The 1,097,441-nt window shown below is 51.0% G+C and overlaps 68 protein-coding genes, 1 long non-coding RNA gene and 2 pseudogenes across 132 annotated transcripts in view; 42 read left to right on the forward strand and 29 right to left on the reverse strand.

Moving 5' to 3' along the window:
* The first annotated feature begins 4,363 nt into the window (after nucleotides 1–4,363).
* LOC141966189 (pepsin A-like) lies at nucleotides 4,364–7,449 on the forward strand. The gene is made up of 9 exons (XM_074918624.1): nucleotides 4,364–4,419; nucleotides 4,680–4,827; nucleotides 5,138–5,255; nucleotides 5,422–5,540; nucleotides 5,631–5,830; nucleotides 6,073–6,189; nucleotides 6,306–6,444; nucleotides 7,113–7,205; nucleotides 7,300–7,449. Exons 1-9 carry the CDS (start codon nucleotides 4,364–4,366, stop codon nucleotides 7,447–7,449), a joined length of 1,140 nt encoding a protein of 379 aa, XP_074774725.1.
* Nucleotides 7,450–8,505: 1,056 nt separating this feature from the next.
* Nucleotides 8,506–15,141, reverse strand: VWCE (von Willebrand factor C and EGF domains). The gene is made up of 20 exons (XM_074918344.1): nucleotides 14,790–15,141; nucleotides 14,071–14,165; nucleotides 13,897–13,986; nucleotides 13,552–13,680; nucleotides 13,342–13,458; nucleotides 13,151–13,267; nucleotides 12,802–12,930; nucleotides 12,389–12,705; nucleotides 12,217–12,310; nucleotides 12,062–12,144; nucleotides 11,800–11,887; nucleotides 11,606–11,691; nucleotides 11,303–11,423; nucleotides 10,752–10,837; nucleotides 10,462–10,558; nucleotides 10,179–10,261; nucleotides 9,906–9,996; nucleotides 9,717–9,799; nucleotides 9,538–9,628; nucleotides 8,506–9,211 (listed from the first exon to the last, which is right to left on the reverse strand). The coding sequence occupies exons 1-20, from the start codon at nucleotides 14,897–14,899 to the stop codon at nucleotides 8,835–8,837; spliced, it is 2,484 nt and encodes an 827-aa protein (XP_074774445.1). The 5' UTR covers nucleotides 14,900–15,141; the 3' UTR covers nucleotides 8,506–8,834.
* Nucleotides 15,142–17,136: 1,995 nt separating this feature from the next.
* On the reverse strand, nucleotides 17,137–33,864 carry DDB1 (damage specific DNA binding protein 1). Its single transcript, XM_074918325.1, has 27 exons — nucleotides 33,708–33,864; nucleotides 32,603–32,751; nucleotides 32,366–32,482; nucleotides 30,910–31,131; nucleotides 27,558–27,672; nucleotides 27,349–27,446; nucleotides 25,845–26,003; nucleotides 25,364–25,447; nucleotides 25,101–25,217; nucleotides 24,627–24,729; nucleotides 24,387–24,462; nucleotides 24,197–24,305; nucleotides 23,856–24,034; nucleotides 23,592–23,755; nucleotides 23,021–23,128; nucleotides 22,483–22,690; nucleotides 22,244–22,339; nucleotides 21,895–22,006; nucleotides 21,218–21,341; nucleotides 20,502–20,666; nucleotides 20,067–20,161; nucleotides 19,728–19,898; nucleotides 18,959–19,068; nucleotides 18,677–18,846; nucleotides 18,407–18,509; nucleotides 18,009–18,132; nucleotides 17,137–17,880 (listed from the first exon to the last, which is right to left on the reverse strand). Exons 1-27 carry the CDS (start codon nucleotides 33,766–33,768, stop codon nucleotides 17,797–17,799), a joined length of 3,423 nt encoding a protein of 1,140 aa, XP_074774426.1. The 5' UTR covers nucleotides 33,769–33,864; the 3' UTR covers nucleotides 17,137–17,796.
* A 32-nt stretch (nucleotides 33,865–33,896) lies between these two features.
* TKFC (triokinase and FMN cyclase) lies at nucleotides 33,897–38,820 on the forward strand. Of its 5 annotated transcripts, none has more exons than XM_074918348.1 (19): nucleotides 33,897–33,955; nucleotides 34,356–34,427; nucleotides 34,537–34,678; nucleotides 34,756–34,945; nucleotides 35,018–35,128; nucleotides 35,212–35,393; nucleotides 35,512–35,590; nucleotides 35,741–35,830; nucleotides 35,956–35,990; nucleotides 36,074–36,158; nucleotides 36,235–36,324; nucleotides 36,425–36,541; nucleotides 36,726–36,845; nucleotides 36,963–37,100; nucleotides 37,796–37,902; nucleotides 38,012–38,115; nucleotides 38,195–38,228; nucleotides 38,353–38,442; nucleotides 38,574–38,820. In XM_074918348.1, the coding sequence occupies exons 3-19, from the start codon at nucleotides 34,673–34,675 to the stop codon at nucleotides 38,724–38,726; spliced, it is 1,731 nt and encodes a 576-aa protein (XP_074774449.1). In that variant the 5' UTR covers nucleotides 33,897–33,955; nucleotides 34,356–34,427; nucleotides 34,537–34,672; the 3' UTR covers nucleotides 38,727–38,820. The 5 variants fall into 5 exon arrangements, with proteins under 5 accessions (XP_074774449.1, XP_074774447.1, XP_074774450.1 ...); XM_074918346.1 differs by having other exon boundaries at nucleotides 33,902–33,955; nucleotides 34,303–34,427; nucleotides 34,596–34,678; XM_074918349.1 differs by having other exon boundaries at nucleotides 33,902–33,955; nucleotides 34,596–34,678.
* A 687-nt stretch (nucleotides 38,821–39,507) lies between these two features.
* On the reverse strand, nucleotides 39,508–44,386 carry CYB561A3 (cytochrome b561 family member A3). 4 transcript variants are annotated; one of them, XR_012634536.1, is made up of 8 exons: nucleotides 44,273–44,386; nucleotides 43,666–43,782; nucleotides 43,381–43,531; nucleotides 41,201–41,406; nucleotides 40,927–41,135; nucleotides 40,691–40,845; nucleotides 40,267–40,419; nucleotides 39,508–40,123 (listed from the first exon to the last, which is right to left on the reverse strand). XR_012634536.1 is itself a non-coding variant. In XM_074918389.1 (8 exons), the coding sequence occupies exons 4-8, from the start codon at nucleotides 41,382–41,384 to the stop codon at nucleotides 40,100–40,102; spliced, it is 729 nt and encodes a 242-aa protein (XP_074774490.1). In that variant the 5' UTR covers nucleotides 41,385–41,406; nucleotides 43,381–43,531; nucleotides 43,666–43,782; nucleotides 44,273–44,386; the 3' UTR covers nucleotides 39,508–40,099. The 4 variants fall into 4 exon arrangements, 3 of the variants coding, with proteins under 3 accessions (XP_074774490.1, XP_074774491.1, XP_074774493.1); XM_074918389.1 differs by having other exon boundaries at nucleotides 40,267–40,423; XM_074918390.1 differs by lacking the exon at nucleotides 44,273–44,386 and having other exon boundaries at nucleotides 40,267–40,423; nucleotides 43,666–43,947.
* TMEM138 (transmembrane protein 138) lies at nucleotides 42,880–45,919 on the forward strand. The gene is made up of 5 exons (XM_074918405.1): nucleotides 42,880–42,924; nucleotides 43,979–44,214; nucleotides 44,294–44,465; nucleotides 45,388–45,463; nucleotides 45,567–45,919. Exons 2-5 carry the CDS (start codon nucleotides 44,087–44,089, stop codon nucleotides 45,677–45,679), a joined length of 489 nt encoding a protein of 162 aa, XP_074774506.1. The 5' UTR covers nucleotides 42,880–42,924; nucleotides 43,979–44,086; the 3' UTR covers nucleotides 45,680–45,919.
* A 603-nt stretch (nucleotides 45,920–46,522) lies between these two features.
* TMEM216 (transmembrane protein 216) lies at nucleotides 46,523–49,581 on the forward strand. Its single transcript, XM_074918407.1, has 5 exons — nucleotides 46,523–46,597; nucleotides 46,779–46,880; nucleotides 46,969–47,061; nucleotides 47,595–47,796; nucleotides 47,894–49,581. Exons 1-5 carry the CDS (start codon nucleotides 46,585–46,587, stop codon nucleotides 47,907–47,909), a joined length of 426 nt encoding a protein of 141 aa, XP_074774508.1. The 5' UTR covers nucleotides 46,523–46,584; the 3' UTR covers nucleotides 47,910–49,581.
* On the reverse strand, nucleotides 48,473–59,365 carry CPSF7 (cleavage and polyadenylation specific factor 7). The gene is made up of 10 exons (XM_074918355.1): nucleotides 59,303–59,365; nucleotides 58,487–58,605; nucleotides 53,810–54,028; nucleotides 53,121–53,224; nucleotides 52,669–52,814; nucleotides 50,797–51,205; nucleotides 50,569–50,687; nucleotides 50,308–50,476; nucleotides 50,005–50,178; nucleotides 48,473–49,893 (listed from the first exon to the last, which is right to left on the reverse strand). Exons 2-9 carry the CDS (start codon nucleotides 58,538–58,540, stop codon nucleotides 50,010–50,012), a joined length of 1,389 nt encoding a protein of 462 aa, XP_074774456.1. The 5' UTR covers nucleotides 58,541–58,605; nucleotides 59,303–59,365; the 3' UTR covers nucleotides 48,473–49,893; nucleotides 50,005–50,009.
* A 33-nt stretch (nucleotides 59,366–59,398) lies between these two features.
* Nucleotides 59,399–62,443, forward strand: SDHAF2 (succinate dehydrogenase complex assembly factor 2). The gene is made up of 4 exons (XM_074918406.1): nucleotides 59,399–59,522; nucleotides 59,979–60,202; nucleotides 61,015–61,124; nucleotides 62,149–62,443. Exons 1-4 carry the CDS (start codon nucleotides 59,508–59,510, stop codon nucleotides 62,277–62,279), a joined length of 480 nt encoding a protein of 159 aa, XP_074774507.1. The 5' UTR covers nucleotides 59,399–59,507; the 3' UTR covers nucleotides 62,280–62,443.
* A 100-nt stretch (nucleotides 62,444–62,543) lies between these two features.
* Nucleotides 62,544–64,670, forward strand: LOC141966190 (uncharacterized; annotated as a pseudogene).
* Nucleotides 64,671–65,490: 820 nt separating this feature from the next.
* On the forward strand, nucleotides 65,491–66,493 carry LRRC10B (leucine rich repeat containing 10B). Its single transcript, XM_074918380.1, has one exon. The coding sequence runs from the start codon at nucleotides 65,491–65,493 to the stop codon at nucleotides 66,343–66,345; it is 855 nt and encodes a 284-aa protein (XP_074774481.1). The 3' UTR covers nucleotides 66,346–66,493.
* Nucleotides 66,494–69,911: 3,418 nt separating this feature from the next.
* SYT7 (synaptotagmin 7) lies at nucleotides 69,912–102,931 on the reverse strand. 2 transcript variants are annotated; one of them, XM_074918341.1, is made up of 13 exons: nucleotides 102,822–102,931; nucleotides 89,923–90,026; nucleotides 87,730–87,809; nucleotides 85,920–86,051; nucleotides 85,129–85,344; nucleotides 81,912–82,280; nucleotides 79,457–79,582; nucleotides 76,595–76,730; nucleotides 75,914–76,184; nucleotides 75,288–75,457; nucleotides 74,664–74,778; nucleotides 74,383–74,582; nucleotides 69,912–72,887 (listed from the first exon to the last, which is right to left on the reverse strand). In XM_074918341.1, the coding sequence occupies exons 1-13, from the start codon at nucleotides 102,895–102,897 to the stop codon at nucleotides 72,783–72,785; spliced, it is 2,100 nt and encodes a 699-aa protein (XP_074774442.1). In that variant the 5' UTR covers nucleotides 102,898–102,931; the 3' UTR covers nucleotides 69,912–72,782. The 2 variants fall into 2 exon arrangements, with proteins under 2 accessions (XP_074774442.1, XP_074774444.1); XM_074918343.1 differs by lacking the exons at nucleotides 79,457–79,582; nucleotides 81,912–82,280; nucleotides 85,129–85,344; nucleotides 85,920–86,051.
* Nucleotides 102,932–129,930: 26,999 nt separating this feature from the next.
* Nucleotides 129,931–199,837, forward strand: DAGLA (diacylglycerol lipase alpha). Of its 7 annotated transcripts, XR_012634534.1 has the most exons (22): nucleotides 129,931–130,018; nucleotides 152,011–152,150; nucleotides 161,520–161,658; nucleotides 162,191–162,402; nucleotides 164,812–164,913; nucleotides 165,505–165,643; nucleotides 168,825–168,912; nucleotides 173,197–173,331; nucleotides 174,024–174,101; nucleotides 175,299–175,423; nucleotides 176,599–176,755; nucleotides 177,082–177,165; nucleotides 177,286–177,363; nucleotides 181,518–181,598; nucleotides 183,766–183,908; nucleotides 185,452–185,520; nucleotides 186,544–186,616; nucleotides 187,654–187,850; nucleotides 188,203–188,332; nucleotides 189,336–189,517; nucleotides 191,935–193,113; nucleotides 194,998–199,837. XR_012634534.1 is itself a non-coding variant. In XM_074918328.1 (21 exons), exons 3-21 carry the CDS (start codon nucleotides 161,564–161,566, stop codon nucleotides 192,860–192,862), a joined length of 3,096 nt encoding a protein of 1,031 aa, XP_074774429.1. In that variant the 5' UTR covers nucleotides 129,931–130,018; nucleotides 152,011–152,150; nucleotides 161,520–161,563; the 3' UTR covers nucleotides 192,863–199,837. The 7 variants fall into 7 exon arrangements, 6 of the variants coding, with proteins under 6 accessions (XP_074774429.1, XP_074774433.1, XP_074774430.1 ...); XM_074918328.1 differs by having other exon boundaries at nucleotides 191,935–199,837; XM_074918331.1 differs by lacking the exon at nucleotides 152,011–152,150 and adding an exon at nucleotides 134,124–134,161 and having other exon boundaries at nucleotides 129,988–130,018; nucleotides 191,935–199,837.
* A 14,830-nt stretch (nucleotides 199,838–214,667) lies between these two features.
* On the forward strand, nucleotides 214,668–276,493 carry MYRF (myelin regulatory factor). Its single transcript, XM_074918326.1, has 27 exons — nucleotides 214,668–214,777; nucleotides 240,488–240,575; nucleotides 241,367–241,693; nucleotides 245,185–245,246; nucleotides 250,933–251,242; nucleotides 251,703–251,875; nucleotides 252,189–252,312; nucleotides 260,855–261,050; nucleotides 261,509–261,585; nucleotides 261,876–261,986; nucleotides 262,300–262,390; nucleotides 264,092–264,292; nucleotides 264,930–265,038; nucleotides 265,504–265,613; nucleotides 266,916–267,076; nucleotides 267,590–267,662; nucleotides 267,939–268,027; nucleotides 268,221–268,289; nucleotides 270,869–270,954; nucleotides 271,163–271,324; nucleotides 272,092–272,197; nucleotides 272,297–272,385; nucleotides 272,935–273,022; nucleotides 273,291–273,365; nucleotides 273,502–273,604; nucleotides 274,402–274,476; nucleotides 274,730–276,493. The coding sequence occupies exons 1-27, from the start codon at nucleotides 214,732–214,734 to the stop codon at nucleotides 274,814–274,816; spliced, it is 3,288 nt and encodes a 1,095-aa protein (XP_074774427.1). The 5' UTR covers nucleotides 214,668–214,731; the 3' UTR covers nucleotides 274,817–276,493.
* A 279-nt stretch (nucleotides 276,494–276,772) lies between these two features.
* TMEM258 (transmembrane protein 258) lies at nucleotides 276,773–280,743 on the reverse strand. Of its 3 annotated transcripts, none has more exons than XM_074918419.1 (4): nucleotides 280,643–280,743; nucleotides 280,431–280,540; nucleotides 280,148–280,321; nucleotides 276,773–276,910 (listed from the first exon to the last, which is right to left on the reverse strand). In XM_074918419.1, the coding sequence occupies exons 1-3, from the start codon at nucleotides 280,643–280,645 to the stop codon at nucleotides 280,195–280,197; spliced, it is 240 nt and encodes a 79-aa protein (XP_074774520.1). In that variant the 5' UTR covers nucleotides 280,646–280,743; the 3' UTR covers nucleotides 276,773–276,910; nucleotides 280,148–280,194. The 3 variants fall into 3 exon arrangements, with proteins under 3 accessions (XP_074774520.1, XP_074774519.1, XP_074774521.1); XM_074918418.1 differs by lacking the exon at nucleotides 276,773–276,910 and adding an exon at nucleotides 279,625–279,771; XM_074918420.1 differs by lacking the exon at nucleotides 276,773–276,910 and adding an exon at nucleotides 279,757–279,880.
* Nucleotides 280,744–280,803: 60 nt separating this feature from the next.
* FEN1 (flap structure-specific endonuclease 1) lies at nucleotides 280,804–283,384 on the forward strand. The gene is made up of 2 exons (XM_074918361.1): nucleotides 280,804–280,854; nucleotides 281,308–283,384. The coding sequence occupies exon 2, from the start codon at nucleotides 281,309–281,311 to the stop codon at nucleotides 282,449–282,451; it is 1,143 nt and encodes a 380-aa protein (XP_074774462.1). The 5' UTR covers nucleotides 280,804–280,854; nucleotide 281,308; the 3' UTR covers nucleotides 282,452–283,384.
* A 4,980-nt stretch (nucleotides 283,385–288,364) lies between these two features.
* On the forward strand, nucleotides 288,365–289,333 carry LOC141966191 (olfactory receptor 5J3-like). The gene has a single exon (XM_074918625.1). It carries the CDS (start codon nucleotides 288,365–288,367, stop codon nucleotides 289,331–289,333), a length of 969 nt encoding a protein of 322 aa, XP_074774726.1.
* Nucleotides 289,334–292,638: 3,305 nt separating this feature from the next.
* Nucleotides 292,639–298,230, reverse strand: LOC141966192 (uncharacterized). Its single transcript, XM_074918626.1, has 3 exons — nucleotides 297,254–298,230; nucleotides 294,748–294,761; nucleotides 292,639–293,594 (listed from the first exon to the last, which is right to left on the reverse strand). Exons 1-3 carry the CDS (start codon nucleotides 298,228–298,230, stop codon nucleotides 292,639–292,641), a joined length of 1,947 nt encoding a protein of 648 aa, XP_074774727.1.
* Nucleotides 298,231–303,390: 5,160 nt separating this feature from the next.
* Nucleotides 303,391–307,270, reverse strand: LOC141966052 (olfactory receptor 5G9-like). 2 transcript variants are annotated; one of them, XM_074918369.1, is made up of 2 exons: nucleotides 307,049–307,270; nucleotides 303,391–304,363 (listed from the first exon to the last, which is right to left on the reverse strand). In XM_074918369.1, exon 2 carries the CDS (start codon nucleotides 304,327–304,329, stop codon nucleotides 303,391–303,393), a length of 939 nt encoding a protein of 312 aa, XP_074774470.1. In that variant the 5' UTR covers nucleotides 304,330–304,363; nucleotides 307,049–307,270. The 2 variants fall into 2 exon arrangements, with proteins under 2 accessions (XP_074774470.1, XP_074774471.1); XM_074918370.1 differs by lacking the exon at nucleotides 307,049–307,270 and adding an exon at nucleotides 306,636–306,734.
* Nucleotides 307,271–307,975: 705 nt separating this feature from the next.
* On the reverse strand, nucleotides 307,976–311,570 carry LOC141966193 (olfactory receptor 5AP2-like). The gene is made up of 2 exons (XM_074918627.1): nucleotides 310,659–311,570; nucleotides 307,976–308,005 (listed from the first exon to the last, which is right to left on the reverse strand). The coding sequence occupies exons 1-2, from the start codon at nucleotides 311,568–311,570 to the stop codon at nucleotides 307,976–307,978; spliced, it is 942 nt and encodes a 313-aa protein (XP_074774728.1).
* A 4,337-nt stretch (nucleotides 311,571–315,907) lies between these two features.
* Nucleotides 315,908–319,789, forward strand: LOC141966054 (olfactory receptor 5AP2-like). The gene is made up of 2 exons (XM_074918373.1): nucleotides 315,908–316,806; nucleotides 319,750–319,789. Exons 1-2 carry the CDS (start codon nucleotides 315,908–315,910, stop codon nucleotides 319,787–319,789), a joined length of 939 nt encoding a protein of 312 aa, XP_074774474.1.
* A 50-nt stretch (nucleotides 319,790–319,839) lies between these two features.
* On the reverse strand, nucleotides 319,840–321,302 carry LOC141966055 (olfactory receptor 5T17-like). Of its 2 annotated transcripts, XM_074918374.1 has the most exons (2): nucleotides 321,279–321,302; nucleotides 319,840–320,745 (listed from the first exon to the last, which is right to left on the reverse strand). In XM_074918374.1, exons 1-2 carry the CDS (start codon nucleotides 321,300–321,302, stop codon nucleotides 319,840–319,842), a joined length of 930 nt encoding a protein of 309 aa, XP_074774475.1. The 2 variants fall into 2 exon arrangements, with proteins under 2 accessions (XP_074774475.1, XP_074774476.1); XM_074918375.1 differs by lacking the exon at nucleotides 321,279–321,302 and having other exon boundaries at nucleotides 319,840–320,775.
* Nucleotides 321,303–326,776: 5,474 nt separating this feature from the next.
* Nucleotides 326,777–327,712, forward strand: LOC141966053 (olfactory receptor 9G19-like). The gene has a single exon (XM_074918371.1). The coding sequence runs from the start codon at nucleotides 326,777–326,779 to the stop codon at nucleotides 327,710–327,712; it is 936 nt and encodes a 311-aa protein (XP_074774472.1).
* A 3,368-nt stretch (nucleotides 327,713–331,080) lies between these two features.
* On the reverse strand, nucleotides 331,081–332,070 carry LOC141966051 (olfactory receptor 5AP2-like; annotated as a pseudogene).
* Nucleotides 332,071–335,846: 3,776 nt separating this feature from the next.
* Nucleotides 335,847–336,866, reverse strand: LOC141966194 (olfactory receptor 5AR1-like). The gene has a single exon (XM_074918628.1). The coding sequence runs from the start codon at nucleotides 336,858–336,860 to the stop codon at nucleotides 335,847–335,849; it is 1,014 nt and encodes a 337-aa protein (XP_074774729.1). The 5' UTR covers nucleotides 336,861–336,866.
* A 6,469-nt stretch (nucleotides 336,867–343,335) lies between these two features.
* On the reverse strand, nucleotides 343,336–344,262 carry LOC141966072 (olfactory receptor 5G25-like). The gene has a single exon (XM_074918416.1). The coding sequence runs from the start codon at nucleotides 344,257–344,259 to the stop codon at nucleotides 343,336–343,338; it is 924 nt and encodes a 307-aa protein (XP_074774517.1). The 5' UTR covers nucleotides 344,260–344,262.
* A 2,070-nt stretch (nucleotides 344,263–346,332) lies between these two features.
* On the forward strand, nucleotides 346,333–349,977 carry TBX10 (T-box transcription factor 10). The gene is given in 9 exon segments (XM_074918629.1): nucleotides 346,333–346,425; nucleotides 348,047–348,103; nucleotides 348,105–348,252; nucleotides 348,520–348,703; nucleotides 348,776–348,877; nucleotides 348,948–349,119; nucleotides 349,202–349,357; nucleotides 349,440–349,507; nucleotides 349,599–349,977. Coding segments are annotated over 9 exon segments (1,359 nt in total).
* Nucleotides 349,978–350,089: 112 nt separating this feature from the next.
* TCIRG1 (T cell immune regulator 1, ATPase H+ transporting V0 subunit a3) lies at nucleotides 350,090–356,624 on the reverse strand. 2 transcript variants are annotated; one of them, XM_074918340.1, is made up of 20 exons: nucleotides 356,577–356,624; nucleotides 356,017–356,190; nucleotides 355,060–355,138; nucleotides 354,730–354,959; nucleotides 354,530–354,624; nucleotides 353,858–353,984; nucleotides 353,703–353,785; nucleotides 353,463–353,556; nucleotides 353,168–353,380; nucleotides 352,725–352,875; nucleotides 352,498–352,637; nucleotides 352,125–352,282; nucleotides 351,961–352,051; nucleotides 351,762–351,880; nucleotides 351,397–351,610; nucleotides 351,092–351,208; nucleotides 350,888–350,998; nucleotides 350,682–350,802; nucleotides 350,409–350,580; nucleotides 350,090–350,297 (listed from the first exon to the last, which is right to left on the reverse strand). In XM_074918340.1, exons 2-20 carry the CDS (start codon nucleotides 356,131–356,133, stop codon nucleotides 350,216–350,218), a joined length of 2,514 nt encoding a protein of 837 aa, XP_074774441.1. In that variant the 5' UTR covers nucleotides 356,134–356,190; nucleotides 356,577–356,624; the 3' UTR covers nucleotides 350,090–350,215. The 2 variants fall into 2 exon arrangements, with proteins under 2 accessions (XP_074774441.1, XP_074774440.1); XM_074918339.1 differs by lacking the exons at nucleotides 356,017–356,190; nucleotides 356,577–356,624 and having other exon boundaries at nucleotides 350,100–350,297; nucleotides 355,060–355,360.
* Nucleotides 356,625–357,233: 609 nt separating this feature from the next.
* NDUFS8 (NADH:ubiquinone oxidoreductase core subunit S8) lies at nucleotides 357,234–359,359 on the reverse strand. Of its 2 annotated transcripts, none has more exons than XM_074918397.1 (7): nucleotides 359,297–359,359; nucleotides 358,423–358,470; nucleotides 358,278–358,340; nucleotides 358,085–358,174; nucleotides 357,804–357,976; nucleotides 357,571–357,699; nucleotides 357,234–357,471 (listed from the first exon to the last, which is right to left on the reverse strand). In XM_074918397.1, the coding sequence occupies exons 2-7, from the start codon at nucleotides 358,460–358,462 to the stop codon at nucleotides 357,340–357,342; spliced, it is 627 nt and encodes a 208-aa protein (XP_074774498.1). In that variant the 5' UTR covers nucleotides 358,463–358,470; nucleotides 359,297–359,359; the 3' UTR covers nucleotides 357,234–357,339. The 2 variants fall into 2 exon arrangements, with proteins under 2 accessions (XP_074774498.1, XP_074774499.1); XM_074918398.1 differs by having other exon boundaries at nucleotides 358,423–358,473; nucleotides 359,297–359,357.
* A 241-nt stretch (nucleotides 359,360–359,600) lies between these two features.
* On the reverse strand, nucleotides 359,601–366,604 carry LOC141966041 (aldehyde dehydrogenase family 3 member B1-like). Of its 2 annotated transcripts, XM_074918353.1 has the most exons (10): nucleotides 366,457–366,604; nucleotides 366,111–366,273; nucleotides 363,110–363,220; nucleotides 362,873–362,993; nucleotides 362,680–362,765; nucleotides 362,383–362,464; nucleotides 361,555–361,941; nucleotides 361,145–361,311; nucleotides 360,864–360,963; nucleotides 359,601–359,907 (listed from the first exon to the last, which is right to left on the reverse strand). In XM_074918353.1, exons 1-10 carry the CDS (start codon nucleotides 366,540–366,542, stop codon nucleotides 359,714–359,716), a joined length of 1,497 nt encoding a protein of 498 aa, XP_074774454.1. In that variant the 5' UTR covers nucleotides 366,543–366,604; the 3' UTR covers nucleotides 359,601–359,713. The 2 variants fall into 2 exon arrangements, with proteins under 2 accessions (XP_074774454.1, XP_074774455.1); XM_074918354.1 differs by lacking the exons at nucleotides 360,864–360,963; nucleotides 366,111–366,273; nucleotides 366,457–366,604 and having other exon boundaries at nucleotides 362,873–363,731.
* Nucleotides 366,605–367,157: 553 nt separating this feature from the next.
* Nucleotides 367,158–381,570, reverse strand: LOC141966040 (aldehyde dehydrogenase family 3 member B1-like). 2 transcript variants are annotated; one of them, XM_074918350.1, is made up of 12 exons: nucleotides 381,444–381,570; nucleotides 378,410–378,620; nucleotides 374,993–375,199; nucleotides 374,463–374,625; nucleotides 371,880–371,990; nucleotides 371,028–371,148; nucleotides 370,825–370,910; nucleotides 370,533–370,614; nucleotides 369,830–370,216; nucleotides 369,582–369,748; nucleotides 369,279–369,378; nucleotides 367,158–367,663 (listed from the first exon to the last, which is right to left on the reverse strand). In XM_074918350.1, exons 2-12 carry the CDS (start codon nucleotides 378,469–378,471, stop codon nucleotides 367,470–367,472), a joined length of 1,680 nt encoding a protein of 559 aa, XP_074774451.1. In that variant the 5' UTR covers nucleotides 378,472–378,620; nucleotides 381,444–381,570; the 3' UTR covers nucleotides 367,158–367,469. The 2 variants fall into 2 exon arrangements, with proteins under 2 accessions (XP_074774451.1, XP_074774453.1); XM_074918352.1 differs by lacking the exon at nucleotides 378,410–378,620.
* On the forward strand, nucleotides 378,486–381,428 carry UNC93B1 (unc-93 homolog B1, TLR signaling regulator). Its single transcript, XM_074918357.1, has 8 exons — nucleotides 378,486–378,754; nucleotides 378,831–378,960; nucleotides 379,053–379,146; nucleotides 379,236–379,360; nucleotides 379,434–379,616; nucleotides 379,688–379,961; nucleotides 380,205–380,323; nucleotides 380,441–381,428. Exons 1-8 carry the CDS (start codon nucleotides 378,615–378,617, stop codon nucleotides 380,708–380,710), a joined length of 1,335 nt encoding a protein of 444 aa, XP_074774458.1. The 5' UTR covers nucleotides 378,486–378,614; the 3' UTR covers nucleotides 380,711–381,428.
* A 124-nt stretch (nucleotides 381,571–381,694) lies between the features above and the next one.
* MAX (MYC associated factor X) lies at nucleotides 381,695–385,315 on the forward strand. 4 transcript variants are annotated; one of them, XM_074918400.1, is made up of 5 exons: nucleotides 381,695–381,801; nucleotides 382,026–382,052; nucleotides 383,431–383,537; nucleotides 384,114–384,244; nucleotides 384,333–385,306. In XM_074918400.1, exons 1-5 carry the CDS (start codon nucleotides 381,766–381,768, stop codon nucleotides 384,518–384,520), a joined length of 489 nt encoding a protein of 162 aa, XP_074774501.1. In that variant the 5' UTR covers nucleotides 381,695–381,765; the 3' UTR covers nucleotides 384,521–385,306. The 4 variants fall into 4 exon arrangements, with proteins under 4 accessions (XP_074774501.1, XP_074774502.1, XP_074774504.1 ...); XM_074918401.1 differs by having other exon boundaries at nucleotides 383,431–383,538; nucleotides 384,121–384,244; nucleotides 384,333–385,291; XM_074918403.1 differs by lacking the exon at nucleotides 383,431–383,537 and having other exon boundaries at nucleotides 381,702–381,801; nucleotides 384,121–384,244; nucleotides 384,333–385,315.
* A 76-nt stretch (nucleotides 385,316–385,391) lies between these two features.
* Nucleotides 385,392–390,200, reverse strand: FNTB (farnesyltransferase, CAAX box, subunit beta). Its single transcript, XM_074918358.1, has 12 exons — nucleotides 390,053–390,200; nucleotides 388,781–388,845; nucleotides 388,483–388,555; nucleotides 388,057–388,148; nucleotides 387,493–387,639; nucleotides 387,304–387,387; nucleotides 387,123–387,209; nucleotides 386,899–387,028; nucleotides 386,632–386,764; nucleotides 386,210–386,321; nucleotides 386,007–386,121; nucleotides 385,392–385,894 (listed from the first exon to the last, which is right to left on the reverse strand). Exons 1-12 carry the CDS (start codon nucleotides 390,143–390,145, stop codon nucleotides 385,784–385,786), a joined length of 1,242 nt encoding a protein of 413 aa, XP_074774459.1. The 5' UTR covers nucleotides 390,146–390,200; the 3' UTR covers nucleotides 385,392–385,783.
* Nucleotides 390,201–391,524: 1,324 nt separating this feature from the next.
* RAB15 (RAB15, member RAS oncogene family) lies at nucleotides 391,525–395,112 on the forward strand. Of its 4 annotated transcripts, none has more exons than XM_074918393.1 (7): nucleotides 391,525–391,753; nucleotides 393,097–393,157; nucleotides 393,315–393,375; nucleotides 393,485–393,562; nucleotides 393,647–393,736; nucleotides 394,403–394,468; nucleotides 394,549–395,110. In XM_074918393.1, the coding sequence occupies exons 1-7, from the start codon at nucleotides 391,630–391,632 to the stop codon at nucleotides 394,702–394,704; spliced, it is 636 nt and encodes a 211-aa protein (XP_074774494.1). In that variant the 5' UTR covers nucleotides 391,525–391,629; the 3' UTR covers nucleotides 394,705–395,110. The 4 variants fall into 4 exon arrangements, with proteins under 4 accessions (XP_074774494.1, XP_074774495.1, XP_074774496.1 ...); XM_074918395.1 differs by lacking the exon at nucleotides 391,525–391,753 and adding an exon at nucleotides 391,853–391,879 and having other exon boundaries at nucleotides 394,549–395,112; XM_074918396.1 differs by lacking the exon at nucleotides 391,525–391,753 and adding an exon at nucleotides 392,102–392,270 and having other exon boundaries at nucleotides 394,549–395,112.
* Nucleotides 395,113–395,824: 712 nt separating this feature from the next.
* Nucleotides 395,825–396,700, forward strand: GPX2 (glutathione peroxidase 2). Its single transcript, XM_074918399.1, has 2 exons — nucleotides 395,825–396,078; nucleotides 396,157–396,700. Exons 1-2 carry the CDS (start codon nucleotides 395,854–395,856, stop codon nucleotides 396,505–396,507), a joined length of 576 nt encoding a protein of 191 aa, XP_074774500.1. The 5' UTR covers nucleotides 395,825–395,853; the 3' UTR covers nucleotides 396,508–396,700.
* Nucleotides 396,701–397,209: 509 nt separating this feature from the next.
* On the reverse strand, nucleotides 397,210–399,160 carry CHURC1 (churchill domain containing 1). Of its 3 annotated transcripts, XM_074918414.1 has the most exons (5): nucleotides 399,062–399,160; nucleotides 398,823–398,958; nucleotides 398,275–398,345; nucleotides 397,555–397,664; nucleotides 397,210–397,414 (listed from the first exon to the last, which is right to left on the reverse strand). In XM_074918414.1, exons 1-4 carry the CDS (start codon nucleotides 399,098–399,100, stop codon nucleotides 397,572–397,574), a joined length of 339 nt encoding a protein of 112 aa, XP_074774515.1. In that variant the 5' UTR covers nucleotides 399,101–399,160; the 3' UTR covers nucleotides 397,210–397,414; nucleotides 397,555–397,571. The 3 variants fall into 3 exon arrangements, with proteins under 3 accessions (XP_074774515.1, XP_074774514.1, XP_074774516.1); XM_074918413.1 differs by having other exon boundaries at nucleotides 397,210–397,664; XM_074918415.1 differs by having other exon boundaries at nucleotides 397,210–397,664; nucleotides 398,275–398,348.
* SPTB (spectrin beta, erythrocytic) lies at nucleotides 397,678–419,484 on the forward strand. 3 transcript variants are annotated; one of them, XM_074918316.1, is made up of 36 exons: nucleotides 397,678–397,987; nucleotides 403,829–404,026; nucleotides 404,107–404,258; nucleotides 404,441–404,614; nucleotides 404,713–404,804; nucleotides 404,886–404,966; nucleotides 405,069–405,184; nucleotides 405,400–405,512; nucleotides 405,593–405,780; nucleotides 405,863–405,980; nucleotides 406,512–406,670; nucleotides 406,746–407,048; nucleotides 407,224–407,374; nucleotides 407,468–408,335; nucleotides 408,414–408,551; nucleotides 408,646–409,405; nucleotides 409,492–409,694; nucleotides 409,782–409,872; nucleotides 409,944–410,090; nucleotides 410,179–410,454; nucleotides 410,653–410,868; nucleotides 410,945–411,034; nucleotides 411,137–411,412; nucleotides 412,789–412,919; nucleotides 413,204–413,408; nucleotides 413,490–413,864; nucleotides 413,955–414,199; nucleotides 414,296–414,434; nucleotides 414,508–414,592; nucleotides 414,689–414,885; nucleotides 414,992–415,101; nucleotides 415,445–415,523; nucleotides 417,366–417,535; nucleotides 417,612–417,785; nucleotides 417,864–417,906; nucleotides 418,419–419,484. In XM_074918316.1, the coding sequence occupies exons 2-36, from the start codon at nucleotides 403,879–403,881 to the stop codon at nucleotides 418,587–418,589; spliced, it is 6,984 nt and encodes a 2,327-aa protein (XP_074774417.1). In that variant the 5' UTR covers nucleotides 397,678–397,987; nucleotides 403,829–403,878; the 3' UTR covers nucleotides 418,590–419,484. The 3 variants fall into 3 exon arrangements, with proteins under 3 accessions (XP_074774417.1, XP_074774416.1, XP_074774418.1); XM_074918315.1 differs by lacking the exon at nucleotides 397,678–397,987 and adding an exon at nucleotides 400,372–400,551; XM_074918317.1 differs by lacking the exon at nucleotides 397,678–397,987 and adding an exon at nucleotides 400,372–400,551 and having other exon boundaries at nucleotides 410,191–410,454.
* Nucleotides 419,485–419,619: 135 nt separating this feature from the next.
* Nucleotides 419,620–428,151, reverse strand: PLEKHG3 (pleckstrin homology and RhoGEF domain containing G3). The gene is made up of 17 exons (XM_074918327.1): nucleotides 425,893–428,151; nucleotides 425,283–425,602; nucleotides 425,078–425,178; nucleotides 424,915–424,984; nucleotides 424,786–424,832; nucleotides 424,567–424,717; nucleotides 423,588–423,722; nucleotides 423,317–423,499; nucleotides 423,146–423,238; nucleotides 422,982–423,068; nucleotides 422,829–422,862; nucleotides 422,633–422,740; nucleotides 422,422–422,496; nucleotides 422,236–422,274; nucleotides 422,106–422,113; nucleotides 421,737–421,997; nucleotides 419,620–421,390 (listed from the first exon to the last, which is right to left on the reverse strand). Exons 1-17 carry the CDS (start codon nucleotides 425,969–425,971, stop codon nucleotides 419,930–419,932), a joined length of 3,252 nt encoding a protein of 1,083 aa, XP_074774428.1. The 5' UTR covers nucleotides 425,972–428,151; the 3' UTR covers nucleotides 419,620–419,929.
* Nucleotides 428,152–430,368: 2,217 nt separating this feature from the next.
* Nucleotides 430,369–460,399, forward strand: NUP160 (nucleoporin 160). Of its 2 annotated transcripts, none has more exons than XM_074918318.1 (35): nucleotides 430,369–430,579; nucleotides 430,728–430,938; nucleotides 434,606–434,828; nucleotides 435,061–435,139; nucleotides 435,966–436,080; nucleotides 436,842–437,000; nucleotides 437,974–438,051; nucleotides 438,217–438,314; nucleotides 439,126–439,210; nucleotides 439,700–439,768; nucleotides 440,527–440,610; nucleotides 441,473–441,643; nucleotides 441,758–441,857; nucleotides 443,472–443,637; nucleotides 444,249–444,385; nucleotides 444,468–444,628; nucleotides 445,910–446,043; nucleotides 446,358–446,428; nucleotides 447,953–448,112; nucleotides 448,778–448,847; nucleotides 451,622–451,720; nucleotides 451,978–452,097; nucleotides 453,020–453,115; nucleotides 453,227–453,321; nucleotides 454,030–454,126; nucleotides 454,213–454,318; nucleotides 454,421–454,581; nucleotides 455,185–455,245; nucleotides 456,022–456,132; nucleotides 457,198–457,321; nucleotides 458,050–458,151; nucleotides 458,460–458,601; nucleotides 458,825–458,950; nucleotides 459,746–459,850; nucleotides 460,006–460,399. In XM_074918318.1, exons 1-35 carry the CDS (start codon nucleotides 430,377–430,379, stop codon nucleotides 460,090–460,092), a joined length of 4,206 nt encoding a protein of 1,401 aa, XP_074774419.1. In that variant the 5' UTR covers nucleotides 430,369–430,376; the 3' UTR covers nucleotides 460,093–460,399. The 2 variants fall into 2 exon arrangements, with proteins under 2 accessions (XP_074774419.1, XP_074774420.1); XM_074918319.1 differs by having other exon boundaries at nucleotides 444,249–444,364.
* Nucleotides 460,400–460,940: 541 nt separating this feature from the next.
* Nucleotides 460,941–473,294, forward strand: FNBP4 (formin binding protein 4). Of its 3 annotated transcripts, none has more exons than XM_074918335.1 (17): nucleotides 460,941–461,123; nucleotides 461,328–461,408; nucleotides 462,707–462,843; nucleotides 463,008–463,200; nucleotides 463,828–463,978; nucleotides 464,063–464,186; nucleotides 464,442–464,780; nucleotides 465,146–465,356; nucleotides 467,259–467,377; nucleotides 469,741–469,845; nucleotides 470,134–470,267; nucleotides 470,593–470,690; nucleotides 471,250–471,428; nucleotides 471,843–472,079; nucleotides 472,197–472,712; nucleotides 472,800–472,957; nucleotides 473,100–473,294. In XM_074918335.1, exons 1-17 carry the CDS (start codon nucleotides 461,000–461,002, stop codon nucleotides 473,188–473,190), a joined length of 2,997 nt encoding a protein of 998 aa, XP_074774436.1. In that variant the 5' UTR covers nucleotides 460,941–460,999; the 3' UTR covers nucleotides 473,191–473,294. The 3 variants fall into 3 exon arrangements, with proteins under 3 accessions (XP_074774436.1, XP_074774437.1, XP_074774438.1); XM_074918336.1 differs by having other exon boundaries at nucleotides 464,066–464,186; XM_074918337.1 differs by lacking the exon at nucleotides 470,593–470,690 and having other exon boundaries at nucleotides 471,760–472,079.
* Nucleotides 473,295–473,549: 255 nt separating this feature from the next.
* AGBL2 (AGBL carboxypeptidase 2) lies at nucleotides 473,550–477,222 on the forward strand. Its single transcript, XM_074918630.1, has 12 exons — nucleotides 473,550–473,679; nucleotides 473,758–473,859; nucleotides 473,998–474,210; nucleotides 474,301–474,408; nucleotides 474,493–474,643; nucleotides 474,730–475,503; nucleotides 475,588–475,744; nucleotides 475,856–475,982; nucleotides 476,091–476,188; nucleotides 476,272–476,381; nucleotides 476,457–476,523; nucleotides 476,632–477,222. The coding sequence occupies exons 1-12, from the start codon at nucleotides 473,550–473,552 to the stop codon at nucleotides 477,220–477,222; spliced, it is 2,628 nt and encodes an 875-aa protein (XP_074774731.1).
* Nucleotides 477,223–477,628: 406 nt separating this feature from the next.
* MTCH2 (mitochondrial carrier 2) lies at nucleotides 477,629–481,038 on the forward strand. Of its 4 annotated transcripts, none has more exons than XM_074918377.1 (13): nucleotides 477,629–477,792; nucleotides 477,882–477,966; nucleotides 478,095–478,201; nucleotides 478,375–478,415; nucleotides 478,575–478,617; nucleotides 478,737–478,794; nucleotides 478,912–478,963; nucleotides 479,066–479,125; nucleotides 479,593–479,686; nucleotides 479,862–479,909; nucleotides 480,283–480,350; nucleotides 480,615–480,690; nucleotides 480,836–481,038. In XM_074918377.1, exons 1-13 carry the CDS (start codon nucleotides 477,706–477,708, stop codon nucleotides 480,920–480,922), a joined length of 906 nt encoding a protein of 301 aa, XP_074774478.1. In that variant the 5' UTR covers nucleotides 477,629–477,705; the 3' UTR covers nucleotides 480,923–481,038. The 4 variants fall into 4 exon arrangements, with proteins under 4 accessions (XP_074774478.1, XP_074774479.1, XP_074774480.1 ...); XM_074918378.1 differs by having other exon boundaries at nucleotides 478,375–478,405; nucleotides 478,571–478,617; XM_074918376.1 differs by having other exon boundaries at nucleotides 477,633–477,792; nucleotides 478,375–478,401; nucleotides 478,564–478,617.
* A 1,078-nt stretch (nucleotides 481,039–482,116) lies between these two features.
* Nucleotides 482,117–483,546, forward strand: NUDT8 (nudix hydrolase 8). Its single transcript, XM_074918631.1, has 4 exons — nucleotides 482,117–482,328; nucleotides 482,406–482,538; nucleotides 482,902–482,979; nucleotides 483,082–483,546. The coding sequence occupies exons 1-4, from the start codon at nucleotides 482,117–482,119 to the stop codon at nucleotides 483,310–483,312; spliced, it is 654 nt and encodes a 217-aa protein (XP_074774732.1). The 3' UTR covers nucleotides 483,313–483,546.
* Nucleotides 483,547–483,875: 329 nt separating this feature from the next.
* NDUFV1 (NADH:ubiquinone oxidoreductase core subunit V1) lies at nucleotides 483,876–486,348 on the reverse strand. The gene is made up of 10 exons (XM_074918356.1): nucleotides 486,204–486,348; nucleotides 486,025–486,107; nucleotides 485,762–485,932; nucleotides 485,499–485,682; nucleotides 485,220–485,409; nucleotides 484,845–485,057; nucleotides 484,593–484,759; nucleotides 484,438–484,519; nucleotides 484,194–484,339; nucleotides 483,876–484,101 (listed from the first exon to the last, which is right to left on the reverse strand). The coding sequence occupies exons 1-10, from the start codon at nucleotides 486,255–486,257 to the stop codon at nucleotides 484,018–484,020; spliced, it is 1,374 nt and encodes a 457-aa protein (XP_074774457.1). The 5' UTR covers nucleotides 486,258–486,348; the 3' UTR covers nucleotides 483,876–484,017.
* Nucleotides 486,349–486,559: 211 nt separating this feature from the next.
* On the forward strand, nucleotides 486,560–489,584 carry CABP2 (calcium binding protein 2). Of its 2 annotated transcripts, none has more exons than XM_074918366.1 (8): nucleotides 486,560–487,080; nucleotides 487,317–487,487; nucleotides 487,570–487,716; nucleotides 487,869–487,899; nucleotides 487,986–488,120; nucleotides 488,218–488,327; nucleotides 488,427–488,574; nucleotides 488,650–489,584. In XM_074918366.1, exons 1-8 carry the CDS (start codon nucleotides 486,838–486,840, stop codon nucleotides 488,673–488,675), a joined length of 1,011 nt encoding a protein of 336 aa, XP_074774467.1. In that variant the 5' UTR covers nucleotides 486,560–486,837; the 3' UTR covers nucleotides 488,676–489,584. The 2 variants fall into 2 exon arrangements, with proteins under 2 accessions (XP_074774467.1, XP_074774468.1); XM_074918367.1 differs by having other exon boundaries at nucleotides 487,344–487,487.
* A 452-nt stretch (nucleotides 489,585–490,036) lies between these two features.
* On the forward strand, nucleotides 490,037–491,250 carry CDK2AP2 (cyclin dependent kinase 2 associated protein 2). 2 transcript variants are annotated; one of them, XM_074918411.1, is made up of 4 exons: nucleotides 490,037–490,419; nucleotides 490,541–490,641; nucleotides 490,734–490,866; nucleotides 491,005–491,250. In XM_074918411.1, the coding sequence occupies exons 1-4, from the start codon at nucleotides 490,329–490,331 to the stop codon at nucleotides 491,070–491,072; spliced, it is 393 nt and encodes a 130-aa protein (XP_074774512.1). In that variant the 5' UTR covers nucleotides 490,037–490,328; the 3' UTR covers nucleotides 491,073–491,250. The 2 variants fall into 2 exon arrangements, with proteins under 2 accessions (XP_074774512.1, XP_074774513.1); XM_074918412.1 differs by having other exon boundaries at nucleotides 490,037–490,411; nucleotides 490,548–490,641.
* Nucleotides 491,251–491,720: 470 nt separating this feature from the next.
* PITPNM1 (phosphatidylinositol transfer protein membrane associated 1) lies at nucleotides 491,721–504,663 on the forward strand. Of its 4 annotated transcripts, XM_074918320.1 has the most exons (24): nucleotides 491,721–491,769; nucleotides 491,966–492,084; nucleotides 492,711–492,925; nucleotides 493,029–493,150; nucleotides 495,630–495,851; nucleotides 495,989–496,303; nucleotides 496,965–497,060; nucleotides 497,211–497,318; nucleotides 497,432–497,493; nucleotides 497,583–497,827; nucleotides 498,059–498,248; nucleotides 498,375–498,482; nucleotides 498,606–498,763; nucleotides 499,039–499,205; nucleotides 499,578–499,748; nucleotides 499,977–500,126; nucleotides 500,226–500,374; nucleotides 500,454–500,564; nucleotides 500,787–500,903; nucleotides 501,125–501,273; nucleotides 502,234–502,383; nucleotides 502,774–502,957; nucleotides 503,239–503,367; nucleotides 503,479–504,661. In XM_074918320.1, the coding sequence occupies exons 2-24, from the start codon at nucleotides 492,007–492,009 to the stop codon at nucleotides 503,743–503,745; spliced, it is 3,663 nt and encodes a 1,220-aa protein (XP_074774421.1). In that variant the 5' UTR covers nucleotides 491,721–491,769; nucleotides 491,966–492,006; the 3' UTR covers nucleotides 503,746–504,661. The 4 variants fall into 4 exon arrangements, with proteins under 4 accessions (XP_074774421.1, XP_074774423.1, XP_074774424.1 ...); XM_074918321.1 differs by lacking the exon at nucleotides 491,721–491,769 and having other exon boundaries at nucleotides 491,992–492,084; nucleotides 503,479–504,663; XM_074918322.1 differs by lacking the exons at nucleotides 502,774–502,957; nucleotides 503,239–503,367; nucleotides 503,479–504,661 and having other exon boundaries at nucleotides 502,156–502,249.
* A 122-nt stretch (nucleotides 504,664–504,785) lies between these two features.
* Nucleotides 504,786–507,613, reverse strand: AIP (AHR interacting HSP90 co-chaperone). 2 transcript variants are annotated; one of them, XM_074918359.1, is made up of 6 exons: nucleotides 507,320–507,604; nucleotides 506,989–507,168; nucleotides 506,522–506,710; nucleotides 506,206–506,382; nucleotides 505,969–506,110; nucleotides 504,786–505,850 (listed from the first exon to the last, which is right to left on the reverse strand). In XM_074918359.1, the coding sequence occupies exons 1-6, from the start codon at nucleotides 507,416–507,418 to the stop codon at nucleotides 505,645–505,647; spliced, it is 993 nt and encodes a 330-aa protein (XP_074774460.1). In that variant the 5' UTR covers nucleotides 507,419–507,604; the 3' UTR covers nucleotides 504,786–505,644. The 2 variants fall into 2 exon arrangements, with proteins under 2 accessions (XP_074774460.1, XP_074774461.1); XM_074918360.1 differs by having other exon boundaries at nucleotides 505,628–505,850; nucleotides 505,977–506,110; nucleotides 507,320–507,613.
* A 1,522-nt stretch (nucleotides 507,614–509,135) lies between these two features.
* On the forward strand, nucleotides 509,136–513,581 carry LOC141966199 (scavenger receptor cysteine-rich type 1 protein M130-like). Its single transcript, XM_074918633.1, has 13 exons — nucleotides 509,136–509,187; nucleotides 509,288–509,608; nucleotides 509,699–510,016; nucleotides 510,108–510,410; nucleotides 510,497–510,811; nucleotides 510,962–511,261; nucleotides 511,340–511,648; nucleotides 511,759–512,142; nucleotides 512,226–512,369; nucleotides 512,502–512,597; nucleotides 512,770–512,853; nucleotides 513,153–513,287; nucleotides 513,466–513,581. The coding sequence occupies exons 1-13, from the start codon at nucleotides 509,136–509,138 to the stop codon at nucleotides 513,579–513,581; spliced, it is 2,877 nt and encodes a 958-aa protein (XP_074774734.1).
* Nucleotides 513,582–513,740: 159 nt separating this feature from the next.
* On the reverse strand, nucleotides 513,741–529,042 carry LOC141966035 (NACHT, LRR and PYD domains-containing protein 3-like). The gene is made up of 10 exons (XM_074918338.1): nucleotides 528,862–529,042; nucleotides 528,589–528,687; nucleotides 526,052–526,244; nucleotides 519,117–519,597; nucleotides 516,741–518,442; nucleotides 516,068–516,184; nucleotides 515,189–515,359; nucleotides 514,818–514,991; nucleotides 514,560–514,730; nucleotides 513,741–514,397 (listed from the first exon to the last, which is right to left on the reverse strand). Exons 4-10 carry the CDS (start codon nucleotides 519,397–519,399, stop codon nucleotides 514,154–514,156), a joined length of 2,862 nt encoding a protein of 953 aa, XP_074774439.1. The 5' UTR covers nucleotides 519,400–519,597; nucleotides 526,052–526,244; nucleotides 528,589–528,687; nucleotides 528,862–529,042; the 3' UTR covers nucleotides 513,741–514,153.
* Nucleotides 528,376–551,987, forward strand: CEND1 (cell cycle exit and neuronal differentiation 1). 3 transcript variants are annotated; one of them, XM_074918409.1, is made up of 2 exons: nucleotides 528,376–528,447; nucleotides 541,917–551,987. In XM_074918409.1, exon 2 carries the CDS (start codon nucleotides 542,086–542,088, stop codon nucleotides 542,485–542,487), a length of 402 nt encoding a protein of 133 aa, XP_074774510.1. In that variant the 5' UTR covers nucleotides 528,376–528,447; nucleotides 541,917–542,085; the 3' UTR covers nucleotides 542,488–551,987. The 3 variants fall into 3 exon arrangements, with proteins under 3 accessions (XP_074774510.1, XP_074774509.1, XP_074774511.1); XM_074918408.1 differs by having other exon boundaries at nucleotides 528,403–528,597; XM_074918410.1 differs by lacking the exon at nucleotides 528,376–528,447 and adding an exon at nucleotides 529,880–529,959.
* A 3,664-nt stretch (nucleotides 551,988–555,651) lies between these two features.
* On the forward strand, nucleotides 555,652–572,082 carry GATD1 (glutamine amidotransferase class 1 domain containing 1). 7 transcript variants are annotated; one of them, XM_074918383.1, is made up of 9 exons: nucleotides 555,652–555,751; nucleotides 556,539–556,615; nucleotides 556,993–557,098; nucleotides 557,672–557,779; nucleotides 558,332–558,426; nucleotides 559,591–559,684; nucleotides 561,415–561,526; nucleotides 562,490–562,555; nucleotides 571,529–572,082. In XM_074918383.1, the coding sequence occupies exons 1-9, from the start codon at nucleotides 555,655–555,657 to the stop codon at nucleotides 571,545–571,547; spliced, it is 774 nt and encodes a 257-aa protein (XP_074774484.1). In that variant the 5' UTR covers nucleotides 555,652–555,654; the 3' UTR covers nucleotides 571,548–572,082. The 7 variants fall into 7 exon arrangements, with proteins under 7 accessions (XP_074774484.1, XP_074774483.1, XP_074774486.1 ...); XM_074918382.1 differs by lacking the exon at nucleotides 571,529–572,082 and adding an exon at nucleotides 564,277–568,388; XM_074918385.1 differs by lacking the exon at nucleotides 562,490–562,555 and having other exon boundaries at nucleotides 571,529–572,081.
* A 5,813-nt stretch (nucleotides 572,083–577,895) lies between these two features.
* TALDO1 (transaldolase 1) lies at nucleotides 577,896–585,818 on the reverse strand. The gene is made up of 8 exons (XM_074918305.1): nucleotides 585,654–585,818; nucleotides 582,374–582,497; nucleotides 581,785–581,892; nucleotides 580,985–581,116; nucleotides 580,364–580,539; nucleotides 579,993–580,190; nucleotides 578,805–578,950; nucleotides 577,896–578,122 (listed from the first exon to the last, which is right to left on the reverse strand). The coding sequence occupies exons 1-8, from the start codon at nucleotides 585,748–585,750 to the stop codon at nucleotides 578,090–578,092; spliced, it is 1,014 nt and encodes a 337-aa protein (XP_074774406.1). The 5' UTR covers nucleotides 585,751–585,818; the 3' UTR covers nucleotides 577,896–578,089.
* A 1,520-nt stretch (nucleotides 585,819–587,338) lies between these two features.
* EPS8L2 (EPS8 signaling adaptor L2) lies at nucleotides 587,339–654,701 on the reverse strand. 2 transcript variants are annotated; one of them, XM_074918439.1, is made up of 21 exons: nucleotides 654,405–654,701; nucleotides 632,397–632,461; nucleotides 631,071–631,126; nucleotides 615,295–615,359; nucleotides 609,534–609,695; nucleotides 608,488–608,637; nucleotides 608,276–608,355; nucleotides 608,004–608,143; nucleotides 605,788–605,867; nucleotides 605,158–605,284; nucleotides 604,710–604,798; nucleotides 602,339–602,413; nucleotides 601,155–601,303; nucleotides 600,854–600,980; nucleotides 600,354–600,469; nucleotides 596,522–596,633; nucleotides 595,311–595,418; nucleotides 593,684–593,825; nucleotides 590,856–591,039; nucleotides 589,909–590,041; nucleotides 587,339–589,565 (listed from the first exon to the last, which is right to left on the reverse strand). In XM_074918439.1, exons 2-21 carry the CDS (start codon nucleotides 632,438–632,440, stop codon nucleotides 589,494–589,496), a joined length of 2,211 nt encoding a protein of 736 aa, XP_074774540.1. In that variant the 5' UTR covers nucleotides 632,441–632,461; nucleotides 654,405–654,701; the 3' UTR covers nucleotides 587,339–589,493. The 2 variants fall into 2 exon arrangements, with proteins under 2 accessions (XP_074774540.1, XP_074774541.1); XM_074918440.1 differs by lacking the exon at nucleotides 632,397–632,461.
* Nucleotides 654,702–659,580: 4,879 nt separating this feature from the next.
* Nucleotides 659,581–667,239, reverse strand: TMEM80 (transmembrane protein 80). Its single transcript, XM_074917877.1, has 5 exons — nucleotides 667,104–667,239; nucleotides 664,344–664,360; nucleotides 662,187–662,280; nucleotides 661,985–662,077; nucleotides 659,581–660,670 (listed from the first exon to the last, which is right to left on the reverse strand). Exons 1-5 carry the CDS (start codon nucleotides 667,120–667,122, stop codon nucleotides 660,465–660,467), a joined length of 429 nt encoding a protein of 142 aa, XP_074773978.1. The 5' UTR covers nucleotides 667,123–667,239; the 3' UTR covers nucleotides 659,581–660,464.
* DEAF1 (DEAF1 transcription factor) lies at nucleotides 667,239–692,450 on the forward strand. 5 transcript variants are annotated; one of them, XM_074917872.1, is made up of 13 exons: nucleotides 667,239–668,106; nucleotides 669,123–669,220; nucleotides 669,627–669,756; nucleotides 670,600–670,746; nucleotides 671,571–671,710; nucleotides 672,443–672,508; nucleotides 673,380–673,506; nucleotides 675,313–675,441; nucleotides 676,226–676,354; nucleotides 681,767–682,017; nucleotides 689,255–689,320; nucleotides 691,067–691,156; nucleotides 691,675–692,437. In XM_074917872.1, exons 5-13 carry the CDS (start codon nucleotides 671,633–671,635, stop codon nucleotides 691,777–691,779), a joined length of 1,041 nt encoding a protein of 346 aa, XP_074773973.1. In that variant the 5' UTR covers nucleotides 667,239–668,106; nucleotides 669,123–669,220; nucleotides 669,627–669,756; nucleotides 670,600–670,746; nucleotides 671,571–671,632; the 3' UTR covers nucleotides 691,780–692,437. The 5 variants fall into 5 exon arrangements, with proteins under 5 accessions (XP_074773973.1, XP_074773974.1, XP_074773975.1 ...); XM_074917873.1 differs by having other exon boundaries at nucleotides 667,811–668,206; nucleotides 691,675–692,443; XM_074917874.1 differs by lacking the exon at nucleotides 689,255–689,320 and having other exon boundaries at nucleotides 667,811–668,206; nucleotides 691,675–692,445.
* A 1,798-nt stretch (nucleotides 692,451–694,248) lies between these two features.
* Nucleotides 694,249–709,534, reverse strand: DRD4 (dopamine receptor D4). The gene is made up of 4 exons (XM_074918038.1): nucleotides 708,840–709,534; nucleotides 697,271–697,383; nucleotides 696,413–696,960; nucleotides 694,249–695,757 (listed from the first exon to the last, which is right to left on the reverse strand). Exons 1-4 carry the CDS (start codon nucleotides 709,098–709,100, stop codon nucleotides 695,555–695,557), a joined length of 1,125 nt encoding a protein of 374 aa, XP_074774139.1. The 5' UTR covers nucleotides 709,101–709,534; the 3' UTR covers nucleotides 694,249–695,554.
* A 2,829-nt stretch (nucleotides 709,535–712,363) lies between these two features.
* On the forward strand, nucleotides 712,364–727,687 carry SCT (secretin). The gene is made up of 6 exons (XM_074918634.1): nucleotides 712,364–712,464; nucleotides 724,219–724,315; nucleotides 724,822–724,926; nucleotides 725,206–725,310; nucleotides 726,471–726,572; nucleotides 727,576–727,687. Exons 2-6 carry the CDS (start codon nucleotides 724,227–724,229, stop codon nucleotides 727,685–727,687), a joined length of 513 nt encoding a protein of 170 aa, XP_074774735.1. The 5' UTR covers nucleotides 712,364–712,464; nucleotides 724,219–724,226.
* A 2,495-nt stretch (nucleotides 727,688–730,182) lies between these two features.
* CDHR5 (cadherin related family member 5) lies at nucleotides 730,183–742,874 on the forward strand. The gene is made up of 14 exons (XM_074918543.1): nucleotides 730,183–730,261; nucleotides 730,483–730,661; nucleotides 731,561–731,611; nucleotides 731,927–732,019; nucleotides 732,142–732,240; nucleotides 733,796–733,906; nucleotides 734,262–734,438; nucleotides 734,841–734,931; nucleotides 736,452–736,549; nucleotides 737,316–737,522; nucleotides 738,564–738,680; nucleotides 739,574–739,646; nucleotides 741,474–741,625; nucleotides 742,272–742,874. The coding sequence occupies exons 1-14, from the start codon at nucleotides 730,183–730,185 to the stop codon at nucleotides 742,872–742,874; spliced, it is 2,130 nt and encodes a 709-aa protein (XP_074774644.1).
* A 9,190-nt stretch (nucleotides 742,875–752,064) lies between these two features.
* BUB1B (BUB1 mitotic checkpoint serine/threonine kinase B) lies at nucleotides 752,065–776,373 on the forward strand. The gene is made up of 24 exons (XM_074918136.1): nucleotides 752,065–752,170; nucleotides 752,528–752,690; nucleotides 753,177–753,236; nucleotides 753,480–753,624; nucleotides 754,507–754,703; nucleotides 754,799–754,977; nucleotides 755,093–755,286; nucleotides 757,241–757,335; nucleotides 759,513–759,739; nucleotides 760,033–760,145; nucleotides 761,785–761,882; nucleotides 762,170–762,222; nucleotides 762,667–762,777; nucleotides 763,030–763,108; nucleotides 763,490–763,592; nucleotides 764,483–764,769; nucleotides 765,705–765,892; nucleotides 767,944–768,090; nucleotides 768,263–768,375; nucleotides 768,657–768,818; nucleotides 769,532–769,674; nucleotides 771,164–771,335; nucleotides 771,718–771,824; nucleotides 775,843–776,373. Exons 2-24 carry the CDS (start codon nucleotides 752,548–752,550, stop codon nucleotides 776,030–776,032), a joined length of 3,306 nt encoding a protein of 1,101 aa, XP_074774237.1. The 5' UTR covers nucleotides 752,065–752,170; nucleotides 752,528–752,547; the 3' UTR covers nucleotides 776,033–776,373.
* A 25,482-nt stretch (nucleotides 776,374–801,855) lies between these two features.
* Nucleotides 801,856–828,087, forward strand: PAK6 (p21 (RAC1) activated kinase 6). 2 transcript variants are annotated; one of them, XM_074918504.1, is made up of 10 exons: nucleotides 806,365–806,418; nucleotides 806,721–807,076; nucleotides 811,023–811,231; nucleotides 815,051–815,668; nucleotides 818,807–819,298; nucleotides 819,553–819,686; nucleotides 822,548–822,674; nucleotides 822,865–822,990; nucleotides 823,670–823,804; nucleotides 825,766–828,087. In XM_074918504.1, the coding sequence occupies exons 3-10, from the start codon at nucleotides 811,028–811,030 to the stop codon at nucleotides 825,931–825,933; spliced, it is 2,004 nt and encodes a 667-aa protein (XP_074774605.1). In that variant the 5' UTR covers nucleotides 806,365–806,418; nucleotides 806,721–807,076; nucleotides 811,023–811,027; the 3' UTR covers nucleotides 825,934–828,087. The 2 variants fall into 2 exon arrangements, with proteins under 2 accessions (XP_074774606.1, XP_074774605.1); XM_074918505.1 differs by lacking the exons at nucleotides 806,365–806,418; nucleotides 806,721–807,076 and adding an exon at nucleotides 801,856–801,891.
* Nucleotides 828,088–833,468: 5,381 nt separating this feature from the next.
* PLCB2 (phospholipase C beta 2) lies at nucleotides 833,469–881,016 on the reverse strand. 2 transcript variants are annotated; one of them, XM_074917844.1, is made up of 33 exons: nucleotides 880,734–881,008; nucleotides 876,832–876,909; nucleotides 874,479–874,547; nucleotides 865,272–865,412; nucleotides 864,454–864,533; nucleotides 863,765–863,818; nucleotides 861,307–861,382; nucleotides 860,636–860,736; nucleotides 859,782–859,948; nucleotides 859,438–859,584; nucleotides 858,967–859,124; nucleotides 856,744–856,826; nucleotides 856,262–856,346; nucleotides 854,707–854,878; nucleotides 853,803–853,900; nucleotides 852,967–853,063; nucleotides 851,966–852,050; nucleotides 851,427–851,551; nucleotides 850,244–850,398; nucleotides 849,642–849,806; nucleotides 848,459–848,558; nucleotides 848,085–848,189; nucleotides 846,991–847,076; nucleotides 846,797–846,893; nucleotides 845,094–845,147; nucleotides 843,385–843,592; nucleotides 843,001–843,169; nucleotides 841,320–841,396; nucleotides 838,337–838,432; nucleotides 837,223–837,280; nucleotides 836,557–836,643; nucleotides 835,756–835,950; nucleotides 833,469–833,757 (listed from the first exon to the last, which is right to left on the reverse strand). In XM_074917844.1, the coding sequence occupies exons 1-33, from the start codon at nucleotides 880,815–880,817 to the stop codon at nucleotides 833,650–833,652; spliced, it is 3,660 nt and encodes a 1,219-aa protein (XP_074773945.1). In that variant the 5' UTR covers nucleotides 880,818–881,008; the 3' UTR covers nucleotides 833,469–833,649. The 2 variants fall into 2 exon arrangements, 1 of the variants encoding a protein (XP_074773945.1); XR_012634516.1 differs by lacking the exons at nucleotides 833,469–833,757; nucleotides 835,756–835,950; nucleotides 836,557–836,643; nucleotides 837,223–837,280; nucleotides 838,337–838,432 and having other exon boundaries at nucleotides 843,001–843,125; nucleotides 880,734–881,016.
* Nucleotides 881,017–894,775: 13,759 nt separating this feature from the next.
* On the forward strand, nucleotides 894,776–896,032 carry INAFM2 (InaF motif containing 2). Its single transcript, XM_074917845.1, has one exon. The coding sequence runs from the start codon at nucleotides 895,016–895,018 to the stop codon at nucleotides 895,430–895,432; it is 417 nt and encodes a 138-aa protein (XP_074773946.1). The 5' UTR covers nucleotides 894,776–895,015; the 3' UTR covers nucleotides 895,433–896,032.
* Nucleotides 896,033–901,402: 5,370 nt separating this feature from the next.
* CCDC9B (coiled-coil domain containing 9B) lies at nucleotides 901,403–952,112 on the reverse strand. 3 transcript variants are annotated; one of them, XM_074918500.1, is made up of 14 exons: nucleotides 951,959–952,111; nucleotides 946,456–946,569; nucleotides 944,749–944,853; nucleotides 943,950–944,012; nucleotides 943,391–943,555; nucleotides 934,815–934,964; nucleotides 925,198–925,272; nucleotides 922,395–922,579; nucleotides 920,976–921,037; nucleotides 920,412–920,465; nucleotides 919,868–919,973; nucleotides 913,843–913,900; nucleotides 912,681–913,489; nucleotides 901,403–904,058 (listed from the first exon to the last, which is right to left on the reverse strand). In XM_074918500.1, the coding sequence occupies exons 1-13, from the start codon at nucleotides 951,977–951,979 to the stop codon at nucleotides 912,713–912,715; spliced, it is 1,935 nt and encodes a 644-aa protein (XP_074774601.1). In that variant the 5' UTR covers nucleotides 951,980–952,111; the 3' UTR covers nucleotides 901,403–904,058; nucleotides 912,681–912,712. The 3 variants fall into 3 exon arrangements, with proteins under 3 accessions (XP_074774601.1, XP_074774603.1, XP_074774602.1); XM_074918502.1 differs by lacking the exon at nucleotides 925,198–925,272 and having other exon boundaries at nucleotides 951,959–952,112; XM_074918501.1 differs by lacking the exon at nucleotides 943,950–944,012 and having other exon boundaries at nucleotides 951,959–952,110.
* Nucleotides 952,113–968,671: 16,559 nt separating this feature from the next.
* DISP2 (dispatched RND transporter family member 2) lies at nucleotides 968,672–988,790 on the forward strand. 2 transcript variants are annotated; one of them, XM_074918056.1, is made up of 8 exons: nucleotides 968,672–968,748; nucleotides 976,350–976,796; nucleotides 978,958–978,987; nucleotides 981,082–981,205; nucleotides 982,067–982,182; nucleotides 982,666–982,784; nucleotides 983,726–983,823; nucleotides 984,428–988,790. In XM_074918056.1, exons 1-8 carry the CDS (start codon nucleotides 968,678–968,680, stop codon nucleotides 987,845–987,847), a joined length of 4,425 nt encoding a protein of 1,474 aa, XP_074774157.1. In that variant the 5' UTR covers nucleotides 968,672–968,677; the 3' UTR covers nucleotides 987,848–988,790. The 2 variants fall into 2 exon arrangements, with proteins under 2 accessions (XP_074774157.1, XP_074774158.1); XM_074918057.1 differs by lacking the exon at nucleotides 968,672–968,748 and adding an exon at nucleotides 970,955–971,035.
* An 893-nt stretch (nucleotides 988,791–989,683) lies between these two features.
* KNSTRN (kinetochore localized astrin (SPAG5) binding protein) lies at nucleotides 989,684–994,333 on the forward strand. Its single transcript, XM_074918063.1, has 8 exons — nucleotides 989,684–989,788; nucleotides 990,791–990,923; nucleotides 991,074–991,130; nucleotides 991,359–991,458; nucleotides 992,281–992,395; nucleotides 992,708–992,769; nucleotides 992,916–992,990; nucleotides 993,872–994,333. The coding sequence occupies exons 1-8, from the start codon at nucleotides 989,725–989,727 to the stop codon at nucleotides 994,001–994,003; spliced, it is 738 nt and encodes a 245-aa protein (XP_074774164.1). The 5' UTR covers nucleotides 989,684–989,724; the 3' UTR covers nucleotides 994,004–994,333.
* An 84-nt stretch (nucleotides 994,334–994,417) lies between these two features.
* IVD (isovaleryl-CoA dehydrogenase) lies at nucleotides 994,418–1,014,414 on the forward strand. 2 transcript variants are annotated; one of them, XM_074918061.1, is made up of 12 exons: nucleotides 994,418–994,578; nucleotides 997,030–997,119; nucleotides 999,032–999,083; nucleotides 1,001,836–1,002,005; nucleotides 1,004,697–1,004,790; nucleotides 1,005,246–1,005,382; nucleotides 1,006,402–1,006,498; nucleotides 1,009,348–1,009,441; nucleotides 1,010,604–1,010,685; nucleotides 1,011,077–1,011,181; nucleotides 1,011,793–1,011,865; nucleotides 1,012,006–1,014,414. In XM_074918061.1, the coding sequence occupies exons 1-12, from the start codon at nucleotides 994,447–994,449 to the stop codon at nucleotides 1,012,137–1,012,139; spliced, it is 1,260 nt and encodes a 419-aa protein (XP_074774162.1). In that variant the 5' UTR covers nucleotides 994,418–994,446; the 3' UTR covers nucleotides 1,012,140–1,014,414. The 2 variants fall into 2 exon arrangements, with proteins under 2 accessions (XP_074774162.1, XP_074774163.1); XM_074918062.1 differs by lacking the exon at nucleotides 997,030–997,119 and having other exon boundaries at nucleotides 994,419–994,578.
* Nucleotides 1,014,415–1,040,586: 26,172 nt separating this feature from the next.
* On the forward strand, nucleotides 1,040,587–1,080,940 carry BAHD1 (bromo adjacent homology domain containing 1). The gene is made up of 7 exons (XM_074918441.1): nucleotides 1,040,587–1,040,953; nucleotides 1,065,134–1,066,786; nucleotides 1,069,966–1,070,327; nucleotides 1,072,282–1,072,441; nucleotides 1,073,422–1,073,498; nucleotides 1,076,235–1,076,326; nucleotides 1,077,708–1,080,940. The coding sequence occupies exons 2-7, from the start codon at nucleotides 1,065,151–1,065,153 to the stop codon at nucleotides 1,077,895–1,077,897; spliced, it is 2,517 nt and encodes an 838-aa protein (XP_074774542.1). The 5' UTR covers nucleotides 1,040,587–1,040,953; nucleotides 1,065,134–1,065,150; the 3' UTR covers nucleotides 1,077,898–1,080,940.
* Nucleotides 1,080,941–1,081,533: 593 nt separating this feature from the next.
* LOC141966123 (uncharacterized) lies at nucleotides 1,081,534–1,090,402 on the forward strand. The gene is made up of 3 exons (XR_012634548.1): nucleotides 1,081,534–1,081,638; nucleotides 1,088,912–1,089,084; nucleotides 1,089,664–1,090,402. It is a non-coding gene; the product is annotated as an uncharacterized LOC141966123 (long non-coding RNA).
* A 5,225-nt stretch (nucleotides 1,090,403–1,095,627) lies between these two features.
* CHST14 (carbohydrate sulfotransferase 14) overlaps nucleotides 1,095,628–1,097,441 on the forward strand; it is a 2,326-nt gene continuing 512 nt past the window's right edge. The window contains exon 1 of the mRNA XM_074918003.1: nucleotides 1,095,628–1,096,848. Within this exon, the coding sequence (XP_074774104.1) occupies nucleotides 1,095,764–1,096,848 (1,085 nt within the window). The 5' untranslated portion in view covers nucleotides 1,095,628–1,095,763. The remainder of the gene's footprint in view (nucleotides 1,096,849–1,097,441) is intronic.

Raw genomic sequence — 1,097,441 nt, forward strand, 5'->3', positions numbered from 1 at the left:
AGCACAGTAGGAAGGGGCTAAATTCTGTCTGTCCCACCTCAGTCATTTCTCACCCTAAAAGTAATAATTTTCCATACTCCCCTGTTTCTTTTGTTCTTGACTTTAATGGCACTAAATATCTGTTCTGAGATTTTTCTGGTGCTGAATTCCACAACTTCATTCTGTGTATAATGACACATCCAAAAATCAATGCCTATCCCAATACAGTTTTTCCTTGGCTCCTGGTGATGGGATCATCCCCAAACTTCCTATAATTTGACAAATTATTTCTCTGCATTGAAAAAAATGAAATCCTGAGCCTCAATGATTACAACTTCGCACATGGAGCTCTGCTCCAGCAACAACTAAATGCAGTAAAACATTGGAAAACTGAGTCTTCACTACATGATACAATCCCCAAAATTTGGGCTATAGTTTGGTGTTCAGAAGAGACCAGCTCACCCAGAGGCCCTTATATCAGCCTAGAAACACAGGACGTACCTTTTTTGTGCAAAAGAAGCTGCTGCAACTCTTCCAGTCTCTTTGCTGCTCTGGGCAAGGGAGCTTTAGTTGCGTGCAAACCTATCACTGCCAGAGCAACCAAGTTACAGAATAAAACAAATTATATTTCCCTAACACTACAAAACAAATTACATTTCACTAAACAGTGGTCCTGAGCATGAGGCTTTTCTGTTTGTTTTGGGTTTTTTTTGTTGTTGTTGTTTTTTAATAAAAGGAGAGCATTCAACCCAAACATCCTCTTTGCCCAGAACGAGGACTGCCATGAGAGCACAGGTTAGTCCCTGCCTTCTGTGCCTGGAGAGGTTTATGTTATGTCTGACTGGCAAAAAAAAAAAAAAAAAAAAAAAAAAATTGATAAACAGCTCTTGAAAAACTTGTCATTTTCTCTAACTTTCTGGAAAAAGAACCCTAACACTTAGCCCCAAAACAAGGGAGACCAGGTTGAAGTGAGGCATGACAGCAAGTTCAGACTTCAGGTGCTGAAACCCAACTCACTGACTTGCTCTGAAAGAATAATTTAGCACTTGGAATGTTACTGCCCTTCAGCTTTCCATTTCTCAGAGAAAATTCTCCACTCGTTACCAGAACCAATACAGGGTGAGCATCTGTGCAAATGTACACCTTGGAGGCAGCTCCCCCCACATTCCCTTGCCCTGCACAGGGACATTCTGCTGAATGAATGTCCCACCTTTTCCTGCAAACAGAGGGAAATCCACCCCAACATCGCCAGGACCTTTGTCCCTGCCCAAGGAGAAGGGGCACTTACCTCCCATTCCCCACTGTGGGGCTGAGCCAAGGACCATTTCCACCTTCCAGCAGGACCTTCCTCTCCATCACAAGCTCTCACTGACACATGCACCTGGCTACCAGCTTTGTGGCTTTCCAGCCACCACCTCCCACAGCCCACACCAGCTCTCATGGGCTTCCTACGGCGTTATCTTCCCTGGCGTGGAGCACACACCAAGCCCAGCAGCTCCTGAGCAGCCTCCCAGGAGGAAGCCCCAGGTCTCAATCCTTGGAGGGCAAATTGGTGGGAAAGTGGGAGCATCAACAACTCTCCAAACCACCCCCCAAAAGCACTGCCATTGAGGGGCTGGGCTCTGCAGGGGTACAGCCTCTGCCTTCCACCAGCACCAAGGGGTGAGGAAACTTGCAAAGGGCTCCCAGCACAGGGCAATCAAGTGAGAGCCAGGCAAACCAGCAAACCCCTGCTCTGAATCTGCTTTATATACCAACAAGATTTAGAGCAGCTGTTCCTAATACCTGCAGCAGCGTGGGCAAATCACCGTGAGCTCCCTGTGTGCTGCGGAGGAAGAGGCTTTGCCAAGCAGGAACAGCCTCTTCCCTGTCTGCAGACACGCAGTGTGCTGGGGGAAAGAAAAACAATCTAACAGCCTGTCAGAGCAGTCCCGAGGCTACGAGAGCTTCTCTGCTGAGGGACACGTCCTCATGGAATCCCAGAATCATCTGGGTTGGAAAAGCCCTTGAAGCTCCTCCAGTCCAACCATGAACCTCACACTGACCGTTCCCAACTCCACCAGATCCCTCAGCGCTGGGTCAACCCGTCTCTTCAACCCCTCCAGGGATGGGGACTCCCCCCCTGCCCTGGGCAGCCCATTCCAACGCCCAACAGCCCCTTCTGCACAGAAATCCTTCCTCAGAGCCAGCCTGACCCTGCCCTGGGCAGCTTGAGGCCATTCCCTCTTGTCCTGGCGCTTGTTCCTTGGTTCAAGAGACTCATCCCCCCTCTCTGCACCCTCCTGTCAGGGAGCTGTAGAGGGCCAGGAGGTCTCCCCTCAGCCTCCTCTTCTCCAGACTAAACCCCCCCAGTTCCCTCAGCTGCTCGCTATAAGACATGTCCTCAAGCCCTCTGCTCTGATGACCTTTTACAGATGTATGTTTTCTATGTGTAGTGCAGCAAGGATGTGTTTGCAGCGAACCAGCCCCTCTGCTAGAGATGCTCCTGATCTGAGCTCATATTCATCAAAACATGCTGCTGCCTTGTGTGGAAAGAGGGAGCAAGGCCTGAAGTTGATGCTGTTGTCTGATCTCTGATTTTTTCTGTAGTTTATGGCTACCTGAAGACACAGGCTGGCTCATGAGGCTGGTGGGGAACGCAATGCCAAGGCTCCACGCAGGGTTTTCAGGCAGTGGCCTCCTACCAGGTCCAGACTTTCCATTTTGGTGGTCAGCCAAGATCTTTTCCTTTCTAGACTCCTACCCACAAACTGAACCCATCACATCTTCCCTTTTGCTCAGGGAGAATTATGTGTTTCATCCCTTTTCACCCTGCCAGGTTCATTTCATTTCATTCCTCTGCTGCAATTTAACATCCACCCTCAATTATTTTATTATTCAGAGCTGGGGTGAAACCGGTACCGAGGGAGGACAATCAGCTCCCACCCATATAGTGCCTCTGGGCAGGCTGGTCCCCAACTCCTCACTGCAGGGACTGGCTTTGTTTTCCTCCAGGACAAGGTGACCGTGCCGGCAGCCACATCTCACGCACGTGGGGCTGTGACGGAGATCGGGCACCTCTGACGCAGCCCAGTGCCGGCGACCTTGGCATTGTTCAATCAGCAGCATCCCAAGCTGGTCTTTCCCTCAACTGGTCCCAGTTTCACCCCTCATTGGGTCCCAGTTCCACAGGCAGCCCATGGACCTGCTGGAGTGGGGCCAGAGGAGAACACGAAGATGCTCGGGGGGGCTGGAGCTCCTCCGCTGTGAGGACAGGCTGAGAGAGGTGGGGGGGTTCAGCTGGAGAAGAGAAGGCTCCGGGGAGACCTTAGAGAGGCCTCCCAGGGCTGAAAGGGGCTACAGGAAAGGGGGGAGGGACTCTTGATCAAGGGGGGTGTAGGGATAGGATGAGGGAGAATCGTTTCAAACTGACAGAGGGATGATTTAGATGAGATCTAAAGAAGAAAGCTTCCCTGTGAGGGTGGTGAGGCCCTGGCACAGGCTGCCCAGAGAAGCTGTGGCTGCCCCCTCCCTGGAAGGGTTCAAGGCCAGGTTGGACGGGGCTTTGGGCAACTTGGCCTAGTGAAAGGTGTCTGTGCCTGTCAGGGGGTGGCACTGGATGGGCTTTAAGGTCCCTTCCAGCCCAAACCAGTCTGTGATTTGTGATGTGAAGCCAGACCCAGCAGCGCAGTTCCTCTGCTGATCCCAGTGTGGGGGCAGGGGGTGCAGGCAGGGGGTGCAGGCAGCAGCTCGAGGAGGCCATGGGCTTCCACCTTCCCCACCAGAGCCCCGGGGCAGGCGTTCAGGGACGCAGGGTGTTGAGCTACCACCTGCAAAGGACTAGGCTGGTGAGGAACGGCCATGTTTACCTGTTGGATGTTGGTGCAAGATAAAGCAAATTTACAGAACCTGTGCTCTTCAGAGCAGGGCAGTGATGGTCTGGAGCAGCCCCAGGACCCTCTGGACTGCAGCGCTGGGAAAATGTCATCCCCTGTGGTGGCCACCCCAGGCCAGCTAGAGCCAACTGGAAAAGAAATGCCTTCATCTAACAGCCCATGATTTATGCTGTGATTCCTCAGCCACAGTGGGAGGAAATGCCCAGAAATGGCCCCTCACCAGCCCCCCAGTGCCTCCCGCTCCAGACTCAAAACTGAAAGGTGCTTCTCTCCCAGCCCCAGCCTGCCGCAAGCATCCCTGTGCTTTTGACCCTGGTGAAGATGGAGAGTCCTCAGCTTGACATTCCCCCCGCCTGCCTTAAGGACGTTGTGATAACTTCCCCCGGAGGCGTTTGCCTTTCTTATCGAGGACGCTGACCAAACAAGTGTGGCTGGGATATAAGGAGCCAGGTTGGGGCCGGTGGCACACTCGGTGCATCTCTTCGCCTTGGTCGCTGTCACCAGTCACCATGAAGCTGCTCCTGCTCCTCGGCTTGGTGGCCATGGCCCAGTGCCTTGCCCTCAGGTGAGCACCAGGGTTTTGGGATGCCCATGCAACTGCTGTGATCCCCAGCACCCCCAAGCAGGGAACGGGGAGGGGGACACAACCTGCAGCCTATTGCCATGGCCAAGGCTCCCTGCAGCGAGAATGGGCCCCGGGGTCCCACCTGAGGGGCTGTGGGATGAGGCACGGGGCGAGCGCAGCGCAGGGGTACCCACAGCCCCCCCCGAGACATGTTTCCCTGCCTGGCTCTGGGTGACAGGTGGGCTCCCCTCTGCCCGCAGGGTCCCTCTGTGGAGGGGGAAGTCCCTGCGGCAGTCGCTGCAGGAGCACGGCTTGCTGCAGAACTACCTGAAGCAGCACCCCTACAACCCGGCCACCAAGTACTTCGCCACCAGCGCCTCCGCCGAGCCCCTGCAGAACTACATGGATGTGAGCATGGCGGGGCAGAGGGGGTGATCCGCAGGGCCCCTGGCCCCTTAAACATCCTCCTAGCCTCTTACCTGACCCGCTAGCCCCTTACCCATTTCCCTAACCCATTACCCATCCCACTAGTCCCTTAACCTGACCCACTAGCCTCTTACCCATCCCTCTAAACCCCTCACCCATCCCACTAGCCCCTTACTCATTCCCTTAAGCTGTTACCTATCCCACTAGCCCCTTCCCCATCCTGCTAGCCTTTCACCCATCCTGCTAGCCCCTTATCCACCCCACTAATCCCTTACCCATCACTCTTTGACAGAATGAGTACTTTGGCACCATCTCCATCGGTTCCCCAGCCCAGGAGTTCACTGTTATCTTTGACACTGGCTCCTCCAACCTGTGGGTGCCCTCCGTGTACTGCTCCAGCCCAGCCTGCAGTGAGTATCCAGTGGCCCTGTGGCCACTGGGCAAGGGGTGAAGGCAGGGGAAGCTAGGGAGGGGCTGGGAGCCAAGAGACGTTGGGCGATGGGGGAAGCACTGGAGGAGCTTCCTCAGTCCCTGAGGGCAGGATGAACCATGAATCTCTCCCTCCCATCCCTGCAGCGAACCACAACCGCTTCAACCCAGCCGACTCCTCCACCTTCATCGGCACCAACGATACCGTTGAAATTGCCTATGGCACCGGCAGCATGACTGGCATCTTGGGCTACGACACCGTGACCGTAAGGCACCAGCCCCCCCCAACCCACGGGAGCGGGGACACCAGGACACTGCCTGCCTAAACCAAACCCTTCTCCCCCTTCCCCGACCAGGTTGCAGATATCGAAGTTCTCAACCAGATTTTCGGGCTGGCTGAGACCGAGCCTGGCGATTTCTTCTACTACATGCCCTTTGATGGCATCCTGGGGCTGGCTTTCCCGAGCATCGCCTCCTCTGGAGCCACCCCTGTCTTTGACAACATGATGAAGGAAGGACTTGTTGCCCAGGATCTCTTCTCCGTCTACCTGAGCAGGTAAGCCCCAGCTGGAGCTGCCCAGCCCTTGATGAGGATTTTCTCCCGTTTCCCTCCCACGGGGGCTTGCTCTGGCACTGTTCCCCAGGGGCACAACTTCCTGTGACTCCCGGGGAGGGGGCTCACCAGCGCCAGCAGTGGTACAAGTACAGGAGGATGGTGGCAAAGCTCCCCTTGGTGGTGGCACTGCCAGGGGCGTGGTGGCAGCCTGGGATCCCCACTTGACAGCTCCCCCCTTGCAGGAATGGGCAGAGCGGCAGCTTCGTCCTCTTTGGTGCCATCGATTCCTCCTACACCACCAACGGCATCTCCTGGATCCCCCTCTCTGCTGAAACCTACTGGCAGATCACCATGGACAGGTAATCCCAGAGCAGCCCATGGGCTTGGTGACACCCTTTGCCCTCCAGCTGCTCTTTTTGGGGGTGCAGCCCCTCGTCCCGTGCCTGGGAGCCTCACCCTGTGCCCCTCTCCCCAGCGTCTCCATCGGCGGGCAGATTGTTGCTTGCTCTGCTGGCTGCCAGGCCATCGTGGACACGGGCACCTCGCTGCTGGCTGTGCCCAACTCAGCCCTTAACAACCTCCTGAGTGCCCTCGGTGCCAGCTCCAACGGCCAGGTGAGGCCCCAGGGGAGCATGCAGGACTTACCTGTCCCTCTTTCCCCTTATCCCAAAAAGGCCATTGAATGACTCGAGCGTGTCCAGAGAAAGGCAACGGAGCTGGGGCAGGGTCTGGAGCACAGGTCTGCTGGGGAGCGGCTGGGGGAACTGGGGGGGTTTAGTCTGGAGAAGAGGAGGCTGAGGGGAGACCTCCTGGCCCTCTACAGCTCCCTGAGAGGAGGGTGCAGAGAGGGGGGATGAGTCTCTTGAACCAAGGAACAAGCGCCAGGACAAGAGGGAATGGCCTCAAGCTGCCCAGGGCAGGGTCAGGCTGGCTCTGAGGAAGGATTTCTGTGCAGAAGGGGCTGTTGGGCGTTGGAATGGGCTGCCCAGGGCAGGGGGGGAGTCCCCATCCCTGGAGGGGTTGAAGAGTCGGGCTGACCCAGCGCTGAGGGATCTGGTGGAGTTGGGAACGGTCAGTGTGAGGTTCATGGTTGGACTAGAGGATCTTCAAGGGCTTTTCCAACCCAGATGATTCCAGGATTCTATGATTTGGGGGACTTTTGGGGCTCTGCTGGGTGCCCAGCTGGACCCCGTGGCTGCTCCGCAGTCCCCACTACTCCGCAGAGTACGTGATCCCTCCTGAGGCATCCACTGACCCCCCCTTGTCCCCATTTCCCCCCCAGATCAGCTGTGATGCTGTCAGCAGTCTGCCTGACGTCGTCTTCTACCTCAACGGCCAAGGTTTCCCCGTGCCACCCAGTGCCTACGTGATACAGGTGAGCATCCCGCTGAGGAGGGGGGGACTGAGGGGGCTCAGGGTGGGGGGCTCCAGCAGCTGATACCCACCATCCACTGTGTCCTTTGCTGCAGAGCGATGGGTACTGCATCCTCGCCTTCCAAGGCATGAACATCCCCACCGAGTCGGGCGAGCTCTGGATCCTAGGGGATGTCTTCATCCGCGAGTACTATGTCATCTTCAACAGGGCCAACAACATGGTGGGGCTGTCCCCACTGCCCTGAGCTGCGCCTTAGGGCTGGGACCAGGGCCAGGTAGCCCACCCCTCCGCCCTGGTGGCCCCAGCTTGGTGATTGGCATGCCGGACCCTTGCCCAATGCTCCCGTCCCCTCTTGCCAGCACCACCAAGCACAATAAAGCTGTAGACAAGCTCCCTTGTGTCACGTCTCTCTGGGAAGGGCTGGCTTGGTCACCCCAGTGTGCCAACACAGCCCTGGGTGCGGACCCCGATTATGCTCCGCAAACCCCCCAACTGCAGCCCCAAAGAGCCCCAGGCTGCCCGGGCCACCAACCATGGCCCAGGGCCACTGCTCTCTGGCCATGCTGGGAGGTGGCTGTGGCTACTGGTGGCCAGGTGGGCCAGAGAAGGACCACAAAGATGGGATCATGGCTATGGCTCTGCCAGCATCCCATACCCACTTTTTTTGAGGGGGACAGTGCCTGCCACAGCACTGGGTCCTAAATTGGTGCTGGAGGGGGGGGAATTTATGCTGCTAAGCATCATCTCTCTGTGCTGGATAAACCCCCATGGCACTGCCAGGAGCCACGGCCCCGGTTTGTCACCGTCTCCCGGGGTAGAGCAGCCTCAGCACCTTGCAAACATTTCCCAGGACCTGGCGCTTTGCTCAGGCTAAACCCCTGGAAAGTCTCAACTGGGAGTAGCCAAAATCTGGCACATGCGCCCCCCCCCCCCCCCCCCAAATATCTCTTCCCCCAGCTCAGCTCCACTCGGCCATGAAATCCCCAACCAGGCTCCTGCCATGGGGGCAGGACATGTCTCTCCTGTCCTCAAATCCCACTCAGGGAGGGCTGAACACCTCCAGCACTGCCCACTCATCCGGGGGGAGGGTGGAGGGGGCATGCACCCCAAAGCCGCCCCCCCCCCCCCAGCAAGGGGAAGCCCCAGGGCTGGGCATGTGCAAGCAGGAGGAGGGGAACGGGGTATAAATACCAGGGTGACTTTATTAGGGGGAAAGGGGAGCGGGGGACACAGCTCACCCTCTCCTCACGCCAGGGGCGGTTCCCAGCCTAGGGGTGCGTGCTGCAAGTGGGGGCTGGCTCAGGGCACCCCAGTCTGGCCAGGAGCATCTCCCATCCCCCCATTCTGCACCCAGAGAGCCAGGGAGGTGCGAGGAGGGAGAGGGGAGGGGGGCTGGTCCTGCCCCCAGTCCTGCCATCGGCCCCCTGGGGCAGATGGGGTCCGTGTCCATGCACCCGTGGAAGTGGGGATGGTGTCACCCACCCTGTCCTGCTTGGCACCCCCTCCCCAGCCACCCACCACCCCGGGGGGGGCCTGGTGGGCCAGGCCTGCTGGTCCTGTAGATCCCCTCATCCTCCTCTTCTTCATCCTCCTCCTCACACTGTGCCAGGCATACACGGCACCTGGGCCCTAGGGAACCATGTGCTGGGGGCTCTCCCCACTGGCCGATGGCACAACAGAGGGATCCACATCCCCGGGGGGTCCCTGAGCCTCGGGGCTCGAGCTGGGGGTGCCTGTGGGGGCCGCAGCCTCCGAGGGTGTGTCGGGGAGCAGTGTGGCTGTCAGTGGGTGCCCAGGAGGGCTCAGCGTGGTTGGAGGGGGCTCCTCAGCCCCTGTTCTCCCTGGAGAGGGGCTGAGGGGGGGTGTATTGGGGAACAGGAGCTGGGCCAGGCGGTGGCGGGGAGTCCAGGTCAATGGTGGGGGGCTGGGGGTGCTGGTAGGGGGGTCCTCGTGGGATGGGGACAAGGACAAGTCACCACTCTGCAGCAGGAGCCGGACATCTGTGGCTAATGGAGAGATGCTTTCGGTTAGCACCCACCTCTCCCCTGGGACCCCCACCCCACCCCACCCTGTGTCCAGAGAAGGACAGCGGAGCTGGTGCAGGGTCTGGAGCACAGGTCTGCTGGGGAGCGGCTGGGGGAACTGGGGGGGGTTTAGTCTGGAGAAGAGGAGGCTGAGGGGAGACCTCATGGCCCTCTGCAACTCCCTGAAAGGAGGGAGTTCCAGCCCTGATGATTCTGTGATTCTGGGGGCACCCAACGGCCCCAGCTGCATCCCACAGGGCAGGGGGGCCCAAGCCAAACTTTTCCCAGCGTCTGGGCATCCCCGTTACCTTGGCAGGGCGGGCAGCAGGCAGCGGGCAGCGCGGCGAGCTCTGCGCAGGAGCGGGGACACAGCCTCTTCTCGCAGCTCACCTCACCGAGCTGGCAGTGAGGGGCAAAAATGGGGGTGAGCCACCCCCCACCATCCCCTCTGCCACTGACACAGGCACCCCGCAGGCACCCCACTCACCTGGCAGGTACAGCGGGTGCAGGGCTGTCCCTCGGGGGTGAAGGTCTGGCCGTTCACTACCTTCCTCCCCTGGTAGTTGCAGTCTGCAGGGAGCGAGGCAGCGCTCAGTGGGTGGTGGTGGTGATGGGGTGTCACAAGGTGAGGGGACAGGACCCCCTGGTCCCCCCCACCCCCTTTCCCAGCTCCTACCGTTACAGACAGGGCAGCACTCGCCCTCAGGGTGGAAGGGGTAGGTGCAGAAGATGGCACAGTCCACGGGCGAACAGGCCACCGAGCCCAGCTGCGAGAGACGGGAGAGATGCACGAGGGCCAGGCATTAGCACCCGCTGGGGTGGGCTGGGGTAAAGGGGGCAGCCCCGAGACACCCGGGAGCTTTTTCCTGCAATGGAGGAAAAAACTGGGGCTCAGCCCACAGGGCAGGAGCCAAAAAAAACATCTCACAATCCCCGGCGCAGCCCTCACCAGGCAGATGCAGCTGAGACAGGGGTCCAGGACAGAGGGGAAGGTCTCATTGTTGTAGAAAATCCTTCCCATGTAGGTGCAGCCTGCGGGGAGCAGAGGGGCACTTGTGGTCCCCAGGTGGTTTGGGGACCCTTGGGAGACCTCACTGCTTGAGACCAGGCTTGGTGGCTCTGGCTCTGCCGAGGACCGCAGGCAGGGGATGCAGAAGGGGTGCAGAGGGGGATGCAGAGGGGGGCACAGAGGGCCCAGCACCCCTCTGAAAAACACCCACCACACCCCTCACCTGCCGAGCAGTCGGGGCAGCACTGCCCGGGGATGCGGATGGGGTAGGGACATGTCTCCACGCAGTCTGTCCTCTTGCAGCTCACCGAACCGTCTGCCTGCAGGGGAGAAGCACTTGACAGAGATCTTGGGCTGCCCAAAACCGCGGGGTTTAAAGGCCACGAAGCCGGGGAGCTGCCGGGTACCACCGCCATGAGCAGCCCGGCAGCCCGAGGGAAGGAGCGGGGCCAGGAGCCGTGCGCCGGGGCAGGGGCAGGTAGGAGGAGTGAAGCAGAGCAGGTTCTCATTCACCTGGCAGATGCATAACTCACAGGGATCGCCCGGAGACCAGATCTGTCCGATGGGAAACTCCACCCCGTTATCGTCCACAAAGCAGCCTGGGAGTGGGGGGGACAGGACACGGGGGGACACGGACACCCCCAGCCCGTCACCCTCCTGCTGCACTGCTGCACTCGTGTGTGGTTGCCACCCTGTGCCCGCTGCCCACCTCCAAACCCCATGGCTGTGCAGCCCCCCCAAGGCCCTGCCGTAGCCTGTGAACCCCCACATCCAGCTCCCCCACTTTCCCCTGCTCTCCCTGTCCCCAGGTGTCCCCTAAATCCCATCCTCCTTGTGCCCAGCTGTCCCCCACATCCCACCCTCCCTGTGCTCAGGTATTTCCAACCTCCCCCCCTCCCCGTACCCCAGTGTCCCCCACATCTCGCCCTGCCCGTCCCCAGATGTCCCCCACAGCCTGTCCTTACTGTCCCCAAGTGTCCCCCACATTCTGTCCTCCCTGTCCCCCAGCTCTCCCCCCCATCCCGCCCTGCCTGTCCCCCCAGTACACCCCAGCGTGGTCTCACCAGCAGGGGGGGCCGGGGGGTCCCGGCAGGTGAAGCAGCACTGCCCGGGGTTGAGGTGCCGCTGGTGCTGCGGGCAGTCCAGCATAGGGCACGGGGTGAAGGAACACTCCACCTCACCCCCCTGGGGACATGGGGACACGTCACCCGCTGGCCCCTGCAGCCAGACACAGCCCCGTACCCCCCCATCTTACCTCAGCGCCAAGCAAAGGCTGGATTCCCCCCTGCCATCCCCATCAGGATGATGCCTGGAGCATCCTTGGGGATCCCCAACCCTGGGGACCCCCCTGGCCCCCCAGGACCTACCCGGCAGATGCAGGTGGTACAGTCGTCCCCATCCAGGTTGAACTGGGTGCCATGTGCGTAAGTGTGGCCCCGAAAACTGCATTTTGCTGGGGAGGAGTGAGGCAGCAGGGTTGGGGAGTGAAGCATGGTTCCTGCTGACCCCCCCACCCCAAAACCCCATCGCCAAGGGCTGGGGGGGAGCCCAGAGGACCCACCTGGCTGGCAGGAGCAGCAGTCAGCTGGCGAGGTGCCGGGGCAAGAGCCCGGGGGGCACTCGGGGGTGATGCAGGAGACGTTCCCAGCCTACGGAGGAGGGTGTGGGGCTATAACGGGGCAGCCGAGGGGCGACACACCCCTTCCCCGATACCAGGGCATTATCCTGCCCCAGCACATCCCGCCTCATTGCCTCGAAGATAAATCCCAGGGTGTTCTTTTTTTTGGGGGGGACGCTCCCAACCCGGAACGGCACGGGCTCACCAGGCAGACGCAGACGGTGCAGTTCCCATCAGATGGGGAGAAGACATCGCCCTCAGCCCGAGTCACCCCATCATGCAGGCAGCCTGCAAGGCAGAAGGGTTAAGGGGGGGGCTGCCCCAGGGTGTTGGGGTTGTTGTGGGGGGTCTGGGGTTTACCTGTGCAACTGGGGCAGCAGCTCCCAGCTGAGGCAGGCAGTGGGTGGGAGCACGACACGGGGCAGCTGACGGCCTCGCAGAGCACTCGCCCCCCCTGCAAGGGCACACACCGGCTCAGCCCAACGTCAGGCTGGTGTGGCAGGGAGAGGCGGGGGTAAGAAGGAGTGCTTACTTGGCAGGTGCAGCTCTGGCACCCCAACTCTATCCAGCGAGCTCCAGGCTCCCGGGGAGCCCCCTGGTACCAACAGCGAGGGGCTGAGGGAGTGGAGGTACCAGGGGCTCCCACAGCATGTGGGGATGGTTCAGTGGTTGGGGTGGGAGAGGAGGAAGGGAGTTGGGTCCCGGGAGCTGCAGCAGGGAGGTGAGGTGAGGGGGAGCCCCTGGGGCCAAGGAGGGATCCCCCAGAGCCAGGAGGGAGAAGAACAAGGGTGGGCGGATGCTGCAGGGACTGGAGGATGGGCGATGGGGCCAGGATGGATTTGGGGTAGCCTAGGAAGGAAGGAACAGACAGCCCTTAGGGCAGGCAGGGAGCTGGGAGCATCCCACTCCACTCCCCTCTCCGGGCCTGGAGAAGGAGCCAGGTACCTTCGCAGGAGACCCTGTCGCCGCTGAGCCTGTAGCCGGGGCGGCAGGAGCAGAGGTAGCTGCCCGGCGTGTTGTGGCAGGCGTGCTGGCAAGCTCGGCGCTCTCCCGGCCGCCGGCATTCGTTGACATCTGAGAGACACGGGGACTCATTAGTACCTTGGGCAGGAGGTGCTGCACCCCAGGAAATAGCTCAAGGGGGACCCCGGCGCACTGAGTTGTCCCCTCCAGCGTGGCCCACGCAAGGATGGGGACAAGGCAGTGGCAGCAGGGCGATGGGCTCAATAGCCACCTCTGTCCCCTGGATTTCACAATGTGGGAAGGGACGAGGGGGCTGTCGTGCAGCGCTCACCCACGCAGGAGTGCCGGTTGCCGTGGAGGTGGTAGCCGGGCCGGCAGGAGCAGCGGTAGCTGCCGATGCTGTTCTTGCAGCGGTGCTGGCACGGCGTGGCCAGGCACTCGTCCGTATCTGGTGGGGGCAAAAGGCTGAGGGTCAGGAGTCCTGGGTGGCCCCTGCTTGCCGCCCTGCTTGCCCCCACGCACCCTGGCAGCTGTGGCGGTCGGCGGAGAGCTGCATGCCGGGGCCACACTCGCAGACAAAGCCACCCTCGGTGTTGACGCAGAGACCTTCACAGGCAGCACTCAGGCACTCGTCGATGTCTGGGGGGATGAGTGGGGAGAGCTGGAGATGGGGGGCCACCACCACCTCTGGGATCCCCCCCCACACATTAGGACCTCCCCATCACAACTCACCAGTGCAGCGGACGCCGTTGTCTGTCTCCACCATGGAGAAGCCGAGGGGGCAGACGCGGGCCACCTCCTGGCACCCGCCGTGGTTACAGGAGAGGTCGCAGCCGTACTCCCCGCACGTCCCCGGCGGCTCTGAAACACGGACAGAGGGTCCGCAGGGCACCAACACCACCCCAGCACCCACCCAACCTCCCCGGCCCCCTCCCCGGGGACTGCACCCTACCCCAGGAGCACCCCTACCCTTGCCAGGGATGGGGACCGCGCCAGAGGGTGCAGCAAGGAGCAACGTGCCCTGCTAGGAAAGGCCGGGGGTCCTGACTTTCGGCATGGCCAGGAGCAGGTGGGTACCTGGGCAGGTGATGCCCTGCTCTCCATCCGGGCATGAGCAGAGGTTGGGGGCGATGCACAAGCCACTGCCGCAGCCAAAGGAGCAAAGTGCTGCAGGGAGGGGGGAGACAGGCAGCAGTCAGGGGGCAGGGACCCCCTCCCACCATGCATCCCCTCCCCGAGCCCGTTACTCACGCAGGGTGCACTGCCCGCTGCCCGGAGACAGCATCCACCCGGGGCAACATCCGCTGCCGAAGCCCGAGAAGCAGACGTGGGGCCCCACGCGGCGCCTGCGCCGGGGAGGAAAGGCTGAGGCCACCCTGCCCCGAGCCCCCAGGGCAGAGCGAAGGGCCTGGGGGAGCTCCTCACCCCCCCGCGCCCCCCAGAACACAAGGAGGGGGGACACACGCAGGAGCGGTCATGCTGTGCCTGTGGTGACCCCATCCCAGCAGAGCACAGCGTGGATCCAGGGAGAGGCAGACACAGGGCGAACTGGGGTGCAGCATGACCGCAAAATAAGGTGGGACAGACTGAGGGGATCATGCCCAGCTCACCCAAACACCCCAACACGTGGTGACAGGGGAAGAATGTCCCCCGGCAGGACAAGGGGGAGGAGGATATGGATGCTGGGGAGCAGGACCCCTTTGAGGGTCAGGCTCCCATGATCCCAGTCAACCCCCCCGGGGGCAGAGGGAGGGCCGCGGGGGGGTGCCAGCCCCTCCAGCTGGGATGGACACACGGCAGGAGCCCCAGGGGGGCAGCTGAGGGGGTGGATGGCCGGAGCTCAGCAGGACACGGGGCAGATGGCCGGAGCTCAGCGTGGCACAGCACAACACGCTGCCATCCCCAGGTGTAGCTGGGAGAAGGAGAAGGACAAAATAAAAAAAATAATAAAAAGGGGGGGACACGGCTACCTCTCCACAGCAAAGCTGGCCGGCTTCTTCCTCCCGGGGTACACCCTGCCCTGGCCGCCCGGGAGGAACAGGGACACACAGGCAGCTTGAAAGAGCAGCTCGACCAACATGACAGGCGGCTGTGGCCGGCGGCACGCTCCCAGCGCTCGCCTTCCTGCCCGCCTTCCTGCTGCCTCGGCGGCACGGGCGCCTACCGCATGCTGGCCCTTGGCCCTGCTCCTCCTCCCGCCCGCCGGGCCGGGAACAATGCGGGGGGTGGAGGGAGGCGAGAGCGGGGAGCGCTGCGGGGGGAAGCCTCGGCACCCGGCTCTCCACCCACCCCCCAACCCCGACACGGGGGGCCGCAGGGGCCGCGGGGATGCTCACCCCAAGGCTGGTTGGCTTGGCCGAGGCGAGCGGCTTCATCCCGGGGCCGTGAGCGTGGTGGCGGCTTGAAGACGTGGGGCTGGGGCGGGGGGGGTCCCCAATACGGCAGGAAGCAGCAGCGAAAGCGTCTCCCCCTTCTCTCCTTTCCCACATCTGGCAAAGCTCCGGCATGGCCTCTCCCCACCCCTCCTCCTCCTCCTGGCGGCACTGGGCCGCCTTCCCAGCCCTGCACAGGGACCCACCAAAGGGGAGCACGCAGCAGATAAAGGGGCCAAAGTGGAGCCGGGATAGTGGGGTGCACCCGGCAGGGAGAGGGGCGCGGGATGCTGCCGCACAGCGGTCACCCCCCAGCCAAACCCCCCCCTCACCCCTTCCCGGGCTGGGGGCTGAAGCGAAGGTCACAGGCAGGTAAATGATTTATACCAGGGAGCAAAGGGCTGGGGCTGCCGGCCCCGGGTCAGTACCTGCAGCCTCCTCAGAGAGGGAGCGACCCGCAGCCTCCGGTTCCCCATGGGGTGTGGATTTCCCCAAAAATTAACGACTTTCCCCTGCTCAAGGCTTGGGGTCATCCAGCACCCGCCTTTCCCTGCAGCATCACCCCCTGCACGCTTTGAAATGCGAGTTATGGGGTACTGGGTGGGAGGAAAACGCTGGGTTTAGGGGTGCAGGACCTCCCAGGGCAGCCACATTTTTTGAGAGGATAAAAGATGAATCCCCAGCTTTGGGGGGACGTGACCCCAGCCCCAGCGAAGCAGCTGCACAAACAAGGCTGGAGTGTGGCCAGTGGCACGGGATAAACACCCGGCCCTGCCCCAGCCAGCCACGTTCCTCACCCATTAAAAAAAAAAAAAAAAAAAAAAAAAAAAAGAAAAAGGCGAGGCTGCCAGCACCAGCATCCCCAGTTTTGCAGGGGAAGGAGTGGTGTGCTGCCCTCCGCAGGCTGGTGCTCCCTGGGACCCCCCAATTTTGGTGAGAAATTAAAAAAACGAGTGGCCGCGGGCAGGCAAATGCAAAGCCCAAACACCCGAGTGATTAAAACCAACGTGAACACGCCGTCCAGACTCGTTGCAAAGGGTCAGTTTGCTTCCCCCAGTCCTAAACAACCTCTCTGGGCAGAGTTATAGCCAAATATAGCCTTCTGCCTGTGACCTCCTCCGAGAAACCGAGGCTTGCAGGAGCCTGAGGATGCGTTCAGCACAAGCTCGGCCTTCAGGACAGCAGCCACCTCTTGCTGCTGCAGAGAGGGTGGTTGGGCGGGGAAAAAAAAAAAAAAAAAAAAATCTGTCTGTGCTGACACCAACCTGCCCAGGATGGGACATGGGGGGGTTTGTGGGATCTCAACAGGGTGGGTTATGGACGGGGCTTGCACACAGAGCCACGGAGAGGCTGAGAGGCAGGAGGAGGAGGAGGGCGGCGGTGGTTGGGAATGACTCTGCCACCCTCATGTGCATTTCTGGCAGCAGCGAGCCAGGGGCAGCCCCCGGCTTGGACAATTCACAGCGTAAATAAACGAATGGAGAGCGGGAGGATAATTATTAATCTGTGACGCACAGAGAACTGCAGCCCCAGGGGAGGGAAGTGCTCCCCTGGGCAGCCCCGCTGTGCTCAGGGATGGGGAAGTGGCAAAGGGGGGCCTGCAGAGCCAGAACTACCCTCAGTGTGATCCCCTGTGGGCAGGGAGGATTCTTCAGCAGGGAGGATATTCAGGAGCCCGGAGATCATCAGCACTAGGGCGCAGCAAGAGGAGAAACTATGATTTCTTAAATTTAAAAAAAAATAGCCATAAAAATGCATCTGGAAAGCAGACACGCACCCCAGCACCTTGCCTTGCCAAGCCCACTGCGCCCCTCTCACCGACCCTGAGCACGTGACAGCATTTCAGCACAGGAAATGTCCCCCAAAATTCCTTCAGATTGGGAACAGGGGTCCCTCAGCCAGCCAAGGCCACGGGTCCAGGCTGCTGGTACTGCAGAGACAGACCTTTCCTCTTGGACTACTTTATTTGGTACAACTCAAAACCCACCAACTGCTTGAGCTTCCCAGAACTTCCCTCCCTGAGCAAGCCACAGATCCTGCAGACAGAGGAGAGGGCTTGTCCTGCTCAGCTTCGTCACCTGGAGGCAGAGGAATCCTCCCCCTCGGCGACCGCGCGTCTAGCCAGCCCCAGATGCTTCTTCCAGCAGCCCTCACCCTAGAGGCAGCTTCACCTCCTCTTCAAAAAAACCCAAATAAAACAAACCCCACAATGAATCGAAAAGAATCAAAAATGAAACTGAAAGCAAAAAGGAAAAAAAAAATTAAAAAATACTAAAGACGACAGTGAAGAGTGAATCCTGGCAAGGGTACTGCGTCAGCCAAGTGCTACTGGTCGGTCACTCCAGAGCGACCAGTAAGCCCAGTTCTGGGTTAGGATTGGTGAATCTAAGCAGGCAGCGCCATGGTGCCTGACCACCACCCCCCCAAATCCCTAGCCAGCTGGCTCCCCCCTTCAGAGACTCCTTCCCCCACGTCCCCTCAGGCAAGGGCCACCACCGCTGGTGGTCTGTGCAGCCGGCTGGGGGGTCCCCAGGGCTGCGGGCGGGGAAAAACAATTCCCTTGCGCTACGTGGAGGAAGGTGGTATGGAACGACCCCGAATCCTGCTAATGGATCCGGGTCAGCTCCTCCACGATCTTTATCAGGTCGTCTACGGTGGCCTCCCGCTTCATGCCGCTGCCGTCGTCGATCTGTAAAGGAGAGAAAAAGGCAGCGGAGCATGGGGAGAGCGAGAGGTGCTGAGGAAAACGCCCAGCCCATCACGCGCTGAGGATTTACTGCAGGCCGGATTCCTGAGCTTAGGAAGGGCCCATCTCACCTGCAAGTTGGCCACCACCTCTTGCATCTTGGGTCTGCTGATGTCCAGGAAGCTTTCAATCAAGTCGCCATCTATGAACCCTGTAGCCGGTTCCGTCTTGCGTTCGGTGTGAAACGATCTCCAGGTGCCACTGTCAAGGAGCCAAACCCCTGCGCAGCAACACCCACCCACAGCTGCCCCAGGACCACCACAGGATGGGTGCCGCCTTCTTAGGGCCAGATTCATCCTCAAACCCTGCAAAATAAGACTCCTCTCTACCACGGCAACTTCTCTGCAAGCACAAAGCACCTGGCAAACACGCTCCCACTGGAGACACACCTCCACACAGCACCTGACTCAGGCCAAATTCACCAGCCAGCCCCCAGCACTGACTGGACCAAGCCCCTGCGAAAGGATATAAGGAGTGTTCAATCTTGCCCACGCTCTTGATGACTTTATTCAGCCTGTTCTGCATGTCCAGGAGGAGGTTGTACCAACTCTCTGACAGTGAGGTCACCAGGCCTGCAAAAAGGGGGGGAAAAAAAAAAGTTCGGGGCTCAGCCCAGGAGTTGTGCTGGGAGCTGGGACAAAGGAGTTTCAAAGAAAACTCCCAGTTTCCTCTCCTGGAAGTAAACCAGAGAGAAAAGCGGGTTTCCCTCCCGCCCAGGCTGGGGACCCCCGACCCTCACCGATCATGCCGTTGACAGTGCCAAAGAGAACTGAGCCCTGCGTCGGTGTGGACGTCTCACCCAGGTTCTGCATGACCAGAGAACCGTGACAGAAAACGTTGACAAACTCTCCCAGGTGAGACAGCCCCACCTCCTGCAAGTGCTGGCGCTCCTCATCGGTCGTGGCCGCACTGAAATTCAAAGCATCCCCCTGCTCAGCTTGTGCTGGGGCGATGGGAAAGCTCCCCCTGCTCCTCCCAGCCTTCCCGCCATGCATTACACCCCCCCTCACAGCCAGCTCACCTGTCCTTCTGGCACACAAACAAATTGAAAGCGTTCTCTGCTCCTAAGAAATTGTCGTCGTCCAGGATCTCCACAGCACTCATCCAGTTTGGATTGAAGTCCCGGGCAATCTGGAAGGGGACAAAGAGGAGACACAGTGTGCCCAGATGGCCTGTCCTGTGATCCAGCATCTTTATTTCACAAAATATCCAGGACGGAGGTGGGATCCAGCCCGTTCCTCTCTGCTAGACGGAGCAGCCAAGCACAAAAGGCACGAGGACAAGGCCAGGGCACTCCCCGGGCAAAGACAGACCTGCCTGTGCCAAAGCCAGGCCCATTCTTAATAATTTAAGTGCACAGATTGTCTCAGTGCCTGGTCCATCCCTCAGTTACGCTGCATTTACTGACAGAGACATGGCTACAGTCGTGCTAAACCCTTCTAACTGTCCAACAGGCAGTCCAGATGGCAGCTCCCCACCCCTGGCAGGCAGCAATCCCGCACCCAAAGCCTGCTCTGCTCCAGGCTGCTGATTCATTGCCCAGTTTCCTGGAAGCCCAGGCACTCATCCCTCCAGAAACCACAGGGATCTGCCTAAAAGCATGTCCAGGTGGTGCTGCTCTCACTGCACAGCCCTATGTTCTTGTCTTCAAAGGGCTGGTGATGTGGGGTGAGCCAGGCTCCTTTTTTTAATCACCCTAAACACCATTTTCCCTGCACGGAGCCGACTGGAAGAGGCAGCACAGGCTCCCAGCGTGCCTTCAACTATGAGTATTCCAACAGCATCAATACCTCCTCGAAGTTTCCTTCCATGGGCTTGTATGCAAGGAGTAGGACAGACCGCATCAGATCTCCCACGAGGATGAAGTCGCCCTTAGTCTTCAGGTAGAGAGCCATGATGTTGTTGTAATGGTTGCACTCCGTGCGCAGCTCCTTCTCGGCTGTCCACTCGTACAGACGCACCTGAAGGGAAGGACACAGCTCGGAGCCAGCACAGACACCCACGCCAGCCAGAATACGCTCCTCAATGGAGATCTGGGGGGATCTGGCCGATATCCACCCAGCTGGAGCAGCTTCCAGCTTGGAAACGTGCTCCCCAAATTAAGTCAGGGTCTCGCGAGAGCGCCCTACCGTGCTGTTGATGCTGGCTAACAGCTTCCCGTTGAATTCCACCATGGAATACACAGCTCCCTTGACCTCCTTCTCAGCCAGGCTCTGCAGCTTCCCTGGAATAAACCCACACCCCGCCCGGTTATTTGCTCTGTTCTCCCAAGGGTGGCAAACCCAGGGGATTTGTGAGCTGCTCTAAACATTGCTCCTCTAGAAACTCTCTTGGAGGATCTGTGGGCAAGTAACAGAGGAGTGATGTGACAGGGGCAGACACAAAAGGCAACAAATCCCATAATCCAGTTCCAGTGAGGGATTCCTGGACTTCTCTAGGAGATGGGGGGGAAAGGGAACACGCTGCGACAGCCTGCAGCGGAGTGGTCTGTGGGCAGCTGGCAGCAGGTTTCAGGAAAAACTCTGCTCATCCCTGATCTCCACATGAGGAGACCTTCCTCTTACCGTCAGAGTAGTGGAAGACGACAATGCGGCCCTGTTTGGGTTCTGCCTCCTCGGGATACACCATGGCAGTGCCCACGATGAAGTAGGTGTTCGGATCTTTGCCAAGCTTGCAGGAGACCAGGCTTAGGGCGTATTCGTTTTGCAGAAACTGGTGAGCGTGAAGCACTGAGCAAAAAGGGAAAGGCAGAAACAACTGGGTCCCCCAGATCCCACCAGGCAGCACCTCCACATGTGACTGGCTCTGAGGAAGGATTTCTTTGCAGAAGGGGCTGTTGGGCGTTGGAATGGGCTGCCCAGGGCAGGGGGGAGTCCCCATCCCTGGAGGGGTTGAAGAGTCGGGTTGACCCAGTGCTGAGGGATCTGGTGGAGTTGGGAACGGTCAGTGTGAGGTTCATGGTTGGACTGGAGGATCTTCAAGGGCTTTCCCAACCCAGATCATTCTGGGTGGGCAAAACAGCTGAAAGCTTAAGACACATCCAAGGTAGCTGCCTGGAGAGCTGCTTCTATTCCCCACCATCACCTTGTGCCATCAGAAATCACTATGCCTATGTCCTATGGCTGACCTCCTCCAGGAAAAAAAGCTTTGACTGAAGGAAACGTGTAAGATCACAGATCTTCACAAGACTGCAAAGATCACCAGTCTCAGCCACCCACTGAGGGGCTTGTCCTGGAGATAAAAACTGGACTAGGGCAGGGCCAGCATTCGGGAGCAGTACCTTCAAAGGTGTGCTGATCTATGATGAGCAGGTTGTGCACCTCCACCTCCTCTCCGAAGGATGTCTCGTGCGGCGCAGTGCTGCTGGAGAACAGCTTGCTGGTGCTCACGCTGCTGGACAGGGCCTAGGACACAGTAACATCAGTCACATCCTCGTGCTACTCCACATCCTCACGCTGCTCCACATGGGCTGAGGCAACTGGGGAGCAGAAAAATGGATGGGCAAGAAGGTGAAGCAAGGACCTTCCCAGTCTTGAGTAAAGGGACGCACTCCCTGCACCAGCAGAGACACGTGACAGGCATGGCAGAGGTGGCACTGCTGCATTAATAGAAAAGTTTATGCAGTTTTGTGGCTTCTGCCAATGCTGCTGCCTGGAGGGGGCTTGTGCCTGTGTCCCTGGGAGAAGGAAACCACTTGAGAGCGAGCAGAAGCCTGTATGGGGGGGCTGAAGGTGCAGCACCCAAACCCAAAGGTGATCAGACAGAAGCGCAAGCACGCCAAAGCTGCCAGAGAGCAGCAGAGAGCCCTGGTCACCACCATCTCCTCCCAGGCTGCTGCTCAGAGCTTTGGAAGAGAAGATTGTGAAGGAAAATCTGCATCACATTTGGCTTGAGAAATGATGATAGGCAGAGCCCAGAGCTCAGGGGGGATGTGGCAGCTACCCCCCTTGCCCTCACCTGGGTGCTGGCGCTAGGTCTGAGCGCGGTGGTGCCCCCGCTGGCATCCTGCACCTCAATACGACTGGAGAGCACACCGAAACACTGCGATACCTCCTGGTAGCAGATCTTCCTGTTGGACAAAGAGAGCTGGGTGGGGAGGAGAGCCAGGACAGGCCACCACAAGGAGGCTCTGGAGACCATAAACAGAGCAGCTCGCTTGCCCAGACTGCTCTCAGCACAAGCCACCAGTTCAGTCCGTGTGCCAATGGAGCCCACAACGGTAACGCTGACTGGAGTCCTTCCCCAGCCTTGTCCCACGCGGCAGACACAAGCCCTGGACCAGGCTCCCTCCCCCTGCTCAGCTCACCTGGGCGATTCAAAGAGGGGAACCGTGCGGATGTGCAGCTTCTGGATCTCATCAATGGTGCCGATTGTCAGGGTGCTGTTATTAGCCAAGGCCAAGCTGTACGGGAACAAAAAAAAAAAAAGCAATGGTTCTTGTAAGGCAGGTGGCACAGCAAGAACCTCCCTTTCCTCCATACCCTTCAAAACTGCTGATCCCAGGGCCCCATTCACCCATGTCACACAGACACGGTGCAGGCTGACCTGTCGGGATACCCATCCGAGTTGAGGGGACACATGTAGTTCACCTCCTTCAGGTTGACGTTGGAGAAGACCAGCTTGTGGTTACTGCTGTAGATGACAGTGGGGCGGTCGGAGCAGGCAAACACGTTGGTGGTGGACAGAGAGCGGAAGGTCCTCAGAACAGTGGGCTGGGTCCCAAGGGTCACCTTCTTTCGGTCGCTCAGCAAACCTGCAGGAAAAGGTGCAGTGGTGTTGGGAGCTGCCACAACGGAGCTGGGGAGAGCAGAAGGACACAGAGCAACGTGGCTGTGACATCTCAAGAGGAAATGAGGGTGGGTAAAGGCATCCTGCTCTCAGCACAGGGTAGGGAAGGAATGGGTGTAAATATTGGTCTCCTTTCTTCATAATCTGCTGGAGAAATCCACCAACTCCCAGTGTGCGCAGCCAGTCCCACCCAAGCAAGACCCCCTCACAGTGAGAAAGCAAGAAAAGGAGAAATCTCTCTCCAGAAGGATGAAAGAAAGCACAAGTCAGGATTAGGGTTAGGTCCTGTAGTCACCTGTCTCGAGGCTGAGGCCAAAGTAGAAGAGAGCTCCATCCCCCAGGGCACACAGAAGGTAATGGCTGCTCTCGAAGGTCGTCATCAGGATGGAGCGAGGGATAATTTCTGCAGGGAGCAGAAGAGAAGGCAGATGGCACTCAGCTGTATGAGGAGTGGCTGAGGGAACTGGGGGGGTTTAGTCTGGAGGAGGCTGAGGGGAGACCTCATCACCTGCTACAACTCCCTGAAAGGAGGGTGCATAGAGGGGGGATGAGTCTCTTGAACCAAGGAACAAGCGCCAGGACAAGAGGGAATGGCCTCAAGCTGCCCAGGGCAGGGTCAGGCTGGCTCTGAGGAAGGATTTCTGTGCAGAAGGGGCTGTTGGGCGTTGGAATGGGCTGCCCAGGGCAGGGGGGGAGTCCCCATCCCTGGAGGGGTTGAAGAGTCGGGTTGACCCAGCGCTGAGGGATCTGGCGGAGTTGGGAACGGTCAGTGTGAGGGTCATGGTTAGACTGGAGAAGCTTCAAGAGCTTTTCCAACCCAGATGATTCTGGGATTCAGCCAAGCAGCAGCCTCAGGAGAGCCCTACCTCCTCCCAGCATCTCCTTGTGCAGCAGCTCAAACGAAGGCAGCTTGAGGATGCGGGCAGAGATGTCAGTCCAGAGCCCAATGGCGCACAGCGGGGACATGCCGTTGGTGTCTCCCAAAGGGGTGATGTCCAGGCAGGCGACTTCGTGCTCCATTTCTGTGCAGCTGGCAGGGAGAGGAAGCAGACAGAGGTGTCGGTCTTGAGCCCAGAGACAGGCTGCAAAGACTGAGAGACCTCGGGCCAAGAGGAGAGACATGCACTCACCTGATCTGTCTGAGCTCCTGGGGTCGGATCTCCAGGTAGTACAGGGCTCGTCCCACAGCCACCACTACCTGGTTACTGTTACACGAAGCCACACTGATGTTCTTTCCGTTGGGCTCCTTCCACTCGCTCACCAGGGCTTTGGGATCCTGACTAACCAGTCTCACAGAGGCAGAGGTGATCTGGGGAGAGTGAACACCTCTGCTCAGAACCAGAACATCTCCCTTCCAACACTGGCTCTGACAAACCCTGTGCCTGGTAAGCACCACAGATCTAGGTTTAGCCCCCCCAGTCAGTAAGTGCTGTACTGAGAGATATCTGTGTTGCCCTAGAACCAGCTTTACCTGGATCAATTGCTGGTGTGCCACGTTGCCACAGAAGAAAGTCTGCTGGTCATCCACAAACCCCGTGAGCTCCGTCTCTTCTACTTCCTCTCCATTTAACATAAGCACCCTGAACGGGCAAGGGAGCTCCTGTTAGGCCAATCATCCCACACGTGGCCAAGAGCCTGGCTCAGCCTGACCCCCACCTTACCTGGTCTGGCCAACAAAGGACAGCACCAAGGTATTGTCCGTTTCACGATGAGAGTCTGACCTCAGTGGCCACAAGCCTGAAACAAAGAGAGGCACCATTTGCTCACAGTGAATATTCCAAAAGCTGGTGGGTGGCAAACATCCTGCCCCACACCACAACCTCAGTCTGTGCCCCCAAAGTGTCCCCCCAACCCCTCTCAGGCTGCAGGTTGTACCCCATAGCCCCGAAGAGCTCATGCACCTTTAATCCCCGGCAAGTCGATGCTGGCATGCTCGTGAATCCCAATGCCATTCCGGATGATCCGCAGGGAACCCTCTTTAAATGCACCCGAGCACGTGACCAGCTGGAGAAAAAGCAGATTATCTTTACTGACCATTGCTGGGAAGCTTCCCCACTTCTTGTTGGAGTGATGGGTTCAGAAGATGAGGTAACCCATCTCCTCTGCTTCTCAGAGGAAGTTTTTTGGCAGCTGATCCTTCCCCACTGCACAAAGGCAACCCTTTCCTCCCAAACAGGGGTACCCAAGAATTAGGGTGCCCACTCACACCACTCTTCAGTGTAACACATCAATACCATCCCTGCACCTGGATAAGACTTTGAGATGCTCCAGTAAATGCTTTGGAGGCTTTTCCTTCCATGGACAACCCACACATACACCTGGCCAGCCTAAGACATCTCCAGCACTGAGAAAAGAAAAGCAGAATCAACGTTTACCTGCCCTTGACCTTGCCTTTCCAGGTCTACCACACACATGTCAACAATGGGGCCAAGGTTGGTGAAGGTCTCCATAGCCATTACGTAGGAGCCCTGCTCATTGCTGTCCACGTTGAGCTGTGAACAAACACAGTCATTGGCTTTTAGCAAGCAAGACTGAGCAAGGATTTATCCATATACACCTCTCGAGGTCACAATGAAAATAAATATGTACAAAACCCTGGCAGAACACACAATTAAAGCAGGAGACAGCTGCCACGTACCTTCACAAGCTGGGAATCCCCGAGCCGAGAACCGACAAACACAACTCCATTGTCCAGGTAGGTCAAGCACTCTGCAATGGATGTCTGGGAATTTAGAAGACACAGATGAACCACCACGAGCATGAAAAAGATCCTGGGACACCCCACAAGCACCACATTGAAGCTGCAGCCCAGCAGGAAGACCCAGGGCACAGAGGGGGAATTTAATCCCTTTACAAAACCCATGGAGTGCAAACTTCTCTCCCAGGGACAGCGTATAAGCACCAGGCAAAAACCTGGGAAGAGGGTGCAAATTTTCAAGCGCCCAGATGGGGAATTTCCCAGCAACTGACAGTTCAGAGCAGCGATAACTGTGACACATCACCCCACCTCAGGCTTCAAGAGACACCGTTCCCACCACTCTGCCCTCAGTGGAGCATTTCCAGACTGTGGAGCCTCTCAGCCCCGCAGGGAGAAGCGAGAGGGACAGTTTGAGTCCTACCTCGCCGAGCAGTTCCACACGCAGGTCCTTCAAGGTGACAGTGCCATCCATCTGCTCCTCCTTCTCCAGAAGCAGCATGAAGAGGCGTCCTTCCATGTCCCCCAGCAAGTAACGGGACCCATTGGGGTCCACGCGGTTGTGGCACACAATCGTACTTTGCTGTGTGCAAAAGAGTTTGAGGAAACCCGTTGAAACAGCCCCAAACTGGCATCTAGCAAGGACCACTGTACACACCAGAAGGGAACAACCCCATCCACAGCATATCGGCTGTAGTTACAGCACAGCCCTGCTCCTCCTGCATGGGGAGGACTGGATTCACCCTTCAATAAACCATATCCGCAAAACCAACCAGAATCTGTGGTCAAACAGGCACAGTTCTGGTCACTAGGAATCACCTCACATTCCTAAATTAAACATGTTGCTAGCTTGTTCACAGAACAAAAAAGGTGCCAAGAGAAAGCCTGTTTTCAAGCCTGTTTTCCTAACACTGGGCTGTCCACAGGTACAGGGATGATATTTGGGACCTGCAGAGCTCCAAGCCTGCTGCAACTCCAGACCCAAGCTCTGCAGACATTTCGCTCTATGTGGTATATGTTGCCTGGTCCTGTCAACATGTTTGGTTTTGGTTTAAGAATCCTGATCTTGCAGATCTTTATTGTATGCAAACACCCCCCAGCCTTGAGTAGATGCGTCTGTGCTCTGTTGCAGGTCAAGGCCCAGATCTATGTCAGCAGAGTGAGGGTGACTCACTTTGCCTGCTCCAATATAACACCCTCCATCACAGAGCTCCAGTATCACAGAGCCTGCAGGCATCCAGGCAACAATCTCAGTATTTCTTTATCCAAGATTTACAGCCCTTTTCTAGCCTGTCATTATTTCCAGCTTAAAAGGACCTTTTGATTATAGCACAAGCTCTGTCAGCCCCGAGCGGCACCTCAGCTGTACTTTTTCTGCTTCCTGAACCGTTTAAATGTGGGAACTGGCCCGTTCCTGACAAAAACCACAAGCTCAACTTTGTCACAAACTCTGCGAAGTCTTTTTTCCTTTGAACAAGTGCCCCAATCATACACTGGCAGACTCAAGTCTCCAAGGGGCTCATTCATCTTTTGCTGCCTGAAATCAAACCAGGTTCTGGCCTGGACCCGTGCCCAAGCCATGTGCTACCTCCTAATTAATCCCCTTCTTTGAGGCCCAAACAACCTTTTGGCTTTACTGCACCATTTCCAAGCACTCCACAGAGAGCCTAGCCACATGCTGCAGCGCGAGCACACACTGCCACCAGTACGGGGATCACTACTCCCCTCAGGCCCCAAAAAAACACAGACTGGGCATCGTACAAAACATCCACACTTGCCAAACCTCTGGGAGTAAGCAGCCCTGTTGGGCTACAACTGGAGACAAGAGCAGTCTAAATTCCTGACTACAAGTAGCCCAACGCCCTCAAAGATACCTGGGAATAGAGGAATTGCCCGGGACACATTTCTGGATCTCAGTAGGCTCTTACCTTGATGATAGGTGGGGCTATAGCTAGATATTTATCTCCGTTGTGGTAGGTGATAGACTCCTGCCCAATGATGATCGCACCTCCAAAAGGCTCTGGCACTGTGCAGGGGAGAAGACAAGTATCTTGTTAGAGAACCTGTGCAGCAGCGCTGAGGCATTCAGCCTTGAGGATGAAACAGGAGGGAAGATCTCTGACAAAGAACCACCAACCTGCGATGACCATGGAGGCTTCAGCCTCCACGTTCTCCTGTTTCCATGGACCTTTGTTAAACTCCTTCTCACGCAGGGACACCTCGTACGTCTTGACGTGGCGACCCTGGGGGTCCTGAAAGAGAAGCCACAGGTGACGTACGCTGATGACAGCCTCAGCAACAGAGGCTCCAGAGGCAGAGCTGACCAGCAACCTGGGAAGCGAGAAGATTCCACCTCTTCTGGAAAAGCACCATCACCAGTGAGCTGTGGCTGCTTCCCACTCTGCCCTCCTCCTCCTCTGTCTCCCTCAAACCACACACGTGTCTGAACATCCACACACTGATGTTCTCCCTAACTTTGAGATGTAGAACAACCTCTGAAAAAAATCACTGTGCCAAAAGACATGGAAAAGTGGTTTTGTATTTTTTATAGAAGTGATTTTTCTGGGACTCGTATTGATCTGACGCACAGCACTCTAAAATCAAGGCACAAGTGCCACTCCACATCATCGCCACCTCCAGCTCCAGCAAAGCGTTCAGGAATTCAGCTCTGCAGGTGCTGGAGCAGCTGAGCTCCCATCTCAATGTTCCTCAAGCCTTTCAGCCCAGTTTCCTGGGGAAACATAAGCTGCTGGCCAAATAATTCCCCTCAGTGACTGCTGTTCCAGTAATTCCTAGCCCAGCGGGCAATTTCAACCAAACCCAAGGCACACGGAGGTCTCCAAGGCAGCGAGTCCGCACAGGCTTCACTGAAATATGGGGTGGGTGGAGAAGAGACCCCCAAATCAGCACCCTGCTACAGAAAAGGTGCTCTGTGCTAACAAGTGCTTGGGAACCAGCACGGGCAAGAGGCCTACAAGCACCCAAAGGACAAGAGAGGGCTTTGAACATCATCCACAGACCCATTTCAAGTCTCAAAAGCTAAGACAAGGTTCTAAATCACAGGGAGCCAGGTCGCCTTAGACACGTTGTTCATACAACTACTTAAAAAGATCTGTTCATCTTTTTATTTATTATACCCTCCCTCCACATTCCAGATCTAAGTAAAAGCATTTTTTTTCCTCCCTGTAGCCGTCAGCTCTGCACACAAACGCTGGGCACCTCCTGGCTCACCCCTCACAGCCTCTGCTGCTTGGCAAATGTCCTCAGTGACAGCGCTCTAGAGCCCAAGGACCCGGCCAGAGCCAGTGGTGCAGCACTGAGGGGAGCAGAGTCGTCCTGGCTGACAGAGAAGGGGAAGCCAGGAGGAGAAACAGTTCTGTGGGGAGGAGAAAACTGAAGTGGGGCTGTTAAAATGGCAGAGGAGTCACTAATGAAACTTCTGATATTTCTAGACCTTTTTATTCCAAACCACAGCTGCTCTTGTGTGGGGTTTTTTTAATATTTTTATGAACTTCCCCTTTTTGTGATACCTTCCTCTGGTTTCAGAGTTACGCAAAAGTTATCTCAGATTATCTATTCAGTCCAAATCCTATGATAATGATTAATAAATTGAAAAGGAATCAAAGCAGCAGCTTGGAAACATTCCCCTCTCCACACACACGCAAGCCAGACACCCAGGGACCAAAACAAAGCCAGAGTTTTATGTAAGGCCTAATGAGTCAGAACTTACATATCACTCCTGCTGCAAGGAGAAAATTCATATTAAGAGTGTTAGACATGGAGCAAGCTATTAATTTACTCTTTATTCATATAATACAGGTTTATAACGAATGAACCCTTAATAGATTTGTTCTGATTTAATCTAAAGATGCCAGATCTCCAGATAAGACCTTTTTTTACTTGCTGACTACAGGGGGTGACCAAGTTCCTCCTTTACGATACTCTTGAGTACCCAGTGGAAACTGGTGCACTCCTGTTCACACCCTGAGACCGAGTTTAAGATTTTATCCAAATCACCATCCCTCTCTGCCTCAGTTTCCCCAGCATGAGACAGCAACGGTACTAATCCAACTCATGGGTAAGATCAGCACTTTTCAGAGCAGCACATCGCCACCACGAGGCTTCTGAGCTTTGAGGAAGTCACCCAGACAGCGAGTCAAAACCAGAAATACACAATAAACCAGTCGCCCTTATTGCTTATTTCTAGAGCAAAGCTGAGAGCGCCTGTTTGGACGCGACGTTTCAGAGCCAGCACGGCTGCACGGGAGAAAAAAAATATGGTCCCCACATCCACTCCCCAGTCACACAGAAACAAGACAGCCACGTGTTGTGAAAGCGTGCACAACACGGTCAGGCTCCAGTCTGCCCTGCAAGGGATCACAACTCCCTCCTACCTGAAATAAGAGCGGAACGGCAGTGCTTTTTGTAAGAAACAGCGTTCATTTCAATGCATTAGGTGAAGATCCTTTGCCTTTTCAGGTCATTAAACACCTCCCTGTTTTATTCCTTTTTTGGGGCACAGTATTAAATCATCACACAAGTGTTTGCGAGGTAGGTGGGATACATGAGGGCTGGGGACACTTCCCAGCGATGAGAGAGAGCACCAGCCCCCCACAGGGTGGGGGAAGAGCACTTGTCCTGACACAGGGGAATCTGGGCTGCCCTCCCAACCTGTAGTTACGTGGTGACAAAGTGATTTTTTTCCCCCCCCGTGTCTTTATTCAGTGTCAGGGGAGTTCAACAGCACCCACCCCTTTTGGAAAAAATAACAGTGACTTTTGAAACAGTGAATAACGAAGTCGCTGCTTCCCCGTGGTTTCTAGCAGCAAATTCATATCGTAAGAGCTAAGAACCACGCTGAAGCTGAACTAAGCCACACCAGAGCCTCTGCTGTCATCCCAGCAAGTTTCAGCTAGGTTGAGGCTAGTCCTGACCTCGACAAATTCAAGATAATCCCTCGCCCTGTCAGCACAGCAAAGGCTCTGGTTCACAATAAAGGTTTAGAGAAAGGCCTACAATGACTGCCTCCGGGACAGAGGACCCAGGTGATGAGAGAGGTTATGGCCCTTCTTCACACCCCTGGAGTGGCCTCCAAATACCAAACAAAAAAAAAAAAAAAAAAGAAAAAAAAGTTTTAACGGGAAGTCTCAAGTCTCTCAAGTCTAATCCAGCTGCTCAGCACTTGCTGGGAAGCCTCACGCTCTCCTCCTGAGTGCTTAACATCGGAAGCACTGGCTGCCCAGTTCTCCTGTGGGAGAATATGGCTTCCCCTCTCCCAGAAACACAGAAAAGCAGCACAGAGGAACCCCAATTTTCCTCAGCTACACAATGAGGCTGCAGGTGCCAGAACTGCCTCTTGCTCTCTCTGAAGCACGGCTTTCTGTTGGCTCCAGGACACAGCTGCTGCTCCAAGCCCTTTGGAAGCCTTTAGAGACCTTGGCTGGTGCTCCAGCACCCTCCACCTGAGTCACCAAGCAAGAACAAGGTACCTGGTAGACGAAGCAGATGGTCGGAGCCTGACAGCCATAGAGAAACTTCACATCGATGACTTGGAGCTCTTCCAGGCGGATGTTAAAAGCCTTTAACTCCTTGTTCTCCCGGTCCAGGGGAATGACCTTGAAGAGGCCATCATAGAGCCGCAGGCCGATCATCCGGCACTCGGGGTCGATGATGCCAATGATGCCGGTCTCCGAGGGACGGCCGATGCGATCCTGAGCGAGAAGTCCGTGCGGAGGGGAAAGACAAAGGGAGATCAGCATCAAAAAAAGATGCCCTCCGTGGGACTCAAGCATAGCAGGTACAAGAGTTACCACCCCTCAGCTGAGGAAGGACTCCCTGCACACTTCCCAACAGCCTTTAAAATATTGTCTGGCAAGCCAAAGGCAATTTAGGCACCTCCTGCCTAAAGCAGAGGGTCCTTTCCACCAGACAGCCTGGCAGAGCTCCCACAGCACACACTTCCTCTCTCCTGGGAACCAGGAACTCCAGAAGCAGACCCTGCAACTGGTTTTCTAATCCCAACTCTCTCCTGAATGACCTCAGGGAAGCCACATCGCTGTCCCATGCCTCCGCTTTCTCTCCCTGCTGGAGAGCAACGTTCTCTGCTACCATGAAGTGCCTTGATCTCCACGACCAAAAAAAAAATCACCCTCCAGAAATCCAGCACTGTTATCAGCCTCCCCAGCCCCCTTGGCACTGCTCCACGGGGGCTGATATCAGCATCTCCATGTGTCACAAGGCAGAACCGTGGCACAGGAAGATTAAGTACTTTTCCCCCAGCACACTAACACGTTACTGACAGGACATGTCCACCTACATCTCCTGCCCATAACCCCCTGCTCAGCTCCACCAACAGTGAGTCAGTGGAAGCTCAGTGCCTGGAAACAGATGGAAGATATTTTGGCTTGACAGCTGATGGAAACCATTTGGCTAATTACTAACAAAAAGCCAAAGAAACATGGGAATTTCTGACCTGCTCAGGTGTGATTTTAATCCATGTAAAACCAAAAAATGAAAAGTAGCTACAATTATTAACGATGTTGTGTGGCCATGATGGTAAGAGTAACTTCAGCAGCCATGCTTCTGATATGCAGCGTGTAGAGACTGGCCACAAATACCAGAGGAGTCATTTCCCAGGAAAAATTCTACCTAACACTGAGTTTTGAATACTAATTCTCTTTACAGTAGGAGTATCTCAAGTCAACCTTATTATTCTGCAAAATACCCCAAGAAAACAGCTGTAGCTGCGTCATCCTCAAGCCCTGACTCACCGCAGGAAAAAAACCTCTGGAAATACCAGTGAACCGTACTGGTGCCAGTGGGAAGCAAAGAATCATAAATAATAAGGCAGAAATCCATCACCCAGGCTTGCCTTTGATACTGGCAAAACAAAACCATCCCCAAGGAAGGGAATTCCCTGCTTACAGGTGCTGCAGCTTCACTCACCTGCACGTTGCCATGGGCCCGAGTTATAATATCAATGCTGTCCCCGTTCTGCTTGTACTCAAGGATGCAGGCGTTATACTTGGCTGTCAGGATGAACAATAAATCCTTGCTCTCCCCCTGCCAAAGCAGAGCAGCAGAGAGTCTTCAGGAAGGTGTCAGAGGCAGCAGCCCCAGCATGTTCACTCCTGTCCCCCTCCCTGCAGCTGGGAAGTGGTCCCCTCCCTGCAAAGCACCCACCTTGGGGCGGAAGAGCTCCATGACAGCGGTCTTGCCGTACATCCCCACCTCCTTGACAGGCCGCAGCCCCTCCGCTGTGACCACATAGATCTCCAGTCGCGTGTTTTTGGCAATCAGCAGGTTCAAATCCTCTGCCGAGGTGAAATGCCCTGGAAAATGGAGAGGAGAAGTCACTGGCGAGACACAAAGAAGTGACGAGGCGGCACCTTGGAGTGCTCTCACTGAACGACCTGCATAAGCCTGACCATCCTGGGGAGGCTGGCCTACAGCTCCACACCAAACACCAGCCTCCCTGTGGCACCCCGAAACCCCAGGATCTTCCTCCCACAACATCTGGCCTCCTCAGGAACCGCCTTCCCTGAGCTCCAAATTATTGTCTTTCCTCAGGGAACCCCATTCCCAGAGGCCCGTTCCACCACATCCCCTCTCCAGAGTACACTGCAACACCCCAAAACACCTCACAATAAGGCAAGAGACAGAGACAGAACCTCTCCCCGCAGCACCCCAACCCTCTGCTGCTCTGTAACCCTCTCAGGAACTCCACTATGCTCTCAGAAACCTCAAGCCTGCCCCAAATCGAGACACCCCACTGCACCCCCAAAAACCTCACTGCAACCCCAGTGCCCCACAGCACCTCCATGAACCTGCACATGTCTCCAACGCCCCACAGCACCCTGAAAAGAAACTCAAGACACCCCCAACTCCCTCAATGCCCCACAGCACTCCAACAAACCTTAAGTGTCCCCGTTCCCCACCCCGACTCCCCCCAGTGCCCCACAACCCACCTACAAATCTCAAAGCATCCCCAGGGCCTTCAACACTCCCGCAGCGCTCCCACCCCACCCCTCAGCACACCCCAAAGCACTCACAGTGCCCCCATAAACCTCGGGGAACCCCCTGGTTCCCCCCACAGTGCCCCCCAACCCCCCGGTGCCCCGCTGCCCCCCCAGGAACCTCAATGTCCCTCCAGCCCCACGGTGCCTTCCAGGCACCCCCATACCCCCCCGCCACCCCCCAAAAGCCGCACAGGCCCCGGCGCCGGGATCGTCAGGCCGGGGCGGGGGGTGGTGGGGGGGTGGTCCCGGGGCCGCCTCCCCAGCGGTACCGGTGACGCAGCCGTTGACGGCCGTCGGCTTCTGCGCCGTCACGACGTAGTTATACGACATGGCGGCGGCCCAAAACGGGAGCACCGGAGCAGGGCCGCGACAGTACCGGGAGCGGGGCCTGGCGCGGCCTCTCCGCCACCGCCGCCACCGCCTCTTCCGCCCGCCGCCGGCGTGACGTCAGCGGAAGGGGCCGCGCGGGGCCGCTCTAGGCCTCTGGGAGGACCCCCAGGAGCAGACGGGAGGGCAGGTATGGAAGGGGGATGCTCCAGCGGGTTTCTCCTCCGGGGGGTCCTTGATGGGGGAGGGGGGGAGGAAATCTTCATTTGGGGGTGCACCCCCTGCTCTCCCCACAGCCCAGGGGATCCCTGTTGGGGAGGGGATGCTCCCATCCTGGTCCCATCCCCTATCCTGGGCGGGAGGGGTGTCCCCCTTGGGGGGTGCAGCCCTTCGTGCTCCTTCCACTGCACCCCGGGAGGGGGGTGCACCCTCTGGGCCCCCCAACGCACCCCAAAAGAGGGTCCCTGCTGAGGGGGTGCACCCACCCTGGTTCCCCTCTGCCCCAGGGTCAGTGCCCCCCCTTCCCCTCTGCCCCAGGAGGGAGCCACTGTTCAGGGGGATGCCTCCACCTTGGTTCTCCCTCACCCCAGGACGGGAGTCCTTGCTTGGAGGGGGTGCTCCCATCCTGGTCCCCCACCCCATGAGGAGATTCCTGCTGTGAGGTTGGTCCCACTCTGATCCCCCCGCCCCAGGAGGTGGTCCCTGTCTGGGGACAACGCTGAACCTAGCACCCCATAATCCCTCCCTGTCTCCCTCCTGCCATCCCCGTAGCACCCGCGGGTGGGACGGGGACCTTTCCCCGCCGGTGACGGACCTTGCCCTCCCCTCAGCCCCTGCCGCCTCCCGACAGAGTTTGGACTCGGAGCTAAAGGCTGCGGCGGGATCCTCCGCCATCCCCACCGCCCGCATGGAGGTGAGCCCGGGGTGGTGGGGACCCCCCAGCTCGCCCCGCCCCCCCCATACCCCCCCATCACCCCTCTGTGCCACCAGGTCCCCAAGAAGCTGGTGAACTCGGTGACGGGCTGTGCCGATGACGCGCTGGTGGGGCTGGTGGCCTGCAACGCCGGCCTCCGGCTCCTTCAGGGACACCGGGTGGTCCTGCGTGCTGATCTGGCAGCCATCCGGGGCCGGGTGGCCCTGCTCTCCGGTGGGGGCTCCGGCCATGAGCCCGCCCATGCAGGTGAGCCCTTTGCCCCCGTCACGGGCCAGTTGCCCCCCGACACAGCCCTGAGCACCCGGTCCCGCTCCGCAGGGTACGTCGGGAAGGGCATGCTGACCGGTGTGGTGGCTGGGGCCGTCTTCACCTCTCCGGCCGTGGGCAGCATCCTGGCAGCCATCCGGGCGGTGACGCAGGCTGGCGCAGGTAGGGTGGCATGGTGGGGTGTGGGTCAGGGCTTCACCCCCATCACAGCTTCACGGCCTTGCTGTCCCTCCCCCTACCCCCAGCTGGGACCCTCCTGATCGTGAAGAACTACACCGGGGACCGACTCAACTTCGGGCTGGCACTGGAGCGGGCGCGGGCAGAGGGGGCCGACGTGCAGATGGTGGTGGTGGGGGACGACAGCGCCTTCGCTGCCCCGAAGAAAGCCGGGCGCCGCGGGCTGTGCGGCACCGTCCTCATACACAAGGTCTGTCGGGGTCCCACTGCATCCCTGTGGGGATGGGTGGATTTTTTTTTTGGGGGGGGGGCGGGGGCAGGCAGGGGACGAGACCCAGTAGCCCCTCACCCACTGCTGCCTTTCACAGGTGGCGGGGGCCCTGGCTGAGGCAGGGGCGAGCTTGAACGAGATTGTCAAGAGGGTGTCAGCAGCCACCAAAGCCATGGGTACACTTGTGGGACCTCTTGCTGCCTTGTGGGGACCCCCAGGGGGGCTGGTGATCCCAGGGGGGATGCTGTGCCCTCTCCCCACACCTCTCCTAGCTATTCACAGCCCTGAGCTGGCAAACCTGACCCCCCCCATCTTCCCTCACACAGGTACCCTGGGTCTCAGCCTGTCCCCCTGCAGCGTCCCAGGGTCCAAGCCCACCTTCCAGCTGGCTAACGACGAGATGGAGCTGGGCCTGGGTGAGGAACTGCCCCCCTCCCCGTGTTCCCCCGACCCCATACCCCAGCGGGGGCTGCGCATCTCCCCTCACCCATCAGCGCGGGAGGTGCCTGCAGCCTAGGGTGATGCCCCCCCGTCTCCGTAGGGATCCATGGCGAGGCAGGTGTGCGCAGGATGAAGGTGAGTGGGGCCCCCCAATTCCTCTCACTCCTGGGGTCCCCCCCCCAGCTCTGCCCTCATGGCCCCCTGCCCCTGCCCCACAGGTGCTGCCGGCAGACGAGGCGGTGGAGACGATGCTGGCGCACATGACGGACCCCTCCAATGCCTCTCACCTGCCCCTGAGCCCTGGTGAGCCCCCCTGGCCCTCCATGCCTCCCCCAAAAACTCTCTGGGCAGGGGTCTCATTCTGCCCCATACCCTGAAGGAGCCTCTGTGGTGCTGGTGGTGAACAACCTGGGCGGGTTGTCCTGCCTGGAGCTGGGCATCGTGGCTGGTGCGGCTGTACGCTCCCTGGGTGAGTGTAGGGGGGTGTCTTGGGGTACCATTTGCTGCTCTGACCCTTTTTGAGACACCCCCTGTTGCTCACGGACCCCCCTTTTTCCCCTTGCCTACAGAGAGACGAGGTATTCGCATCGCCCGGGCCTTGGTGGGCTCTTTCATGACGGCGCTGGAGATGGCTGGGGTGTCCCTCACTCTCTTGCTGGTGGATGAGGAGCTGGTGGGGCTGATCGGTGAGTGCCTGCCGGTGGGGACAGGGTCACGAGGGTCCCCAGATGCTGGGTGATGGGACAGGGACCCCCTCGCCAGTCTCTGAGGTGCCCCAGAGCTGGCTGCTTGCGCAGGCAGCTCTGGCGAGGATCCAGGGGAATCCTGCTGAGTCGGCACCCGCCGCTCTGTCACCTCCTGCTCTGCCAGATGCCGAAACCACGGCCATGGCTTGGCCCAACCTGGCCATGGCACCTGCCACAAGCCAGCGGCAGGAGGTGCTGGCGCCGAAAGAGGGACCAGGGACGGCACAGCCTGAGCCCAGCACAGGTATGGGTGGTACAAGTCCCTCAGGAGCTGTCACATTCCCCCCCACCCCCCTCCGTGCCTCAGTTTCCCCATCCCACCTCCCCGGGGTTGGGCAAGGGTGACGTCCCCTCCCCACAGGGCCCGGCGCAGCACGGGTGCAGCGGGTGCTGGAGCGGGTGTGCAGCACCCTGCTCAACATGCAGGATGAGCTCAACCAGCTGGACCGTGAGGCAGGCGATGGCGACTGCGGACACACGCATGCTCGGGCTGCCCGAGGTGGGTCACGGTGAAGGGGGTGGGGGGGGGGACTATCGGATGTGAGGGGGGAGAGGGTACCCCAGCCATTGCCTCCCAGGAGTGGGGTCTTCCCTGAAGCATCCGTTCTTGGGGAATGGAGAGTCCTGACCTGTTTGCTCCAGCTGGGGAGCAGGATCTGTCCCCCAGCTGTCCCTTCCTAGGGGACAGGATCCCCCCTGAATCATCCCTTCCTGGAGTACAGGGTCCCTTGAAAGCTGCCGCTTCCTTGGGGACAGGATCCACCCCCTGAATCATCCCTTCCTGGAGGACAGGGTCCCTCAAAAGCTGCCCCTTCCTGGGGGACAGGATCCCCCCCCGAATTGTCCCTTCCTGGGGAAAAGGGTCCTCCCAGCTGTCCTTTCCCCCCCAGGCCATCCCTTCCTGGGGAACAGGATCTCTCCCAAGCTGTGCCTTCCTAGGGTCAGGGTCCTCTCCAGCCATCCCTTCCTGGGGGATGGGGTCCCCACACCCTGGGTGCCACAGCTCTAAAAGGTCTCTGCATCCAGTGGCAGCTGCCCTAAGGCATTAGAGGGGGGGGGGGGTGTGTGTGTCCCTGCCTGTGCCCAAGAGGGACAGGGATCCCCAGGTGACAACAGGGGTCCCCAGGGCCCAGTGGGTCATCCCCATGGGGCCAGGGGAATCATCCCAGCCTGTTCTCACCTCTGTCCCTGCAGCCATCCAGGAGTGGGTGCGTGCAGGGCCCCCCCCGGCAGCCCCATCCCAACTCCTCTCCGCCCTGGCTGACCTGCTGCTGGAGCAGATGGGTGGCTCCTCAGGTGTGGTGAGTGCGGGGTGAGAGGAGAAGGGGGTGGAGGGGGGTGCTTTGTCACCCTGTGGGGACTCCAGCTGTGTCCCCAGTGCGGGTAATGACAAGGCCGGTGTCCTGGCAGCTCTACGGGCTGTTCCTGACAGCGGCCGCCCGACCCCTGCTCGACCGTGACGATCTCCCAACGTGGGCCGATGCCATGGATGCCGGCATCGAAGCCATGCAGCGGTGAGTGCTGTGGGACCCCCGGGCCCTCCACAGGACCCCCTCAATCCCTCTCTAAAACTTCGCCAACCCCCCTGCACAGGTACGGAGGAGCTGCGCCGGGAGACAGGACAATGGTGAGTGCTGGAATCCTGAGGGAACAAGGGGCAGAGCCACCTCACTGCCTACTAGCCATGGAGAGGCTACTAGCCTGGCTGGCTCTAAGCCCCTTTTTTTTTTTTTTCACCCTGTCCCTCCCAGCTGGACTCGCTGTGCGCAGCGGCACAGGCTCTGCACAGCCTGCGCAGCCCCGGCGCAACCCTGCTACCAGTGCTGACCACCGCCGTGGAGGTACGGGGGAGCCGGCACGGCAAAGCCCAGATCGCGCAAAACAAAGCCATGCCGGCAGGGGAAACGGGGTGGGAATTGGGGTGCTGGGTAGCCCAGCTGCATCCTGAGTGTGCCCCATTTCTCCCCGGCAGAGCGCGGAGGCCGCAGCAGAGGCCACGAGGACCATGGAGGCCGGGGCGGGCAGAGCCAGTTATATCAGCTCAGCCCGGCTGCTGCAGCCTGACCCAGGGGCTGTGGCCGTGGCGGCCGTGCTGCGAGCTGTGCTGGATGGGCTACAGAGCTGAGGGGCAACTGGCCCTTGGGCACCCCCCTCTGTGGCTCCAGTGGTGACGAGGGATGTGGCAGCCCGTCTCATATACCCCCAATAAATGTTTGTGGTCCCGCTGAGCTGGTGCAGATAATCCATTGCCAGGAGAGGGGTGGGGCTTGGGGGGGTTGCACCCTGTTCCTCCAGGATGTGTCCCTACGGGAAAGGTGGGAACCAGCAGGTCCTATGCCCCAGCATGAGTGTGAGTGCTGGGGAGGAAGGAAGCTGCTGGTCTGGCCATGAGCTGTCCCCACTGGGTGTTGAGAGGGGAAACCACAGGGCTCACATGGCCCCAGGCACGGGGTTTGGAGGAAAAAGAACCAGGGGACGGCAAAAAAGAACCAAGGAACAAGCTAAAAGGACCAGGGGATGGCAAAAAAAAGACCAGGGGACAAGGAAAAAGGACCAGGGGATGGCAAAAAAGGAAAGGACCGGAGGATGAGGAAAAAGGACTAGAGGATGGTGACAAAGGACCAGGGGACAACAAAAAAGAACCAGGGGCAGAGCCTGCCCTGCAGCACAGGGTGGCCCCAAGCCGGGGGGAGCAGCCGGTGTGAGCCCAGGCTGCCAAGGGAGCTGGTGGCAGAGAGGAGGGTCTGTAGAGGCCAAGGCAGGCCCTCAGGAGGGAAGGGGACAGCCCTCAGGCAGTGTGGGTTGGCTCTCTCCCCTCTGGCTCCTGGGGCCCCTCCCTTGTCCCCAAGGATGTGGGTGCAGGAGCACTGCAGAAGCCAGTGGTTTATTACATGTCCATGAGGGCCCCGGGGAGGCTGCTCAGCTGGTCCCAGCCCCTGCGGGGTGGAGGGAGAGGCACAGGCAGCCCGAGGAAAGGCAAGGCACGGTGCGAGGGTCCCCCTTCCAGCCCCGTCACCCCAAACTGGGTCCTCATCCCAGGCAAGAGATGGTCCCCGGGTGGGGGGCAGTGGCGCTGGGCACACGGGTGTTCCTATGGCAGGTTGTGACCTGACAAGGCTCTGGCAACTGCAGGGCCCAGGGAGGGCAACGGTTTGGCAAGGACTAAAGTCCAGGCCTAAGAGGCCAGCTGGACCCCGCAGGAGCTGGCAAGTGGAGGCATGAGGACACAGGCAGGAGCATCACGCTGCGGCTCCCTTCATCCTCCAGCAGGCAGGAGGCCAAGGCTAGGCCACAAAGAAGAGCAAAGAGATGTCCTCACCACTGCGGGAAGGGAGCTGAGCCTGTTCCTCCTGGGGGCAGGTGAGCATCAGGCGCAGGCAGCAGGAGTCCCTGGCTGAGAGCGGGGCTGGCAGAGCAGGCAGGGAAGCGACTGGGTCGGAGAGCGTGGGGCTGGCAGCCCCAGGAGGGCAGGAAGAGACCTCGGCTGCTGCAACGGTGTCAGCGCTCGGCGGCGAGCAGGGGCTGTGGGGAGAGCACGGGTGAGCCCAATGCCTGCGCCCACCCCAGGGACGGGCCAACCGAGGCTGTGGTGGGGGGCAAGACCCATCACTCAGTTCCCCAAAGCCACCCCGTGACCCAGCATGGCTCCGCAGCAGAGCTAGTACCTGGCAAGAGTCTGGGGAGTCAGCGTCGGGGCGCTTCCAGCTCGGCCTGGCCAGGGCACCCAGCACTAGCACCCCAAAGAGGAGGATCAGGAGCCCCAATGTGTTGGCAAAGACAGCCTCGGCGGGCAGGCGCTTGTACTCCATCGTGCCATTCTTCCTTGGGAGAAAAAGGGGCCAAGAGCTTTCCTGGATGTAGCCAGCCTTCCCTCAAGGCCACACAGCCCCATCCCCACCCTGCAGCAAGGAGCTGTGCAGGTTAACCACACACCTGAGGGGGAGGAATCGTTCACTTCCCTTTGCCTCTCCGTGCTCAGTTTCAGTCTGTGCCACTTCTGGCACTGAGAGATAACTACCCAAACCCCCCACCCCACCCCTGAGCCTCCCTCCCTGCAACGGCTCTCCCCACACCCGCCACGATGCTCACAGGCTGAAGAAGAGTTTCTCGTTGATGCCCGACATACACGAAGCCACTGACAGCATGAGGATGGTGGAACCAAAGAAGATGTGGACGGGCTTGTAGAGGGCCCGGAGCCAGGTGGGAGCCCAGGGCAGCAGGAAGGTGCTGAAACCAGCCAGCCACTGTGGGAAGAGGAGGTGAGGCCAAGGGGTATGGGAAGGGCTGGGGTGGGGAGGGGGCTGGAGAAGTGGAGAAGCACCCACCTGGCAGGAGAAGAGCAAGACGGTGGCCAGCCCCAACCAGCTGTGCAGTGAGTACATGTTGGGCGTCCCGTTGTGGTTGTGGAAGCGAAAGACGGCCACTAACCCCAGCACGGCTAAGCCAAAGGCTACCAAGGCCAGGGTGCCATGTAGCACCTTCCAGGGGAGCTTGGGGCCACTCCAGGCAGGGGGCAGGCGGTACACCAGGGCCGCTGTTGGGTGAGAGGGTCAGGCAGGAAGCGTGCTGGGGCCGCGCCGCACCGCAATCCCTGCTCACCTGCGCCGTACAGCACCACCATGCCCGTCACCATCAGCACCGGGTGCCAGTTGAACATCTGGGCGCTGCCGTCCCAAGCGAAGCCGCCACGCCAGTGTTGGCACCAAGTGCTTACGAAGGCCACGCACACGAAGCCCAGGCCACCCAGGAGGACACAGAAAGGCAGGAAGGGGAGATCCAGCATCTCCACGACGGGATGGCGGCACCTGGGGAAGAACGAGACGCCTGCTCAGCCTCTGCTGGGGATCTCCACCCGCACCGGCACTCTCGCCTGTGTGCACACCCCCAGGGAGGAGCCAGATGGAAAGGGGAACCAGGCACCCTGAGGAGGGCTGGCCCTGGTCCAGCTGCTGCCTGGCTGGGGAAGGAGGCTAGGGCTAGAGCTGCCCAGCTGGGGCTGGGCAGGGTGAAACTGGCCCCTACAGAGCCAGGTCACTGGGCAGCACCGCACTGCGTCACCCTGGCACAGCATGCCCAGGGGACATCAGCAAGGGCCTCACGGGGAGGGGGTATGTGTCTTCTGTAACCCTGCACCCCCTCCCAGCCTCCCCTCCCTTGCCCCCAAGAATCCACAGATCTGACCCCCTCCCTCCCTCTCACACATGCACTCTCTTCATCCCACCAGCACCCTCAAACCTGCACCCCAGTCCCTCTTTCACCTCCCCACTGGCACCTGCACTCCTCAAACCCTCCCTCAGTACCTTGTGCCCCCTCAGCTGCACGCACAGCACAGGGCTCACCCCAGCTGGGTGTGAGGAGGCACTCCTGTGTCCCCCTGACCTGGACCTTGACAGCTGCTGCACCCCTGCTCCCTCCAGCCTTACCCCACCTGCTCCATGGGGGTCAGGGGGAACCTGCTGGCAACAACACCCCCACCCCACCCCTGCCTGGGCTGGACGGTGGGACCAGCAAGGGCCTGCCCTCGGGGTGCTGCCCTCAGCCCAAGGGGGTTGAGCAGGTGACTGGCTGCGCTCATTTGCCTGGCGATTTGCATCTGCCTCCAAAAATAGATATTTATATCTCTTCACGGGGTGGGGGATGGCCCTGTCCCTGCCCAGATCAGCTGCCCCATGGGACTGTGAGGCAGGAGGTGGGTGGGACACGGCCCTGGCGCAGCGTGGGGATCACGAGCTCAGCCACCCGCTTGCTCAAGGCTTTGTGCTGCTCGTCACGGCGCTGAGCAGCCCCACAGCTCCCCCAAAGCCTTGGGCCCCCACGGCTCCCCTGTGCCTGGGGCTGTGGGGCCTGGCCCCACAGTTTCCCCACAGCTCCTCCAGACCTGGTGACACAGGGCCTGGCACCACAGCTCCCCCAGTACCCGGGAACGTGGGGCCCAGCCCTACGGTTCCCCCGAGTCTGGGGACACGAGGCCCGGCCCCGAGGCTCCCCCAATCCCGGAACACGGGTCCCCGCCGTTCCTCCCAGCCCCGGGAACACGGAGCCGGCCCCACAGCTGCCGCAGGACCCAGCCCGGTCCCAGGGCCGTACCTCAGCCCCGCCCGCCGCCCGCCGGGCCCCACCGCCCCCTCGGCCTCGTCGGCCGCCTCCATGTTGGACGGCGCCGCTCTGGCCGCTCGTCTCGGTGGTGGCTCCCAGCCAACCCGCCTAGGGCCCGCGACCAACGAGAGCGGTGGCCAGAGCGGCCCCAGCGCGGTTCCTCCAGCCGCGCGCTTCCGCCTCGGTGGTTGCGCCGTTGCCGTGGAGACGGAAGATGGCGGCCGCAGGTCAGCACTCGGCCGCTCCCGGCTGGCGGAGGGTGGGAGGCGGCGGGGACCACGGGCCCCGGGCACCGCGTATTGTCTGTGCACCGGGGGGGCGGGACGGGGCCGAGAAGCGGGGGAGCGACCCCGGGGACGGGGAGCACGGCGGCCTATGGGGGCGGGAGGGGGAGTGGGTGGGCCTGGGGGCACTACGGCCTCATAGGGACTGGGGTCGGGGGGAATGGGGGGGGCGGGGGCTGCGTGAGGACACAAGAGGGGACCCGGGGGCCACGCGGGGAGAGGATGTCTGCGTGGTGACTGTGTGAAGGGGTGTGGGGGGCTGCCCCCTTTCCCCCCAGTGTCCAGCCCGGTGGTTGCCTTTCAGAGAAAACAGGCCTCAGCGCAGCACTCTCCTGCTAGGGCCCGGGGGACACCCCGTTCTCCTGGACCCCACCCCCATCCCTCCAAGCACCACCTTACCTCCCTCCGTGTCACGTCCTTCCTTCCCCAGGCAGCGTGGTCCCCGACCTGGCTGTCAGCTCTGCCTCCTCTCTTGTCCCCAGACAGCCCAGTTCCCTCGCTGTGTCCTCGTCCCCTCTGTGACCAGCTGCCCCAGGCGGGGTGCACTGTCCTGGGGTGGGGTGAAGCAAAACGATGCTGGGACATGGCGTGCCCAAACCTGCCCCTGTAGCGTGGCCTGCTCAGCACTGCCCATGGAGCCGGCGGCAGCTTTAGTGTTTGTCTGGCGTGAGAGGTGTGAATAACCTGTCTGGATGTTGCTCCCTGGGACTCGCACGTCTCCCTCGTCTCTGCATTTCATCACATTTATTTCCTGAGATCGGGGAGGGGGTCTGTGAGACTGGAGGGTGGGAGAGACTGAACCTGCGTGTGAGAAGAGAGGGGAGACAGCTTATTTGTGAGAGCCCAGGGGCAGAGCACGGCTCGGCATCAGTGAGCTAGAAACTGGCAGGAGCTGCTGTTGATTTGACCTTCCTTTGGGTTTCCAAGCAGAGAAGGTTTGCGAGGTGCAGGGGTGTTTGTTGCACCCTGGCAAACAAAACCTCTGCTCCCCCTCCAGGTCTTGGCAGTAGGGAGAGGCAACGCTGAGCACCTCAGCTCTGGACCATGAGCTGGCTCTGCTACTGGGGATGCCAGGGCTGAAGGCTCCAACCCTCGGGGAAGGAAGATGCTCCAGACCAGCAACTACAGCCTGGTGCTGTTCCTGCAGTTCCTCCTGCTTTTCTACGACCTTTTTGTCAACTCCTTCTCGGAGCTGCTCCGCACGGCCCCCGCCGTCCAGCTTGTCCTTTTCATGTGAGTGCCAGGCGGGCGTAGCAGGCAGCACGGTGGGGCAGCAGGGCTGGGCTCTCACCACGTCTCTCTCCTCCTGCAGCATTCAGGACATCGCTGTTCTCTTCAACGTCATCATCATCTTCCTCATGTTCTTTAACACCTTTGTCTTCCAAGCCGGGCTGGTCAACCTTCTCTTCCACAAGTTCAAGGGGACCATCCTCCTGTCGGCAGCCTACCTGGCGCTCAGCATCTCCTTCCATGTCTGGGTTATGGTAGGCTGGGGTGGGCTCGGGGCTGCCGGCTTCTCCTGAGGGCAGGCAGCACAGTCTGCTTGCTTAGTTGGCCACAAACCCTGTTCCTTCAGTCCCTCTCTCACAAGAGGAAGGCCACAATCTACCATCACAGGGACAATTTGGTGTTCCCCTGTGATTCCCTGCACGACCCCCACCTTAGACATTTGGGCTGGAAGGGCGCTGCCCCATCTCAGGCCCTTGGAGCTGCCCCATCTCTGGCTGTGACCTGCCAGAAAATCCTCTTTCCCCAGGGGAAGCCCCGCAGCTCCAGCTCTGTGCTGGCACGAAAACCTGCGCTGCGGTAATCCCTGCTGAAGTCCGTGACAGCAGCTCCTGCTTTACCTGGGATTAATCCCCAGCAAACGCCAGCGCTCAGAGCCTGGGGGCAGCCCCCTCCCCGTGGGCATCAAGCAGCACGGAGGCCTGGCAGGGGTCCTGCCTCTGTCCAGGCAACAGCTTCCCCTTCTGTTTCCTGACGCAACTCCCTCCTCTTCCCTGCCAGAGGCCCCGGGGACCCTCATCCATAAAGCTCTTGTGTCCCCCCCCAGCCTCTGAGCAAGGGTCCTTCCCCACCCCAGTCCCCCATGGCAGGGGAATCGTTTTGAGCTGGGCCAGGGGCCGCCCTGGTGCTGCCCACGTCATCTGGGCAGGGGATTGACGGGGATTTACAGGGATCTGAAGTCTGAAGCTAGAATAGGGCCCGGCTCGCTGCCTAAATCCCCTGAGCTGCTTAACCTTTGGGGTGGGGGGCTGCTCCCCCAGCCGACAACGTCGCCCCTGGCCCGTGCACAATCTTGGGGCCAGCAGCACACGGTGCTGAGGGAGCCAGAGGCACGGGGGTGCTGCTCCCAAACTAATGCAGTGCTTATTTTTGCCTCCTGTCTCTGTCCGTCTGCCTCAGAACCTGCGGTGGCGAGATTCCAGCCGCTTCGTCTGGACCGAAGGCCTGCAGACTCTTTTTGTTTTCCAGCGGCTGGGTAAGAGCTCGTGGTCACAGCGTCCCTGGCAGGGTCCTACCCTTTCTGCGGAGCCTTTGGGGGTGAAGGTGGGGGTACACCCTCACCCCCTTCCCTCCCACAGCGGCTGTGCTCTACTGTTACTTCTACAAGAGGACGGCGGTGCACCTGGGAGACCCCCTCTTCTACCAGGACTCGCTCTGGCTGCGCAAGGAGTTCGCACAGTTCCGTGGCTGATGGCTCCCCTCGGGCTCTGGGCGATCCACCGTCTCTCTGCCCCTCACGGGCCTCCTTGGGGACGGCTCCGGTTCAGCCATCTTCCTCCTCTTCCTCCTGGGGACCAGCCCTTCCACCGGTGCTGGCACAGCTCATGCAGATGCCAGGAGTCGGTGGGAGGTTTGCGGTGCGTCTGGGCACTGCCACCCCCGCTGGGACTTGAGTGGTTTTGTAAAGAGTAAAGAAATAAATGGGCTGCATTTTCCAGAGGTTGCCCGGTGTCTGCACGCTCTGGGCCCCCTCCCCAGCTCTTCCCTTCCATCCCGGCAGCCTTATGCTGCACTTGCTGCCACAGAACAAAGCTCACATAATCCCAGAACCATCTGGGTTGGAAAAGCCCTTGCAGATCCTCCAGTCCAACCATGACCCTCACACTGACCGTTCCCAACTCCACCAGATCCCTCAGCGCTGGGTTAGCCCGACTCTTCAACCCCTCCAGGGATGGGGACTCCCCCCCTGCCCTGGGCAGCCCATTCCAACGCCCAACAGCCCCTTCTGCACAGAAATCCTTCCTCAGAGCCAGCCTGACCCTGCCCTGGGCAGCTTGAGGCCATTCCCTCTTGTCCTGGCGCTTGTTCCTTGGTTCAAGAGAATCATCCCCCCTCTCTGCACCCTCCTGTCAGGGAGCTGTAGGGGGCTCTTCCCACCTTGCAGCGTGGGACATTGTAGGTAGAACCAGAGGGCAGCCGGAGCTCCCCACCCCGCCCGACCCCGCAGTCCCTCGGCCGGGCGGGGGACTCGAACCCGCGGTTTCGAGTCCTGGTCCTCCAGAACCATAGAGAGGGGCGGAGAGAGCGGCCGGGCGCGTTCCCGCCCCGCGCTGCCGGGAGCGAGGGCGGCGGCGGCGGTTCCCATGGAGATGGAAGATGGCGCCCAGGAGTGAGTGCGGGGCCGAGACGGGCCGGGCTGCGGGGCCAGGAGCATGGGGCGGGGGGGCAACGGGTTGGGGTCCGGGAGCGGGCCAAGGCGCGGCGGCGCCGGGAGGAGGGTCAGCGAGGCGGGAAGCGGGGTCTGAGGCCGGTCCGTGCCACCCCCACCCACGGCCGCCGTGCTCCCACAGGCCGCCAGCGCTCCTCGGCGCCGCTGCAGGTCCTGCTTTTCCTCAACGGGTGGTACAGCGCGACTTACTTCCTCCTGGAGGCGTTCGTCTTCGTCTACAAGGGTGAGCCCCCACCCTGACCCCCCGCGCACCCCCAGGCCGGCAGCAGCCCCGCCCCCCGCCCTGAGGGTAGTGCTGGCTGTGCCCGCAGTGCTGCTGCTGCCGTACCCCTTCACCAACCTGGTCCTGGATGTGGTGTTGCTCTTCCTCTACCTCGGCACTGAGGCCACCCGCATCTTCTTCGGTAAGTCCAAGCAACTGGGGGGGTTTAGTCTGGAGAAGAGGAGGCTGAGGGGAGACCTCATGGCCCTCTACAGCTCCCTGACAGGAGGGTGCAGAGAGGGGGGATGAGTCTCTTGAACCAAGGAACAAGCGCCAGGACAAGAGGGAATGGCCTCAAGCTGCCCAGGGCAGGGTCAGGCTGGCTCTGAGGAAGGATTTCTGTGCAGAAGGGGCTGTTGGGCATTGGAATGGGCTGCCCAGGGCAGGGGGGAGTCCCCATCCCTGGAGGGGTTGAAGAGTCGGGTTGACCCAGCGCTGAGGGATCTGGTGGAATTGGGAACGGTCAGTGTGAGGTTCCTGGTTGGACTGGAGGAGCCTCAAGGGCTTTTCCAACCCAGATGATTCTGTGAAATCATGGGGACAGTGGGGTGTTTGGGGGGCTCCAGAATCCCCCCCCCGGAACTGCTGGGACTGCAATAGTGGCCTTTACAGCATTCCCCACACTGTAGCATCCTGGCTTTGTGGGGGACACCCCACTAACCGTGTCCCCTGCAGGGTCCAAGGGCAACCTGTGCCAGCGGAAGGTGCCGCTTTCCATCAGCCTGGCCCTGACCGTCCCAGCAGCTGTGATGGCCACCTACTACCTGCTGCTGCAGACCTATGCCCTGCGCCTGGAAGCCATCCTCAGCGCCATCCTCCTGCTTTTCTACACCGTGGAGCTGCTGCTGGGCATCCTCGCGCTCATCTCCTTCTCCAGGTACTGCAGCCGGGCCGTGTGGGGAGCTGGGTGGCCCCAAAGTGAGCTGCCAGGCTCTTTTGGCACTGACACATCCCCCCTTTTCCCTTCTCCACAGCGTGGATTCATACTGAGGCCTCGTGCCACGCCAAAGGACCAAGCACCCGTGGCAGCAGGAAGCCAGCGGCCCTGGTGCCGGCTCCACCTCCCAGGTAGCCCCAAAAAACAGGGTGGGGGGTGTGTCTGCACCCTGCCAGCTCCCCGCTTTGCCCGCAGCATGCACCAGCGATCTGCTGGGCAGCACCCAACCCGCTGCCACCCAGGATGCAGCCCTCAGGGCTTGTGACAGTTTGAGGTATGGAGAATTATTTTTTTTTCTACTGCCTTCTCAAAATAATTCACTATTTTCCAATAAATATTTATTTTTACCTGGTGCCTGGGCACGTGGCTTCCCCTGGGGCATGAAGTGCTTCCAGCACTGCTGCCCCACAGTGCTGCCCTGAGCCAGCTTGGGGGGGAGGGGCACATGAGCCCCCCAGAAGCGTTATAGAATGGTGAGGGTCAAGGTCACAGAGGCAAATACTCCCCCACGTGCTGCTCTTCCCTCCCACAGTGGCCCTAAAATTCCCACCCCGGTCATTACCTAACAAAGCCATCGTAGGTAGAAAACGTGACAGAAGAGCCCTACAGCACCATATAAAAGATTGACAACGTCATCAAGTTTATTACACAATTTCCAACCTATCAGAAAGACAAACAAATCTAGTCACTGCGAGCAGGAGGGGCAGCGCCTCGCTGGGTGGTTAATAGGGGTTTGCTCTGCACTTTTCCCCACTATTTGGAAAGAAACTAAAAATTTTTTTTTTTGTGTCGTTAAGTAAAAAAACAGAACTCTCCCACCAAGCGCTCCCCCCCCCTCCCAGCACTCACCCGCTAAGCCGGCACCTCATGGTACTTTAAAAAGATGGGTGGTTTTTTGGATTTTTTTTTTGTGTGTGTGTGTGTGTGTCATTTCAACCTAAAAAGACTTCTGGAGCCAGGTTGCTCCTGCCCAGCAACAGTTGGGAGGGTAACGCTGCCCATCCAGCAGCCCTGGGGACTGTCACCCACCCTGAAAGTCATCCTGTTTCCCCTCAGCTTGACCCCGACCCCCCCTGAGCTCTCCCTCTCCTGCTGGAGGGACCCCTTGAGCACAGACACCCCCCACTGCCGTGTCACCACCACCCCTCAGCCTGTTTGGAAAGGGTGAGTGGGGGCACACAGCTGGAAAAGGGGGAGCACCTGTGAGGGACAAGAGGTCCCCAAGGGCAACGGGACGGGGCTGGGGGGAAGGTGTGTCATAGCCTGCCCTGCCTCCTCCGCTTCCTCTAAAACAAGGAAGGCGCTGCGGGAGGCTGGCTCCACGCAGGACCCCGCCCGTGCTGCTGGTTGGGGTGACAACACCACTGCGGAATGGGGGAAGCAGAGGGAGGGGGTGACTCCCAGCCCAGCTCCAGGTCCCCCCTTTTCTTCCCCAGCATGCTGCTCCCAGGGAGGGTGAGGAGGGAGAGCAGTTTCCCAGTATGGGGTAGGGGGAAAGGAGGAGCGTGGCAGCATCCTGGGGGGCCCGCAGTGGGGACAGGAGTGTCCCCAGACGAGGCTGGGAGGATGGTACGTGGTAATGACCCCATTTCCAGTGACCCCAGGCACGGGGTGGGGAGCCGTGCGCCTCCAAAACCCCCCACGTGAGGAGGGGTCCATCCCCTTTGTTGAGGAAAGGGCTCACAAACCTCCCTCTGTGGCCAAGAAAAAAAAAAAAAAACCAAACCAAAAAAGCACCATTTCTCTTTGGGTCCGAGTGTCCGTGGAGCGGAGCGGGTGGCCTGGGCGCGGGGGCTCCCCGTGGCTCCCCGGGAAGCGGCAGTAGCAGTGAGTGCGGGCAAAGGGCTCAGGCCCCAAAGGCCACGAGGTGTCGGTGGGAGTCCCGGCAGGAAGCGGTGCTGCTTTCCTGGGGCGCCTGGAGAGAGCTGGAGGTGGCGGGGAAAGGGTAGGAGGGGGGTGGAGGAGCGGCCTCAGTCACGTAGTCCTGGTCGAGGTGAGGAGATACGAGTCCATTAAAAACCACTTACTGCCAAACTCCTGTGGGGAAAGAGAAAGAGAGAGGAGGGGAGTGGTAAGAGCCATGCTCAACACCACAGCCCTTGTTCCTCGAGGGGGGGGAACCCCAAAACCCCTGTGGTAGCAACTCACCTGTCTCAGTGGTGCCGGTCCCTCTCTCTGTCCCTGTCCCGATGTCGCTCGTGCTCCCGGTTCCGCTCCTGGAAATAGTCCTCATGCCGATCCTCGCTGTGGAGCAGGTCCCGGTGTCGCCGGCTGCTTTCACGGGACCGGCTGGGAGAACGCTCCCGGGATCGGTGTCTTTTCCTTAATCGGGAGGAGAAGAAAAAGCTTTTGGTCACCTTTGAGGAGGATCTCGCTGGGGTGGGGGCAAAAATAAGGAGCAAAGCCTTAAGATGAAGTGCCTTTGGGGCACTGCGAGCCCCGGAGGGGTACCTGGAGGAGCTGCTGCTGGCACCCGTGCTGTAGGACTTGGCTTCGATGCCATGCAGACAGTCTTTGAGGGAGGAGAGGAGGACGCGGCACCGCTCATCGTTAGCGACGCGGGACTGCTTGATGACGGCGATGGCCGTGAGGAGGGTCTCGATGGCGTCGCTGTAATCGCCTGCGGGGGGTGGAGGGATGCAGATTCACTGCGGGGTGGGGTTTTGGGGACACACACACACAACACACACACACGCACACGGTGGCCGTTACCTGCGCTGGCGCCAGACACTGCCTTGGAAATGGCGCTGCTGGAGATCGCCCGGTTCCTGTTCATGATCTCCTCAAACTCCCCTTCGCTCACAGTGGGGGGTGGCGGGCCGAGCTCCCGGCTGCACAGAAGGCACAGAGGTGTGTGGGTGGGTGTCAGTGTAGCTCCCCCCCCCGCCTCCCCTCCCCAATTTGGTACCCTCAGCCCGGCTCTGCCTCGCTCTGTCTCACCTGCTGTGGTTGTAGGGGGCCATGGCCTTGCTGTAGGTGTCCGGTGGAGGCCCCAGGGCCGCGTTGGGTGGGGGGAAGAAGGCAGGATTGAGGTGTAGGGCGGGGGGAACAGCCCCCGGGGGTGGCACAGCCAAATGGGGGGGCAGTCGGGGTGGTGGGGGCATGAGATGCTGGTAGTGGATGCCGGGTGGAGGCGGGGGGACGCCGAAACCGGAGGAAAGGGGCGGCGGGGGTGGCATCGGCGGTGGGGGTAACCCCATGAGGGGCAGGGCAGCGGGGGGGCGGTTGAAAAAAGGCAGGACAGAGGGGGGTTTCTCCACGCGGGCAGGTGGCAAGGCATTCTCTGTCGGCGTGGCACGGCCGTCCACCGAGTCCACGGAGTCTCGGGAGTGGGCCCGCGGCGGCACACCTGCAAACGGCACAGGAAAGAGCCATGAGTCGTGGCCAGAGGGCTTGCAAGTCTCGGAGACCTCCTCCTCCTCTTCCTCCCCACCCACAGCAACTGGCGCAGGGACCGTCCTCTCCCGCAGCTCCAGAAAAGGGCAGCCTCGAGAGAGCACAAGTTGCCCAGAGAAAGATCAGCTAGCCAAATGTAGCATCTGCTTCCACGTGCCTCCAGGAGGGTAGCCGCTCTCTGGCAAGACCCCGGCTTGCCCGAACAGCGCCCCGGGGACGCTCGTTCTGGGCCAGCGGGGGCTTTGCAGAAGCCACTGAGCAAAGCGGGGTCACAGGGATGGAAGGGAAAAGCCACAGGAAATGGCAAGAGATCCCCAGCAGAAAAGTTGCCAGGTCCCCGAGTCCCTGAAGATTATTAAACGACCCGGAGAGCCTGCAATCCGCACACAGGTTGGGAAAGGCCTGGACAGGACCCAAGTGCCGACAGCAACGGAGCTGCTGGAGGAAGGAAAACTCGGTGCCCGTTTGCCCTCAAAGAGAGGGACAGGAAGCCTTGCTGCATCCAAAGAGGCTTCGAGGATGAGACCGGAGTGGTACAATGGCGAACACTAACTCTGCCCAGGCCTTGCCACTGCAACAGCCGTCAAGTGGAGCCCGGGCGAGGCCCCACGCCACTGGCAAGGCCCTGAAATTCAGCCTCCCTGTGCCCAGAAAGGCGAGGGGTGAGAGAAAGGAACACGCCCTGCTCCACCGAAACGCGAGGGCAGGTCGGGACGTGGTGTAACAGTGCCCGGCGCTGCCAAGCAACGGATCACCGCGGGCACTGGAGCTGAAGGGAGGGTGCAGAAGGTCAGAGCTACCCCACTGCAACTCGGCTTAGAAAGAAGGGCTTTCCTTGCGTGAAATGGGCCACGGGGGATCTACAATGACCACAGCTGGTCAAGACCTCCTCATCAACACGCCTGTCAAAAACGGTCCCTGTGGCTCCGCGGAGCCCCCCGGCGCGGGGCTGGGGCGTCACATCGCTGCGGAGTGAGGCGAGGACCACCTATTGCCATTGTAGAAAGCCCACGGCCAGGCCCCAGCTGGAATACTGCGTCCAGTGTTGGGCACCTTACCTCCGCAGGGATGGACAAATTCTGGAGGAGATCCAGAGAAGAGCTACTAATAGATATGGAGGGTCTTAGCTATGTTGATAGGCTGAAGAGCTTAAGCCCATTCAGTTTGGAGAGGAGGAGGAGGAGGCTACGAGGGATCTTCGCAGTGTGTGAGCACCTAAAAGGGGATCATAAAGACTCGGGTCAGGATCTAATCAGACTCAGCAGGCACAGGAAACAACCCCCAGAGACTCCTGGCAGGGTCCCCCCCAACCCCGAGGTTCTCGGTGGCTTCGGCCTGACAGCTCTGCTGGGGATCTGCGGGGCCCTCGGGAGCACGGAGGTCCCCCCACCCGCGGCGTGCTTTCGCCTCACTCACGTTTGCGAGCCTGCGCCTCGAACTGGGACAGGTTCTGTCGCGTTGCCAGCCTCACCTCCACCTTATCCCCGTTGAGGATTTTACCGGGCAAAAGCTCCAAGAGTTTGTGGACCGAATTCTCAGAGGCGACCACCACCTCTGCGTACCTGTGGGAAAGCCCAGCGGTCAGCCAGCCCCGAGTGGTTCACCCCCTGATAGAGGGGTAGGGACCCCCGTACAACCCCCTCCCTGGGGCTCCATGCTCGCTGGCAGCCCCATCACATCCCGCTGAACCCAGGCTGATGTTCCATGTCCCCTCCTCCCCTTCCCATACTGGTTGGGAGTCTCTACTTTACCATCCCAGCTCCAGGCAGACTGGGCATCACCCAGGAAAAACCACTAGCCGCCCCCCACCATGGAAGATGTGGCCATGAGGTTCCCCCATTGCCCTCCATCTGCCCCTCGGCTCTCACCCTTTTGACTGGCCATTGGCTCGGTTCTCCGCAAATTTCAGCTCCACTACGTCATAGACGCCAACTGAGCGGATGGTTTGGATCAGCTGCTGGTCAGTCGTCCACTGAGAGGGGAGAGGCTGGTGTCAGCTCCCGCAGCCCTTTGTAGGACCCTGGTGTCCCCCAGCTCAGCCAGCGGGCTGGGGCAGGGTGCTTGGAGTACAGACACCCCCTCAGAGCCCCTATGGGGAGTTTAAAATCAACCTTGAGGCTGAAACAGGCCCCACTCATGGCTATGAGATCTCTCTGCTCTCTGGACAAGACAGAACTGTCCCTGTATCCATCAACAGGAGGAGGGGACTCACCCACACAGCCCCCAAGACAGCCAAGAAGCAAGTGAGACGCTACAGCTACTGGTCACCCATCCCCACCAGACCTGAAGCCCCTCAAGGCTACAAATCCCTTTTCCCTGAGGATCACAAGGTTAAGCCCAGCTCATGGCCCGGCTTGGGACACTGGGTCAGTGTGGATTGAGGAGGAACAGCCCCCTCCAGGGAGCCCTTCAGCCCCCCCAAAGAGCTCTGCAGACCTTCAGGGGCCTCTCTGGAAGACCCCCATCTGCATACACACCACAGGAGACCCCAAACTACCCACGCACCCCAGGAGACACCCCTCCACACCAAGCCCAGCCCGGCAGCCATCCCACTCACCCAGGAGAAGCTGCCCACGTAGACAGCAGCTCTCTTGTTGCGCAGTCCACTGTACGTGTACAGGATGGCGGGAGATTTGCTGTTGGGCTTGGGGGACGGCTCCTGACGGATCTCTGGCGGTGCCTCCGAGCTGCTGGTGCGGCTTTCGGGGGGCTGCGAGCTGGCTGCTAGCACGTCGTCGTACAGGTCCATCTGATCAGCATTACTGAACTCAGAGTCCTGCGAGGGGAGACACTGTGAGCACCTTTGCAGAGGGGAGACCCCCAGGGGTGAAACCACAGCTTGGAAAGGGACCTGGGGGCTGTTAAAAGCCTGAACAGGGCTCTGGGGGACTGCCCCATTCTGCTGGAGTCTTCCCAACACCCCCCAGCAGAAACAAACCACCCCAGGAGATGTTTAAAAGTCCTCTCGTGGCTCTGCAGCAGGTGCCCTGAGGGCTGCAGATGAACCACGGCCGGAGGTGAGGAAGCCTCCTTGGCCGTTTGCAAACCAGTTGTCCCAATTCACCGAGTGAACAAGCTCTTTTGAGGCAGCACAAGCCGACTCCAAAGGTTTAGCAGACTCCAAAGGTTTAGCACCCAAACTGGTCTGGGGTCTGCTCGCAGTTAGGAGGTGAATCGCTGCTGTGAACGAAGCCACGGCAAACAGAGCCAGTGTCTGTGATCTCCCAGGAGGCAGCTCCTCTCGCCTCTTTCAGCATTTTATTTTCGCAACAACTCCCTCTGTGCTTCCCCTCCCCGGCCCAGCAGCCCCCTCTCAGCACCAACCACCCAAACCACGCCATGCCCTAGGCTTCTGCAAGCCACCACGGCATCCACTATTCCTCCTGGGCAACGTGGAAATCCCTCTCGCACGGCTCCAGCCCAGCTGCTCAGCTCCCCAACTGGCCCAGCATTAACACAAACCTCCGCAGCAAGGGGATCAACATCTCCCTTCCCCAGCAACGAGGATTACCAGCACTGCGATGACAGGGCTTTAGGCTCTGCTTTGTAATGCTTGACATAACCCTGGAGTAGTTTTTACACGTAAGGAGGCAGAGAAAAATGCTCCAGGAAGTAGAACCATGAGGGTTTACCCCACCGGTGACCCGCGCTGGCTTGATTTTCCTCCCCTCAACTTGAAGCTTTTTTGCTCCAGCCCTCTCCTTGTGCGAGCAGAGGAGGCTCACTAAGGATATCAGCTGCCCTCAGCAATGAAGCAAGATCCAACCTGCTGCTCTGGGAGGCTACCAGGAAGCAGCTCACCTTTTTTTTGAAGCGTGCAAGTTCAGCGGTGGAAAATCAAGCGCCCTCGATGGACGAGCCTCTCGGCAGGCACACGCTTCACAACAAACCCAGCCTGAGGGTTGCACACACCCACCCTCAAACCCTGCTCGCCTCGGATACGCCACCGCAATGCGAGTTCGCTCCTTTTTGGGACAGCAGAACCCTCCTCAGGGTAGGAGCTCCACGCTGTCTGCACACACAGATGCACGTGTCTCCCCTCCCCTCAGCGGCGCAGCCTTTCACGGCGTGAACCAGCCGCCAAGGAAGCTCCTGAGCTGTGAACTCAAGTGTCCTAGATCTGCCTTCCAATTCCCACTCTGTTCCGGGCTATATTTAATTTGGAGTGTACAGCGAGTGCTGTGTTTACTACGGATCTTCAGACTAATTGCTCACCCGGATTCAGCGTGCGCCGAGCATCATTGCATGGTACAAATTACTACGTTCATATCTGTCCCACGGGAGCAATGCACAGGTCTTGTTCAGCACGAAAACCAGAAGCTCTGCTCCCAAATTTTTAGTTCCAGGACTTCAAAGGCAGTTCAGACAACATTTTCTGCTAGAGATGGTTAAATCCCTGCGACGGTCATGGAACTGCACACATAAAACACGGCCCTTTGTGAGCTCAGGGGAGAGATGGGGAAGGGTGCTCAGCACACGGCTTTCAAAGGGTCATGGAAATCTAAAAATCAAACCCTTTTTACCCCCAGACACATTTCTTGACAGCAAAATGTCCATTTCCAAGACAAGTTGTAACTTCTGCATCTGGCTATTTCAGCTGCAGAGCTGATAAAAAGGTTACAAGAATTTCAACAGAGCGCAGTATTTTTGTACTCATTCTCGAAACAGCTCAACTGTTTGTTTAATCCGCCTCCCACACTGCTACCTCCACCAAGTGCCTTTGGACACAGCCCAAGGCTGGAAGATTTCTGCCTGGAAGTTTCAGAAAGTTGAGAACAAAAATGGGGGGGGACGACACACGACTAGAGGAGAAATCGCTCAGAAGTCGGGATACTTCAGCTTGGGAGTTTTTAGAGCCCCTCTGGGATCTCTGAAAATGATTTCTTTTGAAAACTAACAGCCTGATGGGAAGGTGGTGTAGAAGTACTCACAGTCCAAGTGCTCCCAGACCACTCTCCTGGTCTCTGCCCCTCGCTGCCACCCTGAAATTTGCAGACCCTCACTCGAAACGCATGGTACCAAGAGGCTTCTCGCATCACTCACCAGCCAACCCCTCCGTGGCAAACGTGCCCGAACCCACATGTGCACTGTCTGAGGGTGCTCCGGGACACAGCTCAGCATGCGCTGGGGGATTTGGAAGCACGTCAGTGGCCCACAGAGACCACGGGGCAGCCAGGGCACCTTCCCCCCCCGCTGCCTCCACGCGGCATCACACACAGATTAACTCTGAGTTTCTTCCTGCCGCCGCACAGCCCGAAGCAAGCAAAACACCAGACTCGGCGGCCTTGATAATCACTTCCAGCTTTAAGAAGCTTCTGTCTACTTGGCTGTGTCAAAGATCTTTTGTCTACTGTCCCCCAAACCCTCCAGTTCAATCTTTCCACACCGTTTCCCGCTGCACAGCCAGGCTCACTCCATCCTCCTCTCAATGCTGCTTAACTTTTTTTACCCCCAAAGACCCCCAAGACTTGATCAAGAACAAACCTGACCCACCAGGGACCCCTCCCAGCTCCTCAGCAGACATTCTCACGTCCACTCAAGCCACTGTCTTTGTCACGTTTCCTGCTCCGGGCCTGCCGGGGGCCGAGCCTTCGCAGGAATGCCTGTCTGCAGGCACAGGCAGGCCAGGCAACACTGCGCCGTCTCCGCAGAGCACCCGGGGAAGCGACACCAGAGTTCTGTGAATTCCTCCCACCTGTTTGTTGTTTATCTGTCGTCCTCAAAGACATTACAGACTTTCCAACTCACACCCGCCAACGTCACGGCTCTCCTTCTCCAGACGGAAGGTACCACGTCCACTTTCACTGCTTCCCTTTGGCGTTCCGAATAATTGCCATAAATGACGTTTCTCGGTTATTCTGTGCACTTCCAGCGCAGCCACCTCCACGCATTTTCTTAATCTGCACTTTATTCCCCCAGCTCTCCCTTCCGCTCCCAAATCCAGGTACACCTATTTCCTCATTCTGTTAAAAGCAAATTGCATGAAAACATACAAATTGAGGCAGTTCCTAAGCCAGAGCAGTTCCGTTTGGTCCCAGCACGGTACTAGACAGCTGAATACACAGGGAATTGGGTTTATTCCGGGAGTTTTTCAAGACAGATGCAGGAAGCGTATTTCAGAGTCAGAGGGTGTCCGGGCAGGGCTGCATGGCTGCTACAAACAGCATGGACATTTGCTTTGCATCTCACTTTTTGGCAACATTACAGCCAGCTTGGACCCCGTCCTTCTCCCAAGGGAATCACTCCCAGTGGAGAACTCCTGCTTCTTCCCAGGCAGCTGGAAAGCACCTCGCAGTCCCCTCAGCTCTGAGGCAGTTAACACAGTTTCCGACATTTTGCTTTTCCCCTGAAACGTTTACCCACGGCGTATCCTCACCCGATAACCTCCCACCTCCTCAGAACAAAGGGTTTATCACCCTCAGTCCCTCTTCAGCCCTCTGGGAGCTCACAGCCCTTCCCTCCTCCACATGTTTTGTTTCCAGTTCAAGCAGCTTGCCCTCTAGTGCAGACCAACTTCCCTCCATGGGCTTTCCACGGCCATTTTTAATCTTCAAACATCTCCGTTCACACCCACTCTCCCAGATCCCCAAACTCTCTAAAATCTGCTTCTCTAACAGCTACACCCCCCCCCCCCACTTCTCTGTCATTTCTTCCCACGGGTCCCAGACAGCCTCAGGGTGGGAGGGGTGGCACACAGGCACCTCTCTGACCACAGCCAGTCCCTGCCACAGCTTCCCAGCCTCAGTGGTCCCATGGGTGCAGTGCTCCGGGTCCCCTCACTGTGCAGCTCCCTGGCAGGGCCTTTTCCAGTTTAGATTTCTCATTTCTCCAACCACTCTGCAACTTTCCCCTTCAATCTCCGCTCATCACTGCCCTGACAAACGTCATGGTCCAAACCCTGCCTCCCCCTCCCAATCGTTTTGTGACCAGCCACATGTTGAACCTCCAGGGAAACCTGCAGAAAGACCCTTTATTCCCAGTCGAGATGGCAGAATTTAGGATTGAGGAACAGTCCCAGCCCTCGGTTCCCCAGAGTGACTCTCCAGCGTTGTGCTACCCTTCCCCGGGCAGAGCAGTCACATTTTCTGCCCTCTGCATATGCACCAGCTGGTGGGTACATCCACCCTAATCGCTCCAGCGCCTCGCTAACCAGCTGGCTGACACCAGTTATGATGCTCTCCACGAAAAAAGGAGGATGTGCAGCTCCAGCCCCTCAGCCGGACGTGTCGCTCACCTGGTTGAACTCCTCGTCGGCGTAGATATCAATCAGATCCACCCCCTCGGACATATTTCCAAAGATGGGAGCAGAAGCCCGGGCTAGGACCGGGTCAAAGCAGGAAGATCAAAGGTGACCTGCAGCAGGGTGAGGAGGGGGGACAGGGTCAGCGAGGCACTGGGGACCCCCCTGCTCCCCCACTTCCCTGTAGGCACCAGCCACCCCCCCAGAGGGGCCCACAGCCTCAGCCCAGACCCACCCGGGGGCCGCAGCAGCCCCTCACCCTCTGGCTGGGGCAATCTCACCTCGACCCCTCGCTGAGGGCCGCCCTCGGGGGGAAGGGGAGCAGGCAACGTGGACCCGTTTCCTCCAAACCTGACAGATCCCTGGGGGCAATAACACCCCCCTCAGGGGGCAACCACGACCTGCCCCCCCCATCCCACCCCGAGGGGCCTCAGCCGCCCCCTCCTCCCGCCAGGACCCTCCTTAACGCAAACGCGGGGCACCGACCGGCCCTCCCACTGCGACCCTTTCCCGGTGACCCCCCCCCACCCCAGGCAGCCCCTCCCCAGCGGCGAGATGCCCGGGGGAGACCCGAGCGCTCCCCCCGCCCACACCCGAGCTGGGTCCCCGCCCCGGGGCAGCGTCCCCGCCGCCGCCCCCTGGCCCAGACACCCCCCCCCCCCCCAAACGGGGCCGAGACCGCCATATCGGCCCGGTGCGGCCCGTCCCCGCCGAGCGGCGGGACCCGGGGGAGGGGGTACAGGGACCAAGGAGTGGGGGCGAAGGGTCGCGGCCCCCCCGGCCCGGTCCCCCCGCGGCCCCGCCCGTTACCGCCAACAGGCCCCGAGCGCGCGCGCCAACCGCGCTCACCGCCACCGCCAGCGCCGCCGCGCCACGCCACGCCCCTTCCGGTTCAGGGCCCGCCCCTTCCGGCCCGCCCCGCTCTGCCCCCCCCTTCCGCCATCCTACCCATAGAGTCGGGCCGCCCGCTGTCACAGAGCGGCCCGGGCGGAGGCCAGAGCGGCCGCGCGGGGCTATGGCGGTGGCCAGGGTGAGGCCGCGAGGGGGGTTACTGGGGGTGAAGGGGTGTTACAGGGGAGCGGTGGGTCCCGGGGCAAGGGCAGGCGGTGCGGAGGAGCCGAGGAGACGGGGGGGGTCTGGGGGGGGTGAGTGTGTGGGATGGGAGATCGGGGGCAGCGGAGTCTGGGGGGGTTGTGGGATGGGGGGTTGCAGGCATCAGGGCCCGGGGTGAGGGGGATACGGGATCGGGGGCAGCGGGGTCTGGGGAGATTGTGGAGGTTTAGGGGCAGAAGGGTCGTGGGGATTACATGGTGGGGGCAGCATCAGCAGGGAGTTACAGGATGGGGGGGCAGCAGAGTCTGGGGGTGATGTGGGATGGGGGACCGTGGATTCTAGGGGCGCGGGGGGGCGTGTGTGCTGGGGATCCCCTGCTGTGCAGGAGCAGCCAGGCCTGATGTCCCCTGCTCTGTCTGTGTCCCTTTCCCAGCTCTGCTCCCTGCCAGGGCAGGCTCTGCGTCAGCATGTTGTGTGGCCGGTGTGCCTGCAGCGTGGCTACCGTGGGGACTCCCCGAGGGACTCGGGGAAGGATGTGCTGGAGATCCCCTTGCCCCCTTGGCAGGAGCGTCCCGACGAGCCACTGGAGACGAAGAGAGCCCGGCTGCTGTATGAGAGCCGCAAAAGGGGGATGCTGGAGAACTGCATCCTGCTCAGGTGAGGTGTGGGGTGCCCTGTCCTCCTTCCGGGCTGCACAGCCACCCTCCAGTGCTTGTCCGTCTGTCCTTCCCCCCAGCACCCTATCAATTTGTCCCAGGGGCAGACGGGGTAGGGGGGTGGTGAGTACTTTACAGGATAGATAAGATCAGCCCTGGCGAGCTAAGGGAGAAAGACCAGTTGAGTTGAGCATAGCACTGTGTAGTTCAGCTCCCTAAAGATGTCACAAGTTTTCAGTTAACAAGGAAGAGCCCCAAGCAGGGGGGTTTTGGGTCTAAAGCAGAGGTTAAGGGAGAGCAGGCTGGGGTTTGAGGCAGGTCGCTTTGGACCCAGCTCCTCCGTGACTTGTGGTGTCGTGTAGCAAGCTGGGTGCCAGTCAGGCTCTTCCTCCAGTCTCCTGCACTCATCCTTGAACATCACAAAACCATCTGGGTTGGAAAAGCCCTTGAAGATCCTCCAGTCCAACCATGAACCTCACACTGACCATTCCCAACTCCACCAGATCCCTCAGCGCTGGGTCAACCCGACTCTTCAACCCCTCCAGGGATGGGGACTCCCCCCCTGCCCTGGGCAGCCCATTCCAACGCCCAACAGCCCCTTCTGCACAGAAATCCTTCCTCAGAGCCAGCCTGACCCTGCCCTGGGCAGCTTGAGGCCATTCCCTCTTGTCCTGTTGCTTGTTCCTTGGTTCAAGACATTCATCCTCCCTCTCTGCACCGTCCTTTCAGGGAGCTGTAGAGGGCCATGAGGTCTCCCCTCAGCCTCCTCTTCTCCAGACTAAACAACCACCAATTCCATCATCCTCTCTGCAGCCTCTTTGCAAAGGAGAACCTGAACCGCATGAGCGAGCAGCAGCTGAACCTCTATGACCGGCTCATCAATGAGCCCAGCAATGACTGGGACATTTATTACTGGGCCACAGGTACGGCGTGACTGCCCATTGCCCTGCCTGCTCCCAGGCTGTGCTGTCACTCGGGGCTGTGGGCACTGGGTTTGGGGGGGGTGGGTGGTACTTTGGGACAGGCCGAAGCAGTTCTCTTGCAGACGACACCAAGTTGGGTGGGAGTGTTGATCTGCTCGACGGCAGGGAGGCTCTGCAGAGAGATCTGGGCAGGATGGAGCAATGGGCTGAGGCCAACTGGGGGAATTCCACTAAGGCCAAATGCCGGGGGCTGCCCTTGGGCCACAACAACCCCCAGCAGTGCTACAGGCCTGGGGAGGAGTGGCTGGAGAGCTGCCAGTCAGAGAGGGACCTGGGGGGGTGATTGACAGCCGGCTGAACAGGAGCCAGCAGTGTGCTCAGGTGGGCAAGGTGGCCAGTGGTATCCTGGCTTGTGTCAGCAATGGCGTGGCCAGCAGGGACAGGGAAGGGATCTTACCCCTGTGCTCGGCACTGGTGAGGCCGCCCCTCAATGAGTGGGTTCAGTTTTGGGCCCCTCACCCCAAAAAGGCCATTGAATGACTCGAGCGTGTCCAGAGAAGGGCAACGGAGCTGGGGCAGGGTCTGGAGCACAGGTCTGCTGGGGAGCGGCTGGGGGAACTGGGGGGGTTTAGTCTGGAGAAGAGGAGGCTGAGGGGAGACCTCCTGGCCCTCTACAGCTCCCTGACAGGAGGGTGCAGAGAGGGGGGATGAGTCTCTTGAACCAAGGAACAAGCGCCAGGACAAGAGGGAATGGCCTCAAGCTGCCCAGGGCAGGGTCAGGCTGGCTCTGAGGAAGGATTTCTTTGCAGAAGGGGCTGTTGGGCGTTGGAATGGGCTGCCCAGGGCAGGGGGGGAGTCCCCATCCCTGGAGGGGTTGAAGAGTCGGGTTGAGCCAGCGCTGAGGGATCTGGTGGAGTTGGGAACGGTCAGTGTGAGGTTCATGGTTGGACTGGAAGATCTTTAAGGGCTTTTCCAACCCAGATGATTCTGTGACTCTTGCTGCTCTTTCCTGGTTTTCCCACAGAAGCAAAGCCCACGCCAGCTGAGTTTGAGAACGATGTGATGGCCATGCTGAAGGAGTTTGCCAAGAACAAGAAGAAGGAGCAGCGCCTACGTCAGCCAGACCTGGAGTATCTCTTTGAGCCACCCCACTGACAGGTTGGAGGGGGGCTGCCTTCTCTGTCCCCATCCCCTGGAGCAGAGGAGGGGTGCGGGGCCCTGTGGAAACATTGATGCTGCTGCCTTCCTCACGGCTCTCCTCTTCCTCCAGCAGCAGCTCCCTCGGGCTCAGGGCACGCTAAATAAAGCTGTGGCTGCTAGCCCTGCTGCCTCCCTCCTGCTACGCTGTGGGAGCAGGGCTCTGCTTGGGGCCTGGGGCGGGTGGGTGGCAGCGACAATCTGAGCTCGCTCGGGGACATGCCAGCTCGCTGCTGTCTCCAGCTCCTACCTGTCCTTTGAAACCCTTTTTTGGGGGACCCAGGGGAGGTGACCCCACACCCAGAGGGCGCAGGAGGTTGGAGTGGGGCATCCTGCTCCCCGATACCCTCTGTGGGGTGTCCCAGCGCTCCCCAAGAAGTGTGATAGTCTCTAAGGGCCCCACGTGTCACCACGCCGGTGATCGGGAGATGGCATCACTATCCCAACTTCCGTTGGGACATTACACAGCACACACACACACCCCACACCCCCCCCCCCATGGCGTCTGTTCTGTCCCTGTGCCGAGCTGCGGGCCTTGGCGCAGGACTCGCCTGCTGCAGGGCTGGGCGCCGTCTCCCCTCGGTGAAGGCACACGCCAACCTCATGAACTTTTATGCCACAACCTACATGGTGGCACATGGTACGGGGTTCTGAAGGCCTCCTCGAAAATTGGGGGGGAACTTTATTCCTCGGGGCTGAGCCTCTTCTCCTCACTGTCACCCAGGCCAGCTGCGTTTGCGTCCCCACTTTGGCCACCGCACCGAGAGCGGCTACGTGTCCAACAACCACCCGACCATCTCCTGCCTGCTCTGCCTGTGTAGCGCAGCCCAGGGGTAGGTACCCCTGCTGTGGGGGGGACACAGGAGCAAGTTTTGGGGTCACTGTCACAGCCATACTGGCCTCCTGCTGCAGCCACTTCGAGGACACGGCCACCTCCACCACCGCTGAGCACTTGAAGCCCTTCTGGCTCCCACATGGCCGGAACCTCCTGCCCTAGCACGTCCAGCAGTCAGGGAGTGGGTACCCCCATGGGTCCTCCCTTCCTTTCCTCTGCACCAGGGCAGTGAGTCCCCAGCACGCGCGGCTCCCCCAGGGCTCCCCCAAAGCATCCAGGAAGCACAGCACATGGAGCTTCCGCACCGGTCCTGCCCAGCCAGGTGTGGTTTTGGGGGTGGCGGTGGTCCCAGGACCAGTTTCAGCCCCAGGAGGTTTTGGGGTGTCAGTGGTTTCAGGGCCAGCTCATTCCCCAGGAGATTTTGTTGTGTCAGTTGTCCCAGGGCCAGCTCCAAGCCCAGGAGCTTTAGGAGATGTTGGAGGCCCCCTGCCCTGCATCACCCCTCCCTGCCCACCCCCAAACACAGGGGTCAGGCAGGGCCCCCAGGCTCTGTCCAGCCAGTAATGCCATGGCTGGCAGTGGGGCTGAGAAAAGGGGGGCTCCCCCCTGCCCTGCCTGCTCCCCAAAGGTGTCCCGCAGATGACTATCAGCACCAAGGAGCAGTCGGATTTCACCAGAGCCACCCTGAGGAGCGACCGTGTCCTGCCAGCCCAGCCTGTGAGCCCCCTCCCCACCGCATCCCCGTCCCCCGCCAGCCCCCTGCCCCTCCTGCACCTCAAGAGACACTTTTTCTCTCCTGCAGCTCGGCCTTAGCATCACCAGGACAGATTTCCTGCCCTCTGCGTGCAGCCACGTAAGCATGGCGAGGGGAGGGGGTGGCAAGCCCCCAGCAGGCAGGGCTGGGGGTGCAGGCAGGGGGACACGCGTGTCCCAGTCACCATCTCCATCCGGGCAGCGAGACGCTCCCAGCGGGCTCCGAGTGAGGCAGTGGGTTCAGCCGGGAGGCGTGGATGGGCCTGGGCACGGCGGTGAGCAGGATCCCACCCCACTGCCCGTCTCCATGTGCCCTCCCCAGCCTCACCCGTTGTCCCCACACAGACCTTGCCTGCCGTTGGCCACTCCGTTGTACTCCTCTCCCGAGGGGTGCCGGCACCCCGAGTGACCCAGGCTGGCCTGCGGGGTTAGGAAGGTGGGTGTAGCCATGGCCCTGGCCCCGCAAGACCATGCACCCAACCACTCTCTATCCCCCAGGAGCTGTCAGGGTTCACCAAAAACCACGGCCAGTACGTGACCCCCCGCCTGACCCTGTCCCCCACAGCGCCAGGTGAGTTTGGGGTGACTCTGGGAGTTCCTGAGGGTCTCCAGCCTTACCATCCCAGCTCTCCTGGATTTTCCAGCCAGGTGTAACCTAGATGGCCAAAAATGGGGGTATCCAGCCCCAGTGCCCCAGCAGCTTCAGCACCAACAACCGCCCCACAGGGCGGGGGGACATCGTTGGCCACCACCTGGTGTAGCCCCCCCCCCCTCCCCTGCACCCCAGGCAGCCCAGCCTCACCTTCTTTGGAGACCCCCCCCAATCCCTGAGAGCACATGGAGAAATAAAACCCCAAAACAGTCTTCCTGGGCACAGTGTCATTGTCACCCCTGTCCTTCCGAGACCCCGTGGCAGGACTGCGACTGCGCCCAGCCCTCATTTTGGAGGCTGCCTGCACCCCAAAGGCTGACAGGAGGATTGTAGGGGGGGGGTGGGGGTGTTGGGGGGTGCCACCTGGCCTGCAGCCGCTGGAGGGCTGTACGAGCCCGGTTTTCCGTGCCGGCTTTGGGATGACACAGCTGATTTGCGGCAGACAGGGCTGGTTGGGGTGGGCAGCGGGAGGAGGAGGAGGAAGAGCCCCAACTTGTCCTGCAGAGTGGGCAGTCACGGCATGGGGGGTGTGGGGGTGTCTTCATCCATCCCCTCCCTGGCCGTGGGGCGTGCAACCAGGCTCCGGGGAGGTGGGGGGGAAAGGGCAGCGGGGAGCGGTGGCTGTGCCGGGGAGGGGGCCCTGCGGCACCTCCCTGGGGTTCCCAAGGGACGCGGGCGATGGCGGAGGGGGACACCCACATGTCGCCCGGGGACATGCTGAGCCCCGGCTGCCGGCGTGGGGCGTGGCCTGGCAGGAGAGGGGCGTGGTCTTGGAAACAATGGGCGTGGCCAGAGGAGGCGTGGCACTCCCACCGGCCAGGTACCCCGGGAGGGGGGCGTGTCTCTCCCCTCCCGGCCACGCCCCTCCCGCTCTCCCATTGGCTGCAGCCGGTTGCCTTAGCGACGGCGGCGCGGGCCCCGCGGCGGGGATGGGGAGCGGTGGCTCGGCGGGGCGCTGGGCCTCGGCCGAGGGCCCGGAGGGGGACGAACAGCGGCTGGAGGTGCGGGGAGGGCGCGTCCCGGCGGCCCTGTGGTCTCAGCGCGGACTGCGGAAGCTTTACCTGAGCGGTGCGGGGCTGCGGGAGCTGCCGGCTGAGCTGGGGGGGCTGAAGCACCTCCGCACGCTGGCCCTGGATGGCAACGAGCTGATGGAGGTGCCCGAGGCCTTGTGCCGCCTGCCCCGCCTGGCCTACCTCTACCTGGGCCGCAACGGGCTGCAGGGGCTGCCGCCCGCCTTCGCCCACCTGCAGAGCCTGCGCTGCCTCTGGCTGGAGGGAAACTTCCTCGCCCGCTTCCCCAGTGCCCTCCTGCGCCTGCCTGACCTCCGCAGCCTCCAGCTGGGTGACAACCGCCTCACCCGCCTGCCTGCCGGGCTGTCCCGCATGGCCACCCTGCGAGGGCTCTGGCTCTACGGGAATCGCTTCGAGGAGTTTCCCCCAGTCCTGCTGCGGATGGTTCATCTTCACGTCCTCGACCTGGATCGCAACCGCATCGCTCGCTTTCCCGACCTGACTTGCCTCTCCGCCCTGCGGCTCCTCTCCTACGACCACAACCCCATCCAGCAGCCACCCTGTGTCGGGGATACCGTTCAGCTGGTGGGTAATGGGGCACAGGAGTTCATGGAGGCACGGCAGGAGCGCCTGCAGAGCCTCCAGCAGCAGCAGCAGGAGGAGGAGGAGGAAGGCACCGAGGCCCCACCGGCAGCCCCCGGGGACGACTCACCACTGCTGGAGGACGGGGAGAGCAGCTTTGCAGCCTTGCCAGGCTCCCCAGAGGAAACATGAGCCATCATGCTGCAGCCGGACACCACAGTGGGGTGGGGAGCCTCCCCCGGGCTCCCAGGGCCCACCGTCTCCCAGCTGGTGCTGCTGGGGAAGATGGAAGCTCAGAACCTCCCTGTGAAGGAAAACAGATGGCCCAAGGACCAGCATCTCCCAGTCAGGACAACCAAGAGCTGCCTCCTGGATCTGCAGGCCTTGTGGATCACGATCAGGATCCATGAGCCCAGCTCAGAGCATCCCATGTAACCGCAGGGTGCCTTGGATGGGGGCAACAGCCCTCTGCCATGATGAGTGACATTCCGCCCCCCCCCCGCCCAGACCCCACTGGCCTGCTGGGCAGGCCCTGGCAGGCAGCACAGCGCTGCTGCGAGCCAGGTGAGCACGGGGACCTTCCTACCACCCCCCCCACACCTCCTCTGCTCCTGGTTGCGTGGGGCAGGATGGGGAAAAAGCGACGCTGTCTGCATCCACATGGACCCTGTCACCCTGAAGAGTGGCGAGGTTTGAGAGCAAAGACTCAGAGCCCTTCTCGCCCACAAGACCCCCATCCTGCTGCTGGAATTGGGCTGGAGGAGGGAGAGGTCTCCGCTGGGCTCCTCCCAGCCATCAGGTTTGGGAAGGAGCTGATGGAAACTGCCTGTCTCAAGCCTGGAAAGGCTTTTGCCTCTGTATGGGAAGAGGAGCTCCGGCTCGAGCTCTGTGTCCCCCAAAACGGGTACCACAGCCCGGGCTGCCACCTTATCCATCCTCTTTCCCTCCCTGAGTGCCCTTTGTACCAAACTCAAGCAATAAAAAGCACAAACCCAAGAAAAACCGGTGTGAGAGAAACGTGATGGGGTCTGTTTCCAGAGGGGAAGGGCCTGCTTAAGAGCAGCTCAAAATGCAGCAACACATCCTGGTGCGAGTCCACCAGCTCCTCTGATGTTTTGAGATTTGAGGGAGTCTTGTTTGCCCCCCCCAGCCCATCTCCAAACTGTGCTCCCCCTCTCCACCCGTAGTGTGGCAGGTGAGCTCGGCTGCGCTGGCATGGAACGCTCCCCGCCGAGGGCTGGGGCTCGCTGGAGGTTTCAGACCGCGCATCCGCTCTTTCATTGCGAGGGGTTTGGGGTTGGTGGCTGGGAGGCAGCCAGCGCTCCTGCCACATCCTTGCCTGTGCTCATGGGGTGGATGCTGATGGGTTTTCCCCCCCACCCCCTCCTCCTCCTTGCTCTGCAGCAGGAACCGCAGCTATTTTAGATGCAGTGGAACAACCTCAGCTGGGGGATGCGCAGGGTCTGTCAGCGCTGGGCCCTCCAGCAGCGGAGGCTGATGAAGCCTTTCCAGTGGTAACAAGGCCCCATTTCCACTCCTGCTTGTGAACGGTGGATTTGGGGTTTGGCAGGAGCTCGGCTCACTCTTCCCCCTTGGGTTGGGGTCCGTCAGTCCCTCTTGCCTCCCACGTGGCTTGTAGCCATCCTGGCACAGGGCACCCAGCCCCACCCATGGCACCCTGGGGGTCATGCCATCAATCTGGGGTGCTGCTGCTTTGCCTGGGGAGGCAGTGCTTTTAATTAGCAGCTAATTATCCATCGCCCCACAGGGTGCTGGCCCTGGCAGAGCACTGCAGAACTCCGAGCCCCAGCTATAAGCGAATTTCTGCCTGGCACAACCCATCTGCTGCCACCAGCTCCATGTCTATGCTCAGCAGGGCAAGGGGTGCAGGTGGCCCTGGGTGCTACCAGCCTGTCCTCACAGCAGTGGCAGGGCCCAGAAGCTCTGACACCTGGGGAGGGGGGGTCCCTACCTCCCTACACTCTTTTCCCACCACCTCAGCCTTTCACAGCCCTGGAGTTTCACGTTCTGGCTGGGGAAGGAGCTGGGTGGGGGTCCAGGCACCGCGCTGGCACGGCACCAATCGGCGCGGCGACACGAGGGCCAGAAGCTGCCGCAGTCAGCGGAAACCTCACATGTTTCTGCTACGCGCAAGTATTTCGGGGACGCTGGCATCGTTGAGCCCCAGCACCCGGCAAGGCGTGCGCACAGTGCATCATCCATACGTCTGTCTCTATATATATCCCTGCCTACTCGCCCAGCCCTGCGTACAACGGCTTGTGGCCTCGCCGCAGCTGGGATCACGCTGCTATTTCCATCTGCTCCTGCTGGCTCCAAGCACAAAGGACGGGGCTTGGGGATCGCTGCGGCGCGGGCCGGTTCCATGCAACAGGAGCACCAGGATGGCGGCACGAGGCCAGGTGTATTTTCTTTTTTGCTGTGTTCAAAGATGTAGCAGGATAAAAGAAACGCGGCTCTGGCGTAACACAGCCCAAACAGCAGCCAGGCTCGATGGCACCTTGGCTGTCAGTAGCTTGTTGTTGCCAAAATCTCCAGGTTTGGCTCAGCTGGACATAAAGCAGAGCCAGAACGGGAGCAAGCAGCAGCATCCTACCCTCCACTGGGACAGAGGAGCTGGCCAGGGGACAGCCTTGTCCCCTGCTTCCACCAGCCACCTCATCCCAGCGCCTGAAAAGCACATCCAGAGGGATGGTACCCTGGGCATGGAGCACGCGGCTCTCCTGCCGTCCCCACGTTTGGAGTTTCATTTATTTATTCAAGACCAGTGTTCAGTGAATTATTTAACACAGCCACTTGAGCCTTTGCAGTGCAGCCAGCACCGCAGGCAGCCACGTGCCCCCTGTTTCACCACAGGCTGCTGCCCAGGATGTGGTTTCCCCCCCCACCCCCAGTCCCTGCCTGGCATGTCACCCCCCCTTCCCCCCCCAGCTGGGATGGGCACTCACCTTCCTGGCCCCCTTGGCGCCCATGGGGAACCGCTGGCAGTGTCACCTGGCTCAGCACAAGCTGGGACTGTCAGGATTGGCCCCCAGGGCTGGGGGAACCCCAAAACCCCCACCAGGACCCCCAATCCCTTGCACTGCTCCCAGGAGCTGCCATCCAGCACAACCACTTCTTGCAGCCACCACAACAAAGAGCTTCTTGCTCGGGCTGCTCTTAATGAACCCTCACTAATTGCCCTCATTAACTGCCCTCATTAGCAGGCCCAACCCTGCAGCTTTTGCAGGTGGCTTTCCCCACCCCCCACCCCCCCTTTGCAGGGATTCTTCAGATTTTTCTGCTCCCTCCAGCATGTGCCCCCTTCACCGGGGGTCCTTGAGCCTGTCCCATCCTTCCTCCTCCTTGTGGGTGCAGCAGGGGGGGAAATCAGTGCTTGGGGGGATGCACAGTGCTGGAGGGGATGCTCAGTGCTGGAGGGGATGCTCAGTGCTGGGGGGGTGCTTGGTGCTTGAGGAGGAATGCTCAGTGCAGGGGGGGTGCTCAGTACTGGGAGATGCTCAGCGCTAGGGGAGATGCTCAGTGCAGGGGGGGACACCTAATGCTGGGGGATGCCCGGCCAGATGCAGGTGACGCTGTGACCCCCCCCATCCCCACTCCAACCAGTGCCTGCTGTGGGCACAGCTGCTAGGGGACCGCAGGAGCCATCCCCCAAGTCCCCCCCCCACCCCAGCCCAGAGATGAGGCACACTGGCAGTTACTGACTGTCCTTTATTACTGAGAACAGGGCTGCCTCCAGAAAACGAGGGGCCCCGCTCCCCAAAAATAGGATTCTGCAAAGAGGGCGCCCGAACCCGCGCGCCCCAGCCCTCGCCCCCCAGCCTCCCTGCAGTGCCAGCCCCAGCCTCTGCTGCCGTTATTAGAAAAGGGGGCAGCTGGCCACAGCCACCCCCACGCAGAAAAGCCACTGGCAGTGGGGTGGCATCGCCAGCTGGGCATCCCCTTGATCCAGCCGCTTGTTGGGCGGTCTGGGCTTTTGTCTTTTTTTTTTTTGTCTTTTTTTTTGTCTTTTTTTTTTTCTTTTTTTGGTCTTTTTTTTTTTTTCCTGTTTTTCTGTATTTTACACACCAGTTGGATGTTACCGTCACATGAAGAAGAGAGATACCTGAACAAGATAACGGCTAAGAGCTCTAGAGTTAAAAATGAACACACAAGCCCCGGGGAGCTGACCGCAGACAAGAAATCCTTCCCGGAGGAGCAGGGTGCCCAAGGGGCGATGGGTGGGCACCCAGCTTGGCACAGTTCCTGCCGGCACCTGGGTTACCCCTGCCCACAGGGAGCCCCCGGGGTTTGGGGGGGCTCTGGCACAGCCCACCACAGTGCCCGGCCTTGGGGTGCTGTGGCCTTGCTGCCCCTCAGCTCTGGCCCCTTCCCCAGGCATATAAATCTCTTCTTTTATGTTAAAAAAAGAGAGAATATGATAAAAATACAAATGTCCCTAAAAGCATTATTATTACTGTAGTAGCAGTATTATGACTTCTCTCCAGATTGTCCAAAATCGTCTAAAGAGGGACCGTGGGGGCTGCTGAACCCTTCCCGGCTGCAGCCACGGGACGGTCCTGCTGCCACCGTGTCCCCAAGGTGGCTTGTCCCCAGGGTGGCAGGGATGTCCCCCCTCGGCAGGAGAAGGGACAAGCAGCCAGGCACCCCGGGGACTTTTGGGGGGCCATTCTGGTGCAGGCTCTCCCCCCGCCCCCCGCCCCATGCAAGGGAGAAACCCCATGGCGCACCTCGGTGGCTCAGCGGGTCCCCCCCTGCCAGCACCCTGTGCCCCCCCTGCAGTTCGTGGGGTGGCACTAACACTCGGGGAGACATCCCTGCCCTGGCACAGGGACAATGACAACAGGGTGAAACACTCTCCCTCCCTAAAACCAGGCTCCCGGCTGTACGTGGCACCCCAGGGGACAACCTGTGGCCTTGGTAGGGGGGCGGGCGATTGGCTTGGTGACACCCTGGGGGGGGGAGGGTCGGTGTCATCCCTGTGGGTGCAGGAGGAGCGACGGGTGGGGGGTGCCACGGGGGAGCAGGAAGACTGAGGATGGGGGACCCCCAGCCAAGGCGGGGTGGCTCGGTGCTGGTGAGCACCTGGCTGCCTCCAGGCTCACTCTGGGTGCCCCCGCACCCATGGGTGACCGTGCCCTACCTGAGATGGCTGCAGAGGTGGCAGCACCCACCTCTCCTCTGCTCTGGGAGGGCTCGGCCGATGTGCCTCCATTCAGAGGGGGACAGGGGGGCTGACAGTGCCTGGAGGGGCTCTGCTGACCCAGCTAGGGGCACCCTGAGACCCCCCCTGAGGACATACACACACACTCTGCCCACAGGGACGGGCAGGGACATGTCACATCACACCCCACAAGCCACGTCCACCGCTATGGAGGTGGGGAGGACCCTCAGGGCGCGACCCCACTGGGTGAACACCCATCCGTCACCCCTGCCTCCCCGCCCCCCCCAGGGTCTGCCCCAAGCCCTTGCACCCCGTGGGGATCCTGGGTGGGTCTGTCCCCACTTTGGGGAGCCCCTGGGACTTGGGGAGTGGGCATGGGTCCGGCACATGCACCCCGAAGGGATGTTGGCACCGTGGGGACGCTGCTGGCATCGCTCCTGCGAGGCTGGGTGGCCTGGGGAATGCCACCCACCCAGGACAGGGACAACAGCACTTGCTCCATCCCTTAGCCCCCAGGGACCCCAGTGCTGGCCACAGGGCTCAATGGGGACCTGGACCAGCCCCAGTGCCTGGGTCAGCCTGGCTGGAAAGGGATGTTCTGGGGCTCAGCATCCCCCCAAGGAGGGGGGGCCACTGCCTGGCTTGAGGCCAGGCCCTTGCCCAATGCAGCGGGGATGTGCCCAGTAACGGGGGACAGGATGAGGGGTCCCCATGAGGAGCTGGGGGGTGAGCCCCAGAATGGGGTTATCGACCTCCTTCTCCCACCGAGCCCCAAGACGGAGGTAAAGCATCAAACCCGGCTGAAGGCAGTGCGCAAACGAGCCCGCTTTGGCTAACGAACTGTGTCATGGCTTCCGATCCCAGGAGCCCGCGCCTGGCCCAGGAAAAGGGGGGCTGCCCTCCCCCCCCCCAAGGGTGTCCCCCCAGCCCAGTGTGGGCCAGGGGTCTTGGGGAGGGTGGCAGGGACGTGGCAGGGCATGGGGGGGCTTCACAGCCCCGCTCAGGCGACGCTGACGGCTCGGAGAGGTTTTATTGAGTTGATAGGGGAGAGGATGTGGGGGGTCCCTCTCACACCCGCAGCCTGGCCCCCTGAAATGGTGGGGGGGGGGGTGAGGCCGGGGAGGGACAGAGGAGTCCCAAGGACCGGGGCTGGAAGCACTCGTAGAAGTCCTGCCCGGTGGTGAGGATGGGGATGCGGGGGGGGGGTCATTGCTTCTGGCACCCTTCTTTGCCGGGGGTGCTGGGCGGCTGTGTGCCTCCCCACACCCCAGTGCTGGGGAGAGGCAAAAGCAAGGGGCTGGGGGACTCCGTCCCCCCTCCTACCGCAGGGTCCCCACGAGTCCGGGCCGCTGTCCCGCCGGTCCCTGGGGTCCTCGCTGGGATCCCCACGGAGGGGTGACGGGGGGCTGGGAAGGGGGGGACCCCCGGCCCATCAGTTCTGGGGGGCTCAGGCCTTCAGCTGGTGCCACTGTGCCACTGCCTGCCTGGGACGGGCGATCATGTCCTTCCAGTGCTTCACCTCCCCAGGGCCGCTCTTCCAGGACAGGTAGATCTGAGGGAACAGGCAGCCCTTGAACCCACAGCCCTGCATCCCGGCTCCTCCAGCCCCATCCCGCTCCCCAGCGCTGCGATTTTGCCCCCCACCTCCTCCTTCCCTGCTCCCCCAGCACGTGCTCCCAGCTCCGCGCAGGGCCAGGTTAATTTTATCCATTGATTTTCTCTACAGCAACGCGGAAAACCGCGCGTGCCAGCCCTCGCTGCAGCTGACAGCTCGGGGAGCTCGTGCCGCCGACCCACTTCGTCATATCAGAGTGGGACTTGCTGCTAATTACACAATCAAAAGTGATTAGCAGGCTGCTGGCCATGGCAAGGTGGCCAGGGTATGAAGGCCACGCTCCCCTCCTCTGGCTCCGTCGCTGGCAGCACCAGAATCCCAGAATCATCTGGGTTGGAAAAGCCCTTAAAGATCCTCCAGTCCCACCATGAACCTCACACTGACCGTTCCCAACTCCACCAGATCCCTCAGCGCTGGGTCAACCCGACTCTTCAACCCCTCCAGGGATGGGGACTCCCCCCCTGCCCTGGGCAGCCCATTCCAACGCCCAACAGCCCCTTCTGCACAGAAATCCTTCCTCAGAGCCAGCCTGACCCTGCCCTGGGCAGCTTGAGGCCATTTCCTCTTGTCCTGGCGCTTGTTCCTTGTTAAAGACACTCATCCCCCCTCTCTGCACCCTCCTGTCAGGGAGCTGTAGAGGGTGATGAGGTCTCCCCTCTCGCACAACGCTCCTGGCAGCTTTAATGCAAAGTGGAGACATCACGGGCACCGTCTGTCTGTCCATCCACACCACCTGCTGGCCGTCACCTCCGTCCCTCTCCAGCAGCCTGTGGTGCCGAGCCGCTGTGGTCGCCCCCTCCCAGGTTTATCCCAACCTATGTGTTTGTTCAATTACGGGGCTGCGTTTGGGGGTCACCGACACTCTGCGGTGAGCAGCAATAATGGAGATTACTGAGCTCGTTTGTCATCGTTATCCTAATGAGTGGAGAGTTTGATGGATTTACCATAAATCAAATTGAGGGGGGATGAATTCCTCTGTTCCTGGCATTGGGAGGCAGTGGGTAATCCTGGCGTGGGGACATGGCAGATGCAGACCCTGGGGATGCCCAGCTGAGCCCTGCGCCCCGTCCCTGCTCTCCCGTAGCCAGGGATGGTGCTGATGTGGGGGGGGGAGCTCTGGCACAATTTTTGCCTTGCTATAAATAGACTTTGGACATGTTGAAGCTCACCCCGGCATGGGCTGTGCCACAGCACGGCGTGGCGGCAGGCATGGGGCATCACCACACTGGGTGGGGGCCACCACATCGTTCCCCAGCTTGTGCCAGGTGAGTTCTTGCCACCGCACAACATGGCTGGGACTGGAGACGGCACAAGGGGTCCCCTCCACACTCCATCTTCCTCCTCAGCTTCCTCCCGCATCAGCCTGGGACCTGGCTGTCCCCCTGCATTGCTGGGGTCCCCCTCCACCCCGCGCCAATGCCGCAGGACCCACCTTGCCGATGACATCATTGCGGCTCAGCCTGTCCTTGTCCATGACAGTGATGACGATGGTGGTCTCGCGCAGCCGCTCCGTGGGGATGTCGAAGGCGAAGGACTCGTTGAAGACAGGGTTCAGGCACCGCTTCATGACCACCGTCTTCTTCTTCTCCACCCGCTTGTCCTTGTACATCAGCCACACCTTCACATAGGGGTCTGGGGGGGAGAGGAGCTGCGCTCAGCCCCGGTTGGACGTCGGGCAGAGATGCCCGGCGTGGCGGGAGCCAGAGCTCATACCTGACGTGCCCCCAATGTCCATGGCTTTGAGGTTACGCGCTTTGATGATGTTCACCACGATGGAGTTGGCGGAGGGGTTGTAGCACAGCGACAGGAGCAGCTCCCCACGGCTTCCCTGTGGGATCCACGGGGGATGTTAGGTGGGCACCCCAAACACATGCATTCCTCACTGCGGCACCCAGCCCAAGTGCTGACGAGACACCCAAAGCCCCCGTGTCCCACTGTGGGAGGGGGATGCTGGGCTGGGACACACCCCCCCAAGAGCTGTCCCAGGGGTGGACTTTGGGCCCGCACAGAAAGTCAGGGCAGAGGGAAACGGGGCCATCCCCAGGGGCCTGTTTTCTGGTCTTGCTAAAGGCAGGAGAAAAAGAAAACTTTCATTTTAGATCTTCCTGAAATGGCTTGTTTTCACCCAAAATGAGACACTCATTTGGGGCTACTTAGTGCCTTAATATAAAGATTTGGGAGGAGAAACCTCCCCGTCAGATGTCAAAACTTGCAAAGCGGAAAACATCCTCGTTGGGGTAGAAAGGGGGTGGCCCTGTTGGGACACTCCAGGGACAGAGGGTGGCCTCCCCGCTTGAGGCAGGGCCCCAGGAGGTGGGAGGAGGAACAGGGCCTTACGCTGCCATCGCTGCAGGGCTTCAGATCCTTCCAGAAGGTCTGCATCTGAGTGAGGTCCACCTTGTTGAGGGGGATGGACACCTCCCCAATGGGGTCATTGCGGCTGAAGCGGTCGTAGTCCAGGACCTGGAGGTACAGCACCCGCTGCACCACCTTCTCATAGGGGAATCCTGTGCCAGAAACGGAAGCGATGATGAGGAGCTGCCCCCGCCATGGCAAGCAGCACACCCAGCCACCATGGGTGCTGGTGTCACCCTGCCTTGCCTATGCTGATGGGGAGATGTGGGCGGGCGCCGGGCAGTGGGAGCAGCGTGGGGCACCTCTCATTGCTTCAGACCACCACAGTGGCTGGTAGCAGATTCATTTCCCCATGTACCCCCACACACAGGTGCTTTCTGAGGAGAGCCTCTCCCCCCATGTCCCCTTTATGGGGTGCAGCTCAAACACCTCCAACCTGGCCTTGATGGCTTGGCCAACCCATCTCATCACCAATGGCCACCATGCATCACCAGTGGCCACCATGTTAGCAGCTAAAACTGGGCTGATCCAACCTGGGAGGGAGAATAGAGGATCCCACAACTGTTCTGCTCCCACCCCAGTCCACCCCAGTTCATGCCAGCCCCTACCTTCGAAGAGGAAGGTCTCGTTCCAGTGTGGGTTGAGGTTCTTCCGCTTCACCTTGGTCTCCAGCTTGTGCTTCTTGTCAGGAAGCAGGTAGATCTTGACAAAGGGGTCACTGGTGCCGCTGAAGTCCTTGGCTGGCAGCTCCTGCGCCTTCATGATCTTGACGGTCAGGGTGGACTCCTGGAAGTTGTAGCCGACGCTGAACTGGATGCGGCCCAGGTTCTCCCGGCTGATGCCATCGTGGCCCTCATCGTCCTCAGAGCCTGGAGAGAGCTGTGGCCGGGGGGGAGAAGGGTGGTGAGTGCAGCGCCGGGGGGAAATAATCCTCATACCCCCGTTTCAGCACCCAAACCCCAGCGCCGCAAGCTGTCAGAGGGCATCAGCCTTTCCCTGGCTCCCCGCCGCTGCCATCGCCTCAGATGACTCCTGGCTCTGCGCTGGAGCGGCAATTAGCCAAATTCCTCCTGACAGCCATGTCGCCTCGGCTGAGCCACGGCTGTGCTGGCCACGGCGCCCGGCGGTGATGGGGACTTGGCAGAGCAGGCTGGGACGTGCCAGAGTGTTTGTGGCACAGGGCAGGCGTGGGGAAGAGCCGGGGCGGGTAGCAGAAGACATCCGGGTGGTGCCCAGGGTGAGATGCCATCCCTGGGGAGCCCATCCCCAGCACACCCCCATCCACCCACCATGAGCATCTCACTGGTCAGGGAGTTGACCAGGTCGGAGACGGAGGAGTGTGGCTCCGTCTTGCGGTCGGACTCATCGTGCGGTGGCTGCCCAGGCACCGGTGCTGTGTTCACCGCTTTGCCGCCGGCCGGCAACCTGGGGAAAGAGAGGCAGTGCCTTAAGAGAAGAGACGGGCCGAGAGCCGAGGGAGAAAGAGCGAGGGGCTCCCCGGGCACCCTCTCCCAGCAGATGCTGCGCTTGGGCTGCGCCAGCCCCTGGGACATGGGGCAGAGCTGAGCTGGCGGGATGCGGGGGCCTGCGCTGCCGGCGGCTGCATGCAGCCCCCCCAACAGCCTTCTGAGGGGCTGAGGCCGGTGCAGGCAGCTGGTTCTGCCTGCGGTGCTGCCAGGCAGGGCTGGGTGCCAGCCGGTGCCCTGGGACCCACGGCACGTCACCTCAGAGCACAGCAGAAGGTCCCACACTGCCCATGTGCCCCCCCATGTCCCAGCCATGTCCCACCCGCAGCGGCTGGTTGTGTGGATGACCCACGGGTGCTTCGTGCTGCGGTGGGGGCTCAGTTCCTGCTATAACTATCCCCTCCTTTCCTTCTGCCATCGAGCCCTCCCCAGGGGCCCAGATGTCCTTGTGCACCCCGGCTGCAGCAGCCAGGTCTGGGTGGGTGGGGGGCCGTGCCGGGACGGTGGGCACGGTGCCGGGGTGGGAGGGTGGGCAGCCGGGAGCTGCAGCGGGCACACACAGAGCAGCGATGGAGGTGGGTGGGCACACACCGAGGCCACACTGCCACGGGGACAACAAGGGACACAGGCACAGGGCGGCAGGGATGGGGCAGCCCTTGGCTGGCTCCTGCGGTGCAGACAGATCTGAGAGGGGAGGGGATGTGCACACAGACAGGCACCCAGAGATGCACCCCACGCTCCCACCCACCCGCCGCTGTGGCTCCTGCCCGAGCCGAGCCACAGTGATAAACCAACAGACGGACCATCGGACGCGGGGACGGCCCCGGCGTCGTGACGGGCTCAGCGGGGCGAAGCCACAACGCATGCCACGAGACACCCACCAACACGCCAAGCACACACAGACACACGCCAGTGGAGACACTGGGGTGGGGGGGGTGACGGGGATGGAGACACACGCAGCGGCATGGGGCGGCAGCCCCCTCGCACACCCACACACACATGGCTCGCTCGGCCCGGTGGGACGGTAGCCAGGGAGGATCGGAGAGCCCGAGGTAGCTGGGGAGGCAAAACTGGGTTAAAAACAGAGTGAAAATGAAGGCGGAGGAGCCGGTGGTGGGGAACGCCGGGCGAGGAGGTGCTGGTGGAGCCTTGGGTGCTGGGGCGGTGGTGTACACCGGCGGAGGTCACGGCCAGCGAGAGAGAAAGAGCAGGAAAGAGCAAGAGAGAGGAGGAGAAGCGTTGTCCAGCGCCGGCCTGCCGGGAGGGAATGGGGAGAGAGGAGCAGGGTGGATGGACAGACGGAGAGCAGTTAGTCACCGGGACAGGAGACACACCGAGGCACCGGGCTTGGAGCTGCTGGGGACAGGCTGGAAGGAAGAAGCTGAAAAATGGGGAGATTGGAGGCAGAAGAGTGGGTGGCTGGCAGTGCCGGGTGGGCAGGCGAGAGCGGAGGGTGCCGGAGCACGACCCCTCCGTTGGCTGAACCCCCCCAACATCCTGTGAGGCTCGAGGGGCCTGGGAGCAGGGGGGAGATGGAGGCGGGGAGGCCATGCGTGTGCCGGGATGGGTCTTTCAGACCAGCGAGCTTGGCAGGGGGAAGCGGGGAGCGGGGTCTTGCTGCGGCACAGCCACCCACCCCCCCGTGCCCGGCACCCAGCGTCCCCCATCTCCTCGCCCGGCACGGGGCAGCCGGCACGGTACGGGCACGGTACGGCACGGCGTTCCCGGCAGGGACCAGCTGCGCAGCGCGACGCCGGGGAGGGAAGTGCTAAAAGATGGAGCGAAACTAAGCCGAGCAGGGGTAAAAATAGCCAGTGGGCGAGAACGGTGCCAGTTCATTAACACGCCGAGCATGCGGGGAGGCAGCGCCCGCCGGCTTCACACCTCCTCCCCGCTCCGGAGGGGATTAACACCCGCTCCCGGTGGCGTGGGGCCCCTCTGCTCCCGCCAGCCCTCGCCGGTGGCCACTGCTGGGCTCCGGTGCCGGATGCGGTGCTGAGCTTGCGGCACCCCGGGAAGGCATGGAGCAGCCGGAGGGGCTGTGCCGTGCTGCCACGCTTGGAGGAGAAAGGGGGATAATGTGTGGGTGTCCCCCAAAATGCCTGCGGCACTTGCTCTGCCCCCCCAACCCGGGCATCCTTGGGGCTCGAGCAAGGGCTGAGGACATGCCACCGCAGGGATGTCCCCGTGTCCCTGGGGGGGCTGATAGGCTGCAAACAGCCCCGCCGGGCTGGAGGTCACGCAGTGCGGCGCACGAGACATGCGTTAGGGGGGTCCCGCCTGTGTCCCCCCTGCTGCATTCCACTCTCTTCGTTGCACAGGGGCTCTTGGCCTGCCCTGTGCCCTCCTCCCGAGCGTGTGCCCCCCCCAGCATGCAGCCAGGGTTGGGGGGACATGGGGGGGGGGGGGGGTTGGCTGGCGGTAGGGGAGGGCAGGAGGGGGAGGACAGGGAGAGAGGAGGAAGGGATGGGGGGGTCCTCTCGGTGCCGCTGCTCCGGAGGCAGAACCGTGGGTGCTGGCGGGGGACAGCTGCAGACGTCACCGTGCCCGCTGCCCGCTGGGCCACCCTGTGCCGCTCCAACCTTCGCGCTCCACCGAGGCCAGCCTCCTCCTCCTCCTCCTCCTCCTCCTCCTCCACCCTGGGTCTCCTTCCTCCTGCGGGACTGCCCTTGTCCTCGCTCATACCTCTTGTCCCCCTGAGCGTTCGACTGGTTCGGCTGCGTCCCAGCGGGTTGCAGGTCGGGGATATTGGCAAAGTCATCTTGCTCTGAGAGTCCCAAAACCAGGGATAACACCACCATCCGGCCTTCCCTGCCCAGGCGGCCCCGCAGGCGGCGGGAGAGAGAGAGAGAAAGAGAGGAGAACAGCATCAGGCAGGGAACAGGCAGGAGCAGCAGCAGCCCGAGCTCCCCCGCAGGGTGAGGGGACCCCTGGCTCTGCCTGCCGGCCCCTGCGCAGGAGACGATGGCTGGGATGGGTGCAGAGGGCTGTGGGGAGAAAGGTGTCAGCTCCGGGGAGCACATGGGGACTGACGCCACCCCTCTCCTCCACCGGTCCAGGCAGGGAGGATGCCAAAGTCCTGCCGAGGAGGAGGGAAAAGGTGCCCAGAGGGGCTGGGAACAAGGGACAGTACGGAGGGAGTGAGGTCCCAACATCCTTCCGTGGAGGAGGAGATGGTGGTGGCACAGTTGAGGCTTTTTGCCCCGCTCCGGCGCCACCGGCGCAGCCTCCCCGGGGCCTGTAACCACATTTATGTCGCGGCGCCGGGGAGGCAGGCGGAAGGGTAAACAGAGTAAAGAGCAAAAGCAAAGTTAATGGCTTGGGAAAGTGAGGATGGTAAATGGCAGCGGCTCCTCCGTGGGGAAACGGCATGCTGGCTCGGCACGTCCCGGCTCGGCGGCTGCTCCCCCGCCTCGCGCCAATTAAAGCTGGAACCAGTGTCGATGCTGGGTAAACAGGGAGGGACGTGACCCTCTCGATGGCTAATGAGCCGCATCTCGACATCGGGAAGCCGCAAATGGAGCCCATGAGGAACCTCTCAGTGGGAGAGGGCAGAGCTGAGGGGCACTGACCGGCTGGCGGTGAGGAGGGGGGGTCAGAGCCAGTGACAGAGCTGGGAGGGAACCCCTGGGCAGGGCTGCAGGCAGCAGCTGGGGTGTCCCTGCCTGCCTGGAGGGGAGCTCAACCCTCTCTCCAGGGCTGCCTGTGCAAGCAGGAGTGGGGTAGGCAGCCAAATCTGTCTCTTGGGGCCTTTCCCACCCAACCCTGATGCAGAAGGTGCTGAGCTGACTCATGCAAGGACAGGATCAGGCCTGTCCCCCCCTCCCAAGCACTAACAGCCTGTGGGGAGCACAGCTGGGACATCAGCAGCCCCCCTCTCAGGGTTCTAGGAGGCAAACGGAGGCCAGGGGGAGCAAGAGGACCCTAGGGAGGATGGAAGCCAGGGGGGGACTGGCTCTTCGGAGGAGTGACAATGTCATGTGCCGAGATATGGCAGCAGCACGGGACTCAGATTAGTCCTCGGCGCTTGAGGTTTGTAAGCCAGTGCTGATCCAGGAGATAGGGTTAAACCAGATTAAAGATCACACAGCTCCGGCAGCTCTGAGCTGGCTGCTTCTGCAGCTCCCAGCCTGGGCGGAAGGCAGCGGGACAGGCAGCGATATCAGGGCTGAACAGACAGGCACCCCTGCATGGGGGCTGCTGACAGCACGGCTGCCACCCCCCCCCTTCCTTCTTGGGGCAATGTCACTCCCTGGGGACCACAGCAGTGGCATCCCATGGGCTGGAACATCCCTGTGCTCTCTGGGGACCAAAGGGGACCCGAGCACCCACACCAGCCAGTGATGCAGTGGGTGACCCGCAGCAAAGTCACGAGGAAAAGCAAGTTGTGGGTGAGACCCTTCCCTGAGCCCCCCAGGCTGGGTGAGCCGCCCCAGCACCCTGTGACGGGGCCAGAGGGGAGACAGTTCTTCCCGCCGGCCACAGGCAGTGTTTCCCCAAGGTGGTGCCAGCTGAGCGAGAGTGGTGACAGAGGAGAGAGTGGAGAGCAGAGGAGAGAGCAGCAGAGAGCAACAGAGAGAGATGAGGAGAGAGCAGAAGAGAGAAATGAGGAAATGAGGAGAGAGCAATGGAGAGAGCCATGGAGAGCAGGAGAGAAAGCAGAGGAGAGAACAGAGAGAGATGAAGAGAGAGATGAGGAGAGAGCAATGGAGAGAAATGAGGAGAAAGAGAGATGAGAGAAACGAGGAGAGAAATGAGGAGACAAATAAGGATAGAGCAATGGAGAGAAATAAGATGAGAGAACAACAGAGAGAGCAACAGCGCAGAGGAGACAGCAGAGGAGAGAGCAGAGGAGCAACAGAGAGTGCAGAGAGCAACAGAGAGAGATGAGGAGAGAGATGAGGAGAGAGCAACAGAGAGTGCAGAGGAGAGAGCAGAGGGATGAGGAGAGAGCAACGGAGAGCAATGGAGGGAGCAACAGAGAGATGAGAGAGATGAGGAGAGAGCAACGGAGAACACAACAGAGAGAAATGAGGAGAGAAAGAAGGAGAGATGAGGAGAGAGCAATAGAGAGCACAGAGAAGAGAGCAGAGAGATGGGGAGAGAGCAATGGAGAGAGCAGAGGAGAGCGCACACTTACAGGAAGGACTTCATGTCCAAGCCGCGGTTGCGGATTTGCCCCACCACGTGGTCCCAGCTGCCGGGATTGGAGCGGCTCCGGCCGCCAGCCGTCCGATGCTTGGAGCCGGCGGCGATGCCCTGGCGTGCCTGGCCGCCGCGGGAGCCCCGGGGGTTGCCGGCACCGGCGGAGGAGCCGCTGTGGGCCTGGAGGTGGCCCAGGCTCTGGCTGGTGGTGGGCTGGCTGTGGTTGGCGCGCTGGTGCTGGCTGAGGGGCTGCTGCAGACTTTGCTGGCGCATGAGCGTGCGGGGCCTCTGGCATTTGGGGTCGCCTGCTGAGGTGGGGATATACTCAAGGGTAGTGGCTGTGGACAAGGTGGAGTCCTCGAAACTTAGGGAGAGGAAGGGCAGAGGAGAGGAGAGAAAGGAGAAGAAGGTGAAGGGGCAAAATTGGAGGAAGGAAAAGAAGAGAGTTAGAGAGAAGATGCTCCAGCGCAGGGAGCGCTCCGGCAGGGGCCAGCGGATGCAGCGACTGGTTCCTCTGCCTCTCGGCCCCAGCTCGGCCTCGCCGGTGGCACGGGGCTCTCGCGCTGCCGCCATCTCACCCGTCCTGCCTCCCGGGGTGTGCGGGGGGGGAGCTCGGGCGCAGCACCGTGGCACCGGGCCGGTTGGGTGCCCTCCCGCTCCCGCGGCCGCTGCTCAGCTGGCGCCTTCCCAGCACGCCGGCCGACCTCGTCTGTGAGCTAATTAGGGCTGTTGCGTGAAGGCGAATCCCCCGGCGCCCGCACACGTGCTGCCAGCCAGCCCGCCCCGTCCCCGTCCCCATCCCTCCCAGCCCAGCACCCTCGCCACTGGGTCTCAGCATCCTCCATCTTGCGGGACGGTGCCGGCCGGGGGCTCCCACAGTGATGGGGGGGGCCGAGCCCCCCGTAGCCATGGCCATGCCAGCACACCGGCTGTCCCCAGGGCCAAGCCAGGCTGGCAGCGGAGAGGGGTGGGAGTCCGGCCATGCTCCCAGCCCCCTGATTGTGGGATCCTGGTGGGAGAGCAGAGGCGCCCAGTCCTGCAAGGACGGGCTTTATTGAGCCAGCGGAGAGGGAAGAGCAGGCGAGAGGCCGGCGGGGGAAGCGGCGGTGCCCATCGCTGGCCATGCAGGCGGCCCCACACCATGGCAGCAGCACATGCATGGCACAACCCATGCAGCCGGGTAGGAGCCCCAGGCATGGTGCTGATGCCCACGGCAGCCTGCAAAGCTCATGGCTACAAAACTGGGGGTCCAGCCAGCCTGGCAAAAGCCCTCGGGAGTCTTTGATGCATGAGGGCAGGGGTCCCCCTGAGACCACTGCCCTGTGTGGCACCAGGGAGTTGCCTTCAGCAGCAGCCACCGACCTTACCCCGGTCCCTGCGCTGCCCGGGGCTGGCCGGGGTGGCGAAGCTGTGCCGTCGTGCATTGCCAGCAGCAGGGGACAGAGAGGGAGGGGGGAAGGATAAATAGCTTAAAAAAAAAAAAAAAAAAAAAGAAGAGGTGAAGAAAGAGCGAAAGGTGAGAGAAAGAGAGAGAGGAGGGAGGGAAGTTGAGAGGAGTGGAGAGCTGGGACGGATCTGGCCCCACGGCCGGGGCTGAAGGCACACGGGGCACTGCCCGGGTACTGCGCCGCCACCCCCTCCCCGCGCCTGCCGCCGACCTCCTTTTGCTTTCCTATCAAATCCTAAATTAGTTCAATTTACAACCTCTCAGTCACAGGAAACTAAATCTGGCTCCTCTCGGCCCGGCGCCAGCTGGAGGCGCGAGCTCCTGCCAGCACCATGCCAGGCAGCAGCACGCCCTGCCCGCACACCCTGCCTGTGCCCGCCAGGTGCCCCTGGTACCGGGAGGGGGTACAGCAGACAGACCCCCAGCACGGCCCCCCCATGAGCACCCCCAAACCGGAAGGCTCTGCACAAAAGAGATACAAAAAGGTGAGATGCTTCATCTGCCGGCTTCCCCATCCCCTTAACTCTGCCCTCGCCGCCTGCACCAGCCCAGTGGCTGTCTGTCCGGCTGTCTGTCTGTCCAGCTGTCTGTCTGTCCAGCTCCCAGCCCCTCCAGAGCTCCCAGCCAGATCAGTGGAGCCCGTTGCCGCACCGGCGCGGGCCGGCTGTGAGTCAGCGGGAGCGGAGGTGCTGAGCAGCGTGCGGGCGCTCGTCCCCGGCTTTCAGCGCGGCAGCTGCACGACACCTTTTCTTGGCCGGCCCTCGCACATCCTGCCAGAGGAGCGCAGGCTCCCAGCAGGTTTCGTTTCACCACTGAGGCTGAGTGTGGCTGAAGGCTCCACAGCTCCCCCTCTTCCTCGCCTCTCCCTCCCGCCTCCCAGCAGCCAAGCTGCAGAACACCAGCGTCACGCCAAACCGGCGGCCGCAGCTCTGAATGAGGTGGGAGCAACACCAATTTTTGGGGCTCCAGGAAGAATTTGGGATTTGGCCGAGGTGGCAGGACTGGAGTTTCTCTTTTGAAAAGGCTTTTTCCCCACCAACAAGGCTGGAAGAAGCAGCAGGGATGAGACACGTCAGCCCTGGCAAGCGCCTTTGCCATTGCCACTGACCTTCCTGGCACGGGCAACCGGAGCAGAGACCAGAAATGTAGGACGGAGCCCACAGCCAGATAAATCACCACCATTTCTCGCGACAGAACTACGGTCACTGCCAGCAGCAGAGGGTCTTGCTGAGACCCCCCACCCAGCCTGCCTGGGCCACAGATTTCCCCTAAATCTGATAAACCACCAACTTTCCCCAACTCTCCCTCACCATCGGATGGTGGAGCCGCAAGTGAGGCGCCAGGTCTCATGGCTGTGCCGTGGGTCAGGGGAGCGCCACAGAGGGATGAGGCTGGCGATGCCACGCGCCATCCCTGATGGCCAAGTCCCAGGGAAAGGGACATGGGAGAGCAGCTCCTGCCCTTGAGCCCCACTGGGGATGCTGAGCCGCTTCCCACCAGCACTGGGCAAAGCCAAAAGTGCTCCACTCACCCAGCTGGGGCTTGAGCCCTGCAGCCCCCTCCTCCACTCCCCTCCCCAAGCCAAAATGCTGCTGAAACGCTGTTGAAACACTACTGGGGCTTGGGCAGCCCCCTCAGTGTGATGGGCCAAGGGATTTTTCGGTGGCCCCCATCCCAAGCGCAGCCCACAGAGGGGTGCCCAGGCACGTTGGCGGGGGTGTTCCGTGCCGGCGCGTGCCGTGCCGGAGCGTGCGTGCTCACTCACTTGGACAGGCTGAGCTTCCCTGCGGCCAAGTGGCTCTGCACCGTGTGCCAGCGGCCTCGTGCCGCCTTCCCCGCGCCGGGCTCGCTGTGGGCAGAGACGCTGCTCCTCATGCCGTCCTCGCCGAGCCGCTGCTTCTCCCCGGGCCGGCCGTCGCGTTCCCCCGCCAACCCCGCGGCGGCCGACGCCGTCAGCTTGGCCCCTGATAACAGAGAGCCACTGGGCCGGGCCGGTGGACGGACACCCCCCAGATAGACACGGAGGGAGCCGGAGGGACAGACGGATGGACGTGGAGGGGTGGGAGCCGTTTGATAGGGGTGGGTACGAGGGGAGGGGGACAGACGGACAAGAGACGGACAGACAGACAGAGAGAGAAAGAGAGACATCAGCACTGCAACAGAAAAGGGGTCCTGGCCGCGGGGTGCGCGGGGGCCTTGGCAAAACCATCCAAAATAAAGGAGTGGGGGGAGGAGGAGGACGAGGGTCAGGGCAGGAGGGTCCCGCTCGCCGGCAGCCCAGCCCCGGGGGGGACCCGTCCCCACGCCGAGGGGGTGCCCCCAACGCGCAACCCCGTCCTGCGCCGCCGCGAGTTGGGGGGGACCCGCCGCCGCCCCCAGGGTTGGGCGGAGGGGGGAGCGGGAAGGAGGGGTTGCTCGTCTCCATGGGGCTGCCCATGGGGTGGCGTGCGGGGAGCCCAGGGGAGAAGGAGGAGGAGGAGGAGGAGGAGGAGGAAGGCGAGTGGGTGCTGCTCATATACTCACTACACAGAGCAAACCCGGTAAGGAGAAACTCACTTGAGGGAAAGCCGCGGATCACCATACGGGGCGTAAGGTGAAATGTTTAGTATAAACTCCTTGGGAGGGTAGGAGCTCCATTTCTGCTGCACTGTGTTGTCATTGTTATTCCAAAAGTCTCTGTCTAGATCGCTACAGCGGCCGGAGACCAGGGGAGAAAAAAGGGAAATACAAGAGAGAGAAGCTGAATTCCTGCAAGAGGGGAGGAAAAACAGCCCTCCGCCCCCGGAGCGCCGGGATCCTGCGGAGAGAGACGGGGCACGCGGCCGCCCACCCCTCGGCCACCAACACCATGCGCACGCACACACACACACACACACGTGTGCACACACGGACAGACGGACAGATGGATGGAGCAGGGCAGAGCTGCAGAGAGACAGGAGCTGGCGGCTCCACCGGCTGGGAAGGAAAGAAGGATGGTGGGGGGTTAGAGAGGTGCCCCGGTGAGTGTGGCACCGGCGTGGCGTCCCCGGCAAGCGTGGTTGTGTGTCCTCGGCACGTGTGTCTGTGTCTTCTCAGCATGTGTGTCTGTGTGTCCTCACCTCCTCAGCAGCCAAGTCCTGGAAGCGCACACTGCTTGGTTAACCGTGACGCTGCTGCGTGTCAGAGACCCCTCTGGGTCTCCTCCTGCTGAGCCAGCTTGCTGCCAGCATGGAACCTGAACCTCCAGGCTCTGGTGAGCTGCCCACAGCACCGAGCTGCTTGGCCCTGAGCTGCGTGCCCGGGGCTGTGGAGCCCAGGGAGACTCCAAAAAGCCGCCGGTGCCCAGCCCTGACACCCCTCGCCGATGCTCGATGGCAGCTCCGGGTTGAGCCCAGCTGCATGGACCCTGTTAGAGCTGGGGAGGGAGAGCTGTGTGTGCCACACCGTTGGCAGGTGATGTGCCTCCCCCTCCAGTGCCAGCTCTGGTGCAGCTGGGAGGAGGCAAAGGGGTGCCTGAAGTAGCCCCAGTTGCCTGCACCCCAATAACCCCTTGAGTGGGAGGCCAGGCCAGCCAAGGGAGGTTTGCAATAGCCACACTCGAGGCAGGGGCTATTTCCCTCCTGGTGATCCAGCCTCAGCTCCTCCCAAGAGCCCTGTGGGGTGCCAGGGGGTGCAGGGGGCAGAGCTGGAGCTGGGGTGCCCAGGAGACCCCCACCTCCCTCTGTACCCCGTGCCGGGGGATGCCCCAGCTCCACCCTCCTTTCCCCACCACATCCTGTGGTCAGCAGGGCCATGCCAGGATGCAGCACCAGGGTCAGGGCTCAGCCCAGGGTACCCCTGGGGACACCCACACTGAGGTCCCCATGGCTCCATGCCCGCGGCTCAGTGGGTGAGCCAGGAGGGGCACCCGAGGGTGCTGGAGAGACCCACCAGCTCTCCCAGTCTCCCAGACCCCCTCTCCCACTGGGGCTGGGGGACCATCCTGGTCTCCCGCATCTGCAGGAGGAGCAGGGATCAGTGATGCTTTGGCACAACGGTGGGGACCCCCCACTGCTCACTCTCCCCAGAAACCCTCGTTGCTCCCCTAGACAGAGCTGGGCAAGCAGCCGCTGCCAAACTCCCTCTGCCAGGGCTGGGCCTGGGCACAGACCCTCCTCGCTGGGACGGTCACCTCTGTCCCCAAAGAGGGACCTCCCTGCTGCCTGCGGGGACAGTACCGATCCGCCATGGTGTCCCCAGGAGGGCAGAGCGCCCATGACTGGGGGATGGCACGTGGCAGAGGGCAGGGTGCTGAGTGGGCTGCGGCTGTGCCAGCCCCGTGGGCAGCGAGGCTCCCAGGTGCCGCAGCCCCCTGCCTCTCTCTTCCCCCCGCCACCCTGGCACCTACTTGATGGTTTTCTTTTCACTGCGGCCTCGGCTGGAGTCCGGAGTCCCCACAGTCTCCAGGGAAGTCTTGTAACGCTTACCCTGCAAAGAGGAGAGGAGAGGGGGGTCGGGGGGAGGCAGGGAGATCCCCACCGCACCACAGTAGAGGATGGGACCTGCCAGGATGGCGCCTCCATCAATTTTGCTCTTTTCCCTTCCAGCCTCCTAGTTGCTGGGCTCCATCCCACCAAGCCGGGCAGCAAAAATCCTGAAAGCTTCATCCCTTGGCCCTTACAAGCCAGCAAAGGCACCAGGGGGATCTGGCCCAGCCACTCTGGCTCCTGGGCACCATCCCCAAGGGACTAGGGGGGCTTGTACCCTGCGTCACCCCAAGGACAGAGCAGCAGCCGCTGCCTGCGTACCCTTCCACAGCCTCACTGGGGGAGGAGCAGGTAATTTTAGGATTAATTGAACCTGAATTAATTGAGTTCACCTTCTCCATCGAAAGGGAAGAACTGCCATATGATAATGAAGCAGTCACTCGCTCCTAACTGGGGCTTGTAATCAGGGCACTTCACTGTGATTTCCGACGGCAGGTTCAGCGTGCTGCTCGGATCCAGGGCGGACAAGAGCGCAATTAATGCCAATTAGCGAACAATTAGAATCGGAGGCTGCTCTGCGCAGGTGCGGGGAGGTCGCGGCAGGATGGGAGCAGCTGCCGGAGCAGGCTGGGGTAGCGGACCAGCCCTCCCACCACAGCGGCCCTGGACCTGTGAGCATCCCTCCTGCAGGAGCCAGCCCTGCACGCAGCCTGCCCACGAAACGGGGAGGATTTCTCCCTTCTCCGCAGCCTCATCACCTCTGCATGGAGCCGTCTCCTTGGCAGTGCTGCGTCAGAGGACTCCCTGCACCCTCAGCACGGGTGTCCTTGGCCAGCTGTGGACTTGTCCTGCTGGAAGCTGAAGGGATGCCCAACCTCCTTGGGTGCCCATGGGCTAATCCTGTGGGGAGCTGCAAGATTGCCCAACCTCCTTGGATGCCCATGGGCCATCCTGGAGGGGGTCAGCCCTGAGCCTTGTGCTCAGCATTGTCCCCAGCCAGCCACAACACAGGGCTTGTGGGGTCACGGCAGCAGTGGCTGCTGGCCCACGCTCTCCTGGCACTAGCCAACCTGGGGCTACCACATGGGCGCAGACCGGGGCCAGCCCGGCAGCCGCTCAGCGGGTTTGGCCATGGTTCCCACATAGCCGTTCCAGCTGCGTGCACTGTCGAGGGCCGGCCGGGACACGGCATTCCATTCCCAGCAGCCTGAACGCCTTTGCGGCCAATTTATACTTATTTGTTCCTCTGCCAGCTTCATCCTTCAGCACAACTGTCCCTTCTCACCACTTCCTCACCTTCCGCCACCTCCAGCCTGCCCCTCCCTGGGTGGCACCAGCCAGGCTTGGAGACCATTTCCCACCTCCTCACTGCTCCCACCAGCCCTCCATGCTGCCTCTTCCCTGCCTGACCCCCTCTCCCCTTCCCATGGGGCAGGGGGAGCCACTGGCACCGCCGCGGTGGGCATCTCCTGTGCAGGAAGAGCTGCCACCATCGCAGCACTTGACCCAGATTCGAGTCTGATGGAGAAGGAAACGTGGCCGAGCACGTGGCCAGATCCTGGTGCTGCTCTGGGAGCGGCAGGAGGAGGAAGGATGCAGGAGGGAGCGCTGTCCCAAACCAAAGGTCCTCCTGCCTCACTGGGGCTCAATGAGGATAGCTGTGTGGTGCCCTGGGGGGCACAGAGGACAGCGGGGCCAGCTCACGGTGGCCAGTGCTGCCAGGGACGGGCTGGCCACCTTCCCACAGGGCCCTTCCAGGCAGAAGCCAGCCCAGCAGGACAGGGGCCAGATCGTTACTGCTTGTCGCAAATATATATATATATATAGGTACATATTTGGAAACTTCCCTTGATGGTGCATGGTTTTGCCCAAACATTTAATTATCACATGTCCTAAAGAGCAAAATAAAAGCCGCAGCCGGCGCCTGCCACAAAACCGCTCTCGGCAATGGCCTCTGCCTGCTGGCAGCCTCGCTGCCCAGCCGTGCACCCCAAGCCCCCTGCAGCAGGACCCCCACCCCAGCCATCACAACCCAGCACACCCTGAGAAAGGCGGAGGGGGTCGCCCGTGCCCTCTCCCCACCCTGGGCACCTGGCCAGCATGGGGACACTTACCAGTTTGCGCTGGCACCACTGGCAGATCCCGCAGAGGACGATGGTGACGCTAAGGCTGACGGTGATGATGGCTGAGACGAGGAGGACGTCGCGGGAGGGAGCCCCTGCGGGGGAGCAGAGCAGAGCCACCGCTCAGCGAGGGGACAGTGAAGTGGGGGGTAGCCCTGGCGTGGGCACAGCACCCTGCACGCAACACCCAAGGAGAGATGGGCAAAAAGGGGGGGACGTGGCCCGGTTAAGAGGCTCCAACCCCAACAGATGAAATGCCCTGGCACGGTGGCTCTCCCACCCTCCCTGCCAGCCCCTTCGGCTGGCTCCAGGCTCCCGGAGTGGGTGCCCTGGCACCCCACACTCCCCGGGAGTGCTGGTTGGAGCAGAGCGAAGGCTTTAACCTCTGCAGCACCCTGGGAGTGCTGTCATGGCCGGCAAAGGTCACAGCATCACCACGCCACAGCGGCTCAGCACCACAGTTGTTGCTTCTCTGTCCCCTTCCTCTTCCCCTTTGCCTTCCTAATGACCATCCCTTCCCCATTATTTCAGCTTCTCCATACTTTTCCCCTTTTCCTTCCTCTTCTCCTTCTGAATCGCCAGTCCTTGACCCTGCCCATCCCTTTCTCATCCTTTCACCTTCTTTATCCTCTTCCCCTTTTCCTTCCTCTTCCCCTTTCTCATCCCCTCCAGACAAGCCATTCCCAGTTTCCTTGCTGGATCTGTGTCCTGCAGACATCCCAGTGGAGGGGTTCTCTTTTTGGGTCAGCCAAATCCACACAGATTTACCCCAAATGGCGCTTGGCGGGGGCAGGAGGAGGGGGTCGGGAGCTGGGCTCCTCTGCTCCTTCCCAGCTTGGCCATGGGGACAACCTTGGGGACCCCAAAAAGTGGGGGTGGACCCCTCTGCTGCTGCAGCATCACCCCCCACAGGCACTGGGGACACTTTCAGGGCCAGGCAGGCATCTCCTACTCACGCTGCTTCTGTCCTGCACCCAACCAGCCCCGTGGGCAGGAAAACCCCCTCGCCAGCCCCCAAGGGACCTGCCTGCCTCCCCCCACAGCCCCCACCCCAGCACAGGATGTCCCCAGCATCTGTCAGCCACGACACATCCACCGAGCTCACGGCCACACTGCCAGCAAGCATGATGGCCCTGGCACCACAGGAGGATTAAGAAGGACCCAAGGTGGCTTGGGGGGGGGTGTCCAGTGAGACCTCCAGCCCAGCTCAGCTCCCCCTGCTCCACTGTGGCATCCCTGAGGGCACCCCACAGCCAGCTCTGCACCCCAGGATCGGGACAGGCCACCGTTTGAGCCACAGCCCGGTGGTGGGAAGCATCGAGGCCGGAGCAGCTCGCCTGTGGCTGTACTGCAGTATAAATATTAAACAATAATCGTTAATAATTAATTTGCCCGCAGACCTTGTTATTATAATGAAATTTGCCAGCGGCTCAGAGGCTGGGGGGAGTCAGAGCGGTCCAGGCAGGTGGATCAGGGGCTCAGGCATCCCCCCGGCACCCCGCTCCTGCCCAGGCATGCAGACAGGTGCCGAAGTGGCCACAGCTCCATGGGCCCCAGTGGAATAAAAAAAAAAAAAAAAAAAAAGAGAAGCAAAGGGGCTGGTGGCAATAAAGAGGAGTTTTATAAAAGCCCCTTAAGTAGCCGCATGGCTGGCACTGAGCCCCTGCCAGGGTGGGATAGAGTGACAGGAGGGAGGTGAAGACACCCCGGGGGATTTTGGGGGACAGGGCTGGGGGGTCCCGGGTGCTGGGCCATTGGCAGCCCCTGGGCAGCAGCACAGCCAGCCGGCACACGTGTTCCCTCCACCCAAACCCAGCGAGGGGGGCCCCGCCACCATCGCTCCTCGGTCACGAGGAGCCTGTGTATAAAACTCACTTAGCAACTGTTGCCTAGGAGGGAATTTGGGACCAGCCCTTAATTTCAAACATTTATAAACCCCAGCTAGATAAGCTGCTGGGGGGGATGTAAAGCAGCCGCACCAGCAGGAAGGGCTGGGGCAGCCCCCCCTTGGGACTGCGGGACCCCAACCAGTTCAAGTTTGGCACATGGGCTAACCGGGCAGGCTGGTGTGGCTAGGAATGGGGGTGAGCCCCCCTAAAACGCTGGCTCACCCCCCCCCCCCCCCGGTGCTCCCCACAGCCCTGCTGCCTGTGTGGGGACATCATGACATGCTGAAAGCAGTGTCCTGCCAAAAGGTACATTAGGGACTGAGGTGAGAGTGACCCCCCCCAGCTTGGAGTTTAGCCTGGAGCTTCAGGAGATGTTTCAGTCCTTATGGGGTCAAGTTCATCCTCAGTGTAATCCAATGAGAGGGAAAACAAAGAGGAGAAGGCGAAAGGGGGATGAGCGCTGCCTGCAGAGGTGCTGGAGTGGCACAGATGCAGGGTGACCTGGCGTAGGAAGGAGAAATCCTGCACATTGTCCGGCCGCTGCCACCGAGGGGGTCGGAGGGGGACGTGGGTGCACGCCGGTTCCCACGTACTAAATTCCCAGTGCCAAGTTTGGCAGCAACCAGTGAGCCCGATGGTTACACTGGTACGGACCTGTCTGCCCCAGGGAGGGGCTCCACACCACGATGTTGGGGGTCTCGCTGACAGCATGGCTACTAGCCCTACTAGCCCCTGGCAACCTCCAGGCTCAGCCACGCTGGCCCCTGTGCATCCCTCCCCGGAGGGGACACGTGTCCCTCAGTCCATGCTGACCATGTCTCCAGGGCTGGGGGAGAGACGCTGGCCCCCAGGGCTGCTGCCAACCACAGTGTGATTTAAATGACTCGTTTTCCAGGCAATTAGCAGTGGTTAATTAGAGAAGCCAGAGCAGAGCCCTGGGTCCCTGCTGTGGGGCGCTGTGTGGGGTCCCCCACACCATCAGCATCCCAGTTGGGATCCTTGGCATGGGGATGCCGTGAGGTGGGTGGCCCTGGGCACGGGGGCACCGAGAGGCTGGAGGGGACTCGGGAACCTACGTGGCTGCAGCCCTGAGAGCGGGTGACAAACACGGCACTTGTTTACCATTGCCTCTGCCCCCTCCTTCCCCCACTGCTCGCCATAAATCTCTTGGCTCTTGCCGGCACGGATACAGCTGGGAGCGTGTGAGACAGTGGTGGTGGGACCACAGCCCTGTGTACTGGGGGGTCCACACCCCCGTCCTGGAGTCCCTGCAGCCACATGCCCCCCCCTCCCCCCCCCAAATCACACCGAGAGCACAGTGAGGGGTTGTTCCACGAGCTGCAGACCCCCACATCCTCTAGGAGGCCATCAAGGGCTTGAAGCACTGGGGGGGCACCAGGGCTTGGGTCTCCCTCACCCCTGGCACCCGCTGGCAGAGGTGGGGATGGCCACGGAGGGTGAGGAAGGGGCTGGCATGGCCCTGCAGCTCTTTCATCAGTATTCAATGCATCTTGATGGGATATAATTCCACTTTCACAGCTGGTTATTGATGAGGGGATGACCTGCCTCGGTAGCACCGCAGCTCTTCAGTGTGGGATTTGTGGGGAGCAGCAGTCGGTTGCACTTGTGGGGGGAGGGTCCCTGTGCTGGGGAGAGGTCCCTGAATGCAGGGAGAGGGTCCCAGTGCCAAATACCCTCCTGTGAGTGTGCACCTTCACATGGAGGACCCATACGTTTGGCCAAGCAGGGCACCATCCCCAAATCCTTCAGGGTCCCCCCGTGCCCCACAGACCCCCGTGGTGCTTGGGAGAGGTGACAGCATGCTGCCGTGTGCCCATCTCCCCTAAGCCGCGTTCCTGCAGGCGTGGGATTAGCTGCCTCTGGAGCACAAGTGAGCTCCAGCCTTTGTGGCTGCAGAGGAAACACTTCAAAACCCGACCCGAGCGCAGGCGAGAAGCACAGAAATCCAAGAGGGATTATTCTTCTCTAAGCAGCATGTAAGCTGGAGATCCTGTAAGATCGGCCTGGCGGAGGCGAGGCGCTGGCGACCACAACTGCTGATGCCAACGGATTCGACACGCGGCTGAGCACCAGCACAGTGAGGCGCAGGGAGGCAGCTCTGCGCCAGGGTGGTGGTGGGTGCCGGTGCCGTGGCAGAGCTGGGTGCCCCAACCTCCTCTCTGCTCCTCCCTGGCCTCAATACTTGTCTTGGTAGCTTCAGGCACTTTGGTGGCCTTGGGTATGTTGGTGGCTTTGAACATCTTGGTGGCTTTGGCATCTCAGTGGCCCTGTGCATCTCGGTGGCTTTGCACATCTTGGTGGCTTCATGCTCCTTGGTGGCTTTTGGGCATCTTGGTGGCCCTGTGCATCTTAGTGGCTTTGAACATCTTGGTCGCTTTGAGCATCTTGGTGGCTTTGAACATCTTGGTGGCCCTGCACATCATGGTGGCTTTGTGCACCTCAGTGGCTTTGCATATCTTGGTGGCCTTGTGCACCTCGATGGTCCTGTGCACAGCCAGCTCTCCAAGACAGCCATCGGTCACATCCAGCACAGCGAGACCCTCACGCTCAAGGGCACCTACACCCCTTTTCCCCTCGCCCACCTTCCCTGCAGCAGGGACACCCCAGCTCCCTGTGCCTGTTCCAGCCCTCAGACTCACCCCCAGCTCCCCTACAGCCCCCAGCTCCCCACCATGGCCCCGCACCAAAGCCCACAGTTCTGGGGGAGCACCTGGGCACATGGAAGCGCTAGGAGGGTAAAGCACCCATGAGGGGCACCCGGGTGAGGGTTCAGGCTCCTGGCCACTCTCCCGAGGCTCCTGCGCAGGACAGAAAAGCTGAAAATCTCCACAGAGTGGCAAGTGGCCAAGGGCTTCGGGTGAGCGGTGGGCACAAGCTGGCAGCATCTGCTGGCACCAGGGCTAGGGTCAACCTCTGCATAGGTTCCCCAGAGCCATATTTTTTGGCGCGGAACCCAAAATGCTCAATTTGGGGCCAACCAGGGAGGGGTGGGCATGATGTCTACCTCATGGCTGCTCAGTATTCCAACCCCAGCTCCCCAAGCATCCTCCCACCCGCCCCGGCCCAGCAGTGAGACCCATCGATGCAGAGCATCCCGGGGGAGAAATCAAAGCTCCACAGAGCTCCCCCCTCCCCAAGTCTCAGCCGCCTGCTGCGCTCTCTGGAAGCGGCAATCAAAGCCTCTCTCCGCAGCCAGCATGCCACAGCTCCACGCAGAGAAACTTCTCCGCGTGCCAAGCCGCCTGCCGCCGCCGCCGAGCGAGCAAGCGAGCGACCGGCGTGCCAGCCCGCGCCGCTCGCCGCCTCGCCAAACCGGCAGCGGAAACGCGTGTGAGCCCGGGGAAGACGGGGGGGGGGGGGGGGGGGGGGGAAGCAGTTGAAGGTGCCAAGCGAGCGGCGCATCCCCCACCACCACATTTTGCCGCCAGCCGTCGCCGCTAGCCGCCGCGCCGGGGTGGGATGTGATGCTGAGCCCGAATGGGGATGATGGTGCTGGGGAGGGGATGGGGCAGTGCTTCGAAGTCGGGGAGGGGGCCTGATCCTGCCCCGTGTGGCATCGTATCATCCTCTGGCATGGCGGGACGCCCATGCCGTGGTGGAGGGCAGGGAGTGAAGTGGCCACGTTGCCACGCCGGGGCTTCCCAGATGCTGTTTGCCTGGCGCCAGGCCATTAATTCCTCCTCTTCTCATCCTCCCACTCATTTGCTAGATATTTCCCAAACCTCTTATTTTTAGGTTGCAGCTGAAAAGCTGTGAATTTGCAGCTTTCGCTCCTGTGCAGGATCCCGGGCGCAATGCGGGTGGGAGCAGGGCAGGGGAGCTGCCCGACGGGCAGAGCAGGCAGGAGAAACCCACAGCCCCGGCACAGGCAGAGGGAGCGGGGCCAGGCATGGCAGAGCTGCCAGGATGCAAAACCTCCGAGGAGGGACGAGGCTTCACCACCATCCCTGGAAACAATCCGACAGGCATTTTGGGGCTGTTCTGAGCCAGGCTTGGCATGCCGCGAGGCAGAGCTGGGTTGCCACAGAGCTGGCAAGCTGGAGGGCTTGTGACAGCTGGGTCCGGCCATGCCACCCACCCAGGGGGATCTGTGGATGCTGTGGGGACAGTGGGACCCCCACAGCCCGGGGTCCTGGCCAGCGTCCCACCATCAGATGAGCCTCGGGAGGACCAGCGCAGCGCAGCTCAGCACCCCAGGCATGCCCGGGGTGAGAGGGAAGAGAACAAGCGTCTGTTCTCCATCTGTGCATCTGTCTGTCTATCCGTGCGTCCCCCTCTCCAACACATCCATCAATCTCTCCATCCATCCAGCCCTCGTACACATCTGCTTCTCCATCCAGCCATCTGTCGTCCCCCGGAGCTGTCAATCTGTCCATCTCTGCCTCCCCCACACCGAGCTGCCTGCCCTGGGGGGCTTTGCCTCTGGATTAGCACAGACATCCCCCAACCTGGCGCAGGGCTTTGCCTCCGCTGGGGACCCTGTGAGCCAGGGCCAGGCACCCAATGAGCAGCACCCTGCGTAGGAACCTTTCCCCCAGCACCCACATACCCGGGGCTGCCGCGATGCCAAGACAACAGGCTCGAGGTGTCTTGACCCCACAGGCACCGTCTCTGACACATGGGCTCTGAGGGAGGAGGACACTCCCCAAAACCACTGAACAGCTCTTTGCCAGTGCCTGGGTGCAGCCAGACATCCCCTGTCCCAACCTGCTGCCACACAATCAACGCGTCCCTCCAGCCCTGGTGCCCTGGTGAGGGGCAGAGAGAGAGTCTGGTGCAACAGAGGACGACAGGACAAGTGTTTTGCCGTTAAAGCTGTCGGGTCCCTCATGTGCTGCCTTCATGGAGAAGCCCCCACTCCTGGTTTGGCTAGGGCACCAGGGTTGTGCATCAGCCCTGCAGCCCTCCCCAGGGCCCACTGGCACCGCAACGGCCGGTTCACCCTCCTGCCACGGGCTGTAGCCACTGGGACGAGCTGAGCCCACGACTCCCCACGGAGAAGCGAGCCAGAGCTCTTGTCACCCCTGAATCAGCTTGGTCATGGCGAGAGGATGCTCAGGACACCCAGTGCCCCGCCAAACCCCCAGCCAGGCAGCGCTGCCTGCTGCCACGGCCCCCTGCCCGCACTCTCCCAGCACGCCGGCAGCTGCCGGCTCGCTGCAGCCGTGCCTCTGCCCTGCTCCGGTATGCGGCCGGCGCGCAGGCTGCATGCACGACACGTTCACGTGCCACTCAGCGAAGCCACAAGGCCCCGAGCGATGCGCGCACGCAGCCGTCACCGGCCCCGTGGCACAGCAAACCCCACGGTCCCCCCCGCCACGAGTCCCCCCCCTGCACCGGCTGCCACCCGTACCCCCTCCGGGGCAGCCGCAAGCAGGAACTGGCGGTGGAGGGAGAATTTGGCAAGTGAAGGCGCTTCTTCCCCCGATGCTGGGCTATTTTTGGCCGAGGATTTCCGGAGAGGCATGTGGTTTCTCTTCCTAGTGGTCCCCACCGCATCTCTCCTCCCGAGGAGCGCCCAGACCCCCCCCCCCCCCTCCAAGGACTTTAGTTCCATGGGGTTTGCATCCACTGCTCCCCCCCCATTTCAAACCTTGTTCCTGACAGCCTCGTGATGCCCCTCGTCCCCCCGGCTGCTACTCAACCGCTGCTCCACATCCTCTCTGCCTCAAAACATGAGCCCCACGGTCTTGGTTGTAGCCCCGGCAGCCCACCAGCATCGCCCCCCACCCTGGAGGCAGCCCCAGCCCCACCTCACTGGGGTGCAAGAACCTGTCGCAGGGCAGCGGAGCAGGCTGGGCTCTCCCGGCGAGAGGCACTGCCAGCTCTTGAGCCGCTGTCGCCGCCACCACTTAGCCTCTCGCCCCAGGGCCCTCCATCATTCCCGGGCACTTCGGGTGACAGCGGGAGAGAGGGAGGCAGAAAGCCAGAAGCTCCCTGGGGACAGGAGTGAGCAGGCTCCATGCGGCCATGCCCAGCCCCACGAGGTCCCGCTTGCTTCCCCAGCTCCCCGATCCCCCTCCCCGGGCAGTGTCCCCCCCAGCCACCACTGCCTGGGGCCCACGCCAATGCTGTTTGGTGGCCCGACCATGGGGACAGGAGCCCAACAAGAGAGGTCAATGCTGCTGAGGGGACACTCTGCATCGGCCCCAAATCAGGGGGCTTGGGGAGGAAGAGGAGGGCGGGTGGAGAGCAAATGGCAAGATGGAGAAAGAAGAGAGGAGAGAGAGGCAGAGGAGGGGAATAAAGGGCTGAGGAAGGCCCCAGATGGAGGACTGGGGACACAGAGGTGTGGGCAGGTGCCTGGGGGATGTGGGGCTGGTGGAAATCCTCCCACTAGACCCTGGTCTCTGGGCTGCATCCTCCAGTGACACCCTGGGGGAACAGGGACAGCCACCCATGGTGGAGCGAGGAGTGTCACCCATTGCCCCCTCCACAGCCACCAGTGTCCCACAGACCCAGCCGGAGGGGAAGGGCTGTTCACGCATCATTTCAGGGGTGCCTGAAGCCCCCCCAGGTGCAGCCTCAGGGCTGTCCCCACAGTGTCCCCTGCTCGGGAGGGCAGGGAGAAGGGCTGCTGCGCTGCACTGTCCCTCTGCCACCTCCCCGGCTCCATCTCCGTCAGCAGGATCGGTCGCTTCCCTTTCAGACCTCATTAACTCCCCCCAAGGTGACCCTCTCCCTCCTGCAGCGGGCGAGCAGAGCCACCCCGGGGTGGGGGGGGCAGGAGGGGATGGGGTGCTCACAGGGAACCCCGAGCTCGCAGCTGGGCACGTAGCACCCCATTACTGCCACCAGCCTGGCACCCACAGGGATGCAGGACCTGCTGCTTTAACGCACTACCCCCTGAGCCCCACCCCAGCCCCACACACACCCCTCACAGCCCCCCCAAGTCGCAACCTGGGGAGCCCGGCCCCCCCCGTTTGATGCCTGCTTGACGCTTTCGCCGCCACTCTGCCTTTGCACACAGTCCCCGTGCGCTGGCAGCTCTTCGAAAGCCCTTCCCCTGCTGAATCCATCTATAATAGATATTGTAGCTGAGCCCCCAGGGGCCGGGGGGGTGGCAGTGATATTATCTGCATCTGTCTTCATTCCCCGCTCCCCCGCCCTTCGCCGCCAGGCTGAAAAGCCGCGAGATCAGGCGGTGGAAAGCCGCCTCCAGCTCCAATCCTGCTCCTTGGTGTGGTGGGGAGGGGGGGCGCGGATCAGGCAGACCTCCCAGCTGGACCCCCTGCCTGGTTGTGGCCCCCCCCCGCCTCCCCTCCAGCTCTTGTTCTTGCTGTTCCTCAAGCCGTGTGCGGGGCCCTGGGACACGCGTGTCACACGCCTGCACGTGGGTGTTCCCCCCCCACCTCTCCGGGCATGGGGAAGCTGAATGGGTCCGGAGGTGGTGGGGGGAGAGCGAGAGCGAGCAGGACTCCTGGGTGGGAGCAGAGGGGGGGCGGTGTCAGCATCTTCACAGACCCCCCACTGCCATGGTGGAGCTGCTGTGGGGGGACGTGAGCCCGGGGGACACAAAGGGATGGCATGAGGCCGCGGGGGGTTGCTCCGACGTGCACCCCCCAGGCTTGAGCCCGCTCTCTGGCGCAGCAGAGGGGCGGGGAGGTGAACCCCAACCCCGCGCGGGATGGGGGTACCTGGGAGGGGGCGGGTGCTGGAGCTGGCAGTGCCTGTGCCGTGCGGGACGCGTGGCTGCAGCAGGTGCCTGGCTCCCAGCGAGGCCGGCCAGCCCGTACGCTGCCAGCTCGCAGCTCTTTGTCTGCTTTCCCCGGCTGGCGTGTTTCCCCTCCATCCTCCCAGCTCTTCCCCGCACCCCCCAGCCCCCCGCCTCGCTCCTCAGGGTATTTAAGCTTATTTTAAACCCCATTTTCAGGCTTTATCCCAGCCCCAGGGAATCTGCTCCCACGGCTTGCGTGCTCGCAGACCTCTCCATCGCCTGCCCTCAGACAGCGCTGGGGGAAAACAGGCAGCTGCCTGGTTATTGATTCACCACCTTCAGCGGGGCTGCCGCGGCACGGCGTGCTCGGGCCAGGAGCCTGGGAGGATGGGGATGTGGGGCAGGGGGGCCCGGAGCCCCCCAATACCTGCTTGATGCACCGAAAAAAATGAAGCAGTTAGGGTGCAACCGCCTCCTCGGAAAGGAGATGGAGATGAAGGGGGGGGTCTCGCATGGCAGCAGGGAGGAGGGAGCTGCCCCATGGCCCCAGAGCTGGCGTGGGGGCCACCAGCCCTGTGCCACCGGGGGCACCTTTGTCTTCAGACCCAATCTCTGCTTCGTGCTCAGCCATGGCTCTGCCGACATGGCTAGTGCAGCCATGCAGCCCCCCGTGCCCCCCCCCACCCCACCCCAGCAAAGCCACCCAGCTTTGGGAAATGCCTTGGCTGGGTCCCAACCTCAAACACCTCCTGCCAGCCAAGGCCAAACTCCCTTGGGCATCTCCCACCCCCAGCATCACCCCTGAGCTTCACCTTCCCCCCCTCAAGCCCCCTGAGCAGCAAAGCACGGCGCAGATGGCAGCAAAGTTTCACATATTTCCCCATTTTCTCCCCCCTTCCCCCCTGAAATGCAGCCAGTGCCGGGGACCACAGCCGCTGTCCCCCGCACGGTGACACAGGGGATGAGGCCAGTGCCACCCTCGGGCAGGGATTTGTGGGGGCACGGGTGCTGCTTCACCCAGGGATGTGGCATGGCAAACGCCTGGCTCTTGCCAAACCCAGCGAGGGGGGTGAGCTGCCAGCACCCTCCCAGCCGCCATCGGTGGGGGGGGGGGGGGCAGACCCGGCACGCGCGCAGCACCGCGGGCGAGCAGCAGCATGGGAGGAAAATCAGGGGCACAGTGAATTTAACCGGGGGGAAACAGAATTTAAGCAGATGGTGTCCCAGCACCAGCCGAGAGAGCTGCTGGCACGGGTGTACGTACCCCCAGCCCCACCACAGCACCCCCCCGGCCCCAGGCACCACCCCACAGCCACAGCCAGTGACATGGGAAAATTCCCACGTGATGGGAGACCCAGCAGCCGGGGGCCATGGGGTTTGGGGAAGGGGGAGAGGGGGGTGTCTGCCCCCCCCTCAACCCCATCAGCTCTGCCTTTTAAGCCTGCAGCCTGCCGAGTGGTGCCAGCAGCGGCACGGTCAACCATCGGTGGCCCGCCGAGCGCTGTCAGTGGCCCGCCGAGTGCCAATGGTGATGCCAGGGGGCAAACTGGGGGTTGATGGCGAAGTTTGGAAGGGAAATAACGCAGGTGCAAACCTCGAGCACCGGGAGGGAAGGGCAGCCCTGCCACGCTGCTACCAGACTCGTGTCCCCGCTCTGCCACCGACCCCCCTGGGTGACCTTGGGCCAAGCAGCCGGTAGCGCTCGGAGGGGACATCCCCGGGGAGTGGGGGGGTGGGAGGGTCACAGGGTCAGGGTGACACGACACCGAGCTGCTCCCGGCCTGCAGCAGGCAGGAACATTCAACCTGCGGGCAGGTGGAAACTTCACCTCGAAAGTGGCTTGTTCGGAGCCACCAACTCCCGGGCACAGCGGAGGGTGTCACCTGCTGCGGGTGACAATGTGTCGCGGTCCCCCAGCGTTACCCCAACCTGCCGGTTCCCGCAGGCCTGGCTCTGCCAAGCGCCTGCAGCTCGCCCCAGCGACGCGCACCGGCAGCACCCGCTCTCCCCGCCTCGGTGCTCCCCCACGTCCCCGCCGGCACGTCCCCACGCCATCGCAGGACACGCTGTCCTTCTGTCCGCCGCCGGCTGCTCCCCACGGGCCCCGGGGCCATCGTGGGTGACGGCTACCAGGCCCCGGTGAGCCGCGGTGCACCAGTAGCATCCCTTCGCCTCCAGCCCGGCTGTCGGGAGCTCGAGCAGCCCTCACCGGGTGGCCGCGCACCCAAAACCTCGCCGGCATCGTCCCAGATTTCTCGGTACGGGGCCGAGCGATGCCTTTCGGAGCATGAGCTCAGCAAAACGGCGCCAGCGAAAGCCCCTTCCCCAGACGCCCACCCTGGTCAGGCGGAGATGTAGCGGGACGGTGCTGGGGATCCGGGTTGGGAGACCCCCAGAAGGATGGAGGGGGGGCAAGTGATGGGGAGCGGGGTGATGCGCTGCCCGCTGGATGTTCATCCGAGTGCTGGCACCCAGGGAGGTTGGGTGGTCACCCCGGGGGGGCTGGGAGCTCACTCGGGAGGGGGCTGGAGGCTCACCCTGCGGTGCTGGGGGCTCACTCTGGGGGGCTGGGGGTTCACCCTAAGGATTGGGGGCTCACTTAAGGGTGCTGGGGCTGCACCCCGAGGGGCTTGGGGGCTCACTCCAGGGGGCTGGGGGCTCACTCTGGGGGGCTGGAGGCTCACCCCAAGGACTGGGGATTCATTCACCCCAGAGGGCTCACCCTGGGGTGCTGAGGGCTCACCCCAAGGGCTGGAGGCTCACCCTGGGGTGCAGAGGGCTCACCCCAAAGGCTGAGGGCTCACTCCGGGGGGCTGGGGTCTCACCCCAAGAACTGGGGACTCACCCCGAGGGCTGGGGTCTCACCTGGAGGCTGGGGGCTCAGCCCGGGGTGCTGAGGGCTCACCCCAAGAGCTGGGGGCTCGCCTGGAGACTGAGGCTTTGCCCGGATCCGGGGGCTCCCCCCGGGAGCGGGGTGCTGGGGTGTCCCCGGGCGGGGGGTGTGTGTGTGTTGGGGGGGTGCCGGGGACAGCAGCTCTGCAGGGCGGTGACTCATTTAAAAGCGGCGGCGGTGACTTTCTCCCCAAACTACCGTTAACTCCCGACCGGCCGCTCCGGCAGAGCCGCAACCGGGGAGGTGAAGGGGAGAGGTGGGGGCAACCGGGCAGCGGCTGGGGGGGGGCGGCACGGACCGGTCCCGCCGGGCTGGGGGCAGCGGGCGGCGGCGAGTGTGTGTGTGTGGTGTGTGTGGTGTGTGTGGTGTGTGGATGGCGGGGGGGTGTCCGTGTGTGTCCCCCCCTCCCCGGGGCTCGCCGCGGGCTCACCTGCGCTGGCAGCCTCCGGGTGCAGGTACATGGTGGCGGGCGGCGGCTGCACCGGCTCGGCGGGGCCGCGGCTCATCAGACGGCGGCGGCGGCGGGAGGAGGCGGCGGCGGCGGCGGCGGCGGCGGGAGGGGGGGGGGGGCGGCCGCGGGGGGCGGCGGCGGGGCGGCGGGGGCCCGCATGCGGCGGCGGGGGCAGGCAGCCCCGTGCTGCCCGCCCGCTGCCTGCCTGCCTGCGTGTGTGCGGGTGTGTGTGTGTGTGTGTGTGCGCGCGTGTGTGTGTGTGTGTCCCGATCGCGCATCCACTTGCTGCTCGCTGCTGGCGGGAGAGGAAACTGCAGCCACCGGGGAGGGGGGGGGGTGTCGGTGCTGCTCATGAAGAGGGGGGACACACGGGTGGGGGAGTGTGTGTGGGGTATGGTCATCGGCAGGGCTACAGGCGAGGACACCGGAGGAGAAGGGGACACACACACACGCGACGACACACGCACACACGCGGGGACACACCCGCAGTCCCCCCCCCCCCCGTCCTCCGCAGCTCGGGGATGGGGACACACACACACTCCCACCCCACACACCACACAGGCACGCACCCACGCACCGCACCCGCGGGGACACACACACACACACACACGACACCGCGCACACGCGTGGTGACAATCGCGGGGCACCGTGCGGGAACACCGGGGGCTTGCAGCACGGAGCCATCGCGGGGGTGCACGCCCCACCACACACACATGGTGGCACCCCCGGGGAAGCCCAAGGACACCCCCCGCACCGCACACATTCCCCCCGTTACCCCCTTTCCCCCGCGCTGCCACACACGCCCCTGGCCACCCCCAGCGGTTCCCTGTTGCCCCGCTCCGATCCTATGAATTCCAGGCCGGGTTTTCCCGGTGCCGGGGCGCGGCGGCCGCTGCCGGGGCATTGCGGGCGCGGCGGCGGCTGCGGGCGTCGGAAAACCCGGTGCGGTATACTGGAGCGGATTCGAGCCGTGCGCTCGCTCCCGTTATCTCCCGCGCCCCCCGCCAAGCTCGCAAAGGCCGTTTCTACCCCGGCGTTTATTGCCACGTTTGCCAGAGAGGTGCAGGCGAAGACCAAACAAACGGGAGAGCTGCTCCACGGAGCTCTTGGGGGGCTGCAAATCACGGGGCCTGCCAGGCACCCCCACCTCTAGCCGTGTCCCCAGGGTGCTGGCTTGGGTGTCCCCGAGGTGGGAAGGAGCAGGGTGGAGAAGGAGACTCAGCAACTTGGTACAGGAGGTGGCCCCAGGCAGAGGCCATGGGGCAGGGGTTGGGGGCTTTGCTCCCAGGATGGGGGGCTGTGCCCGCTTCCCTCTCTTGCTGCAGTGAAGGGGTCAGAGACTCACCCCAGCTCGGGGCGATGGGGCTGGGACACTCGTCTGGCGGGTCTGGGGCTTGGGGGAACCTCGAGGGATCGAGCCCAGCCTGGCCTTGCGGGATGCAGGGGATCAAGTGGGAGCTCTCTGGAGTCATACTGGGCTGGGAACAGCTGGAAAACCATCACCGCGGTGGGGGAGAAGCTCTTGGGACTAAACCGCGACTTTCCTTGCCCACAGCCTGGGTTTTAGGCAGGGAAGGAAGAAGAAAATATCTCCTTATAATAATGTTTAACACAAAAGAGCCTGCGGAGGAAACCCTGAACCATCAGGGACTGGATTTAGGGATGGGCCTGAGCTGGGGGCAAGCATGACCCCAGCACCGTGGGCTTCCCTGGCAGTGGGGTGCCAGCACTCGGCACTGCTGATTCCGGCGAGGCCGCGTGGGTGCTGAGGGACGTGGTCTCGTGCGCCTGACTCACACCGCGGGCTCCTTGTAGCCTGCCCTGGCACGCTACCCATGATGGAGCTCGCCAGGGGGCTGGGGGGCTTCTTCCAGCCCTTTGAAGCTGGGCCAGCAACAGCCCATCTTGGGGGTCGGTGCCAGGAAAGCCGTTGCCCGCGCGCGGGCGGCAGCCGGTGCGGCTCGCTGGGGAGCTGCATGCCAGGCAAACTTCTGCACATACACTCAGGCGAAGCTTTACCAGCGAGGGGGACGGGTGCCAGCCTGCTGCCAGCCCTCCGAGGCCATGGGCGGGCTGGGGACGAGGCAGCAGCCCTCTGGCCCTCACTGCTCAGGGGCTGGCAGAGCCTCCTCATGGGGACGTGTAGCTTTATTTTGATTTTTTCTGCCCCCCCCCCCCCCCTTTGTGGGAACCTTCTCATTAAACCCTTGGCACAAACCCTTGCTTTCACTCTGCTTTTCTCCACTCGCTTCCCACACACTCTTCAGCAAGCTTTAAAATCCCCGTCCCCGCACGCACAGACATCCCGGCAGCACCGTAACCTCCCGCACCCACACAGCCGCTCTCCGCCGCCGCCCGCCGTCACTTCCACCGGGGCCAAGTGGGTGTAAAATGCTGCTGACTCATGGCAGAGCCAGGCCCAGCGCCTCACCGAGTGCCACGCGTGAGCCTCCACCATCGGCCAGGCTCCTGCCGCGGGGCCGGCACCCGCTTGGGTGCTCAGCAACACCCAGGGATGCTTTTTCCTGCCGTTAGGCCACCATGGAGGGAGAAAGTTGGCCAAAACCAGAGCTTGCCCAAGGTCGGGGAGGTGGCTGTGCGGGGAGAGGAACCTTAGTTCACACTTGCCCTGCGGTCACCCCCATTGCTCCCGGCCTCCCTGGGGTGGAGATATGAGATTCCCCCAGCTCTGCCCACTCCTACTGTTCTCCCAGCATACGACCCTGCAAACCTCTGCCCCCCAAACACCTGTGCCCCCAAACTCCTGGGCAACCTGAGCCCCAAGGCACTGGATACCTCAAATCCCTGGGTAACTGGGCCCCTGCCACCCCAAATTTTTGGGTACCCCAAACCCCTCAGTAACTGGACCTCTGCCATCCCAACCCTCTGGGCACCCCAAACCTGTGGGCAACTGGCCCTGGGCCATCCCAAAGCCCTGGGCACCCCAAGCTCAGCTCAGTGTGGCCTCCCTCCCCTGGCCACAGGCTAGGGAGATGCTCCTGTGTCTCCGGCTGTACCAGGGCAGCACCATGGGGACTGTGGGTGTCCCGCCGGGGCTGGCCCACTCCTGCCCACTCCCCAGTGCTTGTCTTGGGAAGCAGAGTAGCCCGGGAGCTGTGGAGAGCAGCTCTGGCTTCCAACACCAGCTGAAACCTCACTGGCAGCCGGGGAAACCACAGCTCCTCCGCCAGCACCAAGCATCCTGCCCCAGCCCTTCCCTACGGCACCAGCCCAGGTGTGGGGAGCTCCCCCAGCCCCCAGCCATGGCTTCAGTGTGGCCAAAGCTTCACCAACTCAACGCAAATTTCTCTGGGAGGTGCCAGCACAGGGCTCCCTGGCAAAGGCGGGTTCCACTGCCAAATTTCAGTTTTCAGTTCCCCGCCGCTTTGGCTTTCACACTGTTCAGAAAAGAGTCATTATACTCCTTTCTTCTCTCTTTCTCTTTTATTTTGTCGATGGGGAGAAAATGGATATTTCTTATTCTCCCTTCCCACTGAACGGGGAGAACCTTTTTCTTTTTTTCCCTTGCTCAAGCCTTTTATACAAATTAATCTTTGGGCTGAGGCCAAGCCTGGGGAAATTTCATCTAAAATGATGAAATTTTCAGAGCCTAACGGGAGTAATTACAGGGGGTTAGAAAGCAAACTATTCCTCAACTTTAACAAGAGGAGGCTGTGACCCGGCACTTGTTACAGCTAATAAAAATGTTAATGAGCCGGCAGCAGCAATGGGGCTCTCCCATCACTCCTTCTTCCTTCTCTGCTGGTCCTGGTCCTCTGGTCGGGGAGGAAGCGGAGCCCGGAGATGTGGAGCCGTGTTTGCCTTCCTGTGCAAACACCACACGGTGCAGAACCGGTCAGGCGGCTGAGCAGGATCAGCGGCCGCTGAGCTCACCCGTGTGCCGCCGTGGGTCCTGGGGAGACTGTTCGTGCACGGGGAGGCGAGCAGCAGAGATTTGCTCTGGGGGGGAGGATACTCATCCCTCAGAGGAGTTATTCTGGTGTATCAATGATGCCCATCGACAAACTCGCCAGGCTGTGTGTGAGCAAAGCACCTGAAACACAGGGCTGTGGCTCCCTGGGTCAGCTGGAAACCCACCCATGGCAAAAAGCTGAGACCACAGCAGACCTGTTTGGCTTCGGTTGCCACGGGCCAGTCTCCCTCTCAGTGACGAGCTGTTCTTCTCGCTGGGAGCCTGAATAATTGGCCCAGCGGCGACTCAACACCCTGGCATATATTTTAATTACCAAGCGAGCATCCGACGTGCCGCTCCCGCGGTACAGCTGCTCAGCATCGCATCTGCTCGGAGCTCAGAGGGAGATTTCCACTGTGGCCGGCAGTGTTTGCCATGGGCACAGTCCAGCCTGTTTGCTCTCACTGCCAGGCCAGCCCTGCTGCCGGACGTGAGGCTTCCCCGCCATGCCACGCCAGTGTAAAGAGATGGCACAGGGTGCAGGCCATGGTGACACTTTGGTGCCCAAGGTGTGGTGGCTCTTCAAGAAGCTGTGTTGGGGATTTGGGGGTTTTCAAGGTATAGACTGACGACATCAGGGCTCTGGATGATGAGCCAGGAGGCTCCGACAGGGAGTGTGCTGGCTGCTGGGATACTGCCCATCCAGCCCCAGAGCTGTCCTTTTTGTCAGAGGAATTCATTACTGGTCCTCTCCCAGGCAGCAAACATTATTAAAAAACAAAATACACACAACCAGAAACAGGAATTATAATGAATGTGCAATGCTGGAGACCATGGCATGGCTGGAGAGACACAAGCTGGAGTGGCTGCAGTGCTGTTCCCCGCAGCCCCAGGTCAGTGTTGCTGACCCTGAGGCACTCTCCAGCCCCCAGTGGGCCCCCCACCCCAGACTGTACCCCATACTTACGCTCCAAAGCTCCTTTGGCCCCAGGCTGTGAGGGAGGATGAGCAGTTGTGCGTGGGGGCTCCTAAACCCCTGACAACCTCCCTGGCTTCATCCTGAGCAGCCCTTGGCTGCCAGTCCTGATCTTGGGGAGGGGGTTTCATGTGCTGCCTGAGGTATGTCACATCTCCCTTCCCCTCCTGCCACCCTGTCCCCACCCGTCGCTGCTGCATGGTCTCATTTGAGGTGTTTATATACCTTGGCTTCCTGGCTACCCGATGCTTCTTGTCTCTTTGGGAGCAATTTTGGCTAAAAATACTTCTGGCTAAGCTCTCCGCTCTCCCGGAGATGGCTGCCTTCCCTGGCGGCACTGGGGGGCTCAGGTGGGATTGAAACGTAAAGTTCCCCCCAGCGCTTGCTGGCATCTCTGCCTCCGTGGAGCTGCGCTGGGAGCCCTGGCAGTGCCGGTGTGGTGGTGCAGGGAGCCGGGATGGTGTTTGGTACCATGGGGATGGCCAGTTTGGCTGCTGCTGGTGTAGCAAGGAGGGGTCTTGACTTGCTGGCATTGCCAGGGCATCTGTAAAGCACCAAGGAAAGAAGGGAAAGGCGGCAGGTGGAGGCTGAAGGTTGTGGTTCGGACTTTGCCCGTGGCACCACCGGGAGCAGCTGCTCAGCAGGCGAGACGGATGCCGAGGGCACACCACAGGGCTGGGTTCCTCCCCACTGGCCCCAAACCAGGAGATTCAGGGAGACCCTATAGATTCAGCAATGCCCCAGGAACCTCTGCGGTGGGTTTTGTCCAGGGCTGTACAGGTCCTGCGCCCCCAAAACCCCACAGACGAGGTCGGCAGCTCAGGGCAGCCTCCTCAAGTCCATGCTTGTCCTTTCTGGCAGCACAGAGCCAAAAGCTGGGCTGTGGTGGGGTCATTCTCTGCAACCAGACCTTTTCCCCTCCTTCTCCTTGCACCCCGCTCACAGGCTCACAGCAGGCACCATCTCCTCTCCTTTGTGATGCCATTAAACAAAGGGATAGATTGCTGGAGCACTCGGCCTGGACATGTGGGCACCCATCACCTCTCAGCCCTGCACCCAGCACTGGGGGCTGCTGTAAAATCCCAGCTGACACCAGCATCCACCCAGGGCTGGGGGGAGCGATGCGGCAGCTGCCCAGCAGCCATCGCCTGAGGAAGACTTTCATCTTCTCAGCCCTCGGTTTGGAATCAGGTTTCGATCGATGAAGAAGTGCTCGCTCCAGCCCCGTGGCCCTGACTCAGCAGGTCCCAGCTGGCTGGTGGGGCTGGGCACCGCGGTTGCATCCCGGCGCCGGCAGCTCCTGGAGTCTGACCAGGAGGGCTGGCACTGGCTGGGTCCCCTTCCAAGGGGTTTGGGAGTGACATGTGCACCCAGCTGTCCCCGGAGAGCTGGGAACGGTGGCAGTGGAGCATGGAGAACCTCGGCAGGGTGTCTGTGGTGGCCTCGCTCTCCCAGGACAAGCCATGCTGGGTCTCAGGACAGCCTGGGAGTGGTTTGCAGCAGCATCAGGGCCCTGCTCCTCCCTTTGACCCCCACCCACAGCCTGTTGAATCCCCACCCTCCCTCCTGCTGCTTTCAGAGCCCTTCAGGGCTGGCCTTGGGTCATCTTTATTTCATGAGTGCTGGAAGTTGATGGCTGAAGGCTGGGAGAGGTAGTGCTGGAAGAAGACGCTGCCCTTGGGCAGCCTGGCCGGGGCAGAGCCACGCTGCTCCTCAACCACTGCCCTTCCTGCCTATCCCAAAGTGCTCCTGCGATGCCAGTGTGGGCCTGAGAGCTCATGCTGCAGCCAAAACAATAGCTCTCCACGTCCTGATGTTTGTATAATTTGCGGTATGTAGCCCGTAATGAGTGGTGACCTCTATTAAGCATGCTATTAGTCTCATCAGGAGTTCCTGAAGTACATCGCTGGGGTTTTTTTGGTGGGTAGAAAGGCTGTCAGGTTCTGCCGAGAAACTGTACAATTAGGAATAAATCATTCCTGCAATGGCAGTCGCTGATGGGTTGGAGCCGGTGGGAATGGCAGTGATGTGCAATTTCTCTTCCCGTGGCTGCTCTCAGCCGTGGCACGGCTGCAAGGGCAGGAGCGAGGTCGTGTGGGACCAGCCACTCTGCTGGAAAAATCTGATAAAGATATAAAATGAAGCATCTGCCTGAAAATCAGAGAGATACATAAAAGGGCCAGAGAGAGAAATCACTGCGACTCGTGGCAGCTCCCCAGCTCTCTCCCACATCTGGGCATCCCTCTGAATCCACCTCGGACATGCTTTGGGGTGAGCCCCCCCCCCCCCCCCCCCCCCCCCCCCAAGGTTCATGAGATGTTTTGACAGCACCGATGAACTCTTGATTTGCTCTAGCATCAAAGAAACCTCCTTTCAAGGCAGCAGCATGGTGGGCAGAAGTAGACTGGAGAAGAGAGAGCTCTGGAGAAGATCACATCTGGAAAGACCAGAGTCCTGGGGGAGGGACGGGCTTGGTATTTTAATCCCTGTGTGGGATCAGGGACTGCCACAGGGGTGTCTAGCAGAGCCCTGTCCTCTCAGGAGACAGTCACCGGGGAGCAGGGACCAGCCTGTCCTCAAAGCAGGACCTGAGAGGGAGACGAGAGAGCCTGGCTGCCCACACACATCCCCGGGCAGCACAGAGGGGGGGCTCAGTGCTGCTACTGCCCTTCTCTGTGACCTTGGAGGGATAATTTGTGCCTGGGTTCCCTTTCACAGAATCGCAGAATCATCTGGGTTGGAAAAGCCCTTGAAGATCCTCCAGTCCAACCATGAACCTCACACTGACCCTTCCCAACTCCACCAAAGAAATTTTTCCAAAGAAATCCTTCCTCAGAGCCAGTCTGACCCTGCCCAGATGCAGCTTGAGGCCATTCCCTCTTGTCCTGGCGCTTGTTCCTTGGTTCAAGAGACTCATCCCCCCTCTCTGCACCCTCCTGTCAGGGAGCTGTAGAGGGCCATGAGGTCTCCCCTCAGCCTCCTCTTCTCCAGACTAAACCCCGCTCCTTTCCCAAGGCATGGGGAGCACGGCACTTTTCCTCTCTGTAGCCCCATGCGAAGCCAATATATAGCCCTCACCATGCCCAAGTCTGCATTTTCAATCCATACACACCCAGTGCACGCTGCTCGCAAGGGCTTGTGCACCAAACATCCCCATGGGCGTTGCCAAAACCTCCTGCCCTGGAGAATATCCTGGAACCGCCCTTCAGTTTGGGCTGGGCAGGGGAACAGGGTATGTGCCACCGAAAAGCTTCAAAAAGGACTCGGGGAAAGCCATGAAACTGGGACGTGGTGGGGAGAGCATGTGGGAAACTCATGCCAAGCCAGAGCCAGAGGAGCGTGGAAAGGTGACGGTGCAGGGCAGGGGTGATGATGCGTGGCCGAGTGTTGCCACATCCGCTTGTAAACCAAACATCTCTGTTTTGCCGCAGGTGTCGGAGCAAAGTCCAGGCAAGGCAGTGTCCCTGCAGGAAAATCCTCCAGCACCTGCCTGTGACGGATCCAGAAATCCAGGGCACCTAGGGCAGGGAGAAGCTGGGAGCAGGGGGGCTGAAGGGAAGGGACCCCTGTCCCAGCTACGGGAAGAACAAACGTGGGAAAAATTAGCTTGACATCCCGCCCTGGCAATAAACAGCTGTTTACGGTGGAGCGTACTCACTAATGCAAGAGCTCAGGAGAAAGGTCTCTAATAGCCGGCGAGCAACATGGGTTTATTAAGAACAGGTTGTGCCAAACCCCTCTAATAGCCTCCTTAAATGTAATCAGCGATGACGGAGATACAGGAGTGCAGGGCACAGTGGCTCCGCACCCTCCAGCCAGGAGGTTGCTCCAGGGCCGTGGTGCTCGCATTAAGAAACTGGCCCCTTCCCAAGCCGCTGAAGATGCCACCGCATGCGTTAGCCAGCCCAGGAGGGGCTGCAGGGGGGCAAAAGGTGCCTAGGGCCCATGAGAGTTCCAGCAGCCCTGGGGGGATTTGGTAGAACCAAGATTTGCCCTCTACAGCTCCCTGACAGGAGGGTGCAGAGAGGGGGGATGAGTCTCTTGAACCAAGGAACAAGCGCCAGGACAAGAGGGAATGGCCTCAAGCTGCCCAGGGCAGGGTCGGGCTGGCTCTGAGGAAGGATTTCTGTGCAGAAGGGGCTGTTGGGCGTTGGAATGGGCTGCCCAGGGCAGGGGGGAGTCCCCATCCCTGGAGGGGTTGAAGAGTCGGGTTGACCCAGCGCTGAGGGATCTGGTGGGGTTGGGAACGGTCAGTGTGAGGTTCCTGGTTGGACTGGAGGAGCTTCAAGGGCTTTTCCAACCCACATGATTCTGGGATTCTGTGAAAGGGGGGAGCCTAAGGCCTTGAAGGGGACAGAGGGGTGGCCATGCTGGAGGAGTGGAGCTGGTGGGCTTGTCCTTCTATGGGGTGGGTGAAAGCACTGGCAGAGCCTACCGTCGTTGTGCCAGGCTGGGGATCACTCTCTGCCAGCGGAGCAGAGAGGAAGAGGGGACCATGGCTTCGCCCTGCAGCTGAGCACTCAGGGAGAGGAGATAACTGGTAATGAGGGGATTAGCAGTTATTAAGTGGTAATGACCACGCTCAGAGCGGATCCTGGGGATGCGGATACGTCAGGGTGTGTTTAATAACCTCTTGGCCCCCTGCTGTGCTGCTGGCTGGGCCCTGGGGCTGTGGGGCCAGTGTCCAGGCAGGTGCTGAAGCAAGGAGCTGGTGGGCCCAGCTCAGCCCAGGGTGCTGGGGGAGCCCTCACCCTGCTTGGCAGCCTCACTCTTCCCCTGTGTCACCTCAAGCAGCCGTCCGTCAATCCTGCAGACCCGGCCTGGGAAGGCCACACTCTGTGCCGCCTGCAACTGACTCCAAATGGGCTTGTGCCACCGTGTGCCTCATCCCTCCAAGGTCTCCTGCTTCCTGCCAGTGCTTCCCATCCTCGGCCATTCCCCCAGCCTAGCAAGGGGACGGTGGCTTCACCCCGTCCTCTCTGCATGGGGGACAGTGTCAGAGAGGAAGACAGCAGTCCCTAAGCCATCTGATTTCACCCCAACACCATCATTAGAGCCTCTGGCACCTGATTTTATGGAGGGGGAGGATTTGTGTCCTGCAGCCGGGGAGGGGGACATTGGAGAAGGCTCCCTAAAACAGGCTGGTTCAGTTCTGCATCGACTCCCCAGTGTTCAACCCTCACCCGAACACACCAACTGCCCCGGGAACACAATCTGTTGGGCAGGGAGAGCTTGCAGCAGCCACATCAGCCGAGTCACTTTCTGGCAGATGTTGGGGCTGTTAACACCTCGCACACTTTCAGCTGCCCGTGGGTTCCAGCATCATGCGCCGCTGCCTGACACCGGTCCCCTCCTGTCCCCGTGGTCCCCCCGAGGCTGGCAGCAGATGTCCGGCACCAGGCCCCTCCGGTTCCCTCGCCCTGTGGCACAGAGAGCACCAGATGGGCCACCAGCGAGCGGCCTCGATGCTCCAGTGCAGCGCAGGAAAGCAATTCCTGACGCAGTGGGGAGCAGCGGACAGATGAATCCACTGATGGCACCTCCTGCCCCGGCATGGCTGACCGAGCCCGCTATCCCCGTGCGGATGGTGTGGGACCCGTTCCACGGCGCAGCAGGCTGCCTGAATTCCCAAAGAGGCTTTAAAAGGCTGCACCCGCCTGCCAGCGCTGCCGAGCACCTGCTGCCTTTGCCTGGATGCGCGAGCCTTGAGCATATTTTGAGAACGGGCCATTTAGTTGCCTAAATGTGGATTTGCAGTGCTTGAGCAGCACCTGACGCTCTCCCTGCATCCTCTCAGAGCCAGGAAGGAGATGGGGGAGGTCCTGTGATCCCCCAGGGATGCAGCATTGTGTGGCCATGGGGGTGGCAGCAGAAGGGTCTGCAACCGCTGCAGTCAGGGGCTGTATCACAAAGCAGAGGAGGGCATGGGGAGTGAGGGTTTTTTCCTCATTTCCGGGCTCTCGACTCCATGCAAGGAAGGCACTGCAGGCTCGGATGTGCACTGGGCTTAATTGGGCTCTGTTGTGTCTTGCCCTCATTAGTGGCAGCTCATCCTCGACAGAGAGGGGGAGTTCTCCCTCCCTGGGCAGGGCTGGTCTTGGGGCTGGTCCCTCCACCCCCTCAGAAGAAATTCCTCCTGGAACACACTGGGATGGGAGTGGGGATGGGATGGGATGGGATGGGATGGGATGGGATGGGATGGGATGTCTAAAGTGCCCTTCTGAGGAGCATCCAAGCACGGTGTCTCCACCCACTATTGATGTTTTGGGGTTCCAAGTGTGGGTGAACGCCTGCTCCCTCATGGCCAGCAGAAATGCACCCCATGGCAGGTTATTCCTGCTGGGTGGCACAGAGGGGAGTACCGGGGCCAAGATCAGACATCCTGGGCTGTGGGGGGGCTCACCAGCCTGGGGGGCTGCAGGCAAGGTCCCCACAGAGGGGTCAGGTGGCTCAGTCCATGGTCCCAGACAGGCAGCTCCAGAGCCAGGAGCTGGCAAAGGGCTGCATGCGGGGAGCACCAGAAAAAGCTCCTAGTCCCCTTCCATTCCTCCATCCTCATCCTCTCAGCATGTACCGGGCTGGCATGGTGGGTCTCCCACCCCTCTGGTGCTGCCATGGGCCCTGTCCCGCCCCGGGGAAATTCTCCCGGTGTGACTCAACCATTGCTGCTTCCCCCGACGGAGTCCCGCTCCACAGCTGAGTGTCACCCACTGACGCAAATCCTCCCACCCCGCAACGCCGGGTGCCGGATTTGGAAGGGTTTTATCGGCGGTGTCAGGGAGGAATCAGACACCCCCGGCCACCGGCATAGGGGCTGCTGCTGGGCTCCTTGCCACCGGCCTTGGAGGGGACGGGGGTGAGAGCCCTTGTGCGTGGGGTGCCGTGGGGAGGACACCCCCAGTTGTGGGGCAGCGGGGAGGGAGGAGCGAGGGGGCCCCTCAGCCCTGTGACGGGGTGTCCCATCCTCCAACCTCCTCCAACATAACTCCAAACTCCGCACGCAGCCCTCCCCCAGCAGCACGACACCAAATTTCAATTCCCGTGTGCACAGGGAGGACCATGATGGTGGGGCTGGACATGAGTGGGGATGCAGGTGCCCATCTTGGGGCTGCTCCCATGTTTCTCTGCCTGTTGATGTCCCGGGTGATGTTTCACGTCTCACCACTACCCCGTCACACAGGAGCCAGCCATGGGGGAGCCCCATGGCAGTGGGGCAAGGCAGGAACCCGAGCAGCTTCTGGAGGGCTCGGGTAAAGCCTCAGACTGAATCCAGCCCTTCTTCCCATGGGATGTGGGGTCCTGAAGGGTGAGAGTGGGGCTGGGGACAGAGCTCAGCTCCTGCCAACCCCAGCCTGGACCCCTTCCAGCATCCCTGGGGATAGGCGTGAAGGGCTGAGGTGAACCAGGAGCACTGGGAAGCACTGGAAGCATTGGGATCATAGAGGGAGCACAAGGAACCCCAGGAGAAACCCCAGGAAGGACTGGGAGCAACAGGAGTACCAGGATGCACTGGGAGCACTGGGATGTACTGGAGGCACTGGGATGCGCTGGGAGCACGAGGAACTCCAGGAAGAGCCCCAGGAAGCACTGGGAGCCACAGGAGTACTGGGATGCACTGGGAGCATCCAGATCCCTGGGAGCACAGGGATGCTCCAGGAGCACTGGGATGCACCGGGATGCTTCGGGATGTGATGTGAGCATGAGGAACCCCAGGATGCACTGGGAGCAACAGCAGTACTGGGATGCACTGGGAGCATCGGGATCCCTGGGAACACAGGGATGACCCAGGGGCACCAGCATCCCTGGGAACAGAGGGAGCACCGGGATGCACCCGGAGCACCGGGCGGTCTGAAAGCTCCTCCTCGTGGCTCCCGTGGAGAACTACCGGGCATCGGCAGCGGCCGCCGGGAGAGCCTCGGGGCATGGGGACGTGGGGCCATAGCACGGTCCCCCCCCTACCCCCTCGGCAAACGAGGGGTGACAGGGACCTCGGGACGGGACGGGGCTGGGGCTGTCCCTGCAGCCACCCGCGGTGGGACTGCGACCGCAGCCCTGCTGGCTTCCCATGGGGACCCCACCAGTGTGGGCCACTGGCCACACAGAGCCACTAGCCACCCTGAAAGGACCCGGTACAGCCCTGGGGTAAGGTTTCTGCCGGCTTCCAGGAAGGCATTAAGTTAATGCATGAAATATGATTTCAGGCCGCGGTCCTGACTGGGTGCGAGAGCGGGGAGCGAGGCAGGAGCACTGCAAGTGGAAAATCACTTCTGCTGCGAGCAGCAATTTCTTTTTTTTCCCCCTTGCTGGCAAAGGTAGTTAAAATAAGAGGGGGAGAGGAGGAATGGGAACAACCAGGACCCTCAGGGCAGCATGCAGTTGTGTTTCCAGAGCTCTGTGCCCTTTTCCCTGCACCATGAGGATGCCCAAACGGGTTGTGCCGAATGCGTTGTGTCCCCATCCCGGGGAAACAGCCCTGACGTACATATTCCCAGCACCAGCCACAGGAATTCCTCTCTGCTTGTCCCCCCCCCGGGGGGGAGCAGGGCCTGGCAGTGTCCCAAGCCCCTCTGGCAGCAAGAAGAGAGAAATAGAGTGGGGTTGGGGTGGTTTTGGGACCCTGTGGTGGGGTTACACCTCTGCTCATCACCCTTCCCAGCTGATAGAGGCGGGATGCTGACAGGATTGCACCCAGGTCTGCCGCCAGACTCGCATGGGAGCGGGTGGCCGGTCCCTGCATGGGCAGAGCCATCCCCCCAGCCCCAATGCTGTACCCTCCAGTTATAGATACACAAGGAAAAATCGATACCTGGCTGCAAAAAAAGGGCAGCTGCGAGTCGCTTTTTTTAGCAAGCTGTCCCATTTGCATCCTTCCTCAGCCCTGACCCAGGGAGACCGACCTCTGGCTAAATTAGCTGCGTCGTCCCAAGGGAAACAGGCTTTAAAAAGCAGCAGCCAAAGACGAGGACGTGAGGCTGGCCATGCTGGAATATTCCACCGCAGCCACCCCTTTCCTTGCTCCTTGCTGCCCCAAGCCCAGGCTCCTCACAGGGAGCTCAGGCTGGTCCCTGATGGTCTTGTCCCCCTCCCGGAGCAGGGGGATGGGGTCACTGTCAGCAGCCCTGGCCCCTCTTTTCCCTGGGATCATTTCACAGAGAGAAGAAGGGATGTGGGCAGGAGCAGAGCCTGGGGAGCTGTTTCCCAGGGCTGCTGTGGGGTGGCAGCCCCAGGCTGCAGCCCCTCTGCTGTAGGCACAGGGAGTGCTGCCAAGCAGAGAGCACTGTGGGGAGCAGGAGCAGCCCCCCAGGAAGCAGGGACAAAAATGGGGGACTCTACAGGTACAACCCTGGGATGGAGAGGGGAGGACCATTTCTTCCCCACCCCAGAAATCCTGCTCATGCCCCCTGGATTACAAAGGCGCCGAGGCAGGGGAGCGTAGCATGCCGACATATCTAGGTCACCGATGTGAGCAGTGAAATGAGCTCCCTCATTAGCTGCCTCTGTCTCCGCATTGCACCTACGCAGGGTCAGGGCGTGTAAATTGGCCTCTGCCATGACGAGGAGGAGATTTGGAAACCTGAGTGGGGGAGAAAGACATCTGGACCCATTATCCCAGTGAGATTGGGGCAAGCTGAAAGGTGGGGAGCTAATAGGGTGTCAGGTTGAGGGGGGAGAAGGCATGCGTGGTCAGGGATGGGCAGACAGGCAGGGGACAGTGGGGAGGTTTGCGTGTGTGTGGGCTGAGCACAGGGTCCAACATCCTCAAATTGACCTCAGTTTAGGACTTTCCTGCCTTTGGTGGAAAGATTTTCTTGCCTGTGCTGGAGGTAGGGCTGAGCCCCAGCTGCCTTCACCAGTTAGCCCAGGTGCTGTGCATGGGCCTCCCACCTGAAGCAGATGAGAGATAAAATACACCCTGATAAAAGAGCAATCAAGGTCAGCAGGATCTCTTTAGAAGGAGAGCAGGCTGGTTTGTAGCTCTTTGCTGTGTCTGTGGGGATGGCTGCAATGTGGGGCTGCACAGCAGAAGGTGAGTTACTTGCTGAAGCCTGGCTAGACCATGTGTCCCTGCAGAGGGACCAGGGTTTTTTTTTTTCCACCTTTCTCCTAAATCCCTTTTTCCCTTTCAGCACTGCCTGGCTGTGACTTGCTCTGCCTGGGAGTACCAGCCCCAGGCGTGAGCATGGCCCCATGCCCTTTCTGGGTGATCTGCTTGTGACCTGGCTGTTGGGTGCTAAACCCAACTGTGTGGCCATAAAACCTTTTATTGCTTTCATTTATGCTCCTTTTTGTGGCAGAACACCAAACTGTGACCCTAAAATCTTTTTTTTGCCTTCATTTGATCCTGCTTTTTGTGGCTTAACCCCAAACTGTGGCCATAAAATATTTTTTTGCTTTCATTTGATGCTGTTTTTTGTGGCTTAATCCCAAACTTTGGCCCTGGGCTGACTTGAGCCCTGCTGTAATGTCACTGTAATGCATAAGTTGTGTTTCTGCTATCAGAAGGGGATGTGACCCTTAGTTCTGGGAGAGTGCTTGTGGCTGAGGACACCCTGAAGTGCCCCAGTCAGCCTCTGGCTAGGAGAAGCAGCTGGCTGGCAGAGCAAGCGACGTTCCCTGTGGGCTGGGAGAGCACGGCAGGGAGGACGCAAAGAGCTGCGTAGGGATACTGGCTGATATGATCTGGAGTGCAACCAGCAGCGAGAGTGCTCCTGAGGATGAGTCAGTGTAACTGATAACCAGGCTGGTGACCAGGCAAAAAACATTTCAAGGAGAGAGTCTGTTAAAGCTCTGCTTTGCACACAGGGCTGCATCGGTGGTGTGATGCCCAGGAGCTGCCTGCCCCAGCCCCGTCCCCCTCAGCTGCATGCCCACTCTGGGATGCAGACCTTGGGGCGGTCACCCTGAAGTGTGTCAGCACCCAAGCATCGTGACGTGGCTGTGGCAGCAGCAGTGAGAGCAGGAGCCCTCCCTCCCAGATCCACTCCATGTCACCTCCCACCTGCGCTGGGCCTTGTGAACGGCTGTAGTACCAGCGTCCTTGGGTGATGGGTCAGCAACAGCAGGCAGCAACTGTGTGGTGCTGGGTGTGTAATTGGTGTCACCATGAGCAGCTGAGGCCAGTGCTTTTAGTATGAGTAATTACATCAGCCTACTTTTGAAAATCGGGCTCTTCATGTCTTGCCAAGCTCATTTGCAGGACAGCCCTGTCACAGTTGGAGTTGCTGGGCCAATATCCAGGCAGCTGGCAGCTAGGATGCCAATGTGTCCCTGCCAGAGGTGGACAGAGCACAACTGCCTGCCCCTCTGCCCCAAAAAAGGGGGTTCAGTGCCCTGCACAGAAGGGGAAGGTGTCCCCCCATGAGCACCCAGGCAGACTGAGGCAGAAGGGAGAGAGGACACTGAAGTCCTTGGGGATGCACAGGGGATTGTAGGGTGCTTGGGCAGAGGAAAGCAAAAAGCTTGGGGCAGCATCTTCTTTTTAGCTTCTGCATTTACTTTTTGTTCATGTCCTTGATATCTCTGTGGTTGTAGGGTGAGGAGAGAGGATCCAGAAAAACATTCTTGAGTCTTTCTGTGCTTGAGTGATCTCAAGATGTATCTGAATGCCCAGTCACCTATGTGCAAGCTCTCCCGGGTCTTATGAAATATTAACTTATTTTTAAGGCAGATTTCTGCCAGGGAGAGGTGCAGTGTTAGTATCCCAGAATGAGGGTGCTTTTGACTCCCTATGTGGAGATCAAGCCCAGCTGCAGCCTTTGGGGACAGTGTCCCACAGGCTAATAGGCTGCTTTGGTTGTGCTGAGCTTTGTGTCCTCCTTTGGAAGCAGCCAGTGCCTGGGTGGTGTAAATCAGCCTGGCCTCGCTGCAGTCAGCATGTCTCACACAAATCACATGGATTAGTGGTGATGGGGTGAGGTTGTGCAAAGGGGGCTCATTCCCCTGGCTCCAGCACCAGAGGAGAGCTGCAGTCCCCTGGCCTGGTTGCAAATGCTCCTCTCCAAGCTCTATCACCCAACACTCAAACATTCCTGCTCGCTGCTGCAAGCCTGAACTTGAATTCGAGCAGGCACAAAAGGGGCTGGCAAGGAAGTAGGGCTGTGTGTGCTCCTGGCAAACCCCCTGTTACCCTGATATATGGTGACAAGATGTGCTGATGACTTCTCCTCCCCAACAGAACCACCAGGAGGGGATGAGATGGAGAGCAGCCAGCCTGGGGACAAGCCCGTGGCATGTGAGTGGTACCAATACATTCTATCTTCTGGGCTTGTCTAAGCATCTGTTTGTTTGTGTGGGTTTATCTCAACAGCAGCCGTGGCAGTTTGGCATGCAATATGGTAGCTGCTGCTATGTGCAGCTTCTTTGAACATAGCTCCAAGATGTAGCTGCCTACACAGCCAGCTGAACGGTCTGGGTGAGTGGCTCTGAGCTGGCACTCACACCTAGCCTCATCTTCTCCCCGCTACTGGCCCAAAGCGTGGCGGGGTGCGGAGGTGCTCTGTGGCTGGAGCTGTGTGGTGCCAAGGTGCCCAGAGCAAATTCTTCCTCTTCTGCTTGGCAGTGGGAGCGGAGCAGTCCTGTGAAGCGGCTGATCTTGTCCCCGCTGCTGGGGATTCCCCCCAGGGCTGCATGTGTGTGCAGGGATGTGGGCTTGCTGGGAAAAGAGGGCCTGGTGTGGGTCTCATGTGGGCATCTGCTTACCAAACTGTAGAGATCTGCAGCTCCTTGTGGACCTTCTGGGGTGATTTCAAGCCTGAGAGGTGCCTGTGACAGTCGATTGGATGGCAAAATCACGATTGCTGCCCCCAGAGCCCTCCTTTGCTTCACAAATCCCTCTGGTTTATGCCTTGTGGGTGTGGGAACTGCTGGGGACGTGGTGATGGGAGACAGACCGATCCAGACAGAGGGGAGCAGAGTCTCCCCAAACCCCCAGCTCTGCCTATTAGACCTCGCACCCCTCAAATCCCAGCACAGAGCTGCTCTGTTCGGCATTACACAGTGGTGCGTGTCTCAGTTTGTGAGCTCTGCTGCCTTTACTGCCAAGGTTTTTTTTTCCTCTTTTCAGCTCTTTCCTTCAGAGACTTGTTTATGGCCGTCAGGATTTGACAGACTCTTGGCACCCCTCCCACCCCCCAGCAAATGATACGGTAGCAGAAACCCCCGCCCTCTTCCCCTCTTCCCCCTGCCCTGCCACTGTGGTTTGAGACCTGTTGGGAGGGCTGTCTTTGCAGGGAAATCAAGTTGGAGACACTTAGAGCCAGAAAAGACCTGGCACAGGGATGACAGCAGCAGAAGCCAAAAGGCTCAGATGGTTTTAAATGTCAGGGAGAGGTGTAAATGTATCTCAGAGACAGCATGGCCAGGAGCTATGGTATTTCACAGGCAGCCCGATCTCCAGAGCCAGCATCCCCATGGCTTTCCCCTCTCCTGGAGCTGTGATTTTTGCCTGGTCGCTGTTGTGTGGCAGTGCTGTGACTTGCCTGTGCTGCGCTCAGCCTGGGAGCGTGGGGATGGTGCAGGTGTCTGTGGCCTCTGGTGAAGAGGAGTGGGTTGAAGGGCTGGTGGAGGGGGGAAAGCTCTTGATAAGCAGAAGTGCAAGTGCATCTTGTCTCCTGCTGCTTGTGTGACCTTTCTTGTTCTGAGATGAGCTACCCTGACACTCAGAAGCAGAGGGAAAGGGGGAAATGGTCATCCTTGCTTCTGCTGCTGCATATTTGCCTGCTCTCCTCTGCCATCCCCCCAAAAAAAGAGTTTTAAGCCTCCAAGAGTCAGCAAGTTCTCTGTGCCAGCCATCTGTCCCATTTCCCTTAGCAACCATTCGTCCTTTTCTCCTTCATTAAGTATCTGAAGCAGATCCTGACAGTCAGACCCTCTCTCATTTCCCTTTTTGCCTTCATTTGGCTCTCTGGATCATCCCTCTTAGTTGTCACTGTTGCACAGACTCCTTACCTAGGAGCACGATGCCCTCCCACGCAGGGGACATGTCTGTGTTTGTTTTGACAGGGTCTGTGTTTGCTCACGTTTTGGGCGGGCTCTGGTTTCTGTGCCTGCCTGCTTGGCTATTTCTTTCCAGCCTGATCTTTTCCAGCTCCTTCTCCTTTACCCTCATCCTGATCCATATGCTGCCTCCTCAGCCTGTGTCATATTCTTAGGGCTGTGCAGGGAGCAGGGATTGGCACTATGTCTGCAGCACATCTGGGGTCCGACCTGCCAGGCTGCCTGCTGCAGGGAAAAGATTAAACAGTAATTCTTGGGGAAGAGACTTTGGAGATTTGGAACTGGAGCTGTGACATGTGTTAATTTGATAGCTGATGTTTTGGCTGATGATGTGGGTACTGAACTAGTGACTTCCAGAACAAAATAGCTTAAATTACAAAAGCTGGAGAGGAATGGGCACAGCTGGGGCTCAGGGTGGTCCCAGCACCCCATTTCACAACACTTGCACACCCATCATCTCTGCTCCTGGCCAACACAGGTGAGCAATTGCATTTCCAGCATCGCCTGGTCAGACTCTTCCTTCCTTGTGCTGCCTTGGCTCCCTGGCACAAGCCTGCAGAGGAATCCAGCACCTCTGCTTAACAGCCTTGCTGCTTAGTTTGTTATCTTTCTGCTGTAGTTCGACCCAAAGGTGCACAAGGAAGGATCAGCCTGGGTTTTGCTGCTCTACTCCCATCAGAAATGGGTTCTGGCTGGTGAGGGCAGCTCCCAGAGGTCATCTGGATGCAACACCTCAGCTGGGCTGGTTTGTGGTTCTGCAGCAAGGATTAAGTGTGTTGGAGCACCATAAAACCAAAACCATCTGTCACTGTGGCTCAGCAGGGCTCTGCCAGAGAGGTCCTGGAGGGAGGGGGCTACCCTCAGCAAAACCAAGACCATTCTGGTGACTGGAGGCACAGTGGTGACATCTGAGGTTCTGCTGTAAGTACTGAACAACCTGCATTTGAGGGTGGGAGTATGAGATGCTCTGCTGTGGTTCATGGGCTTGTACAAAAGGGAGCTGCTGTCTGCAAGGGAAAACTGGGAACTTCTCTGCAGGATAATTATTCTAGGATATTGGTCTTGATAGCAACCTCTGCTTTGCTCCTAGGCCTCTCTCCCATCTGCCTGATGGGCAGTGATCTCAACACCTCCATGCACTGTTCTGTGGAGGAGCTGTGTTCCAATACTGTGAGGAGGATTAGGATCTCGATGGGAAACACAGTCTCCAGGCAAGAGCAGAGACTCCCCCTCTGGCAGTTCAGAGCTGGGCTAAAGCCAAGTGGGTTAGAAAGGTCTCTGAGGTCCTAGAGAACGGAGGAATGGCTCTGCAGCCTGGTGTGAGGAGTGGGAAAGGAGCCAGGAGCAGAGCCAGAGAGGAATTGTTAATGTGAAACCTTCTGGTTCAGTACAACTGCCTCAGCCCTGTTAAGAACCTCGTCCAGAAGTGAGTGCAGGTCCCTGAACAAGAAGAGAAGGGAAGGCATTTGGCCTAACAAAATTATCCAAGTGCCCTGGCTCCAGCTGCTGCTTTTTAATTGCATCTTGCTGATGTCCAGATATGTGGTGAACAGGGAGGGGTGGCATCCTCTGTGCAGTGCCCACATCTGACAGCAGTATTCCCAGGCCCTCTGACTCGCTGGGGAGGCTGCAGGTGCTGCTGGGTGAGGAAGAGGCAGACTCAGTGCTTTCTTACGACTCCTTCTCTCTAGCACTGACAGGCACAACACAGCTGAACCGTAAACTTTCCTATCCTGCTGCAGTGATTCCTGTCACAGGAGGTTAGCAAGCTCCTGACAATCGGGAAGCAGCTCGTTCTTGGTCAGTCTGTGGGGTAAATTCTCATGGCTTGGTAACTTGGCCAGAGTTCCTCTGCAGGGAAGCTGTGTTAATGCCACCTGACCGAGTCCCACAGAGCCCTGGGAAAAGGCCAGCTCCTGCTTGTGGGGGTGAATGCATCCCACATCCCTAAAGCTCCTGTTAAAAATCCTGATTCATTTCTGGGCTAGAGCTCGCCTTCCAAATGGGGTTTTAGCAAGAAGGATGGAGCCAAGGGCATTTGAAAGGTGGGCGGTGAGGAGAAAGAAGAGAGCATGTAGGAATTTGGGGGGGTCAAGCAGATAAAGAAAATGACACCTGAATTAGGCAGTGCTGCGAGGAAGCCGGCTCCTCTGCTGGGCTGCCAATGCTGCCAACACGACGTCGTGATTCAGGTCCCCAGCATGGGGAGTTTGTGGGTTTGCGTTTTTTTCTCCCCTCTGAGCCTTTAGGGTTTGAGGTTTTTTTTTTCCTGCAAACCCATGAGGCTTTACAATCCAAGGTGAAAAAGCAGACTTTAGCACAGGGTAACACATGGCTTGCTGAGAATGAGGGGTTTGTCCAAGAGGGAGGGTGCAACAGAGTTGGAGGATGGTGGCAAATGTCCCAGCAGCCCGGAGTATGGCTTTAACCACTCACCAGCCTGTTTCTGATGGAGAGGCCACCTGCAGCTCTTGGGCAGGAAAAGGCCCTGAGCTTTGCTAAGCAGTATCAGCAGCGATGAGAGAACTCCAATGAAATGTTATTTAATGTTCCTCTTCAGTGGAGATGGCCATTTACCAGTGAGAAATTTCTGGGCTTGAAGAGTCACAGCTTGGGTAATGCTGGATAATGTCCTTGGGAGGGGGGAGTGCTGGCGGGATTTATAGCAAGTCTTTGAGGCTTGGCTTCCATAGTTAGATCTGGCACAAATTTAGAAAAGCAGCTGGAGGATGAGTTTGTGCTTGGAATCATTAGCAGCAAAGGCTGTGCTGAATTACCAAATGCAACCTGGGGGACAAATTGTTTCTAGGCTTTCTGTCAAGGCCAGTAAAATAAATATGTGTGCACACGTATGTATTTACTATATGCCAAAAGTGAACCCACAGCATTGTAAAGGCATGTAGTGCCCTGGGTCCCTGTGCAGGAGACGGCTCGTGGAAGGGAAGGATCCTGTGGAGCAGTGCCTGAGGAAGCAACTTTGTGGCTGGAAAGGTGCTCTCACCTGCTGAGGCAGAGCTTGGAAACCTCATGGCCGGGCCAAAGGGGCAGCTCAGCAGCTGTGCTGGCGCAGAAGGGAAGAGCTGTGCCCGAGAGAGGAGCTGCCAAGCTGGCTGGGAATGTGACAGCAGTGCTCTGCCCTGCTTGCTGCAGTGGGAACTGGGTGCTACCCTGCACCTTGGTAATTGCCACCCCTGTGAGTGGAGAGTCCCTGTCTGCCTTTGGGTGGCATTTCAGCTTCCAGAGCAGCCTGTAAACCCCTGTGTGTCAGTCTAAGAGCCTGAATTTGTGCTTTCAACTTGACTCCAGCGCATCTGTCTCCAGGTTAGACTGGCTGAAACAAGTCTTAGCTTACAGCAGGAATTAACTTGGTTTTAAGGGTTCAGGCACACAGGGTGGAACAGGAGCAAATCCAGCCACCTGGGCTGCAACTTGTTAGACCAGCCTCCTGCCTTTCAAAAGCCAAAAATAGGGGGGCAAGGCACCCAGCTTGTACTGCATGGGAGTTTGTGTTTGTCCTCACCAGGAACCAAACACCTTTCCTGGGGTGCTCTGACAGTAGTACCTGTGGAGTTATTTGAATCAGCTGTAGCTCTGCTTGGACTTGTTCAACTTTAGGCCTTTACATGGGTGCTAATGCTGACCAGTTTATCTGACAATGTGCCTGTGAAAGGTTAATGAGCATCTCTTTAACAGGAGGAGGAGCTGGGGGCAGAGGCCTGAACATGTGTGTGGGGTGACTGTGCTTGGTGCCCAGAGAAACCTTGGAAGGCTCCAACCCAGCTTGGGGGAGGTTTTTGCAAATATGTTGAGCACAGGAGAAACACCTTCATTAAGACAGTGATTTTTAGTTAAGACTCCAGTAATGCTGTTTATCTGCAGTGCTGCAACAGCTGCTCCTGCTGTGGGGGCATTAGAACCTGCTAGTCCCTGCCTTGAGAGCTTTATGAGCACAGGAGAGGGAGGAAGGAGAAGACAGAGGGGCTGGTCTGGGAGGTGGTGGCTTTATGTGTTTGGGATTACAGCTGCTTCTGTGCACGGCAAGGCAGGGCAGGTTTCTGGGGAGATCTGATGGTGAAGGACGTGGGGAGCTTCTTTGAAGCCAAGCAGGATCAGCCTGGAGGTGCTGGTTTAGAAACACTTTGGTAGTAGGCGATGGAGGCTGATGGCTCTGGCTAACGGCAGGTGGGAGTCACGCTGGGTAGCGAAGGAGAGCTGACAGGCAGTCTGGGAGGCACAGCTACCACGGGCGCTGGAAGCAAATGCAGGCACTTCATGCTTGATGCAATGGAAATGGGGGACAGGGATCCTTCTGGCTTTGGGTTTTTAAAACACTTCCCAAATCCTGGTTGTATCTGGCATTGGTGTCATCTGAAGGAAACTCAGTGTGGCATTTCTTTGATTTGGCCGTAATTCTCTGTGGAAATATGGTGGGTATTTCCGAGTGAGAGGCAGTGGGTGAGGTACTGGGGTGTTTGCCTCTGAAGGGAATATTGGGGTGTTATTGTTCATCTCTTGGTGATGCCCTGTTCCTGGTGACCCCTCTCCCTTTGAGAATCAGACATCTTGCCAAGACACTTGTTGCAGATACCCCTTTGAATTCAGCCTTGTGAAGCAGTGACCGTCATCTGGAGGGTCCTCTGCAAGGGTTAGAGGCTAGTTTCTCCTTGCACATTGCTCACACATCTCATACCCTCAGCTGTGGAGAAGCTGTCAGAAGCAGCAAAGAGATGGCTTTATCTCCCAGTACATGTGGTGGAAGAAGCTGTGGGATGATCATTTGGTGGTGAGAGTTTGTGCTAATGTAAAAAGTGATCTCAAGGCACTTTTAGCCTGCAAGGAAATAGAGATGAACCTGGCATGACACCTGCAGCTGGTGGGGTCCACCCTGGTTTGGTGTTCTGCAGGGCTTGATAGAAGGTGGGATGGGTAGCCTGGATGTTTGAACTACTGTGTCAAGGAGACTGCTGTGTTCTCTGAAGACCCCCTATAGGCTTGTTAATATTTTTTTCCTATAATTTTACTGTAATCCTCATGGAGCAGTTCAGGGAAACTTGCAAGGTTGGGATTGAGGAGGAGAGGGGCTCATTACCACAGAAGTAACAAACTGTCTGGCTCTGACTGGGAGGCAAGCAGGAGCAGGAGTTAAGAGCAGCGCGACTGGATGTGCTGTGCTTGGGGGTGGTGGTAACTAAAACAAACTGAATAATAATAATAATAATAAAAAGCTTCTCATGTATGCAACTATTCTTGGTAGCTGATGGCTCCTGGGTTTGTACGTTTCAGGACCTTGTTACTTTTCCAGTTTTCCTGGAGGAGGGGTTTGTTTTGCTTTTAGGTTTAGGAGAACGTGATCCTTAACCCTGGTACTCACTGGCTTTCTTCAGGACCCCAAGATCAGCAAAGCTGAATGGGTTCTTCATTGATTGCATCCTTCTCGTGTGCTGCTGGCATCTCGAGCTCCACCGAGGCTGCCTACAGCAGTCTGGACTTTCTACTTGTCCTGGAAAGCTGGTATTGGTGATTCCAAGGCCACGGTGACAGACCAGCCTTGTGCCATCCCTGTCTGTGTGGCTGAGGTATGACACGCTCCTGCTTAAAGAACAACACAGAAAATGCCCCCTGCCCTCGTCTTCCTGGGTTATTCCTCAGCCAATCTTCGCTGCACAAACAGTACAGAATGGTCCAAGGGTGAGTGGGGATGGTGAGGGCCAGCAATTTATTAAGCCAGTGTTGCTGCGGAAGGTTTTATTGTGAAACCGATGGCAGCGTGTCAGTGGAGGTGATGTCCTGATGGAGAGGCAATAAAGCAGGCTCTGTAAGCGCACCCTAATAGGCATGTATCCAAGCTATCCACTGCGATAACCCAGCTGATATATGTGTCTTTGATGTTGTAACTCTGCTCTCCTACATCCCTAAGATGTAGGACTCATTGCCAATGCATGTACTTCTCTGCTCCATTGCCCTGGGTGCTCAAAACCAAACTCATTTTTCCCCAGGTTGGGAAACTTGTAAGCTAATGTTCTTGCTACAGAGGATGTAGGCGGGGACTGGGTTCAGCAGGGCTAAAACGGTTCTCTGGGGCTTAGCAAACATCCCGTCTCTCTTGGGCTGCCATTAATGTCTTAATCAAGCAGCTTTTTTTTCTGGCAAGTAGTTATTACCCTGAGTGCTCTGCCACCCACCCTCGCATGCAGTGATAGAGGGCAATGCCCTTCGCATGGGGGCAGAGACGGGGGATTTCAGAGGGGTGTTAAGTCCTTCCCTTAACGCTTGAGGGAGTGTTAAGGAAACAGGCTTACACAAAACAAAGTCCAAATTTGTTTGTAAATTGTGTCACTGCCATATAGGAGTCTGGAAAGAAAGAACTGCCAATAGCCGTGATGTACTCTGTTGCTGGAGCTGTGCTATAAATACGGTCTGGCCCTTGCTAACCGGCAGCTCTTTTGTGGAGCTGAGTTAGATACAGACAGCTGGGGCTGCTCGCAAGCAGAAACCCTGAGCTGTATGAGATTAATTGCTAGTGATGACTTGTGTACATTAATTGGCAGGATCTGGGCTGGTATGTACTCTATATCACCACTTGAATTTTGAAAGTCTTGAACAGCCACTGATTGTATTTTCATTAATAAAATAGACACTTATAATTTTCCTGAGATTCTTGCTTCTGTCTGCTCTAGGTTTCAGCACTTCCCTGCCCACTGGATTGGCACTGCTTTGCTGAGAACGGTTTGTGCTGAAGGAAGACCTTGGAAGTGCCACATGCAGGATAAAATGATTTGTCTAAACACTATATTTGGCACCAGCTTTTCATCTAAACCAGAGCCACTTTACACCTGCCTGGCAAGATAAAGGGACTTAAAATGACCGGGAGTGTGATTTTATGCCTGAATGGTATACAAAGACCTCAGCACAAATGAATATCAGAGCTTCAAAGCTTTTGCTGAATGTTTTTCTACCACCTATAGTACTGTCAGGCTTTTTTATTTTCAAGGTACAGTGATATCACCAAGCAGACCATTTGAAGGCTGTTCTACTTGATTTAAGGAGGAATGGACAGACAGGTATATGCTGCTATCCCCTGCTGGATGAGCTTAACTGTTTTCTGGGACATGTATTCCTACCCACAGGAGACTTTTTTTTTTTTGCTACTTTTCTAGTCTTTTGCAATAAGAGCATCTAAATGATGTCCTTGGCTGATACTTCAGTACTTGCTACGTTGAGGCCACCGCTGTGTCTGACTGGGGCTACTGCTGTCGTCCTTCCCACCCAAATGCCGTAACCAGGGGAAGGCTGTTACAGCAAGTCCACCCGTATGAGGATTTTTTTGGTAAGTGTATGCGTGACGAGGGGGCAATTGCACTCAAATTGCCTGACAGCACTGGCTGGCTGCACAGAGCTGTAAGCGGTTACAAACAAAAAAACCCAGCAACCCCACCTTATTTTCATTTCAGTCACGTTATAGTTTGAAGCCTTTTGATTAAAAGGCGATTAAATTTCAAGCCCGGTGATGGTAAATCGTTGCTGTCCATGCTGGGATTGAAAGCAGCGTGCCAAGTGTGTGTGAAGTTGGTAGCTGCCCTGGGAGGCTGTAGCAGAGCGGGGCCCTGGCCTGGGCAGGGTCTGCGAGGGAGGCGTCCATGTTGTGCTGGGGGCTTTTCTCGGGGAAGTAGATGTTGGGAGAGCCAGGTCTGTGCGGCTTCCCTCCGAAAGGCTGACCGGAGAGCAGCGGATGGTGTTCCTGAGGGAATAAAGCCCCGAGTGGGATGAGGGAGCCTCCGGCCGCCACAGGCTGCATGGCCGGGATGTACCGCTGCCTGGGGGCTGCCGGTGGGAGGGAAGGGGGCTCCCTCGGGGGGCTGGCGGCAAGCAGAGGGAGGCGGAGGACGGCCGTGAAGGGGCTCTGTCCGGGCTCGGCTGCCCCGGAGGTGAGGGCGCGGGCTGCCGGGCCAGCGGTGGCCGCGCGTTACTGGCCGCCGGGGCCGCTCCCCTCAGCCCGCGGCGGGAAGGCCCGGCCCGCCCGCGCCGCCGCCTCGGGCCCGCCAGGGGGCGCCGCCGCCTCCCGTACTTACGCGCTCAGGCTCCCCCCGTCCCAATCGCCCCAGCCGTCGCCATGGTGACCGCTGGGTGCGTAGCGGCCCTTACGAAGCTGACGCAGTGGGCGGCCCGGCACGGGCGGGGGCGGCCCCTGCACGGGCGGAGGCGGTGTTAGAGAGTCGGGGGGCCGCGAGGCCCCCGGGATGGAGGCGGCGGCGGCGGCCCTGGGCCTGCGTCGCTGGCGGCGGCGGCAGAGAGGTGAGGGGAGGCGGGAGGGCGGCGGCGACCCCCCAGCCCTGGGGCGGGGCGGGGGGGGGGGGGGGCTGGCAGCGCCCCGCCGCACCGGCGGGGCCTTCCCGGCGGCGGGAGGGCAGGTCCCGTCGAGCCGTGAGGGGAGGCGGCGGCCGTTGTGTGGGGCGCCGAGGGGGGAAGCGGCCGGGGGTGCTGCCCGTGCTGTCCCCAGCCCCGGCGGTGCTTTGTTCTGTCCCGCCCTGCTCGGGAGGCGGCTGGCAGGTGCGGGCGGGGTTGGCGGAGCTGTGCCCGGAGGGAGCGTTTTCCTCCCGTGCTGCGGGGAGACGGCGGGGCCGGCTGGGCAGGGGCGGCCGGGGGTGGGTGTCTCCTGCGGGAGCCGCGCCGTTCCCTTCTATAGGGTGTAATGTGGCCTGCAGCCTACAGAAGGAGGCGGGCTTTTCCCCACAGACAGGTGCGAGGCAGCGCTTCAGGCCGATGGTGGGGTCAGATTTGGGACCCAGGACCCCAGTCCGTGCTGGCCTGGGCTGTCAGTGCTAGCGTGGCGCGGGAGACTGGATAGGCGTTGTGGTCTGATTGTACAGGGAGAAGCTGCTGGTGTGGTAGAGGGTGGGTGTGACACATGAATTCCTTCTCTCAGCCTTTATTACTTAACAGGGATGGGTATCTGAAACAGCTGGCACTAAAAGTACTTTAGTGATCTGGATCTGCCACAGTGGGTGATGAGCCCAGACCACAGAAATCCCCAGTTAGGGTCACAGAGACCCGTGTGCTTGTAAGAGTGTGTGTGTGTGTATATGTGTGTATATATATATATATATATCTATATATATCTCACTTTGAGGTCTTACAGCTGAGCTATTGCCGGCCGGCTCAGAATTCATGCTGTGCCCATTCTGGGAGTTGGTACCTGCTGGTGTGTTGGGGACAGGCTTCAGTTGTCACTTGGAATATAGGAATGGTGATGGCTGAGTCTGCAGGTCCTGACAGGCGGGATGGTGGTACTTAGAGCCAGCTCCAGTTGGGAAACAGCGTAGTGATTGCCAAAGATAGTATGTACAGCTTCTGGGATGCTGGAGTGTTTGTAAGTGTTGCATACTGAATGCAGCAAATATGTTTGATGGATTAGCCAGTGTGTTAAAGGAAATGGTTGCAAGGGAAAGTATAACCCCTGTCAAAGTGGGAAGGAGATTACTCACCTGCCAGAATAAAACCTTGTGTTACCTGGGAATGAGTTGTTTCAACCAGAAAATGACAGCAGGATGTAACAACTCAGGGAGAAGTCTCTGAGCCTGTGTGGTCAGGCCGAGTGGTTTTAAAATACTCGTGGTTGGGAGATAATGAAATTGGAGGAAGTGGTTTTTGTACAGACAGTCTTTAATCTCTCTGGTTTATGACAATGGCTTCGATGAAATGCGTATTAGTGGGGAAGTGTCTATACTGCTGAGGAAGTTTGTGATTGGGGAAGAAGGAATATCTGGATACTGGTGGCAAGCCTTTTAAATAGAAAACATTACCTCCGTGAAGATACTCGTAGTCCTAGGTGTTAGCTTTCTGTGTCATAAAAGTTACATTGATTAGATTACTGCTCAGCCCGGTGAGTGTGTGTGAGGTTGTAGTGGACAGGCAGGCCAGTAACGGCTCACGGGGACAAGAAACTTGAACAGCATCTGCTATGTGGTAAATAATGCATGTAGGCTGGAACTTCTGTAATGAAAACTCTTCAGAAGGGAGTAGGACAAATGTTTCCCTTTAGATATGTATTTAAATAAAATAAGAGATTTTGGAGTCACCATCTCTGCTGTTTTACAAAAATGTTACTCCCTCCATAACATGCTAGAGAGGCAAAATTAGACTTGAGGGTACAAACTACATATGTATTGCTGGTACTGATTTTGATAGTGCTGATCTGTAAAAACCAGATTTGATCAGAATTCCATTTTAGGTTAAGGCTAGATCCTTTTGACTGCTATTTGCAAAATCAAAGCAGAAGTCACAGAAACAGGGGTTGCTCTAAGTCCCCGATGGCTCAATCATTGCTGGGAAGTGGGAAATGAGAAAGGCAAACCTCACTGTGCAGAGTCCACCCATTCTCTTCTAGAGTGCTAGGAAGGAACTGTTGTGCCACAATAGGATCTGAGGGGCTAAAATTGAAAAACGTGCTGCTCCAGGAAGAAACGTGGGAAGGATGAAATACTCCCTTTGATTACAAAAAGTTGTTAAATTAGGGAAAAGAAACAGGGTAACCAAAGCTACCTGTCAGTTTGATTCATAAAAAAAAGTAATGAATGTAGGTATCATACTGTTTAAAAGTGTTGAGAAGACTTGTCTTCAGCAGATAGTACATCTGCATTGTACTATATTTTGGCAGAGTTTTACTTTTCAGGGAAATTTGTCAAAATTCCTATGAACAAATAGTTATGACAGAAATCTGAGTTGTATGTAAGTGCATGGATATGCTTTTGGACTTTGCGTGGAAATATAAATGTCGCATTCTTTGTGCTATGTCTACCTTGCTTTGTTCAAAAACAGAAGAGACTTTTATGTATCCCTTAAACACTGTACCTCTAACTGGAGATGTAAACTTGCAAGGCCTATAGCAGCCTTCTGAAAGACCCACTTGACTTGCATGTTTTTATCAGTCCCACCTGCCTTTGCTTTCCTCTTGTAAAACATTACGGCATTCCCCGTGGGATCCTAGTGTGCGAGCTGTGAATTGCCGTTGTAATCCATGTGAAGTTCAGGTTGTGTCTCTGCTGTGACCTTTAATCCCAGGGTGCTGAAGACACAGATGTTTAATGGCCTTTTATAGTGCCAAGTGTGAAAACAGGCAGAGGGGTGTTTCCTCTGCAGCCTCATCTTAGAAGTGAATTAATTTTGAGTTAGCTCATCAAAACTAGGTCACTGTGGTTTCTGAGTTGCAATAAAATTGAACGGATTTGCAAACAAGACTTATACACTTCCAAGCCTTTGTGACTTAGAAAACTTTCCTTAAAGAAATATAAATACCAATCTTTTTGGTTTTGTGGGTCTCTTCCAGGCCAGCTTGAGAGACCAAACCCCAGTGTGCTCTGTGCGCTGCTCAGCTTTGGGTAGGTACTAGCCTGAGAGGCTTCGAGTCATTTCCAGCCCTGCTTACAATTTATTAAACTTCCTTGCATTGAACCAGCAGTGGTTCTGTTCTGCTTTCAGACAAGGGAAGGATGATTGAGGCTTTTCCCTTGGGTAGGAAAGTTTTATACATAACCTAGAACAAGCAGCTTTGACTTTGGGGAGTCTGCATCCTCCTTTTCCTCTAAGAAAATGGCATGTCCCCCTTCTCAGCTTGGCACCTAGGTAGTAGCAAATACTACTGGGTTAAACTAGCAGTCTTGGATTCTGACAGTGATCCAGCAGATGAATAAGTACATCCTGAGCTGGATTCAGCAGTGGGGTTTGAGGAAGTTACATTTAAAGAGACAGCCGTTGAGATGCTTGGAAGAGTGAAACTTTTTTCATCTCTTTTTAAACAGCTGCAGGGCTGGAGTTTTTAGAGAGCTGGGGGAAAGGAGTTTATGAAAGTGCCCTTTGTGCTATCAGGAGCGTGACAAATGGACTCGGGATCTGTGGATAGCTTTGGGATGTTTATTCTTGCTGGAATAGATTCTTCAAGTAAATCAGACTCATAGTGAGTTCGGGCAGATATTTTCTTTATTCATCACTGTACATATGTGATACTGTAATTTGCGTGTCTGCCAGAACAAACATATATGGCACATTTCATGGTGGGAATCATGATACTTCTAGTTCTCCATTCTTTCAAGCTAACACTTTTTGTGCATTTCTAAAGAGAAATAATCCTGAAAATTTGCAAGGTGCGGTATCTGTCCAGCTTTGAACTTTTAAGATGGAAGAAACTGAAATTATTTTTCTGATTTTGATAAGAAATGGAAAAAAATTGCCCACTGAAAAACTAAAATCAAATTGCTATGTATTTTAGGAGCACGAGTATGGCTGGGAGTTGAGTCCGCTCACTGGGGCACAGAGTCTGCTCCCTTTGTGCAACCATGTTGATCCTGCTTACTAGATCTCACTCAGCTTTCCAATAATACAATATATTTTTTGTCTCTTACAGCAGGAATTGCTCTACATGTAATTCTGTAGTGCAAGATGGTAAGCATTCTTAATTCTGCTTGTTTGTTTGGGTGCGTGAGTTTAAGTGATGGTGCCTGGCATCTTGATCCTAAGCTCCTTATAAAACTAAGTGTATATAAGAACCTACTCATAATTGGTCTGTTAAAAAAAAGTCTATAATACTGTGGACTATTTAATTAACTATTTGAAGAATTATTACAGGCTTTAGAGAATGTTAACAATGCATGTGAAAATTGATGGGTTTGTATTTTAGAAGCAACATAAAGTGGAATATATCCTAATATAAAATGCATACAAAATTTTAGTTTAAATGCAAAGCATAATGCTGCCATACCTTGTTGATGTTTTTGAATAAAAGGTAGAATTCCTACTGAGCTTTTGAAAAAAATGTGCCCTCTATTTTCAGTCACTTCTTTTTTGTTTTATCCTTTTCTCTCCCAGTTGAAAGGGGTGTGGGTCCCTTATCTTGTACACTGGATTTGTTTGAAAAGATGTCATGCTAAAAGATTAAATAAAAGAGGTTGCTGATTATTTTTCTCTTCCTTGCAGCAAGAGTAGAAAATCTTCATGGCAAGCAGAGGCTGCTTGACTAACAAGGAGTTTTGGCATGGGCTCTTAACCCCCAAGCTCCAGTCTGACTGCTTGTACACAAATGTTCCTTTAACTGCTCCTGCAGACTCTTGCAGACTCCTGGATGTCTCCCTCCCTCCTCTTCCATGGGAGTTTGTCCCTCTTTGGGGAGTCCTGGCCTTCTGGTCTCCTTCAGGTTGACTACAAATGCCTGTGGAATTGCATGAGAATTTGTAGCTTTTAGTTCAAGCTGTTAACTGAGAGGCCAGCCTGCTTTTGGTTTTTGCATGTTTCCTTTGTGTGAAATTAAAACTACAGGTAGATTCCTCACTGATGTCTTTGACCTTAAGAATTTCTCCCTGAAAACAGGATATAAGATGTGATCTAGAATCTTAAACTGTATTTTCCTTGTGTTCTTCACTTGGCATTTCATCAAGCAAAGGTGCTGTTCAGCAGGCGCTGATAAAAAACCCAGTGCAGCTCACATCCAGTAAGCTGATAATATGATAAGTCGTATCAGAGTTGTTTAAACCGATCTCCTTTCCATAACCTTACGGACAGATCCACATCACTGCATGGGCAGTAACCTGGCCCACACCTGCAGAGGGCTGCTGGTGGGTGGTTGCGGGGATCCTAGCGGAGCCCGTTCGGTGGAGCTTGTGCCTTGTGTGGTACGTGTAATTTTAAAATGCCTTCTGTTTCATAAGAAGTTCTGTGAGCCCCCTCCTGTAGGTAGAAGATTGTGCTGCTGCAGGCACTTCCATTTTTCCCCGAGTCTTCCTCAGAGTGACAGTGTCCTTGTGCCCTGAGGAGGTACGAGCTGAGAGCTGTCGGGCACAGTCCTGAAGGGTACCTGTGTCAATCCCTCTTCCTCCGTACGCTGGTTTGTCGGGGCATTGTCATCTTTAAGGGTGAGTAAGCACTGATGATCCTTTTCAGGAGTTTGTTCTCCCACCGTTGCTGGTGGAATAGCTTATTTGATAAGGTTTGGTGCTCTGTGACATGCAAGACAGCAAGGTTTGCACGGAGCATCTAAACAATGAGTGTCATATTATTGAAGAACTTAGAACTTTTTGCTGAACGAGAGCAGAGACTTGCTGGTACTGAAATTGATTGTATGAGAGTCTCCTCTTGTGAGGAGAATATGGTGAGATAATTTTAAATAGTGTTTATGGTTACTACAAGTAATTAGCTAATCAATAAATATGAGAAGGCTACCTTAAATGAATAGGTGCTCTAAGCATTTGCCTTGTCTTTTTTCCTCTGTAACATGTTTCTTCTTTGATTTGGTCTAGAGGTGTGATTATCAGTACAGACCTGACAGATCCTGAATTTAGATCCAGGCAGGCTTCTAGACTGTCTCTATCCTTTTCAGAAGAACAACAAATGTGCAAATAAAATGGTGAATCCCTTAGGCCACCTTAAATAAAACTGAACTGGATAATAGGAAGAAACAGGGAAACTCCGGACCTTGCTATTATAGTGTCATTGCAGTAAGTACAATAGGAATGGTGAAGCTGGTATGAAAAAAAAGCTCCAGCACTTTTCTACACTGAAAGGTTTCCATTCAGATCTGTCATGCTGCTCCATGTCTGTTAAAAGTTGGAATTCACACAGCTCTGCATCTTTCAGGAAGAAGAATGAAATCTAGTATTATGTCATGGCTTGTCTTTTCGGCACAGATCTGCGTAACGTGCTTGCTGGTGTTTACAGCCATAGATACAGCCTTGATGTATTTTTGGAATATAGATTCCAGCTCAAAAGTCTGAGCTTCTGGAGGCTTGTCTCTTCCCCATGTGATCTGCCAAATGATCTTGTAAAATTGTGCTGTGTTTTCTCATGGAAAATTAATTATTTCACCTCCCATAAAATAAGAGCAATTCAGATGCTTGTTATGAGTTTGTAGCATCTTGGCCAACTGATGACTGTCCTGAATAAAGTGAATCCTACCTTCTTGAGTTGTCTTGTGGACTATATTTCTTGGTCATATTGGCACCCCTTAAGTGTTGCTCATTGAAATTCAATGTAGCATTGTCTAATAACTTCCCTTTATGCTTAGCTTGTGTTTTGTCAGTGTCCAAAATGTATATTCTTTCCTTTTTGAAACACATCTCAGATTTCAGTATTTGAAAATTCAGATGTGAGAAACAGTAAATGAAGTGAGATTGGTGCAGCTCTCCATCACTAAATGGTTTTGGAATAGTAAGTGGACCACTTTGCTGCTTTTCTGCTGTTGAACTCAAAACAAGACCTCTTTTAAAAGTGCACCAGCTAGCCTTTGAAAGCTTCAGCCTCAGACCCTCTGGAAATGGCAGAGTTTTTCTAGCCCAGTGGTCTGCTTCTTGTTCCAGGATATCCCTGCAAAGAGAACGTGTCCTTCCATTTCAACAGTCCTGTGTAACTGCTTTATCTTTCAGCCAGATTTAACCTTTTAAACTACAGTACCCTTCTTGTGACTGTGTTCTGCCTGATTCAGTTGTTTGTCACCATCTCCATGGCATCCAAGCATCTGCTAATGACAACTGCTTCACAAAAGGAGAGTATTCAGATCTGAACCTCTGTATTTTTGCTTGGAGGGGAACCATGTGCCCATGATCCCCTGTCAGAGGAAGTAAAAAAAGTTCCCATTTGCTCTGCTGAATGGCAGTAGGTTACATCCTTAAAAGAAAATGAAGAAGCAGTAATTTGTGACTTCTTTCTTAAGTTCCTGTTGTAGTGGACACTTTTTTCTTCTGGGAATAGAATGGAGAATAATGACAGGTTTCTTTGAGAAATTCTCTGTGTGCTGTGGGATTGCTCTTTCCCTCACCTTTGTCATTTTCACTTATTTTCTAGCAGAGAAAGAGGCTGCTCTTTTCTTTTCAAGTCTTCCTTCCGAGGTTAATATGGGGCTAAAAGTATTTGGCAGATGAATAATGAAGTGCATAGGAAGCGAGAGATGCCTTTCCTGAGATGTTACGTGCATGTTCTAAAACTGGAAAGAGTAGAGCTTTCCTGGAACTTCAGTGACATGAGAGGAGCACAGGGCAAAATGCCTTTGTGTGATTGTGGTGTTAAAACGTCATTCTGCAGGAGGCCATGGGCTTCTTTCTCCAGAAGCCCTTTCCCCTCTAAATTTTGTGCCTATTCCTGGTTTAATATCGTGCTTTTGGAAAACAATCTTTTATCCTTTTTTTTAAACAAAAAAAGGAACACGCTTTCTTCCAGATCTGAGAGCAAAGCCTTTTGAACACCTTGGGGGGCCATAATTGAATTTAACTCAATAGGAAATGGGGACATCCACAAATGCAGTGTTGTCCTCAGTTCTTCCAAATGTTACTGGTCTAGAGGAGTCTGAGGTAAAGAACTTTGTTGGTTGCATGTAACTATTTGTGTTGCTTTACAGGACCCCAGCTCTCTGCTGGTGGGAAAGAATTTATTGATTCTTTGAGGCCTTGGTGTGACTTTGTCTTTCTCTTGGATGAGGGCGGAGGAATTAGTACAGGCGGTTTTGGAGGTGGGAACCACGTAGGATGCTGCAGAAAATGCTCGTTCTGTGAACGGGTGGCTGAGTAAGTGTGGTGCATGCATCTGAAGTGCCTCATGGGAGCCTGCTGGTAATATTTACAGAGTTTGTGAATTTGGAGTATGCAGTGTATGAGTTTGCACGCAAGCCCAGAAGTGTTGAGTATGTTTAATTTGCCCCGGTGAAGGGGGGGTGTGTGAGCAGAAAGCCTGAAAATCCACTGTGGGGTGGGTGGCAGGTATTGGGGGAAGAAACATTGAATATGCATACTTTGGCAGTTCCTCTGTAATCTGGTGTGCAGGATGTGTATTTGTATATGTGCAGGTTGTGTTTCTGAGGGGTTAGACATATACATTGAGGAGCAATGCCACTCCTCTGCCCTTCATGGTGTAAGGAACTGATGGTTTGTGTCCCTGGCTTTACTGGCTCCTCAGAGGTTCATTCCCTGGAATGGCTTGAAAGCCTCTTGTTAGGAACTCAAATGTATATTGCATCTACCCTTTATTCCTTGGGAGGTGCAATGCTCATTTTGTGATGCGGTACCCTGACCCAGGTCCTCAAGGGGATGATATCACCATGGAAATAGTGATTTATTTTTTTTTTTCCTTCTATTGGGAGTGGTGAAGAGCAGAGGAGTTCAGCCTGCTGCTGTGTGCTGTTCTGTGACCAACAGATTGTCACATACTTGTTCTGTGCTGTTGTGTGTGGCTGGGCCTGCTGGTGGAGAGCTGGGGGTGGCTGGGGGAGCTTCAGTGGATGTTTCAAGGCAGTAGGTGTTAACAGAAATAAAATGACAAAGTGTCCAGCATCAGGGACAAGAAAAGGAAATAAGCCTTTGTGGCACTTAAACTTCTGGCAAAATGTGAACTGAAAGCCCGAAAAGGACTTGGTTGCGTTCTGCATTTTGAGGTGACACTGTAGAAGCTGCGGTGGTGAAGCAGCAGATCTCATCTGAGGCTGCTTTTAAGGACTGAGCTCTCAAAAATAATTCTTCAGTGGAAGGAAATTCACTGTGTCTATTCTCTGAAATGAGTATGCATGCTAATGTGAAGTGTTAGATTCACTAACACTAAAGTTACGTGATAGCTACTACTGAATGTACAGGGTGCTTCTGTTAGCTCTTCTGAGGCAAGTTGCTCCTCAGGCTGAGGAAAGAGGATGAATTTGCCCAAGGAAACATCGAAGTCTCTCCAACACTGAGTATCCTGGACTGTCCTTCTTGAGCTACCCCAGCTAATTATTCTCTGAAAACATTGCAATGTTGTGCAATGGACAGTCAGTGTCCTCTGTGTCCTCAGCTGCAGTTTTATCCTATGAAAAACTGGTTTTCCAGCTGCTCTGATCATCTTTCTTTTCTAGTTAACTCTTTTAATTTGTTATAAACAAAAAGACTTGAAAGCAGAACAATGGATGAGTTTTTAGTTGAACAGAGGACAGCAAGAGAAGGAAAGCTGTAGTCTTGCTTCCCACTTAAATATATTCATAAGGAGTGAGGCCTTTTGTTGGTATGGTTGCAGCATGAGACAAGGAGGTATGCTTCTTGGAAAATAACGTAGTTAAACTGAAAGGGAAGAAATTGCATTGGTTCCTGTTGCTGTAGCTGCAGGTTTTTTGCATTTTGTGTCACTGCTCTGTATATTGTGTCAGTGAAATGAAATCCTCTTGAGTGCAAAAGCATGAAAGGGTGTGGTTAAAGCAATCAGGAACCTTTTTACTTTAATTCACCTGATTTATGACATGAAAATCTCAATGTTAACATAGATTTGTTTTGCAAACCATTCGACTGTAAGTCACCTGGTGTTACGCCAAAACACTCCCTCTTGACTAGCATGTGAAAATACAGCTCTTGAGCCTCTGGTCTAGACCACAAGGGCTAAATGTTCCTGAAGAAAGAGTAAGTTGAAATTTCAGTTCTTTCAGCAGGCACCATTTCGGTAATATGCTTCATTTCTGTTAGTATTTGAGGAAGTCTTTTGGGTGGGGAGTGTGAGTGAACCCCCTTTTCTCTTCCTGTTCTGTTCTGGAGTAGTTTAATCATTCCAGTAAATCTGGGCTTGTAGTTTTTGTGTTGACTGTATGAACTACAGATTGGTCTCCTGCCTTTGCATCTGGAGACGCAAGCCTCTCAGTGTGGAGAAGGTGCAGTGCAGGAGCGTGGGATACTGGAACTCCTGGTTGTTCAAGTCTGGAGAAGCAGGAGATCCTGTTTCCAGAAAATGTTCCATTTGTTTCCCTGTATTTTAGATGAATATGCTGGTGTTTGCTCAACTGCCTCGCACCTGACTGCTGCCTCTGTGCAGGAGTTTTCCAGGACTTTGCATTTCATAATGGAGTTTTTGGTTAAACTCTAGAGGTTTTGAAGAGGAAGTGACAGCTGCCAGTTAGGAGAGAGGAAAAGGGAGGAAGATGTGATTCTCAAAGACTTGGTGGCCCTCAGGGCTGTGTGGCTGTTGCTCCCTTTTTGTAAGGAGCAGGAGTAGAAGAGATGAAAACAGTGTTACCTTTATCTTCAAATATGCATAGTGTTCCTGCTGCAGAGGAGCAAGGCTACAAAGACTTTGTTAGATATTTCTGCTATTGGAAAAGGTTGGAAGCAGTTGTGGCTTTTATGTTCCTATGGGAACAGATAAGAGATGCAAGGGCTTGAATTCTCAACTATAAGGGGATTTGTCAAGAAAGGTGGGAAAAGAATTTAATTTCTGATTTGAGTGGGAAACTAATATTCATTCTCTCTCCGACCGGCTCCTGCCTGCAAGTTTTTCTCTGCTGAAGAGGAGACAGGATTTTGTGTACTGTCTTCAAAGCTGCTTCACTGCTCCGTGGCCACAGAGTTAATTACAAGTTGGACAGTGAGATGCCTGAGTCCACCCTGCTGCTGTTCGACTGACTCAGCAGTTCAGTGCTCTTTTTGTATGGCGAGGGGCAACAAAAAGACCACATGTCTCTGCTGGATGAGAATGTGAACACAGCAGTGGTGCTTGTGGAGCAGGGTTAGTAACCCGGCCTGAATGCATGCTCCAGACTAAACTATTTCTGAATCCACTTTTACCACCTCATTTAAAGTAGATAAGACGTTCAGGGCAGAGTCATCTGATTCTGTTTCCACTACACTGAGCCAGAGCCTGTTGTTAAAGCAGTTCTAGCAAATTCAGGACTTTGCCCAGTCCTGTCTAGCACGCCTTTCTTCCTGGGGAGATTAGCCCACATGCTGTAAGTAGGTTCTCCTTGTTCAGAAGGGTTGGGTGGTGGTAAGATTGATTCATGGTGTATCAAGGAAAACTGCTTTATGTGACCTGAGAGGAATTGCAGTCCCGAAGTTAGGTTGCTCTGTAAATTGAAAAGGAAATGGCGCAGAGAAAGGAGCTTGATTAATGAAGAGGTTTAGGATTCTAACAGTAAGTGTCTTGTTTCCAGCTAAATTCAGTGGAAAGCAGGCACCTGCCTCAGGGTGGTGCCTTGCTGGCTCTTGGATGGGTGCACTTCCTGGTCAGCAACAGCTCTTTTTTTTTCTAAAGAGAAAAAATCTGTTGGCATTGGCAGTTTGAGGTAGCTAAAGGTGCAGGGAAAGAAGGGGTGTTGGTCTTAAAATGGATTTTGTCAGGTGAGTAAAACCCATCATTTTGCACTTACCTCTTAAAAAAAAAGGTTCCCTTTAATGCTCTTATATATACATAAGTTTAATGGCACATCCTGGTTCTTTGTTACAAAGTCAACACAATATGGCCAGTGAGCAAAAGTAGGACTGTGGCTCGCAGCTGATCGCATGAGCAGTTGGTGGCATCTGAGCCTGCGCAGGGCTGCTGGGTCAGCACTGCTGTCAGTACCGTTCGCTGATGCAGTGATAAAAAGGTGTTGGGGCCCTCACTGAAGCTCCTGTGCTCAGTGGAGCTTTTCCCTTTGCCAGCTTCCAGGGCCATTTCTGCCACTGTGCCTGGGATGTGATCAGCACATCTGGGGAACTCCTGCCTGTAGGTTACTGTCCCTTATTTTATTAAAAGGGGATGGCTGTCAAGTCCTCCCTACCCTGAAAACTATGGGGTTTTGATTAGTTGGTAGGTGGCCATTAAATATACCTGCTTGGTGCTTAAAAGCTTCACTCTCCTGTGCATAGTGCAGATATTATTTCTTGATGGTCCTTACATTTTCTGTTACCAACATTGTAAAATGGAATTGAATTAAGATCACTTTGGTGTGCAGAAAAGTTTAAGTGCTTCAGCTGAAGAATAGCTTTGCTGCCTTTGTAGCCTTTATACTGAGGGAGCTTTACTGAGGACTTGCAACTATTTAGAGAACATGATTTCACCTTCCTTGTGGAGGGGGTGAAAGCCCACCCTGGAAATGTGGGGGTTTTTGAGCTTCTGTTCTTGACTGCAAAATCACAAAATTTTAGCTCGGATTTCTTTAAAATTGGGTTGTCAAAACGTTGTAGGCACTTGAAAACCGGAATATTAGTGGTGTGTTTGTGGTAGATGGCTCTTGTGTTTCTCCAGCGATGGATAGCAAAGGTCAGTGCAGCCCTCGCTGGCAGCCTGGAGCAGGAACATGATGCCTGGTTGCTGTCAGCTGAGGGAGGAGTGTTAAAGCGGCAGGATCTTGCTGTACTTACTCAGTGTCTTCAACTTCTTATAGTCTCTTATCTGATGTCTTCTGGATTCTTTGACTTCCATCCTGGTAACGCTTTTGTTTTCTAAATCCTTTTCCAACTGTTGCTAGACGCCAGTTCTGGTAGCCAAATGGAGGCAAGGCTGCTTCAAGTGCTGTAGCCCAGATCCAGCCAAAAGCAAGGCCGAGCGTGTAAGTCCCAGTAGGCCCTCACATACACAACGTGTACATAAAAGTACAGATATATACTCTCTGCTGTGACAGCCCAGAGAGGAGCCAGGGCAGAGGCTCTGCTGCTCTTGTCTAGGTTCACGGGGTTCCTCTGCCTGCCCTGGTGCCTCTGTGCTTGCGGCGATGAGCCTTTGGTGGGGTGATGGCTCCTGTGACAGGCCTGGGAGGAGCCTGGGTGAGGGTGGTTTTTTGGGTTCCCCCGCTTGCCATTGTGCCTCTGTGCTCCCGCGTGTAGGTGAGCTTTTTATCCTATAACCTAACACAGCTCAGAGCCCAGATTGTCTCTCTGCCCCTCCCCTGCTTCTTTCTTGTACAGCCTATCACTGGTGGAAATGCATAATTTTTTCAAATTTTCCATTTTGCTGTTTGTCTCCTCCCTGGCGTATTATGGTAAAGCACAGGGAGAGGAGGAGGGAGAGAGGGAAGAAGGCATGTGTAGGCTGCTGCTGTTGCAATTTAAAACCTACTTGTGGAAAGGGAGTGGGGTCATTCTTGTGTCCTTTGTATACTTTTTTCCTTTTCCAGATTAACTTCAGTCTGGTAGCTGGAACACCTTTAAAGTTTCAGTGGTGCCAGGAGAGATCATTGAACTGATGGTGAATTATTCATAGTGTCATTCCACCAGTATTCTTATTGCCGTATTTCAGAGTGATCGTTTTGGCCTATGGTATCATTCATTCAGTTGAAGCAGGATACAATATACTAGTGCATGCTCTGCTCCTAGCTGTGACAGAAGTACAGCGAGGAAGGGAGAAGGCTGTGGACATTAATTTTTTCCAGCTTAAAGAATGCTTGAATTCATCATGTGTTGGGCAAGTCATCGCTCAAAACTGGATGCTGTAGCAGACTATGCTTTCTGGGTCTGTCTGCTCTCCTGTTTTCTTCTTTGTAATGAAAATAAAATCATAAATTATCTGTGCAGCTTTCTACCACATGATGTATTGGGTGATGTGCAGCCTAAGGTATACAGAAAGATTAGTTGTTCATGTGAAAAATAGCAATACTAATATGTATAAATAAGAGTTTTTCATTATCTTGCTTCCAGTGTTAACCCAATCACTAACTGGTTCTGCTAATTAATTCCCTGTTCAGTGAAAATAATGCAGTATTTTCATCAGGCACCCTTTTGTAATGCACCTCTTGACATATACCCCTAATGCTACAAGTTTCAAAGACAGAATGCGAAAAACTAAACAGCCTGATGGACAGCTGCATAGGGGAAAGGCTGGAGAGACCGTTCCGGGATTCTTGAGGTCACCAAAACTTGAATGTCAGATGTTAGAGGCATAGATTTTTCACTAGAGAAGGTGGGTTGGCTGTGGAGTGTGGGGAAGACTGTCAGCAAGAATGGTGTGAAGGTGTGTGAGAGGCTACCTGGCACATAATGCAGTTGTCATGTGATCTGTCACTGAGTACTGAGGAGACTGCCTTCTCAAGGAGATTGGGATTACAGTCCTGTTCTGGAAAAGAATCGAAGCCATCCGACAAGACCCTAGTGTAGCTTTGTCCTATGGTACACACAGATCTCAGGCTGTGATCTGAAGAGAATAGTTTGCTAGTCCTGAGGGCTGTGCTTGGTGGTCTGTGAGGTCCATGCAGAGTTTAAATCGAACAAAATGTTTCTGCAAGAATGCAGGCATAATTCCTGTAATTCCTTTTCAAAAGGGCTGGGAACATTTTCCCACATTGCCCAGAAAAGAACTGTAGGAAATCTCAGCTTGAATGTTTGTGCCTGTGTTCAGCATTTAAGTGGCTGAGTGAAGAGATTGAGGAAAAGCAGCACAGGGTTATGATGCAGAAGAGCTCAGACCTGGGCTGGGTTTATGATTGATACTTAGGTGCTTGATTATACCTTAATCAGCTGGGTTAATTGCAACAGAATATTGCCTGAGGCCTTTGAGCTCTAATCAAGAGTAAGGATCTGAATCAAGTACTATAACTGGGAAAGATGAAATGAAGATTTTTTTTTTTTGCAGGCTTTGAAAGTTCACTTGCAACAACAATAAATGAATTAGTTACCAAACACCAGATCTTGTGATCTCTTCCAAGATTATCATAACATTCTCACCAAGGACTGTTTCAGGCATTTACTTCTGAAGCCCAGTTGAAAAGCTTGAAATGAGTGGACATTTCATGGTTAATTGTAATATAATTAAAGGAAAGGGAAAAAAGTCCACACCTAGATAAATCCTGCAGAAGGCATTGCCACAAAGGCACTAAATTTAATTACAGGGATAATGATGCATTGCCTGCAGCATAAGAGGAAAAAGTACTTTCTCTTCTAATAACCTAAAACTGTGTCGGCTCAGAGCCAATCACTTGTCCTGGAGTATATCTGAATAAACAGCTTTTTTTTATAATCCTGTTTGGATTATAAATTCAAGTGTGAAGTCTCATTTAGCATTTGAAATTCTTATCTGCTAGACTAGAGGAAAGGTGGCTTCTCTTACAGCAATCAATTTAAAAATGCATCCTTTTCTAAACAGCTGTTGGAGTAGCGAGCCTTCCCATTTTCTGAGCTGCTAGTAAGCACTTTGGACAGGATTTGGGGTCAGCTTCTGCTTTTTGTCTTTCTCACTGATAGAAAAATGAAATTGCTTTCCTTTTGTTTTACAAAAACTGCTAAGGTATTGATGTCTTAATTTTGCTATAGATGTTAGTTCAATAGAGAGAGATTTGAAGTGGGACCGCCTGGCTTCTGTCCAGGACACGCAGAAGTCAGGTCCCAGGGCAGTCACCCTCCCAGCTCTTGTATTTGTACCTGGGAGCAGATAACAAGGTTATCTACAGCTCTGCGGGTGACCCTGCTGATTTTCTTCAGGAAAGATGACATTTTTCTTGTTCAATTCAGACAGGCAGGGACTTCAGGGATAGTGAGGCCAGTCCACCCTCTTTTGTAAAAAGAATAGCACAACTGAATCAACTGAAAATAGGGTGCTCTTTATTTCTCCCAGAGGGTCTGTCTGTAGCTGGGTGCCAGGTGAGCTGCCTGTCTGGGCTCTTTGGTCTGGCAGATCTCTCCACGTGGTACCTGCTCTCAGGTGAGATGGCTGGTCTTGATTTCTTTCTCCTTTGCAGTTCACTGGCACCAAACTAATGCTGTTTAGACTAGAGCTTGTACCTAAATTTTGTCCCCTTCTCTTTTGCAGAGAGAAAATACCTAGCTCCTTTCCCACTCCCTCTTTTGTGATCTCTGATCTCTTTCATCTTATTTTCATGATTCTTGTCTCTCTATTTTAGTAACCATGGTTTTGAGTTATGTTCTGAATAGTCTCCTGCTACTTTTTTTATACCTCCTACCATAGTCCTAGCAGTCCTTAACACTGGAGTTGGACTCCTGTGTGTGGCTAGTTCGTGTTTCCTACACTCCATTAGCTCGGGGAAGAATTGTTCCTGATTTTCTTTCAGTGTAACCAGTTAGCCACAGAAACAGACAGTTGCAATCTGTGCTTTTCAGTTCATGTCTGTACAGCTGCTTGGAGCCATGGAATGCTTTTTCAGGGTATTTCTAGTGCTGTAGCTCTCATGTGGGATGTCTGCTTCTGCCTCACCTCCTGTCACCTTGCTTTTGTCCATCTTTGCTAAATTCGTTTCAGGTGTGGAGCTGGATGGCCAGGAGGGCAGCAATGTCCCTGTAGTGACAAGCTTTTCTATCTCCTACCAACACAGGCTTAAGGACTTCTACAGCAGATACTACGAGAGCAAGCAAGGAGTATATGAGAACAAGGAGGGTGGTGGCAACGGGGAGAAAAATATGTGTCTTCATGAAAATATCAAGGCAGCCTTTGGGACAGACTAGAAACACTTACTTTGAGATCTTATACAATGAGCTGCAAGCTATGCCATGCATGTGTTTGTGTGAAGGGGTGTGCAGTAATCCCCCCAAGTCTGCCTCTGCCTTCTGGAGCCAGAGTAATGAAGTGCAGTAAATAGTTTGTGATATTCCTGTTAGAGGCTCAAGAAAAGTCAGCTGGGAGGTATCCTGCAGCTGGGATCTTGGAAGAGCTGTGAGTAAGGCAGAGTAAAGAGATGGTTGGTATATCAAGGAGACACCTGAAGAAAATGGGGGAGTGTAAATTTAGGAAGTAAGTGTGAAAACACAGGCATGCTATGAGGAGGAGATGCACGGTACCCTGAGTTGAGGACAGGAATGTGTGGATACCTGTAGCACTGAGTTTGTAAGACATTTGGGGAGCAGAGGATGAAATGGTAATTAGCTGTTCCAACTCCAGGGTCTGTAGTGGTGATCCTGCAGAGAAAAATAAGCAGAAGTCTATGCAAGCTCTGTGACAGAACAGGGAAGAGGTTTGAGTAAATGCATATAAGACAGTAAGAGTATTGGCAGGACTCGTAGCTGGAAAATAGAATGCCATAGAACTTAAGTAGGAGATCTTCTAAACTTGAGCTAATGAAATAAATTCTGAGCTAGAAACTTAATTCTCTACTTGTCTACAGGCTCTCCTGGGGAGCAGCAGGAGAGGATACTTGCTAGTGCAGGGTGGGTTGAGCTGTGTGTGCTGTTTAATGGCCAGGCAAGGTGCAGCCACCAAGGGCCTGGAGGTTTTGTAGAGATGAGCTACGCGTGCAGATTACATGCTGTTTGTGTGTGCAGAAGGTGCTGTGTGTGGGTGTTGCCAAGGAGGGATGTGTGTGCTGCTGTTTAGAAGTGTAGCTAAGGGAGGCTCTGAAGAGAAGGGCTCTGGGTTATGGAAAGATGTATATAAGGCTTAAATATGACACAAGATCAGAGAAACCTGGGCTTGATTCATCCTTGCTTACATAAGCAAAATGAAAATAGGATTCCTGCCTTCTATCACACACATCTAAATCTGAGATTCAGGAAGAGTCTAGCTACTTCAGCTTGGCAGCATTCAGCCCAGGATTTCAGTTTTATCTTGCTGTGTCATTAGGGAAGTGCTGGACAGGCAAGAATTTCTAGGAAGAGGAGGAAGCATTTGGCCTGCTTGTCCCAGTGACCGGTGGGTGTGGGACTTACACTGTTTGCTTTCTTGTGCTCTTGCAGCCGTGCTGCACATGTGTGGTTACAGCATCTTTAGCTGAAGCACCAGCTGGAGAAAGTGGCTAGAGGGAAAGCAAAATGCTAAGTCACAGGGGAACTGCCCAGATTTGATTTCCACTGGGTCTGAATTTGGGACTTAATTTCCTAAGCCAGGAGGGAGCTGGAGCTGCATGCACTGAACAGGTGGTGATTGTACTTCTTGCAGGCGTGCTGCGCTCTTCCTTGGTGATCTCCTCTGGGTTCTTAATGGCCAGGCCTTTTGGGCTGGAGAACAGCTGTCAGCAGCTGGAAGGAGGAGCTCTGCTTGTCTCAAGATACTTCAGGGCATCTTAGCAACAAAAATATGGAGAAATGGAGGGTTGCAAAGCAATGTCTTCAAGGGAAGCACAGAAAATGTGGAGACTGAAAAAGAAAAGGGAGTAAGAGAATGACAGAATAATGGGAGAGCGGGTTGCCAGAGGAGAGAAAAGATGTGTGAAGTCGAAAAGATTGGGTGAAGAGAAAAGGGGGGCTTTCAGGAAGCAGAATGCACGTGTGTGTGAGAGCAGGACTGTGCTGAGCACAGAAGGTGCTGTTACTAGCAGGCCGGGGACTGCGTCTGGGAGAGGAGCTGCGTGTAGGAGAAGCATGGTGGTGTGTGTGTAACTGTGGAAGGGAGGCTGCTCTGAAAGCTCGGGTGTGTACAGAGCCGGGCAGGCTTCAGAGGGTCTCTGTGAGGTGACTGGGATCTGGGTTCCTGCAGCACTGAGCCCTGGAGGGTGTTATTTATAGCAGCAACCACTGAGGCAGGAAAAGTTTGCTCAAGCTGTCATTTGTGTGAGCTGGAGCTGGAGTCTAGCTTTCCCTCCCTCCTGCTCTTGCTTTCTTCAGATTTTCACTGTAATTAGCAAGCTTTACATGAGCCGGGTCAAGGCTGGCAGCTTTCTTTAGAAGACTCTGTTCTCCAGGCAGGAATAAGGAAAGATTTTTCTTTTTCTTCTGGAAATACTTAGCCTGATCACTTGTTTTATTTCAAGGGCTATTCTCATGCACTGAGGTGGAAGCCACGGGATGGAAGGGGCAGAACCACGTTTCTTCTGAAGTTGCAGCAGCAGAAGCCAGCATCTGAACATTCAGAGTTAGGCTTTAAACTTTGAGCTCAGGAGCAATAGAAAAATCTTTCTAAGATTCTAATCTGTACTAATTTGGGTTTGTCTAGGATAAGAAAAGCATGTTAGTCAATGCAAAGCTGTTCTACTGTTGTTTACCTTGAAAGCCTGTTTCCTTTAAAATCTGAAAAGCTTCCTTTTGAGTACCCAAAGTGATGGACTGAGAACAGCGGAGGGTCAGTGTACAGATACAGGTGGTTAATATCTGTTTCTCTGACAGGCAGTGGTAATGCTCTGTTGTCACGTGCTGTAAAGTCTCTTACAGTGTGTATATGTAAGCGATATCATCCCAGTCAAGGAAATTTCCAAGCTGAAATTCGCAGTTCTCTGCTATAGGATTTTTGCAAATAGGATGTGGTGTTTATGCTATGTGGGATGTACATTAAAGGTGGTTGCTGCTGTGCTGATGCTTGTGTTGGTAAAAATGCCTACCTGTGCATGTGTTCATGCCTCCTGAGCAATACACGCATCCTTTACCACACAAAGCTTGTTACGTTGGTGTTTGATCTCCACTTCATTAATGCCCCAGGGAAGCATTCAAGTGAAAGTGGATATGCACCATGATATGGGCATGTGGCCTGGGTTTGTGCCAGGAGAAGCCCTCCTCTGGAAAGCAGCAGTCCTCTGGATGTTATATTATTAGACTTCACAAGACCTACGTGGAAAAAAATGGATTCAGGCTGTTGTGCTTTTTTGAGGTTACTTCTGTGAAGCCAGAGTTATACTGCAGAGGGGTAATGATGGCAATGTAGAGTTAGGTTTCTAGATAGGATGCCGTGAATATTGCTTTAGGTTCTCTTTTATTAAATATGTTTGCAAGAATAACTGATACTCCTGCTTGCGGTGTGTCCCGATGTTAGATTAAATTTCAGGGAAGGCTCTAGGAAATCCAGAGTTGTGGGCAAGAAATAGAAGAGTTTCTGTTCAATAAGGTGCAAGACTGATGGTCTCAGGAGGGATAAGCTGTTGGAAGTGGGAACCTGGGAAGGTTTGGGGAGCAATGGGGGAGGGCAGATATGCATCTGCAATGAAATACAGATGTATTTTTTGAGAAATCACAGCACTTGAGAATATTCCCTCTTTGAAATACTGTTGCAGAATGAGGTGGGCTCCTGGAATAGTGTGTTGGTGTCTGTCTACTGGGAGTTTGATTTGAACATTGGAAGAAAATGGATTAGAGATTGGGGGAGACTGGTAGGAGAGGTGGGCTTCTAGGACTTCATGGTTTTGGAGCAACCTGTTAAATGGCAGTTGCAAAATAGGTTAACTGCATTTCTGGGGCTGTTCGTGGGAGTGGAGATGTAACGGGAGAACATTTGGCAAAGGTCAATTTGTTGCAAGTTAGAAGCGATCCTTAGTGGTGAATGACATGGAAAAACAGTGACAGTTTAATTGAGTCATTTCCAATAACCTGGAGAGAGCTCTTAAATTCAGATCTCATCCTGGGTGATTTAAGGACATGACACAATACACATGGCCTTTGGGGTGTATGACCTCCATGTCCCAATCTTTGCAGTCTGATTTCTTAGGAATGTAAGATACAGGCATGTCCTTGCCCAAAGTAACAAATATGAGGCAGAAGTGGCAATCTGAACCCAAGTAGAGGCCCAAGATCAGCAGATGCATTTTAATGCAAAAGAGACCAGAGAAGCAACAGGGGCCAAATATTTGATTAGAAACAGGGCTGTCAGCCCAGGGTTCTATGATCAGGGACATGATTGAGGGAAATGGCTGAAATAAACAGACAGCACCAGTAAAATGAGAACAGATTGTATCTGAGTTAAGGTTTAGACTGTTTGAAGCCAATTTCCAATGTAGTTGAGCCTGGCAGTTTCACAGAGTTGGCATCCACATTTAGTAATTACAAATTGTATTAAGAAAAGGTGTGTTAGGGTTTAGTTTACCAAAGAGCTTGCTACATAGCAGTGATTCTCAGCATTTTTGACTTAGAACCAGGCACAGACCTGCCTAACGACTTGGCATGTGAGGAAAGGAAAAATCACAGAGTAATTTGTGAAGCACAAAAAGAAGCATGATCTGTGAACAGAGGGTTGCGGTGTGGAGTGAGGAGCTAAAGGCCCTGAAATTTTGCATGTGCCCCTGTTAGTCCTGATTATATCCCCTTCAGTGCTGGGGGGGAGGGAGAAGAGGCACTGTTTTTAATTCCTTAGCACCTTCCCCATCCAGAGACACCTTCCCTTCCTGTATCAAGCTGTCTTTGGATGTGAACAGAGTCAGCGTTTCCTCCTTCTGTCCTGGCAGTTGCACGTGGAGGAAACTGCTCCACAGTAATTCCCGTCACTCGAGAGCCTGGTGCTGCCTCTCTGCTGCTTGAACGGGTGTGCTTCTGCTCGCCAGCACGCTTTTTGGGGAGGGGAGCAGGGAAGGACTGCCAAGGAGTGGTGGTGACCGCACAGTTTTCCCGAGTTTGGCACTGATTTTCTGTTCTCCCACTTCTTTCGCTCTTCTCGTATTGGCAACGGTGGTCCCTTTAGCTCCCGTAGAATGACTGGTGGCTTTCCCTGCATGTGACTCATCCTCTAGGGAATTCCTGAAGCAATGAGTCAAGTTATTGGGAAAACTGTTTGCCCACTAGCATAAACTAGGAAGCCCGGGAGCCTGCCTATGGTATCGTAGAGAGGCAATTACTTTTCAGCGTGACTGGGATTGTCCTCTCTCTTCCTAAAGGCAGGTCACTTCAAGAATAGCTGTAGCAGCCATACATCGCTGAATATATTTATTTTCACCTTGAAATATGCTGCTCCTGATTTTTTTTTCCTGTTTTTTTAAGGTGGCTGATCTGATAAGCATTCCAGGGTGGAGTAAAACTGACAGATTTGAATTTGCCAGTATTGTAGTGAAAAATAGCTTGCCTAAAGAAATGAGGCTGTCAGATTGGCACCAGTCAGCTACATCTGAAACACTCCTTTCGTAAGTACCATTTACCACTTCATTCTGCCCTGGCTGACTTAATCCAGCCTTTGTTATTTTTACTATGGATGAATTAACGGTTGTGTGGTTTACAACCATGAATTAACAAATTTTGAATATAGCCGTGGGATATTACAACAAAACCAAAGAACTTTGATCCCCAATAATTGTGCTCAGGAAAAATTAACTATTCTACCACATATGTGAGTGTGGGTTGACCAGGATTGTTTGCATTGCCTGCTGATAGGACCCAGATTTGGGGTGCCCAGCTGCTCAGAATTTTTCAAAGCGAGGTGCTTGCTGTATCTACAGACTTAGGTCAACTCATCCAAATGTTCTTTCCACATTCTTTCCCTGCCCCATTCAAGACAAGCTTGTCTTGTCACTGGTTGCTAGTATTAAACATTAGCAGATTTTATTACCCTGTAGAACAGTAAGTTCTAATTAAAATACAAAATTAGTTTCACTTTTTAATACATTTTTTTCCCCCTAGCAACTTGGACATTATTTTTGCTCAAGCTTGGAATCGTCAGAAAGCTCAGATTGTGGGCTTTGCTAGCACAAAATGTAGGTGGTTGCAGATATGTCGGCATTGATACAACGATTGGGTGTTGTTTTTTAACTAAATTAGTGTCAGCAGACTTGGATTGTGCTCCTTCTCCACTCCCAGGTTTTCAATAAAGTGGCTCATTTTAAGGTAAGTTTATCTGTCAACTTCTGTTGTTTCTTGACCAGTTATTCATGAAGACTTAATTTTCTGTAGTCTGACAAGTATGAAGCTTGGAGTTAAATTGCGTTCCTACTGAAGTCAAGAAGAAAAGCACTGATAATCTTGGAGCTCTAGGGTGAGACTTTTTTCATCTCTCAGAACATTATTCTTCCTTTAATTTGGGCAGTTGAAATGTTTCACACCGATCACTGTCTTTTATGTTCTAAAATAAAAGTGCTCTTAAGAGGAGGATTGTGCTTATCCATTGCAGACTTCTTCCTTTGTGCCCATGGACAAATCCTAGCCTCTGGGGTATCCCACCTGGAAACAAAAAAAAGGAGAGTGGAGACTTCAGATCCTGCTAGTTTGTTTTCCTGTTTATACACCCATCTTAGTGCAACTAAGGCAGGTGGCACCTTGGCAGAGCTACCTACTAAGTGCACTTGCTGGAAAAGGGCTCGTGAGAGGGGTGCTGAGCATTCTGCCAGGATAGCGGTGTTCAGCCTGGGTGTCCTGACATGGGCGATGTTGGGGGAATCCCCTCCCAGAAGGAACCATTGTGGTCTACAGTGTCACTGGTTTGTAGGATCATGATGCCTGGGAACAGGCCCTGAACTGGTACCAGTTGATTAGAGGAGGAATATTTCAAAGCAGTGAATTTCTTTGGTTTTAATTCAGTAGATCCTTTATCCTCCTAACTGGTGGTTGTAAAGTTCTGAATAAGTGCTGTGAATAATAGTGGTTTGGTATCATTAACTCTACTTAGCACATCTCCGTACTCTTGCACTAAATCCAATATTTTTTTCCTGAGAACACCACTGCTGTGGACAAATACATACCAAGCAGCTACATTGGTTGTTCTGATGTCTCTATAATAAAAAGTAATTGTTCAGAAAATGTATGCAGCTTTGCAAAGAACAGCTTTATTCCTGAAGGCAGTGGTGCTATGGCTGGCCAGCCCTCCAAAAGCAAATGAGGCGCTGTCAGAGGCTAAAGGTGAGAATTTTATCTGGTTTCCCCATTTGCCTGGGACTCCATTGAATAAAGGAAAATGGATGTTGCCAACTTGCAGTGTATTTGTTGTTTTTTCATAAATGATTGTTATCTCATGCTGCTGGACAGGGAAAAGGCACTAATCCTTGCAGTGGCAGGAAAATGCTTGAAAATTTGAACCCTTGGTGTGCAGACCCCCAAAATGAATTATTTTAAGGGTAGCATTTCTTTAAAAATACTTGTGAATTTTGACATCTTGGTTAATGGCTCAGACTACCTGGGATTACCTATACTACTGCTCAAGAGCAGGTGATATGTCAGCATTGGGCCCTTTGTGGTGTGTTGTACACAGCATTGTTCTACAGGAAAATAACCAGTTTGGAGCAAATAGCAAATCTGATACTAAATCTTCTGCGTTAGTAGAACGGTTTTGAGAGCCGATTTTTTTCTTGTGAGAGAAAAGAGGCTATTTAAGAAAAATTCTAAGAGGCTTTTGAAATTTGACAGTATAAATTCTAAGGCTGCGAGGTTCAAGAAGGTAGCAGATGTTGTCTGTGTTTGAAGGCAGTGTGGGACTCATGAGAGCTATTTCTACCCAAGGCAAGAGGTGTTTGGAGTAAGGGACAAAGGGGATGGATTTATCAAGGAGCACATGAGCTTAGAAAACATTAATGTGTTTATGCTGCCTGAGGCAAAAGGGCTTTAAAGAAACATTAGGGAGGAATAAGCCGAAAGGGAGGTGGGCCGGTGTTGGGCCAACTGGCCAGTAGTCTGTTCTTGTTACTACCAACATATTGTGGCCATCACCATTGCACTTCCAAGGGTGTATTTATGCTAGCATTTATGATTTCAGCTGGTGGGATGTCCAGGTAAGTTCTTGGCCCCTGGGTTTTGAAGGCCAGTTTGTACTCTTGAGATGTATTTTGGCTATTTTTGTCAGTGGGCACTATTGTTCCAGATCTAACCTAATCATATTAGTTCTGTAATGATGACATTGTAGTTAGATGATTGTGGTGCAGTGGCCTTATCCTGGGGGAGCTGCAGCTGAAATGTGCTAAGCCACAGGAGGCTTTTTGAACCTTCCCTTTCTCAAACCCGAAGGCTTAGTCCCATGGCTCTGGCACTGTCTTTCATTTTGTTTCCTTCTCCTTGGAAAATGGGAGACTATAAAGGAGAATCTTAAAAGTAGGTGTGAAATTGGTATTCCAAAATTAAAGAACCCATTGATTTTTACCAGTGTTCTCTGCCCATGCTCAGTGGTCTGTGGCTTGGTTGTAAATATGGCTCTTAGATTTTACATTAATGCATACAATATTCTTTAAAATACAGATCTGTTCCCTTAATCATAGCCAGTCATGCTAGAACTATCCTCACAACCTTCTGGCAGCTGCTGTACCATCTCCCCTCAGGGAGGGAGCTTTCGCTGCAATTCCTGCAGACATCGCTTGCAGTAGAGACCTTCTGCCACTTGTAAAAGGCAGCTCTGTCTTGGGAAGGGCTCATCTTCCTTTGGTGCTGTGTCATTTCTCCCCATCTTGTATTGTGAGCCTTTGTTCCACACTCTGTGTGTTGAGTAGGTATTCCTCCCTCTTGTAAGATGCTTCTAGATATTCCCAACCTGAAAGGGCACTTTTTTGAAGGTTTGGGTATATTTTTCTGTCCTACACATTTATTTCTGATGTTTTCTTGGTAATGGTTGTTATGGGTAAATTGTGCAGGAGATACACAGCAGAAGACCTTGCAGCCTCGCTCATATTGCCCACTGGGTCCTACGAGAGGTGCTGGAGGATAGATAGGTTTGTATTTGTGCAGACACAGGCAAGTTATTGCCTCCTAGCCAGCTTCAGGATGTTTTGTATGGATGTAACCACATCCCCCCCTCTCCCTGCAAGGGAAGAACAATTCCCAGATTGTGAAGAACAAAGCTCAGAAACAGAAAGAGCTCCATTTAAGGCCCTTAAATATAGCTGGATGAGGACCAGTGAAGTTTGATCCAAGTTCTAATTGATGATTTCCGTCAAGTACAGTAGGCACTTCTAGAAAGACATGCTTAATGGGAACAGGAGGTTTTGTAAGCTGCAGGGGTAGGGACCCAATCTGGGGTAGAAGGCCCATGTCCCACGTGGGCCATGCTTGTGAGGAAAGGATGGATATGGGGTTCAGGTAGCAGGTGACTTGATGGGGTTGAGACCCTATCTGTTAGTGAAGTGTGATTTCAGGGGGAGAGTTTGTATTTTATGAACCAGCAGAGGTTTAAGGGTCAGGAGCTGTATGGTTAAGCATGCCAAATGTTTTTTATTTGGTCATCCAAATTTGACAAACATTCTAAAATACTGTTGCTTTTTTAGTTTGCTTCAGCATGAACACTTTTTGTATGTGCAAGAAGTATGGAGAGCTTCAATAGCTCTAATAAATAACTGCAGAAAGAAGAAATGCAGGTGTACCAGCAAGGGATAGAATCTGGATCTGCTTGTAGAAGGTGATGGAGGTTGTGCTGTGCTGTGGAAGAGCACTTGCAGTTGCCATCTTGTGTGGTAGGAGGCAGAAGGCAGTTCTAGAGGACCCAGCTGGGTGGAGTTAATCTGGTGCTGTTCAGACACTGTCCTGGGCCTCCCTTGGGTGGCTCTTGGGGCTTACTGTGGAGATGCCCCAATTGTATTCCAAGGGAGCTCTAGCCAGGCTGCTGCACCCTCAGGTGTCTGGATACCTGGGCAGGGTGACCTGGTTGTGCTGTCAGGGGGAAGGGAAGGTGCCTCTGCTGTGGCAGCACAGGCAAGCGGAGGCACAGAAAACAACGCCCCCAGGAAATGCTGCTGTTTGAGCCGCTGTGACACAAAGCTTGTTCTGTTTCAGTTTTCCAGATGGATTTTCCTAAGCAGCTCTAGCTCTGGATCTGTGCGAGCTGGCAGTCCTGGGCTGTGACTTCTCAGCAGGACAGAAGGTTGGGGCTGGGACATTCCCTGGAAACACGGTGGCACTTCATCCAGTACTGTGGGAGCGTGTCCCTGGGAGGGCCAGTGTGCTGGCACACGTGGCTGGATTTCTGCGGGACAGCAAGGGGCTTTGTCCTGTAGTGACTCCTGCAACTATCTACAGAGCTAAGAGCTAATCTCCTTTTTTTTGGGCTTCCTCACTGAAGATGAAAGTCTGGTCTCTGGGCTTTGAACAGTTGTTGTTTTGAGGCAGTTTGGGTGAATAATACTGTAGGACTTCAGAGTTGAGGCACAATTTGGGGAGACCAGCTGAAAGAGGGTGATAACAGATATGAAGCACAGATGAGATGGGATTGCTTTCTCATAACTGGGTCGCATGAAGTCGCAAGCAGGTCCCCATCTCAAGCTGGGAGCAAAGGTGGGTGATGATGTATCGGGCTAGCAGGACTTACTCCTGCAAATGCCTCTGCACAGACATTGCCAGTGGTCTGTCAAAGTAAGAAGAAACTGTTGGCACTGGTGGATCTGATTTCACAGTGATGTTGGCCTTCCATCTTTTGTTGGACAGAAATAGCAAGTTATGGTCTGAACTGCAGCAAGGTTGAGTGGGGCCCAGGAGGAGGTTTTTGGGTGATGGAGGGGGGCTGCTGAGTGAGCCTGCAAGCCCTTTGTGGATCCAGGGATGAGGCTTTGCAGGGGGTTTGTGTGTTGTTGGGCTGTGTGGGTGCAACTGTGCCTCGGGTATCTGTGTGATGCTGCAAGCTTAAAGCAAATCTGCTTGTGGATTTGGGTGGTGGGGAGTAGCTGATTGTCTCCCGGGGTGTTGGCGTGGTGTGGGTGGTCTCCTGCAGTGCAAGATCTACTCACAGTCCTTCAGCTATAGCTGTGTTCGGCTTATATTTACGTGTATACCTTCTGAGGCTAATGTCAGATGTGATGGGATGTTGGATTAGACTAAATCTCCTCGGTTTAGCTGGAATGTTGTCTCGCTGTAGCATTTTTCTCCCTTGCTCTTTCCTCTAAGCCTTCCCCTACAGACAGCTAATTCTCCCCTTCCCCCACATCCTGTCATACCCCAGAGTATGTCACAAGGAATTAACGGCTGAAAAGGCCCGGGAGAGACTGCTCCTCTGGAACAGTCTCTCCTTTCTGTGACCGGGGTGGCCCCTCTCTGTGCCCCTTTTGTGTCCCATCCAATTCCCATCCCCCTGGCCATTCAGTACATGCCAGAGGAGAGACCAGCGGCCCTAAGCCTTTCCCAGCCCTGATGCCGTCCGCTGCAGCCGAAGGGCTTCCCCTGCACAACTGGGGCTCTGGGACAAGCCCGAACGGCTACCGCAGTGCTCTCGGTGCTGCCGGCTCCTCGCTGGCAAGAGGGAGGAGGTTTGTGCTGCTGCAATTGCTGCCGGAGAGCATTCCTTCTCTCCTGTCTCTGTGCATCTCTGACAGCATCGCCTGCTCTCACTCCCAGTCCTCCTTCCCACAATTCACATACAATCTCCTCAGAATAGGGATGATGTCACTTCCTTCCAGAGGGTGCTGGGGGTGTGGAAGGGGGGAGTCACGACCCCTGTCTCGGTGGCTTTCAGCAGCCCTGATGAATAAATGAGGTTGCTGTCTTGGAAGGAGGGAGTTGCTCTGAAGATGATGCGGGGCTCTGTCGGCAGGCAGTCACCACACTGTCCTTCCCTCTGCCGGGTGGGAATTTCAATGGCTGCAAGAAGAGTTTGCTGCTCCTTCCTTCTCTTCTGATGTCTGTCTCTGTGGATATGCACTTTTCCTGAAATACCTTTACGGGAGAGAAGAAAGTACAGCAGCTGGACCACATGCCATGTAAGATTTCTGCTTCCATAGATCTTTCTCTGATCTGAGGGTAAAGAGGGTGAAGGGCTCTGGACTTTTGGCACACAAAGCTTGTGCCTGCATGTGCTTCCCCCTAATTTCAGGGTTAAGAGCTTGGGGCTTCTTGTACTGGGGTTCAGGTTTCAGGGTCCTGGGAATTTTTCACTTTTTGCAGCAATTTTAGGGGCAGTGCAAGGGATTCTTGTTGCAAAACTAGGGTCAGTGGTCTCAATACTGCTTGCACTCTGACCTTCTGCTTTCCTCACAGTTCCCCTGCTAGAGCATATCTTCATATTAAAATGTAGTTCCTGGGATGAAGCCAAAGAGTCCGCACACGGAGAGCTTTAGTGTGGGGTTTTTTTTGTGTGTGGGCTTTACAGTTTCAGGCCTTCTATAATCTCCTTTCTTTCCCAATTGAGGGCAAGGCCCCAGCCCTCATGGTTTAGATTTTCAATAGACAGTCTTTGAAAATTAATTGAGACTCTTTCTGTGGTGCACCGGGAGCCTGGTAAGCATACAGCTAGGAGTGACAGTCCCCCAGTGAGTATTCTCGTGTGTGACAGTGAGTGACAGGCTGCTCTGCTCCATCCCCATCTGTTGCTGTGGATAAGGAATTCACATTAGATGTTTGCTGCTCTTGCCGATACCCTGCCTCTTAAACTGGCAGAAGGTGGTGAAAGCAGGCAGAGCACAACTGCTCGCGTCTGGAGAGGTGGAAGAGTTGTGGAAAGCGTGTTAGTGGGATGCAGCCATAAGCCGAGGGATGCTGGGAACTGAGGTCTAGAGCTTGGCTGGGAGGTGCTGCGGTGGCCAGAGGCAGAGTGGATGAATGTGGAAAGTGTATCCATGTCCCCTGAGCAGGGTTAGAGATGTTCAGGATAGAAGCCCTTCGTTATGGGTGGCGTGTGGCAGGCAGGCGGGTTATTCGTGGCAAGGCTAGAAGGAGTTGCCAGATGGCCAGAGGAGTGAGCAGTTTGAAGGTAGAGCTGCAATGTACCCAGTGCTCTGATTATTATGTGCTAAGGAAGTGTGAATCCAAATGGTGTTGTAATTTCACATTTGCTTTGTTTGTGGAATAGAGCGTTTCCTTCACCCAAGTGAGTAACGGACTGGAAGTGTGTCAGCCTGTTAACTATGGAATCTCCCAGAAAGTGTGAAAGATTTGTGTAGGTTTTCAATACATGGTGACTCAAATGGGTAGGAAGGTCTAGTCCACTGGCCGTGGGTATTGATACGGGGGGGAGACTCCTCTGTTTTGAGATGTTCTGCATAGCAGGTAAGGGATGGGGTAACTGCACCTGACTAGTGAGGAGGTTTAGTAGGACAAGGCCAGCTTTTGTCACTGCAGCAGTCAGTGCTGTGATGGTTTTGTGACTGACCGCAGCCTAACACTTGTGTTACTTTTGAAGCTTCAAACTAGTTTGTGATCATGTTGCTCCTTTTTTTACCCAGAGCACTAAATTCAAGACATCATATACAGTCTTGATTAGTTTTTTTCTTTTGCCTGGTGCATGAGGTACGGCAGATGATATTCCCTCTGAAACGCTGTTGGAAATCCTGATTACATTGTAAGTAACTAATGTGGATAGTTTGCTGTTATGCTCAGAGGCAACAATCAAATTGCCAGATCGGTACAAAGAGCAGTTATTACTTTGAAGATGGGGCTTTGGAGTGGCGTGGTCACTGCAGGTCGTGGATGGAGCACTCTGGCTGCAGTGTGTGAGCATGAATACTGGGAGGTTAGTGGGCTGGAATAGAAATGCTGTGACTTAGAACTGAGATGCATCAGTTGGGAGAACTTGGCACTCTGGAGATGGTGGCTTGGAGTGGAGAGGCACAGGCCAAGGTGCAGTGTCCCCCAGTCTGTGGTAGCTCAGGAGGGTACTGGTAAGGAGTGGGATGGGGTTTAGGGCACGGAAGAGAGGAACAGGACTGATTGCAGGGGGCAGACCACATAGACATGATTTCAGAAACCAAAGTTTGACAAAACCAAACAGGATGACATGGGTCGTGGTTGTAGAAGAAATGCAGGAGGGAGATGGGGTGTGCCGCTCTGATGCAGTGGACTTGGACTGGAGCGGGCTGGAGTGTGTACAGCAGAACTGAAATGGTGTGGGAGAGCTGTGCTGGGAGGAGGTGTCTGGATAGCCCTGTGAAGTCTCGTGACTTATACCACTGCTGTTTCTTTTTTTAAAGGGTTTGTGAAGCTTTAAAAATAGGAGTACAAACAAAATGTGGGGAGGAACAGCCAGCTCCTCAATCTTTGACCTTTTAATTGTTAGTGCCTGTCAGGGCCAGTGTGAACACAAAGGAGATGTGGAGCTGGCAGGGTGCTTCTGTGCAAGTGATGCTCAAGTAAGAGATCTCCTAGGAGCTTGCTCCCTAGCTCTGAGTGCTTGCTGTTGGGAGCCAGTCAATAGCTTCCCCAGATGCTGCCACTAACTGCTAATGGGTATTTTGGCTTCCTGAGCCAAGTGAGGGAGGGAACTGTTGGACAACAAGAGAAGAGGCTGGCAGGAGGTGTGCCTGTGGAAGAACATGCTAATAGGGCCTTTCTGTAGAGTTGAGGCCTGTGTAACCTGTCCAAAACGCACCAAAACAGTGGCTGTTTACCAACATGCAGCCCTAACAGGATTCCAGGTAATCTTGTGAAGTGGAGCTGGTGATTATGTTCAGTGAGTTATGCACCAGCTTCACCTGATACTTCCCACTCTTCAAAGTACATTCCTCTCCTGTCCTGCTAGAGCATGCCATGCCCCCTGGTGCTGGAAGGAAGAAGGTCTGTCATCTTTGGTGTAAAACCTGTAGCCCTCAGGTGCAGCCCTGCTGGCGTGGGGTTCTCCAGAGGGGTTGAAGGGGTTCAGCAGCATCTTTGAGTCTGTTCTTTTCCAGGAGGTGAGCGTCGTCCCTGCTGAACTTCCTCAGACCCGCTAGCCATGCCAGGGATTGTCGTGTTCCGCCGTCGCTGGTCTGTAGGCAGCGATGACCTGGTTTTGCCAGCCGTCTTCCTCTTCCTCCTGCATACCACCTGGTAAGTGAGAAAGGCAGAATGATGGTTTGTATTCTCCCATGAATTCTTTTTGCTATTCCTGTTTCTTGCAGCTGTAATTCTTCCTGCGCTTATACATGCGGCTGGAAGGCTTGTTTGGGGCATTTCTGACAGACACCAACATATTTACAGCTTCTGGTTCTTTGGAGAAGTTCTGTTCTAATTTCTGGTTCCAGTTCCAAAGAGAGCCTGACCAGAACTCCCCACATCCTCCAGTGCTACCCAAGGTTGTCCACTGGAGTTTGGGGCTGTACAGGGGCTCAGGGAAAAACAATTGGAGTGGCAATCCTGTGGGATAATGACTTGCCACAGATCATCAAATTGTTCTGACTGGGGTAGCAGGGCCTCTGGATGGCTTGTGGGGAGGAGATTTCTGGCCCAAATTCATATTAATTGTAAGTAGCTGCGGGGATGCTGAGGATCCTCAGTAGCTTTGTGAGGAGACCAGGTGTGGGATGTTACATGCAGCTTTTTTTGGCTTACTGCTGGTAACAAGCTGGTTTGTGACTGGCAGGTTTGTGATCCTCTCTGTGGTGCTCTTTGGGCTGGTGTACAACCCCAACGAGACCTGCTCGCTTAACCTGGTGGACCACGGCAGAGGCTACCTGGGCATCCTGCTCAGTTGTATGATCGCAGAGGTGGCAATCATCTGGCTCAGCATGCGAGGCAGTATCCTGTACACAGAGCCCCGGGACTCGATGCAGTATGTGCTCTATGTCAGACTGGGTAAGAGGCAGCGGCCTGAGGCCTCCTAATGACTCAGCCTCCACACTGCCATCTGCTAGCGCAGAAGACTTCTCTCCCCACACCCTGACAAACACACAGCTTCTGAAAGACATCCAGATGGCCACTTGTATGTGATATGCATCTGAATACATCACATATACTGCACCCTGTCATTGCTGTAAGACTCTCATGCAATGCCCCAAATATCTTTCTAGCAAACCTTTAACTTGTCATCCTCATTGCGATGCAGGTACATCCCTTTCCTCTAACAAAATATGCTCCCTTTCTGTCTCGCAACACAGATCTGCCAGTGAGATGCATCTACACCTCTCCCCCATCTTTTTTCCCCACGTTTTCCTACAATACAGGCATATGTCAGTGTAAATTGTGGGGGTTCTGACCCCGAGGCATGTGCATGTCCTTGCCTGTCATAAGGACACTTATGTCTACACCCACCTGCTCTAAGACATGTACTTGACCTCTTGGCTCATGTGTGATGCATCTCTCCAGCAACCTGCACTTCAATACTCCACCTTCAGGCAGATGTTGCTGTCCACTCCACCTGATAAATAGGTTTACCTCCTGCTCACTGGTTGCGTCCTCTCTCTTAGAGTGCATATTTGTCTTCCTGAAAACATTTCCTTTCTCACTTACCCACTAAGAACTAGACCAGAAAGGCGATTGTTCCTTGATCTCTTTCAGGGCTTCCCTTTTAGCTTGTCTTCCCTTGTCTGTTCCATTGTCTTCTGGGTACAGCAGCTTCTGGGTACAGCAACTTTTTCTGTGTTGAGTGAAGATTTTAATAGGAAAAACCCTTTGGAGATGCAGAGTCAAGCTCATTTAAAACAAAGTTTCTCATGTTTTTCTGCTGTGTTTTGGCTGGATTGTTTTCATGCAGAATTCGCTAACATACTGGTAACCTTGCTTGAAAGCTCTGTCTGGGAGACATTTCAGCCTTTGGAGTGCTAAGTGCAAATCATTAACATGAATAGCAAACAAATCTCTCTCTCCAGTTTCCCAGACACACTGCAGTCTCCCTAGGGAAGCACATAGAGTCTGACAGTTTGAGAAGCACCATGTTAAAACCAGACTAAATGGGGCAGGGGAAGCAGAGAGAATCCAAAGAGCCATTTTCCTACCCAAGAATTGTCCACTTTTCTTCCTTGTCTGCCTTAAACTATACATGTGTTCAGGATCTGTATTTACACTGTATGTTGGGTCCTCTATATACTTGTTTCATGGGGCTTTTTACTTTTAATGGCTTCATCAGTTCTGATGATAGAAATAGGAGTGTGACCACTGTGTGGGCAAGGTCCATGTGACTGTCCCATTTTAAGCATTTGCTGCTGTTTAGTGCAGATGAATCTGGGGAAAGAGTTCCAATAGGAACCCAGAAAAGTCTCATCTGTGCTACTGTAGCTCCTGTCCTGCAGCAGGTAATCTGAGGGGAGACAAGCCAACGTAGGCAAAGCCTGGCTCGGTTTAAGAACATAGGTTGGGCTGATCAGGGACCAGGATCAGCCTGTTCCTTGCCCTCTGCTGGTGAAAGCTTTGCTGTGTGTCTCTTTGAACTGGTCTTTCCAGGCTTGTGAGAGTCTGTAGTGAGCCACTTACGGAAAGATATGGGGCCAACCTGTAGATAAGGTGGGTGGATGGTGAGGCAGCTAGGCTGGAACGTGGGTTTAGCCTCAGCTTCACCAAAGGCTTGCTGGGCATTACTAAACAAGCTATTTACCTGCTCCATACCTGCTTGGTCACCTGTACTTTAGGGTTGTACTGTGTAGAGAAAGTGTGAGGATGGGCGCTTCAGAGTTTCCCAACTTTTTTTGTTCTGGGGAACCATTGTTAATCCCCAGTTTCTTGTTCATTACCAGGGTAATGTGCAAGACTGAGGAGCCAGTAAATGACTCCTTAAGGACCATGTCCTGGAAATTATTACTGGAAGGACTCCAAAGCACAGAGGTACTGGGAACATTTGCTAAGTGTAGTAAGCAGAATTAATCCTTGATACACGCTACTATTTATTTCATATCTGTTTGAGGTAGTTGAGACCTAGGTACTGTTACATGACGATTCTGGCTACCTAAGGGAGCCTTTCTACTGTCCTGTATGGAAGGAAAGGTGATCTGATTCCCAGCTCTGATACAGCCAAGGGCACTGACAGCTCAGTGTGTGTCTGGTCCTCGTGTTATTTAGGAGTAGTTAGTGTTAAGAACACATTACATTTTTGGTTCATTTCCTCAAATATCACCTTCCAAACCATTGGGGCCCAGTCCTGCAATCACTTATTCTGTGCAACTGTCCTGCTAAAGAGCCTGTCTTGGGGTTTCATCTCCAGAAGATGGGGAGAAGCAGTTGTTAATCCTTAGAGAGACACTGCTACTATCCATTGTGTTCCTTTTGTTTCAGCTATCTTGGTGATTGAGTTTGTGTATGCTATCGTGGGCATCGTTTGGCTAACGCAGTACTACGCTTCCTGCAATGATATCACAGCAAAGAGTGTCACTTTGGGTACGTATTTGGAATGGGGCTTGTGTGCATTCCTGTGTACGCGCAGATGTCCTCTTGCCTTGGAGAGTTTATTCATTCATGCATGTGGGGATTGAGTGTTGGAAGTGGATTGTAGCTCTAAATGTGGTGCTTGTTTTCCTGCGACATTATTGCTCAGAACAGTTGTTCTATTCATTTGTTTGTGCTGTCTGCGCCGAGGCAAGAATTCATGTTCCCGTGGAAGGGTCTGGCTGGGGAGTCTGTAAGACCTGCTTCTCCTTCAGTTCAAAATGGCTTTACTGTTTTCTGGGAACTCCTTTTCAGCCTCAGCCAGTCTCCTGGGGGGAGTGATGCTAATGTCGCAGTCCACCTAGATACTCAGTATTTAACAGCTTTCCACATGGACAGTCTCCTAAAACAGTTGCAAAAATCTAGCTGTGGTTTAGAAACCTTTCCAGAGGATTTCCTTTTGCTGCAGCTGGCTGCAAGAGTATTTAGGTAACTTTCTCTGCCCTGCAGCAATTGAGGTGGGTCTGATGCTTGTGGTGAAAAGCAGGAAGTGATGCTGCCAAGACTTACAGGCAGAGCACCTGACTTCTCTTTTCTTTGCAGGAATGGTGGTGTGCAACTGGGTTGTCATCCTGAGCGTCTGCATCACTGTTCTGTGCGTCTTCGACCCGACAGGCCGGACCTTTGTCAAACTGCGTGCCACGAAGCGCAGACAGCGCAACCTGAGGACATACAACCTGCGGTAAAGCAGTGTTTCTGGAAGGGTGCCCTGCTTTTTATTTTATTTTTTTAGTTCTTGATATTCTCCTTGCCTTGCTTCAGGGAGCAGTCGGCTTCAGGCTTCCCTTTGGTGAGGTGGTTTTGGGAGAATGCAGATCAGGCTGCACATGCTGGGTGTGGGCATCTGTAGCCAAAGGAGGAGAAGCAACGTGATACTTGGCTGGATTGTGCGTTAGTCACTGGATTTGTGGATCCTTACGAGCCCCTTGGGCCAGTGCTGACCACAACAACAGCTTGTTTTCCTGTCCTGTACCAGTGTTTTGCCTGGTAACAGTGAGGAAGTGCTTAATTTTGCTTAGGTTGAAGCAGCATCTTCTTCCAAAGCCCCTTTCTTCCTTTATTTCTGTTTTGAACATAAGACTTTTTGGCCTGAGGTTTCTTGCATTTGGTCTTGGCCAAGAAGCAATTTCTTTTGTGTTGGCAGTCACATCTTTTAATTAAGAATTGATTACATTTTTGAGCTACTCAGATGGGGGTATGAAAGCTTTTTTTCACCAAGCAAGGCATTTTTCAGAAGTTTTTTTCCAGTAGCAGGACAACACAAACAGGCTTTGTTTTCTTAGGCAGTCTTGACATATGTAACTGTCAGCAAGGAATGTGGCTTTGTAGGACTTGAGGGCATTAGGTTTTGAATGCTAAAAAATGAGACTTTCAAAAATACTCTGCAGATTTTGCATTTCTCACGAAGAATGTATATTGAAGAGAGTGTTTTGAATACATGCTTTTCCAGTGTCTTGAAAGGGAATCCTTCAGGTGGTTGTCTTGAGGAAAAAACAGAGTTTTCTGAGGACCACGCAAGCAACTTTTGTTTGAGGGAGCTCAATGCAAGACATTCTTTTTACCCTTTCCAGTCTGTTACTAACACTAACCTTGAATGTTTGGAGTTAGCACCCGGGTAGCCTAATGTATTCGATCACTGTGTGGTCATCAGGACATTCCCAGGGAGCTGGGAGTGAGAGGCTGTGATGCTGCTGTGGATCTAGTACCCCACACTCCATGAAAGCTGGCTGGCTCAGCGTTATTTTTCTGAAGGGAAACTGAGTGCCACAGATTGCAAAGTTTTTTGACATAAAACTTAAATCTAAATCAAAACACCCCCCCAAATTATCTCCCCTGTGAGGAGTTCTGAGATCCCAGACAAGTGAGTGAAGGTATTTGTCCCTTGGGCCATGGCCAGGTTTTTCCCTCCGGGCCTGTAACATTTTCAGAGAGCTCCTGCCTCCTGTTTGCAGATTTCCACTCTAGAAAGGGAGTGTTAACAGATGTTAACTAGCAAAATGCTGTGGGCTATAATGTGAAAGGGAAACATAAAATTTTACTATGTGTTCACTACTGAAGCAATTGTTTTCAAAGAATATGTTATGAAATTCTCTGCCTCTTTCTGGATTGTGATGCTGTAAGATGCTGAGGGCCAACCATTCCTATTGAAATCCCTCAGTCTGCAGTGATATGTGCTTTCTGATGTACAGCAATAGTTTGCCCTCTGTCTTACACTTTACCTGAGCCATATTTACTGTCTTAATTCATGGAAAAAACTTGATTTGCTTGTCACATTAAGGAGACGTGTAACTTTGGTTTCTTTTTGTAGTATTCTGCTATAGCTGTTGGACTTTGTTACACAGTGGTTTTCCTTTACCAGTGGCATCGTGATGTGTGTGGGCTTTTCTTAGCTCTGCAAGAACATAAAATAAAACAACAAAACAAAAGGCTCAGCTAATTGCACGGCGGGCTTTTCTAAGAAACTTGCTTTAGAGCTCATATTAAACATGTGGAAGTTGAGTGTTAGGAAGAAAGAATTTGGGAAAGGTTCGAGTGAAAATATCGTGGAGCACACTTGCTTGTTCAACCCCCGCGGTGAAGTTGTGAAGTTCTTTGCATTGCTGCCCAAGTTCTTTGGCATTTGGTGGAGCAAACTGAGTACTGCCAGCTCTGTCTTAGGACACTTGTGTTCCTGTTCCTCTTTTGGAGTCTTCCTCAGGGGTTATGGATAGTTGTTTTAAAATGTTCAGGCACAAGTTGCTGGATTGCCCTGCAGGATCTGCTCCTTCTGTTTCAGGCAAATACTCCTTTACCAGCATCTTTCAGGTGCAGCCCACTTTCTGGGCTTTTCCTGATGGGATCATTTGCCAGAAAATGAGGTCTTTTTTTGATTAGTCTGACCTGTATTGAGTTCGTCTGTGTTTGCATTTAAAAAAGACCCTGCATGAGAGGAGCCATGGACTGTAGGTAGGTAGCACAGTGCTCTGGCAAAGAATCATGCACTTTGACGCCACAGAGCCTGACTATTGTTTGCAGGTGTGCCAGCCAAAAATAAGAGACTGTCACCCAGCAAAATGTAGTAACTAGGACAAGCTCAGAATGGTGAAACGAACTCAGCTATAGTTAATTTTAAATAGGGTTGTCCAATTAGCTAATTTTGAAGCTGAAATTGAAATGTCATAAACCAAATGTGGGTTGAGCTAAGCCTTCTGCACTCAGCCTTTTTTAACCTTTTCTAAATTGAAAAAGAGCCTTTAGCTTGCTTTCTTTTTTTGATTAAAGTTATGCACCATACTTGAATAAACAGTGCAAATTGTTTCAATTCTGAGACTGTATTGTGTTTAATAAATCTTTTTCCAAATAAGCTATTTACTGGAAAAAAATTGCACAGCTCCTCTCATACAAAACACTCAGGGTCTTTTGTACCATTCCCACCCCCTCGCCCTGAGGTACATTTTTCCTCCAGAGTGGTAGCACATCCCAGCACGTGATGCAGCTGCCAAGTTGCCAGTAGACACTCCTTGCATCCCAGAACCGGGTGCTCCTGAACATCTTGCTTCCAGCAGATAATGAAGCTACTGCTGTTCTGTGATTGTGTCCTGTCTGAATGTAATGTCCATCGTGTAGATAAACACAGAGGCTTGATCCTGGCCAGAACAGCTGGATTATAAATGATCTCCCCTGTACTATAAAATAAGCTGAGTTTTTTATCTGTACATGGTCTCCTTGTCTCTGCTAGATCAGGATAAATATAAGAATATGATTTAACGTGCGTTTTACCAGTGATAGCATAGGCTGTGTGACTTTATACCGAATCCTACTATTTGTTTGCAGCTATGTTCTCCTGTCTGCCCTCATGTGCATATTCTACCCTTTATTTATAGACACCGCCTGGAAGAAGGGCAAGCCAGCAGCTGGACACGCAGACTCAAAGTTTTTCTTTGCTGCACACGGACAAAAGACTCTCAGTCGGTAGGTACCAGATATCCCCTGGCAGAGAGCGAGCGCTGGGTAGGGCTGACGATCCGTGGGACTCAGCAGAGCGTGGCAGTCCAAGGTTCCTGCTGTCAGCCCTGGGCAACATGTGTCTCACTTTCCCATGAGTGTTTGGTGAGATCTGGAGGTGCAAGGAGCCCAGTGAGCCTCGACAGTAGTGCATGCAAGGACTGGAAATACCTTCTAAGAAGCAGTAAGCTGAGCTATCCTCAGAATGACCAGGCTTGAAATTTTGCTGCATGCAGGTGGTTCTTCCTTCCTTTAGCCCAAGTAGCCTGAATGAGCCCTTGTGTTTCTGCAGGAGGGTGCCGGGGTATTCTGTGCAGAAACAGGAGCTGGTGTTTCTCTCTATGTGCAGGTGTGACATTGCTGGGTAGGACAGTTGTCTTGTCAGAATTTCTAGTCTTAACCCTCTGGTTTTGCATGTTGCAGCACTCTCTGAAGGTAAGGTTAGTGGCACTGAAAAGCAACATTATTAAACTCTTCCTGAAGTTGTTCTTTACCTCGCTGTTGCAGCAAACTGGGATAATTTTAAGTGAAGATGTCAGCGGAAGAAATACATATTCGCTATGTTTAGGTTCAACATTTGACGGTGCTTCAGTTTCCCTTTACCAGCCATTTTGCTTAGGCAATTTCTGTCTCATACACTTAAGAAGGAGAGAGACTTCTTTGAAAATGGGAAAATGTAAACCTGTCAGAATCAACAAAAGCATACTTCTGGATTACTAACAGTCAAAAACTGACAACAGAGATTCACGTGAAGATCATTGGTTTGAAGTTTTCACGTGCTACAGTTGGGCTTTTCCCTTGCTGTTATCAGCAGGTAAGGGTGAGGGGCTTGATATTGCTTCCCCAGCCTGTTCTTACTGGAAGCAGTGGGAGCAGTTTCGTGCTGTAGGTGCCATTCAGCAGGACTCTTGAGGACCCGTTGGAGAGCTGAGTACTAAGGTGGAAAATTTTGCTGATGACTTGTATTTCTTTTAAGTCGGTCAGAATTATGAGTATTTATGAACTCTTGAAGGACCAAGCAGAACCAGGGAATTGTTATCAAAGATAGAAGAAAGTCATAAAGGAAGACGAGGTGATGCATGTGCATCTGGAGAAAGAATTTAAATTACTTGCATACGCTGGGCTCTGAATTAGTTACAACCTCTCAGGAAAAGAGCTAAGGAGTTATCAAGGACACTTCAGCAAGGACGTCAGTGTGCAGCAGTGGCCAAAAAATCAGAAAAGTGTTCAGCTTCAGTAGAAGGGCATAGAAAATGACAGGGAAATCACCGAGGGACTGACCACATCAGTGATGTCCTCACTAAATATAGCCTGGTGTTTGGTCTCCTAAAAGTTGCAGCAGAAAAAGGAGCATATTGGAGGGGGCATGAACTTGTATAGGAAAAGAAATGAGACTCTGATTTTTAACCTCAAAAGAAAAAGTAATAAGATGAAGAGCTGTGTGAAAATAAGTCAGGTGAAGGCTACCTGAACATTTGTTCATCACAGATGGCAACCAGTATGAATTAGATTAAAAGGGGTTGTTAAGTGCTGTGTAGTCATCTGTAGGGCGCAGTTTCCAAAGTGTGGAGGGCTGCAGGAATTGTTGTAGCCCTTTAGCAGAAATCCTGCCACGTGTGCCAGCACACTGGCCCTCCCAGGGACACGCTCCCACAGTACTGGATGAAGTGCCACCGTGTTTCCAGGGAATGTCCCAGCCCCAACCTTCTGTCCTGCTGAGAAGTCACAGCCCAGGACTGCCAGCTCACACAGATCCAGAGCTAGAGCTGCTTGGGAGAATCCATCTGGAAAACTGAAACAGAACAAGCTTTGTGTCACAGCGGCTCAAACAGCAGCATTTCCTGGGGGCGTTGTTTTCTGTGCCTCCGCTTGCCTGTGCTGCCACAGCAGAGGCACCTTCCCTTCCCCCTGACAGCACAACCAGGTCACCCTGCCCAGGTATCCAGACACCTGTCCTGAGGGTGCAGCAGCCTGGCAGGAGAGCCCTGACAGGCATCTGAATGGCCTGGTTTCTGAAGAACTCTATTTTATTCAGGAATGTGAAATATTTCACTTTGTCAAGCTTTTTTTAACAAACTTTTCATTCTGCAGTGACTGTTTCTACTTTTTTTTTTTTTAGTTCAGGATAAAAGCAGATACCAGAATCTTCAAATTCCTTGTGCTATTGAATTCCCATTTTACATTCAGCTTGAGCAATTCCCAGGCTCTTTTCTTTGCAGAAACAAGCCCTGACTCTTTGTATCCTGGCATGACAGTGTGCGGAATGAATGTGTATGTAATGGATCAGAAATTAATCCGTTGCTGTCTCTCCCAGTATTCATGGAAAAAATGTTCTAGCAGAGGATCTCTGGGCTGAAAAATAGTTTTGCTGAGGGGACATGGCATCGGGGCAAGAATCCATTCAGATGGTTCTGTAGTCAAGTCTGAAGTGCTAAGTCTCCACGCCCTGCTGGCCCCAGAGCCCGCAGGGTTTGTAGCAGAACACTACATCAATCCTAGAATATAACATCAGCTGCTCCAGCAAAAACTCTTCCTTCAGAATAGATGTGTTGAACTTCCATTATGGCCTTTTACTTTGGTCAGAGTTTTAAGGGGTGTTGCAGTCCCTTTGGGTTAATGGGTGTTCGTCATATTTTACTTCAAGGCTGTTTGCGTTTCTCCTGTGCTTATAGGAACTGTGCTAAGATTTATGGGGTCAGTACTTCAAGGATACTGCGGTTGTAATGTTGGAGAGGTTAATGCCAGTCCATTTGCTCTTCAAAGGCACGGCTGGTATGGAAAGCTGCACAGCTGGCACCTGAAGCCCCGTTCTTAATGGTGATTTAACTTGCTTTTGTAGGCAAGTGAAAAATGACAAAGTAATCTTGCACTCCAGGAGCCTGTCAGATAAAAGAATGTAGGTCACTTCCTGCAAGACTGCTAGGGAGAGAAGGGATTTACTTTCTGGTCAGTGAAGTAGGGAGATTCTGTCTCAAAACCCAGGTTTTCTTCAAGTGCACAGCTCGGGCTTTCTACAAACAGGACTGCAGTTGTGTGACTTTACATGCTGAGTAAAGAATGCGCTGGAAACGTGGGCTAAAAAGTTCAGGATAAGGCGATGACAGACTTGGTAGGAAAGGAGTCAAAATACTTGGTAGGAAAGGAGTCAAAATACTGACTGCTGGTGTACTGCAGCACTTGTTCAGTCCTGTGTTTTGTTGATCCACCCTCTGGGTCAGCCTTGTCTTTAAGCTTGCTGGTCTGAGCGATAGCCAGAGCACCATTGTCTCACAGTCCAGCCCATCCCCAACCTCCCAAACTATTCTCACTGAAGATCTTCAGGTTTTTTTTGTAGTACAGAGCAAAAGGGAAAATAACATTTATCCTCAAAATATCTGTCACTCTGCTTCATAGCCTTTGCATGACCCTCTCAGGTCACTTCTACTTTTGTCCCTCCTGTGGTGTCTTCCCTTTTTAGGTTTGGTCACCTCCTCTTCTGGGAACTCTACATTTAATGACTCAGATCTTTTTCCAGATTTTCCTTTTCAGGCCCTTTTTGCTTGGGTATAGTCCAAGATAAACCTGGAAAAGCCTGGTAATTTGGTCAGCTCCTTCAGTACCAGGAGCTGCCATGTGTAACAGCCGCTTGTTGTCATTAACTCTTGAAGTAGCAAAGAGCAGCTACACAACTGTTCAGTGGCAGGATTCACAAGCTGTCACTTTGATGTGCTTGGGGTGGTGAGGTCTGGGCTACATACGGGCAAAACGATCCCAAGGCAGAGGTACAGGATTGAAGAGGCTGTTAAATAGGACGAAATCTGTGCTTTTTTTTCCCTGAATAGGCTTTGTTCAAATGGAATTGCGTTTTGAGGAGAAAGGATGACTCTGGGGTGACACTGGATTGGGATTTGCTTGGTTCTCATCTTACTTTCTCTGCTATTTACAATGGAGAGATGAAAATGTTTCCTTTCTCTCTCTTTGTGTCTGTTTTGATGCCGAGGGGGTCTGCTTGCCCACACATAAGTACCCAGCATAGTACAAATTCAGTCTCAGCTGAGGCCTCTGAGTGTGACTGTGTAAAATAAATAAGAGATATATTAATATGATTAGACCAGATATGGTGTTCCCTGAAGGAATCGCGTGGATGTTTTGGAGAGAGCGCTACAGAAATGAGGCCACTGCTGCCGCATTGGTTCTCCTTCTGTGTCCTGTTTTGAGGCTCCCCACACCCAAACTCCTCCTCCTAAACTCTTCTCTCCCTGGATTTTGCAGGACGCCTACTCTGAAATCGCCTACCTTTTTGCTGAGTTTTTCCGAGACCTTGACATCGTCCCATCTGACATCATCGCAGGCCTGGTTCTTCTGCGCCAACGGCAGCGGGCAAAGCGCAACGCTGTGCTGGATGAGGTGGGTGGAGGGGGCCTGTGGCTGCACCCAGAGGTGGTGGGCATCTTGTTTGGCCTCTGACTTACCTGCTGCTCTTGTGACTCAGTGTGGGAGAGCTGCATGACTCTGCCCACCTTGTTTCTGCTGTGTGATGGGCTATTGCCAGTCACTGAGCTGTCAAATAAAAATGCGAATGACTTTAGCAGCTTTTTCTGAGACTCAAAGGGCCCAACTGATACTGAATCAAGCTTGTGAAACCTGTCTTCTAGGCAGGTGATAAATACAGTTTTAGCTCTTGACCCCAAAGGGGCAGCTGCCTTGAAGGTGGTGGGTACTTGGAAGTGAATGGAAAGATGACTCCTCTGTAGGGATGTGGAGAAGACTCCAGCATCTGGGTAAAGCTGCAGGAGGAACTTCAGGGAAAAAATTCCTGAATTCCCAAGCCATTACTGGTGTTGAGACTTGGGGATTGTCAACCCAGTAGAAGAGTATTTATTTTTTTTTTTTCCCCGGAGGTGAGGTTTGGACAGCAGTTGTCAGATCAGGCAGAAGCAAGAACAGCAGAATTGGATCCAGTTGAGGAAACTGGTTGGGATACCTGAAAGTATCTTATCCTGGGGTACATAGTGCTTTCTGTTTCTCAGGTGTAGATTTTGGTAGATTTTGGCTTGGTGTCACAGCGAAGAATTTTTATGTGTGTTTGTGACTTACAGGCAAACAATGACATTTTAGCTTTTCTGTCTGGAATGCCAGTGACTAGGAACACAAAGTATCTGGATCTGAAAAATGCGGTAAGTCACCGGACTGCGATCTTGCTAACCACTCTTCCCCATGTAGCCTGTTTTTTTTTTCCTCAATGGATTCTCTTACTCCTTTCTGCCCCTTTCTAGAATAATCAAATTAAAGATTAGTACAACAGAATCTGGTAACAACACTTGCTCTCTGGAGGCTTTTTGCCTTCAGATCACTTGCTAAATCTTTCTCTGTCTCTCTGTGGGAAGTGGTAGTATTTCCACTCTGATGCGGGCAGTCAGTGGGAGGTTTCTCCAAAGCCAGTGGTGTGAGTTGGGCACTGCATCCAGGAAGGGCTGTGCAGAGCTTCATCTAGAAGTATCAGCAGGCAGGGCTCCACTTTTGGAAGGGTAGGGAGCTGCCTGGAGTGAGATAGAGCCTTCCTCCCCAGGGCTGGTCATCGGCAGTTCTCAGGATGGGAAATGGCTGCGGTCTGCGTGATTTAAGCTTGGCTTTTCTCCTGGCATGCTGCTATTGCAGCCCTTCATTGGGCAAACTTCACTCTCCTCGATTAGATGATATTGCTGCAGGAGGGGCAAGACTGACCCCATCGCAGCATCTCTGATCAAGTGATTCTGTGAATAATCTGCTTATGGCTGTGCTGCACTCCGGTGTGTTTAACACTAACACCCTGCTTGTGTTCATCCTGTCTTCCCTTTGAGGAGGAGTGTGTGTGGGGAGGGATGTCAGCAGAGGTTGTAGGAGGCAGCACCGAGGTGTGTGGCCCTGGATGGGCTTTATGGTCTTCCCTGAGCATCTTATGGCCTGTGACTCTGTGGAAGCAGCATATTTAGAGAACTCATCTTCTTGGGATTTAAACTAGTTTCTCTTCTCCTCAGTTAGGGTAGGGTGGGACAAAAACCCACCTTCCTTTGCAGCAGGGTGTTTGATACACAGAGGAGAATTTCTCTAAAGCTAAATTCTAGTTTTGTTAAACAGAGAGCAGGGCCCTTCCACTCAGGAAAAATAGGTGTAGCTGTCCTGAGCTGTTCTTGGAAAGGGGGAAGATCTTGCCCAGCATAACCAGTTTGCTCTCCTGCAGTCACCTGGCAAGTGCTGACAGTGGTGCTGGGAGAGAAGGCTGGCACTCAGGAAGAAGGGTGCATGTGTCTTAACTGATGGAAAAGGGGAAACAGTGGAAAAACTTGCTACCTAAAAGTGAATAAGGCCTTTAGTGAGTCTCCTGTCTCTTTCAGCAAGAGATGCAGCGGTACAAAGAGGTGTGTTACTACATGCTGTTTGCCCTGGCTGCCTATGGCTGGCCCATATACCTGATGAGGAAGCCCACATGTGGACTCTGTCGCCTGGCCAGATCCTGCTCGTGAGTGGCCATCCTGTCTATCACTGCCTTCTCTTCTTCCCTTTTCCCTTCTGTTTTTCCCAGAATTAGGAATAGTCTTTCTTTCATCAGTTTGCTCTCCATCACCCCTCAATTTTTTCTGCTTCCTTTTCTCTTCTGCTTTTTTTCCTCTTTTCCCTTCTCATGTGTTTTTCTTTCTATCTCTCAGAAATTCTGTACCTTCATACTCCAACATCTTTCTCCTCAATCTCTTCCTTAGCTGCTTCTCTACTTATTTGGTTAAATAAACGAGACTGTCCTATGCTCTATTCTCTCTGCACTAAGGATCATGCCAGTCCTGTGCAGTTTGACCAGACAGCAGAGAGAACTCATCTGGCACAAGACTGCTTTCACACTGAGGCAAAATAGCCATCTTGGAGCTCAAAAATCAGATTTATTGGCAAGCCCAGATACGCAGGGAGTTGACATTTGGGTCTTTATTAAAGCATCGACAAGGCTTGGCCAGTTTGTGCTGTGTTCTCTATGACTAACTGGTTTTTTTCTGTTGTGCTGTATAGTGCTCACCTCATGGTAGCAGTGCTGTAGTTCAGGGTTGCATTGTTTTAAGTGTTTGCTTTCAGCTGCCATAATGCTGCCATCAGATTCTCTTTGGGGTTGAGCTTTTTGCACTTAAGCAGACAACTTCTGTACTGAACCCATTAGGAGGAATGTGCTTCCTTTTGAGTGCTTTTATTTGGGAGGTGTCTCATAAGGGAAAGAAGAAAAAAATGTGCACTTCTGGTTTTGTCCTGGGATGATTCTAGACCTGCTTTTCGTTATAAATAGGTCTGGAACAGGGGAAATGCTAGCTGCTTTCTGTGCTGAAGCAGTGTAGGACTGTGCTGTGAAGCATAGTATCCCTTGAGGAGAGTTCCCAGCCCCACCGTCCATTGATCCTTTGGGGACTGATTGCACTGTAGCTCTCTCTGGTGCTCAGAAGGAAAACTGCATCTGATCCCAGTGCCCCTTTTCAATGCCGAAACACGAATTGTGTGCTGTTCTGTGTAAGAGCTCCTACAAAGCGAAGGAAATCACTGCTGTTGAGATGAGGGCAGCGTGGCATGCAGGGTCTCCTTTTCTTATCTCTAGGCATTCTACTCTAAAGCCAGTCTCTTCCACGTTACTCTTTTCCTCAGACCTATTTTTTTCCTTTGCAGATGTTGCTGTCTCTGTCCCTCACGTCCCCGCTATGCACCCAGTGTCACCATTGAAGAGGATAATTGCTGTGGCTGCAATGCCATCGCCATCCGGCGCCACTTCTTGGATGAGAATATGACCTCGGTGGACATTGTTTATACGTCTTGCCATGATGCAGTAAGGAGAATCTGCAACCCCCTTCATATTTGGGCTGTGCTTCTAAGAGATTTACTAATGGGATTTACGTGCTTCCAGAGGTAGTGGTGCAGAGAAGGAAACTTAAACCTTTTCCTGACCCTAGAGCTTCCCATCCTCTCTCTCCATCAAGAAATTCTGCCACTTGGACAGAAATATTTGCTACTGCCAAAAAATCTGATCATTCTGGAGGAGTGCTTACCCATAAGGCATAACCTGTCATGCTGCTCTGCCTCCTTTTCCCTGAGCAGGAGAATAATTAAACAGCAGTGTCTCACCTGATTGTTACAGTAGTGGATCTTTTCCAGGTTTATGAAACACCTTTCTATGTGGCTGTGGACCATGATAAGAAGAAGGTGGTCATTAGCATACGAGGAACTCTGTCTCCAAAAGTAAGTGTGCTGTGCAGTGGCCTCACGTACCATTGGCCAGCCTTCAGGAGAGTCCGAGACCTTCCTGGCTCGCACTTGGTGTTTAACTGACCTGAAACACGATGACTCCTTTTTTTCCAGGATGCCCTGACTGACCTAACTGGGGATGCAGAGCGCCTTCCAGTCGAGGGTCACCATGGAACATGGCTGGGACACAAGGTATGTGAAAGAAAACAGCAACAAACCCCAGACAAAAATCCACCTTTTTTTTTCTGATGTTTTGACTTTTTAATTATAGGCCCCCAAAAAAGTGGTCTTAATTGCTTGAGGTGCTTTTCAGAACGATGTTACATAATTGCAGTGAAACGGCTTCAAGATGTTAAAATGGAATCCTTAGTGTAACAGTTAAAATTGCAATGTCTGTAATTAAAAACCCCCATACAATTAGTAAAAAAACAAACTGAAAAAGGCATCTGTGGAGACATAGAACAAAATTATTGGAGCCATTCAAATTATTTTTTTCTTCCAACTGACCTTTTCAGAATTTGCAATCAAACCCTGAGAATGTGTTTAAAATTCTGTTGCAATGGGATGGGCATTGAACCTCATAAAAGGATACTGGCAAGACTTGCATCTGTGTAATTAGGCTGATGCTATGTGTCTGTGTTAGTGATCAGGACTGGGCTGGCTAAATCAATTTACTCTAGAGCTGACCTGTGCCCCAGTCCAGCAAAGTAGTGACACACATGCTGAGTTTTAAGATTATCAGGAATTTGGCAGCCTCTCAAGATGCGGTGCCAGATTGGGAAAGAAAAATACAAACTGGAGGTTGTGCGTGTTGGAAGGAATGTAGCAATTGCTGGAAATGCTGCTGCTCAGAGGGACGAGATGTTGCTGATCATCTGGTCAGGGTCCATTCAGGGCAGGACCTGGAACTTGTAATTCCTTGGGAGCCATGAGCAGGAGCTCCTGCTTTGTTCATGATGTCCTGCCTGAATGTCAAACCTCTTCTCTGGGCTTCAATGCTCTGCTTGAAGTAGAGTGTTAGTAGCTGGTAGGTAACTGTGTACTCAAATACTTGGCTGGGGCTGGGTCTGATAAAGAAGTGGTTACCCGAGAGTGCTGCTTGGATGCTCTGTGCTCTCCAAGTCTCCCAGAGTGGGTCTTTGTGAAAATAGTGTTGGCTATTGGCTAATGGGCATTTCCTTTCTTTCCCCCCAAATAAGAAAATTAATCAACCTGGTGATTACATAGGACATGTTATGGAAATGTATATAGATAAAAATATCTATATAGAGAGATATATAGAGACACACTATATATAGATAAATGAGGTTATTTTGTCACATAACTGATATTTAGCTCTGAATCTTTACTGTTTAACATTTCTGAAGCATTACGTCTGCTGTCAGTGATAATGTCACTTGGCTTTGTACAAATTCATTTAGCCCAAAATGACTTTGCACAATTAGTGTGATCAACAGTTTGTACAGAGAAAGGAAGGTAAAAGGAAACCAAAGGGAAGTAAGGGGGTTTTGTTCTATTTTTAATGCACGGAAAAGCTATGAATAGATCCTTGGAGAAGTTTGCTTTTCTTTTGATCTTTATGTGAAAATATCTGTATGCCACTGACTTATATGAAACATCATCAGATCATTCCCTTTGTTCTATACTGAGGTTTTATTTGGCCTTTGTGTTATTTCTTTTTTGATTGTTGCTAGTAGAGAAATATAGCTTTACCTTCAATTATTATCGTTATTAATCTTCAGACAATAATGTACTGTTGATTCCTGAGGGAAACTAATGGAGATAATAGAATTTTAAAATGTCTGTCTCAATGCATTTTTAATGTCCAGTAGTCAACTTTAATACAAAAATAAATGAAGTGTCTTGCTAACACATTTAATTTGGAGAAAAGTACTTGGCTATTCAGCAGCTTCCTGTAAGTTGTTTGATTTCTGTTACTTTTCTTGCTGGTTCTGTCCAGCAGGCTGGCCGTGGCCTGGTATCTCCACCTACAGGCCTGCCTGTCCCTATGCTGCACGTGGGGTTGATCAGACATCTGACAAATTAAATTGCTTCATGGTTACCTGAGCTGCCTTAACGCCCCACCGGTACCATGGCTGAAAGTGTTTGATTGCTTGGGTTGCTGTGAATGCCACAGTTACCTAATATATATTTTAACTGAGCTATTTTGGGTCAAAAAACATAGCTGTAACTAAGATTTATGGGTTAGCATGCCAAAAAAACCCAAGCGATTGTCAGAATTCAGAGGGGAAATTAACTGGGGGGGGAAAAAAAGAAATTAGCTTCACTAGTTTTGAAATAAACCCAACTGATTTTTTAACAAATTAATTTAAAAATATTCATCATTCAAGGGCATGAATCCATACTTAATTCTCTTGAAGTTATATAGAACAAAACTACTAAAATGAAGATGTTATGGAGGTTTTTTCCTGGTGTTGAGCCAAGTGGGATGACAAGGAGTAGCTGCCTGCAGGAAGCCCTGAGAGCTCAGCTGTGAGAACAGCTCTCACCAGTTTGATGGACCAGTCAGTAACAGCAATAACTTTCAAGCTCTTCTTTTTACCAGTAGAGCCCCTCTGTGGGTTTTCACACAATTGAAATATCACAGAGCAGTTTTGTGCCTTCAAACTGCAAAGCAATACCAAATATTTTCCCTTCACTTTCCCTAGATCTTCAGTCTATTTGTTTATTTACATGTGAGGTTTGAAAATTAAGCACAGATTTCTTGGAAACTTATGAAAGTCTCAATTTTAATGGAGAGTCTAAATGTAACTTTGCAGTGACAGAAGTCTCATTCCATAATAAAACCACTGTCTATATTAGAATATACTTTAATTATCAAAAATATAGCTATAAGGCTGACTAACAGCCCATTAGTAATATCACCATGGATTTAGGTCACGCTTTTCAAAAATAGAATCCTAAATTCATATTAGAAATTTATAGAAGTAGTCTGCTGTTCACTTCTCATTGGAGTTGGAAATGGAGACTCTTCTGAACGCAGTGGAAGCTGGCTAGCTGCTGAGAGATCTGAACATGGGCATGAAATACCTCGTCATCTGCTTTTTGATAATGATGGTGGCGGTACAGCTGTCCCATTTACAGGCTCAGCAGAATCACCTGCATTCTGCTCTTCAGGAGTCAGAGTGGTTTTGATAGTGTGTTTGATATTGAGGACTTTGAAAATTCCACATTTCTTTTGCTTTTTGAGAGGGCCATTAATTCTTTTATGTCTCTGAGATTAAACAGTGCTCAATAATGTTCACTTTGTACTTAAACTGTTTTCAGGTAGGGGTGTAATGGAAAATAACAAAGGAGATGATCTTCCCTGGTTTTTGACCAGTGTGAATTGACATCTGCAATCACCAAATTAGATGATTTTTGTTTACCCCTGTTCACCCTGCATTACTGTTTTTCAGGCTTTGTGGTTCAGGCTTGCTTACTGCTGAATTAAACAGTAGTAACGGCATAACCAAGGATTTATGCAACAGACCAAATTCTAGGTGCTTATTTATAACATCAGCTGCATTTGTAATTTTTAGAGAGGGAGAAACACTCTCCAGCTGCAGCCTCAGCAGAGAGCATAGATGTTTAGAACCACACTATCAGCTTGTTTCCCATCTTCCAGCAGTTCTTAGCTTCTAGTGAATAAAAACATTTAATAATTTGTGATTAATGTCCTTTGACAGCTGAATCCCTTAATAGTTGTTGCCTTCTCCAAGTCATCAATAATTCTTCCTATACAGATAAGTGCTGCTGCTTTTTCCCCTCCAGTAGTGTCTTGGTGTTTGTAATACAGATAAGTGCTGCTGCTTTTTCCCCTCCAGTAGTGTCTTGGTGTTTGTATTATTTTCCCTGTGAGCTTGTTAAGCTAGTTCATGCTTTTGTTCACAGATTTAAATGGACAAGTACAGTTTTGCTGTTAAGGCACTGACATGCAGAAAATCAAAGTTAGTTTCTCCACTCTACTGCAGGTCCCAGTGTCTGCTGAACTAACATATACACAATCTTGTCTTTAAGAAGTAGGTTGTTTTGTGTTGGTTGGTTGGTTTTTTTTCCCTAGACTTTGCACTGTGAGCCCAGGAATAGGGCCTTTGAGTATTATCTTAATTTAAGAAATGTCATTACTTCCAAACAGTTTGTGGCTCTGGTAATCAGTGAGCCAAGACATCTGCCTAATGAAGTCTATTCCTAAACGTGAAGTGGAGTCAGTGTTCTTCCTCAACCCTGACATGTGCTGTGTGGCACTTACACCGCGTTCGGGGCAGTGTAGTCTCTGCTAAATGTTTAGACCAGGGCTGATACTCAGCTTTTAATATCCTGTTCTGTTTTCATGTTTCCCTCAGGGAATGGTGCTATCTGCTGAGTACATCAAGAAGAAACTGGAGCAAGAAATGGTGCTTTCTCAAGCTTTTGGACGAGATTTAGTGAGTATTGGTTTTCTTTTATTCTTGCAGGCTATACAGAAGACAAGATTTCCCCGAAACACTGGTTTTAGGGAAACCTCTGTCCCTGAATCTGTTGTACTAATTTATCAAATCTTCCTCAGTTCCTGTCCCTCTGGATTACCAGACAGTCAACTAGTACTTATTCCCCCAAAGCTTTTTTTGTTTGAAACCACCAATACCACAGAGCTGTTGATATTTTTTTTTTCCCCCTCAGGCAAAGCTAAGGCAGGAAGTCGCATTTGGTGGCAATGCAGGACAAGGAGCATTAAAAACAAATCAACAGGAACTAAAATCCCGTCTCTATGGAGATTCTGTCTGGAGACAGCAATGGGATGCCATGCTGACTGTGTGTGCACATTCCTTGTGATAGAGCTATCAGAGAACCCAAGAGAGGTGTTACGAAGCAGCGTACCTTACTTTATGTCAGTAATAGCAGTCTGTCCCTGTGGGGAGGGAACTTGTGAACTGTCTGATCCCTGCTGTTAGCAACCTGTCCTCTTCTTGTGCCCAAAGAGTGCCTTGGCCTGAACGGTGCCCATGGGGGAATTAGCAATAGCTTAAGGGAGAGAGAAAAGAGGGATAAAAGCCTCCCCAAAACTTGAGTGTCGTAGCAGTCAGCACTGAAGTGTCTGCCTTTTGATGGTTGGTAGATGTAGGGAGAGATATGTAGGCATTAGACTTCTTTATATGGTGCTTTCTTCCTCTCTGCCCAAACAGTGAAAATTGATCTTAAGTGAGCTGTTACTCATGAGGAATTTTTCCTGATGTCCCATAGAGCTCAGTTGCTACCTGACTTGTAAGGATATGGTGACATTCGAAGCTCTACACATTGGTTGTCTCTGTGTGTGATAAGTATCATATCCTGGACTGTTTGAAGTTGGCTTTATGTATGGTGGGTCCAACTTCTAATTGATGAAAAACAGTGTAATTAGCTGGACGTGACCCACAAGGATGGAGAGAGCTTGTTTAATGTGAGATGGAGCAACTGGCTTGCATGTAGAAAATTAATTACTGTCTGAAGCTGAATTCTGAAGAATATCTGAAAGTGCTGTGGCCAGAACAAATTCCATCCCAAGTCTGACCAAAGATTCGTCTAGCCCAGGATGTTGTTTCTGACAAATTGTCAGCAACAGAAATTCAGGGAAAAAGTGTAACAAATGAGGTCCATAAAGTCTTAAATGTCCCCCAGCCTTCACCTCACTGACTGTAACAGGCACGATGGTGGCTTAGAGGTGGTTTTGAGAAGGAAGATGACATAAAGATAGATCTTCTATTCTTGTGGCCGGGTCTTCTGTTCTGTGTGTGCTTTTATCTTGCACAGAAGTCCAAGTGTAGCCACCACTGTGGCGACCTGAGGCTGTGGAGAGTTGGACGCTGGATTCTCTCTCTCTGTGTAAAGCCAACAGGACATTTGGCAAAACAAAACTGAAACTTTTCAAACATTGTCTTAGTGAACTTCTAGGTTCTAAGCCACACCTAGCACTTTAGCCTCTAACAAGAACAGTCCAAAACATTAGAGAACAGTTTAGTCTCTGAATTACTTGGGTGGTGGCCAGCTGCTGAGAGTATCTAGACTTGGACTACTATTCAAACTGCTAGTTAAGATTTCTGTTTTCAGCCTGCACAAGTGGTGGAATTAATGAAAGCAAGTCACTTCTAGAACCGGGGAGACCTCAGGTGTGTGAGCCTGGCCTCAGATATTATCAGAAGGCTGTCAGATTTGAGGAGGAGCGAAAGGCTTGTGTTAAATCCTAAATAACTCAAACAGCTTGTGCATGTCTCCTTTTTCTCCTACCTTTTCTCTTTTAGGGAAGACACAGTTGGTCAAACACTGATTGATGGAGATGTAGGAGAGAAATACCAGAAGGGAATGAATTCTAGCATCCCTTCAGAACAAGCATCAGTACAGGGCAGGAGTGTGCTGGGACTGCCACTGTGACTTAGAATAAACAGTGTAAATCAGAACTCTGCTTCCATTTCAAAACCTAAAATATTCTCCCCAGTTCCCACGGGCGGAGGAGCTGGTTAGCTGGAGTCTCATGTACAGGAAAGACTCACAGCTGGGGAAAGGGACAGATTTTTGAGGGTTGTGGACTTACTTTTCAGTCTGACTTCAATTTTGTGTTTTGCTTGTTTTTGTTTTCAGGGAAGAGGAACAAAACACTACGGCCTGATTGTGGTTGGCCATTCCCTGGGGGCTGGCACAGCTGCCATCCTGTCCTTCCTCTTGCGTCCGCAGTACCCATCGCTGAAGTGCTTTGCCTATTCTCCCCCGGGTGGGTTGCTGAGGTAGGTGCTGGGGCAGGAGGAGTGGTGAGAAAGAGGGGTTGTAGTTATAGCTGGATCCTGTTTGTGATGCTCTGAGGAGCAGTAAAAGTCTCTGCCCTGAGAAGCATGAGAAAGATGAGAGGCAGTCTGTAGGAACTGAGGGTTGTTGGCAGCTTTTGCTCTGTGCTATAGTTTTAGAGTTTACTTTATGATGGCAAGTGGCCGCTGTCCCAAATATTCTGGTTTATGGCTTAGTTGTCTGTGGCTGTAGCTCTAATTTCACTCCGACTAGTAGGAAATGCAAACTGAGTGGATGAGGTGCAATTTCCTTATTCTCTGCACAATGCCAGTCTGTCCTCTCCCCATCTGCTGTGAAGAGAGGTACAAAAAGGGAGATATTTGACTGAACATAGATGTCTGCATCAGTTGGTCTAGTTGTTTGGACTCCTTTTGCAGCTGAGGAAGAAATTGGCACTTCTGGAGTGTGATTTCTGTCATTTTAAAGCAGGTGCCTAAAATAGGTCAGAGGGATTATGCTTCTTGGGTGCCTGTTTCTCTCCCTTGGCTATAGGGGGAATCTGGGGTAGCTGCCTCAGATCTCTGAAGAGAGGGACAGTGAATTCCTCCTACTGTAAACTGGACCAGACCTGCTGGTTGTGTTGTTTACCTGGCAGCCCAACAAAAACATCCTACTTGATTGCAGTGAAGTGAGATAAGGTCCTTCTAGTGGAGACAGACATCATGGGGGCAATTGAAAGCAGCTATGGCTTATCAGAAGCTTCTTGTGATAGTTACTACATCGTGTTCCAGCAGCCGCCAAAGGTTCTAAACCATCCTGCTAATGAATCTGGATACTGGTATGCCTTGTTATGATCGTAATCCCTGGTCTTCTGCAGCTGTAGAGGAGTTGTTCTGTAGAATGTTTCATGAGAATTTTATAGCTTTCTGCTCAGAGCTTCCACTCCTGAGATCCCTTGATAGCTCAAGTCACACTGTGCTGCGTTACCTCAGCTGTTTGAGCGTTCAGGGAGGTGCCTCTGACTGCCACACTTTCGTTGCACTGTGTGTCGTGCCCAGGATCATCTCTAGGTCAGCCTCTGCCTCTGGTAACTGGTTCAGAAGGTCTCTAGGAAGGCAGCTGATTGCAGAACCTTAATTTCCTCTTATCTCACTACTCAGGTTGCTGCAGAAAGTGGCCATCTTAGTTCTACAGTGTCTCTGTAACGTAGTGTCAGGAGGATGGAATATCTTCCTCTCTGCTGACCTGGCTATTCCCAGACTATTAGAAAACAACCATGAGATATGGAGTTGGAGCACTTCCTTTTCCAAGTATATTCAGAGCACTACGCAGAGTAATGTTGCCTGGGGCATGGGATGTGAATATCAGGCTGTTCTTTATCAGGCTGAAAAGTCCCAAAAGCCTGGAACAACTTGGGCTGTGTTTTTTATGACCCTGGTTCACTGTTTGGTAACCTCTCTGACACCAGCGGCAAATGGGGAACAAAGTGCAGTTTGCTGCTAGCAAAACACTGTTTGCTTCTTCTTGGTCCTGTTTCTCTTCCAGTGAGGATGCCATGGAGTATTCAAAAGAGTTTGTGACTGCAGTCGTGCTTGGCAAAGATCTAGTGCCCAGGCAAGTTGAGAAGTGTCTGCTGTTCTTTACCAAAGTCACCTGTTTCCTATCAGAAACACCTAGATCATATCTGTCTCTAGTTTCCTCATTTACCTGTTCTTGTATGCTTCTTTCTTGTTGTTCTGGTTACCTGTATTGCTGCATCTTTTACCTGGACACCTAAATTGGTGTTTCGAACACCTTTTTTCTAGGCATATCCCTCCTCATCTCACAGCTGCCTGTATGAAAGAGGAGGGTGAATAATCCTGCCTCTGTGATTATGCTCGTTGCAGTATCTGACATGTCAATGCCATCTTCCTGGTTGCCTGTGTTCTCTCGGACTTCTTGACACTCTGCCCTCAGCTAGATGTGCTTTCATCTCATTTTGTACTGTTTGTCCCTGAATACCTGTTCCATATCATCTTGCATCTCCAAACCAGCTCCCTCATTTCTTGTGTCTTGGTATTTCTCACCCCTCATCATCTCCTGGGCCATGTTCTGTTGAACAGGGCATTGGACTAGGAGCCAGACAACTTGGGTTTTACTTTTGCTTCTGCCCTGTTGTGTGAGCTCAGATAAATGGTGACGTTTCTGTCTGTACAATATAATGCATGTAGAATTCAGTGGAGGAAAAGTCCTACATGGTATTGAATACGCTTTTTGGTAACCTGTGTGGCAAAATCTCGTCCATCCTATAATCTGTTTGATGGTGTCCTATAGCTGTGACACCTTTCTCATTTATCTGTTCTGTGTCATCCTGTTCCTTGCTCACTTGTTTCTGTGATTGCATCATCTCCCTCATTATCTGTTCATTGACCTCTCTCATATGTTTTCACTGATCTGATTCTGCTGTTATGTTTCATGCTTGTTGATTGTCATGATGTTTTTTCATGGCCTCTTAACCCTGGTTTAGTGGTCCCGGGTGATGCCACAACCGACCTCTGAAAGGATCTGCATTATGGCATTGTTGCATTTATCTTTTGTAGCACAATTTCTTGTCCTGTCCCTGTCCAGCTGTTGTAAACCCATCTTCCTCTTTTCCAGAATTGGTCTCTCTCAGCTGGAGGGATTTCGCCGGCAGCTTCTGGATGTTCTTCAGAGAAGTAACAAACCGAAGGTAAGAGTAAAGATTAAAACACCTGAAGGTGAGTCTCTGAGCGGTGATGGTAAACTTTTAGTGTCACATGGCAATCCTGCAGACTTCTCCTGCCCTCCAGGTCCCCTCAGGGCTGCTGTGATGGCGGTTTGGGTAACCAGAGGAGCAATGGCAAGGGCTGGAAGGTGGCCAGGGAGGTCAGGGCAAAGGCCTGCCCTCTGTTTGCAGGCTGTGGGATGATTCTGTCTCCTGTGCTGTAGGTTCAACATCACCGGACTAAAATAACTGAGCAGGAGATTTTCTTATCCGAGCCTGTTTTAAAGTCTGTGTTCCGACTGTAGCTTTTTTTGGCCAGTAACAGTGGCAACAGGCTAGGAAGTACAACAGTCTGCGTACAGACACTGCTGTGTACTGTCGGGGTGGTGCTGTTCTAGGATAAGTGGTCTGTTAATGTTTTGGAGATAGGAAATGTGGAAAGTTGTTCTTTCCCAGGCTTCTTTACCATTGCAGAGATGGAAAAGACATAAGACATTAAGTTTTTAGGGGTGATATACTATGTAGAAGGAGAAAACTGAGCTTACATTTATTTTTCTTGATGGAATTCTATGGGTTTTATGTTTTGGCTTATGGGGTTTTGGGTGAATATGTGTTTTTAGGATTTCTTTTAGTGCATAAAGAAAGGCTTAAACAGAATTTTTATGTTTATGTTGTATAGTCTTCTGCTTATTTTTGTAGATTAAAAATTCTGATTCCATCTACCTTGTTTATCCTGGAATATATTAAGTTACCAGTTGGTGCTTGCTCTAGATCCTTAGCTCTACAAAAACCACCAGTAAAAAAAGGAAGGATGAGATGTTGCTACTAGTAAGGTTAAAACTGGGAAAGGAAGAAACAGCTTTTCTGGGCAGGATTATCTCTATCTCTAGGTTTATTTAAGCAGTCAGGGCACAGGACCTGTTTTTGTCTTTTCTGGTGTTAGGCATTCCGTTTAAACCTACCTTGTGAGATGACTCTGCTTTTCTTTGCTGTTTTTTTCTCCTTTCTCTTGTGTTGGACAGTGGCGAATCATTGTGGGTGCTACAAAGTGCATACCGAAGTCAGAGCTCCCTGAAGAGACAGAAGAAAATTCTGTAACGAGTAACCGGCTCTGGACCCACCCCAGCGATCTGACGATTGCTCTGTCGGCAAGCACCCCGCTCTACCCGCCCGGCCGCATCATCCACGTGGTGCACAACCACCCTGCAGAGCAGTGCTGGTGAGTGTGTGCCGAGCTGCCAAGCCAGCCTGTGGGCAGGGGGGAAAACTTTCTTTCGGAAGAAACTCCTCAAGACAAGAACTCATCTCTGAAGGAGGTGACTTTTTTTTTCCTGTTGTCTCAGTGCTGTGCAGTCAGAATAAAAATATAGTTGTCACTGTTGGCTAGTGCAGACTTTTGGAGCAATGGCAGTGGCGTGTGTACTTTAATATCTTCTCCCTCTGTTTTTCCTCCTGTTGCTTTTGCTGTCTCTGCAACCTGCTGTTTTCTTTTGCATGCCAAAATATTGGCCGGCTCTTTCATCCCTGACTCCCTGTTTTCCCCTCTGTTTGGATCCCAACTCCTCTTCCAGTTGCTGTGATCAAGAAGATCCCACTTATTTTGCAATCTGGGGTGACAATAAGGCGTTTAATGAAGTGATCATCTCGCCGGCGATGTTGCATGAACACCTCCCGTACGTGGTCATGGAAGGGCTCAACAAGGTAACGCAGGGAATTAGGACTGGGGGTGGGGAGGGATCATTCAGTGCAGTAACATGGGCTGGGGAGACAGCCAGGTTTGGGCAGGAAAGGCTTGGCATTGTGGCACTGCTGAGGTGAGCTGTAAACACAAAATGGATTGAGGGGGTTGTGTATGAGCTGATCAGGTTGCTTGGTGCAAAGTCAAAGCTCTGTGCCTGTTGGAGAGCCAGAGAGGTACCTTTGGTGGGGTCTGGGTTTAGTAATTCATGTTTCAAGAGTGCTTGGGTGCCCTAATAAAGCAAATGCCTTGTCCAGGGCCTTTACATACACAGATGCAGAGCTAGGTGTTTAAATACTTCAAACAGTATTTTAATAACAGTATTAAACAGAGGGGAGGAGGGAAGATGATTGTGCTGGGGGCCAGTTGTACACAGACTGTTAGAGTGGAGTGTAATGAGGTCTGGAAATGGAATGTAGATCTCCATCTCAATACAGAGTCCCAGACTAGGTCGTCTTTTCAAATTTAATGTCATAATAATGCGAGGTTGGGTGTTTGGTTCCTTCTTGCATAAGCTGCCCATTACAGACTGCAGCTCAGGTGAAACCTGAGCTGTGACACAAGTCCTCCATGCTGTGGTTGCAGTCCCGCTGTTAGTCTGAGGGGTGACTGAGCTTATTTATAATGGTTGTAGAACAGGTCTCTGCTGCTAAGCTCTAGTTTCTACCCATCTCCTAGCACGGAGATTTAGCCAAGTCTCCTCTGCCCTGCTGGTCTGAAGGCTGCTTCTACCACCTCCCCTCCAGTCACCTCCCCAGCACTGGATTCCCAGCAGGGTATTCTGACAGGACGGAGTACATCAGAATTCGTTGATATATAATCCTTTATCTCAAGACCTTGCCCTGTGCTTGCAGAAGGTGTTGGTAAGAAAAAGAGGCAAATCCAGCTGTTTGAAAGTCTGAGCTGAGAATAGCAAAGCTGCTATTGCTTCTAAAGTACTACTCTTTCTCTGCTTGTTTTGAATAGGTCTTGGAGAATTACAACAAGGGGAAAACAGCTTTACTTTCTGCAGCCAAAGTGATGGTGAGTCCTACAGAAGTGGATCTCACCCCAGAGTTAATCTTCCAGAGTCAGCCCTTGCCTAGTGGACCCTCGGTACAGATCGGAACGGGAGCTGCAACAGTGGACAGAAGGAACAGCAGTACGAAGTAAGAATATTCTTTGGTTTCTTTGGAGGATTGTTGGATCAAGGTGTGGGTCCTTCTTCTCTTGGGGCATTGTGATTCATGGTTGTGGAAAGGATAAATCCAAGGGCTGCCTTTGTGGGACTTTTACTTAGCTTTGGTAAGTCTTGTGTCATGTTGGGGGGGAAAAGAATCCTTTGTGCTTCCTGAGAGTCTGTGAGTGCAGCAAGGTCAGGAGAACCTAGAATTTGAGAGTATGGAAGAAAACTTCCTTTTCTCCTTATCCAGAAAAATGAGGTTTTCCTGTAAACAGTAAAGGCAAAGCTTGCTGTCTTGCAGCCAAATTTCTGTTTTCTTCTGTGATTCAGGTGCCCAAAGATAGCCTATATGGTGATCCTCAAAAGCTGAGAAACAGTGAAAGCCATAAGCTTACTTACATTTAAAGCTACTTTATAAAATGACACAAGTCACATCATAAACAGGACAATCTGGTAATGTGGATGTGGGTAAGTGGAGAGCAGCTGGTGTCCTGTTTGAGGGACAAGAGCGGGAAGCTCAGTCCAGTGGAAAGCAGGCAAGGGGAAAAGGCATGTTCTGAGTGCTGAAGGGGATGGTTTTCTGAACACTGGAACATCACTGAGCACTGACATTAGTAGTCTGGCAAAGGCCAAAAAGTAGAGGAACATCAAGAAAAGGTGTACAAAGGAGTGGTTTGGAGAAGGGCTAGTTCTTTATGGTGTAAACAGCTTTCCTCCAGGAGCAAATGGCAGAGAGACTCCTTGCAGACTTTCAGATATTTGAGTCACTGCAGGACCGCAGACTTGAAAGACTTGAGAGAAGCAGAAAAAGTAAATATAAAAATGTGGGCAAAGACTTATTTCAAAGTTGGAACACATGACTTCATCACAGAATTGCATTTTGTAGGGCAAATTTGCAGACAAAACAGGGAAGATGAGAGAAGGAAGATAGTTTGTAGTCAGAGACAGCAAATGGGAGTTGTGAGTGGAAACAGAAGACAGGATTGTGGCTGGGAGGGGATTATTTCTTTGGAAGGGATGTGCTTCTGTGGAGATTTCAGGTAGAGAGATCTGACAAGAAGCTGTGTGTGTGGAAAGAGGCAGGGTGAAATGGTCTGTGCGGAGTGATGGGCAGCTGAGTATCCTTGAGATAACATTAGTGAGATTTAAATTTAGAAGAAAGAAGACCGAAAATAGTATGAAAATGGTAAGGTTCTTGTCACAGAGAGTGTGAATGGTCAGGGCCAGTGCAGGAGAGCTTAGAAACAGAACCGCAGCTGTGATGAAACAGCAGGAACAGGGATGGGCCCATGTTTGTGGAGGCTACAGTGAGACTGAGAAGATGAACTAGGTCAAGTGGTGGTTTCTGTGCCACAGCCAGCACAGACCCAAGGAGCTGCTTCCCTCTGAGCAGAGGGGGAGTTCTGAGGTATGAAAGGGAAGGAAATGAAAGAGAGGGCACAGAGGCTTAAGGGATGTGCTAGAGTGGAAACAGTTGTAGGATGGTTGTGTCTAATTAAAGGTTAGGGCCAGCTTACTGTGTCAGACTCCCTCTTTTGGGGGTCTTGAATCCTGTTCTCAGATCACTATTACTCTACTGAAGTTACAGAAGAATCAAATATTGGCTAAACTTCTAAGCCTTTCCCTATACCAGGCTCTTTTCCCAGATATCTCCTTAAGTTCTTTAGGGCTGTGGCTTTGGCTGCAGCTAATCCCAGGTTTTGTGCCTGGTGTGGGGAGCTCCTTCCCTGTGTCTGACACCTCCTTTCTAGAGGAACCTGCCTGAGCCTCTAAAGTCTTAGTGTGTTTCTAAAGATCTTTACTTGTCTTAAAATGAATAAATTGCTTTTTACTTGTTTTAAAGTCTGTTACCTGAATTGGTCATGGGCAATCCTCTAAAAGCATCCTGGCATTTGTATTAGGGGAATTGCCAGCATGCACAAGGAGGGGAAAGCATGAAACTGGAGTGGTTCCAGAGTGTGAGGGGGGGAAAAAAAGAGATAGTAGTAGGTTAACTGTAGGCTAGTCCTTCAACCTCTCTTGCCTCAATCCTCTCTTAATGCAGAGGTGTCCGGTGAGAGAGGGTTTGTCTGCATGTCTGGAGACTGCACTGTGGTTTTGGGTGCTTCAGTTAGAGGCAAGTTTCACTGGAAGCAGAACCATGGTCCTAAGTGAAAAGGGTGCTTGAGAGGGAAGACGTTTAGCCAGGAGAAAAGGGAGAAGGGCAAGAACCCGAGTTTGCAGAGGGAAGAAGCTATCTAATGTTTTCAGCTCGGAGGGCGGAGAGATTGGAGGTTTCTCACAGTCATGGTTAGAGCAGCGTGCCCTCAGGGTGTAGGAGGAGCTCTGTGCCCAGGACTCGGTTCCTCTGGCCTGCTGTGGTGTAGAGTGGTGCAGCCTCACATTCCCTGTTTCTCATTGCAGGAGCAAGTCCCATTCTGAAATCAGCTTGGAGGGGTTTTATGAGACAAAGCCACTTTCTCCTGTGCAGAAAGACCCTGTGGAGCTGCTTCTCCTGGATACAAAGGAACGTCTGTCTGTGGAGCTGCAGGACCGTCGTGCCCCTCTTGCGACCATGGAGAGCCTCTCGGACAATGAATCCATCTACAGTTTTGATTCCAGGCGCTCCTCTGGTTTTCGGAGCATCCGGGGCTCCCCCAGCCTCCATGCTGTCATGGAGAAGGATGAGACGCACTGCTTTTATATAGACCCTGCTATCCCTGAGGAAAACCCCTCCCTCAGCTCGCGGACAGAGCTGCTGGCTGCTGACAGCCTCTCCAAGCACTCCCAGGAGACTCAACCCCCTGACAATGTGCTCAACAGTGGGGGCACTACCCCCCAGCGCCGCTGCAGCGAGGAGGGGGCCAGCAGCGAGGGGGACCGTGTTTCCTTAGCCCCTCGTGAGGAGCTGTCCCTCCAGAATGGACGGCTCTCAGATGTTCCCAGTCCCCAAGTGCTGGAGTTTGCTGAGTTCATAGACAGCCTCTTTAATTTGGATAGCAAAAGCAGCTCCTTCCAGGACATCTACTGCATGATGGTGTCAGACAGCTCCAGTGACTTTGCAGAGATGCCCAAGTCTGTCAGTGATCAGGAGATCCTGTTGAGGGCACAATATGAACCCAACCTAGTCCCAAAGCCCCCGAGGTTGTTTGCAGGCTCAACAGATCCTTCGTCGGGCATCTCTGTCTCACCCTCTTTCCCCCTTAGCTCATCTGGAGAACTCATGGACATCACTCCCACAGGTGTAAGCAGCCAGGAGTGCCTGGCCACTGACAAAATCCGGACTTCCACCCCCTCTGGGCCCGTAACCAGCCCTGCCAAGCAGGACGACCTCATGATTTCAGCCCTCTAGTGCAGGGTAAAGGGGTGCAGCTCTGCGAGCTGATCCCGTAGGCTGGGTGCTGGGATAATACTTGGAGGAGAGGTGGTCATCGGGCAGTTGGGATCGGAGGAGACAGCTGGAAACGTTCCTTCTGGGGTGACGCAGTGGTGGCACGCTGCTGTCTGGAGGATGGATTGTGCTTGAGTCCCACGCTTGCAGCTGAGAGCATCGGTGTTGCCTCACGAGGCCTGTTACGCTGAGAGGGGTCTGAGTTGCTAAAGGTAGATGCAAGTTCCCTACCTCAGCCTATTTCATTTCAGAGGCAAATTCCTTACCCCCAGGGCACCTGCTGAGTTGGGGAGTGAGACACCCTGCTTCAGGGAATCCTCTGGGTGAAGTGCTGGATTCTCTGAAGCTTGAGGATCGGATAGACAGAAGCGAGGGGGCCAGGCCAGACCCCACCCCCTCAGTACTGTCAGTGGGATTGGAAATGAGCGGATTGAGACTTTGGGCCCTATTGCACTACCATGTCAGATCTGGCCCAAGATCCAATTCGTCACACTTCCATGGGGAATGCTTTTGTAGGACGCTCTCTCCTCTTTTAAAGCCATTGGGGCTGTGTTCTCCCCAAATGCAGTCTCCCCTTCCCTGGCCGGGCACAGCAAGAACGGGGCTGGCACTGTGTTTTCTCTCCCCTGAGTACTTCTGTGTTCAGTGACCACCAGGCTGCTTTCCGAGGGGGAAGGACACTGCTCTGAAGAGCGAAAGCCCTCAGCCATGTCCCTCCTTTGCCAGAAAGAGTTCTCCTGGATGTCACCGTCATCGCTTCTCAGTTCTCTGGACCACTCTGAGCTGGCAACACTCCTGCAGGACTGACAGGATTCTCATCTCAGAGCTGCATGGATGGATCAACTTAAATTTAACAGGCTTCTCAACACCCAGTGTTATTTGCCAGGCCCCTGCAGAGCCTGGGAGTCTCCTGGGCTCTGCTAGGTCCTCACACCACCCATATGCAGTAATCGCAGACCAGTGCCAGCCTTTGTCATTGGGAGTTCAGGGAAAAGATGAACTTTTTACTAAGTATTGAAATCTCTTGTATGTTTACAGAGCTGCTAAGCTTTTTGGAAGGTATTTATTAAGCAAACAGGGAGGCTTTCCCTAAGCAAAAATCATGTTCATTCTTCCTGTGCTGTTCCCTCTGGGGACTGAGGGGAGAGAGGATGGGCAGGTAGGACTGCTAGTCCCCCGCCTTTAAAGCGGATCGGGCTCTGGAGGAAGCTGCGTGTGTCCCTTGCCCATCCTCCTCATCCGCCTCCCAGTTGCACAACACCACATTGCAAAGCTTGAGCAAGTTGCTACTAAAACTACCTGAGCACTGCTGTGCGGAGCCTCAGTGCCCGGAGGAGCCTGCCAGGCCTATCTAGACAGGCACTTTCCAATGATGGGAGCAGGAGAGAAACTACCTATCTCGAAAGTCAAACATACTGTGACCTGTAGAAGGCCTTTAATTGAGAAAACACCTTCATATCAAAGCTCAGCAGTTGCCAATCAGTCTCACTGGAGCTCTGCCCTCCCTCACTGGAAAAGAAATTCCTATTTTAACTTCCTGGCGATGTTATTGCCCTCCTTTCCCCTCCTTAGCTGCGATATTTCCATCGTGGGAGGATGCTGTGCTTCCCAGGAGCTTCGCTCATGACGAATCCCTCAGCTCCTCTTATCCCTCTAGTTGTGCTCCTGGAGTCGTTTCTGGAAGCCCCAGGCATTGCTCGGGGCTGTGCTGGCCTGGGTGCAGCACAAACGGAGCCATGAGTGCTATCAAACACCATCGAGTCAGAACGAGAGCACTTTATAGCCACTGTGCACTGAGCTAAATTGACTGCAGGTGCACGGAAGCGAGCCGAACTTTGTGTCCAAGTGCCCATCTCCCACTTGGTAATTCAGTGTGGGGCACAGTATCCCCTGCCCCTTACAAACTACAGGGCCTTCCTAAGTGCAGGGGCTTTGTTAAACGGGCAGGAAAATACTGTCCCTGGGTTTAGGTTCCAAAGGTGACCTTTTCTACACTGTCTTGAATTGGAGGGAAGAAGCCCCTCTGAATTCAAAGTAATTTGTAAAAGAAAAATGCTTTCTTTCTGAGCAACAAAAAGTTACTTTTTTCTTTGTAGGTCCTTCAGAAAAGAGCAGTGTTGTTCCCCTTGCTGAGAGGTGGTATGGGTCAGGAGCTCAGATAGAACAGCTGTAAGTGCCATCAGATCATCCGCTATTGCAGACCTACAGGGTAAGGCTGAACAGCTGCACACACCCAAGAAACATTGAAAAGGTAGTGTCCAGGAATACGCACAATAAAGTGGGTGATTTTGAGGGGAGAAGGGCAACTGTGGGGCAGGGAGGCTGAGGCTAGCAGGCTGGCTCAACTTCCTGATACAGACTGCTGACACATGCTGATGGGGTGGGGAAAAGGAGTTCGTTTCTGCCTTTAATCCTTGGCAGAAGATGGGTAGTAATAACACTTAGCACTTAGGCAGAGCTTTATATCTGCAAAGCACTTTACAAATATTGACAGAATCATCTCTGTCCCTGGCAGTGAGGTATTAGGAGATGGGTATCTCTGAGACTAGGTGGAACTACTGGTGCCCTACCTGAGGATGGTGGGGAGGTGACTCAAGGTGAAGAAGGTGGATTAATCTCCATCTTAAGTAAAAATTATTATTTCAGTAGTGACCTGATGATGTTTAACGGGTCGCAATATTGCACTAGAAAGTCACTTCTGACCTGGGTGTACCTCTGCTATGTCCTGGAAGACACAATTGTCATGTGTGACTTTCCTTCTCTGTGCCATTGGAACTGTGTCCCAGGGGACTGGGGTTACCTTGCCCTGACCAGCTGTAGCAGGAAACAGCCTGGCATGCTGCATTTTTTTTTTTTTTGCTTTGTGCTCTGTGATTATTAGGCTTCTTCTGAAAAGCCTAAAAATACCTAATGCTTGTGACCTGGGCTTGCTGTAGATCAAGGTGGTAAAGGTGCAAAAGAGCCCTTTTAGTTAAGGTTCTTGTACCAAATTATGGGTAATTCTTGTTTTCTGTTGTTCTCTCTTGACAACACATCTGTTCCCAGTCTTCACAAAGTAAATCCATGTTCTTTGCATTATTTCTGCTTTAAATGTCTCTGTGTCTTGATTCTCATCACTCCTTTGCTGTAAGAGCGTTGGGACAGGCTGATCTCTTATTTCATCCTGGAAGAGCATATCTAGAAAGTTAAAATAAATGCTAAGCCTCTAGCTACCTCCTTCATTTGTACTGCACACTATTGCCTGCTTTCTCTGCCCTTGCTTCACTCTGATGTGTAGCTGTCTTTGGAAACGTGAAGCATCTTCAGATTTCTTAATCTCTTGGCTTCTGGTTCCTACTCTTAAGCTTTGTGCCTTCTAATCTTTTTCTGTGTTCCCTTGATATTTCAATGGGATGTTCCACCCCATGTGGAGGCAGTGCTGGAAGCACAGTTCATAGTGCCTGACACCCTGGACCCCGGCTAATAAGCAGCCAACAATTCATCCAGTTCAATGGCACATCCTTAAAATCACCTCAGTTTTTGGTAGAGGGAAGCCAAGGCCACGCAGTTCCTGGAGAGTAGAGAGTGGGCTTTGTGCCCCTTCAAATGAATGCGCAATAAGTGAGACCCTCCACACTAATGCAGCCTTGCCAAAGAGTGCAGCAGGTTCTCTGCCCTTCCTGTGATCCCTTGGTGCAGTTTCAGTGATAGTTGGCACTTGATGTTACATCCTCGTTTGTGATACTGTTTGTGTAGTGGAATGTAGTCCTGAAGCGTTCAGGGGCAATATGGGAGGCTCTTAACTAGGTGTGTGTTAAACTCCATCCAACAGCTCAGTTAGGAATGACCTCTGACCCTGCTGCGAGTGGGCTCACAAGGTGTGAAGGGTTTGGTGCTGCTGTCCAGTTTTTGCACCTATAGGCTGCACTCCACTCCTTTTGAGTGTGTCCAAAGTGGCATAAAATAATCCCATTGATAATATCCTAGTGAGTTTTGATTGTCAAGGCCTTAGCACATAAGGTTGGCTGGCTGTGGTTTTGGAGGCTTGTCTGCATTGGTTAAGAATTGGTTTTTTTGTTGCTTTAATTGCAGCAGTGCCAAGAACTTAGGCAGGATCCTGCTGTGCTGAGTAATGTACAAGTGCTGAACAGAAAGCAAACCTTTCTCCAGTATTTACCATTATTCCCGCTCCTCTGGGAAGCTGCCCTCTCCATTTGGAACATACATTTGCTCCAAAACCTGCCACTCTCTAATCTTTCCTCTTTTTTTTTACCCCCTATTCCTGTCACCTAACTAGGAGCCACCTTCTTTCTCTCTCTTAGTCCACATCCTTGACAGCACCACTTAAGCACAGGGAAACTATTCCCCACGATCTTTTGCTGACCCAAACCAGTTGAATGGGATTCTGTCTTGATTCACTTGAGAGAGTTGCTGCCCTCTGAGGCTATATGGAAGGGTCAACACTCAGAACTTCTTCAGCTATCTCTAGCTTTTGCTTACCTGGTCTGTGGTCAGTATTTTCACTGTTCATAATTTCTGACACTTTTTAAGAACTTGTTTTGAAGTAAACAGGAGTTGTATGAGATACTTTGTTCTGTGCGAAGGACTGAGATGGCAAAGGCAGTTGTGAGTGTAGATACACAAATCCAGTAACACCCATTTCTGTACTTTTAGAACATAGTTGCAGTAACAGCTGAAGGTCCCAAACAGGAGCAGGATTTAGGTGGGAAGTAGGTGTTGCTGTAACCAAATGAGGGCACATAGGGAGGAAAAGCACTAAGCGTGGGGATACAGGCTCAGTGTGTGCTCCTTGGAGCTGCTGCTGCTGTGGGAGTCTGACTTGGTGCCGTGCCCTGTCTCTATCAAAAGAAACAGAACAGGGCTGATCTGTATCAAGCGCAGCAAACTGGATGAATATGGCATTACTTTTTCAAATATCTCCTAATAAGGTTCCCCTCTGCTCAGTTTCACTGTTTGTAATCCAGACCTAATTAAGAGAGGTTTTTAAACCTTCCCTTAATATCTTAAGTGATTTTTGTTTCTTTATCAGGTGTGTCTGATTTTTTCACTGCTCTAGATTCATGTGGACCACAGTCTTAATGCTCTCTATAAAGCTTTCCCGTGTTTCTGGTTACTACTTCTTCCTACTTGTAAATTCATTTTAATCCTTCCTTGTATCCTGCTTTTAGATGGGGCGATGGGATCTGTACACATTTGATAGCATCCTGTTGATTTGTAAAATGGCTTCTAATATATTTTTTATGCATTTAGATGTTTTCTCAGCTTTTTTTATCTGCCTGCAGGCAAAGACCAATATTTTCATTGAATTGCCCACACAGATACCCAATTTAACTTACAAATGGGGGAATATGAATAATCAGGATTATCCCTTGCAGTGGTGATTAGTTGAGGTTAATCATTGCTGAAATGCATGTGTTAGTGTGTTTAGAGTTTCTTTTGTGGCTGTATCTCTACAGGAAAGATGGGGAGAAGGAGCATCAGTTCCAACTAGCCCTAAATGTACAGGCTTTGTTGTTTGCCATAGTGTTGGCAGCCTGATACTTGCCCCTTTCCTAGGATAGCTGTTAGATCTTTCTCATAGCAAAATAGGACATGTATTACCTATGCAAATTCTACTTGGATTCCTTTACATGGTTTACAACCTAAATGATTGGCTTTTTAGATGTAGTGAAATTTAGAGTGTCTTAAAGTTTAGCTGCTGAGCTTTCTGCTGGTGGGTGGATGCTGTGTGTACCCATAAGCATGGCACATCCTCACCAACGTGGCCCACATCGAATCCCAACAGAACAACGATGCTGGAGGGTGTGCTGGCCTACCCTCATGTGTTTCCTTGGTCAGCAGAAGCCCTTGGGCTTGTTTTGGGACTCAGCTGGGCTGGTGCTGGGTTTGCTTTGTGCTTACGCATACCCCCTGCTGGGATATTCTTTCCCCTTGGTGGTGAGAGGACATTCTGCCTTTGCAGCAAGGGTAGCAGTGGCATTTGATTTCCTCGGTTTTTTTAGGTATGGTGGTTGCAACTACTGCCTGCGGAGCATGTTAAGCCCCTCAGGTCAGTAATTTGCTGATAAAGTGGTTTATAAGTCTTTAAAATGTAAGGCAGAAAGCAGCAGACATTTAAAATAACCTCTGGCCTTCAACAGACCTAGCAGCTTTGCTTTTTGCTTAAAAGCTCCTTCAGCTGTCCTCTTATCTGTAGCATTACATTTGGTCCTTTCTGCTCAGACAACTGAAGTCTGAGATGGCTTTTGCTGGCAATCCTTCCATGCTGTCACTTGTTTGTCATCCCTTCTATTTAAATTCACCCTGCTAAAGCTGGATTTTTGCTGAGAGCTGTTATTTAATTATGCTGCTGCCAACAGACTCTCACAGAGCTTCTTTGCACTTTAGGAAGTATAGAGACAATCTCTGCGATCCTCTTTCTAGTTGGAAGAGCATAGGGTGAGAGGATATTTGTTGGCTAAACACTCCCTCATTCTAGTTCTGTAGCAGCAAAAGTAATGAGGTACAGAAGTACGGGGAGGTAAAAGGGAAATGAGTCTGATACCTAATGCACTGAGCCTGAAAGCTCAAGACAGATTTAACACAGATTGAACAGTTTCTTAGCAGTGGAATGTCAGCTTCTTCCCTGCTCGCAGTGTACCTGGTGCCTCTTTAGCCTGCCTAAGCAAAGGGAAGGGTGGAAATCCAGCAGCAGTTTCGCACAGACTGCTCTGATGCTCTGACTGAAGGAATATCTGGCCCTGAAGCATTTGGGAAGTGCTGGCTCAGTTGGGCTTGGGGCATATTCTTCTCAGAGCCTACGTGGCGCTAAGCTGCAGCGCTGGGTTTAGGGAAGAGCTGCATCTCTTGTGCCAAAGCTCCCTCTCATGGCGCTGTGGCGTGGCGGAGGCGATGCTCCAGCCATCCCGCTGGAGGCAAACGCTTGCCTGCTCTGGGCAGCGATGGGAAAAAAGAGGGAAAGAAAGCTAGCGGCTGAGAGGTGGGAATTCCTTTCCAGTCAGAAGGTCATACTGGTATTACAGGTCAAGTGAGGTGTGTTTGAAAGAGGCTGTATCAGCACTCACTGGAGTTCTTCCCTCCCTTTGCCAGGTCCTGAGGGGTTGTGTCTCTGCTCTCGTTCCCTCCAGGGAGCAGCTGCTGCCCTTGACAGTGAGATGGGGCAGGGACAAGCCTGGGGGGCCTGTGGTTGGTTTGCTTGTTTGCTTCAGAGTTTTATATTCCAGCTCTGAGAGTAGGGGCCTTCACTGCCAACATGGGTGGGATATTAGATCTGTGGCAGACAGAGCCTGAAACCTAAACCCTATGAATTTGTAAACTCTGTCACTAGAGCAGAGAAATACTTTAGGAAGGAGATCCCTTGCTGAGGGCAGCGCGTTCTGCAGGGCGGCAGGGCTGTTGCTTCCTTGCATGGCAGGGTACTGCAAACTGCCAGATGTGCACTGCGCTGCTTTCTTCCCTGGCTCCCGACTGTACCCGCACCCAGCGCTTCCCTGAGAGCCGCTACTCTGTGCGGAAGGACGCTGCTAGCCTAAACTAGACGCTGCTTAAGGGCACGCACCCTGGAAATTCAAACAATCGCGGAGAGAGCAATTCCTTGCTTTGTCATAGGGACTCACAGTCCTAAAAAGCATCAGCTGTCTCCAAGCACTTTGCTGTGTCTGTTTTCTTTTTTGCTTATTTTTTTGAGTTCATACCTGTTGTGCCTTTGTCTTTGGCTTGAGGCCCAAGCCTCCTGCTTGTGACCAGACATCTGCCAGCTTCCTTTCCCCCTCCTGCGCATTATTTCTTCTTTGGGTGCACAAAAGGGAATGCAGTGTGACCAGGGATTGCTTCAGTGTTGCCCTTGCTGCCAGGCCCTCACTTTCTGCCTCGGCTAGGGCTTGCTGGATTTTTCCTCAATGTCTCCTGCTGCCTCAGGTCATATCCAAGTGCCAATAGCAAAGCCCGACCTGAAGCAGGCCTGTTTTCTCACCCCACACCGCAGTTACCCTGCCAGCCTGCTGTGATCTAGAACCTCATCTTGTGCAAAGCAAGTGTTTTCTGTGCAGTAGGGAGAGAAGACTTCCTACCACTTCTTACCTTTGGTGTATGTGACCTCAGTCAAGTGTTTAACGGTCTGTTCATCAGTAAAACTTCCTCTCAGGTCTATTAATGAGTAAAACTCTTCCTACTCTTCAAGATCTGACTCTGTTTTTGTAAGAGCTTTTGCTGAAAGGGACTTAACATATTCTGAACTGTCTGCTGCGGTTTTTATTTACTGACATTTCTCTCCCTGGCTCTGGAACAGCCATCTTCCAAAGGTAAGCTCTCTAAAAAGAGAGTTGGGTTTTTTTGCTGCTCTCATTGCTGTGTTTGAGACTTCTGATCTCACCGTGTCATCCTGTGCTCTGTTTTTCATTCACTGAAGTTTTCTCCCTGCCCAGCCTATCTATATGATGAGGGGTCTGGCTACTTATTTCTACAAAATCACTAAACACAGAGCAGCACAGGAACCAAGCCTTCATTTTGGTTTTTATTGGGAAACTGCTGCCCTGCCTTTGCACCATGGGCATTGTGCAGTTCTGATGGCTCAGAGTCGGAGGTGCCTGGTGCACGTGGCTGTACGCAGAGGAGCATTGCTAGGCGCTCAGGCTGGCGTGGTCTGTCCTGGTTCATTGCTTCGGGGATGGTGCGTTTGCTAGGCTGCTACCACACACCTTTTTTGGGTCTTAACTCCTTTATCAGTATGTCCGCAGCGCTTGCTGGCCGCTGTCTGGTGGCAAAGTGGCCCCATCTGCAGCTACTGAGGCTACAGCTTCCCAGCTTTCCCTCCACAAATGCTGCAGCTGATGGAAGAGGTGATGTCCAGGCAATAGGCTCAAGCTCCTGTCCTAGTGATAAACTTAATTACTAATGTCAACACAGGGATTATTGGTGATGGGTTGCACCTCTCTGCCTGTGTGCATGGGGCAGCAGAAGAGGAGCACTCTGCCCTGTAAGACCCTTTCCTTTGGCTCAGCTCTCTGCTCCATGACAAGCCGCCGGTCCGGCCTGTCCTCCCTTAGGGCTGTGAGTGAGCAGGGACAGCGAGACCAGAGGAACTGGCAGCAACTATTTCTTTTTCTCATCTTTTTGTGCTTTTTAGGCTAGCTGTGTTGAGTGGAGCCCAGCTGGATGGTCTCCACGCGACAGGAGCTGTCTGCTGGTGGGTTGGGGGGGCTCCACGCAGCAGTGGCAGACAATAACTCCCTCGCCTCCCGCTTCTGTCAGCGGACACCGATGCCTCTATGGAAAAGCCCTTCTGCCCGCTCCGTCACCGATCTTGCATCCCATGCAGGGGCAGCTCAGGGTAGGGTAACTATGAATTAACTCTTTGACCCCAATTGCCTCTTTATAGCTAAAGCCTTCTGCATTTATGGGAGAAACAGCCCTTTTAGGGAGCTCTGAGTGGCTCTGCCTGCCTCTTGCAGGGCTCAGAGCACTTGCGTATGCAGTCGGGGGGGGGAGACAGCACAGGATCCTGTGTCCCCATGCTCAGCCAGGAGGTCACTGCCCATCCTGGGAATGCTGCCCTCCGAATCCCTGCTCCGAGCTGCCCCAGCATGAAGACTACAAGGAAACTAAAGCACTCCTCATGTGCCATTCTTACGTGACTTTTTGTACCTATGTATGAAAGATCCAAACTAATATTGCTGTAAAGAAAGATACAGATTAATATAGCATATTATATAAAGATATATGTATATAAAAGTTTCTGTATATTGTATGGTACTGTGTATAAAATGGATGTAGAAGCATGACTGGTGTATGTGACTGTTCCCAAGTCTGACCTGGAGAATGATGGTTGTGATTTGCCTGGGGTTATGTCTTAAAGGATTGTGTGTGAGCTTGAGAGTTGGAAGAAATGGCACTATGCTCTCTCATTGCAGAGGGGTGAGGAATGTGGTGGTGGTGTATCACTGCAGCTCTCTGGAAGACTCTGGGGAGTGATTTTGCTGCCACTGGGGCTGATCGTCACCTCGTTAGCTCTGTTCTGGATCTTAGCCTTTGGAGTGGGAAAAATGCTTTGGGGAATATCTCTGTCCCTTGAGATCAGCTTGACAATTTCACGCCATGCCTTTCTGTGCAGCAGTGTGTCCAGCTTGACCGTGTGCAGCCAAGGCTGGAAACTGCAGGAGACTTAGCTCTAGCAACCTCTTCAGTAGAGAGTTAAGGCAAAAACTTGATGCTTTGAGTTGCCAAGTGCTTGAATTCAACATGCCGTACAAAAGGAATGACATTAGTGCAAACAAAGCCAGTTGCTTACAAGGGACTCCCTGGAATAGTAGGAGAAAGTGTCAGGGAAAGGAGGACCGAGTGTGCGTGAGAATAGTGTAGAAGTCTGCGCTGTAGAACTGGAGCAAGATGCTGGGATCCTTCTGCAGAGAAAGGTGAGTTTGAATTGGCGAGCAAGAGTTTCACGGAAGCCTGGCAGCAAGGGCCCTGCAGAGCAAGGGCTACGTTCTGCCTAGGTTTGTAAAGTGGGGTCTTGGTGCCCAGAATAATGCCATAGTAGCTCAAGCTGGGGAAAGGGGGAAGTGGTGCTTGTGGCTTACGGGGTCAGAGAGGAGGAGAATAAGGGGAGCCAGTGGAACAGCTTCATGGGAGGAACAGCAGCTTTCTGACCAGCCATCAGAAATCCAGGCAGGAAAAGGAATGCCTGGAGGAAAGTAATCCTATTAATGGCTGCATGGAATAGTTTTTATGGTTGCTCCTGAAAAGACTAAGTACTATCAGGGAATTAAGAGCTCAAAGGTGGCTGAACTACTGAGTTCCTATAAAAATGCCTATAAAAAGTGCTGGTATGTATAAGTGCCTGCCTGATGCTTTGGTTTTGTTTTGTGTTTTTTTTTCCTACCGGTAACTATATCAGTCTCATAAAAGGATATTGCCTCTTCTGTAAACACTTCCTCTTGTGGGGAAAGAAGAACATAAAACTCTGGATACTACCCTTGTATAAACATAAAATAATCCATGCTTAGGAGTGACTGTTTTAATATAGTTACTAAGGAGAAAAATATATGAATGTGTACACAGCAGGCACGGTGAATGTTGCTTTAAAACCTGTTTTACTATTAAAAGCCTTAGCTAGTGATGTAGCTGCTATTTCCAGGGAGACTCTCTAGCTTTTGGTATTATGGTGGCAGTAGGAGAAATTTCCAGCTTATTGAGAAAAGTGATTTTCAAGCTATTGGCCATAAAGCATTCAGAACTGCACCAGAAAACAAAATTTTCAAACAATTGGTAAGCCAGACTGGTGTGTTCCCCAGCAAGTGAAGAAAATACGTGAAAACTAATGGAAATATGTAAGTAGTTAAAAGCTGTGATGTAATTAATTACTTGTAAATGGAAACGAACATTGCACAAACTAGTTAATTGGGTTTTTTCAAGGATGCTAGGTGATTGTTCAGTTAGAGAAGAGAAAAAAGAAAAACAGTGATCTGATGGTGATTGTACAGAAAGCATATGTTAAGAAGTCATTCCACAAAAGGTTTGTTTAATCTGTACTTCTCGGGTGATGGTGGTCACCTGTGTTGCACAAAAAAGCCTTACTTGACCAACTGACTTCTCTTGGGAATAGTGTTAAGGGAAATAAAACCAGTTTATGTATGGAAGGATTTCTAGCTGGATGGTATTTCTGGCTCTTAGTGCTTTGATAACTTAGTACCTTCAATTAACAGTAGAGAAAATAGGGGTGCAACTTGCAGTTAGTGATACTCACTTGTCTTGTGAGGTCAGGTTGGTACAAAGAGATCAGGAGCCAGGTCAGTCTGCCTCAGTGTAAGGAGAAAGCTGGAAAACTGTACAAGTGGAAGAAGGGCATGTAGTGGTATAGGAGAGGAAGAGTGTGGGTCAGAGCTTGTGAGAGGCCACAGCAGCAGAGCTGGCATGTATCAAAGGATGTGGTGGAGGCCCATGTAGCCCATCCTGCTCTCAAACCACTCGTGTGAGAGAATACATAGGCTCTTTTGGCAGCATTTGTATTTCCCTGCTTTTTTGCAGCAATCTCTACTTACAGCTTCCTTGAAAGACAAGCCCAGATTTTGTGGGTGGGTTTTTCCTGTCAAAGTCAGCAGCAGGGCTCGATCAAACCTCCATTTCCTTGTCTGGAGATGCAGAGGTGGATGTGTGACTCTTCCCCCCCGAGGTGCCCAGTGTCGGGCAGTTATGTTGCAGCAGAGGGTGCTGTGCCCGTGCTGGCAGTGCTGCCAGCCTTGGGCCCTTCCCCTGTGCTGGGGTTCCCAGTGCTCAGCTGAGCACCCCGGGACTGAAATACTGCTCTGTGCCCGCTCCCAGTGCTTGCTCTGCAGCTGGCAAGTGCAGGCCTGGGGAATAGCAATAAGAGATGTGAGGGGCCTCAGGCAAATGGGGATGCAGTAGGAGCTCCTTTCAAACCTGTCTAAAAAGCTTTGGACTAATTTTTTTTTGTGCAAATACTCCCCCTCTGCCCTAGTTCTGAATCCCAGTGGTGCTGGATTGAGCCCTTGTGCTGGTCTCCCATGATGGAGAGGGTTGCTGGAATGGGTGTCCCTCACTGATGATCATCCTTTATTCTTTTTTTGTTTTTAAATCAATGGTTGATGTTTCCTCCATCTTGGGAACAAACCTCTTGCCGTTAATGAATAACCAGCAAGAGATTTATCAGTGCAGTTCTCTTGCCAAGAGGAGATAACAGCATGAGCCCGCAGCAGTCTGCTTCCACCTCCAGCAGCGTGGGAGCTACTTCGGGTGTGTGCAGGGCGTTGGAGAAGGGGGAGATTGCATCCTCTGCTGTCTCACCCGTCCGCGGGCAGATACTCAAGGCAGCTTGCAGGCAGAGCACAAGCACACTCAGAGCAGGCCACCTCTGAGGACAGATGTCCTTGGGCTGAGAAAGCTCAGCCTGCCTGATCTGTCTGTTGGCCTTTGTGATGGCGTGTGTTGGGTCACCTGGAAGGACCGAGGTGGTTGTGTGTTGTCTTGCATTGGTGCTGCTGATGAGAGAGTACTGATCTGCAGGGGCTTTGCTGAGGACATCTTCCTCAACTTCCGTAGTCCATCATGTCCACGAAGGCCTCTGTGCCCTCACTTTGACAGTTCTGTTCTGGGCTGTGTGACAGCAGAGCCAAACTGGTCTCCTACCACAGCTGTGTGGTGATTTGAGACATCTTGCCCCAAAACTACTGGGGGGTACCTATGCTTGGCTTTTCCCTGTGTTTTGGACACAGAGCTCCTGGGAATGGAGGCTCTTCACTGAACATTTTTTTTTTAGACCCTCTAGACTGAGGAAGCAGCTCCCAGCAAGGCCTCCTGGAGCCCCAGTTTGCCTAGAAACTGGCAGTAATTGCCTGAATCACGAGCGAGAGGCAGTCCAAGCAAGCAGCATTTTGTTTAGGTGGCTGCACAACTTCCATTATGAAATGCCTGTGTTCTGCACAGCTGGCAGGGGGCTCTCGGAATAACCATGCTGAGGAGTAGAAGAATTGCAGCAGTATTCAAGGCAAGGAGATGGTATTGCACAAAGATGAAAGCTTTCGGGCAGCTCGGAGGGAGAGACCCACAGAGAGGAGGGAGATGCGCATGGGGGCCAAGGGAAGAATTAAACATACCATGATTTCACAGGGTTGTGTTGCTGATCGCTGAGCTGGCTGCCTTGGAGAGAGCCGTAGAGAAGGATGCTTGTGTGCAAGGCCAAAGGAGGATGGAGGGTAAGGAGAAAAAGGGTATTTAAGGTGGAAATATGCCTTCAATGTAAAACCAAGGAAAGAAATCAACTGACTGGACATGAGGTACAAGCCCTGACTCTTTAGTTGGCCTGTATTTAGCCTTGCTCAATCAGTTACAGCAGCCCCGTTAAAGAGAGTGTGAGTTGGGAATGTTGGGGAGTTTGGAGAGTTGGCTGCATCCGCCAACCCTTCATCCAGCACTGCCTCGGTGTGTGAGCAGGGAGGACTCTCCTAGGCCGGGAAGTGCTGACCGTAGGACGGGGGGCATCTTGCCACAGAGAGAAAGGAAATCCCCCCCTGCCTGGCAGCAGGTGCCCTCCTGAGGCTGGGCAGAGGCTTTGCTTCCGTATCCGGGCTGTCTTGGTGAGACAGGCTGGTCCCAGGACACAGGCAGAGCAATCTAGGATGTACCTTAACACGTCCCTGATAACAGTATCAGTGATGTTGAAGCTAACAAGGCCAGTGACCCCAGAGCAAAGGACTGCACTAACCTTCCCTCTCGCTGCTCTCTTTGCGTTTCCCTCTGCCTTTGTCTCCTCAGACAAAGCCCAATTACAGGAACAGGAAGAAGGTACCGAGTTCAACAAAGGGAAATTTTTGGTAGAGCGTAGTAACGAGAAACAGCAACGTTAAGGCTCTCATCCCTCATGTCCCCAGCTCAGCAGAGATGTCTCAAACATCCTGCCATTTGTCCATTTGAGCCACGCAGACCCCAGCGCTTCTCTTGCCTGAGACCAGCAGGTGAGTAAGAACAGGATGGAATAACCAGCATCTGAAACCCTTTCTGTAACCTCTTGCCAGCCAGCTCGCTCCCTGGGCCATACGTCCTCTGCCTGATCACAGCTCTTCTGTACGCCCGCCACGGTATCTCGCTGGCAGATTCCACTGTATAGCTCAAGATCTGACCCTCATCTCACCTTCTACTGAGACCACAAAATAATCCACACTCAGCCACCCCGACCAAAGACACTGTGCGTCAGCCTGTGGCTGTGAGCTTTAAGGTGCTGCATCCAATCTCAGTGACATTTCCAAATCAATTTTCTCCATCCTAGCATCCTTCCTCTCTGCATGCCACTACACTATGCATTATCGGGAGGGATTTTAGTCTCAGGTGTTGGCTGAAGGTGTTAGAGATCCTTATTTTCCCTGCACAGGCTAAATTTAGTGGTAAGCTAGGCTGTCCTCCGTTAAAGGCTGGCACAGAGGTACATACTTCATCAAATTCAACGGGACCTGTACCAGATTTCATTATTTCAGAACGAGGAAATTCAAGAGGTTAGAATCCTTGCTCTGTGACATACGGCTGGCCCAGAGCATGGGGAGGACACAGTGCAATCTCAGGGCACGTCCCATTCATCCTACGAGGAGATGTGGAAGAGAACTTGGCTCTGCGTGGCGCAGACCCTGATAAGAGCTGGTGGAGGGGCTTTACCGGGCTGCCCCACCTTGGGCAGTGTTGCTTAGGAAGCAGTTTAGCTCCTCGCTGCCGCATGACATTGAGGTTTTGCTGGTGCTTTGCTCTCGTTTCTAGGCTTGATTTTTTCAAAGGCGTAAGGGGCAGTTAAGCACTCTGTTCCTACTTAAAACTGGTTGATTCCAAACTCCTACTGGTGCCTTTGGAAACTTCATCCTTAGGTATGTGTGAAGAGAGAGAGTACTTCAGGAGTGATAAAGTCGGAGAGCACTGTACAGAATAGCAGTTGGGTTTTGTAAAACAAGGAAGTAGGTGCCTTCTCTGGTGCTCTAGGAAGGAGGGATTCTTGAATTCTTCAGAGCACTAAATTCATTTTTCTTGCTCAGGCAAATCAAGAAATACTGCGCTTGAATTGCTGCAATGTTCTAGCTTTAAAATCTAGAAACCTTTGCAGGTTTCTTGTGTTGGAACAAAAGTTGCAGCTGTTGATAGTTTTTAGGTGATTGCGTGTGTTATATCCCTACGGAAGGGACTGAGGAACTGAGGTGCAGTTTAGGTGGCTGGTGGCATCTCAGAGCATCCTGCACGTTCTACAAGTTGGGAGCATTTGTCTGGAGGATCTTTCCTAAACACCAGCACTTACCTTGCAGCCCTAGAAATTCAGTTGTGGGCTTTATCAATTCTTTAACAGTCTGATGAGCTCTTCTCATGCTTGTGTGAGGATTTACCAAAGTGCCTTGAACTAGTTGGAGAGCCTGTAAGGTTCTCTGCCTGGCAGCACGGTCCAATGAATTAAGTATCGTAAAGCAAACCTGGAGAATCCCAGTCCTGAGCTTGGTTCTGACACTCACTTGCTGTGAGACCCTCCAGAACTCAGTTACAGAAGGATTAATTCCCAAATGCAGTCTCTGCTTTGGGCTCTCTTTAGATACCAGCAGAACTCATGGTCTGGAAATGCTGCACTCTTGTTTCATTTGGTGGAACTCAGTCAGAACTTCAGGAGCTGCTGCAAATGCTGAAGGTGGTTTGGAAAAGGTCTGAACTTGAATCAAAGGCCGCCTTTGGAAAGCAGGGCCCTGAGCTCTGCCAGCTCTCCTGTACAAACAGCACTCACCTGCCACCCTGCAGAGGACAAGAGTGTCACTGCTAGATGTGCCTCCCCACTCCTGAGGAAGAGATTCCTCTCTGTTCCTCAGCCCAGCTGCATCTTGTCTGTGGTGATGGCTTCTTGTTGCTCCTTCTGCATGGAGATGTGCCTTTCTGCTGGCCTTGGTCAGTAGAGAAGATGGGTGTCACGGGAAGAAAAAAGGTAAAAATTTCCTGAGTGCTGTCTGCTTTCCAGCTAACTTTATATGGCGTCTGCTCCAAAAATTTCGTATTTTGCTTGTCTGTGGAAACAGGCTGTGCTCCAGGGAATCCAGACCCTTCCCATCCACAGAACTGTTGACATTTTTGCTGTGTTCCTCCTAACTTTGGTTGTGTTGTCACCTGGGTCACACATTTAACTGTTGTTACTCCTTCTAAGAAAATTGCACCCAGTTTTAGGCATTCTTTTCTCCTCTTGCCAAAGAAAGAGCTTGACAATCCACATTCTGATTCTTGGCCTCCTGTTCATCTTTTTCAAAGCACCATTCTGGTAGCTCGGGTGGTGATGGTGTGTCATCTTCATCTCTGTAACGATGAAATAATTCCTTCAATTTGTGTCCTGTTTGGCAGCAGGGTTCTGGGAAGTGCTGAGCAGGAGGTGGAAGCCTGTAGAGAGGTAGATGACCATGGGAGAGCACAGAGTTGTCCAAGGTCAGCATTGCATCAGAGGCAGCTGCTTTGTCAGCTTGCTGCCTCCTGTCCCTGTGTTCCCATGGAGTTACTCATTGAAGCCATAGTCTTCACTTGCAGGTTTTTGATCTCTCGGTGATCAGGCTGAATTCACTACCTGACTCAAAGAAGCATTGTTGCACCAGATAAGAGCAACAGCTCTTCCCTGGGGAAGTCAGGTGGGGTCAAGGAGATAAGTTTTCGCTGTCCTCTGCAGCCAAATCACCATGAGAAATACAAGTTCTGCGCAGCCCCTGAGGCTGTGCTGATGCAACCCTGCTCAGGTAGAAACTGTGGAGCAGCACTGAGGCTGCAGGGACCAGCCCCAGACAGACTCTCACCCAAGCACCCAGTAACCTTGGCAGCTCCTGGAGATGGGTTGTTCTCCCTCTCACCTACACCCCCCCAGGTCGGGGAGCCAGGATGGTGGCCGTGAGGGTGGCTGCCAGGTTACGCTTGCACTCACCCTGCGGGCAAGTCCAAAGACCCTTCCTGCAGTGGCCTGGAGTGGCCACCACCCCTGGTGACTCCCCAGAGATTTGCCAGGTTGTGGAAGGGAGCGATGGGAGCCGGGCAGGGGAACTGCTGCAACATCCTCCTGAATTGCAACTCTCTTAATCCTCCTGGCATCTGTGAAGAGCAAAGCTCTGTGCTATGGACAGTAATGGCTGATATTTGCTACATGGTGCCTTCTTCAGCCGTTCTCTGCAGCCTCAGGAGTGACACTGGTTTGCTCATGTTACTGTTTCTCTGCTTTTTAAACCTGGTGACTACAGCAACCTGGGGAAAACTCTTAAGGGCCACATGTGCTATGGCTTAGCTTCATTTTTTACTTATGTAAAATGTGACAAAATCAAGAGTGTTTATCTTGTTTACAATTTTTCTTCTGCTTACCTGTAGGCTGTTTTAGCAGGGGGAAAATACTCAACACCTAAACATTTAAATGGATTACATACCACTTCACTCTATCCTGGCGGAAGAGTCCTTGCAGTTGTTCTTCTCACCTTGAATCACCGTGGAGACTCCACCAGAGGATAAAATCAGTCAGAGGGTTTGTCTTGTCTAAGATAATGGGTGTTTTTAGGATGTAGCTGCTACCCTGTCCTGGCTGACAAAAAAAAAAATAAAATCTCAGGATACATAAGGAGGCTGTCTAAATCCAGTTCAGGTGGTCCATGTGAAAGTTTTAGTGCCTCCCATTTAATGTAGTAAAAAAATCTCTAAAATATTGCCTAACTGACCTTCTTTTAAATGCCGATGAGACTGATTAGCACAGTCTTAAGTTTGGGGAGGTGAATTTTGTAAGCCTGCTTCCCAAAGGAGGCCAGACAAATCCAGCTAGTGGGGAGGGAGGACTGCTGGTGTCTGACCACCTTTGACAGAGGCACAGCCCCCTTGCACCTTGATTTTTGCTGTAGTGAAATTCAGCAACATCTGTAGTGACCTGAGATCAGAATCAAAACTGATGTAGCCTTAATCTACTGAACAAATGGATATACGCTCTTGAGTATATGACACCTGAACCATTAGAGATACTGGGTATTCCAGCATCTCCCACCACCGAGCAGCAGCTTGTTTGCCATCTGGCAGCACCGTTGCGTTGGGAGCAATCTTCCAGCTCTTGACCAAAGGGCCATGCTCAGCTGAACCTCACCTTAGCATGATCTGGGGTTCTGTCACCCTTAGGGCACGTGCCTGCAGCTCCCCTGCAGGGACTGAGATGTCCCTGGAGGAAAGATAAAGGGCTTAGAAAAGCCTTCCAACTGTTCTGGAGAAGCCTGGCTGGGAGCTGGGGTGTGGGGAGGGACGGGCTGAGGGGAAACACTGCCGAATTATTTTTTTGTTTTAAACTGGACTTTGAAATTTGGCGCTGGAGGGAGCAACAGCCACACCTTCCATGAGTAATATCCCTCCACCCCCTTCTTGGCTCCTGCTCCAGACCAACCACATGGGATAGGGCAAGCGGTGTTTACAGAGAGCGTGACCCAGAGGAAATGAGGAAGGGAGGGGGGGTGTGTGTCTGAGGGGGAGAGACGCGGGAACGGCGAGGTCGTGGGCTGGCAGGGAGGGAGAGCTGCAGAGGGTAGACAGCAGAAAGGAGAGCAAACAGCACACTGCTGGGGATTTCTATCCCCTGGCGCTGCCTTCTGGGCTGCAATAGTAGATCAAAGTAACACCTTTAAACTTTTCTGGGTTCAAATCCCTCTAGTAGCCCTTGGGGTTTACACAAGCACAACCCCGCAGCGCTGGATTCTGAGCTTGTTGCAGTAAGGGACCAGCCACTCCTTCCCCTTTCAGGAAGGGATGAGGTTCGTTGTGTTCATCGGGGCCATCAGGAGCATGTGCTCGACCTGGCTTTTCCCTTTAATTAGATCCAGGAAGGGAGACAGCGACATTCCTTGGGACAGAGGGCTGAGCAGGACTGAGAGGCAAACGGGCATGGAGAAAAATGAGGTGAGGAGGACACAGACCATTGGTACCTCGCATGATTCAGACATCAGGGAAAGAGCAGAGATGGGTGAACCGGCCCTAGGGAGGGAGTTAGGCCCAAGTGGCTTGGGATCAGGAGAACAGTTGCCTGCTTGGACTGGAAGTGCAGCCACCATAACCTCTGCCTTCCCAGTGCAAAGTGAGAGTGGGGCTTAATCACTGATGGATCTTAGTGTAATGTAGTAGGTGAGACAGTACTGATGGTACCACATGGGTGAAACTGCATTGAGCTGCAGGGATCCCGTGGCCCTACACTTGGTGCCAATACCTGGCTGGCTTAACGTTGTTGCCTAAAGGCATCAAGTTATTTCATAAATTATTTCTGGGCCATTGGCCTGCCTGTTCTTATAACTTTGTAGCACAGACAATAGAAACGAGTGTTTCTCCTGCTCCCCCAAGGTATGCGCTTAGAGTATTTATCAGGATGGTTTGCTGGGGGTGGCAGCTGCTCTGCTGGGGTTTGAGTCATTATTGGGGTGCTCCCAAAGGGCTTTTCACCTCTCGGTAGTGGCGCTGGGAGGGCTGGCTAGTCTCTGCCATGTTACAGGGAGGGTATGTTGTGGGGCCAGTCACATCGCTATTAAGGAAAGGAGAGAGGTGTCACAGTTTTATTTGGAATGAGTCGCTGCGCAGGAATTTGCACCTTGGGGGTGGGGAATCCCGGGCAACAACTGACGCGGTAGGTCCAGAGGGTTACAGATCCGAGGCCGATCGTTCTCAGGGTCATTTGCCTTTCAAATCTTTTGATCATCTTTGGACCCAGCTTTAGGGTCCAATGCCATAACAGGCAGGAACTTGTTCCTCTGCCAGCTTGGCCTGTTTACAGGTTCTCTTGCTGGCTTTGACACTGGTGAAGTGACCCAGAATAGCCTTGGCCTTCCCTTGTTGTTTTATTGTGCCTGAGCAGCTGAAGCTCCAGCTCCCTCCTGCCACTCCTATGATTTATTAGCTGTCTGAGAGACATGTAGGTGATGCACCGTAGGCCTCATGGCACAAGACAAGAACTTATGGGTGGGCAGTGTTGCAGGGAACTCTCAGGGAGCAGAGAGGAGGTTTTACAAGCGAGACCTGGCTGGGAGCAAGCAGAGACTCCAAAGGGGACACTTCCCCACATGCCAGTAGTGCTGAGCTGGACTCTCAGGTCCTGCGTGTGCCTGTGAACATCCTCTGCTGTGTTCTCATGTGGAACTTGGCTGCACGGGGCTGTGTGCTCATGGGAAGGTCTGTTCCAGACATTTTCATGCTGGAGGCTCTTGCTGAGCAGAGAGGATGTGCTGCTATGAGGATGGGGGACTGCAGGTTGGGGTTTGAATCCCGAGCAGCAGCATGTAGTTCTAGGGTCTGATTTCCTAGGGCCTAACAGCTAACCTGGCACTGACCAGATTTAGGCCTGGGCTAGCACTCAGACTCCATGGCAAAAATAAATTTTTGCTTCCTTCCCACGCAGCTTGTGCCTGAAGATGGGGGAGGTGAGTGTGTGCGGAGGAACAAGGGGCGTGGGGTAAGAGAATAACAATTGTCTTAATGGAAAGAGAGAGGGAGAGAGAGAAGAAAAAAGGGCTGTTGAGCTCTTTCTCTCCATCCCCGAAATAATAGACCTATTACTGTCCCCAAACCTCAGCCCCCCTCCCCTCCCCGCTCCCCTCCCCAGAGAAGAATTGGTCACTGCACAGCTGTGTGAGCGAGAAAAATATATTTATATATATAAGAGAATCTGCCCTTCTGAATTGGTTTGTGGGGATGGACAAAACCTCATTGTGCGCTTTATCTGCCCAGAAGAGAATGGTCCCACAGTCTTTGCCTGGCAGGGGCTCTGCGTTTGGTTAACTGTGGTCAGATAACTGTAACTTCATTTAGATACTGTACTGTTATTTTTTTTTTTTCATTTCGAGGCATTATTATTGATTGTGGGCACATCTGGGGAAGAAAACACAACTGTCCCTTCCCCCAGCCCCTGTGCCAGAAGGATTTTTTTGGGGTGATTTATGGTCGGGTTTGAGAGTGGGGGGTCAGCCCCCTGGGGTTGCTGGTAAAAGCCATCGGGGGCTGGGGGGGGGGGGGGGGGCAAACAGGTCCCGGGAGGGTGGGCGTGGGGGAGCCCCGAGTACCGGGGAGGCGGGAGGAGGAGGAGGAGGAGCAGGGCCCCGGAGGGCGGGGAGGAAGGGCGGGGGGGAGGAGCGCTCGGCGGCAGCCCAAGTTTGGGGGCAGCGCTCGGCGGTGCACGGCGGAGGCCGATGGGCAGCGGGCGGCAGCGCTCCGTGCCGGGACCGGGACCGGCTCCGGGACCCCGGCGGGGCGGCGGGGTGGGACGCTGAGGGCGGCGGGGCGGAGGGATGCCCCTCTGCGGGCACCGAGACTAGCCCGGCCGCCCGGTGCATGGCCCAGCTATGGAGGTGGTGGACGAGACGGAGGCTCTGCAGCGCTTTTTTGAAGGTAAGAGATGACTCGTCGAGTCCCAGCTCGCCCCGGCCGGGCTCGGTGTGGCCCCGGACCCCAGCCCAAAGCACCCACAACCGCCCCGTCCAGCGTCAGAGCCCCTTTCCTGGGCAGAATCCAGGCGTCGGGCTGCATCCTCTGGCCGCACCGAGGTGGGAGGTGGTGGCACGCCGAGGGCTGGGGAGCACGGCGTGTCGGACACGAGTGGCTGGAGGACCTTGGGGTGGCCCTCGCCTCTCCTCGGGGAGGGCGCAGGCTCCCGGTGGCGGTAGCTTTGGCATATGGATTGTGGATGTCACTGTGGGGCCAAGCTCCTGGACATCCCCTCTGCTTGCCATGGGACCCGCAGCCTCTTCACCCATCCTGCGGCCGCTGGGTGCAGCGTGTTGGCAGCGGGCTCACCGCTGTGTGCTTCACTGGGGCTGTCGCTCCTTTTTGGTGTAGAATATAGTTAATCCCGCAGCGGCGGACCCCGCGCCTTCTCAGAATCGGTGTCCAGAGGCCAGTGTTGTCCAGCGAGGGCCCACGGCCCCGTCGGGCATTGCGTGTCTGGGGATCAGAGTCTCCTTCCCATCAGTGCAAACCAAAGGCAGCTTTTACTGAAACTAAGAGTGGAAAAGTGGCTGTAAAGAGGATTTGGCCCCCCTATCAAGCAGGGGTGAAATGCGGTGGCTTGTGGCCGCTGAGGAGTTGGTAGGGCTGAACTGTGCAGCTGGGGAGATGTCGGGACCCCGATGCCTTTTGCTGTCCCTCCCTCAGCTCAGTGTTTCTTCTCCCCGCTCTGCCTTTGTTGGCACTCATCACTCTTCCTTGTTGACTGTATTGTTGCTTCTCTTCCTCACTCGTTGGCTTTGTTTCTCCCTTTCGGGTGCTGCGCCCCGCACCGCGTGCGCCTTGTTTCGGTGGGGCCGTCTGCCAGGAGGAAGTTTCAGTTGTGCAGGCCGCACACCTTGCCACGAGCGCCTGGCGTGCTGGTGGAGGGGCAACAGCGTGCCCATCCTCGCTGGGCTCTGTGGCGTCAACAAATCCTGTTGCTGGTTGTAGAGCTGGGGTGGACCCTGGTCTGTGGAGAGCACGGCTGCGTGCGTGGGTCAGCTCCAGAGCGTGCTTTCCCTCCAGAGTCCGTGTCTCTCACCTGTGGTGGGATCGGGCAGTGTGCCCGGGGCGGCTGGGGAGGGGGGACTGCGTCCCTTCTGGTTCTTTGGCTGGCGGAAGGACTTAACCTGAGGAGGAAAGCGAAATTGGACCAGAAACAGAAGATGCTTTCGAGAGCGAATAGAGGCTCAAGCTGCTTATTTCTCACTTTCCTCCCTTCTGGCATCCGTATGATGCCTCAGTAACGCATCGCTGCTTCTTCAAAGGAAAAAGCATCCCCTGTTTGTTCCAGCTGTGATTCTGGATTCCCGGGAGCGACAGATTAGCGAGGACGGGAAGCCTCGCCACGCGAGCTCTTATCGTGTGCTCCCAGCCCATGTTCTCCTCGGCCTTCAGGGCTGCTTGTTTTGTTTTTAAGGTTTCGCTCAGATCAATCTCCTAAATCCTGCCCACCCACCTCCTGTCCTCTGGGCACCCAGCACCTCCTCAGCCCTTGCTCAGCACCCCGATGTTATTCGCAGGTGTTAAACTTCAGCTGTCTGTCTCTTCATTTGCAGAAGTAGAATTTCTCACTCACTCTCTCCCCCAGAGCATCTTTTTATAGAGTGGAAGGTTTTTCCTTTTTCTGTCTTGTTCTTTTATTTTTTTTCTGGGTGCTGTAGCTGAATCTGCTTGAGCCAGGGGTCGGACAAGATGACCTCAAGAGGTGCCTGCTAACCTCAACCATTCTGGGATGCATTTTCTCTCTTGCCTTCTCTCTCTTTTTGGTTTGTTTTTTTTTTGTGTGTGTGTCTTTCCCTCTTTTGAATTAAGACCATCTCATCGCTGTAAAAACTGAGAGTCAGGGAAACAGCGGCTGAAGGATATTTCTTAGCCTCTGCTATTTACTTACTTGTGTAACTTCCTTTTTATAACTTCCCAGAGCTTCCATTTTTTCATGGAGCCCAACATGGCTGTTTATTTTGTTTAGGCAGCTAGATCCCTTTTGTTCTTAAAGAGCATCTGTTACAACATAGCATTTGAGGGTGAGGGGGGAAGAGGAGAAAGTTTTACCACGAAGGATTGCTGCTCAGTTCAGTTTGTGCAGCGAGTGAAGAAACAAGGTTCTTTCCTTTTGTGCATGCGTTAATCGTGGTGCTCTGAAGGAATATGCAGCCAAACTGATCCTCTGTTATTTGGAAGGGAAGGTCAGCTTCAATTGCTAACTTTATAGCACAGAATTGGATTTGCTCTGGAATCTCACTGTCCTGAAGAATTAATGGTTTCTGGACATGTATTATATAGCGGTCAACAACAGATCTGTTAAAGTTTATTAATTTACAGGAATAAATTCATTAGTAGAGCTAATTCCTTGCTACCTCTTCACTTCTTTAAAATGTGTCTGCTGATTCCTGGAAGAACACATATTCAAACCATATTTTTCTTATACAGTGAAATATTTTTTTGTTCTCACAGATCATCACCTCATCAAGTGGAGATTTTAACACTAAAGGGATTTCTTCCTGTACACTGAAAACCCTGGAATAATTTGGGAATTCCCTTTTCTTTGCTTGCCTCTGATTTGCCCAGGATCTGAGCCTGCTGTAAGCAATCCCACCATATTTAAGAGTAATCCTTTAGTGCTCGTATAGCACTCAGTATTTCAAAGTGTCAGACGAGGATTAACTGGTCTCTTCTTGCAGACTTTTGGGGAGTGGGGGCTGTGCTGGCTGAGGTGTGGAAGAGAGTTGGTGTCTGTGCTGATTCCAAATCCTGGTATTTGGCTGGCTCCAGCAACAGTGTGGCAGGTCCCACTGCAGAGCAAGGCTTGTTTTGGGGATCAAGGGCTCACAAGATTTCAGGTTCAACTGCCCACCTCTGGTTTTCTCAGTTGCAAGAGATGGACCCTTATTTTTGTGAAGGGGGCGCTCAGTATTTGCTTGGGCAGGATATCATTTCCCTGGAATGTAGTCATCTGCTCTTTGAGAGCTAAGACATGCGAGGATAGAGAAGCAGAAGAATGGTGTGAAAAGTTTAGAGCTTTGTTCTGAAGTTTGGGAAAAGGGTTAGGAAAAAGCGGACACAGTCTCTGAGAGAAGAGATGGTCTGGGCGTAACCTCAAGCCCTCTCAGGGTGAAGATGCTGTGAGTGAGTCTGGCTGGCAGTGTGGCCTCTGAGTCCTCGAGGTGGGCCTGCCCTGCATGAGGCAGATCGTGGCTGTCCTGGCTTGTGTCAGCACAGCTGGTAAATGTGTTTTGTGGTGCCCAGGACCATCCTGCTGCAGAGAGCTTGGGCAGAACACTTGGAGGCAGAGAGCGTGGGATGCTGGGTGTTCTGGCAGCGGAGGTGAAGGAGCTCAGTTTGGTCTTTCCATAGTATTGGGAGTGTTTACCCAGAGCATTTGTATTTTGTATCAAAGGAAAAGCAGGGAGTTGAAAGTGTCTGACCCTTGGCTGGCATCCTGCTAGAAACCTTACCTTCCTCCCTGCCTACCACTCGCGTAAGGGAAACAGTTACGACAGAGCTCAGCTATTCGGGATCCCGCTCTCTCTCGGCTAATTTATGAGATAAGAGGTTGTTAAAGAATGTATATCAGGAAAGATGTGCGGAGTAGGGCTTGGGGGGCAGGGGAGTGGGCGGTTTGGCAGATGGCTGTATGGGGTTAGAGCAAGAAATGGAGAAAGAACAGCGAAAGGGAAAAGTTCGGAGGTTTCGGGATTGAACTGTAGTTGGGAAAGGTGGCAGCTGGTTAAACAGAAAGGGCCAGATTTCAGTGAGGGAAAATATTTCAGTCCTGTGGAACGAAGCAGTTCTTTAAAATTTTGCACCAAGCACGAGTGGCTGGACCGTGTGTCTGTCAAGCGGCCACATGTCTGTGCTTGCGTGCGCGGGGCTGTGGGTGCTGCTGGAGGGGTCGCAGGAGCCTCTAAGCGGGGAGCGAGCAAGCGAGCACCAGGCGTTTTATCAGCAAGTGTGTTTGTATTAGCAAATGGTTTTGCCTGTAGGAGCGCGTGTACATGCGTGTTAATGGTATCGGCTGCTTTCCTGGTGATTTTTATTGTGTATTGCGGAGCACTTTCTGCATGGGAGTAGGAAATGCCGCCTTGCAGCCCTGCAAGAGAAGTCCCTTACTCTCTGGATGAAGAGATAGGAAAGGATGAGGCTGAGAGTTGAACCCAGGACTTGCAGGTTTGCACCTTGTCCACCGTGCTGTGTGGTAAGGGTCGGGTCTCTGCGTGCTCTGCGCCTGCAGGAGGATTTGGTGGTGGATGGGACCGAGCAGAGAAGAACTTCATGGATAAAACTTTCAGGGATGTAAACCAGTGAAGCCATGAGCTTAAGGGAAGGGAAATAATGGTTTCTCTTCAGAGCCAGCCAGCACCTTGTGGTGGGAGGAAGCGTCCGTGCACCGACAGTGCTGGTGACCCCCCCGCGAGTTACAGATCACTGGGGCAGTTTCAGTTTCTGCCAGGTGGGAGGTTGTGGGATTGTGAAAAAGAGTCACAGAGAAACAAGGGGCTGCTTTGGGGTCTTCGTGGCTGCTTAGGGGTGCAGGAGGGAGTGTGGTGGTTTCCTGAGGCTGAAAAAACTGGGGGCAGGAAAGGCAGGAGGATGGTAGACCTGGGGCCTCTAGAGCAGAGGCTGTGGTGTCTGTTGTGGTGCTGGCTGGTGGGCAGGAGCCATGCACAAACCAGGACAACTGGCCCCATGTATGTTTTTAGGTACCTGAGCTTGGTGTAGCAATGCAACTACAGCAGATCAGAGCATCTAGTTTCTTTGAATTGGTTTGAATTGGCTTTTTTGGGGAGCTGGCCTTTGTGCTCAGTGTTCACCCTCTGCCTGCCTGGTGGCTGCCCAACCCTCATCCCCCAAATGCATCCCTGAGCTCTGGTGCTGCGCTGTGCTTCCCTGTGCTGCTTTTGTGGAGCTGGTTGACATGGCAAGAGTAAGGGCAGCGGGAAAGCACTGGGGAAAGGCCATGGAGAATCGCAAGCTCCGTGTGAAAAGCACAATGTGATCTTTGCCGCACGTCGCTGCGGGTATTTCGTGCCTAGACCCGACTCTTGGAGGAGCAGGGCTGGGGAAGTGGTGGCTTTGCGGTGTGACAGTCTCTCCGGGGCCTGGCTGGCGCAGCGGGGAAGGTAAGAGGCTTTGTGTTGAGTGCTTTGCTGGACGGAGAGAGCCCGTGACAGAATGGTCCTGGGGAACCTGGTACAGCACAAACACATGACCATCCCTCCTGGTAATCCCCTCGCAGACCCAAATCCCAGCGTGTAGCAGCAGCCTCCCAGCCTCCTCCCTGGCCCTCCCACTCTTCCCTCAGGGAATAGAAAAACCAGCAGGCAACAGCCCTGGGACCTGGAGAAGCTGAGCTAGGCAGCATAATGACAGAGGGACAGAGCAGGGACGCAGCGGGAGCTTGACATCTGCTCTCGCCATGCTCAGGATGCGCTGGATCCGAGCAGGTAACAGCACAGCTCCCCTGACCCTTCCACAGCTCAGCTTGCTTTCCCCTCTGCCTTTCCACTTCCCTTTCTACAGTGATTGTTTTCTGGTCCTCCTCTCTCTCCTCTCTTATTTCAAGCTTCCCCTGCCTGCCCAACCTGGTGTCTGCCTCTGGTCAGCGCGTGCTCTCAACAAGAGCAGGTAACATGAGGATGCAGGTGAGCCCAGCTCCATCCTAGGGCCTAAGCAGAGGAGGGAAGAGAAAAAAATGTTCGCTTGAGCTCATCACCAGCAGCCTGCAGTACTTGGCCGAGGCCCAGGAGACATTCCTGGGCACAGTGGGAAGCTGCCACCTCCATCCCAGCAGGACCAGCAGCAGGAGGGTCCCAAAGTCTTCAGCCAAAGCACTTGTCCTCATCTGCTCCTCAGGGCAAGGCTAATGCAGGACAGTCTGCTGCTTCCAGTCTTGTGACTGTGCTGATATTCCTCTCGGGTCTGCCTTCTCCTCTCAGTTTTCCCAAAACTCCTATTTCCTGGGTGGGAGAAGGACAGGAGGCATCCAGATGGAGTAAGGCCAGAGAACTGTTGGCAGGAGGGTGGATCCTGTAAGATAAGGGGTGCGTTGTGATTCAGAAAGAGCGATGTGAGCACACGCCCACAGAGGCTCTGTCGGGGATGGAGTTGACTTTTTGGAGTTGACTCCGTCGGGGATGGTACTTTGCCTGTGTTCTGGTTAATGTATCTTCGGCAGCTTGGTGTCCTGGGAGCGATGCCTGGACGTGGACCTGGAGGGCGTTTGGGAGGGGGAGTGGGGAGAGGTGGCTGTCGGGGCAGGATAGTGTGTTGTGCCGGAGGTGTGACCGGGCTGATGGAAATGGATTCATTGGTGACTCAGAGATCCGGCTGCTCCACACTGCTCCCTGTGCCGGGGCTGGAGTTGCGCAAGGGCTGCGGCCCGCAAGGATGTGGGAAAGAGATGCTGGGCAGGCAGGAGCCTTACTGGGGTGCCGGGCAGGCAGGGTTTCCCTCCGCTCCCTTGTCCTTTTCTCCTAGAGCAACACATTCGCCAGGGCTGGCCGCCTGGGCCCAGTCCAGTCATCCCAGCTGCCATGTCACTGGCCGCAATAAACGTGGAATAAAATGGCTCCTGGGCATGATTAGTCTGGAGAGAGCTGGGCACGGCCTGGAGAAGCACAACCCCAGTCGAGTGGTGCATAGGGAAGTTGTTCTCCCCACGGGCTTTCTGCCTCCTGTCAGAGCTCAGTGGTGGTATTTTTGCTTTCTGCTTTCACCCCATTTTCTGCCCATGGTCCCTTAGTGAGAAAGAAAACCAGAAAAGACCTTTCAAAGAAGGAATAGGGATGGAGCCCTGCTGTTCTTGTCCTCTTCTGGTTAGGGGCCTCATGGCTTTCTCCTGCTGGGACAGGACCGGAGTGATGTGGAGCTGGGAGCTGTGCTAGGAAGGGGCCAGGCTGTGGCCACCAGACCCCTGACCTGCTGCAGGTATCTGCCCTTCCTGTGTGCTGCCCAGCCAGGGTCCCAGACCATGGCCTGGCATCCCTCCAGCGTGTCCCTGCCTGAGGATTTCCCTGCTTGGGGATGGCGTTTGAGCTTTGCAGAGCTTGCTGGGTAACCCCCTTGCCTCTTTCCAGTAGTGTTGCTGATTGGACTTGGACTTTGCACTCTCTGATAAGAACCCCGGTAAGCTAAACGTGTCTGAGGAATGATTAACTAGCCTGTGCGTTGCCAGAGGACAGGGGAGCAGCTGTGACTGGAGACACAAACAGGAACAGGCCTGTGGCTTCTGGGCCCGGGCTGGTGCTTGCCGGATGCCCCCACCGTGTGCCAGCATCCTTCAGGAGAGAGAAACCCCCACTGAGGCCTCTGTGGTACTTTCCAGGCACATTTCAGAACTAGGGATGGACAGAGAGGGATGAGGCTGTGTCAGATCAGCAGGGGAGGTGCAGAGTCCACGGGAGGACATTGCTGTGCCGTAGGGAAAAGGGGGCTCTTGGAAGTAAGGGGTGGATTGCATTGGATACCCCCCTTGGCTATCTGGTGGCTCCCACTTATGGTTTCACAGATATACCCTCTTATTCCTGCTGCCTGGCGTATTTTGGCGTATCCTTGTTTATCCTCCAGACCTTCCTTCTCCTGTTGGCACCGTTTGCCCCCCCGAGCAGGGACAGAGGACATCTTCTGTCTGATTTGGAGGTGGATGATCTGGTCAGCCCAGGACCTTCCAGCCCACCCTGGAGCACATTCAAAGCACATTTGAATGAAAAGCTTCCTTCCCTAGGGAAAATGTAATGTGATACTCAGGATCCACCACTTATCTCGCTGAACTTTGTCTGTTTTGATGCAGTTACTCAAAATGGTGAACGGGAGAATCTGCGGGGCTGGGCCAGCCCTGGCTGCAAAACGGTGCTGCCAGATTTGTTGTTGAATGAAGGTGAACGCTTGCGGATTTTATTGCCTTTTGGGGTGATGGGGATGAGGGCTGGATGGAAAGGCCATGAATGGAGTTTTAAATAGCGCTTGGTGTGCCCGGATCCAGGATTTGAGGGCAGAAGCTGGGGTGAACCGGGGAGAGCAGTCCTGGGAGTGCCACGTGGCTGTGACCGTAATCCCGCGGCATGGCTGGGGCCAGGAGTCATCTCCTCTAGAGCAGCTCAGCATCAGAGATTCTCCTTCACATCCCAGCTGCTGGGACAGACCAGTTTGGTCAGAGGAAAGCTGGCATCAGTCTCTGCAATGGTTAACGTTTTCTTAGCCTCTCTGGCGTATTCTATTTTATTTTCCCCTCCACTTTTCCCCTTCCTCATCCCCTGTGCTCTATCCAGTCTTCTTTTCAGTTGCTCTCATCATTCATTTGCAGTGTGCTGAAGGAGATGTACTGAATTATGCCCTAAGTGATTGCAAACTGCATCAGTAGGAAGAGAAAAGAAAATAGTAAATGGGGCTGTGGTTGCAGACCAGGGTGTAGTGTGAACAGAGAGTGAACAGGCTGGCTGGAGCAGTGTGGGGTGGGACCGGGAGCCATGTGTGATGCCAACAGCCATGGTCTAGCTTTGGTGAGATCTCTGCTTTTGTTAAAAACAGTAATTAAAGCAGTTTTTGCTGCAACTGGGGTTTTTTTGTTTGGATTTTTTTTTTTCTATAGAGTCTTCTGTCATCACTCCAGTGTTGCAGCAGTGTATTATTTTAGAAGACTCTGAGTGCCAGATTGATCTGGTTTTCTTACCCAAGGAGAAGATGATGGTAATTGGAGGAGGCAATGCAGAGGGCATGGGGGTGGGCATGGGACAGGATTTGTTGAAGACACAGGTGGGACTTCCAAAAGAGTTGGAGGTTTAATTCCTGCAAGTTTTCTGTCTGCTTTGATGGCAAGGACCATAGAGCATGCCGAGCCACTCTTGCTTGCGGCCTTGAGAAGTGGACGTAATATAAAGAGTATATTCAACTTAATTTAGAATATGATTTGCTTAGTTTGTGTCTGACAATACTTATTAATCAACAACCATCATTTATGACTTTTAATCCCATGTGCTGATTGCAGCTGACTGCTAGAAATTCAGATAAACAGGAAACCAAACAATTTACCAGTGTGCTTGATCTTGGCTTATCTCTTCTGTTATGACAAGCAATGGTTATGGACATTGATTCAATAAAGCACTAAAAACTGTGCTTAGACTTTATTGGAAACGAAGCACCTGCTTAAGTAAAGCAAAAGCTTAAAAACTGCATTATGAGGGCCATCAAGCCATTTCACAGTTGGCTGCTTGCTGATAATGTATATAGTCAATGCTCTGCTCAATATAAGAACAGAAATGGTCTTTTCTCTGATTAGGTCCCATCCAAATCAAAATTTGAGGTCAGCGAGAAGTTCTGGGTGGGGGTGAGGTAGGAGGACTTCTGTCCTTCCCTCCCTCCTGTCTATTTTAATTCTGTCTTTGGAAAGGGGTGTTGAAATGGAAGGTGGATGGTGATGAGTTTTCACCTGCAGCATAGTGGAATGTGTAGTGAAGAGAGAGGGGTGATAAATGGTGTTTCAAAACTCATCTCATTGGTGTTGAGGGGCTGAAGGGACACAAGAAACAGCAATGTGGGGACCTTCACACTGAGGACAGGCTTCACAGCCTGGAATGAGACATTTGGGTGCTGGTGTGCAGGGGCTTGGGCAGAGGAACTGGTCAAAAGTCAACCCAAGTCCAATAGGATGGTCTTGGGGAACACCAGGGTAGGGAACTTTCCTACTCTGCTTTTAGACACAGGTACTGTGGTGCTGGTACACCCAGGAGGTATCAGTGGCTGCAGTGGATCATGGATGATCACTGGTAGAGATTTTTTTACATAATTTTTACCATGAATTTTCAGCATAGCTTAGTTTAGTCAAGGCACAAATTTGTAGGTGATCAAGACCAGGCTTGGCTTTGAAAGAGATGAGAGCAGTGCCAAGTGCCAGCAAGCTGTGCTGTGCGGTAAAGTTGATACCAGACATCACAAATATTTCCCACCACTGGGGCAGAGCAAGACTCCGTCAGGAGGATATAACACATCAGCTGGAATGCTTTCAGTTGGCTTTCTGAAGGAGATGAGTAGTGGGGTTTACTCAGCTTTTTTGTTTAAACCCTCTTCTCTGCAGTTTTGGAAACCAAACCACACTGAGAGAGAGCTTTGAGAACTGGACAGTAGGACTGAGATGGAGAAAGTTAGTCTGATGTGTCCTTGTTTCATGTCTTAAGATGGGGTTGCTCAGCCAGTGAATAGTCAGATTTAGCAAGTGAAAAAGGGCCGTGAGTTTTAGGGTGCAGGTTGCTCCCTGGGGATAGTCACTGCCTGAAGGAGACTTGTGGAGGTTTCTGTTTTTCATAGAATCCCAGAATCCCAGGTTGGAAGGGACATCAAGGATCATCTGGTCCAACCTTTCTTGGCACGAGCCTGGTCTAGCCAAGCTGGTCTATTCCCCTGTCCAGCTGAATCTTGAAACTGTCCAATGCTGGGGAACCCACCACTTCCCTGGGGAGATTATTCCAGTGACTCATTGTTCTCAGTGTGACTGTTTGTTTTTTCAGAACTAAACCCCAAGTTTTGTAGAAGTTGTTTCTTTTTTGATCAACCTGTTGTTTAAACGGATCATGGTGGTGGTTGTTGGTTTAAGGCTTTTGTCAATGCAGCAGAGCTGTTTCACAAACTTTATAGCACTCAATAAATCCAGAGGCTTTGCAGCGATGAGCGGGCAGGAAGGCAGGAAGTCTCATGTTAAGTGTTTGTCCTCGTTGCTTGTTGTGTTGCAGCAGGGGTGAGGTCCCAACCTTTTTGGACTGGTAGTGGGAGACGGGCCTTGCCCTCAAGTTATTATGGTTCAGGTGGAGCATGGAGGAGTGCAGAGATGAGCGTCCCCGCTGACAGAGGCAGCTAAAGCCCAACTGGGATAAAGTGACCTCTCCTCTCTGTTTTTATCCTGCTCTGCTCCTCTTTCCTTGCTTGCTAACTTCATAAAGCCTAGGCAGTAGCAGTATGTCTTACAATAATATCACCTTCTGCTTTTCCCTACTTTGACAGTATCATTCCTTAAAATAAAGATGCTAAACTGGCTTTCAGGTTAGAAGGAACTCTCAGATCTTCTAGCCTGACCTATGTAACAACTTTGAGCAACACAACCTCCACCTGAAACTGTGGAGGAATAACAGGTTTGGTGGTTTTTTACTGCCGCAGAATTTATCTGTGAGGTTGAGGTTAACACCCTAACTTTGCCAGGAGAACTGCAGGGCTTCTCATCATGTGCGGTTGTGGGTTTGTGTTTCATCTGCAAGAAAAAAAGCCAACCCAACCAACCAAAAACCCCATAGCTCTGGTTTGGGGGTTTTACAGGAAGGAATTCGTCCTGTTGAACTATGAGAAAGTGGTTGGTCTCTGCCCTTGGCTCAGCCCCGAGAGTCTGTATGGGCTAAGGACTTCTCTGAGGGACTGGAGAAGTCAAAAAGATTGTCAGAAATTGTCAGTAATTAATTTGCTTCTGCAGTAAACATTTTTTAAACAACAAACCACAGAAGTTTCCAACAAGAGCACAGCGCACAGGACAAATGAGCACAGGGTGTGACTTGCTGGCTGGTCTCAGTACAGGTCTATAAAAGCAGTTTTTGCATCTGTCCTGTCAGAGGCAGAGGTGAAGTCTGCCAGCTCCTTCCACACATCTTCAGGTCTGAAGAGATAAGCAGGGGTCTCTTCCAGACAGGATGCTGGGCACATCTGCAGATGTGGTTTTCTTTTCTGGGCTGCACCAACGTTTTACTGTATGAATCCAGGCAGCTCCCTGTTGTTTTGCCTGTGTCAGCCCTTTGTGTAACAGACTTGTACAATTTTGGGGCAAGATCCATCTCTTCCTTTCTTATATTCATGTAGCCCCTTGCACAAGCGACTACACGGAAAAGAGGCTGGTAACCTTGGGAATTGGTTTTGCCTCACCTGGCCAGAGATGTCCTGAGCATCAGGGCTCTGGACACTGTAAAAATGACTGATGAAGGCTGCTGTGTTTGGTCAAGAAGTATGTGGACTGTCCTTCTTGGACAGGGTCTGCTCTGCTTTTTCCCTTCCGCTGCGGCGCTGGGGCAGTGCGTGCCGGCATGGTGTCGGGGAAGAGGCGATGGCACGGCGGTACCTTGGACAGCAGTGGCGGCCCGGTGGGGCATTCCCGGTGCCCTTCTCCGGCCAGGGCAGCTCCAGCCTTGGGGACAACCCCACCAGTCACGGGGAGATCACAGGATGGTCAGCTTCTGCAGGACAACCCCACTGGCACGGGGAGACAGCAGAATGGACGCAGGACAACCCTGCCAGCTTGGGGAGATGGCAGAATGCTCAGTCTCTGCGGGACAGTTGCAGCCTGTTTCCCATTCATAGACACAATTGGGTGGAAGAGCTCCAGAAAGTTCACGGAGCACCTAAAGGGAGGTGCAGGAAGCAGAAAATCCCCTCTAGACCCAAGGCACGAGCACCAACATACTTTGCCAGTGACGTGGCGTTGCTCCTCCTGCCTCATGTGTGAGCAGACTTCTAGGAGAGACCCAGGAATCTGGAGAAGAGGGGGTGGCTTTTCTATCATGACAGACCCCCAATTAACCTCCAAAAGAAGTGGAGTGAGGGTTTGGCAGTGTCTGGAACCAAAGACAAGGAACGTGGGGAAACAAAGATGAGAAAATTTCAGCATGGCAAGCTGTGCTCTCTTGGGGTGTTTTGGGTGACCACAACTCTGTAGTTTATCTTCTTGGCTCAGCTTTTCCCTCCTGAGTTGGTCACAGTCACCACCACAGATATTCCAGCCTTTTAGATCACCTTTCACTCGTAAGCTCCCAGTGTTGTTCATAGTGAGGAACTGTCCTGCAACCTTTGGAGGGAGATTATCTCCAGAATAAATGTTAGCACTTCTCTTCTGAGGTTAAGGAATGGTTTGTCACTTGTGTGTTAGCTTTCAGGGAAGTCCCCTTCACAGCTGGGGACTGGCTGAAAGGCTTGGGGCAAGGGCTTGAACCCACCGTGCTGGGCTAGAGGAGGTGTCTGGTGGGAGCAGGACAAAGTCAGCGCTCTCCCTGCTCCCCTTCCATGGACAACTCATAATTTATGGAGCTGTAGTAACATGTGCTGTGAATGAATTTTGCTAATAGAACTCTCTTGGGAGGATCGGTGAGCTACAGTGGGGATAAAGAAGTAGGAAAATATTTTTAGAAGTGTTTTTGAATTGCTGAAAATCCTAAATCACTGAATTGCCTCTGAAACCATAACTGAAAGTCCATAACTTAGTGCTGCGGAGAACCTGAAGGGCAGTCGAGCAGTGAGTGGGCCGTGATTGTGGTTTTCTCTGCTGAGAAAGTTGGATTTGTCTCCCTGAGCTTCTTTATATGAGACACTTCTCTGCTGCCTCTGTGTTGGTTAGATTCAGAGCACTGTGGGCTCTATAACTAGGAGGAGCTTCCAAGATACCTGAGAGGTAGAATTGCTCCTAGAGCATCTCTTTGAGAGTAATTTGTTATAATTTCTGAAAGGTGGTGACCAGTAATGTTAATATTCATATTTATTGCAATCAGACATGAGGGCCATGGCCTGCTGTGGGTGTGTGTTGCAAGCACAGAGGAGCAGATGGTCCCTGACCAGCGTTTTACCTCTCTGGGAAAGCTGTTGCTCCCTGCTAGGAGCAGCATCTTATTTCATGACTGACACTGTCAAATCTTGCACTCTGGCTGCTGTATCCTCCTCACAGGGCTGAAACTCCCTCCCAGCAGGCTCCTTTCTCCAAAGTGAGTTCATGTACCTGAGGATTCAACCACTGCTCTGCTTCCTGGTGATAAACAGACCAGACAGGGACTTTTGTGAAGCTTCTTGTGCATCCCAAGCAGCATTATTTTGACCTTTTCCCAAAGTGTCTCCAGTTTTTCCATGCCCTCTTCCAAACAGAGGTGAGCCACTGATCCAGAAGCGGTAAACAGAAAAGCCAGGACCATTTCTCCATCTTCTGCTCGATGGTCCCCTTGTGCACAGAGAGCTCCGCAGTCACCGTGAGAGTCACGACATCATGTTGAGGGCTTGCGTGGCTGTGGTTAGTCCTGAAAACTGGAGCCTTTCCTTTAGCAATTTTTTTTTCCAACAGTTTCCCAGCCTGTACATGACACTTTCAGGCGATTGTCTTGCTTTTTGCTTTGTTATTATGCAGCAGCTTGCTGTCACTTACCAGATGATTCAAGACACTGTAAGAATGAATATTTTTGTTTTCCTTGCTTTGCTGTGCTGCCTTCAAACTTTGCCAGTGGAGAACAGCAGTAAAAAAAAAATGCTGAATGGTTTTGGCCCAGGTACCAGTCCCTGGGGGTCTCTGCTAGTAACCCCCCCACTCTTTGATGTCTATATTAAAACAGCTGCATTTTAGCTCTGTCCATGACACCGTGTTTGATCTCTCTCACGTTCTCCCTGTCAGTTCCATGCGGGGGAAGTTTCCAATCAGGATATTTGGCGTGAAGTGAAATGAGCAGGAGAAATTCAAGACTGTAAAGGCTGTGGGGCAGGGGCTGTGTGGCTGATACTGAATTGACAACACCTCAATAGAGCATATTTAGCGATCTAAAGGTGCTGTCAGTGCCACAGGCACTGAGAGGGAAGATGACAAGCGGATTTCGCAGCAAGGCCAGGCTTTCTGCTCCATTTCTGATGAAGTCAGTCGAACGGCTGTGGTTCAGCCCAGCTGGAGCTGTGGCCCTCGTTTTTGGGGAAAGCAAAAGAAAACGCATCTGGAGGAAAGTAATTCCAAACATAGCTATTCAAAGGGAGAGAAACAGCCTCCCAGCTCCTGGCTGCGACAGATGTTGGGGCAGCAGTGGGACGCAGTAGCATGGAGATTGTTGTGCACGGGACAGTCGCAGGAGACAGATAATGTTGGGCTGATGGTAGTCAGGACTGGAGGAGTTGGCCTGGAAGCAGTTGTGGTTAGAAGATAGTGAATGGCCCAGCTGTGAAATCCTTGTGCTGTTTAGCACAAGGGACGCTGGCGGTGAGTGGAGATAAGAAAGGGAGCATTCAGGTCGGGCTCTGAGGAGGGCAGCCAGACTTGGAGGAGCATGGAGCTGCAGCATCGTCTCCCGAATGGAAGTGCTGAAAGTCCAGACACACAGGGCAGAGCCCCAAGGAGTGAGCTGGGAATGAATGACCTTATGCCAGCCTGGACAGAAGGCTCTAAGAGGTCTTTTAATCTATTGATCTAATGACTCATACAATTTGTGTAATTTCCTTGCCTTCCCACTCTTCCCTCATAACTCAGCTCTTTGTCACAGTTCTGGCTGGCAGTAGGACAGACTTCTTTGCTCAGGACCTCCACGCTGCTTTCCCCAGCAGGTGCTTTAAAACAGTATCAGCGCGTGATCTCTGCTCTGGAGGAAGGAGCTGGGTGAGCGGTGCCGGGAAGCAGCAGCAGTTACTGCCTTTTGTCCTCTGCGCTGGAGGGCGACGGAGAGAGCAGAGTTGGCTCCCAGAGATCTGCCCAGGCTGGGTACCAGGAGAGGGCTCTCGTTTGAGTTCACAGGTCCCCAACCTTCCTCATGTGTCTCTTCTGCGCTCATTACTTCATGAGAGGGTCTTACCCATCATCATCCATCCCTTGTGCTTCTGCGCCTGCAGCTTACACAGTGCTGCCACAAGGTTTATCTTGCTTGGGTCACATCTCACCCTTATTTCAGTCCCAGTGTTTGCCTCCACTTGGCTAATGCGTGGAGACCGCTCGTTCTGCGCAGCAAGAGCCTGAGGAGCTGCTCTGCCTATGGGAATGTGTTCAGTCGGTGCCTCCCACCTCCCCGGGCCTGGGGTGACCTCCTCATCCTCTCCTCCATGTGCTGCCCTCCCCACACAGCTCCCTCGAGCGTGCCAAGAACTTTCACTCTTGGTTTGGACCTCTCTAGACAACACACTGCTTTGAAGTGAGACCCAGAACACACAGTGAGCTTGCAGGGTGGATGGGATCCAAGCAGCACGTTTGGTATCTGATTTGTATTGTCTGGTAACTGTTTGCTAAATCCCTGGTGCAAGAACTATGTTCTGGTGCTGGAGACGGCTCACAGTCAGAAAATGCAAACAACACTTTTTTTTTTTTTAAAAAAAAGCTTTTTTTCCAGTCTAGAAGCTTACATGGAAAGAGCCAGCATGGCAGTAATCTCTAGGGATTTATTTTTTTTAAAAAATAATTATTTTAATGGCATCATTGCTTGTTATTTATTGTAGGTGGCTAGAGGAGCTTGGCTTAGCTCAGGAAAAGGCAAAGCATGAAGGTGACTGAGCTAGTCCACAAACACTTGGTTGACAAGTAGCTTTCTTGGAGTAGAGAGCTCTTTAGTCTGGTAGTTAAATGTATGGAGATCACGTGAACTAATATGAGGGACTAAAGGGTGGAAATGTATTCATGTGGCCCCTTCCCCAGGAGGTGAATTAATCAGCTGAAGCCTAATTCAGAATTTCTTCTGCCCAAAGGATGTGTCCTCTACAGTGAGAAACTGGGGCTGGTGGGGGACACACTGAGTAAAATCCTGTGTCCTGCATGGTTTGGGGATATAAGGGTTGGTATTGTCTTAAGATGGATGAAATCAGAGAGAAATAGTGTCTGCTGTGTCCTGCCCTGTACCTGTGTGTCTGACTGGTCCACATCTCTTGGCTGCGTTGCTCTCCTCTTAAATCCTGGGAAGTGACCTTGGGCCTTGGGAAGTTTGTGCCACGTGTGCAGCAGAGGTGGATGAGGACTTATGGCAGCGACGGTAGAGGAAACCCAACAACATAAGAAGCTTTTGGTGCCCTTTGTGATTCTCACAGAACTCTGGAGCAAATGCTATTGCAGTGTAGTGCTGAGAGCAAGTGCTGTGTGGTTGCACGTCCCAGCTGTGCGAGAAGAAGGAAAAGCCTGATGACCTGACACTCCTGTTTGTGAAAGATCGGTGTTGGTTGCACAAAAGTAGTGATGGCCCTCCCCAAGCCCTGGCAAAAGTCCCATCTAGATAAATCGCTCTGCTTTCTTACACTCGCTCTCCTCTGGAAGCTGTCCAGGCTGGACAGGAGAGACCTTGTTGCCTCCCAGTTCCAAGGGAGGAACGAGGCGCCCGATCTGGACGTGGTGTTCCAGGCGATGCTTGGCTGCCTGTAGGCTTGTATTCTCTTGCTGTTTGATTATTAATCTTCCTGCCTAAGGATTGTTTTGCACTGGGGGGTTTCCAGGAGAGGCAGCGCAGCTCCAAATCCTCTGTTCCCCATATGTGTGTGGTGTGCATGTCTTCAGAACTGGGCTGGAGGTGGACTCTGGAGTGGCTCCTGGATCTCCAAGTTTCCTAAGAGCCTTTCCAGGAGCCACAAGCCCTGTGTTGGTGGCCCTGCAGCAGTTTATGGTTGTAGTCTCTGCTTAATGCCAGTATGTAGCTGGTAATAAATATTATTATTTTTTCTTGTATCACTGATATGCTCTGGTAATAATTCACACTGAAGATAGTGGAAAGAGCTGTGCTGGACCTTCACTGCCACAATGGTGATAGGGAACTCCTGCAGTTGGGTGTTATCCTATAGAAAAAGGTCACCCCTACCCCCCAAAACTTGCAATCTAGGTAAAGTTAATGGGCTGCAGAGAGGAGCACACAAGAGCAGAAGCTTTGGCTTGTGTCTCCTTTTTTTTATTGTCCAGTCCTTTAACTGCAGCCCACTAAAGCCTGGTGAAGTGGGGTGGCCACATGGCCAGTGTGCCGTAAGCCCTCTCGGGGCACAGCTGGAGGAGCTGGGTGCCTGGTGCTGCTCTTCCTCAGTCAGGTGAGCCCACCAGCATGAAAGGGCCTCGCAGAAGGCAGCCCAAGGCTGTGCTGAAAAGCCTTTTCCTATTCCCATTTTCCTCCTGGGCTGGGGAATGGAGGTGTGAGGGTCTCAGAGCTGGCCTCATGCAGCGGTACCTCCCTGTCAGTCCTGAGCTTGGGAGATGCCAGATGAGGTGGCCTTCTCTGGTCCTGTTGTCCCCCCCTGCCAGCCCTCCAACACCCTCAGTCCAGAGAGGGAGATAAAGGCGTTGTCTTCTGCCTGTGCGGGACTCCAAACAAACAGGGCAATGTGCCCCCCTGGGCAGGCACCTTGGACCCCGCCAAATGGCGACGCTTGTGTGGATGCTGCTGTTCCTGCCATCTTAGTGCATGAATGGACAAGCAGGGCATTGACGGCTGCGGGGACACACACAAACGCTCCACTGTGTCCCCTCTCACACCTTCCCCTCCTCCTCCTCAGCCCCGATGCCCGGAGGACAATGGCTCTATCCATGCCAAGGTTCACAGCTGGCAAGGGCGGAGGAGAGGCCAGGACAAGGGTGGAGAGCTAGAAGGAGAAGGGACTCAGGAGGGTCCGGAGGGAGAACAGCTCAGGGAGGGAAGCAGTGAGGGGAGATGGGGAAACTCGAGAGGGTCTGGAAGAGGGAGAGAGGAGAAGGTGCTGAGAGATGGCTGACAGAGAGGACAGAGGGCAGGAGGAAGGACGGAGTAGAAAGAGGAGGGCTGAGGAGGTTTAAGAGGGAGAACAGGGCTCGGTCATCAATTCTGTGTGGAGCTGCCTGCCTCTTCCCATAGGGCTCCCTGAGGGACCTGCCTGTGCCCTGCTGAAGAGCAGTGGGATGATTTCCTCTGGCTCCTCACGCTGCTTCTGTCTTGGGATGTCTCTCACCACACACCTTGTCTGCCCCGAGGCCTGGGAGATGGAGAGAGGACTTTATCTCTCTATATACAGCCAGAGAGGGTATTTCTACTGTCTCATACCCCCTTCCTGCTGGTAGGTCAGGGACAGCAGTGCTGCGCAGCGGGTATGGCAGTGAGGGTTGCTGTGGGCCTCAGCCCCAACACGTTAAACGGTGAGAGACATGTTCCAGTTTATCCAAGGACACTTTTGCCAGATAAATTCTTCCGTGCATGCAGCTAAAGAGTTGTGGGCCCGTGTGAGAGCAGAAGGAGCTTTTCCAGGGATGTGGATATGCTGCTGCAGATGGTGCTGCTGACTCTGGGCACTGGGCTGGCGATGGTTTGGTTGTACCTTGTGCCAGTGTGGTTCATTACTCAGAGTGTTTTGCCACTGGCACTGGCTCACTCTTTATCTGGGTTGTTGCTCCAGGGTCTTCCTGGCCAATGTAGGCCCTGTGATGCTTTTTACTCACTATGGTAAATCTGAATTCTTGGCTAAATCCCACTAGTCCTGTATCTCCGTTCCTTCTCAGGTGCTGCCTTCTCTGCATCCCACCCGAGCTGGCATGGGATAGTTTCTCCTTTCAGCAGCAGCGAGAGTATTGCAGTAGGGTTGGATGTGGGAGCGGGGTGATGTCTGGGAGCTCACCAGGGGAGCTGCCAGGGAGGAAAGGGCCAGGTTCAGTCAGGCTGGGTACAGTCTTGTTCTCTCTATGAAGAAGGTGTGCAAGCGTGTGTGTATGTGTGTGTTCAAAGCTCCTCTCAGTTGCTCCATTTGTTAGTGACACACAAATTAGGCACCCTGGAGCCCACACATTCTGGATAATGCCCAAATTTTCATGCACCCCCATCTCCTTAGCCCTGAGTTTGGTGTTTTTCCCCGCATCTTGTCCCACGGACTCCCAGAGCTCAGCCTTGGCTGTGTTTCTGGTGTAACTTTGGATCTTGGGTTTTCTGCTCTGGCATGAATGGGGGATGCACGAGCTCTCCCATGGCTTTGGCAGGGCAGGGCTGTCCTTGGTGATGGACTGACAAGGGAATGTCCCCAGGATGGGACACAGGGTGATGGCTGGACCTCTGCATCGCCTGGGACAGTCCTACTTTTTGCCGTGGGCAGGGGCACGTGCTGTGTTTGCATGTGTGCAGGAGAAGGGTGTCCTAAGGCAACTGAAACTGCTCGGTGATAGTATTTAGGAGCAAGTAACCAGCTGGTGTAGCTCAGTGTAGCTCCATCAGCCTCGGATTGAATAAAGGCCCCTGAAGTCAAGCACTTGACACCACATAAAAGTTTCCCCCGCTGGCAGCCTGTGCAGAGCCCAGGAGGGTGTCCTGGAGGGGGCTGAAGGAAGGTGATAGAGTGGTTGGTGTGAGGAGGGGCTCACCCCATGGAGGAACCATGTTGCAATTTGGGGAGGGGGCCTGGGGGGCCCTTCCAGTGCCTTGGGCAGCCAGGGCTTCACTCTGGGGTGGTCCCGAGTGCTCTTTGGGGGAGACGGGGGGGAGTGGTCTGGCTTGGCGTCCCGCTCGGGTTACAGGAGCCACTTCTGCTGGGAGTGACTGGTTATCGTTACAGTCAGGTAATAAAGAGCATTAATTAAGGAGGAATGCTGGGCCGGTATCTGGGGGGAGGCAGGGGCTGCAGGGTTGCTGTCCCTCCCGCCGGAGGGGATGTTTCCACCACTCTGGACCCTCTGGGCAGCCCAGGGTTGGGTACACAGAGAGATGGGGATATCAACCGACTGTCCCTTATCCAGGGAGCTGTGTCCCCGTGGCTGGCTCTCCTCAGCTGGCAGATGAGTAGCCCAGGTCTTTGGGCAGACACAGGATTTTGTCATGGCCCCTCGCTGTGGCTCACTTCAGGCAGGGCAGGCACGGGAGGGATGTTGTCCCCAACCACAGCGAAGCAGAGCTGCTGTGCTGCATGGCAGCCAGCTGGGCTCCTGCCGCTGGGCAAGTAGGTCTGAAGCCGAGCACTGGCCCTGCAGCTCCCCGGGCTTAGGCAGTGTTTGGTTAGTTAGCCACGGCGTGGATTCCTCATGCTTGCCGCCAGGCCGGCAGCCAATCCGCCAGGGCCGAAGGATAAACAGGGGAGGAAGCAGAAGGGGTGCTGAGCAATGCGAGGCCCCGGGAATGTGCCGATGCGGCAGCCTGGGCTGCCGATTGCACAACGGCTCGCGCAGGGACGTGCTCAGGGCCACACCAGGGCTCTACACCTCGCTGTGGCACTGGCCGCCCCGGCATGACTGAGCTTTGCGGGTGATGGCATGCCAGGTAACAGCTGGTGGGTCTTCTCACCCAGCACCATTTGCTGAGGCTGGCTGTGTTTGTCCTGCTCAGCTCTGTGTCCCACCAATGCTCAGCACCCACTCCAGTGCGTGCCAGAGAGCCCCTGGGAGAGGGAACGCTGCACCTTGCCACATGCTACCAGGAGCTCCTGGGGTCTCCTGGCCTGGTTCCACCACACACCCGCTGGATATTTTGTTATTGTCTCCCTATTCAGGAGTGGTTTTGTCCCCAGGGTGCTCTGTGCCTCAGTTTCCCCATAAACACCCTGCCCTAACGCCAAGCAGAGGTCCTTGTGCGGGTGGATGTGCTTTGCCGCTTGCAGTGACCAGCTGAAAGACTGTCCCAAAAGCTGTGGGTGAAGCCAGCGCTGTGTCCTCTCCCCGCTGTGCTGTGGCTGACGGCTCCCTGGCCACGAGCCAGCTGCCTGCCCTTTGCACCACGTTTCAGGTGAAGGTTTGCACACAGCAGGGTAAAGGACCTGGCCCATCTGTAAGTCAAGGACTTCAAAGCAACAACCCTGGGCTGCTCCCTCTCGCTCGGTTCCAGGGCAGGGCTGCAGTGCTCCTCCAAGCCCTGGGATCGCAGCCACTTGCCCCGGCCCAGCTGTGCTGGCAACAGGGTGGGAGGTTTGGCTGCTGCGGTGCCACCGGAGCACTCCTTGTCCTGTTTGAAGTGGATGTGGGGCAGCACCACAGGCGATGACATCTGCTGTGCTTCAGGCAAGTGTTTTGGAGAAAGAGCTGGACTTTTAGAGCAGCCCACGGTAGAGGCCGTCACTTGTACATCCATTTTGGGCCGAGATGTCAGAGAATGCGAATATGTGGCGGATGGGCTCACCAGGGTCACCAGTGTCCCCCCGCCCTTTGCTGATGTTCCACAGCCCCTGAAAACAGTTGCCCTCATTGTCATCTCCAGGTTCCCACATCTGGATCTCGTTAGCAGACCCCAGGATGAAGATCTTCAGCTCTCTCCCTTCCTCCCACCCCCAGGTGACCCAGGCAGGATTATGGGCGATTAGAAGACAGGCAACAGAGCGAGAATAGGTGGGGGAGGTTATAAATAGAAATACCATAAACTTATCAGCCTATCACTCGAGGTAAATTCTGGTTTTAATCTCTCAGACCTGTAAATATGACAACTCACGGGGGCCAGACACTGTTAACTCTTGCATAGTCCCGTGGCGGCGTGCCCATCACTGAGGAGAAGCGGGATGCAGTGGAAATGAATCAGCACCCCTGAAAACGGGGTGGGGAGCAAGTTCTTGAGCCACGAGGATGTCACCAGGAGGGATGAGCTGCCAGCCCCACACCATCAGAGCAGGGGCAGGGAGGAGATAGTGGTGCGGGAAGCACCTCTGTTTGGATGTTGTTCATGTTTGGAGGTTTGGGGAAGGCAGAGAAAACCAGTCCAAACATTGGGATTCCTGACATTCTCACACGTACGGGGGCCTCTGCTTGCCCAGCTCTCACGAGGAGGGTGCTGCGGGTTTAACGTCTTGTTCTTCAGGCAAAGTTTACTTTTTGAGGATCTCCTCAAGTCTTCTGCAAGGGAGAGGTTAGAAAGCAGAGCAGACAGAGGGTGACATGGTGTGAGAGTGGGGGGTGCAGCGCGGCAGTCAAAAGGGAGGACAGGACACAGGGGCCTGGCCGCTTTGGGAGTTTGTTTGCATCAGCACCGACTGAAGGAGTTGTGAAATAGAAGGTTGTTCTGGAAGAGTTTGCCCCGAGGAGTCTCCATGTCAGGACAGGGAGGTCAGGGTGTTAGAAGGGGCTGAATTACTTGTGCTGGTACCCTCCTGCCCTGGGATGTTCACTGTGTGCAGAGAGCAATGATAAGCTGCTTTCCAAGACAGTGCTCTTTGGGCAGCTCTGCCCAAACGCGCTGCTCTGGGATAGGAGGCAGAATTCATCCTACTGAGCTTTGGGAACATCAAAGGGGTTACGGGTGACAGGAGCTCACGGCAGGGCAGTAGGTGGGAGATGCTGTGTGGGGTTTGCTGCTGTAATTCCCACAGCGAGAGGGTGAATGCTGGCAGCACGGGGCAGCTCAGAGCTTCCCTGGGCTCCTCTGTCTCTTTTGCTGCAACGAGGAGATGTGGGAGTCTTGTCTCATGCGGATCCGCATGGGTGTCGAGCTTCCCAGGGTCCCTCCTTGGTGGTTTCCTGCTTCCTTCTAATCCCTCCTTCAGAGGGGGAGGGTCCTTAGGAGCTCGTGACTCTATGGAGAAGTATTAGCTTTTAATTAATCACCTAAGCTGGCTTTTGGTGAGAGCCCAGCCTGTGTGGAAGCTACAGGCAGTGGGACATTCCTTGTGCAAGTTTGCCAGCGATACCCACTGCCCTAACATCCCCTTTCACCCTGGCTGGTGCAAATGCCTCTGTCCCCAAGCAGAGGAAAGTCCTTTATTTTTAGTGGGCAGCCCCTTCCCATGGCACATGCGTGGCCGGACCCCGCCACAGCTGTTATCACATCTCAGCTCCCCAGCAGCGCAACTGATACACCTCTCACGTCATGGTGCTTATCTCCCCCTTCGCTTGGGTCTCAGCTGAGGGCTCCTGAAGGTGACTTTAAAGACAAGGTAGCAAAAAATTAGGAAGGCCCAGCACACTGCTGTCTATCGAGGGCCTCCTGTCCTTTATAGATAGGTGCTGGGCTCCTCTTCTACCACGGAGAAGCTCCTGGAGTTTGGAGGCATGAAGCAAACACACTGGGGTCAGACTTTTCTTGGATAGGCTCCATAGCTTGTGGAAAAGCAATAAAATTGGTAAAGTGCCTTTTTTTGTTTCATTGAACCTGAGTCCCAACCCTGGAACTTGGGATGAAGACAAGTTTTCTGATAGCTGTTGCGGCAGATGTTTGCCAAACGCATCGTGTGATTTAGAGCGAGGTCTCTTTTGGCTGAGAGCGAGGCAGCAGAGAGTGCTAAGCCCCTGCCAGAAGGGTTTCAGCCGATGGTGAGGGGTCACAGTGGCCAGGGAGGGGCTGTTGTAGGAGAGTGGCCTTGGTAGAGCCACACGTGGTGAAGCACTGGGAGCAGGCTATAGCAGAGGTCCTCAGGGACATGCGAGGTACACAAGCACACATGGTGGTGGCCATCGGTGAGCTCTTCCAGCCAACTGTAACTCAAAGCATGACAACGGCGTGGTTGCTACCACATCACTGCAACTTCAGGAGATGACGTGGTTGTCAGAAAGTACCACACCCGTGCTGACCTGGGGTCTGCAACTGTAGAAGTGAGGTGCTAGCACTGTGTAGGACCTCCAGGCTCTGCCTGCCCTGTCCTCTTCTCTCTATGATGCTCACCTGGCAGCAGCATCACTTATCCCTGCTCCACATAGCAATGGCATAGCATCACCACCTCCTCCCCCAACTCCACGGGCTCTGCCGTGGAGGCACACGGCACACAAAGGGTTAGATGTCTCACAAGTGAATGGCTACCCAGGTTTTTTCCCCTCTAGCCTGGGTTACTAAGGGAGAGATCCCTCCATCCGCGCACACACCCTGTCCATTTGGCAGAATTCCTAGCTGGATTTATTTCTGCCGATTTGCTTGTCTTGGTATGAAAGGGATTTGCAGAGGGGAGAGCTGCAATTGGCCGGGGGTGGGCTGAAACCCCCCGTTCTGGGTTTTTGCGGTTCAGCGGCTGACCTTTCCCTGGCGTATGGTCTGCAGGGGGGAGGCGGGGGTCAGGGTCTTCTCCTGGGGGTGAGGGACATTGTGCTTTAACGTGGAGCCACGGGGTCTTTCAGGAAGGGGCCATCTTCGTTATCTGAGCTGGGGGAGGTGGGGGGAGCTGGGCCTTCTCTTCCACTTTCTTGGCAGTGTCTTTGGCACCGAAGGCTGGCACCGACCCCAGAGGGCTGCAGACTCCCACTTCAGAGAGACAGATAAAGAAAGCACTTTCTGTCAACAAAACCCAGCCCAGCTTCCCCAGAACAGGAGAGTGGAGGAGGAGCTCTCTGGGAGAAAGGAGAGGGAAGTCCACCGCTTGCCCATGTAGGAGAGGAGAGGGAGGAGGACTCCTGCGGGGTCGGGAGCTGATCCAGAGCTGTCATGGCAGCAGCGGAGAAATTCCAGTACGTTCTGCAAAGCAGAGACAAGGCTCCAAAGGGAAGGAAACCAGCTTTCCTGGAGCAACCCCTGAGCCCATGCTTACAGCCCTGCCTCTGCAGGGGTTGCTCTCTCCTGCAGCCTGCAACAGGGAGCCCCTCCGTCAGCCCCAGCAAAGCCAGTGGCTCTCACGGCTTTCCTGACAGAGCTCTTGCAGGCCACGTCAGCACCGAGTTGGTGGTGGTGGTTGGGCAAGACCTGGCTCTGGTGCTCCGTGGAGCCATGTGTTTTGCATAGCTCAGGCCTGACCCCATGATCTCCCATCTCCCACGTGTCCTGAGCCTGGCCTCGGGAAGCCTGTGTGTCCCACAGCCAGAGCAGGGCTTGCAAATTGCTGGAGACAAACCCCACCCCTGTGTCACCACCCGGGCTCGTCCCATGCGCCCCATCTCTGTCTGGTTTTATGCTGGGATGCAGATGGGTATGGACAGATGGCAGTTCTCGAACTGAAGGATCTGCTGATCTCAGATCAGTTTCTGGCTCTGCAAAGGTCTGGTGATGTTTGTGACCTGCGAAGCAAGGGCCTTTCTTGTTCTTCTCATGGCTCATGCTTCCACCTCCTCTCCCTTCGCAGGCCATGACATTAATGGAGCTCTGGAACCATCTAACATCGATACTAGCATCCTGGAAGAGTACATCAGCAAGGAGGACTCACCAGATATGTAAGTGCTTCCCTCGCTCCGCAGCAGGAACAGCCTTCACTGTTTTTTTCTGTGGAGAGACGTTGAGCAATTTCCAGCCCTACAATTTGGGGAATCATTTAGAAATCACTGTGCACCCCGGCTATGCCTCTGTCCTTCCTAGAGTCCTCCTTTATTGCTCTTTGCTTCCTTACTCATTTCCAGTTCTTCCTCCTGTCTCTTGCTGGCTTCTTGCCTTTGAATTTCCCCTGTCTCTTCTGTCCCCTCGCATTTGCCTCCTGAGGGCACCGCAAAAGACTTTTCCTTAATTTGAGCAATGGGAAAGCAAGCGCTAGGAGCTCGGTGTGAAATCCCCAGCATGACATGAGTGTGGAGAAGGAAAGGGTCTCCTTCTGTGTGCTGACATCGGCAAGCGGGGGGAGCAGCCAAGGTGATCTGGGCCATAGCGTGGGAGTAGCATCGTTGGGGCTGACGGTACAAAGCGGCTTCCCTGCGCTGGCCTGTAAGCGGAAGCACGGTGAGCAGATCCTGCTGTCTTCACAAGCTTTGAGGTTGGTGTCCTGGGCGCTTCTGGCCTTTACAGCTCCACAGGTGGATTTTGCACCCTTGGGGTCGCATCCCACCAACCCAGGTGATGGACCTGCCCCCCTGTACGCTCCTGCTGGTGCCACCACAGCGCTGCCTGTTCTGCTGTTCTCTGGATGTCCCAGAGTGGCTCTGTCCCCATTGCTGCATGGCTGGGGAGGGGAGGGGTGGGCAGGAAGCACCGTCTACCTGTCCCTCTGCTGAGGTTGTCCCCTTCTCTCTCTCAGCTGTTTCCCTGACATCCCTGCTTCAGCCAGCTATGCACACCCCCAGCCCTCCAGCTCAACCACCATCAACGCGCCTCTTGCCAGCTCCATCACCAATGTGACCAACCCCGCTTCCAGCGGTTCCCTCCACCTTCCTCCCCCGGGCAGCCAGCTCCCCATCCGCCATGCTCCTCTTCTGGCCAACTCTTGTGGACCCAGCTACGGTGCTCACCTCAACTGCAATAACAACAATGGCATGGTGGTGCCCAAGGGCTACCTCGGTGGCCACTGCCTAAACAACGTGGTCCCTCCAATCAAATCAGAGCCCAAGGCCTCCTACGCACCTGGGTAAGTGGGGTTGGGGTGGCAGAACAAGGGCGAATGGTGGGACGAGTGTTCTCCAGGCTGGTAGGGCCTGGAGGGTGGGGGTAGTTTGTCCCACTGTGCCTTAAGTGCTGGCACCATCAGTCTGTGTGAAGCCCTTGCTTCGGAGAGATGTTTTTTTTACATGTGTAGGTCCTGAAGTTTCCTGAAAGGTTGTTTGGTGAATCTTGTTTGTGTGCATTGAGTTGGAGAGGATCAGTAACGTCCCCCACATCACCCATAACGTCACCCATCGGCTCTGGGTGACCAGGATATCTATGTTTCTCATCTACAAGTGTGTGATGGGAGAATATCGTAACATTGGTGGATTTTTTTAAGAAGGAAGAGACAAAGAATAAATTTGAACAAGATAAAAATCAGTCACCAGGACGTTCCCGTGACTATCTCAAGAGATGTTAACTAAATTAAGCAGAGAGATGTACTTCTCCTAGCCTGATGTTGTAGATACTTCACTCAAGGGAAGAAAAAAATGGTATCTGAGCTGGGTTTGTACTCCTTTGCAACAAGCTCTGGATGCAGACCTGCTGAAGGGCAAGAAGATGACCGGGTTTTAGTATTGCTGATGGACTCAACTGGACAGTTAGTCCTGAGAGGAGAAAAGTTGTGGTTCCTGCTTTCTGGGATGGCCTTGCCTGGAACAAGCAGGAAGGGAGTGACCCTGGCAGGCCGGGAGAGTGCGGCGACATGGCAGCTGCCATCTGCAGCGGCCAAAGGGCCAGAGAGAGACCGTGTCTGCAGAGAGCACTTGGGCAGGCGTGGCACGCTGAGAGCGTGTGGCCCTACAGCAGTGTCTGGGAGAGAAGCTTTACTGCCTGGAGACCCAAAGGGAAGAACGTGTCTGGTCCCTTCCTCCTCATGCACCTCTCTGGTCTGGGCTGCTCTCCCCCAGTCATTGAAGAGTGAAACAAGAAGATGATCTGAAGGTGGACAGAAGAAAATCAAGTGTTCAGCAACATGTTCAGCAGGAGGAGGCCCTGACAGTTGGCAATAACCACACCGCAAGGAGCTGTGCCATGGTCTGACCTGTCTCTGCAGCTCAGGGGATGGGTGGCCCTGACGCACTCTCTGCACAGCCAGTCTCTGCGCCTTGTCCAGTGGAGGTGGTGGCTGTAAGGGACAAGGGGGCCAGGACAGCACCAGGAGGACTCATCTCTGCAAACTCCTGTCTGGCTTTTCTCCTTCTGCCTTGTGCCCTCTGGGGTTGCCAGTGAGTGCAGCCTGGCGCTACTGGATTTGGAAGCGTCCAGCACACTGAACCAATGATTCAGCCATAATGCAGCTCCATTGGGATGACTTTGGCCCTTTTGATGAATTTGGAAAGATCTTCCAGAAAGAAACAAGCTAAACAAAATCTGCCCTTATTTTGTCCCCAGCCCGGGGAGTTTTCCCTTGCTGTGTACCCAGAAGGCTACGTGCAGCTTAGGGGAAGCCATGCCCAAACGCTTGACGTGATGGCTTGTTGTGTCCCTTTCTTCTGCATGCACCTGACATTCTCCAGGATGTGAGAGGTCCTGAGTAAGGATCACAGCTTGCAGTAAAGACCTTGGTTTGGATGTAGATGAGCTGGGTGGGCTTTGATGGCAGCGTTTCTTCAGCATCCCAGAATGTCTCTTCCCCCTTGTACTAGGCTTTTCCCAGAGGAGCAACATCTCACATGTTGGATACCAACAAACCCTTCCTTGGACTAGACACATCCACACTACCTCTCTGTGTGAATTCTGCAGTGTCCACCTTTCTTTTGCAAGGCCTTTTCCAGCCTGAATTGTCCCAGGCCCTTTTGTTACTGACCAAAACTTGGCTTGCTGAGGCACAAATCCTGATAAATTCCTAGGAAATACAGTATGAAGTCATGTCCAGCATGGCAAGGAGCCTGGAGATAGGGCTGGTGGTAGATGCTCCACACCAAGCTTAGGAGGGGAGCGGTGGAAAGGTGCTACAAGTGAAGGTGGAAGATGAGGGAAGTACAGTGAGGGCTCTTTGTTGGTGTTACACCCTCTCCGGCTGTGTTCCACTTACCACAGAGAATCCATTTGCCTGGTCTTGAGCTCCTCTGGTGCAGGAACGGCCTGTTGGATGTCTTGGTTTGCTGCTGTAGTAGTGGGTGCTGTCAGTAGCAGAATTTCAGAGGCGTGTGCATGGTGTACTGCAGCCTAGGGGCCTCGTTGACTTTTTGGCCAGCTTTCATCCAAGAAGCACTGATTTGTCTGGGATTATTTTGCAGCCACAAAGCTGGTTGTGTAAGATGGGGGAGTGGAAAAGGATCCCCATTGAAAATCCACTTGTGATGAGGACCGAGATGTCAGGAGACGGGGACGAAGCCGTGTTTGTCTTAGATGGAGCAGACTTTGCTGAGGAATTGGGCTGTTGAGGCTGTGTGTCACCGAGCGGATATGGGTGGAGAGACAAGGTATCTCCCTGCCCAAGATCTCCACAGGACAGAAAATGCAGGCAATGACAGCTCCAGCCACCAGCGCCACCATCTCCCTAACCATCTCTGCAGCAGCTTTGGCTTGCAGTGACCGTGGCTCAGTCTAGCTGGGAGCAGGGCCTCAACTTTTTCTGTGCACTTGATCTCTAAAATGTTGCTAGAGAAGAACCTGAGACAGGCAAATCCTTTATTTGTGCACCAGGGTGGTGGAAATTTTACCCTGAAGATGTGTGAGGCCCAAGATTCTGCTGCAGTGGGATGCATGCTGAGGAGGGGCTGCGAAAAGGAAAAAGAAAAATTGGTTCAAATGAATTTCCAAGGAGATGCTTTAGAAATGGCTGAAGAGCCCAGCTGACTGGAGTCTATGCTGGCTTGAGGTAAAATAAAGAAGGATGAAAGAGCCAAACGGCTCCCTGCAGTGCATCTGTGCTGCTACCACACATAACATGGCTGGTCCTCAGTCCTGCCGTCCCCAAGCCATGGGTGTGCTGGAGAAGGCAGCTGAGAAGTCCCCCTTTTATTTGGTTGCATTTTGCAGTCAGGGCCAAATCCTGCTCCTGGTGACACTGGAGTAAAGCCAGGGCGATACAGCCAGCAGCTGTGGTGGTGCTCAGGTTCGTACAGGTCACAAGGCAGAATCCATCCCGTGGTGCATCAGATCCCAGGTCCCAGCCCAGCTGCCCCCGAGCCTCCCATTTACCCAGGGTGAAGCACACCATCCTTCTCCGGGGAACAGATGAATTTCAGTTTGGCTTCTTTTAACTGGGGGTCTCACTAGCAGGTCAACAAAATGTCTGTTCCGGTTCCTGAGGTCCAGGGAACCACTCTGGGGAGCGGGGTAGCAGTGACAGCGCTGGCAGTCCCGAGCTCTTCAGCTGGACACGCTTGGGATGTTGGGGAGCTGCTGCGGGCGCCGCTGGGATTTCCAACCAGAGCCTGGAGGGTGCTTTGATCAAACTGGACCTATCAGTTGAGCTGGAAGCTGCTTTAAAATGACCTTCCTTTCTCTTTCCCCATTGCTCTGCAGCACTTTACCTGACTCTCCCCCCGACTCTGGATCAGAAGCCTACTCCCCTCAGCAGGTGAATGGTAAGTGCTTAAAACAAGAGGGGGGGTGGGGGGGAATTAATAATGCAAACCCCAAACCCGACGTCCTCCCCCTCTTTGTTCTGTGAAAGTGGTTGGCTCTGAAATCTTTATCAGACGGGAGAAAACAGGCGGCTGCAATACGTGGGGAGATTATCAGTTAGTAAATATCCCTAGACTTTCGCCTATTGTTCTGCTGCTAGTCTTTGCAAGGGGGGAGAGCGAGCAAGAGAGGGAACGGGAGAGAAGGCAAGGTGGGAATCCACTTACACGGGGAGAGATCAGCGGTGTGGCTTGTCCGTGGGCAGGGTGGGATATGGAGCTGCAAGCCTCCTTGTCCTGCCCTCCACCTCGGGTGAGCGAAAGGCCAGGAGTGTGAGCGCGTCCCTGAAATGGAGCCAGGCTCGGGGAGACAGACATGAACCCGCCGTTTAGCAGTAAGTTCCTTCCCAGCCCTTCCCTCCCCTCCAGTGGGGCCAGTGGATCCTGGGGGTCTTCTGCTCCCCCTGCAAAGGGCAGGGAGAGATGGGTGCCCACAGGTTCAGGCAGGGTCACTGCCAGGCCCTCCTGGCTCCCCCAGGGGAAGCCACTGAGCGTTATTTGGTTCCTCTGGTGACCTTCACTGGTCTTTGGTGGAAGAAACTCCTTGGTGAGGAAGGAAGGTTGCTTCTGGACTCCCTTCCCCCTCAGCAGCAGCACCCTCTTCCCCAGGCTCCAGCCCAGTCCCCACCAGGAACAGCGCCTGCTCTTTTTTTTTTTTTTTTTTTTTGATGGAAGAGGTCAAGAGTTCTGTTTATCTTGCTAAAAAAAATCCCTGGAATTCCTCCTGGCCGTTCCTTAAATATAACAAAGAGGCCGGGTTGCTCACCACAGGGAGAGCTGCTTTGACGTGCTGGCAGGAGCACCTCTGCTTGGGGAGGAGAGGAGGCTCCGGAGAGCAAAGTAGCTCCTTCCTCATGAGGGAAGGATCAGATTCACAGACCTGGTTTTATCCTGGAGTTGGGAGTGCAGAGCATGGGTCCTGCACTTGGCAAATGCATCGGCCCCTGTCCCCACTCCAGTTAGGAGCCTGTGGAGACTGTGATGTGCTGTGGACACAGTGAAGAGGCACTGTTGGCTGTGAGGGCATGTTCTTGGACACTCGTGCGTGTCCCTTGAAAGCTGCATGAGGTCTCCCAGCTTGTAGCCAAGCTGCCAGTGCCAAGACTGACCATGCTGCAGGGTCAGGATGTTCACTTAAAATGATGCAAAGACCCATTTCTTGCAGTGTTTCGTAGGGGAGGATGCGCGGCTCCTCTCCCAGCCCCAAAGCGGCTGTCCTATGTGGGTTTGGTCTCTGAGGGTTGTTCTGCAGCTGTTGGAAGTTGTATCCGTCAGCTAGACTGAGTGGTGCCAAAGCCACGCGGCCAGTTGCGTTGTCGAGCCATGCTAGTCTTTACTCCAGGTTATGGGTGGAAATTGAGTGTTTGTCAGGATGGCAGGAGCAGAGCTGGGTAAGGGGCATGTCATGAAAAAACAGAGAGATACTCTACCGCAGGGATGTCACTGCCCGCCCCAGCCATTGCATGAAAACAAAGCTGCTCCTTGATCCTGATCCCCAAACTCCTGAGGATGGAGACCTCCCATCCTCCCTGAGCTGCAGTGCATGGCGAGGCTGTCCCTGAGACACCTCCAGAAGGGCAGCTGGCCCAGGAGCAGGACCTGTGAGCGTGGGCAGAGGAATCCATCTGGATATGTGCTGGAAAAGGGCAATGAGAGATTTTGACAGGTAGCAAAAAGCCTCTGAAGGGAGCAGAATGGGCGAATGCGTGGAAGCAGCCCTGCCCTGGCAGCCTTCGGTAGGAAGGCTCAGTGTAAATACATTTCACTTTTCCAGACCTTGCAACGGGAGGAGTTTTCTGATTCCTAGTCAAGTGCTTTGGCCTCATTAGTCAACCACTGCCTGGTTGTTCGGAGAACAAAGTCCACCCAGCCCAGTGTCTGGCTCAAGGCTGGCTGGTGGCACCTGCTTAGGGGAGCAACCTGGCAGAGACCTGCAGATTTCCTCCCTGCTATCCCCATCCATGTCCCCATAGTCTCTGACAGGCTTGGCCAGTCCCTGGATGTGTTTTCTCCCTCCTGCTGGTGCTTGGCATAATCAGATGTCCCCAGCGGGCTGCAAAGAAGTTTTTTGCACTTAAACCACCTGCAGAGTCACTGTCCCTTCCTTCTCCCCTTGGTTTCCTTATACCCCAGGGCCAAACACCACAGGAGTCAGTCCCTCATTTCTGCAGGGACCTTGGTGTATGCTGTGGGAACACCTGAACACTCAGGCTGAGGCAGACACACCTCCAGTGTAAGGCAGAGTCTGTGAAAACAGATGTGCTTTGGCCTGGCAAAGAAAAGGTGGATGGAGGCTTCTTTTGTGGGGCTGGGGACCAGGCTGCATGGTTCCCACAGCCAGGGAAAGCCAGCAAAGAGCTCTGGTTCGGAGGCCATGGCTCAGCTGCACGTTTCATTGCTGCCTGGGCCTTTCAGTTCCAGTTTCTCATAGGTGATGTGCTTCAGCTGGGCATCAGCACCTGGCTTGCTACCGGGTTTTGTTGGTGTGTGACATCCTGGGGAGGTCTCAGGAGGGTAATGTGAGTTTAGCTGATCTTTTTGCTGCTGTTCAAAGGCCGATGCTGTAAATCTCCTTAGCAAGCACAGGCTTTTGGAGTGGTATTGATATCTGTTTTAATGCTAGGATGGGAGGGAAGGACTTCCATGCAGGAGAAATGTTGAACTTACACACAAGGCTTCTGTTACCCACTTTCCCGGGAGATGCCTCAAATTCCCACTCATCTACACCCGGGATGTTCGCTCCTTTTCCTGGGAAAATTTGTAAATTCTTTCAAGTCATATTTTTCTCAGCTTGACATCATCAGCGTGTGTTCTGAAAAGTTTCTCTCACATGTAAAATCTTGAGTATTGAGATTTTTCTGTGCGTGGATTTTCTGGCGTAGGTCTGCTCACACTCTTTGTCAGCTTATTTCTCATGTGTCTTGCACTAAAATTAGTGATCATTCTTCTAGTTTTCCTGTATTTCTTCACTGCTTTTCTTCACTTGCAAAATCTAGCCGTGCAAGGGTTTGGTTGTGCTAAAGAAGTATGTTCCAGATGGAAAGTTTCTTCTCTTTACAGTTTCTTTCTCCTCTTCACAGTTTCTGCAGTGAGGGTAGAGAAGCTGACATAAGAGATCATTGCAATTCATCAGACTCAGATCTTTGCCTTCCACTTGCTCATGACACAAGCTCACTCTATTTTAGGCTGCATTCAAACATAAAAATAAGGTGCTGAAATGATGCCAGAGCTGATTATTCCCAGAACATTTGAATAGACACTTAATCCTGTCATTAAGGCTGATGAGAGTGGTGTTACAACTTCACCAGTGTGGTCACTAGTATGACCAGTCCTTCGGTGCTGTGGGCAGCCTCAGACAAACACCTGTGTTCAAAGGAGGCAGAAATCACATCCTGCTCCATCTGAGGTGAGCGCTGAGCCTGTTCCACATCTTGCCAGCACACCAACTTTCTCACCAACGCATTTGTTTTTCTTAGTAAAATTATTCATATTATTTCCTTTGGTCAAATCACTATTTCTAGGAATTCTTGAGGCACGTTGGGTGAGATTCAGCCATGTTGCTTTTATTTACACGCTTTAATTTTTGCTTCTAGCCTCCAAAAATGTTTTGGTCCTAGTTAAAGCCCTCAGCTGAGCACTGGTGTTGCTGTGCATTGGGTTTATGGGTAGCTGGAGACCCAAGCAGCTGCAGAAAGGGAGATGGATTTGCATGCACCTCCACACACCAAGCATTTCTTTTGATGGTGATATAGTCAAATCGACCCTAATCATGGCATGGCTTGAGTATCCAATTCCAAATAGAGGAGGAGAAAGGTAGAATCCCATTTGAATGTCCCTTTTTGTTTATTTAAATTTAGAGATCAAAGTCTCCTTCTGGTTTAAATTTAAAAAAAACCAAAACAAACAACAAATAAACAAGTGCCCCCACAGGAATCCCCACCAGTGCTGCTGATGAGCTGGAGGTGTTCAGGTCCTTCAGTTGTCTCTTCCCTAGCAGTTCCCATGCCTATGCGTGCTCTCGTTGGAGAAGAGCACAGCGATTGTCCTTGCACGGTTGTAGTTGGTGAGAGGCCTTTTTTGGTGCCTCTGGCCCAAGCTGGGTGTGGGCATCCCTGGGACATCTCTGCTGGGATTGTGGAGTGTCCAGGCACCGCACCGAGCTGGGACCCCAAGCTCTCGGCAGAGCAGTGCTCTGTGGGGTCAATCTCACCCTCAGCTTCTCAAGGCTCCCTCAGCAGGTGAGACTCTGGGTTCTGGGCAGGGTATAGTGGCCCACACAAGGGCCTCCCTACGAGGAGCTCTAGCATCATGAAGTAGATCTTCTTTGCCATAAGAGCATATTGCTGGGCACTTTCCTTGGACCATGCCCAGAATCAGTAAAATTAGGTAAAGTTCAGGTGCTCTCTCTCCAGCTCTGCATTTCCGGGCTCAAGCTTCAGACCCTGTCGCTGACTGTTGGACCTTTACCCCAGCTGTGCTTTCTTGGTCCACACAGTTCCTTGGTGCTACAGGAATATTGTAGTTGATGGATTTTCTATTTGAAGGGAAATACAAAGCTAAAACAAAAGCTGCCTGGGAATTCCTAAAGACATGCTTTCATTGCAAAACATCCACACGCGATACCTAGGTTTAGCAAATATCAGGAATGCTTGTGGGAAACTTCCCTGGTGTCCCCCAGCCTGAGGATCTGGTTGCCCTTTGAGTTTTGGTTCTTTGAGCTTCAAGGTGAGCCTTGCCTACTTCCTTTGTGTTTTCCCTGTCCAGTCTTACCTCTTCTTAGAAGATGAACAGAATCCCAGAATCATCTGGGTTGGAAAAGACCTTGAAGCTCCTCCAGTCCAACCATGAACCTCACACTGACCGTTCCCAACTCCACCAGATCCCTCAGCGCTGGGTCAACCCGACTCTTCAACCCCTCCAGGGATGGGGACTCCCCCCTGCCCTGGGCAGCCCATTCCAACGCCCAACAGCCCCTTCTGCACAGAAATCCTTCCTCAGAGCCAGCCTGACCCTGCCCTGGGCAGCTTGAGGCCATTCCCTCTTGTCCTGGCGCTTGTTCCTTGGTTCAAGAGACTCATCCCCCCTCTCTGCACCCTCCTTTCAGGGAGCTGTAGAGGGCCAGGAGGTCTCCCCTCAGCCTCCTCTTCTCCAGACTAAACCCCCCCAGTTCCCTCAGCCGCTCCTCATAAGACATGCAGAATGGTACGAGACATGTGGTTTTGCAGTGTTGCGTGTTCCTGTATCAGGTGGCCATCCAGGCTCTGTAAACACCACTTGGACAGGCTGTGTCTGAGGTCAGCAGCCAATGCCACTGACACAAAAAAGGAAGCCCTGCTCTGGTTCTCATGCAGGGCAACCCTGGTGGTGTCTGGGGCCATTAAGGAACCTGGGAGGAGAAATCAACGCAGGGCAAGGTGGCCATTGCAAGGGACATGGGATGGCTGAGGGGACACGGCCATGCTGAGGCGAGGCAGAGGTGTGGGTTCATGAAACTAACCAGGACTGGGACGGTTCAGGGGCAGAGGAGTGCTGGACCTGGGCTTAGGACACGCTGGTCTAACAGCTGTTCCACTTTATTTCCTTCAAGATCCTCACCTCCTCCGGACCATGACCCCCGAAAACATGTGCCACATGACTCCCCCTTCTCGCCTGGAGCACCCTCCTCCTCCGCCGCCTCCACCTCCACCCCCCCACCTCCAGGGTCCCCCGCCGCCACCCCCTCACCCACACCAGCAGCAGCACAACCCTCACTACCCTGGCCTGCAGCGGGACATGTACATGAAGGCTGAGCCCCTGATGCCGCCGTACGGCATCGGGCAGGGCATGGCTCCTGCCGACCTCCACCACGCCCAGCAGTCGCAGATGCTGCACCAGCTCCTCCAGCAACACGGAGCAGAGTAAGGCCTCAGGGTGCTGGGGCTTTTCGGCGTGATTTGTGTGATTTGGGGAAGCGGTGTGGGATGAGGGGATGGGAGCTGGAAGCTTGCAGAGTGCGTAAGCAAAATGAGTGGCTTTAACTGCAAATTAAGGAGCGTGCTCTGGTTCTGGGGAGGCATCGAGGTGGAGATGGCCCAAAGTGTGGGGCAAGGCTTTGCAGTGTACGGCTCCAGAGTTGGTCAGTGGGGACAAATGAGATGAAAGCAAAAATGTGGCTCCATGCCCAGGTGGCCCAGAGCTTGATGGTCATAGGGTGGGTGGGCAGAGCCTGGTGGGAGAAGGTGGTGATAGTACTGAAAGAACCCGTGGCTCCTTGCATGAAGGGTTTGGTTTTTATGTGAGATCCCAGATTTTTTTCTGGACATGGCTGTTACCTCTTGCTTCCCTGCTCAGCCTTTGCTTTCCCACGGGTCTCTGCAGCCTCCCAGTGCACCCTGCCAAGAAGCGGAAACACTCCGAATCGCCCCCCAACACCCTCAATGCACAGATGCTCAACGGGCTGATAAAGCAGGAGCCAGGTATGGGGTCCGTGCCACTCAACCCTGACAGAGTCCAAACGCCTCCCTGGCATCAGCCGGGAGCGCTCTCACCAGGTATGTGGTTTTTGCCCTCCCTGTCTCCCTCCCCTTAATACCCCCAGCATGCAAACCCCTGCTGCCAGCACGGGCACCCCTGGGCGCTGGGGGGAGGGCACGTGGGCACCGCAAGGTGCCAAATGGGGGGGCTCCCAACCCTGGCTGGGTCCTCAGAAGGGGAGAGCAGGGCGGTGAGTTCATCCTGGCCCAGATCTCGTGCCCGTGGTGGTGCCCTGGCAAGCTTCAAGCAATGCCAGTCGCTTCCTTGTGCTCTTACTCATCTGGACACTCTGTCAGAGTGACTGAAATTGGTATTTTCCCCTCGCTGCAGGCCTGATTCAAGATAATGACAGCTTGAATGGCTCCTACTTGGATCCCAACTACCAGTCTATAAAATGGCAGCCACATCAACAGAACAAGTGGGCAACTCTGTACGATGCCAACTACAAAGAACTGTGAGTAATTCATCCACCTTTGGAGAAAGTCAGATTCACCTTTTGTGTATTGGTGGCAAGGGACTGGGGTTGGGGGCGTTGTACTCACAAGATGGGACAAGGATTCTCCTGGGCTCCCCCTTGTCCTCTCCTGTTGCCTGCTGATCTCTGCTTGCTTGTGTTGTGGTGGAGATGCTCTCTCCACAGTACCTTTGCCATTGGGAAAGTGACTTCTCTGCATTTCTGCGGGGCTGATGGAGGATTAAGAAATGGGGCTGGCTCTGTAGGAGCCAGCAGAAAGCTGTTGAGCAGCCACTCAGACCTTGCTCTGCCATGGAGGGTTGCACTGGCAAATACAGCCTTGCCCTGAGCATGGTTTGGGCCAGCAGCACCCTTCCCTCTTGCTCAGGCTTACCAAGCTCCTGGATTTTAAAATAAGTATTAAGATTTCCTAGACAATGCATAGCAGGGATGACTGGAGGTAATCTAGAGCCACTTGAGCACCGCTTGAGAGCAGTATAGAAAGGAGCCTGAGGAGGAGGAGAGGGAGTGGTTGATGGGCAGAAGGGGGAAAGGGGGAGAGAAAGGAAGGAAGAGGGAGGGTGTTGAGGAAAGCTGGGAAGCCAGGAGGGGCAGCGAGGTGGCAGAGAGGTGAGGGGAGTGTGTGGAGAGGAAAACTGGGGTGGCTGAGGCAGGTGGGGGAGCAGAGAGCAGCTGGGTAGGAAGGTGGGCTGGGGGGGCTGCGTGGGGCTGGGAGCTGGACCGAGAGCCTGGGGCAGAGGAGGGTGGAGGCAGTGCATGGCCAGGCTTCACAGGGAAACAGGAGTGCTCAGGAGGAAACCTCTTTGGATCCTCCCTGCATTCCTTGAAGGTGACAGAGAGCTGGCAAGCAGCAGGTTGGGTTCCAGGAACCACTCACTGAGCAAATGAACCCCCCCATTTCCCCTCCTGCTCTTTCTGCACAGCCAGTGGCTGGTGAGGGTCCTCTCAGGGACACAGAAAAGGGGGTGCTCTGTTATCTGTGATACCAAATAATCCAAGACTATTATCACACCTTGCCTGGATGGTGCTCAGGATGGAAGTCAAGGGTCCAGGTGAGGCCAGAGGCAGAGTAGGATCCGCAACGAGCAGGGAAGCCACTGCTGCAAGCCCCAGCCCTCCTGCACACAGATCTCCAGCTCAGCCAGCCCTAGCCCTTGTACCGTCTTTGATGCAGAGTGGTGCACCATGACTGGGGCACACTCTGGGCTGTTCCCCTGCAGAGAAGGGGCTGTTGCAGTCGGTTACTACTTTGGTGACATCCTGTCATTTGCAAAGACTGTGTTTGTGGCTGTTTCCCCGACTGCAGCAGGAGAGGGGTAATTTGGGGAGGTGGTTACTTCTGGTTTACTAAACTGTTTCCATAAAGGAAGCAAGTCCCACCTTCAGGTGGGATATCAATTACTTGTGGGAACTTGTGAACAGCTCTGAGGTCCAGTCCTGTGGCCCTGCCCCTGCTCTCCACCACCAGTTTCCTTTTCTATAGACCAGACCAGCCCCTAGTTCCCACTTTCCCACACTGGACAGTGTTTGCATTCAGCTCCCACCTCCTCAGAGCGCTGCCTGGATATGCCATCTCCTTGATTTGGTTTTCAACCAGGGCCTGGGCATAACTGGGCAGTTGTGACGCCGCTGCTGCGGTTTTCCAACCTGACAGAACCACCTTTGGCTTTTGCTGCTGTTCTCACTTCTCCCAGACTGGTTTTGTGTCAGTACTGTGAGCCTCACTCTCTTTACCCCATGTCAAAGGGCTTCAGAGAAGTGGAGGCACCAGGAGAAGAAAACCCCTCTTCTCTAACTCGAGCAGTTCTTGGTCACAGCCTGCCAGTCCCTGGAGTGGCCTCTTTTCCACCGTCTATCTCTGCGGGCCTTTCACTGTGTGGCAGAATCACAATGCACCTTGTGTAGTCAGCAGGGTCCAAAGAGCCCTGAGCATCATAGGAGCAGACTTTCCTCATGGTCTCGCCTTTCTCTTTCCCATAATGAGTCCCCCTTTTCCTTCCATCTCACTGTTTACCTGCGCTAGGTAAACGGTTTCTCACCTGAAACTCATCATGACTCTCTCAGGTTGTCACGGACTATTTCCAGGTGTTACAGTCCCTGTTCCAGAGATTTGCCATGCACCCCAGTATCATAACAGGTAGACTGACAGAGGCAAACTGCACAAGATTTTCTGCTGGAGTTCTACAACCTGCAGCTTTTAACTTCTGCAAACCCAGCCCTGCCCTACCATGGTCTTTAGATCTGTGCTCGAGATCACTTGCCTAATACCTGCTTTTAGGATTTAGGGTGAAAGCCAGAGCAAACCTACTTCTGTGGCATTTAGGTCATCATCCTGTTGTGTAATGAATAAATTCCTTTTAACTGACTTCATGTAGATTTTAGAAACCCACGTGCGGTTTGTTGTGGCTCTGGATTTGACCAGAATTAAGGGTTAAGGTCCAAGGGTTGATCGATTAATTTTTGATTACACACCACCTCGGTGGACTCTTCCTCTTTACGGTGGGTTTGAGGCCAGGTATCTCTAGGAGAGCCTGTGCAAGCTCAACCTACATCTCTTCCTAAATGGAAGATCGCTTAGTTCTGCAGGTGCAGCACTGCACCAGAATAGATCTGTGAGAAACACCAAAAGATCACTCTCCCCTTCCTTCTTCCATAATGGCATTTTTTAGGTTGACTAATTCATGTTTCAGCAGGTAGGAGTCTTCTCCTTCCTGCCTGCCTTTTGGGCGTACTCAGCAAATGAGCAGCCAGGTGTGTCTCTTTGAGATCTGTATTTCTACAATTTAGTTTCCTCTGAGATTATAAAGCAAGGACCAGCCATTCCCGATCTGTTTTCCCCTGGAAGCTGTCCTCTAGTTTCTAATGTGCTGTTAGTGTTTCCTGCCCCTAGAGGGAATATATTTTTTTCCCCTGTGATCCAGGTGCCCAAAACCTTTTCACAGCCCCAGGAATCTGAATCATCTGAACCATCTGATTTTACCCACTCTTGTTCTTAAGAAAAGAGACCAGGAAGGTTGGTTTAAGAGGGAGACCATTGGAAGCTGCTCAGGTTTTTACCCCAGCATGGTCTGTGGTTTAACAGCGTTTGCAAGGCAAGTGCCACGCAGCCCCCATGGAGGGGAATCATCCAGCTTGGCGGTGCTTCCTCCTGCTCTGCCTCAGAGGGAGCCAGTCCAGTGACTCCTGCTGCACAGGAGAGACCCAGCTCTGCTTCTGCATCTCAAGTGACACTTTCTCTTGGGCTAGCGGAGTAATTGCTTTGTCTTTTTTTTAATATCTTTTTGAACCTATACAGGATAGCTTATTCTGGTGCCTGTGGATTTATGTAATGTTCCATGCTAAGTATATCTTAAAGGGCAAAAAATACAATTAAATGATATTCTGTGTTCTCCTCCTCTTGCACATTCAAAATTAGGTCCCTTAGTATAGAATTATAGAATCGCTTAGGTGAGAAAAGACCCTTAAGATCGAGGTCATTAGTAACCATCACTGAAAGTTTTTTTGTTCTTCGGAATAGTTTCCTGCTATGGTTTGTGAGGATCAAGAGCCCTGTGAGAATTTGTTCCAGCTTGTATCAGCACTGTTCAAGCCCATTTAACAGCTCTCTCTTCTTATGCAGTGAGTGTAGCTGTCACATCAGATCATATTTGTATCTTGTGTCTGTGAATATGTGGAAAATTTCATCTTCGTTCAGGCATTTTCCTGGCAGAAAGCTACAGAGTCAGAGCCCTTCAACCATTTCTCTTTTTCTGCTGTTTTGGGCTGGATCTTGGAGCCAGGCTCCTTCTTGGCCATTGCTGTGGCTTGATGAGATGAGGACAGAATAGGGGGGATCTGAACTTATTCTGTAGTTCCTAAGTAGATTTTTCTGCCTTCTTAGAGACTTGTACAGTGACTTTTGTTGTGTGAATGGCAACAGATTCCCTGTCCCCAGGCAGGCGTGAAGAAGTGGAGCAGCCCTCTGCAAGAAGAGCAAAGGGGAGCCGGGTTCCCATGAACTACATGGGTTTAGTTTTGACACAAACTTCCTAGAAGTAGGCTGGATTAAGGAAATGGAGGAAAGGAAGGAAGGATTGCTGCATGGATTTGAGTGGAGATGCCTGGAAACCTGTGTCTTGGCTTTCTGGGTTTGTGTCTCAGGCTTTGCTTATGTGGGCTGAGGAATCTCTGTTGGTCAAGAGAGACTGAAGTCTGGATTAGTTTTATTGATATGTTTCTTTTTGGCCTTTTGCACTGGTTTTGTGGTTTCAGACTCACTGAACCTTCAAAAGGGTTAGCTGGTTTCCAGCAGCGGTGCCGAAGAGGCCTGGAACCAGGCAGCTCACTAATTTACTCCTGGGAGCAGGAGTAATTCATCTCCCTGACAGCATACTCTGATAAATGCCAGCAGGCTCCCTCCTCCCTCTCTCCGTTTGTGTACAGTTTGAGGTAAGGCAGCTGGCGAAGGGCAGTGCAGTGCTCCACAGAAACATTTCCACGCTGAGGCCAGAGCTTCTCTGCTCTGACCTGCGGAACTGGGCTGGGGCTGTTCTCTTCCCAGCAAACAAACTGGTGCTCTGCCCTGAAGCTCAGGTCTACGGTCTGAACTGGAGCTTTCAGGCTTTGACTCCTTGGTTGGAAGAAGCATCTTTAAAATCAGCACCAAACCTGGCCTTGCTGGAGATCCTCGACCTCACCGTGGGGATGGAGACAGTGTGACGTGGTCTGGTTCTGCTGGGTGCGTTTTGGCTTTGGTGACTTGGTGTGTTGGCCAGTTTGGCTAATCCCGTGGTGGTGGATCGCTGAGGTCTCACTCTCTCATGCTGCGAGTGTGTCTCGTACAGCTGAAGGGACCATGGATGGTGCTGAGCCATGGATGTGCTGGTGGGGTTGTGTCAGTCTAACGTGCACTGGGCAAGACGGCAGCATTGTGCTGCTTGACTTGGAGGTTCCTCCATCCTGGTGTTTGTATCCTGGAAAAGAAACAAAGCAGGGACTGTGTGGAATTAGTGAGTGGCCCTTGAATTAGGGGGTCTCCAGACATTGTGTGTTAGGAGTGGTTGAGATATTGGGGAGCCTAGAAGGAAGGGGAGAACTGGGGGAGATTTTTCTTCCAGAGAGGAAGCAGTAAAGGCATGTGAGCATCCTGACAATCCTGCTCTCACCCACAAATCCCAGTACAGTTACCTTCCCATCAGAGACACATTTCTCCTTGCAGTGCCTTTCCCTTTGTGCTTTAATGTGGAGGGTGAGGGCGCTCCCTGCTCCCGTAAGCGTGGATGCCAGACATGGCTGTGGAGAGTTTGTAACCTCTCACCCTCACTCAGATTGAGAGAAACCTCCCCTCCTCTGATCCTGGCCTTCTAAATCCTGCCTTAATCTGCTTTTGTCGGAGGGGCGTTTTTGGCTAAAATAATCCATTTGACCCCAGACCTTTTATTCCTGACACTTTGCCCTCTGACCCCTACAGTCTCCTTGGGAAAAGCCAGCAGGGTTTTGGCTGCCCCCAGGGCCATTGTCAGTGGCTGGTGTCATTCCTAATCCCAGGAACCGCTTCTGCCTCAGGGTCTCCTGCTCTTCCTTCTCCTATCGCCCCATCACGGCCACCTGGGTCTGGTACAGGGTGGTGTTGACTCCAAGGTCCCTGTGGGTTAAGATGAAAGGGAGGATTTTTTTTTTTTTCTAAGTGTCACCACTTACAATGCCACAGGAGGTGATGTCCTCGCATCACATGGCAGTGGGGGAGTGGGTTTGCTGCTTCCAGGTGGGATTTACGTGAGAGTGAAAAAACACTGGAATAGGAGATGCAGGGGGTACCCCACCCTGCAGTGGGGGTAGTCTGAGAGCAGCATCTTGGCTCTTAAGACAGAGGGCTGGAGAAATCCTTGGCCTCTCTCTGATACCTGGAAAGCAGCTTATTGCCTCTGACCTGCCCCAGCACAGGGATCCTGCTTTGCGGGATGCACCAGCCACAGCTATTGGGGAAAACTCAGAGGAAAGGGGACTCTGGAAGGACCAGGCATTTCTAGAAGACAGAGGGGGAGCCTGACTCTCTCCCCTCTATCAGCATGTGTTTAGCACCCATCAGTTTGAGTGATGTTAACCAGAGCATGTTTTGGAAACACCCATGGTTTGGAAATTCGGTCAGACCCTCCCTCTCCTCAGCTGTCTCTGTTAAAAACCAGTGGGATGAGTGGTGAATGCTTGAGGGTCCTGGACAGACAGAGGCAGACGTGGGTCTTGATGAAAACAGCAGGGAATAGCTCTGCCACCCCCAGGGTGAGCGCGGAGGGTGCTCAGGCCAGCCCAAGCTGCAGCTCCCCATCAGGAGGAGCCAGATGGAGAATTTGGGTCTGAAGCTGGGAGGAAGGCAAGAGCATAGGGGAATTCTTCTCGTGCTTCTGGGCTAAGGTAGTGCTCTGCTCCCACCGTCTGGTTTGTGTTAGGGGCACAGCACAGCAGCCCCGGGTCCCTTGGGTGCAAGAAATGCATAAGTTGCTCACAGCCAGCCCAGCATTATTCACAGCTGCCTGGAAACACCCGCAGGTTTCATCCACATTAACCCCTCACATGTATGTGGGGGGAGAATGGCTTTCTTCCCAGAAGGAAGGAAGGGACACCAGGGAAACAAGAGTGACCTTTCTGTATCTCCTGCTTCCCAGAGCCTGCTGAGGTCTGGTTCATCCATCCCCTCAGTCTCAGTCTGTCCACCTCCCCTCCCCTTGCTCTGGGCAGTATCTGTCTGGCTGCCTGTATTAAGAACTGGAGGTGGAAGTCAGAAGTAGTTTGCTTTTGTGGAATAGTGCTCCATAATTTTTAAGCCTGTTGTCAAAGACTAGGCTGAGCTCCTCTTTACCTCATCCATAGCTCTTTAATTAAAAACAATGAGATTTTGGTGTTCTGCTACAACTGCTTGATGGGGCGGGCGGGATGAGAGGCATCTCCATCCCCCCTGCATCAGGCAGGCAGCACCCTGGGGGCCCACCAGCCCAGATCTGGGTTTTTGGATGGTGAGAGAAAGGGGACTTGCTGCAAAGGCCACATATTTCCCTCGTTCCCATGGTAACCAGCCCATTAAGGAGATGTAGATTAAACCTCCCCAGCTGGTGTGTGTTCATCGGGCAGCCAGGGCCCCCTCCTCCTCCTCCTCCTCCTCCTCCTCCTCCTTGTCCTCCTCCTCCTCTGGACCTGCCTGCTGGGAGCTGGAAGTTTTTCATGGCAGCCAGAGCAGGTGGTTGTGATTTCAGCAGGAATCCGGCACGCAGGCGGTACCGCCTGGTAGCAGGGCCAGTGCAGGCGACGTCGGGAATGCGACCAGTGAAGCGAGCAGAGGTGTGAGACCACCCCAGGGTCAGCCTGAGCTGCTTCTCCAGGCGAGCAGCATTCAGGGGTCTGCTCCAGGCTTTGGGCAGGCTCTGGAGTTTGGTATCTCCGGTGTGTGTTGAGCCAGGGCTAAGCGGCTGCGCTTTTTGGGAACAGCACTCAGAAAGGAGATGCTGGGCTATTGTGGCTCAGAATCTCAGAATCATCTGGGTTGGAAAAGACCTTGAAGATCCTCCAGTCCAACCATGAACCTCACACTGACCATTCCCAACTCCACCAGATCCCTCAGCACTGGGTCAACCCGACTCTTCAACCCCTCCAGGGATGGGGACTCCCCCCTGCCCTGGGCAGCCCATTCCAACGCCCAACAGCCCCTTCTGCACAGAAATCCTTCCTCAGAGCCAGCCTGACCCTGCCCTGGGCAGCTTGAGGCCATTCCCTCTTGTCCTGGCGCTTGTTCCTTGGTTCAAGAGACTCATCCCCCCTCTCTGCACCCTCCTGTCAGGGAGCTGTAGAGGGCCATGAAGTCTCCCCTCAGCCTCCTCTTCTCTAGGCTTATATTATACTATGTTTATAGTACTATAGCGTATAGAGGGGTGGTTGCCCCAGCGTCCTCATCAAATCCCAGCCCCAGGAACCATATTTCTTTCCAGCTGAAGACCCACCTAAAGCAAAGCTTGCAGCTCCAAGGAGGTATATGGACCTTCCCTGAACTCCCATCCCTGCACGGCAGGATGGGTTCTGCACGGGCTTAGGCAAGGTGTTGGCTTCGTGTCAGGCAGGTCCTGCCTGTGCCGAGCAGCCCTGTGAGCACCCAAGAGCAGTGTCAGCACACGGGAGGAAGGAAGCTGTCTCTTGCCCCAACACAACCCTCCTTCCCCTCCCACGTGCCTGCTGTGCCTCAGGATTATTTTGTGGCTGTTAAGTGTGAGTAGAGGTGACCTTCACAGTCTGTGGTGAGGTGGGACTCTTCACGACGCAGTCACTGTTCATGTGTGGTGGGACATGGAGATGAACTGTCCCCCCAGCCCTTCCTGCCCCGCAGTCGGGTGCTTCACATGCACCCCAGGATGTGGCCGTGGACCACGCCACGTGGATCCCTCCTTGCCTCTGCTGCTGGGTGCATGGCTTATCTCCTGCCCTCCCCCCCACCCCGTGAGCGTCAGCCTCTCGTGGTGCGCACAGGACTCTGTGCTAACACCTGCTGCCTTTTCCACAGCCCGATGCTGACCTACCGTGTAGATGCTGACAAGGGCTTCAACTTCTCAGTGGGTGATGATGCCTTTGTGTGCCAGAAGAAGAATCACTTCCAGGTCACAGTCTACATCGGCATGCTTGGAGATCCCAAGTATGTGAAGACCCCCGAGGGCCTGAAACCCTTAGAGTGCTTCTACCTGAAGCTGCACGGAGTGAAGGCAAGCGGGAGCTAAGGGCCAGTAGCCAGCAGGGAGAAGGGGTGCTTGGCAGGCAGCTGGGGTCAGGCAACACCACGTCTCACATGCTAAATTGTAGGGGAGTGTATAGGAGAGTGCTGAAGGCCAGAACAAGGCAGGTCTTGTAATATGAGTCCTAAGATGGAGTCAATCGCTGCCTGGGTGTCTTCAGGGCTGCCTCTCACTCACATTTGACTCTGGAGGTTTATAGGCACTTTGGGAAGATCCTTTCACCCTCAACATCCCACCCCCCACCCCGCCCCCCAAAGGAGGCACCCACGCTTGGACAACCACCACACTCAGGTTGGGTGTTGCAAGTCGATTGTACTGAGTCCTAGAAGGGCTGGGCAGACAGCTGGCCCGTGCTGGGGAGAAGGAGGTGGGAAGGGGAAGGTCTCAGCTTTCTGCTCTTTGTCACACCCCTAAATCTTTCTCTCCAGCTAGAGGCCCTGAACCAGTCGATCAATATAGAGCAGTCACAGTCTGACCGCAGCAAACGGCCCTTCAACCCTGTCACGTGAGTATTGCATGGGGTATGTTCATGTGGGGAAGTGCTGCTGGGGAATAAAGAGGAGAGGGTGAGGAAGGGGGCTGAGCTGGAGCTCTCGGAATAGTGCTGTGGGTGTCACACTTTCCAGTTTTCTCTTCTGTTTCCCGCAGCAAAGGTTTTCTCTCTTTACATTCCCTGCTCTGCTCTGTGCTCAGCTCATAGACCTGCCTTGGTGGAGCAGGCTAGGAGGTATCCATTCCCCAGAGAACCTCCTCTCCCAACATCTCTCACTCACTCCTCTCTTTTCGCTTTCCCAGGGTCAACCTGCCTCCGGAGCAGGTCACCAAGGTCACTGTGGGGCGGCTGCACTTCAGCGAGACCACAGCCAACAACATGCGGAAGAAAGGCAAACCCAACCCAGACCAGAGGTGAGGAGCTCAGATGCCTTCTCCAAGCCATCCTGGGTGTTCAAGGCCTGTCCCCAGCCTGGGGAGCGTGGCTGGAGGGAGGGGGACATGTCCTGAATAGCCTGTCCTTGTCTGTGTGGAGGAAAAGAGGTGTCTGCTGTGGCCACAAGAAGGGTTTCCTCCATTATTTGAGAGGCTGGGGACAGTCCCCGAGCCCCACAGCACAGAGAGAGGGGTTTTGCCAAGCCCGCCATGACAGATCGGGGCCTCGGCCTCCAGAGGGGAGGCAGACTCAGTGCAGGACAGCACCCTGACCTCTCTCCCCTCTTGGCAGGTATTTCATGCTCGTGGTAGCCTTGCAGGCACATGCCCAGAACCAGAACTACACACTCGCAGCCCACATCTCTGAGCGCATCATCGTCAGAGTAAGTCCTTCTCTCCTTCCTCAGCCTCTGAAGGTGCCCCACAGTCCTTTGCTGGGCAATCCTCCTACCTCCCTCTGGATTTTTGGTGCTTTCCTCACCCATCCCTGGCCTACCTTCTCTAAACCATCACTGCTTTGCTTGTAGCTCTACCTGGGGGTTTCTGGCTCCACATCTGCTTCATCAGAGCAGTCTCAGGGCATGCAAGAACCTGTTACAGGACAGGGAAGGGAGTGAGGGAATGATGCTGTTGAGACTTTGCAGCAGGGACAAAGCCTCCAGGTGCAGGAAGACTGGGGACCCTCCCAGGGCAACAACCTTTGACATGTGCTGAGGCAGCAGTGCTCAAATGCAGAGGAGCAGGAAGAGGTAGACACCATCCTCGGGGCTCTGCAAGAGCGCTCAGCTCCGAGACATAAAGGCAGGGTATAAAACACAAACAGATGGACCTCAGAGTCTGCAAAAAGTAAGTCCACAGTGAATTATGCAGCCTCTGGGGTGCCTGGCGCAGGACTGCAGGGAATTGCAGGCAGCCTGGACTGCCCTGTCTCAACCTGGGAGCGGGACACAGAACCACGGCGGCAGGGCAGAACCCCTGGGCTTGGGACCCAGGAGCAACAGCCATGTCACTTGGTTTCCTCCTGCTGCCCTGCGTGGTTCTGGCTGGGGCTGTTGGAACAGCTCTGGTAGCTGAGATAGTAACAGACAGCTCAAGAAAGCAAGGGTATTCCTTTAGGGAGAGGAGCAGAGCCTTGGTTCTTGCAGAGAGAGACTCTGACAGGGCCAGCCGATGAGTGCCAAGGCTGTCTCTGCTGTAAGGGCAGGCTGGGCTCTGTTCCCTGGCTCCGTGCCCCTGCCACTTTACTTTGTGCTGCTGCAAAGCTCTGTCTCACACCTCCATGGCCTTGCTTCTGCTGTGCTGGCTCTGCCCTGCCTGTCTGCCAAGCTCCCTGCTGTCCCTCCCCTGAAGCTGGGGCTGCCACTAGTCAGCCTCAAGGTCTTCCTCAGGCTGTAATTCAGGACACTGCAGGCTGGAGAGGGCACTCGTGCCAGGATCTCATGACCTGGACTGTTTATCCCTGTTCATCCAGGGTGTCAGGATAAACTGGCTCTGAGGAAGGATTTCTTTGCAGAAGGGGCTGTTGGGCGTTGGAATGGGCTGCCCAGGGCGGGGGGGAGTCCCCATCCCTGGAGGGGCTGAAGAGTCGGGTTGACCCAGCGCTGAGGGATCTGGTGGAGTTGGGAATGGTCAGTGTGAGGGTCATGGTTGGACTGGAGGATCTTTAAGGGCGTTTCCAACCCAGATGATTCTGTGAGACACACCCCAGTTTCAGCCAAGATCTCTCCTGTCTCTGATTCCCTCCTGTGGAGCAAGGACACCCTTGCTCCTGGGTGCTCCTACTTATGCCAAGCCTTCTTTCTCAGCTCTTCCCCCCCTCATGCTAACAGGAGGTGCAGTGGGGTTCCTGGCCCTGTCCAGGCCACTGCAGCATCTTGGGGCTCTCTGACGTCTATCTCTTGCCCATAACCTTTCCTGCTATATGGTCCTTCTGCACCGTGCCTGGAGGGAGGGTCTCTGGAGCTCTCCTGCTGTCCTCCCTCCATCTGCATCCCAGAGTGCCTCTGCCCAGCAGCACTTCAGTGTTTCTCCCCCTGGTTTCTCTGCTGCTGCTTTTCAGTCCCTACTTTCCTGCCTCTCCACAGGCCTCCAACCCCGGCCAGTTTGAGAGTGACAGCGATGTGCTCTGGCAGCGGGCGCAGCTCCCTGATACTGTTTTTCACCACGGCCGAGTTGGTATCAACACAGACCGCCCCGACGAAGCCCTCGTGGTTCATGGCAATGTGAAGGTCATGGGTTCGCTGATGCACCCCTCAGATGTCCGAGTGAAGGAGGACATCCAGGAGGTAAGAATCCAGCAAACCAGGGTAGGTTTGGGGTGATCAGGGATCTGAGGAGGCACTGCAGGAAGCGTCAGTGTCCTTGTGAGCCTGTTTCAGCTGCTGATTTTGATTTAATCCTTATGGGCAACCTGAGCTCTTGTGGAGCAGATGGGAAGTCCTGTAGAAGTCTGTCCCATACGCAGCCTGTACACTGTCTTAGGGAATATTGACTCTTCCAGAACTAGCAAACGCAGAAGTTACAAACCTGGAAACAGATGAATATATCAGATAGCATGCTGGGGTTTGCCAGAGCCTGGGTGAGAGGCTCAGCTCTGCTCTGAAGCCCTCTCAGCTGGATGTGCCTGTCCAGAAAAGCTGGGTACAACCATGTCTCATATTCATGAGAACTGCCCGGTGCCTGGTTGTACAACAGCCTCAGTCTCCTTCTGGCTTCCCTACCCCTTGTCTGGTGACGAGAACTGGAGATTAATCCCCATGTAAATGCTGTTTGTCCTAATGTCTGGCCTGAGCAGGGTTCAGAGCTGCCCTGTGCTGTCTCACAAAGACATTACCATGAGCCATAGTGGGTTTTGCTGCTTGGACTGAGTTCTGAGAACTGAAGAAGCAACACCACGCTTAGGAGTTGCATGTTTTGTCCCAGGTGGACACCACAGAGCAGCTGAAGAGGATCTCCCGTATGCGGCTAGTACACTACAACTACAAGCCCGAGTTTGCAGCCACGGTGGGCATTGACAACACCTCTGAGACAGGTATGAGCCCTGCGTCACACCCTGCTGCCCTGCTTGTGTCCCAGCGCTCCCCAACCCACAGCGGCGCTTTGTTCCCGGTGCTGCGTGGCACAGCTCTGCCCTGGGGTGGGCATGGGGTGGGAGAGAGGGGGCTGCTCGCCACCTGAAGTTCAGGCATCTAATGAAATTCCCTCTTTAGTGGGCAGGAGAGAAGATGGTGCTTCCCACAGGTGGCTTATAGGGCTTCCGCAATGAGGCTTGCAGAGAACAGAAATACAAGAATTGCAAATGTCACTGCTTGTATGGGCTGCCCAGGCCACGGGGCCTCCAAGGAGGCTGCCACGGGCTGGGGTGAGGGGAGGGACAGCCCTTGCGTCATCCCCAGTGAACAGAGTTCCTACCAACAACCACACGGGCCAGCAAAAGATCTGTGGCAGGAGGAGCCCTGCCCAGCCCACCTTGACCTACTGTGGTGTTTCCATGCAGGTGTCATTGCTCAGGAGGTAAAGGAGATCCTCCCTGAAGCTGTGAAGGACACTGGGGACCTGGTCTTTTCCAATGGGAAGACCCTTGAGAACTTCCTAGTGGTGAACAAGGTCAGTGGCAGCCAGGAGGGGTGGGAAGTCTGAACTTGGCTCAAAGGTATTGCAGAGCTGAAAATGGATGAGAGAAATTGCGATGCCTGGGAAACGTTTCTCAGCCAACACCACCCATATGAGTTGCAGACCTGGCTGGTCTTTCAGGTGTCAGGAGCAGGCCTGGGTGGATGTCAGACAACAGCAGGGAGGAACTCTCCTGATGTTGGTGAAAGTTGGCAGCATCTCCCTCAGGAAGGGCTCCTTGTTGGCAGCCTCCTGTAGGGAGGCTCTCCGTCATAATCTCTCCTTTCTAGATAAGATAAGGTGGTTATGTCAAGATAACCTAGAGCACCTGGCTGCCTGACCTCTCTGTAACCTGTGGCAGCCTGTTTGCTGCTCTGGGCATCAAGGGGACAACCTCCCATAGGACACGTGGAGGGGACAGCTTCCCAAAGCTGCCAGCCCTCTCCATCACTCTGTCCAGAGCAGGAATGGCCAGGACTGACCTTAGGGCCTTGTTTCTCCTTTGTGGAAGCCTAAATCCCTACAGCTGCATCCCCAGCCAGCAGAAGCTGTGAGCCTGACCTTTTCTGTCCCACCTATATGTGGCCAGGCCACGGAGTCCAAGACCCTCTGCACCTGGTACTGGACCAGGACACCAGTGGGATGGTTAGCCTCAGGGAGCTCTGTGTGGGGTAGTGGAGTGGCAGAGCCCGGGGGTGAATAAGGGACAGGGGTGACACCACAGTGTCAGTATGTGGATGTGGCTGCACAAAGTCAGGGCGGGAGGAATGTTCTGCCCTTGCCGGGGGGCTGCAGGAGGAAGCTTGCTCTCCAGAGGCTTCTGGATTTGGGCTTGCCCTTGGTCTGGATCAACTGTCTGTTGGATAACGCTGCAGAATAAGGCCAGCAGCTTGCACTGTAGAGTCAGAGAGCTGGGGAGGGGCAGAGAAGGGGGTAGATGGTGAGCATTGCTCATGTGATTTCCCCAGAGGCTCCTGATGATGTTGGGGACTTTGTATCTGTCCTTTGTGACTGAGGAGGACTCTTTGGATTAGCACCAGCAGGAGACCTCAGTGATCCTGCGCCGCCATTTACTGTTTTGGTTGGGTTTGAAGGGGTTATCTCTTGTTCTTGCACCCAGGGGCTGTGCAGAGATCTAGATGTGCCATGTTGGATGATTCCCTGCCCACAGATCTGGGTGTTGTGTGGCCTCTCCCCTGGAGAGGCACAGGAGAGCAGGCAGGGTGGCCAGATCCATGGGAGCAGCAGTGCCTCCACGTGCCAGGCCGCTCAGCCTGCCAACCTGTTCCCTGGCAGGAGCGCATCTTCATGGAGAACGTGGGAGCCGTGAAGGAGCTCTGCAAACTGACAGACAACCTGGAGACTCGCATCGATGAGCTGGAGAGGTGGAGTCACAAGCTAGCCAAGCTCAAGAGGCTGGACAGCATGAAGTCAACTGTGAGCTCTGGGGCATTCAGGTACAGGCATGGGAGGCAGAAGGGATGTTTCCTTTTCAGCCAGGCAGCCCTGAGTGACAGATCACTTTGAGAAAAGGGAGATGAGGAGGAGCTGTGGGATGCTGGCAGTTGTCATGTGGTCTGGGGTAGATTCAGGGAGCTGAGATCGGTGACACAGATCTGGCAAATGCATTCCAACAGCCTGTTCTTAGACCAGCCAAAAAAAAACCAGTATGAAATTGCCTCCGCATTTCACTAAAGTAAGTGAGCAGCTTTCTCGGGGCAAAGAATTTCTCACGCTTCCAAAATCGTCCTGACCATGGTTAGTTTATGCAGGTTTTTGGGGCAGAATTCAGGCTTTCTGGGCAATGGGCCAGCACTTGCACCTCCCCTGAGCAGATGAAGTAATAAGGGTTTGTGACCATCATGCCACGCAGAGATCTCTCCCCTCCCAGAGAATCACATTTTTGCCTGGGAATCACGCCGAGTGCTGTCCCTGCACAGCTCAGCTCTGTTCCTCCATTCTCCTTGCAGCCAAACGGGAAGCCAGTTCAGCCGTGCGGGAAGTGTGCCACACAAAAAGAGGCCCCACAAAGTAGCCAGCAAGGTAAGGAACTGCTCCCAAAGGAGCAGCGCTGTGCCAGGGAAGGCAGCCTCTCGTCTGCATGGTCCTCGTGTGTTTTCTTACACATGCTGCAGGAGACACCCTGTTTGTTCCCATCTCCATGATTTTTATCCATCCATAATGAAGATGTTTTCTGGCTTCTGCTCTGTAGGGGTTCAGGGCTTGCAGGGGAGCAGCGAGAGAGTTTGGGTGAGATCTGTGTGATGACTGGAGCAGTAAGGAGTCTTGAGCTGATCTTGGGTTTTTTTTCTCTCGCAGTCACCGTCGGTTGTCCCGGAACAGGCCTGTATCAGCCAACGCTTCCTCCAAGGCACCATCATTGCCCTGGTCATCATCATGGCATTCAGGTGAGACCACACGCCGGGGCTGCTGCTTGGCCGCCGCCTCTCTCCAGCTCATCCATTCGGCCCGTGCCTTCCGTGGGGTGTGGACCTCCAACTTCTTCCATGGGCTGAAATCCCTTGGGAGCAGATTCTACCACGATGTGTCCCTTTCCATGCGCCCGCCCTCAGCCTGCACGTCTTCTCTCTTTCTTTCCAGTGTGGTGTCCATGTCCACGCTCTATGTGCTGAGCTTGCGCAGTGAAGAGGACCTGGTGGATGTCGATGGGTGGGTACTTCTGGGCTCTGTGGGAGGGATGCGGTGTTCGAGGGAGTCTGACATGCAAAACCAGCTACCATGGGGTTACTGAGCACAGTTCCAGTGGGACAAGCTGTAAAGCCAAGCAAATGCATCCACACATCCAACCCTGACGTCAGTTAGATTATCTGCAGCAAGAAATGAGGAACGAAGAAAAAGAAAATACCTTGTTGTTTGGCTGCAAATACACTCGTGGCCGGTCTGAATGTTCTTTGGATGCCTCTTCAGCTGGACTAAAGCAGCATCGTCCCACTGATTGCAGCGGGGCTGGGCCAGTCTGTACTAGGCAAGAGTTTGCCTCTGCAAACGGTGTCCGTAGCGTGGAGAGAGCATTGAGGGAACGGCCCTGGCCCAGCAGGCGTGCGCATGGGCAGCCTGCGCTGGGCATTCCCTTTTGGCACACTTCACTCCTTTGGGAGCTCGTGTTACCAGATAATGAGTCTCTTTTTCTCTCTCTCTTCTCCCTGACCTATTTCTCTCCCTCCTGTTCTCTTACATCTCTCATCCAACCCATTTTCTTTCCACTTTGTCTTTAATTTTCCCATTCTTGTCTTTTTATTTCCATTATCTTCATATCCTCTTGCGTTCCCCTCTGTCCTCCTCACCTACCAACCTGCCTTTTCTTCCCGTCTCCCTTCACTGTCCTGTAGCTCTTTTGCTGTGCCCACTGCCTGTCTCCTGGCCCTCTTTCGGCACAGGGGTCCTGGGGTCCCGGTCGCTCTATGTCCACGGTATGTTACTGTTTCGTTTTACTGTTATTTAATTGCTGCATCCCTTCCCTCAATTCCTCTTCTATCTTCCATCTGCACCACAGAAGACCAAGAATCTTTTAAGTAAAATTGGAAGCAAAGAAAGGGATATTAATATACTTCAGGAAGTGGGGCTCTGGGAGGAAGGATTATGGACCCCATCAGAAAGGGGAATTTACAACTAGGAGATTGAAGAACCAATTAAAGGCTAAATAAAGAAATTATGTACTACAGGTAGAGCAGGAGCAGACAGTCTGAAAGGAGTGGAGGGAGTACGTAAAAAGAATGAAGACTTTCAAGAATTAGCCAAAAAGATGTTCCTACCCTCTCTCCATACATGCATAGCTTTATTGTGGAGGGTCACTTTCAAGTACAGGACAGCTTACTGTGCAAAAGGAGGACAGAAAAAACCCTAGATTATTTCTTTTTGAGCCATCACCACTGGGAATGTTTGGAAAGGTACTGAGAGAGTTACTCATTAGGTACAGACCTGTAAGGCACCTCAGTTAATGGAGTCTGCAGGGCTGCTGCAAAATACTTCCCCTAAAAGGAAAACGGGCCCTGTCTGTCAGCACCCTTTGAACAAAACACTGCATAAAGAGCAGTGGAAGGCACAATTAATTTGTTCTTTTAAGAACTCCACATCAGAGTGCTTCACGGGAAACTATTAAAAAAGTAATTGCTTGTGGGATGCAAGGTAAAGCCACGCATGGGAAGTGTTGATGAGGCAGTGGAGGAACGTGGGGAGCAGGGGTGGGGTTTTGGCTGGGGTGAAAGTTCGCTCCAGAGGCTGGTGCCCACATTCCCTCCAGGAGAGCAGCGTTGTGTCTCCTTCCACCAGAAAAAAAAAAAAAAGTCTAGTAAGGTAAGTCTTGCAGGTGACAATGTGCTATTTTGATTTCTCTAAATGAGTAAAAGCTCTGTTTATCTCTGAGAAACCTTGAGCAGTGCTAAGGGGACAGGCAAGACGTGAGTCCAGGGCAAGAAAAATGTGGGACAGATAAAACCAAACTGGGCAGGGTCTGAAAAGGTAAAATCTTTAACATCTTTGTTAGGAGCTCAGTAAAAATTTCTGCTCAGTGGGCAGTTACAGCCCATGAAGGCAAGAGCCTTGGTTTACCCCGTGTCTCTGTAGGTGGTACCTGGTGCCCAGAAGTGGTTTTGTGCTGGGCTCCTGTGCAGATATGGGAGAAAACCAGCACCAGGCAGTGGTTCCTCCCCTTTCCCATCTGCCTGTGGTGTCCTCAGCTCAGATCTTACTAGTTCCAGTGAAACAGCTGAAATTACGGAATTAATCTGGGTGGGATTGTGTGTATTTCTAATAAACAAGGTGAGGAACAGTCTGTCTCCGAGAGATAAGGGGCACCTCCCTTAGGGAATGGTGAGTGCTTGAAGCCCATTATGGCCTAACGCCTTGAGACCAGAGCACGTAAATCCACCCCAGAGATCGCTGCTGGAAATCAAGCACGCTGACTACACCCTGTTCCACAGTGGCCATCGAGGGAGCGTTGCTGGAGTCCTCTGAGCCAGCTGGGCCTCGTCCCTGCCCGACGTGGGGCTGCCACATCATCTGCTGTGGCATTTCCTAGCTCTCCTTGCTGCCTTCACAGCTTGTGTGCCTCTCTCCTGCCTTTCCTTTCCCAGATCACTCCAGTCCATGCTCCTCCTCACCCTTGCGCCCTCCTCATCTGCTCTTGCTCCCATCGTCCCACTCACTGCTACAGCCGCTTCTCTCTTCACATACAAGTGACACCCTTGCCCCCATGGTAGAGGTTTTCACCATATTTTCCTGCATTTCAGGTCAAGCCAGAACTTTGATAAAACGCAGATGGTGCGCTCAACAGCTGCATCAGATGGAGCCGGCGGCAGGACCCCCACACACCACGGTAGGTTGCAAAGAACCTGGCAGACACACGTGATGGTGCGTTGTGGTGCAAAGTAGTGAACGTGGCTGCTCCTCCATGCCAGGGGCTTGGTGGTATGGTGTTGCCTTTGTGCTTGGAGGTGCTGGGGCTCTGGTTTTGTGGAAGGGATGCTTGGTGCTGCTTCTGCTAGATGCCTCTCCCCTGGGCTTACTCCACATTTTCCCTGCAGTTACAGAGGACACACGTGACTTAGCCTTCAGCTCAGCTGGTCGCAGCGTGCTAGCCTGCTTCAGCCCACCGTGTTTCTCCACGTGCTGCTCTGCTGCTCCCACCAACATCTCCTCTGTTGCCCTCTCTGAGACCAGCCCCACTCACGCCACTAACCGGACAGGTAAGTACCAGCACAGGCACCCGGGAGGTGCTGGGACAACACCGAGGTCTGTCTCACCGTTGCATCACCTTGTATCCCCAGCCCCATCTCACCTCGTGTCTCACCTCTGCATGTTTCAAAAGGACGTGCAGCCTGCCCTTCAAAATGTGCCGGGTTCCCTCCACACCCGCTGCCTGGGTTGAGACCTGCTCCAGCAGGCAGCTGCGGGGCAAAACGGGACTTCCAGGCTAAACAGCCTTTGCTGCCTGTGTGGCAGGGTTCAGACACCCGTGATCATGCTGCCAGGGGTAAGTGGGGGCTGGAAAGTCTTTGGAGCTGCCTGCTTTGCCAGCACGGAGTCTGACCTCACTCCTGTTTGTTTGGAGCAGAGTTCTGACAGGCCGGGAGGTGTGCTGCCTCTTGCCTGCCCGAGCAGGGCTTTTCTAAGCTCACTCGCTCCATCATCGTTGCTGCTGTGGGAGGAAGAGCACCTCAGGCAGTCACTGCGGAGCCGTAACACCCCTGGAGTCATGCCCTACCCAAACACGGGGCTGTGCCCCTCTTTGTCCCCACAACCTGCTCTAGCTTCCCTTTGCTGCGAGGATCCCACCGGCCCCATCAGGCTGGGAAGCCCAGGCTGCACGCAGAGGCGTAACAGGGGAGGTGACATGGGGACAGGACAATCCCAGACCTGGTAGCTGTTCTCTCTGCGCTGGCCTCAGAGGTCGGGAGTGCTGCCAGCCTCGCTCTGCCTCTCAGCACCACCTTCCTCTCCCTTTTCTTCACAGACCAAAGTCAGACCTCACTCCTGCCAGTGACAAATATCAAAGCCAAATCCAGGGGCATCACTGGGAAAGCGACCTCCTACACCAAGTGGCCAAAGACACCTGACAGGTCTCAGAGCTTCGGCAGCCCCAATGCCAGCCCCTCCTCCCCCTTCACCCACATCCAGGGCAAATCCAAGTACATCTCCAACCTCTCGCTCTCCCGCAGCAACTCCCCGCTGGGGCAGGCCCGGCAGCAGCGCAGCGTCAAGCAGCCGGTGAGCGAGTGGCCCCGCACGGAGGATCCCGGCACGGATGGTAGGTGGACTCTTACCTTCTTCCCTCCTTGCAGCAGCACTGTGGTCCTGGGTTCTCTCCTGGCGTGTCCTCAACCAATCTGTCCTGCACATCACTCTGCGTCCCCATCCTGCAGCTTATTTGTTCCCAGATTCAACCTCCAGCCCTGCCCTTCCTCCCCCACGCTGCCCTACGCTTTCTGGCCATATTAACCAGTTGCTAGTTCCCTTCTGAGGCTGCTGTACCGGTGCCTCCATTCTTACCCCCATCTCGGCTCGCTCAGCCATTTCTAAATCTGATTTAGAGGAAGCAATGCAGAGATTTGGTCATGTGGGAAAGGCGTGTCAGTGCCCAGCCCTTGGTATAGTCCAAGGCACCCCTTCTCCTGCATCTCCGTGCCTGGGACATGGCATTAACGCAGTCTGGCAGCAATCTGACCCCCTCTCTGATGACAGGGTGATGAGGAAAGGTGTTCTCAGTGCCAGGTGTCCCTTCCAACCCTTCTCGCTCGGGATACCCCAGCTGCCCTCCCTTCTGCTCTTCCTAAATAGCCTCTTCTTGCACCCACAGGGCCAAGCCCAGTGCTGCGCTCTGTCCGCATCATGGAGATTGACATGGCCATCCAGTCCCAGTACTGCGCAGCTGCTGAGGCGTGCAGGTGAGCACTGCAGTGGGAGCTCCAGGGGAAGCAGCTGATGGGCTGTTTTCTGCCATCCCCCCAAGGCAGCCCCTGCTGCTCAGGCAGACAAGCTGAGGCTCCGAGTCCTTCTCTGAGTGGTGGAAAATTGCATTTGGCAATGAGCTTATCCTCAAGATGCTCTCCCCTCAGAAGTCTCAGCACAACAGAGATTTTGGGGCCTGTCCTGGCCCTGTCATAGCCACTCAAAATGCTGTGGGGAGGCCTAATGCTTGCTCTGTGTCCGCAGGACTGGAAACTTCACCTACCGCATCCCTGTCAACCCACTGACAGCAGTGAACACCAACCTGACCCTGGAGATGAAGTGAGTGGACAGGGCTCAGCTCTCAGCCGTTTCGGGACCCCTGAAATCAGCCAGATACCATGCCACGTGGCCACGGTGTCTCCTGCCTGAGCTGGGGAAGAGACCAGCAGAGTCTCACTGTCTCTTGTCTCCCCAGCTCCTCCTCCACCGTGTCCATCACCCTTTGTGGCCTTGTCTCCAGCAACCCCTGCCAGGATGTCATGAGCACAAACAGCTCCACCGATGCCACTGATGCACAGGTAAGGAGGGTATGGCTCATAAAATCCACACGCCTCGTGTCATCCCAGCATGCTGATCCCTCCAGAAAGGACTACAGGAGCCTGGCTAGGAGGGAATTCATGCTCCAACGTAGCCATGCACTGCGCTGGCTAACATCAGTGACCCTCAGGCACACCTGCAGCCCCGACAGGGAGGTGTCTGTAAACCTACTACATGCAGTCACCCATCCAAAATCATCCCACCCAGCCCCTCTGCGTGAGCCCCAGGGCTGTGGGGACAAGAGATGAGTCCTCTGTCACTTCTCTATCCCTTTGCAATACTGGATTTGAAAGCGTTACACCGGACTGAACGTGGATGCTTCTGCCACGTGCTGTGGACGCGTGATGCGGCTTCACGGCAGCCCCCGGCTAACAGAGCTCTGCTGGGTGTGGGAGAGGCACACCTTCTCCCACAAAGCAGGGAACGGCAGCGACCAGGGGCCCTTACAGTTACTGTTCTCAGAAAGCAGTTATGTTGGGTGTATTTGGGGTATTTTACTGTTAAAAGTTCTTAACCTGATAAATTACTGAATTTATTAATTTTTTTTTAAGCTGCCATAATGTGTCCTAATGAAATCCCATTGCAGGGGGGTTGCAGGTCTTCATCAGACCCCCGGCTGCCTCCTTGCCCCTCAGCCCAGCTCGCCTGCTGACCTTGGAGAGGTCACCTCTCCACACGACAGCACAGCCTGCTGTGGTTCCCTGCTACTCCAGCCTGGGAGAACATCCCCCAACGCTCACCCCCCATCTCATCCTGGCTCTTTTGTTTTCTTCCCCAGGAAACGACACACCGTTGGCCTCTCGTGATGATGTCTTTCCAGGAGTTTACCTACCACTTCAGAGTAACCCAGCCTGTGAGTACCAGCAGCTGCTTTGTCCTTCCTCTTGCCCAGGGCCAAGCGGAAGGAGAGTGATGGGACCACGGCAGGTTTAGTGGCCACAGCGCACTGAGAGGCTTCCACAGCCCTCTCTGCCATGGCTGTTGCCTTCCATGGTTATGTGGGTGGTGGGGGACTGATTTTTCTCTGCCCCAGCTCCCAATTCAGGCACAATTCTGCCCTTGTGTCCTACTCCTCTCTGTAAGCTTTTTTTCTCGCTCTCTCACAGGGCCGAGCCAACTGCAGCACTGCTCCCGAGCAGCTGGGCCACCTTTTCACTGACTATTATTTTCAGTTTTACTGGCTCTGTGAGTGAGTCCTGGCAGCACCAGTGCCCTCTGGTTGGAGAGAGGAGGGGGACTGGTGACACTGGGGAGACTCCTCCTCCGCTAGCCCCCCAGCCCCACCTTCTCCCTGCCTCCCGTGTGGGGTGTGGAGCTGGTTTGGTTGGGGCTGGTGACGCAGGCACTGAAGCACAGCACACGCGGAACACAGGACCCGAGCCACAGGAACACAAACCAACCCTGTGGCACCACCTGGGCTCACCTCACACCCACTCCCAACATCCCACGCCGCCCCCAACATCTCTCTCCTTCCCTTCTGGGGATGCTTGTGTCCTCCATCACTCCTCCCGCCCTTTGCGACACTGGATTTGAAAGCATTACACTGGACTGAAGGTGGATGGGTCTGCCGCGTCCCAGAGCGCGGATGGGAGCTCCATCCTCTCCTGGCCCAGCGGTCCCAGACATCCCACATGAGTTCTTCACCCAACACTGGAATTGCTCAACACTGGAGCCCTTTCCGAGAGCGAAACGCTGGAGTTTGGCCTGGAAAGGAAGGCTGTGCCTGGACGTACTGGAAGTCGTACGTACACTGGAGTTGCTGTTCCTTCGAGTTGGCCTAGGGCCATCCCCCACAGCCCCACTCCACAGACCCCCAGAGACCCCCAGACCTGCAAACGGACTGTCCTCTGTGGACAAAGAGAGAAGGTGCAGCTTCAACATGAGCCCTGTCTCTCCCCCTCCTTGCTGTACTCTAACTTGCACCGTATCCAGCTCTGGATGAACTCAAGAACCCCACTAAAGATGCTGCTGAGGCTGCGCCCAGGCCAGACCATGTGTGGGGATACTTTGCCATCAGCCCGTGGGAGAAAAATTACCCTGAGTCACCTGCATTATTGTCATGGGACACTTTTTTTTTTTTTTTTTTTCATTTGGCAACAACCTGTGGCCTCTCACAGCATGTGTGGAGCTGCCTGGTCAGCTCTCATCCCAACACACCCACCTCTGCCCAGATGTGCAGACAAGAGCCCACTGGCAGAGCCCAGTGCGCCCTGCAGAGCAAGGCCGAGGCGCTGGGGACACGTGACGGGGCATAACAGAGCTCTGCCAGGCACAGGAGAGGCCCATCCTCTCCCACAAAGCGGGGAATGGCAGTGACTGGGGGCCCTGGCTGTCACTGTTTTCAGAAAGCAGTTATGTTGAGTGTATTTGGGGTATTTTACTGTTACAAGTTCTTAACTTGCTAAACTACTGAATTTTTTTTTTTTTAAGCCGTATAAAAATGGGTCTCTTAATTCTGTCCCTCCTGAGCTATGTGTGTCTCACATAAGAAACCAAAGGGGGCCACTGCTAAGCTCCACGTTAAAGCTTGACCGCGACATGTCAGAGCGACTGACCAGCACCACGCCACCTCTTCCTCCCCCTTCTGCTCGAGCCCCTCTTGCTCAAAACGAGACGCCTGCCTTCCCGAGGCTGAGCCACCGCCAGGCTCTTCTACCCGAGATGCATTTCTTTACAGCAACAGCAGCCGCGGCTGGGGAAAGGCGTCAAGGGGAAACGCTTCGGAGAGGAGCACACCTTTCCCCTCGCAGCCCCCTCACCGGACACAGATTAACTTGAACCAAACTGGATCTGGGAGGCTGCGTCAGGCTCTGACCATTGATTTTTGGTGCTTTCAGCAGATTGCAGCAATCCCTCCCTTTGCCGAGGGCTGGCCGCGGTGTTACCGGCACTAAGGAGTGCGTGTTGGCCCTGCTGCTCCAGAAAAACACGCTGCAAAGATTTTTATTTTTTTTTTAATCCAGATAGAGGGATGGTTCCTGTGCCCATCCCACTGGACACTGTGGCCGCCTCTCCCATCTGGGGAGTTTTATCTCCTGTCACCCATCTCAAAACTTCTTCCTGAGCTTGGCCCAGCAGAGCAGCCACAGCCCTTGCAACATCACTAGGAGTTGGCATTTCTGCCACCAAAGGCTCTTTATTTTCAAGGTTTTCATTCCCACCATAAAAACACTTAACCACACACTGGTGATGCTCTCGAGTTAACTGAAACACCCCGCACAGGCAGGAAGCAGAGGGTGAGCAGGGAAGGCCAGGCAGCCAAGCAGCAGTGAAGCTAGGGGACTACCCTGAAAAAAAAACAAAAAAAACAAGAGGTCCTGAGGCTTGGGAGTGCTGATCATGAGCAGGTCAGCTTCATGCTCAGCAGGATTTGCTGTTTCTCCCTGGAGCTGGGAAGGAAACGCTCCGATGTAGCTCTCTAGCTCAGTGCTCTTCCCTCCTCAAGTTTTTTTTGCTTGGCCTTAGAGTGGGAAGTTACCTTCTTGGCAGCTTGTATCCTCCATTTGGCAATCAGTGGCCCAGTTTGGCAAGTTCTTATTCAGGTGATGGATGCCACATGCTCCTCGATGTCTGCTCAGCTGAGAGGTAGCCTTCTCAGCCCTGCTCTTTTCCCTTTTATTATTGAGCTGGGCTTAACGCCTGTGCGCTCCTTCAGCCCCTGTGGCGGTAACTGGTGGTGTTGTGAGGGCCAGAGGGGAAAGTACTGCCTGCAGCCACCACCAACCTCCCCTCAGGGGTGGGCCTGGCTGAGGGCGGCCCAGACCCATGAGCACATCTCGCCCCACCATGGGGAAAGTGGCTTCTGGAGGGGAAAGAATCAATCAGTCGCTAAAAAAACGTGCTCACAGTGGCGTCCCAAGAGGAGATGGAGCCTCTTGGGTGTCCCTGCGACGCTTCGCCACGGGGTTTCCAAGGGCCCCTGGCAAACCAAGTGCCTGAGGGCTACGGGAATGTCTCAAGTGCCTTTTTCCGCTACCGGGACAGCCCGAGGGAACAGCGTGTTTCCCATACATGTGTAAAACGTCGCGTGCCTCAAAAATGGTGGCCAGTTAGCTCAAAAACCTAAAGGGCAAAGGCCAGCCCTGCCCACGTCCTGCTGTTTCACAGCACAGCAGCACTGGGCTGACAGCAATCCCCGGTGTCAAAAGGAGAGGGATTCACAACGTGGTTTTTAGCATCTTATAATGCAAATACTTATCTTTTGCCTTAAAGCGTATCACAAAGTGTACGCCAGTTCCACCTGCCGCCGCACAGCAGAAATGAGCTCAAAAGGGGTTTGTAATAAATTAAAGGGTCACAGGATTTGTGTCTAAGCCTGCGGAAACAGCTGTTTGCATAGCCTCCCCCCCCCCCCAAGATGCCCCTTCCCCAATCAGTAACAAGAGAGGTAACAATCAGGCCTTTCCCTGTATGAGACGGAGGGAGCTCTGAGCCGATGTCTCCAGCTTGGGGAAAACCCTCTTTTTCCGCTGGAAACGAGACGCTTCATCTCTCCAGACATTCCTGGCAGGAAGGAAGACAAGTGTGGAAACGAGGCCACTTGCCAAAGTTTGGCTGTTTCGGAGTTTGTTTCAAAAGCAAATTCACAAACATTCTGTCCTACTGTTAGAGCTTAAAGCCTGTAAATAGAGACTATGCCACCACTGCAAGAATTAAGAAAAAAAAAAAAGTAAAGCACTAATTTGTTTGGTTTAAATGTTGCTGTCACAGCTTTAATCACTGTATATTGCCAGCAAGTTTGTAGAGTTGCATTCTTAGCAGGTATTATTGATTATCAGTTTTTATTTGTGGGGAACAAGCGTGGTTTCCCTCCTTTCTTTCTGATTTATATTTATATTTTGCTGAATTTTGAGTGCTGAGTCTCCGGATTCCCCACTTGGTTTTTTTTTGGTTGGCTTATTTAGACTTTGTTTTATGCTGGAGGTAAATATGCCCATATAAATAAATATATAAATACTGCTTTGTATCCAAGGATGGCTCCTGGCGCTTTCCTCCCTTGCTATGAAATAGTCTTTCAGGTCAGGAGCTACAAAACTGCTTCTGACAAGCCAGAGGAACAACCCCCCCCGTGTCATTAACCAGTGGGAGCTTCCAGTCATGGCCATGCAGGGTCAGAACAGCTTGCTGCTAAAGAGCTCTCATTCCTCATACCTCAAGAGGTCAGGGCCACATCCAGAGGCATCCGAGAGCACCCGCAGAGGGAAAGCTGCCTTCCCAGGCAGGAAATTAGGGCTTGAAATCTCTAAGTTACCTGTTGAATTTCTGACTTTGACATCTAATTGTAATCTGGATTTCAAAGCAAATTCAAAGCCACCTCATTATAAAAAGTTAACACATGCCATAAACTCCTCTTTTATAGGCAATGCAGTTAATCTACTAAACTGAAGAGCCCATCCACCTACAAGATTATTCTGTCCTGTACTTCACCAGAATTCCTCCCAAAACCTCATTTCCCACAAACACATCCTGGCTCACCCACTACAGTGCCCCTCAGACACTCATTCTTGCTTTGCATTCAAGAAGCCACACCAGTGCAGATCCCTGGCCAGAGACTGCTCTGCATGTGTTATTTCACCCAGAGCAACCAGTACATCCAGCATTGGCTCCAGTTCTAACACGGGAGGGCCCCAGCACCCACTGCCAGGGGCAAGTGAAGCACCTCGGTGCAGTGCCCTGTCCCTCTCCTGCTTTATGAGAGGCCATGAGTGCTGCTGGCTTGGGATGAGAATGGGCACAGCCTTCCAAAAAGAGGGGACGCGATGGTAATCAATGTGAGGGATATAAAAGCAGGCTTAGGAAGCAGCAGGAAGCACTTATTTTCTAGAGTCCAGCTGCGCTAGGGTGCATGGTGGAACTGAAATGATTCTGGGCATAGAACTGTGGAAATCGATGATAAACACTGGGCCCATGCCAAGGCACGTGGATCTTGTGCCAATATCAAAGTGGTTTGGAAAAGCCAGGTGGAAAAAAAAAAAATCTAAGACAAATCCTGAGTCCAAAGGCAGGTGCATCACAGAGCTGGCTTTATTCAGGTTTGGTTTGTTGGGCTGGCAGAAGTCACTCACCAGGAGCACAGCCCACACCTGATCCTGGCTTTGTTGTTGAAGTATAAAAGAAATAGAAAAAGAGCTTCTGCCAGGCTTCCCACCTGGAATGAGATGGAGGACGTTGGTGAGACAGCATTCCCCAGAGCCAGCCTCTGCACTATTAATGCCACAGAGCAAAGGACAATACCCAGCAGATGCAATTCCCTGTGCCTGAAACAGAGATGAATGCCTGTTCTGCCCACAGTTACCGTGGCCACAGACGCACTGTCCAGACAAGTTACCCAACAGCTGCTTTGCAGCTCAGAGCAGCCACGATGCTTAAGCCCAAAGGCCACTGCTGGGATGAGGCCATAGCCTTTTGCTCATCCTAACTTTGCACCCCGAAGAAAAGTGGCTTTTGTAAAGCTCAGATATCACAGAGCTGCTTTTCCTGGATCCCCCCCACACCCCAGAGCATTAAGACCATGGGCAGCTTACAGCCATCAGGATTCACGAGGTGCTACCGGTGCTCCTCCACCCGGGTCTCAGACATAGATACCGACCCACAGCAGCAGGAAGAGGACACCGAAGCCCATGAAGAGCGAGGCCACCAGCGAGATCAACAGTTCCTTGTAGATGTCCCGTGTGTACTTGGTAGAAGTCACCTCGTAGCTGCAGCCCAGGGGTTAAGGCAAAAACGGAGGTAGAGCGAGGTGAGGGGACCACCCGCCCGCTCCCCTGTCCCCCACACCCCCCTTCCCCACCTCCAACCCGGGGATACACGAAAAACCAGGCAGTGAAAAACATGCCGATGGCCAGCAGCACCACGGTGAGGTGGGGGAAGACGGCCGGGTTCACCGGGCTGGTGTATCTGCTCATCGCCTCCAGCTCCTGCGGGGAGAGGAAGAAGGTGACCGGCACCGCCGAGGGACGGGACCCGGTGTCGGCCTCTGAGCGCGGGCGCGGCCGCAGCCCCAAGTCGCGACCCCTCACCATGTCGCCCAGGTCCCGGTTCCCGCTCCGCTCCGACACGTCGCCACGGCCGCCACTGCCCGCCCTTCCTCCCTCCTACCGGAAGCGGAAAGGGAGCGCGGCATGCCGGGATGAATGGGCGGGGCGAGTGGGAGCCTCTCCCTATTGGCTCCGCCGGCTCCCGGCGGGCATTGCGGCGGAGCGCGGGAGCGGTGGCGGGATTGAGCTGTGGGGTAATGGCGGCTGGGGAGGCTGCGGCGGGGATAATGGCGGCTGAGGCGGGCCGGGGAGGGGATGATGGCTGTTAGGGGGGGCTCTGGTGGGCCGGCGGGAGGATAATGGCGGCTGGGGAAGGCTGAGGCGGGCCGGGAAGGGGCGTAATGGTGGGTAGGGGAGGCTGAGTCTGGCGCAGGGAGGGTATCTGCGGGTTGGAAGAGGCCGCAGCGGCAAGGTGGGGGGTGTTGAGGCTGTGATTAGGAGAGGAGGATAACGACGGGCTGGGAGAGACTGAGGTGGGAAGCAGGGTGATGGCAGCTAGGGGGGGCTGCAGCCCATGGAGTAACGGTTTGCCACTTCCCTTTGGCCCCCCCTGTTTAGATGGTACAGCACCCCCACAGCCCTGCTCCCAGCTCCCCCCAGCACTGTGAGCTGACCGTGATCCCAGTATCCTCTTTTCTGTTCCCCAGGATGGGAATCCATGGCCTGGCCAAGCTTATTGCCGACGTGGCTCCTAGCGCCATCCGGGAGAATGACATCAAGTCTTACTTCGGCCGGAAGGTTGCTATAGATGCCTCTATGAGCATCTACCAGTTCCTGATCGCCGTGCGACAGGGAGCCGAAGTCCTTCAGAATGAGGATGGCGAGACCACAAGCCACCTGATGGGCATGTTCTATCGGACCATCCGCATGGTGGAGAATGGCATCAAGCCGGTTTACGTCTTTGACGGCAAACCCCCGCAGCTGAAATCAGGGGAGCTGGCAAAGCGGACTGAGCGCCGGGCTGAGGCTGAGAAACACCTGCAGGAGGCTCAGGAGGCTGGGGAGGAGAACAACATCGAGAAGTACAGCAAGAGGCTGGTCAAGGTAACCCAGCAGCACACTGATGAGTGCAAGAAGTTACTAACACTGATGGGAATCCCCTATGTGGAGGCGCCGGGGGAGGCTGAAGCCAGCTGCGCTACCCTGGTGAAGGCTGGGAAGGTCTACGCAGCTGCCACGGAAGATATGGATTGCCTGACCTTTGGCAGTCCTGTCCTGATGCGGCATCTCACAGCCAGTGAGACCAAGAAGCTGCCTATCCAGGAGTTCCACCTGAACCGTATACTGCAGGATCTAGACCTGACCTGGGAACAGTTTGTGGATCTCTGTATCCTCCTGGGCTGTGACTACTGCGAGAGCATCCGCGGCATTGGGCCCAAGCGTGCTGTTGAGCTCATCAGGGAGCACAAAACCATTGAGAAGATCATTCAGCAGATAGACACCAAGAAGTACCCTCTGCCTGAGAACTGGCTCCACAGAGAGGCCCAGAAGCTCTTCCTAGAGCCTGATGTGGTTAATCCCGACACTGTTGAGCTGAAGTGGACGGAGCCGAACGAAGAGGAGCTTGTCCAGTTCATGTGTGCGGAGAAGCAGTTCAATGAAGAACGGATCCGCAACGGGGTCAAGAGGCTGAGCAAAAGCCGGCAGGGCAGCACGCAGGGCCGGCTGGACGACTTCTTCAAGGTGACAGGCTCCATCACCTCAGCCAAGCGCAAAGAGCCAGAGACCAAGGGGTCAGCCAAGAAGAAAGCCAAGACCAACAACGCTGCAAAGAACAAAAAGGGGAAATAGCCAGACTGGCCAACTGCAACCCCCTGTGATTGGTTTTTATGCTCAACCAGGAATTTTAGGCTAATAACAAGCGGTCGTTTTTCTGTTCTGCGTGTTAGTGCTAGGAAGGATCCTGCTCAAGTGCTTCCCAACAAGGCTAAGTTAGTGAATCAGATAAGCATCTTCCTGCGCAGCAGTAGTAATGTATGAAGCGAGGAGAGAGCTGAAACAACCACAACATGGAGGGGTGAGGAACCAGGGGGTCCCGTTCAGCAGCAGGGTTCATCCATTTGAGACTCAATGAGACCACCAGGACCAGAGGTGATTCCCAGGCCGTGCATTAAAGGGAGGTGCTGATCACAAACACCCTCTCTGATTTAAGAAATAAAAGTGAACAGTTAGAGAGCAAACTGGGTACAAATGGTAAAAATTCTGCCTGACAATCCATCCAAAAAAGAGGTAGGTGCAAGCAGCAGAGGCTGACAGAAAAACTGGGAGATGTGAATGGAAGGCAAGGTGGAGTTGGGAAGGAGACTTGAAATAAGGAGGTAAAATTCTCCCTTTACTGAGGATTTGGTATAGGTTCATTCTTATTGTAGTCATTTTTCTTTGTTTAAAAAAAAAAGTGTTGTAATCCTGCTTCCAGCAAAGTTCTGCCTGCTCTGTGTGCTTTAAGCGAGGGCAAGCTGAGCTGAGACTGCATCTCTGCAAACCTGAATTTGGCTGGTAGGTTCTGTTTGATGTTTAAAAAGAAAAACTGTCAGTAAACCTAGAATGGAAGCCTGTTCACTCCCTGGTTGCATGAGGCATCCTTCTGTGTTGTACACGCAGAGACAGGTCCCAGGCTAAGAAGAAAAAAGGATAGTGCCTCTTTTTTTTTTTCTTATTTTATTTTGTATTTGCATAGCCTTTTTCTCTTGTCAAAGCAATGTGCTGGGTTTTGTTTTCAGAATAAAATTTATACACAAATACAGTGTTTCTTATTCTTTGAAGAGGTGGCTTAAACCTCGCTGCTGAAGGCTGCACAGGTGAAGAAAAACCCCAGTTTTAGAGGGAAACCTGTTAGTGACAACAGCTAACAAGTCAAGCACAGGCCTGAATACAGGAAATTTGAGTTTTAAGCTTCTGGATGCTTTGTAGACATCAAAGATCTGTGAGTGAACTCTCTGCCTAGTTATAAAATAAGAAGCTGGGCTTGTTTTGCAGGGGAATTCCATTAACATTGCTAAAATAATATTGATTTTTAAGCCACCTCTGAAATTTTCTTAGTATGTACTGTGAAGGTTAGCAGCAGCCACTGCACGTGTAGCTTCTTGAGTTGGATGTCCTGCCTGGCTGTGACCTGCCGTGCACGTGGGAAAGAGCACCCAGAGCAGAGCACCCAAAACTTGCAAGTCTCGGTGGTTTTTCACAGTGTCTTGGCTTAACCTTAATTCCAAGCCCTAAACTGGAGTTATTTTGGCAGGAGGAAGCCTGGATGCTTCCAGCAAGGGCAGCTGTAACTGGTGTGCTTTGAGAGGGACATCTGCTCTCCACGAGCACTTATCCCATCACATTATTGGCAAAATCTGCACCCAGAGAGCCAGGCAAGTGCTGCAGAGAAAATCAGATTTTAAAAATCAACTTGAGGGGTGATGTTTTAGCATATGGTCTTATATTTATATACATAACTATGTATTTATATATTTAACAAGGCTTCTATCTGCAAGTATTTGTGCTTTCAGCACGGAATCCTTGTCACTGAGCCACAAGCTTTTTTTACCTCCACTGGAAAAAAACCTGCTCAGACAGTTTAAGTAACTTCTAAACATCCTCACTGGTTTGTGCTTCCTGAGGGAGGAGTGGAGCCCAGGTGAAGGTCTCGCAGCAGTTTTCCCTGGAGGCTGTAATGTGCAGCCTTGCTGGGCAGGTTAGTTTGAAATCCTGGCTCTTCTGGGATGTTTCAGCGTCCACAATGTCCACCTCCCTCTGCCCGTCCTCCCCCTGCCATGTACCCTCCACCCTCGTTACCTTCCATCCAGATTTACTCAGTCACCAGGGTGAGTTATCCCTACACTGTTACAACACATAGTAGGCTATATATAGATATATCCTATAATCCTGTTTTATCTGTGAATACCTTATGACCACGTGGAAAGGTACAGTAAAATTCTCTTGTGGTGAGGAATTTAGTGATTAAAAAATATTTGGAAGTAAGAGTCAGGAAAATGCTTATAGCAAGGAAGTAAACTAAGTCAGCAGCAGGAAAAAAAGCCTGCAAACTTGCTGTTTTCAACCTGACCCTGGTCTCCATAACTGGTTTCAGAGTCCTCCTTCATCCTGCCCACTTCTTGCTGACCTGAACAGCATTTACCTCGTCATGTTATGATGTGTCACATTGTTAGGATGCCAAGAATAGCTCAAGGAATGAGATGGGAATGATCGATCATTTCTAAGAAAGTTTAACTGCATTTTCACATACCTTTAATTCACTTAAAGAACATTAAAAGTTTGCTGCCTAGCATTTTGTCAAGGAATGCACACAAAGCGGCCTTTAAGTGACTAATTTCTCTAATGAGCCTGAAGTAAAATCATACACATGATCACCCTGTTGACAGGACACGGTTTGGTGTTTGTGCACTTGGCCTGTGCTGTTACACCACGGTACATGTTGTGCTCTGTACCTTTGGGTTGAAATGCATCTTCTCCCCCTCTGTGGCTTCCCTTGGGGTGTTTGGTGAAGAATGCAGCTGCAGGGGAGATCTCCAGCCACAGAGGTGATCTTGAACTTCAGAAATCAGGTTTTTCTAAGTCCAGCCCATGAAAACCATTACACGTGCAGGGAGGGAAAGTGATTTCTGTGCACATTTGACTTTGGGTTCAGCTACCTTCAACTGAATAGTTTAAGTGAAGCTCTGAAATTGCACAGTTCAAACAGGAGAATAAATTCCAAACCCTGGGATCCCATTAAACATTATTTAGCACACTCATGGCTTCTTTCCCACCTGTGGCTCAGCACAGATGAAAACTTCCCCCCTCCACATCAGCACTGAGTAGAGAGAGGTTAATGAGCCTTGCAGGGTAGCTGCAGGGGACAGGACCCAAGTCCAAACTCCTTCCAGACTTTTCCAAGAGTTCCTAACGATCCCCTCTGTGGCTGGTGTGAAGCTCTTTGCTCACCTCACATTTACTTCAGGGATTTAAAAAAAAAAAAAAATCCTTCAGTGATGAGGGCCAAAGAGGTAAATAAACCCAGAAGCTGTCACCCTGCACAAGCTCCTCTGGGACAGCATCACCACCCACTCTGGACAAAAACCTGGTGCCACGCGCTCGGTCTCACTTTGGAGCGTCACATCTGCGAAGTGCCGTTTCCCTCCTCCTGCAGCACCAGAGTCATTTGAAGAATGGGGGAAAACATCACTTTTCTTCTTTCTGCCTTAGGACATTGCACACAAATCGCAGACGGATGCATCTGGAGGGTGGGTAAGAATGTGGTGTTACGCAGGAAAGCAGGATTGTAGGCACAGACTTCAAATGTAGAGCAAGATTAAACCCCCCCCAGCATACAAATTTACTGATTCAGGACAAAAACTCATTAGCAGAATAGACCTATATTTTCCATATGTCTGAATTTCTAAGCATTATCTTCAGAGCTTTCTAAGTATTTTTACCCATCTTACTGGGATAAAACCTCTGAGAAAGCATTTGAAAAGCTGCTCTTCTACCCTGAATGTGTGTAAACTGAACAGGGAAGACGAGCAAGACTGCACTACGCAGCAGCACGGAAAGCCCCGTAGCCTGGGACCGCTACACGGGGCTCAGCCTGCTAGGAAATAGTCAAGATTTTTTCTCTAGGAAGAATAAAAAGACACTGCAAAGCTTAGAGCAACCTTCTGCTTCTGCCTGTGCTGCGGTATCATTCCTCATTTGCAGAAGGCGAGAGCTTGGTCCCAGCAGTAGGGTTGGGTGGATCTGTTACGGATTTTTTTTGTATATAAGGATGTTTGTTCTCAAAAGATGTGAAAAGGGAAAAGCAGCTGCAGCCAAAACCTAGAAATATCCTACCAGCTATTTCTGCTATGTTGGAACCTCATAAATATTTGTAAAGTGAAAACTGTGTGTTAGAGATATATGTAGGAATCTGGTTTTGTACCAGAGGAGTGGAGAGCAGCGATATATCTGAAATGTGAGACAGCCACCCTGAGGGGAACTGCTAAACCCAAGAATGACGATTAAGTAACACACTGGGTGGCACCGGCTGCGTGAGCAGAACTGCCAGGTATCGCCCACGGCTCCCGTGCACGCTCCGGGACAGCATGCTGCGGGGGGAACAGCAACAGCCCCTGTTTCGGTAGGTCCCAGTCACACCTTTACAAAAGGTGTTACAAGTGACTTTGAACCGCAGGAACCAGCTGAGCGTTTGGTGTTCTTATTTCAGAGAAATAGTTTATCCTCTCTCCCTGCTGCAGGAGGGGAATTGCAGGGGTGATCCAGGCGGAAGAGATTTTACTGATGAGGTGGTTGATTAAAGCTTGGGCCCAGCAGTTGGGTTGGGTGGATCTGTTTTGGATTTTTGTATATAAAGATGTCCGAGTGTTCTCAAAAAAATGTTCATTTAGTGGAAAAGCAGCTGCAGCCAAAACCCCAAAACCTAGAAACATCCTACTAACTATCAATCTTTAGCTCAGATTTTGCTCTTTCCCTGCTCTTCAGCTCAAGTACCACACCGTCGCCTGCCTGCTTTGTAGTTCATGTTATTTTCACTACCAGTTGTTTTTTCCCCACCCTTATATTTTCTGTTCTAAACAAAAATTTCCACTGCTATCACACTGATAATATTGTTAATTAATACCAGTATACTGTTGTTACCAGAAGCAAGTCTTTCAGGCATATGAAGGATTCCTAACATCTGCTGTGCTCTGCTAGAAAGAGTAACTGGTACTGGAAGGGCTTGATTAGAAAAAAATCCTGGGTGCAAGGTGTTGTGTAGTTTGAAAATGAAGGCACCAGTTTTCTTTCTGCTATATGGAGCCTTCAGATAAGTGGTTTATCGGGTTTTTTTTTTTCCCCTCACCTCCTGGATTCCCATGAATACAGCTAACAGCTTTCTATTACATAATATAACACATCACGTACAATTCATTTCTCAGTCTCACAATTGTAAAGAGCAGCCTGAAAATGCCTTCCTTCCCTATCTTGAGTGGAAAAAAAAACATGTAAATAATAGTTGAGCTGGAGCAGATAAAAAATTCAAGTGTAATAAAACCCTGTTTCACTGTGATTTGCAGCACTGGGGGGAATATTTCCCTCTGTGCTGGAACCTGACCAAGATTATCAACAGAAATGTGGCAGCTCAGCCTGTTCTTGCTACAATTGACCAGGAATTTCTGTCCCGGGCTGCCAAGTGACCCTCCCAAGTCCACCACAGCTCGCTTGCCAGGTTGGTGTGGGCAGCTAGGGGCCCAGCAAAGCTGAGCAGAGGGCACGGTGCATTTGGGGCACCCAGGGTTGGCATAACTCATTTTATTCAGTCTTCTCATGAAGAAAATGAAATACATTCCCCTTTTCTGCCTCCTATTCTAATGAAGCGAGATGACAAGTTAAATTTTTTGACGCTTCTCCAGTTTTCAAATCATTCAATATTGGGGGTTTTTTTAGGGGAAAAAAAAAAAAAAATAAAACCTTTTTTTTTTTTTAATTCAGCCTCCTGATTAAAGAGAGTAAGGACAAAATGCAATTTCTGAAAGGTTTTGGATGAGTTGCTCTGGCTGTGAGAATTTGTTGAGACCCTAAGCACAGGTTGATGTTATCTCAAGTATCAAAGCTTTGTACTTTCAACGGACAGCCTAACAGAGCACATGCTGATAGCAGCATCCTCAGCAGGCCATGCCATCACTCTTCTCTGTTTCACTCTCTCCTTCTGCCGACAGATGTGCTGCTACAAAGTGCAGTAATATGGCTCAAGGCAATCACACCATGGTGACCCACTTCATCCTCCTAGGACTGACAAGTGAGCCTAAGCTGCAGACTCCTCTCTTCATCATCTTCTTCATGATTTCTCTCGTCACACTGATGGGCAATCTTGGGCTAATCACACTGATCAAGACAAACCCCCAGCTGCACACCCCCATGTACTTCTTCCTCTGCAATCTGTCTGTTGTTGATCTTTGCTACTCCTCCGTCTTTTCTCCAAAGCTGCTTGTTGGCTTCTTGGTGGAAAAGAAAAACATTTCTTACTCTGCCTGCTTTGTCCAGCATTTCTTTTTCCTTGTGTTTGTGACCACAGAGGTGCTCTTGCTGGCTGTGATGGCATATGACCGCTATGTAGCCATTTGCAACCCGCTGCTCTACGTTATTTCCATGCCCAAGAGGGTCTGCATTCAGCTGGTGGCTGGGTCATATGTTGGGGGGATTTTGAACTCATTAATCCAAACATGCTGCTTGCTGCTGTTGCCTTTTTGTGGACCCAATGTCATCAACCATTACTTTTGTGACACCAACCCTCTGCTGAAACTCACCTGCTCTGATGACCACCTCAACGAGCTTTTGCTTGTAACCCTCAACGGGACCATTTCCATGTCTGTGCTCATCATCATCCTCATCTCCTATGTGCACATCCTCTTCTCAGTCCTGAGGATGAGGTCTGCCGAAGGAAGGCACAAAGCCTTCTCCACCTGTGCCTCCCACCTCCTGACTGTGACCTTGTTCTACGTGCCCGCGGGGCTGAGCCACATGCAGCCGGGCTCCAAGTACTCGCTGGAGATGGAGAAAGTCACCGCCCTGTTTTATACCCTGGTCGTCCCGATGCTCAACCCTCTGATCTACAGCTTGAGGAACAAGGAGGTCAAGGATGCACTTAGAAAATCGACAGCAAATAATATTTTTGTGAGGTGTCTGCTGACCAAACTGACCCCAATCAGTTGATAAAACCCCTGCTGCTTCCCTTTTTAAATAGTCTTAAGTCCGCTGTCCAGAGGAGTAAGGAACAACTTATATTTACTGAAGCAGGTACAGCAAATTTTAAGCATGCTTTAAAATCTGCAGAGACTCAACATTACCAAACATCCAGCCATTAAAGGCCTCTGATAAACATTTCCTTGATCTCTTGTTTGTGGTTTGTTTTGGGTTTTTTTTCTGTAAAATGATGTCATATCATAGGAGGTGGTAAAAATAAGTTCATAAGGAAGTTCCTTCTTAAGCATAGCTTCTTAAGAAGTTGCACTGATTACTCCAGAGGCAAGTTTAAGGACTGGAGGCTTTTGGGAGGTATATTCAAAAATAAAAGAAAACCACCAAAAAACCCACCACACACCTCACTTTGGGCTAACAACAAGGGAAAAAAATTTCATTTGCTTCCAGGAGGATGTGCCATGGAAGGTAAGAAAAGGGAGAAGCAGAGACCGCTGAGCTACTGGGGGATGAGAGCAGCAAGTGCTGTGCCCTAGCGTCAGGAAGATGTGAAATCAGTGAGTGATCAGAACGCCCCAGCATGGCTGTGACTGTGCCAAAAAACTTCTGCTGCTTTGCCTCCAGCCCTGGAGGGACCTTCCACTGTGCAGCTGGGAGGTTTTCCTGCTGAACTCCCAGGAATTTTCCTCCCTGAGGGATGAAAGCTGCGGCTTGTCTCTGCCTGTACCCGACAGCATAGCAGGGCTCTTGGCCACCCGCATGGATCTCATCCTACATCTTGCTTCCTACAGCTGCAAGATGCTTAACTCAGCCAAACAGGTTTGTTCTGTGAGGGAAACAGGCTTCACCTTCCATCTGCTTTAGGAGGAGAAGCAGCAGCAGCAGGGAGTGGTATTTCTCCCTATTAGCAAGGAGTTTAGCAGGATTGACTGTAACTAGCAATGAAGAACATTTTTCTCCCCCTATTTTCTTGTCATAGGGCAGTTGTAAATGATACTTCCTCCCAGCTGACTCTTTCCCAAGACAGCTGTAAGGCTGAGAAGGTGCCACTAAGGGATGCTGTACAATCTCATGCGCCCCAGAGCAGAGACAACTGACCGTGACCCAAGAGAGACCCTGAGCAAAAAGAACTGGGATGCCACATCCCCACAGAGAGAAGAGGGAGGTCACCTGTCATTTAATGTTAATTTGCACAAGGCTGCATCTGAGTTAGTCCAGACATTGGTTTTTTCATAGCAAAAATAAAAGATAAATACTCCTAGCATGATTTATTTTAGATGGCCATAGAAATCACGACCTAAGCACACCTACTGTATTGTTATACCAGTAAATCAAACTTTTTTATTTTTTAATCTCAGATGCAAGATTGTGGATACCTTGTATAGAGTAAAATAAAAATCTATCCAGAGCATGCAGCTGAGCAGGGGCCATTTTTCTTAAAAGCCAGCCACAGGAAAAGGTGGAGGGCAGGAGATCTTTATAACACTTACCTTTCAGAACCGCTTGCTTTATCCTCAGCTTGGACACTAGAGGGTCTTGTCTCACATTAGCAGTTGTTCACTCTATTTGCATAATGAAACATGGCTGGGGGAGCAGCGAGGACCAGTTACTCCCTACAAAAAGGCAAACTGGGAGCTGAAGGTGGCCACGACGCAGGACACGGTCCCACAGCACCCAGCACAGCAGCAGCTCCCATTGATAGCCCAGGGGAAACTAAGGGCCAAATTCAAGCCAGGAAAGCTGAAGACCAGGACAAAGCACAGCTACAACCCAGCTCTGAAAGTGGTTAAAGACCCAGGGCTGAGCTTAAATAGTGCCTGGAGCCTGGGGCAGACTGTGGGTGGAGGCCCCAGGTGATGCTGGCCATAGCAACTATGGTGGGTGCACTCCCTGATGTCTTAGGGTGAGGGGAATTGTGTTTTTTTTTCCCCTCCCAGGCCCTGAGCACAGCCACAGCACCATATCCAGCCTGCTCTGAGGTGTCCCCGTGCCCAAGGGGTGGAAGGACAGAGCAGAGAGGAGTGATGAGCTTGTGGTTCTTATCCCTCCTCCTGAGACATGCAGAATAAGGCGCTTCAGATGTCACATTTTCTTGGGGAAATTGTCCAAACATCTCTACTTTTCATGAAAACTCCATCACAAGCTTTGTTTAAAAGCTTTATAATTTCACTTAAAGCTGGTTTTAACTGGTTGCTGTTGCATTCATTCATTATTGATTACAGTTCTTTTAGGAAGACTATGGTTTACAAAGCTACTTATTTTAAAGCATAAAATTTATTCACTTTGTCATTATACAAGCTACATGTTCTTCCAGGAATTGTGTAGTTCATTAAACATACAAAGTGTGTCTCGATTAGGTGTTAAAAAACCTTTGTCTGCTTTTTTAAAGCATCTTCCACCTCAGCCACATGATGACATTCAGAAGAGTCATAACTCAGTCAAATTGCCACACAGGGTAGGAATCTGATACTGATCATCCAAAAAGGAAAAGATTAGTAGATGTAAAGACAACACGTCTCAAGAAGATTTTGGTTGGGACACAATTCTGGCAATGTGCTAACGTACATGTGCCCCCAACAAGTTGTTAGCACAGCTCCAGGTCCCCTGAGCCAGGCCCATGGCTTTGTGCTTTCTGATGGTTCTTCTAGACAATGGACAAAAATTGCATCTGAGGCCACAGCTGGACCTTCCCCCCAATGGTCAAATTCCTCCCTGCTGTTGCCAGGTCACTCACATCTGATAAACATCCCCCTCTCATCAGAGTCACCTCTGGCAGCGTCCTGCAACCCTCTCAGCCCCTTCTTCTACAGACAACCTCTATGTCCCACTTGCAGCCTTTACGAAGGGGACCTCACTGATGCCTGTCTCAGCAAAGACTTCCTAAGAGCAGGTTTAATAACGCTCCTAGAAATATTCAGAGAGTCTGGGCCACATTGCAGCTCTCCATGTATCACTGACTTAAACAGATTCTTCAATCTTATTTGGGAAAAATGATTATGAAGCAGGCAAGGGAAGTATTAGTAATTATTTACCTCCAATTTGAACATCCTTCTTGTGGGCAATATTTTCAGTTAACACAATTTAGACACAAAACATCATGGTCCTGTTTCAGTTTTGCTAGGAAAGCATTGACAACTATTTTGATTAATTATTGAAGGCTCACACCACAATTAAAATAAATTGACATAGTTTGAAGAGAACGATTTGTTATGGTGGTTCTCCATACCCTGTGCTTGCTGTGTGATCTCTTTATCTCTACACAGACTAATAATGACCGATAATGCACATTCCTTCATTACCAAATTGCTGAAAATGCATTTTCAAAGCCTGGATAGACACAGCACCAACTTTCGCACCCACAGCCTCCTCAGGGCCCCCTTCACCTCCTTGTTCCTCAGGCTGTAGATGAGGGGGTTGACGGTGGGGGTCAGGACAGTGTAACACACTGAAACCAGCTTTGCCCGATCCCACACACACGCCCCATGAGGCTGGACGTAGGCGAGCATCCCCGGTGCGTAGAAGATGGTGATGGCAGCCACGTGGGAGGCGCAGGTAGAGAAAGCTTTAAGCTTCCTCTTGGCCAAAGGGATCTGCAGGACAGTGTGGAGGATGCAGGTGTAGGAAACCAGGATCATCAGGGCAGAGCCCATGATGTTAAGTCCAGCGTTGGAGACATGCAGGATCTCGTTTGTGCGGGTATCGGAGCAGGAGAGCTGCAGGAGGGTGGGCAGCTCACAGAAAAAGTGGTTGATGCTCCTGGCCTGGCAGAAGGACAACCTCCCCGCCAGGACAGTGTGCCCCAGGGAGGTGAGGGAGCCCGTGGTGTACACCAGCACCATCATACCAGAGCAACGTGCCCTGGTCATGGTGGTGGTGTAAAGCAGCGGCTTGCACACAGCCATGTATCGGTCGTAAGCCATCACCCCCAGGAGGAAGCACTCACAGATGATCAGAGCAAGGAAAAAATATATCTGGGCAAAACAACCCAAAAAAGAGATGTGGCTGCTCCCTAGCAGGAAGGTCTCCAGCGCTTTTGGGATGATAGCAGAGGAAAGGCAAAAATCTATGAAAGATAAGTGGGTCAAGAAGAAATACATGGGGGTGTGGAGCTGGGGATCGGTGTTGATTAGCAGGATCATCGTCAGGTTCCCCAGTGCCATTAAAACATACAGGGATAAGAAAATTGTGAAAATGGTGGTTTGTAGCTCTGGGGCATCAGAGAAGCCCAAGAGGATGAAGCCAGACAAAACAGTGAGGTTTTCTCCATCCATCATTTCTACAAGTTAGATGAATTTGCATAGAAATAAAATGAATCAGTGAAATAAAACCCTAAGAGAGAAATACCCTGGAAACATGGGAGTTGAATCCATAAAGTAAATGTAGTAGAAAATGCTATCTTTTTGAGACAAATGCAATGCAACTGTATTTCTGCCTTTAGCCCAAGCTTCGAAGTCAAAGAATTGAAGGAGCTATTACACATTAAGAGAGAATTATTCTGCCATGATTTACATGCATTGTACTAATGATACACTAAGAAACATAAAAATGTTTATTTAAGTATAAAAAGTCAAATAAACACATTCCAAAATGTGGAAAACAGAGAAGATACAGATTCTCACCACTGATTTCTGGAAATTTTAAGGATTTTTTTCTTTGGTTTTTTTTTCAGACTGAATTAGCACTCTTCTGTGCCCTCATTAGTTAATGGTGCAGCCTTTTCATCATGAAACAAAGCCACACACTTGAAATTGTTGAGGTTTTTTTAATTTCTAAGTTTATAGACTTTTGAAGAAAAACCCCTGCGTATGCTGGGTCAGAGGTGGATCAAATATCCACATAACAATGTTAAAACATGTTATATACAAATCAGACTTTTTAAAGCTTCAGCTTGGGTATTCCCATCTCTCCCATTCAGCTCCTCTGCAGATTAAGTATCTGATGGAGGATCTATCTACAGATGTCCACATCTCAGCTGAAAGGTCCCTAGATCAGTTGTTGATGGGGTCAGAAGTGTGTTTTTTTCAAACCAACCTCCTTACCCCTGCTAGAGCGCTTGGTTTGACACCATGGATGCTCTTGGAGATCACGGATGGGCTCCCTTTAGCTGCAGCTCCACCAGTACATCCCAGCCTGAAACAGCATCCAGTCCCCCAGAATAAACTGAATTAAAAAAATACAGAAGGCTGAAATGAGTGCAGGAGGGTAATTAAGACCCAGCACTACTTGTCTTACTCTACTGACCTCAGATCTTCTTGGTCAGCATCGCTTGGTGATGGAGATGTAGTTATAGCTCCATCTGGACAACTCATACCCTTGAAACACGTGTTTCTCTCTTTTGGCAACAATTTCCTCACTGGGAGTAAATTGTCTGTGTCCTAGAGGTGAACATTTCCATCCCGTAGAGACAACCTCTGGTGACCAGCTCATACGTGAACATGCAGCCCTGGAGAGGACAATCATATCTTAAACAGCTTCAAGGTTAAGAACATACTAAATGTTAAAAAGAAATATTTAAACATTCAATAAATTATTTCAAATAATAAAAATATTTAAAATCTTGCCAAGTACAGATGGAGCTACTCTGAAGCATGAACCCATGCTGCAGGACTTCACAGAGCAGAAGCTTTTATTCTGAATTTTTTTCTCATCTCAACAGAAAAGCTGGCTGCTGTTCAAACATATGAACAAAACAGAAGTATTAATTAGGAGGGTCTGGCTTTTTTTTTTTTTTTTTGGTTTAGGTTTACCAATTGATCATTTGAATACAGAAATTTTTAAAAAACTACTACTGTGATATGAAATTTTAAAAAATATATGCTCCTTGTAACTTGTTACACCAAGTCCAGCCCCCACAAAAAGGGACTGGTGTACATTTTTGAGGTATTTATCAATACAAAGGTAATTTTTGCAATATGAAGTATACAAACAGCTAAAGAGATAAATCGGTCGAGTCACAGTGGAGACAAAGGGTTGTGAAATGTGTTATGGGTTAAGGGATAATGGAGAGAACAACGAAGCACCGGGCTGGGTCTTCTTACACCACCTGCACTTAAAAATTATTTCAAGCACGTGAGAGGCAGCACGACAAGGGTCACCAAGTGGAAACGTCAAACCCTTTTTTACCTGCTTTGTTAAAAGGAAAGGTGTTGGTCGATGTGGTGCCTGCAGCTCCTTGAGAAGCCCACCCAATGGGTCGAAGCCGCAGCAGGAGGAGAGATGCCTGGGAGGAGATTGCCCAGGCTGGCTGGCAGAGGGGTTTTATCCCAGATGAAGCATTACCTCAGATGTTTGTGCAAGCCGCTCTCCCTCAGGACTCTCCTCCAGCTGATAATTGTTTTGAACTGATCAGAAAAAGCCACTTTTGATTCCACCCCCAAAACCTTTTGGGCTGCACCAACACCTCCAAGACCAAGACTCTGCTGTAGAGACCTACAAGGCTGCCCGTGCCACCACCTGGTCTTGCAGAAAGACAAGTCCAGGGCAGTTTACTTTTTATTTATCCAACTATCACAAACTTTTCTATTTCAGTCTTTCACCGAGGAAACCCTTTACTACCAACAGGGAAACTTGATGGATCATCTAATGTTGCTGAAAACAAGCCTAATGGACCATCCACTGTATGAACGGTTTGAGCGCGGCCATGGGAGGCCCTCACCAGCAGATAGATTTATTTCCATACACTTTACTGATGACTGTACAACGCTTTGCTCAAAAACATCATTTTACACAGTTGCTTTGAGGATATAACAGCATTAACTCAGATTTACCAGTTTTATTCTGATGAATCCTGAGTGCCAATGTTTCCTGAAAGCTTCTACTAGGTGAAGAGACATAAAACCCCTAGGACAAATATTAAATGATAACTTTGTCACAGACATTTAGAAAACACAAAAGATGGGGCAGATGTGAGAGAATACTGAACTATGAGAGTGTGGGGAAGAAAGATGGAGAAGTATATAGATGGGTTTAGATGTTTTTAATGTAAATTTGTTTTTCTGCTGGAAGGTACCAGGCTATTAGTCTTGGAAAAAAAGGATTTCCCCATTTAAAAAATTTCTTCCCCATTCAGCACTGGGATAAAACCAAGGCTTGTGGAGTGGGAAAAGAAACATAATAAAGGGGAAAAAGCCCTCACTCAACTTTAAGACAAAAAAAGGAGATTTCAATTTTATTTTTTTTTTAATATATGGAAGGAAAAATAATTCACTAAGAATATCTGCTTGGGTAGGGTGTGAGTCTGCAGGGTGAATAATGCAGCTTGAAATCCCAGATGCAGACAGCTCAGTACTGCACTTGCTCCATCTCCATCGTAAGGCAACCCCAGGTCACCAGCACCGTGGCTGTTTGGGGGAAAGGAAGACCAAAAATCCTCCCTCCCTCCCTCCCGCCAGCACTCTGGCTTTTTACAGGCCTGGTTAAATTCACAGCAGAGCAGAGACTCAAATATATCTTGTCCTCATTTACCATGAGTGCTTTGGTGACCAACGCACCGTCACAGCATTATTTCATGTGACCTTCCTTTGTGGTCTGAAGCTAAAACTCCTGAAAAAAATCAATTAACATCACCAGAGGACACCTGTTAATATAAAATGTGAGAGATCAGACACTACTGGTTTGATGTCACCAGGACAAAGACACCATCGGCATTCTCCTTTTTGTTCTCTGAAACCTGAAATGTTGATTATTATTTTAAATGATATTTAATTAATAAATAATATTTATTTCGAGTCATATTTAAATAACATCTACTCTGGATAATAACTTTCTGCCCAGCACATGGTCGCTGTCAGGTCTCATGCTACAGCCAGGGAAAGTCCCTTCCCTCCTAGTGCAGGGTGTAGCCTTGGTTCAAGGAGAAACGTGTTTTCCAGGTGTCCTGCTTCCAGGTGCACTTAGTTCCTGCTTCTCAAAGATGCGACATCTAATCCCCCTCACCTTAGCCCTCTCCTCTCTGCTGACCAGGAACCATGGATGGACAAGGAGGAGAGGACTCTACCTTTTGCTTTCCTCATGGCATTCTTCATGTCTGTGTTTCTTAGGCTGTAGATGAGTGGGTTCAGCATGGGGACTGCAACGGAGTACAGCACGGAGACCACATTATCGTGCTCCGAAGAGTGCCTGGACCTGGGGCGCAGGTACATGAAGAGGGAGCTCCCATAGTACAAGGCGATGGAGACCAAGTGAGAGGCACAGGTGGAGAAGGCTTTGTGCTGACCAGACATGGAGCGGATCCGCAAGACGGTGGAGAGGACCAGCAAGTAGGAGACTAGGATGAAGACTGTGGTGCTTAGCACGTTGAACCCCACCACAGCAGAAACCATTGCCTCATTGACATGGGTGTCAGAGCAGGAGAGGGCTAGCAGCGGCGGTCCATCACAGAAGAAATGATTGATCCTCTTGGACCAGCAGAATGGGAGACAAAATATGGAAACTGTGTGTATGGTGGAGCTGATCACACCAGCTAAGTAGGCACCGGCCAACATCCCAACACAAAACCTCTGGGACATGACCACAGAGTAGAGCAGGGGGTTACAAATGGCCATGTAGCGATCATAAGCCATGGCAGCCAGCACGTAGCACTCAGTGGTGGCACAGGTCGCGAAGGAGAAAAGCTGAGCAGCACACCTAATAAAGGAAATAACCTTTTTCTCTACTAAAAAATTCAGCAAGGTTTGAGGGATGATGGTAGAGGAGTAGCAGACATCCAGGAGAGACAAGTGGCTTAGGAAGAAGTACATGGGGGTGTGCAGGCACGAATCAATTCTGATTAATATAATTACTCCCAAATTTCCTATTAGAGTGACTCCATAGATGGCAAGGAATAAGACAAAGCACATCACCTGCAGGTCTTCTCGGTCTGTGAAGCCCAGGAGAATAAACTCAGATGCAAATGTGTAATTATCTTCAACCATATTGAATATATAAGCAGTTCAGCTGCTTTATGTATTTCAAATTGAAAAGCTTAATAGGTCCAAATCTCTCAATAATATTAAGTATTTCAGGTGGTGTCTATCGAGCAGCTACACCACTTTAAGTCAATATAAGGTAAATTCTCTTTGAGAGAGGAAAACCTCAAGTTCCTGAGGCCAGTCTCCCAGTTCAACCTTAGCTAAACACATACAACCATCAGCAACACACCTGGAAGTAGGTGGATATTTTAAGGCAAGGAAGGAGGGTAATGCCATACCAGAATAAAACATAAATAAATTACAGGGCTTTCTCATAGCTCCTCTCAAGCCATTTACACACAGAAGTCCGTGATTTTCACAATAACTGCTGGAAAAATGAAATTAATTCTCATCTTTCGAGTGCTTGCAGTCTAGTGTGAGTACATGAGGAATAAATACCTGTTCCCTGTGTCCCAGAAGACCTCTTCTAGGTGAAAGCACTGGCAAAATGTGACTTTCCTTAGTGTAATTTTTCCTCCTGTAGGATGGTGCGGTGTAAGAGCCTGGATTTGTCTCAGCTCGCTTTGCTTTAGATGCGATGCCTAACTTGGAGATAAAAGATAAATACAGGCTTGCTCTCTCTGCTCACCAGGGAGAAATCAGCAACTCTTAAAATCACACTCTGTGACAGATAGAATAAATAAACATTGATTTTTCCTGGATAACATTAATCATTGCTTGACAGAGTTACACCAGAGAGCAAAGCAAGAGTGCATACTGCCTGGCATCTGACAAACAGATCCGAACTTAAAAGTCATAATTATTTGATGACCCTTTGCTGAAGGGGTGAGGTTCACCTCCAGATCCAGACATCTCATTTCAGATGTCCTGGGAGCAACACGTCTGGTCTCCTGGAGTTATTAATGGGGATTTAGAGCTGCTTTTCACTGCCCACGTAGAGATGCCGGAGGCGAAGCAGCGTCTGAGACATCCACATGGCACTGGAAGATGCATTACAACTAATGAAAATCGAGCTGTTTGGGTCTGGAGCTGAATCCTCCCCCAGAGGCAGCATCCACCTGCCTGGATGTAGACATCTACTGCCATTGGAGAATTGACCTGAATTTCACAATTAACTAAGGCTCACCCGCACTTTTTCTTACTTGAGAAGCCAACGGCTTTATGTGGAGTGATCCAAGATGTAGATATGAAACCCAAGCAGTGTATGAGGCTCCTGCCTGCCAGAAATCACATCTCCCTGTGGCTTGAAGACATCTGACTGGAATGGAGATTAAGTAAATTAAAAACCCATGCCTTGCTGCCTCAGCTTAGGTATTATTCATGCTGACAGGCAGGTGGTTGGTCCACGTTCTGCTAAATAACCGCCAGCAAATCCCAAATATTTATCACTGTCCTCCTGGGGAAAGGACCTTAATTTGTGGCTCCTGATTTCCTATTCAAATTTCGTAAGATCTTGCATCTCCTGGGCAAGCCAGCACAAGACCTTCCAACAAGCTGCCCTAGGACTCACCCAGCAGCCTGTTTTTAGTGTTTTCCAAGATTTAACTCATGATGTTCTAGACTGGAGAACGACGAGCCTCTGCCAAAACCCGAAAGCCGAGCAAAGCCTTGTAGTGCATCTCCTGGCTAGATGGCCATTAGCCCGCTCTCATGGTGGCCATTATCCTCAAAAGCTCCTTGTGGGAACAAGGGGAAGGTGTCAGATCTACAGAGCTAAAATACATTGTTCAGGTAGCTGGTGTTTTAAGTCTTACAGCCCAAACTAGTGAATGCGGAAAAGCCATGGATGGTTTAAAATGTGAAGCAAAAGCACCCTGTGCTCACGCCTCCAGCAGCCCTCTGGCTTCTCAGGGTGACCGTCTCTGTGGGGAAGAGTCTGCCACAAGTCCTGGGTATCCTGCGGATGCTGCAGGACGAAGCAGGATTTTCACAGTGGGATTTTCTTTTGCTTTGCTCTTGGCTCCAGCTAAAGCAGTTTTTATACTCACAGCTGCTCCTCGCTCCAGCTGGACCAGTACACCGGGTCTTCTCCCGTGCAATATCTGCCTGTGCTTCCAGAGCTTTGCCCTTCGCAGCGTGCACAGAGCCAGGGATAAAACAAGTCGGGGATAACAACCTCCAGGGAGCCGTCAGACCAGGCGAGGGTCAGCCCCGCCAAGCCCAGAGGGGTCCCTAGATCCTCCACTGCCAGGTCAAGATACACCTAACAGGGGTTTAAACTTGACACCAGAAGGTGTTATTTGAACAATACAGTCCCAAAAACGTTGAAATTAATAGTTTCATACATCCTAAAAAAAAAAAAAATCACAAAAGGTAGTTTATTGTGATATCTGTGCATAATGGGCAATATCTCTATTCAAAAACCTTTTTTTCTTTTCCAGAGAACGGCTCTTCTTGGAAGCCTTCAACCCTCAGCACAGACTGCACATGATGAGAAATCCAGCACTCCCTCTTTTCATTTTATGCTGATGTTTAGAATGAAAAAAAAAAAAAAAAAAAAAAAAAGCACACCTTGTTTTTCATTTTGATGTATCTGCCTTTATTTTTCAGTCAAAAACTCTTGCTATACTTTGCTCCCAAAGATGAGAGGGGGCTGCACCCCTGCAGTGCCTTCCAGAAAAGGACAAAATGGACAAAATTCACCTCTTCATCTGCTCAAAAAAACGCAAAACAAAAAAACCCACAAACGCCTAGTAGGGAATGACCCCAGTTTTGTTCACCCAGCAGGTCCTAGCAAAGGGTGAGTTTCTTCCTGTGAAGGTCACCAAATGAATCCACTGTGCTGACCCAAGAACCAGGTAACTATATAGGCAGCCTCATCCATTTAATTCAGCATCCAAGAGCACTGAGGGCAGCTGCTCACCTGGGATTATTTAGGCAGTGATGGATGCAATTTACATAAATAAGCAACAGAAAATTAAATCCTTCACCTACATGGGATAAAAGTTCAAATCTATGTATTTTCATTTGCTTTTATTGTAAAATCTGGGACAGGTTTGTCAGGACTAAAGATGTGCTGGAGGGACCCTTTCTGAGAATGATCTGTAAGAAACAATTGATGTAAGAGGTAATAATTTAAAATATCAGGAATTATCATTTCAAGTTGTGTATGGTTAGCCCAGACTACTTAAGAGACAAATAATTCATAAAGCAGAGTGAATTTGATAATCTAGATTTCATACAACCTGAAGCCTCACCCAAGAATTGCATTAGGGGGAAAAAAAAAAAAAAAAAAAAAAAAAGGTGCAGTTTAAAGCATCATTTCTAAATGCGAGGAGAACTTGGTGAGGAGACTGTTCAAACATCTGACATTGCCTGTTCATTTTTAACAGGCTCAGAAGCTGATGCTGAGAAAAGAAACAACCTAAATGGTATCAGCCAACTGCAGAGGCAGCACGATGGTCTTATTTTATTTATACGCTATTTCTCAGTTCCCTGAACAAGGACAAGCCACTTACTACCCGAGGCTTGCTAGCACATAAGAAGTTTTTATCTATAATAAAAAGGAGAAGATATTTCCAACAATGTCCAACAGATGGTGATGATGTATAGGAAATCCTGCTCAGTATTTTCTTATGCACTGATAAAGCATTTCCCCCCTCCAGCACCCCCTTTTGGTATCTGAAAGGGACTGTTACGGCCGTTTGGCATCTCTTAGGCTGACAGCCGAGCACAGTGATACATAGAGGGAGCAAAAATAAGTCTTTCACATATAAACAGGAACGGATTTTATTTAGAAGTAGATGAAATGCAACTTTTGAGAAGAAAAGGGGGATCTGAATAACAGGCATATTTGTACACTCTCATGCCTTGCCAGCAACAGTAAGTCAGCTTCAGGCTGGTAACTTTAGTATCAAAAATAATAATTTTTTTTTTTTTTAAATAAAGTTCCAGGTGCTGACCAGGGCCACATCAATGTTTAAGTTAATTTTCACTGTGTTAGAGAGTATTTTTTCCACTGTTGACAGTCAAGTGACTGCAGATAGCAAATACTCATCCAGGGCCCAGCCAAGGCTTCCCTGTCCCAGCCGATCATCCCCAAATCCCCTCCCAGAGGAGCTTGTTAAGGTGATTTGATCAGGGACACCTCTTGCCTTTGAGTGATGAGCTGCTAAAGAAATATTAAAGTTCGGTTTGTTTTTGGGGGGGGAGGGATATTGTGATTGCTTTTCCCTGCTGCATTTTCACAGCAACCACAAGTTTCTGTTCAGAATAGGGTGAAAGGGGGGAGCTGCACTTGCTGGCAGGAGTTACTTCTTGCATAAGATTTTTTTCATCACCCTCAATTTTTTCTTAGGGTGTTTAATTTTTTTTGTTTAATTTTTTCTGTTCCTTTGTTGTTGTGTTTCTTTTTCTTTTAATTCCTTTTCCCCATTGCCTCACACTAAAGTGCAAATCTCTGGATGCAGACTCTACAGATAGTATTATTGTCTTTGTTTTTAACAAACCACTGTGGGCATAAATTAGAAAACTAGTTAGAGCTTTGTTTCAAGGCTTTGAAAGACAGAAGTTGTGTGGGAAAAAATAAAAGGGCAAAGGCACATCACTGCCTAAAAAGAAGTGACGATCAATTTAACCCAGCAATTTTACTCAGCAGCCTGCTTTCAAAGACAGACCTATTTAAGAATTTATGTTTTATTCACTTGGCTTATGCACGATATCCCATTACTCCCTAACTGCATTAAAACTGCAAAGTTTATGCATTTAGATCTTGTGTTTCCATCCTTCCTAGGAAGAGCTTTTCACGGGAGCTGCCTCCTTGACCCAGACCATAAATCACTGAGACTCCAGATAAATTTGGGATAGGGAATGACAAGGAAAATTAGTAATATGTCTGTTGAAAAACACATTTAACACAAGAATATATTGCATTATATATAAACATATAATATACATTTAATATTTAATATATACATGGACACATATATATGTATATATGTGTATAACTTGCCAGTCATAGGACCAGAGACCTCCTAGATGTCCTTTCTAATCAAAAATTATTCTATGTCCTGCTCAAAGCAGAGCTGACTACCCAGCCACATCAGGTTGCTCGTGGCCTCATGGAGGCAATATTTGAGTATCTCCATGAGTGGAGCCTCCACAGCCTCTAGGACAAATCCCTGTGTTACCCACATTCCTGTATCAGGTTTTATTGAGGAGGGTTCAGAGTCTGACTGTAATTCTTTCTGCTGTTCTCCTCAGAGCATCCTTCACCTCCTGATTCCTCAGGCTGTAGATGAGGGGGTTCAGCATCGGGATGACCACCGTGTAGAAGACAGACACTACTTTGTCAGTGTTCAGGGAGTAACTCGAGCTGGGGCGTAAATACATAAAGATGGTCGTCCCATACAATATGGTCACCACTGTCAGGTGAGACACACAGGTGGAGAAGGCTTTTTGCCGGCCTTCAGCTGAACGGATCCTCAGGATGGCAAAAGAGATGAAGATGTAGGAGACCAGAATGGTGGAGATGGTGCTGAGCTCAATGATGCCGGCCAAGGAGAAGAGGATCATCTCGTTGGTGTATGTGCTGGCACAGGACAGAGCCAGGAGGGGAGGAATATCACAGAAAAAGTGATTGATGACATTGGAGCTGCAGAAGGGCAGCCTAATGAGGAAAGTCATCTGTATGATGGAGTTCAGGACACCCCCGATGTAGGACCCCACCACCAGCCGCACACACAACCTCCGAGTCATAACAGAGGAGTAGAGCAGGGGGTTACAGATGGCCACATACCGGTCGTACGCCATGACGGCCAGCAGGAAACATTCTGTTGTCACGAAGACGATGTACAAGAAGGCTTGACCCATGCAGCCAACAAAGGAAATAGTCTTCCTCTCTGATAGAAAGTTCACCAAGGTCCTGGGGGTAATCACGGAGGAGAAGCAGATGTCAACAATGGAGAGACTGCCAAGGAAGAAGTACATGGATGTGTGGAGCCGTGGATCATGTCGGATGACTACAATTATCCCCGTGTTGCCCAAAAGGGTGACGGTGTAGATGAGCAGCAAGAGCACAAAGAGGACTGCCCTCATCCCCACTTGGTCACTCAGGCCCTGGAGAACGAACTCTGCCACTGAGGTGTGATTCTGCTCTGCCATTCAGGGCTTCACGTCCACCGAGGAAGAAGAGAGCCTGAATATATAGGACAGGGAAGATCATGCCTTTATTTATTTGAACTGAAATGGGATAACTTGATAATTTACACGCTGTGCAGCCAGGGCACCTGGACCATTCATTTCCAGGGAGCTAGTGGGATGGACTGCACTGTAGCCTTCTGCTCTGAGCTTGGCCTCCTTTACAGTCTGAGGAAAGAGGAGGCCCCTTCTGAAGGGAAAGCATCATCACAGCTTTCCCAAACACCTTCCCTGCCTGCAGCAAATCACTGCGGAGGGTCTCTCACTTTCTCATTGTGGGCAGACCTTTGGGCAGGTTCCTTTGTACCGCAGAATCCCATTTTGGTACCTACAGTTTGATGAGATCAATGGATATCACAGCAGGTCGGGATTCAGGTGACACAGACCAAATCATCAGCTCCGCCCTTGACCTCCTGTGATTAAGTTTTTCACCTCGTTTGTTTCCCTTCCTCCCTATTTCAAACCAATCATGATAAGGTGCCCAGAACAAGACTACTCTGATTTTAGCAGCAGCTTATGGCTATAATTTTAATAGCTTTGAGTAAGAGTAAAAATACTGTAGCTTTCCTTCATTGCTTTTGGAAAAAACTTGTTAGGAAATAGGGAGGGAGAGACGAAGGGCATGTTGCACAGTCCTAAAACTCATTCAGGACATGATAAGTTTAATATTACGGTCTCGGAAACACTGGTGAGATGAAACCACGGAGACTATGAAAAAAATTTGGATCCAAAGCTGTTATTTTGAACTGGGGTAAGCATCAAACAACTTAGAGAATATACAGTTAAGAGACTAAACACCATAAAATCTGTCTTGATTTCCCCATGACATTCAGAGCAAAAGTACTAGCCATGGTGTTAGGGTCTGGTATAATTAACAAACGATGAATCATCACATCCCGGCTTACAGCTCCCCTCGCCATGCTGCAGTAGCCCGTGGCACCATGAACTGCACGATATGCTGATGACTTTAATAATGGTTTGCATTTCCAGAATAGGACTGGGAGATGAAACCTGATTTACAGAAGTGATTTAAGTGTCAGGAGGTAGCTGTGAGTGTTTATGAACATGAACCAGCTGTAACGGATTAACTAAGCCCAGACAAAAGTGTGACCCAGGTGAAAAAGTACAGCTGAGAGCACTGGCAGAAGGCACAAGGGAGGGGAATGGTCAAGGGGTAAAAAAGAGCCAGACTGAGAATTCACTGTTTTAAGATGTCATCTGAGGAGAAAAACCTTCTCAGAGGGAGCCTGGTGGTGGCACAGCATGGCATCCTGGTGGTTAGGACACTCCCGAAGACTTCTCTCACCCCATTTTCACAGACTGTTTTGGGTTGGAAGGGAGCTTAAAGATCATCTAGTTCCAATGCTGCTGCCCCGGGCAGGGACACCCTCCACTAGCCCAGGTTGCCCAAAGCCCCGTCCAACCTGGCCTGGAACCCTTCCAGGGAGGGGGCAGCCACAGCTTCTCTGGGCAACCTGTGCCAGGGCCTCACCACCCTCACAGGGAAGAATTTCTTCCTTAGATCTAATCTAAATCTCCCCTCTTTCAGTTTAAAACCATTCCCCCCCATCCTATCCCTACACCCCCCCTGATCAAGAGTCCCTCCCCCCTTTCCTGTAGCCCCTTTCAGTCCTGGGAGGCCTCTCTAAGGTCTCCCCGGAGCCTTCTCTTCTCCAGCTGAACCCTCCCACCTCTCTCAGCCTGTCCTCACAGGGGAGGGGCTCCAGCCCCCCCGAGCATCTTCGTGGTCTCCTCTGGCCCCGCTCGAGCAGGTCCGTGTCCTTCTGCTGTTGGTGCCCCCAGAGCTGGACCCAGCACTGCAGGGGGGTCTCCCAAGAGCGGAGCAGAGGGGGAGAATCCCCCCCTCGCCCTGTTGCCCACACTGCTCTGGGTGCAGCCCAGCACAGGGGTGGCTTTCTGGGCTGCCAGCTCACATTGCTGGCTCACAGGCAGCTTTACACCCACCAACACCCCCAACTCCTCCTCGGGGCTGCTCTCCAGCCACGCCTTGCCCAGCCTGTATTTTCAGCAGGCAAACTCCAGCAGCTCCTGCCTCTCACTTCAGCTGGAAGAGGAATCAACAGCACAGAAGAGACCACAGATCTGTGCTGAGCCAAACTCACTCAACACCAGTTGCCTTATTTTAGGCACCTAGTTAAGCTACTTGCCCTAATGAAAATGCAAAATATAGGTTTCTGTCCCTGATAACATGAAGGTTCAGAATAAAACAATTAAACCTTTACAGGATTAAAAATGAGAATCCATTTTACCCCACCAGATGAGCACCAGGATTAGAAGACTCATTGAAGAACCACTCTCCATTAGCAGAATATTTCTTTAAAGAAGTCTTCTTTGTTTTCTAAGGTGAATATCACTTTATTTCAGGGTCAGTAGGTGGGTTAATCTTTCCTTAAGAACATTCTCCTCTCTTCTCCCAGGCTCCTTAAACATACCGTAAGCACCATGATTTCTGATCTTTTGATTTCAAAATACTGGAGTGCATCCCAAGTGCATGCCAGTAGAAATATTTCATTTTCTTTAATGAAAGCACAGGAGCAAGCCTTTACCTGGTGCAAAAATCAGAGCAGTGTCCTCAAAGGTAACATTGCTGCAGTGATTTATACCAAAGGAGGGTAGTCCCAGCAGAGCTCACCTGGACCTTTTGGGGAATGGTCACACCTACCTCTGCCTGGGGGTCACCTCCTCTTACCAGCCGCTAGGTCTCTTCCACTTTGGATGACTCTCCAGGCTCAGGATGTCTGCACAGTAAATCTGGTGGACTAACCCTTGGAGCCATGCTCTTAGCTTCCAGATAAACTAGAACGTCTCTCCTGAGCATTTGAGAGCCTCCTGCATATTTTCATCAGATGGAATTCTTCACTTTTATGTATCTCTCTGCAGGTCTTTGTGAGCAACGGGCACTCCTCCTCAGGGAGCAAGTGTTTGTCATGGCTTTGGCAACAGTTCAGGTCTCTAAGAGAGGGGAATCCTGATGGTACACTGCTGGCTCCTTCAGGTGAATCCATGAGAGTCACAACACTCTAAATGACTAATAAAGACTTAGCCGTGTATGCAGGAAGATGCAAAATCCTGTGCTAATTATTGTCACAAATATCAATAACCTGTTGCAACACTCAGCAGCCTCAAGGGGCAGAAAAGGTAGCGATCCAAACAAGCACAAGTTCTTCACAAGCCTCTCTGAAAATCAAGGGGGAGGTAAGAAGGTGCATCCAAAGGGCAATTTACTCCAAGTATCTTAACCACCTACTGCAAGCAGCTTAGGCTGTTGTAATTAGCTCTGGATGGGTGCCTGGAGCAGATGGCTGGGATTATAGAAGATGAAGGCTGACCCAAGCCTCCAGGCAATGAATGAGCCTGAAAGGCTTCCAGGCTACTGACAGGTAAGAACTGGCAGGACTGTGCAGGACCCACCTGTCAGAACACGACTGACAGTCCATTAAACCTTTTTACTGTGCTCCAGATATTTCCAGAAATATCTCAGCTGCCCAGTATGTCCTCCCTTTCACAGAGAACCAGGTCATTCTGTTGCCCCACCTCTATTGCAAGATCAAAACCTTCTCATCACAGATTATTTTGAAAAGTGATGGTGCTAAACCAGTTCTTTCTGCAAACTTTTTGTCTAGCAGAAAATTTATAGCATATTCATGGTAATTTCAGTGTAATTCATCTCTGTTCAACACACCCAAGAGATACCAGCTTCTGTCAGTGTCTGGAACATTTTCAGGAGTTTAAAATTCACACTGTTTCTTTCAGTATAGCTGTTTTTCCCTTTAAATGATAGAAGCCCATGCTTTTAGATTAAACTGACAGCATGGGTAGTCACCATGTAAGCAGCAGTCCATATTTGGATCATATCCATAGATGGGATTTATTCATCTATCAGTTGTCAACAACGTTAAGTGTAGACATATGAGCCAGCTGCCTAGGCCCTCCTCGCAGTCAGAAATTAAGGTGATAGTTCAGCTGTTCAGACATGGGTGCCCGGGACTACCCAAGACCCCCCATACATCTCTCCTGGTCCCCTAAAGGGAACAAGTCTTCCTACATCTTGTGCCATATCTGCCAAACCTATGTCCTTATGTCCTGTGGCGTCCTCAGGCGGAATTAGATGGATCAAGAGACCCAGTGTAGCCCAAGGGAGGGTTTGTCATGTTCATGTGAGCGTGTGTGGGTCTCCTTTGGACAAGTTCTCCATCAGTATTCCTCAGAGCGTAGAGGACTGGCTGAGAGATGGACATGTGGGATGGTTCTGGGCTCACCTTGCTCCAGGTCACCATGACCTATGGACCTACACATGAACTACAGGTGTCCCAGCTTCTTTTCCAGTCTGTGAACTCCAGCTGTGTGATTCAGTTGGCCAAAGAGGTGGCTCAGGCAGAAACACTACAGGACTTATAGGACCCCGTGACCTTCTGAAGGAGCAGCTGGAGCCCAGCAGGAAACTTTCAACTGCACTGGAGACCAGAGCCAGCACAACCAGCAACAGACCAGCACCAGCAAACCCAAATATTGACAGAGAAGAGCAACACAGAGAGTTGGGCTGACCCCAGACAGGGTTTTGGTTGGGTGTAGCTCTACAAAGGGCAGTATTTTAACAGCAGGGTTTGTATTTGCAGAGTTTACGCCAACACTTTCACCACTGATTCATACTTGTCCCCACTCTATTACCAAACCTCCAGGTACAACTCAAAACACCCCTTCCTCCTCAAGAAGGTCAAGAAAAACATGCATTCCAGTTATTTCCAAAGTAAACTTTGCTTCTTACAGAAGAATGACAAAGAATGAAAACCAAGTTGTAGAAAGCAATTACACAGTTATCAGGCAAAAACCTTTGAAATGTTTATCACTAAATTCTTCATCTCCCTTGTATCAGCTATGCAGCTCTGTTGTGTATTTCTCCTTCTAAGGGTATTTTTGGCCTATCAATTTTCCTCTTATAATGGAGGTAGGAATGGAAAGGAGGAGTTGCAAATAAAACCCCATGAAAACTATATAAACTGAAATCTGACATATGGAAAGGACGTGACCTATAGGCTGGGTGGGTTTCAGCCCCCATAAATTCAGATGTCTTGAAGTTAAATGTCAGAGCCATGTTACATTTCCTATATGCAGCATATTATGTCTTTATGCAACATAGTTCACCCAAGCCATTTCCCATGTTTATTTTAACAAGAATCATGGTCTTTCATTCCTGTTAGGGAGAGGGATTAAGATCAGATTTAATGTTTACCCATTAAACTTCAAATTTGGCCAGTTAAATCCCACAGCTAATGGTATTTCAGATACGGATAACTACATGCTTTGAGAAAATTAGAAATATTATGTTTATTGCAACTAATGCACCATGGTTTTATTGTACATCCTTAAGCTTGAATATATGTACTGAAAAATTCTACTAAACAGTACATTTAGGAACTGTCACTGTCCAATACTTAATGTTGCATATTAACAAAGTTGTTTGAAGTATTTATTCATTATAAAACACATATTGAAGGATTGAAGTGCAGCATAAAGTTTTTAAAATACCTTTGAACATACTTTGATGGGTCATTATTAAGAAGAGGATTCAGAGAAGTTCCCCTCAATTTCCACCAGTTCCTGCAGATTTAGGGAAACATTTCCTCCTCTCCCATCCAAGCCTCCTTGGTCTGTTCCACATGTTCTTCTGCTGCTCCCACCTGGCATGAGGATTATCTGGAAGCACTGAAGTTCGCCTTAAATCTGTAGATCCCATCTCATGGCTAGAAGAGGTACAGCACTTGGTAGGGATGTAGTCTGCTGTGCTGAGGATGACCATGAGCAGGCTCAGGCCAAAGACAGCTGAGAAAAAAATGGTCCAAGTCCCCAGCAAAAAAAAATAATCTCGTGTCATTTTTATAGGGCTGAGCCTTGTCACTGTATTTCCCTTCAAGAAAGAGGTGACTTGGGGTTGCCTAAGGAATGGCAGGTCCATGAGAAAAGCCAGCACATGTTTGTCTCCAAATATTCTGAAAAAATCTGGACATTTTAGCACATTCCCTATGAACTGACCTTTGGTAGGTCTTCAATGAGTACGTATTTCTCCTGTTATGAAAAGCACTATCTAGAGGCTGAGGTATAACAAAACAATCCCACATCAATAGAGCCAAACTACAAAATGGACAATAATATCCAGAAGAATTATCACAGCTTCTCTGATTTCAAAAAGACCCCAAAGCACAGACCCCATTCCCATCACTGCCTAAATGTCAAACCATTTACCTCTTTAGCAGGAAAACAATTACTCTCCCTACTGCTCTTTTCAGAGCACTTTTCACCTCCTGGTTCCTCAGGCTGTAGATGAAGGCGTTCAACATCGGGGTCACAAACACATAAAAGACAGAAACGATTTTGTCCCTGCCCAGGGAGTAGCTGGAGCTGGGCCGCAGGTACATGAAGAGAAGGGTTCCATAGAAGATGGTGACAACCACCATGTGGGATGCACAGGTACCAAAAGCTTTGCGCTTGCCCAGCGCAGAGCCCATCCTCAGGATGGTGAACAGGATGTGGCCGTAGGAGACGAGGATGATTGATACAGTGGTCACCTCGTTGAAGCCCCCAAAAGCAAGTATCAGCGCTTGGTTGAGGCGAATATCGGAGCAGGACAGTTTTGACAGTGGTGGCCCATCACAGAAGAAGTGGTCAATGACATTGGGGCCGCAGAAAGACACTCTCAGCCCAAAGCCTGTGAGTACCACAGAATCAAAAAACCCCACTGCATAGGAGCCTGTCAAGAGGGAAACACAGACCTTCCGGGACATGACAATAGGGTAGCGCAGGGGGTTGCAGATGGCAATGTAGCTATCATACACCATCACGGCCAGGAGATAGAACTCCACAGTTACAAAAGCAGCGTAAAAATACAGCTGTGTGAAGCAGCCAGCAAAAGAAATGGTCTTCCTTTCTGATGAGATATTCAGTAGCATTTTGGGTGTCACAACTGAGGAGTAGCACAGATCCAAGAAGGACAAGTTGCTGAGAAAGAAGTACATGGGGGTTTGAAGCTGGGAATCAAGCCAGACTGTAGCAACAACGCCAAGGTTTCCCACCACAGTGATGACATAGATGAGCAAGAAAACCACAAAGAGGGTAACTTGGAGGTCAAGGCAATCAGTGAGCCCCTTGAAAACAAATTCTGTCACTGTAGTCCAGTTTTCCTGAGCCATCAGTGTGCAAGAGACTTCCAGCTCTCAGACAGGGAGACGATTTCCATGAGATCTGTTACGCTGACTTGATCCCTTGCTTCGTTATTAGTGGCTTTTAAACCTGTGCTCTGTAGATAATGAGGGCATTTCCTAATGAAACACTGCCAAATATCCTGACAGGATGCTCAGTTGGTTCACAACCCCCTGGCCACGCAGGCACACGTGTCTCCTGACTATAAGATGGAGACTTAAGACTCCATTTTAAACCAAGCTTTTCTTGGTTAAACCCAAGCTTATCTTCCACCTTCATGCACTGATTTGAAGGTAAAAAAAACAAAAAAAACAAACAAGAAAGCAAGTTTCCCCTTGGACACCACTATGGTCTTCACTATGGGCATGGTTTCCGTCCATCTGCAGTTTTCACCACCTTAAGAAACAAGCAGCCCATATTCATTAATGTTTGTTCTGATAATACACAAACTGGATGAATATTAGCAGTCACTCTGATTTTCAGGTTGATGATGTCCCAGAGACTTTTTATTATCCCAGGTAGCTCAGGGTTTGAATTTGTTGCTCTGGGTGTCTATTCTAAGTGCTTAGAAACAAAAATAATGTTTGGCTTTTTTAAAAAAATAAAGTTAGTGGCTACTTTGGGAAATAAACTGCATTTCAATAACTGCTCTCATAAGAATAAATACATGGACAGAAGGGCATATGTATACATCTTTCTTTTTCCAGTATCTTCCAGCTTAGCTGGTGACTTGCTAAAAATTGTGCTATTCCCTCTTTCCCCATAATTTAACTTATATTTTAAGCAAACAGTGACCTCCCAAATACTTTCAAACAGCAGATTAACATGCCAAATTAAGGTTAGAAAGTAAAATATTCTTTTAGAAAAGAGTTGTAACATTAGTCTGTCTCAGATATTTGAGAGCAGTTTAAATGTAGCTCCTCTTTCTCTCCAAGAAAGCCTCACTCTGCCCTCGTACCAGGCTGGAATAGACTTCAATTTCTTTTTTATTCCCTAGTCCAGGCCTCTGCTTGACCCTGACGACTCTCATTGCCTCAAGTTCCTGCTGCCACCAATTCCACCACCATCCCCCAAACGGCACCCGAGATGCCACCTCTTCTTATTTCCTGTAGAAGATCCAGCCTTTTTCAGTCTGAACTACTTTTGTGCTGGCCTCTGCTCTTAGTTTCTCCAAGGAGATCATTCAAAAGACAAATAGAATCTGCACCTTTTTATTTCTGAGGAAAAAAATACAGAAAGTTAGGCAATATCCTATTAAGTTCCCTTGAAAGTGTGTGTAATCATCTCAAACAAAATAAAATAATTATTACATCCCCAAAAAAGATTGTGCTTGGGAAGAGAGTAAACACATAAGATATACTAAAGATCTCTTCTGTACACGTATATACTTGTCCCAGTAAAACTATTACCAGTAGCCAAGGATACATTTCCAAAGAGAAATGGCAGCTTTTGCTCTTGTGACAATCACTGCTACATTTCTTTGGCACTGACTCTAATCAGATCTTTCTTACCTGTCTACATTGCACAGAATCATCACTGACTTAAGAAAAAAAATTTATTTTTCCACATTCTAACTTGCTTTATAAATCAGAGCTTCAGGGAAGAAAATTTATTCCAAGTCCTCTTCCCTTCTCTCTTTAATGCTACATGGTGTTGAACATCCATGTATGGCTGAGTCTCTCCGAGGCTCTGTCTTCACTAGTTATTGCTTTCCATCTTAGGTAGTTGGGATAAGCTGCCAACAGCCTCGTTGGGCACATCACCCCATGCCAATCACTCTTGTTTTTTCTCCCCTTCAGATATAATCGGAAAGTTCCCTTAGCGATTTTTAAGAGTTAGATGTCTGGAGCTATTACTTCCTCAACCCTTGAGATGGGTTGTCTTCTGGGAGCCAGAATACACCAAGATCAGAAACTGCTGTGAGGTTATTGAGAAACAACATCTCTTAGAGACAGCATCTCAGCATTTTGTAGCTATGGAAACACTCAAGCCAGAAAAATTTATCAATCTTTACTAAGCCTTGAAAATCATAAGGAGTACTCTACCCATTTTCAAAACAAAATGTTACCAACCTACTGAAGACCATAATTCTAATATCCAATTAGTAAATAAAGGAGGTACTGAGGACCAGAGAATAACATTTTAATATAGTGTTAAATTTATTACTCCATTCCCCTCATGGAAAATACTGTTTCCCATGGTACACATGGTCTGGGTGGAGAGCAACAGCCAGAAGAGCCCTGGTGGGCTGTTGGGTGCTGAGGGTGATGGGTTGTACTCTCCCTGGGGGCTGGGGAGTGCCACAGGCTTTTGTCCTCTTTAATCTCTTTAAATAGAGCCAAGGGGGACACCATGGTGTGCAGGGGACCATCCCACAGTACCTGAGCAAGGCGAGTAGAGCAGACCCAAGACCTGGACTGAATTCAGCCAAGATTCTAGAATGTCAGGCAAGTTGGTGATGATGAGGCAGGTCCAACGTCAAGGCAAGTCAGTCCCCTGGTCAGATCCAGCAATTGATAAGCAGGTCCATGATCAAGTCTAGGTGCAGACTAAAGGAATCCATAGCCATGCTAAACTGGAAACTAGGACACCTCTAGCATAACCCAAGAAAGATGCAACTTCCCTGGGCTGAGCTTAAATAGAGGTCATGGGCAAATGGGCAGAGGGTGGCGCTGGAGACACCAGGTGAGGCTTGTCAGGGTGATTAAGGCCTATTAATTCACTCTGGGACAATTAATCACTCTCTGAAAATGCCTGTTTCTCACCATTAAGTATAGTGGAAGCCCGAGTCACCAGCTCAGTGGACATCTGGGCCACAGGTACCTAAATGTGGATAATCCCACCCTTGCTGGAAAACTGGGCTGTCTAGTGTTCACAGAGGGACATCAGCAGCTCCAGAGACAATCAACTGTACTTTATGTACCATTTGGGGATCCTCCGACAGATCTGAAATGTCTCTTAAACCCATTTTCATTCTGTCAGCAAGGCCAGACCTTTGCATGCTCCACAAGTATCTCAGAAGCATCATACAAGCTGGTCATCACTGTGCAGATGTGCATCTGTGCCCAGTGATGGCTCATCCATGTGACGTCTTCCATATATCCAAAGCAGCACCATGGCTTTCAGAATTGTATTTCAACCTTTTCTTTTTTTTTTTTTTTTTCTCTCTCTCTTTGTTAAACCCTGTCATGAGGAGCCCTGGGGGCTTTCTCCCAGGAGAGCATGAGGGACCATATTTACAGTCCCATCACCCACAAGCTCAGCTACTGGAGTCTGGGAAGTCACACCGGGTGGTTAACAGAGGTTATGTGGGCGCATAGATGCTCTCTGCTGCATTTGGGATAAACCCTTGACTCCCATCACTCGATAGCAGAGGAGGCACAGGAGGAGCCGTAACGCCAAGACAAAGCAGAGCAGTGGGCTTTCTTCTTCATGTCCTCTTTTTTTGGGCTCTGTCAGAAAACAGCCTCACCAAAGTAAGTTTTCTTTATAATAAGACTGAGTAATGGCTTATGCAAATTGTTTTTCTCTTACTTAAGTAGTTAAAGCAAGATGAACTGATTTATGCAAGTGTTAAAGAAGGACGTATCTTATTTTGTTATAAAGAAATGCAACATTTCAAATTGTCAGCATAATATAGTCATTAACAAAACAGCCTCTGGAATCATCACTTTTAAAAATTAATTCAGTTTTCAAGTAAGCATCTTGACTTAATGCCCATGGTTTCAGGATGTTTCAGTGTGCTGGAATTAATAAAGGTATAAATCATTAATTTACCAATGTGGATTTTATCCATTGTGAATGATATATAATAGTTTGATAAATGTGATTTGAAGACTGGAATAATAATTAAAAGCCAAGGGAAAATGTCTGCAGGTCATCAATGTTGTGTAATCTGTGATTTCACTGGGACTGTGACTTTCTCTTACTCCAGGTTTACGTGCGCTCCTATGAGGTTCCTCTGAGGTGTCTTCTGAAACAAATTTCTTTCAAACTAAAAGTGAATAAAGATCTGATTTTTTTCATAAATCTGAAAACACACTTACTAGAATAAATCCATTGGTTTAAGTATCCAAGCATAGGAAAACAAAATTGCCATTACTATTGTCTCAACTCACTCCCTGTGCTTTTCTTAGTACCTCAACTGAAAATCAAAAAACATGTACAATTTGAGTTTAAAAAATACAGCAGGGGACAAAATGGGACAGTTAAAATGGGACAGTTAAAATGGTGATTGATTGGAATGAAATATGGTCCAAAAGTGAAACTCTATTTTTTATCATTTTGATATTTTTATTCCTTTTGTCTCAGCAGGTAACATCTGGCCATGGGAGGAAATCACACACAGACTAAATTCATCCTCTTGGGAATTACAGACAGTCCATGTGTGCAGGCCCCTCTCTTTGGGTTGTTTCTATTGATCTACATTGTCACTTTGGTGGGGAACATGGGGATTATGGTCTTGGTTTGGGTGGTTCCCAGCCTCCACACCCCCATGTACTTCTTCCTCAGCCATTTTTCATTCACCGATGTCTGCTATTCCACAGTCATCTCCCCCAAAATGCTAGCAGACCTGTTATCAGAGAATAAAACCATTTCTTTTGCTGGCTGTGTGACACAGTTCCATGGCTTTGCTTTCTTTGCGACCGCTGAGTGTCACCTCCTGGCTGTGATGGCCTATGACCGGCATGTTGCTATCTGCAACCCCCTCCTGTACGTGACGGTCATCTCCAGCCGTGTCTGCCAGCGGCTGGTAGCATTGTCCTACCTCGTTGCCTTTCTTAGTGCCATCATCTACACAGGCTGTACCTTTGGGGGTTCCTTCTGCGGACCCAACCAAATCGACCACTTCTTCTGTGACATCAGCCCTGTCCTAAAGCTCATGTGCTCCGAAACCCACAGGAACAAGATGGTCATCTTTGCTTTTGTTGTGATAAATGCAGTGGGCACGAGCATGATCATTTTGCTCTCCTACATCTGTATCCTCCGTACAGTCCTGAGAATGCGCTCAGCACAGAGCCGGTCCAGAGCCTTCAACACCTGCACCTCCCACTTGGCAGCCGTTTCCTTATTCTATGGGACAATATTCTTCATGTACCTACAACCTGCATCTAGCCACAGAAGCCTGGATAAAGTGGCCTCCATCTTCTACACTGTGGTCACCCCCATGCTCAACCCATTCATCTACAGCCTGAGGAACAAGGAGGTGAAGGGTGCTCTGGTGAAGTGCAGGAGAAGGATGTTAAATCGCTGTCAACATAGAAGAGTTGTATCAGCTAGCAAGTGAACAATTTATCTTAAGTGAGAAAGTTTGATACGTTAAAATGACTGGATTTTTCCCTAAGCCTTGCAATTTTATGTAGGTTCTTCCACAGTTTCTGCACAAAAGTGAATTATGGTACTTAGCCCTGAGAAATAGATCCCACAAACACATCTTCCTTGGAAGGAAACCAGGCAGAGTGGGAGCCTCAAACTTTATTTCACTTTGCAGTCACCATCCTCTAGGAAGAAATTTATCTGAATTATTCCAGGCTTTTTTTTTTTTTTCTCACAGGAAGCATGAATCATATTTTTGTTGATTTATAACTTCTTTTCACTGATAAGCATGTATTTTTCTTGCAAGATTATTGACCTTATCCTCAAACTCCAATAAAATTCCTCACTGTTACCTGCAAGTTATTTATTACAGTTAAGCTGCTGGGGTAGAAGAGAACATTTTGGAAGAGTAAGTGTATTTTTAAATTTGCTTGCCCCCTAAAAAAAGTAAGATAAAAGTCTTGAGAAGATACAGTGCATTTTTTTCTGACTTAAAAAGTGAAAAAGCTGGTGGGAGTCAGGATCTCAAGCTATACCTTTGAATATCCAGGGGAATCCCTCCTCAGACTGCACACCAGTATATGCCTTCACTTAAAGGAAGAAAGTGTAGGCAATATAACTAAAATATAATTAAAAATACACAATGAACCATGTTGAGACTGCCAAGAGTTAAGGACAATTTCTGCACAGTGATAGTGTCAAGGGGGCCTGCCGTTCATTTTAAGTGGTGTTTTACATTCATCTTAAGTGCCATTTACTTAAGTGGAGAGACAAATGGAATTACACCCGGAGATATGCATCAGTGTCCTGCATCCAAACACCCAGCTCACCATGAAAACCAAATGGCGTATTTTGTTTAAAAATTAAGCATGTGTCTCGTTTCCATAGTTGACAGACAATCCCTAACACAATGTATGGGTAGCTGATAGCTCTCTGGGTCTGAAAAAAACAGGCAAAACCCAGCAGTTCTGCAAATTACAGCTCATTGAAGGGGAGACATAAAGCATGGTGCAGAAATGGCCACAACACTGAGGACAGGCCAGCAATTCTTTACCTGGCAGGCACATAAGAGAAAAAGCATCTGAATTTCTGCTCGTCCTAATTAATTCCAAAGGACATTTGTTGTTTCTTGCGTGCACACTCATAAGCATTTGTGATTAGGAGCAATTCTGCAACTTCCTTGTAAAATCTAGGGAGATTATGGTTGGGTGGATGAGTTCAGCATAGGGTTTTCCTCCTCACACACTTGATTTTGGTTGCCCCTTGCCTGTTGATGCCACTTGGACTCCTTCAGGAGGTGTGATGAGTTACAGACCCACCTACCTTGTCTGCAGCAGGGAAATGCTGCAGCAGGAAAATATCTTTCCCTGAGCAGAGTAGGAATTAGCTTATAGCTGGTAAGTAGATAGATGGTGAACAGTCTCTTTTGTGTGCTCTGGCAAATGTCAGCAAGAGGGGAGACATTATCTTAGGTCTGAGGGAAAAGTGGCTTCCAGCTGCAGCTGAATGTAGGAGCCAGAATCGATATAATTAAATGCTAAAGAACCTGGCAAGACAGAGACTTTTGATATCAGATAGTTTATTTTAAAACCCTCACCACACATTGTTTACTTCTATTTTGTTGGATATTTTTGCTTATGCTATACATAACAGAATCATAGAACCATCAAAAGCTTAAGCTGGACCTTGGAAGATCATCTGGTCCAACCTTTCATGGGAAAGGGAGCCTAAATAAGAAATATATGTAGAGCTCATTGCTGCTTGATGAATTACCCCACTCTGGGTGTCCTTATTGCCTCTTGTTTTTAATTAAGTTTCCAAAGCAGAGACAATTAAAATGCTCAAAGGTTTGCCCAGACTTGGTGTTACACTCCCAAACGCTCCTAAAAGAGGTCTGGGCTGCCACAGTCTTGTGTGTGGTGGATCCAACTCAGTGAACTTCCAAGAGGAACTTCAGTCTAAAGTGCAGGGGAGGCAGAATCGTAAACTCCTGCAATATGAGAAACAGGCTTGGTTTTTTGGAAATGCTTTTTCTACTAAGAGCATCGTTGAGTTATTTTGCTTCAATCTTTGCAGAGAACAAATCTAAAAAATGTAGAAACCCATGGCTGTAGACAGAAACTTCCCACACAAAATACATAATAGATGTCCTCTCCATAAGTGGCTCTGACAACTCAAAAAGCAAGCAACTTTTTTTGACAGGAAGAGCTGGAAATATGCCTCTTTGCCCTGTGCAGTTAGACCAGTCTGAATGTTTTGGAAAGAGAAAACTGGATGCCCTGGAGATCATTCAAAACCTGGCCCTTACTGACCTGAGCATGTACAACTACATTCATATAACCTAGACTTATCTATCTAAAAATTAGTTACAAAACCTTAAGCTTTAGATACCTTATCTAGCTTTACCCTTTAGGTAATAGGACAGATACCTCAGAGTGATGCCTAACATAGATGAGATAAATGCTGGCTTTTTCCTGAAAAAAAAAAAAAAAGTATTTCATGAATTGATTTCATTAAATTTCCTGTACTTGTACAAAAAAGATTCATTACCCTTAAAAAGAAAAGGGAGCAAGGCACTGAAAATAAAAAGAGGTCATAAGACAGGTTTTAAGCTATAAACAGGGAGATGCTGATGACTGTGGAAGAGCATTTTAACAGGGCTATCAAGGAGTCTGGAGCTAACATCCAGTGTACATCTGAAAAGACCAAGAGGGGGGGAAAAGTGTTACATACAATAAAGTACAGAAGACTAGTCAGTGTGTCTATGGTATGTGGTGACTGGCACAAGCCAGTAGCAGAAAGAAAGCAAGACTTGGAAATGTCTCCAAACAAATCTGGAAACCTAAGTAATAGAGTGGGGAACCAAAAATCTTTGGTGAAGGAAATCAAGTGAAGCTATGGTGTTGTCTGTCACAAAACCAGCAGATAAATATCATCCCAAAGCTACTTCCACATGAAAAACTCCTTCAGGGCATTCTTCACCTCCCTATTCCTGAGGCTGTAGATCAGGGGGTTCAGCATGGGCACCACCAGTGAGTAAAACACAGCAAAGATCTTGTCCGTGCTCAGAGTGGTGCCGGCCTGTGGTCGGAAGTTCAGGGCGAGGATAGAGCCGTGGAAGATGGTGACTCCGGCCAGGTGAGAGGTGCAAGTGGAGAAGGCTTTGTGCCGGCCCTTCGCAGAGCTGATCTTTGAGACAGCAGAGAGGATGAAGATGTAGGAGACCAGGATGGCCGAGATGGTCACCATCTCCACCAGTCCTGCGAGGCCGAATATCAGATGCCTGTTGAAGTGGGTGTCAGAGCAGGAGAGCGCTAGAACAGGCATGAGGTCACAGTAGAAATGGTCGACCTTGGCTGGCTGGCAGAAAGGCAGCCTGAAGGTGAAGTCTGTGTGCACCAAAGAGTGCAACAAGCCAAGTACGTATGAACTGGTCATGAGCACGATGCAGACCCTAGGAGACATGATGGATGGGTAAAGCAAAGGGCTGCAGATGGCCACGTAGCGGTCATACGCCATCGCAGCCAGAAGGAAGCACTCGGTGGTCCCAAAACCTATAAAAAAAAAGAGCTGGGTGGCACAGCCAGCTAGAGAGATTGTTTTCTTCTCCATCAGAAGGTTCATTAATGTCCTTGGTGCCACCACTGATGAGTAGCAAGCATCTAGGAGAGATAAATTGCTAAGGAAAAAGTACATGGGTGATTGAAGCTGACTGCTGCTCCTGATCAATGCAACCATGCCCAGGTTCCCTGCCAGTGTGATAAAGTAAATGAGGAGGAACAGGACAAATAAAGGTGCCTGTAGTCGTGGGTTGTCTGTCAGCCCCACGAGAGTAAACTCTGTAACTTGCTTGGTTTGATTTTCCTCAGCCATCTTCCCCAAAAGCACTGTAAGTTATGTTCAGAGATCCATAATAAAAATAATAAATTAATGGAGAGACTCAGCACATAAAAAGATCAACAATCCTCAACAAGCCACCAGCATGTCCATCCACCCATGATGGCAGGGTACAGGAGGGTCTTGCAGATGACCACATACCTGTCGTAGGCCATCACGGCCAGCAAGAGGCACTCAGCGACCCCCAAAACAATGAAGCAGAAGAGCTGGGCTGTGCACACCAAGAAGCTGATAATTTTCTCCTCTGTCAAGATCTGTACCAGCATTTTGGGGAGGATGATGGAGGAATAGCAGACATTGACAAAAGCCAAGTGGCTGAGGAAATAGTAGTACATGGACGTGTGATGGTGAAGATCAGTCCTGATTAATATAATTATCTCAAAGTTCCCCAAGAGCGTCACTGTGTATGTGGCCAGGAAAGCCAAGAAAAGGGGGACCTGGAGATCCGGGAGGGTGGTCAGCCCCTAGAGAACAAACTCGTGCACATCAGTGTGATTGACAGGTGTCATTCTTTGTAGCACATTCAACCTGTGGGAGACAGGTAAAGTGATAGACAGTGATTTGGGCAGCTCAGCAGGACCCTTAGCTTCCTCAGTGTCACCAAAGGGAGACAGAGCCCTTCCTACCCAAGGGTCATAAAATGTCAGCTGGACTCTGGATATCTCTCGGAGGAATCAAGCCTTTCCGGAGGCTTTGAAAGGATCCTAAAACCAAAACCTACTTGTCAAACTGAACAGTGGTAGTTCCCACCTGGGTTTAGCATTTCATCTCCTACACAGCTTCATATTTGTGCCTTCCTGGGGACACTTAACATAGGAGGAAGGCCAATACACTGGGCATTTCTTAGTAATAAACTTTTTTCTTTTTTTAAATTAAGATATTTAATGCACCTTTTTTTCCTTAGTAAATAACAGGTACATTTTGAAAATAATCTGTTTTTTAAAAATAAACCAACATGGAACAATTCAACTTGCAGAAATACTTTTCCTGTTAACTTTCATTTCCCTTTGCAAAACAAAGCAGAGCAAAATTGTGCACATTTTTCTTTTAAAGCTCATACAAACACACAGTTTTCAGTGTACACAGTCTTCACAGCCCCATAGGAAAGGAAAATCACACTGGCACAGTGACAATGTGGAAACTAACTTGGAAGACAAGCTGAGGTTATACAAGCCAACACAGGCGCTGAGCAGGGCAGGGAGAGGAGGTAACGCAGCCCGTGCTGCAGGCAGCGAGCACCCTCTTGCTTTGGCCATCAGGGCCATTACAGAGGCACCTAATGAAAAGACCAAACACCTACATGTCTCCTTGCTTTACATCATCTAAACTTTAAAGCAGAAGAGTCCTCCTCCCATGTAGGATTCATTCTGTTGTTCTGTCTTGTTGCTATAAATGAAGTATCTTACACCTCTGGTCCTTTCATTCCTCTCTCTCACTACCTTCAGGTCCATAAGATAAAAAGAAAGGGGTGCTTACTTTAGTCCCATGATGTCCCTTCATGTCCCACTGTTTCAGAGCAGGTCCAGGGCTGAGGACTGGCCAGAACAGACGATGCCCTCACCTTAGACACAACTTCTCCAACAAAACTCAGATCTTCAGTGCAGGTCCATGCAGCTCCTTCAGCATCTGGGATGAGTTTGGCTCCTACTCCAGACGATGACCAAGGTCATAATTCATCTACAAACAAATGTTGAGAGCGCATTTTAGAACTCTTTCCTTAAAAGTCACACTGAGGATGATTTACTGCTGCACCTTCCAGAGGGCAGAAAAGCCCCCTCTGTACTTTATAGTGTTCAAGTGGTATTTATACTCATCCCTGTGACCTTGGAGGCATTCGAGTCCGTGGTGAATAGAAGCCTGACAACAAGCAAAATCCACCCGGACTATAAGTTTCTTCATCTCCAGGCTCACTAATGAAGCCCAAGAACAATTTGCTTTGAATATTTGGACTTAAGAAAATGTCTTCCCCCCTCTCCCATGCTGAGGAGAGGGAGCAGATGAGAAGTGAATGTCTACATGATTCACCAAAAGCAAATCCCAACTTTTTTTCTGCAGTTAGTCCTCGTTACTATCTAACTTTCTCAAATGTCTTTCCTAGTACCACTTAAGCTGGATTTCAGCAACACAAAGACATTTTTTGCAAGCATTTCCTGCGGTCACGATCTCCCCTTGTTACCACCCTCTTGCTCCAAAAAACACCTCAAATGTTGATCTTTGCCTTTGCTGGCTTTGGTTAGACAGTAATTGTCCCTCTACTAAATTTTTTCATGGTTTGGTGTTTTTTAACTTTTGCTATGAGCAGTGATGAGAAGAACAAGGCAATATCAATCACCTAAACTCAAATCATTACCAAAACTGCAGTCTTACCTAAACAAGATTCTTTTCATTGCGAACTGTCCATGGGGTCCAAGTGCCATGACATGTATTGTCTACAATACTGTGGTCTTGATTTATGGATTCACTAAACAATTTTCTATCTACTTTCTCCGAGAGATCTAGTTTACAGAGCTGATGGTCCCTCTGTATTAGTTTGTTTGACTTTCAGAACCTCCAACGGCTGCATTTCAGGGACCACTTATTTCTGCTGTTATTAGCGGGTCTGTCCATATGTGTATTTATTTGACAATGAGAATTCAGAGCTGTTATAAACCCCCTCAGATAAACTCTGCATATACCCAGGCTGCCTAGTGACAAGCTCTCCCCATCACTTCACAATTGGTGTCAATGGCCCCATGACTAATAGAGATGCCTTCATCTAGTGAAATATATGAATATTTAAAGAAAGGCACCAATTATTTTCAAAATTTCTCACAGGTAGGTCTTCTATTAAGTTCCAAGACAGACTTTTTCTTCAGTGTTATTTTTTTCCTAATGAGATTTGAGGCCAAAAACCTCGGCAGGCTGTGTACAGCCACCACAGCCATTGCATCTCTCTGGGATACAGGCAGCACTCGGGAGAAGTTGAACATGACCAGCTGGTAATTTCCCCTTCCGAAGCCACTCTGCCTTTATCTGGCAGTAAACTCACCAAAGACCTACCTGATCCCATATTCACAGCTTACCTAAATGCCACTGGGTCCCCAGCTTTCCAGCAGAATTTGAGTCTGGGGGGACAAGAGCAGCGTTTTCTGTCAGGTGTCCAAGGTAATTTCAAAAGTAGGAAAAGTATCATCAGCTTGAAATATTAGAAAGTCTGCCAGATTGTGTCTGTATTCTTGCTTCTACTCCCTATTCTTATTCTGTTCATTAAACCTTAGTCACTCGGAAAACATACAAAAACACAATCTGTGCTCAAGTGTGCAACAATGCCAAAAATCCTCTAATGAGTTTTAATTTAAAGGAATGCAGAAAGCAAAACCTACCAGAAAAAAAAAAAAAAAAAAAAGAAGCTATTGAGAGTCTGTGTGGCCTCTTTCCCTAAGATACCTAGCAGTTTTGGGTCTCTAGCTCCCAAACCTTTGTCCTGACAGTGAGAGACAAGACACCCAGATTCATAAGCAGAATTGTGATTAGGCTGGGACAAATCTTTCACCTCTGGAAGCCAGCTGGTCTGTATGGGTTAACAGCAGCACGCAGCTCCCTCCAGATAGGCTCATAAGCTGTGCTTGAAGTTTCATTTCATTCCACCAAAATCTATGCAATTTCAACACTGTCTTGATGAGCACTGAACAGCTTAAAGGGGGAAAAAAAATTAAAAAAAGGTGAGATGTGAATTGAATCGTTCAATGGCATCAGCATGTGGCGCACAGTCTGGTGCTCGTCACCAAGGCCAGTCCCCTGGATCAGCATGGGATTTCTCATTGTGTATCCCAGCCTGCAGGACTCCAGAAAGAAATACCAAAATCAAATTGAAAACAACATAGTTTTGAGAAATGAAAAGCTAATTATGGGCTTGTATTGTGGTAGGGTTTTTTTTTCTTTTTCCAGATCATTTATAGCGCCTCAGTACTTTTATTTAGCATACCAGCTGTTGAGTTTGAGCATGATTTAGCTCAATGTTGTCTTCTATAGGTGTAGACCTCTTCATCTGACCATCCTCCACCCTGTTGCCAGGTGCTCTAGGAATCAATTCATCTTGCTCCAAAACAAACATCCTAAATAGCTTCTCCAAATATTTCATAAAAGTTCCCACTTCTCCCCATTGACTGCAGACTTCAAATTCCTGCACCAGGAAAAAGTGGTGTCTGTTGTCTACACCCTGGTAATCCCCATGCTGAGTGCCCCCAGATCCACAGCCTGAGGAACACCAGGGTGGAGGATGCTCTGGGAAGACCCCTAGGAAGACTTCTCATTTCCTCCCAGATGAAAACTGGTGAAAAGATATAATCAACTAAATCCAAATAACTTGGATGTTCTTGAGATTGCATTTTTGTTCTGCAGCTGTAGTGATGAAAATAATGAGCAGGTAACATGGAGAACCATGAAAACTCTGAAAAGTCTCTTTCTGGGGTGCAGGGAGTAACTCAAGTGGTCTCTGGGGGATGCACAACTGCGCAGCAACAGTTTGTTGAGTGCAATGGCCACAGCAAATAGCTGAAATACACACCTCAGGGACCAGGTCCTTAAGGAAACGCAGAAAGAGGTAACAGATAAATACCCCCAGCCACACAGCACAGGCGGTGCTGGGGCAGGTGAGGACATACCTGCTGGCTCTGCCCTGCGAGATGAGCTGGTGTGGGGATGTCACACGGAGAGCGTCATCGCACTTCTGTTCTCGTGATCTCTAAACTGGTGATCCCATCAGCGCTTGGTGCACAAGACCATAGGTAAGTATTTCTGGGCAAAAAGAGCCAGCAAAGGATATGATATCACAGATAGACAAAAGGCTTCAAGGGGATTAATTTTCCTTTTCTTTGTCTCCTCATCTCTCTGCCCATCCCTTGCGTTACCAGATGACAAATATTAGAATCAACATATGAGACCAGATGAGACGATCATCAAGCTCACTGCAGCACCAGGGGCGCTTGAAAGGGGTCTTCACAAACCTGTTTGGAGCACAGGAAAAGTTGCAAGGAAGCAGCAGGACAGAGCTTACACTCTGGTCTCCCTATAGAAGAGTCTACCACTTTCATTGGCTATGAAAGAGCTTAAATAATCAGCTTTCAGACTGACAATGTCAGGTGAAATTAATTACATCTTCAGTAGATGCAGGTGTGCCTGTTCTCAGGTGGGTAAACAGATGCACACACTGAATTACTGCTGCTTTCAGTACAATAATGTGCCTAAGAAGACATCTTCCCCGATACACACATTTGTAATTATGAGTTTTAAGGCGTGCAGCCAACCATTCAACGTTTGCTCATGGGAAACAGAAAACTTATCAAGATGGTGCTTTTACTGGTATGACTCAGGAAAACAAATCTAACGATGCTGTTGTTCTGTACCGGATAGCAAGTCTACAGGCATTTGTCTTCAATGTGCACCTCCAGTTTCTCCATATATAGTTCAAATCAAGGAGTCTCAGTGTATGAGTAATTTAATGCAACACTGAGATTTCACATTCACAAAAGTCAGGGAATGCAGTCAGCAAATACCTACAGAGATACATGTATACATACATGCATGTATATACCCACCCATATTTTCATACCCTGTTTCCTGTAAATATTTTATTTAGAATTTAATGCATTATATGCAATATATAGAAACTGTTTGTGTACATAGCCGTGTGCATTGCACCATGCACAGTGTGTGTACGAACGTTCATGGCGAGTGCAGCTTTCAAAGTGATGCAAAGTCATGCAAACACCAAACCGTTATTTGACATAAAATAGCACAACCAAAATCATAACAGTGCAGCCCTTCTCAATACAAAATTTACTCTGCTTTTTTTCTTTTGTGTGTGTGTAGCTGTGTTTTGGTACAGAGAACAATGCCAGCAACATGGAAGACCTTCTCTTAGTCGGTGTCCCCAGACCCCGCACTGCAAATACCAAATAGCCACCGTGATCCATGTCTCCAGGTCAGCGCCTTTCCCCTGCCCATGGAAGAGAGGAATCGCAGTTCGGTCACTAGTTTCATCCTCCTGGGGTTCACTACTGACCCGAAGCTGCAGTTTCTCTTGTTCATAGTGTTCTCCTTAGCCTATGTCACCACTCTCATGAGCAACATCACCCTCATCGTGGTGATATGCCGTAGCTCACGGCTCCATACCCCGATGTACTTCTTCATTGGGAACTTGTCCTTCCTGGATCTCTGGTATTCCTCCGTCTACACCCCCAAGATCCTGCTGATCTGCGTCTCTGAGGACAAGAGCATCTCCTTTGCTGGGTGTGCTGCTCAGTTCTTTGTCTCTGCTGGCTTGGCCTACACCGAGTGCTACCTGTTGGCAGCGATGGCCTACGACCGGTACGCAGCCATCTCCAACCCACTGCTCTACACTTCTGCCATGTCCCAGAAGCTGTGCATGGGGATGGTGGCTGCTTCCTACCTCAGTGGCTTTGCCAGCTCCACCCTCATTACCAGCCGCACATTTGCCCTCAGTTTTTGCGACACCAACGTCATCGATGACTTCTTCTGCGACCTGCCTCCTCTGGTGAAGCTCTCTTGCAATGTGACAGACAGCTACCATATGCTTCTGTATTTCATCCTGGCCTCCAACATCATCCTCCCCTCCATGCTCATCCTCATGTCCTACGCCTCCATCCTGGCTGCCATCCTGAAGATGCGCTCAGCCGAGGGACAGCACAAAGCCTTCTCCACCTGTGCTGCCCACCTCACCACGGTCACCCTTTACTATGGCTCCATCCTTTTCATTTACACCCGGCCCAGCTCCACCTACGTCCTGGAGAGGGACAAGGTGATCTCTGTGTTTTACACAGTCATGATGCCCATGCTGAACCCCTTCATCTACAGCCTGAGGAACCAGGAGGTGAAGGAGGCACTAAAGAGACTAGTGAAGAGACAGACAGCTTCTTAACAGAAGAAAACCAGGGATTGTGTTCCCAAAGATGCATACAGCAAGAAGTGTACCTATTTTTTCTTGTTTGTGTTTTCATTTGTTTTTTTTCACAATAGGTGCAGGAGGAGGCAATGTAGGAGCATAAGCTCTTCTGATCCTGAAGTTCTTCCTGATGGACAGGAGATGTCACTGTACAGACAGACCTCCTCTTCTTCCCACTGTCCCCATATATAATTTATATCTGCTGTAAAATGGGATCTTAGTAGCGGCTGGCCTCATTGTTGTACATCATCTTCTTCACCTTGTGCTTTATATGGATTAAATATTCCTTACTTATGCCCAAACCAGGTTCAGGTGGAGCTCCATGTGTCATGAAGTAATGTGCCTCTGCTCCTGAGCCATCCCAATTATTTCTTCATGATGCCATATTGCACCACATAAACATACTTCTCATAGTCCTACACTGTTTTCCCGGTGAAACGTTCACACCAGTATGAATAGGGTGGGTCAGACTGGAAGAACCAATATCAAGAAGCATAGAGGCATCTGGGATTGAGTTCAGTTGCCTGAATGTAGGCTATTGACACCCTGGAGATGCCCCTGGGGATGTCTCTGAGCTTTCAGATGTCACTCCAGAATGGCCCACCTCTTCTGAAGGTTGCATGGCATATGTGTCAAGTGCACACCAAGGTCCTTGGCACCCCAGGACAGAGCATATGGCACCAGATTTCTACATGAGGGCAACCAAACCCAGACCTGGCCTGGGGAATTTCACTGTATCTTGTTCCTTTCCTGTACCTTTAGCAAAAATTTCCCAGTACTGCTTTGTAGGAAAACATGCAAGAAAAATGAAGTGGTTTCTTAGTTATTAAAGTAACTTTTTTCCCTTTATAAATTTTCAGTCCCATTGAAAGAAAAAAAAAACCCAACACAATAAAGCTCTTATTATTATTATTGTTGTTGTTATTGTTGTTATTAAAACTGTTGAGAGGAAGGATTAGGTGGTCTGAAGTAGATTCATCTCCTTCGAATTTAGATAAATAAAAACCGAGTGTTTAAGTCAGAGTTCCGTGACTCCATTTGTGATGAATAAAGGTGTGTTTCCATTTTTCAGGTTTCTGTTCAGACAAAGAGTGAAGTTTAAAGAGTTTAAGTTTGAAGATCTCCCAGCTTTCTCCCCTCATTGTGTTTTCATTCACATTGTGGGCTGTGGTCAAGGCTGCATGAGCTGGGTTCCTTTTGGATGAAAACAAACTGAAAATGGTCTTGATGGCAGCACCTAATGCAGTTAGACCTCCAGTAGGTGCTCAGATCCCCAGACCAGAATAAATTTAATCTAGAGAAAACTCTTCTGAAATGTGTATATTCATGGTACCAGTCCTTTTAATGTTCAGATCTGCTCCCGTTGCACCACATCTACCCTAACCATGTGTCCTAGGATGTGTTAAAACACCCTTTTATTCCCATTTTTGAGGGGATCTGGCTGACTATTTCATAATTAGACAACCAAATCTTTAGATGTTGAGAGCCAGGTGAACCCATTCCCATACTTATTCTCCAGTCCCAGATTTGTGATGGTAGGAAAATCATGTTTATGAAAACCAGTCAGATATGAAGGATGTATGTAGTGTACTTCAACTTGCCTCACAGTTTAAGAATTAAAAAAGACACAAGCAAATCTATTTCAAGGCAATTAATGAGAAGATATTCAAAGTATGACGTGTCCTTGATGAGGTCCAAAGGTGAGGGGAAATGCAATGAACTGCCCCAGCTCCCTCTGCTAGGAGGTCAAAAGCAGGCAGGGACAAATCACCCCGTTAGCAAGAGCCAAAGGAACCACCTTATCTGTACATGTCATGAAGACAAAGATGTCTCTTTCTTTAACAAGAGTGACCAAGTCTGTATCAGCACAGAAAGCCCTCCAGCAGGCTTGAGCTCCAGGCTTTCGCCATACAGGTGGTTACAGCTATTTCCATCACAAGTGATGCGCTCCCCTTCCCAGAGCAAGAAGTGGTCGTTGGGGACCAAACACCCTTCCAGGAGTCATCAGTTTAACAAGACCTTCTGGGGTTTACCAAGAAAGTTTCCTAATCACCACGAAAGCTTCTCAGCAGGCTTCTAGTCAACTTACCTCATTCTTCTTAACAAGCCATGAGAGACTAATTAGCAGGGGCTAACAAGAAAGAAACTTTCTGCCTTGTTAAGGACAAAGTGCACTTCTACAGTTGCCTTGTTTTTCAGGGCTAGTCCAGGCCTTGAAGCTGGTGAGTTGGAGGGTCAGTGTGTTGGCATGTGACTGTATTAAGGAAAATTGTGTGGGCCTGGAGGGATGAAGAGCAATGGTCCTCAAGGTTTCTCTGATTTAAGTGCCTGCCCCTCCACCCCAAGGTTAAATTCCCACCTGCAGACTGAGATCCTTCTTCCTTGGTGGGGTGGTGCAGTGACCCAGCAGCACCCTGAGCTCCTTCTGAGGAGGCATCACAGTGTGCTTGGTGGGAGCACTGGTTGTGGTGGGAGCTTCTACCATGCCAGTCCTGGGTCTCCTCAGGACTGCTTCTAAATGTTTCTATCGCATATTTGTTCCTGGTCAGCACTCTTCTCTCCTATTGATCTATGAGGTTAGCAACACTGTAGTTGCTAAAGTTTATTAGTTGTTCCCCTGCATCTCATGATTTATTTCAGAGGGGAAATCACACAGTTAATAATAAATCCAAACTAAGATCAAAATGTCAGGATAGGAAGCAGGTACCTGACTAGTGGGTAATTTTACCATTACTAGCAGGAGGTGCCAGATGATAGCACTCTGGTCCTTGAGCAAGAGCACTGCAGAATTTTCTCAAATAAATTTGAGAATACAGCTACAGTTGATCTAAAGTAAGTTGCAGAAAAGGCCTGACAAGCCTTGTTACAGTGAATTGTTGTCATCAAATCCAGTGTCTGTTGCTTGTACTAGAAGCACTAAATTACACGAGTCTTATGTTCAACCAAAATGTGCCCATTGTTTAATATGAAGAGACTTCTGGTCATCATTGCCATGCTGGAAGAGATAAGTGTTATTTATTGTCATTGCTCAAGACAACAGCGGTAATGCATTCTCAAACTAAAAAGGGTCAGAAGGGCTTTAGTTCTTGAAATTAAAATATCAGGCTGTAAATGCAACTAAAATTAGCCAAGGCATCGGTGAGACAGGTCAGTGAATGGCCTAATCCAAAAGGAGTTAATGACCCAGCATTTAGCATCAAAGCAGAGGTTTCCCCATACAATCCTCCCCAGTAGCTCACAGGAAAGCACTGTTGCTTTTATACCATAGCCATACAGAAATGGAAAGTATAAACATTTCTGAGTAGACCTCTCAATTCCTCTGATGCACCAGGAAAAATTATTTTTCAGATGCAGATTCTCTTCATCACTCTCCCCAGCGCATTCTTCACCTCCTTGTTCCTCAGGCTGTAGATGAGGGGGTTCAGCATGGGGGTCACCACAGTGTAGAAAACAGAGGCCACTTTGTCGAGGTTTTGGGAGTGCCTGGAGCTGGGTTGTGAGTACATGGACGCAGCAGATCCATAGAAGAGGGTCACAGCGGTGAGGTGGGACACACACGTGGAGAAGGTTCTGTGTTTGGCCGCAGTCGAGCGCATCCTCAGGATGGTGGCCAGGATGTAGGTGTAGGAGACAAGGATGGTCAGGATGGTGACAAACAGGTTGAAGCCAACCACAATGAACATCATAATCTCATTGACAGTGGGGTCTGTGCAAGAGACGGCGTAAAGTGGGGGGCCCTCACAGTAAAAGTGGTTGATGATGTTGGGACCACAGAAGGAGAGCCGAAGGGCAAACCCAGTGTGGATAGTGGCATTCATGATCCCAGCAAGGTACGAGCCAGCTACCAGCAGTGCACAGACTCTGCTGGACATGGAGACAGCATAGAGCAGTGAGCTGCAGATGGCCACATAGCGGTCATATGCCATCACAGCCAAGAGGTAGCACTCGGTGGTGGCAAAGACTGCGTAAAAGAAAAATTGTGCAAGACACGCAGAGTAAGAAATTACTTTTCATTCTGCTAGGAGATCTGAGAGCAGTCTCGGAGTAATTGAGGAGGAATAGCAGATGTCTAGGAAGGACAGGCTGCTCAGGAAGAAGTACATGGGGGTGTGAAGCTGCACATCCAGCCTGATTAACACGAGCATCCCCAGATTCCCCACCAGAGTGATCATGTAAATGACCAAGAAGATCACGAAGAGGACAGCCTGGACATCTCCCTGCTCTGAGAACCCCAAGAGAACAAATTCAGCACCGGGGGTGTGATTTCCTTTGGCCATCTTCATGACACAGTTGCTGTAGGAAAGCAGAGATGCAGCAAAACACAGAGTCAGCATATTCCTGTTCTCCCCACAAACAAATGTTGAAGATGCATTATTTTTATCAGGAAATACAAATTTCAGAGACAAGAACTATTGAACAACTTATTCAGTGTTTGCCTCAAAATGCATTTTAAAGTAAACAAAGTGCATGACTGAATTTATTTCTGATGGTTTTATTCTGGTCTAGTCGCTACTAATTTGGTTTGATAAAGTCACCGCAAATCAGAAGGCTTATTCTACCTCCTGAAGAAGTTAAGAAGTTTGTTACTCCTCTGATCCAAAGAGGCAACCATAGCAATTTATTCTGACATTAGAAATCTGTCTGCATTTATAAAACAAACAAACAGACAAATAAACAAACAAATAAACCCCCAAACAAAACAAAACAAAACAAAACAAAAAAAAAACAAAAACCAAAACACCCTTGTTTCAGAAGACTGAAAGAGAGCAAGGACTGGTGAGAGATCACAACATTCTTTAAATAATTTTCTTTAGGAGAGATCAAGACATTAAATAATTTGCTTTAAGAGAGTCAGAACAAGTTGAAACAGAACTCTAATTTCTTCCCTTCCTTCCTATGAAACTCTGAAATTAAGTTTGAAACAGGAGATTTAGTGTAAGTATTAACCCCCTGATAAATATGCTGAAACCCATATCATTCTTGTGATGCCACTGAACTGAGAAAAATACTGGAAACAATTTTAAAAGACTGATACCAGTTAAACCCCAACAATGCTACACTTCCATTATGAATTGGGGGGAGTAAGATGCTGATAATGTGGGGTTTTATTTAAAAAAAAAAAAAAAAAGTAAAAGTAGGTTCCTGTCTCCTTAAAACAGGAGTTAGGAATAGTCACAGAAATTGCTCACTGAGGGGTTTTGAACTGTTAAATAAGATACCAAATTATACCCTTGGAAAGGACCCTTCTGCATGAGGAAAGTTCAACACTTGCTTGACTTACACATGAGCCTCTCTTAAATCTGGATTTAGTCAAACAAATTTTTATATTTCTTCCTAGAATTCAGTCAGTTGCAGAAACCTTCCCACCCCTCTGAACCAATCTGAAGTTTGCCAGATAACTCGGGTAGTGCTTCTATGCTGTTGTTAGGTGTTGGAAACATGAGAAAAGCAAAACAGTGAGAAATCTGTGATCTTCAAAGCAGAGCAAATAGACCATGTGCCATCAGTCCTCTTATTTGCTTTGTGTAAAAGGTTTGAGATAAACCAGAACTCGAGGACAGCAAGGGGTTTTTACCACCACGATAACATGTCTCACACCTCCGATGTTTTGCAGAGCTGCTTCATCAGCTTTTCCAAGTTGCTGCCCTCTCCAGCCCCTGGACAATAATTAGGAATCCCAGTAATCTTGATTAAAGTAATCAGATGAGATTGAGGGGCTGCTGACCTCTGGCAGTGCCTATGGATCTCGGTTGGCTTTACTCATGGCCTCAGCTAGAGGCTGCCTTAAATTTGGAAAAGCAATTTATAAATGCCTGGGTTTCACATGGGATATCCTGACCTCAGGTGACTATTTCATGTGAAAGCAGGCTCATGCCTGAAGTCCTCCTGTTGCAACAGGTCAACCCTCTGTAATATTATTTAGACTAAAACTCACCTCTTTGCTCACATCTCAGTTTTTGGTTTATCAGAAACGTGTTATCTCCTAGACAAAAATTTCATCTGAGAAATAAACCCCAATTTCTCCAAGTGTTGGTGTTAAAAGCAAAAAAGATTTGCCAGTCATGAAGGCCATAAATACTTGACCAAGAAAAGCCTCTGTTTATAGGCTTCTTTCATTGAAGGCCAAGGGTTTTGTCGCTGCCCTCCCCTTGGTGTCATGCAGGAAATTTCTCTTGGGAATTGATGACTTGGGAAACAGCTCCTTAAGGAGGAGACATGCACTGATAAATAAACACAATTAGTTTCAGCAAGTTAAATGTAAGCTTGAATACTTTTTTTCACTTCTTTATATATGTATAAAGAATTTATATGTATAAACTTATCTCTTGGAATATGTAACTTATCTCTTGGCATCACAGAGAATTAAAAAGAACTGGCAAAAGAAATAGAGATACAAGGATTAGGAAATAGCTCAGGATGTGGAGAAGCGTTGCAAATGCTATTGATGAGAAAAGAAAAACTATTCAGGAACCCTTCTGCTGCAATTTGTTTTAATGTTATCTGGGATATCCTGTTGTTTAAAGACCCAGAGAGTTAGATCCAGGCATCTGAGAGAGTCACAGCCAGGTTCATGGAGAAAAGTTTATCTTTTTTTGCTCTTAAAAGAACAAAATGCTACTTGTATATGTAATTAGATCTTCTAGGGAATTATTTCCTATCCATCCATGAAAAAATATAAGACTTTCTTCAGGAAGTTAGTATCTGGCATTAGTGACCTTTATATCAAAGCAAAAGCATAGCTCTGACACTATCTTCATCCATTTTGCTTTTCTGTTCTTTCCAGAAAGTGTTTTGTGATGCTGAGCTGAATTGCTGATTAAAAGCTAGTTTCATCTCATTTTTGAAGGACTCCAGAACACCATCATGGTGAGCTGAAGCTTTCCCCTTAGGCTTAAACTGACTCTTCAGACTATGCCCCAAGTGTGACTGCTCTGACTAAAATCCACTTTTGCTGTGTAGCTGTGTCAACCATCACCCTCGGCTGCCAAGCAGCAAGCAGAGAAAACCATGCAATTTTTCCAGAAAAAATCATCTCACCCCGATGTTTAATATAGATGAGATGAATCAAAGCCCCCAAATGCATCATTCTCTCCATAAGGGGAACCTATGGTGACTAATTCAGATGTGAAAGCCTACAGTTAGATAGGACGACTCCTGGACCAAGATGACTCAACCCCTGAAACCTGGAAGAAGAAATTATGAATAAGCTGCAGCTGCGTTGGAAAATAAACTTTGCCTGGATACAGACACAGAAGGAGGAGAGGAGATGGTGGGAGAGTTTTGGACAACGCTGAGTCTCAGAGCCATCAGACAAGTTGGGTGCTTCTGACTACAACATATGGCCAGAAGTGTGGAGGCTTTCTGTGTTTTCAGCACCAGATGACACCCTGGGAAAAGCCAGGATTGCTCAGACAGTGTCTTGAAAGACTGTTCTGGACCAAGTTGAGTGACTGCTTGTCACAGGATAAAACTCCACCTTGCTCCTAGGCAAAGGAACATGTCAGTATGGTGTCTCCAGGCTGGTAGCTCTCCATGGGGGAAGACCCATCCAGGAAAGCAAGATGCCCAGTGCAGGTGGCCTGTGTGCAACATATATACACAGCATCGGAATGTGCTATCCTCCCATAAAGACTGTTCTTGGACATATCAGATAAAATACATAACAAACATATCAGATAAAATCAGCTTTATTGTATTAAAGCAAAACCTTAGGCAACTCCTTAGAATATTTGACAACATTTATGAAAGACATTGTCCCTCTCCAATATGTAGTCTTTATGTAGCTTGTCCCCTTCTACTCCGAGCCAACTCTTAGAATTTAATATTTTTGTAACATTGAGTAAATCCTCTTTGGTAAAAAGTATCAACTGTCCATGTCCTAGAGCTGATTACAAATTCATTTACTCAAAAAGTTTCACTGACAATGTAAGTGTTTTTAGGATTGTCTGTCTTTCCTACACTCTTTCCTTCTTTCAGACATTGTAACTACAGTTAATTTATTTTCCAAGGGACCTCAACGTGGAATTAATTCCTAATTCAAACTCTGCAGTGTTCAGCACAAGGTAGAGCATGTACCAGATGTGCAGAAATGTACAGTGCCCTTCTTCCATCAGGTGTCAGTCTTATTTCCTCTGCTGACTCCATTGTGGCAAGTGATATCTGCTTTGGTTTGGTTAGAATGGGATCTGTGGGAATATACGGAGGAGAGGAGCTGGTTCGTAGCTCTTCTAAGGGTGCTCCTCACCTCCTTATTCCTCAGGCTGTAGATGAAAGGGTTGAGCATGGGGGTCACCACAGTGTAGAAGACAGAGGCTGTTTTCCCTTGATCTTCTGCATGTCTGGAAAAGGAATGGAAATACAAGAAAGCCGCAGAGCCATAAAAGAGGGCAACAGCCATGAGGTGGGAGGTGCAGGTGGAGAAGGCTTTGTGCCTGCCCTCCGCAGAACGGATGCTCCAGGTGGTGAACAGGATGCAGGTGTAGGAGATGCCAATGGCCAAGACTGAAGCTGTTATGATGAAGCCAATGCATGAGGCCATCACCACCTTGTTGAGCCAAGTGTCAGAGCATGAGAGCAGCAGGAGCGGTGGGATATCACAGTAGAAGTGATTGACAAGGTTTGAGCCACAGAAAGAGAGTTGGAGGAGAGTACTGGTGTGCACGAGGGCATTCAGGCTCCCAGCAGCATAGGAGCCCACCACCAGCTGGACACCAACTCTATGGGACATCGCAGCCAAGTAGTGCAGAGGCTCACAGATGGCCATGTAGCGGTCATATGCCATGACAGCCAGAAGGATGGCTTCTGTGGTGCCAAATACTGCAAAGAAGAAAAACTGTGTGATGCAACCACTGAAAGAAATAATATTTCTCTCTGCAAGGAAGCCCAACAAGAACTTTGGAGTGATGGATGAAGAATAGCAGATGTCTAGGAAAGAGAGGTGGCTGAGAAAAAAGTACATGGGCACATGAAGCTGCGTGTTGGTCTTGATGAGGACAATCATCCCCATGTTCCCCACCAGCGTTGTGATGTAGATGAGTAAAAAAACCACAAAGAGTAGCTCCTGCAGATTAGTGAAGCCCAAGAGAACAAACTCGGTCACACTTGAGTGGTTTCCCCCAGCCATTCTCCCAGTGACAGCACAGAGGAGACAAAGAAACACGAGGAAGAGGTTAAATAATTTCTTCCAGCTCACAGGAATATGAAGTCCCTGAGGCTAACGCAGGATTTGATGTTTCCTGGATGAATGCATCCACTCATTTGCAGAAAAAATATTATACTTATCCTCAATAGGCAGGCTGAAGATTCAAAATATGTTGAAAAAATAATAATATACTGACAAAATAATAGCCAATAGTTCATATATGGAAAAAAAAAAAAAAAAAGAAGTCTTAAAGCTTAAATCTTAAAGCTCTGGCTGGCCCATTATGGAAAGAATTGGTCTTGCAAAAGATCTTGAAAATTATATCCTCTCATGAACATCCAAATTCTTTCCAACTTGTGGTCAAATTTGGGAGGATTTCTTTCCCTTTGTTGGGAAGGATGTTCTTATTTAGGGACAAGTAAATACAATAATATCCTGCCTTCATTTGCTATATTAATCAGTGTTGCATTAAATAGATAACAAACCACACTGGAGTGATTTTCTGACTCTGTAGTGATATGTTTGGGTCAATTAAAATGAGACCAGCATGCCTGATTGCAATATCCTGTACGTGTCACCTCAGGGGACAACCACCTCCTTCTAATCTGAATTATACTTGCATGTCATCTTCCTTGCGTCTCTTGGATCTGCCAATGTCAGGAATATTTATCCAAAATTTGAGTTAGGAATTAAGATTCAGACGTACAGGAGTATGCCTTTTTTCCTTCAGGAAGGACCTGAATAACATCGATATTGCTTCATGCAGAGGTTCCTGCAGGGAGTGAACATACCAGTTAAGGAAGCCCTTCCCCATCCAGCAAAAAATCGTCTCTAAACCTCTTAAATTTTCACCCTCTCTCTGGTCAGTGGCATCACAAGTCATTCTCAGAGATACACTCACTGGTCCTTGAGCTGAAGTTAACACACACGCTCCATCCGCCCTTCAGAAACCAGGAAGGTTTCCCTATTACATCCTCTAACGTGGCTGGAAGATTTAAGTTTTACCCCATGCCCACAGGACAAATTACCAAAGGGTCTCTGAGGCACCTGAAAACAGAGCAAGCCTTCCCCAGAGAGCCTGGGATAAACATTGAGATCTTTCTCTCTGAGGTTTTAGGGACAGGATACCCAGGGCACATCAGAAATGATGCCTGCAGAGCCTGAGCAATTCAACTTGTGTACACAACATTGTAATGAGGAGTGAAACACAAGGCAGTGCATTTTTGCTGAAGCCTTGAATTTGAAAGGGTTTTTTTTATTCTTCAGGAATACAGGAGGGAAAAAAAAAGTTAACACTAATGGATTAATTTAAGGAAAATATTGCTTTATATTTGCAGGGATTAGTTAGATTTGTTTTCTTTTGTACTATATATTTCCATAGAGCAGATGTGAAAATATTAAAGAAAAATTGGATCAAAATGCAGATATCATTTGACATTATGCTGTCTTTCCCCCCCTCCCTCAAGATAACTTGTCATTTTCCAACTTGTATAGGTTCTTACACCACTGCTTCCCAGGAGATGGAGTCTCAGAGCATGTCCTATAAGCAGCATTTGCAGGGATGCAGCTCGGAAAGCCTGTCTCCAAGGGTAGGATGCATCACCCTCATATATGTCGGGACAGTGAACTCAGACTTAGGCAGCTCTCTTCTAGACATTTGCAATTAGGTGGATGAATTCCAATCAGTACTTTTTCCTTTTTTTCCTCCTCTTGTTCTGCTACCCATCTGCTGGTCATACACTTTAGTGTTCAGTCCCACTGTAATTTTACCTGGTATGTTTTTCTTCCTCTGTTCTTATTCATAGGTTTTTGGTTTTTTTTTAAAAAAAAGACTGCTTTTCATGTTATCCACTAGAGATGACCTTAAAATTGCCTGTTTGAGAAGTGCCTGTTACTATTTATTCCCTTCTCACTTCCCTCTTCCTATCACCCTTGCTATCTGTTTTCTAGCACCAGCAAGATGACCATTTCTTAATGACAATTCCTCTTCTCCCATCACCCTTCTCAAAGCAGCTCTTACTTCCCCATTCCATGAGTACAGGTCAGAGGTTCATTACAGAAAGCCCCTTGACTCACTGTCAACACTCTTCCCAGGGCGTTGGTGGGCATCATTGCTGCAAGGACATATTGATGGCTCATCTTCAACTTGGTGGCCACCACAACCTCCACATCCTTCTCTGCCAAGCAGCTCTCCAGCCTCTCCTGGTGCTTCCCCATGGGCAGGACTCAGAATTTTCCCCTTTTTGAAATTTGTGTGATACCTATCTGCCCATTTTGGACAAAAAAGCTGCCTTTGAAAACCATTTTGCATCATGTGCTTCACAATTCAAATATCCCCAGGATGGACGTTTGGTCCTTGTAAAAGCAGGAAAGGAAACTGGTAGTGTGACATGTTCCTGGTAGAAAAGAGCAGCTGACTGCAGACAGGTTTATGCTAAATTGCTTTATCACCTTTAAACAGGTTCAGGAGATCCAGCTGCAGACATTTATACCCACCTTGGGCAGGGGGAAGAAAGAAACTGCTGTTTCCCATTGCTAATGCCTCACACACTGGGTGGCCATCTCCTCATCCTCATTAATTTCCTTCTTCATCTTGGGTGGTATCACATCTCAGACACACACACATTACACCTGACAACATCCAAACCAGCCATTCTCAATGCCACTGCTAGTCTGTATAGCGTAAAACACCATCCATCCCATCTCAAATATCCAGATTTTATGGCACACAGATACATCCCCTCCCCTGGGGTGTCTGCCTTAGATGCACATGCTGACACTGCAGGTGTCTAAAGTCAGCTGAGTCCTGCCCCATGTGTCTCTCTGTCCTTGCTCAACTAAGCCTCCCACTTTTCTTCTTTCTCAAGAAATGTGGAAAATGCAAATTTCTCTTTCCTGGGTTCAAAAAGTCTTTCAGAGACATGAATAAAGACAGACACAGGGAGGAACTTATGGGTGCTTGGATAGAGTCTCCTTGCTTTTTCCACCAGGACCTCAGGAGGGCTTTTTGCTCCAGGGCAGTAACTGTGTCTAAACTGAGCCATTATAATTGTCTTTTGAAAATGAGAGATGTCTCAGCCAACAACTTTAAAGAGAGTAAGGCCAAACCATGACCCTCAGTTTCATCTCTGTACTAAGGAGAACTGAAGATAGTTTGGTTTCCAGCTAGCCTGGAGAGAAAAGGGTTGTGCTCCACATTCCTAGTTCTTCTCACATATCTGGATGACACACAGTGGAGAGGAGTTAGCACCCAATGCAGGATTTACATGTTGGTAAACCAAAGTCTTCAACTCCTTTTTAATCAAAAGGGGGAAAAAAATACCTGCTTCTGTGCCTTTTTCACCCACCAGCTAGAGGAGACCTTCAGAAGGGGATTCATTTCACCCTCCTTTATATTCAGCTCATATTAATACCCAAATCCAAGTGTCTGTCGTTACCTATTTGTGAGCTAAGGCCTCGTTATAGCTAACACAATGTGGCTGATACAATCAGCAGAGTTCATTGATCTCTCTTCAGCTGACAAAATGTAGGTGTCTGTCTCGCAGCCAGCCACACCAGACCCCACTAATGGACCTGACCAAATCTTTTTTGGTCATAGAGCCCATGTACCCAGTCAATGCGTAGAGGTGATGTGGTGTTTATTTAAAGTTAAGGAGATAAGTCCTCCCCCTAAAGATATTTGAGGTGATTCCCAACTCTATTCACTAAGTACCTAAACAAGGGGAGGTGGCTGCTCCCCCTGTGATTGCAGCGTTTGCTCAGCTCTTTCTTTAAAACAGATTTAACTAGAATTAAGGCAGCTCTGCCTGAAAGCAAAGCCTAGCTGGCTCCAGTTAAACTCTGAGGTGCAGCGTGTGCTTTCTGCAGGGGAGCCAGAGGACAGTTTCAGACACAAGACCCCAAACACACTATAACTATGGTGTTAAAACAGTTTTGAGCGCCTTATTTCTGCTTTCTTATGTAAAATGAATTCCAGATGGAAACTCATTTGTGTGTAGAGTCCTGGAGCAATTAACATGACACAAAGATGAGCTTGAACACCTTTCTGAGGATGTAGCTGTATCAGCTCCTGCCCTTTCAGAGGGGTGGAGCTCCAAAGCAATCAGTGACTATCAGTGTGAACACAAAATGAGAGGCAAGGTGCCAGCCGTGTCACTGCCTGTTCATCATGACCCACCAGGAAAGGGAATTGCAATGTTGGATGCTTCCTCTCCCCTCTGTAACTCTCCTCCTGGAGCCACGCAGGGTATTTCCCACCCTTCATGGTCTAACCCCACGGAAGGCAGCGAGGCCGTTAGACACAGCCAACCGCTGGTTTCCCCAAAACAGCAAGCACTGCTTGCACAATGAGCAAAAAGCTTTTGGTTTTGAGAGCAGCAGTTCCAGCAGGAAGCCACGATGAGCAGAGCAATAGTGTTGTAGCCACAGACTTGTGTTTTAAAGCCACTAAGAGCTCATGTTCCTGTTTAAACACTGGGTGATGGTGAAGGCAAGACCAGCTGGACACGAAGTTATTGAATATTGTTGTATCTAACATATTGCCAAATAAGAGGTGTAGGTCACTGTAGCAAGAAGAGATGCTCTGGGACTGTAAATAAAACATTAAAAATGATCTTGAGTCTTTTAAATATTTAAAGAAAAAGGTGGCACTCTTCCCTAAATTAAACAGCATCCGGAGGGTGACAGTTGCAGAGGTGCAGAAGTTTGGGAGAACAGCAGGAGTTGTTCACAGAAGGTCCTGATGAACACATCTGGAGACATGTGAGATGATGAAGAGAGGGGAACCTTGCTCACTACGGCTGTGTCCAGGTTCTCATTGTCATGAAACGGGTAGTCAGCATGTCACATGAAATAACTATGGCTAAGTGCGGTTTTGTAACTCATTTCAAGGACGAAGAAAGGATACACAGAGAAATTAATTCTTTGTGACCTGATGCCACCAGCAACTGCCCTGTGTGCTTCATATTGCAGGTGAAGGTAGATCTGAGACTTTCTATCATGAATTTGCAACATGGGAAGTTCCAGTTAGAAACAAAGGGAGGAAAAAAACCACCATAAGGGTAGTCAAACACTGAAGTGAGGGCCAGGGAGCGTGTGAAACCTCGGTTCTGGGTAGTTCCCAAGGCTCAGCAGGACAACGGGGTGTGAGCTGGCCCTGGTTGGTGCGGGTGGCTGTACCAAAGACCTCCCAGGGTCCCTGTGGCGGGGGAGAGCACAGCCCCTCCTGGGCAGGGCGGCCCCAACAGCAGCACAACTGATAAGAGAGGAACGGAGCACAAACAGCCTGTGAGGACATTTGCCCCAGGCTGACAGCACTAGCCAGGCAGCCGACCGTTGGCTGGATTAAATAATAACCAGAGAATCATCAGAAAGCTTTGGGAACAAAGAACAATTCAGCTGATTGACCCTTGGTGCCCGTTAGTTGTGTGTCATTAATAAATCAGCAAACTGCTTTGATCCTGACTTGATTTAATCCAACTGTGCAGCTTCTCCCTCCAACCCGAGGGATTACCTGTCTCTAGGCTAGCGCTAAGGCTAAGCCACCACTCCAGATTTCCCCACGGTCCTGAAAGAGGCTGTGGTCTGTACGGAACTGAGGTAATACACAAATAGGAGTATTTCTGCTTTTTTCATGTATGCAACACTTGTGCACCACCCGGCAGATCTCTCTGAGGGAAGGTGGCAGGAGGGACATCAGGGCAGGCAATGGCATTGGTCCAGGCTGACATGGGCTACACCATATTTATACCATATATATATTTATTATATATACATAAAAATACCATATATTTATTTATACCATAAATAAATACCATATTTAACTTAAACTTTTAGCTGTCTAAAATTAAATCAGGTGTATGATGCTGTTAACCATTCAATGAGGTTTGAGTATGAAAAAGAAAAAATATTTCCTGCATAGCTTATCAGCTATTGGCTGTCATCTCTATTTTTCCTGATAATGGTGTTGGCATCCTGAAGCCAATTATTATGGCCCTTAATGACTTTATAATGCTGTCTTGAAATGGAATTTCATTTAGTGGGATAGTAGAATTCACCCCCTGTTTATTCTGATTTGCTAAGCAAAAGGGAGAGCAACATGACACAGCTCGTAATTTGAGTCCAGCAAATTGTAGACATTTTTGCAATATTCTTCTGGTTTAATTTGGCCTGGGTTGAATAACTGGTAAAGGGGAAAATTTAAAATGAGGAGAAGTGCATGCTTGTAGCGCTCTACCTGTGTCTTCATTTGGTTAAAATAACTACTAAATATAATTATCAAGGTTTGGAGAACTGAAATTATTAGTATCCTGAACCAGATGAGGATATTGAATCAGCCAGTGAAGCTTCTAAATCAAAGTGCAAAAGAGCCCCAAAATGTTCTGAGATATTTAATCAAAAGCTGAGCCTATAATCCACATCTTCATTCTGTCTGGCTATAAATTTACAACATTCGAGATCATTTTATTTTTGTGAGTCTCCTCAAAGCCTCCTTCACATCCTTATTCCTCAGGCTGTAGATCAAGGGGTTCAGCATGGGAGTCACCACAGTGTAGAACAGTGCAGCCCATTTATCTTCTTTTGAGCTGTCTGAGCTGGGCTTTAAGTACATAAAAAGTGATGTCCCATAGAAGATGCTCACAGTGGTGAGGTGAGAGGTGCAGGTGGAGAAGGCTTTGCACTTGCCATTGGCTGACCTGATGCTCAGGATGGCAGAGATGATGGCCATGTAGGAGACCAGGATAACCAGGCCACTGGACATACCGAAAAGAAATGCTAAAGTTCTTAGGATATTGTGGCTGAGGGTGGTGTTGGAGGTTGAGAGTGATATCAGAGAGGAAATGTCACAGAAGAACAGGTTGATGGCACTGGAGCCGCAGAAGGATAAGTTGGACATGCTGATAGTCTGTCCTATGCCATTTGTCAACCCCATGAGGTATGACCCAGTCACCAGCTGGAAACAGCATTTTGGGGACATGACAGGGGGGTAAACCAGGGGATGGCAAATGGCCACGTAACGGTCATACGCCATCGTAGCCAGCAGGAAGCATTCGGTTATCCCAAAAAGATCAAAAATGAACACCTGAGCCACACACCCAGCATAAGCAATGCCCTTCTTCTCCGATACAAAGTCAACCAACATCTTGGGGGTGATGACAGTGGAAGAACAGAGGTCTACAAAAGCCAGGTTACCCAGGAAATAATACATGGGGGAGTGGAGCTGAGGGCTGGCACTAATTAACACAATCATCCCAAGGTTGCCCAGGATGGTGGCAAGATAGGTGAGCAGAAACATCAGAAAGAGGGTTACCTGAGTCACCAGGTTCTCCGAGAACCCCGTTAAGCTGAACTCAGTTGCTTGGGTGCAATTGCTCTCTGCCATTAGTTGGATGCGTGACTCCTTGCTAAAGGTTTCTTCTACAACAGGCAGGTGGAAAAACCTCTCCCCAGTAGGATCTGCCTGGAGACAATCATACAAGATCTAAAGGAAGAATTTAGGCACAGACCAATTAGAAACAACTTGCCAGAAGTCACAGTACACCATGGGTAGAACAAACGGGGTGCTGCAAAAGCAAAGCTTTGCTCAAGCTGTAAAATGCCTTGGCACAGTGTGGTGCGTGGTCTCCTGGCTCACTTCTGGATGTTCAACAACGACCTTCATGAAAAGCCGTAGGGAAGTTACACACCCGAGTAGCTTTACCTTGGTGCTGCATTTCATCCTCTTCGTTAGTATTCAGCCTGGGACTCTGAGATCATCCAGCTCAACCTGAAACACAGAGAAACACAGTGCTGTTACAGCGCAGAGTTGATTATTCACCCTCCCATAGGCATATAGGCATTTGCCAACCACCCGCTTCCTCTCTCTTTGCTGGGACTTCTTCCTAGCTATGAAACCTTACACAGAGGTTTATATTTGTTTCCCCTTCCTCCTGACACACTGTGTCAGCTATAAAAACTTCTCCTGGGTCTTTAGACTGTTCCTAGAGTCTTCAAAAGGAAATGGGTAATCCCCAAAGGTGGCCACTCTCTCCTTGAAAATATTTGGGGGGAAAAAAAATCTTTTAGACCAGGTTTATGTCAGCAACAGTAAGCTGCCTAAATGTTTTTTACAAGAAAGCTTCTGGTCCTCATCCAGGAGCCCTCTGTGGTCAGTGGGGAGAGGAAGCCTCCTAAGCGTGCTCTCCGCAGGGCGATTTCCAGACTGCCCTTCTCAGCAGTTGTGTGATGAGGCTACAGGACATGCAGATTCTTGGTTTTGGTGGAAAGTCCAGAGTATCGTAAAGAACTGAAGCCCAGGACCCTGCAGGTAGGTCATGAAATGAAGGTAGGAGATGTTTCTTTTTTGCAAGAGAAAGCTACAGGGGATGGGTGGCTCAGCACGCACTGTCCTTGCTCGTGGGTCTGGTACGGGGAGCTCCAGCTTGGGCTGAAAGATGATGACCTTCACTTACATCTCAGGACTATCTCTGCTTCCCTCCTGATGCTCTTGGAGATGGATGTGAAGATGCGTCTGGCTGAAGCTCTGTAGGGGAGCTTGAAAATAAACCACTGTCAGCAAACACCCTTACTATTTCACGCAATTTGGGGATTTGGGGACTGTGAATCTCTTTGAGCCCCAGGAGAGTGACAAAGCCCAAAGCAGGTCATTATCTTTTCTCTGTGCTTCTTAGTTTGGAGAAAGTGTACCCGGAGGAGATGACCTCAGCTTGAGTGAGCAACAGGGCTTTGGGCTGTCTTCAGAGCAAACCACAGAACAACACCCCATCTTTCCTGTCCAGTTTTTGAGCATTTCAGAGACAGTTACAGCTCCACAAGTGACATGTTTGACATTATCCTGCGACCTCGTCGATGGGCCACACAGTCCCACAGGAGCTGATCCAGGGCTGGTAACAGGGTCCATCAACAGTCCCAGGCACCATGGATGACGAACGACCTTTCTACCCATCTAAAATTCCTTATACTCAAACCGTAACTCACAAGTTTGGCTGAAAGAAGCCAACAGAAGATGGTGGTAAACTTGCTAAAGTTGAAGTAAACGCTGTCCACTGCTTTTCTTTTTGCCCACACTGCCATCAATCCTCTCATCACCCAAGGCACCCAGGTTGGTCAGGCATGACTTACCCTTGATAAATCCATGCTGGCTACTCATGGTCACCCTCCTGTTCTTCCTCTGCCTGGAGAGGGCTTCCAGGATAGGATTTGCTTCATAATCACGCTGGGGATTGAGGCAGCCCGCAGTCCTTCTGCCCTCCTTCTTGATGATGACCTCTAACTTCTTCCATCCATCATGCTGGAAACTCACCAGCCACAAGGGAAAACTGAGAATGTGAGGGAGAGGTGCCCAAAACTGGCAGGAAGATGATGGGAAGGATCAGATGGGGAGCATGGTAAAGGACTGAAAGGGGCAGCAAGAGGGGGAAAGCCCCTTCTGAAAGGATGAAGGAAAGCTCAAGGGATGGCCCTGTTTCTGGTGGTTCTGATGGAGGCTCCCAAGCCCAATGGGAGATGTGGGGTACCTCTTTCTACAGCCTTTTCACAGCCAGCAAAGGTGAGTGCCAAGGGCAGCAGAAACCACTGTGGGATAAGGTCAGACATATTTTGCAGAATGGGAATTAGCTTAGACACAGAAAGCCCTGACCCACACCTTTTGCTGAGCACCAAGTGGGGCAGCAGGCTGAAACTTCTCAAATACCAAATGAAAGTGAATGTTATGCAGATTCCCATCAGAGTTCAGCCAGATCCTGGCTGTTCCTCTGCTCTCGGCAAGGAAAAACTGTTCAAAGCGGTTAAACATCACCTCAAACACCAACAATTGGTGTTTTAGACATGGAGCTAGAGGCTGCTCTTCCCTGACAGCGCACCGGTGTGAGCAAAACCCCACAATCCAGGCAGCGTTTGGGGTTTAAAACCCTTCCAAGGCTACATTCTCACCTTCTCTTTTCTCTCTAGGAGAAAAATCAGCTACAGGAGCTATGGTGTGAGGTCTGGTCCTGCCTGAGGCGGAGCCCCTTCCATCCTCCTCCCCGCTGTCAGTGCTACCTCTCGCACCTTCTCATCTCCCCGCTCGATACCGGCCCTGCGGCCACGGCCTGGCTGACAGCGGGAGATGGATGAGGCCAAGCCGGCACCGCGGGGCGTGGGACACGTGCAGGGATGTGACGGATGCAGGGGGGCTTGGGGGAAGATGGTCTCTCCCTGCTTTGCAACAGTCTCGGTCCCAAAACCCAGCGCTGCCCACGCAGCCCCCACGGCCACCCTCAGAGTACAGGGGCCAGAGGGTTTCCTCTCCCCTACGATGGCTGCAGGAAGGATTTAAGCACTGACCCCAAAGCAGAAGTGAAGGCTGAGTACAGGTTGGAGAAAAGAGCCTGGTCTGTTCAAAGCAGGGAGGGATTTCAGCCCTTGCCCAGTGCCACCATCAGTGGGGTACCACTGGGGACAGAAAGCCATCAGCATCCCTGTGAGGACGTTCCCTGTTCCTTCTAGATCCATCCCAGAGCCCCAACATCCCTCCTCCCGCCCAAATACACACCCATGACATGCAATATGATGGTGCCCATGGCCTCACTGCCATTTGGAGGGGAGCAGGGGGGCTCTGGAGTAGCCTCTCTTCTTTCTGCCCCCCCCCCCCAGCCCCGTGTCTGTCCCTCCCCACAGGCATCCCTTGCCCCCGCAGCACCGGCTTGTGCCCATCCATCTCTGGCTGTCAGGCCGGTATTGAACATCACGATGGCAGGCGCAGGGTGGAGGGGGCTCAGCCCCGGGGGTCCCGGGACAGAGATGAGACCAGCATTTGGGATGGGGGGAAGCAATTTTCTCCCCTCTCCTCCACGGGGGGGGGCACAGAGGCTTTGCACAAGCAGTCAGCACATAGCGGATGCCTCAACACCTCGGCGTGATTTTTAATACCAGGTGCTGATGGTGGGCTGTCGGCTGAGCCACCAGTGCGCAGGCAGCTGCCCCGTGCCAAGAGGGGTTTTGCCCAGGGAAGAGGGTTGGAGCAGCCCCCGTCTCCCCTCGCTCAGATGAGTGACCTGAAGGGGAAAAGGGGACCCCAAGAGAGCTGTCCCTCCCAGCCCAAGGTACCCCAAGAGCCAGCTGGGGACCAGCGGTGGTCCCAGTAGTCCCAGGGTGACCACTCGCCTCCTGTCCATCATCATTGTGTCAAGGCGTGAAGGCAGGTCGGGGAAGGGGGCCGTGCTCCAGCAGCTGCGTCTCCACCCCCTGAGCTGGGGCATAAAACCCCCGACAAACCGCGGGAAACAGTCTGGAGCTGGCGCTGCACAGGGAAGGGGCTTCGTTGGGGTCCCCGCTGCCACCGTGCTGAGGGACGGAGCCACGGACACCTCCTGCCCACCCACTGCACCCATGGCAGGTAAAACCCACCGGCGGTAACACTCCCCCATACCCAGCAGTGGGGTCCCACAGTGTTTTCAGGGTGTGGTGGGTCATCCAGCCGCACAAGACGGTGGGGTGAGAACAGGGAGGGGGATAAAACCCCATTATAGTGGGGGGCCACGACTCCCCCAGTCCTCCCACCATCTTCACGGAGGGAGGACGCGATGGGGTGGTTGGTAGGGTCTGCTCCCATGTCTGGAGTGCAGGATCAGGCCCTCCCCAACACTCCCTCACCCCTTTACAGCCTTCCTGGGGGGGCCGGGCGAGGGGCCCCCCTGCAGCACTGGCCTGGGGTGGGCAGGCGAGGGGCTGGGGACCAGCGGCAAGAACCGGCGTGTGTGTCACGCTGCGGCACGGCTGGAGATGGGCAGCCTCTGGGAGGAGTTCAACCGCCTGGGCACCGAGATGATTGTCACCAAAGCAGGCAGGTAGGTACCAGAGCAGGGCAGGGGGTTTGTCAGAGTGGGGGACACCCCCTTCCCACCTCCCTTTCCCTGCAGGAGGATGTTCCCCACCTTCCAGGTGAAGCTGTCGGGGCTGGACCCATTGGCCGACTACGTCCTGCTCATGGACTTCATCCCACTGGATGACAAGAGATACAGGTGTGGATGAGGATGATGGGGAGGGGGGGTGGCCTGATCCTGGTGGTGCTGAGCCCCCCTTGCCCCACAGATATGCCTTTCACAGCTCCTCCTGGCTGGCGGCAGGACGGGCCGACCCCGCAGCCCCCGGCCGCGTCCACTTTCACCCTGACTCCCCAGCCAAGGGGGCCCAGTGGATGCGGCAGATCGTCTCCTTTGACAAGCTCAAGTTGACCAACAACCTCCTGGACGACAACGGCCACGTGAGGACCCAGCCCTGGGGTGTGCATGATGACCCCCTGTATGGGGGCGTCCTGCCCACCTCCTCTCTCCCCACCCCCCCAGATCATCCTCAACTCCATGCACCGCTACCAGCCCCGCTTCCACGTGGTCTTCGTGGACCCGCGACGGGACAGTGAGCGCTTTGCCCACCAAAACTTCAAGTCCTTCAGCTTCCCCGAGACCCAGTTCATGGCGGTGACGGCTTACCAGAACCACCGGGTGAGCCCCAGGGTGTGAAGGGGGGCAGATATCGGGGTCCCCCACCCTCCCCAAGACCCCTTGACCCCGCTCCCCTCTGCAGATCACCCAGCTGAAGATCGCCAGCAACCCCTTCGCCAAGGGCTTTCGGGATGGTGACCCCGAGCCATGGTAAGGTCATCCCCCCCTCCTTGACACCGCCCCAATACCACGATCAGGGGCTCCGCACCCTCCACCCTGAGACCCTCCTTTTCTCTTGCAGGTGTGGGGTGCCAGCAGGGTCCCTGCTGGGTGCGATGCCCCGTGCCCGGACCACAGCACTGCCCTCCCACTCCGAGAAGCAGGAGAAAGGTAGGGGGGCTGAGGGGGCGGCTGACCCCCTCTTGCTGCCTCTGCCCCCCCCAGGGGCTCCCCGCAGTCGTGGGGCACTGGCTGCCGCTGTGACCCCCCAAACAGCTCCAGCAGGGGCTCCCCCCGGCTTCCCTGAGCTGCCTGCACCCCCCTTCCAGCCCCTCGCCTGCCCCCCCGGTGTCTATGTGGGGGCCAAGCCCCGCACCCTGCCCTACCCCCTGCCCCCCTTCCCCCCACTCAGCTCTTACAGCACCACCACAGCCCCCACCTTCAGCTACGGGCAGCAGTGATGGGGGGGCACCCCCAACCCCCCCGGGACCCCCTTACCCACAGGAAAGGAGACGGAGACATGGAGCTGGGGCTGAACCACAGCGACGGCTTTATTCACTGCCAAGGAGGGGACCGGGAGGATGCTGCAGCTGGACCTCCACTGCACCCCCCTCAGCCCTGGGTGTTTGGAGGGAAACCCTGCCCCCCCCCAGCACCCCCCGGCTGAGCTCTGAGTCCGCCGGTATCCACAGGACACAGCTACTCCCAGGTGTCAGGCGCAAAGGCGAAGGGGCACAGCTTGTACCCGGCGCCCACATAAAACTTATTCTGAAATTCCACCCTGCCGAGAAGAGAGGCCGGTGAGAAGCGGCGATGGGGTCGGGGGTGGGGGGTCAGTCACTCCCCCACCCCAGCCCCACCCCCCCCCGCCCCCCCCTTCATCTGGGCTCACCAGTGCAAGCGCAGGGCGTGGAGGAAGGCGGAGAGCCCCTCCATCACCAGAAGGATGGCCACGGTCAGCACGGCGAAGGCGGCGAAGACGGGCACCAGCACCACGCCGCCCACATAGCTCAGACGCACGAAGCCCTGGCGCATCACCATGGTCCACAGGACCTCCGACAGCTCTGGGACAAGGAGGGGAGGGACAGAGAGAAGGGGTGAGGCTCTGTGTGGCCCTGGCCAGAGTCGGGGGGGGGGCGCACAGGAGGGGCTGGGGGGGACTCACGAGCATGGGCCAGGCTGAGGGCCCAGAGCCGCAGGTAGGATGCGGTGTTGGAGACGCAGCCCAGGCAGTACTCGATGGTGTGGATCGCCTGGTGCATGAAGATCTCAGAGAAGTCCGCGTGCTGTGGGGACAGAGGGGACACAGGACATCAGCGGAGAGGGGGACCACGGCCACCCCCCACCCCAGCGGGCTGCAGTGTCCCTCACCTTGGCGTCAGGGCCATGCCCTCCGCTCTCCACGTCCTCCTTGGTGGCGTTGACGGAATTGCCGGCCTCCTGCCCCTCCAGCAGTGGTTCCTGCTCCTCCGTGGCCATCGACTATGTCGTGGAGGAGGACAGCACCAGTGGTGAGACTCCTCTGTGCCCCCCCGCCCTGGCTGAGCACCCCCCTCACCATGACCCCAGCCTTACTGCGGGGGGGCCCATCCTCGGCGTGCGTCGCCGGCAACACAGGTAGAGCGGCGTCCCCAGGAGCAGGACGGGCACTGATGCCAGTGCCAGCACCACCAGCACAGTCTGCACCGGCACCTGCGGCACAGGGGAAGCGTTTCAGCGTTCCCTACAGCACCAGCTATGTGAGCTGAGAACAACCCTGCTCGTGACATGGATGAGAACCCATCCACACTACACCAGCACCACCAAGGCTTCCCATTGTTCCCAGTTTGGGCAAGGGGGAGGGTGGATGCAGGTGTCCCCTCATCTCGGCAGGGTGCTACCTGTCCCTGATAGAGTGGGAGGTTCCCAGCGTTGGAGGTGAAAAGGAACATGTCAATGAAGTGGATGAGGATGCTGGGGGCCTCCAGGGAGTTGGCGGCGCTGAACTTGACCCATTTGTAGAAGATGAGGAAGACAAGGTAGCCGAAGAGCGCCAGGAGGAAAACCATCTCAGGCAGGAGCTCTAGCACCAAGCGGTGCCACTGCTGGAAGTGCCTGGGCAGGGGGACATCAGCCGTGCTCAGCCCGGCATGGCACACCCTTGCCTGTCCAGATGAAGGGGTACAGCACCCCACTCACCCACCCTGAGTCCCCTTAGGGTGACCACAGGTGGCCAGAGCCTATGGGCGCAGCCACGGGGACTCACATGTGGTTGAAGACCCCCAGCATGACGCCAAAGCCCATGTGCACGATGCCCAGCACCACCGACATCTTCATCTTGAAGGAGTTGAGGAAGTTGAGGTGGTTGGTGGCCAAGCTCCAGATCTGTCACAGACAAGGTGGGTGAGACTCTATGTCACTCCACCGAGGGTCCCACCTCATCCTCTCCCCCAAAGGACACTCACTGGGTCGATCCCAAAAGGATAGGGCCCTTGGAAGACGCCGGTGACGTTGGGGTCCAGGGTGAGGGACGGGTGGGTGGCGAGGTAGGCAGAGCTGTGGGCAGAGCGAGGGGGTGTCAGTGCAGGCAGGGACCAGGCAGGGTTCACGGGGTGGTTGGGAGTCCCACCTCCAGGATGAGTGGTTGGCCATAGCGGCCACACTCCAGGCAGAGGGGAAGATGACGGTGGCTTTGCTGAAGCACTCGTTGTAGATGAAGCCAGTGTAGATGGAGAAGGCCCCCATGAGCAGGATGAGGTAGCGCCCCTCGAAGAATGTCAGCCAGATCTGGTGGGGGCAAACATGGCTTTCACATCCCACATCACCTCCCTGGCCTCACACCACCTCCCCTGCCCCACATCATCCCCCTCTCACCCCACCAACCCTGCCCCACACCGCCCCTGCCCCACACCACCAGCCCCATCCCACACCTCCAAGCCTATCCCACATCCCCAACCATGTCCCTCACCTCCAAACCTGGCCCCCCGCCATGTCCCACTCACCTCATTGCTGGACTGTCGCAGATTGGGGCTGTTCTCATACAGCACCATCCAGAGAGCGAAGAGGAACATGAGCAGCCCATGCCCCACATCCCCAAACATGATGGCGAAGATGAAGGGGAAGGTGATGATGGCGTAGGGTGCTGTGGGGGCACAGAGACCATGTTACACATGCCCCCCCCATCCCCTCCCCAGTCCTGGGCCACGGCAGGGGGCTGAGGGGGTCTTACCGGGGTTCACCTCCTGGTAGCTGGCCACCCCATAAGCATCCACGATGCTCTGGAAGCCAGCGGTGAACTTGTTGGTGCGGATGAGGGTGGGGGGGCTCTCCGAGGTGGGAATGCGTTGCACGAAGCACTCCACACTCGAGCCGCTCTTGTACTGCGAGGAAAAGCACTCAGCGCCTGACCCAGGGCACCCCCTGCCCAGCACCCACCCCACCACAGCAGGAGGACACAGGGACACCGGGAGACCTCTGGCATGAGGATGGGGGGACACCAAGTCACCCCAGCACAAAGACATGGAGACACCAAGCAACCTCTGGCAAAAGGACATGGGGACACCAAGCAACCCTTGGCATGAGAACATGGGGACACCAAGTGACCTCTGGCATGAGGACACGGGGACATCAACCAACGCTAGCGCAAGGACACAGGGACACCAAGCAACCCACCGATCCCTGGCGCAGGGCATCCTGCACTTGGGTGAGGTCCCGCACGGGGCACCAGACCTCAGCGATGAGGCACTTCTCGGTGACATCGAAGCTGCACTGGTTGAGGACGAGGTAGATGGCCTTCATCTTCTGCACCTGCACCCGCCAGGTGGGCAGCGCCAGCGCCACCTTGTCCAGCACCTGCGCCAGGTACTGCTCCGTCTCCTCCAGCACCTGTGGGCGCCCAGCGTGGGTCAGGGATGGGTGGGGGGGTCCCGGCGTGGCCCCCCAGTCCTCCTGAAGGTGCCCAGCTCACCACGCTAAGGTCCTGGATCTGGCTCTGCAGCCCGTTCATGGTGTCCGCCCGGCTGGCCTCGCTCTCTGGGTAGGGGTACACGTGGCAGTGGAAGCTGGGACAGACAGACGCTGCCGTGTTGGGGGGGTGCTGGGGCTCCCTGGGGTGGTCCAGCCCATCCCCCTGCTAGGGGAGCTGGAGTGGGTCTTGCTAAATAAACCTCTGCGTGGCCAGACGCGTGACACAGGGCCACTGGCTCACCAGTCTGAGATCTTGCGGATCTTCTGCCCGATCTGCTCACCCCAGTAGGAGATGAGGAAGATGACCCAGGTGATGCTCTCGCCCTGGGGACAGCAAAGCCCACGTCAGCTCCGTCCCCCCTTCCCTGCCAGCCCCCACCCCAGTGCCCCTCTCACCGTGGCCGGGTCCTCCATGGGCTCGGGCATCTCCACGAAGCTAGCCACCAGGTAGCCACGGCAGGCGCGCCACAGCAGCCGCTCGAAGGCGCTCACCCGCCACGGGTGAATGACACCGGCCACGAAGCTGCGGGGACATGGCGGGGGCACTGGGATGGGCACAACTCTGCTGCTGCCCCAGCCCCACGGCCAGGCCTCTGCCCCATGGCTCCCCCCACAGCTATGCCACACGGCCACACCACTGCCCCATGGCCCATCTCCAACCCTTATCCCACACCTTCCCCAGTTGCCCCACAGACAAACCACTGCCCCAAGGCCCATCTCCAACCCTTACCCACTACTCCTGCCCCATGGCCATGCCACTGCCCTACAGGTGATCTCCAACCCTTATCCTACAGCCATGTCCACTGGCCCACGGCCATGTCACTGGTCATGGCCCCTCTCCAACCCTTATGCTACAGCTTGCCCAGTTGCCCCATGCCCATGCCACTGCCCCATGGCCCATGTCCAATCATTACCCTATATCCTTACCCACTATCCCTGCCCCATGGCCAAGCCACTGCTCCATGGCCCATCTCCAACCCTTATCCCACACCCTCCCCAGTTGCCCCATGACCACCCCACTGCCCACAGCCCCTCTCCAACCCCCGCCCACGTGCCAGCCCCTCTGACTTGATCTTGCGGTCAAGGTGCTGGTGCAAGGAGGGGTCAAGGAGGGGGTCACGCTCCGAGAACGCCCGGGGCCGCGGTGGAGATCCCAGGGGAGCCTGCGGTGATGGGGAGCAAAGAAATGAGGCTGATGAGGGGTGGGGACGGGGGAAAGCGGGGCACAAGGTGGCACCTCCGGGACGTGTCCCCTTTCCCAGACCCACCGGCCAGCTGGTGAAGCGTTGGCCCTCGCGCAGGACGTGGAGGTACTGGCGCAGCTCCCGCAGGCGCCCGCACAGGGAGGCCCGGTTGCGGCTGACCTCCCGCAGCTCCTGCGCCAGCTGCTCCGACTGCTCCTGCACCCGCAGGGCCTCCCGCGCCAGCGGCGCCCGTGGGCTCTCGGGACACGGCCCCAGCACCCGCCCGGCTCCCCGCAGCTCCTGCTGCAGGAAAGCTGAGAGAGTCACAGTCAGATGTGGGATGGAGGGGTCGAGGGGGGTTGGGGGGCACCCCCCCCTCTCCCCAAGGCAGCCCCGCGTCCCCCCGGCACTCACTGAAGGTCTTCTCCATCTCCTCGCAGCGCCGCACCTCGCCCACAAAGCGCCGCTGGAAGGCACTCACTTTGGGGTTCAGCTGCCGGGGCGGGAGGGCACAGTCATGGCACAGCACCAGCGGGATTGGGGGGGCCAGGCAGCCCCAGCACCCCTGGCCCAGCACCGTGACACAGCCCCCCATACCCCAAGCCACCCACACCCACTCCTTGCACCCAGAGCATCCCAAATCTACAGCACCCCCAGCATCCCAAACCACATCCATGGCACCCCGAACCATCTGTGTGCACCCCCTGCATCCAGGGTACCCCAAACCAGCCACCCCAAACCCACCCAGACCAACCCCCCTGCACTCCAAACCACCCACCCCAAACCCCTTGCACCCACAGCACCCCATCCCACCAAGCCCAACCCCCCTGCACCCAGAGCACCCCAACCACTCCCAACAACCCCCCTGCATCCAGGGCACCCCAAGTCACCTGCAGCCACCCCCTGCACCCAAACCCATCAGACGGACCTCCCTGTACCCAGGGCATCCCAAACCACCCACCCCAAACACCCTGTGCCCAGGGCACCCAAAGCACCCAGACCAACCCCTCTGCACCCAGAGCACCCCAAACTATCTGCACCCACCCCCTGCACCCAAACCCACCCAGACCAATCTCCCTGCATGCAGGGCACCCCAAGCCACCTGCACCCGCCCCCTGCACCGAAACCCACCAAGACCAACGCCTCTGCACACAGAGCACCCCAAACTACCTGCACCAACTCCCTGCACCCAAACCCACCCAGGCAGATGCCCCTGCGCCCAGGGCACCCAAACCACCCAGACTAATCCCTCTGCACCCAGAGCACCCCAAACTGCCTGCAACCACCCTCTGCACCCAAACCCACCCAGACCAACCCCCCTGCACCCAGGGCACCCCAAACCACCCCCGGAGCCCCCCAGCCCCTACGTACGTCCCTGAACTCGAGCAGCCCCCGCTCCCCCAGCTCGCTGACGCAGCTGTAGGCCGAGGCGGACTGGAGGAAGAGCTGGGCCAGGCAAACCTCCTCGCTGCGGAACAGGGACCCCATGGTGCCCCCTGGGGACCCCGCTCCCTCCCTGGGGTGCAGAGGTGCGAGGGCACCCGCCTGGAAAAAGGCGAGGGGGGGACACAAAGGGTGAGGGCTAGAGGGGGCTGGCAGAGGCGCTGAGGGTCACAGGGGGGGTCCTGGAGGGGCTGCGGAGCTGGGGTGTCCCTGGAGCCGTGGCCAGGGGGAAGTGACCCGCCCCAGTCACACGCGGCTTTTCCCAGCACTGGGCTTGCAAAATACTTTCCAGTCCCGTGTGTCCGCCCCCCCCCCAAACACCCCGCACCCCGTCCCGCTCAGCTGCATCTGAGTCAGGGGCCACCGCATCCCCCGGCACCGTACGGGCACCGGCCGCCCCCTCGATGCGTGGCGGGGGGGGGGGTGTAGGGGGGCTGTCCGGGACCCACCCCCCCACCAGCCCTCCCCGTGGGTACCGCCCCCCCTACCCGGGAGCCGCGGGGTCGGCCGGGCTCGGCACTTCCTCTTCCCCAGGAAGGGCCCGGCCGCGGGGAGGGACCGACCCGCCCGGCCCCGCTGCTCCCCGGGAACCCCCTTTCCCGGGAGCGCATCCCCCGCCCCGAGCTGGGCCACAAACTCCCCGCCTCCGTGGGAAACAGGAGACCGGGAATCCTCTGAGCCAGGACACCCTCCGCCCCCAAATCCCCCGAGGAGCCGGGAAACCCCCAGTCGGTACCACCGGGACCGCCCTCCGCGGCTATCCCGGGAAGCTGGGGGTTGGGAATGAGTCCCCCGCGGTCCCAGAGCTGGCTGCAGGCAGGGACAGCCCCTCCCTGGGAAAGACGGGCTCTCCCGACCCCCCTCGAACCCTCCTTGGTCCCTGTGTGCCCCCCACAAACCAGCCTTACCCCACAGCCTCCATATCCCCTCCCTGTCCCCCACCTTTCCCTGCGACGGATGCTCCCCCTGTTCCTGCACCCCCACCCTGACATGGGCAACGGCATCTCCAGGACCCCCAGCCCCCTCCCCAAGATGCAACCACACACCCCTGGGGCTCCCCCAACCCCAGGCTGTACCTGCCCAGGGGGTTCAATCCCTCCCCTGCCCCAGCACTGGGAAGGAACAGACACAGAGAAAGCGGGAGCTCCGGGTTAGGAAGGGGCCGGTGCCCCCAGTCCAGACAGGGGTGGCAGAAACCCCCCGAGACCCTTTATTAGGGGAGCAGGGAGGAGATGTGGGGGTGCCCGGCTGTCACCGGTACAGGTAATCGGCCTGGATGTTGGCCGCAATCTCGGCCTCCCACTTGTCGCCGTTGTTGAGCAGCTTCTCCTTGTTGTAGAGCAGCTCCTCGTGCGTCTCCGTCGAGAATTCAAAGTTGGGGCCCTGCCAGGATGGGAGACATTCACCCTCAAGACTTGCCAGACCACCGCAGCACCCCAAAACACCCCACCCCACAGGTCGCTTCCCCCCCTCCCAGCTCACCTCCACGATGGCATCCACGGGACAGGCCTCCTGGCAGAACCCGCAGTAGATGCACTTGGTCATGTCGATGTCGTAGCGGGTGGTGCGGCGGCTGCCATCAGCGCGGGGCTCAGCCTCGATGGTGATCGCCTGCCACCAGGTTTAGGGGGTAGAAGGACCCCCCCATCCTCAGCTCCCGCTCTGGGGACACCCAGGAGGCAGCAGGAGGAGGATGAGGGTGGAGAAAGGCTCACCTGTGCCGGGCAAACAGCCTCACAGAGCTTGCAGGCAATGCACCTCTCCTCTCCCGAGGGGTAGCGGCGCAGGGCGTGCTCCCCGCGGAAGCGTGGGCTCAGCGGGCCCTTCTCAAAGGGGTAGTTGATGGTGGCTGGTTCCCGAAAAAGGTAACTCATGGTCATGGCCAGGCCTGGAAGACAGAGAAAGAAAGGGGGATGGGGGTAAGGCACGCTCAGTGGGGGAGCTGAGAGGGGTTTAATTCCACACATGGAGGCACCCAGGCAGCTCCAGGACTCACCTCGGAAAAGTTCCGTCCACAGCAGGGTCTGGGCAGCCCGGTCAGTGACAGCACGCATGTCTGTGGCCGGCTCCTGGATGTTGACATACTCTGTGGGGAAAGGGAAGCTGTGCCCATCCGCGGAGACGGGGTGCACAGACGCCCCCCAGAGCCAAGGGGGAAGGGCCAGGGGGGGCAGCGAGCCCCTACTCACTGTAGGAGCCCCTGGCGGGGGTGGTGCTGAGCAGGCGCAGGTAGCCCAGGGGGGCCGGTGGGCCTGGGGGAAGGGGGGAAAGAGGAGTCAGGAGGGATTGTGGGTTGGGGAAAGGTAGTTAGGGGGTGCCCGGTGCGGCTCTCACCTGCGTGGGCAGCCCGGTACAGCAGACGCAGTGCTGCCATGTCTGGTCCTGCTGCGGGCAGAGGGGCCCAGTCTGATGCTCACTGCCAGCCCCCCAGCAAGCAGCTTGGGGGGGGAGGGGGGGGGGGGAAGGTCCCCCCACTTCCCCCAGGGGACCCAGGCATCCTGACCCTCAACCCTCCACCAGAAGAGACACAGACCCCCCTAGCACCCCTCCTCCCACAAGGCACCCAGGTGTCCTTCCCCCCCAAAGAGATTGAAGCATCCTACCCCCCCACGAGGTATCCAGATGTCCTGTTACCCCTCCTCCCCAAGCCCCCCAGGGATCCAGGAGTTCTGACACCCCCCCCAGGGGACAGAGGCATCCTGATCGTGTCCCCCCACCAATAGAAACAGATGTCCTGGGTGACCCCCCCACCTAAGGGACCCAGACGTCTTGTTATCCCCCCACCTCCCCCAAGAGACACAGGTGCCCTCCCCTCACCCCTCCAAAGAACCCAGACACCTCCTGTGTGTGTCCCGCTCCCCCCTCCAAATGGACACAAGTGTCCTGTTGCCCCCTCCACCTCCCCCAAGGCCCCCAGGCGTCCCGCCCCCTCCACAAAAAACACCCCACGAGAGATCCAGGCAGCCTCTCCCACCCCAAAGGACCCAAAAGCGCTGCCCCAAGGCCGCCCCAAGGCCTCAAGCACCCCGTGTGTGTGTGTGTTTGTGTGTCTGGGGGGGCCCAGGCGTCCGGGCCACCCTCTTTCCCCCACAAGCAGGATCTGGGGGCTACAACAAGCCACAACAGCCCGCCCCGACCAGCCGCCTCCCGAGGGCTCCCCCCGCGCTGCCCCGGGGCCACCGGCCGCCCCCCTCCCCCTCCCGCTCACCTCCCCCAAGGACCCGGGTGTCCTGACCCCTGGCCCGCCCCCGGAGCGCAGCGCGCAGGCGCGAAGGGGGGTGCGCAGGCGCAGCGTAGCACCGGGGTCACGGGGCGGGGGCTGGAGGGGAGGGCGGGGCAGGCAACGCCAGACTCGCTTCCCATTGGTCAAACGTAGTAGAGTGCGTGGGAATATGGGTGGGAGCTCCGCGGATTGGGCGGGGCGGCGGCCGAGCGGGGCGGCGATTGGTCGGTCCTGAGGCGGCGGGGCGGGTCCGAAATTTTGCGGAAGCGGTTGCTTAGCGCAGCGGCGCGGCGTTCGGTGGCGAGCAGCGGGAGGTCAGCGGTTGCAAGGAAACACCTTTTATTGCCCCTGGCCCCCAGGGCCGCCGCTCCTGGCAGCAGGAGGCAGCATGGCAGCGGCCCCTCAGAGCAGGATGCAGCTGCCCTTGCGCTTCACCTCGGAGGCGGCGCGGACGAGCCCCAGCTTCTGCTGGCTGTAGGGCGGGTAGCGCAGGGCGTTGAGGGCCTCCCGGCCCATGCCGCGGTGCAGGCAGCCGCGGTGGTGGGTGAAGGTGTCGAAGGTGAATTTGCCGTGCTGCATCCCCAAACCGCTGTTTCCTGCAATGCACAGCACAGGGCCCCGATTGGACACCAGGAAGCGAAGCAACAGCCTCCTTGGCTGCCTCTTTCCAGCGGGAAACTTCAGCAAAAAGGTTCAGAATGAAATTTAGACCTTTTCAAGGCCCGCAGGTTTACAAAAGCTTCGCGTGAAGCAAGAGGGAGGGCTGCCAGAAATTGCACATCTAAGTAAGTTTGCCTTAAAACTATCACCCTTGGGTGATTTGTTAGATCTGAGGTGGGATGATGGCAAATGCTTCTAAAGTTTTTCACCCTCATAGTATCTCTGCTGTGCTGTGAGCTGGAGCCCCTGCTGTTTACTCCTCAATAAACTCCTCAAGACCTGCATTGCATAAAGGAACGTGTACATTTGGGATTTCATAGGAAATTGGGCTCAGACCCATAGTCCAAAATGGAGATCCATGAAAAACTGAAGTTCTGAATTCCTGAAAACAGTGTTAAAGTGACAATTTCCAAGTTCCCTCCTGCAGAGACAAGGGGTAGCACAGCAGTGGGATGAGTGTGACAGACTGGCTGCCGGCGCCCTGCAGAGGCACTGCGTGTGGAAAGAAAGGTCTAGAGATGTTTCTGTGGTGACCACATTCAGAATTCCCTGTCTTTTAAACAAGAAATTTCCACATACGCAAGGAATAATGTGCTTGGGATGACAAACATGGGGAGAAGGAACCTCAGAGTGCTGAACACAGGTGGAGCAGAAAAAAGCCCCAGAGCTCAGCCCTGGTGCAGCAAAGCAGAGGGCTTCTGGTGGGGCCCTACCTGGTTCAGAAGGATTTTCCAACAGAGCATTAAGCTCCCTGAACCCAGGGCTCAGGCCTGCTTGCCCCATCTCCCCCGAGACCCTTCCTCACCATGGCCCACACAGCTCAGCACCAGGGGTAGGATCATGGCCGGCTCTCATTGGCCAGGGGCCAGCAGGTTGGGGGATTTGGACCTACCGATCCCACCAAAGGGCAGCGAGGTCAAGGTCACGTGCATCAGGGTGTCATTACCACAGAAGCCACCGCTGCTTGTGCGCTCCAGCACCTGTTTCACCACCTGGGAGGGAGACAGAGAAGGTGGATGTGGGTCTTGCGCCCTGTTCCCACCCCTCCAGCTGCAGTCCGTCCCCCACAACCAGGGCTCTCTGCCTCTAAAAAAAATTCCTGGAGCCTGAACAAGGCTGAATACACTTGCCAAGGGGCATGGGGCAAGCATAGCCCTGGCATATACACTCTACCTTGTCACTGGAGGAGAAGACGTACACAACCAGCGGCCGCTCATGGCTATTGATGAAGTCAATGGCTTTGTCCATGTTGGCTACAGTGACAATGGGCAGGATGGGGCCGAAGATCTCTTCCTGCATGATCGGATCAGAGGGCTGCACATCCACCAGCACCGTGGGAGCTGCAGAGAAGGAAACCCGAAGGCATCAGCCATGCCCGGAGGTTGGAGATGACACCTCAGTCCTCTCACCAAGTCCCATACCTCCTCTAAGATAGGACACCTTGCCAAGCTGCCCCATTCCCCTGCAAACCTCCCCTAAATGTCACTTCCATCTAGAACGTCCCCTTCAGCTGCAAGACCCTCTCCACGATCCAAGTCCACCCCACTGAAAGATAAAGACTTGGGTGAAGTCCAAGCTCTCACCGATGTAACGCTCCTTCTCATCCGTCTGTCCTCCGATGACCGCACGCCCGCTGCGCAGCAGCGTCTGCACCCGCTGGAAGTGCTTGTCCCCGACGATGCGGCCAAAATCAGGGGATTCCTGAGGCTTGGGGCCATAAAAATCAGTGATGGCCTTATCCAGAGCGGGCAGCAGCTTCTTCTGCATCTCCACACTGCACAGCACGTAGTCGGGTGCAATGCAGGTCTGTCCCGCATTGTAGAAGCGACCCCAGGCCACCCGCTGGGCCACGTTCTGCACGTCACAGGTGTCAGACACATAACAGGGGTTCTTGCCCCCCAGCTCCAGTGTCACCGGTGTCAGGTGCTTGGCAGCAGCTGCCATCACAATCCTCCCCACAGAGGAGCTGCCTGCGGGCCAGGAAAAGATGCATCACAGGGAGGATACAACCATGCTACAGCCCGACCCATGGGCTTCGCCTGATGAGGAGCCAGAGGAGATACGTCAAGTCCCACTCCTGTCCTGCACCCACCTTGGTGTGCAGCTCGGGGCTGAGCCTGTGCCCCCAGCACCCTCTCCAGCTCTACTGCATCCCCCAGTTCAGCCATTACAAAACCCAGATATGGTTGTTAGATTCAGACAGGTCTGTGGCAAATCCTGCGCTGGATCTGGCCACCAGGTCCTCGACACAATGAGCTGTGCCGTCTTCATGGTTAGGCAAAGGGGCCTGTCTGCAGGCAGGCTTCCTGCTGTCTCACATCAAGGAGCAGGGTAAGCCACAGCAGGGTGTCAGAGGGAACCCCTTTTTCTCACTGCACAAAAAATGCTCTGCTCTGGCCGGGGGGACATACCGGTGAAGAAGATGTAGTCAAACTTGTTCTCCAGCAGCATGGTGGTCTCCTGCACGCCGGCCGTCACCACAGCAAAGCAGTCCTGAAAAAGGAGAGGGAGGGTCCCCCACTGTCAGCATCTTCCCAGGGCCATGCTGTCCATGTCCCCCCCACCAGCAGCCCAGGCTGGTGGGCACCAGCTGAGCATGGGGGAAGGAGGTACAGCAGCACCTGAAACCTCCAGGCATGGTGCTGGTGTGTGCACAGGAGGGTTGGGGACAGCACAGCCCTGGGACAGGGCCAGGGAGAGCTGCTTACATTGTCCAGGTAGCTGGGCAGCGCTTCAGCCACAAGTCTCTCTGAGTTCTTGGTCATCTCCGAGGGTTTGACAATGACACAGTTACCTGGGGAGGAGAGACAGGCCACCATGCAGTGACGTGGTGACCACCAGCCCTTCTGGCCCCCCCAGCCTGGGGACCAGCATGGCCTGGATTCTCCAGGTTCAGCTTACCAGCAGCGATGGCCCCGATGAGGGGCACCAGGAGAAGGTAGATGGGGTAGTTCCAGGGCGCGATGATGAGCACCACCCCGTACGGGTCCTTGCGGATGAAGGCCGAGTCCAGCTGCGTCACCTGCAGGACACCCCAGAGTCTCCTTTCCCCCACTGCCACCATGCCTACACCCTACCCATCTCTGCCTGGCCAAGGGGGTCCTGACCTGCATCTTCTCCCTCGTTTTCCCCCCTTACCAGATTCTTGTCCACGTGCTTGTCCTTCATCCAGTGGGACAAGTTGTTCAGCGTCTCATGGAGCTCGTTCTTGCAGAGGAGGATCTCAGTGAATTCAGCTTCAAAGGGCGGCTGGGGACAGACCACCCTATGCGTCAGCTCTGCACATGCTGCAGCACCTGTTAGCCCCGCTCTGCATATTTACTTATTTATTTTTATTCAGGATTTAGGCCCCCAAGCCCTTCCTGTCCCATGGTGGATGCACAGTTCGCTCTCATCCCCGAGCTGCACAGCACAGCATGCCGCGGGGAAGGGGTATCCTGTTGCGGTATCACCAGGCCTGTCCTGTGGGCAGTAACCTGTCTGCAGCCAGGCTTTCCCTGCTGGGAGCTCAGCTGAGGTTCAGGAAAAGTAAGAATTTGGGGAGGGGAGGGGTCTGTGAAGGCAGTGGTGGTGTTTGGGGGAAGAAAGGGCTGGTCTGGCTACTGAATCTTGTTTGATCTGGAGGCAAGAGCATCCCAAGTCACAACCCCTTTTTCTAGCATGTGTGTTTTCACACGCAGACAAAAGAAGTTGATGGACGCCAGCAGGACAGACTGGTTTTTACAACCTGCCAGAGAGCAGCTGAGCTAAGTCTTCAAAGATTTAGCCCAATCAATAAAAGCTTGGAAGATATCCGGGTGCAAATCCTGCCACCACCACCCTTCACCTGGCTTTGACTTTTGCTCTGTGGAGGTGTCATCAGTGTGGGAATAGCACCGGTGCTGAGTCGGGCTCTGCTAGCAGCTCCTCACCTCCAATCAAGAGGGGACCCCTCAGTGTTTGTCCCACAGTTGGGTTTCTTCTCACCCAGGGGTACGGTGGCAGGCAAAGGTGGGCAGGGACTGGTGGGGAAGTGGCAGGTTTAAAGGATAAAACCAGCCGGTCCTGGGGGATATCCACCACCCAGGTGTCAAAATTTAGGAGGAAATACAGGAGAAAAGGGAATATCCAGATTTTGGAACCTGTTTGTGGAGGGCTTTTTGTTAGTGAGCTGAGAAAGTGGGGAGGAGATCCACAACAGAGTCTCGGAAGGAGGGAGCGGAGGAAGCAAAGGTTGTTCTCAGCAGGGCGGGAGGAGCGACAGTCATGCAGAGAGGGAGCCCAAAGGGCGAAGAGTTGGGGAGCAGCGCAGGCACTTGGCTTGGCATGACAACGGGACGAGAAGCAGGACCAAGGGAGAAGCTGGGCTGCCCCTCCAGGGAGAGAGTAAGGGGATAACATGAGCAGACCAACACACTGGATGGCTCTTCCAAGGAAAAGGGAACCTCAGGCAAATGAGGAAGCATAACCAACTCTAATGATGGGTCTCAGCCCACTGTGGTGGGCATTGGGGTGAGCGGGGTGTCTCAGGTGGGCTGGAGCAGCTGGGTTTGTGCTGGGGCTTTCCAAGTTGAGGCTGGAAAACACCGAGCCTGGTACCTCACTGTAGAGTAGAAGAAAGAAGAAGCAGAGGCACAGCGACCAAGAAGGGTCCAATGAGTCTTCAAGAATCCCAGAATCATCTGGGTTGGAAAAGCCCTTGAAGATCCTCCAGTCCAACCATGACCCTCACACTGACCGTTCCCAACCCCACCAGATCCCTCAGCGCTGGGTCAACCCGACTCTTCAACCCCTCCAGGGATGGGGACTCCCCCCCTGCCCTGGGCAGCCCATTCCAACGCCCAACAGCCCCTTCTGCACAGAAATCCTTCCTCAGAGCCAGCCTGACCCTGCCCTGGGCAGCTTGAGGCCATTCCCTCTTGTCCTGGCGCTTGTTCCTTGGTTCAAGAGACTCATCCCCCCTCTCTGCACCCTCCTGTCAGGGAGCTGTAGAGGGCCATGAGGTCTCCCCTCAGCCTCCTCTTCTCCAGACTAAACCCCCCCAGTTCCCCCAGCCGCTCCCCAGCAGACCTGTGCTCCAGACCCTGCACCAGCTCCGTTGCCCTTCTCTGGACACGCTCGGGTCATTCAATGGCCTTTTTGGGGTGAGGGGCCCAAAACTGAACCCACTCATCGAGGGGCGGCCTCACCAGTGCCGAGCCCACGGATAAGATCCCTTCCCTGTCCCTGCCGGCCACACTATTGACGATACAAGCCAGGATACCACTGGCCACCTTGGCCACCTGGGCACACTGCTGGCCCCTGTTCAGCCGGCTGGCAAAGAGCCCCCACAGGTCCCTCTCTGACTGGCAGCTTCCAGCCACTCCTCCCCAGGCCTGTACGAAGAGGCTGGATGAACTGCAGGCAGAAGGATGCAGACAGGAGGCAGCAATGCCGCCTTCCAAAAATATTTGGAAGTATTGTCTGGGTTCACTCTGTTTCTGAGCATCCTTTTGCAAGCCTGGACAGACCTTTTGATCTTGCTCCTTGCGTGAGCTGGGGATGAGCAGGGGATTACTAAGCCAGGTCTGCTCTCAGCAGAAGAGCTGGCTGCTTAAAAATAGAACAAATGATGCGGATCCCCCCGATCCAGAGCGCGGTGAGGGTGGGGAGGGTATGCGGAGGGAAGTTGAGGGTGGAGAAAAACAAATGAGCCCTGAGTGGGGTGTGAGGCTCTGGATGTGGGTGGATGAGCTGGACCAAAGGGGGAACGATCGAGCTGGGGGGTGGGAAGGGGGGGGGGTGGAGCTCTCGGGACTTTTGGAGATGCAGGGGATGGGTCTGCTCTGCTTTCTACCCCGACATGGGAGAGGGGGAGCAAAGAGGCAGGGGATGATGCAAAGCTGGGGGTCAGGGCTCTGAGAGCTGCAACTGAGCACTGGGAGAGGGGAATTCGGACAACGTTGGGTGGAAAATCCAAGGCAGGGAGGACGCAGAGGGGGTGACAGGAGTTGGGGATGAACCTGCCCAGAAAAGAGGTAAACTAAGGCTAGGAATGCTAAATTACAGATGGACAGTCCCCACGGCCCCGCTCTGCCCACACTGCAGGCAGGGCTGTGGGCAGGGCAGCCCCTCAGCTCCTCCAGCCATGGGGTCCCCCAGTTCCTGGCCCCCCTCTCACCTTGCCCATGTCGGAGGCGGTGGCCTCCAGGATGTCCTGCTTCTTCTCATCCAAGAAGCGGCCCAGGGCCTCCAGCTGTGCCACACGATATTCCATGGGCCGCGTCTTCCCCGAGAGCCAGGTTGCTCGCAGGCGCCTCACCAGCTCGGCGTAGGGGTTCCCACTGCAAGGATGGGGGTATCAGGGGTCAGGGGGACCCCCCAGCCCCATTCCAGCCCCTCATGCTCCCAGTGATGAGAGGGGAGCTCCACATCGCTCCAGCCTCACACCAAACTGAAGCCCTGGGGTGAGGGCAGAGTATCTGCACCCCTCCTGCCTCCCCTCTGTCCTGGCCACACGCTCTCACCTCACAGCATCGCCGTCTGTGCTCCCCGTCCTGCCGCCACCATCATCCTCCAGGACTTTCCTGGCCCCGCTGCTGCTGGTGTCCATGGTCCCACGGGAGCAGCACAGGGCGAGTTATGCCGGGGTTGCCCAGGGGTCAGACAGGCAGCCGGCGGTCTCCTGCCGTTTGGGATGCGAACTGCAGGTTCCCCACCCCAGCTAACGGGCTGTTTTAACCCCCCCCCAGGAGGTGGCCTCGGGGACCCCAGCACCGCAACTGGGATCCTGCCGAGTCGTGGGGCAGGCAGGGTGCAGGCAGGGTGCAGGCAGCCACCCCAGTCCCCGCTACAACCCGCTCTCCCTCGGAGGAGGGAGGCTGCTGGTTTCCTGCTCTGCCCCTTGGCTGCCCGCCCCACTATGCGTCACCACTGGCTCCACTCCAAACCACTTGGGATGCAAAACGCACCCCAAACCCAACCTCGGGGCACCCCACTGCCACACAGCCCTGCACACAACCCCAGCGGGGTGTGATGGTGGGGCTGAGGGTGGCAGGGGGATGGATGGGGAGGGTCTGGGTGTCCGGCCAGCTGCCAGATTCTTGCCTGGTTCCCCCCCAAAAGCTGGGTGAAGGAGGCGCAAGGTGAGGCCAGGCAGGAGAGTTCAATGCAAGGTCTTTACTACAGGCAGAGGGAAAAGCAACAACCGGCACTGGGGAAAAGAAAAGGAAAGGTCCGTCTAAGAGGTGGTGGGGCTAACAGCCAGTCCTTAGCCCGGCAGGAACCGTTTCTCGAAGTACAGGGCAAAAAACCCCCAGAACTTTTTGCCATTTCAGATGTGGCAAACAGTCCGGAGCTGAGGCAGCTCAGGAGGAACAAGATGTCCGTCCGTGCCATCCCATGTGCAGCAGGGTGGCAGCGAGGCAAAAAGACGTGGACTACGGTGCTGCAGAGGGGGGGTTTTGCACCCCAGGGGCGGGAGACCCAGCCAGAAGTGTCCATCCCCCCCCGCCACGAGTCTGTGAGCGGCGGGGGACGCTCAGAGCAGCGTGCACGTGCCCTTGCGCTTGATCTCGAAGGTGGCGGTCAGCAGCCCCAGCTTCTGCTGGCTGTAGGGCGGGTAGCGCAGGGCGTTGAGGGCCTCCAGGCCCATGTTGCGGTGCAGGCAGCCGCGGTGGTGGGTGAAGGTGTCGAAGGTGAATTTACCGTGGTATTTCCCCAAACCACTGTTTCCTGCAATGCACAGCACAGGTCCAAAGTTGCTATGGGACTCTTGGTCCTGCCCACGCCGAGCAGCAGCGAGACACAGCAAACTTTACAGGCTTTGCTCAATGCAAACGCTCCCGCTGCTGAGCAACGGGGGGACGCGGTGGCGGAGATCTCACCCCTCCCTGCCCCTTTTCCAGCTCTACGGCTACTCAGTCCAGCAAGTCCTTCCGCAGCTTACCCCTGGTGTGTTATTTTTACTGCCTACATGTATCTACGTAATTTTTGCTGGGTGTACAAGGCTCCATTTCCCTCTCCAATCTCTACAGTGCTCTACCATACCTACCCCCGGTTAGGAGCTGCCAGTGTGGCCCCTACAAAGGGCAGCTTCTTCCCAAAGCTCTTAAAAAAAATTGGAAGCACATTGGCAATGTCAGTTCCCCAATTCCTGTGGCTGGTTTAAGCTCGAGGTTGCACATCGTGGTTAACAGCCCAGTGACTTCACATCCAAGCTACCATGGAAGCTTTGGCAAGCGCCATCTCACCCCAGTGACTTCAGACCCTTCACCTGACTGGTCTGCTATAAAAATGGCTTCACTGGATAATTTGAGGCCCTTTGTCTGAATCATTTCCATAAAGATAAGTTACAGGATGGGAACCACCAAAAATTGTTCCCTGATCCACAGTCAGGCAAGGAATTAATTGTGCTTTGCTGTCGCGGTGTCCTATTATGTCTGAATCAGCCCTCAGCCCTGCCAGAGATGCTGGGCACGTGCAGCATAAAACTGAGATATTTTCCCCAGAGAAAATTCTGGGGAAGAGACCAGGAGCCTGGGACAGTATCACTGGGAAACAGCAGCAGCAGCTCCCTGTATTCCTGTGCTCTTCCCTGGACAATGTTACAACGAGGGCCCAGGGCTGGGCAGACCTCACTTTTCACCTGAGAAAACAATTGTTGTTGCCCCTGGAGAGCAGAAACTCTCCCTCTTTGCCCAGGACTATCCCCAAGTTACCACAATTAGATTCTCCAAACATTTACAAGTGTTTTGCCCGTATTTACTCCTAAAAGGTAGAACGAACGTACAAGCCAGCTCCTGAGTGACATTAAGGGCTCCTATCCAGCACCTCACTGTCTGCAGGAGGGAGCGGCTCAAGCTGGATGTGCTCCCACCAGAGGGGCAGAGCAACGGACAGACCGACAGGAACAGCACTTGAGGAGCTCCCAGGTGTGCCTGAGCAGGGCAGGAACCCCGCCCCAGCACAGAATTCACTCACCATGCCCACGATGCTCAGAAATACCAAGGAAATAATTAAGAGATAGAGATTTCACGGCTCTCTACATGAAGAATTTGCAATGCTTCACTTGAACAGAGAGAAGAAACCTCAGAGTGTTCCATCCGTGTTCAGCAGAAACAAAGCTGCAGAGCTCAGCCCTGGCGCAATGACGCAAAGGGCTTCTGGTGGGGGCCTACCTGGATTTTCTGACAAAACATTAAGCCCCCTGGACCCAGGGCCCAGGCCTGGGTGCCCCATCTTCCCCAAGACCCCTCCTCACTGCAGCCTACACAGCTCAGCACCAGGGGTAGGATCACACCTGGCTCATGTTGGCCAGGAGCTGGCAGACTGGGGGATTTGGACCTACCGATCCCACCAAAGGGCAGCGAGGTCAATGTCAGGTGCATCAAGGTGTCGTTGCCACAGAAGCCACCGCTGCTTGTGCGCTCCAGCACCTGGTTCACCACCTGGGAGGGAGACAGAAGGTGGACGTGGATCTCGCACCTTGGCTCCATGAGCAGCACTTGACAAACATCACCCAACTCATTCATCATGCCACTGTCCCAGAGCAGCTGGGCTCAAAAGACCCCTCAGAGGGTCGCTGAGGTGGTCACTGACTCCACCACCCCATTTCCCTCATCCGCTTTCTGCCCTGTAGAACTGCACACACCTTGCTGTCGCAGGAGAAGGCATAGATGGCCAACGGCCGTGGGCGTGCGTTGATAAAGTCAATGGCTTCATCCATGTTGGCCACGACGACGATGGGGAGGATGGGGCCAAAGATCTCCTCCTGCATGGCAGGGTCAGAGGGCAGCACATCTGCCAGCACCGTGGGAGCTGTGGAGAAGGGTTAGAGCAACACGTCACCCCAGGCATATACACCGGTGGGCCCACAAACCCCAGACCCCTGACCCTCACCGATGTAACGCTCCTTCTCGTCCGTCTGTCCTCCGATGGCCACGCGCCCGCTGCACAGCAGTGCCCGGATACGGCGGAACTGCTTGTCCTCCACGATGCGGCCGAAATCGGGGGATTCCCGAGGGTTGGAGCCAAAAAACTCAGTGATGGCCTCACGCAAGGCGGGCATCAGCTTCTCCTGCATCTCCACGCTGCACAGCACGTAGTCGGGTGCGATGCAGGTCTGTCCCGCGTTGAAGAAGCGGCCCCAGGCCACCCGCCGGGCCACGTTCTGCACGTCGCAGGTGTCAGACACATAACAGGGGTTCTTGCCCCCCAGCTCCAGTGTCACCGGCGTCAGGTGCTTGGCAGCAGCTGTCATGATGATCCTGCCCACCGAGGTGCTGCCTGCAGGCAGGGAAGAGATGCATCGTGGTGAGGATCCCACTGGCTGCAGGACGTGGTGCTCTGGGGAGCCGGGGCCAGGGGAAATGCACCAAGTCCCCCCAGAGCCTCAGAAACACACCCGCCAGATCTTCCAATGGATCCTGCCACCAGATCCCCGACACAACAAGCCATGCCACCTTCACGGGCAGGCAAGGGGGCCTCTCTGCAGGCAGGCTGCCTGCTGTCTTGTGTGAGGAGCAGAGTAAGCCACATTGTCAGAGGGAACCCCTCTTTCTCACCGCACAAAAAATGCTCTGCTCTGGCCGGTGGGACGTACCGGTGAAGAAGATGTAGTCAAACTTGTTCTCCAGCAGCATGGTGGTCTCCTGCACGCCAGCCGTCACCACGGCAAAGCAGTCCTAAAAAAGGAGAGGGAGGGTCCCCCACTGTCAGCATCTTCCCAGGGCTATGCTGTCCATGTCCCCCCCACCAGCAGCCTGGTGGGCACCAGCTGCATGTGGGGGAAGGAGGTACAGCAGCACCTGAAACCCCCCGGGGCAGTGCTGGTGTGTGTACTGGAGGGTTGGGGACAGCACAGCCCTGGGACAGGGCCAGGGAGAGCTGCTTACATTGTCCAGGTAGCAGCTCAGCATTTCAGCAACAACTCTTTCTGTGTTCTTGGACGTCTCGGAGGGTTTGACAATGACACAGTTACCTGCAGGGGGGAGAGACAGGCCATCAGCACAGTGACATGGTGACCACCAGCCCTTCTGGCCCCCCCAGCATGGGGACAAGGTGCCGTGCTGGGCATGATCCTCTAGGTTCAGCTTACCAGCAGCGATGGCCCCTATGAGGGGCACAAGGAAGAGGTGGATGGGGTAGTTCCAAGGTGCGATGATGAGCACCACCCCGTACGGGTCCTTGCGGATGAAGGCCGAGTCCAGCTGCGTCACCTGCAAGAAAGGCCATGACCTCAGCACCGGGCCCAGCACCTCCTGCCCTACCACAGCCCAGCACGTGGCACTGTCCTCCCCAGCCCGCTCAGCTCCTTCCCACCACAATTTACAGAATCCCAGAATCATCTGGGTTGGAAAAGCCCTTGAAGATCCTCCAGTCCAACCATGAACCTCACACTGACCGTTCCCAACCCCACCAGATCCCTCAGCGCTGGGTCAGCCCGACTCTTCAACCCCTCCAGGGATGGGGACTCCCCCCTGCCCTGGGCAGCCCATTCCAACGCCCAACAGCCCCTTCTGCACAGAAATCCTTCCTCAGAGCCAGCCTGACCCTGCCCTGGGCAGCTTGAGGCCATTCCCTCTTGTCCTGGCACTTGTTCCTTGGTTCAAGAGACTCATCCCCCCTCTCTGCACCCTCCTGTCAGGGAGTTGCAGAGGGCGATGAGGTCTCCCCTCAGCCTCCTCTTCTCCAGACTAAACCCCCCCAGTTCCCTCAGCCGCTCCCCAGCAGACCTGTGCTCCAGACCCTGCCCCAGCTCCGTTGCCCTTCTCTGGACACGCTCGGGTCATTCAATGGCCTTTTTGGAGTGAGGAGCCCAAAACTGAACTCAGTCATCGAGGGGCGGCCTCACCAGTGCCAAGTCCAGGGGTAAGATCCCTTCCCTGTCCCTGCTGGTAATTCACCTCCCCCTCTTCCCTTCAAGGTCAGCCTGGAGCTTCAGCCTTACCAGATTCTTGTCCACGTGCTCGTCCTTCATCCAGTGGCACAGGTTATTCAGGGTGTTGTTGAGCTCGTTCTTGCAGAGGAGGATCTCAGTGAAGTAAGCCTCAAAGGACGGCTGGGGACAGATAGACATCCCATGAGCATCACCCCAACACCGACCCCATCTCCTCCCTTTCCACAGGAGACATCTCCCACCTCTTCTGCCCATGAAGAGCATGAGAAGCTTTAAGCAGAAGTTGTTGTCACTTCCTGCAACCCTCAAGGAATATCATAGTCCCTGGAATTTTATGAAAATATGTATATGGCCAGAGGGAAAAAAAACATATTTAACAGCCTCCTGAGCTCAGCATCTGTCAGCTGCTCACCTGGCAACAGGGTCCTGAGCCAAGAGGAAACCAAGTAACGTCACCAGAGCCCCAGGAGCTCCAGAGAAGCTGGTACTGGTGTCAGAGGCAGCTCCGCATTGCTGTCCTGGGACGGGACAGTGCTCTGGCACTGGTGCATTTGTGTCCCCACCACTTGGGGGCATGAGCTGGAAGCAAAGCCCTGAGCTCCCTTCTACAGCCTGTGCACAAAAGCTGAACTTAAGACCTTCCCTTGTTCCAAGAGAAATACAAATGAATGCCTCGTGATGGAGCTCAGCTGAGCACCATCAGACCCCTGTCCCAGGCACAAACCCCCACAGCTGCTGGGGTTCCGGCACCGAGCCAGCACATGGCTGGGAGAGGCAGGTCGGATGAGACACCCCGGTCGAGGAATTAAACAAACCCAGCAGGTTTCTCCAAGATACACCATTCCAACAGGCAATGACTAAAGGGACAGTGACTCGGGAGCGGCGGTGGGACGTCAGAGCCGGGATCGCAGGGGCTGCCAAGGCATTTCCTGTCCGTGGTAGGTGCTCCCTGCTGCCGTAAGCGCAGCTGCGAGGCACAGCTCAAGACTGTTCTTGTGGGAGAAGCACGAAGACACGAGAAGATAACTCAGTAAAGCCCCTTGTCACCCTGGAGAGCGGGAGGACCAAAGCTCCTGCGCTGTGAAGCGCAGTGGGCGCAGCTGACACCCTCCACCGCAACGTCCTTTGGACTCCTCCAACCCAAAAGCATCCCTGGCCAGGAGCCTTCCCCCATCACTGCAGCAAAACACTGCTTTGAGGTTGGAAAGTTCTCATTCCACCACCAAGCCCAGCTCAGAGAGACCTTCAGTTCCCCAACGCCACTCAAGTGCCTGGATAGGTGCCACTGCCAGGAGGCGGAGCTGCTCCTCAACGTGAGGGCTCACGGTGGGCCCATCAGATGTCAGGTGAAGCAACGGAGCCGCTCTTGGCTCAGGCTGACAGTTGCATCACTAGGAGGATGAGGAAATTGCCGGTGAAGATGAGCCATTCTGGGTTTGGACAGGACACGAAGGTTGTAAGATGGGAGATTAAGTCTGAGGTCATCCAAGGGCCTTCAATCATTGATGGACAGAAACCGGCATCCCTGGAGGGGAGGTACCCACCTCAGAGACGTAAGACCAGATGAACTGTCCATCTAACTATGAGGGCCCGGCTGCATAACAAGCGTATTACTAGACAACCGGCTCTAATTACATACAATTAGGAGAGATGAAGGACGCACTCCAAGTGTTGATGCCTATCAAGCCCTGGCTGAAGGAGAAGGCCCTCACCTCAAACAAACAAGGCAATTAGGAGCTTTGGGAGATGTCAGGGTGTTGAAAGCCATGTCTGAGGGCACAGGCTGCTGCGCTGATACGCCCACAGATACAAGTCCTTTGGGGCTGCGTGTTATCTCTACCAGATAAGAGCAGTTACACTGCACCGGGGCAAGCCGCGCCTCTGAAAACATTTCTGAATATGTGAGCAAAGCATGAGGTGGGCTGCAGCGCACACCAGGAAGGGAAAAAGTGGGAGAAAAAGGTCCTAAAGCTGCTGGACAATGATGAAGCAAGCTGAGAATGCTTCCACTTCCTCAGCGGATCATCCGGGAGCTCCTGGCATGCTGCAACAGCCAGAGAGCCACATCCAGGTCCCTGCCCGTGCCACCGCACGGCTCAGCACCGTGCCAGAGAAACCAGTCCCTGCGAGGCCGATGAGCCCTGAGCAGCCCTGGGAGGAATGTGCAAGGCCAGCACGTTGCACAATGCTGATAATCCCGGGTGGGACCGGGCCGCTGAGGAGCAACCCCAGGACATCATCCTCTGTGGTGGTCGTGTGAAGCCGCCAGGAGCTCGACACGTGGGGGCGAAGCTCGGGAACACCGAAGTTCCCACCTCGTAGCAGCCAACGGGGACTTTGCCCAGTTTAAGTAAAGCAGGGATGGGCTTAGCAGCATTAAGCCTGCCCTACGCACACGCCTGCTGACCCTGGCTGTGGGGAGCTCTGCAGGGACCCACCACCCATGGGTGCTCCCCACAGACCCAGCACCCACAGGAGCTCCCCACCAGCCGTGGAGCACATCAGGGGGGATGCAGGACCCCAGTGAGGGGAATCCCAATGCCCAGACTTCCACATCTGCCCCCAGGAAGATGCAAAACCCAGAGAAGGGGGGGTAGAAAGGGCCCCAAAGATGTGACCCCGGATTCCTCTCACCTTGCCCATGTCGGAGGCGGTGGCCTCCAGGATGTCCTGCTTCTTCTCATCCAAGAAGCGGCCCAGGGCCTCCAGCTGTGCCACACGATATTCCATGGGCCGCGTCTTCCCCGAGAGCCAGGTTGCTCGCAGGTGCCTCACCAGCCCGGCGTAGGGGTTCCCACTGCAGGGATGAGGGTGTCTGGAGGACCCCCCAGCCCCATTCCAGCCCCTCATGCTCCCAGTGAGGAGGGAGAGGAGCTCCACATCACCCCAACCCCACGTCAGCCCAACCCAGTATCAAACTGGAGCCCCAGAGTCCCTGGAGAGAGGGCAGGGAGTCTACACCCTGAGTCTTCCCCTTGCTGCCAGGAGCATCACCCCTACGGCACTGTTCCTTGTCTCCTCCCTTGGGCCACGCTGGGGTGTGGTGGCCCACAGACCCCAAACTTGTCCTCCCAGCACCAACCCAGGGACCACCAGCACTGCCACAGCACCCCCTTGCCCACTCACCCCAAGCACCCCATGTCCCTTCTGCCCCTCACTCTCACCCTATGGCACCGCAGTTCTCTGGCCCCTTCCCGACGCCTCCGCTGCCTGCACTGCTGCCTGCACCGCAGCTGGCAGCTTTCCCGGCATTGCTGCCCACCAAGCTGCACTTGCCATAGCCCGGGGGCTGCTGGACAGAGGGCTCAAGGGACTGGTACATGCCGAGCTGTGGCGAGGAGCTGCTGGTCTCCACGGAGAGTGTGGTGGCCCTGGGGAAGAGACACGGGGTGGGTTACACTGGAGCTGGAAACGCCGGAGATGCCGGCTTGCTCCCAAGAGGAGTCACCCCGCAGCCACCCGTGCCCCGAGCTGCCCACGGCACCTTTGAAGGGTGACTTCGTGCTCGGGGCTGTCCTAGCCATGGGGTGACTCAGCCCAGTGCAGCTGCCAGAGGCCCCAGTGCACCCAGCGGGGGATGCCTGAGATTCCCGGGCCCTCCCTGTGCTCCGGGATGGCCACCAACCTCCGGCCAAGAACTGATGTGGGGTCACCCCACGGGGACCTCAGGGACCCTGATGTGGGGCAGCATCCCCAGCTGCTCCACGGGGGTCCCCAGGGACCCTGGTGTGGGGCCGTGTGAGCCAGCACCAGTTCTGCCACAGCTCAGCTTGCCTTGGGGCAATGGCATCGCTCCCCCAGTGCAATGCAGCCATCCCCAGAGCTGGGGGGCAGAGCCACAGCCCCACATCTGCCCCCTTCCTGCTGCACGCACCCGCCCCTCAAGGAAACCCACCCAGTGAGGTGCCCAGTGCCCCACAGCCTCCACCTGCATAGGGCCACACACAGGGGGATCCCGAGTCTCCCAGTGCCTACCTGGGGGTGCTGAGGGGTGGCCAGAGGAGCTCGAGGCCAGGCTAGCACTGCTGAGGTTCAGGGTGCCCCCTCCTAAATGCTGTGGGGCTGGTGGCCAGGCCCCACAGCCAGGGGCGGGCAGGGCTGTGCCCCGCCTCTGTGGGGCTGGCAGTGGGGACAAGGCCTGGGATGGGACCTCCCCCATGGGACGGTGACACCAGGGAACTCCCATGGCCACCAAACCACCACCATGAACCTTGACCCACTGGGACCCACAGACACCCCTCACCCTGCTCCCTGGGCCACCCTGACCCATGGGGACCCCACAGACACCCCTCATCCTGCTCTCCTGGGCCACGGGGACCCCCCCCAACCCCCTCACCCTGCTCCCTGAACCACCCTGACCCACGGGGACCTCACAGACACCCCTTACATAGCTCTCTGGGACCATCCTGACCCACGGGGGCCCCACAGACACCCAACACTGCACACCCCATTCCCCCCTGCCAGGCCCTAATTACCCCGCTTTGTAAACAGGAAGGGCAGCAGCCCTGCCCCACACACCCTGCCACCGTGCCCCAGGCTCAGCCCCCCTGGCCACGGTCTCCGGGGACCCACAGCAGTGCCCCCCCCGGGAAAGGGGAATGTGTGTGTGTCCCCCCAACAGCACCCCAGATTGGCACCATGAGCTTGGCTGTGATGCCTGGGGAAACCCTGGTTTTGAGAGGGGCACAGCTGTCCCCAAGCAGCCCCTGCCTCCCTGGACGATGCCACATGTCCACCCTCAAGGGACAGCAGCGGATCTGTACCCCAAATAGGCTCGTGGGCGGTACCAGGGTCCTCCATCCCAATTTGGGACCAGGGAGGAGATGCTCTGCACGGCCCCCAGAGATGGGGAAAACCAGTGGACCCACTGCCCATTGGTGTCACTGGAGCCCGAACGGAGGCACCTGCAGACCTGAGGGTTGCAGGGTGCTGGGGACCCAAATTGGTCCCAGGGGTACATGCTGCAGGGGGAGCTGCACCCATAGACTGTCCCCCCTGCCCACCACTGCTCAGGTTCGGGGCCACAAACCTGCACCCCCCAGGAACTGCCCTTTCCCCCCGGCACCCCAGCGTGGCTCCTCTTGGCTCTTTTTGGGGTGGGTGTTGCTCCCTGGCAGCCCCCGGAGCCGCATCCTGCACCGCTGCTGTGGCCCTTCCCGACTCAGCACCTCCCCACGTGGTGCTGGCTGCTCCTCCACCGCATCTCAAGAATCCTCCGCTACCGGCTGGGCCAGATCCTGCCCGTGACGGAGATTTCCCCTTCCACACCCTGCCCTGGGGCACCCCAGCATCACCACGTGCCTGACCCCGGGGTTTGGGTGATGAGGGGAGGTGTATGCCCTACCACCCCCCCAAATCAGCCTCACACCCACAACATGGAGTGTCCCCCCCCAACCCAGACACCCTGCCACATCACCCGGGACGGGAAGGGGAAGCGAGAGCAGCAGAACAGACACTCAGCGCCAGCCCGAGCAGGCAGCACCCGTACCAGGGCCTGGTGGGAGTGCTGGGGGGGGACGGGGGTGCTGGGGAGCGGGGTGCTGTGCAGGGAGCCGAATGGGGGCTGAGGGGGTTGGGGTGGGTGCTGTGCAAGGGAGGGGTGCAATGGGTGCTGTGCAGGAGGGTCAGGGTGCTGTGTAGGTGGGGGTGGGATGGGTGCTGTGCAGGGGGGGTCAGGGTGCTGAGGACAGGCATGGGTTGGGGGTGCAAGGCATGCGGACCGGAGGCAGCAGCAACAGCGCAGATGGGCCGGCACTGGGTCCAAGGGGGCTGCAGGACACGAGGGGTGAAGGATTCGGGGGGCAGGGGGTGCTGGGGGGTGCGGGAGCGGCCCCTTTAAACGCCCCCATCCGGCCGCGCTGTCCGAAAGAGGAAGCGGATCCTGCCCCGCCCCGCTTGGCGCCGGTACCCGGGAACTCGGGGCTGGGGTGCAGGGTCCCGGGGGGTGCTGGGTGAAAAACACACAGGTGCACGGTGTCGGGGTGCAGGGTGCAAAGCACATGGGTGCAGGGGCTGGGGGTGCTGGGCCTATGGATGCAGCTCTGGGGGTACAAGACACGTGGGTGCAGGGTTTGGGGGTGCCAACGGGGTCCCCTGACACCATCCAGGCACCTCCTGCAGAGGCATCAATGGAGAAGGACCCCAGCTGCCACCAGGATGCAGCCAAGACGGTGGTGGGCGATGGGCTGGGGGCCGAGGGGACAGAGACACAGGTGAGGCTGAGGCGGGGGGGGACCCACGGGGGGCTGTGCCCTTGGTGGCCATCCCCAGGGTTCTGACAGCCGGGGTGCCCCACAGCTGGATGATTTTGTGGGTGCTCACCCCGACTACAACGAGGAGGAGGAGGAGCAGAAATATTTCCGCCGCAAACGCCTTGGCGTGGTCAAGAACGTGGTGGCTGCCAGCCTGGCCGGCACGCTCACCTACGGCGTCTACCTGGGTACGGTCCTGCCCCTCCCTGTGGACACCCCCCCACACTGCATTGTGGGGGGCACAGGGAGGGGGGTGACAGCCTCTGGACACCCCCACGCCCCCCAGGCCTTCTACAGATGCAGCTGATCCTGCACTACGATGAGACTTACCGGGAGGTGAAGTACAGCAACATACAACTGGAGGACATCGACCACAAGGTGTTGATGGGCATCAACGTCACCCCCGTCGCGGCGTTGCTCTACACACCCGTCCTCATCAGGTACGGCGCTGCCCGCGTTAGCCGCCAGCACACCAGCATGGTCGCCCACTCTTCCTCTTCCTCACCCCGGCAGGTTTTTCGGCACCAAGTGGGCCATGTTCCTAGCAGTGGGCATCTATGCCCTCTTTGTCTCCAGCAACTACTGGGAGCGCTACTACACGCTGGTGCCCTCCGCCATAGCCATCGGGGTGGCCATTGTGCCCCTCTGGGCTTCCATGGGCAACTACATCACGCGGTAGGCAGCAGGGGGGGAAGGGGGGGGGCGGTTGGGAGGTTCTGGGGAGCACCAGCTGAGCCGCCATGCCACGCAGTATGGCCCAGAAGTACTATGAGTACGTCAACTACAAGGAGGAGCACGTGCAGGAGCAGCAGCGGGCACCACGGGGTGCCTGCAACGCCTACGTCATCGTCTTCCAGACTGTCTTCTACACCTGCTTCCATGTGAGCGCCAGTGGGGAGCATGGCACAGGCCAGGGGGGGCCCGCGCCAAGCAGCCCAGGGGGCTGAGCATCCCCCCTCTATATGTCTTCCAGTTGAGCTTCGTCTGCGCTCAGATGCCGATGCTCTTCTTCCTCAACAACTACCTCTACCAGCTCAACCACACACTCTTTGGGGTCAAGCACTGCGGTGAGCATGCGGGATGGCACGGTGGTCAGTGTGGCAAGCTTGCCAGTTGGGGCTGAACCACAGCATGTTTCCCCTCCTCGCCCCGGCAGGGACCCTGAGCCACGGCACGCTGCCCGGCTTCAACACAACAGTGCTGCAGAGCCTGCCCCGCAGCGTCAACCTCATCATTGTGGAGAGCGCCTTGATGGCAGCTGCCTTCCTTGCCATGCTGGTGGTGAGTGCTGGGGCAGGCAGGGCAGGGGACGGGCTGGGAGGCCGTTAGTGCCTCACCCACGGCTGCGCGGCAGGTCCTGGTGCTCTGCGGCTCAGCGTATCGGCCCACGGAGGAGATCGATCTGCGCAGCATCGGCTGGGGGAACATTTTCCAGCTGCCTTTCAAGCACATGCGGGATTATCGCCTGCGCCACCTCTTCCCCTTGTTCATCTACAGTGGCTTCGAGGTGCTCTTTGTCTGCACTGGCTTCTCCCTGGTAGGGCCCGGGGACAGGGCGGGGGGTGACAGAGCAGGGACAGAGCGACGCTGAGCCTGTCCTCACTGCAGAACTACGGTGTGTGTGCCCTGGGGCTGGAGAAGCTGGCGTACCTCCTTATGGCCTATGGCTTCTCCGCCTCGGCCTGCTCCAGCCTGGCCCTCTGCATGCTGCGCCTGCGGCGGCAGATCCCACTGCTGGCCGGAGCCCTCCTCCACGCCGCCCTCCTGGTGACTCTTTTCTGCTGGGCACCCGAGCCCCGGCATCTGGTCCAGGCGCCTCTACTCTATGCCATCATTGTGCTCTGGGGCACGGGGAGCGCCCTCAACAAGACCAGCATTAGCAGTGAGTACTGGGAAGGTCCCTGACATAGCCTCTCTTGTCCCCTGGCACGGCCAGGTTGGCTCCCAGCTCCCCGACGCATCTTCTCACGTCCCCTTGCACCGCAACTTGGTGCCCCCCAAGCTCCTTGGACCCACTGACAAAGAGCAGGACAGACCCCCTGTGGCTGCGTCCTGCTAACAGTGCCCCAAGAGGGGACACGGACATGGGAAGGGGGATGCTGACAGCCGGTCTCCTCCGGCACAGTCCTCCTGGGCATGCTGTACGAAGACAAGGAGCGCCAGGACTTCATCTTCACCATCTACCACTGGTGGCAGGCCGTGGCGATCTTCACCGTCTACCTGTGGTCGGGGCTGCCCATGAAGGTAAGCGGGTGAATGGCCGTCCCCGCCATGTCGCCCCAACCGGTTCTATCACCTCTAGGGGCTGCCAGGCTCAGGGTAGGGGCTGAAGTGCCAATCCCCCGTTTTGCCCTCCTGCAGGCCAAGCTCTCTATCATGCTGCTGTCACTGGCAGTGGCAGTGGGGACCTACCTCTGGATGGAGCACAAGCTGGCGCAGCACGTGACATACCGCCTGCCCCGCATCCCCCGCCCGCGCCACAAGATGCGCGGTTACCGCTACTTGGAGGAGGATGACTCAGACGAGACTGGCTCAGAGGGCGACGGCGGCAAAGACGACAGTGATGACCACCCAGCGGAGGCCACCAACGAGGATGAGCAGCCAAAAGCTGATGAGGACCAGCTGGGTTAGACATCTTGTCCTGCCCCTCTGTCGTGGTGCCCCCCCACTACTTTCTGAATCTGAGGAAAGGGTGCACAGCACCTCCCTGGGGCTGCCCAAACCCCCTGGAACAGGCCCAGACTTCCACAGGCCCTGCTCAGGCTAGGCCTACCGCTCCCTCAGCCAGGCCTGCAGAGTCCCCAGCCAGACCTACAGAGACTCAGACCAAGCCTGCAGTCCCTGGGCAAGCCTGCAGACCCCCTAGCCAAGGCTGCAACCCCTCAGGCCAGGCCCGCAGAGCTCCTAGCCAGGTGCCCAAAGCCTTCAGCCAGGCCCACAAACCCTCAGAACCCCCAGCAAAGCCTGCAGCCCCCCCAGCCAAGCCCACAGGGCCTCAGACCAAGCCTGCAGACCCCCTAGCCAAGGCCACAGGATCTCCAGCCAGCTCCACAGAGCCCCCAGCCAGGCCCACAGACCCTCAGATCAAGCCTAGAGGCCCTCAGAACACCCAGCCACACCCACAGAGCCCCCATCCAAGCCCGCAGAACCTCAGACCAAGCCTGTAGACCCCCCAGCCAAGCCCGCAGAACCTCTAGCCAGGTCTGCAGAGCCCTCAGTCTTGCCTACAGACCCTCAGACCAAGCCTGCAGACCCTAGACAGGCCCACAGCCCCCTGCCACCCCCTGAGTTACCACATGCAAACAGCTCCCGCCCCCCCTTTGCTCCCCTCGGACTCAATAAAAGCTCTCCTGCCCCCCCCCACCTGCTGCTCTCACAGCCGCCTTATTCCGCCTTCGCGTCGTCGCAGCCTCACCGCCCTCCATGAGGGGAAAGAGGCATCAGCGCCTCCCTCGGGCGGGAACTACAGTTCCCGGCGTGCACCGCGACATCGCGCTGCACGCCGGGAGCTGTAGTTCCCGCCGCCGGGAATATGGCCGCTCCGCTTCCCTCCGCGGACTCCCACACCCATAATCCCCCGCGCCCCAAGGGTGGGGGGGGTGGCGGTTACGTGTGCGCCGGCAGCGCATGCGCGCTGCGGGCTGTTGTTGTGGCGGCGCGGCCCGCGGCTCACCCGGCCGGTAGCGATGAGCGACAACGATGACATCGAGGTGGAGAGTGACGTGAGTCGGTCCCCACCACCGGGGCAACACCCCACACCCCCCCTTTTTGCTGCTCGCAGCTCCGGGGAAAGGGTAGCGGGGGGGTAACGTTTGGTTTCTCTCTCTCCTCACCCCCCCCCCCCCCCCGCTTCATTACGGCCCCGTTTCCCGGTGCTCCCCCCCCACCGCCACCCTCCTCTTCTTTCTCCTCTTCTTCCTCCCCCCCGGTGGTCTGGTCCCCTCAGGAGGAGCAGCCGAGGTTTCAGTCCGCGGTACGTCGCTGCCGCCCCCGGTACCGGGAGCACGTGGGGGCGAGAGGGGCGGGGGGGGGGCGGGGGGCAGTGCGCCTGCGCGAGGGGGGGTTCGGGACACACGACACACACACACCTGCGGGGCCCTTGTGTTTTGGGGGGGGGAGCTGTTTGGGGGTGTCGTGTGGGAGCTGGAGCTCTTGGGGGGGGGGGGAAGTCTGTCGGGTTGGGGGTCGAATCTATGGGGTTGAGGGTATTTTGGGGGGGAATCTGTGGGGCTGGGGCTCTTCTGGAGCAGGGACACACACACACACACACGACCTGTGGGGCTTGGGGCTCTTGCAGCAGAGAAATCTGTGGGGCTGGGTGTCAGGAGAGGGACATACCTGTGGGGCTGTGTATCTTAAGAGGGGTGGGGAGTGGGGGAACCTGTGGGGCTGGGGCTTTTGGGGGGGGACACACAGTTATGGGGTTTGTGTCTCTTGAGGGAGGGAAACCTGTGGGGCTGGGGCTCTTGGTGGGGAGGGGCGTGGAGTCTTAGGGTTGGGGGGGGCACTTGTGGGGCTGGGGCTCTCGGGGGAGAAGGTGGGGTTGTGGGTTTGGGGTGTAACATATGAGGCTTGTGTCTCCTGAGGGGCGTGTGTTTGGGGGGGAATCTGTGGGACTGGGGCTCTTTAGGGGAGGGGGAGTGTGGGGCTGGGGCTTTTGGGGGTTAAGTGGGGGTGTTTCTCTCGAGGGACGGGGTGTTATGTGTGGGGCTGTGTCCTTTTGTGGGGAGGAGATCTGGGGGTTGTGTCTTTTGGCGGCATCTGCAGAGCTCTCTGGGGGGGCTGTCTCGAGGCAGGGAGATCTTGGGGGTGTATGTGGTGGGTATGACACGTGGGATTGTGTTTGGGGTGGGGCACTTGGGGTTGTGTCTCTTGGCAGAGGGTAGATAATGGAGCTGGATCTTGGAGGGTGGGGGGAGATATTTCGGGGGGTGTAGGACAGAGGGCTGCGAGGTGCTCCAGCCCCTCGGGGCACTGCTGTTCTCCCCCCCCTGCCCTGGCAGGATTTGGGGCTGCCCCGGCAGTAGGAAGCTCTCCGTGGGCTCTGACGGGCTGGGGGAAACCGAAAGCAACGGGAGCCACCGCCTTCCCACGCCCTGGCGCTGCCGCCCCGGCTCCAGGCACCTCAGCCAGAGCTGCCAGCGCGGGGTTTTGGGGTGAAGGTTGGCAGCCGGGCTCCTCCTGCCCAAGCAAAGTCGGGGTGGCTACCACCATGCTAATGAGGCTTTTCCCGTTGATTTCTGGGACTCGAGGGTCTGCCCCGCAGCACTCACAGTTGTGATTTTTCCACCACCACCACCCCACTGCCATGGTGCCACCTCCTCAGACTCCCCTCTCCCTTCCCCTCGCAGGCCGACAAACGGGCTCATCACAACGCGCTGGAGCGCAAGCGCAGGGACCACATCAAGGACAGCTTCCACAGCCTGCGGGACTCTGTCCCCTCCCTCCAAGGAGAGAAGGTGAGTTTATGGAGCGTGGTGGGAGCCCGGCCATGCGCCCACCCAGCCGGACGGGGATTTCCACCTCAGCGAGGGCAGTTCTGCAGTGCCTTGCCCACGGGGCCTGCCGAGCTGCATTCCTGGGGGCAGGTTGTGCCTGGAGCCAGTCTCCAGCACTGCAGGGATTTTTTGGGGGGAAGGTGGAGGGGGTAAATCCACCTCATGCAGCTGGATCTTCCACACTTGGCCGCAGGGCAGCTCTGCCCGCCGGGGATAGTGGCGCTTTGCTTGGCGGTCGGCAGCAGCCTCCATGGCTTATTGTTTTGTCTGGCACTGGCTCAGCCATTTCAGCAGGGTCTAGAAATGACCCTTCCTGGTGACAGCAAGGCTCTGCCCTGCCACGGGGGTCCCCAGTTGGATCCCCGGTTCCCTGGTTGAGTCCCTGGTGGGGACAAGAGCTGCGCTTCGGTTTGCCCGGCAACGCAAAGTGACGGCAAAATCCTGTCTGCTGCACGGCGGGTGGGACAGGGTGGATGAAAGGCCATCGGTAACCCCTGGGCAAGGTCTTTATCTCGCCTCTGTCTTTTCCCACTATTGCAACAGGCATCCCGGGCCCAAATCCTGGACAAAGCCACAGAGTACATCCAGTACATGCGCCGGAAAAACCACACACACCAGCAGGACATTGATGACCTCAAGCGGCAGAACGCTCTCCTGGAGCAGCAGGGTGAGTGAGGGGGTCCCTGGGGAGCAGGAGATAGGGGTGATACCCACGACAGAACCCCCAGGGGTGACACCGTGGCCCTGCCTTGCAGTGCGGGCGCTGGAGAAGGCCCGGTCAAGCGCCCAGCTGCAGGCCAACTACCCCTCGACGGACAACAGCCTCTACACCAACCCCAAAGGCAGCACCATCTCCGCTTTCGACGGCGGCTCCGACTCCAGCTCTGACTCGGAGCCTGACGAGCCGCAGAGCAGGAAGAAACTGCGCATGGAGGCCAGTTAGGCCCCCCCGCGGCCCCCCCGCCTGCCTGCTGGCTGCGTAAGGACTCTTCTCTCTCTTCTCTCGTAGAGGCTCTCGGACTGCAGCTTCCCAAGCCCTCCCCGGCCCTTTCCCTGCTCAAACCGCAACGGCCCCAAGGAGGTGGTGGTGGGGGCGGGTGTTTGCCGGCCAGGCAGGGCCTTGCAGCGCCCGCCCGACAGACTTGGGGGGCTGTGGGGGGGCCACGAGATGTCCCCCATTGCCCTTGTACACCTAGCGCGCCCCTCTGCCCTCTCCCTTCTGATTTTATATGAGCATTTCTATTTATACCCGGGGACCACAGCAGTCCTGAGCTGAAGGGTGAGGCTGTGCAGGAGCCATGCAGCCCCCCCCCCACCCCCCCCCCCCAAAAAAAAGGCCAGGCCCCACGGGGAGCTGTGCCTGCCCCCCACCCCCCCTCCCCAGCAAGCGTTGGGGGGTCTCGCTATTTATTTTTTGCGTCTGCAATTCCACCTGTCCCCAGCACCTGCAAGAGCTGGGGCAGGGGGGGCAGCGCCTTGCACCCCTTTACATGGCACAGAGCCAGGAGGGGGCCAGGCTGGGGGGGGTCTCTGTGTGTGTCCTGCCCCCTCCTCCTTCCCTCCCTCGCCCCCCACAGGCCTCCCCTGGTCCTTCCCCACCTCCGTGGCATTTTCTGAAATCTAGTGTCCCGTCCCAGCCCCGTAGGTGACCCTGTTGTCCCCCCCCACCCCTCCCCATTTTGATGCCATTCATTCCATGGATCTAAGGTATGTTGTACATACTGCCCAGAGTTGTCTTGCAAGTTAAGGCTTCCCTTTACTATAAGACTATAAATAATAAAAAAAAAAAAAAATTATTTTATCCTTTCCCTGTAGTAGCCGCGTGTTCTTGGGGCGGGAGGGGAGGTGGCACCAGGGCAGCCCCTGGGTGGGGGCTGGGAACAGCCTGAGCTTGGTGTCACCTCCTGCCCCCCATAGCCACCATCGGTGGCTCCCCGCGCACAGGAGACGGCAGGTGACGGTTCTGTTTTATTAATGCCAAAAAGCTCTGCCGCGTCCCGTGTCCCCCCGCCTCCCCGTCTCGGCTCTTGCCGGGAGGGCAATGGGGTGCCCGGACCTGGTGGCCACGGAGCACACCGGATTTTGGTATTGCTAGCACCCTGAGGACCTCGCTCTCTGCCCCGCCCGCGCTGCGGGGGGCTCCCCGCTGGCCCCGGGCAGGGCTGCTCCGCACAGTGCGGGGTGGGGGGGGGGGGCAGCGGGGCCCCTAATTGGCAGTGGCCACCATCCCCAAGCTGGGCACAGGCTGCTGCAAGAAATGCATCACCGCCCTCACCACTTTTTCTGGGGCAATGTTGTAGACAGGGTGTGTGGCCTGCTGCAAGACAGGAAGAAAAAGAAAAAAAAAAAAAGAGGTTAACACCTTTTTTCTGGTGTTGGGGAGGCTGCATGGCTCAGCCCACCCCGCCCCAGTGATGCCTGGCACCTACCAGGCGGTTTTCGGGGACACCCAGGACTGCCTCGTGGTGGAGTTCACCGCTGCCAAAGTGCTGGGCGATGGCCAGCCCACTCAGGCAGTAACACGTGTGGTAGAAATCCCGGGATCTGAGGTGGCGGGAAGATATTGGGGGGCTGAGTGTGGGGTTTTGGGATACCCGGCAGTTTCCGCCCCCCGACTCCCTGCTCCACTCACTTGCCCGGCTTGTCGAGCAGCCCCCCGGCCGGGCACTGGCAGCACAGGAGGATGTATTCCTGCAGCGCCGACTGGTCGAACATCCAGTGTGTCATGCTGAGCGCTGCGTCACCTGGAGGGGGAAAACCACTGAAATGCCGGGGGGGGGTGTGTGTGTGTGTGTCCCAAAAAAGGTGGTAAACACCCCCCACCCCCTCAACTCAGGGCCTTCCCTGTGCCCCCCCTACAGGGAGCCTTGCTGCCAAAAATCCCGCAGGGAAGCACAATTCAGCAGCCCTCCCACGCAAAACAACAGAGAGATTTGGACACTAGTTACTCCGTGCTTTGTCCCCATGCTGAAACACCTTTGTCCTGCCCCGGAGACGCTGGTTTTGTGGACAGAGGAAGCTGGGAGCTCCCCCAACACCCTACAGCCAACTCACCCGTGGCATGGAGGGCACGGTGGAGCAGGGGCAGGAGGCCGGCTTGCCAGAAGGAGTAGCAGCCATCCACCAGCTTGTTGCAGCGGCCCTGGAAGCCGCCCTCGAAGCACATCTGCCGGCTGGTCACCCAGTGCTGCGCAGGGATAAACAGGAACAGACACCAGTGGGAGGACAGGGACCCCCCTCCCCGGCACTGCCGACGGGCCAAAACACCCCCCGCACCCAGCCAAATCCCGGCAAGAGTCAAGGGGCCATGGTGCCACTCACCAGCAAGCTCCGGAGGTTCAACAAATGTTCTTTCTTGAGGATGACCAAGGCCGCCATGCCACAGAAGGTGTAACCGCCGTGCGCCTCCATGCCCGGCACCCCGCCGATGCCACCCTCCCAATTCTGGCACCTGGTGCAGCGAGTGGCGGGGTCAGGAGGCACCGAGGCGAGGGGTGCTGTGTGTGTCTGTGTGCGCCCCCAATTCCATCCCTGCTGGCTCTCACCTCGCTATCCACTCAGCTGTCCCGGCGAAGAGCGCGGGCGTGAGGACGTTGGTCAGCGAGGCCACAGAGGCGGCGCAGTAGGCACTCCTGCGGTAAACGGGCGCTCGGAGCCATGGCACCAGCTCCCCGTCACAGCACCCGGTGGTTTTTTCCCCACCCCCCAACGGCGGCGCTTGCCCACCTGACGTCCACCTCACCGCCGACATGCATGAGGAAGGAGCCATCAGGCTGCTTCAGCGAGTGCAGATACTCCAGCAGCTTCTCTCTGCAAAAGCCAGCAGGCTGTGAGGGACACACACACACACTCACGACACGTCCTGCCTCCCCCCCACCAGCCCCGTGCCAGCTAACCAGGCCTGCGTGGCCGTACCTGTTGATGACGCCGAACGCCTCCTCCGTGCCGATGATACAGAGCGCGTTGACAGCGGCATAAGTGGGGGCGAGGTGGGGGTGCTGGCCAGGGCCCCCCCCAAAGCCACCCTGGGGGCTCTGGCAGCGGCTCAGGAACTCGCAGACGCTGTGGGGACACAGAGGGGATGGTGGGGAAGGGGCTTGGCGCTCCCCGGACTCAACCCCGGTGGTGTGAGGTTTCCCCCCTGGGTGAGGGAAAACCATGCCCCCACTCCACAGGAGGCTCGTGGTGGCCCCATTAAGCCCCCCCAGAGGTCAAAGCCGGGGGTTATCTCTCTCCTCCATCTCCATCTGTCACGAGACGTTGGCGCACGAGGCGCTGGCTGGGAGAATAGGCAGCATTGACGGTGGTGGAGACAAAGCGCTTTTTTGCTCCTGCCAGCGCGCGGGGACAGCGGGAGGTGGCACTTCCAGCATCACACGGGTGGCCCGCGGGGCCTCTTGGCCGCAGCCAGGTCTGCGGTGGGGGTCCCCAGGCTGCCGTTGGGGTCCCCCCAGCTCTCGCGGTGACAGTGCCACTTACTCAGAGGCAATAGACTGGGGAATGGGCTCGTCCAGCAGCTCCAAGCTGTGCAGGATCCAGTAGCAGAGCCAGGGGCGGCTGGCATCCAGGCACTGTGGGGACCAGAGGGGACAGTCAGGGCAGCCGGGGAGCCATGCGGGGCCTGGGGGTGCAGGCAGGAGCAGGCAGAGCTCCCACAGGACAGGCAAGAAAACCCCCAGTGCTGCTGCTCAGAGCATCACCACCAGGACAAGCATGACCCAAGGGGACACCAGGAACCACTGCCTCTGTCCCGGGGCTGACAGTGACAAATCAGGATGGCAAATAGCAAACGCTGCAGTGACAACTCGGGGAGCAGCCCCAGGGCGCAGGGTTGGCCCCAGCCAGAGGGCAGAGCCGGCAGCTCTGGGGCAGGACACCCAGCAGCGCCGCTGGCAGAACGGGTACCTCGTAGGCTTCAGTCAGCTGCCGGAGGCCTCTCTTCAGGTAATGGAAGTGCTTCTCCCGCTGCAGGATGAATCTGGAAGACAGGCAGGACAGGCAGAGCACCGGCAGGCAGGACAGCCCAGCTGAGAGGGGACACGAGCCCTGAGCCGATGCCACCAGGCTCAGGGTGTGCGGCCAGATCCCACCTGAATGCCCATGGGAGCGGCCAGTCCCTCGCTGGGGATCTCAGCAGCCAGTGGAGTCACTGGTTTTGAGGGGCATTATTTATTTACTGAGAGTTTCTGCCACAGGAACTTACTGCGAGGCGTGACGGTTTGTCTTGCAGGCGTCAAAGACCTCCTGCACGATGTCTTCCACCTTGGTCTGCCACCAGGCACAGTGTGGAGAAGAGTGTGGCGAGGGCAGGGCAGAAATAAAGACATAAAGACCACGATGAGCTCTGGAAAGCGTCTCTGTCCTTCCCAAAACATGGGCCCGGTCTGGGGAGGCTCCTGCCCCATCTCAGGGGTTCATCCGGCTCGTGGCCACTCCCTGTTACTGGTGGCACCGTCTCATCACCTTCTCTGGGAAAACCAAAGCGACCAAAAGCCGCCCGGTCCTGCCTGCCCATAGAGCGGCTTAGCGGGAGCTGCCAAGGAGCTTTGCACCCAGGATTAGACTCAAGCACCATCCAGTGTTGCTTTTCAAATGCAGCAGTTTTAAAAACAGAGTTCAGTTTGTCCCTGGACCCCCACATCAAACACCTTGGCCACCCTCCTCATGCTAACACTGGGGGCTTGTGGCAATGTCCCCTCATTTTAGACTTGAGCTTAACATGCAGCACCCCAGCTGGTATGTCCCAAGCTGGGGTAATCACTGCAGCCCTCCAGAAAATACCCCAGGCTTTGAGGGGCGTGAGGAGAGGGGGCACACAGGCAACCCCCTCCACTGTGTTCCACCAGGCTAGAAGCGAGCAGGAACTCCACGGATTGAGAAACACCAGCGTCACCTTTCACCCCGCCAGGCCAGGGCTGGATCAGGCTCAGGCGGAGCAGGGAAGGGGGGTTCTGGTTGCACCCCAGGACCCCTCACCCTCCACCAAGCTGGGTTTTGGGGACACATGTCACAGCACCCGGTGGTGACCCCCTGGGAGCTGCGGAGGCTGGGGGTAGAAGTCCCCCAAGCCCCTCAAAACCCCAGGGCACCCCAGCTGCTTCAACAGGCGGGTGTGAGGAGGAACTGGGGTAGGGATCATGCAGCCCCATGGCACCCCAGAGCCACCTGGCCCCCTCAGAGCCAGCCGCACGGCACCCCAAAGCCCAGTCCCACGGCAACCTGGCACCCCACAGCCTAGCCCACTCACAGCCAGCCCCATGGCACGCTGACCCCCTCCCAGGGCCAGCCCCATGGCACCCCAGAGCCTAGCACCCCACTGCCTGGACCACGCACAGCCAGCCACATGGCACCCCGACCAGCACCCCCCAGAGCCAGCCCCAGGGCACCCCACAGCCCAGCCCACAGAGCCCGGCCGCCTCCCGCCGCAACCCCCCGGCCCGGCGGACGCCCCGCATCCCCCCCGCGCCCCCCGCACCTGCTCGGCGGAGGTGGTGGTTTGCAGCCCGTCGTCCCGCAGCCGCCGCCGCCCGCCGGGAGGAGGTGGGAGGGGGGGGGAGGCTCCCGCCATGCTGCGGGCGGCTCGCGCCGGCGGGGGCAGCGGGACGACGGCGGCCGGGCGGGGACACTTGGCCACGCCCCCAACCTCGGCCACGCCCCGCTCCGCTTCGCCCCGCCCCACCACCGCCCCGCCCTGGGAGCGCATGCGCGGAGGAGGAGCCGGCCGGGAGGGCGGGCGCCGCGTCACGGCGCTGTGACGTCAGACCGCCGCTACCTGGCTCCGGCAATGCGTCGCGCTGCCGTTATTGCGTCATCGCACCGCCACGCCGCGTCACGACGCTCCGGCGCTGCGTCGCGTCGCGTCATCACATCATCATCACGTCACCGCCACGGCATTGCGTCATCCCAGCGTCACGGCATTGCGTCATCGTGCGCCCTCCGCCGCGCCTCGTGCCGGGCCCACGTGCCGGGGCGCTGCCTCGCGGCGGGGCGGCCCTGGGTGGCGGCGGGCGGGGTGGCGCGGTGTCACGGCACCCTGCGCGGGCTGGCACGGCGGGTTCACCGCCAGGCGGGCCTGTGCTGTGCCGCCACGGCCTGCACGCACCCAGCGCCCCCCAGTGCACCCCAGCACCCATCAGTGCTGCACCCAGTGCCCGCCAATGCATGCCAGTGCACCCAGTGCTGCACCCAGCGCCCACTAGTGCACCCCAGTGCCCACCAGTGCCCCCGGTGCTGCACCCCAGTGCCCACCAGTGCACCCAGTGCTGCACCGCTGCACTATGCCCACCGCTGCACCCCAGCACCCAGTACTGCATCCAGCGCTGCACCCAGCACCCCCTGTAGCCCCCCCGCCGGGGATCCCCCCAGCTCCCTGCCCTGCTCCGAGTCCCTCAGCCCCAGAGACACCCCGGTGTCCCCTGATGCAGCTCTGGGTGCCCCCCCAGCCCCTCGGTGGGGGTCCCCTGGGGCTCCCCTGGTCCGTGTGTCAGCCCAGTGTCCGTCCCCACCCCTTCGTTATCTTCTTGATGGGGGGTCCCTGGTGCGCCCCCGGATGTTCCCTCCCCATATTCCCCAGTGCATCCCCCATGTCCTCCCCCGGTGCCCCAGAGCATCCCCCGGTGTCCCCGCCGGTGCATCCCCCGTGTCCCCCCCCCATTCCCCAAAGCATTCCCCGGTGCATCCCCGATGCTCCCCCCCGTCCCGGTTCGCCAAACCATCCGCCGGTGCGTGTGTCCCCGCCCCGTTCCCTACATCATCCTCCGGTGCATCCCCGGTGTTCCCCCCGTTCCCCAGAGCATCTCCCGGGGCCCCCCGCATCCCCCTCCCGGTACCCCAGATCGCCCCCGGTGCACCCCCGCCCCCGGTGCATCCATGTCCCCCCCCCCTTCCCCCCCTCCCACCTCATCCCCCGGTGCATCCCCCCCACCCCCCCCTCCTCCCCCGCCCCGCGCTCCGCCCCGGTGCCAGCCCGGCGCGGCGGTGGCGGCGCCGCAGCTCTCCCGCCCCCGGTAACGGCGGCAGCGGCGGCCCCGGCGCGGCCCCCCCCGGCCCGCCATGGCCAAGCAGTACGACGTGCTCTTCCGGCTGCTGCTGCTGGGGGACTCGGGCGTGGGCAAGACCTGCCTGCTCTGCCGCTTCACCGACAACCAGTTCCACCCCGCCCACATCTCCACCATCGGTACCACCGGCACCGGCAACCGGGGGAGGGGGAGCGGGGAGCACCCGGCCCGGCAGCAGCGGGGAGCTGGGGGGCGGCGGCACCGGGGGAAAACGGGCAGGTGTGGGCAGCGGGGAACGGGAAATGGTGGGTACCGGGAGCATCGGGGGGTCGTAGCACCGGGGAAGTGGGGAACCGGGGAGCAGGGGGCACCGGGAAACCGGGAGCACCGGGAGCATCGGGGAGCCGTAGTACAGGGGAGGTGGGGAACCAGGGAGCCGTGGGCACTGGGGAACGGGAAGACCGTGGGCACCGGGCAACCAGGAGTACTGAGGAGCTATAGCACGGGGAAATGGGAAACCGGGCAGCCGTGGGCACCCGAAAACGGGAAGACCGTGGGCACCGGGAGCACTGGAGAGCCGCAGCACCGGGAAAACAGGAGAACTGGGAAGCTGCAGCACCGGGGAACAAGGGAACCGGCCAGCTGTGGGCACGGGGAAACGGGAAGACCGTGAGCACAGGGGAGCTATAGCACGGGGTAAATGGGGAACCGGGCAGCTGTGGGCACCGGGCAGCCACACACCAGGGAAACGGGAAACCGTGAGCACCGGGAGCAATTTGGGAGCTGCAGCACCAGGGAGATGAGAAACAGTGGGAACCGGGCAGCCGTGAGCACCGGGGAACGGGAAGACCGTGGGCACCAGGGAACCGGGAGCACTGGGGAGCCGTAGCACCGGGAATACAGCAGCGCTGGTCAGCCGCAGCACCGGGGAAATGGGAAACCGTGGGAAACGCGCAGCCGTTGGGAATGGGAAAATCGTGAGAACCGGGAGCACCAGGGAACTGGGGAGTGGTGGCACCGAGGAACTGGGAGCACTGGGCAGACACAGCACTGGGGAAGTGGGAAACTCTGGGAACTGGGAAGCCGTGGACACCGGGAAAACCGCGGCACTGAGAGCACCGGGCAGCCGCAGCACCGGGAAACTGGGGACACCGGAGAGTCATGGTACCGGGAAACTGGGAGCACCAGGGAGCTGTGGAACCAGGAAACCGAGGGCACTGGGCAGCCATGGCACCGGGGAACTGGGAGCACTGGGAACCCCCAGCACGGCCAAACTGGGGGCACAGGAAGCACTGGGAGTACCCGCTGGTGGTGGGGCCAGCACCCACACAGTGACCCAGCACCGGGACCGCTTGCTGGGTCTGGGACTGGGTGTGGGCACCGGCACCAGGCTGCTACTGGGGCACCAGGCCAAGGCGGGGCATGGGGTGGGCCAGGAGAGGGTGAGGGGACCAGAGGCACCCTGGTGACAGTGATGGGGGGACACCAGGGCACCCCGTAACTGCTTCCCTCCCCATCCCAGGCGTCGACTTCAAGATGAAGACCATCGAAGTGGATGGCATTAAAGTGCGGATACAAATCTGGTGAGTGCTGGCACCGGGCCCTGGAGGGGGGGAGAATTTGAGGGGGTGGGTTCCCTGAATCCCGTGGCACACCCCACCCCCTTACAAGGGTGGAGGCTGAGCCCTGAGCAACTCGTGCCATGAGTAGTGGTGCTGACCCTGCTCTCCCCGGCTGCAGGGACACGGCAGGCCAGGAACGGTACCAGACCATCACCAAGCAGTACTACCGGCGGGCACAGGTACGGGGGAGTGTGTGTCCCCATCCTGGTGCATAGGAAAGGGGAAACTGAGGCACGGGGGGGGAGTGGGGGGGTTAAATGCCTCCCCACCCCACCACCACCCCTGCAGGGCATCTTCCTGGTGTACGACATAAGCAGCGAGCGTTCCTACCAGCACATCGTGAAGTGGGCCAGCGACGTGGATGAGGTGGGGGTTCTGGGGGGTGTCTAGGGCCCCCCCACACCATGGCGGGGTGGGGGGTGTTCCCTCACCCCGCTCCCTCCTCCCCAGTACGCGCCCGATGGCGTCCAGAAAATCCTCATTGGGAACAAGGCAGACGAGGAGCACAAGAGGCAAGTGCCCAAAGAGCAAGGGCTGCAGGTGAGCGGGGGCTGGTGTGTGCCCCCGGGGGGGGGCAGGCCCACCCCCTGCACCCCCAGGGTGGCCAGGCCCCACCCCTGCCTCCCCAGCATGGCCAGGACCCCCCCTATGAGCCCCCCTTGCTCTTTCCAGGGACCCCAACAACCTTCCTGCAGCCCTGCCTGTATCCAGGGATCCCCCTGGCACCCTAAGCATCCCCAGGACCCACCCCCCAGAATGACCAGGACCCTCCCACTCTCCTGCAGTCTCCTCTGTAGCCAGGGACCCCTAACCCCCCCCCCCCTGCCCCCCAGCCCCCAGTGTGTCCGGTGACAACCCCCCCACGGGCTTCTGCACCCCACTGTGAGACCAGGGACCCTTCCACAGTGTCTGGTGCTGGTCTTAAGCCTCTCAATAGCCCACCCCGGGGACCCACAGACACCCCACCCTGCACCTCCAGCATGGCCAGTACCCCCCCAAAACACTCAGTAACCCCCTCCCGCGACCCCTGCATCCAGTGCCCTGCCCCAGGGGACATGCTTCACCAGCCCCCCCCAGTGCCAGCACGGGCAGCACAGCTCGTTCGTCTGTCCATGCCCAGCTGTGCACAAGCTGCTGGGGGGGTGCTGGGGGGGTGCTGATTCCCCCCCCAAATCACGGTGCTGCCGCTGGCCCCTCACCCTGCAGCTGGCCAGGGAGTACGGGATGGATTTCTACGAGACCAGCGCCTGCAGCAACCTCAACATAAAGGAGGTGCGGGAGAACTGGAGGGGGGGGGGAATTTGGGGGGTTCCCCAGCTCACACATACACCGCCCCCCCTCCTCTCCCACAGTCCTTCACACGGCTGACGGAGCTGGTGCTGCAGGCACACCGCAAGGAGCTGGAGGGGCTGCGGCCCCCCCCCCGCACCCCCACCCTGGCCCGCCTGGATGAGGACGAGCAGCAGCCCCTGGGGAGCGAGGACAGCCCCAAAACCTGCTGGTGTTGAAGCCTGGACCCCCCCGACACCCCCCGTGCCGGGCTGTGTTGGGTGGGGGGGGCCACAGTGGGCGCAGGATTGGGGCAGCCTGATGGAGGGGGCGGGGGGGAATACCTGGTGGCAACCCAGGACCCCCACCCACCCAGAGATGGTGGAGGTGCCCCCCCATCCTGGCGCCCATGTGGGGGTGGTGGTGGGGAGTTGCGGGCGCTGTGTGCCCACCCTGTGCCCGTGGCCCTCCCACCTCCCCTCGATTTTACACATACACACACACACACACATACAAAGTTTGCAGAATAAAGGTGATGCTGGAGTGGGACCAGTGGCTCGTGTGCTGCTGGGGGTGGGCTGTGGGCACGGTGCCACGACACTGTGAAGCCCCCAGCACTATGGTGCAGCCACCGGCCACCGGGCAAGTGGGGCAGCATGCCACGGGCTGAGCCGGGCCCCGGCAACCTGAGCGGATATCAATTATTGAGGCTGCTCCAGGGCTGCCGGGACGGTGTCCCCTTTCCGGGTGGGAGGACGGGTCTGTGGGACACCGTGGGGGGCTGTTGGCCGGGGGGGCTGTTCCCATGAGCCAGCCCCAGTGGGGACAGGGACATCGCTGGTGGTGGCCACCAGGATGGCAGCGGCCACCAGGATGGTGGCACTGGGACCACTGGGTGCTGAAACTGATGGGCGCTGTGGGGATGGCAAGCACAGGAGGCCCTGCGGGTGATGCCAAGGAGATGCACTGGGGCACCCCATCCCCCCCACCTGGGTCTGAGTCACCCCATCCTCCACCCCATGCAGCCCCAGCTCCCAGAGTCCCGTTATTTCCTGACTCCCGAGTGTCCCCAGCCTGTACGGACAGGCTGGAGGTGCCGAGCCCCACAGCATCTCCCACCTTGCGGGCACAGGGAAGAGCAGCCACGTTGCACCAGACTGTGCCATGAATTATTGAGGCAGGTAGAAGCATCTCCTTGGCCCCACGCCACCCCTGGCCTCTTCCTTTTTCCCCCTGGGTGGGTGCCAGCGGGTGGGACGGCTCCGGTTTCTGCCAAGTCACGGCAAGGCGAGGAGACCTTTGGAACTGGTGTGTCACGTGGGCACCGGACAGCCCTTAAGACGCCCCGACAGATGCGCGGGGAAAGGCAGAGGCGCGCGTCTGCAGCCATGACTGTCCCCATCGCCAAGTCCTTCTACGACCTGAGTGCCACCTCCTTGCACGGGGAGAAGGTGGATTTTAATGTCTTCCGGGGCCGCGTGGTCCTCATCGAGAACGTGGCATCCCTCTGAGGCACCACGGTGCGGGATTACACCCAGCTCAACATGCTGCAAACCCGCTATCCCCGCCGCTTGGTCGTGCTGGGCTTCCCCTGTAATCAATTTGGCTACCAGGTAAGTTCTCGGGGACCACGGCAGTGCCCAGTGTGAGGAGGGGGCACGGCGCTGGCTTTTTTCCCTTCCCCGCCACAGGAGAATGGCACCAACGAGGAGATTCTCAACAGCCTGAAGCACGTGCGGCCGGGAGGTGGCTTCGAGCCCAACTTCACCCTCTTCCAGAAGTGCCAGGTGAACGGGCAGGACACCCACCCCGTCTTCGCCTACCTGAAGGCTCACTTGCCCACACCGGCCGACGAGGTGGCCCATCTGATGGCCGAGCCCCGTTTCTTCACCTGGAGCCCCGTACGACGCTCTGACATCTCCTGGAACTTCGAGAAGTTTTTAGTGGGGCCCGAAGGGGAACCTTTCCGACGCTACAGCCCCCGCACGCCCACCGCCCAGTTGGAGCCTGATATCCAGCGTCTCCTCAAACTGGCCAAGTAGGGCCAGTTCCAGCATCCCCCCCCACCCTCCACCAGTTGCCATTCCCTCCCCAAACAGCCCCAGCTCTCCGCCGGGTGACAGCCCCCTCCGAAACGGCCGCGGGGAGGGGGCTCGAAGGGGGCAGAGGGCTGGGGCAACTGGGGCGGCGCAGGCTGGCAGTAATAAATGAGCTGGAGGGAGTGTGGCCATGGCCGTGTGTTTTTTGAGGGGAGGGGGCTGCTGTGGGGAAGGAGGAAGCAGTCCCACGGTGCCAGATCCAGGAAATGGTGGTGCCGAGAGCTCCCCGCCAGTGCTGCCGGGGCTGGGTGCCAACAGCAGCACCTCACCCCCGGGGAGTGATTTTGGCACCCAGCTCTTTACTGCCGCTGGCGGGGCAGGGCTGGGTTACACCCCCCAGGGAAATGGGCCCCACAGGGTGGGGGTGTGTGTGGGGGGTCCCCACACGAGCTCCACGCAGCCCCTGGGGGAGCAAAAATAATAAAGTCACTTCTCAGCAGGGTTTGGGAGAGTGCCAGGGAGCAAAGTGGGCTCTGAGATGCAGAGAAGGGCCAGACCTGCTACAGGTGGAAGGATTCCACAGGTTTGCAGGAAGCCAAAAGCCACTCCCGACCCCTGCGTTGGGCCCCAACACCCTTCACTGACAATGGGGTGTTCAGGGAGGTGAAGCCCACCCCCAAAGCGCTCCCACCTGCACCACGGAGCTGTAACACGTCACATTTATTGCCTCCACATGTGTGGATTCCTGAGGCAGGACAGGGCGGGCATCCTTTAGGACCCCTTTTTGAGGTGACAAAGGACCCCTCTCATGTCTTCAGCACAAGGGGGGCTCAGGCTATGGTGCTTCACCCCATCCCTGCAGCCAGAGCCATGTGGGAGCATCCAGCGTTGGCAATCGGCCACATCCAGGCTGGAGGTTTGGAGAAAAGACTCACATAAGGGATGATGCTGCACTCAGGGATCGCCCAGGGATCCAGGGAGCTCCCAGTGTTGCGGTTCTGTGTGGTGGGGAGTGGGGAGGGAGGTTGGGGGGCACCTAGGGGCTCGCACCGGGATATAAAGCGGGTTTAGAAGAGTGGGGTCATCTGGCGAGGGTCGTCAGGAAGGATGCTGATGGAGTCCTCAGCCCGGCCGCAGAGCAGGCACAGCATGGTGTATTCCTGCAGTGGGACAGGAGAGAGGAGGGTGCTGCCGTAACCGCACTCTGCCACAGCCCCGCTACAGGCACAGCCAGGGAAACCTGAGCTGGAGCCGGCACTTGATCCTCGATTGCAATCAGACCCAGGGGGATCTCATTTCGTCCCCCAGGATGAGCCCCACCAGCTTCCCTGAGCCCATTTTCCAGCATTTAACTGCTGAATAAGAAATGTGCCAGGAAGGAGGGTTGGGAGAGCTGCAGGCCCCCCCATGCAGCCACGTTTTGCTGCTCTGGGACACACACATCACCAACATCCCCACGCAGGGACTGCGCAGGAGGCAAGAGGTGAGCTGGGCTGTCCCTCACAAAGCAAGGACTAGTGCCAGAAAGCTCTAGGTAGCCCTGAACACAGGGATGTGGCTCTGAAATCTTCGAAGCCAGCACCATGGCTTGCATCCGAAGCCACCTGGCTCTCTCACACGGCTGCCAGGGCGGGCGGGAATCAGCCGGGCTGGCCACGGCAGGGTGGGTTTGGACATCCAGTGGTGGAGGAACAGCCCAGGGCTTGGTTTAGGATGTTCCTGGAGTGGGAGAGGGACTGCAGGGGGTGAAGACGGCTTCCCCGGGGGTACCTGGTAGTCATCCACCACGCTGAAGGTGTACTCGTGGCGTGCGATGAGGTGGTGGCAATTCTTGCAGAGGTCTGCGGAGAAGGGAGGGTGACGGGGTCGGGGCTGAGGGGATGCGGCTGCTCCCAGCCCAGGTGCTGCTGTCCTGGGGGTATCTCTCATGCCCTCCCCAAATCCCCTCAGTCCCTTGGGGACAAGCCCCCACCCTCTGTGCCTGCCCTCACCCACTGGGGCGCTGACCTTCCCCCAGACCCCAGGGGGGTCCCAGAACATCACACCGCCCAACTTCCCCCCCCACACTTAACCCTCCCTTAACTGCCATCAGTTCCCTGACAACTCTCCTCTCCCCAGTCCTTCAGATCCCCCCAGGCATCACCTCCCCAGCCCCTGCGGCCCCCCAAAACCATCAGTCATCCCCCCACAAATACCGGGCCCCCCAATTACCCTCCCTCAGCGCCCTCCCCCAAGCCTCACACGTCTCAGCCCTCAAGCCCCCCGCCTCACCCCGAGACCCAAAGCCTCTCCCCCCCTGAGCCCCCGTCCCGGCGTACGGTCGTAGGTGACGATCTCCTCCCCGCCGTGCAGGCCGGCGGCCCGGTTGCCGAGCAGCACGAAGTCCCGGCGGCCGCACTGCGCGCACCCCACGAAGTTGAGGAGGAAGGAGCCGCCCTCCAGGCAGGTGGTGCCCTAGAGCAGCAGCACACGGCTGGCACCGGGGCCGGGCCTGCTACCGGCACCGGGGCCAACCCCCGGGGCCAACCCCCGCGGCCTGCCCGGCCCCGCGGCCTACCCGCTCCGGGTACTCGGTGCCCACGCAGCCCCCGCACATCCCGCCGCCGCGCGGAGCTCGCGATACTGCCGCCGCGGGGGGGCGGGGCTTAGCGCGGGGGCGTGGTGGAGAGGCCTTAGCCCCGTCTTGTGGGCGGGGCTTGAGAGCAGAGACTGTCGTGTGTGGGCGGGGCGTGGGGTGGGAAGGGCGGGGCTCGTGATGGAGCGGGCGGGGCTCGAGTGTGGGAATACATGTATGGGCGGGGCTTGCGCGTTGAAACCGTATATGGGCGGGGCTTGTTGCAATAGAGGCGAGGCTTGTGCGGCAAATATGTGTATGTGGGCGGGGCTTGTGCTAAGGAGGGCGGGGCTTGAGCATGGAGAGTGTCTATATGGGTGGGGCTTGCCCTGGTGGGGGCGGGGTCAGGGTGTCAGCCCCTGCCGAGGGCAGAGTTAAGGTGAGGTGGGTGTGGGCTTTGTCGGGCTCCCTGAGTGCCCTCCCCAGAGCCCTCCCCTCCCCGGGCTGGGTCCCTGCAGGGCTACCTCAGGCGAGGTGGGGTGGCCAGGCCAGCGGCTCAGAGGTGGGCTCTACAGCTGTGCTTTTGGGTAGCCAGTGCTGAGTTGGGGTGGCCCTGGGACTAGCTGGGGGCAAGTGAGGTAGTGAAGGGACACTTGGGGACACCCCATCCCCAGTTGTGGGGGTGCCTGGGTTAGCTGGGGGTCACCTGAGCTAGTGAGGGGACACCTGGGAGTATCTGTGGGGTGCCTAGGGCTAGCTGGGGGACACCCAGGGCTAGTTGGCAGGTGCCTGGGGCTAACCCAGAACTAGAGGGGGGCACTCAGGGCTAGTGGGAGATGTCCAGGGCTAGCCAGAGGGTACCTAGGGCTACCTGGGGGGTGTCTGGGACTAGCTGAGGGACCCCCTGGGCTAGCCAGGACTGCCTGGGGCTAACCAGGGCTACTCAGGGAGAGCTGGGGGACACCTGGGTTAGTGGGGGACAGGCAGGGCTGGTTGGGGGACACCTAAGCCTGGCTGGGGGATGCCCAGGGCTAGTTGGGGGACACCCGCCCCCCCTCCCAGGGACAGCTGGGGTGTGCCCCGGGCTAGCTGGGGGACAGCGGGGGCTGACTGGGGGGTGCTACAGCGGGGCCAGCCCGAATTACCGGGGGCTAGCCGTATTGAGGGGGGGTGCAGCGGGGCCGGCGGGGAGCCCCGCCCGTGGCAGCGGGGCGCTGCGCCGCTCCGCGCCCGGCAGGTGCCGGTGGCGGCGGTGGCCGGGGGGCGCCGTTGTGCTGCATTGCAGGGCGGGCGGCCCGTCCCCGCCCGCCTCCGCCCGGCCCTCCCGGGGGGGAGCGGGTCTGTCTGGGCCGGGCCGCTCGCTGGCCCAGGGCAGGAATGCCCTGCGCGCTGAAGATAATGTTATTTATATCGAGGCACACGGCGGCTCTGCTCCCCCCACCCCGCTCCGGTCCCGGGCCCGCCGCCGCTCGTCCGCCCGCCGCCCCGCGCAGGTGAGAGCCGCGGCCGCCCCGGGCACTGGCGGCGGGTACCGGGATGCGCCGCCTCCGGGGGCTGGAGGGGGGGGGAGGGGGAAACGGGAGGAACCGAAGGGCACCGGGAGGCGCCGCTCCCCGGGGAAGAGCGGGGGGCACCGGGACGCGCTGCCCGCCGCGGGGACACCGGGTTTGGGGTGCGGCACCGGGGGCTGCGGGCACGGAGCAAAGTTTGGCGCGGAAATCCCTCCTTGGGGGGGGGGTGGGGGTGCTCAGCACCCCCTTTTCTCCGGCGCGGTGGGGGGCCCGATGTCACCTGGTGTGTCCCCTCCCCGTGGGGGACACGCGGCTGCCGGGAAGGACGGGGCTGGCGAGCGGCAGTGACTTTCTGGGGACACTTTCCACGGGGTGACAACCCCCAGTGGGGTCCCCAGACAGTGCTGGTGGGACATGGTGGGCGAGCCGGCTGCGGAGGAGACGTGCCCGGGGCTCAGTGGGGCCCATCACCCGGCCTGATTCAACCACCGATTTTTAGCAACTGGACAAACTGGAGTTACTGGGAAGAGTTTTCTGGGTGCTATGCCCTTGGCCCCCCCTCGTCCCAGGGTGGTGGCAGGAGGATGCTTGTGGGTGACTATTGAGCTGGGGGAGCTCCTGCCCACACCCCAGTAAGCTGGGGGTCTGATTTTCCAGCCCTCCTTTCAGGTGGATTTGGCCTTTGCAAATCTCCAGCTCCTGGAGTCAGGGGATTGTGGCACCCTTCGCTCTACTGCATTAAGCCAACGAGGAGTGTTTGAGAGGGTGACAAGCAAAGGAGACCCTCTACAACCCCAGCGGGTGCCAGCAGAGCCCCTCGAGGAATATTTTGCAGCGATCGGGTGTTTTTAGGGCCCCGGCTGGTGATATTGGGGTAGGCGAAGAGGTGCAGTGGGGCAGCTCCTAAGAAGGGAGTGGGGCTCTGCCCGCACCGTGTGCAGGAGAGGCCTATTTATAGCCAAAAATGTCTGTGGAGTGTCAGCACGTGTGTGTGTCACCGCTCAGTGCGCTGGCGGGTTAGGTGACATGGGACAGTCCTGGCACGGCCGGCATCTGCACCGACTCCAGCCCTGGGGAAACCCAAACCTTCACCCGCCGGGTGAGAGTGTGGCTGGGGAGCTGCGGCCGGAGCAGGGCCTCGCCGGCCGGAGGAGCTATGCCACATCGTGCCCAATGACCCCATGCTGTGCTGAGCGGCCGTGCCGAGCGGGGACCATCTGCTGCCGGCCCTGGCCGTGTGCCTGGGAGGCAGACAGCTGTCGGGGGGCTGTGGGGATGCCCCCCAGCAACTCTGCCCCTTCCCGATGGGGCTGCTGACCACTTGCTTGGTGGGGATGCCAAATAAAAGTGTTAATTGGTGAAGCGAAGCTTCTAGGGTGATGGCAGGCAGCGAGTTCCAAAGGAACCCACCAGGCTGTGGGTGGAGGTGATGGGGCAGCTATTTCGGGGTGGTTTGGGGGACCCCGATGTGCTTTCATGCACTGGCAGCCGGTGTTTCAGCAACACGCTGTGGTGGCAAGGGCTGAGCCAGGAAAGGGGCTTGAGGGTTCTGTGGGTTGGCAGGCACCAAACCGCTGTGCCTGCTGCACTCGGGGTGCAGGGGGGACATCACCTGGTCCCGGTGGGGTGACCCTGGCAACAGCATGGTGCCAGCCCCTTGGCCGGGAAGTGCTGATTCACGGCGCCGAGCCGCCGGCCGGGGAAGGCGACGCTGCCCTGGCCCCGGCTGCAGGATGCTTGCGGTGTGGGGCTGGCACCCCGGCACTCTTGGCTTTCCTCTCACCGAGCGGGCAGAATGGCAATCCCCAGGCGGCGGGTGCCGGCGGTGGCGTGCCTCTGCCAGACGGGGCTCGTCGGAAGGCGCCGGTGCGGCAGAGGGAGATGTAAAGGGTTGGAGAGTGTCCGCGTTTGAAATGCACACTGATGGCTCCCTTGGGCGTCTCTGTGGCCCCCTTCAGCATCATCTTCTCCTCCTCCTCCTCCTCCTCCTCGGATGCTCGTGGCCGTGGCCCTGCTGTGGTGGTGGTGTGGGGGAGGCCCGGCCAAGGTCTCCCACTGGGATGGCAGTGCTGGGCTGCAGCATGCTGCAGAGACCCGACACAACTCAGCACAGCCAGCCTGTTTGTGGCACCCTGGCAGACCAGCTGCAGTTTCTGTGCTTTGGGGGGGGGGGGGGGGAAATGCAGGGGGGTGCCCTCAAATTTGGGCTTCCCCAGGACTTTCCTCCTGCAGGACAGGAGGGCGAGCCTAGTGCCATGGCACAGTGGGCTGTGAGCCCCACTCTTGCATGTTCCAGCACATGCTTGCATGGCCTTGCACATTCTCGTGCGCTTTCTTGCATGCGTTTGCATGTCCTTGCTTGCATGTGTATGCTTCTGCATGTCCTTGCTCACACGTACATGCTCTGGCACCTTCTAACATGTCCTTGCTCACACATGCATGCTCTAGCAGACTCCTGCATGTCCTTGCGCACTCTTGGGTGCAAGCCAGCCCGAGGCAAGGCCCTGCCTGCATGGCTGCGATTAGGGTGCAGGTTGAAGAGATGGGGCCCAGCCCAGCCCTTGCTGGCCCCGATAAAGCTCCCCTGCCTGCCGGCTGTTGGGGGGTCCCGAGCCAGGTGGCCACGGGCTGTCATGACTCATGGGGACACACAAGAGGTTTGGGGGTACCCAGGTTTTCCCCAAGCTGCGCCGTGCACCCAAGGGCTCCTGGCAGCTCTGCGGTGCTGGGGGGAGCCCCAGCCTGGCTCCCCACACCCCTTGGGGGCCCCCAGCAGCCACCTCCTGCCCAGCCCAGCCACTGACAGCTGCTTGCTGGCATTTTTAGATACCAGCCATGTCCTATCTGTGTCTCAAATGTCCCCGGGGGCGAGTGGCCCCCCCCACCGGCAGCTGTCACCCGTTTGTTTTTTTTTTGCGGGTGCTGGTAAAGTCCCTTCACAGCGCCGGCATCAGGGTGGGTACAAGCAGCACCCAGTTCCCCCCTAAGGGTACCCAAGGGTTGGGGGCACACCCCTGGGGACCTGGCCCAGGATGCTGGGTGGGGGAGCACCTCTGTAAGTCGCTGTTGGCACGGGAGGTTCATGCCAGCAGGGTGATTCCTCAAGTGTGTGGCACCCAGGTGCCCCCCAAGACCTGGGTGGGGGCGAGTTTAAATCCCTCTGAGCAGCTTAACCAGCAGCTTTGAGCCACAAATCCTCACACGCAGCAGGGCCGGCGAGGTGCCGCGGTGATGCCCATGGCCCCCTGCTCTCCCCCAGGGGCCTCTTGCCAGTAGCCAACGGCCACCCGGCCGGGGGACGCCGGGACCATGACCTCAGCGAACGACTACGAGCAGCTGGAGCTGCAGCAGCCATACAGCCGCATCAATGACCGCTGGGAAGCCTCCGACGATGAGCTGGACAACGACAACAGCTCAGCACGCCTCTTTGAGCGTTCCCGCATCAAAGCCCTGGCAGGTCAGGGATGGGTCTTGGGTCCCCTCAGTCATCCCGGGTTGTCCCTGTCACCCATGCCACTGTGCCCACTCTCGTTGCAGACGAGCGGGAGGCCGTGCAGAAGAAAACCTTCACCAAGTGGGTGAACTCACACTTGGCTCGTGTCACTTGTCGCATCTCGGACCTCTACATGGACCTCCGGGATGGGCGGGTGCTCATTAAGCTGCTGGAGGTGCTGTCAGGAGAGCTTCTGGTAGGATTTCCATCCTGCCGGAGACCCTGGGACCCATGTCGTGCCATGCCATGCTCCACCAAGGCTGTTGACCTTGGCGTTGACCAAGGCTCCACCAAGGTTGGAGCGGCACAGGGGTGTCCCAGGGCAAGGGTGGGGGGTGCCTGGAGTGGAAGGGGAGGGTGCTGAGTGTTGTACCCCAGCCCAAGCCCACCAAGGGCCGAATGCGGATCCACTGTCTGGAGAACGTGGACAAGGCGCTGCAGTTCCTGAAGGAGCAGAGGGTCCACCTGGAGAATATGGGCTCCCACGACATCGTGGATGGCAACCACCGCCTCGTCCTTGGCCTCATCTGGACCATCATCCTTCGCTTCCAGGTGGGGCCGGGTGGGTGGGAGGCACCCCTCAGCTCAGCACCCCATGGCTCATTCCCGAGCGGGAGCCCTCTTCCATGGATGTCCCCTTCTGCCCCCAGATCCAGGACATTATTGTGCAGACACAGGAGGGCCGGGAGACACGCTCTGCCAGGGACGCACTGCTGCTCTGGTGCCAGATGAAGACAGCAGGGTAGGTGGTGGCACCCATACCCCACTGTGCCACTGAGTGGGGGTGCCTGGAAGGTGACAGTGACACCCTGTCCCCTTGCAGGTACCCCCACGTGAACATCACCAACTTCACCTCGAGCTGGAAGGATGGGCTGGCCTTCAATGCCCTCATCCACAGACACAGGTAGGCAGCACAGTGGTGGGCACTGGGATGTGCCAGGGCACCAGTGGCACCAGGGATTGTCCCACGGGAGCGCTACCGCTGCCCCATGCCCTCTGTCCCCAGGCCAGAGCTGGTTGACTTCCAAAACCTGACCAAATCCAACGCCCGGCACAACCTGGAGCACGCATTCAGCGTGGCAGAGCGCCACCTGGGCATCACCCCACTCCTTGACCCCGAAGGTGAGGCTGCCACTGCCAACCCTCCTGCCTCAGTTTCCCCATTACACCCTGGGACATGCTCAGGCCCTGTGGAGGGACAAAGAGGCTTCCACCCTATGGAAGGGGGGGTCTGGGTGGGGACCTCACGAGGCCGTGGTGGCCCGCTGCTATTGGGGCGATGCCAGGGCGATGCAGGGGCTGGTTGAGGACTGATGCCTCTCGCTTGCACTGGGCAGATGTGTTCACAGAGAACCCTGATGAGAAGTCCATCATCACCTATGTGGTGGCCTTCTACCACTACTTCTCCAAGATGAAGGTGCTGGAGGTGGAGGGCAGGCGTCTGGGCAAGGTAGGGGAACAGTGCTGAGGTTGGGGTGTAGTTTTGCCAGGGGTGCCGGCACCCTGCACTCACCACTGGCCCTGCCACAGGTCATTGAGCACGCCAAGGAGACGGAGCGGATGATTGAGCGCTACGGGGGGTTGGCCTCCAACCTGCTCACCTGGATCGAGCAGACCATCACCTCCCTCAACAGCCGCAACTTCGCCAACTCGCTGGCCGGGGTGCAGCACCAGCTGCAAGCCTTCAGCACCTACCGCACTGTGGAGAAACCCCCCAAGTAAGCACCCCTGAGCCCCTCATGGCTGAGTGGTGTTGTTGAGCACCCATGGGTGCCCCAGGCTGAGCTCTCTCTGGGGCAGGTTTCAGGAGAAGGGCAACTTGGAGGTGCTGCTCTTCACCATCCAGTCGCGGATGCGAGCCAACAACCAGCGTGTCTACACCCCGCATGAGGGGCGCCTGGTCTCTGACATCAACCGGGTATGGGTCCCATCCCATGGCCTGCCCGTGTGCTGTGCCCTGCCCCAGGGATGGGTGGCTGCTCCTGCGGTACCCTGCAGCTAGCAGGACAGCTCTTCCCCCCGTATCTCTGGGGACTGTCCCAGGGGAGGTCAGGGGTGTCCAGGGACAGGTTGGGTCGATCTCCTGGGGGCGAGTAGGGTCCATCCCAGAGAAGTTCAGGTCCTGGGGCAGATTAGCATCCTGGGGACAGTTCAGGTCCATTTTGGGGGGGCAGTTTGGGTCCATTAGGTCCATTTTTGCGGGGCAGTTTGGGTCCATCATCTCCTGGGGGCAGGTCAGGTCCATCTCCCAAGGAAATTCAAGACCATCCCAGGACACACTGAGTCCATCCTCAGGCAGGTCAGGCCTGTCCCAGGGCAGGTTGGGTTCCTCCAGCCACGGTCTCCTACCCGCTGGTCACGTTGGGGTTCACCAGCTGACCAAGACACAGGGTGGGTGGGGAGACATGAGACACAGGTGCCACCCCAGTCCAGTGCCACCTTCCTGCAGGCCTGGGAGCGGCTGGAGAAGGCAGAGCACGAGCGGGAGCTGGCGCTGCGCAATGAGCTCATCCGGCAGGAGAAGCTGGAGCAGCTTGCACGGCGCTTCGACCGCAAAGCGGCCATGCGGGAGGCCTGGCTGAGCGAGAACCAGCGCTTGGTGGCCCAGGTGAGACTGGGGACACCCATTATGGGGACTGGGGCATCCTGCTGGAGCCTCACCATGGGCTTTTTGCTGGGGCAGGACAACTTCGGCCAGGACTTGCCAGCAGTAGAGGCAGCCAAGAAGAAGCATGAGGCCATTGAGACGGACACGGCTGCTTACAAGGAGCGGGTGCAGGCCATTGAAGCGGTGGCGAAGGAGCTGGAGGTGGAGCGCTACCATGACATCCAGCGCATCAACAGGCGCAAGGACAACATCCTGCGGCTCTGGGAGCACCTCCTGGAGCTGCTGGCTGCCCGGCGCCAGCGCCTGGAGATGAACCTCACACTGCAGCACCTCTTCCAGGAGATGCTTCATAGCATCGACTGGATGGATGAGGTCAAGGTGAGCCACGGGTGTTGGGTGCCACTGTGCGTGGGGTGCCTTGGTCCCACTGGGTGTTGGTGGGATGCCCCTGAGGAGGCAGTTGAGGTGCTGGGGTGCTGGCAGCAGCTTTTAGGGAGCAGCGGGTGTTGTCTGCCAGAGCTGGTGGTGGGTGATGGCTGTGGCTTTCCCTCAGGTGCAGTTGGCATCGCCCGAATCCGGGAAGCACCTTCTGGAGGCAGAGGAGCTGCTGCAGACCCACCGGCTGCTGGAGGGAGACATGGCCCTGCAGGCAGAGAAGACACGGGCCATCAGCGACGCTGCCCTTCGCTTCGCAGACACTGAGGGTAGGTGCGATGGGATGCTCTGGGACTGCAGCATGGCCGGTGGGGGAAACCAGGACACCCTGATGATGGGTGCCCACCCCACTCCCTGGCCAGGCTACCGTCCCTGTGACCCCAAAATCATCCGGGACCGCGTGAGCCACCTGGAGCTGTGCTGGCGGGAGCTGCAAGTGCTGGCGGCCCGGAGGAGAGCCTTGCTGGAGCAGTCCCGGTCCCTCTGGACCTGCCTGTGGGAGCTGGACGAGGCAGAGGGCTGGATCAAGGAGCAGGAGCAGCTCTACTCCTCCCTGGACTTCGGGAAGGACCTACCGAGCGTGTTGCTGCTCCAGCGCCGGCATGCTGTCCTCGAGGCCGAGCTGAGGAACCGGGGCAGCCGGCTGGAGCGGGCGCTGGCAGCGGGCGAGGGGCTGGCAGCGGCAGGCCGGGCGGCCGGGCAGCTGCGGGAGCGGGAGGCGACGGTGCGGGCACTGTGGGCGCAGCTGGAGGAGCTGGCAGCTTTCCGCTGGCGGGGTTTGCGGGAGGCCGAAGGCTTCTTCCAGTTCCAGGCAGAGGCAGAGGAGCTGATGGAGGGGCTGCAGGATGCCCGCAGGCGGGCGGCCGCTGAAGAGCTGGGTCAGGACGAATCCCGCACCCGGGTACTGCTGCGGCAGCACCAGGAGCTGCTGGAGGAGATGGCGGCCGCCCAGGAGCAGCTGGACGGGCTGGCCCGGCAAGCCGAGGCCTTTCCCCCAGAGCTGCGGGCTGGCCCCGAGGCACAGAGCCGGCTGGCGGCCCTGCGGGAGCTGCACGCCGAGGCAGCTGCCCTGGCTGAGCAGCGGGGCCGCCAGCTGCAGGATGCCCTTGACCTATACACTGTTTTTGGGGAGAGCGATGCCTGTCACCTGTGGATGGGGGCCAAGGAGACCTGGCTGGGGCAACCGGAGGTCCCCCAGGCACTGGAGGACCTGGATGTGGCACAGCACAGGTAGGGGCTCCCACAGTGGCGGTGCTGCCGTGCCATGTCCCGAGGTGTGGCCCTTTCTCAGCCCATCCATCCCCACAGGCTGGACGGGCTAAAGCAGGAAATGGCCACTGTGTCTTCCCAAATTGCCGCCGTCAACCAGGCAGCTGATGGGCTGCTGGCAAGTGGGCACCCCCGCAGCCCCCAAGTCCGGCAGTGCCGAGAGCAGCTCAACGAGAGGTATGGTGACACCGGGATGAGTGGGTGGTGCTGGGGTGATTAGGCTGGTCCCCACCAGCTGCATCCCGCATTGTCACCCTTCTCCGCCATGCAGATGGGACCGGTTCAGGGAGCTGGTGGCCGAGCGTTGCCAGGCCGTGGGCTCAGCATTGCGCCTCCTCAACTACCGTTTGGAGTGTGAGGAGACCCGGCAATGGCTGCGGAGCAAAGCCCAGGTGGTCCAGGCCACCGCCGAGCTGGGCCAGGACCTGGCTGGCGTCCTGGCCACCCAACGCAAGCTCTACGGCATCGAGCGGGAACTGGCCATTGCCCAGGACCGCCTGGCCTCCCTGCGCTCCCAAGCCAACCGCCTGGTGGAAGAACGGCCCGAGGTGGCTGGGGAGGTGGCTGAGCGGCTAGCGGCGGTGGCGGCTGCCTGGGAGGAGCTGCAGGAAGCCTTGGGGGAGCGGGCAGCCTCTCTGGGGGAAGCTGGGCAGCTCCAGCGCTTCCTGCAGGACCTGGATGACTTCCAGGCTTGGCTCTTTGGGGCTCAGAAAGCCCTGGCGGCCACTGACGAGGTGCCAGCCTCTTTGGCCGAGGCAGAGGAGCTGCTGCGGCGGCACAAGGCGGCACAGCGGGACGCAGAAGAGCATGTGGCCGCCTTTGCCGCCTTGGTGGAAGCAGGGGAGCGAGTGGTGGGGGAGCAGGAGGACCCCCAGTATGAGGGGCTGCGGCAGCGTCTGCACGGTGTGGAGGCCGGTTGGGCTGCCCTGGGCAGGATGGCAGAAGCCCAGCACCGCTTCCTAGCCCAGTGCCGCGGCTTCCAGGAGTTCCTCCGCGATGCCAAGCAGGCAGAGATCCTCCTCACCAACCAGGTGGGTGCCCAAGGTAGGTCATGGGGAGTTGTCCCCGGCTCATGGGTGCCCCAAAAAGGTGCTGAACCTCTGCTGTGCCCCCCTAGGAGTACACGCTGGCCCATCTGGAGCTGCCCACCACGCTGGAGGGTTCGACTGCTGCCCTGCGCCACTTCCAGGAATTCCGTGCCAGCGTGGAGAGCAGCGCCGAGAAGGTCCCTGAGGTGGTGGCCAGTGGCACCAAGCTGGTGGCCGAGGGGAACATCTTTGCTGAGAAGATCACTGAGAAGTGCCAGGCCCTCCAGGAGCGGTGAGTCCAGCCAGGGGCCAGCGGGCAGGCAGGCAGGCAGTGTGCAGGCAGCAGGGCTGATGCTGCCTGTCTCTGGTTGCCTGCCAGGCACGGGGCCGTCACGGCCAAGGCGGAGGAGGCCGCGGGTTTGCTGCAGGACAACCATGAGCTGCAGACCTTCCTCCAGAGCTGCCGGGAGGTAGGAACAGGGCATGGCTGGTGGAGCCAGGGGGTCCCTGTCAGCCGAGCCCTGACACCCCTTGTCTGCAGCTCGACACCTGGGTGGAGGAGAAGATGCTGACAGCACAGGACGTCTCCTATGGCGAAGCCCATGGCCTCCACGGCAAGTGGCAGAAGCACCAGGCATTCATGGCCGAGCTGACACCCAACCAGGGCTGGCTGGAGAAGATTGAGATGGTGGGTGCTGGCACTGGTGCCTGGAAGCCTCACTACCCCCCAGCTGGGTGGGAGGTCTCCGTGCCACGGTGGCCACCAACCTCCTCAGTTTTGCCAACAGGAGGGGAAGGAACTGGCGAGCCGCAAGCCACAGTACAGCGAGGTGGTGGTGCGGCGGCTGGCCGAGCTGCGCAGGCGGTGGGATGGGCTGTGCAGTGCTGCGGAGGAGAAGGGCCGGCGGCTCTTTGAGGCCAACCGCTCGGCACTGTATGCCCAGAGCTACGGGGAGCTGGAGAGCTGGCTGGGGCAGGCGGAGGAGGAGCTGCGCGCCACTGAGCAGGCCAAGGACCTCACCGCCACCAACCTGCTGCTGAAGAGGCTGATGGTGGGTGGTGGCACTGCCAGGAGAGGGGCTGGAGGGGAGGAAGGGTGTTGGCATCTCAGTCTTTCCTTCATGCTGCCCCCCCATTCAAGGCTGAGGGGTCTGAGGTGCTGGGTCATGTCCCCAAATGGGGCTGGTTGATGCCTTGGGGGTCCCCAGCCTGGCTCTGCCCCCCTGGCTCACACAGATCTGCTCCACCAGAGACTGGAAGAGCAAGTGGGAGCACGGATGAAGGAGCTGGAGGAACTAGGATGGCAGGGCCTCCCCGCTGCTGGGGATGTGCCAGACACTGATGGGCATGAGCAGAGGCTCCAGCAGCGATTCCTCAATCTGCTGGAGCCACTGGAGAGGAGGAGGAAGGAACTGGAGACCACCAAGGCCATATACCAGCTCGGGCGGGATCTGGAGGATGAGACGGTGAGTATCCTTGCTGTGGAGGGGTTTGGCGTGCTGGGAGCACCCATGGGTGCTCAGTGGGTACTCTTGCCTGCAGCTGTGGGTACAGGAGCGGCTGCCCCTGGCAAGGTCAATGGAGCATGGCACCGACCTCCCGAGTGTGCAGCGCCTGGCCAAGAGGAACGAGGTGAGCCTGGGTGCAGCGGCCAGCACCCACCACCCTCACTGGTCTCCTAGGGCCACCCATCCCATGGGTGAGCCCCACCATGACCACCCACCCCACGGGCAGACACTGCAGAAGGAGCTGGCGGGTCATGCCCCCCGCCTGGCCGAGGTGCTGAGCCGTGGCGAGGCAGTGGCGAGCGGCGACAAGCCCAGCCCGGAGCTGGAGACGCGGGCACAGGAGCTGCGGATGCTGTGGGAGACACTGAGGGAGGAGGCGGCCGCCCGGCACCGGCGCCTGCGGGAGGCTGGTGAGGCCCAGCAGTACTACCTGGATGCTGGTGAGGCCGAGGCCTGGGTCAGCGAGCAGGAGCTCTTCATGGGAGCTGAGGAGAAGCCAAAGGTGAGGGGTGGCTGCACATGGTGCCCCTTTGTCTTGGGGGGGCTCTGTGCTGTGCTGGGTCATCCTATCTCAAGCCAGGCCGTGCCATGCTGTTAAACACCCAGTACCATGCTGTGTCATGTTATTACACGCCATCCCATGCCATGTTGGGCCATTACAGGCCATCCATCCCATTCTAGGGCATGTCAGGCCATGCCATTACGTGCCGTGTCACGCCATGTTCTAACACACTGTCCATCCCATGCCATATTGTGTCATTACATGCCGTGCTGGGTCGCTGGGCTAAGGCCAACTGGATGAGTTCTGCACTCAGGGTACAACAACCCCCAGCAGCGCTACAGGCTTGGGGAGGAGTGGCTGGAGAGCTGCCAGTCAGAGAGGGACCTGGGGGTATTGATTGACAGCCAGCTGAACATGAGCCAGCAGTGTGCCCAGGTGGGCAAGAAGGCCAGCAGGATCCTGGCTTGTATCGGCAATAGCATGGCCAGCAGAGACAGAGAAGGGATCTTACCCCTGGGCTCGATGGGGAGTTTTGAGCCCTTCACTCCAAAAGGGCCATTGAATGACTCGAGCGTGGCCAGAGAAGGGCAACGGAGCTGGGGCAGGGTCTGGAGCACAGGTCTGCTGGGGAGCGGCTGAGGGAACTGGGGGGGTTTAGTCTGGAGAAGAGGAGGCTGAGGGGAGACCTCATGGCCCTCTACAGCTCCCTGAAAGGAGGGTGCAGAGAGGGGGGATGAGTCTCTTGAACCAAGGAACAAGCGCCAGGACAAGAGGGAATGGCCTCAAGCTGCCCAGGGCAGGGTCAGGCTGGCTCTGAGGAAGGATTTCTGTGCAGAAGGGGCTGTTGGGCGTTGGAATGGGCTGCCCAGGGCAGGGGGGAGTCCCCATCCCTGGAGGGGTTGAAGAGTCGGGTTGACCCAGCGCTGAGGGATCTGGCGGAGTTGGGAACGGTCAGTGTGAGGTTCATGGTTGGACTGGAGGATCTGCAAGGTCTTTTCCAACCCAGACGATTCTGTGATTACACACCATCTCATGCTATGTCATGCTGTGCTGTTACATGCCATGCTCTCCTCTGCCATCCATGCCACCCTACACCATGCCATGTCTTGTCGTTACATGGTGTGCTGCATCATTGCAGGCCATCCTATGCCATGCCATTATATGCCATCCTGCTCTGTGCCACGCCATGCCATTACACACCACCACACCAACCCTCTGTGCCACGCCACGCTGTACCCTGCTGAGCTCCCCATTGCTCCCTGACGCATCACATGGAGGCAGGACATGCCCGTAGGATGGGCGCTAGGGCTGGACCCTGGTTCCTCTCCCATGGCTGTGCCAAGTACTGATGGGTGCTGGTCTCTGCTGTGCCACAGGATGAGGAGAGCAGCTTGGTGATGCTGAAGAGACATGTCCGGCAGCAGCGGTCTATTGACGACTATGGCCAAACCATCAAGGAGCTGGCAGGGAGGGCTCAGCAGCTGCTCTCTGACGGCCACCCTGAGGGGTAGGTGCCACACCACATGTCCCCTGCCCCTCAGGGTGGCCCTGTGCCCTCAGAACCAGGGTGGGTGGGTGGTTTGGCTAAGCTCCAGCAGCGTTGGCCGCCCTGGTGCCTCACTTCAGCTGGGTGGCATTGCCCCGGCTGTGGCAGGAACAGGGTGGCAGAGGAACATGGGGAGGGCAGACTGGGTTCCTCCCCTAAAAGACCCCCCAGTTGGCAACACGGGTGGGTCGAGGGCACCTTTTCCTGGGTGAGAACTGGGGTGTCTGTGTGCCGGGGCCACGCAGGGAGCAGATCATCCGGCTGCAGGGCCAGGTGGACAAGCACTACGCGGGCCTGAAGGAGGCGGCCGAGGAGCGCCGCCGGCGCCTGGAGAACATGTCCCACCTCTTCCAGCTGAAGCGGGAGGTGGAAGACTTGGAGCACTGGATTGCCGAGCGTGACGTGACCGCCTCCTCCCAGGAGATGGGGCAGGACTTGGACCATGTAACGGTGAGGACACCCAGGGTGGGAGTAGCAGTGCCGGTGTGTGGTTTTGGAGGGACAAACTCAACTTTTCTCTCCCCTGTGCAGCTCTTGCGGGAGAAGTTTCGGGAGTTTGCGCGGGAGACGGGCAGCGTGGGGCAGGAGCGCGTAGACCGGGTGAACCTGGCTATCGAGGACCTCATTGATGCGGGGCATGCGGAGGCAGCCACCATGGCCGAGTGGAAGGACGGGTTGAATGAGAGCTGGGCTGATCTCCTGGAGCTGATTGACACCCGCATGCAGCTCCTTGCCGCCTCCCACGACCTGCACAAGTACTTCTATGACGGCACCGAGCTGCTGGCCCTCATTGCCACCCGGCGCCAGGAGCTGCCCCAGGACCTGGGCGAGGACGTGGGCACAGTGGAGGCTTTCCACCGCATGCACAGCGCCTTCGAGCGTGACCTCCAGCTGCTGGAGACGCAGGTGAGGCTGCACCCGAGAGCTGATGGGGCTACCTGGCGTTGCCACTGCTGGCACTCAGCATCCTCCATGCTCTCCGGTTCCACTGGGTAGGTTCAGCAGTTTCGGGAGACAGCGGCACGCCTGCAGACTGCCTATGCCGGGGAGAAGGCGGCCGGCATCCAGGAGCAAGAGCAGGAGGTGGCACGAGCCCTGCGGGCGCTGCTGGAGGCGTGCAGTGGGCGCCGGGCCCGGCTGGTGGACACAGCCGACAAGCATCGCTTCTTCAGCATGGCACGGGACCTGCTCTCCTGGATGGAGAGCACCGTCCGGCAGATTGAGACGCAGGAGAAACCCAGGTATGGCTGGGACCCGGTGCTGTTTGTTGGGACCCAGTGCCATTGGCTGAGACCCAGCACCGATGCAGCCACCAATGCCGTCACCTCTGTCTCCAGGGATGTTTCCTCAGTGGAGCTGCTGATGAAGTACCATCAGACCATCAGGGCCGAGGTGGACGCCCGGGGCAAGAACTTCACCACCTGCATTGAGCTGGGCAAGAAGCTGGTGCAGCGCAAACACCAGGACTCACCTGAGGTGAGGGCAGCCAGGACTGGAGGGCAGTGGGACAGTGCCACTGGGGCCACCCTGTGACGATGTCCCTTCACAGATCAAGGCAAAGCTGGTGGAGCTGGTGGAGAAGAGGAAGGCCATGATGGAGACGTGGGAGCAGCGCTGGGACCAGCTGCGGCTGTGTGAGTGTGCCGGCAGTGCTAGGGAGGATGGCGGCTCAGCCCGGGGTTAGGGGTGGTGGTGGCAGGAGGCTGAGCGGTGCCCATCCCTGCCCGCAGTGCTGGAGGTGTGCCAGTTCTCCCGGGATGCTTCGGTGGCCGAGTCGTGGCTCATGGCACAGGAGCCCTACCTGGCCAGCAGCGACTACGGGCAGACAGTGGATGCAGTAGAGAAGCTGCTCAAGCGGCATGAGGCTTTTGAGAAGTCCTCGGCCACCTGGGAGGAGCGCATTGCTGCCCTGAGGAAGCTGACGACGGTGAGGAAGGCTCAGGGTGGGCCACAGCCAGTCCTGGCTTGCCTCTGCCTGTCCTGCCTCAGTTCTCCTACCCCGTCCCTAATATATCCGCTCCCTTTCCCGGCAGCTGGAGCTCCTGGGCGGGCGGACGCTACGCGAGGGGCTGGCACGGGATGGGGTGACGCACTCTGAGGCTCCCGAATACCACCTGGATCTGGATGGGGAGCTGGAGGCCGGGTAAGGGACACCAGCACCAAGTGCCCATGGCAGCATCTCAGGCAGGGGCAGCCCACTGCACCCATCTGGCACATAGGCATCGTTTCCAGCGTCCCTCTTCTCAAAGCATTTAGGGGTTTTTTTTTAGCAATTTGCCATTTTTGAGCAATAAATTGATGCAGTGAAGAGAGATGAAGGTTAAACTCTGCCACGTCAGGGCTTTCATCCCTCGGTGGGGACCAGCAGCCAGCCCCAAGTCCCTGCAGGCCTACAGCTGCGTTTCTGTAGTGAGATCGCTGGGAGGAGGATTTTGGGGGTGCTACTCTCTGCTGGGAATGCTGAGTGGGCTGCCTCCCTGCCACAGGTCCGAGGAGGAGGAGGAGAAGAGGAAGGGTGTGAGCACACGGGACGCCTCTCCACCCACTACTGATGGACCAGAGCCGGTCAGTTCTCAAGTTTAGCTTTTTCCTTCCCCCATGACAAAAAATGTGTCCCCATGTGTACCACAGACCCCATGGATGCTCTGTGGCCATGACTGTGGCCATGGCGTGTGAATGGCTTCCTGCACCCCCAGCCTTTGCCTTGTTCCTTGTCTTGAATTGAATAAATGCTAAATGACCCCAAAAAGGCTGGGTGGGCATGCAGGTGCTGCACCTTCCCCTTTGCCCTGGCTCCAGAGGTGACCGGTTCCATATGGTGGCTCAGACCACCTCTGCTTGGGCCAACTGATGTGGGCTGGCACCCATGGATGCTGGGTGTCTCTGGGATCGGGGCAGCAGCCAGAGACAGAACATCTGTCCCAGGGTGGGCTAATCCCGGCCACCATCCTCCGCTGCTGGCGAGGCCATGTGAGTCCCAGGAGAAACCCCTGGGGGATACCACCTGGCCCTGTGGCACCCAGCTTTCCAAGCACCCAGCCCTGGGAGGGGACATCGGGCAGAGCTGCCCACAGACACACCGCAACGTCTCTGCTGGCCCTGCTCACGTCGGCCCCATGGCACATGGCCCTTGGGTCATCGTCACCTCATGGAGATGTCACTCTATGAGGCGTTGTCACCCCAAGAGTCATCAACACTCTATGGGGCATTGTCACCCTGCAAGATATCGTCACCCCGTCACCCTACAAGGCATCAGCACCCTGTGAGACTTCATCACCCCACACAGCATTGTCACCCTACAAGGCGTCATCACCCCACAGGACACTGCCAACCTGTGTGACAGCCACCTTGTGTTTGCTGCCACCCTCTCTGCTCCTCCTGCCTGCTTGGGGACAGGATTGCTTTCTGGTTGCTCTGCCTGCTTGGGGACAAGAACCCCTTCTGCCTCTTCTGCCTGCTTGGGGACATGGGCGTCTTCTGGCTCCTTGGGGACAAGATCAGTTTCGCCTGCCTGGGGACTGGACCCCTGAGTATCTGCTCAGGGACAAGATAATTTCTGCCTGCTTGGGGACACTGACATCTTCTGGCTCCTCGGGGACTGGATCCCCCTCTGCCTGCTTGGGGACACTGGCATATTCTGGCTCCTTGGGGACAGGGTCCCCCTCTGCCTGCTTGGGGACATGGACATTTTCTGGCTCCTCGGGGACAAGGATCTTCCTCTGCTTGCTTGGGGACACAGCCACTTTCACCTGCTCGGGGACAGGACCCCACTCTGCTTGGGAGCAAGACTACTGCCTGTGTGCTTGGGGACACAATCACCTTCCAGCTGCCAGGGACAGCTGTCCCTCCTCCTGTCCCTCTTGGCAGGACACACCTCAGGACCTCCACGTGCTCCCCGTGGTGCTGGCAGATGTAGCTGTGCAGGGCTGGAGCCCTCCCGGGGTGCAGGATTTGGGGACGGGCACCCAAGGATCGCTGAGCCCCTCCTGTGACACACCCTTTGCCAGGCACCACGGCCCCTGACTGGACCCTGTCTGCCTGCTGGCATCCTCCATTGTCCCCAAGCCCCCTGAACAGGGGACAACACCAGGGTGGCTCACAGGGCTGTCTACCTGGCTCAGCTCAACCTCATCACCCCAAATCCATGGGGGCCCTGACACCAGGGTGCAGTTCCCAGGGCTGGAGCATGTCCCAGCCACTCACTGGGATCCTCCCAGTTGCCACCATTTCTGGTGTATGGAAGCTGGTGGGATCACTGGTACTGGGAGAGCTGGCACCCACCACTGGGCCATTGGCTTGGGGACCATGAGCCCCCACTGGGGACAGGGAGGGGATGGGACCTCAGAATGTGGCTTTTGGTGGTGGGTGGTGACACCGTGGTGTAACAGGGCTGTTACTTCGCGGCAGCTGATGCGGATGGCGGGCAACGAGGAGCCAGTGTCACCGAGCCCACGGCCACCACGGGAGGAACCAGAGGAGCCGGCCACGCTGCCAGCCCACTCCTGCAGCATCCAGCTGGAGGGCTACCTTGGCCGCAAGCACGACCTGGAAGCGGCCACCAAACGGGCATCCAATCGGTAGGCGTGGTGGCAGTGGTGGCAAGTGTCAGGCGGTGTGGGCATGTACCGGGCTGACATGGTGGTGTGGTGGCAGGTCATGGAGCACGCGGTACTGTGTGCTGCGGGGTGGCCAGCTCGCCTTCTTCAAAGATGCCAAAAGCCGGGCGCTGGGGTTGCCCTGCCATGGTGAGGAGCCCCTGGGGCTACAGGATGCTCTCTGTGAGGTGGCCGCCGGCTACAAGAAGAAGAAGCACGTCTTCAAACTCAGGTAATGGCACGGCATGGTGTGGCATGGCACAGCATGGGGTGGCACACGCTTCACTGTCATCTCTGCTCTTGTCCCCAGGCTCAGCAATGGGAGCGAGTGGCTCTTCCATGGCAAGGATGAGGTGAGGGTCATCCCGGGGTGGGGCATGGGGTGGCTGGAGTTGCCCAGGGGACAGAGGGGGGACTAGCAGTGCCCAGGGGACACAGGATGGCCAGTGGCATGGGGGGGGGGGGGGGGGAAGGGTGGCTCAGGGGGACACAGGGTGGCTTGGTGATTCCCAGGGGACATGGGGGTGACCAGAGATGCCCTGGGGGACAGAGGGTGGCTAGTGGTTCCCAGGGGACATTGGCAGTGCCTAGGGGACATGAGGGTGGCCAGAGATGCCCAGGGGACACAGGGGGGATCAGTAGCGCCCAGGGGGTGACAGGATGGCCGGCACTGCCTGCAGTGCCATGGGGTGGCCAGAGGTGCCACAAGCATGGGCTGAGGGGCTGATGGGTCCCAGGGGGGACACAGGTGGCTGGGGAAGATGTGGGGCAGCTACCATCACCCACGGGGACACAGGGTGGCTGGGAAGGTGATGGGGGGGCCAGGGCAGACCCCCTGAGCCCGTGCCCGTGCCCGTGCCCACAGGAGGAGCTGCAGGCCTGGCTGCAGGGGCTGAGCACAGCAATAACCGAGTGCCGGAGCAGCCGGGGGAAGGCACAGAGCCTGCCCCTACCCCTGCCCCCGGCCCCCCCCGAGCCCCTCCTACCCCGCAAGGACAAGGAGAAACGGTTCAGCTTCTTCCCAAAAAAGAAATAACCCCCCCAAGGCAGGGTGGGGGTGGAGGGGGGGACAAACACCTCACACCCTGGGAAGCTGTCACACCGGCGATGACCACGGCCATGTGTGCCCAGGGACCCGCGTGTGCACGGATCTATAGGTGCAGCTGGATCTACAGGGGCAGCTGCCAGGCTCCGTGCGCGCTCAGGGGCCATGCAGCCCCCGCACGGGGGCACAGAGACGCAGCCCTCACCCCTGCGAGCGCCCGCGTGGGCTCGTGTACGCAAAGAGCGGTGCGTACGTGAGCACGCGCCCGTCACACACGTGCCCGTGTGCACATGTGTATATATATATTTATATTTATATATATACATACATTCCCATGCTTAAGGGTACGCACACACCGACGTGGAGGTGACCACAGATTCTAGATGTACGGCCCTATGGGCACATGTGTGTGCACCCAGGGGTGCCCCCCACACACACACCCCCATGTCCCTGCATGCACACGTGTGCACACACGTGTCCCCGCATGCAGGTGCATCCACCCCTCCGCGCGCACGGCCACGGGTGTGCATGTCCCACACGTGTGCATGCCCCCCACCCCCCTGCACCTCATGGGTCTGCTGTGGGTGGCCCCCCAAAGCCATAACACCCCCGCAGCGTGTGGGTGCAGAGGGGGCAGCCCCAGCCCCTGTGGGCACCAACCAAAGAGTGTCGGCGTGGGGGAAGGGGGGGTCCCGCTCACCACCGCCCCTCGCCCACACCCACCACCCTGTGCCCCCCACTGGCACTGCCAGGGTGGGGGGAACCAATCCCCCCTGCACCCACAGCTGGGCTGAGCAGCCCTGGGGGGGGAAAGAGCGCAGGCAACCAGAGAGGAACTTTGGCTCAGTTTGTTTGTTTTTTTTTTCTAATAAAGATGTGAAAGCGAGCTGGGTGCAGTGCTGAGCACCGGGGGGGGTGGGGTGGGGGAGAATAGGGTGCCTCTACGGACTAGGGGGGCCACGAGGTGCCCCTGCTCCTGGGGCCTCTGCACCCTAAGGTGTCCCTTCTCCCAGGTGAGCTGGGTGTCCATGGCGTGCCCCTTTTCCTGGGCAAGGTGGGGGTTCATGGGGTGCCCCTTCTTCCAGGTAGGTTGGAGGTCCACAGGGTGCTCCTTTTCCTGGGTGAGCTGGGCGTTCAGGGGGTGCCCCTTCTCCTGGGTAGGTTGGGTGTCCATGGGGCGCCCCTTCTCTTGGGCAAAATAAAAGTCCGTGGGGTGCCCCTTCTTCCAGATAGGTTGGGGGTCCACGGGGTGCCCCTTCTCCTGGGCGGCAGGTTGGGGGTCCATGCGGTGCTCCTTCTCCTGGGGTTTCACGGGACGCCCCTTCTACCCCCTAGCTGGTGGCATCAAGGGTCTGAAATTTCTGCCGCAGGTCCCTGACGAGGCCGTGGCGAGGGGGTGAGGGGGGCTCAGGGGTGTCGGGGGGCTCAGGGCAGCGCCGCCGATACTCCTCGGAGGCCTGGTAGGCTTTGCAGCGCTCCACCACCGCCTTCAAGCAGATCTTCTCCCGGGTGGTGGGTGAGCGGATCTGCACATAAGCAGGGGGCTCGGTGGGGACCGGCAGCCGCTCCAGCACTAGCACCCGCTGCCCAGCGCCCAGGGGGGCCTCTGCTGCCACCCACAACGCCCCATCGCTGCTGTGTCGTGCCGGTGCTGGCCCGGGGGTGCTGGGCCCCCCGCCTGCCTCTGCGCTCCGGCTCCGGCCACTGCCCCGCTCCTTCTCAGCTGGCCGGCCACCCCGGCACGGCCCTTCAGGCGCCGAGCGGCTGCGGCTCACCAGCGGGGGCCGTGGGGCACCGAAACGGGCACGAAGTTCCCGCACGTCGGGCCAGGTGAAGGGTTCGGCAGCGCTGGGGCTCGAGGGGCTGCGGGAGGCAGCTGGGGAGGAGGATACCGCCAGCCCCCCATCTTGTGGCACAGCCGTTGAGGGGGTGCTGGTACATGGGTCCCCTTCCTCTGGCTGGACCGGGGTGCTCCGGGCACCAGCACGGCGGCTCTTGATGCGGAGGCTGTATTGCCGTGCCAGCTGGTACACCTTGGTGCCGGGGTGCGGGGGGGTCAGCAGCAGCCGCGGTGGTGGCCCGGCCAGTGGCCCCTCACCCCTGGCACCCAGGTCATCCTCCTCAAGGATAAGCAGCGGCTCGGGGAGCTCCAGCCCATTTTCCTGGCGTGGCTCTGCCGGTGCTGCCTCGGGCCTTGCTGGCACCGGCTGGGCAGGGGGTTCGGGGCTCGCCGGGGGCCGGGGGAGACCGTTGAAGCGGCAGACAGAGCTTCGCACCAGCCCCTTGGGGATGAAGGAAAGGCTCTCGCGACGGCGGACGCTGAAGCTGGCATCCCGGTGCTCGGCGTGGCCGTAGTAGCTTTTGATCTTGTCGAGGAGCAGGCGGTCCCGGCTGGAGAGCACTGACTCCCGGCGGGCTCCAGGGAGGGGCTCGGGTGAGGGGATGGTGCTACGGGAACCCCCGGGCTCCCCAGCCTCGAGCTGGGGGCCACCATCCAGGCTGAGGGCACTGCCGCTGCGGCTAGCGGGCCTCCCCGCCGGCCCCTCCAGCGCCAGGCTGCTGCGGCGGGAGAAGCTGCCGCCGCCGCCGAACCGCTCAGCGATGACGCTGGCCTGGTCCAGCACCGAGGGTGGCAGGATGCTGCTGGCGGCTTCTTCCTCCTCCTCCTCTTCCTCCTCCTCACTGCTCAGCCCCTGCAAATCCTCCACAGCACGTTCTGGCTCCCCCTCCCCACCAGGCAGCACCGGTGCCGGGGTCCCCGCTGAGGATGGGGTTTTGGGTGCCCCCAGCCCCTCAGGGCGCTCCAAGGTGCTGCCAGCCTGCGGAGGGGTGGGTGGGTGGGTGCTGTGTCTCTCGGGACCCCCAGGCAGGGGCTGCGGGGCCGCACTGACCTTCTCGCAGCTCCCCGGCCCCCAGCTGCTCGGTCGTTTGGGTCCCTCCAGCGCTGGTGGGTGCCCCCCAGCCTGGGCAAGAGCAAATGTGGGGTGTCATGGGCTGTGGGGGAAACCCCCCAGCTGCTCCAAGCAGGACTGCGGCTGGAGGTGAGTCCTGGCCAAGCCACGGCTGAGGGTCCTGCAGCAGCCCCAAGAGGAACATGGGGTGCCCCAGGAGTGATGCAGGGTGCCCCAGGAGCAACACGGGGTGCCTTGGATAGCACTCTGCAGTGGGTGCCCTCCCCAGGGTTTGGGGGGCCCGGGCGGGTACCTGCTCATCCTGGGGTTCCACCGGTAGGTCCCCGGCCCTGGACAGCTCCTCCTGGCAGTCCTTGTCCAAAGCCACCTCCTCCTCTTCCTCCTCCTCCTCCTCTTCCTCCTCTGTCAGGCCCTCAGCCACCGCCCAGGCTCTGGGGTGCTGGGGGGGTTCCCCCACATCCAGAAGAGCCCCATCGCTGCCAGCGTGCTGCTCAGGGGCAAGCACCGGGCTCAGCGCCCTGTGCCCCCCCAGCAAGTGGCGTGCCAGGGTTGGGGAGCACCGGGCACCCCAATCTACCCTCTGCCCTGGCCTTACCTTGAGCCCTGCCAGCCAAGAGAGAGAAAAGCAGAGGTTAGGGAGGGGCAGCACCCCAAAATGCCCCCCTCCACAGCCCCCAGTCCCCCTCTGCCCACCCCACCCAGTGTGAGTGGTCATGCCGGCTCACCTTGCTCACTCAGCTGCCGCAGGATCTGCTTGGCGGGCTCTGCGAGGAGAAAGTGCCCATCCAAATCAGGTGACAGTGGCATCATCCCCATGTCCCCTAACCCGTCCTCAACACCACTAGCATCCCAAACCCAGCCCCCAGCCCCTCGCCCCAACTGGGGTTCCCACTCCCCACCAGTGTCTGCACCTGACTGCCTGCGCCCCGTGGGCCCGTGCAGCCGGTCTGGCAGTGTCTCTGCGCGGTCCCGGCACTGGAAGGGCTCTGAGAGGACAGGGACACCCGTCAGCGCTGGCACCCAGTGCCCACCATCCCCACAGGCATCAGTGTGACCCGGTGGTGGCTTCACCCTGGGGAAGGGACAGTGGCAGCAGGGACACTGGGGACATGAGGCTCTCACCAGACTGCCGGCGGCCCTGGCGCGGCTCGGCAGCGGCGTCACCCAGGGGCTGGCAGGACCAGCTCTTCTTCAGGCGGTCGGGGCTGCAGCGGGGCAGGCGCGGGGGACCTGCGGGCACAGGGGTGATGCTGGGGGATGGGGTGGGGGGGTACAAGAGAGGGCAGGGAGGGGACCGCAGGTCGCCGGTGGCACTCACAGAACAAATCCATCTCCAGGATGGCTTCTTTAGCCTGGGGTGGAGGAAGGATGGAGAAAGGCCGAGGGTGAAACTGGGGTCCAGCCACACCCTTCTCGCCATGTCAGGGGGGTCCCTGTTGCCAGCGTGGTGCCCACCCCCCTCCACCCTCACCTTCTGGGGGATGATGGCGTGGTGGTTCTCCAGGATGAGCCGCTTGATGTGGTGGGTCCACACACGCTTCTCCTCCACGCTTTTGGCCTGAGGGGGACAGGGAAGGTGGTGGGGCCGGGCAGGGGAGGGGTCCTTAGGGTGCCCCCCACCCCGTGCCCCCCTACCTGCAGGCTGTGTTGCTGCTTGCCGTGCTTGTAGTGAGCCAGGCTGAAGCAAAGCGAGTCCCGCGTGCTCTCGATCAGCATCAGCGAAGAGCACTGTGGGGAGAAGCCATCAGCACCCCCCAACCATGGGGGCACCCCGCACCGTGGCCCCCCCCCATCCCCAGCACCCACCGGGATGTGGCTCTTGTAGATGTAGTGGTCACCACGACGTTTGGTGATGAGGAGGGTCTTGTCGAAGAGGAAGACGGAGCGTTCATGGCGCACCCGCTGCACCCGGAAGGTGCCCTCCAGCACCAGCTCCCCGTAACTGGTCAGGTCTGGCCCCTTCCAGCCCAGCAGCAGCGACTGGATCTCCTGCACGGGCCCCCCAGGGACAGGTATGTCAGGTCACCCACTGCCGTGGTGCCCACCCGGTGCCACCTGCCATGTTGCTGGCACCGACCTGCTGGCGGATGGCGTGCTCATGCTTGCGCTTCATGTCGTTGATGTACCAGGCGACACAGGTCATGGTGTCGATGGCCTCCAGCACCACCTCATAGTCTTCACCTGACTTGTGCTCAAAGTGCTTGGCGATCTCCTGCCGGCAAAGGATGCCATGTCAGGGCAGCACCAATAGAGGTATGGTGCCCAGTGCCAGAGGTGTGCCATGCCAGCAATGTGTGCCACGCTGGGTGTGTGCATTGTGCCAGGGAAATGTGCCATGCTGAGTGCCTGTGCCATGTTGGCAAACTGGGCTGTGCCAGGGAAGGGCGCCCATGCCATGGCAGCGGCCTGGGCTGTGCAAGGGAGTCGTGCCGTGCCGGAAGCCTGCACCAGGCTGTGCCAAGTGCCTGCACTGTGCCATGAGCTCACGCCACGCTGGGTGCCTGTGCAATGCCAGGGGATCAGGCTGTGCCAGGGAGATGTGTCGTGTTGGGTGCCTGTGCTGTCTCCCAGACTGCGCCAAGTCTTAGACTGGCTCTGAGGAACTATTTCTCTGCAGAAGGGGCTGTTGGGCATTGGAATGGGCTGCCCAGGGCAGGGGGGGAGTCCCCATCCCTGGAGGGGTTTTAAGAGTCGGGTTGACCCAGCGCTGAGGGATCTGGTGGAGTTGGGAACAGTCAGTGTGAGGTTCCTGGTTGGACTGGAGGATCTTCAAGGGCTTTCCCGACTGAGATGATTCTGTGATCTGTGAAGGGCCCGTGGCGTGAGCTCACACCATGCCGAGTACCCAAGATGTGCCAGGGAAATGTGCTGTTCCAGGCACCCAGGCTGTGCCGGGTGCCTGTGCCACACCAGCTCCCTAAACTGTGCCAGGAACTCACACTCTGCCACATCCCCACACCACACCAGGCACCCTGACTGCACTGGGTGCCAGCACGCTGCTGGGTGCTCACGCCACACCGTGTCATATGCCCACACTGCGCCGGGTCCAGACTCACCTGGAGCAGCAAGTGGTACTTGAGGATCCTCTGGACGGGCTTGAGCAGGTAAGCGCCGAGGGGCAGCGCATGTCGCAGCCGGTCCTGGCACTCGCGGAGGAACCGAGCCTGCGGCTTGCTCCTCATGCACTCGGCCAGTGCCGCCACCGAGCTGTGGGCAGGGAGCAGGCTCAATGCCCTGCCCGTCCCCTGCCCACCTGCACCCCCCCAGCTACTCACCTGGGGTAGTTGTTGCAGTACTGGGTGTAGATGGCAAACTCCTGGCTCTGCGGGCAGCAGCAGCATGGTGAGAGTGCAGCACGGCCCCACACCCCCCACCACGGTGCCCCCCACTGTGCCCACCCTTACCCGGGTGACGAAGCAGACAGCCACGGCCACAGGGTCATTGGCGCAGCTCTCCAGGTTTTGCAGCAGGGTGCTAGGGGAGAAAGAGGGGACAGGGTGATGGCAAACCGCCCCCAGGGGTGGCACCGGCTGTGTCCCCCACCCTGGCAGCACCAGGAGCACCCACCTGCTGAGCTCGTAGATGTCCTCGATGTTGCCGAAAAGCGCGCTGACCTGCTCCGGCCGCAGCACTGGCTCCTCCGCATCGATGATCTTGCCTAGGTAACCCTGCCGGGCACCCGTGGTTGGCAGTTGCGGAACCGGTGCAACCACCCAGACCCCCCCCCCAAAAACCCCATCCGAGGGGTGTCCCCCCCTCTCTGAGCACTCACCTCCACGATGCTGCGCAGGTCACGGGCGTAGGTGCGCTCTGACTCCACGATCTCCAGCACCACCCGCCCCAGGTAGCTGGGCTCAGCTCCGGAGCTGCCAAAAGGTGCCAGGGGGTGCCCGCCACGGGCACCCGGCCACCCCCCCAGAGAAGCGTTGTTGTTGCTGTTACACAGCCCCTCGGCCCATGGCTCGGCCCCACCACCGGCTGGTTCCTCCATGGCACGGCTGGGCTCCAGCACCGGGCTCAGGGCAGGGCGCTGCAGGCAGGCGGGCACCGGCATGCCGGCATTCCCCGGCACCGGTGGGGCACAGAATGGGTCTGGGGGGGGAGAGAGGCGTGGTTAGGGGGTGTGAAGACCCCCCTGAGGTCTGGGAAGCGTTTGGGACTGAGGTGGGCTCATGCCCCCTATGGTGAAGACTTATAATCCCCTGGGGGTTGACCTGATGGCTGAACCCTCCAGACTGGCGGGTGCCAGCATCCCTGAACCCCCAAAACCCCCGGCTATGGATCAGCTGAGGCAGGATACGGCCCAGCTGGATACTGGCACAACCCACCGAGGCCTGCCACCCACCAGGGCCCTGAGATTTGGGGGTTCGCCTCCACCTTACCCCAGAGCCGGGCGATACGCCCCAGGAGTCGGGGGCCATGCTCCCAGAGGAGGAGGTGCCCCAGTGGGACCAGCGTCATTGCTGAGCCCCCACCTGCTGACACCCCACGCCGGGGCCATGCGTCACCGCCGCGCCCACGGGACACCTTCCTGGTGAGCTCAGCGCCAGCTCGCCCTTCCGGACTGCCGGTACCGTTGGCCGCTCCCCCGTGGCACCGAGATCCTCCCGTGTCACCGAAACCGCTCGGTGCCACTGAAACCGCTCGGTGCCACCCAACCCGTTGGGGCACCCGAAAACCAGGTGCTGGCGGCAAAACGTGCCGGAGCAGTGAGGGCTCACCGCTGTGCTTTGTGGCAGAGGGACAGTTTGCGGCAGGGCACCGAGCCTGCTCACCCCAGCAGGCGGGTGGCCCCAGGGACAGTGACCTTCAGCTAGGCCACGTGCCGGCGGCGGGGCTGCCCGAGCCCCCCGGCACTGGGGGTGCCGGCACCCAACCGGTCAGGCCGGTTCCCGCCTGCTCCTCCCCGCACCCACCGTGCTGCATGGCTGCCGTCCCGCCACTGCCTTCCCCATGGCTTTCCCGTACAAGCCAGAAGCCCCCCAAAAACCCACCGTGGTGCTCTCCAAGCAGAGCCCAGCCCCACATCCCCAGGCTGTGCCCCAGCCCGGGCCCCCAGGTGCTGGCACAGCTGGCTCTGCTGTGGGGTACCGCAGCACTGGGTGATATGGGGAGCAGCCCCCCCAAACTCCAAATCCTTCAGCCTTGCCCCAGCCCCACGGCCACCTCAGCCAGAGGGGACACAGCTCCACGGGCAGCCTGTACCACCGGGGACAGCAGACCCCAAGCAGCCACCCCCAGCAGGGTCCGACCCCCATTCCCACCCATGACCAGGTCCCTCCTGGGGGACAAAAGGGGACACCCGAGTGGCACTGGGACGGGGGGCAGACAGGGGCACAGCTGCCCCATGGCTGCTATGGGGTGCTGGCACCCCGATGCCCATGGGGGCTCCCCCACATGATGCCCAGCCGGGGATTTGTGGCCACCGCCACCCGTCCCCGAAGGCCACCCCCGGCCACCCTAATCCGCTCAGCACGCCGGGATTACGGCGCCGGCCCCACGTCACAGGGACAGCGGCCACTCGGCCACCACTGGCCCGCCCCACAGGGCAGGGGGGGTTTATCCTCTTACCCCCCCAGTGCCACCGCGGTCCAGCCAGAGCTCCCGGGCTCCCGCCTCCTCTGGGTGGGGATTAACCCTGACCTTCACCCCTGGCTGCGCCCCCTGACTCCCCCCAAGCTGGGGGCTGCCAGACCCCCTGTGCACCCCCAGCTCTGCCATGGGGGACAGGAGAGCCCCTCGGGCTGGATGTGGCCCCTGGGTGCTGCTGGCGGCACAGGCAAGGACATCGGGGAGCTGCTGCCTGCCTCTGGCACGGTGGGTCCCCAAAACTCCCCAGCTGGGGGAAACCGAGGCAGGGGCGGGGGTTGTGCCGAGACGCCAGTGCTGGCGTGAGGGAGGTGGGATTTTCTCCCCACCGTGGGATCGCCGGCCTGGTTGCACATTCCTGAGCGGGAGACGGGGCATGAGGCACGGCCCACGGCGCTTTCCCAGGGCCCCGGCACAGCACGCCAGGAGAGGAGAGGGCGGGCAGGCCGGGGGTGCTGGCTCGGGCAGTCGGCCGAGCGGGGTCGGAGGAGAGCCAGCCTGGCGGAGCCATATAAGGGAAGGCGGTTCACCATTTCCAGGCATTTTCCAGGATCCCAGCGGCCCTGGGAAGCGGGGAAGGTCGCTGCCGCCTCCAGCCCAGCTGCCATGGCTCGGCGCGGCTGTCGCTCCCGGCCCCGGCTGGCACCGCCGGTGCCCGGCGGGCACAAGCTGGGTGCTGGCACTCCTGCTCGCGGCATCGCGGTGCTGCAAGGTGGGCCGGCACGACGGGGATCCCCGTGCCGCAGCAGGGTGACCCCCACACCACGGCACCCACGACACTGTAACCGGGCGGAACCAGAGCCCGTGCCAGCAGTGCCGCACTCCCAGGACCCTGCGGGGCTGCCAAAGCCTCTTAGTGCCGAGTTCCCGTGGTGGCCCGTGTGGCCAGCAGCCACCTAATCCCACCAGAGGGGTGCAGGGCACCCCCCAAACCACCCGTGGCTGGGGGTCCCGGTGTGGTACCCCCATCCCAGCCCCCCATTCCACTCCCGGGGGTCACCCTACGTGCCGCAGTCTCTGTCCTGCACTCCCTGGCTGGGCCTGGGGTCCCCCCCGGCACATAGCTGCCTGCCCTGGCTCCCAGCACCCCCCAGGACCCACGGCCCTGCCCCACAGCTCACCAGGACCCTCCACCCCCATGCTCCCTCCAGCACCCACAGCTCCTGCCCAACTGGGACCCATGGCCCTGGGCACCCCAGGATCCACGGCTCCCACCCCACTGGGACCCACAGCTCCTGCCCCACTGAGACACAAGGCACTGGCCCCACTGGCACCCACAGTGCCGGGCATCCCGGGACCCACGGCTCCCCGTCCCACCAGCACCCTCAGCACTGAGCACTCCAGGCCCCACGGCTCCCGCCCCACCGGGACCCACGGATCCGGCTCCACTGGGATGTAATGGCTCCCACGCCACTGGCACCCACAGCACCGGGCACCCCCACGACTCACGGCGCCTGCTCCACCGAGACCCACGGCTCCCACACCACCACCCCCCCCCCCGGGGCCGGGCACCCCCGGGGACCCCCGGCTCCCACCCCACCGGGACCCCCACAACTCCTGTTCCACCGGGGCCGCCACGTCCTTCTCCACCGGGACCGACAGCTCGCTCCCTCGCGGGGACCCCGGACGCCGCACACGTCGTGTCCCGCTCCCGCCGGCGCGCCCCGTCCCCGCGCGCCCCCGTTCCCGCCGCCCGCGCGCCCCGGGCCGGACTCACCGCACACCCCCGTTCCCGCCGCCGCCGCCGCCCCGGCACGGCCGTGCCCGCAGGAAGCGGCGGGAGAGCCCCGGGGGCGGGGACTGCGGCCGCCCCGCCCGGGCTGTCGGGCTGCTCCGGCATCGCCCCGACCCCCCTCCCGCTCCCGGACACGGTCCCGGAGCCTCCGGTCCCGGCACTGCCCCGGAGAGACGGCGTGGGGGGAGCTCGCACCCACCGGGGCACCCCGTAGGGTCCCTGCCCGAGGGGACACGAACACCCTACGGGGTCCCCACCAAACGGACAGAGAGCCCCCAGGTGCCACTGGCCACAGGGCCACCACGACCACGGGGCAGATGTGGGGGACGGGGAGCAAGATACCACACCCCCCCCGCCTCCACCTCGGGGCCGGGGGGTTCGCCCAGCGTCCCCTCCCTCACGGTCCCCTCGCCTGCGCCCGGCACCGCGCCGCCTCTGCCATGACACCTGAGCCCCGAAAGCCAGCTGGCACCATCCGTGGGTCCCGCAGCAGCCTGGGGGTGCTTCGACCCCCCCAAAGAAAACAGGGGGGTGGCCGGAGCCCCCAGCCCACCCGCGGCACCCCGGCGCCCACGACACCTGTGCCGCCACCAGAATGGGGCCATTCTGCAGGCAGTGGCCTTGTGCCGCCGGCGCTGGGCTCGGCTCAAAGGCAGGATTGTTTAGGGCCAGCCGGGCCCCCGGCACCGATGCCACGCGGCGTCATGGGCCAGTGGGCCAGTGGGGCTGTGGGGGTCCTCGTCGCCCCTGCCGGCACGTGCTCTGCCAGCAGCCTGGCCCCGGCGTGCCTGGCACCCACCGCGCCGTGTCCCCCCAGGGCAGGGGGGTGCCAGCTCCTTCGCCAGGGCTGAGGTGTGGGGGAACAGGCGGGTGCTGGAGGGAACAGGCACGGCACCCCCTCTGCTTGCCCTCTCCCCAGACCCTCTCCTCTCCTCTCCCCAGACTCTCTCTCCCCAAACCCTTCTTTCACAAACACCACTGCCAAACCCTCTCCCCAACCCCCCCCCCCATTCCTTTCCCATCACCTTCTCCCAGGATCAGACCCCCTTCAAGCCCCTCTCCCCAATCCTCCCCCCCTTCCCCTCTCCCCAGACCTCCCCACTCCCCTCCCTGAACCCCCCTCCCCAGACACTCTCCCTAGACCCCTCTTCCATGACCCTCTCCCCAGAGCTCCCTTTTCCCATAAATCCTCCCCTTTCCCTCTCCCCAGATCCCCTCTCCCCAAACCCTCCCTCCCCAGCCCCCCCAGCCCCTCTCCCCACATCCCCCTGCCCAGCCCCCTCTTCCCAGACCCTCCTCTTCCCATAAACCCTTCCCTTTCCTTCCTCCTAGACCCCCTCTCCCCAAATCTCCCCCCATATCCCCTCCCCAGACCCTCTCTCCACCCCCTTCCCTCTCCCCATATCCCCCCATATCCCCCCACACCGCCCGCCCACCAGGGGGCGCCGCAACACGCCCCCAGCCCCGCCCCTCCCCGTCACCCCCCGCGCCTCCCTTTCCCGTGATGCCCCGCGCGGGCGAAGCGGGAAGGCGGCCGACAAGATGGCGGCGGGCTTAGCGGAGCGGAGCTGCCTGGAGCTGAACGTGGCGGCTCGGGGCCCCCCGCGGCGGGTTCAGGAGGTGGTTTTTACCCCCCCGGGGACGGCTCCGCTCCCCGCCGGTCGCTATGGGGACAGCGCGGGGGGGTTCTGCTACCAGGAGAGCGGGCAGCTCGCCGCTGTCACTAGGAACCGCTTCGTGAGGTGGTGAGTGCGGGCCCGGGGGCAGGCCCGGTCGCGGAGGGGGGCTTCCAGGCCCGGTTGGACCCCCCCGAACTTGTGGCAGTTTCACTCTCTGCTTTTCCCCTCCGCCTGTTCCTGCCATCCTCACGCTTTCCCCGGTTTCTTCCCTCAGGACCACATCGGGAGACACGGTGGAGCTGGTGGAGGAATCTCTGGACGTTAACCTGCTGAACAACGCCGTCCGCTTCCGCATCCAGGGCTGCCCGTTTCTCCCGGGCGGCGTGCACCTCTGCGAGGTGCAGAGCCACTTGGTCGTCCTACTGATCACCGGGCAGACGGTGCATCGCCTCCTCCTGCCGCATCCCGCCCGCATGTACCGCAGCGTGAGTACCGGGGTGCTCTGCTCCCCGCCTCGGACCGTCACCAGCCCCCGTCCTGCCCCTCAGGAACCCTCAGGGAAGCCTGAAGCGCACTGCAAAATAGCAAAGGCCTTGGTGTGCTTCTCAGCGAGGGCACAAAGTGCTGTTTCCTACCTGTATTGCTTTTGGCCAGGACAGTTAATTTTAGCTGTGACCAAATTAATTTTGGCCGTGACCACGTTAATTTTGGTGGGGATGGGGTTAATTTTCATTATAATAATTTATGTGGCGGCATGTTTTGGATTTGTGAATTAGTTTTTGCTCAGTGTTTGCACAGCCTTAAGCTCGCATCTGTTTCTCAGTCTGCTCACCTCGTGTGAATGGATTTGGGGGTGTGTGGTGGTCTGGGAGGGGGCACAACCAGACAGTTGACCTGAACTAACCAAAAGGATCTTCCTTGCCTTATAACATCATGCTCAGCAATAAGAGGGAAAAGGGAGTTTTTGGGGGGGTTAGCCATCTTTGGCCTGGGAACTGGCTTGGGAGTTGGTCTATCCAGACTTTGTGTCCCTTGTTCTCTCTTCTTCTGCTTGTTCTTCACTTAAGCAACTTTTTTTTTTTCTTATCTTGACCCCCAAGTTTTTGTGCTTTTATTTTTCCCTTCCTCTTCTCCCATCCCACTTGGGAGGGAGTGATTGAGCAGCCGTGTGCTGGTGACAGTCAAAGTGGCTTCACAAAGGGCAAACTGTGCCTGACAAATCTGGTGGCCTTCTACAATGAGGTTACAGTACTGGTGGATAAGGGAAGAGCAACTGATGTCGTCTACCTGGATTTGTGCAAAGCTTTTGATGCTGTCCCACACGACATCCTTGTCTCTAAATTGGAGAGACATGGATTTGATAGGTGGACCACTTGGTGGATGAGGAATTGGCTGGTCACGCTCAAGAGTTGGGATCAAGGGCTCCGTGTCCAAATGAAGAGTGGTGATGAGTGACGTTCCTCAGGGGTGGGGGTTGGCACTGGCACTGGCACTGTTTAACACCTCTGTTGGGGACATGGACAGTGGGATTGAGGCATGTTCCCACCAGCACCGAGCTGTGTGGTGCAGCTGATGTGCCATCCCCATGGACCTGGACAGGCTGGAGAGCGGGGAACGTGCAAACCTCATGGAGTTCAACAAGGCCAAGTGCAAGGTCCTGCCCATGGTCAGGGCAATCCCCAGCACAAACCCAGACTGGGCGAGGCGTGGCTGGAGAGCAGCCCCGAGGAGGAGGAGTTGGGGGTGTTGGTGGGTGTAAAGCTGCCTGTGAGCCAGCAATGTGAGCTGGCAGCCCAGAAAGCCACCCCTGTGCTGGGCTGCACCCAGAGCAGTGTGGGTAGCAGGGCGAGGGGGGGATTCTCCCCCTCTGCTCCGCTCTTGGGAGACCCCCCTGCAGTGCTGGGTCCAGCTCTGGGGGCACCAACAGCAGAAGGACACAGACCTGCTCAAGCGGGGCCAGAGGAGGCCACGGAGATGCTCGGGGGGGCTGGAGGCCCCCCCTGTGAGGACAGGCTGAGAGAGTTGGGGGGGTTCAGCTGGAGAAGAGAAGGCTCCGGGGAGACCTTAGAGAGGCCTCCCAGGACTGAAAGGGGCTACAGGAAAGGGGGGAGGGACTCTTGATCAAGGGGGGTGTAGGGATAGGACAAGGGGTAATGGGTTTAAACTGAAAGAGGGGAGATTTAGACGAGATCTAAGGAAGAAATTCTTCCCTGTGAGGGTGGTGAGGCCCTGGCACAGGCTGCCCAGAGAAGCTGTGGCTGCCCCCTCCTGGAAGGGTTCCAGGCCAGGTTGGACGGGGCTTTGGGCAACCTGGGCTAGTGGAAGGTGTCCCTGCCCAGGGCAGGGGGACGGGACTAGATGATCTTTAAGGTACCTTCCCACCCAAACCAGTCTGTGATTCTGTGATTAACCCCCAACACCGCTCTGACATGGGGCTTCACACAAGCCCTGTTGTCACCATTGTGCCCATGTCATGTGGGCTGCCTGTAGAAACACTGGAGGTGAGCTACTGATGAGTATGAAGCTCGACTTTTCCTGAGCCCTTTCCAGTTGAGTTGAGCAGGCCATATACTGGTTTTGACTGGGATGAGGTTGGTTTTCTTGACAGCAGTTCACGTGGTGCCTTGTGGCAGATCTGTGACCAAAGCGGAGTTGGGGACACACCGCTGCTCGAGATGTCGCTGATCAGTGCATGCACAGCACTGAGGGCTTCTCTGTTTCTTACTTTGCCCCCAAAACAAGCTGGCTGTGGTGGACAGGAGGCTGGGAGGGGGCACAACTGGGACAGCGAGGGGACAGTCCTGTCCTGTCCTGTGCTGTGACACGGCAGGGATGGAATTGGGACAGGTGATGGTTGCTCCGCTCCTGGCTGAGCATCAAGGCTGCTTGGAGGAGGTGGTGAGGGGATTGCCTTGGCACCACTCAGTTTGGTTTTATTTTCTTTTTCCTTTTCTTATTAAATCATCTTTACCTTGACCCACATGTTTTTGCTGCTCCTGTTCACCCATGGGGCCCATGGCTGGTGATAGTTACCTGCCAGCTGGGTCAGTCCACCACGACCAATCTGTTCCAGAGCTCTGTGGTGGGGATTTGTCCCCTGCACTGGAACCCTCCGGTATTTCTGGAGGTGCAGACCTGGAGTCCGTCAGACTCTCCTGAGTGTTGGCGAAAATAGCGCTTTAGTTTCTTGCTCTCCAAACTTTTCTAGTTAAATGTCTTTATAGATGTTATAAACTGATAAACTCCCAAGATTCTTGACCAGATACAGCAGGGGTGTTCATCAGTGTGGAAGTGAAAACTGCTGGAGAAAAGAGTTGGATAGGGAAAGCAAGCTGGAAATTTCTCACTTTATTTGGGATGTACTCAGACCACTTCCAGGGGAGGCATCAGACTAGCAGAATTTGCCCCAAAGCTGAGGGTGTTTCACATTGGTGAATAGGACTCTGATTTTGGTGAAAATTGGTGATGTAACCTGAAACGAGGCTTGGAGGTTGGAGGTGGCTCTGCCAGCAGTCCTGGGGCCTGGTCTTGTGACAGTGGGGACAAAATAACCTTAGGATGTCAGGACTGAGTGCTTTGGAGGGAGGCATGCCTGTGTTTGCAACTTCCCCTCTGTATGCAGCAAGGTATAGAATCTTTATTTCACATGGAAGATGGATCTTATGCAAAGTTGACATCACATTTACCCCCTTGCTGTGACTTTGTCTTCTCACGTCTGCTTCTGGTGTGTCTTGTCAGGTCCCTTTCCTCTCTTGGAGAGCTCATCCAGTTCCAAACAGCTTTCCCAAGGGACGACGCTGTGCTATTGCAGAGCTGCTCTTCACAGGGCTCATTACCAGCGTTTTGCTACAAGCTGTCTTGAAGCAGCTAATGGACTCCAGGTCTCCTCTGGGGGTGTTACAGTATAAGGGAGAACATGAACATTCTGCTAGAAAATTGCAGGATTTGAAATCCCTTTCCTATCTGCTTGTAAAGAGCAGTGGTTGTGGGTTAACAGTAAGGGTAAAAGGAGGGGTAGTTGTGAGAGTTCTTACCAGAAAAAACCTTTTTATCAAGTAGCAGCATCGCAGCTGCTGTTCCACAGTTTTTTTTCTCTTGTGCCTTGCATATGTGTGCTCAGGATTTGTCCTCTCTGCTATTTCCCTCCTCCAGGAGCTGATAACAGAGAGCCAAATGCAGTCCGTGTTTACAGATATCGGCAAAATCAACTTCAGAGATCCCGTGAATTACTACGTGATTCCCAGCGTGCCGGGCCTGGCGTCTAATTCGGTCGCCTCGGCTGCATGGCTTAGCAGCGAGGGGGAGGCTCTCTTCGCTCTGCCCTCTGCTTCGGGGGGGATCTTCGTCCTTAAGCTGCCTCCTCACGACGCGCCTGGTAAGGAACGGGGTCAGGCGGCCTCCTCACACCCACCTCTGCAAAACGCCACGCAGTGTGGCATCCCGTCTTTGAACGGTGGTTGATTTTGTCTTTTTGATATCTGTGTCATACAAATTCCCCCACACAAAAGCCCTTTTATGTCGTGCCTGCAAAGCCCCTCGCTGGTGGCAGTAAATATTTTGTTAACGAGTACTCAATATATTTCTTAATATCACTTTTATTCTGAAAGGAACGGTTTCAGTTGTGGAATTGAAGCAGAGCTCAGTGGTGCAGCGTTTCCTTACCGGTTGGATGCCAACTGCCATCAGGTTAGTGTCTGGTGATAAAGAAGTGGAACTAATTTTGTCTTTTTGATTCCCTTACCTAGAGTTTCTAGCTGAAGTCAAAGAGAGACGAGTCAGCATCTATAAATACTCTGCCAGAAAAAGTTAACTGGCTCACAGGACCCATCGCAGTATGGAAGTTGGGACTTGAATGCTGGATTAGTTCATCTTAATGGGGTCCTGCTGACTGTGTGTCTGTGTCTACAAATATTCTATTTAGTAATTGGCCTCCAAGGATTTGCCCAGGATGTGGCTCGCAGCCAGCGTAGATTAAGGATTACAACAGTTGTATGTTCTTGCCCTTGTCCTGAAACGTCAGGCTTGTTCCCGACGGGCAGAGGTTACGTGTGGATGACACGGATGCTCTGTGTGCAGATGGGGCTCAGTGTTGAGTTGTAACCATTACGGTTTTGTAGAGCACAGAATGAAGTTCTGCCCCCTGTTACTTGGAAATGGGAGCGAATCCCCTGATTTCCTGCTGACTTGGACCATCCATGGTGCATTGCTTGGGGCTGGTGGGATCTTTCCTTCCGTCTGGATCCTTTGCCCATGTTCTGCAAGCTGTAGGCTAGGGAAGCCAGGGATGTGCTTTGGCTCTGCCAGAGCAGGTGAACAACTGGGTGTTACTGGTATGCTGAGCTCCTCTGTGCCTCAGACACTGACCCGCACAGCACTGAAACACTGCGCTCTCCTCCTGCTGTCACACCCCTGATTTATTTCTTTTTAAGGGGCAATAGAAACCCCGTGCCTTGGATCTATGCACTAGCCTTGATTTTATTTTAAACCATTGAAATAAACTCTGTATTTTCAGAGGTGACTGTGGCCCATCAGACCTGCCTATCAGCCTCTCTGTTCACTGCCTGGATCATGATGCCTTTCTCTTTGCTCTCTGCCAGGACCACAAACTTCGGATGTGGTCCTATAAGGTGAGCAAGGCCTGCGTTCGCAGCGGTAGCATCTTCCATCGCTGCTCAGGTGACAGTCTGAGGCTTAAGGAACGAAAACCGAGTGATTGGCATAGATCTGATCTGCTGTTAAATTGTCACTGAACGAACTTCTGCATGCTGGGATTCAGGGCAGTTTGTGAAAATTGTTGCGGCGTGTGTTCGTAGCCACGTTTGGGAAGTGGGTGGTGGGCCTTCTAGGTGACAAAGCCTCATGCGTAGGGTAAGAGTCAATATTTGGTGATTTACAAATGTATTGGAGTGTTCAGGAAGGCAGGCAGGAGTGCTCCAAGGGCTGAGGAGGCACACCAAATGGATTTTCTACTGCTTTAATGGTAATAAGAGTGTCTTTCTAACGTGACTGCTTGTCAACAAGAAGTTAATAAAAGCCTCTGCTTGCTGCGTGCCACTTGCTCCAAATATCAGTGCCAAAGCTAATCGACCAGCACAACTGCTTTCACGGCTCATCTGCCCTGGAATGTGTTCTGGGAGGGAGGGGAAGCTTTATCATCCATGCCTGGGCTCCAAAAGCCTGTGTGCTCAGTGGGAGAGGGCACAGGTGAGACAGGGAAAGCTGAACAGCGTTAATCAGTGGTTTGGGTGTGCAAATGGGTGCTTTCCTTGCATCCTTTAAGGGAAGATATGGACAGGCTTTATCCGAAAGGAAAGTATGAGGGAGAAGAGCAGTTTCTCCATCCTGAGTCTTTCCTATGCTGCTTTCCTGATACCTTTCTTTTGTGTAGGATCAAATGTGCCTGATGGTTGCAGATCTGCTGGAGTTCATGCCGGTCAGCAGGGACCTGCGGCTCGCGGCCGGGACCGGGCACCGTCTGCGACTGGCCTTCTCCCAGTCCCTGGGGCTTTACCTCGGCGTGTACATGCACGCGCCCAAGCGAGGGCAGGTATGGAGGGATGGGGCTTCTTGCTGTGAATGCCTTTTTCTTGGGCTGCACGGAAAATACATCATTCCTCCTTGGATTTGGGTCTGTAAGGCAAAAAACAGGGAGATGTTTCATGTTCTGACCCTCTGAAGAGAGCAGTGCTTTCTGAATAAACATTTTTGCTCTCAAAACACTGCAGGATACACATGCCCTTGCCCTGGGAGTAGAATTCTCTGTGTGACTAAGCTGATCTGTGAGTGCTAGTTCACGTGTTCACCTCCTGCTCTAGTAGGATCCTGGAAGCACATATGTGCCGTGGGAAAAGGAAAGGTCTGAAAGGAGCTAAAAGCTTGGAAATACTGATAGTGTGTTTATGTTGGGCTCCTGGGAGCACGTGATGCATTGCTGTGCATTGCCAGTCGTTGACTTCTTAGAACTTCTGCTTCTTGCAGTGAATAATAAATTTAGCAGGCTGGGAATGACAGCACAGAGTGGTCTCATCTGTTGGACAGCTTAGCCTGCCTGTTCTCCAGGGGATTCACATGTGGAGTAGAAGTATTGTAACTTCTGCTGTCCCGCTAGTGCTCTGCTTGCTGTGGTGAGAACATGCAGACCTTGGCTTGCAACAAGCGGCCTGAGGATTCAGGGCTTTTCCACCTTGGTCTTCTTACTTGCCCATGTCATGTTGTCACTAGCAGTGCCCAGCAGTGGTGGCATTACCGTTTTTGTGGGTTTTTTTTAGGTTAGCTTTCAAAAGATGGCTAAAAGCCCTTCAGGTTCTGGCAGGGATGAGCGTCCTTGCTGAGAGGGCTGAAGCCACCCATGTCAGTACGTGGTGCAGATGGTCAGCTTGGCCCTCCTGCCCCCAGCCCTTGGGGCTCTGGTGACTGTAGCATCAGGCAAGGAGAGGGACTGGAGAAAGGACCTTCCCTGTGACACTCTGGTTATTGGTTTAGTCATCCTTTAGCAAACAATTTATGAGGTGTGTTTGTAGTTCTGTGTCTTCCAGCTGGTGAGCACCGAGAGTAACCGCTACAGCCTTGACCACATATCCTCCCTGTTCTCCTCGCAGGTGAGTGCTGGGGCCTGGCTGCCCCAGAAGGTGCTGAGACAAAGAGTTTCTTCCCAAAACCTGCTTAAATGATACGAGGGAATGTTTTGCTGTCATTAAGTACACACGTCTCTCTGCTGTACTTGAATTTATGATAAGAAAGTAAATTTGCGCTCTCTTTTCTAGGAGACTCTTGTTGACTTTGCCTTAACTTCAGCTGAGATCTGGGCTCTGTGGCACAACGAAGAGAACCAAACTGTTGTGAAGTACATCAACTTTGAGCAGTAAGTTTCTGTGCCGAATCTCTAGCGTTGAGAGCCTCACAGGGGTAACTGCAGGAGCAACTCCATGCGCCACTCCTTAAAAGCCCCAGTCGAGCTCCTTGACTCTTCTCCTGTCCTACTTTGCTGCCTGAAGTGTGTGGAGATGCAGCAGTACCTAGTTCTTCCATGTCATGTGCACAGCTGTTTCTTCCTGTGGTGCATATTACGTGGATTTTTTTTTTTTGGTTCTACTTTATAATCAAGCTACAGCTCAGCTACAGGAATGTGAAAAATGTGAGAAGCCGAGCAGCAGACTTGCTGGAAGTGAAGTCTGCTGTGAGCGTGTCAGAGGGAGGGCTGTGCTTCACAGACAGCTCCTTCAAAACATAACTGTCTGGTCTCTTCCAAGAAAGATCGTGTTTTGAGGAGACCAATGATGTAAAAGAATCATCCCCATCTCTGTAAAGCTGAGAGGGCAGGCATAGTGCATAGCCAGAACAGAGAGTTAAAGAGAGGGTGAAAAAATGCTGTGAGTATGCAAGTTTAGGTAGAAGAATCTACTAGTCTGTCTGAGAGTTGCTTGGTGAGCATGTGTGATGGGGGGAATGTTGATATAAATGAAGGAATCCAACCTATTCCGTTAGCTGAGGGCTGGGGATGCTGCCATTAAGCTCTCCTGGCAAAATCTGTCACTAGTCAAAGCACCCGTTTCCAGACCCAAAGGTTGCTGTAAAGTCTGTGGTTGCTGTTGAAAGCGACAGATTTGGTTCAGGTGGCCGCTCCCGGGCTTTGCTGCAATGCAAAGCTCATTTTGGTTTGGGTTTTCTTCCAGAAATGTCGCAGGCCAGTGGAACCAGGTTTTTGTGCAGCCCCTGCCTGAAGAGGAAGTGACAGTTCGACACGATCAGGACCCCAGGGTGAGTGGCTATAAAATAGCAATGAGAAGTAGTGAAGCTTCTCTGCCCAGGAGAACATTATGACAGTTCAAGTGTACAAATTATATTGATACAATCTCAAAATTACTCTAAATTAAAGGGGGCAATCCATAGTCTTTATTAAAGGGGGAAAACCTTAGCCTCTATTACCACAGCATTAAAGTACTAAGCATGGTTATGAAACCAGAAGTTGAGGGCTGAGGAGAATTTCAGGTCAGTCAAGAGAGAGCCTTGAGACGAGGCATTGTGAGTAAACAAGGTCTGGAGTGTGCGGGGAAACAGTGTTTGATCACTGGGACTGCTGAGGGCTTGGCAGAGGTTGGAGCAGGGTGTGGGTGTGAACTGCGGCAGGAAAGAAATACAGATCCAGGGGATGAGTTTGGGAATGGGAGGAAAGACCAGAAACAGTATCTTAAATGCTGTCTTCCTGACATGTGTTTTCCTTAAAATGTGATCTTTTTCTCCTTGCAGGAAACCTACCTAGAGTATCTCTTCACACCTGGCCGGTTCACAAATGCAGCTATCCAGAAAGCTTTACAGGTTAGTTGAGGGCCTTTGGTGCACTCCCTGTTCAGCTTCTTCCTGGCCATCTCAGTGTGAGGCAAGAGGATTCCTTGGAGCTCTTGGCAGGCATCAGTGTGCATTTGACAGTTTGTAGACCTGTCAGTAGTCACTGAAGCAAGTTAGGTGCTGTTGTGCCGTGCTTCAGCTGGTGTGTACTGACGGCGGGAGGCAGAACATAGTTTCCAGAAGACTTTTTTTTTCCCCCTTAGATAGCACAGCAGGTCGCTGAGCTTGCGTTTCATTGCCTGCTGCTTTAGCCAGGTGAACGGAGACTCAGCCTGCTGAAGTGCTGTTTCTCAGAATATATCTGTTCAGTTCTGGCTCCTCCAGGACTGTTAAGGACAGAGCAAGGCAACAACACACGGTGCCTTTTCAGGAAAAATGGAAAAGCCAAACTTCCGCTACAGTGACCGTTTTGATTCTTTGTGCTGTGACCTTGCAGAGGTCTGTAACAAGGTACAAAAGAGAGCCGCTGCAAAAGTATGCAGCACGTCTCTCCTCACACCCCAGTGTGCTGCTGGCCAGGAGGCTTCCTCCATTCCACAGGAAGAGGGAAGCTGGCTGTATGTCTTGTGGAGCCCGCATTTAGCAGCCAGCCATATTTTTTGATACTTTTGTCCCGCAAAGCACCGGATGGTGCTGTCATAGTTGCTTCACATCGCTCGGCGCTGCTTGAACCTCAAGGAGACAATGCTCTTCCTTAAAAGTAAAAAATTTGCTCTGCTGCTTTTCAGATCTTTTCTCAAGGAACTGAAACACACATGGATCTGACGTGGGACGAGTTAAAAAAAGAGGTTACCTTAGCTGTGGAAAACGAGGTGAGATTTTTTTTTTTTTTTTCTCCTCCCTGTTTTGTTCTTAAATTCACTGTATGCACTGTGGTGGTTCAGTGAAATTAAGTGAGATACAAAGTGACCCCAGGCCTTGTTTTGTCCTTTGTCTCTCTGAAGGTGTTCTGTGACTTTTTAAAAAAGTACAGATCTTCATCTTTCTTGCCTGGCTTTTCCATTCCCTTTTCTTTTTTGGAGTCCTTTCTTCTTTCTTGCTGTTCTGCTGTCTGCTCCCTGGGCGTGCTTTGTTGGGCACACATTGCGTGCTGCCCGGTCTCAGGTAGGGAGCTGTTGCTCAGGATTTTGGACACCCAAAGATAATCAGCTTAGAGGGACCTATCTGAAAGATGAACTGGCGCTGTCCTTTTTGGGTCTGAATTTCCCCCATTTTATGCTACTTCTCTGGATTTTACTCTTGACATGCCTGATTCTCTAGGCCAGCAGTCCTTCCACCTCCAGCTCATCCTTGAGGCTGCTCAGACTGTTCCTGAAAAGTTATAAAAAAGGCTGTTTTGTATCCTCTACAGCAATCGTTGTGCATGACTTTTTTAAAGAGATCTGCAGTGCTGCCCTTTTTCTTGATAACAGCAGTGCTTTGTAATTTAAGGTTGTATAGAAATGGGGACTTTGTTCCCCTTGCTGTTAGCTGTGTGATTTGCTGCTGTAGGAAAAAAACTTACATTTTGACAGTAAGGTGGTGAGGAAGAGAACTGTACCTGATGTTTATAAACCTGAACCATGTAAAGGTGTGGCTCTGGTCATGAGAGACAAGCCAGCAGTCTGAATGCTACAATTTTTCTCGCTGGTTCACCACCTATGTTTATCTGACGTCTTGTTTTGGTGCCACTAGTTCCAGGGCAGTGTGACAGAATACGAGTGCTCGTTGGAGGAGTTTTGGCAGCTGCAGGTGGAGTTCTGGTCCAAGCTCTACGCCTGCTGCCTTCAGTACCAAGAAGCACTCTCACGGCCCCTGGCCCTGCACTTGAACCCCTACACCAACATGGTGTGCCTGCTGAAGAAGGTGAGGCTGAGCAGCACGGGCTCTTTGGCTGCTGGTGATCTCCAGGGAGGAGGAGTTCTGAGTGAGGTGTGGATTTGGGGAGCTCAGAAAAGGGTTTTCTCCTCACCTTTCTAGGGCTCCCTGTCTTTCCTTGTGCCCTGCTCCTTGGTGGACCATCTCTATCTCCTCTCTAATGAGCACCTCCTGACTGAGGACGATGCTGCCATCTTTGATGGTAAGTGAGGAGACACAGAGCTCTTTCATTGTTGGAGGTTGAAATGCTGCATGCCAGGGAAGCCCTAGGGAGGGATGTGGAAGTTTCCATAGAAGTGCTCCTGACTTCATAATTATCTACACAGAGATAGTTTTCTTATCTTGGCATTCGGAGGGAGTTTTATTTGGTGAAACTTGCCATTGTGCTCAGGCCAGGAATTAGAAAATGGTGTCAAGGCTGTGAATTTGCTGTGCCTCATTTCAGATAACTTAAAAAGAAAGAATTTTAGATTTCCAGCTGCATGTTTCTTGGTGACAAGGACCTGCCTTGGTGGATTTTTTGTCCCTGTGGCCTTACAAACTGCATGTGCAGGCTGCGGTTATCCAGTGCCCTCTTCTTGCCTGCTCTCTGTGGGACAGATCTGCGAGGTTGGAGCTTGATAATGAGCTGGTGGGGGGGGAGTGGGATGTAACAGCTTGTGTTTCTGATCATGTGGGTGATCATGAACCTCCTTAACGTTATCTCAGCTGGGGTCTCGCTCAGCTTGGCCACCTCCCTCCGAGAGCCACAAGACCTACTCTGACTTGGTGCAAGTGGTTTTGTTTTGTAAAATTCCCCAATCTCTGTGTCTTGCTGATGGAGTAAACTCCTTTCAAAGACTGCCGACAAGAAAGAAATTTGTGAGTCTCTAAGCACCCTAGCATGCTGGGCTCAACTGCCCGGTTCTGCAAACTTAGTTTTTAGCTTAATTTTTTTAATAAATGTTTTTATGTAAGCTGTGGAGAGGGACTGTGCTGTCTCTTGTCTCCAGGAAGTAAATGCCAGTGTTTGGAAAAGTTGTCGTTAATATTGTCGCCACAGTGCCCTCTATGCTTTGCTAGCCATGGAATGACGTTTCACAAGGAAAAAAGCAACGGAAAATGTTACCTAAGCTCCACTTTCATGCTCGAGTGATTTTTATATTTTTGTAAAGAAGAATCATCATCCATTTGGTTGAGCTATTTCTGGCACTGAGGGAAGGAAAGCTGGAGGCCTAGGCTGGGTTTGGGAGGCTAGCAGTTCCTGCCCTGTCTGTTATAAACTTCTGCAAAAAAAAAAAAAGCGACTTAATTCTAAAAACGCATACATAAAAGATTATTTTGCAAAGCAGTGATTTAAACCCTCAGTCCTGAATTTTCAAATCACTTCTAAGAATGTGAAAATCCTCTGTCAGCTGTGAGAGGTGGTGCTACACATGAATAGCAGCTGTAATGAGTGTGTTCTGCTTGGCAGAGCTAAGCTATCTGAGCCACTTGCTCTGGGTTGTTGGGGTTTTTTTTTTTCCTCTTACACTGCACTAATTACTTCCTTTCAACCTGTGGCTGGAGAAAATCCCCTGGAGGGAATTTTGTCATTTTATTTACATCAGTACTTTTTACTTTCCAAATAATAAAGCCCAAATCTTTCCCTTGTCAGCTCCTAAGGTTTAATTCGACTTCGTAGTCAGCTGGGAAGGGTCAGTTTGGCACACAGGACTGAGACCAATCTGCTGATAGTAGTTTGCTGATAGGAGCTGAACTAACTGGTTTTTGAATGGTCCTCCCACCTTTGCTTTGAAATCTCTTGTAAATATACAGTTAGATTCTTTCATTACAGATTTGGAGATGTCTCGTGATGTTGTCTGTCTTGTCCAGTGCCTTCGACTGATCGGAGAATCAATTTCCATGGAAATGGCATTCATAATGGAAATGGCTTGCTCCCGCCTCCAGCCTCCAGAAAAGGCTGCAGAGCAGATCCTGGAGGACTTGATAGCTAATGACACGTAAGGAGATGTTCTTGCAGAAGCTTCCTGGCAGCGAGGCAGGGATGGCTGAGCAGGGACTGCCTGGAGCTGGCCTTGACTGGCATCAAAGCACACGTGGGATGTGCAGGCTCTCCCTGTGCTGTGGGAGACTTTTCCAGGTCCCCTCAGAGATGGTTATCAGTGACATTAGTGGGTTCTTCCATCCAGAACCCCGTTGCTGTTGCTCGGGGCCCTCCTCAAAAGGCATTTTGGGGTTCTCAGAGGTAGAGAGAAGAAGAGGAGCGAGTTCGTTTTAGGTGAGCGTTGCAGTGTGGAAAGCAAGTGCCTGCAGACATGAGGTAGAAGGTCAGAACCTTGGTCAAGCCATGTGGTTACTGTGCTCACCTCCTGAAATCATTCTTCATGGAATGCCAGCCATCTGACTTGTTATTTCCTGGTAGCCTGGGGGAGTGGAATAAATAGACTGGTCCCTGCAGGCGCTGTAATAAAACTCCAAACCAGAAGAGGATTCCCATCAAGAATGTCCAGGCTGATCCTTCCAGGGAGGCTCAGTAAGGGAGGAAACAGAGCCCTCTTCAGTTTTAAATCTCATGTTGCTGCTGATGATGATTATCTTTTTCACTTTGTAGGGAAAACGTGATGGAGGACATACACAGCAAACTGCAGGAGATCAGAAACCCCATCCACGCCATCGGAGTGCTCATCCGAGAAATGGACTATGAGACCGATGCTGACATGGAAAGAGGTGAAAGCTCGACAACGGGGCGTTTGGGCTGGGAAAGCAGCGGCTAGGCAAGTGTTCCTGTCAGTCTAGTTCCTCCCCTTATCTTGGTGATTTTATCTTTTAGCTCATCATCTAAATATGCGCATGAACCTCTCCCAGCTGTATGGTAGTGGTACCGCTGTCAACGTGGTTTGCTGGGGGGTATGTAAGATTGCCACGATCCGTTTTCTGATCTGTCGGGACCTGTTGATCCTCCAACAGCTGTTGCTGCGGCTTGAAGATCCCGTGAGTACAGCCCTTGAAGCTACTGCTACGCTCTTTGAACTTTCAGATCTGGGGTTCTGCTGGTGCCAGACTAAGCTCTGTCTTTTCCCACAAAACACTGGAGGCTGTTTGAACTAGCCCCAGGCTTGGGCAAGCCCTGTTCTCTCCTCCAGTCGTTTTTTGTCATCCTAAGCAAAGCAGCGGTGCACTGCGCTCACACCCTAACTCCTTCCACGCTGAGAATCCAGGAAGCAAAACTCTTTTGCAGCCTGCCGTCTGAAACGGTGCTGCCTGAGCACATACAGTTCCCCCATCTATTCCCCAACCCTCCCACGCTGCTGCACACACGATCGCAGCCTTGTTCTCTGGCAACGCAGCACCTTTTGTGTCACGACAGCAGTGTTTACCCAGAGGTTTCAGCCTTCCTGAGGCTGCTCCAGTCAGTGCCAACAGCCACCGTGATGGCAGCTGTGTTTGTTGTCATGGGCTGGGTCCTTCCCATTGGCCCTGTGACCGCACAAGGGATGGTGCTGATGGTTTGGGTGGATGCAGGGGTGCGGAACAAGTCCCCAGCCAAGTGGAGTGTTGTTTAAACCAGTATTATTTACTCAGAAACATTACTGCAGTAGTTTCTTGGTGGAAAAGAGATCCCCTTTTTCCTGAATAAGGTTGCCTTGGTAAAGCGTGTTACAAGGTGCCCTTCTGGAGCCAGGCTCTCTCAGGGCACATGACCTGCTGCCTGCTTGACAAGGAACTGCTGCTTTGCCACTTGGACGCACTTGTGTCCTTCACAAGCATGGATTGTTTTTCCTCTCATGTCACCTGGCCATGCTGCTTTTGGCTGGAGCACACCAGATCGTAACGCCTGGGCAGCAGGGCTGGGCCCCAAGATGGCCTCTGCCTCAAAGCTGTGATTTCACTTTCTGCCATGTTGTTTCAGCAGCACAAAGCACCTTTTTTCTGGTGGCTCTGGCGTCAGCAGATGTTTGCAGGCTGGAGAAGCACTCGGTGTGCGCATCACTTTGCTTGTTAAACTTTCCCTGGCAGGGGGCTGAGCCACCAGAATAGTTAACTCACCTCTTGGTGTGAGGTGATGCTGTCATTTGTGACTGGGTTATTCTGGTGCGTGCAAGAGTCCTGCTGGTCTCCTGGGTACGTTGAATTAACTGCTGGGCTATCAGCTGCCTTGGCCTTGGCCGGAGGGATGACCTGGGCCCGCTACAAACCTCACCGATTGCCCTTGTCCTGCTGTTGCTCTGAGCTCGGCTTCTCGGTCTTCCAACCTCTCTGGTTTGCTTGCAGATGGTTTTGGGAGGGGGACAACTGTTCCAGTCTCAGCAGGACCTGCTGCACCGCACCTCACCCCTGCTGCTCTCCTACTACCTGATCAGGTGGGCGAGCCAGTGCCTGGCGTCCGACGTCCCCATTGACACGCTGTAAGTCTCTGCCGTGCCTGTTCTGTCTTTGATTGTTGGTTCCTGCTAAATCCACCTGAAATGCCCTTTCTGGCATGAAAAGCTGGTGGTTGCTGTGGGAGTATCACTGTAGGATTCAGGTTGTGCTGGGGAGGTTGGTTGTTTTTTTTTTTTTTTCCGTGTTTTCAGCTGACTCTTTGCCTTGTGCTAATTCTGCCGTGTGAGGTCTCACTGTTGCCTTTTTCAGCAGTAGGAGTCATTTGAGTTGAACAATGAGTGCAATTAAAGCAGGAGGTGTTTTGTTGTCCCTTCACTGATGGCTTTTTTTTCTCTAGGGAATCTAATCTGCAGCATCTCTCTGTGTTGGAGTTAGCAGACACCACTGCTCTAACACCCCATAAACTAGGTAAGATGTCCACAGCTCGTCACCTCTTGGGTTGTTATTTATACCTCTTGAGCTGTGTCTCTGCCACCCGAGGGAAATGCTTTATGCAGTCAGCTAATGGAGCATGGGGTTGACTGACCCCACTTTCTGTGGAGATGTTTTGTTGTGCTGCCCACCAAAAACCACCACCAGCGGAGTATCGTTTAGCATTGGACTCAGACCAGAGACGTGGATCTTATTCTCAGCCTGAGGAGGATGGAAAGGCCTCGCTCAGTTAAACTTTATGAATTCTGGCTCTGGCAGTATCAGCCAAGCTCAGCTCTTGCTCCTGTACGTTACAGTGGCTGTAGTGGGTCAGGCCACATCTGTCCTGCTCACTAACCTTTATCCCTCAGCAACCAGGAGCAGCAGCTCAGGTGAACGAGAGAAAGCTAGAAATACTTCCCAAAACATGCTTGTGCTTCCAGCACTTCGCAGTTCAGTTTTTGCCAGTACCTCAAGGGGGAAATTGCAGCTGATAATTCATTCATATTTTAAAAGTCTTGCTGCAAAGACACATGCTTTGAATTACTGTCTTGGAGGAGAAATCCTAACAGGGGAGAATATAAGGCAACTTAATTAGGAGGATGTGTACCTTGAAGTGGTTCCAGAGGGAGGTGGTGAGCAGGGTAGGAGAGAAAATGCACAGGTAGGAGCCTACTGTAACTAGTCTCAGCCTTTAAGTACAGACACTTCAGAGGGAGCTGAGAAAATCGGGGACAAACAGGCAGCAGTGCCACGTGCGAAGGGCTGTGAGCTGGGGAAGAAATTCCTCTGCTTGCTGACAGGCCTGGGGCATCTGTGCTCTTTGTGAGCAGGCTGCGATCTTCAGAGTCCGAACGCTCCCTGAATGAGAGTCTGGGTTCAGGGGGCAGTTGCCTTGACGTAAATGTCAGGGCATAAAAGCAAAATTGAAAACATCCTTTGTGTGTGCCAGTGTCGTGGGTTATTTCTTGGCCCGCTCACGAGGAAAGTCCTGTTTGGCCGCTGTGCTTCAGGAAAAATATGTGAAACGTGGGGAAGCTGGAAAGGAGGTGGCAGCTTGGGGAGAGGCGTTGAGAACAGTTAGCTACTGGGAGGTTGGACTGCTTAGGGTGCTGGAATGAGGAGGGAGGCATTTGAACAGGGCCAGATAGCCAAATCAGCACTCCCTCAGCCCTGCCCTGCAGCACACTCGGTCGTGCTGGAAAGCTGCAGATGGGTCATGTCATGAATAGCGCAACTAGAGAGAGAGCAGAGCCCTTGTTTTTTTTTTTTTCATGTTGTAATTGAGTTGCGGTTAATAAACATTGCAGTATGTGGCTCTTTGATCTCCTGCTACTCCCTCTGACTTAACCAGACGGCAAGAGAAATCCAAAACCAACAAGTTCGAGTGCTGAACGTGCTTATTGTTTTGCTCCAGCTTAATCTGTGATGTTTGAGCTGATGAGCACAGCACAGTGTAGAAAGCCTGGGATGTCTGCTGCAGGCCCTCTTGTCAGTGTTTCTTTAACTTGTATTTTTTAGTATCCAGCCCTCAAACAATTGTGGAGCTGTTCTTTCAGGAAGTGGCCAGAAAGCACATCATATCTCGACTCTTCTTGCAACCAAACACCTCTTTGGCTGAAACAAGTTTGAACTGGCCCCATCTCATTACTGCGATAGTGGCTGACTTTCTGCCACTCCTGTATCCTTGGCTGTAAACCCCGCCTCTGCGAGGTGCTGGCTCTTGCCAGGCTGTAACCAGGGGGAGTTTCTGTATGGCGCAGCAGTGCCGGAGCTGTTGTGCATGGAGGCTGCGTGTCGCGGCCCGATCCTAAGACTGGGAGCGTTGGTGGGCCTGGGGAGGAGGGTTGGGGCTAGCAGAGGGGTTCAGGTGGTGGGATGCAGGGTGCTTGGGAGCTGTAAGTTGGCCATCTCTGCCACCAAACCCCATGCAGTTCCAAAACCAATGTTTTCCACATCCAAATTTTGAAGATAAATCGGCTGAACAAGTGACTGTTGTTAGTGAGATTTGTGGGTATTCTAAGATTTCTCCGAATCCATCCTGTTTAGGTGCACAATAAAGGGTTTGAGTTTTTGACTTTAAGCCCCTGAGCTCTAGCGACTTGACTTGGCGAGGGGCGATGCTGGGACATTTGGAAAGGTAACAAGATTTGGGCAGTTGTGGGTTAGAAGTACTAATGGTTTTGTTCTAATATGGATAGATCTTATTACAGAATAATGACTTTATAAAGAGCAGCTTCATTTTCTCTCCTTTACCCCCCTCCAAACTGAGTGTGAGAGGCATGCCAACTTTTCGACTAGTTCTCCGAGCTCTCCGGGTTGGATTGTTCCTTAACCTCTGCTCAGATGGCCCAGCAATCCCAGTTTCCTCTTCCCCGAGTGCCTGATGGGGAGCTGCCAGTACACCCAGCTGCAGGTGAGTGCTCCAGCTCCCTCAGAGGAGCTGACAGGGGAAGAGCAGGTGTGAGTGCAACAGTCTCTTTCACACATGTGGGTTTTTTGCAGTGGCAGATCTGCACTTCAGCCAATGCAGAGGTGTAACGTGGCGTGAGCTCCATGCGCTCACGCTCGTGAGCACCTCTGCTTAGAAAAAGTTCCCCAAAACCAGCATCTTTCCAGTTGCTGGAGGTTGTTCTGCTTCCCCCTAGTCGCTGCTCTCTGAGCTCTGATGTGAGATAATCTTCCCGAGCGCTCTGCTTCCGTATCTCCCTTTTGGAGATGATGGGCTGGAAGTTCATCCCACAGATAAAATTTTACTGCAAGGAACAATTCTTTTGGAGAATTGTTAGAAATCTTTCTTGTAACTATCGCAGTGTCAGTGCTGTGAACAAACTGTAAGGTAGCAAATATCTTACGTCTTCGTGCGTCTGTCTTGTTTCCTGTAGTGTCCACCTCTAACTAGGGCTTTTTGCTAAATACCTCATCCCTGGAAAATGCCGCAGAGACTTTGCTGCGAAATTATTTAAGATGGTTGTCTTACGCATTTCCTCTTTCATCTGTTTCAAGAAAATCTAGGCATAAGTGCTTTGGATTATTATATACCCTTTTCATGGAGGAATTCAGTCTCCCAGGGCTTGTCTGTCAGTGTGGTACTGCATGCAAGAAACATTTTTGTGGAGCTTGTTTAAATATCACAGCCAGCCCATAATCCAGTCGCTCATTAGCTGCTGATGTGCCCACAGCCTTTCCTGCGCTACCCCTGCAAACAGGACTGCCTGCAGGACTGGGGGTTCCAACAGTAGAAGTAATTTCAGGAAGGCTCATCTATTTCTTAAACGTCTTTACTAGTAAAAACCAGTGTAAGAAACATCCGACATCTTGGCAGCAGGGCGAGTGAACTACTTATTTGTTTTCTGGTGTGTCTCGGGACTGCTGTATTTCAGACCACTTTTTCTCCACCGTCCCTTCCCATGCTTTTCAAGGGCTGGTGCTTGTAGCTGCTTGTGCTCCAGTTCAGAGCTGCACGGTTTCTTGTCTGCAGCGCCATGTGACACATTTCATTCCCCAACTGATGGCAGTCCTTGAGGCACGCAGGGCTAGGCAGGCTGTTGTTAATGAGATGTTTTTTTCTGTGCTTAGCAGAACCTTTTATTTTCAGAGTCCCTTACACCTGGGGCTGAACTGCTTTCTTTTGTGTTCGTCTTGCTGCCAAGAATGTCAAATCTACAGAGCTTTTGAGACAGGAAATGCCAGGACACTTTGAGCAGCATCGTTCTACCTCCTGGCGTATGTTCGCTCTTGTGGCGCGAGCACGCTTTGAATTTCCTTGCATTGCTTTCGCCTCACTTGTGTTCTGCCTCGAGGAGATACAAGCAACTTTTATCTCTGCAGGAGCAGGCTCTTCTTCCTCCTCCCTGCTACCTTCTGTCACACTTACTGATCCCAGTCGGTCACGTAAACTTGGATTAACTGTTTTGACCTCAGGGAGCTAACACCAGATTTTCTGTGAGCGAGAGCTCGGTGACCCAAATAGGGGTGGAGATACAGGAAGCACCCTGCGAGTAACCAGTGTGCACAGAGAAGGTCTAGTGACCAAAGCACTGGCCTGGGCCACGGCCAGACCTCTCCTCGTTGCTTATTCTGTATGACAAGCTGTTGAGCAAGCCTTGGGTGGGATTTATCTGTTTTAGCTGTCTAATCTGAGCAGTGAATCCAGGCTCAGAAGATGCGTTGCCACGTGGCTTTTAGTGGACCCGTGGCTAGGGTAGGTGAGACATATGTGCTGGTGGTTTACACTCGTGTGAAGATGCGGGTTGGCTGGTGAAACCTAGGCTTTACTGTTGGGTCTTGGCTTCTCCTCCTCCTTTCCTGCTGAGTCCCGGAGCCATGCTGGTGGGACATCTCTGCTTCTCCAAGTGTGAAGAGCAAATGCCACTCTCCCAGGCACGAGGGTTGCCAGCTTTTGAGTTTTTATCGTGCCTCCTAGCTGCTCTTGGATAGGTGGTGACACTTTGCAGCCCTTATATCATCCTGACAGAGCAGGCACAGGGCCAGACTGAGTTGTATCACCCTGTCGTTTTGGCCAGCGTCTGTATTGTGGCTTTATTTATGGTGTGTCCTTAGTGTTGTCGGTGTTCCACCCTATGCCTGTCAGTTTGTTGCTGTAATTCGTGGTCTTCCTTGGTGGCTCTCCCCCTCCTGCCCAGATACTGCTCTTCTAACACCTGCTTTGCCTGTTCTCCCACTGCCTTCACACATGTGTGCTGCTGTTCCTGCTCCATGCACGCCAGGGTAACATTTCCTTTGCAGTTCCCTGGAGCGGGTATGCAGTGGTTGTAGAGCACATCGTGTCTGATTTGGGGGGATGTTGGGTGCTGTTTCTGAGGCACAGGAGCTGTTCAGAGCACCTTGTTTGCTGGCAGCACGTGGGGGATGTCTCCCCATCTGCGCACTGAAGGGACTTTGGAGCTGCGGAAACCAGTCCTGACCAAGTAAATTGGCACCAAGTCATTCCACACAGGCACTACTTAGGGAAAGAGAATCCCTGCTTGGTCCCCAGCTTTTCAGGGAGTGATTTGAGACTCAGAAAACACACTGAGCAGGAAGAGCGGGATCTGTGTGAGCACAGCAGTTAAAGGGGCCACCAAAATAGTGCTTTGGTGTTAGAGACCTAACCCTTCTTCTGGTAGTGAGTGCCTGCAGGTCATGAGCGAGTGCTGAATCGAAACTCCCATTCCTCCTCTCCTGTAGGAATACATTCGCCTGCTGCAGCCGTGGTGCCACGTGAACATGGGCTCTTGCTGCTTCATGATGGGCCGCTGCTACCTCGTCATGGGCGAGGGGCACAAGGTAAGGCCCCAGCTTCCTGGCGCTGCCTCTCTCTGGGGTCTGGGACATTTTTCCCTGGGAGGGCAGAGGTGCACAGGTAGGACCAGCCTTGTTTATGCTGTGCAAGTCAGGAAATGTCCATCTCGTGGAGAAAAGTTCCTGTTAGCTTGGGGCCAGCGGGTCTCATACAGTGGAGCTGGAACAGGCAGCGCTGTCCTCTCAGTACAGTCAGTCCCCCAAGGGGCACACGCAAGCTGCTTTTTTGGATCTGCTTCTAGGCTTTGGATTGTTTCTGCCAAGCTGCATCCGAGGTGGGAAGAGAAGAGTTCTTGGACAGGCTGATCCAGCCTGAGGAGGGTGAGATAGTCTCCACTCCACGCCTGCAGTACTACAACAAGGTACAGCTGAGCTGGCCCGGCGGGCACCATCCTGACCAAGTAAATTGGCACCAAGTCGATCCATGCAGGCACTACTGAGAGAGAGAGAGAATATTCCTGCTTGGAAAGAGAATTCCTGCTTAGTTCCCAGCTTTTGAGGGAGTGACTTGAGACTTAGAAAACATACTTTTTTGTGAGGTGAAGCCTCAGTGTAGTCTGTTTACTTTCTTTGTGAGGCTGACAATGGGGTGACTGCAGTGTGAAAGCTCGGTACTTTCCACCCATTATTTCCTAGTAGCAGAGGACTTTGTTATCCAGCAGAAAAAGGGAGAGATCCAGCTGCTGGAGGCAGAAGCCAGACGTGTTCAGGCTCGATGTAAGATGCTGCTTAAGGGGCAGGTTATTAAGCTTTGAGGCAAATTGAAATGAATGTCTTTAAATTGAGATAGCATCTTTCTTCTTGCATAATGCCATCGTTCAGACAGGCTGAAAGCTTGGACCTAGGCTTGCTCTAAGGGATTCCCTGATTTTAAAATCCAGCAAACACAAGGATTGTCTGGTGCCCTTGGAAAGGGGGCTCTCTAATACAGCTGCTTGTGTGCTTGGGGAGCAAGCACCCCTCTCTATCAGGGGTTCACTGTAAATGTCAATGCTAAAATGTTTTAGAAAACTCACATGTGCAGAGATGAATCCTCCGGAAAAGCCATAGCCTGGGCCTGTTGCACTGGGATTTGGTTCAGACCTTTGCAGCTCACCAAAATATTTATTTTTCCAGTCTAATCACTTAGAAACATTGGCAAAAATCTTTGGGCTGCCCTTATGGTTAACAGGGGCAGGAATAGCTCTTTGAAAAAAAACAAAGGAGAAAAAAACCCCCACCCTTGCCAACCCAACCCATGCTTCGGTATTGCTGCAGCCAGTGTTTGAGTGTCATCTTCTCCAGGTGCTGCGCTTGTTGGACATGGTGGGGTTACCAGAGCTGGTCATCCAGCTGGCTGCCCTGGCTGTCATGGAGTCGGCAGATGACTGGAGAAGCCAGGTACAGATCACTTCTTTGGCATCATGATGTTTCTTCAAGGAGCTTACACGGGGAATTTTTTTTAGTTGTGTAAGTCGAAACATGCTGCTTTGTGCTATTTGGTGTTTTCAGGCTACATTGAGGACTTGCATCTTCAAACATCACTTGGATTTAGGACACAACAGTGAAGCATATGTAGCCTTAACACAAAACCCAGATCCAAGCAGGTAGGTGGTAGTTTTATGCCTTTAAGTTCACTTGTCTCAGAGGTCCATGTACCAGTTTTTCCATCAGACCGGAAGGGTAGAACAGCTTTAGGGTAGGACTTGGCCACTGTGTTAAGCAGTTCTGGTTCAACTTGTGTAAAGGTGTGTTTAAAAAGACAAAATTCACTTTTGTAAGGACAGCTAGGATCGGCACAATCTCAAAGGAGGAAACTGGTGGGGAGGGGAAATAAAAGTTGAGTCAGGGAAGAGCCAAAAGAATGGCTAAAGAATTGTGTGTAGCTTTGTTGAAAAGCTTTAGAAGTCCAGTTGATTTAATTCAATAAAGAAAAGACTTGAGTTTTCAGCTTGAAATACCATCTGGGAAGTGAACTGGGTAGAGGAAGCTTCACCCTAGCAGAGGAGGATGTGATGAGCAGGAATGGCTGGAATAGATGTTCAGAGGAGAAGCAGGAATGTGTTTTCATTGTGCCTGAAGAAAGTCTTGCCAAATAGAGCTGAGGGAGGGAGCCCGCCCTCTTGAGAGACCTTTGCAGAGGATCTCTGCTGTCCAGGATCTCTATTTCCAGCACAGGAGAAGTCTGGAGGGACTTCTTGGTTCTAAGCCAGGAAAAAAAAAAAAAAATCAAACCCTCCAGAGCTGGTAACAAAGAGACTCGTTGATGGCTGAATGCCTGCATCCTGGTGATGGGTTTGTGTGTCTCTCCGCAGGCAGCTGGACTGTCTGCGCCAGCTAGTGGTGGTTCTCTGCGAGCGCTCCCAGCTCCAGGACCTGGTGGAATTCCCCTACGTCAACCTCCATAACGAGGTAATCGGCCTGTGCTGGGAAGAAAGGGGCCACGATTGCTCTCTTCAAAAGGATTTTCCACCCATTTGAGCCTTTCTGTGCTGCAGGTCGTGGGGATCATTGAATCTCACGCTCGAGCAGTGGATCTGATGACCCACAATTACTACGAGCTGCTGTACGCCTTCCACATCTACCGCCACAACTACCGCAAGGGTAAGGCACGATGTAACAACCCACCTGCCTGGGGACACCGCTTCCCCTGCCCCTGCAGGGTGGCCTGTCCTGGGTCTTGCCTGATGTTATTCCCCTTCCCAGCTGGCACAGTGATGTTTGAATACGGCATGCGCCTGGGCAGGGAGGTGCGGACGCTCCGAGGGCTCCAGAAACAGGGAAACTGTTTTCTTGCTGCTATTAACTGCTTACGGCTGATCCGCCCGGAGTACGCCTGGATAGTGCAGCCAGCTTCTGGAGCTGTGGTAGGAAACGCTGAGCTTTCTGTAAAGCCTCTGACCTGAGTTGTTGACTGTGGGGACACTTACAGCTGTACATGAGGGAAGGAGCTTCTATCTTTCTGATGAACAGAGGCGCAGGCCGCCTTAATCTGCTGCTCTCATCTCCTTGGCCAGCCCACACAGTGCTGTCTTGTCCCGCTCAACAGAGATCAGTCTTACCTATCACCCTTGTGTTGTTGGCCCTTTTTGGAGCAGGGTGGGAGCAGAACAATCTTTGGGAGTGGGCTGGTGTGTTTATGTGAGAATATATCATCTCTTGTTAAAGACAGCACATTTTTGGGGGGAGTCAGTGGCTGGAATACCAGTAAAAAGAGAATTACTGGAACATGGCTTGTGTTTCCAATCTCTTTGCGGGAAGTGTTGACTGTAGCCTGATCAGCCAATGCTGTGCCATGTTTCTGATAGCCAGAGATAAATGTAACCTGAACTGCCGAGTGGCTGTGTGGCTTTTCTGATTCAAATCAAGGCTCGAAACAGAGAGCGGGTTCTGGGATTGTATTGTATCAAGGTAATCTGTCCTTTAGAAACCAGGTGGGCCTAAACCCTCTTTCTGCTCTTTCCTGCAAGTACGAACGCCCTGGAGCATCCCCAAAGAGAAGCCACGATGGGGAGTGCACGGCTGTTCCAGGTAAGTGCCCAGTCCTGGTGCTTTGTCCAGCTCTTGTCAGAGCAGCCTCTCCCCTGGCCTCAGCACTTTGCCGTTCCCCTGTGAGCGAGCAGATGGCTCAGGGCAGCTCTCACCACTCTCAGATCAATAATTTGGGGGATTGTAACCTATTTAACTCTCCCAGCGTTAGTGTCTTCCAGTTGCTGTATGCTGCTGTGTAACTGCCATTCCCCAGGGAGCTTCTGTGCACGCTGCTCTGCCATTTGATGTCTTGTCAGCATTTTTGTTTTCAGTGGAAATAACTTGTAATTTAAAAAAGCCTTTGTGATGCAAATTTCTAGTTGTTCAAGACGTTTGTGCTCTTGGGGACCCTCCTGACGTAGTGAGTCTGCTGGGAAGGTCTAAGGTCTCCACTCGGCCTATGTCCACCAAAGCAGGGAATGCTGAGGTCAAGTTAGACTCATAATCCTCAGCATTATAGTAGAAAAATTTAAGGTCAGGTATTTTTAAAACAATTCTTTCTGAATGAGCTCTGTTGTAGCATATGCGTGGCAGTCAGAGCGGCAGCTGTTACCAAACATTAAATCAACATCTCTCAGAGAGGAGGAATGGGAGGTTTACATCAAGATCAGCACAGTTCAAGGTAGTGAGGAAGGGGCAGCAAAACCTGACCCCTTTTTTTGGTGCTTTCTGGGGCATGATTCCTACTTGGATGGCAGAGGGCTGTTGACATCTTGCACAATGCTCGAGGAGCCCTTTTTAAAAGGCTGAGAGCCCTTCGTGTCCATCTGTTACAGCAACTCGCCAAATCGAGATCCTGGAGCTGGAGGATTTGGAGAGGGAGTGTGTGTTGGCCCGGATCCGGCTGACTCTGGTGCAGCACGACCTGTCGACAGCGGCTGTGGCAGGTAAGAGGGATGCGGCACAACCGCCTCTCACTTCCCCTGAGGTTTTTGCTCCTTGCTTTCTGGTGTAACTTAGGTGAGGAAGCAGCAATTTTATTCTGACCCAGAGACAAACCCAGGAGCTGGCAGGGACCGTTCAGTTTGCCACTCTGGCATGAATCTTGCCACCAAGTTCAGCATCTTTGGAAAGGCAGCTCAGGAGAACACATTTTAGGTTTTCCACCATTTTTTTGGCTTGGCCAAGTCTGCAGTGTGGGGCTGGGGTTGAGTCATGAGTTGAGACCAAACGGCATCTTTTTGTCTTGCTGAAAATTGCCTCCAGATGAAAAAAAATTAGAAAGCCCTAGGGAAAAAAAAAAAAAAAAATTTGCTTAAATTATTGTCCTGCATAATCCTGCTTCATGAGATGCTGTTAGCTTATCAGCGTGGTTCCTCATTGGGGAGTGGAAAGATGTGATTCTCCCATCCTATGAGTATGTTCTGCCACTCTCTGATACAGGTTATGCAACATGTGCAGTTTTCACCTTGAAGTGTTGGGAGATGACGACTTCCCAGTAAGGGATTGCAGGAAAAGGATGGAACAGCTGCTTTGAGGGCAAACTTGGAGACATAGGGAACTGAGTGTCACAGTTTCATCTCTCCTTCTGCCGCTGCCCCTCCTGCCTGTGCTGGCAGAGCTGAACTGATGCATTGTTTGCTCGGATACAGGCCTGCTGTGCCAGTGACAAGGCTGTCCTCCCTCCCAGCTCACCTAAACAGCGGCAGCATTGAACTGCGGGCCACACATTGCTGCTTGTGTCCCTCTCCAGCTGGTGCCTGGTCAGGGACGGCCCTGTGGGTCACTGCTGCTTTGTGCAGTCCCTTCAGGGACGGCTCCTGGGCTCCTAAGATGCTCCCAAGGCCATGAAAGCCTCGAGTGTGTGATGAAAAGTACTGCTGCAGAGTTTTACATTGGGCTGTTAGCACAGGGCTGCTGTAACTCTGCCGCTGAACCACATGGAGTTAGGCCCCGGTTAAGCACTGGGACGTGACTGGGGGAGGTGCTTACCTGGTCCTTCTTCCCTTCAGGCAACTCTACACCCGAGGAAACGGTTGCTCTCCTGGTCCGGGCTGGCCTCTTCGACACTGCCGTCACTCTGTGCCAAACATTCAAGCTGCCCTTGACACCCATCTTTGAGGGACTCACTTTCAAGTACGTAGCAAGCTCCTCCTTGGCCTCGAGTGAGGCATCTGGAGCGACGTGGTGCTCGGTGGGGCACAGCTGGCAGCTCCCCGGGGTCCAAGCCAGCCCCGTCCCGACCTGTCTGCTTGCTGTGGCTGCTGGCGCTGTGCGTGGCTTCAGCAGCTGCTGGCTCAGGGGTTTTGAGGTGGAACTTGCTCTTTGCACCTGGAAAGGAAAAATTCCAGGGAATTTTGGCAGTCACAGGAGGTGCCATCATCTGGAGACTTTTCTGGTGAGCTGGCTCCTGGCACACTCCTGCTGACACTTACAGAAGATTTGTTGCTGCTGTTGAGCAGCTTTAAGAGCAGTTGGCAGAGCACTCACTCTTCTATCTGATCCCTGCACTAGCTGTTTGCTCTCATGCCTCACCTCCCACCCCAGGATTCCTCTTTTTGCCTCTCGGCACTTCCCAAAGATGCACTGTGCCTGCAGAGCTGTCCAGGAGCTCTGCTGAAACCTATCCCTGTGCCTGGATGTGCTATGGCCACCTTGTACCCAAGCTCAGGCCCTGAAACTTGCTAACATCAGAGTCGTTATTAATTCCTCTCTGGCACTTAGAGAGCAACTTAGAAATTGCTCTAAGAGCTGCCTTTTCCTGCCGGGCCACCTAATCTATAGCTGTTCTTGGGAATAGTCCTATGAGGGGTGGCTTTGCTAGGCTCTAAAGGCACCCACATTTGTGCTGCTCTGTCTTGCAGGTGCATCAAGCTGCAGCTGGGGGGGGAGGCAGCACAGGCAGAGGCCTGGGACTGGCTAGCGGCGAACCAGCTCTCCGCCCTGGTTACCACCAAGGAGTCCAGGTAGGTCCTTGCCTGGGCGGGAGAAAAGCAGAGCTGCTCATTGTGAGAGTGGATCATTTTGGGAGGGAAAAGCCTTGCAGGAATCCAGAGGGTTCTAGATTCATAAAAACCCCCTTAAAGCAGACCTGCGAGACTGGGACAGTGCTGTCACTGTGCTTACCCTGGCCTTTTGTACACAGCACACCCTGCTTTGCCGGGCCTCACGCACACACGGGGGACCCAAGGAGGTCTCCTGGAGCACACCGTGGCCTCGCAGGTGGTGGCAGGGGCTGCCGGCACGGGTTCCGAGGGGAAATATTGCTTTGCAGCGCCACAGATGAAGCATGGAGGTTGCTGTCATCCTATTTGGAGCGTTACCCGTCCCAGAACAGCCTCTACCATCGCTGCGTCATCAACAAGCTCTTGGCACATGGGATACCTCTGCCCAACTGGCTCATTAACAGCTACAAGGTGAGAAGAGGGAGAAGGTCGCTGCTTGGTACAAAAAAACAGCTGCTGGATCACCTTCGCTTCAACAGACACCTCCTCCTTGCAAACTTCACCCCTGTTCCCAGTTCCAGGAATCCGTGCCAGATGCTTTGTGCCCGTGACCGAGGCTCCACACAGTATCCTCTTAGCATCGTGGCGGCTCCCAGGCATGTTCCCTCACTGATGTTTCCTTCTTTGATTGCAGAAGGTGGATGCTGCTGAGCTGCTGCGGCTTTATCTGAATTATGACCTGCTGGAGGAGGCCGTGGATTTGGTCCTGGAGTATGTAGATGCTGTGCTGGGCAAAGGGCACCGATATTTTGGAATCGAGGTGAGCTCATCATCAACGGGAGATGTGCTGGACCCTTCCTTGCGGGGCAGATCCTGTCTGGGATTTGGATGAGGCCGCCCCTCGATGACTGGGTTCAATTTTTCGGCTCCTCACTCCAAAAAGGCCATTGAATGACCCGAGCGTGTCCAGAGAAGGGCAACGGAGCTGGGGCAGGGTCTGGAGCACAGGTCTGCTGGGGAGCGGCTGGGGGAACTGGGGGGGTTTAGTCTGGAGAAGAGGAGGCTGAGGGGAGACCTCCTGGCCCTCTACAGCTCCCTGACAGGAGGGTGCAGAGAGGGGGGATGAGTCTCTTGAACCAAGGAACAAGCGCCAGGACAAGAGGGAATGGCCTCAAGCTGCCCAGGGCAGGGTCAGGCTGGCTCTGAGGAAGGATTTCTTTGCAGAAGGGGCTGTTGGGCGTTGGAATGGGCTGCCCAGGGCAGGGGGGAGTCCCCATCCCTGGAGGGGTTGAAGAGTTGGGTTGACCCAGTGCTGAGGGATCTGGTGGAGTTGGGAACGGTCAGTGTGAGGTTCATGGTTGGACTGGAGGATCTGCAAGGGCTTTTCCAACCCAGATGATCCTGTGAGTGTGTGATATTGTGCCCGTGACTTTGTGTGATGGTGCTGCTGGGGGAAATGGGGATGGATGATCACCCCCAAGAGGAGAGGGTACCCTCATAGGGGCACCAGAAGAACAAACGGGTGTCAGGACATGGTGCTTGGGAGCTCTGGCTGTGGGCCAGGAGCATTTTTACCAGGAGCATGACACAACAGAAGGGTGCCTCTCCCTTCCAGTTCCCCCTGTCCGCCACGGCCCCCATGGTGTGGCTGCCCTACACTGCCATCGACCAGCTGCTGCAGGCGCTGCGGGAGAGCACCACCAACCATTACAATGTCGTGGTAGGTTACACCTTCCCCGGGTAAATAACAGGGTGTGCTCACCAACCCCCCTGCCGAGGGCTAGAGTCAAACCCCAGGGGATTTCTGGGGAAGAAGGAAGGTGAGGAAGAGGGGGTGGGCTGACTCTTCCCCCGCCGGCTTTGCCCCTCGCCCAGCTCTACGAGAAGCTGCACGACAAGATGGAAGACTACCAGCAGAAGGTCAGCGTGGCCACCCGCGATCACCTGTACCGCCGCAACTAGTGGCAGCCCCACCACCACCTCTGTCCTTCGGCCCAGCGCCTGCTCCAGGTGACATCCCCGGGGGCTGACACTGTCCTACCCCAGTGCTGATTTACTCGTTTTTTGTTTGTTTGTTTTTACATTAAGACTCCACCGTGGCGTCCCACTGTCCTTTCTTGGGGAGTGATGGGCGATTAGCAGAGCTCCGGGGTGCAGCCCGCGCCAGGGCAGCCCCCTCACTCTCACCCTGTACCGTATGCAGCAGATTTTGGTGTTTCTTTTATTTATTGTTGTGTTTTTGGATGAACTTTAATAAAATCAAAGTGTTATTACAGGCTTTTGTTGGGATGGGTGCTGCTCCCCTGGCACCCCTAGGAGGGGATTTTGGGGAGTTGAGAGGGTAAAGCAAGGCTGTGGGGCTCTGCTCCCTGGAGTTCTTTCTTCCAGGGTACTCTACGTGGGCCATGCTACAGAGCAGGATGGAGCTATAGGCCCCAGGGACAGGACTGTGCCATACACCGCGACAGCTCTGGCTGAGGGGCAGCACTGCTATAGGGCAGGATGGAGCTATAAATCAGAGACAGGGACCTGTAGTGTGAGCAGGGGCTGTACCCCCTGGGACCAGCTTTTTGCTGTAGGATAGGATGGACCCTTGAAGGGCAGCAGCACTGGGCTGTAGGGTGGGACGGGGCTATAGGCTGCGGGAGCAGCACTGTGCGGTAGGGTAGGAGGGGGCGGTAGGTCAGGCCGGCTCTATAGGCTCAGGACAGGCAGCCCGGGGGGCGGGGCGGCGCTGGGCACGGGGCGGGGCTCGCTACGCCCCGCCCCTATGCGCCATGACGCAGCACGCAGTAGCTCCGGCCCCCCACCGCGCAGGCGCGGCCGCAACCCTGAGGCGCCGCTCCCGCCGCCTCCGGCCGCCGCCGCCATGGGGAAAAAATCCCGCGCCGCGCCGGGCCGACGGCCCATCCTCCAGCTCTCCCCTCCTGGCCCCCGCCGCGACGAGGCGGCGGTACCGCCGGCTGAAGGGGCCGACTCGGGCTCCGAGCCGGGTAACGGCGGGAGGGGAAGGGGGGGGGGGGGGGGGGGGCGCGCTTTGTTGGCGGGGCGCGGCCTTGTGGAGGCCTTAGCGCGGCCTCCTCGTAGCGCTGCGGCCTAGTGACGGTACCGGGGCCGGGGGAGGCGGGGCGGTGCCCAACATCCTCGTCTCCCTCAGCCTCATCGCCCTCCAGTTTCTAATGGCTCTTCCCTCACAGATGAGCCCGAAGCGGTGGCGGAGCCCCCTCGCAGCGTGCCCAACCCACCGCCCCCCGCGCCCGCCGCCGTCAAGCCCACAGGTACGAGGCCCCTCGGAGAGATAGACGAGTTATAAACCTCCCCTAAAAAAAATAATTTGGGGAGTGTCCCCCCCCGCTTTTTTTATGGAGGAGCATCCCCCACCATCTGGTATTCCTAAAAAAAAAATGTGGGGTTTTTTTTCTCCTAAACGTGTGGTTTTGGAGGGGGCTGCGGTTCACCCCTCCTTAAGTCTTTTTTTTTAAAAGGGCTGATATTCTCCTTTTAAGTGCTATTTTTTTAAAGAGGGCTGATTGCTCCCATTTAAGTGCTTTTTTTTTAAAAAAAGGGGGATGATTGTCCCCATGTAAGCCCTTTTCTAGGGAGGTGTGATCTTTCCTCTTGAAATTTTTTTTTTTTTTTAAGGGGTGGATAATTAATCCCTTCGTAAATTATTTTTACGGTTTAATCGATTCTTTTTTAATTGTTACGGGTTTTTTCTTGGTTTTTTGGGTCGTGTGTATGTGATTGCTTTTTAAATGTATTTTTTTAACTTACTGTTGGGGTACGGTGATTACCCTGTTTAAGTACTTTTTATCTGGGGGAGTGGAGTGATTCTCCCCCCGATTTTGGGGGGGGAGCAGGTTTACTGCCCCTGCTTCACTCTTTTTGAGGTGGTGGTATGATGTGAGAGCTCCCCCCCCTTCTCTCCTTAAGTGATTTATGAAGGGAAGATGATTTCTTACCTTAAAAATTTGGGTTAGAAGATATTTTTCCAACCTGTGTATTTTTTTCAGGGGCCAGATGGGAGGAAGAGATTTTTCTTCATCTATTGTTATTATTGCCTATTATTAGCTAATAAATAAATCGAATAATAACTTAATAATTAAAATATTGGTGTTTGGGGGACTGATGACTCCTCACTCTGATTTTGGGGCAGGATATGATATTCCCCCCAGTCTTTTTTTTCTAGAGGTGGGAAATATTTTTTTCTCCAAGTGGTGATGGTTTTTTTTTTCTCCAGGGAGGGTATTTCCCACTCCCAGTGTGTTTGTGGGGGGCTGGTCCCCCCTGATTTTGGGGGGCCAGCAGCCATCCCCCTGGATGTTTTGAAGAGGGAGGGGCAGCGTTTATTCCCTGAATACTTAGAGTGGGGTGGGGTGTTCTGTCTCCCCAAACCATTCCTGCCTCTCCCCACGGGGCCACTCCCTCCTCACAGGATTATTGGGGTGACAGCGGGAGCCCCCAGAGTTTGGGGTTCAGATCTGCCACCTGCAATGGCGGCTCTGAGGTGGGATGTGCTGCCCCCCTTGTCTCACTGAGGCTCCACTGCTCTCCTCTCCCCCCCACCCCCGGCCAGGAGGTTTGTGTCTGCTTGGTGCCTACGCAGACAGCGACGACGAGGAAGGCGAAACCCCAGAGAAATCGACCCGTTCCGCAGATGCGAATGGCAGTAACTCAGCAGACATCGACAGCACGCTGGCCAACTTCCTGGCGGTGAGTGCGGGCAGGAGCTTCCCCTTGGGAGGAAGGTGGGGGGGGAGGTGAAAAGACAGTAGTTTCACCATCTGAAACATTGTTCTCTGCCTCTAAGCACTTCTTGATTCTGCTTTTGCCCCCCTGTGGGATTTGAAGTTAATGTCGGGATATTGTTTTTCCAGGAGATCGATGCCATCACGGCTCCTCCACAGCCCGCTGAGCCCACTTCCTCCTCCTCCTCATCTGCGCCGCCCCCTACGCCTCCCCGCCCCGAGCCAAAGGACTCGGGAAGCCAGTCCTCGAGCACCACCAACGGCGCGGGCGCTGTGCCGGCCCCGGAGTGGCAGTACGACACGCAATGCTCACTGGCGGGAGGTGAGCGCCTCACCCTGCTTGGGTGGGGGGGGCTGCTGCCCACCACTTTGCTAGTGAAAGGGAGCTGAGGGAGGTGACAAATGACTGCCACTGGTAAAAGGGGGGTGACAGTGGCCTGGGGAACCGGTCTGGTTGGGGGGGATGTGGGCTCGGTGCACCCCATGGGTGACACACAGGCTCTGTGCGTCCCCTGAGTGACAGACGGGGGCTCCATGTGCCCCCGTGGGTGATGGGTGCGTGCTCCATGTGCCCTGTGGGTGACACACAAGCTTTGCGTGTCCCCATGGGTGACAGACATGGACTCCCTGTGCCCCTGTGGGTGATGGACACAGGCTTCACATGCCCTGTGGGTGACACGGAGGCTTTGCATGTCCCTGTGGGTGACAGACATGGGCTCCATGTGTCTCCTGGGTGATGGTCACAGGCTCCATGCGCCCCTGTGGGTGACAGACACGGGCTCCATGCACCCTGTAGGTGACACACAGGCTCCGTGTGTCTCCTGGGTGACAGACAGACTGCACATGCCCTGCAGGTGACACATAGGCTTTGCATGTCCCCATGGGTGATGGATCAGGCCCCCTGTGTCCCCTGGGTGACAGCCTGTCCTTGTCATGTCCCCCCTGGCAGTGGGGGAGCTGGAGATGGGCGACTGGCAGGAGGTGTGGGATGAGAACACCGGCTGTTACTATTACTGGAACACCCAGAGCAATGAGGTGACCTGGGAGCTGCCACAGTACCTGGCGACGCAGGTTCAGGGCCTGCAGCACTACCAGCACAGGTGGGTGAGAGCCCTGGTCCCGTGAGGGCAAGCCTGGGGACATGGTCCCCGAGCCTGCCCTTCACTCCTTCTCCTCTTCCTCAGCAGCACTGTGGCAGGTGCCAATGGCAGCTTCGTGGCAGCTGCTGAGCTGTACCCCCAGGAGAAGGGGGCTACCCCGGGCAGCGTCAGCCGTGGGGCCAACCTCACCAAGAGGGAGGTGAAGAAGGTCAGTCAGATGAGCCTAACACTGGGTGTTGGTTGCCACAGGGCTTGTAGGCACCTGTTTGGGCTTCCTGGGCAGCAGGTGGGTTACTCCACTCTGTTCACAGCCCGAAGAGGGGCCCTGGGAGCACGGGGCCACCCAGGCTCCTTCCTCTGTGGGCTGCTTCACTGTGGGGGGAGGTGGAGGGTTGGTAGGAGGGGGCAGGGAGCTGCAGACTCGCGCAGAGCTCAGAAAACTCACACAAGGCTTGGCCTGCAGGAAGTGAACGAAGGTGTGCAGGCGCTCTCCAACAGTGAGGAGGAGAAGAAAGGGGTGGCTGCAGCCCTCCTGGCACCACTCCTGCCTGATGTGGTGAAGGAGGAAGAGGAGCGTTGGAGGAGGAAGGTGATTTGTAAAGAGGAGGTCGAGCCACCCACAGAAGAGGAGGCAAAAACAGAAGAGACTGCGGCTGCCCCCGAAGAGCCGGAGCCCAGCCGGGATCCCCTGGAAGACACGCTGCAGGAGGATCTGTGCAGCGTGGTGCAGTCGGGGGAAAGTGCTGAGGAAGAGGAGGAGCAAGACACCCTCGAGCTGGAGATGGTGCTGGAGAGAAAGAAAGTAAGGGGAAACATTTTTATCACAGAAACAAGGCCGTAGGTGCAGCCAGGGAATAGCCAGAAAGAAACCGGGAGCAGCAACTCCCAGTTCTGTCTCTGTCCTGCCTCCTTTGGGAGAGCGACCCCGCACCCCCGGTGCTGCTCCTATACAGGCTGGGGCCCTGTATTCATCTGGGCGCTGATCAGCCGCAGCTTCATGCAGAGGCTCTGCTGGCAATCCAGCAGCCGTTGGCAAACTCCTGGCTCTGTCTTTGTGAATGCAGTGCCCCAATGTGAGCGTCTTTCCCAGGTGACTCGGAGCCATGGCTGCTCTTCAGGGCAGGCTCAAGTCCCCGAAGCGCCGCTCACTGTCACATCTCTCGGCAGGCGGAGCTGCGGGCCTTGGAGGAAGGCGATGGCAGCATTTCAGGCTCCAGCCCACTCTCTGACGGGAGCCAGTCAGCCTCGCAAGATGCAACCCGCAGGCTGGCCTCTAAACGGGGGAAATGGAAACTGTTTGTCGGAGCTGCCAGCCCCGAATCAGCGAGTCGAGGTTCCAGCAAAATGGGCCGGGAGAGCCCGGAAGTGGGAGAAGCAGGTAATTGGAAAAACTCCCTTCGGAGGGAGGAGCGGGTGCTTGGAAAAGCTGCAGCCCTCTCCTGCCAGGGGCTCCTTTCCCCGAAGATGTGTGGGGAGCCCCACGTGACACGTAGAGGAGCCAGGCCGGGCGGTGAGGTACGTGTGCCGGGCTGGGGACAGGCCCAGCAGGGTGGCTGTCACCAGTCGCACACAGCCAAGTGGTCTCACTAGCTCAGGGCATTGCGTGGGAGTAAGCTGATGCTCTGCCAATTTCTCTCCTTTATCCCGTAATTAAAGAAAATAAACAGGAGAGTGTTTACGTCCAGCACTCATCAGGAAAATGGAGTGCCCGTACTTGAGGCTTTATCAGGAGAGGGAACACAGAAGTATGATAACGGCTTTTTCACGCCTCGCCACCTTCCACTTTCCTTCCACTGTTACAAATCTGAACCATGGTACACGGGGAACTGTTCCCTTCCTCTTTCCAAGCGCAGTTTCTGAGCTGCCAGGTGACAGTCACCAAATTTGAGATAGGAGTTCCCCAGGAGCTGCTCCAGCTCTGCGCTTGGTGCGCAGGGAACATAAGGCAGGAGCTCGCTGCGGACAGACCTGGTTCGTGGAAGGGTTGTCTGATGCCACCTGTGTCTCAGATACGTCACTCGAGCGACAACAGCACCTCAGCAGAGCTCATGTTCCTGTCAGGGCTTTTCTGTGGTTTTTCAGAGGCTGTTGTCACGTATAAACTAAGAGCAGTCTAGCGGATGTTGCAGAGCATCATATAAATTTATTGCCTTGGAAAACAGCATGGTTGTGGCTGGTGGTGCTCCACAGCCCGTGTGTTGCTCCCTCTCCCGACCCTCCCGCGCTTCCCAAAACATGCTGGCCCCTGTGTTTGGGAGAGTGACCTGTGTCCGGCAGCCCCGGTGCTCCCAGATGTGCCGGTCCCTCCCCAGCACAAGGAAGGAGGCAGCCCCTGTGGCACAGAACACTGCCTGAACGAGACACAACTGCTTTTCCCAGGAAAAGAACCAAAGGGTACAAAAGTGCCTGAGCCTGGAGCAGGCTGTGTCCTGCTGAAGTGGGGGATGGTGCTGGACCCATAAGAGTGCCTGCCCCAAAACACACGTCTGCTTCAGGTGGAAGTGTGATGTGGGCGGCAGGTCTGGTGGTAAATCAGCGATGCTGTTCATCTAGGGTGGTTTTTCTGGAGAGTTTTCCCTTGTGCCTCACCACATCTCTGGAGCAAGCTCCTCCCAGCAGTGCTGGTTTCCCGCTTCCCTGGGGAACAGGAGCTCTAAAATAACCCGTGTAACAGCTGAGGCCCTGCTGCTGGAGAGTGCCTGAGGGAACTGTCCTGCCCTTGAGGCCACTCCGGGAATGTGGGTTTTTCCACCTCACAAGCCCTCACAAAACTTCCCTCCCTGGAATTTGTCACTCGGACTGAAAATCAGTTGCAGTTGTCCTGTGATGCAGTGGAGGCAAAGCCTTACAGTCTTTGACAGCTTTTTGGGAGCTCTTCAGTCTTTGAGAATTGCCTCAACTTATTTAATACCTGATCCCTTTTCTTGACAAAATATTAAACCGCCGGAGTTTAACCATTGCCTGCCTGGCAGTTAGTTAGCTCTCCCCACACTTCCTTCCATCCCTGTGCTTCAGGCCCTTCCTCCTCCCTGCCCTTGTGCAGTAGCAATGCTTCCTGCACTGTCCTTCTAGAAGGATCCTCCCTATCAGAAAGGCAGTGACCTCTTTCCTTTTTAATTTCAGGTTCTGGTCGCCAGCTCCTGTAGGAAAGAGGCCCTGGCTCTTTCCCTGCCCTCTCCTGCAGTGGCTTTGGTTCCCCAGCACGGTGTCTCCAGCTGGCTGTCAGCAGCACCATGGCAGTGGTGGGAGAAGGGCTGACCTGTCATTTCTTCTTCCACAGCGGCAAGCACAGAAGCAGCTGATGCAAATTCAGACAAAGAGGCAGAGTCTGAGGAGCCCCAGGAGAAAGCAAAAGCCCAGGGGGCACCAAAAATAGAAGAGGAGGAGCAGGACCTAAAGGTACAGAAATGCAGAGATGCGCCTTGGTGAGATCTGTCCCAGCTCGCGCTAGAGATGTGGCCAGGCACTCGGCCTCTGCCCCAGGGACACCTGAGCTTTGGGCTGTGGGTTCGGGCCGGCTGGAGTGGCCTTGGCCACCTCCCGCACTCCCCATGGGATGGTGCCAGGTGCCTGCTGCAGCTCTAAAGCTCAGATCCCGGCACGGCTGCAAGAGCAGCTCATCCTTGTGAAAGAACAGCCATGCAGGATTAGCCAGCAGCAAAGGCTTGAAAGCATTTTAAAAAAAAAATAAAAGGGGGGTTGTGGTGGGCATAAAGACTGAGCCCTGGGTCTTGTCCTGAGAGAGCGCGAACACTTTTGTCTTGACTTTCTTTTCACCAATAACAATATTTCAGTCCTCTGGCACGTGCCCATGCAGTTATCCCGTTTCCAGGCTGAAGACTCCTCGTTCGTAATCTCTCTGTGTCTGGAGGCTGCCGGTACCTGTCACTCTGTCCCTCACCTGGCGTTCCTTTTTGAAGTTGTTAGATTTTGGGGAAGCCCCACATTGTTAGAAATGGGGGAAGCCCTGGGGATTTCTGCAGCATTGTGCTGATATTTTCTGAGCCTTGGTTTGCTCTTTTTGGCTGCGGCTGAAGGATTCCCAGAGCCCCTTCCTGAGCCACAGTAGTGACAGAGCTACAGGCTCTGGGTGACAGTTACACTGAGTGGTAGGGGAGATCTTTTCTATTTGTCCTTTTAATTCCCACTTGCTCCTTACCAGGAGATCTCCTGCAGCATTAAATTTGGCTCCTGAGCAATTTGGTTTCGTTAGCAACCATTGGCACCTACCTGGGCCAGATGGTTTACAGATGGGGAATTGCCAGCTCACGGTACAACCCCGGTGGCTACCTGCAGTGAGAGCTGACCTCGGGCCCTGCCCTCATTTCCTACCACTTCATCATTTTTCCAGCGTGAAAGGGCTTCATTATTGTCATCCTGATGGCTTTAGCATCTCCCCTATAAAAGAACTCTTAACAGAGTTTTGAGATGCGACTTTGCCCCAAACCAGAGCCTCCCTCAGTATAGCATCTACATGAGGCTTGTCTGATTTAAATTAAATTTATTTTTTAAAAAAGCTTAAAAAAGCCTGCAGCAGGACCACACTCGTGCCTGCCGCACCCCAGATGGCTACCGAAAGCCTTTTAAGCCAGCCCGTTTGCCATCCCCTCTCCTCCTGGTCCTGGCGGTGCGCTGTGACGGACTGTGTGCTGTAGCGTGGTGCTTTGCCACGCGGGATCCCTTTAGAGGTTGGAGGAATGCCGTCTCCTCGGGTAATTGGTACCATTTGCTTCATCAATTCGGGGTAATCTCTCTTCTGCCGGCTCTCTGGTTTGCAGGAGATTCGCTGGGCCCTCTGCTGTGAAGTCGCCCTCCACTGTGGGATCTTCCCTGGCTTCTCCGTAGCCACGTTAAAACGTGGGAATTCATTTCCCCGCTTTGGGTTTCTCTAGTGCTGTTTGTCTCTCTGGCCCATTCTCCTTCTCTGGAGACAGACACTGCGTTGTTGGCTTTGGGGACCTTTCAAAGCCTCTTCTGAAGAGCAAAAGGGGAAAAAAAAAAAAGTCATTTTTAGAGCCCTCCTTAAAGCAGTGGTGGTGCCACTTGCAGGCGTCCACCCCGTTCCTGCTCCTGATCGTTTCCTGGCTTGTAGCCACTTTCCTGCAGTTGCCACAGGCAGGGGGATAGATGCAGGGGTCCCTGTGGCCCCGGGCAGTGCCCCACTTGGAGATTTTGCTCCCATGGGATGCCGGGGTCGAGGAACAGTGGTCGCTGCAGGCTGGCCTGAATCTTAACATAGATCCTGTCTCTGCTCAGGAGTAAATCCAGAGCTGTCGCCCCTCTCCTGCGCTTTCCAACTAGTTCCTCTGGAAAGCAATGATTTACAAAGCCTGAAATTATATCCCGGCCCATTTCCTTTGGGAAGTGATTGGAGGATTAGATTCAATGCTTTCCGCCCTGGCGATTGCTCTGCTATAACTCCAGAGCCAGGCGCTGAAGCGGACCCGAGCCCGCACCCTCCTTGGGCTGGGGCAGAGTGGTGATCGCACCTGGGAGTGGGAGCAGGGCGAGGAGTTGGGGTTCGCTGGCGGCTCCAGAGGAGGCCTGGTCCTGCCACCCCGCAGCGACCCTGTCCCTGGGGCGCAGGAGGTAGCGGGTCTTAACGGAGGGGGTGACAGGCGCTGACGTTCAGGGTGGCACGGCGGAGGGGCCGCAGGCGGTCCCAAGTCTCGTTTGCCGGGGAAGGCCTCGAGCTGCAGGGCCGCAGCCCCCGGTGCCGCTACCGGAGAGCGGCTCCTTACTCTCCCCTTTCTCCCTGGCAGTTTCAGATTGGAGAGCTGGCAAATACTCTGACTAATAAATTGGAGTTCCTGGGCATCAACAGACAATCTATCTCCAACTTCCACATGTTGCTGTTGCAGACAGAGGTAACCGAGCCTTCGTCCCTCGCTCCGGCCTTCTGTTCCGAAGCGGATAACAAATACTGTCCGCCGTTCGAGTGCCGGTGCTGCGTGAAGCTCGTGGCAGCGGCGCCACAACCGCGCTCCTGCAGGGCCTTTCCTCGGCGGGGGGAGAGCATGGCTTTGCGCGGAGGCGGTGTCTTCCCCCCCAAGCCCCGTGCCATAAGGGAGCCTCCCGCAGCTCGAGTCCTGTCCCGAGAGCCGCTTGCAGCCTCCCTCAACCGCTTTCCCCCCCCCCCGGTTCTTGCCCTCTAGACCCGCATTGCAGACTGGCGAGAAGGTGCTCTCAATGGAAACTACCTCAAACGCAAACTCCAAGACGCAGCCGAACAGCTAAAACAATACGAAATAAACGCCACCCCTAAAGGCTGGTCCTGCCACTGGGACAGGTACGCGCTCTCCTACCTTTCTCACCTTTCATCTCTGACATCTCAGACATGATTTGTGACCATCACCACCCGACGACGTTGGCGCCGTCCCTCTCGGAGACTGAGAGCAGCTTCTGTTAGCAGTGCTGGGCAGGCAGAGAAACATCCGGCACTCGCAGAGTTTGGGCCAACCACCAAACTGGAGGATCCAAACGGAGTGCTCAGTGCTTTGAGACGGAGCTGATTCCCTGATCGGACAGAGCTGGTTTTCACTCTTGCGAGTGTAAAGCGCTGTGGAGGGCGGGCCTGGGGGGTCGCGCATGCGAGAGCTCTGTGAACTTTGCAGGATCTCTGGATCACCTCTTCTGACCAACAGCTCTGACAAAGGACAAACTTCAACTCATCGACGGAATGAAGAACAAGATTTCTGTCTCCTGCCAGCAGGTCAGACCCAAACATTTCTTTGTCTATTTGGCTTTCTTGATTAATTTTCCTTTGTTTGAAATCTTTGCTCTTTTGTTTTTCAGCTCCCAGATCCGCTCCCTCTCTCTAGCATTCACTGTGTGTTTGACACCAAGAGTATCATAAAAGCGACCTCCACGCACCACGGGGTAGGGGGGCAGCCGCTTCTCTCCATTGGGCTGTTCCCCGGTGCCTCTTCTTGGAGGGCGACTTTTCAGCCAAGGTGGCGGCTGAAAGTCCCGATGCTAGCGAGAGACGTCGCTCTGCTGCACGCTGGCCTGCTTTCTCAGCCCTCCCCTCCCTTGGAGCGGGGGGCTCAGGGCGACGTTCATGCAGCCAGCAATGCAAATAGCTTTGAGCGAGCCGGCTCGGGTCTCTCCTGCCTCTGTCCTCAAAGTTGTTTGTGGCGTTTGGGAGAGCGGCAGCCCTGCTGCCGAGGGTCTTCCCTGCGAGAGCGCACCGCTGTCGTGGGCAGGCCCGCCTCGGAGTGTCGGTGGCGGGGGAGGGAATCTAAAGCCTCCTTCTCTTTCTTGTGATTTAGGGAGCATAGACGCTATTTCTATGTTAACGAGCGCTCAGGAGAGTCGCAATGGGAGTTCCCCGACGGGGAGGACGAAGAGGAGGGACAGCGAACCACCGACAGAAAAGCCGACAGTCCTCCTAAACCACCTCCAAAAGACAAAGGAGAGCGCGCCGGGGACCCCGCCGAGCGCACCACAGGTACGGTGATGGGGGTGGGGATCGCTGTGGTTTTGGGGGGATTCCCAGCCCCAGGGTGGGGTGTTGTGGGGCCTTGCCGAGCGCTGGAGCAGGTGGCGGCACCAGTCCCCTCCCCGGGCAGTGGTTTGAGCGCTGTGCCCAAGCTGTCCCCAGCACTTTTCAGCATGGTGGCGGTGCCAGGGAAGGCGGCATGCAGGTCGTCAGTCGAGCCCGTGGCTGGAGCTCTGCCTGCCCGCTCCCAGGCAGGGCCTGGCAGGGAGGCAGCGGGCAGGAGCAGGCAGCGCGGTCCATAGCGTGGGTTTTCAAGCCTGTGTCAATATGTATTCTTCAGGCTCCCTTTGTAAAGAATCCTTCTCAGGCCAAGTTCCTGCTACGTCTCTCATGCCGCTCACTCCATTTTGGACTCTGCTTCAGTCCTCTGTCCCGGTCCTCCAACCTCCCTTGCCTTTGGAAATGCCTCCGCCGCCTCCGCCTCCCCCAGACTCGCCCCCGCCGCCGCCCCCGCCGCCGCCCCCACCTGGAGAAGACGGCGAGATCCAGGAAGTGGAGATGGAAGATGAGGGGGGCGAGGAGCCCCCCGCCCCGGGAACAGAGGAAGACGCTCCCCTGAAGCCTCTCCTGCGCCCCACTGCCAGCAGCAGCAGCAGCCAGGTGAGCAGCAGCCGGGCAAAGCCAGGGCTCGGCCAGCCTTGGTGCGTGGAGGCGGGGGTCCCTCGGGGCCGCGTCCCTCCTCCCAGCTCGGCACTGACATCTGCGTGCTCTTCCCAGGGCACCGTCGAACCGAGCCCGACGCCGCTGCTCTCCGCCAAACCGCAGAAGAGGAAAGCAGTGGAGATGAACCCGGGGCTGCTGCAGCGAACGGCCACCATCGGCAGCTGCCCCGTCATCTACAGCCAGCCCCTGATGGCCACCGGCAAGTACCAGCCTTCGGCCGTGCCCCTCGCCTCCCTGAGGCCTCGCCAGCGCCTGCAGGGCGAGATCCAGGGCCGCCCCAACCTCCGCATCGCCCCGGGCCACGCCGGCCCTCAGCCCGCGGCACTGGGCCTGCAGTCGGGTTACCTGGGCGTGCCGGCACCCGCCACCTCTTCCGTCATGAGCTACTCGGAGTGTGCCGCGCCCGTCGGCCTGGCCGCTGCCCCGGTGCGGGGAGCCCTGCCTGCCACCAGCACTGCCGAGCAGCCCCCGCCGCCGCCCCCGCCACCCCCACAGACGCCCCCCCCGCCCGTCCCCAAGGCGCCGCCGCCGCCGGAGAAGGAGAAGCCGAGGAAAGGGCGGAAGGACAAGGTAAGGGGGTGCTCTGGCACCGCTGTGGGGTTGGGGGGAGTTCCCTCCCATTTCAACTGCCCTTCACTTTTGGTGTTTGTGGCACAGGGCAAGAAGGGGAAGACGAAGATGCCATCGCTGGTGAAGAAGTGGCAAAGCATCCAGCGGGAGCTGGATGAGGAGGAGAACTCTAGCTCCAGCGAAGAGGATCGGGAAACCACGGCCCAGCGGCGCATCGAGGAGTGGAAACAGCAGCAGCTGATGAGGTAACGGATCCCGGAGGAGTTGGGGTTGCACCCGGTGCCACAGCCTGGGGGTGGGGCGGGGCGGGGGCACATGTTCCCTTTGTCTCCTGCGAAGGCAGAGAGGGAGGAGACCCGCACCTGAGGCCCCGTTTTCTCCCCGCAGTGGCATGGCAGAGAGGAACGCCAACTTCGAGGCGCTGCCAGAGGACTGGCGAGCGCGGCTGAAGCGGAGGAAAACCGCATCAAGCACATGAGCCGTGCTGCGCGCTTTTTTTTGTTTTTGTTTTTGTTTTTTTACAGATGTACAGTTCAGAGCCCTTCACTTGACCATTGTCCAATAAATTGTAGCAGTTTGGGATGTGCTGTCTGGTTGAGTGGGGGCTCTCCTGGTCCCTGCCACGGCCACAGGAGGCTGTTTGGGGCTGGTGGGCTGATGTCAGTGTGGCCCTTTGTGGCCCTGCTGTCCTGGGTGTCCGCCAGGATGGCGAAAGCCCTCTGGCTCCTTTCCCAGCTCCGCTCTGGGACCGCCCTGTCCCTCCCCGCTGGTCGCTCAGCAACCGCGTCCTGGCTCTGACTGGGACTGGAGAAGGGTCCTGCCAGACCTCTGGCGGCCATGCGGCCCTCGGGGCACCCCCCTGCCCACCTTGGGGAGCAGGGGCTGGGGGGCTTTGATGGGGGGCTGCTCCCCGAGCCCTACGACAGCTTCATGCGCAGCCACCTGCGCTACTACGGCTATTTCCAAGGTGAGCCCTGGCTACAGGGACGTGGCACCCCCCAGTGCCCCCCTGGCCCCTCTGGGCTGCAGCACTGCTCTCCCCAAGGCCAGAAGATGGGGGGACAGAAGACCCCTGCGGCCCCAGGGGGCCCCTCCGAGCAGCACCCTGACACCGGCTGCCTGTGGGGTCCTGGGCAGGAGTTGAGCCGTGAGTGAAACCCTGTAGCCCCCGCTCCAGCACCAGGAGCACGGGATGGGGGAGCCTCCCCCTGCTTTGGGGTGGTGGGTGCTTTTGGGGGGTGTCCCCACCCCAGCTTGACCTCTCCCGCATCTCGGTTGGAGGCAGGAGTGCACCGGAACCCCCCCGCAGCCCCTCCCGGTCTTGCTGGGGGGCTGGACCCAGCCCCCCGCCAGTGCACACCGGCCTCCTTGGCACGGCACCGCGGGCCCCCGGGGGAGCCACGGGGTCTCTTTGCCCTCCCCTCGGCACGGGGCCCCCCACCTGCTCCCCGCTGGCCCGTCGAGTGTGAGGTCATCAAGGAGACGATGGAGCACATCGGTGAGGGAGCGCTCCGGCTGGCCCCCCGTCTGCCCCCTGCGCCAGCCCCCCACCCTGCCCATAGCACCCATTTGTTCCTCCCCTGCATAGAGTGGGTCCCCCCAGAACCAGAGCCCTTCTGCCAGCCCATGGGCCCTGAGCAGGCCCCGGCCCCCCTCAGCGAGGAGCTGGGCACCGTCGTCTACCACCTCCACCCAGGTAGCAGGGAGCGGGCAGCACCCCTGGGTGCCCCCTCGGCCTCCCCAGACCCCCATCGCCGTCCCTCCGGGCTTCCCCCTGCAGCACCCCGAGGCTCCTGTTTCACCCGTGCTCGGGTTGGGGGGGCCCCAGGGCCCCTCTCCTCACCAGCAGCCCCCTTGGAGGGGCCCCAGGACACGACGCTGCTCTTTGAATCACGCTTCGAGAGTGGCAATCTCCAAAAAGCTGTCAAGGTGTAAGAAAGGGGCCAGGGACGGGGGGACAAGGCGGGGGGGCAGCAGTGAGGCCAGGAGCCGGAGCGTGGCATGTCCCACTGTGCAGGGGCCCCTACGAGTACGTGCTGACGCTGCGGCCAGACCTGTACACCGCCAAGCACACCCAGTGGTTCTATTTCCGCGTCCAAAACACCCGGCGAGAACCTCTCTACCGCTTCACCATCACCAACCTGGCGAAGCCCAAGAGCCTCTATGGCGAGGGTATGCGCCCACTGCTCTACTCCCAGCAGGACGCGCAGAGTCGCGGTGTTGGCTGGCGCCGTGTCGGCACCAACATCCACTACTACCAGGGTGGTGGCGGTGGGGAGGAACCGGCTGCCTTCTGCCTTTCCTGGACGACACGTTTCCCCCATGACGGCGATACCTGCTTCTTTGCTCACTCCTACCCCTACACCTACTCTGACCTGCAGCGCTACCTGCAGGCGCTGGCGGGCGACCCGGCACGCTCACGGTACTGTGAGGTGCGAGCACTGTGCCGCAGTTTGGCCGGCAACACCATCTACTTGCTGACCATCACCAGTCCGGCCGGCGTGGCGGCGGCCAAGCGGGTGGTGGTGCTGAGCGCCCGTGTGCACCCCGGGGAGAGCGGCGGCTCCTGGGCTATGCGGGGTTTCCTCGATTTCCTCCTCAGCGCCCACCCTGACGCCCGGCTCCTGCGCCAGCTCTTTGTCTTCAAGGTGGTACCTATGCTCAATCCCGATGGGGTGGTGGTGGGCAACTCCCGCTGCTCCTTGGCGGGCCGTGACCCCAACAGGGCTTATGGCACAGCGCTCCGCAGCTCCTTCCCCGGCGTGTGGCACCTGCGGGCCATGGTTGAGAGGTGAGGTGGCGGGGGGTGACAGGGAGCTGACAGGACGGTGCCGCTCCCACGGTGGTGCCAGTGGCCTTATCCTGATGCACACAGGGTGCTGGCTGAGTGGGAGGTGGTGCTGTACTGCGACTTCCATGGGCACAGCCGGAAGAACAACATCTTCATGTATGGCTGTGATGGTGGCCAGGCTGGTCTGCGGCTGCACCAGCGCATCTTCCCCCTGATGCTGAGCAAAAACGCCCCTGACAAGGTGGGACGCTCAGAGCCGGGGAACGGTGTCCTCGCCGCACGTCACAGTGACACTGGATGGGGATGCGGGGTGTCCTGGTGGGGGGATGCGCTGACCCAGGGCTGGCCCCAGTTCTCCTTCCCCAGCTGCAAGTTTAAAGTGCAGAAGAGCAAAGCGGGGACGGGCAGGGTCGTCATGTGGCACATGGGTGTCTCCAACAGCTACACGCTGGAGGCAGCTTTCGGAGGCTCCACGCTGGGTGAGGCACTGCCACTGGCCAGGGATGCCGGTGTCGGGGGTGCTGGTGGGCGGGCAGTTCCCGCGTTGGGAAGCTGCCTCTTGTTTCGTTGTCCCTTATCCCCTCCAGGTGGGAGGAACTCGCACTTCACTGTGGAAGATCTCAAGGCGCTGGGCTACCACCTCTGTGACACCCTGCTCGACTTCTTCGACCCCGATCCAGCCAAGGTGGGCTGGCAGCCCAGACCGCGGCACCCAGGCCAGTCCCGGTGCTGTAGGGAGGTTGCGGTGACGCTGGCTCCATCCCACAGTTCCAGCAGTGCCTGGTGGAGGTGGACACGCTGCTGCGGCAGCGGCTGGGCCGGGAGCCAGGATCTGGTGGCGGCTGGAGCGACATCTCCCCTTCGGAGCTTGAGTCCAGGTACGGCCCAGCCACACTGCCCTGCTGACCCTGCAGCGCCAGTGGGGGCTGCAGGTGGTTGTCTCCTCCACACAGCACCAGCGGCTCCGACAGCTCTGTATCTGATGGGCCCCCGGCTCCCATCCGCGGCCCAGCCCAGCCGGTGAGTCCCCGGGTGCCACCACTTTTGGGACAGAAGGGACAAAGCACTGGGGAGGTGCAAGGTGTCAGAGGTGCAGACACCCTGGCACCGTTTTGCCATCCGGCACAGCTGGAACAACGGAGGAGGAAGCGGCTGCGGAGCCGGAGAGTGAGAAACACCCTGCACCAGACAAACACTCCCTGCCAGAGCCGTGCCCGTATCCCGGTGAGCCTGGGCCCACCAGCACAGTCCACCCTGTCTCAGAGGGGACAGTCCTGCAGGGACACGTGTCCCCAGTGCTGTCCCAGCGGGTATAATCCCTCTTCTGTGACCCTTAAGCCACCTGTCCCTGGCACCCCGAGGGGAAGCAGCGCAGCAGGATTGAAGCCTGGAGCTGTCTCTGGTGTGACCTTTCCCTGCGCAGCACGAGAGGGAGATGGCCACCACACCACCATGGTGATATCTCAGCCAGACAGTGGCACAAGTGCAGCATCACGCTGCCAACCACTGCTGAGCACCCACCATCCCCATGTCACCGGTGCCTCCTCACAGGATACAGCCCCGGGAGCTGAAATGGGGCTGTTGCAGCAGCAACGCAAGCAGAAGGGAGGGCAGGCGGCTGCTGCCCGCGGCCACAGGGCCCGGCCCCCCCTCACTGGCCCCGGCAGGGCCTGGCCATCCGCCACCGCCGCACGCTGCTGCGCCTGTGCTCGAGATTAAAGGTGGTGCCGTGGCCAAGCCTCTGCGTGGTGACGCCTGTTTTCATTGTGCCGTCCCCGCCCAGGGGCTTCCCTGTTGCCCACAGCCCTACAGCCTGCCCAGAGGCTGCTGCCACCCAGGCCCTGCCGCCACGGCGGTGCCTCAGGCCCTGCAGGCTCCCTCACCATGGTGCTATGTCAGGCCCTGTCGCCATGACATCACCTCAGGCCTGCAGGCTGCAGAGAGGCCTCAGGCCCCACTGGTGCTGCAGGCCCCGTTGCCATGGTGACGCCTCAGGCCTCGTCACCACCCTGACGGACACTCCCCCCCCAAAAAACACCCCCCCCCAAACACCCCCCACACACCCCCAGCCCCTTCGTTGCTGCGGCGACCCCGCGGGGACACACCCTTCTGTCCGGAAGCGGCCTGAGGGCGCGCCGGAAGTACCGGCGGAAGCGGCGGCGGTGTCGGTGTCCTTCTGGGCCGTGACGCCGGGGCGGCACCATGGCGGACGCGGCCTCGCAGGTGCTGCTGGGCTCGGGGCTGACCGTGCTCTCGCAGCCCCTCATGTACGTGAAGGTGCTGGTGCAGGTAAGGGGGGAGGGGCCTGTAACGGGGAGCTGCGGGGTGGGGCGGCACCGGGCGCGGTACCGGCTGCAGGCTGCCTGTTCCCGCCTCAGGTGGGCTACGAGCCGCTCCCGCCCACCCTGGGGAGGAACATTTTCGGGCGCCAGGTCTACCAGCTCCCCGGCCTCTTCGCTTACGGTGAGTCTGCCCCGGCGGTGCGGTTCCCTTGTGTGCCCCCCGCCGGGCCGCTGGTTGCGTGTGGATCCCCCGTGGAAAAGGGGGGAGGACGGTCCAGCGTGGCCTGACCGGGTCCCCGCTGTCCCCAGCCAAGCACATCGTGAAGGTCGATGGAAGAGCCGGACTCTTCAAGGGCCTCACCCCCCGCCTCTGCTCCAGCGCCATCGGCACCGTCGTGCACAGCAAAGTGCTGCAGGTACCGGGGGGAACACAGACACACAGGGACACGTCCCGGGGTGGTGGCGGGGGGCTCAGCCGCCGGGAGCTGGGGACATGGAGACCCCGTGTCATGTCGCTTTGGCGGGGCTGGCACTGGTGGGGCCTCCCCTGTCCTCTGCAGCTGCACTGACCCTGCCCTTTGCTCCCCAGCGGTACCAGGAGGCCGAGCAGGCTGAGGTAAGTGCGAGGCTGCTTCCCCCCAGTGAATCCTCCCTCACCATCTCCCCTTCCCCTCTCACTCCCTCCTTCCCGTCTGCCCCCGTAGCTGTGGGTGCTGGGGAGGGAGCAGGGCCTTTTGGGGGGGGGGCTGTTCCTCTCCTGATGCCTCTTTCTCTCCAGCCAGGAGCCAGCAAGAAGGAGCCCGTGTCCTCGCTGGAGCAGGTTCTTAAGGAGGTGAGGAAAAGGAGGAGGAGGGTGCTGGAGTCCACTCAGGTGGGAGAGGGGCTCAGTACAACACTGGCACCGCCGGGCTCTCTGCTTCCCCCTCCCCCTGACACCCCAATTCTCCTCAGACCTCCCGAGAGATGGTCGCTCGCTCTGCTGCCACACTCATCACCCACCCCTTTCACGGTAGGTGCCCCCCTGACCCCACCCCACTCCATAGCCAGTGCGTGGGCCCGGGGACCTGGGTGGCGCCCTGGAACGTCCCCGTGTCCCAACCCCTGTCCTGACTGTCTCTGCCCGCAGTGATCACCCTGCGCTGCATGGTGCAGTTCATCGGCCGCGAGACCAAGTACAGGTACGGGGCGGGTGGGCTGGGGCTGCCACAGTGGGGGGGGGGGGGTTGCCTGTCAGTGGGGTGCCTCCTCTGACCGCGCTCTCCTCTTCATCCCCACCGCAGCGGGACACTAAGCGCCTTCGCCACCATTTACCGAGAAGAGGGTGTCCTGGGCTTCTTCTCGTAAGTGTTGATAATCGGCATCTTGGGGCGGGAGGGGGCACAGCAGGGTGGGTGTCTCCCCAAAATCCACAGGTGTTGCTCCTCGCTCCGGCGCTGCAGCTCTGCTCTGCCCTTACCTCGGGGTGCACAAAAATTTCCTGTTCATCCCTCCCTGGGGGGCTTCCTGGCGCTGATCTGGCAAGCCAGTGCCTCACAGCTGCTGGCCTTGGGTTGTGTGGGTGACATCCAGTGCCTGGGGACATTAAAAAGGAGCAAAGATTTAGTAGCCATTCTCTGGAAGCACCAGCTGGGGGGTGTTTTGGGTCTCTGGCAGCTCCTCTCTGTCAGCCATTGAGCATCCCCGTTCCAAAACCAGGGGTTCCCCCTCTGGAGGAATAGCCGCTTCTAACTGGCCTTTCCTCATCTCTCCGCACGCCCTGATCCGGGTCTGCTCTGGGCTCACATTCCCGTTGCTTCTCTTCTTTCAGCGGCCTCATCCCCCGGCTCCTCGGGGACATCCTTTCACTCTGGCTCTGCAACATGCTGGCCTACCTCATCAACACGTACGCGCTGGAAAACGGGGTACGGACTCCATGCCCTGTTTTGGGGGGGGGGGCCGGGCAGGTGCTGGGGGCGGCATGGTGACACTTGATGGTGTGGAGGGACAGGGGAGGTTCAAGGGACAGTCCAGGGTCACACTTTGGAGTGGCAGCATGGCTCTGGAGGGGGTTGAAGATGCCTTTTTTCCCTTGCACAGGTCTCAACTATGACTGAGATGAAGAGCTACTCACAGGCGGTCACTGGAGTGAGTACAGCCCACACACACACACGTCTGTGTGTACACCCACGTGTGTGACCTGCGGGGAGGGAGAGGAGAATTGAATCCTCTTTCCCTGGGGAAATGGTGTGTCCCTGTAGTCCTGCCTGTCCTGCGGCTGCTGGGATGCTCCAGAAGGATCAGCCCGCAGGGGAGGGAATACTCTAGGGAGGAGATGCAGGACCCTGTGTGCCCGTGGGCTCACAGCTTCAGCCTTTCCTCCACGGAGCCTGGCCCCATGTGAAGCCTGCGGGAAAGAGCACCCTCCTGGGGGTTCCCTGGGGATCTTTCTGGGGTTCGTTCTCTCCCAGGGGAGATCCCTGCGGGGGCCACTGCCGACCAGCCCTGCTCTCCCTTGCAGTTCTTTGCCAGCATGCTGACCTACCCCTTCGTGCTGGTCTCCAACCTGATGGCCGTTAATAACTGCGGGTGAGTCTGCTGCCACCCCGGGGGGGCTGGTGTGGGTGACAGCCGTGTCCCTCTGCACCTGATCAACTCCTGGTTAGCAACAAGGTTTTAAACTCCCACTGGGGTTGATCCCTCAGCGGTAGCACTGCGGTGGGGGGGAGCCTGGCCTTGAAAGGGCTATTTTGGGGTTCAGCCCAACGTAGAGCTGCAGAAGGGATGGGTCCTACCCTACCAGCTTGGCCCTGGTGGAAATAATTCTCCGTGCGTCTCCTCTCCCTCCCCCAGGCTGGCCGGGGGCCTCCTCCCCTACGCACCTACCTACTCCTCGTGGCTGGACTGCTGGGGCCAGCTGCACAGGGAGGTAAGTAGCCGTAGTCAGGCAGTGCCAGGATGCTGCCTGGCCATCAAGAAAAGGCACATGGGAGCCCTGCGGGGTTTGGGGGGGACCACAGCGGGGCTTGAGGTAGCCCTGACTCACCCTCTGGTCGCCATCTTCCCCCTTCCAGGGCAACATGAGCCGAGGGAACAGCCTGTTTTTCCGCAAGGTGCCCGCAGGGAAGCGATATGTGTGGGAGGAGAGGAGGTTTCGCTGAAACTGAAGCCAAGAGGGGAGTTGTGAAGCCGATGTGGGGCTCTGGAGACAAAGAATTATGAGAGAGTGGTGATTTCTATACAGTTTTTTTAAAATCATTTAATGCTGAGAGATAAAGGTGGACGTCTGAGAGTGTCTGTCGTGGGGCCGGGGGCTTCCTGGGCGTTGCTGGCCCTTGTCCAGCATTCCTTCCCTGATCTGACCACCTTAGCAATGTCCCTGTATTCCCTACATATTCCCTATATTCCCTGTTCTTCACCCGACCCCAGTACAGCGTGCTAGATCCGTCCCACAAGCCATGGTCCCATCTGTCCTTCTGTCCCCCCTTCTTTTAAAGACCAGTTGTATCAGTGTCACAGTCCAACTAGCCCAGGGGCTGCCACCAGCCTGGGTGGGGTCGGAGGTGGCTCGTTAATGGCTGCAGCTAATTGTGGGGTGGTGGCAGAGTCCTGGGAGGAGAGCGCAGCTGGGTGTGCCTCAGTTTACCCTCCCTCTCGGGGCTGTAGCAGTGGGGGTGGAGATCGGATCGATCCCAGCGTCGGCAGTTTCTGGGTGCAGCACCTGTGGGGGTGTCCCAGCACCCTCGGGCACGAGGAGACAGGTGATGGGGGGAGGGATGGTGACACGGCTGGGCTGTGAAAAGAGGGGAGCGAGGTGTCGTACACGCTGTCAGAGGGTTGTCTGCCCGGCGGGGTGGTTCCACAGCCGGGGACAAGGTTGTGCAGCTGTGGGAGGAAGGTGCTTGCACACCCAGCAGGAGGGTTGCACAGCTGGAGAGTGGGTCATACACCCGGTGGGAGGGCTGCACACACGGCGCAGGGGTTGTTGCACACCCAGACGAGGTTATTGCACGTGTGGGAGGGGACAAAGCTGGCAGGGGTTGTTCCACACTCAGTGTGGTTGTTGCACACATGGTGGGGGCTGTTGCACACCCAGCAAGAGGGTTGCGGGGCCAGAGCCGGGCTTGCCCACCCTTCGTGGGTGGGTTGCCCACCCTTCGTGGGTGGGTTGCCCACCCTTCGTGGGTGGGTTGCCCACCCTTCGTGGGTGGGTTGCCCACCCTTCGTGGGTGGGTTGCCCACCCGGCGGAGGCATTGCGGCCCGGGCGGGGCTGTCCCGCAGCCGTTGTAGGCGGAGCCGGGGGCGGGCGGTCTCGGATGTCCCTCCCCCCACCCCCCCTACCGGAGCCAGCGCCATGGCGGAGCCGGGGACGGGCGGCGGCGAGGGGGGGTTGTTGAGCAGCGGGAGCGAGCAGCGGTGCCGGGCGCGGCTGGCGGCGGGGGGGCGGCGGGGGACAGCGGCGGCGGCAGCGGTGCTGGTGCCGCTGTGCTCGGTGCGGGGCCGCCCCGCGCTGCTCTTCACGCTGCGCTCCCGCCGCCTGGGGGGGCCCCACAGCGGTGACGTCAGGTACCGGCGGCGGGGAGGAAGCACCGGGACCGACACCACCACCCCCCGCCCCATGACGGTGCCGTTGTCTCTTGCAGTTTTCCCGGGGGGCGGCGGGATCCGGGGGACGGTGACTCGGTGGCCACGGCGCTGCGGGAAACGCGGGAGGAGCTGGGGCTGGCGCTGGGACCCCCGAACGTCTGGGGACAGCTACGGACGCTGCCCGACGGGGTACCGGGTGACAAGGACAGCGGGGCGCGGCGGGGGGTGGGGGGGGCTAAGTGGAGTGGCTGTGGACACCCAGGACGCAAGGGCAGGGTGGCAGGGGCACGGGTGACAAGGGTTTGAGGGGCTAAGGATATGGGTGACAAAGGTTTGGGGAGATAGGGATAGAGGTGACAAAGGTTCAGGGGGGCAGAGACACGGGTGACAAGGGTTTGAGGGGCCAAGGACATAGGTGACAAGGGTACAGGGACACAGGGCACTGGCTGCAGGCCTTTTGGGTGACAGGCAACGGGTGTCTGGGGGTTAAGGTGAGCGGGTGACACTCTAGGGAGGGGTAGTCACCCTGTCCCTGTCTGACACACCTCCCAGCGGGGACAGATGGTGGCCCCCGTCGTGGCCAACCTGGGGCCCCTGGAGGACTTGATGCTGAACCCCAACCCCGATGAGGTGGGTGACCCCGCACCGGCCGCGTCCCCTCCCTGGGATGAGCACCCCCTTCCCCAGTGACACCGACAGTCCCGGTCACCCCCTTCCCGGCTGTATCGGCAGGTGGAGGAGGTCTTCACCCTGCCCCTGGCTCACCTCCTGCGGGAGGAGAACCAGGGCTACACCCACTTCCGCACTGCCGGACGCTACAGCTACACCCTGCCCGTCTTCCTCAACGGCCCCCACAAGGTGTGGGGGCTGACGGCCATCATCACCGAGCTGACCCTGGAGCTGCTGGCGCCTGACCGCTACCGCCCGAAAACCCACGCACCGCGCTACAGCTCCGCAGCCTGATGCGGGAGGGGACAGGGTGGCCCCCAGCCTCTTTTTTTTTGTGTGTATGTGTGTGTGTGTGTACAGGTGGAGGTCTCCCTGGCTTGTTTTCATCTGCCTGTAGCCCAGCTTTGCCGCACGGGCAAGGAAAGGGGCTGTGGCGGAGAAACTACACCAACTCCCTTGCTGTTGGTACTGCTGCCTATGGGTGACATCACCCACTGTGATTGAGTAAAAAAAAAAGCCACATTTGGATCCACTTGTGCCACCGCCTCCAAGTCACGGAGCGTGGCTGGCCCGTGCCGCCAGCACCACTGTGGTGGCCAGGGGACAACGACCATCCCCCTTCACTAGTACGAGCTCTCCTGCCCCATCCTCGAGAGGGGACATGGGGTCTCATGAAAACCCACCAACCCACCCTCTAGGGGGGGATCTAGACCGTGGCTGTGTGATCCCCCAATCCCTGGGGATCCCCCTGATCCCTGGGATGCAGGGCCCAAAGCCCTCGCCCTGCCCCGGCCGTCCCTTCCCACCATTTTCCATCCAAGGCTTGCTCCTGCCCCTCTCCAGCAAAGAGGAGCCCATCAGCGCAGCAGCATTTAATGAGGACCCCTCAATGCAGCCCCAGAACCTGCTGCGAGAAGCCCGCCACCCCCAAGAAGCCCCCCTCCGGCAGGAAACGGCAGGGCCACCGCCACCAGCAGCCCTTGCTCTGCCGCTGGCTCCTTACGCCGAGGCCGCTCGGGCTTTGGCCTCCCCGTAACGCCGCATCCTCTCCTCCAGCTCGGGACGGAAATGGCGGATGAGGCCCTGCGCGGAGCAAAGCAGATGGGTTAACGGGGTGGGGAAAAGCTGCCCACCACCCCCAAACACCCTCCCACCAGCCCCAAATGGCCCCCTACCTGCACGGGCCAGGCCGCCCCGTCGCCCAGGGCACAGATGGTGTGGCCCTCGATCTGTTTGCTGATCTCCCACAGCGCGTCGATCTCGGCTGCCTGCGCGTTGCCCTGCACGAACCGCGCCATGACTTTGTTCATCCAGTCGACACCTGCGGGGATGGGAAAGCCATAAGGGACCTGCAGTGTGGCCCCCCCACCCCCTGCCATCTTCCCTCCTCACCCCACATTCCCCCCAATCCCTGCTCACCTTCTCGGCACGGGGTGCACTGCCCGCAGCTCTCGTGCTTGTAAAACTCGATGAGGCGAGCGATGGCTTTAACAACGTCGGTCTGGGGAGGGAGAAGAGGGTGAGGACCCTGCCACAGCACAGGGGGGCCGGGGAGGGGGGGGCTCCTCCCTTACCGATTTGTCCATGACAATGACAGCGGCCGTGCCGAGCCCGCTCTGCGCCTGCACCAGGGAATCGAAGTCCATCAGCACGGTCTCACACACCGATTTGGGGAGCAGTGGCGTGGAGGAGCCCCCCGGGATGACAGCCAGCAGGTTGTCCCAGCCCCCACGGACACCCCCTGCCAGAGAGGAGCGGACAGGACGGGCTGAGCTGGGCCCAGCGCCGACCCGGTGGGGTTCATCGGGGCGGCCTGTGGCGCTCACCAGCATGTTTCTCAATGAGCTCCTTCAGCGGCACCGACATCTCCTCCTCTACAGTGCAAGGGTTGTTGACATGACCCGAGATGTTGAAGAGTTTCGTCCCTGAGTTGCGTTCCCGCCCGAAGCTAGCAAACCAGGTGCCACCCCGCCGGCAGATAGTGGGGGCCACAGCCACTGTCTCCACGTTAGCCACCGTGGTGGGGCACCCGAAGACACCTGGAAGCAGTGGGAGCTCTCACTGGCTGCTTCATCCCTGCAGCAGGACGGCAGCCGTGGGACAACTGGTTTTGTCCAGTTGCTGCCATTTTCTCCCGCTCTCAAGCAACAGCTGAAAATTAAGGCTTGTGTTGCCAAGAGCCAGGAGAACTGAGGACGTACCCACATCGGCGGGGAAGGGGGGCTTCAGGCGTGGCTTGCCCTGCTTGCCCTCGATGGACTCGATCAGGGCTGTCTCCTCACCACAGATGTAGGCTCCAGCGCCCCGCACCACGAAGACATCGAAGGCGTACCCCGAGCCGCAGGCATCCCGCCCCAGCAGCCCGGCCTCGTAGGCTTCCCGAATGGCTACCTGCAGTGGAGAGGGGCGAGTGAGTCTGGGGGTTCCCTCTTCCCAATAGTAGGGTGTCTCCTGTCCCCCCCCCCATCCCCGTCACTCACCTGCAGGTTGGAGGCCTCATTGTAGAACTCGCCGCGGATGTAAATGTAGGCGGCACGGGCGCCCATGGCACGCCCCGCCACCAGGCACCCCTCCACCAGCTTGTGGGGGTCATGGCGCATGATCTCCCGGTCTTTACAGGTCCCTGGCTCCCCCTCATCTGCATTTACCACCAGGTACTTGGGCCTGGGGGGGTGGGCAGGCACCGTCACGGCCAGGCTCCCCGTGGGGAAGGGGGCTGCGGCGGTGCCAGTACTGGTCTCACCTGCCATCCGGGGGCTTGTTCATGAAGCTCCATTTGAGGCCGGTGGGGAAACCGGCACCGCCGCGGCCCCGCAGCCCCGAGGCCTTGATCTCGCCGAGGATCCAGTCCACCCCCTTGAGCAGGATCTCCTTCGTCTTGTACCAGTCGCCGCGGCGCAGGGCACCCTGCAGCCTGCGGGCAGGGCTCGGCCGGTAGCACCGGGACGGACAGCAGCGGAACAGGCCGCCCCGGGACCCACCCCCCGCCCCGCCTCCGGTACTCACCTCCAGTCGTGCCGCCCGTAGAGGTTGGTGAAGATCCGGTCCTCGTCCCGCAGCGACCCGAACTGCGTCTTCTTGGGCGCTGTCTGCGGGCAGACACGGGCTCAGCACCGGTAATACCGGTGTACCGGACGGACCCATCCCGGATCGACCCAGCGCTCCCCCCTCACGTCCCCGCTCACCGAGAAGGAGGCGGCGGGCAGGCGCCGCAGCGCCAGCAGCTGCCGGGCGGCCATGACGGGGTGGCCACCGGCACCGGGACCACCGTCACCTTCAGGCGCCCCCGCAGCGTCGCGCCGGCCGTGACGTCAGCGGCGAGCGCCGCTCAACAGCGACGCCACCGAGCGGAGCCGCAGCGGAGGGCGGGGCGGGGCCACACGGCGGCGGGGGTGGGCGTGGCGCTGCGCGGGGCGGGCGTGTCCCCACTGAGGGGGCGTGGCCAGGCTGGCGCCGCGCCCGCGCTGCCACGTGCCCCGTGCCCGCGCGCGGGTCGGGTTTCGGCACCTGAAACCGGAGGCTCCCGCCCGCCCCCCCCGGTGCCCCCCGGGGCGCCCCGCACCGACACCCCCTTCCAGCACCCCGGGCGGGGGGTGCTTCGCCGCTCTGCCCCAGCCCCCTCAGCGGGTCCCAGCCTCCCCGGGCCGCTCTCCGGCTTGGGGCCATGTGTGCCCCCCCCCCCGCGCCGCCGGTGGTGGCTTCGTCCCGGCGAGGGAGCGGGACCGGGGCGAGCGCTGGGCCCCGGGGATCCGGTTTCCCTCCCGTCTGGCCCCAGGGGTGGGGAGCAGGGGCCGGCAGCGGGCTGGGGAGACAGGCAGCATGTTCTTCTTCTTCCGCGGGCCCCAGCGGCTGGGGGCCAGTAGCCCTGCGACCCCCTCTTACCGGGCTACCTCCCGCGGCCCCAGAAAACGGGGCGGCCGCTGCCTCCGCCCGGCCCCACAACGTGGGGGGCAGGGGGCCTCCAGCACCCAGGGACGGTTGAGACACGGTGGCACGCCCGCAACGGAGAGCCAGTGGGCTGCCGAGGAGCCGGGGTCCCTGCCGCCCCCCGCTTTCGGGCAGGTAACTGGCAGTGGGGCGGGGGGGGTGAGGGCTGGGGTATGGCAGGGCTGAGGAGGGGGGCCCTGAGTACCCTCACCGGGAGGCTGGGGAACAGCTGGGCGGCTCCCCACATCTGGAGCAGGGAATAATCCGAGGGATTATGTGTGTGTGTGTGTGTGGCGTGTGTCACGGCCCCCCCTCGCCTGCCCTGCATATATCCTCAGATATTCCATAAAAAACCTCAAATCCTCACGCAGCCACGGCTGCTATCGCTCCCCCCACAGCCTCGGCCCCGGCTCGCCCCGGCGGGGCGGCAACCCCCAGGACTGCGCCAGCTGGCCCCCCAGGGCCAGGCATGCCCTGCGGTGCAGGGGGTACCGCTAGCCATGGGCAACTGCACCAAGACCCCTGAGCGGAGGCTCTCCAAGGTAAGGCCGGCCCGGGAGGGCAGTGGAGGGGGGGAGCCCCGGCGCGACCTGCCCCCCCCATCACTCCCGCTCTACCCCGCAGGACGGGAAGTCACGCTCCGGCCCCCCGGTCCCCGGTGACCCTGAGGAGGCGGCGGAATCTGCCGCGTTGCAGAGCTACTCGGTGCTGCAGGGGCTGGTGGGGCCGGCCTGCATCTTCCTGCGGCAGAGCATCGCCATCACCCAGCTGGTACGTGCTCCCCCCCCGCCTCTTCTTCCCCATGCGCCCGCCACACCAGGCACTGCACTGCTGGTTGCTGCTCGCCACCTGTGAGCAGTGGGGGATTTGGAGCAGGAGGGGAAGGACGCCACTTTTGGCTCTTCCTGCTTTTTCTTTCTCAGGACCGAGACCTGCGGTCTGAGGAGATTGAAGGTGAGGTGCTGCGTCCCTCAGGGCTTTCTGGGGAGGTTGGGTCTCCCCAAGTTGTGGTGCTGGCAGTGACGCCGCGCTGCCCACAGAGCTGAAGCAGGCCTTCCGGGAGTTCGACAAGGACCATGACGGGTACATCAGCTACAAGGACCTGGGCGAGTGCATGCGGACCATGGGCTACATGCCCACCGAGATGGAGCTCATCGAGCTGTCCCAGCAGATCAGTACGTGGCAGGGGGGTCCCTCTGCCCTGCTTGCAGCTGGACAAGCCCCCGGCAATGCCTGTCCCCCCACATTGGTGACACCCTGCTTCTCCCACAGCCGGGGGCAAGGTGGATTTTGATGATTTCGTGGAGCTGATGGGCCCTAAAATGCTGGCAGAGACAGCGGACATGATCGGGATCAAAGAGCTGCGCGATGCCTTCCGTGAGGTGAGGGGACGGGGCTGGGGGGACAGCCCGCGCGCGGGCAGGCTGGCAGGTTGCGGGCACACCGAGGGTGGCCGTTGCCGATGGGCACTTGCCTCGCAGTTCGACACCAACGGGGACGGGCAGATCAGCATGGCGGAGATGCGGGAGGCCATGCGCAAGCTGCTGGGGCAGCAGCTCAACTACCAGGAGGTGGACGAGATCCTCAAGGACGTGGATCTCAATGGGGATGGCCTGGTGGACTTCGAAGGTAGGAGCTTGGTAGGGGGTCGGGAATATCCCCGGGAATATTCAGGATGTTTTATACATATTTTCCTGCTGGCAGAGTTTGTGCGGATGATGTCGCGCTGAGGGCAGCATGTGCCAACACGGGACCCGAGCCCCCACTGTGCCTTCTGAAGAGGAGGGGGCCACGGAGGAGACACCAGCTCCGGCTGGGGCCATGCCAGCGCAGTGCGGTGCCCAAGCCTGGGCCATGGCCCTCGCTTCTTCAGCGCCAGAGGTGCTCACACTCATCCTCGGCCGCGTGCCTGCCTGGCTGCGGAGGTCCAACCATGGCGTGGGGTGCTGGGGCCAAGGCCAGGCCCCTTTTCGGCACAGACTTGGGAGGCATCAGCCACTCTCACCCTGATCTCTGCTCCCTGCCTTGACCTCACCCCACCAGCTGTTGCCCAAAACTCAGAACGCGCCAGTCTGCTCTCCTCCATTTGCATCCCAGCTTTGCCGGCTCATCCCTTTATTCTTCATTTTGACCCCCATACCCAACGCCGACCCTTCATGTTGACCCCGCTCCCTCCACGCTGTGATTTAGGCCTGACCCTATGGCGTAACCTGCCACCTCTCCCCCCATTACCACCATTTGAGCTCAGACCTACTGCAGACCCTGCTCTGTCCTGCCCTGCAAGGGTTGGGCACCCTTCTGCTTTCGGGGCTGCAGATGCTCAGTCTGGTCCCCGGCACAGAGGAGACTCCTCAGGGCTTCAGCACCCCCTGGCCAGGACATCCTTGAGGAAAAAAAACGGGAATAGAGCGTTACTGTTCTCCACCTGGGAGCCCGGGTGGGGAGAGGTGCGCTGCAGGCAGGGCTGGATCCCAGCCCTGGGGGGGACAGTTTGGGGTAGTTTCTGCACATCTTAGTTAAAGAAAACCTCTGCTTCCGCGTTACTCACCCCACCTGGGGAGTGGGATGGGGGTGGGTGGTGTTTGAACAAATGTATTAATTTTTTCAATCTTTGCCCTTTTGAAATGAAAAACTCTCTCAACGGACTTTTGTTTGTCTTTTGAGTTTAAACAGAATCTGCTCTCTCCACGCTTGTCCCCCCACCACTCGTTGCCCCGCGCCCACCGTGTCTCACTGCGGGGCTCCTGCCGTGAGGGCCGCACCGGGCCCAGGGAGGGCCCTGCCCGCCCGCCCCGCAGGGAGCCGGGACCCCCCAGCACCCCCTCACCTGCGCAGGCCCGGGGCTGTGGGGGCGGCCCAGGGTCCCCCCGGGGCCGCGGTTCCCCTCAGCGGCGGCCGCCAAGGCCCGGTGGGGGCGGTACCGGGGGTCGCAGCGGCCGAGCCCCCCCGCTCCCTTCCCGCCCTCTCTCCCGAGGGGCTGAGGCAGCGCGAGGGGGGGAAAGGGGCGGAGCCGACGCCGCGTGTCGCCACGGTGACTGGAGGCGGGCGGCGGCGTGATGACGTCGGCGCGGCGTCGCGCAGCAGCGTCATCAGGGCGAGCGGCGGCGGTAGCGGTAGAGGGGGGCGGCTGGGTCAGGCCGGGCCAGGCCGCGGCGGGCCCTGCGCAGCGGAACCGCGCCGCTCTCCCCGGCTCGGGGCCGGGGGGCTGAGCTGAGCTGAGCTGAGCTGAGCTGAGCTGAGCTGAGAAGCGGCGGCGGCGGCGGCGGCGGCAGCAGCAAAACCAACCGGTGGGGAGGTGGGGGCGGAGGGGGAGCGCGGGGGCTGCTCACCGACCCCCGCCGCCCTCCAGGGATCCGGGAGCGGCGGGCGGGCGGCTGTCGGGGATGTCCTACAAGCCCATCGCTCCCGCCCCCGCTACCCCCGGAGCCGCCAGCGCCAGCCCCGCCCCGCCGGGGCCCGGGGCACCGCCCGCCGGTGAGCACCCCCCACCCCGGTAACCGCGGGGGGTGTGGTGTGGGTGTACGAGGGAAGGGAGGGGAAGGGAGGGGAAGGGGCGGGGGGGGGTGTGCAGCCGGTAACCCTCCGTTTCCCCTAGCCACGAGTGTCCCGTCGCCCTCCGGCTCCGTCCCCGGCGCCGCTGCCCCTTTCCGGCCCCTCTTCAATGACTTCGGGCCGCCGTCCATGGGCTACGTGCAGGTGAGGCGCAGGGCGGCGGCGGGCGGCGGGGCCGGGGGCGGCGGGGCCGGTCTTCAGCCCCTCCGTGCCCCTTTTCCCCGCCATCTCCGCAGGCGATGAAGCCCCCCGGGGCTCAGGGCTCGCAGAGCACCTACACCGACCTGCTCTCCGTCATCGAGGAGATGGGGAAGGAGATTCGGCCCACCTACGCCGGCAGCAAGAGTGCCATGGAGCGGCTGAAGCGGGGTACGGGAGTGAGGGGGGCACCGGCTGGTCCCCAGTCCTGTGTGCCCGGGGTTCTCCTACCCCGCGGGGGAGGTGGATTGGAGCAGGATGGGTGGGGGCAGAAGCTGATGTGGGGTGTCCCTTTGCTTCTCCCCACAGGCATCATCCACGCCCGGGCGCTGGTCAGGGAGTGCCTGGCAGAGACAGAGCGAAATGCCCGCACGTAACGGCTGCTGTCACCTGGGACCCTCACCCCGGGATCCCCGGTGTCCCTGCCCTGCTGGTGGCGGGGGCGGGGGGGGCTGCCGTGCTGCCCACTCCCCCCCTTCCCCCCCCCCCCTCCACCCCATGCTCTCTGCTCTCTTTATAAATGCGTGTTTTTATAAATAAAGGACATGGTTGGGACTCTGCCTCAAGCTGCGTCCCTGCAGCAGCAGGGGAGGGAGTGGTGGGTGCTGGGGTGACCGTGGGGACATGGGGGGAGATTGGGGGGGGGGGGGCCTTCGGTCGGTGCCCCCGGGGCACCGGGCAAGGGCTGGGATGGGAAAGAGGGCTTGGAAATGCTCGGGGGGGGGGGGGGGGGGGGCTCTGTGTGTGTGATGTGTGTCCCGGAGCTGTGGCCGGGCTGAGAGGTGCGGGAGTGAGCACACCCCTCTTCCAACACTTAAAAGAGGCACTTTTTTGAAATAAAAAAACCTTTTTTTTTTTTTTTCCGAGCCTGATGGTGCAGGTTTGGTTCCGCGGCGGGGGGGGATGTGTGTGTGTGGGGGGGGTTGGTGCCGTCACACGTGGAGTGCCCGTGCAGCGGCGCTCGCCACCTTCCTGTCTCTGACGTCACGCTCCCCCCCCTTCCTACGTCACGGCCGTTTCCGTGGGAACAGGCTGTGATGTCATGAGCCGAGGGGCCGGTGCGGAGCAGCGCAGGTTCGGCGGGGCCGGGGCGCGGCGGGCGGGGGGGCGGGCAGGAGCGGAGCCGAGCCGAGCGGGCGGGGGGCGCGTTGCCATGGGAGCGGGGCGGGCCCGGGAGCGTCGCAGCGGGAGCCGGGCTGAGCTGAGCTGGGCCGGGCTGAGCTGGGCCGGGCCGAGCCGAGCCGAGCCGGGCTGACGGCCGCCCCCGCAGGCGCTGCCCGCCCCCCCCGCCCGGCGCTGCGCCCCGCCGCCATGCTCATCAAGGAGTACCACATCCTGCTGCCCATGAGCCTGGAGGAGTACCAGGTGGCCCAGCTCTACATGATCCAGGTGGGGCCCGGGCGGGCGTAGGGGGCTGGGGGGGGGGTGTGTGACTGTGGGGGTGCAGGGGACTGGGTGACTGAGCCTAGGGTGTGCAGGGGTCCGTGGGGCTGAGCATTGAGGGGTGCAGGGGCTGTGGGGCTGAACGTAGGAAGGGGCCTGGGGGACTGAGCATGAGGAGCTGGGGGCTGAGCATTGAGGGGTGCAGGGGCTGTGGGGCTGAGCATGGGGGGTGCAGGGAGCTGGGGACTGAGCTTGGGGGGAGGAGTTGAGCACTGAGGGGTGCAAGGGGCTGTGAGGCTGAGCGTGAGGGGCTGGGGGGATGCAGGGGACTGTGGGGCTGAGCCTTGGGGGACTGGGGGGATGTAGGGGACTGTGGGGATGTAGGGGACTGTGGGGCTGAGCCTGGGGGGTGCGGGGGGGCCTGTGGCTGACCCCAAGGGATTGGCAGGGTGCAGGGATGTCAATGAGGTTCAGGTGGGTTTGGGGCCACTGGGCCAAGGAGGGGATCTGGGGGTAGGTGTGGGGCTGGGGGTCGTGGGGGGTTATAGGTGAGGTGCCAGGCCTTAGGGACATGCAGGTTTGGGGTTAGGGGGTGCAGGGGGGCTGTGCTCACCCAACGGCTCTCCCTGCAGAAGAAAAGCCGTGAGGAGTCGAGCGGTGAGGGCAGTGGGGTGGAGATCCTGGCCAACCGGCCCTACAGTGACGGCCCCGGGGGCAGCGGTCAGTACACCCACAAAATCTACCACGTGGGGTCCCACATCCCCAGCTGGTTTCGGGCGCTGCTCCCCAAGGCTGCGCTGCAGGTGGAGGAGGAGTCCTGGAACGCTTATCCCTACACCCGCACAAGGTAGGACCTGCCGGGGCCATGGGGGTGGGTTGTGGGGCTGTGGACGTGGGCTGTGGGGCTGGCAGTGCCACTGGGCTCATCTCTGTCCCCCCACATTCCCCAGGTATACCTGTCCCTTTGTGGAGAAGTTCTCCATCGAGATCGAGACGTACTACCGTCCGGACGCAGGCCAGCAGACCAACGTCTTCAACCTGAGTGCAGCTGAGAAGAGGCAGAGGATTTTGGGTGCGTACGGCTGGCTCGGGGCTCTGGGCAGAACCCCAATGCCTGCTGGGCTTCCTCCGTGGCAGCTGGGTGTGTGGGTGTGCTGTGACACCGAGGAGCTCGGCATCTGCGGCGCGCTCGGCTTTACTCTCTCTGCTGGCCCTCGTGATTTGGGGACAGCTCTGGGGGAACCCTGGCAGGGGAAGGTGTCCGTGCCCTGAGCTCCTTGCCCCAAGCTCCCTGCCCGCTCCCTTGGCAGCACTGCTAAACTAGAGTTCGCATTAAAAACATTTTGGGGGGCAATGTCGTTCTCTGCCTTCTTCCCTTGCCTGTATATTTGTTTGCAGCCCTCTCCATCCTCGTGCCAACCTGCTCCTCTCTCCCTCCGTGTCCCAACCCCCATCCTATGCGGTCTGGCGCGGATTTGCCTTCCCAGCCCCTCTCTGGGTGTATGTGGGAATTTGCACCCAGGTCCTGCAGGGCGTTTTGGATCAGCTGGAGAGGGGGGAGCTGGAAAAACATTCTCTGTTTTCCCACTCCCTGCCCTGCTTCCCCTGCTCCCCAGGGCTTCGCTCCAGATCACTCTGCAGGTCCGGGTCCCTCCACCACTTGCTGGGGACACCGGTGGGCAGAACCGGGAGCCCGGGGTTGGGGTTTCTCCCTCGCCGGTGGGTTTGGCACCGGTCGCTGTGGCCTCCCTTTCCCAGCAGCGTCGATCTGCTTGTTTTAGGCGCTGGAGTGCAGAGTGTGACGTGCTGCCTCTTAAAATGGAGGCCTAAAATAGGCACTCGGAGGAAATGATTCATCTGACCTATTTCTCTCATTGGCTCTTGCGGCACCGGGGATGTCCAGCCGGGATGCCGAAGGCTTGGACCGGGAGGGACAAATTCTACCCCTGCCGCCACTGGGCAGCAACCGGGGCTGAGCGGATAGCGGGCAGGGCACGGCCCTGTGCCCGCTGCATGCTGCTCTGCCTGTTTTTCCTCCCCACTGCCTGTCCCGTGGGCTTTCCACAGGCCACACTGTGTCTCGGGTGGCTGCTGCCTGCCATGGGGAGCAGGGCCGAGGTGGGACCGACCCACATGCTGACCCTGCTGGGATTTCCTCTGCTGGCTCTTGCTTTCACCCCGGTGTTCCATAGCACTGACAGATTTAAACTCCATCTCATGTTTCAAAGGGCAGCAGGGTAATGCAGTCTGGCCTGTCAGGGCAAACCACAGGGATAACCGTGTCCTCACATATTTTCTTGTGGTGATAAAACCAAATGGACCCACCGGTCATTGAGTGAGTGAGGCTGCCGGGAGCCGCTCAGGGCTGGCAGGTCCTGTCCCAGCTCCTTGCTGCTGACTGCGATGTGCTGCCGTTGCCGCTCTGGGCCAGCCCGTCGGGCGCTGATTTAAGGGCTTGTGTTTGCCACATAATTTGGATGCCGTGAGCGCTGCTTTCCCACACCCTGGAGTGTTTTGCAGGCTGGGGAGGTTTAGAGGGGTTGTGGCACTTTTTGTATCTCAGCTGCCCCCCACGGGAAAATCCCTGCTTCAGAGCGCCTGCCCTGTAACTATTCCTTGCTTTCTGAGTCTTAAAAGTCTTTTCCTCCCTTTTTTTGGCCCAAGCTGGAGGAAGAGGCCAGCAGGCACCTCAGGGGTGTATATGGGGGCAAATAAATGCAGGGTCTGGCACAGCCTGGGGATGGGCTGGGGGGACTGGCTAGGGACAACTTTGTGGGAAGGTCCTGGGGGTCCGTTGGGTGCCCTGGCAGACTGGGCTGGAGGGAGCTGGCTTGAAGATGGGGCTGGGGCAGCCAAACTGCAGGAGGCTTTGTGAGGGTTGAGTCTGAGCAGCCCCCCACAGGTCTGTCAGATCATGTTTTCCTGGGTGCCATCAATTAGCCCCCCCTTTAGCTTTGGGGAGGCCACCTTTGTTTTGAGGCCACTTTCATTCTGGGGAGATGGGGATGTTGCCATCACGCCCCCCAGCTCAACAGAGGCTCCTCCTGGGTGGTTTTTCTGTGCCCTGTACCCAGTTATTGGGGGACCCTCAGGTCTGGGGAGGCGGGGGGGGGGGCACAGCTGGCAGGGCTCACCCACTGCGCCGAGCTGCTCGATCCGGCTTGTCCTCGGCACTGGCCCCAGGGTCGCTGGGGCCACTCTCCCAGCTGCCAAATCTCCTGGCTAATGCGCCAGGAGATTTGTGTGTCAGCCCCGGCTCACCACACGCCTCCCCCCGCGGCCCCCAGTGCCTCTTGCAGCCGCGGGGTGCCGGATCAGGCCCCCGTGCGGGGATGGGACGTGTTCAGCTGCACCCAAGGGTGCCTTTGATGTTATCCCTGCAGGATAGAGAGCGTTGGTGTTGGGGCGCGCAGCTTGTGGGAATAATTTGACGCGTGCCCCCCTCCGATTTTTGTGCCTTTTTCCCCATTTTTCTGCCTGAGGGGGGCTCCCCTCCACCCGCATCCCCTCGCTGAGCGCTGCGAGGTGATGAGCGCTGTTCCCCTCCGCAGACACCATTGACATCGTGCGTGACCCCATCTCCCCGGGGGAATATAAGCCCGAGGAGGACCCCAAACTTTACCACTCAGCCAAGACAGGCCGGGGCCCGCTGGGGGACGACTGGCTGGAGGTGTTTGCCAGCGGGCCCCTGATGTGCGCCTACAAGCTCTGCAAGGTGGAGTTTCGCTACTGGGGGATGCAGTCGAAAATTGAGCAGTTCATCCATGACGTGGGTGAGTGTGGGGCAGCAGTGGTGAGCCCTCGGCACCTTGGCGCTGCTTTGGGGGGGGCAGGGGGCAGGTTTAGGGAGCCCCCAGGGCCATGCCAGGCTCGTTCCTCCCCCCTCCCCGTTCCTGCTCCCCCGTCGCAGGTTTGCGGAAGGTGATGCTGCGCGCCCACCGCCAGGCTTGGTGCTGGCAGGACGAGTGGACGGACCTGACGATGGAGGACATTCGGCAGCTGGAGGAGGAGACGGCGCGGATGTTGGCGCAGAAAATGGCCAAGTGCGGCGAGGCCGAGGAGCCCCCTGCTGCCGGGCCCAGCCCTGAGGGGCGGCCAGAGCCCAGTGGTGCCAGCGGGCAGGAGGGGGCCGAGGTGCAGGGGGTGGCCGATGCCTCCCCTGATGATACCTTTGCCAAGCAGTGGTCCACCTCTTCCCGGTCTTCCTACTCTTCCCAGCATGGAGGTGAGAGACCAGGTCCTGCATGGGTGGGGTGGGGACCCCCAACGCCCCCTCCTGTTGCTGCTCTTCACAGGAGATGTGTCGGGAGACATTCTTTTGCCTGGCATGGGTGCCCCAGGGGTGGCCCTGGCCCTTCAGGGGGAGGGGGGGCTCTGTGTGCCCCATGGATGGCCCTGGGTCTCCTGGGGGGGGATCTGGGTGCCTTAGGGGTGGCCCTGGGACTCCCAGGGGGAACTTTGGGTGCCCAGGGGTAGCTCTTAGTCTTTGGGGGGGAGCTTTGGGTGCCCCAGGGGTGGCCCTGGGTCTCCTGGGATGGCTTTGGGTGCCCCATGGGTGGCCCTGGTTCTCCTGGGGGGGGTCTGGGTGCCTTAGGGGTGGCCCTGGGTCTCTCAGGGGGAACTTCGGGTGCCCAGGGGTAGCCCTTAGTCTTTGGGGGGGGGGGGCTTTGGGTACCCCAGGGGTGGCCTTGGGTCTCCCAGGGCAGGGGGAGATCTGGGTGCCTTAGGGGTGGCTCTGGGTCTCCCAGGGGGAACTTTTGGTGCCCAGGGGTGGCCCTAGGTTTCCCAGGAGGGGATCTGGGTGAAGGAACAAGGCAGAGCTGTGGGGCAGGAGCGGGGTCTCGCGGTTGGGGGGGTTCTGGGCACTGACCCCATGCTGGTGGCAGGGGGGGTGTCTCCTCAAAGCCTGTCCGAGTGGCGGATGCAGAACATTGCCCGTGACTCCGAGAACAGCTCTGAAGAGGAGTTTTTTGACGCCCACGGTATGGTGAGGCAGTTCCGTGGCCGCAGCTCAGCGTTTTGGTGGCAGGGGCCAGGCGCCAGCTGGATGCACCTGGCAGGGGGGGTCTTGGGGTGGGGGTGCAGGCACAGGGGTGTTCTCCACACCCACGATCCCCTCCCTGCCGCCGCAGAGGACCTGTCCGACAGCGACGAGGTCTTTGCAAAGGAGATGACAAAGTGGAGCTCCAACGACTTCTTGGACACGCTGGAGCGACCAGTGGAGCTGGATGAGGTGCTGGGTGAGCAGCAGCGGGGGGAGTCCTGGCCCCGAACCCCGGTGTGGGTGTCCTGAGAGGGGGCCTACCCTCACCTGGACACCCCATCCGGGCTCACCGGGGCTGTGTGCTCGCAGGGAACGGAGCCAGCGCCACCAAGGTGGATGGTGAAGGGCTGGGGGTGTCTGGCTTCCCTGAGGTGCGTGCCCAGCCCGGCCCCTCCTTCAGGCCATGCCCCCCCACCCCCCACCGGCATGGGTGCCGATGGCAGCGCTCTCCCTCCCGCAGGGCGGCTCGGCAGAGAGCGAAGTGCAGGCTTGCCGGATCCACGCCCTCTTCCTCATCCTCCACAGCGGCAACATCCTGGACCAGGGAGCGGGCGAGCCGGGCTCCAAGCAGGCGGACGTACAGACGCTGGCGGCCACCTTCGACGCCGTCACCCGTGTCCACTTCCCTGAGGCGTTGGGGCACGTGGCGCTGCGCCTGGTCCCCTGCCCGCCCATCTGCGCCGCTGCCTACGCCCTTGTCTCCAAGTATGGGTGGGAAACGCCTGGGGAGGGAGGGGGGGAGCTGCGGGGTGAGGAGGGGACTGTCTCCTTGGAAAACCAGAGCGGTGGGAGGGGGACCAGGGAGGTGGTGACCTCAGAGAGGGGACTTTTCTTTTCCCAGTGGGATGGGGATAACAGTGCAACATTCCAAGCATTGCGTGGTGGGACGGGGACATTGGGGCAGCCCCATTTATCCTGCTCTTGTGTCTTTCTCAGGCTCAGCCCCTACAGCCATGACAGGGACAGCCTGTCCAGCAGCCAGGACCACATCCCACTGGCAGCCCTCCCGCTGCTGGCGACCTCCTCGGGGAGCTACCAGCACGCTGTGGGCACCGTCATCGCCCGCGCCAACCAGGCATACAGCTCCTTCCTGCACTCCGGCGAGGGGGCTGGCTTCTGCGGCCAGGTGAGGCAGCAGGGAATTTGGGGGAAGCTTTGCTCCGGGGTCCAGCTTGGGGGATCAGCTCTGCTGGGAACTGCTTTTGGAGGGTTTGGGGGCTCCATCCTGGGCACGGGTGCGTGTCATTTGCAGGTGGTACTGCTGGGGGACTGCGTGGGCAGCATCCTGGGCTTCGACGCGCTCTGCCAGAGCCGGGCGGGCTCGGCGGGCAGCCGCAGCAGCAGCCGCCGTGGCAGCTTGGTGAGTGCCAGCACCCCACTGCTGCTCAGGGAAGGTGGGAAAGGGTGTTCATGCCCTTTGGGGTACAGGGGTGCCAGTGGTGGCTAAGCAGGGTTGGGCGCCCCCTGCTTCTCCCCCCGCCAGAGCACGGAGCCTGTTTCCCCCGAGCTGTGCAGCGGCAGGGATCCACTGGCCGATGGGGCAGACGGAGCCGCAGGGTCAGGCCAGGCCAGCCCGGAGCTGGGAACGCAGCCGTCCTGCCGGGAGCAGGGCGACAGCCACCACCACAACTCCTCGTGCAGGTGAGAGTGAGGGAGACAGTCGGTAGCGCCACGGTCCATCCCCAGGGAGCCCTGCTGATCTCCCCACTAATTTTTATGCTTTATGGAAAGGGCAAATTTCCCACCTGCACCAACCTGCATGGGGACTGCCTGCCCTGGGGGTGTCTTGTTGAAGCTCCTCTGCTTCTAGCAGTTCCTCCAGGCGAAAGGGGCCATGCTGGGCCCAGCCTTGCCCCTGGGCTAGTGGAAGCAGATGGCACCGGCCTTCCCCATGCCCACTGGCCCCGCTGTCCCAGCCTACAGGCCAGCGAGGCCCCGCTGGAGGCAGAGGCACCACGGACGCTGGATGGGGCGGAGGGTGCTAGCACTCGCCTCGACTTTAAGGTATCCGGCTTCTTCCTCTTTGGCTCCCCGCTGGGGCTGGTGCTCGCACTGCGCAAGACCGTCATGCCCGCTCTGGATGGTGAGGACCCCCGCCAGCCGCGGTGCCAGCCCCCAACCTTCCCCATGGCGCTCAAGCCCTTGTCCTCCTGCCCCCCCGCAAGCCTGAGCCCCCCAGGACCTCCCCAAAGAAGGTTTGACCCCCTTGCACACCCAACCCTGGCTGTGCAGGTGTCAGTGCATGCCCGAGCGTCCCCTTCCCCACTCTGTGCCAGCCCCAGCCTGTCCCTCGGCTGTCACCGGTGTCCTGGGTTTGCCTCCCCCAGCCTTTCCTCTCGCTGCGTCCTGCTTTCTCCCCTCTCTGGGCGTTGAGTTCCCGGCTGCGCTGCCCCGTGCCCATTGGGCTTCCTGCCACGCAGGCTGGGCAGCCCTGACCCCTCCTTCTCTGCCTCAGTGGCTCAGCTGCGTCCTGCCTGCGAGCAAATCTACAACCTCTTCCACGCGGCCGACCCCTGCGCCTCTCGCCTGGAGCCTCTCTTGGCTAAGGCCTTCCACGCTGTCCCACCGCTCAGCGTTCCCCGCTACCAGAAGTACCCGCTGGGTGACGGCACCTCCTCCCTGCTGGGTGAGCAGCCCTCCATGCTGGGCTGATCCTGGGCACCCTGGGGTGTGTTATGGGCTCTGGCGTCGTGCTGGGGTACCCAGAGCACCCGCAGTGCTGCCAGAGCCCAGCTGGGGTGGGGAGAAAGTGATGTGCAAGCTCTGCCATCTGGGGCTGTGCTGGAGGGGGTGTCCCCGGGTGGTTGATGTCCCCAGGGGGGTGCTGGGTGTCCTCACTCGTCTCTCTCTGCAGCGGAGGCCCTGCAGATGCACTCTGCCCTGTTTCTGCCCGAGGTGGATGTGGCCGCCCCTCCTACCCCCACCGGCAGCTTTGGGGGCTTCTGGAGGGGCAGCGAGCCAGCAGAGCCCCCCACTCCCGCCAGCACCAGTGAAGTTGTCAAGAGTAAGTGCCACTCCCGCCCATCCTGTCCCATGCTGTCACCTGGGGATGGATGACGCGGGATAAGGTCCGGTGACGGATTCATCCCAGCTCTCCCCGCAGTCCTGGAGCGTTGGTGGGGCCCGAAGCGCATCGACTACTCGCTGTACTGCCCCGATGCCCTGACCGCCTTCCCCACCATCACCCTGCCCCACCTCTTCCACGCCAGCTACTGGGAATCCTCCGACGTGGTGGCCTTCATCCTACGCCAGGTATGGCGGGCGTGGTGGGGCGGGCAGTGTGGCTCTCAGGGGCTGGTGGAGGCTGACCCGGAGCCGTGCCGCTCGACAGGTGATGGAGAAGGAAGGACCACAGCCAGCGGAGAGCGAGGAGAGCTCGATCTACAGCCCTGCTATCCCCCGGGAGAAGTGGCAGCGCAAACGCACCCAAGTGAAGATTCGGGTACGTGCCCCGTGGCTAGTGGAAGCCCGACCCTTTGGTGGGGCAGTGCCAGGCTCTGGCTATCCCTGTGGGGCGATGCAGCTGGGAGGGTTTGCTCCCATCTGCCAGGAGGATGCCGGGACAGTCCTGCGGCCCAGCGGGGCCCATGTGTCCCTGCGGGGGCTCCCTTGGGTGCCACCCGTGGCCCTGGCACAAGCCGCTGAGCCCCTCGTGTCCCTGCAGAACGTGACAGCCAACCACCGGGCCAGTGACGTGATCGTGTGTGAGGGCAAAGCGCAGGTCCTCAGCGGGCGCTTCATGTACGGGCCCCTGGATGTGGTGACGCTGACTGGGGAGAAGGTATCGCTGGGCTCGCGGGTGCCACCACGACCCTGTCAAACAGGGTGGGGATGTCCAGGAGGGGACACGGGGCTGGTGTCACCCACGGCAGGGGAAGGGATGTGGTGAACAGGACCCCATAGGACCTTGTGGGATGTAGGGAGGGTTGTAATGGCTTGTATGTTGAGGACATGGCAGGATCTGGAGGTTCAATTCATGCTCGGCCCTTTTCCCTCTCTCAGGTTGACATCTATATCATGACACAGCCGCTGTCAGGGAAGTGGCTGTACTATGGCACCGAAGTGACAAGTGGCAGCGGGCGTCTGACCTTCACCATCCCTCCAGACAAGGCTCTAGCCATTGGCATCTACCCCGTGCGCATGGTGGTCAGGTGAGATGTGGGGGTGCAGTGCCATCTCGGTTCCTCTTTGTTACAACCTGGACTGTTAGCCCAGAGAGTCGTAAAGATTCTGTGATCCCCTCAGGTTAAATTAAGGTGAAATGACATCAGACCACCAGTTCAAAATGTTTTACCTGCAGTAGAAACAGCTTAAACTTGGAAAAGGATAGTAAGTGATGTGGTCTCCTATAAATCTATAAGAAAGAAAAGAAAGGAAGGAAAATTAAAAAGAGAGAAAGAGAGTCAAAGAAATCCAGATCATCACCCCAGGTTCCAGTGTTGTCTCAGGTCTGGGAATCTTGGGTGGTGGATGCACACCCAGCAAAGTTTTCTGCAGCCTTTTAAATTCATCTTATCAGCTGATTTGCATACGAGACAAGGAGAGGCAGGAATTCCCCAAACTCATTTCCATGAGAGATGAGGAAAAGGTGGAACACAGGCTCTGCCGGTGCACTGAGGGGGAATGGGGTGCCTTAACCCTTCTGTCCAATTGAGTCAGTGGTCACAATCTCCTGCTATCACTCACCTTTTCCTCAGTTTTTGTTTCTTGGGCAATTATCCAGTCATCAGCTCTGTCTGGTGTGGGTTGTTTCTCTCTCTAAGCAATCTTTTAGCTCTTCTTCAAGGCTATGGTAGTAAAAATGTAGGCATTAACCCAAACATATGGTTTTACTCAGTCTACATCTCCCCCCTTCGAGGCTTATCCAGGGAATTTGGCAATAAACCGCAAGGGAGCGGAGCTGTGTGCCCTTCGATATGCTCTGTGCTTCCCGCAGATAATTAGACTAACCACAAAGGCCACAGCTTGGCCTTGAGGTTTTCTGTGTTGATGAAAGTTTGCGGCAATTCCTTCAGTTCCTTACACTCCTCCAGCCCTTTCGGCAGAGATCCATCCGCCTGCCCCCCACCACAGCAGAGCCTCCCCTGAGCCTCCCCGCTCTCCCATCCCAGGGGGGACCACAGCTACGCCGAGGCGTACCTGACGGTGGTGGCCCGGGGCACCGAGTCGGTTGTGTTCAGCATCGACGGCTCCTTCACCGCCAGCGTCTCCATCATGGGCAGCGACCCCAAAGTGCGGGCGGGGGCTGTCGACGTTGTACGGTAGGTGCCCTCCTTCAAATAAGGGTGACAATCTCCCCCTCTTTTTGTGGTGCCGTGACAACCCAGTTGGGGTAGCGGGGGCACTGGAGCAGGCTGCCTTCCCAGGGGTGAGCTGGGGGATGTCCCACTGTTCCCTCGCCCAAAGAGTTTTCACAGCATCTCTGCGCTGGTGCCTTCTTGTGGGAAAACAGCCCGCTCCTGGTTTTGGTCCTAAAGCCTCCTGTGATACCCTGCAGCTCTGCTGTGCCTTCAGCCTTGCCAAAATCCCTGGGAGGAGGAAGGTTTTGGAGGCAGCACCCGTGTGTGATGTGTTGGGAGATGCTTGGTGGCTTCCTGCCAGCACGACTGTCCCCTCACGGGCTCCTGGCAGCAACATGTGTCCCCTCATAGGCACTGGCAGGACTCGGGCTACATGATCATCTACGTGACGGGGCGGCCTGACATGCAGAAGCATCGCGTGGTGGCCTGGCTCTCCCAGCACAACTTCCCCCACGGCGCAGTCTCCTTCTGCGACGGGCTCACCCACGACCCCCTGCGCCAGAAAGCTGCTTTCCTGCAGAGCCTGCGCACCGAGGTGGGGACATGAAGGGGTAGCATGGGCTGTGCTGCAGCCCAGGGGTCAGTGGAGATGCTCAGAGCTGGCCCACGCTGCGCTGGCGGAGCTGACCCTCTCTCCCAGGACCATGCTCGGGGCACAGAGGGACAGCTCCCATCCTGTGGGCGTTGCAGCCACACACCACCCCCCCCACCCCCCCCACCCCCCCCCCCATAAAACGAGGGTGTCCCAGTCCCTTGGGGGTGGCTCTTCACATGGGAAGGGTCACTCCCTGCACTAACGCTCCTGTCTGTGGGCAGGCAGAGATCACCATCGTCGCTGGCTATGGCTCCACCAAGGACGTCTCTGTCTACAGCTCACTGGGGCTCTCACCAGCGCACATCTACATCGTGGGCCGGGCCGTCAAAAAGTTCCACAACCAGTGTCAGGTATGGTGGTGGGGCTGGGTACAGGCTGGGGCTGCAGGGGACAATTGCTGACCTCACCGGAGCATGCCGTGGCCATGGCCACCAGCTCAGGCTTGTCGGTGTGTCCCGCAGTTCCTGTCCGAGGGCTATGTAGCCCACCTGGCCCAGCTGGAAGCAGTGGCCCTGGCCCACTCCCCCAAGGGACCCCCGCGGCCTGTGCTGGGCAAAGGCACCTATGGCTGCCCGGCACCTGTTGACTTCCTACGCAAGCAGAGCCAGCTCCTGCGCTCACGGGGCTCCAGCCAGGCAGAGCGGGATGGGGGGCCCCCACCTGCCCCCCCCGGGCTGCCCCGGGCTAAGCCCCGAAGCGTCAGTCTCAAGTTGGAGGGTGAGGAGTGAGGGTGGTGCAGCCACCGTCCCCTCCTCTGCTGCAGCCTTCATTTCCCAGCCAGGAGCACCCAGGGCCAGAGTCTGCAATGGGCCCTGAGCCCAGAGGAAGGAGATGAGGGTGCTGGGCCCCCCCACGACTGAGGGGCCCTGGGAGATGGTGCTCCAAGCCCTGCCGAGTGCTGGAGTGATCCCCTCGGGGCTGAGCCACCCCGGTCCCCCCTGTTGCCCTCCAGCTGTCCCCCCCCTCCTGCCCTGTCCCCCCTGGTCCTTGGGGGCTGCAGAGCTGCTGCTGGGCAGTGCCTGGCGGGGGGTGAGTTTGTCCCCTAGGGAGCCGGTATGCTGTCGCCCCCCCGGGGCCACCTGTCCCTGGGCAGCATTGGGGGGGCCCATAGTTACACCCCAGGGCAAGCGGCACCTCCCTGCTCCCTCTCTATTTATTTCCATTCGGTGTCGCAGCCGTGGGGCAGGGGAAGGGCTGGGGTTCAAAAGCGGTTCCTCTGTTCTCTTCGTTTTGGTGTGAAATAAAACAATGTAAAGATGAAGTGCTGCGGCCCCCTGTGTCTGTTCTGTCGCCACCTGGCCACGGATGCCAACATGGGGGCCAGGGGCTTCCCCTGCCAGCAAAGCCCTGGCCCTGAGGAGCCAGGGACAGTGTCACACAGGCAGGTGGCCTTGGGGCACAGCGCTTGGGTCAGGAACAATTTAGGATGTGTCATGGTGGGGAAAAGACGCTGTCCCTGCCAGGAAATACAGCCTGGGGTGTCTGGGCTGCTCTCGGGTACCTGTGGATGCTGACACCGAGCTGTACGTCACATGAGGGGTTAAACCTCTGGCACAAGAGGAGGTGTCAGGCCAGGGAGGGAAGGACTGTGGGGGCAGGAGGAGGAGGAAAGCTGCCAGGTCACCTTCAGGCTGGGCGTGGGCCGAGAGCTGCGGGATTTGGGGTGCTGCAGCGGCAGGGGCTCAGCTTTGAGCTCCTGTAGTGGGGGGCTGTGGAGGCCCAGACTGACATCTGTTTGCGTTAGGGTGTAACAGCATCTCTAAGCACAGGAGAGAGAGTTTTCTTGACTGTGCACCTCAGAACAGTCATTTAGCAGCTGTAACATCCATGACGGGGGCTCAGTTTTGCAGTGAGTTTGCAAGGCCTTGGGGCCAGGGCTTGCCAGGCTCCCTCCCCCTGAACTGTTCCTGGCCTGCCTGCCACTTTGTTTTACCTCATTTACCTCTAACAGCAATTTTTCTAAGTGACCAGGTGCCTGTGACTAGTTTTACTTTCATTTATCTTGGCATAGCACGACCAGAGTTTTATATAGATAGCAGTAACAAGCAGTTATTCTATATAAAATATTTACGACGCTGACACGATGATGTAGTATAGAGGAATTGTGGGCTGGGGATGATAGCAGCAGCCTTGAGACGTGACGATGCAGGACGTGGTGCAGAGTACAGGCAGGAAGGGGTAAGAGCTGGGGCCGAGGCTTGGCACCACAGCCCCCACGGCTGTAAACAGCTTGGCCAGCCCCAGACATGGTGGCTCAGCCCAACGTAAAGTATAAAACCATCAAACAATGATTAAAAGAATTTGGCAGAGAGCAGCAGGCTTGGGCTTGTGTCACCCCACGCGTCCCTTCCCGGTGTGACGATGAGCGCAGTCTAGAACACAGCCAGGAGCTTCACCTTTAGCTTGCGCTTCGACCATGCGCTGTGCTTGCTGTACGCTGCTTAATACTGTGACTTAAGTGCACTGCCGTGTCACCGGGCTGTGGCGGGCTCCCGGGCCACTTGAAATGACTTCAAATAAGTAAAACTTGTATTAAACATTAATAAATGTCAATGACCATTCCACATGTGGAATATCTAAGAGAACCTGTTCAGAGAGCGTTGGGCTCTCCGCTGCGGTCGAGGGTTCTACTGCGAGAAGATGCCCTTGAAGCGGATCTTGTCCTCAGCGTCCTTCTCGCGCAGGCGGGCGTCCAGGCTCCGCAGCTCCTTGGAGACGACGGGGCGCAGCGAGGGGTCGAGGGCCAGCACTTTGGCAAAGTCAGCCTGCGCCTCCGCAACGTTCCACACTGCCGCGTGGGCCTTCCCCCGCTTGAAATAGGCCTTGACGTTGTCTGTGGGGAAGAGAGCTGTTGGGCTGGGGGAGCGTGGGGCCGGGGGGGGGCCTCATTGGTACCTGTCAGCCCCGGCGGCGCCCAGTGCAGCCGGCCAGGCCGGCCTGCGGCTCCTTACCCTCGTACTTGTTGAGAATGGAGGAGCAGTGATCCAGCACCTCGTAGTACTCCTCACACTGCAGCTTGCATTGGCAGTAATTTAACAGCAGGGGTGTGATCTTCTGGTCGAGCTCGATCCAGTCTGGAGAGCCAGGCTGCTCCTGCAGGATGAGATGGAGAGTGAGGGGAAGCTCCCACTCCAGCAGGGATGTGGGGAGCGCTGTGTGCACCCCAGAGTAGGGCTGGCGAGCCCCACCTTCATCTGCAGGTTCTTGAGACAGGCGATGGCATCGTAGTATTTGGCAGCTGCCTCCTGCACCTGGCCCTGCCGGTACAGCTCGTTGCCCTCTTTGTGGATCACAGGTACAGCCTGCAGCTTCTCCTCATCCGTCATGGCCCACGGGTCTTGCTGGTAGGAGCCGGGTGCCTCCACCTGCCGGCACCCCATCGTGAGGGCAAAGCCACGTGGGGTGGGTGCTTGCGGCCAGCCCCGAACATCCCCAAAGCCCCGGGGCTGGGAGGGGGAGAGCCTCGGCCTCCCCTCCCCGCGCCGATGCAAGCGGGTGCCTCACCTTGAGCACTTCGATGTCAAAGATGAGGGGTTGGGGGTTCCTCTGGAGCTCGTCGAGGTCGGGGTAGCCCAGGGAGTAGTGCTCGTGCAGCTGGGCGATGCTGCAGCAGTGCCGCTGCCCCTCCAGCGGGTCCTTCCCTGCCGCGATGTTGCGCAGGCTCTTGGCCACCAGCGGGTAGAGCACCACGTGCTGTGGGGCGGGGGGAGGCGGTGCTGGGCCGGGGCTGCACCGGGAAGGGTGGCAGCGGGTGTGTGTGGGGAGATACACCGGGGCAGCCCGGGCCTGGCACCCCGGGTCAGGGGCACACTGAGGGGAGAGCACCACGCCCCTTGGGCGAAGGCCACGCCCCCAGACAGCAGACCCCGCCCCTTAGCCCCCACACCACGCCCCATAAACTGCACAACCCCGCCCCTTAACCCGAACGCCCCGCCCCCCCGCCCCTCCCACCGCCGCCGGCCCCGCCCCACCTTGGCGTCGCAGCGGAAGCGGGCCCGCTCCCCCGCCCGCATGGTGCGCAGCGCCGCCTCCCACACCGGCAGCTTGAACTTCTTGCCGGCGATCAGCTCCATGGGTTTCCCCCGCTCCCGGCTGTCGTCCAGCGGCGTCTCCTCGTCCCCGCACCGCAGCGTCCGGTAGTGGAAAGTGGCCTGAGGGGGAGAAGTAGGCCGCGGCGTCACCATGGCGACGGAGGGGGGGGGGGTCGCGCATGCGCGCCTCGCCCCGTTACCACACACACCCCCCCCCTCCCACCTCCGCCTCTCTCCCCGCCAGCCCCGGAGGCGGCGGCGCGGCTCTGACCTTGGTGCCGTCGCGGAAGTCGGGCAGCGGCCCGGTGCCCTCCCGCAGCACCTCTTTGTGCACGCCGTCCGCCCGCAGCTGCTCGACCTGCTGCGCCATCGTCCCCGCGCCCCGCCTCGCCTCGCCTCTCCTCGGCCGCCTCCGCCGCCGCTCGGCTCTTTCCGGAGGGACGCGGTCGCGCGACGTCGCCCCCTGCCGGCGGGGAGTGCGCACCGCGGCGGTGAAGGGGGCGGGGCCGGGAGCTCGGGCAGGGGGCGGGGCCAGCCCCGGGGCACCGGCGGCGGGGCCGGTTCCCGCCTTGTCCCCGGGTTCCCCGTGAGGAGACATGAGAGGAACTGCGGAATAAAAAACACCCGCGACGATCGGCCACGTCCTTGAAAGGGCCGCGGGGTGGGGTGGGAGGCGCTCGCAGGGGCCTGCGGCGAGGGTCACCTCCTGCCCCGGGGACACCGACGCCGTGTTGTCCCCCTCCTGCCAGCCCCAGCGGCGTCTCCATCCCTGGGACAGGCAGGACAGACAGCCATGGCAGGCTCATGCTGCACCATCAAGGACATCCAGGGTGACACTGGCGTTGAGGTCGGCCCCACCAGCCGTCCCAGGGTGATACGGGGACATTCACAGGTGGCAGGTCCCCAGCCCCCATGGAGGCCGGTGGCATGTGGCGGTGCTGCCTGTGCTGCCTGCAGCTGTGTCCCCGCAGCCCCCTGGCCACCTGTGTTTCCTGGCTGTTGCCACACCGGCCTCCTGCAGCTCGCTGGGCCCTTCCACCGCCATCACGATTTGGGGCCATTAACTGTGCTTTTGGTGGTTTTCCCCAGGCTTGCACAGCTGCAGCCTTTCCATGCCAACCCGCTCGCTCTGTCACCTCCTCCTCACCCTGCTCCGTGTCCTGTGGCCACTGGAGCCTGCCAGGTCCTGTGGCTGTGGCTCAGTCCCATCCTCATCCTCACAACCAGGCCCTCGAGGGAGGTCCTGTTCCCCTCCACCTCCTGTGCCCATCAGATTTTGCTGGTGCTCGGTCCTGGTGGGACCTGACTTGGCTCCGTGCCCACCTCAGTGCTGTCACCGTGGGCAGATGCTGGCGTGTGAAACCCTGGCGTTATCGGTAACGCTGCAGGTGGCTGAGGAGCTGCATGTGGTCGATGCCGATGCCGGGTCCCCATGTGAGGGAAAACCACCTCCTTCCTGCCCACGCTGTGAGGTGAGCACGGGGCTGCAGCTGCAGGCAGCACCGCCATGTGCTGCCGGTCTCCGCGAGGGGCTGGGGATGTGCCACCTGCAAGCACCATGGTGAGCCTTGGGGGGGGTCTGCTTTCACCTCAGTGCCCCCCCTGGGGTCTTCAGGCACCTTGGGGAGGGGAGCACCCCCATGTATGGGTGCTGTCATGCTGGGGTCTTTGGGCTCTGCTCTGTGCCGGTGCTGAGGGCGGCTCCATGGAGGGTTTGGTAGGTTTTGGGGTGAATCCTGTCATCATCAGGACTTGCCAGGCTTCAGCAGTGGGGTCAACCCCATGGGGGGACATGTGTGGGAAGGGCCCATGTGCTCTGTGCCAGTGGCAAGTACCCTGGGAGGGGGAGGGCTGGCTCCCTTCCGGAGACATCCGGGCGCCGACCCACCATGGCGAGGTGTGTGACGCCAGAAGCGGAGCTGAGCCTCATATTTGGGCACAGAGCAGGTTATTGGAGGCCGAGGCCCCACCAGCTGGTAGATAACCCACCTGATAACAGCTCAAAACGTGCTGCCGCCTCCATTGGCTCCAGGCTACGGTGCTGCCTATATATCACCCACCCTGTGCCGGGGGTCCGGGACGGCAGGATGGTGCCCGTCGGGGTGCTGGGGCTGCTCCTGTGCGTGCAGCTCTGTGGGGGTGAGCGCCGGGGTGGGGGCAGCCGTGGGGCGGGGGGGCAGCTGTGGGGCAGGGACCCCCATCCAGCCCTGGGCCGTGCTCAGCACCCACCTTGCTGCAGGCACCGAGGAGCTGCGGCTGGTGGGCGGCGGCGGACGCTGCGCTGGCCGGGTGGAGGTGAAGCACGATGGCAAGTGGGGCTCCGTCTGCGTCTACGACTTTGACTGGGATGCCCGGTGGGCTACCGTGGTGTGCCGGCAACTGGGCTGCGGCCTGGTGGCCAAGGCGTCCTCCTACACCCCGTTCGGGCAGGGCACGGGCCAGATTTGGCTCCAGCCCTTCTTCTGCCGAGGCACTGAGGCGAAGCTGCAGGACTGTCCTCATTTTGGCTGGGGCAAACACTTCTGTGGCCACAAGCTTGACGTGGGGGTGACCTGCACAGGTGAGTTGGTAGGGGGGTATTGGTCGTGCCGGGACACCTGCCTGGGGTGTCCCTGGGCAGGGCTGATGCCGTGCCGGTGCCCCGGTGCAGACGCAGTGGAGCTGCGGCTGACGGCTGGTGAAGGTCCCTGTTCCGGGAGGGTGGAGGTGAAGCTGCAGGGACAGTGGGGCTCTGTGGGAGATGAAAACTGGGACATGGATGACGCCGAGGTGGTGTGTCAGCATCTGGGCTGCGGCTCGGCCGCCCGCGCCTACTTGGCCAACACCCGCTTCATCAGCGGGGACAGCGTCATCAGCCTGGCTATGGTCGACTGCCGCGGGGACGAGGCCGCTCTCTGGGACTGTGAGATCCGCGGCTGGGGACCCTACGCAGGTGTCCATGATTTCGACACCGCTGTCGAATGCCAAGGTAGGAGCCTTGGGTGGCAACGGGGCAGCGGGAGACATGCTGGTCCTGGCACATCATCCGTCTCTGCTGACCCCCACGCCTCTCCCGGCAGGGTTTGCCCGGTTGGTCGGCGGTGACAGTGCCTGCGCCGGGCGGCTGGAGGTGCGGCGGGGCCAAGCCTGGACCAGCGTCTGCGAGGACAGCGTGGACATCAAGGTCGCCCGGGTGGTTTGCCGGGAGCTGGGCTGTGGGGCGGTGCTGGCTGTGCCCGGCCCCGGCCGGTTTGAGGCGGGAACTGGGCCGCTCTGGCAGGCAGGGTTCAAGTGCACTGGCACCGAGACCCTCCTCGCCACCTGTGCCCGGCAGCCACCCCGCAGCCAGGACTGTGCCGGTCCCGCCAGCATCATCTGCTCCTGTAAGTGCTGGGGACACCGAGGGGTGCCGTGGGGGAGGTGTCCCCACACTATCGTTCCCCCTGCCAACACCCTTTCTCTGCCACAGCCTACACAGGTTTCCGGCTGGCAGACAACAGCTCGGACTGTGCCGGGCGGGTGGAGGTGGAGGTGGGGGGGACATGGGCGTCCCTCTGTGCCACCGGCTGGGACTTGCCTGATGCCCACGTCCTCTGCCACCACCTTGGCTGTGGCCACGCTGCCACCGTGCCCCCGGGAGGCTCCTTTGGCGGGGGGGATGGGCCACTGCGGCAGGACACCTTCAGCTGCAGCGGGAGTGAGCGGCACCCGGGCGAGTGCCCCACGGCAGTGCTGGGGGAGCCCGCCTGCCCCCCTGGCTATGCTGCTGCTGTCAACTGCTCAGGTTTGTATGGCACCCGCAGGGAAAAGCCTCAAGGGGCTTTTGGGACACCTCAAAAATTGGGTGCAGAGGATGCAGGGCCATTTCAGGGCCCCACCATCCACTCGGGGGCCTGATGCTGCTGGTGCCACGGCACGGCTGGGGGTTTTGCAGGCGTTGCTGAGCCCCTGCGGCTGGTGGAGGGGGAGAGCTGGTGTGACGGGCGGCTGGAGGTTGCTGCAAGCCCCGGGGTGTGGACACATGTGCCGGTGGGGCTAGAAAACACCTGGGATGCCAGTGTGCTGTGCCAGCAGCTGGGCTGTGGCGTGCCAGAGAAAGTCTACACTGTGCCGGGCTCAGGCACCGCAGGGCTGCTGTGTGCTGGCACCGAGGAGAACCTGGCCCAGTGCAACATCTCGGGGACGGCCACCGCACCCACCAGCAGCCCCGAGGAGGTGGCCATTGTCTGCTCGGGTGAGTGTCCAGGGAAGGGCTGGGGGATGCCAGCACCGTGAGCGGCTGCCACAGCTTGATGCCCTCCGTGCCCCACAGGCAGCCGGCGGGTGAGGCTGGTGGGCGGCCCCGGGCGCTGCGCCGGGCGGGTGGAGGTCTACATCAACGGCACTTGGGGCACCGTCTGCCAGGAAACCTGGGACATGCTGGATGCCGCCGTCGTCTGCCGCCAGCTGGGCTGCGGAACAGCACTGGCAGCGCCCGGCTCAGCTCGCTTCGGTCCCGGCACGGGGCCGCTGTGGCTGGATGCTGGTGGCTGTGTGGGGACCGAGGCGTCTCTCTGGGACTGCCCGGCCTTGGCACGGCACGACTGCCAGCGCCGTGGCGGGGCGGGTGTCATCTGCTCAGGTCAGTGCCATGAGCCCTAAGATCAGGGACCAGGGAGACCATCCCCCTTTTTTTTGGGGGGGGAGGTCCTGGCCTGGCTGTGCCGTGACCCTTCCTGCACTCCCTTGCAGAGCAGCTCTCCCTGCGGCTGGTGGGCGGCAGCAGACGGTGCAAAGGGCACCTGGAGGTGCTCTACAATGGCACCTGGGGCCGTGTGTGCTCCAACGGCACCAACCTTGCCACTGCTGCCACCGTCTGCTGGCAGCTGGGCTGTGGGAACAGGGGGAGTCTGAGAGCTGTCCCCACCCAGAACCCGGCCCCTGCCTGGCTGGCCTGGGTGGGCTGCGAGGAGGGGGCCCGCTCACTTTGGCAGTGCCGCTCAGCACCCTGGCACCTGCAGGCCTGCAGCCCCGGCAGGGACACCTACGTCACTTGTGACAGGGACAGTGACAGCACAAGTGGGATGCCCACCCCATCCCCAGGGAGCCGCTGCGCAGACGGTGCCACCTGCACAGGTAGCTCTACTCGTGCTGACAGTCCCCCCGCACCGAGCTGGCTGGGGACCCCCTCCTCATGCCACCCGGCAATGTCCCCGCAGATGTCCCCAGCACCACCACCCCGGCAGCAGTGGCGGGGACCCTGCCAGTGCCCACGGTCCTGTGCGTGGTCCTGGGGACGCTGCTGTGCCTGGCCCTGGGTGCCCTGGCCGTGCAGGTGTGCCGCACCTGGGCTCAGCGCCGAGGTGGGTCCCAGTGGGTGGGTGCCGGGGCACAGCCACTTTGGGGGTGCTGGGGGTCCTTCTCTGCATGGCAGTTCAGCGGGTGACCCCCGGTGCCACCCCCGTGCTCTGGTTGAGCACTGCGCGTCATTTCAGGCCCCGGCAGAGCCGCCGATGCCACCTCGGACGCCATCTACGAGGAGCTGGACTACACCCTGATGCCGGAGTACCAGGAGGTGCAGACTCGCTCAGGTCAGCGCAGCCCCACCATGCCCAGTGGCTCTCCCCAAAACGGGGGGGCTCAGCCCCACAGCTCCACCACAAGCACTGGCTCGTCCCCGTGGCGTGGGGGTGTCCCCCAGCCCCACTGCTGCTCACAGTGCTGGCTCCAGCCACCCCCAACACCCCGTCCTCCCTCTGCCAGGCTCCCCATCAGAGGGGTCAGGGATGAAGCTGCCATATTACACTGGGGACAGCATGGAGGAGAGTGACCCCAAGGCAGCCCCAGGTAGGGACACAGGGGCAGGAGGCCCGGGGAGCGGGGATGGGGCCAGGCGCTGGGGTGGGGAGCAGAGGGGACACTGTCTCCCCTCACCTGGGTGAGCCCAGCTCAGCCGCAGCTCTGATTAGCACACAGCAAAACATCACCCTTCCATGTTGATTAATCCCCACTGCAGCTCTGGCTGAGGACTTGCAATCCCAGTGCCACCAGTACATCCCCGCTGGCATGGCCGGAGCGGGGTGGCACAGCCAAACTCCTGCCATGGCCTCCAGTTCACCCCCAGCCCCCCCCTCTTCCTGTCCCAGACTCCCCTGCCCATCACAGCCCCCCAGATGGCTATGACGATGCCACAGCCGTGCTGGAAGGGTCCCCCACTCCTGGCATCAGGGTCATCTCCGAGGGGGTGGAATGGAGGAGCGGGGGCTGTGTCCCACCCACAGGTAAGAGGGGCCACAGCTGCCCTGGCCCCTGGAGAGCCACCTCTGAGAGGCTCGGCTGCGGTGGCGGGAGGGAAGCAGGCAGCAAATCCAGCGGGGCTGCTGTAAGACCCCAGCTGGGGTTTGGCAGGAGGGACATGAAGCAGTCCCCCTAAGGCACCGGCCTTTCCTGTCGCCAAAGGTGGGAGCTTCCCCTGCCAAAGTTCCCCGGGAGCCACAAGGGACCCTCCGGTAAAACCCCCAGGGGACACAGACTATGACGATGCTGGCATCAGCACCCTGGGGACATCACTGTGATGTCTGGGGTCACCCCAGGACACACTGCAGGAGTCCCTGGGGACATGCGTGCAGGGTGGTGAGGCTCTGTCCCCAAGATGGTGTGGCCCTGGCCACACAGGTCACCTCTCCCCACCCAGGACTGCAGCACAGCAGAACAGCTCCCGTGTCCCTCCCGCAAGCAGCACTGCAGGGATATTTTTATTATTATTATTTCACTGTGAATTTCTCTTTTTTCTATTAAAACCCAAAACTGGCTGGAGAAACACTTCCAGGGTTGGCACCTCGCTCCTGGGTACATCAGCCATCCTGTGGGGATGTGGGGCAGGAGCTGGACCCACAGACGCATCCCCAGCCATGGCGGGGACACAGGGGGAGGATGGGGAAGAGCACGGTGAGGGAGGATTCCTGGGACTGGTCCCAGGGCCTTTAGTTGCCATTGGCAAACACCCACAATTCCTGCCGACACACGGGGGGAGACAGGAGAGGGAAGGACCCGGACCAGCCAGATGCAGGCAGAACCTCCTTCCCTGTGCCTCCATGCATGGGGCTGGCTCAAACCTCCTCCAACTTCAGCAGCAGTGAGAGCTGGGCTAGAAATGGCTCCGGTGGTTGCAAGGATCAAGAAGGGGACCTCTCCTAAAGGAGGGGAGTGCCTTCCTGCTCCCTGGCCCCCCCGCACCTGGCAGGACCCCACGGTGGAAGGGCAGCCGGGCCATGGCCCCCACCTGTGGCATGTCCTGCTCGAGGAGGTACCCAATCTTCAGGTCAGGCTTCAGTGCCCGGACTGCGGCCAGCTCCCGCAGCACTTCCTCGTTTAATCCAGATGTGGTCAGTCTTTAAATAGAAGAAGAAATGGAAAAAAGTGTTAAAAAAACCTAAAAAACCCCAACCTGTGCTTTCCTGAGTGCTGGGATGCTGGTATCCCCCTCCCTGCCCTGCAGCATCCAACCCCGGGGTGCTGGCGCGGGGATGGTGGGTGGGGAAGGGGCACCTTACCCCAGGGCCCGCAGCGGGCAGGCGGGATGCCGGAGCTGCCGGCAGAGCTGCAGGACGCCATCGGCTCCCAACTCATTGTCACTCAGGTCCAGGCAGGCAAGGCCGGGGCTCTCCACCAGCCCAGCAGCCAGGGCTCGGCAGCAGGCACCCGTCAGCCGGCAGCTCCCCAACCTGCGGGAGCGAGATGAAGGAGGACGTGGGGTTTGAGGTGCTCCAGGTGGGAAGGAGGGAGCCCCAGCCACCCCTGCGGGCCCTTACCGCAGCGTCCGCAGCCGGCAGGAACGATGCCGGAGCCCCTCACACAGCAGCTGCACGCCAGCATCACGCAGCCCCTCGCTGAAGGATAAATCCAGCTCCTCCAGTTGCGGGCTTGTGCCCAGCACGGTGGCGAGGTCCTGGCAGCAGGCGCTGGTGAGGCGGGAGTACCACAGCCTGCCGGGGACACCGGGAAAGACCTTCAGAGCCAGTCTGAGCACCCCCTCAAGTGCCACCCACCATGGTGACAGTCCCCACCCTGCTGCTTTCAAGCTTCTCGCCCTGGGAGAGGGAGACAGAGGGATGATGCCACCCCAGAGGGACTTTTTGTGGTGCCTCCCCACCCCGTGGGTTTGGGTGCCGGGGTCGCTCACCGCAGGACGCGCAGGCGGCAGCCAGGCTGCCGCAGCCCCCCGCAGAGCAGGCGCACGCCGCCGTCGCCCAGCGTGCTGTCGCCCAGCTCCAGCCGGGCCAGGCTGGGGTGTTCGGCCACCAGCGCCGCCAGCTCCGCGCAGCAGCTCTCCGACAGCCCGCACCAGCGCAGCCTGAAGGGAGAGGCACAGAGAACGGGGTGGGGGGAGGCTCATCACACCTGCCCCACAGCCAATCAGCATGGAGAGACCACACCCACCCACCCCACAGCCAATCAGCATTGAGGGACCACACCCAGTTGCCCTACAGCCAATTAGCATGGAGAAACTGCACTCATCCAACCACTGCAGGGCCAGTCAGCATAAAGGGACCACACCCACCCACCCACCATATGGCCAATCAGCATGGAGGGGCCACACCCACCCACCATATGGCCAATCAGCATGGAGGGGCCACACCCACCCACCATATGGCCAGTCAGCATGGAGGGGCCACACCCAGCCACCCTACAGACAATTAGCATAGAGAAACTGTACCCATCCTCCCATTGCAGGGCCAATCAGCATGGAGCAACCACACCCACCCACCCACCATATGACCAATCAGCATGGAGGGGCCACACCCACCCACAGCCAAAGGGGGCTCAGACCCACCCCCCAGCCACTGGTGTTCCCCAGGAGCAGCGGGGCACTGCGGGGGGGTGACTGTGCCCCTGTACAGCCCCTGGGGCAGCACCCACCCACTCCACCCCCTGCTTTGGATGCCCCCACCTGCACCCCAGAGCCAGCCCGGGGTGGCCAGGCCCCGGCCAGCGCACCCGACACCCCATGCCAGCAGCAGCACGGTGGCCACCATTTTGGCTCAGTGCCGAGCTCTCCTACCGGAGCGCCTGCAGGTTGGTGCCCGGGTGCCGCAGTGCCTGGCAGAGCGGGTGGATGGGGGAGTGCAGCTCCTCAGCGAGGGGACAGGGACATCCTTCGGCTCCTGAGGCACTGGAGCTGCAGGGAGACAGAGTCCCAGGGGGCACAGGCAGCCCTCGCTAGCACTGGGAGCTCCTGGCTTCAACACCAGCACACAACCCCCCCCAAGCCGAGCTTGCCACCAGCTCATGGGGATTCTCTACACAAGAGTCCTCCATGGCTTTCAAGATGCAAAGGATCACGCGTGTAAGTGCTGCAGTCACCTGCTCTCAAGAAAATCTTGTGGCACACTTAAAATTTCAGCAGCAGGGATCTCCCTTTTGCATGCGAGAAGGGGGATGTGAAACCGGAGCAACACCCGGGCGCAGCTGGGCCTGGTCAGGCTGTGCAAGTTGAGCCAAGATGTTCTGTCTCCATCAATCCCACCACATGAAGCCGATGGAGGAGCCTGCATGATCCTTATTCTCCCACAAGAGTAAGTAAAATCCTCTGCTGAGGAACTAAACCCTCAGGGAAAGGACAAGCTGGTGTTTGGGTGGAAGGCACTGTAATGCCTTTAAAACCATCCTTTGGGGTGGAGAAGGAGAAATCTTTGCAATTTTGGGTCACTAGAGCAGAGAGGGGCAGCACTTACCGAGGGACAGCTGTGGCCAGCTCCTCCCTGGGATCCTGCTGGTCGAAGGAGCATCCCCGGAGTGTGATGCAGCTCAGCCCAGCCCACTGCCTGATGCAGAAGGAAAGAGCCATTTGGTCATACAACGTCAACTTGATGTCCTGCAAGTCTATGTCTGTGAAACGATCCAATGCACTTTGCACAAAGCTATTCTCGTTCATCTCAAACAAAAAGTGGAAAATGTCCAACTCCGAAACCTTCAGCTCTTGGCTGGGACAAGAGCTGCTTCTGTGCATCACCTGGAGCCACCTCAGCATGTCTTCCTTGGCTCGTGGTGAAATTCTACACCCAGTGATTTTGTCCATGTACTCTATCGATTTTTGGCTTACCAGACCAAACAGGAACCGCACTGTTAAGTTCAAATCCTTCCTGGAGTTGCTATAGCTTTCCAACAACATATTTACGTCCTTCATGAGAGCCCCTGAGTCACTGACCATTTCCTTATCATCCTCCAGAACGTAAAACATCGCCGCAAAAAACTCCTGGAGGTGCAGGTGGGTGAAGCTGTAGACGTTCCCATGATCTACACCTTTCTTTGATATCTTCTCATTGAGGAAGAGGGGGAGAAGGTCTGGCTGGTCCAAGCCACAGTCCTTGATCTCCTTCTCCTCAAAGAAGATCTTGTGCTTCCAGATGCCATTGGCAGCCAAGGAGCAAAGCTTGTGTAGGAACCGCTGGAGGTCCTGTGGGTTATCACTGCTTCTGCACTTCATTAACTGGGAGAGGTAAAACATGCTCATCCATGTGGTGGCTTTAGAGCACTCGATAAAGTTTTTCTTCTTGTAAAGCTCTTGTTTAAGGATGGTGCAGATGGTCCAGCTCATGACGGGGATGACACACAAGCTGTAGAGGATCTTGTTGCCTCTGGCAAATCTGAAGGCCACACTGGCTTTATCGTTGTTCTCAAAATACCTGTGGAAATATTCTTCCCTCATGGCTGCTGAAAATCCCAGTATTTCTGCATAATACTCACCATCCAGGCACTGTCCCAGGCTTTGAAGACCCGTTGGCCTCGTGGTGATGAGCAAGGAGGACTCGGGAAGAACAGTCTTCTTCAACAGGCTCATAAGGGTGGTTTCCAGTGGCTTCACTTCCGTGGGGTCAGAGGTCAGCTCATCTTCGGGCTGAACCAAGGGAAATCCCAGGGCCTCAAAACCATCAAAAATGAACAGGATCTTCTTCTGGTCATCCATGATCTTCTCAACTGGCATTCGCCTGTGAGGGCAGCACTTTGAAACCAGGTCTCCCACGCTGGCTTCCTTGGTAAAGGCAATGTCTTTACAGTCTATGCAGAAGATGTAGTCAAACTGTGCATAGATGGTCTCTTCCGCCCACTCCACCATCACCTTCCTGACCATCATCGTTTTCCCCATCCCTGGGGCACCCACCAGCACCACGACCTGTGGCGTTTGTCCATCTTCATCGGGTTTAAACAGCGTCTGGGCAGTGACAGTGATGGTGGCTGGTCCGTTGCTGGTGTTGGCACATCCACGGCCTGCGCCCACAGCTTCACGCTCGCCTCCACACTCGCTCCGAGGCTTCCTGGCAATGGTCAGGGCGGTATAGCGGCTGCTGACAGAGAGGTTCTGCCCAAGACAGGAGTTCACTTCTTTGTACCAGTGGAATGCCTGGACCACATGTTCTCTGTATTTCCGCTTGTACTCTGTGCCGGCAAGAAGCAGAGTCAGTCCCAAGCACAGCTGGATTCCTGAGGGGCCCCTAACCAGCCCAACCACACTACTGACACACCAACGGGACACTTGTTTCAACACTCAGGGCTTTTCTAAATCTGGCAGAGGCAATAAGGACATTATCTGTGAGAATTTAGGGCCCCTGGTCAGTTGGGGGTGGGTTCTTCCCCTCTCCTGGGTCCCCCCATCATCCTGATCCATCAATCCCTGTTTTAACTTCATCCACCCTGGGAGCAAATGCAATTGCCTGGGGCCACATGCAGCCTCCATCCCCTTCTGCTCATGTCCCTGGGGCCAAAGGCACCATAACAGGGATGCCTCCGGCTCCAAAGCGTTACCAAATGTGAGCTCTGCAGAGAAGTCCTTAATCCCCAGCCTGGGAGGAAAGGATCTGCCCAGCGGGCTGCCAGGCAGTGCTGAGAGCTGAAGGCTCTTCTCCAGGTAAAGGGGGAGCCCGGGAGTAAGTGGGGACAGCAAGAGGAGAGGTCGCTTACAGCCCCCATACTAACAGGGTCACAGAGGGACATCTTTGTGTTTCCAGGCTTCCTGGGAAGCCAAAACCTGCTTTTACCAACTTCCACCTGTCTCCAGAATCTCTCAAGGGAAAAAGAGACTAAGAAAAGCAAAATGTACACTGGCTCCCTACCTTTCACCTTCTCATCCAGGAGTTTCTCAGCGAGGTCTCTCTGGTTCATCTCTTCAAACAACCCAATCACTATGTCCATCACGGCATCTTCGCTGTAGTTCTTGCCCATGCAGCTGACAAGCGCACACGGATGGGTGGCCTTTGCCAGTGAATCCTTGGGGATATTCCATACTCCTTCTACGTGAACCTCCAATAACTTTGTCTTAAATTCCCGAAAGTCTTTAATTGTGAGACCTTGCAGTGCTTGTAAGAGGACAGCTAGTGCACGGTCTTCCCCTGCCATCACGGGATGTCACCTGAAAATATCCACGGTTAGAAATTACGGCTACACTACGGCAGATGTTTTGGAGCTCAGCACCAAGTTGGTTCTGTACAGCCCCGTTCTTTCTGCGCTGAAAAGGCTGGGGATGAGTCACTCCAGCGTGGCAAGGTCACAAGGGCTGCGGGCGCTGCAGGTTCTGTCACTGTGGGCATGTCCCCCCTGGAGACAGGAGAGAGAAAAACACCCCAAAAAGATCCAGGGGGGGTTGTAACTGGACTGGGAGCTGCAGCCACCCCAGATAAAAGCCTGGTCCTTCCCCACATCCCCGCCTGTGCTGTCCCTCAGTGCGGCGTGGCTGGCCATGCCGCGATGCCCTCACCGTGCTGCCAGGTGGCGGGATGGCCCGGCTCTGATGGAAGGGTTCGGGTGCTGCCTGAAAACCCCATCCTGCATACAGGCAGGGTTCAGGTGCTGCCTTAAATGCCCTTCCTGCATACAGACAGGGTTTGGGTGCTGCCTTAAATCCCCGTCCTGCATACAGGCAGGGTTCTGCTTTTTAACAGCAGCCTGACATCCGGCACACCCTTATTGCTTCCCTGCCACGGGGCTACTTGCCAGCTGGCCACACAAAACCACCTGGATGGGCAATTTAATACCGGAAGGACTCCTGGCAATAAGCCTACAAGGAAGATGTTGTTTTGGGGGAGAAGGGGCTTTAGGGAAGCACACCGATGCTTGCAGACATTGCAGTCCCTCTCCTGACTCTCACCTCCCTGGTGCTGGCAGTTACCCTTCTCCTCACAACAAGTCATGAGTTTGAAAAACCACCAAGCCCCTAAATTTCTAACCCTTCCAGAATAACCGCTTTGCTTGGGGTCCCCAACCTTTTACTGGTAAGAAAAGTCATGGAACCTTTTCCTCCTCCCTCTTCAAGACTCCTCATTTCTGGTATTACTCTTCTCCTCCTCAGTTCAAGTCTTCTGTGTCTTTAGGAGAAAAGTACCATCCTGCAGCTCTCTTGGAGCAGATCTGGCTGGAATTAGTTTCCTGTAAATTCAGGAAATCAGAGGGAAGCTGCAGTTTCCTGCAGGGATTACTGCCTGCTGCAGCTTTCACCCTGGAGCGAGGGGGACCTCCAAGGGAACCCCATCACAGGCAACATGAAGCTAAATTTAGATGCTTGCAAAAGCAGAGTAGGATAGAGAAATTAAAAATAGCTGCAGGAAATGGAGAATTAGACTGGGACCTGTCAGAGGATTATTGGGGTGAAATGTATGAAAGGGAAAGGAAAAAGGAGCTGGGAACAGCAGTAACTGTCCCAGTGTAACAGCTATCCCAGAGCCTGTGGGACTGCAAAAATAAAGTGCAGTTGTGGATTGAGCATGGCACTTCCAGAAATGTTTCAAGCTTTGGATGGAATAAAAATGAAATAGCTCAGTGCTTAGAGCTTGTGCTACACCAGCTTTTGCTCCAACATGTACTAAAGGACCAGTATATGCCCTTCTTGATTGAGCATGTTAAGTTAGATTGCCCGGCAGATAGGTAAGAAACCAGCAGCATAAAAAGGGATCCAGAAACTGGGAGGAGATGGAGAAGATTTTCCTGAATCAATACAGAATTGCTAAGCTTTCCATCCCACCAGTCCTTTGCTGGTGAGGCACAAGGCAGCTCTGGCGATGGATCACTGGAATTCGGTGCCCAAATGCAGGGAAGCCTCCCTGGGCTCACCTGGTAGCGATCAAATGGAGTGGTGCGAGTAATTATGGTCTGGGTTCAGGAGAAAATGGGAAAATTTAACATGGGCCAAGCAGCACCTGTGGCTTTCAGTAGTGAGGGGCGTAGACACCAGAGCAGAGGAGTAGGAAATATTTGGGAAATGGCGGTGGCAGGGGTAGTGCATCAGGATAAAAACGGATCAAAGGTGTTAAGGGCTCTGGAGAGTGTTAAAGGATTTACGAGGAGATATGGCAAAATGGGATGGGAAGGAAAGATGGGACTTGCTGGAAGGAGTGATGCTGCAGCTGAGAGGAGCCGTGGCAGGACATGGTGATACTCTTGTGCCTCTGCCACCCCCTAGGTGACCAAAGTCATCCTTAAGGAGATTGGCTTCGACCCAGCACTGCCTGCACAAATAGAAGTCTGTGTGCCAAACACATGGGGGCCCTGGGGGCTGCCTGGGGCTGTACCCAGGAGATCTGAAGGTACCAGCAGGCTTTTGACACAGCAGTGAAGATCCCTTTAATTTAGAAAGCGATTGGAGGATGGACTGTGGACTCTTACTAGATTTTTATGGTGAGATTTTTGTGTCCATAATACAGAAACCAGACAAAGGTGGTTATAAAGGGTGAAATGACAGATAGAAGCTTTGATGGAGGCAGATAAAGAATGATGGCAAGAGCCACCCCAGGAGGTTGGCAGAAAACCCCACTGTGTAAAACCTATTGCACCAGCTGAACTAGTGGGACTTCCCAGTCCCCCGTACAAATACTCATATTCTAATGAAGCTGAGACTGCTCTGAGTGAAATCATTAAGGGTTATTTTAAACACAGCCTTTCTGAGAAATTACAAACCCTTATAATTTTCTACTGCAGCCTGTTAGAAAGGCTGATGGAAAACCCTGGCAAATGTCAGTGGAGTACTGCCAAATAAAAGCATTCCCCATGAGAACAGCTCGTAGTCTAGCAGACATGCCAGTGATTATTGCTAAGTTACCAGAAAACAAGTGGTTCCTGTCATAGATCCAACCGTTTCTTCGCCTTTCTGCTTACTGAAGAATTTGTTTTCAGATTTGCTTTTGCACTTGGAGAAAAGGAATAAACCCTTGCCCAGGTACTGCCGGAGCTTCACAACACACCTGTGGGTACAGGCTCATGTCAGAAACCTGTTCAAACTATTGTCTCCAGGGGATAAAGAAAAAACATCTTGTGTGGATGATATTCCAGCGACTGGAGCTACTGAAGAGGTGAGAGGTGTCCAAGATTTAAAATTAGTGAGATCAGACAGGATTTGCGGTCAATTTGAAGTAGGCACCATTAGTGCAAGCTGAGGATAACTACTGGGAATTACAATTGGCGAGTCAGGAAGACCAGTAGGTACAAGTGTGGTTAAAGCTTTGCATGAAAGAAAGGGTTTTTTTGTGGTCCAGCCCAGCTGAGAACACTGTTAGAAGGATTTAATTTCTGACAGCAGCACATCTGTAACTGTGCTGGTATCTGCAGACTGTTGTGGGAATCACTGATTAAGACTCTGGAGTGGAAGTGGACTCAGGACATGATGATGCCCTAACTCAAGTGGAAAAAAGCTGCTCTAAAAGCCCCAGCACTAGAATGCCCAGCACCAGGAGAGCACCTTTCAACAGGAATTTTGGTTCAAAGAGAGCAGAAAAGCACAGTGGGAACCAGCAGCATGTGAACTGTGTCTCCTTCAGGGTCTGGACACAAAAACTCCACAGCAGCCTGGGCTGGGCTGGTCTTTGGGGCTTCCACCCTCACAGTCCCACCTACCCACACCCCTCTCAGGTTTTAGGGAAATTCAGCAGCAGAGTATCATCTACATGAATCCCACCAGGCACTGATGTTAATGGATAGGAAGGTGCTGTACAAACCTTACAAGGAGTAGATTGTCTTGCTCCTGCTCTAACCCAACAAGGTGCAGACTGCACTGTTGAGAACAAACCCAATTGTAATTGTTGGGTCTGGGAGCAGGGGTTCTTTTTAAAGAACCTAGCAATAAACCAAAGGTACAATTCATTGATGAGAGCACCAGATAGAAGCAAGCTAAAAACAGTCCCCTGCTGCTATTAATAGAGCAGAAGAGCAACTAGTGGGGAAACTGTTAAAAAACAAAATCACTCCAAATAGAGTACAGGCTATTATAGACATCACTAAGAGACAAACTCTCCAAGCAGAACCCATTGCATGTCTTTGTGGATAGTAATTATGTTAATAAAGAAATAAAATACTGGTGGTATGACTGGAGAAAGGGGGATAGGAAGCATGATGGGGAATAAAGAAAATGAGATTTTTCTTACAAGCTCAGAAAGACAGTGGGAAGAAAATATATGTAATGTGTGTTAAAGTACATGGGAAGCCTGAAAACAATACTGTGAAACTGTTTAATAAGCCAGATCATCAACCAGCTGAGTTCAACTGCTGCAGTCTCAAGCCATGGGAAGGTCTGCAGCATCCTTGCTGAGCTTGTGAAGACGACCCACTACTTGTGGACGACCAGCAGAGGTGGAGAACAGCTATCTGCAGGGCAGACGCTGGGTATTGAGGCAACTCCCCACGCCTCAGCTGCCAGATTTTGCCCATCTGGAGCTGTATTTTCTTTCACTTTAACCAGAGTAGCCAGTAATTCCTGCAATAGGATTTTTCATGATTAAATATCTAACCTATGGCCTGTTGTGGTCTTGCTTCGCTTGGTCTGACAACTTAAAGCAATAAAATAACTTGGGATCCAAGAATAAAAACTGTTACAGCTCTCAAGGGAGCCTGGAGAGTTACAGCTCTTGAGATCTGGATCCACCCAGGCTGGGGACTCACAGTTAAAGCACTGCAAAAATGCCCCAAAATTGTAATAACCTAATGACCTTGGTGGGTTTATTTGCCTACAGGATCAGCCTTGCGGGACAACAATTTGCAGAGAAGCAGCTAGACATGATGAGAGACACTGAATCCTACAACAGCATGTATTATAGGAGGAATTTGCAAAGGGCCTAGGAGAGGAAATCAAAGAAGAAGAAAAAAAAAAGTGTTTGGAACAGATGGCAAATTAAACCCTAGCAGTATTTGATTAGATAAAGGCTGAAATATTAAAGCATATATGTATATAAATTATATAAATATATCAAGTATAATCTTGCTGATGCTAAAGGCAAACAGTTTACCTAACTGGAAGATGAAAATATGCCATCACTGCCAGGTTATGGCACTTTTTAAAGGATGAAGTCTTATAGAAATACTGTTCTGTACGTCTCAATGCACCCTGCCATACAGTTAATTGCGCTTACATTTTTGCAAAATGATATTAATAATAACTGCAGTATACAATAGAGCTAGAATGCTTATAAGGAAATATTATTATTGGAGAGCTCACCAATTATGTGAACTGTGAGTGAAAGTTAACAATACCATAAATAAATTTAGCATTGCCAGGAGGAGAGCATCAGAAAAGGCACTGCTGGGTGAGGCTGGGGATCAGGCTGCGGGGTCTGCACTGGGTGGGCAGGGCTGGAACAGGGTGGGGGGATGCCCCAGAACTAGGGTGCACCTGGGGACTCATCAGGAGATGGAACCAGAGACAGGCTGAGGAAAAAAGCCACAGCACAGGTACAAGGTCCATGCAGGAGACAGGACCAGGAACAAGGCTACAATGCAGAGCTAAGATCGTTCCTAGAGTCCAGGCTAGAGAAGGGCTACCTACAGCATGGGGATAAGGGGAGTGTGTGCCCAGAGCTGAGCTTAAACAGAGCCAGGGGCCCTCAGCAGTGGGTGGGGAGGCTCCAGGTGAGGCTGGTTAGGGCTTTGAGGCTATTAATAGCCCCTTAGGCTTGTATTTTCTCTGTAAGGACTTTCTGTGCAGGGTATTAAGCTGGGCAGTGCTTCAGTTTGCGGCAGTAACTGCAAACCCACCTTGGCTGCTGTAGCAAGCCACTTCACCACAAGAAATGCCCTTCATCCTGCTTCCCTGGAAGTGCAGAGATAAGGAGAAATGGCTGCTACCCAAATGGCCCGAGGTTTTTGCTGCTGTGTAGCCTTTTCCTCCCTCTGCAGCCATGGGTGGGTTGGAACTGGGGCTTTAGGAGAGAGCCTCTCTTGGGCGTTTCTGATGCCTAGGGATGAAATGAGTGTGAGCCTGTTCTGTGATTTTTCTCTTCTGCTTTTCATGCTCCAATTCATGAACAGGGTACCTGTGTGTTGGGTGGGAGGGGGTAAACCTGTGCTGAGGAGGAGATGGGAACTGAGGAGTTGGGATTGAGGCACAGGAGAATTTTGCAGCTGAGGCTGCTGACTGCCTCCAGCTTGTGTGGGGCTGGCCTTTCAACCAGGCAGGATGGAAAAGAAAATGCTTTCAGGAGATGTGTCTAGCAAAGCTGCTTTAGAGGGATGCTGAGAAAGGAGGGAAGGATGTTTTAAGGAACACTGGGAGTTTAAGAAGGGGGGAAAAAATAGATTCCTTACTGCCAACATCTTGTTAGCCAATTGCAAATGGTGCAGTTACTGTGGTGAGGTTTGTGGGGTCCCTGCTGGGTGGCTCCTGCTGCAAAGGAACAGGACATTGAGGCCAGGAGCAGGGCAGAGCTACCGGGGAGGTGGTTAAACCCAAACAATGGCCATTCAGGGTTTCACAGGCCCCAGAGTGAGCCTGGCTCTGTGGCACCGTGGGCTGAGCTATATCCATCAAGCCCAATTTCCCTGCTCAGAGCCTGCCATCGTCCTGTCCCTCTGGCTTGCAGGACATCGAGTAAGTCTGGGAATAAATGTTTTTCTCTGAAAGTGCAGGGCACATCATGTTCTTTCCCAAGGATGCTGTTCCCCCTGAGCAGGACTTGCAGGGGGCTTGCCAGGAGCCAGGGCTGCTCTTATCCCTGCTAACTCATCCTGGGGTATGCTGAGAGGGAGGAAGGAAAACCAGCAGCACAGTTTCTAAAGGTTTCCCTCTCCATCTGACCTTGCAGAAGCTGTTTTCACCTTGCTGTGTCTTGATCTGAATTGCTGCTTGCTGTGCCTGTGCTGGCGCTCGGCTCTCCCAGGCTGTGTTAGGTCTGATGTGACCCACTTGCAGCAGGGAACCTTCCTGTGCTCGGTGCCAGGGGATTTCTGGTGCTGACTTGCTCTGGGGCTGCTTTCTTGGCTTCTCCTCTCTGCAATGGAAGGGGGTGAGGTTATTGGTTTTACAGCTCCTTTCCTTTGCTTCCCTTTTTTCTATGTTGCTAAAAATATTAAAATTCAAAATCTGAGGTATACAATACAGATTCAAAAAGTCTAAGGCATATAAATAGATCATGTGGGGCTGTTTATCTCTGAAGGCAGTGGCAGAATGTGTGAATGCAAGGAAATTGCAGCTGGAACCCCCTGGCCTCAGCTCATCCAGGCTCTGGGGACTGGAGCTTGTAATTTCTGCTTGCAGGGGGCTCCATTCCTCCTTCTGCTGCGCTGAGGGGATGCGCAGAGGCTGAGGATATTTCTGCTTGATGTAGAAGTGACAAAAAGGTTTTAAGACCTCTGTGTGCAGCTCCTGGGAGCAGTGGTTTGGGTGTGTCTCCTGCATTAAATCACAGATTTTTTCATGAGCTTTGGAGAAACTTTGCCCCTCTCTGCTGCTGTCAATAGATCAGCAGATTTGGGAGGCATTAGAAAGGGGAAGCAGCTGCTTGCAGCCACTGAATGGTCTTGGCTGTGCCTGGCACAAGTCCCTAAAAGAGTGGGGAGGGCTGGCAGTGCTGAGTGTGTGACCAGACGGGCAGCAGAGGGGACATCAGCATCAGCCACAGCTAATCCTGTCTGTGCCAGTTTGTCTGAGCTGCTGGAGCTGAGGACTACAACAAGATAACCTTGCTCATCCCTGCTCCACGGGGGTGTTGGTAGCTGCATCCAAAACTAGCCCCTGGAAGCATGACCTTTCCTGGGAGATTTGGATTCCCGCATCCAGCCCTCATGTTTTCTGCAGTTTCCTTCAAAGACAGGCAGTATTGATTTTATTTTGCAGGGGGACTTAAGCAGCCTGAGTATTTTTAAGCATATTGGCATAGGTGAGATGCACACCAGCTTGGCTCTTGAAGGCAGCTTGGCAGAGCCAGGGAGGGTTGGGGAAGAAAATACTGATTTTTCTCCGGAGTTTCTGCTCTACTGCACAAAGTACGTTGGTGGCTGAGCTGTTGCGTGGCTGCTGTTTATGGGAGGGAAGAAAATACAGTGGCCACAGAAATAAAGTGAATTATTCTGCAAGTGGTTAAGCTGAAAAAGTTGGTTTCTCATGGATTTTTGGAGTATAATCTCCTTGAGATGTTTACACTCTCTAAAAAGTGCATGAAGCTGGTCAGTGTGTGCCAGGTAACTGTACGGAGGAAAACAGGCAAGCATCACATAGCTCTTACTTCCTGAGAAAATTGGGCTAAAAGAGCTCTAGACAGTCCTAGGACCTGGCTGCAGTTTGGGGTATGAGCAAGATTTGTCCTGAGCGGTGTGAATTTGATATCTGGGCCTGGCTGGAGGAGGTGAGGCTGTGACAGAGGGCTGTTTGCTTTTAACTGATGTGCTGAGAAGCACCGGTGCAGCTGAGGAGGAGGCTGTGTGTCTGGCACAGCCTGGCTGGATGTCTGACAGTGCTCCGCAGCGGGACCTGGGCTGCATGCCCAGCTATGAGCAGCCTTGGGCTGCCCCCAGTCCCTCACAGACCTTGCAGGACTTGTATAAGGGGTGTCAGACCCCGGCCTGCTGGGACAAGGAAGGCTCTGGGGAGAAGGGAAGAAGAGCTGACTCAACCTACCTCAAGATGCAGCATTTTAGCTTTTTTGCTCTACTGTGCAGAGCTTCTCCTTGGCAAGACAGATTGCAGCCCCCTAACTCACTGCTGGGGGATTGTCACACCCAGAAATCCCCTATCCTTGTGGGGGGAGCCCCACACTCCTTTTTTTCTCTTGTCTACAATTTAATCAGGTTGACCCCCTCCCCAGTATGTTCCCCCCCATTTTGTGGCTATATTCACTGTAATCACTGCAAACCCAGGGAGGATTCAGAGGGGCGAGTGAGCTGAAGCAGAGAGGGGTTCAGTGCTGCAGGGACAGCCCTGCCCAGCCTCAAATAACTGGGGACATGGAGATGCAGCTGGCCTGCCTTAACTGCCCTGCCAGCCCCCACTTGGCATCCTGTCCCAACCCTTCCGTCCGGATTGGAGCGCTGTCTCCCCCCCTCCCCCGCTCTTCATCTTCATGCAGTCTGCAGAGGTGCATTGTGGGAAACTCCCAAGTTTCCCCCCCCCCCCCCCCCCCCCATCCTCCCTCCCTCCTCTCTGCGCAAGAGCCAGCTCCCAAGGTTTGACTCGTGCAGTCGGCCGGAGGACAGAAGGTAAGGGCTGACGCTTTCCTCCGTGCAGGCCGGCACCTGGGGGGGCTTGGGGCAGAGCTGCCGGGGGTCCCCAGCCGTCGGCGGAGAGACGGGCAGCGTTCCTATTCGGGGTGACGTAGTGAAAGAGAGACGCAGATCTACCTGGTCAAGGTGAGTGTCCGCCGCCTCGCAGCTGCCTGGGATGGAGGCCGGGGGCTGCCATGCCAGCCGGCTCGGGAGCGTGTCCCCACGCAGCTCTCTCTGTTAACAGGCAATAATGCTTTTTTTAACCCAAAACAATAAGCACAGTGAGGATGGCTGCCCCTGAGCAGCTCTCCTCGTCTGCTCCCTGAAGGTCAGGCAGCCAGAGAAGGCAGTTCCGCAAACGCAAGTGCGTGGGAGCCTGCCTGCTGCCTGCCTGCTGCCTCCACGTACCTGCGATCTCTTCCGCAGAGATCTCCTGCGCTGTCTTTGCGGGATGTGCTCTGCTTGCCTGCTCCGAGCTGGGCTGGCCCCTGCCAACAGCCACCCGGGCTTCAGGGAGGGGAAGGGAGAAGCCCTGGGCTGGAGACGGGGGTTTGATGCCGCAGGAGGGCTCTGAGGACGGAGGAGTGGAGCCGGCCATGTGCCGGAAACGGGGCAGCTGGGAGGGAGGAAGGGAAGCAGCATTCCCAGATAAAACCGGCCAGCCTTGGCAGGAAAGCCTGTACACCTCCCTGAAAGGTTTTGATCGGGTTTCCAGCTGTGTTTTCTCTCCCATCTGCATGGGTGGTGGGATTTGTTTGCCCTTCGCTCTGCTTGTGTGGGTTTAATGACTCCGTTTAATCGCTGTCAATCCTGAGGCAGGCGGGAAGCCTGGTAGGAACAGCCAGCAGCCCTGGTGCTCAGTCTTCACCTTTCCCAAGGAAGGAGCTGGGGGTTTTCTGCTAGGTGAGGGGGCTTTGATATCAAAGGGGTATCCTTTGATATGACCCCTGGCTTGTGCTGGAACAAAGCTCGCAAAGGAAAATCTGCCCAGAAAACACCAAAATGGAGAGAGATGACAGGCAATAGTGTCTATTTTAAGCTAGGGGAGAAGATAACACCAAATGAGCAGGAGGGAGGGGGACACCAGCCCAGGGCTCCTGTTTCAAGGTGTGTGCTTTCAGGGGTGAAATGCATGGGGGGGAAACAGGGGGTGTTTTGGGATTTTCAGTCTGATGCCCCTGCCTCTCTGCGCATCTGTGTGCATCCATGACCTGTATGTTTGCAGAGACCTGTTGATCTGGTCCCTGCTCCTGCTTCGTTCTCTGTGATCATCTAGTAGCTTCTGGTGGGTTGGAGGTGGGAAGGAAGAGGATTTTTATTCTTGAATCAAGGTGAGCCTGGTAAAACTTTGGCATTGGGGTAAAAGGAGGAAGCCCTCCCCGTCGCAGTCCCGTTTTCCTGGGTGGGGCTTGGGCAGGATGCTGTCAGGAGAGGGAGGATGGACTATGCTGGATTGAGCTCGCTGTTCCATCTCAGGACTGACCTCCAAAAGTCTGACCTTCACAGGTTTGACCTTCAGCATTTTTCATCTTTCCTTTCTCAGCCACGGTGCTCAGCACCAGCCTTTAACCCCGTGATATTGTGGCAGGATGGGGAAAGAAAATCCAGAATTTCCCTAAATGCGGATGTTCCTCCCTCTGCATCCATCCTCTCTGCATCCATCCCCTCTGCTGGCAAGCTGCCAGGAATGGGGGGTGGGGGCTGGTGAGCACCCTGGCATCCTTGGTCAGGCGTGGGGGCAGGCGGAGGGGATGGAGGGGAGGAATAGAACTCTCTGAGCAAGCTTTTCTGTAGCATCCTTCCCCGGATCCTTCCCAGCTTCCTGCAGGGAGGGAGGGATTGAGCACTCTGGTTTTGCCGCACAAGGTAAGCGACGGGCTTTATCCCAGAACATGCCAGGAGCCTCCCTGGAAGGTCACTGCCTCGTGACGAACTGGCCCCTCGTCTGCCTGCAGTGTCTTCTTACATTTCAGCTGCAAAGCAACAGTTTTCAGGCTGACGCCTGCAGATCTGTGGGCTGTCAGATTCGGAACCTGGCTCTGCACATGCAGAATTGCCTCTGTAATCTTTTTGCCGGCCGCAGCTGAGCCACACAGGAGAGTGATGCCGTGAGAGCCTGGTGCAGTCCTGCTTTGGTCAGAAGGGATGGGTTAGTCAGGATGCCTGTAAGCTGTGAAATTTGCTGCTGCTTAGTGCAGTGGTTGGGTCTATTTTACTGTGTCAGAGCTGACACCCTCTCATCTTTTTTTGCTTGTGGAGATTGCATTTGAGAGATACAGGACCCACTGATTGTGGGAAGGGGGCTTAAAAGCATTAATCTGTTACAAAGGACATCAGCTGCCTACATCTGGGTACCAGCTCCTGGCTTCTTGGGGAGCAGCACCCCAAACTGGAAGCATTTATCCTCTTGGCTAAGGCAGTTAGTTTCCCAAGTGCTGGTGGGCACAGTATAAAGAGCAGGGCTGTAGTGGAGAGGAGTGAGTTCACCTTTCTCCAAGAGGCAGAGAGGACGTCTGAAACATGTGCTGATCCTGCCACAACGTTATTCCTGAGGTGACACTGCAGACCCAACGCTGAGCAGAGAACTGAGGCCTGCCCCACAGCCCCAGCCTGGGTGTTAAGATGGATGTCGTGGGGAATTGCTTATGTAGTTCCTGGGGAGAACTGAGATTTTGGAGGTGGCAGTAACCTCCCTCCAGGAGTGAGCAGTTCTCTGGGAGAATGGCTGAGCAGAGCCATAAGTGGTGCAGACCTGCAGGTGATGGAGGAGGGGGTGTCACTGATGCTGAGCTATGAAGCTGTGGTTGGAAGAGTGATAATTTTCAGTAGCAAGGCTGCAACAGGAGGCTGCTGGGCCAACTTCTGCCGGGGCTTTTGGGCTCTGGTGTCCTGCCTTCTGATCTCACAGAGGTGCCAGCCTGTCCCCATGAAGGGATGTGCCACTTTTTGGTGCAGCAGCTTGTCCCCAGTGCCACAGAGCTGCTGGCATTGAATCGCTGGCTCTGGGAGGGCTGAAAAAGCAGTATAAAGAAACAAAATGAGTGTGTTTGCAAAATGCTGAGTGTGGCAAAAGTCAAGACATGAGGAGGTGCTGAGGGTGGGATGCAGGGGTGGCACAGCAGTCTGGAACACAGGATGCACCCCGATGTCTGCCCATGCCTGCCTGCCAGACATCACACTTGTGGGTTAAGGCTCCATGGTTCATATTGCTGGCGGTGCATCTTTCATTGTGTCTCCAGAATTGCTCCCTGTTGAAACTACTCCAGTGCTTCAGTCCAGTGTTTTGCCAAATAGCTGTCATGGAAAAAAAAAGTCATTGTGGCTGATAATCCTTTCCTTTGTTCCCCTAAATTTCTGTTTTGGGGTGAGTGATGCTCAGCCCTGTCAGGGAGAGATTTAAGATCCAATACCTTATGATTTTTGAAGGGTAAAAGCTACAGTCTTGTTCCAGTACAAAAAATTGAACTATAAAGCAGAAAACCAACACTTGATTCTGAGGGGGGCTCAAACACAGGATTAAAGCTAGGACAGCACAGCAAAGTGAGGTTCTCTAAAATTTAGTTATGATAGACTCCCTTAGGCAGCTCGTGCGCTGTCCTATGACCCTGAGAAGCCAGACTTTGCAGCAGAAGGGTATTTCCAGCAAAATCTCAGCAAAGTATGTTCAGATTCTCTCTAATTCTAGAAATAACTTTGCTGTAAACTGTGGCTGAGAGTGCAGCTGATCCAGCTGCATCACGAGGGCTGGTGGCACTTGGGTGACCAGGCAGGTTCTATGGCCTTGCCAGGTGTGACTTCTGCTGACAGCAGGTCGGGTCCACATGAGTGTAACTTGGTACCCAACCCTATGGACGTCAGTCAGAGCATGTGGTTGGTCCCAGTGGAGAGTTTGAAACAATCTTCTGTTTCCTGAGGCTGTTTTGGTAACACTTTCCTGATTTCTGCCGTGTTTTGGGGCAGCTGTGAGCCGAAGCATGAGAAGGGGGTTTGTGTTGGTTTTGTGTCTGTGCCAGCACAGGGTGCCAGGCAGCGCGGAGTGCGGGTGATGAGTAACCCCTTTGGGACTGTGTGGTGAATACTCTGATGGAGGAGGAAAGGAGTGGGCTTAGTTGGGGTTTTTTTTGGTAGCAGCTTGTATATTTTTAATAGAGTTGTGGGCATGAAGCTGAACTGAGATGCAAGTGCTTTTCAGCCTGTGTTGCTGCAGAGAAATGGCCAGGTTTGTGTCTGTGAGGTGCACTGGATGGAGATTTGCAGACGGTGCAGCAGGAAATGTGCAATGGGAGCTTGCAGTGGGTCTGCTGAAGGGCAGGGTGAAGCAGCAACAAGCCATCCTTTCTTTGATGCTGCAGGTTTAAGGGCAGAGTCAGGTTTACCATTTCTCATGGTTCTTATTGCTTTATTTTCTCACATAGGGTGAGAGTGTGTTTTTGCTATGTACATGGCTGTGTACAGGCAGAGTGCTTGAACAGTGTAGCTTAGAGCTGTGGTTTGGGTTTAAAAAAACCCAAACCAACAACCAACCAAACAAAAAAAAATCCACCAAAACTAAAGCCCCTGGCAGGAGTATGGTGTGTGTCTCTGTAATGTCACCTCCCTCTCTCAGAATAAAATGTCTGCGACGTCTGTCCCAGCAAGATCTGTGGGGTCAGGACAAGCGTGGCTTGCAAATGTGATGCTTGGCTCAGATGCCATCTGCGGAGGTCATGGTGTAGAAGGTGGCCGTTTAGCCTTTTTCTGGGTTCGTGCTGGTGGGGAGTGTATGCGGGTTGGCTGTGGGGCTCTGAAATGCTGTGTCATCTGTGTAGGGAGTGTGGCTGGGCTGTGGCAGGGCAGCTTTTGGAGAGGACACAGGCACCTGCATTGCAAGCTGGGACTTTGCCCCATCTCTGTGCAGTCAGTGGCCCACTGGGGTGCCCAGGGCCTGCATCCCCCAGCCATTCCCTTTGCAGACACAAGGCAAAGCCAGTTTTGCTGGGCTACAGGAGCTCATCTTCTTCCCACACCTTGCCTTGGTGCCAGATGTAACCCAACCTCTGAACCCAGGCTAGGAGAGAGGTGACACATCTCAGTGGCACAGGGAGTGAAGGGAATGGTCCTGCAAGGCTGGCTGTGGTCTGGGGGGGGATTCTTGAGGTTTTGGTCATTGCCAGCACCAGCTGGACAGGCGATGAGAGCACTGGGTCTCAGTGTAACTGCAGGACTGACGCAGCCGTGGAGCGGAGGCTTTGCTGGCAAACCTCCCCCTGTGGCAGCGATTTGAAGCTGCTGCTGCTGTTAAAATACTTTCAGCATCTGACGCTCTCCATGTCAAGATTCAAAGGGCTTGTTGGAGAGGGAGATGTTTAATCCAGGGCCGGGGGGAGGGATGTGGGGAGTAGCAAACAACAGATTGGGAAAAGGATTCATAAATATCTCATCAGCGTGAAGTGGGTCAACAGTGTTTGCTGTAACTTGGTACTGCTGTCTCCAGGGCTTGGCTTTGGGAGGGCTGGGAAGCAGAGCAGACTCCCTGCACAGCCTGGTCCTGGTGCACTGAGGCTGTTTGAAAGCATCTATGACAAGAGGCTTCCGCTAGCGTTGTGCTTGCGTTGTGTTTTATCACATTTGCTGTGCATTGCGTCAGGAGTGGGGGGCCAAAATAGACCGTAAGGGAGCTAAAATCCTCCTTGGGGAGCTGCCTACAGCAGCTGAACGAAGACAAGCTCCTTATGTAAAGCTGGTTTAATATTTATGGTAATACTGAGAGGAACTGCATTACCTCATCTGTCTTCACAGTACTTGGAGATGGGGGAAAAGGCTTAGTCACACTACTCTGCCATCACTTATCTTAGGTGCTTGCCTGGCATCTCACTGCCTTTAATGTGTTCATTCCCCCAGCAGCTCAGAAAGGGGGAGATGTGCTGTTTGTCCCCACTGGAAATGGGCTGTTGAGGCACTGGGAAACAAAATATGTTGTTCAGTTGCAGGAGGCAGCTGGGATGGGGAAGGGGACTGAACACAAATCCTTCCAGCCCTGATGGATTATTCTCCATACAGCAGAGGAAATGGGCACAGACCAAAGGACAGCGTCTGGTCCTCCAAGCTGCATTATGTAAGGATGAGATAAGAAGGTCAGGACCCCAAGCACTGACCCCCTTGGAGCCATCAGCAGCTCCCCACTTCAGTGGGGGGAAAAAAGTTAGGGTTTGCCTATCTTTGATCTTTCTTCACTAATGCCACATGCACTCTGTGGACTTCCTGATCCAGCATGAATAGCTTGACCAGCTGTAATGACCGCTGCTGGCGATGGGCAGAGCCCTGTGGGAGGATCTCCCTCCACCATACCACAGAAACAGTTCAGCCACCTTTGATGGTACAGTCGGTACTTCTTTATGGAGAGCAAAGGTCTATTTTTGTGCACAAGTTAATGAGCAAGGTGGAAAATGAGGCTGCAAGAGCTCAGCCTCCCACAAATCAGTCACTGTTTATTCCTTCTCTGTATTGCAACTGCTGCACCAGCTGGCTGGTTTGGATGAGCTGTTGCAGTGGAAGAGGTGAATGGGATCCTCAATGTCTCTGGCAAGGTACTTCCAAACGGGAGGGGGATGTTCAGTCTAAATTGTTGGGTCTGAGTCAGGGCAGGCACTTGGAGTTCAGCCTGGAGCAGGGACAGAGCTGCAGGAGTAACTGGAAAAATGGAAAAGCACATCTCAGGAGCACAAACTGGTGAAACTGGGCTTCTGTGGCCAAACGAAAGGAACAGCTTGAGTGAACAGGTACTGAAATGAAGCCGAGCTACATAAATGAAAAGACATGACTGACAATTCTTGTTGGGTTTCCAGAAGCAGTGGGATGCCCCAGTGACTGATATGAACTCTCTGGCAGGCAAATGTCTTCAAAGGACAGTGAAGGTGCTACATTTGAGTCAGTCAGGTTTTTAAGGTGAATCCTATGGGGGGAAATGTAGGGCTAGCCTGGCTCTAAGTCAGCAAGTTGATTCTAATTTCTACCCTAAAATAACTCCAAAGAGTGATTCCAGCTCTGCCTTCAGCTAGCAGCTGTGGAGGGACAGCTGGGGGGTTTTTTAGGGGGATTTTGATGGTTTCTTACATGATGTTCAGTTGAGCTAGCCAGGACTTGCACTTCCTCCTGCAGTCTGTTCACTTCACTCCGTGCTCACGGTCCCACCTTTCCTTAACTCTCAAGTCTGTCTGGTGCATGAGGAGATTTGCTAATCTTTGGGAGAAGAAAGGGAGGTGAAAGTGATCTAAAGCCTCAGGATTTTAGGAGGGACACCCTAAACCCTACGCTATGGCTCTCTGAAATAATCCCTTCTTCAGGGCAATGTGCTTGACTGCAGCCTCTTTCTTCTTTTGCCACAAAACGACAGGTGGCAAGGAACTGGTATTGCCCTGTGGCCAGTAACCTCAGAGAAGCCTTAATCTTTCAGAACAGGCTACCTTTCACTTGGCATTTTCCTCAGCACATCATGAACTCGCATTAGCCATGTGCTCCAGCTGATTTTCCTCTGACTGCTTTGGTCAAGACCTCTTTGGGGATGGTAATACTCCATATGATCATTCTGTCTTCCATCTGAGGGTCTCACACTGGTGAGTTCAGCCCCCTGGATCATATTGATTTACACTGAAGGAGAGAGTTTCACATGCAAAGGTCACGTAGGAAGCCTGTGGCAGCACTTGATCTCCCCCAGTAGCACCCCTGATTTCTAACAGCCTTGTCTCAGTCACTTCAGCTCATTGCTGCCTTATCTTTTGTAGTTGGAACGCTACTTCTTTGTCGTTGTTTCTTTTTCCCTTTTTGGGAAGTTCTGTGTTTTCAGGTGCCTCTTTGAAGTGGCCAAATTCTAATTTTCCTGTTTATGTGCACAGACTGCCCCAGGAACAAAATCTGCGGACTTCAGTCTAAAATTACCTGCTCTTCACCTACCAGCTGGTGCCAGTGCCTGATGGTAATTCAATCCTGTGAGCCAGTTTTGGCAGGTGCAAATTGCACTCACCAAAAGGGAAGCTGTCTGAGGGCCATTTTCTGTCCCTTAGAAAGCTAGTTTGGTCTTAAATGACCAAATGCAAGCCTGCCAGCTGAGACTTACAGAACCTGCTGAAGGGACCTGAAATTAATTGGTATTCAGTGTATGTTCTTCTTCCATGACTCTGAAAACCTTTCACTGTGTTGGTGTAAGAGCAATTGACTGAAGAATATGATGAGGACTGTGGGTGTGGTGTTCTCAGGTTCAGAGCCCTCTCCTAGCTTCAGGAAGGAGGGGCCGGGTCCTGAGAGGCACAAGCTGTCTCCTCTAGCACTGCTGAGTGCTTTCAACTCTTGCTGACTTCCAGCTATGTCATTCCAAAGGGAATTGGGAGCAGGCCTGGTGGCAGCCCTTGTCTCCTTGCAGATGACCTCTGTCCCCAGCCTCTGGGAGTTAGACTGCTACAGTGCCTGGCTCAAGCAATGCAGAGTTGCGGGATGGTCTCTGCTGTGGTTCAGCTGCTTCAGACTAACAGGGTTTGGGGCTGACAGTGGAGATGAGGCAGGAAGACGCATTAATATTTGCCTAGTAATAGGGATCCAGTTAAGTCTTTGCCCAAAAGCCAACACAGGCCATGCTACTGAAGAGAATGGGGCTTTAGTACTTACAACTCTCCTCTTCACCCCAAAAAGGCAAACCTTCACACCTTTTTTCCAGACAGGTGGGAATGACAAAAGTGAAGGGGAGATTAAGTAGGTGTTACGGAAGAAGATTTGAGGCTATATAAGGTCTTTTCTGCCATCTCTGGCTCTTTCAGCACAGTATTGCTACACGTCAGACACAGTCAGCAGCTGAGACTGATGCTTTCAACTGGAGGACACCTGGAGTGTGTGGATGGACCTTTGTTGCCAGTATCAATTCAGATACATAACCCCACTGTGTTGGCTGAATTCTTTCTTGGTGACAAGTGTGTCAGTGAGGCAGTTGAGGACCCAATGGAAAGGGGCTGCTTTTTGTGGAGCAGGGGAAAAACCCAACACGAGCCACATGCTCAGCACTGCTATGACCCTACACACATCTGTGGGGTGCAGCTTCCCACCGCACCCCAGACCCCATGCTCTGTAGCAGCTGCTCAGCCTTACAAAGTTGCCGCCTTTTCCTTCTGACTTGAAACAACGAGGAGAAGGTTATAGGTCTCGGGGATGGGGCTGGTCTCTGCAGAGGGAAGAGGACCTTCTAATGGTGCTGTGTTACAACAAAGCTAGCAATGAGTCATCTGCTTTGCTCAGTGCAGGATTGATGCAGCTTTCATCTGCGCACACAGGAGACAGATGAATGGATGTATTTGCTAATTTGCTGGGGGTTGAGGCAGAAAAGGTGCCCTTCAGGGAGCTGAGGAAGGATGTTCCTTATGTCGGCCCTGTTGCTTTGGCTGGGGCCAGCTTGTTGCACGGGTGAGTCTGACTGCACTGACCTTGAGAGCTGCAACAAGCAGAGGCATCCCAGGAGGGCTGTGGTGTTTGTGTGCGGCTTCCTGCAGCAGCAGGAATTTGGAGGGCTTTTCTTTTCCTTTCTTTCCTTGATCACTGGTTTAATCATCTCTGCTGCCTCTTTCCAGACTGGGGCAGAGCTGGTTAGCTGCTGGCAAGTGAAAACCTCCCTGAAAAGGCATAGATTGTAAAACAAAGGAATAGCATGAAGGGGGGGGGAAGGGAGGGAATGAAGTCTCTCGCTCACAAAACCATATTCTCAAGTGCTGCTGTCTGTGTGGGAGGCAGAGAGGGAACTGGAAGGGGGAGGAGTGGATAGACAGGCAAAGACAGCAACTGAGATGGAGAGAGAAGGAAGGAATAAATAGATGTGAGGAGCTATAAAGAAGAAAGCAAAGGTGAAGAAACAGGTCATTAGGGAAAAACGTTGTGTGATGGAATGAGGGAAGAGAAGGAGGCTGGGGAAAAACCCCTCACACTTGTATGTGAAGGCTTAGTTTTGGAAAATGAGGAAAGCACCTTTCTTTTCAGTCTGTGGGACACAGAGGTGCTTAAAGATGAGCAACGTGTTCATGCCCTTGAAAGCAGAGGACTGGGAAGGGGAAGGAGAGCAAAAGGGAAGACAAGATGATACCCAAGGTAGGGAGTCTGCTTGGGAGGTATTTAATAACGTGCAGAAGAGGGTTAAGTACTATGATGGAAGCAGATGTGCTGCTAAGACTGCCCTGAGTCTGGAGGAGGGCAGCACCAATGGCTGCAAACCAGCATGGTGCTAGCCCAGTCAGTGGTTCTGGTAGCCGTACTGCAGCTGGTGGGGGCAGAAAGGGTGCTGGAGCTTCTCAGCTGCAGAGTTTGGCAGCATCAGCTCAACCAAGCCAAAGGGTCTGGAGGGATGCTGGGCAATGCTGTGGCTGGTCGCAGGGATGGAAAACGGCTGACAGAAAGCCCTTTCATGTGGATACTTCAAAACTGCTGATGCTGATTCTTGGCTTAATTTGGTTTCTACATCTTTTCAAACCTTTTCTAATCTGCATGAGGGGCTTGCATTGCTTCTAGTGGAAACTCACTTAGCAATCAAGAAGCTCTTTAATGAGCTGTTGGTAGCAGTGCAGGGCATGGCTGCAGGACAAGGCTCCATGGCACAGCACAGGCTCTGAGCAAAGCCAGCTTTCCTGCTTTCAGGAATCTGGAAACCATATCTGATCAATGAGGAGTGTAGATAAACTGTGAGGTACTTGGGCTGTGCAGAGTCCCCATTTCTCAGCAAAGAGACCAGTTTTCCCCATCTGTGAATTACCCCTACCATCTCTGCCTGCTGCATATAGTTTTTCTAGGGAAAGCAGCAGAAGTTTAATGTTTGGTTCATGTAGTATAACCACACAAATATTAGAGAGTGTGTGAGTAGTCCAGCTAATTGATATCAAAGCAACTAAACAGATAATTTAATATTTGACATGATTAATTTGACTCTCCCTGTTTTAACCTCTAAGCCCGCTTCAGTCTTGGGCTCTACTTGCTATTTCTTTGTGTTATTATTGTACCAGATGTAAAATGAGGATAGATTGCTCCCAAACCAGAAGAGCAGAGTTCTGTGAGTCCTGGATCTGTGTAGGTTTTCTACCGAGCAGAACAGTATGAATGCTTTTTGGAGGCAATAGGAAGGAAAAGGTGAGGTGGGTGGTATCTACAGAAATGTTACAAAATGAGTAAGGAGAGGAAAATATTCTTGCACTTGGCTAGGACCCTGTGTTTATCTAAACTCCCAAGCCACAGAGAAGGTCTTAAGCTTGGTGAGCATCTGGGATTGTGTTTGTGTGGTACAAGATGCCCAAATGTATGATGAATCTTCAGTGAAGAATGAGGGGAGAGTGGTGGTGGTTTGGGTTTCTAGAATGGTTTAATATCACAGACTCAGAAATGTAAGTATTGTTCAGCTGCAGTCAGAGACCATGCTTTTTTACACCCAAAGGCCTGTGTAGAGCTGCTAGGGAAATTTGATTGCTGACTTTTAAACAAGTGAAGGGCTGGTTTGGTTTTTTTTTAATTCCCTGGGAAGAGCTTGGAGTTAGATGGAATTGAAAATTTAAGGGAAGAGTAACAACTATCTTGCTTAATGCTGGCTATGAAACCCTGGGGGCAGATTATTTGCCTCTCATCTTTCAATGTTTTATTTCAAAACTGGCCAGCTTGGCTCATCTAACATCTTTTGGAGGCTCCATCTCAGCAAATACTACCCAGCTAAAATTCATCCTCTTCAAGGGAGGTGTGTCAGGTAGGTCTATGGAAAGCCTTCTGAGTGCCTGTCCCATTTCCATGCTACAGGAAGAGCTGAGGCCACTTTCCTAGGCTAACTGCCAACCTTTTAGATGGCCTTTTCAGTATGCGGCACGCTAGTGTCACAGTCACCATAACTGGTGCAGCATGAGAGCTACGGACTTCCATGATTTTGGTGCTGCAGTTTCCTTGGTCAACTCCAGCTGACCAGTATTGGAGAAGATAGTGGCCATCAAACAATGGCTTACAAGGGAGAACAGGAGTGGGGGGAGTTTCCATCTTAGACCAAGCTGTAAGATGTTGCCCAGCTTTGCTCTGGACCCAAACCTGGTATTTCTGTGTGTAGGTTTCCTCCAGGCCAGCATTTCTGCCTAGATGGAGATTAAAACACCACCTTTGTTAGCCTGTTGCCCAGAAGAGTTGGCAGCAGAGACCATTGTTGCAACCCTGGGACCTTCTTCCTGTCTGTCATTAGAGTGATCTGCACTCTGGGCTGCTTTGGAAGAAACATCTATCTGTAGAGGTTTTTGAGGAGTCTCTTTATTTTGAAATCCAGACAGCTAATAAGCTCATATTTCACTTAGCAGGCAGAAAGCTCTCAGCAGGCTCCTGGCAGCGCTGAAGGTCAGCAGGGAGGTAATGAAGCAGGCGACGCAGATCTAACTGCTGCCTCTTGTTTACTCGTTATTTCCGAAGCTCAGAGTTGACATGGTGCTGCACCACCGGAGGCCTGATGGCAAGCTGCCCAGCGGCCGTCTCCTCTCCTCCTGTTGTGCAGAGGTGTAGCCATGGGAGCTCTATCTCACAGCTCACCCTGCCTAGTGAGACTTGTTGGGGTGATGTTTTTGTTGTGTTTTTATAACCCTTTGAAGCCCACTCTGTCCATTTGCTGAATTCTCTGGATGCAGCCATGCTGTTCACTGCTTTCATCAGTTCCCTGGGGAAAATGGCTCTAGCTAATCACCTGCAGTACATCTCCCATCCTGCTCAGCTCTGTAGGTGAGCCCAGCTATCCACTGCAAGGAGGAGATGGGAGTGAAATCTTTCGGCTGCTTTCCAGTAAATTCATGCTGCTGCACTGGGGTCCTTACACTGGTTTGCACCAGCTGAGGATCTGGCGCTTGCTTTATTCGGCTGTGGCTCCACCAGAAATGCTGACAGCAATAATCCTTGTAGATCTGATACCTGTGATAACTGAGGAACTAATCCTGCTTTTTTTTTTTTTTTCTCTACTACCCATCTGGATGGAGAGTATCACACAAGATCACATATTAACCACTTCCTAAACTTGGGATAATGCTGCAAAAAGAAGGGTAGAGGGTGAGATTCAAGCAGGGAGGAGCTATTGATCTGCTTTTCCATCAAACAAAATGTTTTCTCCTTACTCAGGAGGAAGGGAGCTGTGGTGAGCAAAAGAAAAGTAAGATTTATTTGGTTGGACATGAGTATATCTTGCCACTGACAAATTAGCATCATGTACATGGTCAGGATGGACTTGATTACACAGAGCCTAGTTGTGGCACCCACAGGTGATAGTCAGTCTGACTTGTTTGATATTCTTGCAGGTACAGGCATTGTAGTAGATGCTTTGAATATAGCTCAAAGTTACTAAAGAAAGAGCCAACAGTTTCCAGTTTTGTCTTCTGTCCTCCTCTGTTGCCTCCAGGTAGAGTGGCATTGGCTTGCTCTGTTCTTTCCCTCACCTCTCGTTGTTCTGCTTCCTCTTCCAGGTGCTGTATCATGTCCAGATAGGACACTGCCAGTGTGAGAATCATCCCAAGACAACTTCTCCAAGGCCTTGAGCTCAGGTGGTTCCTCTTTCTCCAGCAGTCGGGCAAAGAAGAGCTGGGATAGCCCCGCGCACGTGGTGTCCAGTCACTACCCACAGCGCTCGTAGGGATGGATTCCAAAGGCAATGTCCGAAGTGGAAACAAACCTGACGTCAAGGCCCCCAGCTCTGGAAAGCCAGAAAAGCCCAACCCTGGGCCTGCCACAAATGCAGACAAGAAGGAGATCCCCAAAGAGCAGCCTGCTCCTGCCACTGCCACCTCTGTCACCAAGAAGGCCGGTGGTGATGCTGCCATCGTGAACAACCACAGCAACCTGAAACCCAGCCCTGCCACCACGGAGACACAAGAGGCCACCGGCCAGTCCCCTGACTCTGACCACAAGGGAAACAGCTCTGAGGAGTCACCAGGCAGCATCTTCGACAACATGAAGCCCTTGATCATTGTCGGAGGAGTGGCGGTGGCTGCGCTCGCTGTGATTGTGGGAGTGGCATTCCTAGCCCGGAAAAAATGAAGACCAAGACGGGGTGGGGATCAGAAACCCAGCCCATCTGTACAGCTCCTTTTGAGACAAATGCATGCAGAAAAATTCTATACATATCTATATATATAGAGAGTGAGCTAGATAGGTCAACAACAAACACCAACTGCAACTTCAAGAGTCTTGTTCAAGACAACTGTGCCAGTTTGACCCAGTGTGGGTAACTCCATGCACTCAGTGTGTTCTTTCATGTAATATATCTTGGCTTATACCACTGTGTATAGATTACAGCTTCTCCTGATTGGTGTAAATGACGGTGTCCCCTCCCCTCCCCTGCTGTACTCCCTGGGAGACACCCCCACCTCTCTTGCAGTCCCCTGTTTTCAAGTCCAAAGTGTTCTACGTCCCATCCAGAGTCCCCACTTTGTGTTTTGGTTTCTGTTTGGTTTGTTTTTAAGTTGTGTTGTGGTAAAGAAGATATAAGGGTAGGTGGGGCCTAGTGCCAATACCCAGTTTGCCTGTCACCATGTGTTGGGTTGGTGTTTATCCAGCACCTCCAGGGCAGGGGAAGCACTGGGCAATTGCAGACAAAAGGCAGCTCCTTGACCCAAACAGCAAAGTGTGTTCTCTAACAAGTGTCTTATGTACCTGCTGCTCATCAACCCACCTTTAAAAACCTAACTCAGAAGTGCCCCAGAGAAAACAGGCTGGCTGCAGCTGGGGCTGAGACTGCAGCATGGTAGAGCTGAGTAGGCAACTTGGGACATCACATCGGGTCACTTCTCTGGCTGAGCTGCCAGCGGGGGAGTGAGCAGAGGAGCCGTACCGCGACCAACGACGCAGTCAGCAGCAAGTGGAGGTACCTGGCGAAGCCCCGTGCTGACCTCACGCAGGTGGCTGCTGCTGTCTGCTTGGTTTCTTGCAGGCTGGCAGGTAGCCTTTAGGATCCCATGGCTCGCCAAGGTCATACAGGCAGCGTTTGGGGGTAGAGAGACTTTGTTTTGGATCTAGTATTTCCTAAAGTTAGGCTGGGCTTTGCAGGATGCTATGGCCTCAGCCCAGGCTCCCTCAAGGTCAGCTGGACTCTTTCTGTTCATTCCTTTAGGCTTTGAATCAGGCCTTTCACCTGATTTTATTTTTTTTTTTTTTCCCCCCCACTGAAGGCTATGGTCTCTTGGTACATGAGAAGGTAGAAAAAAAAGACATGAGCTGGTTTTAGGGGCAGAGAGGACCTGTGACCCCATGTGTGAATAACACTGACCTGCTTTATACCAGGGATACCCTGTTCAAGGGCACTGGAGGTCTGTCTGTCCTGGGGGGATTTCTTACCTCCCTCCTATGACAGTAAGAGGGTCTGTGAATCCTCCATACTTTGAAAATGGAAACAAATTCCCATCCCTCAGGAACAGCCTGGTTTCATTGGTGAGTACCTTGGCTCTAAAGCCAGACCTTGTGAGGGGGAAAGGGAAGACAGGCGACAAGAGAGGGTGTTTAGTGCATTGGCTGATGCCTTTCCCCTAACACCATGAGGTGGGGGGATCTTATTCTGAAAGCTGCCATTAGACTACTCTGAGCTGCTGTGCTACTGCAAAAAGTCTTACAAAAAAGACCTTACATTTTGTTTTTAAATTAGATCAGAGATTAGATGAGCTCAGAACCACAGAGTCTCCGGAGCTCAGCAGCAGTTTCAGCCAATGGGGGCAGGGTTTTGGAGCAATGGTTAGCAAGGGGTTGTGACAAAGTGGAGGGAGTTCAGTAAGAAGCCTTAGTCATACATCTCTAACTGAGCCTGGGTGTATAAATTCAGTTAGTATGGGGCCAGAGAAAGGTGTACGTTCCTGCCTTTGAGGTAATCTGCTTCGGGCAAGGTTACTGAATAGGATGGTGGGTGTGTATAACCTGAGCTGGCAATTCTTCTCTTAGCTCATGTCTGTCTTATTTACCTCCAAGTTTGGTTGGCTGAGTGCATATGGTTTCCCCAAACAAAAGGTTTTTTGATGCAGCCTGGCCATTCTTATGCTGAGCTTTTTCATTCTCTTTTTTTCCCCCAAGGCTCATAAAATATTCCCAAAGGTGCACAGCCTCTGGGAGTATCAGATGCTGTCTTCTGATGAACAACAGGCTGCAGTTTAATGTCTACCTCTACTTTCACCAGTACAGAGACAGGGGGTTGCGTTCACAGTGTTTTTTGGAACGAGTGCTACAGCCCTGGGTGAAATCCTGGTTCCTTAAAGCACTCTCTGCATGTGTTGTGCACGTGTCTCCTAGCAGCTGCGTGTTACTCAGACCAGAGAATTTACTCAGTTTGAAGCAGAAGGGTCTGTGGTGGGGTGTTTTTGTAATGCCATTTTTGTCTAGAGAACTGATTTCCCCTCATCCTGTTTTGCAGATGTTCAGAGGTTATTTTGGGGTGGGGGAGAAGGGAGGGCAAACAATAGCAAATAGATAGGAAAGTATTTGGAAAGCAGAGATCTGAGAGAACCTAGCTCAGAAGCAGTTCCAGCACGGCTCCCTTGCAGTGTCTGCAATGAGACTTTGCCAGAGGACGTGGTGAGTCTGTGGCATCTACACTAGAGTCTGGGAGTGCTGCAGAGCCTCCAGACCCTGCCTATGCTCTGGGCATGTTCTCTTGCCATCTTGGGGAGAGACTCTATAGCATATCTGCTCCCCCTGCCCCTGCTTTCACCCTGAACTGTTCATTCTGGTTCCCCACAAGAGAAATGGGTGCCCAAGCCAAACTGCAGTGCAGTCCTGCCAGGGACCTGATCTCCGAGACTGGGAGGCCTGTGCCCACTGGGTACAGAGTAATGTATCCAAACTGCCGGGGTTGGGATGTGGGGATGGCTGTTCCTGAGCTCCTCTTCCCTTGGATCTCTGAAGCACAAAGTTCTTGGCTGTAGGGAAATTTTGCATACGTTGCTCTTGAGGAAGGGAAATCGGTCACTCCTGCTCCAATTCATGTTTAGTCAAAGTAGGGTGGTGATTTTCAGACAGTGACTTCTGTTTTCAAGTGGGAGGCCTGTCTTCAAGAGATGCTTCTACCTGTCCTGTCTGTTCCCTCCCTCTCAGCCCCGGCATGTGATTACATTTTTAGCAGTGCGTGACAACATTACAGATATATCTATTCTGCCTTGACCAGCATAGATAGAGGGAGGAAAAAACCACCTGCCTCATTTGAGTCTCCTATTTTACTTCCTAAAGTGTTTTTATTTCCTTGACAACAGTTTTTATTTCCTTTGGCAACTGAAGAGGGGGAAAACAGTTCTCAGCTGACATGGGCCTTAACCATTTCTGTCCACCTCCAACCCCCCCTGTCCTTAGAGCTCTCAGATGCAAGGCCACTAATTTCATCCAGAAACACACCACAGAGATGGTGATGGGATGGGACTGCAGGTCATCAGCTGGGTATGTAACCACATGCGAACCCTCCCTGAGCAGGGAACATGGTACATCCTGTACCTAAGGGATTTTCCACTTCCTGTGATCACTTAACCATTGCTGTCTGCTGTCCAGATTCACTACCTGAACCCACATTTTTGGCAGTTTGGTTTGGAAAACACCTGTGTGCGTGTGTATACACCAACCTGCCTTGAAGAATGTTCTGCATATGTATGTATACATGCATATATGTTTATATTACTGCAGTCTGGGGAGGAAAAAACAAGCCAACCTTGAGATGACTCTTCATTTGTTCCCCTGCATTCACACAAAGTGTCCGTGATGTCTTTTTTTGTGCCATTTGCATCATGCCATGCAGCACCTGAATTCCTTTTCGGTCCTGGTTTCTTCTCAGTGCAAAGAATGTATGGCTAGTGAACTGCTGAATGTTCGATGTGTCCATTTGTGCTAGAAGCTCAAAATTACTGTTCCCCTCCCTGGATAGTCATGTGGGCTACTCGCTTTAAAATAAGGCACTTTTAGACTATACTGAACTATACCAGACTGTGTTGTGGCGCTTTTTGAGGTGTGGGTCTAGTGTTGATTTGAGTCAGGTAGCTCAAGCGTAGATGATACACACACTCCTACGCATGCAGCTGGGGCAATGCACTTCAGTCCCGACTTGCAAATGACATCCTTTTAGCAAACACCTCCTGTTCTGCCTTAATGTGCCAGGCTGTGCAGTGGTTTCATTTTGAGAAAACAAATGTCCAGCGAGAACTAGGCTGAGAAGAGCAAATTCACCTCTCTCAGAATCGAAGCGAGATTGAAACCAAATTTGTCGAAGCAGAAGGCTTTAAATGACTGAACTCGCTGTGCTAAATAAATAGTTGTCTTTTCTCGTACTGAGCACATGCCGTTATTTGCTTGATGTTATTCTTTGTGTGGTGTTTGTGATATGAAGTCCTTCTAGTGATATCTCCGTGGGGAGAATGAACTAACGCTTAAAACTAATCAGATTCTGTGCTTGGGATTTGAAGAGATCTAGATTGCTAGTTTACTCTTTTGATAAGGTCTATAAACTATAAATTTGCAAAACTGACTTCAGACATTGTAGCTTATCACTAAAACTATAGGTTTGATGACTACACCTGATCTCAATCTATTTTAAAGGAGCCATAAGTTTTAGTCAAATATAAAAATATCATTATGGTCTCTTGTACAACTTAGTAGAAGATTTTTGATGCTTCTAGCTTTAAGAAAGATGAAACAGATTACACTTCTGCTTCCTCTTTCTACCGATTTAACATGCTATGGACAAGTCCCATTATTCCTAACAGTTCTGCAGTAGGATGCAAACAAATCTGGAAGCCAAAGGATAATGCAGCAGCATTTTCAGGAGGGTAAGAATGTGTTCCTCCAGGTGCTGTTCCCCTCTCGGGCTCACACTTAAAACACTGAACAGTCGCTTGCCCTGAAGCACTTCTTAGTTCCCTTAGGTTGAGTGATAAATTAAAAATGGGTTTATGTCTCTGCTGAATCAAAGTTTAGGGGTTGGTCCATAGACTACTGAAAACAAGCGGTGTTTTCCCATTGGCTTCACCATGCTCTGCTCAGGCATTTGAGATCTCTTTGGCACCAGGGATATGATTGCAGGTCATCGTAAAATGTAAAATCATCTCAAGGGCATGGGTTTTTAAAATGGACAAAAACATTCCTTAGTCCTTCTGCTGAGTATAGGGAGAGTCTTCTCTGGTATTAGCCGAGGCAGCCATGCTCACAACCACGCTTATACTTACTTTAGTATCTGTGTATAAACAACAACAGTGTAACTAAAGAAACCTAGAGTTGGTGAGAGATGATTTCTAAAAATTTCCCTTCCTTTCCTGGAAATGACACTGGCATTTAGAAATCAGCATCCTTCTAACTATTCTTAGAATTGCTTCAAAATAACAGTCCTGAAGATTTGAGAAAAAAAATTATTCTTCAAGAAACAAACCAAAAAAGGCAATGAAAAAATGTATTTGAAAGGTGAAATTCTTGGAAATTCAATCAGCTCTACAGAAAGCTTCAAGATGGTGCTTCTGAGAGGGTATAAGAAACAGTACAGAGAAGTGCAGAGAAAAAAGCACGACATCATTATCTTAGCAGTTTTGGTAAGGACACATTAACTTTTATACCATATCCACTTCTATTTTTTCCTAGGACAAAACCAAAAATGACCAACTCCGATGCCAAGCAAATTAACCTTCACTAACCGACTTTTCCAAATGCATTTTTTTCTGTCTCTGTTCAGTGTTAAAGGGTGAGTGAAGCAAGAAAAAGACCTGAAGTTTTCGACAACCAACTTTGTATGATTAAGGGAAATTGCAAGTTTATGATTTGGGCATTTTGAAAGGCTGTGTTCTCTTTTCACATGCTTTGCTATGAAAAGGACTGAAAAATCCAACCTACTTGCACTCTGATCCTCTTAGTCTGTGACTTAGTCACGCTGGAGCGGGGATGTTGGTTCCCTTCCCAAGCCATGTAGCATCTTACTGTGGTCTCGCTCCCTTTGCCACGGAGCTGGGAGAATTCTCCCAATCCAGGGAGAGCCATCTTCCGTAAGGGTAGGCAACAGCACTACATCATCTTTTCCATGAACTGACTACAGTTCTGTTGTACAGGTTGGGCACCTCCCTTCATGAAGAGAATTGGCTTTGATGTGGATAATAAAAATTCTGTATCAAAGTTAGTTAAAATCTCAGCACAGGAGGCTGGAATCTGGATATTTTCTGTTATTTACACCAGAGGTATTTGATTCTTGATGCTTTCGGGGAGAAATTGGCTGATGCTGGAGATCTGACCTGGGCTGCCTGTGCATTTTAGGTCCTGAGAGTGGCGCTCGATTGACAACTCCACCGCAGGAGGTGAAGAAGCCTGCGAAGCAATCTTCTGGGCCAAGGGCTGCGGTACCACCCCCCTACTTCAGGATTTGTGCTCTGCAGGTTGTGAAGAAGCCAGGAGAGGGCGATGCAGGCAGCGTCGGCCAAGCACTGTGGATTAAATACTGGTGCTCTTTTCAGCCCGCCATTAGGCCCTAAACGCTTCTCTTGCAGTGACTAGTTTTTGCCCATCGTTCTCTGTAAAACCTCTCCTGTCCTCATTCAGTTGGAGATTTGTTATTTCCTGAAGTTCATCTATTTAAAGTATTAATCATTGAAGGGAAGTTTTTTTTTTTTTAAGTGGCATTAAGGGCAAAGAGCACAGACTGAGGTGTTTTAGTGTCATGACAGATATGTGGCAAAAATGAGAGGGTACTTAATCCAGGTTCATCAAACTGAAGGTAGCTATACAGAAGATTGAGCTAGATTATCCTGAATTGAGCAGCCCAGATGATGACAGAAGGTGCTACTGAGGGTATTGCAGTGGAACTGAGACACCGGCTTGGAACACACCCCACTGGTGTGTTCCACACCCACTGCCATTTGGCTGGGCTTGGCTGGGTCTGTCCAACACCATTTTTCTATGTCTTTTATTGTATCTTGCAGTGGGTAGCTCAGATCATGTTACCTCGATTGACCGGCTCTGGGGAGTTTAATCTGTTGAGCAAAGTGGTTGTATGGTGACTTTTCCCTCTTTTTATAGCTCATCAGTCCAGTCCTGTGACCTGCTTTTCTTTCTAATGTCCAAATTTCCAGGCTGTCTGCTCATGCTAGATCTTCAACTGCTACAAGCTACATGGCTTCTTTGGTTTCTGGAGATCTGATTCATTGCTTGTCCTTTACTGCTGCTTTGGCTACTGGGCTGTATTCCCTTTCCTTTCCCTATTTTCTTCCCAGGCAGCTCTGCAGTTGTGGCCTCTCCACAGCCAGGCAGAAACTCTGCCCCAAGGCTGAGGCAGCTTTTGTGTAGCCCCACCCAAAAGATACAGGCAGTGTTCAGCCACGGAGCACCTCAGGGGAACATGGAGACACAGCAGGGAGCTTAGGAAGTTTTCATCTGCCCTGATCATTGAGGCTTGAGGGGCAGAGTCTGCAAGATGCTCTTGTCTGCTGCAGGAGCTCAGCAGGTGAGGGAACCACGGCTGGAAGGTCCTTCTCTTGTCCTTGCTCTTCCATGTCAGAAAGTCACTGCATGGCCACAAGCTCTGCTCAGGATTGGAGCCTGCCTTGCCAGCCAGGTGTGAGGTCTGACTGCTCAAGAGATGCTGCCACAGTGTCAGCATATGCTATGCTCGGCTGAAACTAGAGCTTCTGTAGTCCTCCAGACCACCAAAACCACAAGCAGAGAAGAGGTGCTCAAGAGCTGCCTCTCAGCTGAAGTCAGTGACCTGCATTTTTCTGCTGGCCCTGAAGGCTCAGCTCCTGTGCCAGGGGCGTGCTGCAGCTCACTCTCATCCTCCCTTAGCCGCAGGGCTAAGGACACAGAGGCCTGCAAGGATTTGTCTGTTGGAATGGACTGCTCAGGTGTTACTGTGTACAGCAATGCAAGACTGCTGGGCCTTGAAAATTCAACTCTCATTCCACTAACCATGCCAATAACCTGACACCCAAAGCCTGCAAGCCATGCGGCACATCATAGCCATTGGCTTTCCAGAGGTGTGGGCTCGGCTCTACCCTGTGTGCTAGTTCTGCTTGCTGCTTTGGACTGTGTGTGCTCTGATAGGAAGTATTTGGGGACTCAAGCTCTGTTCGTTGCTATGGTCTTCAAATTAAATAGATTTTTTTTTTTTCTTACTAAAAATCTAACAGGTTAAATGGGATTTAGACCATTGCACTTGCTCCTCTTTCTCTTTCAGTTGCTCCAAGCTTGAAATTCACAGACAATTCCATTATTTTTTCATTTCTCATAGCCACAGTGCAGCACTGGTTCTTCCTGTCTGTGCATGATGACGCTACAGTACCAAAACGCCCAGTGGAAAGAGAGGAATCTTTAATCATCTTTGCAACTTTAAAGACCTGCATTGTATCCCTGGTTTTGCCACAGCAGCTTCAAGCCGTCAAGTTTCTGGGGCAATTTGATAAGAACAAGGGTGCCATACAATTTTGTTATGTTAAAACCAAACAGACAAACAAAAAACCCAAACAAACCAACAAGAGAATAATTTGGCTTTACTAAGTTTTGAGCAGCCCTTCTTAAGCCTGGTGCCTGGTTAGGACCGTTTCAACTGAAATATTTAAAAGGTGCAATCTCAACTCCCCAGTGAAAACCAACTCTCTTCTAGTGGTAGGTGCAGGTTGTTTACAAATTTGTGGAGAAACTAAAATTGGAGAAAGGGAACTCGAAGGTCAGATTACAGGGGATTTTTTTTTTTCCCTTTGGTTTGCTTGGATTCTGTTACTTTTTCAGGGATTGATCCAAAGCCCTCAGAAGTCAGGTGGAAAGCTCAAACACGTAGTGGGAAACTGCTTTCTGCTGCCTTGGGAGCCCCAGGCATCTTTCCAGTGACCTTGGTGGGTTTTGAGGCAGCCCCTGAATGTGTTTTCCAAATGACAGTAATTTTCAGAGTGACACCTTGACTTCTTCCCTGTACAAACAGACCTGCTTGTTACTTACACATATTTACCTGTGTTCAACATACAGGTTTGGTTTTTTTGCTTTCAGAAACTATATGCTGCTAGACACATTTCCTGGAGGGAAATGGACACCTACCTACACACAAAGCTATACAGCTAATTTATACCTTGTTGAATTTATAATCTTGTCTATGCTTCTATGGACACTTTGTATGGGCTGCAGCTCAAATCCTAAAATAGTCAAGAATTTTTCCTTTCCCATATAGTATTCTATTTACTTTGACTTAAAAAAAAAGCGTATAAATGCAATAATGCAGGTAGACTAGAAATACTAGATTGAAAATTAAAGTAGTTTAGCTTGTCCCATTGTGACTGACAGTGTTGTACGACACCCAACGCTGTACCCTAACATTTTCCAGGCTTTCTACGTAGCTGAATCTAGTATTAGCTTTGAAAACCCATTGTATGAGTGGTGGGTGGATGGGTTGGAAACGTGTGCTCTCTACACACTGTATGTTACTCACATCAGAAGCTGTATGGCCACTCCATATGCTGTGAAACTGTAAATGATACCCAATACACCTGTAACTCTTACCAGGATTGTGAGAAATAAACTATATATAGAGATATATATACACCCATAGATATATTGTATAATTCCTCATGTGAACATCTTTGTGTATGTGGGGGTGTGAGTGAAAATGGCTGTTCTCCCTTGCTCTCCTTCCTCATGTCTGTGTTTCCTGCAGGCCCGGTATTTGTTAGGATTAGCGATCCCAGTGAGAACTGTATAAAATGGCAGTTCCCGCCCCAAATACACTCCAGCCTGCCGAGGGGAAGCAGGCAAAGGAAGGTTATGATCATTCCCACATAGGAACTAAAGTGTAGAACAATTAAAGACTTACTCAGAGCCACAGTGGTGATCCTGTCCTGCAGGCTGGTCTCCAAGCTCCGTTTGTTGTGACCTCTCTCCTGCCAAATTAGGGTGTGCTCTGATTTGCTTGGTATTGGTTTTAAGTTAGCCTGGGAGCATTTATCCTCACAAGTAAAAATCCTCTGAGCACCTGGCTGATGACTGGGGGGTGCCCTCACATCAGCTCGAGCCAGGGACTCCTGGCAGAGGGGAGGAGGGTTTTGGCAGTACACGTCACCGTGAATGGTTGCTGTCATGTTACACCAGCCCCAAACAGGGTCTCTGCAGAAGTCTGGAAATGAATCTCTTAAGAACTGGGAAGACATGTACTGTAAACTCCTTGGGGTCAGGAAACAGACCTGTTTGCTTTAGTTGCAAAAGCATTAATCATCTGAGATTTCTGCTACAGAAACACAGCTGAGGACTCAAGTTTTAACGTCTTAAAATTTGTAAGAGCAGGAGAGCAAGTAAATTCTCCTTTTCTGAGTCTGAATGCTGAATCTGAGAAGCTGGGATGGGTGGGTGCCTGACGCTCCCCACTGTCCCTAATTAGGGTCTGTGAAATAACACATGCCTTGGGCCAGTGAGGTACAGATGAGCTCTCTGGGCAGAGGTGGCAACCTCTGTTGTGAGAGTGCCGTTGCAAAGGGGCTGAGGCTCTTCTTCAGTTCCTCAGTTGGGGAAATGCACCCTCTTCCTGTAAGAGCCTGGCCCAGCTCTTCTTAACAGGAGCAGGTGAGCAGCTGTGACTGGGAAGGCAGCAGGGATGGAATGGCAACAGGTGATGCTGCAACTTGGGAGGTTTCCCTGTAACTTGGAACCACTGGAGGAAACTGCACAAACTGTCCTCCTCGGCCTGAGATAAAACAATGCTCACTCAATAGAGAGGAGGGGGGAATGGGCCGGGGAATCTCTCTCTTCTGTCTCCTTCAAACAAAAATCATCTCTGTTCTCACTGCTGAGGAGGGCAGTGGCACAGACACATCACTGCAGTTGTGGTGCCAATGTAGGGAGCAAAGCTAGCATCAGCTCCGAGCTTTCAAACACTGGTTTGGATATCTTCCACCCATCCGTTCTGTGTTTTGTCTACTTCTTTCCCTCTGTGTATTTACAGAAATTTTAAAAGTATGAAAAGCGGAGGCTGTGTTTACAATTACTATGCATTGCTTTTGCCTGCTCCCTTCTACTCCAGCCATCATTTAGCCACAGAAAATGAAGCAGTGCCAAATCACTGCGCTTTAAACGAGAAACACAGCGGATTTTACCAGACCGGATTGGAAGAGGAAGCACTCAGCTGACTTAACATAACCGTAAGGCCCAGGCTCAGTCAAAAAGAAGAGTCTGCATGAAGTAGCAAATAATTTATATTGTCCTTGTGATCCTGTTGTGGCACTAGTTAGTAGTCATGTTTGTTAACCTCCCAAATTAAGCAGAGAGTGGCTGCAAAGTGTATCTAGTTCTTGCTGGAAGAGAATTCAACAGAAGACTGTTTGCAAACCAGTGCTCTGGTAACACTGAGACATTGGCACCTCCTGAGCAGTGGAGGATCAGGTATTAAGACATCACTGTACATTTTAATCTCCCAGCAACTGGGGTGCTCTCACATGCATTTTTTCTATGTCTTCACCTTAAATTATTGTCAAGTCCTCTAATGCTTTGTGTTCTGAGCCATCTAGGGAGGATGAAAAGAGTGGATGGAGCAGGATTCGAGACAGCAGTTTTCTTTCTGCTCTTGGATTTAGAAGAAAAGTACTGGATTCACAAGGAAGGAATAAGGAGCATAAATGCAATGCTCTGTGCCATGAAGGCTTAGGCTGCTGGAGTGGCACTAAGTCCCCCACACAGTAGCTAAACAGAACAGGGAAAGGTAGGCTTTAGGTTTGTTTTTTTGAAAAAGAATCATTTTCTGGTAGCTAAGCTGGAGCAAAGGGAGAGGAACATCCAGGTATCTCCATGGTTAACCAGTCTACGGTTTCAGAAAACACTTTTGGAGGGAAAAGGAGACTGATGGACAGATGCCTGATGGCATAAGCTACATTTCCTTTAGGAAACTAGGATAAAAATGAGGTTTTTTCAAATAAACAAAGATAATGGTAGAATTGTACTGTCTTCATTTTATATCTATCATTTTATAATGGCATTGTCTCTTTATAATAGCAACCATCAAGAGATAAACCTAATAAATTATCATAGAAAAATGCAAATCCAGAAACCGAGCAAGGTTTACAAAAATTACTTGTCCTCCAGTGAGCTACAGAGCTGAAAGCAATGACACTTGCAATAAATGAACATTTTTCTTGAAGAATAATGACTCATTAAAGATAAAGAGCATATGCAAACAAGGCAATCTGGACCAAATATGAGATGGGAAGGACAGCTCCAGGAAGGTTTGGATGACTTTAGTTTGCAATTCTGATGCTTATTCCAGCAGCTCCAGGAATCACCCCATTCTTCATCCATGTTTTTCACACATCATTTTTTTCCAGCAAACTACTCTGACAGGTCTGTATGCATCTTGTACCATCCTGTATAACATAATTAATTGTGGCTTCTTCAGGGATGTGAAAGAGCACGAAGTAGGTCTGTGCCTCCACAACATCCCTGCAGTTATTCATCCAGAGGGTGAGAGGTATCAAGAGCAAAACCTGAGATATAACTTAAAATAACTTAAAAACAGCTTAAGCCAATGACTTAAAACCAGCTTGGACAAAAAGTGCCTCCTTATCTCCTGTGTCAGAAACATATCACTAGAACAATAGACCACGATTCGTGTTGGCCTGGGCTCACTGGGAAGGCTTCTGGTGTTCAGCTGGCTGAGGAGGGACTTTGTGTATTTGAAGCAAGGACGTTTGAAACCCAACGCTGCAGCTGGATGCGGCCTCTCAGCTGGGCTTTGAAAATTAGCTGACATTTTGACATTAAAGCCTGCTTTTTCATTTCCAATCTACAACACTGTGTCACCAACTTCCCCTTCTCTGAGGTGAGGTGGTGCCTGTAATAATCTTCAGTGTTTCAGTCCTACTGGGTATCAATATCAGTTGGATGAAGGAAAAAAAAATGCAGTCAAAACCCAATATAGAACTTCATGAGGAAAAGAGCTGTACTGCTGGAGCAGAGCTTGAGGAGAGCCGCCAAGGCGGCCACCATGCTAACTCTGAAGGGGAAATAAAGCTGCAGGGTAGCGGGGAGGCGGGAGGCAGGTGGGACGTGCCACCAGGTGATCCGCACGATCCGCCGTGGTGCCTCCGGGAGGGGTTAAAAGGCACCGCGGTCCCTCACGCCCGCCCCGCCGCTGCCCTCACGCCTTCCCGCGCACGGATCCCCTCAGGCGTTGCCGCGCGCGTCGCCCAACGGCGGCGGCTGGCGGCGCGCGCGTCGCCCGCTCTCCCCGCACTGCGCATGCGCGGCCGCATGAGCCGCCGGCCCCCCCCGCCGCCGCCGGGCCCCGCCATGTCGGACCGGCTGGGCAAACCCACCTGTCTCATCGTCGCCAGCGCCGCCGCCGCGGGTGAGACGCCCTTGGGGGAGAGGTGGTGGGGAAACCCCCATCCCGCCGGGTCCCGCTTCTCCCTTCGGCGCGTCCCTCCGTGCGCGCTCCTTCGCCCTGTGCCGTCCCCCCCCCACGGCGTGCGGCGGCCGCGCTGCGTGACCGGTCCCCTGCGTGTGAGGCCGTTTTCACGCTCACGAGTGGTGTGTCCCGCGCTTTGCAGGTGTGACTGTGCAGTGCTTCTGCCGCCCGTGTGTTCTGGGCCGCGCCGGGCATTGGGCGTCCCCAGTCTGCAGGCACTGTCCAGTCACGCGTGTCTGCGCCACGGCTTGCGTGTGTGCGAGTCGCTGAGCTGTGCAGACACGCGTGTATGCTCCCTGCTCTGCAGGGGAAGGTACCCACGCTGCTCCTGCTTGTGCAGCCGGCCTGTGCACAGCTGGGCTCGCTTCCCACAGGCCTGTTCCCTCCGTGCCCAGCGTGAATACCCGCCGTTTCCCCTCAGCACGAACCTGGGTCAGAGCCCACAGGCAGCTGGGCTGTTCTTTGCATGGGTTAAGCCAAATTCCCTTCGCTTCTGCCCTCCCTGTAACCCCCCAACCCGAACAGAGAGAATACCTGCATCCTCTATTTCTCAAGAGCTCACCTATAAGGAAGGCTGTGTATTTGCTGCGTCGTAAAATAACCCTCTGAAAATAGTGACAGCTTTTAAGATGAGCAAAAAAACCAACCTCGTGTTCTTTGCTAGATAAAATGAGCTGCTGTGGCTGGGATTAAAATAAAACTTTGAATTGTTGGGACACTTTTTCAGGTGTGTCAGCCCAGTCCTTCCTTCACTGCTTTACACTGACTAGCTCTGCTTTTAACCTGCAAGTTGCAACTCCTGGGGTAAGTAAAAATGGGCAATTACCGTGATTTCAGTCTGAAACTAATGGATTCGATGAGAGGAATTATATGAAACTTTTTTTTTTGAGAGGTGTTCTATTGGCTTTACAGATTAAGGGACTTTTCTTTATTTTGTTTTCTTAATATTGAAGTGAATGCATGCTTCCTATATATGGTTCTGAACTTCTTTGTCCAGTATCTGTTACCCACAAAGGGCAAAGGAAGAACTATTAGAAGAAGTACTTCAGTAGGAAAAATGGAAAACTTCAGGTTTTTGAGAGCTGAAGTATCTCAAAGTCCCACATGGTTATACTTAAAGAACTGTAGTGGGTGTCTGTGCACTGATCCTAACCACAGTCTTTGAACCATGTTTCCCTTAGGGGAAGTCCATTGATTTTGTGGATGTGAACGAGAGCAACATGCGCTGGATACAGGACTTCCGTATGAAATCCTACGCAAACCCTGCCAAGTTGGAGTCGATTGATGGTGAGGGGCTTTGCTGTTGGCCAGTGTGTCAGCTCCACTTATCACAGAAACAGATGCTTCTTAGTGTTAGGTCTTTAGGGAAGAACAACACAGAAAAGGTGTAAAACTTGTGTTTTAAGAGGAAGCCATGGCAACTGCAGTTGCTATTGTTTTATTTAAGAGCAAGTCCTGGTAACTACAGTTGTTATTTTCTTATTTATGTTGGATTGGTAATCCTTTCTTATTACATATATACACACAAAATATATATATTCTCCCTCTTGTGTGTTTATATATATACAGGCTATATATTGTTCTTAAATATTTTGCTAAAGTAGAAGCTAGCAGACATAGTGGTTTTAAGCTTTGCCTGGGTAAGAATGTCTCATTAAAAATGTATATTCTTTGTCCTAAAAAGGACCTTTTTCTCTACTCCACGTAGATCTGTTTCTTTAGCTCATTCAGCTTATACAGTTTTTGACTGACTTGTAGTATTATGTTAATTTTGTCAAATCTGAAATGGATTTAAGTTCAGGCTCTTTTTTTTTTTTTTGTCACTTGTATTGCTAATAGTTTATTCTTTCTCCTTACTAGGTGCTAGATACCATGCGTTGCTGATTCCAAACTGTCCAGGGGCTATGACTGACCTAGCAAACAGTGGGTACCTGGCTAAGATACTGCAGCACTTCAGCACTGAGAACAGTAGGTGAACATCATTAGATGTTTCGTTAAATAAAATAGTACTACTGTATGGTTTGTGTAACCCTGTTACCTTCCAGTTACTTAAAAATGTTTACGCAGTTGAAGAGCATTCAGAACTGGAAAGGGTTGCTTTAGAGAAATGTATCTTCTCTTTAAAAGTATCCCCTTTATGTAAATGTATATAAAAAACACAGTAACTTTTCCGTGATTGTGTCAGAGGATGGTTCTCTGCCTTACAGTGATACAGACTCTCCCAAGTCAGTAGAATTCAAGGCTCAGAGCCAAATGTGGGATGTACCAGGTTCATCATTAAGGCTGTAGTTAATCAAGACTTGTGTGTGCTTCTTGTTTACCATATATGAGTCTGTGGTTTTGTCTTTGGTGCTGTCTCTAGACTTGGAGTTAACAGCTAGTAATATATACTATATATAGTATAATTGTATTGCAGGAAGGCAACATGCTGTAACGTGAAGAATCTCACTAACATTCATCTGTGTTTTGGCTATTTGGAGATGCTCACAACTGCTCAAAGATACTTTGTTTTTTCTCTAGAGCCTATCTGTGCGGTTGGACATGGAGTTGCAGCTTTGTGTTGTGCCACCAATGAGGATAAATCCTGGGTATTTCAGGGATACAGCCTGACAGGGGTAGGTTGAGCTTTCACCTGACTTGTGCTGTTTGGGGACTTTTTGCTGCTCAGGGGCCTGTGATTTCAGGTGATGTTGCTGGTGTTTCTGGTCTTATCCTACAACTTCCTACAAATACAAATCATCGGTCTGGTACCCTTGATTTATGTGCAAGTTGTTGGAAAGGTGGTCCACATCGAGTGCATGAAGGGATTGTCTCATTTAGCTGTCATATGGAGTGTTTTCCTTGTGATTGTTCAGTAAATGTTAAACCAAATCAACAAAATGCTGGAAATTACTGCTGCAGCTCTTTGGGTTCATAGTTGAAGGCTTTTAAGAATTACTTTTTCTGGTTTCATGAATGCTGGAGGTAAGTTATATTTCTCAAGGTACTCTTTCATTTTAAAAGGTAGAGGAGTTTTAGGAAAAAACGGTGTTTGTACAAACTGGCTTATCATTCAAAAAGTAGCCAGATACTGTGGATGTTTTGTTTAATGTACAGTCATATCTCTGACCTGGCAGACCATTTATAGAGCAGTTGTACCTATGTGCCAAGGTGATGCAAATCTCTATAGTACAACTTCTAGGATTGAAAATTTACATGCAAAGTTAAGAAATTAAGTTTATGGGACTCACAAAAGCTGTCAGTTTCTTGATGTGCTTGTATTTGGCATTACAATCCATGATAAAATATTTTAAATAAGGCATGATGTGGCCTAGCTATAGTTGCTATGGAAACCATAAAATTCAATTTCCTCCTGCGAATATAGAAACTGAACTAAGTAGTCTTAATTTTTCTCTCTTCATTTAAGCTGTTTCCCATATTCATTCCAAAGCAGAGCACTGTTATTTGGGTTCTGCAATTGGCACAGCATTTGTGTCCAGCAGCCAAACAGATCACGCTTTCATGAGCTAATTGCACACATTGTTCAGTGTCCAGTTGTTGTGTAGAAATTGCCTGTGTCATTCTTTTTGTCTCACTTTAGAATTTTCAATTTATTCCCTACAGAAAATCCATAGAAGGTCATTTGATTTTATGCTTCATTTCTGTTTCATTTCCTGTGTATGGTTGGGAGAATCATAGTGGGAACAGAAAAATAAATTGCGGGGGGAAGTATGTGTTGGTTTTTCTTTGCTTTTTTTATAAAAAGCAGAACAGACTTACTTCCTTGCGATCTCTTTCAGCCCTCTGTGTACGAACTAGTAAGGCAACCCAATTTTGCGAGTTTGTCCATTATCGTGGAAGATTTTGTGAAAGATTCTGGAGCTACATTTAGCGGTATGTCACTCTCTTGTTGTCCAGGACTTCACGTTTTGGAAATGAATGTTTGTGTGCCAATTTTACACAGCTGAACAGGCTTCTGACAGGATATCCCATCTTGCATTCCCATTTATTCGATATAAACGAATACCCTTAATGAATATTCTTAAAATGCATATTTTAAGAGTAAATGCCACAACATGCTGTGTGTGGAGGAGTGGGGCAGTACAGTACAGCTCACTGATGTCCGTGGTTGTCCATATTCTTTTACCCCGTGGTAAAGATGAGGTGGCTTGTCCTGCTGTGAAGTAAGAACATGTGGTGCAGGGAAGGGTGTGTACTGGAGAGTTGCCCTCCATCTGCAGACCCCCAGTCTGTGCCTGCAGGGGAATGTCTGCAAATGCTTCATTATTTAAAGCTGGAGGCACTATACTGAATGTTTTTGGTTGCTCTGATTAGTTGGCTTTTACCATCAAGTATTTTACTCATAGCTAGATCTGGTTTTGTAGTATCTTTTTGTTGTGTTACTCATCATCCCATTAATTATTATTAGTCAAAACAGAGGAATTTGGATTTTGTAGTTCAGTCAACGTTCTGTCCTGTGAGAGAAATTAAATCCATTAAAGCACAGCAGGGTCCCTTTTTTCCTAGATTATTTCTGGATGTGCGGGGAAAAGTGTTGTTTTCCATTACATGCTGCAGTCTTGCAATAGTGAAGAATGACAGAGAAAATTAAATAATGAGCTGTAAATGGCCCTATTCTTCAGTTACAACTGTCCTTCAGTCTCCTATTTTGTTAGGTAATTTTTTAGAGCTTGTCCTTGGTGTATTGAAGTCATATCCTTTATTTAACAGAATAGTGCTACCCATTGAATTGATACAGTATGAGGTGGCTGGATTAGATACTCAGCGTTTGGCTTGGGTTTCCTAAGAAGAAATGCCACTATCTTACCAAATAGCTATATATTCTTTGTTTAATCCTCTTCCCTCCTGCTGTCAGCCTGTTTGTGTTTAAATGGCATCTTTATGCTTTTTGAATGAGCTGCTGCTGCCACCTTCTGCATAATGTGTTCAGTACTGACAGTTTAGAAGCTGCTGTCTCAGTGGTATCTGTTGTCATGTGCGCTTGGTTGCAGTGGTGCTGACAAATTAAGAAGAGAAGCATGTGAGGTTTGAAGGCACTTAGCCTGTGTTTAGACAGTCGGTGGTTGGGAGAGGGAGAAGAAAAGAGTAGTACATTACTGACAAAACAATGGCTCTGTCTGGAATGACATAACATAAAAATACTAGTTGTAGTACTGAAGAATTGCTAGTAGATATTAATATGTTGAGGTATTATAATTGGCCAGAAAATAAGTATCTTCCTGCAGGCTCACTGTAGCAGGGTGATTAGAACTTTGGTGTCTTGCATAAAAAGAGTTTATATTGTATTGCAGGGTAATTACAACTTCATATACTTTACGGTTTTTGTTATGAAACTCTCTTGATATATGCACTTTACCCATCTGATGTTAATTGAGTCAAGGTCCTGCTGCCCTTTCTGAGAAGGACTTTCTAGTGAAATTGTTTCAGGATTAGGGGTTTGAGATTGTCCCTGTCCGTTGGGATTATAGATCAGCATGTCAGTCACCCAGCAAATCACCTGGTCAAAATAGTTATCTTTTGTGTTAGTTCTATCAGAGATGTGATATTGACATCGAAATAGTGTTCATTAACACAATGCTTGTTGCTTTTTCTCCTGTCATTAGCCAGCAGTCCAGATGCTGTACATGTCGTGCTGGACAGGCACCTGGTGACAGGACAGAATGAGAATTCCACTCTTCCTGCGGTCCAGAATCTTCTTATTCTTTGCAATGTCAGGTGAGGCAGCGTGAGAGGTAAGAGCTAGGAACAGACAGTGGTGAGCTCTTGTAGTTTTGGGGATATTGTCCCTCAAAAGAACTTTTTTCCCTTGGTTAACTGCTGAAGTGCGTTGTCTTTGTTTGATCATTCATGTCTTTTGGTAAAAGACATTTGTGATTATTAAAAAAACCAATAAGGTAAAATGGTTTGGGAAATGCACAGCTATCTATCAGGACTGGTAAAGTAAAATATAGAATTGGCTTCACTAAATCTTTCTGTTAAGAGAAACATTTCATGTGTGTTGTTCTTTGTGCTTTGGCAAGCTAGCATTTAGTCAGCTATAGTTTAGGATTCTGGGAATAAATGGATTTAATTTCTTCAGTAATGGCCTGGCTGTTTGACTGTCTTTCATCTTGTCAGATAGAATAACACATAAATAATCACCAAAATCTTCTTTTGTTCAGGTGAATATGTGTTAAAAGTCCTTTCATGGCTGTGGACTAACAGGTAGTGTCATGTTTGGATGTGTTTCAGCAGGAAATGAAGGAGCAGGTCTCTGCAGATAGGATGGACGAAGAGCCAGCATGCTAAGGACTTTCTTGTCTGTTAACTGGATAAAACATCCCTTTAAATTTCTGGCCTGGATTATGATGTGACTGTGGCAGTGAAGTGGCAATGTGAGGTTTTGCATATATAGAATGGATGAAGGTTGTTAATGAGAGAACTTTGAAGTGCATCACACTTCAGAAGCAATTATGAAACCACCTTGCATTTTTGTTGCTCCATCCTTTTTCACTGCTTCTCTCTAGACCCTTACTTTACAGATGTGGGAACTGTGTCTTGTTAAAATAAAAGAAGTTGGTGCTACAAATACAAATCACTGAAGCTGAAGACCCTACTCTAGGCTGACATTATCCTGATCATTAGTAACTGCCTCAAAGAGCACTTGGAACTCTGAACCATCTGGTGTTTGTGTTTCAGATATCAAAATCTACACCTAGAGCTTCATGGAAATGCAATTTCAGATGCGTTCTCACCTTCCTTTTGGTAGGTCGCAAGGTTACTGCCTAAACTCTGAATGTGTCTGGAATACTTGGATATACTGGAAATAGGGTAGAAAATGCTTGGCTGAACTCTGAATAAAGCAGCATCAGTTGTTTGAAGGCAGCTCACTGTGGTGATCCTGTTAGCATAATGTGCCCTTGTTTTCTTCCTTGCCTGTTCACATTATTGGACTTCTGTTTAAAAAGTTTGCTCAGCTGTTTTTAAATTGTCTTCTGACTGGTTATTTGTTCTGCTTTGTGGTGTTTACGTTCTGATTTTTGTTCTCTTTGAAATGTTTGAAATATTTTTCTCTGGCAAGTACATTGCAGTTGTCTTGCTGGAATCTTACAGACAAAAGAAGAGGAAACATAGGCAGCTAACATGGGTCACAGCTTCTGAGGAACTAGCTGTAAGATGAAATCTGTCCTTCTCTTTCCCTCTGAGCAGCAGATGCGGCTTGAGGTTGAGCATGGAAAGGAATAATCAGACCAAGAATATTTTTCACTGTTGCAGGCTCAAACATACTATATCTATGGGAAAGCAGACAGATTAACATTTTTCCTTCGGTCTCAGAACCACAGGCAATACTTCTGCAGTGCTCTGTGAGGGAAGAGATCTTTGTGGTTGCATCTTTTTTTTTTCTTAACAGGACAATATGATGTATTGGTTTATAACCAGTTGTCAAGCAAGTTAATTTTAGGTCCTTTCTGTAGAAATTCAATTTCGTTTCTGTTTTAAGAATTTGGTGTGATTTTTAAAAAATAAACAGCTGTGGGATTTTTTGGGTCTTTTACTGTTATATTCTGGACCCCAGCTTACAGATTTTTTGCTTTGATAAAAATTAAAAATAGAATTTGAAATTGGGCTTTGGTAGAAATTAAACTGCCAAATAGCTTTGATAGCTTAAATCTTCGTTCCTGACAAGTTTTCTTACAGATTTGTTGACCTCTGTCACCATCAGGACATACTTTCCATCTGGATTTTGTAATGAGCTGTCCACTGAAATGATGTGGAAAGATTGTGTATTTGTATTGCAGTAGTATTTGGAATTGGGGTCATTTTGTGTTGAACATTGTTGCACCAACAGCAAGGAGACGTGCTCTGCCACCAAAAGCTTCAGGCTTCATGCCCTGGACTCCACTGATTGCCTGAGCAGAGAACTTAGCAGGGCTGAGTCAGGGTCTCCAGGGGTCCTGGAAGAGGTGGGTGCAACTGATGTGGCTTCTGAGGTGAGGGAGCTTTGCCACACCTGATCGAACCCCTGACTGCAGCTGCAAAGTGAATCTTGTTTCTGAAGTGGGAGCCTGAGAGTCTCCAAGTCTGTATTGCTTTGAGGCTGTGTGTCCGTGTGATTCTGTCAAAATCACTAGACCTTTCGTTGCCTGCCTGCAAAAATAGAATATTGCTGTCTACCCTGTGTCCTGTGTTCATTCCTTAATTGTGAAGTTCTCTCCGGGTTCATTGATGAGCTGCCAGGTGAACAAACAGTATTCAGACCACTACAGGCTCTGATCAATTCTCTGTTGTACTGTTTTCCTTATTCTGTGGCAGTCAGGCCCTGTTGGAACTGCTTTGTGCCTGTTTCAGGAAGTACACTGATGGACAAAATACACTGCCTCTAGATTTTTGTAACATTTCACCTGCTCCCATATGGGAAGAAGAAAGAGGAGTTACTGTGTGTATCTTTGTTCTTTCACGTCTCTTGTCCATTTTTATCTCCTCAGTAATCTAAGCTGTCCCCAGTGTTGAAGCTGTTCTTGCAAAATAGAGGGAGAATTGCGTGATCCCGCAGAAAGTGTCAGGAGAGGTGATGTGTGCGTGCCTGCAGCTTTCTGATGGGGAGAGAAGGATGTGGGCTGTGTGGATGTGACCCAACTTCCAGCAACAAAGCAAAATGACTTTGGTAAAACAACCTCTCTCATGTGGATGGTAGACTAGCATTGTGCCATCTTTGGAAATTACACTGGCAAATTGTAAGCAATTAGTGATGATAGTTCTTGGAAGTTTTCATACCGTATGACCAGTTTTACCCAAGGATTGGAAAAAAATCATTCTCAAACTGGAAAGGGAAGATCAAACTGAAGTAGAAAATATGTGAAGCTGTGTAACATCATGCCAGATACATTCAGGAAAGTTTTTATTCTGTTTATTTGCGGTGGGTGTTATGTCAGTGGCTTAAAACGTGAAGGCAGTATCCATAACTTTTGCTCGTTATAGTCTGACTTTGCCATATGCATACAGAATTAATTGCCTTCAGTGTGCTTCTTCAAGAATGATATATATATAGGGAGTTGATGACCTTCATGGTAAGTGTCATTTAATTCTTCATTCAGGAAAAGCTTTCAATGCAGCAGTAAGCCCCTTGACCCAAAAAAATTTTCAACAGTTCATCAGGCTATTTCTAACTTTTACTTATTTTGAAACTAGTTAAAAGCAGCAGGGTTGAAGTACAGGCTTCAAAGGCAACACTGTATCTGTATCTTTAGGTGTTGTAGCATACTTGCTTGCTTTAGTTCCTTGCTAATTTTGATCTACAAATGTAACCTTAGAGACTTTTTTATAATCTTTTGCTTAAAAGACACATCAACTAAAATAATGAAGTGACATTACAGGAGGAGTAATGATTTTTGGGTAAGTCTGATATTTTAAACTTCCTGTGTGAAGAATCTGAATGCCTCAGTTTGTATCTTTTGTACCTTGTGCTGGGCTTCCTTCCTGGTCAAACTGGGAAGAGACCAGTGAAGTATCACACACGTGGCATGATATTTATCCTGAGTTTATTTTCCAGCACTTAACTTAGAATGTCATGCCTTAAAACAGCATGTAATTCTCCCTGGCTGTAAGAATACAGCATGCTCAGACTGCTCAGTGGCTGGCTTTTCTAAATACTTTTCTTGCCTAATTATGCATAACAAGCAGTGACAAATAGCAGCTGGGTTTGGGGTGGGGGCATTAGCACAGATGAGAAGTGTTGCTTCTTATTGCCTTGTGCGAGTTGACCTTTATCAGCGTCTTAGCTTGTGGTAGAGTTTGTGTTGTCTGCTTCACCACCATGCTTGCTAATCCTTAGTTTAAAGTTAATTTAAATGTAAAGACACATGTTTATGATCCCTCTAATGATCTGGGCTAGAAATCACTAACTTAAACTGGTGAGAAATCTGCCAGAGGCAGTATCAGGAGACCTCAAAACATGACAACTCTTGACGTAGTCATTTAGCAGGTGTTCTGCAGTGTGGTGGTTTTTCCCTCTACCTGGCTCGAGCGTAACAATTTGAGCACTGGAGGGAGGATGAGCATTTGGCAATGCTTGCAAACGCTTGGTGTTTTGCTGTCTTTGTGATCAGTTGTTTATAGAGGATTCTGGCATTTAAACCACATGAACAGGCCCTTTTGTCCCAAAGCCAGAAACTGCTTCTCAAACAGATTGAAAGCTTCAAATTCTGGAGATTTTCAACCCACACAAATCATGATTGTTTCAGTGTTGTGCTCTGAAGGGCTTGGTACTTTGGCCCTAGGGATGTTATCAGCCAGGCTTATTTCCTTGGAAATCTGTCTGTTCCTGGTAACATCCAGCTGCTGATTTTTTTTAATTTAAGGAACCACACATGTGAGTGTTAAATCTTGTCTGGGCTTAATGCATGGGAGCATATTCTATACTTTCCTCTGAAGTTCTTATGGGCAGACATTGAAGTATCTGCTAGAAACATCAGAATGCTTCTGCAGTGAAGCAGAAGCATTTGTGGGATGAATCCAGAGGGACAAGGGGCTGTATCAGATGATTTATCCCTAGGATGATCTTTACAGCAGTTGACTCACAGCTGATCTTCAAGGTCCCTTCCAACCCAAATGCTTCTGTGGTTCCTGTATTGCACCCCCACAAAGGATTTCTTCACCAGAAAGACAACAGGTATCACTGTGCATCCCAGTACCACACTCGCCATTAAAGCTGCCTAGTTGGTCCCTGCAGGGAAGAAAGGAAAGGTAGAGAACCTCTTTAAGGTAATGGGAGCCTTTACTGGCAGTTTTACACATCAGTTGTGAAGAGGGAAGGCTCAGAACATCTGCAAACTGATGCAGCAGTTGGAGTGAGTCCCAAGACCTGCTGTGGGCATGACCTCAATTTTCATACTTTTTACGTTTTAATTCAGATTAAGTCTTGGCTGTAACAGTAATGAAAAGATCTTATTTCTAGTTTGATTGATGTAATGTTTACAGGGCAAAAGAGATTAAGGTGACATGAAGGATGATGAGGAATGGCCAAATCCCCAGCAACTTGGGCTTTGATAATGAGTCCTCTCTGCTACTATACCCCCCTACAACTTGATACTGTAGCTGCAGTCAGGGGAGGTGGCTTAGATCCTCTGAATCCAGAAAAGGTGTCAGAGACAACTTGGGCAGACTCAGCTTTTCTGCGAAACGTTGTCTCTTCAGAACACATAACAAAGCATTTGCTTGTTTTAAGGGATTCCTTACAGGATGTTTGAACTCAGTCCTCATCTCTGCCTGCAGCTAATGGTTGTTAGGCATACTAGCACTCTGTTAGTGTATGAAAATGTTTAAATAAGATCCTTTTCCTGGAACTTCCACAGTATAATCATCTAAAAAAATAAAAGAATTGAATCTTCTGCTTTATTGATCTTGGGTGCTGTGTGATAAGCTCTGCTGTTCGATTGTGAGTATCAGAGCGTTTTTAAATTGTTGTCTGTTCTGTTGCTGATGGAAGAGTCCTTTTGGCTTTGTACAGGATTGTCTGCTTTCCTCAGTGTGGGCTCCTGTCAGCTTTGAGCTCCGTTGTAGGTTCTTGCAGCCCCAGCAGCGACAGTTAACTGAGAATCGGGCTTTGCTTGTGTGCTTGCCCTAAACAGCAGCAGTGAGCCAAATGGGGTAATCCTGGTAGGACCGAGTCCCACTGCTCTGTGAGAAATTACCTGGCTGCTGTACCTGTCGAACTACTGTCCCAGAAGGCTACACCTGGTGTATTGTGCCCTCTGCAGGGCTAGAGTGTTCTAGGAAAATGTTTAATACTAGCAAGAGATAAAAGGAGTTTTATGGCAAATTCAGACTAGTAGGCCTGTAGGGAATTTAATTTCAGCTCGAGGGTCGGTGTGTTCCTGCAGTTCCCCTGGCTGGGATCTCCATGCTGTCCCCTAGGATGCAGAGGACGGTGTCACAAAAGGACCTGTCATCCTGCCGGGACCTCTGGGGCACTGCTTTCTCCTCTGTAGTATCAATGCATCAAAACAACTATCAGAATAAATGGAAATTACTCTTTAATCCTGACTTGCTTTAAAATGTCAAATGGTACTGGTCAGATAGTCTGGCTTGTTTAATGGAGTCTGTAAGAGCCTACAGTGGTTGTACTTGATAATCCTTATAAATGAATCTCTGAGGACTAATTTTAAGTCAAATTCTATGTTGGAAGGCTAAAAATAAAGGTATGTACTTACTGTGTTGGTTTTGTGGACCTCTGTTCTCCTGGACCTCTCTCTCCTCTTGCACCTTTGTTTCAAGAACACAGGAGGTACTGAGAGCAGCTGTTGGGAGCAGCAGCGTGTCTCCCTCAGCGGGGCGGGTTGTGGAATGCAAGAGGGAGCTGAAAGAGGAAGGAAAAGGTTTCCCCCCCCCGCCCCATGCTTTGTGTTTGCATAGAGCTGGGTTGAAATGGGAGAGCTGCCACCATGGGGGGAGGTTGATCGATTTGCGTTTGTGCTCATCGGTTAGTTCCTGCTCCAAATCTTGAGAAGAGGAGCTGTGGGATGTTGCAGCCTCCCCACGAGGTGGTGGTGCTGCTCTATTGCAGACCTTCGCGCTCTTCCTCAGCCACCAGCAAACTCCATCGCTGAACACCAAGTGTAAAGATGTTGCTTTCCTCTTGTGAATTCCCGAGGAAGAAGGGCCTGCCCCTCCTGGGTACCTGGGCCGGGCAGGTGGGCTGCAGCTGAAAGAGGGAGGAATCTGGGACACCCCCCAAGGGCTACAGTAACACTATATATATATATATATTAACAGTGATGCACGCTAAGCTCTGCTGTACTCAACAAGCTCTTTCTGTGGCTTCCCAGCAGTCTGTGGCCATAGTCTGCTCTCTCATGCTGCTGCTTTTCTTAGGAGGATGAGGACAGCGTAATTAGAAATCTTATCATCAAAGCCTTTGTCATCTTCTAAAACATCATCTGCTAATGCTACCCTGCATGCTTTCCTCAGAAATTCTCCCTCCTCAGCATCACCTGTTACTAAACCATCTTTCTCCCCAAAGTTCTCCAGTTTTGCAGTTTTTGTTTGTGTAAAGACAAGGGCCAACCCTGAATTATTGCAGATTCTTTTGTTTGTTTCTGGTCTTGAACAACCAAATGAAAGCTAAATAGGTGTGCAGCCACTGTTGGTGAGTTTGAGCATGGGGAAGTGCTCTCATCTTTTGACCTAGATCAAACACCAATATAAATTGGAGTCGTGTGTCCCTGGGAGTAAGAGACAGAACTTGTGCTGCTCAGGTGCTGCAGAGGTGAAGCTGAATTCTTGGCTGAGGCACAACATCCCCAGCCATCAGTGCAATGTAACACCAGTCTGAGTGTCAGACTGCCTCAGAGTGGTGTGACTGGAGCAAGAGTCCCCTCTGCTCCCTAGAAATGTTACATTTCATTGGACAAAACTGCTTGGAGGGTGCTGTGATTGTGTGAATTTCACAGGATGAATGGGAGACCCGTTTGCAAAGACTCAATTTGCATGATCCAAATACATCTGAGTTCAGACTGTAACCTTGATCCCAGCGGTAAAGCAAAAACAAAATCAAAAAACAGAAGTTCAGGTTGTAAGCTTCCTTCAATTATACTGAAATCAAAATTGAGCATGAGAGCCCACAGCAGTCTCTAACAATCCCCATCCTGACGGAATCACAGCCATTAAACCCAGAAGCCTGCCAGGGCCTCCTGCAGTTGCTGTTTTCCCAGGGGAGGATCACAGATGCTGTGCAGAGACCCTCTGTGAGGCCCCATGTGTGCAACCCTGAGGGGTATAAAACCAGACTTTTGTGACTTTTTGCTTCTATGCAAATTGTGTGACATACCAACTGAATGTCCTTGGGGATGCATTTACCTGTTAAAGCGAACTGCAGAGGAACAGAGCTCAGAGCCTTGCTCCATTGTGCTGAAGCATTGTATGGATGGATCTCCTGCGTACAAGGCTTGGCTGTCAAGGTCACCGTTTGCCTTGGGAAATCCACAGCTCTTCGTTCCGCAGGATATATCCCATCGTATGTCTGAGCACAGCCTTCCGGAACCAGGAGGAAGATAGAGCTGAAGCACAGACTTGGCCTTTAGATGTCAGCTGGGAGATCATGAGAGCCTGAGCACCCTGCCTCAAAGAGTTAGCTTTCACCATAACAGGTGAAAAGGATTTTACTTGTCAATGGAAGTATGCAATATGGAAAACAAACAATAATGCAGCATAAGTAGAGCAAATTAATGAGCTATGTGAAATTAAATTTATCTAAAACATACAAACAGAGAATGAAGAGAGAAACAAAAGTAAAAAGGAGAATAGTGGTGTTCTTTCAGACAATGGTTATTGTTGATCTAAGGAGAAATTATCTAGGAGGACAAAACCTATCCGGTGTGCCTCAGTTTCAGGATGGGTTGGGGTGTCCACAGGGGAATCCTCTCCATGTATGTTAGTTCAAGGAAAGGAATGGTTGTGCTGCCAAATCTCTGTTCCATTATTTTCCCATATAAAAGTCGTTAAATTCATATAAAATAATTGGGTAGAATCATATAATAAAGTAAAAATCATATTCCATGGCTCCTCAGAGCTCAGAGTGTCTTCCTGCTTTTTGCCCTTGGACTGGCTGCTTTACCTAGCTTGTCCCTCCAAAACTTCCTGATCCTTTTGCTTCCGCATAAGCTACAGTAAAGCTCAGTTGATCTGAGCTGCCAATGAATTAATAGTTATTTGTATAGACTTAAACTACTAATCAGTTCTAATCCTATTCTAACAGTTATCATATGCTATTTCCTATATTATCTCATACTACATATTATTTATAGGTCTGTTCAGGCTGCATGGTAAGTCTGAAACTGTGAGCCGTGTGCTTTGATTTTAATCCCCAATGCCTCAAGCCATGCCATGGGCTAGGCAGTGGTTCGTGGGGCTCAGCCTTGTCACAGAGCCCCGTTTGGTGTCAGGATGAGAGCAGGAGGCCCCAAGCCTGGCCAGTTCCTGGCCAGGGACAGCCCTAACGTCCTGCTGAAGTGTTGGGTGCCTTCACTGGGGCATCTCTTCCGTGCAGGGACTGTATATTTTTTACACATCTGTGTGTCAGAAGCCCCCTCCAAAGGGGCTCTTACCCATGTACCCTAAGAATGAATAATCAAATGGGCCATAGGGAGACCAGAGCTATTTTTGGGATTATCTATCTTCTTTTTTTTTTTAATTAATTTGCTACAAATTGCACTTCTATGTGGAACACATTTTCCATAACTTTGTACTGAATATGACAAACTTTTAACCAAGAAGAAGCAAAATCACTGACATTGGTTATTTCACATTTTCTCTTTAAAATATACCTAATCTGTATTTTTAAAGGCTGCAGAAAAAGCCAGGTGACAAAATGTTGCATTTGACCCCCAAATAAAAGGTCATCTTTTTCATTCCATTTACCCTGCTGCTTATATGTCTCAAATTTATTTTTTTCAGATTTGCATGTTTTGTGTGTGGGGTTTTTTTCAATTCTGTGAGCAAACCAGAAATCATGTACTTGCCAGCTGTATTCTGTGCTCCCAAGCTAAATTGCGCAGTCTGTTAAACAAAGTTTGCCTTCTCCTGCAGGTTTGCTTTCTTAATATTTCTGCCACTTATTTCCCTGCCTGAGAATTACAATGATAATGAGAGTTCAAAATGTCCGTTTAGATCATCTGCTGAGCTTTGATTACAGTCTGCTGGTTTTGGAGGCTCTGATAATTAATGAGTGTTTTTCTCTTGCAGGAATACTCCAGGATTCTGATATGTGCCGAGATCTCTGATGCCAGGCACTACTTGCACAGAAACTTAGGGAATCCCACCACATAGGCAAGACCCACATGTACAGAGAAGATACAGCACTGTTTCCTCTTGGAATTTGGGGATGGAGGATAGAACAAATGTCCTTTTCCAGCCTGGTACGCCAGCAGATTCATGGGGTATATTTGCACTCTCCCTGCAGTTGCAGGAGGTGTCTGTGAATGCAAATGTGGCCTTGCCCAAGGGGGGTCTCCTACTGTCACTCGCCTGTATGTTATTGACAACCTTACGTGTATGTGAGGTTTGTAGCGCTCTGGGGCCTTAACCTAAGTGCTGGTGTTTTGACTACAGCTGGAGGAAGCACAGTGCAGAAGTTCGCCCTGTGAGGAAGGAGGATGATGGCAGCTCTCTGTGCTGGCTCCTCTCCTGGCCTGGGGCTGGGGCAGCCCATCTTGTGGGGAGGGCCTTGTAATTGGGCTCTAATGTAGAGACTTTCTGGCCCAAGGGGTTGGAAAGGTTTAGTCTTCATGGCTGGGAAGTATTACTGTCTCTGATGTGTTTAATAAAGGACAAGGGCATTTTAAAATCCAGTTTTAAAGTGTGTGTATTTGTTCTTTGGGGTTTCCATACACACATTTTTATTTGCCCCTGCTTGCTGAGTCTGAGCTTATCCTTGTGGCTGTGATAGCTAAAAACCTTTCTGGGAGATGACACTCATCTATTCCTGATTCCTTAATCTGAGGAGGTATGGGGATCTGGGAAGCCACTAGAAGGGGTTTGTAAGCTGGGCTCAGGTGGGATCCTGGGAGAGCGCTCTTCATCTCCTGAAGAAAGATGAAACTGAGAAAGAGTTATGGGGTAAAGCTGCTTTGTGTGGCGGTATAAACAGATGTATAGGCTGAAGGTTGATGTGGTTGTTGGGTTTTTGCTCCATTTCTTCAGAATGGATGTGGACTTTGTGATTTAGCCATGTGCATCAGCCACCTCACATCTAGCTTGTGCTGAAGAGAAGCCCCAGTGCCGAAGTGGGAAACTGCAGCTGCTTCCAGAGCAGGTAAGGGATCCTCTGATAGTGACCGTTCTAGGCATAACTTGTCCATCTCCTGGCCCCTCAGCTCTTGAGGGGACCATGTGTCTATAGGTAACAAGAGTGAGGTTTGACTGTTGCTGAGGCACATTTTCCTGCCTCCTTCTTCCCCTTTCGCTGCAGTATTTTATTGTCTCTTGAGCGACTTTTGAAATGCTTCAGAGTTATGTTTGAACCCCACGGTGTTATTGACCCTGGCCAGCTGTGTCCCTGCTATGTGAGGTGACAGATCCTGTGGCTCTGCAGGTGGTATGAGGGTGCAGGGCACTTGCCTCATCTGGGAGGAAGAAGGGGTATTTCTTGCGGGGGCTCAGTGTCTCTGACTGCCCAGCTTCGCAGCAGCAAAACCCCAAATTCTGTGTGCCTGAATTCCCACCCTGCCGTGGTGTGAGGCTGGTTGCTCAGAGTTGTGAGGTGTTACCGGCTCAGCAGGGCTCAGGAGACACGATTCCAGAGCGGAAAGCTTTTACTGGGATCCTAATTCCCCAAGTGACCAATTTTGATCCGTCAGTATTTTAGGGCTGAGTGGGAGGTATTTTTAGAAAAATTGTTGGTTCCTTTCTGAATGAGAAAGTTCCAGGACAAAGAGGCTTTGGGGAAAGTGAAAGGGCAGCAGTTTGTTGAACAGCCCTTGCCTGGAAAAGATCAGTCCAGCACATTTGTCACTTTGAGCTACCAGTTACCTGTGTGACAATAAGGAGGTGGGTACCCTCTTTGAAGACTTCCCTGCATGCTCATCCCACGACGGTTCATCCCTGTCACTGACAGGGCTTTTGTCCTAGTAATCATGACCTAAAATCCAGGGTGTGAGCCACAATATAAAATAATGACATATACACACGATGGCATTTGCATTTGGAAGTCTGTTGGTGTGTGCTGGCAACCTACACAGGGGCTTTGGCTAAGCAATGAGTCCATAATACCACATGCTTGGAAAAGTCTAAGGAGTCTCTCTTGGACTTCTCTGAAGGAAGGATGTAAAATAGGTTAAATTGAGAAGGGACCCACCTGGGTTGTGTTCTCCTGGGAGGTGGACTCCAGGCTGAAAGAGGATCCCAGGTACGAAGGGAATGTGCTGCCCTAGGGCAGCAGGATTATCCACAGGGGAGAGACCAGGCACCTTCCAGGCATTCCCTGATCTGTTTAGTAGCCACAGAGATCAAGGGGACTACTTTGTGATGGGAATGACTTGATTGCTGAGTGAAGTGCAGGGTGGAGGGGTCTGGCAGGTGAGTTTATGTTGGTGGCTTCAATTCATGGACCAAAATAACTGCTTACTCTGCTCCAGGTTATTTCAGGGTTCGGAGTTGGCCTTTGCACAGAGGTCTTTGGGCTCCAGTTGGCACAACTCACCCAACCTCAGTGGGGAGGGGAGGCTGGCAGTTTTCCAGGTGTGTGATGGTGTTACATTGTAAATGACAAAGAATCCAGACAGCTGCACTCCGCGTTGCAGGTCAGCAGAGGAATCAGAGCTGTTGATGGTCATTATGGAAAGACAGGCTAAAGATTCACAGGGGTTGGAGGTGATTTGGTTAGTGGTCATGTCCATGAATCTTAATGGTGCTAGAGGAGAGGTGCCAGGCAGGCAGCAGTGTCAGAAAAATAAAACAAACCCACTTAAAAACCCTGTAAGGCACCTGGTAGGACTTGGGAGAAGATGTAAGCAACCCTCAGGTGAATGAGTTTGGATTTTTTTTTTTTTTAAGAAGAAAAGTAGTTTACCAGAGGTGACACCAAATGTTGCAGTGTGACACTGCACCCGGAGGTGTGGGTCACGTTTATCTACATAAGGGGCTGGTGTCTGGAGAGCTGGGTATCAGACACCTGCTGACCTGTGCTGTGTGTGCAAAAAACAAATATGCAGGTAATGGGGAAGAAAACATTTTTCAGGTAGCCTGAAAGGACAGCAGCAGTCCTTCTGGAGAATGCAAGTTAAGAGGGTAACCTTGGATTCTTTTGATTGTTGTCTACTTTCTAGTTCTGTTTGAAAGGACTGCATCTTCATAAACATGTGGCTTCCCCACTGACTTTTCAGTGACAACTAGTGCTTCTGTTTCTGAAGAGTTATACAGAACGTGTAAAGACATTTTGGGGCGTTCAAACTGATGCTGCTTTGCTGATTTCAGTGGAGCCCTGCCTGTATTCACCAGGTGTGGTGCAGCAGGTCTTCCTGAGAAGACCTAATACAGAAGTCCTGTGAAATAGGAGAATATGTGCCCTGTAAGCGAAGTGAGAAGAAGAGGACTGGATTGCAAAGGATTTTTGGAGCAGGATTAGTCCCTAGATAACCACCATTCCTTTGGGCTGTGTTCCTAGGAGCCAAGCCTTGGTCCAGATGAAATTAGTTGGTTTTGGCAAGAGAATAAGCTTCTATATTAAAAAACTACTGTCAAATCCAGCTACTTCTGGATCTGACCTTTTGTCAGTAGCAGCTAAAGCGTAGGACAGATGCAGAGAAATGGTTGCACATCAGATGCAGATGCACAGCTGAGCTGTTTCAAGAAACTGGCATGTAGCACTCTGTTCTTCTGCAGAAAATATGTGTTGGTGATCCAGGGCAATCTAACAGCACTGCGTTGCTTTGGAATTATTAATTTTTTTAAAAGGACAAATAGGTATGGATCTCAGGAGAATGGCTCAGCTGAAGGAATCAATAAAAATATTCCTGTTCATGCCAATGGGCTGGTAAACGCAAAGTCCAGATAAGCGATCCTTCTGTGTTGCATCAAGAATGAAGCTGGTATGAAGACTGAGCAGCCAGGGTCAGGGCTAACTTGGGTAGCTCAGCTTCATGCAGCTTCTCTGCTGTATAATCATGCCTGAACCCTTCCACCCTGTAAGAATGCAGTAGCAGCCTAAAATACCTCCTAATTCCTTTGCTAAGAAGCCAGGCATTAGGACATGCTTGCCTTGGTTGTAAGACAGGCTGTGGCAGGCTGAGAATCATCCAACTATCCAGGTTAAGTTAGAGCCTGTAGAGGGCTTATCACCTGTCAGTGAACGTGAGGAAGAAAGATCTGGTTTTGAGGGAGACCAGCAACAGCCACACAGGCCTCTCTTTACAGCAGGTCTGTATTTGCCACTTCTACAGCCCCAGATCTTCCTCTTCAGAATACGGGAAATACTTGAGCTCTTCATCACTGACATTGTGTTTAATGTTCACAAGTAGGCTTGTTGCTGTGGGGAAATATTTTTGTCTGGCTGAGGATCCCCATCCTACCTTGTTTCTGTTCTGATTATTGTAATAGCAGTTGTTAAAGAACATGTTGAAGTGCCTGCTTGTGAGTTGTGTTGCCTTTCAGAAGTCATCTCTGGTTGCTCTGGCTTGCCATGGGCCTCACTGGTCTGTCATTTCTACAGCTGTCAGTCTCACAACGGTGCTGTGCAGCTTTATTAAAGCTATCTCAGGCAGTGTGATTCTGCACTGGCTGAAAACCTCATTTGCTTGCCTGAGAAAGTCATGACTTCATACTTTTGTAACTGTTAACAGTTGGAGCCGAACTTGTCTGGCTTGGAAAGTGTAGTCTGCTAAGAGGCTAGACCTCTCCTTGTCTCATATTGTGGAACAGAAAACAGATGTTGAGAAAGCTTGAGCCACAGCAGAGAGCCTAGACTTGTACTTGGCACCTCTGCTGTGCTTGAAGTTGTTTCCTTCTCAGTAGGATACAAATACTCTGTTAACAGTTTGTAATGACTGCAGGGATCTCAATCACAGTGTGCACTTTGACTTGCAGTGGTAGGTCAGATGGCTGTGTGGCAGTGGAGGGAGCTGGGGGCAGGGTAAAGCTTTTAATGCTAGCTTGACCTTTGAAAGGAGGAGAAGGTCACCTCTCTCCGGAAAGCTGGCTTTCTACCCTAGCCTGCTTCTCACTGTTACCTACAGCTGTAGACCAGAGGGGTCTGGCTCAATGCCCCAAGGTGGCTTCATCTCCCTCTGGCAGACTGGCACTATTCCCAGCCCCATGTGCGGCCTGTCCAGGGCAAGGCTGGGAAGCTACAACACCCTGTAGGTGTTCGATAGGGTTCTGTTATCAGACTTGCATCTGGTTTGTGGCTGTACAGCTGGCTGTGGCTGAAACAGCACTTCCCAGGTTGTTATGGCAATGTCCGAGTAATAGTACTGATGTTGGTGGTAACCTTGTTCCCTTGGCTTGTTTTTCTTGTATTATTCAAGCTGGATATAGTATGTGTGTATAAGTATTGTAGCCTCAGTGCTGCCCTTTTTTTTTTTTGAGGTTAAGTTCAAGCAACTATCAGGAAACAGTTAATTGTGTCTACATATAAACAGGAACCTCATGTCTACTCTTGATGGAACTGGACCTATATAAACTAATAAGAGATTTATTTAATTAGTCTTAATGAAATATAATCACATGCATCCCAACTTAATGGAAAGCCCTGTAATTGGTAAGTGCTGCATTAGGATTAGGTCATTCCTGAGGAAGGCTGTCACACAGCTCTACCTCTTTCCCAAAAGCAGCAGCTTAAGGACAATGAGGAAAGGAGGGGGGTGATAGAACTTTTTTTTTTTAAAAAAAAAAAACACAGCACAGAAAACCCAGACATAAAATCCTCATTTGTGGGTGGGGTTGGCAGCAATTCTATGACTGTTGCATAAAGAAAAGCAGTAACTCCTCCAAAGACAATATGCAAAGCTCTAACAGCCAATCTTGAGTTGTATCCACATGTTCACTCTGTCAGCTCCCATTAACCCATTGTCAAGTTATTTAACTGCTTGAGAGGCTTAGTTACTTAATTTTGAAAGCATAGCCTTCAATAACACCAGGATACTTGTAGCTCATGCCTGTGTTGTAATCAAAGTGGCATTTCCAGCTTCAATGTATTCCATGTTCCTGCTGTTACCTTGCTTAGGCAAGTAGTAAACAAAAAGAGTATTTGACAAAATTCCTTATGATACAGCTTTTTCCCCCTGTTAAAAAGCCTTGAAATATAATTATGATGACATTCGTGAGGTTTACCAACCAGTAAGTCACTACTACTGCCACCTTAGCTGCAGAAAGAGGGATGGGAGGCTAGTGTGCATATATACATGTGTGTGTCTCTCTCTCCTAAGAATACTTGTGAGTTTTGGAGGGCTTTTGAAACCTATCACTTCTCTTTAGTAAAACAGTGTGAAAGAGAAACCCATTTTCTTAATGTGTTAGGACTGCAGACTTAATTATTTTTTAACTTTCTGTATTAAATTCCTAGTGTCAGGTGTCTCTTGCAGCAGTGAAATGAACACATCACAAGGAACAGACTCTCTCATGTTAATTTGCATGTATTGACAAAAGTGCCACAAAAATTTGAAATTCTATTTGTCCCTTTGCAAATTGATAAAAAAGCATAATACAGAAATCTATCCATACATAGCATAAGACTTTTACAGATAAGACATTTATACATCTGTTTAACCTCAGGTGGTACAGCCTTGACCACTCAGGAAAATTCTGATTTTTCTACTTTCCATTTTCAGCACTGAACATTCGCTCCTAGAAAAAAAGAGAAGTAAACAGCTGAGTAAGAGTTTGGGAACCGTGCTTCAGCAGTGCGAACTTAAGTCACTATTAAGTAGTTGTCAGTCAGAACAAGACTTCTTGTTAGAAGTGCCTAAATCAGGTATACTTGGTGTGTCTTTCTTCCCCCCAAACCACACACAATTCAATTAAACCCATTTGAAAGACTCCATAAACTGACAGAAGGCTTTCATGTGGCCTGGCTGTACTCACCGTATCTGTTCTTGGTGTCTCCTAGTGCCAAGTACAAGCATGATTTATTTCCAGCTTGCTGTTTGAAGGTTTTTTACGTGTCTTGTACCACTGCTCACAACCAGTGAGTTTAGAATGAGATTTAAGGGACTTTTTGCTTTGACAGTAGTGTTATCTTGATGAGCTGCCAGTCTCAACACTGCCTTGAGCCTCAAACAGCAGGTGTGGCTGTATACACCCAGCATGAATTCCTTCTTGAGATTCAGTGAAGTTTACCAAGTTCACTTAATTTAAGTGGCCAGTTTTCTAGCTGCCTGTCCTACTAACACGTACTACCTGTATAAAAACCTGATCAGATCTGCTTATGAGTTCCTAACCCTCAGCCCTACCACAAGGAACTGCGGGTTTGCTGCAGTACTTGGAGGAATGTGAGAGGTGACAAGAGGCAGCATGACGTAACATCTACCTTTAACATCCTCTCCAATTTAATTGCATCTGCAGCAAATTTTCTGATCCCATCAGATAATTTCTCCACAGCCATTTGGTCTTCATTGTGGTGCCAGCGGAATGCCTTCTCATCCAGGTGGATCTTCTCAAGGTCACATGCCTGAGCTGTGCAAGGGGAATTGAAAAAGAGTCAAACTGTATTATCGGATTATTATCAAATGCCACAGGCTTCCTAAAACATTCTCAAGATTCTAACCATCTCCAGCTGTTGAAAAATTTCAAACAGCTCTTTCACCATGACTTGCTACAGGAGCACACTTTGGGATGCAAGACTGAAAGTGTTCCTGATCTAGTTTTGGAGGAAAAAAAAAAAGGTAGCCTAGATAATCAGTTTCTCTTAAAATACAATGTTTATGTGTATGCCATTATCTTGTCTCTGCTTCTGAATGGTACGGTACTTTCAGGCCTATTATGAAGAATTATGCAACAGTCCTACTGCAGTGAGACATTCTAAGCAAATATGTTGAACAATTAGGTCTTTGATTATCTGGCAGTACCTAACAAAAGCTCAATTGATAACGTGCCTACAAGGCAGCTAGCACCCTGTAAGCAGCAAGCCATGGCTACAGCTGGGCACAAATTCATCTTCCGAGTTGCAAAGTAGAATTTTAATAAGGCTACAGAAAAGCAAGAATAGTTCAATGGGAGCATACATTTAAAACCATCATGGCACAGTATCCCTAGATCAAATCACTTTGTCTTGCATATGATTAGTTTCTGGAGGGAAACACACATTTGGCATGTCCAGAGCTGTGTCACTGATGCAATATTAACATAAGATTAAACCATGTTTGGCATCTTTCCTAATATTCATATGCTTGGGATGAAATTTTACTTAAGTATGAACTTCCTTCTGCTCTCCCTGTCCTCTCAGTAAGAGGGTGCCCAGTGTTTAAGCACACTCAAACCCCACAGTACGTCCAGTTAGTGTACCCAGTGGGACCCAACACCCTAAAGAAGCAACTGTATGTGTCACCAACTGTAGCAGCACTGCAGTAACGAGGCTGTGGTACTGCCTTTAGAGAGGGGTCAAGACTTCTCCTTAAAGCAGAGTAGAAACAAGCACCACAGAGCTGGCTGGAACCGCGTACTCTTTAACATTCAAGAAGAAAGGGAGGCCGAGCAAGCCCCAGTTACGTAGACTTACCCTCTTTTACACTGAGTCTGGGAGTTAACTTGACATACTCTTTGCTGAGCTCTGCCAAAAGCTTGGGTGAAATAGTGAGATAGTCACAGCCTGTAAGCGCTCTTATTTCTCCAGTATTTCGAAACGAAGCACCCATCACAATAGTTTTGTAGCCAAACTTTTTGTAGTAGTTATAGATCTTAGTGACACTCTTCACTCCTGAAAAGGAGAGATCAGCAACTTTCAGATGAATTCATTTGGAGTACAAATGATTATTTATTTAGAACATGCTCAAAACCAATGGTTTTTCATAAGAGGATTTATATGAGTAAACTGCAGTTTGAATGAGTAGCTACTGTATGGTTAAAATATATCCTAAAAGGAAAGCTTACCTGGATCCTCTGAAGGCTCATAGGTTTTTTTATCTCCATTTGCAACGTACCAATCCAGGATACGTCCTACGAATGGGGAAATCAGAGTAACTCCAGCTTCAGCACAGGCAACTGCCTGAGCAAAGGAGAACAGCAAGGTCATGTTGCAGTGAATCCCATACTCTGCTTCCAGCACCCTGCAGACATAGGCTAGTTTAAAATGGCAGTTTGCTCACCTACTGGATTTATATGCTAGTAACAAGCTGGTAGGTTAAAACTACTGAATTTCTTGGCTTAAATTAGACACATGGTACAGTTTATAAGCTTTAAAGTTTTAAGCTAACAGCAAATTTTTTTTGCATTGCCAGACTCTGCTTTATTTAACGCCGTTCCTTGAACCAAACGCAGACAATTTATCATGGTATTTCAGGAAACCCTCTTTGTGGCCTGGCCTTTGTATGAACAAAGTTCTCCTATTTCAACAGGACGCTGTAGCAGAGCACCTTGCTTGCTAGCTGTAGCCCTAGTAATAGATTTCCTGGTGCAGCACTTTCAAAACAATTCTTTAAGTGCAGAATGCAGGTGCCTGTGCACAGACAGAAGCATGCTATGAATCAGCACACCAGGTACAGAAACACTTACTTGCCAGCCTGGATTCCTTCCCATGTTGAAGAGAGCTTTATGAGAATACGATCTTTACCAATTCCTGCTTCCTTATAAAGGTCAATGAGTCGCCTGGCCCTTTGAATCATTCCTTCCTTATCGAAGGACAACCTTTGAAACAAGAGCAGGACTGCTTAAAACTGACTTTTTTTTTCTTCCAATGCTCACCCCCGCCAACCCCATTGAAAAACACTGTCTTTTTTATCAGCATTTATGTGCCAGTAGCGGGTTTTTGTTCTCAGAGATACTTCCTGGATTGTGAGCCCATCAGGCAGGTGTTTGACAGCACTGCTACTCTCGGATTCAGAGGATCAGAGCTCCAGATAGCTTTCCTTGAGAACGTTATAAAGTTTTCCTCAAGTTTTTCACAACGAATGCAGAAGATGAGCCTTTGAACTGGCCATGAGTAGGTTAACAGAAGAGTCCTATGCAAGTCTTGAAATAAACTGTTAAAACAGATCTCTTGGTAAATTGAGATGATGTTATCACACAGAAGAGAACGAGCAAAACTAAGTATACTGGAAGCATGAGGTTTCCCTTGCTTAACAACAGGAAGATTACGAAAGTTCAAGCACAGCATTACTTGTTTTCATAAAGTTTTGTCACAGAGTTAGAATCAAGCAAACTAAAGGAAATCCATGCTCCAATTAAATATTAACGATGTAAATGCTTGCTAGTCTTAGTGAGCTGTCTAGTCAAGAACATCTTTCTCCAACTCACATCATGTCTCTTTTTGTATGTACAAATATCCAGGGTAACCCAGAGGAAAAAGAGCCAACCTTGCATCTACTTCTGTGGACACACGGCCAGGTATCCTCTTCAATATTTCAGCTCCAAATAATACAAAGAGTTTGTCACAAGCATTTTTGATCTGCTCCTCTTCTGACCTGAAAACCACAAAGAGCAAAATAATTTCTAAGGGGGGGGGGGTAAGAAAGTGCATTCACACCTTGCCATGGATTTGAAGATCAAATTTCACAGCCCATTTAACATTAAATTCCAGAGTTCAAATAGCCAGTTCTGCTCTGCTCCATGATTATGTTCTGTTCTCTCTGTACCACCTGCAGTATTAGCCTTTGGACCCCATTTCATGTAATGCTGTCAACTCAAGAGTGTTTTCCTGAGCAGTCCCAGAAGGCCACGTGTGGACTGGTAAATGGAGATGTGCTTCTTCAAAGCACATCTGAAATGGGTGTAAGAAATTTTTCTTAAAGGGTTGAGGCTTTCTGTGGCAGGTGATACACCCATGAGTACACAAGGAGAAAACCCCAGTACATTGCTAGTAGTGCTAAACACTATTTGTATAAACAAGGCATCTTAAATATAGATCTACTGAGATTAAAAAAAAAAAAAAAACTCTTCACTTACCCACCAAGTTTCTTCCCGTAGGCAACAGCATCATCCACAAGTTCCTGGTAAGCTGGCATCTGAGCAGCAGCTAGTATCAGAGATGGGTTTGTGGTGGCATCCAGGGGCTTGTACTCATCAATTGCTAAGGAAATAAAAATAGCCTGTTTAAAACAATCAGCAAGCCTGAGCAATTAAAAGCATTTTGCTCAAATAAACAAGAATGTAACACTTATGGCTGTAGGATAGTAGCGTTCATGACAGAGCAGACTAGTGCAGTGTTTAAATAGCACTTGCCTGAAAGCTGGCCAGAAGTACCAGAACAAGGTTAACAGAGCTACAGTAATAAGATGCAGCAAAGTTTAGTCACTACTATAGACATTGCCCAAAAGAAATAAACTTGTACAAATGACAGATGAAGAGAAGTGGGACTAATTTTCAGCTTCTTCCATCTGTCCATATCATATTCACTAGCGTAGCTGAGTTCCCTGAATCACAGGGGGGAGGTAAAGACAAGGGGATCTTTCTTCCCTTCTAGCAGTCAGGCATTTGGGTTTGTGTTTGTCTACAACTGTTAGAACCAGAACTGAAGAACTACTCATCTGTTAGGCTCTAGCAACTTTTCTTACTGCATTTTAAAACTTTTTCAAATAACTGCAGACCATTTCTTAGTAACTGGTTCTTGCAATTTCCTTGTTCTACCAGGCTTCCTGTAAGGACAGGAGATATTTGACTCTTTGGCTTACCTTAAACCCTGGACTACACCTACTTCAGGTGATACCAGTTGTTTACCAGAGTAGGTTGGGACCATGCTTTGTCTGGTCCTAATAACAGCTGAGCTGCCTGGCATGCAGAGCCTGACTCAGCAAAGGGGGGAGAGCCTCTGCAGGCCCTTCAGTGATTGCTGCTTGCAAGCTCCCTTGTTAACCCAGCTAAATGTCAAAAATAACAAAATATTTATTACCAGCTCATTTACCTCAGCGTTTTTACACAGGGATGAAAACCCAAGTTAGTGCAACTTTATTTTTTCAATCATAGAAGAAAATAGAAGAAATACTTGACAGCTCCCTTCTAGGCAATGATTGTGATCCTAGAGCAACTCCATTCTATACAACCAGGTCCTTCAAAACACACTTTAATTTTAAAACCCAATTTAATTAAAAAAAAAAAAAAAAAAGCAGTACACCAATGAAACTCAGTTCTGAAGCATATGCAGAATTTTAGAGAAGTGTATTTTGACAGGATTTATTCCTTTGCAGCCCTGCAGCATTTGAAGACTCTTATGGGTCTCTGGCAACATGCATAAATTGATCTCATTAAGTCTATCACCCAGTTTTCCTCACCTTTAGTTCTGTCAGAAAGCAGTTAGCAGCCTGTGTTTTAGCTGTGCAGTACGAGCTTTCGGTGCAGGATCCATGACCATTGTGCAACCTTTCCTCAGCGTGAGCACAAAGAAAGCCAGGCAAAAGGGAGTGTTCTTGTCCAGCTTAATTAAAAAGCAAACCTAGTACAGCTACTAAAGAGGCCACCACTTGCTTCAAGAGCCATTTAAACCAGCATCCTTTCCTACATGGCACCTTACCAACATGTTTGTCTAGTGACAAAACTGGGAACTGGTGTTAGCAACAACAGCACCTTAACAGGATCAGTGTTTAACGTGGACAGGGAGGGTGTCGGGTGTTGACTGTAGCCTTGTTTGGACTGTAGGAAGGATCCGTGAGTGACAACTGGCAGCCAGAGATTGATTAACTGCAAAACTGTTTCAAGTAGCTTGTTCAAACTTTGCAGTGGGCAGTGCTCAGCCTCCTTACTGCCACCCGTAGAAGGATTTTTTTTTTCCCATTATGCTTTTTTGAAACCAGGGTACTGTTTTAAATTCATGCAGTTTCAGCACATGCTGGGCTTTAGCGAGGTTTGTTGCTACTCAGAGCTACACAAATCTGACAAGGCTAAAGTGATCTGGTCACTTAGTGTTTCCAACTCTCTTAATGCAATGCTTGATAAAGCTGCATCAGTGCTCCAAACCCGTCATGGTGTGCTGCTTGCCTCTCATATCAGACTGTTAGGGGCAAGTGATAGTTTCTCCGTAATGTTCCACACAGCCCGACGCTTGAAATCAAGCAATTTGAAGCATTTAACAGATGTACATTATCTAGAGTTAGTGCAAATATATAAATACACACACAGAGGATCACAAGGCTCATGTCTTGAGGTGTTGCTACCCCTGTGCACTCCTCATCTTAAGTTTCCTAATACAAGGCATTTGGCAGCTGCCATGTAGGATTGTTTATTCATCACCTATAGGATTAGGTAAGCAGCAGACAGATTACCGAAAGCCTTGGTGAGGGCAGAACAGGATTCGAGTGTTGCTCTACGCAACCCAGAGACGTTCAGGGGAGGGATTTTTCAGCTCTGATGTACCAAGAAAGTTGCATGCCTGTGCAGGCGCTCGGGCAGTGACAGCTTCGAGACAAGCAGCTTTATAATAGAATGCCACCTGCCTCCCTTGGAAAGGAGCACGCTGGCTCCTTCTCTCAGATAAGGAAAACAAAAGCACTCTTGAATTAATTTCTTTGCTTCATAACTGCTTTTGTTCCATCATTTGAAAAGAATAAAGACAAAATCGGCATTGGTTATTGGAAAATACTTCGTTAGCCCCGCTGAGCTTATCTTGTCGAGTCTGGCACTTAGTAATACCAGCTCATGGCGCTGGGGGTTTGCGCACACCGTAGGTCAAAAGAGGGGAAAAAAAAATATCACTGGAGGGTCTGGCAAATGGGCGGGATCGGCCCTACGAGGTGCGAAGGCTCGGCAGGAGCAGCATTAACCGGCCAATTCACCTGCGGGGCGCTGCCTGCTCCGGCTCCCTGGGGACCCAGTGGACCGAGAGCCACTCGGGCTGTCGCCACAGGAGGGACGTTACTAGCCCAGCAGCCGGGAACGCGCGGGCCGCCCCCCAGACCTCAGCCCAGGGGACATGGGGGTGGCTCGACGCTTCGCAGCGGAACCCGGACAGCAGATCCCGGGGACAGCCACCGGCGCTGTCTCCGGGCTGCCCTTGGCCGCAGCCGTGCCGCAGCCTGCGGCGGAACCCACCGAGAACGGCCGAGGCCCCCCACCCCACGTTAGGTAACGGCGCCTTTCTCAACACCGGCCTTGCGCAACGCGCCGCGACCGGCGCCCCCCCCCCCCGCCGCCAAGGTGGTTCGCTCCCCCGCGGGCACTCGCCCCTTCGGCCGGGCGCGCCCACTCCACGGGGGGGGGGAGTGCGGTGACAGGGACCCCCCTCGCCGCCTCTCACCGTTGAAGTCCCCCGTGTCGGCCACCACGGTGGTGTGGTGCTTGAGCTGGTCCAGCACCGACTCCATCTTCTGTCGCTTCACGGGAGACACCGACATAATCCGTATGATGGGGGGCTCGCGCCGCCTATAAGCTCGCGCCTAACCCTGCCTGCCGCGCACCCGCCGCTCGCTCCCGACACCCGCCGCCCCGCGGGGAGGGGCGCGCCGCCCGCCCGCCGCCAATCCCATCCCAGGAGCGAGGCGGCGAACCAATCAGAAGCGCGGGGGCAAGACGGACACGGCCCGGAGGAGCCGGGATAGGACGAGGGGAAGGAAGGCAGTTTCTGATTGGGTGGTTTGGCGGCTCGTGAGGGCGGGGGGGGGTGTCACTCTGGTGACAGGCGATGCGAGCGCCTCTGCCCGCCATTGCCCTCAGCGGGGAGAGGGCAGCGCGGCTCTTGGGGAGCTGCTGTCCGGTGGGCTGGGGCTGAGGGGGACCCTCCTGTCCCCGAGAGCTCCTGCGGAGGCTCCTCACGGCTGGGCATGACGCCCGAGCCGCCCTTCAGCCATCCACCCCTCAACCATCCGTCCCTCTTGGGCCTGTGGGGCCGCTCGGGGGCAGGGCACTGCCGGTGACATAAAATGGCGGCGGGAGGGTTGGTGAGGGTGAGGCGTTCCTCGCGTCCAGCAGCACTGAGGAAAGAATGGCAGCTGCGCCACGCCTGTTAACCCACTGCAGGAGCCGAGCCGTGCGTTTACTCCCTAGTGTTGTGGCGAGACTCAACACACCTCCTCAGCCAGGGTTCCAGCCTGCAGTGCTGTGGCAGAGAGAGCCCCCCTAACCCAGCCAGGCATGTGTTCTTGAGCACCTACGACTGTTGATTCGCCTAAACTTCATTTAAACTCCAATCCTGTTAACATGGTTGTGCTTCTGAAACAGAGAATGAGCCTTGGCTGGAAATGTTGCAGGAAATGCCACTTGGCCTTTAAACAGAAGCTCTTTGGATCATGCTGTTCTTCCCATTTTGTCTTGTATTGTTTCAGTTGTTGAAGCTGCCACAGTAATTTCCCTCCCTGATATACATGGATATGCTTTGGTACAACCTCCGTATGCTTTGTCCAGCCCAGAGGATAATGGAGGGACGTGCTAAGTTTAACTCTTGTCTGAATTCTGTGACAATGTAGGAGATGTGTTATTGTCTCCAGAGCCCTTTGCCAAGGAATAACAGAGCCTCCCTTGTATATCCCTTTCCCTTTCTTTGTTCTCAGCCCTGCATTAGCTGGTGGTGACCAGGGTTGGGTGTTTTTAGCTTCCCAGTGCGCAGTGTACTCCTGGACAACATCTGTGTGTGTAAATGCTGGCATGTTGTCTCAGTTGCATGTTCCAGAGGTAAGAGATATTTGTTCTTCAAACTGATGAGAAAGGAGATGTTTTGGATTCAGCTTGTAGCTCTCCTGGCATTTGATTGCTATCATATGTGGGATTTTCACCGACCCGTTTTTAGACATGAGTGATTATCAAGGCCATAACATCCTTTTGATCGGCAGTCCCCCAGAAGCAAAAGGAAACAGGCGGTTTCAGATACTCTGCTGTGTATCTTAGAGCGACATCATTATGAAAACCAACCCTTAACAACTGTTTTTGCATTCTGTTGCTTTCATTTATATCTAAGTGAAGGAGACAGAGCTGGAGTTATAAGTATAACTTAACTATTTTAATAAATCTTATACAGTGCATGGTTATATCATTTTATCCTTCGTTCAATTACATTAATGTACAGTGCATTATAGCATTATCTGCAGGCAATACAAATATAACAGATGCACAGCTCAGTCACATGGAAACTTTTAAAAGTGACTTCTGCAATAAGGTCTACTGATATATTTATTTTACGAAATGCTCCTGTGGTTCCTGGTTTTACAGAACTGTTTTGTACTCTTCTATTATAATCCCAAGTAACTATAATTCTGTGTGATTTGTTTTCCTTTATACCCGAAGACAAGAATGGTGTTGTGTTTCCTAGCTCACCATTTGTTTTTATTTTCATTTTAGAAATTATTTAGCATCCTGGAATTCTAACACCAGTGGTTTGCCAGTGTTCACACCTGCTTCCCATCTCCACCCTAATCCAGGGCTTCTCTGGAGGATTGTCCTCTTCATCCCTCCCTGACAAGGTGAAGGCACTTTGCAAATTCCAGCCACTGTGGCAAGCCAGCAGGGTTGTGACTAAAACCATGATCCTCCCCTCGAAATTCTCTGCCTGCACCCTAATTCTGCTTGTGCTAACAATGCCCTCTTTGAAGATTATGAAAATATATCATCCATTAGAAACATTTTTGTAAGAACAAAGCCAAAATTGAGAGGTGCATCAGTATTCTCAGATTTAGACACGTTCCCCAGGCACTGCTGTACAGTTTTTTCCATTAAATGTGAGAGGACAGGCCCAAACTGTGCAAAGACTTAGGCATTTGCTTAACCTTTAAAGGAGGTGGGACCATTCACAGCATGTAAAGGAAAGCACCTGTGTAAGTCTTTGTGGAATCTGGGCCTGAGTTCCCATTCAGCCAAAGTTAAGGTGTGTGAAGGAGAGGGAAAGACAGTGTTCCTGGTCTGCGAGCAGTTCCTGTAGGTGTGTTTGCTGTACTGCGTTCCTGTCAAGTTGGTCTGGAAGTAAAATATAGATATAAATCCAGCATGTGCTAAACTTGCTGTGGACAGGAAATCTACTATATGCTTGCTTGTGCTTTTAAAACTTCGAGTAAATTATTGATGCATAATCACTTAATTATGTTTCTAGGGAAAGGGATTTTTTCCTCATCCCTATTTGTAGATTGTAAGAATGTATTTCACTAGATAGATATATACATATGCACATAACATAAAAAAAAAACAGGAAGTGAAGAACAATAACCTCTACTAAATTAGATTATTATAATTTTTTCTTGTGGCCATTTGCATTAAAACTGCCTTTCCCAGTGTGCTTTTGTTTCTTAGATATTTAGGAAGCATTTCAGATTACTCTTTGCAATGAAAACTAGAAGGTGGGGACGAGTGGCAAATGCCCTGGGAAGGGCTTTGGGAGTGACTGGGCTGGGACCAAATGGTAGGGGCTTATCATCTCCTTGTTTGAGGCCTGGCTTTGGCAATACTGCAACTTTCTGACACAGGATCAGTGACAAGGTGAAGGGCTGCACAGCTGCCCTGAGCCCCAGCCTCCGCGTAAGCAGGGATGATCAGGCTGAACTCACCTCTCTGCAGGTTCAAATCACTTCAGTTGTCACTCAATTCTAACCTCGTCCACTGAGGGGGGACGGGACAGAAAGAGGACATTGAATTGTCACAGGGCCTTTGCTAGTGGGCTGCAGGGGATATTTGCCACAGAGAGGGAAATGAAAAGCGGGGGGAAAGACTTATTTCTGTGATCCAGACTCTAAACATTCAGGCTGGCTTGTTCTGTGCTGCGTGCCATGCCCTCGCTGCCCGAGCAGTGCTGGCAAGGGGCGTGGGAGCAGGTACAGCCCTACCAGAAAAGCTTTGTGGGGTCTTTTTTGCTTGAATCCAGCCATTGTCGTACATTCAGACATGTGAATTCTGATCTGCTCTGATCGCATGCACGTAAAATTTCAGTATAAAATATATAGATATAAAAAAAAATACTTCATGCAATATTAAAACACCTTTCCCAATGCGACATGTGGTCTTATTGTCTACCCTTATCAACAGTGTTCAAGAAATTGTCACTTTGATGGCAATTACACCTCCAGGTGTGGAGCACTGCTGTCTCTGGACTGGGGATCATTGCTTTCACTCCCTTTTCCTGCACTACTATGACTAATAGCTGAAATAAAATAGATAGATTTTAATTAGCAGAATCAATCCTTTCCTGGCGACGCTTCATGATTTCTTGGAGCTCTGACTCCCCTCTGCTTTTCTAGAAGGGAAACAAAAGAGGAAGTTTGAATTTAAAGTTCAAGATGTAGTTAAATTATAATATTTAACTAATTCTGTATGAGTAGAGCTAGTTTGAAAGGGCTAAGTGATACAGGTAAGAAGGCAGATTCATTAGGGGAGACAGGGTGATCTGCCTTACAGATCTGGGGTTTTTTACCTTAAAAGAATAATTGGTATTTTTAGGTGGTGTGGTTTTTTTGGTTGTGTGGGCTTTGATTAGGTTTTTTTAAAATTGTGTTTCTTAAAATGTCTGGTTTATGGGATGTCTGACACTGCTGGTACAGGCACCTGTTCAGGCAGCAGTTGTCCAGAAAGCCACTTACCTCCAGTTGGTTTTTCTCCACTGTGATTTTACTGTATACTCTGTTTCCCTCATCACCACATACTTTCTTCAGCTCCTCTCTGTTGAGGGAGAAGAGCTGAGCTCCGGTAAGGATGCCAAGGTGTTCCACTGTCCTGGAAAGACACAAAGTGAGGAGATGATAATTGTGCTACACGTGGCCTCTTGCTAAAGGTGAGGAGTCAGAGGTAAAGGGACGAGGAGTAGGTGAGGTGCAGCTCCTGCACCAGGAGCATAAGGCCTGGGGCTGTGCCAGGGTGGCAACTGTTGGGTAACCAGCGTCACCCTGGCATCTACTGTGTCCCCAGCCCTGCGGTACTGCAGTGATTTCACTCCAGTTGCACCACGTTTGGGAGCAGTCCTGGAGCTCCTCTTAGCTCACTGTGCAGAGTGTGAGTTGTAATTCCTAACCTTTGATTATGTGCAGCTTTTCGGTCCTTCCTGGTGGCTGGGAAGATTTTCTAGCCCCAGCTGAGGGTCTGCCTCTTCCTCAGAGACAGGCAGTCATCTGGAATTCGCATTTCAGGCCACGGGTTTAGTTAGTTAATTAGTTATTTTTCTCTATGTTCAGCACTCTGAACTGGCTAACTGGGGTCAGACAAGCACCAGCGGTAGGACGTTGTGCAGCGTTTGGCCATGAGGTGTGTGAATAAGCAAGACCATTCCTTTATTTGCAGCTACTCATTAGGTATTTTGCTGCACTGTAAGACAAGGTTTATGTGATAGTGTATAAGAAAGGGAGTGATCTTAGGCTCTGAATGTACTGGTTATATAGTCTGGATTTAATATGATTGAAATTTAATTTGCAACACAGGCTCTGTATGTAAATACCAGTGACTTGTAATCCAGCTGAAATGTTGCAAGCTGCCTCCCCCAGTCCTTTTTAAACCAAGGACCAGCATTTCATAATAGTAGTAAAGCAGATCTTACTCTTTGCTGAATGACTTTGCCTCCAGCCAAGCTTTGACTTCTTCAGTGCTGGATTCGAAGGTGAGGGGCACAAAAACTTGCTGAGGCTTTTCCACTTTGAAATTCCTCTGGGGAGGCTGAATTTTATTGTTTGTGATCTTCTTTAGCAACTCATCGTTCAGCTCATCCATATGATGAATAAGTTCTGGGAAAACAAGGCACAAGGTAGAGAGTAGGTAATGAAATCAAGTCTTCACTCACAAATCCTATTAAATTAATGTATTTGCAGGGAAAAGGTAAGGAAGATCAAAATGTTGCTTTACATTTTTATGAACTCTGTAAATACACCAAAGGAAAGTGCTTACTTTTGTATTTTAGTTTTCAGGAACAAGTTTAAGTGCTTTGTTAGAACAGTAGGTTGAGCAATGACTTTTTGACCTTCAAACTTCCATCAGGAATGTGCAAAGGGAGACTGCCACAGTTTTAAAGGCTGGCAGACTGCTGGAGCAGGCTGTGGGAATCTCCCCTTTCCTCCCAAGCCAACAGTCTCAACTTCCCTCAGCTTTTGAAACCTCACTTGCTCTTTGGAGAAATCCAGATTTCTGCAGCTCTTTTCCAGAATGATGGAGAGAAGTTATCACAAAATAACAGCCAAGTGCTGGTTGTCCACATAGCGATCACTGAATCTAAAAAACTGCTCAAGGGTTTCTTGCAGTGTGACTGCCCCAGGACAAGGGCACGGTTTGGTGGTTTGGTACAAGCACTGCATGCCCGAGATTTTGGCCTCATTTCTTCAGCAGTGTTCATTACGCTAATTAGAGTCTTGGAACAACTACTGCTCTTTCTGGAAGAAAGGAAATCTCTGGTTCTGGTGTTGGCTAGCATTGATATAGCTGTATAATTTCTAGCAAAAAGTGCATTCTCTGTCATGGTATATACCAGCAGACTGACTGGTCTCATTCAACAAGCACGTATCCCCCAGTCTGTGTTTAACTGAGTATATGTGTGTGAAAAAGGAGAGCTCACACCTGCAGAGGCACTTGCTTTTAGTCCACAGGAACAAAACTAACCATCAATCTGCCTGGGAAATTCTTGTTCAGAATCACTTCTTGGGGGGGAAAGTGTCGTATTTGGCAAAATAGTCGGAAAACATTTTGATAAGAACACATTCATTTTGTGTGACTCGTGTATGTAGCAGGTGGTGGTAAGGACCTATATTTTTACCTATTTTATATACAAATTTATATTGGGATTTATCTTGCTTCTTGTGTTGCTGACTTATTCTGTTCATCACACCTCATTCAAAGGACATAGAACCCTGCAACACCAACTAGCACAAGTTGGCTCAAGGGTCTAAAACATGATCTGGCAGTGTCTGCTCCCACTGGTGCTGTCAAGTGGTGATAGGGGACAGGGTCCCTTTTCCCTGATGTCTGGTGTTGCTGTTGTGATTTTGCTTTAGTTTGTCATCTTCCTGTTTTTGAGTTACTTAGTTCCCTTCAGGCTATTGAAATAAGGAAACTGCCCTGCAAACTTAGCAGCAGGGAGGGGAAAAAACCCAGACCACATGAAACAGCAGAGGTCAGGGAGGCCTGACTATCTGTTTCTGCGAACGAGGTTCCCATTTTTCTGCACCCCTGTGTTGCCATTTATTTTCCTCCCATTGCCCCTTCGCTGTTGCCTGATATGGAAGGCCAGTTCTGTGTGTACCTACAATTAGCATCTTGGTTTTGAGCTGTAGCCCTGCTCCCTCTGCTTTTCAGTCCTCTATGCTACTTCTAATAAGTAATTTGCTGATCCAGGTCCTCAGAGCTTCAGCTTTTGCTGTGCAGCTACATAGAAGTGGCAGGAAGCATGAACTGGAGTGAGCAACACACTCATAAAACTCCAGTGACACATCATCTAATACCACTTTTTCCATGAAACTCCTAAAAACTGTAGAGAGTATCTCAGTGTTATTAACAGATACATGTCTGTGATGCTCATATTATGGGACTTTCTGTCATCCCAAAACGGCTTCTGCTTCCATGAGTCCATGGTAGCTGAACAGGGGGTGAACCCCAGTTGTGACCTTGGGGAGACAGCTTGCTACAGGTGTCCACGGGGTGTGATAAGGGGGTGAGGTGAGCAGGGCTCCTGGTCTGTCTCATGCTCTCTGACCCCACGTAGCATGTGCGAGTGATGTGAGTCTCGTATCTGGCTGATCTGCTGGCTGGGATTTCTCTGAAATCACAGGAAGGAATGGGCCAGGTGGGCGCTGCGTGTGTGGCAGGAGACAAGAGCAAAGGAGGTGAGAGAAAGGGATTGACCTGAATGTCTGTGATTGCTTAGACAGACTTAAACGTTTTGGTGGGGAAAGGAAACTCTCCTTGGGAGGAGGAGGAAGGTCAAGCTGGAAGGAGGGTTACAGTGATCACTTTTTTGCCCTGCTTGTCCCAGGCTGCCTGAGACGTGAGTCAGTGAAGCTCCTCAGGGCCGCTCTGTTGGCTGTTGTACTAACTACCTGGAGTCTCCTCTGTACATCTCCTCCAAAACCACTGCTGGTCTGTTGCTTTTCACTAAAAGGTGCGGTCACTGCTTGTGCAGAGCCTTGTGGGAGGGGGACACACTTGGGTAAGTCTGGTTACACGCACACAGCAACCAAAACCATCGGACAGACCGTTATGGTGAATGTGAAGAAAGAAGGAAATCCACTGGGACAGAGAGCGAGCAAAAGCATGTGCTCACAGAAACTTTTCAGTTAAGTCTGGCAATGCAAAGCCATGGTGCCATGCTCTCTGGCTGCCTGAGGCTGCTCTGTGTGGGGTAAAAGGTGCCTGGATGCTGGCAGCACGGTGTGGGACACATACGTTCTTTGGCGTCCTGGGGAGAGTTGCGCGATAACATTTCACTTCCCCATTTATCCCCAGCGTAGCTGGCAGGTAGCTTGTGAGTTGGGCTGGATGGTCCATATCCCCTGGGGCTCAGGTCTCCTTTGTACCTCTGGTTAGACTGGGTGATAAGAAAGAAAGAAAAATGGTGTCAGATTTTTTTTGCCATTTTTCATTTTCTTAAATTTTTTGCTACCCACCCACAATAGCAAATTGAAGGACAAATTGCCATGTGCTGATCTGGGGCCGCTCAGCTGAGGCTGATGAGAGCTCAGGTGGAGCTGCATGAAAGAAGTTAATTTCTGGGGTTGCATGGGAACAAACATAACCCAAACCAAAGGCTGAAGACCGAGTGGAGGCATTTACATCCCTGGAAAACATGTCACACTCACCACGTGGAGAGGCGTGGTGTTTTTTCCTTGCTCACTACTGCTGTGGATGACTGCTCTCACTTGAGTGACTTGGCCCTTTAGGCTTTGCTATGCAGAAATTACTGCTCATAGGGCTTCCTTGGAGATGGAGAGCAATGGAGGCAAAAGGATTTTTATACGAAGAGAAAACAAAATGAAATCCCATTTGAAGCTAAAGTATCACTGCTCTAGTAACTGGATGTTAAGTGGGACCACTGCCAGCACCCATAGCAGTCTGGAAAGAGTTTTTTGACATTTTCTTGATAAAACTAACAGGGCCTTTGTTCAGAGGCCTGCTGGGGAACCTTATGCTTTGCCCAAACTGTGAAATACCGAAGTGGGGATACAATTCTGTGCTTCCTTAAGGCATTTCGAGCTCTCCAGCTTTACATGTTTGCCATGCAAGGTGCTTGACAGCCATATTCAGTTAAAACTTTTTTAGATGGTATTTCCATCTGCCTCCACTCCAGTAACTTGTTCCTGCTGCTGAACTGAACTGGATGTGGGAACTGTCTGGCTTTAATTTATCCTCCAACAAAAAAAAATCTCAGCATTTTTGTGGCAAAATTTGCTTTTACGGCTGCATTAGCTTTCTCATCCTGTTCACAGCACAGCCCCGAAAGCAGCAGGGTTTTGCAATAGATGAGGTGGTAAACCATAGGCTGAGAAGTACACAGGTTTTGGGGGCAAGGCCCTGGCAAAAGGTGGAGCTTTTTCAAGCCACTATGGCCAGCAGCTGTTTGGTGACACCTCAACACAAGACCTTTTCTGTTGGGGTGACAAGTCATGGTGCTAGGCTGGAGGTGCACGTCCCTTTCTGCTAGGGTGTCACTTTGTAGCAGGCTGCTGCCATAAGCACAGGACTTGGCCTTCACCCAAAACAGTAATCTCACCTGCCAGGGACCACTGGCAGCAGACAGTGTGCTTGGCATCTTGGAGTGGGAGGATAGCGTGAGGCTGCCACATGGATGGGAAGGACGGGCCTTGTCTGGGGAGGGGGAAGGTAATGGTGGCAAAATGTGAGTTTTATCATAGGAGACTCAGGAACCTCCAGGATCCTGGTTCATCGACTTGTGAGGGTTCATCCCAACTTGTGCACAGCATCCTAAGGAATCCAGGGAGGTCTAATTACAAGATCTTAGAGGCTGATTATGCCCTGCAGCTGGCTATCAGTTAAATATCACCTGACTACAGACCTGTTCGAGCTCTTCCAGTTTCACCACATCCAGGATATTATAAGGGACATAGCCAGCCTGCCCACTCCGGTTGAGCAACTTCCACCACTGCTTATTATCTTCCAACACCTGAAAAAGGGAGAAAAATTAATTTGCTAGCAAGAATATCAGATTTCTGGCATACATAAATGGCAAATAGTGGAAATAAGACACACAGTAACATGAAGTTGTCAGAATAACATCATTGAGGGCAGGTGCTGGCATACAGACCTGTTGCACTCATTTGCAATTCAGGACTGAAGCCTTTCCTGCAAAGCTGAAAGAACTTATCCTAATGATGAGCAGGAGAGCATCTCTGGGGGAAATCAGATCTGGGGTGCTGAAGAACTCATAGTTCCCACTTAATTTGCCTGGTTTTCCATCTTTCTTTTTTTTTTTTTTTTTTTTTTTTCCCCAGTGACTGAGTTTGTGTTGTCTTTTTGTATTAAAAAAAAAAAAAAAATCAAGAGTGACTCCTGCCAAAGATGCTGGAGTGTTGTTATATAACTTGAATCACATGTCACATCATATGACATAATCACATCATAACCATGATGAAGCAAGGAGGTTGCCCATTGCTGAGATATCTCCTAGTGCTCAATCCCCTTGCTCCTTCCAGCAGGTTTGTTTTGACCCACAGCTGTGATTTTTAAAATATTTCTTTTAAGTAATCTTCCCAGAGTGGATGAGTTTTGCTGGCAAGACCCACACATATTTCTCATTCTAGCTATATTTTTAAACAGAAGTCTTTTTCTCAAGTCATAGATCTGTTACAGTTAGTGTGTAGATTGAGACATGTCCTACATTCTCCAGCTGCCAACAGTGTTGTGACAAGAGAAAAGTTATGAAAAAGGATGTTTTCACAGAAAATAATTCCTTGGAGAGGGGGGGAGTGGTAACAATGAACATAGGCCCAGCAAGGGGATGAACAGTGTACTACAGTGACTTGGTTTTCTTCCTCCTCATTGCTAATTAAGATGTGACTGATGTGTTTCAGCTGAGCAGGAGACCCAGTGCATACAGTCAGCCTGCTCCAGCTCAGGCATAAAGCTTTAGATTTGAGCAAAGCTTCACATTACTGCTCAGAAAACACCAAGCAGAAATGAGCTGGCACTTGCCAGGATGTCAGGATCTCTGTCCCATTCCTGGAAAGGGGAGGAGGGTGCAGCTGTTCCCCCAGCATGTTCACTTACCTCCAGGATTTCATCCTTAAGCACTGAGAGTTCATTGGCATTTCGCGCGGTGAAATCATAGCGGATTTTGGCATATCTCTTGGGCAGAGCCATTCCCTGTGCCTCAAAATTCCTGCAGGATTGAAAAAAGGGCGGTTTTACTGGAGGCCCATCTAATAACTAGGGCAATATAGGTTCACTGGTGTAAAAGAGGAGTAGTGAGGGCTGTGCGCCAGTGCAGGTAGAGAGACAATTGTCTTTGTGTTTAGAGGGGGCAGTGCCTCTTTGCTACTCTGTTTTGAGGAAGATTTTTCACCCCTCATTTTAGTGAAACACCCTGTATTTGGGAAAACAAAAAACAACAAAAAAAAAGCTGTACGGCTGTTTGGTTAGTGGCCTTTTTGGGGACTGTGAGGCAGCTGCTTTCAGGGTGGAAGAAAAGACTTCCCCTGTCACTTGTTTCTTTGCTGCACCAAGGGCTGGGGAGATGGATAGAGAACAAACAAAATGCTCTGACTGCACCTCCTGTGAAAAATAAGTGTGAAACCCTCATGTCCTGATTAAGTGGAAACAATTGACCTATTTGCTGGAGTAGAGGAGAAGCAGGTAGCAGTGCTGGGAGAAGGGGAAGTGAAAAGGAGTGTCCCCAGAACTGATTGGAAATCTGTTTTTTTCATCAGGTAATGAATGTTGAGCTACCAAAATAGAATTCTGCGAGTTCCCAGGAAAAGTGAGTTTGAGTGTTTCTATTCTAAGATACATTTTTTGGGAAAAGGAATGTGTTTAAGTTTTTCTGACACAAGAATATATGGTTTTCAATGTTGAACTGACTTTTCATTTGAAGAGGGAGACAAAATAAATACAGTAAGCTGTCAAAAATGAAAAATGGTGGGAAAAGTGCGATGAAAGATTTCCTTTGCCCTAAACTGAGATGGTTTATTTTTTATAGTTTGTTTTTTCTTTGATTGGCTTAAGGTAGATCTCATCTTTTTCTTCTCTGGTTAGGACGGCTGTAGTGTTCTTTTTTAATTCCAAAAATGTTTGCGGTATGGAAAAACTGTCTTGCCTTGTTGTGTAAGGGCGGGTAGGAACTATTTTAATGCACCTCCTGTGGATATGTCTGCTTATGCTTTACAACCCGCACAGCCACCTGCAGCAGAGCACTCCCGCGTGCTGTATTCACAGTGGGCATGCCAGCAGTGGAACAGTTTCTCCTCCAGTTTATGTCAGGTTCTGTGTAACTTGGTGAAGCTTGTGCTTCCAGCAGTACGATGAATTCTGGTTTTTAGCCTGATGTTTTCTATTGCTAAGTTCTTTGTTTTGGTCAGTTGTTTTACACCTATGATCTGTGGAAATTCGTCTCTTTGTGGACTGCTTCTGAGGCATCTGTAAAACCTGAGTTTGAAAACCAAGCCCATTATACTTAGTTTCAGTTCATTTTACTGTCTGCATTAGATAGTTTTTGGTGGCGTGAAAAAGGCTGAACCCACTGGTTCAGTGGTTTGATAATCATGCTTATGGCTATAGTGTTGTCTTTAGTTCACTTGATTTGGGATAACTCTTGGTCTAGTTACAGCCACGTGCAATATGTGAGTTGTAAATCTGTAGTGGGGGAGAGATTGGAGCAGACTGATGGAATCCACCAGTCAGGAAAGGGAGTGGTGGCTTTCCCCAGCAGTGCCCTGAGGGCAGGGAGAGGGAGAAAAGCCCTAGTTATGTAGAAATTACTTCTTTTGTAGCATTCCAGAAGGTAAATGAGTCATGAGGAAAGAGATGAAGGCTGGAGGAGTTTGAGGCTAATGTGTACTTCACATGCACTCAGATTTTACACAAGGGACCTTTGTTAATTTTTGTAATATTGCTCAGGGCTTTCATGACACTTCCCTGCAGCTAAAAGCCCTGGTGTAAATAACAGTACTGCTGCATGGGTATTTTTGTTAATATAGGGTCTCCTGGTTAGAAAACTGGTTCAAACTACTCTGAAAAAAGCATGAGTATAGTAGGAAATAGGTCTGTCCCAGGGCTTTGATCTTGGCAAGCATCAGGGCAGCCTTGGCTGAAGTCTGCTGTGGACTGAAGAAAGCATCTAAGCACATTCTCACTTTTAGCATCTGCTTCAGTGCTGTTAACTTTTTTTCTTAAATATTATCCATAAGGAAAACTTGCTGTTGAGAGTCTTGAAGTTACGTAAAAATGTGCACAGCACCTATCCCAGGAGAAGAGAGATCCTCATTTGTGCTCATACTGTAGTTGGATCTGGGTGGTGTCTCAGGGAAATGGTCACCCTGGTAAAAAGGCGCCCCATTAATTTGTGTTCCAAGGCTTGATACTACCATTTATAGTTTGTCTGTGCTGAGACTAGCAGATGAAAATGTTTCCTTACACGTATTATTTACCAGTCACTAAAGATGGACTTGAATATTCTCACGTAAACTAAGTTCTCCTTATTTTTGATAACCTTACTGAGAAAAAATGGAATTGGAGAAGCGAATTTGTTACTGTAACTCTTTCCCTACTCAACACTCTATCTGTACCATTTTATGGTCCCATCAGGACCTTAGGGGGGCAATGGAAAGAGTAAGTTATTTTGCTGATGTAACAGGATTTAAGGTCTTTTGCTGTGAATTTGAACTTTTTTGTAGTAATAGAACTATAAATCTTTTAGATTAGAATATGAAACCATGAAAAAAGTCTGTCTTGAAGGATTTTCCCAGTTGAGAGCTACCTACATAAAATTGCATGGTTAAGTGCTTTGCTGGGTCTGGACTTCCAGCCTTTAAAGATCTGAAGTTGATAACTTCAATGTCAAATCACCGCAAAGCGGAGTATGGCAGAGAATTATTTTGCAATTTGGGAAGAGTTTGTTGACACTCTCAGATCTTGGGAAAATTTCAAAGGCGTAAGCTCATGTAAACAAGCAAGCAGATTAAAAGTCTCTAAACTTATACCACTGCATAACTACTGATGGAAAACTAGCAGTGAGGCAGAGTGTCGGGTTAAAGTGTGAAAGAGCCATCTTGGAAAAAAGCTTGAGGCAAAGGGGTGGCCTGGCTGGTGCTAGGTTGGGAACTGAACTTTCCAAGACTTCTGAGGAAAGGGGAGTTTTTTTCCCCCATTTTCTGGATTTATTTCATTAAGAAGCGTTGTCTGAAATACGCGCCATGTCAGTTTTCCTGATGGAGAGATGGGCAAGACTGGAAATATTCTCATTTTATTCAGCCTCTAATAAATGCTTTTCCCTTTTGTTGTGTCTAAAGCAAAAGGAGGAGCTGCTGTGAAACAAGTGGCACAGCCTCAGTTGAAAAGTTTTACGTGCAGTGCTGAGGTCAGGCTGCTCTTTCCCAGCACTGTGTTTTTCAAGTGGAAAGCTTGTGTGTACTCATGCCTTAGTACAGATTCATCCCATAAGCAGGTTCTTTCTGTGCAAGCTGTTGTGGCTTTAGGATGAATGGAGAAATAGTAGCTTCTCTAAACGTATGGAGTACAGAAGCACAGCATGGTATCTTTGGCATGTGATCCTTAATATTGCTTTGGTGGGCTGATTTTATGAAACAAGACCTACTCATTGACTAATGAAGTCAGTCAATGTTCTTGCCTCTTGTGATGGAAAACACATGTAACCATTTCCTTGTAGACCTGTTGGTGATTAAAAAGCAGACAGTGTTTACATGAATAATCCCTCCTCTGATCTTTGAGTTCTCTTGATCTTGTTAACAACTCTGAATTAATAATGGCAGAGAGTTATCTACCAGGATGCCAAAACATGCTGGGGTCACGGTATGTTGCAGGGGGGATTCATGAGGTTACAAGGTGGGAGCCAAGTGCTGTTGTTGGGGTGGTGCTGATACGTTACCTATTTACATGCTGAGTTACGTTCTGTTTAAAGGCATCCACAGCTTGTGTCTGATCAGCTGTCTGGCCGCGCTTGAGTGAGGAGTTACGGTAAGGATATCCATTGGCTGATGATAGCTGGAAAGGCAACAATGGAGTCAGTGTTACCAGGAAAGAGAAAAGCTGTATCCGGGAAAAGGAGAGTGAGTGGCAGATGAATCATGATCTGGAAGATTTTAATCATGATGAGGTGCACCCCAAAGAAATGGTCTTCAGGCAAACCTGTATCTGTGGGACTCAGTTATGGTATAGTATCCTATTCCCTGTTGATAGGAGATGAGGCTGATTATTGCTCCCTTTTCTGGCCTTAGTTTCTTTCTATATTTGACTGGAGTGACCAGATCCAACTGAGTTTTTTGCTGACGACTTGTTACACACTGCTGCAAACTCCATAGATCCATCTATCTAAAAAAGGGGGAGGGAGGGGAAAAGAAAAGAGGATGACTGGGGTCAAACACTAACCTCTTCTTGCAAGTGTCCGATGTCTATTTCCCAGGGAGCTCCGCGGAAGATTTCCACGGGTGGTTCCCAGCCATTGCGGAATTTGGGGATGTAGGTGGGGACGTTTGCTTCTCGGGGCCATTCAGCTCTAGGACATGAAGTGGGGAATATGTGGTGAGATTCACAGGGTACATGTCTCTGAAAGCACATCAGGGAGAAGCAGAGGCATCCTTGATCCTCTGACACCACTATAAAATCAAGCGTCCCCTCTGCCTTTCTCGAGAGCTTGGGGAATCTGGTGAGATGGCAGCTCTGGCCTCACCTGGATCTGGTCCATGTCTCTCCCAGGGAGTCCCAGAGGTTTATCTCTTTTGGTGTCAGGTGTCCTCGGAGGAAATCTGTGGCGTCTTTAGAAAGAAGCGGGCTGACGACAGACCTGGCAAGCTCAGGGCCACCACAGCTACTGATGATCTGGATTAAACGCAAACACAAGTGTAAGAAATTTTGTAGGAAACGTTCAAAATTATTAAACCAGCACAAGCCCAAAGGAACAGAAATCAAAGACAGAAAAATTGGTGGCTCTGATCCTTCGGAATCTCTGTGCCTGCCCACTCCAGAGGAAGCCGATGTACCCTCCATGGTGGGTACTCTAAAACCAGGCCAACTCATATTAGACCTGCGCTTCCAAAGTTCTCCTCTATGCCTTCATATGTAAGGGTGAGGTTTCACAACGCAGATTAACTAAATTAATGGTCACTGCCACACGAAGGAGGTGCTGTATTCCCTCAGCATCCCCTTATTATCCTTGCACTACACTGATAGTACTTGATTGGCGGATTTTGTCTATTTGCTTTATCTTAATAAACGACATATATAGTTCTTGACTACGTTCTCCATGGCATAAAATGAAAGCCAGAGCAAGCCTTCATGCCAAGGGATGGCCTGATTCCTGTTGACAGCAGGTAATCCTTAGATCAGCTCTGTCTCAAGAACCATCAACCTAAATCTTTCAAGAAGACTGGACAGTTCAGAGGAACACAAGAATTTTTCTAGTGGAGTCAAAGCAACATCTGATCTAAAAATTAGACATTGTTAGAGACAGGATACAATGCAAGCTAGCACTTTAAAAAATAGAAAATCACTTGGTATTTGTGTCCCTTCTGGCTTCTTTTTTAAGTTGGGATTCCTGCTTCCTATTTTCAATGCAAATATTGAGTCATGTTTGCTTGAAGGTGGGATCAGGCGAATTCCCAATGGGAACCATGGCTGGCCTGCACTTTTGTTCACCATGAGTCTTCCTTTATTAATGTGGTGGGAAGATTCATATTTGCTAGGGTTTGTGTATTTACTTCAAGACTGACACTTGCTTCTAGACTTTACTGAGAAAGCTTTAGCCAGTTGTGAGAAGTCTTCTAACTCTTCTGCATAGCCTAGCCACCTGTAAGTGCAAAAGCAACAGTAGAAATAAAAAGTGGATTCACAGTGAAACCTGTGAATCGGATTTACCAGTTCCAGAGGCCCAAATAGGAAATGCACCAACTCTGAAGCGCTGGGGTTCTGGATGTGCTTTCTCAGTTTGGCCTGAAAAGAGAAAGGAAACCCAGTTTAACCTACCTTGATTTTTGTGTTCTCTTTTCTGTCACATGGAGGGATTGTTGCTGATTGATATTTGCTATAGTTAACAATTCAGCCTACAAAATAAGGAAACTTTCAATAGTGCACCTGAAATCTGGGAAAAGAGTAAGTGATTGGGGAGCAACAATCATTCAGTTTTAGATCATTTTTATTTTGTGTCCATTCCTAAGGGTGTTGAATTTTGGGAGGGGTGGAGTACCTACTCTGTTAAAATCAGTCCCTTTGAAACTATTTTGAGCAGAAGCAGAAAAACTTGGCTTATTTTGAAAGTCTTAGTGAGGGAGGGCCAGACCGACTGCTTCTGACTCTTGCAAAGTTGAAAATCCCACTAGTTCCCATGAATGAAAACAACAAAGCAAAGTGTTTTGTGGGATCCCTTGGCAAATTGCTGACAAGCAGAAATTTCCACTAAGGTCTTGCCTGCAGCACCTAGAGCTACCCTGGCCACTGAAATGCTTGGTATTTGGAGTAGACTGTAGTGGAATGGAGGAGCAAATACGTAGGGTTATTTTACTGTAAGAATTGTATTTCATTAACAGCAATCAGCTGAGCTGTTGTGAGAAACCACTTCAGTCTGTGCTTCCTTTCATCTTCCTTGTGTCCTGTGCTGGTAGCATTGCTGCAATAGAAACCAGACTCCCTCCTCCTTACTGAAATGAAAAGCATTTTAAATGCTGGTGATTAAACACTCATGTGGAAAGTGTGAAATAACTGATGGCAAAGAGGTGACTAAATGAAATGGCACTTCCCAAGGACTTTGCAGCCATGTGGCAGGAGACAGCAGTGCTGGGGCTGTGCTCCACCACTGATTCCCTGCTCTCCTTTCTTGCCCCCGGCCTCTTGCTGGGAGACCTTGTGGGTTTGTGGATATGCAGACAGCAAAGTCCAGGGCCTGAGTGCTGGGAGAGCTCGGGCACGTGTATATATTTCCTACGTGTTGGCTCCCATGCTGGTGACTGGGGAGCAGCAGTGGTGCTGAGCTCGGGGGCTGTGCACCAGAGTGTTGGCACAGATCCACGCTTGTGGCAGCATTGCACGATGGGCAGCATCTGGGGAAGGACCTGAACTCTGGCACAGACCTGGGCTGTGACTAAGGCTTTGGCCACACTGACTCCACTATATTTCTCTCAGCAGTCAGAAAGGGCTGGGATGCAATAGCCCAGCTGAGATTTCTTTATGCTTGGAGAATCCTCAAGCTGCTTTTTCAGGGCAGCTAACATCCCACTGGGGATGTGTGGCATGACCTTTGCAGGGCACCTGACTGGTTTGTGTGAGAGCAGTGATTGCTGGCCTGAGCTGCCACCTCTGGGACTCTGTTTTGGTCCTGAGCAGGCAAAAAGTATGTGTATTTGCTTTTAAAAGAAAAGGCTGGAGCTTGGTGTCCTGCATTAAGATTGTTTACAATCTCTGTTTTCCTTACTAATAACTTCTCAGGAGGGATCTTGTTAGGCTGTGTTTGCTGGGCAAGTTTGGTCAGAACTGCCAGAATTTCCTTCTGGCTCATTACCCTCCTGGTCTCACATACTTCACTAAGTGGAGCTGGCAGCACTGGGAACATCTTTATGCTCCTGCTTTTCATCCCCTTCTTAAGATGGCAGCTCCTCCAGGGGAGAAAGAGAGGAGCCAGGAACCTGAGAGCAATGGGGGACATCAGTTATTGTTAACTGGAGGCTTTCCAGGCCTCTGGCTGAGGCAGCTTTACAGCTGCTCTGTATACAGAATTGGATAGAACAATTTAAAGTAGATAAGACTTTTTCTTCTCTCTTAATATTTGCAGTCCTCTGTTTTATGACTTGTAAGGATAACAAGGACTACAGCTCTTGCAAAACTACCCAGACTTTTAAAGGCCACAAGCAGAAGTGAATATCTGGAGTGGGGATGTCTATATAAACCTTTGCACAGCTATCAGCAGGGTGGGCATGGCAGTTCTTGGCTCTCTAAGCTCACAGCTTCACAAATGTTTTAGGTCAGGACTGTATCTGAAGAGAGATCCTGGCACTGCAAGGCCCCTGGCTGCTCAGTCCCATCCTGGGCTTTATGCTTCTAATTTCAGCTTAACAACTTGGCCCAAGAAACCTGCACAAGCCTGGCACAATCTTCTGGATTCTGAAGAATCTAGAATTCACACCTTTGTCCCTTGATAGTGTTTTCAGTTCAAATTTCACTTTAAATGCTTACTCCTGTGATAGATGGGGAAAAAGCTGTGTTACTGCAAGGGATGAAAATACCCTCTGTGTCTTACCAAGAGGTTAAAAGCCAGTTTGGTTTTCTGGAAGCAGTCGATGAACTCGGCCTCACTTGGGGGTCTTGCTCGAAGAGTCAGCATGCCCTCTTTCATGAGAAGGTGGAGAGAAAGACACTTTAATTAGAGCATCCGTTTTCAGGACAGTTTCATCTTGCTGCCATGCAGAAGACACAGCAATAATGGGTTCTGAGACTAGAACTACTGAAAATCAAGGGTTCAAGAGAGGCCAGAAGTCTTTCTCTGTGTTGGAGGTTTCACTAGGCTCTGTGTGCCCTACAGGAGGTCCCCACAGACCACTGGCACCTTCCAAACTGGTGTAGCTGCTGTTGGGTCCACAGCCGTGCTCCTGCATTGATCTGGCCTTGCTCAGATATGACCTGAGGTCTCCTCCCAACTGTCACCTGTGCCCCTGTGTTCCCCCTTTGTTCTAACTGCTGCACTGTACCTGCTGGCCCTTTCTTCTTGTTCTTCTTCCCTTTCTTCCTCTGGTTGAGCTGTCTGAATGCCTCTGCAGCCTTCTGAAGCCTGGCGACAAACACTTCAATGTCATCCAGAGTGCAGTTCAGGATTTGCTGTGAGGACAGAAATGTGACAAACCAAGGTGAAAGACAGTCCGAAGCGCACGCAGTTGGGAAGCCCCTATCCTGGAGCATGCTGCTCTGTGCCCACTTTATTTCCTGGAAGAATGCACAGGAATGGGGAAACCAGGCATGAAATGAAGCTGAATTCATCACTTACCAAACACAGAGCTGTGCCTGGTTGTGTGCTGTACTTGTCAATGTGACGAGTGACCCCTGCTAATGGATGTCTGGAAAATAGCCCCAAGACTGCGGTGTGCGCTGGGGAGGAGCAGACTTTCTGAGGTCAGCACAGCTACCTCAGATCAAAAGAGATTGTATCTGACCCAGTGATGGAGCTTTGGTTTTGTTCACCTTATCTTTATGCATGGTAGATATCGGTTTAACAATAGCTACATTATGCATAAAATGTCTGCTTTGTGAAGGAGCCCCTTGCTTCCTTCCTCTCTTCTCCCTCTCCCTCCGCCCACTGACTCTGAACCATTCTTGTTACCAACCGTTTCTTTTTCAATCTTCTGTGCTAAGATGGCTCGGGACTCTTCGTGGTCATGAGAGCCGGAGCCTCGTCGTTCATAGTCTGCAAACAAGGGAGGGAGAAAATTATATTTACTATCAGAGGTTGAAAATAGGCTCCATTAAATGCAGGGACCCATGGGATGGCAACTCTCAGCTTGGTTGTTTATTCTGTGTATGAGAGCATGTCAGGAGATAACAGAGAGCAGGAGGTTATCAAAGGTGCTGATTAAATCTTCCACAGCACCTGCCTGCCGGCCCTCTGTGTCGATACACTCCCTGTTTTCAAATATAAGCAGTGAAGAGCAGCCAGCTATGGGCAGAGACCTCCAAGCTGCTGTGAGTCACTAACTCCTTTGCCTTTGATGCATCTGAGCTTATTTATGCCAGCAGAGGAGCTGAAGAGCCATGGCTCGTGTGGCAGAGCACTCCATGTGTATGTAAAGAACAATTAGAGTAACTCTCTACCTCTCTTCTAACCCTCAGCTCTCTGCAGGAGCCTTCCTCATCCCAGAGATACCAGCTTAACTAAATAGTATTATAATTGAGGAAGAGTAAGACTGGGAAGTAAATGTAACTGTCACTTGCTAGAAAGCAGTCTGCCAGGAATTCTGCATGCCTGATGTTTAAGCAGGCCTATACACAAATTAGTATTTTTGTACAAACTTGTGTGTAGTCTCTCAAATGTTTTCAATGGGTATTAAAAAAATCCTCCTGCAATAAAAAAACCACAGGCACCTCTCAGCTTCCAGAAGACAGACATGCAGTGAAGGGGTGATATTTCAGTGTGAACAATTGCTCAGGTCACCTCTTGTGAAAAGAATAATGTGTCAGCTCAGTGAAATGGGGTTTGAAAGGGCCAGCACAGCAGATGGTTGGACAGCGGGATATATGAAGTGGGAGAACTGGGGAGGCAGTTTTGGCAAAGGACCATGAAAAATGTACATCATTTTGAAGTTTTAAGATGAGGTGAGTAGTTGTGACAGGCTTTGTAGCAAAAGCAATACAGTGCGTTTCAAAAGAGAAGCGATCTCAGTAAACAGACATAGTTCAAGATTTTCTCCTGTTACCTGCTTTAGTGCCAGGCTCTGTGTTCTCAGAACCAGCAATCCTGCCTGGGTTAATGCCTGGCCCTGCTGATGTAAGCAACAGACTTAAAGCATTCTGCTGAGCGTTCTGGGAAGGGCAGAGTTAAGGGTGGCTGTTTCATTAAAAACTGCTATGCATCAGGATATAGATGTTTATACGTGGTCCAGCCCTGAAGTATAGCTCTTGTTTTCATTTTGCAAAACTGAACATGAAATAGGCTCTCCATTTAGGAGGCCAGAGCAGCTGCTTGGCTTCAGATCCTGTCCCAGGGAAATGAGTGTTTTTCTCCTCAGCTGGTGTTTGGAGTCTCTTATGGTATCCTGATCATGTGTTTTCCTTGAACCTAGAGATTAATCCTAAGAGAAAGTAGCACAATAGGCACTGATAAGAAAGGCTTATAGTTTACTCATCATTTTAGTCAATTTGAGCTTTTGTCTGAGAAAAGCTCCCAGTAACAGAAATAAGTTCTATTGCTGTTACTTCTTTCTCCACAGAGAAATACAGGGTTTTTTCAAGCCAACTCAAACAGGCTGAAGGTTTTAGATTAGCACATGAGAGAGGTGAGTTTAGATCTGCATTTCCACGCTCTAGGAGAATTAATGCAAACCACTTGATTTTGGAGGGTGAAATCTTGGCTCCTGTGAAGTCAGCGGAGCCAGGAATTTGCCTTTCTGACCAGGTCTGTGTCGTCTGTATGTTTTAAGACCACCGGTGCTTGGTCCAAACTTCATGTGATGGCTCAGTTTTATGAGGGGCTTTCACTTATTTTTGGGAGTTTCAGTATCCCCAGAATACATGTTGTTACAAGGAGTTTCTAGGAGTTTTGATTTATTGAGTTGCCATTGAGATTATGCCTACTGCCAACCCAGTGGGTAGAAATGCTTGCTGCAGCCTCATTTTTAGGCATTTATAAAGCACAGCCAGAGATGCAACAAAATGTTGTGCCTTTGGTATGTGTCTGTGTTATTTTAGAACAGTGAAAAGACCCTGATCTTCCCTGTGTCCCAGTGGTACAGGGCCTGAAATGACCACGGGCCATTTCAGAAGGGCTGGCTGTCTGGGCTAACGAGTCCCCCAACCCCAGGACAGACCTGCTGAATGCTCCCAGTACCTGGATTGTGCTGGGAAGGAGGTGCCACCCGGTTCCTGTTCATTGCTGAGCCTCGTGTGTCATGCTGGATGGGGATGGGAGCCGGCCCTTGTGGCGGTGGGAGGATGGATTGTCTCTGCCTGATCTTTTCTTGGTTTGCTCTGCAAGGGAAACAGCGCTGAACAACCTTGTCAGTGGCTGCCAATCCTGTTTCTGAGAGACTGGTGTGCGAATGCACTATTGTAAATGGGGTGCTTTTTTTTTAACTCCCAGCTGTGTCCTGCAGTACTTACTTGAGTGTCTGTGGCCGTATCTTCTTCCCATGTTTGTGGTCTGCCAGGGCACTTTCTATGTCCTCATGAACCATCTCCGCCTCAAAGATAAAACAGGGGTGTTTTTAAGGGCTTTTCTTCAGAAAGGATTGAGGGCTCTAAGTGGGCAAAGCAAGAAGGGGCTGGCAGAGCTAGGAGCTCTCTTTCACATGGGCGAGGAGGGCTCTGCTCACCTCCACCTCGTCACAGTTGAAGAAGTGGATGTCAGGTTTGTGCTGCTCCGAATCCTGACACACCAGGAGGAGGATGGAGGAATAGCGCATCTGATTCAGCACCGTTTGGCAGTGCTGGACTGTCGGCAGAGGAAAGTCCTCCAGCTCCTCCTGGGAGAGAAAGAGGATGGGGTCAGGTAATGGGGAATTGTTGAACTGACGAGGAATGGTCTTGTGTGAACTCCTGGGATCCCTGTTTGAGGAGGGCAGAGCTTGTGCTTCTCAGCATTGGTTTGCTGGGTTCTTCAAAGACACATGTCAGGGTTTGCAGGTGGGCAGTGGCTTGGGGCTGCAGAATAGGGGAGAGGTGGATGGCAAACAGAGGTGAGCTCTTGTTTTCCTCTGAGCCCAGAGTGAGACTTCAATAACTTGAGCTTTGTTGCTCACCACCTTCTTGTTGCTGTGCTTTACCTGCACCAGTACACTTGTGCATCTCAGCAGAACAGTGGGAGGAAAGATGCTTTCTGTGAGGGGCTTACCCTCCTTGGATGACCTCGGGCTAATATTATTTAGTTTTTCATTGCTAAAATCAGGGCAGCACCATCCCTCTCCTGCTATCTGGCTGCTCTTTCCCCTCAGATTATGTGCCCTGTGTGAGTGCACATGTATCACTTGTCAAAATAGGGCACTGTTCTCAGGCAGGTGATCCTGCATGTTACTTTAATGCAAGCAATATATCCTCCCCTCTCTGCTTATGCTTATCAGATCTCTGTGGACCTGCAAGTCTGCACCACTCCTACAGAAAGCAATTTTACTCTTGTCTGGGAGCACAGCTCAAGGTATCTTTCCCCTGGAGCATCTGTGCTCTGGAGCCGTGAATAAATCATCCCACACCTACCTGCCCTTTGAATGACAGTCAGCCAGCCCCCACACACCCAGGAGTGGATTTTTGTATCGATTCACTCTTCTTTCGTCTCCTTAGAAAAGGCCCTCCCAGGCAGAAGGGAAGGGCACACTCTGCACCCTGTGTGTCAATCTGTGGGGAGCTCTCGCAGAGCTGGGGGTACCTGTGACTCGCAGTCCAGCAATCGGATGGACTTGTCGTTCACTTGCAGCAGCATCTCCTGCGTCCAGATCTTCTCTTTTGAGTTGAGCAAGATGAGTTTTCGGATAGCATCATCCACTGTCACGATGGACTCGCTCTTGTCCATGATGAAGGTGGCCAAGTGCTGAAGTTGGGAAGAAAGAGGGAGGAAAAAACAGGTCAAAAAGCTTTGATGGTGTGTGTGTACTGTAAGTCAGTAGCAAAACCATCTCTAGAGGCTTGAACTGTTGGTTCTTTGTAGCACAGGCATGCAGGAGTTGCTGTAGAAAGTGTGCGTTCTGGTTGTTAGTACCAGCCTGCCCGTAGTGGTGGAAGATCAGGGGTTTGTAACACAGCAAGGCTTTTCGTAACGAGTTTCACCACTTGCATATTTATCTCATCATATGTCAACTCTATCAGCTCTGGCCCCCGGCCAGAAGCATGTGTTTGCAAATTCTTTGTACATGCGAGTTAGTCCCTGGCTTTTCTGAAACTGTCTTGGAAGTTTAAATATGGTAGTTAAGCTTCACTTGCCAAGCTAAAAGCACTTGCATTCTGCTCATCTCATGTAGCAGATCTCCCTGTGTCTAATTTGTCCTAGGCAAAGAGCTCACAAAAGACATGGGCGAGTGTTAAGCCTCTGTGCCAAGGTGGGATCCACGCGATGTGTGGGCTTCAGCCAGGTCCCCAGTCCCAGGTAATTCGCCAGGCAGCACAGCTGAACCAGAGAGCTGCTGCACTGCAAAGCTGCTCCAAACCTGGCAGCTGACTGCACCAGCCCTTCAATCCCCTCATGTTACTTTCCTTCAAAAATTATCCAGATCAGCCCTTGAGATAACAAAGATTGGCCTCACTAACTGTAAGAAGGGATTTTGCCCTCTCCTCTTGCGCTGCCTCATGTGGGCCCTTGGGCCGGGAGCCGCTCATGTAAGGTGTAACATCCCACCCGTGACTGCACTCGGGTGCTTTCCCATCCCTGCTCTGGCTGTGTCCCAAAGCGTGTGCGATCCAAGCCTTGTGCTTGGCTCTTGTGTTTACTGAGAGTTTGTGTGATTGAGCTGCACCTGCAGGCTTTGGACGGCTCCTGGGGCTCCCTGCAAGGGGACTGCTGGGCAGGGGGGAGCTGCACAAAGGAGAAGCATGTTGGATCCAAACGATGTGACACCAGCAGTGGGTGAAGGCCACTCTAGAAATCCAGGTAACTTATTTATTTGCACTCTGATCAGCAGCTGGTGAGGGCAAGTGCTGCTCTCTGTGGATGGGGAGAACACGCGTCTGCCAGCAGAGGGGACTGCAGGGCAGGAGAAGCTGGGAACCTTATCTACGTGGAGCAGCCAGGCTGGGTTCTGTGCAGTTGTCCCTGTGCGAGTGACAGCAGAGCCAGGCCACGTGTTCAGGTGACAACAGGGGAAGGGAAAGAATTCAGGAAGGAAAAGGAAGTGGTGCTGTTTCACCTTGTTCCCTCTGCTGCCTTGCTGTGTTCCTGATGAGGAGAAGGGAAGGAGAACATGCCTGACCGGTAAAGCAGCTGAAGCTTTTCCCTGTCATAACCAACCTTCTGCAGGAGATAAAGGCAGGAGGTTTTTGGATGGACAAGTTATAGGCCTGACCAAGGCGTCTGTGCTGTAGCTGGTCCGGGGGCCTGTTGCTGGGAGGCTTGTCAGGCCAGGTCCCAGCTCTTTCTCTTTTGCCTGGAATATCAATGGCCCATCTGCCAGCATGACCCTCTCACCCAGCTTCCTCTGCTCAGTAGCATTAGGATAAATAACAGGTTGCTGCTGAATCAGCTGTGGCTAAGAGCCATGGAGCAGATTAACCCTTCTAGCAGGGAGACCCAGGTACTGCACGTAGAGCAGATGTGGGGCTGGGGGCAACAGTGGGGCAACTCCAGACACAGTCCTGCCGGACTTTTAGTGTTTGTGTGGTTGGCAGCAGTGGAAACTCCTGCTTGTCTTTGCACAAATCCTGCAGCCTGGTTTCAAAGCAAGGGCTGGAAAAATGGGGTGTGTTTTAAAGCAAGCCACAAACTGGGATGTGAAATTTGGAGAGGCTTTGTTGTCTCTAGTACAGGGATGAGTTTGCCTGGCTTTTTCTCCCTCTGATCTTTGTGCCTTCTCCTAGTGATCACACATAAGCTTTTAAGGGTTCTCGCAGTTTCTTTCTGGTGCTGACTCTTTGCCTGCAGTGGTGCTATATCAGGGGTCGGGGTCCAGCATAGCACAAAAAGACGGTCTTTGTCCCAGAAAACTAGCAAGTAAGAGCTGCAAAATGTGAGAAGGAGAAACAGATGGGGAAAAAAAAGTCTCTTCCCATAGCACTCTGAGCTCATGAGCTGATTAAAGAATCAACTGGTAGTGTCTGTAATTGGCACGCGCCTCAGGGCAACAGAGGAGGATGAGGGAGTTGCTTGGGAAGGAAACCCTTTTATACCTGTAAGAACCTGGGGGGGTGCAAAGTGAGGAGCACACTGAGGCAGCAAAAGCTGACCCTGCTCCAGCACCAGGGCAGGACTTTGGAGAGGCCGTGAACATTAGGGTCTGATACAGACCAGACGGACCTGAGGAAGATTCATGTACTTGGAGCATGGAGCCTTGGATGGTTGTTGTGGCAATCTGCTCCAGACAAGGTGGATGCAGGGGGAAAGGCTCTGGTAGCCAGACATCTTAAAATGTGGTGGTTGATGGTGGGAATTAGGGGTGGGGAGGATTTGTGGTGACCAATTTGTTGTTAAGGTGGTTGGTGGGTAATTCACAAAGAGTGGAAAGAGCAAAGAGGATCAACACTGCTGAGCGTAAGACCCAATCTGGTATTCATAAGGCAAAGGTACTGGGTGAGGCACTGTCTAAATAAAGCTCCTGGCAGGTATTTGAGCTGAAAGCTGAGATTAGCCATGCAATCAGATATGAAAAAAATGTTCACGTATATGTTACTGTAATCATAAAATAGTGCACAAAAGGTATTCACAAAGTCAATATTATCGGTGCAGAGGTGACAAACCCTCTGCTTTCTGCACAGTGAAGAGAATTGGTTTATACCCGATGACAGGCATACTTATCTGTTCTGTTATTTTAACTGCCGTGTTTACAATCTTCATAAATTCCTTTGTCGTTTACTGTCAAGTAAGTTAATTTTTATGGAGGGGAATGCCAATTGTCTAACTCGGAATCATTAGAAGATTTTTTTTTTTTCGTTTCCATTTACTTTAGATACTGGTAAGAGGGAGAGAAACACTACTGTCCTTGATTTATCTCATTAGAAACCCTTTTCATCCAGATGGATATTCAAATATAGTAGCTTTTGTCAGAATGGACAATGGCTCCATCCACTGTTAAACTTTGATCAGCTTACAGATTACTTCAAAGGCTGTAAAATACTTCTTGTGAGAGAACCTCTTCCTACCTCACTGCCTGCCACTGAAATCCTGTTTGGCTTGGTCAAAGTTCAAGGTAGAGACTCACAAGTGGGTGGCATATGGCATAAATAATGAAGAATTCATGTACATGTCACTGTTTAAAGTCCCTTCTCTGCCTCGATGAGTGACTTTATTTGGTAGGAGTCACTGATGGGGATGGTTGGCAGGGCCACTGATGAGACGGCTGCCCATTGAGGTAGTTTCTCTGAAGGAAACCCGAGCTTCTTTCCAAACAAGCGTTTTTAAAGGTCTAAATTTCATTTTAAGCAACTGAACAGGCTTCTTGATTTCTAACTGCATACTTAAGCTCTCTGCTGGACTGGGGTCTTAAACAAAAGAGAGGGCCCTAAATATGGACTAAATCTGTCTACTACTGTCTACTAAATATGGACCTCATGAAGAGTTTTCCTTTCTCGCCTTGCTGGATTTTCAGTGATGAATTGTCCAGCTGGCCTCAGACAGGCACCTTTGTTCCCACTGTGGCTTGTGCCAGCGTGTTGTGTTACAGGAATCACCGGGCCCGGGTCGGCCAGGCTGGCTCCTCTCTTTTGACTGGATGTCTGTGACACTGGGAGATTAATTTGGCTTAATGCCTGTCATGGTTGAAAGGTTTTGAGTTACTGGAGAGGACACAGTAGCTGAGGGAGAGCTGAAAGATGATAGTCCATGTGGTTGCTGTTGTTTGGGCAGATGAGTTCCTGTAAACACCATGGGAACCCTGCTTTTAACCTGTCTGCCCGTGCTAATCAAGAAGCAGCATGGGGTGATGAGAGGGACAACAGCTTTCACTGCTCTCCCTTGAAATGCAGAGGAGGGAGAGAGGACATAGTTTCTCCATTTCCTGTTTACTTTTACAGAATTTCCCCAGTCTTTTTAACATCTTTTTTTCTCACTGTTATTCTCTCAGCAAATTTAAGTGTTGAGTAATTAGGGAATCTTGATTATTCATAAAGGAAATAAATTTTTGATAAATGATGGTTTTGTATGCCATTTTCAAATTACATTTAAAGTAGAGAAGAGGTCTATATGTGCTTAAACCAACTTCACATTCTCTAACAATCATATTTGTCCTCCCTTCTTGTCAACCATTTCCCATCTGCAAAAATTGTCCAGCTGAAGGACTGATTAGTGCTGACTCAAGAGCAAGTCCCTGAGACGGTGACCTCCCAAACACACGTCGCACCTCATAGCAAGAGGACAGGGTTACTGACCTCAAAATGTCCCCAGACACCAGTCATAGATGTAGCCCAGTAAGGCAAAGGGGACAAGCCAGTATCTCCTGAGCCTTCGGTACGGGTCAGCACACTGGCCGTGCAGAAGCAGGTGGCCAGTCTCTGTTTCTCTCCCCATCACCAAAGTAGTCTGTCTAATGTGGGCTTCTCTCCCACTTGACAGTTCAAAGAAATGTGTGGGATCCCAACGAGGGACAGTTAAATGGTTGGATGTGAGAGAAGCCACCAAACTCTGGACCCACCTTTGTTACAGGATTTGAGCGTGATTTGAAGTTGTGCCATGGAAAAAATCTTTGTAGCCTTGTGGGAGCTGTACCAGAGTGTATTTGCTTGGACTTTCAAATAGGTCCGTACTGTGAGGGGTCAACTGCTGCTCTAAAAAGCAAGGAGTTGGAAAGGAACGACAGAAACATAAAAGATGGCAGGAGAGCTGGTGCTGACTTTAGATAGATCAGGCAGTATGTAAGAGGACAGGAAAGAAATTAATTCAGTCCAGCCTGAAACCACCAACTTCTACGAAGGAGTGGGGTCTGTTTTGGGAGAGCAATTTTCTCGGGACTTGTGCTGTTCTCATAGTCCTTTAGTTTATCTCCTCAAAGTGACTGTGGTGAAGAAATTCCTGTGGTCTTTACTTTCCTACCCTTTTGTGCTCAAAGAAATCGGATGAGAAGCCCAGACGACCCCATGTAGTAGCATGTTACATGTCATTGAAAGGACTTGTCTGGTCTCAGCCCCTGGGTCCAGGCTGGCAGGGCCATAGTGACCCACAGCTCAAGGAGTGAAACTACAGCGGATGGCTACATCTGGAGTGTGTCCTACAGTCCAGGAGCTACAGACTGCAGCCAGCTGGGTGGAAAGCTCAGGAGGCAAGTTTATCTATAGGCATCAGGGAGGCAGGAACTGCAGAAAAGAAATATGAGGTTTCAAGCAGGTTTGCTGTTTACTTCTCTCAGGGTGTGAAGAGCAACACTTATTGTAAGAAGGTTCCCAACTCCTCTTTGGCCTGATGAAGGCCCAGGACAAACGAAGTGTGTTACATTTACCAGCATCTATCACTGACAGTGACCTTTCAGCCTCTCAGTGTTTCATTGCATACTCACCTGCACATGGTACTGTGAAGTCTCATGCATAATGACATTGGAGTTGGAGTATTTTTTTCTTTGTTCTGAAAAAAAAAAAAGAAAACAAGCCTTCACTGTAGTGGCTGTTTATCAGTATATCAGGGTCTGAGAATTACAGCTCTCATGATGGGGTGCTACAGTCTTTCTCATACTCTCTGAGTTTCCAGCTTCAGTCAAAGTATTGGTAATAATAAGACATATTAACTTTTGTAACAAGGATTGGCAAACTGGGTGTGTAGAGTACACATTCCAGTTGTATACCCTAATGCTGCTGATAATTTGATTCCCGGAGGTCAGCACCATTTGTGGAGGAAATTAAACCTAGTGTAAAGGAAAGCCCCAGACAAATGATTAGGGGAGCTCTTGGAAGAGGGCTGAGGAGTGGCTTGAGAAGCCTGGCAGAAAGCTTCTTGCAAGAAGAAAAAATCCAACCATAACCCACCAGTTTGCACGTAACAGCCCTTTGACTTGTCCTCTGCACTACCGTGACACTTTTAGTTTGCTTTCTTGCATCTCCTGGCAAGCCACAGTAAAGGGCTGTAGTTACTGATAGGAAGGGCTGTAGGGATCAAGGCCAGCCACTCAGAACCATAGTTTCTTGTGTGATATCTTTATGCAGCAACAAATCTCCATAACTTCCTGCATTTCTCGCTGGAAAGTAGCAGTAAAGAGCAATTGGGGAAGAAAAATACTTGAAATTTCACAAGGCAATTGAATATAATCCTGTAAGAATTTACCCTGCCAGCTCTTACTTGCTGATTAATTTGTACTTGTCAGGGATTCTTTATAAATACTTTGCTTGAATAGCAGAGGAGTAACTATCCAGGCCCGGAGTGATCTGGGAGCATCCCAACTGAAAACATCTTTCTCACCAGCAGAGCACATCCTCTGATCTCTGGTTTGCTTAGAAAATGCAATGGCAGTTTTATATGTTTTCACCCTTCTTAAAGCCTGTGTTAGAATATCCTCTCCTCTGTAGCAACAGTCAAAACCAAGGGATTTCAGAACATAGCAAACGTTAGGGCTCCCTGTGTTTTAAAGAAGTATATATTAATCTTGGTTTAATTGTGGTTTACTTCAAAGCTGTCTTTAATGGCTTCTTGGAGATGTTGGCTCCTTTCTTGTTTCCCCCTTTTCTTTGAACACGGAACTTGTGGTCTCATTTAACAAATTTTACATTAAAGAGGCTGGCACTTAGAAAATGAATATCCTCATAGGAACTCATTCAGTCAATTTTCAAATTAAAAAAAAATATATGTATTTTGGAGGTGCAAGTCCTAAGTAAGACTTTCCAGAATGTTTCCTTAGTTTATATTATTAGTAGCATGTCACATTTTAATTGACAAACATTCTTCAAAGACAAGAAACACTGGTAGTATTTTTGATTGCTAAAAATTGAAACTCTCCCTGTAATCAAAAGATAGTGACTTTGTTTTTTAACAAAAAAGATAGAAAACTAGAGAGAAGTCTATTGCAAAGTGCAGACAGTGAAATGCAGTTGAATATGAAGCAGAGCAAGGGCAGGGCAGAAACTGGAAGGGGCTGGAGGTGGGAAGGAGCAGCGCCTGCTGGAGCAGTGACCACCTGTGATGCTCCTGGAAGGTCCCTGCCCAGGGGACAGGCTACGGGCAACCAGGGTTCTGTTGGGTCACTCCTTTGGGTGATAATGTGAGAAAGAGGACAGCAGCCTAATGAAGGTGTTGATATGTAGCTCCTCCCTAGGGACACCATGGTTTGACTTTTCCTTTTGCTGCCCTCTGAAACTGCAAGTGTTTTGTACGAGTTCTCCCCTGGTTTGCTTTTGTGTGAGTCTTCCCTTTTGGGTCAATGAGCACAGCTTAAGGGGTTGCAGGAGCTCCACTGGTAGTTCTGGCTTTACGACTGCTAGTGTCTTGCCTCCCCCTCTGCCTTGTGTAAAAGAGAAGTGACTGTTTCCTGTCTGCTGCTGCTACTATTGAAGTTACTGTCCCATTTGTCCCCCCTGCTCTGTGAAGTGGCCTCTCAGTCTGGCCAGATATGGTCTCCTCAGCTCTTGGTTGTGAGGCACGAGTTGCTTTGCAGAGAGAGAAGCCCCCAAGCCCTGAGGAGTGAGCCATGTGGGCTTGCTTAGAGAAGTCAAACAGGTTCTCTGTGTGCCCTGGCCTCCCTCAGCAGGGCCGGGAGCTGGCTCTGGCCTGTTGGGTGTGTGTTGCCACAAAAAGGAAGAGTGATGAGTGTGGAGGATCAGAGCAGGGACAAAGGGAGAGTGGAACTGAGCAGCACCCACCCTCTGGTCTGCTTTGTGCTGTTTGCACATTTGTTCACAGACTCCTTAACAGCCTTTTTACGAGTTTATCTTACTGAGGTTGCTGTGGAGGGACTTCCATGCTGCTGGTCAGGGATAGGAGCCAGGGTGCGTGCAGGGGAAGAGGGAAGGGTGTGTGGTGCACACACCCAGGTCTCCTACCTTGGGTCTCTGCGTGGGAAGAGGCCCAGCAAGTGGGACAGGGGTAGAGGGCACAACAGAGCACCCACAGAAGGGAAAACTGTCATGATTTACAGAAGTAGTGACAGCAGCAGTGCTGCTTTGGCAGCCTTTTCCTTCTCTTCTGACTACATCCCAGCAAAAATGGTCTCTGGCCACTTCACTCCAAGAAAGTGCAGTCCCCTGCTTGCTCCCAAACCACAGAGTTGTTTTCTGCAAGGTCTACTAAGGCTGTTCGTTACATATTCTCCAAAGCTATCAGGAATCACCACGACTCCTGGAAATGGATGCCATCTCCAGCAGCTACCTGCTGCTGCTTCACACTAGTTCATACTGTTCATACTGTGCATCCTGTCCTTCCCTTTCCCTGAGCTTGCTGGGCAGCTGCTCAGGGACAGCAGAGGGTCAGTGGACTGCAGCAATGGGATGGAGAAATGAGGGTCAGGATTGGAAAGTGTCCCACTTTCAGCAGATAAAAACTGGTTGTGGTTGAAGAAGCTCACACCTCCCAGGTTATATTAGGCTTCTGGTCTTTAGCATTTCTTGTCTGTTGGGTGCTCTCACTCCGTGACCTGCCTTGGTTTGGGGCTGTGAAATGCTAGTGAGACACAAGGGGCAGCGGAGTTGGGATCAGGGCCTGGGACATGCGCAAGTTTGCAGCATGTTTTTTTCTTTGGGTTTGACCTGTGAACCTTTTCCCGTTACATTTTGATTTCTGCTTGACTTCCCTGGAAGGAGGGTGAGCAGGGCCCTGAGCTGGGCTCAGGAGGCACTGCCAGCAGGTGTCCCTGCAGAACAAGCACCGGCCCAGTGGGCTGCTTTCCTTGGGGTTTTCACCCTTCTCTGTGGCCAGCGCAGAGGAGCTTTTAAATTGAGCTCCTTTTGGTACTTCTCAGAAGATGCAGGGCTGAGTGCTGGTAGCAAACTTGGCTATGGCTGCAGGAGCATGCTAAACGTACAAAGATAGCTCAGAGAAAACAGGAAAGAGATGCTGCTGCTTTCGTTTGGAGCCTGGCAAGGGTTGATAGAAGCTGATTTCTAATGCTTTTGAACACTTTTCTAATGCTTTTGAACACTTTTCTAATGCTTTTGAACACTTTTCTAACACTTTTAGCCTGAGGTGTGCCATCAGCTTGGCAGGACACCCGAGTACTTTGCACTTAGTATCTCTGTACCTGTGACAGAAAACACAACAGCAGCCTGCTTTGCTTCTGTGGCTAATTCCTGGTAGCCCTGAAGTGGCTGCTGTTTGAAAGCAGAAGGGATTTATTGGTGGGCATGTCAGTGGAGATGGCAGGTCTCTGAGCCGGTGCCTTTTACACCACCAGCGCCGGGTCAGAGGTGGAGCAAGGACATTCGGGGGGGGGCAGGCGGGGAAGACCTCAGACACCCAGCACAATGCCCTGCTCAGCCATTAGCTTCCAGAGTGACCTTGAGTAAATTAATTAATATTTCAGCACAGCTACTTCCCACTTTCGGCTTGCACTGAAGAGTCAATGGCATTTTCTGTGTGTTTTAATTGCAGTCTGCCCTACTTCAAATGTGGGGCAAGGTCTAGTATAGGGCACACGGCAATGCACACCGCAGGGATTTGTGTCTGATGTAACTTTTTTTTCTCTTAGTAACCTCAATTTCCTCACCAAGCATTCCTCATGTAAATAGATGACACTAATGGAAATGAGAACACCGCTCTGTGTGGGATGGAGACAAATTTGGACTTGAAGACATCCTGTCCCCTCCTTTTAAAAAGGGAGTGGAAAGGCTAAAGTGTTTGGTCTGGGAACAAAGGGTTTTTACATTAGGACAGGCAAATGTCTCCAGCCCTGAAAGGAAGGGTGCAGAGCTGCATCGGGAGCTGGTAGTCCCCGAGGAAGGGAAGGTATACTGGGGGGATGTGGTTTCCAGAGGGAGGCTACCGTAGGTTTGTTTCTGGTAGGAGAACAGTCCGTGGAGCTGTAGCAACGGTCAGGGCTGCAGCTGGTTGCCTACAGACTGTCTGGAGTCCCCTCCAATGCCTTTGCCTCATCCTTCAAGCTCAGAGAAGCTGCGTGTGTCACGGTCAGGGCATGTCTCTGCATGCACCTATGAGAAGATGTTTGGAGAAGCCCTTGGAAATCTTGGGAACCTGTTGAAATCTGAGCTCTGCATAACCTGACCTCCCATCACCTTCACTTGGGGGTGAGCTGACTCAGTGATACAGTATACTTTTTAAGTAACAAGAGGGAAGAGGCCCCTTTAGCCATTTGCAAGACATTTCCAGACAGAAGCAACCCCAGGGCAGGGAGAAAATGCAGATGTTCCCCCTCCCGCTGCTGTTGAGTCTCCCTGGGGGAGTTTCTGCATTACCTGTAAGAGTTTAGAACTAGAACAAAGTGCCTCTATTTTGTCTCAGGATGCTATTCAAGTGATGTCCCAGAAACTGCCCAGGGTGAGGAAGGGGGTGTTTCTGCATATTCCCTTTCCTTTTCCTTTAAGATGCCTGCTTATTCCTTCTCCTGAAATCACTTCTGTCTCGTTGGCTTCTACCTGGACCCCACACCCATGGAAACTTTTATTTTTGTGTTTCCTCCTGGCATCTGCAAGTATAACCACATGGCCTGAAAACAGCCAGGCTTTCTGGGGACAGCAGGGTGCCAGAACACTGAAATCTCCTTTCCTAGCATTTAGTTTTGATTTAAATACAGGAAGAAGAAAAGATCCAGGCTGCTAATCACAAAATAGTCAGTCTTAGGCCACATCTATCTGAGAAGTGTGGATGCTTTTTAAAAAAAGTTTGGGTTGGTTTGTTTGTTTACTTCAAAGCAATGTGGTGAAACACTGCAGACCTTTCTGTGGATGCATCATTATTTGCCCTAGCTTAAATCTGACTCTGGTTGTGATGGGCTGAACTGAATAGGCCATGCACAGAACTATGCCTGCAGGGAGATTTGTGGCTGTTTGATTCCAGGGATCAAGGGGGATCCTTTACATTGGAGAGGTGAACTTCCTTAGCCAGAAAAGACTTCAGAAGACAGGTTGCTTGTCCTGGGTGGCTCCCACACTGCCCTTCTGCACAGCCCTGTTCTCGCTCTGCTTAATTTTGTATGAACGAACACTGGCACGTTAGCATCAATAGCTCATTTCCTCCCGGTTTACCTGACACCTCTCCTACTCAGACGCTTTGCATTTTACAACGTCTTGCAATGGAGAAGACCTGAGAGCCATAAGTGTTATCCAAGCCATACCCTGTCCCCAGGAGGTGGAGAATTTGCATAATCCCCGTGTGATAAATAAGCATTACAGGAATATAGTGATGACTTTCCCCAAAATGAGATGGCAGCTGCTGTCAGAGCTTAGATGCCAATCTGCACCACTGTTTAAATGACTTATATTTTGCTGTGCCCTTTTAAGGCTGGAGCAGTGGAGGACTCTTTGGATATAACAGGCTGGGCTGCAAAGGGCAAGGAGAGCTCTGGGGCTGTGGCACTAGTACAGCAAACATCTCAAGGTGACAAAAGCAGGCATGAGCCTGCAGTGACCACCACTGTACTTTTTCCCTTCTGTTTGCCAAGAGAGCCAAAGAGATGGAAAAACAATACAGCTTTGTCCCTTGCTTTTGGTGTCTGGCAACAAAAAAACCCCTCACAGCACAGGGACCCTGGCTTGTTTGGAGGGCAGTGGCTGGTGTGATCCACTGCTGTGGCCCTAAACATTGACAATTCACAGTTGTGTGGTTGCTGAGCCCAAATGCTTACTGGGTGACTGGGATGGGTGATGCAGAAAGATTTGAATGACTTGAGCGTGGATGCTCTGTGGGCATGCACACAATTCAGTAAATTGTCTCATTTCTTGCCTCTAAGGTTTTGATACAGTGAACCCAAAGACACCCCTTTCAGGGGAAAAAACCCTATACACAGTGCTTTAACTGAGTTCAGTTCAGTTGTTCAGTCCCTTCCTAACCCAGCTAGCTTTAATCTTGCTTCGTTCTCGGAGGTGTGGGGAAAACTGCAAAGCCATTCTCTGCAGAATATTATCTATCATCAATATCTTATGGATAAATGTTGCTGTGGAAATGATGTTTCCTGCTGGCACTAGTGGCCACTAGAAGAAATGGAAAAATCTCAGGCCACTGCAGAGGTAGCAAGGTGGATTTTTACCTGAGGGCTCAAAATGGTGCTGGGCTGAAATTCCAGTGGTAAAGCTAAAGTATGAACTGGAAGGGAAAGTATTCTCTTTGGCTTTATGTTAAGGATTGGAAAGGAGGAAAGAGGGTAATAAATAAAGAGAAAAGCAGAATCAATGCACATCATGGAGGTACAGCGTTATCTGCTTGGTCCAGGAAGCCAAACTACATCTTTTGTGCCAAGTTCCCTCCCCATTTCCATGCAACACCCCTTTTTCGCAGGGAGTTAGGATGTGGCTGTGAACACTCCCTTTACACTGATGGATCTTCCAAGAGATTGGCTAGTGGGATAAACTGGCCTCTGGGACCAGCTTAGAGCTGAAATAACTTAGTTAGAGTCTCTAGGGATGTAGAGTAGCGCAAAGGAGGGCAGAAGCGGGCTTGTCTCTGTCCATGGCCTCTGCCAAACCAGTGAGACAGAGCATCCCCAGTACAACCTACCAGTTAGGCGCGAGGGTGGGAGAAAGGAAGGTTGTAGGGGTAAGACACCCAACGGGAGGCCTGGGCTTGGGCCCTGCCTCTGCTGCTGCCTTCCGAAATGGCCTGTTAATATTCACAGGGGGGGAACATCAGCCTAGGAAGGAGGGAAACACGGTCCTCTGGGGTTCAGCTTCCCTGACCCTGAAGCAGAAGCACCTGTGGTTGCCGACTGCTGGGGCACAGCTCGACAACTGTCTGTCTCCACGCAGAAGACACTGGTGCCTCTGTATATGGGGTCAACAGGCTGAATGGGCTGTGCTCCCACCACACTGCTTCCCCCAGATTGTTAGTGGGTTATAACACTTTTGTCCGTGAGAGGGCAGAATGGCCTCGGGACTGCCGGGACGCTACATTTTCCTGGTGTTTCAGGGGAATTTGAGCCCTTCTTTCCTGCTCCTGGCAGGGGGAGTGCCTGTGGTGCTACACTGATCTCCTCGGGGTTTACATGCTGCTGCAGGCAGGATCCCAAAGCTCGGCCCAAGATACCATCTCTTTCCGTCCATTTACATTCTGAACTGTTCTAAACAAAAGCTCAGTTGTGGTGTAAATAGGTGCCCCTGTAACAAATGCAGCCAGTTACACCAAAGCTGCAAAGGCTCCAGCCTCCCCTCCATGCACATTCTTCTTATTAATTAGCAAGTTTTATCACACAGGATCCTCCCTGATCCTCCCAGTCTTTTCCCGTATTTGTTTTCAGCTGTTGCTGGGCAGAAGGCAGAGCAGAAAAAGTGGGGGATGGACAAGCCTGCTGTGAAACGCTCTGGAAGGGGCCAAAGGTGCATCGGAGTAGGTTTGTTTTCATTGGCAGAATCAAACCAAGGAGCTCTCCTTGATTCCCTGCATTGCACTAGAGACCTCCCTGGCTGCCTCCTTCATTGGAACAGCCTAAGGAAAGTCTCAGCTGTTGCCTTCTGGAGCTTGCCAATCCTTTATATTATCTATACATTATCAAGCAGTGCACATGCTGTTTATAGTAACTTGCCAGTGTAGCATGAACCAGTCTTTGTGCCAAACCAACAGGTCAGGACACAGCCCTCCAGAGAAGCAGAGCAGCAAATGCCTCTGTATGCTAATGGAAATGATGCAAATTTGCTGGGTCTGCGTGATACAGCAACCTTAAGAAATTGCATCCATTCCCAGGGGCTGAGCACGGGGCCAGATCTGATCTGGCAGTCTGACCACGCATCGCAGTGCTGCCGACCCGACAGGTTCGTGCTTCCTTGCTGAGTGGGAGGATGCTCCAGGTTCTGCCGGGTTAGTCAAGGATCTGGTTTCGGGCACTGCACAGACCTGCTGTGCCTCAGCTCCTGACAGGGAGGCATCTCTAGGTCCCTACCTTGCTGCTGCTGCAGAGGCTTCCCTGCTCAGGGGTCCCCATGGCTGGCTGGTGCAGGGAAAGCTCCATTTTAGAAGCATCTTTGCAGCTTCTTATAAAGCATCAAGGTCCCTGGTTTTCCTGTTAGCACCATGATACTTTCTGATCTGCCAGTTGTCTGTATTGGTGGCTGTGACACCGGGAATCACTTATGGCTGGCACATTGGTACACGATTTAGAAGCTCTTGAAGTGAATGAAAAGGCTCTCGTTGAGATTGGGTGCAGCTGGAGGTATGAATGGTCTGTGGCACCAGGGAGCTGCTTTACTGATAGCGTGTCAGCGGCTGCGAGGAGGTGTCACAAGGCTGAATTCCTCCTTGGCATGCTTAATATTTGCCACTAACTCAGACCCAAGTGCTCACATTCCTGTTTTATTAGCTGAAGACACAACCCACTCTAGAAGAGCAAATAAAAACCTGACCCACCTCCTGGGTTGTGCAAGAACTGAGTACATTGAGAAGCACTGCGTGTTTGTGTCCGGCGTGCCAGGGAGCGCAGGGCGGTATGTACAGTAGCATACTGTCCACTGGGCAGGCACCCAGAGGCTGCTCAGCAGAAAATAATCAGGGTATTGGGGACCTGCAGGGGAAGCTCCTGGGTAGAGGGGTTCTTTTTTCACTTTACAACCAGAGCAGAAAGAAATATGCCAAACTGTTCTTCACCAAACAATCCAAAGTGGTGTTTTCTGAACTTCCCATAGCTGGTAATGGCATTTTTTGAATGTCAAATAGGTTTAGTAACATTGAGGAAACCTTGATTTAGTTAAACTCATTCATTTACTTTACCTGAAGACAAAAAACCCCTCATAATCAAGTTTCCCCCCCCCCCCTTTTTTTTTTTTTCAACTAACACAGCTTTTGTTCCCAAGGTACTTGGGCATATCCAACAACCCTTTTCCATTTAAGAAAATGTTCCTATGAGTAAGCTCTGAGCAGTTACTCCATGCAAGGAGAGGACTTGCACTCTTGGCACAAGAACTTGGCAAAGATAAAGGGCCGCTGGAGGTGTGAAGCGGGCACTGCGGCATCAGAGGTAGCAGATCCTTCTCTGCCACCCCCTGTCACTAACTGCCATCCCAAAGTCCCAGCGATGCAGACACGAGGTCTGCCTGCAGCAGGGCAGGGCGGTTGCAAGGCAGCTCTGCAGCCAGGGCTGAGCCTAGCCAACTTGGGTTTCCAGCCAGCAGCACCCAGCGCAGAGCCTTCTCCTCCCAGTAGCTCCAGTCAGGGCTGAGCTGAGCTTACACCTTCCCCATCTTACCCACCACTGGGTTTTGATCTGCAGAAACCAACAGGAATGCTGGCTTCCTATTTTTCTTCCAGCCCTGTTTCCAGTTGGAGTATTAAATGTCAGAGGCTTTGAATAAAGGGGTCACCCACAAGGCAGCATCGGAGGGGAGCCAGGGTAATCTGAAGCTGGAGTCTCAGGTGGGAAAGGGGATGTGAAGAAAGAATCTGAAATGGCACCGAGGGAGCAGTGGGGAAGGACAAGGGAGTTATTCAAGGCTGGTAGCAGACGAAGTTGGGAATTAATGTCTCGGGCACTGTTCTGACTTGGACCTGGCATCAGCAGTGCCCAGGGCTTCCTTGCGGTGGGCTGGGGAAGCAAATAGCAACAGCACGTGGGAAAACTGCGTTGCCTTTCACCCCACCTACTGCAAGAGCATTTCGGTTCCCTTTTACTGTCCCATCACTCTGGGCAAATGTGTTCAGGGACGCTCCCTCCTCTGAGCAGCTTTCAGCCTGTCCTGGCAAAGGGCAGGAGCAGAGGAAAGCCATGCCCGGGAGTGAAATGTGCTGGCCATGGTCATGCAGCTGGTTGGAAACAGACACAGATGGGTGTCCATGTGCCCTGTACAGTGGTCTGGAGGTCCTGGGTGAGCAGAGGGGGTCCAGCAGATGCTGGACCTGGGAAACGCCTGTTAGGTTGGTACCCCTGCAGTCAGCACCAGTTCCCTCAGTCCCCCATCATTTCCCAAAGGGGAATCTGCAGGGCAGGCCAAGGGAAGTGGTTCCTCCTCTCTGTGGCAAGGAGTCTTGATCTTTGCTGGATCTTGTAATTCCTCTCCTGTGAGATGATAGCTTTAAAGGGAACAGCTGCTTGGTCAGTCGGGTGTGAAGTTGCTTTATCCAGAACTGCAGCCTCACTGCTTTACTGATGGCAATGCAGGCCTGCTTCAGGGCACAGGCTGATGTCTCATCTGAGTCAGATGTGCCACAAACCAGGCACCTGGCCTTACCACTGAGCTATCAAACCTCAGAAATCATCTTAATGAATGCTAGCACTTTCCATTTCTAGCTTTTGCTAAAAGACTAGATGGAGGATGGAGCTGCATCTAAGGGAGCAGTGGCCCAGTGGTGCTAAATGTGAGCTCATGTCAGCATGGCACAGTTCAGATGCTGCCCAGACCCCCTTGAGTTTAGGCATGTTTGTGGTCCTCTTGATCCAACTGTGTAGCTGAGCAAGCTCAGTTTCTAGCCACCACTCTTGCCAGGGATGTTTCTTGAAGACAATATCAGTGTGTGTTTAAATCTGCGCACAAACCCTCTTCTAGAGGGTTGTTGGGAAGGGCGCCTCAGTGCTCAGTGTGACTGCCACGTGGCCTCCCGCTGAAATAATTAACAAGCTCATGGTTTGGGCAGACAATAATAGTAAATAATGACCCTTTGTTGATCATTGTGCTGAGCCATCAATAGTAAATGCACATTTACAGTGCAGCTGTAGGGAGAGCAAGACTGCCTTGAGTGTTCCTGTCTGTCAGCTCTTGGGGCCGTTGGTGAGTTGGCATGACTCTTGTCTGGCATGGGGGTCTGCTTCACACTGCGCTTGCCCAGGGTGCGAGCAAGGCTGCAGGAGAGCCAGCAGCAGGGAATTAAAGTCTGGGGGCCACACTGGGGCTTGTGAGTCTTATCTAAGAGACCTCCATGTGTGGCTGGGGGCTGGAGGCCCTATTAGGTGACAAGGGGGGGGGTCTGTGGAGACCCCCAGGAGTTGGTTGGTAACTGTTAAACATAATTTGCCCCTTTGCTGTGTATTCTGCCTAGCCAGGGCCAGCATCCCCTGCCAAGCAGCCACTGGTGGCTGGCTCATGGGTGCAGCTGGCACTGGTGGAGTCTCCTCTCCCTGTGGCTCCCCAGGCAGATGATACCTGTCCAGGGCCATGACGGGCAGGTGGGGATGACTATTCTCTTTGTGTTAGTGCCCCGTGTCCTGTTACAGCGCCAAAGCTGTTCTTGGGTTACAGGGGGTGTGCAATGTCAAGTGATTGTACCTCACAGGCTGCTGCTGTTCAGCACCATGTTCCTCCAGCCTAACTCTTGCTCCAAAATCTCTTTTCCAGCCCTGTACCCTGACAAGTTTTGTTTTTTCCCAGAAATTAGTGTATTAAGGATGGGGTAGGCAGGTTGAAGCCTGCTGGCTGGGTCTCACAGGTTTGGATGTGAGATGAGCACTACCCTCCTGCCAGGCTGGTGTCTCGCATTTCTGCAGTGCCCCTCCATGTCCCACCCCTCTGCTCTGTGGCCCTGCTGGGGGGGCAGCCTGGTTTGGGATCTGCTGGGCACTTCTGTGCCCCAGCACTTGAAGTGAGAGGCAAAGACTCCTGAGGAGTTGGCCAGAGGTGCTGGAAGGTGGCTGAGCACCACAGGGACAGACATGGTAGCCAAACAGAAATGGGCTGCTCTGAGCATTGCTGCAGAGCTGTTTCCTTCCTAAAGCTCCATGAGAAATCCAGCTTCTGATGATTACACTGCTTAACCCATCAGGAGAGACAGCGCTGTCTGATCCACCATGAAAGCCGTTAGATGAACGCCTGGAGGAGTCCACCTGGGTGTCACCACAGAAGGAGGTGGCAGAGCCTGCTGTGGGAAGTGCTATGCAGAAACACTGCCAGCCCTTCCCTCGGCTTCTGCCACAGCCACACTGGTTTCCCCCCCACAGGCTTTCATCTAGGTTCAGAACAGACGCTAGTAAGCAGAGAAGCAGCTTTATTTATTTATGGTATGCATTAACATTTATTCAGCTGGTTGCTGTGCATTGAGTAAGGTGGCAACTTGATAGGTGCCAGCCATTCCCCTGCTGCCAGCAGAGCCAGGGCTCGCTATGTGCAGGTAGCCACAGACACTTCCAGAACGTGGAGCTGAGCAAATGTGATGCAGTTTTGCTAAGGGGGCAGGAGAGGGTGAGTATCCTGCTCCAGTGACAGCCAGGGAACTCCACCGAGGACAGCTGAGCACCTAGAAAGTGTATCCAACTCTGATCAATTCTGGTAGGGGTAGAGCTGGGGTGGGGTGGGGGAAGATATATCAGGGCTTTAAGCAAATTTCTTTGCAGAATTTCCTGGAGACTTTGCTTATCTCTCTGCATCCTTCTGCTTACCACTGTGAAGAAAACACAGTGGTGTGCCGTGTACTTGATGATGAAGGCAGTTACAGCAGGCCAGGGGTGACACCAGAGCAGCCACTCTCCCCACCCACAACCCAGCCACGAGGCCGTGTCCTGTGCAGACCTATGTGGCCCTGGGAGTTTCACACTATGTTCTTGAACCCCTCAGAGCAGATCCCCCCACCTCTGTCATCCAGTTGGCTTTCTATGTGCAGCCCCAAGCTGCTGCTTCAGCCTCACCATGATGCTTTTAAATATCACTTGCCAGGGCCTCACTTGAGGTGGCTTTAATACTGCCAGTAAGTCCCTGTTGGTACTGGGGCGACATCTTGGCCCTCTGATTGCAGTTGTGTCCCTGCAGTTGGCACTCCTGTCACATAAGGCCAGTAATGAAGCTCAGGCTGGTTTAGTGTTTAGAGCCCAAGTGCCTGAGCTAATGGTTCAGCACACGCCCTCCTTCCTCCCATACTTGCTTGGTGGTGAGAGGTACTCTACTGTAGAAAAAACACCTCAAGAAAGTTAAACCTAAAGCCTGGTTCATCTAGGAATAATATTTAGACATCTGTGTGCATTTGAGCATCCCTGTGCATTACCCAGTGAGCTTTAAATGCAGCAGATGTCTGTGTGCTGTGAATTTGGGAGTTGTTGCACTCATTTCTTTGGAGGCCTCGCAGCATATGCAGGCTGAGGGTCCAGCCTGATTACACTGGAGAAAAATGGAAATGTGAAAAGTCTTGTAAGCTCCAAATGTCTCTTAGCAGCATTGTAATCACATAATCAAGGCCAGCTCAGCTTGATGTGCTTTGTTTCATTATGAACCATAATTCTCCCTGGAATTTTAGTTCTTGCCTGCCCTCCACCCCCAAATGTGCCAGCTCACAGCAGAAATTAATGTTGGAGGAGGGAGGATCCAAGTGCGAATGGGACCCAGGCATTTAAATATTGGTTTGACACATGCTGAGTGTCCTTTGATAAAGGCGCACTGAATTAGTGGGGCGGGTTTCAAGTTCTGCCAAGCAAAAACCCTATGGATGTGCTCGTGCCATGCAGGGCTGAGCCAGCCAACAGCCACAGGCTTAGGCAGTCAATGACTGCAGACTTCATAGTGTGCTCCACAGGTGGCAGGGAAATAACAGGCAGCTGATTAACCCCTCCTGAGGCTTTGGCCCATGAACTTATGGTTCTCTTTTAAAGTTTGCTGGAATTTGGTCAGAGAGGTCCCATCCCTAGTGAAATTTGCTTTTGGGGTGTGTCCATGCAAGAAAAATTTAAAATATGTAACTAAGTGTTGAAAATGAGAAACTGTGTGTTCTAAGGGCAGTCTGTCAGCCTTCCCCTTTGGTAGCTTCTGCAGCAGAGGCTGTGGGGTGGTCCCTGCTAGTGAGGCTGAGGCACCAACTCAGCCCTGCTCTCACAACTGGATCCCACCCTGGAACCCCAACAATTGGGAGTCCTGGGCTGCCTCCACCCATGGGTGCCAACCTGCACATGTGCCATGTTTCCAACACGGCTGTCAGCTCTCAATTTCATTTTTACATGTCTCTGTAGGGCTCTTTATTTATCTTGCAGCTATGGTCTTTCTGTCCCTGATCAGATCTGCAGGAGCTTTCAGTGCACAGCAAAAGAAATGATGCCATTGGAGGTAGGAGGAGCTTGTCTGAACTAGCAGTCCTGCGTGCAGAGTGGAGCGGCACCCAAACATTTCCATGTCTCATCCTCCTACTTCTTCCTAGGCTTATCACATGTCCTTTCATCTCCAGACAAGTGACTGACACCATTCAAACCCCTATTTGGCACCTGCCCTTCATGCAGCATCCAGGCCACAAATAGCCCTGGCCAGTAACACCAAATTTCTGTTTTACCTTTATTCCCATGTTTCACTTTTTTGCAGCTAACAGAAGTTAACAATGACTTTGTTTAGCACTCCATCCACCAAGTACACCAGCATCCACTTCTTCCCAGGCAAGATAGGTCACTTGTGTGACACCACTCCAGGCCACTCCACACTGATAAACCTCCAGCCAAAACCATTCAGCAACCAAAGCCACTTCCCAGGACAAATAAGCCACCTTCACCTCATAGCTGCAAAGGGAGATTTCTGATCAAAGCTCTCCAATGAGGAGTACACCCACCCTGTTTGTACCCAATGAAAGCATCAACTGGGCTAATCTGCTACTCAGGTGGGAGACTCTGCAGTCTTGGACTCCCTGAAAGCTGCTATTGTTCCCCCAGGCAAACCCCCGTCTTATCCACAGAGTGATTGAGGGAGGTGACTTCTCACACAACTTTCTGCTTGTTCTGCCTACCCCACGGGCCAAGTTTTCACCTGGGATATATTAAGAGAGCTACTAGGAATAGTAGCTCAGGAATAACTGTTATTGATACCTAAATATTCTCCACGGCTCTTCAACCAGTGACTCACTGGCTCCTCTGGAGCTGGGGTGGTTATAAACAAGCTGCATGTCAGGCTCTGTGCAAGCACCCATCCTACCCATTGCCTCTACTTCCAAAGAGCCAAAGGGCACTGGAGTTTTCATGCTTCACTGCATAGTTAAAAGAGAATAATCATTAACCTGCTGAGGACAGTCTTTCTTTTGTTAGGCTCTTTATCAGGTTATCTTGCTAGCATAACAGGAGAGGATCTGGGTGACGAGTGGGGGTGAGGTTCTTGCATAGCTTATTCTCACAAAATCACAGCTGTCCCCAGCATAGGAGGTGGTGGCACAGAGGTGAGGGGCATTTTGCTGCCATGTCAGGCCAGCCTGTTGCGTATGGAAGTCTGGATTCATGCGGCTTTGAGCTTTGGCCTCAACTCCCCAACATCTGCGTCCAGATCTTCAGAGGTGGTTTTGCTATAGGAAACCTTAAATGTGCTTATGGGTATGACTTACCATACAGGTCCTTTGCGCTCAGCTTGGAGGCTCCATCTGCTCTGCCCATGCTGCCACTGTAAAAGAAAGTAAGTACAAATCAACCAGCAGCTCCTGTATCTTTTTAAACATCTGCTTTGATACTGCAGCTGTCCCAAGAGGGTCCAGTCCTGCCTTCTTCATCACGTCCATCAGACTTGGTGCGACTCTGAATTACCAGGCAAAGCATTTGCTTGTCTGACCATGCTGGCAGCTCCTCTGCAACCCTAGCTGTTATCCACACCGCAGACACATGTCACTAAACCCAGCAGCTGGAAACAGGAGACAGGAGCCCATCAAGGCCTGTCCCCACTAGAGTTACCTTCATACACAGTGTCCCCTGGCAGGACGTCGCTTCTGGAGGGGTTGGACAGCAAGCTCCCAGTGAGCAATAAGGGGGTTGTCACTGGGAGCAGCACAGGTAAACAGAGACCCCTTCATGGGATACCTGAGGCAGTGTCAGTGCCAAGATTAAGATCTGTTATTAATGGACCCTTTTGAGGTCATACAATCATAAAATAGTTGGGGTTGAAAAGGACCTTTTAAAAGTCAGGTCCAACCCTGCCCTGCAATGATCTGGGACATCTTCAACTAGATCAAGTTGCTCAGAGCCCTTGAAGGCAGGTGCTCAGATGTAGAACACGTCCCATGTAAAAATGTGGAAGGACATAATTGTGTGTAAACATTTGAGTTTTGGGGTGTTGGGTCTCTAAGCATGGGTTACATCCCCTGTAGGGCTGCTCCCCTGCCCCATGCCTGGGTTGTATGGAGGAGCGTGCAGCCAGGAGATCATGGTTTCTCCACTCAGGCCTGGCAGGGGAGGATCAAGGTGGGACCTCGGGTTTTCAGGTTCTGTAGTCGGGCTGCCCTGCATGGTGTGGTGAGTCAGTGGGTGGCCATTGGCTACTTTCTGCTCTGTCCCCACGGTCCCGAGGGCAGGCAGTGGTTCACAGTGCTCATACACCTACACCCTGCTCTCCAGAAACCAGGAGTGTGCAGGAAGGAGAGGGCTGGTGGCTCTGGCTCCATCGGGAAGCTGCCACGGGCTGCCATAGCCCCTAGGCCATAGGTGGAGAGGCTCCTGGTGTCCCCATCCTCTCTCCACACTTAATGTGGCATTACTAGGGCATGTGAGCTGTGAGGCAGTGATGCTGGCTATAGCCATAGCTTGTGAGGTTCCCAGGAAGGGTGAAACAAACACCAGAGACTTGGGAGGCAAGTGGGACTGCTAGGAGCATCCCCCCGGCTTGTAGGAGGGAGCGGTAGTGCCAGCCACAAGAGAGGGATGCCCACCACAAAGATCCTTACTTTGATGAGCCAGGATTGCTGCTGAGGGATCCCTTGAGACTCATGTCGCTTCACAGGACAGGCAACTGCAGAAGAGACAGGGTTAGTGATTAGAAAACATGCTCTCAAATGGTTTATCTGTGTGCATGCTGCCCTCCCTACCTCTGATCTGGGGTCTCCAAGCAGCAGCGTGGGCAGATGAGAGCAGTCAGGATGGGGTTTCCTTGCTGCTCTCTGCCCTGTGGCTCAGACACCCCTCACAGCTCTGACCTGGGCTGAAGATGACACATCCCTAGATGCCTTTCCGAACCTGATTTCCACCTCTCCCCTCTTGCCCATCCCTTCTAGGCACACCCTAACTTGTGGTATTTCAGCATGTCCTTTTCTAGCAAAGCAGCCCTGCCTACAGTTTAGCAGGGACCGAGGTGGCCTTTGCCTCTATGGTCTGTCAGAGGCCATTAGCAAACATACTGTGGCCATGTGCTGATGACTGTCAGTGTCCTGAGTCGTTTTTCATGCCTAAAGTGCCATTATCTTTTGTTATATGGCAATTTTAAGCTCTATACCAGCTGTTAAAGTATCCTTACCAGGGTATTGCCCACACAGAGAAAAGTTAAATAATTGTGAATGCAGAGTAAGGATGGAGAAAAATTTACTGTGATGGCTGAGTGCTTGGTGAGAGGCAGACAGGCTCAGTTCATAGATTTATTTATTTTTTATTTTTTTTTTACCTCCTCTTTCAAATGAGTATTGTAAATAATGTGAGAGAATATGTGAGAGAGATCCAGGCACTGCTCTGAGAGCAGAACTGCAAGGGGGTGGGGGGAAGGATAAAACAAGGTATAATAAAACCTCGGAGGATGTTTTGTATTGGCATCCAAGATATTCACCTCAGCTCCAGTGCACAAGTTGGAGGAAAACCAAGACACAATCTTCAAGTTGGTTGTTTTTTTTTTTTTTTTATTCAATTTTGAAAAGCTCCAGGGGCACCTGCCTATTGCTGGGCACTCAGCAGCTCTTTTTTGCTTCGCCTGGGTTGGACCCTGCTCACTTCATTATAAGGTTGTCAGAATTCAAAAGTATGGCCTTAAAATACTTGTCGCTGGCCTGAAGGAAGAAATTCATCAGTGTCTTCAGTGGGATTTCCTGCGAGGGGACCTTTGAACGTGCTTGGCATGTGCCATGAGGTCACCATGACAGCCATCCCTGGCAGGCAGTGGAGTTGCTTCACAAAGGTTTTTTAAGCTAAAGTGTGCATAATCCCCAGGGAATACTTAGAAGTCATCCGTGGCACCTGGGATTCACCCTCTGGAGGCTGACTATCTCTGCCGCAGGGCTGCTTGTATTGTCAGCAGAGCTGCCCCCAGATTCCTTATGTATCCGTTTTTATTCCTTGTGTTGGACACACTCATTCGTGGTATTTTGCTCTGTGTGTTTCACCCTCAGGTGAGGGCAGATACAGAGATTTTTCTCACTGATTTTAACAAAACTGCAGGCCTGTTGGAGGGATATATTTTGCAGAGATGCAGCTCTCCAGGCGAAGCACACGGTGTGGGTGTATGCCTCATGTTGCACCCCGCTAGCAGCGCTGTCCACCCACTCACAGGCGCGTGTGCACACAGCCTGGATGGAGGAACCTCGGCATGGTTTGGGCTCAGCCTTGTGGTTTTCAGCCTGCTTTGTGTCACAGTAATACTCCTCAGCACTGAGACACTGTTAGAAATTACTTTGAAGTGCATTTTGTAGCTAGTACGTTAAATTCTCCCTTTTTTGTCTCTCGTGGCTGATACTAAAGTCCATGCAGATACACACACACACACACACATGCGCAGATATAAATTCATATACACGGTAGAATAGAAACTTGGTGTTCTGCCAACTCCTCTAAGTGTAATGAAACCCGTTCCTGTGCCCAAGCTTGGGTACCTGTGAATTTTTCCTCTGTTAATAGCTGTCTGCTGGTTTCCTTTTACAGTCCTCAAGCGGTTCCTATCTCCCAGATCTCTGTGTGCATTAGCATAAGATACCTAGAAGAGGGAACGTGCTCTAATAAACCCAGCTCTGGTCTGTTTACTTTATACCATCCAATCATTTTAGTCCTGTGGCTGATGATCATAGCTGGGAATGTTTCTGCGTATTAGTGTAATATTTCTGGCTCCCTTTCACTTAGTGCCCCAGGGCCATGTCCTTAATGGACTGAAATCCAGGTTACTTCCGCGGGTAAGTGGCACCTAGTTTGGCCTGTGGAGTTCAGAGCTTGCTCCCAGGCTCCAGCTGTGAAACAGCAGGAGGAACCAGGGATGCAGCCAAGGTCACCCTAGTGTTTGTTTCTCCTTCATGAGCTCTGTCCAAAAGACAAACTCTGGGGATCTGCTGCTGCTTTTGGAGGAACTAATCTGGCCAAACCCTATGTGGCTGCCAGAGGAGCAGACCCCTGTGGCAGAGGTTGGCCCTCAGCTTTGAGGGTGAAGCGGGACCAGCCATAAAATGAACTAACTCTTTATCTCATGGTAGCTAATAGAAAGCACTGCTGGGATAAGCTGTGCTCACCAGAGGAAGGCAGGATAAGCTACTGTGCACCTCGGCTAGTGGAAATGCCACCGGACCCCACAGGTGTCAGAAGGACTTGCCAATGTGCTGTGGTGGGAACACCCAGCACCCATGAAACAGCAGGAAGGGTTTGTGCCGCTTGCAGTCCTGTTTTTATACCCTGACACTCCAAAAGTCTTCCGCCCAGCCAAGCAGAAGCCATAATGCATTAGCACTACTGACATTTCAGCAAGGGGCTGTTTATAAATTGCTCCTTCTGACATGTCTGATCGAGTGATCGCTCGTCTGTCTCGGTGGTTGTAACACAATAAACCCCAGTGTCCCCCTGCCCTTCGCCCAGCACCATTGGAAGGTTTTCCTCCCTTCCAGGGTGTCTGTATCCAAAACAGGGTGTGAAACTGGAAGCAATGCAAGCGCCTGCCAAGTCAGCAGATCTTTCCCTGCTGGGCTCCCTTCTTTTTATTTAATCATGCTATTTTCATTATTTAACCTTTGCCTGGTTCTTACCGCTGCTTTAAGGGCCATGTCTGTGCTCAAATTTGTGTTAATCGAAAGGAGGGTGTGGTGTGATACTAGCTAAGTTAAACCAGGACAGAGCCTTGTGCCAGAGCTTTTAATTCAGTTTAAATTGCCTGATATTAATTGAATCCTAGCTGGCAGGCTGTGGGGAGGGGGGGCACTTTTCTGAGAGGTTGGGAGATTTTATAAAGATTTTGCTAAATCGAGAGATAACTGGACTTGAATACGATGAAGCAAGGGCTGAGAATACATCACCTTGAAATGCGGATGGGGCCAAAGATAAGATGTGAGAGGTGAGAGGGGGTTATGGCCAGGCAGCTGGTTTCCCCCTCCCCATGGGGGCATCCCTAAGCTCTGACAGTCTGCAAGCTCTGATACACACATTGTCTTCTCCCTGCTGTCATTTCAGCTGTGGTTCAGGCTTCCATAATTCGAGCGTTCCTGATCTCCCTCTATCTCCCTGCAGGGTGTGGCTGCTTTCTCCTCCTTCCCCGGCCAGGTGAGCATGCATAGGAAGGGAAGCCAGAGGCAAATTTAGCCCTGTGATGTGTAGCTGCGCAGGGCTTGCCTTTGACTCAGCCTTATCAAATCCAGTTTTGAGACCATGCACCCACTCTTTCCATGGTGCAGAGCAGTGTTTCTCCATGGGTGACCAAAAAAGCCAGTTAAGCCCTGCATGGGAACACAGTGTTTAAGGGGATTGGGGCTCCAGCAGCTAAGACAGGCTCAAATTCTGGCTGCGGGGATGGGTGGTAGCACTACGCTTCTGCTGGGGCAGCTTACAGGGGAAGCTTAAGTGCCTTGCTAAAGCCTGGTACCATGACCTATCCCAGGCCAGGAGATTTCATGTGATAAGACAGCCCCAGGGAGGCTAGCAGAAGTCAACATGAGGGGACATTGAGGTGGGTGAAGTCTACAGTACGACTTTAAAGCAAAGGAAGTCTCACTCCCTGACTTTCCGGATAGTCTTATCCTTGGAAGTCAAATATCCTCCTGAAGACACACAGAATTGTGATAGGAGCCTGGCATTGTTGTCTGTGCCACTTTTCTGTACTTTTAGAGCAAATGGAAGCAGGCCATGCATTGTTTTCACTTTCTTTGAGTCTCTTTGAAGAGGGACCTGCAGCACTGCAAGGGTGGAGAAGCTCTATGGAAGGGGAAAGAATAACAGCTCTCTGTGGGCTAGTTGCTGCTACTGTCATGCATTATTTTTATTAGGAATGCTTCTCCCTTGTCTGCTGTGGTGATACATGTTTTTTTTCTAACAAGCAAACAGAAAGGGATTGTGAAAAATTCTGGACTTTGGGTGAAAATTGGACAACTTGAAATATTACTGTCTTTCTTAGGGCTATTATGATTATAATCACTGTTAATAACAAAAGCAGCATCTAGTGTTTGTGAGTGTTTTTCATCATGAGTCTAAGAGTACCTTTAAGATCTTGTGCGATCAGATAGAGCAAGCTGGAGAAGGTTTGTTGGTATCAGAGGCTGTTAGAATATATGATTGTAGCGGTGGAGAATGCTGGGCAAAACACAACAGGTTTTGCTGGAACAACAGTAGAAAAATATGGCAAAATCCCCAAAACCTTAAAAACTGACAAGCTACCTAGGAGCAAGCTTTTCCCTAGCATGCTCTAACCCATTTCTAACAGACCTTGTCTTTGTTTCCATCAGTCATCCCACTGAAATCTGCCCAGTGTGACCCAGGATTTCCAAAATGTCAACAAGCTGGTATTGAAACATGTTTTCCTACCTGGCGCCATGGTACTGATACTGATGGTTTAACCAGTGTGTCAAAAAAGGAGTTAAATAAGGTTTGATGTAGCCTAAAATGTTTTTTGACTGAGTTGGACAACCTAGAATGATGCCAACATGCAAAGTGGTCCCTTATGCCCTGTCAAGTCAGCCCAAAGGGGGTGGTAGGAAATGGCTTCACTCTGCAGCACGTGTAAATGATCAAGGACGTGGTGAGGGAAATCTCTGCACCAACTAGATTATGGGGCTCGGGCACCGGTGAAATATATGTGATGGAAACGCTGCCTGGGGGTGGGAGGGGGCAGGTCTAACGAGGGTGCTGCTGTCTGTGCGTGTAGCCTGTGCCAAGTGGATGGGTCAAGCAGAAAAGCTAGATTAGCAAAAGCCTCAGCAAGTAACATAAAGCGTCAGTTAGAAACATTAGCTGGCGACCACATGATGTTATCTTTTAAACTTCCCAGGACAACAAAGCGCCATCTGTTAGGGTTGCTGGATGTTTTCATAAGGGAATGTTATGCTGGGGAAAGCTGTTTGACAGACTGTCCCACAAAGCCAAGTCTGCTTGTACCCACACGAGAGCAAGGGGAGCACAGGCGCTGTCATACATGTGTCCCACACTGTCCCTGCTCCAGACAGCTCCATGGCCCCTTGAGAGTACCCTGCCTGACTCCCAGGATCTGTCCTGCCCACTGTGATCGTATTGAAGGACCTGGCAGATGGGCAAGGCTACAATCCCATGTCAATCCACTAACAAATAACTTCGGGGTGTTGGTGGGGCACTGGGAGCTGTGTGTTCAGTGCTCCTCATGCAGCACCAAGCAATCTAAATCCACACAATCTGGTTTAGATCTCTAAAAGTGCTTGTGAGATGGTCTCTGGGAGCCTGTGGCAGACTTGAGAACTTAACCTGGGTCTTTTGTGTCCTGGTCCAGCCTCCTTATGATGAAAACACCCTTCTGCTTTTAGTTTCTTTTCTGAACCTGTCAGCAAGGGTATCTGTCAGGGCTCACCCAAAGAAAGTCAGACCTGCTTGGTAGGGTTTCTACCAAAAACATGTGCTCATAAAGAAAATCATCTTTGCGTTAGTCAGAAAGCATCAGGGGAAACACAAATCCAGAGCAAAGAGGCTGACAGCCAAACAAATGAACATGATGTTGTTCAGTTTTGGTCCCTACTATGCAAAAAAGATATGGACAGCCTAAAGAGGGTCCAGAGAAGAGCCACAAAGGTGATCAAAGGAGTGGGCAGCCATGTAAAGAAAGGCTGAGAGAACTGGATTTGTTCGGCCTCTGGAAGTGAAGGCTCTGGGGAGACCTTAGCACCATGCTCCAGTATCTAAAGGGTGGCTGCAGAGAAGATGGATCCTCCCTTCTTACAAGGAGTCACATGGAGAAGATATGGGGTAATGGCTACAAGTTACTCCTGGGAAGATTCTGATTGGAAAGAAGAGGAAAATTTTTCACACTGAGAACAATCAGCCGCTATAATTGCTCCAGGGAAGAGGTGGATTCCCCAACATTGGAGCTTTTAAGATTCAGCTGGACAGGGGCTGGGCCAGCTTGGCTAGACCAGGCTTTAGCCAGTAAGGGTTGGACCAGCTGATCCTTGAGGACCCTTCCAACCTGGGATTCTATGATTGTTGTTGTTGCTGATGCTCCTTTGTAAAAACAAGCAAGCAAGGATGTTGTCCCATTTTAAGACTGAAATTTCCAAACCCTGTCTCTGCAAATCAGACCTTGCAAATCATGGTGGTGTAGTGGCACCAAGTCGGAACTTCATGACTGTTTTAACCTGTTGCTGGTGATTCTTGCTTTGAAAAGGGGAACACATCCGACTGCTATTTCTCAAGGAGTCTGTTTGACCCCAGGAGTCCCCATTCTTATCTGCATTGTTTGAGATGTCTTTACAGAGCCCCAAGTTTTGGAAAGCAGTGAGTCCTGTTGTTCTTCCCTCCCCCCCCCCCCATGGCACCCCCCATTCAATTTATCATTACAGTGATGGAGCCATGAGATCACAGGTCACTTTGGGGAGACGTTAGCCCTTATAGAAGAGGTGAGCATGAATTGTAAGTGTAGTTTTGGGGTGTGCATGGCGTGTAGCATGTTACACTAGTTAGTCACGGGCAGCGTGTACAACCTGACAGGTGTCTGGAAGAAACACTCCCTGCTCTGTACATGGGATTTTTCACATTGTGGGGATTCTCCAGAAGACAAGCACCTGGATGAATATAACCCGGACCAACAGGTCAGCTCAGGTCTGAGCAGGGAAGAACCAAACGTTCTTCAGCCTCCATGGAAGAAGCGGCAGCAGTTCTTTTAGAGTGAGGCACCTCAGATCTACAGCCATCCCTCTGCTGGCTTTGGTGGACCTGATTGCCGCTTTGTGTTTGAGAACCCCCTCCTTATGCTCTGTGCCTTTCCACGCTGTGCCCAAATCTTGCAGAGCATCAGGTTAAGATTTATACCCATTGCTGAGGAGCACACCCAAGTAGCCTGTGCCTTGTTCACACACTGCCTCAGAAACAATAATTTGTACTTTAAAAGTATTTCCTGGGAAAATGTTTAGGTGGACTTCCTAGCGTCAAGAGGGAAACACCCACACGCTTGTCTGGCACTGGGCTTGGCATGAGCTGTCCCTGGGAGCCCACACAGCCCTGCTAGATTGCACTGGAGGTTTGGAGGCAATGCATCTGCTGCCTTTACTAGTGATCCCCCAAGGGGCTGAAATGGAGGCTTGAGAGTAAGTGCTGGTATTTACAAATTCCTGATGCAAGATTCACAAACTAACTAGAGAGACCATGGGAAGTTACGTCCTGTGTCCCTGCACACACAAACACTTGTGTGTGGCTCTTTCCAGTCTGAAGGTGATGCGCAAACAGACCTTAATTTAGGTCCAGGTCAGGAGTCCGGGCAGCGCTGAAGGCTTGTGGTGCTCACAGAGGTTGGTGTGGGAGAGGAAGGCTCCGTAGGCTTCTTGAACCAAACTAGGAGCTTTTGCATTCCTGCCAGAATGTTAAACCTTCCCTCAAGAAACAACCAAAAGCAAGTCTAGACAGTGCCTTGCTCTATAAATACCCAGGGAAAATGCACAAATAGCCACAATCTCCAAGATCTTGGGGAAAAAACTGGAAGCTGACTCCACTACCCCTCTGCAAGGCTTGTTTGCAGAGTCCCTGTGCTGAGTCACAGCTCCTGACTTTATCCTTTTCCTCTCTGTTGGAGGAATCCCGCAGAAGCCGGGTGGAGGAAAAATACAGAGCAGGTTTGGGCTTGCTGTGTGTCTGCTGAGCCCGTTTCTTGCCAGAGGTACCAAGCTGAGCATTATCTACGCTTGGGCTGCAGCTTAGCAAGCTTGAGAATCAGGCCCAGAAATAGCACGCCAAATATTAATAGATGCTTTTGGAAAGATGGAAGGAGACAGATGAGCATAACTTGTATAAAAGCTCATTAAATGGTTTAAGCTAAAAGACCCAAATTCAAAACTACCTGAATGGGAGAAAGTGTAATGTGAGTCACTTGCACTCCCTGGGGAGAAAAACCAACATGACATGTTCCCTAGGCTTCCTGGGGAACAAAGAGTGTTGTGGGAAATTTTGTAGCTTTTTTTCCCCTCTTTCCTATTTTAATTTGTGCCTACACCTTCTGTGAGCAAAGTCTGTCCCCTCGCCCTGTGACTGGCACCACTCAGCTCCTGGCAGATGGGAGCCGTGGGGAGAAAGGAACCATGGGAGACTGGTGCTGGTGTGGGACTGTTTGGGCAGGATGCAAGGGGAAGGCCGGAGGGCTCCAGCCGTCGTGTGCTGGTGGTGGCAGGACCCAGGGGTGTAGCACGGCCAGTACCCAGAAAGCTTACTGAAGAAATGCACTGGTAGTTGTCATGCTGAAGGTTTCTCTGCCCTGCATCCTTATTCAATCCCCAAGCCCCAGAATGATCCTTCTTCCTAGCCTGGTGCTAGACTCCAGGAGCTGGATCACCAGCAGCAAGGGGGTTATAGCTGTGGTTTTTAGAAGGGAGGAAGGATTTGACACTGTGACTCTTGATGAAAGGGATCCTTTTTCTTTTCTCTGTGTAGAAAGCAGGACTCAGACATCAGGCCAGTAAAAATAGGGAGTGACTCTGCATGTGTGTGTCATATTCCAGAGCAGGACGGGTAACAGCCCAAGGCACTGCCCTGTCCTGCTCCAGCCCAGCCTGAAGGAGGGCATTGAATCACCTCCGTGTTCAGGCAAAACACCAAACCTCTGCGCCTAACTGGCAGCGCACTCACGTCTCCTGGCTGCAAGCACCGACTCCTGGAGCTGTTCCTCACTGTATAGGGCGAATATCTCTCATTTCTCTTACAGCTTTTCCAGGCTCGAAGGCATTTGTGAAACAGCTGGGAGACTCAGCAGAAGGCTGGCACTGGTGGAGCAGGATGGGCTAGTGTCTGGGGATGGAGAAGGTGTGAGGGTTCCTGCTGTGTCCCTGCAGCTTCATGCAGCGGTGTTAAGACTGAAGGCACAGCAAAATGTACTTCTTTATGGTGGGACTTCAAGGAAAAAAAAATAGCTGACTTGCTCAGGGCTGTCACATCCATGCTTGAGAGGTGGTGGTGTGTTTATGCGAAGCACCCGTGGCAAAACTGCTTCTTCCAGAAGCTTTAAAGCTATCTGGTCCAACCATCAGCTGCCATGTCTGCACTAATAATACCTGGGTGGTCCTTGTTAGTCCCCGATGGCTATCAGACATTTATTGCCAGCTGTGGCCATATGGGTAGGTAGGAGATTGGCTTTTGCTGTCATGACTGCTTTGAGCTAATCACTCAGGTGCATTAATCGTTCATTAAATGGTGGCTTTAATGTGTAAGTACACTGTGGCGCCACCTCACATTAATACTGTGCAATCCTTACAAGCTAGCCTCAGCAATCCTAGTCTATTCTTGCATTTACAGGAGAGCTGTAAAGCCGAACAGATATATTTGGCAGGCCGATTCATTTTCCACATCTTGGTAAAGGCCTTAGCCCCAGGAGGACCATGATACTTAAACCTGAACATCCCTTGCCTGGCTAGTGCCAGCCCAAATGGGACTGAAATGCTTCAAGGAAAGATGACTGGGTGGTATGGCTGGTCTCTCGCCAACCCTCAGGAGGGGCAGAAGGAGTTTTGTTTGTAAATGGACTCCTCCATGCTGACTGGTTCATGAGCAAGACAGAGGCGTTGAGATCAATGGGACATTTCCACGACCTCCTCCTAAAGGAAGGGCAATTTTGGTCACTCCCTGAAACGCTGATTCACTTGCCTGGCAGAAATTCAAGCATGCAGCAGGACAGTCAATGTGCCAAGAGCTTTTTTTCCATCAGAGAAAAGCTTGTTATTAGGCTGAGAGCCACTTTGGGGGCTGTGTTTAGCTTTAGTTTGTCTCCAGCATGGCCGTATTGAAGTCTCTGGGATTGCAGCAAGATGTAGAACGTGACTGGTAAATCTGAACCAAGAAATACTTCTTTCTCTCCCTGTGCAGGAATGTCACACCATTGTACCTTTCTCCAAAGGGAGAGGGCTGCATCCTGTCTCCCTCTGTCTATACCACCAAGTAACTGTTTTACTTTGCTCCCTGCTCCCTTTTCAGATGTCTGCCTACAGCAGTTGGGGTTTGGGGAAGCTAATGCATCAGTAATTTTCATTTTCTGCTGTAAAACTCACCCTGGGGTTTTTGCTGGGAGGATGGGGCAGAAGATTTGAGGGAGGAGATTCATTGCTTGAAAATCACATTTTCAAGGCTTTTCCAGCCTTCTTTAGGCTAATCACGACAACATTCGTTGCCATCTCTTCCCACCCCATTTTGTGCTTCCCACTCATATCCTGTCTGTGTATTTTTAGCCACTTGCTAACAATTCATTTGAGCTCAAACTTGGCACATGGGAGCTCAGCTCTCTGAGTGTCAACTGCAGGAAAACAGGCTGACATCAGTTTAACCAGCTCGGTGACTTAGTGGCAACCACGCTCGAAGAGACGTGGCAGGGGTCAGGTCAGCTTTTGGTGTGATGGGATGGGGTTGTTACTTGTAGGGTATATTCAGTGGCATCTCCCAAGTGCTGTGAGCTTGTTGGGGGGCTGCTGCTGGTTTCCTCAAGCCTCTCATCCCAGGTTGCCCTGGGATTCCAGCTTGTGTGGTGGGAGCCAGGGTAGGAGCACAGGCAGCCAGAACTGGGCCCAGCCCATGTAACAGAAGTAAGTGTCCACACTGACAGACCACATGTCGTCCATGGGAAGACTTTGCTGATGTACCACCGGGCTCCTGGCTCAGGCCATTGGCACTAGCTGTGGATGCAGCTGGCAACAACAAGGGTATATCATCCTCCTGGCTCAGGGGAGCAGGCTGTGCTCCTGAGGCTGGGAATACACAAAAAATGTCTGTGCAGCAGCACTTGGGCATTTTTCAGTAGTAGTCTAATCTAGCCTTTTTCCTTCTGTTGTTGGTATTTTCATATATATGTCATGGTAGATAAAGTTCTATATGAAAAATTGTGATTTACCACTTCCCAGTCATCTCTGAAAGGCAGAAATGGGAGTTCATCAAAATGTGCTTTTGTTGTCAGTCATGTGTTTTACCTGCAAAATGCTGAGATTTTTGGATTCCCATAGAGTCCCCATAGGAACCGTAATGTTCATTGCTGATGCAAAATATGTTCTGTTGCAAAATATTTAACCAAACTTCCATGCCCAGCTGAGCGTAGCCCTGCTCTTGTCTTTGAATTCAGATTACAAGATGCACAGTCACAGAGAACAGTGAGTGGAAGAGAACTGGGTGTTATTCTCAAAATCCCCATGCAGGAAACTCACTCCTTTCTTAGGACACAAACTTGCACCATCAGAGATGAGATTTCAGCTCGCCAGTGTGACAGAGTTCTCCTCTCTCCTTCAGCATGTCCTTTAGGCTCTGCAGGGCTTTGCCCCTCTCAGTGAAAGAATACTAGAAAAATTTACAATCTCACAAAGAGAAATGGAACAGCTACAAGGGGGTGAGCTACCGTGGCTCGGAGGCGAGGTGCAGGGCAGGTGCTGAAGTGGAAAGGAGCCGCAAGTGTGTCAGGGAATCGGGGCAGTTGGTGTCTGGCATTCCCCACAGGGATGGACACAAGTGCAGCTGATCCAAATGGACCCATTCCTTGCCTACTCGCTTTCAGCTCTTTTTGAGCAACTCATCTTGCTGTCCTGTGTGTTTCTCTTGACCGACCTGCAGCATTTGGAACCTTCTGTCAGCAAAGTCTGCTAGAGGTGCCTCGTATTAACCCTTGGCATGCCCTTAGATACATCAGTCTTACTCTGGTAGTTCCTCTCTCCTGCTTTTAAACTCCTGCTTGATTTTCACTCTGAAACCTGGGCTACAGGCGAGCAAATGGTCCTGATTCTCTCCTAGCAACTTGAACCATAGCATGACAAGTTACATTCTTGGTTCCAGGAGCAGCTTCATCACCTCCCACCCTCCTGCTGTCCCTGGCCTCCACCTCATCCCCAGCAACTGTGTGCCGGAGCACTCTAACTCAGAGCAGGAACTGATGGGGCTTCAACCCCATTCCCCCAGCATATACATTTTTTTTTTTAACTTGCTGGTTTATTTTCCAGCCAGATCAGCTCCAGAATCTGACTCAGCCCAACCCCACAAACACTTGTGCTGGTTCAAGGAGTGTCACCCAAGTGTGAGCAGCTGAGAATAGCTCGACCCAGCCTCGCTGCCAGCTGTGGAGCCTCCCCCTGCATGTGTTCAGGTAAAGGCTGGGCTTTTACAGGGTGATCATCTGTCATCGAGCTTGATTTCTGATGTTTAGGCTTCAGTAAAGCCACCAAGCTCTGTGGATGTGGTCAGCAGGAGGGGTTTTTGCAGCATGAACAGCCAGTTACACAGTAACCAGAACAGTCCCATGAGAGATCATTCTAAAACAACAAAAAAACCCGTTCCTTTTGCCCTTTGTTTCATTTAGAATAGAAGGATGTGTGAGGCTGGGTTTGTCAAAAGAATTTAACTGGCAGTTTCTAATCTTACAGTGCAGAAATGTTTTAACAGTCTTGCCACAAAAAATTTAATCTCCTGCAAGGGCAAGGAGCTTCGAAGAGGCACAATTGGTCCCTGCAGCAGAGGCCTGGGACGAGAGTCAGTGAGGGCAGTCTGTTCGCTGGGCTAGGAGAAACCAGGAGTGATCACAGGGCTGGGAAGGGCAGAGAAGAGTTTCCTGCAGTGTCTTGAAGAGGAAAGGTTTCACTAACCACTCCCACATGCCCATAGGGCCTTGACACAGGGATTTCAGGTCCCAAAAAGCTGGAGGTCTGCAGGAGGACACAAAGGTGATGCTTTCTTCTGTGAGAACCTTAGCACTGTGGAGCAGGTTGTCCAGAGAGATTGTGCTGTCTCTGTTCTTGGAGATTTTCAAGAACAGACTGAGTCAAACCCGGTGCAACCTGTTCTGATTTAAGAGCTGACTCTGCTTTGGGTTGGACTAGAGACCTCCTGAGGTCCCTCTGGCCTGAATGACCTTGTGATTCTGCAAGAGGAGAGGGGGAAGGAGCAAGAAAGCCCTTTTATGCCAGGTGGTCAAGCTGTGTTTGCAGGGGTTAGGGCAGCTGGAGGATGGCACAGTCATGCCAACACAGGCCACGTGGATTCTCCCGCAGCCAAAGGAGGAGGCAGGGGTGGTGTTTACCACAACCTGTGGTTTAAAACCAGTGAGCTCTCCTCACCGGACTGACTGTCTTTAGGGTACGCTGATCTTTAGATAAACCACAGGTTTATGTGTCACCCACCTCTGGAGCAAGGAAAGCTTTGCAGAAGCAGGGTCGTGTCTAAACATGAGGACCTGGCACATTCTGGGAAAGTAATTTGGAGGGAAGGTGCAGGTGGCCCCAAGAGCACAGGAATACATGTGATTTTGAGAGGGACAGGGAGCCTCTGACTGAATGAAGAAACCAAAGTAATTTATCCTCCACCTCAGCAAATACCAGCTTTCCTGACAGCAGAGATGCAACCCCAGGAGCCAGCCCTTCCATGCAGTTCTCCCTCAGCTGTAGGTAAATATATGTACATGTCATTTTTAGCCCTTTCAGTAATAACCCTTCCAGGCCTGGCTTTAGCAGGGCAGCAGCCCTCCTGCCCACAGCTGTCTGTGAGAGGCTGTTGCCAACCTTTCATGAAGATGCTCTTTCAGTGTCTGCAGCCCTGGTGGGGCTCACTTGGGCTACAACAAAGTGCTATTCCTGGTGCTCCCCAGCAAGGTCCTCCTTAGTCCTGCCCTGTGGGACTAACTGTTGGCAAGAGATCAGTGTGGGCCTGTTGTTAAGCCAGATGTCATGAGCTAACCAAGTCCTCTTTTAGCCTGAGTTGTTAGAGACAGGAAGACCTGCGTGCCAGTCGCCCATGCGGCGCTGGAGCAGAGCACGGCCTCTGTGAGCAGCATCTTGGCAGCTACATGCACTTGTCTTGGCAAGGACCGATCACGTTGGAGTCAGCATCACACACTGCACTCCAGGGAAAATACCAGGTCCTGCCGAGGGTGATGACAGTCCAGACCTCCCCACAGTTTTCTCCATGGCTTTAGATCGTTCTTCTAACCTTTGACCATTTGCTCACAAGATCTTGGCAGGCAGCAGCAGAGAGCAGGAGTGTCTCTGGGCTCGTGCCAGGTGTGGAGCAGATGTTCTGGGGACCTGTCTGGTCTAGTTTGCGTGTGACTGTGGCAAGTGGGCTTTGACCTCTCAGCTCATTTCTTCCAGTCACCGTCAGCCCTCACTTCCTAGGCTGTGATTAAACTTGCACCACATTTCCTTCCACTGGGGCTGGAGCTTCTCTCCTCCCTTCCATTCTCCCTCTGGCCCCTCCAGCTCAGAGGGGCCGGAGGCAGCTGCCTGGACGTGGGGTAGTCTCTCAGCTCCCCCATCACCCGTGCTCAGTTCCTGCTCGGGCGGCAGGTTGGGAGCACACACGCGGCTGTAGCACAGGCGGATGCCCAGAGGAGAGGACAAGAACAGGACAGGCGTGCAGGAAGCCTCTCTGCAAAGTTTCCCAGCCTCCAGCAGTGGGATTTAAGAACTCTTGGTACCCTTTTTCATCCCTGAATTTGTCCAGCTGCATTTGGCCAACCTGTGTAAACTTTTGACATCCTGAATGGCCTGTGGCGAGATGCTTGGCAGCTCAGCTCTGCACGGTGTGCTCAGCCATCTCTTTTTATTTATGCTGCACTTGCCAGCTGCCAGTTTTGTGGGATGCCCCCCAGCTCTGTTACTGGTAAACAACTGCTCCCTTCTTCACTGTCTCCATGCCACAGGCAATATCACAGATCTCGAGGAGAGCAGCACCTCAGCTGTCTCTTTTCCAAGCTGAAGAGTATTGGAAGTTTTGTAACTTAAATCACAGATACGGGGACCATTCCTTCCTTATTTTTAATCTTGGAGCATACGCAGCAGCACAGAGGAGCGGTGGGAAAAGGGTGCTTCCATGTCAAGAGAGGATTGCTCAGGCAGCTGATAGCCCGACCACACCTAGGGTGTTACCTGCTCACACTGGCAGAGACCAGCAATGAGCACAGCTCTGGTACATTTACTCTCAATTTATCCTGTTGAACCTGCTCCTGCCTAGTTTAGTGCAGCACCTCATCTGACTGAGCTGCAGCTTCTCTGGCATTTTTCTATTTTTCAGCTGGTGAAACTTTATCAACTTTTTTATCAAGCAGCAGCAACTCACAGCAACAAACCTGACAGTCCTACAGATCTACAGTTAACCCTGAGAGCCTTTCATGTCACACTTACTCTCCCATCCTGCCCCTCTATTGCAAAAAGGTGGGGAAAAAATCCAATCCAACCCTTTCCCCATGTTATTTACATCTAGCCTCCTCTGGCTTCATCAGAGTATCTGATCAGCTGGAGCTTCATGCTGGACTAGACCCTCCCTTCACCAGTTTGGGTTCTCTGCTACTGAAACTCTGCAGGGCCAACTGGAGTGCTCACTCACACTGTTTGGGAATCAGCCCTTTCACTTTGGTGGGACAAATTCCTGTTTCCATAGCTCAGATATACTACTAGAAGGGTTTGTCTGCTTGGGTGTTGGAAAAAGAGGTGAATCAGCAGTGCACCTGCCTGTGTTGTTGGAGATCATCTAAAGGTGCTGGGTGCATGTGCCTGGTGTACAAGACTCCCTCCCCTGGCAGCCCCAGGGACCAGACTCCCTTTTCATGTGGATCTGAGCATGGATCAAGCCTGTTGAAGCCCATCTAATCCCAATTGGAGGGTTTTCTTGGGTGCAGTCCAGGACAGAAGCTCCATCACAGAAGCTGTGCCTGTGTCAGATATTAAGGGCTGGAGTCTCAGCAAGGGACAATTTGCAAATTGTGGTCAGTGTACATTGACTGAGGAGCCACCCCCTACTACCTAACCTTGCACTAGGCAAGCAACATCCACACCTGCACAGGCTACCTGGAGACACATTACTCCTCTTCCTTCTTCAAGGAATTTTGAAAGTCTCCTATCTCAACCTAGAAGCAATGCCACAAGCATCAGGTACTGAAAACAAGACAAACTGCCTTGCTGTGTGAAAGTCAGTGTTACAGATTAACCTGAGGGAATGGCCAGAGACAAGTCCATTCACTTCTTCCCCAGAGGAAAGCATGAATATCTTTCTAGGGAACAGAGAGGTTTTAATTAGTGCTCCCTTCTGCATAAAGCCTGGCTCTCCTACTCTGTCTCCTCAGATGAACACAGCTATAATTAAGAGGCAGCAGTGTCAGGAATAAGAGCAGGCTCCAGCCTGTGATTTATTAAGGGATGTCGTGGGTGCAATTACCCTTCTCTCTTCAGTGTTTTTATAAAGTGAATTTCCTGATGAAAGGAGTGTCTCGGGCTCAGGCAAATGGACGCCTCTGTGTTTACAGCACAGACAGAGCAAAGACAGAATCACTGCTTTTTCCTCCATACAGTTATCACTGAAAGCTTCAAACATGACTTAGAGGATTTTGTGTCCACAAGTCGCAGTTCTTGGCCTAAGTCCCAACCCTCTGTGACTGCCTGTGAGCAACACCAGGCCCAAGGGCAGCACCCACCAGTGCCCTCCTCATTGCCAACCATCTCCTGCCAGCAGTGGTGGGATGAGGAGTGAGCCCAGAGGAGTCCTGGTGAGCAGCAGATTAGGACAAGCCACTTTCATTGTCCCCAGCAATGAGGTGGGTCAGGGTTTGGGTTTTGCTTTGTATTTGCTGGTGCAGGAATCTGGGGGAACCCATGGTTTTGAGTGGCAGCTCTGGTTTTCCTGGCAGCCAACACCTCTAAAACATGAAGAGGTTAGAACTGTCTCACTTCTGGTCATCCTCAGGGAGGGGAAAGCTACATGTAAACAGTCTGGGGGAGGGTGATACTGACTCGGACTGTGCCTGTTCGCTTGATCTTAATCGCTGTCCTGCCAGCAGCAGTATTTCACTTTCTGAATTACTCAGCAGTAGCAAGCATTACTGCTGGGTGGCTGAACTTTGGTTTATTGCCATTCAGATAGTCTGCACTTTACCTTTGTAGGATATAAATCTGGACAGGTTGAGACTGATAAGACAGGGGGAAGAAAAATAGAGAAAAAGGAAGCAGGAAGAAAAAAATTCAAACAGGTTCAAATTATCAAAAGCTTTTGGGGGCCAGTACCCCACTGGAAACCAAAAAAAGGAAAGCATTTGCTGGCCCTTTCCAAGGTGGTGTTGAAAGACTTCAGCCCACCAAATGTGGAGTGTTACTCCTCCACCAGCCGAAAGAGCTGCCTTCGCCTAGGGCAAGGCTGGGCTGGAGGCCTCTGAGCCAGGAGGGCTCATTTCTGCCCATCATGACAGCCAGGGCTGTTACAAAATCCTATCTGCTGCCCCTTCCTGCCCTGGGTCTTAGTGCCCATTGCCCTGGCAGTGCTCAGCTCCTTCAGCCCAGCTGAAATTCCAGAAAGAAGCTGTGGCAGTGCACTGGGGAGGGGGAAAGGAGAGATGAATAGGTGGGCTAAGGTCTCAGTGGGTGAAGACCCAGCTGTGGTCTGGATGTGGGAATGTGCTCCTGGCACCTGAGGATTTCTGACGTTTGCCCATCTCAACAGGGTTTGTGGGAGATGCTTGTGAGGGAGTTGATTTGTGGTGCTCCTCTGTTGACAGTGATGGGTGAAAGGGCATGGAGCATCCTGAGCTGGCCCGAGCTGCCGTGCCAGCTGGGGCTGACCTTGCCCCCTGATGGGACATGGAGCAACCCAGCCTCTGCCATCAGCCTCTTGTCTTGGGCAGCTGTGAGGGTCCCCCTCATTCAACTGTGCCTGCAGAACAGTCATCTCCAGGCTTCGCTTGGTGCGTCAAACCAAATTAGGGCCAAAGCTCGTCTGGCCACTTCAGTTGCTGTTCCAGGGCCGTTGAGCAGGCAGAGCCTGTGACTCCCCACCTTTGGCTTCCTCTTCCCGTGGGTTGGAAACTTTTTGCCTTCTCTCTCAGTGGAACCTCAGAGGCAGTGGGCACGTTGCAGTAACGCCCTTGGGAACATTTGGAGAATGGGAACAAGGGCTGGGCTCTCCTGGGGAACTGCAGTGCAGGTAAACGGGAAGATCTCCAAACCGGTCCAGCACTCAGCTACACACCCTTCCCTCCCTCCTGAACTGCAATTCCTCCTGATTTAAAATATCAGGAAATAAAAATACCAGGGCTTTCTTGACTAATCCCCCCAGCATTATGCATTTCTCCCCCAGCCCAGGAGAAAGGAAGCCTCCTGCTGCCATGGGAAAGGACAAGCTCTTGCATTGCGTGCAGAGGTGGCCTCGTTCATGTGAGAGCAGCACGACACCAACACATGGGATCGGCTCTCTCCAGGATCCCCTTCGACTCCCTCTTAACAGTGATTTGATGTCGGGGAACAAAATATTTTAGGGATAGGTGAGAGCATACTTTTTCCCTGATCTTACCACTTCAAACCCGCTGCAAGTAGAGTTGCTGTTCACAGCCTCCTCGCTACATGAAAATCCTTAACGCTCCTCTCTGCAGTCACCCTGACAGATGAAGAGCTGTGTGGTCTTGTGGGCAGGTGGAGATCCAGGAACTGTGATCTTGGGCCTCCTTGGATCTCTTCTCCCGTGTCACTCAGGTGTTGTACTGTGCCATTTCTCATGGTGCAAGGACTCTTCTATTTCAGAGTCAGATGAGCAGGAAGGGTTTCTGAAGGTACCACCCTTCCCCCCTCCCTTTGAGTGGGAGGCTTGAATACATCCTGGGCAGGCAGGTGGGTATTTTTCTGGGCATCTGCTGAACCTTGGCCAAAGCAGGGTGGTTCAGGAGGCCATGCTGGCAGAGTCATGTGCTGCTAGGTCTGCCTGGTGCCGCAGACATCCTGCTGCTGATAAAGCTTTACTGCAAAGCAGGAAACCAACTCTGTCACTCTGGAAAGTCTATAGACTTTCTCTGGCACTTCTTCTTGGGGGACGCTAGGGAAGACTGCTAAGGCTTGAGTGTTTATTTAGAGGGTGATTATTGCCAGTCACATCAAATTCACAGGCTAAAGGCTGTACACTAACATCTGCCCTGGAGTTAAGAGCAGTACTGCTGACTGCTGTTACATAAAGTAGATGTGAGGCCAGACTTCAGCTCCGCACAAAGAGAAAACTGCTGAGTCCTCATCAAAACCACAAATGGCCCTGACCTAGCACTTCAAGGGAGACCATGGCATGGAAGAGAGAAAGAAGCAAAGAGCATGATGGAGACATGGCTCTAAAGCAGCACCCTGGTATCCAGCTCTCTGGGGATAATACTCTGAGGCTCCCCCACACACTCAGGCTTTGCACCCGGACTTATTTTATATGGATGTTTCTCAAGCCCACACAAGCCAATATGTATATTCTCCCTGTTTTGCTCCTTTCTTTGGCTACCACAAGAACTGAAACCTCCTGAGTCCTTTAGCACATTAGGGTCTCTTCTGAGTCTCTGTCACTTCCAGCCTGAATTATCTGGTGACCCTGCGAAAAGCACTCTGTTTTCCAGCACGTTCAGAGGCATCTCTTCTCATCCAAAGTCAGATGCTAACAAACTCCTGGCAGATTTGGCCCCGAGGCCATCCCCCAGCAGCATCTCCTCCCCTGGATGACTCTGCCAGAGCAGAGCTAGCTGGCCTGAGTCCCTCCTGCACAACCCCTCCCTGGTTCTTCATGCCCGTGGCTGAAGCCAAGCAGACAGCTGCAGTGGGACAGCCCCACAAAATGGTGGCTGCTGTTAACGTTGCCGCAGACAGCGTCTTCTCTGTCACGCACCTGCCTGCACACAAGTGAGCTGCCAGCCGACCTGGCAAGCTGGTCCGTACAGACCAGGTGCCTGCATCCACAGGAGTCAGGCAGATGAAGCCCCAGAAACAACGACCTGTAGCACCTATTTCACCAGGATTGGGGCCAGGTTTTGTCGATCTGACTGGTGATGGTGAATTGTTTGTACTCAACAAACGTGGGCACCAACAGAGAGAATCTGTCTCCCTCCACGGCCCAAAAGACATTTCCTCCTTGTGTTGTGCAGCAGCCAGGCAGCTCGCTGGTGTCTTTACCACGCTGGATGGTGACTGAAAGCTTGTCTTGGCAAATTGCTTTATCATACCAAGCAAACGGGTGTGTGTCCATGCGTGCGTGCACACAGCAGCCCCGCTTCACCCTCTTTCACAGCTGTTCCCTTCCCTGGGACCTCATCAACATCCAGTTTAACGATGCCAGCGCTCAACTTTTTCTGAAAACACTCCCAGTCCCTCTGAGCTCTGTGATTATATGACAAACCCACCCTGTCCTGCAGAGTCCAGCAGAGTGGATCCTGCACTGGACTGCCTGTGGGTGCCAGCTTGTGCCTGACGGCTTGGATCCAGCCCAAAGAGCACTAATCCCTCAATCAGACGGGCTTCCTAACACTTTGGCGGTGGAAACCAGCAGCAGGTATGACCCAGGCCTGACTGCAGCAGGGATCGAACTGTTGGTGTTATCCCAAACCCAGCTGAAGCCTTGGTTTTAAACAGGGTGAAGCAATGACCATTGCCACTCACAGACACGTTCCCACAGTGGATCCCAAGGCCCTCTTCGCAGTCCTGTTTTAAAGTGCTCCTTGCTTTAATATTGCTGCCTGCCCTTTCTGTGTGGGAAGGACTGATTTTTCTCTCTGATCAACTGAAAACTCGATCACTCAACTAAATGGATGAATATGCTACTGCGGACGGCAGTCACAGGTGAAACCCTGCGTTGAGTCTCTGCTTCAGCCAGCCAGGCTGGTGTGTGTCTGCTGGGGGCTGAGCCTCTTGCTGTCATTTCTTTAACTCAGAAAAAGCCCTTTTTAGGGGCAGATCCCACCAAAGCAACCCAGCACTGGAGCTCTCGGGTGAGCAACTGCGATCTGATCCCTGTTACAGCCCTGCTTTGTGCAGTGTTTGAGAGCAGCCCAGCAATGCAAGTGTTACTCCTCATTGCCCTAATTAGATCAGGGCAATCACCATGTTTTACTACTGTGTTGTCTCACAGTTATTTCCATTATTTAAAAGTAACGTCAGTCAAATCATTTGTCCATGAGCCTTGTCCTCGGTGGAGTTTGCACTGGCATTTTCCAGGCAAATAAGTGAAAGGGGACAGGAGAGCTGTGCTCCAAGTCATTAACGCAGCTGAAATCTCGCGGGGAGCCAGAGCTGTTACCCCAGGGAGCGGGGCTGCTCTGAGTCAACCGTCTCCCCGTTCTGAAATAGGGTGATGGATCTTGCCAAGGTTGCGGGCAGGGAGAGCTCACCAGCTGAGCGCTGCAGCTTGCCGAGGTGCCTGGTGGGGGACAGCAAAAATTCTCTCCGTATGTGTCTCGAATGGAGGAAACCCCGAGGTTTGCAAACAAACAGCTGCTCAAAACTACTGTCTCCAGACTTCAATTAGGAACAAAAAAAAAAAAAGTCTGTTCGGTGCCAGACGGACATTTTGCTGCCAAGAAAGTGCCACCTACTGGATCTGGCCCGGCAGGGAAACGCAAGAAGGAGAAACAAACCCCGAAAACATAACGCTGGAAAAATTACTTTTTTTTTACCCTTTTTTTTTTAAAAAAATAGGCAAAACTATGTACTGACAGTTATCCCAGGCACAACTCCCTCTCCAGTCCCACTCCTTCTGCAGCTGAATCAAGCAGACTTTTGAAGTAGACAAACATTTGGGGGGGGAATGTGAAGTTTTAAGGTTTGCAAGGAGGGACTTACCGGTGCTGAGAAGCCGCTCTTGTCTCCCGCAGTTCCCTCAGCTCCCGTGTGTCCTCTCCCAGTGAGCCGTGCCCTTCTAGTTAAATCCTGCTGCCATTCTCCGGCAGCCGAGTTTCCTCTGCCTCCCTGCACAGCACTTCGCTGGTGAGCCTAGTGCCCCAGCCCAAAGGATGGAGGGGAGAGTGAGGCAGAGCCCACCCGGCGCCCCAGCCTGGGGGTCCCCGTGCCGCTGGCTTCCCTCTGCCCTTTCGTCCCGGCGCTGCTCGCCCCGGTTGTCTGAGAGCAGGTGACAGAGGTTTCTTGGCAGAGGAGAGAGGAGGGGAGGGATGTGGAGGCAGCAAGAGGTGGAGCTGGGACCCGGAGCAACAGGTTACTGTATAACTAGGAGCTGGTGGCCCGGACCAGCTGGCTGTATCCCCACAATGTGCCGCGGGCAACCGGGGCCTTTGCCCGTTCCCGGTGTGAGGGGACCAAAAGCCGACCCGAGGCGCTCCCTGGGAGGGACGGGTTAAACTTCAGGTTTCTTTCGCCTGAAAATATTTTGTACCCAAGGGGGAGGTTGAAGGCGGGGATGGGTGGCAAGGGAGTACTTGGAGCTGGGTTTTGCACCGCCGGTGAGGGAGGGGACATGCTGCCAGAGCGCCTCGTGGGGGGAACAAGGCACCTTTTGTGCAGCCCGGTGCTCTCCTCCACCGCTCCGCGCTGGCTCATGGGTTGTTTTCCTCGAGTTTCGCTCTGCCCTGACGTCTTCAGCGGGGAAAGGTGCTGTGAGATGGAGGGAGAGGGCAAAACGTCCTCTCTCTCCGGGTCTCCGAAGCAGTCGGGGGTGAGGAGCAGAGATCCCATCGGGATACCTGGCACTGTGCTCCTTAGGGTTACATGTCCATAAAGCCCCTCGTCTTGCCCCAGCTCTGCCGTGAGCTGTCGGGAGGTAGCGGGGCCTGGCTCTACCACACGTCTCAGCCCTCCGCTTCAGCCCCCAGCAGTGGGCACAGGTAAAACAGTTTTGGCAGATCTGTGCCAGGGCCACAGCGGGGAGAGGGGAGGGATTGCTAAACCCACCTCTGGGAGGAAGCAGGGTGAAGCAATTGCCATGGCACAGGAGGGAAGTAAAAGACTCACTGGCCTTGGGCATCAGGCAGAGGTTTTGGCATCAACATGGTGCAGCCTGAGCCAGTTCAGCCCTTGTGTCACGGCCAGTGTTGTTCGCATGTTCTCTGGTAAGGGTTTCTTTAGGAGCCCCAGTGTCATCGCATAATCTCTTATTGCTTCTCTCTTGCTCCTCAAAAGCCAGAAGGAAATTTTAAAAGATGGTAAGGCCGCTCCTGAGTTTCTCTTGCCAGACTGTGGAGACGATGTTTGAGTTGTGCTTGGGGTCTACCATGCAGACTGTGTTTTTGGGGGCCTAGAGGGACCCTGAACTCTGGGAGATGGCCTTTTATGTACATAGACTTATTACTTTCAAGGAACACCTAGTTTTGTTTGTCTCAAGATTAAAACAGTGGGATCAGCTTATGAGCTGATCATTAAGCTGAAAAATAACAGCTGAATGTATGGGTCTTACAGCCGTGTCCGTGGCAGCGTGGGATCCATCTGGTTAGCCAGTCCTCTGTAAAATGTGGGGCTTTTGAGAGCATTTTATTAAAGTGCATGTGCATTGCAGGCCTCCCTACCATCCCCAGGGTGTGTGCTGAACCCATGGCATGCTAGAGAGACCCCTTGTCACTGGCCCTGGGGATGAAATAGCTGCAACTCTGACACTAGAGAATGAAACAAGGAAATGCTTCCACCAGGGGACACAGGTCTGGAGGAAGCCTGGCTTCCTTAACTCAGCACTTGTTGAGTTCCCCGCCGCTGTGTTTTTCAGTGCCTGCTGTGCTATGGGGGCTAGAGCTCAGCTTGCTGCCTGGCCCAGGTCCAGATGCCACACGGGGAGCCGCCCCGGGTGAGTTGTTGTGGGAGGAATGCCGCTTGGTGAGCTGGACGGGCAGGGGAAGAGCCAGTTACAATTTTGGCAGCTGGGTTTTGACAGGAGAATGACCTCTTCCGCTGTGGGAGAACGTGAACCGATACTCGGGTGTGACGCACCCGCCCAGCACCCCGTCATCCTCCTCGCTGTGATGTCGGTGAGATCCCAGAGGATCTGGGTACAGGATGCACTGTGAAAACACGGCCAGCCCTAGGAGAAGCAGGATTTAGAGAATGCTAGCCACACCGCTGGGCAGGAGGGTATCGGGTCAAGAGAAGGGAAATGCAGTAGGAACATCAGCTGTGCTGGAGCCTGGCAACCCTTGCCAGCTTGAAAGGTTTTGTGCAGGAGATCTCTGCCCCCTGAAATGGATCATCTGCCACCGGGACATTTCAGTGGAACTGCTGGGCTGGGCTGACTTTCCCAGGGGATGCAATCAGCAAGTTGGCAGGATTGTGTTGGAGAAGCCATTTAATGTTTGAGGCACTGACCACTTGCTATCTGGCAGCCTCGGCTCCACATTCATGAGATGGGCCCAGCAGGCTTCCGTGAGTCATTGTGCCCCGTAGGAAATCTCTAGCTGCTGAGCAGAGGAGGCAACTTTTCCTCTGGGTGGGGAAGAAAACCACAATGGTGTTTATTACATCTTCCCTTCCACAGCTGATGCTGGTCCAAGTGGGTCAGAGGCAATCAGTAAGAGGGGAATTACTGCGCGGTGGCAGCTCCTGGACGCCCGCTCTTGACTTGGCTCCCTGAGGTGGAACCAAACGAACGCCGTGTCCTGGACCTTGCTCCTCTGGCCACAGCACAAAGCCCTTCAGTGCTGTGACAAGGACAGTGGTCTCTGGGGGATGTACCACTTCACCTGGGTTTTGGGTGGTACGTTGTTTCTGCCTGCTGAGGAACACAAAAAAGCCATGGGCCAATCTCTTGGAATATCTCCGAGTTTGAAATCCCAGGAAGCTAACTTGCCTCTCGGGATCAGCCTTTTAAATCAGGTTGGCGGCAGACACCCCTGTGATGGCTTGAGAACAAAGACTTCTTCCTTGCAGAGTAAACAACACCCAAACCGAGCTCCTCAAAATATGTGTTCCTCTAAATTTTTAATGCCGTTTTCATCCAACTTGCTCATCCTGTTTCAGAAGGGCTGGGCCTCATAATTAAAAGCTCCAGCAATCTTATGTCTGGCAAATGTCATCGATGGCTTCACTAGGCTGTGCCCTGCTTCACTGAGCAGTGGGAACGCTTTGGAAAGGAGCTTCTGGTTAGAGAAACTCGGTGATTCCGGGACACGATTCACTTTGGGTTTTCAGACCAGCTCAGCATGGAAAGAAGCTGTCATGAAATCAGTGTCACCAGCATAAATGATAATTCCCATTCAAAGCCTGTCAATACCTGAGATGAAGGAGTTGTCTGGAGCTTACACACTTCTCTGTCCTCCCCCTCCATTCATCACAGAGTGGGGGGGCTGTCAGCAGCTGAACTACCCCAGTATCTGCTCATCTAATCAGAAAAATGTTTCTGGACAATTTTATCTTAAACTGGAAAACTGAAACGGAGCTGCACCTTTTGAGGTTGGTTCCAGCTGATCCCCAGCAAGCACTGACAGCTGTCCAGGACTCTGTGACATCTGCAGGCCATCAGGCAGTGCTCTGAAATGAGCTCAAAAATTTATGTTTACTATCATATGGATATATTTAGCCCATCGCTGACTGTCAGCAAGCATTGTCGCTCTCTGCTGATTCTTGTTTTGTATCTAGACAGTTAGGGAGCAAAGGATTCGCCATGTTTTATAATATGTATAGATGTCATATATATGTAATATATATGTTTTATATACATGATTTTAAAAATTTTTAATAGATATTTTTAAATCCTCTGTTTTATAAAGCTTGAGGGGGAGGCTGCTTTACTCTGTGTGGCCCAGCAGACTGTCCCAAACTCATACTGTGCTGTGGGGATAAGCAGAAACACCGTCACCTGATCAACACCTTCACCAGAACCCTTTCTGAGGGTTCTTTTCTGTGTGGATCAGGCCAGGGACCCAGTTTTGTGGTGCAGCGTCACAAATGGTTGTAGGGCTGTAGCTGGGGGTGGTGGTGATCTGCGGTGGAGTCAAATGCCTCAGGGTAGGAACACCTTCTGCTAGCTTTACTGGTGTCTCCTGAATCTACACCCTGGGTCTGCTACCAGTTGCACTAATAGTTTGTATTTATTTTGTTTGTAGTGAGCACCACAAGAAGGAAGGCAAAGCAGAGAGGCTGCATCTTGAAGTTACCATGTGTGACCCCATCTGCTGCACCACCTACATTCAGGTAAGACACAAGTTTCACTGAGCAATGTTTCCTTTCAAACCTGTCAGATGTTCTGTTGCCAGACTTTTTTATGAGGCAGGTGTAAATACCAGGGGAAAAAAATGCTTTTATTTGTATGCATACAGACAGGGGTTTTGCTCGGTATGTATTTGTCATTGATGGGGTAGATGTGGCTCGGTGTCTTTGTCATTCCTCTGAACAAGTCTGCAATGAGCACGTTCCATTACGCCAACCAAATCTGGGAGGACAAATAACTAGGTGGGTGTTTGATTTACGCAGATTAAGCACAGAAACATTTGGTTATTGGGTTTCCTGGCTGCTCCTCAGCACCCAGTTCTGCTGCTTTTATGTTGTCTTCATGGGTGCAGCCTTGCTCCTGCTGATCAGCAAAGGGCTGGTTGTGCCACTGACTTACCAGGATTTGGCCCAAGGGCGTTCCTGCCAATGTGGGTTTGGATTTTGCCTGCTGGACAGCGTAAGGTGGACAGAAGCTGGTGTCACCTGCCCCTGGAAGGGGCTCCCCCGGGGATGGCCAAGGGATGAAACTGGACCCTTCCACAGGACCTTCTCCATTTTTTGTTCCCTTTTACCACCACTGGGAAGAGAACAGCAGTGCGGCAGAGGCAATACGGGGCTGGCACCTCTGTATTTCCAGCTCCTGGGTAGTGCAAATTAGCGCAGACATCAGGCGCTGCTTCCCAGTGCAGGCAAGGGGCCCACAGCAGCAGGATCAGAAGAGTCCTTTGCACACATCCAGTCTCGCCCAAATCCTCCTTTGTGTAGCTTCACTGTAGCTTAGGAGCTGAACAAGATGCTCTGCACTTCAAACACTTCTTAGATCTAAACCATTATTTATTTGAATAAATAAATACAAAAATAGGAAACTCTGAATATAAAACCTGCTTGTACAAAACCCCCACAAACTCCCCAAGCTTTACATTAATACATATATATTTTTGATACAGTAAAAAAATCTGAAATTGCACACAGTTCTTCATTTAAAAGACAAGGCTTGCATGTAGTAACTTTTGCAGAATCATGGAAACCAACACATGTAACACCAAACAGAAATGCACCTAACAAAATAGGACAGAAGGGTGAATGAGTGGTGAATATTTATCTTAAGGCCATCCTATTTAATCAAACATACCCTCGCACTACAGGGCTCTGCGTCAGTAAGAACCAGCTGCCCAAACCCTGTAGCTCAGCTCTCCAGGTATGCGTAAAACTCAACTCAACTCTCTCCCACTGGGCTAAGTCAGATACTGCCCTACTAAAGTCAGGGAAATTACCACTGGGGTCTGAAAACACAAATGAGAGCAGCAGAAAAATTGTGCCCTCAAACAGGAGCGTGTATGTAGCAAGGCAGAAATGAGTCCAGACTCTATTGGCCTGATTAATTTCTGTGTCACTTTGGTCGTGTGTTGCTGCTGTACAATAAAAACTTGTATCAGCTCAACAGCAGGTAGGTAGGTGATGCACTGGCTACTATTTTGCATTGGGAATGAATATTTAGTATCAGTCTCTGTGGGGTTTTTTGCTGAACCACCTCTTGCATTTGCCCATAAGTAAGTGAACTCATGAGATAGTGCAGCACAGCTGCTAGACAGGATGGTCTACCCACCGTTCAGGGAGATCTCTGCCCCTCAGAAATTTGTTCTTTAAACACAGGAAAGTTTTAGGGGATTTTTATATGCATAAGAATTAAATATTTGAAATATAAAACCACTCTTGTAGAAGAAATGTGTTGAAAACATGCTGAAAAACTGCTAGGGTTTAGCTGACAAAGGCAGCAATGGCTATGACCTTTAGTACTGACTCAAGCCCATATGTAAAGAGGAGAACAGCGTTTATAATGACGTCTGCTTTCAGCACGTAGGTTTGCCACACCAGGAAATACACAGACAGAATCACACTTCCGACCGTGATCACAAGACTGAGCCCTAATGGAGCCTCTTCTTCTGTCAGGTTACCCATTGAACCTTGAAGGAAACAAAAAGCTGATATGAGTCTCTGATTTCTTCTGACAATATCACAAGTCACAAGTCGAGAGTATTCCTGTTCAAAAAAGACTCTAGTCCTTCCAACTCAGAGTACACTGAAATACTGGTCTGAATCAAGGCTCTGTCAGTAAATGTACGGATAAACCCAAACACCAGCGGACAGTCCATCTCTTGCTCACCAAAGTTAATCTAAATAAAGAGCAATTGGTTGATAAAGTCAGGCTGCCTAACTTTTCTTAACACAGATAATCCGTTCTGAAGCTTCAACCATTCTGATCACTCAGCTTCTTAGTCAACCATCAAACCTTGCTCCAGTCCCCCCCGGCCCTGTGCTTAGCGTGACAACTTGGTGACTGCATTGCACATCTAAGAGCATTCAATCCTCATTTTAAAATCTTACGCAATGTAGAATCTTCAATATTCCTGGCTAATCTCTTCCTATTTCAAATCGCTCTCTCACTGTGGTGAAGCTGCACTTCTCTCTTCCTTGCATCTTCTTTGCAAGCTAGTCTCAGTAGATTTTGCTGTTTAACTACATTAGACTGAAACTCACTTCTTTATTCATCCACCAGGCTCCAAGCAAGCATGTGCAGAGTGCTTTAAGGCACTGGCGAAATTCACCCCTACAGCAAGTCGGCTGAATTCAACAGAGACCCATCTTGCATAAATGTCAGCAATATTGAGCATGAATTTTAATAACTTGACTTTTTTAAAAAAGGACTTTATGATGTTTTAGTAAGCTATGGACAGGGGTCAGGGGGCACTTTACGCTGTTCTGAGTGAAATGAAGGTGTTAGGACTGGCATATGTCTTCAGAAGGAGTGAAAGGAAAAGGTACAGGCATGGCAGCAGCCGTACGTTGCTCGGGGACGTCCTTACCATCCCGGGCTCCACGGGGCTCCCGCCATTTGGTTACCTGTGCAGGCTGCTGGGGCAGCTGAAGGGAGCTCTGTCACCTCAGTGAGTGGAACTCTCTGAGGTTCAGCACGTTCATTCTCACAAAGCATGCTCACTTGCAAACAGCACTCCAGCTGTCCCAGTTCTATTGCTTTCTGACAACCTAGCTGTTCTCTTAATGGTGTTATAGATTATATTTCATACGAGAGCAGATTCTATTTGAGCCTCTGGCCAAATCTATTGATCAGTCAGATAAAGTTTAATGACATAAATGAACAGTCTGCAAATATCTGCTAGTCTGCTAAAGTAGCATGTTTTGACACACACTCAATTTCAGAATGATTAATGTTTAAAGATTATATTCCACGGAAAAGGCACGGTGATAACATGACATACCCAAGTATAATCGGAGCACTTCAAGAATGGCCATAATGAAAAGCAATGCAAGATCTGGAGCCAAAAAATCATCTGGATAACTGAAAACTTGACCTGTAGAATAACACAGAGTAAATAAGTCAGGAAAACACAGTAGGCTGACAAACCACAACTATCTCATAAGCACACAGCCTACTTCTGTGTTAGAATACGTGCAACTTACTTTTATAAATAATCATTGCAAGAGCTGCCACGAAGTAAAAGATGTAATAAATCCCATTTACATAAAATAGTAACTGTAAAGGAACAGATGACAGCTGATAACTGTTGTTAAGGATTTCTCATAGCAATGTGGTGGGATCCATTTCATAAAATCATAATTTCCCAGAAACCTCAAAATACAGTGCTGTGCCTTTTTATACTAAATGGTTCAGCTATGACTGGCCTATTGGTAGGGTTCAGAAAGTAACTTGAGATTGCAAACACCGGGAGTTAGGATAAAAGCTTGCTGTTTCAGGTTTGGCTTTAGTTCCTTTTTAAAAAAATTTTATTTGGTATGTAGTAGGGTATTTGTTAGCCTAAGGAAATGGGGGGGGGGGGGTGTATATGTACATTTCCCCAGACAACTTCTGTACCTGTTAGTCAGCCTTAGGCAAGTTGACAGAGGGTTGGCAGGCTCCAATACATCAAATTCCTGTATGTTCTTGAAAATAGGTGGCTCTGTGAAGCAGACAGGCCCTTTTACTGCCTACATGATGGAGAGTCTGAAAGCTCTGCTCTTTGTTACATGCCTGAGAAAGGCCACAAGCTCAACTTTGAGATGTAAATTTTTAAGAAACAGACTTCTTTAATTCCCTGCTCACAAAACTAACTGCTATATACTGTGAGATAGTATTTAGCTTTAGTTATTTGTCTGTCTATGTGGATCCACTGCCAAGGTATTTGAGAGCTCCACAATCCTTAATGCATCCTCAAAATGCCCCTGAAGGGCAGGGAATATGGCACACGCTGTCGTACAAATAGGGAGAAATTACTTGCAGGCTCAGGACAGATTCTTCTCACCTGTAGCCATGCCAAGATGAGAGCCATCCTAAAATTAGAGTCTGAATTAGCCGCCTGGGCTCCCTCTGGAGTTGGCGGAGATGAGCATGTCCCTAGCAAAGCAGCTCCTGAGCAGCGTGCGATGAACGACTGGCTGGTGTTAAACTGTGCCAGCTCCCTCTCTGATTGCACAGGAGTTGAAATGCCTCGTTTACAGGGGGTACCTCACAGTTAAATGTCTTCAAGAGCCCCCCTTTTCCCCCGCATAGGCAGAGTTCTTATATAGTAGGTACATGCATACTGAAAGAATAATTTTCTCTTCAGATGCAGCAGCATGTTACTAATGCAATAAGGGAGACATGCATAGGACATCCTGGGACTCACCACCACATGGAAAAGTTGCAATATGGCTCCAAGAATCCAGAAAGTTTGATCACTCATATGTATTTTTGATAACCAAATGATACTAAATGCCTTTCTTAGCATTACATAATACAGTGTAATTTATATGAGGAAGTTATCAGTGCAGATTCATTATTTCCACATCTGTCTTTCTATACTTAAAATATTCTTTATCCTCCCCTCTCTCCCCCAGCCCTTCTCAAATCCTCTGGATCTCTCCAAGCAGGGACCTCAGCCCGGGTGCCTTTTACAGGAACTGCCCAGCCAGTTTCTGAACGGAGCACCCACCCACACAATGAATGTATTCTCGTTCCCAGAGAAGCTCATTTTATTAAAACAGAACCAGGTTTTTGTGTTTTTCCAGTTGAAGGAAGGTGGAGCAAAAAATTACTAGATAGGTTCTAGGCATGGAAATCTCTAAAGCCAAGGGTGTCTCCTCTGAGGAGGTTACTTAGATCTTGGCAGGAGTAAATGTAGAGTGAATTAACATCAGGGAAGAGGAAGTACGACTGAAAGCTGCTTTTTACTACCTCTTATTGGCTGTCAGCTATCTGCGAAGTGTGTTGCATGGGGTTCATGGCCATCAGTCCACAAATCAAATTTTCAGCTTTGCTTCCTAAGGAAAGGAGAGTTACGTGATCCTAAATGGTGAGTGCCTGCCCTCTGTCCAGACCGCAGGGTGGGTTAAAGGGGTTTCTGCAGGAGTGGGAGCCGAGCAGGGCAAAGCCTCAGCTAAACCCCAGCTAATGCTGCAAAAACCATCTTCCCTTGGAAGAAATGTTTTCCCAGTTTTTCTTCCTATAGTTGGTGCTGATGATGGAAAACTCGAAGAATAACACAAAAATAGCATTGTGCAGATTTAAGAAGGTATGAATGCTTTTCAGCCAGTCTTCCTGACGATTCCCGCATGTGAGGGATAAAGGTACAAAAAGGATACAACTGATGAAGTTCTTCCTTTCCGTTGAGAAGGAAAAAATAAAGAGAAGAAAATCAGTCTATTTACTGAAAGTGCTGTAGAAACATTCAAACAAGTGATGTTACTAGAGAGGTCAAGAATGCTTGGAGAAAAGTTTTCCTCAGTTCATTGAAAGACTTACTATTTGCTCAGATCATGCAGCTCAGGTTCCAAAAATAACTTTTTCAAATACATGAATTCTAAAGTAATTTGGGGGAAATCCCTGTTGTGAAGTCACTTTCACAGAGGAACCCATCTCTTTCAAAACACCGGGTAAGCAGGCATTACCTAGAACTCGTTTATCCTGTCCTTTCACAGCAGATGACGCCTCATCCCCTCTAACTATGCAGGAAGGAGGGAACCTGAATGTTCCATTTGGTTTTATATCGTGAGAAAGCATTCATGTAGAACACAGGGCTCCCTGGTTCCTCTAAATAATGTCCTTCCAAACCAGTTCCCTTCAAAAGCAAAGTCATTCTATGTAAAACCATGATATGTTCTGATCACCCATAAAAATCGTACCAAATATTTTCTATAAGCTAACTGGTATTTTATTTTTTTTTAAATACAAATAAAATTCCCTTGCAACATGATGGCACTGACCTACTGGAGTACCTCTTAAGTAACTCATTAACATTCTTAGCCTCTTTCAGACACATGAGCAATTGAAAAGTTACAATCTCTGTTTCAGAGAGAGCAAAACTGTCTGTGAAGGGTCTCATTCATCTTCTCAGAGACATCTCATTATCATCAAATCAGTGAGACATACGTCACTATCTTCATCCCTGGGCTTCTTGAGGTTAATGTCCTCATCACCTAATAGTTTTATGCAGTTGGGCCCAAATTAATCCCCACTAACTTTAGGCACCTAATTGAGGTATCCAATTTGGGAACGCAGTGGAAATAGGCAAGCAATTTTAGAAGGTGATTCATACTGTCTGTGATCTGAAGTGCCTCCTGGACGTGCTTCATCTTAAGTCCCAGTAAAGGGACTTTAGGCTCCTAACAGACTCATCCCTTCACTTACACAAAATGCGTTTTGATGAACGCTTTCTTTCATTTTGCAGAATGGGAGTTAAAGGTTTCATTACACATCCTGTTCTGCAGTGACTGATGGTTTTGTGTTTGTATTTGTACATCTTTGAAAGATGCATTTGTATTTGTACCCTGGTATAAACCTTCATGTGAAAGTAATACCTTGTGTCAAGATGCTGTGCTTCTTTTCTTCCACAGCAATAAGATGTCTCCATTTTGAAGTTATTTTAGACTGTGAAGTAGGATGTTAATTTGAAATACCACAACTGCATGTGCAGGCATGTTATTATTCCAGTGTCCAGACAAGGAACTTTTTCTGTATAACCAAACACCAAGCTATACCGGTGTAGCCTCATCCATGCTGGGCACCTACACTGTCATGATGCCAGTGGTATAATTAGAGTAGGATAATTTTACCGTACAGGCAATCCCTAATGAATTCCCTAATGGTAGTTCCCCGACTTTATTTTTAAACTGTGGGTTTTTGTTTTTTTAAATCATTTTCCACAAGAGGGCACTGACCACATTCCTGCATCTGTTCCAAGGAGGGGTTTGACAGCCACCATTACTTGGAACATGCTGCCTCCCCCTGAGCAACAGGGGACATTTCACACGGCTTAAACATTTAAACCCCACAACACACCTGTGAAAATGATACTGCAGTTAAATAGTAATTATTATGCTAGATGAATACATAATTTCAGGTGTAACAGCAGGCTGCTAATCCCAGCACCCTGAGATCGACTCACTGGTAGGATTAATGAAGTCTGCATTGCTGCTGGGGGCTTTTTAAATTGGAAGGCACATTAACAATTTTAAAGCATTTATATGAAGCACACAGACTTGCAGCAGCAAGAACAGTGCTCTGCTAAGGGAGGCATTTGCATTAGTGAGACGTGGCGTAGTGAGTTTCCAGGGCGTGCAGGTCAGCAACCCATTTCTGCCTGTTGTAAGGCTTGTACAGTCCAGACAAAAAGAGAGTGTAACACTTGATCCCAGCTGTATGAATTCGTTATCGTGATTGGGAGTGACGCAGTACACGCTTACTTGAGGTAGAACACAGCCCATTTTCTAAAAAAAAAAAACGGGTTTAACGCCAAAGCTATATTAAAAGCATGCGACAGCTATAGTTAACATTACCCAATGCACCTCATTGCACTTGTTTTTAGGACTTTGGCAAAGGCTAGTTGTTCAAACCAAAGTTGTCAAAACCAACTTTGTCCACCTAGGGCTGAAATTTACATTTTTGGGAGAAGACCTTTGACCTCTTTGAAATACGTGGAAATTAATAATTCCGACCACACTAATGAAGAACTTATTTTTTCTCTCTGAATCCCACTGGTTCGTAATTTAAAGCAAAGACCTGATTTTCAAGGGATGTCACTCGGCCTGAGGAAAACGATTTGCCTATAAAGGTGCTCCGAGCCCCGCACAAGCGCCGAGCCCCTGCTGACGCTGACACAGGGCCCGCAGCTGCCGGGATGTACCTCAGCGTGTCGGGGCTGTCACGATATGGCTATAGGGCTGGGCCTAGCTCGAGCTCGGCCCCCACCTCGCTCTCGTCGTGTCCTCCCCGCCGGGGGGCGGCGAGGTGAGAAACAGTGTCCCCCCCCCTCCTCCCCGGTCACTCTCCGCCGCGCCGAGACGCGAGGTGGTGGTGGTGGTGTGGTCAGAACTGTTGGTAACGGATGGCAACGCGCCGCTCACCTCGCCTCATACCCGCCATCTTGGCGGCCCGCCCCCGCCGAGTCCTCCAGCGTCCCGGCAGGCTGTGCGCAGCGACCGTTCGTCCGCGCGCGCCTGGGCGGAGCCGGCTGCCCTCTCCCCGCCCCCTCTGCCTTCGGCTGCGATCGGAGCGCTCGGCCCGGTTCGGTCGCTTTCGGGCGGATTCGGGCACTGCCCGTTCGGGCGTCTCCGTTCGGGCCGGCGAAAGGGAATTCGGGCGCGATCGGAAAGGACTCGGCACAGCTCGGCTTTCCTCGCGCCTGCCTCACCCCCGCCTTCGGAAAGGATCGGAAGAGACTCGAGCGAGCTCGGGATTCTTCGACCCTCTCTGGGCCGGACCGCTCGGGGACTCGGCGCTGTTCGGGCGGGCTCGGGTTCCCCACCCCAGCTGTCAGGTATCGCTTCGGGCCGCGCTTCTACGGACTCGGCCGGGCTCGGCTGCGTCCCGCCTCGGGATTGGCCAGCCGGCAGGAAACGCGGGCCCCGCTCCTCGGGAACCGCCGAGCGCCTTCGGACGCGGCCTGGGAAGACTCGGGACACTTCGGGCGCCATCGGCAGCGGTTCGGAAACGCTCGATTCCGCCCGGGGAAGACGTTCGGAACCGCTCGGGCGAGCTCGGCCCCGCTCGCCGGCCCGCCGAAAAACGCTCGAGTGAGCTCGGAGGACCGGGCCCCCCCCGCCCCGCGGCCCCCTCCTCCCCCCCCGCGGGTCTCTCCCCAGCGGCGTTTGGGGGGGGAGGGGGGGGGGAGCGGCGGGCGCCGGGGCCCGCTCGGGCGGGCTCGGCTCCCCCCGCCCGCCTCGGATGGAGGACGCCGACTCGGCGGCGAAGCAGCTGGGCTTAGCGGAGGCGGCGGCGGCGGCAGCCGCAGTGGCGGCGGCCGCGGAAGGACCCGAGCAGCAGCAGCAACAGCCGCCTCAAGCGGCGGCCTCGACGCCAGAGGCAGAGCCAGAGCCCGAGGAGGAGGAGGCGGCGGCGGCGGCGCAGGTGACGGCGGTGACGGTGATGGCGGCTGATGCCGAGCACATCGAGATGGGAGCCGAGCCCCTGCCGAGCGCGGACGAGGCCGCCGCTGCCGCCTTCGCAGGTCAGGGCGGGCGGAGTGCGCATGCGCAGCTCCTCTCAGCGCCGGCAGCAGCGCCCGCCCGTCCCGCCGCTCTGCCCCGGGGGGGACGGCTCCGGCCCCCGCTGCCACCGCCGGGCCCGGCCCCGGCCCCTGCCGCGCTCCGGCCTGCAGATGCCGGCGTTTACCTCAGGGGGTGCAGGGAACAAAGGGCAGGTCCGAGCTGAGGCTTGAGTCACTCGCCGCACTCTTCGAAAATTACACGCTCCTCACTTGCACGCTACGTAACGTGAAGTCAAATGAGCAAGAGCTGCCTCGGCACGTCTGAAATTATTTTGACCCCGTGTCCCATTAGCAAAGTGCTCTGCAACACGCAGAATTGTGAAAGCAAGCTCTGATGAGTGGAAAGTTTCAGAGCCCTTCATACCTAGATTGGTATCTCCGTGGGAGCTTAGATGGTGTTTTTTTCACTCTCACCCCACGTCTGGTCCTTAAACCCCTCTGATTTTAGCTAGGCAGTCAAATACACATCATAGAAACATTTAGCTGTATGTTTGGGCAGTTTTTAACTGGACCGAGCATACAGGTAGTGGCACCCTGGAAATTAATGTATGGCAGAGGGGGAGTCAGTTATCTTAATGTTTGCCAGTCACCCTTCTTTTAATAAAAAGCATCACGGTTTGTTTTTTTTCAGTACAGATGCAATATTCATTTTCCCCTTCATTCATAACATGCTGTTAGGGTCTCAGGGAGGTTAAAGTATGTTCAACCCAAAGCTTACTAAAAATCAGAATTATTGTGCTTACAACAACCTAAAAGATACCATGACAAAATTTTGAATAGGAAGAAGGAAATAAAATTACATTTTTTCATGTTCAGCTGTTTATCAGGCTCTCTGGATGCAGCAGAATATTAACTTCTTGCCTGTTTTACATTTCAGAAGTCACCACAGTGACAGTAGCCAATGTTGGTGCCTCCGCGGACAATGTTTTCACTACATCTGTGGCAAATGCAGCTTCAATTTCAGGACACGTGCTGGTAAGTCTGTCCTCTTATTTGAGGGCCTTAGCAAAGTCCCATATACTTTCTTTGTGTAAATAAAGAGCTTGGTTTGCGTTCAAGCTGTAGTAAAGTCAAAGATTTGATTTCATTGCAGCGTACAGGCTTTAGGCCACAAAACCATTAGCTGGGGACATAACGGTTTTTAATTTGTCATTTGGAGAGGTTTTTTTTACTGTTCCAGCCCCATATGTATATTCTGTAATGGAACTGATGACCTGGAAAATGTGACCTTTGAATGTGGTTGGCTGAAACCCCAAAAACTAACCTAGTAACTGCCATACTGACTGGTGTTTCAGCATACCTTTTGAAAAGATTTGGGGGAACACTAAAACACATTAATATTTTAATTCTTATCAATTTAAACTCTTTATTTCTTCTGTAGTCTGGGAGAACAGCCCTCCAAATTGGGGACAGCTTGAATACTGAAAAAGCCACTCTCATAGTGGTTCACACAGATGGCAGCATTGTGGAAACCACAGGGTTGAAGGGGCCATCAGCACCCCTCACACCAGGTATAAGGCAATCTGTTTTTGAAGTGTCGTTCTCTCAGAGGGGTCGCTTTTTCTCCATTTAACTGTGTTGTTAGAATTAAAAAAACATGTGCATAATATTTTGCAGTTGCCTTCTAAAGATTGTTTGTCCTGTGTTCACATGGTGCTGCTTGTATTTCTTGGAAGGAGAGTAGCATAGTTTTTTCATTTTTGTCCTGTCAGAAATGCATTTAATTTTCTTATTCTTTGTCCTAACCCTTGCAAATAAGCTTCTTGAAAAATCTTGCCCTGCTGCTGGGCTGTTGCATGCTGTTCTACACTCATCCACCCCCAAAAGCAGATGGATCATCGTAATATTGATAACAAAAATATGGGTCTCGTAGCTCTGCATGTGGGTTCTTTTTAAAGGATCCTTGAATAGAGCTTTATCTCTATTCGGTCCACTTGCTGATATTAAAATGTCACAATAGATGATGTCTTTATCGCTAAGGTTTTGCTCACAGCTGCCTGGCAGTTTCCTGTCTGCCCACAAGACGGCATGGTAAACCTTCAGCGGTCTGAAACAGGATCGGCCTCTGGGAAGAGGAAGATCCAGCCAGCTGCTTATACCACTGCAGGTTACAACCCCAGCGTTTAATGCACTGTTAGAGTGTGTTTCCTAAGATGCAGTTTTCTTTATTTTCAGTCATTTTGAGAATGGTCAAGCTGGATTTTTTGTGGTGCACCATGTGACTGGCGTTGCTCTGGAGAGGTGTCAGCTGCTTCAGTTAACCGCTTGACACTTGCTGTAGCCGAGCTGAGCATGTGAAGGTATGGCCAGTGTGCTTTTTGATTGCTGTCACCTTTCTTTTCTTTTTTTCAAAGGACCGCAGTCTCCTCCTACTCCTTTAACATCTGTCCAAGAAAAAACTGGGACCAAGTATAACTGGGACCCATCAGTGTATGAGAACGAGCTCCCGGTGAGGTGCCGGAATATCAGTGGTGTTCTGTATAAAAACAGACTCGGCTCAGGTAATGACGACCTTCTTGGGTGAGGAAGTGTGACTGCTTCTTCTACACTTGGTGCACTTTTAATCAGGCTACTTTTAAAGGCTGATTGTGAGGGGGGAAAAAAAGACAGTTTCCTAGCCAGCCTAGTCCCTTGTGATATTACTGTTCTCTTCTGTTTTGCTCTTTCTTCAGAGTCTTTTAAACTTTTTTCTGAAATCTGTGAGGATACAGGCTGCTGTGCAGAGTGTTTCCCTGGTGATAGGTTAACTCCTCTAAGGTTTTCTTTGTCTCAGAAGTAGACCTGTGTTTCTACAAAGCTCCACAGAATCCCTGCTGGAACGGAAAATAGAGAGTTTGTCTCCTAAAGGAACTCCTTAGCTGCCTTAGCCCCTCCTCTTCTCTCCTCTCTCTGTGGGAAAGCTGAAGCAGCAGTAGAAATTGTCGGCAAGCCTGACTGCATGGCACAGCGCTTGCTTCGTGGATAGAGAATTTTCTTCACAACCAGAGGGGTTAGAAATCTGAGTGCAAATAAGGAAGGGCTTAAATTTATGGTGTTTATCCGAGGAATACTTATTCTCTTTTGAATGAGTAATTTTTCCTAGACTTTTGATGCATTGGTGAGGCCCAGAGTTGGTGCTCTCTAAACACACACAGTCATTGACACAGCCAGGAGAATAAATGGGCATGGTTATCCCAGAGTGATGAGAAGTAGCAGATGGGCATATTTGGTGATTGCCATAGATTATCTGCTATTTTGTCCAGCAATTTCATATTTACTTCTTTAGAAAAGCAGAAAAGTGATTCTTAACCTTTACTAACAATTTCTTTCATCCATTTTATTTCAGGAGGCCGTGGTAGGTGCATTAAGCACGGGGATAGCTGGTACAGCCCTACTGAATTCGAAGCGATGGCAGGACGAGCCAGCAGCAAAGACTGGAAGAGGAGCATCCGCTATGCTGGGAGGCCACTGCAGTGCCTTATTCACGTAAGGTTAAGTTTGCTTCCTCCTTTCTGCCAGAAGGGGCAGGTAGATTGCAGTGCTGGGCAGGCTCTGCCCAGACTCCAAGCTGTGTGTGCTGCCTCTGCAGACCTATGTGTGATGGTGCCAGGGGGCAACTTGAAAGCAGCATTTTGATTTGGTTGAGAACTGGTGATGTGAGGGGAATTTTTGAAAATGTGTGTTTTCAAATAGCACAATACAAATCTTGCTTGTACTTGAAAAGAGGTTGCAGTTTCTGCAGGATGAAGTCCAGCCTTGAGCTGTGTCGCAGAAATTGAGAAGTAAGCTCTCACCCATGGTGCTGTAATTCAATAACCTGATCTGCTTAATTTTGTTTGCCTGACAAACATATTCTTCACTCTCACCGTTTATTGAGTATTGCTTTGGGTCCTTTATTTCCTGCAGCATCCAGGAGTCTCGTGGAGAATTTGGCGTTGCCATTGGGTTGACAGTTGATTTCTGCTTGGGCAGAAGCTTTACAAAGTCTCAAATTCACATATCCTTGCCTTTTGATTTGAAAGTTGTTTGTTCTTCCTTCACTCTTCCCCTTATCTGCTCGCCCCATGACTGAAATGTAGGGGAGTAGGCCTCTGTCATTTCTGAGGGCCCCAAGGAGGGTTTGTCTCTCTGGGAGCTGTCTAAACCTTTTAGCAGAATACAGCCATACTCTCAGTGGTTTTGGTGACTAATGCTGAACTAGAAATCTTCTAATTCCAGGATGGGATTTTAAATCCTCACGCTGCCTCGTGTACTTGTGCTGCCTGTTGCGATGACATGACTCTGGTGAGTTGTACATTTTACATCCATTAGTTTAAAAACAATCAGTCAAGCTGCCACAGCCTTTTGCCAGCAGGTCATGAGCATCCTAGAAACGTTCATGAGTCCTGTGGCTGCAGCGTGCTTTGTCCATGCTTCACAGAGAACAGACAGAAGGAACTGCTAGCACTATTGTGTAGCAGCCTCAGTAAAACTGGATAAAAGTTATTGCTTTCTTCTTCTTTTAATTTTTCTTTTCTACATACTTATATAGAATGCCTTTGGGGGATGTCAAAACTGATTTTTGATTCAAATTTCATAATTTTTTGAGTTAGAAAAAATGTTTTTGTAAGCAAGTAATGTAATATTCTATGTTGGATCTATATTTTCATATTAAACTTCTTGGGTTGTTTGTTTGTTTGTTTCAAAAATGAGGTTAAAGTCCTGAAAGCAGAAGTCTTCAGCTTGCCTTGAAATAGTGTTTTGCATTTCTTTTCTGCTATGAACTGGATGATTTGCTTGTTTCTTAGACCTGCAACTAATCCCTTCCTGTCTTCCCCCTCACTCTTGTTCTCTTTTCTTCCATCACCTTGTCCAGCAGTCGATTCTTTGCCCAGTTCTGCTCCTCAAATAATAGTGGGAAGAGGCTGAATCTGTGCCTCTTCAGATGGAGACAACTAAATGTAACTTTCTTTTCACTTTTGGTTCTTTTGGTTTGGAGAAGTATAAGTTTTTTGGTCCGTTGTTGCAAACCACACGTCTTCCATGGGGGTATGTGCTGCTTGGCCTTAGCTGCATCTGGAAAGATGAGAGTGAACCCAAAGTCTCCAAAGAGGTGCCTCAGCTAACGCCTTTTACCTTTTTCTTTGTAATTTCTTTTTTTTTTTCTTTTGCCTAGAGTGGCCCTGTACGACTCTTCGTACCATATAAAAGGCGGAAAAAAGAAAATGAAATGCCTGCAACTCCAGTGAAGAAGGATTGCCCCAAAAACATCACTCTGCTTCCTGCCACAGCTGCTACTACATGTAGGTTCTTTTCGCCTGGTAAAAATTGCTTCCCTTTTTTGATGAAGAATTGCTGCACCAGATATTATATGTCTATCAGCGGCCCCTTGGAACTAGCCAACTGAGAAAAATGTCTTATTTTTTGCCGCTTCCTTTTCATTGGATAGTTTTGTTGGCTCAGTGTCTTTAGCTAATTTAATTTCCTATTGTGTAGAAACTAGAACAGTGTTGCCACAATGGGACTGCAAGTTGAGTAGGAAAAAGTACAACTCTAGACCTCCAGGAGACTCGGTTTTAAGCATCTTGACATCCTTTTGCAGTGAGCAGTAGGTTTCTTATTTTCTTCTGAGAGAGTTCTGGATTATATTTCCCCCCTCTATGTGCCTGGCCATTCAGGGGGAGTTGTGAACTCCTGTCCTTGATCAGTAGTGGGTTTCCTGTAGGTTTTTCACAAACAACAATTGAGAAATTTCCTCCAGTTGAAATTAGGTTGAGGGGAAGGCTGGCCCTTTTCTGCTCTGCCAGAAATCCCCATCCCATCCCTGGAGCTTGGTTTTTGCCCTTTAGAAGCTGGTGGGCGCTTTGGAGTGAGTTTTATGCTATTTCTTGAAATACATAGAAAAGTAGGTTCTAAGTACCTGGAATTAAATCCACAGCCTGAAAGTCGTTAATGAAGGAGGCAGAAGGTGATGCTTTCATCTGCAAGTTCCTTTCTAACATTCAGCACACGCTTTGTTACTTACTGTTTTTGATTGTCAAACCATCTGTGTGAGAGCAGAAATTAATTTGCAAGCTCATCCAGCTCACACGTTCCCAGTCACATTCGTGTGTCCTCCTGCTTTTATCACACTAGCATCATCTGGATGGTAACATTACAAAGTGAATTGAGATGGAAGCAACAGAAATCCAAAAAAGAACAGCCAAAAGTGAGATTAGATTACTAGCAGCAGCAGGAAGAGAAATATGCAAGGATTTTGTAGAAGTTTGGTTTGGTTTTTTTCATCCCCCGGAGGGGTTTAGTCTGTGTTGGTTCACTGATGTGAGGTGCTGTGAGGTTGCAGGTTTGCTCATGCTGGCACTGGGAGAGAGGAGGACTGATTGTTTTGGTTGTAGCCACATATTTCACCAGGCATGAATCTGTCTAAAAATTGAATTATTGTTTGCCAAAAGATCCTTCTGGCTGAGCAGTGTGCTGCAGAATCAGACCATTACCAAGGAGTGGTGCCAGATTAATTAATCCTGTTTAAAAAGGGTTTAAAACATGTTGGAGCCACTCAGGAATATTCATCCAAAAGGATTTTGTGACTTGTTCCTTGCTTTGGCCAAGCATAATACATCACTTTGTGTAGAGAGACAGCTAAAATTGTCCATCTAACCAAACTGTTATAGAATTAGTTGTAATCCACTTTTTTTTTTAATGTTGATTTAAGTAGTAAGAACCGCTCTTGCTAAGGTTGGAATAAATTAGGGTCAGCCAGAAACTGATGGGTTTTATGGCCCCACTGAACCATTATGGTCAGTGTTAAGTTTTTGCTCATCTAATAATTGAAGAGGTGGTGATTTGGGAGGCAGCATGTTGTAAGCGAACATTCTGGCTCTGTACACCCAGCGAATAAACAGAGTCCTGCAGGAAGCCAGCAGTGCCTTTGGAAGCCAAAGGAGGCTTTTATTCCCCTTTCCAACTGTATTGGTCACAGGTGTGATCCAAACTTGGGTTGTTGGCAGGCAGCTTGCTGACGATTCAGAACAGGGATATCAACAGCTAAACGACCAAGGCCTCGCACTTATGAAATGTGTTAATTATGAAAGTACTTCTAATATTTCCAGTCACCGTGACTCCTTCTGGACAGATCACTACCTCTGGTGCTCTGACATTTGATCGTGCATCGACAGTGGAAGCCACAGCAATTATCTCGGAAAGCCCATCCCAGGGTGATGTTTTCACTGGAGCCGCTGGTAAGAGTTCAGGTGTATGTCTGCTAGACATCTCTGAGAAGGAGAAAAAAAAGTTTTGGTTGCCCATTGCTATAGGAAGAAGCATTCTGAATGCTGCACAAAAGATTTCTTAAGAGCTTACAGACAGACTATGTGTTAACACGCTGTCCTTCCTTTGAAATGATTTCAGCAGCTTGAAATCTTACCACTTGCGCAAAAGAAGTTAGAAGTTTTGTCCAGATGTTGCAGCTGCTAATTTACACTTCTGCTGATTATTTTTTTATGGTCATCTCTGTCATTTTTTTCACTTCTCCTTCATCCTAAAATACTACCCAAAAAAAAAGAAAACCAGTCGAGTGTTGAAACTAAGTGAAAAATGCTTGGATAAATGTTGAAAAATGCTAGAATAAATAAAACAAAATATAAATGCATGACATATTTTAGTTCTCTCAGTTTGATTGATACATAGGATTGTGAGCTCTGCTGAGGCAACTGTCCCGCACGGAGAACCAGAGTTCAGAGTCCTGTGATTATTGTAAATACAGAGGTGTGCAGGAGGGAAGGCAGCAGTGGCCTTTGCCTTTAAAAGTGAAAGCAGAGATGAAACCAGTACAAGGTTGCTTTGCTTAAGGTTGCTTTGCTTGCTAAGTGTGTAAGATCATGCTCCTGTTTCTCATTTGCAACCCCTGGAGTTATCATAGAGTATAGGAACTTGTCTAAAATGTAAAAATATGGGTGAAAGAAGCATAAGAAGTGCCTGGGAGCCGTGTTGTGCGGTGATTTGTAATGCCATTGTTCTCTGCAGTTCAGGATACCAACGTCCAGCAGCCCTGCCGGGTCAACCACCCAGAACCTCACTATCCGAGTTACCAGGACAACTGTCAGATTTCTCCTTTTCCTGAAGCTGCGCTGCCAACATCTCATCCCAAAATCGGTACGTATTATGTCTGTCACATGCAGCAGTTAGCAGTGCTTGAATTTGCTCTCTAATCAGTGAACATAAAGATTGAGGCAGAAAAATTAACTTTCCTCTCTTTTGCTTATGAGTTTTGTGGTTATTAAGATTTGGAGAAGCAGATTTTTCACTCCCTGGAAAGTTTTTCACTCTGTTATTGAGAACTTTGATTTATTGGTTTCTACCAGAGGCTGTTGTGATCCTGCTTCCTAAATCATCTTGCTGTCGCCTGCCTTTCCTAAGGCTTTTGCTTCAAGGCCTGTGTCACCACTTGGGCATTGTGGTGAAACATTTATTTAGTGTTTGGTCTGGGGAGACTGTCTCCTTTAAAATTGCGTCGCAGAAGCTTTTCTAAAAATTTCCACATCTCTTTTTGAATCCAGTGACGTGTGCTGGAGGCAGTTTGGGGCAGGTTTGCTGTGCTGCTCTCACATCCACTGTCAAGTTTCCATCCCTTAGCACTGATGTTTGTGCTGGAATGATGGGTGCTGCTTAACAACTGCAGCCACCCCTGCTGTGGTCAAACTGATTCTGGAGTAAAACCAGAAAAGGTGGTATGAAAAACAACAAATGCAAATCAGCCCTTTAGTGTTTGGTAGGATGGGTTAAACTGATTATCAAATAGCTCTTTAAATGTAATTATATTATGTAAAGTTGATCACCTTTCTGACTGATAAATTAAATGAATATGATGCTATTTGAGTGTTGCCAGCACTGATAGGAACTGGAAGTGTTGAAGAAACTGGAATTGCAAACTTGGAGTGTTGTTCTTGTTTTATGTGTTATTGAGCCTGGGCAAGAAATAAAGCAGGGAACAGTCTGCCGCTGGCCAGCTGATGGATTAGGTGATTACAGGCCTTTAACTTCTCTAATTTCTATGATTCTGTGAAGTGACTCTGATACTGATCTCACTGATGCAGAGCTGGAAGACAGGCAGGTTTTGATCCCTGTTACTGTTTTCTCAGACATCAGGAAAAGATCATGTAAACGTGTTGTATTCCTTTGTGCAGTCTGACGTCTTTCTCCTTTAAAGCCTGCATTCTCCCCTCTGTGTGACCTTTTATTTACTTATTTGGAGCAGCATAGTGCGTTGCTGCTCTGTCCAGAATGAAATTTTGTTGATTTTAAGTCTTAGTCAGACCTTGATGTTACTAATTAAACATTGATTTTTTTTTTTCACTGGCGAATACTTTCTCTTGACTGATATACCTATGCCAAAATGAGGAATCGGAAACAATTCCTGCTAGATAAGTTATCAAATGCCATGCTGGGATAAATATTGTGCTGGAAATTTAGCAGTGGGAAAGGCTCTTCTGCAAACAGCTACTGATAAGAAGACTGCTTTATCTCATATTCATATCTAAATGCAAATAGTTCTACGCCAGTCATGTACAAATTGATTGAAATTACTATTTTAATTAAGGGCTGTTGAGTGTAAAATGACCATTTACCTGTGTGGTGAACTTGAAATGCTGTGGGTCAGAAAAGGTCGCACATCTAACACACAGTGACCTGCAGTACTGCTAATTTTGAGACTCATTCTTTCTTTCCAAATCTCTGCTGGATTATGACATGAAAAAACTACCAGGTATAATGTGGGAGTCTGCTCCAGGCCACCCCACCAGGAGGAGTGGATGGATGAGCGCATCTGTAGACAGACAGGAGCAGCCTCATGTTTACAAGACCTGGCCCTCCTGGGGGACATCAGCCCCCCTGATATCTGTTGGAGGGACAACCCAGCAGGGCACAAACAATCCAGGAGGTTCCTGGAATGTGCTGATGAGAACTTCCTTCTGCAAGTGATGGAGGAGCCAAGGAGGAGAGATGCTGTGCTGGACTGGCTGGTAGGGAGCGTGAAGCTCAAGAGCAGCCTTGGCTGCAGTGACCATGAAATGGTGGAGTTCAAGGTCCTTAGAGCAGGGAGGAGGGTGTGCAGCAAGCTTGCTACCCTGAACTTCAGGAGAGCACTTTGGGCTCTTCAGGGATCTGCTTGGCAGAGTAGTGTGGGATAAAGCCCTGGAGGGAAGAGGGACCCAAGAGAGCTGGTTAATATTCAAGAATCCCCTCCTCCGAGCTCAGGAGTGTCAGCATCCTGACAGAGATGGGGGGGGGGGGGGGGGGGGGGGGCTGGAGCCCCTCCCCCGTGAGGACAGGCTGAGAGAGTTGGGGGGGTTCAGCTGGAGAAGAGAAGGCTCCGGGGAGACCTTAGAGAGGCCTCCCAGGACTGAAAGGGGCTCAGGAAAGGGGGGAGGGACTCTTGATCAGGGGTGTAGGGATAGGACGAGGGGTAATGGGTTTAAACTGAAAGAGGGGAGATTTAGATGAGATCTAAGGAAGAAATTCTTCCCTGTGAGGGTGGTGAGGCCCTGGCACAGGTTGCCCAGAGCAACTGTGGCTGCCCCCTCCCTGGAAGGGTTCCAGGCCAGGTTGGACGGGGCTTTGGGCAACTTGGCCTAGTGAAAGGTGTCCGTGCCTGTCAGGGGGTGGCACTGGATGGGCTTTAAGGTCCCTTCCAGCCCAAACCAGTCTGTGATTCTATGAAAAGGACTCAAGAGTCAATACACTTAAATCAGTTGCTATCTTGGAAGAGGCTCCGTGTTCAATGCAGCCCTGTGAGGAGTCTGTTTTTTCTGCCATTACTTTGCTAAGGAGAGGTTCACTGTGGGCGGAACTGCTGGAACTGCAGCCTGATACAGGTGTGTGGGCCAGCTGCTGTTCACGACAGTATCTACAGTTGAATTTTTTCAGGACAGTATTTACAGTTAAGTTTTAAGTACCACCTGAAGTGTAGTCAAGATTTTTTCCTGAATGGGGGGGGCTCTGCTGTTCTGTGTTTTCAACTGGGCTGTGGAGTTTGCTATTCTGTATCCCTGTCCTTCAGTGAGAAAGGTTTGGGGCTTGTTTCTGCCTTTCTTTTTGGAATGACTTTAGACAGACCAGTGTGACTAGAAAGCCAGTATCTGTAATGACATCCAAAACAGATTGTGATGGGAGACTGATAATAAAGTAAATGATAATAAAATACTTTTTAGACACTTCAGCCTCTATGCTTTGGTCAAGAACTTCCCCCTTCCCCCAGATTTCTTAATTCTGGTTTCAAGGAAAAGAATCTGGCTCTAGTAATGAAAATGGGTTTTAATGGAACCAGTGGTCAGTACCCAGCAGTGGCACCTCTCTGCAGGGCACCCCCCTGCAAGGCTGGAGATGCTCAAGGCTAGTGAGTTATCTCTGGGTGTTATCTTTGGGGTCTGGGGGACAAGCTGCCTGGCAGAGGCTCTCAAGGTGTTAAGAGTAATGGTTCTAAAAGGAGAGCAGGCACAGGCAGGGTATGATGGCATTTTCCCGACTGTGTTGAACATTTCTCTGAGGGCCATAGCATTCATCAGTTGGAATGATCCCACGTTTATTATATGAATGTGGCACTCTCTCTTTAAAAATCAAGGTTGCTAATTGGCTTTTGGTGTCTGGAATACTGACAGCTCTTCCCCTGATAGTGCAGAACCAGGAAGAAATGTGGTTTCTCAGCTTGCAGTACTTACTGTTTTTCTGTGTGTTGCGTCATTCTGAAAATCCTACCTAAAGATGTGAGGAAAAATCATGAAAGGGACTGTTAGTAGATTTTGGGGTAATAAGGCTGCACAGCCCTGAAGTTGGTGGTGCCCTCTTTTTTTCTAGGAAACAATTTAGTGAGGAGTTTAGAGGTTGGCTGTTGGTAGATGTGAATGCCTTGGCCTTAATTTTATGGCAGGTGGTGAGCGTTTATCTCTAGAGTTAGCATGCAATTTTGGAAAAGTAAGGCCTGTAAAGCCAGGTAACATTCCCGGAAATGTTGCCTAAGGTGAGCTTACACTGTGTATTGTTGGATCTAGATTTATTGTTGGATCTAGATTTTTGTGTATTACTGGATCTAGATTTAATTTCCTCACACTGTGGTCTCCCAGTGTCCATGCAAACCTACTGTTCTGAAAAGTAGATGTCTCAGTGACACAATAACTGTTTTTTTGAAACATTTGCAAAGGTGAGGCTGAGACAGACATTGTTTTCTAGGACTTTAATTTTCTAACACAGGCTTTGGGAAAGGGAGGACTGCAGAGCCCAGATAAATGAGGGGGTTGCAGGTAAGTTCAGGGGAAGTGTGATTGGGTTACCAGGACAGGAATTGAGCTTCGTTTTGGTGGCTTCCTACCAACTGCAGCTACTGCTAAGGTTATGGTTAGGGTCTGAAAAAGTAAAGGCTGTGACACCTCAGTAATTGGTGGGGTTTTTCTTTTAATCCCCTTGGAGTATGTTTAGAAGTGTTGCTGGGCTTCAGTGCTTTTGTATTTTGCTCCATACCGTTGCATTCTAGCTTATACAGGAGTGAAGAGTTGTAGTTAGGAATCTAGAGGAAAGGGCCATAGACAAAAAATGTCTTTCTTGAAAACTGCCCAGCGTAGTCAGTGTAAAGCAAATGTCAGGAGATCTTAGTGCCTGAAGCTAAAACTTCGATCTGAACTTTTATTCATTCACTGTTACTTCTGGGATTAGGCAAGGAGAGGTTTCAGAGCTGCAATGATAATTGCTGGTCAGAATACCTAGGATATGTGAAACATACCTATAGCTGTGAGTACCTTTTATTAAAATTGTTGGTGTTTCAGTGTGGTATGTGTGTTCTTATGGCCATAGTTTGTTTTACGGGTGGGATCCAGGATGAAGGGGTCCAAAGAAATTACAATTACTGTTTGGGGTTTTTTTTAAGGGCTTCCCAACTGGTGTTTTTGGAAAGTGCATGTTTGTAATACATATGATTTTGAGGTGATGGTAACTGTCTTGGTTTTATTCCAGTCCTGGGCCAGGGTTATGGTTAAGGTCAGAATTCAGGATGTATAGGGGCCTGTGGTGTGTATATTGGTGCCTGTTTTTTGTAGTTTTGCAACCTGAGAAGTGACATCTGTGTAGTGACGTCAGGGTATTTCAGAGAGGTGATGGGTCACTGAATGACCTTATTTAGGGGTAGTTAAGGGAAACATTAAGTGAACATTGGGATGATAATGGCAGAGGAATCCCTGGGAATGTTGCTTTCACTGCTTCCTTGTGCCTCTCTGCAGTAGTGCACCTCCGAGAGGTGTTATAATAATTCCTTCCCAGGGTAAACCATACATGTTCTTCTATCCTAGGGGTTTGAGGGTGCCCCAAGGGCTTGTTCTGCACAGGCCCATCTGTGCACTTTGGGGCACAGAAGGTAGGTCTGTGTAGCTGAAACTTACCTGGATTGGAAATTTTTGCAGGCTGTATTTTTTTTTAAAAAAGCAAGCAACCAACACAACAGAAAAAAACCACAAAAACCCCCACTTTATGGAAATGAAAGGTCCTAATTATCTATATATTTTCTTTTTCTTCCTTTATATTCAGTGTTAACCTCACTTCCTGCCCTGGCGGTGCCCCCCACGACCCCCACCAAAGCCATATCCCCATCGGTGGTGAACGGGCTGGAGGTGACGGAGCAGCGGAGCTGGCTGTACTTGGAAGAGATGGTCAACTCCTTGCTCAACACCGCCCAGCAGTTGAAGACTCTCATTGAACAGGCCAAACAGGCCAGCTCCTCCTTCCGTGAGGCTGCTGTCACACAAGCAAAAATTCAAGCTGATGTGGAGAGGAAAGAGGTAATTATGCCAGAGGAGGTGAGGAGACGCAGCCGAGGGTGTCTTTTTGGCTGAGTGATGAACAGAGCAGTACCTCACTGGGTGTCACTGGCTGTAACAGTGGTAGTCTTTAGAAGTTGTTTCTCAATGTCCTGAGAGCAGTATTACCAAGAGAAATCTGAGTTATTTGTATCATGGGGAAGGAATAGAGTGCTCTGGGTTTCCAGGAGCTGTGGGTAGCAGGCTAGTAATACAAACTGATGTTATGAGTCCTGAGCTCTCCCATCAGCCATCCTGAAATTTATGAGACATGGGCACTGAATTCTGCTGTAGGAAAGATAGTGAGTGTTCAGCCGTGTGGTGGCTGTTTTATTTGTCAAGTGAGTGGGGCTATCAAAGAGGCTTTTGGTGGCCTGAAGAGGCAGAGGGATAAAAAGAACAGCAAGCTGTGGAGTTTATGGGGAAGATAAGCAGTAAAGTTGAGAGGTGTCTTGCTGAGCATTGTGTAAGCGAAGCTGATCTTGCATGAGTCCTGTGGTAAGACTGCAAGGCTGGCTGGCATTACAGGAGCATTGGCTTGCACCCAGTGGCCCTTCTCTCCTCTGCAAGGGGTTATCTGCAAGGACTGTCCTGTTCTCCCTGCTTTTTTTCTCTTTAATTGATGCATGGTAGGGACCCTGGATTCTTCTGAGCACCAGCTCATGCATGCACCCTGAATCTGGCTCCATGCGCTGCTGAATGCATTCCCCTTCTCCCCCAGATCCACAGCTGCTGGTGTGGACTTGAGGGAGAGAGGTGGGGGGCAATGTTCTGTGAAACTGGCGTCCTTGGCGTTAGCTGAACTCCCTTCCTGTACGCCACACTATCTGCTGTTGCCATCGGCGTTATTGCTAACGTCAGCTTTCCACTGAATTCATAGGCACGAGTGTGCAGCAAGAGGCCTTGAAGAAATGTGTGTGGGAAGACTTTGCTGAGAACTGAGAACCCCTATGACAGTCCTTGCAGCATCTTTGATATTCTTTGCCACGTTGTCTCTGCTAAACTCTTCTGTACGCTGCATCCTTGATGTGCAGGTGTGTGATACCTTGAGAGTCTTAATTCTTCCCTGCCTTTTGCCTGGGCAGAATGGGTATTTGTGCTGCTGTCCAGGTTGGGCCGTCTCCTGCTAAAAAGCTCTGTAGAGCAATAAAAAAAGATACCAAAAAATTGGAAGCTTTGACACAGTTCAGAGATGAACATCTGACTTTGTTTAACTTCGCTCTCTGCTCTTTTTCCAGTTATGTGCTGTCTTCCCTTCTGTTTATCCTTACAGTGGTTTCTGGAATGGCTGTTCAGAGTCCATTCCCCTCACCCTCTGATCCAAATCCACCTCACTTCAGTGTAATTCTAGTTTCTTCTTTCCCAGGGAATGGGATTTAAAATCACTCTTCTGTATTAATTAAAGCGCTGAATTTGCAAGGCAAGGATGAGCACGTCTGTGTTTCCAGAGGAAGCCCCTTTCCCAGTAACTATTGAATCCCCAATTATACAACTTGTGTGTCTTCCCGTTCTTATTGTGTAATGGATACCTCAACAGTTTTGTATTTTGATAAAAACACTTGCTCATGATGCTGTTTTTTTAATATCCAAATAACAATTCTCAAGCTTGCTGCTGTGTGCTAGCTTCAGGAACCATCTGGATGATACTGCAGATAGCTATTTCTGAATTCCTTCAAGTGACTTCCATTTTTGGAAGAAACTCTGGGTTTCTGGGTACAGGGCTAGCATTGGAAGTAATTACAATAAATGTCAAATAATTGGCTGTCTGCTTTTGTGTTGGTCAAGGGTGTTTTTCTGATTTCATGAATGCTTCCCCAGTTTGTAATGCATGTCTCTTTCCCACCCTGAGTATGTGTGTGGTCAAACTGCTTTTCTTGACAGATTAAGGTATAGAGGGAAAAAGAGGTGTCTTCCTGCCTCAGTTCTTGATGTTTGCTGAACCAATTTAACACAAGGGAAATAGGTGCTTTATCACTACTTTGTGTTTATTACACTGACAGAACTTCCAAGGGCTAGCAAACAGGGAAACCTCCTCACCACCTCCTCCGTCTGCTCGAGCGGGGATGGTGAAGGCAGCCATGTGGATGCTTCTCTGTAGGAGGGCCGTGGGTTTGCAGAATTTCTGTGCAGTAGGATGTTCCTCCGTATTTGGAAGTGAAAGACGGTGTCATTGTATCAGAGCTGCAGAGCAAAGGCTATACAATAGAGGAAATTATAACAGAGCTGTAGACTCAGCTCTTCCTGGAAGAGACACTTAATATGTAACTGGATTAAAGAAATCTTTTGGGAAGATGCTAGTTCCCAAGTGCATACACAAACTTCATGGGCATGACTGTAACTAATAGGTATCTTTAGTTTTCACAGCGATGCAGATCTATTCCCCAGTTCAGTGTCCCAGCTCCTGAGGATGTTGAGTTCAATCATTTTTGATCTTGTAAGTGTCCATATCCCTGACCGTGTCCCTCTGTCACCCCGGCAAAAGAGGGAGATGAGCAAGGCAGGGTGCTGGGGACAGAGCTGTCATCACCTGCCTTCCAGAGGGAGCCTGAAGTGGCCCCGAGTTTAAGCAGAGTAGAGGAGAAGTGGCAAGAACAGCAAACATGCAGGAAAACTTACTTGTGTGTTAGTTTTGTTTCAGTCTTCCTAGAGAGCGATAAATTAAGCATTAACAATTTTTAATCACAGTTTATATGCCTTGTATATTACAAATCACTTACTGTATTGTGTTTCACTTATTATAGTTACTAATTAATGAGCTTTGGAGTTCATCAAATATCACAAATGAGCCAGTCTGCTCCCACATAGCAGCAGTTTGGTTGACTGGCTTTGAATACCAGAAGCTGTACTCCATATGGAGCAGTGGGAGGTCCCAGTGGGACTTGCAGAGCTCTCAACTGGGAAAGGCAGGCTTTTGCTTCCAGTTCCCTTTGAGCCAGGGAGATGTTTGTGCTGCCTGGATGCTTATGTTCTTATCTGTGAAGTCAAAGAGCGGACATCACGGTTTCATTCCGGTCACGCTTGCTAATGATATTATCCAGGACTATTCAGAGGAGTCTCAGGAATACATTATTCCCCTCATTTATATCAGTTTGGAGGTGGAAATGCCAACACCAGAGAGGAACTGTGGCAAGAATGGGATCAGCTAAATGTAGCAAGTGAAAACCATAAAAAATTGTAAGTGCAGCATAAATTAGAAGCATCTACAGTCACGTTTCTTCCTTAAGATGGCATGTCTAATCTGAATTTTGCAGGAGGATTGGATCCCTATTTGCAGTTCCCAACACATGGCGATACCTAGATACAGAGTCCTCAAAAGCAACAGGGGGCTGAATTGGGACGTGTTGAGAGTTTGGGCATCAGGCTGTACAGTAGTGGAATATAAATGCCTGTCTGTGTAGGCAATTAGAGAAAGTATGGAAAAATACACTTGCCTTCCACTGTGCTCTGCTGTCTGACGTGAGGGGTTTTTCACTCTGCTTCCCTACTATACAATTACAGCCATATAACACCCTGTGGTGGGGCCTGGTGATGTCCTTAGTGGTTCTGAAGAAACTATAGGTCAGATTCCGAGTGCTGGAGCTAACAGCTTCACCAACAGAGTTTTCCTTGCCCATAATTTTGTAGTTTGGGAGTCCTCGCATGCACTCTGTTGCTATCTTTGTCCTTTTTAATTTCTGTAAATTTGTTTAATGATCATGGCTTGCTGGGCAGATTTTAAGACTGAGGATCTCTTCCAATTTTTGTTTCCATCTGTGCCACAAGTTATTTAGATGCCCCTGGGTAAGTCCTTGGCCTCTCTGTGCCTCGGAGCCTGCTCTTTTTAAGGGTAACACAGAGGGCTTGCATAGCAATTTGCAGTGGTAGGGTCTCTGGGTAAAAGGTTGTGTAAAAAAGCGTTAACCTTATAAATCCTAGAAATAAGAGCAGTTTGTAAACCTGAAATCTACAATTCCAGCATTTATGAAAATCTCTCTTTTGCAATAATTTCTTCTGAAACAAAATTGTGCAGGAGTTTAAGAAAGTGGTTAAAAATACCTTGCCTGTTGTGTATGCTGTCTGCAGCATCTCATGTGCTTGTGGATGAGGAGGACTCCTTAATTAATAAGCAGAGCCCTCACGGAGTTAGTTCCAGACACGAAGCTGACTGCTCAAGAAGCGGCGACAGCCACAAGCCGTGTGTGTAAACAAGAGGCGCAGACGCAGCTGGTGCTCAGCCTGTGCACGGCTTCATATTGGCAAACACCAAATATGTTACATTTATGTTACTCAGAAGTCTTGGGGAATGACATTCTGAAAGAAAAGCAAACCATAAACCCCCCCACCTCAGCGTTTGTATGAAAATGCGTCATGCTTCTTGCAAAAAAAAGAAAATATTAAAATGTTTGTATGCTTTTTCTGAATTGCAGCATTTTGCATGGGATTGATTAACTACCACTGCTCTGTCAGAACTTCACCCAGCTATTAAGAAAAAGCTCACCACTATCGCTATTAATTAGCTTGTGACTGAGTGTATCTGATCCTCTGAATGTTGGGTTTGATGCTTTTTTTGATTTAGGGAAAAACGGAAGAGAGTGAGTGGGGCAACAGAGGCTCAGTGTCTCTTACAACAGGTATTTGACAACTCCCAGGACTGGCCCGAAGGGAGTGGATTGAAGACAGTACTTTGCACAGAGATCTGCGTGGTTTGGCAATGTAATTTTTTTGAGTGTGCATTAAGCCATTGTTTCTATCAGATAAACTTTAGGAGGGGGAGAATACATGAAATCACATTCTGTGCCAGAAGACATTGCTGGAAGATCGTAAAGATATTCAGGAAATGTGTTAAACAGCTTTTCTGTGTAAATTTAAAAGAATTGGTGTCAAAATCTGACAAGTGTTTTAACTGAAATAGCCCTCAGTGTGTAATGCAGTGATGCCTTTGGAGCCCAGCCCATTTGAAAACAAGGTGGAAGATTAAATCAGCTAGCAGCTGGACTGTCTGAATTCCTTTTTAGAAAGATTAAAACAATTTAGGGCTAGAGAGTATGAAATTAACCTAAAAAGGGTCATGCATTTAAGAAATGTAGCTCTAGTAAGCAAATCATGGTTTGCGTACTCCAAAGCAGCAGTGAAAACAGTTAAGAACTGGAAGTTAGCAGTTTCCTGGAGCTGTTTCTGTGAGAGATCTGGATGTGTCTGGCTTGATCCTCTCTCTTATCACACCTTTTCCTTCTTTGTACTTTCTGCACAGCTCCAATTCTTTACCCAGCAGCTGTGCTGAGCTGATAAAAAGGAGACAGAAGGGGGTTAAATGTAGAGTTTCCATCGGGAGGTTTTGGGGGCCGAGAGCAGAGATGGAGGAGCTGCTCTGGCTCAGACAAGGCTGGACTTCCTCTTGAAGCCTTTCTCATTGGCAGTCTCCCCGGAGAACGGGATTAGCTGCACGCGCAGAGGATGAAGTGGAGTCTGGTGGTGGGAAGGGTTTTAATTCTGGAGCTGCGGCGCTTTATCAGAACCGGAATTGGGCGTGTTCAGCCCTGGCACTGTCTCTGCACGGGCTGTCGCAGAGGGGACCGTACGAGCTGGGATTGCGTCTGTGGAGGTTTTCAAGCTGGGTTGAAATTCCAGCTCACCACATGCCTTGTTATCTGTATTTCCACTTTATTCACGAAAAAGAAGTTTAGAAACGTTATGCAGTTTTCCTAGGTTGGTTCTCTTACGATTGGTCATTTGTCTTTCATTTAACAGTGGAAAGCTCATTTTAACCATTCCTGAAGAATCCGCAGTTGCCGGCCAGCCCAGCTCTCTGCCTGAGTGCAGGGAGGCAGAGGGCAGAGGCTGCGGCCCCAGGTGTTGAGTCCCAGCTTCCCCACGGCCTGTGCTCACTGATGTTAATGATTCTCTCAAGAATCAAGTAATTTTCTTCCTGAGACCTATCAGGATTGATTCTTAGGCCAGAGGCCACATCTCAAGCTTGCCAGTGTACTTCCCGTCTTCACAAGAATGCTTTTGATTTGGACACAGTTTTGGTTTTCAAAACAGGAATTTTGAAATCTCCATACACGTGGGGCACGTTTTGCCCACGCAGTACTGGAAGTGCTGGGGACATCTTGGGTCCCATCTTGCTAATTAGCCTGGTCTTGCCCATTTGTCAGATAACGGCAGGACCCAGTCACACCCTTTGCAGTCTGCAGCAAGAGGTTTCCCTGCCACCTCCTCCATCTCCCTAGAGTTTTTTAATTTGAATTTGTGTCCTGGTAATAGAAAGTTTTGAAGGCTGTGATTTCACAGGAGAATAAATACTGTGATGTCAGGTCATAGAGACACTTGTAAATTAAGCCTTTAATCTCCTTATATGTTGGGTCATACTCCTGGATAAACCTGCTTTGCCTGAAGGTAGGGATTTGGCTTTTTTCTTACTTTTTAACTGTTCCCAATAAATTTAAAATGGTTAGCACATAGTCGAGTTGGCATTGGTTGTGGATTCCTTTGGGTTAGGACTCCTGTCTCAGCAGCATTGGCTGCTGAGCGTGGCCAGGCAGTAGGTAAAGCTGCACCTGGTTGGATTCGAACTGGTGTGAAATGGATCCTTAACACACCCATAGTGTGTTTAAAAAGTCCCCTCCAGAGGACTGCTTAATTCAAAAACTCTTTGAAAGCCCTTTTATGCTTCTGTTAAAAGGAGGAATAATGGTTAGGGTTGATGCTGTTTCTGAAGTCTTGGGTGTGTTCATTTTGTCTGGTTTTTTTCCCTAATCCATTCTGCTGGGCTGTGCCATCCCTCTAGACTCCTTTTGCCTGTTAGTGGATTAGGATCACTGGACTTGATCCAAACTTTGGCCCAAGAAGGTGGCACTTGACCCTACTACCTTGGTATTTTCCTCATGTTCCCTTCACTAACTGCTTAGGTCCTCATGTGAGGGGTGCAGTTCCCCCGTGGCAATTAAGCCACTGCTTTTAAGGAGGAGTGCTTGGCTGGGGAGAGCGGGGTTTGAGTAAATGCTGTACTTAACCAGCAGTTGGTCACCTCAGGCCATTTTCTCACAGGCTTCATCTGTCTCCAGGTCAGGGCACAGTGTTCCTCTCTTGTAAGGTCAGAGTGAGGTTCCTCTTCAGCTGCACTTTTGGGCTTGCCAGAAGCAGGCTCAGTGTCAGGACCCTCCAGGCAGAGCACCCTTTTCAACCCCTCACGTCACGCTCTATCTGTGAAATGACAGGTCTGGTGTATTTTTCCTTGCAGCAATACCAGAACCAGTTATTTCAACAAGCAGAAGATGTGGATGGGAAGACAGAAATCATCATTAAGGTAAGCTGGGGATGTCTTATATTTTATGAAGAGTCTCTTGGTCTTGTTCTTGTTCCAATTCAAGATGCAGAGTTTTTTATCACTGCTACAGAAGGCACGTATTCTGTTTCTGGCCTTGCTTTCTGGCAGAGATCTGAGCTCTCCTTAGCAGGACTAATGCTCTGTTCGAGCAGAGCATGTCCCCTTTCCCAGTCATTCCAGGTTTTCACAGTCCTTTATCATCGTCTGGCCAGGTTAATCGATCTCACTCACCTCTAATGGATGGCTGTCACTGAGGCGTGGCAGGAAGGAAACTCTCTCCCTTTTTGTCTTGTGAGCTGGTTTTCAGAACTGCATGATTCCCTCTGACTTTGGGACTGGGAGCATGAGTTGAGTTAGTCCAGGACCTGTGGTTTAAGCCCTTCCAGCTGTTTAGTCAGTCATCTTCCGAAGATCTCCAGGTACAACCACACACACTGTGTATTTTCAACATTTTCCAACACTGAAGAGGTTATGTGCAGCCTCGCTCAGGTAACCCTTTGGGACTGGCTTTGCCAGCCCCGGAGAGCAGCTTTAAGCCCTTTTTTGATGGCCTGAATCCCCAGCTGTACATCAGGAATACAAACACAGTTCAGTCACAGCAGCTCTGAACTGTAGGTACCTTGGTAAGATGTGAGCAGGTGTGATGAACTTAGTGTTAATCAGCGTGCTGATTGTTGGGTTTGTTGTGCTCAAAAGAGAGAAGGAGCTGGTGGGACTAAAGACACTGCGATGCCTTCACAGCCGAGAAACACTTCCTGTCGCGGCCTCACACTGCGGCTCTGACGTGCTAATGATTTGTTAGTAATTTAATGAGATGGAAACAGAATGCTCTGTGAAGTGCTTATTTTTGTGGTAGTTCAATGATATTTCCACCTAAATATACAGGTTATGTTAATTGATGTCACTGAGATAAGATTAAAGCGATAGACACAAAAACATCCTTTAAAAATTAGGTGTGATTCTTCACCCATGTATCCTATCTCGTCTTCCAGGTTTAAGTCCTTGCTCCTGTTACAGCTTTCTTAATTTTACTCCTCTGTCTTCTCTTTCCCTGTTGGGATGCTGCATATGTAGTCATGCTGTGGAGTGGCAAAGGAACAAACCTGCTCAGCCCGTGGGAGCGATCCTTTTTTCCTCTCTGAAAATAGGGAAAGATTAAACTGAAGGGTCCCATCCTTCTGCCTATTCTTGTCCTTCCTCAGAGCCTCTCTCAGACATACGCAGGATTATAAACCAAACCAAACCACTGACCAAATCTGCCTTTAAAACTTTAAATTTGAGATAAACTCAGAGCTTGGATGGCCAGCAGGTAGCCTGGACTGCTGCTTGGCCCACACCTGCCCTTGGTTATGAGGGGTCCCCACTGCAGCCTGCAGTGGCCTGGCTGTGGTTGGTAACATCCCCCGCCTGCAGGGAGGCACCTCTGTGGTGTGTGGACAGATCTCCACTCAGTGTCTCACCCAGGGTTGGGAAGGGCCTCTTGCCCACCAGAAAGGAAAAGAGAAATACAGTTCATTTTCCAAAATGATCCCTGTGAGAATGGTGAGGAGGGGGTCTCTGAAGGCACGTCCAGAACCCACTAGGCCTCTTTGTGTTCGTGTGTTGAAGATTTATTGGGAGACAGGGGCTCCTGCATCACGTCACGTTACAGCACCTGTATTACCCTGCGGTGATCTCCTGATGTTGTTATCTCTGACCTGGTCCCTTTGCCGTCCCCTCTCACAGCAGTCCTGTGTCAACTGCGGTCGTGAGGCAACAAACGAGTGCACGGGGTGCCACAAAGTCAACTACTGCTCCACTTTCTGCCAGCGAAAGGTAAAAGCTTGTTTGTGAGTTGCAGATTGTGTTGTTTGGAGGGGGCTGTGTGACCCTGGTGAGAGGCAGACGGCTCTACCTGCAACCTGAGGGGCGTCAGCGCAGCCAGAGAAGCAGGTGGCAGAACTTCCCATGGCTTCAGTCCTGTAGGAACTGAGCTCCTCTCCCTTGTCACTGCTGACCTAAGACCCCTCCTGTGGCCCTGCCCTTCGGGCATGCTGCCTTGTATGACCTCTTCCAGGGGAGGGTTTAAGCCAAGGTTCTGACTCCTTTATAGTATATTTTCCATGACCTAACACTCATCAATGCCCTGTTTTGTTTTTTGTGTTGAGAAACAGTGTTCTGCTTAGTTTGTGTCCTCTGATATGGCATGTGGTTCCTTTCCTGTCATTTGTGAGTCTTGTCTGGCCGAGCAGTAGAGACCCACCATAGCCTGTCTGCTGGAGAAAGCATCTTTCAAACACTGCACCTGCTGGGCCCTTTCCCTTCATGCTTCTCCCTCTGCTCTTCCCCCGCAGGACTGGAAGGACCACCAGCATATCTGTGGCCAGTCGGCCGCTGTGACAGTGCAGGCTGACGAGGTGCACGTCACTGACAGCGTGATGGAGAAAGTCACCGTCTGAGCACACCTACCTCTTCAACCGCTCCCCGGGGCCTGGTGCGGCCGGCTGGATCGGCAACCCGGTGTGAACGGTCTGTCCTTTACAAACCACACTCTTCTCACTAGCAAACTCATTTTTGAAAGATTTTTTTGATACTGTGACAGCATTTTGCCGACTCCAGATCCCTCTTCCAAAATTTTGAATACTACAGAGACTGTGAAAACCTCATCTGGAAAAAAAACCAACCCCCACCTAACTGCAGCCTGGCAGCTGGGAGCCACCTTGGGTTTAAGGAAGCTTTGCCTTGGCCAGCTGGGAACCTCCACCATGTGGATTACAGCAATCTCATCCTCTCTCTGGAGATGGATCCACAGCAGGTGCTGCACTGAGATTTGCCAGTGTTTCCTCCTCCCTGTGCCTCCCTACCTCCTGTTTGAAAAAAGAAACGAACCTTCATTTGGTTTATTTAATTGCCTTCTAAAAGTCGGTACAAGTTCTTAGTTGGCCAATGGAAGAACTGGTTTTTTTCCCCGCCGTGTTCCTTCTGTGCTGGGCAAATGTGGAACACATGGGAGCCTCTGCACTTGAATAGAAGTGAAAAATAACACGTTGTTAAATAAAGTGCGGTGAAAGCAGGAGTGTGCCCAGTGATGCTGTTTAATTCCCTTGGCAGCACTTTAACGTACTGATCGATGCAGGAAGCGGCTGCGGTTACGTGCATGTCTCTGCTCTCCGGCCCTGTCACAGCCTCCCCCAGGCCTCTGCTGTAGCTCGCAGCGTCTGTCTGGCCAAAATCCGACCTGACCCAACCCGGAGGGAGAGCAGATTGTCCCGTCCCCACCTCTCAGCTGCTAATTAAAGCACAGAGCATTAGGAAGTTACTTGCTTTGTTCACTGCAAGAAAAAATTAATTATTAATGTATTTCTTTAATAATTTAGGCTAATCAGGCATCTTTATTTGTGTTTGAAGATTAACGCCCCAGGCTGGAGGAGTCTCAGCAGACACCACCATCCCCCCCTCCGCCTCTGGCTGGTTGTTTTTTTTCAGCCTCGGGCTTTACAGCTCTGAGGGGTCACTTGTCCCGCCTGGTTATTCGCCCAGTTATTCGGATGATTCTGTGTTGGTGGGCGAGGGCAGTTATTGTTCAGCTAACACTCCTGGTAGGGTCACCCCTGGATCACAGAGTGACCCAATCCATCATCAGAAACACCATCAAAAGAAGAAGATTCTGTCCAGAGATAGGGGAAAGTGATAATAGAGAAAAATGTGATGGAGAATCCTTAAGTCTTACACTAGCGGTTTCTGACAAGTCCGTTCCTTCTTCTGTGACTTTTGTTACTCGACTCCCAGGGGTTCCAGGGAAGTGGCAGCTGCTTCTTTGTCTCTCCCAGCACTTGCTGCTGCCAAGATCTCCTGGGACATCCCATCGGCCAGGTTCTGCCATTAGCAGCAGCTGCCGAGGGGCAGCAGAGGGGCCCGGCTGGCGCGGGCAGGTGACGCGTCTCCAAGCCACGTCAGTGGCACCTGCCCAGTGTCGCTTTCTGGTTCCTTACTGGCAAAGTGTTTCCTCCGAAGGCAGGGCTTGGCGGGCAGCAGCATGGGACAGGCATTGGCAGAGGGAAGGCAGCAGCATGCCGGCCTCCTCTGACAGAAACCGCTCTCCAGCGGAGAGCTGAGCACGAGCTGAAGCAGGAGAGGAACAAAAATTACCTGTGTAAAGCGCCTGGGAGGGAAAGAACAGGCAAGTCCTTAGATTCTCATAGCAAAGTGCTCGCTCCCACTTCCCAGAGTAACATTTCAGTATCTGATAGTTTCTTCTCACACTGTTAAATTATGATTGCCTGTCTTCTAAAGCTTTAAAGGCAATTAGCTAATTGAAAAGACAGTCTTAATTGGGCCTGCAGTAATACAGCTAATTTTCTTGCCTCGTCTATTGCCCATTAAGGTTCTGACTACAGGGAGCGGTGCAGAATGTCGAACGCCTCGCGTGGCCACTGCAGCCTGCCTCAGCAGCGCCTCTGGCGCTTCGCCCCTGGGGCTCACGCGCATTCTGCCCATGGAGCCGTCCCTGCACGGTGCTGCTGGTCGGAGCAGCCGGGCTCCGCATGGGTTCAAGGTCAAGGACAGCTTCGGGAAGAGGTGAGCTGAGGGGCCAGGTCCCCAGCCCTGCTGGTCCCCTGGGCAGCGACCGGACAGCAACTGCCACAAACACCTGAGTCCTCCGCTGTCCTCATGAAACAGCCACTGCCCAAGGGGAGCTGGGCCTTGGTTACCCTCTGAATTTTGGCTTTACTGCACCTTTTAAGGGGAAAAATATTTTGGACAAGAGCGGGGCAACTTTCCTAAATGAAAAAAAAGTTGTAGGTGTGAGTCATTGCTAGTGGAAGCTCTGGGGAGCTTCCCCTCAGAGCCCTGGTTCTGGGGCGGCCGTGCCCCGACACAGCGGCAAACTCCAGAACACACAAATCCACAACGCAATCACCGTGGGAATGGAATGTGTTTATTTGGGGATGACAACTCGATCGAGCAATTGTTACTCTTAGGCAAAGAAAAGCTTCAGCCCTCCCTGCAGTACTTTTCTCTTTTTGTTCCTAAGCAAATTACCCCTTGGAAAGCAACAGCCCTATGCAAAAATCGTTACCCCGACGATTGCTGGTTTGTGCAATAATCATTTTCTTTCCCCTGAGCTTGCGAGGACGCGTCAGCTGCTCCCTCTGGCTGCCCCAGGGTCACTGTGCATGGGGTTACCAACAGCGGAGCCTTCCCTGCCTTTCTCCAGCTTTTGGCTGAATTCGGGCATTTCTCAGCCAGGGCAGCTTTCCTGTGCAGGGGCGGCAGGGCCGCCTTGTCTGGGGGGTCGTTGTAGGATCTTCACATCCACTTGAGTAAAATGAGTAAAATCAGTCTCTGGATTTACAGTTACCACGGGTAAGGGGAGGGTCGGGTGTGCAGGTAGATGCACCGTCCCCCGGCCTGGGAACACCTGGGAAAGGAGCTTCAGAGGCTTCTTCCTCGCAGGCTCCTGCCGCGTTCCCTCGGAGCTTTGGTGCTGCCCCCCGGCAGCTGGGAGGGGCCAGAGCCCCTGCCCAGGTGGGCTTGTCAGTAACATCCTGCCAAAATGTAATTTGTAATCCTCGTCGCTCGGTGCTGGGCTGAGGCTTTGCCCTGAGCCACCGCCAACCTGAAGGGTCTGAGTCGCTGCGCTTCTGCCCCTTCCTGCACCCCTGGGGGGGGCTTTGCCGGGGCTCTGGGGGACACATGCCCCTGTGCAGGCATCAGTGGGGCCCCTGTTGCGCCCATGAGCTCGGTTTGGCTGCACCATTAAATCCTACGGAGCCGGGCAGCAGCACAGGGGGACTCCTCCAGGAACGCTCCCCAAGCTGGCACGGGCAGGATTCCCCCCACGCAGGGGAAGCAGGGAAGCTCTTGCACCTGGCCAGGGTGGGTCGTACCGTGTGCGGGGGCAGCCGGGAGCAGCCCAGCCTGGCCCAAACACCGGCACCCAGCGCCGGTGCTGAGAACCATCCTGGCTGCCAGCGGCAGCTCTTCCTGCTACTTCGAGCGGCAGGTGCTAAAGAAGCAGCTCTGCCTGCACTTCCCGGCGGGAGCGTCTGGGTGCAGCATCCGCAGGTACTCACCTACGAGGAGGAGCTGGGAACCAGCCTCCCTCCGCCACCCCCTCTCCTCCTGCCCGCCTCCCCAGCGATGACAGCAGCCCTTAGGCAGAAATAGATCTTTAATGAACTATACAAAAAATAGCCCGGTTGTTCCTTCTCCCCTCCTATGCTGGTGAGCTCAGCAGAAGAGGTGCAAGACTTTGCGGAAGAAGTTCCTGAACTCCGCGTTGAAAACGGTGTAAATGATGGGGTTGAGGGCGCTGTTGACGTAACCCAGCCACGTGACTGTGCTGGTGACTTGGGTGGGAATGGTGCAGGACTTGCAGAGCGCCCTGGTGATGTGGACCACAAAAAAAGGTGTCCAGCAGAAAAGGAAAGCACCTGCCAGAAGGACACGAAAGAGGGAAAGTGATGTGAATGTTAAAAGGAATTTAATTTAACAAAGACAAGAATGGAGACGGCTCAGAGTGCTTCGGGGAAAAGCAGCAGACGTGGTGATATGTGGAGCTGGGCTTAACGCCCAGACAGAATATTTAGGATGTATTTCTCATCTGAAATGTTGATGAAGAAAAGTCTAAGTTACATTATTAGATGTGGATTCGCATTTACGGTACTAGGAGCCACAGGTTCCCCCTGAAGGAGCGGGTGGATTATTCACACTGGAGGCCCCTTCTCTCCTGGCGTGGCGTGGGGACGGAGCTTCTCACCGGATAAACAGCCTCTCGCAGTGGGGGTGAGTACGGGGGGGGCTTAAGGCCCAATGGGCTGTTCCAGAGGAACAAGGGGAGAGGGGAGTCAGAACGTGAGGGAGGAGGGCCTGGACGGGTGGGACAAGGTGGCTTTTCGCTCTCCCTCCCCGAGGAGGAAGCATGGTTCTTGGTGGTTCTGGGCACACTGGCGCCCGTGGCGGCCCGGCAGGAGTCTGTGAAGCCCAAGCTCGGGGCGGCGGGCGCAGAGGGGTCCCACTAGGCCGATTGTCACCGTCGCACACGGCGCGTTTCCCGCCCCGCCCCAGCAGCGCCCGCTTGCTACTCACCAACGACGACAGGCAGCACCCGCATGGCCTTCCGCTCCCGACCGTTGATCTTGGCCCGCTTCCGACTGTGCCCTGCGTGGGGGCACCGGAGGTGGGGGTAGGAGACAGTCTGGATCCCATTGTTCACCCCATAGTCCCCTGGGTGCTCGGGGTGGGCATAAGGGTTGCACCCCTCGGGCTCCAGGCCCGTTGGCTCTCGCTCGAGGAAGGTGGAGGGGCGATACAGCTTCCGGTTGGCCCCGTAGATGCTGCCCCTCAGCTTGGCCTTCCTGGCCTCTTCCCAACGCTTGAGTCCGTGGAACATGGCGCAGTACAGCACCAGCATGACAGGGCACGGGATGAAGAAGGAGCAGATGGAGGAGTACACGATGTAGTTGTCATCCTCCAGCTGACACAAGCTGGGGTTCCGGTTCGGGACATTGTTGAGGCCAAATATGACGGGGGATGCTACAGCAAAGGCGAATATCCAGGTGGTGGATATGAGGATCAGCTGCCGCAGGTCGATCTGGCGCCGGTTGTAGTTCAGTGGGATGGAAACAGCGATAAACCTGCCAGTACAGGTCGGTGTCACCACTGATAACAAGCAAGTGGTCCCAGAGCTGCTCACCACTGTCCTTCCCCCCCTGTTAATTTACCTACGTAGCCAAGGTCTGGGCTACGACCAGCCCCCTGCTCAGAAGAGCGCCCAAAGGGACAGCTCTGGCTTGAGCCTCCCCCAGGGGCACTCAGGGGACACAGAGCTGTGGAGGACACAGTGGGGCTGAGCACCCTCCTGAGGGGAGAACAGCAGCCTTGCGAAGGCGTGTGTGGGAGCAGCTCGGTGCAAGGACACAGCACTCCCCACTCCGGTGGACTTACCGATCCACACTGATAGCACAGAGGTTGAAGATGGAGGCCGTGCACAGCATCACGTCCATGGTCATCAGGGCATCGCACAGCACCGTGCTGAGAGACCACACGCCTCCCTGGAACTGAAAAGATTCCTGGGGTCAGCAGATGCCATGTTCCACTGCCTTTAAAATGACCCAAAATGCCTCGTGCCGGGGCGCCTCAGCTGCTTTTCCCCCAGAGTGGCAGCCTGGAGCCGAGCAGCCCTGCCCATGGCTCAGTGCCGCTCTCCTGGCAAAGCAGCGGCACAGGGGCTCGGCCCTGCACGAGGGATCGCAGCCTGCTCAGGGCTTCATGGTTCTGGCCCAGCCTGAGGGTTGAGCCCCCAGACATGTTGCGCTGGGCAGAACTGACACAGGCAGCCCACAGCCTTGGGTTAGCGCAGGCACAAAACTCCCAAACCCATCAAGCACCACCCCAAAATCTCCACGGTAAGGCAGGGCTCGGCATTCATGGTGCAGCATCATGAGCTGCCAGTCCCTGAGGCAGCAGGGAGAGGCTCTTCAACAAGTGACAGAGCACAAAGCTTCCGCTTTCCACGTGCAAACTGCTCCACCGTCCTGCTGGCAGACACCATGAGTTCTGTGGTTCCGTCCCGCACGCCAAGTGTGGGGCCAGGCTCCTGCGAGCCGGGCAGATACAATCTCTTGGATGCTCTCACCACAACTGCAGGCAGCCAGGGCAAAACAGAAGCACTGCTAACACGAGGACGTAATCGTGTCATTGGTCCGTATTACTTGGGAGCATGGACTCTGCTATACAAGAGATATCAGTCAACAAAAAATCTATGCTTCTGCATCTCAAATAATCCCCAGAAAAAAACAACAAAGCCAGAAAATGCCCATGGGTTTGTGGTTTATCAATACCAGCCTGTGCAACAGGAACGTTTGCTCAGCAACGTGCTGTGAACCTGGCTGCTGGAAAATGGGAAGGAAAAGCTCAAGGAGCACAGAACTCGCACCCGCACAGGCAAACCAGGAGGCCTCAGTGGGCTGTTCCCATCATGGCAGCAGAGAACTTTCCCTCCCAGTTTGGAACTGCCCGGCAAACTCCACCACCCTTTGGGTCCTTCTGCAGGGAGGGGCGAGGCGAAGACCAAACCCTGTGCCAAAATGCCGCACAAATAGGGATGGTTTCAGCTTGAAGACAAAGTGATCAGCACCAATGGCCACTTGCCACATCCAGCCCAAACACGGGTCTACTGGCGCCTGGTCTCTGTCGCGCCAGCGCTGGGCTGTGTATCATATACACTTACATCTGGGTTTTCCTTTAGCTCACCCTCCTCCACCACCCTGGTAATGCAGAGGCTTGGGGTCACCCCCTCAACAGGCCAAGAGCAGACTGGAAGGAGCTGGGCTGACGCAGAAAGCAGGGCCAGCGCCGAGGAACAGCCTCTGCCGGGGCCAGCAGCCCCTCGGCTTGTGGGCACCGTCTGTGCTGGCCTCTCCCTGCAGCCTCACCCCGGCACCCCCACACTGCGTCCGGGGAGTGACAGCCCTGCCCATGTCACCTAATGACGCCCCGTGGGGTCAGAGCACGCCTGGGCAGTCCAGCCTCTCTGCAAAGTCCCATATATACAGAATATATCTCTGTATATTTGTTATATAAAATACACACATGTATAAAATTATAGAGTGTCTACATATATGATACTAATAAGCTATATATTATATATTGCTGTAATATAAGATATATAGCAAACATATGTATTGTGCAGATAAAGGGGCTTGTTTCTCTATAATATATATTATTGCAATATATAACATTTTATACATTATAATTTATCCATATATTTCTATATAATATATGCTATGTATGTATATTTAAAAATTAGATTCAAAGTCATATTTGTTATTAAAAATTAGGTTGTATACAGATAAATGTAAAATGCCCCTGGGAATTTGCAAAACATCAAGCACCATATATACTCTATGCATACTCTTACTATTACAAAAATATAGATTATATATGATATTACAACAATATATATTGCTACATGTAATATATAATTTACTGTCTTTTTTATCTATATATGACGTGCTATATAAAAAATAATTTTTAATATATATAAGTCCCAGGGACTTTCTTCTGTTTTATATACGTATAATCTATTTTTATCCATATCATTTGTAAATGTATTAATATGATGTATTATACAGTGCATTAATATATAATAATATAATATAGAACATATGTAAGTAACGTCTATATTATATATCCTATATTATGGTAATATGTAGTAAAATACATAAACCATACATAATATATTATTATATACTATGTGTTCATATTTACAAAATAGATCCCAGAATCCCAGGTTGGAAGGGTCCTCCAGGATCATCTGGTCCAACCTTTCTGGCACAAGCCTGGTCTAGCCAAGCTGGCCCAGGCCCTGTCCAGCTGAATCTTGAAACTGTCCAGTGTTTGGGGAACCCACCACTTCCCTGGGGCAATTATTTCAGGTGACCAATTGTTCTCAGTGTGAAACATTTTTCTTTTGTGTCTAATCAGAATTTCCCCAGGAGTAACTTGTACCGTTACCCTTCTTACAGGGAGAAAATGAGGGGAGGCTCCATCTCCTTTGCAGCCGCCCTTTAGATACCAGACCATGGTCCTCAGGTCTCCGCGGAGCCTGCTCTTCTTGGGAACATTGTACATGTATGTATGAAACATTATACATACATGTACAATGTATGTATACATTCATCCCATACATGTATGGGAACATTATACATGTATGTATGAAACGAGAGCGGAGAGCCAAAAAAAGTGGTTCAGCATCGCAGGAGAGGGAGCAAAATGCTTGGCACCGGGCACAGGGACAGCAGAGGAGGTGCCTAGGGTGTGGAGAGGAGTTCAACCCACGTGCCAGTGCCAGGAGAGGAGTGATGGAATGAAGCCCAGAAGAGAAATAATTAGACTGTCACCGTGTTGTCTGAAAAGTGGCTTCGTGGTCCAGGGTGCAATAGGTCAATGATTACACACTCAGGTGAGACATCGCTTATTTATTCCAGGGTTGCATAAGCCTGGGTGCTCGAGGGTTTCCCACAAATCAAGCACCCAACGGGACTTTTCATGCTGTATTCATACATAAAACTTGCAGAGTTAGCAATTGTCCAAGTCCATCTTCTCTATGATGACTGGTTAGTAATTTACATACAATTATAATACTGCTGACAGAATACTTCCACTACTGCGCATGCTCAGGGAAAGGGTCTTCACCTGGGCAAGGGTCTTGACCTGTAGGTGTGATTTTTGGTATTAGAATGAGGGGAGTTCAGCGAAGGACACATGAACCTTGCGTTTGCTTGCCAAGTTGGCACTGTATCCTCTTCAAGGGCTAGTGGCTCCGGGATGTCCTTGCCCAAAGGCGGCTATTGACTTGTTCTGCTGATGAGGGATGCCTTTGGCTTCAACACAGGCAGAAGAAAGTCACCCAGGGAGGTGGGTGCCAGCTCCCAGCACTTACACGCAGGTGACACCACCAAGGCTGAAGAACAAGCCGGAGGCACGTCCCGCTGCCCGCGTGGCACCGCTCCCCGGGGCGCGCGGCTGGGGCCAGCCTGGCGCTGCCGCAGCCTCTCTCCAAAGCAAAGCTGCAATAACAGCCAGCGCTCAGGCAGCGGAACTGCTGGCCTTGCACACGGTTCAGGAAGCGGGCATGGATTTGTTCACATAAATGCTAAACGATAAGTTCTGGTTTTGTTCATCCCAGCGCACAAACTGGAGCCACAGGGGCAATGTTCTTCATGTAACGCTGGGCAGGGGCAGAAACCCCTGCCCCTGCCAGGAAGAGGGGGCAGGCAGCTCTAAGGATTATCAAGTACTACTGATGTCATGCACAGGATTATGATTAGTGGAGCTGTAAAGCCAAAGTAGACTCCGAAGAAACTGTTTGGCTATTTTTATACAGCCATCTCCTTGAGTGGTAGCCCAGGGGAGGGCTGGATTCAGACCCCAATGCTTCATTCAGCTTTTTCTCCAGCACAGATCAGCCACCCCAGATGGATTCTGGGAGCTGAATCAGAAAAAACAACCCTCAAATTTTTCCCAAGCTCACTGAGATCCTGACAAGTTCAATTCAGATTACGGGAGAGGAAATTTGATTCTGGGCTACAGTTTTCAAAACCTGTTTGTGATTTTGGAGAACAAATTGATTCTGAAAAGGACAAGAGCTCTCAGGGTGCAGCACGTTCAGAGGACACACAGCCTTTGCCGTGAGACTCAAGTTGGGTGCTCAGAAAACGCTACAAACTCCTTTTTTCCACCAACCCCTGAGACTCTGTCTTTGGGGGAAGCCCTAGGAGAGGACTCCCCATTAGACCTTGTTTTCTGCTTGCCCACCTTAGCAAAATGTGCCAAGACCCTCTGCAACAGGTGAGTGATTTTGGATTAGAGGCATAGCTGGCTTTGCTGGGTCATGTGATTAAGTGGTACCTAATTAGAGGAGGTTGCAGAAGATTAGCCCATCGAGGTACACAGTGTAAAGCTTTAGAGATCATAAACAGCTCAAGCTGCCTTTAAAAAGTGCTCCAGAGCAACTCCACTTTCATCAGCTTTTCTGCATTCTCTGTTTTTCAGCGCAAGGCCCCTCGTTCTTCTCTCACAAGGCACGATCAGCAGTGCTGCTGCTGAGGAGACACAGGCAGCTGGTTGCACAGCAAAACAGACGCTCTACAGGCAAGCTGTCTCCCTTCACAAAATAAAAGAAAGCTGCAAATACAACCCCACAAGCCAGCCTACCTGCTACAGCTTTTCTAAGGCTGATGACAAGCTCTGGCAGGAACAGAGTCTGAGCCTTAATGAGGTTCGGCTTGGCTTTATGAACCATCACACTCAAACCCTCCAGGCCTCCCTCCTGGAAGAGGGTGGGAAGCGGTGAGGGTCATGCTCTGCCCTGAGCTCAGCGCTCCGTGGCAGGCGAGGAGGGGTTACAGCAAGGCGGTAAGGATGGGCGCTCTGGACGCAAGCCAGGTCCCTTCCAAAGTGGGGCCCCAGGTGCTTTATTTAACCCACCAAGGTTGGCAACACCAGTAACCTCACACACAGCCACTGCGGTCTCGTACAGGATATCAGTGTCTCACTACAAACAGCACGTGGGTTCTGGATCAACCACAGTGTGCAGAGGAGGAACAAATCCAGCTGCTTCTTACAAAGAACAGAAAGAGGTTACAGAAAAGATTTTTCTAGGATGCTGGGAGATGGACTTCTCAAACACCCTTGCAGGGTGCCTTCCCAGTTCAGTTTGATGTTCCTATTCCAAAGCACAGCTGATTTGTAAGAAAAAATCTGCCCTCTCACAAACAAGCCTTATGCCAGAAGAGCTCTTACACTCATGAGGGTCATACCCACCCCTCCTGCCAGCCCTGCAAACAGGCTTACTAAGAAGCAGGGCACACAAAGTGCTCCCTCAGTCTTTGGTGGAGATGGCATCTGAAATAAGACACAGAGGCAAGAGCAGCCTGAAAGTGAATCAGGAGTTGCCCGCAAACAAGCACCTGCCTGCCCTCAGCGAGGCCACAGCTCAAGCGCGTAGCACAGAGAGACTGAAAGTGCTAATCCTAAGAGCCTGGGCCTGCTGAGCTGGCTATGACACCAGTCAGAAGAGTCATAATCCTTTCAAGTAGACAAAGTCCAGCATCAGAATCAGAGAATTGTCCAAATGCCCATGAGAAGCTGACTCTGGGCCTTTTATCATGAACAGTGACAAATGCTGCATTCTCCAGAAGACACAATGCACCCTGCAAGGAGAGAGGAGGGAGAGGGAGTGGGACAAGACAAAGGTGGCCTCATGTCTGCTCTAGCATCATTTCTTGACTTATGTCACTGAAGTCGAGGTTCTTCAGAAATAAGGAGCAAGTCTGATCATCCACCTGAAACACTATGAGGCCCACCATTCAAAGACATCTCCCCCCCATTACTGGTCACTGAAAATAAAATCTTTAGCACTGGTTTGCAATTGCTGGCCTGTCTCACCTCCCCAGTATTTTGTTCAGAGGCTGTGTGGCTCAGACATCAGCCAGGCCAGAAGAATGTCTAATTCCACTAAAGCTGTAAGATTCCAGGAAAGACTAATCTTAACTACTTCTGCAAAAAAGGATGACATGTGTTCACAGAGAGCCACAGAAAATTTGGAGAGTAGAGGTCTGGTCTCTCACCAGAAGACCTGCATCACAGGCAGGTGACATGCTGCAAAAAAAGAGATCTTTCTACACCAGTGGTACACTGACATCTGGGAAGTTTTATGCAGAACAGCATCATCACCAGCAAGAAAACAGCCTGTGTAATTAGTACTGGCTGCTCTATCGCCCTGAGGATCTGTGAGCCAGAGTGCCTGACTGGCAAGACTCATCTTCCCTGACCTGTAGAAGTAGCCGGCTAAACACGCAGACCTGCTAAAAGTGTTTCCCCTTTTTCGTAATCAATTCACAGATCTTAGTGGCAAAGATGTTTACATAACCACACTAGGCACGGCTCCGGCAGCAGCTTCCTGGATCAGCCCCCTTCCACAGCTCCGGCACTCGCTGTGGATTAACGAGAGAGCAGACCAGAGGCCCAGCTGGCGGAGCGAGGCAGGTGGGAGGCAGGTAGGAGGAATGCTCTACAGCAGAGCAAGAGGGGAAGTTGCTCAGCCTGGCACCTGCCCTAATTGGTGGGAATGCCTCCGGTTAATGAGGGCTGTGTAAACGGCTGCTGGTTCTTCTGCCACCGTCACAGAGTCTCTGTGCAAAGGAAGCAGCTAAACACAAAGACAAGCCTTTGGAGTCCCACAGCTCCCTCCCTGCAGATGGAAAAGCCACTTGGAGCCTGATGTATTCTGCAGTACCTCCGCAGCACCTTGGAGCTCTGCTTGCTCGTGTGTCCTCACTGCCTCAGGGAACCATAACCCCCATTTTCAGTGCTATCAATGCTCTAGGCATTGGTATTTTACCCCAGCTTCTCTACACACAAAAGCAGGGCTTTGCCCCTGGGGAATTATCATGGACCCCTGGGAGTGCCCCAGGCCACCTTCTTCCCTGTTGCTTCCCATCATCCTTGCCTTACTGGCACTGGATTGCCAGGAGAGCACTTCACACTCATCAGAAAGACAGAGCTGCTGCAGAAGAGCAGTCTACCTTCCCCATGGAGTTCTACCTCTCCCTGTCATACCGCTAAGAGCTGAGACTCCCAAGCAGTTCGGAAGATAAGTGCCTCCTGCGTATCAGGGTAGCCTGCCGTGTGGTAATTAACAACCAGCAGACACTAGAACATGTCTTTATTCTGTGTTTAACAAGTCCAGTGGAAAGCCCTGGGCACATCTGCATCACCACACCGTGATCTGGCATTTGATTGCCTGTGTATGTACCGATACCTGCACGCTGGCTCTGGCACCCCTGTGTAGTAGCTAACGAGAGAAAGAGCAAACAGCACTAATCCACCCCCACCCAAACCAGACTCTGCACAGAACGAGGAATGATCAGGTACAGAAGTTCAGCTTGTTTTCTTTAAAGATGATGTATTTCTGCACAAAAGAAACTGGCTGTCAACACTGCCCTGTCAGGAATTCACTTCACGTCCACAGTCTCAGGAGCTTTTCGGTTTGGCAACAGATGCTTTAAGCCCATGGAAAGCTGATGTCTCTTTCCTTCCTGTCCATAGGGTGCCTCTTGGTTACATCAGGTTGTAGAGGATCAGAACTGACAAATGTCAGCAACTTTTGGATTTATGGAAGACCAGTTCATAACATCAGTTTTAACCCTTTCTCATTAGGGCCCCACGCATTAACTTGAGCTGCTAAGGTAGGTAAATTTGACAAGACAAATTAGTGAGGAAAGAAATACAGCCTGAAGAACTCCCAACAATGCACAGTGAATGCTAAAGAGAGATTTAGGACAGGTCAGGACTCGGGGGAAAACATTCGTCTTGCAGAGAGAAGGCTGGTCTGTGGGGAGAAGATCTACAGCCTTTCCTGCATGCCTGGAGAGAGCCACACGGCTCTTCAGTGGGAGACACTGATTTCCTACACCACTGGCCTGTTTCCAAAGAAAGCTCTCAGCCAAGGACTGTCCATTTTTATACTGGTTGAGGGAACCTAGTGTGACAGGCCCACGACTGCCCAGCAGTAACAGAGACCATCTCCTGCTCACCATCAGAAAGCCATCGCACCACCCATACGACAGGACTGGAGCAGCTTTGCGTTAGATGGTCCCATTGCCCTGCCCTTCTGCCCATCTCAGATCAAGGCCGCAGTGACTGTGAAATGGTACAGAAAAGAAACAGTTGTGGCCACACACACCAATTTCCCCCTTGTCTAGCACCTGCTTTCAGCAATCCTCCAACCCTGCAGGTATAAACAAGGGACATCCAGAGAGAACAGACATGCAGGTTGGCTTCCTACAGCCAAGACTTCTGAATCCTCACCACGGGCTAAGAGTTTAGATGTGACAAAAAGTTATGCTGGCTCTCTCCGAAGTACAAAAGAAGAGTATGTGTCAAAACCTGCTGCTAATGCATCAGAATAAGATTTCTTAACAACTAGAAATAACAGTCAAGATCAAGGCTTTTCCCACTGTGCTGTCTTCTGTAAACAGCAGCAGAGTATAAGCCACATCTCATGGGAAGGAATCCTGTCCCTACTGAAGCTTGTGGGAGATCTGTTGTTTTGTGGCGATGTCAGATGTCACCTCAAAAGTTAAATCCCTCCAGCTGTCTTCTAAACCCCTGATGGGAGGGATGTTTTCAAAAACCTAACACAAGAAGCCATCTCACAGAAAAAATGCACAAAGTGACCAAGCCTCTGCTGAATGAAAGAAGTGGTCTGAGTTTATTGTTCTGTTCCTGCTAAACAAGCAGCAAAAAAACACCCTCTCAGTCAGTTTTCAAGTTTTCCAATAAGCCCTCAAAGTCCACCTTTACTCTGTCAGGAGCTGTACTAAACTTAAAAACAACAATCAGACCAAAAAAACCCTACACTAAGCATAAAGATTGCACTGAACATTCAGGACTGTCCATGCCACATTTTCAGTGGCTAAATGCAATGGTACAGAATGCCTGTTGAAACCAAGCTAGTTTACACAGCAGCAATCCCTAAACCCTGTGCCCCCCCATCCAAGCATCTGATTCTGAGTTTTTGCTTTTGCCTTCAAGAAAAGAAAAAAACCAAAAACAAACCACAACACAAAAATTCTGTCCCCTGGCACTGACTCAATGGCTACTCTCACTTTTCCTTAACATATTTCAGAGCAAAATGAACTGCAAATCCTGCACCGACATACAGATTATTAAAAATGAACATGGGCACTATGGGCTGAGCCCAGAGAAATTGAGAGGCATGGAATAGATACTACTGCTTCAACACAGACAACAGCCCGAGCTGCCTCACATCTCAAAACCCTGCTGCCAGCTCGAGAAGGCTGCAACTGCTGCGTGCTGCTGCCCTTCTCTCCACACCAGTACCATACTTTCCACACCCACACCATGTCTGACCGCTGAGTGGGAGGAGTGCTGAGCCCAGGACACGCTCTTTCTGCAGGGTCCCTCACGCTTCGGAAAGCCTGCCTTGTGGCAGGAGCTGCAGAACTTGGAGGGAAAGACAATTCTGTCATACGCCACCTTCATTCCCAGCTGTTTGATATCTTGGGTGCAGAGATATGGAAGAATTACACCACATAACTGATGTTTATGAACAGCTATGGCAGTGAGCACATGAAGTATTGTCATAGCTAAGGACAGGTTGGACAGCCAAGGTTTCTAAAGTTCATCCAGGGCTGAACACCCGTCACCTGAGCATCCAGAATTTGTGGGATATCTGTGGTACCCAAGGAAAGCCCCACAATGCTCGTGCCCAACTGGAATCATTTTCAGAGGTACCCCAGAGTATGTTAACCCGCGTTTTGCATATACCAGCAAAACTCAAGCCTGCAGGCTAGAGGAAACCACACTGGTGGGTGAGTCTGCCCACAGAATCAGGAACCAAAGGCATGAAGAAACAACAGAAAGAGCAAGGGAAAGAAAAAGAATCCCAATTAGCAAAAAGTAGCTGAGAATAATGAAGACAGAGGCTTTCTAACCGCCAAAACTGAGATAACAAGGGAAAAGCAAAACCACCAAAACCAAACAGCATGGGTGGAAAGAGAGAGTGGAATCTAATGCTTCTGTTCTTCACAGTTCTTCTTATGGGTCCCAGCTGAGCTTGTCCCTCCAGAACACCTCTGTCTCCAGAGAGGTCACAATGTCCTGCAAAATCCTAGGACGGGGCAGAGAGGCTAAAAGCACCCTAAGCTCTAATCCACAACCTGCCTTGCTTAGGAAAGTACAGGCCCATCCCAGTCAGGCACTGAGGGGCAGCCCCGGCATGGGAGAGCAGGGGAGATGCTGAGGCCTGAGCACTGCTGGGACTCGTTAGCCTTCAAGGATGGGGACAGCGCTCGGTCCCACTCATGGGGACAGCCCCGGTCAAGTCACCACCTTACAAATCACATGGCTGTCAGAAAACCAGGGTTCGTCTGACATTCCCCTGCCCCCAGATTACAGCTTGCTGGGGCTCTCACTGCGCACAAACTGGCATCCTGGCTCTCCCCACATCTGGAATGGAAAGGACTTCTCTTTTTTTCCACACCACTGAGTACCGCAAGGACAGATGCATTGGTCTGTGGGTGCTTTCAACCACTGGGGCATGGAAAGAGCCACGGACTGGTACTAACGGGCAGGCTCTAGTGAGCCTCCTTAGCCCAGTTCAACCAGTCCTCCTGCAATCTCAAAAGCATTATCAGTGCCCTGGCAGTAAACGATTATCTCTGTTAGAGAGAGGCAGAGGGAGAGATGCAAAACCACTCAACCTCAGGAGCTCCTGTTTTTCTTTCCTGCAGCCTCCACAGTCTCAAACAGGTTTTGAAGGTGAACAGAAAACCTGACCTGAAGCCCCCCGAGGTGGCTCTCCATGACCACCACCGCACACAGGGTCGGGCCTGTGCCAACCAGAGAACCTGCCAGGAGGGGCCAACCAGAGCCACCTTGAGTCAGGGTGACCAAATCCCACCGAGCTCCCTAAAAAGACAGCTGCCCCTACTCAACTCGACAGGGAAACCTGTTTCCTGGCTGAAGATCTGCCTTGTCACCAAAACCTGCTCACCTTCCAGCAGGCAGCACAGCACAGGGGCTCTCTGTCCCTTCCTAACCATTTCCTGATGGCAACCTGGGAAGTGATGCAATTCTGCCCGGGGCAGACACCCCGGGCAACTCCAGCCGGTGCACTCAGGTCTCGGCAGTCGCCCGGCAGGACGACGGGGGAGCCCACGAACTTGCCCCAAACCGGCTGCCGCTGCCACCGCTCGCTGTCTTCTCACTCCCACGGGAGACTGAACAGGAAAAGCCGCGGCGGCTGGAAGCGGCACAAGCAGCCCCGCAGCGAGGCGGCGGGTCGGAGCTGCGGGGCAGGGGCTGAGCAGCGGCACCGCCACAGCCGAGCGGGGGGCTTTAACCCGCGAGAGCCGCTCTCCTGCCGATCCCACCCCGGGCACAACACCCGCAAGCCCCCAGTCGCATCGGAGCCCGCCCTCACCTCGGAGTAGACGTAGAGGGGGAGGACGAGGAGGGCGAGCAGCAGGTCGGCGACGGCCAGGCTGACGATGAAGTAGTTGGTGGTGGTCTTCAGCGCCCGCTCCGTGCAGACGCTGAGGCAAACCAGCCCGTTGCCGCCCACGATGAACAGGATGAGGACGATGCCCAGCACCAGGGCGGCGATGTTGTGGCCGCCCACCGGCAGCGGCGGCAGCAGCGCGGTGCCGTTGCAGGGAGCGGCCCCGGTGCTGCCGTTCCCCATGGCGCCGCGGCGCTGCCCCAGCAGCCCGGCGCATGGGAGCTCCCTCGGCCCGGCTTTGCTAACCTCGGCTCGGCTCGGCTCAGCCCGGCTCGGCTCCGTTCCCACCGCCGCCAGCCGTGCGAGGCTCCGGCGGCGGGCCGGCCGGCCCCAAACTTTCCGCGGAGCGGGGAGGAGCAGCAGCGGGAGGAGGAGGAGGAGCTGCCGTCAGACAGCCCCACCCGGCTCCGGCCCCCGCGGCTCCAACTGGGTCACCAAGCGGCTTAGGGGGCGGCGGGGGGGGAGGCTGCCGGTGTCCCGGTCCCCCGGGAGAGCTGCCGCCGCGGGGGACCCCCCACCCGCCCCCGGCCCGTCGTAGCGGTTCGTCCGGCCCTGGAGAAGCCCCCTCCCCGGAGGATGCTCTTCGTGGGACCAACCCCTGCTTGTCTTCCCGTGGCCGAGGCGAGTGCTCTCAGTCCTGGACTTTACCCAACAATAACAACAACAGCAAAAAAGCCGGGATTAACGCCGTGCCCTTCACTGCCTAATTTACCCCAGCCTCCTCCCCCAGTGGAGCAGTCTCCTGCTCTCAGGATTAGGCTTCACGTTGCCTCTTGATCAGGAGGAAAAGAACAACTCTGCGCTGACACAGCTCAGATTTCTTCTTTGATTAGCCGCCCTCTCCACGTACAGCAGCAATCAGTTGATAGTTCGTATTCGGTGCTTCCTGCCGCAAAGCAGCGGCAGTCCCTCTGTGAGGGATAAAGAAACAATACATTGCTCTCAAAGATAAAAATGAGGATAAAACCAAAAGACTTTACATTGACATGTTTTAGGGTTGGTGTGGAGTTTTTTTCTTTGGTTTTATGTTTTGTTCTTTTTATTTGGGTTTATGATTCGCTTGACTTTTTTGCGTGGCACATGTTGGGCCATTGAGTGACTCCTCCTATAAAAGTGGCATAGTCGGAAGATAAAAAGCAAGGACTGGGTCTCCTACAGTGAGATTTCTGTACGTTGGACAGAATGTCTTTCTTGTCATGAGCTTGACCACATGTACGTGACTCAGTAATAGCAGAGGCACTGTCCCCACGAGCACTGTATTGCAAATGTGGTGGTAGATCAAAGGATTCTCAGGTCTTGACTGGACCCTCACAAAGAGGGAAAAATCCAACAGGTAAGCAAGTGTCTAGAGTAGAAGGTTGTTTTAAGTCAGCCTGACCTGAAGGTGTTTTCCCCAGGAAAATCAAAGCAGTAACGGGAACAGTGATTACAGAAATCAGTGCCCTTAGCATCTGATCTCCGAGAGCATCTGGAGGACTGTAGAGTCTCCAAAAGTTCAGAAAATGCAAACATTGCCTATTTTAAATGGAGAAAGATGAAAAATCAGGGCACTAAAGAGCAATCAGAATTGCTTCAATCCCTAGAATGTAACAGAACTTTTTCTTTCCGTGCTAGACCTAGGAGCACTTGGAGGTACCAGGAGAAATAGTAAATATCATGTATCTCAACTTTACCTCTAGCTGCAGTCTCACATGGCATTCCCTTAAGCAATGCAAGAGGAAAGACTAGGGGAAATTACTACAGGTTGGGTGAGTAACTGGAAAATTGTATTCCAAGATCTGTGCAGAATCTGGTAATAATTGACCTGAGTGAGGTCAAACCAGAGAGCCAACTAATTAAATTTGAAAGTACTACCAAGACAGGAGAGGCTGTGAGCATCTTGGAGCACAGAGAAAGAATTCAAAATGGTCTTGCTAAATTGGAGAGACTGTCTGCCAAATGCAGGATGTAATTCAAAAGGAATTTTGCATCTGTCCTGTGCTTGGGGGGCAATAATCAACTTCAGAAATGCAGGACTGAGGAAGCATCTGGATAGGCATGAGGTGTGGGAGCAAAGGTGGTATAGCAGGTCACACACTGAACATGGGGGGTAGGATGTCTTACTGTTCAAAATGAGGGAGAAAAAAAGTAAATTCTCCACTGGGATAATGCTGTTTGTGAGGTACCTGAGCACCTGCAGTCTCAGGCAGCCTTCCCTCTGCTAGCCACACTCAGTCACTTTTCACAATATTTGTCATAATTATGTCAACTAAAATAAGAGACATCAATTATGATTCTTAGCAGTAGGGTTGGGGTAGTGTGTCTCATTCCCTGGGACAAGCACTTCCCCGCTGCAATGCTACAAACAGCAAGGCAGATGCTGCGCGTGCTCGGCCCTGACAGCACTTACTGTGCCTTTTTTACTGATTAACAACTGGGGTGACTGGTGTGGGGAACCACAGTGCCCTGTCTGACCCCTGGGTATGCGCTCCCTGCCCCCCCGCCATGGGCGCTGCATTCACCCCACACAGATGGACAGGAGCTCAGCGCCGTCTGCCAGAGATGGAGCCTGAGGGTGGGGAAGGACAGGCGAGCTGTGACACACACACACACCGCTGCCCATTTCTAGCCCAGATGGCTTGGGAGATGTAGGACCTTGTCCAGACTTGGTGGGCATCTTTCCAGCTGTGCTACCAAACCTCAGATCCAACGTTAAAGGCCAGCTAGCCATTCAGATCAGCCTGGTGTGGATAGGAGACAGTGGGAAAATCCTAGCAGGAAAGGGTCATTTACACTAACTACGTGGAGGGGGAAGAATTACTTTATTGGCAGCTTTTTATAAGGCGAGAAGCTTCTCAGAGCTGTTGATAGGCTCCAGTTATCAGAGTCTCATCTCATCTATTAAGAGACTTGTGGAAGAAATCCTCTCTCCAACCCCCCACGCTTGCTTCCCCCAATTCCCTTACTCTTTTTTGAAAAAGGACATCATTAACCCTCAGCTCCTGTAGCATGGAAAAGCCAGAGCCCTGTTTTCAGCCATGGGGACATAGTCAGATCTAGGTACCATCCTTTCCCTGGAGTGGGTTAACAGCAGTTGATCCACACAGTTTGTTTCACCCAGCTACCTCGGGCTCCACAATTTCATGCACGAGTAGGAGAAAATTACCTTGCTGGCAACCTGACTTGCCAAACACCGTCTCCAGAGGTGTGGCTTCCAAGTCTTTTCTAAAGCCAGCAAGAATGCCTTCCCTTTAGTAGCTACTGAGTTGTTACCCCACTCTCCCATCCCCAGTGTCATTTTGCCATCCTCACATCAATACCCATAGATTTGTCTAATCATAACCCTCCTCAGCTGATCCAGCTTTGACATCCACTTAAATCAGCACGCAAAGACCAAGCTCACACCTGTTTTCACTTGTGGGTACTCAGATGCTCACCACTCCGCCTGTATTTCTGCATTCCTTCACAAACAGTTTGTGCTGGACTCAGGTGGACACAAGCACAGCTGCACAGCTGCCACGATAAGAAGAGTTCATTTGGCAATACCCGCACCTGCTGTGAAGTTCAGGTAAGGTAATATATGTTATCCAGTGCAGTAAACTGGGATAAAACTACCCCACCGATGTTTTTTAAACCCATATGTTGCAACAGTGTGAGTCTGTTCAGTGGTTCCTGTCACCTGGTGACAGTTTTCTGGTCTGATGGTTGGTCTCTAAAACCTAACTGCTGGCACAGTGGCTGCTGTCACAGCCTTCACTCAGTGAGGAGCAGGTACAGCAGAGCCACCTTTACTAGAGCCCTTTACTCTGAGAAATCAACTCAAATTAGCCAAAGGAGGCCCTGAAGTGCATTGATGAAACTGCACTGAAACCCTGTGTGGACAGAACACCCTTAATTTATTTATGTTTAAACTACCTGAGCAGCAAAGAGAGCAGGATCGAATTGTGACTGCAGCCTTCTGCCTTCCCACAGGGATTAGTGCCATTTATCTAAAGCACTTTAACAGTTAATTTATATTCATTATCTTGATTTTCTCTGTGGTTTAGTGCAGAGTGACTCCTAACTCTCAGTGTGGAAGCCCTATTCCAGACTCACAGTGCCTTAATCCTAAACTACTTTAATCCTGGTGTGGATTAAACTAATGTGAAATAAGGCTTTTGACTTCCAAAAAAGAGCAGCCATGCAAAGCACTAATTAGGACAGCTCTTCCACTGCGGGCTCACAGGCTACAGTAATCTTGCTCACTGTTACCAGCCCCTCTGTGTCTGTCTGCTGCCAGTCTGCCCGTAGTGCATCCCTTGGCAGATACAGCGGCTATAAACCACACCCTGCGAGGCCAGCTCCTAGCTGGCCAACTAGCCTGGGCCAGCTGATTTGGCTTTGCTGTGCAACAGTGTCTCCAGGGGAGCAGTGAATCCTGGAGAGCAAAGGCTAGCAGAAAAGCACCTTTTTTTTTTTTTTTTTCCGTTGGCAGGTATAGGCATTAGAAACAATCCCTCTTGGATAAGAGGAACTGTGCTCCTAGCAGAGGAGAAGGAAGGTCTGTAATACACCAACATATCCAAAGAAGTCATCTCATGTCACTGCAAGAAAAATAAGATGACAAAGGACAGAGTCATTGGTCACCCTCATGGAAAGCAGGAAGAGTTTTATGTCAAAGTGATGGACAGGGAATGTTTAAGAGCACCTTTGGAGACTGTCTGATGTGGTCAGTGGTTTTGAACAACCCTTTTTTTGCTTGGATGCACAGCTTGCAGTGTCCTGCTTCCCCCGTCACACTGTGACAGCCCGCTGGTTCAGGGCGGGTGGGTGGAGAGGCTGTCAGAGCCACCCACTGCTGCTCTTTTTGTCAGAGAAAGATGTCTTATTCTGTCCTAAGTAGGTGCTATGAAGGACACAAGGTATGAACAGTAGCATCGTCTGCCAGCACGGGCACCCCAGCCTAACATAAAACCGTGCCTCAGTTTCCCCCTTATAAAACAGCAGACTGGTCCCCCAGCCACTCCACCAAAGAAACGTCTGTCCATACGTCCGGGATGGAGCCTCTATACAAACCCCTATCAGTGCTTGTCAACTACAGGGAAAGGAGACTCTGGTACAAAGTACCTCCTAGGACATCTGCCTTTCCTTCTGTGCCATGCATCTGCGACCACAGCCTGTGGCATGCAAAGACTTTGCTAGCGACCGCAATGTCACCGTTGCTGCCCTCCAGCCACTTACAAGCTCAGCTGCTGGAGACTCGGTCATGGCAGCGCAAGGAAAGCACCCATTTCTTATGCAAACCAACTAAACAGTGGGAGACCTACCTTTTCCCTGTGTTTTGGAGTGTGTTTTTAAAAGAAACTTGGGAAAATGAGCAATGTGGTTAGTCTGCAGCAAGCAGAAAGAGGCTGTGGTGGAGCTAGTCCCCAACAGCCAGCCAAGGTGCCAGGAGGAGCCCCCCGAGACTCCCCCAGGATGAGTTAATGGAGGATTTGATTGCGAGCCACTTTGAAGGATGAGGAAGGCCACAAAGTGAGGCATCTGTCAGAGTCTCCCAAAAGACATGGAACTTTTACCACAGTAGTTTTTCACACTTGAGGCACTGAATTTTTAAATAGAAAAGGAGAACAAAATTACCTGCCAAAGTTTCATCACAGATGTGCCTAAACTCAACTGTTGAATAGTACCCTGATAGCTGGGCAACAGATCTCTGGGACTATCCTCAGCTTCAGAACAAAGGGAGGAAAATAAAGAGCTTTTAAGGCCAATCCTGTTCCTTTTATTTGACATATTTAGCTGAGCAGTTCTCTGTGAAAGTATCATCCGCAGCAAAGCCGTCCTGCTTTACAATCTGCCTGTAATGCATTTCCCAGAAAAGAGACAGAGGCAGCATCCTGCCTTTCAGGTTAACCTTTGAGAGAGAGGGATGAGGTGGTGTGACTGTCTTGGCTTTCCAGGCTTTCTCGGAGTCAGGACTCTTGGAATTCCCCTCCAAGCAGCTGCAGGGATTTATGTAGACACTGAATAGATCTTTTAGCATTTAACATTTTGACAAGTTATGATAAATCCATGTAAGATGTAAAAACTCATGCATTTTTAATGGTAATTAGCTGTGAGGATGAAACTACAAAGAAAACAGCTGGATTTTCTGTCTGTTAGCTGTGAGACAAAACTAGATGGTTTTGTGGATGCCTGTTTCAGTCTAAGGCACATAATTGATCTCACACAGGGGTAACCTGGTGAAATACAAGGCTTTGTGTCATAGGGCAGATCAAATTAATATACTTCAAGAGCTCCTACTGCTTTTAAAACCTCAGTGAGCTCATTAGAGCCACTTGTTATGAAAAACCTCCTGGGGAGGAGGAGGAGAAGTGCAAGGCAACACAGTCAGGGAGAGGCATGTCTGGGAGCAGCAAGCACCTACGAGGGCATCTCCTTCCACCTTCCTCTTCACAAAGCCTGTTCTTGTTCCCCTGGAAGAGATGTCCTTTTGGGTCCCTGACAAAAGCCCAAGCAGCTGTGAGGAGCTGCTGTGTTCACTGCTGGCACTGCACACCTGGAACAGCTGGCCAAGCCTGCCTGCCAGCAAGGACACGCAGCGTGTTGTCCTTATAATTAAAATTAATTCCCTGAAGTGCTTTCTCCTCTTCCCCAGACACGGCAAACAGCTGGAGGCTGAGATTAAGGATTCTGATGCCAATTAGAGCTGTGATAAGGCCAGACACATGGGGAGCAGTAGTGCACAGCTCTGCTGTGGAGAGACAAGACGGTGCTGGGAGCTCCTCTGTGACAAGGTACGAGGCAGCTTCCAGCTGGGCCCAGAGCAGTCCCGGGCCAGGAGGGCAAGGGTGGCCAGAGCCGTCTTGGGGAGGAAGCCACCCAGTCCTGCCCCGTTATGTCCCTGCAGCGGTAGGTGTTGTCCCATCCATGCATCCTGCACTGTGGAGACTACCTGGGGACAGGCAGATGCACTCACTTTGGCAGTTCTCAGAGGAGGTTTGGAAGAAGGCCTGTAGGGTGTTAAAAAAACAGCAAGAGATTGATGTGGGTGGCAGCTTGGCTCTGCAGGTCTTCAGAAAGCTCTTTGTGCTTCCTTGGTGACTGAGACAGCCAGGATATATATACAGGTTGGGAAAACAGAGCTCCCCCTCTTCCTCTGAAAATTAGACTGTGCCCTGAGCCTGGCTTTTGCTTTTCTGGATCACAGTGCCAGCCTTGGTAAAACCAATCCTTATTTCTCTCTACCATGTTCATTCCCAAGCAGGGAGGAAGATTTTCTCGCAGGAGGGACGTGCCTTGTAGCAGCCCTTCCAAACTGAAGGCTGCTTCCTGCTCGCCGTAGGTGTGAGTGTCTGCAGGATGAGCCTGGCTCAGCCCCAGCATCCCCAGGCAGAGCATCTCTAGGGAGGTGGACTTGCAGCCTTAGGGGATCCCCTGGCTTAGCACCCAGCCCTGCTCCAGAGCTGGGCGGTAAGGGATGTTCGGGTTTGCTTCCAAAGCACCTCTCTCATCCCATGCCTTGGAGAGCCAAGGCACTCTGCCAGCACCCACGACACCATTTATGCACCAGTGGCATACTCTTCCCCCTTCTCTTCCCAATTCTTAGTAAAATGTTTTAAGCATTTTTGTTTGTTTGTTTTTCCAGTGTGAGCCAAACACCTAATATTTGTCCTAATCTCTTCTTTCAAAAGAGCTGGGTTTTACTGCAGACTTCACCCAAGGGTTTGGCTGGAAGAAGACACAACTTGGATCAAAATGACTAAGGTCTGCTCTAGCACAGCCCAAAGCTCCTGACACAAAGGTTGTGCTGTCCTTGCCCCTGGGTTGTGCTGCCAACCATGAAGATAACTAGCATGTCTAGCATCTTCCCTCCAGACTTCAGAGCAAGTGGGCACACTTTCAGGAATGTGACATTTTATGCTTTCTGCCCCTGCAACTTAACTTTCTTTTTAAACTAGTGCAAATCCAGAAAGGTGCTATATGTTGCAGCAAAGCACAACACTTCTCCCACCTGCCTGGTTGGACTCTGCTGCCCAGTCAAACACAGCAGAGGGGAGACACAGGCAATCTAAGCAAACCCAAGAGCAGCTCAGGAGCTGAGCACTGTACAGGCAGATAGACACAGCCACGCACATCCTAGATCTGGACACCTTCTTTGCTTAGAGTAATTTGTCCCTTGCTGAATCCCATGCTGCCATGGAGGGCTGTGTAGCCTCAAGAACAGGGCTCTCCCATACTGAATCTGGGACTTGAATGAAATCTAGATATCTTGTCATACTGGGCATGGGGAGGTGTGTACTCCCTGCTCACAGACTGAGCCTTGTAGAGAGGGATACAGCTCATTTGCACACACAGAGGCACTGGGAAGCCAGAAAAACAGAGTAAACATGGCTTTTCCAACTGTTTTGTGGAAACCTGTGCTTTAGGCACAGACCTCCAAAAGGGACCATGAGGGGCTGGCATGCTTCTGTGACACTGGGTTTATTCCAAGACAAGGATTGCTCCCTACCCTGTCCAGTGTTTGGGAATAATAGCTGAGTCCACCTTGGGGGTTGGGAGTGGGGTAGGTGTTTTTCTGAGGTCCCAAGACCATAAGGGACTGTGGTTCTCCTTCTCCCTTTCTCTCCCAAGCTGGCCTACAGATGCTCGTGCTCACCCCTTCCTCTCATCCCACTCTTCTCTTTTGCAGCCAAAATTACAAAATCGGGTGGCAAAGATTAAAACCACTCCTGAAACCACCCTGGGCAAGAAAGGAGCATTTAGAAGACTAATTCCTCCAATCCCCTTATTCCAATTAGGGTCCTTTCTCTTACAGACCTGGGAATGGTCCAAAAAATTACTCCGATCTGCTCTCAGTGGACAGCAGTGTCATGGTCAGCTCCTCGGCCTGGGGAACACCCACCTGCAGAGAGGTACAAGAGAAAATCCCCGCTACACACATGGACTCACACACCTACATATCAAGAAAGAAAAAAAAAAGAATGGGGAGGTAGAAGTTCCTGAACACCCCATAAGCTGATTAAAGGGTATTTTATTTTTACGTAGGGAGGATTTAGCCATGCAGTTCCTAGTACCATCTGACCTCAATAAACTCCCATGCTGTCGCTGGGTGCTGCCATTGGATGAGGTCATGGCCTGTGTCGGGGCTCCTCGAAGGTCAGCTGCACCAAACAGCTCCATCAGGACTTGCAACACCACTGCTGGATGTGTGTGGTGGGTGAGATGGCCCTTCCCCAACAGTCTCAGCCTGTCTCGACCCTTGTGCACTTAGCCGTCTCAAAGCCATGGACCCCAACGAGAGCAGTGCAGAGGCTGTAGGGACATTCTGGGATGAGTGTTTTGGCCAGCCAAGACCTCCATGAAGACGAGCAGCCCCAGCAGATCCTAGGTGGCTGCAGAACACAGCTGGGGTCTGGACTGTGGACAAGCTGGCAAGGGATGCGACCTTGTAAGGGTTGCCCTGGATAAATACCAACCCCAAAGGCTGGCTGGGCTTTCCTGGTCCAAGGCAGGAGCAACAGTGTCCACGTGACACTGTAACAGCATTTATCCAGCCTGTTCTTAAAGCTCTCTGGAGGTGGAGTCTGAATGCATCCACACTGCTCCTCCAGCCAGAAAGTCTTTTCTGATCTCCTCTATTAATTCCTCTGAAGTGTGAATGGGAATTTCTCCCTTTTAGAACTCAGAATGACCTCCCAGAGCTCTGATATTTGAGTCTGCCTGCATCCTTCTTGTGGTGTGGGCTCAGGATACCAAGCTGTATGATGAAATCCTCTCTTTTTCAAAATGCAGTTTCTTGTGTCTTTTCTTTCCACACAGAAAAAGGCCAGGCTCATGTGCTCTCCTTAGATATTCCCAAATTTGGGGCTAATACATTTAACATAGTTATAAGATGCTGCGTTTTGTACAGCAGGTTTGGTGACCCCTCCTGCCCACTGTAAAGAAGAGAAAAAAGACCTTCCTCTCAGAGAAAGAGACCTGCCACTCTCAGCTTTGACGCCTTTGGGATGATGCCATTAGGTACCCTTTAATGCAGAGCCATTGTGTGGAAGTGGGGATGGCCCTTCTGTTTTGTAGCCTCTGCTCACTGCCATGCACGAGGGTGTCCCCAGCCCACAGTGGGCTGCTGTGAATAGCCCTTGCACCCATGGCAACTGGATTTACTTAATGCAGCTCACCACAGGTCTCTCCACGCTGCACACGTCAGGCGGTGTCAAGCCTAAGGACAAGTGACTGCACAAAGATCCCGGTGGCTTTACACCTGGCAACAGCTTCAGGGCAGCTCACGTCCTGCTCAGGGGTGGCGCCAAGGCTCACAGGTCCCTTCTCCCTCCTGCTCTGGGGCGTCTCTCCCTGCCCCTTCAAGGAGTGTTGGCACACGGCCTCGGTGCTCCTTAGTGTTACCACTTTGCTGTACATCCTGTAACCACTGTGTTATGTCCCAGGAACAGGCACGTCACTGGCAGCTGGTGGCAAGGATCAGTTTGGCCCTGACTTCTTGCAGCTTTGGGTATGAGGGCTGTGCAAGGAGTGGGGATCAGGTGAGGGCAGTAATTTCCTTTTCCTTTGCCATTCTTAGTCAATGACTGGGAGCTTTTCTCTGCAACGGTGATGCATAGATGGGTTAGATTACAGTGATTAATGGATGATTTTCAAGCTTTGTGCCTGCTGGCTGCAGCAAGGGGAATCTCCACTCCCACTCTGAACGCTCACACAAATGGAGGATGGAAAAAGCAAAGTGCAAATCCACAAAGCTCCATTCAGCTGATATTGCTAAGCAGTTTTGTTTATCACTTCCATTTCCATAATGTCTCCTGATGGGAGTTTAATGTTAATTCTGGTTAAAGGAGAATCAGATGTTGTTTCAGGACTGGGGATTTGATTTGGGCTCCAGTTTATTCAGGTATAAATTTCATCTTGCAAAAGGCTTTTGAGTTTCCTTGCATGGTCCTGAATTTCCTCATCAGGGGCCTCAGGACCTGCATTTAGGCTCAAGCCCGTGGTTGTCACCTGCATTATGTTGCAGCAGCGCTGGACACGGCCACACCTTTCCCACCCCATTGCCTTTTCACTCTGCCACTGTTGCTGCAAGGCAAACCCTGCTTTTTGTTGCACAGTAGATAAAGCAGGTTACTTGGCTCATGTTCTTTCAGTCCCTAGAAGCTTTTACTCTCCTGTTACTCACTCTCTGCTGCCATCATGGGGCCACTTCTTCAGCACAACTTCTTCCATGTGCCTCTTTACCTAGACCCGTTTTGTTTCTCACGGCAAACGGAGTTTCCCCCAGAGCTTGGGGGTATTTCAGACCCATTGAGGTTATTGGCAAAGGACGGGAAATCACATTAGTCATTTTTAGCTCCCTATATGTTGTTTAGCCCTTTTAAAAGAAACTTTTTTTCCTCCTTGACTTGTTCTTACATGGTCTTTCTCAGTGTAGATGTTTGGCAACACCACTAGCCCAAGCTGAAGCTGGTCACCACCGATGCAGACATAAAATATGAATCCAGAGAATATGAAGATTTAAATGCAAAGAACAAAAAGACAAGAATTTCGGATGTCACTAATGTCACTGGGGGCTCCCAAAGCAGGGCTGGGTGCCCAGAAGAGCTTTAAGCTGCCATGGGAGAAGGATGTGACTCACACCCCATTGGCACCTGGTTGTCTAGAGATGAAATGCATCAAAAGAGGCCGTGACACTACAACAAGTTGTATCAGAGCAATGGTGGGAACGCTGCAAGAGGAGTGCCAGCTGAAGAGAGCAGTTGTTACACAAAAGAGAGAAAAATGGTTGGGAAATGCCTGCACGTGTGTGGGACTGACCCGCACTGTCTCAAAAGAGGAAACAGGCTCCCCTGTCCAGGTGGTGGCCATGGCACCCCTCGGTCCTCAGTCCTGGAATGGGACCTGGAATGTCCCTGCTGTTTCTTTCCCTCCCTTTTGCAGGGGTCCAGCTGCAGCCTGCGGTCACAAGCAGTCGTGCTGAAGCTCCTGCTCATCAGTCTGGGGTTATTCTTCTGAAGGAAAGATGACAGAGAAAATCAGGTCCCTCCCGGCCCTCTAGTCATGAAGACACCCTCTGGTTTTTTGGGATTTTTTTTGTAGACAGGGAAAAGTGTAATATAGCTCCTATTTCTCCAGCTGGAAGATGATTTATTTATAACGATTAATCCTTCCAAGATACTTGAAGCAGAGAAAGGGCGTAATCCTATTTTCTCCCTCCGTGTCCATGTCACCTTTAGCAGCAGTATTTGAGAGCAACCAGCTCCAAACCCCAGCAAAGTCAGGGAATATATTCAGGATGTTTTCTATGCATGTATAAGTATGCTTCATTCTTTGAAGCTGTGATACAATCTGTTCTCAGCAGACCTTTCCTGGCTGTGAAACCACACGACTCTGAAACCACAGCTTGAAAAGTATCGTCCCCTTGTGCTGAAGTCAGCCCTCACCCAATGTTTGCCCTAAAAAAGTGACACATTGTTTAGCCAAATTGCAGGTACACACATACACTCACTGACAGATCCTGGCAATTGCAAACAAAACCCAAGCCAGGATTAAAAAAGAAGAACAGAAGATTAAGCTTCTATTAAGAGGTAATTAAAGCCAGGAGGAGAGATAATGATGACAATCATAATGACTCAATTGGTACAGGGATGTTTGCCCAACAAATTACTGTCATTATAGACAGAAGCAGGAATTATTACCCATCAGCAGAAATACAGTCCATCGAACTGCTGTGGATGACCTGATTGAGTTTAGAGAGTAATTAAAAGGACGTTGCAGCCTGGATGCATTATTTGCTGTTAATCATGATTACTCATATGCATATGTTTACCCAAATAATTGCTTCTGATAAGGGCTGCAGATTTATAGGGGGCCATGGAGAGGAGTGGGCCAGTGGCGCACTGTAGCTGTGAGACAGCTGAGAGCCTGGAGTGACCACGGTTAGGTGAGTACTATGTGCTGACATGGTCAGGCTGGACAGGCTGCCTTCTCCTCTCTTTCAGTTTTTGGGTAGTGGATTTTAGGCCTCTGTGACACTTTGCTGAGCCATTGCCATGAGGCCATCCACCTCCTGAACAGCAATGCTGGTAATATGTGGGGTTTTCCTCTTCTGGAGCAACCAGAGGAAAGAACAGAGCCCAAACAGCAGCTAGACAGAATGGCTTCCAGAAATACGTGGTCTTTAGTTTTAGGTAGAGCACAACAACGGGCAGGAGCAAGGAGGTGTGCAAACCGGCTGTGTACCAGCCTTTTGGGAAGCTCTCTTAGTGGTCCTGCTCCTCCAGGGTGGTGAGAGCCTTGATTCAGCAAAGCCTTGGGGTGCAATCTGACATTTCAGCAGTCGGACTTGTCTGCTGGAAAGGTCGGAGATGCTCCCAGGTCCTGCGCTGGCTAGGTGCACACTTGTTCAGCTAAAGGTCCCAGCTAGCTTTGGAGTTTGCATTTCTTGAAAGCCAGCATCACTAGGGAGGGCAATAAAAAGTCCAGAAGTATCTTAGGAAGGTTAAACAGCTCTACTGTGACCACACTGAAGATGTATCTCCTTCCTGACTGATTAGAAAAAACAATGCAACACATCATTGATACACAGGGGAAGTTCCCCAACAGCTATTACTGATCCTAGCAACTTCAGCAAGCAAATATGATCTGCACAGAGAAGACAAAATTATGTCCAGAAAGGGAAAAGACAAGTCAATCCACTTGATTAGCAGTTAGAAATGTTATGAAGAGAGGGGAAACTCTGGAACTAGGGATGGGGTTTAAAATGGGCTCTTAAATGTGATGCTCCAAGACAAATGCCAGCCCAGGGTTGGCACGAGGAAGGCCAAAATGTTGTGGTGAGATCCTGGCTGGGGGTCAAGGCATTGCATGGCAGGTATTGCACAGAGGAAAGGACGGACTCAGGATCCAGGTTTCCCTTCCCTGAAAGGTGGTGTGCCCTGGATTTGGTGCCTGTTTTCAGTTCTTCCATGTCCCTTGGCTGGGAAGTGGTACTGTGGGGTCTGTTTTATTTGGGCTCCAAAAAGAAACTGATCTTTGAAATGTCCTTCTTGTTTTACCTATTCCATCCCCCTCAAAGCCGAATCTGGCAGGCAAACACAACACTAAAGCATTAGAAGTGTGTGTGAGATTAAGTTTATGGCTCCTTAATCATGCAAAATCTCACACCTGTCTGCTCTGCAACCCCTATTAAGTATTTTTGCTATGGCTTACAGCAAATAAATATCTGTGCAAATCTTCCCCCTTGTCCTTCCTCCTCTTGCCTCTTCTCAGCCTGCTGTATCTTTAGAGTAACAAACAGGCCCACAAGGGCAGCTAGAAAGTGTTCAGGAAACTCCGACAGCCTTTAATGCTCTTTGTACTGTCTAGTTTCAGACTAAAGCAAAACCAAAGTGGGAAGACTTTGATTTTGGGTTAGCAAGTACTGTTGGAGAGTTTCCAGGACAGTGACTAAGAAAGCCAGGTTTGCTTCTTTGCAGGAGGAAGGAGGTATATTATAAACTACAGATATGCCTTCTGTGTAATCCTTCGGGAAATGTGAGTACCCTCTTATAAAGGCACATACACATCTCTGGAGGCACAGGCCTGCAAAAGAGCCTGGAAACAAAAGGGAAAAACATCCAATGGCTTGTGATAAACAAAATATGTTTTTCTTTTGGTTTTATTTCTATAAGAAGACAAAATACAGGGTTCTGCTGCTACTGAAAATGTGTTATTTCTTTTTTTCCTTCTTGAAAGATTAGATAGGCAGTTATCATCCCACACAAGAGCCCTTCCCTTTCCGTGTGTGTAAATGAACTTTTATTTGGTACATGCCATTTTTTGGGTCTGAAAAAAAATTAACAACTTTCTCCTGGGCATCCTCTAGATACACTAGTAGCTGTCTGCGTCGGATGTTTTCATGGGCACTTTAAATCTTCTCCCTGAAGGCTCAGCTCTCAGAGACTTATCATAGAATAGGGTTTATTCCACGGCGTTGTGCCGCTGATGGATTAACTCACATGATACCTCCCTGTGTATTCAAGGCATATTACACTGACTCACAGCAAACTCCAGCACAAATGTCATCTCACACAGCCAACCTCAGAGCTGTGTTCCGGGACTGCGTGGTGGTGGGATAACAACTACAAACAACTTCCAACTAACCGGCAATATGATTCGAATTGTTCATCTTGTACATTTTAATGCAATACTATCTTTGTTGGCAGGAATTCCTGCCTCCTTTAGTTATAGTGGTATTATTTATACAGCCATGTCTTCTGTGTGGCATATGAACTGTACCAGACAAAGACCAAGGTCATTTTTTCTGCTGCTTATAAAACCTTGTGCTTTAATTCAGGACAGAACATGGTTTCCCTGATGACTGGTCTGTGGCAGCTAATTATTCCCATGATTGTCCTATCACACTTCTCAGCATCTCTGCCATCCCGGGAGAGGTAAGCATTTCTTGTGCCTTTGCTTCCTTTTTCTCTGTGGCTTTTTGTTCAAAGAGCCTGCTAGCTATAAAGTCAGCCTTTTATCTATCTTTCTTCCAGAACTTGCATCTGCTTGGCTGTTGGAATTTTTTTCTTCCCTAAATTGATTTAGCTAAATGACTGCAAATGTTGTAAACATTTTTTCTCACTTAAGAATGGAAACATTGATTTTACTTAATCCAGGAGAAAAATCAGGACTCCAGACAGATCAAACTACTGTAAAAAAGACACTATTGAGTCTGTTTTCCTGCTAGGTCCTTATACAGCCTGATAGAGGTGGAAGTGATGGTTAACAAAGATATTTCTTTTAAACTCCTGTAAGATTTGCCCCTTTTTGGTGAAACTTTGCCAAATTGGCACAAATTCCTGCCCATCTTTGTTTTGGACCCTCTTTCCTTGAGGGAGCAGTTTTAAATGCCTGTTCTTCTCAGGTCTTAAAACCATGCTTTTTCTCTTCTGCTCTCCAGGACTGAGAGACATGCTGACGGGCTCTTCCACAGTGAGCTCAGCAAGATGAATGGCAACGCCTACGTGCAGCAGCTAGTCAAACACCTGGTGGGCCTCAAGGAGAGGTAAGGACCAGCCAAAACCACCCTCCTGGCGCATGGAAGTCTCCAGTGGGAGGCGGGAGCCCAGCAATGAGGGAGATGCCCATGGGGCTGAGCTGTTTCCAGCTCCAGAGCCAGGCTGAGCATTGTCCTCATCCAGAAGATGCCCAAGATGAAAGGAGACAGAAGAGAAGGGGAGGGATACAGGGCTCCTTGGTGGGGGGGAGGGAGAAATTTCTGTGTCTTGTGATAAGTCCCATGGCTGGAAGGAGCAGCCATTGTACTGTATTTTCCCTGACACAGGTCCCAGAGGCACTCAGATGGACTGTTTACCAGTGAATACAGCAAGATGAGAGGAAACGCTCAGGTTCAGAAATTCATTCAAAATCTCATGGGCCACAAGCGCAGGTAAGAGCTCTGCTTCCTGGGGAATGGGAAGGCAGCTTGGGGCATGCAGGCTGCGGGGAGGCAGGTCTCTGCTCCAGGGAAAGGGGGGTGGCATGGCCAGTGTTTGGAAAACTTGAGACAAGGGCAGGCGGGCTGAGGCTGGGACTGGGACTCCTCCTGCCAGGCTGCACCTGGAGCTGCTGTGCAATAGCAGAGATACCCACAACCCATCCTGCCTCTCACAGCGGGCAAAGCGGGACACAAACCTCCTCACTGAGGCCACTTCTAAGCATAAAACATTATCTATTGCATATGCATATCAATCTTAATCCATAGGACACAAAACTTTCTATCAGACCACAGCCTGGGGTTCTTTGTTTGCATTTTGATTTAGCCTTTTGGGGAAAGTTGTAGGTGATTTACCTACTTCAAATAAGGCACCTGAGAAACGGTAGATAAATGGGCTCTGTTACAGAATGAGGAAGACCTCTGGGTTTCACAGTCCCCACCCACCAAACTGGGCAGGCTTTGAACATAATCATATCTATGGCAAATATGGGGTCTTTCATCGAGCTGAAATATGAGGCCACTGAAGCCACATGTACGAGCACATCATCAGTTATACGTGGTGCACTGTGATACAACTCACAGCTGCTGCTGCCCTTGCCCCTGGTACATTATCAAGGGACAATATTGCCTGGAGAGATTTTCTTCAAGCTCAGTCCTTTCTTGAGGGCAGAAGCATAGCACATTGATTCCTTCCCATCTGTTCAGGGTGCTTTGATATTTTCTGGGGCATGCACCACTAACAAAATCCTGGCAGAGGCAGTAGATTTTTAATTTCCACATGCTGGAAAAAGGTACACATCCATGGATGGAAGGACATGCCGGTACTGAGTAATGAGGCAGAGTGCGAGTGGATATTAAAACCTGTCCCTTTGCCAGCCAGAAAGCATCTGAGCCTGATTTGAAGAGAATACTTCTTTTTCTTCCTGCACAGCTATGGTGACAGTCAGCAGGACCAGAACAGACCATGGACCATGTGGCAGATCGTTGGGGGGGGGGTGAATCCACCTTTCAGAGAGCAGTGCTGCTTTACAGCTGTGGTGGTTACACTGTTGATTTGTTTTTGTTTTGTTTTGTTTTGTTTTTTTAATATTAGTTTTCTCTATCTAAACCAGCTCTCCAAGCCCAGTCAACGCAGATGTGCAGGGGAGAGAGGAAGAAAACAGCCATGAGGAACTTTGCTTTATGTGGTTGTACCAGAGCTTTCTAAACACCAGGTACCTGAGACAGATTTGTCATCTCTATGGCCCTGGTCACCAAAGTGTTGAAGCTGAAAGCAGATTTTTAGTAACTTGTAAATGCCCAGTTTTTGCCCCAAGCACAGAAATCTGACGTAATGCAGCAGATCAGAAGGGCTCAGCTGATATCCTCAAAAATAATCTCAAAAATGGTAAGGGTATTTTAAAATCACTTCTGCCTCATTCCCCATCAGCTTGCGAGGCACTGTCTGGGGGACTGTCATTGCTGAATTGCCGCCCTCCATCCCACAGTTTTGTACCTCCTGTCACCCTGTCAGCAGCCACACCCCCAGGGGTGGTTTGCAGAGCTAGAAAAGTGAACACTTCAGTTGGTTGAATTCAGCTGTGCACAGTCTCAACCAATTTCCATGCCTGTGTTCAGGGTAATCTCTATTTCTACATGCCAAGCCCGCCTGGCATTCAGTTTTGCCTTACCTAAAGCACAGCTGGCATTGAGATTTACAGCTAAGAAGTCCCATATGAAAGCCAGTTATTAAAAATACTAAAACCCAGGGAAATGAAATAATATTTTTTCTAATCATAGAGTTGTCATCCTGGACTGAAACATCCCATTCTGAAACCTGATCTAACAGTTAAAACGAAGCCTTTGCTACCCTGTCTTGATTCAGTTAGTGATTCAAACACATACCTCAAGATGGGCTGTCCCAGCATCTGGACATTGTCTCTTCCTAGTGACCAACCACTTCCCATTACACATCTCATTGTTAAATCACTAAAATTAGGAGGAATACTGTCCCTTAGTACCTCTTGTCCACATAGATTAAACGGGGATGGTAACACCAAGAGGCTTGCCTGTGCCTTTGTGGGGTGCCTGGCTGCAGGCAGCCATGATGTGGGTTCGTCTATCATTCATCTGCTCCCTGGAGACACCTTTGAATTTTATGAGATGGCCTTGTCACACTTCTGGCAGTCCGTGCCCCCAGCATTAACAAACTATCACTCATTTTTTCCCTTTCAACAGCCACTCGGACAGTGATGCCAGGGAAGCTGCTGCAATTACCAGCCGGTATGTTTGTCCCATCTCTAAGCAGCTGGTTGCAGACATGAAGGAAGACACAGACAGTTTTGACTGAAGGTGAAAGGAACAGCCAAGGAGAAAGTTTTGCTTGTATATAGCCTTGAAAATAAACAGGGAAGCTACTGAATTTGCTTAGGAAAAACTCTTGAGATCAGCAAATAAAAATTCTGGAAAGCAGCCAAAATCCAGTAAAACCTCTTAGATTATAGAATGAAACACATGTCAGTGTGAATTGCTGTCAGTAGATGGAGCCTAAATGAAGCTCATCACTTCCACTTCATGTTAGCATCTGGCTGCCCGCTTCTGAAGTCTAATAAAGATTTGTTAGCTACGCCTGTGCTTCAGCTGCTCTTTGGGAAACAGTAGTAAGGGCAGTACCATTGCTATGTGTTGGAATTAGGAATTCGAGTGGGGGGCGAGACGGATTTTGCCAAGCTTCTCCCACCCGAGGGGATGTTGCCAGGCCTCCCCCCTCCCTATCGAGGCATCTGGGGACAGGTTGGAGCTCCCAGCCACATCTTGGGTGGCTGGGACCCGGCCCTGCCCACAGCCCAGCTGTACAAAGAGGGCAGCATCGGGGTCTCCCGTTAGCAGAAACTCAGCCAGGCACTAGATGTGATTGCAAATAAATATACTGAGAGCTGCACAACATATATATACACTGTAAATATTGTTTCCACTCCATTGTGCCCCTGTAGTGACTGGCCCAGCTTTCTCGTAGCCACTAAAGATAAAGCTCCACTAGAAGGAATTTGCTCCCATTTAATGAGGTTTATATGTCACCCCTGCACCACGCTGCCTGGCAGATTCCCTCCTCTGATAGAACAGTGTCCTGATTTCGGCTGGGGTAGAGATAAATAGTGCTGGTTTGGCTTCAGTATGTTTCTTAGCAACAACTGAAAACATCATTGTATTATCAACATTCATCTCATACTGAATACTGAACAGCACTATTCTAGCTACTAAGAAGAAAAATTAGCTCTGTCCCAGCTGAAACCAGGACAAACAGCAACACCACCTTCCCTGTAAAACCAAAAAAATTTGAAGAGCAGCCCTAAAATAAGGCATCTTCAGCTGCCTACTGCAGAACTGCTCAGTCCATCCTGCACCATCAGTTTTCACCATTTGTGATGTACCTGATATCTGCAAAGAAGCTCATTGCTCTCAAATATTCATCTAAGCACCCATTCCCTAACCATGATGCTGAAATGCTGCTCTCACGAACCTTGGCAGTTGTTTATTTTGGTCTATAGGAAATCTCTGCTAGGAGAGAGACCTCTTGGAGGACTTTGGAAGGAGTGTTGATAGTCTGTATCTTGTTAAGACACTAATGGCCATCTGGCTGAAATGCAGCACCTGAGAACTTTCTAAAATCAACTGGGATTTTAAAACGAGCAGTGAGAACAGCTGTTCCTTTTCTCCCCCTACACAATGGGCAAGTTGAAAACAATGGTCTTTCTTTGCACAAAAGGCCAAATGCCTTGCTATGTGATATTTGGCTCTGAGAAATTTACTCAGAAAAAGACAGTGGTGTAACATGCTATTGAGGCTTCAGGAAACTGCTGAGGTGTAAATCTTTGGAGCCTGGATGGAGATTCTGGGGAGCAGCCCTCTAAAGAGCCACTGGTAGAAGGAAGTGTGTGTTGTCCCTCCTGGGCAACCACTGGGCTGCAGCGGAGCCCCATCACTGTCTTTGGATCTACTCTGCTTGCCTTGTGACGGTACTGTAGTGTGGTGGGAGTAACAAGATTGTCTCAGAACCATAACTGATTATCTCAACCCAAGGGCTGACACAGGGCCTAGCTCCTTCCTTTACCATCCAAACAGAAGAGCAGCCAAGATGGCTTTGTCTCCAGTGAAACCTTTACCTTTTCCAGAAATAAAGATGAGGCATTTGAGAGCTGCCTTTAAAACTTTTTTTTTTTTTAAAAATCTGTTTTTCAGGAACAACATGACAGACTGCAACAAGAATAGAGAAACTGTAAGTAATGGGCTAGGGAGTAAAACCTGTTGTAAAAGGAATATGGGCCATGCAGAAAAAGCCTGGCTGAAATAAATAAGATATAAAGGGTATAGCAGCATCATTATGACTTTTTCCAGGAAATGACCTGACCAGACCGACCCCACTTCTGGCACATCAGAAACATAAATTTGCTCACTCCCTCCCCAGTGGGAGAGGCTGGAGTGTACAGACAGCTTCCCAAGTATCAGCCCTTGTCCTCCTTCATGTTCATCTTGGGTGGCTTGGTTCTGAATTCAGAAATGCTTCAAATATATATTTGTTGCTATAGAGAGCTTAGGATAGGAGAGACCTGGGAATAAAGTAGGAACAGGAAATTACATGTCATCATGTTCTATGACTGAAAAATATTTACATCTTTCAATAAGTCATCCAGTGAGTCAAAGAGGCAAAGGTTGAACTGCAGCAATTCACTCTAGTCAGGCAATGTTTTTGCCTTCATGAAGCAGTGAACACAGAATACAGCACTAGGAGAGAAGAGAATCGGTTTAATCAGAAACAGGAATATTTTCAACAACTGGCAGCTCACCATGGCTGTTTCTCACTGGCTTCTCACTTCTGTGCTCTTTCTGCTGCCGTTCGTGACACGGATTTCAGCACAGCAACAAGGTAAGCTCTTGCAGGAGGTCCGTGACCATGGAGGAATAACCACTAGAGCAGCAGGTTTCGCCATTATAGGTGGGAGATGTTTACCCTTACTCCAAGATAGGTTTGTTCAACAACCTTCTCCCCAGTGGTAACCAGAGGGGTCTCAGGTCTCATGTCTCACCCAACTCTGTCACAAGGTGAATCCCTGGGCAATTTTGTGTCTCACTTCTGTGTTTTTCCAGGATGTTCTGTCAATAATAATGAACCAAGTGTTTATGAGAATAACCCTCCTGGTTACGTGGTGACTACTATCCATGTGGAACCAAACTTCACTGTAATGATTGATCCTACTTCCCCCGATGCCAGTTTTTTCACTATATGGGGGTCTGAGCTGCAGCTGAACCGAAGCGTGGACTATGAGGTGAGCCTTTAGCTGGCAGGCTGTAAGGATGGGATGGATAATGTTGGGACGCAATGAGTATCAATCTCAGCTCTTGGACTTCCAGAGATTCATAACCTGTTCCTAAAGGATCTAGAAAATAACTTTGAAAAATAAACCTATTTCAGCTGGGTTTGAATTCACTGCTTGGGAGGTCAGCCCTTCTGCAAGCAGGGTATAGGGAGGAGGGGGATGCATGGTATGCCTGCTGTCACCTTCCTTCAGTGAGTCTGTATAAATTAAAGCAAGGGGGAAGTTTTAAAAACAAAAATGTGACAACTGTAGTGTTCGGAGCTCTCCAGGACTCATGTAAAATGATCCCTGTTTGCCTGTAGAAAATAGAGCCTTGAGCAGTGAGGTGATCTTGTGTGAAGCATAAAGGCAGTGTAAAAGGTCAGTGTGTTCAGTTAGGTTGCTACTAAATTATTTTACCTTCTGGAGTGCTCTGTACACAGCCACAAGCATCTTTAAGCTGCCTTTCCCCTAATGTAAAACCCCACATTTGAGTGAAGAACAGCAGACGGAGTTAACACCCTGCAGGCGACACTGTACTTGAGGCATGGTACATTTCTGCTTCATTCAATTTAAAAAGAAATCTCTTTGAATTCACCTGGAGTTCAAAAATGGCCAGTTAGCTCTGCTGACATGTTACAGGAATCACAGGGAGAGAAGCTGGAAGAGTGGTCTGCTTTGACTCCATCATAAACAAGATCCCAGCACTGATACATGGCTGTAAAGGAAAGAAAAGTTAGATATGCCTGAAAACAAGATAAAGCCCAGCAACATTTCTGATTCAACAGTGCATAAATTTGTTTCGTTTACTTTAGAGTTAGTATGTTTTGGCTTGTTTCTACAATGGCTGGGTTTGTTTTTGCACGCAGAAAGACACCTTGCTGCTGGTGTACCTGATTTGTCGGAACGCTGCTGGGCAGGTGAGTGCTCTTCCACGTGCTCAGCCCTGTCACAAGGTACTGCACAGCAGCCAGTACTTCCCTCTGCTCTTCCTAGCCCACAGACTGGTATGAGGAGATGTCCTTTTCTCTGAAGACATAAATGCTCCTCTCACAGTCGGAGTGCCCAAGGCCCTGCGAATGGGGAGGGGTGGGAAGAAACTCACAAACCCCAGCCCCATCCAGCCTGCATCCAGCTGTGCTCCTTACACCATCCCCTCTGGTCACTGCAAATCAGGATCAGCCCCTAACAGTCTTATTTTTGTCTTTGAAAGTCTCACTTTGCCCTTTCCGCAGAGCGATTCGTTGCAAATTCTCGTGACCATTCTCAACATGAACGATAACAGCCCAGTGTTTAAGCAGACGAATCTCACCGAGGTTGTTCCTGAGGTGAGCATTTTACAAAGTGAAGAGGGTACTGGGTCACCCAGTGCTGTCAGACTAAGGAAGGGTTAGCAGGGAGAAGTCTTCAGCCCATTTCACAAAGAATAACCACAGCAATTTTGTTTCAGGATACAAAAGTGAACACAACCATTGTGGCCCGTGAAGTTTTAAGAGCTAGTGATGCTGACCTGGACACCATCTTTTATGAACTCACAACAATAGTGCCGGTGAGCATCTTTGTTCTTTGGGGGAAAATGGTGGCTCTGGAGAAGCTTTCATGTTTAATTCAGAAAAGCCCCAACTCTGAGGCTAAGGTCATTGCATTTAGTTTCCTGACAGCTTCTGGAAGAGGTACATATTTTGTAAAAACCAAGTGTCAGTTTGGTTAGCAGAACAGAGCAATTAATATTGCAGGTATTGAATTCTTTCGCTGCTCACACTTTTATTACACTGTACAGATTAAACTCTCATCTGGGATATTCTGAGCCATATGATCCAGGGTAGTCTTGTTGAGATGGTCTGTAAACACACCAGGAGAGACCTTTGTACCTCACAGAGTTCAGAATTGAGCTGAGTTGGATAGGGAAGAAGGCATTATTGTCCTGCTTGACAACAGCGTCCATGCAGAGTGGAGATAACATGAGCTGCCCAAGACCACACAAAAAGTCTGTGGCAGAGCCAAAGGCAGACTCTACTTTCCCCAGGTTCCAGTTTAGTGCCTTAGTTTATTTGCTCTTAAGGAGTTTGCTTCATTTCATGGGAAATGAATTGTATACACAGTTAAACTTATGCCAGCCTAGAGTGCAAGGGCCTGCTAGAAATTAAAAAAAAAAGGTAAATTAAAAAGAAAAACAAAATCATACGATGGTTTGGGCTAGAAAGGCCCTTAAAGACCATCTAGTCCCACCTCCTGCCCTGGGCAGGGACACCTTCCACCAGCCCAGGTTGCCCAAAGCCCCATCCAACCTGGCCTTGAACCCTTCCAGGGAGGGGGCAGCCACAGCTTCTCTGGGCAGCCTGTGCCAGGACCTCACCACAAAATTTCTTCCTTATATCTAATGTATATTTACAGTTTAAAAGAGTGACCAGGCAGTGTCTGACATTCTGCCTCCATTAGCTCCATAACCCCCTGGATTTTAAGGGTTGTGAACAGAAACCACAAGTTTTTGCATTTCAGGGGCCAGACTTTGCCCCCACATTGGTGTAAATCCAGGGGGATTTAGAAATTCAGAGAAATTCTAGTCAAGACATAAGATTAAAGGAGAACCCAAGCAAGTGTAGAAGGTTATAGAGTAAAATGCAACGTATCGTATTTCAATTTGGCTTTACAGTTGCTTCCAAAGTTCAGTTGTGCTAGGCTAAGGCAAGTGATCTTGCTGGCTCTCAGAGGCTGAGCTGCCTTCGACCTGTTTTGTGCATGGATGTGAAAGTGCTTGGCTGTCATGGTCCCAAAATCAAGGACTGGTGGCAACCTGTTGAGTGGAGGAAATAAGATTTCATCCAGTACCTGCTGAGCAAGTCACCAGGCAAAGCAGGAGATCTTCGAGAAGAAAACTCATAGGGACATCAACAAACCTTTCTGACAAGCCAGGTATCTCCAGTGTGCAATACCAAAAAGATTAAATAGATCTGGCATGCAGACACTGCCCCCCACCTCCTTCCCCACCTTCCAGGTCCCTGGGATTAAAGGTCTGGTTGGGTTGACAAACACAGCAATGAGCAGTATTTTGAACATCCCTGTAATTGAGTCTGCTAGTAGGTTTTTCCTTTCCCCCCTGCCAGGGCACAGATGGTTATTTTGCCATAAAAGGAGTTAACAACCCAGAAATTTATTTACAAAAAGCACTGGACTATGAGAAATTTAAATCAACAACGCTGCTCTTGTACGCAAGGGTAAGTTCTTTAAGAGGAAAAAAAACCACCTTGTTTGCCCCAGTCTCTCAAGTGAAGGGTAAGTCTGAACGGGAGTATCTGGGATGGCAGGAGGGAGGGTGGATGCTGGGGGAGGTGAGTTTGGAGCAGCCTTCCACCCTCCATAACTACACAGTGCCAGCCTTGCATCCAGTCCACCTTTGGCACTAGAATGAGATAATTCACTGCTTTAGATAGTCTCACATAAACTGCTAAGCCTTAGACAGAATGGAGTTACAACAGCTAAAAGACAGCTGGGCTGCTGGCTTTTGCAGTTGGGTGGTTCTTCTGGCAATAAAACTTGCATCTCATGAGTATGCTTTGCCTTTGGGTACAGGACAGGCCTGTGGGCAGCACTGAGACCACCAACACAGCTACAACAACAATAAACATATTTATTGAACAAGCTGACACCAAATCACCCTGGTTCCTACCCTGTACCTTCATTAACACGGACAATAGCATTTGCATCAGCAGCCCCTATACTGGGAGGGTCAATATCTCTGAGATGTCGGTAAGCAGGCGTGATCAAACAGTATCCTTGATGCTATTCTCAAACAATATCCAGATGCTATTCTCAGTAGAGAGTGCCTAATTATTTTTATGAGCTCTTGCTGATCTCCGGTCATAAATGCAGATGATTCACCATGACAGGGAGACTTCACCATCCTGGGAAGTGGAGGTTCCCCTCCCCAGTCTCTGCCCCACCAAGCAGCACATCACAGGAGAGGCAAGAGCTGGGAGCCCCTTTACTCTGGGCTGTCTCACCTCTGCCCTGGTACAGCCATCTCCCAATAATCAATGCCATTCTGCCCAGACAAAACCACTAGAGCCATGGATGGATGGATGGGACAATGCTGCAAATGCTAATTTGGTGCTGTAGTGTGGAATATAATGCTTTGTCTTGTTATTGCAGACAGAACCACTCATTCTAGAGCCGGGGCCTATCTATGCTATCGATCCTGACTACACTTTAAATGAAAAAATTGTGTACAGCATTGTTGGTGGTGAGTAGAGGTTGACACCTTCCTCAAACTGCATTGCTCATGTCCCCTACATTACCTACCAAAAGGAGATGCCCTCCACGGCACTGAAGAGTTGAGGGCCTGAGGATTTGCCCCTCTGTTTCTGCCACAGAAACATAACTAGATACATGGAACATCATGGATTAAGTAGAAGAAACAGACTGTATGGAGAGGAAGAGAGAGAACTACAGTCCTACAAGCCAATCTCAATGAAATCTGTATCAAAAGGGCTTTGATTTTTGGGGAAGTGAGACATGTTTTATCTTTAAGCTTTTAGACTTGATTTTGCCAGTCTGATCACACCATTTTCAGTCTTTGAGCTGAACCTAAAACTCCCACATCATCGAATAATTTTTATACCCCAGCACATTGCCACTATCTAATCTGCTCTGTTTTACTCTTGATTTCAAAAAAGATTACTTGAATACAGACAACTGATTGCCCAGTCACTGACTGGGCCATTTATTTCATTCAAAGGATATTTTTTTTTTTTTTAAACAATAGTGGGGTTTTGAATAACTATCAAGGCAAAGGTAGATCGTATTGGTCAGGTGATCACTTGTTCATCTCCCTTTCCCTGTGCCACATGGCACCACATCTGTGAATATCCTTCTGATAATAAATACATTAAAGAACCTTAAATTCCACTGGCATTTTGGAGGTAGGGTGGTATCCCGACCCTGCAGACAGTAGGGAACCCCAGACTGAGGAGTCCTTGTCTAAATACAGCCCACAGTGTCTGAGTGAGGAAGAGAATTAAAAATTTTGCTTGTATTTTAACATAAATCCAACACAGATGTTTGTGTGATTAGAAGACAGAGATATAGGAAGCTGATTTCTATCCCCACATCAACACAAGAAGGTTTCTGTGTTTAGGCTCCTTTTGTAGTCAGAAATAAGCATTTCCAGAGCAGAATGCAGCTCACATGGAGCTCAATGTTCACAGTAAGTCAGATAAAGCGTGCACTGAGATGCTATTTTCCCTTCACAATATAGGTAACAAGGTCACATAGAGATGTCTTCCCTTTAGATGCCTAGAGCTATTTGAAATGAATCCCCACCCAATTAATCTTTGTAGGTTGGCTTCTTGCCTTTAAAATAGGAATAATCCTTCCCTCATCTCTCCTGAAGGCAGTTTGGGTTTAGTTAGGGTTTGGGTTCAGGTTAGGGTTAGGGAACTGGAGACCTTCAGTCCTCAAATTGTACCAGAGGCTCTAGGCATTTAGCAGAATTTAAGCTGCTATATCTGAGCCTAGGCCCTGGAAGTGCAAAGCTTTGCTGTCCTACCTCATCTAGGTGGGGTCACACACATCTTTCTTGATTTTGTTTGTTGAGTCCCTCTGAATCCCTGGCCAGCACTGCCAGCTCTTGTAGCAGCCAGGCAGGCAAGGAAAACAGCATTAAGCCCTGGGGGTATTGTCACTAAGATGTGAAAAAATGAGTCAATGAGCTCCAGGTCACTTTATGAAGGTATCTGATGACTGAATTTCCATTTTCTTTAGGGGATACAGATAAAGTATTCTCAGTGGATGCAGACACAGGGAATTTAACTATGAACAAAGTAGCAACTTCTCCAGACTCATACCTATTGCAAGTTATGGTAAGTCTGATGACATTGCAGACAACAACCCAACATAGCTGGCTTCCGAGGAAGCAGTAGTCTTGATGTGACAGGAGTCAGTTGCGTTACTAATTAAAGCTAACTCGTTACACCCTTTCTTTTGGAAGGGCTTAGTACTTGATTGGTGTCCTATACCTACTTACATTCAAAGCTCTTGCAGGAGTCAAGGCATTTTCCCTTATGTATGGGTTGCAACATCAAACCAAGTTAACCAAAAGGGGACACTCTGATGAGTTGGAAGCATGGAGGAATATAACTGGAAGGCTTTCGTTAGGCATGACTGGAGCTTTTGTTATGGTAGTTAATATAACTCAAGCCTAGAGACAAAGTCATGTTTGGGCTAAAAATCAAGAGGAAAGGAGGGAGTTGAAAAGCACTCCCTGCACACATATCTAGGATGATGTGGACTCTTGGGCAGTAACTGAACTGACCCAAACCCTTGCGAAGATGAGCAGACTCTGCCTGCTAGTTCTGGAATCTCACTGCTTTGTACTGGAGCATTGTAATTTGTCCAGATGTGGCCCTAATGGAGGGCCATACCTACACTGTGTGGAGGGCCAACAGCAGAAGCAAATTATAAACCACAAGGACTCCAAACCGGAAGGCCACCTGTGACAGGCCTGGCTCAAAGCTCACTGAGAGTGATAGAAAGAACCCCATGGGCTGTGATGGGGTTCAGATCAAGCCTATCCTATGTCTCATCACTAATAGGAAAAGGCTAGCCTCTCTCTCTCTCTCTCTCCAGGCCACCCAGGTCAACAACATACAGAAATACTCTGTAGTCAGTGTAGAGATTAAGGTTGTCAATAAGAGCAACTACCCACCCTACTTTGAGAGCAGGATCTACAATGGGACAGTATTTGTTGGTCTGGCCCCAAGAAGCTTTGTCTTCCAAGCTGGTGATCCTTCAAGTCCCCTGATGATAACAGCGGTGGATGAAGATTTCCCTAATGTAAGAAACTGAAGATGCACTGCATTCTTTCTCACTGCTTCGGGCTTAAAGCTGGATCAGAAAACATGAGGAAGGGGAGGTGGGGAGACGCAAACAAATTTTTCTCTAGTGTTCCATATTATATTTCCCTGAAAATTCCACATAGGTCAGAACTGCTTATGGTGTGATGTAATGTGGAGAAGCTGCTGGACTCCTCTCTTCTAAAAGCCAGTTCCACCCAGATTTGTATAGGTGAGCTGACCCACTGCAAAACAGTATGCTGAGTGAAGGCCAGGGTTAGCAAATACTGTGGACAAGTCCAGATTGGAATTAGGACTTGGTGAAGTGTTTCCTTGAAGAGTTTGGGGTGGTGGGATCTTAGGTGTCCTCTCTCTTCCATATGTGGTCTGGCTTGGGAAGAGGAGCCAGTTCAAAGACAGCAAACTAGCAAGGGCCTGCAGTCCTGGGCTGGAAATTCTTACCCTTCTCCCTGTAAGGGCTCATTTTGAAAGAGTCATTCTTGAACAAAGTACTGGGAGAATGGGGGAGAGATTTACTGACCTGCCATTTCCATCCCACCCTATTAAATAAAGAAAAACATGCTAATTTTATTGATGCCAAGGCTTCCATAACAAGACTGGGGACCTAGTAAAGGAATAACACCCTAGACATAAGGGAAAAATTATGCAGACCTCAGCACAAGTGTAGTTCTCCATGTACAGCCCCCTCTGGCACTGTATTAAAGGCAGAACTGATCCAATTTACAAGGTCTCTTGCATAGATGTGTTTTGTTTGGGCAAATACTATAGATATCAACACAAGCTGGGTAAGACTTTAGATGTTATTGGCAGCAACACTTTTAAAAATAATTCTTGAATTCTGAGCAACAGGATGAACACACAAGTTCAACCTTTCTCACCTCCTCAGTCCAGATTTATTTATTGCGCTATACACCTGCTCACACTTCAGGTGTGTCTGGCAAGTCCTGCCAATGGGTTGTTATGGAGATGCACGCAAAGCACAGACAGGGTGGTTTAATCAGTCACTCTTTTGGCTTTTCAGAAAGTCAATCCAAACATTGAGTACTACATAAAAGACAGCACTGATTTTATCACAACCAAAGATGGACTCGTCCTGACAAACGTGATGCTGCAGTCACCAGGAACTGTAACCATCAAGGTAAAGAAGCTTCATTATCTTGCCAGGGTTGTGGAGGGAAGGGGTAGTTTCTAGTAGAGAAGTACCAAGGGTGGAATTCCACTGGGTAACACAGTCCCTGCCCCAACCATTTGCATCATAAATGTACAGGGATGGAGAGAGATGAAGCAATAGCAAATTTACTCTGTGGGATACAGGTTACATCTGGTACTAGCTGTAAAATTGTTTCTCCAATCCTGTGGAAAATATCATTGGAGACAAGCAAAAAGTCAACCAGGGAGATTTTAGGAGCACCCCTTCCACACTCTGATTAACAAAAAAAGGAGGGTGAGCAAGTGGTTAGGAGGTGGATGTGTAAATATCATTAGGATATGATTGCTGGCATATACCCCATCTCTAAAGGCTACAGCTCCAAACTTGGGAATCCTTTGGTAAATCCAGTACTTTTTTTTTTTTCCTCAGGTCAAAGCAAGCAGTTGTTAATAACTTTAGACTAAAAAACTAGATATTCACTTCATCCATCTGCCTGCCAGTGGCAATTGGCTCCTTAAGACCTGCCTAGCACAATGCCATGCCCTCTGAAGTGGAGCTCTCTGAACCAGCTTGACTGTAGCACTGGTTTAGCTACATGGGCAGGGCAAGAGAGAGGTGCCAACGCCTGTCCCACGCTACCACATTATCTGTGTGCAGCACTGCACTGCAAAGCTGTACACAAATGATGCACCTGGTTCTGGCCCAGAGAGAGCTCTTCTTCCTCTGTGACCAGACTGTCCAGCCACAATGCAGGGCTATTGTGAGGATGTGGTGAGGATACGGACAAAGTACTTTGTCCACAAAAGGGCCCACTGCATATCTTAAAAGTGAGCTGGAGATCCATGAAGTCCCTAAGCTCTCTCTTTCCCATGTTCACATAGGCTATTGGAAAAGATATGGTAAGCCTGCAGGAGGCAAGCACTGTAATCGTGGTGGAGGTCATCCTTACTGCAGGTAGGCTGGGTGTCTTTGTTTTCTGCTTTTTGGAGATGACTGGGGAGTCTTTTCCACTTCTGTGGGCCAACTGGCAATGACAAGTCAGCCACTGAAGTCTGTGGACCTGGGCTGAGGCCAACCCCACACCTACAGGAAGTTCTATGGTGGCTATAAGAGAGAAAATGTTCAAACATCATCTTTATGACGTGGCCGCCACACCTGCCTCAGACAGCCTCCTGAGACTGAGTGCTGTGTATTGTAGTGTCTTTTCCTGTTATTCCAAAGCTAAATCTGGGGTTACTTCATGCTGTTTTGTGGGTCAGAAATAAGCCAGGATGTCTTGTCACAGCAAAGGAGGGTTGCCCCGACACCTTGATGCATCACTGCTCCTTTTTAGACAAAAATTTCATCACAGAAAATTTAAACCACAGAACATAATGATGCTGGCCACTAAGCAAAAACGTAGATTGAAATTACCCTGAATGGCTCAGAACCTATGACAGGGATTGTGCTTTATTCTATACTATAGACAGCACCCAGGAATGGCCTAAACAGAGCTGAGATTACCATTTGCCTGGCCAATCTGTAGGGTATTTAACCCTCAGCTCGAAGAGGCGCTGCTAAGGAATGTGCATGCAATGGGTTGGAGAGTCCTTTACTGAGCATTCCAATATGCAGGGAGAAACTAGACTCATTTTTAATATACTCCCCTTCTGGGTAGTGGTAACTGTACATTGGCCTCTGGTTTCTGAGATACTGGTGCCAGAGTCAGTTTATACTGGTCTCAAGGTGAGTCATGCCACCAAGCTGAGCTAACTTTCACAGAGGCACTGCGTGCTGCACAGCACAGGAGGAGTTAAGGGTGGCAGAGTTTCACTTCAGCTCTGTGACCTGTGGCTCCCTAGGAGACATCATTAAGAATCAAAAATTCACTGACATCCTAAACCCCTACCAATGTATTAATGATAAACTGAGAGCGCAATCAAATGCAGAGAAAATATACAAAGTCCATTGTCATAAACAGGTCAGCAGCACAACAAAACTCTGTTTCATTAATGATTAAACTTTAAAGAAATTAATTTGCACTACAAAATGAAGCTGGAAAACTTAAATATAAAGAACTCCACTGAGAACAAGAAGCAAAGCTGATTAACCCTGAGGAATTTACTGTCTTTCCACTATAATGTTGATCTCTACACCAAAATACTTACACTGATCGGCGGCTGAAAGCATAAGCTGCTCCTGAGAAGGCTCGTGTACACTGCTACAGCTCCAACAGGGCAGGAGAGCCTTTTCTGTCCTGGGGCCCTTTGAATGCTTTTCCTATTTCCTATTATGCTTTTTTATTTCTTATTGTAATGTGCTAATCGGTATCAGAAGTGATGTTCTGGATTAAAGGAAGCTTTCCATTTTCATACACATATGTACAAACATAGCTCATTTTTGCTTTCTGTTGTAAATGGGTGAAGTGGGAAAGTAAAAGACCTACCTAGCTTTCCTCCATGTAACATCTACTTGCCCAGTACAGTCATATATATATATTAGCTTTGATAAATCATGGGGTAAAAGTCATTGTTCTGTAAATGGATGTTTATTTCCACTTCATGTAACTCATTGGAAGTTATAATATTCTCTGAGTGGTCACCTTAAAAAAACCCCTCTGCTCTTAGGACTGCAAATGAATGGCCTTCTGTGATATTAAATATATCACTGTCACATTCTGCAGCACAGAATGCTTCTTTGCCCTTCAAAAATTGGTTGGAACTTCTCCCACAATGAAGTGTTGTGTTAAAAAAGCTACCTTTTCTTTTTAGGCTTTGTAACACTGGTTTGTTTCTCTTGCAGCTACAACCTCCTCTGATAAGATACACACTGCCCAGGATATGGCTATCTTAGGTGGTACATTAGCAGCACTGCTACTAATTGCTTTAGTCTTCCTTGGAGTGATGATATATAAACAGTATGGAAGACCAGTTAAAAACCTGGTAAAGAACAAGGTAAGTAAATGCCATGTTTTTTCCCTGAATTTCTTAATTAGAAAGTGGGATCTGAGAAGGTTTTAAAGTATGGATGGACTGTCTAAATACTACACGTTTGTGTGAAGGTCATGAATCACTCCTATCCTAAAGCCTGGGCTTAGACAGTTGTCTGCACCTGAGCTATATACTTTTGGCTCTCTCAAGTCCCTAGCAAACTGGTTACTTTGAAGTTTAGAGTGTAATTCATCTGACCAGATGTTGGTCTCTGCCTTAGGCCGGGACTGTCAGGAGCCTAGACTCCACTGACTACAACACAAGTCCAGAACACACAGCTCAGGTGAATAATAAGTCCTTCACCCTGAGTGAGGTAAATCCCACTCCAGAGTAATACCTCGAATGGGTGGGTACAAATCAGTATATATTTCTGGTGCTCAGCACTCCTGGAAAATGTGCCCATGCTTATCTGAAAAAAAAATAATCATAATTTGTCACTAAAAAATGGTTGTTCTGGGGAACCATATCTTTCCCTGGCTTCAATTAGGTCTAACAGCAAAACAAGCTGAAGCTCTCCTGAGCAGTAGCGCAGTCACTTCAGCCACCCCTTTTTTCTCCTCCCTGTTTCTTTTCCTTTCACAACAATAATAAGGTGTCTCTCCTCCTGTAGTTCTCCAAGGAAATCTCTGGGGGTTACCAGAACCAATCTTACAAGGAAGACGAACACCCAAAGGTGAGCACCAAACAGCATGGGACATCAGAAAATGGCAATGACCAGTGGATGACACCTGTGCAAGAGCAGTCAGCACTCTCCTTGCTCTCTTCTGATGCAGAAGAAATTGGTAGCCTCCCACAGGCTTCTATAGCTTCCACCATCATCTCTGACCAGGGAGAGAAAGAGGAAGAAGTGGAAGAAGAGAAAGAAGAGAATGAGCATGAGAAAGAAGTGAAGTCTATCCTCAAGACAGAGAGGCATGTGGCAGATGATGGCTACAAAGCTGTGTGGTTTAAGACTGATGTAGATCCAGATGCTGGAGAGAGGATTGAAGTTATTGAGGACAATGCAGCAGATGACGATGATGACAGTGACCAAGATCTGCAGAAGAATGAGAATGAGGAGGAGGAGGAGGAGAAAGAAGGTTATGACAAGGATGATCACCACAGAGGGCTGGGAGTGTCCTTTGCCTCAGAGCACTCATCACTCCCAGCTGCAGAAGTGATAGTCAACATGTCTCGCACAGATGCAGTGACAGAAGATGACAGGGACATATAATGGAAATGGTCTGCGCTCTCCCCCCAAAATGTGGGAATCTCAGCTGTTCTGCCGACATGAAGCCCATTTTTCTTCTCAGGGGGGAAACTGGAATGCAGGAGGATGAGGCTGCCTGTCCTGCTTGTCTGAATGCAGCAGTTAAAGCTGGAAGAGATTACAGCTAATTCAACCTTTCAGGGAGACCCTGAAATATCACTTAGGATTTTGGGGAGGGGAACAGGTCTCATCTCTCCACCTTTCTGCCTGTTCCCCACAGGCCCCTTCATCACATTTCCCAAACTGGCTGCAGGTACAGCAGAGATGTAGTTGAACTGACTTTGAAGCAGTCAACCCAGCTCGTGGTAGCAATTCAGTTACACAATCCAGTGTTCATCTCCTCTTGGTGGCTATCTAAGCCAGCACTGACTGCTTGCCTGTTCCCTTCGGAGTGTTACAGTTTGGTGCCAGCTGCAGGACATAAGCCAGCGCAAGTCACCCTGACCCCGCAGTTGCTCATATGACTGTAGCCAGGAGCTCACTCCAGGGCTTGGCTCTGCTCTCTGTTGTTGCCACTCTGTGCTCCCAGTACAAGCAGCTGGCATGGGACACCATGGTCCTCGTCCTGCCAGCAGTCAGGAGTTTAGTGCTCAGGAGCTGCTGTTTCCTCTGCCACCAGTAGGCAAGGATTGATCATGTGTTCTTTACTGAAGGACTTTGTCATCAATTTTTCTGTGTCATAAAACCACTAATTGTGCAGTATTTCTTTAGCTGTCTGTCTCTTACCTGTCAGGGAAAAGAAGAGCTCCTGCCAGGACCTGCCTTGCAAACTGCCAGGGGTATTTCTAGCTCTCTGGGCTTTTGGCAGCGATATCATTCCAAAGCTGCTGGAGGCAGGGTCAGCACATTGATTCCCATTGTTTCCCTTGTCCAGCAGGGCTCAAGGTGTCCCTTTTATCATTGCTGTGAAGGTGGAGGTCAGCAGAGCCTCCAAGTGCCAGGTGTCACCGCCATTTTTCTGCTCCTCTCATCTCAGATGCCAACCCCCTTGCATACCACTCTTCTCCATTCATGAGGAGCCCAGTAGGCTCTTTTGCTGTAAAATACATCTTTCAAGCTTCATCTAGAGCTGAGAAGCAGCCTGAGAGCAAAGATGGTTCACTGAGAGCAAGTCAGCTCTGCTTGTGAGTTCAGGCTTGAGCTAGAAAGCCTGCTGACCTCTGGATTGACTTCATGGAGTGACAGCACCATAGCTCCTCCCTCAATCCTCCCTCATCTTTCAGCAATATTGTCTTCAGTTACGATCCTGCTGTAAAGTCCCAGTTCAGCAAAGTGAGCACACCATTTCCAGGCAGCATGGGGAGTAAAGTCTTTGATGCTCTGGTCTAGATTTACACCTCCCATCAACCAATATCTTCCCCCAGCTGGCAACCAAAAGCTGGGCAGATTTCCACTGTCTGAGAATGTGGCTGTGTGCATTCACATCTTCTGATCTATCAGCACAAAACTGGTGCTGCTCCTTGTTTTCTCATGTTGGGGCTAGCTACAGAGTAGACATGGGCTGCTTAACTTTCAGTCAAAAGCTCGGGAGTTTCCAAGGCAGGGATGCAGCAGAAGGATCATGGGTCACTAATATTTATCTCACTTTCTCAGCTTAGCACAATAGCACAGGATTGCAACAAGTTAAGTCTCATGGTAGAGAAGCAGAACCAATAAATAATCCTGCCTTTTCCCTACAAGCCAATCTCCACATTGCTGTCATTACTCCAGATAAACTCTTGAGAGAGAAAAAACAAAATATGGCAGCTGGGATCTGCACGTACACCAAAGCACAAATGATTCCCACAGAGGCTTTTATCCTCTTGGTCCATACTTTATTTCTGTAGGTCTCCCTGTTGCAGTGTTGCTAGTGCTCTGTTCTGCTCTCTGTCCTCTGAGGAGTGTTGTCCTTGCTGGGTGGACTTCAGGAGCTGCCCTTTTGCTGAAGGTGGAGATTGAGATGTGGAAAGCTTTTTTCCTTACTGCAATAAAGCCATTTGCCCAGAAATTACAGGTATGGTTTATCTGATAACAGAAGGTGGGGAGTGTGCCCTGTGTTTGCTAGGTAAGCATGGTTCCTCCGGTATCTTAGGGTTATCTCCAGCAAACATTTTCCATGGGACCAGTAGTTGCTAACAGTTACCCCAATGCTTCAGCCACCAGCAAGGGTGAGGGTAGAGCCCAGCCTGTCCCCATGCTGGTGTTACTCATAGAAGGAAGGCTGCTGGGGAGGTTAAGCTAGAGTGTTTTTACTCTGACCCCCTCCAGGCATTTACTTTTTTTTCACCTCTGGCTAAAGGTCCAAAAATGTGCCACTGGCTTGCTGTGCACCAAGAATCAGCATCTACAAGGGTTTAGTGGTGCTAGATACCCAGCTGATCAGGGATCATGTCCCAAGTCAGTGGCTGCCAGAACCCAGCTCACATGGAACAAGGGATCGTCTCTCTGGAAGTGAAGCAGAAACCTGAACCAAAGCAGCATATGCTGCACTAACGCACCAGTGAGTGCTCCCCATCTGATGGGCAAAGGGAACCCACACAGCACTCTGCTTTCTAACCTGTATGGGTATGGGAAGAGATTGGAAAGGGTGAAGAGGTTAAAGAGATGGAGCAAAGTGTGGATAAAAGCAATCTGATGTTCACTGACCCATCTGCCCTAGCTTTCTGCAGATGGGAGCAGTGCCTATCAGAACCCGGCTATTGTTATCCACAGCTGTGTTACATGGGTTGCAATTGGCCATTCTTGCCTCAGCGCATTAATGAGGAGCTTTGAATTATTTTAAAGCATAATGACCTGAAAAGTGACTGACTGGCATTGGGAAGGAGAACTGCTGATTCCCAGATCCTGTCTGTCTTTAATGAACCAGGAAGATAATTTTTGAGAGAAGTCCTGACATAGACAGACCTGTTTACTGAAAGCGAGGGACAGGAGACAGGCTCCAGCCAGTCCCGGTACAGCTGGACATGTGCAGTCAGGTACTGCTGGTCTGGCATCTACAGCAACATGGTGAATTTGGCCCCATCAGCTTCTGCCAAAGGTGATACCACCACAGTGATGATGGGACATGGACATATGCATATACAACTCTCCAGACCAGCTGCCCCTGAAGTGTGCTAGAGCAGAAATACTTCCTCATTTCCTGCAGCATCTTTCTAGTCACGGGATTACCTGAGACACAACTTTCCTCTCACTTTTACAGTTGGAGACTGTTTTTCTGTGGACTATCCTTCTCTAACTCTTCTTTTTACATACCTGGAGAAAGGAAAAATGTTTTTCTGCTTGTCCAGAAGACTGTTTCTTGATACCTGTGACCAGTGACTGAACTGAATGGATTCCAGCAGAAGGCAGTTTGTGTGAGCTGACACAGTGTAGCTGCTCCATTTCCCTCATTGCTATGCCATATGTGATCTATTCCTGTCTGCTGGCACACTCTTGTCGGTCTGTCTTCCCTCTGCTCTGTATTGTTTGGGCTTCTGGGCACATGTGTAGGCACACTGATTTATGAGCTCCTGCAATCTGTACTCATCTGTTGGTGCTCCACCTTCCCCTCATTGGTATGCTTCTCATGCTTTTGGCCTTTCCTGTTGGCACGCTATTTGAATCTAGGCACCCTCTGTTTGCTATTCGTTGGCTGTTGGTGCTCTGGCTTCCCTCTGTGCAATTGAAATCCTGTCCCTGTGCCGCTCACCTGCCGGGCTCGCTGTTGGCAGTTCGTTCCTCTGCAGCCCCAGCGGCTCTGTCTGTCCCCCTACTAGCTTTTATGTTCATGTTCTTTCATCCTGCAAAATTCGTACTGGAAATACCCAGAAGTTTATGCCTTAAACCAAAAGTTAAACTGCAGCACTCAGAGGGGAAACGTGTGTTCAAACAGTGCCATCACATGGACAGCAAAGGCATCTGTCTGTTACTCACAGTTTGAATGAGAAAGCAGGAAGTGAAGGTGCTTCCAATTAGACCCTTCCTTCAGAGCCATGTGGTGAATTGGGGTGTCCTGTCAGCAGGAAGGTTTCAGTCACCTTTCCTCCCTTGGGGTAACAGCCGAGAGAGGGACAGAGGGAGGTTGGGAGCTGTCTTCCTTTGCTGGCAGACCAAGGGAAAATGTTCTTGAGCCATCACTTCTGGTGCTGATCCTCACCACCACTTCTCTGACCCCACATCCTGTTTCCAAACTTGAGTCTCAAAAGAGGTTTTGGCACCTCTTTCTTTTGTTCTCTCCACTGTAGTGATATCCAAGGAGCCCTATTTCATTCTGCAGCCTCTTCCCTGCAGGTACACTGGGAGCCATCAGTGTCACGCTCAGTTTGAGAGCTATCCCCACACCCTGCCACGCCATTTCTGTTGTTTTATACCTCCAGGAGACTGTGGGAGCCCCAGCTGTTCGGCTGGGGTACATGCAGGGAATTAAGCGTTGTCTTCCCTCTTATGGAGGAGGCCCTGCCAGGGTCAGTCACTCTTCAGGGACACAAAGCGCAGTAAGCAGGAGAGCTCTGAGTAGCAGGTCCCAGAGCACACTGCATGTGATTAGCTGTATGTCAGCCCCAGTGAGCTCTCCTGCCCCTTCCTGGCCACAAGCAGCCTGGATGGAGCCTGCAACATGAATGTGGGGGCCACGGAACACCGTCAAGTCTTAAGAGACATGTACTTCACCTTTCCAAGTATGCTAAAAAAGACCACAGCCTCACAGATGATAAAGTGTATGTTCCTGGTAAGAAGGCAAAAGAAAACCTTTCCTTCCCCTTGTACCATGGTGAGCTTGGGAGCTGTCCTTGAAGTGGGTCTTGTCCTTTGATAGAGACCATCATCTCCGTGATACAGATATCAGCCTGGCACACCCCACAGTCAGGATGCTGGCACATGAAGCAGAGATATCTACAAAGAGGGATCACATTCTTCCTTCCCAGCCTAGCATTGCTCAAATCCTGTGGCACTAATCTGACATGCAGAGAAAATTAGCAACATCTTCCATCATGCTTCATTCATTCTCTTACTTTTGGGTGAAATTTCAGATTTGATTTAAGGAGTCTTGTATTTCCTGTGTATTTCCTCCAGTAAATACCTCTCCTGGGAGGTGGGTGAAAGATGAGATCCTTACAGGTCTACTGTTTACACCACCATAATTTCTGAGAGATGTGAAATCTCCCAAATCATCCTCCATCACATGAAGATACCATCTCAGCAGTAACCCTATCCAGATGAAAGAGAAGTGTCTAAACCACAAATTGGAAATAAATTTGAAATTCTATTGGGAAAAATAAATTCCATTAGTGGAAAAATATTCTCATAACATCAATGTTGCGTGAACTTCAAATGTGAATAAATTCCAAGTATATCTTTAAGATTCATCTTTCAAACATAGAAATTGGACAGGTCCAGTTAAACCAGTCTTCCGTCTCTAACATCATTACATACAGGGACAGTATTTGGTATTTTTCAGGGTTATGCTGTATCCATTCAAAGGAGATGAAGTCTTGTAAATATTATGTCTATGGCAGTGGTAGCTGTTGTTTTTGTGAGGAGAGCTAATCAAACTTGGCAGCAGGCAGAGCTCAGCCTCTTTGAGCTATTGTCTGTTAAAGCCTCCAGATGTTCTTGCCTCCTGTCTTGAGCCTGCCCCGACAGTATTTTTGGTTTAAGAAAATCATTGGAAGTAGATGAAAAAATAGCAATTAGTCTGAAAAAAGTAGACAAAACCTTTCATTTTTGTCTTACCTCTAATGTGTTATGGCTATTTCTGACTTGTTTATGGGTTCTTTCAAATGGAAATAATATACAACAAAGAAAATGACTGATTTTAAAGAGGAAGATGACTCTTCCCCTTTCAATCTCTTTTTTTTTTTTTGAAAGGAAATGAAGTAAAATGTGAAAGGACCAAGAAGAAAATGAAATCTTTTAAATTCAAATCCATCTGAGATTACACTAAATCTGGTTGGATTTGTTTGTTTAGGCTGGGAAGATTGACTAACTTTTTGCATTACTGTACTGTAGCAGGAACCCCTTTTTGCAGGATGAGGCCAGAGTCAAGACACACACCAATATGGTTAACAGTCGTGCTCGAAAACTGTATCAGAAAGCAAGTCCTTATATATTCTTGTGCATGCTAAAAATAGCAGCAAGCCCTTATATACTTGTTGCTACCTTGCATTACTCTTGTGCATGCTTATTTCAAAAAATACCTCCCCTTGGTACTTTCCACAAACATTGCTACCCGCATGCAGCCAGTAGATAAGTTCCTGCTTTTGTAATTTCTTTATCAGTTTCTTCCTTAACAAGCACATTCTTTTCTTCTGGCCTTCTTGCTTTTAGACTTTGTAAATCTTCTGACCCGAATGCTAGTTCTACTTTTGCATTGTTAGTGTGTGCTGAAAGTCCAGCAAGCCAGCATAAGCACCCACACTGTACAACAGTCATGTTCATTTGTATGAGAAAAATATACTAAGTAATAGAAATGTTTTTATAAAATTGTTTGGATCAGTTGGAAGACTTTTGATAAAGGAAAGTAACAAAATATTTCAGTTAGCTTTTAAGTAAATATCATAGGTTCAGATATGAATATTATGAGGAGCATTATGACTTTTCTGGGTCAGGCATAAAGTTTCATGCACCGGTTTCCACATGGACCCTTTTCTGTGCAGGACTGAAAAGCATTTAAGTGGATAGCAAACAAGCATCTAAGTACCTTTAAAAGCTCCTTAAACCCCCAAAACATTAACATGTTCTTGAAAATTTATCTCTACAGGTAGGTTTGAGAAATCTCTTTCACCCCATCCACAATCAGGCTTTGATTTTTATTTCTGTACCAGCTTAGAATATTTGTTTAATATCTGTTATGCAGATCTATAAAGAGCTAAATCTGGTCTTTGACTTGGGTTTTGATGACTGCCTTTTCCTACTGATTATTTTATCTGACTGTTTTAGGGATGTAAAGGTCAGCTAGGGCAGCCTCTCTGATAGATGTAAACCACTAAGGAACAAATTACACAGAACTAGGAATCTTCAGTGCTTACTTGCTGGAGTTAAAAACTAAACGAAAAAAGAACCCCAACCTCTAATCATCTTATTGCAGTTTTTCTCCGTAAATTCAAAATATTTTCTCACAAACTCACATTGGTATTAGCTAAAAGGCACAGAAGCAGGAGTGGAAAACTGTCACATATCTTGCAATTATGAGAAGAAGCATTAATTCAAGAATCTGTATTCTATAAATGGGTGTAAGACTTAAAATATACTAACATTCTGCATGCAATGTGGCAATCTGGCTCAGAGTTCATGTTTTTCCTTCTAATGTAATGCCAGTTCTAAGATATTTGAAAAAATGTATTGCAATGTAAGATATGAAATTATTTTCAGATTTCTTTTCCCTGCCACAGCTTGGAGCAGCACTTTGTGATCTATGGCACATGACCATGCAGGGCAGAATTCTAAGGAATTTGGTCCACCGTTAGCATAACCCTGGCTTGACAGGGTAGGAAAACCCCAAAATCTGTTGTCCACAGATCTGCAGGGGGAAAAATAACAGTTTCAGTGTGACGGTGGTAGATGCGGATTTGAGATTATGGATGGAAGCTGAAGGGAGACTGAAAACACTGCAGAGATGACACAGCTGCCGAAGAGAGATGATGCTCGCGATGTTTCTGAGCTTTGAGCACCCTCTTCTGGAGTAACACACACCTAAGAAGTGGCCACTTCATTTTCATTCGGCCTTTACAGAGAAAAAAAGCAACGTCCCTTCTTGGCTGCCAGGGTAAACTATAAAGCTGAATCAAAATTAGCAGACACAAGCAGGGAATTTAAAAAAAATCAAGTAAAATACTAAAATGAGTTATTAAGGTCAGTTGTGAAGAAAAAAACCTTTTTACTTAGGAAATATTCAATTTGCTTTATGAGGTGGGTTTTTTTTTTATTGATCACCTTTCCAATAATATCAGGCAGCTAATCTATATTACTCACAGGAAATTTTTGCCCATGTCTAAGGCAATTCCTTTTTTCAGCTTCCCCGTATTTCAGTTTCTGCAGATATATAATGCAGAAAGGAGCAAGACATCTGTACATTTAAGACCCTGAAGATAGCGGACTTTATTTAGATCTCAACTTTCACATAAAGATAGGCAAACAGCTAGCCCTAACTTAGTTCAGTTAGCCTGAAGAAACACAAGGCAGTACTGAAGAACAACTTGTAACTATTGTGAGGAGCTGCAAAGCACTTCAGCCATCTTATTAGGTTGCTAACTCTGGCTATGCCTATACCACATAAGGGCAGAGCAGAAAAAATTGTTCTCACTGTACGACCGTGCTCGGGCACTGGAACCAGCACAGCAATATTACTGCAGCTTGTTGGGCTAATTCTCTCTCGCCATGCTCGCTGAGAGAAGGCACTAAAACGGGCTGAGCACCACATTAACACAGCAGTACCGCCTCAGGGGCCCGAGCTAGTACCTCTGTATGCACCCTTTTGTTCAGACCAAAGCAGTTACTTGGAGCCAGTTTGGGCACCTCAAACGCGGCATTGTATTTGACTGGCATACCTGGAAAGAGGTTTTCTGTGACAACAAAGCCGAGCTAATGGCTAGTTTGCATGTCTAAAGGAGTGGTCCCCTCAGAGAAAACAGAAGAATTGTCTCGTTTTTCTGAGAAACAACCTGGAGGAGATCAGCAGATTTCGGTCGTCAGCAGAGCCACTGTGGGATCAGACGAGCAGCAGAGCCGCGCAAGGGAAGCGATGGGAACATACAGGCGGGAAGAGGAGGAGGTAGGAGCGTTCTTCGTGGCGAAAGCCGCCTTTTGGATGAGATTAATTACAAAATGAACGATTTATTTCTCCCTGGCGGAGGCGCGCGCCGCCCGAGGGGAAACTCGCCTTCCCATGATGCAGCGGGGCGGAGCTAGCCCGGCCTCGCGCCCGGAGCGGGCGGCCAATGGGGAGGCTGCTGGCGGCGGTTGGAGTTTGAATTTTGAAGGGGCTGAGGCCGAGCTGCCGTTGGGCCGCGGGACCTCCGCGCTTGGTGTGGGGGGCTGTGGCGGGGGCTGCGGGAGGGCTCTGCCTCCCTCCCGGAGCTGCGGGAGAGCGTGGGGCTCCTTCTCCCGGCCCGAGGGAAGAGGGGTGGGGGGCGCGTCCCGGTGGCGAGCCGCCATTGTGGAGCTGCGGAGCAAACGGCTTCTGGCTGTGTGGTAGCGGGGACTCTGCTCCCTTCCGCGCGGTGAGGGACCGTCTCCGCCGCGCTCCTCGTCCTCGCCGGCCGTCGCCTCACCGACTCGCCTGTACTACCGGCCCGCTACAACTACTCGTAGGTGAAGAGAAGAGCCTGAGGAGCCTGACTCAGTTTACAGTGTGGCTGGAGGTTGCCGCTCGCCACGGTGTTAATCTTGGGGGAAGGAAGGGAGCACGCAGGTGGGGAGAGAAACAGCCTTTCCTGCTGGCCTCACCTGCCTGAGATTCTTCATTGTAAAGACGTGATTAGCTCTTGTTTAATCTGATTCCCATGGAGGGGAATTGAACGCCCAATTCCCTCTAAAAGTTGGGGACCGAAGTGGCTGCATAGAAAGTGTGTGGTGGATCAGGTAAAGAGAGCCAGGTCTGTCAGGTTTCGGGATAGTATCCTGCCTAATGAATCAATTCTTTGTTGCTTTTGTTGTTAACACAGAATTTAAAAGAGAGGCTGTCATGTCACAGGAGTGCAACGATGAGTGGGAGCTGAGCAAAGAGAATGTGCAGCCCCTCCGGCAGGGACGTGTCATGGCCACCTTGCAGGAAGCACTGGCTCAGAAGGAGACCTCCACCCACACTGCTGTTCAACTCAAAAAGCAGTGAGTGATGTTTTGACACCTTTCCCTTTTATCTTCCTCCCTCCTCATCATTGTTCTATGTCTTGTTTAAGTGTACTAATCTCATATACGTTGAAAAGGGCATAAAAGAACAGAAGTTTAGTAACTGGTATCTGCTACTATCACACACCAGATATTTAGGACTGCTTGCTGTGGGTGCTGTATAGTATAGATTACTATTTTTAGGTTTGTGATAGAGCATTTAAGCAGCAAACACCAGGGAGTTTTGGTTGTGCTTTTAAATGTGTTCATTAAGAAAAGTGTGTATTTTTTTAAAATACGTGGGAGTATTGGTGGATGGAGAACTGTTTTCCATTTAGCTCAAGCCTAAATATATTGAACCTAGCCTTTTTCTTTTACGCCTACAAAATGGTATGAGTGAGAGTGAAGGTCTTAGTTTACAGAGTAGAAAATGTCTTTACAGTTATACACATGTATTTATTGAATGGATAAATACTTTTTTTTTAGGGAGTTTGAATTGGAAATCCGATTTTACTCTGGAGATGATCCACTGGATGTTTGGGACCGGTAAGTTTTCTTTTTACCCAAGAAGAAAGAATAGAAAGGTCAGATACCCGTGTAAAAGCTTAGGAAAAAATATTGTAATTTAATAAGAAATTCCTTAGAATATAAATTCTGTAACAAGTTTTCTTAAATCATATGTTGTGTTTCAATATTCTGCCTATTTTTTTTTCTAATTCTCATTATGTTGTACAGAAACAGAAGCCTTTTTGTATTTTATTCAGAACTGACTTCCTATTCCATCTCTAGGTACATTAAGTGGACAGAGCAAACGTTCCCCCAGGGTGGAAAGGAGAGTAATCTCCCAGCAATATTGGAAAGGGCAGTGAAAGCACTAAATGAACAGCAGCGATACTACAAAGATCCCCGCTATCTTAATCTCTGGCTCAAGTTTGTGAGTATTTTGAGAATATGTTTTAGGTGTTTCTTTTTTTGGTACTTGGCATGTCATTTGCACATTCAAGCTGATTTTTGTAACGATGGAGTCAGAAGAACATGATGTACAACTAGTGCAGCATTAGAAGTATTTCTCTGCAAACGTATTTCCTATTCTTGAATTTCACGTCTCATTTTCAGTAGGATCTTCAGACCTTTTTTTTTAGGATCATTTAGTTTGGACAGCTACAGACTTAATAAATTTTGTTTTGGAAAAGCTAATTTGAATGAATAGAGCTTGATTATTTACTTAAGGAGAAAAGTAAGTGATTTAAAGATGCATTTTAGGTTTTTATCTGTCTTACCAGTTATTTTTACTTCTGTTTTGTATCCACATCCTGTGTTTAAGCAAAACCAAGCTGAGTGTTCTGGTCTTGCCCTCTCCATTGATACAGTTTTTGTTGTTCTCATTGCCTTAAAGCAGCTTTTCTCCAGGTTTAGCTTCCTGAGCTGATTTACCAGTTCTGAAACTGATAAGAAATATGTTGTACTTGATCTAAAGCTAAAATAACTATTCTGAGGAATACTAATATGACATAGTTGAATCACTGAATTAGATAAAAAAAGAAATTGAAGAAATTTTGAACATGTACGCTAGAATTAAGTGATTGGTAATAATAACAAATATATATGTGCAGTCAGAGGTTTTTCTTGTTATTCTTCTCCTTTGGAATTCCTTTCTTTTACCTTGTGTGCTGTGCTACAATACAATTGCATGTCCTGGCCTTACAGCTGCTCCTGGAAGACTGGTACTGAAATCAGTTGGGGTCTTGCAGGAGCATCAAAACTCAGATATCCTTTGTAGTTCAAAATGATTATTGAAATACTTTGGTTGTTTCAGGGAGATTGTTGTAACGAGCCCTTGGACCTGTACAGTTATCTACATAGCCAGGAAATTGGAACAACACTGGCACTACTCTACATCACTTGGGCAGAGGTGCTTGAGGCTAGAGGAAATTTTAAGAAAGCAGATCTGATATTCCAGGAGGGTCTTCAGCGTAAGGCTGAACCTTTGGACAAACTCCAGTCCTATCACAGGTAAGCTTCTGGCTAAAGGGAAGAACTTGGAGTAATCCTACATGCATCAGTGGGTACAGCAAAGTTTATGTTGACTTCTCCAACATCTTTCTCAGGCAGTTTCAGGCCCGTGTTTCTCGGCAGACGTTGCTGGGGCTTGAGGAAACTCCTGATGAAAATGATACTGGTCTTCTGGGAGCTGTGGAACCTCACAGAAGCTCATTGGCAGATCTAAAAGGCAGAGGGAAGAAAAAAGTGAGAGCCCCAATTAGTCGTGTAGGAGATGCACTTAAAGGTATGTTCAGTTGCTGAAACCACGTATTATTGGAATAATTACATCTTTTTGTTGTGGATTTTACACTTGAGTGTGATAGTTAAAGGTTAATTTGCATAAATCTTTTTGCTTATAGCCACTAACCAAAGCAGAAGCTTCCAGACTCTAACGTCTCACCAGTTTTCAAATAATCCGGGTTTTGCTGTGTTTGATGAAAATTCATCTTCTGGACCTGTGATTCCTGTACTTACACCACAGCCGTGGACAGCACCTCCAGCCTCAAGGGCCAAGGAGAATGAACTCAGCGCAGGACCTTGGAACTCTGGCAGGGTAAGGAGTCTCAAAATGGACTGGCAAAAAAGAGGAAAGTGTGTATAAGCTGTTGACTTCTTATCCCTGAGACAAAGGTCATATTCTTTCTTCCTTGCCTGGGGTATGTGTCTATTTGTAACTACAGATCTGCCTAGCTTCTTCCTAAAACGTTTCTGGCTATGTGTAACCTATTCAAGTTTAGCAAGGTGATCTTGCTAGAATAAGTTAAAAAAGCTCTCTAGAGTTCTTAAATCAAGAAGTTATGATTGTTGCTAACCAGAAAAATTGGTTGAGATGCCCTGCCAAACTGTTTGGAGGGCAGAAAAGGAATATAAGAGGGAAAACACTAGCCAAAGAAAGGGAGAGAAGCCAGGCATTAGTTAATTCTGTAAGAAAGAGGAGCAAGAGTTAAATTGATACCAACCATACAGTACAACCTGAAGTTCCCTATCTTATGGAAATGAGGCATGTACAGCATTCTGCAAGTCTGTTTTGAAGTGCTTGTGAGGAAAACTGAAGAGTGGAGATCAAAAGAATTTAAGAATTACTGTATCAATGGAATATTTATCTGGACAATAGAGGGAAGCTTGCCAGTAGATGAAAAAAAGGAAGACAGAAGGTAGGTTCTGATGGTTTAAACTAATGCTGGAGACATGAAAAGAAGCAGCTGTGCTACAGGTGTTTAAGCCGTTCTAGAGAAATTACTGAAGACATCTGAAGGAAATTAATCCTATTAAATCAAGTTTCATAGGTTCTTAGATAACTTCCAGTGTTCCCCTGTTCTTTGTAGATAAGAGGATGAATATAAAGTTAATCAAATGATAAAAATATTTTAGGCTTTTCAGTATAGAAGTCATTATAAATGAAGCTTAGAAACAAAAACTAGGATGAGGGGAGGGAATCAAATGAGCTGAAACTGATGGAAACTCCAGGAAGAATTACTGCCAGATACAAAGCAATTTGATTAAACCTGTGATTTACTGAACTTTTCCATTCACTTAATTTAGCTGAGGAGAAAGAATTATTAATGGAAAACTTTTATCAGTTGCCTTGCTTTGCACTGCCTAACACGTTCATTCTGGTCCCCAAATGTTTCTGTATTCTTTTAATGCTTGTCCTTAAGAGATATCTCTGTTCCCACCTTCATGAAATTTGTTAGATTTAAAAAAAAATAAAGCAGCTTCAACTAACAGAAGAGTTTGAGGATATTTATTTCCCCTTCACTGAGGTGTGGTGCTCATTCTGGCTTGTATTACACTGAAAAAGTAACCTTTTGTAAATGCTTTGCGATATTAAAAGCTGCACAGAGGAAAGAGGCTTCTCTTATTGCTGGTGTGAAGGTGGCTAAGTGTAAACAGTTTGAAATATGGTAGTGAAGAGACGGTAGGGAAATGTCCCCACCATGGAACTTTATCTGCCTAAATGTCAAAGGGAATATAGTAGGCAGATGAGTAGCATGTTGTCAGACTAAATTCCATCTGTCTTCTCTTAAATAATGAACCTCAGAAGCAGTTTAGTGATTTTTTTTTTTTTTTTTTTTTTTTTTTTTTTGTGGTGTTGGTTCCTCTGAGAGGGAAATTGAGAAGACTGGAGGTTCTTGGTGGACAGCAGAAGGAATACTATTAAAAACTGGGACAGTCTTGGCTGAAAAATGAGGACCATTGCATTTCTGGAAATCAAACAAGAGGAGCAATGGAATACCCAGCTTGACTGGCATTCCTTCAGAATAACAGAAGCTAGATATTGATGAGGACACACAGGAGGAGTGTGTCTTGGTCTGTAACTGTTTATGTATCAGAACAGAATTAATCTTGTAAATTAATCTTGGAAAAGTCTATCAGGTTTAATTTTTTTTAAATAACAAAAGCTACAAATGAGCCAAACACCAGAAAAAGAGAGATTCAGTGTGTAGAGGAATGTAGAGTCTAAAAATGAATCTTTAAGCTGTTAACATTGACTTTCCCTTCCTCAGCGCCCTCGCAGCAGTGTGAATTCTGGTATAGAAGTGCCCTGCCCACTGCCCAGTTTCACCCCGTATGTGGAAGAGTCAGCTCAGCAACAAGTCATGTGAGTCTTCAGTTTGAAATGGGGATTGCATTTGAAATTATCAAAGCTGCTTTGTAAAATTCTGACTTGTTTTGCCAAGTAGCCAGGCCCCTAGATCTACAAGAATCTAAAAATCTGGCTACCTGGAAGCTCTTAGTGCTTTGGTTTGATGGCGGAGGCTGCAGTGGAGGATATGTAAGGACATGGGAAGTATTTGAATGCTGCTGCTCATTATGTGGGAGCTTTTATCATATTTATATATGCTAATTAGTTTAATGTCTTAATTCAGTGTGTTTACACAAAACCAGAGTTACCTCTCTTAGGATGCTGTTTGCTATGAAAGCAGCCCCAGACTGAGATGGCTTATTGCTGTTTTCCAGTATTTTAGGAACTCTGTGCTCATTCCCTTTGGAGTTTTATTCTGAAACAAGCTATCAAAGTTTCCATGACAACAGTGTTGCTTAGGTTATGGAGGAGTAGTGCTGTTTTGCCTGAAATAACCTTCCTGCTTGTACAGTGCTCACTGAAATGCTGATAAATCCCAGGAGATGGGGTTGCTCTGTTTTGTTAGAGCAGAGTACAAAGGATTATTTTGCAAAGCTGCTGAACTTTCTTGTTCTGTGGCTAATGATGGCCGTGGAATATATAGGCTCTTCCTGAGAGAAGTGGAAAAGAATGTTTGATATTGCAGACAGCTTCCTTGGCTTTGGATCATGTATAATCAAAGCATGTTGAAAGGTGTCTACCAGTGGACTTCTCATGTGGCTTTTGTTGCATGTTGACTGCAGAGTAGCTCTGACCAAGGACATACAATTCAGTTTAAGAATATGTAAGAAAAATAGGTTTCTGTCGAAGCTATAAGACTATTTCTTGCTCCTGGCAGTCAGTGATGCCATGGAATTAGATCTCTTGACATGCTGGTCTCTCTTAGAGGAACACTTGTTTACAGAGGTAGCATCTTTTTCTGCCAGGGAAAAGGAAGGGGTGGGTGGGAACTGAACATCACATGAAATTAGCTGTAAGCAGCTTGAGCAGAGAGTTTGTATGCAGCTTTATGCTATGTAGTTGAAAGCGCTTTTTTTCTGCCTTTGAGTCCATTTCCTCGTGATGGCATGGCCGTGAACCAAATGAAGGCTGAAAGTGTCGTGTTGAAATTGTGTAAATGTGATGCAAATCATGCTATCAGTTGTTATCTGGAGATTTGAGTAGAAGGATCCTGTAGTGATACCGGTAATAAGCCTCCACCCCACAAATAAAAGCTTTAACCCCCCCAACACCACCATTAGGAGCACCTCTTTGCTGCTGCATCTCCAAGATGCTTTTAGGGTGGACTCCATTTTACATGCACAACAAAACAGATGTCTTGGACCTGTGCACTGTTTTCTTTTGATCTATTTACCCAGACCACAGTTAACCTATTTCTCAAGGTTCGTTGTTCAGAACATCTTTCATTGAGGTACAAATAATTGCTGAAGTCATCTGGATTACTGGTATCTGTAAAACTGTACAAATTCTGCTTCCTTTCTCCTGAAACTAGTGTGTAGCACTTCCAGAAAGCGCTTTCGAGCTAAGTTGACTTCTACTAACTCCTTTCACTGTACAGTGATGGGGTTTCTGTGTGGATTTTTGTTGGTTTTTTTATAATGGGGCACTTGTTTTGTGTACTTAGTAACAGAAATTATTTTCCTTGAGCAAATTCCCCTCTTATTGCATCTTGAATCTTATATTTTTTTCTTAACCTAAAATGCCAGGCTTAATCTAGTTCAAGATCTTTCATTTTTAAGTCGCACTGATTCTTTTTTTCCTCCCCCAGATAAACTATGTTTTGTAGGATAAGGGACTTGTCACCTGTGTGGTCACACAGATCAATGGAGCATAGATCCTGATCCAGAATGCACAGCAGCAGTTCCGAGTATCATAAGAATTGTATTTGCTCTTGACTGGGCCCTATTAACACTTTGTTTGGGATTTTTTTGTTTTGTTTTTTTTTTATCACACAATTCTGAGTCTGCTTGCCTTTTATGTGCTATCACTTCATTTTTCATGTTTGTTTTTTCTACCAACAGAAGAGACTGTCTTTACAGTGTTCGACAGCTAGATTCAGAAATTAGCTATTTTTTCTCCTGTGCTTGCTTTTCTGTGTTACAGTGAAGTACATATAATCAAAGTAATAACTGCATGGGTTTTTTTTTTTTCAGGACTCCCTGCAAAATTGAACCTAGTGTAAACTGTGTTTTAAGTGCTCGGAAACCTGAGAAAGAGGAGGACCCACTGCAACGAGTGCAAAATCATCAGCAGGATACTCAAGAAAAGAAAGAGGTGGTGATGTACTGTAAAGATAAAATTTATGCTGGAGTTGAAGAATTCTCTTTGGAAGAAATCCGGGCTGAAATCTACAGAAAGAAAGCAAAAAAGAAAGCAGAAGGTATGCGTCCATATGGGATGATGTGAGACTTTCTGAGATGGGATCATAAAATTATACTTAACTTTTTATCAGCGTACAGCTGTCTGTTATTGCCACTGCTTTTCTTATTCAACTGGAATAGCAATTTAACTGCTCTGAGGTATAGAGAAAGTAAAATGTCTGACAGCTTTGTGTGTAAGCTGTGAAATGGGGAAAGAAGACCAGAGGTTTTAGCCCCTTTAAAAATAATTTAGGCTTTAGCCACAGATTGCATGTGGAATATGCTTTGTGCCTTATAAGCTTTTCTTCTTTAGAGGAGATGCAGGCAATAGCACAGCAGAAGGAAGAAATACAAAAGAAAATTGAGGAGCTGGAGATGAAATTAAAGAAGAAAAAAGATGACAAGCAGCAACAACCATGTGAACAGGTGTTGTCCTCATTTAATTGTTCTTTTACAAATAGCTACTCTTTGAAGTAAAAGTACGAAAGGAGGAACAATATCTAGTATGCTTCTCTTTGACTAACACTTTTAAAACTTTTTTTGAAAGGATGCTTCAGACTATTGTATGCACACATTACCCAGTAAACGAATGCTTAGAGAAATACTTCTTTTATTCTTCCTGACTTGTTCTCAAGCCCTATCTTTTCACTATAGGAATGTAAATCAAGGACTTCAGATTTTGTAGTGTTACTTTTACAAGTATTGTTATTTAACAATTGGACAAGACATCTTATGCTAAGGTATAAACTTACAAATTTTTTAAAGTAAATATATGCCAAATGCTCAGGGACAAATTGCTCTTTCTTAGGCTCTATTTGTGTGCAGTTTCCTTTTATATAGAGAACTTGTAGAGCAAAAGAAGACAGGAGAAGCAGCTGGAACTAGTGAAAGAAGTGAAAGGTTGCAAAGTGGCGTGGGCTAACCCGGGTAGGCAAGTAAGCACCACACACCTGCTTGCTCACTCCCCCTCAGTGGCATGGGGGAGAGAATTGGAAGGGTAAAAGTGAGAGCTCCTGGCTGAGCTAAGGACAGTTCAGTAGGTAAACCAAAAGCTGTGCACACAAGCAGAGCAAAATAAGAAATTCATTTGCTGCTTCCCCTTGGCAGCTAGATGCTTAGCCATTTTCAGGAAAGCAGGCTTTCATCATGCATGATGGTTACTGGGAAGACAAATGCCGTAATTCTGAACGTTCGCCCTTCCTCCAGATTTTGCTGCTGAGCATGATGTAATGTGGTACAGAATATCCTTTTGGGTCAGCCGGCTGAGCGGTGTCCCCTCCCAGTGTTGTGAGCCCCCAGCCCGCTCGCTAGCCTGTCAGCATGAAGAACAGAAGACCTTGGTGCTGTGTAAGCACTTTCAGCAATAGGTCACCAGCATGTTACCAACATTGGTGCTGGTTTGGGTTTGTGACTAAAACATACCAGCTGCTATGAAGAAAATTAGCTCTATCCCAGCCAAGACAGTAAACAAAGCTGTATCTGATTTGTCCCCAAGTCTTATAGACAATAGTATGCTCTATTATGTATGAGATTTTTTTTTTTTAATGCAGACCAGTCATGAGCAGAGTATCTGTTAAACAAGTATACTTCAGTCTGTCATTGTTTGGTAGTGTTTAAACTGCAGTTTTCCTGCAAGTTGCATATAACAAGTAAAAGTTAATTATTTTAAAGTGTTTTCTTTTCCCAACTTTGTCAGCTGGGCTAATAAAGTGTGTTCTTGCTTTTGTGTTCTCTCTCAAAACACAGTAGTAAATATTTTAGATAATGAAATATGAAGTGTTGTGAATTTGTAAGCTATGTAACTGCTTACATGTGTCTTTAATAGCTGCAGTATAGCTAAAATCTATGAAACTTATATATTGTTGCAAAGAGTAAAATTGCACGTTTTAACTACACTAAGCAATAAGAATGTACTTTTTTTTGTACAAGTAAATTAGGTACAAATGGCTAAAGACAACTATTAATCTGTCAGGGTTTTAATGACCTATGCAGGATTGTCATAATGTTCTTGGAACCTTGTTGCATGGCTTGGTATTCTAACCAAAATACGCTTTTGTTTCTACAGCCAATAGAGATAACCAAAGCTTCACCATCTTTGGGACTGCAAGGATTTACTTTTTCTAGTGCAACAGAAGTTGGGGAGAAACCACTTCAGTTGCAAAGGTAGTACAAGACTTTCTGTGCCAGCAATGAGAAAATTTGTGGGAATAATTAAGTTAAGAGTAATATAGATCACTAACAGCCTGTTTCCACAGGCAGAATGGAATATAACCCTGGACATCAGCCTGTAACCAGGATCTGTAATGTGTCTTTATATACTGTTGATTAGTCTGAGGGATCTTAACTTCCTACAGGTAGCATATGTCAGCTTGGATTACCTTTTTTACAAAGTTTACTTGTATTTTACACACCTTCACAAAACATGAGACAAGGTTGTGTCTTCTTCACAGTGAATTCGAGGTCTCTGAAGATACTCGGCTACATAAATCATCTTGTTCTGAGGGTAAGTATTTAAATTTTTTTACCTTTGAGAAGGTTGGTTAAAGGGAAGTGTTCTTTTATATGAATAGCAGGACTGCAACAAACTAAAACCAAAAGTCTAGGTGGATTAGAAGAATGAAAATGAGAACATGTTAGTAGCTTTTTGATCATATTCAGCAGAAGACTGAGCATCTAAAGTCTGAGAACTGTCACTATTTGAATGAACTTTGAAACAGAAGAGCTTTTTTCTTTTAATAGCTGAAGAGCTTTCTTCTTCACACTTGCATATATGCAGTTTTACTAAAATCTAAGAGTTTAACATGAAGAATGATACTATCTTAAGTTCTTTTTTTTCTTCAGAGGATTTGGTAGAGGAATACAATCAAAAATTATTTTTGTTGTTGGGAAGGGTGCATGCCGAAGAAATTTACTTTTGACCTGAATTTACTGCTGTTATTGTTGACAGAGGTTATCCAGTCTCCTGATGTATGCCCAAATATGCAAAGGGGAAATGTGTTTTTAGACTCTGAGGAAGAGCAGAAGGAACAGAGAAATGAGGCCAGCCTTGGGAAAAAAGGTACAAATTCTGAAGCAAATTCTAAAAAGAGCAAGCTAGCTAACATAACATGGTGGCAAAAGTGTGGTTCATTAATGTGACAAAAGCAAGTCTTTTTTTTTTTTAATAGGTTTCTTTAAATGTCAGTTCTGTAACTCCCTATTAGGACTGGTATTTTTAAGACTGTGTGAAATGTTTTGAGTAGCACTGGATACGCTATTGTGGAAAAACTGTAATACAATAGAGCCTCTTGGCTTTTCTTTACCGATGTAGGTCTCCTTCCCCCACCGGATCCTGCTGTGCTTTTCTCCATATTTGATGAATCCTCTACTTTGAAAAATCAGAATACAAGGTAGAATTAATCAAGGCCTATATTTCAGAGGGAGGGAAAACTCCAGTATCGGCCCACTTTCAGTAGCAGCTAAAATACAGTACTGTTTCTTGTATGGATCTGGGGTGGGTTTTAATTTTGTTTGTATTTTTTGTTTTATTACTCTTATTTGGGAAGTCTGTGACAAGCAAATACTCTCCTGTTGTTCTTCCTCAGTCTAGAACTATTTAAGCTGCTATATAAACTTCATTCTGGAGAGCTATGTGTATTGCAATTTACTGGTAGTTCTGTAGTAGAAAGTGGTAGATTGAAATTGTCAGTAGACATAAATTCTTGAGAAGAATCTGTTGCAGATTGGAAGCTACTCTAATAAATATTTAATGGAGTGTAACTTTATCTTAGTTGTTCTACAGATCATACACAGAAAAGTTCTCGGCGCCCTCTTGCTGTTCGTAAACCTTCAGATTCTGTAACTGCAAAGGAAAACATGCTGCCAGAAGCCTGTGTAAGGACACAGTTTACCTCACAGCAGATTTCCTGTCCAGGAGAAACCACCATAAAATGTCCTACTGTTGAACTGAGTGAGACTGGCTGGACTGACACGCTGTGCGATAAGCAAGGATTCTAAACTTCTCTGTGTCTTGGCAGTAGTGAATTGGGTGATGTTAAGATTACACTGGATATTTCATGTTTCTATTAGGCTTTAAGGTGGCTAATGCAGAGATATGCAACTGATTAGTGGCCAGGATTACTCACACTGAAACTTTAAAATGTTTGTGTGATGAAGGGCTGCACCCTCAAACACTACCTCCTGTTCCATCCACTTTCTCGCCAGTGCTTCCAAACAAGCATCTCAGCTCCTGTGTTCCTCACCCAAAGTACCATACGCTTGACTCGCTTAGACCTTTGTATCTTGTTTCCTAAGCTATAATATGAAATATTTAGCAGACTTAAGCATGGTAGGCATCGTGCTGATTTGGGTTCTATCCAGTCAGTCTGGATAACTGTGTATTTCTGCTTTACAAGTTCTATGTGTCTTCAGTGCCCAAGATTTTAATAAATGCTTTAATAATGTGCTTATTTATAACTGTACTGAAATGCACTTTTAGGGTGGTAGATACTAAGTATCCTTTAACAGTTCATAGCAGCTCTGCAGTGAGTAACAAAGCTACCCTTTCTACTTGGAAAAAAAACATGCAACTATATTACAGTTAAGGTTCAGTTACTCAGATTGAACGAACAATCTAAGTAGAGTACACAAAGACTGAGGGTCAGATTCCTTTTGGAAGGTGGCAGCGTGGAAGAAAGGGGAGACAGAAATGTTCAGCTTTTCAATAAATGAAAATTTATCATAAAATCTACAGGCTTTTCACTGTCTCTTCCTACTTTTTTCAGGTTGAGCTGAATGGAATTGAGCCTTTGACTGAAGATGCAATTGTGACGGGCTCCTACAAGAACAAAACCCTTTGTGCCAACCCAGAAGACACATGCGACTTTGTCAGAGCTGCCCATCTGGCATCAACACCCTTTCATGGGGTGGTAGCTCAGAGAGTCCCAGCTCCTGCTCTTTCACAGTGTGACCTGAAGGAAGACTGCTCAGAACCTAAGAGTGCACCTCTGAATGAGGAAACACCCGTTTCTGAGGGAGCATACAGTGAAGCTCTTTGTGTAAACAAACTGAGGTAATTGGCAGCAAAGCATCTTAAGCCCCTTTTCCTGTGTGTCTTTCATTGGTTGTGGATTTACTATTCTGTTGCTGAAGAAATAATGTTCTGAAGAGATCAGAGTATCCTGAAGACAGCCATTTCTCTAGCTCAGGGTCTGTTTTGCCTTGAGCAGATTTAAGAGGTGATAGCAATACCCACTTGGCTTTTCAGCATTACTGTTGTGAGACTTAACTCCCTGCTTTTTCTACCAAATAACTTGTAAAGAAATTAATAAATGCATTCTGTCGTTGTAACCAGAGATTAAAAGTAGAATCATCAGTTCCTTTTATACTCATATGCTTCTGTAGTTATTTTAGTTTATAAAATGCATCTGGTGAATATGGCTTAGATTTCTTCTATAGAGGAGAAAAGCTGGAGAGAAGAAAAAAACTGACAAACCACCTCCTGTTTCTTACCATTGTGAAGAAAAAAGCATCTGTTGTATGGGCTTTTCCTAATTTAGAAATGTTTGATTTGCTAGCTGTTAGCATGTAAACATGTATACCGTGCTGAAGGTACTTGGCAAGTTCCCTGGGAAACCATGCTGATTATAATTGGAAAGGAAGAGCAAAAGTTATTTCCCACCCAGCCCTCCACTGCTTTAAAATCACTGTAGAACTGGATTTTGGTAGTGAAGGGAGCAATAAACATTCAGTAAGTCTTCTGTTGTAGTAGTCGTATTTAATGGAAGAGAAGATAAAATTCATCTGTAGACTAAAGATTCTGAGTATAACAATCATTGAAGCTAAAATGAACCTCTGACATGACTCTTGGTTTTCCACTAAGGATGGGAAATGACTTGAACATAAGGAAGGCTGGGAGTGCACAGAGTCCTTTCATAGTCACTAGGGTGGCATTATCTAGACGCTCTATCTTCTGAAAGTCTAAGTAGCTGATGACTTTATTTACAGCCCCATCATGGAAGCAAGCCTGGAAGATACTCGTTCGTCAGGTTCTTCTGTCTCAGGATCTTCTCTTTCCTCTGTTACACAAATATCTACTGTTAAATACCTGCATATCCCTGAGAAACTGGAACTTGCCCAGAGCTTGCCTGCTGAAATGGCTCCTGATTCTGGAGGTGTCAGTGAAAACATTACTGGTTAGTACTAAACTGAGTGTCACTCACCACAAATAACTTGCAGCTAAACTGTAGTGCTCTTTCTGTACTTTCTATATTCTACTCTGCTTTCTGTGTATTTTCTGTTACTTTAACTTGTCACTAAACTTGTGTTTCCTTTGTCAGAAGTAGCAGTGAGGTATGCAGTGTAGCATGCTTGTCAGCATCCAAAGATGTAAATATTAAGGTGACGGAGAAGTTATTTAAGGTATTAAAGCAGGGATTGTGTAGGAGTAATAAAGTCAAATTCTGAAATGAAAGATTTGGGCTGGATAGTAGTGAGAACTCTTAAGACTGCTTTGTTTTGTCTTGATTTTTTTCCCCGTCTGTAATCATACCATGTGTTCTTCTGATGTGCTGATAAGTGCCACATTGGAAAAGGTGAATGTGAATTTGAAATCTAGTGGAAGTTGCATAATTTTGGTTTTACATTTGCACTCAATTTTGCTGTAAACTACTGTGCTGCTTCTCAATATTTTTTTTCTCTATTGAATGAAAACCATACTGGTACTTAAATTGTTAATTTTTTTTCTTGAAGCCAAAGGCCTTTGTTTCTCTCTGTAATAAGTCTTTATTACAGTTAGAACAGGAATGGTCATAAAAAGCCTTCAAAATCTGGCCTGTTAAATTAGATTTGTGTTGAATGACAGTTTTCAAGGTGTCCAACCTGCTTTAGCTCCTTTGATTTCAGTTTATGATATTTTAACTAGAATTATGTATCTGAAAATTCTCAGTCTGCCTTACTCTAGAGAAGGATATGTTATTGTGTGTCTGCAGACTATTTTATGATGAAGCATGCTTGGGACCTGGAATGAAAGTACAATTAGGAGAAGAGTGTTGTCACAGAAATACCTGAAATGTTTTGGATAGATCTGATCTTACACTCTTTTTTTTTTTTTTTTTTCATATGCACTAACTTGTTCAGAGGCTTTAACGGTCCTTTCTTAAACTTTTGATGGTTCCTGTTACTTTTTCCTTGCTTTGCACATCTCCCTTGAACTGCCGCTCTCAACCTGGGTGTAGTAATTATTCTGAGGACTCCTTAATGCTGCATAGAGCAGAAAAGTTACTTCAGATGTCTGTCAGTTTATTCCTGTAAAATATGCCAGCAAATTTCATAGGTCTGTGATGATTAAATAGTAAAACACCTATTTAGCCTTCTTCCTACCATGTTTCCTGGATTTACTTTCCAGGAATTATTTCCTGAGCATTGTCTTACTGCAATGCTTTTCAAATAAATATAACAGTAGGTAATGATACTCTGATTCTTACCTTTGTACTGTGAAAGCTTGAAATGTTATCACCTGTGACTAGTCATAGTCTTTGGGAGAGGAAGTTGGTAGAAGCTGTCTAGTTTCTGCTGTTTGCCTGATCATTTGAGTGCAACGTTTCTCAGGCTACCTTGGTTTTCTACAGATGAACTCACCTGTTGAATGATTTTTCTCTCTGTCCTATGATGAAGGAAAATAAACCCAGACCTACGCGTAATTATTTTATGTCTTCCAGGAGGTGAAAGCTATTAAATTGTTAATGTTGCAGTGAGCAGCAGAGTTGGAGTCCAACTTTGTTTTCCCTTTCTTATATAAAACCCCTGCTATATTCAAAGAAGTAAATTTGAATAAACCCCTTCATTTAATAATCACAAACTGATCGCTCACTCTGGACATAAATTTAAAAAAGGACTGTTAATTTACAAAATGAGTGTCAATTCTTCTGTGGCTGAGCAGGCGTACCTAATCTAATTTAGAGCTTTGTGTCTCGTGAAAGATACATTTTATGTGATGCTACAGTAGAATCATTAAGACCTCAGGATGTCAGTTAAGGTAGCTTCAAAGGTGAGTGTTATGTTCACTTCACAGAATAAGAAACTGTTGGAAAGAGATTAACTGACTTGCTGAGAGGTGATGCTGTAAATCAGTATGGAGATAGCGAGCTTCCAATATCCAGGTTACTTTTTCTTGACAGATACAGTCAAGTCACAGAGATTCAACACCTAGTTTCAGCTCATCTGTTTCTATTACTTCTCTTCCTAGGTGATGATGTAACTCAGTTCTTGTGGAGTGCTGAACAGCGTAAAAAGCTTTTAGATCCTATGCCAGAATCGTTGACTGCTGCTCCAGACTTTCATTTGGAGACTGGCGCTCTGCCTGTCATGGAGCTTGAGAAAGACGTTGAGCTAGGTAGGTTATGCCAGACACTACAGTGCAAGGGATCTATTTATGTTCTAATTGGTTTGAAATATACTTTATATTCACCCTCACTAGTTTTATGTGGTGTAGATGGGGAATAACTTGAACAGCCTGGGTACATATATGTACTGTGACAGCTCATAAATGTAAACTTTCATAACAGGAAATGAGACTTACTGTATCAAATGGGAATATTGGGCCAATGAAGAATACCAGATGTGTTTTGCCATTCCAGCCCACTTCCCCCAGTTGGATGCAAAGGGATTTGCAATAAAGGTAACACATATGATGATTATTATACAAGAAGTGGGTAATATTAAAATCTCCTCAGCTAGTATAAATTGAAATGTAAGTTTGGTCTTAATTTCTGAACTCTGTGCATGAAGCTTGCTACTTCAAGTTCTCTTTCTAATTATTGATATAGGTTAAAAGTTTCTTGACTGTGGAAAATGTCTTCCTTGGTAAAGCGGGGAGGAAAAAAAAAGTATGAGAAGAATAAGATCTCAGCAATTTTTGCTATGTTCCAAAAATAAATGTTCTTATGTACCTTCTTGTAGGTGTATTCTCAGCCTGTGCCTTGGGATTTTTATATCACACTTCAGTTACAGGAGCGTCTGAATACTGATTTTGACCAAAGCTTCAGTGAGAATTGCAGCTGTTACTTGTACCAAGATGGCTGTGCTATTTTGCACAGGGATATAAATCGCTTCACACTTGGGGTCAGTACAGACAAAGTACAATTGTAGAAGACATGAATTCTTGCGTAGTGTGCTGTTAGTGAGTTTTGTTTGTCATTATGCTCGTTGCTGAACATGGCTTCGTGTGTTTAATCCTGCAATGTAGATCCTCTGATTTTTGTTTTATCTATGCACAAATTGGGGCTGTCTATTCTAGCCTTAGAGCTGGTTTCTCATCTGGAGATAATTTGCTTCTCAGAGACAAACCTGAACCGATTTTTCACTTTTTCTTTATTCATGAGTGATAAACAACCTGAGCCAAGAACCACATGTTATTCCACAATGAGGTTTGCATCTAAAACTCTTGTTTAACTTGGCATCTTTCAATGAGTTCTAGTCTTCCAGTCTGCTATAGCAAAGTCATAGCATTTAGTGTCTTGCTGAAGGATTTACATTTTAAATTCTTGTAAGTGAATTTTGAATTGTTGCATATAAATAGGATACAAATTAAATAGTGATTTTGGTCTTCAGTTCAATTTCCTCCTCCTGATCTTTTGTCCACTTCTAAATAATAGTGTCTCCCAAGAGCTTATGAATTTAATTCTGACTGGGCTGATAATGGGCAAAATCTTATTATACTGAATTTGGGGTAGGACTGTTATCTCTGTACAGATGAGTAGGGAAAACAAGGTGAGCTATAAATATTAATCTAATGTAGAATGGCATGTAGATACACATTTATTCCCCATTTTCAGGATGTTATTCGTGGCTGTAAATCTATCACAGAGGAGGTTATCCTACTGGTTGTTTATAATCTTCTGGGTGTGGTTGAGAAGCTGCACAAAGCAGAGATTGTCCATGGAGATCTGAGTCCAGAGGTGTTCTTTCTGGGAAACAGGTTGGTCTCTTTATATGAATACGGGAGGATCTATAATGCTCAGTTTCAGCTGCAGCTCTTGTACTTTTGTAATTTCTTCTCTTTAGTTGGGGTACTGATTCTGCAGTCCTGTTTGTGTATGCTACAGTGTATTCTGGAAATAGGGAAAACACTTTGTTTAGGAATAAACCTATCTATTTCTATTGAATAATTTAGACAATTATGTAAAACTTCACAAAAACATTTTGTTTAGTGTATTACCTGTGTTCTCAAGTTTCTACTTTACTGGTGTACTAGACAGCTAACTGGATATTGGTAAATAACTTGCCTTCTGGTTTTACTTATCTGAAAAACAGGAAATTAGAAGACAAAGGGCAGGTGGGACTGGAATATCCAGACAGTCTTAAACAGATTACTTACCCTCCACTACAGTCCAGCTTGTAACCTGATGTGCAGATTTAGTTTTCTTTAAGCTCTTTCCCATATTATGTTAACAAAGTCACATATTCCTTGGAATGTGATCTGTGAACTAAGTGTGGGAAGATGGTAACTTTGGCATGTCTGATGATTCAGATATAATTCCTTTAGAAGAAATTCACCGAGGCTGTTCTTAGTCTTCACTGATACGTTAAAAATAGCTATTAACTTTACATTAATTTTAAACTTAGTTGTCTAACATGCACACCCCCAATATATTTTAATTTCTTTAACTTATTCATATTATTTATTTATTTATAAAGCTGCATCCCTGTACTACTGAAGTTCTAATGTTTTTTCACAATGGATTGTCTTGCACATCTCAAGGTGCAGGCATCCGATTTTGAAAGCCACTGATCTAACTAGTGGCTTGCTGGACTTGGGTATCTCCTGCTGGATTTCTCCGCAGCAAATACAAACCAAGCTAAACTGCCAAAAAGTTTAGGGTAATGGTTTCTTGGATAACAAAACTATACTAGGACAAGTGCATAGTATAAATGACAAAATAAGCTCACAACATACAAGTGTGTAAGAAGAAGAGTAGTGAGAAGTGCGATCTGTTTATGCTCTTGGCTTGGCAAGTACACTGTCATCTGTGCAGGTACTTCTCATTGCACTTTGTTTGTCCTCCCTGGTGTGTAGACTAGGAAAGGTTTATTAAAGTATTATGAAGCTTAATTCTTTTTGTATAAAGCACCCTTTAAGGAGAGGGAGGAGTGCTAAACATTACGCTGTTCTCCCCTTCCACCCACTATGTTTCAGATAACTGTGACAAATATTAAAACAGCCTCATCGTTAACCCTGTAGTGTCTCCTGTTTCTTACTCTGGGGATAACCAGTATCACCTCTAAGCTTCAGGCCACCAGCTGGTTCTCCATCCAGGGACAGTCCTTTCAGTAGTAGTTCTTAGGCTGACCATCAGAGGGGAGCATTGACATAGCTAAGACTCACATTCATTGTGCTGTTAAATTTCATTTAAAAAAAAAAAAAGTTTGCTGGATTGTCTTAGGCTTCATTTGCTTTCTCTGCTCAGGATCTGTGATCCATTTGCTAATGATGAGATGACAAGAGCTCTGAAGATAGTGGATTTCTCTCACAGTCTAGACTTGAGATTGCAGTCTCGTGTAAGCTTGCCCAACAGCTTTCCCATATCTCAGACCCCTCATGGACAACAGCTTCTGACAAAAAGTTCTCTTCCTTATCAGGTGAGTCTATTTAGGAGGATATTTTAGTTTCTATGTCTTTACAAAATTTTTTTTTCTTAAACTATATTTTGCAAATTCTCTGTGAAGCTCTGGATCAATAAATACTGAATAAAGAGAATTTTTCATCTGATTAAATCTTTGGCAATAAAAGCGGAGGGACTAGCAGCACTGTTGAGTGCCTGGGACCGCTGTATTTATTTAGGAATCTACAATAAGACCAGAATTTTGCTTTTTGAAGTTTTTTTGCTTAGCAGGTATCTGGAAGAGTCTGATGGAACAGCCAGTTTAAACTTAAATGTGTAAAAGTGCCAACAGCAGAAATGTGTAGTGGATTGCAGAAACTGATGGAACTTGAATTTTCCAATGTTCGTTGTGATTGCAGGTAGACTTGGTTGGCATTGCAGATATAGTCCACTTGATGCTCTTTGGAGAACATGTCCAGGTCCATCGAGAGAATTCCGTCTGGAAAATCAGCCAAAATGTATCAAAGTAAGTCCTTTTGCAGACGAAGCTGCTGGGAAAGATCAGACTTCTAACGAACTTCCTTTGCTTTCTTTACAGTGATACCATCTTCAAAGGTTAGAGCACAGAACTTAGTGCTGTTATTGCCAAAAGCATTAGTTCTGTGGGGACTTGAAATTTTGAAGCTACTAGAGTTGTTCACTATATAGTAGCCTTGGTGCTGTGTAGGAGACAATTTTAAGCTGAATATGAGGCTAACAGCCCAGTTGAGATGATTGTGCTTTTTCTATCCTTTCAGACCAGACTCTTTAGTCTCTCTTTTCATTTGATAGACCAAGCTTGGAGAAGTTTATAAGTGGTGAGGGGAAAAAAGTTACACAAGCATGTTGCTTTAGAAATGGAGATTTTGGTTTTCTGCTTTTTTCCTTCTAGACTATATTGAAGGGCTACTAAGACACTGATGCCAGGGTTCTGTCTGTTGTAACAGTTGCAGAAACAGTATACGTTTACAAGAAGGAAAATAATTTAAAATTAAAATTTAAGATGCATGTGCAAGCAGCTTCTTTTTGGAAGCTGCTGTTTGTCCTCAGGTGTTAATTTCTACTGCTCTTTTAGTCACATGTTTGTAAGACTACTCTGCCTTCATCTACCCTTTGTTTGTTCTTAGACTAAACACTTGTTCACTTTGTTATTCACATTCTGCAGAATTTTCTGCCTTGGCTTTTCATAAGGCTTTTCCAGAACTCTCTGCTCATGACAGAAATTACTTGACAGATAGCTGCATGCAGGATCATGGTATATTAGCTACACCCATGGTGTGGATATAGTTCTATAACCACTGCTTTAAGAAAACGTGCTACCAGTCTGGGAGTTGGCCAGTTCCCTAGCAACCTGTATTACTTTGAAAAAATCTCATCTTAAGCTGTGTACAGGGAAAAAATGCTTTTTTTTTCTTTACTGGGCACATATCTGGTTTTCTACTACTGATAGCAGTATGTACAAGGCTACAGCCTGCATCTGCTGAGTGCTGGCTATGTGTGCCACACCGTACCCTGTAGTGTTTGTTTTTTTCTGCAGAGGATCAATGTGCAGGACTAGGCTGTGAAGAACAAAATCACCAAGGGTGATTGTTCTTTGAACAGGTGAATATCAGTGATGCATATGTTGGCAGTACATACCTTATACTGCCTTTGTTTCAGAAATACTAAGAGGAAAAAAAAGGCAACTCAGTCATTGTTGGAGATTTGTATTTGCTCTCTACTGACAGATATTCTCACATAACCTGTCTTTGAGCTATGTAAATCTGACGTGGTCTGAAAAATAGGACTCTGATTTTTCTCCTGTTTTTCCTATCTGAAAAATAGGACTCCTTAATTTCTATCAGAACTTGATCTGTTTTTAACAATATCCTGTTGGGATAGAGGGACAGATTTCTGATAAGTATTTCTTTTTTTAATTTAAATTTTATTTAGTTTTTTAATTCTACAAAAGATTACATTGGGCTACTGCAGATGAAGCCACACAAGGCCTGAGTTGGGAAGGTAGGAACAGTGTGTTGGAGACCCAATCTGGATGTGGGTATGGGAAAAATGGCAATAAGTCTAGATAATGAGCAGGAGCGCTGAGCAGCAGGTATAGTAAGTCTTGAGTTTGGAAGGATAGCACTGGCTGCTGTGGGGAGTTTGGAGAGGAGAGGTTGGTTGGAAAGGAATTTCAGTCAAAGTTCTCGTCACTGGATTGAAAGAAATAGGATTCTGGGTAAAAGAACTTGAAAGAAGGTAGAGTCTGGGATGAGTTCTGTGTAGCTGGAACCAGGCTGTGATGGCTCATCACTCGCTGGGTGCATCAGTTTATAACCCTGCTTTGGAGCTGAGAACACAAATGAGGAATTTCCATTTTCTTCTACTTGCTTCTGAAAGGGTGACAGACTATTCATCTTCCATACTTAGCTTTCAATATCAAGAATTCCAATAAATGTTTGTACAGGTGCTTTAGTTACATGTTATACTTAAGTCGTATATCAACAGTGTAAACGAGGCCTTTCATTATGTGGGAATAAGGAATCTGCACTGAATCTTTTTTTCCATTCACACATAGATCTTTTAGGCTCTTATTAATTGACAATCTCCAGTCAATTTGAAGCTTTCAATAAATTCTCAAGTAAACTCTGACAAGCGAGTTTACTGCTGCAGGGCATCTTCATCCACCAGAAGAGGCTGTACAATTAAGCACTTCCCTGAGAGAAGAGTTGGCTGATGGGTATTAATTAATCTTGTGCTTTACCCTTTGTATACAGCCACCTGTGAGGACACAGGACTCTTCTTCCTGTTGCTTTCAGTAATTCTACTTTTCTAAGGATGATGTTACTTCTGTTCTTTCTGTTGAAAGTTCTATAAGTGACTTGGAAAGTGGTTTTTTTGTTTCTCTGGGGTTTGGTTTGGGTTTGTTGGGGTTTTTCTGACAAGATAACTTTCCTCTAAGAATGTTCTGAGAATTTAGGCAGTGGCAAATAGAAAGAAGGCTTCTTACTAGCAGGCTGACTGATGTTAAATGCAACCATGACCTCCTTATCATAGGAAGGCTTTTAAAAAAAGGACAATTATTTTTAAGTATTAAACAAAAGATAGTAGAATGACTGGTGAAGCCATTCATTTTCCTACCAGTTCAACAAAATGCCAAAGCATTAGCGAATTGCAAGGCAAAGCACAAAATTGTTCTTCTGAGGCCAGTGGCACTCACTAAAGCAGAACCCTCTTAAAAGATGACAGTATGAGTGCAAAACACTTAAATGTTGTAGGAAGAACTTCTGGAAGGGTAGAATGTGAACTCTGATTAAGTTTCTTTTTTTGTCTTTGAGCACTACTGTAAGGTTGAAAACTTGTTTTTCAGGGGAGGGGTTTTTAGCATGTTACCATTACTAAAGACTGAATTTGGAGATTTTTCAGTTCCAGGAGTGGTTTTAGTTTTTCTATTTTCATTGTACTATTTTAGGAAACTTCATCTGCAGGCTTATGTGAGGCAGTATATAGAAGCTGTGTTTGAATTTTTAGGACTATTTTTGTCACTCATAACTCCTTAGACATCCTTACCAACCTCCTCTGCTCTGCCTCTTACTTGTCGAAGTCCATGAAGAAAATGGCCTCAAGTCTTACATATTTTTTTTTCTTGGTTATGTTCTGTATGACTTAATTATTTCAGAAAATGTAAGAGTTACTAGTGTAATAGCACAGACCAGATTCCTTCTGAGACTATGGCTGCTGCTGTTGTGTGAGTCACTTACATAAAGCAGAGGCAGATAATTTGTTCAAAGCCAATGTAACTCCTGGCTGGAGGGAGAAAAGTGCTTCAGTAGTCAGAAGCAGTGCGGTCTGTGGACTTCAGTGTGAGACTGAAGAACAAAGGGTTAGCTCTGATAGCAGTTTTCTGAGATTTTAATGAGTCACTTAACCTTTTTATTCATGTTGTGTGGGTATATCTGGGAGAGAGGGATTTATTACTACTAATTGTCTTTGAAATGTTACCTATATGAGAACTCTGGCAGATAGAAGGCAGGGGAAAAAAGTAAAACTGGCTGTAAACCACTCTTTTTTTCCTTGATTCTTTAAAAAAAATTCTTTATTTCTCTGGCAGCTTTCCTTTAATATTGACCTATGAGGGATAAGATTTACCTCTACCCCTTATTCATGAAAGGAGTCTGCCAACTTTGTTGGTTCAAATAATGCTTTCGATAACTCCTTTAATTTAGAAGTGCCATGGCTCAATGTGAATGGTGATAGTGGTCAAGTACCCTGGAAGAGGTAACTGTAAAAATAGTGGTTTTGATAGGCCTGTGAAACGGCCTGTCTGGTTACTATCCAGAAGCCTACTGGAGAAAGGGGCCCATGTGTATGAACTCAACAATACATTCCTAGATTTCCTTTGTGTTTACTCATGTGACTGAAATTATTATTTCTGACTTGGTTTTCTCAGGACATTTAGTGCTGAATATAAGTGGAATTTGTCATGTATGCCTGCTGTTTCACTGAAACTGCTCTATTTCTTTTAGGATCGTTGACAGTGATTTCTGGGGTAAACTTTTTGGGAGAATTCTGAATGCAGATGGTAAGTCCACAGTGCCTCTGCTGAGGGAGTTAAGAGAGGAAATAAGTGACATGTTTGACAGCCGTTTCCAAGAACGTCTTTGTGAATCCTTAGCTGCACTGGGAGAATCTTTCCTCTTGGAGAACTTCCTGTGATTTCATAGAGGACAAATGTATTTTGTATTATAGAGTGGAATTTGTTGTTAACTTTTTATTTATTTTTTTTAAATGTAAGCATGAACAGTGATTGTAGCCATTTCTGCAATACTTCACATGGGATTCACTAAAGAATGTTGATATGGCATCAGTACATAGATAACCTCCTAAACCTGCTAGATGAACCAGTCTGAGCAGTTTGCCAGAGAAAATTGGTTGTCATAACTGCCCCCTCCCCTTGTGTAGCTCCTTAAAAATGTGTTTAATACCCAGTTCACACTGCAGTTTCTGAAATGTCTTTGTCCTATGTTTAGTTGGTCTTTTAATTGGTGTTTCATCAATAAAGTTGTATTTTGATAGCAATTCTGTCATATTAAACACTACTGTCAGATGATTTCAAAACACTTGATTTATTATCTGTGCTGGAGTGCCTCTTCCTGACTAGGAATTGTTTGTAACTGCTGGATACAAAAGCCTCTTATTTGGTGCCAGCTTTCATAACCACACAGGACTTCCTGGACACTTGGAACAACTTGAATGATTCTCCTTGGAATGTGCTCTCATGGATGATTGTCATAAGAAAAAGTAGATCGTCAGGAGTGAAAAAAGTGCAGACTTAAATTTTTGTTTCTCAGTGCAAGTGTTTTATTTACATTTGCAAGGGCTAGACATCATTTTTCAGAAATCTCACTGAAGTCTAAATCAGCCATAGGTGCTCAAGTGTGGTGCAGGTTTCTGTGGGAGGTTTTGTGGACAGATATTTGTGTTAACCTTTTATGCATTGTATTGTTGAAACCAATACACAGGCTTCATTTTATTCAAGAGAACAGAATTTACAGGATCCAAACCCAAGATGCTACATATCTTAAGTGTAGAGGAACTTCTCAGACTCGGGATTTACTTACAGCTTCTACCACATACAACAGTGAGTGTAGAAGACTGCATCACCAGTAACAACTTCTCCCTACGAAATAAAATTGCTTTAAGTGTGTTTTTCATAGGGTTAAATTCTCTGGCTATGGTTCTATTTGATTCTCCCCTTTTTGTATTATCTCTAAATTCTGCTCTGGAACTTAATTCCTTATTTTCTAAGTTGCTAATAAGCCACCTTCTTTCCTGTTCTTTCTGCATATGTCTGTTGCTACTCCTCTTGCTTTGACCTGGGTTCTTTTTGCTCTTCCAGATACCCAATGCCTTCTTTATTGTCCCTTTTGGAGGTGTTATACTCTTGTAATTCAGGAATAGGACAAATGCACTGATAGACAAGCTTTAATATCTAATGTAAACTGCTGCAGAATTTTTTTTGTCCATTAATGCCTCAAATAATGCTTCCTGTAATACAAGGCATTAGTTAGTCATCTATTGAGCAAGCAGATGAGATAATGATCTATCTCTAGCCAGTGCTTGGAGCAGAGATCACTGCTAAAGCAACTAGGAGCTATGCATTGGACTAACTTTAGTTAGCTCTAAAAGGATGTGCATGTTTATTACTGCTTTCCGTTAGTTGAAATTAGTTTTCTTTTTCTGATCTTCTGACTTCCTTTTAGACAAAGTTTGGGGGATCTCACTTACTGTCCTATCACATTCAGCCTTTTCAGTTTGTCCTGCAACACTGGTAAGAAAACCATGTAGCTTAGGGAGAAAAAGCTCATCCCACAGATTTCTCAGGCAAGAAGTGTTTCCAGCCACCACAGAACACCTATTTCCTAAACCTTATTCAGACAAGAAGGCTTTTGAGAACAGTCTGAACACACAGATAAGAACCCTCAGCAGAAGTAAAGGAAATTTGTTCTTCAGGTCCCTAAAATCTGTAAGTGAATCTATTTGTCTTTACACTAATGAAGTCTACTTTAAAGCTGATATGCTCTGTTACTACTCTTACATTGACCTGGCATGTTTTCTTTCTGAGCAGAAAGTGTGTGCTCATCCTGCCTCTAATACAACTACCCTCAATCAGTTGCACGTTATCATGTCATCTTACTCTTCGTGTATATCCCAGACAACACCAGTGCCTTATAACTAAAAAATTATTGGAACTCCCCTCCTCCTTAGTACTGTAAAATAAGAAACATTTAGCAAGGGCATTACACAGTTCTCCATAAGAAACAAAGACACACAAATAATGAAGAGGAACTAGCAGCTATAAAAAGAAAGCAGACACCTCTCTTCTGCTGTTTGTTCCCAGTTCTATTCTACTGGAACTCCACATCTCTTCCACACAGGTTAGTCTCTGCCCACACTGTCCTCTGAGTTGATTGCACCAATATGTAAAAGCAGCTCAGGGAGGTTTTTTGGACATCCCTGTTGTATCTCTGTTCACGTTTTGTTCTTTAAGCAACTTGTGCAACCATGATCCGTTACATTCCTTAGACTTATTTTCATATATATGTTTTCATATAGTAAACACTATATTAAAACTTGCAGTAGCTCAGATTCCATCACCATATTTTTTAGTGATAACCTCACTAGGACTTCTAGGCCTGGATATCAGAGATGACTTCACCCTACCCTATACCCCTTGTGGTGGTACTTGTCATCTTGACAGCTGGAGGTTTTAGGACAATTTTGATCTCCAAGCAGCCTGGGGGCAAGCCTGTTCTATTTCATGAATGGTCTATTACAATCCTGGCTTCTGACATCTCAGAGCATGTTTGTCTTATAAGGATTCAAAAAGGGATGCTTGGGAAAAAACTTGTCTGAGGTTGGAAGCAGACAGTTACTTGAAAAGGAAATAAAACCACCCACAACATGGCTTTGTGCCTGCTAATATGTGCTTAATACCAGAGGGTAAATAGGTTTGATCATGTTTGGTTACCAGAAAGTAATACCATTGGCAGCTGGAGAGGAGGGTGCCAAGTTGACTAATGTTTCATGGAGGAAATGCCATACACTTGAATTCTTACACATCCATTCTATTTGTATTCGGCTTTTCTGTATCTGATGTGAAAACACCAAACTCATTAAAATAAATTAAAGGTGAACTTGGCATAAGTAAACTGCTCTAAAAGTTTTCAGCAGAATGACATTTCCTTAATCATATATTTGGTGGATATAACACAAGTTGTAGGATGTTTGTCAATATGAATGTTAGTCTGAGTGCCTACTGAATTTGGCCAATGTGTGGTTCAATTTCAGAGTTGGAAGAGCTCTATCATAAATGTAGATGACAGACAATTGTAGAGGAAGATATACTATTTCAGTGGCCTAGAAAATCAGTAATTTTTTTTTTAAGAAAAGAGGCCTGATATATTTTTTAAAATTGGAAAATGGAATAAATTTTATGTAGCTGAGAGATGAAAAAATACATATCTATGATGTTGCAATTCCTCCTTAGCCTGTTTTCCATTTGAACACAAAGTTAGTTTTGCATGTATATTAACTGGAGATACAGTAACAATATCCTGCTCCTTGGCTACTGCTGAAGTAGTAAATTTTCTTTACTGAAATTACTTATTAGATGCAATTCAAGTACAGTCTAAATGCTATGGGTGATACTACACTTGGAATAATGGTATTGTCCAGATGCTTTTTCTCCTACCTGGGTAACCTGTGGTAGGAAAGTTATTTTTTTTTATGCACAGCTTATTTCCCTGTTTCTAAAATATTTCAGTAGTATCACAGGTGTTTGACAAGAAAGTTCAGAAGAAAGGAAGTGATTTGTAATGTTGGACACTGCTGGAAAGCACATATGGATCCTCCTTCTGAAGTCTGAGAATCTTTGTTTTTTGTCATTTTTCTTATGATCCATGTGCCAGCAGCAGCACTCTGAGCTTTAGATCTGTCCATAGAGTTCTGCCTGGCCAGAGAGGGGGAAGAGAACAGCAGACAAAGCCTGCCCCTATTTCTTTCTTATTTCTTGCTAGGGATAGCGCTACAGCAAAAGGTTCTTCAAAGGCTACAGAAAAGGGTCAGGGTACAGAACTGAGCTTTTAACTTTTTCAGAAATTAAAACCAACTTGACTGATGCTCTGGATGCCTTGAACATGCACTTCACAGAATAATAGCCCTGCCTGCAGTAACCCACCCAAACCCCAGATACTTGGATCAGAGACTAGGGAATATTTGGTGTGCTTGTCTGCTGCTCAGGCTCTGGCATGTTTGTTCTCTGAAACAATTTGTTGGTATTTGTAGGGACTCCTGTTTCCTCTGCATTCATATAAACAGCTTTGATTCGGAAGCAGTAAAAGAGTTAAGGCAGTAACGTCTGCTCTGTTACAGTAAGTGGAAAGGGGTCTAGAAATAATGACAGAGTCACTGAGCCCCCCAAAATGCTGCAGATAACAAATCTAGGCTGATCACACGTATATGAGATACACATGTACTGGGAGTGGGGCAAAATCCACAGGTCTGAGCTGTTTTCTGCTCATCAGGCTCTGGTAGCTGCATCTGGGTTCAAAGGAGGGACTTCCACTGTTCCTAGGGCTCATCAGAATCACTGTCTACACCTGTGAAATACAGATGATACAGGTTACCTCGTTGGTATTTATGTGTTTTGATGACCAGCAATGTTACATAACCTTATTACCTCTACTTGATACATCAGTACAAAGGGTAAGAAAAAGCAGATCTTGATATCGAAGAACAGAAAAGTGATTAAAAGAAGCTGCAGAAGCCAACAGTGAGAGTTCCAACGCAATAATACTAAAACAATTTACTTTTTAAAGTATATCTATATTTTAAAGTCTGTTGCAAGCTCAGAAATTAACTTGCTAATGCTTTACATCTTAATAGATCATTTTAAGGAAATGTGTCAGCTAGACTTGCCACCTGCTGTCCTAAAAAGGTATTTTACTTGTAGGAGATTCAAAATCCTAAAACTGGGATAATTGGTAAAAGTATTTATCAGCTTGGATAGATATATTCCACGTGCATTGATATCTGAGACTTCTCCTAGCCTGGGGTCCGTGTTAAATAGAAAGATTAGGAAAACCACCTAGAGAAGTACACACCTGTTGACTGATAAATTATCAGAGGTGTAAGCTGGTCCTGTGCTAGCAGGTGCAATTATTTAGAGAAGATTTCCAGAATGAACTAGAAACAGTAGCTTGCACTCCCTCTTAATTGGTTACCAGACTGGTGCCACAGCTGGGGGTTTGGCTGCTTAGCCCACCCCACTCCTACCCGTTTGGTGCCAGTGCCAGCAGTAGGTGCTCAGAGCCTGAGGAGCAGCACAAAGTAATTCCAGCCAGTAAGTCAGCTTCCTCGGGGCCCAACTGAAAACGTAGCGTGGGGAATAACCAGGAGGGGCTGGAGACGTGGGCACACCTTCAGGGCTCTGGGTGTTGGCGCTGGGGAGCTGTGGGGGGATGGCTCCTGTGGCTGGAGTGCTGGGATGGGAGGACACGGGCTCTCTAGGGGGGACGGGTGGGGAGAGGAGGAGGGGGTCACCCTCTATGTCAGTGCCCAGCTGGAGAGCACCGAGCTCTGCCTGGGGATGGGTGAGGAGCCAACCAAGAGCTGGTGGGTCAGGATTAAAGGGAGGGGAGGGACAGGAGCCATTATAGTGGGTCTGCTCCAGGCCACCCCACCAGGAGGAGCAGGTGGATCAGCCTGTCTATAGACAGACAGGAGCAGCCTCATGTTTACAAGACCTGGCCCTCCTAGGGGACATCAGCCCCCCTGACATCTGTTGGAGGGACAACCCAGCAGGGCACAAACAATCCAGGAGGTTCCTGGAATGTGCTGATGAGAACTTCCTTCTGCAAGTGATGGAGAAGCCAAGGAGGAGAGATGCTGTGCTGGAACTAAATGATCTCTAAGGTCTCTTCGAGCTCAAACCATTCTATTATTCTATGATTACTGTGTGTCTCCTGTAATACTTCAGTGTTTCTGTATAAATTCAGCTGATGAATAAGGAGAATGCATTTCATGAGGCTGGTGCGTGAAATCCCACAGTTGTATTTACAGCTTTTGATATGAAATCATACAACGATGGAATATTGTGATTGTAGTCTGTTATGGATTCATATAAATTCAGGATTTCTTAACAAAAATTTGGCAACACATAAAGGTATTTACGTTGGTTTACATTGGTAGCCTTAAATTTATGTGGGACAATAGATAATTTCATTACTATCAAACCTGTTACGTTTATGACTTGCCAGGCTTTCATTCAGCAAAATATTTAAGAACGTGCCAGGTTTTAGACACATACAGAACCCAAAGCAGCAGTATTTGTCCCCTAGTCTCCCAGACCAGCAAATCTCTGAGCTCTTCTTCCATCAGATAGAGAACAAGCCATAAAGAGGAGGCACAAAGATCTTATCCCTCCAATCAGGACATAGCAGAGTGTGTTCCCAGTAAGTGGGAATGCTCCCTGGTCCCACAGGTTGGACACAGCCAAGGAGTTTTTGTTTTTATGGCTCTCCTAAGTGTAGGTTTCTTCTTCTCAGAAAATTGCATGCTGGATACCGTGAACAACTGATGTGATTTGGATCTGAATGTCTGGAAGGTTTTGAGCTATTTCAATAAGCTGAATTATTCTACTATTAGTTTCTCCTATCTTTATATTAATTTTGAAATTAATTGCCATTATTTTCTACCTATTGGATGTGTCATCTTCCTCACTACAGCATAATATGGTCTTATGTAAGAAAACAAGTCTGTTCATCAACCTTGTTAAAGTTTTTGCACAGTTGAGAAGAGATGGTATGATCATGTTTTAAAGAAAATTTTTAAAAGGCTTTGGTGAGCCACTTTGTCCTATTTTTAGTCTAAAATTGAGAGAATTATAAAAGAAAAAATCCTAATTATTTTTTATGAAGAACACTGTCACTTCAAATTTTGTGTCATTCTGACCGACCTGCCAGATTTTGGGTTCCATACATTAATTAATTCTGCTTTGTTTCTACCAAACCTACTATAAAGCAGATCCAACTGTTTTTTAGTTCATTAAATTTATGAATACTTTTAAAAGTAGACAAATTACACCTTCTGCATGTGCATCAGCAAATAATTCTAAATCTTTCCTCTGTGCTGCTGCTGATTTCCCAAATAATAAATATTCCAAAATGGCTTTGGGCTAAACTGTAACTTCTGAGGTGTTGTGCTCCATGCTGTGCACTAGTGATTTCCCCAGTGATGCTTTGGTGCCAGTGATTCTTCGGTGTACAAAAGCTTAGTGTTCTTATTCTAAGTGAGTTATTTGACTGTGGTCTTGAGAATTGGTGGTTAGAGTCTCTCATTTAGCCTTGGGCTATGGGCACTGCAGTTACATTAATGTGCATGTGCTTATAACAATCTCTTAAAGATTGCTGAAGGAAGACTGAAGCTCCTTTAACCGTTTCATTCTCTTGGTTCTTACTATTTTACACTCATTGGTTAACCTAGCAGAATGCCATGTTCAGAAACCTAGAAATAAGAAGGTTTCATTTCCATTCATTCTTTATCTGATAGAATATTCTAAATTATTAAAGCATGTGAACATTGAGGTCACTCAGTAAGACCAAGGAAGAACGCTGTTCCTTTTGTTAGTTCTAGAAACATTTGTTCCCTACTCTCCTTTTGTAATAAGTACCATCCAAAGCTATTTAATTATTGATCCTGTGGCTCCAGTTGGTATGGAAGTGTGATTTACAAAGCAGGATTAGCAGCTAAGTGTCAATGCTGATGAAAGACAAATGTTAGTCTTTGGTTCCTGTGCCTGAGCTTATGTTTGTTTTTCCAGTTTGGATTCTCTAGAGCACAGTTCTTCTGTATCTCTTGAATTGTACAGTTCCTTTCTTGAAGCTAAGCTAGTAATGTATTTTGATTTAGTGATATACTTTAAATAATCAGGAATAATTTTGTAGGGAAAAAAGCATGTTGGAGTACTGCAAAATTCAGTGGTGGATGGATATAGCTTGTTGGTACATTTCCTTGATATCCAGTCAAAATGGAGGTGGTGAGGGCACTCTGGACTATTCTGCCACACCATTAGATCAGCATTTACTTCTAAAGAGCCAGCCTGGATTAGTACTGTACCTGTACTGTGAACTGAACTGGCTACAACTTGTTCTTTCATTAGGCTGTTCCCATGGCTTCACAGGCCAGATCTCCTGATATCCTGTTTGAAAAGATAAGTATGTCAGGGATTAAATCCAACTGTAAGTAGGCGCCTTTTGTTTTAGTGGCACATCACCTGCTCCTGCTATGTCTGGAGGGAAACCGGGGAAGGCTTTTCTTCATATGGCTTTAGTGGAGTGTGCCATATTCTTCTATTTTGGAAACTATTGCTTAGATCCTGTGCAACTAAAAGCAGCCATTTTTATATCAAGATGTAAAATGTAGCTGTCAGCTGAAAGTAGTCTTGCCTAGCCTGAAACAGAAAACATTACTGGCAACTGCTGTGGGCAGCTGTAAAGATGGTTTCTCATTTGCTTAACATATGGGGAATGTGTAACAGGAATAGGCCATTTTTATGCAATTAAAAAAGTTATTATTCCTCCTCATCTCCTGGGAAAGCACATTTTTCACCCAGTGAGCTAGACAACAATAGAAAACACTGTAATCCTGTTTTCAGTTCTTTCAACAGATAATTCCCACACAGTTAAAGACTGGAGCTATCTTCATTGCTTCTTATTTATGAGCATTCATTTCTGCTACACGTGTGCTCCATGCACCAATATCAAGATGGTTTTTTGCTTCCTATCAGCTAAACCGAGGAGATTTTTATCAAAGTGAGCAGTATATCTATGTACTTTTAGACTGTCTGCAAATTGCTTCATAACTTTCTCAATTACAAGCTTAAGTTTCTGTGGTCTTTCTCTATATGGCATATTCTGCACTTTCTTAAACTTTATTGTGGTTTCCACAATAATCTTTCCTGATGTATCAGTATCCTTTCCAGACACAGATGTGTAGCGATATGCTTGGAGGGGGAAAGGCAGAACACTGCCATGTGATTGGGAACACACTGTTGCATTGGATGAAGCTCAGGGAAGAGAGTTACCGTTTTCCTTGCTCCCCTAGTAAATTCAAACTGGTCCTCTGAAAATAGGAGACAGCAGATTTGGAAATGGTGTTTGAGTAGTTGGACTTGTTGTAAAGAGAGGTAAGAAAACTATGCGTCCCCTGAATCTTCTTGCTATTTCATTACAGTGAAAGTCAAGCTGTTGGATATGGTGCTGTGGATGTTTTCGCAAAGCCATGTTAATGGCATTTGTAGTTTTGTTAAATTTCTATTACTGAGACAAACAGGGTTCTAGACTGAAGGCCTACCTTCCACTGTCAGCATTGCTCCTGGCTTTGCATGTCATACTAGACAAATCATTTAATTCCTGAGGTTTTCTTGTTTAGAAAACTGGTATTATACTTCTATGTATATTTTCATATCTAGATATACATATCTATAAATGTTTCACTTCTGTGGAGGAGAAATGGATCACAAAACCAAGGTAACACTTATGATACTTTTAGTTGCTGGTTTCCTAAGCAGCGTTTGGATGAGTAATTTCTGTTGCTCCCAGTCACTGTAGTGCTTTTGGGCATCTGAAATGTACAATGCAACCAGTAACATTTCACCAGAATAGGTTTGGTTTTGATATTAGTATCCAGAGACTAAAACAGGGGAACACTTGCTCTGACGGATGCTGTTGTTTAAGCTGGAGTGTAGCTGTTCTACCAGCTGTTAAGGTCCAAGCCATTCTCTTTGAAAACGAAGTCGTTCTTTTAACTCAAAACTTAATTTTGGACCTTGACCTGTATCTTGGTGAAATAATTCTTTAGCATCCAGCTTTTAGGTATGTCACTGTCCTGACAGATTTTGGCATGATAGATGGTTCCATGTATGCTTTAGGTGTCACAGATGTAAACAATACTTCTGACATCTATGACAGCTTCCCTGTCTAAACCACCCTTTATTCCTCCCAATTTATTCCAAATCCATTCTAAAATTATATTTTTTTGTTCATGTCTAAGTTTATCACCTTTCCTTTTCTATCGCTTTGTGTTTTGCAATTTTTATATGCACTAAATGTTTCATTACATGAGGGTTGCGTTAATGTGCAATGGCACCCCACATAGTCAAGGCAGAACCAACGGTCACAATTATTACTCAAAGCAATTATAAGCAGTATGAAGCCCTTACATAAAAGAGGGTATCTGTCCCCTCTCTTCTTGTGGCGTGCTATTGTCTTTCCTTTCAGAAGCGACTGTATTTTGGTAATGCTGCACAGATTTTTCAGGATAAAAGTTACCATACAAACATGAGTGTTATATGACATCAAAAATAGCTATGAGCTGGAAAGCTAAATCCAGCTCTAATGAATGAAGTCCGAAAGCTGACAGCATTCAGCAATTTCACAGGCTCTGGATATTTTCTAACAAGAAAATTCATTTCTGAGACTTGTTGACAGAAACATCAAGAATGGAACTGCTGCCTTTGCCTCCACCCACCCCAGCAAAGAGTGGGGGGAGAAAAGCAGCTCTTTATAAATAGCTCTGTTCCTGTTGTATTTGTAAATTCAGTGCTTTTTGTGTCAATGACATCACCCTCTTCTCCATGGCAACTCTCTACGATGTCAAAACTGCAGGGCACCATCAGAGAAACTTAAACCAGCAAATGAACGGGTTGATTCAAGATGATTTAATTGAGAAACAGTGCAGGGGACTACAGGAGGGGGTGGGAAATATGAGTGAACGGGCTACTGTCAGCTCTGCTTCTTTGGAAAGCTTGCATCTGTAATGATTGTCTCCTAAAACTCTGCCCCAGCTCTTCTTTTTGTAAGCCCTTGCCAGGAGGAGGAGGTGGGTGGGTGGAAGGTAGGCAGGCATCTTATTCTCCATCTCCGGTGTGTCTGGAGAGGAGCACTACAGGTGACTAAGCAGGAGGAGCCTGACTGACTCACTCCTGAGTTATTTTCTCACTCCCCTTTTCTCCCCCCTCCCATCTTTTCTGTTTGTTTTTTAGCTTTCACCCAACAGCTTGTATTTTTCCCCAGGCCCTGATGAGAGAGAATTAGCAGCAGGCTTTCTTGTTACCTAATGTTCACAAAAATGTGCTTGTGGTTATCCAGGTGAGGAAATAAAAGCCAACTCTAAAAGCAAAAAAAAAAAAAAAAATTGTCTTTTGGATACAACACCTTTATCTTAAAAAAAAAAAAAAAAAAATCTTCTCCTTTCTGAATGTTGTCCAGGAAATACTAAAGTAACTGACATGCCAGGAAACTGTAAATAACTGGCTTCTTTATCAGACTAGCTCTGGAAAATACCTAATTGCCTCACTGGCAGCCCTGCTGGTTTTGACTTGATTTCTAAACCGACTGCAGTGGGGGGAAGCTATTTCACCTGCTGTCTTGATTACAGAATTGGATTCTGCTGGGTTCCATTTGGGACTCAAGTAGCAGGAACATAATGGTTACATCTGCAGAGTTTCAGCCAGTGTAAACTGTCACTGCTTCATTCAGCTTAATAAATCTGTCCTAATTTACATCCCTATGAAGTCTAAAGCCTCAGAACAGTTTACCTTCCTCCTTCTGCAGGGTGCCATGAGATCTGTTGCCGAAATTTAGCCTGCAGAAGTGTCAACTTGATATTGTATTTTGCATTTTTGAAATTGCATGGCATGGACGCAGGCAAGTTATGCAAGATCAGCACAACGCCCACAGAGTTCTTCTATCCAGAAAGGGACACGGCAGAGCTTACCAGATCGATAAGTAACACTTCGGTTTGCCTGGGCGATGGAGTAATGCTGTATTTGCTGCTCATGGGCTGCAGTTTATACCTCTATAGGGCATAGGAGTCTTTAATCACAGATTCTCAAAGCGTGAGGCTTTGTTATGTCTGTTAACTCCCTCCCCGCCCCGGAGTGAAGCCTAAGTCAGCTATCCTGTGATTTCAAGGCTTAGTTAAGGGAAATGCATGCATAGTTCTTATACACTAGAATCTTGATTAGTATCTTGCTCTTGCCTTCTGTGCAAAATGTCACTCAACAGACAGTCCCATCCTCTTTGCTGAGATCACAGCATCAGCCCACAATAAAAAAGGTCCCAGAAAACATTGATTCACTGCATTACAGAATCTTCATAGTGGTATGTGTCTACAGTGAGATCTCCTCAGTTTTAACTGCAGGGTTTTAATGGAATTTATCACTGTGGTCTCCTCTGCCCTCCAATTGTGAGGGTATTTTACCTTCAGTGAATTCTTCTAACCCCTCTGCTGAGGGCCAGGAGGAGGGGGTGTGTGGTGCTGGTGCCCCCCTGCACAGCAGCTGGCAGGGGACGGTGCTGGTGAGGAAGCGGCTGCCAGCTCAGTGTGTTTGCGTGGCCATGAGTCTGAACCAGGAGCTTTCTGAAGAAGCTTTAAGATGAAATTGCTGAGAATTTTTGCCTGAAGCAAGGGATGTTTCCCATGTTTAAGACAAGCAGCAACCTGCAGTCAGAAGGAAGAAGACTGAATTCACTCCAGAAGTATTTCTCTGAGATCTTTTTTTCAAGGTAAGGCTGCTGTTGTGGGAGGTAGATGGGGCAACAGGGTCCAGCATTCTGAACACTTAACACTGAGATGACTTCTCAAATTTTTTTACCTTCCTAAGCTGTAGAACTAAGATAAATCACTGATGTCTCTGGCACTCCCTTTTTAAGCTGGAAATTTAAATCAGCCAATAAGAACTAATTTTCTGAGGTCTGAAGCCATGAAAAAGGGATGAGGAGGAATGCTTTTAATACTGCCTTTTGCCTGCCTCTATTCTAGTGGTGAATAAATGCCATTGCCTGTGCTTGTAAATCACGTACTTAAATAGTAGAATGATGGGCATTGTAGGAACAGTGGGTGGATAGAACTAAAATTTAACAAATAGACATAAGTTTATGGTTTATTAATTTTGTTTAGTGCTTTTAAACATCAATAAAGTGTTGTTTTGTAGGAGGCAAAATGAGGATGGTTCCTGCCTTTGGAACTTGAAGGTTTTTAATATGCTTGATTTGAAGAAATGCTATTGGAATGAGCAAAGAGAGATAGGTTATTTTTTTTAAAGCATCTATTTGAATTACACCTGAACAACCAGTTTGTCACTGTTGAAAACTCTTTGTGGAAGGGCCAGAAAGTAGTAGAGAGCTTCTTGTCCCAGCTGGAGGCAACTTGTTTGAAAAGCCTTATTTAAGGTAGAAAAAAAACCCCAACCAAAACCTTGAATGTACAGAGATGGCTCTGGAAAAAACTGGTGAGTAATGTCTAAAAAATTTTGTATCATCAGTATTCCCTCCTCCCCAGTTTAAACCAAAACCTGAAACTCCTCCTAGTTGGGAACCCTCCAGACTGAGAATTGTGTGCTTAGGTTGCAGTGTATAATTATAGTCCTTGAGGAAAGTGCAGTGGAGCCCGGATTTTACAAAGGTGCTGGAGCTGTTGAGGAACGCACTTGCTGAGCCTGGAAGTGCAGGGAAGAGTGTAGTTGTGAGTCTACGCTTTCTCTTTGCACACTACTCGATCTAACACTTGCATGCAGTTCCATTTTGCTCTTGGAAAAGGAATAAAATGTGCTCATAAAAGCAAAAACATCTTCTGTTTAAGGGAAGTAAGTGTAGTTAATAAGCTTTTCCACCTAGAGCTGAGAAGGAGGAAAAAGCCTTTGCAAGTCAGTGAGAAGTGAAATCAAACTCCTCTCCGACTTGTTGCCTTCTCTTCCCTTCCCTATGAAGGTAAGGAACAAGGAATGGAGTGGTGCCCAGTAGGGAGCTGAGCTCTGTGAAGGTTGCAGAGTGCTTAGGTGAGATTGCCAGCGGAAGGGTACTTGTGCCCAATACTCGGGCAGGAAACGATGGCCAGGAGGGTGTTGGGTGCCAGCAGTCCTTGCGTAACTTTATGCTGGCTCCGCAGCTGGCTCTGCCAGGCGCTGGAGCAGTTAATGCAGTTGGATGCTGTTGCTGCAGTTTGATTCCACTTTGTAGAAATAGTTGAGATGAGGATATGCCTGCCAACTTCACAGTCAGGAGTCATCAGTTCTGCCTTTGACACTTGGGGAGCATGAATGAATAACTCTTAAAATATTAATCTAGGGCAGCTTCCAAGAATCCTGTGTACTGGAGTCTAGAATACATTGTGATCTGATTCATTATCCAGGGACAGCAAAGTCTTTGAAGAGGTGTTTACCCAGTGTGTGGACACACTGAACTCCAAACTCCCAAAGAAAACCTGCCTTGGCAACTTTCAGTAGTGTATTTGGAGAGGATAGATGCGACATCAGAGGGTAGGGGAGCAACAGACATTCAAGCAAGGCTACAGGCAAGCAGGGAAACCAAAGAGGGACAGCAGTAGCTGTGGGGTGGTGTACGGGACAGCGCAGCAGACTATGGCTTTGGGGGGTATGGAACACGCTGCTGCTTGGGGCAGCATCTCTTGACATTTGATTGAAACTGTAATTCTGCATAACCAGTGTGAAGCACCGTATTATCTTCCATGTGATGGTTCTTTACTTCAGTAAAATCTTGTGTTTCTTTTTGCTGATAGGGTTTGGTGGGAGAGGGGGCTCTTCGCAGTTCCTGAGAGAACTGTAGAGGGAGGGGTAAATAGGAGGAAGCCAGCGATACTGCTGGAGACTACAAAGCACAGCAAGCTAGATAAAGGTGCTCTTAATTGAGGAGGAGGATTGGTATTTAATTAAAACTACTGCTAAAAAACAGGCTCTTAGTAGTAAAATAAATAATAGCAGGACATGAGTAATTCCTCCCGGGGGAATGTCAGAGACAAAAATTACACTAATGTAATAATAAAAGGGACCTGTGTGCAGTTGCTCAGAGGAATAGTAACAGGATAGAATGATTTTTCACTGCTAAGAAGTTCAAATGTGGTTCAAGTCAAAAGGGACTGAAACTTCTTAAAGCACACGCTCCTCAGGGCTCTTGGGCTATTTCAGAAGGCAGGGTTGTCCAAGTTACTGAACCTGATGTTGATGCTTTACTTGGCAATCCCAGCAGAGAGACGAGAGATTGAGCTCTTTTTATGCTTTAGCAAATGATGGCAAGTTAAGTGTGTCACTTGCACTCCTGCTGCTCAGTCAGTGTGTTTTCAGTGAATTAAAAATAAGTATTTCAGGCCCAGACTTAGGGCAACTAAGCCATGTGTCATACACCTGGAGGCAAGAAAGGACATTAAACCATCTTTTGCTCCCTTATTTCCCTCCCACCCCACATTTCAGAGCTCTGTCTACATTCCTTAAGCTGTGATGCCCATTCTGGTAAGGTGGTTGAATGGTGTAAACTCATTAACCATTCTCAACTGAGTAATACACAGTGACATAATTTCTTTTCCATAGCTGGCTTGCATAACGCTGCATTTCGGTTTTTGTTACTTTTTCCATTTCATTTCTATGACATCCATCTGTTTACCAGACAAGTTTAGAAAAAATTGGGAAGGAAAAAAAATTTTTAAATCCCAGAATACAGAGAAAAAAACACACAAGTGAGCATAAAAGGATTTAACAAAGAACAGAGGTATTGGGACACTGGAATGAGAGCTGCTATTGCCCACGGCAGGAAAGTGAGAGAAGCTCCTGGATACTTGGGGACCAGAAAAGCAGGTAGTAGAAGCTTTTTATTTTCTTCCTCCTTTCCTCCTTCCTTACCCCAACCTGAAGAAAGAACCTAACCAACCAACCACCCCTCCACTCCCTCAAAAAAAACAACCCAAAAGCCACCAGCCACCCTGAAACAGCTGGCATCCTGGCTGCCTGAAAGCCATCTTGTTTACAAAGACTGGCATGCATTGCTGTACTCAGTTATTGGTCATTTCCCTTAAAAAAATTAAAAAAATTAATGTTCCTCTGGACTTGCGTAAAGTATAGCAAGGAATAGTGCTGCTTCAACCAAAGAGCACTTTGGAAATAGTTGACTGATGTCTTTTTCTCCTGCAGGTGGCCAAAGGGAAGGAGTTAGCCTTGTGAATCTCTGAGCCGCTCAGATTACCATTTGCAACAGCAGTGCTTTGCAGGAGACAAGCACAGCCCCAAAACCCCAAGCTTAGTCACAGGAAAGAGCAAGGTGATAGTGGTTTGTGGTAGATAAGGGAGGTAATTCCTTGTCTGCTCTGAAGAATCAGCTCTGAGTGGTGTCATTGCTACTGGAGACCCAGCAGAGGCACTGCAGTCAGCATCCACTGGCCAGGGGCAGGTGTCCTGCCAATATGGTGCGGAGATACCTGAAACATCATGGTGTAAAAAAAACCTTCTGGTTCTTCAAATGAAATATACTGTTTCCAACTAGAAAGCAAACATACTTAGCAGTTTCAGCAGAGACAAGTGTCTCTGTGAACTGATAATATCAGTGTGATGGCTCTGAGCTCAATTGTTTTTCCCCTGAGAATCTGGTTAAATTGGACTGTCTGTAGTGTCAGTGTTAGCTTACTGATGGCCTTCTAGTTTTCAGCCTTTCCTCTCTGCAATGCACAATGCCTTATAAACGACTGTGGTTTGTTTTTCTTGTGCTCTGTCACCTTTTTCATTGAGATGAAAATTTTCACAGGTCTCGCTAATCTCTTCTAAATCTGATCGTATGCACGTTACTGTGTCCAGAAGACAGAACTAAATAGGCTGCAGAGCCTTGGTTGTGTTACTGAAAGGGTATGGATCAGGCCACTGTCCTCCCTGCTGTGTTGTGGGGATGTTTTTTCTCACCTGTGTCAACCTTTGCGTTTTCTTTCAAAGCTGTGACTTTTCAAGGCATAGCAGGAGCTGAGGGTCTTCTACAGTGGAGCTGGAGAGCTGTGTTTAGACGGGGAGAACAGGTATGGAGGTCTTGCCTTAATCTGGACCGGGAACAGAGGGGTTAATATTTGTAGTGTCCAGAAGGCACTACACAGAGCTTAAAATAGTCAAGATCAGGATAATTTGGCTTTAAAAACCATCTGGGTCTTGATTCAGCACTGGCTCATTAAAATTCATCATAGCCCTATGATTGGATTCTGGAAGAATTAAGCAGGGTGTTACACTTTGTAATAAGCACTTTCGGCCTTGTCTAAGAAAGTACATAAATTCACACAATAATGTTAGAAATTGACTTATTTGCTGTAATGTACATCTTAAAATAAGAATCTTTCTAGCACTTGTAGAAGTCAGAGAAAAAACTCTGTTTTCAAGGGACTTTGGATTGGATCTGAAGAACAGATGTTACCACGGCCTCTGGAAAAAAGTCTCTCTGGGCAAGTCATCTTTGAGCTGTTCATGCTACAGCAAGCTGTCCAGTTTAGGTACACACATAATTAATTTGGAGGAATTGCAGCTTCTGAGCGTGTAGTGAAAGGTGTGTAAAATCAGATTGCAAACCTAGATGCTGTTATGGAATATTTGGGCCATAAAATGAAAAATGCACGCTGTGTTTATTTCATCAGAAACCTAAATGTATAAAGTAACATCACAAATAGTTTAGATCTTGTACCACTGCATCAACCATAGATGATAGTAGACAAGATGCTTCCTTTTGTGACTGCTGCGGAGGAAACTTCCTGATTTCTGGCACTTTATAATAAAATATGCACTGTTTGGTGTTAACAGAGAAGAAAATACTAATCTTGCTGCTTGCTCCCAAATCAGGAATTTGCAAAGCTCCTTGGGCTTTTGTGTTCTGTTCCAAGTTCTAAATATGTTCTCCCTAAGCTTCTGCAAAATAACAGCCTTAGTGACGTAAAGATGAGCCAATAACTTATTTAAAGAACATTGTCATTTATTTCTGTGTTATTTAAAGGCGTGTTTTTAAAACAGTCTCTTAGAACTTGAGGTCACCTAAATTATTTGCCTACTTCTAATTTGTTGTCTGTGATCACCTCCATAATGGGTTGTGGCTGATCTTGGGCTGAGATTCCTATTTGTTGAAAGAAGGAAATGAAAGAATTTTCCAGATTACTACCCAAGTATTTCTATAGGAACTCTTTGCTTAAGCACTTGGGCACAACTGTTAGCCAGGCTTTCAGTTTTCATCAAAGTTCTGAAAAACCAAATAAGAAAATGCTCATTTTGAGCCTTAACAAGCATTTGTTTTTAAAGGTCACGTGTGGAAACGAACTAAGTTAATACTTTTTTTATTTGAATACATTTCTCTGAATTCATTTATTTATAGAATTTATTTGGCACTCTAGAGAGCACATGAACAAGAAATGTGTTTTTGAATTAGTAGTTGGATGAATGATGATTAAGTAGGAGGTTAACAGAATTTTTTCTTATTTTTTATGATGCCATCTTCAGAATCTCTAGATCTGCAGAATAAGAGACATACCATTGTATTTACAGCTTAAATGGCTGTGGCTTATGTTTCTCCTTAACTTTATTATTATTCAGAATCTGGATAACTCCTTTAATTTTATAGCTATATATAAGTGGATTAGTTTCTGGTGTTATCTTGAAGAGGACCCTGGTTCAGTTGTTCTGCAATGGTTTCACTCCTCACAGCAGCCAGCAGGACCTAGAATTGTTCCAAAGGAAGGACATTTGTTGTGACTGCAGCCAAATGCCAGCAGGTCTGTGTGTCAGGTAGGCTCATGACTCTCTTTAATTTGGACTCCATTAATCATCTGTTAGGCTTTTGGTATGAAAATGTTCTTACAATCCCAGAAACAGCTGGCATGTTTCAGTGCTTTGTAACACACATTGCCTGACTGTGCACACATTTTAGTTTCTTATTGTGGAATCTGACAGTGTTAATAGTTGTGCAATGTTTTGGGTAGTTTTGAAATTTTTTTTTAATGGAGAAAATGGTGGTCGGCAGCTTTATTGTGTGCCCACCAGCCTGTGTTCTGCTGAAACAGCATGCCCTAGAGCAACCAGCATCTCATTCTGTCTTATGGTAGTATTCAGGCTATTAAAAACTGCAGCGGGAATGAAGACTTGGAGGAGAGACCCAAGGATAAAGAAAGTAAAAGCTCTAACTATTAGCAGGAAAGACCAGAGATCACTCTTAGAGGAGGTAGCAATTAATAACTACTTCTCTTTCCTCTGTTGTAGCAGTTAGTACGCAAGATAAGGATGTCACAGCTAACATACTTTTCTGCACTATGTAAATAAATCTCTAAGTGGTGATTATAACCATTTAATCCTTTGCAACCCATCCTGTGGACTCCAGTGCCTTCAGAGCTCACGGAGATAGGGGAGACTAAGGGTACAGCATTATGACATCCTTGTCTCAGTGGCCAAACAAGAAGGCCCAGTTCCTGCACTGCAGGTAGCTGCCTTCTGAGTTGTGGTGGTATGACTGTTGGTGTGGCTGAGCTATAAACCAGGGTGCTGAAACAATCTGAGTTTAAAAATAAATATTAATAATAAATTTAAAAAAGAAAAAGGTTTAAAACTTCACCTACCTCCTATTTCCAGTAAAACCAAAAGATTTTGATGCAAATAGTCATATTGATTATCTGCATGGCAGGGTCTGCAGACAGCTGTACAGTGGTACCAGCACAACCAGGGGAGTGAGCTGCAGTCTACAAGTCCCAATGAGTGGCAGGCAGCAGTGCTCAGCAGTGAGAGGAGAGCCCATGCTCTGTCCAGCCTCAGCAGCTGGGGGGAGTTGAGATAAATTTTGAATACTCATCCCCATTGCAGTGGTCAACCCTCCCCTCTTCTCTTGGATTCCGTTCAAACAGCCGCTCTCTGCCTCTGCCAGCTTTCCCCCAAAATACGCTACCCATGCACCACCGTAGCACAGAGCACCCACTGCACTCGCTGTAGGGTGGCTGCTGCTGGGAGGGGGACCATGGCACCCCTTCCCTGGTACTGGTGAAGAGCACAGCTCTCCGAGGTGGGCTGCAAGCGTTCAGCTCCCTGCCTCCACAAGGCAGCAAGTGGGACGGGAGCTGCCTGTGCTGCGCAGAGCCACGAGCCTGGATTTTGACAAGCATAAGCTCCAGCCCTCAAATTATTCTGGGCTCTTGAGAGTTGGGTTTGAATGTACCCAGAGGTAGAGAGTGACTAATAACAGCAAATGGCGTTAGACTTTTGCTACCGTTATTTTAGCCACTAGGAATTCTCTGGATTCTGGTTAATACTTTTGCAATAGCTGACTGACCTAGTTACTCCGAACAGGAGCTGTAGTCTGTATTCCTCTTACGGCAGCCAGGGATTTGAATCTGCATTTCTATAGAATCTTTAAGGATTGCAGCATGCTTGAAAAAACAACAGATTAAGCCGCCTCTGTTCTGTGGGAGTTAAGCGTTGTCACGGTCATTTTACCAGTGTGCAAAATGACTTTCCCAAGGTGACCTGGTGAATCTGTGGAAAAGGTGGGCTACAGTGCCTTTCTGCTGTGATGGTGCCTTGCAGGACTGATTGTCCTGACTTCTGTGGGAAGCAGCAGATACACCTTTGTACAGGGTGGCACAGAATTGTCTGGTGGAGCATGACGTTATATTATAACCTAATAAATCTGTGAATTTTTGCAAGTAAAAGATCTGGAAGAAGTGTGAGATGGCTGTGATCCAGGCTGTATTGATATTATCTGCAGGGAATATCTACCAAGCCACAGGAATTTAACCAGTAGCATAACAGCATGTGCTGTGTTCAGGTGATCCTCTTGAGCTTTAACTTCAACTTCACATCAGAGTGGGAGTTAAAATGTTTTAGAGAGTCTGTTGTTTTCTTACTCTCTTTAAACTGAATCTGCTTTCTTGCCTACGTTCTCAGCTCTCGCTGCCCCAGCCCAGTGTTCTCTGGCAGAATCTGCAGGTCCTCGTGCTGCTTCCTCACTGGCAATGCTTTGCTCCACCACCTGATTCTGCCCTAGTGCTGACGAGAGCCCAAGGCAGCACAACTTTTCCTCTTCCATGTGACCCAGCGTCCTTTGTATTTGGCAGTTGGCGTCCACACACCACGCTGCACTGCCAGATTTGAGCACGGGGATGTGTCCTGGTCTATAACAGCACACAGTGCTCTGGCAGAGGCGATGAACTTGATAAACCAACTTCCAGTTCTTCAGCTCTGGGGCATTTGTTTTTTATTTTGAATTGGGCAAAAAAAATGGAAACGGGATTAGACTGTAAACCTTGGAGACACCTAGAAGAACGCTGAATGAGCTCAGGCAGTGGGAGAGCAGATGAGGCTTTGTCCTGCAGGGATCTCCAGGACACTTCATAATGTCAGCAATGCATAGTAAGCAGGAGGACAACCCTAACATTAGAGCTGGCAATCCAAATAGTGCGCTCTCGAAATTCTCTGCCCACTTCTGAATGCAATAGCCTTGGGGAAAGGTAGCTAAACTGTAAGCATTTATTTAAAGTGAAACTGCCTCTGGATTGCTGCCTCCTTATCTCCAGTCCTGGCTAATGTCATGTGTTGATTATGAGACTTGCAGACTTGATTCCTATCTTGTGCTTCCTCCCACCGGTTGATGCTGATGCTTTGTGAATTTGTAACACACCACACCCTTTCTCCTAGTGACCCCTTTGTCCCAATTGTTGGCGTATTTTTTCACTTCTCTGGCCAGCTTACTCTGGATTTCAAGAGTCATGAAAGAGGGACTGCACTTCTTTGATGGGAGTGCATTTGTGCCTCCTAGCAAATCCCAGAGCTTGGAGGAGCTGTGCCAGAAGGTCTAGCTCTGAACCACAGCCTAGCTCCAAGAGTGGAAATTGCCTTAGTTCTTACTGGGATTTCCTGAGTGCATCATCTTTACTGTGCCTTGGTATTAGGCTTCTCATGGAAGCTTTGTTGAAGCAGGATATATTTTTCTTAACAGCTTGCCCAGTTCCTACAAGCTCCAAAGAGGTGGCCAAGTATGTTTCTCCTGGTTGAGGTAGAGGAAAGACATCATATGTGGTAGAGTTGGTCTTGGTCTCTAACATTTTTATTTTTTTTTTTTAAGATTAGAAATGCCCAGTCTTGCCTGTGGCATATCAAAATGTCAAAAAGTTTTGGATTTTTTTTGTTTTTTTTTCTTTTTCTCTCACAAAATTCCACTCTGGTAGAGATGAAATGGGCTTAAATGGAATCTATTGCAGCACCAATGCAAGACATGAGGTGCTGGTGCTTTCCTGACACAGTGACATGGATGGGCAGGGTGAGAAAAGAGGCGAGATCAGCAGTTTTGATCTGAAATTTGCTACGCTTTGTGTCTGGGGAGGGAACATGGAATATGGAATGGCCTGGGCTGTGTAGATAAATCATACAGTCTGCGATGCAAGCATTTAGTCAGTGTACCCTGCAGCACTTCTTGCTTGCCAGTTATGGCTGCCATAGCCGAGACAGACAGGACCTGAATGAGCAACAGAGAGTATAGCAACCGTAGGAGGAGTGGGGTGTGTATGCGTGTGTTTATATAAATGTGCGAGTATAATTATTTATATTATCTTGTGCAATTCTCTAGGTAAGAAGGGAGCAGTGGGCAGGGAAGGAGCAGTTGAAATGTTTAATAAAGGGACAGTCGCTAAAGTGGAAAATTAGAGATGCATCACTTTTACTGGGAAATTTTTCTTCAAAGTGTGTAGGGACCAAACTTGTGAATAGAAGGACTGGAAAGTGTCCTAATTTTTCACTAAGATTGTAGGTAACAGAGGTTCACACCAACTCAAAGCTGCCTTGGTTTCATCTAAACTTGTGTCTTGACAAGTAAAATCAGTCGTCTTCTTGTTCTAGAAGACTTTTTTAGCACGTAATCTCATGAAACATAATCCTTATGCAAATCTGAAGCCAGTTCCAAGCCTGGGTGACTCCTTGTAGAATATAAATGACGTTTCTTTGTGACGCTCCCAAAATTATCGTTGCGTAGATGACTCCTCACCAACTGGCACGTCAGCAAAGCACAGATGCAACAGATGACAATGACAGTTTGAGCTCGCTGTCGCCTTTCCTCCACACCTAGCAGGATTATGCTGTTCCTCATCTCTGATCCTCCACAGCGCTGCTTCTGCCTTGCAAGTTCCAGTCTTTTGGAGAAAGAATGCTGTCCCCCTCTCTTGATTGTAGTTTTTATTTACTACAATTAACATGAACTTTCCCTTTTTTGATTACATCTGTGTATGGGGCCTGTCCTGTAGGAAGAGACAACCTAATACCCAGACAGAAAGGAACCTTGCTAACTTTTATTTCCTGTAGCCTAGGGATGCTGCTGTGAGGTAGCAGGAGGGAAACCTCAGTCTCTTTGGCAGGCTCTGGCAGGCAAGGACCTGCAGTGTAATGTAGAAGTGGTGACTGCAATTTCAGGAAGCAGCCTTCCACGATTTAGCTAGCAGGTCTGGAAATAAGGATTATGAACCTCAGACCATCAGCTATAATGCCAGGGTTTCCTTCATGTTCTCTATACAAACCCCAGTTCTGCTCCTTCTCCATAATATTAGTGTGGATCTTGTTCATTCCAAATAGATCTGTGACTCTGGTCATTGTACAAAGACACTGCAGCCTAGTGAGGCAGGATGAATAGGTGGGAAGGAAAATGGGAATGGGGGAATGTGGCAAAAAGGTCCCTGGACTGGCTCTGTTGGATGAGCCACTCCAGCAGAAATGATGACAGCCTAATGATTATTTATTATGAACTTTAAGGTCCCTTCCAACCCAAACTATTCTATGATTCTATAATTTGTAGCATGTCGTTAATTTATTTATTTTAAGGGTGGTTCAACAAAACCAATGTTAAAAAAAAAAAAGAAAAAAAAATCATAGGGGTGGATTTTTGAGGCTTTTATCTTTGCTCTTTGGACCTAAAAATATCTTAGGGTTAAGCCAGCATTGTTAGAGGTTTGGAGAGGCCAAGAATTCTCTTTATTTGCTGTGGAGAAAGAGCAGCTGATGGGTTTGCTGACATGAACTCTGATCTCTCCTGGGCTGTAACCCCCAAAGTGTCCTCTAATGATGCCCCCTTCCACCTCTGCCCACCTGTGGTGGAGCTGGTATCCTAGTGAACACAAGTCAAGTTGCTTGGGGAAATGGCTGTTTCCAGGAGGCAGTAAACCCCCAGGCACGGCACAGGCAGCGCAACAGGATTATAGGGTGATACTAGACTTCAGACCTCGTAGCACTGACTCATGCTGAGCGAGCGACAGGGGAAAAGTAAAAATGCCAGGTCATGTGCTGCTCATCTGCAATGCAAATAAATTAGTGAATTTTTCTGTAGCCAGCCATATAGGAAGCAATCAAAGCTTTCCTGCCGGGAGTGACAAGGAATTGGTGGCAGGTCCTGAAATCTGCAGCCAAGCGACACAGACGGAGATGTCGGGATTTGTCAGAAACCGCAGCAGCTCTAGGCCCCGAGGCTGTGGAGCCGAGAGAGAAGAGCTAATGAGCAAGTTGGAGCTTTAATAAGTCAGCAGTGAAGTGAGGGGGTGTGTGTGTAAAAAAGGGTGGAGGGGAATGAGAGGTGATCTCCCCAAGGTTCTTGCCTGGTACCCAGCAAACCTCAGCGCCCAGGTGTGACTGTGAGCTCTTTCTCTCATCCCCTCTAGGGACCAAAAAAGGAGAAGACGGTGAGGAGAAGGCAAGATGGTCCCAAGAGGCTCTGCTGTCGGCATCTGTCGTTTTCCTTGGAAAACAAATCTGAGGCTTCTCCACGCTGAGTGCTTCTGTGTCCCATCTACTACCACACCCTGAAATCAAACTCGGCAGTTTAGGTGAACCAGGCACTGTACAAACATGTCAGACTTGCCTCCACCCCTTTTTCTTCTCCCGCTTTCTCCTGCCGTCTTTCTCACTCAAGTTTATCGGCGTGTCAGCGGATTCCAGTGGCAGAGCGTTCCCACCTCACCTCTGGTTACGGAGCAATGAGGAGTCAGGGGTAAGCTCCCTCCTGCAGATTTGGGGATCGACACTGACTTGCTTGCTTGCTTTAAAGCAGTAACACCATCGTCCTAATGGCCGCTGTTTCATGCGATTTGTTTCCTCTGTTTACAGAGGACTAGGTTTGTCAGTTCAAACTAACGTCTCCACTCCCCAGTGGCTGTGCTGCTACGGCTTAACCCCTTCCCTTCGGAGCTAAGCCTTGCCACCACCAAGAATGAGCGTAATGATCACACGTGTGTTGGCAGTGCCAGCCTTGGGCAAAGTGAGAGGGGAATGGTTTGGGGGGTCATACAATTTTTTCTATCAAGGGATGGTTCTGGAAGGGAAGAAAAACCAGGAGCTGGATTCCTTTGGGAAGGAGTTTACTTCATCTTTACTCCTATAGCCCAGCAACACCGTCCTCCAATCGGCTTTGCTGCATGACAGCGGGAGAGTTTCCCTCCAGACCCTTCTTTCTCCTCTCACTTGGAATTGTCCTCTACCGACATTGTTGCAGCAGGACTACCAGTAAGATCTTGTTTTTTGCTTTCCAGTGACTTTTAGGTGGGCCAGCGTACGGGTCTGTGGTGCTTGGGGTCTAGTGATTTAGCCTATTGACACTCAAGATGATGGGGAATGTGGAGAGGAAAATGCATTGTTGAATCTTGCAGAGTGATGCTCTCAAAACATTGGGGTGAAGAAGGGGTTAAAATTACTCTGGATGATGCTTGCGAAAGCAGACAGCATGTCAGAAACGTGCATGCTCATTGCTTTTATGCGAAACATGGCAATATTTCCTCTTAAGTCTCCTGTATCTGCAAGGACCCTTACTCTATCTTCTGGAGAGGTCTAATTGACTCGAACCCCCTCACGTTGCTGCTCCTGACCTGGCTGCTGTGCCAGCTGAGATCCTTTCAGCACACCTACCGAAGCTACCTTGTAGTACTCATGTGTGTATGGGTGCGTGAGTGTATTTTGGCTATCTGAAAGCTGGCTAATCTCCTCCTATTTCAGTTACAAACTACAATTCTATTGGGCATTTGTACTTAATTATTTTTGCCAGGTGGTAACCAACAGATACAGCCAGGTTTTTACAGCTACAGGAAACAGTCCTGTCTGTTAATGTTTGCTGATGTGTTTGCTTTCTTCTTTGCCAGGACATTAATGCTTTAATGTATCTGGGGACAGAGTACTGAAAAAACAGAAGAGAAGTTTGTGGCTGGTGAGTGTAAGTTCTCAGGTGAGATTTGGGGGATGTATGTAGAACGAGATACTTGCTGAGTTTTCCTCTGCTTTTCTGAGTTTTGTGCTTGGGTGAAACCTGAGTCAGCCCCTCCACAGCTGCTGAGGAAAGGAGTTTTTAACTCTGCTGCATGGCTCTTCCCTGTCCCACTGAAAAGTCTCATTCTTGATGGTGTGATGAAGCTGTATATTGATTTTAACATTCTGCACTGCCTTGGTATGTACATCCTGTGCACTAAGTGTGAGGAATGGTTTATGTATCTAGTAGCAAAGCTGATCAAATAGTGAAAGGAGCTATCAGCAATAGTAACTGTGCTTCCAGGTGGAAAGTCAGTTCTCTGTACAGGGGTTGTTTCTGTCTAGATGGGTGTGAGTGAGTACGTATGTACTGGAAAAGAGTATCCTGGATCCTGCTGCCAAGGCTTGCAAAAGTGAGAAATGTAACACTTGCTTGGTCACAAAATGGTTTCATTCTCAAGGAGAAGCACTGTAAAAGTTTGGCTGTCCTGCCTCCAATCAGGAAAAAAAAGAGCACTTTTTAACCTATTTCTGTAATGTGCTTAGGGAAATTCACAAGCAGAGAGAAGAGTTAAATATTTTGTGCAAATTGCTTAAAACAGTTGGACTAGCCTACACCAACTGCAAGTCGAAACTCAGCCAGGTTCCAAGTTCTGCATTGCACATCATGGTTTCTTGAGGGTACTGACAGAGGTACTGCTGAAGTTTGATCTCACTTAGAGCTGCACATCAGTTCTGTGCAGGCACAGGTCAGCAAGGGCAGCTGAAGGCTAACCAGTACGTTGTGCTGCACATAGCTGGAGAGAGTACCGCAGACTTTCAGATCTTGCCAAGGGAGGTTCTGGACTGAGGGACCAGTTTTCTTGTCTGTTGCTTCTGCACCAGTCTCACTGGCTTCCAAGTTATTGCATAGACTCAGTGGAGGACTGAGGAATCAGGACTTGGCTGACACAGGTCTTGTTTTTAAGGAATTGCTCACTATGGTTTCTAAAGTTGCAGGAGGCTCACCATGTGGCTTGAGGGCTAATGCACTGAGACTGGATCATGAGTGGTGATGATGATGTTCTGAGGCTGACCTTCCATTTGTCTGGCATAAGAGAGCAGTGTGAATGTAGGGTGATAGCAGACTAAAAGTTCAAATCTATTTCCTTCCAAAAAAAAAAAAATCTCAGGAAATTACATTTGCTCTAGGGCTGAGCCATTTTAACTTGTAGTGGTAGTGATTAGATTATTTTGTAATGAACAGATGAACAGGGTGTAGTTGTAGACAATAACAGTTATTTATCTTCACTGGTGTTATGAGTGCACCTCAGGTTTTAATGTATGGAGGGCTGTGTGAATGTTTGTACTCATGGCATGTGTTTTTTCCTTTCCAAACAGAGCAGAATAACTGATATTCCCTAGGAGAAGACTTGTCTGTTACGATTTAAATTTCTGTATTGGTGCTGGCAGCAGTGAGTAGGAAGGCACTGAGAGTCAGCCAGGTTGAGGGGTTTAAGCTAGTCTGTCTCCTCTGTGTTTTGGGGGACACTGTCTGGGCTGCAGTTTTCCCATCAGTTATCCTGCGGGGATAACACAACTAAACTGCCTTGCAGGCTGTTGACAGCAGTTAAATATATATGTATCTCACTTTGGGAGAACATGGTGATCATAAATAGGGACTAAGATTCTTTAGTGCTGTTTGGAAGGAAGTTTAACTCTTGCCTCTGTATTTGGGTGGTCAGGGGAATGATGGGGGTGTCTCTGCCAGCCCTTTGCCATGCTGCTGGATGGAGGACTGCGATCCAGGACGTGTGTGGTGGCCAGTGCCTGGGCTGGGACAGGTCTGCTTGCCAGCAATCGGCCATGCTCACCGAGCGTGCGACTTGCTTGGCTCCTGCCTGGTGCTTCCCTACAGTGAAGTCTGTTCCATGCACATTTGCAGAGCTACAGCTTCCCTCTCGTAACCCAATGTGCCAGAGGCAGCCAGCTCTGCGATCCGTGACGTGGCATGGCGGAGCACAGGGAGGTTACAGTGCTCAGATGGAGCCGCAGGACGTGGCACCCCGTGTTCTGAAGCGCTTTGAAGCAGCGTGTTCCCCAGATGCAGCCTTGGCTCCTTTGTCTGCCATGTGACCCGGCATGCCAGATGTGGCCCCTTGCACTTGTCCCAACATAACCTCCTATCTGATACGTAAGATACTGCTATTCATGTGAATTTTTGGAGACAGAACCTTAAACGTTCTTACTCTAATCTTGGTAGTATTTTTATGCTCATTTTGAATAGATCTGTCACACAAGACAGTGGAGAGTGAAGCCCTATATCCTTCAAGCCCCATCTTGAAGCTCTTTGGTATCCTGGATTAAGAGCAAAATACAGCCACTTGTTTTTAACTCTGCTGCATCCTTCATGGCAAAATAAAGCAAATAAACCCGTTTGAACCACTGCAGTTACTCTTTGGATGTGGAACCGTGAAGTGTGTATGTGCAAGGCAGGTGTCAAAGAGACACAGTGCTGTATGGTTTTGTATATCCAGAGCAGGACACAGTCACATCCAGTGTTCAGAAGGTGGGGAAAAAGGGTCATAGCTGTTACAGTGGTTTATGTCTCAGCCTTATGACCTGCAGCACACATCCTGCTGGCTTTGGGTGAAGAGGATGCGATGAGTTGCAGCCTTCTCTTGGTGTTGCAGTGGTATTTGCTAGTTGTAACCCTCTCGCAAACCAAACACAGATGGGAAGAGGCTAATCTTACAATGAAGGCATTGGATTGCAATTGAGGTTTGGGTGTGCTTTCTGTCTGTGCAGCTGGTTTCTGTCATGGTGTCTAGACCTACGTGCTGGTGTCAAGATCAAACATGTGGTCAGAGCGTGTTTTGGCTCCCACAGGTGCTGTGCACCCATGGAAGGTGTGTTGGGCCTGAATCTGGCCTTGAGATGAAGTTAAAAAGCAGCCAGGAGACATACCTGGAAGCTCTCTCATGTTTGCTAATCTAGACATAGCTTGGAAGAAACCGAGCTAGTAATTTTTTTTTCTGTCTCATCTGCAAATGAGGATAATAATTCCTTTTCCTTACCTTTTGTCTGTTTAGATGAAACCTCTGGAGGGTGGGGCCTGACTTCAGAGACTGACACAATGGGACAGTGACTTTAGCTGGGATTTCTAGGGGACTGTAAATAATGGAAAACTTTATTATTCGTAAAGGAAAAAAAAGCCTATTAGCATCTGGGACATGCCTGTACTGGTTTCAGAAAGTTCAAGAGGTCTTTTCTTTACAAGCGCTTTTATATGTCCCAGAATGAATTTGGTCTAGTATAGCTAAAACACACCCAGAAGTATGTCACTGAGCAGCGTCCAAAACAAGCTTAGCAAATAGGCGTTCACTGTGTTTCAGATTTTAGTCCTAATTTATGAGCAGAAATGTATCAGGGGAGAAAGAGGCAGCACCATAGCCTTTAGACCCTGTTCAGTGGAGGCATGGCAAAAAATGTCAAGCGGTTGTGTTCTTTTTCTCATTTGTCAAAAATAACCCCACCAATATAACAAATATGTCTCCCCTTAAGATTATTTCTAATGTAATATTAATCTGTGTACTCATGTGTGTGTTTGGGCACGATTTGGAGCATTACATCAGTTTGCTGTGCTGCTAGTTCATCCCAACACATAGCTTCGCTTTTGGGGGCTGATGAGGGAGAGAGAGAAGTGGAAGGAAAGGACTTGAAATAGGGGAAGTGATAGCACAACAAGCAAATATCCACTCTTCCTTTAGGAGGAAAAAAAAGTACCTAAACCGGTATTTCTAAAACTAGAATTGCAGACAAATGTGGAAGGTGTCATCGTGACAAGGCTCTGTGCTCTGAGATCCCATTTCAGATTTCAGACCATTTTGCTGTTCTTTCCCCCTTTTCACTCACCCTTTGTTGTCATTTCTTGGTGCGTGAAGTCACGTTTAGATTTGTAAACTCCTCAGGGAAGGAACCTGTCTGCAAACTGCTATGAGTTTATGGCTTGTTATAAATAACAATCAGGTCGTAAACCTCAGGAGAGTAATCATTAGGATCTTAGGAGGAATGGAATACAGTGAAATGCCATGTGTGCATCGTCACACATACATGGGGATGAGCACATGCATACGTGCATACAACATGCATTGAGAATGGCCTATTTAATATGCACTGCATCTGAAATGTTTTATGTGACAGTAACTTGCAGAGCAGAGTATAAAAATATTCCCTTTAATTGGTGGATTCTCTGGGATCTTCATCTTCCTACTCCAAGCTCAGTCTGCATGTTGCAGTTCCGCAGGTCCTGTAGAAAGAGCTCTTCTCCTCCTCCCCCCTCCTCTTGTAGCTGGCCAGAGTAGTTTGGCGTATCAGCTGAGCGAGTACTTCAAAATCATGGGAACTGCTTTCTTCAGCCCAGGGACCAAGCGTTATCTCTTGTCCGGGGCGGGAGGAATGTAGCAAGCTGCGTCCAGATCTCTGATAGCAACGCAACAAGCACTGATGAGTGAGTTCAGTCGCTGCAGCAAGGAGGGGGAGGGAAAGCTTATTTTTAACTGGAAACTATACAAGTGAGACTGAAGTAGCTCTCTGCTGTCTTCCTATCACCAAGTGTACGTGTGAGCACATGAGCGTATGAACATATTTAAGTGCAGTGCATGTACGCTAACGGAGTGTGTAATTGTGTGTGTGCAGGGTGGAGGCAAGTCGGATGAAAGGACAGTGCATGCTAGCTGCTTTGTCTGGGTGGTTGAACTCGTGTGTTCTACTGAGCAATTCCTGATAACGTTTATCTACTTCTTTTTTCAGTGGGATTGATTCTTTGCTGTGCCCTGCTCCTTGGGTTGCCTGTCTCCCAGCCATTCCTCTTTCCCTTCCTAACTCATTCCCCTTTCTCTCTTCCATCCTTAATCCTCCCACCCCTTCCTCTCATCTGAGCCTGACCCTTCTCTCTTCTCGCCCCTCCTTCCCAGCCGATCCCTCCCCCTGCTCTGGATCTGCTGGCTGTGGGATTTTTTCTCATGCTCACTGGCAGATGTGACAGCTTTTGGAACTGTATCATCTAGGAACAGCTATATCTGGAGTTGACAAATCTAACGTGGTTTCCCAGGCAGCAGGAATGGATCGCTGAGAGAATTTCAATCTCCGACTGCTTTTGTCTTGTGGTAGTGACTTTTATTATTTATGTTTGTGACATTTCTTACAGTACAGTTGTCAGCAGTGAATGAAAGACTAAAGTCTAGTAGATTATTATAAAATCAGTGTCACAGTATTTATATTATTGTATTAAAGGGATGCTGTCTACGTTTAAATACAGGTTTGGCTTGATTTACAGAATCTTAAATGTGTAAAATGTTCTTATGAATTTCTTACTGAATTAGAAAAAGCCTGGTTTATGTATTTTATTTAAACATTCTGTAGCTAGATATTGGAAATACAAGTAAATAGCTCTTGCATGAAAACCACAAAGTGAAAGGAGACTGGTTAAATACAGACCTCAATGAAATGCAAAACCTACACAGATTATTACAACTCATTGGATTTCAAATATCTATTTTTAGTGTATGAATTTAATTTGATGTTAACGCAGTGTACCTTTAAACCACCTGTCTGATATGGCAACGTCTTTATAATCAAAGATTGATGCTGATCATATAAATTAAGTGTCATTGGATACCCAGGGGTATGTTGTATTTGGAGTTGATTACATTTTCTTGTTTTTAAGATGTCTATTATAAGCCATTAAGGTAGACGCAGGCCATGTCAGCTAGTGACCCTAAAATTTGACCATGAACTGAGTAGATGCTTCTCTCTGGGTTTAGGAGGCGTGCTTTTGTATATAGGATCTAAGTGTAGTCCAGGTGTTGATTGACAGGTATAGGGATTTAATGTAAACATACAAGTGTAATGTTTATGCTTATGCAAACTGATATGCTGGCAGAGAGCCACTGTTCTATTTGGGGCCAAAACATCACCTGGGCTTTAAAAATTTGCATTTTGAAATAGTTTAGCTAGAATCTTTCTTCTCATGGGGAAATGATTGAAATGTTCAGAAAACAGTTGATGCTACAAGTGCTAATGATTGTGGTATTCGTAACACCCCATTTTACAGGACCCCTTGCCACCTGAAGCAGTTAAAGAGCAAACTTGCAAGACACTGTGTGCTATGCCCTGAATATCTTCTCCTTACGAAGATGAGATGAGGAATGAAGCTGTGAGAGTAGGAGCAGGAGAAGGAAAGATACTGGTTAAAATAGTAACATCGCTCTGTCTGGAAATGCCCCTGTTCTGGTGGATCAAGTAGCTGTCATGACTGACATGTAGTCAACGATTCAGAACTGAAGCACTTGATGGAATACTACAGATATGCTTCCTCCTTTCCTTGGAGGCTGTGAAAGCTCCTCAGTAGCACCAGCTGTTGGTTTGAATTGTACTAACACCATGAGCTATTAGAATATTTTTCCTTTCCAGGACTGTCTGCACTTTTTTCCTTAACAGAATTACCCCATTGCTTTAGTCTTGATTATTAGTTAGTATGCAGCACCTAAGGGGCCTTCGAGTTGAATCACTGTGTTTGAGTAGCAGCTATACAGACCTGGAGCACAGATGCTCTTCCCATAAGCTCCCCATTGAGATGTATTTGGGTTTTCCTTGGAACATATTCTGAGCAAAGATTATTCTGGCTGCAAAACCTCTTCTAGGCAGAGCAGTTGCTTCCAGCTTCTTTTGTAAGTGTTTTTTTTAGTTGCCTAACCTTTTGCTTTCTTTTTCAGCTGTAAGGTATCTTTAGTAGGCTTCTGGCATGGTATTGCAATAGACATTGTCAGTGTGTGAAGTCTGTATTTCACTGAGGATGGATTGCATGATTGGGGGTGTAGATGGTGTAAAGGTCCCATACAGCCACTTAATGGTCTGCCCCATACAGACACTTCCCATCCCAGTGAACTACAGGATCCTGGTAACCAAATTTTAAGCCAGTGTGTATGAGCCTAGCACTAGGAAGCAAAGTCATTGCTCATCTGGTGGCTGTACTTTACTCCCTAATCAGATTTTAAGTGGAACAACCTGGAAAATGTTTGACATGTATTTCACTGTGGGGGAAAAAAGCACGAGGTGTGCTGATTTTTGAGACCAGTGTCCTCTAGAAGTGTGCTCATGTCTGTACCACAACATGTTGCCTCTGTGTGTTCTGTGTCTCTGACCCTTGTAAATATTTATTCAGTACAAATTGCTGGAAGCTGAGGTCCTGTACAGGGGAAGAGTGATCACTACAGAATTGAAGATCAAGTGGCAAAACCCCTCTACTTGCTGTTCAGGAAGAGGTGGCATTCATCGCTTTAGGCAGTATTAGTGAGAGACAAATGCTAATATTAAAGATGTGAGTGGAAAGGGAAGAGCACATAAGCATTTTTTTTTCTACTAGCAGATACTGCCTTTAAAGAAACCTGTACAGCTTTTTCCCAAGCACTGAACTAGTCTCTGTTTTGTCTCTGCTCCTTTATGGCTCTCATTGTGCAGTTCATCCTGTGCATTGACAGAAAGCATCTTGGAGAGGAGATGATGAGCTCTGGGGCACGCCATTTCCATGGCATCCACAGAACAGTACTCTGCCCATTAAATGTGTTTCTCCAACAGCAAATAGGAAAATGTAACATGGTGTATTTGTAACTTTAAAGCCATCAAACCAGTCAGTAGAATCATGGAACAATTCAGGGGAGAGGAGTCCTCAAGAGATCTGTAGTCCAACCCCCTGTTCAAAGCAGGGTCTGCTCTGAGGGTCAGACCAGGTTGCTCAGGGCTCTGTCTCCAAGAGAAAACTCGCTCCTGAAAACCTCTGAGGATGGAGACTGCACAGCCTGCTTGGGCAACCTGCTCCAATGCTGGACCCTCCTAATCACAGAAAAGTTTGTCCATTTATCCAGTCAGGACCTCTCTTGTTTTTGATTTATGTCTATTGTCTCTGACTCCCACCACTCTCCACTGTGTAGAACCTTTCTCTCCACAGAAAATCTCTCTACCTCTGAACTATTTCTTCATGGAAAGAGTAACTTCCCCCTCACCCCATTTTCCCTGTCTGTCTTTTGTGAAGAGGTTTTGTCCATCCATCACAGTTCTCCACTTATTCAAGCTTTCCTACCTCTGTGACTGTTTGCAGAGCTCTGATTCTTCCTTTTCCTTCATACCTTCCCAATTTCAGAAAGGTGTAAAACTTTTGGCTTTCTATCTATCTACATCTCTCTTTTTTTTTTTTTCTTTTTTTTTCTATAAAGTCTAAACACAGATTTTAATGTCTCTTCTGTTTGGGTATATTTAAGTGTTAGCTGGTTTTAGCTTGTTGCAATTGTAATGGCTGCTCACACAAACTGTCTCTCTCAGCCCCCAAGGGAAAGGAATCTTAGTTTTTAATTTTAGCTTCTTCAGCTACCTGCTGACAGAGTTTGATTTCCACCTACCACCACTTCTCTCTCTCTCTCCCCCAAGCTCTCTAACCTAGAAAAACTGAGATCCAAAATCAGTCCTTTGGCAACAACTTTGTTGTCTTTAAATGGGAATCCGATGTATATTACTTACTTGGAGTGACCAGTGAGAAGGCACCCTAATCCCTGTTCCTAACCACCCTTCATTCCAGGCTTGTAGTGGAATCAACACCATCTAACTGGCTGGACTCCAAAGCCATTTAACCTCAGTACAAGCATGTAAAATATAAATATGTATCTCTCATATATATTTAAAACATTTATATTGGGCGATAAGAATTTGTAGAAATAAAGGCAGCCAAGTAGTAGGAGTTCAGCCGTAGACGTAACAGGCGCCTGTTTCTTTTCTGAAATAGGAGCAGTGTTTCACAGTGGGCAGAACACTAGAAAGGTCACTAGAAATCCCAGCTCAGCCACTGGCCTGCTAGGTGGTCTTGAGCAAGTAATTGCTCTCTTGTTTCTTCTGTTTCCTCATCTGTAAAAGCAGATAATCAACTCTTGTTAAAGTGCTGTCGCTGGAGAATGTTCTTAATACAATGCAGTTAACTTATATAATGAATATGTGATAGTACTGATTGGGCATATCGAACCTCGACATGTAAGAGCACTGATGGCATTGCCTTCTCTGATTTAGGCATCATGTTCCGCAAGAAGAAGAAGAAACGCCCGGAGATCTCATCTCCACAGAACTTTGAGCACCGTGTCCACACTTCATTTGACCCAAAGGAGGGCAAATTTGTGGGCCTGCCACCTCAATGGCAGAATATTCTAGACACGCTGAGGCGTCCCAAACCAGTGGTAGACCCTTCGAGGATCACGAGGATGCAACTCCAGCCTATGAAGGTAAGGGAGGAAGACTGCACTTTCCTGTCCCTTGGGCTTCCCTGTTCCTTGGGGAGGCCCAAGTTGAGGCAATGTTTCCATTGCCCCATATGTATTTAAATGGGGCTAAGGGTGGGATCTGTAAGGAATTCAGTGGCTAGCAGGGTCTCGGCTTTGCTAACACGGTCTTTTTTTTGAAGTGGTAGTAACTTCATCAGAAATAAGGACAGTCGTATCCTTGACTGCTGTAGTGTCACTGTTCAAATAACCAGCTGGCTGCAGGGCCTGGGATGTGTTCAGCTGTTGTACAGGGAAGCGAAGAGGAGAATTCGTGAGAGACCTGTTTTAGCTTGTTTGTCATTCCCGTGGGTGAGCAAATTTGGTTGGTAATTAAGTTGACAGGGAAGCCTGAGTGGGAGAGAGTGGGGTAGCACTAGCTCACTGTTCATGGATGGCTAAGTGAATGAGAGGCAACAGGGAGCAGGACTAAACCAGGGTTTAGGCTAAAAGGGTTCATAAACCAGCCTTTTAACAGAAAGTGGGACACAGTAAAAAGGAGAATGTCCTTAAAGCAAGTCCTTCAGTAAGGAGAAACAAGTTACTGACTCTTGTAGATGGGTGAATTTGGATGCTCTCTTGCTTGGGTGGCTGTTGATAATGACATCTGTAGACTGTGTGTGCTCATCAGTGACTGCAGGGACCTGCTGTGTGAGGAGAGGCAGATTCACGATGATCCCTTGGAAAAGGAAATGAAAAATGGTGACAGAATTATCGTGTTTTAAGTCTTGCTAGCTTGTGGGAAGTTTTTGTTCCCGTTAAAAAAAACCCTACAGGGGCCTAAAAACTGAAAGGTAAATTGTAAAATAGAGACGTTACTGCTTGGATTTTAGGAGGGACATAAAAGAATATGGTTGTCTATCAGATGAATATATTTAGCTTTTTGTGTACAAATGCTTCAAACATGGGGACTAAATGGGACTACATTTTAATATAATGCAAGTATTAATGCAAAATCAAACCTGCAATTTAAATGGCACGTCAGGATCTTTTGAGCAGAATGTTGATTTAGAAAGGAAAAACTTGCTTAGGAAGACTAGGTAAAAGAAAAAGCGAGGAGGTATTGCCTTCTGTTTTATGGTGTCCTGAATGTGCTTTAAGGTTCAAAACATAGTAGGAGATAGGACCACAATCCAGAGAAGAGATGAAATGTGTAATAAGAGACCAACTTGGTTAGATCAGGAGCTCTCTAATGAGCTTAAACTGCAGGAGGATTGCTCAGAAGGGTGGAAAGTAGGTCAAGTTCTAAAGGGCAAATGAAAAGAAATTTATGTAGTAACAAAACTGGAAGGCCAAGGTGCAAGAAGAGATGTTATTCTCAAAGAACATAAAGGGCACTAAGGAGGCATCATAAGTACACTGAGGAGGAGAAGGAGGATGAAGGAAAGAATTTGTTCACTGCTCATTTTGGAAGAAAATTAATAAGAGATGACACTGAGAATTCTTAAATGTTTAATGATTTTTCTTCAGTCTTTATTGAAAAGGTTAACTGTGATCAGCAGGCTAACGCAATTAGCATGAGCATAAAGGGGTAAGAACGCAGGCTAGAATAAGAAAACATGAACAGAAATGAGACTTCTTAGATAAGTTACATATTTTCAAGTCAGCTGGGCCTAATGAAATTCAAGGAATTGCAGATCAGTCAGAATAATTTCAATTCCCAGAAAGAGACTGGAACAAATAAGCAAGTAATCTATTTGCAACCACTTCCTAGGAGATAGCAGGGTAATTGCTAGCAGCCAGCATGGATTTGTCAAGAGCAAATCATGTCAAGCAACCCAATTTCTGTCGATCACAGGGTATCAGGCTTTGGGTCAGGGAGAAATGATAGCTCGCTCCTATATCTTGACTTTGGTTAAGTTCTTCACACTGTATCTATGGCATTCCCAGAGCAAACTGAACAAGTTTTCTCATGTATTAGTAAAAATATACTAGAGATAATAGTGTGAGGCATCACTGTCAAAATAGAAATGTGCATGAAGAGATTTATTGGAGTTTGTCCTGAGTCTAATACTTGGTCGGTACTTTCATGTATGACTTATTAAACCTGTAGATGGTAAAAGCTGAAAGGAAGTGCAAATCTTTAAGAGATCAAGGACACAGTACCCAACAGTCTTTAGAGAAGAATCTTAAACTAATGCTACTTCCCCCCCCAAGTAAATCCAAGTGGAAATACTCAGACTGCATCACATAGTTGATTATTTCTGGTAAACTCTGTTTGAACAAATTCCTGTTCAATGTTACCAATCAATAGTAAGATTTATTTTTTTTTAAGTGCTAATTTGCCCTATTAGGCCAAGTCCTTATTCATCATCTTCTGGATTCAGCTATCACAGTTTTTCCATTTTTGGACATGTACTGTGTGTAGTTTGTAAAGGGTCGCTTTTCTGATATGTCTGGTGTTTCTAATGGATGAATTAGAATGGACAGAAGACTCTTCCCACCCCACTGACAGCTTTCAGTCTGGTTTCTCCAACCATTTACTTTTGGTATTTTTTTTCCCCTATTGAGTTTGATGCAAAAGTGATGGAAACAGTCTGAGGAGTTGGTGTCCTCAGCATGTTGTTGAGGCAGCATTTGACAGCAGCTGGGGCCATGAAGGAAGGTGCATGGATGTGGTGAGGGAGGTACATTGCTGCAGTAGGACTGAAGAGCAGAATTTCCTGCTGCAGGTGATGATGTGTATGCAGTGGTATGAGTTGGATTGTCCTTTCTTCGCCTTGCCTGACAAAATCTTCTGTTCTGCCTTTCATTCTCAGACCCTGAGCAGGCTGGGCGCTCACTTTGTGCACTGTGGTGGCAGTCTGTTGAAATTGCTGGAGCTGCTGTTTTGCACCAGCTTAAATGTTAGGCTCAGTGTAATTAATTCAGCATCTTTAGAAGATCCCTGGAGTTCAGTTAGCAAACAGGAGATTGCCATCACTCCAGGGAAGGACTTTCCTCAGGCAGAGATTCATGAAAGTGTAGGAGTGATCCTATGAATTTCTGTGAAGAAATGAAACATTTTGTTTCCCAGCACTAAAAAAGCTTCTGTAAGCTTTTCAGTTCCAGAATAAACAAGGTAGAGCACTACATAATATACTGACAGCTTCAAGTGTCCTACTTGTATAGTGCTGTTGCTTGTTTGGATGGAAGCCTTGTTTTTCATCGTTTGCTTACAAGGCAGTTGTGAGCTGTTGTGACCCTTTGTTCATCATTTTTAATTATAATAGTTTGGCAGAACAGAGGAGGGATGAAGTGTTGGAACAGCGTGGTCTTCACTGGACGGGAGTAAGATGCATTAGCAAAAACCAGACTAAGGGAGGCTGATTACTGAGAGTGCTACAGGGGAGAGATGAACCTTGTGTTGGAGTAGCAAGGTGATTTTTGCAGATAGAGCTTACGGCATGCTGTAACTTCTGAGAATATTCTCAGGAGCTTGCTGACCCTAAGTTAGTGATGGAGTGTAGCACAATTTCAGCACCAGAGAGTCAGGAGTGCTAAAAACATCCTAATTTTGCTTTAATGTTGTCCTTTAGAATGCTAGTGCAGCAGCAGAATTCACTGTTCTGGCTGAAGGCACTGCTGTCTCTGACAGAAGGATGCAACCCAGTGATTCCTTTTTTGTCTTTTTCATCCCCTCAGTAAAGAATAATGAAAAAAGACAGAAAAAATTGCCTTTTTTTTTTTTTCCCCTAAATTCCTTGAGTTGTCTTTGACTAGACAAACAAAATCTAACCTTTGTCAAGATAAGCTGAGCCTCAGTTTTTACGACTCTTTTCCCCCTTCCCCTGTGTTTCGCAGACTGTGGTGAGGGGCAGCACTGTGGAAGTGGAAGGCTATATCTCTGGGTTACTCAACGACATCCAGAAGCTTTCTGCCATCAGTTCAAACACTCTGAGGGGCCGGAGCCCCACCAGCCGGAGGAGAGCACAGTCCCTTGGGCTCCTGGGGGAGGACAGACCCCCTGACATGTATCTTCAGAGTCCTGAAGCAGACTGGGCAGACAAATACGGAAACTACCTCAATTGCAATGGTGGGAGCAAGGTGACCCGGAGGCAGACTATGTGGCCAGATTACAAACCCCGGTTGGAAGGACAGTCTCATCCCAACGGTATGGTAATGAAAGCACAGTCCCTCGGGCCTTCAGAGTTTCAGGGTGCTGATGGCAGCTGCCTCCAGCGTGCCTCTGGTTTGCAGCACATGCCAACTCTACCTGGGGAGAGCGAGAAGGTGGGAAAAAAGAGCTCGGAAGAGTGCTGGCCTCAGCCTTGTCTTGTGCGACAAGCAAACTCCAGGCCCTCAGGGGAGGGCAGCCCTAGCTCCAAATCAAGGGAGAACAGCTTGAAGAGGAGGCTGTTACGCAGTGTATTCCCCTCATCCAGCGGCTCAAACAAGTCAGGCCCTTCCCTGCAGATAAAGGTAAAGTTATTCAGTATTTTTGAGTGAGTACAATGTTGACTTTACAGTTCCAGAGGTTACTAACACAGCTGAACAAATTTAATTTGTTCAAACATCATGCAACCATCTGTTATTGTTATGATTAATGCTGGAATCAAAATAGTCCTGGACAAGGGAAACGTGTAGTCTGCCTAAGTTTCACAGAATATACTGCTAGGCAGAGCTCAAAATGGCAGCCAGATCTACATCAGAAGGGCTTGTAGTGGAGCTGTGCTTGCAGGAGTGTAGGCTGGGAAGGAGGTAGGGAACTTACTCATTTTTGCCCTTCTGTAGTAGTAAAGGCATGACTTAAATGCCGTTATACTAGCATAAATGTGCTTTTGCCATTTGGGAAATTGCCATAATTTACATTAGTAATGTATTCTTTTGCCTGTGCAAAGTAGAGCTACTTCAGGAGAGCTTGTTGGTTATAGCTGTATCTGCCAACCTGCCTACAATAGGAACATTTCCATCAGCACCCACGGTACTGTCAAACAGGAAATCTCACTGTTGGTTTTTGGTACGGATGGGACAGCTCATAGCTCCATCTCCCCCAGGAAAGCTATCCTGAATGAATGACTCACTTATTAAACTTGGAGAAAAACTCTGGTTCCTGTTACTGGATAGGAAATGTAGCCCTTCAGGCCACTGCTTCCAACTCATCCCAGGCTAACCCGGCTCTCATTGTCCCTGCACAGCTGCTGGGTGGTTTCAGAGGCTGCGCTGGGCTGGTGCGAGGCCAGGCTAATTTCTAGCAGGCGTGGAGCCTCTGAGCTGGGAGGAAGATGACAGGAACCACTGGCCTGACAAAACGGACTGTTCTGTAGTGTATTGCAGGGTGGGGCTCTCTCTGACCCATCCTTGCTAAGGGTGAGGCTCAAGGCTTCAACACAACCTTCTCTCTGTAGATTCCCTTTCTGAGGGAGTGGGATTTTAAAGGAATGCACTTCTTGTGTAGCACAAACTACACTTATTGCTGTCCCTGATTCTGGGCTGACCTATGCTGGCTGCAGGCCTGGCCCCGAGTACTCGGGAGAACTGACTGCTGCTTTCTTCTCTAGCAAGTGTATTTGCCATGCCTCAGCACTTACTTAATTGGAGGTTACCCGTCAAATGGTGTGTGCACATGGATGTGCTTGGGTGTGTTTGAACTCGAGCTGCTTGGGAGAGGAGAGGAGGAAAGACCTTGAGGTTATCTAGTCCATCTCCCTGCTCCAGTGGAGGATCTGTGCCATCACTGGCAATTGTTTATCTAAACTGTTCTTAGCAGCCTTCAGTGATGAAATCCTTAGACTTCCTCACAAATGGAGATGATAATGTGTAATTGTGATGTGTAAGAAATGCAGAATTGCAGGTGAAATGGAAAGGGGAGGTGAGTGCCTCAACAGGCTGCCTGTAGTCACCATGGGAAGGTCGAGTGCTCTCCTCTTTTGACCTCATATTGGGGGGAGAAGTAGGAGAACCAGTGACATATCAAAATGTCCGGAGACTGAAAATGTGTATATAGGGGCTGTCAAATTACAAGAGCAGGAAATAATACTTACGTGTGGTTAGACAACATGTGTGAGCTTGCATGCATGTTGTGTGCCCTTTTGCGGGCTCTAGGTTATATAACCCCCCCCCCCTTTTTTTTTTTTTTTCCTCTCTCCTGAGACAAAACAGGAGTTGGGAAATAAATACTTTGTTGTCATGAGCATGTCTCTACAGGACTGCAGGGGTGGAGCTGGTAAATGAGGAGGAAGTAACTTCTGACAGGCAGTTTGTGTTTGCACACTCCTGCACCCTGATGCCAGGAGCTACTAAATCATATTTTCAGGCCCTGTGTGTGAAAATGAGCTATATGTGTGTTAGGCTTATGCAGATTTTACTGTTGACAGAAATCCTTGATTAAAAACCAAAGTGCATAGAATTAAATTCTATACAATTATTTTCTGTCTGAGAAAAAATGAGTGCTCTTTAAAAAAATTCTCTATTGGCAGTTTTCCGTTCCCATACCCATATTATTAACTTTATTAATAATCTGAACTGTGAGAGAGAAAAAGCTTGTTGCTTTGAAGTTTTTATTTTGCCCTATAATATAAATGATTGGCTTGCTCTTTCTGAAGTTGCTACTTTGTCAGATCCACTATTATTTCACATATAACTAAGTATATAATGTATTTTGTACCTAACCTGCTAGATGATGTTGAATTTTAATTAGTCACCCTTTCCAGGGTGAGTATTAGCACTTCAGGATTTACCCTTCTTGGGAGACCTACGTATCGTGCTAGTATGGGAATGTGTATCCTGAAGCCACACTGCCGCAGGCTGTGATCTTACTACATCTCATAAACTAAACAGGGTTGGGCCTGCTTGGTACTTGAGTGGGAGGTCTCTGAAAGCCTCGAGTGCTCTGGGAAGGAGCACTGCTAATCCAAATTCATTGCAGGTCGGTTTTGAGCCGGTGAGACGGCAAGGTGGCAGGTGGCTCTGTGTAGCTGGAGTCTCACGCTGGCCACTCACAGCTGTCCTGGTTTGTGGTGCTTTTCCCAAAACAGAGGGCTAATTCTGTGTCTGAGCGACAGGAACGCTCCACAGGTACCAGTGGAAAGTGCAGAGAGTTTTCAGTAGGCAGAGTATAATTACCCAAAGGGAATTAGGCTAAGACATCAAAGTGATTTACAGCTTTGGCATGAATCCTCTTCCCTTTTATATATAGGAAGATCAGAGGCATGGAGGGATAAAGGATTTTCAAGTTCTCTGCAACACAGGTTGCCCCTGAGTTTTGGTGGCAAGGTTGGAATGCTTTTTAGCAGCTGTTGTGGGTTTGGTTTTTTTTTCTGTGGGTTTTGGTTTTTAGTGGTTTTCTTTAAAGCATGTGCTTTAAAAGGTCCCTTTTAAACTGCCTCAATTTAGAGGTCATTAAAGCATAGCACTCATCCTTTAACTGGTTCTTGAAAATCTGCATCCCTTAGTCATGCAGCATGTGTTGGGCAGACCTGGAGACAAGAACCTAGAGCTCTTGGCTCCAGTCTGCTACACCTGAGTGGCATGACACCCAGCTGGCTCCCAACACTTCTTTCTTGTTAATCTAACCATCACTTTTTCATTCTTCCACTTTTGTGTTTGTTCTTCTCAAAGCCTAATGCTTTCTTCAGGCCCCAGCAATGGGGTTCACCACGCAGCCCTGCAGCCAAAGCCCAGTCTCTCCCATCAGATCAGCCTGCCTCAGATTTCCCCAGGATGATCTCAGAAGCTGGGACCCCTCAGAAATCACCAACGGTGGAGAAGGCAATTGCAGTGCCTCAAGGCCGGCCATCACCCGCAGGGTCTCCCAGGAACCGGCAGACTCAGACTAGTTCTAGCAACCTTCACCTTCCCCAGGACTCTTCTGTGAAAGGGCAGCTGGCCAGTGAGGACCCGGTGGTTGTGACTCACGAGCAGTTCAAAGCTGCCCTTAGGATGGTTGTGGACCAGGGGGATCCCCGGACATTGCTGGAGAATTACGTAAAGATTGGTGAAGGGTCCACAGGTATTGTCTGTATCGCTCGAGAGAAGCACTCGGGGCGGCAGGTGGCTGTGAAAATGATGGACCTGAGGAAGCAGCAGCGCCGGGAGCTCCTTTTCAATGAGGTGAGTATAGTGAGGAGAGGTGGGGCTCTGCTGTCCACTGTAAAGCCATGGTAACAGTCAGTGTGGTAAAGAAGGGAAGAGCAGGAGACATCTTCCTTTTAATAGAATTATACTAGTACCAAAACCAAAAAAAAGACTGGGGGGACAGAGGCTACTGTGTTGTACTTGTAGGGTTGTATGTGCTTGCTTTGTTGGGTAAGGTTAAGTCTTGTTAGTGCTTTTGTGGTCGTCACTTGTCCACTGTGTTTTTACAGGTGGTGATAATGAGGGACTATCAACACGTCAACGTAGTGGAGATGTACAAGAGCTATCTAGTGGGAGAGGAGCTCTGGGTGCTGATGGAGTTCCTGCAGGGGGGAGCCCTCACGGACATTGTGTCTCAGATCAGGTACGAAGCAAAGTCTGAAACCTCAACGCTCGTGTTCCCACCTGACAGGCAAGAGCAGTAGAATGGAGATTTCTGCGAAGAAGAGTTTTGCTCAGAGATCTTGTGTTTGCAGTGCCCTGAAACTACTACACTTCCTAACTGTCATCCCTTTGAAGTATGCGATAATACTTCTGATGTAGAAGGACATTTACAGGCCTGATCGCTTTACATACCCACTATTTATCTGCTTGATGACCTTCCCTGTAAAACATAGTACTCATAAAAAGTATTGTTTACTGTATCTGTTGAATTCTGGCCAGGAAGGTCATTGAATAAGTATTAAAGAGCATGCAGAAATAATTTTTGGTGGTGCAGCCTTGGTGAGGTTGAATCTGTGGCTAACTCCTCTGAAGTGCAGCAGGGCCTTGAGATCTGGACTCCTTCCCAAATTTCATTGCATAAAGATAGCAACTACTGAACACTCTCCTAAATTTGTTTTCTTATCCACACCACTTTGTTAATGCCCAGAGCATTTCTGTATGGCAAAGAAATTGTTCTCAAATGGGCTCCAGAGTCCCACTCCCAAGGTGTTCTGGTGATGCAGTTATGACGATCATGTCTTACCCATGACCCTGGAGCACCCTCCTCCTGCTCCCAAGCAGTCCCGTGAGGCTGTAAACTGGTGCAGGGAATGCCAATGAAAAGACTTGACCAAGAAAGTCTATATGATAAGGTTTCCTCTCTTGAAGATTCAGAATCTTAACTGGATTACAATTAGGTAGTATGGCTAACACTAATTATATTTACTTTTTAAAAATCATAGTATACCTTTAATTCACTTATGTGCTTTGACTAGCCTTTACTGATCCTGTGGTGGATTTAAGGCATGTGTCTTGCTCTGTTGGGTGCTCTGTTGGGTTTTCTGTTTTGCAAGCACATCTGTGATGTGTTTGGGAGGCATAAGAAAGCTCATTGTCCTCTGTAGCCTCCACAACCCACCTGTAAGGAGTGTCTTGGAGACACTTAGCTGGCCAGGCCCTCCCTCCAGCACTGAGCTCAGAGGCACATCTTGGGGGCTGAGAACCAAGGTGTCACTAAGTCGTGTACTTGCTCCTGGACAGGAAAAAGAACTGAATCCTGCAGAGTGCTGAGCTATGGCATTGCAGAGCCCGTGAAACCCTTGTAGCTCTTAGCTGGTATTGGAACCATTGGAGCTACAGATAAAAAGAATTAAAATATTTTGAAGAGGTTTATGAAGGGTCTGTGTAGTTTATATCTACCAGTGAGACTAAATTCCATTGTGGGACCTCAGCCTAGGTGGGAGTTATTTTAGAAAGCCTTCCTTTGAACTTTTCAATGAATGCTTGTTTTCCCACATAGTGGAAACAGGATCTGTTATAACCATAACATTTATCAAAAGTAAGCTGCAAGCCTTAATCAGTTTTTCACAGGGAGGAAAATACTCTCATTCCACTCATTAAACATTTGCTGAAGGTGATAACTGATCTGCATCTTCAGGAGTGAGGTAATCCTCTAGTAATCTGTTTTACACTATGCAGTCACTTGACTGAAACCAAATTCCATACGTGACAAGCTGAAAGTACACCTCTTTATCTTCTAGAACCACAGAGCTCAGAAGTGCATCAGCTTTTCTTGCAGCTCATGCACTGTGAAATGACAAGCACTGTTTCTCCACAGGTTAGGTTTCTGTACTGGGGAAATCCTGCAGTTAGCCTTTGTCCCTCTCCCTTTACAGCTTAAACCATACTGGCAAAAGTATCCCCCTGCCATCCTTCAGATAGATTTGCTGTCGGCGTGGCACGGTGCAGCCACAACAGGTAGTTGTCCTGGTCAGATGGTGGGTTTGGTGAAGATACGGAATACCAAACAAGCAATGGAAGGATAAATTTCTCAGCTGATGGTGCAACCTTCTCCATGAATGGGTAGAAAGTGCTTTTATGTCTTTAGAAGATAGAGGTACACTTTGCACAGTTCTGCTTCTGAGCGTGCTCTTCTCCTCAGTCTTACTTGCAGACCTGGGTTAGAGGAGGTGTTATTTCTGTGTCCTCAACTGAGAGTTGTTTGAAACAACTGCTAGAGACAGGCTGAGAATCAAAAGTACTCAAATTGGGTACTTCAGCTATTTTTTGAAATACTTGACTTCTAGTATAGCTCAGTATAAATGTGCAGAGAACGCTGTCACTGTTCCCAGTTGTAGGAGATAATTTCTACCATTTTCACTTATATTTGATCATGAAGGTTCTTGTGTTGGTATTCCAAACAGCAAGAGCTTCTAAAAAGAAGGTCCTTGGTGCTCAGCCTTGGCATACTAACAGAGAGAGCGTTAAAATCCGGGAGTGTCCTCCCTGCTTGTGACCTGTGCTACTTTTAGTTAGGTATCAGAGAATCCAAAGTGTCCAGCTGCATGAAACGTATAATGGATCCCTGTGTTTGCTATCAAATTAGTCTTTAGATAAAGTTGCAGAATAAACCTTGTGAACAATAGCTTTCTCTATTTGGATAAAAAAAAGCTGTCTCAACAGTTACTGCGGCACCTTGGCATGAAGACACAGCCTTGCCTACCAGAATTGCTTGAAACAGCATCTTGTGGAATGAATTTAGATACGAGACTTAAAATGCAATTTCTCTGTATTAGACTTACGAAAACTTAAAATTGCGAACCATCAAGACAAAAATGTTTTCAACAGTAAAAGACAGTCAAAGAAGAACAGTAAAAGTGAGATAGTTGTGGTCATGGGGAACCAAGATATGTATCTGCAATTCAACTTCAGAATTGCACGGTGCCTTTGAAGAGGACCCGTGAGCAACTGCTGTCTGCTGCCCACTGTGATGCAGTTAAACTCCCGTGTCTTTAATTTCAGGCTAAATGAAGAGCAAATTGCGACAGTGTGTGAATCAGTGCTGCAGGCTCTGTCATATCTTCACTCTCAGGGTGTCATTCACAGAGACATTAAGAGCGACTCGATTCTTTTGACACTGGATGGAAGGGTATGTTTCTTCAGACAAATTGTTTCCTGTCTGTTGCTGCCACAGCCTTAATCTGTCTCCTTATTTCCTTTCTGTTCACAGTCTCTTGTTTATACCTCATCCTCTTATTCCCTCTGTCTTGTCTTTTGGTGTTTCCCTCCCTGTTGTTTGAAAATTATTTTTAAGGTTGGTTTCATTTCTCTTTGTACAGGTCAAACTCTCAGATTTTGGCTTCTGTGCTCAGATCAGTAAAGATGTACCTAAAAGAAAGTCCCTAGTAGGTACTCCCTACTGGATGGCTCCAGAGGTTATTGCAAGGATACCATACACTACTGAGGTACAGGACCACTTCCTTAATACTAGAAGAGGTAGAAAATTATATTCTGGGGTGTTGCAGGAAAATAATTCTTGGCTTTTCTAGGAAGAGCTTCTAGATTCTGTTTAAAATATAACTATACCACTATAAATACAACTATGACTACAGATTTGATTGTGATTATATCAATATTTCCTAAAACGGTAGAAGAACAGGTTGTTCTGCTTCCCGGAACAAGGTGTAAACTTATTCTATTCTTATACCTGAAGCTTGGCATAGACTTGTACCTGCTGTAGTGTGGACAGATGTTAGCCAGGAGCTGCCTGTCGTGTGATATGAATCAGCAAATCAATCAATGCCATGAAGGGAGGGGAGGAGCTGGGGGAAGGCACAGATGTGAGCCCTGAAATTATGGGCAGGTGGCAGGAGACTGATTAGTTTTGTTTACCAACCAACCAGGTGTAGCACAAGCAGTTACTTGCAGACCTTTACATGTTGCAACACCAGCATGGCTCAGTTCTAGGTGGAAAGCTGTCTTTGTTAAACTGCGGTAAGGAGGCCGGTAGCATCAAGTGGGTTAATGTTTTACTCTCTCAGTGCCATTTTGTTGTGGGTGGGGTGTTGCTGTCTTTGTGAAAGCTTCAAGGCAGGGACCTGTTGCTCTGAACGGTGTGTATTGATGTGCCATTGGCTCCCACAGGTGGATATCTGGTCTCTGGGAATCATGGTGATAGAGATGGTGGATGGAGAACCCCCTTATTTCAGTGATTCTCCAGTCCAGGCAATGAAGAGACTCCGTGACAGTCCTCCTCCCAAGCTGAAAAACTTCCACAGGGTGAGCACACTGGCAAGCACTCTTAAACCTGATGATTATCATGGGGAAACATCCGTATCAGCCGTTCCCAGTAAAGCTGGCTGTGAAAGTCATCTTGCTAGGACATGTTTCTTGGGGAACTTCTTTGGCCCCAGTGCCTCAGTGGACATGAGCTGCTGCTGACAGCTAGTGGCTGCTTTGGGAAATAGCCCTGATAATGTAAGGTCACTTGGGCATCAACCTGCTAATGCAAATCAAAGCTGCTTCAGGCGGGCCCAGCAGTTAATATCTTGCTGATGTCGATAGAGTAGCTCATCTTCTAGGGAAGTAAACAGGAGGATCCTTGCTCTTGAGAGTTTCTGGCTTTGCAGCTTTCAGGACTGCAAAGGCTGCGTTATGGTCAGAGCCGGGGAGCTCAGTGCAGACAGCAGCTCGTGGAGACACTGCAGCTGCTTTGAAGATGAACTCAGCTTCATGGTTTCTTATGAAAAAGTAGCAGTGACGTACGAAATACAGTGATTACCTTTTAGTCACCACTTAGAGCAGTCCTCCTTTCATTTCAGTCCAAGCCTCTGAGATCAAATAGCTTCTGCAGCATTCTGAGCTATCTGGCCTTTCCAATTAATCAGAATATCTGCAGCTGCTAAAACTGAATTATTTAACAGAGTAGACTGCTGAACTAACAGCATACACTCAAACATCAACAGCTGCTCTTCCTTCTTTGCCTTTGCAACGCCAATTAAAATTTCAAGGTCACGTTCTGGACCCAGAGCTTGCACTCTTGGGTGGTGTAAGGCCCCTTCTGCCCTGGGTCACACACTGTCCTTGGTGAGGTGACCCGACCATGGGCTGCAGAAGCCAGAGCTGTTTACACTCTTGCTCTGCTCCATTTTACCCTGGGAAGCAAACTGGCTTCCAGCAGAGTCTGGGTTGCTGGGCTGGTGGCCATCCTCACCGTCTCCCCACGGTGAGCGGAGCTCAGCACCAGCAGTGGGTCCAGCCTCCCATTCTGATCAGAGTTAAAGGCTCCCTGTGCCAACCACTGTGGTACTGGGTGCAGTGGGTTAAATGGACGTCACCTGGGATAATCTCTGCTGCTTTCCTAAAGCAGAACTAGATTTACTGATAAGAGTTGGATCCTGGCACTTGTGGTTAGCTGTGTTGTGCCTTCTCCCTCTAGCAATCACAGTGAAGTCGTTCAAAGCACTCATGCAGTAAGAATAAGCTCAGTGTGAACAGGATTTCATGATCTACTTCTGAGTTAACTGGAGCTGGGAAAATGCCCCCAGTCTAAAGTGGGTATAATTAGTGGCATTAAAATGAATAAACATATACCAAGTTCATTTTTTATTCACTTTTAATGATGCAGATGATTACCACCAGCAAGAGATGTGCAGTGCCTGTAAGTGGTTCTTGGGTCTGGCTACTCAACAGGCTTTTACACATCTTTCAAGGATAAACCTGCTGAGGTCATTTAGTTTTTCGGTACACTGCTGCAGTTGCTTCATCTCCTTGTACCAGCAGCATCAGGTTTCCAGACTCTCAAAGCCTATTTAACTGCTTTTTCCACAATCTGTGGCCAGTAAAAGAATTAATTGATCAGCCCTTCACACCCAAGTGATGTGCCTCAGGTAGCAGGAATTCTGTAGAATTTTTGAGCTGAAATGAAGAAAAGATTAAATAACCAAATGGGAAACAAAATTAACTTAAATGGAAGGACATGGCAGGCAGTCTTGTCTTAATTTGCTGTGCCCCATTAAAAAGAAAACAACCTGTGTAAATATTGTGCCTACTGGTGGCAGAAAGTTATTACTGTCACATAAAAAGCATTCTGTCTCATGTTACATTTCTGTGCAAAAGCAGGGTTACGAAGTTGAAATATACAGGATCCTTTTTAACCAAACCTACCTCAGCAACCTGTTGCTGCATGAGCTGTTGCCTGGTTCATTATGGGATTGACTTGGTTGGTTGCTTTTTCACAGACCTCCCCAGTTCTGAGAGACTTCTTGGAAAGGATGTTGACACGAGATCCACTAGAAAGAGCAACGGCACAAGAACTTCTGGATCACCCCTTTTTGCTCCAGACAGGACTTCCAGAGTGCCTGGTGCCCCTTATCCAACAGTACAGAAAGCGTACCTCTACCTGCTGACTTGACGTAAGGGGAAATGCTAGGAAAAATAATGTTTATTTTAAAAAAAAAAATTTAAAAAGTCAAGAGACCAGGCAGTCTCATCTTGTGAATGGTGCTTGGGACTTGTCAGTGATCATTTTAGAGGATGAATGTGAATACTGTCCTTGCATTCTCAGCCTTTTGTGGCTTCTCTGTTGCTGAAGACAATCAATACATACTAGATCCAAATAAGACCAAGTATGTCTCAAGAATAAAGTGAGTGTTTCATGGCTTGTGGATGGCTTCTTCCGAAGAATGGCATTTTAAAGCGGAGACTGAAGTTGTGTATCTGAATGTCTGCAAGTTCCTGCAGACCTTGGCTGCTGACTACTGAACTGGAACAATATTTCCCAATTACAAATGTGATCTTTGTTTCCTTTGTTGTACACTGGAGTCTTGAGCTGACTCAAATGTACGTTTTCAGGCACAGACCCCTTTAAACTCTCAAACAATGCACAAAGACTTGACAATTTTTTCCTCTGAGACTTTTTCACAGATTATTTTAATTTCCTTCAGTTAAATGTGGACCTAGAAAACTGTACATATTTTCTTAGGGAGCAGATGTGATATGTATATATTTGTTTCTAAATGGCTCTTGCATCAACATGCTTCTCTTTTGCTGAGGAATATGTATGGTTTAGTGGTCAATCTTGAATCCATTTCATGATCTTAAACTTCTGGAGGGAGAAACCTGTGGATACAGGCCTCAAAACAGACTCTGTGATGACAGGTGTTCTCACCACCAGGATCTTGGTGTTGAAAATTCACAATATGCGACACCTCCAGTGCTGGATGGAGTGGAGAGTCTGTGAAAGCTTGTTCCTGTGTTTGGTTTCCAGGAACCTTTCTTTCCCAGTCCTTTCTCCCGAGAGAGGCTGAGAAATGCTGCCCTGAGACAACCGTTGCGCAGCACTTTGGGAATGCTCTAGGAGACTGAATGAAAACGTTTCAGCCGCCCTGCACATCCCAGGAGAGATTTTTGTGTTTGTGTGAGGTGGTTTGTTGAGCCTCTGCCTCCCCTGCTTGCTACTGCAGAGCATGGGGAGAAGAGAAACTTTTGATGTATGTTTCATTATTGGTATGCCCTTTCCCACCATCCCTTTGCTTTCATTCGGAAGGTTACTGGTTGTCTAAACAGCTCTTTCAGTTATTTTAAAATAGATTTAGGTATTTTGTATGATACACTTTCTGAGCAGTGAGATAGTCAAGGTAATTGGACTCTAGGTCAGGATGTAACATTGTACAGTAATGGTGTGTATTGTTGTGAGGTCTCAAGAATATAATCTTACATGTGGAACTGGGATCCTATTTTGAAACTCCAGATACACATTTATTGGAATTTAAGTTATTCTTTGGACAGTCCTACTGTCTCAGAAACTAACCTCATACTTGCATTTTCTTCAGAAGATGTTAATGATCTCTGTCCTCTGCTATTTACTTCAGTTACAGATCCTGCTTCAGAATTGAAGCCACAGTTGATTACTTGAAGTAATTTGGGATGGAATTCATCTGCACTGATGCCAGCCATCTAAATGGTGGGCACCCAGTCTGTGAAGCATATAGGTTGGCTCTGTAGACCAAGGTGAGAGGAACACCTCCAGGGGGTGATTCATCTCCTCATCTCGGATACCTGCGGAAGGATGAAATCGCTGTCTCTCGATCCCACTCTGCCTCTGGCCAGCAGAGCAATCGTAGGTGGTTTGCCTAGACTGGATGCCTAAGTTTGGGGCTGATGAAGTTGGTTGAAATGAATTTATTTAGCTCCTCTTTAGCTGCACTGGGAAATTTTTGATGTAAAATGTTTCTGTATTCCAGATATACTGCTTTTTTTAATGCAAAAGAGCAGGGCTTTGAAAAGATTTATAATTTGAAACAAACGATCCTGCTCGTCTGTAGTTGTGAATCCTTTGCACTTGTGTTTTAAATTAAAGTAGATCTTGATTTATTCATAAGCCTGTTGCAGTTCTGAGATGCTTTAAAGTATGTCTACAGTTCAGAGATGTAAGGAAAGTGTGAACCTTCAAGTCTGGTCTGACTTACCTATTCTGTGGCTATGTGGCTTTTAAAACAAGAAGAGACTGTAGCAGAAGCCTGGATCCTGAAACAAACTTTACTTGAAGACAGGGATGACATGTTTAACATTTAACACCATTTTCTACTTTGGGTCAAGTCTGACTAAACAGTGAGGGAAGGTCCCTGAAAGGTTGCACTCAAGTATCTTATGAAATTTTAAAAACTCATTACCATATTTGTGAAGAATGCAGAAAGCATCCATCTTCCTGTCCAATATAGAATTAAGTGTCTGATTCTTGTGTTTCTCTCTTTACAGTTCGTGCATGGCATATCACCAATTAATTGCTCCATTACTTAGATGACTCTGGAATCAAGTATAAATACTAAGATAAACCTAGATTAGTTAAAAGATTGAAGCTCTGTCTCCAGGGCCAACAGGCTCCTTCCCCAAGGAACCAGGCAGCCAGTCAGGAGAATTAGATGAGCAGAGCAGGTTTGTAATTTGTGCTAGAATAGTATTCAGGAGTGAGATTTCTTGTATGCTAAGTGATATCTAAGTATATAACATAACGTAGCCTCTTCTCTGAAGAGCCCATAGCCTACTCAGTGGGTAATTATGCTTTGAAATGTTTTTTCTGAATATTTTTCCGTGTATGCTTTCAACAAGGTTACACTTACGTCTCAGGGTTTTCTCTTGTTTTGTGTCATGTTTCACCTGAATCATTCCCTTTTATTTTTCCTTCCCGTCAGCCTTGCTAGTATCGAGTCTTTTCCACGGTGCCATAGCCCTGGCAATCAGCATATAGCAGGCCTTTGAAGGTGGCAGGTTGAATTTATATGAACAATTTGCTGAATCAAACGGGGAGTCTGTGGCTGCTGTCATCTCCCAGTTGTGCTTGTTTATATATGATGGTGCCTGTCCTCCTCAGGCAGGGCTCTGTGCTATTGAATGCAGCAGCTTATTAGCTCATTTGTTTCAGAACAGGACAAATCTTTCTCTAGAGGCCCCTATCTTTTAACCAGTGATTACAGAAGGGCCCTAGATCAAATGAGGCTCCCGACTTTTAAGACTGTTCAGAAGAATCCTGTGCTTCCCCCTGGAGCCTGGAGAAAGCATTTTGCTGTGCCCTAGTCCTAGTCTATAAATGGGGATAATAATAAGTAGTGAATCTTGACCGTGTGGGGCAGGAGAGGGTCTCTAAAACACAGTAGCTACTGGGCAGCGATTCCTTCTGTAGTAGCAATGGTCATGTCAGCAGTGTGTCTTTGTTACGGAGGTAGAAGTTAATTTTGGATCATTCAGTACAAATTGAGCCTGAACTGTGGCTCTCAACTGGATGCAGTTTGTAGGAATATCTAGAGCAGCTTGTGGTATGCAGAGTGGCCATGAACTATGTGAACGTAAAGTTTCCTGTAATTGCAGCAGAGGGAGCAGAGAGAACTGCCCGTACACACTGTCTATCCTTCAGTTAAAAACTGCAGCACTGTAGTTGTGCAGACTGGAAGGAAATGAGTCCCTGTTGCTTACAAAGGAGGCCAGGACTGCCAGACATTTGTTTGGAGCTGTGAAGAGACATCAAAGGCTTCTGGGTCCCTCACTGCCTAGGGAGTGATGATAGAAATAAAGCTAAAGCAACCAGCTAACAAGCATTTTCTGGCTATTTGCTTCTCAACGTTTGGTTGACAGCATCATATTCATAGGCATCTGCATCTATTCACCACAGCAAACTGATTTGCTTTCCACAGCAAACTGATTTGCTTTAGCAATGACCTTCAGGCTGTCACTCGTGTCTGTGAAGTGCTCTGAAAACGTGAAGGGCATGACAATAACAAAGGCACTCGCAGCCTGCCGAGGGGAGCCGCGATCGCCCAGACTTCCCCACTGCCACCAGTTCCCACTGGATGGTGAAGAGACTTTTCCCTGGCTTGGGCTTCTCGTCTGAAAGATTTTTCTTCCTAAATATTGGTGCTGAATTCTCATGAGGGAACTGCCTGCAAAGGTGTTGGCTGAGAGACGAGTTTGACTGCTTTGTCTTCTGATAGTAAATGCTCTTGTTTTAGAGAGTCCCTGTGCTGATCCTTCAGGTACAGTGTCTTGTGTTTGTATCCCTTGTTGTGGTTGGAGTCCTCCTTTGCTTAGGAATCCCCATTTTTTAATTTTTAAGACTAGAGTACAAAGTTTGGGCTCCTGAAAGAGTATTTTGGGCCAGAGAACTTAGTGGTAGAGAAAGAGATTTAGAATATGTCACATAAAAGATGAAAATGTGGAAAGAATCTAAGATGGTGCCTAAGTGTTTGACTGGCACTATTGTCTTAATTACCATTGAATTTGGTTTCTGTATGTAGCAGCCTCATTTTCAGAGGCCTCTCAGATCCAGCTACCATGTCACCCTGTGGGCAGCAAGTGTTCTGCGGTAAGCAGAAACACAGGCAGGGCTGCACAGCTGCATGAAGAAGTCTTCAAGGACACCCAAATCTGTGGGAAGAAATAGTCTGGAAAGTCAGAAGGTGGCATTTCTCCTCGAGAGTATGTAAGTAACCAGTAACTAGTGTGACTCTGTGAGGGATGGTCAGAATTCATTGTGTGTTGTGTAAAACCTCTCCAGTAATATTTGGTTTAGTGCCTTTATTTACTTTTGTCCATTTCTCATCTTGCAGAAGTTTCATCCCATTCTGCGTAGAGACAGTGTTCTGCCCAGAGGAGCGTCGGCACGCCTGGCCTCTGAGGCACGAAGGCTGCTTCGCTTCAGGGGGAAAGGTGGTGATGCAGAACATGGTCTGTACTTCTTGTACAAAGATGTGGCTTTGCTTACAGTTAGTGATTCTTCCACGTATGCTTTGAAAAGTACATTTAGAAAATATTTTTTTAGCACTAAGATGTAATCTGCGTAAAACAGTCCACCTGTTTTTCATGAAATTCTGCATAAATAGCCTGATAGAGCTCTGCCAGGGCTTTGTTTAATAACACAAGGGTTGCAGAATAGAAACTGTGATGTGGTGTAAAGGTACGAGTCATGACGGTGTGTTTTCTTCCCCAGGCTTCAAACATCAGAGGACATTAATAACATGAATCCAAACTGCTGAAGTTAAGTTTTCTTACATCTGTGTCATAGAATAGCTGAGCTATGATTGCTTTTTGAAATGTCCACACCTTTAAAAAAGCCTTTTACTCTGGCGTTGTTTCAGCCCTTGCTTTGGCCAACGAAATTTGTGTCATTCAAAGGCTGTTGGAGCGCTGACATTCTGCTTGGAGAGGATGGTAAAAAGAGCTAAAGAGGTCAGAAGAGGAGAGGAACATGTTCAGGCTGCTGTATTGCCCTCAGAATGCTCACAGACAGTATGAGAGCTCTCACTGAAGGGTGCTGCTGAGGAGCTGGAACGGTGCAGTAATGAGAGGATGGAAATAAGCTGGAAACAAAGTGCTGGGGGAGTTGGGGTGGGCTGGGGGGAAGGAGTCTGTGGTGGTTGGGACCCTCCTTGCACGGGCTGCAGTCACGCCAGTGCTGTGGGTGAGGAGCAGCCTTGGGAGTGAGATTGAACCTGCCCCACCTAGCTGTCTGGAGGAAGAGAGTCCTTCCCCTTTTCACTGCAGCTGGTATTGTCCCTGTGAGACACCTGTTCCTGCTTCTTCAGGTGGTGGTGTCAGGGGAGGGAGGAGTGAAAGCTTCCACTAACTCAGGCCCTGCTGTTCTGCCCTGGCTTTACGTGTCTGTCTCTGTAACGGGTTTATTCTGTTGGGTTCATTCACTGTAGGGCTTTAGAGGAAAAAAAGTAACCCCTGGTGCTTTGGCAGTGTGCAGAGAGAGGGAGGCACCCTGTGTTTGGTCTGAGCAGGGTGTCTGGGTTGCCTCCAGAGAGCGAGCGGATGAATTGTCCTTCAAAATAACCCCTGAAAAACTTCTCTGGAGGGGTTTGGGTGGCCAGCACAGAGCGGGTGGCTGAAGCTGGTGACAAACCCCCCTTTAGCCAGCACAAGAGCTGTGTTTGCTGTGCTGGGTGCTGTGTGCGGCAGGAGGGAGGGATAAACACCAAACCATTCAGCCTGTGTTGAGCAACATGTGCCACGTAACGACATTCAGAGTGGGCGGTGGCTGTTGTGCCCCTGGAAGTACAGTCAGCTCTGAAGGGCTCCTGTTGTCAGCAGTCTCAGGCTGTAGGACAGTGAGTGTTGGGGGTGTATTTACACGGATGGGATGTCTGCGTGTGCTTAAGGTTGTTGGTTCCTCATTTGCCTGGTTTCATCCCTGTGTGCTGGGTCCTGGGGAGTAACTGCAGCCCCAGCCACATGGCCGAGAAACGCAGGTTGGACTGTTCCTGACGTCTGGAGAGAGCCAGTGCCTAGCAGAGACAGGAGCCCCACGCGGGGCCAGGGCTTTTCTGGGCAGGTTTTTGGTGTGTTTCTCCATTTGCAGCCTTTCCTCACCATTAGGGTTGCAGTGGCCCAGCTCTGTGCTCTTACCGCGGAAGCCCCTTGTGCTAATCCCCTTCCCGAGACCATCCCTGATCTCCACTGCCTGCCTCAGCGTGGGAGGCAAGGGGCTAATGAACATGGGCTCCAATTTGGAGCTGTCAGCACTGCCGACTGGTTTAAGTCAAAATATTAAACTGTTTCATGGCTGCAGTTCCACCTTGCTGTGATCTTTGTCATTTTTTTTGAAGGCCTTCAAGCACGAGTTCAGCCTTCAGGGATGGAGCTGGATTGTTTGGATAAACCAACAAAACTGATCTAACTGGAGTAGTATTTTACCACTTCGTGAAGTCAAGCGTCAGTCCTGGAACAGCAAAGGCACCTGCTCCCAGCAGAAGGAAACAGCCATTGATAAATGTAAATCCAGGGCAGAGCTCTGCTGTGCCAGTGAAGGAGCCCAAGGAGCCATGGGGACGCGTGAGGGACCCGAGCCCACGCTGCGCTACCTGGGCGCTGCTTGGCCGGAGTTTTGGGAACCTCTTGCTGCCCACAGTGGGGAATGTTCCCTGTGCTGAGCTCGCTCTGCCCGGGCTGTGCTGCAGCCGGAGCCACGGAGCAGCTGTGGGGCCCGAAGGACCCAGCTCCAGGCGCAGGACGCGGCGTGGCCGTTGGCTTGGGCTGAGCTGGGACCGAGCCAACGCGAGGGGTGTGAATGTACCAGAAGAGTTTTGACTCTGCTGAAGTTGTTCTTGTGACCTGAGCTCGGGAGGAGGCAAGATCTCCTGGAGCAGCTGGGGGATCAGGAGCCATATTTGGACTGTGAGTAAATTGCTTTATTAGATTTGGTTATTTAAGTATGATAAGGAATGGAATGAACTAGTGCAGAGGAGAACATGTTAGGTTTAAAAAAACCCAACCTTACCCTCAGTGTGTTTAATAACTGAGGAAGATGAATCTGGAACTGTGAGCAGAGATGGCAGAAAACTGGGCACCCGATGTCTTTGTTAGTGTGTGTGTGCATCGGGCAACATTTGGGACTCGCTCCCATATCCACAAACTGCAATTAAGAATAAGGTGATCCCTTTTTTTAAGAAATGCAATGGTTTATTTTGTTTAGAAAATAAATAAGTCAGAATGTACAATACAAAAATCCAGTATTATGTAACACCGCAGGGGAGGTCTGGCCTCTGCTTGGATGTCAGGCCATGCGTGGAACATCTGGTCTCTCATACCTACTTGGGCTGGGGTTTTTTACTGTTTATAGCAGCACTTCATCATGCATTTATCAGTGAAGTTTCTAGGTGTAACTGTTCTTGTGGAACACTCGCTGCCTGCTGTAGGTTTGCTGTGACGGAGCTCACTTTTCCAGAAAAGACAGAAACCTGAAGAACAAGTTGAGGGGTGAGTGGGGACTTTATTAGATCACACTGCAGTGTGGCATGCGCTTAAAATTTTGGGGAGAGAGACTGTTGCTCCAGACAGGAACGTGTCTCTTCTAGTATTGTCTCAAGGGCAAAAATTTTACCAACAAGAGGATGGAAGAAGCTCCTTTCTTATACCCTGGTTTCACCCATTTCTCTTCTATGGCTGGATTTAAAGACACTGTAAAGTGGCAACAAAGGGGCTTGAGTGGCCAAATAACTGAGTGGTTGGTTCACTGGCACAAGGTTCTCCAGGCTGCTGGTGTCAAGACTTGGAGCAGCCACCGATCTGCTCGATTGCAGGTTGAGGCTGGAGGATCCCACCCACCCATTTTTCTTCAGCAGTGTTTAGGGGGGGGGGTTGTTGTTGTTTTGGGTTGTTTCCTTGAACAATTTGGAAGATCTTATCTCTAGGATAATAAAATAGCTGCAGTTCCCATTTCCTTTTGTATGCTCTCCTAGAAAGTGGAAGCACAAAGATGGCTGAGGAACCTCCCCTCCTCCTGTGAGACAAGACCAAGATAGGAAAACCCCAACCTCTGGGTGTGTTCTGCTGGTTTTGTGTTAGTGAGGACACACAGTGGCACGTCTGGGCCAGGGCTAAAAGAGGCTGAGGAGCATTTGCCATCCCATGTCCTGCAGGGGGGCACTTTTCATTCAGAGTTAGGCTGTGGGCTGAGACTTCTCTGTGATGTCACCAAAGGGGGAGCAAACAGGAGCAGGGTGCAGGCTTCCCCCCCAAGGTCCTAAACACAGATCTTGGAGGAGTCTGGTTTTCCCAGCAGCAAGGACCAGATTGTACAGCTCACTCCTGAGCCCTCTATTGTCATTAACTGGGCTGGCAGCAGGGAGAAGCAGCTCCAGAGAACTGCTTTCTGCTGTGTAGATGGATAATTTGATGTGTTTCTTTATGAGCTGTACTCAGCTCTCTGTGTAAGGAATCTTACAGGTGGTAGAGCTGGCTGGCTCTTTATTTGAGCAATAAAATTATTTTCAAACAGTTTAGAAATTTTTTTGTAATCCTAAATCCATAATATGGAACTAATTTAGCTTCATGAGAAAAAGTTTCAGTGACACTATCAGATTGCTGTAGATGAGAACTCCTGCAAGTATGTGTATGATAACTGAACAAATGGTAAGAGTATGCCTTATAATGGGATCCGAGTCCAAGGACTTGACTCTCACAAGCCTTCAGGCAAAGTCAGAACCAGCCTTAGAGAACAGAGAGGGGGTTAGAAGGAGAGGAGGAGGAAAAGCTGCCCCTTTCCACAGAAGGAACTGCTGGTTTACATTGTGTGGATGCGAGTGTTCTTGTCTGCCTGGGGACAGGGAAGAAGCCAGCATGGGTTGTGCAGGGACAGAAAAGGCACGAGGTTCTTTCAGACTGGCCTTCCCTCCTCTCAGCAAGGCTGGGTGTGGGGCTAGAGGGAAGGTGCAGGTTTTGCTGAGCCCCTGCCGCCCCCCTGGAGGTGTTTCAGGAGGGTTTATTCTGGGCTGGTTACTGGAGTGTCTCAGTCACATTTCCTTCCCCGGGATCTAGCTCCGAGACCACGCTGATGGGAATAGATGCCTGTGATGAACGAGGAGGAAAGTTTAAAGAATGAAGTCTGAATCCAGACTGAAATATGAGTGTAGGTGCTGCTGTGGATGCCAACAACTGGCTTGTCCTCAGCCCCAGGCCCTTCCATGCTGCTTGAATTCCTCAGTGCTAAGGCTGGGGACAGAGTGAAGGGTGAGCCCTTCCCACTGCTGCCAATACCCGGGGTAATAAAGTAGTAAATTCCTGAAGGATTTCAGGAGTTCCCCAGACTGGAAAGGGAGAGTAGTAGTTTGTCAAACTGGTCTTTAACTTCACTATATACCTCCATAAGCCTTCTTGAAGTGGGACAGTAAGGGAAGCATCTCTCACAAGATGCTTGTTTCAGCTCCTGGGGGTAGGGCTACTGTGAGCCTCGATACCTCTGCCACTGGGATCTTTTCTTCCTGTTGCTCATTAGAGCCTCTTTCTCCCTCAGGAAGGCCCTGAACTGCTTCCTTCTGAGTCTCTGGCTCTCCAGGAAAGCCCGCTTTTGTGTAGTTCTTCACCATCTCCTGCACCTCCATATTCAGAGTTTTCAATTTCTCTTCATACTCTGCCAGTGCCTCCTGCTGGAGCTGCAAACAGAGACATCCCATCATCTCCAAACACTGACACCAAGCAGTGGTTACCAAAACGTTCTCTGGGAGAGACCGACACGAGGAGATGTTTGCACTTGGTGATTTTTGTCTCATCCCTATTCCCAATGACTCCACCCCCAGCAGTCTGTGGTGCCCCTGAAGGTGGAAGCAGGGGATTGCTGATGTATGCTACTCAGATTTACACCCCAGTTTGGTGAATGGAGACCCCACATTCACCACACATCAACCTTGAAAGAACATGAATGTGTTTTGAGAGTCTGAGGAGCCCAGGGATGAGACTCATCTCTAAAGATGCATTTCCATCCCACTTTAAATTTTGGGGGTTTTGGTATGATTAGATGAATGTTAGTGCTGGCACAGGGCGTGCAGGAGCACAGCACCCAACTTAGATGTGCGTAGGCTTTCTTAGAGCCACCTTCCAAGTCATTCATTTTCTCAGTGTACTGGGGAGTGGGTGGCTGCAGAGTGTCTCTGTAGGATGAGTGTAGCATTAATTAAAGAATGTGCACAAGGATTGGTCCCTGCACTGGTCTGGATTTACTGTACTAACAGCATTGACCCTAAGCTCCATCTTTGCCTTACCTGGCTTTCCTTCTCCTTGATTGTTCTCAGATTATCTGCCTGCTTCTCTTCCAGTTTCTGCTGATACCTGGCTGTCTTTTCTGTCACCTTTAACAAGAACAAATTAAAAAAAACCCTCAAAGTTAAGTTTTTATAAACAAATGCTTTAGCCAGCTCAAGCTTCTAGCAGCATGATGCAGCACTGTAGAGCCCACACACAGTGCCGCCCCATTCTTGATTCTGAACAGTTTCTGCTGGCTCTGAGTGACCTGGGCAGGACACAAACCCCTGTGTGTGAAGGGGAGGGGGCTCTGAAGGGCAAAGGGGAGAATCTTGCATCTCCTCCCCTTCTGCAAAACTCTGCTCATTATTAAATAGATGCAGGGTTATGCTGCTAATTAGTTGTGCTTCAAAAAAATCCCCGAGTTAGAAATGCAAAATACTCTGGATCTCTGACCAAGTAGAGGGACTCACTAGACCCTCAGGGACCTGTGGGGTTTTAGTCAGGGCAGGAGCTGTTTTCAGCTGCACTTTGGCTGTCTGAAGTACCCGCTGCAGGAGCAGTGTAATGGGATCTAATCACCCTTGAGCACTTTGGCTCGGTGAGACATGTGGATGCTGTGCATGAGACACCCCCAGCGTGCAGAGAACAGAGATGCTGTGGCAGACTGGCCTGGGAGCACTCACCAGTTTGATTGTTTGCACCACTTCCTGAATATGAGAGTTGTTAATTTCTTTCTTCAACCTTTAAAGAAAGGAAATGTATAAAAACCTATAACCATCTGTTATCTTTATATAAAATCTGTTTATCAACAGTGATAAAGTGCCGTGGAGTCAGACAGGACTGCTGGTGCCCACACAGACAGGTGTGTTTTATTCTCAGTGTCCTCCCACACTCAGAGGTTGCTGTAATTTTAGGAAAGGCAAATAAAACATCATTCAAATTCGACTGAGGCAAAAGATGAATAATTGGATGCAAAATTCTATTTTTTCCAGCTTAAAAGACAGCAAAAGGACCTTTCTGTAAGCCAGAGGCAAAGGAGGTAGCATAGCCCCTTCTGTACCTAGGGACAGGTGAAGCTGTCACGACTGACTGGTGTCACAAGTATCTGAAGAGGTGGTTTCGGGAGCAGAGGATTCTTTTGATGGAAAGCTGCAGCCATTACATGGCTAAACACAACCTCCGGAATGATCAGACAACGTTCTAGAGAGGCTGGGGAAGACCTGCCTTTGATTCCAGGGGCAGAGAGATACCACCAAGTCTAGAGGGGAGGCAGGAGGCATTTGGGAGGGCTCTTAGGCTTCAGCTGAAGGGACTGGAAGATGCATCATCACATCAGCAAACAACTTACACATCACATCAGAGAGCCAGAGGGGCAGGTGTGTGGGACACTTGTCTTCAAGGTACAATTTCCCCCTCTGGAATCATTCCCCTGCATTTCCCTACAAGCTCCTATGCCCTGCGGCAGGGCAGGGGGCATTTCGAAGGCCCTGCTCCTGCAGTAAATCCAGGCAGTGAAACCAATTTTGCTGACTGCCTTGCACAAAAAAAAAATAAAAATAATTAAGCCTACAGAGAAAGCTCCGGAGGCCACTGTCAGCGGTGACTGCGGGAATGTCAGCGCTAAGCTGGGGGCGCGGGCAGCCCCATGCACCTTCCCCCCGCCCCTCCCTGCAGCTCTGCCACCACCCGAGGGGCGAGGGGCAGCTGCAAAAGGTTTCCCATGGTGCCAGGGACTGGTGTAGCACCGTCCCCTGCCCAGAGCAGGACAGCTCTGCCCAGAACCATCTACCCCAGTACCTCTCCTGAGCAGCCTTGTCGCTGGTGTTCCTCATCATGGTCTGGATTCGGTCCACTCGCTTTGCCTCCAGCCTCTTCTTGATGTCTTTAATATTGCTGTGGGGAGAGGGGTGTGCTGTGAGAGGGAGAGCTGGTTACAGACCCCAGAGACTGAAGCAGCACTCTGCCTTTGCTCTCTGGAGTGCTCTACACTGTTTAGGAAAGCAAAGTTTAAGTGACTGTGCAGCAGAAAGCCCTAAGTGTTAAGCGTATTTTAAGTCCTGTAACTTTTTTTTAAAGGGAGTCATAACAAAGGGACAAGAGAAAAATACATGTTACGTAATTAGGTTGCATTGTGTACCTACACTGGGTTCTTCTTGAGCAGCAGGAGACCTGCTGAAAGTACTTTCACTGCTAAATTGAAAAAAAAAACCAAACAAACCCAACAAACTACATGTCTGTAGAGCAGACCTAAATAAAAAGAAGTCCTAAACCAAGCAGAAAGGCACTAAACTATGGGATGTGACTCGCAATGCAGAAACCATAAACACTTAAAAGTCATTTGATCAACCAGTAAGAAAGATGAAGAGAACGAAACCTACACACTGTGCCCCTGACAGAAGCACAGGGGCCATCACAAAAGCTACCTGCAGGACGGGGAAGGTGATGAGATAGAGGAAGGTGTCGCTGTCAGGGCATCAGAGGCTGCTGGCCCAGCACCTCATCTTGGCCCTCCACGTTCAACGTGGTCACGAGAGGATGCAGCTAAGGGGGACGCTTCAGAGACATGTAAGAAAAAACACGTGTAGGATGAGCCTCCCCTCCGCCCCCTTCCCAGTTTCTAGTCTATCCTCCAGCTTCTGTGCATTTATTTGCCATGAATGTCTCTGCTTTTGGACTTCATAGCTCCTTGCCCTGAGAGGAAAAGAACTTCATTTATATGCTGTGTGACAGTACTCCCTGAGAACTTCACTGGGTGCCCCACATTTCTCCTCATATGAGAAACAGTGAGTAATCACTTCCCTATTCTTCTTCTCCATACCATTCATGATTTTACACACTTCTGTCACATCCCCCTCAATCATCTGTTCTCCAAGCTGAGTCCTATTTAATTTCTGTGCAGAAATTACTCCTCACTGCTGACTGTCCTTGCCACCCCCTTCTTGCTCTTTCAAAGCTTTTTGTTCTAGATGGCATACTGAAAAGGTGACATAATGCTGATTTTGAATTCTTTATTTCCATACAATTCCAAAAAATTTATCTGCCACTTTGGCCACTGTAGAGCTGTGAATGATGAGCTGTCCGAGTATCCACAGCAGCAGCAGATCTCTTCCCTGAGTGACAATAGCTCACCCCTGTGTACAGAGGAGCTATGGTTAGGTTTTTTTCCATTCACATTATTTTGTATTTATTCATACTGAATTTAACTGCCATATTATTGCCTGTTGCTCAAAACCTGTGGGATCAAGGCATCCTCAACACATTCCCCGCTGACACTGAGCAGTGTGGTGTGGTCGACACGCTGAGGGAAGGGATGTGCCATCCCCCTGGACCTGGACAGGCTGGAGGGGGGGGAGGGGCAAACCTCATGGAGTTCAACAAGGCCAAGTGCAAGGTCCTGCCCATGGTCAGGGCAATCCCCAGCACAAACCCAGACTGGGCGAGGCGTGGCTGGAGAGCAGCCCCGAGGAGAAGGACTTGGGGGTGTGGATGGAAAACTGCCTGTGAGCCAACAACGTGTGCTGGGCTGCACCCAGAGCAGTGTGGGCAGCAGGGCGAGGGGGGGATTCTTCCACTCTCAGGAGACCCCCCTGCAGTGCTGGGCCCAGCCCTAGGGGCACCAACAGCAGAAGGACACGGAGATGCTCAGGGGGGCTGGAGCCCCTCCCCTGTGAGGACAGGCTGAGAGAGGTGGGGGGGTTCAGCTGGAGAAGAGAAGGCTCCGGGGAGACCTTAGAGAGGCCTCCCAGGACTGAAAGGGGCTCAGGAAAGGGGGGAGGGACAGGACGAGGGGTAATGGGTTTAAACTGACAGAGGGGAGATTTAGATGAGATCTAAGGAAGAAATTCTTCCCTGTGAGGGTGGTGAGGCCCTGGCACAGGTTGCCCAGAGAAGCTGTGGCTGCCCCCTCCCTGGAAGGGTTCAAGGCCAGGTTGGATGGAGCTTTGGGCAACCTGGGCTAGTGGAAGGTGTCCCTGCCCAGGGCAGGGGATGGCACTGGATGGGCTTTAAGGTCCCTTCCTACCCAAACCAGTCTGTGATTCTATGATGATCTTTAAATCTTTCTACAGCTCCTCACAGGCAGCTGTATATGTGACTGTACTAAATGACACATTGTCAACAAACCACTACCCAGGTACCCAACCTCTGATTCTTAGTCTTGCCTGAATACACTGAATAGCTGAGAGAAACAGAGAATCTGATTTGATGGAGGACACAAAAAGAGGAAGTTTTGCCTGACACAGCAACTAAAGGCTGAGAGAGGACTTAATGGAAGGGAGGAATGAATGAGGACTTTAGCTTCAGGACAGTATTATGGAGACAAATGGATAAATGTCTGGCTAGAAGTTGTTGAATTGCTTCTGCCAGTTTAAGTACTGAAGCCAATTCACTTCGAAGACTAAGCTGAGCAGTCTCTGGAGGGGATTGTGGGTGAGGTACTGACTGCAGAGAGAGAAGTGACATCCAGTGACCAGCAGTTATTTCCTATCTTTCTGAATTAGTCAAGGCAGTGCTGCAGCTTGAACACTTGTACCCTGCCTGGTGCCTCCTGGCAGGAATACTCTTCTGAGATCACAAGACAAGAGTTCTTCCCATCACTGTCCCCATGTAACTGTGTGAAACCCCATGTCACGTTGCTGTGTCTTTCTCAAAGTAAAAGAAATGCTTCTGGTCCCCTGGATTCACTCACTGCCTGCAGTGCCGTGCCAAGAGATCCAGCAGGAAGTGCTACCCCAGAGAAGAGCTGTGTGTTATTACTTTGTTATCCAAACACTAAATTTACCTTTCTGATGACTCCTTCAGTGCCTTCAGCTCAGCAGTCTGCTTCTCTCTGGCTAGCTCTATTATCTTGGTAACTTGCTGTTCAAGGGATGAAAACAAGGTCAAAACCAAGCCAAGATGAGACACAGTGCACCATCCGTATTGAATTACCCCCAGATTCAGCTTTAGCCCTCCCTGCACTGAATTCCAGGGCCCAGCTAACCCACGAGGCTTTGTGCAAAGCTGCACATCACCACAGCGAGTTCATGCCCCAAGGCTCCAAGGGCTGCTCTGAGCCATCGCCCACCGCAGGGTTATGGCCACAGACAGCTTCCCAGCTCTGTGCAGGAGGCAGCACCAGATGCACTGCACTTGGGGGTCTGTCTTTCTAAATAACAGAGGCTAGCAGCAAGGAGATGGCCTTGTGTCATGTGGAAACAAAGTTCTGTGGAAATTCCTGGCAGAGGAAGTGCCAGTGCAATGAGACCGGCCTGCACTGCTGCCTGCTGAGAGACAGCCGGGAAGGGAAAGCCCCTGGCTGCTGCACTACCTGCTGTACAGTCAGAACTCAAGGGTTTTATTTCCTTTTTGTAGCTTTGCCCACTAAATCTCACAGTCTTTGACAGAGTTGTGAGGCAAGGATATTTTACTCCTCTGGCTTCTCTCTCTGGTGATAAGGAGGATTTCCAGGTCAGCTGGTTCTCAGGAGGCAGGTTTTTTCCCCTTAGGGTTGGTATAGGCTGGACCAGCCAGTCTTGTAGGCAGCTTGCAAGGGAACCTAAGATTTAAGACTCATGGTGCAAACTCCTCTGGAAAATAATGATAGGAAAAGGCCTCCAAATACTGGAATTGTCTCTCTTTCATTGGAACAGAGGGTGCATCCCACAGTTGTCACCACCATCGTGGCCTGCACCTTGTCTCCAGGCATTAACTGTGGCCTTTGCTGGGGTCTGAGGGGGCAGGTAACACAGGTTCACTTGCAGGACTCACAGGAAACACCCTACATGGATGCTCAGTCTGACTTCTGCTAACTCAAACAGCAAAACACTTCCCAGATTTCCAGCCCTGCTCTCAGTGCCAAGGGGTGGTCCCAGGAGCACTGTCCCCCACAAGGCTTTTGTGTTATTAGCAGAGATGAGGCAAGGGCAGGCATGGAACATGCTGGGGGGCTGCTCTGTCCCTATGCCTCAGCTGTCCTGCTGGGGTGATGGCAGAGAGCACGGCTGTCCTTGCAGCTTGACTGTAACACTGATGGTTGTCACTGGTGAACCGACAACATGCCTGCATGTCACCCAGCTCACAGGGTACCGCAGCTCACAGGGAGCTGTGGTCCAGCCTCCTGTACCCGTGCTCTTGGAGAGCTGGCACCTGGCCACCTATGAAGCCAGTAAAGGCCACTTAACTCCAAGCTAAGCTATCAGAAGAGTTTAAGCAGATGGAGCCTGATGTGCTCCAGGGCAGTGCTGCTCAATTTTTTTCAAATTACAGACCTATAAAAATGTTTCTGCTAGATTCTTACAGCTTCTAACAAATAAATCTCACTGTCCACATTCTCAATTATCTTGCATGGACCTGACAGTTGCTCTGAGGGGTGTTTTCTGCCCCGGGGCCACACTTCAGTTTAGTGAAGAACTTGGGTTTTCAGGCTGTCCTTGCAGGGGCTCTCCTAGACTACATTTTCTGTGGACAGCTGCAGTCCTTACCTCTGTGGCGTGCTGCTCCTTCCTTCTCCGAATCCCATCGTGGTGTTCCTCCCCCAGGTGGATGAGGTCCAGCTCCAGCCTCTCTCTCAGTTCCAAAATTCGGCTATCAACTCTTTCTGCCATTTCTACAGGATTTGCACATGTACCAATGTCACCTGTTGTCAAATTCCTGCACAACAGACACAGCAGCTTCTAGAGACACCGATACAATCCTGACCTTCCTTCCCACCCCACGCTCTAAACCCAGGGAGATGGGGCTGCCCGCGCTGCTCCGTGCTTCCCGCAGAGAAGGGCAGCCCGCGTGTCTCCTCGGGATCCCTCTGCTTCTGTCTGGGGAGGTGACGCCCAGGCCAGGCCCTGCTGGAGACCCTCTGCTGTATTTACCTCTTCTGGGTTTTCCTAGAGTGTATCATCCTTTTCTTGCCTCCATAGCAGATAGGCTCTGAAAAGAGTACGGAATATTTCTGCAGCAGCTCCTCCCTCCGTTTACTTGCTTTCCGCTCCAGCTCCCTCAGTTCTTTCTCCTGCTTCTTCAGCAGCTTCAGGAAGAGCTTCATCTGCTGCAGTTCTGCAAGGCTGGCTGTCTGAGGCTCTAAAACACAAAATAAAGAGAGGCTGTTTTCTCTCACCCAGCATTTCTCAACCTGCTGAGATGCCTTTTGGGGTCAGACAGCTTTTTTCAGCACTGCCTTCATTCAGCTTTTCCTCCCTCTTTTCAGCAGCTCAGCTCACCATCTGCTGCAGGCGTGGCGCAGGGATGGCCACAATTGCTGCCTTTTGGTATTTTGGCCAGAGGAACATGCTGGTGGTGATGTGCCAGTCTTGTGCCTTACACTCTTTTCCACAATTCCAGTATCCCAAAGACAGTGCAATTGTTAAGCTAGTTAGCAGCTCTAATTATAAGGGAAAAGCTGTTATCTCATTACTGCTTTTTTTGCAAAACTGAGTTACGTGACAGGTGATTTCATCCCTTCCAGTTTTAATGCCTGGTGTTTCTTCAGTCATGAGGAATAAATGAAAGGGCTTTTGAGGCAGATGAGAATGAGAGGGAAATGATGCCTGTGAACTGCTGGAGAACTTGTTATCTGGCTGTAGCAAGTCAGTCAGATGTGGTTATCTGGGGCAGAAAGGCCACAGGGAGTTACCTTCTCAGGGGAAGTAACTTTTTTTTTTAGCTTGGAATGTGTGAAAATTAACAGAACTTGTGGGTGTGGCTGCTACACAACACTGTGCTGTGCAGGGTCATCTCCTTCTAAAAGGCTGGTGTTGAGAAACTGAAGCATGCAGCTTAACTGCAAGTCTCTCTGTCAAGTCTAGACTCAAACCAGAGCCCACTATGCTTCTGATGCCTTTTACCAAAGCACATACTAAAGTGATCATAGCTCTGTCCTGGGGAACATTTCTCTTTAGGAATAACTTTTAAAACCAAACCAATGTACATAACAGTTACTTGGCAACATATCCCGAGGGCAACAGTTTTACTCTTGTGCCTTCAGTTCTATGGCATAACTGGTCATACTGGTGATTTGTGTTGATTTATATCACACTGCATTAAGCCACAGAAAAGCAGAGAACAGTAATGTTCTTGCAGAGGGTGCACGTGTGCTGAAGACCCCCCCCTAGCCACACCATGTCTGGTTTAGTGAGGGTGAAGGGACCGTCAAAGCCGGCCAGAGTAGACTGTGTGGGGCAGCTCCAGCCTGTGGCCTCAGAGGGCTAAAGCTGGGGCACCCAAAGCTCTGCCCTACCTGTGCCGACACCAGTGGCCCAGCTTGCCTAAGGCATGGACCATGGCAACCCCAGGCCTCTTCTCTTCCAGACCTGCTGTGAGCTCAGTCCCAGCCCACGAGCTTGCCACAAGCCATGGCAGTTGTCAAAGGGGCAAGTGGTGCCATGGGCAGGGAAACAGGGTCCCTGAGCCCAAAGGTTCATGTGGTTTATCTTTAGGGCTGGATGCAATGGGCAGGGAGGGTTCAGGTCTTGGTTAATTTGCAAAGAGGCTTCATCTCTCTCCTGGTCAGAAATGGGGCAGGGAGGGAGTGTACGATGAGCAGCAGGGCCTCAGCTCGTGTGAGCAGCATGAGGGGAGTTACCTGCCATCTGCGTCACTTCTAGCACGTTCTCGTCCCTGGCGAACGCTGCAGCTCCTGAAATCACAAAAGAGGTTCCTGTTTATGTTCTATCTTGGATCTTTGAGTTGAAAACGGGTAGTGGAGAGCTCATCAAGTACACGGGCCACATGTAGGATGTTGGTGTAATAGAAAGGAAATTATTAAGCTGCTGAGATGCTTAAGTGCTTGGGAACTAACAGGCACAGCAGAAAGGAACAGATTCTCTGCCTTGCCAGAGAGAAAGAGCATTTACTTTGTATTAGCTGAATATTCTAGTGGTGATTTGGCTCACGTAGCCTTGGTTTGATGTTCTGCTGTGAAATTTGGGAAAACTGATTGTTTTGATACCAACATATTTGAAAGGACTCTAACCACACTGATACAGTTAATATGGAAAAAATACTGATTAGCTGTCAATTACTATAAAACATAATGGAAGAGAATGAGATAATTATGTGTATGGTGGGGACATGCTCTTACCTAACCTGAAATTATCAATTAATTTGCATTAGAAGCATGTTTGAGGAACATTCTTCAGATGCATTTTCACCAATCCTACACCTTTGAAGTCTGTTGACTTGTTTTGTAAGGCCAAGAAGGTGCTGGTATGAAAGGAGTAAACAGTGTTAGGAAGATCTTTCTCTGCTAGAGTTTCTTTAAACCTAGTAATAAACACTTTGTGTTTTCATTTCTGTGGAAGCAAATCCATAACCTTTTTCCAATTCATGTGACCAGTCAGAGTTCAAGTAGTTTCTGCCCTTGTTATGTAAATGGGTCTCCATTTAATCTAGCAGTCAAAGCACAGGACTGCTCCGTTCCCATTCTCACAGAATACCAGATGGGGGAATCTGTTCTCTCTGAACTTGCAGTGGATCTTATAAAGAGCTTGGTGTTCATTTGAGCTGATGAATAAAATTACTGATCTCTAAAGCTCCCAAGTATTATAGTACTGGACTCTGGTGCAAGTGCCGTTTCACAAGAGAGTTTTCAAGGGATCTAAACCTACTTTAAATGTTAGAAATCAACAGTAATCTCCAGAAAGAAACCCTTGAAAAGAACAAAGTAGTGAAGAGCAGTGAGGTATTATGGGACAAAACCAAACCAGATCTTAAAACCTTTGTCTCACAAATATCCAGAATTATCAGGTCTTTGCCCAAAATCAGTATCAACCCCCCAATTTCACACTCAAGATGAGAGGCTACACCTCTGCCCCAGCCCGCTTCTTCCTTGGACAGCGGTTCCCTCTTAACACAGTTATCTCCAGGGAACTCTGTGCTGAACCTGAAAAACCGAAGTCCTCTACCTGCATCCTCAGCAGAGGTGCAATAGGTAGCATGGGAATGGCAGCCCTGCCCCAGCACGAGAGCCCTGCCGTGAGCGGAAGATGAAGTTCACGCTGCTGGGCCTTCAGCTTGTTCCCTGGTGTTCTCAGTAGGTACCTGACATTACTTTTCTGATGTGGAGCATAAGCAGTATGAACATCACACTCGCTTCAGCCTGAGTCAGGGGATACCTACAGCCCTTGCCATTAATGACAAGCACCAGAATTTACACTGGTGACTTGCCCTGATAGGTTCTGACCCCATTACCAAGAATCTCCACCCTCCAGCACTGGCTCTTTCTGGGTTTTTGAGCGTACAGGCTTTCCCTTCCACTTTTAGCTCACCCCACACCCACAGCTTTACCTGCAGGCCCATTTGAAAGAGGAATGCTGAATTTCCCAGTGGAGTATGGCATCCCGTTAGTTTCAGCAGATGGGAAGTTTCTTGGTGTGCCAAGCCTCTAAAACAAAGATCAGAAGTAAATCAGAGCTCTATTATTTCAGGCTGAATCCATGCAACATGTTTTAGAGACAATGACAGAACTTGGACAAACTTACCTCCACTGAGCCATCTTTTAGCTTGACTGATCTCTTGTCTTGCAGATTGAAGAACTTAATGGGGTTGGAGAGAGCAATAGTCAGATCTAGAAACAGAGAAGAGGGCTTTGCTTGGATTATCAAATAACTCCTTGCACTCTGATTTTCCTCGCCTTCTGCTCTCCTTCCTGGCCTAGGACAGGGAATTGTGGCCAAGGGATATTTGTACTCTTTACTTGAAACAAGCTTCTCCCTGACAGCACAGAGGGAGAGAACCATCTTCACCTCAGTCCCATCTACAGATGAGGGCTCACAAGTGATGTTCCAGGCAGCTCTATGAACCTGAGAAGAGCATACTGCTCCCAGAATCCAAAACCAGGTTAAGACTTTTCTAACCTGCACAGCTCCTTGCTCCAGTTCCAGTCCAATGCTGTATAAACCTGGTCTTTTTTATCAATATGTGTTAAACTCATCAATTTCACAGGATTTCCCTCGTGAATTAGGTTCGTTTGTATGAACAGGGCAGGAGAGAGTAAATGTGAAGTATTCACATAAACTTCTGCAGCTGATGCTGTTACACTCTGCATGACCTTGTTCATGATTGTTGAAGTTTCACTGTTAACAGCTCCAGTGGGTCTTCTTTCCTGATTCTGCTCCCTGACCATCCCCCTTTAAAAGGAAGAAAGCTCTATCTCCATACCAGCAAGAACCTCCCTCTCTTCAAACAGGGAAGAACAAAGCTCCTGTGTTCCCTAAAACCCTGTTCTTGTCAGTCCCCGATAGTTATCGCCTCATCACTCAATGAAACCTCTCCCTGCCTCTGAATAAAAGGAGTAAAAAGCCTGACTCATTCCAAACCAGAGAGAGAGTCACATCAGTGCTGCACCACAGGCACGCTGCCTCGGCCGTACTGGGAACCAGTCCCAGTCCCAGTGCAAGCAGTCACTCTCTACTGGTGGAAGCAAGGGTGTGCAGGATGGTGGCAGGCACTCCAGTCCCGCCCTATCAAGGAATTAAGGGTGCAGTAGGAAGGCACCCCCCAGGCTGGGAAAATGCTTCTGGATCACAGTTTGGACAAAGGCAGAGCACCCGCCGCACGCTCGCAGGCGCAGTACCTGCCCAGGCGTCAGGAACATAGTCCTTTACTTCCAGGTACACAAAGAGGGAAGGCATGGTCAGAGGCATGTTGCTTTCACTGCGGAGACAAACGTGGTGATAGCCTGCAAACAGGAAGCAGAAGAGGTCAGCTGACAGCATCTGTCCCTGCTCGGCAGGGTGCTCCAGCAGTAAAAGTCTCTCCTTTACAGGAGGACACGGTGAATATATTATGGAATTAAGGCAAGGCTGTAACAGGATGGATGTGAAGGCTCCACTGCCTACAGGAGTGGAGGTTAAGTAGCAAAATATGCAGATGTTCTTATCTTCCTTACAGCTTCCAATGGATACATCTCAAGGGCACAAAAGCTGAAGAAATTTCCACAAAATTTACCTGAGTGCACTGCAATAACTGGAATGATACGATGACCAATGAACTTCCCTCCTTCCTCCCAAGCCACGATTTTGAGAGACGCCAGCTCGGGCATCATGATCTAAGGGAAAAACAGAGTCAGGCACCAGTGTTCTCCCTTCTAATTCCTAACAGCAGAGCAGCTTTACGAAGCAAGACTTTACTCTCTCCTCCTTCCAACAAAACGATGCCATCACTCCAAGGAAGTCAGTGCCTATTTCTGCATCTTGTAACGTAAGGCTACAGTTCATCACAGACATAACTGAATTCACAGAAACTCCACAAAACACACCTTCTCAGAGGAGAGACTGCAGAGGATCACAGGAGGGCAGTTTACCTAAAGAAAAAACGGGGCAGCAAATTCTCCAAACCACAGGTTCCATGAAGCAGTTCACCAGAGAAGGGAATCAGCTTGGAAGGATAATTTAGCAAGCACGGTAACTTTGCCATGAGGGCTCTTGCCTCCCTCCTCCCCCATCTTCTTCTGCCATAAAATGAACTAAAAATTATTCTGCCAGAACTGACGCCTGAAAAATGTTTTCTGAAATGAGGATAATATTTAACTACCGCATCCCAAGTAGGCTGAAAATATCTGCTGTTTCACAGTGTGCTTGACAGAGATGAATCGGGCATTTTGCCTTTGTAATTTCCTGCAGAAAGGCCAAACATTAGTATCACCTTGGACTTAACTTCCCTGGACCCTGTAAGCTGGATTAGTGACCACTGAATTCTGATGGACAAACAGGGCAGCTTTCTGTATTCAGGCACAATTGAAAACTTCCCACTGGTCCCACTTCCCCTCCAGTTTATCTGTTTCTCATTTACAGTTTCACCACAGACATCCAGTTCCTTTCTGCTTCCTGGTGCTTGAAGTTTTCAAAGCTGATTAGTCAATTCAGTCTGAAGTGCAGCACAAATGGGAGACTTCTGATGCCTGTTATTTCCAGAACTGTCCCCAGCTACCCCTTGTCAATGAGAGCTGGTTTGGATATTGTTGTTCAGTTGTTATCTGAGAGGGCAACACGTAACACCTCGTGTGTCTAAAGCCATGACTGAGATCTCCAGAGAGGAGCCCCTTCTGCGGGCACCGACCTCTCAAGAGGCAGTGCTTGTGGCCAACAGCATCTTTAAGAATTCTGCCTAAATTACCATCAAATGTTATTACCTTTTCAAAAACAAAAGCCTCCTCTTTCCATACAGGGTTAATGGAATTGGCAGTGGAGGTCAGCTTGGTTCTGTATTTGCGCTTTGTGTCCCTTGGCAACCCGAACAGCTCTACTTCCACATATGTCTTCACGCTGCGGTCGGAGAGAAACTGACCAGAGAGGATCTATGAACAAGCAGAAATAATCAGCAACTGCTGAAAAGAATAAACCAGAAGAACCCACTCACACCCTCCCCTCAAAGTCACTCTCCCACCCCAGAACATCTTTTCTCCTGCAGCTTCCAGGACACAATAGGCTTTTTTTTACCTCCACCCATGTTTCTTGCTCCAGCACTTCCTCCAACCTCCTCCCTCCCCATCATCACAGCCTTGGCTTCTTCTCTGTGGCAGATGCTAATTTTCCATTTTCATGCGATTATGATTAATTTAAAATAGTGAAAAGACTGGAAGTTGCTATGGTAACACTCTCCCACAGGACTCTCCGGGTTCATTTGCCACTAAGAACTCCACTGGGTAATAAATAGCAGGGACAGATGCCAGTTGTGTACGTGGTGCCAGGAACTGGCTGCCTGGGGAGGAGCAGCACCCCGGTTTGTACTTGCCGTGACAGACAGGGTACTGGCCACCACCACGTCAATGCGGTCCACAGAGAAGGGGTCAAACTGCTTGTCTGGACGCCGCATGAATTCATGCTTGAGCAGGTAGCCACACTGGCCATTGAACTCAAACAGAGCCATGTTCTGCTGCATGGGGACATCTGAGACAGAGGAACACAATGAGAAAAATTTCTGTGGGACCTCATCAGGTGGTTTTCATGCTACGAGCAAGCTGAAAGATGCTGTACTGTTACAGCCCCTGCTAGCCAAAGGCTCACAAAGCCATTTCAAAACTAATTAAGCCTCTCAGCACCCTACAGGGAAAAAATATTACAGCAGCTGTTGTAAGAAAGGTAAGTGGTTTGCTTATGATTGCACCACAAGTCATGGATAGAACTTAATTAAAACCTACTTTTAGAAGTACCCACTATTTTTGGGTGTGAAGCAAATAGTTTCTTGAACCCCTCTACTCTTTCCCCCTTTACTTTGGGCCTCCTCTCAGTCCATCTCCTGCTCTGCCATTTCTTTTGAGAACAGTCTTGTGGTTTCTGCACCTGCCTTCAAGACGATGTCCTCTCCATAACCTATCTCTCACTCTCTCCCTTTAAAAGTGGTTTATTTTTCTCTCCTGCTGATACTACAGCTAGTCTCCTACACTCTCTATATGTAAGATACTCCTCTGAGGAAGGGGGAAAAGAACAGCTTTCTCTGGAGGTTGTTCTTTCCTTCTCATGCTGGTTGTGCAGCAAGGAAAGGCCCTTCTTCCCTATTCAGGGCAAAATGCTGGAAATAATAGCACAGACAGGCCAGTTCTGCAGGCAGACAGAGCCAGGCCTGCTGCTGTGCAAAAGCAGCAGCAGCTCGGGGGAAGAGGGAGCTTCTGAGGCACCTGCGCATGTGAACTTAGTCTGACATCAGGGTACCCAGCCACTGGATGACAGCAGGTCTGTGTACGTGTGTATGCACACAGGTGTAGGCCTGGTGTCCTGGACGCTCTGTGCCAGGTTTGTTTGTGCTGGGCCTAAAAAATGTGCTTTGGGTCTGTGGGAGGCAGAGTCAAAGATCAGCACCCCTCTGGGAGAAGGCACACAGAATAAATCATTCCAGGACACAGGAGTGGAGGAGGAGACAGCAAACACGAGCACATGGCCGCAGCCATGCAGAGGCTGGAGGATGATGTGACACTCACCCATGGTCTGGAAGTTGAGTGCCACCATCTGACAGCCGACGTTCCAGAACATCTGGGGCAGGTAATTGGAGGAGTCCATCCGGGTGCCTTTGGGGTAGATCCGGCTCATCTGTCGCTTGTTGTATCTACAGTTGCTCTATTGGAAACAAGTCTGGAGCACTCTGTGTGTACTCTGGGGCTGGCTCACGTATTCAGATTATGACAATTGTTCAAGCTCTGCTATCAATTGCTCAGAGCTTCCCAGCAGTAAGAGAGGCCCTGGCAACACCAGGCTCCTTTCCTGTACCCTTCCCACTTAAGGACAAGGACCTGGCAGCCTTGGCGTTCATCACAGCAGGACAAATCCTGTCAAGAAGCTCTGTGAACAGCCCCCAAGTCTTCTGGGAAAATCCCAAGTCCCACCCGCACTTTGTATCTCTGAGAAAGAACCCACCAGGTCCTGAAACCAGAAGCCAGTTGGAGATGCTCCAGCCTTACCCAAGCTTCAGTTAATTCTCACACTCCATACAGGCAAGTGACAAAGGCTGCCAAAAGGATACTCCACAAACTGCATGGGGAACTTGGTTAGGAGATCGTAAGCCTTCAGCTCCGTAAAGGAAGAGATGACATAACTCCGGTTCTTCTCTAGAAACAGGAGATAAGCCTGTTAGAAGGCAGGCATGCCCAGCCCCCAGTCTGTGTTCGGGGACTGAGGAACCCAAAGAAGCATTTGGCCTGTTTACTCCCACTTTCTACCAGATACTGTTTCCTATCAAGGCGGTTTACCTTCCTCTGGTCCCTTGAAAAGGGACTGAAGAATAATACTCCAAAAAAGGTGATTTATGTTTATCAGGGAGACAATGGTTGTCCACTACAGGACAGGAACTTCATGGAGTACTGGCAGGATTGGCTTGTAAAGCTTAGATGGCAATAATTTTTCCCTCTCTTCCTAAATTCAGTGATATTTAAAGAATAGCTCCTGCGTGGAGTTTTAGTTCCAAGTAAATCCAAATATTCAGTCTTGCCCAAAGGTCTTTATTTTGTCAAGTTTCCCCTTCTCCCTTATTTTTTTCTTTTCTTTCAATCAAATCAGCTCAAAGATAGACCTAAATGTGGGAACTGTTTAGAGGAACCTATTGTGTATAAAGAAATTGCATGTATTTTCAGTGCTTCAGATGTTTCTCTGTCCAATCACCACAGAAGAGGAAGGTCAGTCACACACATTAAGAAAAGCTGGGTTCAACCCTGCCCCCAGAAGCAGCAAAATGAGCCCACAGAGATGTCACTGGCCTCTAGGCTGTTTCTTTTCATCCTCACTCATGTAACTGTGAGCAGGATCAGGCATCTCCCTGTCTCCTCCTCACCAGTTTCTTACTACAGGGAGGAGGGCAGAAGGAAAGTGTTTGTGACCACGTGTGTTGTAGGAGGGAGGGAGAGAACAGGACAGAAAATGGGTGAGAGGAAATCACTAAGGCAGGTGGAGAACAGCAGCATCTGAAAGCACTAGTGGCCTGGCCAAGTGGAAATACCTGGGGTTCTGAAAGGACAGAGTTTGACTTACGGGCTGAGACTTCAAAGGAGTCAAATTTGATGGGCTGTATATAATTAACTAGGCTGGACATCTCCTCGTACGCTGTCACTTCCAAACCAGCAGTGCCCTGAACAGAAAACAAAATCCAAGAGAAGGCAGATGAAGAGACCTGTGCTAGAGAGGAAACAAAACACACCTGGGCTTCACAGCCAGAGGGCTTCAGTAGCTGCTCTGACCACAGCACACCAGTTTCTTTGGCTTCCTGGTCCTACAGTTACACTGTGGGCAGCGCAGTCAGGGGCACAGAGTTTCTAGGTAGCTTGGCAAAAACTGAAAGCAAGGCATACGGAGAGGTATCAGTCAGCACAGAAGTCCAGGATCTCCTTAACCTCTCCAAGCACAGAGGATGGGACAATGCAGAGACATTGTTTTCCCAACTCTCTGAGTGACACTACAGAGATGAAAATGGGAAATGGATTTTTTTATTCAAGGGAATGCTGATTTCCTTCCCCCTTCAGCAGCAGCACTTCATGTTTTGGTAACAACTTTTACCAGACTAAGGCTAAGCCTCTCCAAATACCCTGAAGGCAGACAGTTATCTCCCAATCATGCAAAATATCAAAGCCAGAGTCAGTAATAACAACTCTGCTGCCATATTCTCTACACTTGCAACATCATTTATCTTATTCAGTTTCTCCCACAAAAGTCGTGTTGCATGAGGGAAAGAAAGTCCCTGATTGGTCCTAGCACAGTTCATTCCCCTTTGCATTTTGGATTAATCTCTATTCAATATGGTGAGGCCCCAGCAAAAAACAGAGGCCAGAAAAAAAAAACCAGAAAAGGAACAGAAACAACAGTGACAGTACCTCATCTGACTGCATCTTTTTAATTTCCTCTTCATCCAGGTTCCCGAGATGTTCATCCTCTTCCTCTGGTTCCTCTTCAGCCACATCACCTGTCCAGACTAAGCAGACACAGCCCCATCAGTGGGGGCCATGGCAGACTGCGAGCACTGAGCGCCCTGCAGAACCTCACAATCCACGCATGCAGGAACAATAAGTGGCAGAATCATACAATTTTATTAGCCAAATCCAAATGTGAACTAGTGCGCTCAAGAGACCAAGTCATTCTCCCTGCAGGCTGCCCTCATACCCCAGGAGTGACAGTCGCAGCGCTGTTTTCTCACTAAGATCACACACACATGGGAACAACCGTCCGTCTCTGGGTGCTCCGTAGCAGCACTCACCTTTGTATGACCTCATGTGCTCCCGCCATGACAGGGATTGAAAGTTCACTGTCCCACCTCAGGTTCCCTGAGCCCAAGAGGTGACAGCCTTGAGACTGGAGGGAGGAGAGTGGGGCTGGAGGTTTGATAAACCTCTAAGACCCTCTGGGTGAGGAACTAGACCATGATGAATTGGTGGATATTGGAGAGCTACAAGCAGTAAAAAAATCACCCATCGTCCCATTAAAGCATCAGTCAGCATGTCTTAGTGAATTACCAACTCCTGCAGCCGTACACCTCAGAGCAGGCAGGAGAGTTGACAGATGGGCAGGACATAAGTTGATTGTCTCTTTTGGTTGGAATAAAGTGCTTGAAAATATTCTGAATATTTAATTTATCCTCCAAGCTTATGCTGCTTTTTGAGATAACTGAATCAATAACTAGTACTGCTTTGCCTCAAGCTAGTATTGGGTGATTTGGAAGGTCTCCAGTGGGCCAGACCTGCTCATCTAGCTATACCAGTCCCATTTTCCCTTCAGACATACCAGTATCTTCAGCATCCATAAGGGTTGGCTGCTCGATGACTTCTGGTTCCACATTCCTTCCTTTCTTCAAAGAGTTCTGCCTCTTCCCAGATACAGATTGGTTCTTTTTGTTCTTAATCAAGATTTTCCCTAAGAGATCCTTAGGACTTGGCAGAGGGACTCCTGGCTTCAGCTGCAACAGATAAACTTCATGCTGAATTTTCATCATGAAGACAGATTTCAAACACTCATCCTTCCTGCCCCTCCCAGTACCATTTCTCTGGACATTTACTGGTGCATGGACACATCTCACCCACCGTACACTTTAATTTCCCCATCTGTCAGCATATCCCACTATATATATGCAGCCTTTTTTCTAAGGCTTCACCTCTTGTTTCAGACCAGCATTTTACCCCTCTCAAGTTCTGCTCCCTGCACATGCCAAGCTGTTCCCAGCCACCTATCCTGCACCACAGCTAAAAAAACCACCTACGTGGCCTGAAGGCATCCACACACCTCTGGTCTTCACATTCCATCTCCTTCTCTCATTATCCCACAGCCTCAGTCCTAGATCAGCACTCAGGCCATATTTAAATGCTCTGCCTACAGCAGATTTGAAAAAAAAATCCCAGAGTAGGTGGCTCAAGACAAGGATGTGTGATTCAGATGGTGCTCCTAGACCTGCACTCCCTGTACAGATACCAAGAGGCCTAGCAATAATTTAGCTCATACCCTGAACTGTTTCTCACTCACCCAGCCCATTTCTCCCTATCGCTTGGACAAGGACATGGGTCTGGCAGTGGGCAGCTGTCAGGTTTGCTCACTGCTTCTTTTCAGCTTGTCTTTTGATCTCTGGGCTTTAAACTAGGTGCTTGGGCTAGTAGCCTCAGCTCCCTGCTCCGCTGCGTGTGCCAAGGAACTGCCTCGTGCTTTGCAGAACACAGGCACTGCCCGTTATCTGTAAATTTGTGTCCATTCCCAAGGCAGCTGGAGCAGCAAATGTGTGTAGGGTTCACCACAGACATCACAGTGCCCACAGAAATCCCTGCCTGGACCAGTGAGGTGATGACTTGGGTCAAGCAGAGTGGGAGCTTTACTCATCTGTTCTGAGCACAAAGCTATGCGTGTTGCTGAGCTGCCTGTCTATGCCTGGAAGGGGGGATTTCCAGGCTGGGAGGAGGATTGAGAAACATTGGTAGAAGAGCCTGAAACACTACTGAGCCCATGTTCCTGCTTCTTCCCAAAGCAAGTGCTGGCAGACGGGTCTGAAACAGTCCCGTGTCCTCTTGGTACAACTGGTACGGCTTGGCTCCCTGGAGCTTGGCCTCCACAGGCACTCAAGTCACAGGGTGTTAAGAGCAGAGTCAGGCAAGTGCTCAGGAAAACCTCTGCAGCTGAGCGTTCTTCCCTCCACTTGCCATCCTGCTCGCCCTATGAACCAGGCCTATCTGTCCACAGCATCATCTTCTCTTTCACTGTCCTCAAATCTGTTGTGGCATCTCCTCACACCAGGAGTAACCAGTTTTTTCAGAAAGACCTCCCTCTTAGCCAGTCTCCTTCCACAACTTCCACTTACTGGGTATTTTTCCAGTGGCTCCGTCAGCAGCATATCTCCAAATATGGTTCGGCAATACTCAGCCATCTTCGCCTGCTGCTTGGGCCTAATGAACGGAGACCAAGCAGAAGTGAACAGGGAAACAGATGCACATATCTAGAGCTTAGCAGAACAGCCATCTCGAGACTCGACTCTACCCATAACGCCATCCATTGCCTTCACCCAGCCAGCCACAGATCCTGGAGTCCGTTTTCCCAGGCCGACTCCCATTTGTTCATACTCCACCATCCCAAGCCAAAACCTTTGCTGCACAACTGTGGTCACTCTCACTCTACAGCTTATGGCTCAACTTTCAGCTCTGACACCCCTCTAGTTGCTTCAGAAATCTCAATTGATGTTTCATTTCAGCTCAGGAACTCACTTAAAAACACACCAGCCCTGGCCTGTATACCTTCTGCTCTGGACACCAGAGAACACAACTCCTCCCACCACCAGATACTCACGAGTCCACGTGGTTCTCAAAGGACAGGATGACAGGGTAGAGAGACGTTTTAAAAGCACTTTCTGCAATAGCCTCAATGGCATCCTAAATGAGAGGCAAAGGTCAGAGAAAAGGTCAGCACTCATTAATATCAGAGACACACAGCTGAATGCACTCCAATTGTTCATTGTCAGGAGCTGGAACAGTTCATGAGGAGCTGCAGCCTGTGGGAAGGACTCATGAGGGAGAAGTTTGTGGAGGACTGTCTCCTGTGAGAGGGACCCCACGCTGGAGCAGGGGAGGAGTGTGAGGAGTCCTCCCTCTGAGGAGGAAGGAGCAGCAGAAAGAACAGGTGATGAACTGACTGCAACCCCCATCCCCTGTCCCCCTGGGTTGGGGGAGGGAGAGAAATCGGGAGCAAAGTTAAGCCCAGGAAAAAGGGAGCAGTGTGAAGGCGTTTTTAAAATTTGGTTGTATTTCTCATTATCCTACTCTGATTTGATTGGTAATAAATTAAATTGCTATTTCCCCATTAAGTCTGTTTTGCCCATGATGGTAAATGGCAAGTGATCTCCCTATCCTTATCTCGACCCAGGAGCCTTTTGTTATATTTTCTCTCCCCTGTCCAGCTGAGGAGGGGAGTGACAGAGCAGCTTTGGGGGGGGGCACTTGGTGTCCGGCCAGGGTCGACCCACCACAGTACCTGCCTCTGAACCTGTCCAATTTTCTGTCATTTCACCTGCTTATAAAATCCTTCTGTCTAGCAGCAAACTAGATGTTCAATAACCAGCAGTGATGACATTTCAAATGCAAATACCATGGAAACGTTCTCAGCATTAATGATGTAAGAAAAAACAATCATATTTTCCCCAAGCCCCTGTTAAACTGTCACAAACTTTCCACGATTTTCTTTTCTGGTGCTGATAATTGACATGGTAAAGAAGTGTCATTTCCTCCTTTGCAATTCCAGTCCCCAGCTCCCCAAATCCCAGTTCAGCCATGATCTGAGCACCAAGGGAGGCCGCCACAGCTGCTCCTCCGTGGACCACTTGCACTCTATCACAGAAACCTCCAAGGTTCGGAGGAAGAGAAGCTACAGAAAAAGCTACTAAAAGGTCACAAGCAATGGTAAAAAAGAGAGGGGTGTGGAGGGAAAGAACTACATATTATGTAAAACTAAAACCTGGGCATACTCTGTGTTAACGGGTTGTAATTTCCTTGAGGTACAGTCATGTGCTTTAGCAGAACTCTGCAATTACAGCAGCTACAGCTGTCATTAGTTCTCCTATCCGTAGCGAACCGCTGTGCAAAAAGCAGCAGTGGTACTACAGGATTTAGGAAATTACTCACACTGAATATTACAATACCTCTGATCTTTTTTTTTTCCCCCCGCATAAATATTTCAGTAATAGTGAAGTGCGGGAACTCGGGGGAAGATACGGCATAAGAATAAATAGCTTTAAAAAGAATCTAAAGTGCCTCTGCCTGTTGGCAGCAGCTGTGTAAAGGAGTGCAGAAAAAAAATAAGTGCAATGCACTGATTTTTAACCTGCAAGCTGTTTGTAACTTCTGTGGTTAAATACCCCATTTCCAAGGCAGAAGAGGCTTCACTCTGTGCTTTTGAAGCCCAGGAGCTGCATCCCTGGGGAAGCACCTGCCCAGCGTGCTGGAGGGCGGCAGCTCTACCGAACACATTCCCCACACTCCTGTAATTAGGAAGTAATTCAAACCTGTTCCTCCAAAGCCCCGCCATGTGAGGCTGTAAGCCACAGAAACTGGCTGTAGACCAGTAAGAAGATAAATGCATTTTAACAGTTTGTTTTCTAAAAGCCATCTTGTTTGTTTCTCCAACGTGCATGCAGCTATGAAGCCACCACTCTGGTGCGGTTTTCTTCCCAGACACCCATCTCGGTGCACAGCCCTGGGCACACAGACACCTCTACTTAACCACCTCCCCATTGCTTCTACCTCACTGCCCGCATTTCCCTCATTCGTTCATCTTCACCCCGCCGACAACCTCTCTTCTGGTCCTCCCACTCCAAAACAGACTCCAACATGTTGCATAACTGAACATCTTTCCTTCTATCTACACATTCATTCACTTGTCACCCTGCTATCAATCTTCTCTTCTGCATCTCTGCCCTCAGTCCATCCATTTGACAGTTCCCTCAGCCAGCCTCCTCAGCCAGAGATCAATCTCAACCCAAACAGGGGAAAGCACGTATGGAGAAAACACTTCCCATACCTTGAAGAGGATCTCAGTTGTCATGGTGAACCCGTGAGTGATGATCGGCTCCTCATCCGGGGGACGGCCCTTCCAGCAATCCAGCTCCACGCAGCGGCAGCCAGCCAGCAGCGTCTGGCGATACATTTCAGGAGAGGAGATACCAGAAAACTGACCAGCTGGAGGGGAGCAGAGCAGAGGAGAGAAGCTCGACGTTAGCTCTTCGTGTGGGACAGATTCTGTCTGGAGCAACAGAACTCTGCTATCCTTGAGCAGGTGTACGTGGCAGACTGACAAGAAGGTTTTGGTTACAGGGTGACATTTCTTCCTTTTACACAGCATTTATGTGCCAAGCTCCTCAGAGCACGTTACAGCCCTCAGCCCTCCAAAAACCAGGGCAGGTATGTCTGCCCGACTGTCAGTACCGCTCACCCCTCCCCGGCGGTGGCATGTACACATCAGAGCTGCGGCAGACCCTAGAATGGTCCGTACCTGTTAGATACGTGTTGTGTGATGAATTGATGAAGTAGTGTGAGAGTGGCTGGGTCATGTCCTGGTACAGCACCAATTTGTCCAGGGCTATCACATTGTTCTCAGGGCCACAGAGAAACCAGACCATCCCCTCCGGAGACAACTGCCCTACAGGGAAAACAAACCTGTTCATAGCACCAAAACAAAATGGTTCTAGCACCTCCTTACCCATGCTGTGCAACACAGGGACTTGTGAGAATCAGGCTGATCAGTCCCTGGGAAAGTCAGAGCAGCAGAAGATGCAAGATCCTCTGCTCTTTTCATAGTAGCTCTACAGTGAGGCTTTGGGGCTGAACAAGACTCACCTCTCTGGATGTTAATCCCACTGGGCTCATATTTCTCTATCAGGCTCTGCACCTGCTCAGGTTTGGCTGGTGGGAAAAGGATGTCATTGAGGCGAGAGTCTCGCTGCTTCTTGTTGATAAACTTTGCCAAGTGCTCTTTGGTCATGTAGGGCTTTGCCTTTAAGTGGCTAAGGTGAGAGAATTACAGAGGAGCAGAGGTGAGGCCTGTGTATTATCCAGAAAACCTTCTCACAAAAAAGACTGGTCCTTCTTCAGGTTAACAATGGGTGTCTGCCTCCCTGGACCCACAGATCTCTGGTTTATCTACATTTTTTCCCAAAAATGATGCTTCCCACTGTGGCCTTTCTTCTTCCTCACTAATTCAATACTGTGAAGAGGCTGTACTGAGGGAAGCACAAAGTATATTTTGAGCCTCTGACTTGAACTTTGACAGGACTTGAATTTCAGAGCACACCAAATTGCTTGCTCTATGAAATCAAGACCATTTAAGAAGTCACATATTTAGCTACTTGAACATAAAAAGGTCACTGGCTACTTGTGAGGATCCATGGTTGCCATGCTGTACATGGCTTTGTCTTGGGCTAGCCACAATCAGTATCACAGTAGCAATCATCTAGTGTTAACCTGGAATCAACCCTTAAGAGTCCCTGTGGGACAGTGAGGTCTCATCCTTTTTAACCAGGCTGTGGGTGAAAGTGTTAAGTGCACTGGCAGTGTTTTGTGACCTGGGTTCCTGCCTGTTTAACACTTGAGACCAGACAAACCACACAGCATAGAATCATCTCGCCTCTCCTTTTTGCTTATCTTTTGCCACAAGAGGTCAAGTTCTCTGCTGTGGCTTGAGGGAAACTTACTGTGAGGTAAATATCTCATCAATCTCAGGTCGTGGACACAGATTCATGAGGAAAGTTTTATACACGGTTTCAGGGAAGTCCTCTGGGTTGATGGCATCATTCTGAGAATGCAGAAAGACACACTGGTATTGCAAACCTGTGATGGCATTGACCTCTCTGTTAACAACCACAGCCCAGCACTTGTTTTTGTGATGATGCAAGGAGGTAACTGGAACGTCTGGCAAGGTGTTTGGGAGGGAACGGGTGGAGTGGAGATGCACCATAATGCCCTATTTCAGAATGGACAGTTATTTCAACTGTCCCTTGGTGCCTCTCATCTGAGGGTATAAAGCTGAAGTTTGATGCAATGGTCAGAAGCCTGGACCATACTCTGTGGGTTGGCAGAAACACCAAGATTAACTGTCAGATCTGCTGCTTCAAAGAGCAGACAGTGAAACAGGTGGAGGGAATGTGCTGCTGCTTGTGCCACACAGTGAAAGGGATGGAGTCACAAGCATTACAAACAGTAAGATTTGATCCTAGCAGGCCTGTGGTTAAGGCATGGCAGCTACTGGTCAGGAAAAGTCTTCACAGCAACTGAATCTGGGCTGATGATTTTTTCATAGCCAAGGGTAGGCAAAAAGATTATTTTCAAACTAGCAAGACTTTTAGGTACGTAGTGAAACCCTTACCTTGCCCTTTGGAAGATGACAAGCACTTAATGCTGCTTCTACCCTCTTTCTGTCTGCAGGAAACATCTGAAAAATACTGACCAGACAGGGAAAAAAAAAAAATCACCACAACGTAGCAGGAGTGAAGTCAGGAAGCCTGGGTTTGGGCAGCTGGGAGCTGCAGCTAGAGTGCAAGACACACAAAATGCACAGCAAAGGAGACTGACAAGACGACTGCAAACATGACCCAGAGAAGACAGACAGCCTTTCTCCAAGGGAGTAACTCACACACCAAGTCTCACAAACCTACAGTGGATTATTAAGGACTGCTGCCTTAATACAGAAGTTCTCTGTTTCTACTATGGACTCTGTAAGAGCCCAATCACTAAACGGCATCAGTTTACTCTCAAAACCCCTCCCAACTGCCCTTCCCCTGCCCTCCTGGAGGTGCTCACGGGGTAGGAGGCCTCATGCCACCAATTCCCCAGCACGCCTCCCCCCACAAGACACTATGTGGTAGCTGGCAGTAGCAAGGAATAACTTTGTAGTCAAGACAACGCTCAAAAAAAGCAAACAAACACTGTGCATGTTTGCTGCTTTGAAAGAAGGCAGAGTTTTCCGGAACCAAAGGCTTTCCATGAATTCCAGGAGCAAACTCATCACACAGGTGAAGAATACGGTGTCCTACTACATGATGAAAGCAAAGTCTGCTGCTGCAGAAGCCAAAGCTCACCTCCAGTTTTGAAACATGCATACTGGTCAAGCCTCCAGCTTAAAGCAGCCTCTTTGCTGCACTGTGGAATAGTAACAATAGCTGAACCCTCCCTGCTTTCAGAACATCCCAGTCAGCAGCAACGAGGTCTCCTCCGTGGATAAATTTAGATGTCAGCTCTATTAAGCTCCTGGCATCACAGCTGCTCACAGCCAAAAAGGGGAACAAAAAGTGCCAAGTGTGTTGACAGGTGGAAAAGTGTTCAGCGGGAGCTGCAGCAGACTTATGCAAACTTGGGGCATATCAGTTCCCAGGCTGCCCTTTGCAAGGCAAAAATTGCAGCACCCTTGTTATGATTCAAAAGGGATTTAAATGTCTAAAGAGAAAGGCAGATGCTCAGGGGAATTTTCTGAAGAATTCAGACATGGAGTTTTGAAAGCCTTACATATACCTGTACCTGGAGATACTGAATATTTTTATAAATCTGGCTCTTAATCTGGACTATTTAATTGTGTAATGCTTTACACAGTAAAGCACTTTTACTGCTCTGCAAGAAAGACCAACCAGGGCACTGAAGAGAGGTACAGCCTGTACCAGATATTTTTCCTAGCTTATTTCAGAAGAATAAGCTGTTTTCTCTCTGCAGTAATGCTACCTTGCTTGCATTTTAAAGATCAATTCAAAGTACTCTTCCCTAGTGCGACTTATTCATTAAAGACTTATACATTTTTAAAAGCCCTTTGATGAATACACTGTTTTCTGACAAAATGAAATTCTGCTGGTTGGTGGTTTAGAAAACAAACAACAAAAAATGTTTATTGTTGAATAATGATCAACCATCCAGGAGCCCATTTAGCCAGCACAGACTTAATCTAGAATCGTTATGCAATATAACACGCAGTCGGTACCATATTTATCACAGGTGATTAGCACTTGCCTCTCGTAATGCTGTAACGCTGCATAAACCTCGAAGCAGAGTGGTTCAAAACTTCCCACTGAATAGTCACAAATGCACTATTTGCATGTCCTTAAAACAAAAGATAATTTGCGCACCCAAAAGGGAATTGATCACAGCAGTGAAGCCTTTTTCACTCATTCATGAGCTGAATTAGCATGGAGGAGCCCTAGGATCAGCCAGAGAGTGGTTTTACTAGGGAAGACACTGAGCAGCACAAAAATCAATTCTAGACTCATGCCAGGCAGTGCAGGGGAGAAGTAATAGGCTGGTCTTTGCTTCAGCAAAGCAGCCTTGGCTAATTCTAAAAGCAGTCCTACCCTGATGTGCAAGGCCAACCCCATGCGTAGAAAGGGGACAAGGAGGAGCAATGGACCCCTACTTCAAGCCAGCTGGGGAGTCAAGCAAAAAGTTCTCCTTTTATTATACAGAACTCCTTACATGAAAGGTAAAATGAGTCCTACACCTCATCTGCCTTTCAACTCAGGTTTGCAAAACAACCTGTGATTGGAATTTTACTAAAGTTGCTTGGTTTTGTGGATTATTTCTCAGCAACAGCCAGGAAGTGAAATCCATGGCTGTTTAAGGCAATTTCTTGCTCTAGATAAAGGCCACAAAAGGTCTCCTTTCCAGACCCAAGTTACATCCCAGATGCAGCAGGAATCCTGTCGTGGCCTGAATCCAGAGGAATGCTCTCTACCTCTTCAGGGCAGAAAAAGCAGGCAGCTGAAGCCACTGGGCAACCACCCTCTTACCAGCTGCTCTGCCTTTAGTCTAACTGAACACACAATGAAACAAATATCCATACTCACTTCCTAACAGGAATCTTCCCCTCTGCATTGAGCTGCATCTTCAGCTTCACCAGGCTGTGAAAACAAACAAGATTGCAAAAATGCACTTGTACAATCTTAGAGGTCCTAGTAAGTAAGGAGAAAGAAAAAAATATGCAATTGGGAAAACAATCTAAGAGTTAACTCAAAATCAGGGTCCTCCAGACCATGAGCTTAACCTCAGACAGAACCTGTTCCCATTTCTTAGGAAGGAGAAACAGGCAAATTATAACAGCTTAGGTATCAGAAAGATTCCTCCGAAACATAAGATGTAAACATGAGATAATGATATCTCCTATTATTTAGCATTCCTCAGCGATCCCAGGCTGCCAACCAAACAGCATTACAGAGCAAAGAAAGACAGGCACCACATTGTTGGGGTGAGTGCTGTGACTGTGGTGGGAGACACATTTGAGGCTCGGCATTTCAGCCTGTTTAAAACCACGCGTGTGTGTGACTGGCTCAAGTGCTTCTGTGTCAGGCAGTTGTCATGCAACATATGGCCCAACTACCAACCCCCTGCCTGTGCCCTGGGGCTCCTGAGCTGACACAGGACTTGTTTTGGAGGCTGCCAAAGGACCTGGATGCTAAGAAGCCTTTTCTTTCTAGTACAGACAGGAAGGGCAGTACATGACTGTTTCAGAGAACAGTATTTGTCAGAAATCACTTACATTTTCTCTAGGAAGGTGTACCGCGAAGCGTTGTACGTGAGGGGATTCCGAACGATGGCCATAATATCCTCAGCCCAGCTCTGGGAACACACACACAAGGCAGAGGCAGTTGGGCATTATGGAACTGCACCAAGAAGTATGAAGCAACAAACATGGAAAGGGCACAGAACCATAGAACAATTTGGGTGCGAAGGGAACTTAAAGCCCATCCACTCCCACCCCTCTGCCCTGGGCAGGGACACCTTCCACTAGCCCAGGTTGCCCAAAGCCCTGTCCAACCTGGCTTTGAACCCTTCCAGGGAGTCGGCAGCCACAGCTTCTCTGGGCAGCCTGTGCCAGGGCCTCACCACCCCCCATAGTAAAACATTTCTTCCTTATGTCCACTCTAAATCAACCCTTCTTCAGTTTAAAACCATTACTCCTTGTCCTGTCACTACAGGTCTTGGCAAAAAGGCCCATCCTGATACTGCTGGGCTCCAAGTCCCAACAACTGTGCCCTGGGATTGGCTCAATCACCCTCCTGCTGCCTGTATATACCAGCAGCTGAAACTTTTCCACTGAGCCTCCTCAGATATCTCTTTATCCATACAAAGCATGACAAATGACAAACCAAATTTCTCCTACTGGTCCTTCTTCACACAGGGCAGAAGTTTCTAGAACTATGGAGGTACCAAACCTTACTGGAACATTAATCTGTTTATGACCTTGCCAGTAACACCAACAGGTTCAGGTTCCCTGCCTTCTTCCTCTCCTGCTCCCCATTTAATGCCCCAATCCTTAGTGTTTCCCAGTGCTTCCTTGCCCTCAGGACCGGATACCTGGCCAACGTTCTCCTTGTAGGACACAAAGTTATGGAAAGTGAGGTCAACCATGTCAGGGCCAGATACAATAGTCAGAGTCTTAAGCAGGAAGGTGCTGTGAGGGTAATCCAAGTTAAAAACCTCTCGTAGCTTCTGGCACTGCAAAAGAAACACAACAGATGGGGATGAAGGGAAGATGCGGCAAACTACCTGAAAAAAATCAGGACCCAAGCCAAACACTGACCCAAATTCAGAGCAAGCTTTTCAAAGGCTGCAAAATTGTTTAATGTAATCTCCCTTTCCTTATTTTTCATCTTTATTCTGGAATCTGCATTACCTGGATCCTCCATGGAACAAAACGTTGTGACTAACATCACTGTACAAACATGCCATTTTGGTCTGAAAAAGTAATAACTGGAGACTGCTCTCAAAGAAATTCCTTCTGAAAATTCAGCCTGAACCTGCAGACAAGCAGAGGAGCAATTGGCCAGCTCACACCAGAGGTGCATAACCAGATTATTGACATCATTTGTCAAAACACACACTAAGAAAGTCTTCTAGGTTAGAGTGATACCTTTTTGCTGTAACCTCAGTCCACCACAAGAAAGATGTTGCTTGGGACCCAGGAGGTCTACCAGCTTTAGATCTGATCACCGGCAAGATGGGCTCTCTCCCTCCAAGCCACATTTTCTGCTAGTTGTCAGTTGCTAGAAATGCTTTTTACCATAGCAATTGCAGTGTCCTACAGCAATGGCTCACCAGAGATTTGTTTTGTTAAGTGTAAGGCTCATCTGACTAGTCATACTTGGATTTCATCACCATATGAAAGTATTTATAGAATCTCTTTAAATTATTTAGCATTTTCTGCATTCCTATGTAAGGCGTCACCAAGCCAAGGTTTCCTGGAGTTGTACGGATGGTCCCTATTTATAATGAAAGGATAAAATTCCCATGTGCTGGAATAAAGCGCAGCAATTCGTTATCTAAAGTGCAGGATAAATCTGTAAGGAAGCAAACAGGGAGGCTATCAGAGCACCTGCTCTTTCAGTAACTAAGGGCAAAATCCATGGTCTGGGACTGTTAACAGAGCAGGTCAGAGTTGGGAGTTTAACTGGAGCTGGGATCTGAGCTCTGGCTGCCTGCGCAAGCCCACAGCCAGACACACGGCTGAGTTACTGTGTGTCAACAAGTCAGAACATCAGTAACACCTCAACACGTTACGTATCACGTTAACTTCAGCAAGGCAGGTTTTAGCTAAATGACTTTACTTTTGTGTTGGCTATAAACTTAAAGCACATAAAGTCAGTCGCTGCAGTTCAGCTCATGTTTAGTGATTGTTAAGCTGCTACTAACTGGACAACGTCCGAATCCCTGCAAGTCGAAGAAAGCAAATTCCACGGACCCCAGCTTAGCCCAAACCAACTAAAAACCGCTAGACACAACCATCCATTTGCATCCCATTGCAATTCAAATGGAAACAATTCCATTTCTGCCCCAGAATTTTCTCTTTACATTTAGACTGCAACAGCAGAACCTCCATAACAGCTCAGCTTCAGGCATTCTTCTGTGTCTGCACCATGTCACATGCAGAGCTGCATATATATTTGATAAAGAACTCTGCAGATTTTTTTTCCGCCCCACTGCATTTTTTTCAAATTTCTGGAATGTTTGCAACTTTTGACACATCTGTAGCAAACATTCATTTTTATGAAAAACAGGATGGGCTGGATTGTAACTCAAGATCACCTGACTGCTGTTTCTCTCTTCATAAGAGCAACTCTCCGCTGGGGTAACTCTGAAACCTGTATAATCCAAGAGCATTTGGAGGGAAAGAAGGGGGAAAGTAGTCAGCCACCCAGAAGATTTGCCTATTTCCTAATAGTTCTGGAATTTCTAAAATGCCTCATTTTTGCTTCACGAGCAAGTTTCCTATGCAGAAGCAAGCAGCACCCACATACCCACACCTCCTTTTCACATTCATAGCAACTTCTTCATGGAGCTTAAACTTTTCATTCCAGGTGGCAAAGTGCTAGGATCTTAGCTTCAAATTTAACTTCATCTTGTAAACCCATCGGCATTTGTTCAGCTTCCTTACCTCTAGGTGTTGTAAATTATATGAAGCTAAGACAATAGAGAACTTGTGGTTTATGCTGAGCTCATTTCCTGTATTTGTTACAAATCGGCTCCTCCCAGCCCTTCCTCCTCTGCAAGCGGGTGTCACTTGGCTCCCCAGAAGACGTTTTGTTCACACCATGTCCCTCACAAGCCGAACACTGCATCAGAGCTTTTGCCTTTCTCTGGCTGGGCTCCCCCAGACAAACCTGACACAGGCCATGTTTGGTAATGGCCTGATATCTGATCACCTTTCCAGGACAGCTGTTCACCATTAGCCTTTGCCTCTACAGGTTTTTATACACCACGCTCTTCAGCATTAACTTCTGACACCTTGGTGGAGTCAATAGCTCCATTTTATGAGTAGCAGATTGCAGCAGGGAAAGGAAAGGATGATCTTGTTAGAGATCTACATTGGGTCATATTTTCCCAACGACTGCCCTCCTGCCTGGCCTTAAGTGAGTCACTCACTTTGTGTTGCCTACTGTACATGAGGCTTATCTCCCTCACAGGATAAATGCAGTGATGTCAGTGTAAAACTGAATGAAGATGGTCAGAGTGGACTAGAGATGTGTCCAAGGGCATAAAACCTGATACCACAGCTCTTTCTTAACTTGTGCTCCTTTAGCACCTTGGTGCTTCAGCTCTGCTGTGTAATTACTTAGTGTCACCTTGCCAGTGGCTGTAAAGGAAAGATAGGAATTGTGATGTGAAAAGTAGGACAACCACATTGGCCACGCAAATCAGAGGAAGGGAAACATGCTTAGCAAATCCACTTAAAAAAACCCACCACCAAGCAAACAGAAAACAACCCGCCACGAGAGCAGCTGAAATACAGATTCAGCTTTCATTTCACTTCCCACCCTCCTGATTTCCCTAAAATCCTCATCTGTACAAACCAGATTCATAGTCCAGAGAAAAGCAAATTCTCATGCAAATATAAACAAAGAGCCAGGCCTAATACAAGAGACAGACAGTCCTTTCTCTACTTGTAACAGGACACAGTGAATGACAGCGGGGATCCACCACAGCTGCAGGAGCTCACTGCACACTGAAAATTTTCTGTCTTCATAAAACACGCTACACGATGCAGTGCTTGTGGTATTAGAAGCCAGGACGTGATAAGTCCTCTTTTTTGGAGAAAAAAGGTCTTGCTGGTTGCCAGAAGGGAAAGGGAGCACCAAGATTATTCAAACACAGCAGGTAAAGCTCACGTCCTTGTTAGCAGCACCGCTCCATCATGGGATTCAGCAATGGGACCGACTGCTGAGCAGTGGGGAGGGCTGTCCTGCCACCACCAGCACCACGGGGGCCAGCCTGTCTCTGCGCCAAGCATCTCAGCGAGCAGAGGCAGAAAAAAAAAATATGCAGATGAAGCACTCTCAGCTCTCAGTGCTGTCTTATCTAAAGGAACCGGAAAATGCAGCAGCACACAGATTCACATGGCACAAAATAACCCGCGGCATTCTGGAATCGAGCAGGAACAGACCACGAGGGAGAGATACAGACTGTGCATCCTCAGTAACTTCTGTCCCTGTGGTCTAAGAGCTCACACTCTTGCAGAAAGATAGAAGAGGCAGAAAAAGAGCGCAGCATGGCAAAAGGCCTTTATCCAGATGTGGCTGTTTCCTTGCTTGGCCCCTGCTGCACTATTTATAAATCCTTTGCAAGCCACAGGCTTCTACCCGCTTCTCTCTGGCATGCACGCTTATCAGTTTGTCTCCAAACAGCTTCTTGTGATCACTCTTATTTGGACATCAGACTTTTAGTTCCATCCTGTGCTCATGCATGTTGCTGAATCCACAGCACAGTGTGGAGATGGTGCTCAGTGCCCAGAGCTGCCACCTTCCTCCCATAACGCAGTGCAGTGACCAACCACCCACAGTGTCTCTGGAGACCATGGCTCAGCCCCGTGTGCAAGTGCTCCCTGCACCAGTGGTTCCCAAACACCACTCACTCCTACTTTATCATCTCAAAATCAGACGTGAGAAATACCTTGTGTCATTTTCTCCCTTGTACATGTTCAGAGTCTGCATCTCCGGGTTCAATAACAACAAAATGTGTGTGGGGGATGAAACTGTTTTATAATCATGACAGTCAGAAAATACAACTTCTGTTTTTATGAAAAATTATGCTTGTTTCAAAGCCAATGCCTGCTGAAATGTCTAAACAAAACCCAAGATGAAGCCAAGAGCTCAGCAGCCTGGCCTAAAAATCATGTATTTTGGTCCTAATTATTACATTCTCTGACAGTGTTCTGGGGTCTTGGTGCATCAGAAGAAAATACCAAAATGGAACAGCCTTTATTGTTCCTTGTTACTCAAAGGAAAACACAGAATTGCATTGTAAATAACATCTTGATCTGCTTCGGCATGCTGCTGAACTACATTCAATAGCTTTTTATCTTGTCTCATTTATGTTCAAAGTCCCTACTCTTATCTTTATTACTCTTGAACTTGCGCCCAAGTTCATTCTGCCCTGTCTCTCAAAAAAATTTCCATGGAGAAAAAACACTGCAGAACACCAAGTAGCTCTCAAAGAAAATAAAGCAAAGGGGGTGAGAAGGGAAAACCTGTATATGCAGAGGAGAGGTGACAGGAGGACTCAAGGGCTGTGTGTGTGCTCACATGCCAATATGCTGGGAGTGGGGTGTGGGAGAGGAGAGCCCTTCTCAAAGCAGGTTCAGTTCCAGGAACCAGTTCCTTCTGGAGCAAATGGCAGCGGCCCTTCTCCCTGGGAGGTGGCTCCTATTGCCACCAACCCTTAGTGGCTTGTCCCTTTCTCAATGCCACCCTTACCACAGCATCAGGGAGGAGCTCCCCCCAGGCCGTGCCTCCCAGCTTGCAGGGACAGTGCTGTGACCTGGCCCAGCCAGGGAGCACGTACCACAGCTTGTCTTTCCAGAAGCTGTTTTCTGGTGGGTGCTTTGGTGTTATTCTTCTTGCTGTGTATAGAGAGGTCACAAAGAAAAACCCCAAACCTCTCACTTTGCAGCAGCTGGGGAGTTACTGAAAGCAGGGAACCCCCAACATCCACAGTACCACCACCCACGAGCAGGGAGACTCATCTCACCTACATCAGTCTGAAAAGCTCAGGGCATGTTTCACCCTCACACAGCTCCAACTACAGCCACAAAGCGCACAGACCCTCACAGGGGCAAGCAGTGGCACAGATGCCCTACAAGCACACTCCTTCCTTGTGAATTCCTTCAGCCCCAATTCAGTGGGAAAACCAGACCATGAGCTTTGCTTCAGAGAGGCGGTGGGTTTGCCATGGTGTTACTGGCAAGGGAAGGGAGAGGAGGGGAAAAGGATGCTTGAGTTATTGGTATGATCCAAAGCTCTTCCAACAGCTGTGAGCTTGTTCTTGTCTTAAATATCATCTATGTGCCCCTTCTCCTTCATCCTTAGCCAATGAAATAAGTAATTATTTGTATTCATTTCAGCAGTTCTATCCCACAACCATTCCAACCATTCTTGTGTAAGAGGGGAGACAGCACCCTTTGCCATTCTCCCACCCTTCACCTCTAATCACCAGATCTTTGTTTGCTTTGTCACTCTGGTTTTTCATATTTATGCCTTTTTGTAATGATGCACCAGACGTAGATGCCCTGTGCAAAGGGTGTGGTGATTCATGCTGAGAAATCTTCACTACTTTCTGCATTCCTCTGAGCGAAGCCTGTTCTCAGGAAAGCCAACTGAATACACAGCTGAGGGCTCCAAGGAAGCCCTGCAGAAGCATCGTGGATAGTACAGCCATGTGTAAATAAAGCTTCCAGGACTGGACGGCACATCTCTCCCACCATTTTGATTCAGTGGCCATTTCAGTGTCCACACAAGACCTCCCATCATCCCATAAGAGAAAGGTGGATAAGGAGCCAGCCTAGTGCATTTTACTACATGTTGTCATAGAAATGCCAGAAAATTTCCTGAAATAAAAAGGGGGCTTATTTTAAATGGGTCTCTGTGAAATGCAGAGTTCAAAAAGCACTTGGGATTTTCACAGCAGAGGTTGTCATCAAGCACATCATTTCTGCCTGTTGAGAATACTTAATAAATCGTTTGGTGCTTGACCTTTGTTTCTTTGTTTCCAAAAAATGAGCTGTAGCCAGTTCCCGGGACTGTAAAATACTGTCTCTGGCCTATTACAATGGCTGGAATACTACAGCTACACCAGGTCAGACCATGGACCCATCCAGATGCCTGGGGAAAAGTATAAGAACAGGGCAAATGCAATGATATTTCCCTGACACATTTCTGCAGGTTCCAGCAATTTACGATTTAGCAGCTTCCTAAACCAGAGGCATTACCTCGCATTTAATAACCCTCAAGGGGCATTTCCTTCTTGTTCTGCCTTTTCAAACTTGCAAATGTTTTCATGACCCATACAGGAATGCACCCCACAACGCAGCAACATGAGGTGTAAAAGCAGCACCTCCTTCTGCTTGTGCTGAACCTGCCTTTGGAAAATTCCACTTGATGTGTAGTTCTCACACTGGAAGAAACATTGAGTAACTGCTTTGTGCTCACCATCTCCATTCAACCCCTGATTTTTACAGCACTCTACAATACTACTTCACATTCCCCTTTTTTTTGCCAGACTACATTCTCTGTCTACTCAGATGCTCTTCCTACAGTAGCCATTTCATACTTTTATTAATCTTGCTGCTCTTTTCTACCTTTTCCAGTCGTTTCATTTTAAACAAGGCCACTAAAAATGCACAAAAATATGGGTGCGTTCAGGTGTACACAGCAGCATGATTTCCTAATTCTTTCCCTATAATTCCTAACATACAACTTTGAGCAAATACTCTTGAACACTGTGTTGATATTTTAACATACTCTCATGATCTTGTTTGAGTAGCAATAGCCAACTCAGAGCCTCTTAACCCTGATCCTAACCCGTAATTTCTTCTGTTTGCACTGCCTGATTTTTATCTGTACTAAATTTTATCACCTATTAGATCAGCCAGTCAACCAGCATTTCAAGGTCTTTCTACAAAATCAGCCCTCATTTTATTACCCCAAGTAATCTGGTACCACTGGCAAACTGTCTCATCTCTCTCTACATCTTTTGTGGATCATATGAACATGGTATATCACAGGTCCAAGCACGGATCCTTCTGGGAGTCTGCCAGTTCTCTTCTCTCAAGACCTTTTTCCAATTCCCCATGCATTTTTCTATGCAAAAATGTCCTCTCATTCTGTTCTTTAGGAGCCTTTGCTTATGACTGGAATCACACAAGCCACTTTCCAATTTTATTGAAAAGATTTAGACCTCACTGTGGAACACAGCCACTGCTTTCCCCTCCTCTTCTGCATTTTGCTACCCTGGTACTGCTTGTGAATTTCCTCATTCTTTTCACAACCTTCTTTGTGCTTTTATTAAAAATCTCTTTTAAAAGGACATTTTTTGGTTTTCTCTGGATATGGAATGTGGTCATCCCAAAACTACTGTGAATTACTCAAACTGGGGTTGGTCTTGTTTCCAGAGCAATTCCTTGTTTGTGAGCAGGGGCTCATTACAGAAAGATGCTGTTTGAGTAGAAATTCCTTCTGTCTAGAGGCAACTGACACTGCATTTGTGCCAGCATGTTTCCCCTGATATGCTCCAATTAGTCTTCATTAATTAATTGCTAAAATCTAGGACATTCTTCTCCAGCCTAGCTGTTGCCACCAGGACATCCATCTATGGCCTTAGGACTCACACCCTCAATTTATAATCTATAACAAAGCTGAATTCATTTTGTAAACAGGTGATTCCTGGAAGTTTAAACACGCTAGAAAGTATTATCTTGTGCCTCTCCTTTAAGCTGGCCTTTTCCTTACCGCATTCTGTCTGGAGCATAGCACCTAGCTCTACAAACTCCAAATATTTCATTCTCTCAAATGAAAAAAAAAAAAACACAAACTTGAGCTTTTTTTCAAACATTATTCCCATAAAACAAATTGCAGACAAAGTTTTAGGCTTTTTGAAAACTCAAATATGTTTCATTTTAGTGAATTTCCAAGAAGAAACACAGTTTCTCAGAAGGAATTATGATTTTTAAGAATTGTGTAAAATGGGTACTGTTCTTGAGCTCTGCTGTGCCTTTAGCACCCACCTCATTATGGTCTTTTGAGAAACATCAGCCTTGGGGAGCTCTGAATAGAAATTTTCAGAGCAGAATTAAGAAAACAGCTGTTCCACTTACGCAAAGAGGCTGCTCAAGTCTCTCAGTATATATTGCAAAATCTTCCCCTTTTGCATTAGGCTGAGAATCACCTATGTTACCATACGGAGCCATTATCTTTACTCCTTTGTTTCCTTTACACATTCTAGCTTTACTTCAATTTTCTGCTTGCCTTTTCCATACATGGAAAAGTTAAAAACAAACAAAAAACAGACACAGAAGAAAGTCCTAACAAGGACAACTTTGCTGCAGGAAGCTTAAATTACAACTGAAACCAAGAACAAAGCCCTAATCGTGTGCTTCCCTTAGCCTGCCACCCTGCAAGCAGATAATTTAAAATTATATGGGGGGGGAAAAAAAAAAAACAAAAACAACACACACACGGTTTTCTGAAACTACATTTTCTTTCCTTTAAAGGGAAAAAACCCCACCACACGCTGCGTTGGAATCTCACTGTAAGTACAGGTTTGTAGCCGCATTGACCCGGGCTGTGCATCTTTGCTCTGGTGACTCAAGGCAGAAGCATCACAAGTCTCCTGCAAGACTCCCTGGGGTGGCTCAGAGGATGTAAAGGCCAGGCCGGGATTAAAGCTGGCATGATGCACAGCGAGGGGACCCAGCGCCGTGCACAGCATAAAACAAGGCTTTTGGCAGGCACTCTGAAGGGGAATTGTTGCTTTCCCAGCATTCTGGCATATTCTTTCCAACAAGCTCATGTACCATAGTCCGGATGTACCTTTCTTTTGGGTGCACAGCCCCGGGGAGTTCAGGGACAAGAATAAAGACAGCTCTTCTATACTCAGTTGTGATGTAAGAAGACAAGGTCCTCTCTGCCTCCTTGGAGCAGAAAGCTGGGGTAAACTGCCTCAACGCTGCCAAAGCCCCGGGCAGCTTCACCTTTCCCATATGAACCACTGCCAGAAACAAAGCTGTGCACTCACCTTAGGGATTTTGGCAAATCGCCCCACTCGGGTATCTCGGATGCTGGTGATATCCAAAATTTCCATTTCCTACAACGGAATAAGGACAAGGAAGATTAGGAGAGCCAAAGGAGGAAGGAAAGAAATCCATTGCTGAGCCCCCAGAAGCTGCAAAGCAGGTCTCAGCCAGCACGCTTCCCTGGGGAAGAGCTCTCCCAGCAGGACCAGTGCAGGCAGGGAAACATCGGCTGCTGGTGTGCCGCCCTGGCAGGCTGGCTAGCGTGGTGCTGGTGGTCTGCAGCACCATACAGGTTTATACAGGGAATCTCTACCCCAGTTACAGTCCACATGTCAATACAACCCAGAGTCTCCCATCACTGCTGCTCTCGGCCTGAATTAGTGCCTTTGAGACAGAGCAGCTGCGCTGGAAGGCAGACAGGACCACCTCTCCCCACGTCACTCCCAGCAGACCTTCACCTAATCTGGTCTGAAGCAATTCCCATAAGGACGTTCCACAGCCTTCCCTAGGTAGCCTGCTCCACGTCCTCACCACTGCCTAGTTGTCATGTTTATTTTGTTTGTTCTTTTAATATCCAACCTGAATTTCCTTCCTCTGTTGCTAATTGGTCTGCTCACCATGGGTCTGGAGGATAAATTATACTTGCTGTAGCAGATAATGTTATTTTCCAAGATCACAATAAGGAACAACATGGATACATGTCTTCTGGCTGTATCCCCATTTTATTGTCAAACGGGATGGAAGTTTTACTCCTGATCCCACTCCTTTCTGAATCCCTAGGGCAAAAGCGGTGCAGCTTTTCTTCCTTGCTGTTCATGACAAGTAGATCTTAACAGGAGTCAGCCAGTGATGAATAAGCCACACAAATTCAACAAACTACTGACCACACCATGCTCTATCAGCCCACATCTTGCCCCTAGCCACTGTGCTCCTGCCAGCGTGCCCCAGCTCCCTCTGACAGCCAGCATTTGCCCACCACCCTCGCTAGCTCACACTGTCTGCAGATTCCCTCAGAGAATAGGAAAGATGCCAGACAAGCACTTCCCCAAGGATGTAAAACATTCTGTTGCTCCACTGCGGCTCTCAAATTTGTTCACAGTTTATTTTAGGTGTTAATCAATGGCATTTTCCAGGAACATGAGACCCCCTCCAGTCTGGGTTTCCTCATGTCAGCTCTGCTTCCTTACCCCAGCGCCTTTCCCAGGTAGTTAAATCCCTCATACCACTAACCCAGTGAAACACCTCACGTTTAGGGGTGGTAACAGCTCCCCTTGCCCCATTCTCTGCACTACTCTAGAGCTACCACTTCTTCATGCTGTCTGCTGGAGCCCTTACAGCAAAAATTCTACTGCCAGGAGTGGACCTTGAAAGGGGAATGAGCGTGACATACAGCTAAAAGGAGAGCACACCTTCGAGAGGGATGTGACTGCCCCCAGCCCTGTGACACTGTTCTCAGAGGACACGGCTGTGTGGCACAATCTTCTGAGAAGGCAGAGCTCACCAACACACACCAGGTCTCCCGGCCAGGGTGCTGCATGGGACGCCTGTGTCTGTCTCTTTATCTACCATGCCTCTTCAGCATGTAGGTCACAAGGAGGAAGTAGAGCTGAACCACAGCTCTGCTCTGGAAAGCAGAAGTAAGCCCAGCCTTCCACCTCCAGTCAGCCAGATCTCTCCACCCCTTGCTGTTACTCGGTAGCAAGGAACTGAATTCTTTTTCCTAAATTTGTTGCCTCTCCCTGTCTCCCAACAGTCAGCATCCTGTGGGTTACCTCCAGCAGCACACACCCACCTCGGCTTGAGAGGAGCACAACTCACTCTCCAGACTTCATGTAGTCTCTACATCATTAAGGCCACTAGTTGGGGTTTTTTTAATTAAATTTTCTAAAACCCCAACAAGTCAGTTAATTACAGCACAGGCTGCACATGAGTTACACATTAGTTGAAACTGAATACATCTAGCCATTTCCTTTCCAGCTGCACCACTGCACTGGCTGGAAGAATCCTTCAGCACGCTGGCTAATGGGGCATCAGTACTGCTGTTCTCCAAGCAGCCCTCTGAAGCACATCTGACCAACTTCACAGGTATAATATCCCAGCATGACAAGCACAAAAAGGCCACGCTCATCTCTCTGGCATGTTTGCAGCTTAACTTCCTGCTCTTTTCTGAAGACAGACAAATCTGCCATTGAATAAGCACAAGGCTCCCAGGTCCTTTGTGAGGGAGTTCCTGCCAAGTGGAATGAGTGTGGTAGTTTGCTCCTGAGCACAGAACTTGTGCACTTATGGTGTTTTCATCTTGCATAAACTTGAACTGACTATTTGGAGTCCAGGCTGTGAAATCTTAGCACTTACCTTGTTCTGATCAGTCCAGTATAAGTAAAAGCCCTTTGGATCCACTCGAAGAATCACAGGAGAAGCACTTGCTGTTTCCTGACAAAAAACGCACAACCCAACAACAAAAATAAACAAACAAAAAACAGAAGAAAGAAGGTTAGCACCATACATGACTTAGAGAACCCATCATGGGACATAAGGCTCCCAGTTCAAATATAGATCCAGTGAGGTGAATCATCCTCTGTGACTTATGGAAAGGAATCAGACAATTCTAGTACATCTCCAGAGTAATACTATGGGGCGCTGGAAGCTGATCTCTGCTGAAGCCCGAGTCCCACCTAACACTATGCATTTAGCTAGAACTCCTCTCTTGGAGCTTTCTATACGATGAATTAAGAGAAGAAAGTACCTGTAGGTGCAGTTGCTGCATGTGAACTGCCCCCCCTCCAAGGTACCTGCTTCCTTCTCCAAGCTCCAAAAGTCACCCAGGCCAAGTAGAGCCAACATCTACCCACGGCAGCTGCCACCGAGGTGCTCACACTCATCACTTGGGCTCTCTTTCAGAGAAGGGGCCTGGTAAGGAAGGGTTCAAGGAGGGGTCCAGCTAATACAGCAGATTAATCTGCTTTAGGTAGCGATTCTTAAACTCCATGGACTAGCTGTGCACAGACTGTAAGAAGCAGCAGCTATTTAAACACCCACACTACAGGCACAAAATTAGATTAAATTATTCAGGGCTGATCCTGAACCCCATACAAAAGGGAAGCCCTTCAGATCAGAATCAAGGCATATGCTACAGAGGAGACAGGATGCTTTGAGGCTGTGTACTTCGCCTCTGAATAATTACACAGCTTCTGCATGTTCAGTTAAAGACAACTTCACTGACATTTTCAAGAGAACATCCATTCCCCTCTCATGGGCAAGCCTGTGCTAAGAGATGAATTAGCATGAGCTCTTTGGAGACAGAGATAAAGGATGCCTGGTGCCTCTGCCAGGGTCCCCACCCATTTGCTCATTCAGTCAAGATGACTCCTCACCGTGTTTGACCTCTGGTGCCACAGAAGACAGCATCATAAGATCTATCAGCCATTTCTAGGAAGGCTTCATATTCAATTCAGGAAGCTGAAATACCCAGCTACAGAGATGAAACCCATAATGGAACTTGGAAATTGTATTTGTCACTTGGCCTTGGGTTCTTCAGTTTGTTAGTGAGCTCATACCTCAGCACATCTGTACTTCCAGAGACCACCACTTCCAGGTTCAGTATTCTTCATTACAGTAAGCTGCTCATGCCCCAGTCCATCATATGTTCTCCTTTCACTCCCTGTCCTCCTCATGCTGTGCTCAGGACAACGCTGATCTGCACAGCACAATGCCCACGTTCCCAGAGCTCCTGGTTAGCTCCCCGAACTCATGGCCACGAGCCATGAAGAGCAGAAGAGGCATTGTGGTACTACTGAGGATTGCACCGTGTTTCTAGATTAACCTTATCTCCTATGAAGCAGCTTTCTTGAAAGCAAGCGGAGGCTGCAGTAAGGCTGCTGACAGCTGCCCTCCTGATTGGGGACATGGACAGCTGGGGGGTGCAGGCAGACTTTCCTATGGGGTGACTCCCAGCACCAAAGGAAACAGTGAATTCTACAGAAGATGGTCTGGCCGCCAAACAGGCTGCTGCTCACACTGTGGAGTTCTACTCTAGAGCAGAAAGCAAGCACTGTCTGGTAAAATCCTGTATTCCATAACCTTTAACATTTTTGCTTCTACTACAACAGCTAAGAGTCAGCATAGAGCCAAAACCACATACATCTGCTCCGTTTAAGAGGTCAGCTACTACACTGTGCCCCACCTTACGTTTTGAAAGGGCCCCCAAGTTGGTTCTTGAAACAAACCATGTAGTAGGACTTTACCACTTCAGTGTGCCTGGCAGCCCCAGCTTGCTAAACAAAACACAGATGACTTGCTCCGTACCCCAGGATGTTGCAGCTAACTCAGAGATCCTACTGCACTCTCGTCTAGAGAACACATTACAAGTGCTGGGCATGTTGAGACACCACAGAAAATGTGTGGGTTTGCTTTTCTCAAGAAACAGTTGGATACAGCAAAGGCTCTAGTCCAGTCCCAGACTGCACAGAGGGATGCAAGGAGCCACTCTGATCTACCTTCAGTCCTTTGCCTCAGCTATTGTGGAAGGAGCTCAAAACTGTTACCAACAGCACAGCCAGGTCAATTCAAAGAGTGAACAAAATACCCCACAGGCCCATGACCTCTAAAGAGCAGCAATCTGGCAGCCTGGGGCTCCTGCGATCATCCTTTGCAGCCTGCTCTAAGTGTGGAGTGGGAAAGTGTGAGGAGATGGAGCAACGTGACCAGAACAGCCCACCTGTGGAGGCAGCTTTCATTATTGGTGGAGGACAAATCTGTAAACTACTTAGTAATTAGAGGTAACCTTTTAGGAATGTTTACAAATCTGTAAACCTTAGGGGAAAATCCACACAGGACTTGAACTCCCCAACTCCTACAGTTACTGGCATCAAATAAACACTTGGGGGGTCTTGGCAGCCCAGCTTGACTCACCCTGGGTTTCAAGGGAACCTAATCCCAGTGAGGTTCTTAACAGCTTCAAGTTTTTGGGAAAGTAGTCCTCAAGGACTGAGCATTGAAAAATCAGCAGCAATTTTGCCAAGTTTGGCTACTGTTACTCTCAAACCAATTCCCTGCTCAAAGTCAATCCAGCCCCAGGTGCATTCTGCAGGCAGTAGCACCACAGGAAAGAAAGGGAAGGCTGTGCTTTCCACTGTACCCTGGTGTCATCCTCCTGTTTGTGTACAGTGGAATAACCACTGGCGATATTCAAGCCTGCCTTCCTTAGCACCCATCCTTTGTCAGCTGCATTTCACATTGCTCTCATTTCTCAGCACCGCTGGACCACCCCTGCTTATGCTGCACACAAGCGATCTCCCCCGCACGCGCTGCCTTGGGACTCAGAACTCTATTCCAGCTTTACGCCCACAAAAGTAAGCGCTAATCCCTCCTGCGCTGCTGCTGGAGGCTCCTTCTAATGCGCCTCATTTGCAATACCACATCAAATGTTTTCCCCAGATCTTGGTGAATAATCATAACCCGGCCTGCCCCCTCTTTTAGCAACATTCATGCTCAGTAGCAAACTATTCATACTCCAGACAAAATGGATGGGCAGCTGCTGTCCTCTTGCTTGTGGGAAATACTCCTTCGCCTTCTTAGAAAGGGGGACTACTACATTCAAATTAACTTCTCCTCTTCTGCTGTTCCACACTTTCTTCCCCTCACAATGAAAGGCAAACAGTGACTGGAAACCAGATCTTTTGAAGATACAAGAGGATGCTGAGTTGGAGAAGCAGCAGCTTTTTGCAACACCCTCCATGGTTAAAGCACAGGGCCCCCACACACTTGGTAGCCACAAGCTGGGCTGTTGAGGGAGGACACAGCTCACCCGGAGCCACTCCAGCACCAGGGCCATTAAGAGGAAGCAACTTGGAGCCTGATTTCCTCTATATCTGCAAAGCATGGAGAGTCCATCAGCTCTGGAGTAAATCCTACCCCCCACGCTCCTCCAGGCAGTCTGAATGCAGCATGTGCCCCTCACCCCAAGGAGACCCCCAGCAGCAAGCACCTTCCTGTGGGCTGGTTCACACACACAGACAGAACCCTGGGGTCCTACACCAGGGAATCTGTGCACACAGACCATTTACTTCCATCCTCCACAAGAACGAGAGGTGCAGAAGCCACATCACCAGCCTCTGACACATCCCTCAGCTCTGTTCTTCAGTTCACTCTCCCCATCCAGACATCCCTACTCTCAGGTGCAACACACAGCTCCCAGCCTCCCCTCAAAACTTGCCACCACATGTACAATCTAGTGAAGCAAAAAACCCCGTACTCACATCATCCCACTTGATGAAGCGCTCACCCTTGGAGAGATACTCCTTCACCTCCGGGGGCTGCAGGACAGGCGTAAGCACTGACATTCTGTCCCACAGATGTGCTCCTCAGCCACCAGAAGCAAAAGCAGCTGCAGTTTGCTCCTCCTTGGCCCCCTCTCCTCTATCTCTGCCTCTCACATGGCAGGGCGCTCTGCCATGGCCACTGTTGGCATCAGAAAGCAAACAGCCTCTTATATCCCAGCCAAATTTAGGAGGGGCAGGGGCAGGCAGATGAGGACTGATGAATCTGCATTGTAAATCAACGGCTCTCCAAGCCTGCACGCAGAGCTCAGCCCAAGGTCACCCAGAGGAAAGCTTGTGATGGGTTGGGATGCCCGCGTGGGCAGTCATGCACGCACACTGGCTCTCCAGGAGGGACCTACTCCTCAGAGTTGTACTTGAAGCACACAGTTTGTAGCGCTTCCGTAACTGAACTTCCTTAAATGTTCTCTTTGACGAAGTGCAGGCATTGCCAGACAACACTCAAACTATTTCAGCAGATGTGGTTACGGAACAGCTTAGGCTTCGGCTACAAGTAGACTGCCCCCTTCATGCGACAGACCAAATATCACCTAAAATAAACTTACTCTTAGCTCTGTAAAGACTCCACTTCTGGGGCCATTTGCTGCACTGTCCAGTCTAACTTTTTTCCTTTCTCTTATGGGTTCTTCTGAATGTCAACCTGAAAAGCGAGACAGACCAACAGAGCAGATGTAAATTCCACAGACAGATGAAATAAAACATTCACAAGAGTCCCTGGGAGCTGTAATATTCTCCAGATTCACTTGGGTCTGCTGCAAATACTGTGGGAACACAGAATGGGTGAGGTGTGTAAGGTGGGGATTATAATGATGAAGCTGCAGGGAAGTGACAGGAGGCTGGATAGAACATTAATGGCAAAGAGGGCAAAACCAAGCCCCTGCTCCTGACCTTGGAACAAAGGAATTCCATGTGGACCGTGGAGAAGAGGAGCTCTGGTGGCAGATGTGCACTGGCTAAGCAGGAGGAGAGTTGCTTGTGAGAAGGGCTGACAGGGGAAAGGTGAATTTTAGTCAAGGCAGAACCCCACAGCAGTGGCAGTAACTGTGCGACACTTGCTGTAACAGGATTCCCAGCCACATGGTGAGGTTTCACCTCTGTTGTCTCCTGTGAAAGTCAAGGTGTGGCACCTTCCATTGCTCAGGAGGGACAAGATACTGTCAAAAGTGGTGCAGATTCTGAGAAGGGTGGACAAAAACTCCCAGTGTGCAAAGCGAGTCAGCAGCATGTTTTGCTGCTGCTTTCCCAGCCCCGACTTACCCAGTTTGGTGAGGCCAGCACTTTGCAGCAGACTGGGCAGCCGGGGGAAGGCCGACTGAAGGAATCCTAAGGGCATTCTCAGATGTTGGTGCCATGAGGCAGGAGAGATTAAGTGCACCTATAACAAGAGCTCTACCTGTAAAAAAACAAAGATGGCAGCAATTATCAGAGACACGCCTGCTGCAGAAACAGAGAACCCTGAACAAACCTAACACCCTTTGTACATTTCTTTTGTGGGGTTATCTGCCTGACAAACTGGGAACAAGAGAGTTTCTACATTTCTAGCTACCATCGAGTTTTCTGCATTTACCAACACATTTTGCAAGGCACCATGCCTTCCAAGAACTGGCTATCCAAACGAAGGCTGTTAGCTCTACTTTATTAGGGCAAGGAACTGAGGTGGCTTACCCATAGCTGTGGTTGCTTGGTATCAGGACTGAAATGAGAGACAGGGGAATCCATCGCCTCCAGTCCCATAACCAAGCCACACTCATGGTATTAAGCTTTGTTTGCATATGTGTCAAAGTGACACGTGCTTCTCAGGCAGCCAGCTGACAGAGCATGGGGGTACTCCAGGCCTGGCCAAGACACGCCCCTCAGAACACTGTTACTCTCAAGTAGCAAAGCAACAGATGATGGTGTCTGCCCAGATCTCATGGGCCAAGCTGGAAGCACCCAGGGATGTCAGCAACAGCCTGGGATTTGGCACAAATGAAATACCAAGGGCTGCTGGACAGGTTTTGTTCTCTGCACTCTTCCTGTAAGCGGTTTAGGAATAGACCCCAAGGCCCAGCTACATATAGAGAAAGTCCACAGGAGGCTGCAGTGAGGAGTGAAAGTTCCCCCCCCCCCAACCTGATACCTTCTGCAAGGCCAGAGCAGTTTCAGGGCTGCTTAACTTTGACTTAAGGAGCAGCTGTGAAAAGGATAAAGAGCATCGACCTTGCTCAGAAGTGCTACAGCCCTCCTGTCCTCTGCAACACTGGAAGAACTAAAGAGAAGCCTTGGAGGTCACAGCTGTGGAGAAGGGAAAGGTGGGATGAGCTCTGGTACTGCCAAGAGCAAAGGGACTGCAGGTGAGATCAGTAACAGCTACTGGTTCCAGTGGCCCATCTGGCATTTACCAGTTACCATCGCAGTGAACCATGCCCGCTTCCTGCCAGAACCAGGGCCTTGTGGAAAGGCTGCTTCTGTACTGCATCCTCTCATACCTGGATATTCAACAGCTTTCTGTCTCATCAACAAGCCTGAAGTAAGCAAGAATCCTGACACAACTTCACTTGCTTGTTGCTCAGGGTCATCTTCCCCTAAGCGATAATAAATTACAAAAAAAACCCACAACATGAAGAGCAGCAACTGAGTTAGCGGCTGTCCTGGGAGGTTGCCTGGTGCTGCACACACCAACTGCCAAGATCCCCGCTTGCATAAAGATGGTCACAAAAGCTGAAGCTCACTTCCTTTTGCATAACCCAGCCTCCTTATCGTTCATTTCACACTCCTTGCTTGATGTGGGAGCTTCTGTCCTTGCATGAAGAGACAGCTGATGGAACAGCGATAGAATAAAGCAACAGTCCTGCCCTCTGCTGAAAGCTCTGATAGCAGAGCAGGCAGAAGCAGCAGCACTTTGAGCAGCATTTATTCTAACCTTTATTTTCTCTCTCCTGCAAGGCCCATCATCCAGTGTATGATCATCCTACATCCCCTCTGCTCCAGGCCCCATGCCTGCTTTGCTTTCATCCCTTACCTTCACCACTGTGTATCCCACCACCCACTACAAGAGTTTTGATATGCAAAAGTTTCCCTTTTTTATTTTTTTTTTCTCTCCTCGAGACTCTTCCTTATCTCCCTGCCCTACCTATCCAGCAGCCTCTATCTCCCCCAAAGAGCATGCAGAATCAAGGCAGTCAGCGTTACCCTTCAGAGATTTTACAATGGCTTTAAGCCATGCTGCCTATTAAACCACCTTGACTGGAGGGCTTCTGAGTTTTAGGAAATTATTTTGTAATCCCAACCCCAACCTACTCCTAGCACACAGAGAATCTGTAAGAAATCTCTCCCAGCATTGTTCCATTATAATTAGACTTTGCAATGTGTAACACTGTCCTCTAGTGCACAGCTATGATATTACACACCCCTTCAGCATTACCTTCAAACACCAGCAATAAATTCACAGCTAAGCAAAACCGAGCTCATCCATCCTGCTGCTTCTTTTTCTATTCTGCCCTCTGAGCCCTGGGAATCCTGAAAGGATTAATGACACCATCAGGACCAAAAAGGCCCATATTTTCTCACCACCCTGGAGAGAACTGCTGAGTGCATGTGCTGGGGCATATTTTGTGTCCTACTTTTGAGCCCAAACCATAAAGCCAAGGATTCATGACAGCTCTCAGCTGACAGCATGACTCTTCAGCTTGATCTGCATAAGTCAGAGGGCAGTGGACTACAGCACAAAGACAAGTGGCCACAAATGCCACAATACCATAAAAGCATGAGGTGTTGTGTGAAAAAAACCCAAAACCAACCACCAAGCCATGGTTAGGTCCATTGTTAACTGTTTACTAGGCAGGAATACACCGCAGGGGTATGCGATGCTTACAGCACTCTGATGGTTCTCTGCATATTTCCAAACTGCTGAGTGACGCTCACAGGCTATTTGAACACCCTACACATTACTGTGATACAGAAGTAATTGCTACACAGGGATGACTGAACCACGCCATTCCCAGCTGCTAGCAAAAGAATGAAACCTTTCAAGACAGGTCATCAACAGAAAAGAAGGAAGAACAGCAGCGTGCCCATCTCATGTTACCTTGCAGTAACAGAGCAGCAAGAACCAGAAAGCAACTTCTACCAAATCTGGACGTGAATGCATCTAATTGCCCCCACAGTGCTCACCTACAGTATCAAATACTGAACTGGAAATCAGGACTCTGGGGGAGGAAACCCCATTTTGCTCTTGACCTCATCAACTTTTTCTTCCTACTCTACCAGCCCAATTTAAGCTGTCTCTGGGGATGCATCCACTGCCTGCCACAGCAGATCCCCAGTCTGGTTGAGAACTCAGCACTGCAAGAATTCTTCTGCCATAGTCACATCCTCATTGCTTCTCCTTTCCTATTAGTTCTACAACAGGACTTTATTCACTCTACTTGGTTAGGTGTATTTTTTTTCCACTTGCAAGAAGAACAGATCCCAAAGCACATTTCACGCGTACAATCTCCTACGGAAGGTCCAAAGCAGCAAACCCAGCTGCCACAGTAACTGTGTCTGCCTGGATGAGTCAAGTCCAGAACACAGTCCCCTTGGGCAGGTCACAGAGAACAAGGCACTATTTCAGCTGCACCTCAGGGGACTTTGGAGATCGAGGTCAACATCTTAAACTGACATACCAGTGAGATAACACCTACGGCAAGACACAAACGTAACAGCTTTAGGAATGGGAGAAGTTACATGTTTTTAAGTTCAACATGCTCATTCCGAGTTGAGACAAACTATTATTCCCAAAGCATCAGGCTCCATTGAGAAATAATGAAGAGTGAGCTGTCTGACACACAACAGCTTCTGCTCAAAGTATTCAGGGTGCAGGAAAAAACCCAGATCCACTGGAGAGGGGCATGCTCCTTGCTCTCTCCAGACAAGAGCCCAATCAAGAGCCCCAGCGCAGCCTCAGGCATGAGCACGCTTTAACTTCTCCCCTTCAGAGAGCTCTGCAGCAGCCTCTCAATGCAGGATTTCAGGGGGAGTAGCTGATGGGTCCAGTCTTCAGGGCAGGACTGAATCCATGCTTCCCTGAGCATGTGCAGATCCAGAAAGAGCTGAGCTCACTGGCTGAGAAGCAAAGGGTATCAGCTTGGTTCCCCATCAAACTAAGGCAGGTACCATGGCCATCAGCCCATGGCTGGCTTTTCATCAGCACAAATGCACCAAGTTTTCAACACAGATTTATAACCTTGTCCAGATATATAAGCCCCAAAATGCACAGACGTTGAGAGGTAAAGCATCCCAATGAATCCCACCCAAGAGACAGAGGCTCCCATGCCAGACTACCCCTTGGTGCAGCACCATTCAGAGTCAGGGATGAAAGAACAATAAAAATTTTAAAAAGGCTACAAACTTTCTTTGTACTGCCCCTACCAGCTGATTCCAAGTGAAGCAGCCTCAGACTGCTACCTAAGAACGTCCCTGCCTACCCAGCTAATGGAGCTGAATAGGTTTCACCAAGGTCTTCCCTCACCCTTCCCCAAGCTTCAGTTCTCCAATGTACTAGACCAAAAAACTCTGCTTTTGCAATACCCAGCCTCAACCTTCCAGCACTCCCATCCTCACTGCAAAGGCCTTTGCACACTATATTCCAAACTCTTCGTCTCCTCAAGGTGAAATGTTCTTGTGAAGCAATGCCATGTTCAAGCTTAGGCCCACAGGAAAGGAGGCATTTTGCATCAGGGGCTGCAAAGTCAGATGGATTTGCAGGTAGGTCTACAGCCTCCACTGTTTTAAGTGACTAATGGAAAATCAGAGATTCCCAAGTTTTACAGGCTGAGAGCCACTTTCAGCCCCCACAAGCTTCCACCTAGACCACTGAAGCTGTTGCTGAAAAATCTCAGAAGGCACAATGGCTCCACAGCCCATGGAAGGCATCACATGAAGCTGATTTACACCAGCTGATACCCCCAGCCATGGTAAAGGTGAAGCTAAAGGGGTAAGCTCTCACCTGGGCACTGTCCTTTGATAATCACCTGTGGATGGGCCAAGGGTTTTACATCAGTTCCTAGCAAGATGATAAAACCCATTTTGTTCACTTTTGCAGAGGTTTGCTCTGTTGACACATCACTGCTGCCCATACAGCAGGTTACGGACTCAGCCCAGCGTCACTAACTAACAAGCACAGGAATACACATCACCTCTCTCCTAGAGACTCATCTCCCCACCTTACCAGGAAATACCCTTCTTTATTTTTTTATTTCATCACATTATCAGACTGGGAACAAACACCACACACACAACACGACTACAGATTCTTCGGAGAGAGCTCTCTAGGAAGCACTTAACACTGCACACAACTCCAGCCACTCTTTTTTGAACAGTCAGATAAACGGTGGAACAGGAAAAAGCAGCAAATGGAATGGAAATTTGCTACCAGAGCACAGGGAAGGTCTCTCACTAGGTCATTCCATGGTGTTCACAGTGCACAGGTGGCCAAAGGCAGCAGCACATTCGTAAACTACACTGGCAAACACAGGCCTAGGTGTGCTGCTGGGAACAGAGGGTGAGGCTGTGACAGGAGGCTTCCACCTCACCAGGCGTAGCCACAAAAAGTCCCGCAGCTTCCCAGGGATGAATAGCAGGTCTGACACCTGCCCCCCCGATGATACTCAGGGCATACATGGCTGGGTTAGATGTCAGGTTTGATTTTGTTCTGCAGTTCACAATTTGTGCTTTTTAAGATTCCGGTGCAGTTAAGATGCAGTTGATCTCCAGGCTCATGTGACTTTTTCAGCTGACAGTGATGCATGCACCATAGTCTGCAGAAAATTGAGGAATAATAGTCATTTGGACACCTCTGTTGGTAATTTATATATCCAGAAGAGCAGATGATTATCAAACCACTGCAGCTGGAAGAAATATTTTCCCAAGCAGAATGGCCAGTGGCTTGTAATGCAAAATTTATCTGAAAACAGCATTAACAAGGAATCCCATTTAAACTCTTTGCCAACAAATCTTCCCCCTTTTCACAGGTGTACAACAAAGCAGGACTGAACTTTCTGCTGACATCCTCCCTGCTTTTTCCTCCTGGAAGCAACAGAACTGCCTCTCCCAGGACTTTGCAGCTTCATTTCCTGTCGCAGCCTGAACCAGGATGGCAGAAGTGTGAAAACAGTAGGATGTAACAAGTAAGAATCAGCTCCAGGAGAACTGGGAGAGGTTTCAGATTGCTATTTTAGTTCAGTTAAATAACCCTCCCTTGAACAGGGTTATCAACATGAGTCCAGCACATTCTCCTTATTCAGCTACCAAAGCCAAGCACACAGAAATGGAAAAAGTCAAAGTAACAGCCGCTTTTGATTTTTTTCTGCAAGGAAAAACTACTGTGAGATCAGAGAGCATTAACACAGTCAAAACTATATTATTTTAACTAAGGTGAAAACCCATGTTGACCTTGTATATAAAATAATCTATTTCAATCTTTAAAGCAGTTGAAGTTTCATTTTGCCTTAGTGTAACTCAGCAAGGAGCCAAACCTAAGCTCCATCAAGCTGACTTTGAAGAATGAACAAGTAGTTTGGTCTAACCAAGAGCTAGGCTGCATTAAGAACTGACCCCAAAGGTGGCTGAAACAAGCATGCACAAATGAACTACTGAAAAAGCGCTCTTCTCCATCCTGGGGGGAAAAAAATAATCAAATTATCCCAGATTGAAACAGCAGCAACCCAGCCTAAACCAGGATCACTTTAGCTTCAGGGCTGCACCATGAGATTGTGGATAAGGCTTTCCAAGAAAATCCTGTGCTAGTGCTTGTAGGGGCAACCACAACTTGGTGCAACTCTGAATAAAGTGTTGTCAGTCTGCAGATATTGTAGGTTGTATTTTCAGACAACCTATATCAGTGCTCTCCCACACGTACAGGTGAGCAAATACAAGATACAGATACATGTGTATCTGTGTGCATGAGGGAGCAGCACAACTCTACACATTCATTCTCATACATAAAGGTGGGTGAGTCCAGCTTCTTCAGACCATGAAAACCAAAGATGCACACAGTCTGATTACACAGCCATTAATCATCATTGTCCTATTGCTTGAAAAGTGGTGGTTATTTTCAAAATACAGCCCTCAGAACCCTGCTCAGATGTTAAGTGTGTGTGTGTGGGGGGGTGTACATGCACATTTCCTCCTTGCAAAATTAACAATGAAGAGCTAATTTTTGACTCAAGATTCCTCCAGAGTTCAGAATAACCACCACAGACAGCACAAGTTCACACCCAAACTTTTTTTTTATTAAAAAAACCACAGCATTCACCCTCTTGAAGCCCTGCACTTAGCAAACTTTCCTCTCCACAAACCAATGTGTGAAACCTACAGCTCAGCACACTGGGAACCCCTGAGACTAGAGCTTAACATCTGAACAAATGGCAAAGTTTCTTGTTTCAGTCAATGCCCAGGGCACTGTCAAGCCACCCTTGTCAGGCTTTTCTCAGTTTCAGAAATGTGTCATGGAAACAACAGGCCAAAGACAGTATCTGAAAGAACTCCCTGCCTCCAGAAAGCTGCCTGAGACCAACACCAAAGAAAAGCAGAGCCTCTGAAATGTGAACACCTCTGCTATAAAGCCAGCCAAGTGGCTCTCCCCACTCCAGCTCTGAACCACTGTCTACTCAAAGGAGTTTCTAAATGTTAAAAACAACTCAATAAATCCTTTTCAGACATACTTTTTACTCTCAAGAGTTTTCCCACCAAGGAAATATTCACTAAGGCTCTCCTGCAAGCAGGACTGACCCTTTATACTGTGCAGATGGCTCACAGGGCAATAAAATGGGTCAAAATGGGCCTCACCAAATTGATGAGACAAGGTTGAAGCCACCAATGCATCACTACCTTGAGCTACAAGCAGCTTCCTGCCCAAGGCCTCTGTCCTGAGCAAAACCAGACCTCTTGCTGTTGTATCTCAAGTTCAGCATCACTTTTACTATCTTCCCCACCCACCCCCAACCTCTGCAGATCACTTCCCAAGGCAGCGTAAGACAGTGGGCTGTGCAAACTTCACTTACCACAGCTAGATCAGAAGCCGAGGGAAAAGAACATCCCCAACCTCCCCCCATCTGTTACTGGGTTAACAAGAGAGCCAGCACCTTCCCACGTAAGACAGAGGAAGTTTCAAAAGTGTAAGAGGAAAACGCCAGAGAAGAACTGAATCTGATTCCCTGCAGGCTCCAAACAGGAGACTGGAACGGTAAGAAATAAGGCGTATGGCCTCTGGAAGAGCAGACAGAGCATGAGGGACTGTCCCCTGTCAAGAGCAGAGACATTCTCTATGACTGAAGGCTCAAGCCTAGCAATGCATTTGTTCAAGGACTTCAGCCAAGAGAGACAAATTTAAATGCACTTATTTCATCCTTCAAACATTGTGAGGCAGGTAGAAAGACCTCATGGCCAGCTCACAAATGTGACCAAGGAGACAGTATAAAGTTTAAAAAGCAACACACAGCCAATTAAAAAGTTCATTTGTTACGAAGTCTATGATCTGTCTGTATAAGTCACATTGCCAGAGGCAGACACCAAGAACAAAAACCAGGGCCAGACAAGGGAGCATATAACATCATGGTAGCAAATTATGATTGTTCCACAGGATCAGTAGGACAATCACACCACACACCTCAGGGAAAAAGCTGATCATCTGTAGGGTGTCACACCAGATTGTCTCCTAATGCCATGGCCAGGGAAGACAGAGCAGCTGCCTTTGCTGAATGAAAAGCACAGGGACAATGTGAAGCCATCCAGCCCACCCCTTGTCCCAGGACAGGACCAGCTGTGACATCTGTCAGAGCTTCAGGAGGCCTCTGCTAACAGTGGAGACTCAACTACCCCTCCCAGGATTCCAACCCAGTGTTTCAAGGTCTGTACAGAGGTAATATCTTAGCCCAATAATCCTCCCTTAATTAAGTCTTCTCTGTCCTGAAGCACTAGAATGCTATCCACTGACCCTGAACACAGGAAATCAATAACACAAGTTTATTTAGCTACATCCTTCAGGGGCCCTTGGAGAGCAAACAAGCATCCCACTGCAACAGGCAGCAGCAGAATTCAAGCCACACTGTTTATGGGGGCAGGTGGAACACCAGATCTTCAACAGCCTGTCTCAGCACTTGGGTTTTCAACTAAACACAGGTGTAAGGCAGTAAGTAGCAGGTTCATGAGTTTTCTATCAGACCCTCAGACCAGAGAAGTAAAAAATTCAGCTTATAAAAAAAATTAAGAAGTCAAGAATTAAAGCTTATAAACAACAGGACCCTGAAGAGTACGGTGTTGGGACTGTTGCAAAGGAGAGAGCAGATGTTCAAGGGCCATATAGCTCTGCCTCACTGGCAGGTCCAGGCCCCAGGTGAACCACCTGCCCTTGACTCCATTTGCCTTGGGCAAGCGATCTCTTTTCTGTTTTTTGGGAAAAAAAAAAAATCTCAGAGAGGACTAATTGCAAGCTTTGTCTAGTGTCTGACACATTCACTAACTTTACAAGACCTCTGAGCTCTGCACCCCAGAGCTCTGTTTCTGCACCACAGGAGCCTGCTCAATGCCCAGCTTGGCATTTCTGCTAAAACCCATTATTGCAGCTCTGGCTTCCTGGCTCTCATTTGCCTTTATGGGTGGTTGTTAGCAAGGAGCTAAGTTTAGGAACAGAAGGCACACGCCTTCTGGCAGCTGCCTGCACTCGAACAAAAGGACCTGGAAAGAAACTCACACCCATTTGTTCACAGTAAAAAGAAAAGCTTACACCTGACCTTGGCAAAAGCCAGCGAGATTTAGTATTTAATGAACACAGGTCTTGTCTTACTCAAAGCTGAGACAGCAGAGGGCCTGGCACAGAGAAGAGAGCCTTAAGAACACTGAATTTCTTTAATAATACCATAGAATAGTTGTCTTCTAGAAGGGTAAGTCTAAGCTGCAGTCAGGAGGCACGCGGCAGCCTGAATGAATCAGTGCGATGGGGAGATGAAGATGCAAGGCTGGAGGTAAAACATCTCCAGAATGACACAGTTCAGTTTTAAAAGAACTACAGACCTGTAGCCTTGAGGAGTGGAGGGGAGCAAGGGAGTTGGGAAGGCAAGAGGGATCATAACTCACATTGAATTATCGTCACATTTTCTAGCTGAAGCAGCTTTAGTTGGTCCTAGACTCCATGTTCAAATGGTATGAGGGGTAGTGGGATCTCGACCACAGCACACCCAGTACCTTTGCTGGGACTGTTTCTACAACTCCACTGCATGTCCTTAGCCAAGCCGATCTGCCATGACCTCTGCTGATGGCAAAGGGGTGATACTAGCAGTTGGATTTATAAACAAAGTTTTGGTGAGCAGAGGGGAAAAAAGCACCAGTGAGAGAGCAGCAGCTGTTTGCAGACAGATTAAGAAGGACTGCTTTCCTTCCCAGGAGAGGAGAAACTAATTTTGGGGCACAGGACTAAGATATGCTTATTATCTGCTTTTTATTTGTTATATTGATCCCTACCACCTCACTGCTACCTTCTGTGCCTATTTCCTGTACCAACATGCCGACTCTTAAACATCCTTTATCAAATTCAACATATATTTGAATACCTAGCAACACCAGAGCTCTGATTTTTGTCTCCAACTAAGAGATACTACAACAGGGTAGAGTTAAGCAATAAAGCAGGATGTAGCATCTTAAACAGAGGAAGACAACATGACTAGACAAGCATCAGGCAAAAACTGTCAAGACCTCATTCAGCCCCAGAGGAACTGCTTGTGTCAATCTCTCCCCCAAAATTCAAGAACTGGAATTCAGGAAAATCATAGGGAAAGGACTTGTGGGAGGTAGTAATTTATCCTCCTTTCACTAGAAGCAGTGATAAATTCTATCAGTGGCAACACCAGAGATCACAGACAGCACAAGGACTTGGAATGAACCTGTTTCTGCACAGGTGATTTGAGGAAGAACTGTGAGGAGACACAGAGGCAGCCCCATGAGGCTCTGCCCCTCTCTGCAGCATTCAACAGCAGGAAAAAGCCAGCAAGTATGTGAATACAGAGCAGCAGCTGAGAGGCTAGATTAAAAACCACGCTGAAGATCTAAGGAATTATGCTAGACAAGAAAAGGTCCAAACTCAAAATACTCTGTAGCACAGAAACCAAAAAGTCTCAGACCTCAAAATAAACAGCTCAGTGACATAGGCAAAACAGAGGAAAGGTGTGCTGAAGTCCTAATCAAGTTACAGGATTTTTCTCTGAAATACAAAGAAAAGATGGAGCAGCAGACAGCTGCTGACTGAAATAGGAGAAGCAAGGGGAGAAGTGGTTGGAGCAAACTCATCACCGCAAGAAAACAGCCTGAAAAATTAGAAAATCCGTTTTGTAGGAATTGCTGTAAATTCACATGTAACACAAAGATATATAGCCCAAGGCAATTTGTGTATACAATCTGTAGAACAACACAGAATATGCATTGCTATGCCTCAGGAAGGCTTTGTCAGTAGGATGCCCTTGGCTGCTGCTACTCAGGTGTACAAAACTGGCCACAACCAGAATGCAGTCAGGTGTAATAAATCAGGGCAAGAGAGGTAAGGGGGCCAGCTCATACCATTCAGCTGTAGGAAATCTGACTTCCACAAGAAAAAGTCAGGTGTAATAAATCAAGGCAAGGGAGATAAGAGGGGCCATAGAAAAGTCATAATACATACTAATAAACATTCCCTAGACATACTGGGTTACAGCAACAGGTCACGAAAATTAAGTATTTCAGGAGGATAGAGCATGTCATTAGCTGTAGTTCAGAATTACAGAATCATTCGGGTTTGAGGGGACCTTTGAAAAATCATCTAGTCCAATCCCCCTGCCACAGGCAGTAAGCTTATCATTGCAGCACTACCCTTCTACATGCATACAGCAGCCTCAGAGCTTTTAGTCAACACAGTCCACCTTTTTCCAATTACAGGTATTCTGAAGTTACTGTTTTATTCCCTAACATACCTTCTGCCACTGTAGTCTTCCTCGGAGCTGCAAGTTCCATACTTCTACCTGCAAAACCCCAGAGGTTTTCCCTTTCTCTCCCATCCCTCCCCATTTTTCCTGCTATGAGAGTAAAAATAAACCACTACTGTTAACTCAAAACTCACTCCTCTGATGCCTTTCTGGGTGACAGTCACTTCTCCAGCTGCTGTCAGTCTCTTTCAGACCTGCAGCTCCTAGTTTAGAAGAGTTTTTCTGCCACCACACACCTGACTGGCCTAAGATTTAAGGAAGGGAGAAAACGACTGTAAAAGGAGCAACTGAATCATTCTCAAAAGTAAGCGTCTTGCACCATAAAGAAAAAAATTTAAAGGCTAATCTATACCCTAGAACGATGTTTTAGCTGTTCTCCAAACAAGCCAATGTAATGGCTTTGAGGGATTAACACATGGGGGGTAAAGTCAACCCATATCCTAACAGGTTTAGCTTTTATCGGTAGGTTTGGAATCAGCCCAATGTGAAGGGAACTAAACCAGCCTCTCTCTCCAGAAGCTGCTGCTTAGCCAGGGCACCCTTCAAATTCCACAGAAGTTGCAGGCAGGGAGGCAGGGAGAGGTAATCCCCGTCCAGAAGAGAAAGCGGAGGGCAGATACCTGGCCTTCCTCCTCAAGGCCTCTACCAGAAGAGGCTCACCCCTCCTTGCAGCAGTCCCTGTGCCTAGAGCCAAGCCTCATCTCCGGCCGGGCTCAGGACGAGGAGGCGGAGGCCTCTCGCCCCACTCAGGGAGAAGGAGGCGCCGGCCCTCCCACCCCACAGGCCCCGGGGGTACCCGCCGCGGCTGGCGGAGCCCGACACACCCTCGCCCGCGCACCTACCGCTGCCCTCCGCCCCCGGGGCACAGGGCAGGGGGGCTCCAGCAGACAGAGCGACGGGGGTACGGCGAGGCGAGGCGAGGCGAAGCGCCCGCCATCCCCTCACGTCCCCTCAGCGCCAGCCGCGCAGGCGCAGTAGCCACGCCCCGTGGCAGGGGGCCACCTACCCTCCATCGCCCCTTTAACCACAACCCTCGCCCCCTCCCACCGCGCGCGCGGGCGGGCGGGCGGTGTTGCCCCTTTAAGCCCCGCCCCGCCGAGCCGCCGGGGCAGCGCGGGCCGCGGCACGAGGCGGCGGCATGTCCTGAGGGGAGCGGGCGGCGGCGGCGGCGGAGCCGGGCCGGGGCCCACCACGGAGGGGTCGGTGGAGCAGCGGGCCAAGGGCCGGGCCCCCATGAAGGAGAAGGAGGCGGGGGCGGAGCGGGGCAAGCCCGCCACTTACACCGGGGACAAGAAGGCGCGCATGGCGGCCAAGACCAACAAGAAGTGGGTGCGCCTGGCCACCGTGCTGGCCTACGTCCTCTCCGTCTCGCTGGCCGCCATCGTCCTCGCCGTCTACTACAGCCTCATCTGGCAGCCGGTACGCGGCGGCGGCGGCTCCGGCCCCGCCGTCACCACCTCGCAGCCCCGCGCCGCGCCGCTGCCGACGGGCCCCGCCGCCAGCCATTCGCCCGCCGGACCCGCGCAGGAGCCGCCGCCGCCGACGGGCCCTGAGCCCGGCCTCGCCGGGACCGACCCTCCGGACGCGTCGCCGCCGCCCGAGGACGAGGGGGGCTCCGCGGCGCTGCGCCGGGTGCGCGGGAGCCCCTGAGGCGGCCCTCGGCGCTACCCCACCACCACCCCCCGGCCGGGCCCGGCGGACTGCGGGGAGCGGCCGCGCTTCAGCCCCGGGAGACCGGTGCCGCGCCGGGGGGGCCCTGCCGAGGCCGGGAGGAGCGGGATGCAGCCCCCGGGCTCGGCGGGGGAGGGAGGCCGGCGGCACCGCGACCCCCGCCGCGGACGAGCCCCGAAGAGCTCGGGCTGGAGACTGACCTGGCGCGGGGGTCGGCGGGGGAAGGAAGCGGTCTTACTTAGGAGAACTGCGGTATCTTTTTTTTTTTTTTTTTTTCCTCCCCCGTTCTTCCTCAAAAGGGAATTCTGTGGCTTCGTTTTTTTCCTCACCAGGGCTAGCTTCTCCCTTTGAACCTGCATTGAATTCCTGCGCTATTTATGCCAGTCTGTTACCTATAAAAGGATATCGGTGTCCAAAATTCCTCGACTATTTACAGGATCAGATGGGAACAATATGAATTTAGAGGCTTTACTCCATTGTTTAAGTAAAAACAGTTTTGTTTAACGATGAGCATAAACTTATTTAAAAACATGTGAAAGGTAAATTGACTTGTTTACTATATTAAAATATTTTCCCAATATGAAAGTCTCTGTAATACAGTATGTTCTCTTTGGATGTGGGAGGATGATTTGGGAGGCATGTTGGACAGGAAGGGCTCTCCGTGTAGCAGAAATGGTTTGCTAACTGTAATGGGCAACTGTGGCATATAATGTTGATTCATTTGTCGTTGGTCTCCTTAGGTAGGTGGAGAAACCTCTGCGCAAGCCTAACTTCTGCTAATCCTGGCACCTAAACACTGGTGATGAGAAGAGCTTTGGTCTTCCCCGACAGAAGCCGGTGGAGCGGGTGCCGAGGGGCAGCTGCGGTGGTGGGTGGTGCGGTGCGTTCTGGCTTTTACACCTGTGCTTTTCCCTGCGTGGGGTGGCTGAGCCCACGCACCATCCTGGCACCTCGCTGGCTCTGTGGCACCCTGGAGCCAGTGCTGTCCGGAGGTCAGTCTGTGCCAGCCAGCTTGTGGTGCGCCTTGGGCAGGTTTTCCTCCCAGCTTAAGGTTTTCCTGCCCTGTAGTCTTCAGAAATGTTCTGTGCACAAAAAAAAAAAAAAAAGCCTGTAATGACTGTGGGATGTGGGCTGTCAACTAGGGAACTGCAAGACCTCTGTCATTGTGAGCGGCTGCTTTTCAGATTGATGGTTTCGGTTGAGTGCCTTAACTGTAAGGCTGCCAGGCTGTTCCACGTCCCTTGAAATGATCTCTGGAGTTGAGATTTCCTCTGCTGAGGGATGAAAACATGCTCAGATGTGGTGTATGTGTTTCAGTTGTGCAAATTGCGAAGGTTACTGTAAAATATGGGACTTGACTTTTTTTGAAGTTGGAGGTGAAATAGCTGTATCATACCTGGTGCTGCGTTAAGCCTGTGTTGTCAGCTGGGTGCTTCCTTTACAGCATCTGTTCAAGGTAGAAACCAGGAACCGAGGGTTTCCAGAAGGGAATCGGGCAAAAGGAGGGACGGAGTGGTTTGGGTGTGATCTCCTACCCTCTTCTGGAGAGCACGCAGGAATTTTGGTATGTTGTTGATGTGCTAAAAAGGTGGCTAGCTGATGGGAAGGAAAGAAAGATCATACTTAGTCACTTTAGCCAAAAAGCATGTGTGTGTGATTGTTGCCACCCTTCTGCAGGGCAGGTAGAAGAGCCGGTGAAGAAGCTGCAAGCCTGGAGCCGCCGCTCTAGCAGGAGGCTGCCGTGCTCCCCTGTTACCTCCTGAGCTGCTTCTACACTCTTCCAGTCCATCAGCGGCAGCAGCAGGGCTGCTGCTGTCCTGGCAGCCGTGCTGGATCCTGGCTTGGGCCAGGCGGTTGGCTGGGTTTAGCCCCGTGTTTGTCTGTTCTTGCAGCAGCGGGTGATTTTGTTCCCTTGGTTCTGCCTGCGGCGCGTGGGTACCCACCCGTTCATGGGGCTGCCGCACACGTGCAGCAGCTCAGGGCCCTGCTGAGGAGGGTGCTGCTTGTCTCCGTGGTGTGCGCCTCCGGTTGTAGGGGGAAAGGTTTCTGCAGCACTCTGAGGGAGGAATGAGTAAAAGAGAAACAAGCCAGGCTCATTGTTTGGTGCGCATTGAGTTTAGTCTTTGTTGGCTCTGGTACTAAATGCAGAACCAGTTGGGAAGCATCTCTGGGAGGGAGCTTGTGTTTAACTTTTAAAACCTTTGAAGATAAATAAAAGCTGGGTGGAATGACACAGATACTGGGATTTCTCTGGTCCTGGCCTGCAGCTGAGAGCTGGTGAATCTGTAGTGGCTTTGACGGCCCATCCAGTGTGTGCTGGATATACAGACTCCTGGCATTTTTCACTTTAAATACAATTGCTCTCAGAAGACTAATAGAGCATGGCTGTGTTGAGCAGATGGAAAAGGAAGTGAATTGAATTAAATGGGCTGCGTAGCCCTCTTCCAACCTGTCATGTAACTGCGGAGAGATGCCTTGTGTTCAGGAGCAGGAACTACTTAAAACTTTTCACCTGGTTTGTGGTTTTGGTGGCACAGGATGGTTGGGACAATGACGTTCAGATCTGCCTTATCAAAGGGAATCGACCCATTGCTGCGGGCTGTCTCCCTTTCTGGGGATAAAAATAGTTGATGAGCCAGGACGAAGGTGGTTGTGGCTGTCTCCATTCCTGTATGAAAGTGCAGGCTTGATGAGTTTCCAGACTGTGTTTTTGCATCTTCTCCTCTGCTGACAAATTGAGATTTAAGTGAAACGCTTCTATTTCCGTACCTCTTACAGCTGGCTTTGGAGCATCCTGTTACTTAACTGCTGTTGTACTCAAGGCGGGGAAGTTTCGGCCTGTAAAGACGCAGAAGGATTGTGGGCTGCTGGCCTAATGGCCAGGGAACTTTTGTGATTTGAGCAGCCTTGTTTTCCAAAGCCCTTTTGGGCTCAGAGTCTTCAGCTAAAATCCCTTCTCCATCCTTTCTCTAGCCAGGAATTGTAGGCCTCGTTAGGAAAACAGGTTCCTCTAGAGATCCTGCTGTTGCCAGCTTGTGATGAGCCAGTCTTGGTGCTTGCTGCTCTCTTTGTGGCAGACTGTCCAAGAAATGGGGGACTAAGTGCACTTTGCAAATACTTCTAGTAACGGAAAAGTCTTGTCTGGACTGGTTTCTAGGTGTAAGCTAACTTTTACAAATTCAGGGTACTAGGGATTTCTGGGGAATTAGGTTGGCTGCAACAGATAACAGCTGGATTGTCATCTTGGACTGAGAATTTTTGCGTTATGTTGCCATCTTTGTGCCGAGACACTCATCTGCACCTGAACATAATTTTTTAGTGCCCTAAAATGGTGTGGTCTCTAGTCTCGGGAAAACCTGAGGTTTAAAAGGCATGTTATCTGTTGTATTACTTCAGCTCCAATTCAGCAATTCAGTCTTTCCCTTCATTGCTCCTCAAAAAAAAAAAAAAAAAAAAAATTCAGTTCACTTAGTGTAATTGTATCAGGCGAGATAAGGCACAGGCTTTTGTGTTGCTTCCTAGATAGAAATCACTGTAACCTTGTGCTCGGTACTGTTATTTCCTTGGAATTGCTGGTGAGGGTTAAGTCCCTTTACACAAACGCTGTCCTGCATGTGACTCGCAAACAGAACCGTGTCGTGTCCCCAGTGTGTGCAGATCTGCCTGAAGGGGAGTTGTCTGAAAGTCAGTCTGGATGAAGATAATCAAAGACAAGTGAAATGTTCAGTCTTAGGCTCTTGCTTTTAGTGATATAAGGAAGTTATCAAGTCTCAAAACTTCAGCCTGTGGGATACTCCTGTAAAAGCGTGATGGCTGTGAGAATAGGGATGAAATAGTGGCATCTGTGCTTCTATTTTTTTTACCTCAGTTTCTTATTGATTAAACATGCTAATAATTCTGTAATGCTACCTTTCCCTCCAAGCTTTGAGTCTCTTATCATTTAGGGCTTGAGTTCCAGATTTTCCCCCTCTAAGAGCCTTTAAAAAATTGTGGCACAGAGAACAGAGATCACTCTATGTTTGTGCTTCAGGTGCAACTTAGTTCTGAAACGTGGTGACAGAATGCATCGTTGTCAAGTGTCAGGGGAAGGTAAATACCACAGTAGCTTTAATTTCTTAATTCTTAATCACAGTAATCTCTTAAGAGGATGGAGAGAAGACCAGGTCATGTTCTGCTGTTCCCTTCTGACTGAGAAGAGTCTCGTGAGGGAGGAGTTGGACTTGTGAGAAAATTTCTGCCAATACTGCCTTGTCCAACTCTCACATGATGACGGTGACCCTTCAGCACTGTGTAATGCTGGCTCTGCTTAGATTCTTGCAGAGGGATTTGAACTGCAAGCTCTGAAATAATGGAAGTGCTCCCTAAAAGGAGGAATAATAAGTGAAGAATTATTAATGTGTCCCATCAAAGGTGTATCTAGAACAGAGGATGTTTTCTTGAACCTTCTTGGTTCCTTCCTTGCATATAGATGCCTCTTTATTGATGTAGAGCACAGCCTTCTGCCTGCACACGCTGGTCTTGCCCCCTTTTGCTCAATTTGTTCCAGGAGAGTGCATTTGGTGTAGCTCACGTGCAGAGGGACCAGAAGAAAGGGAAATAACTGGAAAAAAAATTACTGGAGCATGTAATACGCTCCAGTAGCTGATTACATTTTTATCTTCCAAAGCTACCTCTTCCCCACGCATGTTGTCTTGCAGCCTCCACTGATGTAATGTTTAACATCTTAATCCCAGGTTCCTGGGGCTGGGCTGTATTTTTGACAAGGTGGTGGTATTTTTACTCCAGATCTTGGCTTAATTCACAAGAGTAGCTGAAAAGCAGTCGTGGTGTAGTGTTGATAACAAAGTCAGTGGCTGCTGCTGGGCATCAGGGATCTCCTTCAGTGAAGTCAAAACCGATCTCAGTGGGTCGCTCTGGAAAGGGTTGCGCACGGATGGGGGAGTGTTACTGATGGCTGGCTGCAAGTCCTGGAGGTGCTGGAGTGTGTGGAGAGGGGAGCGGTGTAAGAAACAATTGTACCCGAGCTGGAGCACAAAGCTGAGGAGGTGAAGCTTGACTTCTGGCTGTTCTGCGTGCCTTCAGAGGCAGTTTTGGGAGAGCCTCATCTCTGGTCGGTTGTCATGTTGCTGCACTAATCTGATGTGATGGGAGACGTCTGTGGAATTCCTGGAGCGTTGGCTTTGCCTGCCAGTAGCTGCGGAGCCTGTGAACTGGTGGAGCTGTTGTTGTGCCACCTCTCCAAGGGAAGGCAGCAGGCAGTGTTCTGAACTTTCCAGCAGTGCTGTACCCTGCTCCTGCTCTGTGCCTCTGACTTAAAAAGCTTTTCACATAACTTAAAAAGCACTAACCAATGTATTATGCACTTTAAATACAAAAATTTCTGACTAAATGCCAGTTTAGCTTCAGGCTCCTATGCCATTTGCAACCAATTTATCTGGAGGGGAACTGGTGCAGAAAATGAGTGAATTTCTGTTATTTCTGCTTCTAGACTCTGCATAGGGCTTTACGTGGTGGAGGTCTGGGTGAATATGCTTCTGCTGTAGGTACTGACTTGGTGAGATAGGAATGGAGAGTGGGAGCTGCTGGTGGGATCACATTGTTGCTTTCCTGCTGTAATTGGCTTGGTAAAGCTTTGGAAACCGAAGCATCTCCAACTTTATGCAGATGTATTTTTGTCCTTGGCGTGGGGTTTTTTAAATTGATCTCTTTATACAAGAGCTGATTCACTAGTCTGGAATCAGTTTTGATAACAGATTTTAGCTACAGAGCTACCCTGTTGAGATTGATGGTCAGTTTTGCCAACTAGAATAGTGTCTAGTGGCAAGCTGGTTTTACAGTTTAAAGAAAAAGGTGTTCTGCCTGCAAATCGCTGCTGTTTGTGTGGAAGAGCTAGAAGAGCTTTCACAAAATCCCTGAGCTACCAACCACTGTTGGGAGGAAACAGGCACCTCTTCAGGCGGATGAGTTTGCACCCTGCCAGCTGCTGCCACGTTTGCTGGCAGGAGAACGCTGTGGCAGGGAGGCAGCTTGGCTGCCTCAGGAGGAGCCTGGTGTTAGGAGCGGACTGCTGTCACTGCACTGAGCTCTGCAGGTGAGGTTGCTGAGTGAGCCCAAGCGTTAGGCGCTTTCCTAAGGGGTAAGCAATCCGAATTGGAGCTGTTGCTCTGAAAAGCAGAGATTACTGGTTCAATTCAGAAAAACTCTGTGTGGGACTGAGAAACTCTAAGAAACTGGAACTTTTTCCTCATTACAACTTTTATTTCATATAAATAATCCTTCTACATCAGATTTTTCAGTCCTTTCTGTCACCGTAAAGAAGAAAGAGCTAGCCACAGGTTTCTGAAAAATTGCAATCCAGGCACCAACCAAAGTGCATTCGAGCAAAGTGTTAATAAGCAGGAAAAAAAATTACACTTAGAACAGGCAGTATCTGCACAGTCCCATCCCTGGAGCTTGGTACAGACTCAGTCCTTCCTAGGCATTGGTAAATGCAAAGTTACTTGGATTTGCAGGAGAAAAAGGAGAGAATGGGGGAAGATTGACGGTTTTCCTTTCAGAAGGGAATCTAGGGCGAGAAGATGCAGCAACAACTGCAGTTGGGTTTATCTCTACAGCTCAGTGCTGGGCCAGGGGCACTGTAAGTTTCTGGCTGTGTGTCCAACTGCTGCTGGGGTGCAACAGGCTTGTGATCTGAGACTGTTTCAGAGGGACTGTGAGGCAAGCCAGGTCCTGACCTGTGCTGGGGATGACTGACTGGGCCAAGACTGAGGTCAGTGACGTGATGTAAAAAGTAATAATAAATTAAACAATTGTAAGCAGGTTTTTGAGCCAGTCAGATAAGGGAAATCAGCCTTTAATAGTGATGGACAATCTCCAGGACCTGGAGCAGTTTTACAATCTGGTTTTTATCTATCTGTTTTTATCTGTTGCAGAAATCCAAATAAACTCAGTCTGAGCTTTGGGGTGGTGAAGATGTTTCTACTGATAAAACATGAAAGCTGCACACTCTGTTTCTTGATAATACCTGGTCTGAAGCCAGTAAACTCTCCTGAATTTGGCATGGAGAGGAAATTCCCAGGCTTGTCCTTCATGAGATAGGAGATGTGGATCTAAGTTATGTGGAAAACCAAAATGTTTATCTGTGCAAATATTAGTTTATTAAACCAGCGTACAGTATTTCTGCCCACACGTGCCAACCTTATCACCAAGGCAGTCTGCCACTTTGGTTAGCAAATGCATCCTGCAATGAAACCCAGTACACCTCTACGCATATGTGTCTGCATGTATGTTTATCCTACATCAAGTTTTAGAACAGTGCTTCAAGCTGAGGGCGATACTCTCTCTGCTCTGTCTTTCACAAGTCGGAAACTCTGTTGTGTTATTCCTTGTGCCTGCCTTCTCTGGAATTGGTAGCTGTATTTCAGCCAGGTCCTAGTTTGCTGTGAGTCCCATAGCTGCATGGAAGCCCAGGCAGCTGAGCTTCTTGCACATTTATGCCCGTAAATACTCATCCAGATCCGTGGTTTGAAAGGTGTCTTTTAAGGCCAGGTCAGAATGTCTGCGCGGCAGGTTCCAGGGGAACTGCTGCACTCTTGTTCAAGCACAAGGCTATGAAAGGCACAACCGAGAAGGTGAAAGCAGTTGATAGGAAGCCTTAGACCTTCAGCTCCACTTTGGCCTGGGTCCTGGTGCTGACTCCTTTGTGCGTGTGGTGGAGAAGGAAGGTGATGGCATTTGTGCTGTCCTTCTCCTGGCCCTGCTTGGCACATAGAGCTGCACGTATCTCTGGTTACCGGAGCCTTCCTGGTCTTAGGAAGCAGGCAGGGTGTTTTGTGGGGCTGCAGACATACCTGCTCAAGCTAGCAGCCACCTTCCTTAGAAAAAAGCAGAGTGTTCCGAGGTGCGGGTTGGGCCGCTGCTCCTGCTGATGGGAGGAGGCTGTGGGTGGCGTGTGCTTCCCAAAAGCACCTGCACCCCACAGCCAAACTGAAGAACACTTGCTGCCCTTCGTGTCCTGCGGCCCACACCGCTACCGCACATCTCTGCCAACACTTCAACCACATACAAACCCCTAGTACGAGAGCTGCTCTCCACGCTATTTTTTCATCCACCTACTGAACTACAACATAACGCCTCTCACCCTGTCTCCTAATGCTCTGTCAGTTGCCTGCTCCCTGCCCAGCAGCGAGGGAGAGCTGGCACAGCCCCGGCTGTCCTCCCAGTGCAGCAGGGGAAACGGGTGCTGTGTCCAGAAACCTAAATCTTAACTTTAAACAGAATTAGTTATTAAATAAAATAAAGTGCATCCAGTAGACAATTCATTGGCTTGCCACACAGCTGCAATATCGGCAAAACAAATACAAAAGATTAAGTGATGGTGGTTTTTTTTGTAGGCTGGGAGTGTGTGTAGCCTTCCCTGTGCTTCAGCATACGGGGAGGAAAGGGTGATGCCAAAACTGGGAGTGGGGATGGTGAGGGGGACCCCCGTGTTGCAAATGGGTGCTGAAGGGCACAGGGCAGGTGCTGAAAGCTGATTTCATAGAAGGTAAAAGAGCGAGAACAAGCTTGTGCTCCTCTTCTCATCCACCGCCTTCAGCACGTTATCCTGTGAAAGGAGAGCAGAGACAGCAGGGGGATTATCAGTCTTTGGGGAACTGCTGAGCAGTAAATTAAAAATGTCTGCTGAGTTTGAGCCTGACCCTCCTGCGGGGCTGGGGCTGCTTGGGGGGCACTGCTGCAGCATAACCCAGGCACCTCCTGCCAGATTCGAGGGGAGCAGCGGGGCTGCGCAGCCTGGGGGTAAACTGAATGACAGTTTGGGATGACAGGGATGACACCTGCTCCCCGTCCTCCTCTGGGTCAGGTAAGTCTGCTTTACTTTCTCCTTTTGTCTCAAGAACAACAATCTTCACATATTTCTGTGTGTGCTTCTACAGCACCTGGCGCAACAAGAGGAGGGGCTGGGTTTGGGCAGGGCTTTGTGGTCCTCTCCTGAAACCTGGCCTGGGGGTGCAGCACTTGTGCTCACTGAGGGCAGAAGGGGGTATCAGCTTTTCTCTAGTGAAAACAACAACCCATGAGTGGAGCCTGCTGTCCTGTAGCTGTCTCCAGACCCAGATATGTTGGTTTTAATTGGGAAAGGCAGACTTTTTTTTTTTTTTTCCCCCTCTAATTGCCAAATGCTTGGGTGCTGCTCAGAATTGCTGAGCTGGCATTTTCCTGCATTCATGTTTAAATCCATAACTGCCTTTTGCTGATGCAGATTTCAGTACCCAAAGCTCCCAAGAAAGGGCAGAGGGGCAATATAAAAAGAAAAACAGATTAAATATCATGAAGGCAGAAGAGGTGATAGTAAGCTTGGCTCGCATGAAAAGGAAACCTGTAAAGGAATTATTTAAGGTCACAGCCTCGGATATCTAATAAGGAACTGCACTGAAATCATGCCTGAGGTACTGAACCAATGCTGTGTTCAGCTGAGAGAAGATCCTAAGACTGTTGCTGGAGACATTTTTCATTGTCCTCTGTGTGTGTAACGGATGGGATTGGCTGTGTCCTGCTGCTGAGGGGTGCTCAGTGCTGCAGCAGCTCCCTTTGGGATTATAATGCTGCTGGGAAGGGCCAGGAAGCAGCTTTTCAGAGTTGCATTTGGTGCTCCAAATATCATGAAATCTGTTTGACAAGTCTGAACTGACTCCAGAGCTAGCTCTGTTTATTGTTAATCTATTTTACTACTAATGGTTTCAAAAGTCTCTTTGACAGCCCTGTGTTATTAGTGCTGGTAGACAATTCTCTTTCCTATTTCTGCAATATCCTTCCACTACAGACACCTTTCTGGGCATGAGTGAGTCTTTACAGCCAAGACACTGGTGGGCTTTAGAGTCATTATTTCTCTTAGCAATTAGACATAGTGATTAGCATTTCTCTCATTTCACACTGTATCCTCTTTTCCATGCATAACTCAAGGGCCAGCCAGAGATTTAGCAAGTTCTGCGCTGCCGTGGCTGCCGCAAATCCAGGCTCGGGCGAGCAATGGGCTGTGTGCTGCCCGGGGCTCTGCCACCCGCAGTGAGGGGTCGGTGCCACTCGAGAGGATCAATGCAGATCACTGCTGGGCTCTCCCAGTTCCCAGCCTGACCAAGCCTGGCTGGATGGGGGATGTCACTGGGATGGCTTTCACAGCCAAGCCAATTACAGTCCGTTGTAGGACCTACTGGTTACATCTCATCTCACGGGGGTGGATCTATACGAAGTCCCTGAAAGCTGCAGCTGGGTGTAGCTGATGAGGCCTGGCAATGTGGCCCTTCTTCCTGCAGCTGAGATTAGCACCAGCCATCCTCTGCTTGAGTTGGGAGACAGAATTTTGTTGGGTCTCTCGTGGGGCAGGTCCTGAGTTCCCAGTGGCAATTTTGTCCTTGGTGGACCACTCAGTGAAATACCACATGGCAAACTCAGACATGATGTGTAAGGACCATCTGTTAGACATCATCATACCATATTTTCTCACTTAAGCTTTTTTCAAATGGATATATATATATCTGCTGTTCCAACATACACTGTAAGGCTGGAAAAAAGACCCATGAGATGATGAGACATCTTCTGTGTAGTACAGGCCACTGGACACCCTGGAATTAATTCCCATTTGAATTAGAACTGATTTATTTATGGGGGAAAAAAAAGTCCTAATCCTGTCTAGATCTGCCACTGGTAGAAAAACTATCACTGCAACCCTCAATGAGCTCAAATAGGTAAAGAGAGTCTTTGGTGGAGATTCCTGTTGGAGTGGTTTAAGATACCATCACTCCCTCCAGTCTATCTGTTCCTTCCCAACAGCAGAGCTGGCAGGAAGGGGGACAGGCCTGTGCCCCTTGGCACAGCCAACCACTGCGTGGTGCGTTTAACCCCCTCTCACATGGGGTTTACAACCCGTTAGGAGGGTTGATGCCATTGGCGGAGGTAGGGGCACGTGCTCCCTCCTGCCAGCTCTGTGGTAACAGCAACTGTTTTCAGTGTTTAGAATGGCAGTGTTAGAAAACTTACTGTTTTCAGTGTTTAGAATGGCAACAGCTTGCCTGTCAGAGCCCTAAATTATGTTTGGGCTTGTTACACTTCGGTAAGTAGCCATAAGGAAGTACAGGTGAGCCAACAACAAGCTTTGGCCCGTGACTCTCAACGCATTAACAGCTTCTAATGGTTCCTTTTCCCCTCAAGTCACCCTGACAAACCAAGGAAGAGACAGAAGCTCTTGCAAGGTGCCAGAGATTTAGGAGTAAAGAGTCTGCACTTCCAGGCAAGATGTGTGCACCGATTCTTTTGGGTGTCAGTGAAAGCACCTGCTTTGACAGAGGTCACCAACTTTGACAGGACCACACACAATTTTGTCCTCAAGTTCATCCTGTTGCCATCACAGGTGCCGTATAACCCAAGCCCTGCCAAAGCATGCTGCTCAGGCCCGCTGCCAAGGTGACAGTGGTCCTTGCTTCAGCCATGGCGTGCTGCCAAGTCCTCTGTCTTCCAACAGGTAATAACCTTTTTCTAATTTTCCCATATTTATTCACAGGCTTCTTCAATACCTTGATTCTCAACCCAGCATTGTTTCCTGGCTTGAATGTTTCTTCTCCTTCGCTGGTGTTTACTACCCCACTGTATTTATGAAGGTCACAACTCCATCACTTTCTGCCTTTTCTCTGCTAGACTAGAGAACCATTCCCTGAACATCTCCAAAGTCCTTCCCTGCGTTTCTTCAGTCCATGCACATTTCTCTTGAACCATTCTCACATAATCCCTGTGTTTTCCAATGTTAACAGTATTTTCCCATGTCATGCCACAGAAAGGCTTTCCATCACTCCAGAAGCATAGAGGTAACTGTGGCAAGTCCTGTGTTAAACCACACCACTCCCTAATTCTGCATGAGGACTAAACTATCCGCTTGGGTGGTATGTGGTCTGGGAATCTGAAATGCCCATAGCATGATGGTGCTCGTACTTCTTCCTGCACCAACCTTTAGCACTGGTTTGCATCAGAAAGCTGACCTCTTCCGACCTCCTCAGTCCTGCAGCACACAGGCCCTGCCTGCCCCACTCCTGTTTACGTCAGCCAGAGCTGCAGGGTCAGATCCCTGGAGCTGCTCTGGAAATCTACCCCCAGCTGCATTTTCTCTAAAGATGTTAAGATTAATTTTCTCAAGAGAATTCAGGGAAAAGCTTCTGTGGTTTTTGTGTATTGTTTACTTCTCTGGGACTTGCTGGACATTCTCCAGGGATTCCAGTCCTGCACTTCGGGTAAATATTTATTCCTTGTTATTTGAAGCAAAGGATGAAAGCCCCACCACACTCTCTGCACAACATCTCCAACTGGTTTGAAGGTGCTGGTGATTTTTAGTGCCATAAATAGACATTAGCAGTGGAAGCTGCAAAACCCACATGGTGGCTGCTCGCTGCAAGGAGCCGCTGCTCCGTGGAACTGGATTGAGCAGCAGCTGCAGTAGGAGCGAGCTCTGCACCCCATGTGCTCCACAGTGCAGGGAGCAGGGCAGGTGGAGAGCATGGTGTCATTGCTGATCACTGATGACTGCTGTTACAGACGCCTGCTGTGCTTTGGGACAGGCTGCATCTGTGACCAGAGGGCACATCCCTGGTGTCAGGTGAAGTGAGCTGGTACAGGATTTTCTACCAGACGGAAATTCTACAATATGAACTTTTTAATGGCCTGATATTTATACATTCCTTTTGGGGCTGTATTTTGCAAAATCATACCATCTCTTTCAATGCTGATTTTCCAAAAATTGCACCGTATCAAAACTGAATCACCAGTATTTAAAAACATAACATTAAAATTTTCTGTTTTGAAAAGGTTTAATGAGGGCTCCAGTTTGGGGTTTATGAAATACAAAATGTTGGAGCAGACGTGTTTCTGGTGCATGAATGGCATGTGTCAAATCTCTATTTTTCACAGAAAAAAAAAAAAATTCTCACTGGGAAGTTACCTGCTACCTCCTGACACGAAATTATTAACCAGTCTTGATAATCCATGACAATGCATCCCTCCCGATGCTTCTCCTTAAGGCTGGTCCTATCTCATGTGGGTCCTACTTACAATAATCGTTTTTGCTCTGAACATCCTGTCCTCCAAGACAGCAGTCATTCAGACTCTGTATAATTTGGATTCTTGGCACAGTCTTTGCTCATGTTTTCTCCCAGGCACTTCAGGGCATTCCCTGGTATAATTGTTACATGGACACAGAACGCAGGAAAGGTTTCCAGCTGGCCTGGGTTTACCAAGCTGCTCAGTACCTCCTGGAGACTTTGCATAACAACAACCCATTTCCCTTGCCACAGGAACTCCTTCATCCACTGCTGCAGTGGGACAATCTTGCCATTGTGTCAGCCTGACAGGTCAGCGCAGTTGGGCACCAACATCTGCGATTCTGTGTAAGCATCAGCTAGCACAAACTCTACCAGCCCCACAGCCTCTGGATGGGATTATGGGCCATTCACTCAGGACTACCTGTTCCTTTGAGATTATATTCAAATGCTGAGAGGAAGCAAATAATTAAGGTGGTTTGGGCACCTGATTTCATGGTACTAGGCACAAAAGGAATAAACAAATTTTTAATTTTGCCTTCTATCAAAAAAGTGCAGCTCTTTGTTTAATGCTTGATCTTACTGCTCTTTCAGCTTCCTGAATGATGCTTTTCTCCTGGTTCTTGCTAAATCTAGCTCTGCCTGATAATACAGCACTTTTTATTAGATGGGCTGAAAAAGGCAGAATCGTTGGCCTGCCACATGCAGTTACGTCCTTGAAAGACTCCAGCTGAGGCAGCGACATCTCCCTCGGGGATGGACACACCTATTAAGTCCCTCTGTGGGCCACAGGCAAGGGCTTTGCTGGAGGCAGGTTTCCTGTGGGACAATCCTTGCCCTAAAGCATCATCTGGAGTCAGCTGCAGGCATCAGGCTCAGAAAGCCAAAAAACCAAACAGGAAAACCCTGCCAGGGATTGAAACACACCTCAAACAGGGGCAATCCTGAGGGATCTGGTTCCAAAGAACTGCTGTAAAATAACACTTCAGCGAGAATTACATGAAGATAAAGTAGAGCTCTGCAGCTTTTTATATGTACAGTGCTCTAAAACTGATCTGTCTGCAGAGCACTAGGAAGCAGAAGCCCAGGGAGAAGGGAAGTGGCTGCTACCAGCCGGTGGTTATTTCTGCCTGCCATCTGTGTCATTATGCAGCCTGTCATGTTGATTTGGGAACTTCAAAGCTACGGCAGGAATAGACACGAGACCTTTTTGCTCCAAACACACTGACAACTTAACCGACTTGAGCCAAATGAGCTTTTGCTTTTTTGGTTGTTGTTGTTGTTGTTGTCATTGTTGCTGTTTTGTTGCTCCTAGGAGCCCTGCTGTCAAGCTGCGCAGATGAGCTGTTGTGAGCTAGTGCTAGAGAAATCCAGGTCTTGCATTTTTTTTTGTCTGCCAAGGGATGTTCCTGACAAATTGGACATAGGGAGCAGTTAAAGACAGATCGCTCTGTTTTCCTCTTGGCTCTTCTCCCCACTACAAATAAATCATGGCAGAATTCACTCTGCAAATGATCTGGTTTGGGAAAGCCAGCACTGATAGTGGCCTGTCACTGGTGCAAAGGGAGGGGTCAGATTGCTTTGTGGTGACTTCAGCAGACAGGAGGTGACAGCAATGCCCTGGAACACCATTAAAGCCTAACAGCCAAGCAGCACTCATGCACTCATTCTCTAAATACTCTTGCAGTTGATGGAATGAAAAAAACCCAAAACCCTTTGCTGAGATGGGGGACACAGAAACTGGCTTACAGTGCCAGCGAGAAAGTTCGAGGCTTCAGAGGGAAGGACAAGAAACCTTCAGATGAAACAATCACAGGCCATTTTATCTTCGCTGTGAATTAGCGACTATGATTGCTCTAAGGGTTATAAAGAATGAGAATGCATTCTCCCGGTGTAAGATTTGATGGAGCTGCGCCTGTTCCTGTGATACTGACGTGGGTCAGCACAGCTGCTTTTGGTTAAAGGCTGCCTGTCCCCACAGGACCTGCCATCCGTATCCTGCACGGAGCTTGCCTGAAATCTGAAGCATCTCCTAAATTACAGGAAATTTCAAAACCAGAAAGTATCTTGATTTACTTTGTCTGCATCAAAAGGTGGTATCTGATGCTGAGTGCATAGTTTAGGCACACCTGGAAACTCAAACTGTTTGGAAAAGAAGGGAAAATGAGACAGGAACTTGCTCTCTTGTGGACCAGGCAAAGGAGAATGAGTGTTGCAGCGAGGAAGGAGATAGATGGAAGGCAGGCAGGATGACTTCATGGGACACCAGTTCACCCCTCATTTTTCCCATGGCATTACTACACTTGGTGTTTCCCAAGCAATATATATTTTCAGAGAGCGATACTGGTCTTGAGTTCCAGCTTAACCAAGCAGATGCACAAGTGCTTAAGTGCAAACACCAGGTTAAGTCAGCCTCTCTTCTCCAAGACATAAGGCTATGTTTATAATTAAGCCTACTGTAATGAATTCAGTGAGGCGTGATGAAGGCAAGAGCCACGCTCAAGGGCCCTATTACTAAACCATAGAAATCTTCATTGCTGAGATGAAAATGGGCTACTGTAACTTATTATTTCCTCTTAGTCAGAATTAAACTTATCCTGAGTGAGAAAAGTAACCATTAATTCCTTCATCCTGTACTTTGGGGGGATTTTTGGTAGATTGGAGAGGCACGGCCTGGACAGTAAACCCCCACTATGTGCATCCAGGTATCTCTTAACATTTTCCTAAAAGCTGTTTGAATTAATTTCCCCTCACTTGAAGGAATTTTAGTTCAAGCACAGAACCAGCTCCTGCTGGTTCTTGATGTTTTGTCTTTTTCAAATAGCTGTAACGCTTGCGCTTCTCCATGCCTTTTGAATGGTATTGGATTATAGTAAAAGTCTCTTTGTTAGCAGCTTAACCACTTCAGCCCTAAGCTCATTTGTACCTCTGGGACGAATACTAAGCAATAACCGGCGACAAGCTGCTGGCCAGGGTCTGAAGAAAAGCCTGGGAAAGGCACTTGGTAGGGGCGATCTGCCTGCCTAGCTTTGAGCAGCTCATTGCCTGAAGGGCCTACTTAGGGCATAGAGCCGCTGCCTCTACTTAAAGGATAGAGCCAGGAGTATCCTGAGAGCAATTCCTGTGTTAGACAAGCTGGATTGCATTCTGGAAGTGCTCACCTCTCTCCTTTGAAGAGAAACGAAGCCCAGATCTTAAGTCAGGTGCCTCTGTGCTCAGCCTGAGTTAGGTGGGGTGAATTGCAACCTTACTGCCTAAGCTGGGGGTGGAATCACATCCTGACTTTCTGCTCTGACCTAGCACCCGTGAGTCCGATATCCTGGTCTCTGTGTGGCATTGCCTGGAAAAAACATGTCTTGCAAAAGTAACTGCTGAAAAGCCCCTACACACTCTCCTTGCCCCCTCCTCCACATTTCTACCTTACTTTTCTGCCTGTCATACTTTGTTCTTTGTCCCAACTTTTCTTGTTCTGCATTTGCCTTTCCAGAAAAAACTTCTTTGCTTGAGTAAATCTGGAACACTGCTACGTAACTAGATCTGTTCTTCCTTCTTTCTGTTTGGTTCCCCAGCCTTTTCAACAGGAACCATCTCACCCTTTGTATTTATACTCTGCCCTGCACATTAGCATTACCACATGTATAATTCACAGTGCAGCATTCACAGATCTTGTGCTGGGAATTGAATCCCACATGCAGTTGACCTTCTTCAAACCACTGTCCATGAGGTGGGCCTCTATAGCTTTGTGAGCATTTTGGGAAAGGGACCATGCTGACCTCAAGTTATTCTAGTTGTGATCACCCTGGAGACAGAAACAAATTCATCCTGCTATCCTTTCTGAGGTTATCCTTTCCCAGGAGCAGTTTCAGTTTGTGCCCTAACTAATGCATGTCATCAACCAGACTCAGCAGTCCAGTTCTGTCCAAATCTTCCTGACCTTCCATTGTTTCCCCATCTGCTCCAGGGCAGGTCTTTGCGAGGCACAGATTTAAACTACCTGAGGGATCCATATCACTGTTAATGAACAATTGCAGATAGTTATCTGGTGTGATGCCATTCTGGCCACAGAAAATGGAGCTGTGGACCTGTACTATGGGTGAGAGTGTTAACGGGCAACAAACTCACCGGGGAGGGGGGGGTCAGGAACTCACCTTCTGTCTCAGGCAAGCCGGTACAATCTTTGCTAGTTGAGAATCTCCCCACTGTCTTTGTCGTGACAATCCTCAGGCTGGTCCCCTTCCCTGGACTGTGACTTTGCTGCGTCCTGCTCAGACACAACAGTCTTGTCAGAGCTGGCTTTCCTTGGGGGCAAAGGCTCTCCTCTGTGTTCAGTGCCTTCAGCATCTTCACCTCCTCTCAGTGCAAGCGTCTCCCCCTGAAGAGCAGGGTTTTGGGTCACTTCCTCCCCTCTTTTTCTCACCAGCTGTCCTTGACCTGCATCCAGTCTGTCTCCTGCTGTGTCCAGCTTTCCTCCGTGGCTGTTGGAAGAGTCCTCACTGGACTCCTGCTCTGAAGCTGTGTTTTTCTCTAAGCCAGCTCCATCTGAATTCAGGGGCAATGCCAAGGTCTCCTGGCTGCCATGCCTGGTGGCTTGCACAGTGCCTGGAAGGCTGCTCTGTGCAGCAGTGCTGTCGGTGATCTCCTTCTCCTGGGCAGTGTCAGCACTGCCAGGCTTCTGGCTGGCATCTTCCCCAGCGCCCTCCTTGCTTGGCTTGGGCCCTGGCTCCAAGTCACCCGTGCTGGCCACAGACGCCTCCACGCTGAAGCCCTTCGCTCCTCTCCGCTCCTCCTTCTGGCCATTGTGGGCAGACTGGACCTTCCCACTTCGTAGCCTTTGCGATGAGGAGGCCCCATGATCTTGGAGGCTTGGCTGTTTCACCTTCTCCTCTAGCTCAGCCGTGCAGTTCTCTTCCACCCCCTCCTCACCTCTGCTCTTCCGCTTGTCCATACCAAGGCTCCTCTGAGAAAAGAAGGAGATATTTAGCTCAGATTATTAAAACACCAGTATATGGTTTTCCTTGCCTATGATGGTTCTCAAAACTTGAGGAAAAAATTGCAAAGGCGATTAAAGGACATAAAAGGAGGTAGGTGGAGAAGTGCTCAGGAACCAGAATAAGTGGGGTGGTTGTGCTGACAGAGGGTAGTGCCAGCAGTGAAGTTGCTCTCACATGGTGCCATCTGGGGCGTGCTAATGAGGAGTGCCTTTCCCAACACAGAGGGCTCCCAGCTCTGGACTGGCCGAGAGCCTCCAACTTGCCTGTTGGTGCATGTTTTGAGAAAACTCAGAAGCCAGCCTTGAACTCCCGAACTCACCTGGCCATCAAAGTCATCCTTCAGAAAAGACATGTCCTCGCCTTCTTTTGCATCCCATCTGTCAAAAAAAACCATAATCAGAATTTAGGCCTTCAAGTTCTTGTATGGCAAAGCCACTCTCCCTGGGCCTGACACCTGGGTAGGAATTTCTCCCAGTGCCATGCATTCCTTGTCTGAGCCCCTGACCAGGCAAGGAGAGATGAAGGCAGCAGACAGAACTGGTCCAGTTCCTCTTGGCACCTGCAAAGCACTCAGCTCATCCAGAGAGCTCATCTGAGACCACTAAATCTTAATGATCTGGTTGTTAGAATTCTAAATGTAATGAAAATGTAAAATCCAATTGCCAGAACAGACAGTTGTCGTTAGACTAATAAGATATACAGTTTGCTTATGCTGGTGTCTGCCACAGTCTTGTTCTCTTGTCCTGCTTGCTTGGCAGTGCCCAAGTGTCCCAGATCTCCACAGCAGGAGACACAGAGGGAGACAGTGAAGGATAAAATTGCTTTGAAGCAGTTTGGGAGACCAGAGATGTGGACATGTGGAAGCAGACTGCAAGAATTCCCATAAGGATCAGACTGAAGGCCCAGCTGGCCCAGGCTCTCTTCCCCTCTCAGCATCACTAGCAGAGGCTTAGGGTAGAGTTTGGAAAGTGGGCGAATGTGTTTAATGCCTCCCCAGTACCCTACCCAGCACCCAGAAATGTGCAGCTCTGGGATTTCCTGAGCCTGAGATGGTATCTCTCTGTCGAGTCATGCTCAGTAGACAGTCTCTCCCAAGGATTTGTGTAAGTGCATTTTGACCCCACAATAAATTTGCAGCAGCTACAACATCCTGTGCCAAAGAGGGCCACAGCTTAGAGGCTGCATGATGAACTGCTTGTTTTTGCTTGTTTGAAGTTGTGAACGTGAATATAAATCTGAATTTGTCCATGCAGTGCTGCTGGGCAGAGAGGGGTCTTACCGTCTTTACCTTCTTTACGCGTGCCTGGTGAGTTGTATCTCACACAAACATTTTGTATGTATACACATATATAATATACACATATTTCTCTCTGCCCCATACTCTTAAAATACAACATGTGCAAAGGTGTGTGAGATTTAATTCTTCTCTACACAGACTCTGCTGGGCTTAATGGCCTCTTCATCTGGCAAATTTGGGCCAAGATACAAAAAATGAAAATGCACACTGAGGTGACTGCAGTTGAGCATTTCCAGAGGCGAATGTGTTACAGTGACCCCACATGCCCTTGTGAAAACTGTGGGAATTACATCACGGGCTCCACCACACCAGCACACTAAACCACTTCACACTCTCTTTTTATCTGGTGAAGTCCTTCGGGCAGGAGCGAACAGCCTTTGTGAGCACCTCAAGGCTTTCTCAGAGTGTAGAGCTGGGTCCCATGTCCTTAACCAGCCGGAGGGCAAAGCTGCTTGGCACAGTCCTGTGGGGCTGGGACTGAGCCAGCACCCAGACCACAGCTGGGGAGGTCTTGTCCCCAATACTAGGTAGGTCCCCGTCACCGGCTGAGCCAGCTCCAACCACAAAGGGCCCCTTTTCACAGAAGCAGCCCCCACCACTGGGGTTGTATTTTCAGCAGTGCCCTGCAAGAGCTCTGCAGGTCAGGCCCTATGGGCAGAGCCCATCATACGTAGCCAGCTGCGTTCCAGGTCAGTGTGGGCTGCCCTCGCCGCCAGTTCCACTCTGCGCTCATCATCGGTCTGGTGGGGCGGAGGAATGCTCTCCCCAGACAGGTATCTAAACAGAGTAAAACCTTGCTGACTACAGGTCTCTGCCTCTCCCTGCTCCGTCTACCACTGCATGAGCCAGCCCAGAACAGACCACCCCCATAGGTCTAAAGATAGCCCAAACTAGTTAGACAGCAATTTTAAAATATTCAGCATCTCCACCTGAGACGGTCCTCCTCTCCATCATTACCACTAACACACTGGGGTATTATTAATCACTAACAGGCACTGAAGATGCTCAGCACACTCCCTAGCATGGGTAGTGCTGTCCCTGATAGATGCTTATGTTCTCTGTGGGGTAGGGTGCTGCTGGAAGTCACCACCAGATGCTCCAAGGGGGTCTTGCTGCTGCTCTTGGGTTGCCTGGACTGAAGTGGGAGAGGAGTCTGAGTGCTAAAGGGCAGACAGGAGTGAAGGCAAGGCATATTCAGCACCTCAACGGCTCCCTGAGCTGAGGTTTGAAATGAGAGGAAAAGCCTCAGGAATGCCTCTTTCCAAAGAGCAGCAGTGGAGCACAGGATGCTCTTCCAGCTTCAGAGACAAGATTACATGAGCAGAGTCACAGGATCCCTTCTAGATCAACAGAGGACACAGAGGATGCAGTGGAGAGGAGATAAGAAAAATGAACATCCATGAGGTGAGATGATGGGCAGAAGAAGAGCTATTCTGAAGTGATACTGGCAGGATGGAGCAGTTGGGTGGTGCTGAGGGAGATGTCCATGCTGCAGCAAAAAAATGTTTGGGTTCCGCATTTCCCCTGATTTTCCCAGGTCCACGGGTGAAGACAAGGACTTTATGGCAGGACTCCATGTTCCAGCTAGTCACATCAGTGGTATTTAAGATACTTCTTTGTAGTTTTAAATGGACCATGATTTTCCATCCTGGTAGCTGATAAATATGAAGTACAGCAAATGAGAACAAAAAATTAAATTGTGATACCTCCTGACCCCATTTCTAATGGAGGATGCTCAGGGAGGAGTATGATGTATCGTTTCACTGTGAGATAAAATGAGAAAAAATAAAAAGAACAAGAATAAAGAATGTCTCTGTGGAGACAATAGTAGATAAGATTTTATAATTTCATCAGCAAGAGAATTTAGACATTTAAACAGGATTCTAGCACCAGCTATTCCAGGGCCTTAAAGCCTTTAAATGGATATGAACAATATCCTGATTGAACCCAGCAGCCCTAGAGGAGTCAGACGCACTAAAAAGCCTCTGAGCCTCTCACTGGGTACTAGAAAACACCTTCTCAGTCTGTTGTGAGACAAGAAACAGGCTGTGGAAGCCCATGACAACAAGCCAGGCCTCCTCTCTGCTACATCCTCCCTGCAGTGCAGCCTCTGGTCCTCCCACAACGCTAAACCTGAGTGTGATCTGCCTGGGTGACCAGGTCTGACTCTGATGTGCTTCAAGCAGGCGCATCCAAGGCACAAGGGATCTTCAGTCTGCTGGACCCACTGCATAAATCTGCTGCTAACGGGGTGGGGAGGTGAGAAAAGCAGGGGAATAATAATGTATTACTGCAGCAGGTAGAAGTGCTGATACCCTGGTGTAGCCCTTCTTGGTTTGAAACAATGCCAGCTGGCCTGCCTGCCAGCAGAGAGAAGGCTGCCTCAGCAACCTGCCCAGGCTCTGGAGCAGACGGGCAAATCAAGACCATGGCAGGAAGACATTCTGAGGGCCACTAATGAGGGGCAGCCTCATGAGATGTCATCGAACAGCACTTTGAGCTGGCCAGCCAGACGCTCTGAGGCTGTACGAAACATCACATCCCAGCCCAGTGTTAGTTCTTTGAGTTTCTGCCATAAGACAGCTAGCTAAGGCATTCCTTCTAGGCATGGCTCAGAGCTCAGCATAGAAGGAAAAAGAAGTAGCTTAAGACCCTGTTAGGATTTCTGGAAACTAGTCAACATCTGCTTGTCACAGGCACACTCTGGGGCATAAGTCAACGTTTGCTGAGGAGGAGAGATGGCGAGCATGGAGTGGGCAGGCTCTCATCCCTTCCCCTGGGCCTGACCAGGGCAGAGATGGAGCCTGAGGCAGGACCTGAGTGCAGGCGACTGACCCACGGGCCGTGGCACGGAAGCAGCACATCAGAGTGTGATCCAACCGCCTGCTCTGCCTATAAAAGGGAAGCAACAAACTCTTTGTCCACTCCAAGAGGCTGCTCAAAATCAACACTGCCCATTTAGCCCAAAACTGCTGTGTTATTTTTAGGAAAGCTGCATTCTGTAAGAAGTGCTATCTTTTAGAAAGGATGATGGCCTAAAGTCAGGTCGTTTGTGGCTGTTTAAAATCCTACAACCAGTGTGGGGGTAGTAGTGTCTGCAAGAGCTACCTGTGCTCTAATTGCTTACATATAGTATCAGGTGAATGTATTTTTTTATTTTGTTTCTCTCCTCCAGTGCAGCTGTTGAAGTAATTCCTGTACATAAATTTTCTTTCTCTGTCTCTCTCTGTCCACGTCCCTGTGCCCAGTTTTTAGTTCTTCCCTCACTGCCTTGCAGCCTGTCCCTTTTTAAATTTTATTGTTATCTTCCTCTGTCCAGCTCCCTGTCATTGTTTTGTTTCTTCCCTCTCTGCCTTGTGGCCCATTACTTTTTAAATTTTGTTTCTGCTTCTCTCTCTCTGACCAGCTTCCTGTCCTTTTTTTATTATCACAAATAACCAGATTTCAGTGGCAAATCTCAGCTGTGGAGCCACGCTTACTCCTGAGAGTAGTTGTTGAGGTCTGGGAGTTTGCTCTGGCCCCGACAGGTCAGCATCTTCAGGCGGGGCAGAACTGTGTGTAATCGCTGCGTCTTTCCTAGTTTTGAACAGCAGTGTCCAGCCTGCAATCTGAAGCCTTCTAAGGTATTTACAGAAAGAAGACAAAGCAAATCTACTGGTGTGCTCATCCCTCTGGGAACAGCTGCAGTCCCCCCGTGCCGCAATCAGCAGCGAGGGGAGAGCGAGCCCCAGCACAGCTCGTGAGCTTTTCTTTCCCAAGTACATTTTACTGGGGATGGAGCACTCGGGAAGGCATGGAACATAATTTACAAACTAACTGGATTATTTGCATGCTGTTGATCCTATTCTTCATCAGTTCATGAGAATTACATTTAATTTTAAAACAGGCCTTAGAGAGTCAGAAAATAACCCATCTTTATGCTGTAGGTAACTTTCCAGTCCACAGCATAACCAGCTGAGGGTTACGACTGCTCAGGTGCTTCTCCTCAAAGCGCAGCCACTGGAAACAAAAGCAACATTCTAAGATTTTCAGGTTTAATGCAGTGCCAGGCCCTGCATGTTAGACCTGCCACTGAGCAGAGCCCCGCACACACAGACCCTGCCCAACACTCCTCATTGCAGCCAAGTCACCACAAGCAGGAGCTGACTTCCAACTAATTAATTTCTTCTGGGAAATGCTGCGAGGGTCCCCGTGAAGCACGTACCTCTTTATGCAGCTCTTTTAACTGCACGGTCATAACTGACCTGGATGGTTGAAACCTGCTAACGTTAAATGCTACCAGAATGGTTTTGTGTCTGGGTAAATGAAGAGGCTTGGGGTATGTAATCAACTCTTCATCCTTTTGTTGCCCGCTAAAGGGCATGGCAGGGCTGCGAAGACGATCACTGTTATTAAACCGTCAGTGTGGCTCCAGGAAACTGGAGGCTGTGCTGAAATTTAATTATGGAGAGCAGCAGGGGAGGGGCCCCCTGGGAGGATGTGGGCGAACCTGTAAAATGCACTTAGTTTTGCTGATATTCTGAAATTACTTCTGTGCAAATTACTGTCTGCTTTGTACTGCCCACCGCTGGCAGGAGCAGGCCACTTCCCTCCTCACCAGGTTAGGGATCTTTAAGAGTGGTTTAAGAAGGAAAGACATCTGTACCACAGTATCAATCCTAAGTACTATTGGTTCAGTTGGAAACTATCTTTGGGGGTGGCTCCTCCCTACCAGCAGTGCCTGGAGGTCAGATAAGCTGTGTTCAAAAGCTTGCTGGGGCACGTGCCAGCACTCCCCAAAGCTGGTCAGAGTAACCCTGACCCCCACGGGCTGTGCCGTGGAGCTGATGCAGTGGGTCAGGACAGTGATGATGCACCCCACAAGTACCACAAACCCTACTAAGTGAAGTCCTGCCAGACAGGGTCCCAGCCAGCGTGAACTCATCTGAACAGCTGCCACTGTGGAACACTAATTTTTTTTTCTGTCCTTCTTCACAACCAGGCAAGGAATGAGACCTGGGCGTATCATGATCACTAGATTACAGCACTGCTGCCGCCTCCTCCTCACCTTCTGGCTCTGCCAGTCAGCCTGTCCTTTCCTTTGGCTCGGCTGCTCACAGCAGGCACTGCTTTCGGGCCAGGATCGCTCACATTCACTCCATGGTGTCCTCCACCTAGAAGACAGGTTGGAAATGCCGTGCAAGAGCAGGCAGAACCAGCTGATGGACCACCAAAGGGGCCGGCATCCTTGTATTGCTGGAAAGTGCCTCTGGGGGGGAAGCCTCTGAAGCTGTGTGCATACCATATGTATATTTTCTAAAGTAATAAATACAAATTGAGAATTTAGGGGTGTTTCTTCTGCACTTTTTATTCCAAATTCCAATTATAACTTTAAATCTCATTCTTTGGATACAGTCTTCCTCGTGCTTTCTCAGAAGGGCTGTTCTTGCTCTCCCTTGCCACACAGCATGGACCGTATGACAGAGCTGCGAGAGCAGCCACACGGTATGATCCCCAAAGGCACTCCAAGACCACAGCAGCACCCGGAGAGAACTCTCTCCATGAGGGCATATCGGAGGGGCCAACGCAACCGCGTCGTGTGGTGGACTCACCTCTCCCGTCGGGAGGGAAGGACCTGTGCTGGAATTTCCTTGCGTTTCTTCCCCCTGAAAGGACAGAGCAAAGCATGCACAGAAGTGAGCGAGGTTCTGTCATGGACAGCAGCAGAAAGCCTGATGTTCACATAGGGTGTCAGAAGGGAAAGCTTTGTTCTGCCAGTCCATCTCCTGAGAAACAGGAGTTGTGATGGACTTATGCTAGTAAAGAAGCCAGCATGTGCCACAGGGATCAGAGATGATGTGCTCTGGAATAGGATTGCCTCTCAAACTAGTGTTTGGGAAAGGAGGCAGTACTGAACCTCCGTATTGTGCCGTACAAGGTTACAGAAGCCACTGCTCTCCCTGGGAAGGTAAAAAGCACTAGCACCCAGACGCGCAAATCCCATCCCCTGAGCACTCTGCAAAACAGAGAGGGCTGAGACCCCAACACTGCGCTCAGAGGCGTTTGCCCAGGAAAGCAGAGTTTTACAACCGACAGCCACGACAGCTGCTGGCACTGGGATTCACACGATCAGCATTCACTAGCATCAGGACAGAGTCTAGGTGTCCCTTGCCAACCTTTCTTATTGCTGGGATTATCCAAGGCTGGCTCCCCATCCTTAACAAAGTCCTCTTCAAACCTGCAGGTTAAAAACAGGCATTGTCAGACCTGACCGTTCTCCTCCAGTGTGCAAAAGCGTGGGCAGGAGACCTCGAGACAATGCGGGCTCCAGCCTTCGGCCCTTCTGCACCTGCCCACTGGCAAGTATGTGCAGGTTTATCAGCAGGAGCTGAAACTTCATGCACTAGCCAGGAGAAATGAGGCTGTGAGGCAATTCTACCCCAAAGGAGAACCTCTAAAACCTTTACATCAGCACCCATATGTATATATTTAATTCTATGAACATCCATGAAGCCTATAGATGCCTGTAGTGTAGCTGTACCACACTCAACTGCAGCCTCCCAAGCTTCCAAACAGAGTCTGGAGTAGCTTCAGGATTTGTCAGATCAGACTCATTTGGTTGATTTCTAATCCTGCTTGTTTTGTATTATGGCTTTTCTCTTAAAAATTGGTATACATGAGAACAGATCAGAGCTGTCTTGCCAGCAACACTCAGAACCCACTTAAGTCAATTCACCTCTAATTATTGGGGTCTCAGTGACTGAAAAATCCATGTGTTTAGTCCCATTCCTCAGCCAAAAGACTGACCCACCTGTCTGCCCTGTCCATGCTCTTTTATCAGCAAACCTATGTAAGATTCCCTAACTCCACCACCTCTCAAAACCTTATCCTGCTGCAGGTGCCAGGTCATCCTCCAAAGCTTTCTAGCTGCTGTGACCAGTTGAACAAGCACAGTCAGAGGGACGGTGTTTAAAGCAGCAAAGTGTCAGACCCCATTAAGAGCTCTCCTGTATTGCTGTCCCCAGCACTCCCCACACTACTTTGAAGTGATCCCCCCACACCGCAGTGCCTGAATGGGCTCCGTTTATGAAGTGTGGAGGATTTAGGCTTGTTGGCCTGTCCTGTGATTGAAAAAGAGAAACAAGCAGGGCAGTGAGAAAACCTGGTGACTAGCAATGCAAGTTTGCCCACCCCTGTTTCTAGAAGAGCACCTGCACCCTCCTGCCATTGGATTTGCCCACATGGAGGTGGAGATGATCCTCCAGATACAGACTGAGCATTGACTGATGCTGCCCTCCCTCCCACAGTCCAAGTCCTGGTGGGACCAGAGGTAGGAAATCTTTGTCAGCACACAGGATCTCCTATCAGGACATAATCTGACCTCACGTCAGAAAGAAAATACAAGAATCACTCTGATACCTGGTCCCACTGACAGACATGGTCAGGAGGAGAAAGAGACAGCAGTGTGGATTTGGTCAGGGAGAGGCACGTGACAGCATGGGATTCAGTCAGCAAGAAATATCTGCACAAGATCTCATCACTGGCTTTCCATGGCCTGCTGCAGACAAACCACCCCAGGACAGTGGATGACCTACATGTGCTCTGACTTCTCCACATCCCAAGCCCGTCGCCACTCGCCCTTCGCATTCTTGTGACGTGCCAGTCGCTCCAGGTCGATCTGATCTCGCTCCCTCTTCCAGCGGATGTACTCTGAACGCTCCCGTCCTGTCATGGGGAAACTCAGCTCCCCGGGGTTCTTCTGGCCTGACTTCCCGCCATCCTAGTGCAGGCAGAAATGCTCCTCATTAGTAAAAATGTCTGAAACAGCTGCTTTCAGTGTACTTTGTACTGTCACCGCCAGAAATGCTCAGTAATACTTGAAAACAACTTGGAGCAAGGTCGGCTTCTCTCTCTAAAGCAACATGCACACAGAGGGGCTCTGCTTTACCCATCATCTAAATGTACTGGTCCCAGGGCTGGCTGACATTATGGAGAGGAAAACTGAGGCAGGAGGAAGTTACACAGCTTGCTTCGAGTCACTTTGTAAACACACAGCCAAACATTCCCTCCCAGGGATATTCAACAACAATAATGAAAATCTGTGGCAATGCATTTCTGAAAAGTTGTTTCACTTCATCCAGACTGTTTGAAGTGTGTTACATTTCAAAGGATTAAAATTGCTTCTACCTAAACCCCTGAATTTTGCCATCTGGGTATTTTCCTGTTGCCTTAATGAGATGGGGCTTCACTGCTGTTTCCCTAACCACAGCGTTTCTCTGGCTCTTGTAGCAGTTCTGACCTCCTGATCTGTGAAGCAGCTGCCATAAGATGTAGTTTTTCATTCTAGATATTCAGTACCTGATTACAAACTTTTAAAGCATGCCCCTGTAACTCTGTGTACAAATGGCCACAGGATTGATTTGCCCCATTTGTACATGCAGTCACTTCAACTGTGCAGGCGTAAATTAGACAGTGGCTTTCACCCACTGTGTTCCTGCTCACCTCAAGATTTTAAAACCAAACGTTCTCAATTTTTCCAGGAAGAGGCACTTTGCTAAGGTTTACTTATGGCATATAGTTAGTTCCTGGAGTGCTTGCAACATCTCCCAACAGAGCTTGGTGGGTTGAACTCTCACAGAAGATGCACCAGGCTGATGAATCCCCCAACCTGAAGACTTTGGGACACTTAAAATCAAGTTACATCTACAAAATCCTTCACACTGACAAGGTGGAGAAGGAAAATGCCTTCTGTGACCACCAGGCACCCACAGCCCTGGGGCTGGGGCAAACCCTGTACCCAGGGCAGGCAGCACTGCAAGTGCCAAGAGCAGCGTTCCCGAAGCAGAGGGGCTCTTCACCTTGGCTGCTTTCAGCCTCTTGGTTTGTCACTCCGCCTCACGACAGACTAGCTTAGAGCTGCCACTGTTCAACAATTTAGAGCTTAATGAACAGATAGTTCAGAGCTGATGGAGCATGTGGAGGGAGGTGGGGGGTAACTCAGCTGTCAGGTTAATGGACATGGTGGAATCGGGAGCCAACTGCCCACAGTGCGTTGTCAAGCAACACTGCGTAGGGACGAGCTTAGTGCAGAGCTGAGTCCTGGGGTGCTAATTACCAGTGGGTAATTCATCACTTCATACACGTGCCCTTCCACACCAGCCACCCTCACCCCTTCCCTGAACAGGAATTAACTCCTCCTCAACATTGCACTGCGGATAAAAGCAGAGCAGCGGGAAAGGAGCAACTGAAAGCCCTGTTACCAAGGAGACCTACCTGTGTGGGCCAGGGACCGGGTGGCAGTAACTGCTCCCCCATTCCTCAGCTAGCAGCAGCTGGGGGACCTGAGGCTGCAGCCCCAAGAAATGAGAGATGAGGGCCCCACAGGCACCCAGGACAAAGCAAGGGCAAACAAACACTCAGCCCTGGGATGGGGCACAGGCCCAGGGGTGCCCCCTCCAGGTTTCAGCCCCACAGCACAGTAAGGCACAGGGGGTCCTGCCCTGAGACACCTGCAGAGGAGAAGCACAAAAGCCGAGCAGCACACAGCTAAAGAGCAGGGCTTAGCCTCCTGAGCTGGCAGGTGAGGAAAGTACTCTGAGCCATTACCTTGTCCTGGAGCAAAAGGGAAGCCAAAAGCAAGGGCAAGACCAAGGCTGATGCCCACATGCTTTCCGTGGTAGATGCAGAAGCAGCTGTGGGGCCTGCAGAGTTGGGGGGGAAGGGGGGTGGGGGGGGAGGGCGGGAAGCTGTTTCCTCACTTGGGGCTCATCCCAGTTGCAGCATAGTCATAGTTAGTTAGACCACAGGACTGTCCTGCTCCCCTTTTCTGCTCTGGGGGGCTCAGCTGGAATTAATGTTTAAGAGCCCATCTGTGTCCTCCTAATGAATCACACTGAGGTGGGGCTATTCAATTTGTGCTCCATTAATTAAGAGCATCTGCAGGCTCAGGGGAGCCAGCATGTCCTCCAGGGTTTGCATTAAGCAGTCAGTGGGAAGGCCTGTGCTTTAATTTACCTCCATCCTACTCAGCTTCTGTTGAAGTGAGGAGCTGTAGCTAACACAGCCTGAGCCTTTCACAAGGAAATGGTTTTGGGAGAGCCCACAGCTGGGCCTGTGCTGCCACAGGGGTGAGTGTGTTCCCTTCCATGCTGTCTCTGCTGCCATGCTGGGGACTTTAGCAGCCCTGGTGAGGTGGGAAGGGCAGGTCCTTTGCTTCAGGTGTGTTAGCTGCTCAGCAGAGCTTTGGATGACAAAAGGGATGAACAGCGGGGACCACACCAGAGCATGCTGCTGCTTCCTTTAGGGCTGAGGTGACTCTTAGTGGTGGGGAGGCATATCCTACTGGTTTTCTCTTCCAAAGACAAGGGTACCCCCAAAGAGACGTGGGGCCCCACTCACCTTCCGGCTGTGCTCACTTTCTGGGCCTCTGTCACTGTCTGATCTCCGCTTCTCTGCTGTTCTCCTCTCCTCTGCCTGCAAGAGCATGGACAGGCATTATTTCAAGGATTCAGCAAGGTCTCCTGGCAGGGGAGTCAGTGCCTGACACTGTGCTCACCAGGACATCTAAGAACTGCCCAGAAAAGGTCAGCAAAAAAGGAAGGATTGGTTTCTGGGGCCCTGAATCAAACTGATGTGGAAAAAAAGAAGCCAGAAAGCAAGGGATGTATGAGAAAAGCAAGAAAAAGAGATGCATTCCCACAGGTACCTCCTCCTCCCCAACTAGAGGAAGCGGTGTCCTGTATGGCCCCATTTCTCCTCAAGGGAGACCAAGGTACCTTTTCAGATTTGGGCCAAAGACCCAGGTTATGATTCAACTGTATAGGAGCTGGCAGCCCATCTCAGACACAGAAGCCAGCACAGTAAAACTGGGAGTGATTTTTGTCCGTATCAAACACAGTGCCCTTCTCCTGGGGTCTGTCCCTGCTTCCTGGGTTTAGCCATGCTGTCGCCAGACTGGCAAACTCTGCTCTAGGGCTGATAGCCCCCAGAGGTGAAAATTAGCCCCTCTGTCTTAACAAGCTACAGACACTAAACACGAGGCACGCTGTGGGCCAGGCAGTTCTCTGCCCCTACGTGGGAATGATAATACAGATGCAGCCAAATCAGAGGCCAGGGTGGCATCACAGTAGGTCTTAGCAAAATAGTCTGCAGAGCATAAATATCTTTTAAGAAAGGCTTTCTGCCCCGGTTAGACAGTTTTGTCGGGGTGCCACCGGGAGGGCTGCTGAGCCCCTCAGGGCAGGGGGTTGGTGCTGGCCCGGGGCTCTGCACAAGTGGCTCCCACTCCCACCCAGGCGCTGCCACAGCACTTGATTTGCAGGAGGGTGTTGGAGAACGGCTTGCAGAGAGCAAGGCCATGGGTCTCTGCAGAAGCTGATTGCAGCCATCTGAGGTAAACAAAGGAATAAACCCAGGGCACAGTTATGCCAAACAACAGACTGTTATGTTAACAAAGAGAGAAACTGAGGTACACAATGGCCTTGATGGTAAAAACAACCTTGGGAAAGGAGGCAGGCCAGAAGAGGGAAGATGTTGTGACATGTCTGAGATGCCACAGAGGGCTGGGATATTATAATGTAGCTTTTTACATGTATCCAATAGATTTGTGAGTAGTATGCATGATTATTGTAGAGTGCTTATATAAGGTGTGATTTCTGTCAATAAAGTTGAAGCTTGCTCTATCATTCACATTGAATCGGCTGCTTGCTTCCTCCGCCCGCCGCAGGAGGGTGGCTGCCAAGTGGCACAGCATTTATCACGGCGGCCTCCCCCCGCTTTGTAACCCTACGTGGCAGCCCCAGAGCTGCCTCACACAAACACTGCCACAAGCGGAGAGGCCCCAGTGTGCCCTGCTACGGGGCCGGGGAGCGTGTGGGGCTGAGATTATCACGCTGCCATTTTGCACCGCCAAGCAAAACTAAAACACAAAGAGGAAAGTCACAGCACAAACTGTCGGGTCAGCCGTTCCAGAAAGCATCCATGCGGTGAGGTCCAACCCAGGCTGGAAACGTGGTTTTTATTCCAGTGAATTGCCAGCCCCAGATTTAGCCCAGCATTACCGGCCTGGCTGCGGAAAACTTGGGACACCAGTCCTGATACCTGCTGGCTCTGCCCAGCCTCCCAAGGCAACTCATCCCTGCTGCAGCCTGCCCCTGTGTGCCTGGGGAGATGGGGCAGGGAGCGAGCTGGGGGCCGACTTTTGGGGGATTTTCTGCGTGTGCTGCATCTGAGGCAGGTGCAAGCGTGTCATGGACACTGCCCTCAGTGCATGACAACTTCCCAGGTCTGACTGGCATGAAGCTGGTGTAGCTCCAGGACAGGGGGAAGCTTGTGTAAACAGATCCTTGGAAATCAGCAAGGTGTTAGCTATATTGTCCTAGGATTTCTCTGCAAAGATTTGGGGAATAAGCAGAGGAGTCTGTACTGAGAGAAGCCACCCCTCACCATATCCTGACCTGTTGCAAAACGGCCAGGATATGGTGAAAGATGATACTGGGTATTTATTTCAAAACTTGCTGCAAAAACTTATGTAACTAAAAATGCTCCCTCTAGTCTCTAAATCAGCTGCTTGTGCCGCCCCATTTGCAGAACCTAGTAGAAACAGATCTAACGAGTCTCTGCAGCTCCAGACCGAGACTTTGCATTTATAGAGAGATTAAACCAGCAGAAACCTGGAAACTTTGCTTATCTGAGGAGGCTGGCTGGGGAGCAAGGTGCAGATGGATGTTTAGCCTTTAAAGCGGCTGTAAAAGAAACTCACCATTTTAGAAAGAGTACAAAGGAGCCAGCTGCTGCAGAAGAGCTGGAGCCCCTCTGTCCCTGGGGAAACCTTGTGTGGGAGGAGACAGGAGAGAAGGAGCACTGATTGACTTGGAAATGCCAAAGACAGCTCAGAACCGGTGGGGAAACTGAGGCAGGGAGCTGCATGGGTGTGCTTATTGTTCCATCTGGGTCTGCATATTTCTCATGCAAGCACATGCAAAGAATGATTCGGTTTGGACCCTTGACAATGCCTGATTGTGTCCCCAAAGACGGGAACCGGAAAGCTGGAGCATCCGCACAGCCGGAGCACTGAGCCAGGGTGTGCGTAAGCTGCGGGGGGAGCAGTGTGCCTCTGCCTGTCTGCAGCCCAGCGCTGCCTGACTTCAGCCCCGGCTGCCAAGGAGCCCGGGAAATGTGGGACGGCCCGGCTGAGGGACCGGGCTGCAGCACACGGGACACGGGAGAAGACGCAGCTCCTGCCTTGAGACATCACCCTGCAGGCTGCCGAGTGTTGGGCACCAGCTCTTCAGGTAGCACTCTGTCACAGGGACGCTGCACAACTCGCCATCCTTTTACATGCCTCACTCAAAGCCAGGCTGTCTTTTTCCTTAGTCTGCTTCTACTTTTGCTTCTCAAAGGGCACTGTGGAAAACAGGACCAAAAAATCTCGTTCTTGTCCACCAGGAAAGCAGGTCTGAACGGTGCAGTGAAGAGAACATGGTTAGCTTTGCTTTCGCACCGGCTCAGAAGCAGATTTTCACATTTGCTCCGTGCTGCCCCAGAGCTGCTGCTAGTCTGTTATGACACACCCAGGCTGTGGGGAAGCAAAACATGTTTTTCTCCTCCTTCCTCCTCTCCACCCCCAAAATTATGAAATATGACAGTGACATTATCATCTCATAGTTTAACTGTTCCTGCACAGCAGGGGAAGAGGTGAGAGAACCAAAACCTAAAGTAGGCAGAGAAGATTACGTTTGTTTATTCTGAGATTTATGCAAGGATTTCTCAATTTCTCAGCCACGGGATGGTCTGGGGTGGGGCAACGCCTGCTCCTAACTAGGATACAGCCCCAGGATCCCAAATGCTTCTGGCCGTGGGGTTTGTCTGACATCCCGACCTGCATATACCCCGCCCGCATTAACGTGCAGTAGTGAGAATGCTGATGCTATTATCCAGCCTTCTTAATCATTGTTTTGTACTAACAGTTCTTCTAACCAAAAGGTTTGACAGGCTTCAACATCTCTGGGCTACTTCACTGTCTTCTTATTTCAAAAATAAGTACCAGCAGATGTGTTAAGTTAACCTTTTGGTACCTACATCTCCAGGCACGTGTCGACACCATAACTGGCATTTCTGCTGCAGGAGGAGAGTTTTGTGAGAGCTTAGAGCTGGTTTTCCAGGGCTCAGATCCCCTGCTGGGCAGGATTTTTGAAACTAGTACATGAGAGGATTTTTTTTGTAACTCCTTCGAAAAATCTGCCTACTAATTGTGCTGCCTGAAGGGAGCTAAAGACTTTTCAGCCCCCCTTTCTGCCTATCTTCCCCTCCCCTATGCAATGTAAAAGCAAGTGTTTTTCCCACCACAGGTTTGGTTCCTCTCCTATTGGAAGCACCAGAGTCAAGACTCATCTGTGTAAGTCCCTGCAAGCAGCTTTTGTGTTTCTTGATTACAGATGTTTCTGATATACCATCCTGGGAAGCTCTGTTAATAAAAGGACAATTTAAAAGCCCTGAAGCCCTATCAACTGTCCATTTAAAAGATCATTTGTAACCTGCTAATTAACCACTGTGCTCCACTGGTCCTGGACTGCTGGCTCGCAGCTCTAATGTATTAACGATCCTGAAACACTGCCAGAGCATGGAGTGGCTTTTTAAGAAAACTGGTGTTAAACATTAGGTGGTATCCCCGGCCCTGCTTGCAGGGAGAGCCCTGGTGCAGGTTTAGGGGCAGCCAGGCAGAAGTGGGAAGAAGGGGCCCAGATGTGGCACTTTCAAGCCAGCAGCAGCGCTGGAGGCCATGAAGTTGCATCAGTGGAGTGATGTGCTCAGGCTGATTCATCCTGCAAGGAGACAGGACGATTTGGTCCCACAGCCCTCTGTGCTAACAGAGTAAAAGAGGCTTTCACTGGGTAGAAAAAAACTAGGCTTCAAGATGGCAGGGTAATGTAAGGCACTGGGGCTGTTTCTGAAAAGAAAATCGTGAGAACAGCTTTTTTTTTCCTTGCTTTTCCTCTTTGGCAGCTTCTGCCACAGCTGTGCGCTGCCAGCTGCGATGAGGTCTTGGGCTGACAAGGTGATGCTAGCTAGAAGCACCAAGGGTAGCAAGAATGGGAGTCTTCTTTTTTCTTTTATTGAATTTCATCATGAATAAAAATAGAGAAAAATGTGGGATAAGGAGGATGCCCATCAAGTGTTTTAACAGGATAAATGTGGCAAATGCAGAGAGGAGATGTTATTGAAGGGGGAGTGATGGGGGTGATCCTCTCTCCTAGGCACCACAGGCCTCTGTGGGTGGGAGGACACAAATAACCCAGAATGAGCAGGGAACCAGCTGGGGCATGAGGCGAAAACCCCCAAAGGATGGACCGTGCTGGAGTAATAAGAGAGGCTGAAAGCTAATCCTTGAATTGGGGGTCTCAGCTCAGGTCCTAACACACAGCTACTCAGATGACAACACTGATAACCCATCAGGCTCTCCTAGTAGCTGATCAATTTGGGAATGAAAATGAAGTTTCTCTTTCGGATTAACAACTAATTAAAGGATAGAAAACAGAAAGTGGCAAGAAAATGCCAGTTTCCATGGTAGAAGATTAGCAGGGCTGTGCCACTGGAACATATGCTGTGCAACATGCTCATAAATGGTCTGGAAAAGGAGCTGAATAGAGAGATGACAGTTTGCTGATGATACTAAATCATCCAGGGCAAAGAATGTAATTTGCCAGGAAAGAGCTGCAAAAGATCTCTTGACATTGAATGCCTGCATCATAAAATTACAGATGAAATTCAATATCAATAATACAAAATAACCCACAGTGAGAAAAATGCCCTTTCTTACATATACACACACAGTAATGAAGCCTGAACTATGATTAACACTCAGGAATGAAATTCTGGTCTTATTGTGACTAGTTCTCTGAAAATGTTAGCTCAATTATTTAGAAAAAAAAAAGCAAAGTAAATGCAAAGTTGTTAGGAGAATAGAGAAACAAGCCAGAAACATTGTTAATGTCACTGAGTACATCCACAAGAGCCCGCAGCTTGAATACCATGTACAGTTCTGGTCTTCTTGTATTAAAAGAATATAGTAAAAATAACAAAGGCACAAATTAGGGCAATGAGAGTGATCGAAAATATAGAGCTACTTCCTCACCAGACGTGTCTAAATAGGGTCAGCCTCTTAAGCCTGCAGAAGAGATGGCTGCGGGGAGATGTGAAACGGGTCGATAAAATCGTTTGTGCTTTGGGAAAGTGAGCAGGGGATGATCTATGCGCTGCTTCCCGTGACGCAGAGACAGCAAATGGAGTTATCAGGTAACAAGTCTGAAGGAAAAGAAGGGATGCATGTTTCAACACAGCTCCTCACTTAACACTGCAGCTCCTGCCTGGAGATGTTGTGGGGGATAAAGTTTAGATGGACTCAAAAAAAAAAATTAAAAAAAATTAGAATTCAGGCAAGAAAAAGCCAGTCATGGAAAAAGATGCTGTTCTTGGGAGGCCCCTAACTTGGGGGCTGGTGAGCACAGGAAGGGAGGGATGACTGGCGGCTTCCCTGGTCTGCTGCTCCTTCCCTGTCGCGGTGCTGCTGGCTGCCCTGCGAGCGCGCGGTGCTGGTGCCAACGCTGCGGCACTCCCGCTAGCGCATGGCCTGTGCTGGCAGGTTCCAGCTCTGCACTGGGCTGGCTTTGGGCGGCAGAGCCCACCGGGGCACGTTTCCCTGTTTACCAGCTGGTTCCCTGTTTACCAGTTTTCCTGAAGTGACGCAGCGCTGAGCCATTCAGCCTTGCTCACACACTCGTTGTCACCACAGCTCGGGTGGCAGAGGCACGCTACAACCCCCTTACGTGGGGGGAACTGAAGGCCGGGGCTGCCAGGGTTTGTGGGTGCTCAGATCCCACCGCTGCTGGTGGGATTCAGCGTCCGTTTCCAAAATGAATTGCCATCCCTGTGACACACGGTGAGCTCTGCAGGCTAAAATTATTTAATAGAGGTTTTATACATTTTGGAATTACTAACTGATCTGCTCTCTGCACTGCAGTCTTCCAGCACCTCTTGGAGAAACGCATTGCTCTGAGGAGCAGCATGTGAGAGACCTGCCAGCTTTCAGTTTTTCAAGCCCTATTGCTATCAGAAAAAAGAAATCCTAGTTTAAAACAGTAAACCTTAACGCAGCTTAGGAACAGCTGAAGTGACAGGGTGGGCCAGACCAAATCTCCCCGGACTCACCCAGCCCAAGCTGGCACCATGTGCAAGATGCCAGTGTGACCTGTCACTTCAGGCCTCATCTGCTTCTGTCACTGATCCTGGAAAAAGGGTGACCTAGGGTGGCTGGAAGAAAGCGGCTTGCAGAGGTGACTGTGAAATCCAACCATTTAACTCTTAAAGCCACATCCCTTTGTCGCGTTGTAAGGGGCTTGTGTTCTGACAGCTGTTTTTTGTCTGGCCTGTTGTAGGTGTTGTCTGAGGTTGCACAATTAAAATGGTAATATGAAGATATTTTCATTAAGTAGGGATGGAACAGGGCCTGATCAGTCTAGGGAAATCACCAGGAACAAGGAAATCTCCTCAGCTCAGCTGGACTCTGAAACATCCAGCTGGTAACAGGTATTGGAAACTAGAGTTTTGAACACTTTTATATCTCCTTCTAAATTATAAGACGAATCCAAAGAACCACAACAAATACTCCCACAAAAGCCCATTTTATAATAAACTCATTAGCATGCTCTTCCAGAGCTGCCATTTCCCAGCCATGGGAGGTGTGCTCGGTGCAAGACCTGTGCTTGCTCCTCGCCTCCCATGCCAGCTGGCAGAGCGTGTGATCCCTGAAAGCACCCTGCCGCCGGGGAGCTGTGAGCACCCGTTCTGCTCCCTCTGAGCTTGCAATAGCCTGGGGGAGGCATGCTTCAAAGCTCAGCAACAGAAATCAGGGGACAATTTTTCTGTGCCAGCAAGAAGCATGATGCCATTGCTAAATGGGTCTTGCCAGCAACATCGGTCCAAGACTGCTGTTGAGCCAGACGGTGTGACCAGCCAGAAGACCAGGTGATCAAGTAAAACTAATCTTTCTTTTCAATCTTAAGTAATGCTGAAGGCAGATACTGCTCCTTGGTGGTGTTATTCGATCACTTGAGTTATATGACGCCTCTGTGGCTTTCCTGCGCTCCTGACAGACCCTTCTCTTGTTCAGCCACAGCGTGAAAGCACCAAAGGGCTCTGCACAACCCTTCTCCCTGTGGACGGCCTCCCTCTCGCCTCCCTCACAGCCCGCTGGTGCTAGAAGAGTGCCCGAGCTTCAGGCTTACCCTCTGCCAACAGAGTGACTGGCTTTGGATTAAGGGGGAAAAAAAGGGAAGATTTAAATGAACTTTGGTATCTGAAGAGGAGCAGCATAGAGTTGTTTGCATTCCTGGGGATTATCAGGATTACCTTCTAGCCCAAGCTGTGTGAAGGAGACCACCGTGGCTATGTACAGTCGAGGAAAGGAGTGATTGCGGAGTTCTGTGAGCTCCTCGCACCGCTATATGGAGGTAATTGCATTCATTGGGAATTAAGTTAAATGAATGGTAGCACAGTGGGAGCTGAAAGTAGCAGGAGCATAACCCAAGACGCCAACCTATGCTGAATCACCAGAATCAAATCTGCCAGGCATTAGGGACTTCACACTCTCTTTGCCAGCCTGCGGTTCAAAGCATCGGATCTTCAGCAGTTCATGTAAGAAGGTGTGGGCAGACATGGCTTTGAGCCAGCGCAGCTGTAGGCCTGGTCCCATCAACACTCTGGATCAAACTGCTTTGGGGCCTGTATGAGCAAGGCAGCGCCAAAACCACATACGTTGACCCTCAGCCTCAAATTTCATGTTCCACAATGAAAGCATAAGAGAGGTGACCTCTTCCAGGGCTGTCCATACACTTACAACAGGGCTTGGGCTCTGAAGCCAAAATCTAGGCACTCCTCCTGCTGCTCTCTCCTAGCACAGGCCCAGCCTTGCTGACCTCAGAGACAAGTATTTAAACAAGCTTGGCAAGAGCAGAAGTGGAGACGCTTGCCCGGGACCTCACAGAATGACATCTGACAGCCTCAAGTCCAGCTAGAGCCCAGGCACGGTCATGTCACCCTCCTCATGTCTAGGTGTGTTCGTGAGGCCTTGACTGAAATGGGTGACATCTGCCATGTGAACCTCTGTCAAACAGAGAGTGACCAGTGGCTCAATCAGGCAGCCTCTGTGAGGTTTGTGGCATTCTAAAAACTGTTTGGTAGCCAAAAGAAAGGGGCACATGGGCTTTCAGAGCCTAAGCGAACTCTGGAAAGGAGGAGCTGAAGATTAACATGGGTAGCTAGGAGACGGTTGGCTGCTGTCCCAGAGAGGGTGCTGCACAGGTCTCCCAGCGTTCCTGGGTGTGTTTGGCAGCTACACTAAGTGTTGTTTTCCTGCATAGTCTTTGCTGGCCCTGTTTGCTGCAGGCATTCTTACTTATCTGTGCAAACTCTCAAATAGGAAAATATCACATGCCTCGGTGTGTGTAAAGAGGAAGGTATTTGCAAAGAAGTATTTGAAATATGTTTCAAAGATTAACAAAGTTCAGCCAGCTCACCCAGTAGGTTGAGGCCAAGCACAGCAGGACTTGGGTTCAAAGCAGATATTGCCCAGCTCTGTTAACTTTTAAGTTGTGCAGCAAGTCAAGAGGGCAGTTGACCCAATCTGCTGTATGGCCCCAAAAAGAAGTTGGTAAGAGACAGGAGGTGAGATTCATGCCCCAAATCTGGCTTTCACCAATCCTCCCAAAACAGCATCTAGTGTTTCTTATGGACCCAGTATGTTTGAGAGCCTGCTAGCTCTAGACAGGATTGCAGAGAATGGAAGGACTGTAACCTTTCCTCGTTCACAGTGATGGAAGCTGGAGAGTTCTATGGTGATAAGCCCAGACTATCACTATAGTAGTGTCTCCCAGTGTCCTGGTGCTGGGCTAGCTCCTGCTCTGTCTCCAGGCCAACACAAGTGGGTACCGCTGCAGTCCAGTCATTCGCAACGTGCTTACCTTTTCCTTGTTGTCCATGGTGATGGCAATCTGCATCCTTCGCCCCCGGCGGAAAGCCACCAAATGGTCTGTCTCTTCTTCGCTCAGGTCTGGCACTCTGCCTGGGCCAGGGAAGCACTCAGTGCGTTTCTCACTGACGATCCGCTTGCCCTGGAAAGGACCGGATGAGTTAATGACACCCATGTGAGCCCGGTGCAGTGCCCGTCCTCGGAGAGCGGCCGTCCCCAATTTGCAAAGGGTTTTGGTCTGGCAGAACAGAAACTTGAGCTGTATAGTCAGTCCTTGTGGTTTATAGAGCCGCCACCCTGCTTTAAGGGATATGGGATAGTACATAGGCATGTTTAACTGAGCACAACTTAGGTAGGGTGGGACTTATCCTGTTCAGATGAACACTAATTGACATTTTTATTTTAGACAGGCGAGCCATCTTGAATTCGTTTTTGAAACAAACATGAAGTTGTTCTCTCGCCAAACAACATGTCCCAATAAAATTGAGGCTATGCTGCAGCAGAAGCCTAGAGGGTGAAAGAGGAGGGGAACAGCGGTGTTCTCTCCAACCTTGCCCACAAACGAGTTACTACCCTGAAGTGTATTAACACCTGATAATTTATCATCTTCTTAGTCATTGTGCATTCATATTTCTGGAATGATTTATTCAGCAGTGGAATAGTTTAGAAAACTGATATATAAACTCCTTGAACAGGGCAGTTTACCCCTTTCAGATATTATTTCCAGCTGTCTGTATCAGTTCATGACTTCTCTGCATGGATTTACATCTGGTTCTTATTTTGTTAATTATCTTTGTTGCTTGCTGAGCTCCTGCCAGTGCCCTCAGACATCACTTCCACAAAATGAGCACATCTTTTGTGCAAAAATACATACTTTTTCTCATTTAAAAGTATCATCTTTCAGTTCCATCATGTGCCTTTTTTTTTTTGCCTTACAAGGAAATTAGAGACTTAATAAGTCATCTCCATCTTTATCTCTGATCTTTTTCTTTCATCTGTATGATTCCTCTGCTCGAATTTACCAGGGATGAACAAACCTCAGAAGCTTCCCTCTCTAAAGGATGGTATATTTTACTCTGTTTTTCTCCTTGGACCTCCACGCATACCAGAGTCTTGATTTCAAAGGAGCTTAAAATCCCAAGTAAACTTCCGTGAAACTTGGGAACTCTTTGTTGCTACGAACTTGGTTTCAAAAACAAACAGCGCACACTGACCTCTGATTTGCATGGGAGTCTAGCAAGCATCAGTGGGTTTGCCATGACATATGACATCAAGATGTCCTGCATTAGCCTCATCTTCTCTTGGCTCTGCCAGAAGTGCAGATGTTAGCATAGGGGGAGCCTTGCTGTAGACAGCCTCCGTCAGCAAGACCTTTTTTATCGCTTGTTCAGTCATCGAGCTTCCTAACACATGATAAATGTTTTAGGAGGTCCTGGAGTATTTCCAGCATCAGACCTTCAGTCTCTTGTTTATTCTTCTTCCACATCTGTGTAATGTTGCTGTCTCAGCAGAGACAGTTCCTGTGTTAGACTGATGCATGCGAGAGGAGGAGTGGGTCCCTGCACTGCCGTTGGCTCTGTCTGCCAGAGCTGTGTGGACATGGTGGGAACCTTTATATACATTCCCTTGAGTATGTACAGCTCTGGGCTTAGTTTCAGCTGTAGCTCCTAACAAGCTCTGCTGCCCTTAGTAGGACCCTTGCTATTTCTGCTTTTCTTGAAATAAGTGAAGCCACATGTTGCATTCAAAGCAAGGATCTACTGCCAATCTGCTCAATGCCATTCCGGTACTTTCTGTGTTGTTCTCTATGTTTGTGTCAGGGCAGTCTCCTACTGTGGCTGCTGCTCAGGACCAACATCTGTGAGCCATCTCTAGAGATGCCAAGATGTATTTTTCTGGAGAGAGTAAAATCTGACAGCCAAGAGAATAGGCAATCATTTAAATGTGGAGTACAACTCTCTTGGCATCTCCCATAGCCAGACATTTAGGTGTACTTTTACCTGCAGCCAGGATATATATCCTGGAAAAGTCCCCATACCTATAAACCTTGTGAGCTGTTTTAAAGGTATTAGTCTATGCATTGGTCTTGAGAAGGATATGAGTTTATCAGAGACCAGGCAGAGCCAGAAAGTCCAAACCAGAAGCTAAACTGCTCTAAATCCTAGCTTTACTCCCCCTCCATGAACAGGGCATACTATACTGTCCTAAACTACACATTCCGTTGCAGTCACAGCATTACAAGTGATTGCACTACTGCAGCTTAGTAAGTGACCGCCCGATTGCTAAACTAAAGCCAGCACTGGTTGAAGGTGTGAAGGTCAAGGGCAGATTTGGCAGCAGCGACCAGAAGACAGTGGATTTTAGGAGCTGGAGAGCAGTAAGTCAAGCAGCACACCAAAGATGGGCTTCAGGAGAGCAGATGTGGAGCTGTTCAGGGACCTGGCAGGCAGGACCCTGCAGGAAACTGTCTGAAAGGAGAAGGGAGCCTGGGAGACCTGGCTGATTTGTGTGGACACAGGAACATTAGTAAGGACTTCCCATTGTACTAGGAAATGAGCAGATGTGAGATAACTTGGAAGAGAACTCTTTAGCAGGGGATCAGACTAAATTACCTCCAGAGGTCCCATCCCACCTCAGCTACTCTGTGGTTCTGTCGCGTCCAAGCCTGCAGCCTGCTTCAACTGTGACGGAGAATGTACTCAGGTTTTACACCTGTATATGTGTGTACATGCACACAGGCATGTGTGCAGGTGTATGCAAGTAATGAATTTAATACGCAAGAATGAATTGAGTAATTTTGCCTGTTTTGTGCAGCTCTGGCTTTTCTACAACTAGAGCTAGGTAGTACAGACCAGAATTCAGGATCAGGGAGCCATGAAGCTCACAAGCACTTTAGGTCTTGGCTTTTAAGTGGAGCAGCACCTGCTTCTGAACGACTGAATCACATCATGTCCAGAAGTAATGTATTTCCATTGCCAGAGCTATTAGCCAATACAAACACAGGATATTTTAAAATTAAAAGAATAATTCAAATTCTGTTCATGTTCTACGATTCATATATATTATTCCTAAATTTCACAGAAACTGGAGACTGGAATTAGAATGGTCAGCACAGGATTCCTGCTTGCAGTCAAAGAAACCAACATGTTTTTTCTTTATGTCAGTGCAAATCAGTATTAATGAATGTGAGTGGAAGAAAAATTAACCTTTTGAATAGACTGTCTGGGTCTTGCATTTCAGACCACAGAGCTGGGCTGGATAATTTGAAGCTGCAAATCTCTTTTATCATTCCCTCTGGGTTTATGGGGCAATGTCTGTGGCCACAAGAGTATCCTCTGGTCTCACTCATGTTGGCAGTTACGCTGAGATGCTGTAGGAGCTCCAAAATACGGTATTAACATGGTCATTTTAGGAAGCTACTGTGTATGAGCACTCATGGGCCATGCCAGTGCTCTTACCTTGTGATAAACACAGGAAAAGGCAGTTTTATTTAACTCCTCCATTAAAGACTATATAAATGGACACTTCTTACACGGTAGCTTGCAAAGTTATGTTAACTGAATAATGTGTCTTCCAGATATATGAACTAACACTTCCCACTGCAATGGAAAGGCAGTGAAAACTGAAATCTTGTCATTCCCTCTGAAAACCTGAGCCTTCCTATTTAAACTTTCCCCCACAGCTAGCAAGGATGAAGTGATAAGCATCACTGCATGTGCTTCACAGCTCCCCTTTGTAAGGAAAACTAAACTCTTTCTTACATGTGGAAGACATGGAAGAAAAGTGCCTAGCAGTTTTTTGAGGCCCTCTATACATCAAGGGTCTGTGATTTAACCCCAGAAATGTCAGTGGAGTCACAACAGGGACAAATACAGCCTCCCTGTTTTGGAGTTGGTGTATACAAGACTGCACCTCTCTTTTTTCTCTCACCACACCAGCCTCTCCTCTTCTAAAAACCCATTTCTCGCTCACATCTTCTGGGGAGGAGGGCTCTGTAGAGCAATCTGGGCAATAGCCCAAAGCAATCTGTAAAGCAATTTTCAGTGAAAAGAATCTCTTTCTTTTCCCCAGCATCTGCCTCACTGGCAGCAACTCTCCAGCCAAGAAGGCTGCCTGCTGCCACCGAAGAACTCTGCTGCCCAAGCAGGGTGACACGGTTTCCTCAGTGTGCAAACAGTCCCTGTGAGGACGGTGTCCTCCCAATGTAAGAACAAAGCTCTTTGGGGATTGCAGGAGCACCTCAAGTGGGACTCTCCTGCACAGGGCCCAGTCTTGCATGACTGTAATACAGCTGGAGAAGAGCTGAGATCTGCTGACATCCTCTGAAGGCAGCCAAACACATTGTGCCATGCAGAACAGGCTCTTAGCTGCTTGCTGTCCTGTCTCCCTGCAGAGGCTGAAATACGGTGGCTTTGCTTTGGAACCCCCAAATCGCTCCAGCCTGGCAGGTACTTCGGTGCTGAAGCCATACATTGCTTTGTTCTTCAATGGTTATTATTCCTAGGAAATATCAGGCATAATCCTGAGTTTCCTGGGACATACGGGGCAATACATCTTCCCTCCTTTAAGCCCTGAGCAGGCATGTACAGTAATTCTGGGCTGTACTGCTGAGGTTAGTTAGCGAACTGGAGAGCTGAGCTTGCTCTGCCCTAGACAGAGCACTGATAGAAGGTGTTCAGCATTCTAGTTACTGATTTTTTTATTAAGAAAATAAGCCCAGGCTTAGCAATGTAACAGTAAGCTATTAGTCCATAACTTGGACATCAAACATTAATTCTAGCTTAAGTCAACAGCTGTTCCCTAGAGCCCTTCAGTCTTTAGATGGTGACAGCCTGTCCTTTAGACAAATAACATGGTCACAAGTAACTCTTGCCCAGGAGGCCCAGCACTGGGCAGGTATTTTTGAAGATGGCTTCATCTGAGAAAGTCCTTCCTGAGGAGGGACATGGGCCCCGAGTACAAGCAACAGCAAAGCCACTACCTGAAAACCTGAGAACCGATGCAGAGGACCTCGTACCCAGATAGAGGAGCCTAGATACAGGAGCAGGACAGAAGCCTCAAAGTACACTGCTGGGTTTACCGGGAGGCGGCCCTTTCCTCAGGCTGTTAGCTGCTAAAAGTCCCAGTGGGAAGGCTGGCGCGTTGGTAAAGCCACTAAACCCTGCAGCTTATTGAGCAGATGGCAAGGAAGACTCGGAGGCTGATACAGGAAATAGGTATTTAGCAGAGCTGTGATAGCCAGACACATACAGGCTGGGAGACCACCACCTTTTCTAGGTAATACCTTCTCTCCCTCCTTCCCTCGTTCCCCATAGAGCTTCTGGCTACGATGCATCGCCTGAAGGCACATTCTGCTTAATGTGACGCCATGTGTCTTCTTTCGCTTGTTTAATTGTTTTAACAATATCAGTCATTTCCTAGATTGCTCGTCCCACATTGGGAAATCCCAGTCCTCAGTGGGCCAGCTCCCAAGGCGAGGGATGTCAGATGAGGAAAGCGCCTGTGCAGAGCCAAGGGGAACAGAGGGCAGGGCCCAGGGAGTGGCAGTGCCTGGCAGAGCCACCCCTTCCCCTCCATAGGGTCTGTCCTGCCTCACTCGCCGCCCACAGGAGCTGTGGGACTTTGGCACTGGCTATTTAGCTGCAGTCAGAGAGAACTGAACTGCTTCCCTGTGGCACTTCACCAAGAAACTGTAAATGGAGAAGTGCCCATCTTATGTTTGAGGCATGCCCCAGATTGCAAAAGCAGTGTTAAAAACACCTGCCTGGGGAGTGTCAGGAAAAAGAAAATGGGGAGCAAAGCAAAACCCTGGACTTCCATCTAGTTTGTGCAATTTTCCAGCTGACTTTCCTCTGGGGCTTCTCTCTTTACAATGATTTGTGGTATTTAGGATTGGATGTCAATGGTTTTCTGCACAGCCCAGCTACTCTGTCACTGGAACCTTGCCATGGTCAGAGGAAGGATGGTGAGGCCCAGTTAGTCATCTCAGTGTCACCAAGCAAGTCTCTCCAGGGACACCTGCTCGCTGGGAATCTACCCTTTAGTTGTCTACCCTCTTTTAATCTTCAGCAAACCAGAGGATGCTTAACAGGGCAGCAGCAACAAATAAGCCTGTACTTCACATGATACCTAATACAATTTTGTCCAAAATCCTAATAATTCTTCCCTCTCACCCATTACAGTCCTATGCTCGTCCTACTCATCCATTTTGAGAACTATATTTAAAGTAACTAAAGGAAGGTTCTGGATTGATGCCACTGGAACATTCACTGACAAATCAGTTTTCCTCTGTCATAAAGTCAGGCTGCTGGGTTGTTCTTCACACCAACATTCAGGAGACCCTGTGAAAGGTGCTTAATACAAGCAAATTCATAGACACTGTAGAGGAGGGACCTTATGGGGAGTTTCCACCGAGGTCTGCATTTCCAGCAGAATAATCTCAGAGGTCTATTAATTGTCCATGCTGAAAAACACTGGCACAGAGTTTAAGGCAGCAGTGTGATTTAGCTGCCAGTGCTTTGCGCTAATACAAATCCCCATCTTGGACTTGAATTCTGAGCTGTAGATGATAGAAATGGCTCCAGGGAACACAGTCTGTCTGCAAGAGCCACTCACTCTGCAAATGTAATTGCTTCAAACATAAGCCCCCCATGCAGAGCTACACGGCCATGAGAAACCTTGGAGGAGACTCTCAAGTATTTCATTGGGAAAGATCAGTCAGAAATGAGGAATGTCAGATTTCTATGTACTCCCTCTTGTAAGAAAAAACAGAATTTTCCCTCTTACATCAGGAGGTGGTTTGGTGGTGCTGGAATGAGATTTCATTTGAAGAAGATGTCCACGCTACCAGTAATCTATCTGGAACAAAGGAAATGAGAAGCCTCAGTCCCTTTCTCCTGAAAAATCACTCTGAAAGGTCCATTATTTCCTAAATGATTCAATTCCTTCAAGCTAACATGCAATGACTTTATAATGGCACAGTGATTGTGGCCTATTTCTTCATGGAAAGGAAGGGTAACTAGGTCATGGAGAAAGAGAAATGAAAAGGCATTGAAGGCACAAAAATCACAAAAATATTTCCAAGTTGCCTCAGAGGGAGAAATGGCTCTCTGCCTGTTGTTTACAGCTCAGGTTTTCAGCACTCCTACCCCAACGCACCGGGGTAGCAGGAAGGGTGGAGTTTCGCTTCATGGCCCTGGGAATGCCTTTGGCTCAGACCTCAGTTCAAAAAAGCCCACTCTCATTTTGTGGGCCAAGCACGTTGCTGTGCCTGAAAGGGGACCCATGGGAACACTATTTGCTGCCACCGTTTCCTCTTCCCATCGCCGCTGTGACGGAGGCAGGAGCTGACCTCGGGCGTCCCAGCATCTCAGCAAGGCCGGCTGAGGCTTTATGTCTCCTTCACACCGGCACGGTCAGCACAAAGGGTCTGTGATCACCTGCCTGCTGTGTCTCCCCTTGTCTCACTGCTGTCTTAGTCTTAATCAATAAATAGATAAGATCGCCTCTTGTATTCTTTCAGAACATATTTAACAGCGAGGAATATCACTTGCAGCAATAATCTGCCTCCGGGGACTCACTAACTAGAAAACTTCCCTGAGTGACCACACAGGTGCATCTGTGGAGGCAGATACTACATTTTCCCAGAGAAGGTGGCACTTCTGATCCTCGTTCCTATTCATCTCAGGGGCCAAACTCACTAACTCCAGTGAGAACAAGGCCGGTCCCCTGAGATATACTCCAAGTGAAGAAAAAAAGAGCGTGAAGCTCATACAGGCACGTACTTCCTTGGCTGTGATGCCAATGCTAACTGCCAAAGTTCTATCAAACCCTTCCTGGCAATAAGTCCCGACGTGCTGAAGCTGCCACTGGGATCATTACATCAAGATGCACAGACTGCACGAGGGATGGGCTAGTGCCCAGGAGTGGATGCTTTGGGATTTAAAAAAATGAAGTAGCTTTTTTAATTACTTTTGCCTTCTCGCATGATTTTTCATTAAGTCTGCAAATACTGGGTCACAGTTTCTGCCCATCACATTGGCAGCTGCAACAGATACTCATGTCACTTTTTTTTTGCTTCTGCATTCAGGACTTTCTGGAATACAGTAACCGAGGGAAATGCTGCTGATTTTACCACCAAATGTCACTGCCTCCCTGGGAATAGCTGGAGAGTAATGCAGCTAAATCTGTCCAAGCTCCCACGTATTTCCACCCCCTTTCCAGGCACAGCAGCAGTTTAACAAACCTGCTGGTGGCCCAGGAGGGAAATGAGGTGACTGATCTCTCAGAAAGGGAACTGGCTACATGTGGCTGGATGGAGCTGCTGGGAGGTTTAGCAAGGCCAGCAAGTCAGAAATGGGGAGGGAAGTGGTTGGCAGCTCGAGATGAAGATTGAGGCTGTGCTGAAGGATTGAGAAATGAGAGAAAAGGAGAGGGAAAGGAACTATTCCTTTGGTCAGTGAGGCACCTGGGGACATGCTGAGCAGAAAGCAAGAGTGAGAGTCAGAACAGAAGCCCCTTTGTGAGTCAAGAGGTTGTGGTGTAAGAGGAATCCTATTCTCTGCTCACCTTGGCTTTGTTGTCCATGGTAACGGCCAGCTGCATCCTCTTCCCCATCCTGAACGTGAACATATGATCTGCTTCCTCCTCCTCCTCCTCCTCCTCGCTGCCAATGCCGAACCCAGGGCTTGTAGGACAGGGGCTCCCCCATTTCTCGCTCACCACCCTTTTGTCCTGGAAAGCAAATCACTTCTTTTAGCAAATCCAGGCCCCTCAGCTCACCAGTGGGATTCCCTTCCCCAAACACACCTGCATGCGTGCAGGGAGGCCAGCTACCGAAAGGCAGGCCTTGCCCCAAGGATGCTCGCTGTGCCCGGCATGGTGCCGTGACATTCCTAGGGAACAAGGGGCTCCTTGTCTGCTCAGCAGCGAAACCCACAATTACAGCGGGTCTGGAAAATCCTTTGCACTTACAAATCTGACATTTCAGACTAAAATGTCAGAGTTATGGGAAACAAATGTCATCCTCCTCTCTTTCTGCAGCACTCTGAGTTAGATCAGGAAAGCCTAAGTCCTGATGGAGATGGCCTGGGAAGCCAAGTGGCTGGCTCCTGAGGGTGGTGCTCACCATCGAGAGGGCTGGGCTATCTTGTCCATAGTGTTCAGTCTGGGTAATTGCATCTTTCAGGTCCTGTATGAGAGAAAAATGTGTGCAACAGCGCACCTGCGGAGCAAAGCAAGGGCCGGGGCGTGGCTGAGAAGTGAGCCGTGACCTGGCCTGGATCTAATAGCCCAGGAGCACTGACTGCACGCAAGGAGGTGGGCTGGCCCCACGAGCTCTGTGCGAGCTCTGGTAGAGGACTTCGCCCAGGGGTTAAAGTGGGACTGGCCGGGTGGTTCACCAAGCCCCACACTGCCAGGAGGGGTGGACACGGCTTGTCAGACACAGATTTGGCCCAGTTAGGAAGGGAGCATGGGACTTGCAGGCTTTGCCCCAGCTGTGGGAAGCCCCAGATCAACCAAGGGCTGCTTGCTTTGACCACAACTTTGCCCAGCGTACGGGCACTCTCAGAGGCACTCCGGATGCCCCCAGTGACACACATCCACCTGCCTACATGTCTGCAGTGATGCTGACACCCAGGACCCGTCCAGAGCCAAGTGTGCCTGTTCACACATTCATTCATTCATTCACCTATGAATTCATAGTTCCGTGTGCCTGGGAACAGGTGCTTGGGCATGGCTGGAAATTCATGTGCATTAACTAAAATCACACTGAGCACACACCTCTGCAGAGTTTTCACATCTGTTTGCAAGGACTTAGGAGCCCTATGCCTTTGCTGTAGAGGCTACAGCTTTCAGAACTGTCACTTTGCTGAGGTAGGACTGGAGTGAGAGCTGGCCTGTGGTGAAGGAGAGGCAGCACTTACATTGTGAGCTTTGGTGATGGTGATAGTAAGTCCGTCCTGCTTGGGTCTCCGGGAGGTAACAGCCATTCCCTCCTGCTCTGCTCGCTTTTTGTCCTCTTCAATTTCCTGAAACATAAATATCATTATCATCAGTATGTACCTGGATGCCTACAGATGTTGTCCATTTTCCTGTTTAGGATTTCTCCTAAATGGACCCACTTCCACCTCTAAGAAGGAGTGGACCACCTCGTGTCCAACCTGTGTGCCCTTGGGAGGGGTCACAGGCATCTCTGACCTCCATTACCTGTCCCTGTGGCACAGGGTAAATCTTGTATTGGCTCAGAGTGTTCCCTCTGGTCTCAGCACACACAGTGGAAGCAAGCCCAGAGCATGGGGGCAGCTTCTTGACTGGCAGGGCAGATCATGGGTTTGAGGTTTGGGAAGGATTGGGTGTAGGATCTGTGGAGAGGCTGGAAGACACACCAGGCCTGCAGAAAGGGAGGGCCATGCTCAAGAGCCATGATCCCTGTGTCACTCTGGGGAAGGGCATCATCTATGGCCAAGGGGAGGTGGTTGAGATCTGACTATCTACTAGGCAGCTTCTTCCACAAGTCCGATGGTGGGGGCAGGTGGGCAGCATTTCGTATGGGGTAAGAGTTCCTCTCCCCCAGCTGCCCCTGGCGTTCAACCCTTCCCAGAGCTTTCCACTACATACCACTTTTTGCTGCCACCAGAAAAGGTCCAAAATGGCTCCTGTGGTATCAAAGGAAATGTCTTCTAAGCAAGACCCAGCCCAGAGCACCACTCAGTCTCTCAGCTCTGGACCCAAGACACAAAGCCTACTCTGGGTTTCTGGGTTTTCAGCACAGCTCTCTGCCAAACTCGAGACTGCCCACACAGCCAGCAAATGTTAAAGAGCCCCTAAAGCCAAGTGGCCTTGGGAACAGGCAGGAGAATGTCCCAGACAAGCCAAGGGGGACCCTTCTGCCAGGAGTACCCCCAGGCTGTCCTGCTCTGCACTGCCCTATGCAGGCACCCATGGAGAATGGTAAACAAATCTGCAGGGAGAGCTCTGGGTCACCACAGCGTCCCCCAAATCAGCTCACACAAGCCAGGCTGGGTATCTCCTCCAGGCCCCTGGGTAGACTCTCTTGGCCAAGGCAGGACAAAAAAACAGCTGGAGGGCTTCCTCCTAATTCAGAAGGTAACCAACAAGCTGCTAAAGCCTTGATTTACCTTCATCTTCCTTTTTTTATCATGGAATCTCTTTTGGAGATCTCTGTGCTCCTTGGAAACACTGGGACCAGTGAGGAAAGAGCTTCAACCCATACCCCTGCCCTGGTAGGGAAGATAAACCTATCAAATGTCTTGAGGATGCAACCTTCAGTGCATCCAAGAGGATAAGCACGAGGCACTGGAAAGGACAGATGAGGAAAAAGTCAGGGGAGTAGGAGGTGAAGGGGCAGAAAAGGTGTGATGCAGGTAGAGGAAGATGGTAGGGAGAGAGGAGATGCTGCAGCAGCAAGGCAAGCACCAGCAAGCTGCTTTCCAGTGCAATTCAGGAGCTGGAGCTAAAGGCAGAGCTCTGCCAACCCACTCTGAATCCCTTCTGATGTAAAAACTGTATTTGTATAACAAAGTCACTCCAACACCGCTGACCATTCTCATTACACTGGGAGCTGAGGACTCCAAAATGGAGCTGGCAAAGGTAAGAACCTGCAGACTTACCTGGTATCGTCGTATGAGTGCTTCATTCTTTTTCCGCAAAGCCAGTATTTTCTTATCGAGTTCAACATCCTTCTGCTCTTTCTTCCTTAACACTGCATCATCCACAGCAGCATCCTGAAAACAGGAGCAAAACTCTTCTCAGTCATCACACCAACAGGACAAAACCCACTCCTTCTGTTGAGACAGGGTAGGAAGTGGAAGAGTCCTTCCCCACCATTTCTCCCCTTGGTCCTCCATTAAAAAGAACACTGTATCTTGTAAACTGACTTTTTCCTGACAGAACTGACCTTTTATTTTCCTACAATTTTTGTTCAGCAATGAGGTAGTTAGAGCAAAAGCTGATGTCCCAGTTTGGTGGCTATCAGTAGGCTCCAGAGTGCAGCAAATGACATCTCTCCCTGCTGTTGGTGCAGGTGTTCCCAAGCACATTAGTTCCCCTCCATTTACATTCAGAGAGCACCTTGGTTACCACTGGGGATAAAGAATTGGATTTTTAAAATTCTACTGACAGCAGTGTCTAGCAAAAATTAATGCTGATGAGCATCATCTCACTGCAGCAAGCTGATCCATATCGTCTAGACTCTGCCCAGTGTTTGCATGAAGAGCAAGGTGGCAAGGCTGAGATCTCCAAGGCACTACAGGTTTATTTTTAAACAGTGTTTTTATGCTCTCCTTATCAGCATGGCATCTGCATGCTGCAGAGATCTCATATTCCCACTCCTCCACTCACACAAAGAGCCGGGTAAGATGAAGCGAGACTGAGGAGGGAAGGAACCCCAAATCTCTGAGCAGGCATCGCACGTCTGGGTACGAAGTGAGACTGAGGAGGGAAGGAACCCCAAATCTCTGAGCAGGCATTGCACGTCTGGGTACGAAGTGAGACTGAGGAGGGAAGGAACCCCAAATCTCTGAGCAGGCATCGCATGTCTGGGTACCTCTCCTGCTAATATGACAACTCTAAGCACCACCAGGCTACCGCCATCCCGCCACCTTTGCCATTTGGCCCTGTGCAATAAATCTGCCGCAGGAGCACTGCAGCAAATCCAGCTGCATCCAGCAAATCCATATTGCCCACAGCGTCAGGAAAGTTTGGGGGAATCGAGAAGCAAATGGAAGAAAAACGTTGCCCATCTTGCTACAAACAGACGTTGCTCCTGCGGACAATTCACCCCTCTAAAGCGGAAACAGCCAGCGCGTGGCAGAAAAGCATGGTGATGGTCCCCAGACGCTGGAAAAGAGGTGCCAGCGTCCTCTGGGGCCAGCGTGGTGGAACAATCCTGTCCCCCTCCTCGCCCTGGACCTGTCCGGGTCTCTGGGGCCGGTATCAGCCCCTGCTCCAGGGCACCTCAGCCCCCAGCTGTACCCTGGGGGCCGGGAGAGGGACCCGCCCAGGGCAAAGCTGTGCCCCACCCTCAACCCCAGCCTCCCGAACCCTCCCAGCCCTAGCCCGGTGCTGACCTGATGGCTGCTGTAAGCCTGGTCCTAAAACCAGTTTCATGAGTATACGGGGGATAACTGGTGAGGTTTCAGTAGTGGGGGATAGGCTGCAGGGTGCCCTGTGAGGGGACTGACCTCAGCTGGTTGCAGGTTCCAGCCGGCTCCATCATGGGCTTCCCGCCAAAACCCAGCCAATCAGGGGAGTCCGTGGGGCCTCTGAGCCAATCAGGGGAGCCCCTGGGGTCCCTGAGCCGTCAGAGGAATGAGGCATCCTCCGGGGAGGCAACGGTGCCTCCGAGGAAGCGCATGCCAGAGAAAAGGGAGAAGGAGGCCAGGGAGGAGGTAAAGAAGAAAAAGGTGCTGCTGGGAGGAGGAGGAGGAGGAGGAGGAGGAGAGGCCCACTTGAGTGGGGACACCAGAGCAGCTGCTTCTGGCGGGGGAGCCTCCCAGCACGGACCCCATCACCGGAGCTGCCCTTGCCTTGCCAAACGGAGAGGGTGCCCCGTGCTGAGTGGGGTGGAGAACAAAAACATGGGGGTGAATGGTGCCAGCAAGGAAGCAGGGGTGTTTTTCCTAAGGAGGTGTTTGGTTTTATTTTTCTTTAAAATCAGTATCAATTGTTTATATATGGTTGATTGGCAAATAAAATTCCCTGAAACAATGAAGTGGTTTTGCTCGCAATTCATGGGCATGTTTTTTGCCCATCCCTGTTGGCTTCCTGTCAAATTCCTCATTAAAACACCAAGACCTTCAAGACAACTGTCGGTTTTCCCATTTTCGCGTGAGTGAATCACCACCACCTCCCTGCAAGTGAGTATTTCTGCTGCCCTCGCTTCTCCAGGGCCAACAGCTCCCGACTGTGCCCATCCCAAGATCAAAAGCCCCAGGAGCATCCCCCACTGCAGGCTCCGGAGCATTCAAATCTGGGAAGAGCTTCTGCAGAGGCAAGAGGGGCTTTTCCTTCATTAATCATGACATAGCAGGTGTGACCTCCTTCAGGGAAGGATCTGTCAGGGGCCAGCCACAGCAGCTGGGGACACGGGATCTGGGTCTGACACCCGCCATGCCCTGGGAGCCTTCGTGCCGGCGGTGACTCAGGCAGCCAGGCTCCCCAGGGTCTGGCCTCCAGCGGTAGCCAACGGGCTTGCAAAGCCCTTCTCCTGGGAAGGGAGGGTTTCTCCCACAGACCTCAGGTGCCTTTTGCCTGGTCCTAAGTAGGTCACCAGAGACAAAATTGGAGCAGTGGAGGTCTGGCAGAGGGGATGGAGGGGTGCTGTCAAACACAGCCCTTCTTAAACTGAGCCAACACACAGTGAAAGCCCAAGGCTCGACGGCAAAGAGTAAAGAGCTGTGGTAGCCCAGGGGAGGGAAAGCCTTTGACTTTGCTCCATGTTCCCTGTTTGTGAACTCTACCCAGTGACATACAGGGGCTCCCACCTCCTGCAGATGTATGTGTTTATAGCGTGCCAGTGCATCAAACAAGGCACAATTAAGGTGCTGGGAACCTGAGCTTTGATTTTTGTGTGTCATGTAGAACTTTGCCAGGATGGGGATATTCTGCCCATTTGAAAGCACAAGATTTTAGATGAGCTGCAGGAATTACGTCCTTAACACGGGAAGGTTTTCACTACCTGGGAGGTGGACATCGAGTGAGAATGTGGGCACATTTGATCATCTGGCCCTTCAGAAAATAATTCTAGGTAGTGCGTGGGAATTCAGCCAGGGGTTAGCACCACTGCTCTTCCAAAAGCATCACAGGCCTCCTGGGAACCAGGGCTGCAAATCATCCCGTGTGCCCAGCCAGCGCTCGTCTTCAAAGGAAGGGATCCAGCTGCTGAATCACCGCACATGCCTGCAATGCTCAGTCTTCCTTTCCAGGGCTTTACATGAAAAACCCCCCAAAGTTAATGACATTTTAGCTCCCGTCAGGCAGATCTGTGCTTGATCTGCAAAGAACAGGGCCATGGATGGAGGGAGAAGTCTGCGTGCGTAATGTTCTTTGGCGAAAAGGGACTAAAGGTTGAAAATGTGATAGCATCACAGAGGAGGTGGGCTGGATGTCAGAGACAAGAGAGGGGAGAGGCAGGGGAACCGGTTTGCTAAAGCAGATCTCAGATCTGCCGAAGCGCATCTTCACTTGCCTCCTCAGTGAGGGTTATTTTATTGGTGCTGATTTACCAGCCCTTGCTGAGGGCCACTCTGCCAGGACACAGGCATGCATTTGTGTTCAGGTGGAACAACAGGGACATTTAAACCGCCTCCACACGCTCTCCTGCTGGACAATGGGATTTTGTCAAGGTCTGTGGGAGAATGAAACACGATTTTCCATTTCCATCAATCAACCGGCTACGCGACAGGTGAGTAGACTGTATATGTGGGTGGATACACTTTCATGGCCATTTGCAAGGCTGATTAAAGACGAATTCAGTGTTTACCTGAACAGAAGCTATTCTCTGAGCACTAAATTGGCAGGTTCGCTGTTTGCCGAGTGCTGGGGTGTTGGCTGCTTGAGGGTGGGATCAAAGTGGTGTATGCCCTCAAACACACCCCTTTCATCTTCCAATTCCTTTGAAGGGGCACTGACAGAACTGCCGGCTCAGGAAGAATTTAAAAATTCCTGCAGAGATTGTATTTGTGCTCTTCTTTTTTCAAAGGCGAAAGATGGAAAGGACCTGTCAGGCCATTCTCCCTCTCTGCGCAAGACTGCACATTTGTCAGCATTTTGTCTACGTTGCAACACAGCTCGTGCTGGGGGGAGGGGGGGTCTTTCCATTTCCAGCTGGAAACAAGTCACTGGGAGGAAAGTTTTGCTGGTATTCAGCACTTCTCCCCTTTATTAATGAAGCCATTCAGGTATTTCTCTCTGCGCAGTCTGGGGAGCTGCGGATGAGAGTGGTCTGCTGCCCGCACACCCCGAGGCCACAGAGCAGCCCGCTGCACGCAGAAGCGCCGAGCGGCGTTTAGAGCCCACGCACCAGCTCGCAGGGGCTCACCCATTGTATGGTTCAGCCAAGTCAGCGTTTGCTCGTCAGCCACCACTGCGAGCCAGCCACTAACAGGGGGACGTGCCCTCTCCTCCGCTTCTGGAACCAACTCGCCGCCCCAGCCCATGCTGAAGCTGATGCCCAGGATGAAAAGTGGCTACACCGTGCCCTCCCCGGAGTAAAGCTCTTCCGGGGAGTCAAGGTGCCCGTATGTCACAGCGACCGGAGAGTTATAAATGGCTTTGGCAGAACAAACGTGCAATGGCTTTGAATCAGCAGCCGAGCCCGATGCCTCCTAGATAGCAAGGCAGAGCAAGGAAGCTGCAGAATGAGAGGCCTCTTTCTCTCGCAAATAAAACTGTCACAAAAGGAGAAATGGAAAGCTAGTGGCTTCGTGCTTCAATTAAATGACGACATCTCGTCCTGTCATACCCCCACTCCTAAGTGGCACACACACTTGCTACGCAGCTCATCGGGGGCTGGAGGGACGCCTTGCTCCAGACTGTCTCTGTGTGCAGTGTTTTCCCACATACTTCTACGATCGCCTGCTTCTACAGCGAGAGACCTCGGAGGCAGCAGGGTTGGAAAAGCGAGAAAGACAGAAGGTGGGGGGGAGGGAAGAAGAGAGGGGACCGGGGCCCTCAGCTAACACGCTTCTGCGTAAGCAAATGCATCCGCTCTTTTTAAGAAATATCCTCTGGCTTGACAGCTGCAGCTGAAACCCTTGCCGGGATAGGCACCATCCAGCACTGCCTGGGTTTCTGTTTGCTGTCTGCCCCGGCCTCCCACCCTCCTGGGAGGCACATTGTCCTGAGCCAGCCACCACAACCTGCCCCTGCGACGGACGGGTAAACCCCAGCACCCAAAACCCACACACACACCCCCAGCACCCCCCCGCCGACACAGTACGGCTTGTTTGCTCCCCGTGCCTGCTGGCAGCCAGGCAAGGAAAAAAAACAACAAAGCGACAACCACCGAAAGGCCACCCTGAAGGAATCGAGTGAGAGTCCTTCCGTGGGCTTTTTGGGTGAGGGACCCCACCGCCCCGCGCCCCTCCCAGGCCCCACAAAGGCAGCACTCACAGCTCGGTGCATGTTGGACATCGGCAGCGAAGCCCAGCAGATTCCAGAGCAGAGCTAAAAGAGGAGAGCCATCAGACGGCCTTTCTCAGCACTGGTTGCACAGCATACAAGATCATGTTTTGATTACAAAAGCCTCGTCTGGGCTCCCAGCCAAGAGCACTGGCTGCCTAATATACCAAGCACAGACAGGGTTTTGAGTGCCTGTGTCCTCCTCTCCAATCTCACTCTCTTTTTAAAAGAAACACTCCCCCTTTTCCCCCCTCCTGACTCCTTTTAACTTCCTGATGCCACAAGCCCTCGTTCAAAGTGGGAAAAGCCAGGCGAACAATGAAAAATGGATCAGGCAAACAGCTTGACTTCACTTCGTGGCCATTCACAGGGTCGTGTTATTTGTTATGCATGGCTAGTTGCACGCCTGGCGGGGGATCGGGAAAGTATCTGGGGTCCTGAATGTCTTGTGAGTGCGAGTATGTGCGTGAGCCGTCAGGGGAAAACAAGTGCTGGATTTGCCTTTTTCTGTTTAATTTCAGTATTCTCTAGGAATGATTTCCCAGCTTTTAAAACGCGCCTTTCTTTCAGGGTGGGAGCAGAGCAATGCTGTGGGGCGGGCATTACCAGCTGGCACCATGACCAACAGAAACCACACAGTCAAAGGAGATGACTCCCCATAAGTCCCCATCCGAAAACTGCCAAAATGACCCCCAGAAGAGTCACAAGTAGCGGGGCTTTGGGAGAATGGGGGCAGCATTCAGCTGCTGCATCGCGGGCTGCCACACTCAGACCCTTATCTCAGCGCTGCGTCCTGGCTGTGTGCTATGTCCTCCTCAATGCAGGCTGGCTGCTTGCCCCCCAACCTCCGTGGGACCCACCTCGAGCAAGAGGCAAACAGGAGATGGCGGCACATAGGGGAATATTTCGTTGCCCAAGGACCAATGCACACCCCAACCTTAATGAGGGTCCTGCTACATTCATATGGTAAAATAAACAAGAAGGCCCACTGCTAGTACCTATCCCCTCTAAGACTTTTGAGGAGCTCAACGGCTGACAAAATCCAAGAAGTTCAACCCAAAATCCAGCCTGGTTCAAGGGAAGCCTTCAAAAGATTTTGAAGAACTCTGAGTCTGGCCCCTCCTCTGCACATAACTCCAGCTCTTGGAGATCATGGTTAAGGCATTAAAGGAGCTGGAAGCATGGCTCAGTAAAAGCGCTTAGAGGGAAAGGCTGACCCATATTAATTAGTAGCTACTCAAATGATGAAAGGAAGCTGAAGCCATTTCCCAGGCAGTGCCTCTGGATTCAGACTCAATGAAGGAAATTAAGACTCTACTATGGATGGAAAACTGGGAAGAAGACACTTTGGCAGAGGCCAAGTGCTTGTCAACAGGTTTGTGAGGGAAAAGCCTGTGCAGGAGGTCTGGAGCCGTGTGGGGCTTTTTCTTGCCCTGAGAACATGCTGCTGCTTTGGGTTTCCAGGCTGGCACAGTCCCTTGGTGGGGCGGAGGGGTGGCCTGGTTTTGGTGGGGCTGGCGGCCGCAGGGCTGCAGGGATGCTGCAGGGCTGAGCCAGGGGGTCAGTGTTCATGGAAACACTTTTTCCAGCGACGGTGCATTACCCCGTTTGCAGGGTGCCGTGTTCCTGGGCTAGAGGAGTCTGCGCATGCTGCCAGCGGCCGGGTCCAGGTTAACACAGGACCCCCCCCCCCCATTATCCCCAGTTCTTTGCACAGGGTGGGGTAAACACCACATGCCGTGGCTCCATTGTGCTACCCAGGGATCGCAGCAAGGGGACCATGTCCTGCCCAAGTTGTCAAGGCTTAAGCTAAGTGCTCTCAAGGAGTTTCTACAGACCTCAGAGCCACGGCATCCTAGGTCTCTGCGGCTACCAGGGGTGTGGCCAAGCTCTTCCAGCAATGAGCAGGGCCATGAGCAGGCATGAAGAGCCCTAAAATACCTTTACCTTTGCTAATGTCTCTGGAGAGCTACAGTTCCCTCCAGGGCAGTGTTGGCCACTCCATTGCCCAAAACACAAAGAACTGACATTTCTCAGCTGTCCTTTGCCATGTCTGAATGACATAAATAACAAACATCTACTTCTGCATCGTCATCTGAGGCCAATGAATGCTCAGTTAACACTGCAGACACAGAAACCCAGGGGCAAAAGGACCCAGTCAAGCAAGCAGCATCTGCAGCTTCAGCAGTGGGGCAGAACAGGCTGGTTTGGGGACCTGTTTGTGCTCTTGGGACTCTCACAGGATTTAGACAGCAGAACCTTATAAATATGCTGAGATTTGTGGGATTATATGCATGCACATATATTTGCTTATTCCTGGTGTCATGGCCAGAAAGGGTTGAATAACACTGCGGCTGTCCTCAGCTCGAGGGCTTGCTCCGAACTGCCAGGAACTCTGATGTGATTTAAGTGCAGTGTCATCCCAGGATTAGCATGGCCTTCCCATGGGGTCTGTGCCTGCCTTGGGGTAAGGGCAAGGCTCTGGGACCATCCTCCTGGCACCAGGGAGCACCAGCACCCAGAGGTCTGCCACTTGGGAAGGGCAGGAGCCAAAGATGGTATCCTGCTGCGGTGAGAAGGCTGTGCTGGATGCTTGGGAATCTGGGAGTCCTGCAGGACCTCAGGACACACTGAGTCCTGTCCACATGAGCACCCCCACATTGGTGGCTGGAGCACATCCCTGCTGCTCTCTCAGGCAGCTGGTGGCAGCTATTTCCCAGCACACAGCAACCTGACAGAGTGCTTCAGCCAGTGGGTGTATATCACACCCATGGCCAACAGGAAGGACGTTTGGAGAAATGAGCTTTGTTACTCACTCAGGAATTTGTCCACCACCCCTAGAGTTAATCTCTTTATTCTTCTAATATTGCCAGAAGACCTTTAAGAGGCAGAATGGCCTGATTCTGGGCTCTCTATTGGGCTCTGGCTGCTGTGGACTGGCTTGTGCCACCTCGGAAGCCTGCTCAGCACAGAAGCCTTGGGGTGTACCCAATGTAGATACCCCAGGTTGGCTCTGCAGTTTCTACCTTATGGAAAGAGGATCTATGAGCACTTGCTGACTGTTGGCAGCCCCTGAAGGGGCAGTTCCTGAAGCGAACAGCAGCTTGACTTCAGGAAAGCCTGAAAGCTGGAGGAATTGAGGACATAAGGGTGTTTTTGCTGCGTTGCCCTGCTGGGGCTGTGCCACGCAGGGGCTCGGCTGACCTCCCTGAGGCACAGCCCCCAGCTGCCTGCTCGGAGCGCCTGCTCCCCACTCAGGGTAAAGTTTGCTGCAGATTTTTCTGGGACAAAGGAAGGAAATCAGAGCAAGGACTTGTCCATTTTGAGCTCGTAATTTTGAAACAGTTCCTTTTTCTGGCTGCGCCCTGCAAAGCCTCTCCCTCTCAGTTTCAGCACAAAGAACCATCCCTGAGAGGAGTCGTCCCCGCTGCAGGACAGCATTCAGCAGCTGGCAGAAAGTATTACCCCACATTTTGACAGCAAGACTTCTCTGCCTTACACAAAGGCTGAAGGAAAGAATCTGATTCCTCAATAAACCCAAACCTGACTGCCCTGAACAGCATTCCTGGCATCCCTTTATCAGCCCTTCCACCAGCAGGAACCGCCTTGGCTTGGAACCCTCCTTTCCTTTTGCACTCTGTGAAACTCCTCCAAAGCCACTCAGTGCCATGCTGCCACTTTTCCCAAGTGCACTTCACCCATCTTCATCTTGGCTTGGCTCCATTTTTTGCACGACCGCTCTTTAGTCAACAGATGGCACTCGGTAACTGCTGGGAGAAGTTGGGAACGGCTGCCGAGCGCGCAGCCGGCCCTTTTGGGGGGCTGCTTTTAGATGGTGCATCGGGGCTGCAGTGAGCGGCGTGGCCGATTTCAGCACCACTCCCGCACGCTGCCCTGAGCAGGTCACGCTGCCTGAGGCTCCGGAGCAGAACCATCCCTCTCCAGGCCTGTGGGATGGAGGGAGGGATGGGAACACGCAGAATATCAAAGAGGAGTTTCCAGCAGCCCGGAGGCATCTTTCATATCAACCACCGAGCAGAATGCCCTGCGATACGCAAACTCCTCCTTTCCCTTCCTTGCTTACCTCCGCGCTGGTCCTTCAGCCAGCTGCAACTGCGGGACGAAAATGCGTTTGAGGCACTTCCTCGGGCCAGCCAGGAGGAAGGTCTGCGTGTGCCTCAGCCTGGGAGGAGGGACCAGCCAGAAACCTTAAATGGGCTTTAGTTGCAGAGACTCCCAGGGATCAAAGGACTGCTGAGACATCCATTTTTAAATGTATCTATATACAATTCAAATGAAACCTGCCAAAGCTAGTTAAAGGATATAATGGCAGCCTGGTCCTGCTTAAAATCAGTGAAGATCACAGTTGCTTGTTGGTACTAGGGGCTGCTTTCCCATAGCGACACCAATCACAGCACCAGCACAGAAAACTCCAAGGATTTGTGGAGCAGTCCCATTCCCGCTGGAGGACGAGTTTGTCCCCCTTCCCCCCTCCTCGTGCACCATCCCAGCCTGCAGGTTCTTGCCCCACATCCTGTGTGTGAGATCTGTGCCTACCCCTGTTTAATGCCACCTTGAATAACTCACCATCTCATCACCTCACCTGACATTTTCTGCTCCTGAAAAACTTATCATTCTAGTGTAGGGCCTCTGAAGCTTATAAGAGGGTCTGTCCTCTTAGTTCTGTCCACTTCCAGACACACACAGCAGGGCCAAACGCAGGTTTGCTCACCCTCTTTGCTACCCCAACCTTCAGATGTAGGACACATGACCCAGCCTGGGGAAGGGCACCAGCCTGTGGAAAGTGGCTAGGACAGCCAGTCAGGCAGGTTCTTTTCATCTTTTATGGAAATGTAGTCCTTGGGGAAAGCACAGAGAGCTGCAGACAGCAACTGGTTCTCCCTGGGTGAAAGCTGTTGTCAGCAGGGGCCAAGGGAGGTTCCCCATTCCAGCCCATGGCTTCAGCCCAGGTCTAGGAGGATGTGGGCAGCCCAGTGGCCTGTAACAATTCACAAGCTGCAAATGAGCATGCCAAGAGCCAGCAGGGCCTTGACATGGTCATTTGCCCCTTGTGAACTACAAAAAGTCAAAATTATTCAACATAGGGCTGTTTTGGAGCTACACCAGTGGTGACACAACCCACTTTCAGTCTGATGCAGGAAGAAAGAAGTGGCAAACTCAGTGGCTGTTCTCCAGGCCCATGAGTGCCTCTCATCCCAATTAACCGCAATTAAAACCTAACAAACCATTTCACTTCCCTTTGCCAGCAGAACTCAAAAGCAAACTCCAGAGACCAACCTTGGCTCCAGGGCCTAAACCGGACTGGAGACTCTTCGTGGACTCCAGCGGTGTCACATGGCGCTGATGATGCATGGGTTCGGTCTGGGCTCAGTCGCAGGGAGACCGGCTTTTCTTGAGCAGAGGGTTAAGCTGCGGAGCTGATCTGGAGAACAAGCCCCGGAAAGGTGCAAGGACCAGCCTGCAAGAGGCACAGAGATGTCTGAGAAGGGAGGAGATGAAAAGAGGAGTCAAGGTGGCAATTAAATATTAAAGGACCAGTTCAACATTAGTACTTGGGTGGAGAGAAAGGGTGGAGGTGCCTGAAGCTCTTGCTATGCTATGCCTTGCTTGCTGAGTACTTCACTCAAGTGGCAGAAAAGTCTTGAAATAGCAAATAATCCATGATCCAGCAGGACGGGAATCATGGTTCAAGAGGGTGCATTAAAACCCAGCTGGAGACACTGGTCCTTCTCCCAGCTGTGGTCAGAATTTGAGCCATGTTGACCTTACTTCAATCCTTGCACAAGCTGAGGAGGCTCAGCTTGTGATAAATTTATATCACATTTACCGAGGTCCAAGAGACCACACAGTTACTCAGGGGAGGTTTCCTAACTGGCCACATCACACTGCACTCAGAAAATACCCTGCAAAACACCTGGGAGCCATTGTATGGGCTTGCCTGGCTCTTATTTTTCTCTGGGCATCCATTTCAGGACTCTGTGTGAGCTCCTGAACGAGGGGGCCCTCCACTGGGAACATGGACATTTTCTTGGTCCTTCTGACTTGGTTCCCGCAGCATGGCCGAGCACCATGCAGCCCAAACACATGGGATTAGGCTGGGCTAAAATACAGGGTTTAGAAATGGGTCTGTAAAAAGGAAAAATTCCATTTCCTTTCTCCCTGGAATACTGCGTTTCCTTCAGTACCTTCAGAAGGAATTGGTTAAATAACACCCCTTCTTTGACCTGTTGTTATTTAAACCTTTTGTCAAAAAAGGTTTGGAACAAACATTTAAAGATGCCTTTTTCTGGAAGCATCAGCTGAAATATTTTGAGCATTTCTGAAGTTCAGTTTCTAACCAAAAAAAGCAGAAACATTTCAACAATTTGAGAGATGGAACCTTCCCCCTCCTCTTTCCTACTTGCTCTTGAGCCAGAACAACTGCTTTTCGTTCACTCATGGCTCTGATCCTCCTGAAATGGTCCATTTTTGCCCATTTCCTCTCCAAAATGTCAACTGCGTCATCCCTGAATGACACTGATTCGCTGGCACTACTGCCATTGGGTCAGAAAAGCTTGGTCTGTGCTGAATCCTGCAAGTCCTGTGGGGCTGAGACTGGCACAGGCAGGGATCAGCAGTTTACAGCCGGCTCTGCTCACTCAAGTTTTCCTCCCGTTGCAGGGGACCGTGCAGGAGCCAGACCAGCTGTAAACTTGCAGGGTTCAGCTGTAAAGCTCCTATTTGTGGTATGCCATGTGTTAGGGTTGTTGTTATGAAGTAAAAAGGGCAAATTCACAGCTGAATACAGGTTGGGGGATTGGTTTGTGGTTTGTTCTCTGGTTGCGATGGCCCTGGGCACGCAATGGATTGGGTCTGGGCTGGTGTCGGCTGCTGCCCGTGTTGTGTCGACGAAAGCTGAGGGCTGAGGAATTGCTTGTGCCAGCAGTGTGGACTAGCTCGTGGGAGGAAGCTGAACAGTAGCTCAGCTCTGATCAGCAATTAAAACGACAATGAGGAATCAGCTCTGCAAGGATGGGATGTCGGAATCTTCTGTGGGGATCTGCTAGTCCTGTGCAGGCAGGAGTTTCTCCTGGCAGAGGAAAACCTTGGTAGTGCTGCATTCAACAGCCAGGATTATGGTTGTATTTCAGAGTCGTTCTTCTGTCCTTCCTTATACCTGTCCTACTCCCAAAGGCAGCTTTGATCATCACCTTCACCACAGTCCAGAAACCTGCCAGAGCCACCAAACTGATTTTAGGGAAAGCACCCCTGCTAGCACTAGCTTTTTCCAACTAACTTTAATGGTTGGAATTTAAACTTGTCCTTGCCAAGACTGTAATATTTCTATTTTGAGGCAAAGCTTAGATAAAGAATGACACAATATGGTTGTAAAATAAATAGCTCTCCCCATGTTAAACTTCCTAGCTGACACCACTGGTCACTCATCTGATTTTCTTTTCCTCGGCATGGACAGACTCATGCAGGCTGAGCCTTTCTCTTGTCCTTAAATCTGTTAGCACTGCTTTAACACTCCCAAATGAGGAAGGGGAGAACAGGAACCCCTGAAATAAGCCTTGCCACAAGAGAAAGATCCACACAGTCCTCTATTCACAGGGCTGGAGCAGGAGGGCAGACAGTTAAATACTCCCTGGAGCTCTCAAGCAAACTTCCCCACTGAAAAATTAGATTAGCAAGACAGAGAGTCTCCTGGTAACTGCTACCTCAGCTGTGTTTGCTGAGTGGTGATAACACAGGTTCTATCAGCCTGCGGAGCCACCAGACAAAGCCACGGGAGCTGGCAGCACCTGTAACATCCCGCGAGCGATGCCGCTGACAAAGCCATTGAGCTCAGGGGAGGGGGGACCTCTGGGTCGGGAGGGAGACGCCAGGGCCATGCGCGCTGGGGAGCAGCACGCGGCTGCCTTTGGAGGAGGCTCTGTGGAAACATTTTGAATGCAAACACTTTTGTCTGCTGACACAGGAGGGCTGTATGCAAAGCTGGGGACTTAAGTCTCCAAGGGCGTATCTACCTCCATCTAACAATACTTCAGGTAGTTGGAGGGGTTTTTATAAGATTTTGTTTCCCATTGGGGAAATGTCAGTTCAGGAAAACAGACTTTTTTTACATGAAAAGCCCTGTACCAGCAAATCTTCTGTTTCAAAAACATTAGTATTCTGAAATCTCAGAGCTGTGGCCCTTTTTGTGTTTCCAAAACAAAGGGCCCAGACCCACAGCCAGCAGAAATGTGCTCGTCTCACCTGTGTGCTCCTGAGCATCCATCAAAATCCCACTTTTGTGCAAAGCCGCGCCACTGTACAGCTTAGAGGCCAAGGCACTGCCAGCACGTGGTACCTCCCAGTGTACTCCTTGTCGTGTTTATTAACGACCCGTCCTTCTTGATGCCTGAGACTCCCTGACCTGCAGTGCTCCCTTTTCAGCAACAATTTACCTGCATCCAGCCAGGAGCAGATACAATCTGAGGAAAGCAGGGCGTGCAGGGATGCAATAGCTACAGCAGAACATTTGTGGCTTGCTCCCTTCTCTATCAGGATAGATGGTGGCACAGTGAGCCTTAGCCATGTCCCACTTCCTCCCACATCTTCCTACTGGGAGGGTTGTGAACGTTTATTCATTTTGAGAGTTCAGGTCTCTTGCATCTGCTGGGGTTTGCTTCAAACACTCTGTAGGCTCTTCATATTCTCCTTCGTGGTCCCTGTAGAGGCTGTGTCTAGCTTGCTGCTCTTGCCTGGAGTGGAGAGAATGGAAGGCTGTGTTAGCGATCTGGGTCACACAGCACACGCAGCGTCCTCCCTGCCTGCAGCAGACCTCGTGTGCTGCGAGTCAGGACTGACAGCACACAGGAAGAACTTCCCTTTCTGGGATGGGCACAGGAGGGACAGAGTGGGACTAACACCAGGCCAGGGCTTTCCCGAACACTCAACCTCTTCAGGATAAGTTGTCCCCCACCTTTATTTAACCTTAGGGTTTAAAAAGAGGGTGTTTGCCCCATTCAGTGCATTGCCATGGCCAGATCTCATTTCCTACACTCCTGAGACACGGTATTTCCATGCTAGGCTTTGGTGTGCTCTGAGACACTTGGGTATAGCGTAGTTTGCAGAACCGGGCCTGAAATGTGGGTTTCCTGTGAATTGCAGGAGCCTGGGAAAGGGGAGGGCTGGATTTGCATTGTTTGATCTCACACGAGGATTCGGCCAAGTCCTGGCAGAACTGCACTGTGCATGCTGTTTGCAAGATCCTCGGTTCCACCAAAAGTCAGCTGTGATTTTCAGACCTTTCTGAAGCTGAAGAAGGTACTGGAACAGACACTGTTAGTCAAAGTATGTTGATACATCCCAGTGTCTTCTCTGGCCTGCCCCAGACTGAGAATTTATGTCCCAAATCCTCATAGGAAGACTATTTACGCACAAAGTATGAATTAGTCTGGGATATCTGAGGATGCTCTGAGGGAACTGGCTCACTGTCAATCACGCTGGGAAATGGTGCGAACATATGGGCTGCTTCAGAGCAAATGTGGCTGTGCTCCCAGTGCAAGGCTCTGCAGAAAATGGTACAATATATCGACAGTGAGATTTTCCCTGCCAAGACAATGCTGAATTGGGTCTCCATGGGCCTCCTGCCCCTTCAAACATGCAGCAAACTCATCACATCTCTTATTTGCTTCAGTTTGCAATGTACTGGTGCCCAGAAACATAATTGCCATATGCCTGGTACCTCCTCAGCCCATGGTATTGTGTCAACAGACACTCAAATGTTTTCAGCTCTGCAGGAACCTCGCAGTTGCCCTGAGAAGCAGGAAGGGCCCTGCCTGGATCTCTCGCTCCTGCGCTGCGTGTGGGTCGTGCTCCAGCACACACCCTGGGCATGTGTGATGGACAGAAATAATAACTGGCCATTAAAATTGCCCCATGAGCCTGATTCCCCAGCCCCTTTGAAATCTTGTGTCTTACACCGATGCATACGCTGTGGAGGATGCTTCCTACTGGCACAGACAACTCTGTGCAAATCTGGGAAGGTGACAGCCCTCCAAGCCCCTGCCAGGACAGTGGTCACAACCAGCTTTAAATAAATGGGCACTAAATCTTATTTTTTCAGTAGATATATTTCTAAGGATTCACAGCATCAGTGCACCTACAAGGCAGAAAAGGGCAGTCGTGGACCAGTTCATTTGACTCACGTAAATGGAGTTGCAAGGAGGGAAAAATGGGCTCTGCTGATTCCAAATGGCCGCAGAGACACGTCCTTCATGCACAAGTGTTGCTCATGCCGTGCTGCCAGCGCAGCGGCTCAGCACAACTCAGGGTGGCTCTGTAAGGGAGGGCAAACACACATCGAGGCCTTTCTCTTTAGGCACCCCACGCAGACGGTTTTGGCATAAGTGTCAGCCGAGATGTAAGTGGCTGCTCGGATAAACTGGCCTGACTCAGGTCTTGGCACTCAAACCCTGGCTAAAGCACATTTCTATCTCTAAATTAAACCCTCCTGAAGCTGCAGAAGGTGGGTAGCTAAATTCACCTGTAAAATAAGCTCTGTGCAGTGAAGGTGAGTGGGGCTTGATTTGCTAACGCAGCACCAGCCCTGCCAGAGACCTGGTCTCTGGCTCAGGAAGCAATTTCACGGGCTGAGACAACAGGAGGTTTATGAAGCAGAAGAGGCCAGGGCTGCTGCTGCTGAACCCATGGAAAGCTTCCAGCACAGGAGGTGTCTGGCACGCTGTCGCTGGCTTGGAAGAGTGAAAATACCCTTGCTATTTTATTGCTCCAGCAAGCAGTGACAGGCCAGGGTTTGAACATAGCTGGCTGCAGATCTGCGAGACATCGCATTTTGCTTAGAAACCAACAGCCTGCTGCAAACCCAGTCAGCGCAGGCAGCCATGGAGCAGGGCTGAGCAGTGGCCGCCAGTCTTGCCTTGACCACTGTGACTCCAAGGGCTCGGCTGTCCAAGCAACCCATAACATGAGTGATTTTGCACTGTCCAAAACCTGGAAGTGGTGCCACCATTGTAAGCAGGCAGCTTTTCCTGAGACCCAGTGTAGCATTGCCTTCAGCGAGCAGCAGGGATGCATCCCCCTCCAAAAAGACTGATCCAGACCGCTCTGCCTCTGGCCTGCTGACTCGCCTGTTGTGCTTTGCCAGGTGCTGTGGAAGAAAACATTCCTCTGGATGAAGGATGAAGCTTGAAGGAATTGTCTTGTGGGCATCATTTATGTCCCTAAAACAGTCTGGGAGCCCCATTGGCTCATACTTCTGTAAACTCTTGGATTTTTTCCATAAGGAGATGAAATCTTGGGGTTGGCACATACTTCCCCTAGGATGGCAGTTGAGATCTGCTCCATCAGTCTCAAACTGGCCAAGCACAGAGAAGCCACAGACTGGGAACATTCTGAATGGCAACAGGCACTGGGGATGGCACCAGGTTCTGGCCAGGGGTGTGTGCTGATGGGCACAGGCAGCTCCGCCATTGCGGCACTGCAGGGGCATGAGCCAAGCGGATTTGGAAGAGATTCCCGGCTTCCAGGAGTGTGGCCCCCCCAGCGGCTCCCTCCCAGCACTGACTGCAGGTGGGGGCGAGCCCAAGCAGCAGGGCCAGGCAGAGGTCTAGGAGGAGCTCCTGCTCCATGCCAGCCCATCCTTGGACGTGGATGGCACGGCACGAACGCAGCAGTATTTGCAGCAGTATGTTCACATCCATTGCCAGAAGGACGGCAGGACTTGCTGTTTCTGTCTCTGTGCTGGTGCTGGCTGCTCACAAAGCCAGACACACACAGCAGCGCGGGGAAGCAGCAGAATGTGGGTGTCTGGCCAGAAAGGCAGGGGCTTGTTTTGGAGCATTACTGTGCAACATGGCTGCAACGGCTGGCAGAAATGCCTCAGCTGGGGGACACCCATGTGGTGTGTACACACTCGTGCTTCTTGTTGTGAATAAACTCAGAGGATTTGCCCTAACTGGAAGAAGCACCACCGTGCAGGTAATATTTCCATCTCATTTTCCTGCCCCAGGTGCTGGGGGCATCCACCAAACCACTGAAATGGCTATTTTAAACCCCCAGGGCCCTATGTGACTTGGGTGCCAAGGAGAGCTTTCTCCTGCCTGCGGCTTACGCCACTGACAGGCGACAGGAGCTGCTCCGCTCTTAGCTGGGCAGCAACCCTCTGCGTGTCTCCACGCAGCAGCTCCCAGGTTTACTGTCAAAGCGACTGGTGGAAATGTGATGGTCTGTGTTGTAGAGGAGCGGAGATGACCGTCGCAGCTCGCTCTGCTCTAAAGCCCAGGCCTGTGCTCCTGCACAGCTCGGTGGTGTTTTTGTGAACAGGAGCATCTTTGCATACAGGGCCTGCATCTGGCATTAGCCACAGGCACGCATAGGGGCTGAGAGAGAGGTGTCTTCAGCTGCAATAAAAGCAGCTCCATTTTTTATTCCCTGTGCCCTGATCTTATTTTTCTTCACTTGACACCTACTCTACAGACTCGGGTAAGGCCTCCTTTGCCTGTTACCGAGATGCTCTCAGCTTTTGTCCAAGACCTGGCTTTCTTTCACAGGCCGCTGCTGACACTGTATTTTTCTTTCTGTCCTATTGTGAGGAAGCCAAATGTCAGACAGGGACTCAGAATGACTGGCAGCCATGAGAAGAAGAGCATACGTCACTCCAGGGGCAGGTATCACTGCTCACTGTGCCAGGGTGATGCCAGCCAGGGCAGCCTCGTTACCAAGCAGTTATACAGTTTAGAACCCTGAAATAGCCTGGCCTGTGCTTCCAAAGAGGCTGAACCCCAAAACATCTCCTGGGGCAGCAAGAGGGAGAACTAGATGCCAAAACCAATGCCTAAGACTCAACAACAGGTTGTAGGTCTACCTTGATAAAAGAAGTCAAGGCCTTATATTAAACGACTATATTTGCAGTGTAGCAAGAAGGATTCTGGCAGCTCAGGGACCCACAGTCAGTCCAAGGACAGAGATGTCTCAGAGAGCAACACCAGCACTACAGAAATAGCAAAACTGGGCTACCAGGAGCTGCCGTCCCCTGATCTGCATGGACATGTCACTACCTGTTCCCGACAAGCCAAAGAGGAACAGGAGCAAAAGAAGAAAGGGCAGAGCACAGAGGGGACTGTCTTGTGACAGCATCAGTGGAGATGAACTGCAGTGATCTGAGCCAAAACAACTGCTGGCAAATGTTAGCAATCAGCCAGGACACTGCTCAACAGCGGGAGCCCGGGACTGCCACGCTCCAGCACCCTGCCCTGCGCGGGTGCTGCGTGGGCTTTGCCCAGCCACTGGGCTGTGAAATGCTGAGTGCTGCTAACAGGAGTCAGGACATCGTGAACCTAGTGAAATTCTGATTGGGGAAATGGTGATTTGTGGTGAAGGAAAAGGAATTGTGCTGAAAGTACCTGTGCTAAGATAGAGTCCCAGCAAATGAGCCACGCTGAACAGTGACTGTAGCGCAAAGCAAAGCCATTGGGAAATGCTCTTGGTCACTTCTGCCAGCCCATCAAGTTAAAGCCTTATTTTGCCTCCTTAGAATGCTCTAAGGATACGCCTGGCTTGTACTCCTAAAGCTTGGCTTGTACTCCTAAAGTTAAGGGGAGCCTTGTTATTGACTTTGGTGGGAGAGATAGGGACCTCCAAAGCGGGCAAACTTTGCACACACAGAGCAAATGAAATGTCGTGTTCCTTTCGGACTCAGGCTTCAGGAGAGGAGAGCTCCAGAGACAGTGTTGTGCTTTTTGTTTGTGAAAGAAATGCAAGTGGATGGTGAGCAGGAGGGCCAGGAGAAACAATAAGCTGTACAAAACAAAGAAAAGAGATGCTTCAAGTAAAAAATGTATCAAGGCTCAAATGCAAAGTTTTTTTTTCTCTTATCTCTTCACAGGTCAAGCAGGAGAGGTAAGAAATCCGTCTTCAACTGCCACAAATACCACTTAGTGTCAAAAATGCCCACATCTCCTCCCAGGGCTCTGTTACGCAATCCCTGGGCAGCCTTCCTACCTCACCCTGCCTCCTGTGGAGGCAACGGGTATGAGGTGGAGAGATGTTTGCCCTGGCTCTCCCAGGAGCTGTGCTTTGGGCTTTCTGACCTTTTTCCATGTGTGAATACCTAAGCCTTTTCCTAGCAGAGTTTTTGAGCCCTGCTTGGGGAGCTCAAGCCCTGAGCCATCAGGCTTTCTGCTCTTGGATACTTCTTATGGAATGAGGAGTAGTTGATGGATCTCATAAGTTTCTCCGGGTCAGCAGCAGAGAATTGCTGTCTTGGGTGACAGAGGGGTTTTTGCAGCACAGCAGCTTCATAAACCTGCCTCACCCCTCATCCACCTCTCACATTGCCCCTAGTGCACCTTCGTCCCAATCACCTATTCATATAGTTCCCCTCTCCTTTCCCCCTCCTCTCTTTTCCCTTCTCACCAGCTTTTTTCTCTTTTCCACATGAATCCATTAAATCTGTTGGCTTTTTTAATATTACTGACCCTGCACCTTCCATTTTTTCTATTTTTGTCTTTGCTTCTACCTTTTTTTGGTTCTCTCTGTCCCTCTTGCTCACCCTCCTCCACCTTCCTTCGTGTTGGAGGGACACCAGGGACCAGCTGAACCCGTCTGATGCTGGCAGGTCTCAGATGTGGGTTGCCATGGCAAAGAGCCAGTTCCTGTGCTGATGAAGAGCAAAAAAAAGCCAATGTGACATACCAACCAAGAGCTCCAGCCCCGGCCATGTAGCAACAGCCCCGAGAGGGACAGGACAGCCCCCTGACTGCCTCCCGCAGTTCTTCACAGCCAGCTGGGAGCATGAGCCCTGCTGTGGCCCCTGGGTAAGGGCAATTAAAAAATAAACCCATGTGTCAAATACCTTGCAGGCCACAGAAGAAACCTGGCAAGCTGTGGGAGTGAGGAGGTGTGATCACCCCCACTTCACAGACAAGGAGTTCACACATCAGGCTGAGCCAAACTAAAAGCTGCGAGATGCGGCTGTCTGTCAGAAGCAGTGGGATGTTTGCAGTTCAGCCTATTCCCACCACCCTTTCCGCTCCCATGGCTTTATTATTATCATTACTGTCACAAGTATTATTATTTAGCATCAGGAAGAAAGGAAAGGAAATAGCACCCATGTCCTTGTCATCACATTAATGCCAGCCAATCTTTTCAGCAGATACCAGGTTTCAGTCTTTCCTGCTGGGCCACGTAATACAAGCTGCTCTGTAGCTGCTCCTCACAACGCACTGGGTCCTACCAGGCAAGCAACGTTTCTGTGGCTAAGGTTCAGAAAAGTGGGCTGGTCCCCTGGGTGTGGGCAGCACCCTGTGACCCAGTTGGGCAGGGATCATCACGCTGGGATCCCCTGGGTGTAGGAAGCACCCCGTGACCCAGTTGGTCAGGGATCATCATGCTGGGATCCCCTGGGTGTGGGCAGCACCCCATGACCCAGCTGGGCAGGGATCATTGTGCTGGGACACTGGCACTGCCTGCAGCTTGTCCTTGGAAACTCCCTCTTGATGGCTTGGGAGAGGCATCAGCCTATGGTCAGTCATGCACCCTGGTATTAGGAAAAGCTTTTGGTTCTTTAAACTGTCTTGGGCATTAAGGCAGGAAGGGCTGCTTCTAAGCAGTTAGATGATTAGCGGGAGTTATAGGATACTCTCCAGTCTAATTCTCTCCCATTTTCTTCAGCTTTATTGCAGCACATGAAGCAAAAGGATGCCGTCCTCATGAGAAAGGTCACTGCCACAGTGAGGTCCACAGGCATGGCCACGAGAAAGGAGAAGGTTGTAGTCATCACCATGGCCACACACGAGATGATGAGCAGGGAGAAGGTCACTGTCACTCCCATGGCCACACACTGTCACACAAAAGGCCCAGGCCCTTTGTAGCACAAATAATGCCACGGTCATTGGCATGGGAGAGGCTGCAGAAGAAGCAGCCACCCTGAGGATTCCACAGGCTCCGTAGCAGCTCCCCCCACAGCACAGGGGTTCACGGGTGGCTGCCACGCAGCCCAGCGCCATTTCATAGTATGAGCAGACGATGACAGCAGGATCCCAGGGAGGGGAATGTGTCTGACTTCCTTGTGTTCTCTGTGCTTTCAACTCAGTTGTTTCCAAACTGCCATCTATTTCAACAAATTGCTTATTTATTGCATGCTGCTGAAGTCCAGAGGGTGAACCCACACACTTCAGAGCACTGCCCTGCACCTGCCAGGTGGCCCAGGAGCTTCTGGGAGCTTTCCTACCGTGGGCCAAAGCAGGGGCACGATTCTGCAGGGCCAAGGGACCTGCCACCCAAGGGGATCTGTGCGCCCTTTGAACCTGCAGCCCCCCTCGCTGTTCCCCCCCCCGTCCCCCCCGGCGTCAGGACCTGCGCGCTACTCGGGGTGAGGCCGGGAAGGGGATTTTGGGGCCGGGCGATGCGGTTTGGCCCATCTTGGCGCAGCGCCTGCCCCTTTGCCCCACCATGTGCCCGGCGGCTCCCGCAGCGCAGGGGGTGGGAGGGAGGAGCGGAGAGGCCCGGGCTCGCCTCTCCCCGCACCCCCCCCGCGCCCCCCTTCCGCGCTCCCCGGGGCAGGTGGCCGCTCCTCCGCGCCCACCCCCGCGGCTATTGGCCCTCCGCGCCGGGCCCGCCTCCGCCTCCGCGGCCGCGCAAGCGCCGCGGCGCGCCGGGAGCGTTCAGCACCGCGGGTGCGGACAGCGCCCGCCGCCGGCCATGGAGGCGGCTCCGCGCCGGGAGCCGCCGCCCCCCGGGACGCGCCGCGGCCGCCGCCCCGCCTCGCCCGGGTAAGGACCGCGGGGGACGGGGCTCCGGTGGCGGGGATGGGGCGAAGGGAGGGGGGGGGTGGGAGATCCTCTGGGCTGCCCCCCCACCCCGCCCCGCCTCGGGTTTGGGGTCGGGAGGTCCGTGCGGCCGCCGCCCCTGGGGGCTGGGGGATGCCCGGGCTGCGCCTCCGCGCTGGGTTCTGCCCTGCCCCGGGGCCAGCTCTCCCTTCCGCCGCAGCGGGCGAGCTGCTGGCGGGGAAGGCCGGCGTGGCTCAGAGTGCTCGCTGCACTAGGCTAGGAGCAAGCAGGCTTCCTCCCGCTTGAACGGGGTTTTTTTCTGGAAAAACCCCACAGGCCTCCTCTTCCCCTCCCCTGCGCCATACGCTCCCTTACCCGGTGTCTTAAACCAGGCCTGCAGCCACGGTCATTGTCATTTTCTGGAAACGCCAACAAGCCCATGGCCATGGCAAGGAGCCATCCCCAAATTCGCAAGCCCGCTACCATTTGTTAGACAGGAGGCAACAGATCGGCCGATCTCCTCAGATTCTTTGATCAGAGCACACCCCGAGGCCAACAGCACACAAACCCCTTCAGAAAGCCAAAGAGTTTCACTTCTGCCTGGTCCAGGCTGGCGGTGCTGAGCCATGCCCACCCGCCTGGGCAACCAGCGGGGCAGCCCCTTCTCTTTGGACAACGGGGAAGGTCTCAGCCAGGGGCTGGGGTGCTTCTGGCTCTCAGTGCTCGTGGGGTGACTGTCACAGAGCCCAGCACTGGTTTAAGCCTTGGGCGTTCCATGGAGTCAGAACTGTCACCGAAGCCCCGTTAGCTCTGCGTGCCTGGGTAATCCTTGCTTGCTCAAACAGGTCTTTGGAAATGAACGCTGCAGCCTGTCAGAGTTAACCTCAGAGATTCACCATCTGAACCAGGTGTGTTTAGAATTTTGCTCATTCTGCTCACTCAGAAACTAAAATTTGAGGCAATAAAGCACCAGAATATAGCTTGCTCACTCCCGAGCATGCGTATACATAAAGGGTTCTTTATGCAAGGCTCTTAGAGCCGCGACAGGGCGAGCTCGGTACTCCCCATGCTCTGCTCCTGGCCAGCACTCTACCAGCAATGCTCAACTCAGGATCACAAAAATACAGACATTTGCAAAAGCTGCCTTCCTTCTGGCTTCCTTCAGACTGGGAGAGCAAGGTGGTGTTTGCTTTTCCCTTCCTTTTCATTTTGTTTCTTTTTTTTTTTCTTCAGAACAAGGCTTAGAAAACCTGATTTTACCAGCGCATTTTACAGTGCCAGAGCAAATAGAGCAGACTGGGTCCAGAGCTATCCTGGCACTGAGGACTGGGTGAGGACCCAGAGCCCTTTGGCTGTTCGTATCTCACCCCACAGCACCAGAGATGCCCGGGTGAAGGTACAGCTCTTCACACGAGTCAGTCGAAAGGATTATAAATCTAAACTTTTCTTGGCAGACTACGTGGGAAGCAGAGTTTTGCAGACTCATTAATTTTTCATGATGATTTAACATACTTAGGAGTCTCATTAACAAAAAGATTGTAGGTCTTCTCAAGGGTACGCACTATCCTGCTGCAAGACCAAAAAAGCAAAACAAACAGCAACTACACAGACATTTTTCAGTGCACGAGAACATGACCCAGCCTGAGGAGGTTATGAATTGCTCAGGAGGTGCCCGTCTCTCCCTGCCAGCTAGAGAGGGGAGCTAGGAAATGAGGTGAGTGGGAAACGCAGTGAACTCTCCCCTACCCCCTGGAAAAGGGCACTCTTATCTCCCTATAAAACACGAGCCAAGAAGCTCTTTTTTTCTCGAGAGCTCCGGTGCTGTTTTGCTGGGGCTATGCTCAAAGAGAAAACCTCTATTTAAATCCCATTATGAAAACCTGTTCTTAAAAAGTCATTTACAGCTCTCAAAGAACAAGCCATTAGTCTAGATGGAATTTGACCTGCAGCAAACACGTGGTTTTAGTTCAGAAAGAATTTATATTTTTTTCCATTTGGGAAAACCTGAACAGCTGATATGCAAGCAAAACCTTGTTAGAGGTAAGAAAAAAAAAACCGGGAAAGAAAACTAGCTTCTTTTTTTTGTGAATGAAATTTTGCAGTGCTTAATGTCTAACTGAACAAAGGTTCCAGGGAAAGGAACCTTTCCAGGGAAAGGAAAGGGCTCTGGCTGTAGTCAAGACACTGACTCTTGCCCTTTCTCTCGCTTGTTTTTATTCCCCCTTGAGATTCCTCTGTCAACAGGAGAAGTTGTAGTTTGACTCGGGCACCAGACAGCTCCATTCACCCGGTAGGTGTTTCCCACCTTTCATATGCAAAGTGCTGCTTTCCTGATCCTCTGCTTAGTATGCAAAGGGTGAGATAATCTATTAAATAAAAAAGAAGTGCTTGTAGAAACGGTCTTGGGGATGAGGGTGGAATTAGGCACACCAGTAAAGAAACCATTCCTTCAAAACGCTGAATATTTTTGGCCCTTTTCTGTCTTCAAGACACATGTGCTCTCTTGCTGCAGGGCTCAGGGGGAAGCAGGACCAGAGACACACCAGAAAAATTGAGTGGTTGGGGTGACCATGTGCTGTCATTTCCCTGCCCTGCAAAACTACCTCTGCCCGCTCTCAGCTCTGTGTGCTGGCAGAGCGAAGCCATCCCAAGGGGGAAAGGGCTGGGGGCAGGCTGCCAACACGGCATGTTTCCAGCATGGAAACTTTGCGGGGGCTCTGGTGCTCAGGCTGGGGGGTGGGGAGCTGAGGCTGTGTCCTGCTGACACCTCTGCGGGGCCCTGCCTGAGCTCCACAGTAGGAAGTTGGCCCTTGCTACAGCCTCCGCAGTGCCTACCGCTGCTCTGTGCCCCAGCAGAGGTGGAACAGCAGAAAGCTGTCTCCTTCAAAATCCTGACCTCATCTTGCCTGTTTTCTTGTGGGAAGAAGCTTCTGTCCTTTTGCTGTGTGCCCCCCAGGAGGTTGGCTGCCTATGCCCTGGTACTCCTCTCAGAAAGGCACTGCCGCACTCAGAGCAACTTGGGCTGTTTCATAAATTGGATTGTTATACTGTCATTCAACATCTCAAGGGAAGAGATGGGAAAGCAAGAGAGTGAGAAATGCAGCTCATTGCCGTGGCTCACAGGAGCAGTTAACTCCCCTCTGTCCCTTGCCCTATATCTCCTCATCCTCTCTTTTCCCAGCATCTCTTTGGTTGCCTCCAGCTGAGCTTGGAGAAGGAAATGGAAGCTGCCATGCTGCCTCGGTAGGCTTTCCTGTGGCTGAGAGACCATTTCTGCCCACTCAGTCCCAAAGATGTCAAATATCTGACACAGTCCAGACTGGGAATGAACATTAAAAAAAAAAAAAAGTTTCTCTTCCCTTGATGTTAGTCTTTGTCAGCATCAGTGTGGCAGAGTCCAGCACGGTGCTCTGCCCACCTCTTCTCCAGCCTGACAGTAAACAGAGACCAGAAAGTCCTCCACAACCAGTTTTCTAGCATAGTTCAGGGTCCTGCAAGCCCGGAAGAGTAACAGTGACATGGCTGCAGGCAAAGGACCAGCCTACATCTCTGGTGCAGACCTTAGCATATCAGACATTACGCCCGCCAGCACTACGGCTAATTGGGAGTGCAGCAAGTGAAGACTCAAATTCTGCAGAACTGCCAGCAGTGATTATCCAACCCCGTCAGTATTTGTGAGCTCCAGGTTTCCCTGGAGATTTTGGATAACGAAGGTCACATCGTCATGGAGTTAGAGACGAGCATAAGGCAACTCATATCCCAAGGGTGACTGACAGAACTGTAATTGTTTAGTCTGAAAAGGAGATAATGAAGAAGAGTCGTGAGTGAATGATTGAACTAGCCAAAGTTATTCTAAAATATGAAGTCACTGAGCAGGCAGGGGATTGAGTTAGGGGATTGAGACAACATGCGGGGGAAGAACAGAACTTGACAGTATTTTGCAGCAAAGATGGTAAACAAGGAGAATGGCCTTTCATGTGAAATATTAGAAGCAAATATATTAACGTATGTGCATGAAAACTGGAGGCAATGTGCAATATCCAAGAGTTTGGCATCTGCTTTCCTCACCAGGAGGTTCTGTAGCTGAGGGGTTTTTGGAGGAGGAATTTTTCATTTCATGTTTCCTGCATCTCCCTAACCATCTGCAAAGTGGTTTTTGTGAAAGCTTTTTTCTTCTGTCCAGTGTCACATATTCACCATCAGATGAGGCAGACGTGGCGCTGCAGCCATCAGACTAATTTAGTTATGAAAAGCCTCTGGTCCCCATCTCCTGTGCAGATCCAGAATTTAAACAAAAAAGGATTTTTTTTACTTTGAAAAAAAAAGAACACAAAAATTGTACAGGTGTGGGAATACTGAAAGCACAAATTTTCAGTGCAGCAGTGTCTCTGTGAATTATTATGCACATTTTTGGACATAAGGAATAGAAAAGCATCACCTATTTAAAGTGTACAAAAATTAGGAAAAACAACAGGATCAAGGCAGAGAGAAAATGGTAATTTAGAAGCATCAAAAAGGGAGTCAGAAAACCTTGCCAAAGCATAACACCACCACAGTCCCAGCTCTCTGATGAAAATTCCCTGGCCCAGGACTACTAGTACAAAACTACAAACCCCAAATAAGATGCACCTGCACTTGAGTCTCTGGACACCTGGGGAGAGTGAGAGGAGTTACACTTTGGGCTGGAGAGAGGGGATCGAGGGACTCGCCAGGCCCCACTCTCTCAAACCAACTCTGCCCCCGCAGCTCACCAGAGCCGTAGGGGATGTGGTGGTTAGCATCTCCCAGTCAGGCTGGGTCTACAATTAGTAGAGATGGGCAACGGCTAATTAAAGATGCCATTTTATATGTTGACTACCACAGACGATAATCTTTCCTTTGTCTGTCTGCAGTGCAGCTGCCCTGTGCTGCACCAGTACAGCTGAGCATGATCCCCTCCCAGTGCAGGGCTGACTCTGATGAGGCTGTCACAGCTCCCGACAGGACCTTCGATTACATCTGAACAGCTCCACTGGCATTTGATTTATAACCTCATGTATTGCGTTCGTATACACCAGTGACAAATCTGTAGTCTTCTGTTGTAAAGTACCTTTATACAGAGCTATAACACAAATCACGCACTTGAAACCCTGGGTAATCCTGCCACTAATCCACCTGTGACAGGACAGCAAGGACTTCACGCAACGCGGCTGGTATTATTTCTTCTGACAAATTATTGGGTGAATGGGATGTCATTGTCACAGTCTGCCCAGGAGTTCCTGCTTCTCCCTCTCGCTACCTTGAACTAGCTTGAGTCTTACCAGCACTCAGGGCCATGGAGCAGAGACAACCGAGCACTGGACCTGCTGGGGACCATCAGTCTGTCTTATCTCAGTGAGGTGTGCATGCATCTGCCTGCTGCATTGCTGGCATCCGCTCCAGTGCAAACTTTGACTTCTTTCAGTCACTCTGTGTATCTGTTGTCACAGGAAACGTTAATGGTCTCACAGATTTTGTCTGATGTTGCTCTTTTTGGGTGTACAGCCTCTTCTAAGGCAGCTCACTTAACATACACTCGTGTTGGCCAACTATTTTAATATCATTTTGCCATTTCTTCTCTCCTTCCTCTGCCACTACCAAAAAACATTCAGCAAAGGAATTTGACAGCCCAAAGTAAAATCCCCCATGTAGTTCCCCCCTCCTGCCAGAGCTTCAGAAAATCTGTGTTTGAATGTCAGTTATTGCTTGTGAAGTCAGTGTCATTGTAATGAGGGTCCACGAACACGCAATCTGTGTCTGTAACTGTGCTGCAGCTGTCTTCTGGCTCAAAAACTCAAATTACCTCTGGGTGGTGTCTAATCAGTTGAGACTTCGTTGATACTAGTCCCTGGACTGGTACACTGTGCAAGTAAAGCTGAGCGTGATGTCTGTGCCATGAGTCTCCACTACAGCTACCACTGTACTTACTCTGTTGTAACAATTTTAATGAAATAAGCCCATTTTGTACAATCACGGAATACAATTTCTCAGTATTGATAAACTCAATTGATGTCGGAAAGTACAGAGCACAAGCTGCCAAGGCCAGTATGTCCCTTCCTTCTGGAAAAAATACCAATTTTCAAGCAATACTGAGCTAACAGTATTCTTCAAATCCGTCTTGGCATTGATATTATCATGCCATTGGGTGCAATTGCAGAGACTCATAATTGATAAAATTCTGTCTTTTTCTGTGGCTGTCTGAAAAGAAATAAGAGGGACTCTGCCTTCATTTTTTCCCACATCACATCAGGTGCCTGAGGCTAAAGTTCATCTTACTCTAGTCTTGCTCCAGCACTCATAATTCTTTGATGACTTGAGACACTTTGTGATTCTTGCTGGCCCAATTCATTCATCATCCCTAGTCCTTGATGCCAGACACTAGGGCAAGACACATAAGTCAGCTGTAGACACCACAGCACGTGCTCTGAACAAGGCTCAGACACTATTGCTGTTTCTCTACTGCACTTTCTTTTTGAGCTCCAGGTTGCAGGGTGCTGCTGAACCTCCTGCACACCTTGGCCAGCTGCATCTCTTGAGACAGCAATTCCTGAGGCGTTTCTGGGGTCAGTGTGACCTCAGTCTATCATGTGTGAAGGGGTTTTTGGTGTCACACAGGCTAAGCAGTCCCTCAATGTATTATTCAGACCTTCTCTGAGCTAGCAAAATCTCTCAGGCTCCATCAATCAAGAACTGTAGGGATGAAATATTTTTTTAAATTCCCTGGAGAGAAGAAAGCATGTCCTGCAGAGACCTCATTGCTTGGGAACTGAAGCCTGCAAATGTTTTGTCTGAGTAAATTGAGCAGTCAGAGGAAAGTCAAGCTTCAAAAGATCCTGAGACATCCTAGTCCATCTCCTTCCTAATACCAAGACCATTAATATCTGTTGCTGTCATCCTTGGGAGGGGCATGTCTAAGATGTTCCTGAAGAGCCCAGTGGAGAGTCTGCAGGATGTGGAGCCATGAGGGCATGTGCCAGGCTGGGGGCTGAAGCCCCTTTCACACCGTCACGGCCATCAGGTTCACTGTTCAGGTTTTTTAGTGCCAGGGAGGATTCACTCTCCCCCTCTCACAACGTGGAGCAGCGCCAGTCCTTCTGCAGAGCAATCAAACAAATTCATCTTCCCAAGAAGAGCTGATGATTGAGTGTCTTCTTCACATGCAGTCTCGTCTGGTTTCTGTTTCCCTGGATCTCTGTAGTCACTCTGTGGTCCTGCATTAGGACCCCGCCATTATCACCAGCCAGTGTGTTCTGCTCCCTCCACAGTGAAATATCTTGGAGAATTGTTTGAGGGGATGTTAACCCAATTTTTCAAAATTTTAGAGCAACACATACAAAATGTGATGGATTCTCCATCAGTTGGAATCCTTGAATGAGTCATGAATATCTTTATAAAAAGTATAATCCAGCTCAGCCTGGAGACTGGCTGTCGGTACAGCAAATAACGGGTGAGGTTTTACATCTTGTGTTACGTGGGAGGCCTGTGAGAGTCTCCCGTTTCCAGGATGCAATTCCCCTGCGTAGCCTTTCTACCGCCCTGCTGTTTTAACAGGGAAGGGTTTCACCATACCCTTTTTTCTCTTACAGAGAAAAACAAAATGCAGGACCTTGCCAGACCTGTCTCGCCATGCCAGAGATCGGGAATACTGAGCCCAGCTACAGTGGCACTTCCTGGGAAAGAATCTGCCCGGTTCATCACTGCCCCATTCCTGCATCCCCCAGGTTGGGGGGAGACCGCCTGCCCTCCTCCAGCCACACGCTCGGGCCAGTCTCCACGCAGTCCAATGGCCAGGTGCCATCGAGCTCCCAGGACTCGCAGCAGCATCACCTCTACTACCCCAGCACCCAGCAGAAGGCCCGAGGCAGCTACAGCCTGCCCCCGCTCCCTGGGCACGGCGAGAGGCCCATGTTGTGTTCCCACCTTTCCAGCGGGGATCCTGCACCAGCTTCCCACCACGAGGCCTCAGAAACCTCCTGGAAACAGTGGTCCCCTGGGCAGCGACGGCCAGTGCAGCATCACATTGTAACAGTCAGGTGAGAGACACACAGAGAGAAGCTCAGGGGCTTCCAAAAAGCACCTCCTGAACGTTGTGGTGGGAAGTGGGAGGGATGAGAAGGGCCTGGGTGGGGATGCATGAAACCTGGGCTTGCTCTTCAGTTTGTGACAGCAGCTGCCCCAAAATGTACAGAGGGATCCAGTCCGCTCTCTCCATCTCTGTGGAAAGTGTACGGAGAGCTGCTGTTCCCGAGAGCTGCCATTCCCACACCAGGGAGAGGCAGGATTTGCTTCTCAAGGTGACTCACTGGACAAAGCCAAGGTCACTTGGCTGCACCTAGATCATGCAGCCCTGACTATGCCCACCTTCTGTGATCTTTGTATTTTTCTCCTTTTGCACAGCAAGACATCCAGCTGGCAGAGTTTCTCAGTGATAAGAGCAGAGTTAATTTATTTTTTTGCCCCTGCCACTGGAAGGGAAAGGCAGCAGATGGTAAGCACCAGTTACAGCTGAGCAGTGAGAAATATGAAAGTGGGGAAGATTATTTGGTTCTCCAAGTTGGGCAGCCACGAGGGTGTAAATTCTGTCCATGGCAGAATTGGGCAAACTCCATTTGTGTGCAGAGCCCCACAGTGACTTGCCTGGGTGGTGGATGTTTCTTGGGCAGCGCTGTAAGGACATGTACAGGACGGATGTCCCCAACAGCCAGAGCTCCAACCTCTGCTCCCTCCAGCCAGCATCATCCTTCCTCTCTGCCTGTGCCGTCTGGAGTCCACTTTTGGCACTGAAGACCATGATCCCTGTGCTACCAGCGCAGTGGCCACCAAAGTCTGAGAAAGCTGGCACAGGATTCCTTCCTTGCCTTTGCGCAGCCGTGCAGGGTTAGGCACAAAAGCCCTTTATGGTCTCATTTTCTAGCCATCAACAGAGGATTTAATTTGCTTCTGTTTGCAGTGTAGAGCAATTGCAGTGAGAGGAGTGGAGCCTGGATCATTTTTAGCTCATACGCTATCAACAAAATTGTCAACGATGTTCTCTGTAACAGGTTATTTAAGTAGGAAACGCAGCTGGATTGCAAATCCCTGGCAGAACATGCAGCACTAGCAGACAGAAAAGCGATAACATAATAATGCTAGAATGGGGATTTTAATCCAAACAAATCTGCTTGAGAAGCTATTGTGAGAGAATTAGCACAGGATGGACAGTGTGCTGCCAGAAAAAGACCACTCTAATAATCTGGTGAGGATTTTTCTTTGCTCCTCTCCCTCCCAAATCTACCAAGTGTTAGTGTGATGAGGAAAACACAGTATGATTTATTACATGTGCCCCTGAGAGTGACTCTTCCACGGGGAGCTCTCCTCCGTTGCTTTTTCATTTCTTCCATTCATAACAACCTGCCAGGAGGGATGAGCTGCCACATATTTCATCACATACTTCAAGGGGCCATTTCAGCGGGAGAGCAGAATGAAAGGTCCCTCCAACACAGTAACCCACTGAGGTGCAGCTCTTCTTGCCCTGAGAGACTCAGTAACAAATGTAACCTTGGATCCCCTGGAGAAGGAAAAGCTCCTTTAATTCGTCCCTCAGAGCCCTACAAGTAGGACTGACAAACACTCCTCTGGGAAGGAAATCCTGGCAAAATGTTTTGAGCAGCTCCACTGGCCTTCTGCACCTCTAGACTGGACAAGCGCTGTCTTTGGAAGGGCCCAGGAGACAAGTGAGACACACCTCTTGGGAAAATCCTTCCTGAGATAAACAGGAAATAAAACTATCTATAGGCATTGCTAGCCCAGCTCGTGAAATTTAATATAGAGGTATGTTTTTGTCAAGAAACAATTAAAAAATTTAGTAGGAAAGCACTTCAGCAGCTAGATTTTCATGGATAAGAGTTGCAGTGTGATTTCTATGCGATTACAGTGCTAATGTCTGTTACTTTCTATGGGGTTTCCTTAGACGGGCAAAAATGAGGAGTGACTACATCTTCCCATCCTGTTTGGTTCCAATGCAACGGGAGAGGAACAGGCTCTGTTAGTCATTAAACGAATCTATGCAGTGCCAGACTCTTCCAGCAGTGGCTCAGCCTGGTGCTCTCGAACCCCTGGAAGGGTTACCTCACTCATTAGCAGCCCTGCACTGTGCTTTCTAGGAAGATAATAAATAAACACATCTTTTCTTTTTTTTTTTTCCTCTGTCTGCAGACATGATAAAGCTTTCAGGATGCCAAAAAGGTATGTTTTTCATATCAAAACCTTCCTGTCCTTCGACCCTATTATCGTTGCTCTCCTACCCTGCTGTTAGGAAATGCAGAGTGCTGCTGCTGCTGACACCCTGGCAGGCCCAGCTTCAGAGGCAAGGTCAGCGCCCACTGCTCAGGGCTTCCCATCCACCTGGGAAAACCTCAATTTGCTTGTGAGATCAATTTAACCTGCATTAATGAATAGCAGCACTGTCCTGATAGCTGTTCTTGGGGCAGGTGCCTGGCTCTAGTCCATACAATAGCTTTTTATATATATAATAAACCTATATGTATGTGTGTGTATGTGTATGTGTGTATATGTCTGTGTATATATATAAGATTAATCCAGCTTGGCCTATCAGATGAGCAAGCAGGAGGATAGCTCATCCATGAAACAAGTTCACCTTTTCAAAAGACAGAGGGTTCTTAACACATTTCTCAAAACTAAAATAATTTGATTGCTTTCAACCTCTGTTTAGAAGCTGATTATTTTAAACTATTTTTTCTGGAGGTTTAGGTAAGCATCTTCCATCATCACATACTGCAGCTGATTCTTTTTTTTCCTTTTTTTTTTTTCTTTCTGGTAACTGGACATGGGATCACCCAAAACAGCCTCCATAAATTAGGTATGCTAATGTGTAAAGGGCAATTTTTGTTCATTTTCATAGCAAAGCCTTCAACTATGAAAACAAACTTGATAAGGCAGTCTTAAATTGAAAAAAATACCAGGCCTGACCAAAAGTCATGTGAAAAGCTGTTTGAAGGGCTTGGGAGGATTTCTAATTAGGAGAAATAGCTGCATTATTTGACTCAGTGAAGTTGGAGGCAAGAGGAGCAAAAGAGCAGGCAAGCAGGAACGTTACACCTCAGGGCTGATATGCACTGGCACAGCAGCTTTAAAGTTCATAAATATTTCACTTCCCCGTGAAGCTCAAATATTTGTCTACTCTTTTTGAACAAAGGATTTCTTAATACTTCAGAAACACATCAGAATACAGAAGAAATACCTAGAACCAGGAACCCATTTTGGTATCTTATCTCTTAACAGATATTTTAGAGGAAGACACAAATCTTGAGGCAGTAAAACCTGCATTGGTAAAAACTGTGGGATAGTAACTTTGATAGATCATCCTATAGGAGACACAGTTTGTCCCAGAAGAAAAATAGAGCTTGGATGGAAAATTTTAGATCAGCTTTTAAGAACAGGGCAAAAATACTTTTGGACGGAGTAAGCTGCTTCTCTGAGAAGGGTTTTCTTTGTATAGAAATGGCATTAAAACTGTGTGTGGCACCGTACCATGCTGATATGTATTCCAAGCACAGCGCTGTCCCATGGGCTTGCAGGAGTTCTCCAGACCCTGAAGGAGACTTGCCCTGCTGCACTGCGAGGCTCTGCTCGCAGGCTCAGTGTTTGATTTGAGGCTGGTGTCAGGGGGAGATTCACTCCTCCTGTGGATGCAGAAGCCACTTGTCCACTCCAGAATGCCGCTGGCAATCCTGGCATCGGTTACACAGCACCTCGGTGATTTCCATCCCTTTCTGCTGCGCAGATGTCCATACAGTTCCCAGCAGTAAGGCAAGCTACACAGTGACTGAATTTAGACCAAGGACAACGGACTTGCTATGATTATCTTTAGGGGACCCTTCATAATAGCCCAGAGACTTCCCAGGGTCTACAGGTTGAGAATCTGCAGGCCAGACTATTAGGCAGCTACTAGCTTAGAAAAAGAAAGAAGCTCTTTTTAAATGCAATCTTTTAAGTTAAATATTTAAAGCTTCATTTTGCCCTAGGACACAGGAGTCTGGGTTTTATTATTTCTGATTGAAAAAGCAGGAAAATATAAGGAGGCAAAATGTAATTACCCGAGTTAATTAGAATTGCCTGCAAACATCCAGTTGGAGGTATAATATGTTCATTAATAGCTGTACTAGAGCCTCTAAGCTCTTCAATAAATAAATGCTCAAACCAGAAAGCCTTAATTCTTTTACTTCCTTATACTAACACTGCATTGGTTCAACAGCAGGTTTCGTGCTAATAGCAGAAATGCCTTAACAGCTGCATTTTTTCTTCCCCTGTTGATTCCAGTTACTCTCAATTGATTGCGGAGTGGCCTATAGCTGTCCTGGTGCTGTGCTCAGTGATGGCGGTGATTTGCACTGTAGCTGGCCTGCTTGTTGGAAATTTGCCTGACTTCTCAGAACCCTTAATGGTAAGTCCATACAGACACTATGTCAATGTGAGTGTGAGGAAAATCCACAGGCCAACCAGTGATATATTCTTTCTGTCATATAAAATGAGCCTTTACTTCCTCCCTTCTCTACAGGTAGAGGCAGGGAGGCAGAGCAGTAAATCAAGGAGGACAGTAAAGCCACTAGAAAAAATGACCAAGTTTATCAGAGATCTGCTGTCCTTAACCCATACCCTGACAGCCACCAGCCCATCTCTCAGCAATGGTGGGGACTTGCCCCAGTGCCCTCACACTGTAGTGGAGACACTGCTAGCACAAACCTAGGTTGTCATTCTGTTGCCTTCCTGCTGCTGGAAGGCCAGGGTTGCCCAGAAGGACTGGCTAGGCCGGGCGGAGATTGGATGGAGGACCTGGCTTTGGCTCCTACAGCCCGTGTGTGAGGCTCTTGAAAGGGAGAGGCTGCCCCGTTCGGAGTACTGCTCCACAGGGCCCTGTTTTCCATGCAGGATCCCGTGTTTCCTAAAATCATCCCTGTCACTCATTAATGGAATAATCCTGAGAAAATAAGAATAGACAAGAGTTTGTCCAGGAAGAGGAGAATTACTCCCATCTCTGTAAGTGGCTATTGTACTTGAAGAGGATGAGAAGAGTCTTATGAGATCAGGGAGAAAGAATAGTAGCTATCTTTGCCCAGAAAGGAAAGGAGAAATCCTTTTTTCTGTCAGCTCCGGGATGCAGTATTTCCAGGGAAAATTTGATTTGTGATTCTCTCCAAGATGCAGTAATAATCTCATACAGTCTCTGTGCCTAGAAGGAGGATTAAGGAAAGCTAAGCTAAACTAAAATGCAAGCTGATGACAAAGCCTTTTTGCTTGGATGCAGGGTTTCGAGCCACGAGATACTGACATTGGCAGAAAGCTCGTTGTGTGGAGGAATGTAGAGAGCCATACAGGCTACAAGAAGACCTTTTCCCTTTCTCCCTATGCCGAGAAGAAAAGGTATGTGAGTTTGGTTTGGGGGGTTTGGGGAAGATGTTGGCTGTCAAATTACAGATTCAATGTTCCAACATATCTATGTGAATTACAACATATAAGCTACGCTTAAGAGCGACCAAGGCACTGCAGAGTTTAAAGTTTGTTTGCCTGCAATGGACTTGGGGTCCCGATTCTGGAAACCAGCAACTAGGCTCTAAACTCTTCAAGCATTTACTTCATTGTTTACCTTTAAGAGGCTGCAGAGATGACTCAGCAAGTCTGCACAAGGGGATGAAGGTTCTCACTCAGTGTCACAAGGATCCCTGTAAAGGGGGACAGTCACAGAATCCAGAATCACCCGATATTGAAAAGCTCCCACCCAAGCAATGCTCTTTCAAGACTCTTACTGCTGCAGTTAGTGTTATGTGTGGCACCACAGCCTTGTCAGGGAACGGAATTCAGAAGCAGGTGCTCTCTAGTTCCAACACTAATCTGCTCTCTTGCTAGCTACGATGACATTGGCATTAGCAGAGGACATAAGGCTGCTCAGGGAGAACAAGAAGTGAGGACACGGAGAATGGTGGAACAGATCTATGGAGCGGATGGTTTCTTTTGCGGTCCCCCAGGTGAGTGAAATCTTGACAGGGTAGTAAGTATTACACACACAGAACTCAAGAGCAGACAGAACTGCCAGAGTGGTTTAGGAGACAGGGAAATGTTCCGCAAGTGCTCTGAGCAAGCAGTGTGTATGACACCACCCCATGACAGCTCAGCCACCTTTCACATACGGGCCTTCCAGCACTTCAAAACCGGGCGGTTAGAAAAGGCTTGTTCTGAAATTCAGGAGAAGAGTTGCTTCTCCTTCTTAACTTTTTGCCATACTTCTTTTTTCTCCCTTTAGAAATATACCTTAAAAGTACCAGTAAATGACTAATGTTTTCACCATTTACCCATATAAAAAGTGAATACTGAGAAAATAGTGTATGCCCCACTCCCTCTTTGTTCCCACTCCCTCTCTGTTTCTTTTCTTCTTGAAAGTTGCAAATGGCATAAAAACTGGAAAGAAAAGCAGAAAACTCCAAGACGCCCAAAATTTGTCCCCAAATAGGCACTATGAAGTAGAAGAAAGAAGAACAGCATGCAGATACATCTACTCTCTTCTCTGCCTCTATTCCACCTCTGAAACCCGTCAAACACCAAACCCGCAGGTCCCTGGCAGCTCCTGGCTGAACCTGAGCTGCTTGCTTGTAATGGGGGTGCAGACCCAGATGCCAGCAGTCGTTACATCCTGCTGACAGCACAGAGAGCGCGGTTTGGAAATGCCCCAGCGCGGCTCTCCTGCTGCTGACAGATGGGCGAGGAGCAGAGGACAGATCACACAAGGCAGATGCTACCACTCACTACAAGCCACTGCCTTTGTGACCTGCCTCCCTTTGGGGAGTCCTCTGTAGCAGTCATACAGACAGTGATTTTTTTTTTTCTTTGAACAGAGTCTACTCCAAACAGTTCTGCTGATTCACCTTCATTACCTAATCCTTTAATATTCTTTTCTTCTTCTTTATTTCAGAAAAGAGCTATTCCCAGCTGGTATTTATGTCCACAACTGCTGGGAGCTTATGGAACTTGCAAGCTATTCAGTCCATGTGTCAAATTGAACAAGACAAGGTTAGTCATGTCAGGAAGAACATATATACACAGTGTCTCTTTTCTGGCTGCCCTAATCTTTAATCTCTAGTTGAAAGGAAGCCAGACAAAAGTAACATAAGCTACAGAACAGGTTTCAGTCTAGAGGACTCCAAAGCATTTTACCTACTTAGCAATACGCGGATGATTCCACCTGTCGCTGAAGTCCAGCTGCACAGTAGCAGCTGCCATTAAACAAGAATAAAGGGACACTGAGCAAGAGCTTGGTCCAGAAGCCAAAGGTGTCCATCAGAAGCTGCTGAGAATTTTGGGCAGCAGAACTTAATTACTGAAATGGAGCTGTCATCTTGGAGACTGTGACAGCAAGTTTTGCAAGCGGGAAGTTTAATTGGATTAGCTGTGTTTGCCATAGGATCTAAGCTTTCAAATCAGAGGTTATAAATAATGGAGAGGGTTTCATTTTTGCAAAAGGCTAGCACATTTCCATAGCTTTAGCATTTACAGTTTGTCAAGGGGAGGATGGCGAGCCATGGCTGGTACACCTGGAGGAAGCATTACTGCAGGGAGCAAGGAACACTGTGGGGCTGTGAGAGGGTGTGACATGATGCTCCCTCGTGTTTTTCAGATACGCTCACATGTTCATTTTAGAGACCTCTGCCAACGTACTGAAGCCAACGAATGCTGCCCAAGCTGGTCTCTGGGGAACTACATTGCTGTGCTGTACAACAGGTCCTCGTGTCTGGAGATAACCCAAGGAGACATCTCCCACACCCTGGCTCTCCTTCGCGCCTGTGCTCCAGACTACCACAAAGGTACCCTCACTCCATCTTGCATAGGTCCTGAGACCGTACGACAGAAACACTCTCAGTGTGCCCAAGTCCCAGAAAAATGCACCCGTTTCAATGCCATTTACCAGCTTCTTCACTTCTTGGTCGACAGAGACTTTCTTAGTCCCCAGACAATGGAGTACCAGGTGCCATCTCTCAAATACAGCCTGCTCTTTTTGCCTACAAGGAAAGGTGCATCTATGATGGGGATCTACTTAGACAATCTTGAATCCTGGGATCTGTTTGATAACTATACATCTATCACTGGAATGGACCTGGGCCTTAAGCAGAAACTATTCCAGCACTACCTTTTACTGGATACTAAGTATCCAGTCCTGGCAATATTAGCTATTTTTCTAAGCATTTCTTTTTATTTACGCTCAGTCTTTATTACCTTGATGGTCCTGCTCGCTGTTGTCAGTTCTTTAATGATCTCCTACTTCTTGTACAAGGTGGCCTTCAGATTCACCTATTTCCCTTTTGTAAACCTGACAGCAGTCGTCATTCTCAGCAGCCTCTGTGCCAACCACACCTTTGTCTTCTTCGACCTCTGGAACCTCAGCAAGAGCCAGAACCCTTCCGCTGGGCTTTCTCAGTGGGTGAGTCAAACCATGCACCATTTTGCGTATCTCATGCTGGCATCTTGCTTCACAACGGGTGCGGCCTTCTATGCCAGCTACATTAGCAATATAATAGCCATCCGCTGCTTCGCTGTTTACATGGGCACCTCCGTGCTGGTGAATCTGGTGTTCATGATGACTTGGCTTCCTTCTTCGGCTGTGCTGTATGAGCGCTACATAGCAACAACGTGCATTTACAAGCCAGAAGACTACTGGAACAACACCGGCCATAAGAGAGTCTCTCTCTCCCTCCACTACATTCTCAGGGGTCTCCAGAACACGCTATCTGAAACCTCCAAGCTGCTATTTGAAAAGCTTCTGCCGTGTGGGGTCATCAAGTTTCGGTACATCTGGATCTGCTGGTTTGCTGCCTTAGCAATAGGAGGTGCCTACATTTCCTGTTCCAACCCCAAACTCAAACTCCCAACTCTCGAGACGTCGTCTGTCCAGGTGTTTAGACTGAGCCACCCCTTTGAGAGGTACGATTCCGAGTACTGCCACCAGTTCATGTTTGAGAGGCTGGAGCATGGAGAAGGGCAGCGCATGCCTGTCACAATAGTCTGGGGCATTCTGCCTGTGGATAATGGGGACCATTTCAACCCAAAAAGCAATGGCACCCTAGTGACAGACGTCACCTTCACAATCCAAAACCCTGATGCCCAGAAGTGGCTCCTCGAATTCTGCCAAAAAGTGAAGAACAAAACTTTCTATTACCCTGACGCAGAGCAGAAGTCTACTGTGTGCTTCATGGAGGAGTTCCTCAGGTGGATGGACAGTCGCCAGTGCTCCCAGCGAGACCACAGCTTCAACCTTTGCTGTAACCAGTTCTCTTTCCCTTACGGAAGCGAAGTCTTCCTACACTGCATCAAAATGATGCTGCTGGAACAGGGCAGGGAAGGGGCAGAAACATATGATCTGGGCCTCAGGTTTGATGGGGAGGGAAATCTCGCTGCCTTAGTTCTGCAGTTTCAGACTATTTATCACTATAGCTTCAACTACAGCAAAGCCAAACAATTCTATGAGGAAATCAACCTCTGGGTAACAGAGGAGATGAAAACTGCCCCCATGGGGCTTCAGAATGGATGGTTTACGAGTAAACTAGAGCTATACAACCTCCAGCACAGTCTCAGCACAGAAACGATGGTGGTCATGGGTCTCTCCATAGCCGTTTCCTTTGTGGTGCTGCTGCTCACTACATGGAATGTTCTCCTTAGCGTTTTCTCTGTTACTGCCATCGCGGGCACTGTCCTGGTAACCATTGGCCTTTTGGTCCTCTTGGAGTGGCAGCTCAATGCAGTGGAGTCTCTCTTCATTTCAGCTGCAGTAGGTCTCTCTGTTGACTTTACCGTCAACTACTGCATCTCCTATCATCTGTGCCCCCACTCTGACCGCCTGAGCCGAGTGGCCTTTTCCCTGAAGCAGATGAGCTGTGCCACGGCCATGGCAGCTTCTGCTCTCTTCTCTGCAGGGGTCATTATGTTGCCTGCAACAGTCCTGGCGTATAGGAAGTTGGGGATATTCATCATGATGATCAAGTGCATCAGCTGTGGGTTTGCCAGCTTCTTCTTCCAGTCGCTGTGCTGCTTCTTTGGCCCAGAGAAGAACTGTGGGCAGATCCTCTGGCCTTGTGCCCACACCATGAAAGACTACTATGATGACTCCGGGCTGAACGGAAGCTTTGCCTGTGGGGGGAGCGAGAAGCAAAACCGGCTGCGGAAGGTCCAGGAGTCCAACACTGCAAATGAGCAATACGAGCTCCAGCCCTTGTCCAGAAAACTGAGCGACAGCTTTGACAACAGCACTTCCACAAGCAAGCTGTCCAACCGGCCGTCAGTGCTCTCTGAAGACACGCAAGTGGAAGACAACAGATGCCCCAGAATGGGAATGCACCCCTCCCTTGAAAGGGAGAGACAGAACCTGCAAGAGACCCTTGGAGACCAGCAGGTTGGCCTGTGCCAGTGTCCTGCCTTGCAAACTTCCTCTCCTTACAAGCACAGCAGCTCAGAAGAAGAAATCCACAAGGAGAGACTCTGCCGAGATTGTCAATGTCGAAAGTATGGTCTGAAAGCTTGGGATGGGTCTGGACTGGACCATATCCAGCCGGCTGGCATGAAAGAAGAAGGGCAGCTCAATAAATCACAGTGCTCTAGTGACACTGTCCAGCAGCAGTCAGATTATACCTCAGACAACAGCCATCTCCCTGCCGCTGACATCTACAAAATTCACAGATGCCTTTGTTCTCTTGGCAGCTCTTTTGACATGCTCAACATTTCCAGTGAGACGTCGATTAGTGATTTTGAGCAAGGCCTAAAGCTTGCTGAATCAGCCAGTTCTTGTCCTGATGTCTTAGAGCTGTCTGATTCGTACAGTCAAACAGAGAGAGGTTACTTGAATGGGAAGAGAGATACCCTGCGGCTGGACCTGAGGGAGACTGTCTTTGATATCTCTCCAGCAGCATCGCAGCAGAACAGCTCTTCATGGAAAAATCGATTTGGATTAGGGAGCGAAGATCCAGTTGTGCTACCAAACAGCCAACCAGACATGCCTGATGTTTGGATCAAACGATCTAGCGCACAAAGTTCTGCTTACAACAGTTGAAACCTTGCAGAAAACAAAACTGCACTGCTAGTGAAAGGGGAAAGCGAAACCTCCTTGGAACTGTAAATATCAATTTTTTCCTCCCACCTCTCCTAGAGCTGAGACTATTTCTTAGTATTTCAGCTGTGCAAACACCTGTGTTTCCACAGAACCAGCAAATCTGATACTAGTGAGAGGATGCAAGATCAATCTTGATGGCGTACAAGCCCTTTGACCTTCCAGTGTCTGGTGCCATATTCACAGCTGTACCACAAAACTTATCAAGGAAACCTGTTTTGTCATTTCTTACAAGGTGATTAGATTTTGTTTTCTTATCAAGGTCACATAGGAGAGAAATAACAACGTGAATCTGCACAGATATTTAACAATGGAGAAAGAGAGCTCATTAAAAAAAAAGTAAAAATATCCAAAACCTGAACCCGCAACTTCTGAAAATCTAGATATCAAGTGAAGAGAGTATTGTTAATAGAAAAAGAAAGTCTTGCATTTTCTACTGAATCAGAAACTGCTTTTATGTGAAGTCCAGGTTCACAGATCTCATCAAAAGAGTTCAGATATTATAAAAATCTCATTGAGACTTCTGAGTTGATACGGTCTCTTAATGATCATGGAGGAAGGAGGCTGCAGAATCCAGCCCAATCTGTTTTCAGTAACAATTTCCATTTGTTTTATCAGAAGAAATTCTAGTACTGCCAAAGATTTTCAGTGTGAGATTTCCCCTCTGAGAAAAGTGTCCTCATCCCCTCAGTGACTCGGGTGCTTTGTGTGTCATCTTCATAGCTGTTTCCTCTCAAGGCATTCGCCATAAACATGTAACTTTTTAAAATTTGCATATCTGGTAAATCTTGAATTTTACATCTTTTTTCCTCTACCAGAAACAAACAAGAAAACAAACATTTCCTTGCCTTTATCTGTTGAAAAAGAGAAAACATTCTCGATACAAGTTGACGTAAAATAAATGCTTATGACAAACTTTCCTAAATCTGAGTGGTTTCATTTTCACCGAGAACACTGTGGTTCGTTTTCTTCATCTTTTAAGTGCCTAATATATTTTCCAATATAACCAGCAAAAGGACAGTATACATCTTAAAAAGATTCGCTCCTTCTGACACCCACAAATTGTTTTCTCTGTTCTGTGGGAGACAGGCCACAACTGCCCGATGTCAGTTAGCAATACGCTCTTTTAAAGCCGGTAACACCACTTTAAATGTACCACATATTTCAGGTTTGTGTTGCCATAGTGCAGTTCTCCTACTGGGTGCTCAGGAGGGTGTTTTGGCAAGCAGAGCTGCCCTGGGCTGTGAGCAACACTGCTTGAAACCCTCTCCACACAGGAGCTGCTTCCATTACTATCTGGGGGCACTTCTCACCCGTTTTGAAAACTGTTGGAAAACACTGCAAAAACATCTAATTACACTGGGAAACATTCCATACAGATGCCTCCTTTCCCCTTATCGTGTGGGAGGGCGATTTTAACCAAAGCGGCAGCACCAACACCCTGATGGCACAGGAGGGAGGATTCCACGGCCCGCAAAGTTCTCCATGAAGGCCCCGAGTGCCCAACGGAGGGGGCGAGGCAGAGGGAGGCAGGGAAGGCTCCCCCCGCCGGCGGCCGGCTCCCCTGAAGGCAGCTACGAGGGGGAGCAGTGTCTCCCCGCCTGGGGATCCCGCCAAGCCCACGGCGCCTTCCCTGAGGGAAGGGGCGAAAGAGCGGGAAACAGCGCGCACGCGCACACCCACACGCCGCCCCCCCCGCGGCACGCTCCCCGCGCGCACTGCGCCGGCGCCCGCTGCTCGCTTGTGCGCATGCGCGGGGCCGCGCGGCCGTTTGGGCGGCGGGCTCGATTCAAACGGCGGCGGGGGGGAGCGCGGCCGCCATGGAGGGGGAGGCCTCCCGCATCCCCGTCTACAGCGCGTTCCACCGCGCCGGCCCGCCCGCAGGTGCGTGCCCGCTCCGGGAGGGGGGGAAGGCGGGCTCTGCCCTGCCGTGCTCCGCCGTGGGGTGCCGAGGCCGCGGGGGCGAGGGGACGTTTGTCGGGGGGGTGGTGCGCCTCTTGGGGAGCTCCGGTACTGCCTTCGGCTGCGGTGGCCGTTGAAAGTCTAATTTTAGGCTTTGTTCAACTGCTTTGTTTCTAGTTAAGACTTCAGCTCACGGGTTTTTTGCTAGACGGGTTCCAGTGCGTGTCCCGCCCGCTGAGGTTGCGGATCCTTTCCTTCAGGGGCTCTTACTTCCATAAGTCTTTTGTTACTACTTACAGCATTTGAGAAATGTGAAGCACCCAGGTTTCACGTTAAAAACATGGGAACTAGTCTGTACCAGTGGAGACTCCCATGTTACGTTACTATAAATGTGCTTTTGGGCGTCGTTTGAAAAATAATTACCTTGGCGAGGGAGGAGACGGAAAATAAGCTTCCTAAATCCACTATGTGAACAAAGCTTTATGTGCTCAAACAGCTGTGGTTTAAAGCCAAATAAACTTTACATTAAAAGTTAGTTCTCTATAGTGTTATTTTAGAAGTGTATCTATTCCTAGTGAATTGAGGCATGCTGCTCTCTTAACTGAGAGTTCCCTGTGGGCTATGTTTTGTTTTGCTTCCAGTCCTGAACAGCTTTGCTTGGAACCCTGTGGCATGCTGTCTGCTTCATGTTGAGACCTCATTTATTACCACACTCGCATTACCCCTTTCAAACTTCCTGTCATTAGTGCAAGCCTGCTAACTACGTTTTAACAGTCTACCATCTGAGTTATCAGTGGCTTGTTCCAGACCCTTAATCCTGGCTGAAGTTTGAAGACTGCCCTTAGTTGTCACTACCTTAAAGCCTCCATTCTAGCCAGATATAACTGTGATTTACATCAAATTGAAGGCTTAAAATCCAGTAGTTCTGCATATTATGGAGACCTCTAAGACCGTAGTGTTTTCATTGTTGTCTTTTTCTTGCAGAAATACAAATGGCTTTTCCTTCAAAGAAACAATGTGTCAGCAAAACAGCAGATCTTGAGTTCAACAAAGATCCTATTTCTAACTTTAGCTCAAACATTCCAGCAGACAGTGTCTTCAAAGCTACAAACCAAGGGTAAATGAAAGGAAAATATTGATGGGTTTATTAATTGGCGAACGTCCTACAGATGTCTTAGCATTTTGCATATTTTGCCAATCTAATTGACTTGGTAATCTGCAAGAATTCAGTGGTCTTCTGCTAATTGTATTTTACCCATCTTTCAAGGTTGCCTAAATCTGCCAAGAAAGCAGAACCCCCTTCAAAGAAGACAGCTACAAAAGGGTATGTTTCCTCAAATATCTGTTAGTTGCCCTCATGCAGTAATGCTCCCTCTTGGAGAGTTATGATGAGCTCTCACCACTGTACAGCTTTCTTGCCAAGTTTGCTGATTAAAGCTCTTGTCAGAAACAAGAACAAATGCTTCAAAAAAGAGTGTGTTTGTGGAAGTAGAAGAGAAGGTGTGCAATACTGACATTTTTGCCCCTAAATCTTTAATGTTTGGCTCTGCAGACCTCTCAGCAGATACAGACTAGAAGCAGAGCTGAAGACCAAGAACCAGCTGTTGGAAACAGCCAAACAACAGCTACACTCCAGACTGACAGGAGCACAGGTAAGGACTGGAGGAAAGGCTGAGAGAGCTGGGACTGTTCAGTGGATTCTGTTTCCAACGAATAGGACTTTCTTGAATTAAGTTGAGATTCAGAACTGCCACCTTGTTATTTACCACCTCTTACCCATCGCTCTAGGACACGCTTAGCACAATTTCTGTCACATGCCAGAGGCCCTACTGGCAGCCTTCAACTGTAAAACCTCACTTGATTTCCTAGTTCTCAGCCAGTTACTAATCGGTGAGATGATTGTTCCTCTTATCTCACAGCTTGATTTCTTTATGAGCCTTTGAGACCACCTGTGAAATGTACAAAAAGCTTCTGCCACCATCAGCTGGATCACCCTAATCCAGATGCTTATTGATTCTCTTGGAGAATTGCATTCAACTGGAGGTTGATCAGCTTATCCGATTGCTTGGCAATATCTGAACTGTGTAGGGAATAATGCTGTGGCTTAAAGATTTGAAGATGCCCTTCCCAATATTTATATGCTCTTTAATGCTTCAAAGTCTTTGAATTATTTATATGTATGAGAGGGAGCACAAGAGAAGATATGCTAGGGTTGCTTAAAAGGAATTTAGGATCAAATTCTTACAGTGTGTGGAAGAATTGATGTGACATGTGGATGTGATAGATGTGCTAATCCTGCCAAGAAGCAGGAGTAAGGGTCTGCAACAGAGTAATTACCAACAGTGGTAGAGACAGGAGGGCAAGATCTGGTTCTTGGTGCTAGTGGAGCGCTTGTTAGCCATGAGAATCACACTCAGTATTGCTGACTAATGGGAACAAAATATTAGTTCACTCTCAACCTCTATTAATGACAGGGCACTATAAAGGAGTTAAAGGAGGAGAATGAAGCCCTGGTACAAGAAATTGAGAAGCTCAAGAAATTTCAGGAGACTTGCATGGTGATTTTAGAAAGCAGAAACATTGATCCTGGTAAGGACTATGCACTTCACATACCGTTCTGGTACTCATTCTTCAGAACTTTTTTTTTCTTCCTGCTGTTGTGACTGTTCATAAGACATTTGGACTCTGCTTCCTTGGTAAGGAAATACTGCTGTAACTCCGGAGGATTTTTTTTTTCTAGCTTAAGAGAAAAAGCTACTTCCTGTAGTAGGCCTTGTTCTGGATAAACTTTAAGAATAACGTAGTCTTTCTTGGTGTAGAAATTTACTTTGCAAACCTGTTGGTTCTTACATGCAAATTTATCTGTATATTAGAGGTTCACTAATGCATCTCACAAATTAGTTACAGGTGGCAACATTTTGGAGGAGGAAGAAAAAACACAAGAATGCCAAAAGCAGACAACGGTAAGAAAATTTTGAAATAGCAATAGGACTTACACGGGCTTTGAGAGGTCTGTGTGCTACTGCCCTTTCCTACCGATGTTGTGGAAACAGCTGCTGAGACTTACATTTATTGGCATTGTGTTAAACTCTTCCTTTTGGCTCTTCAGCTGTTAACTGAGAATCTCATAGAAGAATTGAGGCAATTTAATCAAACAACTGCAAAAGAAAAGGAGGTGCTTCAGGTAAGGCTGTGACTTTGTTTCAGCTCAACCAGGTACTGAGTGAGATTCTGAAGGTTATTTTGTTTCTCCCAGGGCTGCTCAGTTCTCCAAATGAACTAGAGGATGAAAGCCTGCAGTATTACTGACCTTTTGTTTTATGTGCATTAAGAAAACAATGTGTTACTCCCCTTCTACATAAAGGGCTGAAAGCAAAGTTTATGGTGGGGCAATGTCAGTTCTCATGGCCATTTCAAGTTGAATCACATACAGTTGAACTTGAAACAAGGCAGAAGGTGAAAGTGATAGAAATGACTGATAGCTTTCAAGTTGGGCTGAATCAGTTCCAAAGTACAGATGGGAACAGCGCTGGGAACGTGCTCTGCTCAGAGCAGCTCCTCTCAGGAGAGGGTTTTCAAGCCTGTGTTGCGGAAGGTTGTAAGCACCACTGGCAGGACGCTGATCCACCAGTCTGGCTGGAATTCAGACTTGGTCTAACTTGGAGGCTGTTGCAGGCCTGTGGGCTCAGGCAGTCTGGGAACTCCGAAGTACACATGCACAAGCAACTTCAGTAATATTGTCAATATACCAACCCAAACGGTCATTAAATTACACCTCTGCAATTCTTGGTGAGAAGCTTCAGAGCTAATCAGTGAAATTGCTATTATAGCAGACTTCCTAAATTTTGGGAAATTATAAGATAATTAAATGGCAATTAAAAGATAAATTGCCATTTTCCACAAGGAACTGTCAGAAACATCCCAGTCATGCAAGGCTAATCTCAGTTCAGCAGGTTAGACACTGCTGAAGAGTTCAGACACTTTAGTTGAAGCTGCTTTAGAGCTTGGCTTTGCTTTTCAGTACTTTGTTAGTAAAACGCTGTGCGCCCTCACTTCTCTCCCCAGGCAGCGATGGCCAAGTGGCAATCGGCCGGAGAAGGGAGACAGCAGTCCCTGGAGAAGCACGCCTCCTTCCAGGCAGAAATCAGGGAACATTCTGCAGCGCTTGATGAGTTGGAGCTGCTCCTGGCTGTGTGAGGCATGAGGATGGACTGTACTGTCTTCTTTTTTTTTTTTTTTTTTTTTAATTTTTTGGATGTTTTACTCCTTACTCCGTGGTCTCTACTATGCAAACCTAGCTCTTAGGTTTGGCGGCCTAAACCCGGGAGCGGGCCGCTGGTGGTGGCGGGGAGCTGCGGTGCCTGGCTAGCCCTGGGGTGAGCCCAGTAGCCCTCGTTGCCCATCCTGTGCCTGCAGGGCCCTGCCCGGACTCTCTTTTCCCTCTCGCCTTGCAGGTGCAGGGCTCCTCCGCTTCGGTCCCTCAGCATATTGTACTTCAATAAGTAATAAGTGTTTTTAACCCATTAAACGTACTGGAAGGATGTGGAGACGCCCTGTCCCGCCCCGGGCCCCGCCGGAGGGGTGGGCCGTTCCGCGGGGGCGGGGCCGCGCATGCGCACCAGCGCGGGCCCGGGGCAGCCATGGCGGCGGCGGTCAGCGCCGGGCTGCGCGGAGCTCGGCGGTGCCAAACGCTGGGGCGGTTGTTGCGGCGGGGCTGCGCGGGGCTGGCGGTGGACGATACCGTCAACGGGCTGAGCGAGGAGCAGCGGCAGGTACCGGATCCGCCGGGCTCCCGCGGCCGGGGGCGGCCGCCGCGCTTGAGGGGGGAGCGGGAGGGCGCCGGGACGCCGGCGGCCCCCCGCCCCTCCGGGGGTGTGACGGGGATGACGGGTGGTGATTGGCCGCCACTGGGGGGAGCTGGCCTATCCCCGGGCGTGCAGAGGGGGCGTGGTGCGGCCACGTGTCCTCCGGGCGTGGCGAGAAGCTCCACCGGCGGCGCCTCCGCCGTGGGACAGCGCACGGGGAGGCACCGCGTGATAAAATACAGTCCGCTGCGTGCGCCTGGGGCCTGTTTGATCAGGAATAATGATCGAAATATGAGCACCAAAAAAGCAAATCGTAGAATCACAGACTGGTTTGGGTAGGAAGGGACCTTAAAGCCCATCCAGTGCCACCCCCTGCCCTGGGCAGGGACACCTTCCACTAGCCCAGGTTGCCCAAAGCCCCGTCCAACCCGGCCTTGAACCCTTCCAGGGAGGGGGCAGCCACAGCTTCTCTGGGCAACCTGTGCCAGGGCCTCACCACCCTCACAGGGAAGAATTTCTTCCTTAGATCTCATCTAAATCTCCCCTCTGTCAGTTTAAACCCATTACCCCTCGTCCTGTCCCTCCCCCCTTTCCTGAGCCCCTTTCAGTCCTGGGAGGCCTCTCTAAGGTCTCCCCGGAGTCTTCTCCAGCTGAACCCCCCCACCTCTCTCAGCCTGTCCTCACAGGGGAGGGACTCCAGCCCCCCCGAGCATCTTTGTGGGCTCCTCTGTCCCTGCTCAAGCAGGTCCATATTGACTGGATCTTGTCAGATCCTCTCAAAAGAAGTGTTGCGGTTCTCCCAGCTTGTTTTCTTGCCCTATGGGGGACCTTAAACTTTAGGATAATAGTTTTTAGCTTTACTGTTTCCTCCTGTGTTCTACAGCAGCCCAGTGCCAGCCATCACAGTGCTTACTCCCTGCTGCCCCAGGGTGTGGAGGGAAAGGTAGCAGCTTCAAAGAGTTGGTCCAGACAGCCTTCTGTCAATGAAACTCTTCCTTGGTGGTTCTCAGGTCTGGAGCTGTAGCCTTATTTTCTAGATAATTACAACAGTGCAAGCATACAGATGTACAAAATAAACTTTCTCCTTTCATTCTCTTTTTTTTTAACTGTAGAATTATTCTTTACCAGGCTTGTGTTCATGGTTTGTAGCCTTACGAGCTCATATTAATTTGATGTTTCTTTGTGCTTCTACATTCAGCACGTGTAAAAGGAAGAAAATATTATTGTAGTTCATATCTGTCTGGTGGAAAAGCTGAAAAAAAATCAGAAATCAATCTTCAGTAATGCTAGTGAAGCTGTGAATTAACAGCACTAATTTATAAACTGGCTTAGAGTGTCAGGGATATCTGTCTGAGTCTATTCCTTAGTCTCTAATTGATTAAGATATTTCTTTTTATTGTGGTTTTAAGCGTTTTTTTTTTTTCTTTTAAGCTTTATGCTCATTTTTCCTGCTGTCAACTCTAACAATGGAATGTTTAAAAACTTTAAAAAAATCAACAGAGGGGAAACTTGTTTTGTGGTACTGGAACCAAAGGTCTGGGTAGCCATGGAAACTAGCATATCTTTTTAATTATAAAAAAGAGGCTGCTTTAGATGTGAGGTTGAGAGAAGGGCAGAGGATCCTGGGTATATTTTGGTTTGTTGCTTCTGCCCCTTCTACAGGCTCTGGTTATAGAGTTTCAGTCTTTAAGACTGTCCCTTCACCAACATTAACATGCAGGAATAAAGGACCAAAAGGAAAAATGGGATTATTAAGATCTATCATAATATCTAGACAAACTTCTTAAATCTTCAGATTAAAAACAATTCATATGTTGGTCATATTTTTCTTAGTGTAAGACTTCTGCAGAATACATGTATGTAAGTATTTGGATTTTAAAATTTGGAAAAAGATTTTGGGATTTTTAACACTTGGATCAATGAGCATACCTGACTTTATAAAACTTCCTCTGTAGAAAATAGTAAGATAGCTAATGCAGTTCCAGTTTGATATGCTAACACATTTTAATTAATATGTATGCTTATTACAGGCATTTGCATATAATTAAATGAAACCACAAGCAGCTCCTGAATAGGTATAATACATTATAATCTCAGTTCATCAGCTCTCAAAGTTCCCTGACCAAAAACATCCCCTGAAGCCCTAGTGCAGGCAGCAGTTAGGTAGCATTCTCTCCTGTTGGGGTAAGGTTAAATGCTGAGAGGCACTTAAGTACATCAGTATCTTGTCTTTAAAAGACTAAAAGACTTTTCTGGGGGTCTTTCAGCCAGTAACCTGAAACATGGATTTCTTTATGGTCTTGTGCTCCTTGGGAGCCTGAAGTCTCCTGGCAGGGAAATGTTGGCAGCATCCTGAGGAAGAAGACGACAGTATGTGGATGAGATGTAACGTATGTGTTTTTCCGTCTCTCTTCCCAGCTTAGACAGACCATGACAAAGTTCTGTCAAGAGCATTTGGCTCCAAAGGCCCAACAGATTGACCAGGAAAATGAATTCAAAGACATGCGGGCAAGTATTTCATGTGTGCATTTAAAATAAATGGTGGTGAAAGCCTGTCTGTACTTTGATCCTGTACATTAGTCCAGACAAAGAATCCCAGTCCACACCGCAGGAACATATGCATTAACTTTTCAGACTTGAAAGCCATAGAGAAAACAATTTTTTTATTTCCTTTTTAAGCTTTTGTTAACAACTTTCAGCAACCTGGGGCAGAACACAGCCAGCATGCAATTAAAAAAATAATAAAAACCCACGGATTGATAATGGTCTTGTTTGGATTCTTATCATTGTATTTCTGCTTGGCTCCTTCAGACTCCTCCTCTAATACATGCTTTGTACTCTCCTGGCTAGGGCCCATTCTTGGACATCTGAGTTCCCTTAAATTTGTTGTGAAAATATTGTGTGCAAATGCTGAAATGTAGAGTTGTTTGACTGTCTAGCTGAAACTTGCCTTCCTAATAAAAACAACAAATTCTTTGCAGCGGGAGGGTTTGATTGATGAAAAGGAGAGATCTAACTATTGGTTTTCATAAGCTCCACAAGACTTAAAAAGCTCAGAACATCTGCTAGGATTTCCCAGAGCTCTGATGTTGACATTTTCAGGGATATATGCACAGCTTTGAAGTTAAGTATATAAATTTAGTCTGGCACACCAGATGTCATCCAGAGCTATTGAATAATACTTTTTGAAGTCTCTGGAGACTATTCACTGATAATTATCACTGGACACTGAGGCTGTGTGACAAGCATTCACCTGTGTGTCCATCGTGTGGCGAGGGAGAGGCTGCAGTCTCAAGCAGCAGCAATGAGGTGGCCCCTCTAGCATACGCATGGTCTTCAGTGGTGACATCTTTTGCTACTGCATTGTGTCATAGCTTCCCTCTTTCTCTGCAACACCGTGTGCCGGACACAGCTGATGTGGTTTGTCTCAAGTCAGGCAGCAGCTCTGCCTGGAATCGTCTACCTGTCACGTGAGTGCTGGTGTTGCCAGAGGGATAAATCTGGGTAATGGGCAAGTGGAGGAGGCAGCAGTCAAGGAGGACAGCTTGTCCCCTGGCAGATGAACTTTGTAGCCTACGTATGCAACTAAGCAAAATTCAGTATTGTTGTCCAGTCTTTGTGCGTGTCCTGGCAGGCTTGAAAACCTATGCGTTATGTACTTGAGTGGTCCTTGTGGATTCAGCTTCTTTAGCTTTACAAGTCCAAAGTGTTCACAAATTCTCTGTCATGGTCACCTTTTCTAACTCCTCTAGTACTGCCTGAGAGGTGGGCAGCACCTCTGACTGCTCAGCTTGAACATTCCCTTTTTTTAATCTCTCCCTAGGAAGCCTCCTTGGCTTTACTTACCAGTTCCTGTTTTACTGGAAGAGTTAAATTGCCAGCTAACAGCAGCTCTTCTAAGTATATCCAGGGTTTCAGTCATGGATAACTTATGCTAACTGCTATTTGTGGCAACCACAGCCTGATAGGCCTACACAGTGCTGCCAAAGCACAGTGACAAGGATCCGTGAGGTAAAAACATAAATTTGAGTCATAACATCCTAAATTATCTTTAGCAAGAGATAGTGGATGAAAGCCTAGAATTGCTGGTTTTGAAGTTAATGGGAGGCTTTAATTCATCAAAATTCTCCTGAGTTAAATTTTAGGACCTGTCCTTCCAGAATTAAATTTAAGTTGTGAATGTTTGCTGAATTCAACAAACTACTCCTGTGTGTAGCACAACTAATGTCCTTAAGTCTGTCTGAGTTCTTAGTCCAAAGGATGGAGCTGCTGCTGCAGGAGGAATAGGTATCGGAGTATTTATCTCTGAGATATCACAAGAATAAGGTAAACTGGTGCGTCCGGTGAGCTACCTGGGAAATCTTGTTATGCTGATGCCCTGACTGTGAGCTTGGACTGATTGCTTGTTCTGTATTTGTAGGAGTTTTGGAAGAAACTTGGGGAACTGGGAGTACTGGGGATCACAGCTCCTGGTAAGTTTGTTCCCACCTTTTACCTTCTGGTGGGTGATTCTTTAGACAAAAGAGAGACAACTTGAACTCACCTGTTCCAGTTTGTAGCAACCTTGTCTATGATGTGATGTCCATTTTGTCCAGAAGCTCCTAGCTTCATGGTTTTTAAAAACTTTTTGGTATTTTTTTTTTATTCTTCACCAAATCAGCATCCTTTTTACCTCGTTAGACTTCTGAATGATTATAGAATGCCTTTTACAATTTAAAAATGCCATTCAAAAATGGTTTCTCCAGATATAATGTATGCAACTCAAACATGTTTGCGCTTCTCCAATATGAAGCGCTTGCTGCAAGTTTTGAAGAACGAGAGCTATAGATAAAAGTATCCTAGAACAAACATCCATCTCTAATAGGAGAAGTTAGAGGGTATAAAACAATGCTGTGAAAAGCTGTGATAACTAATGGAGAGCTGACCACATCCAACCAGTCAGAAAAAATCAGGGTAAATCTTATTCAGCCTTGTCCAGGTTAGTTGAAAAGTGTTTTGATGAATGTTATAGATTACTGAGGCTGCTGTGGTCATGCTGAATGCACTAACACAGTGTAATGAGGAGAAGCCCTTAGTGGAGAAAAGCAGCCAATGGGGCCTTTATTTCCCCATCGTAAAGTCTGTGTTTCTAGATGTGCGTCTGCAAAGGCTTCTGCAGAAGCAAGCTGAATAGCAATGCGTTGAAATAATGCCGCTGCATTTCTTTCAGTGGCACTGCGTCTGCTTGAAAGAGTCTGTATTTCTGCTTTCTTTCTCTTTACTCTTCCCAATTTACTGCTGCTCCTGTTTTTTCTCACTCTTACCTTCTTTCTTCTTTGATGTTGTGCCTGAGGCTTACAGCAGTTTCCCACACTATAAATAAGCCATCCCCTCATGAGTCCTGTCCTTTTTGATTTCCTCAAAGATTTGCCTCTAAAACCCTCCTATGCCCAGATTTTTTTGCCTTATTTTTGATTGTATAGTTGTGTGCGCTTTCTTTATTGGCATTGGTTTTGTTGTAGGAGGTGGAGACTGGGATTTAGGATGTGAAGATAATGTGAAATCTTCTGAAGGCGTATGCTCAATTAAATGGCATGATTGGGCACCAGTGCATCAAGTCTATTAAGGGAGTGTTTTAAATAAGTGCTTTTTGTTTTCTTCTTAAAACTAAGAAAACTACATTGGTTTGTAATTTTCCAGTTATTTTATAAAGAGCTAAGTTAAGAAATGCAATTATGGAGCTACCACAGAACGATAATACAGGCATGTTGACATAAAGAGTAATTTTGAAAGGGCAGCATCATTCTAAATCACACTGTGGTTTGTATTATACGAGGAGTTGTCTGGCAGGATTATTTTCTTGTACCTCTTGCAGGACAAAGCGATCATGGGCCAGTAGTGCTCACAGCAGGCAGTTACCTTTCCTTTCTCGAGGCAATAGCACCAACCCCATCCATTCTATAGGAAGGAATAGACAACTCTCTTGTTTTGGCATATGTAAGAAATTGTCAAACACATCTTTTAGGATATTGGTAGTAAAACCCTAAACCCTGATTTGTGGTAGAGAGACGTGATTTCAGAGGGTGAAGAGCTCTGCAGATGAGGAGTCAGAATGAATGACATGGGAGGAAAGGCTGCGTGTAATGCCAGTGGCAATTGTGTTAGTTTGACGTGGTAGAGCAGTAGCCCTCCTCGAGCCCTGGTTACATGCTCAGCTCTTTGGTCACTCTGAGTGTACAAACACATTCGCTCCTGCTGTTGTTGCTGCTTGCTTACAGCATTCGTGTTGATGATGAGTAAGTGCTCCTGGATTAACTCCCTGACTGCTTTGCAGTGTTTACATCCTCCTGTTTTAGTTCTTCTCTTAGCAGTACAATCACTTGCTTCTTGCCTGTAGAACAAAGCTTTTACACTGGGCTGTGATTGTATTTGTGTGTATGTAAGTGTGTGTGTAGGTATATATATGTATATATTTATGTAGGCTGTCAGCTGCTCAAGGCCATTATGCATTTCTCAGCCTTGTCTTTTTTCCTGCCTTCTCTCTCCCTATTCTACTGTGTGCCTTTAATCTTCACCACCGGTTGTCGTCTCAGCTCAGTGTGCCCAGCTCAGCTCCCAGTTACAACGATTGTGCTGCTCTGTCTCACTTCATCTTCTCTTGAAATCCATGTTCTCGCCACTGGTGAATTACATTCTCGCTCTGAATCATCCACCCATCAAAATGCTGGCCTCCTGCACGTTTGCAGGTTTAGAAAAGTCCTTAGTGCCTCGCTTTTTGATCAGTTTGAGGATTCCTCACTTGTTTAGGGGTCCTTGTTTTTAACTGACAAGCATGGACTTCATGAAGTTGGCCTGTGTTCCTCTGTCCACAGGTTGCCACTTTGTGATTTAATCTTCATGATAACATTTAAGGGTGGTTGGCAAGAAGAACTCACTATTGTGCAAGTGTTAGTAGGATGTTTTAGATGCATCCTTATGCATGTTGTATGTATAAAACTATGCCGTACAAGTAAATTGTTGATTATGCTGAAGAAGCAATATCACTGTGCCTTTAAGGTAAGAAAATTGAAATTCAGAGTGGATGGGGAAAGCCAGAGGTGCCCAGCTCAGGGACAGTTTTAGTCGAAACCAGAAGGTCTCTTCAAGTATCTCAGGTCTCATTCATGACTGAGCCTGACCTTGGGATCCAGCACACATGTAATATATTCCGTGGTGGTTAATGTGAGGTTTCTCTTCTCTTTTCAGTGGAATATGGTGGATCTGCTTTGGGGTATCTGGACCATGTGCTGGTGATGGAGGAAATTTCTCGTGCATCAGCAGCTATTGGGCTTAGTTATGGTGCCCACTCAAACCTTTGTATCAACCAGCTAGTGCGTAATGGCAATGAGGCCCAGAAAAACAAATACTTGCCCAAGGTATGTGGCTGAAAGAGGGGGGAAATTGGAAAGCGTTTGGGTTTTGGCTGCATGCAAGGATGAGTGTCTTTCACAGTGAGTCGAATTGTAAGCGCTAGCCGATTTCAGTCACCCAGACTTTAGGAAATATTGTATTTGCCAAACTTGCCTTCTCTAGTTAGTTAATTTTTGTCCTATTAATCCATCATTAAGACCTCAGCCTGTGCTAGGGTCCGTGTGTGTAGGCAGCATAGTCCAGCTCCCTGGAGCTGTGTTACTAAATGAGGCTTTGAGGTGACACTGGATGATATTCTACCAACTTCCCAAATATTGATATTTCTGAATGAAAGTCATTGCTTTCCTATTTCCTATTCTCCATTTCTCACTGCCCAAATGCTTGGTTTGCCTGTGCTTATTAATTACATGTGAAACTTCCTCATCATGTGGGGCACTGATGTTTGTGACTCATAGAAGCACAGAATGGTTTGGATTGGAAGGGATTTTATCACCAACATACATATAGAAGCTTTTCTTCTTGCCCTTGACATCCCTGGCCAGATTTAAGTCTATCAGACCTTTGGCCTTCCTAACCTGATCCCTGGCTACCTGGACAGTTTCTCTGTATCCCTCCCAGGCACCCTGTCTTTGCTTTCACCCTCTGTAGGCTTCCTTCTCATGTTTGGGTTTGTCTAGCAGCTCCTTGTTCATCCATGCAGCCTCCTGGCATTCTTGCCTGACTTCCTCTTTGCCAGGATGCTGACACTCCTGAGCTCGGAGGAGGGGATCCTTGAATATTAACCAGCTCTCTTGGGCCCTTCTTCCCTCCAGGAGTTTATCCCACACTACTCTGCCAAGCAGATCCCTGAAGAGCCCAAAGTGCTCTCCTGAAGTTCAGGGTAGCGAGCTTGCTGCGCACCCTCCTCACTGCTCTAAGGACCTTGAACTCCACCATTTCATGGTCACTGCAGCCAAGGCTGCTCTTGAGCTTCACACACTCCCCACCAGCTAGTCTGGCACAGCACCTCTCCTTGGCTTCTACATCACTTGCAGAAGGAAGTTCTCATCAGCACATTCCAGGAACCTCCTGGATTGTTTGTGCCCTGCTGGGTTGTCCCTCCAACAGATATCAGGGGGGCTGATGTCCCCCAGGAGGGCCAGGTCTTGTAAACATGAGGCTGCTCCTGTCTGTCTATAGACAGGCTGATCCACCTGCTCCTCCTGGTGGGGTGGCCTGGAGCAGACCCACTATAATGGCTCCTGTCCCTCCCCTCCTTTTAATCCTGACCCACCAGCTCTTGGTTGGCTCCTCACCCATCCCCAGGCAGAGCTCGGTGCTCTCCAGCTGGGCACTGACATAGAGGGTGACCCCCTCCTCCTCTCCCCACCCGTCCCCCCTAGAGAGCCCGTGTCCTCCCATCCCAGCACTCCAGCCACAGGAGCCATCCCCCCACAGCTCCCCAGCGCCAACACCCAGAGCCCTGAAGGTGTGCCCACGTCTCCAGCCCCTCCTGGTTATTCCCCACGCTACGTTTTCAGTTGGGCCCCGAGGAAGCTGACTTACTGGCTGGAATTACTTTGTGCTGCTCCTCAGGTGCTTTCCTGCTGCCCTGGGACCCCTCGCCAGGCTCTGAGCACCTACTGCTGGCACTGGCACCAAACTGGTAGGAGTGGGGTGGATTGAGGTTCCTCAACAACTTTAGTTTAAAGCCAAAAGCATGTTAAACAAGTTTCAGTATTTAAATGTATGGAGAAACTTAACTGGTACATTGAATCCCAGCTACTGAAATTATCAGTGCAAGAAACTTGATTTAAACCACATGCAAAGTACAGTGTTGTTTCTTCAAAGCATTGTGCAGCCCGCTGATACGTAACCCTGAATCATCCTTGTTGCTGCTCAGGTGTGTTTTAATGCCCTTGTTCACTGCCCTTCAGTGATCTGTGCCATCATTTTAGTTTTTACTTGTCTTGGTTCATGACAGAGGTACTCAACTAGTTTGGAGCAGATCATGAGGAATTTTGTAGAAGTGCACTGATGGATTGAATTGGTTGAACATGTATTTTAAGCATGAGTCGTTTTTTAAAAATATAAGGGATCAAAAGGAGGAGAAGATGGACAAAAGTACATAGGGAGAAAAAAAATGGAAGGAGAAAAGGGCAGTATGAAGGGAACAGTGAGGAGGAAGCAACAGCTATGCTAGAGCCTGGTATGAGCAGGCACAGAAGGAGGGTGTCCATCTGCTATTGTGGTGCAAGTGTGGGGGACCGGGCTGTCAGAACATTGCTGAGAACTTTGCAATCTCTTTTCATCCCCCTCACTGGCCTTTTGTGTTTAACAACTCTTGCTTATGTGGAAGGGCAGTCGTAAAGTGCAGAACAAGGAGCTTGTGAAAGGCATATGTCTGCCTGCGTGGTCCTTCTGGCACCTTCCTGGGGGTGGTGTTTTATAAGCAGTCATCTAGCCCAGGCACGAGTTGAGTCATCCTTCTTGTCCCACTGTGACTTGGTTCTGTGCCCCCAGCACAGCAGCACAGGACAGCTCCCTGCGAGGACTCGACCAGGAGCAGCAGCTCTTGTTTGCAGTTCTTGCATAGAACAGCTACTGTGGAGATTCAGTGCCGAAAAGAAAAAAAAAAAAAGGAAGGCGGGCGGAAGAGGGAATAGAAACAATGCTACTATTCTTGCTCCCTTTCTTATATTTGCTTTTTCTTCCAGCTAATCAGCGGGGAGCACATTGGAGCCTTAGCGATGAGCGAACCCAATGCTGGGTCTGATGTTGTGTCCATGAAGCTGAAAGCAGATAAGAAAGGTAAAGCCTGTCGTGTGCTGCCTGGATAGATAACCAGTGTAAATAACATCTCCTGTAAATTTAGACTGACATCTCCAACCCCAGTGAGATGCAGTGCTTAGCCTTGGGTGTACCAGGCCATGTTTGCAGGCTTGTGCTGCCTCCCAGGAGATTCACTGCGTGATTAAGCCAGGTAGCAAAGACAGAGGGGGGTGGTTGGAGGTCTAAAAGCAGACTTCCGATTGTGGTGATGGAGGTTGGTGGTGTGATGGAACCACTCAGTTTGTCAGGCATTCGTTAAACTGTCTTTGGACTTCAGAAACTAAGGAAATTAGTTTTCTTGAACTTGGGAAGGATTTGTGTGTTGTTTTGGGGGTCTTAAAGGGCATCCTTGGAAGCCTGTTTTGAAATAAATGGAGTGAGAGTATAGATGTTGCTCTGTTGTGAGCTAACAGATTGCAGCTCTTTGCTTCCAGGAGACTACTTTGTGCTGAATGGGAACAAATTTTGGATCACCAATGGGCCAGACGCAGATGTTCTCATCGTTTATGCTAAAACTGATGTTAATGCTGTTCCAGCCTCCCAAGGTATAACTGCCTTCATTGTGGAGAGGGTAGGTTTAATCATTCTCACAAGCTTATTGTAGTGTGGTTTTCAAAACTCACGCCTTCACTCTAACTGGCTCATTTAGAAGTCAGCTAGTTTTCTTTCTATAGGTGTCAGCCCCTTGCTCAAAGACAAATTACTTTCTGCCTGAATTTTATAAACCCATGAGACAAGTCCTCCACCCCAGCGAGCTGTCATGTACTGCACTGGCAGTTGGGCTCTCCTGAATTTTGGTATCCAAGCATGTAACCACTCTTTAGCACTAGCGATGTAGGGAGAATGGACAAGATTCTGATATAAAGGGCCTTGCTCAGTGCCAAAAATTGACAGAGATATTGGAGGCCTTGTAAATACTATCTTATTATCCAACTTGGTGTGGGGTTTTTTTTAAGCCAAGACATTGCTCTATTCATTTCTTCCCCACATTTTCTTGCACTGCCCCTGTGAAACCCTGAAATGACCCAAACATGCGTGCAAAGCACCACAGACCAAAGGGAGCAGAAACGGGCTGTTCAACAGGGAGCCCTTGGAAAACAGGGATCTGTTGGGTTTTTTCTTCCCTTTTAATTATTTGAGGCCACACTATACACATTTCTGTCACCACAAGGAAGACAGGAAGCCATAATAAAATAAATAGCACTGGAAGTATAAAATCTCAAGAGATCAGTAAACCTTTTGATGGACTTAACCTGAGAGCTCAGATACTGGCAAAGCTTGCAGCCGTTACTCTAGGAGAGTCAGGGTTGGCAGCTGTCCAAATAAATATTTATTTAATGTTTATGTACATGAGAAAATGAATGGGCTCAGTTCATATGTGTCCCCCATGTGTGCATGTTTCTCTGCTCATTTGCTTCCCCTGCACATGAACTCACACCTGTTCTTCTCAGAGTGGGCAGTTCCCTTTGACTCCCTCTGGTACCCTACGTATGTTCGTGTGGTCAAGGAAATTTCACAGATCTCTAGTGATTTTATTTATTCTGTCAGAATTGAGCTTTGAAATGTGTTTTTACTGTCTTGACCTTGCAGGGAATGCCTGGTTTCAGCACAGCCCAGAAGCTGGATAAGCTGGGAATGAGAGGGTCTAATACCTGTGAACTGATCTTTGAAGACTGTAAGATCCCGGGTGAGTTGGGTTCAAATTATGGCACTATGCACGAGGTGGTTTCCTGTCTTCTTGATCAGATAAATTGGATCGCTAATTACATGCATGTTCAGACTGTGACCCAGAGGGCTTTGCAGATGGTTATCTGCTCTTTGGCAACCGCACAACAGAGCCGGTGAAACTGGAAAAGTGCAGTCTGCTGGATTCCAGGGAAGGAGCACATCACTTGCCAGCTCACTCCTGTTTCACCCTCATGGGCCTAACTCTTAACCACTGTTTCTGCAAAACCTAGGTGAGGCTTCCACAGAAACATTTTTGTTTCGTTGGAGCTCCTTGTCTTGTGTATAGGAGAGCTTATTTGTCCCGAAGATTGGTTTTTTCCTCCAAAATCACTGGAGAGTAGCCAATGGAGTTTTGGTTTGCCTGTAACATTTCTGAGTTCTTTTAGGGTCAGGGCCTGAAAATGTACAGCCTTTTCCCCATTAGTTAGTTCAGCAGGGGCCACTGTAATGACCATTTTTGTTACTCCATTGACTATTTTTGCTGATAGAAAAATACAGCCTCTCTATAGACAGTGGAGGATGTGCCTTATCTGAACTCATGAAAATCCTAATTGCATATCTGCAGAGCAAGTAACTCTCCTGCTCCCCATACACCACCAAAAGCTGCTTTGCAGTAAGTGGAAGAGTTTCAGCTGAAATCTGACATTTCTAACTTTATTGGATCCCTCCGCTCTGAAATCAGAAAGGCCAGTGCCCCAGTCTTCAGATCATCTCCTGGGTAATCATCCGTACAGAACAGCATGTTCTCATGGTAACAGGATTTCCATTTTTGGATAACTCGGAGAAGAACATCACTGCAGTGTTGAAAGTTAACACACTTTGCACTCCGGCCATTAATGCTGCTTCTGATCTTCTGCCTTGGAAGCTGAGCCAGTTTGATGCCATTTCCTATGTCTGCAGGATCTCTCTCTCTCAGATCAAGATGTCCCCTAGCACTACAATTCCATCCACTGTACAATAACGTGGGTTTCACTGCCAGACGTGCTCCATTGAGTGGCTGGTGTTTTAGTCACAGTAAGTGTTGTCCTTGGATTCATTCAGTCATTTGCATTGGTGAAAGTTAGTTCAGAGCCCCAACATTTTCTTGGTTTTCTCCTGTGATACGCAGCCAGCAGGTCTGCTCACCTTGTGCAGTCAGCACACACATCCTTCAGCTCACCACATACCCCCCCATCCCTGTCCCTGGACATACAGGAAGGTGTTCAGGCTCTTCAGTCCTTTTTTAGCTGTGAGAAGTCATTACTCATGAACAGCTTTCTTACTTTATTATTATTGATGCTGGCATTTGTGTTCTGTTCAAAGTACTGTTTGCTATTAGTAATTTTCTTTCTTGTCTGTGGGGCTTTTGAGCTTTTTCTCTGAAAGCCAAGCTTCATTCTTCTTCTTCCTCTTTCTAGCTCCAGGATCATGATGATGGCCCTGCAGAAGCTGCACTTCTTCGTATGCTACAAAAACATAGAATCACAGTCTGGTTTGGGTGGGAAGGGACCTTAAAGCCCATCCATTGTCCCCACCCCTGCCACAGGCACGGACACCTTCCACTAGCCCAGCTTGCCCGAAGCCCCGTCCAACCTGGCCTTGAACCCTTCCAGGGAGGGGGCAGCCACAGCTTCTCTGGGCAACCTGTGCCAGGGCCTCACCACCCTCACAGGGAAGAATTTCTTCCTTAGATCTAATCTAAATCTGCCCTCTGACAGTTTAAAGGCATTATTCCTTGTCCTAACACCCTTTTCAATAAGCAGGAGACAATGCAGTCCATGAGCTTCTAGAAAACCAGATTATTCCAGGAGGCTATCTGCATGTGTCCAAGTCCTGTCTCACTTTCACTTTGCATATCACACCTCTGGGATCGCTGGTGATCAAAGCCTGAAGTATATGTTGGTTCTCCTATATGGTGTGATCAGTGGATAATCTTTGTCCATCTACAAAGCACAGCTGTTAGGCTTTAAGTTCTCTCCTGATTGTAAGAGTGCAGCCTTGCTGAGATGAGCCTTTTGTTCCTGCTTCTCTTTTTGTACTTGTTAACATCACTGCATGCTTTAGATTGTCCTGCAGTGAAACCATTTCTTGAGGTTTTTTTCCTCAGACCATTATCTAATGTGGCTATTTTCCTGTTTAATTTTCACAGAACTAATACTTGTTATAAATAAACGTTTTGAAAAGACAACTGCAATGTCCTGTTCAGCCCCCCTCACAGAAGGGGGGTTAATGACTGTATTCTCCAGTTGTGGAAGACTAATATATATCACTCCACCGCGTGGTAAGAGGTGAGCTTTGACTGCTTGCCTGTCTAAGTGTTGGCTCCTGTACTGGGAATGCTCCCAGAGGTGACCCAAGCATGTCAGAGTGGGATCTGCACTTGTTTCAGATGCAGACTCAGCAGACATCAGGTGGTGCTGCTGTCCCTTTGGGTTACCTACAAAGGACTGGCCTGGTGAAAGGGGCTCCCGCTTTGTCCTCACAGGCTGTTAAGTCTCTTGTTCTTGTTAGTACAAATGCTGAGCTGGAAGATCTCTGGACAGCACCTTACTCTTTAGAAAATAGACAAGAGAGTAGCAGCAATTGTAGGTGCACTTTATAACCTTTTACTGCCTTTTCAGTTTTGGCCTTGGTAGAATTGAAAGGACATTTCTGTGGTAGGGAGTGTACGTAGCCAAACTCAGTGCCTGTCTGCCTCATCCTGAGTGTTTGTGTCTCAAGCCAAAAAGAAAGGTGAACGGGACAGAAAGTTTGAATCTTCTCCCCGACAAACACAGGCCCTCAGACAACAGCTTACCTTAGTAAATCCCTTTCCTTTGCCAATTGCAGCTGAAAATATCTTGGGGACGCTGAGCAAAGGAGTCTACGTTCTGATGAGTGGATTGGATCTGGAGAGACTGGTCCTGTCTGGTGGGCCACTGGGGTAAGGGATTATCATCTTCTACAGCTTGTAAGGCCAGAAGGATCCTTCACCATCACCTGGTCCTGTGGGTCTCCAGGCAGGGTTGCAGCTCTCAGTAGGATGTGTCTTGGATGGAGAACTGAGATACTGGGGCAGCTTCTGAGAGGAGAGGCTGGGTCAGGGTTGTGGGAAGGGAGCAAGCTTCAGAGGAGGCAGGAACAAGGAGATCCCAGGTGCTCTTTAGCTTTTTTGTAGCTGCTCTGATGGGCTCCTGCTGCAGGGGACTGGGCTCAGCACTCCCAGGCAGCCACAGCTTGCTCTGCCTGTGCTCCACCTTTCCCTCTGCTCTCCTCACCTCTCCGCTCCTCATGCAGGTTCTGTTCAGTGTGAAAGCATTTATGTGGAACACCCTCTGAGGAGCAAGGGATAGAAAAAGCAATGCCAGAAAGACAGTTTGCAAATCTCTGCCCTTCCAGAGGCCACAGATCCTCCAGAGCATGCTTTTGAAAGCAGGAGCCTTGATGTAAACGTTTCCAGAGATGGTAAATCTGCCTTGGTCCCCAATTGCTGGCTTGTGTATCCCTGCAGTGTGTATTATTCTGAGAATAACCAGCTTATTTGCATCACCAATCCCTTAAAATCTAAAACACTATCCAGACTGTCACATAGAAGGACCACTGGACTGGGTAAAGGGTTTGTTCTTAATTTATTCAGTCCTTAAGCTCCCCACTAATTACTTCTACTATACAGCCCTTTTGTCCTCCCAAGTGGTTTCTCTGTACTAATCCTCATGTGGAAAGACCACCGTCCACAAAGCAGAAGGAGGATTTTTCACCCTTCTTGTTCCTGCCTACACTTTTTTTATGGTATTGGTGGTCTCTGGAGATGCAGGGCAGCACAACCTGTCCTGGCTGCAGTTGTAAGGAAGCTCTTCAGCTCCTCATCTCCGTCCCCTCAATTAAGAAGGTAAGACCTTACCACAAGATGTCCCAGATGAGCAATATGTAGAGCACCAGGGAGAAAAATGGGACCTTTGGATTTTATTGTTAGCATTGTTTGAGTGGAGCTGTAAGAAGACAGCAGCATATCATTTTGGGTATGAGAACCTTTTTGCCTTAGATTGCGCTTCCAAGGGTTAATTATTATTAATAGTTCTGTTTTCCTGCATCTGTGCTTTTCCTAGGCTCATGCAAGCTGTTCTTGACCATGCAATTCCATACCTACATGTAAGAGAAGCATTTGGACAGAAAATTGGCCACTTCCAGGTGAGACGGAAAAGGAACAGGAAATTTTTGTCATCTTGCTTTCATCTTCAAAACTGAGAAGACAGAGAGCTCTGTTGTGGGAGGGCTTTGCAGGAGAAGGTTGCCTGGAGTTTGTGCTGGGGCTGCACAGTGTGATGATGTGGTGAGAAGGTTAAAAGGTCTCTGAAACTGTTTACCTGAGACCACCGTTGGTGGGCGAGGGGCTGTGGCTGACATCAGGGGGTTTGTGAACTGACAACCTCCAGCTCCCTCACTTAGGTCTGCCAAATCCATGTCTTCTCGTTTGTCTAGTTTCTCTGAGGTAGTTTGGGGAGTGCGTGATCCCTGGTGCTCATGCAGAAAATCATCTCCTCACTCATTTCGTGTCTCACTTGCTTTCTGCAACATGCAGCTCATGCAGGGCAAGATGGCTGATATGTACACGCGGCTGATGGCGTGTCGGCAGTACGTCTACAACGTGGCAAAGGCATGTGACCAGGGCCATTTCAATGCCAAGGTGAGCTGGCTTCCACCCGGGCTGTGTCTACATCTGCAGGGGGGTTCCTTTCCCTTTGGTCCCACATTGTGAGCAGGGTGGATGTTCTGTACTGGGGGTTAAAATGACTCACTCACAGCCCAAAGCATGTTTTTTTGCTCCTAAAGAAAAAGAAAGCCTTGTTCTACAAGGCAACAGATTTAGCAGCATCCGAAGCCTGAACACAATATCCTGGCTATTGTAAGGGGCTGTAGCAGTCATTTCAAGGTGGTGGTGTCTCCAACAACCAGCACTGTCACCACCTATCCACCAAAGGAGGGCACCTAGTGTTTAACAGTCAGAGCACAGAGCCCTGCATCCCAAATCAAATCACACTGCTCTCCTGTGGGTATGATGTGCAGCAGGCTCCCCTGCTGCACTCTGGTTTTTGTTTTTCTGTCTTCACATGGCCTTTACAGACCTGACGCAGTGTTCTGTAGTGACAGAAAAGCTGCTGCGGCTTCTTGCTCTCTGGAGAATGAATCCTGTGCCTTTGTGATCGAATAGTTCAGGCTTGTCAGCAGCTCTCTGTAGGGTAATGGAAAGGTTGGAGAAGGGCAGGTGGCCCCTTTCCTGACTGCCCTCTCCTTTAGGACTGCGCAGGAGTGATCCTGTATTCCGCAGAGTGTGCTACCCAGGTGGCTCTGGACGGGATTCAGTGTCTGGGTAAGTCCCTGGCAGCATTTGTTTCTTTGAGTGATGGCTGGAGAGCCAAGTGTGGCACAGGAGCAGTGCTCTTTCCCATCTCACCCTCAGCCCCTCAAACCAGAGAGAAGAAATGACTTGTGACTTCTTTTTGGTTGCAGGTGGGAACGGTTACATCAATGACTATCCGATGGGGCGTTTCCTGCGCGATGCCAAGCTCTATGAGATAGGGGCAGGCACCAGTGAAGTGCGCAGGCTGATCATTGGCAGGGCCTTTAATGCCACTTTTAAGTAACGCCCACCAGTGGAGAGGCAACACACTCACCACCACCATGAGGCCTTTGACCAGAGAAGCTGAAGCGCACAATTCTTTTTTTTTCTTCCTGCTTGTGATTCTGGGATTGTCACTTGTGGCCTCTCTCCTGTTCTGCAAACAGATGCTGTTGGACTGGGCTTTGACAAAACGAATCAGATGGTAGCGTGGAAGGAAAAGTGGGTTTTTTTCTCTTCTTGTGATTCTCCTGATTCATCCTGTTCATAAACCATCCTGAAGCTCAGCATTACAGCGTGGAGGCTCACCCAGGGGACGTGTCCCTGTCAAACCAGGCTGGTGAGCACTGTGCCTGAAACGAAGGGCAGCCACTGATGAGCACAGAAAGCCAAACCCCCCCTCAAAAAAAAGGAACAATTTTGTTCTTTTTAAAAAAAACCTGTGTGCGATTAAATAGCATTTAGCATATTCCCACTGGCAGGTGAAATTTCCCATTGTGACCTTCCGATAGGTTTAATAACTTCCATTTTGGGAACTCAACACCAGCAGCACAGTGGGCGTGGCTGTCTTGGACACCCAGACATCATTGATGCACAAGCAGTGTTTTAGGTGATGATTCCTAAAACCTCATTTCATACCACATCTGTTTTCTCTGCATACTTCCTTTCCTCTTCCTGCTGCTTCTCAAGATATTTCAGGGCAGCCCCAAGACTCAGCAGCTCTGACTGACGGCCTCCCGCTGGGTTATTCATTCCGAGGTGTCACCATCCATCACTCTGGGAACAGTTAAAACGTCAGACCTGTATTGTGACATCCGTGAATGAAGCGGGCAGGAGGAGGTTGACTTTTTCGGGTTGGGGTTATTTGTTTTTTTTTCCGAAGGTTGTTCTTTCGACAAAAGCATGTACTCACACTCCACCTTCGGTTGGCTGGAGAAGTCAGAGCAAGCACAGCGGTGTTTGTGGGTGTTTTCAGTGCATATTATATACAGCAAATTGAAGTTTACCTAGCCTTATTAAAGCAAATGGCATGCTATACTGCCAGCCTTAAAGAGTGAATCACAAAGAGAAATTGGATGTTGTAAATATGACAGAACAATTAATTAAACAGTTGCCATGTAGGCAACTTCCCAGAAGTTTAAAAAAAGAGCTTTAAGCTTTGTGTATTTTTTCAGTTATAATTTACATCCGTCTCTACTAGGTGACAGTAGACTAATACAGAATTTTAAAATGCCACCGATTCAAGAAAAATTCACTTTCCTGAATTGCCATCTAGGTCACCAAGTGTTTTATATTTATAAGAGTTATAAAACTTCACTTTATCCAGAGATAGAAAACAGCATCTAAAGTCATGGTGGCAGTGCCATCTTCCTGAACTTCATGTTTATTCAGCTGCAGTGGATGGCTGTCACTCTGGAAGGGTCCCAGGGTTTAATTTTCAGCCTTCATCTCTGGATGGAGGTAGCAGAGAGTGGACAGAGGTGACCCGTCAAGAGTATCTTTTTGAGCTGCACCTAAAACTGCTTTGGAAATGAGACTTGAAACACAAAGTGCGTTATTTTACATTAATGTGAGGGTTTATTTAAGTGACCAGAGACTTGTATTTTATCCCAGAATGACTGCAGATACCATCTTCTGTACATGCAAGTCACAAACCGCTGCAGTTGCTACACCCCAGAGTGGTGTCCCATGACAGCCTGAGGGCAGGAGTTCCCACGTTTGCCCAGGTGATGTTGGCAGCAGATTGCTGCTTCAGTCAGCGAGGGCAGCCCCAAGCCCCAGAGCCCATGTCCCATCCAGTGCCACCGGCTGCCCCTCTGCTTTCTGGCTGCTGGATTTGGGGCCGGTGTGGGGCAGAGCTCATCTGCTCTCTGCAGTACCTGCAGCTTCTGTGTCCCAGTAAAAGGGCAAATCTAACTGGAAAGGTTGTGGGAGCACTTGTAGGGGCGGGGAGGAGCATGGGCATGGCATCTTCAACACGTGTTGGAAACTCATATTTTACCTGTATGTTTTTCAGCATTTTAATACAAGGATGAATCACTGCAATTTTCCTTGAGGGCTTTCCAAAGAACAGAGGAACTGAATCACTGTTATGATCCAGCTCTGGCCAGAGGAGCTTCTCTAATGAGCGTTAGAGCCATGTCAGGATGTTGTGAGATTCAGATCGTTAAAAATAGGTTTTCTGAGGCAGAAGGGACCTGCAGATTTTTAAACCTGTCCTCTTTAATGTTGGAGAGGTCTCATTTTTAATACACATAATAAATAATGCCTTCACTTTCTAGGCTGATCAGCACCTTGGAGTTAAAGGTGAAATGAATCAATGTCTAACGCATGACGGGACGGGGCGGAGGGAGAAGTTCATAAATCTTAAGCAGGGTTTTGTTAATCAAACCACCCTCGCTTCCCCAACAGCACTGCATGGGATGCCGTGGGAGAGGGACAACTTTCCTTGTGCTGAGCAGGTTTTGCTATGGTGTAAAACAAAGGGCTAGGGAAGGCTCTTCAGGAAGAAAGACGCTTCATTTTTATTTGATACTAATAAAATCAGCTTTTTCTGGGTGCCCTGTGCCCCTGGGGGTGTTTCCCAGCAGCGGTGGGTGCAAACCCTGTGTGGTACCCACTGCAGTGCACCTGAGCTGGCAGCAGCAGCGGGTACAGCGTTGTTTTCCCTCTTTTTTCCCAACCACAGCTTTTCCCCCTAACTCTCATTTTCAAAGAAATACATTTATAGTAGTATATCTGGGCTGTGCTGCAGGCCTCCTCTGGAGAGCAGCAGAGCTAATAGGGAAAACATTCAAGGATGCTGTGCCTCTGGATGTGATTTTAACGGTGGCTGCTCTGAATTTGTAATGGAAATTGGCCTGGTCTGATAAGCCTTTGGCTGATGGCAGGGCAGGATTGGATGTGCTGCACCTTTCCTGGATTTCAAGATACTTGCCCTGTTTGCACCTGGCTGGCTACTAAGCAGAGAAAGCTCGGAGAGCAGAAGGTATTAGTCGTGAAGGTAAACACAGAGTTTATTTTAGCAGTGTGTGTAAAATGGGGTAATATGGGATGCGGTGGGGTCGTAAGGAAGCATCTCCCAGCTCCCTGGGAATCTACAGACGTCCCCTGGAGTTCGAGGTGCTCTCACAGTTGGTTTGTAGGTGTAAAGCATCCATCCTGTAGCAGCTGGGTAGGTTTCACGGGTTAGCAGTTGATCGATTTCTTGAAAGAAGAAAAACCACACTGGGTTCCTCTGCTGAAGCTGCTGGCTCCTGGAGCATCCAGCTCCGGTGATTTATTTCTTGCTGGGGTGATCAGAGCTGCTCTGCAGCCTGTTCCCGATGGTTGACCACCTGATGGAAGAACAGTCTGAGCATCATGTCCTGAAGGCAGCAAAGCTCTGGCTCTGTTTGATCTCTTATAGGTGAATTTTGCAGTGGAAGGGATTTCTGCTGAGAAAAGCTCCACTTGGACCCAAGGATGTGCTAATCACAGGATCTCCTCACTCAGCTGCTGCAGCACAGCAGGCGTGCAAGGCTGAGGCGTTCACAACAGGCAGCAGGTTCTTGGCCTATTTTGAGCACGGGAAGGGCAGGAAGGTTTGGGTCACACCCTCCTGCCCAGTGTTCCTGCACGGGTGCTGCAGCTCTACTCCCTTCTAGCTCCTCAGCTGTACAAGCGGGCTTTGGTAAATACTGACAGCATTTGCATGAGGAAACTTGTTCTTGTGTCCTTAATCGATGCCCCTTTGCTCTGTGAGACCTCTCTGGGGCTGTTTGCAGGAGAAGCCAGCTTATCGTGGAAAAGCTGGGCTTTTGCTCAGCTGTGATGCTGCTAGAACAGGTACTGAAATGTATTTGATGTAGAAACTCATGTCAAAAGGGAAGTGGAAGATGTAGCGGAGAAGACAGGCTCTAACACCTCTGGTGTCCTGCCTCATGCTCCTCGGGATGGATAGGACCATGGCTTCCCCAAGCCCTGTGCAAAACGAGTTTAAACGCGACCCATGTTTTTGGGGACACCCACAGCGTCACGGTAGTGTTTGTTTTTTAAACACGCCAAGGATATTTATTTTAAAATATGTCTGCAAGGTAAAAACTGCTGCGGAGGGGTTTGGCTGCAGTGAGACAGCTGGGCTTTATGTCACAGACTATTTGTAAAAGGAGCTACGGCAGTGGTGCGGGGCTGGACTGTGTGTAAAGCAAATCTCATCTCATCTGGGAGGCAGGAGAGGGACCTGTGCTTGAGCAGCGTCCCAGGCAGAGCAGTGGTTGTCCCCACTTCCCAGCAGGGACCTGTGTGGGTTGGTGGTTTCTCCCCCCACCAAACCACCTCCTGAGTCCCACTGGGGCTGCCAGATGGGATTCCCAGGCTGCTGGAGACGCTGCTCGCTCGCAGCAGCTCCCTGCAGAGCCCAGCTCCCTGCCGAGCCCCTGTACCCTTGTGTGCTCGTGTCTGCGTTTCGTGTGGCAGAGGATGCGGTTTCTCGCCTGTGGGGCTGGTCCCTGAGGGGAAGGGAGGCTTTGGTAACCTGTGGGGAGGACGTTTTCCTCCTGGGCTGGGCTTTTCGGTACAAGGTGACATATAATGAAAGTGTCACTGAGTCTCATTTCCGCTGTACAGAGGAGATGTGCTGAGGCCAAGCCCGGCACTGATGCCCAAGTGTCATGTGGCACGTTGCTGCATCCCTGCTCGCCAGCATCCCTCCCACTCCCGCCTCCTGCCTCCCTCACGCAGCCCTGTGCCCACCGCTCTTCAAATCTCTGCTCCTTCAGGCTCCTGCTCGCCCCACAGCCTCCCCAGGGGCTCCTGGCAGAGCTCCCCACCGCTGTGGCACCCCCGTGTTTCCCACATGTGAGTGAGCTGGTTTCTTTGCCAGGGCAGGGGTGAGAGCCGGTGTGGCCACACGCTCTGGCAGCCACGTGTGCAGGCAGAGAGGGCCCGATCCCTACGTCCTGCCGGCAGCGGCTCGGCTGGGGCCGTTGCAGGCAGCTGTCAAGGAGGGAGCGGATCCTCCTGCCCAGCTGTGTTGGGCCACGCTCCCCCTCGCAGCAAGGCACCCGCTCTTCCCAAGCCGTGGCCAGGCAGGAAGATTAGAAAGAGATTTCTTTTTCAATATATAAAAGAATTCACAACTGCGAAGGGGAGACAAAAACATTCTTGAGCCGAGGGGACGATATTGTGCGAGGGAGGCCGGGGGGGGGGGGGCGCGGGGATTACTGCAGCGGAGCCCGGGGTCGCACCGCTTGCACCTGCTGTTTGCTGAAAGGCTGATGCTGAGCAACAAGCAGCTGATGCTGAGGCCCGGTTGTCAGCCTGAATGGGGGGAAAAAAAGCCTCGGATCGGTGCGTTCGCCAAAGGAAATGGCAGGCGTCCCATCCGCTGGGCTGGAGGAGGGAGCGCCGGCAGTGGGGGGAGAGGAGCCGGATCCCCTCCGGCGCAGGGCGGGCTGGGCACCCTGGGGGTGTGGGTCTGACCGAGGGTTCGTTGTCTCAAAGGGATTCAGGAGAAATGGGGCAATCCTGAACCCCCGAAGAGCACAAGCTCTCCCCAAGCCATCCTGCTTGCTCTGGTGAGCAGTGGGGGTGCGACATGTACCCCCCCAAACCACGCTCTGAGGCCACCTGGCCCATCTCCCCGGCAGGAGCATCCTGCTGTTCCCGGTCGTGTCAGCCCGCTCTGGCAGGGACAGTGACAGTCACACAGATGCTCCCTGGAGCGTGGGGACTGGCAAGTGGCACTTGCATCGCTCGGTGTTGTCACCCAGAGGGGCTGAGGTGCTGTGGTGTGAGCCCAGGCCTCTCTGGGCTGTAGGATGAGCACCAAGACAGCCCACTCCACAGAAACCCCATCGGAGCATCACCTTTGTCCAAGCAAATCTCACACGGAGCTGGGCATGGAAGGAATTTGGAGTTTCTGGTGGGTGTTTCAGTGGACTGACGGGCTCTGTCCTGCGCAGGGATGTCTAGTGTCAGAGCTGGGACAGCCTGGCCGGGAGATTTCCCAGCCCTCCACAGAGCTGGCTGCAGCTGCTTCCCTTAACCGAGGCGGGAGCCAGGGTCTTCCTGCAGCTGTTGAAGGGATGAAAATAGCTCACGTGCCCTGGGGTGTCTGTAGGGTGAAGGGGATTGTGCTGGATCGATGCTCTCCCCATGAGTCAACCATCCCCTGCAGCAGCTGTGCCAGGACAAAGCGCAGCCGGGTCCTCTCCTGCTTTGCCGCAGAGTGCGGAGCTTCTCCGGAGTGAGAACAAGCCCATCGTTGGTCAGAAGAAGCTTGAGACTGCTGGGAAAGGACAAAGCAGCAGCTGGCTGGTGAGTCCAACCTAGAGAAGAAAAGCAAATGGTTATTTTTCTCAGCCCAGCAGGATCCCTGGTGTGATTTAGCACCCAGGTGCTCACGCCAGTGCAAGGATCAGTGGCTGTGCCAAGGGGCTGGTCTGCCCTTGTCCCTGCAACAGGACCCGCTTGGAAAACCCACAGGGACAATTTCTTTTGCTTCATTCCTTTCTTGGGAGTAGCCATAGCCTGTGGTGTTGGTCAGGGAGGTTTGAAACCAAAAACTCACCTGGGGCAAACCAGTTGCTCCCCTCTATGTTGCAAAGGGCTCCAGGCTGAGGCTGTTTTCAGTGTGGTCTGTCTGTCTGGACAATCTGGTGGTTTTTCTGTCCTTAACAGCTGCGCAGGCAACAAGGCAGCTCTTGCCAGTGCTGCAGGAACAACCTTTGTGCAGGTCCCCCGGGCCCCATTTCACCAAGGTGCTGGCATCATGCCGCCAGCTGAACGTGCTCCCCTGGGGCTGGTTTTCCCAAGAGCCGGCGCTTCCAACACGGCTTCGCCAAGTGCTGCCTGGTGGGACCGGTGAGGGCTTGTGAAACTGCACCTGAGCTTGCAAACCTGCAAGAAATACGGCCCGTGGGGTCTAATCCTGCCCTGCTACCTCTGTGCAGGAGGGCACAGGGCAGCTTGCCGGGCTCCAGCAACCCCTGGCTTGCAAAACAGCTTTGGGGTGGCTGTTAGGAACAGGCAGAATGTAGAGCAGCCCGAGACTGCTCTGCTTTATGCAACATCCCACAGCAGCCACCAGTTGGGGATGTGCAGTGGCTGCCCCGTCAGCTCTGGACAGTCCTGACTGTCCCCAGGGAGGTCTGTTGGGTTGGGGAGATGCCGTGCAGAGGGTTCTGCAGCTTTGCAAATGGAGGGGGGGGTGAAACCCAAACCCCCAACTCGTTACCAACCCGTCAAAGAACCTCGGGGGGGATGCCAGTGGCACCCGTTAGGAGAGGGGAAGAACACAGGCACTTACTCCGTGCAGCCACCCCCGTGCAGCACTGCCTGGGTGGGAGAGGAGAGAAACCGCCTTTGCTTCATCAAACAGCCCTGACTCTGGCAAGGGCAGCTTGTGAAAAGACCCGGGGCTGGTGCTGAGAGGGGGTTAAGGAGGGGGCACAGCCCCACGGCTGTGGTTATCAACCCCCAGCCCTCCAGGCAGAGCTGAAATCCCCCAGCTGAGCCCTGCAGAGGAGCCCAAAGTGCCATTAATGAGTGAGTGTGGCAGCAGTGCTTTTCCTGTTTGATTTTGCAGGTCCTGCCCCTCTAGCTATGGCTCCGTTCCAGACTCATGAGATCAAGAGAGGAAAAACCCGGCTGGCGAGATGCTGAGCTGGGTCCCGCTGCCAGGGATCCAGCCCATCAGGGACCATCACCAGCATCACCCCCGCCTGCACACCTGAAGTGGTGGGTCCAGCTGGGGCTGCTGCTGTCCTCAGCCCTGTGTCCATCTCCCTGGCATTGGTGTAACATCAGGGCAATCTGGGCAATATTCACCTGGGTGGAATTTGGGCTAAGCCCCCAGACCCAAGCAGAGCCGCTCACCGAGAGAGGTTGAGCTCAGCCACTGAGCCAACAGCACATGTAAAACAGGAAGGAGAGCATCCCCTTATTTCTGTTCTTTATTAACGCTGAGCAGAGACAGGTCTCATCCAGATGCTTTCCAGGCCTGTGCATTGGGAGATCCCACTGCAAGGCCACTGAGATATCACCTGTGTTTCGGGGAGTCCCAGAGCTCATTAAGAGCAGGATTTTGCAAAGCACCGCCCTGGAAAGTGTCCCTAATCCCTCTCCTCACACACATCCACCGCTGGGAATGGGTCGCTGGGACAGACAGACCTTTGCCCTGGCCCTATGCAGCCACTCCTATTCCCTCAGCCTCCCCCGCATCATAGCGTTTGTGGTCTGTCTTTAAACTTTTAGAAGGGGAGAGGTTTGAGAGGCAAACCCTGACCTGAACATGAATCTGGAGCTTGTTTCTAGAGAAAAAAAAAAAAAGGGTACTCATGGCACTTTCTTTCCTGGATCTCTGCAGGGACCGTTTCCCACCCCCCGCGCTGGGGTAGCCCCGGCTCCCGTGTCCCCGCTGCGATGCGGTGCCGATCCCTCTGCAGGGATTCCGGTGCCTGTGGGAGCAGCCGGGATCCTCCCGGGACTCAGCACCGGTTTCTCCCCCGAGGAGGCAGCTGCCGTCACAGCATGAGGCACCCACCCTCCTTTACGCTGACTCGGCATGATTTGGAAAACCGACTATCATGGGCAGCAGGGACGTCTTCCTGCAGCTTTCCATCCGATTGCTTCTGTTATTAGAAAGCCCCTTTCATCTCCATACATCTGTTTTCTCCACTGCAGCATCGCATGGGAACTGTAGGCAGGATCAAGCCCTTTTTGCCCGGTGTCCTTTGCACACATGTCAAAGCCCCAGCACCCACAAAGGCCCCGAAGCTGCCGCCAGCAGCACGCTGGGTCCCCTTCTCCTCTGCCCCAGCTCCAGCCACAGGTCCAGGCTGGAGCTGAACATCCTGGGCGGCTGGCACAGGCGTCTGGGCGATCCCTGGGTGTAGGAGTCCTTTGCCTTATTTGCTTTATTTGAAGTTGCTCCCTGAGACAGGGGTGCAATGGAGAGAGGCTCTGCAGTGCTGCAGAAGCCAAAGGAGGCAGAGACAAGAGGATGATTAAAAAACTGATGCACTACAGCAGAGCTTGTTTCAGAGTTGCAAAAATGCTGCTTTCTGTGAAGTGCAAAAAACGCCAGGAGTTCAGCCAGATCCCACCTCTGGGCCGTTATGTCAAGGGCAGGGGTGGCCTTGATCCCCCAAAATGGGGCTGCTTGGAGTGGCATGAGGCAGGACAAGCCCTGGCACCCAGGACTGCAGCATCTGTCAGGGAGAGAGGACTCATGAGCCCGCAAGCTCCCAGGATCCAAGGGACTCATTAACTCCACGGAGCCACGGGTTTGCCAGACTAATCTCTTTGATCCTGCCAGGTAAATGCTTTACTCATTGGAAGGGGCTGAGCTGGCCTAGAAGGTTAAGTAACTTGCCCAGTTGCCTGCAGCAAAGCAGAGCAATAAAACTTGTGGGCTTCTGAGTCGCCATAATTTTCTACCTGTCCTTGTGGTTAAAAAATGCAGCTTGGTGCTGTTGGGTCTGGATTTGGTGTCCAGCCATCGATTCTTCTTACAGCTTTCTCTGTGAAATTAAAAAGCTCTTTAATGTTTAATATATTCTCCTCTGCAGGTACTTACATATTGCAATCAAATCCCCTCCCAGCACTTGGGTGGATAACCCAAACAGGTTGATCTCTGGAAGCATCTCACGATGGAGCTTTTTCTCCAGCATCAAATCATTTCCCCTTCCCTGATATCCCTTCCATGCCTCGGGCTCCCAAAGCACACGCTGCAAGGTCAGTCCTGGACTGCTACAGGTGGACCGAGACCAAAATCAGCCTTGTTTTCCTCTCCCTGCCTGATGATTGAGGGGGGATAAAGAGGCAGAAAACCTGCAGAGCTGCCAAAAAAATAGGCTGAGCAGAGATTGCACGCAGGCAAGTCGTTGCTGTCATTAGACCGGTATCTTTAATTGCTGCATCTCTTATTCTGCCTGAGCCCAAAGAGCTAACCCCAGGTGATTACAATGGACAATGTCATTTAAATCAATTATCTCTCCATTCAGAGCCATCCAGCTTCTCCTTCCTTCACTGTACATCCAGGAGCCCCATAATTTATTCATCCTAGGCTGCACTTAAACATCTGCTCCGGTGCCATTTGAGTTTGGCAGAGCATTAGCTTTAAAATTTTATGAAACGTAGTGCAGGTGGCAAAATCAGAAATTAAGGATTATAATCACAGCAAGGACGGGCTGGTGAGTAGGACTCAGCCACGCTCCTTTCTTTGGGGCTCCCTTCAGCTCCGGAAGAGAGACGTGAGGGAAGCTCCTGGGGCTTTAATGCCTGTCAGGTGTGCAAATCACATTTTTCCCCGTTTTCCCATTTCTGAACAGCAGGTTGGGGGGATCCTTACATCCTCACTGTACCTGGGAGTGCTGCACTTGTGCGGGTGCTTAAAGAAGGGAGAGCATCTTGCTCTCGCTGGTCCTCGGGGTTTTGTTGCTTCGTCATTGCTGCAGCAGAAGTCTTCTGGCAAGGGGATTATTTTCAGCAGGTGAGCTGCCAGTGAAGAAGACATCTTTTCCTTTTTCCCCCACCAAAATGGGACTAGGAGGCATTAAATTAATGCTCCACCTCAGCTGTACTAATGGGAGGAAGGAAACCATGCTGGAGCCATGTCCCAGTTGCATCTCTAGCCCTGAACATGGGGATGTGGCTGCTGGAGTGGTGCAGGGTGCAAAGCTCTCTGGGAGCAGGGAAAGCCCTGTCTTCTCCAGCACCACATCACCCTTTTTCCCCATAAAAAGGGGTGTTTCTGCCTCATAAAAAATGTTATAAAACTGAAAGTCTATATAAGCATCCCCTCGTGGGGGTCTCCTTAGCTGATGGGTCCCTCACTGCCCGTGGTGGGTCAGCTCAAGCAATGGAACCCGCTCCCCCTCATCCCTGGCCACAGCAGAGGCCACGTTGGGAGAGAGACCAGCTCAGTCAGCTCTTTGAAGCTGCCATCTCAGGTAGGAAACCTGACTGGGTTTGCAGGAGAAAGTGGTGCTATTGCTGCAGAGAAGAACCTGCCTGAAGGGAACATTCCTGAGCATCTCTCCTGGGATGCGCTGGGTAGAGGTGGCATTTCCTTCCCATTCCTGCCCCTACCCCAGTTTTCCTGTCCTTGCCTTAAGCAATCTAATCTCATCAGCTCATTCCCAGGCTACTAATGAAAATATTAAACAAGCACCAAACCCGGGTCTGAATCCTGTGCGACTTTTTTCATTTTTCTTCACACGTGCTTTAAAGTTGTTGGGTTATTTCCTGGGACCAGGAGGGATGCTCACAGGTGCCAGCAGGTTTCCCCCGCACCCAGATTTCCCCCGTGGGGAAGGACCCACCACCTGGCTGGGGAGATGCTGCACATGGAGGCCGATGCGCTGCGGGCTGTCACAGATTTGGGATGCTCTTGCTTGGGCAAAAGGTAAGGAGGTCTGATGTGGTCTGTGACTAATGATTTTTTTTAAAAAATAACAGAAAATCTGAGATTTAGCTATGTCCCCCAATTCCTGTTTTCGCCACAGAGCTACAACCCTCTTTAAAACACGTCTATTACACGCAGTGGTTCCCTGTGTTTATAGCTAATGAAGAGAGCTTTGGAAAGAAAATATTTGTTTTAGCCATTCCTCTTTCATGTATTAACCCCACTTTCCATTGCCAACATGTAGCTCGGTTGGAGGACAGAGGAGTTGGGGGCGGGGGGCAGGGGGTCTGGCCAGGGGAAGAGGAGGTTAAAGGGGGTTTAGGGATCTGTACTCCCTGCCTCTGGTCCGAGGCCGTGGATGCCAAAGGGCTTAAGGATCCAGCAAATCCTGACCTGTCTGGCATCCCAACCCATGGTAGAGGAGAGGAGATGGGCAGATCAACTCCTACTCCTCTTCCCAAACTTAGAGGAAGAGCAAGGGGATTATAAAGTCCTTGGCTGTTCTTTGATGCCTGGAGAGCCTCTTGAGTACAAGGGTTTTTAAATCTATTTAAGCACCTGGAAGATAACAAGGTGATAAAAAGCAGCCAGTGTGGGTTTGTCAAGAAGAGATCACATCAAACCTCTCAGATTTCCCTCTTTGATGAGGGAACTGGCCAAGTGTATGAGGAAGAAGCCACAAGCGGGACATATTCCGCATTCTGTGAGCACCAACTATTTAGCAAAAATTAGCATTTCTGAAGTTTCTGCCATCGTTTATCAATCAGCTGTCATTATTCTTCTGGTTTGCAAAGTTTTGTTCACCCATCCCAGGAGCAGCAGCAAATCCAGGGGAGCGAGGAGGCAGCAGGGCATGGAGAGCCCTTCCAGCCTGTGCCGAATCATCCCGTGATAACCTACAAATACCAAAAGGACCTGGAGAGACGGGCCCAAGATAAATAACCTCGGGTATAATGTGCTTCCAAACTCAGGAGAAAGTTCATAGCACAGACATGGAAGTTATTGTCTTTGTTTCTAACTCTGTTACTTTCAATCAGTTTTATCTCTCCCCCCCCCCCCCAGTTTGAACAAGTCTACTCTCAGGACCAGCTTTGTTGCCTGTTTTAGCTTTGAAAATTCATCTGACTCCTGATCTCCCGTGCAACACCAAATTTTACCCCATCAGTGACACCTTTTAGCAACTTTTTCTCCAGTGAACTCAGAAAGATGCTTTTACAGGATGGGGCTGGCTGAGACCAGCTCCAGCACCCCGAGCAGGTGAGAGCCCCGGTTCCCCCGGTGTTGGGGGCTAAGGCAGCTCTGGCAGCACCTGTGACCACAGTCATGAGCTGAAGGAGGATTTATCACTCACTGTTGCTGCTCTCAGGTGGGGTTTGTGTGTCCTGCCTGGGGACGCCTTACCCCACCAGCCCCTCGCACCCAAATCCATCCTCAGCATCCCAGGGGTTATTTTCAAGGGGATTTTTGTACTTTAAAGGTCTCCGATAGATCCTGTGGAAGCGCAGGCTTGGGCTCAGGGCTGCCAGTCCCAGGGCTTGAGTCCGTGGGCAAGAAGCCCGTGTTGGGGTGTCAGCTGTGGGTGAGGAGCTGGGACCCGGTTGGGGCCAGGATGAGGGGACTGGGGCCGGCTGCAAATGGGGCAAATCCAGCAGGATTGTAGGTATCTGAGGACCTCAAGGTACAAATCTCAGCACCTTCAGACACCTCCAGCTGAACCAGGCTTGCTCAGGTCTTCATTTACAATTCAGAAACCGGGTCCCCTGCGAGTCTGGCGCCGTGACTTTGATGGAGTGATCTATAACTTCCCTGGCTAGTTGTCAAAGCGCCGTGTTCAATCCAGAGCACTCTCGTCTTCCCCTTGGAAAGCATCTTCTCCTACCTGTGCTGGCAGGAGAGCGGCACTGCTGCGCAGGGGACACCGCATCATTCCCATAGCAACAGCCTGGGAGGCTGCAAAAGGAGAATTATGACTTTGTTCCCCGTTCTGGCACAAGGAGAAGCTGGGCTTTACGGGATTAGGCAGATCCCAGCTCAAACATCCAGTGTAACACTGGAGGGAATAATGAATAGTAATAGCAGAATAAATGGCTTTTGATATAAGGCTCTGTCCAAACAGCGTGAACAACCCACCTTGTTTAAACTTGGTCGATGCTGACATGGTTTCCATGTTAAGTATGACCCTTGGTGGTTTTTTTGAGCTTGTCAAACTGTGTCCACCCAAACCAGCATTTTGCATAGCTTTCTGCAAGCAATTCCTGGCTACTCCTGTCAAGAAAATTGCACTGACCTGCATGAGCCAACCCAAAACATTTTGCTCCTCACGAGCGCTCTGATACAAGGACCATTTTGCCCAAAACAAAGGATTCACGATTGGGTTGCAAGGTGGGTCTTCTCCAACACAATCACCCCATCGTGGGACAGTGCAAGGTCTCCCCCAGCACCTCGGGCTGCCTATTCCAGCCCTTCCCCATGGCCAAACCCAACCAACCCATGGGCCACGACCAGGTGGTCTCCATTGACCAGGCACCGAAAACCAGAGCGATGAACTGGTGATGGAGGAGATGGCGAAAAGCATCTCAGGACTGAGAAACACAAGCGACTCTCCAATTCCTCCCATTTGAGTGTTGGGCCAGGACAGAAGCAAGGCTATGCCACCAAGCACTCTTCATAGATACTTCAGAGGAATAAATATGTCATGAAATTTGAGGCTGAGAGCGATCATTATCATCTAGTATCTCCCTGATGAGACCTTTTCCCACAGACTCTGGCACTACGTCCATATCTGATGGCTGAACTCGCATCTCATCTTGGTATCAAGGCTCCTCACCCTGGGGAATGAACCCTGATTTTGTTGATAAGTGATCACCCCGACCACTGAGAGCTTCCATTCACTGTCTGAGACAGTCGGCTCCACTGGCCAGCCTAGAGTTCAACAAAAATTTGCCTTAATGAATCGAAGTTCCCTTTACTCCAGGTACATATATATCTCAGAAAAGCAGAAATATTCACACATGGGAATGCTTTGGACTGGTGGAGTACAAGTTCTCACATGAGTATCTAATGAGGATATTGGGGTTAATAACTACTTTTACAAGGGCTACAGCAGCCGGGACGCTGGTTTAAACCCCTGGCCAAGCCCAGGGCCGTGGCCATCCACAGCCATGGGGCAGTGCCTGCAGAAGGACCCCCCAATGTGACACACCCTATAGTCCCACACCCCATCATCCCACATCCCATCCCGCAGGGAGACGCTGCCATCGGACATCTGGAAAGGACCTCAACATCGACGGTCGTAGCAGCTCTGCCACTTTCCCAGCTTTTTGAGAAGCTGCTCCTGCTCCCCGGCCGTGGTGTCTCCATGCTGGGATTTCTCTGTGTGAGCATGAGCTCGCGACCCCTCCCCTGCCAGCCCCGTGCTGCCGGCAGCCAGCACCTCCGACGCTTCCCTGGGAAATGTCATGCATGTGTAACAAGCTGAGAAAATCTGCTCAGCTCATCTCTCTCACTGCTTCCCTGGCTGAATCACGGGGGAACCAGCCCTGTTTTCCCCCTACTTCCCATTATCCCCCCAAAAAACTCCTTTTTGCACAGCTGTGCCATGTTAGCATCTTGTGGAGCCCTCCCAATGGCTCCCCTGGCCTTTATTGCAGCCGCTGTTGCGTTTCCTTGGGTTATTTGCAGGAAGCTGAGTGCTGCCGGTGGTTTCTTCAAATCCCAACACATTTCCCAGGGAAAAGGAGGCCGGTGAAGGAACAGGCTCCCCAGCTCCGCTGTTTACAACTTGTGATCTTGCCAAGTTATTTAGTGACGTTTGCTGCTCAGCGCCATCACGAGGGACAAACCCAGGCTGAAAAAAAAAGGAAAGAAAAGTCACAAAGTGACAAGAGAGCAGAGCCACAGCGTGAAATTCCTTGTGGCCATCAGCCTGGGGCTAGCAGGGAGATGGGACCTGGTTTTCAGGCTCTCCTAAGCAGAGAACCTTTGTCCTGCCTCCTGTTAGAGGCACCTCATTCCCAGGCAGTAAAGCTGCAATGGTTTTTCTTTTCCCACAGGATCAAAACCAATCCTGATGCTGACGTGTGCTTCAAAGCCTGGGAAGAAATGGTGGATGATTGCCCCTTCCTTTTTTCCTTTCCTTTTTCCCTCTCATAATAAAACAACAGTAGGGAAAGACGTGGGAAGGGAAATTAAAGAGACACCCAAAGGGCACCTGCTGAGCGCTGGGTGCTCATCCTCCCGGAATACCTCAACATGGGATGTGCAGCCACGTGCCAGCAATTACAGTCCCTGGGGTTAAACCAAGAAAAAGGACAGAAATGGGAATTGAACTGGGAACCCAGCCTGCTGCGCCACAGCCTCTTGCTTCCATCTGGGATAACCAGCTCTGTGTGTTGCACCTGAACAAGGCACTGGAATACCATGCTTGGGGGATCTTTAGTGAGATGTGTGCTTCTGTTCTTCCCTCTGCAGAGCCCAGCTTGCTCCGATCATCCCTCAAGGACAGCACACTGTCTCCACAAGCCCCCAGGAGTTTGGGCTTTCCCTGGCAGCTCGGTCTCTGCAGTTTGTCCCAGCTGGGTTTGGGTGTATCAGTCCTGGTCTGGGGGTAAGGGGACAGCCCCATCCTAGGGAAGCTGCCGCAGGCGCGCGGGCAGGGCCCTGGGTACCGGCACCTCCAACCGAACCCCATCCCTAGCCACCGCTGGCTCAGGGGAGCTTTGTTCTTGCGCAGTGCTGTGCCAAGACTGGGTCTTCCTGGCAGTCGAGAGCACAGGGCAGGACGTCTCCACGGCTGCCCAAAACCCCACCCAGCCCCTCCACCTACCACAGTCCCCATTTTCCTCTCCCCTTCTGCGTTGCCTCTTCCCACTCCCTTTCCCTCTCCCACTTCTTCCTCCTGTCCAAACCCTCTTGCCACTTTGCTCCTCTGTTCCTCAAATAAAACTCCTTCCCCTCACTTTTACCTTTTCCCCTCTCTTTTCTCTCGCTATTTCAGGCCATGCTCATCCCCTGCCCTGCCCTCTTTCGTCCCCTCAGGGCACGGGGCGCAGTTTCACACCCTCCGGATCCACCACGAACTCAAACGACTGCCGGCAGCACCACAACAGCTCCAAATTCCCCGAGTGATGCCTGATTTACTTCCCACAGGAGCCACCAGCCCCGGCCAAACCCTCCTCCGCTCCGACTCTCCCGTTCTGAGTATTTGTTGATTTAAGCCAGCCCCTCAGGGATTCAATTTCTGTGCAGAATGCGAGGATTTAGCCATACAGCCGATGTTAATGCTAATAGGATTTGTACAGCTAAACTCCAAGCCTCCCTTTAAAACTCCCTGCCCCGTTGTTATCTTTAACTCTTCTGCTGCTCTCCAGGTACCCGACCTACAGCTGCCAACGGATGGAGGCGCAGATGCTCCCCAGCATTCACACAAGCTTCAAAATGTGGGTGCTGAACCCTAATCCATCCCTGCGACCCATGGGAGTAACCAGCGGTTGATAGATGATGTGCTATGTGTGTTTTCCTTCTCTGCTGAGAAGTTGGTATTGTCTCAGTGAGGCTTTTGGAGCTTTTTCTGATGTCTCCACCAAAAGCCCAGGGAGGTGTTGCTCCTTCTTTGTGCTGCTCTGACCTCAAGCTGCTGAAAATAAGGAGTAAAAAACAACCCCCAGGGCTGAAAACATCTGCAAGTGGGACACTGGGTGGACCTCGCGGTGCCGGGCATCTCTGGGGACAAGGTAAGAATACAGGCCCCAGCAGTGACATTTTTTTTCACATTAAAGAAAAATAAATAAATGAACAAATGGTTATAACTCAGCCAAGCCTCTCGGATTTGGAGACTCGATGGGTGTTGTGGTGGGTGTCCCTAGCAGCGGGGGTGGGTGGGTTCAGATGTCACCAGCTGCCATCTGACATCGCCCCGGAGAGCGTTGGGAAAACCGTCGGGACCATGCGACCACAGCCGGGAAACCCCCCCGGACCCCAATCCCCGCCGGGGACGAGTGGCTGGAGCTGCCGGGCCCAGAAACGGGAAACTCAAACGCTCTGGCCGAACCCCGCCAAGCCCGGCCTGGTCAGTCTGGGCTCATTTCCCGTAAACCCGGCGCAAAGATGGCACAGGGAGATTACCACTCAGAAAAAAAAAAAAAAATAGAAAAGAAACTTTTTTTTCTCGGATATGTTGGGGTAACGCCCCCCGAGCCCCCTCCCCGGGACGGAGCGCAACCGCCGCCCCCCGCCCCGCTCCCGGGCCGCGGATCTCTCCCGCCCGATCCGGTTCCGCCCCTTCCCCTCTTTGTCCCCGCTCTCCCCGCCCCGGGCCCCGCCACCTCCTCCGGGCCCTCCCGGCGCCTGCACCGGCACCGGCGGGACCCGCCGCCCCGGGCATCCTCCTCCCGAACCTCCGGGCATCCTCGTCGCATCCCACTGAGCATCCTCACCCCGGGACCCCCAGGACCCCCCCGGGGGAGGCGCAGCCCCTCCCGGTGCCGCTGCGATGCCCCGGTTGCAGCGGGGAGGGGGATGAAGACGGGGACGAGCCCCATCGCGTAGAGGGGAGCAGGCAAACCTTTGCTGAGCTGATTTATTTCAACGCCCAGGTCAGAGTTTGTTCCATTTAAAATACACACACACAGCTGGGATTATGTCCCTATATACTAATAGTGAAATTATATAGACATTAAACCCATGCTTTTTTCGTGTCACACTTGCCAGCTCGGCTCAGAGACCCGAAGTGAAGCTGGACCCATCCACCTCCACCAACAAAACCGCATTTAAGCTTAAATTCGAGCTTAAATTTGAATAATTCAGCAGCCAAAGCGAGACCGGGATACAGCGCTGACTTGGAGCCGCGTTGGCTTCGTGGTGAACAGCTCGTGGGAAGGAGCAAAGGGATGCAGGGATGAGGTTTATCAGGGAAAACGTCCCGGCGCTCTGAACAGATAAGCCAAGAGACCTGTCACATTCAAAGGCAAATGCCACGTCAGAGTTGCACGGTATTCCATATTTAAACTGCACATACTTATTCACGTTTTATTTTCAGTTTATAGTATGTTTTTTTTTTTTTTTCTTAGAGGTGGCCTGAAAAAGCTGCTTAGCATTTTCCTCATTGGTCACATATAAAAAACCATTTCAGAACTACTCCAACCTCATTGTTTTACTTCTTCTCTCTGCTTAAAAGAAAAGGGAGGAAAGCAAGTTTCCCGGCTCATCCTGGAGCTTCCCAAGGACACCTTGTGACTGCATTCCTCCCTGAGGCTGTGCAAAAAAGGCTCCTTTTTGCAGAACTTCGTGAGGAAGAGGGTTATACATATGTTAATTTAAACACCTGAAAGAGTTTCGAAACCGATGAGTTTAGAAATCACTCGAGCTTCCTGTTTTGGTGAGTTCTGTGTGTGCAAAGGAAGGTGTAGTTTCTTATGGAAATATGAACATCTGGCAAACCCCTTTCAAATTCAAATTAAAGTAACATTTCTGATAGATTATGGGATGATATTCTTTATAGACTAGGGAGTGGCTGGCAGAGCCCCAGGAATGCTCCTTTAGGGATTAGCCTGGGCATAGGTAGATGTGCCCAATCCTGGGCTTTATTATATATTAGATACCACACATCCTGGTCCTGCATAGCATGAAAGCAGATAAGCAAGGCCTAGGAAAATTCAGGACAGAAGTTGCCCAATAAAGCAGAAATGTGCCCAGGAACATGCTGGATCTATTCAGATATGCCAAGCTGCCAGGGTGTGTGCTCGGCGATTTCTCCCCCCTAAAACCAGGGAGCTGGGTACATTGCTTGCAGGAAACTGGGACAAATTCCCTAGAAACAGCTCCACAAGCCTGATCAGCAGGAGAAGCTATACCCTGGGTGCTGGTACAATTTTCCAACGAGAAAAAAAAAAAATCAACGCCGCATTCTGCCACCCTGCGGCGCCCACTCCTGAGAGGGGGTTCCCTGTCCGGTGGCCTGGCACCACTCACCCAGCTGATGGGGTTTGGCTCTGCCCTTGCCCCGTGGGCAGTACCTGATGCTTTGCTCGCATGCAGCCCCAAAGACAATAAACACTGTAGGAAAACAGAATCCAGCTTGGAGTGAGGGTTTTCCAGCGGTGACGACACCGTTTCAGCCCCTTTCAGTGCTTCAGATGTCAAGTCTGGCTCTCAGCAGCACCCACCACGGTTTCACGCCCTATTTTATTGCTGAGCAAAGAGCTGCTGTCACCTCCTGCCCCGGGATCCCAGCGTGGGAGTGGTACAGGCCAAGGTCCAGAGGGAACGGGCTCTGCGGGGCCTCTCGGGCGCACGCCGCTCCCTCTGCCCGACGCCTCGCTGGGCATCACCCTGTACCAGGCACTTGGGGAAAAGCTTGGCCCAGTAAGAGTTCTGGGGATATTTGGGCTTCAGATACTGGTGGTAGGATTTTCCAAGCTCTGACACTAACTCTAGGCCCCTGAAACGGTATTTGTTGTCGCTGATTTTGTTCCATTGTGTTATTTAGTGGTACCGGTACCGCTCCTTGCGCCCTGCACCAGGTGGGACCGCCATGGGCTGCTGGAAGTGATGGGGACTTTATTTTTCTCATGCCAAAGTACCCCCAGGTGCTTTCCAACGTGTCTTTAACGCTAAAGCTTCAGCGCTGAGGTACCTCAAGAGCATCATTAGAGATAAAATGCTTAAGGCAGCTCTGTGGTGGAGGCACAGGGGGTTGTGTTCCCAAAAGCCTAATATCACAGAGTCCTGAGTTAACGAGGTCTCCATGACCACAGGCCAGATTCGCCCAGTTTACAACCAAACTGCGGTACATCAGCTCAAATTAAACCAGTCTATTGATGTGAGCCAAGAGCTGGGTTAGTTGTATTTTAAATCTTTGTGTGTGTCTAAGGCTTGGTGCAGAGCAAAGAGCAGCAGAGAATCTGTCGAGGAAGAAAGCCCTGGGTTCACTATAAAACACTTTCAGGGCTGAATTGCTTCGTAAAGGCTGAGCCACCTTTAGTCGGAAAACCTGAAGAATTAATCCATGAGTAAGTGCAATCTAGAGATAAATGCATTCCCCGCGTGCTCGGCGCTCTGACTCGGCAGAATAAGGAAACTGGGGAAATATCGTCCCCAGTTTCAGTCAACGCACCGCTATTTCTAAGGTCACAACATACAAAACCCCTGCATGGGTTTTCTTTGAGCCTGAATAAACACCTCCAGTTTCTGGTTTTTAATGTAGCTGCTTTTTTAATGTGAGTGCATTCTAAAGGAGCTGTACCACATCAGCTTGGACTTTGGGGGAAAAACAGCTTTTGTGCAGCTGCTGGCCAAGGAATATCCCATTCCAGAGAGGTTTTATTTCAGGTGGCTGTTGAGCAACAAATGTGAATGGATGCAGAGTGGACTGAAAGCTAGAAATTGCTTCTAACTATCAGGGAACCTCCCAGCTCCTCTCCCTGCTACACCTGAAGTGTGCAAAACCTCGCAGGCTCTCCCCACCTTGCTGTGGAGATTTAATAGAGGGAAGTCTCCTGTGAATTGCATTTCATTATTTTCACAACATACACTGCAGACAACACTACAAAGTATTATCATAAATAATTCAAACAAAGCTACAAATGATAAAGTAAATGAGCAAAGTCCAGTTTGAGAAACATTATCTTCCTTTTTGCCTGCGTCTTCTTTGTTCGGGCACCGATTCACAACTCCAGTTGTTTGCAGCCAGATTCACTGCAGACTCATGAGGTTCTGCCCAACAGCATCTTTCAATGAACCTGAAAATTAGGATAACAGGAGGCTTCTTCTGCAGAGGTCACAAAATTCCTGGCCAACTTGTAATATTTGAGACAGCTGCTGTGGGTACAAGCCTTGCAGGCAGTGACACCCGTGTCAGGCTGGAGAACGTAGCACAGCTTGGTACCAGCACACGCCAGAGCAGAAAGGCTGAGGAAGGATGATTTGCCTGAGCAGCTCGAGACACTCACTTCTAAAATCAAATACCCTGGCCAAGGGCTGAAGGCTCAGCACTCCTCAGTGCCCCGGCGCTCATGCAGGAGCGTCCGTGGGGCGAGCAGGGATGCTCCAACCACCATGCCATCGCGCTCCCTTCCCTTGACTCCTGAACCCAGGATTTTGCCTTTGCCTGGGACACGTGAGTGTAGGGATGTCTGTGCTGGGGCGGCAGGGAGGAGCACCCGGGATTTCATTCCCAGCTCAGTCTCTGGTCCTGCTCTTCGTTTCCCCGAGGCTCTCTCGCCTACTCTAAGGCCCTGCCTGGCCCAGGCAGCAGCGTTAGCGCAGCTCGCGGATGTTTAGCTGCTTGTGCAACACCTCCAGTAACCAGAACAATATGATCTTCTCTGCTTTCAGCCCGGGGAGGCAGCGCTGCGGCCGCCCGGGTGCAGGGGAGCCAGCTGCCATGGTTTGAAAAGCTGCCACCCCTCATCCTCCCTGCTTTTCCCCGGAGACATCACCCCCCCCCGGCAGCCCAGCCAGCAAAACAGGTCGGTTTAATGCAACCGAGCGTGGAGGAGCAGACGTGGGTCCCCTCTGCGCCCGGGAATGTCACTGCCACGTCCGTGTGCTGGCATGAGCTCCCACCCGAGGGACACAGAGAAGAGGGATGAAGTTTTTACTGGTGATGCAGCTGTTTCCTATGGAAATACAGACCGGCCCCGCGCTCGTGCCTTCGGGATTTCTTACTAGGTTTCCTGTATGAGCTCTGCGCAAGGGAAAGAGTCCATGTTTTGAGTTGCAAACACAGTGATGGTTTTGTTCCCACTGACTTACCCAAGCTGACCATATCTACCACGCTGCCCCGAGCCCAGTGACCAGCTGCGGGGCGAAAGACGGGCTTTGCGGCCACTGCAGCCCCGCTGAGGACAGCCGTCGCAGGCAGCTGCGCTTGCAGCCCGCTAAAGCCCCATCCTTTAGCATCGCCGCTTGCAGATGGTCATATAATTACTGTTTGCTTTCCCATCATGTCTTTTTGGGACATGTGTTTTGCGTTCGGATTTCTCCAGCCTCCCTGTTTTTGTGAATCACACTTCATAAAATAATGGCTACCTAGGGAACGTAAGGCATAACATTTTATTCTTCCCATGCATACGAATTTTTCACTAGTGCTGCCACGATCCAGCTCGTAAAGCAGAGTCCTCAGTTTTAATCCTTATTTTGCAATATACTTAAGCACACACCTACATTCACCTCTGTCCATGATAACACTGAAGTGTGTTTTTAACTCCTACACCTATGATTTTCTGCTTTAATTTAATCCAGGTCTCATTTCCTGGCTATGCTGGTCCCCACCAAGCTCATCTCAAGCAGAATTCCTTGTCCCTCCGCTTTTTTCTATCAATAAATTTGGCTACTGGAGCCTGTATATCTTTCACTAGAGCACTTTAAAGTCTTAAGATGAGAGGTGAAATACGAAATACAGCATAGTAATCCCCTTTCTTTTGCAGTGCACATGGGCTGAACTGCCCTGGCACTGTTGCTTGGTAGACAATAGCATCTGATACAAGCAGCATCAACTTTTCCAAAACTCAAATAAAATATAAATTAAACCTTCACAGCACTAAAAAAGCTAAAAACCTGCAGATGATTCCCTGAGACACAAATAGAGCACTTGCCATTTTTCCAGGTAGGTAATGAGATCATGTATGATACCTCTGTGCTGGCAGACCCCTCTCACCCAGCCCAAATCCCTCCTGACTTCTTCCATTGGAAAAGGGGAAATATTTCACCCAACTACGAATGAGCACAAGCTGATGTTTAAACAGAAATCTTAAAGGAAGCTGCCTGTGTAACCACAGCTGGTATGCTGCGTACCTAAATCCTGACAGCCGATTTGCTTTTTTGGTGTAATATAATTCTAAGTCAGTCAACAGAGCTCCACTAGGAACTCATTTGGCCTTTCATATTTACTGGGGTAGTCCCGGAGCGGGGAAAAAAAGGAGGGGGGCCACTACAAACCATCTCTCTTGCCACGGGTGCCAGTGCAGCACAAGCGCTTTTTATGTTGAGACATTTGGGGGGATGGGGTGACTTGGGTGATTTGGCTTCGGGGGTGCTGGGCTATTTGAGGAAACGCCTGGAAAAGGAGGGAACCACAGGGCATGCAGCTGACACCAGTGGAAGTAAAGCAGACTTTTTAACCCAGCACCATCACTGTGGTCAGATAGGAGCCACGTAAAGACATGACTGCAGGGTTCTTGAGCGGACAGGTGGGTTTAAGCCTCATCTGCGGTCACGGAGGCTGCCTGGAAAGGTGGGGGGTGCCTGGAAAGGTGGGGGCTGCCGATCCTCCCCCTTGCAGATGCACCGTGCTCTTCCCTGCAGCCACATCCTTCCCCGAGGCCTGGCCGAGGAACCAGTTGGTGCAGGATCCTCCAGATTGCTGCAAGTTGTTGCTTTTAGTGTGTGAGCTTACTCGGTTTAAGCCTGTTGCTTAAGCTTCTGTGCCTGTTCCAAGCTGCCCATGGAACCGGAGCTTCCCATCAGTGGCGGGGCAGTTTGCAGGTGCCATTGCGGGTGTGCACGGAGCTCCAGTGTTGCGTGTTCAGGGGTGCACTGCCTCCCTGCCTGTGCTAGAAAGGGGTGTCTGCAGCCTCCTGCGAGCACGGACACCGGAGCTCGAGGCTTCCTTGCTCTGTCCTTGCAGCGTTGATGGGGGATTATGTCTTCTCCTTGGATTTTTCTGTGACTTTTTAAAAACTTGCCACAGTTGCTCCTGAAGGTTGAAAGAGCTCTGACTGTTGTTCTGGGGGTGCACAGTGCAAACACCCCTTCTCCTACCTGGGTTGAGCAGGGAGATGCTGGGGCTCTTCCTCCGTCTCTCCACTCTTATGCCCCTGGGGGACAAATCGAGCTTTTACTCCTGAAACTAAGAGTCAAGAAATGTGCAGACCCTTTTCCCCAGTAGCCCTGTGTTTAGTGGTGAAACCTCTTTCTTTACCTTTCAGCGCTGGTTCAGCTCTGCGTGTCTCTCCCATCCCAAATCCTGCTGAGATGAGGGGTATGAGAGAAAACCTGGCCTTCAGTCTCTGCTGCTACCTGGCTCATGCTGGAGCTGCCCCAGCTCCTCCTGCAGCTGTGGGGCTTTGCAACCTCCTTTGCCAACAGGGACAACCTCAGCAAGTTGCAGGAGTGCGGCGACAGCAGATCCCTGTTCAGCTGCTCTTCGGGCAGTAGGTAGCAGAGCAGCCCCGGCTGTTGTCTCTTTCCCAAAATCCAGGCCACAAGTCGGGGTAGGAGGATCTCATGTTGGGGCTTTGGTGGTTTGTTCTTCCTTGTTAATGAGGGAAGGAAAAAACCCAAACCCCCTGTCTCGTCTGTGCCTCTATGCTGACAGGTTGAAGAACAGCAGACACACAGCCATACTGTTCTGTAATCAGCAATTAGCTTTTTTTTTTTTTTTTTCCCCTCATCCCTTTGAGAAAGGGTTGAGGAAAGGCCCCACTTCAGAATAAATTAGTTTCTCAAAAGGGAGGGAGCTCTGCAGATGGGTTTGTTGTGCATACAGTCCTCCCTCCTCAACCTGTCCATGCTCCAGATGTTCTCCTATTCTGAACACCTGGAAGAAGAAGGGAGGTGGCCTCACCTCCACCTTCACCAGAAAGCAGCTGTTAAATGTCTGATATTTATTGTTAAACGTCAGTGTTAGTTTTGTCCAGGTATTTGCCTTCTGAACACTGTGACGCTGTAGGTTTATTGCTGGTTTGTGGGAGTTGCAACACAGCTTCAGCTAAGTCAAATGTGGACCAGGAGTGGTGGTAGGAATGGATTGGGGGCTATTAAAGAACCACTAATTAAAATGTGGGGCTCATTCATGTGCCCTGTTTCTTCATGAAGTGCGAGAGTTCAATGTGTGTGCGAGGGAGGAATTTTACACCTGCACTGTTCCCCCACAAAAGGATTTGCTGAGCGGGGAGGATTTGAGAAGCTCTCCTTGCCCCTAACTCAACCTCCTGGACAGCTTCTCCTTTTTGGGGGGAAGAAAACCTCTGCCCTGCTGCAGCCATTTGCTCCCTGGTATGGACAGGCCTTTTCTGGAGGTGGTTGTCTTAATCCTGATTTATCCCCAAGCAGCCTGTTTCAATTGTGCTTGTTTTGCCCTTGCAGCCTCATGGTGGGTAGCTCCATGCAGGAGAAGAGTTTTAGCAGCCTGTAGCAGTGCTCTGAGGGGCTCCGCTCCCCTTTCCGTGCAGAATCAGCTCTGAGCATCCCCGCTAAATGATGGTATCTGCACAGTGAACATCACAGCAGCAACACACAGTTCCTGAAACTTTGTCATTTACAGTCTCTTCATTTCCCTGCTCCAAATTTCTGAAGTCACTCAAACACTTCTAACGACTGGTGGGAGTGCTCTCCCTATTACACTAAAATTTACCTCACTCTGGTGCTCAGCAGCGCTTTAGTTACTCCTGTTGGCTGGGGCTCACAGCAGAGGGGAGGACTCTCCTAAAACTGTCATTTTTAGGGGGCACTTTGGCAGCGATATGAGCTGCCTTTGCTTTCCAGGTGGGGAGCAGCGCAGCACAGCTCTGGTCTGCGGAGGGAGGCAACCCTTCGCGCTTCGGCAGCAGCTGCATTAAACGGAGCTGGTGAAAGTCTCATCCGAAGGGGATTTTTCTCCATCATGGCCCCGAAGGGAAGCAGGGAAATGGGGTAATCTCAAAGTGTTCTTAAGGAGCATTGCTAACCCCTAAGGCAAGCAATGGTGAGCGAGTGTGCAGCACTGAGCGACTGTCATGTGCATTTTGCCACAAACCCACTTATTTAAAAAAAAAAAAGTTTAGTCCTGAGGCTGCATCCTTTACCCCACCAAGTGCAGGCTTCAGTGAGTGACTAAACAGAGGGTGTGACTGCATTCTAAAGCATGGGCACAGCCCCCTCGGGACAGTCTCCTCAGGGAAATCTGGGAGGCATCCTGATTTTTCCACCTCTTACGCTCTGCTGGGTACGAAACGTGTTTGCTAACTTCTCATTTGGTAACGATCTGGTGGTGGTCTCATAAACACCTCCTTGCATGAGTGCTTTCCCATGTGAATGCTGCCTAAACAGCTGGGACAGCTTATTGTTCAGTCCTATATGAGCGCACAGGATTATATTCTGAATATACTAAAAGAGGGGATCCACTCTGATGGGGAGGTGCAGCCCTTGCGGGCTCCAAGGGCTGTAGCTGTTTAGGTTATTTATTTTAGCTCTGTTCTTTTCTGCTGCATCACCAACGATTGGTATTTGTTTCAGGCCGGCTTCTGGTTATTTGTACATTGCAGCACTTGCTGCTGGAGACTCCTGTGCCGAGCTCTGACCCTCTAGATGGGCCTCCTCTTTGCCCAGGGCACTCCAGAAACACCATGGTGAGCACAATTTATCCGACCAGCTCACATTCGCTGAGGAACCATCAGGTACGGTTCAACTGGGCAAGAAAAAGGTGCTGATCCCTTTTCCTACACGTGCTGCCCTGCCTGAAGCCAGTGCTGCCAAGCCCGCGTTGTCCGCAGCGTTACCTGGTCATCACGTGGGAGCTGCTGGTGCCCGGAGCTCACAAATCCTGATTTTGGAGAACGGTTGCATTTATTGCTCATCTTGTACATGGAGGAAGAGAAACCTCAGCCTCAAATTTCAGATAGAAAGGAAACCACGCACTCTTGGAGTCGGTGTCTCCAAATAGCTGAGTTTTCCCTCGATCTTCTCCTGCGTAGCATCCAGGTCCTGCAAAGATCATACCCCTGCTCTCGCTTTTGAGGTCCTTGTGGACCAAGGGCCACAGGAACAGAGATGATATTTTGGTATTTTAGCCTCCTGGGTTTCCTGCAGTTTCGTTGCATTTCAAGCAGATCCTTGGGGCTTCGGGGGTTTTAACTCATCGTGGGTGTATTTTTGTCCCCTGGAACACTTTGGGTTTCTTGTCCCATGTGCTAGTTGCTTGCTTCTCACAGGTTTCCTGTGTTTAAAAGACGTAGGACAAACAAAAAGCACCGTTCTGCAACTGATGGAGAGACTTCAGCGGTAGGAGACTGAGGTCCTGCCAGAGATACCACCAAGTCACCGAGTCACCAAGGTGTGTTCACCCCCTTTAGGTTTTTAAAGCCATTATTGAGGAGAATATGGAGAGTTAGGGACGTTCTCCTTGTTGGGAAGAAGAAGAGCTTGCTGCTGTCTCTCAGGCCCACTGGTGGAGCACATGTAGACCACGTTCTGGTGAGGCCACAACACGTCCCGGTGGGGACAGGCTTTGGGGGGAAGCTCTGGGACACCTGATAATTCCCCGTTGGCCGTTTTCCCCCTCAAAAGAGTGGGGCATTTCACCCATGTGGGGTTACCCAGCTGCTTGGGGGGCGAAGCGACCAGCTGAGAAGCCTCCTCGACCTTTCCCCGGCTCTCCCGAGGCCAAGGCGGGGGGAAGGCCGGGCACCCAACGCCCCGTGCCCTCGCTCCTCTCCTTCATAGCAGCTTCCAGCCGAAACCCCCTCGGCGCCCTCAAACTTTTCCCAGAGTTTGGATGCAAGGACCGGGTTTAGGGGTGGGGGGAACCACCCGCGGACCTGGCGGGGTCCCCCGCGGGGGTCAGAGCTGTGGGCCCCGGCTGCCGTCGCTCTCCGGGCCGCGCAGGCCGGCGGTGGCCGGGCGGGGAAGGCGCTGGTAACGGCTCCGGGGTGTGAAGGCGCCTCGGGGAGCGCCGGCTCCACTGAGGAAACCGCCGGTGGCGGGGCCGGCGCTGACAGCAGAGCGCGGGGCCGCGCCTCAGGCTCCCCGTCCTGTGGGGGAACCAGCGCGCTCGGGGGCTGCCCCGGCGCCCACAGCTCGGCCGAGCCCCCCGCGGAGGAGGGGGGGGCACCCCGGCACCGCGGTGCGGGGAGGCGGCGGGGGGGGAACCGGGGCCGTGAGGGGCTCCCCGGGAGGGGGGGGGGCGGGACCCGCGGGAGGGGCGGGGGGGAGTGAGGCCGGGGGGGGCGGAGGGGCGGGGACGTTCTCTGCGATTGGTCGGTGGCGGCGGGGAGGGGCGCTGGCGATTGGCCGGCGCGGCGGAGCGAGCGGCGGAGCGGCGGGCGGCGATTGGCTGCGGACGAGGAAGCAGGAAGGAGGACGGAGGGGCGAGCGGCTTGCGGGGAGTTCGCGGCGGCGAGCGGCGGCGCCTCCTCCCCCCCTCCCCTCCCCGTATCCCCGGTACCCGCCCCCGGCCTCTGCGCGCCGCCCGCCCGCCCGGGCCGCGCCGGATCGCGACGCCCTGCGGCGAGGGGAGGGCGGGAGGGCGGGCGGCGGCGCCTCCTCATCCCCATCCCGCAGACGGGCGGCTGCCGAAGAGGCGGCGGCGGCGGTGGAGGAGGAGAAGGAGAAGGAGGCGGCGGCGGAGGAGGAGGCGGCGCTGACGCAGCAGCGTGGAGCCCGGGACTCGGGCGCCCCGGGAGGGCTCCCGTCGCTGGATCTCTTCCCCAGCCGGGGCCTGCGGTAGCCCCGCGGCGCGGGAGCGCGCCCCGGTGAGTCCCCACGCGGCCGGAGGAGCCCGCGGCGCCGCCTCGTCCCCTCAGCCCCCGGGAGCCCCGGCGGGGCCGGGAGCAGGTGCCGCCGCGGGGCAAAGCAGGGTGGGGGGAGGACGCGGGGCCACCGGGAACTTTCCTCACCGACTTGGGGGGGGGTGGTGCGGCGCCGGCGGTGGGGGAGCCCCGGAGTGGGGGTGTGGGGGGACATCGCGGCGGGCGGCCGCGGCTCGGAGCCCCGCGGGGAAGCGGCGTCGGCGGCAGGTGGGGCCGGGCCGGGCCGCCCTCAGGTGCGGGCGGCGGTTGGGCGCGCGCGGCGGCCGTTAACTTGCGAAGTCCCGGTGGTGCGAGGCCGAGCCTAAAGCCCCCCCTTCCCCCTCCATCTCCCGCCGACCTGGCCCGGCGCGTCCTCGTCGTCGTTCTCTCCCCCCGCCCCGGGGCCAGCCCGTCCGGCCCCCGCAGGACAAAGGCGGCGGCTCTGACAGGCGCGGGGGGCGGGCGGGGGGGCGGGCAGGCCTCCGGCCGGGCAAGTTGTGGGGGCCCGACGCGGTGCGGGCTCGGTGGTGGGGGCTTATTGCCCCGTGGTGGGTGTGTGCGCAGCGGGAAGGAGGCTCAACATCGCCGGTTTTGAGGCGATTCCCGAGGAAAAGGGCCGGGAGCGTGGGGCTGGCGGAGCCGTTCTCCGCCGGTCCCTTCGTGCCGGCCCCTCCCGGGGCTGTTTCGGGGCGGCAGCCGAGAGCAAAACCCGCTCTGCCCAGCCAGAAGTTTGCACAGGGTGGACGTGGCGGTGGGTTGGTGTTTTGCCCCCCCCCACCCCTGCCTGAGCGTGGAAATAAAACCCCTCGCCTGAACGGCCGGTAATTAACCGGGCAAGTTTCGACTTTCCCCTCATTTGCCGGAAGGTACCGGCGGTGCCGTGCCGGTTGGGAGCGGCGTCTTGTCTACGGGAGCGCAGGTGGCATCGAGCCTCTTTGGGGGACGGCGGCGGAGTTTTTTATTTTCATCGTGTTTTAACCCCCCCCGGCCTCCTCTCGGCTGCACTTGCCGTGCGTTTCCCGTGGCCCTGGACATCTCTCTTTTCCTGTCGGTAGCTCCGGTGGCCGAGAGCTTGTTTCCTCTTCTCCTTTTGTGTAGCGGTAGCTCCTAATGGAGGCAGCTCCGCTGGCTCCCTCTTTTCCAGCTGCTTCTACAAGGCGCAGGAGCCAGCACATGTGACTGGGCAGATCTCGGCAGACTAGCAAGTGCTCTCCGGGCTACCGCTCGCCAGACAGCTGCTGGCCGGGGATGCCTGTGCCCCGGCCCGGGGAGTCACGGGGACCCCCTCTCTTTCAAAAGAGCAGCCGCGAAAATTTGAAAAATACGGGCATTTGGGATCTATTCTATTTGCCTTCTTCCCCCCCCCCCCCCCCCCCCCGCCCCCTTCCCTCTCTCGCTTTCCACGAGTGCTTATCTGAAAGAGGTTCTGGTTTGGTTTTGTTTTAAAGAATACAGCTGCCCCTCGTGCTCGCTCTCCATCTGAAGTCATCATTGTCAGGAGCAGGCGAAACCTCAAAGCGAAAGGCTTTTCTGGGCTTTTGCTAGCCTGGTTAATTGATCTGTCCATCAGTTTGCCACAATTAGAAAGCGCTCGCTCCAGACTGGCGGGCTCTGTGTGATCTTTGGTGCTCCGGTTGCGGAACTGTGTTCTGGGGTCTCGGGTTTTTATTTTAAGGTTTCCAGCCCTTACGGTTGTGAGAGGTAGGGTGACATGAACTGTATGATAGACTGATGCTTTTGAAATCTTAATGTGATTTAAATACCAGCATGCTGCTGATCGCTTTAACAGAAATATCCTGCTAACATATTCATCCCGAGCCATCCTTCACGTTTGTCATGTCCCGGCTACCTGAATCGTTCTCGAGCTTTAGCTGGAACTGTCTAAATATTTGCTTGCGATAGGAAACTGTGTGTTAGTCTGATTTAACAGGACGTTTTGGATTTAAACATTGATTTCTGTTTGTTTTCCTAATGAATACAGTGCAGCATTTTAAATGGAGCAGCAGCATAGGCTTTCCAACTGCTGTTCTTGAGCAGAACGGCATTACTACCACAGTGAAGTGTAGCATCACTTATAGATGTAAAATCACCCAGAAAACGCCAAACCTGCAGGTGAAAATCTTTCCCTCAACTTTGTGAGAGTAGATCCTTTCTAGATCCTCAGTTTGCTGTGGCTTGGTGGTGACAGTTGCACAGAAAAATGTAATGCCCCTTAGAAATGTAGTATTTGCAGGCAAAAACAGTTGCAAACTTGGTCCCATAGCAGAAATGTTGTTTCAGAAGCCGTTGAGGTTTTTGCATCCAACTGTATTGATTAGTCTGATGTTGGTGCTCTGTCCTTCTTGCCGGTCATCTGCATCTCCTTCCTGTCTCCAGTCTGACAGCCCTCTTATTTCTTTGTTTTTTTAACCTCTCTGGGCAGAATATGTAAGCTAATTTTGTTTGCTGTGATGGTGTTAATTGCTGTTGTGTGATTCAGGGGCTGTACAGCTCGCGGGAGGTGTGTGCTGGTACAGTCTGGGGATATCTGATTTAGATAGCTCTTGGCGATTTATTTTGGGGAAATACACCCTTCAGCAAATGCTTTTCAAATACTACTGCAGCACTGAAAATAAGCCCTTAGCAGCATATCTATCCAAGGTAAACAAGTGAAAAATAATTAAAAATCGTAGGCAATACCAACATGCTCTCTGTTTGGTATTAAGTTCAGATCACAAGGAAATGAATGAATGATTGTATCAGGTGCTGCAGAAATCAGGAGGTATGCTCAGATGTGCAAATATTGCATCCAAAAGGAGCTGAGCAGGGCGCTTTTTGCCCCATCTGATACTCATCCAACCATGGTGATACACCCCATGAGTAACGATGGGAACAACCCCTGCTTCGTGCCCAACCAGCCAAACTAATTAAGTCACAACTATCATATTGTTAGTAATACATGAAGCAGTAGTTCAGATAACAGGGAAATGACAGAAACTGAAAAATAAACACCCCCAAAGAAGTCATAAAACTAAAAATAGCTCCAAGTGCGAGGTGTGTGGCTGGGGTGCTGGAGGCTGTCACGGGCCAGGGGAGCTGTGTGTGTGACAGCCAGGGAAGTCTGACGGTCCCAGGGGCTCCCCGCTGAACCCCAAGGGCTTCCTGACCGTCTGGTTGGGTCTTCTGCTTCCCCTCGCCATGTGTCTGCGTACCGGCAGGTTAGAGGCGACCGGCAAATAAACTGGTTATATTTGCCTCTGCGGATTTGTGTCTGTCTTCAGGTATTTCCTCTAAGTGTGAAGGCTGGGGAGTGTTGGTAGCTTCTGGATGCAAACTGCATTTAAGCGGGGGGTAAAGGGGGACACCTTGTAGTTGGGGCTCAGGAGGAATTGTGCCCCTTGATTCAGCATGAGGCCTATAAGGCTCTTTGGGCAGGGGGGAGGTTCTTCAGAAATGCTCATAGCTGTCCAGCACAGCAATCTCCTTTTTCATTTGGACCAGAGACATGTTTTTTAATGACAAAAAATATTAAAATTCATGGCCAGATTGCTACTGTGAGTTATCTGTAACAAGACCATTACAATTTCACCCTCTAAGCTTTCGCAGTTGCAACCCCCATACTGGCAACCGATAGTCTTTAAATGGGGAAAATGCACTTCGAGGTAATACAACTGGTTTTATTTCTTAAGATAGAAAGAAATGTGATTGTCTGGGGCAGTGCAGTAGGCCTTTATCCAGTTACTGTCCAGACATGATATTCTAGCATGAAGCTTTATTATAAAAAGTGAGTTGCAGTGATATTTCACAGGAGAGTGGAAAAAAAAATAAAAATCTTCCATTAGAAGAACAGGACCATGGAAACCTTTATCTTGCTGTAAAGCAAAATGAGGGGCTGATGTTGTTATTAAGAAGTTAAACCAAAGGATGTCATTAAGAAGTAAATATGATTTAAAATTAATTAATTTTGCACCTGTTCTCTCTCCCCTGTCAATATTTGTGTGGTTGGAATTTAATTCATCTGTTACATGTTATTTCTTCTCTTTCAACATGGGTGAAAATCCATACAGAACAGGAGAGAATACCGAGAGTTGGCAAGATGTAAAAAGTGTGGTCAGCTGAGGGAAATAAGCAACCTGAACCTCTTTACCTCTTTTTAAAATCTCTGAACTATTAATATTACAGCAATATCATTTCCAAAGAATATTTTGAGTTAAATCATAGCAGAAGCCCCTCTACTAGGGATGGCAGCGCTGCACTCTGGTTCTGGCAAAATGTAGCTGAAAATGAGGGTAACTTGTCTGGAGAAGCAGTTACATTTCCCATATTCAGTTGATCATTGATATACATTGAATCTCATGAAGTCTTTGATAGAGGGTTTGTGGTTATTAATTCCATGTGAGTCAAAAATAAGACAAGGGATGCTTCTGATTTTTGCCAGGGTTCTCTTGTGAGCCTGCTCGCTGCTTAGGCAGGCGTTAAACGGCCTCTCCACGATGGGGAACTGAGTGTCTCTCCTCAGACAGTTAAAAAAAGGTGGAAATATGCAGTGGAACACGCCAGAAGTGCAGTGGCATGGAGCAGCGGCGCTCGGTGTCCGAGTTGTGCCATCAGCAGTGAAGTATAGCAAAGAAACACCTCTTTGGCAGGGGAAGGAACATGTGTCAGCTCACGCGAGCTCACCGGGAGCACAGAGCATTCAGGGCCTTACGTCTGCACTTTTCACGCGTGGCACAGCCGGACGTGCTGCTGTTATCTGCTGCTTTTTAAAAATTCTGACTTAAATTAGAGGTGCATCTTCATGAAAGATGCTTGGCTGAGTTCTTGCTGAGGGCTGCTTTCAATCACTCGTTGAGGAATTCTCCTTCCTTTGCTGTTTAAATTTCCCAGCACATCTCGAGCCTTGCAGTACAGGCTCTCCAGAGGTGTTTGCTCTAAGATGTGCGGCCAAGCGCCATGATGAAAAGGGGTCCCGCGGTGTGGACAGAGTGTCAGCCCCTTGCTTGGAGCGGCTTTGGGGCGTGGGTGTGTCGGGGTGCTCTCTTGCCCTGTCGAAAGGGGTGAGGTGCAGCCAGGGTGGGCCGTTCTCCTGTTGCAGCAGGTCTGGGTGCTGCCTGGTGTCGTGGGTGTAAGCAGAGCAGGTGGGCTCCTGCATGGCTGAACTGGAGTGGTTTTGGTATTGAGGAACCTGGGATTCACGTTAAATGTGTCATGTTGATGTTTCAGTTCAGAGCTGCCAGTTGCTGTATTCCTCGTGTCCCAGTTCTCTTGAACAAAGGTGTGACTAAACAAGAAAATTAGGATTTTTTTATTTTTATTTTTCCCCTTTGTAAGCCACGTCACAGGAATGCTTTCTGGCACCCATTGTTCTTCAAGCAGTTTTTTGAAGGGCTTTCTCATGCTCAGCTTTGAAACTATACAGCTTGCCCAGCTCAGCAGGCTTGATGATTATTATTATTTTTAATAAAAGATCTTGGCTTCTAGTGACTGCGTGTGTATCAATATTTCAAATTATTCACGGTGCTCTTAGAAATAAAAAGGAGGCATTTTTCCTAGCATCGATTTGAATAAAACAGCTTTGCTGGTGGCTTATTTTTTGGTGTCTGAATTATCATCCTTTAAATAAAATCGCAGTGCTAGAGAAGCATCGAGATCCGTGGGCATCGCTGAACTGTGCTGCTTCATACGTACACCGTGCATGGCCTTCTATTGTTCCTGGCTGTGGCCTGTGTGAAGCGCTGAAAATAGCAAGCTTTAGCTTGCCTTCACGCAGCACAGCATTATCCTCTGCTGCTTGTCTTCATTGTGTCTTCGAGTGCCGGCAGAATACCTGGAATAGGCTTAAATTGGCAGCGGAGAAAAGAAATTGAGAGTTGCAGGCATGCGAGGAAAAGATGGTTGAGTTGACTTTTGCAGGCTGGAAGGGAGAAGGCGCTGCTGCGGGGAGCGCGGCCGAGCAGCTGCAGCAGCACGCTGCTGGCAGAGCAGGCGGATGCTGCCCGAGCCGGGAAGCACCCTTGCACGCCGAATCCTCGCTGGGGAAGTTCGTTAAACTTAAAGAGTGTTTTTTAACTAGACCCTAAAATGGAGGGGGCTCGATGCTTTGCGAGAGTGACGGTGTTATATGATCGTTTGCTGTATTAGGGCAGTTGGCAGATTGAGCGCATTCTTGCCGATTTAGGTTTGGGAGTACCGTAAAAAGGAAAAGGATTTGGTGGGGGAGTGGGTGGAGGGGGGCACTGAGGCATCTCCCTCTGCGGAGGGAGGATGGAGAGGCACCGGGGGAATGCAGGCAGCAAGGAATAAGCAGCAATAATCGCATATAGATAAACACAGAAGATTTGGAAGGAGGAAGAAAGCAGAGGCTTGTGTAGGAAACTAGTGGGCAGCAGGAGTTTTATTTTAAATTAAAAAAAAAAAAACGCGAGAGGCATGTTTGGTTTAGTTTCTTTGTTTGTCTAGCTCAGTCAAAATCAGTTCAAAAAAGCAACGTTGGAGGTGGTTCAGAGCAAGGAGGCATAGCAGATCTCTCCAAGGTGAGCAAGATAGCAAAGGGAAAGGATTTGGCAGCTGTGATCACGTGTAGACGGAGAAGTGATTTTTCTTAAAACCCTGGCTAAACACTGGGTGCCGGGACAGGTATGAAAATCCTTGGACAGGTAAATCCCAAACTGGGAATTCCTTAGATTTCAGCAAATTGCATGAGCAACGTAAGTGAACCAGGCGTTTCAGGGATTTGTGCCCTAAATAATCACTTGGTAACCCCAGCTCCCTAATTACCTCGAGGTAGTTCATACAATAACCAAGCACGTGCTGGGTAGAGCGCCTGGTGAGGCAGAATGTGTAATGACTGCTGCCTGCCCTCCTTTTCCCTCATGAGAGCCCTGTTGTCTTGTCTCTCCCTTTCTTAGATGCTGTGTTTCCTGAAAGATCTTTAGGAATGCAGTTATTTGGGATTTCTACTGCTCTTCTTACGTTCTGGTTGCAAAGAGGTGAATCCTTTCAAATCCTGTTAGAGGACAGACGGTGTGGTTGGGAAAGCACTGTTTAGCCAGCCGTCAGGAAAAAAAAGCCATTTTCATTTCTTGCCATTTCCATTTCTTCCCATATAGTGGAAGAAGAGCCAGGGAATAATTCCTCCTTCAGAATAAATTACCAGCTTTGCTGAAATTGCAGTCCTGACACCTCCGGGGCTATAAAGGTGTGATAGAAAACCTGCCCTTCCTGGTGCTGGGAGCAATGAGGCTGCGCGTCTGCATCAGGCATTAGGAATAACTTCAGCCTAGCGCCGAAGTTTTTGATGCAAGGAGTGTAATTAGTGTGGACAGTGCATCACTACCTGTGAAAGGCTTGTGTCTGCACTCAGCATACGTGTGATCTGCATCAGTTGTCCTGCCTGAAACCACTAATGAGCTTAAGAACTCTTCTGTTTTCTTGGTGCTTAACAAAAATTAAATCCTTCCCTCCAAACAAAAATGTCGTGTGCTCAGCCTGATGCTTTCATGCCAGCACAATGGGTAATCGCTGACCTTGCCTGGGATGCCACCTCGAAGCTCATTACTGAGTAATTAGGTGCTCCTTAACCTTTCCACAAAGTTTGGGGGTTTTGGGAGCGGGGTGGGGGCTGGGTTTTTTTGCACTGATAACATGACACATCCCAAGACTCGGCCTTGAATTTCAGGCACTGGGCTGTTCCAAACTCCATCTGTCCACTAAGTGAATGTCAATCCAATTTAAGCTTGCATATGTTTCCAGGGAAACCATCGGAGGCGACGGTGAGAAGTGGACCATGACGGGGCAGGGAAGCAAGTGCAACAGCAGCATTTTTACTTTTCAGTACTTAAACATGATTAAAACTTAGTTAGCTGTAATAACCCTATATAGGGTAGGGTTTAGAGTACTTGAAGGTCAGGTAGTTCCTCTTGGAGGAGTCTGGGTTGTGTGTAAATGAATTGTAGTCAATTTAGAAATGAAAAAACCCCAGGAAAGTGGCTTCAGGTGCTGTCCCCAAGGTCTCATTCCAGCTCTTAGAGCTTTACACTTTCCCATATAGATTATGGTTTTGTGCAGTGCAGTCCCAATTTTCTTGTCTTTCTAGCAGGCCAAAGAACTCATGCAGGCATATAAAAACCTGTCCAGCCCTTCAGCTGAACAAAGCTAGCTGTAAATGCTTTCTCCCTGTTCTACCCAAAGGAGTCTTTATATGTATATTTAGACACCCACCCACCCCTCAAAATACAAATGGATAGTGTTTGGGTAAATTAAAGATCAGCATCCTGGTCATGTTAAAAGAGCAACAGAGCATCTCGGTGCTGTGTGCTGGTGTGTTTCTGTGCTGTTTTGGAGGGCAGCAGTAGTGGTATGCCTTGCTTGAGAAGCAGGAAAGCAGATGAATATTTGGATATTTGCTTGTGATCACTCAGACCAGCCAAAGGTGCTGCTGTGCCCCGAGGGCTCATCTTTCACCCGAGGTGTGAGAATTTCCAGCCTCTTACCAGCTCCAGCAAGCTTAGCCTTTCAGAGATGTGAAAGGAAACCCGTAAGGTTAGACTGAGCGTCAGGCTGCATAGGTTTGGTGGTGTGTGTGTGTCCTTTTGCAGACCCTGTGGGCTGTGCTGACCACAGCACAGAACCAACAGGGTTCGTGGCATGCTCCGTGTCCCCGGGGCTCTAAGAAGCATCGCCCAGCTCTGCTAGTGCTCCCACGCTGCGTGGCAAGGTTGTAAGCAGGGTGGGAAGCAGCAGAGCAGTCTGGAGACTCACCGGCAGAATTTGTACTGGGTTTTTGTTTAGAAAAAATGAGGTGGGGTTTCCCCGCCCCCCCCTCCCCCCCCCCCCTTTAGAGGGTTCCTCTTTAATTGAGAGTTTAAATTCTGCAGAAGCCAAATTGTAAGTCTGCCTGGCTTTCCAAAGAGAAGCATCTTTCTGCCTGTTAATACAGCCATTAAATAAAATGTTTATCTTGGTTATTGAAATGAGTAGCGAGGTTCTCACTTTGGAGCTCTAAAATGAGATATTATCTGTCATTTTAGTTTAAAGAATGCTTCTAGAACGCCTGGGCTTAAAATGTTTTACTGTGACAAATAGCTGAAGCAGGAGCTGAAATTCTGGTATCTGGGGGTATCCTCTGTGGGTATATTGTATCCTTGTGCATTGTAGCTGCAATAGGAGGCAGAAACTCCTGAGCTCAAAGCTCTTTGCAGCTGTTGTCCAGCATCAGATCCTCTTTGGGTCAAGTCTCCAGAGATTTGGACTGCCAGCGGCCAAAGAGGCTCCAGGGAGGTGGGCATGTGGGCACGGTGCTGGGAGTCGTGCTTGGGGCTGAGGTGTCGTGGTAGCACGGTGGTTCTGGCCAGCGGCGGGGGGGCTTTGCAGCACATAGCTCCTTATCAGCTGTTTACCTTCCACGTCTGGGCACAGCATGGGAAAGCAGAGCTTGCTACAGCTTTCTTGTATCTTCCAGCAGCTCCTTGAAACTTTCTACCAGTTCTCCTGCTGTTGACTGGTAGCTGCAAGCGTCTCCTGCTGCCACTTTGGCTCTGCTTCAGCTGGCAGCCCTTGCAGCTGCAGGCGTCCCTCTGGTTGGCTCTCCAGTCAGATTTACAATGGTCCAGCTTCAGATTTTGTCTACTTGTACCCCAGCCCGCTGGAGTCTGTAGCTCTAAATTGTGTGCGTTTTTTACCCTAGTGCTGTTGTGCCGGTGACATGGGTGTATGAGGGTGCTTTTTTCTTACCCATCCATCTGCTCCCTGTGTTGAACATCTCAATATTCAATTAATGTTCTCAAATCCTGTAGCTGACAATGAAGGGATAATACAGATTTTTTTTTTTTCTCTGTCAGTGCTAGGAGTTCCTCAAAAGTTTTGCTCTTTTCTCTGTTAAGAATATATTCTCCTTGAAGCCAGAGTTGGAGGAAACACGAGCTTGTCTTCAAAATATTGGAGCACTCATTTGTGAATAACAGCTTGCGTAGCACTTGTAGGAGTCTTGTCCCCAGTACTCACCACACTTAGATGTTCTGAAGCTACAGACTGACTTCAAGGGACCTTCCTGAAAATCCAGTTGGTGGCACCCATGACATTTCCATAAAACTAGGCTGAACTTTTTAAAAGCCTTGTGGTTCCCAAGAGGAAGTCGTAATTTTGCTCCTTTGACAGAGATCTGATGGTTTATCCTCTGGAGTTCACAGTGACTTCATGGTGACCTGCGCTGATGTGGAAATGGAAGTCTTCAAAGTCTTGTTGTTGTGTTCCCCCTGAGATGAGACTGTGCCTCTGCTTTGGGAGCAAATGTCTAAATGGGCTCCTCTTGTAGCCACAAGTTTGCATGGGGAATGTCCAGGTATGAATAAAGTTAGAGTAACTGTAGGTGAGATTTGCATTGAAGCTGGAAGTCATGTAATAAAACTGTTTTGGTCTCAAAGAAAATCATAGCTTGTGGTGCTTGGGAGTTTTATCTGTGGCAGAAAACACTGAACCACTGGTGGTTCTCTTGTAACACGTGGTATGGAGTTCCTGCAACACTTGTTTGGGTTAACTGGCCTCTATTTTTTTTTTTTTTTTGAGCAGTCTTATGAGAAGTGCTGTTAGCCTGAAATTGCGGTGCTAGATGGATGTGGAAATTGGAGAGAGACACAATACTGAACATGTGTGCTCTTAAAAATTAATGGTGAGAATTGCAGTCAAGCTTTACAGCACCTTTGCTGCCTGTACGGCCCCCATCTCCCTGTGCCCGTGGCAGCAGTGGGTGTACAGAAGGAACCTGGGGTGGTTGTAGTCAGCCCTGCTGTAGGACAGGGTGTGAATTGTACCAAAATGTTGCTGACGTTCTTCTAACTGCTGTTAACCTCCACTTCTTTAGGCAATCTCGTGCTCTTTCTAGCTCAGCAGGAAGGAGACATGTAGGAAAAGGCTTCTGAATCTCTCAAAGTGCAGTTTAAGTCTTCTCATTCCCTAGAGAATGCTGTATCATCATCTTCTTAAATGTTATGAACTTTCTTCTCCACCCTTTATTTTTTTAATCGCATGACATAAGCCCCCACGCCCTCTCCTTGCTGGCCACCTCCATGTCCTTCGCCCTCGCTGGTCCCTTGCTCGTACAGTCTTAGGCACAGCACAGGGTGCCGTGGGCTGGCTGGAGCCCGCTCCCCTCTGGACTCCTTCCACACTGTGCTGCCGAGCATCTACCCCAGGATGGCGTTTATTTTTTTTCCCAACAGTGGGATGTTCACTCATCCAGCTTGTGCTCCTCGGTAAACCTCAACTGCTTTCTGCAGAGTGCCACCTTGCTGCCTCTTTTGCATTTGTGGCACTGATGATTCCTGCCTGTCTGTAGAAGTTGTGTGTTCATCCCTGTTGGTGGGCTCTTTTATTTTTTTAAAAAACTCTTTTCTGGTCCATTGAGATCATATGTGAACCCATAGCTTGTTTTCTGACTTGCTTGCTGTCTCTCCCATATTACCTGCAGGTGAATCTGTTACTTCCTAATAAAATACAATGTGACTTGCTAATAAAGTACTGTGTAGTCTCAGGCTTGTCCCCAGGGAACCTACTCTGTCTGCTGTTGTGTTTTATCACTGAATCGTCAGGTTTGGGGAAAGGCCAGGTTTGAATCTACCTTATGGTGGTTTTCTTCAGGCCATGTATCCCTTGTTGGTTCCCAGGGATGTCTCAGCAGCCTGAGAATAACGGAGAAGCAAAACCCAGCACTTTACTCCTACAGCAGAGCGCTGGACGTATTAAGTGGCAGGAACCAGGCAGGTTCAGTAGATGGTTCCCAAATATTTCGCCTTGTAGACAGCTGCCATTAGCAGGGTCTGCTCACGTGTTGCTCTTGGGGCACACATTCTGCATGAGGTCGTGTGGCAGAGGTGGGTCTGTGCCACAGCCAAGGCAGCGTAACCTCCCAGGACCCCCGTGGGATATGGGGCACCTTCCTCAGCCAAAATCCCACATCATTCAATCTGGAGCTCTTGGGATCGTGTGTAATTTATTCATCCCTTGATTGTTCTGATTTTAAGTCTGTTTTCCTTTCCAGCTGTGCAAAATGTGACAAAATCTTAGTACTTTGGTGTGATGTAGTTTAAATAGCTCACCTTATTGAAAACATCTTATCACACCCATTGCTTTGAAACTAATTGTGTTTAATCACTCCCTTTCCAAATGGCCAAATAATGTCATGCATGTATAGGTAGATAAATGCAAGTTAATGAGTGGATATAAAACAATCACTCCCAGCACAGGTCTGCAAATGCTGTCCGGTCTATTTAAAGGTGATATTTGTTGCCATGACTGATCAAACCTGGGGCCCAGGCAAATGTGTGTATTTAAATATACCTCTTAACAATATGGGTAAAGGATGAAAGATCTGGGCCAGCTTCTAATGGGAGTTAAATGGGCTCTTGTGGAAGCAGTGTTCCAGTTATTGGGCTTCTAGTTGTTGGAAGTGGCTGAATTGCCTATGTTGGGCTTGTGGCTTCTGTTATTTTAATACCACTTAACAGTTCTTGTGTAGAGACACACAACAACATCCAACTGTATTGCTTGAGAGTTTTCTCTCATCAGATCTCTGACAACATCGCGCCAGCTTGCTGGTTGCTAGAAATGCTCTTCTAGCTCTGCTTGGGACCTTTGTCAACATGGGTGTTGAGTCCCTCTGCTTCCTTGGGCTTAAATTAGCAAAAATAAGTTTGTTCAGGGGACAGTGATTCCTCTGCCTGGGCTGGGGGTGGCGTGGCAGCTGTGGTGTTTGACGTGGTGGAACAGTCCACATGCGGGACTTGGATCTCGTCAGTCCAACCCAATCCCCTAAAAATTCTGGAAAGAGCCAGTGCTGGGCACTTAAAACCTTGAAGTGCTAACTGCTTACTAATGAAAAGTGTAATCACCCAGCAATTAACTTAAAGCACTTTGTGGCTGGTGGAGGTTCAGTCTGGTCTGATGGAGCCACTAATAACTTCAGGTTCCAAACTAAAATCTCCTCCCTTTAGTGTATGAGTGTGAGTACCTTCAGCCTTCCCACACGCTCCACGCTGACTCCTTTGAGAACTCCAGAAGTTGGAGCACCATCCAGTTGTGTTAATTTTTTTTGACTGCCCTAATACATTAAATCAGTTGAACAGTGAAGTTTTAAGAGGAACTTTTTCACTCAGCTTGTACTCACTTGTTAATAGGAGGAAAGGTTTTACAGTTTAGTTAGGCTTGGCAGTTTTACCATGGTCAGAACTGTGCTGCTAGAAGATGCATGAATATACACCTATAAATGCAGTGTTGATTAATACTGTATTTTGTGAAGGAAAAAAAATTGCATGTGTATTTTAAAATATCTTTTAGAGATGTTTTCAGGTGGGCTAGCTTCTTGAGGAAACGTATGTGAACACCTGATAATTTGTAGGTACTGGGATGGTAATGGGTGTCCTGTAACTTTACTCTTCCCTGCTTGGAGTTCCCAAGTTTCTAGACCTGCAGAAGTTCTGCCCAATTTGATGAGAATACCTTAAACTTCAACCACATCTGAACTCTTATTCCATAAATTCAAACATGGCAAAGTCAGCCTCAGATTTAAGCTCTGCTTAGTGTTCAGTGTAGTGCTGTGGTTTATAAGACATACAGGGAAGGAAAGTGTTTGGTTACGGGGTTTCCAGTGGGAATGCGAGAGTTTTGAAAAGTCTTCCTTTGATTTGAATTCTGGATTGGGATTGAAGCTCTCAAGTGGGAAACTGCTCAGCATAAATCGTCTTGTCACCTGTGTCCTCAGCTGGGGAGGCATGTGGAGGATGCTGGTATTTAAAATGATGGTAGGAAAGTGAGAATAGAGAAATAGAAAGTCTGTTTTCTTTTAAAATGGCTGTTGCACTTTGACTATAAAGAGGAATCAAAACCTATGGTGGGGGAGATTTGAAATCCCAGGAAGGTGTTCTGTTTTATGGACAACTTTGTATAGACCAAGCTTGGGCTGAAGTAATGGGATAGTACTTTTAAAACTGCATAGGAACAATAGGTATTTCCAAATGAAAGATGATGCTACCTTAAGTACTTATTCTAGAACTGAAAATACATTCAGATTACAGTTTTAGTCTGAAGAGGTAGTTCTGGTCAATGTGTTTCAGCTGGGGATGAGTCAGAACACAGGAATCCTTGAAAATACTACATGAACTTGTTATTAGCCTTTCTTTTGCCTGCCTGGGTTTAAGGCTTCTGTAAATTTAAGTTGAGGTTATAAACATGCATGTCAAATTTTAAAATACGGTCTCTCTTCTGCACTCTTTGGAGATGATCACTGATAGCTCCTGGAGCTGCACTGACAAGGATTCAGACACGGAGGCGGGGCACTGCGTTGTCAGACAGTTTTGAGGGATGCTCTGAGGTGAGGAAATATGATGAAGATTATTTAAAGGAAAAAAAAAAGTTTCTGAAGTTGCATTTGGGTCAGATTTTAGGATGGTTAATGAAACATTATATTGAAGGAATGCCTTGCCCTTCCCTGAATTTCCTGCATTGTTTTTCCTCCCCTAAAGCAACTTTTGAGCTTGTTGAGCAGTAACATGTCTTTGGATCTCAAGGGTGCTGTGCTGACAGTTTCTAGTCGAGAGAGTTGAGAGTGAATGGAGACCTTTGTGGAGAGAGACGTACTGGAGAGAGGAGAAGGGAAGTCTAGGTCCAGAGAGAGGACGGCAGCGACAGCTTCGAAATGGAGAGGAGCTGGCAGGGATGCACCTGCCCTTGAAATTCCCAAAGGCAGCACAGTTTTGCAGATGCATGTGTAATACATGTAATTACGGCGCATCTTGAATTATTTAAGCTGAGCAGCTTGGAGGAAGTTCCTAAAGAGGTTGTGGAAGAGTGTGATTATAATATACAGAAGAACTTTAATATTTACTATAGAAAAATCTTGCACCTTGTTCTTCAAAATAAAGTCTTGGAAATAATTTGTTATTCCGTTTTGTCCGTATAACCAGGAATGGTGCCAGAGCTATCTGAGCAAAGTGACATATGATTGATATTTTACCAGACTCAGCCTTCTGCCGTGAAGGAATTTAGTTTGCATTTTGCATATATGGAAAATCAGATGAGCAGGGCTTGGGTTGGTTTTTTTTTTTTAAACCTTGATTAACTTGATTGGCAAAGCTTGTGCTCCTTCTAAAAACATGACTGTCAAAGCTGTCCCGAAATATTTTTGACTTAGTTTTTCAAACTACTTATAGGCATCTTACAGGGCGTTGTTAGCGTAGCTGTCACGTAGGCAGCTTTATGCAGAACCTATTTAAAGTTCTAAGAGGCAATTCATTGTAAACGTGTGATATTCAGTATATCTAGTATTTTATGTGTAGTAGTAGTTGCTGCTAATCTTCTCTGGAATATTTCAGAAGAGCTGCAAAGTCCGTGTAAGCTTTAGCTTTCCTGTTTCTCAGGTGGTCGGTCTGTGCACGTCCATCCTTTCCAGTGCTCATCTTGCCTCATCTCTGTACTCTGCCTTTGTTAAAATGAGACTTTAATGACTGATTCACTGGGCAGTGATACAGCAAAGGCCAGGTGTCAAAGCGTCTCTTCAGCGTGAGCATCTTCATTCAAAATTGTCAGCCTTAAGACAAGTTAAGCCTGATTTTTTTTTTTTTTTTTTTTCACCCCCACCTCCGCATACTCATCTCCTACGCTTGCAATGCCAGGGATTTCCTTTGCCTTACCTGGGCTTTCACTGCAGCAGCATGGTTGGACCTGGTTATCCATGGTGGGTTTTGGTTTTTTTTTTTTTGGTTTTGAGAGGTAAGAAGCTGATGGTGGGCTTTGCACAGCGGGAATAATTACAGTGTTTGCATTGGCATAGAAGTGGTTTCTGTTTGGGGAGGGGTTTGACTTTCTGTGTGTACACTTGTTTGCTTGTAAATGACATGACTGCATGTTATTTTTCTCCAGAGCCCCTGAACTACTCAGTGTGCAGAGTTTAGAGCATAACATCTGAAGCTGGTGACTACTGGCCCCAAATTTTGGAGTGGCCGTGGGTGTCTGCTGCTGCAGCTGAGAGGCTATCTTATAGAAAGAGCGAATGATGAATGCAGGAGTAAAATGCTGTTCAGGAATTGCAGTACCCTTAAGACAAGCTCAGTGTTTTGTTTTCCTCCTGGTTCATCCCTCTTTAACCTGCAGAAAGGCAAAAGAAACGTGTCCCCTCTGAGTGAGGGACGGTGATCATTTTGTCCCTCTGTGAGCAAACTTGGGGGACAGAACAAAATCCTCATCTCCGATTGCTTCCCAGTTTTCCTTCTTTTGTAGTGAGTTTGGAGGTTTGGGGAGGCGAGTGTGGCTTTGCTTGTGGGTAAGACCAGCTTTTCCATCTCTTCTTCAGAGAGCAGGTATGAAACCATGGCTGTGCCCTTGCCACTAGAGCTTTAAATTCACCTGAACTGGTTTTGCAGTGCTGCGAACAGCAAAAGCAGCAGAACTTCCAGCAGATGCGCAGAAGGACACTGCTTTTTGTTTGGGTCACAAGCAGAAGGCAGGTGGCAACTACTGGGGGTGGGAAGCCTTCAGTTCTTACAAACTATGGGAAGTGGTTTCTGCAAGTGTAGGTCTCGGCTGTACAGGTAGGTGTTTCAGTGAAGGCTTTACATTCAGAAGCTTTGGTTTTGTTTTAATGTAAATATGTAAACATACTGTGGCTGTGAAGCTTGATCTGGTTTTGGGGACTGATGTTTGAGTTGCTGAGGTCACATATTGTTTCCCACATTTATTTTTTACTATAGCATTTGTTGACTATTCAGCCCAAGTGGCGGCCTTTCTCTGAAAATGTAACATAGTGATACAGCTTCTTAGCATCAGTAGTGGGGAAAGGAAAGCCTGTGCTTTTCTGAGAAGGAATGTGCTTTTCCAGGTGTTGCATTAGTCCCCCAGACAATGCACCATGTCCTCGAATCTGAGGAAACATCTTCCCGCTCTCCCCCAATCTTGTACATCATTCTTTTCTGCTGGCATTGAAAGAACTGGCTCTTCTCAACTAGATGTGAGTTGAATTAAGCAGTTTACTCCCAAGTGAAAAAACTTACTCAGCAATTGAAGTTAGTTGAACAGTTCTTGATACAATCTCTCCTCCGAAAGCGTGTGTTTGCCTTTGCCAAAAGCTGTAAGCCTGAACCCAGACCCAGCTGTGGCTGTGGGGGTATCGGCGCGGCGCAGCTCCTGCGCCTCCCGTGGTGTGGGGAGCTGTGCCGAGGCGTTAGCAGTGGCAGGGCCTTCCCTGCCCGCATGCTGTGCCTCTTCGGGCTTTCCAAATGGCATTGGCCGGGGAATTTGTAATTCCCCTTTCTGCGTTTAGGCTTTTAAAAGGGCGGCTTTCCTCGGGGCTGGCAAAGTACCGCGTTGCTGGTCAGAAGTGCTGTCTGGAGAGAGGGAAATCAGAGCCCGGGATTCGGGGAGCACCTTCAGCCCAGGGCTCGGCGCCTGCTCTGGATGCTGAGAAGGCTTCTGTCTGCTGGGCTCTCGCGTGCTGAGATTGGGCATCAGTGGTGCAGCAAGGATTTCTTTTTTCTTTTTTTTTTTTCCTTTTCTAATTCCTTGTGAACGCTGCTTGCTGGGGCTGTGGAGAGTGTGAGAACAGCCGGAGAAATTTAATTTTGGCTTCCCTGCAAAGCACTTCAGAGCACTGCCACTAGGCAAGATCTGAAACCAGATAATCAGGGCTAGGACAGGCCCTCCTGAGAAATCAGCTGGGGAACTTCTCTGCCAGGGTGTTACCAGGTCTAACTCATGTTTATGCAAGTGGTCAGCCCTGCAAGTAGGGACTGCACCCCAGCGTGTTTCGCCCTCAGCTTGCCATTGCTTTCAGACAGGTATAGCACTTTTTTTTTTCTAAAGTATCGGGTTATAATTACAGTTGTTTGAGCACTGTAATTTATCACGGCCGCGCGTGTTCTGCAACACTCCCAGCTATGTGGCTGGAGCACATAAGCTTTCACAACGATGTTATAATTACTGGTGTTGGACCAGGGAGTGGAGCAGAGTCTAGTCCCATACAACTGCCAGAGATCCTCTCTCAGCTGTGCAAGGTTGTCCCAGATCCCTTTTTCCAAGCCTTTTCTCAGCTCTGGAGGCCTGGGCTATGTCCTCCAGTGCAGTATTCACGTGGTTTTCAGGAGGTGCTGGCGAATGACTAGGGCTGTGTTGATGAGCGGGAGGAACAAGCCTTTTCTGCACTCTAATGAGCTCTGTATAAACAGTTTTCTCTGGAGCATGTGGATGATGGAGCTTTTGATGGGCCTCCGGAGAAAAATCAGGGTTGGACCCTGGGAAGACAAATTGCAGCCTGCAAGAATTACAGGTTTTTTCTAAATGTTGGAGATTGAAGTGATGCTTCCGCTGGTGGGACTTGCACAGTGTTTAGGTGATTCAGCCTGGGATACCTGACGCTTCTGTGATTTATCTGGATTTCTGAAAGCTCCTGGGAGGCTTCCTTCATGCAACACGTTCCTTATAGCACCGAGAATTATTTGACTGTAAAAGCAGCAGGGAGAAAGGAGCCAATCCTCTAGATACTTACAGTTATAGGGCTGTTGTCATAGCATAAGCTGTGCCGATTTAAATGGATATAACTTCTTAAAGTAGACTGGGGCTGAAAGTCGACAAAACGATGCTGTGCACAGAGAGGAAGATTCGTGTTGTCGTAACTCTTTGTATATTACTGAAGTGCCAAATGGATTAGGAGCTTTAAAAGCTTTAAATTTCTGTGCTTTTGGCATCGTCTCCTTGGAACGAGTGCATCTCCGTAGTGAAGCTTTGGAAAGGAAATGGTGCTTGAACGGGTAGTCCCAGACTAGTTTCTTCTAATTTCACTTGCAATCAAGTGATAGAGAGGGAGAGACAGATGCTGCAGCTGCGTGATTACAGAAAATGCAGCTGTTAACACACTTGCTTATTTTCCTACTAATGAGGCATCAACTCTCTTCTGATTTTGCTGTTTGGGTAGTGGTTTTATTCTAGCAGAAAATTGGACCAGTGTTGTTTTTTAAAAATTTTTCTTTATTCTGATCTGGTTTGGGTTCAACAGCTGTCGAGATAATTTTTCAGAACTAGTCCAGTTTGAGGAAGGAGGCAGCAATTCCAGCTAGCTTTAAAATGCTCTGTGGGCTCTGGATGCAGCTGGTTAGACCAAGCTGCTTCATTGATCTTGTTTCATTTCTGATAAGAGTTGTACCTAAATGTCTTCTCACTGTTAATCTGGTTCCTCAGCTGCAGGCAGTAAATAGGTGGTTCTGTCTTAAATATCTTCGCTTTCAGTTCTTTGGATTATCTTGTGATTTCTTGGAGACTTCTGGGCACAGTTGGTTTTTCTTCTTTGCTTTGCGAAGCAATGCGAAGGTGGAAGGAGGATGAAGAGCTCTGACACTCTCCCTTCTCAGCTGAAATGAGAACAATACTCGCTGTAAGTAAACGCGGTGTGATTCTGATTTTGAGGCACGATATACTTGACTGTTGGATGGTTTCATTTTGAGCAGTGTTCAAAAGTTCTGCTTCTGTGTTATGCTGGGGGAAGAAAAGGGATTGCTGGATCAGAGATAAGCCAGTAGCCTGAGCTGCTCTGTGCTTTTTGCCGAGAAGGGAGTGAGCAGGAGCATCCTCCTAGCAAAGCAATCTGTGCAATACAGTCAATTTTGTAGGCATGGAAAGGGCTCTTGGTAGTCCAGTGTGCTAAAGATGACTTTTGTTCAGCAGAGCAATCTAGTAAGACTGTTTGCCTGTTGCTGGATGCATGCTTGCTATGTGGGCGAATTGTTGGTTTAGTAGGTTTTTTCTTCATGCCTGTCACAGTAGCTCTCCAAAACTGGCTGTGGAATCACTTTAGCAGCCTTGTAGCAAGGCTCAGGGTGACTCCTTCTGCACCGGTATATGACAAATCATGGAGAACAGAAAAATGCACGATTTTCACCAGGCTGAGAGTGAGTTCTGCAGAGAGGGGAGAGAGTTTCTCCAAAAGAGTTGTAGAAGAACAGATCTAACACATTGCACTTGGCTTCTGTGGGATATGGAACCAACTGTTGGTATCTTACCCCCCTCCCCACCACTGGTCACGAATGTTTGTAATAAGTTCATGTTGTGTATAGCTCTGGAATAACAAGATTCGTTATGGATGCTAAACCTGGTTGTTCCTGCCTCCATTAGATTATTACATCAGAAAAAGTACTTGGGAGAATAAGCGATGCTCCAGCTTCTTAAAACCACTCTGCAGGTCATGGCTGTTGTTTTACTGTGGTGATATTGTGGGGAAGTTCCTGGGGTAGAAACTGAACCTTTTTAACCACGCTTTGTAACTGATCCACTCAAAATTGGTTTATTTCCACTGATAGCATACTGATAATATTGAGCCAGCACAGAGCAAATGGGCTTCAGTCATGCATTTTATGACAAACAACTCGCCTGACTTTGGACTTCAGTTTTGTAGTGGGGTGTTGTCTGGAAGAACAACCTTCTCTCGGTCGCCAAACTGTGTAGGTTGGTGAGAAACTTAGCTGATTTTTTTTTTTATTTTATTTTTTCTGTTTAACCAAGGAATCCATGATGGAAACTAGTGAGAGTAATGCTGACTTCTGCTTTTGCTTAAGTTACTTTGATTGTATTTCTGCACGTTGTCCTGTGTTTCTGCTGTAAAGCTGGATTTTGGGGGGGGTTACAGTCATGTGGAAGTGTTGTTGGATGGTACTGGTGTTTTCCTTGCTGGCACTTAAAGGATTTGCTTGGCTGTAACGCCAAAATATGTGGAGTTAGCTTATTTTGTCCTTCCACAAATTTCCGGCTATGTAGTTCTTCATCTGTAGATAAGCACTCTGTAGTATTAGAGCAACTGACCCCTGAGTGTGGGGGAGAGAACTTAGAGACCAGATGCCACAAAGATCTATGCAGACATAACCTCCTTTTATTAAAAAATAAGTAAAAACCACCAGCTGCCTGTGATTGCCTGATTACTATTGTGCCTAAGAACTTGTTGTTTCAAAGGGCTTATGCGGCTGAGACTCTTAAAATGAATTGCATTGAATCTTGTGCTCTTCTTGCTTTAAAGTGTTTTTTTTTTTTTCTTCTATCTCTGTTGTCATCTTTGCATGTTCAACTTGAGTGTTTCTCTTGACGTTCCTGGTTGCAGCCTGTCAGTGATGAAAGCTGGGTTAGAGGATTAGCTGTAAATGTGTGACAACACGGCAAGACGGTGCTACCTGCTCCATGCTGGAAGATGGGTCTTGCATCTGGGCTTGGGAGAAAGGAGGTAGATTTCTTGCAGTTCTAGGAAATGTATGTAGGAGAAAAAAAAAAGGGGGGGGAGAATCAGTTTTCATTTTGGGTATTGCTGCTTAAAGCATTCCTATGCTTAGGTTCCAGAAAAGATATTTTACTTAAGGAATACCAAGACAGAAAATAGCTTATGGGGTCAAACAGGAAGATAGTCACTGTGTTGTTAATGACTCCTTACTTCACTGGTGGAAATATCCCACTCCCTTCAATCTCTGCCGGACCCATTCTAACTTTAGAGCAGATGTGATACAAAGTCATGTCTGTAGTACTCGGTTTTTGATAGATAATCTAACTCCTTTGAATACTAACGGGCCGTAAAGCCCCAGCAAGTGCAGGATATGTGGTGAGTGGCCAGAAGGTCAGACTGCCACTTATGAAAGTGTTAGGAGAGAGAGAAAGGGGGCTGATCCTGTTTTTTAAGGCAAGCCATGGCTGGCTGTTTTGGGTTTTTCACCTCGTTGCTGAGCACCTCTGCCAGAGGCTCAGGCTCTCAATAGGGACAACAGAAAATAGGGTGAGAGTTGTGAGGAAAACACTGGTCCATATGCCTGGGAAAGTTGCCCTCCCCAGGGTGTGGTTATATAGGATGCCTGGTCTACCACTGCCAAACCCTGCTCTGCTGGATTTATTTTTTAAATTACAGCTCTTGCAAACTCCAGAGTTTGCGTGTGGTCATTTTGGCCTCTTGTGCAAGAAGGATTCCAGTTTTAGAGGAAATTGTCTGACTTGATAAGCATCCTCCTAATTTCCAGAACCTGTTTTTCTTATCAGAAAAACATTGGATGCACATAAATGTTTGCTTCCCACAGAGCACGCCAGTTTGGGCACTAACTGAGGGAGGTATCCCATGTGTAATGGGGTGGAAGGGGTCAGGGACCCCAAAATATATCAGGAAGAGCCTGACATCTAGAAAAGCAATGTGCAAGCCACAGTGGCTTTCAATTCCTAAGTTTCTTTTAGTTAATGCATATATAAGCAAGTCAATTAAAACACATTGGGCTTATTTCAAATAGATAATCTAATTATCAGCTTGATTAAACCATATCAAATGAACAGTTCTTCTAATTCGGTAGCTTTGTTCTAATCACTGCAAAAGCAGTACTAGCTTTAATTAAGAGCCTCAACAGTGGCAGACCGGTGTCGATTGTGTCAGTTGAGGGTGTTCCAGCAAATACCTGATTTCAGGGAGGATCGAACCGCGTCTAGGTTGATGCTGATGTGAAGACTGACTCTTTGGTGCCAATAAAGGGAATCTGACTATTTAATGAATACCATTAAATGTGAGCAATTGCCCTTCTCTGCTGTTTCTAATGCTCAGATACAGGCTTAATTAAATCTACTCCAATATCACTCAATTAGGCTGACTTTTTTTTATGTTTATAGGTTAGTGTCACCTCCCTGTATCCTCTTTTAGCTTTAGACCTGCAGCTTCTTATGTGAACATGTGTTTCTTCAGACTGCAGAATTGCTTAATTCCTCAAAAACCTGACGCAAGCCTGCTGCGGGTTGCTTAAAGCTGAAATGCAGGAGTACAAAGGTAACCCTTCTGCTAAAAATGGAATGGGAAAACTAAAAATCAGGTTTAGTTTGCGGGACAACTCAGGAAGCCAGCACATGGCTGAAGGGGCTCTCCAGACGGTGCTGCTCCTCTCGTATCGGTTCCTGGCTAAACACTTAAAGGCCGTGTAGCAGCACGCTCCCGCTCGTGGTGCGGTCGGGAAGCCTGGGATGTCCTTGATGGGTGCCTGGGTGAGTGCACAGCCCCTGCAGCGGCTGCTCTGGGTGAAGGCAGTCAGCTGTTGTCTGCGTTTCATCTGGCTTTGATGCTTCCTCCCTGCCTTCCCACGGAGAGTTTTTGCGATGTATTGCTTGGAGGATCCATCCTCCTCCTGAGGCTGAGATGCCTTGGGCATTCACAGGAAAAATTCCCTCTTATGCTAAATCAGGGCAGGACTATTTCTGGCATGTTCTACCTGGCGGGGAAAGTCCAGATGTGCTGAAGGTGTCAGGTCTGCCAGCAGCTTCATTAGGGTGCTGCGTGCTGGTTTGCTCAGCCATGCCTTCATCGAGGCAGTTCCTGTTGGGGTGCAGATTCTTATCTCTCTATTTTAGTAATTTGTGTTGGTTTTGAACGTTGACTTGACATAGCATCTAGATGAAAAGTCAGGAATGACATACAGATGAGTAATTCTTTTTCCTTCCATAAACATATTTTTAGGGCCCCTCTGCCAAACGGGATGGTTTGGTTGTTTAATGTCCACAACGTTTATAAAATGCAACTGTAGGGAATGACAACAGCAGTGAGTAGCCAGGTTCTAACCTGCATAGGGATTTGCATGTATTTAATTTATTAATGCTGGCAGATCTCTGCTTAATAGACCAAGTTTACTTTTCACATGAGTAGGTGGACTTTTTGTTTTTCTTTTGTCTAATTGTTTCAGAAAACAACAATGAAACAGCCTGCCTGTATCAACATGCAAGCAGTCAAATACCTGGGATTTATTTCTGCTGTATGCTCCAGACCAGCATTCAGATCAGCTTTAGTAGATTTGATGAGAATTTGTAACGTGTTAGAAACAGCATCGGTGTAACAGGGCACGTACTTGGGCTGGGAGCTGGGCGAAACAGCTTTCTGGCCATATCCTGGTTTTCCCAGCTGCTATGGCATTTGCTGTCACCGCCTTGCTTTTAATTACTATCGTGTTGTATGGCTTAATATTAAACCACATCTCATTGCATCCTGTCTCTTAATTGGCTTAACTGGCCATCACCCAAAAAGACTCTACTGTGTATAGAAACAAGCTTCCCCAAATATTTCCTAATTGGCAGTTGGTGCTTTGTGAGGAGACGGGTCCCTCTCGGCAATATTAATAGATGTTTTCTTCTGTTCATTCCCAGGATTGGACATTGATCCTATGACGCATGCCCGGAAGAAACAACTTTTCCTTCTGAAACATCCAGCTGGTTCTGCTGGCCAAGCTTCATCACCAACTGGCAGCAGGAGGATGGACAAGACCGACACAGAGTGTGGCGAGCAAAGAGATGGGGATGCCCCCGAGGCTCCGAACTGTCCGAGTGGGTTTGTGGGGACGAACAAAAGCAAGAATTTGCACGAAGTGCGAAAGACGTACCCACTGCGGAGACGGCTGCTCCCCTCAGTGAACAAAAAGACCTGCAAAGTGCTCCTCACCAGGCTGGAGGATGTGGCTGGATCTCTGTCGAAACAGACCCAGAGCTGTAAAAAAAAGGACCTTCCCAGCTGGATGGAGGGTTTGGGACCTGCTTTGTTCTCCGAACAAGTTCAGCCTGTGGGAGCAGGGAAGAGTGATTCATCTGGGGAAAAGTGCACAATAACTTATCCAGGAACAGAGCAAGACCTTGATACTGCTCCTTCAGAGCCCAGAAAACGCAGGCTGGCCTCGCTGAACGCAGAGGCAGTGAACAACCTGCTGTTTGAACGGGACGATGGCTTATTATCCAGCAGGCGTTTTCGGAGGGACTCCGTTAAAGCTGGTGGAGACTGTACTGTTAAGAGCTTGCATTGCAAAGCTGGTGACAACTGGACTGCGCTGGAAAAAACAGCTGTGAAAACAGGTAAAGGAAAAAACCGGAACGAGCCCAGTCAGAAATACAATAGCTGTGACCATTCACTGGATGAGGTCTTTGATGATGGGACAAAGAGGGAGGATGGTGCCATCTCCTATCATCCCACCCCAAAGAGACTGGCCAGCCTGAATGCCGTGGCCTTCCTGAAGCTGACCCATGAGAAAGACCAACCCCTGAAGCAGAGGAGTAAATCCGACGGAGAGGGCAAGTCCGAGAACCACTGTTCGAAATCTACACTCAAATGGGCCAAGGCTGGCAGGAAGAATTGCGTCAAATCCAAGAAGGAGATGGCTAGCTTAAAAATGGAAGGTCAGCATGGCTGGCGAGGACTTACTCTAGGAACTTTTGGGAAAGGAGAGCAGCAGGACTCCTCTAGGCTCTATGGGACGGCAGAACCTGTCCCTTACGAGTCGCTGTCTAGCTCCTATGCTAGCACAGAGGGTTTCTACCACAGACTGCCTTTGCTTATGGGTGGACAAGCTTCCATGAAGCCAGAGTATGGAAGACCTGGAGAGAAATCCCCAACCCCCAAACAGGAATTTCATCAGCCTTCCTTTCCCGTGCAGCAGTTCCCTCCCTTGCCTGTGCCCGGAAATCACACGGATTGTGGATGTCTCTATGAATCCTCGGATCTGACTCCGCTGAACGGGTTTTACGTTTATTATGGCCAAAGTGGATACAGTGGCTACTCTCACTGCTCCGTTTACCCCAAGGACGAGCTTTCACAATCTGCTACCTGCGAGGGACTCTTGGTATCACCCGGTTCCTTGCCATCAGGTGCTCACTTCCAGCCACTCCACTGGTGTAACTCTCCATACTGTTGCGGAGAAGGAACAGCGATTAACAGTTACAGCGTCTGTGGAGTCGTGCACGTGCCAGAGGGCAGGATTAGCAGCGTGCACGCAGGACGGAACAGCTACCCCTACAAAATGCCTTTTGCAGCAGGTAAGGTGCAAAGTGCGAGCAAATCTCATTCAGCGTTCCTAGGAGCAGAGGGCTGGTTCGGCACGGTGGCTAACGAAGGTATCTCGTTGCCAGGAGGCAAGCTCCCTCTGCACGTGGTGCCTCTCGGCTTGGCAGCCAGTCTGCGGCTCGGGAAGGATCTGTGTTTCACCTCCCCTTCCCCCCATTTCTAGCCCTGAGGGTTTTTTCCCACTGAAAGGTCTTATTGCTGTGGAGAGCATAGAATCGGTGAAAGGATTTGGGCAGTGAGAAGGTGACTCATGACTTGTCATGCTGGAGCTAACCGCTTAGCTTTGATCTGTGTAAAACTAGTGGGTTTTAGTTCCTACATGCTCTGCGAGGCTTCTCGCCGTCCTGCTGTGCTACTCTGAGCAGAGGGTCAGAAGCACATCGGGCTGAGTTACTCTGTTCCCAAAAGCTCGCTCTGGGGACTGAGGCATCCTTGCAGAGCGAAGCGGCGTGAAGAAGCGGGCATCGCCTCTGCCGTTAGACTCTCACTGATGCGGGCGGTATGGGGAATGCAGTCTTCTAAGATTTTATAGATCAGATCTGGCTGTGTAACGATTCAGTTCAAGTCTGCTGTTAGGACAGATGCTTGAATTTCACTATTTCACTGCTATAAGTGCTGGAGACAGTGTTAGTTTGAGCAGCGTTCCCACCTTTGCCCTTAAATCACGTCTGAAAATAAGAACGGGTGACTGTGCAAGAGGTAATGCAGTTATTTGCCTGGTTATCTTCTGTCCTCTGTCTGTTTTTCAGGCTTTGTCCTCCAATGTGCTTTATCTTGGAGCTTTGCCTTTGCTATTGAAAAATATCTTTTGAAATATTTAAAACTGGCTTGTGTGGGGGTTATCAGACACCAGTACTTTGTGTAAAAGCCATCCAGCTAGACAGTGCTGCCGTCTGCAAACGGCTCGCTCTATAGACGAGGCTGCTTCTTCAGCTGTTGGGAGTGTAAACATCACTCTTTCAGTTAGCCACGTGTTCGAGTCAAAAGGAGGCACGACTTACCCACTTAAACCAGATTTTCAGGTAGGTGGATGAAGTTTTGGTTCAGAGGCTTTGTCATCTTCCGTTGTAAGAAGCTGCTGAAACTCGGGAGCATTTGGTTGAAGTATAATTTCCGTTTTCCCTAAATATCCCTGCTGTCATGGTGCCGCTTCCTACAGCAGCAGCTAGACAGCGTTCGCTAGTGGCTTCGTGCTCTTTAAAGTCAAACGCTTGCAAGACAACTAGCTCAGCAGTGTGTTCTTGTCTGACAGATTTCTGTGTAGTGCCCTGAGGTCATGTCAGTCTACTTTGTTCCTGACATTTTGCATGCTGGTGCCTCTGACTTTGTGCAACTAGAAGGATGCAGGGCGGTGCAAACAGAGGGTTTTTCGGAGTTCAGCCCTCCCTGCAAACTCGGTAATTTCTCTTGGTGCTGGCCAGGGCCGTAGTGGTTCCAGGGGCATGTATTTACTAGCGGTGTGTCACCCCACTGCTAAGGTCTTCCTTGGTGTGCTTTCCTTCCTGTGAGCAACTTAGATTTAAAAGCCTTTAACACTGGAATAATTTAGACTTTGTGGATTGAAGCGTATAAGGAGGTCTCCTAGAATATGAACAGGGATTTACGCTTAGGCGTGGCTACGTGTGTGTGCTTCTGAAATCTCATCCTGAAGTGGGTTATTTTAGTGAATTGAGATGTTCGTCTGGAAATACCTGTGTGTGGTGCAAATGGGAGGATTGGTTCGCAGTCTCGGGTGGTCGTGGCCTGCTGTAGGCAGGAGGGAGGCACTGCTTTCCCTGTCCTACTGGTGGTCTGCTGCACGCCCTTTGGAAGCGGGGCCGTGGGGGCGAGGCGGGACAGGCTGTGAGAGGTGCTGTAGCGCCGGTGGAGGGGCTGGAAGGGGGCTACAACCAAGGAAGGAGTCGCAGGGCCACCAGCAAGACCGGCTCTGCACTGCTTCCCTGAACTTTAGTGGATACTTCTGTGAAGCTTCATCTTGCTTTAGTTCAAGCTTGAAAACTGCTTTTGTAAGCAAAATACTCAAGGGGTGATTCACTGCTGTGTGGTCCCGGGCCTGCCAAGGCCAGGCATGATACCTGAACTCGCATCCTGATGGCGCGGCTCGCTGCGGCGCTTGCTGCTCGGGGTCGGTAGTGACGGCCTGTAGCAGCCCTCACGCTTGTGGTTCAGCGACGGCTTTATTGCAGCCCTCTTAGGGAGGGTCAAGTGGGAGACAGGAGGCAATAATTTCCTGTTATTGCAAGGGGATCTCAGCAGTTATTCGGCTGGAGCTTGATGATTTCAGATGTTTTTTGACTTTTAGATTATTTTTTTTTTTTCTTTGCAGCTCTGCAAATCTCACAGGCCTGCTAGAACACGATGCAGTCTGGAGGCATCTCCTAGAGGTTGCCTGAAGTTGCCCTTTTTGTTGCCCCAAAAAAGGACACTTTCTGATATAGGGACTAGGGGTGTGTTGTATTTTGGTCTGGAAGCTTTCTTTCTGCTGACAGGAGGTAATTGAAATGTGACGAGCTCTTCTGCCAGACACGCTGGCCTGGGTTGAGGGCTTGTTTTGTGCTGGGATGCCTTGGAGAGGCAGCCTCAGCCGACTCCTAACCCGTCGTGGTTACCGCGTCTGCTTCAGGGACACAGTTTTGCTGAAGGCAGCAGTGTATATCATCTTAACATAGTTTTGTTCCATGTTGTTTCATATTTCTGGAGTTAATTTGGAGAATCTTCTCAATTTTCCCTGATTAGTAGAATTTGGCTTTTTGAAAGAAGCTGGCTGCTTCTGCTAGTGTGGCTTAATCCTTCCCATCGTTTTGATAAGCCTTTTATTTCTTTTATACATATTGACAGGCTGGAACTGCTTTGGACACTGGCCAACCTTATGTGTATTATTGGCTGGCATTACTTTGGGGGATTTCAGATGGGTTTGTTGTAGTGCAGTGTCATCGGCAGCAACATATTGGAGCATCGCAGGCTTAGAAATATCTTTGCTTTTAGAATCCAGCGACAGTGCAGAATGAAATTACAATATGAAGTGTCTTTAGTGCTATAATGCAATAAAGGGAATTTCAAGGGAAAGCAGTGGTAGTTTGGGACACTCTTGATTGTGTAGCCGTCTTCTATTTCAAATGAGATACATGTCTCTTCTCTTCCTTTCTGCTAGAAGGCTGCAAGTCTCTGGACCAGCTGAACCTCACAATCCCCGTGGCAGGGCACCCCGCCTCACCTGCCCACCCGCTCTCAGGATGTCCTGTACCCAGCGTGCCACCGGCTGCAGAGCCCGTTCCTCATCTGCAGACCCCCAACTCTGATCCTCAGACCATGGCCCGAGAATGTCCACAGAGCTCCAAGCCTCCCAGCGGCTCCAAATCTGGCCTCCGAAACACGACGGGCTGTCTCCACGCCTCTGACAGCAAGGCAGCGGGAGGCCATTCCCACCCAAAGCAGCAGCGCATCAGCAGGCGGAGAGCTACCAATGGCTGGATACCCGTCGGCACAGCCTGCGAGAAGGCCGTCTACGTTGTGGTAGGTGTCTGGAGAGGGCTCGTTTTTGTGGGCATACAGCTGTACCCGTTTGTGCATCTTCGGAGTTCTCAGCTCATGAAGACTTGAGAGCGTTTTGGGTCTCTTTTCAAAGCGGGACGGTCATTAGATGCCATCTAGAACCTCTTGGACAAGCAAGCGGTGCCTCTGGGCTGGGCTTTGACGCTGAGCTGCTGTTGGCTTTGTTTTTCTCATGCACCCTGGTACTACCTTGCACAGCATGACAGGTAGCTTGGAAAGGAAGGAAAACCTGCTACTCCTGTGCTAGCATCAGCTGAAATGGCATGATGATGAACATGTCTGGCTTTGGCATTTGCAAGGGTGGCACCTGCGAGTCCACCCTATGGAGAGGTCGTCCTCTGGCCTCTTCCTTCTGGGTCAGGGCAAACCTGTTTGAGGAAGGTTTTAGCCTTGTTAGAAGGAGCAGTTCTTTAAAGGTGGCTCTTGTAAGGTGGTGACTCTTGCTGATGCTGTCTGTAGCCCAGCGGGGATCTCCCAGACAGCAAGAAGGACTGAGACAGTATCCTGGCTCCCAGATGGAATTTTTCTAGCACCTCATATTCCCCCTTGTAACTTATCTCCTGGCCAGTCACTCCTTCAAGAATTTTTTGTTTGTACTTTCCCATTTGTTGTGTTCAGGGGCAGAGACTGGCTCCTGCAAGATAGATTTCCTGCCAGAAAATTTAATTAACTACAGTAAAGTCCACTTCAGATGAGAGAGAAGGCAATATCCTTCATCTTATTAAAACATAAGAGCTGTGGGCTTGAAAGGTGGGCCCACGTGCTGCCTGAGAAGGCGGGATGAGGCATTGGACTGCCTGTAGGAAATGTGAGCAGTGAGGAGAGCGGTGGTGCGAGCAGACTCGTCTGTGCTGCAGCTTGGGTTGACCTCAAGCTGCTGAGAGCATCATCCAGGACAGCTTTGGCTCTCGGTGCTGCATACAGGTGCTGAGGGCTGTGCAAGGATGAAGCCTGTGAAAGCCAGAGACAGGCCCCTTGCAGCCATTGCTCAGACTTTGACACTTGGAAAGGAGCAGCACACCCTTAATCTCCTTAAGTCCTGGCGAGTAATGCTTCCGACCGCCTGGGCAGTCTGGCAGGAGGTTAAACCCATCCTGCTCAGGCATTCTGAAATGAATTTTTAGAGCAAAAATTATAAAATAAACCCACAAATTCATAGTCCAAAAAGGGATCATGTTGTAATGTTAGAGGGCACGAAGGAAATTTTAGCAATCTTGGTAAGGAATGCTTTATGCTTGCCTGCTCCTCCCTGCCCTGTTCATGTGAAATGTTTCATGTTTTATTTGTTTTCTTAACTATGTTTGTGTCACATAGCATTCAAAATATGTCTAGTTTTCTATGCCTTTGAATATGAAGGAAATGCACACCTACAGGTAGGCAAATAAAATGGTGATTTTTCTGAAGGTTGGTTTTTTGCATGCAGAATTGGAGGAGTAATTGTTTTTTAATTTGAAATAAGGGTATTAATTGCAGAAATACCTGCTTTTGTGAGACTTGCTGTTCCACCAGTGAGCTGCTCCTTACTGCCAGCACTACGTAGGATAAATAGTTGTGTTTTACCTCTTGCTTTATTTGAAAATGATGGCCATGTATAACCTGTGAGCTCTTGGATAATATTCCTCAGTGAACCTTCTTTACCTATGAATGCCCTACTCACAGAAAAAGTAATTTGTTGGACCTGATCTTTGTTGTTATAAACCGACCTGTTGGGAATAGAGACGCCATGAGTGGTCTTATGCTGTATGAATTCCCTCGGAGATCTCTTGGAGTGGAAGCACTTAAGCTCTGAGTAGGCTTAGGCAAGCTTTTAGTTCACAGCAGGACCAAAGGAGTCTTGGATTGGGGTAGCAAACAGTAAACTAACTCTGCCCACATTCAGGCTGCTTTATTTTTTGTGTGTGTTGTAATGGTACAGAATGAACCAGAGCCGGCCGTTCGCAAGAGCTATCAGGCTGTGGAGAGAGACGGGGAGATCATCCGGGTACGAGATACTGTCCTCTTGAAATCGGGACCCCGGAAGAAATCTATGCCATATGTTGCGAAGATATCAGCACTGTGGGAAGACCCCAAAACAGGTACTGTGCCAAAAGAGTGTGTATTGCCACTGCGCTTGACAGATGAGGGTGAGCTGGAACCGGGGGAACAATGGATCTTGGGAGAGTGGCGAGCTTGTTAGGGTACTCCACTGCTGCCAGCCTGGGTGATGAAGAGGGAGAGATTAGCTCCATGGCTTTTGTTCAGATTGTTCCAGGAACTGAAATGCTCTTTAATCACTAGCCTGGGACTGATAATCAAAATCTTCCTGGTTGTGAAAGCACATAATATCTGCCAAGTGCCTGTCTTAGCAACGATCTCCCTTATTATTTCATTGCGGCAGACATCTCGGGAGCTGCTGTTTACTCAGATGCTCCATCCAACATCTGGGCTGGGAGCTGGTGTGCAGCAGAAGCTCTTGATGGGACCCCTGTAGAGGTGGTGATTGGAGTAGTGAGGCTTTGAGGTTTTGATGTTAAAGTCCCGTGTCTCACTAGCAATACCTGAGCCAGGGAAGCCGTGCCAAATGTTGTAAAGTACAGGTCTTGCTTAAAAGTTTTAAAAAAATATTATGTGTAATAGAAGTGATCAGTGTGTGGTGAGGCCCGTCTGGGTGGTGTCATCCTGCGACAGCAATGCTGGCATTAACCCAGGAGTTAATGCTGCAAGTACTGAGCTTTGGATGAGCATCTTTCCCAGCTTGCACTCTGAACAGATACTTTTTTTCAGCTGGAAACATTTGATTTCTGTAGCTTTTTTTTTTTGTGCCTGACCTCTTCGTGATAATGTAACACAAGTAGAAGGGAGTGAAGGTGTAATGGAATAGCAACGTGACTGACTTCATACAGCTTCTCGTGTACAAAAGGACACCTAGTTCAGCATGAAATATTTATCACAGCACAGCTGTCTCTACGTGAGCGCTATGGGAATGAAAGGGATGAAGCAGGAGGATGCTGGATGTTAGTGGGAAAACCCTATGAGAAAACGGAGTTCTGACATATTTTAATAAATGTTGTTGCAGGGGAGCTGATGATGAGCCTCCTGTGGTATTACAGACCGGAGCACACTCAGGGAGGCCGCAATCCCAGTATGCACCAGGTGAGCCCATCCCACTGCGAAACCCGGGGCGAGGGTCTCCTGCTGCCTCTTCTGCAGGAACTGGGGGAATTAGCCTGAGTATTTCCCAGCGTTTCTGGGTAGCCTCAAACTCCGGGGGCTGAGCTTCTGTTCTGAGCTAAATGGAGCTGTCTCTTGACTGTGGTGCAGCTGTTGCCAGATGTGTTGAGTGGTGGTATCCTATGGATGGGCTTTTCCCCAGTTTATTGTCATGTGTAGAACCTCTGGGCTGTAGAAGCTGCTGTGTTTTTTACGTAGCTGCCTCTAAGTTTTAATGTTCTTCCCTTTAATCTGAGAAAATCCTGTGCATTAAGTAAAAAGCTGTTTTTACTGTTGCCTTAGGATTAAAGAAGAGTTTATACTGAATCAAGATCAGACACCTTTCCAAAAAGGGCATTCTAGTTCACCCAGAAATGCAGAGCTCAGTGCAAAAGCTCCTGCTGCAATTCCACAGGACACTGGAATCCCAGTATCATAGGCTGCCTTTTTATCATAAATCCCTTAATCTGCTTCTTAAACCCCAGAAACTTGTTTGTTTTTGTGCAGAAGCGTGGATGCATCATCCTTCCCCTGTATAGATTTATGATGAGAATTAAAGACTGACTCAAGGATGTTGTGCCAGTATAATAGAGTTTGCTTTTTAAAAGGAAGAACGTGTGAATCATTATGTCTTCACGCCTTGCTCTGCTTTGCATGGGCTTGTGTTGGGTGACAGAACAAGCTGGTTTTAAATTGGGAATGGAGGATTTACTGCTGTTTTCAACCCACCAAAATACTTGGTGTCTCTTCCCTTTTTTCCATGTTTTTTTTTAAATAAAAGGGAAGGGAGGGGATGAAAGCAGGACTGGGGAACAGCCAAGGAATTGTACCTGTCTGACTTGCAGGACACAGATGAGTTTCTAAACCAAAATGTGGTTCCTTATGGTTTTCTGGTCCATAGACAAAGCATAACTCTATCCAGTTGTATTTTAGTGTAGTGAGAGTGCCCGTAGTCTGGCCAGGAGGAATTAAGCCAATTTTTTGCACACCTGCTTAATTACACAAGACTTCAAATGAGAGAGTGCTGTTTGGGCTGAGTAGCTGGGATGAGCTTGCCAAAGATGACTCAGTTTTGATTTAAGGAGCAGACTAAAACCCCAACGTGCAGAAGCGAGGTGTGGCATTTTCGGTTTCTCTGATTAAGCCTGTCCCCAAACGGTGACCCTTTCCTGAGTCTTCACTTCCAGCCTGCCTCCTCAGGGCTGTGAGCAGAAACAAAGCCTGCAGGTATTGCTTCCAGACTTGCACAGAGCATCCTATTCCCAGAGATCATCTTTGCTGATCTAACCACACCTGAAATTCTTTCAAATGGCTCCATCTGGGTTGCCCCATATCTAACCAACCTTGCCTGCTGCAGAGCCAGGTTTCCTAAGTTACTCTGGGGAAAAAAGGCTATTGCTGCTTCCCTCAAAAAACCAGCCTTTTGAATGGAATTGGGATGAAGAAGGATTGGAAGAGAGGAAATTCCTTTAACTTTGATACAGAGGTGGATTAGAAAGACTGGTTGTAGGGCTGTAGTAAAGACAGCAAAGTGCTATTTAAGCTCTGTTTCAGTCCTTAGCGGTACAAATGAATTGGAAGTGTTTCCAGCACAGGAAAAGGGAAATGAGTGAAGCCCATTCCTGGGAGCTTGGAGGATTGTGTGGACCTGCCTGCAGCAGCATTGCTCGCTGGGTTTGCTGGATGCGCTCTGGAGGCTCCTTCCATGTGGAGTCTGTGCACAGTGTCAGAGTTTGGGGAAGCTGGAGCAAAGGCACCTCTTGAGGGGCTTTTCTGAGCCTCTGCAGCACCTCCCCTGAGGGACTCATCCTTCCTCTTACCTGACTTGTTGTCATTCCCAGGCCTTGCAATAGCGCTTTCAAAGGCTGCTTTTGTTTTTTTTCCAGCACAGCATTGCAAAAGCTCATCTCCTGAGACACACTTCAGCAGGGGCCACAAGCTGTCTGTCAGCCCCGGGAGGAAAGAGGAGGCTGAGTTGGGGTAGCTGGAGGCAGCCTGGCTGCTCGAGTGTTTTTGTATGTGTTTTGCTGGCAGTGTGTGTGGGACTCAGAGCGTTGGCCTCACAAAGTGTGCTGGGCTGTGCGAAATGATGGGAGAGCTCTTAGTGCTTTGCTCACATGTTGCGGAATAAGATTCTGGTGCACATTATACATGGGTCCTGAAACACTTGGAAGGAGTGGAGACCTCATTGCCCTCTACAACTCCCTGAAAGGAGGGTGCAGAGATGGGGGATGAGTCTCTTGAACAAGGAACAAGCGCCAGGCCCAGAGGGAATGGCCTCAAGCTGCGCCAGGGCAGGGTCAGGCTGGCTCTGAGGAAGGATTTCTGTGCAGAAGGGGCTGTTGGGTGTTGGAATGGGCTGCCCAGGGCAGGGGGGGAGTCCCCATCCCTGGAGGGATTGAAGAGTCGGGTTGACCCAGCGCTGAGGGATCTGGTGGAGTTGGGAACAGTCAGTGTGAGGTTCATGGTTGGACTGGAGGATCTGCAAGGACGCTTCCAACCCACATGATTCTGGGATTCTTGTGTCTGGATTACATGAAGTCTTGGCTCTGAAGAGTATCTGCTATGAGCATGCTTTGATAAACTCCCCTTTAAGGTGGTGGGTGAAGGTGTGGAGCTGGCCCTACCTCCCTGGGGCTCCTGGCCAGCTGGGTGACTGTGTCCTTCCTTCTCTCACAGAATGAGATCTTTGCATCCCGGCATCAGGACGAGAACAGTGTTGCCTGCATAGAGGAGAAGTGCTATGTGCTGACCTTCGCAGAGTACTGCAGGTAGGTGGTGCTCTGAACTCGCTGCTGTGCCCCAGACCTTCAGCTCGCTCCAGCTTTTGCCTCTCTTCCCGCTCCCAGCCATCCCACAGCAGAACTGTCCCAGCCCTACAGACACTGGCCTAGCTGGAGCTGGATGAATTACACTCACCCTACCTCCGAGTTTGGTCTGAGGGTGCTGCTTCTGCTCCGCATTCCTTACTAGTCTGTTTTATGTCATATATATGCGTTGGGGGACTCACAAATGTTTGTGTGTGGACCTGGGTATACTGCACATGAAGAACAGCGCAGGAAAACCTGTAATTGAGCTAAAACCTAAGCAGAGCACTGTCTGCCCTGTGGCCCAGAGGCCATAGCTAGCCAGGAAGCCTACTGATCCACTTGTGTCAGTGCTGCTGCCAGACCTCTGAGCGTGGCTCTGTGTGTTCAGGCAGCAGCTGCACTCGAAGTAGTGACTGAGGCTTTTTGTGTCAGGCTCTTGCTGGTGGAACTGAAACTTTGTCAGCAAGAACTTGCAGGCATCCGTCTTTGAGACTGTCATCCCTTGGTGGGTGAGTGTGCAGGGCAGTGTGGAAGCAGGGGTTGAACAGACACACAAATCCAAAACGCAGAACAGGGCTTTAAGTCTCTTCAGTTCTGCTGGGGGCATTTTACTAGTCAGACCACTGAGCGTGTGTTTAAGCCCTAACACACTCTTAGTCCTCCTGCTCCTGGCCTAGGGTTCTGCTGTTTGAATTCCTAAAAACAAACTGTTTTACAAGCTTTATAAGCTGACTTTTGCTCTTTCTTTAAAAAACTTGAGGAAAAAAACCCAAAAAAACAACCCACAAACCAAACAAGCGAAAACCCAAGCAAACCAAAAACCAACCGAACAAAACCCCACAAAGCCAATCAACCAAAACACCCCTAAGCTTTGGATCCAAACGGCTCATTTCATTTCTAACAGCCCAGTCCTCTGGAATAGCTGTTGGCAGGAATGTTTTCATGCTGTTGCGGGTAAGGTCGCCTCAGAGATGCTCCCTGAAGGCATCCTGATTTCTTCCTTTGCCTAAATAGCCTGATGCATAAGCCTTTTCTGGGGCTAATTAAGAAAGAATGAGGCCAAAGTCGTAAAAGCAAGGTGGATTAATTGCAATTATCTTTAGTACTGTATGGCATCTGCCAGTATAGAAATATAAACTGTTGTGCTGCTTCCTTCAGTTCAGGTGGGATCAGGAGCAATAGCTGCTTCACGTCCTCCTCTGGAGCAAAGCTTCGTTCTCCTCTGTGCTCCTCCCCTTCCCCCCGGGCAGCCACGGTTGTGGCTTCAGCCGAGACAGGCTGACACAAACTGTGGAAGATGCAGCGAGTCTGTGCCAACTCTTCTCATGTAATTGCGTTGCAGATTTTGTGCCTTGGCAAAGCGTCGAGTCGAAGGGATCCCAGGCAGGAAAACCATTATGGTTCCTCCCTCAGAAGAGTACTCCACACCCCTGCACCGCAAGGTGCCCGAGGACACTGACCCCGAGCTGGTTTTCCTTTGTCGTCACGTCTACGACTTTCGACATGGGCGCATCCTGAAGAACCCGCAGTAGCCCTGTTCCTCGGTGGGACCGCGGCGAGGCCGAGCGGCGCTGAGAGCCGGCACGGGCCGAGGCTCTGGGACGTCTGGGTGCTCTCGACGACTTGCATCATGCTGCTGGTGGACGAGAGTGCCCAGCGCTCGTTCCTCGGACTGAAAAGCGTGCGCAGGAGCGGATCCCTGTGGGGGAAGGCAGCAGTTGAAAGCACAGCACTTCGTTTAAAGCATAAATGAAAATATATACTTATAAAATAAATGTATGTATATAGATATAGGTATTTGCATAGGTAAATCTATATCTATATATGTATCTAGAGATGCATATATTGGGAGGGGTTTGCAGGGGATAAAAGCCAGTAAACTGAATGCAGAGCCATCACCAGTGGGAGTGGTGGGCAGGAGCGGGAGGGATGCTGTGGCACGTTGCGTGAGTCAAGCTGTGACAGTTCTGTGGTTTTGTGCCCTGATGGGAAGGGCGAGGACTGAGCCCGGTCCTGTGGCAGAGCATGGGAGGCTCCTGTGTCCCGCAGGACAGTCTCTGAGCATTCCCAGTGGGTGAGAGTGGCTTCAAAGTACAGCCATTGCTTCAGAAGCTGCCTGGACGCAGAGTAGCCTCACGTCATGCTTGAATTAGTTTTGCTCCACCCGGGGAAGATGTGACCCCTGTTTTCCCTCATCTCTTTCTTCCCCTCGTCTCGCTCTTCTGCGATTCACTTCCTGGGCTGGGACTTGGCAGCCAGGCTCGGGAGCCCGCTCTGTCGCAGGGCAGAGAGGGGGCTGGCAGGATCGTAGGCTTTCCGTCCCAGCGTGGTGTCAGGGAGAGCTGTGCCTCTTGCTGACGCCCTAACCATGCCCCAGAGGGGCTCATGGCCCGTAAAGCCCAGTGCCAGCAGCTGAAGAACCTGGGAGCATACACTGGGCTCCACTGGCAAGAACTGTCTTTTCTTTTCCTCTTGGGGCTTAGGCGCCATAGCGATAGAAGTGGGTTTACTCTTTCTTTCTGGTTCATTTTCCTGTAACGCTGTTTACAGTCCCCATGTAACCCCATATGTCTTCAGTGGGAAGGAGGTAGAGGCTGGAGAGTGGTATGGCAAACCCTGTTCTTGAGTGTTTTTGGCTTTTTTTCAATTGTACCCCCATCCCATTCTGCAACTACCCTGACCTTGGGTGGACCATTGCGGTCCTTGGCAGTGCTGCCTGGCAGCCTCCCCCACCTCCAGACTCATCCAGGCATCCGAGCAAGCTCACCAAAGTGGCTTTGTGGCTCCTGAAAGGAACTGAGCATTGGTAAAGGTTCGCGCTGACAAATGTGACCCGAGCCCCACAGATACTGCCTCTTGCCTTACGTGTACAGATCCTAGATAGACATTAGTTTATCTTCATGCAAACTGTTGGAGTTAATTCTAAAGCAAACCAAAGGACAGCATAACAGTCCCTTGAGTCGCTCGTGCCAGGCTGGGAGTCCCTTTCTAGATTGCACTAACATAAAGAAGGAGAATTAACACCGTCTCGGCCCGGGTTCCTGCTGGCTGGAGTCACTCACTGAAACTAGGGATCTGCATTTTTCCAGTCTTTTGGGGCTTCTGAACTCGTGTGAAATGGTGGAAGTGTTCATACTGCTTTGCTGTTGTTCTGTCAGTGGAAGTAGCACTACCTGTGCTCCCCGCAGCTGCCAGTGTGGTGGGAACGGGGCGGGGGGGGCTCCCTGGTGAGCTCTGATGGCTGCACCTCTGCCTGGCCTGGAGAGAGAAAACCCCATGGCATTGAACCCCTTATGTGGAAATAGTTTAACACAGGAGTTCTCCAGAGATTTTTTTTTTCTCTACATACCAAAGAGGGGAACGTGTTCAGAAGACGATGACTTGGGAGGAGATGACAAGGTCTGGCCCTGCTGTGGTGGGTGAGCAGGGCACGCATCTCCCTGCTGTTGGTGGACGATTCCTGCTCAGTGTTGCAGAGGATGCTGGAAAAGCCCTCTTTGTTCTTGCCTGCCTAGCCCAGGGGAAAACCTCCACCTCCAGGAGGTTTGATCCTCGGCTGCGAGCAGGAATTTGCGGGTGAAGCATCTTATTTCATTTATACCTCAAGATACTGTTAGTGTCAAGGTAATTGCTCAGATTTCTCCCTAACAATTAACTTGGGCACTGGTGGTCTCTTGGAACAATGTGGTCAGGCGGCTGACACTGGGGGCTGGGAGCACTTCTGGGGCACTGGGAGGGAAGTGCTGCGGGGGTGCGAGGGGGTGTCGGAGAATGGGGCCTCCGGTGCTGTGGGGAGAGGCCGTTCAGTGGCTCTTCCCCTCAGTGGGGAGGGCGGGAGAAGCAGAGCTGCTCCTGCCCATCGCAGAAGGGGACAGTGGCTGCGCGGCATGGGGGGAACGGATCAGAGGCGTGGGAGTTGTGGGGAAGCCCCATGGGCCCACCCATGACCCCCCAGCACCCAGCCTGTGCCCTCTTTCCTCGAGCAGAAGTGCCCTCACCTGTGGGATGCTCCGAGAGCCCCCCGAGCGGGTGAGCCCCCAGCGTCGTGGTGCAGTCAGGGAAGGGTCTGACACCCAGCCTTGGAAACCACGGGAACTTGCTGAAACTCTCCTTCTGCCCCCTCTTCCCCCTGCTTGCACCTTTGTCCCGGCTCTTCTCCAGGCAGAAGAGAAACCGTCCTCGCCCTGGGCGGGGGCCGGGCTTTGGCCCGTGTCTGGAGAGGACAAATCCTGACTCTTCTCATGTTAGAACCCGCTTCAGGCCAACAACATTGTTCAAGATTCACGTGGTTGCTTATGCTGTTGTGCAAACAGCATGTAAATGAATTGAAATGTCTTATCCATAATGAAAATATTTCATGCTTTTTTAATCTATTAGATATGGAAATATTTTTTGAAACTGAAAATGCAGTCGGTAGAATTTAAATTGAAACGTAATACATGTAAAATATATTTTAGTTGATAATTTTGTAAAATGCACTTTTTTGTGTCTCTTCCCTGGTTTCCCAGATCTGTATTTCAGTGTTTACAGATGGAATGAGAACATTCCCTATACCCTCCTTCTGTGAGAAAGATATATTAGAAGTAATTCTTAAAAAATAAATTTGAAAAATCGTATTGATTTAGAAAACAAAACCGTGCTGCGCTGCTCTTCACTTCCTTGCCTGAACTTTCCCTTGGGGCCCGTTGGGGTGCAGGAGCTGGAAGCGTTTGGGAGGTGCCAGTGTGGAGCCGGCTCGGGGTGAGCAATGTGGACGCGGCCTGGAGAGCAGCTCCAGTCAGGTTTCCGGGCGCAGATGGAGTGAGCGACCAGGGGCAACGTGGGTTTTGCCAATCTGCTCCTGACAGCTGCTGTCGCAAGGATATTTAAGCCTCTGCCTTTCAGGCAGGGAAGGTGCTGGTGGCAAAGCTTGTCTGGGCGAGGCTCAGCGCAGCTGCCTGTGCTTTGGGCACCCTGGAAGTGTTGTGGAACGTTGCTTTTGGAAAAGCACCTGGCCGGGAGTGCAGTCCCTGGGAGCTGGTGGACAGGTGGTGTGATGGCATCAGATCCTGCTGTTGGTGTGACCCAGCCCTGCAGCACCCACCTGCCCCGAGGATGGGGCCAGCAGCCACGCAGCCTGCACTGGGGGTCCCAAAAGGGATGTGAGGAGCCCGAGCTGGGAGCAAGAGCGGAGAGGAATCAAATAACCTACTTGGAATCGTGCGGCAGGGTCAGCACCTCTGTGAGGAACGGGAGCTGGGTGGCCCGATGGAAACATCCGTGTTTCGTCCCAGGTGAGAGCTGCCTGCGGGCATTGACGGCGAATGGCAGGGCGTGGGGTGCAAGGCTGAAGCTGCTCGCATGTGCAAGGGGTGTGCAAAAGGATTACAAGTGCTCTTTGCACACTGATCCTCAGTGAGGACTGCTCGTGTGGTCCCTGGGCAGTGGCACAGCTGTTCCCCTGCGGTCCCGAGCAGTGGCTCCTCAAGTTGTCACTGGTTCTGTGCTATGGCTCAGTGAGCAAAAAAAGGCTTTTTCAGGGTTCCCTGCCTGGCACTGAGTGAACATGGGGGTTCGCTAACCACAAGGGAATCTCTCCTTAACAATAAAACAGCTTCTGTAACACTCCCTGTGTATCTGGGAACCAGCTGGTCCAGCCTGGCTCCCTCGGTTGTAGTTAACTTGGCATTTTGGTCGCCTTATCTGGTCCTGCAGCACCAACCGAATGCTTGACGCTTTCTGGCTGCCTCACAGTTTCCAGGAAAGGTTCCTCTTAAGCTTTCATGATTTTTCACTCCCTGCTAAGATGGTGGTTTGCCGCTTCCTGGGGCTGTGGCCCCTCTTCTGGTGGTGCCTGGCCCATGCCGGGAATGCTCGTTTGCTGGGGTGTCAAGGAATTCACCCCAAACCCACGGTGACCTCAGAAAGGGCTCGGTGCCCTTCCTGCGGCAAGGCACTACCCAGCATCTGCGTGTGGGCAGGAGGTGACGCGGTTTGGTCCTTGACTGGGCGGCCAGGCCTTAGAGTTGGCTAATTCTACAAATAATGCCGTGTATTAATTAGAGCTGGACCCATGCACGCCTGGGGAGGGAGAGAATAAGTTCTGGGAACAAAATGAGCAGAAAGAAAAAGTAACGTCTGTTACTGACGCTGAATTAGCTCCTAATTATAGAGGGGAGCGAGTGGTGAGCGTGGTTTGTGGGGTGAATGCAGATGGGCTGAGCACGATCACTGCAGCCCTAACACGGGTCTCAGGTCCCAGCTGCCGTCCTGCTGACCCAGGGAATGGTGCAGCAGCAGGAGAACCAGGTTTTGCGGTGTCTTTCACTCCCAGGTTGCCTTGAATATGGGGTGTTTTTAAGATGATCCCCTCAGGGGAGCGGGTGCAGGGAGCTGGGAATGCCACTCCCAAGCTGATTTAGTCCCTGTCCCCTGCCAGCATCGCAGCCTGGTTTTATTAAGCTCCTTGTTGGACTTCACCATGGGATTAGGGCTTTTGCTGGAGGATCCCTGCCTTTTGCTTGTGATGTGCCCATCATGTTTAATGAGGAGACTTGTTAAGCACAGCTCCTCCCAGGGAACTGCGGGCAGGGTGGGCACAAACCTGGAGAAGCGGATAAAAATGAGAGAATTCAGGCTGAAAAAGGGAACAGTCTTGATAATGAAGCGTATCAAGCTGTGAATTATCTTCCCAAAGGGAGTAAGGAGCTTGTCCTGTGACATTTAAATTTGCAAGATGGTGCGGGGCCAGCGGGTGTGATATTCCTGACCCTGTGGCCTTGGATTTTTGCTGAAGAACCAATTTGAAATTTTCCAGTTGTATTTAATGAGACTCACCTGCCCAGAGGCATCAGTAATGTGGGTGCCAGAAATGGAGCGGAAACCTGTGCCCCACGTGTGCCCTGAGCCTCTGGTCAGCACTGGCGCTTTGCTGGGTGGGGACTGTCTCCTGTAGGGGTCAAATTAAAAAAAACAAAACAAAACAAAACAAAAAACCCCCCCCAAAAAAACCAACCCAAACCAAAAAACACACACCCCCCAAAAAAACACAACAAACAAACAAAAACGAGAAAAAGCTTTTCTGTCTCAGCTCTTCCCACGTGGCGAGCCATCATCAAAGGGATAATCTGTGGTGGACTGAAAAGTTGGGATTAATGTCAAACAAAATTGGATTTACAGTTAAAATCCACTACCCGAGGGAGCTGCGCTGAGTTGTATCCAGCTCTCCTGTATCTGACATTCAGTAAACTCCTGTTCTTGTACCACGTCTGATGCTGCCACGGACTTTCTGCTGCCATGTTGGTGGAGTCCTACTGGCCCCAGGGTCATCCTTGGAAGGGATGCTCTGCCTTGGTAGGGGTGGCCTTGCCCCACTGGAAAGCAGAGAGGTGTGTTGCCCCCTGAATCCTGCACTGCTTCAGCCAGCTGAGGATCTGGTGATTGGTTCTGTGTCTGGTTTTGTTGCCCCAAGGGTGATGAAGGTAATGTAGAGCCAGGCTGTGGTGTTGTGTCTCCCTTCATTCCCTTGTCCAATGGCTGGGGGGGCACGGAGCATCACCAGCCTTGGGTAATTGCAGGAGGAACGCAGCACTTGGGGCTACAGGCACCGGTAGAGGCTTTGGAGGAGGTTTGGGTGCTGGGACAAGCACCCTGGGTGGGTGGGAGACGTTCAAACACCCATCCTGAGCTTCCCACCCTTTGAGAAGCAGCGGGACACTTCATCTGTGTCACTGCTGCGGTTTCCTGCAGCCTCGGGGGTGCTGGTGCGGCTCTTTGCTCCCTGGCTGGGCGCTCAGTTTTGGAGCAGCTCCTTTTGCCAGGGAAGGTGCCAGACAGGCTCCTGGCATGTGGTGCCGGGGGGGGGGCTTTGCCACCATGTGCCTCGCTCCCCACACCTCCCGACGAGAAAAGCCAAAGCGGCGTCCAGGGCTCACACCGTTTGCTGAAGCGTCTTCCCACCCAGAGCAAAAGCTACGAGTTCCTGGCTACGTTTAACTGCTGCTTTAATGCCTCTAATTATAATTGACTGTAATTGTGCCAAAATTCATCCCAGCCAAGAGACGGGAGCAATTTGGACTGTCATATTAACGTGACGGAGCACTCAGTCACTCTCCCAGCTTGGTCCCTTTAAAGTGACTGCTGATAAATGAGCTGTGCTGGAGCAGCGGTGCACGCCTCTGCCTGAGGTTGGCCGCAGCGCCGGGGGCAGGATCAGCCCCTGGCAGAGCTGGTGCCACCCAGGGAGAAGAGTGCCTGTCCCTGTATTAGCCTGCTGTCCCCATGGACCTGGAGCACGGGCAATTCCCCATTTGCCCTGTGCCCTTCTCACCCCGTTGGTACAGCAAAACGGCTCAGATGTTGGTTCTGCTGCTCCAAATTCTTCAGCTGTGCACCAGCGGCAAATACAAGGCACCAGCTCTGCTCGTGGCAGGCTCCATCTGATGGGAAACCATCTACAGCCTCCCAAAGCCACTTTTTGTATTGCTCCCGCACCGGCTGTTTCATTCGAAGCTGAATAAAAATGAGGTTAAGCTTTTAATGTTCATCTCTAGCTGCTGTTTCTGCCAGTTGCTGCATCCCTGCACTGCTGTGTCCGGAGGCTGGAATGGTTCCTTGTTGCAGCCTTGGGGTCTGGGAGCAGCAGAAAGCTGCAGTTGCCCCCCACAGCACCATTTTTCCAGAAACATCCAGGTGTGTGTTCCCGGAGGCTGTCCCCTATGATAACAGGTGATTCCCATCTGCCACGGGGAAGGGAGCTGTGCTGGCAGCCTGTGCGGTGGGGACCACCTGGGTCACGCTACGCCAGACTCCTGCAAACCCCAGAAATTCAGCTAAATCAGCCCTTTATGTGGAGATTCTCCCTGTGACACCACGAGGGTGTTCAACTGTGGGATGGAAGGTACATTTGTAAACATGGGTCAAGAGCTCTGCAAGGCCCCTCGCTTCAAACCCCCCTGTGCAAAAACGGCCACCAGCAACGGCAAGTTCAAGGGCCACAGTGAGTGCTGGGCAGCGTGTTGAGGGAAGTTGTCAAGAAAAAGGGAAGAAAGAGCCTAAGATGAGGGGTACGGAGGAGAAGTGTGGCTAGAAATGTTGCCTGCCTCGCCGGAATGCATCCATCCTCTCTCCACGTGCTCAAGGCAGGACGGGACCTGCCAGCTTCTGTGAAGTCGCAGTGCTGTGCCTGGGACCGGCCGTGGGGAGGTAATTAATAACGGGAAATGCTATAACCATGATGTGCAACGTGGGACGAGGTACCGGCTCCTGCAAAGCCAAGGAACTCGTGTGGAAGCAAGGGGTGCATTTGTGTGACTTGTTGCTATAGAGATGAGATGGCTTTTCCGTCAGAGCCTCCAGTGAGAGCAGTTAATCCATTTTTAAGAGGGAAGGATATTTAATAAAGGAAACAATTTAAACTGGATTTACAAGATACGGTGAATGGAAGCACCATTTATTCTGTGGCTTCATATTTAATTTTAATATCTCTATAAACCTCTCCAGAGTGTTCGGCAAAAAACAAACTGGAGTTGGAGCAGGTTCGACTGCCCAATAATTCTTAAAAGCAAATCAATTTAACAATGCTGGAAAAAAAAGCCTGCATCTCAATGAATATTTCTCCTTTCTCCACAGTGGCAGGAGCGCTGGAATATGTGTATTAGAAAACGGACAAACAAACTGTTTGAACGGAGAGGTATTTTTGAAGGGATATTGAGCAAAAGCTCAGCAAAACAGGGTTGGGAGTACCCGATTTCAGCCAGCATCAAGGTTCCTGCAAACTTCATTCTCTGTTTGTTGTGCGAGATTCCAGAGGAGGTTTACGATGAAACTAGAAAGCAAATGAGATGATACTTCACCCATAGCGGCTGGGCCAGCTGCTGTCACAAGCCCTGCAAATCCCTGTGCGACTGCATCCCCCGGCAAAGGGCTGCAGCATCTCCCTGCCAACACCCGGGCTCTGGTTCAGCGCCGAGGATTCCCATCCAAAAGCCTCCCGAGCGCCGGGTGGGGTGTGGAAGTTTTTTTTTGTGCTCTTGGTATGTCGATTTGTGTTTACCCACCAGGGGAAGTGTGTGCTTATGGCGCTTAATAAGGAAGACAGGAACAGTATGGTCAGATATACGACAGAAATAGCTGTTATCTGGGCCCCAGCTCACCCACATGTAAAATTAATTTGGTCTTTTGGACGTCAGAGACGACTGTCGCGAGCCCCAGCACAGGGGATGCAGCGCTTTTTCTACGGAGCCTTTGCAGCAAGCTGGTAGAGCAAAGGCCAAAAGAAATTGGCCCCTGTGCAAACGTCTGTTAAACACCAGCCAGCTTGTTATAAGGAGTTTTCTTCATTGCTCAGAGTTTTCTCCACACCTATAAATAATATGGTACATAGTATAATAATTTCATCAATAATCCAGCTTTTTTTCATGGCCACGCTTGCTGCTGTTCCTGGTCGAGCAGGGATGCAGTAACTGCACTGGCTCTCAGCTGGGGCAAGAGCAGGCACCTGCCTGGAGATGCTGGAGGAAAGCCGGGATGAGGCTGGCAGGTCTGGGGACACGGCACCTGGCAACGTTTAGTACTTGATAAATGAGAAGGTTGCAGAAATTCAGCAGGATTTCCCACTGGGAACTGGTTTATGACTTCCCCCAGGGTGCTGCTGCTGGGAATGTCGTGGGTTTGAAAGCATCGAGTGCTCTGGGTAGAGCTGGTGAGGAAACTTGTCTCCCCCTTCCCCTCCTGAAGGTAAACCCTCCCTCCTCTCCAATGCCACGGCTTGGGGCACAAGAGCACATTCTCTGGGTTTTCCCCCATCTCTGGAACACACCGATTTCTATTTCTTTTTTAATATGCAGAGATTGAAGCACACAAAGCCACTGCAGTTTCTCCTCTGTCGGAAGCACTAGGTGCCTTTCAGGCAGCCCGTGAACCCTGATGTGGAAAGCAGAGCATAATGCCTTTTGCAATCCCATGCCCGTTAGCAAGAGCTGTGGTGAGAGCACTAAGGAGCAGCGGTTTGTGCTTTCAAATCTCCCTTTCCCTTTACTTAAGGCCTGTTTTCTTCCTCTTTTTCCTCATACACACACACATGACCCCCCCAGGCAGGGGACCCAGCCATCCTCTGCCATCAGTGGGGCCAAGGATATCAACTTCTCAAGGAGGGGACTCTAAATCACTCTGAGCGAGGGTGATTTAGCAATTATGTGTTTTTCCTGTCCCAGGCTGGGGGGTGTTTTTCCATTACTGAGCACAGCCCCCTTCCGTATCGCAGGCGAAGTGCAGTGAGTAAATAGGGTTGAATTCATACCACACTGTATAATTGCAGTCTATAAAAATGGAATTATATGGCATATTAGAGCCATTTATTTTACCCTATTAGCCATTTTCATGCATGCAAACGAGCATGGTTGGGTTTTGTTCTCGCCTCCCTGCGAGATGAAAGCTGGGATGCCCTGTGGGATTTGATTTCCCAAGGGAATCCCTGACTTGGGAACTCCAGGAGTTGCCTGAACACCCAGTGACAACAACCCCCCCAGGCATGTGTGGGTCTGGGAGCTGGGGTCCAGGAAAGGAGCAGGAGACTTCATCGGACTACAAAAAGAGACCGCTTGCTCCCAAGTGTTTTTTTTTTTTTCCTAATAATTAATAAAATTTACTTGTAATTTTACTTTCTTCCTTTGTAAGGGGTTCTATGAGAAACTGTGATCTAAGGGAGATGATTGTTGGCCTGGCTGGAGAATAAACCCCTTTTCTGATACCTGAAGGTCCTGGTAAAGGTGCTATGGGGGGGTCTCTGCGTCCCTGAGGAACTGCTGGGGTGGTACCACTGGCTCTGCCCTCGCAGTCCTATGAAGACGTCCCCACCAGGCACAGACCTGGGAGCTGTGGCTATAATCGCCTGACAAACCCGGGGAGGAGAGGATTTCTGTGTTAAAGGGTCAAAACCACCGGCCTTAGTTATCTTGTGTGAGAATTGTGACACCTGGATCAGATTCCTAATTGGTTTTCTTCTAAAATCTGGAAAGAATCTGTCATTATTTATACATAGGGAGGGAAAATAAACCCTTTCCAGTGGTTTTCTGCAGAAAGACTCATTTTACCACAGAAGGGAAGCAAGAGGAAGCAGATTTATTTTATTCCTCTTGATGTTTATTTTAAATTAATCCTGTTGGGACAGATGTCAGACTGGAATTCTTGCTCAAGTTGCTTCCGTTAGTTGATCTAATTAACAATGGTGCATGTTTTATTATAATTCATTTTTTACGAGGGATGGAATTTGCTTACTCTTTTCTGTTCCCTTTTACCTAGATCCTGATTTTCCTCCCTGATTTTTCTTCTCTTCAATGTTCATTTTCAAAACCACCTTTATGCTGATATATTTAAGGCTTGAAAATACTAGAAATGTCTTTCCAAATATGCCGTTTATAGGAACATTAATCTTAATAATACATGTTTATTCATTTAAAACAAAACAAAACAAAACACACACCAACAACACGTAGAACAACCAAAACCTACAAAAATCAGCCTTTGCTTGCAGCATCTCTTTTTGGACCTCTCTCCCTTCTCGTGCAGATTGTGGTGGCAGCACCGTGGCCCTTCCCAACAAACCTGGGATGTAACAGCGATGCCGCAGCCCCCGGACAGCCCAGGGCTCGCTCGGCCCCTGGCTCCAGCTGCATAGAGGCTTCGGTGGAGATTGGAGACGGGGATCTGCATTGCGAATATTCGGCTGCGGCTGCCATCTGGTGCTGGTTTTCCTCCTCACTTCAGCTGTCACCCTCCCTGTCACCCCAAATAATACCAATAACGTGCCTACTGCCTGGGAGATTATTTTAGCCGGGGGGTTATTTTAGCAAGTGCACTTCTGGCCTCGCTGATGCTGTGAATGTGCCAGTTCATTGGCAGCATGAGGCTGCAGGGGGATGCCCTGTGTCTGCAGAGCCACGGCGCAGCAGCAGCAGCAAGCTCTCAGCCAGTTCTTCCACACAAATTCTGGCTCTTGAGAGCTGCCCAGCTCTCCTCATCCCAAGTGACCTCCCGAATGCTCCTGGGGTATAGCGGGGGAACAGAGGCATTGATTTCCTCACTCAAACCCAACTCTTTCATCATGTCCAAAAAGAAAGATGGCCAAGAGGTGAACAAGGTGCTGTCTGCCATTGCTGCTGCAGCCCGAGGCCTTTGTTGGAAAGGTGGGTTGATACACAATGAGCAGAATTTGACCCTCGTGAGTTAACAATGTTAGGAAATACTGCATTTAATGGAGATGAGTCCTGGTGAAACATGTGGGCTGGGAGCTCATTTTATTTTTTTTCTTTGCTTTTCAGGCTGCTGAGAGGGCTCTTGCACGGGCAGCATGCATCCCGCCATGGCCAGGATTGTTCAGGCAGACACCGGGGAGGCTGCGCTCCCCCCAGTCTGGTAACGGCTCCTCTTCCTCCCCCCGATCTGGTAACGGCTCCTTTTCCAAGGCTCAGGTGGGTGCTGAAAGGTTGCAGGAAGATGCTGAGTAACGCTTGTGACATGGTGTCCGGCTAGGACAATGCTATTATTTTGGAGTCGGCCAGCCTGGACGCCACGCAGAGACCACCAGGCAACCCCCTCTAATGCTCCCCTGTCCTCTCGAGGACAAGTTCTTCCATATTTCCAGCCAGAGCCTCTCTTTCAGCCATAATCTTCCAGCACCCACCTGCCACCAGTCCCCAACCTCCCCCTCGAACAAATTTCCTGGGGTTTACAGGCTACTAACTGCTCCTGATGCATGGAAGGATATTGCAAATCTAAACAGGGCTGAGTCAAATGGGTAACTATCAGTCTTTTTTCTCACACTGTTTGGGGTTTTTTTTGCCTTGTGATGATGATTTCTGCTGTCAGAGACAAGATGCTGCAGGTCTTGGAGGCACTGGGGCAGGTTCAGTCCTCGTTGCACTGCCTGTAAAATTAAGTGGGTCACAAAAAAATTAGTTGGATAGATTCAAGCAGCAAAGACCTACGGAGAGGTCATCCTGGCAAACCACTCAGGGCATGGTACACAGCCTGGGCTTTGACTCTGTCCATTTTGCTGGAAATAAGTTGCTGTTGCTTATCCTGATGTTTGATTGTGTTTTATTAAGGAATGTAAACAAATTATTTCTGCTCAGAGACATCAGACCCAGAAAAGCATTATTAGCAGCCATGTAGTATTGCCCTTTCTTAACAGATATTTCTGCCTCTTAGTTGAGGCTTGGGACGAATACTCGTAATGAAGGAGGAGTTCTAACCATCTATCACACTTGCATCAATGAGAACAACGTGTTTTCATGAGATGGTCAATCCTTCCGAAATTATTTTCCTACTGGAAACAAAGTCTGGTCTAGCACGCTCATGCGGGCTGGCTAATCCAGCCCAGCCAACTCTTTGGGATGTGGCAAAGCACGAACCCTGCAGCAATTTCCATGGCTCCGTCCTGGCGCAGCAGCATCCTGGCCACACATGGGAAGTGGGTTTCTGCTCGCACAGTTCACAGTGACTGCCCTGAACCTCCCGTGTTATTTAAGCATGTGAGGGGATAACAAGGCTGGTGGTGGTCCCCAGAAGGGACCCGCGGGGCTCACAACTTCATTACAGCCCCGCAAGAGCCGCTCGGGAGCCTTGTTGTAAAGAGCAGCAGATATACCTAGAATGAGCTAAGAGACTTTGAGACTCTCTTGCAACACAGGTTTCATAGCTGTGTTGGATTTAATGTGTGTTCGTATTGAAAACTGATGGTAAAACCCCAGCTGGCTGCCAACACCAGTGTGTGTGTGCGAATCCGGTAGCCCTGGGCTGAAAGGGATTAGAGATTGGTCAGTGGGTTTGTGGAGGATAAAGGGTAGAAGAAGGGAGGTGTGGTTGTTACTGACTTAAAATTGAAGATGCTCAGCCTGGGAACTGTTTCTGCACATTGACCTGGTCTTTTTGGGAAAAACCTGTGAGCAGCTGCCCGTGGCAGCACCAGGAAAGCTCTGGCTCATGGAGACCATTACCCAAATACCGGCCCCATGGTGCTGGCGTCTGCGGGATTCCTGAACTTCCTCTGACCTCCTGCCCAGCTGGAGCATATTCCAGTGTGCAACAGCTCCTCTGGTGTGTGTAGCCCCAGAGGGAATGTATAGCCGTGCAGCCTCTGCCAGCCACACTGTCCCTGCCATCCCCAGGGACCCTCCTCCCTCTGTGCATCGACATCCCAGCCCCGGGCCAGGATGCTGGGCACAGCCACAGTGGGACAAGCTGTTACGGCTTCTACTGACCCTGTGGGCGCGTGGTTGTTTCCCTTGCACAGAGGAACCACAACTCCAGAAAGGGCTCAGTTCAAAAGCAATTTCACAGCTACGCGCAACGGAGCAGGGAAAACTAAGCTCAGTGCAAGGTCTCTGCAAGTTCAGCCAGCTGCATATCAATTAATTTGCAGTTGCAAGATAAGCAGATCTGTCAGCGCTACATTTTCTTTGAAATAGTGATTTTTGTTATGAAGGAGGTGGACTGAGCCTATCACAACAATCTCCCCTGCATTATTTAGCATATTCATCCAGCACGTTTGACTTTAAGAAGACTTTTTTTTTTTCCTAGAGATAAGAAACTCTGCCTTGCATAGCGAGCTGACTGTGAAATGGCTGCTACACTTTTCCACTTGGTTAAGAGGCTTTATTATACTAAATTACTGGATAATCTCTAGACACGCAGCCACAACATCACATCATCTTCCTCTGCTTGTTTCACTTTCTGTCCCAGAGCTGCTCAGACCCAAAGGGTCTTGTTTGCCTGTGTTGGGAGTTGCTGTCCCGTTGCTTGTTTGGAAAGTTGGCATCAGCTCAAACTGTTGTTCTACACAGAAACCTCCTTTCTCTTGCTGAGCTTTTCACAGAGGCTCATGCATTCTTCCTTTTTGCAGTTTCTCAGACCAAAGTAAATATCTGATCTTACCCAGCAGAGCCCTTGGTAGGGCACATGGCAGCGCTCGTGACAACAGTCAGTGTCCAACTCCACTCTGAGCTGAAAGGACAGGGGTATCCCTTGGTCTTTTTCCTCCATCCCCTCTAGGAATTGGCACTTTCCTTATTAGACCACCACTTCTGATAGCCAAGGCTGACTTCTGCAGCCTGCTTTAAATCTGGGTGTGCCCCACATCGATGGTGCGGGGAGACTAACTCAGTGTAACACATGTAGTATCACAATGTGTATAATAGTAATAAATCATGTTGCTCATGCGAGTTAGCAGTGAGGAAAAGGCCTAGAGGATTGTTCAACACCAGCTGGTAGTTACCTGGGGGTAGAGGTCTGCTGCTGCGATGGCAAAGACAAGTGTTGGGCTTTGAAAGCATGTTGAAAGAACTGTGAGTTACAGAAATCCTCCCTCTATACCTGTAAGAAATAACTGTGGGGAAGAGGCTGCTGCTACAGCCCCAGGTAGCTGGGGATCACCTTCAGATCTGATCAAGCATCTCCCTGGGCCAGGCTTCACAGGTTTCCCTTGTTCCCTGGAGCTGTGTGTGCCCACGGGATGCAAACAATTTCCTGTGACTTAAGGTGGCGAATAGGTGTCTCTTCCACACTGTTTATAGGGGTTTCAGGATTCCTATGGGTAAAAGGTGCAGGCCAGGATTTACCCGTATATAGTAACAACAGCTAGGTTTGGGCCTGCCTGTCTGCCCAGGCATCAACCGTGCAGGTGGAGCGAGAAGGTTCCCCTGTGCCGGGTTACAAGTGCTGCTGGTGTGGGGGACAGAGCACCGCGCACTGTCCAAGTTACAGGAGGTGTGGGTTTGTACAGCTGCTGCAGATGTCTCTGTCCCTTCGCTTTTCCACACTTAAAGATTCTCAAATTTTACATCGGAGTAAGTTGGGACACTTTGTTTCAGACCACGTTGAAGGCGGTTTTTAACACGATGCTCTACGTGCTCTGGCAAGCTCCGGTGATAACATCAGTTTGTTGTGGCTAGTCATCATGGGCTGGGCTGGGCAGAGGGTGACTAAAGCAGAAATACCTGCAGTATTTTGCAGGTATTTGATGCAGAAATGAGCATCAAAGTTTGTCCGGAGTGCCCCAGCAGACCAGTTAGATGAAACAGCACGTCTGCAAGGCTCTTCCCCACCCCCACGCCCCCCCCAGGCCCACAGCTGCCTTGGGATCCGTGGGATGCTGTCCTCACCAAGCCTTCTCTTCCACGTCCAGCTCCTGCATGGTTCCTGTAACAGGGGCAAAACAAGGTGGGTTTGCCTTCAGCTGCTTGGAATAAAGTGACAAAGGTAAGTGGTGGTGTTGGAAAGCACCTTGAAAAGGGCTGTGAATTATAGAAATCCTCCTTGTGTGTCTGTTATAAAGAACTAAACACTTCCATCGCTTCTGGTTGGTAGTATAAACTTGTAGGCAAACCACAGGAGCCTAAAGTTGGGTTTCCTTCCTTCCTACTTTATTTTCTAAATGTACCTTTTCCAAAGAAATGGATCTGTCTGTGAAATATATTCCAGTAGTTTTGCACACTCTGAACATGAGGTTTCTTTTAACTGCTGTGAAAATCAAATTAATTAACACCCAGAGTGAGCAATAGGCATGTTCAGTATAACCACGGTTAATTTTCTTCAGTGACGTGGGGTTTAGCCTTGCAAGTGAACAAAATAGCCCCCGGAACTGTGTGTTTGTTTGCCTATGCTCTATAGAGACATCACATCCTACCAGATACCTGCGCTATTCACACCCATCCTTAAATCACACCTCCCTTGCATATGCAGGAAAAAAATAAACCCACTGACATCGTAGGCAGTTCCTAGAAGTCTGGAATAGATTTTCAGAACTACTCTGTTATCATATAGAACTACTCTAGACCTACACACATTAGGGGTGAATAGAAACAAAACAGGAAAAGTGGTGCCAGACTAACTCACCTTCTAAGAAATAAAAATGTCCCTTGGCTGCTTTGGCACCACTATGAGTGCCCATACGGGAGTTCACTGTAATCAGAGTCTTTTTCTCGAAGATGAAGGCTTTCCATGGCCTGATTCTCATCTCAGTGCCACAGATTATAGACGTTGGCGCAGCTTCAGTTTACACTGGTGTTGAGATCAAGATCAGATCCTTGGACCTGCCTTCTGAAATCAGAGCAGCGATCTGATAACGCTCCAGAGTGCAGATTTACAGCTGTGCTGCTGGTGGCAGAGTAGAATATACCATCTCTTCCTAGAGCTAATGCTGTATTTACATCAAAATAAAACTGTAAAATGTAAAATCATCTAGCTTCAGGCTCTTGCACTTCACTACAAATGCTTTGTCTGCCTTGGCTGACAAAATGCTCTTGGCTTTTGATCAAAGAAAAGCAAGTGGAAGCTGTTTTTCTCTTGATGTTAAGAAAGCTTTTGACAGAGAGTCTCTGCAAGACTAGCAGAGACGCACCAGCCCCGTGCTATGCTCTGAAAACGCATTGAAGAAAAATACACAGAGCAATGCCAGTATGAAATGATTTCTGCTCCGGAAAGGGCTGTAAGTAGAAATGCAGCCTCAGGGCTGGCTTAACGCTACGGGCCTACCTGGCCCTAAGGACAAGCTGCTCCTTACAGCTCGGTGCTACTTGGACTGGTCAGAGGGCTTTGTCTGAAGCAGAGGTGGTGGTAGGAGAGGGTCAGCTGGAGTAATTAAGTCAGCAGCTTGGGGGAAATACCTGTAAAGTTTTAGAAATCTTGTCCTTTGGTTTCCAGGTGGTGGCCCGGCCTCAGCATAGCTCTGTGCTCGGCTCAGCAGGTAACTCGCATCTCCTCCTCTACTGCCAAGACTGCGCAGCAATAAAGCGTAGGGTGACTAATTAAGGCCAGATTGGCCTAGGACTGCAAAACCCACCACAGCCGGTTAATTAACGGCTGTATCTGCACGTGGCCACAGAAGGGGTAAGTCGGAGCTGGGAAGCACCCGGCGTTAAGCTCTTCTGCGAGCAGCACCCCGTAACTCCGAGCAAACCCCGCAGGGCTGTATTTTAAATTACATTTTAAAGGTGTTTTGCGGAGAGGGGAGCGTGGGGTGGCACTCGGGTACCTGCTCCGGGCGCTGACGCCGGTGCCTGGCACCGGCGGGCGGTTAGACGCGCCCCGGGGCCGCCGGGGGCTCGTTTTCCCCGCCGCAGGGGGCCGGGGCCGGGGCCGGGGCCGGGGGAAGCTGCGGCCGGGCCGCGGGGCGAGGCGGGAGAAGCTGCGGCCCGGCCCCGTGAGGGAGGACGCGGGGCGGGGCGGGGCCGCCGCAAAATGGCCGCCGCCTCCCGCCGCCCGCGGCCCGCCCCCCGCGGCCGTCACTGCCGGCCGCCGCCCCGCCTCGCCGAGGGCACCGGCAGCCGAGCGGGGACCCCGCCGCCAGCCCCGCTGCCCCCCTCCCCGCCCTGCTCCGGCCTCTGCTGAGGCGGCGGCGGGCGGCCCGAGCCCTCCGAGGCCATGTTCCCCCGGCCGCCCTTCCCCGCCGAGGGCCGGCGGGCGGGAGCCGCGGGCCGCAGCCGGGCGCGGGCGCGGGGCGCGGGCGGCGGGACGGTGCTGCTGCCCTCCATGCTGATGTTCGGCGTGATCCTGGCCTCCAGCGGGCTGCTCCTCATGATCGAGAAGGGCATCCTGGCCGAGGTGAAGCCGCTGCCGCTCCACCCGGCGGCGGGGGAGCTCTCCCGGCGAGGCGGCGGCGGTGAGGGGGGCCCCGGCGACCTGGAATCCGAGGTGCTGCGGGACATCCGCAACCGGACGATCCGCGCCGTCTGCGGGCAGCCGGCCATGCCCCGCAGCGTCTGGGAGCTGCCGGCCGGGCAGCGGCGGACGGTCCTCCGGCACCTCCTGGTCAGCGACAAGTACCGCTTCTTGTACTGCTACGTGCCCAAGGTGGCCTGCTCCAACTGGAAGCGCATCCTGAAGGTGCTGGACGGGGCGCTGGAGAGCGTCGACGTCAAGCTGAAGATGGACCACAAGAGCGACCTGGTGTTCCTGGGGGACATGAGGCCAGACGAGATCAGCTATCGCCTGAAGAACTACTACAAGTTCATCTTCGTGCGGAACCCGGTGGAGAGGCTGCTCTCGGCCTACCGGAATAAGTTTGGGGAGATTAAGGAGTATCAGCAGAAGTACGGCGTGGAGATCGTCAGGCGGTACCGGAAGAACGGGGGGAGTTCGGCCGGTGACGACGTGACTTTCTCTGAATTTCTCCGGTATCTGCTGGACGAGGAGGTGGAGAGGATGAACGAGCACTGGATGCCCATCTACAACCTCTGCCAGCCCTGCGCCGTCAGGTATGACTTCATCGGCTCCTACGAGCGCCTGAACGCCGATGCCGACTACGTCCTCGAGCGAGTCCAGTCGCCCTCCTTCATCCGCTTCCCCGAACGGCAGTCGTGGTACAAGCCCGTGACGGCAGAAACGCTCCATTACTACCTGTGCAACACGCAACGCCGGCTGTTAAAAGAGCTGTTACAAAAATACATCCTGGATTTCTCCCTCTTTGCCTACCCCCTTCCCAACATAACCAGCGAATTCTGCAGGCAGTGAGTTGTTCATGTCGGGCTCTGGTGTGAATTCTGCCTACACTGCAAGGATTTGCTCATGCAGCCGTTGCTGCGAACAACACATTGCTGCAGGGCCTGTGAAACACACTCTTCTATGCATTATTTCCTAATTTTATACTTCTCAGACTCTGTTTTATATAAAATATTATATATTGCCTTTGCTACTAGAATACTTTTTGTATTGTTTTGATTTTAATGTGTACATATGCCGCTGACTTGAGCACAGTAGCTTTTGTATATCTATTTTGCTTTAAATTCTTTGTTATGGCACAATATGGAAGACATCCATAAGGAAATTGAGAAACATATATTTTAAGTATTTTTTCCTCCTTTTTTGTGTTTTGTACTAAATAGTATGCAATCATAATATAGCAGTTGATGTGCTATTAACAATATGGTGGTTGATGCGCTAAAAATTAGCGGTGTTAAAACTGGTGCTGGATTAGACAGGAGTTATTTTTTGGGGTATGAGTAGAAGAAAAGGTTTTTATAAACTAGGCCCTATTTATCCTTTGTTTTCTCATCTGTAGATGGCGGTTAAATGAGGTTGGTCTTTTTTCTGTTAACAGTAG

Source organism: Athene noctua, chromosome 14 (genome assembly GCF_965140245.1).
Source record: "Athene noctua chromosome 14, bAthNoc1.hap1.1, whole genome shotgun sequence".
NCBI lineage: Eukaryota > Metazoa > Chordata > Aves > Strigiformes > Strigidae > Athene > Athene noctua.

Coding starts and splice junctions, on each gene's coding strand:
- LOC141966189 (XM_074918624.1), top strand. CDS start 4,364: ATGAAGCTGCTCCTGCTCCTCGGCTTGGTGGCCATGGCCCAGTGCCTT. Junction 4,828..5,137: donor CCCTGCAGAACTACATGGAT/GTGAGCATGGCG, acceptor ACTCTTTGACAG/AATGAGTACTTTGGCACCAT. Junction 5,256..5,421: donor CTGCTCCAGCCCAGCCTGCA/GTGAGTATCCAG, acceptor CCATCCCTGCAG/CGAACCACAACCGCTTCAAC.
- VWCE (XM_074918344.1), bottom strand. CDS start 14,899: ATGTTGGTCGAGCTGCTCTTTCAAGCTGCCTGTGTGTCCCTGTTCCTC. Junction 14,166..14,789: donor GCCAGCTTTGCTGTGGAGAG/GTAGCCGTGTCC, acceptor TCCCCGGCGCAG/GCGCCGCGTGGGGCCCCACG. Junction 9,212..9,537: donor CTGCTGCCCGCCCTGCCAAG/GTAACGGGGATG, acceptor TCTCTCCATTAG/CCACAGATGTCCGGCTCCTG.
- DDB1 (XM_074918325.1), bottom strand. CDS start 33,768: ATGTCGTATAACTACGTCGTGACGGCGCAGAAGCCGACGGCCGTCAAC. Junction 18,847..18,958: donor TTTGTGTGCCAGAAGGACAG/GTGAGCTGGCTG, acceptor TTTGAATTTCAG/TGCGGCCACGACCGATGAGG. Junction 17,881..18,008: donor AGGTGGTGGCCAACTTGCAG/GTGAGATGGGCC, acceptor TCTCCTTTACAG/ATCGACGACGGCAGCGGCAT.
- TKFC (XM_074918348.1), top strand. Junction 37,101..37,795: donor GCATGCTCGGGCTGCCCGAG/GTGGGTCACGGT, acceptor CTGTCCCTGCAG/CCATCCAGGAGTGGGTGCGT. Junction 37,903..38,011: donor TGGGTGGCTCCTCAGGTGTG/GTGAGTGCGGGG, acceptor GTGTCCTGGCAG/CTCTACGGGCTGTTCCTGAC.
- CYB561A3 (XM_074918389.1), bottom strand. CDS start 41,384: ATGCTGGATCTCCCCTTCCTGCCTTTCTGTGTCCTCCTGGGTGGCCTG. Junction 40,424..40,690: donor GAGAAACTCTTCTTCAGCCT/GTGAGCATCGTG, acceptor TTTTCTCCCAAG/GAAGAATGGCACGATGGAGT. Junction 40,124..40,266: donor ACTCCCCAGACTCTTGCCAG/GTACTAGCTCTG, acceptor CTCTCCCCACAG/CCCCTGCTCGCCGCCGAGCG.
- TMEM138 (XM_074918405.1), top strand. CDS start 44,087: ATGCTCCAGACCAGCAACTACAGCCTGGTGCTGTTCCTGCAGTTCCTC. Junction 44,466..45,387: donor CCTTCCATGTCTGGGTTATG/GTAGGCTGGGGT, acceptor CGTCTGCCTCAG/AACCTGCGGTGGCGAGATTC. Junction 45,464..45,566: donor TTTTGTTTTCCAGCGGCTGG/GTAAGAGCTCGT, acceptor TCCCTCCCACAG/CGGCTGTGCTCTACTGTTAC.
- TMEM216 (XM_074918407.1), top strand. Junction 46,881..46,968: donor GTTCGTCTTCGTCTACAAGG/GTGAGCCCCCAC, acceptor CTGTGCCCGCAG/TGCTGCTGCTGCCGTACCCC. Junction 47,062..47,594: donor GGCCACCCGCATCTTCTTCG/GTAAGTCCAAGC, acceptor TGTCCCCTGCAG/GGTCCAAGGGCAACCTGTGC.
- CPSF7 (XM_074918355.1), bottom strand. CDS start 58,540: ATGTCCGAGGGGGTGGATCTGATTGATATCTACGCCGACGAGGAGTTC. Junction 51,206..52,668: donor CGAGGCGCAGGCTCGCAAAC/GTGAGTGAGGCG, acceptor TGCCGTTTGCAG/GTGTGCCGCCGCGGGCCCAC. Junction 50,179..50,307: donor GCCAGCAGCAGCTCCTCCAG/GTACCCCTCCGG, acceptor CTCCCGATTAAG/GAAAAGACACCGATCCCGGG.
- SDHAF2 (XM_074918406.1), top strand. Junction 60,203..61,014: donor GAGAACTGCATCCTGCTCAG/GTGAGGTGTGGG, acceptor TCCTCTCTGCAG/CCTCTTTGCAAAGGAGAACC. Junction 61,125..62,148: donor CATTTATTACTGGGCCACAG/GTACGGCGTGAC, acceptor GTTTTCCCACAG/AAGCAAAGCCCACGCCAGCT.
- LRRC10B (XM_074918380.1), top strand. CDS start 65,491: ATGGGGAGCGGTGGCTCGGCGGGGCGCTGGGCCTCGGCCGAGGGCCCG.
- SYT7 (XM_074918341.1), bottom strand. CDS start 102,897: ATGAGCCGCGGCCCCGCCGAGCCGGTGCAGCCGCCGCCCGCCACCATG. Junction 87,810..89,922: donor AGTGGTGCCAGCGCAAACTG/GTAAGTGTCCCC, acceptor TCCTCTTTGCAG/GGTAAGCGTTACAAGACTTC. Junction 75,458..75,913: donor CGAGACCTTCCTCTTCGAAG/GTAGGGGCTGGC, acceptor TTTCTGGCACAG/GATTCCCCTATGAGAAGGTG.
- DAGLA (XM_074918328.1), top strand. CDS start 161,564: ATGCCAGGGATTGTCGTGTTCCGCCGTCGCTGGTCTGTAGGCAGCGAT. Junction 175,424..176,598: donor CGCCTGGCCAGATCCTGCTC/GTGAGTGGCCAT, acceptor TTTCCTTTGCAG/ATGTTGCTGTCTCTGTCCCT. Junction 177,166..177,285: donor GAGGAACTCTGTCTCCAAAA/GTAAGTGTGCTG, acceptor CTTTTTTTCCAG/GATGCCCTGACTGACCTAAC.
- MYRF (XM_074918326.1), top strand. CDS start 214,732: ATGGAGGTGGTGGACGAGACGGAGGCTCTGCAGCGCTTTTTTGAAG. Junction 267,077..267,589: donor GTGAGCTCTGGGGCATTCAG/GTACAGGCATGG, acceptor TTCTCCTTGCAG/CCAAACGGGAAGCCAGTTCA. Junction 271,325..272,091: donor TCACGCCACTAACCGGACAG/GTAAGTACCAGC, acceptor TTTTCTTCACAG/ACCAAAGTCAGACCTCACTC.
- TMEM258 (XM_074918419.1), bottom strand. Junction 280,322..280,430: donor TTCACTGCCTGGTTTTTCGT/GTATCCCCGGGT, acceptor CCTGGGCTGCAG/CTACGAGGTGACTTCTACCA.
- FEN1 (XM_074918361.1), top strand. CDS start 281,309: ATGGGAATCCATGGCCTGGCCAAGCTTATTGCCGACGTGGCTCCTAGC.
- LOC141966191 (XM_074918625.1), top strand. CDS start 288,365: ATGGCTCAAGGCAATCACACCATGGTGACCCACTTCATCCTCCTAGGA.
- LOC141966192 (XM_074918626.1), bottom strand. CDS start 298,230: ATGGTTGAAGATAATTACACATTTGCATCTGAGTTTATTCTCCTGGGC.
- LOC141966052 (XM_074918369.1), bottom strand. CDS start 304,329: ATGGCAGAGCAGAATCACACCTCAGTGGCAGAGTTCGTTCTCCAGGGC.
- LOC141966193 (XM_074918627.1), bottom strand. CDS start 311,570: ATGGCTCAGGAAAACTGGACTACAGTGACAGAATTTGTTTTCAAGGGG. Junction 308,006..310,658: donor AAAGTGCTCTGAAAAGAGCA/GTAGGGAGAGTA, acceptor ATTTTCTGCTAG/ACAAAAAGTTTGCAGAAAGA.
- LOC141966054 (XM_074918373.1), top strand. CDS start 315,908: ATGGGAGGAAATCACACACAGACTAAATTCATCCTCTTGGGAATTACA. Junction 316,807..319,749: donor GTGAAGGGTGCTCTGGTGAA/GTGCAGGAGAAG, acceptor CCTAAGTAATAG/AGTGGGGAACCAAAAATCTT.
- LOC141966055 (XM_074918374.1), bottom strand. CDS start 321,302: ATGACACCTGTCAATCACACTGAT. Junction 320,746..321,278: donor CACCTGTCAATCACACTGAT/GTGCACGAGTTT, acceptor AATCAAACCAAG/CAAGTTACAGAGTTTACTCT.
- LOC141966053 (XM_074918371.1), top strand. CDS start 326,777: ATGGAAGAGAGGAATCGCAGTTCGGTCACTAGTTTCATCCTCCTGGGG.
- LOC141966194 (XM_074918628.1), bottom strand. CDS start 336,860: ATGGCTGGGGGAAACCACTCAAGTGTGACCGAGTTTGTTCTCTTGGGC.
- LOC141966072 (XM_074918416.1), bottom strand. CDS start 344,259: ATGGCAGAGAGCAATTGCACCCAAGCAACTGAGTTCAGCTTAACGGGG.
- TCIRG1 (XM_074918339.1), bottom strand. CDS start 355,336: ATGGTTCGGGGTGCCATGGATGTGGTTTGGGATGCTGGGGGTGCTGTA. Junction 352,283..352,497: donor TGCGACAGTCCAGCAATGAG/GTGAGTGGGACA, acceptor TGCCCCCACCAG/ATCTGGCTGACATTCTTCGA. Junction 351,209..351,396: donor TCCCACTCTATCAGGGACAG/GTAGCACCCTGC, acceptor CCTGTGCCGCAG/GTGCCGGTGCAGACTGTGCT.
- NDUFS8 (XM_074918397.1), bottom strand. CDS start 358,462: ATGGCAGCACTGCGTCTGCTGTACCGGGCTGCCCACGCAG. Junction 357,700..357,803: donor AGGCTGTTTGCCCGGCACAG/GTGAGCCTTTCT, acceptor ACCTGGTGGCAG/GCGATCACCATCGAGGCTGA. Junction 357,472..357,570: donor CCGTGGATGCCATCGTGGAG/GTGAGCTGGGAG, acceptor CCATCCTGGCAG/GGCCCCAACTTTGAATTCTC.
- LOC141966041 (XM_074918353.1), bottom strand. CDS start 366,542: ATGGACACCAGCAGCAGCGGGGCCAGGAAAGTCCTGGAGGATGATGGT. Junction 362,465..362,679: donor TGCCCAGCTACCTGGACAAT/GTAAGCAGCTCT, acceptor CTCCTTTTTCAG/GACTGCTTTGCTGTGGTGAC. Junction 361,312..361,554: donor TGAGAAGGAGCGTTACATCG/GTGAGAGCTTGG, acceptor CCTTCTCTGCAG/CTCCCACGGTGCTGGTGGAT.
- LOC141966040 (XM_074918350.1), bottom strand. CDS start 378,471: ATGCCCATCAACACCTTGTGGTCGATGTCCTCCAGTTGTATGTTGCTG. Junction 375,200..378,409: donor TTGCTGTACTTCACCTCCCG/GTAAGTCTCATC, acceptor TCTCTTCCCCAG/GGCCACCACACTCTCCGTGG. Junction 374,626..374,992: donor GAGAACTGCGGTGCCATAGG/GTGAGAGTGAGG, acceptor TCATCCCTGCAG/TGGGAACCCCTACGCCGGGC.
- UNC93B1 (XM_074918357.1), top strand. CDS start 378,615: ATGTTCCTAGCAGTGGGCATCTATGCCCTCTTTGTCTCCAGCAACTAC. Junction 378,961..379,052: donor TCTTCTACACCTGCTTCCAT/GTGAGCGCCAGT, acceptor TATGTCTTCCAG/TTGAGCTTCGTCTGCGCTCA. Junction 379,962..380,204: donor CAACAAGACCAGCATTAGCA/GTGAGTACTGGG, acceptor CCTCCGGCACAG/TCCTCCTGGGCATGCTGTAC.
- MAX (XM_074918400.1), top strand. CDS start 381,766: ATGAGCGACAACGATGACATCGAGGTGGAGAGTGAC. Junction 382,053..383,430: donor AGCCGAGGTTTCAGTCCGCG/GTACGTCGCTGC, acceptor TTCCCCTCGCAG/GCCGACAAACGGGCTCATCA. Junction 383,538..384,113: donor CCCTCCCTCCAAGGAGAGAA/GGTGAGTTTATG, acceptor TTTCCCACTATT/GCAACAGGCATCCCGGGCCC.
- FNTB (XM_074918358.1), bottom strand. CDS start 390,145: ATGGCGGGAGCCTCCCCCCCCCTCCCACCTCCTCCCGGCGGGCGGCGG. Junction 388,149..388,482: donor AGCTGACTGAAGCCTACGAG/GTACCCGTTCTG, acceptor TGGTCCCCACAG/TGCCTGGATGCCAGCCGCCC. Junction 386,322..386,631: donor CCGTGCCCTCCATGCCACGG/GTGAGTTGGCTG, acceptor TTCCCCCTCCAG/GTGACGCAGCGCTCAGCATG.
- RAB15 (XM_074918393.1), top strand. CDS start 391,630: ATGGCCAAGCAGTACGACGTGCTCTTCCGGCTGCTGCTGCTGGGGGAC. Junction 391,754..393,096: donor CGCCCACATCTCCACCATCG/GTACCACCGGCA, acceptor TCCCCATCCCAG/GCGTCGACTTCAAGATGAAG. Junction 393,376..393,484: donor AGTACTACCGGCGGGCACAG/GTACGGGGGAGT, acceptor CCACCCCTGCAG/GGCATCTTCCTGGTGTACGA.
- CHURC1 (XM_074918415.1), bottom strand. CDS start 399,100: ATGTGCGGGGGCTGCGTGGGCACCGAGTACCCGGAGCGG. Junction 398,959..399,061: donor GCACCGAGTACCCGGAGCGG/GTAGGCCGCGGG, acceptor CTGCTGCTCTAG/GGCACCACCTGCCTGGAGGG. Junction 397,665..398,274: donor GCGTGGTGGATGACTACCAG/GTACCCCCGGGG, acceptor GTCCCACTGCAG/GAATACACCATGCTGTGCCT.
- SPTB (XM_074918316.1), top strand. CDS start 403,879: ATGACCTCAGCGAACGACTACGAGCAGCTGGAGCTGCAGCAGCCATAC. Junction 404,027..404,106: donor CCGCATCAAAGCCCTGGCAG/GTCAGGGATGGG, acceptor CTCTCGTTGCAG/ACGAGCGGGAGGCCGTGCAG. Junction 406,671..406,745: donor ACCAGCGCTTGGTGGCCCAG/GTGAGACTGGGG, acceptor TTGCTGGGGCAG/GACAACTTCGGCCAGGACTT.
- PLEKHG3 (XM_074918327.1), bottom strand. CDS start 425,971: ATGACGCTGGTCCCACTGGGGCACCTCCTCCTCTGGGAGCATGGCCCC. Junction 424,833..424,914: donor CTGTCTGCTTCGTCACCCGG/GTAAGGGTGGGC, acceptor TGCTGCCCGCAG/AGCCAGGAGTTTGCCATCTA. Junction 422,863..422,981: donor ACGCCATCATCCCCCAGAAG/GTGAGGGTGGAG, acceptor CCTCCACCCCAG/GCTAAAGAAGCCATCCTGGA.
- NUP160 (XM_074918318.1), top strand. CDS start 430,377: ATGGCGGCGGGCTTAGCGGAGCGGAGCTGCCTGGAGCTGAACGTGGCG. Junction 434,829..435,060: donor GCCTCCTCACGACGCGCCTG/GTAAGGAACGGG, acceptor TTATTCTGAAAG/GAACGGTTTCAGTTGTGGAA. Junction 441,644..441,757: donor TGGTGTGCCTGCTGAAGAAG/GTGAGGCTGAGC, acceptor TCACCTTTCTAG/GGCTCCCTGTCTTTCCTTGT.
- FNBP4 (XM_074918335.1), top strand. CDS start 461,000: ATGGGGAAAAAATCCCGCGCCGCGCCGGGCCGACGGCCCATCCTCCAG. Junction 462,844..463,007: donor CGCTGGCCAACTTCCTGGCG/GTGAGTGCGGGC, acceptor TTGTTTTTCCAG/GAGATCGATGCCATCACGGC. Junction 469,846..470,133: donor TGTTGCTGTTGCAGACAGAG/GTAACCGAGCCT, acceptor CTTGCCCTCTAG/ACCCGCATTGCAGACTGGCG.
- AGBL2 (XM_074918630.1), top strand. CDS start 473,550: ATGCGGCCCTCGGGGCACCCCCCTGCCCACCTTGGGGAGCAGGGGCTG. Junction 474,211..474,300: donor GGAGACGATGGAGCACATCG/GTGAGGGAGCGC, acceptor TCCCCTGCATAG/AGTGGGTCCCCCCAGAACCA. Junction 476,382..476,456: donor CCTTCGGAGCTTGAGTCCAG/GTACGGCCCAGC, acceptor TCCTCCACACAG/CACCAGCGGCTCCGACAGCT.
- MTCH2 (XM_074918377.1), top strand. CDS start 477,706: ATGGCGGACGCGGCCTCGCAGGTGCTGCTGGGCTCGGGGCTGACCGTG. Junction 478,618..478,736: donor TGGAGCAGGTTCTTAAGGAG/GTGAGGAAAAGG, acceptor AATTCTCCTCAG/ACCTCCCGAGAGATGGTCGC. Junction 479,126..479,592: donor GGTGTCCTGGGCTTCTTCTC/GTAAGTGTTGAT, acceptor CTCTTCTTTCAG/CGGCCTCATCCCCCGGCTCC.
- NUDT8 (XM_074918631.1), top strand. CDS start 482,117: ATGGCGGAGCCGGGGACGGGCGGCGGCGAGGGGGGGTTGTTGAGCAGC. Junction 482,539..482,901: donor TACGGACGCTGCCCGACGGG/GTACCGGGTGAC, acceptor CACACCTCCCAG/CGGGGACAGATGGTGGCCCC. Junction 482,980..483,081: donor TGAACCCCAACCCCGATGAG/GTGGGTGACCCC, acceptor CTGTATCGGCAG/GTGGAGGAGGTCTTCACCCT.
- NDUFV1 (XM_074918356.1), bottom strand. CDS start 486,257: ATGGCCGCCCGGCAGCTGCTGGCGCTGCGGCGCCTGCCCGCCGCCTCC. Junction 484,340..484,437: donor GTGCACCCCGTGCCGAGAAG/GTGAGCAGGGAT, acceptor CCATCCCCGCAG/GTGTCGACTGGATGAACAAA. Junction 484,102..484,193: donor GGGCGGCCTGGCCCGTGCAG/GTAGGGGGCCAT, acceptor TGCTCCGCGCAG/GGCCTCATCCGCCATTTCCG.
- CABP2 (XM_074918366.1), top strand. CDS start 486,838: ATGTTCTTCTTCTTCCGCGGGCCCCAGCGGCTGGGGGCCAGTAGCCCT. Junction 487,081..487,316: donor CGCCCCCCGCTTTCGGGCAG/GTAACTGGCAGT, acceptor ATCCTCACGCAG/CCACGGCTGCTATCGCTCCC. Junction 487,717..487,868: donor GCATCGCCATCACCCAGCTG/GTACGTGCTCCC, acceptor TTTCTTTCTCAG/GACCGAGACCTGCGGTCTGA.
- CDK2AP2 (XM_074918411.1), top strand. CDS start 490,329: ATGTCCTACAAGCCCATCGCTCCCGCCCCCGCTACCCCCGGAGCCGCC. Junction 490,420..490,540: donor GCCCGGGGCACCGCCCGCCG/GTGAGCACCCCC, acceptor CGTTTCCCCTAG/CCACGAGTGTCCCGTCGCCC. Junction 490,867..491,004: donor CATGGAGCGGCTGAAGCGGG/GTACGGGAGTGA, acceptor TTCTCCCCACAG/GCATCATCCACGCCCGGGCG.
- PITPNM1 (XM_074918320.1), top strand. CDS start 492,007: ATGCTCATCAAGGAGTACCACATCCTGCTGCCCATGAGCCTGGAGGAG. Junction 492,926..493,028: donor TATCCCTACACCCGCACAAG/GTAGGACCTGCC, acceptor CACATTCCCCAG/GTATACCTGTCCCTTTGTGG. Junction 495,852..495,988: donor GCAGTTCATCCATGACGTGG/GTGAGTGTGGGG, acceptor CCCCCGTCGCAG/GTTTGCGGAAGGTGATGCTG.
- AIP (XM_074918359.1), bottom strand. CDS start 507,418: ATGGCGCAGCAGGTCGAGCAGCTGCGGGCGGACGGCGTGCACAAAGAG. Junction 506,711..506,988: donor GCTTCCGCTGCGACGCCAAG/GTGGGGCGGGGC, acceptor CCCGCCCCACAG/CACGTGGTGCTCTACCCGCT. Junction 505,851..505,968: donor CATTCTCAACAAGTACGAGG/GTAAGGAGCCGC, acceptor TCTTCCCCACAG/ACAACGTCAAGGCCTATTTC.
- LOC141966199 (XM_074918633.1), top strand. CDS start 509,136: ATGGTGCCCGTCGGGGTGCTGGGGCTGCTCCTGTGCGTGCAGCTCTGT. Junction 510,017..510,107: donor CACCGCTGTCGAATGCCAAG/GTAGGAGCCTTG, acceptor CTCTCCCGGCAG/GGTTTGCCCGGTTGGTCGGC. Junction 511,649..511,758: donor GGCGGGTGTCATCTGCTCAG/GTCAGTGCCATG, acceptor ACTCCCTTGCAG/AGCAGCTCTCCCTGCGGCTG.
- LOC141966035 (XM_074918338.1), bottom strand. CDS start 519,399: ATGGCAGGGGAAGACCGTGCACTAGCTGTCCTCTTACAAGCACTGCAA. Junction 515,360..516,067: donor ACCAACCTGCAGGCGCTCCG/GTAGGAGAGCTC, acceptor CTCTCCCTTCAG/GCTGCGCTGGTGCGGGCTGT. Junction 514,992..515,188: donor TGCCGCCTGCGCGTCCTGCG/GTGAGCGACCCC, acceptor TGTCCCCGGCAG/GCTGTGGTACTCCCGCCTCA.
- CEND1 (XM_074918409.1), top strand. CDS start 542,086: ATGGATTCCAAAGGCAATGTCCGAAGTGGAAACAAACCTGACGTCAAG.
- GATD1 (XM_074918382.1), top strand. CDS start 555,655: ATGAGCCGCCGGCCCCCCCCGCCGCCGCCGGGCCCCGCCATGTCGGAC. Junction 557,780..558,331: donor GCACTTCAGCACTGAGAACA/GTAGGTGAACAT, acceptor TTTTTTCTCTAG/AGCCTATCTGTGCGGTTGGA. Junction 562,556..564,276: donor GCGTTCTCACCTTCCTTTTG/GTAGGTCGCAAG, acceptor TTATCTCCTCAG/TAATCTAAGCTGTCCCCAGT.
- TALDO1 (XM_074918305.1), bottom strand. CDS start 585,750: ATGTCGGTGTCTCCCGTGAAGCGACAGAAGATGGAGTCGGTGCTGGAC. Junction 581,117..581,784: donor TCCACAGAAGTAGATGCAAG/GTTGGCTCTTTT, acceptor CTTGTTTCAAAG/GTTGTCCTTCGATAAGGAAG. Junction 580,540..580,984: donor GAAGGAATCCAGGCTGGCAA/GTAAGTGTTTCT, acceptor CTATGTCTGCAG/GGTGCTGGAAGCAGAGTATG.
- EPS8L2 (XM_074918439.1), bottom strand. CDS start 632,440: ATGAGTCTCAAGGGATCCCTCAGCAGCAATCCTGGCTCATCAAA. Junction 615,360..631,070: donor GAGCGCAAAGGACCTGTATG/GTAAGTCATACC, acceptor TTTTTTTTTCAG/AACAAAGAAAAAAATACTCC. Junction 600,470..600,853: donor TCGGACACTTGCAAGAAGAG/GTTAGTGTTTGA, acceptor TTGCCTTTCCAG/CTATCATCAGCCAATGGATA.
- TMEM80 (XM_074917877.1), bottom strand. Junction 662,078..662,186: donor TGCAATGATTATTTATAAAA/GTAAGTTGCACG, acceptor GTTATTCTACAG/GTCAAGTTTTCAGTTATCCA. Junction 660,671..661,984: donor AGTGCTCCGATTATACTTGG/GTATGTCATGTT, acceptor GTTTCCTTCAAG/GTTCAATGGGTAACCTGACA.
- DEAF1 (XM_074917873.1), top strand. CDS start 667,924: ATGGAGGACGCCGACTCGGCGGCGAAGCAGCTGGGCTTAGCGGAGGCG. Junction 671,711..672,442: donor CACTGCAGTGCCTTATTCAC/GTAAGGTTAAGT, acceptor TTCTAATTCCAG/GATGGGATTTTAAATCCTCA. Junction 676,355..681,766: donor AACATCTCATCCCAAAATCG/GTACGTATTATG, acceptor CTTTATATTCAG/TGTTAACCTCACTTCCTGCC.
- DRD4 (XM_074918038.1), bottom strand. CDS start 709,100: ATGGGGAACGGCAGCACCGGGGCCGCTCCCTGCAACGGCACCGCGCTG. Junction 696,961..697,270: donor TGTGCTATCAGTGTGGATCG/GTAAGTCCACCG, acceptor CTGTACTGGCAG/GTTTATCGCTGTTTCCATCC. Junction 695,758..696,412: donor GGTGCTGCCTGTCGTCGTTG/GTGAGTAGCAAG, acceptor TCCTTCTGGCAG/GTGCTTTCCTTTTCTGCTGG.
- SCT (XM_074918634.1), top strand. CDS start 724,227: ATGGTTTCCCTGATGACTGGTCTGTGGCAGCTAATTATTCCCATGATT. Junction 724,316..724,821: donor TCTCTGCCATCCCGGGAGAG/GTAAGCATTTCT, acceptor TCTGCTCTCCAG/GACTGAGAGACATGCTGACG. Junction 724,927..725,205: donor CTGGTGGGCCTCAAGGAGAG/GTAAGGACCAGC, acceptor TCCCTGACACAG/GTCCCAGAGGCACTCAGATG.
- CDHR5 (XM_074918543.1), top strand. CDS start 730,183: ATGGCTGTTTCTCACTGGCTTCTCACTTCTGTGCTCTTTCTGCTGCCG. Junction 731,612..731,926: donor GTCGGAACGCTGCTGGGCAG/GTGAGTGCTCTT, acceptor CCCTTTCCGCAG/AGCGATTCGTTGCAAATTCT. Junction 736,550..737,315: donor CATACCTATTGCAAGTTATG/GTAAGTCTGATG, acceptor CTCTCTCTCCAG/GCCACCCAGGTCAACAACAT.
- BUB1B (XM_074918136.1), top strand. CDS start 752,548: ATGTCACAGGAGTGCAACGATGAGTGGGAGCTGAGCAAAGAGAATGTG. Junction 755,287..757,240: donor GACCTTGGAACTCTGGCAGG/GTAAGGAGTCTC, acceptor TCCCTTCCTCAG/CGCCCTCGCAGCAGTGTGAA. Junction 762,223..762,666: donor TAAATCATCTTGTTCTGAGG/GTAAGTATTTAA, acceptor TATTGTTGACAG/AGGTTATCCAGTCTCCTGAT.
- PAK6 (XM_074918505.1), top strand. CDS start 811,028: ATGTTCCGCAAGAAGAAGAAGAAACGCCCGGAGATCTCATCTCCACAG. Junction 815,669..818,806: donor GCCCTTCCCTGCAGATAAAG/GTAAAGTTATTC, acceptor TTCTTCTCAAAG/CCTAATGCTTTCTTCAGGCC. Junction 822,675..822,864: donor TTTTGACACTGGATGGAAGG/GTATGTTTCTTC, acceptor CTCTTTGTACAG/GTCAAACTCTCAGATTTTGG.
- PLCB2 (XM_074917844.1), bottom strand. CDS start 880,817: ATGTCAGTGCTTACGCCTGTCCTGCAGCCCCCGGAGGTGAAGGAGTAT. Junction 856,827..858,966: donor CAACTGAGATCCTCTTCAAG/GTATGGGAAGTG, acceptor CCTCTCATTTAG/GATGCCATTGAGGCTATTGC. Junction 835,951..836,556: donor TCAAGGAGAAGGAAAGCCAG/GTAAGGCAAAGA, acceptor CTCTGTTTGCAG/CTCCAGCAGGAGGCACTGGC.
- INAFM2 (XM_074917845.1), top strand. CDS start 895,016: ATGAAGGAGAAGGAGGCGGGGGCGGAGCGGGGCAAGCCCGCCACTTAC.
- CCDC9B (XM_074918500.1), bottom strand. CDS start 951,979: ATGTCCAACATGCACCGAGCT. Junction 921,038..922,394: donor GTGGAGAAGTCAGAGCACAT/GTAGGTCATCCA, acceptor TTTAACCTGCAG/GTTTGAAGAGGACTTTGTTA. Junction 920,466..920,975: donor TAATCCCAGCAATAAGAAAG/GTTGGCAAGGGA, acceptor CTGTCCTTTCAG/GGGGAAGAAACGCAAGGAAA.
- DISP2 (XM_074918056.1), top strand. CDS start 968,678: ATGGAGGCGGCTCCGCGCCGGGAGCCGCCGCCCCCCGGGACGCGCCGC. Junction 981,206..982,066: donor ACTTCTCAGAACCCTTAATG/GTAAGTCCATAC, acceptor GCTTGGATGCAG/GGTTTCGAGCCACGAGATAC. Junction 982,183..982,665: donor CCCTATGCCGAGAAGAAAAG/GTATGTGAGTTT, acceptor CTCTCTTGCTAG/CTACGATGACATTGGCATTA.
- KNSTRN (XM_074918063.1), top strand. CDS start 989,725: ATGGAGGGGGAGGCCTCCCGCATCCCCGTCTACAGCGCGTTCCACCGC. Junction 992,770..992,915: donor AATGCCAAAAGCAGACAACG/GTAAGAAAATTT, acceptor TTGGCTCTTCAG/CTGTTAACTGAGAATCTCAT. Junction 992,991..993,871: donor AAGAAAAGGAGGTGCTTCAG/GTAAGGCTGTGA, acceptor TTCTCTCCCCAG/GCAGCGATGGCCAAGTGGCA.
- IVD (XM_074918061.1), top strand. CDS start 994,447: ATGGCGGCGGCGGTCAGCGCCGGGCTGCGCGGAGCTCGGCGGTGCCAA. Junction 994,579..997,029: donor TGAGCGAGGAGCAGCGGCAG/GTACCGGATCCG, acceptor CTCTCTTCCCAG/CTTAGACAGACCATGACAAA. Junction 1,006,499..1,009,347: donor TGAAGACTGTAAGATCCCGG/GTGAGTTGGGTT, acceptor TGCCAATTGCAG/CTGAAAATATCTTGGGGACG.
- BAHD1 (XM_074918441.1), top strand. CDS start 1,065,151: ATGACGCATGCCCGGAAGAAACAACTTTTCCTTCTGAAACATCCAGCT. Junction 1,073,499..1,076,234: donor GCAATCCCAGTATGCACCAG/GTGAGCCCATCC, acceptor CTTCTCTCACAG/AATGAGATCTTTGCATCCCG. Junction 1,076,327..1,077,707: donor ACCTTCGCAGAGTACTGCAG/GTAGGTGGTGCT, acceptor ATTGCGTTGCAG/ATTTTGTGCCTTGGCAAAGC.